Here is a 935,973-nt window from a genome sequence, read left to right on the forward strand (position 1 = left end):
AAAACTCTTGTCTCTCTCCAGCATGGACATGAATCACTGGCGTTATCTCGACACTTTAATTGTTCTTTGAAAACAAACTGCTAATTATACATTATAAAAGATACTTTGCAGTGCTTTTAAGACTGCTGCCTGCAGACCCCCTGGGAATGTGTCAGGGACCCCTGGGGGTCCGCGGACCACAGTTTGGGAAACGCTGGCCTAACGGCTTAATTATATGCAGCTTTCACCTGGGATGGGTTCGTTTGGCTTTTTGTTAAAAAAACGTAACTTTAGACATTGAGGACAGACTAGTTCCCAATAGTTCTTGTTTTAAAGTGGCAGCAAGGTAATTCTAATTGGTTGTAAAGGGCGCAGTGTCCGTAAGTACTCAGCAGTCACATTCGGAAAAGTTCCGTTGAAATTTAGTAATTTCATCATACCTTTCTGCAGACACTGTGTTCTCATTGCTGGTTTGTTGCTGTGTCCATCAAACCACAGTCCCCACAATGCACCCTTACTGCCACGTTTCTCTGTTTATGTCCTCCTATGCCGATCTTGGCAAAATAATATTCTTTTGGAATAGCTCGCAGCCGCTTCATAAAAATGCCTTCAAAATAGAAAGTTCTGTATGTGGCTTTTATTTCCTGGCAGCCGCTCAATCCAAAATTATATATTGCTACCATCCGGTTTAAAAACAGATTGTCCTCGTCTATATATATTCACTGAAAAAACCATAGGTTTCACATCCGTTATAGTTAGGAATTAGCATTTAAAAAACCTAATAAATTCACTGAAAAAACCATAGGTTTCACACCAGTTATAGTTAGCTGGAAATTTTACTGACATAAAACCATTGAAATTCCACGTTATAGTTAGTTGGACTCACTATAACTTGCGCGTGTAATGCACTGCTGATGACGTCACATATTACATCACTCATGACATGGTCAGTGACATCACTCATGACATCACTGATGACACCATCCAGTGAATGTGTGCCTTTCTGAAAAATAAATATGTTTTATATATGCATATGTAAAGGTCAATGGAAGAATAAATGTTTAAATAAGTGTCTTAATGGATGTTTTTTTTTTTTTAAATTGATTGGTTAACTGACTTATTAGGTGTATTTTAGTGAATACATATTTTACCGAATATTGTTTAAATATTTAAATGTTTGTATCAGTGTTTCACTTTGTGTATAAGTGGCTGCTGGCTGCATAGGTTGGTGAGTAGCTACATGTGTGTATATGGGTTATTAGATGTTTTTTAGTATCAGTATGAGTGTCTGTATGGTTTGGTGGGGGTATTACTTAGCACATAGATGCATCAATGACTGACTCACTGTTTGTATGTGTTTGGAAGACGGCATATGTGCAGGACTGTATGGATGGATGAGTGTGTATATGTGTGTGTTAGTGAGTGAATGACTGTCTCACTAGTGTCTTTATCAGTAACTACATATGTTTTAATCTAGTATATGTGAGTATTGATGTATATAAGTGAGTATATGTGAGAGTGAGAGATTGTAAGAGTTCATGTTTAAATAAGTATGTGTTTCTATAAGTGATTGTTTAAGACAGTAAGTATGTGTAAGTTTCCTTAGAAGCAAGGTGGCAGTGTGTGTATAGCTGTATATGCAAATAAATGGATGTTCAATAGTTTATTTGCATGTGTGAGTATGTGTGTGAGCAACTTTTGGAAGACTGTTGATGTGTTACAGGATGTATAGTTGTATCACTACATATGATGAGTGAGTATATGTATGAGTGACTATATAGAACTGTTGGCGAATTAGTGGATGTGTATATAAATGGTGGAATTACTGAATTGGTTGTTGTAACTGGTATGGGTATCTCCTTTTTTTTGAAAATGTTAGTTTCTATTTTTGAATATGTGTTTCAAGGGTTACAGTGAAAGGAGGTCTGTCACTCTGTCACAAGGATGGTGTCATCAGTGATGTCATGAGTGATGTCACTGACCATGTCATGAGTGATGTAATATGTGACGTCATCAGCAGTGCATTACACGCGCAAGTTATAGTGAGTCCAACTAACTATAACGTGGAATTTCAATGGTTTTATGTCAGTAAAATTTCCAGCTAACTATAACTGGTGTGAAACCTATGGTTTTTTCAGTGAATTTAATAGGTTTTTTAAATGCTAATTCCTAACTATAACGGATGTGAAACCTATGGTTTTTTCAGTGAATTTCATAGGTTTTTTAAATGCTAATTCCTAACTATAACTGGTGTGAAACCTATGGTTTTTTGAGTGAATTTCATAGGTTTTTTAAATGCTAATTCCTAACTATATATAAGGCCCCAAACCTATATTTTTTTCTTTGAATTTCAAAATGTTGTTAATAGCAAATGTCTATAGCTATAAAATGTAATATTTTTGAAAATTAATGAATCCTATATTTTATTTGTATTTTAAACAATTTTTTTAATGTATATATATATATATATTTTTTTTTTTACCCTGGAGCGCTCCTGGGGAGCGCCCCAGTGAGCGCCCCGGAAAGCGTAGTCTTTTGAAGCGCCCCAGGGCGCGCTCCGGAGAGCGTCCCGTTAGCGCTATTGCCGCGAACGAAAACATCATCGTGACCTATCGCGTAGCCGCGTCCACGTGATACGCATTGCGTAAGCGCACCCGGAAGCACTTGAGCGAATACGATCGCGCAACGTAAACATGTGACGCGCTTACGCGACGCGCCCGAGGGCGCGCCTCGTAAGCGCGTCGGTCATGTGACCTGAAAATAACACTTTTTATTGGTGCAGAACAGTTTTGGTTTCATAATGATGAAATCCCTGGTCTTGTGACCTGAAAATAACCCTTCCCATTGGTTCAGGCCTTTTTTTTCCAAATGATGAAAGACCCCACCTTTTTTCCTTATTCTGACTTTGTCCTTTGACTTAGGAAGACCTGTTTTGCAAACTTTGAGGTATATTTTGTACTTTGAAATGGCTTCAATAGCAGCAGCAGCTGGAGCATCTGCACCACCACCACCACCACCACAACCACCAAGAGGACCACCACAAGATTACATTGGTGGTCAACAAGAGGAGGAGGAGGAGGAGGGGAGGAGAAGATGGCAGCAAGAACACAATACCCCATACCAGCCAAAGCCACACATTGAATGGGAGTTTTTTTCCATCCCAGAGGGCAAGGAAAAAGTCAATGCGGCCAAGGTGACTTGCCTAATCAGTGGCATGGAGGGGGAACCCTAATAAAAAATTCTCTTTTGGAAACAACACCATGATTTGCCACATGCAGCGCAGGCATCCGATGAACTATTCTGCTGCAGAGATGAGGGAACTGGCCAGTAACCCTCCCCAATCTTCAAGCACCACCTCCAAAAGAAAGCAACCCACTCCATCGGGACGAGAGGCAAGGGAGACGATCCCTTGCATTCAGCCACGGTTTGCGGATTTCCATATAACATGTATCCATTGTGGTAAGACCATCTCCTATGGTGAACTGAGCATAAAGCTTATCGTCCTTGCTGGGGACAACCACAAATGCCCCAAAAACCCCTAATTTTTTCTTTTTTTTTTTTTGCTCCAGTTGCGCCATTTTCAATTCCCTGTTTTTTCGTTTCTCCCCATAAAAATAACAAAAAAAATATAAAATAGTTCATAAAAGCCAAAAAAAGTACAAAATGTTCCAAAAACACAAAAAAATATAAAACAACAAAAAGAAGAAAAAAAACAGTTCTTTTAGAACTACCTCCAATTTATAAAAAAAAAGGCTACATTTTTTAATAACTCTGTCATTCTTCTTTCCCCATGGGCCGCTCCCCGGTGCGCGTACCGGGCGTTCCCCCCCGCACAAATCAAAAAAAATAATAATAATATTTTGCACCGCGGGGCCCTTTTATAGCCCCCACATCAAACCTAGAGGGTCAGGGGGGGCCTACCCTGCCCCCTTATGGTCATTTCCCCCCTTTTTTTTCCCCCTCTTGTGTCGCTATCCTACCGAGACACAAGATGGCGGCCAGTCCGGACTGTTTCGAATGTTTACAGACTCCCGAGAGCCAATCAGCTTTCCGTGCGCACTTCGCGTGTCGCGCCCGCTGCGCTCCCCGGTGCGCGTACCGGGGCGCGGCCATTGATATATATATTTTTTTAACCTAAATTACTCAAAATCCACTTGAGCACATATCTTGAGACATAGCAAAGGCACATCGGGCTACCAGTCCCTACAATTTTGCCAAGGTTGGTGGAAATCCATTCAGCCGTTCGGGCTAAAAGTGAGTTCAACCGCTCTATGGAAATTAACATGGGGAAAACACGTTTTGGGACCCCTCTTTTATCTCGGCCCCCGCTTGACGAATCCCCCCCAAAGTTTCAAGGAAGGACCAGAGCTCCGCGAGGCAAATTTGAGGAACTTTTTAGGCAGATTCGCCAACCGGCGCCAAAGTTATTCCAAATAGAATTTTGAGATTTTGCATTGAAAAAAATCCTAACTATAAATACCTACTGGCGACTGCCAGTAGGTTATAAAGCGGTGCAGAGGTTTTTTCAAGTTTGAGTGCATGAACAATTACGGACATTGAGACTCTGGGAAATGCACCCACTGAGGTAATAAAATGCGCAGACTACATCTCCCAGGATGCCGTGAGGCCACGCCCATCGGGGCGGGAGTAATGTATATAAAATAGTCATGTGCCGAAAACGCTTTCCCTCAGCCATCCCAAGCCACTGAAGAAAGGATGAAATTTTCCTGAAACGCGTCTGGCAAGATGTGCTATACTACTCGCCTGAAACACTCTCTGCTGGCAAGCTGCTATTAAAATGAATTGAGCCTCATTTGATGTCCGGTGTGGTTCCTTCCGAAAACGGGCTCTATATATATATATATATATATATATATATATATATATATATATATAATTCAATCACCCCTTCGTCAAGAAGATTACCAGGGACATCACAGGGTTTTCTGCAGGTACTTTATTTAGGGAACATTCGGCATGACCGGTTTCGGCTTGTGCCTTTTTCGAATGCCGCAGTCCGTAAGCAGTGATGGCACCCACTCATGAATTTATTCAAGCTCCTCCCTCCTAGTGGTGGTGGGCTCACCTGCAGGGGATTGTCTTTGCTCGTTTTAGTGTGGGGGACTTCCAGTCCCAGAATACCACGTGCTGGCAATCCAATTACAGTCTGGTGGGGCTTCACAAAATTTAAGCCTGTATTGCTGCTTTTAACCCAATTCTCTCTGCTCTCACTCCCGAAGTAGCAGACCTGAAGACACGGATCGGGTGTCAGCGTCTCTCTGCCCCGTCCGCGCTTGATGACACCAGCTGCTTGTATCACCTCAAGGGAGTAATGGCGGGCTGTGGATTTACTCCGATTCCTCGGCAACCACTCAGCTTTCTCCAATGTTCTCCACAGCCGCTTGGTGAAAGGGTCCCTGGTGCGCGTCAAAGGAACCGCGCTAACATGAATTCAATCACCCCTTCGTCAAGAAGATTACCAGGGACATCACAGGGTTTTCTGCAGGTACTTTATTTAGGGAACATTCGGCATGACCGGTTTCTGCTTATGCCTTTTACGAATGCTGCAGTCCGTGAGCAGTGATGGCACCCACTCATGAATTTATTCAAGCTCCTCCCTCCTAGTGGTGGTGGGCTCACCTGCAGGGGATTGTCTTTGCTCGTTTTAGTGTGGGGGACTACCAGTCCCAGAATACCACGTGCTGGCAATCCAATTACAGTCTGGTGGGGCTTCACAAAATTAAAACCTGTGTTGCTGCTTTTAACCCAATTCTCTCGGCTCTCACTCCCGAAGTAGCAGACCTGAAGACACGGATCGGGTGTCAGCGTCTCTCTGCCCCATCCGCGCTTGATGACACCAGCTGCTTGTATCACCTCAAGGGAGTAATGGCGGGCTGTGGATTTACTCCGATTCCTCGGCAACAACTCAGCTTTCTCCAATGTTCTCCACAGCCGCTTGGTGAAAGGATCCCTGGTGCGCGTCAAAGGAACCGCGCTAACATGAATTCAATCACCCCTTCGTCAAGAAGAGTACCAGGGACATCACAGGGTTTTCTGCAGGTACTTTATTTAGGGAACATTCGGCATGACTGGTTTCGGCTTGTGCCTTTTTTGAATGCCGCAGTCCGTAAGCAGTGATGGCACCCACTCATGAATTTATTCAAGCTCATCCCTCCTAGTGGAGGTGGGCTCACCTGCATGGGATTGTCTTTGCTCGTTTTAGTGTGGGGGACTACCAATCCCAGAATACCACGTGCTGGCAATTCAATTACAGTCTGGTGAGGCTTCACAAAATTAAAACCTGTGTTGCTGCTTTCAACTCAATTCTCTCGGCTCTCACTCCCGAAGTAGCAGACCTGAAGACACGGATCGGGTGTCAGCGTCTCTCTACCCCGTCCGCGCTTGATGACACCAGCTGCTTGTATCACCTCAAGGGAGTAATGGCGGGCTGTGGATTTACTCCGATTCCTCGGAAACCACTCAGCTTTCTCCAATGTTCTCCACAGACGCTTGGTGAAAGGGTCCCTGGTGCACGTCAAAGGAACCGCACTAACATGAATTCAATCACCCCTTCGTCAAGAAGATTACCAGGGACATCACAGGGTTTTCTGCAGGTACTTTATTTAGGGAACATTCGGCATGACCGGTTTCGGCTTGTGCCTTTTTCGAATGCCGCAGTCTGTAAGCAGTGATGGCACCCACTCATGAATTTATTCAAGCTCCTCCCTCCTAGTGGTGGTGGGCTCACCTGCAGGGGATTGTCTTTGCTCGTTTTAGTGTGGGGGACTACCAGTCCCAGAATACCACGTGCTGGCAATCCAATTACAGTCTGGTGGGGCTTCACAAAATTAAAACCTGTGTTGCTGCTTTTAACCCAATTCTCTCGGCTCTCACTCCCGAAGTAGCAGACCTGAAGACACGGATCGGGTGTCAGCGTCTCTCTGCCCCGTCCGTGCTTGATGACACCAGCTGCTTGTATCACCTCAAGGGAGTAATGGTGGGCTGTGGATTTACTCTGATTCCTCGGCAACCACTCAGCTTTCTCCAATGTTCTCCACAGCCGCTTGGTGAAAGGGTCCCTGGTGCGCATCATAGGAACCGCGCTAACATGAATTCAATCACCCCTTCGTCAGGAAGATTACCAGGGACATCACAGGGTTTTCTGCAGGTACTTTATTTAGGGAACATTCGGCATGACCGGTTTTGGCTTGTGCCTTTGTCGAATGCCGCAGTCCGTAAGCAGTGATGGCGTCAAAGGAACCGCACAGCTGATTGGAAGCTGTCGCGGAGAGGAGACACGCCTGTTCGATAGGCCACGCCCCCTTCTACTACTATATAAGCGCGCGCTGACTGAAAGCGGCGCTTATTCAGACCTACCCCTCCTGAGGCGAAAAGCCGGGAGACGCTCTACTTATTTTTTAAAAAACTGTATTTTGTGCTCACTTGTGTGTGTTTGTTGTTTGGTTTTTAAAAAACCTCACTCACCACCACTCGCTTCGCGTTTCAGCCAGCACCCCGCACAGCTGATTGGAAGCTGTCGCGGAGAGGAGACACGCCCATTCGATAGGCCACGCCCCCTTCTACTACTATATAAGCGTGCGCTGACTGAAAGCGGCGCTTATTCAGACCTACCCCTCATGAGGCGAAAAGCCGGGAGACACTCTACTTATTTTTAAAAAAAATTGTATTTTGTGCTTGTTGTTTGATTTTAAAAAAAACCTCACTCACCACCACTCGCTTCGCGTTTCAGCCAGCACCCCGCACAGCTGATTGGAAGCTGTCGCGGAGAGGAGACACGCCCATTCGATAGGCCACGCCCCCTTCCACTCCTCCCGCCCACCCTTATAGCCATGTTCAACCATAGGACGCGCAGCGGACAAGCGCAGCGGGCGCGCCGATTGCGCGCCGAAGGCGCGTCTAAGGCAAGCTCGTCTGCGCTCGTCCGCGCCCGGCCGCGCCCAAGGGCCACATCCCCTGGTTCCTCCAGAGGCGACAGACTGGTATACAGCCCAGACCTCCTATGCCAGCTACGGCCACCTATTTCTCCCAAATGCGGCACCCCCCTACACCCCCTGGAGATCCCTCGACACTGTAAGTACTGCAATTTAGATCTATGCACTACAACCACCAAACCCATAGTCGAGCTAAAGAACTACTCCATGATTCTTCTTAACTGTAGGTCCCTTGTAAAACACTGCCTAGAGATCTCCTTATTACTAGAGGAACACTCCCCAGATGCAATGTTCCTGACCGAGACATGGCTGAACCAAGACTCTCAGCCAGACCTAGCACAAGCTATCATCCCAGGACATCAGATAGCGCGAGCCGACCGACCACTGGGCAGAGGTGGCGGCCTCGCGATCATATACAAAGAAAGCTACACCTGTCGCCACTTATCGGAAGATACTGAGGATTGTGAAAACCTCTCTTTCTCCATCGAATTTTCTCCCAATGCCTGCTTCACCGGAATTCTCATTTACCGACAATTCAATACATCCTTACTCTCGGTGACCTCCCAGTCGGTTGTCTCTCCCTCCAACTTCTCCCTACTCGGAGATTTCAACATTCATTTCGACCACCCACTAGACCCTTCGGCACAAGAGACCCAGTCAAGCTTGGCCGCATGTCAACTCGAGCAATGAGTTCCATCTGCTACACACGAAAAGGGGCACCTGCTAGATCCAATCTTCAGCAACTGCGACCAGCTTAAAGTGGGCAGCATAACCAGACTTCCTTGGTCAGATCACTTTTTAATAGCTTTCAACTGGACCACGAGTAAACCACCCCCTTCCTTATTTACCACGAGGAAAACTCGTAACTGGTCTAAACTCCCCATTGACAACTGGGTACAAGCTCTATGTACCACGAGACCCTCCCTCTCCCAAGACCCAACCTTTAACAACAAAAAATACGAGGAATGGATAACCACCTCTCTGGACCGGGTCCTCCCAGAACACCACCAAAATCCAAGAGACACAGCAAAACAGCTCCCTGGTACACAGAAGAGCTCAGGAACCATAAACGTCTCTGTAAAAGACAGGAGAGAAAGTGGCGCACTTCATACAATCCTGAAGAAAAAGCCACCTATAGGGAAATGATCAGGAACTATAAGCTGGCCATTAAATCCTCGCAAGCTGCCTTCTACAATCTTAAAATAACCACGGCAAAATCCAAATCCAAAGAAATTTACAGCATAGTTAACTCCCTGATCAAACCCCCGCCTCCGGTCACAGACAACAACGACTCACCGACCAAGTGCAATGATCTGGCGGAATTCTTCTTCCAAAAAATTAATAAAATTTATCTCTCCTTCCCTAATCCATCCACTGACTCCCATGGCCAAAACCCGCACTTGACATCAAACCCGACCAAGTGGTTGGAGTCTTTTCCCCTGATAACACTGGAAACCGTACAGAAACTGGCACAACAAATAAAATCCGGTTCCCCGTGCGACCCTGTTCCCCCAGGCTCACTAAACCTTGCCAGCACTGCTATTTTCCCCACGCTCCTGGATCTCATGAACTCCTCTATAACCAGTAGGACGGTTCCCTCAACATGGAAGCATGCTATGGTACGGGCTCTACTGAAAAAACCTTCCCTTGACCCGGCCAACCCCAGTAATTATCACCCGATCTCGTTACTCCCTTGGGCGTCGAAAATTCTGGATAAACATGTCGACACCACCCTGACAACGTTTTTTAAACCACCTCCTCGACTCCTCCCAAACAGGTTTTCGTACCAAACATGGGACAGAGACCACTTTACTGGCTGTGACTGAGGAGGCAAGACGGCTCCTGGATCGAGGAGGATCAGTGGCAGTGATCCTCCTCGATCTAAGTGCCGCATTTGACACGGTACACCACAAAATCTTGCTAACCCGCCTTGCCGACTTAGGAGTGACCGGAGATGCCCTGACATGGTTCAACTCTTTTTTATCTGACAGAACCTTTCAGGTCTTCGACGGCACATCCCGCTCATCCACTCGTCCCCGGGATGCGGAGTCCCCCAGGGCTCCTCTTTAAGCTCTACGCTCTTCAACGCATACATGAGGCCACTGGCTGAGGTTGTTCGTCCGCATGATGTCAAGATCATCTCCTATGCGGACGACACCCAGCTGGTGGTCTCCCTTGCAGAGAAGAGCGGCCTCCAGTCGCCACCAGACCTAGCGGCCTGTCTGGAGGACGTAAAGAAGTGGATGATGAGCTCATGCCTAAAGCTAAACGACGATAAAACTGAGCTGATGATCCTGGGCCCAGCCTCCCCCGCCTCCATAGAGCTGATCTGGCCATCAAGCATGGGAGTGGCCCCACCCCCCAGAGACAACATCAAAAGCTTAGGTGTCTGGCTCGACAAGTCTCTGAGCCTTAACACACAGGCCACTAAGATCTCAGCCACCTGTTTTGGCCACCTTAGGGTGATCAAGAAAGTCCTTCCCCTCCTCTGCTTCGAGGCCAAACAGATAATTATACAGGGCCTCATCCAATCTCGTTTGGACTTTAATAACGCCCTCTACTTGGGAGCCCCAGACTACACCCTACAGAAGCTCCAACGCACCCAGAATTGTGCTGCCAGAGCGCTGCTGGGAATCCCCCGGAGGACCTCAGTAAGAACCGGCCTAAAGACCCTGCACTGGTTACCTGTCACGGACAGAGTAAAATTTAAATCGCTCTGCATCGCCCACCAGACATTCTGGGAAACGGGCCCAGACATCAATCGCTCCCTGATTTCTCCGTACAGGCCCAACAAATCCCTCCGCTCCTCAACAGCCTTCCTGGCCGAGATCCCCAGAATCCGCAGAGCCAGAGCAGGAGGACGCTCCTTTTCGTATAATGTTTCCAAACTCTGGAACTCCCTCCCTCTGCAGCTGAGGAACAACCCCAACCTGACTACTTTTCACAAACAGCTAAAAACCCTGCTGTTTAATGCCTAATAAAGTAACCTCAAGAGGGCTTTTTCTGTTTTAGCGCCTGGACGCCTCAGGGCAGCTGCAGCTCTCTACAAGTCACATTTTCATTTCATTTCAATTCAATCACCCCTTCGTCAAGAAGATTACCAGGGACATCACAGGGTTTTCTGCAGGTACTTTATTTAGGGAACATTCAGCATGACCGGTTTCGGCTTGTGCCTTTTTCGAATGCCGCAGTCCGTAAGCAGTGATGGCACCCACTCAAGAATTTATTCAAGCTCCTCCCTCCTAGTGGTGGTGGGCTCACCTGCAGGGAGTGTCTTTGCTCGTTTTAGTGTGGGGGACTACCAGTCCCAGAATACCACGTGCTGGCAATCCAATTACAGTCTGGTGGGGCTTCACAAAATTAAAACCTGTTTTGCTGCTTTCAACTCAATTCTCTCGGCTCTCACTCCCGAAGTAGCAGACCTGAAGACACGGATCGGGTGTCAGCGTCTCTCTACACCGTCCGCGCTTGATGACACCAGCTGCTTGTATCACCTCAAGGGAGTAATGGCGGGCTGTTGATTTACTCCGATTCCTCGGCAACCACTCAGCTTTCTCCAATGTTCTCCACAGCCGCTTGGTGAAAGGGTGCCTGGTGCGCTTCAAAGGAACCGCGCTAACATGAATTCAATCACCCCTTCGTAAAGAAGATTACCAGGGACATCACAGGGTTTTCTGCAGGTACTTTATTTAGGGAACATTCGGCATGACCAGTTTCGGCTTGTGCCTTTTTCGAATGCCGCAGTCCGTAAGCAGTGATGGCACCCACTCATGAATTTATTCAAGCTCCTCCCTCCTAGTGGTGGTGGGCTCACCTGCAGGGGATTGTCTTTGCTCGTTTTAGTGTAGGGGACTACCAGTCCCAGAATACCATGTGCTGGCAATCCAATTATAGTCTGGTGGGGCTTCAAAAAATTAAAACCTGTGTTGCTGCTTTTAGCCCAATTCTCTCGGCTCTCACTCCCGAAGTAGCAGCAAGTGAGCAAGGCGGTCCGCCGCTGAAACGTGTCTCGATCTTGTGGAATAAAGCAATCTTTCTTTGGTAAATCACCAACAGAATCAGCGCCTTCTTGATTGAAGTTTTGGACTGGTTCAATATATATATATATATATATATATATATATATATATATATATATATATATATATATATATATAAAAAAAATATATCCCAGAAAACTCCTCGCCTCTGCTTTTCCCTCACAGGATGCCAAAGAAGAGCACAGACCACAAAGCTCTTGAAAATGCCTTCAATTTATTTTCTCACAATGTACAAACTAAGAGGGCAGCCATGACGCGTTTCGTCCCTACTAGGGGGACTTGATCACGTGACGCCAAACTACCTATGGCATTCCTTTAGATAGTTACTCACTTTTTTCTTTTTTACATTTTATATATAAGTGTTTTCCTTGGTTGTGCAAATACCATGTGATATAAAGTGCAAGAAAGTGCTCAGATCAATCCAGTTATTTTAACTGTCATAAGGAGGGTGACCTCAATTAGATTGTCACAATTTTACAAACATAATACATGAAATATAAATGTACTAGATAACCTACACTAAATAGAGGAAAATCCTAAGGGCAAGATACACACCTGTTTTGAACAGTAATGGCATAAATGCACTGACCCATCGATCATGACTAGAAACATTCTTGATCCTGTGTGACCTGGTCAGTAGTCGGTCCACCCATGTAAACATGAATAAATAAATCGAAATATTTAAATAAATATTTAAATAAATAAATGCATACATGCATGGCCACATCGATGTGCACACTAATTACAAAATCCTTTTAAAACATGTAAAGGTATAAATACACCCAGAATAAATAAATAAATTACTGTATATACATCCATTAAATAATGAGTACCTCCACCCACCCACAATTAAAATTCATGTTGTTAAAATCAAAGGATATATATATGATTGACTGTTGAAAGATGTGTAAATAGTTGATTTGGTAGGTATATGAGGTTAAGACTGAATGTGAAAACAGTTGTTTGGGTGAGTGAATCTCTTTATGGGTGTGGTGATGAGTAAATATATTTGCAAAACAGCGAAAGAGTGGCTGGGCATACGCTAGAAAAATTCAAAGGAAAAGAAAATCAAGGGAAAAGCAAAAGTGTTTGTTAAAGAACCCTCACTCACCAACCTGGTTTGTGACATGCTTCCTCATCGGGTTCCCACCAGAGAGGCCGAAGGCCTCCCTGGTTCTTCGACGGCGCCTGAAGTTACAGCGGAGCAGGTTTTTTATGGGGTGGTGGCGGTGCAATTTAAAAAGTAACCAATTTTAACCTATTAAATGATTTATTCCAGGTAACCCCGCAACTATTAAAAACAGAGTGACGGACGTAAACTAGCTGATTAGTGCCACTAGAAAGATCCGGTTTTTAGATAAAAATAGGGTTTGGTCGACATGTTTCAGCTTTTGAGAGCAAATTATGCTAAGCATTCATCAGGACCATGTGATGTTCCAAGGCGGTATACGCTCCCTAAGGCGTACCCTAAACTGTGGAACCTTACAGTGGTAAAGCTCACGGTTCTACCGGTATGATCTTCCCAGACCAAATGGATTCTGAAAATAGAAAACATAAGGACACGTATATGGATATGCAATACAGCATCTGTGTCAACCTCATTTCAGGCTTCCAAATTAAACAGTTTTGTCATCCCAAGCTATGATGTAGAGATGTGCTCAAAATCAACTCAGAACGAACACCATCGTGTTCATAAAGCTTGATACATCCAGTCCATGCACTTTCAGTCGTGGAGGGGTCTAGTCATACATGCGTGACGTTTTATGCATCAGCTGTGTGCCTGTGATTTCATAGGCAAAAATATGAACAAAACTTTGTTCAATTATCGCCGCTCGTGTGGAAATTCAGAGGGAGCGTTGGTGATACCAGGGATTGCTGGACCTACCAGGATCTTTTGCCTTCAGGACACAACTTCTCGCGGCCCCGCTCCGCGGGTGCCGCTTGTGTTGGTAACTCAGAGGGAGCACTGGTGTTACAGGTGATTGCTGGACAACCCAGGAACTTTGCCGAACCTCGGAGCAGGAGACCGATCTACAGGCTGTCTGCGGGACTGCGAGGACCATTGTGCTGTGTGGCTCTTGATCTGCTGCAGCTGGTCCTCTTCCCGCCCCACCTCCCTTCAGGATAAAGCTTCTTGCGGCCCCCGCTCCGCGGGAGCCGCTCGTGTGGAAATTCAGAGGGAGCATTGGTGATACCGGAGATTGCTGGACCTACTAGGATCTTTTGCCTTCAGGACACAACTCCTCGTGGCCCCCGCTCCGCGGAAGCCGCTTGTGTTGGTAACTCAGAGGGAGCACTGGTGTTACTGGTGATTGCTGGACTACCCAGGAACTTTGCTGAACCTTGGAGCAGGAGACCGATCTACAGGCTGTCTGCGGGACTGCGAGGACCAGCATGCTATGCGGCTCTTGATCTGCCGCATCAGGTCCTCTTCCCACCTCCACCTCCTCCTAGTTAGTCTCTTCTTTAGTCGCGCACGCAGGACGCGCGCAGGCGTCCGCCGGGCGAAGTTATATCCCGTTTGAGCCCGGAGGACACCTGACCGGGCCACCCCTCTTTCGCCATCACCGGAATTAGCTTTAGGAAGCTACCTGTAAGTACCCTCAGTGGAGGCATCAGATCTGTACTCTAAAGCACACATTTGTAAAATGGCTGAACGGGAGTCTAGAAGCAAAATTCACAACAATAAACTTACAGGAACATTGGATAATTTTATTGTCAGGGCCAAATCCATGATTGACAGGGCATTGTGCTCATGGAACGCAGGGTGTCCCAGGATCTTGCCATGGCTAAAAGATCCTCATTGGGGCACTTTGCGAATGCCCAAACACCTGAGGTCGCGAGGGTTGTGAACCATGAAAATGCCCAATTGACTGTCTCAAACCAAACACCTACCCAGGACCTGGCTGTAACTCCCCCCCCCTACTCATTTGATCAAGCAGGACCTTACAGTGCAATTGGATGCCCCAACCCCGACAAAAATCCCCGTAAGACCAAATACCCGTCAGAATCAGGGTAAATGTACATGTGCAATTCCCAAGAATAAACAGACAATTGCAAACAAGGCAGGAGCCAGGGCAGCTAAACCAGCCAAAGACCACAGTATAAATGCAAACTCGTCAAGCCCAAAGGACGATGATGCGCAGAGGTCAGTTGTTGTACTTGACCCACCACTGCCGATGGGAAGCTCTGGGGGTGATATTGTGTCTGTTGCAGGTCTACGCCGGGAAGAGCCATTGACATGGGAGGACTCTTTATGTATGAAAATTACCGCACTTCTCAGTGCCTCACTACGCCCACTGGAAGATAGACTTGCTAGCATTGAAAACCAACTATTCAATGTTGAACAAGTAACAGTGGGCACTTTAAATAGCCTGGTAAATAACGCTATATCTCAGGGTAATCAAAACCCTTCGACTTTGGCTGGGGGGCCTGCGATATATGATAATCCTGCTACCTCTGTGATACAACAAGCTGTAGGAAACCCCACAGCACCTACCGGGGGATCAAATGTATTGCCAAATAACTTGGGAGAGGGAGCTAAGGGTGCTAAGGATACAGTGCCCAGCAGTATAGGAGGGGCAGGGATTGGCACTACCTTACATGATGGGCGGGCCACTGTATATAAGGGCACAAGTAAGAGACCTGGGCCTAAGCCCAAAGTGGAACTGCCACCAGAAGTGAGTCCCTATTTAATTGTTCTAACAGGGGTCCCCGAAATAAGTAGGCCAACTGATGAATCTTACGCAACTCTGAAAAACAAAGCCACTCACTGGCTTAATGTGCACAGACCCCTTCCCCCACACATGACTACTGAAATATCTATGGTCCAAAGGGTGGGCTGGGTAGGCAGTACGCCAAAAACTTTAACTGGTGATTGGGTACTGGTCAACTTCATGGACCCACATATCGCAGACCACATATGCAAATGGAATCCAGCTAGTGTAGGTACAAAAATTGAAGTTAAGCCTCTCTCCTACTTTTACCCTAGCAAACAATTGAAAGACCCAGATGTGGGTTGGTCCCTTGTACCACACCGCTGAGCTGGGAGGGGAGGGATGAATTGGTATGGCCATCATCCTTCTGCCCATAACCAGATCTCATGTTATAATAGATTTAACTGCCTGGATCAGGTCAACTGACTGTCTCTGGGCGGGCAGGACATGAAGGAGGAGGTCCAAACACATGTTGAGGTTACGGGGGATGGTCTGGCTGAGATGGAGAGAACTATATAACAAAATAAGGAGTACCACCATAGATAAGGCTGGAGAGCGATATCGGTGGGATGAGATTCTAATGAAGAAAAAGAAGAAGTCCTTCTTTGTTTTTAAAGAACCCCTCACTCACCGACCTGGTCGGTGACATGCTTCATCATCGGGGCCACCTTGACAGCCGAATGCCGTCAAGGTGTGCTGCAACACCTGAGATACAGTGGAGCGGGTATGTGAGTGATGAATGTAAAGAAAAAAGTCAGTGAGTTAAAAATTGTCCTGGTATGACTTATACAAAGATTATTTATTCTAAGACTACTGGACAATAATAAAAACAGTGTATGTCGATACAGTGAAGGCTTAATTAGGACCAAATGTATCTGTGATATGTGTTAGGTCTACATGTTTCAAACCAACAAAGGGATTTACCGGTTTTTCTTCAGGACCAAAAAATATAAAGGAGTTGGGTGGTCAGGGTACACTAACACCCTGCCATACCTGCAACCCTTTAGACCCAAATAACAACTTGTTAAGAGGGTGAAAGATGTAACCCAGTGGTGGTTACATTAAAATGCAAAAAAACCTGTAAAGAAAGAGAGGATCATAAGTCATCAAAACTAGTTACGTGCCTGCAACGTAGTGAAGTGACGCAGTCTGCTCTTTCTGTGAATCATCCCACATTAATTAATGCGAACTATCCAAAGTGCGGTGAATCAGCATAGCTTCTCAGTGGAAGTTAGGATTATAAAAAACACACCTATCAATGTAAGTGTGAAGGTGAACTCGTATATATATTTTGTAGCTAGTTCGTTATAGGCTGGACAGTGCGTGCCTAAGTAGTATCCATATCTCAATGGTGCCAGGGATTACCGACGTGAAAATAGTTCAACTTGATCCAAAGTTACGTACAGGACAAAACAGACGACACATATAACACATAATGCCTAGGTTTTAAAAAATGCTCACTCCTCATTAGGGGTTTTATGGCTCCACGGGGATTCAGGGGAGAGGGCACAGTGCTCGAAACATATTCTGTAGATTGAAAGAAAAAGAGGGGGACTAATTAGCTCGAAGTCTGGCCGAATATTAGGCAATGCCATCCGCTCGAGTGAGGACAAAAGGAAACAGGCGCGTTTCCTATTCTTGCAATCGTAGGCTACTTACAGTTTCAGGAGCTCAACAATGACCGTAAACCTATTCCGCCCCTCCGCACACCCGTGAGGAAGCAGGAGCAGTGCCGAAGGTAAAGGCGGCCGCCCTCGGGGACGGGGTGGGCGTGGTTAGCGTGGCGCGTTGACGTCACGCGGCCACGTGGTCAAAATACGGAAACCCGTAGGGACACAAGGGGTTGCCATAAGGATGGAGGTAAACATGCCTCCGTGTGTTAAAAATACTACAGGCGCAAGGGATATGTTGATCTGGATTAATTGAAGAGACCCATGTAAGGAATGTCTTCGAAGTGAAAGGGTCGAGGGGTTGCCATAGGGATGGAGGTAAACATGCCTCCGTGTGTTAAAAATACTACAGGCGCTGGGGATATATTGATCTGGACTACGTGATTAATTACAGAGACCCATGTAAGGAATGTCTTTAAAGTGAAAGGGTCGAGGCCCAAGGTTCAGTTATTACAATTACGCACTCCTCGATAAAGTGGGGTCTTAACAAAAAACGGAAATGGGTCTATGTGAAGGGTTATATAAAAAAATGGACAACAGGGTTGTGTCCAAAGAAATCTACATAACCCATTCAAGTTTGTGCAACAGTAGGTTTGGCAATAACATGAAGTGGTTGCTTTCATATGCTATCCTGGCAAGACAGAAACCAAAATGAAAATAGGGTAGAATGCCCATAAACTTCGACCTCATAAGGGTGTTCAGGAAAGTACACTCGCCCAGGGTATATTATCATTTAGACCATGTTTGTGGGTGGATAGTCTATATACCCATCTCTGCTCCTTCTCATATAGACGTTTCTGCATGTTTGGTCATGGAGTCACTTGCTCAATGATAGTCCAAAACATATCATTGGGTGTGTGGCCTTTCTCAAGAAAATGGTCAGTAAGTCGGGTTGCATTTTTCTTGCAGCGTATGGCGCTGCGATGTTCGCATATCCTCTGTTTGACCTTTCGGGTAGTCATTCCAATGTACCTTTTCTTACAAGTGCATTCGATCAAGTATATTACATTTTCACTGTTGCAGTTAGTATGTGCAATTTGCCTCCAAGTCTTCCCAGTTTCCAGGTCCAGTGTTTTTGTGTTCCTGGTCAAATGGCACACACTGCAGTCTCCGCAGCGATAATGACCGGTTACATCCGGTAGACCCCAAATTCTGGTAATGGATGGTGTGGTGGAAGCCATCCTTGTTTTTGGTCTGGTGTTGACAAGAGTGTCTTTTAGGCTTTGTGACTTCCTGAAAGAAAACAAAGGTTTCTCCCAGGGTAGATTGCCAGTGTTTATGATAGTCCAATGTTTATTTATACTTCTGGTTACCTGGTTTGATATTGAGTTGAATGTAGTCACACATGTTAGAGGTATTTCCTCATTGGTCTTGGTTTTTTCTTCAAGGAGTGCATCTCTTGGCTGGTTTCTGGCCCTCTTTTGGCATTTTTTCACAATCTTATTAGGATATCCACGGTTCCCCAATTTTTCAGATAGGTCCTTCGCTTGTTTCTTATATTCAGACAGTTTGCTGCAGTTTCTGCGCAGTCTTAAAAACTGTCCGTAGGGTAAGTTCTCCCTTAGTGGCAGGGGATGAAAACTCTCAAACCTCAAGAGATTGTTTTTCGCGGTAGGTTTGTAGTGAGTTCTTGTCTCCAGGTGATTTCCTTCTTTGCTGATAACTACATCGAGAAAGACAATTTCCTCTTTGTCGTAGCAATTTGTGAACCTGAGGTTGTTGTCACAAGTGTTTATCCAGGCGATGAATTGATCAAGGAGTTCAACCGGTCCTTGCCAAATGGCAAGGACGTCATCAATATAACGTCTCCAAAAGGTCAGATTTTTGCGAAAAGGATTTGTGTCGTTCAGAACAAATTTGTTTTGAAAGTCATAAACGTATATACCAGCTATGCTGGGGGCAAAAACGCTTCCCATTGAAGTGCCCCCGGTCTGTAAAAACAGGGTGCCCTCAAATTCAAAGTAATTGCGTTTTAGGGCCAAAGTAGCACATTCCAAAATGAAGGCCTTGGGTGTGTGAAAAGGCCAGTCCGCATTCTCTAAGGTGTTACCCAGGACTCGGAGGGTATCGTCCTGGGGTATGCTTGTGTACAAGCTCTCGATATCGAAACTCAGTAACACAGTATTATCATCAACCTCTATATTCTGTAATAGATTCAGTAGGCTCTTTGTATCTTGCAGATAAGTTGCTGATTTTTGAACAATAGTTTTAAGGAAAAAATCACAGAACCTTGAGAGAGGTTCTAATAAGGAGCCAATGCCAGAAACAATTGGACATCCTGGGGGCGGTAACCTACCCTTATGCATCTTAGGTAAGATGTAAAAATAGGGGATTTTTCCTTCGGTAGTACATAAATAATCCGCTTCTTGTTTGGATATTGCCCCATTAGACTCTGCCATTTCGACTAATTGACAGATTTCAGCTTTCAAATCACTTGTGGGATCTGTGTTTAAAGTCTGATAGTTCCTAGTGTCGCTGAGGAGTCGGACACACTCCTCGAGGTAGGCTGTCATATCCATAACTACCAGTCCACCACCTTTGTCAGCTGGTTTTATTATAGTGGTTTCGCAAGTACGTAATTCTTTTATTGCTGTCTTTTCTGCATTGCTTAGGTTCTGGAATTGGGAGGATGTCTGCATCTTTTCCACATCATTGTAAACAGCTTGTTCAAAAGCCATTAGTTCAACTGGGGTGGTGTGTGGCGGTGGCATAAAGGTGGATTTCAGCCTTAGTCCACTCTCATTCTCCACTTCACAATCCTTCGGTTGGCCTTGCTTTTCAAAAAAGGCTTTCAACCTTAGTTTCCTAAAGAAACTGGCCAATTCGCAGTGTAATTGGAATTTATCCAACCGGGCTGTGGGAACATAACCAAGTCCTTTGTTAAGAACGTTTTCTTCAATGGTTGTTAACGGTCTTGAGGATAGATTGGTGACTAGGGTTTCGCACTGCTCGAAGTGGAGAATGAGAGTGGATGTGGAAAAGATGCAGACATCAGACATTTTGGAATGTGCTACTTTGGCCCTAAAACGCAATTACTTTGAATTTGAGGGCACCCTGTTTTTACAGACCAGGGGCACTTCAATGGGAAGCGTTTTTGCCCCCAGCATAGCTGGTATATACGTTTATGACTTTCAAAACAAATTTGTTCTGAACGACACAAATCCTTATCGCAAAAATCTGACCTTTTGGAGACGTTATATTGATGACGTCCTTGCCATTTGGCAAGGACCGGTTGAACTCCTTGATCAATTCATCGCCTGGATAAACACTTGTGACAACAACCTCAGGTTCACAAATTGCTACGACAAAGAGGAAATTGTCTTTCTCGATGTAGTTATCAGCAAAGAAGGAAATCACCTGGAGACAAGAACTCACTACAAACCTACCGCGAAAAACAATCTCTTGAGGTTTGAGAGTTTTCATCCCCGGCCACTAAGGGAGAACTTACCCTACGGACAGTTTTTAAGACTGCGCAGAAACTGCAGCAAACTGTCTGAATATAAGAAACAAGCGAAGGACCTATCTGAAAAATTGGGGAACCGTGGATATCCTAATAAGATTGTGAAAAAATGCCAAAAGAGGGCCAGAAACCAGCCAAGAGATGCACTCCTTGAAGAAAAAACCAAGACCAATGAGGAAATACCTCTAACATGTGTGACTACATTCAACTCAATATCAAACCAGGTAACCAGAAGTATAACAAGCATTTACAATGCAATGGTCTCGGCATCATTAAAGGAAGAGCTATTGGCATTGCTCATGACATTTCTTTTTTTTCTCTTTAAATCATAAACAAATGACATTGTCATTTACATTGCCAATACACAGCACTCTGCACTCAACAGCACACAGCACTCTGCACCTGCACTTACTGCTCTGCACCTGCACTCACTACTCTGCACTCACAACTCTGCATTCTGCACTCACTACTCTGCACTCACAACTCTGCATTTTGCACTCACTACTCTGCACTCACAACTCTGCACTCACAACTCTGCACTCACAACTCTGCACTCACAACTCTGCACTCACAACTCTGCACTCACAACTCTGCACTCACTACTCTGCACTCACTACTCTGCACTCACTACTCTGCACTCACTACTCTGCACTCACTACTCTCTGCACTCACTACTCTCTGCACTCACTACTCTCTGCACTCACTACTCTCTGCACTCACTACTCTCTGCACTCACTACTCTGCACTCACTACCCTGCACTCACTACCCTGCACTCACTACCCTGCACTCACTACCCTGCACACTCACTACCCTGCACACTCACTACCCTGCACACTCACTACTCTGCACTCACTACTCTGCACTCACTACTCCAGAAATATTTTTCTAAAGCAACCGGACAACCACGCAGACTATACCGCACAGAAGATAAACTTCAGTTTGCCGTTATCCCCCCCTCCACCCTACTCCCCCCAATGGCTGATGATTTATCAATACACTGGAAGCTTAAGGTCCAAAGGGTGACCTCTTCTGCTTAGTTTGGTACCTGTATATTGTCCTAACAGAGATGAGCCTGCTATTGTATACACATATTTTGGAAGAGCTGAACTCAGTGGCCTGGTTACCAGTGCATAATCGTATCATCTTTAAATCAACATGTCTAGTTTTTGAATGCATGATCAAGAAGTCCATCCATCCTACTTGTTCCTAGATCAAAACTCCAATGCAAGGGATACCAAAGATGTGCAGTTCAAGGCCAAACGACTTGAAACTCTTTGCTTAAGCACTTCTAAGGAAAAAATGCTCTGCTATAATTTAGGGGGGAAAAACAAAACAGTTTTGTTTGAAAATGTACTAGCTACATTTCTCAGTAGCAGTAGCATACTGCTTCCCGAATTTCTTTTTAGTGGTACCTGTTATAGGCTAACACGTTTTTTATTGATCCTGGTGCCTAGCAACAAATTAGTTTGTTGTTCTTGCTCTACGAATAAATAAATAAAAAGTAAATAAATAAATACATTTTCCAAGCTCTTATATGGAGAGATGTGGTGGACATCCTGTGTTAAGCAGGGGCATTTTAAGTCTGTTTACACCCTCTACTTGGCTAAACGTACACTTTTGTGCAAGTTTACGCTTTATTGCAATTCACAAAATAATTTTACCAGTGGTATGTTTACGATTGCTGAGTCTCTGCTCCCGTGGCGAGACTCGGGACAGACAAAGATAGGCAGTCCTAAAGATACTACTTGTAAAATTTCTTTGTGAATTGAAAAAAATCTTAAACTAACACGAAAGTGTAAGTTTATTTTTGTGAATCAGGCTCTAAATACTGACCAGTTCTTAGCTTACTACTTACTACATTCTCGCAACAGTATTGTTGGTGTTGCTACTTTATAGAGTATTTCCTCCTGCCTCGGTCCCTATTGTGGCCGAAGGGTTCTGACATATTGAGGCAAATGTCGAGGTTACTCCATCATGCAAAAGGGCAGCCTGATCTTCGTGCATCATACTTGTATCGCACTCAGGACACAGCACATCAGCATCACTGGTACCAGGCAGTTTGCCACAAGGTGACAAGATGAAAAAACAGATATGTCGGGAAGTGTACGATGCATTTATTGATAGAAGACATGATGATAAACAGTCACACAAGGCGCCCAGTTCACCTGAAAGGCAGAACGGAAAGCTCCATCTCTATGTATTCCGAGAGCAACCCAAGTTTAATGATGGTAAACACCGAGACCACACAGGCCTTCAGAATAAACAACCATTGGACGCTGGGCAACTCCAGAAATAATTTTCTCAAGCAACCGGACAACCACGCAGACTATACCGCACAGAAGATAAACTATGAAATATGGTTCAAAACTGTATTAAATGTCTAGGAATAAACACGATTGCTCAGTCCTCACTCAGGCTTCTTCTGTTGGTTTGCGGCGGCCAGCTGACAGCATCTGCATCACTTGATGTGAAGTTCACTCACACAAGCAGGACTGACAAACAGCCACAGTGAAACAGCGTTTTGTGACTCCTTTCAGAAATAATTGCTTCTCGTGGGTGGGAATCCCTGCACGTATGGTGCTATGCCTACCGCGATCACAAAAAAAAAACTAGCCGTGAGCTTGCACACTCCCGAACTTCCGGTTTCGGGATGTGCACGCACACAGGCCTTCAGAATAAACAACCATTGGACGCTGGGCAACTCCAGAAATATTTTTCTAAAGCAACCGGACAACCACGCAGACTATACCGCACAGAAGATAAACTGTGAAATATGGTTCAAAACTGTATTAAATGTCTAGGAAAAAATACGATTGCTCAGTCCTCACTCAGGCTTCTTCTGTTTGTTTGCGGCGGCCAGCTGACAGCATCTGCATCACTTGATGTGAAGTTCACTCACACAAGCAGGACTGACAAACAGCCACAGTGAAACAGCGTTTTGTGACTCCTTTCAGAAATAATTGCTTCTCGTGGGTGGGAATCTCTGCACGTATGGTGCTATGCCTAACACGATCACAAAAAAAAACCAAGCCGTAAGCGTGCACACTCCCGAACTTCCGGTTTCGGGATGTGCAAGCTCACGGCTATCGTGGGGCGGGACTTCCGTCTTTGCGAGAAGCCCGCGCCCATGGAGTGGATGGCCCAGAGACTGGTGGCAGCAGAAATCAGGAGTGGCGGCTGATGCGGTAAGTGGGGCTTGGGGGGCTTGGCACTTGTGTGTGTGTGTCTGCGCGCGTGTGTCTGCACGTGTGTGGGTGTGTCTGCGTGTGTGTGTGTGTGTGAGAGACTGCGCGTGCGTGTGTGTGTGCCTGCCTTCGGCCGGCCTGCATAAGCGCGTTCACAGACCCTGGTCGGCGCGTTCACAGCTCTAGGTCCCTTCAGAGCGAACTCCATGACAATAGGTCTCGATGCCGAGACCTAAATAAACATTGGACTATCATAAACACTGGCAATCTACCCTGGGAGAAACCTTTGTTTTCTTTCAGGAAGTCACAAAGCCTAAAAGACACTCTTGTCAACACCAGACCAAAAACAAGGATGGCTTTCACCACACCATCCATTACCAGAATTTGGGGTCTACCGGATGTAACCGGTCATTATCGCTGCGGAGACTGCAGTGTGTGCCATCTGACCAGGAACACAAAAACACTGGACCTGGAAACTGGGAAGACTTGGAGGCAAATTGCACATACTAACTGCAACAGTGAAAATGTAATATACTTGATCGAATGCACTTGTAAGAAAAGGTACATTGGAATGACTACCCGAAAGGTCAAACAGAGGATATGCGAACATCGCAGCGCCATACGCTGCAAGAAAAATGCAACCTGACTTACTGACCATTTTCTTGAGAAAGGCCACACACCCAATGATATGTTTTGGACTATCATTGAGCAAGTGACTCCAGGACCAAACATGCAGAAACGTCTATATGAGAAGGAGCAGAGATGGGTATATAGACTATCCACCCACAAACATGGTCTAAATGATAATATACCCTGGGCGAGTGTACTTTCCTGAACACCCTTATGAGGTCGAAGTTTATGGGCATTCTACCCTATTTTCATTTTGGTTTCTGTCTTGCCAGGATAGCATATGAAAGCAACCACTTCATGTTATTGCCAAACCCACTGTTGCACAAACTTGAATGGGTTATGTAGATTTCTTTGGACACAACCCTGTTGTCCATTTTTTTATATAACCCTTCACATAGACCCATTTCCGTTTTTTGTTAAGACCCCACTTTATCGAGGAGTGCGTAATTGTAATAACTGAACCTTGGGCCTCGACCCTTTCACTTTAAAGACATTCCTTACATGGGTCTCTGTAATTAATCACGTAGTCCAGATCAATATATCCCCAGCGCCTGTAGTATTTTTAACACACGGAGGCATGTTTACCTCCATCCCTATGGCAACCCCTCGACCCTTTCACTTCGAAGACATTCCTTACATGGGTCTCTTCAATTAATCCAGATCAACATATCCCTTGCGCCTGTAGTATTTTTAACACACGGAGGCATGTTTACCTCCATCCCTATGGCAACCCCTTGTGTCCCTACGGGTTTCCGTATTTTGACCACGTGGCCGCGTGACGTCAACGCGCCACGCTAACCACGCCCACCCCGTCCCCGATGGCGGACGCCTTCACCTTCGGCACTGCTCCTGCTTCCTCACGGGTGTGCGGAGGGGCAGAATAGGTTTACGGTCATTGTTGAGCTCCTGAAACTGTAAGTAGCCTACGATTACAAGAATAGGAAACGCGCCTGTTTCCTTTTGTCCTCACTCGAGCGGATGGCATTGCCTAATATTCGGCCAGACTTCGAGCTGATTAGTCCCCCTCTTTTTCTTTCAATCTACAGAATATGTTTCGAGCACTGTGCCCTCTCCCCTGAATCCCCGTGGAGCCATAAAACCCCTAATGAAGAGTGAGCATTTTTTAAAACCTAGGCATTATGTGTTATATGTGTCGTCTGTTTTGTCCTGTACGTAACTTTGGATCAAGTTGAACTATTTTCACGTCGGTAATCCCTGGCACCATTGAGATATGGATACTACTTAGGCACGCACTGTCCAGCCTATAACGAACTAGCTACAAAATATATATACGAGTTCACCTTCACACTTACATTGATAGGTGTGTTTTTTATAATCCTAACTTCCACTGAGAAGCTATGCTGATTCACCACACTTTGGATAGTTCGCATTAATGAATGTGGGATGATTCACAGAAAGAGCAGACTGCGTCACTTCACTACGTTGCAGGCACGTAACTAGTTTTGATGACTTATGATCCTCTCTTTCTTTACAGGTTTTTTTGCATTTTAATGTAACCGCCACTGGGTTACATCTTTCACCCTCTTAACAAGTTGTTATTTGGGTCTAAAGGTTTGCAGGTATGGCAGGGTGTTAGTGTACCCTGACCACCCAACTCCTTTATATTTTTTGGTCCTGAAGAAAAACCGGTAAATCCCTTTGTTGGTTTGAAACATGTAGACCTAACACATATCACAGATACATTTGGTCCTAATTAAGCCTTCACTGTATCGACATACACTGTTTTTATTATTGTCCAGTAGTCGTAGAATAAATAATCTTTGTATAAGTCATACCAGGACAATTTTTAACTCACTGACTTTTTTCTTTACATTCATCACTCACATACCCGCTCCACTGTATCTCAGGTGTTGCAGCACACCTTGACGGCATTCGGCTGTCAAGGTGGCCCCGATGATGAAGCATGTCACCGACCAGGTCGGTGAGTGAGGGGTTCTTTAAAAACAAAGAAGGACTTCTTCTTTTTCTTCATTAGAATCTCATCCCACCGATATCGCTCTCCAGCCTTATCCATGGTGGTACTCCTTATTTTGTTATATAGTTACCTAACCTAGGGATAGGGAGTACCCTTCCGTCCACCAAGGTGGATAAAATCCCTTTGCTCTCCATTTTTGTTTATAATATGAGATGGAGAGAAACCAGCTATGTGAGCTGCCAGGCGCCCAGAACCTCCCAGTATGGAGAAACAGGAGAGATGATATCCATGGCCTGGGCAGAGTAGCTGAAGATCTCCCACCAGTATTGCCCTCAGCTGTCAACAGTGCGGACAATAACCTGGGGATAGTGAACATTCTGCCCGTCAGCACATGCACTGTGGTGGGGAATACAAGCAGTATGTCCAACCTGTCATGGAACGTGGCAGGTTTACCAAACAAATTAGCTTGCCTGGAGTGGGGCACTTTTGTGGATGACAGTGATATATATGTGTATTCCAAGAAACCTGGGACAGGGAGGACCTACATAGAGTGGGTTTTGAAACATTCAACATTGCTTCAAGATGGGGCGGTAAGGGACGCCCATCAGGGGGTCTCACAACCTGGGTTGAGCTACATCTGGGTTGTTCGGGAGAGACCATGCCGACCTACTCTAATGATATCCAGTGCGTCCTCCTGTCCTGGCCAACCCCTTACAAGCTTGCCATCGTGAATGTTTATTCACGGCCTATAAGTGTGGCAAAAGAGTCCAAAACTATTGAAGAGTTGTCATCTTTTCTTGGCTCCCTAAGCAGGGACACACATTACTTTGTCGCCGGGGACCTAAATTGTCATTTTGAGCCACTCCGTGGGTTGAATGAGAGAGTTTTGACGGGTGAGGACGAACATTGGGGAATCCAGCCATGTCAGTCCCCATATCCGAAGTCCTGGTCCCCCCTGGCTATACAGATCACAACTCTAATTCTGAACAACTCTATCAGGGCCTGCAATGGTCGGACTTCATCTGACACCCCGTATAAGTGTACCTTCAATAAGAAGGGCCACGAATCAAGATTAGACTATGTCATGGTGGAAACATGCTTATGGTTGAAGGTGGTTGACTTTGAGGTATTGCCTAGGGTGGACAGTGACCACAAAGCACTGAGTTTGAGTGTCCAGGGACAGGGAAAAATGGGAAGGAATCTGGTATAGATCTAGCTGATGGACTGACTATAACTAACAACAGACGCAGAGTCAAGTGGGAGAAACTGGTGGCATCACGAGACGCACTGGCAAAATTATACAGTGCAATCCTACCTTTTTTCATGAAGGTGGACTCTTTAATTTCCCAATCCCCGGCATTAGATTCTAAAGACAGTATGCAGAGTGTGCACCAGAGCCTAGTAGCCAGTTTAGCGGAATTTTTTAACCCCCCTGGCTCTAACAGGAGGCGCAGGGCTCCTGTATCCATGTGGTACAATGCCTCATGTAGGAAGGTAAAATCAGAGCTCATTGGGGCCCTAAAAGATGGGAGAGAAAATTCAAAATTCGCTCCTTAATATCACAATATAAAGAAACAATGAATCATGCCAGGAAGGAGTGGGATATGGAGAAATGGTCCAACCTTTCCTCCTCACTGGATATGAGAGACACGCGCAGATTTTGGGCAATAGTCAGCACAAGGTCAGGAGAGCCTAGATCCGCAATTGAACCCAACATTGAGGCGGGGGTCTGGGAGGTCCATTTTAAGACCTTATATGAAGGAGCCTCAGGTCTGCAAAGTCCACCGCCATGCATACCTCGACTGGGGGAACAAGACGATCAGGAGTTCACAGTGGAGGATGTTTATATCGCTATAGGGAAATTGGACATGGGGAAGGCTCCCGGCCTAGATAGATTGCCCGGTTTCTTGTTTAGGGATCAACCGGCGATCTGGGCCCCCTACCTGTGTGCCCTTTTCAATACTATTCTGGGAGGCATGGAGGTACCGGGTACTTGGTTGGGAGCAGAGATTGTCCCAATCTTTAAGAAGGGCTCTCCTCTGCTCCCAACCAACTACAGCCCATAGTCTCATTGACGTCCCTCAAAAAATCTTCTCACGTCTACTCTTGGATCGCTTACAGGAGTGGATCAATCAATCAATCACGACATTTGTATAGCACGCAACTCACCTGGAAGGGTCTCAAGGTGCTGGGGGGGAGGGGTACGTTACTGCTCGAACAGCCAGGTCTTGAGCTGCTTCCTGAAGGAGAGATGGTCTTGGGTTAGCCGAAGGTGGATGGGGAGGGAGTTCCAAGTCTTGGCTGCCAGGTAGGAGAAGGATCTTCCTCCGGCGGTGGCTCTGCGGATGCGTGGTACGGTGGCGAGGGCATGGCTGGTCGATCGTAGCTGGCGGGTGGTTGTGTAGAAGGTCATGCGGTCGTTGAGGTACTTGGGGCCCAGGTCGTGGAGAGCCTTGTGTGCGTGGGTGAGGAGTCTGAATGTGATTCTCTTGCTGACGGGGAGCCAGTGCAGGTCTCTCAGGTGTCCGGTGATGTGGCTTTGTCGGGAGATGTTCAGGATGAGTCGTGCTGATGCGTTCTGGATGCGTTGGAGTCTTTTTTGAAGTTTGGCTGTGGTTCCGGCGTAGAGGGTGTTCCCGTAGTCCAGTCGGCTGGTGACGAGTGCCTGGGTAACGGTCTTCCTGGTTTCTGTGGGGATCCATCTAAATATCTTGCGGAGCATGCGAAGGGTGTCGAAGCATGATGAGGAGACGGCGTTGACTTGTCTGGTCATCGAGAGGGAGGAGTCTAGGATGAAGCCCAGGTTGCGCGCGTGGTCCGTTGGTTTGGGAGTGGTGCCCAGGGCAGGGGGCCACCAGGAATCGTCCCAGGCGGAGGGGGATAATCCCAGGATGAGGACTTCCGTCTTGTCTGAGTTCAGTTTCAGGCGGCTGTTCTTCATCCACTCGGCGACGTCTTTCATCCCTTTGTGTAGGCTGGCTCTGGCGGTGGCGGGGTCGTTGGTGAGGGAGAGGATCAGTTGGGTGTCGTCGGCGTAGGAGATGATGTTGAGGTTGTGTTGGCGTGCGATGGCTGCGAGGGGGCTCATGTAGACGTTGAAGAGGGTTGGACTGAGTGATGATCCTTGTGGTACGCCGCAGATGACTTCGGTGGCCTCGGATCTGAACGAGGGGAGGCGGAGTCTCTGGATTCTTCCGGCGAGGAACGAGATGATCCACTCCAGTGCCTTCTCTTGGATTCCGATGTTGCTGAGGCGCTGCACTAGGGTGCGGTGGCAGACAGTGTCGAACGCAGCTGAGAGGTCCAGGAGGATGAGGGCCGCTGTTTCCCCGTTGTCAATCAGGGATCTGATGTCGTCGGTGGCTGCGATCAGGGCGGTCTCGGTGCTGTGGTTGGCCCGAAACCCGGACTGCGAGGGGGCGAGAGATCCGTTTGTTTCGAGGAAGGCGGCGAGCTGTCTGTTGACGGTCTTCTCAATGACTTTGGCAGAAAAAGGAAGGAGCGAGATGGGACGGTAGTTCTTGAGGTCGGTGAGGTCCACTGTTGGTTTCTTCAGGAGGGCGCTGAGCTCGGCGTGCTTCCAGCTCTCTGGGAAGGTGGTGGTGTGGAAGGAGGTGTTGATGATGTCCCGGAGATGGGATGCGATGATGGTATCGGCCTTGTTGAAGACGTGGTGGGGGCAGGGGTCAGTGGGGGATCCGGAGTGGATGCTGGTCATCGTGCGGGTGGTGTCTTCGGTGCTGATCGGGGTCCCGTTGCAGAGGGTGGTGGTGGCGGGCGTTGGAACGGTGGTAGGGTGCGTGGTCTGTGCGTCGAAGCTGTTGTGTATGTCGGCGATCTTGCGGTGGAAGATCGAGGCGAGTGAGTTGCAGAGGTCTTGCGAGGGAGTGATGTCGTTGTTTCCGGCGCTGGGGTTGGAGAACTCTTTGACGATGCTGAAGAGTTCCTTGCTGTCGTGGGCGTTGTTGTCCAGTCGCTCTTTGAGTGCTGTCTTCTTGGTGGTGCTGATCAGCTGATGGTGTTTGCGGGTGGCGTGCTTGAGGGCGGTCCTGTTGTCTGTGGTCTGGTCGAGCCGCCAGGCTTTCTCGAGGGTGCGGCAGTTCTTCTTGGAGTCCTTGAGTTCGTCGGTGAACCTGGAGGTTTTCTTGCTGCCGGGTCTGCTGGGAGGGTTTTTTAGTGGTGCGAGGTCATCGGCGCAGGCGGTCAGCCACTTGGTGAGGTTGCTGGCTGCTTCGTTGGGGTCCGTTGTGCTGGTGGGAGGGTTCTGGCTGAGGGAGGCGGTGAGCTGCTTGGCGGTGATCTTGCTCCAGCTCCGGCGAAGAACCTGTTGCGGGTGGTGGTGGGTCGTGGTTCTTCTGAAGCTGAAGTGGACGCAGCTGTAGTCAGTCCAGTGGAGTCCGGTGGAGTGGCTGAAGGAGATGTGCTTGCTGGATGAGAAGACGGGGTCAAGCGTGTGGCCGGCGTAGTGGGTGGGGGTGTACACCAGTTGCTTGAGTCCGAGGTGGGCGAGGTTGTCCAGCAGTGTGGTGGTGTTTCTGTCATTGTGGTTCTCCAGGTGGAAGTTGATGTCCCCTAGGAGGATGTAGTCAACGGAGGGAAGGGCGTGCGGGCTGATGAAGTCTGCGATGTCTTCGCTGAATTGTGTGCGTGGTCCCTGGGGTCCGTAGATGAGGGTGCCTCTGAGGGTGGTTTTGGGGTCGGTTTGTATCTGGAAGTGGAGGTGTTCGGCGGCGGTGAAGGTTTTGTCGGAGTTGGTCGAGATGCGGATGGTGTTCTTGTGTACGATGGTGATGCCTCCTCCCGTCTGGTTGATGCGGTCCCTTCGGGTGATCTTGTATCCGTCCGGGATGGCTATGGCGATGTCGGGCGCTGAGGAGACGTTCATCCAGGTTTCAGTGAGGAAGGCGACGTCAGGTGCTGTTGCGTCGAGCAGGTTCCAGAGCTTGACGGCGTGCCTGTGGACGGAGCGGGTGTTGAGCAGGATGCACTTGAGGTGGTTGTTGCTGGTGTCTGGCTTGGCGGGAGCGGGGCAGGTCCGGAGGCAGGTGAATTTGCAGTCTTGGCAGGTGTAGGGTCCGTGGGTGCGTCTCAGGGTGGCTCGGTAGCAGACGGGGTTCCGGCCGGTGTTGAGTGCGTTGAGGGTGGTGGGGTCGTAAGTCCGTCATGTTGGCTGGCGTTCTCGGGGGCCAGGGGTCCTGGCGCTGGGCGCGGTCTAGGCGCGGACGGGCGCAGACGGGCTTGCCTATGGCGCTCCTTCGGCGCACAATCGGCACGCCCGCTGTGCGTCAACGCTGCACGTCAAAGCTGCGCGTGGGCGTCATATGTAAGAAGCCAGGAGGGCGGCTCAGCTGGGTGGCGGGAGCGGGCGGCGAATGGGCTGGCGGGGGGCGGGGCCGCAGGGAGGCAGCGGCGGAAAGTCTGGGGCAGGCGGGCGGCTCAGCGGCGGCTGGGTCGCTCGGGAAGCGGCAGGCAGGCAGGCAGGAGAAGGCTGCAAGCGGCGTCAGAAGGAGCAGGAGGGGGTGACCAGGCCTTGTTACAGGCATGGATTGTGGAGTATGATGAATTACACATCCCCTTTTTTTGCCCCGCCTACAGAAAAGCTAGAAAGTACTGGTTGGTACCCTTATGTAAGAACATGGGATTTGATCAATGCTTTGTTGCAATGAGAGTGCTTAAGACTGATACATCACCGCATATAGTTTTTTGCTCTCTCAAAGTTCCTTCTAGCGATGTGGTCCAAGAGATGTTCCCTCACTACAGCGGCACCAGGAGCCATTGTACACTATGATAGTAACCCTGTGTGATAATTTGATCTTATGGATGGTTTTATGACTGTATATCTGGATTAATAATCTGATTTTAGGAAATGCTCATTTTATGTTTCTGCTTTTATACATGTTTTAATTGTAATCTTTTATGACTGAAAAACGTCGAAATAAAGATCAATTGATTGATTCATTTTGAGTGTTAATGTTTGCTCACTGGTTTTAACATAAAATTTTTAAAGCTTTATCAACACGATGGTGTTTGTTGCACCACCCCAAAAAAAACCTGCTCCGCTGTAACTTCCGGCGTCGAAGCACACCAGGGAAGCATTCAGCCTCTCTGGTGGGAAAGCGATGATGAAGCATGTCACCAACCACAATGATGAGTGAGGGTGTTAGAAATGGGATCCCCGGCTGGCCAGGGCTTCCGCCAAAGTCAGTCAGAGACCACCACTTCCACGTCAGGGCAAGGGAGTTACATGCCAAGATAACCCCTGCTCACCCCCTTGGTAACGTAGCACGAGCAATAAGGCTAAACTCTGAGGCAATGTGAGTTAAGTGTTTGCGCATGCACCCCCAGCAACAACACCCAAGGCACACTACAAAGGAAACTCCCCACAAGGTTATGTATAAAAATAGCCTTTGTATTACAAAACACAGTAGATAAAAACACACACTTTACAACGTGCCAACAGGCATGGGAAGAATTTACAGGGGATATGTACAAGACAGGGCCACCTGGACCACTGTCAGGAATCAGCACTTTTAGAACTAGAAATACTGTTAGAAATAGCACGTTGTAGACCATAGAATAATAATCACTTCAGCACACAACCAGTAACTACTGATACCAGGTAAGTACCACTTACGCAACACTAACCACCTTAGGAGAATATTACGCAGGGAACCAGGACCTCACTAGCAACACCTGTACTAGGAGAAAAACAACCACCTAAGTATCACCATACATTTAGGGGTTTAAGCATAGGAACATTACACATGATGCATAAACATTCAGAGGTGTAGGGAAGGAAAACACATGATGCATCAACAACACATTCAGAGGTGTAGGAACAAGGCACATGGCGCATTAAAACACATTCAGAGGTGCAGCACAGAAGAATACTTTGCAGAAATCACATTAGCATGAACTCATAACTATACCCAGGCCAACTGGCCTTGTTGGGGCTAGGACGCCAAGTGTCCCAAATGTCCGGGGCCTAAACGTAGCAGCTGCCCACTAAGTGCTGGGCAGCTGTAACAACAATGATGGGGCCAATGTAGGAGCCTTGCAAGCTCTGACCAAAAGAACTATGCCCCCGGGAGCCTCGTGGGCTCTAAAGCAATGCTGCCAACGTCAGAGCCTCTCGGGCTCGAGAACAATGTGGGCCTTCGTTGGAGTCCCTCCTCTGGGGACTTGAGATCACAGACTGCCCCCTGAGCCTCGTGGGCTCTCAAAACACTCTGCCGCCTTTGAGCCTCTTGGGGCTCTAAATAACAAAATGCCCTCGTGGAGCCCCTCGTGGGGACTCTAAATAACCAAAAGGTGCCCGGATCCTTGGAGCCTCATGGGCTCGGCACCGCTGCACTCAGGTGAGGTGCTTGCACACAGAGTGTGCACACTAGGGGGGGTGGGCATCGGCAATGTTCCCCGACGCCCCCCTCCGGATTAAACAACACCGGGCCCCTCAGGCCCTAGGGATAGGCCCGGAGCTCTCCCCTGCCCTTCAACTCACCGGGTTCTGTGGGCAGGACACGTCGCTCAGGATTCCTCTATCTGTGGGTGGTGGTAGCGGGGCTCTCCCAATCCTTGGGAGCCCCGCCCAACATCACCTTTGTTCACCCGGTCCCCCATCTCGGGACCGGGACTCAGGGTGCAGCCTGGGCGGTTTTTACTGGCAGCACCACGGCTCTCACCAGCTAACGGGAGCGCTGGGCGGCCATCAGTCGGCCGGCTTCCTCTCTTCCTTTGTGGCGGGGCAGGCAGCCAATCGCGGCACGGCGGAACTTCCTGGAAGCAAGCGGAAGTCCCTCCCTGCTCCAGGCGCCCGGCCGCCTGACTTCCTGTGTTGCCGCGGCGGCGACGCCATCACTGCTTTGGGGGCCATAACGAGGGGTGGGCACCCTCATAGGATACCATAAAGAAACGGGCATAACACCGGGTAGGCACCTGATATAAAATATGCCAAATGAGCGGGGTGTACACCCGCGTTGCTATCAGCCAATGCATCAATGGGGGCCAATAGAGGGCAGGAGCACTTCCCTCTGAGGGAAACCAACAGTGCTCTGCCCAGAGAGGACAAGTAAAGCGCCCTTCAAGGCGCTGGGGGGCACAGTCAGCACCAGGGACCTACGGAATGACCACTTTCAGCAACCAGGGCCCTCAGCAGCAAGGTCCTCCTAGGGACAGAGGGCAGGAGGGTACAAAAGAAGCCCTCATCACACAGGCCAGGCAGAGTGGTCCCCATAGCTCCTCCAATAATCCAGGGCATCAGCAGTCCAGAGGCTGGGCAGGGCCCAGGGAGGCAAGCCTTCTCCTGGGCCCCAGCAGCAGCACGCCCCTGGCAGATTCAAGTAGGCACACAAGAACATTTTGTAAGGGGACACAGCCCCTTTTAATACAGCAAATCCCTTGTCTAAAGGTGCAGGGTGGGGGAAGAACCAGCCGCAGCTGGTCTGGGAGCACCATTGATGTGCTCAGCCCCTCACTCTATTCACTGGCAGGGCTAGGGACATTAGACGCACCACAGGGGGCGGAGCCAGCATTGTGTGGGGAAAGCCCAGCCCTATTCAGGACCCAGGTGCACTCCTCCCCAGCCATCAGCATGCTAATCTCCACACTCACCACCGGGCAGACCCATCCAGACCCCTGGAGCCAGGCTCACCAGCCAGCTTCAGCCAATCACATGCCAGCACACTCACTGCACACGCAAACCCATGTCTAGAAGTGGCACTTCCACACTAGACACATACATGCCGCATACATCATTGCGCAGCATTCAATCACACGAGTACGCACATACCAAACACGAGCCTGCACACCTCACGCATCAGGAACTACCAGGAACACAAACATTCCCCATGCATTTCGATGGGAGGGCAGGCCAACCTTATTCCACGCACTCAGAGTGCGCACGCACTTTCCACTGGGACCCAGTGAAAGTGCGCAGAAACCAAAAATCCCCATCACCAGGTAACCATTAAAAGCAAAAAATGTAGGGGTGAACCTGCCAGAAGGGCCAAGTCCAACAGAGGGTTCTTTTAAAAACACTTTTGTTTTTCCCTTACTTTTCTTTTCCTTTGAATTTTTCTAGCGTATGCCCGGTCACTCTTTCGCTGTTTTCCTAATATATTACTAGGGGGTTCAAGAATGCCTCTCTCCCTCTCTCGCTCTTTGTTGTTACAGAGTAAATATATTTCTCAATGATATATGTCCAACAAACTAAAAGTATAAAAGGCAGTGTATGTGACAGTTGTTTATAAATAAGTATACATAAGATTCAGTGATTATATGATTGATGCATGGATAATTGTATACTTGTAATAGTGATTATTATACACACTAAGTTTGAGTTACTCTCTATATGAATAAATAAAGTGGTGTTTGTGTAAGTGTGTAGCTTAGTAAATATAAGTATGATCAATTGTTTGCATAAGTGAGTAGGATGTCTGCATAAGTGAATAGGATATGTGCTGGTGTGTAATGTCAAATGCAATTAGTTACTTTATGGATTACTTTTCTAACCACAGGACTGGATCCTAGATTCAGTCCTTGGACATCTCCTGTAAACAGTTGAGTAAAAGTGTTTTGGTTACAGTAGTGATTTTTAAGGAATATTATTGTATTTTAAAAGTTGACACAGAAACTTTTTCACATAGATTCCCCAATGTTATCCTATGGGAGGAAATTCACTTAGTAGGTAAGTAGTGTTAACGTTACTTTTTCTTACTCAGTGGTGGTTACTGGATCCAGCACATCTCCTGTAAACAGTTGATAGAATGTGTTTAAGCCATATAGGCAATTTTAAGGAATATTTTTAGTTTGTGAAAATAGACTCTTAGGCCCCCATTAGAATGACAGGCGGCCCATCGGAAAAAGGGACCGCCCGCCAAAAGGGCGGGGGTCCTGTGAGGGGTATTAGGAGGTGCCCGCCACAGTGGCGGGCACATCCTGCATTTCTAGCATTGTGGCGGGCGCCACAATGCTAAAAATGCATTTGCATAGACAAAGCAGCAGGCACCGCGCGGTGCCTGCCGCTTTGTTTATGCAAATGCAGGGGGGTACCACAGGTACCCCACCTGTGCACCCCCACCTCTCCTTCACTTTGGGGTCCCACAGGGAGCCCACAGAGTGAAGACCGCATGCCTTTTCTGTAGCGCCATCGCCGCCGCGGAAAGGCATCTCACCAGGCCCATCAGAATATGGCTGGCAGTGTCTGATAGACACTGCCACAATATTAAACCTTCTCCGCCCGCGGAAAAGCAGCGGACAGTCTTTCAGCCTGGCGGGGAAATCCGCCCGTCATCCCAATGGGCCCCTTAGAAACTTTTCTTGTGAAAACAAGACAATGGGTTCCTATGGAAGGAAATACAAGTTACTGGTAAGTACGGTTAGAATTACTTTTCAGTATCAGTACTGGGCTCAAAAAAGCAGCACTGAGGTCACTCCTGATAACAGGTGAGTACATTGAAATTCGTATTTCTGCTGATTTTATAGGAATTTTATAAAGTTCAAAAACTCCACACTTAGAAGAATTTCCAAGTGAAACCAGTCAATGTTAGCCTATGGAAGGAAATTCAAGTTACTGGTAAGTATGGCTAGAATTACTTTTCAGGATCAGTACTGGGCTCAAAGATGCAGCACTGAGGTCTCTCCTGATAACAGGTGAGTAAATCAGAATTCGTTGTTCGGCTGATTTTAGGTAAATATTTTTAAGTACCAAAATTTCCAAGTGACACCACTCAATGTTACCCTAGGAAAGGAAATTCACTTAGCAGGTAAGTAGTGTTATTGTTACTTTTTCTCACTCAGTTGTGTATCCTGGATCCAGCACTGGTGCATCTCCTGTAAAAGATTTTTTAGGAATATTTGTAGTTTGTGAAAATAGACACTTAGAAACTTTTCTGGTGAAAACCAGACAATGGATTCCTATGGAAGGAAATACAAGTCAGTGCTGGGCTAAAAGAAGCAGCACTAAGGTCACTCCTGATAACAGGTGAGTAAATGTAAATTCGTAGTTCGGCTGATTTTAGAGGAATATTTGTACATTTCAAAAATCAACACGTAGAAACTTTTCTGCCGAAAACCACACAATGGATTCCTATGGAAGGATATACAAGTTACTGTATTTACGCTTAGAATTACTTTTCAGGATCAGTGCTGGGCTAAAAGATGCCGCACTGGGTTCTCTCCTGATAACAGTTGAGTAAATCGGAATTCGTAGTTCGGCTGATTTTAGAGGAATATTTGTACAATGGTGAAGGAAGGGGTTAGGGCCTGAAGTGACATTGTATTTTGTATTGTAATTGCATTTATATAGCGCTTACTACCCCTGACGAGGTGTCAAAGCGCTTTTTCGGTGGGTAACACGCTACTCTGGGACCCATAGAGGATTAGTGTTGAATTAGTATAGTGAAACATGCAAGTACATTTTAAGTGGTGGATAGGTTAGTCAGTTATTTGGAATGATAGCGCCCTGTGGCGCGTTTTAAGTTGCAGGATTAAGTGCTCTTGAATCCTGAGGTCCCCTGGGGGCCAAATATCCCACCAGGTACCTCCAGTATGCGCCAGGAGGCTGTGTTGCAGAGAGGTGTTCAGAGGCCACGCCCCTTTTTACAATACTGTGCAACGCAGCTCCGTGGTGCTTACTGGAGGTAGTTGGTGGGCTAGTTGGCCCCCAGGGACCCTCAGTATTGACAAGGAATTAATTCTCCAACTTAAACCGCATCACAGTGTGTGTTTGCACACATGTGAACTCAGGCCCCTCCCCATCCCTTCACCACTGTGCAAATGCACCTCATGGTGCTTTTTAAGTTGGGTGATTAACTCCCCTTGAATACTGAGGGTCCCTGAGGTGCAACTACCCCACCAGCTACCTCCAGTAAGTGCCACAGAGCTGCGTTGCAGAAAGGTGTAAAAAGGGGCATGGCCTCAAAACACCACTCTGCAATGCATCTCCATGGCACATACTGGAGGTACCTGGTGGGCTAGTTGGCCCCCAGAGACCCCCAGTATTCAAGGGGAATTTTTTCCCCCTCTGCAAACGCGCCAGGAGGGGGGCTGTGTAGCCCCCCTTCCTTTTTCTTTGTTGGGGCCCTGGGGACCCCATCCCCCAGGGACTCACCCCCCAATTACAATTTTTAAAACATATTTACGGGAAGGGGGCCGCGTGGCCCCCCTCCTGTGGCCAATTCGGGGCCCCATGGACCCCATTCCCCAGGAAATGGCCACATTTTTCAGATATTTTTATGGAGGGGGCTGCATAGCCCTCTCCTCAGGCCACTTAAGGCCCCCGGGACCCCATCCCCCAGGGCCGGCCATTCTTTAAAAAAAAAATATATATGGGGGAGGGGGGCCGCGTGGCCCCCCTCCCAGGCCTCTTGTAGCCCCGGGGACCCCATCCCCAGGGCTGGCCCACTCCATTGGGGACCGTGGGGGGGTCCCCAATCCCCACACGGTCCCGCCGGCTCCCCGCACCCTGCCGGCATTGCTTTTCAACATGGGGAGCAGCTAACATGCTGCTCCCCATGTGGAAAAGCAATCTGCTTTGCTTCATTGAAGTGAGAGCACATTTCCCTGCTCTCGCTTCAATGGAGCAAAGCAGTTTTCAAATGGCAGGGTGGAAGCTGCGAGACTCCCACCATGCCAATGCAAGCAGCAGTGTCCCGGGGGTGGGTACCACGGGACACTGCAGGAGCTAGCCCCCCTCCTCAGGCCACTTAAGGCCCCCGGGACCCTATCCCCCGGGGCCGGCCATTCTTTTTAAAAAAAACATTTTTATGGGGGAGGGGGGCCGCGTGGCCCCCCTCCCAGGCCTCTTGTAGCCCCGGGGACCCCATCCCCAGGGCTGGCCTACTCCGTTGAGGACCATGGGTGGGTCCCCAATCCCCCCACGGTCCCGCCGGCTCCCCGCACCCTGCCGGCATTGCTTTTCAACATGGGGAGCAGCTAACATGCTGCTCCCCATGTGGAAAAGCAATCTGCTTTGCTTCATTGAAGTGAGAGCACATTTCCCTGCTCTCACTTCAATGGAGCAAAGCAGTTTTCAAATGGCAGGGTGGAAGCTGCGAGACTCCCACCATGCCAATGCAAGCAGCAGTGTCCCGGGGGTGGGCACCAGGGGACACTGCAGGAGCTGGCCCTGGGGGGTGGCGGTCCCCAGGGCCATCGAGGACTCCAGGAGGGGAGCCATTCGGCCCCCATCCCACATTCTTTAGAAGCCCCGGGGGTGGCGGTCCCCGGGGCTGGGGGGCCTCAGACAGAGCCCCCCCACCCAATTTTCTTAAGCCCCGGGGTTGGCAGTCCCCGGGGCTGGGGGGCCTGAGAGCCCCCCCACCCATATGTTTCAAGCCCCGGGGGTGGCGGTCCCTGGGGTTGCGGGGGGCCCCGTGAGCCCCTCGCATACATTATAATCAAGCCCCGGGGGTGGCGGTCCCCAGGGCTGGGGGTGCCTGAGAGCCGCCCACCCATTTTGAAGAAACCCCAGGGGTGGTGGTCCCCGGGGCTGTGGGGGGGCCCCTTTGAGCCCCCGTCATATATTAAATTAGAGCCCCCGGGGCAGTGTGGGGTGGATTGGGACCCCAATCCAGACTATTTTTTCAACAATGCCCCCGGGGGCAAATTAACATATTTCCCGCGAGAGACAGCGCTTATTTTTTTTTAATATCGGTGAGATGCACAAAGAATCCGCGCATCCCTCGATTTTTAAAAAAAAATAATAATGTTTGGGGCCCTGGGGGTCCTTGTGGGACCCCCTGAGCAGGCCTAGGGGGTCAGGGTGTGTCTACCGTGCCCCCTTTTCGCGTTTTACTGCGTTTGTTTGTTTTTTTGTGCCTCGGTTCACACAAGATGGCTGCCAACACTTTTTGATTTTGACTGTTGACAGCCAATCAGCATGCAGCTCGTGCACAGCAGGGTGTTTGTAGGCTGTGCTGAGGGTACGCAGATAGTACTCAGGATCCACCACGCCCATAGATATATAAATGACTTCAACTGTTATTTTCTCAAGAACTACTGTAGAGATTGTCACCAGATAAGCCAAAGGCACAAGTCGGAACTTATTTGGTGTAATTCCGTTCAGCCGTTCGGGCTGTAGCCGTGTCTAAAGGTCCTACGGGAAATTGCATGGGGAAAACACATTTTGGGACCCCCCTTTTTTCTCAGCCCCCGCTTGACCAATCACCCCCACATTTTCAGGCAAGGAGCGGAACTGAGCTGGACAAAATTTTGAAAAATTTCAAGAAGATTCATCAATCGACGCCAAAGGGTTTCCAAATAGAATGTTGCGGATTTCCTATGGATAATAGGTCCTAACTATAACTATCTACTGGCAACCGGCATGTAGATAATATATATATATATATATATATATATATACATGTATATGTAGATAGATAGATAGATAAATAGATAGATAGATAGATAGATAGATAGATAGATAGATAGATAGATAGATAGATAGATAGATAGATAGATAGATAGATAGATAGATAGATAGATAGATAGAAAGATAGATAGATAGATAGATAGAAATAGATATAGATAGTCCAAACATCTTCCCACTTCAGAGAAAGAGACGACACACCGGGACAGAATGAGTCATCGTGTTTATTGGTCACTCTGGAAAAACAGGACGAATTTCGGCTGCTCAGCAGCCTTGACCACCTATATATATATATATATATATATATATATATATATATATATATATATATATATATATATATATATATATATATATATATATATATATATATATATATATATATATATATATATATATATATATATATTCACTGAAAAAACCATAGGTTTCACACCAGTTATAGTTAGGAATTAGCATTTAAAAAACCTATGAAATTCACTGAAAAAACCATAGGTTTCACACCAGTTATAGTTAGGAATTAGCATTTAAAAAACCTATTAAATTCACTGAAAAAACCATAGGTTTCACACCAGTTATAGTTAGCTGGAAATTTTACTGATATAAAACCATTGAAATTCCCACGTTATAGTTAGTCGGACTCACTATAACTTGCGCGTGCAATGCACTGCTGATGACATCACATATTACATCACTCATGACATGGTGAGTGACATCACTCATGACATCACTGATGACACCATCCAGTGAATGTGTGTCTTTCTGAAAAATAAATATGTTGTATATATGTATATGTAAAAGTCGATGGGAGAATAAATGTTTAAATAAAAGTCTAAATGGATGGGTTTTTTTAAAAAAAAATATTGAATAACTGGCTTATTAAGTGTATCTTAGTGAATACATATATTAGTAAGTAATGTTTAAATATTTAAATATATGTATCAGTGTTTCACTTTGTGTATAAGTGGCTGCATGGGTTGGTGAGTAGCTAGATATGTGTGTATATGAGTTATTAGATGTTTTTTTAGTATCAGTGTAAGTGTCTGTATGATTTGGTGGGAGTGTTACTTAGCACATAGATGCATAAATGACTGACTCACTGTTTGTATGTGTTTTAAAGACAGCATATGTGCCGGACTGTATGGGTGAATGAGTGTGTATATGTATGTGTTAGTAAGTGAATGACTGTCTTACTAGTGTCTTTATCAGTAACTACATATGTTTTAATCTAGTATATGTGAGTATTGATGTATATAAGTGAGTATATATGAGAGTGAGAGATTGAAAGAATTCTTGTTTTAATAAGTATGTGTTTCTATAAGTGATTTTTTAAGAGAGTAAGTATGTGTAAGTTTCTTTAGAAGTAAGGTGATAGAGTGTGTATAGCTGTATATGCTAAAAAATTGATGTTCAATAGTTTATTTGCATGTGTGAGTATGTGTATGAGCAACTTTTGGAAGACTGTCGGTGTGTTAACGGATGTATAGGTGTCTCACTACATATGATGAGTGAGTATATGTATGACTGACTATTTAGAACTGTTGATGAATGAGTGGATGTGTATATAAATGGTGGAATTACTGAATTGGTTGTTGCAACTGGTATAGATATCTTCACTTTTTTGAAAATATTAGTTTCTATTTTTGAATATGTGTTTCAAGGGTTACTTTACAGTGAAAGGAGGTCAGTCACTCTGTCACAAGGACGGTATCATCAGTGATGTCATGAGTGATGTCACTCACCATGTCATGAGTGATGTAATATGTGATGTCATCAGCAGTGCATTGCACGCGCAAGTTATAGTGAGTCCGACTAACTATAACGTGGGAATTTCAATGGTTTTATATCAGTAAAATTTCCAGCTAACTATAACTGGTGTGAAACCTATGGTTTTTTCAGTGAATTTAATAGGTTTTTTAAATGCTAATTCCTAACTATAACTGGTGTGAAACCTATGGTTTTTTCAGTGAATTTCATAGGTTTTTTAAATGCTAATTCCTAACTATAACTGGTGTGAAACCTATGGTTTTTTCAGTGAATTTCATAGGTTTTTTTAATACTAATTTTTTACTTTTTGTAGGGCTTCATACCTATGTACGTTTTATTGAATTTCTAAGCTTATTTTTTCGCAAATGTCTTTACCTGAGAAAGGTATGTTTTTCTAAAAATGAACCCTATAATGTATATTAAGATACTATTTTTATTTTAAAATAGTTTTTTCCTTTTTTTTTTATTTGACTCTGGAGCGCTCCCGGTGCGCATACCGATAAACACATATACCAATCAATTGCACCCAAAAATCGATTTTTGAATAACATGTAAGAAACACGGCGCAAAACCTAAGTACAACCACTCAATATCATCAAACAAAGTCAGGGCCTTATTTATGAAAGCCTTGCGCCACCAGTGCGTCACTTATTACCCATGTTTAAAGTCATGCATGAGCTGCACATGGCAATCATAAAAAAGGGCCAAATACATATACCAATCAATTGCACCCAAAAATCGATTTTTGAATAACATGTAAGAAACACGGCGCAGAACCTAAGTACAACCACTCAATATCATCAAACAAAGTCAGGGTCTGATTTATAAAGGCCTTGCGCCACCAGTGCGTCACTTATTACCCATGTTTAAAGTCATGCATCAGCTGCACATGGCAATCATAAATAAGGGCCAAATACATATACCAATCAATTGCACCCAAAAATCGATTTTTGAATAACATGTAAGAAACACGGCGCAGAACCTAAGTACAACCACTCAATATCATCAAACAAAGTCAGGGTCTGATTTATAAAGGCCTTGCGCCACCAGTGCGTCACTTATTACCCATGTTTAAAGTCATGCATCAGCTGCACATGGCAATCATAAATAAGGGCCAAATACATATACCAATCAATTGCACCCAAAAATCGATTTTTGAATAACATGTAAGAAACACTGCGCAGAACCTAAGTACAACCACTCAATATCATCAAACAAAGTCAGGGTCTGATTTATAAAGGCCTTGCGCCACCAGTGCATCACTTATTACCCATGTTTAAAGTGATTCATCAGCTGCACATGGCATTCATAAATAAGGGCCAAATGCAAATACCAATCAATTGCACCCAAAAATCGATTTTTGAATAACATGTAAGAAACACGGCGCAGAACCTAAGTACAACCACTTAATATCATCAAACAAAGTCAGGGCCTTATTTATGAAAGCCTTGCACCACCAGTGCGTCACTTATTACCCATGTTTAAAGTCATGCATCAGCTGCACAAGGCAATCATAAAAAAGGGCCAAATGAAAATACCAATCAATTGCACCCAAAAATCGATTTTTGAATAACATGTAAGAAACACTGCGCAGAACCTAAGTACAACCACTCAATATCATCAAACAAAGTCAGGGCCTTATTTATGAAAGCCTTGCGCCACCAGTGCGTCACTTATTACCCATGTTTAAAGTCATGCATGAGCTGCACATGGCAATCATAAAAAAGGGCCAAATACATATACCAATCAATTGCACCCAAAAATCGATTTTTGAATAACATGTAAGAAACACTGCGCAGAACCTAAGTACAACCACTCAATATCATCAAACAAAGTCAGGGTCTAATTTATAAAGGCCTTGCGCCACCAGTGCATCACTTATTACCCATGTTTAAAGTCATGCATCAGCTGCACATGGCATTCATAAAAAAGGCCAAATAAAAATACCATTCATTTGCACCCAAAATCGATTTTTGAATAACATGTAAGAAACACTGCGCAGGACTTATATACTAACATACAATTTCACTTCTAAAACATAACTATCTGCTTCCAAATATTCTCCATAGAGCAAATAAGTCTCTATCTAAATTAAATGAATCATTACTTACCTTTACAAATGCTTTTGGAGATTGAGAACAGTGTCAGACACACACACCAATTTTTCTTTAGCAGAGCAAAAGGTGTGCTCTCAATACACTGAAACCAAGACTGGCATAGAAAATCTCTATCTTTGTACACATATGCCTTAATTCAACCAATCAAAAGTCTTCCCTCACTATTTTCAAACCAACACCCATCCCCCTCTCAGACCTTTCTATCTGTTACCATAGCAACTCCCTCCTAACTGAACTCTAAGGTTCAAAAGTTTATTTTACAATGTTGCAAATTAACTCAGCAAGGATGTTTGACCTCTCAATTCAGCAGCCTATACAGGGTATTTTTGCTTTTGGTGACTTTTTTTAAACCATTCAAATTGCTTCTTTCACACAACATAACCATGCACCCTAACTTTCAGATATCAACTATCTGAATCCACCAATCATTGCTTGTGATTCAAGAGCAGAGAAACTCCACAATTATTTTTTTGTAAACTCCTACTATTCCAACTGCCATTTCATTCCCACACTTCATCTGACTGGACCAGAACCTTCTCACATCATGTACTCTGTTTGGATTATTGGACATAGCTACATCCACTGGGCTCAAAGGTATGCAGCTAGCAGAAATTTTCATAACCTTGATTTATCAAATGTGGAAATCAAGTGGATTGGCCACAGAGGATTAAAATGTCACCAATTGATACCATTGGTGAAAACCTTTTTGCATCTGCCAGAACCTGACCTTATAATTGTGCACTGTGGTGGAAACGATCTAGGCACATTGACTGGGGTAGGTCTGGAAATGCTTTTAAAGGACACCTTTCATCAATTGATGATACTTTTTCCCCACACTGCCTTGGTATATTCCAATATATGCCAAAGACAGAAATGGAACTGGTCCAACCAATTTTGTCCACAATTTGAGAAAGCACGGAAACATGTGAATAAATCTGTTTCTGCTTACATGAGAGACTATGGAATGGGTTCAATATACAATAATAACTTGCGTTACAACATGCAAGACATCTACAGAGGAGATGGAGTGCACTTCTCAGATGAGGGGAATAGAATATTCCTCCTGAATTTAAGAATGTGTATTGGAACCTACTTATAGGTACCTAAATCAACCACAGAACCCAAAAGCTCTTTTCAGAGCTACCCTAACTCTGATCATTCAAAGCGTTTATTTTTTTCTAACTTTTTTCACTATTTTTCACCATAGTACGCTTTCCGGTAAGCTTAACGGTGCGCGTACCAGGCGCTCCCCCCGCGGAAAATTAAAGAATTCTTTTTTTTTTTTTTTACGTTTATGAGCCTCCTAAGCCCCCCTCAGAAAACCTAGAGGGTCAAGAAGTCTCTACAGTGCCCCCTTCTATCCATTCCGAACATTGTTTACCCTCCATCTTGTGTCTCGATTGTACCGAAACACAAAATGGAGGACTCCCGTAACGCTGCCAGTGCGCGTACAGGAGCGCGCACCGCTAAGCGCTCGATAAAAAAAGGTGGGAAAGCAATTTACAAAAAAACCACTGGAGACACTTTCATCAAATATAGAATAGGCCCTACTACATAGCAGTCCCTACCATTTGCCCAAATTTGGTGAAATTCCATTGAGACATTTAGGCTACAGGCCTGTCTAAATATCCTGAGGTAAATTACATGACAAAAACACACTTGTAATGTTAGAATTTACAACCAATTAAAAAGTATCTTTCATTTTCTACGATTATTTCCTGACGTTTGATTGGTTAAGTACAAGAATATATATAAAAGAAGAGAGGGAAACACAGCCATTTTGACTACTGCTTCCAGAAGTACACTTGAAAACAAATTTCACTGACAACTTCAACTAATTTCTCTAAGGTAACTTCTAATTATGGAAGTATATTGTACACTTTAAGTTTATTTCTGAAAAAATATTCTGTTAGTGATATGCTATCCCTCTTTAATAGTTAGAGATAGAGATAGACTTCTCTGTAATAGTTATGGATTGAGTTAGGCTTCTCTGGTATACAGTACCCTAACTCTACTAATATAGTTAATTTGTATGCAATTTTCAGAAAGAAAATGGAAGGAGAAAATCAGGCAAATGATACTTCTATCAAAGTAAAGGTGGAAAAACCAGAAGATCAAAAAAAAGAAGTTGACTTCATGGATGACTCTTTGGATGAACAGTTTATAGAATGTTTGGAAGAAATGGAATCATGTACATATAATTATGAGGAAATTCCGGACAATATTATGTTAGAAATTTTATTAAATTATGAAAAAGAATCAGAGGAATAAATTTATCTTTAATAATTTCAAATTGTTTCAGACAATATTCTTTTTTATATGTAATTCATAAAGTAGAAATTCTCAGGGAGTGCTTAAAAGATCTGTTTCTCCTTTCCAGACAGACTATGTTATGAATTCCATATACCACAAAAAATACAATAACAACATGCAAGATGTCTACAAAGAAGATGGTGTACATTAAATTTAAGTCTCTTCATTAGTACCTACATGTAGGTACTTACATAAAATAAAAAAATAAAAAATAAACAATTAATAAACATACAATTTTTTTAAGTGATTATTTTTTCATAGTACCCTCCTCGATACGCTCCCCGGTGCGCGTACCAGGCGCTTCCCCCGCGAAAATCGAAAAAAAAAAAAAAAGAGTGAGACCCCGCGGGGCCCTTTAATGGCCCCCACATCAAACCTAGGGGTACAGGGGGTGTCTACTCTGCCCCCTTATGGTCATTTCCCCCTTTGTTTTGGCCACCTCTCGTGTCTCGATCCTACCGAGACACAAGATGGCGGCCGCTCCGGACTGTTTAGAATGTTTACAGACAACTGAGAGCCAATCAGCTTCCTGCGCGCATTTTTTTGAACCTAAATTACTCAAAATCCACTGGAGCACATATCTTGAGACATAGCAAAGGCACATCGGGCTACCAGTCCCTACAATTTTGCCAAGTTTCGTGCAAATCCATTCAGCCGTTCGGGCTAAAAGTGAAATCGACCGCCCTATGGAAATTAACATGGGGAAAACACGTTTTGGGACCCCCCTTTTATCTCGGCCCCCGCTTGACGTATCCCCCCCAAACTTTCAAGGAAGAACCGGAACTCGAAGAGGCCATTTTCAGGGAATTTTCAGGCAGATTCGTCAACCGGTGCCAAAGTTATTCCAAATAGAATTTTGAGATTTAACATTGAAAAAAATCCTAACTATAACTACCTACTGGCGACTGCCAGTAGGTAATATATATATATATATATATATATATATATATATATATATATATATATATATATATATTTACCAATAACATGAAATCTATTTTAAAAGAAACATTCTAACTATTTACAAAAATTACCACTCCTGTCAGTGCAACAATAGGGAAAGTGTTGGATAGCGGAGGGGCAAAAATTACTATTCCCACTCCAGTGAGTGGAACAGGAGGGAGAGTGCTGGATTGAGGACAGGTAAAAATTACTATTCCCACTCCATTGAGTGCAACAATAGGGAAAGTGTTGGGCAGCGAAGGAAACATTTTTACTATTCCCACTCCAGTCAGTGCAACAGTAGGGAAAGTGTTGGATAGGGGAGAGGTAAAACTTACTATTCCCACTCCAGTGAGTACAACATTAGGGAAAGTGTTGGATAGCGGAGTAGTCAAAACTACTATTCCCACACCAGTGAGTGCTACAGTAGTGAAAGTGTTTCATAGGGGAGGGGTACAAATTACTATTCCCACTCCAGTGAGTGTAACAGTAGGGAAAGTGTTAGATAGCAGAGGGGTAAAAATTAATATTCCCATTGGAGTCAGTTCAAAAATAGAAACAAACAAAATATTAACTACAGCACAAAAGATTTAAAAAAACCAAAAAAACATATACAAAAATATTGAAAATTTACAAACGATTAAAATATATTATAATGTTAAAAAGATCTAGCTGATACCTAGAAAGATTTTTTTTACAAAAAAATTAAATAATTTACAAATAACAAATGTTTATAGAAATTATTTATAATCAAAAACATTAATTATTACATAAATGTAATTTTTTTTATTTCCTAACCTATAACACCACAAAATTCACACATCTAAATTTAAAAAAGTACCTCCATAATTAACATAATTAATTATCAATTTAGAAAATATAATTATTTAAAAGACAAATTAAAACAGATAAAAATGTATTTACTCCCCAAGCATTACCCCTTTAAAACTGAAACCCTCCCTACAAAATAAAAATAAACAATTACCATAAATACTTATGAATTGTGAATTCATATTAATGATCAACAAATTAATAATTAAATAAACATAAATTACTTTCCACCCTCTAAACCAATAAACACCACAACCCACACCTAAAAATCATTACACAATTTCCATAACTAATTTTATACAATTAAATAATAATAATTAACAACCAAATAATAATTAGTTAATAATACATTAATTTCCACAATTAACACTATAAAATCTTAATTAAACTAATAGTAATCAATTGAAAATAATAATTAATTTATTATTATTAAATTACTTCCCACCCTATTCCCCAATAAAATCACAACCCGCTGCAGAAATAAAAAACACAAAGGGGTCGATTCCGATCCTGGAAAAAAACGTCTGTACGATTTGTGTCCGGAGCCCTCTCCGTACGAATCGTAAACATGCCGTACGACACGACGAGTACGATCCGGACCGGGGTATGAGTACACAATTCGTACGGTCCACGTCAGGTAAGGGCGATTCGTACAGAAAAGCACACAATCACATACACATCGTACGGTCTGTACACCCCATGATCGCGGGGTACGGTGCGTACCCCTGCGATCAAGGGGTGTACGCACCGTACCCCTGCGATCGCAGGGTGTACGCACCGTACACCCAGTGTGTACACCTCATGATCGCAGGGGTGCGCACTGTACCCCTGCGATCATGGGGTGTATGCACCGGACCTGGTGGGGGCCGTTCCGTACATGTTTCGGGGCGAACTCTGCTTTTACGGCTGTTTTCAGCTCCCGTATAGAAAGGGTTGTACGGTGCGTACCCGGCACGAATCGTACTTGGTGGGTCGGAAAAACAAGCCGTGAACCGTACAGATGTTGCGTACAGCGGGTTCTGAGGGAGATTCGTATGGGGATTTGATTTGTACGGTCTCTGTACGATTTGTACGGAGTCCAGCTCCTGGTACAAATCGTACTTCGTCGTACGTACGGGGGACGTTGCAGGGTACGATTCGTACCGGAAAAACGCTCCAAACGGCTATTCGGATCGGTTTTTCCTGAATCGAAATCGACCCCAAAATGTAATTAAAATAAAATTAATAACTACTAAAAATTGAACACATATATTAAAAAACAAAAGCACTTTACTTTAAAAATACATGCTCAAATACATATCACTAATTAAAACATCGATATTTTAAACAACTGTATTTTTGCAAATGATATTAATGACTTAAATATTTTCAAAAATGATATTTCTTACCTCGATATTCTTGACCACGATATTCTTGCTGTCGATATTTCTGCATCACCATATTTCCAAATCGATAATTGTGTATGTCAACATTTAAAACTTGATATTCTGTCTGTGCACCCCTCTGGGCCGCTCAACTCCCACTGCCTCTTGTAACCTCTGACCCTCTCCCTTTATATGCCCCTGCTTTCCTGTGACTCCCACACCTGTGTATACCCTGCCTTGTGAGTTTCCACCCGTGGCTCCACTTGCCCCCATCTCCTGCTACTTTTCAACTTGCATGCTCCTGTGCCTATGCTTTATTTACGACATTATTGGTGACGCTATTGCTGACCTGTGAAGAAGAAAAGCGGATTTATATGGAGACTGTGCCGGTTTCATGAACCACGTTCGCAACGGTAGAGTGGACTCGAAGCAAAAGAACTCAAGGAAGACGTGCAGTATCGGAATGCAGTTACGAGACTAGCGATTCAAAAATATTGGAGGATTATCATGATTTTGGAAGTAAGAAACACTTCAGCGGCGGTTGCAGCGTAAGTAGAGGGTGCGGCTTGAAAACGTACCTTAGCAACCCAGTGAAGTTCGAAAGATCCTTCATCCTCGGAAATCTCTGCCTCTATGTGACGTTTGACGCTCACTGCGTTGGGAAGAGACCTCTGTCTTTGAGAGTTAGCCGATGTGACGAATTACGGTCTGCGCTCCAATCCTCATTTTGATTTGGCGGCCATCTTAAGGTGTTCGTGTATTTCTCATCGGATATCGGGTGTCAGGAGACACTGTATTTTGAACAAGTCACAGATCGGTTGAAGAGTAAACAAACTAACGAGTGCCAAGTTCATTTCAGCACATCGGAGAAATTTCTGACAAAGGTATTTGAAGATCGCATAGACTTGATACATTCATTTTTGTGAAAATATGATTTTTACATGTTTTCGAATTAATACCTTATGCTCACAGCCTTGAAATGATTCTTTGGCATTACTACTTCCATTGTTTTCTTAGTATTTAGAATTTACAAATTTTCTGGACTTGTTTTGTTGTGTTTTTCAAAAAAGTCTCATTTAATCGAACAATCTTTATCAATAAAGGAAATGGCACAACAAGTAAATGTCACTCTTCCACCCCTGTTTTTAAGTGAACCTGGCAATCCAACTATACCTTGGGAGGATTGGATCATTATGTTCGATAATTATCTAGAAGCACTGGATGGGCAGGAATTTTCAGAGAAGAGAAAGAAAGAAATATTAAAAAGTACTTTGGGAAAGGAAGGACAGCGTGTTTTTAGATTCCTACCTATAGCTCTTCAGGCAAATGGGCAGGTTATGCCTGATGAATATAAGGAGGCAATTTCAAGGTTGGAGGTTAGGTTTGCCAAGGAAGAAAGCCTTGTCATGAATCGCTATAAATTTTATACGCAGAAACAGAAGAGCGAAGAAACAATTGATGATTTGTTGCTCGCTTAAGAGAATTATCCATCAAGTGTAAGTTTGGGGCAATGAGTAATGAACTCATAAGGGACCAGTTGATTGTTCAATGCAATAATCGTAAAATTCAAGAAAGATTGTGGGCAGCGAAAAAACCCACATTTAAAGTGGCTATAGACTTAGCTAAAGTAATTGAGGAGTCCGAGAAATGTATTAAAGTTATTGAATCCCAAAAGAAGAACAATTCAGTACAAGAAGTAACTGAGGTTTCAGAGTAACAATATTGTGTAGAGAGTGGAAATTGCAGCGATGATTCTGTGGCTGTGGTCAAAAACAAATTCAAATACATGAGGAAGTCCGTTCCTAGTAACAAGTTCTGTAATAGATGTGGTAGCAACACCCACTCATCAGAAGCAAGATTCTGTTTTGCTGCCAATAAGGAATGTCTCAAATGTGGACGGATTGGACATTTTTCTAAGATGTGCAAAACGAAGCCCAGGCAAAAAGTCACTGTTGTTGAAGATTATGATGATATCCACAGACTTGAGAAAAACAGACTTTTGGTTGTTAACGATGTTGATTTTCTAAATGAAGATGACAGAAGACAGAACAGACCCAAGGCAGACTTTAAGATTGATAGACGAGAGGTGTCGTTGATGGTGGACACTGGGTCGAGATACACTATTATTCCTAATTCAACATTCAAAATGCTGTGGAATGACAAAATATTACTTGGAAGTGACATTTCTCCTAGGGGTTTCCAAGGGGAAAAAATTGACATTTTAGGTCATTTTGTTTCTGAAATTGTCTTCAAAAATAGATTCACTACTGGGAAAGTTTATGTTTCAGTTGAGGGACCTCCGATTTTGGGGTGGGTTCATCAGTATGATTTATACATTATAATTAATCCTAGGGCTCCGGATCAGAACATGGTTCTGGAGGATGACTCTATTGATACAATTTTGAGTGAATTTCCCTCTGTTTTTAAGAATGAATTAGGAGAATTGAAGGGTTATGCTCATCTTATAAAGGTCAACAGAAATTCTCTACCTGTACAACACAAATTCAGGAGGATACCGCTCTCAATTAGGGATGAAGTTAAAAAGCTGTTAGATGAGATGCTTCAGAGTGGTGTCATTGAGCCAGTGGAGGCATCCTCATGGGTGTCTCCGGTAGTGACTTCCATTAAATCGGATTGCAAGTTGAGGTTCTGTGTCGATCTAAGATCTCTGAATAAATGTGTTATTGCAGACACATTTCCTCTACCTAATATTGGTGAGTTAGTGTCAAGTTCTTTTCGAAGTTGGACCTCAAGAGTGCGTATCACCAAATTAAGTTGCATGAAAGCTGCAAGAACCTCACTGCTTTCATCACTACTGAAGGGATTTTTCAGTTTACACGCCTCCCATTTGGATTAATATCAGCGGCAAGAGTTTTCCAACACATGGTCAGTGAAATTTTTAGGGGCATTCAGACGGTAGTCTACTTCCAGGATGACATTCTTGTGTTTGGCGATTCAGTGGCTGATCATAACCGTGTGCTTAGACAGGTTTTGCATAGGAGTTCGGACACAGGCCTTACTTTGCGGAAGGAGAAGTGTTCGTTTCTAGCACAACATGTTGAGTATCTTGGGCATGAGATTTCAGCCACCGGTGTCAAACCAAAGAAAAATGTATTAGAGGCAATACATTCTGCACCATTTCCGATTGATAAGTAACAACTTAGATCGTTCATGGGACTGATAGAGTATTACTCTAAATTTGTTAGGGATTTTTCAGGGAAAACTACGCCTTTAAGTGTTCTTATGAAGAAAGGTACAAAATTTGTCTGGGGGCCTGAACAGAATTCAAGTTTCAATCAAATTAAAAAGGAACTTTGTGAGGCAAATATTTCAGTGCCTTTTGATACAAAGCGCACATCCATTTTGATGGTAGATGCTAGTGCTACAGGACTCGGTGCTGTACTTTTGCAAAAGCATTCGGATGGGGAACGTCCAATTGCTTTTACATTGCGCTCTTTGTCTTCTTCTGAACTGAATTACTCGGTTATAGAAAAGGAGGCATTGGCGGCCGTTTGGGGTACACAATATTTTCGAACTTACCTTTGAGGTACTAAGTTTATTCTTAAGACTGATCATAAGCCTCTTATCCATATTCTGCCTCCAGGTGGTGCGGACAATGGTTCGCCATGGTTGGCTAGGTTGGCAGCTAGGTTGCAAGACTATCACTTTGAGGTTGTACATGTTCAGGGTTGGCGCGACTTTCAAGCTGAAGGTTTATCTAGGCTTTCAATTGATGTTGATAGGCATTGGATGACTCTTCTGGTTCAAACTTTGATGATGAGAGTGTGGCTTGGATTCATAATGTATTGTCAGTAAGTAAGGGGTCTTTCTCGAAGGAGGAATGGAATGTAGCAATGCAAAATGACCACATTTTGAACAAGGTCATTCAATTGGTCAATCAGGGGTCTAGGAGAGAAAGTTGTTTGAATGTTTCTGTGCGACCTTTTCTCAAAGTTCTTGATGAGTTGTCAACTGGTGGTGACAATATTCTTTTACGAAATGATAAAGTTATACCACCTTTTGAGTTAAGGAACAAACTATTCACTTTAGCCCATGAAGGTCATCTGGGACAGACTCTTACTCAACAGAGGTTGAAAGCAAAGTTTTGGTGGCCTGGGATTGATTCACAGGTTGTTAGATTGGTTGAGGATTGCACGACTTGTTAAGAGGGTGAAAAAAGATTAAAAGTTGCCGTTGGTTCCTCTGTTGGGAAGTTAGATTCTCCAAACATTCATTGGCACACAATTTGCTTAGACTTCATAGGCCCAATGGAAGAATTAACTGGGAGTCAACGTTTTGCTATTGTTTGTGTGGATGTGTTCAGCAAGTGGTTGTGTGTTGAATTTGTGAGAGATATCACAACTGACTGTACCATCAAGTTTTTTAAATCAATTTTCCAAGAAGAGGGTTTTCCCAGTGTCATTATCATGAATAATGGTACACAGTTGGTGTCTCAGAGCATGCGTACATTTTTAAGTGAGTCTGGAGTGTGACATCATCGTACCTCACTCTATAACCCACAGGGTAATGGTCTCTGTGAGAGAGTCAATAGACTTGTGAAAGGGACAATTCAATTAGCTCAATTCAGAGGAGAATCTGTTTCTGAGCTTGTTAGAGACATGGTTTTTGCATACCGTACTACTGTTCATTCTGAAAAAACAAAATCACCTTTTGAGATAATGAGGGGTAAGGTTCCAAGTTCTAAACTTACTCCTTTTTGGTTGAAGGATTTATTTAGTAAAGATGATCCTTCAAGCTATAAAAAATATAGTGGAAATGTTACCTCAAATATCTCTAGAGGTGATTATGTGAAAGTAAAATCTGGAAGAATTAAAAGAGGTCTCTCAAAATTTAGGGGGCCCTTTAAGGTAAAATAAGTTTTTCCACACTATGTGGTACTTTCAAATGGTGAAAATGGAATATCAGGAGAGTTGCTTTGTATTAAAAAAAAGTGCTTCGTTTTTTCCTGATAATGCTTTGAAGAATTCTTTTGATTTGTTTTCTGACAAGGGGAATAGTGGTTATATGTTATCTTCTTCAGAACACCCTGTTTCATTTTCATCTCCTGTTGACAGGAATTGTGTTGGTGTTGGTGATGCATCTGATTCTGGTTCTTCAGGTGTTCCTAATGCTTCCACTGATAATACTTGTACTCAAAATTCTTCATTTGATGTTAATACCAGAGTTACAATGTACCGTAAACCACCAGCATATCTTAATGACTATTGTTGTAATTAATTTATTTGCTTTTGTTTTTCTTTTACTTATTGTCTTTGTTTTTTTAAAGAAGGAAGAAGTGTTGTAAATGTATTTGCTTATTTCTAGTTTGACTCTTTTCTCTTCATGTACTTCTTGTGTGTTCCAGAATGGAGTTAGTTCTAACTCTGCACTCAGTGTTCCGTGTGAGTCAGTTTGTGCTGGTCAACAGATGCTAGAATTGCACTCTACTATTCTCCTACAATAAACTGATAGAAAGTTAATATGTAAACCAGCGCTTTATTTACGACATCTCTTCTACCCCTGCACCTACTAGCTGACCTGTGACTCCTCTACCCCCTATGTTGTGTCTTGTGCTCTCTTATGTTGTGCCGTAACGGCGCAGGTGAATGACCACAACACGTTGCTGTAGATTTGATTTCTATACCGAATATCTCTAGGAGAGCTCGGTTGCATTTTCTTCCTGCCTGCTGTCCCCTTAACTACCTCTTACCCATTTGGGTTCCCATGTTTTAACTCCCCTTACTAGTATCTCTTTTCCCCACCTAGGTCCTATTGCCCTGACACTGAGGTCCAATTACAACATTACATCTACCCCAATAACAAAGGTTGATTCTCATTATTGACATGGATCTTTAGATTTCCTCAATAAGTAGGGTAGGTTTTTGAAGTGTTCTGTGATCAGCATAGTGGGTTTTGTTCTGTTGGTGCTGCTGTGAAAATAGTGAATCCAGGGTCATGTTCTCTTACTTGTTCCTGATTTGATCATGGGCCGTCACTTTTTGATTTCAACCCCCAAATTGCACTTCTTGAAATAAGAGATGCTTCTGATTATCCTCTTATCATTAGCGGCTGCCGTGATCATAGTTCCTTTTAGATTGGTCACCTGTAACTGATGTTCATGATATCTGTTGTCATTCTTTTCTCTGTTCTTGCCTGACTCTGACCCATTCCCCTTTCTGGATAGTGGATGTTTTGGCTTTCCGGTGAGTGCCCACATATTCCTTTATCTTGGCCTTTTTGCTGTGGTCCTGCTCCATCATCTCCTACTGATCTGGAGCTTGGCACACACTGCCAGCCGGATTCTCCCAGGTGGGGATTTTGGTGCACACTGCTCGGCCCAACATGAGCATGGCTGGACATTTTTCAGTAGTGCTTTGAGGAGTGGTCCTATAAGCTCGCAGTACTTCATTTTGAGCCACCTGGCCATCTCGTCTTGTTAACTCAGCTTGTTGTATGGATCTTATTTAAAATAGGCATAAACTGTTCCACCATCCCACTGGATTGAGGCGACATGGGTGTGAATTTTCAATGTCTGAAGTTGAGCTGGGTAGCAAAGTCAGCAAACTCATGTCCGTTATATGGAGAACCATTGCAGTTGTGACTACTATTTACCCATTATTTGAAGTATGAATTTTCCAGACTGCAGAGGACAAAAAGAAGTTAACCCCCAAATGGCACCATACACCTTCCAGCAGCTCTGACATTTGCAGTGGCAGTGGTGGTTCTTCTTGGCGCACAATTTGACATTGCGGGAAATCCTTTAGAGTGGCGTCAACCATCAGGTCGAGAAGGGGGAACCAGACCCAATCATGCATCGCACTTTTCGTAGCTTCGATGCCCTTCATGTGCCAGATTTATCAATTTTTGACGCAATTTCTTTGGTAAGATAATTCTCTTGTCTCTGATTAACAGTCTGTTGTCTGTGATTGTCAGTTCTTCTTTGACGTGCTAGAAAGAGGCAAGTTCTTTGGTGTCTACCCTTTGATCGGTCCTGTTTTCTTCCAGGTGTTTCCATGTCTTTTGCCTGAGACGATGTGCTACATCTTGAAGGGTGGAATCTTCTGCGGTGGCTTTGGTGATAGCGTCAAGCAGAACTGCAGGTGGTCGTGCCTGGTCAATGACGAAATGAATGTACTCTTGAGCCAGTGAGGCTCTAGTTCTTGAGGATACCCTAGAATGTCTTGACATGAAGTCAGATGTGTTTTCTGTTTTTCCTGGTTTGTGGATAATGGTAAATAATCGTGTATTTGTATTCCTGCAGTCAGATTCACCAGTGCTCAATTCTGGGCAGCATCTTTGCTCGATGGTTTTCGAATATGGTTGTTTAAGCTTGATGATCTGTGTCAATTGTGAAGTCTTTGCCATAGATGAAAATGCTTGCATACCCAGACTTCTGCCAGGCTTTCATTCTCTGGCTGCGAGTATGCCTTCTCAGTGTCAGTCAAGCTGTAGCATATGCAACTATGTATTGTGGATCACTTTCATTGTCATATGTAATGTAATGATGTCTTGTAAAGTGCCTGAATCACCCCACATGGGGTATCTCTGCGCTGTAGACCGCTGGGGAACCCGTCCTGGCTTTCCCTGTGAGATGGTCCCTAAAGGGTATCTCCAAGGTCAAACCAGGCATCCCCGGCATTTTAAGGGGGGGTGTGTTGTGGAGTTGAGGCAAGCTAATGCCCAGAGTTGCCGAGTGTGATCCCTGGTTAGAGTAGGCACCGAGGCGAGAATTATTGAGTCCGCTGACCCTGGTCCACGACCCTGCCGCGTCAGGAATTGAACCCTGGTCCCGGCCGTTCTCTGCTTCCGGGTCTGCCCCCTCTAACCAGTGAGCCACACCACTCCACACCAGTGAGCCACACCACTCCACTGGGCAACATACTGGGCTAGTATAGCCCCAAGCCCACAGAACTGGCATCTACTGTGATTTTTGTCTTCTGCCAGGGGTTGAGGTAGGCCAAACTGATGGCAGATTCCACAGTCGCTTTTATTTTGTTAAAAGTGCAATCACACATTTTGCGACCATTTGAATGTCTGACCTTGCTTTGTTAGTTATCCGAGTATAGCTTATGGTGGCATCGTTTTTGATGTACCAGGCACAAAAGCTAGCCATCCCTAGAAGACCGAACGCCGCCTACATCTCATGAAGGAGGAGTGCCATTTAGTGCTTTGACTTTTTTATGGTCAGGCCACTTCCCCTCTCCCAAGAAGATATGCCCTTAGAATTTCATAGTGGATTTGTGGAATTCACATTTTTCTTGGTTGAGCATTAGGTTGACTTCCAGAACACTGTGACACATATGGTTCAGGGCTTTGTCTTGTTCCTTGATGATGTCCCCAAATGCCAAAACTGAGGCGCTTGTATCTCAACAAGCCTTGATGTATTATGAATGTGGTAATGTATTGTGAGCTCTCTTGCAGTTCCAGCTGATAATATCCCTTATTGCGGTCAAACTTAGAGAATACCTTCGCCCCAATCAACAGCGTGGTCATTTCACAAATAAGGGGTCCGGATGTCTTCCCCATTAAATAGCATTGTTGGGTGCTTTCATATGCATCCCTAGTCGTACCTTTCCTTCTGTGCCTCGCATGGGCATCACTACCACTGGAGACAACCATGAAGTAGGCCCAGATGACCTCTCAATGATATCTGCTCTGATTAGATCGTGTAGTTTATCCTCCACTGCCTTTTATAGATAAAACTGTACTTTCCTGTGGTGTTCAACAACAGGTTTTACTTGCTCATTGAAGTGCAATTGAACTTGAAAGTTAGACATTTTTCCCAGTCCCACAAACAGCTTAGGGAATTTGTTTGCTATGTCTGGTTCATCATCAACACTGTATAGTATTTCCACTATTTTCAGTCGCTCCGCAATGGACAGGCTAAGTAAGCAGTCTGCTGCTTCAGCTCCATCAATTACGTGAATTTGAGCTTCTATGGTTCTCTCCTTGTATGTGAGAGTTGTTCAAAACTGTCCTAGGCATGGCAGTGGCTCTTTGGACATCCCAAAGCTAAGAGAGAAGCATCGGCAAAAAAAAACAAGCTAACCAAACAACCATCCTAATAGGGGATATCAGATATCAGACAGCCAGGTTTTTTGGGCCTTCTGAAAATCACTTACACAGAAGTTTATTTAGGCTTTGTGGTCATCATGTTTTCCTTGACACAGATGTAGTTAAGAGACGCTCCACTGTCTAACAAGAATTTGGCTGGATGTTCCCCCATTCGGATGTGTAGTCTTGGGCATTTCTTTAACCTATCATAATTAGCAACCATGAAAATTGAAAATGTCTTTATCTCCGTCCTGAGACATAGGTGTGAGATATCTCAAGTCAAAAGACATGGAGCGTTGAGATCTGCAAGTAGCGTGTGACCATACACAAGAGCACTAAGAACTCATAGAGCTTTCTCTCAAATCACATGCTGCCTTTGCATGATGTCGAGGTCTGGATTCTCTTGATTTTTCACATTTTTACATTGTGATGTCGTGCACACTTTCTCAAAGTGATTTTCTTTTCTGAAGCACCCACGTTCTTGCCCATGGCAGGGCTTAGTGCAGTGTGCATGAACTCCTGACCACAGTGATAGCACTCCAGCTTGTGGTCTTTCTTTTTGTCTTTGTGCTTTGGACTGTGACGACGAGCTGTGAATTTGGAAGTATGTCTTCCTTGTGATGAGTCTGGAGTTTCGCTGATCTTCCCCTCTCCATTTTTTGTGTGTGTTCTTCCGCTTGAGCATCGACTCTGATCATTTCTTCTATTTCATCCAGGAAATAGCTTTTCTTTAGCCAGATTTCAATGAACTTACACCCATTGGCATCCTTCTATGATCCATAGACGGAGAGCATCTTCTGTTGGGAAAGTGTCAAAAGAGCAATATTGCGGCAATTGTTTTAGGTGTATAATGAACTCCTCCATGGGTTCATACTTCTCTTGCGAGGCCAAATTGAAGGTGTATCGTTCAAAGTCTATGTTCTTTTTGTGAATGAACTTTTTGTTAAACACTTCATGCACCGTTTAATAGGATGGCGTTAAGTCAGTTGGAAGTCCTTTGATGATTTATCCCACATCTTTGTCAACATATCATAACATAACATGTGCATTTGTCTACCAGGTTGCACAGCTCAATGAGATGCTGCTCTGTGTTGGTTACTTGTGACCCTTTCATGAAGGCCTCAAAATCATTGAACCATTCTTGCCAGCAGAACCCCATGCTGCTGCCAGACATGAGAGCCAGCGGCTCTGGAGGATGAAGAAAAGACATTTTAAACATGGTTGGCCTTTGCACGGTGCTCTGTGTAGATCTGGTTAAGTTGACATGCTGCAAGCCCAAGCAGGGTGCCTATGTCGGATTGGCTGTGTAATTGGCCTGTTTGTCTTAGTTTGCACTTCAAGGTCTGTTGTATCGACTTTGCCTTTCTTTGCAGTGTTACTTATGGTGATGTGGTCAAATGTGAATGGGAGGAGTAATTTGGCTGTACCATGGCAACACCAACTGCTGTAGTTGAGAATTCCAATGGCGCCTGACTTGAAAATGTCCACCAAAGATCCCTCAATGCTCACTGGATGAGTCACCGGACTTCAAGATGGCTACCGAGAGAGGCTGCAGTCTTGTGAGATCTCGACATCTGCAGAGCCGGTAGCGCTGGAGACTTGAGATCTGTGACCGGTAATATTGTGCGGGTTAATTCAGGTAAGATTCATAGTGTTCCTCACCACGGCGGGTCCTGGGTAGACTCCTGGCACCATGCTTGCTCTTAAGTTGCTTTGTGCCCCCGACTGGGTCAATCAATCAATCAATCAAGGCATTTATAGAGCGCACTACTTACCCGGAGGGTCTCAAGGCGCTTGGGGGGGTGGGGGGGGGGGGGTGGGGTGCCGCTACTGCTCGAACATCCAGGTCTTGAGTTTCTTCCTGAAGGAGAGGTGGTCTTGGGTCAGGCGAAGGTCGGGAGGGAGGGTGTTCCAGGTCTTGGCGGCCAGGTAGGAGAAGGACCTTCCTCCTGTTGTCTCTCTTCGGATGCGGGGGACGGCGGCGAGGGCGTGGTTGGTCGATCGGAGGTGGCGTTTGGGAGCGTAGAAGTTGAGGCGGTTGTTGAGGTAGCTCGGGCCTTGGTCGTGTAGGGCTTTGTGTGCGTGGGTGAGGAGACGGAAGGTGATTCTCTTGTTGACGGGGAGCCAGTGCAGGTCTCTCAGATGTCCGGAGATGTGGCTGCTCTGGGGGATGTCGAGGATGAGTCTGGCTGAGGCGTTCTGGATCCGCTGGAGTCTCTTCTGGAGCCTGGCGGTGGTTCCGGCATAGAGGGCGTTGCCGTAGTCCAGTCGGCTGGTGACGAGGGCCTGGGTGACCGTCTTCCTGGTCTCGGTGGGGATCCACCGGAAGATCTTCCGTAGCATGCGCGGGATATTGAAGCACGACGAGGAGACGGCGTTGACTTGTCTGGTCATGGAGAGGAAGGAGTCCAGGATGAAGCCCAGGTTGCGTGCGTGGTCTGTCGGTTTGGGTGCGGTGCCCAGGGCGGGGGGGCACCAGGAGTCGTCCCAGGCGGAGGGCGAGGAGCCCAGGATGAGGACTTCCGTCTTGTCTGAGTTCAGTTTCAGGCGGCTGGTCGTCATCCACTCGGCTACGTCTTTCATCCCTTCGTGGTGGTTGGTTCTGTCGGCGGCGGGGTCGTTGGTCAGGGAGAGGATCAGCTGGGTGTCGTCGGCGTAGGAGATGATGTTGAGGTTGTGTTGGCGTGCGATGGCCGCAAGGGGGCTCATGTAGACGTTGAAGAGGGTGGGGCTGAGCGAGGAGCCCTGAGGAACGCCGCAGATGACTTCCGTGGCTGCAGATCTGAACGGTGGTAGGCAGACTCTCTGTGTCCTTCCAGCGAGGAAGGAGATGATCCACTCCAGTGCCTTCTCCTGGATTCCGGTGTTGCTGAGGCGCTGCACTAGGGTGCGGTGGCAGACAGTGTCGAACGCCGCGGAGAGGTCTAGGAGGATGAGGGCCGCTGTTTCACCGTTGTCCAGCAGGGCTCGGATGTCATCGGTGGCAGCGATGAGGGCGGTCTCGGTGCTGTGGTTGGCTCGGAAGCCAGACTGTGAGGGGTCGAGGGATCCATTCGTCTCGAGGAAGGCGGCCAGCTGCTTGATGACGGTCTTCTCGATGACTTTGGCTGGGAACGGGAGGAGCGAGATGGGGCGGTAATTCTTGAGTTCGGTGGGGTCCGCTGTTGGTTTCTTTAGTAGAGCGCTGAGTTCGGCGTGCTTCCAGCTCTCAGGGAAGGTGGCGGTGTCGAAGGAGGAGTTGATGATGTCCCGCAGGTGGGGTGCGATGACAGGGTCGGCCTTGTTGAAGACGTGGTGGGGGCACGGGTCGGTCGGGGATCCGGAGTGGATAGAGTTCATCGTGCGGATGGTGTCTTCTGTGTTGATCTGGGTCCAGGCGCTGAGGGTGGTGGTGGGGGGCGTTGGTGCGGTCGTTCGGAGCGTTGTTTGTGGGCTGAAGCTGTTGTGTATGTCCGCGATCTTGTTGTGGAAGTAGGAGGCAAGGGAGTTGCAGAGGTCTTGCGACGGGGTGGTGTTGTTGTTTCCGGCGTTGGGATTGGAGAGCTCTTTCACAATGTTGAGAAGTTCCTTGCAGTTGTGTGCATTGTTGTCCAGCCGGTCCTTGAATGCTGTTTTCTTGGTGGTGCGGATCAGTTGATGGTGCTTCCGGGTGGCGAGCTTGAGGGTGGTCATGTTGTCCGGTGTTGGTTCCCTTCTCCAGGCTTTCTCGAGGGCTCGGCAGTTCTTCTTGGAGCTCTTGAGTTCGTTGGTGAACCATGGGGCCCTCTTGCTGCCGGGTCTGCTAGGCGGGGTCCTTAGTGGGGCGAGGACGTCTGCGCAGTTGCTGATCCACTTTGTGAGGTTGTCGGCGGCCTGGCTGGGGTTCGTTGAGCTGGCGGGAGGGTGCTGGCTCAGGGAAGCGGCGAGCTGGTCTGCTGTGCTCCAGATGTTTCGTTGCTCACCGTACTTCCTCTGTGTAACTGGGGTGGGCTCCCGATGTCTCACTACCACTGCTGGATTTCTCCCTGCACGGTTCTACTGTGCCCACCTACTTCGACAGTGGTCGTGTCATGACGGTGTAGGTGAATGATCACAATACATTGCTGTAGATTTAATGTATTTATTTAAACACCTCTAGGAGAGCTCGCCTCTCTGCATCTTTTCTCTAGCCTGCTATCCCCTTAACTCCTTCCATTCAGTTTCCCCTTTTTTAACACACCTCACCAGGATCCCTTTCCACATCTGGGTCTTACTGCCCTGAGGCTGATGTCCAGTTACAACATTACACCCTCCCCGTGACTCATTTGCTCCTCCACCACCTTAGACTCGTCTACTTCCCAATCTCTTCTCTGCTTCTCTTCACTCTTTACCTCTCTATGCACTGCTTGAAAACAAATAATGAGCTGCCATAAAGAGGAGAGCCATCCAATTGAAATCTATACACCCTTGCACCAGATATCCTCCGGTAACAAGGGGCGGTGTTGCTGGGGACGGCACTGAGTCACAGACTGACCAGCAGAGACCGATCACAGGTCAACTGGTCTTTTAGTTACATGCACATTTTTTGCCTTCACGAATATCACACTTTTTAAGCTTTTGGCAACAAATTTAGTTTTTTGAGGAAATATTTACCAGCCCAGGCTTCAAAATCCTGGGTTGTCTGAAAGCTAAATCACATCTAGGATTCAATAAGTGGTATTCGAGGGGGGGTTTGAAGGTTCCAATGAAACATGTAAGCTTTCGCTGAAACAGTGAGCAATTCAGGTGGGGAAGGAAATACTGAATCAGCTCCCCAGTCTATTAATCCAACCTCACCTATGACGCAACCTATGAATAATTTTTTACTGTAAAACTGATTGAGCTTTTGGGGAACCTCAGACCTAAGACCTGAAATTAAAGAAACTAAATTGATGGCAAAACCACTAGTCATCCCTAGGTGAAACTACATAAAATCGTACTTATTCAATCTGTTTGCTCTTGGTCTGACTTATGAATAGTGATTATTTCCACGTGTAATCAAAACCAAGTTTTTCATGATGATCTTGCTTAAAAAAATCCGGTTTTCACTTCCAATGTGAAGAGGGACCTCTCACCAAAAGGTACACATTCCTTTCATGATGTTAACCAGAGTTATCCCTGGTGGCAAACAAGCAAACATCAGCGGCTAAGTGGTCCAAGACAAACAAATTAATATTCCTACACATTACACTCTCTTGCAACCCACAGGCTTCCAGTTTATAGTAAATCATTTGCCAAAGAATAAAGAATTTTGATCAAGGATTTATAAAGTGCAGCAAATCACCCTTGAGGGTCTCAAGGCACTAGAGTTGCTAACTGCTTCGTGGTGATCTGTTCATTCGAACAGCCAGGTCTTGAGTCCTTTCCTGGCAAGGAGAAGGCACTCAAAAAACTGGGGCAAAAGCAAGGAGAAAGCAGTGAGAATGAGGGAAAAACAAGAATAAAGAACTGAAAAAACGGGGAGGAAGGAAGGAGATAGCAGTTTAAAAAAGGGATAAGCAAGGAGAAGGCACTTAAAAAACGAGGGAAAACAAGGAGAAAACAGTGAAAATTAGGCAAAAGAAAGGAGAAGGCGCTCAAAAACCGGGGAATATCAAGGAAAAAGCCGTGAAAATTGAGGGGAAAGCAAGGAGAAGGCACTCACAAAACGAGGGAAAGGGAAAGAAAAAACAGGGAGAATGGGGGAAAAGCAAGGAGAAGGCACTCAAAAACGGGGGAGAAAAGCAAGGAGAAAGCAGTGAAAAATGAGGGAAAGGGAACGAGAAACCAATGAAAAATGAGAGAAAAAACAAGGAGAAAGCACACAAAAAAGCGGGGAAGAAACAAGAAGAAAACAGGAGCAAGAGGGATGCAGCAACAATGGGAGAGATGGTCCTGGAACTTGGTCCATTGGGTTGCACTGCAGACTCCATTAAGTAGGAGGTCCTGGGAGGAGGGAGGTGCACTGGCAGGCGATGGGCAGGGCTAGGCTGGGGGTAGGAAACAGGCGGCGGCAGGCAGGAGTGGCAATGAGGGAAAAAACAAGGGGAAAGCAAGGAAAACGAGACAAAAGCAAGGAAAGGGCACCCAAAGAACTGGGGTAAAAGCAAGGAGAAAGCAGTGAGATTAGGTCAAGATGTTCTATTTGAAAGGAGCACAATAGCAATGATTTCTAATACAGATAATTTTTGTTTTAGTGATTCTACGCACCGTCTTTGGACCCTCCATGTGGAATCATTGTATACCACTTGGCATCACTGAGAATAAATAGAGGTTTTGAGTCAGGTTTTAGATAATAATAATAAAATTCCACATTTGTTAAGAGCGAACAATCACTCGTAAGGGTCTCTAGGCGCCGTCGGGAAGATTAAGCAAGCTATTGCCCAGAGTCACATGGTACTGGGCTAATCTGCCGCCGGCACCGGGGATCGAACTGTGAGCTCCCCCAATTCAGGGGTCAGTCACCCTGGCCGCTGTGCCACACCTCTTCCATAATCGCCAAGACCAGGTCCAGTACCTACTGATTTCGTCATCAATAGTCTAGTTATTTTTTTACTTTTTTTATGAAATTACAATTTGTCCAAAATGCTGGAGTTTGTCTCCGTAAAACATGCCACAAATTAAATCATGCTTTACAATCTTGAGATTCACTGCATTTTCTTAAAGTCGTGGGTCAGATAAAATGTCGTTATCTCATACCCCCTGTGTATATACATACATTAATTTAGATATCGCCAATTACATTGACTGCCATTTGAAAAATTAATTAAATTCAAACTCCTTAGCATCTGCCATACAGCCATCTATGGCCCATGTCCTAAATGTGTTGAAGATATGATTCGGACCTATGTTACATCTTGGAAACTGTGCCCCTCATCTACATGCCGCCTAACAATTGCACATGCCAAGAGAATGAGACAAGGCCGTCCCTACTTCTCACATTCAGCATCACAGATGTGGAACTCCTTACCAATGCAGTTATGTATAACCAATAATCATCTGGCCTTGCGGAAACTATTAAAAACATACCTGTTTAAATATTTTTTTTAAGAAGTCTGCTCTGCCAGGACTCATTACCACTCTCACATGCAATGCACGCATTGCAATTCATTGCAATTCACAAGGGGCAGCCTAGGGCAATCCTCACCTATTTGCAACTTGCAGAAATACGCAAAATCAACCAATGAATCAATTTATTCAAATAGTTTTAGACCTTCATCGAGATGAACAATATAAATTCATTTGAAATAACAATATAATTGTATTTTTAAATATCTTCAAAAAACATTTTAAAAAAATTAAATGATCATAAAATACATGCTCATTTGTTGTGAACTTTACATAATTCATAAATTAATTTAATCTACTCTTGTTAACTTTTTTTTTTAAATTTGTTTTTATTGCAGAGTTAGAAACCACAGAATACAAGTAGTCAACCAGTCCACTCGTGACATCCCCCCCGATCAACAGTAAAGCGTATATCATACACAGCCATTCAGCCCGCATCCCGGAGGCCGGGCGGCATAATACTCTACTTAGTAGGAAAACATCACGGTGAGCGTCCCATGGGGACCATGGTCGAAAGATCGTTTTACGTATCTGCATTTTACCCCCCCCACCCTCAACAATACCTTCGGCAGCCATTCCGCTTGCGTAATCAATGCTACTGTCCATTCCGGAGCCCACCCCGAGCGCTGTAGAGCCTATCATGCCTGGCCGCTCCCCCCCGCCATCTCTTGCTCCGCGCGGTGCCCAACTGGCCTACTTAACTCGAAGTCGCCCTTGCAGACAACCAGCTTCTCGGCTGCCAACCCACCCCAAACTCCCACTAAACAACCCCCCTATGTCCCCCACCCCGGCAACTGCTAATGGTGTGTGCTTCGTGCTGATGTGTTGGATGGATCCACTACAGTGTCAATGACAACTCTGTGTTCGTTTGCCCCGCAGTGTCCAAAGGTCCTTTCCCCTCAGTCTTCATCTTCCACCAAAGAATCACGCAAAGCCTGCACCACCAACTCCCACGCACGCGCTGCATCCAAAGCCTTCTCATTACCAAGCTTGACAGCCTGCTTCATCCGGAGCACACTCTCGCATTCAGACCACCGCAGCAATTCATTCTTCCATCTCCGCAGTGACGGCCCGCCCTTGGACTTCCAATGCCATGTTATTTCTCTTTGCGCCAGTATCAGACCCAGATCAATAAATTTGCTTGTCACCTTAGTGTGTTTGGTGTGCGGGAACGAGAGCAGCAAGCACGCCGCCATATCAAATTCCACCTCCCTGTCGGTCACATCGTTTAAGAGGTCCCCCACCTCTGCCCAGTAGGCCTCCAAATGCGAGCACCCCCAGAGCAAATGATCCATGTCCGCTCCTAGAGACGAACACCGCGGGCACCGAGCGTCCTGTATCTGGAAATACCGCCGTATTCTTTCGGGGGTCAGGTAGGCCCTATGGAGCACATAGAAATGCACTTGCTGGAAGCGCGCATTTCTCGTGCCTTTCCACGTGCGCCGCAAGATGTGACTCCACGCCGTGTCTGGAATGGGCCTGCCCACACTCTCCTCCCATTTAGCCTTGAGCCCCTGGAGCGGTTCCAGTCCCTCGTTCAGCATCCTATTATGGAGGCATGTCACAGCCTTGAACGTGCCCGCCGCCATCACCACATACTGGCACGCCATAGTCGTGGTCGGTTCCATGAGCCCCCCTTTCCAGTGCTTCTGTATAGCCGCCACCACCGCCGCGTGTAGGAGAAACCCCCCATCAGGCAGCCCAAACTGTTCCCGAAGCACCTCAAAGGGTACCAGGGCCCCATCGATGTACAAGTCCCCTACCACCTGCAGGCCCGCCTCCTCCCAATCCAGCAATGGGGACCAATCACCCCCGTGCGGCAAGGCCGTCAGCATACCGATCGGGATCTCCGGCGCATAAGGCCGCGTCGCCTTTGCTCTCCTAAGGCTCCTCTGCCAGCACAGCCTGAGTGTCCGTTCCTCCATAGTGAGGCCCCGCAACTCAAGTCTCTGCTGCATGACGATATAAGACAGCACATGGCGTTGTATCCCCTGCTCTCGGTCTGCCTCCGGCCCCCTAAACACCCTGGCCACGTTCTGCGTGAGGACCTGCAATTGCGCCGCCAAATAATATAGCTCAAAGTCGGGTACAGCCATGCCCCCCTCGATCTTGGGGCGAAGCAGCGTGCTCAGCGCCACTCTACGGCGGCCATGCCCCCATAGGAAACCAATAATCATCGTCCTCAGGTCTCTAAAGATCCCCTGAGGAATCCAGATAGGCAACGTCCGGAAGTAATACAGGAAGCGGGGGAGCGCCACCATTTTTAAAAGAGCTATCCTACCCAGAACCGTCAGCGGGAGGGTCGACCAGAAGGCCATGCTGCCCCTCAGCGCCCGAACGCACCGACCGATGTTGCCCTCCAATAGGTCCGCGGTCGCGTGGTAGATGCGGACTCCCAGATAAGTGAAGCAAGACGGCTCCCAGAGCACCCCCAAGTCATGAGCAGGGCTGGGCGACCCCGCTCTCAGCGGGAACACACAGGTCTTCGCCCAGTTGACCTTAAGTCCCGACAGCCGGCCAAACTCCGACAACAGGTCCATCGCTCCTTCCAGGGCCCGCGCCGTGTCATCGAGATACAGAAGCAGGTCGTCCGCATACAGCGATATGTGATGCTGCCGCCCGCCGCTGGTTATGCCCGCATACTTGTCACCCGACCTCGCATGGACCGCCAAGGGCTCCATCGCCAGAGCAAACAATAAGGGGGAAAGGGAGCACCCCTGTCTCGTGCCTCTACCCACCGGGTATGCCGCAGACACCAGTCCACCCAAACGCACCCGCGCCGTCGCCGAGGCATATAAGACCTTCGTCCACCGGCGGAACCCCTCACCCATGCCAAACCTCTCCAGCACTCCATCCAGGAAGGTCCATTCCAGGCTGTCAAAGGCCTTCTCGATGTCCACGGACAGGACCGCTTGGGCCCCGTCCCCATCCAAGATGGCGTCCATTATCCCCACCAGGCGGCGAATATTCAGCGCCGTGCTCCTCGTGGGGATAAACCCAGCCTGATCCCTGTGCACCAGGCCCGTCATGTGTGGGGCCAGTCTGGTGGCTAATATCCGGCTCAGGATCTTATAGTCCACCGTCAACATGGACAGCGGGCGATAGGACCTAACATCCGTTGCGTCCCTGCCAGGCTTCAGGAGCGGTACAATCAAGGCCTCACGCATGGACCCAGGCAAGCTTCCTGTCTCAAAAGCCTCCGTGTACACCACCAGGAGCCTGGGGGCCAAACTGTCGACATACTGCTGATAAAATTCTATTGGTAACCCGTCCACCCCGGGCGTTTTATTACGAGCCATATGTTTAATAGCCACCCGTATTTCAGTGAGCGTGATCGGGCCGCCCAACTCCTTCGCGTCCTCTTCATCTAGGACCCGAAGCTGCCTCGCCCCTAGGTACTCCGCTATGTCCTGGACCTCCACTCCCAACTGACTCTGATACAATCCCTGATAGTACACCCGAAAGCACTCCAACACCGCTGCCTGGGAATACACCATCTCCCCCTGTGCGTTGCTAATGCTAAGGATCGGGCAACCCCTAAGTTCCGGGTTAGCAAGTCTGGCCAAGAGCGTGCCCACCTTTTCCCGTTCTGCATGCGCTCTAATGGTGTACTACCTGTAGTCGTAACACCTCAACCGTTCCGTCTCGGCGGCGACCACTTCCTTCGCTTCCAACAACTGGGTCTGTAAGTCCGGGTTGGCCGGCCTGCGGCGCTCCAAATCTCTCAAAGTCTCTTCCGCTTTCATAAGTGCATTCAACACAGTCGTGCGAGCATTCGAAAACCTGCCCAGACACACCCCTCTCACCACCACTTTCATTGCATCCCATTCAGTGGACCGACTCGTGGCCGTGCCCTCATTCTCATCAAAGTAACGGCCGATACCTTGCTGGACAGCGTCATTGAATACTGAGTCCTCCAGCGTCTCCGGCCGAAGCCGCCATGTTGGTATCGCCGAGCGCTCCCGCTGCCACTGGATGTGTACCAATAGGGGGTTATGATCGGAGATGGTTCTGGCCAAGTACTCCGTATGAGAGATCAATGGAGCTAGGGACCCACTACAGAGCACCGAATCTATCCTCACATGCAGAGCGTGGAGAGCAGAGTAAAAGGAATAATCCCTGGTGTCTCTGTGCTGCTCCCGCCATACATCCAGCAACCCCCATCTGTCCTGCCAGTCCTTCCTGTGCATGGCCAACTTGCGCACCGGGGAGTCTACCAGGGGGGGGATGGGACCTATCCAGAGCCACATCCGTAATCGAGTTAAAGTCCCCCCTAACACTATCGGGCCTGCCAGGAAAGAGGCCAAGGACCCAGATAGGCCATCAAAATATCGAGCCTGATCAGTATTTGGTGCATACACACAGCAGAGAACCACATCCCTTCCATACAGCCTCCCCTCCACTGCTACGAACCTACCATCAGGGTCCACCACTTGATTCAGCACCTGGAACGGTATCCCCGCCCTCACCCAAATCAGCACCCCCCTGGCATATGCTGAGTAAGTGGTGCCGAACACCTGGCCCCGCCATCTTTTTTGCAACGCAGCGCACTCTTTTTTAGTCAGATGGGTTTCTTGCAGCATAGCAATCTGTACCCCTCTTCGCACCAGGTATGCGTGTACTTTGTGGCATTTAACCATAGTCCGCAGCCCCCGGACATTCCACGTCAGGCATTTCAGGTTAGGTAATGTCCCCATACCATCATCGAGCAGTCCGATCCAAATAACAAAAGTTCACATCCCTTCCAAAGCAGTTGCCCCCCCCAGAACACACCCTGAACAAAAAAACACCCCAAACCCCACTCCCCAGGACAGAGCCTACAAACCCAATGTCAGCCCCAATCCAAACCTCAAACCAACTACCCATATTCCTACCCTGTGGTCTCCACCACAGTAGGCCTTAAGGGCCCAAGGGGGGTGAGTTATCGCCGACCCCAGCTAGCGGAGCCCGCACCCCGCGCCCTCATCCCCTACTGCGCGCTCAGCCCCCCTCCCGGCAACCCACTCATCTCTAACAGGATGCCGCCCTACCATTAGGTCTCGAGCAAGTCCCAACACAGTCTCAGCCGCAAAATATTCCATCAGAGGTCTGGGGGGTCACCACCGGCCCCTTCGAGCTTTCCGCTTCTGAGAGGTCGTCTCCCGTTCTGCTGCCTTCTCCGCCCGAGTCCGTTTCCACCCGTTCACTGGTCTGTTGCGACCCCGTGATGGCCGCCGTCGCTGCGAGCGCATCTCTCTTTTCCGCAGCCATTTGAGCCTCCAGTTTCTCCCGCTGGCGCCTGTTGCGGGACCTGATGCGCTGCGATTGTCTGATCCGGGGTTGCTTAGGCTGATCTCGCCTACTTTTATGCGACCTGTCCGTGCCCGCTCTATACGACTCCAGCCATTGCCAAACTTCGTCCGGAGTCTGGAAAAAGTGCGTAGTTTAGTCCAGTATGATCCGCAGCTTGGCCGGGTAGAGCAAGGAATATTGGATGCCTTCCTCCCGGAGCTCCTTCTTCACCGCTAGGAACGATGCCCTGTTCTTCTGGACCGCCTGAGTGTAGTCCGGGAAAATCGTGACCTTGCTGTTCTCCACCTCATACGGGCCCGACATCCTAGCCTGCTGGATGAGGAGATCCCGGTCCTTATAGTGGAGGAGCCGCACCACCATCGGTCGGGGGGGGACGGCCAAGCCCTGGTGGGCGAGCAGGCACCCTGTGGGCTCGCTCCAGAGTAAAGAAAGGAGTAAGCCCCTCCGGTGCCACCACTGTGCGAAACCAGTTCTCCATGTAGGCCACCGCATCCTCCCCTCAATTTGTTCCGGCAGGCCTACGACCCGCACGTTGTTCCGTCTGTTGCGGCCTTCCGCATCCTCCGCCCGTCGTTCCAGCGAGTCCAACCGGGCCAATATATCCGTGATCCTGTGTTCTGCGGTCACCACCGACGGCTTCAGGTCTAATAGCAGCTGATCATGGTCCTTGACCCTATCCGCCAGCTTCGCGTGGTCCGCTCGCAATAGCCCCAGTCCCGTGGCCACTTGTGCGATGTCCTGGTGCAGCGCCTCCTTGGTCGAGGTGATCGCATCGAGTATGGCGTCCAGACGTCGGTGCAGCCGCTGCTCCTGATCCAACTCCGGCGGGGGAGTCTCGCCCATCCGAGACGATGCCGCCAGGTCCCCTTCAGCGCGCTCCTCGGCCACCAGCCCTCCGATCGCCGCCATTTCAGGGTACTGCGTCACAGGCCAGCAAGCCCGACCAGCTTCTGCGCTCGTATTCCGGCGCGAACTACCTGACACTGAGCAGGGTCAAGTGCCGCCACCGATGCCCTCAGGACCACTGGCCAGCGTGGCGGGCACTGTTCCACCGGCCCCCACGGAAGCCTGAGGGGGGAAGGAAGGAGATAGAGATGGCGGCCAGCGAGGGACCACAAAGTCCGGGCGGGGCAAGTCACTGTTCCCCGACCTCAGGATCTGGCGCCTCTGTCCCCAATGTCTCGATCTATCGACTGCAGGGCCTCCCGCCAGTCGGCGACAACTCGGCTCAAAGTTGATGTCCGGGGCTGCCCGGCCTCATCGGCGCCATTTTCTGCTCACTCTCGGCAACACCTCGGCCGTCGCCCAACTCGGTCTCCTCGGGGCCAGCAGTCCCCCAGCAACTTTCCGTTTGCGCCCGGCTGTCCCCTGACCCTTCAGAGGGCAGGAGCGTCGACCTCGGGTCGCCCAGGGTGCAAAAGACAGGAGAATTAGCGGGATTCCGCACGGAGCTGCGAGCTCACGCCGCCATCCCAATCGGCGTCCAAGCCACGCCCCTACTCTTGTTAACTTAAAGTCGATTTAGGTAGCATTTACAAGATGCTACATTTGCTGGGCAGATATATATTCATGTCAGTCAATCAATCAAGGATTTCTAAAGCGCATAGCTACTGAAAGTGTGTCCCAGCGCTAAGAGAGCAGACTTCAGCAAAAAAAAAAAACACAAGCTAACCAAACAACCATACCTATTATGCAATATCATACTTACATCGGACTTCAGCGACTATTGACTGAAATGCAGAAATACGCCATAAAAAACAACTTAAAAATAAACCTCAGCAAATCACAGACAATGTCAATAAACAACAACAAAAAACAACTGAAGATTTGGTTTCTCGGCAGTACAAAAATTGATCCAGCTAGTGAGTACAAATACTTGGGAGTTACATTCGACAAAGAAGGATACTTTGTGCGTCAGAAACAGGAAATAAGAAGGAGAGGCTTATTGATCGCCATGACGGTGAAAAACCTGGCAACCCAACTGATGGGTCCGACTATGACCCCGTTTTTGAAGGTAATTCAGGCAAAACTGTTCCCTTTAATTACCTACGGTAGTGAGGCAATGCGGGAAGAGACGCCAAAGACCTGGATAGTATACAGGTTAAAGCCTATAGAAAAATGTTCTCCCTCCCGCTTTATACATCTCTGGTTCAAATAAGATTGGAGTTTGGCTTGCAAAAAAAAGTCTTAGCCAGGTACGGGGCATACATCATCTGCTGGCACAAACTAAGAGGTGCCACTACAAATACGCTAAACTATCTGCTGTGTCGCAACATAGAACACAGGGATGTCTCTGAGGTGAGAAGTCATCTACAGTTAGCCTTGGAAGTCACCAAACTCTCAGATCTTTGGGACTCGCAATTTGGTCACAGCAATTTCAAAAAACTAGTTTGGAAAAATGTAAAATCATTCTCCTTACTGGAGGACAAGGCGTCCTTCTCAAAAAGATCTCAAGCATGGATGACTCTAAATTCTTATAAATCATTAACTCCACAAATATACTTCAATCAGGGTTACCCCAAAGCTATAAAAGCAAACGTTTTAAAGCACAGACTAGGGATTCTTCCATGTACAGGGCACCTACCACCATGGATGAGGAAAAACGGACAAGAGACTTGTAGGCTGTGCAACTCCAACAATGGTGACATCCTTCGCGTAATCTGTCTATGTGAAGGGCTGCACCAAGCATGACCACTTCTCCTTAAAGATCAATTCAAGCAAAAAGGGATTTGCACCAGAAGGCAAGCGGTGCTTGCCTGCCTGAATCCGTCAAATACCAAACTAAATTGCAGATTTGTGAAATTTCCGATGTTGGTCGAACAGAGAATGCCAAAAATGGTGAAAAATGCTCTACAAGATCCACAGACCCAGGCTGACCAGCAGATGGACAATAGGACTTAGCAACACTTTATCAAAAATGTCCATTTAGCGCCCGGGGGACAACTTGCGTAAGCAGAGTCCACATGGTAAACACAGCATACGGTTGTACTGGATGAGAGCAAGTGAAAACGGGGATTAGCACTTTCCAGCAGTTAGTGTATAAATGTGGGTCTTAATCAGCTTCACTGAACTGCCTTTTTAAATTGTAAAAAATGTCTTACTTCTTGATTTTTTAATGGTTTTAAACAATAATGTTTTAGGAATCTTGTAATATTTTATTGCAATGGTTTTAATTAACTATGCAAAAGAAAAAATAAACTAAACTAAACTATTATGCGATATCAACAGCCAGGTTTTTAGGGACTTATGATAATTGTCCTTCACTTTCTGTCTTACAGAGCTGCAAGGCGAGGCGATTCCAGGACTGAGCTGCAAGGAAGGAGAAAGCGGAGCCTCCCAATGTTTGCATTTAGTTTTCGGGACACACAGCAGGCCTGCATCTTGCTTTCCTCCCTTTTTAAATGACACGAGGAACAGCATTGTTTAACTGACTATTCAACAATGTAGACAGACATTCAGTGATAAGATTCCTTACCTGAGCTTTAATATTAGTCTTCTTACACTCTGCTCCAAGACTAGAAATAGGCAGGTTTGGGCATGTCTATAGCATACTATGTTATGTAGGGTCTTGTACAATTTCAATGCATGCTATCTAAAGTGTAACTTAATCTCAGGACGCCATTTCTAGGTATAATGTTAGGCACTATAACTGTAGACATTACAATCTATTATCCAATCTTCAAATGCAAATGGAAAGGGGCGACCACTCGGTCCTCCCGAACGTATGGTCGGGTGCCCCGATCCCCCCGGGAAACCATTTTGGGCGGGAGGCGTGTCTCGGCTGGTATGCCCGAAGTGGCGTAGCCGGGGCGCGCCTTTTCCCGCCCAAGAGGGGTTTTCCTAGACGCCTACACCGTTGGACACGCCCCGTAGGCGGTTGGAGGAGGGTCCACGCCCTCCCGAGGAAGAATAAAAGGAGCAACAATCCAAGGAAGCATCCTCTTGTTCCCGTGCTTGGAAGCTGCACCCCCTCGTTGCACGTGAGCCCGAGACGGAACAAGGAGCCAATTTTGAGAACGTGTAATCTTTTGTGTTTCTCTTTCAGTGAGTCCGAAGCTTTAGATCCAGGACCTCGAAATCGAATATCCGTGAACGATGCCTGGCAAGAAGGTCGGAAAGAAGGTGGGGACCGAACAAATGCTTTGCATGCTGGTGAAGGACATGGCGAACATGAAGAAGCAGATGGCGGCAATGAATGGCACGGGTAGACCGAAGAAGGTCATCGGACCAGCATTGCCGGGAGTAGTCCCTGCCGGGAGAGGTAAAAGGGCCAGGAATAGGGCGGCAGGAGGGGAGGCCCCGGTGCCCGAGTCCCCTCCAGCGAGCCCGGTCAGTCCGGTGGAGGCCCCAGTTCCGATCCCGAACGCGGGACAGCCGATCCCTGTGGTAGTTACACCCGTTAGCGAGGGGGATATGCCTCCCGAACTGGCCGCCCAGTTGGCGACATGGTTGGGCAAGAACAATGAGAGTGGTGGGGCATCAGGGGACACGGCCGAAGAGGCCAGGTTAATAATGAAGCAGTTGCGGCAATCGAGAGATGCTGCGAAGGCACCTTGTCCCCTTGTTCCCCCGCAGGTTCCCTCGGAAAAGCCGGCGGCGAGCGTTGGAACGGCAGCAACAACAGATACAGCTACCGGTTCGGGTAAGCAGCCGTTGCCAATGGCGGGGATGGGATCGTTACCCTCAAGGAGGGAAAGGGTGGTGCAGCATATCCCGATGGATGTGAAAGAAAGGATCTGGGCTGATAAATATGTGAATATGTTTTCTCTGTTGACCGATCACTATGAGATAGAGCACGTTAAAAATCAGAAGGAGTTGTTACACCCGAGTGTATGGCGTGCAAAAATGGTGGGTTTCAGAGTGGATGAAACGATCTCTAATTGGGCCAGGGCCTTTGGCATGTTCACTGCAATCATGGGGGAACGTAGGCCTGAACTGTTGTCGGAATTAGCCTGTTATGAAACACGTATTATGGAATTTTATGAATCATACGAAGGCAATCAATGGATGTGTTATGATAACAAATTTCGTAAGGCCAAGGAGCACGACTCATCCCTGACGTGGGATTGTTTTGACTCCATTTCATGGCAGAAGCAGGGTATGCAGAGCACGGCGAAGTCGTCTTCTTTTGGCGGGAATGGGACAGAGTCTTCCCGACATTATTCGGCGGCGCCCTTTCGGGCAGGCGCCAACGGGGATCAGTACACAAAGAATAATGGGAACTCAGGTAAAAAAGGGGTCTGTTGGAGCTTTAACAGAGGCAAATGCACCAGGCCACAAGGGACATGCAAGTTCAGGCATGAGTGTGCGGGGTGCGGACAGTCTTCACACCCCGAGAGTTTGTGCAGAGCCAAGAATGGTGAGACAGGAGGTAGAGGAGGAGCCAAACAGGTCTAACATCGACCCAGGGGCACCATTACCTACTCCCGTTGACATCGTGGCATTGATCCCTTGGCTGAACGAATACCCTGATCATGTCTCCGCTGGGGTGTTGCGAGATGGTTTCTCATATGGTTTCCACATCCCGGCGGGGGATTTTCGGGGGGAAGCACAGTGTAAAAATCAACTATCTGTCCAACAAAATACGGCGGTGGTACAGGCAAAGATTGCAAGAGAGGTGACCCGAGGTCGGGTTGCGGGTCCGTATGTGAATCTGCCTGTTGTTAATTTTGTTTGTTCACCGTTGGGAGTAGTCCCCAAGAAGGACCCAGGTGAGTTTCGATTAATCCATAATTTGTCGGCTCCTAGGGGTCTTTCGGTGAACGATGCGATTGACCCGGGAGTTTGTTCGGTGCGGTACGCATCCTTTGATGAGGCCGTCGCCATGTTGAATCGCCTGGGGCCCGGGGCGCTGATGGCTAAATCAGATATCGAGTCAGCGTTCCGGTTGCTCCCGGTACACCCACACGATCAGCGTCTCTTAGGTTTTGTGTTTAAAGGACGCTACTATATGGATAAATGTATGCCGATGGGTTGCTCCATCTCTTGTGCGTATTTTGAGATGTTCAGTACTTTTTTGCAGTGGGCGTTCACCAGAGCCACGGGCTTTACGCAGGTTATGCATTACCTTGATGATTTTCTGTTTCTGGGGGCAGCTGGGGACACGGAATGTGCACAGGCTTTGAGGGAATTCTGTGATCTCATGAAACGTTTTGGCGTGCCACTGGCACCAGGCAAGACGGTAGGGCCATCTACTTCACTTGAGTTTCTGGGAATTGAGCTCGATTCTGTAGAGGAGTGCTTCCGTTTGCCCAAGGAGAAGGTAATGAAATTTAAAGCCTCACTTGAAATGTGCCTCGGCGAGAAAAAAGTAACTCTCCATCAGTTGCAACAAGCTGTGGGTCAGCTTAACTTTGCCCTTAGAGTGATACCGATGGCGCGCCCCTTTTCTCGCTCTATCGCACAAGCCATGGTGGGCCTCAAGGAAGGGCACCACCGCACACGACTGTCAGCAGAGGTTCGCCAGGATATGTGCATATGGCTGGCATTTCTGGCGGATTTCAACGGTCGCGTTGTGTGGAACAAACCGCCAGCTTCCTCCGAAGAGCTGGGGTTGTGGACCGACTCGGCAGGGAGTGTGGGCTTTGGCGCCATCTTTGGTAATCAATGGTCGGCACGAACATGGCCGGCGTGGTGGCACGATAGTAGGCTCACAGGTAACATTGGGTTTCTTGAGCTGTTCCCCATTCTGGTGGCATTGAAAACATGGCCAGAAGGGTTTCGTGATCGCACTGTGGTGTTCTGGTCTGATAATATGACCGTTGAATGTATCAATAATCAGGCAGCACGCTGCAAATGGATTTTGAGATTGCTGAAAGAAATTGTCCTGCTATGTATGAAACTAAACGTCCACTTTAGGGCAAGACACGTGCCTGGGGTACTGAACCAGGCGGCTGATGCGCTCTCTCGTTCCCACATGCAGGCCTTCCGGGGTTTTCTGCCCTCAGCGGACTTGGTGGCGGCACCATTTCCCGAAGCTCTCTGGTCTCTCGGTGCCCCGGATTACAAAACCTCGTGGGAGAGAGTCTAGCACCCAGGACAAAGAAGGCATATGAAGGGGCGTTCCGTTCCTATTGGGAATTTTTGGGTTCAGCTAGGGGGGAGCATTGGGGGCAGGAGGAGTATGTCCTGAAATTTCTGGTATCACTACATTAGGCAGGCCGATCACTGGCAACAGCCAATAGGCACAGGGCCGCCATTGCCTTCATGGCGCAGGCTCATGGCATCCAGGAACCCACATCGTCCTTTCTCGTAAGGAAGGCTCTGCGTGGGTGGCAACGCCTTGAGGGGCGTAGAGTGGATGAGAGGCACCCGATAGGTCTAGAAAGGTTGTCCCTGTTAATGTCCGTACTCCCTGCGACATGTTCATCTCAATCAGAGACAGTGCTGTTCCGGGCCGCTTTTGTATTAGCATTCCATGGGGCTATGCGGGTAAGCGAACTGGTAGCAAGGAATAAGCAGGATACGGGGGAGGTCTGTGTCGAGAACACATTCAGATAAGGGGTGACACAATTATAGTCACAATGGCCAGGTCCAAGACCGATCAGGGAGCCATCGGGGACAGTGTGGTAATCCAGCAGATCCCGGGATCTCCCATGTGCCCGGTAAAATGCGTGAAGGAGCATTTAGCGCAGAGGGCGGCATCATGGGGGGGGGAGCTTGCTGAGGCACACCGACGCCACCCCACTGACTAGATTTCAGTTTCAGCGGGTGTTAACAATGACAATCGCGGCAGCGGGCTTGGACCCGAGCAATTTTGGGACCCATTCCTTCCGGATAGGGGCTGCTACAGAGGCTACAGCCAGGGGTCTGAGTGTTGAAAAGGTGAAACAGTTGGGGCGTTGGTCCTCAAATTGTTATAAAAGGTATGTGCGATTGCACATGTTGTGAAGCTAATGTCATGCACTCACGCTTCTTGTCTTCTGTTTGGTTTTCAGTTTCGCGAGCAGGCTTTGCGGGGCGGACTGTGCAGTTGACCCGACACCTGGGGACCAGCGGTCAAAGATCACCGGCTGAGGGAAGAGTGGTGCGGGTCGTAGGCCACTCATACGTGAGGCGCGCCGCGGACGTATTCAAAGCAGGTGACATGATTCACGTGGCTGGGGAATACGGGTACAGGGTGACCTTCCACGGAAGGGGCGGGCTCTGTATTGACCAGTTTCAAGGTTTTATGGAGGGACTGTTAGGGCGGACAAGGTCACCGCCGTCTGTAATCATAGTGCATCTTGGGGGCAATGATTTGGTGACCATTGGTCGACGAGTACTGCTCGAGTTAATCTTATCCTCAGTAAGTTGGTTGGCGAGAAGGGTTACGGGGTGCACGATTGCATGGTCACACATGATTCCTCGGAAGGTGTGGCGGGGGGCCCTCTCTGTGTCAGCATTGAATCAATCAGTAAAGAAGGTTAATAACAAACTGGGTAGGTTGTTTCGTACAAGAAATTTGCATTGTGTTCCACATGGATGTATCAGGGGGGACCATATGTATCTGGAAGACGGGGTCCACTTGTCCCGGGAGGGAAATGTCTTACTCATAGGTGACTTCATAGCTTGGTTAATAAGTTTGTGTAGCCATGACCTTTAGTAGGAGTTTTGTGGGGGGTCCGGATAGCCGGTCAACTATCCGGCCTGTGGCGGTAAGGTCATGATCGGTGAGCAGTAATTGGAAGATCCCTAGAGGTGGGGCGCCACCCATTATGGATGGGAGCGCCCGGGGGGAGGTGGCCATTGGCCCCTCACACGGGGAGGCGGTACCCTCTAAGGATGGGGCCGCCGAAAGGGAAGGCGGTCAAGGCCCATCCCTGGGGAGGAGGGGCTACGGGCCCCTCCTGGGAATTTCCCGGGGCCAGGACATCCGCGACAGCGGATGTGGTAAGCAGTGTGGGGTGGGAGGGGGGTCTACGCTACCTTCTAGACACCTCACACGAGTCCTCGGATGACCACCAAGATGGCGTCGAGTAAATATGGGGCCCCCGTTAAGACAAGGGAAATTGGAAGTTGGCACAGAGGTACAGTCCTCTGTGCGCCCGCCCCTCACAAGTAAGGGGGGGAGATCTGGTATTAGGGATCTGACACCGGTTACGACCTTGCCGTTGGCCCGTAATGTTAGGATGTACAATTTGAATTTTGAGAAATGCATTTACAGGATGTTTTAGAATCGGCTAGGAGAACCTTTGTATTAGAGATATGTTAAGGTTAGCCAATAAACATCGTAATGTATAAATGAAATTGTACATGATATGAAACTGTTATTTTAATGTTTTAATTTTGTTTCATATTTTAATAAATACGGCTGGGAGGGTAACTCCCTCCCGCCTTCCAAAAGCTCAAGAATTGTTTCCGTCTTCCCATTCTTGGGGATCGTGTTGGGAGGGGGTGATGGGTATCCCGGCCATATGGAAAGGGGCGACCACTCGGTCCCCCCGAACGTATGGTCGGGTGCCCCGATCCCCCCCGGGAAACCATTTTGGGCGGGAGGCGTGTCTCGGCTGGTATGCCCGAAGTGGCGTAGCCGGGGCGCGCCTTTTCCCGCCCAAGAGGGGTTGTCCTAGACACCTACACCGTTGGACACGCCCCGTAGGCGGTTGGAGGAGGGTCCACGCCCTCCCGAGGAAGAATAAAAGGAGCAACAATCCAAGGAAGCATCCTCTTGTTCCCGTGCTTGGAAGGTGCACCCCCTCGTTGCACGTGAGCCCGAGACGGAACAAGGAGCCAATTTTGACCCACCCACCAGCCCCTGATGACAGCGATTTGTTGCAATAAAGTGGATTAACGAGAATTTTTATCTCTTTTCAGGTTGTTTCAAATAAAGTTTGCATTGTTTTGATGTGACAATAAAATGGTTACTGTTTTTAGGCGAAGTATTGCAGCTGAATTGAAAGAGCAGCGATTGCATAGTTTGAAGTTTATGTTAAAATGTCCATTATAACTGTTTATTCCGCCTCATTAGGTTAAAAAACTGTCGTATTTATTTTGGTCGGGCGGTAAGGTCATGATCGGTGAGCAGTAATTGGAAGATCCCTAGAGGTGGGGCGCCACCCATTATGGATGGGAGCGCCCGGGGGGAGGCGGCCATTGGCCCCTCACACGGGGAGGCGGTACCCTCTAAGGATGGGGCCGCCGAAAGGGAAGGCGGTCAAGGCCCCTCCCTGGGGAGGAGGGGCTACGGGCCCCTCCTGGGAATTTCCTGGGGCCAGGACATCCGCGACGGCGGATGTGGTAAGCAGTGTGGGGTGGGAGGGGGGTCTACGCTACCTTCTAGACACCTCACACGAGTCCTCGGACGACCACCAAGATGGCGTCGAGTAAATATACGGCCCCCGTTAAGACAAGGGAAATTGGAAGTTGGCACAGAGGTACAGTCCTCTGTGCGCCCGCCCCTCACAAGTAAGGGGGGATATCTGGTATTAGGGATCTGACACCGGTTACGACCTTGCCGTTGGCCCGTAATGTTAGGATGTACAATTTGAATTTTGAGAAATGCATTTACAGGATGTTTTAGAATCGGCTAGGAGAACCTTTGTATTAGAGATATGTTAAGGTTAGCCAATAAACATCGTAATGTGTAAATGAAATTGTACATGATATGAAACTGTTATTTTAATGTTTTATTTTTGTTTCATATTTTAATAAATACGGCCGGGAGGGTAACTCCCTCCCGCCTTCCAAAAGCTCAAGAATTGTTTCCGTCTTCCCATTCTTGGGGATCGTGTTGGGAGGGGGTGATGGGTATCCCGGCCATATAAGAGATTTACAGAGAAGTTGTAATTTGTCTTTACTGCTGTAAAGCTTTTATGCTTTAATATTTCTCTCAGGATACCACCAGGTTATACAGCGGGCCTAGCAAACTCATTTTGCAATATGTTGGACATATGAACTGAACAACACAAGTTCCAAACGCAACACCTGGATAGGATCTTCTGCACTCACTGTGAAGAATTCAGGGAATCGTGTCTTCATTTTAGATTTAAGTAGGACCACTTGTCAATAACATAACTAAAAATACAATTTCTGAATGAAATTGACAGCTATGAATCCCCTAGAGTACACCTTATCTGATATAGATATGAGCTCCCTACCACTTCCTAAAAGGAGACACTCAAGTTTTTTAATAGTACTCCAAGTGAAGGTCAGGCGGATGTCGACGATCTTTCATGTTTGCCTGAATTTCTCTTGAACATTTCCTATCATTCACAGTAACACTATGTGCAATCATCTGAGGCCCTACAAGTTTACAGAGAATTCTAGAATCAATTGTGATACTTTTGGAAAAGACAAAATCAAATTCTGACCACAATGTCAAAATTGTAAAAGAAATATTAAATTCTCTCACAATTTAAAATGGTTGCTCAGTCCTATTAGAAGAACAAAGTATGAACTGTCAAAATTAGCTTACAAATACAACGAAGGAAAGGAAATGTTATAAAAGGATCATGGTGACTCAAACAGGAAAAACAGGAACAGGGGAAAATAAGATGCAGGAAATCACTGACTTAGAGAATGTTTGTTCTCAATAATCAAAATGTAAAGGAAGAAAATGAAACACAATTAGAGTTGCAAGAAGGAAATCAGCAGAAGCAACTACATCACAAAAAGAACTGAACATGAGGAAAGAGAAAGGGAACAAACGTAGAATCCCAAAAAAGTGCAAATCGCATTGGATTCAATCAAAAAATATCAGGCATTGACCTCATTAAAATTAATGCAAATAATTATAATGGTATTGACTCCACAGCTACATCATAGTTAAAACTCTGGTTATGTAAACGTTGAGAGATTCACCAACACACGCTATAGAACACTCTGATGAAGGGCTACATCCTCAAGCACCAGAATTTAGGACTTTCATTCCTTAGACTATTGGAAAAATGGGTAATTTTTCAAAAACAACCATTGTAACTGACAACAACAATCTGAGTTTGGCAGATAAATATTGTAATTCCTATGGTTTCTCACCAATCATTTAAATTATAGACCTTTTTCCAAAATACCATGGCCCACTTAACAACAAAAAGATCTTTTGTATACAACACATGTACCCACAGCTGGAACCCTGCTGCTTAGCAGAAATAAAGTTAGTTTATTTTCTAAGCAAACTGGTTCTATAGGTCACGAGAGGTGAATTTTGGTCAAAATTGCAGCAACAATAATTTTACATGAATGTGATATTTTTCAAAAAGTGGTTTTAAAGCATACTCAATCCATACTAATATAATAAAGAGAGAGCCCAAACCTTTGAGGCGGGTAATCTCAGGAACCACAGCACCAATCACAACACCCAATACAGCGTTGGAAAGGGCAGTTGCAGCAGAAGGACATAGGCTATGCAGACGCCCACCATATACATTTAAAAGTTAAAAGAACTGTGCCAGCAAAGTAGTCCCTTGTGGGCGTGTCTGCGTTGTGTTGAGGGCGTGTGCTGGGGGCGTGATAAACGCTAGGGGCGTGTGGTACGATCTGCCCTTCATGCCATGTCTCATATCGTGTGCTAATCCCACCCAGCTCCCTTTAAATACCCCTGCACCCCATAATCATAACCCACCCTTACTCCGTAAAATACCCCAACACCCTTAAACACTAACCCATCTTAACCCTATAAATATACTCTGTACCCCAAAACCCAAACCTATCTCTAAACCCTAAAAACACCCCCGTACCCCAAAACCCAAACCTAGCCCTGAACCCTATAAATACCCCTGTACCTCAAAACCCAAACCTACCCCTAAACCCTAAAAATACCCCTGTACCCAAAACTCAATCCTAGCCCTGAACCCTAAAAATACCACTGAACCCCAAAACCCTAACCTAGCCCTGAACCCTAAAAATAACCCTGTACCCCAAAACCCAAACCTACCCCTGAACCTTAAAATACCCCTGTACCCCAAAACCCAAACCTAGCCCTGAACCCTTAAAATACCCCTGTACCCCAAAACCCAAATCTACCCCTGAAAATACCCCTATACCCCAAAACCCAAACCTAGCCCTGAACCCTAAAAATACCCCTGTACCCCAAAACCCATACCTATCCCTAAACCCTAAAGCTACCCCTGTACCCCATAACCCAAAACTATATCTGAACTCTTAAAATACCCAAACACCCCAAAACATATACCTCAGTACCACAAAACATATACCCCTATACCCATACTTACCTTATCCAAACATTTTTTTAAAAAAATGCTTTTACCCTTCATGCATTTACAAAAATTTCGTTGTAAATGTATGCGTGGTAAAAGCATATTAAATAATGCCATGCGTTATAATGGCATTGCGGAGTCATGGTACTTTCGTAATGAAAGTATGCGGAATGATGGAATGCGGAAAGAAAGTTGCGGAATAATAGGTGTTTATCCTCCCCCGGTAAGTACATTGGTGGCACGGCGGCCCACATCTCCAGCAACATACTCATATTTTTTCACCACCCATTTGAAAAATTCACAGGTCTCTCTCATTGATGGCCAGCACCGACATACACTTTTAGACACACCTCCCGCCACAAATTCTAGAATTGCAAACTTTAGAACTGGGGAGCTACGTTCGAATCTCGGCATCAGCTCAACATCCTGTGATTCCAGGCAAATCGCGTTGTCTCCCCGTGCCTACCACAAATGAATGTGTTCTTCTGTAATGTAAATTGTGCTCATGCCATGTTGTTGAGTTTACGCTATATAATATTGCAAGGAAAAATAAAGTAGAAAACTCGAGTTCATACACTACTGAACGCGCACTCTTAAGTGCCTCAGCAGTGCACTGTGAATCAGAGCGTTTCACAGGCCTGTCACAGATAAGAAATGCTATCAAAACGAAATCCTACAAAACAATATACTACTGGCCGGCAGCAATTCATACCCGGACAACGTCGGCGACGGGCTGCTAGTACAACATAAATTCCTAGTAGAAACATTTGTATTATTCTCTTCAACAGAAGCCAATTTTACATGGGGTTTCCAAATACAATGCTCATACAAGTGATGGAGGCAAAATAGGTGGTCGTGAGCAGTTGACCTTTGGAACATCAAATAATGAGATAGCTAGGCTCCCTGAAAACATAAATGGAAACAAGCTAAATAAGGTGTCCTATTATCTTTCTAACAATAAATAGCTTCCTATTTCTTGAAATTTATCAGGACTACGGGAAGAAAAAATTAACCACTTAGCAAGCCTAAATGCTTCAGTAGACTTGGTCTACAAAAAATTCAAAACAAGGTCCTATTATGTAATAGATAGTTCTGCTGAAATCCTAAGGGCATTCAAAGGGTATTTAGATATTTTACTATCAATCGATTACAATTGGGATTTTTATATTTTGACTTCCTTTTGCAAAAGTATACAATGTATTAGAATACATTTTTCAAAGTTGGAAAGGTCACAGAAAAATGATCTCTTCTTATTTTATTGTATACACTCCTTTAGGCCAGTAAAATAACTCCACATCAATTCAAATATTTGAGTACTTTGAAAACATATTCGATAAAAAGTTAATCCTACCGATAATATTGGTTGGCGACTTTAGGTTTAAAGTATTTTATTACATCATCGAAAAGGAGAAACAACACAGGTCAACAATTACGATTGTCTCGGTTAGAATAGTGCAATCAATTCGCCATAGAAGTGCGGTCTGTAGCTACAGTGATAGAAGACTAGCAGTTCTCAGGTCTATATATCAGGCGCACATGCGTGTGAGACAAGTCCATAAACCAACTCCCCCTTACCCAACTCCCCCCCTCCCTTCCCCATACCTAACCCCACCCCCCACCCTCCGTACCGTGCTATGGGTGCCCTACTTCTCCAACTTAGCAGTATGTCCATTCCCCCCGTCCTTCCTGTTCTCAGGAGTGCTTCATGTGGGCGGGCCGCCGGGGATGTCAGTCGTAGCAGCCTAAGGTATCTGGGACAAGTAATTTCCCTGAATTCTGACTGTAGCAAGGTATGAAAGGGCAACCACAACTCCTCGAACGTATCCACCTCTCCTGTCGCCATAAGGGACATCTTCTCCATCCCCAAGACATGCCACAACCTGTGCAGCCAGCCAACAGCAGTGGGAAGCGTGGTGGTGCGCCAATGAATGAGTATGTTCTGGATCGCCGAGCCCAATGCGATCGCTATTTGCCTGCCTTTCTTAGATTTCAGAGGATACATCAGGCCATTGGGCAGACCCAGCAGAACGTAGGCAGGGAAGCGCGGTAGTTCAATTTCAAAGCATCGGTCTATCTCCTCCAACACCTCCTCCCAATAGGGGCTTAGTAAAGGGCATTCCCATAGGACATGAGTAAGTGTTCCGACCTGCCCACAGTCTCGCCAACAGGTCTGTGGGATGTTGTGATTCATTTTGTGTAATCTTGCGGGAGTGTAGTACCAGTAGGTGGAAAGTTTTGTGAGCGTTTCGGTGAGCCCCGTGTGATAGGCGGAGTGTCGTGCCCGGTAGGAGATGTGATCCCAGTCAGTGTGGCTCAGTGACCTTCCAAGTTCCCGTTCCCAGCGCTCCCGACCGGGATTGTAGATGTGGGACGAAGGGGGTTGCAGGAGCTTATATAGGTCTGAGATGAGCTTGGCATCTGAGGAACGCATCACCAGCCATCGTTCGTAAGGCGTGAGTTTTCGATCAGCCAGTTCTCGCACCTGCGGTTGAAGCGCCCAGTGACGCACCTGCATATATCTCAAGCGTTCCGTTTCAGGCAGGTCAAATTCCCGTCGAAGGTCCTGGAAGGGCACGGCTCCCTCCGGGCCATACACGTGGAACAATGCGGAGTATCTAGTCATACGCCAGCGCGCAAAGGCTCCGGGTTCCATGCCGGGGCCGAAATCTGGGTTTCCTATTATCGGTGTGAACGGCGATGGAACGGTGGTGAGTTCGTGTTTACAGTTCACAGCATCCCATACCTGCAGCGGGACCCTCGTGACAAATGACGCATAAAGGTTGGGGGGGCGGTGGGGTCTACGCAAGAAAGGCACCTCTTGCAGCGTCCGACCCGCCATCGCCTGATCTTGAAACAACCAATGTTTGTCGGATTCCCACCTGCTCCACTCCACTAGGTATCGAAGTTGCGCCGCTTGAAAATATTTGGTCAGGTCCGGTATGCAGAGGCCACCGGATTCAGGTGACAGTGTGGCTAGAGTTCTTTTAAGTCTGGGTTTGCGGCCTTGCCATACAAAGCGCTCGATATCCGCCTGGGCCTGTCTAATCCACCCCTTAGGAGGCTGAATCGGCAGGGCCCGGAAGAGATACAGGACTTGCGGTAGGAGGGTCATTTTCACCGCGGCTATTCTGCCAAGCAGTGATAGCATCCCTTTGTCCCATCGGGCCAGTTCTTCCTTGATTTTCTTGCCCAAGGCCGTGTAGTTGGCCGACACCATAGCAGGAAGGGAGGGTGCCAGAAGGATGCCAAATAGGGCACCAAATCCCTCGACCAGCTCATGGGGAAGAGCCTCTGTAATTCGGTTCTCGTGGTGAGAAATAGCGCCGCCGACTTCCCCAAGTTCATTTTGAAGCCCGCCACCCTGGCGAAGCTATCCAGCTCAGCGATGCACGCAGGGAGGGACTTTCCAGGATCATCTAGTGTTAAAATTACATCATCTGCATAGAGACTAAGAGTGTGCACAAACTCCCCCATTCGGATGCCTGTCACTGCAGGGTTACGACGAATCCTCTGAGCAAACGGCTCCATATAAAGGGCGAAGAGAAGTGGCGATATTGGGCACCCTTGCCTGGTGCCCCTCTCTATCATGAACTTCCGAGAACTGCAACCGTTCACTCTCACCACTGCAGACGGGAATCTGTAGCAATTGAATATCAGGTTGCGAAACTTCTCTCCCACACCCAGCTTACACAGCACCTTCTCCAGGTATGGCCAGTGCACCCGGTCGAACGCTTTCTCCGCGTCGATGGAAAGCAGCATGCGCTCACCGGGGATTCGGCAGGCCTTCTCCAGTAAATGGACCACCCGTTTGGTATTATCTACCGTCTGCCTACCAGGAATAAACCCCGCCTGGTCCGGGTCAACGAGCCCCGGCATGTGTAGTGCCAAACGTGCAGCGAGGATCCCTGTGTACAGTTTAAGGTCCACGTTCAGAAGCGAGATCGGCCGGTAGGATCCGCATTCGGTCCGGTTTTTACCAGGCTTGGGGATCACCGACACTGTCGCCTGGAGTAAATCCGGAGGGATAGCCCCGGGCTCCGAGAACGAATTGAAGAGGCGCGTCAATATCGGCACCAATTCCTGGCAGAATGTCTTGTAGAAAAGGGGGGTATACCCATCGGGTCCAGGGGCCTTCCCTAGTTTGAGGCGGGAAATCGCCGTGATTACCTCCTCAGGCCTGATCTCTCGCTCCAAGTGCTGGGCTTGTTCCGAGGTAAGGGAAGGGAGATCGACTGATTCCAGATAGTCATCTTCAGCCTGCGCCGAGGGGGGCATTCCCACGTAAAGATCGGCGTAATATCGACGGAAACCGTCCGCAATCTGGTTGTCCTCTGTGGCCAACCCCCCGCCAGGAACCGACAGCTCTGTCACCCGGTGCTTCTGGTGTTGCATGCGAAGCTTATTTGCAAGGAGTCGGCCACACCTGTCCCCGCCGGTGTAGTACTTATGTTTCAGGCGTAGCGCCGCGTATTCTGCTCTATCCATGTCTAGCGCGGACAAGAGTTTCCTGGCGGCTTTAAGTTGCCTCCAGACTCTGGGCGCCCCCGTTCTCTGGTGTACCTGTTCCAATTCCCTCACTTTGCTCGTAAGTTCATCCCATTTTAGTTGATGCTCCTTATTCTCCGCTGAGGAGATCGCAATGAACTCGCCGCGAAGCACCGCCTTCAGGGCAGCCCATTGTGTCGCGCGGGTGGTGTCATCATTATCGGTATTTTGCTGGTATTCAGCCATGGAATCGCGTATACGTTTGACCACTGATTGTCTGTGAAGTAGGGTGTCTCTAAGGCGCCAAACCCCGCGCGAGGGGGAGACAGGGGGCAGTTGAAATGTGCCCACCACCGGTGCATGATCCGATAAGGAAAGCACCCCTACGTCAGAGGCCGTGGCCAGCTCGCAGACCGGGCCCGTCACCAGTAGATGATCCAGCCTCGCGTAGGACTTATGGGCGTGTGAGTAGTAGGAATATGTCCGGGTCGTAGGGTGGAGGCGTCGCCACAGATCGTGCAGATCAAGGTCTTCCATACGGGACCTGAGCAATTGTGAGAATTCTCCCGTCTGCGAGCGTCTCTGCGTCGACCTATCTAAGGACGCATCGAAGACCATATTCAGATCTCCCCCCAGGATAATATGTCTATCTGGAGTGGTCGCCACCTCCTCTAGGGCCCTAAGCAGAAACTGCTCCTGTCGGTCGTTGGGGCTGAAGATCGAGCCTATAGTAAACACCAGGCCTCCTATTTTGATCCTGTAAGCTAAGAGCCTCCCCTCTGTTCAGCCACCTTATGAAGGATCTCCCCCTTGAACCTCCCAGACACTAGGATTGCGACCCCTGCTGTTTTGGATGTGTCGGAGGAGAAGAGCTGTGTGGGGAATTTCGGTGTACGCAGTCTGTGGCAATCTTTGGCTATGAGGTGAGTTTCCTGTAAGAGACAGATGTCTGCCTTGGCATTATCTAGGAGGGACAATACAGCCTTACGTTTAACTGGATTATTCAGCCCTTTCACATTCAAGGTTAAAATCTCATGGGCCATCAATAAAGTGGATACAGGTAGAGCTTAGCGAGGCTGGCTCGGCCTTGCAGGGAAGGCCCCGTGGTCAACAATACATGAAAGTGGCACGCGGTGAAAGCAAATAATACTATAGCACAGTACGGTCCCTCAATCCCACCCCTTCCCGCTTTAAGAGCTTCCCCCCCAAGCACAACGCCTTCCCGCCCCCCTCTCCGTCACCCAACTCCCCAAACCCCAAACCTCCAAAAACAACTCCCACACCCGCCCCCTGCACACCCAGTCGCTCAAACTTCAAGTCTTCCCCTCCCGTGTCCGATGAGTCCACGGCCCACCGTCCCCTCCTCCCCTTCCCTCTCCCCCCTTCCACACCACCCTTCATTCAACTCCATTGTCCCAGTTCGGTCCCTACTGGACAAGGCCGTGGAAAGTTTGCAAAGTGGACGTCCAGCCACAACCCACTCCCCTTCGCCCCCCCGTCCCCGGAACCCTCGCACCTGCATTAATGACAAGGCTATGTCGATCTCCCCCCGGAGTTAGTTCAGGCCGTCAAAGCCACTTCCTCGGCTGATGTTTCTCTGGACACTTCCTGAAGCGCACTGTCCATCCCCGCCCGGATCGTGGGTGAGTCGGGTTTCAAAGGTTGAGAGGCAGAGCGCCGTCTCCGGATCGACTGCCAGCCGTCCCTGGTGTTGCGCCAGCGGTTGGGTGTGGGAGTATCTCCTTCTGTTGCCGTGAGGCCCAGCACCTCGCAGACATCTTGCAGAGACCTCAACTGGTGCAGAGTCCCGTTCCATCGGAAAATGATTCTGGTGGCCCCAGGAGTACTGCGTGTCATGTTCCCGCAAGAAGTCCGTAGCTATTTTAAATGACTTGCGTTTTTGCAATGTGATTGCTGATAAGTCTTGAAAGAGGGCTACCTGTTGTCCCCGGAAAGTCAGGGGTTGCTGTCGTCGTGCTTCTCGAAGAATCCGCTCCTTCAAGGGAAAGTCCGGGAGGAAGGCTAGAATGTCTGGCGGCGGTGCCGAAGCTCTTCGCGGTGGGCCTACTCTATGCGCCCTGTCGATCCTCACCGGGAAGTCTCCGGGTTCCCCCAATATGTCTCGGAACAGGTCTTTCAAATAGGCAGTCACGTTCTCCCCTTCTTCTTTAGACGGAACACCGCGCACTCGAATGTTGTTGCGCCTGGACCTGTTCTCAAGGTCCCCATTGTGTGTCTGGAGGTCGATGTGCTGATCCCTGAGCCTCAGGACCTCCTGTTGCAGGTGCGCAATCTCCTCGTCTCGGGAATGGCCCGCTTCCTCCATGGAGGACACCCTGTCTCCAAGCGAGTCGACTTCTCTTCGTACCTCGCGTACTTCCCCAGCTACCTCCTGCTTAAGCACCTGGAAGTCCTCCCTGAGGGTGCCGAACAACGACTCCAGAAAGGATCTGGTCACCGGGGGCTCCCCCCCCTCCGCGCCCCGGGAGCCTGCCGGGGGTCCTGTGGCCGTCTGACCTCTGTCCTGGCGTGGGGTTCCTCTGTTCAACATCTCAGGCAAGGTGCGGTCCCCCTTCTTACTCCCTTTGGAGCCCGACATTTGTAGTGGGTGGGCGCGCTGTAGTTTGCAAGGCGCCCCCTGAAATCTGAGCGATAGGGCAGTGCAGAAGGCTGAATGTCCCAGGTGTATTTAGCGCCAAGACCCCTCAGCAGGTGCCGCTCCTTTGTCCAGTGTCCACCAACGGGTCTCCAGGGCAAGCAAAAGACCCTTGTAGGGAGGGGCGCTGCAGAATCTGGGGGGTACCCCCAGCCGCCCAGGGGAGCAGGAGAGGGGGCCCCCTCGGTGGCGGCTGCCGGGGCGTCTGCTTTCGCTTCACTAGCGGTCCACTATGTCCTCGGGGAACAGACCTCCGTTCCGGACCCGTGCCCGGTTCGTGCCACACCCGCCGTTACCTCCGTCGGCCTGCGGGCCGTGTTACACAGTGGGGCAGCAAGAGATGTCCAGGGCCGCACCCTTGTCCGACCTCACCAGCTGCGCAATCACTGCCCCTCCGTGCGCCAAGAGCAGGAAGTCTCAGGAAAGCAGAGGCCAGGGCTCCAAGCACGTGCAGCCGCCCTCCACAACAGGTCCGTCGGAAGGGATCGGTCGGGGCCAAAACCAAGCCCGTGCTGCGGGGGCCCTCCGATGCACCACTCGACTCGTCGCCGTCCTCGCGTTCCCCCTGGGTTGCGAGAAGGGCGGGCCTGGTGGTCCGCGCGGTGTTCTGGCCTAACTAGGCCCTTGAATCCCCGGGCTGCCGCAGTCCTTCACCGTCGGCTCCTCCCCACGTTGCGCTGGCCGGGCCGCCGGCCTCTCCAACCTGTCCCGCCTCCTTCAGCGCCCAGCAGCGCCTCTCACCCGGGCACGAGTTCTGTCCTAGGTCTCCTGCTGCTGCTCCGGCGCCATGCACGGACTCCTCGGCAGACGCCAGACGCTGGTTTCCCGGGCCTTCGCTCCGCGGATCCCGACCACAGCTCAGCAAGAGCTACAGGTCCGACGGCGGGTCCGGAGCGCACTGCAGGGTCCTCGGCTTCGGCAGGCTTCTTTTCCGCTCGTTCTGGGGGAGATCAGCGGTGTGGAAGCAGTGCAGGATTACAGGGACACAGGAGCTCACGGAGAGTGCGTCCTCCTAGCCCGCCATCTTGGCCACGCCCCCTGGTTGGCGACTTTAATGCAAAGATTTCAAGTTCCTTACTAAGGGCCCATTAGGATGGCAGGCGGATTGCCCCTCCAATCCGTCCGCCATCCCCACAGAAAAGACCGACCCGCCATATCACAATGGCTGGGGGGTCCATGGCAGACGGAAAGACCGTCCGCCGCTTTTCCGCCCGGTCGACATGTCGATCGGGCGGAAAAGGGTTCAACATGGTGGCGGTGTCTGACAGACACCGCCAGCCATATTACAATGTGGCCTTCAACATGCCTTTCCGTGGCGGCATTGCTGCCACGGAAAGGCATGCAGAGTCTGCTTGGGGGGCCCGTTGCGGGCCCCCAAGGACTCCCAGGGGGTGGGGGGTGCACATGGGGGGTACCTATGGTACCCCCCTGCCTTTCAATGAACAACGTGGCAGGCACCGCGTGGAGCCTGTCACGTTGTGCATTGAAACGCACATCCTGTCTCTGTGGCATTGCGGCGGACGGTGCCGAGAGCACCGCCCGCCGCAATGTTGCAGATGCCCAATGTGCCCGCCAGTGTGGCGGGCGCATGAAAATCGGGTGTGCGGGACCCCTGCACCCTCAGCAGGCTGTCCCGGTTCCCGAGGACTAAAGAGCTTGAAGAAGGTTGGAACATCTTTCTTATCAACCGCAAAGCAGATTAGTGAAGCAAATTGCTTCTCAAATCTATCGAAATTATAAATGGAGTGATAATCAATGTAAGAGTTGATTTTGATATACCGTCTACACCTGCAAGAAGAGGCATCACAGGATCATCAATAACAGACTACATTATTTCAAATTATGATTCATCTTGTAAAACCATTGAAGTTCACATTGAACATTTTCAAGGAAGTGATCATGCATTCATTCAAGTTACCTTTGAGTTACAGCAGCCGCAAACTTCAAACAGGTCGTTGAAAAGCAATAATGGTCAAATGGATGTTGACATAAAACAAAGAAGAATACACTGGGACACAGAAATTTGCACAAAAACATAGCAACTGTTTTTGGGGCCACATAATAGGGAATGCTTAGGTCATGCTTGGGGTGCTGTGCTTGAGCATTCTGCTTACGCTCTGCTTATGCAAGCTGAGGGGTTAATAGGATCAGGTAACGGTAGGATAGACTACTCCATACACTCCTTCATCTTACATTCAGAGTGCCTAACTAGTTGTGTCACTGCGTCTCATGTCCAATTTTGAATGCATGTGATTAGTGGAGGTCTGTTCTCCCATGCAGTCGGAGCACTGAGCTCTGACGAGCCTCTTTCCATAAGGTCCCAGAACTCTTCACTCATCTTCGGCCATATTATACACTGTTCCTTGAGGGCATGTGCAGAAGGGACCACAGATGCGTACGTCCCACTTCCGTAATACCGATAGTGCTGGTGCACATCTAGTCACAGCTCTGTCATAAGAGGGCATTCCCTTATTTGCACAAGGACCTGGCCCCATGCAAATGAGGAAATCACTTTGTCACTGTGCCTGCCCCGTATTAGGTACACTAGCGTATTGAGACAAAAATGCCCTTAGGAGATGCACTGAAAGTGCTCCACAAAAAAACAGCCCTCTGGAGGTCATGGGGGTCCCACGGACTCACCAGACATCATCCTGCTGGTGGGCGCAGTCATTCACTGCACCCGCCTGCAAGGGGATCTCTCTAATTTCCTCAAAGTGCAGGTGGCATGCCGCCTGCACTGTGAAACACTGAGAAGCTTTGAAGCTGCCACTCCATATTTCACTCGAATGGCCTGCCTCAATGGTAGCATGAGTTCGCAGCTGCCCTGGTGGGTTGTGCACAAACAGGTAAAATGTGCTGTATGTATAACATGGCCCCTGAGGTGAGCCCGCGGAGTCCAGGGCACTCTTTTCACTTGCTATGCATGGTGTTCACCTTAAGAGAATTACCTTACAAGATGGTCTATGTCCTGGGATAATTCCGCGAGTCTCGCTTTTTTGAATCTGTGAAACAACCTATTAGCGTTGACTGCATAGCCTCACTTGATTCTATTCTTTCACACAGCAGTATCCGTATATCTCTTTGGGGACCAAAATCTTGCTGATTCCTTAATACCTGGGATGAGGACTTTCTACACGTGTGTTGCCTGAAAAAGGAACATTGGATTAGGTAAGTGTGTGGATCCTGCGTCGTTCTGCTTCAGCAGACGGGTAATGCGAGTCTGAGGTCATCTCCATCTAGTATCGTTTGAATACTTACGATTTTTTATTCATTGCTCTAGAATTATTCTTGATGCAAAGGTGTCCCTCTCCGTGAACTCTGGAACAGGGATCGTTAGTGTGCCGCGGCTATTGACGTGATATACTCTCTCTAAGGTCATCAAGCTGGCCCGGCCTTGAGGTAAACAATTTGAAGTTGATATCGGATTAGATAGGGGAACTACGTGTCTTCTCTGGGAAAATTAAGCGACCTTTTTCCAATGAGTTTGTGTAAATTTATGAATGGACCATTATCGCTATGACTGAGATGTATGTGTTGTTTAGAATGGGAAATTTGTGGTATTTGATTGAATGACTGAGGGTTGTGTGTTCAGGAGTTTCTCTTGTTCGCTAATGGTGCGGATTGTTGTCACTATACTCTTATCTATATTCTGTGCGCAATTTTTGAGCTCACTGCATTCACGACTATTGAAGATACAAAGACCCATATGAAATTGTAAATTATGAATGCTCGCATGTCTCTATTTATAAACTTGGAATTTATACCAAATTACTGAACTAAAAGAATATAGAAATGTAGCTATAATGTTGTGATTTCATGATTTAAATTGTAAAAAGATGTGTTTTTTGTGTACCACAGATTGGCCGCTGGGTTAAGTGTTGTGTTAAAAGCCCTGATGAAGGTGCGGCCAGAAGATCGGGCCAAGCACCGAAACGCGCGTCGGCGTTGTTATTTTGGGTCCTGTTACTACTACCTTGAGTCTCAGGCTTTTTGCTGCGAAGACTCTTCAGGGTCCCTTCAGTGTATCATTCTGGGAATTGGTGATGAGGATGGTGTATGAACTGTGTTTTGTGTAACTAGCTGTTTGAATGTGTGAGGATTTGTAAGAGAAGAGAAGGGATGATGTTGGATGAATGTTGAGAGGGTGATGTGGGGCCAATATGGAGTTTTGATAAATGTGATTTGTTACCAATTTTATTGTTATTTAATTGCTTTTGCACTACGGAAGTATACACAAAAAAGAAAATAAAAATTTGTATTTTTCTACATGCGGTCTGATTAATCATGTGGTCTGACCGTGTTTTGTGGTGAGCTCAATGTTGCGAATCTAAAACCATTGGACTCCTTGTGAGCCTTTAATATGTATCACTGAGGGCAGATCGTTTCTAGTTTGGTTGTTCACCTTTCAAACACATTGTTGAATTCTTTTTTGGCTTCAACCTTCTCTTCATTAATTTTATCCCTGGAAGTATATGTCGTTTTGGGATATTACCATTGTTCACTTTGTATTTGTAATTAACGGCTAGAAGCGTATTTCTGCTACAGGTGCTACACAAGACAAGAGATTAGTGCAAAATAAATGTTAAAAGTTTTTTTTAGGTCTCGCCTAACACCTCACTTGTGCTTTTGCTGAGAGGGTATTGTATACAGTAAAGGGCTTGGAGCCCGCCCATTACCTTTCATTTGTTGGCTTAATTGTCCTTCTTTTTGGGTGTCTCCTAATTGTCAGCGATATGCCTCACGCAGCTTCCTCTTATTTTTCCAGAACCTGGTCCATGTACCAACTGATAGTGTCTTTCCTTGTCCTTCTGTTGTCATTCAGGGTACTTTGTTTTCAATTTTCTGTCGATCATTTCCATTTTGAGTTGCTTTAACTTCCATCCTACAGATTTGTTTGTTGTTGCCTTAAATTGGTTTGAAATTCAGTGCTTCCTTTTACACCACTGAACAAATGGCACAAATTATTATTGCAGTTTGTAACTTTCTTTTACAGTTCGACGCTTCCTTTTCTAGCACCAAACAAATAGCACGGAATATACAGCAGTCCGTGTGACTGGATTTGTTTGCAGGCTCTGCCTCTTAACTGCGCACGCAAAGTATATGTCTGTTTAAAGCGTACACTAGTCGGAACCGTACTCCCATAGTCTTTCAAGACAAGCAGTCCAGTCACATCCTTCCGGCCAGGCTCCCACTAAGCAAAATAAACATTTTGGACACACCTCTGCCTTTTTAAACACAAAGTATGTGGCTTTTTAAAGTGTCTCAGTTTTGGCAGCACTGCAGATAATCAATTTCTCCTTAAAACCTGTGCCATCAATCTTATATTTATTCTCCCTCCTGCCTGCGCATACAAAGTATGCGTCTGTTTAATGAGCTTCAGTAATGAGCAGTGCAGCAACTATTCAATGTTTCCTTAAAACCAGTGCCTAGGTCCTCATTCTCATATGTATTCCACCAAAAGCACTTTCAGGCGCTGTATATTCATGTTCACTTAGATGCAAGAGATGCAGACAAATGTTGAGAGCTCCACTCCACTCCAATCTATCCCACTCCACTTCAATCTACCCCAAAACAAACCATTCCACTCCAGTGTACCCCACTCCATTCTAATCTACCCCACTCTACTCCAGTCTAGCTCACTCTACTCTACTCCCAATCTACCCACATCTACCCCAATCTGCCCCAGTCTGCTCCAATCATCCCCAATCTACCCCACTCCACTCCAAAGTAACCCACTACGTTCCAATCTACCATACTCCAGCCCAATCTACCCCACTCTACCCTCCTCCACTCAACCCCAATCTACCCCACTCCACCCTAATATACCCCAATCCACTCCAATCAACCCCAGTGTACCTCGTGCCACTCCAATTCACCCCACTCCACTACAATCTACCCCACTTCACCACAATCAACCCTAATCTCTCCAATATACCTCACTCCAATCCAGTCTACCACACTCCACTCCAATCTATCCCATTCTATCCCACTCCACCCAGTGTACCCCAATCCACCCCACTCTGCTCCTGTCATCCCCAATCTACCCCACTCCCGCCAATCTACCCCACTCCATTCCAATCTACCCCACCCACTCTACTCCAATCTACCCCACTCCATTCCAATCTACATCATTCCATTTCAATCTACCCTAGTCTACCCCAATCCAATCTACCCCACTACCCTCCATTCTACCCCACTTTACTCTAATCTACCCCACTCCATATTTACCCTAATCTACCCCATTCCTCTCCACTTCAATCTACCACACTCCCCTCCACTCCAATATACTCCACTCTACCCCCCCAACCATTCTACTCCAATCTACCCCACTCTGATCTATCCAATTTCAATCTACCCCACACCACTCCAGGCCAATCCATCCCAATCTACCCCACTCCATTCCAACCTCCACTACACTCCTATCTACCCCACTCCATTCTAATCTATCCCATTCTACCCACTCCACTCTACCACCATCTTTCCCCCTCTAATCTTCTCCAATCTACCCAACTCCACTCCACCCCAATCTACCCAACTCCAGTCCGCCTCAATCTACCCCAATCTCCCCCATGCCACTCCACTGCAATCTACCCCAATTACCCCACTCCACTTCAGTCTACTTATTTATTTATTTATTTATTTATTTTATTTATTTAAGGAGTTTTATATAGCGCTAGCCAGACCCTTGGGTATCAGAGTGATTTGCAACAGATTATAAAGCAGGAATCACACAATAAGGCAATAGTGTGCATGTCGGATTCGTAAGGGAGCAGTGCATCATTAAGGCACAGGAGTTCTGGGGAGCCTTGCTGAGTGCAAGTGGTCTGGGGCATAGCCCTTATCCGTAAGGGAAGTCAAGATGGGTGTTTGGGGTGGTCTGTCTTAGAGGCAAATGTCATGAAGGTGCGGAGTGCAGGCATGTTCAGTATAGCGATGACCCCACTCCATTCCAATCTACCCCATTCCACTCCAATCTACACCACTCCACTCCAATCTACCCACTCCACCCAATCTACCCAAGTGTGCCACATTCTGCCTCAATCTACAACAATGCACCTTAATACAGCACACTCCACCCACTTCACCCAATTCTAACCCCACCCCAATCTGTCCACATCAATCTACTCAATCTATCCCACTCAACTTTAATCTACCCCAGTCTCCCCAATCTACCCCACTCCACTCTAATCAAACCCAGAATACAGCAAACTACTTTACTCTATTCTATCTACCCCACTCCGCCCCAATCTAACCCACTCCACTCAATCTACTCCAGTCTGCTCCAATCCACCCCAATCCACCCCACTCAGCCCACTTACAATGTACCCTACCCCACTCTACCGGAACCCAATGTACCCCACCTCAATCTACCCCTCTGAAATCTAGACTACTCAAATCACCCAAATGTACCCCACTCCACTACAGTCTACCTCATTACATTCCACTCCAATATACCCAATCTCCCCACTCTACTCTAAACCATCCCACTCCACTCAAATCTACCACACGCCACTCTACTCCAATCTGCCCGACTCCACTCCAATATACCCCACTCCATTCTACCCCAATATGCCCCACTCCAATCTACCCCACTTCACTCCACTCCACCCCAATCTATCCCACTCCAACACAATCGACCCCACTCTATCCCAATCTACTCTAAACTACTCCACCCCAAAACAATCTGCCCATCCCACTCCACCTTAATCTACTGCACTACAATCTACTGCACTCCAATCTACCCCAGTCTACACACTCCGCTCTAATCCACCCCAATCTACCACACTCCACTCCACCCCAAACTATCCCACTCCCTTCCAATCTACTCCACTCCAATGTATCCCAATCCACCCCAACCTAACCCACTCCACCTCAATGTACATCAAGCTCTTCAATCCACCCCAGTCCACCCCACTCGACCACAATACAGCCCACCCCAATCTTCACCACTGCAACCTACCACACTTGACCTAAATCTACCTCACTCTAATCCAAACTGCCACATTAGACTAAACTCCAATGTACCCCAGTGCAATGTACCCCAATCATCCTACTCCACTCCAATCTACCCTAATCCACCCCACTCCACTCCAATCTACCCCACCCTACTCCACTCCAATCTACCCCACCCCACTACACTCTAATCTACACCACCCTACTCCACTCCAATCTACCCCACCCCATTACACTCCAATCTACACCACTTCACTCCACTCCACCTCACTCCACTCCAATCTACTTCACTCCACTCCAATCTACCCCAAAATATCCCACTCTAATTTAGCCCTTCCCACTCTGATCTACACCAATCCACTCTGATCTACCCCACTGCACTCTACCCCAATCCACCCAACTCCACTCCAATTTACTGCACTCCAATCCAATCTACCCTACTCCACTCCAATCTACCAAAATCTACCACACTTCACTCTAATCTACAGCAATCCACTCCACTGCAACGCAGTCTACTCCACCCAAATCTACTCCACGCCAATCTATCCCAATCTACCTCACTCACTCCACTACACCACAACCTACCTCACCTACATCCACCCCACTGCAATCTACCCCCCATTTCAGTATACCCCATTACACCACTCCAATCTACCCCACTACAATTTACCCCACTCCAATCTACCCCAGTCTACCCGACTTCACACCATTCCATGCCACTAACGTTTAGCCATGTTGAACAGCAGCCACACTGATGTTCAACATGACTAAAACACATTGCCAAAGCCAATAGCGTTCCCCATAGGCGAGAACTATTGATTTTTCTAAAGCCTATTGTTTATCCAGTGAGGAACATGATGCAATTTGTGATTTTTTTTTCATTCCTTCTGTACATTCATGCACCTATATGTGGCTTTGGAGACCCTGGGTGCACATTGGGTGCAAGTGCGTTGTTGGTCATGGCTCACAAATACGGTTGAACAATAGCTGATGTCAGTCTTTGACGTGACTTACACATTCTGCTTCAGGCCTTGTCAATAACATCCTTTGCTGATTGGGTATTTCATTGAGAGAGAATTTGTAGACCTGCATCTTAGCCGCTTTTTAAGTTCAAATCATGTTTTTCCTGGAATCTGTGCTTTTTTACGACTACATGCTTTAAATTCCTTTTAATATAAACGTGAGACTAATAACAAAATAATTGGACTAATCAGAATTTGGGCGCCTAGGATCAATGCATGAAGCACCCTTTGAGAGGCCGGTTCTGGATTTTCTTTAAGGAGATGATTCAATCTGTACTGGATATAGGAATGAGGTAGTAAAAGGTGGAATGTGATCCGATTGAGAAGCCAAACAATTATGTGGGAGAACATTGAGTAATCATGATAATGCCAAAAAGAAGTCTAACAGCTGGCAGGCAGCAATTGAGCAAGGAGCTGGTGAATATCAAAGTACACGTGTAGTTCTCAAAAACCCAATTATTATAGCACAATGACACACCCAGAAATATACCACTAAAACAACCGACTGCCCATCCAAGCACCACCATAGATGGATGCTCAAACACACACATGAAAAATGTTCCATCAGACGCGCTACGACAATGAAGCGGACTTGCCAACTCACATACAGTGGAGCAAAGTTAGCCTCTTACTCGGCACACATGTCCAAACAGCAAGCAAACAAGGCTCTTGCTGAAAATTGCATCCCACACATTGCTCAACAATCAAAGGTAAGATTACATTTAGATCACAAAACTCACACATTGTCATACAACCTACTGACAGAAAGATTACATCCAGCTAGTCCTCCCAGTGCACCAGCCCCAGTATCAATGTAACTCAATGGAGCCACAGACACTAACAGACTAGTTCGAAGTGAAACACGAAGGGGCAAACTGGAAACACCACCATACACACACGTTGTTCTGCAGGCACACCAATACCTACACCAAATGTCCTTCCGAAACTAAAACCAATCACCACAAACCTGGTGTCATCATACAAACACCAGGACCTCAAGGTGACAGCCCTGCAAGTAACTTCAACTGTACCCCGCAACCACTGCAGGTGCCAGCCCCAATGCCAGGGTGAAGCGGTATGCCAATGGGAGGTGATAGCTTACATGACAAGCAAGGTGACACTGTCCAAACACTGGACATGGTTGGCGTGGCCCGTAGGGTGATCTGGGTAGTCAGACAAGTGTATGGTCCAAGCTTGCAGCTATGTTATGGCTAGTTTTTCTGGGCTGATGGCCAGTTTTGTGGCTGTGTGGGCTGGTGTGAACATCTATTTCTTGGAATGACCAGCACGCAGCAGCACACAGTATTGTGGTGCAGCAGGTCATTGCACTGGGCACCAAAGAGTGGTGCGGGCTGGGCTGGGCGTCGCGCACAGTATGGAAGAAGATGCATCATGTCGTGCAAGGTGTGCCACAGCAGGATGTGTAGTTCTAATTTGAAAACAAATCAAGTGTCATCCAACTCACCATGGCTGCTGCATACACACCTTCCCTAAGTGTTCCACTATGTCCTACCACTAGTCAAGCCGTCTCTGAAGGCATCAATGAATGCCCATTGTGCAGTCCCACCTGAAGCACCAGCAGCTACTGATGGGGTGGAAGCAGACAGGAGGGGCAACGGACTGTGGTCACTTGCCTCTGCGGCAAATGGAAGGAGAGGTGCTGGCAGCCTGGCAGGTCCTGTCATGTTGTCCTAGATGGGAAACCTCACCTACCCTGCATTTGAAACAACGCATGCCATTGCAACGTGGTCATTACAATGACTGCGTTGTTACATCGCATGCCATTACAAAGCAAGCACTTACAACTTACGGTTGGGGGCAGAAGGTGTTGGATTTTAAATCCAACACCTTCCCTACTGTTGCGCAGACTGGAGTTGGAAAAGTAAATTATACTATTCCAACATTCAGCGCCCCCTACAGCAAGCCATTGTAATGACTTTCATTGTAATGCTGTGTGATGTAAGGACTCAGTCCTCGTAATGACCGCGTTGTGATAGCATGCGTTCTAAACGCATGATTATAACGTGGTCTATTCATGCTAGATAGGTCAACCTGGCTCTGAATGAGGCAGATAAACTTAATATTGTTTGATATACATTTTCTTCCTTTCGAAGCCAAATTATTTGAATGTTTTGTAAAACTAGTCTCTAGTGTTTAAAGGAAGAGAAACATTCTCCAAATCTTTAAGAAACATTTTCTCACCTGAACTATTGCAAAAGCCTCTACTCTCGACTCCCTAAGAAATCAATATCCAAACTCCAGAGTCCAGCCCCCACCCTGCCCATCTCCTCTTGTATATCTGTTGGCCAGTTTTATCAAGGGTCATTGTGCAGAGACAGCAATGATTCCTCCTGCAGTGTCCTGGCTCGAATGACGACTTTCCGTTGTCCAAATTCAGTCCATGCAAAGAAACGTTTCACAGAATTACTTGAGGTATGCATGCTGCTGTTAATCCCCAAATGTAAACGTAAATATTGTAGTGCTTATATAGCGCACAATCACCCCAAGGGGTATCACGGCGCTGTACACATACCGCTCTGCAACCCCTCCTGCCTCCTGGCCTTTCCATGTGAAGTGCCCACTCCTGGGCACCCCCAAGGTGGAGACCAGGCATCCTTAGCGTTGTGGAGATTAAGCAAGCTATTGCCCAGAGTTGCAGAGTGGGACTCTATGATTAGAATAGGCACCAAGGCGAGAATTGTCAGGTCCGGAGAAATTTTAGCCCAAGACCCGCCTGAGGCAGGAATTGAACCCTGGTTGGGCCAGACCTCTGCATCAGGGTCTGCCGCTTTAACGATTGAGCCACACTTCTCCACCCACTTAGCAACCCTGCTTGCTAAGTTTTCATTGTTTTTGCATTAACTTAGATGAGTGAGGGTTGAGTGTCTAACTCTGGGAGACATGGAAGGAACAAGGCATGAGATGTTACCATTCACCCAGGTGCTGTGCCTCTGCTTTCCTTCCAAAAGGGCAGTTTTCAATCACAGCTACCATTACAGGAGATAGAACCAAAGCCCTGGTCAGGATTGGCGGGGCATGTGACCGCCCTCTCAATCTTGATTGTATTTCCAGGGTGTTTCCAGGGTGTTACATTTTGCCAGAGGCGGGATTGCCACTTTTGCTCATACTCAAGCACACTTTTTTTTATTATAAAAGTGGACCCATGTATACACACACCTGCGCATGTACCTACCACTTGTTACCCTAGGCATGCATCTTTAGTAGCAATTCTATTAAAAGTTGCCAGTAGGCCAGCTCAGTCTTGCTTATACTATTCACTAAGTCCATCAAAAAGCTGAGTTTGTAGCAATAACATTTGAACCTTTCAGCTCCCAGTTACCTTCATTGATCACCATAGGAGATTTAACCACAGCTTTTTGGGTATGTAGAGTCGTACTCTGCAGTTACTGCTTTATGAGCACACAAATGATATTCAGTAAGGTGCAGTCGGAGTCCTATGCAACTCCATTCTTTTATGGAAGGAGGACTCAGTAAAAGTAGGTCTACGTTTTTGGTGCACAAGTGAGCAAGTCAAGAGGAGCGCCTGAGAAACTGAGAATATCTACTACAAAGCGGGAGGACCTAAGAGGAAATTGAAAAGCGGCACAGAAAAGGACATACAAATACAAACACACACCCACACAAGAGAAATCAATTGTTCACAAAAGGTGCATCCACAACTATTAAAACAGGTTAAGATCTACCCCAGCTTAGCCTTGGATTAAGTCACACACCACACTTGGCTACTCAAACATGGCCTGAGACTGGTCCTGCAAGTGGTTCACATAGAAAACAGGCAGAGAGTACCACTAGCAACACATATTGGGCATGGGTAAAAATTACCAATTATAAGTACAGAAATCAATGTATAAAAAATGGGCAAAATTTAAAATTTTTTGTATAGAACGCAATGTATAAAAAAAAGGGCAAAAATTCCAAATTATTTGTATAGAAAGCAATGTATCAAAATTAAGGGGCCCATTATGATGTCGGGCGGATCGCCACCGCCATGCGGGCGGTGGCGATCCGCCCGACATCCTTGCTCGCCCGCCACCCATTTCTCCCTGCCATATTACTATAGCGGGGGGGACCGCGGCAGACGGAAACACCGTCAGCCACTTTTCCGCCTCGGTCGCCTTGCGGCCGGGGCGGAAAAGGGTTTATATGGTGGCGGTGTCTATCTGACACCGCCAGCCATATTACGATGGGCTGTGGGAGATGCCTTTCCGTGGCGGCAAGGCAGGCGGTCTTTACTTTGGGGGCCCCCTGAGGGCCCCATGGTGAAGGCGAGGTGGGGGGTGCACATGGGGGGTACCTGTGGTAACCCCCTGCTTTTGCATACAAAATGCCGCAGGCACCATGCGGTGCCTGCCGCTATGTGTATGCAAATGCATGCCATGCATTTTTCAACATTGCGGCGGGCGGTGCATGTTAAAAATGCGAGATGCGCCCGCCACTGTGGCGGGTGCTTCCTAATTTCCCCCACAGGACCCCCACCCTTATGGCGGGCGGTCCCAATCCCCGGGAGGATGGTGGGCGGGCAAAGTCCACCCGCCATCCTAATGACCCCCTAAGTGTTAAATTTGTTTTAAAAAAGCAGTGGAAAGTCACTTTTATTTTTAAATTGCACACAATAGTTCACATAAGAAGACATTTTAGAGAATACATATATCAGGAAGGGTACATTTCATGTTAATACACCTTTAATGCAAAGGGAAGTAACACTCCATAACCATGGCTCGATCATGCCCATCAGCACATATAACTTATTTTACATATTTTAACCTTATATTTTCCCAGTGTGTATTTCACCGGAAAGTGTTGGGTGGTACCACCGGATAACATCCATAACAATTAACAGCAGGCACGTTTCCCCCTTCTTTCTACTGTACTTCCAGGCCTATGCCCAGAATATACCTGTAGAGTAACTTTAAGGTAGGTAATGTGTTTGTATATTTTTCCAATCCCTCTATAAGGGGGTGGAGACGCGTAGGTCTACAGCGGGGTGTAAATCCCCACCCGGTGAATAGCATTGAGGTGTAGGTGGAAACCTTTGTGTACGGAATTATCTTCACGTAGACTTCCCTTAGTAAATCAGGCCAGAATGTGCTACCAAATCTTACCAAAGATATATACAACATCTCATGAGCAAGTCTATCGAATTGTAAAATAGCTTAGGGGGTTAAGACACCAGTTGCTGATGTGCATCCCGCACCCAATCTTTGTACAATCTACTGCTTACAAATTTCAAGTTGCAAGTAATTATAAACCACGACACTTTATGTACCAAAGGGACATCAGAGCTAAATCCAAGCATCACACCACTTCTCCTGTCCAAAATGGTTTCTGAACGCACTTGTTGCTGTAGGTTAAAATGTAACGAGAAGGGCATGCAGCAGCACAAACAGCGAATACACACGCAGCCATTCACAGCCATACCAGGGCAAGCCATGTCTAAGTTTAATGCATTTCTACCCACTCCTGCATTTCTGCAAGATCAAGTGATAAAGGGTCTCTGTGGTACCCCTCACAAAAATATAGCACATCAGAAGGATGTGACAGTTCTGATTCCAAATGCAGCATGTCCTTGAGCATGCACACCCAGCAAGGACCTCTGGCCCTCCAGCGCCTGGGTGATAGTGACAGCCAACAGCTATCCGAGGCTTTCCAGGCACCTGGCCTCTAAATTCTACGTTTCAGAGCCTCAGCACACAGACACACCACTTCAAAGCACACATTATCTCAATGCACTAGACAGTACAATTTCTCTTTCAGAACTCAGCCATTCCCAGCCCTTCATCTCTTGAGACACGCTCTTCAATTGTACTTTTGCCTTTAGTCCTGTACTGCAATCCTCTGCCTCTGTTGATGATATATAGGACCAATGTTCATACAGCAACACATACACACACATATTTATTTATAGGTGTTATATATCGCTAGATAGACCCGAAGGTATGAGGGTGCTTTACATGTAATGCGAGATCGTTTGATTAAAGTACATACATATATACAGACAAAGAAAATGGTTACGCAGTCAAGGTAGTAACAATATGCGGACATTAGAACAGCATAAGTTAATGGAGTAAATGACATAGTAGACAGCTGAAACAATCAATCGACTGCCGCAATGGATCTAGTCAGATCATCATTCACAGAAGCTCCACAGGTAGGAACCACTGTTGATTGCTCCCAAGAAGACCATGGCATTGGTTGTGGCTAATAAGATGGCGACCTTTTACAGAGAGAAAAGTCTTATTCTTGCATGTTCCATATGGCCACTCTATCACTTAGGCCTAAAAGGGAGATCCGTTCACCGAGCCACATTGAGCACCATTGGAAGGTGATTCTGTGCTCAACCATAAGCCGGGTCTGGTGGCTCAGTGGACTAATGCGTCCACTTCAGGGGCCTGTGTTCGACCTCATGGTCACAGGTTCAAACCCCGGCGGGTCCACTCAGCCTTTCATCCATCTGAGGTAGATAAAATGAGTACCATTGAGTTGGGTAACAATAAACATCTGTTATTCAGCGCCAAGAAACCGCTGGGTGAACGTGCGCTTTACAAATACACATGTTATGTTATGTTTATAACACAGAGGAAGATCCGGCTTGCACAAAATTTCCATTACACCAGCATAATCTCATGTAATTTCATGAATTTAACTTAACACTTGTTACCAGAAATCCCCAAATTGTGCCATTATGTTGCATGATTTTTAGCGGCTGTTGTTTGAGACACTTGTTATTTTTGTGCTATATGTTTAGCACAAAATTTGTAATCGAAATAACACAGCAACTCATTTTGCACTAAAGTATAGCCCAAAATGCCGCACTAGGTCTTATTTGATCCAGTACAGGAGCAGCCCAAGACTGATGTGGCCTATTACGCCCTCTTCAGTGGTGTGCAGCTTGGTTCCAAAGGCAGAGTGAACATGGGAACCCAGTCTGGGCAATCCTTTGAATTATTAGGGCGTTACATCAAACACACACAATGTGATGGTAGGAATGCTTCCAAAGAGTCCAACTACTGGCAACCACTTTAAGTTGCATTCCAACACAAATTATGGCTGGGTCAAATTAGACCCAGCCATATGCAAATCAGCCTCGGTCCTGTTTTAATGGGAACAGCCAAGGCCGAAGCGCAATGCCAATTCTTCTCTGAACCGGAACACATGCAACCCAAGACCAGTTCGGCCTATTTGGGCCTCTTCTGTTGGGTGCAGCCACCAGTACTTCGTCACAAGCTCCCAGTAGCATGATTGAATAATGACTGAATAAGGAAGAAGATATGGCCTACACACTCACATGGAAACAAATTGGATACATTGGTTTTCTCAGATGGACCAATAAGGGTAGCACTGACATAGCATGTGTCTTCTTGTATATGATTAGAAGTTAGAAGGAAGAGGGCAAAGGAGCACAGGGTCAGAGTGTCATCCTGGGTGTAACTGGAGGTACACTCATGTGGAACCGTTGTAGAAAGTAAAGCATCCCTGCCTGGCAAAGGATATCAGCTAACCATCAGGTGCTGCATTGGTGTCAAGGGGTGGCAGTGTGAGATTCCTCAGGTGCCATGCCATGAAGGGAAAGGAGCAGTATCCCTGAAGCCTGTCTGCATCCATCGGTACAGGGGGCACACATGCTAAATGCTGAGTGTCTACTGAAGCTTAGAGGTATGTACGTGTGATTCAAGAGAGAAATGTCCATATTACTGTCATCCACTCCTCTCTCTTTGCAGATATGTCCTCCAGTGCCAAGGACAACATTCTGGGCACTGCTACATGTGGCTGCTATGAAGGTATCTTGTGTATTTAGGGTTTAGAAGACAGAACTAGGTTCTTGGAGGTCGTGTCCAAATTGTGGTTTGTAAGGGATGCAAATAAATGATAGCATGAATAATTCATAGCAACATTTACAACAATTGCACAAAGAATGTTTAAAAAAAAGTGATAAACAGTTATAACGGATCAATAGTTATGGTCCTAAAGAAAGCTGAAGGACCCCTTAGTGTGGGCATTTTTTTGTGGCTGAAACATGTAGGCCCATAGATGTTGGACCCATTGGTTACTCCAACCACATCTAACTTTGTTATTTAATTCAGTAAGGCATAAAATGAGACAGAGAACTCAGGTCACGTGCAGGCAATTTTAAAGTAGATCCCTCACAAAGTAGATCAAAACGTCCATTGAAGCCCATCCTGGTACATAAGGTACCATGGATGAGGACTCGAGAATGAAGATTGGCACCAGAATATATGGTGGGTGAGGGTCCTTGTAAAAAAAGTTTTTTCCCCCACTACCTGGAATAAAAAAGGATTAAGGAGGTGTAACGTTAAAGAATGATGTGTTCTCTCTTTATTGATTAGGTATTGGATAGAAACGGCAAGATGATTAAACTCGTAAGAGTGCTTTCACATCCCCCTCCCCTTTTTATTTTTTTATGCTCATTCCTATTCATTCCTCATCTCACATAATGATGTGCGAGAGGATACCCAAGCCAGTTTCCATTCTAACAGAGGAAAAGACACCATTTTCATTGCGGTTCTAGCTGATCACCAGTTAACTGCTGAGTTTGACAGTATCAACTCCCTGATTTTAGTCAATCTCTCAGCAACATTCAACACTGTCCATTATACACTTCTTCTAAATGAGCAACTCCTTGCTGGCATTGGAGCCACTGGGATGGATTTATTTATTTATTTATTTATTTATTTATTTATAAAGTTTTGTATAGCGCGGACAAGACCCGTGGGTATCAGAGCGCTTCACATGTAGGATAAGTTACAAACATTATGGAGGCAATTGTATGGATGGTTTACCTCTGTGCTCTCTAAGAGATCTCTATGTGTGGAACTTGGCTCTTTTCTTTATTCTCTTGTTAGGTCCAGTTGTAGTGTCCTGCAGGACTCTGCCCAATCTCTTTACTTGTTTTATCTCTACCTTAGGACACTGGCTGCCCTCATCCACTCTTATGGTCTACACGTATACTCCTATGTGGATGACACTCAAATATATTCAGATTGCATATACTCCCCTCACTCACTTCAGCCTTGCATTCAATACGTTAGATGAATGGGCCAACACTGGCTTAAAGATAATACAGACAAGACAGATGTTGGTTATTGGTAGAAACACTTACCACTGGCATACTTCTTTATGGCCTCCCAATTTTGTCCCATGCCTTACGCATTCGCATTCAGTGACGCCAAGCGGTGAAACTTTACTCCTCTCTCAAATGGACGGTCAAGTTACCTCTGTCATGCACTCTGGCATCTTCCACATGGGAAACATTCAGACTAGTCTTTTTTATGTTTCCGGAGAGGCCATTGTTCTACTCTTAGGTCATTAAATAGATACAGCCCGCATTATTGCACTACGCCTCCTTAGGCATCAAGAGGACTAGTCTGATCCAGCACCTTCAGTCCATTCAAAGCCGAGCTGGTCAAATTCCCACTTATGCACCTTGGTTCTTCCATTCCACCCTGGTCTTGACATCTTTACATTGCTGCCTATACTAGCAAATATCTCCTTTACGATGCGGTGTATTGTTCATTGTTCCACCTGGGGAGTAACACCCAAATGTGTTTTAAACCCCTTGAGCAGATGTAGAACCATCTGTTCTCTCATCCTCTGAGTTACTCTTACATTTCTAAGCCGGTGCTTTTTTAGAGTTGACCAATACATTGAGAAACACTTTGCCATTCTGTGTAACAAACATCTCGTTTTATGATAGTTTAAAGAAATATTTGAAAACTGTATTATTCTATTAAATGTTTCCTTTGGTGCTGTTGAACTCATCTGGTTTGCTACTGATTGTAGTATGCTGACAAGAGACCCGATGGGCGTTATTTATAAATAATCGATAACCATTTTTTAAAAAGAAACTTTATTGGCATTTTCCGTTTATGGAGTACAGTTGGAGCAAGGAATATCTATATATAATATAGATTTAAATGTTTGTGTGGGTAGATAACCATTTGAGATTAGGGAATTAGTGGTTGCCTTCCCCTTCCTCCCCCCCACCCGTTGACATTAAGAAGGCATTTGATTCCCTGAACTGGTATTATTTATATACTACTATGGTAAGCATGGGACTGGGCAGCGGTTATCCTTAGCTGGACACAACTCTGTACATAATTGGCCGGGTGAGGATTGGCTCCACATCTCATCACCACTGGCAATTTTAAGGGGCACTCGCAAGGATCCCCTCTCAACCCCTCTTATTTGCCTTTCAATGAAACCACTCACCCTTCTGTTCTGCTCCGGTCACCATTAACAGGGATTGCATGGGGAGGGCTTCTCACTCCTTGTCTCTCTATATGCAGACTAACCCCTTCTATTTCTCTGAGGAGAGCGTGCCGACTCTGAGGGTGCAATCACTGCACTGACAGAATTTGCACATCACTCTGGACTGAGGATTAACTGGGACAAATCGAATGCCATTCCTTTATACACCACTCTCACGGCATCCCCCGCCAAAGTGGGGGGGATCCCTTGTGAGGGATTTTTAAAGGGAAGGCATTGAGTGCAGAGTGTGACTACAGGTGTCCCTTTTCCCTCCTCCCATGGGGCAAATAGGACCCTATATTGGGGTGAGATTGTGAGCTGGTCTCACAGACTCATGAATAATTGATCCTTTGATACTTTGCTCCACATTTGCAGTATGACGTGATTTCACACTCACATGCAATTTTGCATATGCATGGTGTGTATGATGTTTCCTATCCCTTATCTGCCAAAAATACATCTAATTGAATAAGAAAATGTATGTTTATTTTACAGGTATATAACAATACCAGTTTTAATTAAAGGATGACACAGGTCACCCTAACATAGTTGCAATATCTGGAATCAATCTGGTAAGATAGGAGCCCGAATCCCTTCCTGATGAATGTCGCGGGCTAACTGGAGCCAACAGCAGAAACATGTTGAGGACAAGAGAGTGATGGGGTAATAGTTCCCTTAATCCCCACATTCTAGTTTTTAACACCAAATAATACCCTACGATTAAATGTATTTGGGGTAATATATTGGTGTTTAAATCACTTTTGCCCGGGCCCACACTCATAATATTAGAAGTGCCTCCCTTTCTCCAGGTGTAGACCCGCTCTCTATCAAACTGGGTTTTTGGAGAGCGAGGGATGCCTATGATGAAGCATGACACCTAGTGGTGTGTGAGGACAATTCTTAACATTTAGTGTTTTGTAGGGACATGCTTACAATATGTAAGTGACCAATATTTCAGGGTAGCTTCTATGTGTGTACGTTCGGTTGTATACTTGAGGCAGTGTGCATAGCTTATATTAGTTGATGGATATTGTTTTCAGGACTCTGGATAGGGATGAATCTGACTGATCTTCATGAATGAGATTTCTATGTAGGGGAGTAGTCTATTTACTAATTTTTCTCAATATCTTATAGTAAGCAGTTAGGATAGACAGTTTTGTATGATGGTAGTAATTCATTCGGTCTTCTTTTCTTGAGGAGGGGGATCAACAGGGCTTCAGTGAGTGATGGAGGAAGAGAGCCGCTGTCCTTGGCTGTATTAAACAGTTTGATCAACAACAAGGTGAGGGCATCAATGTACTTTGGATAGATTTCTATGGAAAGGCCATCTCTGCCCGGGACCTTACTCGGACTAGTGCCTTAATGGCCACCTGGACCTCCTAGACTGGTGTCTCCCTTTCTAGTAGGGCTGCTTCATCTTCAGGGAGTAAAAGTGTTATTCTTCTCTTCGGCTGGTATATAATCATGTATGGGCAGAGGGGAGTAACATCTCGCCTGGCATAAAGCTGGGGGCAGTACTCTGGAAGAGCATCTTTGATCGCAGTCTGTGTATAAATCGTGCTACTTTCGCTTGTGAGTATATTAAGGATTTGGGAGGGTCTGTGGTCTGGGTTAGCTATCCAAACTAGTAATCTCCTCACCTTGTCTCGCTCGGCATGGGTTTTGGTAGAGTAAGACCTGAAGTCATAGGTTCTGGGTATTCAACTTGCTTCATGAGAATTTCCAGTTCCTCACACAATTGGTGAAGAGGGGCAGGGTTGCTGGTTCATGGGAACTCCAGCTCCGTTTAGAGATCTTCCGTTTGATCCACCTGCAAGGGGGGAGGAGGCTGTGCCCTCATTTTTTGTTGTGAATCTAGTCACAAATCACGTCCCCCAAACTTGTTCAAAATGCGGGGTCATCCAGGGCAATTGTGTTCAGTTTCTAGGCCAGGACTGGGGACTTGGCGGGTCACCAGGAGTAGGTCAGTAGTATCTGTATATGGTCTGAGTGGGTTTTGGCAAGGTATTCAGTTCGAGTAGCTTGGGTATGTAAGGAGGAGTGCTAGAGCTGCTTGTCCAGTGAGTTAATCCCCAGACATTTTGCTTTTGGGCCTCCTGTTTTTGACCCTGTTTATGTTGGTTTTTGGACTCTAGGCTCTTTACCATTGCTGATCAGTGCTAAAGTGCATATGCTCTCTGTGTAAATTGTTATTATGGATTGATGTATGCATGATTGGCTTATATGATTTACTACTAAGTCCCTAGTACAGTGCGCTGTGTGTGCCAAGGGGCTGTAAATCAAATGCTGGCCTACAGCCCTAATTGTGCCACCCACACAAGCAGGGTTCGCAGACCTGCCACTGCAGTGTCTGTGTGCAGTTTTTACTGCCATGTTGACCTGGCAAGTCCACCCACTTGCCAGGCCCTAACCTTCCCTTTTATACATGTAAGACACCCCTAAGGTAGGTCTTAAGTACCCCTGTGGGCAGGGTGCAGTGTATGTGAAAAGTAGGCCATATACTGATGTGTGTGACATGTCCTAATAGTGAAATACAGTGTATTTTGTTTTTCACTATTGTAAGGCTATGTATCCCATAGGGTAGAATGGGAGGTTATTTATGACATCTTATAAATATAGCTTTCCATGGGGACAAGATGGGAAGGTAAATTTTAGTATGCCTGAACTCAGAATATAAAGATGCATCTTTTAGCAAGGATGATTTTTACATTCTGTGTTTGAAAATACAACTTTTAAAAAGTGGGTATTTTCTTGCTTAGCCATCCTAGCCTAACCTAGCTGCTGCTAGGGTTGTGTATTGACTGTCTGGCTTTGGAGTGACAGGGGATTTGCATTCTGTTCAGACAGCCACTGGGGGTGAGGTGTGTCCTGCCTTTCCTGTGTGACTCAGGGCTGGGCTGAATAGACCTGGGATGCATTCAGAGTAGGGAGAAGAGATTTCTTTCACACTTGAATGGGCCTGGTGTGCCTGGGACAATGCTGTCTCCACCTCCTGCCAGGTAGCTGCACCAGAGGGCACATAAATGGTTTTGGCTGAGCAAAGAGTTTCTCTGCCACGAGAGAACAAAGGGATTTGTGCTATAAAAAGTAGGACCCTGACCCCTGAACTTTATATCACTTCTGGAATTCAAGAGGAACTTCTGCCAAGGAGAAGAGCTTAGAAAAGCTGAAGGAGAAGTACTGCTCCTTTGCTGTGTGCTGTCTTGGGTTGGCCTGCAGTAGCTGTTTCTGCCAAGGAGAGGAACTGTGTGTGTATTTTGCTTGACAAAGTATCTCCAAGGGTTTTAGGTAGAGCTTGAGCACGGATCAAGAAGTCTCAGGAACAGGAAAGAATTCACCATTCCTCTGGGCACCGTTTCCAGAAGGGATGATTTCAGCCGCCGTAAAGGACAAAAGCAGCCTACTCTGGCACCGAGTTCGTCACTGGTTCTGTGTCCTGAAGGCACTGCAGAATGCACTGTCGCACTTATCACCCTCATCTCTGGTCTCACCGACGCCGCTGGGCAACCTTCACTGAGCCGCTGCTTGCACCGTGTCCTGTGGACAACGCACTCCACAACGCCTCACTTCACTCTTCCCGGACCTCACTGACACAGTTGCTGCCCGCCCAAACATCGACCGGATCCATTGCCTGCACCGTGACCTGCCAGCTCAGCATCGAGCACAGCCTCACTCTGCATCGCAGCCTTGGTCTCACCGACGCTGTTGAGCAACCGTGACCGAGCTGCTGCCTTTACCGTGCCATGAGGGCACTGCACGCCACACCCCTTCAGTCCCCATCTCAACCATGCCGGTTGCTCCATCCGACTCGTACCAATGGGATCAGTCGCAACAAGAAAGGTACTGTCTACGAGTCTGCTGACGCCACAGCTTACACGTACTGATGTGGTCGACTGGAACTGTAAGACTCGTTTTTAGCATCACAGTAGCCCTGGACGGAGGCTACAGACTTAGGTAAATACTATTTACCGATTCTACTGATTCGGTATTTCAGAATCGGTAAATGGTATGTAGCTAACAATTCGGTCAATATTACTGATTCGGTAATTACCGAATAGGTATTTACCAGTTCAGCAATTCCCATTCATTTCTATGGGCCTGGAGGCCCAAAGGAATTAATGGGAAGCCATTCACTATTACCGATTCGGTAAATACATTCAAGGGTGGCAGGGTGTCACATTGTCACCCTGTTGCACCCCTGAATCGTGCATGTGTGCACATGTGGCACACATACATGACCTAAGGGCATGTATGTCTGCCACATGGCACTGTTGAAAAAGCACAAAATTGCTTTTTCAAAGGTGTTCGATATTTATAACGAACTTGTAGTTGGTGGTAAATAACAAATCCTTAAAGGACATAAGCACTCTTAAATGTGCTTCCTACATACCCGATTCGGTAAATAATGATTCAGTAAATGCATAATCGGTAAATACTGATTCTGTATTTACCGAATCATCACCTACATTGGAAATGGCTCAATACCGGTCGGTAAGCCTCAAATTTACCGAATTTCGGGTTTACCGACCGGTAATGAGCCACCTACATCGGGCCCTGTGTCTTTTTAGATATTTATGCAATTTAAAGGTAATCTTGCAAAATGCCTATTTTTCCAGTATTGTAAGTTGGATTTTTGTCGTTTTTGGTCTTGTTGGTTTAGATTAAGATTTGCTATTTTTTTTAACTGGTGTGGTGTCCATTTGTATTATTTTCACTGTGTGGCTGTATGCATGCACAAATACTTTACACATTGCCTCTAAGATAAGCCTGTCTGCTTGTGCCAAGCTACCAAGGGGCGAGCAGGGGTTATTTTAGTGTATCACCCTTACCCTTACTAGGAAGAAGGGTCCCTACTTGGACAAAGGTGCAAATCATTGCCAACTAGAGACCCCCATTTCTAACACAGAGTAATTTAAGAAAATGTCCAGTCAGACGGATAAGTCATGCATATTGGAATAATAGGAAAAGGAAATGCAATAGGGGATGTGTGCTTTCTGGGTGCCAACTAGGCCAAAATCCGCTATCCAGGTGTGAAAAAGCTGGGTGTTTTTGTATATTGGGGAGGTTGGGAGAGGGGGTGTGATCTGTCGAGAGTGGTATCAGCTATACAATTTAAGTAGCTGCCTACTAATAATCCGTACTGTCACACCCTTGTTATATGTGGTGCTAGAGAGGACAGGAAAGTGGGTGGGTCAGAGATGGTGGGGTTCACATTTGGAAACGCAATGTCAATCCCATCTAGTTTGCCCCCAAACATCACAAAGCTTCCCTCTGAGTTAACTATTTACCTGGGAGAGAAAGGGGGTACGGGGAAAATCCATTTTAACACTCCTCTAGCAAAGGTGCAGTAGGTGGTGGGATATATTTTTCCCGTCCAGCAAAGCTTTCTGTCTTTGTAAGGTGTGCCTCTTGGAGGAATGCCACCTGAATTCCTCATGTTTTGAGGTACATTTGGGCTCCATAGCATTTGGACAGGAAATTGAGGCCTCTGACGTTCAAGTAATGGCTTTTAAGTGGAAGCTACAATGGTCATGTAGCAGAATATAGGGTAAAGGTCGGGAGCAGTGGACCTCCCCACCCCAGTCCACCCCAACATCCAGATACTGTCTCAACAGCGTGGACCCAGTTAGCCATTTTGCAGTGGTCATCTCTCAGTAGACTAAGGTCTACTACTAGTGAGTCCATTTTGGACTCCGTGGCTTCCCTCATGGAGCTCATTTCAGCCAGAATGATGTCGAGCTTGTCCCCAGTCTCGGCAGTGGTTCCGCTAGTGGTGCCAGAGGCATGTAGCTGGTTGTGGAGGAAGGTGGAGAACCTTTCTAGTCCTGTTTGTTCACCCCATGCTAATATGTGGTGGGGTAGGCAGCTGCTGGGGAAGGGAGAGAAGACATGCAAAAGTTGTCATTTTGGTTGCTTCTGAGGAGGTGGCAAAGTACAGAGTTGGAAGAAGGGGAATGGGGAGGAGCAGTTGAGGTGTGGCAGATCCTATGAGGCTCTTAATTCAGGGAGAGGGATTCAGTTCAGTGTCCGGGGTGTCCCAGGCCTTAGACCAGTGTTGGTGCTCTCAGTACCTTTCTGCAGGGTGGTAGTGTAGCAGTTCGAAATTGAATGGGATGTAGCCAAGAGGGGATCCTCCCTCCTCTAAGAGTATGTCCTCGCCGCCCTGGATCAACCAATGGGGTGGTGGGGGCGGGCAACAGTATATGGTGGATATCCCTGGGGCAGGTGAGGAGCTCTGAAATAACGCTTCCTATGGCATGGCGGCAGACTCTGCACCCAAATAATCAGTACCCATGCTATAACATAACAACAAATGTAATGGAAGAGCACAACTCAGAGGAGCCTTGAGCTTTTACATCACAACTGTGATCTCACTGATTGAAAGGGCGCCGAGAACCTTTACATGCTGGCTACATGTCCTAAATGAGTCAACAGGGAAGCAAATGCAGTAGAGGACAGTGCATTAGTCTCAGCTTTTCCCCAGTAGGTAAATATAAATGCCATGAAAGCCACTGAGTGATAGTATTTGCGAAGTAATGGACAAAATGCAGGTGAAGACTACAGCGTTGGTAGTATAGCATGAAAGCGTGGCTATGTTGCAGGACACATGTAATGCTGTGCATCATCAACCAAATGGGGTAAGGACATTTATGGTGCAGTCAATTTGTTGAGAGACGTGTCCCGAAAAAGTGATCATGAGGAAAAAAGCAATTGCCCATCTTTTCCCTGGTCTGTTCTATCCACCTCTGAGACCGCGTCTCTCATGCTGTGCCAGAACACTGTGTGCATGCCAAATCGTTTCCCCTCCCCTTGGCATCTGCCAGTGTCAGGCCATGGTTGTCTGAACAGTCCTGTTTCTACTTACGTACTCCTGGCCTCCTTTCCAACACAGAGTAGGTGGCAGTAAATAGCGAGCTGGTGACATGGCTGTAGGATCAAGGGTCTGTGGATACAGCTTATCCATTTGGGGGTGGTCAGGCTTGATGCCATACCACAAATGTATTAACAAGCATTTACAATGCAATGGTCTCGGCAATATTATAGGTAGAGCTATTGGCATTGCTTATTATTTTTTTATCCCTAAGTAAATGTTATTGTCATTTCTATTGTTAATAGCTTAAGTGTTTGCATATGTGTTACATATTGCATTAGACATATTGCGTTAGCAGAGAGAGAGTGAGGTAGCGAGATAGAGAGGTATTGAAATAGAGAGTGAGTGATGTAGTGAGAGAGTGAGGTAGTGATGGAGAGTGATGTTGTGAGGTAGTGGGATAGTGAAAGATTGATGTATTGTAAGAGAGAGTGAAGTAGTGAGTGTTAGTGATGTTGTGAGGTATTAAGATAGAAACAGAGTGATGTAGTGAGATAGTGAGGTAGTGAAAGAGAGAGTGTAAGTGACTTAGTGTATTTGAGAGTGAGGTAGTGAGATAGAGTGAATTAGTAATTTAGAAAGAGAGAGTGAAGTTGTGAGGTAGTGAGAGAGTGATGTAGTTATTTTTTGAGAGTGTGTTGTGATATAGTGAGATAGTGAGAGTGAGATAGAAATAGATAGAGTGATGTAGTGATAGAGAGGTAGTGAGATAGAGAGAGAGTGAATTTTGAGTAGTGTGTTAGAGTGAGAGATAGTTACTGTTGTAGTGATATTGTGTTGCTGTGAGAAGGAGAGAGTTGAGTAGTGAGTTAGAGAGTTAGTGAGAGAGTGTAGTATAGTGAGTGATAGTGAGGTAGTGAGAGAGTGAGGTAGTGAGAGATAGTGAGGTAGTGAGAGATAGAGATGTAGTGAGAGTGACATAGTGAGAGGTGTGGGGGAAGAGAGTGGTGTGGGGGAAGAGAGTGGTGTGGGGGAAGAGAGTGGTGTGGGGAAGAGAGTGGTGTGGTGGAAGAGAGTGGTGTGGGGGAAGAGAGTAGTTTGGGGGAAGAGAGTGGTGTGGGGAAGAGAGAAGTTTGGGGGAAGAGAGTAGTTTGGGGGAAGAGAGTAGTTTGGGGGAAGATAGTGGTGTGGGGGAAGAGAGTGGTGTGGGGGAAGAGAGTGGTGTGGGGGAAGAGAGTGGTGTGGGGGAACAGAGTAGTTTGGGGGAAGAGAGTAGTTTGGGGGAAGAGAGTAGTTTGGGGGAAGAGAGTAGTTTGGAGGAAGAGAGTTGTTGGGGGAAGAGAGTGGTGTGGGGGAAGTGAGTGGTGTGTGGGAAGAGAGTGGTGTGGGGGAAGAGAAAAACACTTTCGTCAAAAGTACAGAGCATTTAAAAAAATGTCACAGTATCATTTATTTAATGCTAGCATTTGATAAAAACACACCTAAAACTTTAGACTATATAAGAAAACTGAAACGCAATCTCAAAGCATAAAAAAAATTAAAGACAAAATGGCTTACCTGGCACACCGGGAAAAGGGGTCCATACACGACGGGATGCTGACGAAGACAAATCAGATGGGACAAACAGCTCACAGGACACAGGGAATCGTAGAAAGCAAACACAAAAAGAGAAAATGTAAGCAAAAAATACAAAATGGCTTACCTGCCGGTCCTTGCATCATGGAGAAAGTCAGACAGCTACAACTGCAAACAGAGCTCACAGGACACGGGCACACCGGGAAAAGGGGTCCGTACACGACGGGATGGTGACGCTAACAAATCGGACGGGACAAACAGCTCAGAGGACACAGGGAAACATAGAAAGCTTGCATCACGGAGAAAGCGGGAAAGCCACTACTGCAAACGGAGCGCACAGGACACGGACACACCGGGAAGACAAATAGGACGGGACAAACAGCTCACAGGACACAGGAAAACACAGAAAGCAAACACAAAAAGAGAGAATTACAGGGAAACATAGAAAGCAAACACAAAAAGAGAAAATGTAAGCAAAAAATACAAAATGGCTTACCTGCCGGTCCTTGCATCACGGAGAAAGCGGGACAGCCAGTACTGAAAACGGAGCTCACAGGACACGGGCACACCGGGAAAAGGGGGCCATACACGAAGGGATGGTGACGCTGACAAATTGGACGGGACAAACAGGACACATCGGACGGGACAAACAGCTCACAGGACACAGGGAAACATAGAAAGCAATCACAAAAAGAGAAAATGTAAGCAAAAAATACAAAATGGCTTACCTGCCGGTCCTTGCATCACGGAGAAAGCGGGTCGGCCACTACTGCAAACGGAGCGCACGGGCACACCGGGAAAAGGGGGCCATACACGACGGGATGGTGACGCTGACAAATCGGACGGGACACATCGGACGGGACAAACAGGATACCGGGAAACATAGAAAGCAAACACAAAAAGAGAAAATGAAAGCAAAAAATACAAAATGGCTTACCTGCCGGTTCTTGCATCACGGAGAAAGCGGGACGGCCACTACTGCAAACGGAGCTCACAGGACACGGGCACACTGGGAAAAGGGGGCCATACATGACGGGATGGCACACAAGCATCTTGCGCGTGCTTGTGTGCCAAAGGGCTCTGAGAGGGATGGTTACACAGCTGTTTTGGGTGGCGGGCAGGACAGGGGCGGGCGGGCAGCAATAGTTGGCCTGGTGTAAATAATGCAAAGGAGAGCTGCGGGAGGAGGGGGAGGGGAGGGGAGCGGGACGAAGGAGAGCTGCGGGCGGAGGGAGGGGGGTGGGAGTGGGACGAAGGAGAGCTGCGGGCGGAGGGCAGGGCCAGACTGGGAACTCAAAGCAGCCCTGGCAATTTTGTCGGACCAGCCTCCAGGGGACAGGGGTGGGGGAGGGGCTCAAGTGTGAAGCACGGCTGCTTTTGTTATTGGGAGATAATATTGCAGCACTGCTGCAAAACCGATCTCCATTAACTAAACTAGCCCCCACTACTGCAAAACTGGCCCCCACTCTTCCTGCCTCCTGGGGAAAAAGCCTGATGCCTGTCCACCCAGTGCAGGCCTGAGCAGCAACCAGCAAGCCCCGAAGGGAAATAGCAGCAAGCAGAGAACCCCAGCAGTGGGGGCATCCGGCCAGAGAGAGAGGTGCAGCCTGACCCAGAACCAAGACCAGGTAAGGTCACGACCGGAGTGCGAAGGCCCCAAAGTTGGAGATGCGCCAGGTTGAAAAAAACAGCCAACCCAGTAAGGGAAGGTAAGGCCCCACCGATACCCAGACACCCTCCATCGCCACAGGAGACTGAATGCAAACAACCTAGTGGAGCCACACAGAGTTAGTTATGCTGCCAGCTCCCACATGCTCTTCCTGACAAGTCGATCCTTAAGCGGCAGGCCGGAAGCGGGCCACCCAGCAGTCCCATGGGATAGAAGCCAGAATGGTTGAAAGTAGTGCCGGAGGTCCAGAAGGGTCACCTATGGACAATGGGCATTAACTGACTGTCACTAGAAAGGGAACCAGCTGAGCCTGGAAACAGTGTAGTGGCCTCAGGTGATGAGGCAGCGGAGTGTGCACCGCCTGAGGTCACCCTCATGACTGTGGATGAAATTGTCTAGGGTTGTAAGACATGGTATTAATGCTGGGGATGTTGATTGGGAATATCCACAGAGTATCGCTACCACGGAGTTGGAGTGGACATTGGACATCAGGCCCGCAGGGCAAGACTTCCTCCTTTGAAGCTATATATCTACAGATTTTGTTGGGTAATATATAACAGATTTGGGGGAGGGTGATAGGTACCTCAGGATTTGTGTGGGGGGTAGTTATAAGCTCACCATATGAAGTGACAGGGAGAGTGGGGAGTTGGTGGGGAGTTGGTGGGGGGGGGGTGACACAATGGTAATCAATGGAAAGATGCTAAGGAACCACCCGGAAGATAGCGCATCAGTCAGTGATACCGCAACTCCATAGCAAGGCCAGAACATCCTTCACCATCTTATGTTGGAATGTGAACCGGATAGACAACAACTTTAACAGGGGGTGGTATTGAAAAGGGGGATGGTATTGAATTCCCTGTCCAGGTCCACCCCAACCTTATCCGGCTGCATGAAAATCACCTACTGGGCAACAACTGTGTCTTCCCAAGCCTTGGCAGATACACAGTGCTATCACACGCAGGTTTCTGGGGCACATGTATACTGCACCACAAATCCCTACCATATCTAGTGACCAAGAAGTGGGTAGATCCCCAGCGATGTTGGGCAGCAGCAGAGGGCACTTGGCAAGGTGAAGAACTATACATGGCACCATGGTATCGCTGCAGGCCTACAGTCAGTGAGCCTAGAGGGAGAATGGAATATTAAGGTCCCTGAGGCACTTTTGGTAATAGGGGGCAACCTCCACCTAACCTTTCCCAGGGATCTAGATAGTGTGTCGGGGGAAGATTACCCAGAGAAAATACCAAGTTGAGCACATTTCTGAAAGGCCTAGGGATGGAAGACCCCTGGAATGCTATGCCCCAGGAAGAAAGACAAAACTACTATGTGGCTACCTTGATATAGTCAATATCACCGACCTGACAACTAGGGAAGTGCTCAGACACACAATACCTGGTGCAGAGAATCTCTGACCACTCACCTTTCACCATGCGCCTGATGCAGCCCACACCTCATACTACTCGGGGTTGGAGATTGGGCCCTTTGGTATTGACAGATTAGTAGATTAAACTATTCCCCCAAGATTTCACAAAGACATATTTTAATGAAAATGAGGGTTGTCTGTTAATGGAGGTCAGCATATGGAAGGTACAAAAGACGGTGTTGAGAAGTCACCTAATTGCACACACCATAAGGAAAAAAGGGAGACAGACACAATGGGCAGGACATTGGAGGAGAAGTTGTTGGCTTAGATGGCACAATATGCAGCGCACTCCAATGCAATACTGGCCAACTGGATAGAGAGGGAGTATGAGAAAGGACTATCAATGCCTGATGTGTCAAGAAGCCAGGGTGATTTACAAATCTAGACAACACAAGATGTACAAAGTAGTCAGTAAGGCGGCGAGGAAACCATTAGCATGGCTGGCCAGAAGGAGGGAAGGCTGGAGATGGGTGCAGAGGGTAAACACAGTGGGGGGAAACACTGTAGAAGTGGCAACAGAGATAGCACAAGCCTTCGCAGTGAGGTTCCGTGACAATTGTAAGTGGTGTTTTTTAACTCGCACGAATAGTCGAGTTTGGTATCTATGAACCGCAAATGACGAGTTTAGTAAGTATGCGCAGTTTCGCTGTGCTAACTTAAACCGTTCGTTTGCTATGTGGGTTTTTCATCTGTACCCACGGGTTCCATCTTAGATACGGCATCCATTTTGTCTCTTGCCCTCAAAGTAGCCAGCGAACGGACGATGTCCGCTTCGCGACCCTGGGACTCCCAAGATATTTGCGGAAGACACATGTTCTTTGTAAGTGTCTTTATGACGAGGGGGATGCTACTGTAAAGCAGATGGCGCCGCTCGAGGCTCATCTTGCCGCACGGACTTATTGTCTCAGCCGTGCATCTCATTAGGCACGTCCCTTTGATGCCTGTATCTCGTGTTTCCCGATACCTCCCCTTTTACACCCTTTCCGATCTCCCCACTGTCTCCGTCTTCCTCTACACCTGTCCTTGTTCCTATTTCGATCTATTTTACTGCTGATTGGAATTTGCTAATGGTGGGAAGATGGGTTTTTACAGTTGGGAACCGCCAAATGTTTCCGCACTTATGTTCCGGACCTCATGTGTTTCAAAGTGACCAAAAGCGACCCCTCTGGGGGATAATGGTGGGAACCGGGTTGTAAACCTTTGTGTGCCATGTTGTCCTATGGGTAAAAACTGTATAAAAGGAGCGATCCACAGAACCAATTTGAAGCAGTCTCCCCAAGTTGCACGTGGTGTACTTGTCGTGACTTCTGTGTTCCCTGCAGTAAATAAACCTTGAATCTTTGACGTCGAAGGAAGTGTCCCGTGTCTCTGTGATTCGTACGCCGGAGCAGGTTACCCACGAAGGTTTCAGGTGTTGTGCCCTGGCACCGCTGGGTCTTAAAGAACCCAGTCCTTCAGTTGGCGCCCAACGTGGGGCTGCATCAGTGGTACCGGTCCAAGCCCGACGATCGTGAGGAACTTCGTGTGAAATCTCCGAGGGAAGGTGCACTCCGCTTCATCGATCCTGTTGTCGAAACAAGTGGCCCGAAGACTTTTCCCGCGAAGATTCCCGCCTCCTGACGGCTGCGACGGACTGCTGCCCTGACTGTAGACCTGTTTTGGCGCCTGGCGTAGACCTTGGTAGAGCGAGACGATTGACGGGCCTTCCTGGAGACGCCATCGATTTTTGAGTTAAGTATTTGTGGGTCGCTCCCAGAGTTCTTGGTTGTTGACACTTTAGCGAGTGTTTTTGTTGTTAGCGCTGTGTGAGTGTTTTTGTCGGTGACACTTTGCTAGCGTACTTTGTTGTGTTGTTTGACGACTGCAGCCGCCAAAAACCGAGGGTTTTGTTCTTTGCTGGGACTTGGTAAATCCCGTAACCCTTGAAGTTTGTGAAACTCGGCTAGTGTGCAAGATGCCTGGTCGCAGTACTTTGTTTAGTTGTTTCAGACCTTGTGGTACGGATTCCCGACTGGAGGACTCGTGTCCGATACCTCCGGTTGGAACTCCCACTTATGAGCTATATAGTAAGCATGGGCTAGGCCCAATTACCTTTAACGATTACTGGATTAAATACACAAAGAAGGACGGCGACCTTCGCTGGCCACCTCATGGTAGCTTCGAGGCCCCGATCTTAGATAATCTAGAGATTAAATTGTTCGAAAGAAAGTCAAGGCCGGCCATGTTTGATGCCTTTCGGTTGTGGCGCAAAGAAGCCCGACAGAAAGAAATCAGACAGAATAAACGTAATCAGCGAGATAATGTTGCTACCATAGTGAAGAAAGCAGAGCAATTTCAGCGAGATAAGGAGGTTAAGGATAAGGAAGTGTTTGATAGACTACAGCGTATGACTGTAGATAAATGTTATCCTGCTTTGCCTACGGAGCCGGAAAAGAAGGAAGAGCCAGTTGAGGATCCTTTAATATCTTATCTTATGAAGTCACCACCTCCGTACGTACAGGGTACCACTGTCCCTGTGATTCCCCCTGTACCTGTTCCTGCACCTATTCTTCCTTTGCCTGTTCCTCAACCTGCACCCGTTCTTCCGACTGTTCCTGCTCCTTCGTCTGTTTCTATTCCTACTGCTCCTCCACTTCCGCATACTCCTGCTCACGCTACTGCTCCTGTTTTGTTAACTCCTGCTGTTGCTACTGTTTCTACCCCTTCTCTTGTTAGTCCTGTGTCCTATACTTCTCCCTCTACTCGTAGTCGCAATTCTCCTCTTGCGGCTAGCTTCTTTCATTCGCTCGGACCTGTTCATGGGTCCGCTGGTTCCGATGGTCCTCAGAGGCGTAGTCAGCTTCCTGGAAACAGAGAACGTGTTGCGCTATATAATATGGCGATGGGTTGGATGGTCAATCCCCTTAGAAATCCACCCCGTGTCGTACTCGATACATTTTGTCAGTTTAATGTACCAACCCAGAGATACGTGTTTAATGAAATGTATAAGTTCCTTCATGATCAGATAGCGGCCGATGCGCCTGACGAGGTGCTCACCGCTCTGTCTGATCTTCAGCTTCAGTTCGCAAATGGGCTGATAGTGGATACTAACGTTCGACGTGCTGTTGAACGATTGCTATCTTTTCGTCCCGCTCCAATCCCTCATGCATTGTTTGTTGAGGATATTGAAAAACAACCAGATGAGTCTGGCCAATATCCCATGCGTGAAGTTCCACCGGTTTGGATGCCAGGTAATCCCGCAGCTGCCCCTCCGGTCCCGCCGTATTTTCAGAGAGTATGGATACATCTCCCATGGAAAAGATCGGAAGTGTTACAGGTGAAGCAATCTTTGCCTGACCCTCGCAAAAATCCTGCAGGGTATTACAAAGAATTATCGCAGCTCGTAGATGCTACGGTAATGAATCTTGCCGATATCGATATGTTGTTTGGCAATGTTGTACCACAACCGGTATGGGCTAAGATTCGTCAGGAAAATCACGCAAACGAACTAGGTGGTGATTGGGCGGCCATTGTAGCGGCGGATGGGTTGCAAGTTGGTGGTGCTAAGCCTGAACAGTTGATTGCTGCTCTCCCTCAAAGAATAATAACATTAATGAAAACGCTTATGCCAGCTATGAGGGTAAACTGGGACAAATTGTCAGCCTGTAAACAGAAGAAAGATGAGAGTGTTTCCGACTTCTTTACGAGGTTCGAGGAAGCATTCATCGACCATAGTGGACAGGATATGGGTACCGAGGGTGGCCAAAGATTGTTTGTGGATAAATTTGTTTCGAATTTATTGCCCGATTTGAGCAATAAGTTAAAGAATTCGGAAAGTGCATGGGCCGTTTCTACTTCGGCTCAGATATTGGCTACGGCGCAATATCATGAGAATAGGGAGAAAGAGGAGAATGACCGTGCTGATAAAAAGACGAAAGAGCTCAAAACTAAAGTGTTGCTTCAGCAAGCGTATCCTCCACGTTCGAATCAGAATAATTCTCAACAGAATAGATCGCAGTCGCAATCGAATCGATCGCAGCCGCGTAATGACTCCTCTTCCCAAAGATCCTCGTTGGGGTACAATCAATGTGCTTATTGTAGACAGGAGGGACACATTAAATTCAATTGTCCTGTTCTAAATGAACGTAGCAATGGTAACTCGTCTAGAGGAGGTCGTGGTGGTTCGCAGCAGGCGTCACGTGGTAGAGGCCGTGGTGCTCAGAATGATCGCTCAGATAACTCATCTAATTCTAATAATTGTTTCGATCAACGTGGATCATCGCAAGGACGATCTGCGCAGTACAATGTTGACGACTATTACGTCGATCAGGGAACTGACGACAGTAATTACTAGGACAGCCAAAGACAAGGAGAGGGAGTGGTATCAGTTCCGGTTGATCAGAGAGGGCCTTACGTCGCAGTTGCTACATCGGGCGTCGTTGAGCCTTTTCTGTTGGATACTGGTGCAGCGAAAAGTTCTATCATGCATTCGAAACTCCCTGGCGCACCTTTGTCTGGCTTAACAAATGTTTCCGTTGGATTCTCTGGCGCCCCCGTTAGCAATCCAGTTTCACGCCCTTTGCCCCTTAAAATTGGGCCACGTGAGCTAGAAGCTCCGTTGATTCTAACCACAGGTTGTGGTGAAAATCTTCTGGGCCTGGATTTGCTTAAACGTTTGTATGCGACTTTGTATTGTTCTCCTGCGGGTGTAAAGCTAACGTTAGGAGAGAGGGTTGTCTCTCCCATGTATTTGTCTCTCGATAAGCTTCCACCGGAATTGAGTTCTCTTCCTGCGTCTTTGTGGGCAACGGGTCCAAATGACGTGGGCCTACTTGATATCTCCCCTTATGTTGTTCAGTTGAAATCTAATGTGCGTTTGCCACGTATTCCCCAATATCGTATCTCCCTTGATGGTGAACGAGCACTGTTGGCGATCATCTATGATTTGATCGAGAAAGACGTTATTGAAGAGACTCGGGGAAACGTGTGCAACAGCCCTGTGCTGCCCATTCTTAAACGTACTGATCCTTCAAAACCGCCTGTTTATCGCTTTGTTATCGATTTACGGGAGGTGAATAAAATTGTGGTTCCTCAATTTCCCGTTGTGCCTGACATCACGGCGCTACTGACTCTGATTCCAGCTTCTGCATCATGGTTTTCGGTGATTGACTTGAAAAATGCGTTTTTCAGCATCCCGATTGCCGAGGAGAGCAGGGACCTTTTCGGTTTCTCTCTTGGTGGACGCAGCTTCCGGTTCAAACGCGCTCCTCAGGGCTACTGTGAAAGTCCATCTATTTACAGCCAAGCCTTGAAGGGTCAACTGGATGCGTTTAGGTTGCCGGTCGGTGCGGCCTTGATCCAATACGTCGACAACTTATTGGTGGCTGCTGATACTCAGGACATTTGCAAAATTGCTACGGTGTCGTTGCTGCAACATCTCTGTGAGTTGAATCATAAGGTGTCCCCTTCTAAACTCCAATATTGTTGTCAAGAAGTAACCTATCTAGGTCACTTATTGTCAAAGGAGGGAAGGAGGTTGACCCCAGAGAGAATTGCAGCAATTGCGCGAATGGCTGTGCCAAAAACCCAAAGAGATGTGCGTGCCTTTCTAGGTATCACGTCGTACTGCAGGCAATGGATTCCTAATTTTTCATTGCTAGCGAAACCGTTGGTGGCTCTTACGTGCAAGGATGTTTCATCTCCTTTACCATGGACGGAAGAATGTCAGAAAAGTTTTTCTGAACTGCGTGATTCATTGTGTTCGGCTCCTGTGTTAGGTACTCCTGACTATAGTAAGCCGTTTACGTTATATGTTCACGAGAGGGAAGGTTGTGCTTTGAGCGTCTTAACGCAACCTTTTGGTGGTAAGCAACGTCCATGTGCATATTTTTCCTCGACCTTGGACCCAGTAGCTAGAGCGTTGCCGAGTTGTTTACGAGCAACAGCGGCAGCTGCGGTCTCCATCCGACAATCAGCAGGATTGGTCATGGATAATATGCTTACGGTGATGGTTCCGCATGCAGTCGATACTCTTTTAAATCGAACGAAAACTCAGCACTTGACGAGTGCGAGGTTGTCTGGGTACGAGTTGACGCTGTTGGCAAGCCACATTCAAATAAAACGTTGTAATGTTCTGAACCCGGCAACTTTGTTACCAATTAGCACAGAGTCAGATGAAGTAGCAGAACATGATTGCTACTTGAGGACCGAAGAGGAAACAAAAGGTCGAGTGGACCTTAAAAACACCCCATTGGAAGATCCGGATGGTACTTTGTATGTGGATGGGTCATGTTTTAAGTTGCCGAATGGCGACGTGACTACTGCTTATGCTGTTGTAACGTTGAATACTGTTGTTGAGACTGCGAGGTTGAATCAGAATTCTGCCTAAGCTGCAGAATTGATTGCTCTCACTAGAGCATGTGTGTTAGCGAAAGGGAAACGTGTGAATGTGTTTACCGACAGCCAATACGCATTTGGCGTCGCTCACAGTTTTGGACGATTGTGGAGAGAGAGAGGTTTCTTGACGTCGCACGGTACGAAGATTCAACATGGCCAGCTTGTGAATGACCTTTTGGATGCATTGACTTTGCCTACGCAAGTTGCGATTGTTAAGTGTAGTGCGCATCGTAAGGTGACGGATGATGTTGGCCGTGGTAATGCGTTTGCGGATGAGATTGCTAAGGAGACTGCCCGGAACCTTAGCACTCGAATGTATGTGACGAGTTCGGTTAGGTGGCCTACAGAATCGAGTATGTGTGAGGACACTATCGAAAGTGTGAAAGAAATTCAGAATGAGGCCACCGAGACTGAAAAGACGAAGTGGAAAGAAAGTACGGGAAAGTTGGATGCGAATGGTTGTTGGATTGATTTGTCGGATCAGAAAAGATGGATGTTGCCTGATGCGTATGTGCTGGCCGTTGTGACAATGGCGCATGGGTTAGCACATATTAGCGCGAAAGGTGTTTGTAAATTGTTGTCTCCGGTGTGGAAGAATGATGGCATTACGAAATGTGCTGAACGTCTGGTGAAGAATTGTATGGTGTGCATGATGTACAATCCTGGCAAAGGAACCCCAACTCCTCCTGGCAGTTTTGCTCCCCCTTCATGCCCCTTTGAGGTGATTCAATTGGACTTCATCCATATGGAGCGATGCAATAACCTGAAATACGTTTTAGTTGTGGTTTGAGCATTCTCCCGATGGATCGAGGCCTATCCTCTCAAAGACAATACTGCTTTGTCTACTGCGAAAATCCTACTGAAGGAATATTTTCCTCGGTATGGAATGCCTAGAGTCGTGTGGTCAGATAACGGAAGTGAGTTTGTTGGAAGTGTGATGAAGAGTGTGTGCAAGGGCCTTGGAATTAATCAGAAATTCCACAGCGCCAATCATCCCCAGTCAGCTGGTTTGGTTGAAGGGTACAACGGCACCCTTAAACTAAAGTTAGCGAAGATTCAGGCTACGACTGGTCTTTCGTGGCCTGACGCTTTACCTTTGGCATTACTATCAACTAGGGCGACTGTACACTCCCGAGTAGGGCTTAGTCCCTATGAAATAGTGTTCGGCCGTCCTGCAAATGTGTGGGGGGTTCCTAGGCCAGGAATGTTCTCTGACCTTGAGTACCCAATGTTGATCGATTATCTACATGACTTGCCTGCTAAACTGAGGTTAATTCACCAACAGGTTTACGACGCATTGCCGACGCAGACGGAGGGTCCAGGCCACCAGCTCCAGCCCGGAGACTGGGTGGTGACGAGAAATTTTTCACGCAAGAATAACCTGGACCCGAGGTTTACCGGACCGTATCAAGTGCTCCTGGCCACGAGGACTGCCGTTCGTCTCTAGGGACGTAAGAATTGGGTGCATGCCACCCACACCAAAAGAGTCCCCATCCCTTTGCCGGCAGACCCGTGGGTAAGGAGAGGCATTGCGTCATCTGAAACAGAAACATTGTCGGCGTTTGTACCTTTCAGCGACGCACAGCCTGTTGGAGAATCCTCAGCGCAGCAGAAAGACACTGTCGAACAGTTAGCATCAAAAGACTCAAGATCAGAACACTCAACTGATCAGCAGGACGCTGTCTCTTCAACGGATCCTTTGTTTGATGAGCAGACACGTCCTGGGAAAACCCGATACTTTTTGCGATCTCGCACTAAGGACAAATAAAAGATCCTGCTTTGCTGTATTGATAACTGCATTATCCCGTTTTCCGTGATCAGTTTTGAACCTTCATATTACTGTAATTATTTTTGTATATATTCATTGAGCTTTATTCCTTACACTTTTTGCTTCCACAGCTGAGAGACTTTGTTTTTGCGTACATACATATTGTGCATAAAAGGCCGTAGGGCCGCGCGCGTACTTCCTTCTGGATAGTAGGTCTTGACGCTAGGTTAAAGGCCGTCGGTTCCTGGGAACTCCTAGGGATTGACTATTGCTACACAGAACAAAGTGCGTCAAGAAACGTTGCGGACGGTCGTAGGGAATGGCATTCTCGAAGCTGAATGATTTGGAAGGAGCTCAGGTTCACAGATTCAAGCTGCAGCAACTCAGTCGTACTAAATGTTTTATATTCCAACTGTTTGTATTGTTTTTGACTGCTTCTGCATTATTGGCGGGTGGGGTGTATTATACGATGTCTTACTTCTTGCCTTTTGCTACACCTACTCCTACTCCTGACCCTAAATTTACCTCTACTGCTTCTCCCCATTCCTTTCACATGTTACCGGAACACGAGCAGGCTAGACGTGTAGAATTCCGCAACAATTCCTTTATTCAGCTCCTTCATCAGCATCAGTTAGTAGTTAACACTACTAATTGTTGGGTGTGTGGGTTGATGCCACATACTACGGATAAGGGAATTCCATATCTGGTGTTACCGTATAGTTCCCAAGGGTCAGCTCGAGCATTTCAAACAATGTTTCGAAGCGCACTGGGTTTCCACCCCATTCGAGAACCACGTTCCCCCTACTCTGGTCCTACCTCGTATCAAAAACCTTTGTCGATAGCAATAGAGGATTTAGATAGTGATATCTATGATCCCTCGCTTATTCCCGAAGAAGAGGTACAGGCCTATAGGGTCCTAAGTAGAGGTGAATATAGTGCGTTCACTAGCGAAAAGCAGCTTAAAAGCTCGCCTCCAATATGGGTCGTACCCCACACTGGTAATTTTTGTCTCATGGGTCGTGGCCGAAGATCGCAAGCCCGACTTGGAGCAAGTGCTTGCACTGAAAATTACATTCTGCCAATGTTCTCGTCCCCTGTGTTTCTGGCTGCCAAGGGTACATACTTTATCTGTTATGATCGTGCATACGCATGGCTGCCCGCTGACTTCATGGGCTCATGCTTCATCGCAAATTTGTTGCCTCCGACGTTCACTGTAGATGCCGATTATCATAAGACCAGAGTTGTGCGAGGCGTAATTAGCGAAGAGGATACTGCCGGTCAAGAGGCAGGAGACTTTTTCAAGGGTTTCCTCCCGTTTTGGGGACCTATGGTTAACAGTAGGAACCTGAGACAGTTGACTCGAGTGGTAGAATCGACAGCTAATATTACTGCCAGTGCCCTTGGTAATATCACCACAGAACTTCAGGCGGAGAGACTTATGACGTTACAAAACCGAATGGTTTTAGATGTCATCTTAGCAGATCGAGGTGGGGTATGTAAGGTGATCCATTCGAGCTGCTGCATTTTTATTCCAGATAATGCTCCTACTGTCTATCAAGCCATCTCGAGGTTGCATAAGATCTCCGAATCCATACACGTGGATGTAGGGGATTGGACGCTACTGGGGTGGTTTTGGGGTCTGATGTCGACTTGGGGTTGGAAGATTCTGATGATCATCGGAGTCGTTGTAGTGTTCCTGTTCACGTGTTGCCTTTGTGTGCAGTGTGGTCCTGCCTTATGTGGTCTCTGTGCTACAACGTGTATAAGGCAACCACCTGTTACCAAGGGGACTCGGTTGGACAGAGCTATGCTACAGCAACATCTCGATGGTCTGATGAATATCGAATATGATTCCGACTAGTGCTTGCCTACATGAGGGCAAAAGGAGCGTCTGAGGTTCCGTGACAATTGTAAGTGGTGTTTTTTAACTCGCACGAATAGTCGAGTTTGGTATCTATGAACCGCAAATGACGAGTTTAGTAAGTATGCGCAGTTTCGCTGTGCTAACTTAAACCGTTCGTTTGCTATGTGGGTTTTTCATCTGTACCCACGGGTTCCATCTTAGATACGGCATCCATTTTGTCTCTTGCCCTCAAAGTAGCCAGCGAACGGACGATGTCCGCTTCGCGACCCTGGGACTCCCAAGATATTTGCGGAAGACACATGTTCTTTGTAAGTGTCTTTATGACGAGGGGGATGCTACTGTAAAGCAGATGGCGCCGCTCGAGGCTCATCTTGCCGCACGGACTTATTGTCTCAGCCGTGCATCTCATTAGGCACGTCCCTTTGATGCCTGTATCTCGTGTTTCCCGATACCTCCCCTTTTACACCCTTTCCGATCTCCCCACTGTCTCCGTCTTCCTCTACACCTGTCCTTGTTCCTATTTCGATCTATTTTACTGCTGATTGGAATTTGCTAATGGTGGGAAGATGGGTTTTTACAGTTGGGAACCGCCAAATGTTTCCGCACTTATGTTCCGGACCTCATGTGTTTCAAAGTGACCAAAAGCGACCCCTCTGGGGGATAATGGTGGGAACCGGGTTGTAAACCTTTGTGTGCCATGTTGTCCTATGGGTAAAAACTGTATAAAAGGAGCGATCCACAGAACCAATTTGAAGCAGTCTCCCCAAGTTGCACGTGGTGTACTTGTCGTGACTTCTGTGTTCCCTGCAGTAAATAAACCTTGAATCTTTGACGTCGAAGGAAGTGTCCCGTGTCTCTGTGATTCGTACGCCGGAGCAGGTTACCCACGAAGGTTTCAGGTGTTGTGCCCTGGCACCGCTGGGTCTTAAAGAACCCAGTCCTTCAGCAGAATACCAGAGATCTGTACAACCTGCATTCGAGCAATAAGCAAAGATGAAACATTGATAGCTTCCTCAATGATATTCCAATAGCAAAACTGGGGAGAGAGGCTTCAAAGTCCCTAGAAGGAAAAATGCAAGAGGGAGAGATTGTGGATGCCCTGGAGTAATTAAAGAGTAACGAAAGCATCAGGTCTAAACGGCGTGCCCCTGGAATATTTTCAATGCATCAGGCATCAAGTGGTAAAACCAATCTGAACAATGCTTTATGAGGCTAGGACAGGGGGTGATCTGCCAGGAGACCTTAGACAGGCAACCATAGTCCAAATACACAAACAGGGATAGCCTCCAGATCTCTGGTCCTCCTACAGACCATTTTCCCCTCTCAACATTGAAACAAAAATCTTTGCTGAGGTGCTGACGAAGCGCCTGATCAAGTGATCAATTAGGCTCCATGTATTACAGGTCAACCAGGCATAATGACAGACGCTTGTACCAATGTCTAGTAAGTGAAGCTACTCCTTCTCACACGAGATGTACCAAAGGCTTTCGATTCTCTGGAATGGCCCTACAGTTTGACACTACTGGAAAGGATCAGAGTGAATGGCAAGGCATCCACGGAATTTGACGTGGGGAGGGGTACAAGACTGGGCTCCCCGCCACCCCCGTTACCCCTTCCTCTTCACAAGCGCTGTGGAGTCAGTATCCAACTGGATACCTTTGATGCCCTGGTCCGTGGAATGCGGTAGAGCCATGACTGGGAGGATGTAATCTTGCTATCTGCAGATGACATCCCATTGTACTTGGCGGAATTGGAAGATTACAATATGAAAATACTAGAGCCCTTTCAGATCTTTGGGTTCTTTCCTGGGCTGTGTATAAACTGGGACACATTCTGCCTCTACCCACTTGTAGGGTGGACAGCCAGGGAAACTGACAATGCTCAAAAACCCCCGAAGAGAGAGGATTCCAGTATGTGGTCCGGCAACTCTTTTTTTATAACAATCTAGGCCGTTGGCTTGAGGAATTGAAAAGAAACCTGGGGCATTGGCACAGACTGCCGCTATCCTTAATGGCTGTGCATCTCTATAGAAAATTATATATTCACCTAAATCTCAGAGCTCCCTCTTGGAGATCCCTGACCATTTATTTACGCTGGTTGATGCCGCAACCATGCTTCTGTTGTGGGATGGCAAAGTGCCACAAATACCACTGACAACGCTGACCAGGATGACATTTGAAAGGGGCATTGCACTTCCAAACCTATGCCTCTACACCTGGGCAACCCAATTGGTGGTTATTAATTACTGGTCATTCACGGCTCAGAGGATTGCTTTTTTAATGGCAGAAAGGCGTGCCATGGACCCCGGGGATTACATCAGTGAGCTGTACAGTAATGGGAAACTGACCGAAATACCATCTTAGACATCATTGGCACTCAAGTCATGACAGAGGGACAAAAAAACATATTGGATGGTAGAGCACACTCGCCTTGGAAACCCTGCTCTGTCACCACTACAGGGTGTGGAAGAATGTAGGAAATGGGATGTCCTAGGGATATTGAAGCTGGAAGACCTCTGGACAGAAGGGAACATGGTGACTTTTGTAGACCTTCAATCCCAATATGAGTTAACCAGGAGCCAATATCTGTGATGCATACAAATTAGACACATTCTGAGCGGATGTATAAACTCGAACGAGGATGTCCCAGAGGAGAGCCTCTACAATTCTGAGTGCTGGATACTGCATTGCATAAACACGTCACTTCAGCAATATACAACACACTGCCAGCCAACAGTACCCCCAACTCCCTGCTGCAGGCCCCTGATGGGAGAGAGGGAGGCCTGCCGTTACCAAGGAGAGGCGGCGATCAGGGCAAGTTTCAGACTTATCCGGCTCAAAATACAACACAGGGCACTCTTCACCAAGGGGGCGCTATTAGCTATGAATAGGAGCCCAAATGACAGCTGTTCAAGGGGATGCGCACAGCAAGTCAATCACTGCTACCCTCTGGGAGTGTCCACCACGACTGAGCTCCTTCTGGAGGGGCAAGCGTAGGATGCCCGAGGCCCTGGAAATTGCACTGGAGCTCACTCTTGTAGGAAAAGTAAGTGCACGCACCGAATAATAACTTCCACGGAGGTAACTTTCTGTCGTTATGCAGTTTACTCCACAAACAGCAATACACCAGGTACAGTTACAATCCAGTCAATGAATCCGAACGATAATCATTCATTTTATCACCTCCCTGCATTCTATCCCACGCTCCCGTTTCCTCGAACAAAACCTTCAACCGATAATGCCTCGTTACCGTTGCATAACCGCATCATTTAATTCTGACAGTTTGCTAAACATGCATCATATAATACAATACAAACACGAGCGCAGCATTATCCTAACGCTGCGCTCTTACGTTACCAAAGACACTTGCATTATTTACACTAGGCAAAAAGGTAACATTATACAAATGTCACGCTCGTGCATACACAATAATATGCAACAACTTCTAAACTGATCATGTTTGGAAACTGGGGGAAACAAAATGGACAAATGCACGCTTCTGTTTTGCAATGTAGCTCTACAGGCGGCCCAGTGTGATGTGATACAGAAATTGAACAGCTATGCGTCCCGCGGGTAAATAAGTGGGTAACCACCATGGACTGGAAACATGCAGGAAGGTAGAGGTACAGCAGGGAGTGGAACAGCAGAGGCAGGGACTAGAAATAATTAAATCATGGGCAGCTCTCTCACCAGGTGTTGAGTCTGACGTTGTCTCAGTCTCTGCTGGGCAACTTACTTCTGGAATGCTCCTTGAGACCTGGACCTGGCCTCACCACCGGTCACGCGCACTTTTTAATGCACATGATCACCACCGGCCGCCCCACCCTAAGGTGGATGAACTGAAGAGACCGCACGCAGCCTCAGCCACGCAGACATCTGCGGCTGCGCACGAGCGCCCCCCACCCCATCATAGTGCTCCAATATACAAATGCATGCCACCATTATTTATTCTGATAATTCAATGACTCCGAGAGTCAGACATTGATAGAGTTGTGCCTGCTTTTTTTTCCCGCACGGAGCGCTGGAATGATCGTGTAAACTTCCTCTGATTTACTGATTTCTTTTTCTAACATAACACCCCCGGCCGGACCGAAAACCGACCCCAGCACCAAAACCGGCCCCTGCAAAAGAAACGGCCCCCACCCCATCCAGCCTACCGGGGGATTGTCCGTCCGGCGCTAGCGGAGGGAGGGGGGGGAGCGGGACGAAGGAGAGCTGCGGGCGGAGGGAGGGGGAAGGGGGGAGCAGGACGAAGGAAAGCTGCGGGCGGAGGGAGTGGGGTGGGAGCGGGACGAAGGAGAGCTGCGGGCGGAGGGAGGGGTGGAGCGGGACGAAGGAGAGAATGTAAGCAAAAAAAACAATATGGCTTACCTGCCGGTCCTTGCATCAGGGCGAAAGCGAGACGATCCTCATGGGAAGACAAAAAAAAATAATTGTGGACGGAAGGTTCAAAATGTTTCGGATTGGGGACGTGTTCGGTGTTCTCAGAATGGGCGTGGCCTAAAAGTGGAAAGACGAACACCGAACACACCTCCAAATCCGAAAAGGACGGAGCCTATTCGGAGGGACAGCTCTCTCTTCCAATGGCTGGCCTCTGTTTAGGAAGCCAGCCAATGGGAGAGAGGCAAAAACAGAGGCGGGACAAATCGTCCACTCTGAGAATCATTAAATCTCGGTACTTCCGGTTCTGCTTTCGGCAGACCAGATATTACCTCGACCTAAAAACAAATGTTCTGTGGAGCACATATTGTCACACGAGACAAGAAATGTAATCGAGGGGCTGTGAAGAGAAAGACGCTGCTTTGAAAAAAGCAAAGCCGTGCTTGAGATACTGTCCCAGTATCCATTTAAGGGCCTGCTGCTCCCTGGAATTCTAGATCCCCAATCTAAATTATTCTTTAATGCCTTGCTTTGTATCTTGTGCATTTTTATTAAACAAAAAATAAATTGTTGTGTTTACAAGTTCCCGTGCCTCTTCTCCCTTTCACATTATGAATTACTTTCTTTGTGTTTCTTTTGGGGTATATAGGTTGCATTGTAAAATGTGACTTTCATGCAATTTAGATTTATAGCTGTGATTTTTCTCTGGGTATTTGGGCAAAGCAGGTGTTGTTTTTTAGGTTTGGCATTAACCAAGACCTTTTGATTTGACTAATATTATATGTATAATATACTTACTTAAGGGGCTTTCAGCCACCTCATCTTATCCATTGGCCTGTTGTTGTGTCATTCACATTTTGCTTCCCCCAACTATAGCATCCAGCATGGGGTAGAGGGTTAACATACTTCAGCGACTGGCTAACTTCATTTTGAGTAACTGCATTTCACTCTTTCACAATGAGCACATCCGCCCACAATGTAGTTCCCTTCAGTGCCAGTATTTTCATGGTATAGCTTGACTGCACAGCTGTTGCCAGACAATTATGTGAGCATCATTAGAGAGGGGCTTTAGCACCCTGGTGAAATGCTCGGAACCAGGAGTTCATGTTTTGATTGGGTTGGAGTTGTGTACTTCCACATAAAAAAGTGCTTGCCCTAGATGCAGCAGTGATCTTTCTGATTATGTTTCCAGCTGCCTGAGCTTAAACTTTCAGGTGTACCCAGATGACATTGGAATACTATTAAAGTGTCTTTGATAACTAGTTTTATGTGTTTTTCTCTGGCAGGGCAATCAGGACCATACATGGATTTTTAGGTATGGTTTGACAGTGCAACTGTCAGCTGCCCTTCTAACCTACAACAATTATTCTACAGTTCTTTCCTTCCACACAAATACATATCTGTTCCCATGCTATTCACTTGTCATGCTTAACATTACCATACAACGTTCCTTTAAAACCAGACATGTTGGCATTTCCAATGCTAGTTGTTTATACTTTATAATTACTTTAGCATTGCCTTTGTGCTTTGAGTGTGAGGTGAAAACAGGAGGTTGTCTACCAGATCAAAGCACCGGCCCCGATCCAGCTTTATCATTCCTTGTCTCCTGCCAATGCTGTTTTAAATTCCTTTTAAGTGTCCTTTGTTTATCCATTGCACAGCATAAGCGATTTCTATCCATTGGGAGCTGTTCTTAATTAGTTGATCCTCTTTTTACTATGCATACAGTACACAAACAAAACCTTCAGTATTATACATAAGAATTCATAAGCAGAACCATCTTCAGAAGACATTTATTCTTGATTCAATTTCACCAACGGTTCGTAAATAGACTTTGCACAGGAAATGAATTAACCTTTATTGTATTTAATTTGCAGTACTTGTAACACTTTTTTCCATTTCTTGCCTTATTTCACCTCCTCCCTTTTTTCTTTGTTTAATTTTTCCTTCATTCTTTTTTTCTGTCTTTCCTTCTTTCTTGTTTTATTTCTCTCTTGCCTACTTTCCTTCCTTTCATTGTTTTCCTTTTCCCCATTCTCCTTTTCTCTCTTACCCTATTTCCTTCCTTCCTTTCTTCCTTAACTCCTTTATTTCTTCCTTCCTTCTTGCTTTCTTTCCATCTTTCTTGCTTTCCTTCCGTCTTTAATTCCTTCTCGTTCTGTTTCCTCCTTTCTTTACTACTTTCTTTCTTACTTTCTTTTTTCTTTATTGTCATTTTTCTTTCTTTTTCCTTTTTTCTTTGCTTCCTTGTTTCTTTCCAGGTGTCTTGCCTTTATTCCCTACATTCTTTCTTTCTTTCTTTCTTTTTCCGTCTTTCCTTCTTTTTTCCTTATTTCTCTTATTTATTTATTTTATTTTATTTTGAAAGTTTTATAGAGCACGAACAAGATCCCCGCGGATATTAGAGTGCCTTATACACATAGGGGTTATACAGACAACAAGAATCATTTAATATAACATTTTGTGCAAAGATGAGCAAAACGGTGTAAGCCAATGAGTAGCCATAGAGTCAATGCAAAGGCAACAGAAGTGCCTAGGTGGTCTGGCTGACCATTGTCATATAAGGAATAATAATGAATCTCGAGATTTCCTTAGCCTATATTTATGTGAATTTTGCCAAGAGAATCGATTTTACTTCTTTTTTGAAAGATGCCGTGGATGAGATAAGTCTGGTTTCTGGAGGGAGAGCATTCCAGATCCTGGGCGCCATCCCTGAGAAGGACCGTTTATGAGTTTATTTCTTGTTGAATCTTTGTGGTTTCAGTAGTAGATTTTCTGTGCTTCTTGTGGTTCTAGAGCCACCCGAGATTGTCAATTTCTGAGCGAGGTAACTGGGGGAGTTGTGATGTATGACCTTATGCATCATGCACGCGATTTTCAGGTGTATTCTAGCTTCGTATGGCAGCCAATTCAGGGATTTCAAGTCTGGAGAGATGTGTGACCGTCTTTTAGAGCCAGTGATGAGTCTAGCTGTAGCATTAAAAGAGGCTCTTAGGGGTGGGGTTGTCGATTGGGGGAAGCCTCAGAGGGCGAAACTTCCATAATCTAATCGAGGGATAACTAGAGCTTGGACTGCGGTCCTGAAGTCATTGGCTGGCAGGAAGGGTTTCAGATTCCTCAATTTATTGATCTGGAAATTTGCTCCCTTAGTTGCATTACTGATATGATGCTCCATATTGAGATTGCAGTCGAGGGTTATGCGTAATGATTTCGCTGAGTCCACAATGGTTGGTTGAACGTTGAATGCAGTGAGATGTTTAAGCCAATCCTGTGTGATGGGGACTTTGGCAGATGGTGCTATTAGGAGGAATTCAATTTTTAGAGCGTTCAGTTTGAAATTATTCTCTGCCAGCCATGCCTGTGTGTTCCTAAGCGTTGTGTTGAGTAGCTTGATGTCTTCAGGGTGTGTATTTTAAGGTAGAGTTGGGTATTGTCTGCGTACATGTGAAATTGCACGTTAGATGCTTGCAGCAGTGCGGTGAGTGGTTACATCACTAAATTGAACAATGGCGGGGATGGGGAGAATCCTGGTGGGACACCTAATGTTACTGGAACGGGTGTGGACAGGGTATTGTTAATCTTGAATTTTTGCGTCCGGTTATGAAGAAAGGAGGTAAACCACTTGAGCACTGTCCCTGATAGACCCATTCTGTGATTCAACAGATCTAGTAGGTTCTCGTGTTTGACCGTATCAAAGGCTGAGAAGAGGTCGGGTAGGATGAGGAGGCAAATACCGTTCTGATCAAGTTTTTGAAGCGTGTCATCAATTATATGTGTCATAGCTGATTCCATGCTGTGGCCTGCTCGGAAGCCTGATTGGTGTGAGTTGAGGAGGTCAAAGTGCTCGATGTGTTTTGTCATTTGGAGGTGTACACATTTTTCTAACAGTTTGGCCAAGGTAGGGAAATTGGAAATAGAGCGATAGTTGTTTAGGTCGGTGGGGTCAGCTGTGGGTTTCTTTAGGATGGGCGATACTTGTCCCACTTTAAGGGAGTCCGGGCTGCATCCTTGTTGAAGTGAACTATTAATAATTTTGGTCCAGAGAGGGAAAAGCAATGGGGTAAAGTCCTTTACAGCGTTTGCGGGGAGAGGGTCAGTGAGGTGATTGGAGGGCTTCAGAGTACTGAGAATCTTGCCTATAGTTTCTTCCGTGTAAGTATCGAAGGACGACCATGAAGCCTTGATTTTTAAATCAAGGGATTTTTCAATGTGGGGACTAGAGTGTAAGCTTAGGTCAATGAGGAGATCTTTCCTGATGTTATCCGTCTTTAGATTAAAGAAGATAGAGAATTCTTCACAGGTCGGTTGTTTACTAGTTGTATTTTGTAATCATTGAGGTTCATCCTTGGATTGAGTTTTGATTAACTCAAACTGTTTTTTGGCCGGTTTCTTGCTTTGTCTAGCTGGTGGCTAAAGAAGTCTGCTTTTGAGTCCTTGATCTTTCTAAAGTATGTGTTTCTTTTTTTCCTTAGCGTTTTGAGGTGCATAGCAGATGGGACTGATCTCCAATTGAGTTACGCCATTCTCAAAGATCATCTATGTTTGTTAGGTAGCCCGTCATACTATGGTTTTGAGTTTTTAGAGGAAACTCTCTTTAATTGAAGGGGAGCAACCTCATTGATTATCGAGGTCATAGATTGGAGGTAGTGGTTGGTGAGAACCTGTACGTCGGAGGCGCCGGCAAGGGGTAGAAGAAGATTGTAACTGGGAGATGGTAATGAGTTGGGATTGAGTTTCTTCAGGTCTCTTTTCCAAATCTTTGGTTTGGTGGATTGAGCCGGGTTACGTTTCACAGATTCATTGATGAAGAAGGTGTTAATATGGTGGTCTGACCAATCACAGGGTTGGATCAATTCAAGTTGAATGGATTCGCCTTTGGAGATGATTAGATCCAAAATAGAGCCTTTGTTGTGTGTAGGGCTGTTGGAGATTTGGGTGAGGTCTAGAGCGCCGAGGACTATTGACCACAGAGTCGTTGTGATCGTTCCAGTGGAGGTTGAAGTCACCAAGGAATTTTTGTGTGTTTTGTCATCCAGAATTTGTTGTGACCATGTCCATGAGGTATTCCGTGAAGGTGATGTTGTCCCCAGGTGGATGGTAGATAATATGTAAAGAGCATACTGGATTGCCGTTGCTGTTGATGTTGATGTCGAGGCAGATTGTTCAAAGGAGGGGAATACAGGGGATATGGCTCTATTTACGGAGAGGTTGCTCCGGTGTATACATGCGATTCCACCCCATGTCTTGCCACTCCTGTCCAATCTGATTATGTGTGTAATTAGAGGGTACTAGAATGTCCATGAGTGGCGATGAGGATTCTGTTAACCAGGTTTCGGTGAGTATTGTCAGGTCCAGGTCGTGCGCGATGATGAGGTCGGCTATGTCTGTTGCATGTCTAGAGGCCGATCTACAGTTCAGGAGTGGGCATTTAAGCCAGGGAGTGATGAGGGAAGAGGAGGGATCCCGAGTGAGTGTGACTTTTCTAAGATTATTGTTGATGATACCTCTATTGTTGTGTGTGGAGGATTTGTGAGGGTTGGGGTGGATAGTGGGGATGGGCAGGTGTGTGGGGGCTATGTGGATCATGAGAGCGGGTTCGTAAGAGTGTAGAAGGGAGCGTATGTCGTACTCCAAAAGTGGATTGATGCTTCCCAGTGGGCGGGTGGCAGAATTACGGGAGGGAATTCAAGACCAGTAGGGAAGATTATGTTTGGGGGAGAGTGGAGGGTGGGTAGGGGGCTTGCTTGGTATAAAGGTTCTGGAGTGTCTGGAGCGCCTTGGTTGATTCGAAATCAACTCTTTAAAAGTATGAGTTCCTCTTTGATTTGGAGAAGTGTGGACATAATCTCATCCAGAGTGGTGTTTGGAATCGTTATGATAGGGGTAGGTGTCTGTGGTATGAGTTGAGGTGTCTTGGCCCGATTCGATGTGTAATCTGCTGCAGGTGTGGGAAGAATAGGAGGGGGTGTTGCGTATGGGGTTGGGAGAGTCGTTGGTATGGATGTATGGGTAGTCTGAGGGGTTGGTGGTGGCTGAGGGGTTATGGTAGGTGTGGCCGGGAGTGGAGTGTGCTCTGGTGTATGATTTGGGGGAAACATAGAAGAGAGTGTTGCATGTTTGATTAGGAGAGTTGTTGCTGGAGCTATCTGAGTAGTAGGTGCAGTTGGTAGGTGAGGGGGTGTGGGAGGTGTGTTAGGGGGTGAATATGTTCTGAGGGTGGATTAGAGGGGGTGTGATGCTCATTAAATGGTTGTGGTGGGGAGTCCTTTTATAAGCCACCAGGTGATCACAGGGGTGTTGGCTGGTATGGGGGGGTTCAATGTTAGAGGTGCACAGGTGGAATAGGGATGATGGGGGGAGAGAATTAAGGTGGGGGAACTGTTAGAAGGGGAGCGACATCTGAACGAAACAGATGGGGGAACAGCTTCTATTGTAGGTGCGTGAGTTGTTTCAGTACTGGGATAGGGGTAGAACGTGTCGTTATGAGGCAGGGCGGAGGTAGGGGGAGGGGCTAGAGGTGGGGGGCTATGGTCGTTCCAGGGGAGCTTTCCGATTGAGTAGGGGGTGTGTTTGTTGTCACAGTCGTGCAAGTTAGAAGTCTGAGAGGGTTAGGTGAAGTGAGTGATGTGCGTTGGTGGAAGGGGTAGAAAAGTTGGGGATGGGGAAAGGATCTGAAATCCACGATGGCTGGGGAATTGGGGGGGAAGGTGACATAAGGGGTTGGAGCTGTGGTATCTTGGGTACTAGGTGTGGGGTGGATTGGGTAGTAGTAAGTGGATTAGACACATGCTCTTTAATAACGGGAAAGATGTTATCTAGTAGATTTAGACTGCGGTCCGTGGACAGAATGAGAATAGTTCCATTATTGTAAATGGTGATGGTTGCTGTCGCTTGGAAGAGTTGTGATGGTGCAATGGAAATCACTAGACCATGAGCCAATTTCCTAGTGGAAGAAATTGAGAGTAAGTTTAGGAATGCTTTCCTCCATTGGGTTCTATGTTTGTTGTGGAAAATTATGTCAGTGGTCGTGATCCCGTTGTGTAGTGAAATATAAGGATCAGCAAAGGGAGTTTCTGGGTGAGATCTAAAAAATTATGTTTGAAGCGTTTGGCAGATTTTTTAGAGAGTTTGGGGGATAAATGATATTGTATGTGTGAGTGCCTGTGAGTTCCATGTTGTGATTTGAGGTGTAGGTGAGGGGAGTAGGGTGTGAGAGTGTGTGCTATAGTGTGCTGTAGAATAGGCTAGAGTGTCATAGCTGGCTGGGGTCAGGGTTAAGTCAGGACTAATGTATTATGGTTGTGAAAGTGGTTGAGGCAGTCTAAGATGGCCGACTTTTTAGTCAAGAGCTTACTAGAGGGTTATGCAGTCCTTTGTTTGTGTCCATAGCAGGACAGATAGGGAGAAGTGGCAGAGCAGAATAGTCCTGTTTCACTGCATATCCCACTGTGGTCCTATTTCAGTTGTAGTCCTGTTTCAGTTGCAGTGAAAATGAAAATAGGCCCATGAAGAAGAGTTGTAAAGGCCCCCTTGGAGGTAAACAGTGGGTGGGTGAAGGGGCCACTTGCCCTAATTTTAAAGGAAAGACAGCCATTTTGGAACAGATACCCATTCAGTAATTTTGGGGCAAGCTATACACCAAAAGCCACTGACCTGCACCAGCAGATATAGAGCTTTGTCACGAAGAGAGAGTCAAATGAGCAAAGAAAAAAGTTACCTTGGTAGCGTTGTGGCTGTAGTAGTATCCAGAGAGGATTAATATACTTGGTATTGCTGATCGCTCTGTAATCCATAGGTTTAAGTACACAGTCGTAGCTGCCACTACACAGGCAGGTTTGGCCTCTCTAAGGATCTGATGTTAGATCCTAAAGTAAAACGTGCAATCGTTGTTGCAGTGTTATTCAGGCGGGGGGGCTCCACTTCGAGCTCACCCAAAGGTCCAGCAAGTCAGGCTCCATACTCGAGGCGATCGGCAGGCGCCATGTCCCCGCTACCATCAGGGGTCCCGCTCAGACGTATAGCGCTCTCCAACAGACAACCGCCGCTGTGGGACAAGAGGGTAGAGAGGGCAGGCGCATTGTGAGTACATCAGGCAGGGGGTCGAGGAGCTTGAGGAAAACGGGGAAACTGAGGAGTCCCCGGAGGCTCCCCCACAGCGCCGTGGGAGCTACATCTACCAGCGGTCCCGATGCTGTATTGCTCCTGATGGTCATGGAGCCCTCCATGTATGGTCCTACAGCCCTGCTCTAAGGGCTGTCACTGCGGAGGCCTCCATTTTTGTTCTTTCTTACCTTCTTTCTTTCCTTTCTTTCCTTCTTTCTTTCATCTTCCTTCTTTCTTTTAATCTTTTCTTCTTTATTACCTTCTTTCTTTCCATCTTTCCTTCCTTCTTGTCTTCTTTCTTTAATCTTTCCATCGTTCTTTCTTTCCTGCTATACTTCTCGGTTTCATTCTTTCTTTCCTTCATTTTTTCTGTCTTGCCTTACTTCTTTCCATCTTTATATTTATTCTTTCATTCTTTCGTGCTTCCCTTCTTTCTTTCTTTAATTCTTTTTTATTTTTCCCTTCTTTCTGTCCTTTTATAGTTCTTTCCTTCTTCTTGATTTTTTCATGCTTACTTTTTACTTTTTCTTCTTTCCTTTCACTTTCCCTTCTTTTTCTTTCTTTTATTTTCTTCTTTGTTTCCTTCTTTCTGTCCTTTCTTTCTTTCCTTCTTTCCTTTCTTTGTTCTTTCTGTCTTTCATTTCTTTTTTTCTCTCCTTGTTTCTTTTATTCCTGCTATCTTTCCTTCTTTCTTTTCCTTGCTTTCTTTCCTTTCTATTTCTTTCTTTCTTTCTTGCTAGCTTTCTTTCCTTGGTTCTTTCTCTCTTTCTTTCTTACTTTCTTTCCACTCCTTTCCGTCCTTCATTTCTTCCCTTTTTATTTCATTCCTACCTTCATGCCTTTCTTTTTTCTTTCTTTCATTGCCTTCTTTCCTCCTTTCTTGTTATGTTTCCTTCTTTGCTACTTTCTCTCTTTACTTTCTTTTTTTTGTTTAAATTTTTTCTTCTTCCTTTTTTCTTTCCTTCCTTGTTTCTTTCCAGCTGTCTCGCCTTTGTTCCATGCATCTTACATTATTTCTTTCTTTTTTCCGTCTTTCCTTCTTTTTTTCCTTATTTCTTTTCCTTGCTAACCTACATTTCTTGTTCTTTCTTACCTTCTTTCTTTCATCTTCCTTCTTTCTTTTCATTGTTCCTTCTTTACTTACTTCTTTCTTTCTATCTTATCTTCCTTCTTGTCTTCTTTCTTTCATCTTTCTTTCTTTCCTTCTATATTTCTCGGTTTCATTCTTTCTCTCTTTTTTTCTGTCTGGCCATCTTTCTATTTATTCTTTCATTCTTTCTTGCTTCCCTTCTTTCTTTCATTCTTTTTTGTTTTTTCACTTCTTTCTGTCCTTTTATATTTCTTTCTTCTGCTTGCTTTTCTTTCTTGCTTTGTTTCCTTTCTTTTTCCTTTCTTTCTTCTTTTCTTTCACTCTCCTTTTCTTTCTTTTCTTCCCTTCTTGGTTTCCTTCTTTCCGTCCTTTCGTTTTTCCTTTTTTCTTTCTTTCGTTCTTTCCTTTCTTTGTTCTTTCTTTCATTTCTTTTTTACTTTCCTTATTTCTTTCATTCTTGCTATAATTTCTTCTTTATTTCTTTGCTTTCTTTCTTTTCTATTTCTTTCTTTCTTGCTTTCTTTCCTTATTTCTGTCTTTCTTTCTCTCTTTCTATTCCGTTCCTTCCTTCCTTTTTTCCTTTTTTCTTCTAATCCTCCCTTCTTGCCTTTCTTTTTCCTTTCTTTCCTTGCCTTCTTTCTTTCTTTTCTTTATTTTTCTTTCTTTCCTTCTTTCCTTTCTTTTTCATTCTTTCATTTTCTTCCTTCTTTCTGTCTTTCTTTCTTCTTTCCTTTCATTTTTCTTTCTCTCTTTCATTCCCTTCTTTCATTCTTTCCATCTTTGGTACTCTTTTGCTTTCCTTCCTTCTTTCCTGCTGTCTTTCTTTCTTTATTGCTTTCCTTATTTCCTCCAGTCTTTCGTTCCTTCTTTCTCAAAGGCAAGAGGCTGTCTGCCAATGACAGAACAATTGGTCTTTTAGGTCTATGTTAGCCAAGACTTTTTGATTGTACAAACATTTTGCGTATAACATCATTACTTAGAGGGATTTCAGCTACACTTCATCCATGTGTCTGTGGTTGTGTCATTCACATGTTTCACCAACCCACTCAAGAATGTTTCAAGGGTCAATGTATTAGCCAACTTCAGCCATTGGCTGACTTGCAGCCCTTTCACAATGTGCAAATTCACACACTATTAGGATGGCGGGCAGACTTCCGTCCACACTCCACCCTAGCGGTACTGGGACCAGCCGCCAGTGGTGCAGTGGTCCTGCACGGCAATCTGGATGTCACCACCACGGTGGCATACCCCATCCACAATATTTTGGCAGGCAGTGCTCAAAGCACCGCCTGCCACAATGCCATGGATGCACCTTGTGAATTTGCATGTACAACGTGGCAGGCACAGTGTGGTGCCAGCCACTTCGTGCATGCAAAGTCAGGGGGTACCATAGGTACCCCCATGTGCACTCCCCACACCCTCCAACACCCTGAGGGTCCGCAACGGTACCCCACATTCATGCACCGCACGCCTTTCCATGGCGGCATTGCCGCCATAGAAAGGCACTACTCCGCCTGTATGGTAATATGGATAGCGATGTCTTCCAGACACCGCCACCATATCCAGCCTCTTTCCGTCCGGTCGACTTGTCGACCAGCGGAAAACCGGCGGACGGTCTTTCCGTCCACCGGGGTCCCCCTCACCATAGTAATATGGCGGGGGAAATGGGATGCGGGAGGAGGTAAATGGCGGGTGGATCACCACTGCCATGTGGGCGGTGGTGATCCGCCTGACATACTGATAGACCCCTAAGTAGTTTCCTTCAGTGTTAGGTAGAAGTATGGAATGTGTACCTTTTTAAGACCCAAAAAAATGTTTTGCCTTTACTCAAGGTTTTTTAGATTGGGAAGAACCCTGCAACTTCCGAAACAATAATGTTTTGTACAAGAGCGGCCCATGCAGGTAAGAGCGGTAGGGCAGGGTGGGGGGGATAGACAAATGATGATGAGGGAAATTAAAAGCGATGTGGTGAGCGCAAGGTGAGTGTTTTTCTTTTTTTTATTTAATATTCCCTCATCCTCATCTGTCTACTGCCCCTTCACCCTGTCCACCGCACTTACCTGCACGTACCTGTAAAACCATGAGAAAACAAGAACTGCCCAAAGGCTAATGGACAACGCCAGGCCCATTGGCTTTGCCAATTCTCCTTCTGGTATTGTTTGGGTGCTCATTTGTAGTCTTTGCTTTCTTTGATGGCTGTGGCAAATGTGTCATTCATCACTATAAGTAACTTCTTTTGACTTGGAAAAAAACTATAATTGGCTACATGTCTGGCTGGATGAAATTAGAATCGCAATTTGCTCAATTAGACCCATAATGCTTTGTAATTTCGCCTTGACTAAATATTTCTGTTGCAGCCTGTTTTCTGTCATTCCACAATTGCACAGCAATCATGCTTGCACTCATTCTGGCTTGTTACTTATAAATACATTGTGATGATTTTGGTGGTTGGAGTGTATTTTGCTCGGAAGCGTCCCAGATAGTGCGCAATGACATCAGATTTAACCCCTTACTCATACCTACTCTGTGCACTGTGTCTCCAAAAGTGTTTGTGGCAGTAAAGAGTGGGAGCGAGTATGGACATAGGGAACATTTAGCTCTAAGGTCTGATGTACAACCCTCCAATTTGCTTAATAACGGTGTTTGCAACCACAAAATCGTGTTTTTGCAATGGCCTAAACTCCTTTGAGGGTGAAGAAAGTATTTCTTATTCACAAACGAGGTTCTGCAACTCTTTCTGACCTGCAATTAGGAGGGGATGAGAACCAGGAATCCACCTCTATTTGCAACTCACATTGATGTACCAACAGTTTGTGGCCACAATCAGTGGTAGCAGGTGATGCAGCAACCAGTGGCGGCTGGCATGGACGGAGGGTGGTAGGTGGGTGGCAGAAAAATAAAAGTGAATAAAGTAAGTAAACAAATAGCTACACTTACCTTCCTCTTCGCTCCGTTCTTCTCTCAGCAGGTAGGCTCCAACACAGGACCCAGGAAACTAAACTAACCAATCCTGGCACTGCTCTCATGCAGCAAGAAAGCAGCACCAGGATTGGAGAGAGCAGACTCCATTGGCTCTCCCTAGAACACTGGAACCCTATGCTTTCTCTAACCCAGCTGTCTAAGGCAGCAGGGTTAGAGAGGTTTAAAATGCACGTCTGGCTGGCCATCTCAATACGGCCGGCCAAAGAGACATGCACACTTTAAACTTAAAAGAGCCTTGCCCATCACCGCTTTCTGCTGCTGCCTAACCGACAGCTGCAGAAAGCCCCGCTCCCTGACATGACGCTCCGCTCTGGACGAGGTTTATGAATAAAATTGTACTAAAGTAACTTTATTACCATTTTATTTTTCAGCTCTGGGGGAGATTTGTTTAGTGGGGCGATGCTTCTCCGCCTTAACAAGAGCCGCCACTGGCAGCAACCCCAGATGACCTGGAGAGATTTTAGCAAGAATAAGAGCAATAAAAAAGGCTCCGAACTCTGTTTCTCATGCATCCTTCGGTGGTGGCAGACAAAGGTTAGGCACCTTTATTGTCAGACACTGCCTATTCCAAATGACTTCTTGTTCTTTTTTTTCATTCACATCAATATTTAGATGTGTCTGGGTAAAGATTTTAAAAAATGAACTTGCCATGATATGTTGAAAATAAAGTGTACATGACAACAGTGTCTTAAACTCTTCAGGAGCAACCCCATTTGCCGTCACTGTGTGAAATATTTCAAATATTTTTAAGTGGATTAACCACACTGGCAGAACAAATAAGACACCTTTGCTCTTCATGCTGGAGTGTGAGGGGAAAAATATTTTGAATAGATTAACTTTACTTCATTTGATGCACGCCAACCGAAACAGCCCTCATACATTTTTGACATTTTTTTTAAATATCCACCTTTTTCTAGTAGAAGTGACACAATTGCAGGCCTACAAACCAGTGTGTTTAGTGACATAATATACCGCCCTAATGCTATGTATTGCTTTTTAAGCTGCCTTACATCTATGAAGTTGATCACTTACTGTTCCTTAAATATGCTCCAGCCTGCATCATAAAGACATGAAGGCATTCAACTTAAATACCTTTCACTAGCACTCGTGGTTTATGAATAGTCTATTCCTGGTGCTCTCGCAAAGTACATTTTATAACATAATCTGTCAAAAAAAGGTCTCTTTATGGTCTTTAGACTTCTCGAGTCGGTGTCATTTACATAGGGTCTGAATGACAAAACTCTTTAAGTGTTAAAGTTATGATCTGCAGAATTTCATGAGCTGAGATGTTAGTTATGACTGGTTTGTGAAAAATCCCCAGTCATACTGGATATCAAGTGGGTTTCCAACATGTTAGGGAAGTGTTCTTGCAACAATGATGAATATGCACGATTTCATAATGGTGTGAGTATTGACAAATATATTAACTACCTTCTCCCCGCTAATCTGGACTTCTGAACACACACCTATAGGAATCACGGGAATGTGATGTAGTAAGTGTGGAAATATACAGCAGAATTACCCATCTTCACATGGGTTGTTGGGGAGGAAATCCATTCCATGGAAAACCCTTTCCTCTTACATGAAAAAGGGAACAAAAATCTATTTTAGAATTGTTGTGAATTTCTATCTCCTTTTTAATAAGATGTCCTACAAGTGTCGTAGGACATTTAAGAACATATCTCACTATTTTGGATGGTGATGTTCTTTGAAATATTTTTCATTCCCAAACTATGCCAAATTCCCACTTTGCAGTGGGGAATTGCGGTAACCTTTCCCATACTAACTACATCACATGGAGCTGTGCCATTCGGGTGGGAGTTAAAGGATGAGAAATTGTTGTGTAATGAGGCCATTTCCAATTCGAGTTCAGAAGATAATTTACTATTTAACGAACCAGCACAAGCCTCCTTCTAGCCTCTCTGCTTACATTGCTACTTTCCCCTCTCTGTCCCACCATTCTATAGCCCATTCAGAACTCAAAACTGTCCCACGGAGGGGAGCATACAACTAAGATAGACCATACCAAGACTATTCATCCCCTCCTCTTAATAAAAATTTTAAGAATTGAAGAAAAAAAAGGTGTTAAACTAATGATATTAGATTAATATAAATGCGAAGAATTTCCACTGGGAAACTTTGAAAACAACATATGTATAACATATTTAACATTTTTACATGAAGATAATATAACAGTTTTAAATCCTGTACGTAATGATTGAATGAATCACTTATATTGGTAATCCTTTAATTGTATTGGAGGACTTGTTATCCTTTTTTTCTCTATTTCCCTCCTCATTACTACAAATAAATGTGTGCATTTAACTGTCACCCAGGTTGCATTTACTGTGAACACCCATCATGCAACATCCTTCTATGCCATTCTTCATTGCTCTTTGTTTCTCCTCCTCTACTGCTGCTAAATCTTGTTTCAGAAGTGGATTGTGATGGCAGCTCATCCCACCCTCTAGGGATTTCATTCAGCCAATCATTTTTATTTTACCCACATGAAATTCATTTCATATGTGTGGTTCCTCGCACTTCACAACTCCATTCATGTGCCAGATTTACTTTACAGCATTTCTTAAAGTGAGAAAAACGTTCTTGAGATCATAAAAAGCAATGTTTTCCTTTGGAAACCATACCATTTTTTTTACTCTTACTCACTGGCCAACCCCCAAATTAACGTAGTGCATATTTCTTTCCTTATCAAAGTATTTCTTATTATTTACATTATCAATTCTAATTCTTTCTCTAGCTTCATCAATAGACCATAAACACTTATTTCCTTTAAATACCAGCCGGGATATCGTTTGGATTTGGGAAACCGTCCTATCATAACCTAAAATAGTGTTACCCAATCATTTTAAACACTCTAGCCCTATACGTCAACAATAATTTCTTTATTTGAACCTCCCAATCATCCACTTTACTTCTTACCACCAATCAAATGCCCCTTTGAAGACCCTGTTAAAAATGTGTGGTTTATGATGACTCTTTTGAAATAATCCTTAACCTTAAGTGATAAAAAATGCACTCTATTTTCACTCACCAACACTTCTTCTACACTTTCCTCTGGAATGTTTTCAACCATAAAATTCAATGCAATGTCAGTATCAATTATTTCTACCATGTGAAGGACTGGCCACCTAGAAAACAAATAAAGCATGATTAACGTACTTGTAGTTTTCCCCAACAGGACCCATTATATCTACAGCCACTTTCTACCACGCTTCCTCTGGTGCTTTTTCCACATTCATAGCAGGTCTAAAGGTTTTCATAGTTGTGCTAGCATTAAGAAATTTACTGCGAGGACGGGAGAAGCAAGATGGCGGCCGCTACTGCAGCCGTGTGAGGAGCTGCGGTGCTTTCCGCCCGTTGTCCGAGTCGACCTGGCTTAATCGGCGTTTGTTCTACTGTTACTCCAAGCATTTGGGATAAGCCGTAAGCCGTAAGGGTTACCTGGCCGTTGTACTGAATTTTGAGCTTTGGTGTTTCCGGAGAGGGAGACCGGCGTGTATTGGAGCTTCTTCGCTGCTGCCGTGAAGCTGCCGCCTGGCTGACGCGGCGGTCGTCTGCTCCCTATTGCTGCGGGCGAAGGTGGGACTGCGGCACTTCAGCTGTGCTTCCGTCGAGGTCGGCGTGGTATAGCGGTTGGAGTCTACTTGCTGCAGCGCGGAGACGCGATTCACGGCGTCTCTGCTGGAGAGGCGGGGGTGCCCGCAAGGACAAGACCGGGGAGTTGAGCTGAAAGCTCCTTGTGTCTATCGCCGCAACAGTGTAGCAGAATTCGAGAGTTCGCTGAACTTGCCGAGTACCACGCCCGGAGCTGCAGTCAATTCAAGCGGTGAGCTGCTACAACCAGTATTGAGCTTGATACATTGTGGCGTGACAACTTTCCAAGCTGCAGGTGGGGGCTGTAATACTCAATAAAAGCGCGTGGAGAGAAGACTCTGTGTGTGATTTAGTGCAACAATTGAAACTATAAGTTTCGTTTGAAAAGCTTACTGTGCTAAGTGACTGATAAAAAACTCTAAAGGGCTGAACAAGGCTACTAGCTGTTAATATCAACGTAGCTATTGAAGGCTCAGCTATGGCTCCCAAAGGCAGAGTAACAAAAAAAAATACCACTAATTTAGCTAACCCTGTAAATGCTACCCCAGGAGTTACAGAAAAAGCGACAACAGCAACAGTAACAGAGCCAGAAAATCGCAACTCTCAAGCAAATGGCACTACTAAAGAGCCCATTATACCGGAACTATTCAGAAAAAAAACTACAACTAACCTCACCAAAAATAGTACTAATGAGCTGACCTCTTCCAAGGCTCTACCAGGTGCTATTCCCAAAAATCCTGACACAATTCATTTAGCTAAATCTCCTGCTATCTTAGCAATGATATCAGATGAGGAAGGAGTTGGAGCAAGAGCGGGAGTGAGCGATGATGCATTATCCGAACTCTGCCATGCTGTAGAGGGAGTCAGAGTCTCGCCTAGGTTGAATGAACAGCACGATGCAGACTCTATTGAATCAGGGGGCCAATTTTTCTCTATGTCTGACGTGTCGATAACATCGGAAGGGGACCTTGTTGAAGAACTACTTAGCGAGGGCCATCTCCTTGAAAAGATTGGGCCGATGATTGTAACCAAGTTTCAGAAGAAGATATGCTTGGATCTGACTTTTTAACAAATGAAGGAGCCCCAAACACTGTTCGCAGGGTCATAGAGGCCAAAATAGGTGAAAATACAGGTGCTATAAGTCAACCGCAATGGGATGGGGCTGGTATGAATGTAGAAACTGATCCCGAATCTCCAGGGTTACTGGAGGAAGATGAAGAGGTTACACTGAAATCAATATATAAATTACAGACGTCAATATACAGAATGATTATGACTCACAGAGAAGAAACCAAAGCAGAGGGGCTTCGCACTCAAGGAGCTGTACGTAAGCTCCAGAATGTTTTTTAAAAAAAAAAAATTTGAAAACCTTTATTGTGCAATAAGAATGGTACAAATACGGGCCTACAACCGTCAGGCCGGCCACAATACTTTTATGCACAGAAGTAAACTATACGGTCCCCCAGCGCCAGCAGGCAATATAGCATCAATTAACAGCAGTTACACTGAGCAGAATCATGTCGCTAGGGAGAAGGAGCAGTGAAGGTTAAGATTTTAAAGATTTTTTAGTCTAAAGATAATTCAGTGAAGAATAGAACCAAGGAGTACTGAGTCCGTACATTAACTTCACGACATGGGCAGGCAGCATCAAAAAGTAACAATAGTAGTGAGGAACCCCCCATCAAATCGGCAGTACAGTACACAGCAGCAGGAGAGTCAGCTAGCATTTACGCACCACCCACAGTGCTACCCACTCCCCCTAAACCCTTATTGCAGACTCAGAACGGAAAAAAGGGAAAATCATAAAAGAAGGACAAACATAGGCACCATAGAAACTTAACTAAAACTAAATATAACCCCCCACCCTACACACATGCAGAGGCTACGGCCTGCCCCCCCCCAGCAGAGTGTCTGTCGCCCCAAAAAACCCGAAATTTAGGAAGAGAAGAGAAGTAGTGAGAGGAAAGAAGGAAAAGAAGAAAAATTCACCAGTGATATAGGGAGCAAGGAGAAAAATCTATCCCTGGGCTCCCACGAAAGAGCGACGAGGAGGAGGGCCACATAATACACGCTCGGACACCGCCGGCACGTTAAACATTCTCTACCCCAGTATCGATTAGCAAATAGCTTCACCAGAGATCTAACCATTGGGGAGAGTCAGCAAGTAATACACAATGTCATATGCAATAATCGGGTCCCTCCTAGCCTCCACCCGCCAGTATATCAATGCAGCAAAAGGTTCGCCTAGCCCTGGCCCGACCTAGGATTCATTCTATCACCCAACCAACTTGGCAGTCTGATGCAGTCCGTGTCGACGAAGAAACATGGCCGCTTCGAGGATGGGGGAGGTGCACAGTCGCTGAGGGAGCATCGCCTGTCCCCCGTAGGTAGTATTCCCCTATTAAAGCGCTCCTCCAAGGCATACAGGCGACAAAAGTCACGAAACGGGGAGGTTAAACTGTTCAAGGAAGGAGCAGGGGACAGGGCAGGAGAGCAGGCTAGCAATGAACAGCGCAGCGAGACTGTTACACGAGGCAGGCAGCTAGTCAGAGAACAAAGGGGAGACAATGTTGCATCAACAGTCCTGACGGATGGCAACAAATCTTCAGAAGCCCCAGCAATGGTTCTCTCAATCGATACAGTAGCACCAGGAGACAGTGATGGGCTGGCAGACTGTAGCAAAGTCAGTTCCAGATCCTGTCGGGGGTGAACCCCCTGCGCTCGGCTCTTATCAGGGGCACATGCATCAAGTGTCTCAATCAGCACAGTGTAGTTATGCCGCATCTCCGATCGTACCTCACCCAAGATCGTCATCACATCTCTGTAGGTCCATTCCGGCTGTAATTCACGTAGTTCTTCACTCCCGGAGGAAAAATCAAATACGGCCCCCTGCGCGAAGGTGTACTCGCCTCCCCAAGAGGAAAGCACAGTGCCATCTCCACAGCACTGGTGATCGGGCACCGCCATCTTGTCAGCAGTCCACGGGGTGCTGGGAGGGGGAGAAACCGGGGGCCTCGGGCCCCGATCGGGAAGTGGTTGTTGTCCCTGCAACAGACTGTACCCCCTCCTGCGTGCCGTGGAAGCAGAGGACAGCCGGTTGCGAGGTAGGCGGAGAGGACTGTGAGGAGCTCACAATGAAGAAAGCCGACCAGCATCATGGCGGCCACAAACAAAGGAAACTGTGCGAGCCCTCTCACATTTGTGCCGGTGCAGCTCCGTGTGCTCTCGGCAGGGCAGTGAAAGCAGGTATGAGCCAAGCAGCAGTCGGATGAAAGCACCCCCGTAATGTAGGCAGCCGCCGCGGCAGAGTATTCGCCTCGGGGCAAGCGAGGTCCGGCAGGCACCGAGGAGCGGGCGGAGACCCAGGGCAGAGGCGATCCGCTCAGGAACATACGACTCCGGGCGGGCGGAGAGGTCAGAGGGACACCGTCAGGATCGGCTCCGTGTCCCGCACATTTCAGGCTAAAGAATCCACAGGATAGCAGGCAGTATGTAGGCGCGGGTCTCCAGAGCCGGCGGAGCCGAGCGACCACACGTCCGTTCAGGTCGCCATCTTGGCTCCTCCTCCAAGCTCCAGAATGTTGTTCGTCGATTGGCTAAGTATAGTACGGATACTAATCTGAGAGTACAGGAGACTGAAACTCGTATATCTGCGGTAGAAGATGAACTAACTTTACAAAAAACCTCAATCAAAGACCTGGATAGTACTAGACAAGACGTCGATTGGAAATAAACTGATTTGGAAAATCGCGCACGCCGTAACAACTTACGTATTTTGGGAGTGGAGGAAAAATCAGAAGGAAAGGATGTTCGACGGTTTGTTGTAGAGATGTTCTCAGATGCCTTTCAGGATCTTAAATGATGGGACTGGGATAAAGAAGTTATAAGAGCTCATCACTTTCCCTTTAACCAAAAACATGATCAGGAGGTGGGAAATAAAAATCCAAGAGCTATTCTTATAAGTTTGCAGAATTATCTACTCCGTGAGATTCTATATGACCTGGCAAGGCCATCCAAAACCAGAAAGGGTCTGGGGCATGAATTTTTTGTTCGACCAGATTTTTGCTTTGCAACAGTGCAACAACGCTGGAGACTCAAACAGTTAATGGCACCAATACAATCTAAGGGGGGGGGCAAGCCTTCCTTTTAAACCCAGCTAAGCTTAAGGTTGTGCATAAGGGGAGAACTTTCTTCTTTGTATCAGAGATCAAAGCACAACAATTTCTGGAAACTATGCAATAATGATTTACAGGATAAAGGCTAAGGATAATAACCATGTTTAGATTGAGTGGGCGGCCCCTCTAGTTGTGCCTTATTTTTATGTCCTTTCTTTCTTTTGTGCCAGAGGTATATTATTTTTCAGGTCGGATTGGCCCGGGCGGAACCAACAGCCCATACTCACTTACCATCAATGAGGGCACTAGCCCTTACGCTTCCGGTGGGGGGGTGCTGGGGAAAGGGTGGGGTTGGGGGGAGGAGCTGGGGGGTTGTGGGTGGGAAAAATTTGTTTGTTCTGGGGTGCAAAGACATACAGCTGGAAGGTGTATTCATTCTAAGTTCAAGATCCATTTACGGCAGGTGCAGAATCTTGGAAACTTCTGTTACTGTATCTTTAATTATGCTAATTTACTAAAAAAAAATACAATGGCTAAATTGATGATATGTTCTCTCAATGTTTGTGGTTTAAATGATAAAAGAAAAAGGGGTATAATGGCTCAGATGTTAAAAACTATGCGGATGGATGTAGTCTGTGTACAGCCAGAGACCCACATTGCTTGGTCTAATAGAGGGCGGCTAAGAGATCTCGGATTGGAAGTTGTAGGGTGTTCCCGTCAGAGCTCTACAATAAGAGGGGTTAATTCTAAAGAGATTTGGATTGGGGGAAACTAAAAAAGTCAAAGAAGATTCATTAGGACGATGGGTGATTGCTGAACTTAAATTTGGAGGACTGAATATTACTATATGCTCATTATATGCATCTACAATTGACGACCCCACTGCTCTTAATCATCTAAGTGTGGAATTAGCTCAATGGTCATCCAATATCATACTATGTGGAGATTTTAACCTACATTTGGATGAAACATTTGACATTTATAGCAGTATTCCATACAAGGGTAGGAAGAAGAAGGTATTTGGTGCACTTAAAGGGATAATTCAAGAGTATAGAGTATTAGATGTAGGGTATGAGAAAAGGGGAGGAATGACTGGATATACTTTTTTTTCTGCCCCGCATCAAAGATTTTTTAGATTAGATTACTTCTTCGTATCTAAGGGTTTATATAATGAGCTAGCTCAAGTGGAATATGGGGTACTTCCAAAAATTATCTCAGATCATAATCCTATAACCTTTAAGTTTGAATTAATCACTTCTTTCAGCCCTCGATTATGGTCATTTGACCGCAAATTATTGTATGATTCATCCTATATTGACCCTATGAATACTTGGATTCCTGAATTGTTCTCTAATAACAAAGGTACTGCATCTGCAGAAATAGTCTGGGATGCTTTTAAATGTGGGGTCCGGGGAGAAACATTGAGCTACTCAATAAGAAAAGAAAAGGAAGCTAGAATGCGAGAAGATTTAGAAATGAAAAATCTAAGATCGCTAGAGATTCAGCTTATGCAAGCGTGTAATAAAGGATCAGCTACTGAAAGCAATATAAAGGAGTTAACGACCCTTAAAGTCAAGATTCATCAGCGATTTGCCACAAAGTTTGCTCAACAAGTCTCTGCCTTTAGGACAGAGGTTTATGAAGTTGGAGAAAACTCTGGTAAACTCTTGGCTAAGAGGGCCAGACAGAAAGCGACATTTGCTAGTATCAATAAAATAAATAACCAGACAGGGATGACTGTTAACAAAATAGAAGACATTCTTAAAGTATTTTGTGATTTCTATTCTAATTTGTATGCTGAGGATGTTAGGCCAGACTGTTTAGATCAGATTACTCGGTTTGTTGAATCAGCTTTGAATATTACTTTATCTAATGAAGAGAAGGACAAATTAGATTTACCATTTACGTGGGAGGAAATTGAACTTTCTCTAATGTCTCTAGCCTCAGGAAAAGCAGCAGGCCCCGACGCTATTCCCTTAGAGTTTTTTCAACAGTTTAGGAATGTCTTAAAATTAGAATTAGTGGATCTATGTCTGAATGCTCAGCAAGGTAGTGCCCCTCAATCATGGCATGATTCTATAATTACTGTGTTTCTTAAGAAAGGAAAACCTCCGTTATTACCCTCATCTTTCCGTCCTATATCACTTATAAATGCCGACAGTAAAAAATATTCTAACATTTTAGCTTTACGATTATCTAATATTATTTCCCCCTTAGTCTCTATTTATCAACACAGCTTTATCCCTGCTAGAGATACGGCTGATCATATTCGGCGAGTGATCTCGTTCTTGGATTGGTCTCAAGCAACTCGGTCTAATATCGGACTTGTATTTCTAGATGCTGAGAAAGCTTTTGACCAGGTTGCTTGGGGGTATCTATGGGAACTTCTATCCAGGAAGGGACTAGGCCCTGGCATTATAAAAGCTTTTAAAACGTTGTGTATTGCCCCTAAAGCGTATATTCAAATTAATGGGCAAATTTCCTCACCTTTTTCAATTACCAGGGGCACCCGACAGGGATGTCCCTGCTCCCCTTTACTTTTTGCTTTTTATATCGATCCTCTAATTAACCGTTTTTTTCTGGAACAAAAAATTAAACCTATTCATTTAGCTAATGGTAATTATCGAGTTTTAGCTTATGCCGATGATATAGTGATAACTACTACTGATGTTCAGACAGCTCTACCTGCTATTGATGATATTGCTAAGCAATTTGGGTTTTTCTCTGGATACAAACTTAATTTGGAGAAATCACAAAATCTTTGCTCAGGAGATAATCCGCCTACAAACATCTCCACTACCTCAGAGGTCACATATTTAGGAATTAAGATCTCCCTGCCCATAGAGAAAATACCAGAACGTAATATAAACCCTATAGTAACTCAAATTAATGCTTCATTGCAGCGTCTAGACCACTTACATCTATCACTTTATGGCAGACTTAACATTTTAAAAATTCTGATTCTACCAAAAGTATTGTATTTGTATCGCACAATACCATTAGAATTTCAATTGCTTTGCTTTAAAAATTTAGAAAGAACTATTTTTCGGTTTCTATGGGGTTATAAACGTCATAGGAAAGCAACAAAGAAAATGATACTCAGTAATGAATGTGGCGGATGGAATGTTCCTCATTTCCTTTTCTATTATTTATCTGCCGCATTGCAATATATAAGCCCCTTAATTATGGAAGATAGAGTAGAAGTGTTGGACTGTCAGACTCCGTCAATTTATCAAATGATTATGAGTGAGAAAGCTAAGGGCAGTTATTTGAGGATTGTAGAGCCCAGTTATTACAAAAAAACAAAATATAAGATACTGAAGGCAGCTTTTGGAGTCTGGCAAAAAGTTCGAAAACATATAAAATTAAGTAAACTAAACTTCTACACTCCCTTTACATCAAAGGACCTCTTACCAGAAATTTTTCATGATTTAACCATGTATAGATGGCAGCAGAAAGGAATATGGTATCTGGGAGATCTATTCAATAATGACCAAATTGCTTCATTTCAGGATTTAATGAACAATTTCTCTGTGGGAAGAAATGACTTTTTTAAATTTCTTCAACTTCGAAGCTTCCTACAGAACCATCCTCTAACTCCCCCAGTCAAAATTCCATTGTTAGAACTTTTGCAAAAAAAAAACCGTATAGGAACTATTTATTCAAGCTTAATTCAGGAATATGGGGATGATTTAGGACAATGTCAGCTGAAATGGGCTAACAGCCTAGGTATACCTGATGTCGATATTTTACTGTCGATTAAAATGGCTTCAGACTGTCTTATAACAGGGATGATGAATTCACAACATTTTATGTGTATTCATAATCTTTATTATACTCGAAGCAAAATTGTTAAGTGGAGTACAACGACAGGTACGACTTGAAGCCGCTGCGGGCTATATGCAGCTGATGAATTACATATGTTCTTTCTTTGTCCTAAACTCTCAACGCTGTACCAACATATTGAATTTTTTTTATCTATTATTGTGAAATGTGAGATCAAGATAACTGCGGAATTGTTATTGCTTGGCATAGATCATACTGTTATTAGGCCAAGACCAATTTCTTACTTTCTACTTCTTTGTATGGTTGCAGCTAGATCTTGCATCACTAAGGAATGGATTAGTCCGGATCCGCCTTCATTTTTTATGTGGCGTGAAAAATTATTGTTTATGTATAATATTGAATCTGCTATATATAAGCTAATGGGGGTTAAAAAAAGAGCCATGGGGGAGAAAATTTGGCCACCAATTGCCGAATGGATTTAATTTATTCTACTGCTTGACCTATTCTTTCTTTTTTCTCTCTTTTTTTTCTGCTATAATCTGTTACATATTTTAAGAATATATTGTGCTATTTTGCTAATTATGTATTGCTGTATTTCCTTGCAATAAAACAATAAAACTTTTTTTTTTTTAAAAGACATTTACTGCACTCTCTTGCTAAAGATTCTATTTCTGAGTCCATGTAATAATACTAACACAAATGTTCAATTTCCAGTTTTGTTTTAATGATGTCTAAGTGACCTTCATGCAATTGTCTTAATACCTTCGTTCTAGTAGAGGTGTGATCCTTCCATTACCTGAAGAACAAGTTACCTTCAATACTCAACTTGTCTCTGATTTCCCAAAATGGCCTATTGGGTAGTTGGATTCCATTTTTATTGAGCCAGCCATCCTTCACAAACTTCTTGACCTCTTTCAATACATTATCATTCTCCTCTTCTCTCTCCCAATCATCCTTACTGAGTGCAGGAATATCACTTTCACAAACTAAGATAATTTGAGACTATTTCTATTCCCTCAAATCACACTCAGTTAACTGAAGTAGCATCTGTGAAAGAAAACCAACAATTATGTTTTGTTTACCAGGAGCATACACCACTTTCTATATGAAATCCTGCAAATGTGCCCAACATCTTGCTTCCCTTGACTAAGCATTCTTTAGTTGTTCATAATTTTGTCAAAGGTTTGCGATCACACCTCAGAACAAATGATTTTGCCCATATTGTATTTCTGAAATACTCCATTGCCCATACACATGCTAGTGCTTCCCATTCAGTAAGAGAGAATCTCTCCTCTGTGGGGCACAATGAGCGCAAAGGAAAAGCTATGATACACTCCTTATCCTCATCATTACTTTGAGATAACTTTGCTCCAATTCCTTTGTTGCTGGCATCAGTTGTGAGAATATTCTTCGCCTGAGTGTCAAATCATTGTAAGAAAAGTGTATTAATGATGTCAGTTCTTATTATAGTAAAATCATCCTGAAATGTGTTATCTCACTCAAGTTTCCCTTTGCTTTTTAACAATTGTCTTAGGTGGTACATCTCTTCTGAAAATCGTCTTACATACTTAGTATAAATCTGCGAGTCCTAAAAATGATCTAACATCTTTTTACGTAAAGGCCCAAGAGCTAACTAGATGACGTCAACCAATCTGGCTTTAGGTTTTATACACAGTTGACTAATTTCATGGCCAAGGTACCTCACTTTTTGACCTGGGAACTTGAACTTGAAAAATTTTACAATAAGAGCGTTTTCTTTTAAAATGTTTAGAACTTGACTCAGTTTAAAATCATGTTCCTCTTTGTTCTTACTCATGATCAAGATTTCATCCCAGAAAACCATAACATATTTTATGTGCCAAAAAGTTGGAACATTAGTGGTGGAATACAGCAGCTGCTGAAGCCAAAGGGCATTTGTTTGAATTGAAAGCAACCTTTGGGAGTGATTAAGATGTATGTTCCCTGCTTTTTTCTGACAATCCAAGCTGATGGTACATTGCTGACAAATCTAGAGTAGAAAAACGCTTATGCCTTTTGGTCAAGGCCAACATTTCATGTATTCTAGGGAGAGGAAACCTGTCCACTATGAGATTATTATTCAGATATGAAGATCTACACAAAATCGGATTTTGCCATTGGCTTTTCTCGCTACCTCAACAAGAAAAATCCATACTTATGTTTCTACAGGTTCGATTATATATTCTTTGACTAGCCTGTCCAACTCTTTGGAGAATTCCTTTCTCAAAACCATAGAAATACTCCTGACTTTATCTATTATAGGCATCACATTATCTTTTAACAAGATTTTATGTTCAAAGTCAGACAATTCTCCATATTTACTATTGAACTCCTTTGGGTATTTCTTATGCACCAGCTTCCCAATTGTTGCTATAGGGTCTACAATCGAACCCTTCTCATCACTATTCAGATCCAACAATTGTTGTAATTCACCCTAATCCATCCATCCTAACATACAATTTCCCTGTGGATTGTTTCTGAATTTCAACTTCCTATAATCCAACATGCCATTTGGCTGCCCTCTATACACTTCCAGTCTAATATTAGATTCAATTAAGTGATCAGCAATTTTCTTCACAAAATCTTTTTTCCATAGATCCTCATTATTGATAGTATATGGAGAACCTGAATCAGCTACAATGTGTCTTCCTACTCCACCTATCGTCATGAAGCAAATCAGTTTAGGCAGTTTTACTTGGTCGTTCCTTTATTTTCGAAACGTCCTTCCTCTCCACTATTCTATCATCACCCTCAATTGTTTGCTCATATAATTAATTTTCCATACAGTTTTAACTTTACTATCACTTTGTTTACACAAATTAGTAAACTGCCCAAAAATGCCACAAAAATTGCATCTCTGTTTGAATGCTGACCATCTCTTACTAAAGACTAAGAGGCCTATTAGGATGCGTCCGTCCGTACCCCCGTTGTGGAGGGACCATCCGCAGGGGCAGCGGCGGTCCCTCCATACCAATTAGGGTGTGACCGCCACCCTGGCGGTCACATCCCGTATCTCTGGCCTTGCGGAGGGTGCTGCTTGAAGCAGCACCTGCCGCAAGGTTAAAAATGCATGTTTTTCATTTACATGCACAAAGCGGCAGGCACTGCGCGGTGCCTGCCGCTTTGTGCATGTAAATGCAGGGGGGTACCATAGGTACCCCCCATGTGTACCCCCCACCCTCGACACCCTGTGGGCCCGCAACGGGCCCCCAAACACAAAAGACCACATGCTTTTCCACGGTGGAAAAGCCGCCGTGGAAAAGCATGTTTCAGCCTGCATCCTAATATGGCTGGCGGTGTCTTGCAGACACCGCCACCATATTTGCGTGCATACACCGCGGATCAGCGGCGGACAGACTTGCCGTCCGCCACTGATCCCACCGCCATCCTAATGTGGCTGTGGGTGTTTCAGATGTCCGCGGCGGTGAATCCGTACCCTCCAGGCTGGTGGTAGCTTCCGCCGCCGGAGGATGGGAATTCACCGCCATCCTAATCGGCCCCTAAATGCCCATAGGCACCACATGTAAAACAATTTTGTGGTTTGTCATTAAAACGTTTTGTAATGTGATTACAAGAAACATTTGTAGATGGTGACTGTGGAAAATGTTCTTTTCCCCTGGTTAACTTTTCTTACTGTTTCTCCTGTTGATTCAGGTTTTATTATTTTAATAATTTTTGTATAATGCATCGATCAATAATTCTGGCTTTCTGACAACGGCTAATATATCTTTGAGGTCAGAATCAGCATTAATCCAGAGTCTTTCTTGAATATTCTCATTGACAGCATGCATCACAACGTGATTTAGTATGAGTCACTCTGCTAAATTGCCAAATCTGCAATCTAGTGCTAATAGCTTCAATGCATTTGACCTTGTTGTCATAATCATCTACTTAATTAGACTTTTCATGTTTCTGATGAAAAGATTTATAACGTGCTATTCCAATACATATTTCAGGTGACATGCGAGTGTCTAGTTCAATAATTTCTTAAAAAACAACACAATCTCTCATGCCTTTTTCTTGAGGGAGATGATGGATTGGAGAGGATGATATATTCGCATTCCTTACAGACCTACAGAATGTATTAATTATTTTTCTCATTAATTGCTTCTTGATAGTACATGAAATAAGCTTTCCATTCAGTCCATAGAAGGGCAAGTTCACCTGGAGGATGTAAAATGTATTTTTGAGAATTTATCATAATAGTTCTTGCACACTTGATAGCTGTCACCAACTATACAGAAGAACGAGAGTAGCAACACGATTTGTCTATGATATTTTACAAATGGTAGTCTAAGCTTTATCATCTTTAATAGCAGTTCTTTATTAACATATTGTTGATGCCAATAAAGTACCCACTAAAGTTGCTGTTGAATTTGTGTTAATCTGTGCATAGAAATACGACTATGTCCACTATGACCGGTATAAAACTTAAGCTACACGTGACTTAAAAATGGCAGCATGCATGTAACATATGCATGAGTATGACGATTACCAGTTTGGGTACACAGCATGTAAGTCACAAGCTCTTCCTGAAGCTTGTGTTGCAGTCCAGTAAACAATTGGCACACAAACTGCGATTCTTTTTATTTCTTTTTGCAGTTTTATTTAGTGCGAACTCGACCCGAAGGTATGGGGCGCTTTATCTGAGCACCAGTTACATTACACAAGCATGCATTCATTTTTGGAAGGCACAAGGAGATTAAGTGATTTACCCAGAATCACAGGATGTTGAGCCTAGTTCCCCAGCTCCTAAGTCGCCCGCTCTGGCCAGTAGGACATAATTGAATGGTTAGTTTATTTTAATAGTTGTTGCTAGCACCGAATGAACCGCCAATGCATGCTTGCACTTTACAATGTGTTTTCCTTTTCCTCCATTAGCCCATTTGAGCTTACACTACTTATATTTTACAGTATGTTTGTAACTTCTTCCTCAGAAGTATTGTTCCATTACATAAACCAATTCCTATTTAAAAGTCTGAAATCGCACCATGAATTCTCTTTACTTAGTCTCTCTCCTCTCTCTCTCTCTCGCCGGCAGTTCTGTCGTGTCATGAGGCCACTTCCAATTCGAGTTTAGAAGATAGTTTATTATTTAACCAACCGGCATAAACCTTCTTCCAGCCGCTCCGCTTACACCGTTTTTCACCCTTCTCAGACCCACCATTGCAAAACTCATTCACAACTTAAAACTGTCCTACCTAGGGGAGCATGGAACTAATATGGACCATACCAACACTTGAAAACCCTCCACTAAAATAGTTTCATGCGGTAACTGCCGTTAAAACGGCGATAATGGGCTTGCTAACATGTGTTATAGAATTTGAATAGAAGCTCAGGTTAGATATGCAGGACATCTAACCTGGGCTTCTGTTGGAATTCTATAACGCATATTATAGAACCATTATCCCATTATTGCCGTTTTAGAGGCGGTTTCCCGCCGCCAAAACAGCGATCATTTTAACAAGGTTCTTGCTAATATGCCCCAGAGTTGTTTTTTTAAACCCTAATGCAGACTTTCCACAATGTTGACATGCCACTGGCATAACTGACAGCGACAAAGGCCATTAAAATCCTAGCTATAAAAGAAGTACCTCTGAGGCTCTTGAGAAGCAGGTTTTGGGCACATCTCAGCTTTAGAATGGAGACGCCTACTCATACTGAGATCTATAGTTTTGCACTGACCCATCATCCCCTTAGTGTTAAGAATCTTGTGGTACTTTTAAAAGGTACACAACATGAAACAGAATAGAATCCCTAGTATAATATTTGGTTTCTAAATGCGTTTGAAGTTCTATGGGGGTCTATGTATCACATGAACTCGGTGAAATGCTAAACCACTCAAGCACACACAATTGCATGTTCCGGGTCATTGCTCTGTGGTACTGCAGTCTGAGGGGCCTTTACCTAAAGTACTAGCTTGAGTTATTATTTGTACTAGGAGCAAAGCATTTGTAATTGCATTATGTTTTACTATACACTATTTCTTATGATGGTTCAAACCTTAGAGCACTGCATCAAGCATCCATTTTGCGATTCCTTATTAGCGAAAATTAAGGAATCGCTAATAAGGAATAGCAAAATGGAATGCATCAAGCAATCACAAAAAAAATAGCGATTCCTTAATTGCGACTCGCAAATTGCGAGTCGCAATTAATGAATACCTACCCATTCATTCCTATGGGCCTAGAGGCCCATAGGAATGAATGGGAAGACAATCTCAATTTGCGAATCGCAATTAGCGATTCGCAAATTGAGATTGCGAGTTCAAGGATGCAGGGGTGTCCAAAGGACACCCTGTTACACCCCTGAATGTGATCTGTGCACATATGTTGCGCACACACATGCCCTTAGGGCATGTGTGTGCGCAACATGAAACTTTGAAAAAAGCACAAAAGTGCATTTTTCAAAGTTTTTGCAAATTACCATGAAGTTGTACTTCATGGTAATTTGCGTGCCCTATTAGCGAATTCGCCATTTTTGATACTTTCATGCATTGCATTTAAGGAATCTCAATTAGAGATTCCTTAAATACAAACAATCGCATTTTAGCGAATTCTCTATTTGCGATTTTTGCATTTGGGATGATGCATCCCAAATGCAAAAATTGCACTCGCAAAGGGCCAGATTCTGAGAATCTGGCCCTTTTGCGAGCGCATTTCGCTTGATGCATCTGGCCCAATGTTTCTCCTGGCGTAGTATTTGTGAAGGTCGTTATTTTGGTTGTGACTTAATGTTTCAAAACATTTTTTACACAAACATATTGCTAAGAAAATTCATAGTTCAAATAGCTCGAACTGGGTACAACATCTAGGCGATTTGGTATATAAGCTCTAGGTTACCTGATGAGGAATATGACACCTGAGCTCTTTTTTAAATTGCAAAATATTTGATAACTTCACATGATCATAAACAGACCATCCTAAGTTGTAAAGAACAACTGAGTAAGAGTCAGAAGTGGCCATCCAGTGGTGATTTATTTTGCTTTTTTAGCATCGAAATATAATTTCAATTGAATTGTGATCACTATAAATGACCACAGAGTCATGCCATATTTTACCTGTATATGAAAGATTCTGTTTGGTTTGGTATATTCTAACACAGGAGCCTATTTATGCATACATATCTTTGGGAGGCCACCATACTACTCATCTCATGGGAGATTCTCTTATTGACTACTGTTAGACATGGCCGTTTTTGCAGGTTTATCCCCAAACGTTTTGCCTTTTGCCTCCTATTTTTCTGACCCTGTTTCCATTGACTATAGGGCTCTCTGCACTTAGCCACTCCTAATCAGTGCTAACGTGCATGTGCTCTCCATGTAAGTTGAGTTAAAGATTCGTTTTTCCATGATTAGCTTATTTTATTTACTATTAAGTACCTAGTAATGTGTGCATGTGTGCCCAGGGCCTATAAATCAAATGCTACAGGTGGGCCTGCGGCACTGGTTGTGCCACCCACACAAGCAGCCTCTCAAAGGTGTCTCAGACCTGCCACTGCAGTGTCTGCACACAGTGTGTACTGTCAGGTCGACCTGGCAAATGCACCCACTTGCCAGGCCCTAACCTTCCCTTTTATTACTAGTAATGAACCCCTAAGGTAGGCCCAATACAGCACAGTGGGCTTGGTGCATTGAATATGAAAGTAGGACAAGCTTCCGAGGACCGGAGTCAGACTGATTTGCATATGGCCATGTCTGAACTGGGGTGGTGTGGAGTGCAAACAAACGATGGATTTAGGCCCAGATCTCTGTACTGGGTTGAATGTATGACATTGTTCTGCATTCTGTCCATCAACTGTGGTTTTTGCATTTGTCACCCCAAGTGGGATGGGTATGCTCAGACGTGAGTCCCATGCTCTCCACACCACTGGATTTAAGCAAGCCGGGCTGAAGACGGCTGGAATGCCAGAAACCGGTCCTCAGAAGCTTGTTTCCGGTCCAGGGAAGGCATGGCTTGGCAGTTCGGGCTGGACTGTTCCCATGAGGCACAGGGTCAGACTGATTTGCATATGGCCATGTCTGAACTAGGGTGGTGTGGAGTGCAAAAAAACGATGGATTTAGGCTCAGATCTCTGTACTGGGGTGAATGTATGATATTGTTCTGCATTCTGTCCATCAAATGTGGTTTTTGCACTTTGCACCATAGCATGCCGATGCCAGCAAACCTGACTTCAACCTCACGGAGTCCAATCTGCAAAGCATGTGACTTCAAGGACCCGACAACACCTGCACCAACCTCCAAAGCCGACACCTTCCAACACCACCTCTTCGGAGCTCATGGCAAGGTCCACAACGCCCTGCATTTCAAAGATACTGTTGCGGGTCTTCCCAAACACCATAACTGTTCTTCGACGCCACAGTTGGCCTGAACTGTTGGATTAGCTTGTTCACGATGCTGTCATAGCCCTTGACGGAGCTCTCGGCTTCAAGGAACTGTATTTGAAGGTTATTCTTGCAATATTCATATTTGGATTACTGTATGTTGGATTTTTATCGTTTTGGTCTTGTTTTACACAGCTAAATATTGGCTATTTTCCAGAACTGGTCTGGTGTCCTTTTGTAGTGCTTTCACTGTATTTCTGTGTTTTATATTCAAATGCTTTACACATTGCCTCTGAGATAAGCCTGAGTACTCGTGCCAAGCTACCAATGGGGTGAGCAGGGGTTATTTTAGAATTCTAATCTCCTTATCCTGACTATAAGGAAGGGTCCCTACTTGGACAACATCCTTACCTCTGCCAACTAGGGACCCCCATTTCTAACTACTACACTAGCTTGTTCAGTAACAATACAATATTTCAAATCCTAATCATTTTTTGAAAGCTGATACCACTTGCCAGCACCTGCACTCTAAACATTGTTGCAACACAACTGCTCACACATAGCCTGTGGAGTACCATCATGGACAGTTTGCAACACGGTTGGTGCACTAAAGGAGCCCAACCTGAGGGGGCCAGGCCCCCCAAAAAAGGGGTTGGCTTACTTTATTGTAAATGCCTAGCCACTTTATGGTTCAAATCTTTTATTGAAGTTTATCAATATACAATACGTTCAGTGTTGCAAGAGCTGTATCGCAGACATTTTACTTGTTTAATGCAGTCATAGCTGGGTGACCGTAGCACATGGAGAACGTACCACTATTGAAGGCAGTGAAGCGGGTGCCTTTTCCATTTCACTGAATGGCAAGTCCACCTTAAAAGGCTTCCTGATCTACCGCCCACCGGGCTCCCCCACAGCTTTCATTGAGAAACTAGTGGAAGCTGTTACTGAAGCCGCCCTGAGCACTGATAGGTATCTAGTCTTAGGTGATTTGAACCTACATCTGGAGACTCTATCAGATAAGACAGCTATCGATCTCTGTCTCACAATGGCTAATTTACAATTTGAGCAGAAGGTGCAGCATCCTACCCATAACTTGGGTCATCTTCTTGACCCAATCTTTGCTAATTGGAGTCAAGTGGAAGCAGGCACACCGGTCCCCATCCCATGGACAGACCACCATCTTGTCCCCTTTACCATAGGGAATCAAGAACCGGCTCCGTTTGACCCTCCAGCTGATAAACACCCTAGGCGGAGATGGGCAGCATTCTCCCAACCCGCATTCAATTTGGCTCTAACGGCCAAAGGTCATCCTGGCGGAATAGGTGTGGCAGACATCAACTCCAACCTAGACCAACGCATTACAGAGGCCTTGGATCTGGTTGCTCCACTTGGTGCGGCCAAATTGGGGGGCCGAGCAAAGAGATCTGCTCTCTGGTTTAATGCTGATATGCGGGTGGCAAAAGCAGCGTGTAAAAGGGCTGAAAGGCAATGGAGAGTAGCATATTCCATCTCCACTAAAGCAGAGTATACTAACTGCAGGCGTAGTTACCATAAATTACTACGGAAGGGCAAATCGGCGTACTTCTGCACTAGGATTGAAGGAGCTGAGCAGTCCACCAAAGAACTCTTTTTAATCTATAAGTCCATCACCATAGGCAAGTCTGCGGCATGCCCCCCGAAACTCTGCACGGTGGAGGGTTGTGACCGAGTTGCAGAATTTTTCACTAACAAAGTTACTCACCTTTACAATTCCTTTCCTCGCCAGGCAATAAACGCTCCTACATGGGGGAAGGGTGTCAAAAAGACGGGAATACGAAAGCTTACCTCCTTCCTCACCCCGCCCACAGAAGAGCTAATCCGCATTTGCGGGTCAATTAAATCTGGCTCTCCTAGAGACCCGACGACCCCTAGTCGGCTTAAGGGCAGCTTGCAGGTGCTTGAACCTTATGTTCGCAATCTACTCGATTCCTCTTTTCAGTCCCAGAGTGTCCCCAGGGCTTGGAAGCGGGCAGTTGTACTCCCCCTGCAAAAAAAGGCCAATGTGAATTTCGAGAAATTCGACAATCTCCGCCCCATTTCCCTTCTGCCCTACATGGCCAAAATAGCGGAGAAAATTGCTAACACGCAACTGATGCAGTTCGTGGAGGAGGCATCGCTACTCCACGACTCACAATTTGGCTTCCGTCCCCGTCACTCAACGGAATCTGCACTTCTGGCGGCGGTGGAGGCACTCCGACAGGGTGTGGATGAGGGCCAGACTATGGCTCTGATCCTACTCGACTTAAGTGCAGCTTTCGACACTGTAGCACATACCACCCTGCTACAGTGTCTGAGTGAAGGAGGGGTCACATGTGCTGCGCTTGGTTGGATTAAGTCCTTCCTGTCTGATAGATGCTTCCAAGTCAGGATGGGAGAATGCTATTCGAGGGAGATCGAGTTGGGCCAGGGCGTACCTCAGGGTTCGTCCCTGAGCCCGACTTTATTCAATATCTACGTCTCCCCGTTAGCAGCCATCGCGGAGGGCCACGGTCTCCACCTGGTGTCCTACGCCGACGACACGCAGTTGGCCGTCTCCCTGTCTCGTTCCCCCGGCCTTGCGGCGGACATCTTCAGGAACTGCATGCAAGATCTTGCAGCCTGGATGTCCGCACACTGTTTAAAACTGAACAGTAGCAAGACCGAGGTGATCGTGGTGGGGGGCGGGCCTTCTGCGTGGTCGCCTGCGTGGTGGCCACCCTGCCTAGGTGAAGCCCCCACTCCCAGCCTGGAGGCCAAGAATCTTGGCATGTGGCTTGATAAGGACCTCGCCTTTGGCCCGCAGGTTGGCCGGGTGACAGGGGTGTGTTTCGGTGTCTTGAGAACTTTGAGGAAGGTTCTTGATCTGCTTCCCATCTCGGCTCGTAGGACGCTGGTGCACGCCCTGGTCACCTCGCGCCTAGACTATGGTAACCTGCTTTATTTGGGGGCTTCAGGCAAGGTCATGGGGCGCCTTCAGGTGCTCCAAAATGCCGCAGCACGGCTCGTGCTAAGACTCCCGAGAAGGTCTCCCTCTAAACCCGCTCTCCAAGCTCTCCATTGGCTTCCGATGGAGAAGAGAGTTGAGTTTAAGGCCCTCTCAACGTGCCATCGCATTCTGAGCGGCAAAGCCCCTGTGCCACTTCAGAGTTTGGTGTCCCACTATGAGCCCACCCGCAATTTACGGTCCTCTCAGACGGGACTACTTGTGGTGCCCAGAGTTAGGAAGGCGCGGATGGGGGGGAGATCTTTCAGATACCTTGCTCCCAAGTGCTGGAATGTCTTGCCCCCAGACTTGCGTCTTGAGCCATCAGAGGCCCTGTTTAGGAAAAAATTAAAAACTTTCCTTTTTAGCAGGTAGTTCCTGGGGGAGGGGGGGATGGCAATTGCTCACTTATCATAGCGCGGGGACACGCCTTCGGGCGTCACCAGGCGCTTTAAAAATTTCCAAATAAATAAATAAATAAAATCAGACTAAACATAACATTAAATGTAAAGGAAATGTATTGCAACCCCTCCCCCCACCCACACCCCGTCCCTTGTCCACCAAAGAAACAAATATACTCAGTGCTTGAATCTCGTAGTTGGAGCATGGGCCCTTTGTGGATCAGAGAGCTGCAGGAGGCAGAGATACCTTGGCAGGTGATTTCACTGAACTCAGAGGAAAGAAGGGACAAAAAGGGTTGCCACAGCTTATTAAATGTGGAAGCCTTCCCTGCAATTGTCAACGTCAGCTTCTCCAACCCCAGGGCATGCCACAAACGGTGTAGCCAGCCTGTGAAAGTAGGGAGTTGTGAAGTGTGCCAGTGTGTTAGTATGTTTTGCTCTGCCAAACCCAGAGCTAATGCCATCAGCGGGCCTCGTCGGCATTTTAGTGGGTAAGTCAAGGGGTTTAGGAGATCCAGAAGGACATAAACCGGGAAGCGTGGTATTTGTGTGTCTAAGTGTTTGTCTACATAAACAAAAGGAATCCACCTATGGTGGCTGAAAGTGTTCCTTACTGTGGTAGGGAGCACTTAGTGTTTTTTCAAATTTCAAAGCTTTATTCGACATTTGTCATAAAAGCAATTCCTCCCTAACACTATACAAATAAATACTATGTCTAAAAATACTCACAATAAAATACATATTAAACAATTGACAGTCGAATACAATGCACAATTAAAAACATTTACTTGATTCATAAATTGATAAAAAGAGTTTTATCCTAAAAACCATATTTTTAAACAGATACAATATCTAATAAAGTGCGAGTGCGGATCACCCAAGCCCAACCAAGAAATTTAGCTACGGCAATTGCAAAGAGCGGCGAACAATCTGTTTCTAATATTCTCAATGCAGTCGCCTGGCTACGAGTGCCCAGATTTAAACAAACTGGTTTTAGCCATTTGTGCCTTGGGCTAGCATATAGTGGGCAGCAAAACAACAAGTGGGAGATATGCTCTATTTGGTCTTTGCAATAATAACAGTTCTCATCCCGTGATGGAGACCAATGTTTTTTTAAAAGCATTCACTGAGTGTGTTCCACGCGGCCTTTCAATTATGTCCCAATAAGCTTCGCAGGATGGAACCATTTTAATTTCCAAAAAGCGTCCAGTTAGATTAGCTCTTGACCCAGCACAATAGATTGAGGAATACACCATCTCCCAATATATTTCCTTCAGTTTTGCTTTAGTTGGAAACTTTGTCACATCCATATTACCCCAAAGATGGTACAGCTTTAACTTTGTCAGTAGACCCCTCAGATCTTTCAACCAAACAATACAGTGAAATTGATCAAACTTGACAACATCTAACAATGTCGATGCATAGTGGGCTAGTTCCGGCGTTACCATCAGGCGCCTCCAATACAATAATGGGCGCAATCGTGCTATGTCCTCAATGCTTCTCAGTCCAAGGTCCAGTTTCAATGGGATTGTTGGTGTACTTTGCGGGACCGTTACCAGCCGACGCAAGAACCTGTTTTCCGCTGAACCTAGGTCTGCTAAATTTGAGAGACCCCAAAGTTCGGAGCCATACATACAAGCACTCAGAACTTTCATTTTGTAAATTTCGAGGGCACAATTTATTGGCTTTGTCAGCGAGGCTCTATGTTTGAGTGCAACTGCTCCTGCAAGCTGGCTAAACTTTAATACTGAGTTTTTGAAAGTTAAGGGATGCACACCAAATTTTAGCAATTTTTACCTCTTTTTTCGTAGTCCTTAGATTCCTGCTAGCGTGCAGATTGGTATGTGGCATGCCTTATTGCCACCGGGTACGACCTGGGTATATGCAAATGGGACATGTTCATGCCCCAGCCAAATGCACAGCTGTACACCGCGCGGCATTCAAACTAAGTTTTGAATGCCGCAAGGGCGGTGTACAGCTGTGCATTTGGCTGGGGCATGAACATGTCCCATTTGCATAACCTTTAATACTGCCATGTTGATGTGGGACTTCCATTTCATATTATCCTGTAATGTAATTCCTAGATAGGAAAAAGCCTCAACTTTCTCTAAAGGAGTGCCCTTATAGGTGATTACACCTTTAAATGTGGACTGACGGTTCAAACACATAAACTTTGTCTTAGTAGTGTTCCGCTCAAGGCCCCAGAAGGACATAAACCGGGAAGCGTGGTATTTGTGTGTCTAAGTGTTTGTCTACATAAACAAAACAAATCCACCTATGGTGGCTGAAAGTGTTCCTTACTGTGGTAGGGAGCACTTAGTGTTTTTTAAAATACCCCTCACACACCAAAAGGACCCTTGGTGTCATGCTTCATCATTGGGGTCTACGCACCCCTCTACGGGATGCAGCGTGCTGCGACCTACTACTACGCGGGAGCACTTTAATCAATGACTATGCGTGGTGCGTGTGAGGGTTTTACTGAGTGAGTGGTGGGGTGAGTGAGAGTAAAAAGTGCCTGGCTCGTGGGGTGAGACTAAAAAAATGTTATTAGGCCCCCGGGCTGGTACTATTAAACATGTGAAGTGCGAGGTGTTGATGTTGTATTTATGTACATCACCTCATGTGTGCATCGACATATTTCGGAGATCAACTCCTTCTTCAGGACGGGGTGCACAAATTCCCTACCTTACTCACGTTTCTCTATGTAAAATATGTGAAGATATTTACAAAAAGTGAAATAATATGTAAACAATAGGCTACAGTGTACCTACAGCGGTAATATCAGTATTTGGCTATTTGCATTACTTGTCTTCACAGAATAGTGTACTTCATGAGCCTTCTAGAACGCCTGGGGTTGTCTTGCTAATCTGCAACGGACTCCATGCGAGTCGATTTCGATGTATCCCCATCCGCGGCTCCGCAACATGTTGACACACACATGAGGTGATGTACATAAATACAACATTTTGTTGCGAGCTGTGCTCGCTCAGTTACAGAGTGGAGCATTCCAGAGGGTGTATCCTACCAGGATTGGGATCAAAAATAGGCCCAGGCACCCTAAAGAAAAGTCGGCCACATTGGTGGATTGTGCCTTTTCGCAAAATACTGCTTCATGTTTTAAGAAAAGAAGGGGGGGTTCTCTTAAAGAGGCATATTTTCTTAACTTCACTGAGATAAAAAAAATGCTAATTTGGCCAGGACTCTGTACACGAATCAAGTCACAATGGTGACCCACATCTGAATTTAAGTGAGGCCACTTCTGCTCAGGCCCCCTGGCCCTGCTCAATCTTCATACATTAATGGGCCGGCCCAGCGAGGGACTAGGAATGACATCTCCGCCCGTTTGGTAAAAGGGAGGTAATAGAGGCCCACCTGCCTCTGGAAAGGCCCCTCAGGCCCCCACTAGGCCACCAGCGGCATCCGAACAGCAGAGACCCAGCTCAAATCGGCCACCACGCTCAGTGGCGTAGCTAGACCTTTAGCTGCCTGTGGCGGTGCCTGCTTTTGCCACCCGGCAGGCTGTGGGTAAGAGTTGGGGGGATGCTGGCGATTCCTGCTTTGGCCACCCGTGAAGGCCGCAGGTAAGAGCAGGGGTGGAGACTGCTGCCCCCAAAACGTGTGCCCCCTCCACCGACTCCCTTGCTACACCACTGACCACAGCTGGCCAAAAAAGCGGCCCACAGCTGCAACTCGGACACTGGCCCATTGCCTGAGTGCCCCTCTTAACAATCCAACCCTGTATCCAATCTCATATTGCCCTGGCAGAGCGTGATCCTTCATAGGAGGGGAATTCCAGGGCAACTCAACATTTTACACATTGAGTCACGTCTTGTTTACTTAGCTGCATGTTTGTATGTTTCTTTCTCTTTTTCCAATTTTTTAAGTAGAACTACACAAGAGATATTGATGTGGGAAATTTCGTACTCAACTTGAAGCGATAAATGTTGCACTTTTGTGATTCAAAAAGTCCCCCAGGTGTAATGACGCATTTCCCTACCTTTGTTACCTTCCGCTCCTCTTCCCACCCCCTCTCAATCCATTCATTTTTTTCTCACTCCCCCTCTCTTCACCCCCTCTCTATCCTAACTTATAATATTCACTTTCCACTTAATGTTATCTCGCTGTTTCTTTGCCCCCTTAGCCTTGTTGAATGCCTTGTCATACTGTAACTCTTTTTCGCTTAGTTGTTAAATTTATCTCATTATGTTCACCATCCTTGTAAAGCGCTCTGATACTCTTGGGTCCAGTAGCGCTATTTAAAACCTGTGAAATAAATAAACAAACAAACAAACAAACAAACAAACAAATAAATAAATAAATAAATAAATAAATAAATAAATAAATAAATAAATAAATAAATAAGGGATCTTAAGCACGAGGAAATGATGCACGTGCTTCCGTATCACAGAATTTGGATACTGTGGGAGTGAGGCTGAAGGCCTCCGTGTATTCTGTGTTGATAGCCAACAGCTACAATATCTCATTTATTCCCTGCGTTCTAGAAGTCACTTTACTCCTGGGACAATGATTTCCTGTGTCGGTGTATCTCCTCCTACCAGCAGTCCTGCAGAAATGTCCACAGGAGGAGCAGTCCTGAAGAATCAGCCCCCAGCAACAGCTCTCCAACTAAAAACAGCCCACGACCAGCAGTTCGGCACACACCGCCCTCAGCAGCAACAGTCCCGAGGAAACAGGCCACGATGGATAACCCGTAGGATGGATGCTGGCGCGTCTCCTGTCAGCTCGGGGCGCGGAAGCAGGCGGCGTTAGGACCCGTCAAGGATGCGCGGCGCCAGGATTGGTCCTACTGTATAAACCAAGAGGAGAGAGAGCAGAGCGGGCTCAGCGGAGAGCCTCTGTAGAGAGGGGAGGCAGGGAGGGAGCCGAGCCTTGGACCCACCACCGGAGCGGGATGGGAGGCTGCGCGCACCGGGGGACACCCGGCACCACCTGTCCTGCACACCTGGCCAGCCCCCTGCTGCTGCTGCTGTGGGCCAGCACACTGGGTAAGCGCCAAGCTCAGAACTTTGAAGCTTCGATGCACTTTTAAGCCCTTAAGAGATCTCACAACTGTTTATTCTTTGACACTTGGATATGAATGACTGCAACGAACACACGTCACCACGGGGCTCGCATTCAGGCAACTGCAGTGCTTGTGCGCATCGCGCTCCGGATCATGCCAGCAGAGCCGTGCTCGCTGCGGGGGTACATCTTGTCATTTATTTAATTTATTTTATTTAATGCGATTTTATATAGCGCGAACTTTACCCGAAGGTGCGCTTCCCCGCAGGAGCTCACGGCGTGTAGGGTTGCCGCCGGTGGGCTCCCTACCTCCTAGGTGACAGATTTTTGTTTTCTGAGGACTTGTTTGGCCAGTTTTGTCTAGCTGGGTGCACCCCAACGCACGGAGGGGGCGAGGCAACACGTTCAGGGGTTTTGTATAAGGGGAAGCAGCGCCCCGAATATTGGAGAACAAGTGGTGCAGTAATTCCAGTTTATTGAGAAAAAAAATGACTGCGTGAAGTTTAACGGAGGCAAAGTAGCGTCACAATGAGATAACTTATTGGAAACGAGTGCAGGAGGATAAGCGCTATCTCCGAGATTCTAGGACAGGAGTCGAGAATAGTAGGCGCTACATTCATGCCACGCTTATGTCGGAGAAGGGGAGGCTGCTACGTGGGCAGTGAATTTATCACAGGCCGTTCACACTTGAAAAACATTATTTTATTTGTGCTAAGGGTCAGTTATTTTTTCTTGTACAGCGTGCCCAGCAAACGGAATGAATTACTTACAGGCGCTTACGTTTTATTTTGACAAATTAGAAAACCGAGGCACATGAAGATAAACCGACCTTCCTAGGATCTCACAGTGTATAAAGATCGGGGTTCAAGCCCCCACTAGTTCTGGAATTTAAACGTTAGGCTTAGCCGCTGCGCCACATCCCATCATCCCCCCTCCCACCCACACTTTACCTTCTGGAGCCAGTAGTAGGGACGGAGAGTATTAGCTACATTGTGCTGTAAAGTACAACAGACTGTTATTTGTTTCTCAGTGAGCAATTTTTTTATGTGACGCTCTTTGTATCCAAGTTAATAATGAAGAAGGGTGCTACCTTTTTCACCATGCTGCATCTTGCTACCTGTCCCATGTCGCGCACTGGCACCCACCGCGGGGTATGAAGCGCTATATGTTCAGTATATGTGTAAAGCGCACTGTCACGCGCGAGGGTATCTTGGCGCTGTGCAGGTGTGTGTGCCTGGTCCTGCCGTGATGAGCTGGTTCATTGATGCAAGCGGATATTGTGAGTGCAAACTGTACAAGATGGAACTGCGCCCCTGCAGAATCCACCCCCGAAGGGGGCCCCGTAGAGCTGCAGAATCCACCCCCGTGGGGGGGCCGTGGAGCTGCAGAATCCACCCCGTGGGGGCCCCGTGGAGCTGCAGAATCCCCCCCCCCCGTGGGGGCCCCGTGGAGCTGCAGAATCCACCCCCGTGGGGGCCCCGTGGGGCTGCAGAATCCACCCCCGTGGGGGCCCCGTGGAGCTGCGGCGTGAGGTGTGGTGTCCGGCAGCTGGGTGGGAGGCTGCCTGCGCTAGTAGTAAGTGGGGGAGCGATGGGGGCATAGGCGCAGCAGCGCTCTTAGTCTATAATTGTAGACCCAGGGTGTGTGGGCGACTCCCTAGGAGTATATCCCATAGGTGCTGGGGGGGCGTGTGAGGAATGCCCCCTAAGACTGCGCCCCCGAGGCGTGGGCATTAGAACTCCACGACTACAGTCCAGAGATGCTGGCGGGAAGAGGGGGTCACCCTGAGAATGCTAGGACTAGGTGCTAGGAAAGCAGCGCCCTAAGACTGGAGCTCACTGAGGGAGCAGCACCCTAAGACTGGAGCTCACTGAGGGAGCAGCACCCTAAGACTGGAGCTCACACGGGCTATAGGAACAGCACCCTAAGATTTGGGCTCACATGGGCTAGGGCAGCAGCACCCTAAGACAGGGGCTGACACAGGATGGGGGAAGAGCACCCTAAGACAGGGGCTGACACAGGATGGGGGAAGAGCACCCTAAGACTGGAGCTCACTGAGGGAGCAGCACCCTAAGACTGGAGCTCACACGGGCTATAGGAACAGCACCCTAAGATTTGGGCTCACATGGGCTAGGGCAGCAGCACCCTAAGACAGGGGCTGACACAGGATGGGGGAAGAGCACCCTAAGACAGGGGCTGACACAGGATGGGGGAAGAGCACCCTAAGACAGGGGCTGACACAGGATGGGGGAAGAGCACCCTAAGACTGGAGCTCACTGAGGGAGCAGCACCCTAGGACTGGAGCTCATACGGGCTAGGGAGCAGCACCCTAGGACTGGAGCTCATACGGGCTAGGGAGCAGCACCCTAAGACTGGGGCTGACACAGGATGGGGGAAGAGCACCCTAAGACAGGGGCTGACACAGGATGGGGGAAGAGCACCCTAAGACTGGAGCTCACTGAGGGAGCAGCACCCTAAGACTGGAGCTCACACGGGCTATAGGAACAGCACCCTAAGATTTGGGCTCACATGGGCTAGGGCAGCAGCACCCTAAGACAGGGGCTGACACAGGATGGGGGAAGAGCACCCTAAGACAGGGGCTGACACAGGATGGGGGAAGAGCACCCTAAGACAGGGGCTGACACAGGATGGGGGAAGAGCACCCTAAGACTGGAGCTCACTGAGGGAGCAGCACCCTAAGACTGGAGCTCACACGGGCTATAGGAACAGCACCCTAAGATTTGGGCTCACATGGGCTAGGGCAGCAGCACCCTAAGACAGGGGCTGACACAGGATGGGGGAAGAGCACCCTAAGACAGGGGCTGACACAGGATGGGGGAAGAGCACCCTAAGACAGGGGCTGACACAGGATGGGGGAAGAGCACCCTAAGACTGGAGCTCACTGAGGGAGCAGCACCCTAGGACTGGAGCTCATACGGGCTAGGGAGCAGCACCCTAGGACTGGAGCTCATACGGGCTAGGGAGCAGCACCCTAAGACTGGGGCTGACACAGGCTAGAGGAGCAGCACCCTAAGACTGACGCTCACAAGCCCAAGGGAGCAGCACCCTAAGACTCACACGGGATAGGGGAGCAGCACCCTAAGACTGGAGCTCACACTCCCTAGGGGAGGCATAATCAGTACTGTAATATGGGGTGCCGAGGGGGATGCAATGCAGGACGCATGAGATGACTTCTTCGGACCTGTAACCCCCAAGGCAGGGCTGGCTCTAGGGAGTGTGACAGGTGCAGCGGCACCTGGCACTGACCTGGGGGGCGCTGTGTTTAGAACTCTCTTATGATTTTGCAAGCACCAGCGCAGAGTTCCTTATGTGCCCGGCAGCTTTCAAGCAACAATAAAAATGTTAAGCTAACGCTGGCGGTTACTCTTCCTGCTGGAGGCAGTGTTGTCATGTGGCAGCTTTGACTAAGGGTTAACGCGCCTGCTGCAAAAACATGCACCAAGCACAACACAGAACGGTATTATATGAAGATAGTTTAGTGGGTTAATGCTTTTGTTACTTGCAGTTCATAAGTACCAGCATGCAAACTGCATTGTACAGGTTTCGTCGTTATGTTTATTCCCAGAGTTTTTCAATGTCCAGAGCTTGCTAAAAAAGGTTTGTCTGGGCAGAAATGCATTTGTATTAGTAAAGCCAATCCCCGACCACAGTGGTACGTTTCAAATCCGGAGTTTGTTTCTTAAGACTAAAGACTCTTAAATATACCACTCGACTGGGTGATATGTGATTCCTACACCTTGCAATCCACATTATCGTAGTTAGCATTTCATATAGACTGATATACACAGGTATGATTCATTGTCTCTGTATAATGTGGGTGAGATGTAAAGTGCTCTGACACCCTACACTAGTATGTGTAGCGCTATAAAACAAATGAGACGCACGCGAGAGAGGGTCTGTAGGGAGACGGGGGCACTGTTGGAGGGCGGTAGTGAGGGAATCCGTGGAGGAGGTTATGGGGGAGGGGGGTCACCAACGCTAAAGCTGGCCGCGCGGGGGTTCTAGGGTCACGGCCGCAGAGGGTGAAGCTGCACCCCTGGAGTGGTCATTTAAATGTCTTGGGGGGGAGGGGGGGGTTTAATGGTCACTGCAGCTTCACAATACATGACGTGTATTGAGCGCGCAGGATGGAGCCTCTGGAGTGAATGGGCAAGTTTCCAAGCTAACATTTTACTGCGTTGTAAGTTTTTCTAAATAATGCACCCTGAATTCTGTCATTCTGGCTCACACGAACCCCCACCGCGCGCGGATCCGTGTACCCCCCTTTCTTACAATGTAAAGAATTATTGGGAATGCGTACAGCTGCTCGTTTCAGCTAAGCTGTAGGGTGCCCAAAAACCTAAAAAATATATACATTAATAAAACCCAATCCGGCTGCATCAGGTGGACCTTACAAAGATGAAGCACTCACACCAGTGCTTTCTACTTGAACTTCAAGGCGCTATAAGACTCGTGCAACACGTCTACGCGGCGAAGAACGGTAGGCGTGGGGGCAGGCGGACCCAGGGACGGCCCCTGTCTCATGCTAGAGATTTAATCGTGGCCAGGGACTCCACTGGAACCCAAAAAAACTCTAAGTGTGAAAACAAACACTATAAACAGACCTTTTATTGGTAATATTCTTTTCCTTACAATATATCCTTCAAAAACCAACGCCTATCATCAGTCTCTAATCGTAAATAAACGAAGCGTGCTTTGTTTTGCTGTTATGCCTCAACTCAAGGCGCTATGCCTGCAACCTTATATACTCAATATGGTCTAGTTCTCATACTTTCATTATCTCGTGTCTGTTCATCCTCAGAGCCGCCTTCTATGTATTCCCACGGCTCCCTTCATGTGCTTTATCACTTTACCGCGCCCTGATGTTTTTACAGCTGATAAACATTGATATCAGGGCAGTTCTGACGTCAGAGCTGAGGTAATATACTTTGCGATGGGACGTGTATAAACACTTCCTGCTGTTTCTGGCAGGTGCTGGGTGGGGGTGGGGGGTCTAGGGACCCCCTGTAGCTGACTCACACAGCGCCTTATGATATAATAATAAAGGATCCCCGCGTTTCTGGGGGGCCGAAGCGGGAGTGGTGCTTGACACAACCCTTCAGAAGCATTTTCAAGCGCACGTGCAGTGGACAGGGGCGTAACAGGGGCGTAACAAACGCCCCCGCAGCCTCTGCGGTGCGGGGGAAGGGAAGGTGGGGAAATGGGGCAGCCTTCGGTAGTTGAAGGGGACCCCTCATCTCTTCGGTAGTGAGCGAGCCTTGCTCGAAAGCAGCAGCTGCAGGCTGCCGCCTGCCCTGAGCATCTCGCGCTGAAGAGAAACAATGTAACATCGTTTCTCTTCAGTCAGCCTCCAGTTCTGGAACAGGATGCCCGGCCCTCTGCTGAAGTAATATTTTGCAATTTGCAGAGTGCTTTAAGAAATGTGGTGCTTTTTTGTGAAGTGCTGTAAACTCTGTAACAGGGCAAGGTCCAGCCAGTGCGTTATTTTAGAAAAATACAGAGTTCTTTAACACACACTCGATACTATGAATTCTATAGAGATGAGCAATAAAAAAAATAACTCTGCAACTCCTTTCCTGGTGGATTTGAAAAAGGATTTATAGTGTTTGAGGCAGGGGCGTAACAAACAGAGTGGGGGTGGAGGGCAGTCTTCAGTCTGTTAAGGGGCAAACTCAGCTATTGCTCTAAAGCAGGTGCAGGCTTCAGCCTGCTCTGAGCTCTGCACTGACCCAGGACTGAAGAGAAACAAAGTAACAAGTTACATTGTTTCTCTTCAGTCAGAGCCAAGGGCCCAGAAAAGGGATGGGGATGGGGGCCCCCAGAGACAGCATTCCCCTCAGGGCACAGCCTCTGAAAAGGGAGGACAAGGATGGGGTGGGGGTCCCAGAGAACAGCATTAACCACAGGGCATTGCCTCAGAGAAGGGAGAGGACAAGGATGGGGGTGGGGTCCCCAGAGATCAGGAGGCAGCACAGAGGAGAGCTGACGGGGCAGGGGAAGGATTGCAGCTTCCCCCAGGAACAGGATCTGCTGGGAGGCATTGGAAGGTAAACACCATTTGCAATATATGGTGTTGCAATATATGCATTTGCATATATACAAGTCATATATGGTTTAGATTGGAATTGTTAGTTGTGGAATTGTGTTGTGTGTATTGGATCTGGGTAGTGAAATAATGTGGCACAGTGTGCAGTGTAATTATGTGGCTAGTAATTGTGTGGTATTGAGTGTACTGGAATTATGTGGAGTGGGATTATGTGTCATGGAGTAGGATTGTTTGTTTTGGAGAGAGATTATATGAAATGGTATTTTGTGTTGTGGAGTGGTATGCAGTGGAGCTTACTTATGTGGTGTGCTGTTAAATATTGTAGCATGATGTGGAATTTTGTGGTGTAGATTGGATGTATGTTGTGTGTTGTGTAATTGTGTTATTTGTTTGAATTAAGTAGTTTGTCGTTTAATTATGTGGTATGGAATGGAAATGTGTAGAGTTGAATTTGTGTGACGTGGAAGTGTGCCCTGTTGAGTGAAAATTATGTTGAATGGTATTATGAGGCATGGTGTGAAGTGTAGTCATGTGGAATGTTGCTACGTGGCATAGACTTGATTTATGTGGAGTGTATTTATGCAATAAGGAGTAGAGCATAATTATGTAGAGGTAAATTATGTGCTGCTGAGTGGTATTATGTGGAGTGTAATTATGATGTGTGATGAATTGTGTGGGCATGAATTGTGGAATTGTGTGACGTGTGGAATTATGTGGCATGGTGTGGTGTGTAATTGTGCGGAGTAAAATTATGCAGCATGTTGCAGAGTTGTATATTGTGGAGGCTAATTATGTGTTTTGGAGTGGAGTGTAAATATGTTGTGTGAAGTATAATTCTATAGGTTGAAGTGGAATTATGTGTAGTTGAATTTTGTTGTGTGGAGTGTAATTATGTGGTTTGTAGTGGTATTAAGTTGTGTGGAAAGTTATTATGTGATGTGGAATTATGTGGTATGGAGTGAAGTGGAAATATGTGTATTTTAATGTGTTGGATTGTAATTATGTGGTATGGAATGTTGTAGTGTTAAATTATTTATAGTTGAATTGTGTGGCATGGAATTATGAGATGTCCAAATGTGCTGTGTGTGGTAGATTTAGCATAGCTGCCAAGGTTTCAGATTGCAATGTGTGACATTTTCATAATTTCAGTGTAATTATGAGTGACATTTCAACGACCATGAGTGACACTTTCTCGTGAGCAAAATCAAGCAATGAAGAGGAGGAAAACATACAAATATTAGAAATTACGCTAATTTGAGCTACTAGAAACTAATGCATCAGCGCTACTTATTTATCTATTTAGTGTATTTGTAAAGTGCAACACCTATCCCCTAGGGGACGTCACAGCGTTAAGTAATTACCCAGCGGTCCCTATCGCTCTTTTCCGGCTTTGGGAGGGTTCTTTCTTCTTTAGTAGGGTTGGCTGTCTCTTGGTCTTACACCTTTTTTCTTTTTCTGGCATCTCAACAAGCCTCTGTTTCTCTGTTCTTGGGGGGTGGGCTCTCTGGGGTGGTACTTAGAAATGTTGCTTTCTGTAATATTGCTCATTGTCCAGTCTTACCGCCGCGGCTGCCTAGCTTACATAGTTGCTGTAGTCATAGCCTATCTCCGACTGTAAATGGGGTACGTCCCCCTCGTCTCTTTTGTGTAATTCTCATGTAAGGTGTGATGTCCTTGTCGTTGCAGCCCCTACTCTTCTTCTAAAATTTAAAAATGAAAACCTCATATCCTGAGTTGCGAGCCTCACAGCCATGTCTGGTGTACCTTGAACTATCCTGATTGCTGATTGGCCTAAGTTTCTCCTGCTCCTATTGATTGTTTTTGCGGCCGGCCATGGTGGTTGTGGGCCTGCGTATGTATCTCCTTCTTTCTTGAATAAAGGTTTAAAAAAAAAAAAAAAAGTAATTACCCAGCACCTCCACTGAGAGATCTTCACTGAACAAAAACATCATACAGTCCATTAACCCGGAAAGAGCCAGGTTTTTAATTCTTTTCTAAACCTGGTGTGTTTACCAATGAGGTGAATATCCATAGGTAGTGAATTCCTCTGAGTAGCGGCCAGGTAAGAGAAAGGACGGCCTTCTGAGCGGACTTTTATTATACGTTTGGTTTTAGCTAGGGCCAGGTTAAGAGATCTCCGATCGCGAGTGAGTTTATAAAATTCCATTCTAGCTTGTAGGATATCACACAGTGGCGGCTCCTCCACTATGGCGGAGAAGCATCGCCCCACTGCTTTTAAACCGTATGAAGAAGAAACATAACCCTGATTGCCCCCCCTCCCTTACCTCCTGGGCGACCTGCCCTCCCGCCACCCACAAGCCATGCCGGCCACCCCTGATCTCAGGGTCTGCATTGTGCAAGGTTTTATGAGTGTAGCATAAGAGTTTGAAATTAGCTCTCTTATGCACAGACAGCCAATGTAAATAAGCTAGACAAGGCCTTCCTTACAAAGGAAGCAAACATATACCCCTGCCAAACCCCCCCAACCTCCTGGGCGACCTGCCCGCCGCCACCCGCAAGCCATGCCGGCCACCCCTGATCTCAGGGTCTGCATTGTGCAAGGCTATGAGTGTAGCATAAGAGTTTGAAATTAGCTCTCTTATGCACATACAGCCAATGTAAATAAGCCAGACAAACCCTTCCTTACAAAGGAAGCAAAAATACAGGCAGTTCGTGCTATGGTGATATCCCATATAGATTACGTCAATTCTCTACACTTCGGTATTCCCGCTTATCTCACCCACCGTCTTCAACTAGTACAGAACCAGGCAACCAGACTGATTCTTCAGGAAAACAGGCGTCAACATGTCACTCCTCTTTTAAGTAAGCTGCTCTGGCTCCCCATAACTCAGGGGTGCGCCTTCAAGGTGGGATGCTTTAACTTTAAGTCCTTGAATGGTAGAAACCCCAAATTAATCAACAGCCTTATTGAAAGATACATTCCGACCCGCAACTTGCGATCTGCCCCTATGCATTTTCTGACTATAACTCCCTTGAAACTGAAACATTTTGGTGGAACAAGGTTCGCCATATTGGGCCCCCGATACTTGAACTCCCTGCCTCTAGATATTAAATCCTACACAGACCTCATGAATTTTCGTAGACTCCTAAAAACATGGCTATTCATACAGGCATACGAGTAACATCTCAGACCAGCACCCTTAGAGTAGCGCCATGAAACCAATCTGGTGTACGTGTGCTCTACAAATAAAGTATAACATAACATAACATGCAGAGCCACATCTGTCCATATTACCGATTAGTTTGGGTTCAGCATTTTGGATTACCAACAATCTTGTTAAAAGGTAATCAGTCATACCTACAAATAATGCATTACCATAATCCATTGAACGTGTTATGAGGCCCTTGACTATGGTTTATCATCAAGCTGTTGGGATCCATCTGAATAGCCTTCTTAAAAGCTTGAGAATGGCGAAGCATTTGCCACTCTCAGCCCTGACATGTTCTTGTGTGGAGAGTTGGTAATCGATGTTGACCCCCAAGTTTTCTGCCGATTTTTTGAGTGTGGGCATCTATCCCAATGACTCAGGCCACCAATGACTTAGGCCTGCCAAATATGATGCACCACTGAACAGCAGGTTCTCCGTTTTCTCTGCATTGAGTTTTAGACAATGCTTTGTCATCCATTCCGCTACTTCGGTGAGGTATCCCTCTAGAATCTAGATTGATTCAGGTCTCACTATAACCGTCCCGCTGTGATATCTTCAGCTGGTTATCATCTGCATAAGAAGTGACCTCAAAACCCCATGTCCTGACAATTTTTGCCATTCGAACGGCAGAAACATTAAAAAGAGTGGGACTCAACAAGGAGCCTTGGGGAAGTCCACAAGTAGATGTAAAGGAGCGAGATCTGCGAGCACCCAGCAGGACTATCTGTGTTCTATTCAATAAGAAAGAGCTCAGCCACCTAAAGGCAAAAGAATGTACACCAATCTCGTGAAGCCTGTCAGTCAGCAAGCTGTAAGAGACGGTGTCAAAAGCTGCAGACAGTTCAAGTAGGATCAGGACTGTGTCCCCGCCGTGATCAACTCCTGGCCTGATATCATCTGACACAGATAGCAGCTTGGATTCTGTGCTCCAATTAGCTTGGAACCTGGTCTGAGAGGGATCCAACCAGGGCCGGACTGGCTACTGGGTGTTTTGGCATGCTGCCAAGCTGGGGGCTGATGTCACTGCGGTCTGGGCTAATTTCGTTGATGGAGACCTGCATGTGCTTCGAAATAAACAAGGCAAAACGAATTTCGTTCAGCACACGCAGGTCCCCTTCAACGAAATCAGCCCCCAGCTCGGCAGCATGCCAAAACGCCCGGTGGCCAGTCCGGCCCTGGATCCAGCAGCTTGTACGTCTCTAAAAACAAAGTCAGTCTTTCACTAATTTTCTAGAATTTTAGACATAGCGGGAAGGAGCAACATAGGTCGATAACTAGAAAGGATCGACAAATCAATGGCAGTCTTTTTTGCCAAGGGTAGTACAGCTTCCTTCTAGATCTCTAGATCAGTTGCTTCTGTCAGAAAGTGACTAAAAAAGTGAGTAAAATAGGGGCCTGAAATAGTAGCTAGTTGTAGCTCTACAAGGGGTTCCCTGTCAATGGGATGGTATTTTCATTTTAGTGAGGTAAGCTTGGGGTGTCTATCAGTGTTGGAATGAAACTAATCCTTGTCCACAGAATTCCACACTTCTGAGCGTTGCGTCTAATTCAGCTCCCCTTCCTGTAGAGCCCCGAGGTTAAGGGGGGTTCCAAAATGGTTGTCTTCTACATCCACTGTCAGAAAGCAGCTGGGCAGGACTAGCACCACTCACTAGAGCTCAATGAGACTCTAGCAACTGGAAGTTTGTCCCAGATGATAATCCCCTTTGCCTTACTATCCCCCTCAGTGAGACACCAACAGTCACGCGTTGAGGCGCTAAGTTGTACCTACAAATTGCCGAAATTATCCCATGAGGATGCACTGCATTGAACAACGATGGAAGCTGGACATTGAACAAATTATCTTTAACAAAGAAATAACTTGGGGAAAAGTTGAAGCCCAATGTAGAAAATACTTCAAACTAAAAACAACTTATTAAGATAAGAAGCTATCCGCTCGGATATCTCAAATTTCAGGTTTTTTGTGAACAGACTACAAAGTGAGAAAACAGTTTAAAACAATCATGCGATTATTAGCACCAGCTATCTAGAAAGGGGAAACAGAGCTAAAAGTATGTAATCACTGTGTTGAGATAGCAGAAATTACAACCAGAGACGGAATACGAAGGAACCAATGATTTCACTTTCGAGTTAAAAAAGATCAGCAGGGGACCTGGATACTCTGCAGACTTAGACAACTCGTACTCATTGAAGAAGGGTCTGTTGGGTGTTTTACAATCGCAAACAGTTGTGTTTGTTGTTCCAGCTCTTCTGAGCATGTGATGATACAAATCAGAGTTATAGCCATGCAAATGGCGGGCACATGGTTTTGGTTATAGAAGTAAATTACCACGAGAGGACTAACCGTGCAAATGGGTTTCTGTCTGGGTAACCCTGTTGTCACAGTTCCACTTGTTTACAATCAAATGTTACTGACCTCAACTCAGGGTATTAACAACTGTTAATGCCCTAGAACACGTAGGTTATTAGCATCTGTGTCCAAAACCCTACACAATACGAGCAAGTAAACGTCCATCTTTCTCTGCCTCCTTCTTGAACCTATCACTGGTCCTTCAGTGCAGGCAAACAACAACTGGCAGTGCCAGCATCCAGAGCAGATACAAATGGAGTTAAGAACAGTAAATGTACATTTTGTGTTAACTTACCTTCACAATGTCGTTGCGGTTGATATTCTGGATACCATATTATTGTAAGAAGATATTTTGTTACTCATACTGTGACATAAATCCAGTCTGGAGCGTGTTAAGGTTACCAAGCGCATTTGTAGATATGATGGAGTTTTCTCGATCAGGTTCATTATTACTAGGAAAGTTTGAATGTGAAATCTGATGAGACAACAAGAGATCCAAAGAATGCCTGGGTTTGTCCAGTGCTGGTCTGCTTCATTTTGGAAAGATAGTATGCCTGGGTTTGAGCAGTCGATACCTGAATCAGTAACGCAATGCTCCATCAGCGTTTTGCCATCACAGTGATGCCCGTAAAGGTGCACCCTTTTATGAAAAAAAAGCTAAATACAATTAAGGGCACCTGTGTTCATGGCGACTCCAGAACTGATTCAGGTATTAAATGGGGGATACACGTACCCCGTCTTCTATTGGCATCATGTCAAGAGCCTGCCAGATTTGGTGTAGGACTTTGAAGCTGACTGAATAATGGGATGCCTTTTATGACCAACGGTTAATGGAAACCGTTGATATTAGTTCTTGGAATAAGTCAATGCTGAACAAGACATATAAGCCCTGGCGAAGCTCAAGGGATTTTGATCGAAACACGTTGGCTGGATGCTTTGGTTGCTAGACTTTGTATTTTAAAGCGGGATTAAATAAAGGAAGATTTATTTTCTATAAACAGACTTGAAGATTTGTTGACTTTTCCTTTTGGGTGTCCCATTCCATTCTATAATGAGAATGTTGTTTTAAAAGTTGTGTGGTCCAAACATATCATGGCTAGAATATTGACTACAATAATTTCACAAAGGTAAACATATAGAGGTAGCTATAGGTTTACTAAAATTAACCCCACATATGTGTAAATTGATGAAATATAAATCTTCAAGGTAAGTAGGTGAAGACTTAAGAATAGTAAATCAATACTATCAAGATCAAGAGGCTGCAGATTCTCCAGAATGCGGCGGCTAGATTGCTGACCAGTACCAGCCACTGCTGCTCCGCAAAACCAGACATTCGTGCTTTGCACTGGCTCCCGGTCCAAGAAAGAATCAATTTTAAGACTTTATGTATTGTCCACAAGTCCCTAACTGGGATTAGTCCCCCCATCTTGAAAGCCCTGGTTCGCCCTCATAAAACCACCAGAAACCTTTGCTCACTCACTTTACCTAGCTGCAGTTCCTAGGATCAGAAAGGCAAGGAGTGGAGGTAGGCTCTTCTCACACAATGACCCCAGACTGTGGAATACTCTCCCACTGCACATCCGTAGAGAACCTAACCACCTCATCTTCCGGAAGTATTTAAAGACACGGCGTTTCCCTTAATCCCTTTATCCTGCTCCATCATATGATTGATTAGCGCTAGAAACTCCCGGGTAGCCATGCGCTCTATAAATCCCTTTTTTCATTTCATTTTTTTTAATTCATACTTCCCTAGATATACTTACCTTCACAATATTTTTGTGATATATATCCTGGTTTATAACCAAGGTTCACCTCCGCAGAAGGTCCCACACCTGAGATGTGCTATTACTTCACGAATGATTAGTTGATAACATACAACAAGTATTATGGCCAAATTTGACAGGTGGAAAGGAGACAGAAAAGGAGACTTAACTTGAATTATGATTACAAAGTGTTAAATATAGAACCAGAATTCAGTTAGCATGTAATTAGTAATTATTAAAGTATATTACAATGTTAGACTATATCTCCAAATTTTATGGTATACATTGAAAACCAAATTGCATCTAATCAATACTAACAAGTGTTACTATTAACCTACTGGCACTTGCCAGTTTATCTGTCGATGAATCGCTGTTACCAAATTTTAATGGTATTCAATTTGTTGACCTTGAAGGGACAGTCAGCTGACTTTGCCTTTCCAGGAGCCAAGTGGTTCACTCACTGAGATATCTAGCCAGTGAACTCTACTGTGGCACTTTCATCAGCCCTTTCCAGCCACATCTTTACCACCTGGGCATGGGACTCAGCCATCTTCACCCTCTCTTGCCCCTTTCCCTAGCGCTTTCATTTACTTCTCTTAAGTTTTCGTCCCCTATCCCTCTTATTTTTAAACACTGTCCCTAAAATGTTCTTTCTCTTTCTCTTTCATGTTTGCCTTGTCCCTACCACACATTATCACACCATTTACTGGGCCCCTCATAATGAGGACCTAAGGGTACAGTGCACAATAATGTCACTACCTCAGTTTACCACTCACACTCTTGAATGTGGTAACAACCTCTGGTTATTCCACACTGCTCAGTATTATTCTACACTTAGAGTTATTCCACACTGCTCAGAGTTACTTAGAGTTATCGCACACTGCTCAGAGTTAATCTACGCTTAGCGTTATTCCACACTGCTCAGAATTACTTAATGATTCAACACTGCTCAGTTATTCCACGCTTAGAGTTATTCCACACTGCTCAGAGTTATTCTACGCTTAGCGTTATTCCACACTGCTCAGAGTTACTTAGAGTTATCCCACACTGCTCAGAGTTATTCTACGCTTAGCGTTATTCCACACTGCTCAGAGTTACTTAGAGTTATCCCACACTGCTCAGTTATTCCACGTTTCAAGTTATTCCACACTGCTCAGAGTTATTCTACGCTTAGCGTTATTCCACACTGCTCAGAGTTACTTAGAGTTATTCCACACTGCTCAGAGTTATTCAACCTTAGAGTTATTCCACACTGCTCAGAGTTATTCAACTCTTAGAGTTAGCCCACACTGCTCAGAGTTACTGAGAGTTATTCCACACTGCTCAGAGTTACTTAGAGTTATTCCACACTGCTCAGAGTTATTCAACTCTTAGAGTTATTCCACACTGCTCAAAATTATTCTACACTTAGAGTTATTCCACACTGCTCAGAGTTACTTAGAGTTATTCCACACTGCTCAGAGTTATTCAACTCTTAGAGTTAGTCCACACTGCTCAGAGTTACTTAGAGTTATTCCACACTGCCCAGAATTATTCTACACTTAGAGTTATTCCACACTGCTCAGAGTTACTTAGAGTTATCGCACACTGCTCAGAGTTAATCTACGCTTAGCGTTATTCCACACTGCTCAGAATTACTTAATGATTCCACACTGCTCAGTTGTTCCACGCTTAGAGTTATTCCACTCTGCTCAGAGTTACTTAGAGTTATCCCACACTGCTCAGTTATTCCACGTTTAGAGTTATTCCACACTGCTCAGAGTTATTCAACTCTTAGAGTTATTCCACACTGCTCAAAATTATTCTACACTTAGAGTTATTCCACACTGCTCAGAGTTACTTAGAGTTATTCCACACTGCTCAGAGTTACTTAGAGTTATTCCACACTGCTCAGAGTTATTCAACTCTTAGAGTTAGTCCACACTGCTCAGAGTTACTTAGAGTTATTCCACACTGCTCATAGTTATTCAACTCTTAGAGTTAGTCCACACCGCTCAGAGTTACTTAGAGTTATTCCACACTGCTCAGAGTTATTCAACTCTTAGAGTTATTCCACACCGCTCAGAGTTACTTAGAGTTATTCCACACTGCTCATAGTTATTCAACTCTTAGAGTTAGTCCACACTGCTCAGAGTTACTTGGAGTTATTCCACACTGCTCAGAGTTACTTAGAGTTATTCCACACTGCTCAGAGTTACTTAGAGTTATTCCACACTGCTCAGAGTTATTCAACTCTTAGAGTTAGTCCACACTGCTCAGAGTTACTTAGAGTTATTCCACACTGCTCATAGTTATTCAACTCTTAGAGTTAGTCCACACCGCTCAGAGTTACTTAGAGTTATTCCACACTGCTCAGAGTTATTCAACTCTTAGAGTTATTCCACACTGCTCAGAGTTACTTAGAGTTATTCCACACTGCTCAGAGTTATTCAACTCTTAGAGTTAGTCCACACTGCTCAGAGTTACTTAGCGTTATTCCACACTGCTCAGAGTTACTTAGAGTTATTCCACACTGCTCAGAGTTACTTAGAGTTATTCCACACTGCTCAGAGTTACGTAGAGTTATTCCACACTGCTCAGAGTTATTCAACTCTTAGAGTTAGTCCACACTGCTCAGAGCTACTTAGAGTCATTCCACACTGCTCAGAGTTACTTAGAGTTATTCCACACTGCTCAGAGTTACTTAGAGTTATTCCACACTGCTCAGAGTTACTTAGAGTTATTCCACACTGCTCAGAGTTATTCAACTCTTAGAGTTATTCCACACTCCTCAGAGTTACTTAGAGTTATTCCACACTGCTCAGAGTTACTTAGAGTTATTCCACACTGCTCAGAGTTATTCAACTCTTAGAGTTATTCCACACTGCTCAGAGTTACTTAGAGTTATTCCACACTGCTCAGAGTTACTTAGAGTTATTCCACACTGCTCAGAGTTATTCAACTCTTAGAGTTAGTCCACACTGCTCAGAGTTACTTAGAGTTATTCCACACTGCTCAGAGTTACTTAGAGGTATTCCACACTGCTCAGAGTTACTTAGAGTTATTCCACACTGCTCAGAGTTACTTAGAGTTATTCCACACTGCTCAGAGTTATTCAACTCTTAGAGTTATTCCACACTGCTCAGAGTTACTTAGAGTTATTCCACACTGCTCAGAGTTACTTAGAGTTATTCCACACTGCTCAGAGTTATTCAACTCTTAGAGTTAGTCCACACTGCTCAGAGTTACTTAGAGTTATTCCACACTGCTCAGAGTTACTTAGAGTTATTCCACACTGCTCAGAGTTACTTAGAGTTATTCCACACTGCTCAGAGTTACTTAGAGTTATTCCACACTGCTCAGAGTTATTCAACTCATAGAGTTAGTCCACACTGCTCAGAGTTACTTAGAGTTATTCCACACTGCTCAGAGTTATTCAACTCTTAGAGTTAGTCCACACTGCTCAGAGTTACTTAGAGTTATTCCACACTGCTCAGAGTTACTTAGAGTTATTCCACACTGCTCAGAGTTACTTAGAGTTATTCCACACTGCTCAGAGTTACTTAGAGTTATTCCACACTGCTCAGAGTTATTCAACTCTTAGAGTTATTCCACACTGCTCAGAGTTACTTAGAGTTATTCCACACTGCTCAGAGTTACTTAGAGTTATTCCACACTGCTCAGAGTTATTCAACTCTTAGAGTTAGTCCACACTGCTCAGAGTTACTTAGAGTTATTCCACACTGCTCAGAGTTACTTAGAGTTATTCCACACTGCTCAGAGTTACTTAGAGTTATTCCACACTGCTCAGAGTTACTTAGAGTTATTCCACACTGCTCAGAGTTATTCAACTCTTAGAGTTAGTCCACACTGCTCAGAGTTACTTAGAGTTATTCCACACTGCTCATAGTTATTCAACTCTTAGAGTTAGTCCACACCGCTCAGAGTTACTTAGAGTTATTCCACACTGCTCAGAGTTATTCAACTCTTAGAGTTATTCCACACCGCTCAGAGTTACTTAGAGTTATTCCACACTGCTCATAGTTATTCAACTCTTAGAGTTAGTCCACACTGCTCAGAGTTACTTGGAGTTATTCCACACTGCTCAGAGTTACTTAGAGTTATTCCACACTGCTCAGAGTTACTTAGAGTTATTCCACACTGCTCAGAGTTATTCAACTCTTAGAGTTAGTCCACACTGCTCAGAGTTACTTAGAGTTATTCCACACTGCTCATAGTTATTCAACTCTTAGAGTTAGTCCACACCGCTCAGAGTTACTTAGAGTTATTCCACACTGCTCAGAGTTATTCAACTCTTAGAGTTAGTCCACACTGCTCAGAGTTACTTAGAGTTATTCCACACTGCTCAGAGTTATTCAACTCTTAGAGTTAGTCCACACTGCTCAGAGTTACTTAGAGTTATTCCACACTGCTCAGAGTTATTCAACTCTTAGAGTTAGTCCACACTGCTCAGAGTTACTTAGAGTTATTCCACACTGCTAAGAGTTACTTAGAGTTATTCCACACTGTTCAGAGTTACTTAGAGGTATTCCACACTGCTCAGAGTTATTCAACTCTTAGAGTTATTCCACACTGCTCAGAGTTACTTAGAGTTATTCCACACTGCTCAGAGTTATTCAACTCTTAGAGTTAGTCCACACTGCTCAGAGTTACTTAGAGTTATTCCACACTGCTCAGAGTTACTTAGAGTTATTCCCCACAGCTCAGAGTTATTCAACTCTTAGAGTTAGTCCACACTGCTCAGAGTTACTTAGAGTTATTCCACACTGCTCAGAGTTATTCAACTCTTAGAGTTAGTCCACACTGCTCAGAGTTACGTAGTTATTCCACACTGCTCAGAGTTACTTAGAGTTATTCCACACTGCTCAGAGTTACTTAGAGTTATTCCACACTGCTCAGAGTTACTTAGAGTTATTCCACACTGCTCAGAGTTATTCAACTCTTAGAGTTAGTCCACACTGCTCGGAGTTACTTAGTTATTCCACACTGCTCAGAGTTACTTAGAGTTAACCCACACTGCTCAGAGTTATTCAACTCTTAGAGTTATTCCACACCGCTCAGAGTTACTTAGAGTTATTCCACACTGCTCAGAGTTACTTAGAGTTATTCCACACTGCTCAGAGTTATTCAACTCTTACAGTTAGTCCACACTGCTCAGAGTTACTTAGAGTTATTCCACACTGCTCAGAGTTATTCAACTCTTAGAGTTAGTCCACACTGCTCAGAGTTACTTAGAGTTATTCCACACTGCTCAGAGTTACTTAGAGTTATCCCACACTGCTCAGAGTTATTCAACTCTTAGAGTTAGTCCACACTGCTCAGAGTTACTTAGAGTTATTCCACACTGCTCAGAGTTATTCAACTCTTAGAGTTAGTCCACACTGCTCAGAGTTACTTAGAGTTATTCCACACTGCTCAGAGTTATTCAACTCTTAGAGTTAGTCCACACTGCTCAGAGTTACTTAGAGTTATTCCACACTGCTCAGAGTTACTTAGAGTTATTCCACACTGCTCAGAGTTATTCAACTCTTAGAGTTAGTCCACACTGCTCAGAGTTACTTAGAGTTATTCCACACTGCTCAGAGTTACTTAGAGTTATTCCACACTGCTCAGAGTTACTTAGAGTTATTCCACACTGCTCAGAGTTATTCAACTCTTAGAGTTAGTCCACACTGCTCAGAGTTACTTAGAGTTATTCCACACTGCTCAGAGTTATTCAACTCTTAGAATTAGTCCACACTGCTCAGAGTTACTTAGAGTTATTCCACACTGCTCGGGGTTACTTAGAGTTATTCCACACTGCTCGGGGTTACTTAGAGTTATTCCACACTGCTCAGAGTTACTTAGAGTTATTCCACACTGCTCAGAGTTACTTAGAGTTATTCCACACTGCTCAGAGTTACTTAGAGTTATTCCACACTGCTCAGTGTTATTCAACTCTTAGAGTTATTCCACACTGCTCGGGGTTACTTAGAGTTATTCCACACTGCTCAGAGTTACTTAGAGTTATTCCACACTGCTCAGAGTTACTTAGAGTTATTCCACACTGCTCAGAGTTACTTAGAGTTATTCCACACTGCTCAGAGTTACTTAGAGTTATTCCACACTGCTCAGAGTTACTTAGAGTTATTCCACACTGCTCAGAGTTATTCAACTCTTACAGTTAGTCCACACTGCTCAGAGTTACTTAGTTATTCCACACTGCTCAGAGTTACTTAGAGTTAACCCACACTGCTCAGAGTTATTCAACTCTTAGAGTTATTCCACACCGCTCAGAGTTACTTAGAGTTATTCCACACTGCTCAGAGTTACTTAGAGTTATTCCACACTGCTCAGAGTTATTCAACTCTTACAGTTAGTCCACACTGCTCAGAGTTACTTAGAGTTATTCCACACTGCTCAGAGTTATTCAACTCTTAGAGTTAGTCCACACTGCTCAGAGTTACTTAGAGTTATTCCACACTGCTCAGAGTTACTTAGAGTTATTCCACACTGCTCAGAGTTATTCAACTCTTAGAGTTAGTCCACACTGCTCAGAGTTACTTAGAGTTATTCCACACTGCTCAGAGTTATTCAACTCTTAGAGTTAGTCCACACTGCTCAGAGTTACTTAGAGTTATTCCACACTGCTCAGAGTTATTCAACTCTTAGAGTTAGTCCACACTGCTCAGAGTTACTTAGAGTTATTCCACACTGCTCAGAGTTACTTAGAGTTATTCCACACTGCTCAGAGTTATTCAACTCTTAGAGTTAGTCCACACTGCTCAGAGTTACTTAGAGTTATTCCACACTGCTCAGAGTTACTTAGAGTTATTCCACACTGCTCAGAGTTACTTAGAGTTATTCCACACTGCTCAGAGTTATTCAACTCTTAGAGTTAGTCCACACTGCTCAGAGTTACTTAGAGTTATTCCACACTGCTCAGAGTTATTCAACTCTTAGAATTAGTCCACACTGCTCAGAGTTACTTAGAGTTATTCCACACTGCTCGGGGTTACTTAGAGTTATTCCACACTGCTCGGGGTTACTTAGAGTTATTCCACACTGCTCAGAGTTACTTAGAGTTATTCCACACTGCTCAGAGTTATTCAACTCTTAGAGTTAGTCCACACTGCTCAGAGTTACTTAGAGTTATTCCACACTGCTCAGAGTTATTCAACTCTTAGAGTTAGTCCACACTGCTCAGAGTTACTTAGAGTTATTCCACACTGCTCAGAGTTACTTAGAGTTATTCCACACTGTTCAGAGTTACTTAGAGTTATTCCACACTGCTCAGAGTTATTCAACTCTTAGAGTTAGTCCACACTGCTCAGAGTTACTTAGAGTTATTCCACACTGCTCAGAGTTACTTAGAGTTATTCCACACTGCTCAGAGTTACTTAGAGTTATTCCACACTGCTCAGAGTTACTTAGAGTTATTCCACACTGCTCAGAGTTACTTAGAGTTAGTCCACACTGCTCAGAGTTACTTAGAGTTATTCCACACTGCTCAGAGTTACTTAGAGTTATTCCACGCTGCTCAGAGTTATTCAACTCTTAGAGTTAGTCCACACTGCTCATCTACTGGGTCATCTACACTCCAGCCTGAACTGCGGTCGCAAAACTTGGATGGTAGCAATAAAGTGTGGTTTGGTTACATTTTCTGACTGTTTTAGTTTGTGAAAAACGTGCACGCACTTTTTCTGGCCGTTGGGCATATTTTTACATTTTTATATGCACTGTTAACACCCACCATAGGAGAGTGGTAGCAACATGAGCAAAAGGAGAACAGATACGATTTGCACTCCGTTTCTAAGAGGCAGTCGTGCAAACCCAGGCACAAATTCAGTTTGGACAAATGCGTGCACTAGCCCCGTTTCTATATTTCCCCTTAAACACGCAAACAGGCAATCTGTTCCTCTAGTGTAGGCCACTGGCAGGGAACAATTCCAGGTTCTGTTCCGCTTGCACTTTGGTGGTGACCTGTTGACCTTTGCCATGCCCCCTTCTCAGGGGGGCCAGAGCTCGACACAGGGATTTGCTATGCTTGTCTGAACTGCGAATGTTAAGCATCTTTATTAGTCCAAAATGCTGGGAGAACAAACGTTCTTTCAAAGTGCGTGTTTGGCACACTAATTTACACTAAGTCCAGGCAAATGTCGGTTATAAAGTGCTTTGAGCATTTCTGGTATACAGTAGGCGCACATTCGGGCCCTGCATTCTATTCGTTTGTACAGAGATGGAGCAATGGGGCTCTCCCCACCGGCGAAATGCCCGAACATGTGGAACGATGAAAAGTGATGCCGAAAGGCACCAAAAGTTGGCGAGGAGCAGGAAGAGAGGGAGAGATGTTGTGGCTTCATGTACATTAACGCCCGCCTAAATGCAAAAAGTAACGACCTGTTATGACGTCACTAACGTTCTTCCAGATCTCAAACGACTTTCGGTTGTAGTGAAACATTAGGGTGCTGTTACCCCAATATTCTTTGCTCGAAGTAACTGATGCTTTTACAACATTCGCCCATTCCTAGTTCTACATTTACATAGATGGTTTTAAGCAGAGATGCCGGCGTCATTTAAGGGGAACATTTGTTAAATGTTGCAACAATATCGAACAGCCCTGCTTTTTAGGTCGAGCCTGCAGGCAGCACTACGGTGAGGACCTGTTGTATCTGGAAAAAAAACTCTCCAAAAAGGGGCATGTAGCCCGCCCATTTCGGACGATTTGTTAGCGCCATTATTACTCTTCTTTGCTGCCTTCTAATTCGGCAGCCATGTGATGTCGTCACTTCCTTGTCTCAGTGTGGAGCATGGCCCAAGTACAGATTCATTTAACTTAATTAGTCTCTCTCTGCCTCTTGCGCTGCGATCGAAGTATTATTCCTTTTATTTTTGCTTTTTCAAATAGCGTGAAGACCCGTCCGGAAGGTATGGGACGTTTTTTAGGAGCACTAGTTACATTACACTAGTACATGTTTTTAAAGTCAGAGGAGAATAAGTGTTTTGCCTCTTAATCACATGATGTTGAGGGGACCCGAGACTCATACCTGGTTCCCCAGCTCCAGGGTCAGCATCCCATCTGCCTACCCTGCCTATTGCTGCATCCTTCATATTGGTGTTGGTGCTTGCTATCAGAGAAGCAGGGCTGAAGCAAGATGTAGACCTTTGAGTAACATCTTGGGCCAGATGCACAATTGTTTTTAGCAGTCGCAAGCAGAGAATCGGGCCGTTGGCTAGAGGTAAAACGCCTATTAGCATGTACTAACCCTATTTTGCGAGTCAGTAACCTATTACCGACTCGCAATATATGGTTTGTGAGTTGGTATTAAGACGGCGTGTGCCAAGGGCGTCCCTTCCTAATAGTGAGTCATAAAGGCATGTATGAATGTTCTACAACTGGAATACAGTCAAAAACTTTTATATTTTATGACTCTGTGAAGAAGGTGGTAACCCATTTGCAAATGGGAAGGGGTCCCAAAGATGCATTCTGTTTTCCTTTAAGGAAAACGGGTTGCAATTTAATTTTAAAAATTGCTTCATTTAAAAAAACAATCACACATATGGTGATATGCTGATGCCAGCAGGCCACCATCCTGTGATTACAGGCTATTCCCAATGAGTCGCAAATTGCAACTTGCCTCATGAATATTGTTGAGTCTTTTCAATTGCAACCCCATTGGGGATCGCAAACAGTGTCTGAGACACTGTTGTACATCGCATATTGTGGAGAAGTGTGGCTCAGTGGTTAGAGGCGGCAGACCCGGAAGCTGGGATCGACCGTGGACCAGGGTTAGATTCCCCCCCTTAGCGGGTCTCGGGCTCAAAATTCCACGGCCTCGACAATTCTCGCTCCGGTGCCTACTGGACTCACGGGGTCTCACTCTGCAACTCTGGGTAATAGCTTGCTTAATCTCCACGACGGCCCCTCGCGGCGGGATGCCTGGCTTTCTCCCTGTGGACACCCCGACGGGGCCTCTCACAGGGGAATACCAGGACGGGTTCCCTAGGCAAGCGCCAGGATGCCCTTTGGGTGACAGGTTGCGCTATATAAATACACCTACATTTACATTTACATTTACATATTGCGACTTCCTAATTGCGATTTGCAAAAAGTCGCAATTAGGTAGTTGCAAAATGCTTAGGCCAGACATCTGGTCCTAAATTCGCTTGGATTATGCCTATGCTGCAGCATTTCTGGTGCAAGAGCTTTTTTAATGGTTCCTCTCACTGTAGCCTTTTTATCTGAAAGTACATTCTGGCAAAGCTTTCATTTTTTATGTTTCACATGTTCCAGAACAGATTAGAAATTTGACAAAGAGACGAAACTAGACATACCACATGATAAGGGAAACAGACCTTACAACACGGCTGCTACCACGCAGAGCCTTTACCACTCATGTGTTACAAAGCATGCACTGTAACCACGCATAACCTTTAACATGCTTTTTTTTACAACGTATATGCCTTTACCACGCATCATGCCTTTACAACGAATTAACGCTGTGAAGGTATGAATGGTAAAGGCATATATATTTATATGTTGTACCAGAGGCGCAACTAGAGACAAATTTCAGCGGTGGAGGCTAATAAACATTTCATGGGGGCTAATTCTTCCAGCAATAGGCAGAGTGGAGATGCAGGGGCTCTATAAAGGGGTGAAAAAACAACAAAGCCTTGTTGATAAGTAAATGGTCTTTTAAAGACCTGTGAAGTACTCATAAACTGTCTGTGCGTGCCCAGGAAGTGGTTTCAGTCCGGGCTGATATACATGACGACGGGGCTGGAGCCCTTTGAGGCCTATGGGAGTTGCGCGCCTTCCTTGTACTGGTGGTAAGGGCATACTCTGGCAATGGTGGTAAAGGCTATCAGCGTTGTTAGAGGAAATGGGGAGACCCTTCCACTACCTCTTGACGACCTGTGCCACACCTCAGAAGAGTTGCGTCTTGCGCGCCTTCCTTGTACTGGTGGTAAGGGCATACTCTGGCAATGGTGGTAAAGGCTATCAGCGTTGTTAGAGGAAATGGGGAGACCCTTCCACTACCTCTTGACGACCTGTGCCACACCTCAGAAGAGTTGCGTGGTCATCCTGTTAAGGGGGATTAGACCTGAGGCAGGGGTGTACGGGTTTAGGGCTTTAGCCTGGGGTGTTTTTTCTTTTTAAGGGACTTGGGGCCTGGGGGATGTCACGTCAGGGTACAGCTTTAGGGTTCAGGGCAAGGGCTGGGTATTTTTTAAAAGGGCTGAGGGCCGGGGGAGAGGGGGAATCTGATTTTAGGGCAGGGTGATTTTGAAAAGTCCTGGGGGCCTTGGGGAGGAGATCACGCAGGGCTCCGGTTTTAGGGTTCACGGGATAGGTATTAATAACAATAGGCTAGGGCCATGGGGGGGGGATTAACACTGGGGTCTACTTTTAGGGCTCAGGACAGGGGTGGAGTATTTTTTTTTTAAAAGCTGAGGGGCTCACGTTGGGGTCTTGTTATAGGGTTTAGCGCAGGGGTCGGGTATTCTTAAAATGCGCTGGGGATAGGGGGGAGGGGCACCGGGAACCAGTTTGAGGGCTGAGGGAAGGGCCAAGGAAAACCTATACCATGTATAGGCCTTCAACATACATGCCTTTACAATGAAATTTGTTGTAAAGGCATGCATGATAAAGTCATACACGTTGCAAAAAAATGTGTGGTAAAGGCATTCGAATTGTAACGCATGCGTGGTAAAGTCATGCGTTGCAACAGAATGCGTTGTTCTGTCATACATCCACATGATAACTGTACATATACACTTGTGGCTCACTTAGGGTGGCATACACATAGATGATGTTGAACAATATGAATTGGTCACCATTTTGCATTGTTAGTTGGCAAATTCCTAGCTAAACTGGAATTTCTAACTAAATAAGGACTCTTGTCACTGAGCAATTTGTTGCAGTTTTTTGTGGAATGTTAGTTAATGCGTAATTTTGCATAAGCTTCGTGTGCTTTCATTGGTTGGTCTGCACCAACATGACACATGCAAAAATAGTGATTTTCTGCTGCGTTGAGAAGCATTGTTTACTTTTCCAGAATTTCGGCTGAGTGTGTGTTTTCTTACACGTATTACCATTTGCCATGGTTAAAGCAACATTTGCCAGGCAGCTGTCTGGCATAGAAGAGATTAGAGCATTGATACTGATTATTATATATTTTTTTTGTTGCTATGCCTTGAAAATAATGTAAACGCCGCAGAGAACGTTAGTTTAAGTGCCCAATGAAAATCGGCTTTCGGAAAAATCAAACATTGCAAAATAATTAAAGTGCAAAGGTAGCAAATTACATCTGTCCCAGGAGAAGGGAAAGTTCCAGTTTTTCTGGTTCTGTGAAGCAGCCCTACTTTCTCTACTATAAATCTGTGGAAGGAGTTTATCGACACTGCCTCTCCAATCTCTTCACTGCTAACGTTTACAGCAGGGGTCTCCAAACCGGTCCTGGAGGGCCAGATCCATGCCAGATTTTTAAAATTACTACATGTATCTCAATGGGGATATCCAAAAAATCTGGCATGGATCCAGCCCTCCAGGACCGGTTTGGAGACACCTGGTTTACAGGGACCAGGCCGGGTGCACGGCAGGGCACACGAGGTGCAGACAGAGTAAACAAAAGGACACACGCGGTGCTGGGAGGGTACACAGCAGGGCGCATGGGGTGCATGGAGGGTACACGACAGGGCATACGTGGGTGAGGCATTCAACAGTTGCCCTTTGTGTATTACAGAAATAACCAGGAAGCGATGATCTAATTTCTGCAGTTAACTCTTCCTTTCCCCCATCCGCCCTCTACCTCTTTTTTTAGCCACCGCCCGCCCAGCCCCTGTCCCACCTAACCCCCACCCACCACGTCACTGTTTCTTCTCTTCCCCACAACCGCCTCATCCATTTCATTACCCACTCCGAACAGACAAAAGAAAATAAGTGATATGATGCAGCCAGTTGCAGCCAGGGTGAAAGGTCCAGGAGTCCCAGGTCATCTTTTTTCATAAAAGGTTCAATCAGTGAGGGGACAATGCTCAAAGCTCCGGACCATAGGAGCTTCAAAGAAAATAATTGAAATTGGGTTTGAGCGTATATTCCTTCATATTTTGAATAGCTGGTGTTTAATATAACACGAATAAATCCATCCTTTTGTATGTAGTAAAATAGCAAACTCAGTTGTTACATATTTTGTTCATTCATCTCCTTTAAGAAATCCATTAGCGATGTAAATGTTCATAACTTTATTGAACACAGAGTAGAGGGCAGTCGACATGTGTTTCACCCTATACGGCGAGTAGCGCCAGGGGTTTCTCAAGGCTAAGAGGTTAGATCACAACATTTCCAGGTATATCACCATTCAAAGTCACAGTGTAATACATGAGTATAGAGATCGGGCTACAGGCTCCATCACGCGGGGCTTCCCTCACTTGCATCGGCGGCCATGATGCAGCCATTGCTGGCCGCTTCATGGCATTTTTTTAACCATCCTATTTTCAACCAATTTACCCGCCTTACCATTCACCACCCCCACCGGGCTGAAACAGCTAATAGCTCGCCCATAGGCGAGACCTATTAGCTTTGACAATGCTTGTTTTCTTTTGCTTATTCGTACTGACATTTCTAGATTGTATAGATTGCACAGTGGTTCATATTTGCATTGGCATTTCCAACCTGCATAGAGTGCAGCAGTGCTGGTCCATATTTAAACTGACATTTCCAGATCTGATAGAGTGCCGCGGTGCTAGTGAAACTTTACACTGACATTTCTAGATTGGGTAGATTGCACGGTGGTGCATATTTGCATTGGCATTTCCAGCTTGCACAGAGTGCAGCAGTGCTGGTCCGTATTTGATTTGACATCTCTTGCTTTGATAGAGTGCAATGGTGCCAATGAAATGAGTGTTGCAGTGCTGGTGGAACTTTACACTGACATTTCTAGATTGCATAGACTGTGGCAGTGCTGGTGGAACTTCACACTGACATTTCTCGATTGCATAGACTGTGGCAGTGCTGGTGGAACTTCACACTGACATTTCTCGATTGCATAGACTGTGGCAGTGCTGGTGGAACTTCACACTGACATTTCTAGATTGCATAGCCTGAGGCAGTGCTGGTGGAAATTTACACTGACATTTCTAGATTGCATAGACTGTGGCAGTGCTGGTGCAACTTCACACTGACATTTCTAGATTGCATAGACTGTGGCAGTGCTGGTGCAACTTCACACTGACATTTCTAGATTGCATAGACTGTGGCAGTGCTGGTGCAACTTTACACTGACATGTCTATCTTGTATAGATTGCGTTGTGGTGCATGTCTTCATTGACATTTCCAGCTTGCGTAAAGTGCACCAGTTCTGATAAATATTTGAACTGACATCTCTAGATCTGGTAGAGTGCAGCGGTGATAAGAAACTTTGCGCAGCCATTTCTAGATTGCAGCAGTGGTGGTGAAACTTCACACTGACATTTCTAGCCAGCATAGATTGCTTCGTGGTGCACATTGCATTGACATTTCCAGATCTGATGGACAGCAGCGGTGTTGGTGCAACTTTGCACTGACTGGCTCCAGGGCCGGTCCTAGGCATGGGCGGTATGGGCAGCTGCCCAGGGCCTCGCGCTCAGGGGGCCCGCTGCCGGCCCCGCAGAGTAGACTGCAGAGCAGGGGGCCCGATATGAAATGCGAGAAAAGCGCACTCGCACAGGCAGTAAGGCACTTAGAGGGGCCTCACATCTTCCCTTTCGCCCGGGGCCTCAGAAGGCCTCAGAAGTCCTAGGACCGGCTCTGACTGGCTCTGAGGAAAAGAAATCTGGAGCGTTTTCACGTTTATCCTGGGAATGCCGAGGATGGGGAGGTGTTTGTCCTGTAAACTCACTTTTCATTATAAATCCTTCCTCTGGGCAATATTACAGAGCTCTCAATGCAGGCTTACGTGGGTATTAGGCAGTGCAGGCAGGCCTTTGCATTGTGTCCTTGCGACTGGCATTATTTGAAGATCCCACCTGTTGGGTTGTGACTTTTGGTGCAGTGACAGATGCACTGTCCAGGTGTGGACCAGCCATCCTTCCATCGTGGGAGGTCAGAGGTGACTGGTCATACATTGGGGAGAGATGAGGCTGTGCTGGCTCTGAGGTGTATGTTCGAGTCATATATGATATATGTATGTAAACCAGGGTGCTGGGTAGTTAGGCTCTGTCTCATCCCACCAACTTTGGTGGTTCATTGCGTCTCAACCAAGGACATTTGAAGTGCCGCATACGAGATACTGCAAATGCAAAGGAACCTAGTGATATAGTTAAATGTCCTGGCTTCTGAAAAATTCTCATGGTTGCCAAGTTTTTGAGACAGAGCGTGGTTTATTTAATACGTTATTTGTTAAGGGTGGGGTTTACTTTACACCACGTTTTAACATGTAATGAAATCTAGGTATTTATAATATTGTAATTTTTCAGATTTTTGTGTAACAGATTCATTGTCATGCTTGTGTTGTTAGTATTGTGTAGATCATGGGTACTCTTTTTTTTATTTATTATTTATTTTTATTGCAGAATTAGAAACAAGACCTCAAAATAGGCCAACCATTACACTTATGGCATCACGAAGGTTGAAGTGACATAGATACACTACACAGCAATTTAGCCCACATCCCGGAGGCTGGGCGGCGCGCCAATTCTTCTGCTCTCCAGAAGATGCCTCGGTGTATGCCCTTCTCGGGCGTCTGGTCAGTTGCACAATGTAGTATCTGCTTTTACCCCCCTAAAGCCCGCCCCCTTGCACCATCGAGACCCAAATTGCCCCCTGGGTCACCTTCAACAGTTCTTATCCACATCATTGCAGGCCCACCTGGTTCTTCTAAACTATGTCGCGGTGCTTAACTACCATTCTCAAAAACGCCCCCCCTCAACTGCTGCTTATGCGGGCATCTATAATCCGTCTCTATAATCCGTCCTAACGCCGAAGCACGCCACCCATCAGGATCCACACGTCATCATTTAATCTACATGGAACCCAATCCTATCACTGCTCTTCCTCTTCATCGTCCGTCATATAATCACGCAGCGCTTGGACCACCATCTCCCAAGCCCTCGCCAACTCCAAGCATTTCTCATTGCCAGTCCTAGTGGCCTGTCGCATTCTGATAACACTTTCGCAGCCTGACCACTTCAACAGCTCATTCATCCATCTCCTTACTGATGGGCCTTCTTTAGACTTCCAGTGCCAAGTTATCTCTCTCTGAGCCAACATGATTCCCAGGTCAATAAATGTACTCGTTATTTTTGTCCTCCTAGTATGGGGGAACCAGAGGAGCAGACATGCCGCCATATCTAAGTCTACCTCCCTGTCCGTTACTGCATTCAGGAGTTCCCCCACTTCCGGCCAGTACGCCCCTAGCTTCGGGCATCCGCATAGCAGATGATCCAGATCCACCTCGGGCGCCAAGCATCTCGGGCACATGGCATCGAGCACCCGGAAATACCGTTTCATCCTCTCTGGGGTCAGGTACGCCCTATGGACAATGAAAAAGTGCACCTGTTGAAATCGTGCGTTCCTAGTTCCCTTCCATGTCCGTCGCAACACCTGGTTCCAGACAGTGTCCGGTATGGGCTTGCCTATGCTGTCTTCCCATCGCGACTTCAGTGCCAGCAGTGGCGCCAGTCCCTCATTCAGCATTCTAGTATGGAGGCAAGTCACTGCTTTGACAGTGCCCGCTGCCATCACCACATATTGGCATGCCATGGTCACCTCCGGCTCTGCTAACCCTCCCCTCCAATGTCTCTGCATCGCTGCCACCACCGCTGCGTGCAGTAGGAAAGTTCCGTCTGGCAAGCCAAATTGCTCCTGTAGCGTCTGATAGGGGACTAACGTCCCATCGATATACAGATCCCCCACCACCTGCAAGCCCAGTTCCTCCCATTCCAATAGCTGGGACCAATCGCCCCCATGAGGCAGCGCGGTCAGCATTCCCAGCGGTATCTCCGGTGCATACGGCCGGTCTCTTTTTGCTCTTTTTAAACTCCTATGCCAACATAATTTAAGCGTCCTTTCCTCTATCGTAAGCTCTCTCATATCCAGTTTCTGTTGCATTATTATATACGACAAGACACACCTCTGGATGCCAATCCCACGTTCATGCTCAGGACCCCTGAATTCCCTGGCAATATTTTGTGTCAATACCTGGAGTTGTGCCGCCAGGTAGTATAATTCAAAGTCGGGAACGGCCATTCCCCCTTCGGACTTGGGTCTAGTCAGGGTACCCAGTGCCACCATGCGCCGTCCATGGCCCCAAAGGAAGCCAGTCACCAGCGTCTTCAGTTCTTTAAAGATCCGCTGCGGGATCCATATCCTTAGCGTCCGGAAATAATAGAGCAGCCGCGGGAGTGCCACCATCTTCAACAATGCCACTCGACCCAACACCGACAGAGGGAGGGAGGCCCAGAAATCCATGCAACCCTTCAGCGCGCGAATACAACGCTCCACGTTCCCCTCCAAGAGGTCCGCAGCCTCATGATAAATGCGCACCCCCAAGTAGGTGAAACAGGAGGGCTCCCACACCACCTCTCTCGCTAGTGGTGGACAGGGCGTACTCTTCCGCAATGGGAACACACAGGTCTTAGTCCAATTCACCCTGAGGCCTGATAGCTGCCCGAATCTAACCAGCATATCCACTGCTCCCTCTAGTGATTGTCTAGGATCTGCTAAATACAAAACAGATCATCAGCGTATAGTGATATATAATGCGACTCTGGCCCTTGCGCGATCCCACTATACATGGCGCCTGATCGTGCCTATGCTGCCAACGGCTCCATCGCCAAAGCGAACAGCAGAGGGGACAGTGAGCAGCCCTGTCTCGTTCCCCTACATACCGGGTAAGCCGAAGATACAATAGGCCCTAGTCGTACTCGCGCCTTCGCCGACGTATAAAGCGCCCTCGTCCATCTCCGAAAGCCTTCTCCGACCCCAAATTTCAATAGCACCCCATCCAGGTATTCCCACTCGAGGCTATCGAAAGCCTTTTCGATATCAACCGCCAACACCACGGGATCAAGAGCCGATGCCCCGGCGCCATCTATGATTCGGATCAAACGACGTGTATTCATCGAAGTACTCCTAGTCGGGATAAATCCCGCTTGATCCCTATGCACCAGTGTGGTCATGTGTGGCAGTAACCTGGTGGCTAGGATGCGACTCAAGATCTTGTAGTCCACCGTTAACATAGACAATGGTCGGTAAGAAGTCACATCCAACGCATCTCTGCCCGGCTTCAACAGCGGCACCACCAGTGCCTCCCTCATAGATTCAGGCAAGTACCCCACCTGTTTTGCTTCCGAGTACACCACCAATAGTCTGGGCGCTAGTGTATCAACAAATTTGGCGTAGAATTCTATCGGTAAGCCGTCCACCCCTGGGGTTTTGTTCCGTGCCATATGTTTAATTGCCCCCCTTATCTCCGCCAATGTTATGGGGCCCCCCAGTTCTTTCGCCTCTTCACTATCCATCACCGGTAGTGGGATCGGATCCAGGTATTCGCCTATCTCCGAGACCTCCGCCTCTAGTTGGCATTCATACAGTCCCGTGTAATAGGACTGAAAGCGCGCCAGGACTGCTGATTGAGAGTAGACTACGTCCCCATCCTCCTTTCTTATACTCATGACCGGGCACCCCCTAGGCTCTGGATCAGCTAGCTTGGCAAGGAGCGTACCCACTTTATCTCGTTCCTCATGTACCTTAACAACATACAACTTATAATCATAGCACCGCAGCCGTTCCGTCTCAGTCGCCACCACTTCTTTAGCCTGCATCAGTTGCTCCTGTAAGTCCAGCTGCTCAGGCCTTCGCTGCTCCAGCCCCCTCAACACCTCTTCCGCTTTCGCAAGATCATTCAAGACTGTTTTTCTCACATTCGAAAATCTACCCATGCATATCCCTCTCACCACTACTTTCATCGCATCCCATCCCATTCTATTGACCTGGTCGTGGCTGAGCCTCCATTCTCCTCAAAGTAACAGTCAATGCCCTGTCGAACCGTGTCGCTAAACACCAGATCTTCCAGTGTATCAGGCCGCAGTCGCCATGACGGAACCGCCGATTTCGCCTGCTGCCACTGCATTGAGATCAATAAGGGGTTATGATCCGAAATGGTCCTGGTCAAATATTCAGAATGAGTCACCACAGCCGCCAGGGGGCCACTACACAGCACCGAGTCTAGTCTAACAAGTAAGTCGTAAAGTGTGGAAAAGTAGGAGTAGTCCCTAATCTCAGGATGCTGTTCCCTCCACACATCTACCAATCCCCACCTCTCCTGCCAATCCTTCCTGTGGGTTGCTAGCCTGCGCACCGGGGAATCGACCAATGGCGGGTGCGACCTATCCAGCTGCACATCAGTAATTGAATTAAAATCTCCAGCCAGTAAGATAGGGCCCGCCAAAAAATAGGCCAGCGAGCGCGTTAAACCCTCAAAGAAGTGGGCCTGATCGGAGTTGGGGGCATATATATTGCACAGGACCACCTCTCTGCCGTAAAGTCGCCCCTCAACCGCTACATATCTACCCTCAGAATCTACCTGCTGACTCGTCACTTGGAATGGCGTATCCGCCCTTATCCATATTAGCACCCCTCTGGCAAATGCTGAGTATGTTGTGCCAAATACCTGACCCCGCCACCTCTTCTGTAAAGCCCCGCACTCTTTCTTGGTCAAATGAGTTTCCTGAAGCATTGCTATCTGTACGCCCCGCCTCACCAGATAGGCATGCACCTTATGACGTTTCACCATTGTACGCATTCCTCGGACATTCCATGTAACACATTTCAAATTAGGTAACGTCCCCATGATGTACTTTTCTGCACAGTGGCACTAGCCAACAATTGTCCCCCGCCTTGCAGCAGTTGTATACCCCCTTCAAAACATCCCCCGCAACTCCCCAAACCCCTCTCCCCAGGACAGGACCTAATAACCCAGCTTCAGCCCCGTTCCAAACCTCCAACACCCCACACATTATTCTAACCTGTGGTCGTCACCACAGAAGGCCTTAAGGGCCTCAAGAGGTCGGTGGAGCACCGAATCTGGGTAGGCAGAGCTGCCGCCCCGCGCCCGCAGTCCCATACTGCAAGTACAACCCCATACCTGGTGGTTCAACAAAGGTCTGGAGAGTCTGTACCAACAGATACCTCAGAATTGTTCAATGTTCTCAAGCCTCACTCATTAAACAAGCCATCCGAAGTTTGTGGTGTGACCGCCGGTCCCCTTACACTCCCCGTGTCTGAGTCGTCGCCTCCGGATTTCTCTCCTACCTCCTCCGATTCCGACCCTCCGGATGTTCTCTCCTGCTGCGACCCTGTGATGGTCGCAGTTGCAGCCAGCTCTCCCCTCCTGTCTGCCGCCATTTGTGCTTCTCGCTCGGCCCTTTTGAGCTTATTCCGGGAGCGGATGCGCTGTGACTTTTTGATCTGGACCGGCTTCTGCCGTTCCCTTCCGCTTTTGTGCGCACGATCTGTCCCTGCACGATACAGTTCAAGCCACGACCATGCCTCGTCAGGAGTCTGAAAGAAGTGGGTCCGGTCATCAAGGATCACTCTCAGTTTAGCAGGAAAGAGCAAGGAGTATTGGATCCCCTCGTCTCTCATTTCCTTTTTCACTGACAAGAAGGATGCTCTGCTTTTCTGAACTTCCTGCTTGTAATCCGGAAAGACCGTGACTTTGTTATTGTCCACTTGGAAGGGGCCCTGGGACCGTGCCCTCTGTATCAACAGATCGCGGTCCTTATAGTGCAGCAATTTGACCACCATCGGCCGAGGCGGTCGTCCCTCTAGGGGCGGTTTGGCAGGGACCCTATGCGCTCTCTCAAGGGAGAAGAAGGGAGACAAACCCTCCGGCGCCACAACCGTTTTAAACCAGTTCTCCATATAGGACACAGCGTCCCCTTTTTCAATTTTTTCTGGAAGACCCACTACCCTCACGTTATTCCTCCGGTTACGACTTTCCGCATCCTCCGCTCGTCGCTCCAGAGTCACCAGACGGCCGAGGATATCCGTCAGTTTATGTTCCGCGGTCACCACCGCTGGTTTCAGGTCCTGAAGCAGTTGTTCATTCGTTTTTACTCTATCCGAGAGCTTGGCGTGGTCTGCCCTCAGTAGACCCAGCCCCGTTGCGACCTGCGCAATGTCCTGATTCAGCGACTCCTTTGTCGCGGTGATCGCCTCCAGGATGGTGTCGAGGCGCAGGTTCAGCCTCTGTTCTTGCGTCGAAGCCTCCACCGGGGCCCGAGTACCGCCATCTTGGGCCAAAGCGATCGTGTCTTCTCGCCCTTGTGGCGTATTCAAAACATCGCCCAGAGCGGCCATCTTGACGTGGTACGTGCGCCACTCGGGCCGCCGCTAAGGGCCACACCAGTTCACCGTGCCCACAACACAGGCCCCCCGGTCCCAGGCACCTCCCCGTGGCGACCAGTGATAGAGTACACAGGGTTCGGCACCCACAGTCATGGACCCACCATGCCCTCACAGCACCCCTGAGCACACTTCTGTTCACAGACTACTACCGCTGATCTATGGCCCTGTGTTGCGTGGGGCCACCAGCACTCCCACAGCGACCCAAGGAGCTGTGCAGTCCAGAGCGGCAAGCCCGCAGCACACCTTCAAAAGGGCAGGCGGGCGTTATCCAGAGCCGATCGCGCCGGCCGCCCAAACCAGCACCCCGCGGCAACTGAATCTGCTGTCCCAGTTCTCCTTTCACGTTCGCTCAATCACCACGCTACGCAGTCTGCTTCGGGGCACACAGGACGATCCAGCCAGCTCCAGTCACTTATTGGGGCACTCAAGGACCGGAGGGGCTCCGGTCCGTGTCCGCTCTCGCTGCCGTTGCGCAGGCTGTCGCCCTCCTGCAGCGCTTCTCGCCCGGGCGGCCGAGCCCCTCCTCTAACGCGGCCCCCTTCAGCAAAGCCCGACCAGTTCCTCGGGTGGGCGGCCACCGCAGGCTGCCGGTGTTGCCGACCAGGAGCAGTCCGTCGACCAAGCCTTCTTGCCGGGAAGCAGGGAAGCGGGAGGGGGAGGGGCACCGCACTCACTGATCTGTAGGGTTCCGATATCCCCGCCGCTCCAAGCAGGCTCCGATGGCACCCCCCGTCGGGTCCCCGCTCCACTTGCTCCGCTGGGCAGCCACCGATGTACCGGCTCACTTCGGGTGATTCAGCTCTCGGGTCTTCCGAACTCCGTGCGCTGCCATTTTCCCTTTGTCCTCGGCCCGGCTCCTCCGAGCTCCGAGATCAGATCAGCACGCTGTTATCGAGGTCCCGCTGGCATCCAGACTCTTCCCTCCGGTCTGGCAACACCTCGTGCTGCAAAGTCGTACCTCCAGGGGCACCAAGGGCAGAATTAGCAGGATATTTGTCGGGACTCGGCGCGGAGCTACATGCTCACACAGCCATCCCGATCGGCGCCCAAGCCACGCCCCTCTAAATCATGGGTACTCACAAACATTTTCTCAGTGGCCACAAAGTATGGTCTGTGGTGTTACCGAGGGGTGCACTAATGCTAGCAGGGTGGCGGTCGGGTGATATGGGGTTTGTAAGGTGGGTGTAGGGGAAGCAAAGGATGTACATATAGTGGCTGAATTGCACAATGTGAAACCAGAAAACCCGTGATCAATCCCTGCTTCGCCACATAGCCAAACTGTGATTCTAGGCAATTGTTATTTTTTTTTTCAATTTGTCTCCCTTTTCCTCTCTTCTGTTTAATTTAATAAACTATGATGTTGCCCATTTATAAAAACAGCCCAGGCCACCTAGAGGGTGCACATGGCAACTGACTTGCCTCTTAGTTCACTATTGGCTTTGTTGTCATGGTCGGGGGAAGAATACGTGTTTCTAAATTCATGCTTGAAAACTATCATTTAAATAAGAAAAAATACCCCTCAATGCAGTGATATCAGATATACTAAGGAGAAAAAGTTCTACATGTTAATAAAATACACATTTTTGAATTTTGGAGAGACTTTATCATATTTTTACATTTTTACTGTAAGAATTCTTTAACAAAAGAAACATTTTATGAAGTTAAGTGGTGCATGATGTCTTAGTTACTTCCATTCTGAATGTTAGTGCTTAGTCAATTAAACAGCAGACTAGTGCTGCTGGTCACCAAGGGGCCCCTTGGGAAGGTCTGGAGGGCCACGAGCAACTCACGTGCCGTATTTTGAGTATCACTGGTTTAGATAGAGGACTGAAAACTCTAGAAATAAATAATGCCTAACTAAAATGTTGCAATGCCAGAATAAAACTGAATTTTCAAGATTACATAAATTTCATTAGAGTTTGTGCAACTTGCCACAGCCATGTCTGCATTACATCATTTGCACTCAATGAGACAGGGCCCAAAAATATTTTTTACCGTTTAATCATTGCAATTGGTGGTACAAAATTGGACTGTGCCCGTGCATTCTAATTACACAGTTTGCACTGGCAGGGTCCAATTCTGCCTCACCACTTGCAATGACTAAAAGGTAAAAAAAAGTATTTTGGGCCTACGTCATTCAGTGTGAATATGTGTTTTTGCCCAGATTATGTGGTTCAATCATCACTGCAAAATAGCAGCAATCTGGAAATGTTGGGTCAATATTGCAATAGTGCAGTCGATGTAATCCATGCCTTCCGAAGCCTCGTGTCTCCAAGGACCCTGAAATCAATGTATTAAACCGATGGCAGTGGCAGCAGAATTCCCATTATTGGCAAGGCTGATGGCACAAGGCTCATTCACAAGCTAGCAACTGTCAGCGTGGGCAAGTGAGTATTCCTGGCATTAGATGATCAGATGACTCAGGCCAGGGAGGAGCTCTCTAAATGTTTTTGTGTGTGCTGCAGCCCACTAGATTACATTTTGGCACAATTCTGTCTTAGATATTGAGAGCACGGTTATGTTATGTTAGACAAGGGCTGAAGCCATGTTGCACAAACTCGGCTTCAGTGAAACAGTGCAAGCCGATGTGCAGCATTTCTGCAGTTTGTGTAACAGAGAATGGAGCATACATACCATGCTTGCATTTGCACCTGGGCCAAAACCGAGGTAAACTGATTCCACTTTTTGTCTCCATATTAATTAACTAATTTTCAATACTATTGTAAAATAAGTTTGAGCTTTAAATAACAGAGTATTCACGGACAAGTGTTTTCTTGTTAAAATCTCTATTATATACATAATATGAGTTATTATAACCAATAAATATGTTATGTATGTTTAACAATTGTACCAAAATGCAGTTCCTACATTTTCGCCCCGTTCCAAAATTCCTCTTTAAAATAGACTGCATAACATCTGTTTGCTCTGTTCCCTAGTTCAGAAGCAGTACCATGGTGTCAACCTGTTTTTTTAATGTTTGATTTACCTGTTCTATGTCTGTAACGTGACCCTCTGCTATTATTACAGCATTTTGGTGCATGGTGTGCACCACCTCTGGACCGTCTTTTGCATGGGTGGACCCCAGTGAGATAAACCGTGTTGGTGTCCCCTCAATGACCTCCTTCTCTACTGATTCCCACACTAACACCATCCTACAGTGCCCCTCATCTCTCCATAGCCCCTTTCTCACACAAAAAACCTTTTAAGCATAATTCGGATAATGGAAGACTGGGGAAAAAAATAACGTTCTAATCCATTACATGCATGTTGGTGAAAGTTCATAGGTCACTATGCTATATTAGGATCTTAATTTATGAACTGAAAGTGCCAAAAGAATATCGGTTACAAATGCATCAACCTACTGAGCTTTCCGCATAAATTCAGTTTTGTGATCTGCATGGTACACGCTCCTTGCAGCAGGCACATTAACCCTCCGTCTACTTTATGAGGAGTCAAAACTCCCACGAGACAAAACTCCAGTCTCCCTCCAGCAGGAACATTAATCACTAGAGTTATCTTTAATGTTTATTGTTGCCTAGACACTCTGCAACAGGTGCTTTTAAACCTGTAGTATAATTCTGTATACAGCAACCTTTACCGAGCTCAGCACCAGGTGCCGCTGCACCAGTCGCACGGCTCTTAAGCGGGCCCTGGCGCACCGCATAAAAGGTCAATAGTATAACACGAGAGTCACTAGAAAGCCTCATTGAGAGCAGTACGAAACGGGAAATATTTGACAACAATTTTTACACCTGGTTTTTCACTTTTGCGCCCATTGCTGGATTGACACTAAATGTACTCCCTCTCGACTTTTTCCCGGGCAATGTATTCCGAGTCGACCAGAAGGAAATTGATTGGGTGAAAACGTTTTCACACGTCCTCCCAATTTAAAACCACAAACGTTGTAATATGGTGCCCATTAGCCAACCTCAAATGATGCCCAAATTGTATTTCAACTTGTTTACATGAACCCGACCATGCATTGGCACTCAGTGAGGTTTCTAGTGGCATTTCTACAAAGGAGTGAAACTGGTCGTTCTTCAATTGAAGGGTTAAAGGGAGACTGTGCAGATGCCCACGCGCTCGCGCTCTCATTAGAGTGCTAAGGAAATGCTTTGGTGAATCTGCCATCTTAAAGGATAAACTCCCTCTAGCTGCCTCTTCCCTGTGCCAAGTTACCAATTCTCTATAGGTATCCCTATATGAAGGGACTGAAAGAAACTCATTAGTAAAACTAGAGAGACGTTCTTGTTTCGTACATTTCCCTCCCTGCCCTGCTCTTTCAAATCTATCAATAATAAAATAGTACCACGCATGTAAAATATTTAGTTATGTTACGTCACTGGCAGCCCTAGCTGCCCCCAGGGCTGGACGTGATTTCGCTGGCACGCGCCCTCCGTGTGCGGCGTCGGAGCGCTCAGCAGCACGTCACGCCACGTCAAGAGCTCTTCACATGAGAGGGCCCTGCAAACAGAGCCGAGCGGGACACACCTCGGCGGCCAGCCCCTGGCAGAGGGGGCTGCTCTCTGGCAGCGTCTTGTGCTGCAGTAATATCCCAAATTACAGCGCTGGGAAACGGCTGGGGCGTCACGCAGTGCAGGGGGAGCCCCAACGCACCAGGGCCCCCTTTAAAGCCGAAGGCCAATTAAGATTTCTAATATATAGGAGACTCAGGGGCAGGCGCGCAACACCCATTGGGGTCACGGGGCTTCAGCCCCCTCCCGTCGTGTGTGTCTGCCCGGGCTGACACGTCTTCGCGGGCTGGCGAGCATCTAATTGCAGCCGCAGCCGAGTACTTAACAGGCCATTAAAAGACCATTCATTGTAAATGAGGCTTTTGTTGTATGTTCACCTGGTTTTACAGCCACTGTGGTTGTAAGAATTACCCCCCCCCCCCGAAATATTTTTTAAACCCCCCCCCCCCACCCGAAATATTTTTCAGCCCCTGCGAAATTTGGTTTTAGTTGCCCGCCGGCTCAGGGGCACCTCATCACATTCTTGGATCAAGGGAGGGGTGGCTGGGCTTTGGGAGGGGTGTCATTTTGTGTTGTCACTAAAAAACAGCATTGGCATGCGCATCCCCACCAGGGTCAAATGTCATGAAAAAAAGCAGTGCTGAAATTAGGAAACAAATACTCAGGAAACCCATAAATTAGGGGTCAAGATGTGACAAGGGAAATGGGGTGGAGTCACTAGGGGCAGAGCTTGAAATGCAGAGTCTGACACTCGGCTATATATTTATTTAAAAATCTGCTACAACAAGGACAAATGTAAAAAAATCTGTTCTAATTTCTCTAACTGGTCACAAAGAGGCTGCCTTAGAAAATATTTTACAGGATTAAGAAACCTGCTGCAGAGATCTTCGTGTAAGATTACTGTGTCGGTTGATGCAGTTCTGAGAGTTCTATGTTTTGTTCAATCGCAGTTTTGTCTCATAAAGTAGCATAGATGGATAAGGTGCCGGCTGCAAACTACATTCTGTAATATGCAGATCAGAGAATTGTATTTTATGAAGATAGATAAGTGGGCTACTGCTTTTGACACTGAATTCATTTTGTAACTTCCAGTTCATAAATTACAATCTTTCTAATATAACACAGTGATCTATTTACCGGCATCAAGGATCTGCAAGCAAACTGTAAGTCATGGGTTTAGATCTTTATTGGTTTTTTTTCCTCAATCTGTTGTTATTTAATATTGCAAAGAAGGGCTCTTCTGGGAATTGATAAAGTCTTCATACAGACAACCTCAATCACTGCATTATGTTTTATATCCTGATGTGATGTTTTTCTCCAGATCTTTCACTTTTAACATATCCTCATAGCTGCGTCGAACGTTCAGCACCCAGTGCTGAACGTTTGACTAACGAGCGCTGGCCCGTCGGCCAACGGTCGTGCGCAGCACTGGCAAGGTGGTGCTCGTGACGCCCGTTGGCCGACGGCAGCGCTTAAGGGGTTAAAATATCTACAAGTATGGACGATATGTGACTCCAACACTTTATAACCCTCATTGTCCTTATGCTATAAAATAACTTAATTAAAAAATTAAATTAGTAGGCCCCATTTAAATCATTATTAGGTTGATTACTCAAACACGTAGATAAATCTTGTATTCTTACAAAGCATCCTTATCTCTTACACAGTGAGGTTGAATAAAGTCAGAAACCTGCCACCAAGTCATCAATTCTCCAAAGTACTTGTGACTTCGATAAACTACTTGCCTTTGTTTCTTCCCACTGCATTGACATGTAGGTGTTAGGCTCCAGAAGGCTCCCAACCAGGATGATACTTGAACAAAAGAAGGGCTGGTGGCCATTTAAGTCAGGTGTTTGCTTGTCTTATACTTCTTTATTTTTTCAAACTTCTGTTTTAAAAGTTGGTGTGCCCTGATAATATTTTTTTACATGGGAGGCTGGTCAGCATATGCTTCATTACAGAAGGTGTGAAGCACAATTTAGCTTTAAAAACACCTTTATCATTAATCCTGGAAGAAAGGTGATCAAATGCAGTGAGGGACCCTAAGCCACAGGGACAAATTAGAGCCTTTTTTGGGGGGCGGCCGGCCCTCCCATGGACAGTTGTGTGTTGTACTGATTGTCAGGGGAATACATATTTTATGTAATCAGAATTTCAATTAATTTTTTATAATAATTTCAGCTGGTGTTTTTTTTTACTGCTCATTTCCCCTGCTACTGCTGTTGCACCAACACCAGAAGAAAGTCAACATGTCTCTTTTCTGAAAGCTCGAGGCAGGCTAAAGCCATGAGCAGTGGCCTAGCTAGGCCTACAGGCACTCGGGCCGGCCACTAAGTTTGCCACCCGGTACAAGTAAGAGCGGGGAGATGGCGGCCGTCAGGCGACTTGTTCAAGGGGTTAGGAGGGGTGAGGGCATCTGATGGACGACTTGTTTCGGTGGGGGGGATATGGGGGGGTTGGCGACGAACGACTTGTTCTCGGGGGGAGGCGGTCAAATGGTGGTAGTCGATAGACACCACTTGCTCACCTCAGCCCTCCCCAAAAAGAGTGCTGCGGACAGCTCCCCCCACCACCCCCAGCTACACCGCTGGCCAGAAGCCTGGCTCTGGCTCAGAATGACGTCCTGTTGCTACCTCGAGCTTAAAACAAGCTTACAAGTGCTGTCTGGCTGCCACACTCCCTCTGCCCAGGATGTGGCATTACAGCCAGAGCTGCTGACTTTGGAACTGGGGACCAGGTTTGAGTCTAGGGGTAAGCTCAACGTCCTGTGATTCTGGGAAATCGCTTACTTTCCCCTTGCTTTTCAAAAAATTAATGCCTTCTAATGAATTTTACTAGTGTTGACGTAAAGCGCTCCAGTACCTTTAATTTGAATTCGGACTATAGAAATACTGCAGAAAAATGCATAAAGGGGTAAAAACAAAACGTTAACAGAAAAAAGGAAAGACAAATAAATACCCATCTAGTGGCTGACTTGTACAAAGTGAAACTAGAAAACCTGCATCAATCAGGCCTCAAACTCTTAAGTTGTGATCTTTTCAAATATTTTTTTTTTTCAAAATTATCTGTTCTTCATAATCATGTATGCAAGAAAGCGCTTTCAAATGAGTGAGTCCAGAATGCCAGTGGGAGAAAACTTATTGGTACCTTTGATTTAAGAGACTATGTGTGATGTTGCTCTATAATAAACTGGACCGTGCACATTTTTTACATGACATTTTTCTTGACTCTTAGTTCAGTAATGGCTCAGAGCAGTGCTACAGCGTGATGCATTCATTCCAAAGCTCCCACGTCCGAAACAAAAACAGCTCTTTTCGCCGCAGACTCCATTTCATAAAGCGCTCGTGATGAGCAAATCAAGGTAAATGAACAGAGGGAGGCGAAGGAGCTGAGTAGCCATCCAGAGTGTGACGCACGTGGGAGGAGTTACAGGCACGCACTGATGCGGGGCCGGGGTCCGCGTGGGAGAAGGTGGCAGTGAGCAGAGGCAGCTTGAAATACCTCAGGAGGCTGACACGGGGTGCCTTGAGCAGCCAGGCCGATTTGCATCCCGCGGCTGTGCACGCGGTGTGTACATTAGTGGCGGCGAGGGGCCGTGGGGAGATAGTTTTTGATTCGAAGTCGGTTCGAGGGGTTTCGGGCTGCAGCAGTGGTCTGGAGGGTGCCATCGGGGCTGCTTTAAAAACACACTTTAGGTCTGTTTTCAAAGTGTCGCTGTCTGTTTACCCATTATTACTAATTCTTTTTACATGTACATAGGAAGGGCTTTGGCGCTGGCCCACCAAAGTATTGCCCTGACTTCATGTTATTGTCTGTTCGGCGTATCTTTCCATCTCCAATAGAGACCTTGCCTTGCAGAGCACGAATAACTATTCAAAATCGAAAAAGTAAAATGAATCATCATGCATTCAATTATTTATCTCTTAATTTATACGTAAAGCAATTGTTTTTTCTCTCACTGCAGTAGGCTTTTGAACAATATTTTAGTCAGTTGTCAAAATGCTGATCAGAGCGATTGAATTTGCCAATGCTTTTTATCCTATGAGATGCCCATAAGGAAGAATTCAAACACCTACGGGGAAGTGGCCATAACAGTCACAGCAGCAGAGGGCGGGTCCTACAACCTTTCATGCATCCGTTTGAGCAGCATTGCCCCGCTTGAGTTTCTGGTCAGTCCACGCCTGTCAGCTCGGCATCAGCAGCGTGGAGTGAGTGACTCACTGCGCCCAGACGGACATCCGGCCTCGAGACTGTAGTTCCGGGGACTGAGGGCAGCTTTGACAGAGTGAGCAATCACGGTCACAGATAACACAATCACACTCGCGCTCAGTCTCTGTCACTGCAGGGCTGGGGTGTAATCAGTTGCGTTCCCGGTGGAAGGCATTACTTTTCTTGGGTCAAGTAGTGAGCAGAATGCAAATATTAAATAGAGGTGGCAAAAACTTAATTTCGCAAACTGCATAATGGTTTGTGCAGAGCTCCAGCAAAGAAAGCCATGGGCAGACTAATGGCATCCATCCATTCTATGCATTTCAAGGAAAAGAAGTCCTACAACAAAGCATAGTCTTAGTATGGCTGTTAAGAATGGGCTGCAGCATAACAAAAACTCAGTCCATACATCCAAGGAGAAGCATTGACATCTCCCGGAGGCTTGGCTTTTGTACAGTGCATGCGTACAGAGGTGCACAGTATACATGTAGGACACATGCATGCAGGTCAGCAAGCATGTAGTCAACAGTGCACACAGATCAGCATTCATTCAGTACCCTGCACAGTAGAAGACATGGGTGACTGGGTGATGTCCAGCACGGGGCAAATGTAATGCGCATAGGGGCACACAGTCAAGTGTGTCAGGGGAGCACTGAGTGATGTGTGCAGTGAGCGACACCCAACGGCTTCCCAACAATGTATCTGCAGCAACCCTCTGGGACCGAAGGGTATAAATAAAGGCGACATCAGCACTCAGGCTGTCGACACTCAGAGAGTACAGTGTGTCGTGATAATGTGTCTTGCAACAACTAGGCCCCATTGTTAGTCCTTCCCCCAACAGGCACCCCCACCACAATGTGCACCAGTGGCGGCCTAGGAATGCAAACCAGAGCGTCACAAGGTGATGCGCCTCAATGATGCTCTTGGTGATGCGCCTCAAGGATGCTCTTGGTGATGCACCTCAAGGATGCTCTTGGTGATGCGCCTCAGGGATGCTCTTGGTGATGCGCCTCAATGATGCTCTTGGTGATGCGCCTCAAGGATGCTCTTGGTAATGCGCCTCAGGGATGCTCTTGGTGATGCACCTCAATGATGCTCTTGGTGATGCGCCTCAAGGATGCTCTTGGTGATGCGCCTCAGGGATGCTCTTGGTGATGCGCCTCAAGGATGCTCTTGGTGATGCGCCTCAGGGATGCTCTTGGTGATGCGCCTCAAGGATGCTCTTGGTGATGCGCCTCAAGGATGCTCTTGGTGATGCACCTCAAGGATGCTCTTGGTGATGCGCCTCAGGGATGCTCTTGGTGATGCGCCTCAATGATGCTCTTGGTGATGCGCCTCAAGGATGCTCTTGGTAATGCGCCTCAGGGATGTGCTTGGTGATGCGCCTCAAGGATGCTCTTGGTGATGCGCCTCAAGGATGCTCTTGGTGATGCGCCTAAAGGATGCTCTTGGTGATGCGCCTCAGGGATGCTCTTGGTGATGCGCCTCAATGATGCTCTTGGTGATGCGCCTCAAGGATGCTCTTGGTGATGCGCCTCAGGGATGCTCTTGGTGATGCGCCTCAATGATGCTCTTGGTGATGCGCCTCAAGGATGCTCTTGGTGATGCGCCTAAAGGATGCTCTTGGTGATGCGCCTAAAGGATGCTCTTGGTGATGCGCCTCAAGGATGCTCTTGGTGATGCGCCTTAAGGATGCTCTTGGTAATGCGCCTCAGGGATGCTCTTGGTGATGCACCTCAAGGATGCTCTTGGTGATGCACCTCAAGGATGCTCTTGGTAATGCGCCTCAGGGATGCTCTTGGTGATGCACCTCAAGGATGCTCTTGGTGATACGCCTCAAGGATGCTCTTGGTGATGCGCCTCAGGGATGCTCTTGGTGATGCGCCTCAAGGATGCTCTTGGTGATGCGCCTCAGGGATGCTCTTGGTGATGCGCCTCAAGGATGCTCTTGGTGATGCGCCTCAAGGATGCTCTTGGTGATGCACCTCAAGGATGCTCTTGGTGATGCGCCTCAGGGATGCTCTTGGTGATGCGCCTCAGGGATGCTCTTGGTGATGCGCCTCAAGGATGCTCTTGGTGATGCGCCTCAATGATGCTCTTGGTGATGCACCTCAGGGATGCTCTTGGTGATGCGCCTCAAGGATGCTCTTGGTGATGCGCCTCAAGGATGCTCTTGGTGATGCGCCTCAGGGATGCTCTTGGTGATGCGCCTCAAGGATGTGCTTGGTGATGCGCCTCAATGATGCTCTTGGTGATGCGCCTCAAGGATGCTCTTGGTGATGCGCCTAAAGGATGCTCTTGGTGATGCGCCTAAAGGATGCTCTTGGTGATGCGCCTCAAGGATGCTCTTGGTGATGCGCCTTAAGGATGCTCTTGGTAATGCGCCTCAGGGATGCTCTTGGTGATGCACCTCAAGGATGCTCTTGGTGATGCGCCTCAGGGATGCTCTTGGTGATGCGCCTCAAGGATGCTCTTGGTGATGCGCCTCAGGGATGCTCTCGGTGATGCGCCTCAAGGGTGCTCTTGGTGATGCGCCTCAGGGATGCTCTTGGTGATGCGCCTCAAGGATGCTCTCGGTGATGCGCCTCAAGGATGCTCTCGGTGATGCGCCTCAAGGATGCTCTTGGTGATGCGCCTCAAGGATGCTCTTGGTGATGCGCCTCAAGGATGCGCTTGGTGATGCGCCTCAAGGATGCTCTTGGTGATGCGCCTCAAGGATGCTCTTGGTGATGCGCCTCAAGGATGCTCTTGGTGATGCGCCTCAAGGATGCTCTTGGTGATGCGCCTTAAGGATGCTCTTGGTGATGCTCCTCAAGGATGCTCTTGGTGATGCGCCTCAAGGATGCTCTTGGTGATGCGCCTCAAGGATGCTCTTGGTGATGCTCCTCAAGGATGCTCTTGGTGATGCGCCTCAAGGATGCTCTTGGTGATGCTCCTCAAGGATGCTCTTGGTGATGCGCCTCAAGGATGCTCTTGGTGATGCGCCTCAAGGATGCTCTTGGTGATGCGCCTCAAGGATGCTCTTGGTGATGCTCCTTAGGGAAACAGTGGATCATGGCCTCGGGAGTTCAGTTGGCGGCATACCTCAGGGGAGCACCTTATGTGTGCACTGGTTGATGCCCCACAAGTGTGCACCTCAAGGGTGCACTGGATGGTGCATCACCTTGTGAACAAAGGTTAACTAGGTGATGCACCACCAGGGTGCAATGAATAATGCACACCAGGTGTGTACTGGTGAGTCACCATATGGGAGCGTTGAGTGATGCATCTAAGGGGTACACTGAGTGGCGTGCCTCACAAGTGCAATGGTGGTGTTCCTCAGGAGGACTGTGGGTGATGCGCCTCACAAGTGCACTGGTAGTGCGCCTCAGGAGGGCTGTGGGTGATGCCCTCAGGAGGGCTGTGGGTGATGCACCTCACAGCAGCACTGGGTGATGCTCCTCCGGGGTTCACTTGATAATGCAGCACATGGGTGCACTGGGTGATGCGCCTCAAATGTGCATTGGTGTTGCGCCTCAGGAGGGCTGTGGGTGATATGACTAAAATGTGCATTGGTGATGCACCTCAAGGTAGCAAAGGGTGATGTGCCTCACAGGAGCACAGGGTGACGTGCTCCAGAAAATCGATGGGTGTTATGCTTCAGGATAACACTATACATTTGGTGTGAGGTACACAGTGGTGGCCCCATTTCAAAAGCTTCTCCTATGAGGGATTAGATCTTATTCTGACTTGCATTGTAATGGTGCTGAGTCACTTTTTTCTGAGTGTGCATGTTGAAATTCATTTTCAGTGGATTTCAGGTGTTCAAAACATGTCTGTGCTTTGTGACATCTCGGCAGATTCTTGGCTGCAGGTGGACAAACCTACTGAGTGTTCTCCCATTAAACACTGGGTAGAGAATACCTCATGGCGGGGGTCTCTAAAGTGTCTGCTCTCACATTCTGGCCCTACAAGGGTTAAAAGCTAGTGACTCGGATAATTAATTCTGTATGTTTTACGACTCAAGTTCATGTTTGTTTTTCTGTGGGATGGCCACTTTCCACCCGGTTGTGTGAACATCAATAAAGAGATTAAAAAAAAAACTAGAATGAAATGCACATGCATCACAACATATCCCACATGCATAACACTATTTTTGGAAACTTCAGGGCGCTTGAATGAGGACTGTTACCAAAGACTTGATAATAGAACGGAGAGCAAATAGTGCCTGAGGACAGCAAATAACTTCTCCACAGAGGCCCTGTAATGTATCTGAATTCCATTCCTCCTGGAGGGTCCTTCACTGACCATGACTACTCCGTGAGAGCGAAGCGTCCAGAGGGACAGCTGCAGTTATCCATCTAAGGTGCAGTAGCACTGGAGTCTTGGACCTCCTAGAGTGACATCCGACCAGAGGGACTGGTGTAGTTATCCATCTGGAGTGCAGTAGCGCCTGAGCCTTGGACCTCCTAGAGTGACCTCAGGGGCCGAAGCGTCCAGAGGGACTGCCGCAGTTATCCATCTAGAGTGCAGGAGCGCCTGTGTTTCAGACCTCCTAGAGTGACCTCCGTAAGAGTGAAGCATCGGAGGGACTGGTGTAGTTATCCATCTAAGGTGCAGTAGCGCCTGAGTCTTGGGCCTCCTGCAGTGAGCGTTCCTGTCCTTGACTACTCCTGGAGAGCGAAGCGTCCAGAGGGACTGGTGTAGTTATCTATCTGAGGTGCAGTAGCACCTGAGTCGTGGACCTCCTAGAGTGACCTCCGAGAGCGCGAAGCGTCCCTAGGGACTGTTGTAGTTATCCATCTAGAGTGCAGGAGCGCCTGAGATTTGGACCTCCTAGAGCGACCTCCGAGAGGAATCGTCCAGAGGGACAGCTGCAGTTATCCATCTAAGGTGCAGTAGCGCCTGAGTCTTGGACCTCAGTGGTAAAAGGCAGACCCCCCTCCCCCAATGATACCGCCTACAGACCACTACTTGGCCCAGGTCTCCAAGACAGGAGGGCTGGCACTACATAGAGCACTCCACCCCTGTCTAACAAGGTTTATGGTTCATAAATACCAGCACTGACCGGCATGTGAAAACAGCAGTAAAAGATGGCATGTATAAACTTGGCAAAAAACGCCTTGGCCCAGGCCCTTTGTCATATGTAGTGCCAAGATAGCCCAGGGCAGCTCCACTATTTTCCCGCTAATTGATCGTCTTCTTATTTCAGTGGTGACCGGGATTGCCTCAATTCTTTAGAATTGCTTTGATCTGTTTTTATGGGTCATTTATTGGCAGTCTACACGTTTATAAACCCTGTATTTGCACGGAAGACCCATGACGTCTTAAGGGTATTCACAAACTCATTTGCCATGTATGGAACTATTTTCCGAAAGATTTCTTTAAAAAAATAGTTTCATGACTTCCTCTCCTACCCGTCTGCTGCTCTCATAAAGCAGGCAGCATGCCGTGCATTCCCCCACTGAGAGGCCTCGCCGATTGATCAGCGCTCTGAAACAAGCCTTGGCACTTTCATCATCACTGCAGTGCACCAGCTCCAGGATGGAAGCTTCCCCGAGCAGAAGTGGCCGGTCCTTTGTTTGCGCATCTCTGGCCTCCCTGCCTGACCTGCCCTCTTCCTCCCGGCCTCATCCACCCCCTGAGCATCTCTGCAGAGCTCGGGATGATGAAGATGCTGAGGCAGCTGTCTCTGACGGGAGTGCCTGCGTGCCAGGGCTCTGCTCCTCCAAGCCGGAGAGGCTCTCAGCCTAGGATTATGACCATCATTATGGGGCTGGGAGACACCCAGGATGCCGAAGGCCTGTGTGCCGTCCATCGCACCCTTTCTTTAATGGAAACACAAAGCTGTAAATGTCAAGTCAGAGTTTGGTATTTCCTCTTGGTACTGAAAGGAAATAAACAGATCGGTAAATTGATTTGTTATGGGATATATATACATTGCATTGAACTGGACCCTACGTGACAGACATAGATAGATAGATAGATAGCTGGATGGATGGATGGATGGATGGATGGATGGATGGATGGATGGATGGATGGATGGATGGATGGATGGATGGATGGATGGATGGATGGATGGATGGATGGATGGATGGATGGATGGATGGATGGATGGATGGATGGATGGATGGATGGATGGATGGATGGATGGATGGATGGATGGATGGATGGATGGATGGATGGATGGATGGATGGATGGATGGATAGATAGATAGATAGATAGATAGATAGATAGATAGATAGATAGATAGATAATCATCACCTGGCAACGAAAGCATAGATTCATGTATTGGGCATCTATCAACACAACCTGTGCTACATCATTGCACCAGCATGTTTTACTTTGTGAAAAGAGTAGTTTTACCTCTATGTCGAAAACATGCGCTAGGGACAAAGTAAACATTTTGATATATCCAAGAAACAATTTTTTTCACCAATGAAACAACTTTTTACGGTTAGGGGAGGCTGAACTCCTTGCCCCGTCAGCTTCTACGGGCGCCAGGCACCACATGTTATTCCTTGCTGGTAGGACGAGTGGCGGGCGTGGGGGCGGGTTCTATGGATATGAGAACGGGGGCACTCAGGCTACCACACACTCCTTCCTTCTACTCAAGACATCCAGAGACGTAGTGTGGAGGATTAGCTTTTCCAGTAGTTTAATCAAAGGCTACACTGCACGCAGACGTTGTTTCCCCACAAATGATGGACATCTCTTAACTGATTTATCCTCCATGTGATGTCTGAGGAGACACAAGAAGCGCTCTGTTCAAGCTCAGCATCCTGGGCTGTTTGCCTCGTTGACTCCTCATGAAAGTGGTAAGGCGAGGCGGTTCATCAAGGAGTCAGCGGATAAACAATACAAAAAACGGCTAAAGTTTCTTCAGGAGTTGGCTGTAGTGGTACCTTGGTTCGGGGAGACCCCTCCACCAGTTCTGAGCAGCCTGGTGTTCTTGCACCCAAAACAACCAGGTGTGCAATGCCAAGCCTGATTTTTCCACACCCAGTAAAACTACATGGGCACTAGCCAAGCAAACGGGAGACAAGCGCAGCCCGGGCTCACCAACCTCTACACTAGGAACTGAAGAAGCCTCTAGAGCTTCCCCCAGCCACAACAATACGTCTTCTGCCTGACCCTCACCATCTTACTGAGGGGGGCTGTGGCGGTCCTACCACCTCAGCCATAATAGGGCGGTGGGGAGACCGCCAGGACCTCGCGAGTCTGGGGGCCCGTGGAACGCCAGCCCTGCAGCCTTACCCTGGCTAGGATTGTGGTTCCTGCTTTGACAGGTTGCATACCGCTGCCAACCAGAAACCCAGTTTCTAACGTACACCAATCCATTATGTTCAACGATCGTCAGGTTTAAGTGAGAAATCAATATTTGCACAGGTCTTTGCAAGGCAAATTCAATCTAAATCAAATACAACATAAAAATCACATACATTGAAGTGAGTAAAAATCAGACTTAAAAGAGTCAACATATCAAGATATCAAAACTGGAACTACGTAGTTAAAGTCCCAAATGTAAGCAAAGTCCCCTACATATGTAAAGGTCATTGTGCTGTGACTATACAAGCATGCTATTTAATACAAATGTTAAAGTACTTTTAGAAGTACTGTAGTGGGTTGCTGTTCAACCCACTTATCAATTCTCCTCCCCTCCTCCTTTGTGTAAAATGCAAATTGTAAACTTTCCAAATGAAATTTAGTATACAATACCTTTACAGTAAATTGCTCTATGAGATCGAGAAAAGGCGAATACACTACTCAACTTAGTTTGAGGTATGCTTTTACCATTGTACTATGTTGTGCTTTATCTGTTTAGGTTTCCCCACCATTGTTAATGATAACCTTTGACAATATGGATAACTGGTTTTGTGAGGCATTTGGGGTATCACACATTTGCTCCAATCCTCTCCTAAGTAACCAGCCTCTTGTATATACATCGACACACCATGCCAGATGTTGTACATCCACCACTGACCAGACATCCAAAAGGGCACCTTGGAGTGAATATAGTCCCATATAGGTCTGCGTACTGACCCAATGAAGGACCAGTCCATCTTGCACTTCATATTTTAGAGTATTAACATTCAGCTCCATCATCAATGGACCACTGGACACATCTTTCGGAAGGTCCAATCAGATCAGCATTGGCAGACAGCCCCAGTCTCCATTACTAGACTACTATAGTTTACAAAGTGACAATTAAGGCTTCTACTTGAAATAATTTAATACATGGCTAAATAGCTCTGTCCTCACATTTGCGGTAAAAACTCACAAAGCCACTTCCATGGTGCTGTTCAAGTCTTAACCCAAGATAATCAAAGCAAGCTACTTTTCTGTAAAAAAAATCTCTCAGAGTAATACATGGGCCAAGATTCACTTGATGCAGCACAGCAGTTCTTCTGACAGAATTCAGTTACAGATCTGAAAATGTCTGATTTGGTGGAGTCAGAATGGGGTGGGAGTGACTTCAAAGAAGGATCTTTGAAGTGCACAGAGGTCCTTTCTTCCTAGGCCTGACTCCAGACTATTATTGGGGGTAATCAGCCCTTTGTGTGGGGACAGGGCACTGCCTATACAGGAGTAAGTGCCAGCCCCTTCCTCCCTTTGTGCCCAGGAAGCGCCATCAGAATGCAGGTAAGTACTCAGACACACCTAACCTTCCCGTGTTTGTGGCTGTCTAGAGGGAAGTGTAGCTATCACCCACTCCAGACGTGTATTGGAGATAGGCTGCAGGCACACAGAGCTGTAAGAGCAAAGAAATGCCCACTTTCGAAAGTGGCATTTCTAAAATAGTAATGTTAAATACAACTTTACCAGTAAAGAGGATTTATCATTACCATTCTAAAGATATAAAACAAGATACAGCTATTCCTTTCTAATCAGAATTTGCAGCGTAAAAGTATATTAAGGAATTCTCAATGCTAACCTATGAGAGGAGTAGGCCTCACAGTAGTGAAGAACAAATGTGGTTGTTTTTCACTACCAGGACATGCCAACCTTAAAAGTACATGTCCTACCTTTTACCTACACTGCACCCTGCCCTTTGGGCTACCTACGGGCTACCTTAGGGGTGAGTTATGTGTAATAAAAGGGGAGTGTAAGGCTTGGGAAAGGGTTTTAAATGCTCAGTCAAAGTGGCAGTAAAACATTACACAAAGGATCTGCAGTGACAGGCCTGAGACATGTTTAAAGGGCTACAGGTGGCAGAATAAATGCTGCAGGCCCACTAGAAGCGTTTAATTAACAGGCCCTGGGCATATGGTGTACCACTTTACAAGGGACTTACAACTAAATTAAATATGCCAATTGTTTACAGCACCAACTTTACCATGTTTAGGGGAGAAGCACATGCACTTAAGCACTGATTAACAGTGGTAAGTGCTCAGAATCCCATGGCCAACGAAAAGAATCAGCAAAAAAAGGATGTAAGCAGGCAAAGACTTTGGGGGTAGACCACTCTAAGGCTGACAGATTTACCATGGTAAATAGTTTCATTTGATGATTTATACACATGCATTTATAATCTTTTAAAGGATGATATTCTGAAATAAAGTCTTAATTGTGATGTTGATGATTGTGAAAAAGCACATGAAAGAGAATATGACTCAAGAGAAATATCTAATAGGTGTAAACTTCACATTGTTGGAGGTGAGGCCTAGTGCAAGTTTGTTTCAATGTAAATGGGAGTCTTGGTCCAATGAAATCACAGGATATATCTATATATGTTCACACACGCACACTTATATACACACACACACAAACACACACACACACACACACACACCCATATATTTACTGTCAGTGTGCAGGTTGCAGTAGCAAAGCTGCATGCTGATCTCTATATATCGGCTTGTGTAAAATCACTTAACACTACAGTAAACTTACAGCAGGGTTTAGGTGTTATGCACACCACCCTTTCAGTCCCAAGATTGTATGCAGAATAACATACACTTCCAGTATAACGGACTCCTAATGGGTTGACAGAATGCTTTCCCACAAATCAAACTTAAATTGGGATTTGTTTCCTATATATGTATAAATTAACACTCAAGTAACCATAACTCATGCCCTCGCCATGTGCAGTGTTGGTATCAATTATGTCATTTCAGATGTCATTAAGGATATTATCAATCCAGTCACTGAACATATCATGAGTGATGTAATATGTGAGGATACAACCAGTGCATGGCAAGGGCGCGAGTTATAGTTACTCTGCAGGAGAGAATAGGGATGTTAAACAAACAGAGCAGGGGCTGTAGATGGGGGTAGAGACAGCAAGAACAGTTTGAGAAAGGCCTATACATAGACCCTAGCCTGGAACCTGTAAACTGTCTAGAGATTGCCAAGAAGATTACATAACAAGAGAGCTTTGATGGGACTTCAGAGTGAGGAGAGATGTAGGTCTGATTATAAGGGTGAAGTGGGAGGACGGATCATTCCTAGGGAGGGGTGTGAGAGAGAAATCATTACAGTAGATAGGAAAGGGTATTCCTGAAATGAGGGAAACCATAGATGATTCTGATTGAGTATCAGCATGACCAGTGGTGAGGTTGCTTCATGCAAGATGAATTTAGGTGGGTTCAAAGCTTAAATGAATGGAATCAGTGGTGCAATGCCATGTTTACAGGGAAGAATTTGGGAATGGTGGCGGGTAGCATGCAGTAAAATTGAAATTTGGGGTGCATCAGAGATTGGAGACAGGGAGTCATGAAGGGGAGTGGACAACAACACGCTTTACTACAGCATTGTTTAAGTCTGGTTCCTATTTGTCTCTTACACATTGGTTCCTGTCGTTCCCAGATTGATAAAGGGGCATTAGCATCTCAGCACATGCAGCCTCTGAACCTCAGACTAACAGTAACCCTGCTATCACTTGGAAACCAGCACTAAGCAATGGCTAATTTAATTCGAAGAAAATATGCATGAAGGAGAATTGAAATTGATGGATTTCTTTATTTTGTTTCGGTTTTCCCAGATGTATAAAATAATTTCAGTCTTCCTGCTGCCAGATGACGATAATCGTGTTTTGGTTTCTTTTAAACAAACGGGTATGCACATATCAAAGACAGTGATGCATCTGACAATTATGCTCTCAGTCTGGGATTACGTATGCCGTGTTTTAAAACTGTTTCTTTATGTGCCTAACTCTGAAGAGCAGGCTTGGAACGAAAGAAGAGTTATCAATCAACATGACGGATGATAAAGACCATGGTTATTGACACTTGGGCCCCAGAGTGAAAAACATCCATAGTTCATGATAGTTAGCAAATCCAAGGGTCTTGCACAGTTTACAATTGTAGTATTAGCAGTTCAAAGACATCTGTTTTTGCTTATTAGATCATTTGAATGTTGGGAGCTCCACTGAAAAAAAATGGAGTGCTCTGGGCTTCTAATGGATGGTAGAAGCCGAGAGCTCTAACATTCCAATGTTTATTCACATCTTTTGCTGTGAACATAAGGCCTCACGGAGACCGGGGGGAATAAAACCCCCTCGGGCTCCGTGAGGCCTTTGTTTTACAAATTAGAACATTCTGCCCTCATGGGGCAGAATTTTCTAATAGACTTAGAGCCCTCCGTTGTGGGCTCTACCGGGCATTAAAGGCTTGCTCCCTTGTTAAAGGCCCTCGCCTTCAACTCAGGCCTTTAACACTGGTGCGGACCTTTAATGGCCGTTAGAGTCCACTTCGGCGAGCTCTAAGGCTATATTAACTTCCCTGATGAGGATTCGTACGTCTCTCCTAAGCCGCACCTCCCACTTAACAGCAACCCAAGCCCAGCATGAGCAAGATGTTGCTAATGTTTGCCCTCCCACTCTGACAACCAGCTCTGACCACGGCCATTTTTTCCAGCCATAGCATGCAACAAGAAATGTAGTGGCCCATCTCCTTCCTGAGCTTGAGCTACACAATCCTCAAGATTTTTCACGCCCTCCAAGTAAGGGAAGCAACCCTCTGCAACAACTGTTATTGACACTTTCTGGGCATAACACACCTCTCTTATCAAATGTCTTCCTCATAACAATTGCTCCTTTTGGCTCCTATGCATCTGATGGGGTTCAACATGATAATATATAAAAATATAGAAATCTAAACCCTATTTCACCTAATATGTAGTGTTCTGACGCCCTTAGATCTACTTAGTTTTATATAAAATTGTCAAATAAATATATAAATAAAGCTCTCATAATTTTTTCTCTTTATTTGAAACCCACCTCTATTTTCTTCCTCCTTTGTCCATTATATTTTTTGTGTGATACATACCTGTTAATACCAGCACTGAAAGATACCCGTTAACCACAGCAACAAAGGAGTCCAGGAATTACAAGAAAGTCAAAACAGAGACAGAGAATAAAAAAAGCAGTTTGGAGGTGAAATAGAGATAATATTAAACAACAGAAGGAAAGCAATATCCAACATTAGGGAAAAGACTAAACAAACAAGCAATGGCAAAGCCAATAGGTTTTGTCTAACCAAGAGCTATTGGCTTTTCCAATGCATTTTAGCCATGTTGGACGTCAGCGTGGCATGGAGGAGAGTCGTGTGGAGTGTCATAGAGTGGAGTGGTGTGGAGTAAAGTGGAGTGGCATAGAGTGCTGGTGTGCCGTAGAGTGGAGTGTTGTTGAGTGGAGTGTTGAAGCATCGTAGAATTTAGTGGCGTAGATCAGAGTGGTGCAGAGTAAACTAGAGTGGCCTAGAGTGCAGTGGTGAAGAGTGGAGTGATGCAGAGTAGAGTGGCAAAGAGTGCACTAGCATAGAATAGATTGGCATAGAGTCCCGTGGCATGGAGTGCAGTGGTGAAGAGTAGAGTAGAGTGGCATAGAGTGCTATGGCATAGAGTAGAGTGGTGCAAAGTTTGAATCATATGGGCACGCAGGAGGCCACGCCAATCCAGCACAAGATGCAGGCTCCATGTTGCACTTCAGGAGCCAAAAGCTAGATTGGTACTTGGACAGGATTCCCTATTAATTTCACCTGCACAAATCCATAGCTGTTATTAGGATATTACCTGATAATTTGGTAATTCACCTGTTGCTAAGCATTCTGTAAGCAATAATATATGTCTATTGGTCATTGCTAATATCAGTTGATCTTCTGGTTATGCTTCCTCCATCTCACTGACTAAACCATTACAATCTTTTCAAAGAGTGCAGATGTATTTCCCGAATTGACAAATGGCAGGTTTAGTGGAAGAAGTGGGTGACAATGACCCCCAATCCTTAACTGGCAAATAAAATATTTTACATGCATGATATGCCACCTCTTCTATCATACCGCCAAAGAACAGAAAAAGAAGCGTTTCGTATAACCTTACACTCTGGGTTTCCATTTTAGATTCATTCGCTTGTATGTGAAAAGGCCACCTATTGTAAGGGAATCAAATCCTGTATTTAACCTCTCTTTGCTGGTTCTACTTCTGTCCCGGCTGCTACTGTTATACTGAGGTGATCCCACTATTCAGTATTCAATAACAAATAGTATACTCCTTTCCTTTTCAATGTAATTTGCGTTGCCAAAATGTTAATCCAAAATTCCAATTTCAGATTTGCTGGGAAAGGAGCTCGCATTAATGCTCCATTGTTGAGACCCCTATACAGGTATCAGTGCGAGAACGCTCTCGTAATCGAAATGCGTCCTAAATGGAAGACCTGACTTTGATTTAGGACGCGGTTCACGAAACGATTACGAGAGCGTACTCGTAGAGAATGGTTAAAAACAGGAGCGAACAGTGAAAGAGTGAATTAGCCTGAAACAGGTCCCAGGACGCTTGTTTCTGGTCCAGGGAAGACATGGCTTGGCTGTTCGGGCTGGACTGTTCCCATGAGGCACAGGGTCAGACTGCTTTGCATATAGCCATGTCTGAACTGGGGTGGTGGAGTGAGCTAAAGAATGATGATGGATTAAACCCAGATCAGTTGACTGGGGGTGAGTGCTTGCAATGTTCAACACTTCGTCCATCATCCCCTTTGGTTTTACGTAAAGCACCCACTCAAAAATATTTTTTTTAGAGAATTCCCAAAGCCGGTAATTGTTTTTTCTAACATAATGGCCCTAATATGCAGGTTGTTTTCTATCTGCATGTAAGGGTTGTTCTGAATTTTCTTGCCTGTGTCCACTGTATGTTGCATGGCGGACATAAACAGAGAAAATCAGTTACAGTCACCTCACCCTCAAAAGGATGGGATGACCATCCCTGTGACTAGGTGACCCTTTTGTGGATGGGCCATAAGATCAGAAGTCTACATTGGCCGAGCCAGCTGACGCTCGACAGTCTAAACACATTTCTTCACACTGCTGATACACAGTGGTGCTTCCAATCCGCCAAGCACTGCAAGAACAATTTTTCTAAAAAATAATAATCACAAAACATAAAACTGCCAAATGTCGACTTTTCCAAAATATCTACTTAGAAAATATTGCTCTGCATTTAATACCACAATCAAGCACATGCCCCCAAATATGCTAGGTTTAATACAGTAAAATAACACAGTGCTACAGAGTGGGGGGCTGAAACAATTAGTACATATCCACAATGTTATTTGAACAATTTTCTGATTTTCCCTGAATTGCAGACTTTAAGCGGCAACAGTGCCCACTCTCGAGGAACCCCAAAAAATGAAAGATCCTTTTCCTGATGAAGGAATAAATAGATAAGGGGATTTGAAGTAGTAGTGACTTTTTACTGTGAATAGTGAATCATCAAACTCAATGACAGATTTAATTGGCTCTATAATGAGCAATTTCCAAATGCAAAGGTTCAAAGCAAAGCAGCTTGAACAGGAATTGGGGTTTAGGAGTTACAGCTTTCAAAAGACAGCTGTTGAAACAGTGTTAGATCCACCTTTGTTCGGGCTTCAGAAACAGCTTTGTGAACCATGTCACAGAGGACATGTTGCAGCTATCAGAAGTTCTCCAGATCAGTGGTTCTTAACTTTTGACTTCCGTGGGCTTCTACTTAATCACTACTGGAATCCTTTGACCCCCACTTAGTCATTATTGGAATCTGGGGACACCGGTCTAAGCAGCTTTGATGGTTTGAAACTGCAAAACAATAACAAATGCACAAATTATGAAATAATCTATTTAATTCACAAATTAATATTTTAAAAAATCAAAATTTAAACGTGAAGGTTGGAGCTTTTCTAACTTGAGTTGACGCCATCCACTGCGCATACTTTAGTCCGTAATGCACTTGCACTGCTCCCACAGATCAATCTGAGGATTCCAAGTTACTTTTTAGCCTCCAATTTGAAATTCTTTCACATTTACAGAACATTTTAAACTGTAACATTTTACATTTTGCTTCGTTATTTATACGCACTTTATTATTATGAATCTGTTATCCAATTTTATTAGCAGTCGCGTACCCCCGGAGTAGACATTGCGGACCCCAGTCCACAGATTAACCCCTTCGCCGCGGCACAAATTTTGCCGTGGCGCTCAGGTACTTATGACGGCACTCGGCCATCATAAATCACGGTGGGCGTGTGCTAATGACGACCGGGAGCCATCATAACTCCGCCCACTGATTAATTCTCCCGCACAGGCGGGGAATTAAACGCGCTTGGGCGGAGCTGCAACGTTCTGATGGCTCCCGGCCGTCATGAGCACATGTCTTCTGTGACTCATGATGGCCGGGATCCGTCATGAGCACCGAAGGAGTTAAGAACCGTTACTCTAGCTAATCTCAGGCTGTGTCTGCTGACTCGCTGGTTATTACACAAGCTAGACACCCCTTTTGATGTCTGTCATACTACATTTTCCCCCATTGAGCTTATCACCCACCTTAACAAAGACTAAACTGTGCTATAATAACGTTCCTCTCTCATAGGTTTCTTGTTATATGCATACTCAAGTCTAACACAATTGACAAAATCTCCAGCATCTTAAACATAAGCTTATTTTGAAAATCCTTATTGAAAAAATATGTTCGAATGGCTGGTGAACATATGTATTACCTTAGGCAGTTATCTAGATTTAATTTGAATCATAATTATTTCCTTTTGTTCATCAAGGTCCAAGAATTACTCTTCGCCCCTATGTTCAGCTTTTGAAGAGATGTTTTCATGTCTTTGGCTTGCAGCAATTATTTCTGTCTTATTTACATTATTTAATAAGTCTTATTTCTTGGTACATGGCACTCATTTTCCACTACAGATGAAAAAGCCGAGCACCGCTGGTTCCTTGGACTTATTGCGCACTGGGGATGAATTTATCTTACACTGGGAAACATCTTATTTTACATTCTTCTGCTTGTTGTTTATTTGAACAATATTCAAAATTCAATTTCAATGTCTCTTTTCTAATACAGAGATCGATCTTACGTACTTTTTGCCTAAATTATGCATTTTACTAGAACCAGTTGCAATGATGAGTTCATTGATGTGTCAACTTATAATAGTTGAGCCCAACGCATTTCGGGACTAAGGGCCAGATGTAGGTAACTTCAATTCAGCGAGTCCTTAATAGCGATTTTTACCGAATCGCTATTAAGGACTCGCTAAATGGAATGTAGGTAGGAATTGCTAAAATATTAGCGATTCCTTAACATTCCTTAATAACGAATTGGTAATTGAGATTCGTTATTAATGAATACCTAGCTATTCATTCCTATGGGCTGGGAGGCCCCTAGGAATGAATGGGAAGATATTCACTATTAGCGATTCGGTATTACCGAATCGCTAATTGCAGGAGCTATTTCAAGGGTGCCAGGGTGTCCAAAGGACACCCTGTTGCACCCCTGAAATTTGCATGTGTGCACATGTGGCGCACATACATGCCCTAAGGGCATGGATGTGTGCCACTTGGCCCATTTAAAAAAGCAAAAAAGTGCTTTTGTAAAGGAAATCGCTACTTACCACAAACTTGAAGTTGGTGGTAATTAGCGATTCCTTAAGGCTGAAGTGCACTATTTTTAGTGCTACGTACATTGCATTTAAGGAATCAGTATTTCCGATTCCTTAAATGCAAGAGCAAAATAAGGAATCGCTATTTTGCGATTCCTTATTTTGCAAGTAGGTTTCAACTCACCTACATTGCACTCAGCCAAATACCGGTTGGTAACGCAAAAATTCTGCGAATATCTGCGTTACCGCTCGGTATTTGGTCACCTACATCTGGCCCTAAGTCCCTTCCTTAGGGGCCAGTCTATCCCAAAACAATAGTAAATCAAGTTGGTTTTATCCAGAGCAAATACAACCACTTTGGATCACATGCATATTGATTAAGTAAGTGTACCAAAACTCGATCACCACAGCACTGGCTATAATCAACAGATTGCGATAGTATATATGCCCCACCACGTGCAAAGAAAAGTGAATTAAAAAAAGTGAGTAGAAGTGTAACCTCTTGCTTCCAATTCTTATGAGTGATTCTAATTGTAGTGTCCGGCTGGACACGTTCTAGTGTTCTGCCTGTTGTACCCCGCACTTTACACCCACCCACCACAGGTGTCACCGGTCAGGTGACCCTGCAAATAAAAGGGGCCGGGCGCACGTGCCCTGGGCCAGTACTGTACAGCAACCATCTCTGTCTGCGTAGCTCACTAGTTAGAAGCGGTAGACCCTGAAACAGAGGTCAGCCCGGGACCAGGGTTCAATTCCCGACGCGGCAGGGTCTTCGGTCAATGTCAGGTCAGGCCTCCAATCTGACTCAACCCAGATTTAAACTAAAAACTAAAGGAGGCAGAGCCTTCTCGGTGATTCTCCCGCAACTTTGGAATGAGCTACCGGCCAGTCTGAAGGAAGATTCACAGCTACTTTCCTTCAGGAAGAAACTGAAGACGTACCTATTTAAACAAGCATTAGGAATGCATTAGGGCTCGGGTTTGTTTGAGTTAGAGATAATGGCATTGTAAATGGCAATGTGTTTTAGGCATGTGTTTTGGAGTGTAAGCATGTGGTGTGTGTTGGAGATATGTGTGTTGGATTGGAATGTTATCAATGGTGGTATGCTGCACTTTAACGCATTATCTTTAAAAGGTAAAGTGCAGAATAGTGCGATAGGTACAATATTAATTGGTGGATGCATTATTAATTGGTGTGTGCATTGATGGGTGGTGGATATGTGTGCCTGTAGGAATTGTGCAGTGATGGCTGTTGGTGTGTGTGTTTGGTGGAAGCGGGTAATGGTGGCTTGAGGTGTGTATGACTGGTGGTAGCGTGCAGTAAGAGCGGTTACTGAGTGTGGCTGTCAAGCGTACAGAGCTGGCTGGTAATGCGTGTGGTTGGTGAGAGGGTGCACTGACAGCTGTTGATGATTGTGCCAATTGAAAGAGTGGCTGGTGCACTGTCAGCTGTTGGTGTGTGTGAGTGTTTGGTGAAAGTTGCACTGACATTGTTTGTTGTGTGCGTGGGTGTTTAGCGGCACTGATGCATGGTCGTGTTTGTTTTTGGTGAAAGCGTACATTGATGGTTGTTGGTGTTTGTGCCTGGTGAAAGCATTCATTGACGGCTGGGGGTGTGTTGTTGTGTGTGTTGTTTTGTGTGTAGTGGTGAGTGTGTGGTGGTGAGTCTGTGGGCGTTAGTCTGTGGGGTGAGTGTGTGGTGGTGAGTGTGTTGTGGTGAGTGGTGACGAGTGTGTGGTGTTGAGAGAGTGAGGTGTGTGTGGTTTGTGTGTGTGTTATGTGTGTGTGGTGTATGTGTGTGTGGTGTGTGTATGGTGTGTGTGTGTGGTATGTGTGTGTGGTGTATGTGTGTGTGATGTTTTCTGCACACTCACACACTGCTCCTACACATTTACACACTGCTCACCCGCACACTCCCAATGTCACCCTGCATAGTCACACACTGTTTATCCTGCACACTCATTCTGCACACTCACACAATGTGCATCCTGCACCCTTACACGCTGTCTCTGCAGTCACTCTGCACTCACTGTCACTTTACACTCACTCTGCACTCACTGTCACTCTGCACTCACTGTCACTTTACACTCACTCTGCACTCACTGTCACTCTGCACTCACTCTGCACTCACTGTCTCTCTGCACTCACTGTCACTCTGCACTCACTCTGCACTCACGGTCACTTTGCACTCACTTTGCACTCACTGTCACTCTCTGCACTCACTGTCACTCTGCACTCACTGTCACTCTGCACTCACTGTTGCTCTCACACTCACTCTGCACACACTCACTCTGCACACACTCACTCTGCACTCACTGTCACTCTGCACTCACTGTCACTCTGCACTCACTGTCACTCTGCACTCACTGTCACTCTCGCACTCACTCTGTACTCACTGTCCCTCTCGCACTCACTCTGCACTCACTGTCGCTCTCACACTCACTCTGCACTCACTGTCGCTCTCACACTCACTCTGCACTCACTGTCACACTCACACTCACTCTGCACTCACTGTCACTCTCACACTCACTGTCACTCTCGCACTCACTGTCACTCTCGCACTCACTCTGCACTCACTGTCTCTGCACTCATTCTGCAGTCACTGTCACTCTGCACTCACTCTGCACTCACTGTCACTGTGCACTCACTCTGCACTCACTGTCACTCTGCACTCACTTTGCACTCACTGTAACTCTCTGCACTCACTGTCACTCTGCACTCACTGTCACTCTCGCACTCAATCTGCACTCACTGTCTCTGCACTCATTCTGCAGTCACTGTCACTCTGCACTCACTCTGAACTCACTGTCACTGTGCACTCACTCTGCACTCACTGTCACTCTGCACTCACTCTGCACTCACTGTCACTCTCTGCACTCACTGTCACTCTGCACTCACTGTCACTCTCGCACTCAATCTGCACTCACTGTTGCTCTCACACTCACTCTGCACACACTCACTCTGCACTCACTGTCACTCTGCACTCACTGTCACTTTACACTCACTCTGCACTCACTGTCACTCTGCACTCACTCTGCACTCACTGTCACTCTGCACTCACTGTCACTCTGCACTCACTGTCACTCTGCACTCACTTTGCACTCACTGTCACTCTCTGCACTCACTGTCACTCTGCACTCACTGTCACTCTGCACTCACTGTCACTCTCGCACTCACTCTGCACTCACTGTCCCTCTCGCACTCACTCTGTACTCACTGTTGCTCTCACACTCACTCTGCACTCACTGTCACTCTCGGACTCACTCTGCACTCACTGTCACTCTCGGACTCACTCTGCACTCACTGTCACTCTGCACTCACTCTGCACTTACTGTCACTCTGCACTCACTCTGCACTCACTGTCACTCTGCACTCACTGTCACTCTGCACTCACTGTCACTCTGCACTCACTGTCACTCGCACTCACTGTCACTCTGCACTCACTGTCACTCTGCACTCACTGTCACTCGCACTCACTGTCACTCGCACTCACTCTGCACTCACTGTCACTCTTGCACTGACTCTCCACTCCCTGTGGTTCTCACACTCTGCACTCACTGTCACTCTGCACTCTCACTGTCACTCTCGCACTCACTCTGCACTCACTGTCACTCTCGCACTCACTGTTGCTCTCACACTCACTCTGGACTCACAGTCACTCTCGCACTCACTCTGCACTCACAGTCACTCTCGCACTCACTCTGCACTCACAGTCACTCTCGCACTCACTCCGCACTCACAGTAGCTCTCGCACTCACTCTGCACTCACAGTAGCTCTCGCACTCACTCTGCACTCACTACACACTGTTCACCCTGCACACTCACACTGTTTACCCTGGACACACACACACTGCAGTCACTGTGACCAGTGCCTATGTGTGTGCGCAGTGCCGGTGTGTGTGTGAGCAGCCTGTGTGTGTATGTAGTGCCTGTGTGTGTGAACAGTGCCTGTGTGTGATCGGTGCGCCTGTGTGTGTGCGCAGTGCCGGTGTGTGTATGTAGTGCCTGTGTGTGAACAGTGCCTATGTGTGTGCGCAGTGCCGGTGTGTGTGAGCAGCCTGTGTGTGTATGTACTGCCTGAGTGTGTGAACAGTGCCTATGTGTGCGCGCAGTGCCAGTGTCTGTGTGTGTGAACAGTGTCTGTGTGTGTGAGAAGTGCCACTAGAAGCATTACTGTATGCAATGCTATCTGCGATGGACAGCTGAAGCTGTCCTTATGTTAGGTTGGTATACACCTGTTACAATGCATTTGTTACAACGCACTACTGTTACAACGCGACTTTTACAACGCATACCATTACAACGCATTGCGCTGGGGGGCGCTCTAGGATAGGGAATAAGTATAATTTACTATCCAACACCTTCCCTAGGGTCCACGGGGACTGGAGTTAGAATAGTAAATTATACTTACCACTATCCAGCACCTCAAAGCGCTATGCGTTGTAATGGTATGCGTTGTAATGGTCGCGTTGTAACAGTAGGTAGTTGTAATGGTATGCGTTGTAACATGGTACATCCGTTAGGTTATATGTTATATGCTGTTTTGTAACGCGCACAACTACTACCGGAGTATCCTGGCGTGGTATACCGCTGGGGAACCCGTCCTGGCTTTCCCTGTGGGATGGTCCCTACTGGTAGTCCCCAAGGTGGAGCCAGGCATCCCCGGCATTGATGGGGCCCTTGTGGAGATTAGGCAAGCTAATGCCCAGAGTTGCCGAGTGGGACCCCTGGTTAGAGTAGGCACTGAGGCGAGAGTTATTGAGTCCGCTGACCCTGGTCCATGACCCTGCCGCGTCAGGAATTGAACCCTGGTCCCGGCCCGACTCCTGCTTCCAGGTCTGCCGCCTCTAACTTGTGAGCCACACCACTCCACAAGACTGTAATGACAAAAGGGACCTGGGAGTGGGACAGCCTGTGCATGAATGTAGGTAAAGTTAATAGGTAGAGGAGGTAGACGAGACCTCTCATAAAATGTAGTCTGTGATTTCTAAGTGGTGCAAGTCAGGGAATCTAACAACGGAGAGGAAAAGGAACATTCTGAAGTTGGGAAAGAAGGCCCTGAAAAGATGAACATGGAGAATAGGACAAACACCAAATTCTCATGTGAGAGAAGCTTCAGGATTGGCCGCAGGGAAGGCTGCAAGTCTGTGCTTGAAGAAGAGGAGCAGGGCGTGACCGGCAGAAGGTACTTTTTTTTTAAAGTATTTTTTATTTTGCCCCCCTCTCTTCGCGACCCCTATCCCCCCTCATGACTTGTCCCAAACACCGGCCGCTACTGTATGAAGCTTCTATGAAGGCAAGCGGACATTCAACAATACCGATTCTGTACGTTTCAATGTATACACAGGACTAGACGCTGCCTGTTCCTTTAAGGCATACAGAGAGGGAGTACTATAGTAACCCATCCTCTGCTTTGAGGGATGCTTTTCCTTGCAACTGCTTGTTTAGTACCTTTTCTGTGTATGTGTTAATGGAGGATGAGAACCCCTTTTCACTGCTCAGCTGCAGAAACTACTGGCTTTGTCAACGTGTGGCAATATATAGCGATCAACTCAGGAGCACTTGTACTGTCAATCTAAGGCAGGCCAGAGAGCTGCTGTGCCAGGCACGCCTCTGGCCCCGCCCCCACTTCCGAGAAACAGTGCATTTATAAACAGCTCGGATGCATCGGCATTGGCAGAAGCTGCTGGCTACCGTCTAGCACCGTCTAGAACGTTTAAAGTGGCACTGCTCTTTAGCAGCACTTATGAGCTTGGCTGAAATGCTTTCAAGGTACTGCAGTCCTGGTCAAAAGGCTTCCGCTTGTTAACAGGGCTCAACTGTGTTTTACATTTCTTGTAACTGCAGCAAAAATGTAGGGGGTTGAAAACTCAAATAGCCCGTAGCCGCTGATAAATATTCAATGAGGAGGCTGTGGGTCTGGTACCCCCAACCTCCCCTCTATACATAGTTCTGAAAATTCTGCTAGGGGCGATAAGCGGCAAGACCACTTTAATTGTGACATGGCTCCGAGTTTTGATGGGGGGCACACTGTGAAAGTACCTGCATTTAAAAAGATCTACACTGTGGGCCTGCAGGACGCAGAATCTCCAGTTACTTATGATTAGATCCTAAGATATAACATTATTTAAGTTCCTAAATGTACGTTTTTTCTTTTCTTTTCAAAAACAGATTCATTAATCTTGGATAGTAATTTCATACCTTAATGTGAGGCCGTTGGCCGCCCATGTGGAAAATATAAACAAAATGTGTAATGGGTAATAGAAGATATAATTATGTAACTGGGACCAGAATGCTCCATTAGAACAAATATTAAAATGCAACAAGACGTTTTATATGTTCACAATCATTTGCAGTGACCCCGAACAGATAGTTTAAAATGTCATGATGTTACACCAGGTGATACTGTGCACGGAAATGCATGTTATTTGTTTTGTATTGGAATGATATATACGAAATGCCAATAAAAACGAGTTTAAAACATAAATAATAAAAAGATCTACACACTATACAAAAACATAAAGTGATACGAATTTGCTAACATAGGTTTGCGAATGCTCCTTCTTGAAATATGTAGTAATTCGCACCACACCAAAGGGAGCTCGAGTTCGGTGGGGTCTTGTTGAATAGAAACTTGACTTCTCTAAGTAGTTGCAGCCTAGTTTACATTTTATAACTCTGTAAAATATTGCGTTCAAAAGAATTCGGTGCACATCTACCATGAGTCCAGGCACAGACGAAAAGGAGTGCGAGTGGTTTTCCATTAGTTGTGGCCCTCAATGCGGTTCAAACGAATAAGGGGCTTTTAAAGCATTCGCCCCTGACGAATAACAGCACGTGTTGTACCGCTCAGGAGAGGTATTCGATAATCTCCTGCACAGTGACTTAATGTGCCATTGCTTCAATAACTAATGTCCATAATACAATTGTCATACCCGCTTCTCGCAGCATGGCGGATTTTCGGCACAGCGGGTTGAAGTACTGAGCGGTCTGCGGCCTCCTAGCTTGGCTACAATGTTTACTTAACAGGGGCAGAGGCAATAGACTATGGTTGCACTAATGCGATTTGGGGAAACCACAGCATATGAAACTCATCCAATGCCGCCTGACTCTGTCCCTCTTACAATTTGCCGTTACGACTTATTCATCACCTGCACTCACCAAGGGTTTGCAAAACGTATGTATGTGCGAAGGGAAGAAAAAATTACAATACCAGCTGCGTTTGCTTTCCTGAGCAGAGTGCACTACACGGGCACTCTGACAGCTCCTAATTAAGATTAATCACTCTCCGTGCTCGTTCGCGCACAGAATATGCCAAATGGGGCACGCGTACATTACATACAGCCTATCACGTCAACGCTACTAAATACACAGCACAGCGAAGACGAATCACTAGGCAGATGCCATAAAAAACTAAGGAATGTGCCAGCCGGAGCCCTTTCTGAATTTTTTTTTTCTAAATACTAAAGAGCGCGCAAGCTCCGCCTCCACTTCGTGGAAGGCGAGGCCCGAGCCCTAAAAAGCAATACTTTCGGCCTAATCAGAGATGGCAGAGGGTTTCGGGGTGACAGTATGTTATGTTCTTTCTGTTTAAGCGCTTAGAGACCGGCAGTGATAGGCGCTATGCAAAAACTTTATAACATAACATAACAATGTCCACGGACTCGATAATTCTCGCCTAGGTGCCTACGCTAACCATGGGTCCCACTCTGCAACTCTGGGCAATAGCTTTCTTAATCTCCACAACGGCCCTATCAGCGCCGGGGATGCATGGCTTCACCTTGGGGGTGCCCAGGAGGGACCATCTCACAGGGAAAGCCAGGACAGGTTCCCCAGCGGTATACAGCGCCAGGATGCCCCGAGTGATGGGGTAACAGTGCGCTTTACAAGTATACATACATTTACATTTACATTGTTCTTCTATGAGGGCCTAGCGCCCGCCAACATCACACTAATAACCTAGTTACTTGTGCACAAAAGAAGTGATGCATAAAATATGAGAATCAAACCTACACCAAGAACTCTCTGTTCCTGGTTCACCACGAACCATCAACGACCACAACTACAGGAATGACCTGATGAAGGAAAGCAAAACGCATTGCCCATGCTTAAACATGCAAGGTGCATGAACCCCTTTAATAAGCAGCATACCTCTTACAATAAACCCGGAAGAGGTTGGATAGAACCGTCCGATGGATTTAAGGAGAATGCTAAACTTAATCCATGGCGACCACTACATAACTGCGATTTGTCAAGAAATGTGACCAATCGCATGATGAACAAGTCTATAGACGCAGGTAGTAAGCTGCTAATGCACTGAGCCTAAGAACTATGTGGTACCTGCCGCCTGTGATCACCAATCCCTCCACCCTCTTCGTTGAACACGCTATGCAATGCGCATCAAGCTTAGTAACAGCTCCACAAATGTAATGCCGGCCTGCCCGCATTTTAGTCATTTTGTACTCCCCATTTCACTTACCCCTTGCCATTTCAGAGTTTCCAAGTGTTTTGTTCAAACAATAACTGCTCTTTTCAATTGTGAAACATATGTAAATTTTACCCAACCCAAAACAATGTGCAAGCAGTTTCTCCTGTTGAAGGCTTTCCCAAAATGCCAAGAAAAAGGAAAAGAATTCAAAAGGCGAAACATCAGACTGTATTGTTTTTTCAATAACAGGGCCTTCAAAATTAATGAAACGAAGTATGCCACCCACCGTACAGAAGAAAGCACGGTTCTCTTTTCCCAGTCCTGAATCTACAATAATCATCAACAGGCATTCCAGAATCATTCATCAGATGGCCCTTTAAAGCATATGTGAACCTCTTCCTAGTACCAGTGTCACAATGAGCTAAATTATCTGAGACAGTCCTTCCTATATGTATTCCTTCAATTCTTGCATCATTAAGTGTGTGGACTTTGTAGGGAGAGTGCAAGCCTTTTGAATCTGCCCCTGGTATGGGTCTTTGAACCATGCACATTACCTTGAATTGAACACAGTTGATGACAGGACATTGGATTTCAGTCAGAGTAGGTTTGCTGTCTTTTCTGTAGCTGTTTCACACACTTGGCCTCCCAGCTGCATTTATGGAGAAAAATCACTGTAGCTGACTGGATTGGAGGCACAAATAGAGACTATTGACACACTTGAGGGGACACACCCATGGAATGTTCACGCCGGTGGCTAGTCGGGGAGAAAAGAGAAGCTGGAAAGGTTAGCGTATCGGCCTATCACTGAGATCGATCCATGGAGTGAGTTACCTAGGGATACTCCCTGGGAAAAACTCAGTCTGGGGACCTCAGCAAAACAGCTTACAAGCTCATGTACACACGAAACTGCAGGATAGGGGAGGTGCTGTGTTATCACTATTTTTGTTATATTACTTCATCTGTCCCAAACATCGAACGCTATTGATTATGTTTACACTTGGGGCTAAAGGCCTTGTGTCTAGCAAACAATTGCAGTGTTACACTGCCCCATGTGCTACATTAAGGTTTTTAGAGTCGGACCTTATATTTATGGAAGTATTTATGAAACCATATACTCTGCAGTGTCCTTAATCCGTGTTTTCCTTTTGATAAATGCTTCTCTGACTCCTCACTGATTTATAGGCTCAGGTAACATGATCAGTGATGTGGACAGAGAGACTATTACTTGATTAAGTTTCGGCCTGGGCAAAAAGTTACAACAAACTTAGAATTACCCAAATTCTGAAGACATTCAGATGTTACTGAACTCAACAACCTTCATAAAGCCAGTTCCAAAGATTTGGGAAGGGTGCAAACTTCAAAGCAAAATAAATACTTTGTTAAACCTCGCAGGGAACGCCATGGGCAGTGAGGTGGTTTTATTGATCATCAGCTTTACAGGAGAGGTACTGTTTATACCGCCTTTTAGAAATGAAGGTTGTCAATGCCTTGTCTTACAGGTCGAGGCTGACTCACTGGACCCTCTATGGAGTCTGTTTACTATGTTCACGGTAAAGGGGCCACCATGTACAGATGGTTGTCTCTTCACTATTTTCATAGTATAAAGACTACCGTATGAGGTCTGTTTAGGGCCGATCACAATATGGTTCTTATTGACAGAGAATAGTCTATTTTTTAGGATATGCCCGGAAATACATAGATTCAAAAGAGGGCAATTTGGGTAAATCCAGCTAAAACTTGAAATGTATTTCTGGAACCCCGTACATTACACAGATATTTTAGAGAAATCACATAAATATTAGTGGGTCACTTTAAAATAAATTTGCATTGACTTGGAAAAATTACATTAAATGTTGGGTGTAATGTGTGTAAAATATATCAAGACAATGTTGCAGTACCTAAATAAAAATCACAATGACATATTCAGCTTCATCCTACAACAATTTCCACACATAATACAGCGGGTGCGGTTAAGCCTATAGAAAAACATTATGAACAGCCTTACTAAATAACCCACCGCTCAACTATCCCTTACCCACTCTTTACAATGCAAACGTTAGTGGATTTTCTTCAATGTGTAAGTTGAGTAAATTTGTGTGCAAGGATCTCATTCAATTTTTGGGGGAACAGAAAACCACATCTGTTATTCAAACTCTTGGCAAGGAATGGAAAAACGCATTTTAAACAAAAATATTCACCGTTTATGAGAAATGTTGCTTTACAGTTCCTAATTTGTGCATATGGATGTGGGACATGGCATATGTTAAACATTAGCGCACAAAGATTGGTGGCTACATCTGTAAATGCAGCAAAAATGATGTTTGAACTGTGGGGTGCCCAATGGTGCTGGCAGGCTACCAGACCACTGAAGTACAAACCTTTACATGTAGAAGTCACATGCTGGGGACATCCCACTAATATACAGTACAGTGCCTACAGGATGCAGGGGAACGGCTGTGCACTATAGGTGGGTGAATGCCCACAGTCATTCGAATTATCTATATTTATTCTACTATGAACCCATGTTCAGTGCCGTCTCCTTATTTTGGGGTGATTCCGCATATGCAGTCGAGCCTAAGCACTCACATAGACCACACAGCAAAGGAAGTGCTCAGAGAAACTGTTACTGGTTGAACACGTTTGCACAGACTCAGAATCAACCAATGTGTGTGTGTTTTCTGAGTTCACCGCACTAACTAAACAAGCATTTCTTCTGCTCAGTCTTGAGGTGTGGGAGAAAGTGAAGAGAGCCATTTAAATAAGTTAATTAACCCTGTTCAGACAGGGCATAACAGCAACAACTTGTCAGTAGTGGGTTTTGTATGGGGTTTTTTTAAGCTTTGAAGGCAAGGCAAGCCCAGCTGTGTGTAACTTTGTTTATAAACAAGCATTGACAAAGCCAAAAGGTGTTGCCTATGAGAGGTATTGTCTCTGCCAATGCATGCATGGCTGAAAGTAAAAAGAAGTGCTAAGACATTGCTGGCCACATCACAGCACTTTTAAATTGTGGGTTGGGAAGCAACACAGAGGGTGGGTGGGAGATCAACACAGGCAACAGAGGGTGAGGGGAAAAAAGTGCTATGACTCGGCCAGCGATGCCCACGTAATAGTGCTTTCTTTTTGTTATGGGGAGTCAGGGGGTTACACAAACAACTGATGGAGTGAGGGGCAATAGAAACAATGGAAGGCAGGAAAGCATGAACTCGGATAATGCGAATACTGCAAGCAACATAGACAACTCATGGGCTGGTGAGGAAAAACACATGGATAATGGCAGGAGGGAGGGTGGTCGGGGCAAGCAACATGGGCACCGAAGGATGGTGGGGGCTAGCAACAGGGATAATGGAAGGAGAGAGGATGAGAGGAATAAAGATGGGGAGAAGTGCATGAGGGAGACAGCTAAAATACATGCACGCTCGTAGAGTGAGTAACACAAACAAAAAATAAGCACCTAAAAAATGAGCAGTGAAGGCTCACAAGTAATGCATCCATGCTACAGAAGAGGGATCACATAAAGAGGAAGGAAGCCCACGGCAGCTGACCAATAAGAAGCAAGTAAATGAGACTGGCAACGAAGCCAACCAATGGTTAGAGTGGCCTCTAAGCCTACCGTTAGAAAATAATATGTCTTGCAAGCGACAGCACATGTGCTGTCTTTGGCGAAACATAAAAGTTTTATAAAAACTGCGCAGTCCAGGCTGATGCACATGCTATTGCCAGGTACAGGACTCAATTTAAAATGTCTGCAGTACACTAATTACCATCCGATGCAATATTTGCATAGTAGCAGATGATAGTATATTCTATAAGGAAGTCTCTCATTCAAACTGTAGTGTTGAGCAGATTGGACTATTGCAACGCTTTGCTGATTGCAGCCAACAAGTCCCTGGCTCCCTTAACACTGAATGCCCCTTATAGAACTGCCTCACTCCCCCTGCTCCAACAGCTCCATTGGCTGCCTGTAGGCAAACAAATAAAATGTAAGGTATGCTGCATTGCACGCAAAGCAGTGTGGGGTAAAGAACCTATTTACCTGGCGGAGAAACTTAACCGCTACATTCCCCGTAGAGACCTCCGCTCCGGCTCGAAATCCCTCCTCAAGAAACCTAAAGTTAAGAAGTTAAGGACAGGGGGAAAAGCTTTTTCGTATGTGGCACCTCTCTATTGGAATCAGCTCCCCATTTCATTGGGGCAGTGCCCGGACCATCTGCAGTTCAGAAAGGCTTTGAAAACTGTTCTGTTCTAGCTTTTGCTCCTTCGTGACAGCTTTCTTATGTGGGTCCGTGAGCGCTGAGATACCCCTTAGGGGTGATTCATGCGCTATATTAATCCCTAAAATAAATAAATAAATAGTCTCTTTAGACTTAACTACTCTCAAAAATAAAAAATATTATATTATATGTATTAATAGAATCCTGTACTTCTACCCCTCTGCTCTGTTTCATTTATTTATTTTGTGTCTGAAAAACCAATAAAGCTTTTGAAATCTAAAAATATTATAGAGTGCAGTTATATTCATACAGGGACAAACTTCCGTCTGTTAAGCACCCCTGATATGTCATGTACGTGCCAAACCATGCAGTGCTTAAAAGAGGGGAAATTCGGGTGGAGCTGCCAATAACCACCTGCGAGTTTGTGGGGTTCTGGGGCCCCAATGATATATTCACATGTTGCAGAGATTAATCTTTCAAACATGTTTGTCCAGTCCTAGTAAATTTGTATTCCATTTTATATGCAATGCGTATACGGTATAGCAAGAAAATATTACTGTTCCAAACATTAAAAAATAAAATACAGTTGCATATGCAACTTCTGTGTGAAACAATGTTATAACCGGTAGCATAAGCACTGCTAAGTTTTCGTTGAAACCTTATACGTTTCCCTACTTAATAACCCAAAGTTTGTCCGTCCTTTAACAACTACTCTTTGCACGACAGAGAATAATAGGTTTTTTGGTAAAGTGAAGGTTGGTGCAGAAATCTATGCCGAATGTTTGGCAACAGAGGAGTACATTTGTTACATAAAAGTTTCGCAAGGAGGGAAAGTAAGCATTTATACCAATATGGAAAAAAATATTCATTCCTTTTGAGAAACATAAATACACATTTTTCCACTGTGTGCATATATGTTCGAAACATGGCATATGTTAAACATTAGCACACAGATATCAATGTTTATGAATTATATTCCCAGTCGTTGTTTATGAATTACATTCCCAGTCGTTGCAGGATGTCTATGACTGCAATATATACATACGTATGTAACAGCACGTATATACGATTGAACAACTGCACCGCAGACAGAGGACTGACTGCACACTGCTATTCTCGTCATCTGTACAGTTAAGCTCGCATTGCACTTTGTATTGGGAATTTCATGTTTTTCGCCATTACATTTACAATGTTTGACCAATTCTCAGCAAATTTCTCATAGCCACCTGGAAGTCATGTATGTTTGGGTAAGTAAAGTTTGTTCTCCTTGTTCATGAATGTTATAGATTAAAGCAAGAAATAGTGTCTCATTTTCAGCACATTTTAATATTGGCTACGCTACATAACACATATAACTCAAGACTGTTCATTGACAATTTCACATGACTTTCCAAGCACATCCCAGGAAAAAACTTAAACACAGGTTTATGTATGATGTTGTTCCTAGAAGGACAAAAGTCATATTCCCACAATTATAGCAGTATTGTCCCTGCATTTGAACAACTTTATGCTCCGAAGATACTGCGAAAAGTGAACATATGCAAACGTGTCCAACACCTTTTACGCTTCCAAACAGACATTCATTCCCTGTTCACACTTGTACAAATGCATTCCTGGTCAGCCTTTGGTCTGCTCACTTTTTCCCTCCCTGTTAGAAATGGGATTTCTGGTTGGCTAGGGCTAGCGCCTAAGCCAGGCAGAAACCACTGTTCTAGTCAGGGCAAGGGAGTTACACACTGATGATAACACCTGCTCACCCCTTTGGTAGCTTGGCAGAGCAATGAAGTGTGGGGTCCCCCAGGGCTCCTCACTGAGCCCGACGCTTTTTAACGTCTACGTCGCCCCTCTCCCCAGGCTTATAAGATCCTTTGGGCTGGAAGTTCTCTCCTACGCCGACAACACGCAGATTATGGCTTCCATCTCTCAATCTACGAGCATAACTGCGCTTAATTTTAAAAACTGTATGGAGGCGGTCGCCGGATTGATGGTCAAGAACTTCCTTAAGCTGAACGGGGAGAAAACGGAGGTCCTCATTTTTGGGGGCAAAAGTGAGACCTGGTCCATGGACTGGTGGCCGTCTGTCCTTGGGGCCTGTCCTCTGCCGACCTTTTCTGCCCGCAACCTTGGGGTCATATTGGTCACCTCCCTCTCCCTAGACAAGCAGGTCAGTAGGACTGTGTCCACCTGTTGCAATGCCCTGAGGATTTTAAGAAAAATCACTCACTATCTTTCCCCTGAGGCATGCAAACAGGTAGCAATAGCGGTCATTACCTCCAGACTGGACTATTGCAATGCCCTATACCTTGGCATCAGCAGTGGTCTGATCCAGTGCCTCCAGACTGTGCAGAATGCGGCTGCCCGGTTTGTTGTCGGCGCCCCTAAACCCTCCTTGGGTACTACCATCAGAAAAGACCTGCACTGGCTCCCCATGCAGGCAAGGATTAATTTCAAGGCTTTATGCCTTACTCACCATGCCCTCAATGATTCTGGACCGGAGGCTATTCGTGCCCTGGTGGCCCATTACATCCCTGGTAGAACTCTCCGCTCTTCCAGTAAAAACTTGCTTGCTGTCCCCCGTATAGCCAAGGCCAGGTGGGGCGGAAGGTCTTTTCGCTTCCTTGCACCTAGACTTTGGAATACGCTCCCTAATGATCTCAAGGTGATTTCCTCTCACACTTTGTTCCGTAAGGCACTCAAGACCTGGCTATTCCAAGAAGCCTATCTCTAATTCCCCCGCTGGTGATATTTGAGCTCTCTGGTTACCATCCTCAGTGCCTTGATACCTACGGGTTTAGTTGCGCTTTGTATACAAATTTCCATTAATAATAATAATAATAAAGTCAGGCTTATCCCAGAGGCAATGTGTAAAGCGTTTGCGCAACACACTCACACAGCAGCAACACACTAGGCACACCACAAAAGAAACTCCACACAAGGTAATATATATAGCATTTTTGTATTACGCATAAAGACACATTGGAACATATCACACATATACACTGTGCGGCCAGGCACTTGTCATGTGTTTACAGGGATCATTATATACACCATCGGGCCACTGTCATAGCATCACAACTCACAGTTAGTGAAGTCAGCCAGTAACTACTGGTAAGAGCGCACTTAGTACCAAGCATGAGGCATGATGATCATAGCATTGCATAGAATAGCATATTACATATATACAGCCTCAGTGCACCTTAGTAAACACTGGTCACAGTACACATCCCATTAGCACCTCTCAGGCCTAAACATCATTGCTCATAGTTTGCACACATTACCACAACAGCATAAACACATTATGCTTAGACAGAATTAACAATGCATTACAGTAGGGAGATATCGTGCCCACAGACTTTCTGGAGCACATCTAATCACATTATGCCCACCTCAGGCATATGCAGGTCACCCTTACTGAACATCTAGGGTGTAGTCTTTCACTTTGCCCTGGGGATAACCCCATACTCCAGGCCTTGCGCCCCAACCCCAATTTCCACCAGCCTCTGCCAATAGGGCACCTTACTCCTGTGCCGCTATTTAGGAAATGCGGAATGCTGGACTTGTTTTGGTGCTACTAATGCACCGAGTGAACTCCGCCAATGTCCCCTCGAGGGAGGGAGGACCTCACTTGGTCTCCCTTCACCCCCTTTGAAGCAAAGAAATGCCCCCCAAAGCGGTAAGGGTGCAACTGCCCATGACCATGCAATGCAGCTGCACAATGTTAGAATTGCAGGGCACGTCACCACTGCGGCCCGGATTTAAGCACAAAGAAGCTCAGCCCCAATCACCACTCCTTGGGGGCTGAGCCAGATAGGTTGCAGTCATTCGCTGCAACCAGTGACCAGCGGTCCTGGACCCCAAGCGGGAGGCGGTCAATGGTGGTGCTCCGATCCAGGCCTGTGGAACCAGGTAGACAGGGGCGCCGCCTCTGTCCTCCTTTCCTCTGTCGCTTCTCCTTCCTGCCTGCAAAGTAGGGGCAGGCCCCGACGCAAAGTCTTCAGCGGCTCTGTCTTCGGAAGGCAGCACCGCCCACAACCAGGCATCCTTCGCCTGACTTCCTATTTCCTCACGGGCTTCCTTCTGCTACACTTGTGGGCCCCGCCCACAATCAGGCCCAAATGCTGTCTGACTTTTAACGGCTTCCTGGCCACAGTGCTCGTTACGAGCAAAGTTGAAGCCCCCTTCTTGGGCTCTGGAAATATAATTCAAAAGCTCCTATCACGCGCTTCTACTGTGTGGCACAGTGCTGAGGGGCACAGCAGTGGCAAAGTGCTCCTCACGCTCCAGGGCGGTGTATCCAGCACAGCCCTCACCACACTTCTGGATTTCAGGTCACACAGGGCAGAGCTGGGACCAGGCAGGTCAGCTCACAGGGTCTTCTGGCAGAGGGGGAGTCCTTTGTGGTGGTTCCGCCTGGCGCCCAGCAGGCCTCAAGTAAGCACCGGTCCATTACAGCTACATGTGGTCCCAGCCTCAATATTTATACTCCATAAAGTCTTTGTTCTGCTCTGGCACAGGGCCCTTGACCTCATACAAACCAGTTCTGGGGGCACTTATCAAGTGCCCAACACTTCTCATTGTCAGTGTAGGCTCTGGCCCCAGACACCCCACAGGTGGGCGGAGCCAGCATTGTGGAAGACAGGCACATCCCTATTCAGGTTCAGGTGCTACTTCTCCCACTTCTCTGTGAAAGGCAGCGAGTATTCTAAGACCCTCAATGCTGCCCGGTGCAGGTTTCCACCTCTAATTTACTTTGGGTTCTTTATCAAAATAAAGAGGTAAGCGCTGGAAACTGGAAGACAAGAAAAAGGTTTATTTCTTATGAGGAGACCACGTCAACTGCAGACACTGGAATGTCTGAGGGAGGTGTTCTGCTGCTAACTCCTTTGGCTCTTCCTTTTATACAGGTTTCACACAATGCATTTGTTTCATCAACATGGTTACACAAGCTTGGAGTCCCCGCCCCGGGCAGGTTGCCATACAAGCCGAACAGTAATTCTCTTCCCACCCAGGTCAAACAGACAATCTTATCTTGCAGCTGGACCTTGCTTCAGGGTCTAAAACATGTGAGACCGGCCAGATCTAGGAGTCCGTTCTGTTGATAAAAACAGGTCCCATTGTTGGTAAAAACAAGTTTTGCTGTTTGCAGTGCAATAAATCATGTTTGCAAGAGTCTTTTTGGTATTTGGAACCTGTTTGTGTAACTAGGTGCAGTGAGAGGTAGAGTGTCCAAGGGTTTGCCTGTAAACAGAGATGAGAGGAAAAACAAGTTTGTGGCAGCAAGTGGCGCTGAGGTTTGTCGTGGAAATAGAGTTTATAGCCCCCAGCACACATGCCAGGTTGGTCAGAGGGATACTAGTAAGGACAGGGTGAAACAAAGGTGACCAACAGAGTACAAAATGGCTGTGATAGATTAAAATGACTGCAGTTTATGTGCACATAGAAATTTCCACCAGACAAGATGGCACAGGTAATGTTCACGATTGTCATTGTGCTTTTAACACCTCCAAATGCAGATCAGGCCTATTACGCCTAGCGCTGACTCACCCAGACCCTGACCTCCCCAGCCCCTGTCACTCCAAGGCCAGACAGTCAATACACAACAGGCAGGCACAAAGGCACATAGCACACAGAAATGTCTACTTCTAAAAGTGCTCTGCACTCAACAGCACTCTGCACTCAACAGCACTCTGCAGTCTGCACTTAACAGCACACAGCACTCTGCACTCAACAGCACACAGCACTCTGCACTCTGCCCTCAACAGCACTCTGCCCTCAACAGCACTCTGCACTCAACAGGACTCTGCACTCTGCCCTCCGATGCCTGCCATCTACTTTCAGGGGCCCAGTCTGTTGCTGCAGTGTTTAGTTTGGCACGGCCGGGGAGCAGAGAGCCGGGCGCTGCTCCGGGTGACGTGCTCGGTTTCAGAGGGTGCCGTGACACTTCTTAGAAGAAACACTCACAGTGTTATGCAATCTGCAGTTCGGGTGGCAGGACGGAAAGAAAGATTGTTTCCCCGCAGCCCAGCCGCAAACAAACAGTGTTCCTTGAAACGTGTCTCTGAGATCTCGAGCCAGACACCCAGGGTGGATCCCTTAGATGGGGAGCCCCCCTAAGATCCTTCGACCCTGGGACAGTACAGGACCTGTAAAACCTTCACTATGATGAGGGACTGAACAAACACTGTGTTCCCAGTGATGGTTCTCTTGTGGGGCATGATAGTGAGTGTGGGGGGGATAGGGTGGGTGGTATGCTCCTCTCCAGCTGCATTGGGCGTGGATAGTATTGCTTTATGTATATTGATGTTCTGCCCTGAAGTGTTTTACTTGGAACCTTTCTATGGTTTATGTACTGTACATGTGGAGAGGATTGTTCAAGCTATGTAGTGCCCAGGACTGTGTTGCCTAGGATAAAAAATTACAAGTTGTGTTTAAAAAAAAACCAAAATCAGGTGACCTGGCTACTTGATGCCAGGACGTGGCATTGCAGATCTTGGGTGCTAGGTGCAGGTGGCTGGCACAGCATCGCACCTTGGCGCCTGCCTCTTATGCTCAAGCTGCCGATTACACCGCCAAGCCTGGCTGTTGTGTGGCTGGTGTTTCTTTGATGTCTAAGTGCTAAATACTTTACAAATTGGCGCAGAAGTGTGCAGAAGCAGCCGGTCCTCCGATGCCTGCCATCTAGTTTCAGGGCCCCGTCTGTTGCTGCGGTGGATGTTTAGTCTGGCACGGTGGCACGGCTGGGGAGCAGAGAGCCGGGCGCTGCTCCGGGTGATGTGCTCGGTTTCAGAGGGTGCCGTGACACTTCTCAGAAGAAACACTCACAGTGTTATGCAATCTGCAGTTCGGGTGGCAGGACGGAAAGGAAGATTCTTTCCCCGCAGCCCAGCAGCAAACAAACACTGTTCCTTGAAACGTTAAACTGCACGTTCAAGGAAATGTTCCCAACAACAGGGATTACAAGAAAATAAAAACACTTAATGTCAGACTGAAGTCAAGGTTTGGCCAGGAGGCGGCATGCGCACACACACAGCTGAGAAAAAAGAAACTCGAGAGTGGTGCACACGCGCCCAGCATCTGTCTTCAATTACTGCGGGCACTGATAGCTGGTAATTGAAGAAATATGCCCTTCTGCTGCGCGTGTCCGCACGGAATATGCACTAGGCGGAGCAACTCTAACGCCTATGGCCTATTGCGTGCTCTCTTGTAAAAACACACGCATGCGAGGGCCAATTGCAATGCAGCTGGCAAAAAAAACCAGCAAAAATCACGAGCTTTCTGGAATTCGGTAGGTACGATTTTCGAAGCCCTCAGACAAAGGACTCTTAGGCCACACCCACTTCGTGGGACGTAGGCCGAGCCCTAAACAGGGGGTGAGGTGGGTCATGGGAGACCTAAAAGGATATCTGAGCAGGGAAAGCAGAGTTGGGCGACACCAGAGCAGCAACAGGAAGAGGCACTGTCGAGCTTCCAGGTCATGGCCCATTTATGTGGCTGTTCCACTAGTTGTGCTTAAGAAAGTTAGCCAGTTGACCCACCAACAAACTGGAGATATCTAGTAATGGAGGCAGACTGAACTACAAAAAGTTGCACATGGTGGCAGAAGGGTACACATGGGAGCCAAAGAGAAGGAGCCCACTCTCTGAGGAGACGACCACGAATGGGCAGCGGTGAGACGGATACTTGGTTTGTCTGTCCTTCCATAGCTCAGACGACAAGTCTTCAGTAACTCAGGGATTTTCCAGCAGAGGGAGAGAGCCTGTGTGTTCAACAGCTCTTGCCTAAAGCACAAACCGATCACTCAAAAGAACAGAATGTAATTCTACGCTCACTAATAGAAACACAGAAGCGCAAACTCAAAAATAAAGATTTGTTGTCCTGAATCATTTCCCATAAATCTTTTATCTATGGCAATGTATATATTATGTGATATACGCAGGTGGGTAATTCATCTAGATGACAAAGAATTAGTGTATGTAAATTCGCCTCTTGAACACCAAATCCGAAAAATTGTGTCTGGCTGATCCAACTGCTAGCATGAATAATAAACAGCAGGCTTCACTTTCACTTTCGACAGTGCAGTAACTGAATGCTTCACACGTTTACTTTAAAGTACCATTCTGCAGTGAACAACGAGTTTTCTGGTGATTGCCTGTTTTGTAATTGAATATCACTTTGGCACCTGGAGTACTGTAATAAAATGGCAGTGTAACACATGGTGTCCCGTACTAGCAGCAGTAGGTAATAGAAGGGTAGCGCAACACTTGGAGTACTGTATAAGAGGGTAGAGTGTCAGGCAGTCCATGCTTAGCGCAAAACTAGCTGGGGGCCAGTGGAGTGCTGAGTAGGGGAGAAAAGAGCCGAAGGACCATTTCAGAATGTTGACAGATTGATGGGCTGGGTACCACCTTCCTGAAATCGAGAAAAATCAGCCACGGTCACTCTCTGCCCAATTTAATTCACAGCGTTAGATGTTTATGTCCCTATGCATGAAAAGCAACTGGCATAGGCTCCCCTTGGAATGCATTTATATGAACCATTCAGAGAAATGAAAAAGGTGCTCTTTTATCCAATCTTACATCATATTCATCAACAATCACCAACAATAAGGGGTTTGGAATGTTGCTTTGTGGGATGACTTCTGGTTGGGCTGTAAAACACCTTATTCAACAACAAAACAACTGCCAATACTGGGTATTGTTCAATTAATTTTAGTCTATCCTATATGAAACAAACATAGAGGTGCGTTTTTCTGTTTACGTCACTAGTTTATTTTATTTATTTAAACACTAGTGGAAGACATTTTCTTTTTGTTATATTTTCATTAGAAACCAATCTACAGAAATTGATATAAGATTTATGTCCATTTTTTTGACATTAGACCTTTAGGATTTGTACTGTTTTTGTTGGATGAATGTAGATGGATGAATGTTTTGGCCAGTGTGCAAGTTTGGATGTGTGATAAAACTATTGGTAAATTGTTTTTTGTATTACTTGTAAATATGTCATTGTATTGATCTTGTGTTTATACACCAAACATTGGTTTCTAATGAAAATATAACAAAAAGAAAAGTTCTTCCACTAGTGTTTAAATAAATAAAATAAACTGGTGACGTAAACAGAAAAACGCACCTCTATGTTTGTTTCATTACGTTAGACTAAAATTAATTGAACAATACCCAGTATTGGCAGTTGTTTTGTTGTTGAATAGTTTGGACTCAGCCTTGCTGGTTAGGAGTCACGACCCTGTGTCGGTGTAACTGTAAAACACCTTATGACATCATTTACTAAATGACTCCTTTAATGTGCTTGCTTTTTATTGACATACCATTCCAGAACCAAGATACACTCATTGACTTCGCAAAAATGCAAATAACAAAATAAGCCATGCAATGACAATGCAAGCATTGCGAACTGTCGAGATTGAAGTGACTACTAATGCTGCTACTTGGTAAAAAGTGCTACGCAAACAAATGATGGACGGAATGCTGAATAAATCATACATTCACCACCAGTCAAGAGATCTGGGTTAAATCCATTGTTCTTTTGTTCTCCATGCCACCCCAGTTTAGATCCAGCCATATGCAAATCAGTCTTGACCCTGTGCCCCATGGGAACAGTCCAGACCGAACTACCAATCCAGGCCCTCCCTGGACCGGAAAAAAGCATCCTGGGACCGGTTTCTGAGTTTTACCCTTCATCAGCCAGGCTAGCTTGAATCAGTGCTACAGTGAGCAAGGGACAAACGTCTTGGCATACCCATCCCACTTAGGGTGAAAAGTGCCACGCAAACAAATGATGGACGGAATGTAGAATAAATCAAACATTCACCCCTAGTCAAGAGATCTGGGTTAAATCCATTGTTCTGGCTGGGTCCAAACTGGAATGGCATGGTGAGCAACAAAACGATGGATTTAGGCCTAGATCTCTGTACTGGGGTGAATGTATGACATTGTTCTGCATTCTGTCCATCAATTGCTCTTTAGGTTTTGCCTGGGGCACGGAGCGTTAGCTCCGCCCCCAGGAGAAATCTCTAGTCTTCAGTAAGGGGGACTTGAATACGCCCCTCTGTTCCATTGGCTAGCTCCATAAATGGAGGCTAGCTATTGGAACAGAGATCTGTCCGTCAAGGCCGGACCAGATTCGGGGGCGTTCCCGAGATTTTTTCCATGGGCGTGGTTATCTTATGTGGGATCGACTTTGTTGCACGTCATTCTGGCCAAACACGCCCCCGAATCGCCTCGCCTTCCTGCTTCCTGCTAATCCATTAACACTAGTGCTGTCCGTCAAAGCGGACCAGCTTTTGTGGCCTAAAAACTCCTGGCTGTGAGCGCCCCTGCTGTGAGGTAACCCTGCTGTGTTCCTCCGCCGCGGCCCGGGGCCTGAGACTGCCCTGGAAATCGCCGCCCGCATCTCCAGAGCCACGGAGACCAAACCGAAGGGGCAGCTAGCTGATTGGTGGCTGGCACGAAAGGAGCCGTGCTCTGATAGGCTGCTGGCACGAGGGAGCCGCGCTCTGATTGGTCAAGGAGCTCTGACGTCATTGGGTGCTCACCTCAGGGCCGCGCTGGGATTGGCCCATCACTCGCAGAGGCCATGTGAAGCCGTCCGCTCAAACTATAGAGGAATGTCAAAGGTTTGTTTATTTAATTTTAATCATTAAAGGCAGGCTGGAATGAAGGCCTCCTTGTGACGGGAAGAACGCTCCTTCGACATTCCACAACGTAAGCATTCATTTTACCCGGTAATTACCATTGACCTATTACTCTCCTGTCAGCTTCGACAGACGTGCTCCGATGACTGCCTGTGGCTGAGGCTTTTTGCGAGCATTCATTCAACTCACCGCCCTGGCGTTTGCCTCAAGAACGCAGAGCGCGAGCCAGAGATGGTAATGAGCCGTGTCCTACAAGAATTTCCCGGGAGAGGCCACACGTGCGCACTGTAATTGTCACACAGAGGTCACGCCCTTCACATGCGGATACATTTAGTCACAGGGTGACAGGGAGAAAAGTTCAACATCCGCTCGGGTGAAGAACGAGTAACTAAATTTAGTTCATGGCTTTGCATGTGCCAACTATGAGCGGTGATTCCTCAAGAGGGAGTCGTCAAAGGTATCTTGCCGCAAACAAGTGATGTAAAGTGTGTAACACACTCTCGAGGTGTTAGAATGCCCTACATTTCTTCTTGAATATACCTCTGAACGTGCCGTGGTACCACCAAAGCCCTACACCAGTGAGGAAAACATTTATGAAAGCAGACCGACACTAATTAACAAAGTGGCCTTCAAAGAACTGGATGAACCATCCATACAGACAGATGGGAATAGAATGGGGGACATGGTGGGCTACTTACATTATCCTTATGGTGCTTCCTTCTGCTCCAGCAAGGTCAGCCCTCAAAGCAAAGGTGATTGCAGAATAGGATTTGAGTTGGACGGAGATGGTACCTGGGAGAAACCCTGCTATGCGTCCTGATAGGTTTGATACTCTGGGATTTAGAGAACGGGACATGTTAGGTGGATCTAGAGACTGAGAGATAGTTGGGGGAAGGAAGAGATGGTGTCATTTACCCAACTATATGCAGAGTTTGATATTTCCAGGACACAATTTGTGGGTGCATAGAGCCCAGACAGGAAGGGGGAAATGGTGCACAAGGAACTATTGTTATGGGCTACACACAGTTGGAGAATCGTCTACCAACGGAGAAAATGGATTTCAAAGCAGTGTCCTTTATTTATAATGTATTACTGAATAATACCCAATGCTCTCTAGAAAAACTAAGGATCAAATGAAGATGAATGTGGTACGGTTGGAGGATGAAGACTGACAAGAGGCTCTATTGTAGCTTAGGGAGATGGCTATTAGAACCCATTTTAGACTTGTCTAGCTGAAGATCTTGCAGAAGGTTTATTATTCTGGAATGTAGCTGATGACCTTTAGTTACGCTGCCTTTTATACACAACTGAGGGGAGGTGGTTGGGAGGGTTGTATGTTTCAACAACGAGTTCCCCAACCACGACTTCCCTATCAACGAGGTCACAACCACGACCTCGTCTAAACCACGATTTTTTTGACCACGCATTCCTTTACCACGATTTTTCGTGGTAATGGAATGCGTGGTAAAAAAAATGCTTTACAACTAGTACCCCGATCTTCCACCCCTTAAAAACGAATCCCCCGTACCTAAAATACGATCTCAACTCCCTTAAATCTAATTCCCCTTTCCCTTTTATTAATCACGAAACCCCACCTCCTAATTATGTACTCAACACCCTTAATTCTAATTCCCCTCTCCCTTTTAATAATCACAAAACCCCCACCTCCTGAATTCGATCTCAACCCCCATATATCTAATCCCCCTCTCCATTTTAATATTCAGGAACCCCCCCACCTCCTAAATATGAACTAAACTCCCATAAATCTAAGTCCCCTCTCCCTTTAAATAATCACGAACGCCCCCACCTCCTAAATAGGTTCTCAACCCCTATAACACGAAATCCCCTCTTCCTGTAAATAATCACGAAAAACCCCACTACCATAAATAAATATTAAATACTCATCCCAAACCCCTTTAAACGAACCCCTAACCCCTTCCCCATAAAATTAACCCCTCTTACCTGTTTCTCCTCGACTGCGACGCTCCTCCTAACTCCGCCCTGTCCGAACACTAGACTGACTGCCGACAGAGTCGTTGTTCGGGCAAGTCGTTGTTCCGCTTTAGTCGTTGTTCAGGATGTTTCCCGGTTGGGAGGGTAGTTTATATCCCACTATTTGGCGGTGCTGGGGTGGTGTTATAGTATAAATATATTTAATAGTAGGAACCCTACCATTGCTTTCCCCCAAGGTGACTCAACCGGTAAAATGGGGACGGAAAATGTGAAAACAATTAAGAAAGATAATGTCAAGAGCAATGCCAATAGCTCTAACTTTAACAAAGGCAAAACCATTGCATTGTAAATGCTTGTTTTGCATTTGTCACCCCGAGTGGGGCGGGTATGCCCAGACGTGGGTCCCGTGCTCTCCATGCCACTGGAGTCAAGCTATCCTAGCTGATGAGGGCTGAAAGCCCAAAACCGGTCCTAGAATGCTTGTTTCCAGTCCAGGGAGGACCTGACTTGGCAGTTCGGGCTGGACTGTTCTCATTGGGCGCAAGGTCAAGACTGATTTGCATATGGCTGGGTCTAAACTGGAATGGCACGGTGAGCAGAAAAACAATGGATTTCGGCCTAGATCTCTGTACTGGGGTGAATGTATGACATTGTTCTGCATTCTGTCCATCAATTGTTCTTTTTGTATTTGTCACCCCGTTTGGAACGGGTATGCCCAGACTTGGGTCCCGTGCTCTCCATACCACTGGAGTCAAGCTATCCTGGCTGATGAGGGCTGAAAGCCCGAAACCAGTCGAAGGATGCTTGTTTCCAGTCCAGGGAGGACCTGACCTTGCAGTTCGGGCTGGACTGTTCCCATTGGGTGCAGGTTCAAGACTGATTTGCATATGGCTGGGTCCGAACTGGAATAACATGTTGAGCAAAAAAATATAGATTTAGGCCCAGATCTCTGTACTGGGGTGAATGTATGACATTGTTCTGCATTCTGTCCATCAGTTGTATTTGTTTTGCTACTTGGTAAAAGTCATTGAGCTGATAAATGGCTTCATTTTCTGGAGAAAGCAATGCTGGAAGAGAGATGATTGTGAAATCTTTACCAAGTGAGTTTGGTAGGCTGTGTTTTACTTAGTGGTGAACCGTAATGGGCTGTCCAGTGAAACAAGATCGTGTGATGGTCACAATTGTTTTGTTTGCTCAAACTATTCATATTGATTTAAAATGTTTCTCCTATTGTGTAAGAGATGGAATTATATTTTGTTTTGGTTTATCTTCACGTAGAAGGCTGTCATTCTTGTATGAAAGATGGCCAGCCTACTGAGGTGAACCTCAGATAAACCTGGCTATCATCTGCTTATTCATGGATGGTTGGTCCACCTCATCTTGAGGTCACATATCTAACCGGTTTTACGTTAATATTATAGGAAGGCCTTGTGTCAGGGCAATGGTGTGGGCGGGGGTGTTACATGAGGCAACCTCAAGAAACTGAGATGTTCCTCTCTGGAAAGAGTAGAACAGTTCATAAGAAGTCCACATTTTCCCATGTGTGATCTTTTAATTGACATTATTGAGACTTGCTGGGAAGTCTATCTCTACCTGGAGTGTGGCACCACTAGTTCTTAGAATACTCCAAACATCTCCCGTGCTTGAATTGTGGTTCGGTCTGTACTGCAATTTGGTTAAAAACACCCTTGTTCTTTGTAAAAGATCGTGGTTAGTGCTGAAAAAATCTGAGAAATTGGGCAGCAGATCGATGTTCACTGGAAGAACCTTCCTTAATATTGGGGGCGGTGCTGACAAAATCTTTGGTCTCCTGAACACTTTTTGAAACGGGAGTTGCCAAAAAGTGTTGGCCTGGCGAATGGAAGGAATTGTAAGCATGAATATTTAATGGATGTATGACAGTAGACTAGTTCAAAAACACAGGATGTTGAAGGTCAGACTTGATCTCGCTACAAGCTAGTCAAAATCTAATTTCCGGCTAATCTAGGGACGTCTTGTGATTCCGGGAGCTGGAGGAGCCTACAACAGAGAGAGCTTGATTGGACAATGTACCAACTTCAAGTACTGAGCCATGTGACATTGATCAGCTCAGTTTCCATTGATGCTCAATTAGATGATCATGCCTACAGAGCAGATGAAACGAGGAAACACTGAAACTGAATTATGGTGACACTCTTGAGCATTATATGCTAAAGGCTCTGAAATCCGGAATTAATATTTCGAATGCATTCTGACATCATGTAATTCTTGACAAGTGGGGGGTAGAGGCAAGAAGGAAATGGTGGACCTCCTCCCCCATTTACCTTGTCCCTTTAATCCGGATGTGTAAATAATGCTGTTTTAGCCAGGGGATCCACAGAATCGCAGTAATCCACATAGACTGTGAGGATGTCGCTACTCGGGTTCCAACGTCCCTTTTGGCATGAATACAAACAAGTAATGTTCAATGCTGGAGATCAGAACCCCACTAGTAGGGAGGTTTGGGGCTAATAGATCTTTTTAACTAAATGAACAAGTGAACCACCGGGGAGTAATGCCTGGATTATTTAGGTTAAACCGCAGTACGCATAGTCTCTTCCCTGTTATGTTCCTGAGTGGGACACACTTATTAATGCCTTTAGTTCCCTGCATAGAAAGTCTTTCTTCTCTCCTTTATTTTCCTTCTTCCTCCTCTCTGAATGAGGATCTAATGGTTGCTTCCAGGAACTGCAAAGGAACATCCCGTGTTTTTTTCATGTCCATGGACGGTGAGGTAGGAAGTCTTTAGGGAAAGCAGCTTGGCGGGGACCCAATGCTGCGTAAGTGGCTTTCAGTAACTCTCCAATTGTAATTTCAATGATATCTCAGCAGAGAGAAAGAGACGCAGTCACTGGGGATATAAATATCTAATGTATTCATGCTTGCAAAGGGCCCTGTGAGGATTGCATTGTTTATTGTCACAAGAGCAACATAATTACTCAAATGACAGATTTTTTTCATTCTTTCTCTGGCTTGGGACCACAAAATTACTCAGACTTGCTTAATTAGATGAGGTTGGAAAGTGACTGGACTCTTTTTTTCCTTCAGAATCTGTAATGGTGTTACCTAGGTAATGTAAATGTAAACAGTCACATTTTGCACATACATCCAGACCTCAAAACTAGGTAATGTAAATGTAAACAGACACACTTTTCACATACATCCAGACCTCAAAACTAGGTAATGTAAAAGTAAACAGACACACTTTGTACATACATCCAGACCTCAAAACTAGGTAATGTAAAAGTAAACAGACACACTTTGCACATACATCCAGACCTCAAAATAGGTAATGTAAATGTAAACAGACACACTTTGCACATACATCCAGACCTCAAAACTAGGTAATGTAAAAGTAAACAGACACACTTTGCACATACATCCAGACCTCAAAACTAGGTAATGTAAAAGTAAACAGACACCCTATTCACATACATCCAGACCTCAAAACTAGGTAATGTAAAAGTAAACAGACACCCTATTCACATACATCCAGACCTCAAAACTATGGGATGTTTCCAGGGATGCCCGAAAAATCCCTGCATGTCCCACAGTAACTGTCAGACTGCACGGCCTCGAAAATACTGCTTCCTGTCTTTGAAAAAGACTGTTTATAGACGGCTGATTTTACATTTAAAATATACGTTTTGTAAGTATCAAATAAAAACACAATGTGAAGAAGGCGCGCAGTGTGTACAGCTGCAAACCCCGGAAGGTCTGAGATATCATGTGATCATAAAAACGGGGGCATAATAAAAGTGCACGCAGGTCTGGTTGCTATTAAATTCCGAGCTTATGTTTGCAATCATATCTCAGCTCCTGCTCTAAAAATATAAAGCAAGAAAAAGTGAGTAGAATACAATCCCTCGTTGAAAAATATTGAGCAATCAATACCAATCGCTTTCCAATTTAAGGAATTTGAGGAATCGCAAAATTTGCGATTCCTTAAATGCAATTGCAAAATAAGGAATCGCAAATTTTGCGATTCCTTGTTTTGAACAAGATTTTGCTTCATACATACCATTTAGCAAATTCGCATTCGCAAAGGCCGCGCGAATTTCGGCCTTTGCGAATGCAAATTTGCTTGATACAGATGGCCCTAAGTGATTTGCCCAGAATCACAGGATGTTTTAGCGTCATTACCGACGCGCGAACCCAGTTCCCCAGTTCCAAGGTAGAGCGCCTTAGCCGTTAGGCCAACCCCTCGCCTCTGAGAAAGAGAAATACCCTGTTTCCTGCTTCCTAACTAGGTTGACGTTACAGCCACAATTTCTAGCAGAAGAGTCTTTCAACAGAGAGCTACAGCCATTTCCTCTGGAGCAATGATTGTTTCTAGACTCCATGCATGGACGTGGGATTGGAAGGATGAGGGTCTTCAGAAGGTGGCAGCTCTGCATCTTTCCTTTCTTGGCCACTTGGCTAATCCTTGTTTGGTTCTCAACTTGAAGAATTCCTCAACAAATGTTTTAAGGACAGGAAGCATGCCTCACACTTTACTTCAGGCAGTAAAGATTCAGACTCCTCTAAAAAATCCTCCAAATCAAGGGCTTATTTTCGTCAGTGATATTGCACCTCACTGAATTTATCCAGGGTGAACCCAGTAGTTTCAGAGGGAAACGTTGGGGTAACTCCTCCGAAGCTCCTTTGGATTCCAAACCCTCATTGCTCCTAACTATTGTCTTCTAGGTCCAGGCCTTGTTTCTTCAGTAGAAAGAACATTGATTCTGGACAAGTGAAAACAAATGTTTCAAATGCCTGTGCCTTAAACATCGTACAAGAGTTCTGCAGTATCAAATACATATCCTTTTCTGACCCCTTGTCTCCGCTCAGGGTCGAAGCAGGAGGCACTGATGTCAGGAAGGTGTTTTCTTTGGCTTGGTCTTGAGGTAAAGAAAATTCTTCTCCTTGAGACCTGCCTTTGTTTCTCTTTGGGCTTCAGAGAGACCCCTTTGAAGCACTTGGACAAGATTTCCCTTGAGTTCTAACTTTTAAACTTTTAAAACCTGTTATGCAAGACCTTACTCCTTCCCACTCTCCCTCTTGTGTGCAGCTTTCTCCTTGAGTTTGGACAGTTGTACCAGAAAGCGCCTTGGGCTATATTCCCTTATATTCCCTTATGTATAGGGAAGTGGGAGTGGGTAGGTGGCATTTGCCAGTTGGTTATTGTTTTAAGAGGGTCTGAAGGGAGGCAGAGTCGCCTCTAACACGAGGTCTGGGACAAGGAACAGAACATGAGAATACTTAGGTTATCACAAGTAATCTGAACATTTCTCCTCTGCTCTACTAAATTTGCTACTGCTTAGTAGATGCTGCTTTCTTTTGGTCAATTTTCTGTAGTCGTAAATGGAATTTGGGCTCAGAAACTTCAGTTAATCCGGATTTGGGACGTACGACCCATTTTTTGCAGTCTTGAGTTACACTTGTTAGAAACCCGAGATGTGTGCGTTGGCTTAGAGGGAGGGGCTGGTTCCAACCTGTGGGCTCATACATGTGACATGTTGTTATTTTATGGCAAATTCAATGAGTACCATTCAGCTGGGTAGTGATAACAGCTATCACTGGATGCTAATCCACACTTCAACAAATTAGTTTGTGATATAAACTGAAAATATATTTAATATTTGGTAAAAAATAAAAAAGAAACTATTGATGGCACATAGTTGAGAACATGTTATTGGTACATATAGATACAATCTGTTTGTTGTAGGTTCCGCACTCCTAGTAAGTATTTTTAACCTGGGTTGATTTAGAATTGTAATACTGTCGTTGGTGAACTGAATGGTAATCTTGCTGGGCTTCCAAGATTAGAGTATTTCAAAATAAGAATATGTATCCTGTGACACAAGATGCATTCCATTCATGCACTCCTTTCCAAACTTTCATAAATTTTCATACAATTTTGTTGAATATTCATTAATTCATTTATTCATAGCGAAGTTTTTAGCAACATTTCATTATTTTCATGAATGTTCAAAACATATGGTATTCGTATTTTAGAATGCTAGTATTGCCCAATGCATTTCAAGCTTATCGCCCTTCCTCAGGGGACTTCCATTACATCTAGAAACAGTAATTATGAATCTTGGTTAGTGTCTAAATGAAACTTGACAAATCATGTAAAATTCGAGGGTTTTCAAAACATAAAGCGGAAACATGATATTTAAATGCTACCCCACAGGCTCATGTGAATTTGTGTATTTCCGTGTGAAATTATCGTCTACATTCATTAAAAAAAGAGAAGAACGTGAAGCCCAAAGCTGGGCACTGACCTTAGTGCATGTAATGTGACGGTCGCGGGAATTAGCTGCAAAAAGTAAAGGGACTCGGTTTAGAAGAATGCAACGTGACAAAGGTGTCTCGTTTTCAAATATGCTAACAAGCCATCTCTTACCGGGGTAATCTTGCCGGTGTGCTTCCCTCGCTATGCGTGGCGTGCAGCGCTCTACCTGGCCGCCTCTATGGTATTAGAGCACTATGGTTACGGCGTGTGTTTACGTGAATAGCGGGCGTAAACAAAGAAAATGGACTAGGTTGACAAATAACTGGGATTTGAACGCGCAAAATGACAACTAAAGTAAAGCACGGTGGACGCATGTGGGGAGCAAGGGTAAAAAAGAAAAATAAGAGGGTAGAAAAAGAAAATATGTACATAGCAAAACGCACGTAAATATCGCATGTTCGGTGATAATGTGTGCTTGTAAGCTAATAAACATCATGTAAACATGTAAACACATGTAATACATAGTTCTCCATTGTATAAATAGTCAATTCATAGATAACAATGAAGGTCCAGCCTTTCGTTGAGTCCTTTTGGCTGTAGGGTGCATAGGTAATCAATCCAGAAGATTTCTCTGCGTAATAGATAACTGTTGTTATCTCTGCCTGGAAGGGTTGCCACTTTCTCTAGGATACAAAATTTCAGTTGGCTCACATTGTGTTTGGCATCATTAAAATGTACAGCTATTGTTGATTTGTCGTTTTTCAACCGGATATTGCTCTTATGTTCAATAATTCTGGTTTTGATTTTTCTCTGTGTTTTGCCTACATTTGAGAGGCCACAAGGGCATTTCAACATGTAGATGACGTTTGAAGTGTCACATGTTCCAGTAACTTTCAGTTTTATTGAAGAGCCTTTGGTAGGGTGATTGATTGTATTGCCTTTAATAATTGCGGAGCAATTGCCACAATTATGACATGGTAACGTGCCTTTGTGTACACAGTGTTCTGTTTGTTTCGTTTCTTTCACCAGTTCCTTCAAGTTTTTTGTCCTTTCATAAGCAAAGATCGGTTGATGTTTAAACAGATTTTTAAAATCTTCCTCCAATGCCAACATTGGCCAATGTGTTTTGATTGATTTTTTGATCTTCAAACTGTAGGTAGAGTATTTAGATACAAATACGGACCTTTGTTCTTCACTTTTCTCTTTGGGTTTTAGCAAATGCTCTCTTTGCAATTTGTCAGCCCTCTCGGCAGCAGAATCCAGGATGGGTTGAGGGTATCCTCTTTTTCTGAATTTTTCCAACATCTCTTTTTTATGTTTTTCATACAGCTCTTTTGTTGATGCAATACGTTTAATACGCAGCAATTGTGAGAAGGGTAGATGTTGTTTTAGTGGGTTTTGGTGGAAACTTTTGAAATGAAGTAAATTATTTCTATCAGTATTTTTGGTGAATATGGATGTTGTTATATTTCCATTGTCATTGGTTAGTTGTACGTCCAGAAATGATAAAGATTCTTTGTTGATGGCGAAAGTGAATTGTATTCTTTCATTGATCTGATTTAATCGGTTTAATTCCTTGATTAACCCCTTCCATGCTGATGACGGAATCGCTCCGTCATCAGCTACAGTTGAGCTGTGCTGATGACGGAGCGGTTCCGTCATGGCCCGGCCGCCGCGCCTGCGCGGCGCTGATTTCGCGCCTGCGCGGGCGTTCTAAAGAGCGGGGCGGGTCATGACGGAACCGCTCCGTCACCAGCACAGCTCAACTGTAGCTGGTGACGGAGCGGTTCTGTCACCAGCATGCGGCGGCCGCGCGGCCGCCCCGCCCCTTTAGCGCTGCGGCGGAATAGCCGCCGCAGCGAAGGGGTTAAACTTTCTTTGTTTCCCTTCCATAACACAAAAATGTCATCAACGTATCTCTTGTAGAGTATTAGATTGCTGATCCATTCTTCCTTGTTGAGTATGTGATCTAACTCATACCGATGCATGAATGTATTCGCATAGGTCGGTGCGGCACAATTGCCCATCGAAGTGCCGGACATTTGTATATAGAAGTGGTTTTCCCATTCAAAGTAGCTATGGTATAGCGTGAAGTGTAGTAGATCCATCAAAAATATTTTGAGTGCTTCTGGTTTACTTTCATGTATGAGAAAACTTTCCACGGCAGACATGCCTAGATCATGCGGTATGGATGTGTATAATGATTTGACATCTATGCTTGCCATGATCATGTTTGTAGTAAAATTGCTTTTTTCTGCCTCCAGAATATTGAGGAAGTGCGTTGTGTCCTTGATATATGTAGAACTTTTTTGTACCATGTTTTGTAACTGTTTGTCCAGATATTTTCCTACCGGTTCATGAATTGATCCAACTGTGGACACGATAGGTGTTAACGGTGGTAATGTCTCGTGTTTGTGAATTTTGGGTGTCATGTATATATATGGAATTGCAGGATTGTCTTTGATGAGGTATTCTTTCTCTTTGGGACCAATGGTTCCTTGGTCTATTGCATTTTGTATTATGGTGGTTAGGATTTAGACAAATTCCTTTGTGGGATCTGAATTTATGCGCGTATACATGTTCGAATCTTGGACGTGTTTTTGTACATTTTCTTTGTAGTAACTTGTATCCATTATCACCAATGCCCCACCTTTGTCTGCTTGTCTTATGGTGATTTTTTGATTGTTGGCTAAATTCTTTAGAATTTGTTTTTCTTTTGGTGACATGTTAGAATGTTTGGGTCTGGGATTTTTGAATGTTTCTTCCAGTTCCGTCAGGATGACTTTTTCAAATGCATCCAACACTTTATGGCTCACTGGAGCTATGAATTTACTTTTGGTTCTTAAACCCATGAGGGTGTTTTCTGGATTTTGTGTGTTGGTGACCAAGAATTACAGACGCTACAGAAAGGATCCTCGTACGTTCCTACGTACCACTCCAATCTCCTCGAGACAAAAGTGTGTGTATACAAATTCCTTAGATCGTTAAGACTAAGACATTTCTTCAATAACGTGATAGAGCCAACAGCCACCAACACACAAAATCCAGAAAACACCCTCATGGGTTTAAGAACCAAAAGTAAATTCATAGCTCCAGTGAGCCATAAAGTGTTGGATGCATTTGAAAAAGTCATCCTGACGGAACTGGAAGAAACATTCAAAAATCCCAGACCCAAACATTCTAACATGTCACCAAAAGAAAAACAAATTCTAAAGAATTTAGCCAACAATCAAAAAATCACCATAAGACAAGCAGACAAAGGTGGGGCATTGGTGATAATGGATACAAGTTACTACAAAGAAAATGTACAAAAACACGTCCAAGATTCGAACATGTATACGCGCATAAATTCAGATCCCACAAAGAAATTTGTCAAAATCCTAACCACCATAATACAAAATGCAATAGACCAAGGAACCATTGGTCCCAAAGAGAAAGAATACCTCATCAAAGACAATCCTGCAATTCCATATATATACATGACACCCAAAATTCACAAACACGAGACATTACCACCGTTAAGACCTATCGTGTCCACAGTTGGATCAATTCATGAACCGGTAGGAAAATATCTGGACAAACATTTACAAAACATGGTACAAAAAAGTTCTACATATATCAAGGACACAACGCACTTCCTCAATATTCTGGAGGCAGAAAAAAGCAATTTCACTACAAACATGATCATGGCAAGCATAGATGTCAAATCATTATACACATCCATACCGCATGATCTAGGCATGTCTGCCGTGGAAAGTTTTCTCATACATGAAAGTAAACCAGAAGCACTCAAAATATTTTTGATGGATCTACTACACTTCACGCTATACCATAGCTACTTTGAATGGGAATACCACTTCTATATACAAATGTCCGGCACTTCGATGGGCAATTGTGCCGCACCGACCTATACGAATACATTCATGCATCGGTATGAGTTAGATCACATACTCAACAAAGAAGAATGGATCAGCAATCTAATACTCTACAAGAGATACATTGATGACATTTTTGTGTTATGGAAGGGAAACAAAGAAAGTTTAATCAAGGAATTAAACCGATTAAATCAGATCAATGAAAGAATACAATTCACTTTCACCATCAACAAAGAATCTTTATCATTTCTGGACGTACAACTAACCAATGACAATGGAAATATAACAACATCCATATTCACCAAAAATACTGATAGAAATAATTTACTTCATTTCAAAAGTTTCCACCAAAACCCACTAAAACAACATCTACCCTTCTCACAATTGCTGCGTATTAAACGTATTGCATCAACAAAAGAGCTGTATGAAAAACATAAAAAAGAGATGTTGGAAAAATTCAGAAAAAGAGGATACCCTCAACCCATCCTGGATTCTGCTGCCGAGAGGGCTGACAAATTGCAAAGAGAGCATTTGCTAAAACCCAAAGAGAAAAGTGAAGAACAAAGGTCCGTATTTGTATCTAAATACTCTACCTACAGTTTGAAGATCAAAAAATCAATCAAAACACATTGGCCAATGTTGGCATTGGAGGAAGATTTTAAAAATCTGTTTAAACATCAACCGATCTTTGCTTATGAAAGGACAAAAAACTTGAAGGAACTGGTGAAAGAAACGAAACAAACAGAACACTGTGTACACAAAGGCACGTTACCATGTCATAATTGTGGCAATTGCTCCGCAATTATTAAAGGCAATACAATCAATCACCCTACCAAAGGCTCTTCAATAAAACTGAAAGTTACTGGAACATGTGACACTTCAAACGTCATCTACATGTTGAAATGCCCTTGTGGCCTCTCATATGTAGGCAAAACACAGAGAAAAATCAAAACCAGAATTATTGAACATAAGAGCAATATCCGGTTGAAAAACGACAAATCAACAATAGCTGTACATTTTAATGATGCCAAACACAATGTGAGCCAACTGAAATTTTGTATCCTAGAGAAAGTGGCAACCCTTCCAGGCAGAGATAACAACAGTTATCTATTACGCAGAGAAATCTTCTGGATTGATTACCTATGCACCCTACAGCCAAAAGGACTCAACGAAAGGCTGGACCTTCATTGTTATCTATGAATAATTGACTATTTATACAATGGAGAACTATGTATTACATGTGTTTACATGTTTACATGATGTTTATTAGCTTACAAGCACACATTATCACCGAACATGCGATATTTACGTGCGTTTTGCTATGTACATATTTTCTTTTTCTACCCTCTTATTTTTCTTTTTTACCCTTGCTCCCCATATGCGTCCACCGTGCTTTACTTTAGTTGTCATTTTGCGCGTTCAAATCCCAGTTATTTGTCAACCTAGTCCGTTTTCTTTGTTTACGCCCGCTATTCACGTAAACAAACGCCGTAACCATAGTGCTCTAATACTATAGAGGCGGCCAGGTAGAGCGCCGCACGCCAAGCATAGCGAGGGAAGCACACCGGCAAGATTACCCCGGTAAGAGATGGCTTGTTAGCATATTTGAAAACGAGACACCTTTGTCACGTTGCATTCTTCTAAACCGAGTCCCTTTACTTTTTGCAGCTAATTCCCGCGACCGTCACATTACATGCACTTGGGTCAGTGCCCAGCTTTGGGCTTCACGTTCTTCTCTTTTTTTAATGAATGTAGACGATAATTTCACACGGAAATACACAAATTCACATGAGCCTGTGGGGTAGCATTTAAATATCATGTTTCCGCTTTATGTTTTGAAAACCCTCGAATTTTACATGATTTGTCAAGTTTCATTTAGACACTAACCAAGATTCATAATTACTGTTTCTAGATGTAATGGAAGTCCCCTGAGGAAGGGCCAGTGGCGGTGCGTCCATTGGGGGCGTTGGGGCGTTGCCCCACTAGCCTGGACGACCGCTGACTGAACTAGTGCCAACATGTTATAATAAAATTAATATAATTGAATACAATTAAAAAATTAATCGCGCTGAGCGCACTAATGCCCCGGGAGAAGCCCGACAGGATAAGGAAGTGGGCCGGGCCGGCCCGTGGGGGGCGGGGCTGGCGCTGCGACAGGCAGGCAGTGCACAGGCCAGTGGGTGATGTGACAGTCTGCGAGTGCGCAGGCAAAAGGCCGGAGTAGTCCTGATTTTGACTGGCCCACGCATGCGCACACTTTAGACTCCCCCCCACCCCTCCCCTCTAGCACTATGGTTATACTAGGAATGGACCCGGGCCCCGGGTCTCAAGAAGGGCAGATTTCAGTCTGCACTTAAGCCAATCCTGGCGCAGTGGCGCTGCTAACTCTGCGCCAGGATTGGCTGCTGCAGCAGGATGGTGCCGCGCATCGGTGTTCGTCGGTGATTGGCCATTCATTGTCCCTCGTCACTACGCGGCGTGCTGGAATCATGATGCCAGATGCCCAGTCTGTGGACTCGACCGCCTGCTGCCAGTGCCACCCACCACGTAAGTTATAACTTTACTTTACTATACTTATGATGATCATGTCATGATGACCAATCTGCTGTTTTGTTTCGTTATTATTTATATGTCCGTCTTTCTCTCGACTCTCGCATGATAACTTTCTCGTGCTCCCCATGTCCCGCTCTCTCTTATTCTTTATTTTTGATCCTCGCTCAGTCGCTTCGTTTCTTCTTCTGCCTGGCTGCCACTCCTTATTTCTCTCTCACCCCAGTATCAGCCTCGGCTCCGGCTCTGCTCCTCCTGTGCTGCTCAATAGTATTATTTGCGCAAGGTCACTGGTGTGGGATTGGGACTAGGCCTAATTGGGACATAGAAATAAACTGAGCAGTGAGCAGGCAGAGCGCCTGCTGCTGTGCCTGTCTTTCCTTCCTCCCTCCCCACCTCCTGGGTCCGACTGGGACAGAATTAGAAAGCAAGCCCTTTGCACCAAAATAAAAGTACCCCCGGCCGTTAGCGGATAGGATAGCTAAACAGTGGCCCCATGGTGGGCCATTTGTGCAAATCGGGCAGTTGGGAACTTTTAAAGACTGCACGCCATATAATTGTTTAATTTGTCATGCAATGCTGCATTGATTTGTGCTTGCTGCGCCTGCCGCCAAAGTTTGTGTTGTGGTAATATTAGAAAATCAACAGTAGAAACCGGCACAGTCAGCGGACTATAATCCGGCCCACAGTCAGCCCCCCCCCCCCAAAAAAAAATAAAAAAAATGACCTGGCTGTTAGACCTGCCAATCGGGCCCTGACTGCCTGGTGACCCTATTGGCCGACCCTGCTCTCCTCCACAGTCCACGGCCACTCCCACATCATGAAGGAGACGAAGGGAGTGGGCTGCATTGATAATTTTTGCATGGGCTGCTTTTGTTTGCCCAGTACGGCCCTCGTTCAGGCTGTCTTGATCTATAAATGAAAATCCCATTAGAGCGAGTGACTAACAAACCTGTGATTGATGGATATGAAGTATAGAAAAAAAATACAAATTACCGGAACTGGGCAATTTCTAACCAAAAAGTAATATGTTCGTTGCCGTTGTAAATGCAAAAATTAATTTTTTAATTGATTGGGCTTAGCATGCCAATTGGTGTACAAAATCCAACTCCATCGGTCCAAGGTTTGTGTAATGTTGTCCCAATCAGGTATTCAAATCTACCCTGACGCACAGTCGAAAAATCACAATGGTTGGCTTCATAGTATGAGAACTGCTCTCACTAGAGCCATGAATGCACATTAAAAACAAGTAAATACTGGCTGTTCTGATGGGATGACAGCTTGTATCACAATATGCTTGAAAATGCCACGATTTGTTGTAATTAGTAGCTTCTAAGCAGACTTTCCAAGCAGGCTTTCAAGACCCTTGCAAGTTGCAAGTTTAAAACGTATGTCTAATGTTATGGTATACTGCAGATGGTCATTTAAGTCACAGCAAAGCGAATTTCCTACTGTATACTCATCAATGCCGCTAACCTGTGGGGCAGCACAGTATGAACTTCAATATGCCAGTAATTCTATGCACGCAATTAAAACCAAGAGTTAGTCCACTAATTTGATCACAGAACTGGTAGATTTTTGGCTATTTGTCGAGTGAGAGGAGTATTCACGGACCTTCTTCCTTCCTCTCTTCTCTTTTCTCGTATTTTCCCTTTTCTTGCACTCTTCTACCTTTTTTATTATTTTTGTATTTCATATTTTAGCTGGTTTTCCTTTTGAGATTCCTTTCCTACTTGCCTACCTACCGTCATTCTCTTCTTTGTTCCTCCTTCCACTTTTGTCTCCTTCCTGAGCACTGTAATAGGGACATTTTCCACATTTAATCATGAAGAACCCTTGCAATACTAATACTAATGAACAATTTGTGTATAGATTCGTGTTTTCCAGTTCTATGGGCCCTCCATGCTGTTGTGTATCTGCGTTGGCTGACTTGCATTTGCACTCTGCATTCTATCCTTGAGGTCTTTTGACCTTCCACAGACCTGACCCAAATGATTGTGGTCAGTGCCATGTACAGGTTGTTTGTCTTCTTGCTCGTAGTACTTCTATCAGGTAGAGGCATTTCGGATCGTGACAGACATTTGCAGTGTGTTGTTCGATTGAGATGGGTCATTTAATCCTCCACTTACCCTGTGTCTCTATAACTCACATTCTTCAGTGTGCAGGTTCTGTGCCAACCTGCGTCAGTGGCTTCTTTTGCATGCACCCCATGCCTCAGTAATGCACTTCACAGATCAGTGATCATCTCCATTGACATGCCTCCTCATTCAAATGAATTCTTACCTCCGTACCTCCCATCCACACGTTTGCCCATCCACACTCTCCTAACATTCTCCTAGCAATCTCATTCACAAATCCCCCATCTGTGCATCTCCCCATATGCCAAGATCCCTGCATCTCCCTGTATCTCCCTGTGACTGTCCGTTTCCGAGTCTCACTGTCCTGGGATGAAAAACAACCCCAGGTTTTAAAATCTGAACAGTGCAGGCTTGCTGACAAAGAATAAAATAACAACACTGCCATTTTTTATAAAAAATGCAAAGTTATGTGCAGATTTGAAGAGGGTACAGTGTAAAAGTTATCTGTGATCCACTGTTAATAAACTACTAACGGTGGCCTACAGTGTCAGTGTTTTCACAGAGCCTGTGTCTACCTACCCACAGCGTCTGTACCAGGAATCACCCATGCCTGCCAGGATTAATGCATGGCCGGCTATGCCTGAAATTCTATTCCACCCTATGTCCATTCCTCCAGTACCTACAACTCTCAGTGCCCGTGCCTCTGTTTCACAGTGTCTCCGCGTCCCCGTGCCTCCCTCATGTGTGCCTCTACGTCCGTGTGCCTCCATCATGTCTGTGTCTTACACTCCTTGCATACCCCTGTACCTATATTTCTCTGCTCCTATGCTAAGAGTGATCTAGAGTGAAAGTCGATGCCAAGTTATCAAAGGAGAGATCTTGGGATGCATCATTTAACTGCGGACTCAGAGGGCTATTCCTTACGTGCTGCAGGTGCAGCGGCGCCAGGGGTGAGGGAACGGGAATGTTCACCACGGTTAGTGGTTGTATTTTTTACTATGGGACAGTGGTCAGTGGGGTGAGGGTCCGATTTCCTTCCTGCATTGTGGTTCACTGAACCCTTGGTACGCTACAGGATACAGGGATAAGGGGAAGCAGCACAGGTGGAGTGGGACATCTATGTTTAGGAGAGCAAAAGAGTGTGGAAATGGAGAGAGAGGAAGGCAGTTTACCTACAGCCACACATCCACATTTAGTGCAGGTTGGAGGGAAGGAAGCATCTGGTTCCTTTAGGCAGCCTCCTGCGTATGGACAGCTACGGGCAGGTGTCCTGAGTGTGGAATCCATGCACCAAAATTCAGTGAATGCTCTTAGCATGAACATTATTGCAAAGTAACATTCTGGCCGATTGTCCACTTCTAGATACACTGCAAGCACAGCGGAGCATGTTTTTGTGTCATTTTGATATGTTTGTGGCTCGTGAGGGGTGGGTTAGTGAAGCATGGTTGTGAGATGGAAGATGGCGATGTAGAAATTTTGTCTTGGGGTATTTTTTAATTTAATGGGCACTGTTCGCACTCTGGGGTGACTCAAAGCAGGGGGAGTTATTAGTTAAGGTATGTTGTTATAATAGTGAGGCTTGGCTGCCATACTGTATGTTCTTGAACTAAAGCTGCAGATTTGTTGTCCAAATAAATTTGATTTACGCTGTCAGTTTGGGTCTGTGGTTTTGTGCAGTCCCGCCCACGTGCTCATTTATTTCTGACAGCTTTGCAGCTTCTGCTCTCAAGTAAAATGTTTACTTAATTTATATTAATATACCACAGTCAAGAGCCACTCCTCCATGTGCATCCATCGTGCTCTTCTTGCCACGCGCCAGTTTATGGTGTTACTGTGGGCACCGTGCTGAGTGCCCAGAAGAAGATTAGGTTCAAACTGTGTGTGAGTCTGTTGAGGGGTCTTCCATTCTGGATCTCTTATTTATTTGGTCTGTACTTTTCTTTTTTTATAGAGTTTTATATAGGATATCAGAGCGCTTTACATAGCACCAGTTGCATTACATGAGGAACTCCAATCCTTCCGTGTTAGGCCTAAGAGAAACCAGTGCAGCCCTCACACTCTTGCTTTTACCACTGATGAATGCCACATTTAAGTTGCACAAGCGAGAGAGAGAGATCAGAGTTTTTTGTCTAATTGAAGTTTTGATTCATGGAAAGGTAGCACAGAAGGCTGTTAGAAAGCTCTGTGGCTGTGGTTATACTGAATAAGCAGCTGCCTATGTTATATGACAGCTCTTTAATAATGTAATACCTGCACTTTCACAATTGCTTTATTAACCTTCCTGCTTTCTTAAATTTGCTTGAAAATGCACCATTTTTCCACTATTTTTTCAAAATTTTCCCCCCGAACCCTCCTTAGGGGGTTCGGGCTCGCTCGCTACGCTCGCTCGCTACGGGGCAGTATGATTATTAGTTTCCGCCCCACCACTTTCAAATGTCACCAGCCGCCACTGGGAAGGGCGATAAGCTTGAAATGCATTGGGCAATACTAGCATTCTAAAATACGAATACCATATGTTTTGAACATTCATGAAAATAATGACATGTTGCTAAAAACTTCGCTATGAATAAATGAATTAATGAATATTCAACAAAATTGTATGAAAATTTATGAAAGTTTGGAAAGGAGTGCATGAATGGAATGCATCTTGTGTCACAGGATACATATTCTTATTGGTACATATAGGCCGGTGTTTCTAGGTATTCAGTTGGCATTCATTATGTTATGTTGCGTTTGACATTCCACTAGCACGAATTCGCCAGTAGTGTAAGGAATTTTGAATAAGCAGAACATATTTTATTAATTGGATTCCTTTTTGGCATTGAATAGCATGCTATTACACTTTAACAAAAAGTGAAAGAAATCATTTGCTATGGCCAATTGAAGGTCTGTCCAATCGTCACTCCAAGCCCTTGCTCAGGGGCTTTGCTTCCACTGGTGCAGCAGGTGCAGTGGCACTGAGTTCTGAGAAGCCCACTGGATCCTGATTGTTGCTGCATTTTATAATTCAAAGAACAGCCAGGGAGACCTTGGCAGTGGTGGCTGACATGGATTGGATGTGACGAGAGCAGCGGGAGAAGGGGAGGATGTAAAGAAAAAGAAAATAATCTTACCTCCTCGTCGCGTCTCTCCTCCGTCATCTCTCCGCATGCTCCCGGAACAGGAAGCATCCAAGCTTCCCTAAGCCAATTACAACCAGTGGCGGTGCGTCCATTGGGGGCGTTGGGGCGTTGCCCCACTAGCCTGGACGACCGCTGACTGAACTAGTGCCAACATGTTATAATAAAATTAATATAATTGAATACAATTAAAAAATTAATCGCGCTGAGCGCACTAATGCCCCGGGAGAAGCCCGACAGGATAAGGAAGTGGGCCGGGCCGGCCCGTGGGGGGCGGGGCTGGCGCTGCGACAGGCAGGCAGTGCACAGGCCAGTGGGTGATGTGACAGTCTGCGAGTGCGCAGGCAAAAGGCCGGAGTAGTCCTGATTTTGACTGGCCCACGCATGCGCACACTTTAGACTCCCCCCCACCCCTCCCCTCTAGCACTATGGTTATACTAGGAATGGACCCGGGCCCCGGGTCTCAAGAAGGGCAGATTTCAGTCTGCACTTAAGCCAATCCTGGCGCAGTGGCGCTGCTAACTCTGCGCCAGGATTGGCTGCTGCAGCAGGATGGTGCCGCGCATCGGTGTTCGTCGGTGATTGGCCATTCATTGTCCCTCGTCACTACGCGGCGTGCTGGAATCATGATGCCAGATGCCCAGTCTGTGGACTCGACCGCCTGCTGCCAGTGCCACCCACCACGTAAGTTATAACTTTACTTTACTATACTTATGATGATCATGTCATGATGACCAATCTGCTGTTTTGTTTCGTTATTATTTATATGTCCGTCTTTCTCTCGACTCTCGCATGATAACTTTCTCGTGCTCCCCATGTCCCGCTCTCTCTTATTCTTTATTTTTGATCCTCGCTCAGTCGCTTCGTTTCTTCTTCTGCCTGGCTGCCACTCCTTATTTCTCTCTCACCCCAGTATCAGCCTCGGCTCCGGCTCTGCTCCTCCTGTGCTGCTCAATAGTATTATTTGCGCAAGGTCACTGGTGTGGGATTGGGACTAGGCCTAATTGGGACATAGAAATAAACTGAGCAGTGAGCAGGCAGAGCGCCTGCTGCTGTGCCTGTCTTTCCTTCCTCCCTCCCCACCTCCTGGGTCCGACTGGGACAGAATTAGAAAGCAAGCCCTTTGCACCAAAATAAAAGTACCCCCGGCCGTTAGCGGATAGGATAGCTAAACAGTGGCCCCATGGTGGGCCATTTGTGCAAATCGGGCAGTTGGGAACTTTTAAAGACTGCACGCCATATAATTGTTTAATTTGTCATGCAATGCTGCATTGATTTGTGCTTGCTGCGCCTGCCGCCAAAGTTTGTGTTGTGGTAATATTAGAAAATCAACAGTAGAAACCGGCACAGTCAGCGGACTATAATCCGGCCCACAGTCAGCCCCCCCCCCCCAAAAAAAAATAAAAAAAATGACCTGGCTGTTAGACCTGCCAATCGGGCCCTGACTGCCTGGTGACCCTATTGGCCGACCCTGCTCTCCTCCACAGTCCACGGCCACTCCCACATCATGAAGGAGACGAAGGGAGTGGGCTGCATTGATAATTTTTGCATGGGCTGCTTTTGTTTGCCCAGTACGGCCCTCGTTCAGGCTGTCTTGATCTATAAATGAAAATCCCATTAGAGCGAGTGACTAACAAACCTGTGATTGATGGATATGAAGTATAGAAAAAAAATACAAATTACCGGAACTGGGCAATTTCTAACCAAAAAGTAATATGTTCGTTGCCGTTGTAAATGCAAAAATTAATTTTTTAATTGATTGGGCTTAGCATGCCAATTGGTGTACAAAATCCAACTCCATCGGTCCAAGGTTTGTGTAATGTTGTCCCAATCAGGTATTCAAATCTACCCTGACGCACAGTCGAAAAATCACAATGGTTGGCTTCATAGTATGAGAACTGCTCTCACTAGAGCCATGAATGCACATTAAAAACAAGTAAATACTGGCTGTTCTGATGGGATGACAGCTTGTATCACAATATGCTTGAAAATGCCACGATTTGTTGTAATTAGTAGCTTCTAAGCAGACTTTCCAAGCAGGCTTTCAAGACCCTTGCAAGTTGCAAGTTTAAAACGTATGTCTAATGTTATGGTATACTGCAGATGGTCATTTAAGTCACAGCAAAGCGAATTTCCTACTGTATACTCATCAATGCCGCTAACCTGTGGGGCAGCACAGTATGAACTTCAATATGCCAGTAATTCTATGCACGCAATTAAAACCAAGAGTTAGTCCACTAATTTGATCACAGAACTGGTAGATTTTTGGCTATTTGTCGAGTGAGAGGAGTATTCACGGACCTTCTTCCTTCCTCTCTTCTCTTTTCTCGTATTTTCCCTTTTCTTGCACTCTTCTACCTTTTTTATTATTTTTGTATTTCATATTTTAGCTGGTTTTCCTTTTGAGATTCCTTTCCTACTTGCCTACCTACCGTCATTCTCTTCTTTGTTCCTCCTTCCACTTTTGTCTCCTTCCTGAGCACTGTAATAGGGACATTTTCCACATTTAATCATGAAGAACCCTTGCAATACTAATACTAATGAACAATTTGTGTATAGATTCGTGTTTTCCAGTTCTATGGGCCCTCCATGCTGTTGTGTATCTGCGTTGGCTGACTTGCATTTGCACTCTGCATTCTATCCTTGAGGTCTTTTGACCTTCCACAGACCTGACCCAAATGATTGTGGTCAGTGCCATGTACAGGTTGTTTGTCTTCTTGCTCGTAGTACTTCTATCAGGTTGAGGCATTTTGGATTGCGACAGACATTTGCAGTGTGTTGTTCGATTGAGATGGGTCATTTAATCCTCCACTTACCCTGTGTCTCTATAACTCACATTCTTCAGTGTGCAGGTTCTGTGCCAACCTGCGTCAGTGGCTTCTTTTGCATGCACCCCATGCCTCAGTAATGCACTTCACAGATCAGTGATCATCTCCATTGACATGCCTCCTCATTCAAATGAATTCTTACCTCCGTACCTCCCATCCACACGTTTGCCCATCCACACTCTCCTAACATTCTCCTAGCAATCTCATTCACAAATCCCCCATCTGTGCATCTCCCCATATGCCAAGATCCCTGCATCTCCCTGTATCTCCATGTGACTGTCCGTTTCCGAGTCTCACTGTCCTGGGATGAAAAACAACCCCAGGTTTTAAAATCTGAACAGTGCAGGCTTGCTGACAAAGAATAAAATAACAACACTGCCATTTTTTATAAAAAATGCAAAGTTATGTGCAGATTTGAAGAGGGTACAGTGTAAAAGTTATCTGTGATCCACTGTTAATAAACTACTAACGGTGGCCTACAGTGTCAGTGTTTTCACAGAGCCTGTGTCTACCTACCCACAGCGTCTGTACCAGGAATCACCCATGCCTGCCAGGATTAATGCATGGCCGGCTATGCCTGAAATTCTATTCCACCCTATGTCCATTCCTCCAGTACCTACAACTCTCAGTGCCCGTGCCTCTGTTTCACAGTGTCTCTGCGTCCCCGTGCCTCCCTCATGTGTGCCTCTACGTCCGTGTGCCTCCATCATGTCTGTGTCTTACACTCCTTGCATACCCCTGTACCTATATTTCTCTGCTCCTATGCTAAGAGTGATCTAGAGTGAAAGTCGATGCCAAGTTATCAAAGGAGAGATCTTGGGATGCATCATTTAACTGCGGACTCAGAGGGCTATTCCTTACGTGCTGCAGGTGCAGCGGCGCCAGGGGTGAGGGAACGGGAATGTTCACCACGGTTAGTGGTTGTATTTTTTACTATGGGACAGTGGTCAGTGGGGTGAGGGTCCGATTTCCTTCCTGCATTGTGGTTCACTGAACCCTTGGTACGCTACAGGATACAGGGATAAGGGGAAGCAGCACAGGTGGAGTGGGACATCTATGTTTAGGAGAGCAAAAGAGTGTGGAAATGGAGAGAGAGGAAGGCAGTTTACCTACAGCCACACATCCACATTTAGTGCAGGTTGGAGGGAAGGAAGCATCTGGTTCCTTTAGGCAGCCTCCTGCGTATGGACAGCTACGGGCAGGTGTCCTGAGTGTGGAATCCATGCACCAAAATTCAGTGAATGCTCTTAGCATGAACATTATTGCAAAGTAACATTCTGGCCGATTGTCCACTTCTAGATACACTGCAAGCACAGCGGAGCATGTTTTTGTGTCATTTTGATATGTTTGTGGCTCGTGAGGGGTGGGTTAGTGAAGCATGGTTGTGAGATGGAAGATGGCGATGTAGAAATTTTGTCTTGGGGTATTTTTTAATTTAATGGGCACTGTTCGCACTCTGGGGTGACTCAAAGCAGGGGGAGTTATTAGTTAAGGTATGTTGTTATAATAGTGAGGCTTGGCTGCCATACTGTATGTTCTTGAACTAAAGCTGCAGATTTGTTGTCCAAATAAATTTGATTTACGCTGTCAGTTTGGGTCTGTGGTTTTGTGCAGTCCCGCCCACGTGCTCATTTATTTCTGACAGCTTTGCAGCTTCTGCTCTCAAGTAAAATGTTTACTTAATTTATATTAATATACCACAGTCAAGAGCCACTCCTCCATGTGCATCCATCGTGCTCTTCTTGCCACGCGCCAGTTTATGGTGTTACTGTGGGCACCGTGCTGAGTGCCCAGAAGAAGATTAGGTTCAAACTGTGTGTGAGTCTGTTGAGGGGTCTTCCATTCTGGATCTCTTATTTATTTGGTCTGTACTTTTCTTTTTTTATAGAGTTTTATATAGGATATCAGAGCGCTTTACATAGCACCAGTTGCATTACATGAGGAACTCCAATCCTTCCGTGTTAGGCCTAAGAGAAACCAGTGCAGCCCTCACACTCTTGCTTTTACCACTGATGAATGCCACATTTAAGTTGCACAAGCGAGAGAGAGAGATCAGAGTTTTTTGTCTAATTGAAGTTTTGATTCATGGAAAGGTAGCACAGAAGGCTGTTAGAAAGCTCTGTGGCTGTGGTTATACTGAATAAGCAGCTACCTATGTTATATGACAGCTCTTTAATAATGTAATACCTGCACTTTCACAATTGCTTTATTAACCTTCCTGCTTTCTTAAATTTGCTTGAAAATGCACCATTTTTCCACTATTTTTTCAAAATTTTCCCCCCGAACCCTCCTTAGGGGGTTCGGGCTCGCTCGCTACGCTCGCTCGCTACGGGGCAGTATGATTATTAGTTTCCGCCCCACCACTTTCAAATGTCACCAGCCGCCACTGGGAAGGGCGATAAGCTTGAAATGCATTGGGCAATACTAGCATTCTAAAATACGAATACCATATGTTTTGAACATTCATGAAAATAATGACATGTTGCTAAAAACTTCGCTATGAATAAATGAATTAATGAATATTCAACAAAATTGTATGAAAATTTATGAAAGTTTGGAAAGGAGTGCATGAATGGAATGCATCTTGTGTCACAGGATACATATTCTTATTGGTACATATAGGCCGGTGTTTCTAGGTATTCAGTTGGCATTCATTATGTTATGTTGCGTTTGACATTCCACTAGCACGAATTCGCCAGTAGTGTAAGGAATTTTGAATAAGCAGAACATATTTTATTAATTGGATTCCTTTTTGGCATTGAATAGCATGCTATTACACTTTAACAAAAAGTGAAAGAAATCATTTGCTATGGCCAATTGAAGGTCTGTCCAATCGTCACTCCAAGCCCTTGCTCAGGGGCTTTGCTTCCACTGGTGCAGCAGGTGCAGTGGCACTGAGTTCTGAGAAGCCCACTGGATCCTGATTGTTGCTGCATTTTATAATTCAAAGAACAGCCAGGGAGACCTTGGCAGTGGTGGCTGACATGGATTGGATGTGACGAGAGCAGCGGGAGAAGGGGAGGATGTAAAGAAAAAGAAAATAATCTTACCTCCTCGTCGCGTCTCTCCTCCGTCATCTCTCCGCATGCTCCCGGAACAGGAAGGATCCAAGCTTCCCTAAGCCAATTACAACCAGTGGCGGTGCGTCCATTGGGGGCGTTGGGGCGTTGCCCCACTAGCCTGGACGACCGCTGACTGAACTAGTGCCAACATGTTATAATAAAATTAATATAATTGAATACAATTAAAAAATTAATCGCGCTGAGCGCACTAATGCCCCGGGAGAAGCCCGACAGGATAAGGAAGTGGGCCGGGCCGGCCCGTGGGGGGCGGGGCTGGCGCTGCGACAGGCAGGCAGTGCACAGGCCAGTGGGTGATGTGACAGTCTGCGAGTGCGCAGGCAAAAGGCCGGAGTAGTCCTGATTTTGACTGGCCCACGCATGCGCACACTTTAGACTCCCCCCCACCCCTCCCCTCTAGCACTATGGTTATACTAGGAATGGACCCGGGCCCCGGGTCTCAAGAAGGGCAGATTTCAGTCTGCACTTAAGCCAATCCTGGCGCAGTGGCGCTGCTAACTCTGCGCCAGGATTGGCTGCTGCAGCAGGATGGTGCCGCGCATCGGTGTTCGTCGGTGATTGGCCATTCATTGTCCCTCGTCACTACGCGGCGTGCTGGAATCATGATGCCAGATGCCCAGTCTGTGGACTCGACCGCCTGCTGCCAGTGCCACCCACCACGTAAGTTATAACTTTACTTTACTATACTTATGATGATCATGTCATGATGACCAATCTGCTGTTTTGTTTCGTTATTATTTATATGTCCGTCTTTCTCTCGACTCTCGCATGATAACTTTCTCGTGCTCCCCATGTCCCGCTCTCTCTTATTCTTTATTTTTGATCCTCGCTCAGTCGCTTCGTTTCTTCTTCTGCCTGGCTGCCACTCCTTATTTCTCTCTCACCCCAGTATCAGCCTCGGCTCCGGCTCTGCTCCTCCTGTGCTGCTCAATAGTATTATTTGCGCAAGGTCACTGGTGTGGGATTGGGACTAGGCCTAATTGGGACATAGAAATAAACTGAGCAGTGAGCAGGCAGAGCGCCTGCTGCTGTGCCTGTCTTTCCTTCCTCCCTCCCCACCTCCTGGGTCCGACTGGGACAGAATTAGAAAGCAAGCCCTTTGCACCAAAATAAAAGTACCCCCGGCCGTTAGCGGATAGGATAGCTAAACAGTGGCCCCATGGTGGGCCATTTGTGCAAATCGGGCAGTTGGGAACTTTTAAAGACTGCACGCCATATAATTGTTTAATTTGTCATGCAATGCTGCATTGATTTGTGCTTGCTGCGCCTGCCGCCAAAGTTTGTGTTGTGGTAATATTAGAAAATCAACAGTAGAAACCGGCACAGTCAGCGGACTATAATCCGGCCCACAGTCAGCCCCCCCCCCCCAAAAAAAAATAAAAAAAATGACCTGGCTGTTAGACCTGCCAATCGGGCCCTGACTGCCTGGTGACCCTATTGGCCGACCCTGCTCTCCTCCACAGTCCACGGCCACTCCCACATCATGAAGGAGACGAAGGGAGTGGGCTGCATTGATAATTTTTGCATGGGCTGCTTTTGTTTGCCCAGTACGGCCCTCGTTCAGGCTGTCTTGATCTATAAATGAAAATCCCATTAGAGCGAGTGACTAACAAACCTGTGATTGATGGATATGAAGTATAGAAAAAAAATACAAATTACCGGAACTGGGCAATTTCTAACCAAAAAGTAATATGTTCGTTGCCGTTGTAAATGCAAAAATTAATTTTTTAATTGATTGGGCTTAGCATGCCAATTGGTGTACAAAATCCAACTCCATCGGTCCAAGGTTTGTGTAATGTTGTCCCAATCAGGTATTCAAATCTACCCTGACGCACAGTCGAAAAATCACAATGGTTGGCTTCATAGTATGAGAACTGCTCTCACTAGAGCCATGAATGCACATTAAAAACAAGTAAATACTGGCTGTTCTGATGGGATGACAGCTTGTATCACAATATGCTTGAAAATGCCACGATTTGTTGTAATTAGTAGCTTCTAAGCAGACTTTCCAAGCAGGCTTTCAAGACCCTTGCAAGTTGCAAGTTTAAAACGTATGTCTAATGTTATGGTATACTGCAGATGGTCATTTAAGTCACAGCAAAGCGAATTTCCTACTGTATACTCATCAATGCCGCTAACCTGTGGGGCAGCACAGTATGAACTTCAATATGCCAGTAATTCTATGCACGCAATTAAAACCAAGAGTTAGTCCACTAATTTGATCACAGAACTGGTAGATTTTTGGCTATTTGTCGAGTGAGAGGAGTATTCACGGACCTTCTTCCTTCCTCTCTTCTCTTTTCTCGTATTTTCCCTTTTCTTGCACTCTTCTACCTTTTTTATTATTTTTGTATTTCATATTTTAGCTGGTTTTCCTTTTGAGATTCCTTTCCTACTTGCCTACCTACCGTCATTCTCTTCTTTGTTCCTCCTTCCACTTTTGTCTCCTTCCTGAGCACTGTAATAGGGACATTTTCCACATTTAATCATGAAGAACCCTTGCAATACTAATACTAATGAACAATTTGTGTATAGATTCGTGTTTTCCAGTTCTATGGGCCCTCCATGCTGTTGTGTATCTGCGTTGGCTGACTTGCATTTGCACTCTGCATTCTATCCTTGAGGTCTTTTGACCTTCCACAGACCTGACCCAAATGATTGTGGTCAGTGCCATGTACAGGTTGTTTGTCTTCTTGCTCGTAGTACTTCGATCAGGTAGAGGCATTTCGGATCGTGACAGACATTTGCAGTGTGTTGTTCGATTGAGATGGGTCATTTAATCCTCCACTTACCCTGTGTCTCTATAACTCACATTCTTCAGTGTGCAGGTTCTGTGCCAACCTGCGTCAGTGGCTTCTTTTGCATGCACCCCATGCCTCAGTAATGCACTTCACAGATCAGTGATCATCTCCATTGACATGCCTCCTCATTCAAATGAATTCTTACCTCCGTACCTCCCATCCACACGTTTGCCCATCCACACTCTCCTAACATTCTCCTAGCAATCTCATTCACAAATCCCCCATCTGTGCATCTCCCCATATGCCAAGATCCCTGCATCTCCCTGTATCTCCCTGTGACTGTCCGTTTCCGAGTCTCACTGTCCTGGGATGAAAAACAACCCCAGGTTTTAAAATCTGAACAGTGCAGGCTTGCTGACAAAGAATAAAATAACAACACTGCCATTTTTTATAAAAAATGCAAAGTTATGTGCAGATTTGAAGAGGGTACAGTGTAAAAGTTATCTGTGATCCACTGTTAATAAACTACTAACGGTGGCCTACAGTGTCAGTGTTTTCACAGAGCCTGTGTCTACCTACCCACAGCGTCTGTACCAGGAATCACCCATGCCTGCCAGGATTAATGCATGGCCGGCTATGCCTGAAATTCTATTCCACCCTATGTCCATTCCTCCAGTACCTACAACTCTCAGTGCCCGTGCCTCTGTTTCACAGTGTCTCCGCGTCCCCGTGCCTCCCTCATGTGTGCCTCTACGTCCGTGTGCCTCCATCATGTCTGTGTCTTACACTCCTTGCATACCCCTGTACCTATATTTCTCTGCTCCTATGCTAAGAGTGATCTAGAGTGAAAGTCGATGCCAAGTTATCAAAGGAGAGATCTTGGGATGCATCATTTAACTGCGGACTCAGAGGGCTATTCCTTACGTGCTGCAGGTGCAGCGGCGCCAGGGGTGAGGGAACGGGAATGTTCACCACGGTTAGTGGTTGTATTTTTTACTATGGGACAGTGGTCAGTGGGGTGAGGGTCCGATTTCCTTCCTGCATTGTGGTTCACTGAACCCTTGGTACGCTACAGGATACAGGGATAAGGGGAAGCAGCACAGGTGGAGTGGGACATCTATGTTTAGGAGAGCAAAAGAGTGTGGAAATGGAGAGAGAGGAAGGCAGTTTACCTACAGCCACACATCCACATTTAGTGCAGGTTGGAGGGAAGGAAGCATCTGGTTCCTTTAGGCAGCCTCCTGCGTATGGACAGCTACGGGCAGGTGTCCTGAGTGTGGAATCCATGCACCAAAATTCAGTGAATGCTCTTAGCATGAACATTATTGCAAAGTAACATTCTGGCCGATTGTCCACTTCTAGATACACTGCAAGCACAGCGGAGCATGTTTTTGTGTCATTTTGATATGTTTGTGGCTCGTGAGGGGTGGGTTAGTGAAGCATGGTTGTGAGATGGAAGATGGCGATGTAGAAATTTTGTCTTGGGGTATTTTTTAATTTAATGGGCACTGTTCGCACTCTGGGGTGACTCAAAGCAGGGGGAGTTATTAGTTAAGGTATGTTGTTATAATAGTGAGGCTTGGCTGCCATACTGTATGTTCTTGAACTAAAGCTGCAGATTTGTTGTCCAAATAAATTTGATTTACGCTGTCAGTTTGGGTCTGTGGTTTTGTGCAGTCCCGCCCACGTGCTCATTTATTTCTGACAGCTTTGCAGCTTCTGCTCTCAAGTAAAATGTTTACTTAATTTATATTAATATACCACAGTCAAGAGCCACTCCTCCATGTGCATCCATCGTGCTCTTCTTGCCACGCGCCAGTTTATGGTGTTACTGTGGGCACCGTGCTGAGTGCCCAGAAGAAGATTAGGTTCAAACTGTGTGTGAGTCTGTTGAGGGGTCTTCCATTCTGGATCTCTTATTTATTTGGTCTGTACTTTTCTTTTTTTATAGAGTTTTATATAGGATATCAGAGCGCTTTACATAGCACCAGTTGCATTACATGAGGAACTCCAATCCTTCCGTGTTAGGCCTAAGAGAAACCAGTGCAGCCCTCACACTCTTGCTTTTACCACTGATGAATGCCACATTTAAGTTGCACAAGCGAGAGAGAGAGATCAGAGTTTTTTGTCTAATTGAAGTTTTGATTCATGGAAAGGTAGCACAGAAGGCTGTTAGAAAGCTCTGTGGCTGTGGTTATACTGAATAAGCAGCTACCTATGTTATATGACAGCTCTTTAATAATGTAATACCTGCACTTTCACAATTGCTTTATTAACCTTCCTGCTTTCTTAAATTTGCTTGAAAATGCACCATTTTTCCACTATTTTTTCAAAATTTTCCCCCCGAACCCTCCTTAGGGGGTTCGGGCTCGCTCGCTACGCTCGCTCGCTACGGGGCAGTATGATTATTAGTTTCCGCCCCACCACTTTCAAATGTCACCAGCCGCCACTGATTACAACGCTGCAATGCAGCGTAGTGATTGGTCTGAGTGCTGTGGTTCAGCGCTCAGATGGGGACTCGGAGCCTGAACATGTTCCCCACCCAGGCTGTAATACACCCTAGGTGGACAACATGCAAAGTGCGCATGACTGTTTGGCCGGCCCAAGACAGACGGCCAAACATTCATTCACACCTACAGAGTGCCCACCACTCCTCCACCGGCTCTGTGAGCAGAGCGGCCCGCCCAGTTCACAAAGCTGCAGCGGCAGGAAATAATAAAATGGTATTAACAAGTTATTGTAATTTTATTTTTCCTTTATTTACCCTGCTGAAAAGCAGTGGGGCAATGCTACCCTAGGAGCCGCCTCTGCCTTCATTGCACCAGAGCCTGCCACTCACTGTCTCTGCAGCAGCCCCTGCTTTCAAGTCTTCATTCCTTCCTTTATTGTCTATTGACAAGCGTGGCACGGATAAGTTCTCAATTCATAATTTTCCTTTATCCCAATGTAAACATCTCCTGCTCTTCGTGACAGGGCATAATTAGCCTGTGTGAGTTTGTAGGAGCTGTAATTTCCCAGCAGCACTTCCCCCTTGGATGTTTGTTTGACAATTAACCCGGATTGGCTGTTTGATCTGCTCTCCCTGTTTGCTTCCGAGGAACTGACACTGCGCGGGGTGATTACAGTCGCATATGTCGTCTTGCCCTTGCTTGCGCCCTCCTATTGATAGTGCATAATGATTACCTCTCATAGCTACACTCCCCTAAACGTCTGTATTTAATCGGCTTCTGTCAGCTTGTTAGCTTCTTATGAAGCCAGATTCCTTTATGAATTGAAAGTAAACTGAAGACTCGCGACCAGGACATGTACCTCATCAAGCAGGAAGGAGCATGGCGGCTTCTGTGGCGATGCCAGCCAGTGCCACCTTCCTCCTGGAGGACCGGCTCGGAGCAAGACCTGCTGAGATTTCCAGATGCTCCCCTGGGTACAGTGTTCCTGGGCGGCGGAGCCTCGCCCCACTCCTCCTTGAGCAATGCAAAATAACAATAAAATGATAATACCTAGAAGTCTAATTTTATTTTTCTTTGCTCCAGCCAGGTCAGGTGTGGCAGCGTTGGCTCGCCACAGAGGGAGCAAAAGTGGGTTGCACTCCCTAGATGGAGTGGCCTGCAATCCCAACCTGTGCACAATGGCTTGACTGGCCCTCCAGGGCCTGCCAAACCGTCAGGCTCACTTGGCATGTTCTTCATTGGGCTGTGTTGCACAGGCCTGTGGACAACATGCCCAACCTCCCCAGGCACCGCTTGAGCGGCCAAACAGGCTACTCAGACCAATCACAATGCTGCTCAAGCAGCGTCGTGATTGGCTGGGACATCCCGGAAGCCTGGTTGCTTCCGGTGCTGCCAGCAGACGGAGGAGAGGCGTGTGGAGGCAGGGAAGGTACACTTTTTCTTGTATTTCACCCGCCAGCCCCGCCGCCCTCTCTTCACTTCACCACCCCGTTCAGAAGCAGCCGCCACTGCCTAGGTACCCAGACAGCCAAGGCAGAAAGCTTTGGACCCAATTCACACAAAAAATCAAAAGTACGCTCTGAAGCTCTGAAGGCCCAATTCAAAAGGGAAAATGTACAGGTGGAGATCTTCGCTCGACAAATTGACATCTATGTTGGACATACATCTCCACCTAGCTGCAATTCAGCAACTCGGAGCAAAGATTAGCAGGCATTACCTCAGGATAACTACATGCATCTGGCAATCCTCACAAGTGGTAGCATATAAATACAGTCCACACCCTCTTCCCCTAGAGCTGTGAAAAGTTAGAGAGAGAGATTGTGTGTGTGTGTGTGTGTGTGTGTGCGCATGCATGTGTCATGAAGTATGTTATGATGTGTCTGAGGAGAGTAGTGTTAGATGTGCAATGAGAAGAGTTTTTATAATTCATTCACAATTTACATATTTATAATTGTCTTTGTATATTCATCTGTTATGTTGACATTCCTATATAGTAATTTGTATAGGTATTTCAAATACATATAACTATCTGACCATTTTCTATATTAATTTTATTTTATTTTTAAATACATTTTTAACATTTGTAGAATTTGTTTTTTTATGGTTGTCTGCGGTGCCTAAAGTTACTATACAATTTTATGTATTTAGTAGTCTATTTATTTGAGCTGTTGGGCCTTTCTCTTTCAGGATGTGTGAGTGGCCTTGTGTGGTGTGCGACCTACCCCAAGGCTTAGCTGGTATAGATATAAGCCTGTTTGATCTGTAGTGCCACTGAAGTAGATGCATGGAACATTTGTAAATTGAAGCTAACATACATTTCTAGATGTGTTTTTTATAGTTGCATGTGCCACCCCTTGTCTCTCCATAATTTTCCTCTGTTCAGTTTGTAGTAGATATTTCCAATTTTCAAGTCACCCCCCTTTGCCACTCTCACATGTGCATAGAATCCAGCAGGGCCGGCTTTAGCACTCGTGCCCCTACACTCTATGACCACCTCCTCAGATTCTCTTACTACCACCAGACAAAAGTGCCCCTCAAATCTCCAATCATAAGTTATTGCTAAACATAGCACCCCCCTGAGGTCAGCGCACCCTCCACAATTCAGCACCCAGTGCCGCCGCACCGGTTGCACTGCCCTAAAGCCGGCCTTGGAATCCAGGACTTCAGATGCATAGTTCTATACACTTTTGGTGAACTTGAGAGATAGAACTGGCATAGGCGTGAATCTACACGAATTACACTTTATGCATGGGCTGCAACTAAAGGAGTACTGCTACGCATACTCTTGAATGCCTCTATGAATTGCCCTCTGAGGTTTACTCTTCAACGTACCTATACACTTCTTGTATTCCCCATTCTTTTTTCCAGGCTTACTCCTGGGGAAGTCTTGCAACCTGTCCTTGCACTGGTATTTCCACCTTGTGAATTGTTTGCAGAGATCCATTCCGCAGCATGAAAAGGCAGCACACCTGTGAAATTGCATATTATTTTCTTTTTAGTCCTGCTGGGGAAATATTTTCCCCTCAGGAGAATCCCCTGCCGCTGCCCCCCTGTGAAGTTTGGGCGTGTTGTGTTCACAGACGTTTCTTCTTACTTCAACTAGTGCCTGGTGCAATTCTCTGAGAGTTTCAATGTTGTGAAAGTGGTAAAGAGGGTCAGAGAGCGATCACAAACAGATGTCTGTTTGAATGTCTCATGTTATTTCCTAATTCTATGTGTGCATGTATGTTTGTAATTACAGAACTAAGGGGCATATTAGCAAGAACCTCGTTAAAATTATCGCCGTTTTAGCAGCAGGAAACTGCCGCTAAAACGGCGATAATGGGCTTGCTAATATGCGTTATAGAATTCCAATTGAAGCCCAGTTTAGATGTCCTGCACATCTAACCTGGGCTTCTATTGGAATTCTAGATCTCATATTAGCAAGCCCATTTTCGCCGTTTTAGCAGCAGTTTCCTGCCGCTAAAATTGCAATAATTTTAACGAGGTTCTTGCTAATATGCCCCTAAGTATGCACACATTAGAATGGTAACTATATACACATCAGTAAATAGTCATGCTTTTGTGTGTGTCAAAGTGTCAGAAAGATGAGTAAGCCACTGAAAACTAGAGCCAGTATCGAGCCAAATACCTGGCTCTGCCTCAGCCTGTGGTCCTCTCAGACACTTTAGCCCAAAAACGAGTCAAGCCTTCATATGGCTTCTGTTCCCCACCCATGCTCTTATCTAATGTGCCAAGCAGCAGTGACCTCAGATGTAACATGAGCGAGAGAAAAAGAGACCCATTTAGTGACTGAACTGCACAACGTGAAACAAGAAATCCTGATCTCCAATCCATCGTGTCCATTAACCAAGTTGTGTGCCCTTAGCCAATTCTTTCTCCATAACTTCCTTTTCTTCAATATCACGTGTGAACACCATGAAATATATGAGTTGATGGGCGCTGTACAAAAGCCTCTCTAGTGTTTGATTTAATAGACTATATAATGTTGTTTCATGTGTAATGACAACATATGTCCCATAGTGATGCACATGTCAGCTGACTTACCTCTTGTTTCACTAATGACATCATCATTTGGGTGGGGAAGCAGTGGAGGGAGAGCATAAGTTCATATTTAAAAACTATCACGTTCAATAAGTGCCACTCAATACAGCGATGCAATCTGACCTACCCCGGTGTAACTTTTCTGCATGTTAAATAAATACAATTTTTTGTTTTTTGAAGAGATTGTATCATATTTTTGCACAAAGTTTGAACATTTTTCAATGCTTGGCTCGAGCAGAGGTTCTTAGAGCCAAGCTAGACCTTTGGCTCAGCAGTGGTTCAGCTCTCCCTGTTTATCTCGGGTCTCTCCTGTACCTGTATGTTGCTCAGTGCTAGGGCATGTAAAGGTGACCGTGCCTTCACAACAAGACGTGCACACATACTAAATACATACCAAAGTATGTAAAGCAGGGTTGGATTGGTAAGGCGGGCACTTGGGCAATGGGCCAGTATCTGAGTAGCAGCTGTGGGCCTCTTTTGTGTGTCTTTTTCTTTTTTGGCCATCATGGTATCTGCTTTGGGCTGTGTTTCTGCTGTTCAGATGCCGTCAGCGGCCCGGTGGGGGCCTGAGTAGCCTTTCCGGTGGCAGATGGGCCTCTATTACCTACCTTTTGCCAAGATGTCATTCCCAGTCTCTCGCTGGGCCGGCCAATGAATTTATGCAGATTGACCAGGGACAGGGTGCAGAAGTGGCCTCACTTATATTCAGGTGTGGTTCACCATTGCGAACTAGTCGGGTACACAAAGAGTCCTGGCGATATTTGCATTTTTTTTAATCTTAGTGAAGTTAAGAAAACATGCCTTTTTTAGAGAGGCGCCCCTTCATTCTTTTCATAATACTTAACCACATCGCTGCGGCGGCTATTCCGCCGCAGCACTAAGGGGGCGGGGGGTGGGGGGGCCGCGTGGCGGGCGCATGCTGGTGACGGAACCGCTCCGTCACCAGCCGCGGTTGAGCTGTGCTCATGACGGAGCGGTTCCGCCATGGCCCCGCCCGCTCAATAGAACGCGCTGCGCAGGTGCGAAATCAGCGCTGCGCAGGCGCGGCGGCCGGGCCATGACGGAACCGCTCCGTCATCAGCACAGCGCCACCGCGGCTGATGACGGAGCAGTTTCGTCATCAGCATGGATAGGGTTAAAACACTGAAGCGGTGTTCTGGGAAAATGCGCAATCTGTAAATGTGGGCCACTTTTTTTTTTAGGGTGTCCGGGCCTAATTTTGATCCTAATCCAACCCTGATCCAAAGAATGTAAAAGATGAATCATAAATACCATCTTGTTGGTATTAGACTCATACATTACAGTACACAACAGCCAGGGCCCCTCTGTGTTTAGGCTACAAAGCCGCCCACTGTCACTCGGTCTCGCCGCGGCCGTTCCCTCATCATAGCAAGCGCCCCGAGTCCCGACCATTTCCAGGCCTGGCCTTCATTTCCTGCTCCGGCATCAGCAGGAGTTCAGCTCCAGAGCCCAAGGCACCTGATTCTGCTGCGTGACCAGACTTGTGGAAGCAGTGGGCAGGCTGGCGGTTCATCTGTGTAAATACGGAGCAGGTGACAGCGAGGGCGGACAACCGCGCAGCGAGGGGCAAAGGTGAAGTGCGGACCTGCGTGGAAGACAGGTGGATGACAGGAAGCACAAGAGGGGGTCCCAAAGGGGAACCGTGAGCAATAATATGGGACAGGGGAGTGCCAAGGTGACAGGGGGCGAGTTGGCAAAGAGATAGGATTCATAAATAAGAAGGGTTACACGCCATCTGCTTCTTTTATCCTCCTGCAGATCGTGCACGCGCTGTAAAGGTATCAGCAGTGGAGTAAACCCAAAGGCAGAAGGATGTTTATTTACAGTGGCGGCTGGTGACATTTGAAAGTGGCGAGGCGTAAAAAATCAGGATCACCTGTCATTTGGACCCAGCATACAAATTTGAAGGTATGCCTCACCGCAAACATGGATAGCGCACCCACCTATTTGTAATACGGCTGCAGGTTTGCTGCTATCTGCTACATTTCCACAAACTATACTTTTACAAAAGTGAAATAACACTTTACAACTAAGAACACAAGAGAATAAGAATTAAGAATTAACAAACACTGGTGCAATACAGTCCATCCAACTGCCAAGCACTGTTAAAAACACAAGTCAAACACGACACCCCTTCAGGAATGCATGATCCCAGCACTAAACAGTTCGAAATAACACTAAAGAATCAACATGGTCCTTTGGACAACCACATATAAAACATTGTGCAATACAATATCACGTTACAATTGTCTCTCAAAATGTCCTACTTTGAAACAACCTGAATTGTAAATTATGAGTTGGGCTTCTCAAAAGAACAGCTGCGGTTCACTGCGCAATAGAAAAGAAAATCCATCAAGGCTATATTTAGGAAATAAATATATGCTTTCAAACATTCTGGCTTAAAACGTCCCAAAAAGTTCATCAAGTCGTGTTCCCACAGCCACAGCACTTACTAAGACGGAGCTGTCCTCACACTGACCTTCACCGAAATTCCCATTACTACCGGTGGCACTGCTCACAAGAATAAATATTCACAAGGATACTTACGTGAATACATATTTTTAAAGTGTGGGTTTACATTGAGTTAAGAATGCACAATAAAATAAATAACTAATGATTTCAGACCACTGGGAGGGAGTTCTGCATTGTGATAGAGTCTGGTCGGCACTGACGAGCGTGGCCTGGCCTACCTCGAATGGCCGTGGAGGTGCCTCACTGTGTTGCGTGTAGTGACAGCATAAAGACACCAGTTTGGGTGATGGCGGTGGGAGACTATTGCTCCCGCTATAATGAGCCTCTGCTCACCTTCAAAAGCCAGCAGGAATGACTCGGCCCAGCCTAATTCAACCGGCCCTGGAGGTGCCTTACTATCCCGCAAGGAGTGACAGCAGCACTGCGGGGGCCCTGGGTGCAAATTTCCCACCAATGGCGGCACCAGATTTGGTCGCGACAACCTGAGGGGATGAGGGGGGAGGCGGGAGGGGTTTGGAAACACATTAACACAAATACATTAATACAAACATAAACAAGTTAAGTAAACTTAACTTACCGTCCAGCAGACTCCAGAGACTTCGTCCCGATTCCCGCCGTCCTCGCTTTCAAGTCCTGCAGGCAGCACCAGCACGTCATCAGGAAGGCGGCGCAGCAGGCAGCCTCCCTCTCCACTGCTGCGTTTTTCCCTGGTGCGGCCGGCTGCCCCAGGCTACGTCATTTTCTCTCTGTATGCTGCTGCTGCAGCATACAGAGAGAACAGGGAGAGTTACTCGAGGGCAGGGGAGAGTGGCTTGGGGGAGTGGCTTTCCCACTGTTGGTAATACTGTCTGTTTGGGCGGCCTCAGGCTGCCCAAACAGTCAGTATTAACAACAATGGGCAAGCCACTCCCCCAAGCCACTCCCCCCTGCCCTCGAGTAACTCTAAACCAGGAAGTTCTGCTTTCTCGCCGTGCGAGAAGGCAGAAGCAATGGTAGTTATATAATATGATAACTACCATTGTTCTGCCTTCTCGCACGGTGAGAAAGCAGGGGGGCGGCGCCCAAACGCCCCCATGGAAGAACCGCCACTGTTTATTTATTAAGGATTTGTCTGCATGACTTAATTGTCACTTAGTGGTTACTGCAAAGCATTTGGCACACAGGAAATGACCGGGAACATAGATAATCAAAGAAACTATCAATCATTCAGTGGATTATAAAGCACAACTACTTACCTGTAAGGGTCTCAAGGCGCTGCTGGTCCGTTGAAGAAGCTGAGGTTCAGTCAAAGACCCAGGTCTTGACGCCCTTCCTGAATTGAGGCAGTGATGGTGATTACCTGAGGTGGAGATGCAGGGTGTTCCAGGTCTTTGCAGTAAGGTACGAGAAGGATCTTCCTCCGGCTGTGGTCTTGGGAATACATGGGACGGTGTCCAGGGCCAGCTGGGCAGAGTGGAGGTCTCAGGTGGGTACGTGGAATGCGAGGCTGTGGTTAAGGTTCTTAGGTCCTGCATTGTGCAGGGCTTTGTAGGCATGTGTAAAGAGGTTGAAGGTGATTCTTTTGTTGGCTGGGACCCAGTGGAGGTCTCTCATGTAGCCAGTGATGTGTTTTTGAATGTTCTGCAGTTTCTTGTGGAGTTTCTGAGTGATGCCTGTGTATAGAGCATTGTCATAGTTGATTCTGCTACTGATGAGGGTGTGGTTGACTGTCTTTCTGGAGTCAGTGGGGATCCACTTGAAGATCTTTCAGAGCAGGTGCAGTGTGTGGAAGCAGGATGATGAAACAGCGTTGATTTGGCGGGTCCTGGTGAGCGAGGAGTCCAGGATGATGGCGAGCTTCCAAGTTTGGTCTGTGGGTGTGAGGGGTTCCAGTTGCAGTGTGCCACCAGGAGTCACCCCAGGCAGAGGGGTTAGAGACCATGATGAGGATTTTGGTCTTGTCTGAGGTGAGCTTGAGGCAGCTGCTCTTCATCTAGGCCACAACAGCCTTCATCCCGTCATGAAAGTTGTTCTTGCAGATTGTGGACAAGAATCAGCTGTGTGTCATCAGCATAGGAGATGATGTTGAGTCCATGGATCCTAACGAAGGCTGCGAGCAGGGCCCATTAGATGTTAAAGAGAGTGGGGCTCAGAGAGGAGTCCTGAGGCCCTCTGTAGCTGATCTCTTTGGGTTCTCGGTGAGGAAGGAGCGGATCCATTCCAGGGCATTGTCGTGGATGCCGGTGTCATGGAATCTTGTGCAAAGGGTGCAGCGGTAGACAGTATCAAAGGTGTCTGAGAGGTCCAAGAGGATGAGGGCTACAATTTTGCCTCAGTCGGGAGGGTGCAGACATCATCTGTGGTGGCGATGAGGGCAGTCTTGGTGCTGTGGTTGCTTTGGAAGCCGGATTGAGAGAGGTCGAGGATGTGGTTCGCTTTGATGAACTTGGAAAGTTGAGCATTGGTAGCTTTTTCGATGAGCAGGGCTGGGAAGAGGAGAAGAGAAATGGGTCCGAAGCTCTTGAGGTTGGTCGGTTCGGCAGAGGGTTACTTCAGAAAGGGGTTGATCTCCGCGTGTTTTCAGTCTTCTGAGAACGTGGAGGAGTTGATGGAGCAGTTGATGGTGTGGAAGAGTTCGAGGGTGGTGGTGGTGCCTGCTCTGTTGAAGATGTGATGCGATCAGAGGTCATAGAGTGCTATAGAGTGAATGCTCTTCATGATCTTGACAGTGTCGTCCGTGGTGAGCGGGGTCGGTTGTTGTGGATGGGGTGGGAACGTCTTGGGTATTGAGGCTGTCAAAGCTGTCGAATATCTCCTTGATCTTGTTGTGGAAGTAGTTAACGAGGTTGTTGCCTAGGTCTTGGGAGGGGGGATGTCAGCTGTCTCTGTGCTGGATCTGGGGAATTCTTTGACAATGACAAAAAGCTCTTTACTATTGAGCGCTATTGAAGCCTCCATCCACTGATTTGGTAGTTAAACAAGCTTTGGCAAAGCCAAGAGGTCTCGCCTTTGGGATACACTGACTTTTCCAATACTTTTTGGTGAACTGAACAGCATTAGTAAAAAGCAATGATTTTTGCTGGTGCTGTTTAGGATTGGGAAATAAAGAAGTGATAACTCAGCCACTGTTGACTGACTCACAATTCTGTAGGTACGTGCCTGCGTCATCACACATGCGTGAGTCAACAGACTGGCGAAGTGGGAGGGGGCAAAAGGGATTGATTAACATAGGGGTTATGAAGCTGAAGCGCACATAAGACAGAGGAGCATTGAGCTTAGTGGGCTGCAGGAAGAAGTACACAAGAGAGAGAGCACACACAGAGCAGGGGCCCGGGGTAGAGGGGACAGACACAGAAGAGGGATAGAGATGGAAATCAAGTACACTCTGATGGAGTGCTTAACTAAAAAAGAAAAGAGGAGTTCCCTGAAGTAAGCAGCGGAAGGGCACAAGTCATCCAGTTAAGAGGATGGTAAAGAGTCTATGCTCCAAGGGAGGGACAAACACAAGATGGACAAGGAAAGCCATCAAATAAAAATCAAGCAAATAATGGGAGTGACAATAAAGTCAACCATCTGTTAGCAAATGCAGGCTGTGAGTCTCTATAAGTTCATGTTAACCCCATAATAGGTCTTTGGTAAATCATAGGCTCGATCTAAAAAAAGACAAAGGGGTACATAAAGAGAGGGACGCACAGAAGAAGCTGCATGAAGAAGAGATAGGGGAATGTGGTAGTAAGGCAAATCAACAGTCAGTTGAAAATTTAGAGTAGCGGGCTGTTACATTGATGTTAATACTTCAGTACATTGTATGAGGTAGTATTAGAACGAAAACAGGGTAAAAAAAAGATATTGCTTTATAGGCCTGGTGCCTTCCCCTGCATCAGGTGTCTTCAAACTGGTGGGGAGGCCCATCTAGGGGAGCCTTAACTGATCCTAGGTGGGGGTGGGCATGCTCAGGTTAAAAGAAGCATTTATGCTGGTAGCAGTGCTTTGTTTTAAACTGAAAACAAATGATCAGCTGTAAGCCATTCTGTAATGGCCATTATTGACATAGTTTGTCATTTATATCTTGTTAGGAGTATGTGTCAAATGGGAAGAAACTCCAAATATTCTACAAACCACCCAGCCCTCATTTCTGGTATTAATCACAATGTGGATACATGTACACGCTAGTGAGGTCTAGCTAACCAGAATAGTGTGTTTGGCAATCATGTATTTGAATGCATTTTTTAAGGTTTAAAACAGGCTTCTCCAACCAGTAGCTCACAAGCTACTGGAGGCTCTCCATCTACCTTTAAGTAGCTCTCCTGTGTGCAGTCCAGCCTACTTACTTGGAAGCTTTTGTTTGGTATACTTAATATATGTATAACAAATTGTAAAAGTTTGTATTTGAGATGTAAATGTGTGTATTTTCAGAACTCATAGGCTGATGTATGAAGAAAGTTGGTTCAATTTCGAAAATATATTTAACACAGATATTTCAGTGATAAATCATGCATCCTTCGGAAGACGTATTGCAAATGTTAAAAAATTGGTGCCAATAGTGTTGTAGCCAAGGTCGTTATGTATTACCAATGCAGAAGAATTCCACATTGACAAGCATGTCTTTCATTACCGCTGGCATCCATGCCTGATGAACTGAGGTGACCACTGCTGGTAATAAGCATATGGTAACTATCTCGATAATCTTGTCTAATGGGGTCACTATTACAACTCTAATAATATTAGTAGCTCAGGATGTTTTATTTAACAAAAGCAGCATTTGTTACAGAAAAGGTTGACCCCTGGTTTGAAATAACTAATGGTTAACTAAGTGTAGACATATTTAAACACTGACAATTTAATAGAATAATTGTGAAAAGTTCTGGGGAGGGGGGCAGTGATTTTTTTTTCTATACTGGGGGTGTGAGATTATAACGTTTCATGAACACTGCTCTACATCAATGTGACCTTTTCCCATCCAGGCTCTGTCCCTTTTCAGTTCAGTGCCACGTTATGCACACCCTCAGCAGCTGGAGGCTGACATTCCAAACGCAGTCAAAACCAAAAGCCTACCTCATAAACAAACAAATGTTGTATGGTGTTATGCTCTTAGGAAGCCAAATTAAGTCGGCTACCTCATGCAACAAAGTTGTCCTGGAGCAAAACGAGACCGCGAGTAACTTTTACGTACAACGAGGGGCTGCAGAAATATACAGAAGGAGAACTGGGTCTGAAAGCAGTATCTGAAATGACTCCATCTTCAATGCCACCTCAGCACCTCTGCAAACTGCACGGGTTGTGCACGCATTGAAGAGCAGCAGCACAATAAGTCCATATCTGTAACGTGTGTGTGTGTGTGTGTACATATATATATATATATATATATATATATATATATATATATATATTTCTCCACTCGACCACTTGCAACCAAGTAATCCTAGGACACAACGGGGTAAGTTTCAGGAGCCCTTTATTCACTGCAGTATACAGCATATTGCATTTCGGCGATTTTGCCTTCTTCAGATGCTGGTAACCGCCAGGTGACGCCTTCTCCCTCTTTAGAAACTCCTCGGACGCTCCCACAGGTGGGAGATCAGCTGATCCTGTTGTAGTTCGGGCAGAGGCATTACAATGTCCAACTACCTCTCCCAGCATGCACCAGAAGTAGTCCGTGTGGCAGCCGGATCATGCTCGTGTGAGCGCTGTGTGTCCCGCAAAAGAGGGGCCGTGTTGTGGCAGGCGAGCCCGTATTTCATGTGCCCAGGGCTCCCTCTGGTCCCGAACGCCTTCGCCTCAAAAATAGAACAAGTCGGACCGTGAAGCGGGAGGGATTCAACCCGCCTCCCCGTGTAGTCACGGTCTACCACTGGCAGCGGCCACTGAGCCTGCTCGTTCCTGGGGCGGTACAGGGAACTATCGATACCTCGATTCCACAACAGTTTGCCAGCAATGTCCCTGGACTCTTGTAAGACGGGTCCTAGTACTGCGTTCCTGGCAGACGCACAAAATTTCTCCACTCGACCACTTGCAACCAAGTAATCCTAGGACACAACGGGGTAAGTTTCAGGAGCCCTTTATTCACTGCAGTATACAGCATAATGCGTTTCGGCGATTTTGCCTTCTTCAGATGCTGGTAACCGCCAGGTGACGCCTTCTCCCTCTTTAGAAACTCCTCGGACGCTCCCACAGGTGGGAGATCAGCTGATCCTGTTGTAGTTCGGGCAGAGGCATTACAATGTCCAACTACCTCTCCCAGCATGCACCAGAAGTAGTCCGTGTGGCAGCCGGATCATGCTCGTGTGAGCGCTGTGTGTCCCGCAAAAGAGGGGCCGTGTTGTGGCAGGCGAGCCCGTATTTCATGTGCCCATGGCTCCCTCCGGTCCCGAACGCCTTCGCCTCAAAAATAGAACAAGTCGGACCGTGAAGTTTGCCAGCAATGTCCACAACAGTTTGCCAGCAATGTCCCCACCAGAAGTAGTCCGTGTGGCAGCCGGATCATGCTCGAGTGGAGAAATGTTGTGCGTCTGCCAGGAACGCAGTACTAGGACCCGTCTTACAAGAGTCCAGGGACATTGCTGTTGTGGAATCGAGGTATCGATAGTTCCCTGTACCGCCCCAGGAACGAGCAGGCTCAGTGGCCGCTGCCAGTGGTAGACCGTGACTACACGGGGAGGCGGGTTGAATCCCTCCCGCTTCACGGTCCGACTTGTTCTATTTTTGAGGCAAAGGCGTTCGGGACCGGAGGGAGCCCTGGGCACATTAAATACGGGCTCGCCTGCCACAACACGGCCCCTCTTTTGCGGGACACACAGCGCTCACACGAGCATGATCCGGCTGCAACACGGACTACTTCTGGTGCATGCTGGGAGAGGTAGTTGGACATTGTAATGCCTCTGCCCGAATTACAGCAGGATCAGCTGATCTCCCACCTGTGGGAGCGTCCGAGGAGTTTCTAAAGAGGGAGAAGGCGTCACCTGGCGGTTACCAGCATCTGAAGAAGGCAAAATCGCCGAAATGCATTATGCTGTATACTGCAGTGAATAAAGGGCTCCTGAAACTTACCCCGTTGTGTCCTAGGATTACTTGGTTGCAAGTGGTCGAGTGAAGAAATTTTGTGCGTCTGCCAGGAACGCAGTACTAGGACCCGTCTTACAAGAGTCCAGGGACATATATATATATATATATACATATATATATATATATATATATATATATATATATATATATATAAATATATATATATATATATATATATATTTTTTATATTCACAGAAAAAACCATAGGTTTTAGGCCATATATAGTTAGGGATTTGCATTTACAAAACCTTATTTTACTCGCATAAAACCATTGAAATTCGCATATATAGTTAGATGCGCTAACTATATATCGCGCACCCGCAATCCACTGCTGATGATGTCACATATTACATCATTCATGACATGGTCAGTGACATCACTGATGACATCACTGATGACATCATCCAGTGACTGTATGTTTCTGTAAAGTTAAAATATGTCTTACATATTGAAGAATGAGTGGATGTATAAGTGTCTGGATGAAGGATTTAGTAGGTGCATGACTGACTGTATGAGAGAGTGATTAAATGTGTCTCACTGAGAGCATGGGTTAGTGACTAAACTGTTTTAATTTGTGCATCATTATATCTGCTGTTCTGTAAACTGCTGCATGTGTTGATCAGTAGCTATATGATTAACTATATGGGTTATTGATTGGTTGCCCAAGTATTTGTATGGGAGAGTGAGTGTGTGTGTGGGTGGCTGGGAGGTGTGTGACTCTGTGCATACATGTGTGAACAGTTTATTCACTAGATCTATGGGTTCAAAACTGCATGTGGAAACAGCTGTATGGGTGGTTGACTGTGTACGAGTGTATTGGTGAGTGAATGGATATCTCAGTGCTACATGTCAAAGTAAGTACATATGTAAAACACAGTACATGTGAAAGTTCACATATATAAATTACTGTGTATAAGAGCCAGTGAATGTGTGAGTGGCTGTATGGATCATTGTGAACTTGTATCAGGGATTGTATAAAAGAGTAAATATGTGTTAGTATATGTTTGAATAAGTAAGGTGTGTATAACTGTATAATTGAGGATATGGAGGTGTGATTGATTCAGTGCATGACTGACTAGGTGAGTGAGTAACTCCATGGATGAGTGACAGTCTGTGAGTGTCTGTTTACTCTGAGTGTATCTAAGGTTATATTAGAGTCTGAAGAGGTTGATCGTATTATCACATGATTGATGTCATCAGTGATGTTATCAGTGATGTCATTTGAGTTGTCATCAGTGATGTCATCAGTGATGTCACTGACGATGTCATGAATGATGTAATATGTGACATCATCAGCAGTGGATTGCGGGTGCGCGATATATAGTTAGCGCATCTAACTATATATGCGAATTTCAATGGTTTTATGCGAGTAAAATAAGGTTTTGTAAATGCAAATCCCTAACTATATATGGCCTAAAACCTATGGTTTTTTCTGTGAATTTCAATGGTTTTTTAATACCAAATACCAAATGCTGTCAAATGTCAAGTACATGATAGGTAAAAACATTTTCGTGTTTACGCACGCTGATGTGCTTTGAACGCTGCCCCCCCTCCCCCTCCCCCTCTTTTCTCTTAGCAGTACTCTCTCTTTGCAGATAGTGAAGGGTAGTTAACGCAGGCCTTTGCCCCCGTTGTAATCCGTCGTGCCTGCTTCTCTCTCTATTTGATTGATTGCTATCCAAGCATTTACTGTTTTAGAATTGGTTCTCTTTGGTTCATTCTGTATTTACAAACAAGCACAGAGTCGCAATACTCTGTTTAGTCTTTGCAGATAGTGAAAAATAGTTTAAAAAAACAAAAGGAATCGAGCAAAATCAGTAGGCCACTAATGGGATCTGTTTTTGACCTCGCTAAAATAGAAACATTAAGAACAACCCCTCATGAGAAATACGAAACTAGTGAGATGAACTTAGCTCCACACCATGATGGCTGCAAGACAGCTCGACTCCGCCGCCCACCCCACCCTACCCAAAATAACGACAAACCCTATGCAAATATTATAAATATATATAACACACCAGCAAAGTAACAGGGTAAAACGTTTTATTAAATAACTATATACATGGTAGCCTGCTGCAACATCGATTCAAATGCCTTTTGGTGACTCTTCCATTGTGAACATTGTCCCAAAATCCGTTTGACCTGAAACGATTACACAAATAAAACATTTGTGAGTTTTAAATTTCCGGAGAAGTATAATTCACCAATAGTTTTCTCTGTAGATCTTTTTCCATTAACAATCCCAGTTCCATCACCCGCCCAGGATATCACTACTGTTAGTTGTCATTGTTGCTTCTGTTTTAATAAAAAATGTTTTAAGGTGTTTACTGTTTTTGTTGCGATGTATATATTTATAAGTTATTAAAGTGTTATAATCCTACTATTTTTTTTATCGATTATTGCTGTTTGAGATATTCCCTGTCTACAAACAGAGAAGAATAGAAATATTCTGTCTCCCTTTGCAGATAGTGAAGGATAGGTAATGCGGACTTTTGTCCCCCGTTGTAATCCGTCATGCCTGATTGATTGATTGGCTGGAAATTTATTGTTCAAGGAATAGTTCTTTCGAGGTACTCTCTGTTTGCAAATAATGTGGAATAAAAATATTCTGTCGAGTCTTTGCAAGTAGTGAAGGGTGGGTAATGCGGACCTTTGTCCCCCGTTGTAATCTGTCACTCCCCACTGATTGAGAAACTACTTCCACCCGGACCATTTATTAGAGGTACATCATCTGACTCAACCGAAGAGAACCCCTAATAAAGAAGACATATGTAAAATACGAAGTAATCCCTGTATCCTGTTAAACAGAAACTTTAGCATGAAACACACTTGAAAAGGAAAGGAAAGAAATCGAACAAAATCAGTAGGCCTCTGATGAGTTTTTGACTTCGCTAGAAATAAGAAACATGAAAATGGTGAAAGAAGCCAAGCTTGACGTTACGGCAGCCACAAGGTAGCTGGGCTCCGCCACCCCCCCCACTGCTCCAAGCATGTCTGTCCCACCGCCCGCCACGCCCAATAACGGTAACATGAAATAAATACAAATCAGCAGATACCTACCCCCATTCCGGAAACTCCCGAAGTGCAACAGGTTCGCGGCTACGCCCATCCGGAAGACGAGGCCTTCGGCACGTGTAGGGCGAGTCCTGCTGGCAGCCGTCAGCCGGGGAGGTCATCCCGGAAGGTGGGCCAGGAGAGGAGCCGAGGCCGACGGGTTTCTTCTTCTTTCTTAGATAATGACTGCGACAACGGGGGGGGGATGTCTTGCATATGAAACCGACCCCCCCCCCCTCGTATCTCCTGGTCTGGCCCCGGCTTGATATGAGCTCCCCGTTCGGGCCTGAAGCGGCGCCCTGCAGGCCACGGGGGGAGGATGTCTTGCCTCTGCCTCTGACCCCCCCCCCTCTTATCGCCTGGTCCGGACATCACGGATATCAACGCCAGGTGTCGGCGTGGGGTGCGCTGGGAGGGAGAGGTGGCGCGAACGAGCCTCTCCCACCCCCCCAGGTGGGGGCCCCTCAGCTGCACCCCCAACGCTCCACTCACCCAACAAAAGGGTTCGTCCACTCTTGCGATACAGCGACGCTCCACTCGCCCAACAAAAGGGTTCGTCCACTCTTGCGATGCAGCGACGCTCCACTCACCCAACAAAAGGGTTCCTCCACTCTTGCGATGCAGCGACGCTGCACTCACCCGACAAAAGGACTCGTCCACTATTACGAGGCAATGATGCTCTGCTCACCCAGCGGGGGTCTCGTCCACTGTTGCGGTGCAACGGCGCTTCTGAGTTCAACTAGAAAATGAGTCCTGCATCCAGAAACGTTCTCCTCAACTTTGAAGATTCTATAAGAGCCACGGGGGCCCCCGACCCCCGATGGGGAATGACTGCCATGATCACCCACGGAACGACCACGACGTAGCCGCGGGACGTCGGCGCGCTCATGCCGGCGTCGGCCTCAGTCTTGAAATCACCAAAATCCTGCAAGACTACCAACTTGATCAGTTCCGGTGGGACACCAGTATGACCCGGTAGGAGAGATTTTTGCCTCCCACCCCTCTTTGACTGATGGTTCATGTCGCCAGTCCCCTCTACTACCCTTCAACGAAAACTTTTAGACTGCCGAAAGAGGTCCCGGTCCAACCACGAGTTGGTGGAGACATTTTGACTATACTTGGACCTTCCTGACCTCACCCAAAATGGCGCCGGTACAAATGAAACTATTGTGCCCCGATTGCTCAGCCTTGATATCATGAGATATGTATGCAGTTTTTAGCACATGAATTGATATGGGATAAGACTGATTATATGATTATATGTTCGGACAATGAATTGATCCGGGATGGGTATTGATTATACGTTCGAACAATAAATTGACATGGGACTTGTACTGATTACACATTCGGACAATGAATTGATATTAAGTTCTAATGCATCATTGATTACTGTATTTATTGAAGGTTAGAATTGTCGACACTTTTGGTACTTGCTCACAATGAATTATCGATATGATTTTGTCGCACTTGTCGCACTTTTTACTGATTATATGTTCGGACAATGAATTGATCCGGGATGGGTATTGATTATACGTTCGAACAATGAATTGACATGGGACAGGTACTGATTACACGTTCAGAAAATGAATTGATATTAAGTTCTAATGCATCATTGATTACTGTATTTATTGAAGTAATACTGATCTCTCCGCATGAAATTAATTTTCCACATGCTACACAAGTCAATCTCATCTGCCCAAAGTTCTTTTGCAGATTTGGGACCGTTTCCCTTGCCTCTGACTCACTTATTGCTAAGTCATTGGTGGATGTTTTTGCCGGTCGGGGGTTATCCCCCAAATCTCGAAGTTGTGCTTTAGAATAATTAAAAGGGTGCCACCTCTCCATGTGCCGATGCATGGTATGATTACCATAGCAATATTTGTTTTCGGTCCCTCTCGAGAGTTTTTTTTTTGCAGATGAGGCAGGTAACGAACCTGGCTTTAACTTTCTTTTCATGAGAAGGAAAAGAAAAAAATTGCCAGATAAAATTCACTTTCACATGGGACGTTCTTGGCATTTCTTTTCGTTTTTTAACGTACATGTTCATAAAACGATTACACAAATGAAACATTTGTGAGTTTTAAATTTCCGGAGAAGTATAATTTACCAATAGTTTTCTCTGTAGATGTTTTTCCATTAACAAACCCAGTTCCATCACCCGCCCAGGATATCACTACTGTTACCCATGTCATAAAACCTTAGGATGTTCAATAACTGAAACAGCTAAAATGGGTTTACTTACAGGGGACATCTTTTGTTCTGTTTTGTAAAGTAAAACTATTGTGAACGCAAGTATTATACATAGTAAGTGTTTAATATAGCATTTGTCAGTCATTGGTTAAGCAGCTAGGACCTGTTCACTCTTGACACCCCAGGTGCTGTGTATGTTGCACTATAGTGCTGCATCGGGAATACGGACAACCCTATTGATGTTGATTTTTCATTATTGATTATTGTAAAGAAATGGTGACTCCCCCCTTTAGCAGATTAGCTAAATCTTTGCGTAATTTGGGCATAAAAGTTATATTATTGGAAGTAGATAGTTATAGTTCTGGTTAATTTCCATTCAGAATGTCCTACACAGCACCACTCTAGGTAAATATGCTGCCTTGGGACTATTCGCACAACAGACCGCTACTGACCATTGTTGCTTTTGTTTTATTAAAAAATGTTTTAAGGTGTTTACTGTTTTTGTTGCGATGTATATATTTATAAGTTATTAAAGTGTTATTTTCCTTCTACTTTTTTGTGAGTGCTATATATTTTTAATGTGACACATAATTGTGAAGACTTTGATGTACAAAAAGGCATCCCTGGAATCTTCCGCTTCAGGCTCGGTCCCACACACCCTCACAGTGAGAATCCCCTCTCCAATCACAATACAGGATGGTTATCAGATTGCAGGAACGCGTGTAGTGTGACGGATCTCATCGGGTGGGGGCCTTGATCTACTGTAACTTCTTTGAAGAGGGGTGATTCTTTACAGTTGAGGCCATAAACTACATCTGCAGGGCTAGGTGATAGCCTGGGACGGGCCTGGACAATCGGACACAGAGGAAGAGGAGTATCAGAGGGTGCGGTAGTGAATAGGGTGAAAGGCAGGTGTCGGGCGGGCACAGGGTGTGATTCTCAGAGAAGAACAGCGCAGATGGGAGGAGGTTTCTAGCCCATACATGAGAAAGAGAGCGGGAGTGACCAGTGCGTGGGAGAGATGCTTGCGAGGGTGCAGACAGTGGGTCTGGTCAAGGCATCTAAAATGGCTGCTGTGCTCGACAAAAGTGTGGCATTGCAAAAAAGGCAAGATGGCGCAGACAATGTTTATCAATAATGATTTATTTATAACAAATAAAATATTTGCTCGCAGTGACAAAATGGCGGTCAACACTTCCTGATTTCCATTGAATCAAACGTTAACAGACGTCACGCAGCAAAAAAAAAAAACGCTCACGCACAGCCGCTGGAAAACATGTATCAACATATATGAGCCTCCTCAGCCACCCTCAGAAAACAAAAGGGGTCAGGATACGTCTCCCGTACCCCCTTATACCTAGTAATTTAATGAAATCGAAACACAAAATGGCGAATTCACGTTTCGCTACCAGTTTGCGAACCGAGAAGCGCTTCTACCGCGAAAAATCTAATTTTTTTTATTTGCCCCACGGAACCCTTTAATAACCCCAACATCATTCCTAGGGGGTCAAGAGGGGTCTACCTTGCCCCCTTTCATTAAATTCCCCCTTCGTTTTTCACCTCTTCTTGTCTCTCGATCCCACCGAGAGACAAGATGGCGGCCACTCCGGACTGTTTAGAATGTTGACAGACACCGGAGAGCCAATCAGCATCGCTTCGCAAAGCTCCGTGACGCGAAAAGTACGCGATCTGGAGCGCTATCTGGGACGCTGTCACAGATATATAAATTTTTTAAAACGTTAATTTCTCAAAATCCACTGGAGCACATATATTGAGACCCAGCAAAGGCACATTGGGCTAACAGTCCCTACAATTTTGCCAAGTTTCGTGCAAATCCATTCAGCCGTTCGAGCTAAAAGTGAGGCCAAACGCCCTATGGAAATTAACATGGGAAAAACGCGTTTTGGGACCCCCCTTTTTTCTCGGCCCCCCCTTGACGAACCCCCCCCCCAAATTTTCAGGGGCTGCTCAGAAACAAAATGTGCCACTTTCCTGAAAATTTCAGCCGATTCCGTCCACAAACGCCAAAGTTATTAGACATAGAATTTTCAAAAGTTCCATAGAAAAATAATCCTAACTATATATACCTACTGGCTATCGCCAGTAGGTAATATATATATATATATATATATATATATATATATATATATATATATATATATATATATATATATATAAAAGAGAGAGAGAGAGAGCAGGAAAAGTAGTAGAGAAAGATAACAAAAAGAGAGGCTGTGGTTAGATTTTGGCCATTTGTTTTATATATACACTTCAGTCCCATCACAGAGTAATTGAAAGCTTCCTTTAATAAGTGTTAACAGTTTCTTGAAGATGGAACAGTTTGGTTGTGATCTGTCAAGAGTGTTGAGGGTGTGCCAAAGTTTTTGACCTCTGATTACAGAGTTCAACATCAATGTTTTTTGTCTTTCTTTGAGCATAGCATGCCTCTGATTATCAACTCGCCTTAGACTTGTTTGTGTTTTGATGTTTTATGCAGTGTCACGCATTCACATATTTTGTGAGTTTCAGAGCAGGTCTAGGTGTCAACAGAAAAGATTTGCCCACAAACACATAGGCCCTGTACAGTATGTGCCTGCTTTGAGTGGCACATCTCATACAGAGTGTTAGACCCGGCTTCCTGGGCACCAGGGCACTCAGGGGTTACTGCACTCCAATCGCCTCAACTGGAGTGTTCCCCACTGGGTTCCTGGGGCCTCAGTACTAGTGGACCCAAAACCGGATGACCAAGTACTCCTCTCCAGCACTTGACTCTCAGGGTAGCGAGACAGAAACCTCTAAGGCTTACTCAAGGAGGTGAGGTGAGGTTAGACTTTCAGAATACAATGCACACCATACAAACAGCTGATAAAATCAATGTCCAGTCAGTGCTTCACTTTTTATAAAAGAAAAAAGTACTTTAATACATACAAGAGAATTATACTACACATAAAACGAGGATACACAGTAAAAACCAGATGTCTCTACACCCCTCCGGGCCAGAGTACTGACCCCAAACAGGATTATAGTGCCTAGACGCCAAGCACTATAAAGACATAGTTAACATGAAAACACACAATTAGCTTTGCATATTACAGATCATGTTGTACAGGGTAGCTCTCATTTGCTAGAGCATTGATACTAATCTTTGGATTGAAAGGATATAGTTTCAGCATATGATGTGAAGTCAAAGGTTCTTCATCATCCCCCTAGCCCCCACCCAAAGCAACAGAAGCGCACTCCTGTCCTGAGTGAGGACATTGCTCTAGTGGCGTCAGGGATCTGACCACAGGTGCCTGATGTCTTGGCACAGTTTACTGGAGTCCCACTAGTCCAGTAGTCACTGGCTAGCCGTAGGAGGGTAGTGCCGGACAGAGTGCCAGTTCACCCTGATACTTCCAGATATCACAAAAAGAAAGGATGTGGGTCTGTTTCACTGGCCTTTATTCCCCAGCTATGGCGTGTACAGGGTCCCACAGAGTAGGGGAGGAGATTAGGGAAAGGGATCTGACCTTCAAGAACTGGGATCTAGCTTTCCCTTCTCTGGCTCCCTTGACGTGCTGCAAGCTTCCTTTTCTCCTTAGGCAGCTGTCTGTAATTTCATTGTTCAAAGCACCCGCTCAACAAGTGTCACATAAACAGCTGGTCTTCTCCCACACTGCTGATGCCCTGGATTCTCCTTGAACTCTTGGCAACAGAATCCATCAGTCATAGAGAAAACTTCCTAAAGTTCCACACACAGTGAGAAAGTTTCTTATCTTGCCATCGCATCGCAGGCCCTGGCTGCCTTCCTTTGGATAGACCTGGTGTGAGTCACCTCTTCAGTCATAGACCAGTCTTGAACAATAGCTTACCACTCAGGCCGGACGTTTATCAGCCCTGATTGATAGGCTGATCCAATCAGATGGTCTGCTACTTTTGCATCCTGATTACAACTCCAATCACAAAACATTCATGGCATGTTCAATGCCTGACGAAAGCATGCACAGATAACCTACTGCCTCCCTTGTTCCAACCTGTGCTATTATCTAAGAGGAATTTTAATTAAAACCAGACCAAGAGGCACTGACTTGGGGGAGGGTCCTCTTAGCAGAGTTAGTGCAGCTAAACTCAGATAAGAGCTGAGTGTCTACCCCAGCCCATCAAGCCTCTGCAAGAAAATGGGGAGGGGCACGGGGGAGCTGAGATGTCCAGCAGAACAGCTCGCATTCCACACAATGGCACAACTCACCATCCCTCTCCAGTACACCCACTGGCTCTCAAATATACGTAAGGTAGACAAAGGCAACAGGACCCCAGGCAAGGGACTTGATCAGGAGAGTGGCTAGTGACTCACCCCTCCTGACTATAGTTATTTTGCTGCCACCACTGTCTATCTACCACAGCCTGGGTAGAGAGGGCAGTAGCCACTCTCTGAAAAATAGGGGTGCACTCAGCATCCTCCCTCGACCTCAGAGCCAAGCTCTAGGGTCTCAATCCATGTAAACAGGGAGACTTTCAGTGGACATGTATGTCATTGAGGTAGGGATCTAGAAACCATACAGTAGCTTTTGAGTGACTTGCCTGGAGATTAGCATAAGGCATGGAAAGCACTCTCTCTAGAGACATGCAAAAGACTTTCTGTCCCAACGCAGAGCATGCACAGATTGGGTTGGCTAGAGACCGCCCATTGCATGTTGAATGGCGTAGGAGGTGGCTGGCCAGAAATGAAGCAACATGTGGTCATTTTTAGTTTAAGTGTTCTGCCTAGAGGTGGAAAATGTGGCATCCCTAGAGGTTTCTCAGCCCTCTTGAACCGAATAACGCTGGTTTAATTTCACCCGCATATGTGAGAATATTTTGGGCAAGTGGGTTGCCTGGGGCATTTTGTGGGTAACTCAACACAATTTCAATAAAACTTATGGGAGGCAAAAAATGAAAAGTACATTGTTGCCCACTGGTGCCAGGTCACCTTAAGAGGTCCAATCTTTTATTCAATTGCACTTTTCATTCTGGGACATGTTGTCCTCAATAGAAAAGGAAACACAAAATTACAAGTCTGAAGTTGATCTTAATATCTTAAACCCATTTGGTAGCTTTAATGACTGGTTGGCAGCCTTAATGAAAAGTGTAACTATTTCATTTTTTTGAGTTCTATATGGTGTTTTATAACAAATTAGTTGTGTCATTATGCTTCCTCTTCAGAAAAATTAAAAGTTGGTGGATGGAATGCTTGACATTATTTCAGGCATTAGCAGATAATCTGGGCCACAAACCAGTCTATTGTCTTTTGAGGTCACGCCTGCTACTGAAGGACCTATTGTTTACAATATTAATATGCAAAGCTGACTTTGGGTAAACCCATTGTATAAAAATAATTGGTTGTCTTGTTAATCATCATTTCTTAATTCTTATTGAGCTTTTATCCTTCTTCTTGTGTTTCCCACTCCCTTGGCGATTGGCTTATTTCCCATCCTTTTGATTGCATAACGTGTATTGTACAGATGATGTAAGGGAACTACTTTTTAGGTTTCGCCTACTTGACAGAGGATGCACTGTCTGTTGTGAGGTGTATTGTTAGCTTGCAGTGGGCTTAGAGTCTGCATATTGCTTACCATTGCTTGGCTGACTGTCATTCTCATTTGCAAGCTTCTTATTCATTAGCGTCTGTGAGTTTTCCATTCTCTTCTTATGTTTGTCCCTCCCCTGGAACATGGACCCATTATTTGTGTCCTTCCACTGTTCACATTTATGGCACTCCTTTTTACTTTTTGTACAAGCACTCCTCGAGAGTGCATCTGTTTTCCAGCTGTTTCAGTGTGCTTCTCTTCCCAGCCACACTCCATCTTGCATACTCTCTCTCTCTGTGTGCTTCTCCCCTGCCCACTCCTGTTGCATTTTCTCACCTTCCTCCTATGTTCCATATTGCTCTCTCTCTCCGTTAGGTTGCTTCTTCCACGCATCCTCCATGCTGCTTGCACCTTATCTTTTGTGTTTTTGCCCCCTCCCTCCTGGTGGTTCCTCTACCCCGTCTTTTGTAATTCTGCTCCATTACCCTCTATATTGCTTCGCCCCTTCCCCCACACTCCACATTTCTGTTTCTCTCCAGTGTTTTTCTCTTTGCGCTTGACTCCTAGAGAATCTAAGGACAAAGGGCCCGATAAGAAGTTTGTCTTAAGACAGACTTAAGACAGACTTAAGACAAAATCCTAACTTAAGTCTGTCTTAAGTCTGTCTTAAGACAAACTTAAGACAAAATCCTAACTTCTGTGAATACCAAAAGTAGGGAGTTTAAGATTTTGTCTTTAGTTAGTTCTGTGAATTGGGCCCATTGAGATCTTCTTCACTAGGGAGCAAATGACCTGTACAAATTTTAGGACAACTTCGCCAGATACAAACACTGCCCTTCTAAAACAGGGCCATATTACCAAGAGCACCTGGTCCTACAGTCATAGTCTGAGGCCTACAAACACGGCCTCGGGTGCCACAGGGGAGGTTGTCAGGCCCTCAGATTTCTTTCCTGTAATGCACAACTCCACTTCCGACTCGATGCCAGCTGTGCCCTGGCCTCCCAGAGATGCTGCAGAGTGAGGGCTGCCAGGGAGCAAAGTGGACACTACTTGTTTCTGCTCCACTAGTTTTACATGTGACTCCAAGGACTCTACAGTTTTACATCACACATTTTAGCTCTTGCCTACGAAACAGATTTTGTGGAATACAGGGCTTTAAATGAGATAAAAACTGTGGGGTGAGGAGGGTCTCTAAAAGGGACCTAAGTAATTAAAGATGTGGCTTAAAACATGTGAACTACAGTCCTTTGCTTTACACTTCATGCTGCCTGACTAGGATTTAGGCCCCTCTTTGTGAGTTTTCTGCTGCTGCATCCACAGACATCACAGAGCAACACACATTTTCGGGTTAGAAGGGTGCCAAATGGGGATATATTAATCGGCTGACAATGGTTGAGGTAGTCGACGCAAGGGATCACAAGGATTTTAATTGTGGATGAAGTGAATGAAAAAGATGACAAGTGTGCGAACTGGGGTGTGAGTAGGCGACACGAGAGATCACAAAGGCACCAATTGGGATTCCAGTTGTCAATGCAGTAGATGACAAGGGAGTCAATTGGTGTTTGGAGGAGACAAAGCAAAAGATAACAAGGGTACCAATCAGGTTTGGACCTAATGGATGGAATGGATGCAGAAGAGGGGGTTGTAGTAGTTGAAGAAGAGGATAAGGATGCTGATTTTTCATTGCACAACCAACTTCATCATTTTGAGTCCTCGTTCTTACCCAGAGTACATTCAAGAAGTGGCCAACCCTCATCCATCCCACAGAGCGAGAGCTGTGGTGGCAAGGGAACCAGGGTTGTTTCACTGCATGACATTGACATGAAATGTGACCCTATGTAATTACACTTGTTAAGGTCAAGTGAAATTTATTGAGGGAGGAACCATAGCATGATCTCACGAGGCACTATAAATCTTTGCAAACGTTGCCCACGGCAATGCACACAATGGGGGTATTTCTTGCACTTTCGTTGCTGTACGTTTTCTGTTCCTCTTTCTGCAGCCACCAGCTCTCCCTTCTCTCCCTCTCAGACACAGCACTCTTGTCATCAGCAGTGTGGGCTTGAGGGAGCTGGGATTCAGGAGGCGTGAGCCAGCCCAGCCCCCGCACCACGTAAATCCAAAGCTGCCACCTACTTTCCAGTTAGTAAAATAAAAAGGGAAAATGATCCCACTTCACTTGCGTCCTTTATGAAAGTTACCACTAAAAAGTGGGTTGATTGTGTGGTGAGTCAGCTCTTACAAGGCTTAACTCGACCACAGATCTTTGTAAAAACATTTTTTGCTGTTTTATATAGCGCAAACTCGACTGGAAAGTATTGGAGCGCTTTACATGAGCACCAGTTACATTAGACAAGCACACACCATTCACCATTTTCCAAGGCACAGGGATCTAAAGTGATTTGTCCAGAACCACACATGATGCTGCGCGACGCCGAGATTCAAAGCTGGTTCCCCACTCCAAAGTCGGCAGCTTTGGCCTTCACCCTCCATCCTCAAACTTCTTCTGTACACTCATGCCTGTCTTTGCTCGTTTATTCATTACAACCTATTGTATTCTGTTAACGTGGCTATATACTTACTTAGGGGGCTCATTAGTATGGCAGGCAGACTTTGTCCGCCCACCATAGCCCCGGGAAATGAGACCACCCGCAATGCGTGCAGCGGTCCCGCACCTACAATTAGGATGCGCCCGCCACACTGGCGGGTGCATCCCACATTTGTAACATTGCGGCGGGCAGTGCTGAAAGCACCGCCCGCCACAAGGCCACAAATGCAAGTTGTGCGTTTCAATGTACAACGTGACAGGCACTGCACTGTGCCTGCCACGTTGTACATTGAAATGTAGGGGGGTACCATAGCTACCCCCCATGTGCACCCCCACCCCCAGAATCCCTGGGGGCCCGCTACGGGCCCCCAATGTTGAAGACCGCATGCCTTTCCGTGGTTGGCGTTGCTGCCACGGAAAGGCATGTCCTGCATGCATACTAATATGGATGGCGGTGTCTACCAGACACCGCCACCATATTAACAGCTTTTCCACCCAGTTCACTCATCGACCGGGCTGAAAACCGGCTTACGGTCTTTACTTTCGCCGGGGTCCCCTCCGCCATAGTAATGTGTCGGGAGGAATTTGCATGCGGGCGGGGTAATATGTTGGGCGGATCTCCACAGCCATTCGGGCGGTGGCGATCCGCCCGACATACTAATGGGCCACTTACTGCGAAGCTGGATATCTAAAACATAATATACATATATAACAAAATCTCACAAGTGTCTGATTCGTCTACCTCTTTAAGGCGTAGCGTCAGTTATGTAGATGTGATTTTTGACTGTACAAAAATGACGATCAGCATTCCCTTTTTCAAAGGGCACGGAGAGATCGTATTTTTAATTTCAATTTAGTTTGGGAACTTGGGGCCTACAGCCTGATCTATTGGGGTTCGGATGTTTCTATGGTTGGGGTGCGATGATACTAAGTGTGCAGCATTAGCTGGGAGTAAAAAATGGGGTGAGACTAGGAGATGAGGAGGGAAGAGTCGAATCCTTGTGGCTCGCTGGACTCTGAAGTGCACACTGGGTGATTGTAATATATGATGGGGTATATTTACAATGGCTTATCGCTACCAGGGCATCACTGTTTATGGAGTTCTGGTGGCAATAAGCACTCCACCTTATTTACAAGGCGGTTTTAAGCCACGAAACGTGGCATTATGCAGCACACATAGAAACAGCAAATCGCCATTTAGGTTGTTCCTGTGCAGGAAGGTTTCCCTTTCTGCACATAAACAATAATTTAAAAATGACAAGTTGCAACTTCTTTGTGTGCTGCACAAAGCAGCACACATAGAAGTTACAAATCTCCATTATGGATTGTTTATGGATTGCACATGAACAATCATTCCCTGCAACGCGGACAACCTTGCACTGTGGTGCAAGGGTGCCTGAGTTGGTGCTAGGCAACTAGATTTAGCGCCAGCCCTATGGGAATCGTAGGGGTGTACCGCTTTCTTGTGAATACAACACATCCTTGCGCTTTTAAACTGACAGAGCGTGGCATTAGCAATTTTGGAGCTACACCATGCTCCGTCAGAGTCTTGTAAATATGACCAGATGCATCAGTTTTGGTAAATGATGATTGTACTGCAAATGTGTAATTGTGTTTAGTGGTTATCTGTAACTGTGGCAAAAGACTTGCCCAACACAACCTAAATAATTAATAAAAACAGATAAAACAAAAAGTGGGAATTTGGTGAAATCAATGCAGAACACTCTTTGCGTCAAAGAACTTACCTACACCCTTCAAGGTGCAGTCCCATTTAAAATGTTCTAGGCCCCTTGAATGGATATCAGAGTGACGTGTCGATTGCACAGCCCTCCACACATGGGGAGCCTTGTACCTCACCTTCACCTCTAGCAGTGTCAGTGAGGGCCAGACTCAACTGCTGCAGGATTCACTTCAGAGTAGGGTGTGGGAGAAGACTTGCCAGCACAAAATGCAAATACAGTTACAAAATATATGTTCAGAATGTGGATGTTCATGAAAGCACTATACGCCAGGCACAATGCTTTTACCAGGGAGCACTGACGAAGTGCAGTGGTGTTTGATCTCATTGATCTTATCCAGGGGAGTCCAACATAGGTCCATGAGAGCTGGATCCATGCCAGATTTTCAGGATATCAAAAGAGGTGGGACTGTTTCTAGTCCCCAGATATGGCAGCCGGACCACGAGCTCAGTCTATACGTAATTTTCAAGTTTCTACTGTTAAATGGGGTCACTAGGACTTGCACCAAAAACAGGAATGAAACGTGGGTTCAGTCAAGCAGTGTTTATTGACCCAATGCATTTCGGGCTACCATGCCCTTCTTCGGGGGTCACTGTAAGTAATAATAAGATGGCACAAATTATAAAATTGTTATCAACAATATACGCTTATTTACACACAGCTAGGTACGACAACATAATCATTTTGTGCAGTGTAAAGAAACAATCATATGCACCCCAAGTTGTCTCAGTTCAGTGAACCAAATTAATAAACGTTATATTCAAAACTCTACCGCAGTTGACACCCCTCCCAATGCTACCTCAACCTGTGCACCCTCGTCTGGCCACCAACATACACCCATCCCATTCTCCTGCAGCATATTGCTTCAGTATTCTTGAAACTGGGAGTCTGTGTTCGCTTAACAATTCTTTTGTCAGACTGTTCACCATCCTTTCTCAATGACAAGTAAATACATATGCATTCCTACTGTTATATTTTCATGAACGGAAAGAACCTTTCCAACTCCCTCTAAATATCAAACATTGTAATGTCAAACATTTAAAACAACACGCTGCATGTTAATGTTATCATTGAGTAGCAAGTTTCGATGTTCCCACATACTTGCTATTTTGTTGTCAAAAACATATTCCTTTCATCAGCCAAACCTCTTGCACCCCACCATCCCTCTGCCTTTTGAATATCTCATGTAGTCTCTAATTGGTTCAAAATCTGAAGGGAACTTCCGCCCTCCCCTCATCATTGATTGCTTACACCTGCTGGTATTCCTTCCACAACTCAATCAATGATGGGGGAGGGCGGAAGTTCCCTTCAGATTTTGTCTAAAAATGTATTGACCGAGCCAATAGATATTGCGTAGGCGAAACCTATTGGCTTTGCCAACTGACCAGAGCCTAGCCAAGGGCCTGGCTTGGCCCTTAGAGCCCATGCACAAGCCGAGCCCTGAAAATGTTTGCTAAATAAATCATAGACCAAACATCACTTAAGATTTGACAAAATCTCTTCAAAATGTACAAAAGCGCACTTCTTTTGTCATTAATATGTCCTATTATAGTACTGCACTGAGAAGTACTTTCTAAAAGTGATAGTTTTTAAACATGAACTTAGAACCATTCCTGACCGCGTCCCCACACTGGCATCAGTGCCAATAGCGAGCTCAGAGTAAGACAATTTTCATATGGACACTGTATGTGGCCCATATCACAGTCGAGCAACAGTATAATCTATGAAATCAAACACAACTGGTTTTTGTGCAGCTGGTATTCTGAACTCAGGTATTTGAAAGTGCTTTCACATGCGATTCTTAACAAAATGGAGTATTGGTGAAATAAACTAATTGGCTAAGCACCTCATTTAAGCAGGAAAGTCGTGATTTATCAAGGTTTTCTGGTTTTACTTTGTAAATACCAGCCACTAAAGGGTATCTTTGTCTTTCCTTTTTAAAGTTAATGCTTTGTTTTTACCTCTTTGTGCAATTTTTATATACCACAAAATCGACCAGAAGGTAATAGAGCACTTTACATAGGCACCAGTTACATTACACAAGGGCACATTCCTTTTTAGGCAATGGGGAATCAAATGATTTGCCCAGAATCACAGGATAGTGAGCTGATGCCAAGGCTCGAGCCTGGATCCCCAGTTCCAAAGACAACAGCTCTGGTCCTAACGCCACATCCTGGGTCGAGCGAGGGCGACAGGCAGAAAGCGCTTGTAAGCTTGGCTCGTTATGGGCTCGAGGATCGAAGAGCACCTCAAGCTGAGTCAGAGCCAGGCTCAAGCCTGGTTCGAGCCTTCAGTGACTCTTCCACCTGCAGTGGGAGGGAGGGCGCAGGACTTTGCCTATAGGTGAGTGCTCCGTGTAGGGTAGGGGATGGCTGCCTTCTTACCCTGAGTACCCCCGTTTCACTCTGCCATTGAGGGTTGAAGAGGCCGTCTGCTTTGTTTTTTACCCACTGTATCCTTCGCAGTTCACGCTGCTCATTATGTTTAAAAACTAAATTTACTGGGCAGCGGATCTGAACGGATTTGGAGCTTTCAAGCCCATTTAATATACCCTACATAAAGCATACTAGGATTTTGGCTCTGTACACTTGCCAGACTTGGAAAACAGTTACTATCCATCTAGGCCCCTGTGTTACACCACTGCAGCACACTGGGAGCCGGCCAGCTATCAAAAAACACAGTTTGGACTGTGGAGTCAGCGGGAACCATGTCCATGCATAGCTAGGACAAAGACAAACACTTCTTCTGTAAGTGGTTAAAAAGTCTATTATCTATATAAGACTCGTTGTGCCCTTTCTCGTATAGACTTCCTCCTACGGATGCTAAGATCTAATGTCCATCTTTTATTCTGGTGATCCCTGATGGCGCGCTTTCTATTGATTCTGTTGGTGATGTTGCATCCTGGGTAGCGGGAGAGTAAAGAGGCGACCTGTGGCCTCGTGCCTGCTTTGAATGCAGGATGACGAAAGCGGAAGCATCTCCAGTGGTTTCCTCAGCTCGCTTCTCCAATCCCTGAGTGTAGATTCAGCCGGGGCCTCGCGGGCCTATCTTTCATAAGAACTACTGAATGCTGAACGTATGCGCGCGTGGACCTCGAATGCATTAGTTTAATGAACATTCGGCTGCGCTCGCGATCGCGCTCTCCCACCATAATTCATTAGGTTGGCCGCTAACGCAGCCCTTGGCTTCCAAGACCCTCGTCGGCTAAGTGCTCGCGACTGATCTATCTCAATGGAGGCTTAACCAGGTCTGGCTTACCTTCAATCCACTGTTGATGCTAAAAGCTAAGGTCCTTATGTAGGCTATTAAAGGACAATAACTTAAACATTTTCATTATTTCACCTTTCCTGGATACCCTGCTTGAGGACATGAGGCATTTATGCTGCTTTTCAATGTCTTTCATGCAGGCGCGCAACGCCCATTGGGCTCAAAGGGCTTCAGCCCTCCTGATATTGTGTGTCAACCCGACTGAGGACAGCTTCCCGGTCAATCACACAGTGGCACCCGAGTACTTCACAGGTCTTTAAAAGACCATTTACTTGTTAATGATGCTTTTGTTGTGTTTCAGCCCTTCTTAGAGCCCCTGCAGCTCAACTCTGCATATTGCTGGAAGAATCAGCCCCCCCTGAAATTTTTAGTAGCCCGCCCCGAAATTTGGCTCCAGTTGAACCTCTGCTTTAATGTGTGTTTCATTTGACCTCAAAGGTGCCCTTGAAGTTAGTGGAATGTTAAATGTAACTCAGAGGTCTCCTTAATGGGAGTCTAGTAAGCTTGGTATTGAATAGAGTAGATTTGGACTTCACAGAGTGTGTGAGTACAAGGGTCTTTACGCGTACAAAGGGGATCCCACCTCAGTGGTAACCACGACTGATCCCAGAGTTTTTGAGCTATTGAGAGGTTTCACTCTGATCCTCCTATAAAGGTTCATATTCTCTTATAGGTACTGCCCCACGCTGTGTTTGTGAACAGATCACTATGGGTATGGTTCATAGTTACAAAGCGTCAGGCACATATGTCTATGGTTTGTGTCTTTGACGGTCCTTTAGATTTGGCAGTCATATTGCCACCAGTGGCGGCTGGCATCTACAGGGGTGGAGAAGCGCACAAATAATATATCTTATAAAACGTGTGTGCAAATAATATATTGAATATAAACACACTTATCTTACAGAACACCATGACGCCCTCCGATCCGGACCTCGTCTTTCACTGGAACTGGATGCAGGAACTCCCTTGGCCAACCCTGGCGCTGCTGTCACCGGCATGAGAGCAGTGCTAAGATCTTTGGGAGCGGCCTCACTCGCAGCTCCACAGCACTCTGGGAGCTTTGGTTTGCTATAACCCAGCTGTCTTAAGACAGAGCTGTTTAAAGTGTGCATGTTTGGCTGGCCATCGCAAGATGGCAGGCCAAAAAGACATGCGCACTTTAAACAGCGCACAGCCAGCACACCTTCCTCCCTGCTGTGCAACATACTGCTGTCACTCACCACGACCCGCCCCGCCCTGACGCTCTGTTCCGGACGAGGCATGAAAAATAAAATGGTAATAAATTACTATTTTATTTCTCGTCTCTGGGACTTTTAAGTGGGGCAACTCTCCAATGGAGGAGCCACCCCTGATTAATTTGCCATTTTAGACTTCTTTACAAATCCATGAATTAGCCGATCGGACCACTGATCTTTTAAAAGTAAGCATGCTTTCAACTCATGCCAGCTTTAGTAACTGGGGATTTGTGCCAATCTCTGTTTATTAATATCCTATAGCTCTGAGTTTTCAACAGAGAGAAGTACCATAGCCCTTCCTTGAGGGTGAAAGGTCATGTGAGGTCAACTCCTGTGGTGTCGGGTGAAAGCACTTGCAGTGCCACTTTTTAGCACTCCTATGATTTGATAACAGCACATCATCCAAACAGAGCATTCTCCAAACTTGGTCCAGAAACGTGGAACTCTCTCCCTATCCAGCTACGTGATGAAAGTAATCACAACAGCTTTCGTAAACTCCTGAAAACGTGGCTCTTCCAGCACGAGGGAGTCTTCCACTGTAACCCTTCTACACCCGTTGGCGCTGTGAGACCTACGGGTGATACATGCGCCTAATAAATACCAAATACAAATACAAATGGTGATACTATGATGGTACGAGGATGTAAAAACCCCTTCAGTTACACTCACAAAACACATATATCTTGTACTACGCTGAAGTTGCGCCGATGGAACCGAAACCATGATATCATGCATTATGGCCGTTCCTATTGTTATCATTACTTAGGGTATTCTTTCGGTTGTATTTTATGGTATAATTTCAGTTATATTTTGAGTATGTCATTACATTCCTTTCTCATTATTGTATGATGTACGCTTCTGTTCTGTTGTGATTGCATGTTCCATGTTGAGTTACCAGGATTGTCTGACTGTTGCATGGTGTGGGCTCTTTCCAGTAAAATTTTGCTTCGCAGCTTTGGCTGCAGCATTCTTTTTTTCTTAACACTTCTGGTTGCACCAGGCGCCTTTTCAATGAATTTTTTAAAGTCTCATTAACCATGTTCATTGGTGCAGTATGCAATGCCTGGCTAAAGGATTTGATAAGAAGGTAAATATTAGGCCCGATCCCTTAATGGCAAATTGTAACTTTCAAGGTCTGGCCATAAAAAATATAGTATGTTATGTTGTGGATGTGTGTCTTAATAGTATATATTTATTTGGGAAGCATCCTTTACCCCGCAGTCTCAACAACGACCAGCCTTTACAACCCAGTTACCACCCCGACTGTGACGTTACCACAAGTTACTTTAACCTGCGAGTCATTACAACGACTTGCTGTAGGGGACGTGTTGTTGGACTGGTGTGGGATTTTATATATAGTCCCCTTTCACCACTAGAGACCTTGTTTAGATTGCCAGGTAAGGTGGATTTTTGCAATGGGTGGCCTTGTGGACAAGATAACTGATCTTGGATTTGATTCTAGCCATCAACTCGTGTGATTACATTTACAAGCAGAGCCGACTAACCTAGCTGCTGAATGAAGCACTGACACGAGAGGAGCCAGAGACGACTGAGGCACTCCAGTCAGTGGTGTATTACCAAAGGTCCATAACAGAACCAGGCTTTTGAATAATTCTTTAGCATTCAATTGAAGAACCCCCATTGGCCTATTGTCAGTCACAGCACAACCGCACAAAGAGCCCTATATATATATATTTCTAGTTCCGTTTTCGCAAGTGCTTTATTTCAGCCACAGACAGCAAGATTCACAAGGGGAGCTTTGGAAGGACAGCAAGAGGATGGGAGCTGATAATGGATTAGGGGTCAGCAGGGATGGTGGAGTGACAATGGTGGACGTCACAATGTCTCCAATTGACTTTAATTGCCTCCATTTCTATTCTCCCAGACTTGTATTGACAGACTTCATCACAAGCCGACATCGCGAGCGCCCCAGCACTCACAAATAGAGCGGCGGCACTTTGAGGCCTGCCGGCTGAATGTGTGTTGCTTGAACTTTTCTCTCTTATTGATGTAAAAATGTTTTCATTCTGACAAAAAGAAGAGGTGCATGATCTCCTCTGTTCTTTGAAATATTCTTGACAGTTCGCTTTCATCTGCAGGAATCAAACATGCATTCCAGAACGAACAATTATGTTGCCAAGGAGCTGTTCGCTTGGAGGCAGCGCGCTGCCGCTCTAGCCTGTAACCGATTGTCTCGTTGGTACAAACATCGACTGAGGGATAAAGAGCACGATCACCACAGTCATTCATCGTCAACTATATAAATTAGCCGTATTTAAGAGGCGTGTGTGTATATATATGTAAATATCTATGAAACCCATGCTGTGGGGACCGACTCTGCCCTCACAGAGTAGGTAAATACTATCTTTGTGAGGACAGGTTGCAGTAGTGTGTTTAGGTACTTTTGGACGAGTGCATCAAAAAACTAAAAGTGCTGTTAGATTTGCCTCAGGCCACATAACTACACAGGGCGGGTTTACGCCCCTCACCGGATTACACATGTTGCAGCCAGGCCCAGCTGATTTTTTCTACATGGTCTGGCAATGCCCCGATCTCACCTCCTTCTGGGCGGCTATAGAAACTGAACTTACATACACTCTGGGGTGGCAGGTCCGACATGATCCCATCCGTCTCCTTCCAGGGGTGTTTGATGGCTTGGACGGTTCTCAAGCCGATAAGTGTTTTTTGGGCATGGCATTGGAAGTGGCCAAACGAGACATAGCGGCGGCCTGGTCGCAGGCAAAGTCTCCCACTGTACGTAAATTGCGCCAGAGGGTGGACTGGTGCGCGGCCCAAGAAGAACCTCTCTTTGAAGCCCGGGGCTGCCCTGAGAAGTTTGAAAATCTATGGAGCAAATGGCTAAACATACTGGTTTGAACTTTACGCGGACTTTCCACTTGCTTTGTTGTTTTATTTTCCGTCCAAGAAGGCTATTACAAGGGCCTTGTATTTCGAATGGGCCCTCTACTATCTGTTGATGATGGATGCTGATGTATCGTGCACCTTCTTGCTGTCTTCTTATGTTTTTGTTCTTATAAATGTTAATAAAATTGATGATCAAAAAAAAGATTTGCCTCAGTCCGCTTTGTAACCTTCCCTACTATCAAAGCGCATGGGGAGTTAGAATAGTAATTACACACTTCATTACAGTAATTGGCTGGTCGTCATAAAAATAAGTATAATATGTTGTGGGTGTGTGTCTTAATAGTATATATCATATAGGCCCATATTCTTATTTTTAGCACATATCGCTTTATCAGTTATTTTTTAGAGTGTCTTCAACTTAACTTACTTTGGCTGCATTTTCCTATTTTCCCTTTCTAAAGCTTGTAAATAACAGGCATTTGTTACAAACAATATGATGGTGTCTGATGTATCTGACTTGGAAGAATGAAATGGATAGTTGGCCCAGCGGCAATTCAGGCTCATGATTTGTAGATATCAGTACTGAGTTCTTAACTCACAGCGCCATCTTGCAAGCTTTACAAGTAATGTATGAGTGGCACTTATGTACAACTGCGCTGGTCACTCCTGGAGTGAAACGACATTTACAGAGCCGCACAACAGCAGTTACTGATGAGCAGGAGTACTGTTTAATGGTTTCCTGTCCCAGTTTGATGCCTGGGAATAGTCACAAGGTAAGGAATCTGCAGTTTTAAGTATCCATCAGAAGATATTCTTTAAACAGCTAAGCAGACCAACCTCTGTCCAGCCCACCAACCAAGTTCATATAAACATGGACTCTTGACCGTCTGAGTCAAGCCACCACCACTTGTGTAACTTTGGTCAACACTTACAGTCCATTCTTCACGCCAAGTAGAAGAACTGTCAACTGATCATGCTGAGATCCCGTAGTAAACCCCTTGGTAATGCCTGTGAACAGCAAACAATGGCAGTTAAATGTAGATATCCTGTATCAGGGATGTCAATTTATCTCCCCAACCAGGGCTCAACAGAACCTGTGATATAAAGTACTACGGTCAAGTCCATTTTTGAGTAGGCCCAACCCCATCTTAGGTACTGCAAGTCACCATCTTTTTCTGATTTATACAGAATCCTTGTCATGTCTGCCATTGATGCAGATGTTGTCTGACCTTACCTTACTAGGAGCTGTGGAAGTGTCAGGTCATTCAGCTAATGATATAGATATAACAAATCATGTGAAATGAGTCTGGGACAAGTGTTTACTTATCACCATGTCAAGGTCGACTTAGGGCAAATACAGACATATAGCCAAAATAGTGTCGTCTGAATTGATGTCCTTTCACCTTACATAGTCATAAGGAAACGTCTGGGACGCACACCTTAATGCACGTAATCTATGTCAGAGATTCCTAAACTTATGTCAGAAATTCCTATTTCTAATAAGATTTAGGCCCAAATTTATCAAGGGTTTATATCTCCCTTGTGCCATGTGAAGGGGAGCAAGGATGACGCAAAACCTACGAGAGATTTATCAAGCTACCCAAGGCTACCTTGCATGACCCTGCTTGGCTCGATAAATCTAGAGCGATGCAAGGCAGCGCAAATCGCTGCCAAGCATTACTATCCAGCTTGTAGGTTTGCAATGGGTACTGGGTGTGGCCACACACCCACCCATGGATTCTGACACATTCACAGATTTACCAACAATGGTAGACCTGGGAATGACTCAGAATTGTGTGCCTCCTCACCAGAGGCACAACAAGATGAAATATGTTTCCTCTGTCTAAGTGTGCCTCATTCCGCAGCACACTTAGAAAGAGGAAAATGCCTCTAAGGATTGTTTTTGTGACATGACAGAAGGCTGCCTGCGTTGACGCTATAATGTAGGGTAGAGGATAGCTACAAGGGATTTTGTTTGTCAACTACTTCAGTTGATTTACGAATAGATATTGGAGGTTAGTTGTCAACAATCTACCTCAAATGTATCCATAGGATAACCACAATCAATGTCGATATATATAACAATAAAAAGCACACGGAGGATCCTATTTGTATGAAAATATATTTGTATTATTTCCGTCAGGAAATATTCAAGGGGATACAGCAAGCAGTATAAGCAAAAATTGTCATGAACAGATGTATGGACAAATCAGCAAATCAGTTCAAAACAGAACATCAACTCCTTAAAATTAGAAAGAATAACTGAGTTCAACAATGTACACAAGTTATTCATGAAGAAGTTGCTTTGGAGATAATGACAAGGTCGACGTTTCGGTCTTTCTTGCAATTGTCTATAAGACCATCATCAGGACAGTTGTATATTGCAGAGGAAGGCCCTAGTCAATGAAGAAGAATTTTTAACGGAAACAAGCCACTAAAGGATAGATGTAATTCGTCGCAGGGATCTGCAGATTTTTGAAAGTTGATAATTGATAGATTTTAATCCGCGATCCAGCATAAATGAAGGAAAGTTCATCAAGCCGCAAGTAGTCTCTGTTGATAAATCACAGGTGATGCGGCACACCGATCCAGCATCTACTGTCATCTGCTTTGATGCTAGGCAGTCAAAAATGCGCCAGCACTTGAAATGGACATGAATGCACTGTATAATGGTAAATATGGTGCATTCCTGCCTTTCACGCAGTGCAGCAAGATGACTTGCTGTGTTGTGTGAATCTGTAATAAATTTGCCCCTTAGTATATAAGGACTGTCACTAGACCACTTGTCAGGAGAGGTTCTTCGCCTAAACTATCCCACGTGATTCTGCCTTAGAAAGGCTCACCTACTGCCAGTGCCTCTGAAAGATGCTACTTCTCGCAGGATGCTGATAAAGCAGAGTATTTACAAGTTTGTAAGCAAAATGGTCTAATTCTTGCGATGCTCTGCAACTAGGCTCCTCTGTGTGAAATATAACAATATAGCTGGAGGAGCCACGCACCAGATAGGCCTGATTCAGAAAGGTTACATTACACTTCTATGTGAGTTTACTCTTTGTCGGTATTCACAAACTAAGATTAGTAACTTTACGACTGCTGAGACTCTGCAGTCGGGGCAGAGAACTCCGCACATAAAGAGATAGGCCTGTCCTAACTTTATATGTGCAAAGTTCTGCACCCTGCCTGCTGTCTCCGCAGCCCCAAAGTAACTATTAAATCATAGTTTGTGAATACCGAAAGAGAGTAAACTAGCAAATAAGTGTACGTTTTACTTTTGTGAATCAGGCCCTGTGTGTGCAAAGGAAGTGAGGTGGGGTGCAAGAATGAATCTCATCTATAGCTCCAAAATATCTTGAACTGACCCTACATCATGGTGACATGTCACAGAAAGAGGACTCATTGGCACTCGCACATGTTACCTATTCCTAGACTTGGCCTTAGGATAATGTGTTTCGTATGACCCCTGAAAGAATGAGGTAAGATATAAAGGTTGCAAGAAATTTCTCGAATCAAGTATTGCAAATACAAAGACAAACTCAGGCTGTGGAGGAGAGCGTAACATAGAGTCCTAGTGGTTGGTGTATGGCTTAGAGTGGAATCCTGCTCGCTTGTTGGTGGAAAACTTGCATACTGCCAGGGGAGTAGTACGAAAGGCCTACACTAGGATTGTTATAGGACTATCTGATATTATTCATTGCAGTGACCCTTGTAGGGGTAAATATGACCCAGCAGGAAATAATTCGAAAGAAGGATGTGTGAGATCCACTGGGAAATTCATTGGTTAGATTTAATTGAGTCCCGGCAAGTATTCTTACAGGGCCACTGATGAGAAAGAATGACCTAGCATGACAGTAATAAGACAGCAGGTTTTGAAAGCATGCACTAGGACAGTCCTAGGCATCCGTAGGCAGACTCTGTACTGCTATTCTGACAGACCTGCTTGTAAAATGCTCCGGTAGAGCTCTTGCTTGGAAGCAGCATGACCTGCTAGGCCAGGGTAAGAAAGCAGGACTCAGCAGCAACCCGTGGCAAAGTCCTGAGCTACTCATAGCAGTGGTTCTTCACTTGTGGTAATGGGCGGCCATGACGCCTACTAAAATGGGTTCACAATTGTTAGGAAAATAAATATTAGCAAAATAATAAAGTATAAATGAGGTTTTGTTTGTGAATTAAATACAATACTTCATCATTTGGGTTACTTGTTTCATGTATACTTGTTTCTGTGTTGTTTTAAGGTTCAGTTATACAAATTGCTTAGGAAAAGTCCCCCGGTTTCCAGTATGGGGGTCCCCAGGTTTCATTAATGAATCCTTTGGAATCCAACAAAGTTACATATCCTTTGGGCTTCCTATAAGATTTAATTCCCCATTGAAGCTCTGTGGGTTGAATTTCTACATGTTGAATGTGTTCATGGTTCTTTGGGGGGGTAATTTTGATTAATTACTGTGTATGCCTTCTGCATTTTTATAACCAGGGACATTTCCTGACTCTGAGACTGCTGGTTGACACGAGTCATTAGATTTTAAGAATTCAGGCTGTAATTAACTTTAATATCCACAGGTGTCACTGTAAGGACTTTGTGTTCCTGTGGTCTTACACCAATATTTTATTTTGGTATGGAGTTTGCAGCAGCTTGTAATAGAGTGAGTGTGGGTAAACCAGAATTCACAAAGTGGATTTCACAGGTAGCACATACGCAGAAGAGTCGGAAATATGTTATTGTGGTATTTAAATAGCCCTATATATTTCTGTATCAATCACTAACATTAGACAGTAACTGGCACACACTCCACTGGTCTCTGGCCGCTTTCACTTATAATTGTTTGAGAGAACCGCGACTGAAAGCTTTTACTTCTAAAACGTAAACAATTATGCCTGAAAGCAAGCATTGCTCACAGTTTGAGGAAGTGACTAAAAAGCTTCAGTTGCTCACAGATTGTGAACGTGTCTGAAAGCTTGCATTGCTCACAGTTTGAGGAAGTGATGCAAGCTAGCATTGATCACAGCTTGAGGAAATGTCTGCATGCTTGAATTGCTCACAGTTTGAGGAAGTGACTGAAAGCTTGCATTGCTCACAGTTTGAGGTAGTGATGAAAGCTAGCATTGATCACAGCTTGAGGAAATGTCTGCATGCTTGAATTTCTCAGTTTGAGGAAGTGACTGGAAACTCGCATTGCTCACAGTTGAAGGAAGTGCCTGAAAGCTTGCATTGCTCTCAGTTTGAGGTAGTGATGAAAGCTAGCATTGATCACAGCTTGAGGAAATGCCTGCATGCTTGAATTGCTCACAGTTTGAGGAAGTGCCTGAAAGCTTACATTGCTCTCCAGTTAAGGAAGTGATGAAAGCTCGCATTGATCACAGCTTGAGGAAATGCCTGCATGCTTGAATTGCTCAGTTTGAGGAAGTGGCTGGAAGCTCGCATTGCTTACAGTTTGAGGAAATGCATGCATGCTTGCATTGCTCACAGTTTGAGGAAGTGACTGGAAGCTCCCATTGCTCACAGTTTGAGGAAGTGCCTGAAAGCTTGCATTGCTCTCAGTTTGAGGAAGTGATGAAAGCTAGCATTGATCACAGCTTGAGAAAATGCCTGCATGCTTGAATTGCTCGCAGTTTGAGGAAGTGACTGGAAGCTCGCATTGCTCACAGTTTAAGGAAGTGCCTGCATGCTTAAATTGCTCACAGTTTGAGGAAGTGCCTGAATGTTCGCATTACTCGGAGTTTGAGGAAGTGCCTGAAAGCTTGCATTGCTCACAGTTTAAGGAAGTGATGAAAGCTAGCATTGCTCACAGCTTGAGGAAATGCCTGAAAGCTCGCTTTGCTCGCTGGTTGAGGTAGTGCCTGAAAGCTCGCTTTGCTCGCAGTTTGAGGAAATGCTTGAAAGCTTGCACTGCTCACAGTTTGAGGAAGTGACTGAAAGCTTGCGTTGCTCACAGTTTGAGGAAGTGCTAGAAAGCTTGCATTGCTCACAGTTTGGGGAAGTGATGAAAGCTAGCATTGCTCACAGCTGGAGGAAATGCCTGAAAGCTTGAAGTGCTCGCAGTTTGAGGAAGTGCCTGAAAACTTGCTTTGCTCGCAGTTTAAGTATGTGACTGAAATCTCGATTTGCTCGCAGTTTGAGGAAATGCTTGAATGCTTGCATTGCTCACAGTGTGGGAAGTGCCTGAAAGCTCGGATTGCTCACAGTTTGAGGAAGTGCCTGGAAGCTTGCATTGCTCTCTGTTTGAAGAAGTGACTGAAAGCTTGCATTGCTCACAGTTTGAGGAAGTGCCTGAGAGCTTGCATTGCTCACAGTATGAGGAAGTGCCTGAGAGCTTGCATTGCTCACAGTATGAGGAAGTGCCTTAAAGCTTGCATTGCTCACAGTTTAATGAAGTGACTAAAAGCTCGGATTGCTCTCAGTTTGAGGAAGAGCCTGAAAGCTCGGATTGCTCTCAGTTTGAGGAAGAGCCTGAATGCTTGCATTGCTCACAGTGTGAGGAAGTGCCTGAAAGCTTGCATTGCTCACAATCTGATGAAGTGACTGAAAACGTGCACTAGCAGTTTTCTGGCTTGGCCCTCCAATCGTGCACTGTAACCATATTTAAGAAGTGTGACTGGGAGCTTGCAATACTAACTACTTGAGGACGTGTGACTGAAATCTGAAATAATTAGAATAAGTGAACCAAAACCTTACACTATTTAACAATTTGAGGTAGTGTGAATAAAAGCTTGCACCACTAATAATTTGAGGAGAGAATGTATATAGTACTCCTATAGCATGAAACTAGCTGAAGGCAGAAGAGAGCTGAGCAGGGTTAAAAGCAAAGATACAGACAAGTGGCTTGAGAAGTACCTGGGTTGCAGACAGTTAGAGGTGCATCTTCAACTCTTTCTTAAATTGAAGCAGCGATGGGGTGGACCTGGTTGATAAAGTGTTGTTATTCCAGAAGCTATGTGCATAGATGGAAAAGTGGGACAGAACACTTGCATTTTTAACAATTTGCGGAAGTGTGACTGAAAGTTTGCATTGCTAACAATTTGAGGAAGGGAAGTGTGATTAAAAGCTTGGACTCCTAACAATTTACTTTAATGTACATAAGTGTGCCTGAAAGTGCACTTCTAAAAATTTAAGGAAGTGTGGCTGAAAGGTTATACTATTAGCAATTTGAGAAAGTGCGTCCTAAAGCTTGCTTGCATTAGGAAGTGTGATGGACCTCCTAATAATTTGATGTAAGTGTGACGGAAAAAGTCACGGTCCGTCCATAGAGATGTGGGGGCGTTGATCCCCTGACCTCCCCACTGCACCATAGCAGTTCACTGGGGCGATCCGAAGCGGTGTCATCTGAACTGCGCATGTCAGATTGGACGGTATTTCACTGTGGCCAGCCTGACATGAGCAGTTCAGGCTTCTGCAGTCAACAGCTGAAAGGCAGCTGAGAGGTAGAGACACAGCACTGTAGGTCCCCAATGGAGCTCTGTGTTTGCCTGCTCCAGCCAACCCTAGCGTTGCTCTTATGCTGTTTACTATCGTAAGCAGGAAGAGAGCAGTGCTTAGATTGGCAGGAGGAACTTCGAGTGTGCTTCAGAAGATCATCAAATAAGGTAAGTTTATTTTTAAAAGTTTCAATGTAATTTTTAATGTGCCGCACCATTTTTGAAACACAGCAGCCGCCACTGGACTTAAATTGTGGTGTTTCTGTTTCCAGGGCAGGAGTCAGAGAAGGGGAAGAGGTTCCATGACTGTATGAACTCAGTCAAGAGGTGGATGACCCAGAACTGCCTGAAGTTAAACTCAGGCAAGACTGAGGTCATTAATTTTGGAAATAATGCCATTTCCTGGACCCCAGAATGGTGGCTGGAAGAACTAGGCACACTCCCAAAACCTACTAGGAAAGTAAAAAATCTGGGAGTTATAGTGAATGATAAACTAACTTTGGGGGACCAGATAAATGTGGTTGCATCTGCCAGCTTCCACCTCCTTAGAATGATCAAGAAAATTATGCCATTTCTGCCTGAGGACTGTCAGCACGTAGTTGTAACATCCCTTATTCTATCAAGGCTGGACTACTGCAACAGCTTTTACTTGAAGCGACATTTGAACAAACTCCAACTTCTGCAAAATGCAGCCGCTAGACTACTTACCCGCACACCAAAATTTGTATCCGTCACAAGGAAATCAAAGGGCTGCACTGGCTCCAAGTCAGACAACGGGTGCATTTCAAATCCTTGTGCACTGTTTTTAAAGCCCTTCAAGGAACAGGAACCGAATATCTGAAACATCAATTTCAATGGTACGTCCCTAAAAGAGCCCTCCGCTCTTTAGGAGCGAAGAGGTTGTTGGTACCTTATTTTTAAAAAGTCAACTGGGGAGGGAGAAGCTTCGTCACCTCTGCTGCAAGGTCCTGGAATGATCTCCCTCTCCAAATTAGAAATGCCACAGATCTAATGACTTTTAGGAAAGGATTGAAAGCATGGCTTTTCGGTATGTATGTTCCCATCCCATCCTCTGTTCAGAGGGCAGTAGCTAGCGCCAGGACACAGTCGGGTAACCGCTGCGCTTTAGAAATATATATATATATCATAACATAACTTAAAGCCTACATTGCTAACAGTTTGAGAAAGTCCAATTAAAAGCTTGCACTTCTAACAATTTGAAGTAAGTGTGACTGAAAGTTTGCACTGAAATTTGATTGGTTGTACTGTGAATATGTAAATAAGAAGTTGTGTTGCAAATAATTTGTGCATATGTGTCCGAAAGCTTGCACTACTAAAGGTTTGAAGTAGTGTAACTGAAAGCATGTCCTGCTATCAATCTGGAGAGGTGTGTACACTAAGCAGCTTTGGCATTGGCAAACTGCTTAGCACACACACTGTGAGCACCCCTTCACACCCTTGCATTTCTGGTACACATACGCCCCTCTCACACTGCTGGAGTGCTGCCACTTATACGGCCCTTCTCACACTGCTGAGTGTGGGTTTACTTAGAGTCTCTCTCTCATCCATGGAGTGCGGGTATACATGAGCCCCTCTTACACGGCTGGAGTGCTGGTATACATGGGCCCCTCTTACTCCACTGGTGTGCATGGGTCCCTCTCAAACTGCTGTAGTGCTGGTATACATGAGCCTCTCTTACACCACTGGTGTGCTGGTATACATGGGCCCCTCTCACAACACTAGAGTGCTGGTATACATGAGCCTCTCTTACACCACTGGAGTGCTGGTATACATGGGCCCCTCTCACAACACTAGAGTGCTGGTATACATGGGGCCCTCTTACACCACTGGTGTGCATGGGCCCCTCTCCCACCACTGGAGTGCTGGTATACATGGACCCCTCTCACCACACAACTAGAGTGCTGGTATACATGAGCCTCTCTTACACCACTGGAGTGCTGGTATACATGGGCCCCTCTCACAACACTAGAGTGCTGGTATACATGGGGCCCTCTTACACCACTGGTGTGCATGGGCCCCTGTCCCACCACTGGAGTGCTGGTATACATGGACCCCTCTCACCACACAACTAGAGTGCTGGTATACATGGGCCCCTCTTACACCACTGGAGTGCTGGTATACATGGACCCAACTCACACCACTGGAGTGCTGGTATACATAGGCCCCTCTTACACCACTGGAGTGCTGGTGTGCATGGGCCCCTCTTACACCACTGGAGTGCTGGTATACATGGACCCCTCGTACACCACTGGAGTGCTGGTATATATGGACCTTTCTTACACCACTGGAGTGCTGGTATACATAGACCCCTCTTACACAACTGGAGTGCTGGTATACATGGACCCCTCTCACACCACTGGAGTGCTGGTATACATGGACCCCTCTTACACCACTGGAGTGCTAGTATACATGGGCCCCTCTTACACCACTGGAGTGCTGGTATACATGGATCCCTCTCACACCACTGGAGTGCGGGTATGCATGGACCCCTCTTACACCACTAAAGTGCTGGTATGCATGGGCCCCTCTTACACCACTAGAGTGCTGAACTCACCGCCCTTCTGAAAAAACCCACAGCGGACCCCACCGAACTCAAAAATTACCGCCCCATCTCGCTCCTTCCATTCCCGGCCAAAGTCATCGAGAAAGCTGTCAACAACCAGCTCGCCGCCTTCATCGAAGCCAACAAATCCCTCGACTCCTCACAGTCCGGCTTCCGAGCAAAACACAGCACTGAGACCGCCCTCATCGCAGCAACAGACGACATTCGAACTCTACTGGACAATGGAGACACAGTCGCCCTCATCCTCCTCGACCTCTCTGCAGCATTCGACACAGTCTGCCACAGCACCCTTCTACAGCGCCTCAGAAACATCGGAATACAAGGAAAAGCACTTGAATGGATCACCTCCTTCCTCACTGGAAGAACACAGAGTCCGCCTTCCACCATTCAAGTCCGAGGCCACTGAAGTCATCTGTGGCGTACCACAAGGATCCTCACTCAGTCCCACCCTCTTCAACGTATACATGAGCCCCCTCGCGGCCATCGCACGCCAACACAACCTCAACATCATCTCCTACGCGGATGACACCCAATTGATCCTATCACTCACCAAAGACCCCAACACCGCCAAAACTAACCTACACGAAGGAATGAAAGAAGTTGCCGAATGGATGAAACAAAGCCGTCTGAAACTGAACTCAGACAAAACAGAAGTCCTCATCTTAGGTACATCCCCCTCTGCTTGGGACGACTCCTGGTGGCCGGAAGCCCTCGGAAAAGCACCCATCCCGACAGACCACGCACGAAACCTAGGCGTCATCCTGGATTCTTCACTCTCAATGAACAGACAAGTCAGCGCCGTATCCTCTTCCTGCTTCAACATTCTTCGCATGCTCAGAAAAACATTTCGCTGGATCCCCACCGAAACAAGGAAAACAGTCACCCATGCTCTGGTCACGAGCCGACTGGACTACGGAAACACCCTCTACGCAGGCACTACCGCTAAACTCCAGAAGAAACTCCAACGAATCCAAAACGCCTCAGCCAGGATCATATTAGACATCCCACGCAACGAACACATCTCTGGTCACCTTAAAGACCTCCATTGGCTACCCGTCGAGAAGAGGATCACTTTCCGACTACTAACCCACGCACACAAATCTCTCTACGACATCGGACCAGAATGCCTCAACTCACGACTGTCCTTCTACACCCCCTCCCGCCAACTACGTTCTTCCAGCCAAGCCCTCGCCACGGTACCTCGCATCAACAAGACCACCATGGGAGGCAGATCCTTCTCATACCTGGCTGCTAAAACATGGAATTCACTCCCCGCTTACCTCCGCCTTACCCAGAACCACCTAGCATTCAGAAAGCAACTTAAAACGTGGATATTTGACAAGTAATCCTCCTCCCCTTTCTAAGCGCCTTGAGACCCTCTGGGTATGTAGTGCGCTATATAAATTCTCTGACTTGACTTGACTTGACTTGTATGCATGAGCCCCTCTCACACCACTGGAGCGCTGGTATACATGAGACCCTCTTACACTGCTGGAGTGCTGGTATACATGGATCCCTCTCACACCACTGGAGTGCTGGTATGCAGGAGCCCCTGTTACACCGCTGGAGTGTTGGTATACATGGGCCCCTCTTACACCACTAGAGTGCTGGTATACATGGACCCCTCTCACACCACTGGAGTGCTGGTATACATGGACCCCTCTTATACCACTGGAGTGCTCGTATACATGGACCCCTCTTACACCACTGGAGTGCTGGTATACATGGACCTCTCTTACACCACTGGAGTGCTGGTATACATAGACCCCTCTTACACAACTGGAGTGCTGGTATACATGGGCCCCTCTTACATAACTGGAGTGCTGGTATGCATGAGCCCTTCTTACACCACTGGAGTGCTGGTATACATGGACCTTTCTTACACCACTGGAGTGCTGGTATACATAGACCCCTCTCACACCACTGGAGTGCTGGTATACATGGACCCCTCTCACACCACTGGAGTGTGGGTATGCATGAGCCCCTCTTACACTGCTGGAGTGCTGGTATACATGGACCCCTCTTACACCACAGGAGTGCTGGTATACATGGACCCCTCTTACACCACTGGAGTGCTGGTATACATGGACCCCTCTTACACCACTGGAGTGCTGCTATGTATGGGCCCTTCTCACAATGCTAGAGTGCTGGTATACATGGGTCCCTCTTACACTACTGGAGTGCTGGTATACCTGGACCCCTCTTACACCACTGGAGTGCTGGTATGCATGGGCCCCTCTTACACCACTGGAGTGCTGGTATACACGAGCCCCTCTTACACTGCTGGAGTGCTGGTATACATGGGTCCCTCTTACACTACTGGAGTGCTGGTATACATGGACCCCTCTTACACCACTGGAGTGTTGGAATACATGGACCCCTCTTACACTGCTGGAGTGTTGGTATACATGGACCCCTCTTACACTGCTGGAGTGTTGGTATACATGGACCCCTCTTGCACCACTGGAGTGCTGGTATGCATGAGCCCCTCTTACACCACTGGAGTGCTGGTATACATGGACCCCTCTTACACTGCTGGAGTGCTGGTATACATGGGTCCCTCTTACACCACTGGAGTGCTGGCATACATGGACCCCTCTTACACCACTGGAGTCCTGGTATACATGGACCCCTCTTACACCACTGGAGTGCTGGTATACATGGACCCCTCTTACACCACTTGAGTGTTAGTATACATGGACTCCTCTTACACCACTGGAGTGCTGGTATACATGGACCCCTCTTACAGCACTTGAGTGTTGGTATACATGGACCCCTCTTACACCTCTGGAGTGCTGGTATGCATGGGCCCCTCTTACACCACTGGAGTGCTGGTATGCATGAGCCCCTCTTACACTGCTGGAGTGCTGGTATGCATGAGCCCCTCTTACACTGCTGGAGTGCTGGTATACATGGGTCCCTCTTACACTACTGGAGTGCTGGTATACATGGACCCCTCTTACACCACTGGAGTGTTGGTATACATGGACCCCTCTTACACCACTGGAGTGTTGGTATACATGGACCCCTTTTACACCACTGGAGTGTTGGTATACATGGACCCCTCTTACACTGCTGGAGTGTTGGTATACATGGACCCCTCTTACACCACTGGAGTGCTGGTATGCATGAGCCCCTCTTACACCACTGGAGTGTTGGTATACATGAGTCCCTCTTACACTGCTGGAGTGCTGGTATACATGGGTCCCTCTTACACTACTGGAGTGCTGGTATACATGGACCCCTCTTACACCACTGGAGTGTTGGTATACATGGACCCCTCTTACACTGCTGGAGTGTTGGTATACATGGAGCCCTCTTACACTGCTGGAGTGTTGGTATACATGGACCCCTCTTACACCACTGGAGTGCTGGTATGCATGAGCCCCCTCTTACACCACTGGAGTGCTGGTATACATGGACCCCTCTTTCACTGCTGGAGTGCTGGTATACATGGGTCCCTCTTACACCACTGGAGTGCTGGTATACATGGACCCCTCTTACACCACTGGGGTGCTGGTATACATGGACCCCTCTTACACCACTGGAGTGCTGGTATACATGGACCCCTCTTACACCACTGGAGTGCTGGTATACATGGACCCCTCTTACACCACTGGAGTGCTGCTATGTATGGGCCCTTCTCACAATGCTAGAGTGCTGGTATACATGGACCCCTCTTACACTGCTGGGGTGTTGGTATACATGGACCCCTCTTACACCACAGGAGTGCTGGTATGCATGAGCCCCTCTTACACCACTGGAGTGTTGGTATACATGAGCCCCCCCTTACACTTCTGGAGTGCTGGTATACATGGGTCCCTCTTACACTACTGGAGTGCTGGTATACATGGACCCCTCTTACACCACTGGAGTGTTGGTATACATGGACCCCTCTTACACTACTGGAGTGTTGGTATACATGGACCCCTCTTACACTGCTGGAGTGTTGGTATACATGGACCCCTCTTACACTGCTGGGGTGTTGGTATACATGGACCCCTCTTACACCACTGGAGTGCTGGTATGCATGAGCCCCTCTTACACCACTGGAGTGCTGGTATACATGGACCCCTCTTACACTGCTGGAGTGCTGGTATACATGGGTCCCTCTTACACCACTGGAGTGCTGGCATACATGAACCCCTCTTACACCACTGGAGTGCTGGTATACATGGACCCCTCTTACATCACTGGAGTGCTGGTATACATGGACCCCTCTTACAGCACTTTAGTGTTGGTATACATGGACCCCTCTTACACCACTGGAGTGCTGGTATACACGGGCCCCTCTTACACCATTAGAGTGCTGGTATACATGAGCCCCTCTTACACTGCTGGAGTGCTGGTATACATGGCTCCCTCTTACACTACTGGAGTGCTGGTATACATGAGGCCCTCTTACACTGCTGGAGTGTTGGTATACATGGACCCCTCTTACACCACTGGAGTGCTGGTATGCATGAGCCCCTCTTACACCACTGGAGTGCTGGTATACATGGACCCCTCTTTCACTGCTGGGGTGCTTGTATACATGGGTCCCTCTTACACCACTGGAGTGCTGGTATACATGGACCCCTCTTACACCACTGGGGTGCTGGTATACATGGACCCCTCTTACACCACTGGAGTGCTGGTATACATGGACCCCTCTTACACCACTGGAGTGCTGGTATACATGGACCCCTCTTACACCACTGGAGTGCTGCTATGTATGGGCCCTTCTCACAATGCTAGAGTGCTGGTATACATGGACCCCTCTTACACTGCTGGGGTGTTGGTATACATGGACCCCTCTTACACCACTGGAGTGCTGGTATGCATGAGCCCCTCTTACACCACTGGAGTGTTGGTATACATGAGCCCCTCTTACACTGCTGGAGTGCTGGTATACATGGGTCCCTCTTACACTACTGGAGTGCTGGTATACATGGACCCCTCTTACACCACTGGAGTGTTGATATACATGGACCCCTCTTACACTGCTGGAGTGTTGGTATACATGGACCCCTCTTACACTGCTGGAGTGTTGGTATACATGGACCCCTCTTACACTGCTGGGGTGTTGGTATACATGGACCCCTCTTACACCACTGGAGTGCTGGTATGCATGAGCCCCTCTTACACCACTGGAGTGCTGGTATACATGGACCCCTCTTACACTGCTGGAGTGCTGGTATACATGGGTCCCTCTTACACCACTGGAGTGCTGGCATACATGGACCCCTCTTACACCACTGGAGTGCTGGTATACATGGACCCCTCTTACATCACTGGAGTGCTGGTATACATGGACCCCTCTTACACCACTTGAGTGTTGGTATACATGGACCCCTCTTACACCACTGGAGTGCTGGTATACATGGACCCCTCTTACAGCACGTTAGTGTTGGTATACATGGACCCCTCTTACACCACTGGAGTGCTGGTATACATGGACCCCTCTTACACGGCTGAAGTGCTGGTATACATGGGCCCCTCTTACTCCACTGGTGTGCATGGGTCCCTCTCAAACTGCTGTAGTGCTGGTATACATGAGCCTCTCTTACACCACTGGTGTGCTGGTATACATGGGCCCCTCTCACAACACGAGAGTGCTGGTATACATGGGGCCCTCTTACACCACTGGTGTGCATGGGCCCCTCTCCCACCACTGGAGTGCTGGTATACATGGACCCCTCTCACCACACAACTAGAGTGCTGGTATACATGAGCCTCTCTTACACCACTTGAGTGCTGGTATACATGGGCCCCTCTCACAACACTAGAGTGCTGGTATACATGGGGCCCTCTTACACCACTGGTGTGCATGGGCCCCTGTCCCACCACTGTCGTGCTGGTATACATGGACCCCTCTCACCACACAACTAGAGTGCTGGTATACATGGGCCCCTCTTACACCACTGGAGTGCTGGTATACATGGACCCAACTCACACCACTGGAGTGCTGGTATACATAGGCCCCTCTTACACCACTGGAGTGCTGGTGTGCATGGGCCCCTCTTACACCACTGGAGTGCTGGTATACATGGACCCCTCGTACACCACTGGAGTGCTGGTATATATGGACCTTTCTTACACCACTGGAGTGCTGGTATACATAGACCCCTCTTACACAACTGGAGTGCTGGTATACATGGACCCCTCTCACACCACTGGAGTGCTGGTATACATGGACCCCTCTTACACCACTGGAGTGCTAGTATACATGGGCCCCTCTTACACCACTGGAGTGCTGGTATACATGGATCCCTCTCACACCACTGGAGTGCGGGTATGCATGGGCCCCTCTTACACCACTAAAGTGCTGGTATGCATGGGCCCCTCTTACACCACTAGAGTGCTGGTATGCATGAGCCCCTCTCACACCACTGGAGCGCTGGTATACATGAGACCCTCTTACACTGCTGGAGTGCTGGTATACATGGATCCCTCTCACACCACTGGAGTGCTGGTATGCAGGTGCCCCTGTTACACCGCTGGAGTGTTGGTATACATGGGCCCCTCTTACACCACTAGAGTGCTGGTATACATGGACCCCTCTCACACCACTGGAGTGCTGGTATACATGGACCCCTCTTATACCACTGGAGTGCTCGTATACATGGACCCCTCTTACACCACTGGAGTGCTGGTATACATGGACCTCTCTTACACCACTGGAGTGCTGGTATACATAGACCCCTCTTACACAACTGGAGTGCTGGTTTACATGGGCCCCTCTTGCATAACTGGAGTGCTGGTATGCATGAGCCCCTCTTACACCACTGGAGTGCTGGTATACATGGACCTTTCTTACACCACTGGAGTGCTGGTATACATAGACCCCTCTCACACCACTGGAGTGCTGGTATACATGGACCCCTCTCACACCACTGGAGTGCGGGTATGCATGAGCCCCTCTTACACTGCTGGAGTGCTGGTATACATGGACCCCTCTTACACCACAGGAGTGCTGGTATACATGGACCCCTCTTACACCACTGGAGTGCTGGTATACATGGACCCCTCTTACACCACTGGAGTGCTGCTATGTATGGGCCCTTCTCACAATGCTAGAGTGCTGGTATACATGGGTCCCTCTTACACTACTGGAGTGCTGGTATACCTGGACCCCTCTTACACCACTGGAGTGCTGGTATGCATGGGCCCCTCTTACACCACTGGAGTGCTGGTATACACGAGCCCCTCTTACACTACTGGAGTGCTGGTATACATGGGTCCCTCTTACACTACTGGAGTGCTGGTATACATGGACCCCTCTTACACCACTGGAGTGTTGGTATACATGGACCCCTCTTACACTGCTGGAGTGTTGGTATACATGGACCCCTCTTACACTGCTGGAGTGTTGGTATACATGGACCCCTCTTGCACCACTGGAGTGCTGGTATGCATGAGCCCCTCTTACACCACTGGAGTGCTGGTATACATGGACCCCTCTTACACTGCTGGAGTGCTGGTATACATGGGTCCCTCTTACACCACTGGAGTGCTGGCATACATGGACCCCTCTTACACCACTGGAGTCCTGGTATACATGGACCCCTCTTACACCACTGGAGTGCTGGTATACATGGACCCCTCTTACACCACTTGAGTGTTAGTATACATGGACCCCTCTTACACCACTGGAGTGCTGGTATACATGGACCCCTCTTACAGCACTTGAGTGTTGGTATACATGGACCCCTCTTACACCTCTGGAGTGCTGGTATGCATGGGCCCCTCTTACACCACTGGAGTGCTGGTATGCATGAGCCCCTCTTACACTGCTGGAGTGCTGGTATGCATGAGCCCCTCTTACACTGCTGGAGTGCTGGTATACATGGGTCCCTCTTACACTACTGGAGTGCTGGTATACATGGACCCCTCTTACACCACTGGAGTGTTGGTATACATGGACCCCAATTACACCACTGGAGTGTTGGTATACATGGACCCCTTTTACACCACTGGAGTGTTGGTATACATGGACCCCTCTTACACTGCTGGAGTGTTGGTATACATGGACCCCTCTTACACCACTGGAGTGCTGGTATGCATGAGCCCCTCTTACACCACTGGAGTGTTGGTATACATGAGTCCCTCTTACACTGCTGGAGTGCTGGTATACATGGGTCCCTCTTACACTACTGGAGTGCTGGTATACATGGACCCCTCTTACACCACTGGAGTGTTGGTATACATGGACCCCTCTTACACTGCTGGAGTGTTGGTATACATGGAGCCCTCTTACACTGCTGGAGTGTTGGTATACATGGACCCCTCTTACACCACTGGAGTGCTGGTATGCATGAGCCCCTCTTACACCACTGGAGTGCTGGTATACATGGACCCCTCTTTCACTGCTGGAGTGCTGGTATACATGGGTCCCTCTTACACCACTGGAGTGCTGGTATACATGGACCCCTCTTACACCACTGGGGTGCTGGTATACATGGACCCCTCTTACACCACTGGAGTGCTGGTATACATGGACCCCTCTTACACCACTGGAGTGCTGGTATACATGGACCCCTCTTACACCACTGGAGTGCTGCTATGTATGGGCCCTTCTCACAATGCTAGAGTGCTGGTATACATGGACCCCTCTTACACTGCTGGGGTGTTGGTATACATGGACCCCTCTTACACCACTGGAGTGCTGGTATGCATGAGCCCCTCTTACACCACTGGAGTGTTGGTATACATGAGCCCCTCTTACACTGCTGGAGTGCTGGTATACATGGGTCCCTCTTACACTACTGGAGTGCTGGTATACATGGACCCCTCTTACACCACTGGAGTGTTGGTATACATGGACCCCTCTTACACTGCTGGAGTGTTGGTATACATGGACCCCTCTTACACTGCTGGAGTGTTGGTATACATGGACCCCTCTTACACTGCTGGGGTGTTGGTATACATGGACCCCTCTTACACCACTGGAGTGCTGGTATGCATGAGCCCCTCTTACACCACTGGAGTGCTGGTATACATGGACCCCTCTTACACTGCTGGAGTGCTGGTATACATGGACCCCTCTTACACCACTTGAGTGGTGGTATACATGGACCCCTCTTACACCACTGGAGTGCTGGTATACATAGACCCCTCTTACAGCACTTTAGTGTTGGTATACATGGACCCCTCTTACACCACTGGAGTGCTGGTATACACGGGCCCCTCTTACACCATTGGAGTGCTGGTATACATGAGCCCCTCTTACACTGCTGGAGTGCTGGTATACATGGGTCCCTCTTACACTACTGGAGTGCTGGTATACATGAGGCCCTCTTACACTGCTGGAGTGTTGGTATACATGGACCCCTCTTACACCACTGGAGTGCTGGTATGCATGAGCCCCTCTTACACCACTGGAGTGCTGGTATACATGGACCCCTCTTTCACTGCTGGGGTGCTTGTATACATGGGTCCCTCTTACACCACTGGAGTGCTGGTATACATGGACCCCTCTTACACCACTGGGGTGCTGGTATACATGGACCCCTCTTACACCACTGGAGTGCTGGTATACATGGACCCCTCTTACACCACTGGAGTGCTGGTATACATGGACCCCTCTTACACCACTGGAGTGCTGCTATGTATGGGCCCTTCTCACAATGCTAGAGTGCTGGTATACATGGACCCCTCTTACACTGCTGGGGTGTTGGTATACATGGACCCCTCTTACACCACTGGAGTGCTGGTATGCATGAGCCCCTCTTACACCACTGGAGTGTTGGTATACATGAGCTCTCTTACACTGCTGGAGTGCTGGTATACATGGGTCCCTCTTACACTACTGGAGTGCTGGTATACATGGACCCCTCTTACACCACTGGAGTGTTGGTATACATGGACCCCTCTTACACTGCTGGAGTGTTGGTATACATGGACCCCTCTTACACTGCTGGAGTGTTGGTATACATGGACCCCTCTTACACTGCTGGGGTGTTGGTATACATGGACCCCTCTTACACCACTGGAGTGCTGGTATGCATGAGCCCCTCTTACACCACTGGAGTGCTGGTATACATGGACCCCTCTTACACTGCTGGAGTGCTGGTATACATGGGTCCCTCTTACACCACTGGAGTGCTGGCATATATGGACCCCTCTTACACCACTGGAGTGCTGGTATACATGGACCCCTCTTACATCACTGGAGTGCTGGTATACATGGACCCCTCTTACACCACTTGAGTGTTGGTATACATGGACCCCTCTTACACCACTGGAGTGCTGGTATACATGGACCCCTCTTACAGCACGTTAGTGTTGGTATACATGGACCCCTCTTACACCACTGGAGTGCTGGTATACATGGACCCCTCTTACACCACTGGAGTGCTGGTATGCATGAGCCCCTCTTACACTGCTGGAATGCTGGTATACATGGGCCCCTCTTACACCACTGGAGTGCTGGTATACACGGGCCCCTCTTACACCATTGGAGTGCTGGTATACATGAGCCCCTCTTACACTGCTGGAGTGCTGGTATACATGGGTCCCTCTTACACTACTGGAGTGCTGGTATACATGAGGCCCTCTTACACTGCTGGAGTGTTGGTATAAATGGACCCCTCTTACACCACTGGAGTGCTGGTATGCATGAGCCCCTCTTACACCACTGGAGTGCTGGTATACATGGACCCCTCTTTCACTGCTGGAGTGCTGGTATACATGGGTCCCTCTTACACCACTGGAGTGCTGGTATACATGGACCCCTCTTACACCACTGGAGTTCTGGTATACATGGACCCCTCTTACACCACTGGAGTGCTGGTATACATGGACCCCTCTTACACCACTGGAGTGCTGCTATGTATGGGCCCTTCTCACAATGCTAGAGTGCTAGTATACATGGACCCCTCTTACACTGCTGGGGTGTTGGTATACATGGACCCCTCTTACACCACTGGAGTGCTGGTATGCATGAGCCCCTCTTACACCACTGGAGTGTTGGTATACATGAGCCCCTCTTACACTGCTGGAGTGCTGGTATACATGGGTCCCTTTTACACTACTGGAGTGCTGGTATACATGGACCCCTCTTACACCACTGGAGTGTTGGTATACATGGACCCCTCTTACACTGCTGGAGTGTTGGTATACATGGGTCCCTCTTACACTGCTGGAGTGTTGGTATACATGGACCCCTCTTACACTGCTGGGGTGTTGGTATACATGGACCCCTCTTACACCACTGGCGTGCTGGTATGCATGAGCCCCTCTTACACCACTGGTGTGCTGGTATACATGGACCCCTCTTACACTGCTGGAGTGCTGGTATACATGGGTCCCTCTTACACCACTGGAGTGCTGGCATACATGGACCCCTCTTACACCACTGGAGTGCTGGTATACATGGGCCCCTCTTACATCACTGGAGTGCTGGTATACATGGACCTCTCTTACACCACTTGAGTGTTGGTATACATGGACCCCTTTTACACCACTGGAGTGCTGGTATACATGGACCCCTCTTACAGCACTTTAGTGTTGGTATACATGGACCCCTCTTACACCACTGGAGTGCTGGTATACATGGACCCCTCTTACACCACTGGAGTGCTGGTATGCATGAGCCACTCTTACACTGCTGGAATGCTGGTATACATGGACCCCTCTTACACCACTGGAGTGCTGGTATGCATGAGCCCCTCTTACACTGCTGGAATGCTGGTATACATGGGTCCCTCTTACACCACTGGAGTGCTGCTATGTATGGGCCCTTCTCACAATGTTAGAGTGCTGGTATACATGGGCCGCTCTTACAATGCAGGAGTGCTGGTAGAATTGGGCCCTCTTACACCATTGGAGTGCTGGTATACACGGGTCCCTCTTACACCATTGGAGTGCTGGTATACATGGGCCCCTCTTACACCACTGGAGTGCTGGTATACATGGGCCCCTCTTACACTGCTGGAGTGCTGGTATACATGGTTGTCCCTCTTACACCATATCAGTGCTATTATATGGAGTCGCCCTCTCAAGCCTCGATTTCTTGTATTCATGGGGCATCTCTCACAAGGCTGGGTTATAGGTAGGGACCCCTACCCCCCATGTATGTTGATCCACATGGTGCCCCTTTCACATTGCTGGGAGAATGGATTACGCAACGCTTCTCGAAGGGAAAGGCGCTGTGTCAGGAGTCTCTCAGTCCTGAAGGGAGGTTGCTGTCTCTTTAAGGAGCCACCAGGAGCCCAAGAACTGTCGGCAGTCAGTGATTTAAAAGTGGTGATTCATGCTTTTATGTAGAAGCTATTCATAGCTCAAGTTCCTAACTGCTTCCTATAAAACAGAGGGAATCCGGAAGCATTCCCGTCCTGATCCAAAGATGTCAGGCGCGTGAGGAGGGGAGGATGTGTTTACTAATACTATCCGTCTCCGACCTCATCTCTCCAACTGTGTGTCTGCCAGTCTTTCTTCACTCTTCACTCTCTGTCACAGCTGTGACAGCTTCCGCCTGTCTATTACTAAGTGTGCCTCCTCCCTTTCTAGCTCTAGCAAATTATCAATGGCTGTTGCTTTGGTACTCCAGCGATCAGTTTACCTCTACCTCAGAGGGCCCATTCCTAGAGGACCCCGCATCTCTAGCTAGCTAGTGTTGCATACTAGTCACCCATCACCATGTGAAGCGTTACGTTTAGCAATCACAGAGTTTAACTGTAGCTCTTAGCTTTCTGTCACCCGAGCTACTGCGCTGTCTATAACTGTAGTCACCAACTTCCATAGGCCTCACACTAGTTACTTACATGTCCTTTGTTTTATGTTCCATCACTCCTACTGGACATAACTCTGTTTACCAATGCCATTGTACTGTCATTTTTTATTTCCATAGAACAAAATCTATCATTTTAGATAGCACCTCGGCCTCACCTATTTACTATACAGCAATCCCTGACCACTAACTCTAGCCAGCTACTGTATCACTAGATCTATTGACCAGTCACACACTACTCTTTATTTTATTTTTTTATTTTAAAAGTTTTATATAGTGCTAGCTTGACCCGTAGGTATCAAAGCGCTTTACATATACACAGTAAGCAGCAGAAGGACATTACATTACATAGTAGGCCGGCAGTAAGGAAGTAAACCACAGAAAATAAAGAAATATGCAGTGCAGCTGAGGGGGGAGAGAGCAATGAAAGAAAAGGCGAGAATGACATAGTCCGGTCACCCACTATCCTTGAATGTCCAGAGAGAGAGGAAACAACTCGGATAAAGAAGACTAGGTTAGTTGACGTTGGTCATGAAAGTATTTGTTCAGGAGATGGAGTTTCAGGTCCCTTTTAAAACAGGAGTAGAACACACTTTGTATGTTTGCTAATTCATCACGCTAGGCGCCTTGCACCTTCACCATTGCCTGTAGCTTTCTGCTCTCTTGGTCAAGCCAGAGGTCAGTCAGCTTTCTACTGTGCCAATCAAACTATTGTCACGTCAGCTACCATGTTTGTCTGACAATCATCTACACTAAATGTCAGCTTGTTTCTGTATCACTCCACCTATCTACCCACTCTACATACGTAGTAGTGTAAATATGAATCACTGTCTGTCGCTCTATGCAAATAACCACAGGAGTAACCGGTAGAACTAAGGAGTACAGGGATAGCATATGTACAACAACTGTATGCAACACAGTATCAATTAAAAAAAATAGTTGGATTTGTCGAGATAGCTATGAATCTTATCTAATGGCAATCAATGAATACAGCAGAGTACATATCTACAAAAGGAACTGTGTATGCAGCTGAATGATTGGATGTCAGAATTGCATAACATGAACTACCTGTACAAATTGTTTATAGTTTTATAGGGAACCAGTGTTCAATAGTGTAAGCTATCACGGTGCAAAGTGAGGTAAATAAAAACATGAAGAAAGCCTGCAAGAGAGTGATAAGTTTTAAAATATGAAGATAGACAAAAAATGGCAAAGGCTAATTTTAAATCTTTTTCAGGCGGAGTATACTTCATTATTATGAGAAATGGAAAAGTTCAATGCTCCTTAGTTGCCTTATTGCTTTGGAAAAATTATTTACACCACAAGATGTTGATGACGTTTCAACTCAAAAGTGTTTGGAGGGTCATCATCAGGTCAAGTAAACTAAAAGGCAAATCAGTTGTCATGTGCACCCAACATTTGGCTTAGATTCTTATTTTACCTGAAGCAACACTGTTTTATTTAATCAAACGCAAGAGGTTTTTGTGTAGCGCACATCCTGAACATGTTAGAATGCGCTCATCCATACTAATATAATAAAGAGAGAGCCCAAACCTTTGAGGCGGGTAATCTCAGGAACCACAGCACCAATCACAACACCCAATACAGCGTTGGAAAGGGCAGTTGCAGCAGAAGGACATAGGCTATGCAGATGCTCACCATATACATTTAAAAGGTAAAAGAACCGTGTCAGCAAAGTAGTGCCTTGTGAGCGTGTCTGCGTTGTGCTGTGGGTGTGTGCTGGGGGCGTGACATACGCTGGGGGCGTGTGGTACGTTCCGCCCTTCATGCCAGGTCTCATATCGTGTGCTAATCCCACCCTGCTCCCTTCAAATACCCCTGCGACCCATAATCATAACCCACCCTTACTCCTTAAAATACCCCAACACCCTTAAACACTCACCCATCTTAACCCTATAAATATACCCTGTACCCTGTACCCCAAAACCCAAACCTATCCCTAAACCCTAAAAATACCCCAAAACCCAAACCTAGCCCTGAACCCTATAAATACCCCTGTACCTCAAAACCCAAACCTACCCCTGAACCCTAAAAATACCCCTGTACCCCAAAACCCAAACCTAGCCCTGAACTCCTAAAAAGACCACTGTACCCCAAAACCCAAACCTACCACTGAACCCTAAAAATACCCTTTACCCCAAAACCCAAACCTAGCTGAACCCTAAAAATAACCCTGTACCCCCAAACCTACCCCTGAACCCTAAAATACCCCTGTACCCCAAAACCCAAACCGAGCCCTGAACCCTAAATATACCCCTGTACCCCAAAACCCAAACCAAGCCCTGAACCCTAAAAATACCCCTGTACCCCAAAACCCACACTAACCCTAAACCCTAAAACTACCCCTGTACCCCATAACCCAAAACTATATCTGAACCCTTAAAATACCCAAACACCCCAAAACATATACCTCAGTACACCAAAACATATACCCCTGTACCCATACTTACCTTATCCAAACATTTAAAAAAAACATGCTTTTACCATTCATGCATTTACAACGAATTTCGTTGTAAATGTATGCGTGGTAAAATCATATAAAATGTAATGCCATGCGTTATAATGGCATTGCGGAGTCATGGTACTTTCGTAATGAAAGTATGCGGAGTGATGGTATGCGAAAAGAAAGTTGCGGAATAAAGGGTGTTTACCCTCCCCCGGTAAGTACATTGGTGGAACGGCTGCCCACATCTCCAACAACATACTCATATTTTTTCACCACCCATTTGAAAAATGCACAGGTCTCTCTCATTGATGGCCAGCACGACATACACTTTTAGACACACCTCAAGCCACAAGTTCTAGAATTGCGAACTTTAGAGCTGGGGAGCGACGTTCGAATCTCGGCATCAGTTCAACATCCTGTGATTCCATGCAAATCGCTTTGTCTCCCCGTGCCTACCACAAATGAATGTGTTCTTCTGTAATGTAAATTGTGCTCATGCCATGTTGTCGAGTTCGCGCTATATAATAATGCAAGGAAAAATAAAGTAGGGAAATTCGAGTTCACACACTACTGAACGTGCACTCTTAAGTGCATCAGCAGTGCACTGTGAATCGGAGCGTTTCACAGGCCTGTCACAGATAAGAAATGCTATCAAAACGAAATCCTACAAAACAATATACTACTGGCCGGCAGCAATTCATACCCGGACAACGTCGGGACGGGCTGCTAGTATGTGTTATAACGAAGAAAAAGGAGGTTTAGTGAAATAAAATATCGCCTGGGATCACACAATTTATAAAGTGGGAAAACCAGGTTTGATTCGAAGTTTTCTGCTTTCACATTATACAATCTAGCTACTAGATGTTTTTTTTCTCCTTTTCTGCAACAAATGTTTATGGTTTATTTGTATTCATTCTCGGCGCATGAGGTTAAAGTGTGTTTGAAGACAGAAACCACATGAAAGCTCGGCTTGTTTAGGGCTCTAGGGTACAAGAAGCACCCTAGCTGAGCCAGAGCCGTTCTTCTGGCTCCAGCTTGGCTCGAGTTTTCAGGGGCTCGCCCACCTCTGTCTGCTGCTGGACTCACCTCTGCGTGCCACCAGACGTAAGTCACCTTTGCAGCGCGAGGCTGAGCCAGAGAGCGCCTTTGACCTGCGTTCCTGAGGTATGGGGCCAATAAGCTCCCTGGCAGGGCTGCTGTAGGCTGTAGCTCGCGGCCTCACAGTGCTGAGCTCCCTTTGCCTGGTTGCCGCTCACTGCCCTGACACCGCACTGGGGATCTCTGGCAGCCTGCCAGTGCAGTGTCACACTGGTGTGTCTCACATCTAGCAGCGCAGCCAGGACTTTCGATTCGAGCTTAAAGCACGTTCTTTTTTTGGTTGAGAACAGCAAATTATGCAGCAAAAAGCTGGATTACTTGACAGGCATGGGCCATCTATAATTATATGGAAAACACTGGAATTGTGGTGCAGAATTGCACAATTCCTGTGACCTACTGTCCATAGGCGTCTTAGCGCAGCAAGTCAGACCATAATGATATATCAGTAAATACATGTTAGAACACAAATCTCTATTTACATTGCAAAGCCAGGCTTAGCGTGGCACAGTCATCCAAGGTCGAAGAAAGCCCCAACATAACGTCGGCTTGTGGTCACAGTGGTTTCGGTTCATCGTGTCAGGCTTGTCCTGCGTCGCGTTTGGAGTAGTTGTGGTTTACTATGAATGTCTGAAAAAGATACTCGGCGGTGAATTAACTTGTTTCTGTTGTCTTTTGTAAAAGCAGAGCGGCATAAATCTGCCGTCCCGTGGTAAACGTTGCAGCGATTTATCGGTCTGCAAGTGACGAGGTGGGTTCATTATCTCTGATCGGCTTCGCTGGGGCCATGAAAGAGACGCGGGGGTCTGCCAAAGGTCCCTTGTCCGCCTCGGACACTCGCCGTCTGTTTCTTGCTCTTTGAAGCTCTGCCCTGATTTCACGCCTAGGGTGCACACACGCAGGTCCCATCCGAAACTAACGGGGCCTGCAGGGGCTGCCGGTGGGCCCTATACAGCGCCCAAAGGCATCTCTCCCTCTTAGTCGAGACGCTTTACGTGGCGATGGCTGCGGAGGCGGGAAGATGGATGCGACCCTGAGGGAGTCTGGATCGGCGTGTCTCCCTCCTGCGATCAATAGAAGCGGTATCCTTTGTAAGTGGATATTAATAAATGCTTGACCTCATTAGGAATGCGCGCCGACAGCCTGTCAATGACTCCAGGCCAGGCCGCAGACGCGCACTGCGCAGGACACTGCAGAGCACGCCGAGGCGCGTCATTACGAATAACGCGCTGCTCCAGTCAGCGGACCATGACGTGAGGTCACGTCACATGAATGAAATATCATTTATAATGCGCAGCTATGCCCAGTGGGCGTCAAGGCGCCTAAATCAAATAACAGGCTGTTAGCAGAACAGAAGCAGAGCCTACTGGTATGCATTGATAAAAAGCCAAGTTTTCAGTGACTTCCTAAAGAGGTCAAGGGAAGGCAGTAGCTTGATTTCCAGGGGGAGTGAATTCCACATCTGAGGTGCCAGTATAGAAAAAGCTTTGCTCCCCCATCTAGCCTTCTTGGCTCTGGGAGTTACCAGTTGATTAAGCTCACTGGAACGTAGGCATCTGCTCGGAACGTATCTAATGAGTAGCGATCCAAGGGCATCAGCCGAGCCTGCAGTTAAAGCCTTATATGTTAGGCAGAGGAGTTTAAACGTAATCCTTGAGGGAATAGGGAGCCAATGGAGGTTCTTCCTCGCCAAGGTCATAGATGCCAGCCAAGGCAGGGCGAGAGCAAACCGCGCTGCCGCGTTTTGAATAACCTGCAGACGCTGAAGCAGGCCCTTGTTGGCCCGGGCGTACAGTGAGTTGCAGTAATCGAGCCTTGAGCCAACAAGGGCGATCACCACCTGCTTCCGTGCCTGTGGGGACAGATAGTGAACGATCCTTTTCAGGGTCCTGATGACGCCCCAACAGGTAGCCACCGTTCTGTTGACCTGAAGCTCCATAGAGAGCTGGGTGTCAAAGATGACGCCAAGGTTCCTGGCAGATTGTGTAGGTATGGGGCAGCTACCTAAAGAAGGAGGCCACCAATCACCTGACCACATGCCCTGGTCTTTGCCAAAGACCAGGACCTCTGTCTTATCCCCGTTCAACTTTAGGGAGTTGGAAATCATCCATTCTGCAACAAGTTGCATGCAGGCCCTGAAGTTCGATGCGGTTTCGTTCACAGAGTGGGTCAGGGATACCATAATCTGCGTGTCGTCGGCATACGACACTACCTCCATCCCCTGAGATCTTACTAGTCTTGCAAGGGGGGCCACGTAGATGTTGAACAGGGTCGGACTCAATGCCGACCCCTGTGGCACCCCACATTGCAAAGACTTAGCAGGGGAGAGGTACTCACCTAGCATGACACGCTGCTCTCGTTGGTGTAAAAAGGAGCTCAGGAGACTGAGTGCCGGTCCTTCTACCCCTGCCTCCCTTAACCTAGATGTTAAGGTAAGGGGAGACAGGGTGTCGAATGCTGCTGAGAGATCCAGCAGCACCAGCACGGTGGTTTGACCCAAATCCACTTTTCTGCGGATGTTATCCATGACTTTCGTCAAGGCAGACTCCGTGCTATGCAGCTTTCTAAAGCCATGTTGGGACCCGTCCAGGAAACCTGAGGTATCAAGGAAGTTTGAAAGATGGAGGTTCAAATGGGTCTCCAACATCTTAGCAGGGGCCGGCAGCAGAGAGATGGGTCTAAAATTCTTCAGTACTCCAGGGTCTAAGGTGGTCTTTTTCAGCAGCGGCTTTACAATGGCTTTCTTCCAAAGTGACGGAAAAATGCCCTGTTCCAAGGCTCCATTCATTACTTCCAGCATCGGAGGAAGAATGATCTCTCTGCAGTTCTTAAGTTGTTTCAGAGGAACTGGATCAAGTGGGGAAGACGATTTTGTTTTGTCCAACAGGCTATTAAGATCCTCCAAAGAAAGAGCAGGGAAATGTTCTAGGGACTGAGGGGAGTCTTTATTCCAAGCTTCTAGTCGTTTAATTCGTGAGAAATCCTCAGAACTAAAAGAGTTCCACTGCGACTGTAGAGCTATGTAAATATCATCTATCTTTTTGTAGAAAAAGTCTGATATATCGTTACATAGCTCCTGGGAAGCAACTACAGGGTCAGGTACCTGGAGAGAGCACAGGGAATCCACTATTTTAAAGAGCTCTTTAGAGGATGTTAAAGAACAGGTTAGGTTGGAAAAATAGTCCTGTTTTTCCTTAATGACTCTATTTTTGTACTCTCGTAGTAGGCTCTTATAGCCTTCTCGATCTTTGGGAGCCCAGGATTTACGCCATCCACGTTCCTTCTGTCTGCATTTTTGTCTGAGAAGCCTCAAATCGGCTGAGAACCAGGGGGCAGTAGGCTTCTGTCGAGCAGCAGGTTTCAAGGAAGGAGGGGCTAGTTCGTCAGCGGCTCTGGTAATGGCATCAGTGAGTTCTTGGGCCGACTCATCTACCTTCCGCTGAGTTGTAATGTTGATGTTAAGAATAAAAGGGGCTAGAGCCTCCTTAGTAAAATTTTTGAAGCTCCTTATAGATTGTTTTTTGCCAGTGCCCACATTAACATCAGGGCAGGGAATGTCTAGAGACAACGGGACTGCTAGGTGGTCAGACCAGGTAATTGGTACCGGCATTCCAACAGCTAGTCTAGAATCGTTAGAAAAAATCCCGTCAAGGATATGGCCCGCCTTGTGAGTCGGGTGGAGAACTCGTTGGACAAAATCACATGCCTCCAGAGAATTAAGCAGAGAAGAGGTGTCTTTCGAGGCCAAATCCTCTAAATGGAAATTGATGTCACCAAAAATGGTGAGATGAGGTCTGCCAAAATAAGGTTCCAGAATTCTAAAAAGTTCTGGGCAAAAGTTAGCTCTGGACCCGGGGGGCCTATAGAGTAAAATACCAGAAAAGGAACTCGCCGGAGTATGCACAATACAAAAGTATAGTGCCTCAAAGGGATCAGTAGGGACCGATAAGGGTTTTATGGTACAAGAGAGAGTAGATTTAAAAAGAATGGCTATTCCACCACCTCTACAGCGTTCTCTATCTAACCTTAGGAAGGTGTATCCTTCAGGTATGGCCAAAAGCAAATCATGGCCAGAGGACTCAGAAGCCCACGTTTCGGTAACAAAGACCCAGTCGGGATGCCTCAAGCTAACAAAGTCATGAAATTCAATCCCATGTTTGATCAAAGAGCGTGCATTGATCAAGAATCCCTGTTTGGAATCGGAGATATGACTGGCAGGCGCAGGGGGATAGGATGAATACGGGTCTGAGTAGAGCAAGTAAAAGAAATATTGCAGGAAGGACACGAACGGGCCCGAAGCAATACCTCGGGTCTAAAGCGGTGATGGCAGCAGAGCGCAGGGGGTCTCAGGGACAGAAGGTTACAAAACAAATCCTCCCGGATGGGGGACACGGAAACGCCGGGAGTCCCAGGGTCCAGCCCGTCCTGCAGCGCGTCCTCAGCGCGGACGGGCGCAGACGGGCAGAACTCTGGCGTAACTCCGGCGTCAGTCTGGCGTCCCCGCAGCGCGTATCCGCTGCGCGTCAGCATGACTGATTTAAGTACACGCCTAGCGTCCTTCTGACGACTAGAGCGTGAAGCCTACCTGCTAGCGCCAAAAAGCGGCACAAAGTACTTCCAAAATGGCGCTACTAAGATGCCAATTACGCGAGGATGCGGACCCGCCCAACAGCGGTGTGGTTCCCACAAGTTAGAGTGCAGGTGAGGGCCAGGCGCGATTTAAAAGCAGGGAAAATGCAAATTAATCCAAATAAAATAGAAAAACGAGGTATTTTAAAATCACACAGCAGCTCTGGTCCTGCAGCGCACACAGCGCGTGCCACGATCGAAATAACAGCTGACAAGGGGGAGCCTACAGTTTACCTGGCTTAAGTACATGCCTAGCGTCCTTCTGACGACTAGAGCGTCAAGCCTACCTGCTAGCGCCGAAAAGCGGCACAAAGTACTTCCAAAATGGCGCTACTAAGATGCCAATTACGCGAGGATGCGGACCCGCCCAACAGCGGTGTGGTTCCCACAAGTTAGAGTGCAGGTGAGGGCCAGGCGCGATTTAAAAGCAGGGAAAATGCAAATTAATCCAAATAAAATAGAAAAACGAGGTATTTTAATGGGGCGTACGGCTGTAGGACTGGGTGTGTGTAAGATGGACCAGCGAGTCAAGGCAACGCATCAACTAATTCCATCGCTCCTCTTTTATTAAGTTTGAAGTGAAAGTTTATTAGAAGAACTTGCAATAATAACACTTAAATAACAGTAAAATTATTGAGCAAGTAATCATAAATCTTGAAAAAAGAAAATGCAACATAACACCAGTAGAAAAGCAGGAATGATAACAACATAGCAATTTGTGATACAAATGATAAAAATGCAAAGGAATAAAATAATCACTCCTAATTTCTGCTAATGTACATTCTCAAACTTTTGGCCCTGCACACCCCCCACACCCTCCCCCGCCATTTGTGACCATTCTACACTACACCCACCTTCCCTTTCAACCAATTGCCTGGTCCCTACCAACTCCCCAAAATTGTAACCTGTATTCCATATATGTATCACCGTATCACCATTTGTACAGCACCTTCGACCCAGTGGTGGCTATGGCGGAGGAGCGTCGCTCCACTGCTGGACGCTGTCTTGTTTTCGTCTATCAGATTCCTTCTGACAGTGGTGAGTTTTTGGATACCGAGGCAGTAGTCTCATTACTCCACATTCATTTCGAATTTTTTAGTCGCTGTTTAGGTTGTCTTATTGATGTGTGACGGTTTGTCACAGTTGAGGTTGTATCACAGGGTCAGCTCAGTGATGGGCCGCGGGTAGCAGTCAATTGAGTTTGCAGAATTGTCAGCATGTTTCCTTATAGAGTCTCGTCTATGTCTATCTAGTGCCTTCTGATAGTGTTGAGTTTTTGGGTGCCTGCCGCAGCGATTATGCCATCAGACAGCGAAAGGGTTTTGGTGCTTGCCGGGGCGATTATGCCATCTGGCAGCGATGAGTTTTGCGTACCTGCCGGCGTTTACCTTCAAGCAGTGATGAGTTTTTTGGATGCTGTGTTGCTGTTTCAGTTTCGCAAGGTTAGCGCTTCAATGGGACGCGGGTAGGGGTCAAATGGGTTTGTAGAGATGTCTTTCTCACAGTGCGAGCTTTAAGTGGGATGAAAAAACTGGGGGCGGGGTCTCTAAAAGGGGCGTGGCCAATCACATGGCTTAAAAACATGTAAGCTAAAAATCTGTGCCCAGCATATTGTGCCGTCCGACTTGTATTTTGCTGTTTCTGTCATTGCATCCAGATATCTGATACAATAAGTAACATCATACCTACAACAAGTCACGACTATTGGCTTATTGGAATCCCCTTCCCCTACAATGCCCGCCCGTCATGATGTCATGCCGTAACTTCTCCACCAGTGAAAAGTGAACAGGGTGTGCACGCGCACATTGATGTGCCTGCTGTCACTGCAGTCCAGAAAAAAAATGGCCCGCCTATGCTAAGTCAAAAAACAGAGCCCGATAGAGACCTGTTTTGTTGCCTCCTTAAAAAAACTGCCAGTGCTCAGCACCTGTGAGACCCGGCCCACTTAAAGCCCCCTGGTCGTTACCATTTTATGTTTCCGTTGCTGATGGGCAGGTCGGCGGGGCTGCTCTGCTTAGGGGGCAATGCCCACTCCTGAGTGCACAATGATTGATTGGTCGGCCATCTCAGGCTGCCCAAACCAGTCATGCACACATTCCCCTTCTCCATGCAGGCTGCAATCTGCATGGAGAACGTGCTTACCTTTCCAACCCATGGCTGAGCGCCATGTCACAGAGCTCAGAGCAATCACAGCGCTGCATTGAAGCATTGTGATTGGCTTAGGGGAGGGAGCCCGGCTGCTTACTTCCTTTTCCTGTCGGAAGCAGGAGAGCAGGAGCTGAGAAGACACAGTACACAGCCTTGAGGTACGTTTTGAATTTTTTTATTATGACCCCCCCCATGTGCGACCCCTCTTCCTCGCGTCCCCCCTTCCGTGCCTGCCGCCCACCTGCGAGCCATGCCCGCCGCAACTGCTTCTACCATAAGCAGGCCATCTCAGCGCTTTCTTAATTTCGATTCCCTTTCCGGACAAGTTAGGGATTTCCATCTCTCTGGGAGGATAGTTTCTTAATAGTTGCTTGGATAGGTGTGACCTTTAGAGATTAGCTACATTTTTAGCTTAGAAACTGTTCCCTTGATAAATATGAAATACAAAATGAGTTTGACCGGCGTATGGCTATTGTAGTGTGTTTTATGTATGGATTGGTGTGTCGAAGGGTGATGCCATTTTCATTTAGCCATGTTGTCAATTGCCCATTGCCCAGCCTGTGCATGTTGCTTTCTAGACAGCATAACTACCCATGTAAATTACAAGTATAGGGCATTGTTTACTAAATTGTGTGATCAGTTTAAGCTCACTTTATCTGATTGGCTCATGTGCCGCAGAGGTATTGCTGTTGAGTTTACAGCTGTTGCCAATAGTGTTGTCAGTGCTTAATTTGCAAAAGAATAAGTGCTGGTGCTCATAGTTTTGCTCGGAATCCAGCAGTCAGTGCTATCATGTGCCGGGGTTCCAGCAGAGGTGGGTGAGACACTTAAGGCTCAAGACTGGCTCAAGCCGGACGCCTCGCTCTGGCTCCACTCGAGGTCCTCTTGGGACTTCAAACCCAAAACGAGCCAAGTTTTATCATGGCTTCTGCCAACCACCATGCTCTACCATCATGTGCCAGGATTTAAAAATAAAGCATAAATCTTTGGTGTTGAAAGGAGAGAAAACAGTAGCAAACTGGTAGGTGAAGTAGATAATGTTAAACCATAAAGCCTGGGACCAATCCTAGCTTTCTTGTTCGACCAGTTTGTGTGTTCTTAGGCAAATTTTTTATTTGATAGATCCGCCTTTTACTTTGTTTTCCCAAATGAGAGCACCTTATGAGAGATTAGGATGTGCACTGTACAAAAATAATCAAGATTTATAGGTGAAAAGCGGCTGCATGTTAAAGACATATTTCTACCATTGTTCCTCAACAGCATTACAGAGACATCTATTGCATAATAAAACGGACATCCACTGCTAATAAAAATATATATTTTTAAAAAGTCAAATGGGGCTTTAGGCAGGGAAAAGGTAATTTTATATAAGTACCTTCTCCAAAATATGTAATACAAATTCTACTTCAACAGTGAATTAGACTTGTAATAAATATTTTTCAAAGTCCAAGAATTAAATGTGTTGCTGTTTCCTAGCCATAAATAACATTATAACGTATGTTATTTGTTTTTTGTTTTTGTTTTTATGGATCAGCCAACCTTGCTACAGTAAAAATAGCCTTTGCAGCCTTCTCACTCCGAGGATGTGTTTCACATTAAACCTTTACATGGCCTACTTTTAAATATCATGCACTCTCCCTTATGCCCAATAAGGCCCATTTAGGGGTGACTTGTGAATATTTAAAAGTAAGATTTAGGCTTGTCGATAGGGGGTAGTTTGACAAGTCAAATTTGCAGTTTTAAAACTGCACAGGTAAGTCTCCAGTCATGTATGCACCGCCACTGTAGTGAGTGGCACAATGGTGCTGCAGTCCCTTTGACGTTTAACTTTCAGGCCTGATACACTGTGTAACGTATACTAGGGGCGGATAGGTAAAATACATATGCCAATTCCGTGTGTACCAATTTGACGTGTTTTTAGGGGTCAGATCACATACACTAGGCACTGGACTATAGTGTCCCAGTGTGCAGAGTTAAAAAATCAGCAATAAATCTAATAAAAAGTGGGGATGCACACACAAAAAGTGGCATTTTCCAACAGCTACCTATGGGCAATAACTATCATTAAATTCCTAGCCCATCTACCAGCTTGTGCATAATGAATCTTATTTCAAAGGACTATGGAAATGTCAACCATTAGGGGCGTAACACAGACCCCTGAAACCCCTGTTGTGCAGGGGACCCCCTCACTTCTGGGGTGTTCAACCGAAGGCTATGAGTATCGGTTAAAAATGGGCGTCTCCGCAAAACCCCACCACATTCTGCAGGATGCCCCATCATGTTTCATTCTATCAAAGTCAATCATATGGCACTTTATAGAAGCATTCGGCATGTTTCAAAGAGCTTATATTTTGGGGCAAATACAGTACCAAGGGAATAGAGAGGTAAAGCAGTTTGCTGGAGATCACACAATGTAATCAAGCAAGTAAACAGAATCAGACCTAGAAACACTGGACCCAGAATCTCCTGACTCAATGACTCGTTCTAATCATGTGGATGGTTCCGCCACATTCCCTTAAATTTCGCTCCCTTTTTGGTGTCGCCCGCCGTTAATGGTGTGAAGGGTTTTCTTGCTTCCTTAGTTCATGCTATATAATGCAACCTTTATTTCTCACTGTTATTGCCTATTTACATTTTGCTTCCTTAGATCATGTTATGTAATGTAACCTTTTTCTCCTGTGTATATGTAAAGCGCTCTGATACCCACGGGTCAAGCTAGCGCTATATAACACTTTTAGAAATAAAATAAAATATGGGTTTTCCTGGCAATATGCCCACTTACAGAGCAAGGGTCCAACTTAAGCAACAACTGTCAGCCTAACCCTGGGTCAGAGCTGTGGGAGCCACTCATGAGCCAAGACACTCTTCATGCCCCATAATTGTGTAAAATTAACATCAAACAGGGTGGCTGAATTGACCCCTTTGTCACTATAGTTTACTCGCAGAAAATAGCTCCGTAAAGCATGACGCTGTATTACGCAATCTAGTTCGATACGGTATGATTGGGTGGACTGTGAAAAGTTTATTTTCGTAAAAGGGCTTTGGGATAAATTCTTCAATTTTGGGAATAAAACAACTTTTGTTGTTTTTGGCCCGCTTCTGACATAGGAACCACATGCCCAATTGTGGCTTTGATACGCAATGATTAACACAAAATATAACCATGGCACGGGGCAGACTTTGCGCCTCTACATTTCTCTGTAGAGAATGTACCCTAGTGAGCAAATTAGTTTCAGTTTTATTGGCAGAGTGATTTAATTGTCATTGTGCGGTACTATTTGTAAATGCCATTGCTGCACATGCACACCACGTGTATTGAACTTTTCACTGCACTAGAAACACATTTATTAATCTCACAAAGCAGTATACACTTAGAGTGACTCTATTAAAAGAAGCCCCTGCCACAGCCTAAATGTATGATAATGCCTGTGCAGCACCCGATAGTCAGGACCACTGGAATTATGCGGCAGGAGAGGGCCAAATTATGTGGCAGGGTTGGGCCAAATTATGCGGCATAATGCACCACATTTTGTAATAGTATTACTTCTTTTATTTGTCATATGTAAACTTGGTAACATTGTCTGGGCATTGGTTACACCCCCATTAGTATAAATTTAACGCCCAAATTTAGTAATAAGCAACCAAAAGTTATTATTCCAGCTTTGTAAAGGGCCTTCCACCATGCAGCAACACGTGACACTGCTTTTTTCAGTGACTTTTGAACCGTTTGAGGTAGAAACAACATTTTTGTTAAAATCTGCAGATTATGCACCAGATCATAGATTATGTGGCAAATGCAGCAATTGTGTAATTATGAGAACATCGACACAGCTGCACAATCGCATAATTCCATTGGCCCTGCCAATAGTCCCTGACAAATGTTATTGTGATGAAACACGGTTAGTTGGCATCGCCAGGCCACCAGTGAGAATAAGGGTGGACCTGAAACAAAAATGAAATTTACTCACCCAGTAATGAACTCCAACAGATAATAGTAGCACAATCCCAAATCTTGGATGTAAAGGCCCCCAACCCACTGTTCTATATTTCTAAAAAGTGACTGAAAATAATCTAAAGCTAACCCCACCTGATAAGGAATTCACTAAATTTGAAGCTTAAACCTAACAGTAACCGGAGAGGAGTGTGGCCCCCTTGGTCAGTACCGTCCATTGTGACCTTATCAAAGTCAGCATAATATAATAACTAGTGTCCAGGTGTGTAATATCTATGTACAGGATAATTCTTATTAATTCCTGTCGGAAGAGCACCAGAGGTGACTGTCCGGTTACCGTTAACTGCTTTCATTCTTCCCCAATCCACAACGTATTAATTAAATTAATTAGGAAAGTTATTTAATATTTTAATAAAACAAAAACACATTGTAATGCATATGTTTTTCGATTTTTCCTCCCATGCCAGGGTCAGATCAGTACAATTGGGCTGGTTAAGAGAGGCACTGCCCTCATTAATGACATAATTCTTACTGATAAAAATGACATCTTAGCAGACAAGGACTTGAGGGTGAGAGGCCTAATGTTTGTCGATATAGGATGTGAAAATCTGTTGCCACTTGCACAGATAACGTGATGTATTCACTGGTGCCATAAACATGACAGGACCAATGCTGTTGATTTATGGCTCTTCAGGCTGCTGGATCCCAGGAGAATCCCTGATAACCTATCAGCGCCTGGGAGGCCTGTTTATCTGACAGCACAAGCAGGCACCAGGCCTCCTACCATCAAAGGACTGTTTGTTCAGCTCCCTTGTTCATGTGCAGTGTCAGACCATCAGTGTGCAGCACTGAGCATCTGCAAACCATGAGCTCTGGTGCCCTTCTCTTGTACCTGGCTCTGAAACTCACATCTTTTCAGGATCTAGGCATCCAGGGGCCAGAGTTATCATAGTGTTGTGTCCTCTTGCGTCACTCGAGGCGATACAAGGACAACGCAACACTAAAGTCAGTTTTGCAATCCAAGGCCATCTTGCATGGCCCGCGTGGCTTGGGGAATCTGTAGTAGCGGAAGTCTCTGCCTTGCGTTAATTTGGGTGTTACCACTCATTTACCCATGGATTTTGGCGCATTCCCATATTTGGCGCAGTCACATACCGTTCACGATAAACAATCGCATGATTTTCATACAGTTCACCATCACACACCGCGTACTTTTAAGTAGAAACACCGATCGCTCTACACGATGCATGATTGTAGCTAAGCGCTCACATGCCGTTCATGTTCGTTTACCTGGCATGCGGAGCACGTCCATTAACGCAGCATGAGTTTGAACCTTTTACACGCATTTTGTAACCTCATAGAGTTACCACTTTTAACACAACGATGGCACTATAATACGACGTTTTGCATGGATTCCTTGATACGATAATAGATTGATATACTACAGTAGGAGCATGATTTTGATATATATACTTTATTTACTTGTAGAACTATCCCCTGACGAAGGGCGTAGTTCTGCCCGAAATGCATTGGGAAACAAGTTACGGTGATTGATGCATTTAAGATGATGTATTGGATTATATTTGCAATGAAAAAAAGAAGAAATTCGATCATGAAGAGAATGATCCCAAATAAACAGAACTGAAGCATTTGAGTTGAACCTTTTCATTTAAACTTCGCATTGGAATAGAAACCAACGGGTTTCCTTACAGCTGTGCACAGAGGGTCAATCTTAAACTTGGGGTTGCCTTGTAATAGCACTCCCATATTTTCCATGAGTGGTAGACCTGGGAATGCCTAAAAATGCTACACCTTCCTAGGGGAGGCGTAACAAGGAGAGTTATGTTTATTTATCTTCATGTTTTCCTCTTTTTATGTGTGCCTCATTCTGCAACAGACATTGAAAGAGGAAAAAGCCTCAGAGGATTGCTTTTGTGCAGGAAAGTATCCATTCCTGCACAAAAACAATCCTGCCTACAGCGCATTCACCCTTGCAGCACGACGCAAGGGGCCTGCGTTGGTGCAAGGCTGCATATTGTGCACAGGAGGAGGACAGGAATAGGCCATATAATGCTAAATATGGCCCATTCCTGCCCACTCCCTCTCACACAGCACAGAAAGGCGTTTTGCTGCATTGTGTTGCCTAAAGGTTTGATGAATCTGTACCTCAGTGAGTATGGAGGCCCTCCAGTAAGGAGCTTAAGCGAGGGGGGTACTTCTGGGATAATTGGGCTGGTGAACTGGGTCCCACTAAGCATGAATAAATCGTTCTTTATGTGCCGCTTCTGTCTGCAGCCTACAGGCAAAATGCTCATAAATGATATTACTAGGTAATACTGTAACAGATGGGTGTGGGATGACATGCACAGGGAAGAAATCAAAGAAAGAGAAAGTATAGAATGAGGAAACTAGGGGAATGGGAAGAGAAAGGATGGGGAGAGAAGGGAAAGTAAAAGGAAATACGAAAAAAGGTGAAAGGTAGGATGGAAGGATGAAAAAAGGGTGAAGGAATGGATGGAAGGATGAAACGATGAACAGATGGGAAGACGAAAGAATGGATGGAAGACTGATAATTGAAAGGGTGAAGGGATGCAAGGACCAGCAATGCACTGTTGGGGAAGAGCAAAAGGATGACGGGTGAAAGGACGGATACCTGGATATATTGATGGGTGGATGTATGGAGAGAGAGATGTATATATGAAAGGAGATGTATGAATGGATGAATGGTCTGGAGGGAAAGAGAAAGTTATAGGCAGACGAGGAATGGAAGAAGGATGAATACTTCATGAAAACTCTACTAATGTAGGTCAGGTTTGCTTTCTTCACATGTTTGTTGGGCTCAGAGGGATGGAATTTAACATTTTTGGGCTGCTCCCCTACCTCTTCTGCACATGTTGTTCTCTTCCCTGCTACTCCAGAAAGGGATTTTTATTTTTACAATCGTTCTGCTTGCAAATAGAACATAAAAAGCCAAAATGATTTACTTGGCAAGAATTTTTGCCAATAGTCACTCCTTCCCAAATTAGCTGTTAACTTCTAACTAAGTAAGGAATTGCACCTAATGTAGTAGGACTCAAGCTTGATTTTTTTCTTGCCTGGATTTTTCAGCAGCAAAAAGCTGCTGAAATGTCCCTGTGCTAAATGTAAAAAATGAGAACTTACCGCAGAAATCAGCGACGGAAATACTGATGCACGCAGAAATCCCCATTAATTAGGGGTCAGTCAAGGCGGTACTCAGAGTATCATGGTGTTCATGCAGATAGCATTACTTATGCCATGCTATCGTTAGGCCTGGGGACAGAACCATGGCATCAGTAACTTTGGGTGCTGGATAAGAACATCAATATTACTGGGTCCACCTAATGACGACCCCAGGCTGCAAAATGTTTGCTCTCCTATGCAAGCAAGACGACAATGATAATGCATAAAATACAGACCTGCTGCTTCCGCTGAGAAATAGCCTATCAAAAGCTGCATATGCAGGAAAGGGGGTGGGCTGCAGCCTCCATTTGTTTACATAATGCTAATTATTGGTGTGTGCATGAATCTAGAGCAGGTACATCCCAGCTAATGTATGTTTTGCTCCACATTGCTTAATTTGTAAAAAAAAGAAATAGGTGGCAGGGCCTTCATCAGGAGGCCACTGCAGTTTTCATCACCCTTTGCCCCCCCACCAGTGCAGCCAGCGCCAGTCCCAACACAGCTATTAACCATCTCACATCTGCAGGTGTGACAATTCAGTCTGTTACAGGCCTCCAAAGCTATAAGAAAGGCTTGGATGGCATGTAATAGTTGTTTTTAATGTATACTGAACTAATAAATAACTGTTGTTGTTCTCATCTCCAAATTACACAAACAGCGCCACCATGTGGCAGGCTGTCATATGTACTGTGTTGACAATTAAGTGCAGGTGCTGAGCCCAGGAAATCATTGGCTCAAATTAAGCACTGTCATTCTTTCACACATATGTCTCAAATATAGGGGTGGGCAGAACTCACAGAATTTGACTTCATGGAATTCTGCGGAGTTACACAAAAACTTCATGATGTGCTGTGGAGTTCCTCCAACGGGGAGAAATAGGCATGTTGCACTGCTTATGCTGTGATTTAGAACTGGTGGTGTGTTCCACGCTGAAAAATCAGCGCGAACCGCACCACGCTTCGTGCCAGAGGGTGCATTTACTGGGGTTGATTTTGTTGTCGCTTGTTTATATTTTCTACTCGAGCAGCAACCTTCTGACCGCGATTGGTTGAGATCGCCCATGTGAGAAATTCTCGCCAGATGTCCTCCTAGTAATCGGAAATTGCACCAGGGGACGCAAAATCTCAGTTTCGCTTGCCAAGTTACTGATCTGGAGCCGCACAAGAGAAAATAATCCTCCAAGTGGCCATTGGCAGAATTGGGCCAGAACTCCGCATTACAAGAGTAACACGGAGTTGCCAAATTTCCACCAGGTCCAAGGTGGAGATCAGAACGGAATATACCACCCATCCTAAATCAAACAGAGACTGCAAATTTGCATAAACTGTCGAAAACAGCGTGAATTAAAGCTGTGTATGATAATTTACTTCGGAGTTTCATTGACTTGAGCAAATGGCTCCATCAGATGATTTCTGGTATCAGTTTGTCACATTTGCATATGATGTTATTTTTTTGATTTCTGGTGGGCATCCCTGGCATCTGGTCATCATGCTTGTATATTGTGACCATCTCTGGCTTTTGGTCGGGATCTCTGGAATATGGTGGTCATCTATGGAAAATGGTGGGTACCACTACCTTCTGGAGGCATCACTGCCATGTGGTCACATTCACTTTCCTCTTGTAGTTACCCTTGCCTGGGTGGGATTTCTGGTTTCTGGTGGCCATATATGGCTTATTGTATCCATCACAGGCAGGTTTCACCTACATGTGGAAACATGACTGTCATCCAGTGGTCTGGCAACTAGTGCTCACCCAGGAATTCTAATTGCCATCCTCATGAAGAGGATGCTACTGGAAGATATGGAAGGTATTGTCTACTTCTGAGTGCCCCAAAAGCTGGTGGGCACTGCTAACAAATAACAGTCTCTTATATCCATTGATTATCTATGGCATGTGGTAGCCTTCCCTTAAATGTGGTGGGCTTCCCTGACTTATAATGGTGGCTCATGGGCATGTAGGTCGTTAGTTCTCCGTATGGAGCAGAAGTAGGTATGAGGACAGGCAGATATTGATGACCCAAACTAGTGTTTCTATTCAGAAAAATAACACAATTTTATTTATGGCACATGGGAAAATTAGTTAATTTTAACAAAACAAGAATATTGGAAAATGAGAGGAAATCAGTGCATTTTCAGAAAAAAATGCAAGCTCTTGATTGTAGAAAAAGCAGATAATTTTCTTAAAATAAAAGCTAGCATTTGAGGACACATGAAAGCTGATTTATTTTTTAGAAGAATTGATTTCTTAACGAAAGATGGAGACCTGATATTTAAGGCCAACATTTCTGCATTTTTATCACAGTGCAGCCCTAGCCTGCTGCCAGTGTCTGCTTATTAAGTTTTAATTACTGTGGGTCCTGGCCTGCTTCCAGTGTCTGGCTGCTAGGTTTTAATTACAGTGAAATGTTGGCCCGCGGCCAGTGTCTGGGGTACTCCATTATAATGGAAGGGCTGTGGGGTCCTGGTCTGCTTCAAGTGTCTGGCTGCTAGGTTTTAATTACAGTGAAATGTTGGACCGCGGCCAGTGTCTGGGGTACTCCATTATAATGGAAGGGCTGTGGGGTCCTGGTCTGCTTCTAATGTCTGGCTGCTAGGTTTTATTTACAGTGAAAGTTTGGCCCGCGGCCAGTGTCTGGGGTACTCCATTATAATGGAAGGGCTGTGGGGTCCTGGTCTGCTTCTAATGTCTGGTTCTTCAGTTTTTAGGACAGTGGAGCCGTGGTCTGCTTCCAATGTCTGGCTCTTATGGTTTTACTACAGTGGAGCCGCCTGTCTACAGTATCTGGCTTTTACGTTTTAATTACAGTGGAATTCTGGCCTGCTTCCACTGCCTGGCTGCTAAGCTTTAATTACAGTGGGGTTCTGGCCTGCTGTCAGTGTCTAGGGTCTTTCATTATAAAGGCAACAGAGTCCTGTCCTGCGTCCAGTGTCTGAAGTCCCTCCATTATAATGGCTGTGGGGGCCTGGCCTGCTGCTAGTGTCTGGCTGTTGAGTGTTTATTACAGCTGAGCCCTGGCCTGCTGCCAGTGTCTTGCTGTTGAGTGTTTATCACAGTGGGGCCCTGGCCTGCTGCCAGTGTCTGGCTGTTGAGTGTTTATCACAGTGGAGCCCTGGCCTGCTGCCAGTGTCTGGCTGTTGAGTGTTTATCACAGTGGGGCCCTGGCCTGCTGCCAGTGTCTGGCTGTTTAGTGTTTATTACAGTGGAGCCCTGGCCTTCTGCCAGCGTTAGTCTGCCAGTGTCTGGCTGTTGAGTGTTTATTACAGCTGAGCCCTGGCCTGCTGCCAGTGTCTTGCTGTTGAGTGTTTATCACAGTGGAGCCCTGGCCTGCTGCCAGTGCCTGGCTGTTGAGTGTTTATCACAGTGGAGCCCTGGCCTGCTGCCAGTGTCTGGCTGTTGAGTGTTTATCACAGTGGAGCCCTGGCCTGCTGCCAGTGTCTGGTTGTTGAGTTTTATTTTATCCCGGGACTACGCCCGAAGCAGACGTTCGCCTCCTCGCAACTGCTACTTTCGGATCAAAAGGAATCTGAAAAGCTACATAAATTATATCAACACGCTTGAACTTCAATTCGCCATATTGCAGAGAAGTTATAAGTATACAAGCTACAAACAAAGGAATCAGACGTGTTTATGCGTATGGCCATTAAAATACACATCAAGTACTAATCGGCCATTGACCCCCTACCAGTGACGTTCATCTATTGTCAAAAAGACCGTTATCAGATATCGCTGGTATCTCAGAATTCGAGAACCAATTAACAAATAATTATAGTGTGGAGGCGACACTATTTAAAGCTCTATTCTGGGCAGTTGTTTTCCCAGCGAGACAGACTGAAAGTTCGAACCATTCGTAGCAGATCACAAGAACTATTAAGTTCTCAAAATAGAATCAATTTTGAAAATCATGTGTTCCGGTTCAGAATATTAGATGGAACCGCTTTAACGTCAATGTCATCACTTATATGTGAATTTCATTCTTACCTGTGAAAGTTGTAAATTGTCTTGAGAAAGGCGCTGGCCGCCGAAACGCGCCGACACACAACTTACTCTTCTATGTTCAAGAATTTTATGTTATGATTGATGCAAATTCAACTTTTTATGAAATGTATTTTTTATCTATTGTTTATGTGACTGTAATAAACTTATGTATTTAATTGGAAGCTGTTCATTCTCAGTGTTGGTCCTTTTCGTATTGTGTTTTTAAATTTAGAATTACTGCCTAGGTAGTTTTCTCCATTGAGCCCTGGCCTGCTGCCAGTGTCTGGCTGTTGAGTGTTTATCACAGTGGGGCCCTGGCCTGCTGCCGGTGTCTGGCTGTTGAGTGTTTATCACAGTGGAGCCCTGGCCTGCTGCCAGTGTCTGGCTGGTATGTATGTAAATGTAAATGTATTGCGATTTATATAGCGCACGTATCACCCGAAGGCATCAAGGCGCTTGCTTAGGGAACCCGTCCTGGTATTCCCCTGTGAGATACCCCGACAGCCCTGGCCTGCTGCCAGTGTCTGGCTGTTTAGTGTTTATTACAGTTGAGCCCTGGCCTTCTGCCAGTGTCTGGCTGTTTAGTGTTTATTACAGTGGAGCCCTGGCCTGCTGCCAGTGTCTGGCTGTTGAGTTTTTATTACAGTGGGGCCCTGGCCTGCTGCCAGTGTCTGGCTGTTTAGTGTTTATTACAGTGGAGCCCTGGCCTTCTGCCAGTGTCTGGCTGTTTAGTGTTTATTACAGTGGAGCCCTGGCCTTCTGCCAGCGTTAGTCTGTTGAGTGTTTATCACAGTGGGGCCCTGGCCTGCTGCCAGTGTCTGGCTGTTGAGTTTTTATTACAGTGGGGCCCTGGCCTGCTGCCAGTGTCTGGCTGTTTATCACAGTGGAGCCCTGGCCTTCTGCCAGTGTCTGGCTGTTGAGTGTTTATCACAGTGGAGCCCTGGCCTGCTGCCAGTGTCTGGAGGTGAGTGTTTATTACAGTGGAGCCCTGGCCTTCTGCCAGTGTCTGGCTGTTTAGTGTTTATTACAGTGGAGCCCTGGCCTTCTGCCAGCGTTAGTCTGTTGAGTGTTTATCACAGTGGGGCCCTGGCCTGCTGCCAGTGTCTGGAGGTGAGTGTTTATTACAGTGGAGCCCTGGCCTTCTGCCAGTGTCTGGCTGTTTAGTGTTTATTACAGTGGAGCCCTGGCCTGCTGCCAGTGTCTGGCTGTTATGTATGTAAATGTAAATGTATTGCGATTTATATAGCGCACGTATCACCCGAAGGCATCAAGGCGCTTGCTTAGGGAACCCGTCCTGGTATTCCCCTGTGAGATACCCCGACAGGGTATCCACAAGGTGAAAGCCAGGCATCCCGCCGCGAGGGGCCGTTGTGGAGATTAAGCAAGCTATTGCCCAGAGTCACAGAGTGTGAAGCCGTGAATCGAGTAGGCACCGGAGCGAGAATTGTCGAATCCATGGACATTTTAGGACTCAAGACCCCGCCGAGCCGGGAATTGAACCCTGGTCCCGGGCTGACCTCTGCTTCCAGGTCTGCCTCCTCTAACCAGTGAGCCACACTTCTCCACTATTGTTTGAGAACACTGTTGAGTGTTTATCACAGTGGAGCCCTGGCCTGCTGCCAGTGTCTGGTTGTTGAGTTTTTATTACAGTGGGGCCCTGGCCTGCTGCCAGTGTCTGGCTGTTTAGTGTTTATTACAGTGGAGCCCTGGCCTTCTGCCAGTGTTAGTCTGTTGAGTGTTTATTACAGTGGGGCCCTGGCCTGCTGCCAGTGTCTGGCTGTTTAGTGTTTATTACAGTGGAGCCCTGGCCTTCTGCCAGTGTTAGTCTGTTGATTGTTTATTACAGTGGAGCCCTGGCCAACTGCCAGTGTCTGGCTGTTGAGTGTTTATTACAGCTGAGCCCTGGCCTGCTGCCAGTGCCTGGCTGTTGAGTGTTTATCACAGTGGAGCCCTGGCCTGCTGCCAGTGTCTGGTGGTTGAGTTTTTATCACAGTGGAGCCCTGGTCTGCTGCCAGTGTCTGGTTGTTGAGTTTTCTTTACAGTGGAGACCTGGCCTGCTGCCAGTGTCTGGTTGTTGAGTTTTTTTTACAGTGGAGCCCTGGCCTGCTGCCAGTGCCTGGCTGTTGAGTTTTTATCACAGTGGAGCCCTGGCCTGCTGCCAGTGTACGGCTGTTGAATTTTTATTACAGTGGAGCCCTGGCCTGCTGCCAGTGTTAGTCTGTTGAGTGTTTATTACAGTGGAGCCCTGGCCTGCTGCCAGTGTCTGGCTGTTGAGTGTTTATTACAGCTGAGCCCTGGCCTGCTGCCAGTGTCTGGTTGTTGAGTTTTTTTTACAGTGGAGCCCTGGCCTGCTGCCAGTGCCTGGCTGTTGAGTTTTTATGACTGTGGGGCCCTGGCCTGCTGCCAGTGTCCGGCTGTTGAGTTTTTATCACAGTGAAGCCCTGGCCTGCTGCTAGTGTCCGGCTGTTGAATTTTTATTACAGTGGAGCCCTGGCCTGCTGCCAGTGTCTGGCTGTTGAGTGTTTATTACAGTGGAGCCCTGGCCTGCTGCCAGTGTCTGGCTGTTTAGTGTTTATTACAGTGGAGCCCTGGCCTTCTGCCGGTGTCAGGCTTTTGAGTTTGTATTACAGTGGAGCCCTGGCCTGCTGCCAGTGTCTGGCTGTTGAGTTTTTATCACAGTGGAGCCCTGGCCTGCTGCCAGTGTCTGGATGTTGAGTTTTGATTACAGTGGAATCTGGCCTGCTCCCAGTGTCCTGCTGCTAGTTTCTAATTACAGTGGGGCCCTGGCCTGCTGCCACTGTCTGGCTGTTGAGTTGTGTTTTTTACAGTGGAGCTCTGGCCTGCGGCCAGTGTCAGGCTTTTGAGTTTGTATTACAGTGGAGCCCTGGCCTGCTGCCAGTGTCTGGCTGTTGAGTTTTTATCACAGTGGAGCCCTGGCCTGCTGCCAGTGTCTGGATGTTGAGTTTTGATTACAGTGGAATCTGGCCTGCTCCCAGTGTCCTGCTGCTAGTTTCTAATTACAGTGGGGCCCTGGCCTGCTGCCACTGTCTGGCTGTTGAGTTGTGTTTTTTACAGTGGAGCTCTGGCCTGCGGCCAGTGTCAGGCTTTTGAGTTTGTATTACAGTGGAGCCCTGGCCTGCTGCCAGTGTCTGGCTGTTGAGATTTTATTCCAGTGGAGCCCTGGCCTGCTGCCAGTGTCTGGATGTTGAGTTTTGATTACAGTGGAATCTGGCCTGCTCCCAGTGTCTGGCTGCTAGTTTCTAATTACAGTGGGGCCCTGGCCTGCTGCCACTGTCTGGCTGTTGAGTTGTGTTTTTTACAGTGGAGATCTGGCCTGCTGCCAGAGTCTGGCTGGTGAGTATTCATTACAGCATAGCCCTAGCCTGCTGCCAGTGTCTGGCTGTTGAGTCTAAATTACAGGGGAGCTCTAGCCTGCTTCCAGTGGCTGGATGCTAGGTTCTAATTACAGTGGAGCCCTGGCCTGCTACCAGTGTCTGGTTGTTGAGTTTTTATCACAGTGGAGCCCTGGCCTGCTGCCGGTGTCTGGTTGTTGAGTACTTATCACAGTGGAGCCCTGGCCTGCTGCCAGTGTCTGGTTGTTGAGTTTTTATCACAGTGGAACCCTGGCCTGCTGCCAGTGTCTGGCTGTTGAGTGTTTATTACAGTGGAGCCCTGGCCTGCTGCCAGTGTCTGGCTGTTTAGTGTTTATTACAGTGGAGCCCTGGCCTTCTGCCGGTGTCAGGCTTTTGAGTTTGTATTACAGTGGAGCCCTGGCCTGCTGCCAGTGTCTGGCTGTTGAGTTTTTATCACAGTGGAGCCCTGGCCTGCTGCCAGTGTCTGGATGTTGAGTTTTGATTACAGTGGAATCTGGCCTGCTCCCAGTGTCCTGCTGCTAGTTTCTAATTACAGTGGGGCCCTGGCCTGCTGCCACTGTCTGGCTGTTGAGTTGTGTTTTTTACAGTGGAGCTCTGGCCTGCGGCCAGTGTCAGGCTTTTGAGTTTGTATTACAGTGGAGCCCTGGCCTGCTGCCAGTGTCTGGCTGTTGAGTTTTTATCACAGTGGAGCCCTGGCCTGCTGCCAGTGTCTGGATGTTGAGTTTTGATTACAGTGGAATCTGGCCTGCTCCCAGTGTCCTGCTGCTAGTTTCTAATTACAGTGGGGCCCTGGCCTGCTGCCACTGTCTGGCTGTTGAGTTGTGTTTTTTACAGTGGAGCTCTGGCCTGCGGCCAGTGTCAGGCTTTTGAGTTTGTATTACAGTGGAGCCCTGGCCTGCTGCCAGTGTCTGGCTGTTGAGATTTTATTCCAGTGGAGCCCTGGCCTGCTGCCAGTGTCTGGATGTTGAGTTTTGATTACAGTGGAATCTGGCCTGCTCCCAGTGTCTGGCTGCTAGTTTCTAATTACAGTGGGGCCCTGGCCTGCTGCCACTGTCTGGCTGTTGAGTTGTGTTTTTTACAGTGGAGATCTGGCCTGCTGCCAGAGTCTGGCTGGTGAGTATTCATTACAGCATAGCCCTAGCCTGCTGCCAGTGTCTGGCTGTTGAGTCTAAATTACAGGGGAGCCCTGGCCTGCTTCCAGTGGCTGGATGCTAGGTTCTAATTACAGTGGAGCCCTGGCCTGCTGCCAGTGTCTGGATGTTGAGTTTTGATTACAGTGGAATCTGGCCTGCTCCCAGTGTCTGGCTGCTAGTTTCTAATTACAGTGGGGCCCTGGCCTGCTGCCACTGTCTGGCTGTTGAGTTGTGTTTTTTACAGTGGAGCTCTGGCCTGCGGCCAGTGTCAGGCTTTTGAGTTTGTATTACAGTGGAGCCCTGGCCTGCTGCCAGTGTCTGGCTGTTGAGATTTTATTCCAGTGGAGCCCTGGCCTGCTGCCAGTGTCTGGATGTTGAGTTTTGATTACAGTGGAATCTGGCCTGCTCCCAGTGTCTGGCTGCTAGTTTCTAATTACAGTGGGGCCCTGGCCTGCTGCCACTGTCTGGCTGTTGAGTTGTGTTTTTTACAGTGGAGATCTGGCCTGCTGCCAGAGTCTGGCTGGTGAGTATTCATTACAGCATAGCCCTAGCCTGCTGCCAGTGTCTGGCTGTTGAGTCTAAATTACAGGGGAGCCCTGGCCTGCTTCCAGTGGCTGGATGCTAGGTTCTAATTACAGTGGAGCCCTGGCCTGCTACCAGTGTCTGGTTGTTGAGTTTTTATCACAGGGGAGCCCTGGCCTGCTTCCAGTGGCTGGATGCTAGGTTCTAATTACAGTGGAGCCCTGGCCTGCTGCCGGTGTCTGGTTGTTGAGTACTTATCACAGTGGAGCCCTGGCCTGCTGCCGGTGTCTGGTTGTTGAGTACTTATCACAGTGGAGCCCTGGCCTGCTGCCAGTGTCTGGCTGTTGAGTTTTTATCACAGTGGAGCCCTGGCCTGCTGCCGGTGTCTGGTTGTTGAGTACTTATCACAGTGGAGCCCTGGCCTGCTGCCAGTGTCTGGCTGTTGAGTTTTTATCACAGTGGAGCCCTGGCCTGCTGCCAGTGTCTGGTTGTTGAGTTTTTATCACAGTGGAACCCTGGCCTGCTGCCAGTGTCTGGTTGTTGAGTTTTTATCACAGTGGAACCCTGGCCTGCTGCCAGTGTCTGGTTGTTGAGTTTTTATCACAGTGGAACCCTGGCCTGCTGCCAGTGTCTGGTTGTTGAGTTGTTATTGATGTAAGTAGAGATGAAGGTCTGACACGTTGCTGGTTGACATATAGAAGATTTATTGCAGCACAGAAATTAGCAGGTCTGTCACCCTTCTGGCCAAAGCTCTAACTGCCACACCATAGAACTTACAGGAGCATCATAGGCAGAATCTACAGACAATCTAGAAGGCTAGCAGGGAAGAAAGGCTAAGCAATGTACAACATATATCCCCCCCCCCTTAAACAACAAAAGAAAATGAAACAAAACAAAAGAACAAAAAGACACTCAAGGAATGTAATCATCTAAATAAACTGGAGGACGACGGGAGCGAGGACTCCTCAAACTAATACCTGAAGGAGCAGAATGAGTAGGAACAGAATCAAGGGAAGGAGTTATTTCACAAGAAGAAAAGGAAGCATCACCACTACCCACCTCCCCCCGTACAGCAGTCGAAGAAGAAACATTTGAATCACACTGAGAAGATAACATGTATCCATTACAGTTTTTGTCATAGGCACTGGAAGAATCCCCCGGAGAAACCACTCCACGCTTTTGATAAAGCGCCACCCTCCTGTAGTTCCACTTTTCCCCATTATCAAGGAGCACAAAATGAGTAAAGGCTTTCTTAACACCAAAAGGACCCCTAAATTTGGTAAGACCTTTAGCACACCGACCAGGCTTAACCTTGACAAGATCACCGACTGAGATCGGTACAGAAGCCAAGTCAGGTGAAGAAGATTGATTATCAAAACCCCTTAACCACGCAGGAGTCAACCTCGAAACAGGAGGACGACCTCGCATCAACTCGAAAGGAGACTTTGCTCCCGGTTTGTGAGGAGTTGAGCGATAGGCCCACACAAGCTCCTGAACACGCTCATTCGAAAAACACCCACTGGCAACAAACATCTGGATCACACCCTTCACTAATTGATTCACCCTCTCACATAAACCGTTGCTCTCTGGATTGTAAAGACACGTGCGATGATGCACAATACCACACTCACGCACAAAGGAAGCCATTTTCGCAGAGGTTAATTGAGTGCCGTTGCCCGTAATCAGCACAGACGGGAAACCCTCATCAAGAAAGACAGTTTTTAGAAAACTGATAGTGGAATCAGTAGTGATCTCTCTCATAAAGCGAACAGTTAACCACTTAGTGAAACAATCAATAACAACAACAGCAAAACGTTGATTAGAGGGTAACTCATTCATTTGACCAATGAAGTCTAAGCAGATAGTGTGCCAAGGCAAATCCTTAAAAGAAATACTACCAATCGAATGAGTACCCACAACTTTCAGGTGTTTCTCTCCCTCTTTACAAAAACTGCACTTAACCACACAATCAACAGCATCAGAGTCAATTAGAGGCCACCAGAAATTCTCCTTCACACGCCGTTGGGTGAGGGTCTGTCCCAAATGACCCTCGTGAGCCAGATTAAGAATCCTACCTCTTAAAGAACTAGGAGGAACAAAACGATCGCCTCTCATCAACACATTCTTACCATACAGAGACAACTCACTCAAGACCCTAAGAAAGGGCCTAACTGAAGGCTCAAGAGTACTCTCCCTTCTCGCCCCCTTAACAACAAGATCAACAACAGCTTTTAGGACAGTATCCTCCTCCATACCTTTTGACCACTCCTCAGCTGAAAAAGAACCCTCCCCCAAGAACAAAACGTCTTGTAAGGAAGCAACCGCAGAATCGTCTCGCACTTCATCCAAAGAGTCCTGCCCTTTAATAGACTGCACAGGAAGACGCCACACAGCCTATGGGCAGAACCATCAAAATCTCAACCTTAAGAACGGCCCAGGCAGATTCCGATCTATATACAAGGGTAACTGGAAAAAGTCATGGCTTCCTGATGAAGGCTCACAGCCGAAACGCGCGTAGTACACTGTAACCTATAGCCATGTTTTAAACATTTACTGTAATGCACTTTAAAAATCCACAAATTGGAATTTACAGTATGCAATATATGTAGAAAGTTCTTCACATGTAACTCTTTTTTAAACTTATCATGATTTAATAAAGAACGAATATTTTTGTACCCAAATTTTGGTTTAGATACAATTTCTGTTGTCTAATGTCAGTCGTAGTCCATAATTCAACCTGTTCCTAATTTTTCGTATTCTCAATTATCAGGGCCGGATTGGCCTTTTCCTGGTGGGCTGTAGGCTAGTGGACTTCTTTGAGAACAGGGTGGGCTAGAATCATCTACTCGAGCAGCACGGCCCTATTCTATTTGCAGCCTCCTGCAGCATGGGGCTGGCTTGACCTTCTGGCCAAGGCTGAGCGTGGTTTCAAGTCTGGCGCTAGAGGGCAGTCAAGAAAGCAGGAGTCCTCAGCCGGGTGCAGGAGGCCCTCAAAGAGCAGAGTACATCAGGGCACTCGTTTTATCCTCAAACCAACACGAATGCAAAGTCGCGCCAGCCACAGACCAGAATAAATGAGATGGTTCTATAAAGGTTGGCCTCCGTTCTAGGTGGTGGAGGAGAGAAATGATGGTGTAACAAGAAAAACAGTAGTGAGGCGAAAAGGCGCCCTATCACATTTTATGGCCCAGGCCACACAAAATCCGACGACAGTGGTTGAAGCATACTAGCCTACTCTAAAGGCACACTTATATTTGACTTCTATTATTGATTTTAATTTGGTCATCCCCTATTGAATTATGAGAATCTTAAAAGCTGTGTTTGGTGCTTTGTTTCTAAATTAGAGGTTGACATGCATCTGGACTGACTAACTTGCTACATTTATCATGTGCAAACAGGAAAAGCAGTCAAGTCAAGTCAAGTCAAGTTCAAAAATGTTCTTTCAAAAAATGTACATTGTAACGATTTTAAGTAATCATATACAATAAACTATTTTACTTGACTTGACTAGAAAAGCAGTCATATCCCTCCAGCTCGCACGCAGCCCTACCTAATTCACGCCTGCCACAAGTTTCCTTCAAACTGTTGCAGGTCGGTGTTCTGAGAATTTCTGTCTCTCATCCAAGGCTCTATGTGTAGGGGGTCCGGAGGGGGGTGGGGGTCATGTGTGCTGAAATGAAATTTTGAATGCCATAAAAACATGACATAGGTATCAAAAACGCTCCATCGTGTATTCTGGGAATGGACAGACTACTTGTCCAGCTTCAAAAGTTCACTTTGGTCCTAGTTACAAGTTGCACGGTACTAGGACATATTTACAGCACAGTAAATTCATATTTGAATTTACCATTACCTTATGGTGAATCTGACCCAGTACTGTGGAAGTACAAGTCGAACTGCATGTAATATGGCATTATCTAGTGGGAATCCTGTTTTGGTCTGTAGAACCACATGGTGCTCCCAATTCAGTGAGGTCTAATGCATATAATTTGCCACCAGTACAGGTGATCAATGTATGCGGGGTGGGTGTGAGGGTGAGTAAAGGGATCGGGGAGTAGGGGGAAGTAAAGAGGAAATGTTTTCTTGCTCCCATGTCAGAAAAAACAGGGAATGATGCTTTGCTGTTGCTACAGACATAGTTTCCTGATATTACAGTGTAGAATTACTGCTTAGTAAAATTGGGTCTAGTTCTCCATCACCCAGAAAAACTAGGGGGCAGATTTACAACCCCCTTGCGCCACTTTTGCGTCACTTTAACAAGGGGCTTGTAAATCTGTCCCTAAGTGTGGAAAACCCAACCCACTTGGAATCAAGTGGAGCAGAATTCATGAGGTAAATTCCGCTTTACTTGAGTTTTATTGAGGGTCAATATATTTGTTACGGGATGCATGGAAATTAAGAAGGCATGCTATAGTGGGTGGGGAATACAGCTCCTTTCTTATACAGCAGTGGTCTTCAAACATTTTAATGCTGCACCACCCCAGTGGGAAAAAACATTTGGCCTCCTCGGAATTTTTCACAATTATTCCAATAAAATTGGCAATGTTTCAATATGTCTATAGTTATTAAAACATTGCAGTTAGTTCTGCTACCATTTTAAAAATGCAGTCAAATGCATGCTTGCCAAACCTACTATTCTGATAAGACAGACCATTCTAATTTGTAAAAGTATCCACAGTGTGATTATTAGAGAAGGGGGTGCGTTTGAAGAATATTTGGAGTCCCTTCCCTTTTGACACATACTCCCAGCTAGGATATACATGATAAAAGATGGTAGTGATGGCCCATTGCTGAGTGGCTTGCTGCTGCTCCCAGTTTTCAGCTTAAAACAAAGGACTGTTATCAGCATAATTCTTCTTTTAGCCAGAGCCTGGTGTCCTCGGGGATCACTTAAGGCCCCTCCTACCCCCTGTTTAAAGACTCATGTTGTACAGGCTGAGAGGAGAAGAGAGAACTTTTTTTCCTCATAACCAATGGATATTTATTTATTTATTTATTTATTTATGCATTTTTATATAGCGCGGACTTTACCCGAAGGCGTCAGAGCGCTTCACATTAGGAACAGAAATGAAACATAATGAGAAACATTACAAAAGAGCAGATTACAAGAACATACGTTACTTACATAAGGTAATAGTGACGATTGCGAGCAAACAAAATACATGAGGTAGTAAAAATTGTGAGCAACCAAAAATACATGAGGTAGTAAAGGTAAAAGTGACAATTGTGAGCAAACAAAATACTTGAGGTAGTAAAAATTGTGAGCAACCAAAAATACATGAGGTAGTAAAGGTAGTAGTGACAATTGTGAGCAAACAAAATACTTGAGGTAGTAGAAATTGTGAGCAACCAAAAATACATGAGGTAGTCAAAAGTGCACAAGAGGAAAAGTGACAAGTGTGTAGTTATAAGAGAAAACAGAGTATAATTTGAGGTATAATACTGCAATAAGTGCTAGGCACAAGAACAAGCGTTACGTAGGCAAGGTGGCACTTGTGCAAGTATCAAAGGTAAAAACATGTGAGAGGTAGCAACCGTGTGTTACAAGGGCAAAGTGGTGTGTGCATGTTACAAAAGGGCACCGAACACCAGTACATGGAGAATACTGCAAAAAGGCAGACACTCCAACCACAGGAAAAACACTGGGAAGGCACTTCCATGGTCATGGAAAGTAGAAAATATCAGTAGTGGGAAGTCTTCCTCCAAATAGCAAGAGGACGTGAATTACTTTTTGAGGTGTCTCTGGAGGAGGAGAACTTTGAGGTCTCTTTTGAAGGCCTGGGAGGAGGCGGTGGTCCGGATATGTCCTGTGGGCAATTAGTGAAAGGCGCATTTGCCTCTGGCATTGTTTTAACTACCATCATAAATTAGCCCAGGGCATGAATTCTGCTGACATGTAAGGTCACTCAGAATCCAGTTCTCTATTTGTACAAAAAAACAAAAATTCACAGTTTTTCGTAGGAGCCCGAGCGAAGCACTTATAAGTACCAGAATTGTTGAATTTCGATGCAGCCTCGTCTTTATTCATACCTCTTTGTTGTACCACCCTATGCATCTCATCTCTTCTCAATTCCACAGCTTCTTTTCCAACCCTGCTTCTTACCGTTGACACCGTTTTTATATCTTTCTTACCCCCCTATTTTCCCCCTTTCTGACTTTTTCTCTCCTTTACTGTAGATCACAGTCTGATGCTGAAAAATAAGTCACAGCCCCCAAATGTGCCCACCACTCACAAGCACCGGTACAAATTATTCATTACACTCAGCCACCAGGAAGCAGGGTGCCCATTTTCCACTTTAGAGTGATCAAAACTGAAGCTTCGAAATCCTATAAAATGGCAACATTTAGTCAAAGGCCTGTTTTATGGGTGCTGACGTTGCAGAACAGCATTTCTAAGGGGCCCTCACGCTGGCTGGGGCTCTGACATTTAAAATAACAGACCTTTGGACTGTTAAAACAATAACCTGAGACCAGAAGCATATGAAACAAGGCACCCTTTTAGCAATAGTTGATACACTGTTGGCTAGTGGTGAGAGTTCGCTCACATTGTATGCAATTCTGGCATCGCAGCTTCTAAGCAATTAGAGTAAAAGGCCTTCGGTAGTTGTTCTTGTTCCACAAAAAAAAACACTTTTTTTCTTGAGTGACTTCCTTTAAAAGGGCAATCGATCTGTCATTGCAAGCAACTGTCACATTTTGTAGGATGTCGGCTCTCTACATAGTGCACTACAATGAAGTACACTGTGCTGAGAGTCCAGTTGGACCCAGATTGGTATACAAAGGCAAAAGTAGAAACTACTAACGCTCTATTTGGGGTAGTGTGAGCGAGCAGTTAGGCTTATCAGAGGGTAGTGCTAACCATTTTTTGTACTCTCAGAGGCAATAAATGTGACACACACTCAAGAATAAATCCAAGACCAATTTATAAAAATGTCACCAATTTTTATGCAATTTTTCAGATCAAGAACTTAATTCTACAGCAAGTACTTTTTAGCAGATACATTTTCAAAGTGTGCCAAAATTATTTACTTTTGTGTACAATTACGCACCATTGAAGTCAATGGGAAGACATAAGAAAAGCATATAAAATCATGCAGTTGGATTTCAAAGTTCACATACCGGATTTAAGTAAGTAGCAAGGCCAGGCCCAATGTTTCATCAGCAGATTCTCTAAAGCATTGCGGATTTGTCCGGGAGCAGGGTGCTGAGGTTGTTGGTAGCTGGTGCGCTACGAAGAAGGGGACACCTGAAACACTGCACAAGAGGACTTAAGGGTAAGTCTGTGGGATCCACAGGAGCACCGATGGTCATTGGTACCCTGACCGGGGAGCTGGGTGCAGAGCGGATATGTCAACTTGGCGACATGCGTCAAGATGTCTTTGCAGTCAAGAGCATGCAGCTTGGAGAGTTAATTTTGGGAAAGGTGGGCCACTCGCAAAGTAGGTCTCAGGGGTATCAGTGTCCCTCGATGGATTCTTCCTTCCTGTGCAGTTGGAGACCTGATTGGACTCTTTGTCTCAGTGAATACTGTAGAGATTCCAGTACCCCGAGTATTGGTGCAGCATGGCTCCAGTAGGTCCTGGTGTCTCAAAACGTGGTGGGGAGACAGATCGGACCCTTTTGAGATGGTGTACCACTTTTGGTTTGAGTGCTGCATCAGAGTTGCCGGGGAGCAGCAAATTGGTTAAACCAGATTCTGTGATTCCATGCCTGTGGGCTGCAGGGGAGCGGTACCTCCAATCCAAGGGAGTACTTTGGCAAATTGCTGAAGGCTGGAGGAGCTCCAGGGTTCTTGGAGGCTTCACTGTTGCAATACGAGACAGCAAACCACAATTGTTGATTCTTTACTGCAGCAAGCAGTGTTTGGTCCCAATTTTCTGCAGCAGGGCTTCAGTCCTCGGGTCAGCAACTCGTCTTTGTCCTCTTCTTCTCTGTGTCCATCAAATTGAAGTTCAGGGTCCATGGACACTAAATTTAGGGCTATTAACTGAGGAAGACAGTTAGTATCCAGATGGTGTCTACACCCTCTAGGTGACCACTTCCCGTGGGAACGGGGACTACCCTGACCCTAACTGGCTAATATCCCCTCAAACCAAGATGGAGGAAAATGAAAAGTGGGCTCCACATAGCCTGCTCCACCTCCTAATTTACCTAATTTTCCTGCCTGCCCTCCCACCAAATGTGGAACAGGAATGGGGAGATGGCATCCTCCACTAGCTGAAGCTGACGCGGTTGCATTCAATGGCGCCATCGCCGTTGAAGCTTCTCAACTTAGTAGGACATCCTATCCTGAGGGAGTTGTGAAGTACCTCTGAACACAGCAGGCATTGTTCCTGGCATCTAAGAGCGCAGGCCCTCCCCCAATGAGGTCAGAAACATGTCTGTGGTGGCAGGCTGGCTATGATTAGTCAGCGATCACACCAGTGCTTGGTAGATTTTCAGGGGACCCTCTAAAGGGTCCCTTGCATGCATTATTATTAAATCCAACACTGGTATCAGTGAGGATTTATTAGGACATGATGTTCGGTACTAAACATCCTAGGGTACAGTGAAGCCACTGTGGAGCTAGGAAACTCGTAATGATAAGTATCCAGCCCATGTACTCTGCATGGCTTGCCTGGGCACTTACCACATCCAAGAATGGCTCAGATATTGCAGGGTCATATCTGCTCACGCAGCTATGTCCACACATGGGATATAGTGCATCCTGCCTTAGAAATGTAACACCTGCACTAGGGGTGACTTACCTATACCTCATGCAGTGCATTGGGAAGTGGCACACAGGGCTGTGTGTCATGTCGACTCTTCGGTTTTTGCTGCACCAAGATGCACAGCCTGCAATGGCAGCTTGCATAGTCCTCGTTAGGGGTCTTTGGAGTGATTCAACTTGTGTTGTACCCCAGTGAACCCCCTCCGTCCCATTGCCCTAGGATCCATGGGTACCATTTACTAGGATCTTATAGGGGTTCCTGAAGCTGTACCAATTGTGGCACAGTCTTAGGGAAGTCAAGAATTTGATTGGCACGTGCACAACCTATATTTGAAAGTAGTTCAATGAAACGTTATTCAAATTTAGAATAGGTGCTCCTAAGGTGTCGCCCTCCACCCTTGGGCGAGTGAATTTGAAAAGTAAGCGAAGTGTGATCAATTAGAAACTGATGACATCCCTTAGAGCACTCAAGTTTGTGGTGAACTCCTCCTCTGTTGTTCAAGAAACAAACTTAGAGAGTTTTTGAAGCTTTTGAAGTCTTAAGGAAAGAACACTGGCACTGGGAATCTGGTTAACAGGGACCCAATACACTTCTGTCAAAGTTGCAGCAAAGCCCAGGCAAAAAGTGTGGGGGGTACTGCAAGTAGAACCCAGGTCCTCACACGTGTTTAATGTCAGCCTAGTTTGGAAGTGAAAAACCACTGGAGATGACCTGTGATGAGCCTGTGAACAGCACTGTACTGAAGTGTCCAAACATGATTATGGTCTGTGATAGGATGGTGGTGTGCAGTAAGGTCACACAACTGGTTGTAGCCTCTGTGATGAGCTTGTGACAGTCATTCAGTTCTCCAAAACGGGTTTTGTCTGAGCTGAGATAGTGAGCATGAGAAACGAGTCTGTTAAGCAATGGCCAGAAGTAGTTCAGTCTAGGGAGATAAGTAGGTATTAGTGAAAGTCACCTTTGCACACATTGGGTAGCTTGCTCTCAGTAGCAGGGTAAGCCTTAGATAAGGCGCATGCTAATAGTACAACACACCAACAAACCCAAAATACAACATACAATAACAATAAACTGCAACTTTCACTATTTCTTAGTTACAAGGTTAAAAAAGAATCAGAAACATAAGACAGACAAATAATGGTTAAAAACATATAGCAGAAACAAAACTGATTAAAAAACCACAAAAATATGAAATATGAAAAAAAACATGATGCATAACCAAATTATTCTTTAAAGAGACAAAACTCCTTTAACATATTTCATCTCAAACCACTAAGAGGGACCTCAGCCAAAGAGGTATTTTGAAGCTGGAGGGGTTAGGCGCAGGCCAGTTACCCTGTTGTTCTTTGGTAGTTCATGCAGATCGGGTTGTCTTGTTTCAGGAATCTTCAGGACACATCCTGATGACTGTCAACTTGCAGGAAAAGGTGTAACAGTGTCCTACATGAACCTCACCTCATACCGCGCAGGACCAGTTCAAACCCTACATCTGGGGACAGTCTACTTTAAGATTCTAGAACCTCAAATTGTATAGAGTTCTGGAGTAGGCCAACATATTCATCTGCCTACATTGAGCATTCCCCAAGTCAGAGTTTCAAGGAACAAAGATCCCCAGAAGACCACTCAACTCTCCAGGAAGACCTTGTTTCAATATTGCTAGTTGCAATGTTAAGCATTTTGAGGCTCTGGGCAAGCCATATTGGGGGGGGGGGGGGGGCTACTTCGGAACGACTTTGAATTGTAGCCCATTTACGGCAAAATCAGCCCTTGTGAGGACAAATGAGTTTGACTTATGCATTAAACTTTCAGCTACAGCAATATGTAAAAACAAAAAAAACGGAAAGCTCAAGCTTGCAGGCATCTGATAGCAAAACAGGGGGTAAAAGCAATATGGTGAGATGCCTCCTAAAATGGAAAAGCAGTGATTGGCATTACTATACTTCCTTATCCTGATAATATTGTACTGCATTCTAGAGGGCATAGAGACCGCACAAAACCAGTCCAACATTTGGATCCTAACTCCCACGAATTGGAAGACCCCTACCTCTGAAAGGCCAGGCTCCTTGTCAGGCAGTTTTAAAATAACCAGTGGCCTCTTATCAACATTTGGGATGGGAATCTGAGAGCTGCTACCCAAGCCTTACTCATACTCATTGCTAGAATAAACTTTGACATTTCAGCTGGTTTTCCTCACACTCCACTTACTCCACTCCGTGCTTGTCTAGTCACAGATGCACAAGAATGAATCTCGCCAAACCTGTGTGATTGCCAATGGTTTATTATACCTGCTAGAATCAGTTCTAAGCTGAGCTGCCTTATGGACAATGGCATACATTTGAGAATCCCCACCAGCGAGCCAATCCTCTCGCCATCTTGGATGGTCAGAGGCATCTCCACCGTCACATCGGACTTTTGCCCCATTTCAAAACTACACTCGCAGAACAATGGTTCTGGCCCTCGCTGCCTGTACTAAACCCAATCCCACTTACTCTCATTTAGGAAACATCTAATAACACCTCTTTAACGTCTATCTGACCTACACAGATGTCCATCTCATTTATCGCGTTACTGCAGTCGATTTGGCCTTTGTTCGTTATGTTCATCTCACCCTAAATTCTCTCTGTATCCTTTCACTGTATGTTACCTTCAGTGGCAACTGGCACAGTTAGGCGCGGTGAGGCGATGGGGCGGGACACGGCCGGGGGGGGCGTGTTTGTGGGGAAGTCGATAGACGACGGAAAAGGTATTATTTATTTATTTATTTAATTATACCTATTCCGTTATCTGCTGACTTGAACGCCATCCCGCCCCGACCCTGCTCCACCGCGCTTACCATGCCGACTGCGGCTGGTTACCTTTAATGTTCACTCCGGTCTGTTCCAATGTAACTTCTTTTCCAGGGGCAGTTCAGTTTTTTGTAAAGCACCTAATACCACAGAATATGCAGCACACTGTATAAAACTGTTACATAAATATTCTAAACGCTCCAACAACAGTAAATCTGCCATGCAAATCAGTGGAGATCAACTTGAGGTTGCTGACCTGTCGGGGATCTGATGGGACCATGACACCGTTGCCTCCAGAAACCTCCTGAAGGAATGCATCCTTGGTTGAGGCCACAAATGGAAACGGGGTTGCCACAGAGAGGTCAAAGACTGCAGAGGTTAGAGATAAGGACTGCAACTTCTTGGGAGCCAGATTAAAGTCCATTGGTATTAATTTGTGACCTAACTCTAATTGGCACATCCTGGTGCTCAGACTGTAATCCCACTCCCTTTGCCTGATTCTGGGGCTTAGCATGTCATTCACAGTTAGATGGTTTTTACACATCACACAGAGTGGATGATGTCTTCCATGGAAAGGAAAGGAGCAGAGCAAGAGGATGTAATCTGCAATTGCTTCAGAGGACAAAGACAAACCTTCTATTTGGACCACATCCCCGTGTGAGTTGGACCAATTGGGCCCTATTTACAAAGGTAAACTTACACTTTATGCAAGTTTCTGTTTTTGTAAGTATTCACAAACTGCAAATTAAAAGTAAGTTTATGACTGTGGAGACTCCGCAGCTGGGCCGTAGAAATCCACACATAAAAAAAGGCCTTGAGTCTCCGCAGTCGTAAACTTACTATTAACTGGTAGTTTGTGAATACTAAAAAAACATAAACTTATGGAAAGTGTACGTTTACCTTTGTGAATCAGGACCCTTGTGCCTGGCAAGTTTTTGAGATGTAAAGCAGGAATGTATGGAGAGGAAGGCATTTGAAGACCGACAGACCTTCAATAGAATGTACAATCACAGGGGACATGATTTGTCAGCACTTTATGAAAGATTTATACACATCTGGTGATATATTCTTTAGTAAATGGCTCTGCAGCTGGAACTACGTGACAGCCTGGACAGATTCCATTACAAGGGTTGTGAGTTTTATTTTAAAAGCCTTTGTTGGTTTGGCTGGAGCCACACCATCTGGTTGCAACAGTAGAAGACTGAAATGAGAAATGCAAGGGCTCGGACTATCCCATCACCTGTTTGAAATTACCTATTGATCGCATCACCCTGTGCCTTTGGGTCACCTCTTACTGTGATAGCTTTGTACATCCTATAAGAGGTCTCTTCTTTCCCCTGTGCGTAGGAATGTAACACAAAGGGAAGAGGTAGAATGTTCTCTTGTATGTTACAGATCTTCGTGGGCTTGTGCTGAAGGTAGGCTTCATGAAGGGTCGGGGATACCCTTGAATTTATATACCCCTTCCTTTCTGTTGTATTTTACCTCTTTTTCTCAATCACTCCCACGTTTCCTTCCTCAACCTATATTTGCTGTGCTTTACTCGGACCCGTCTCCTTTCTCTTGCATATCATGCCCTCGAAAACTAATTTTTTCTTACTCTATTTCACCATTTATTCAGTTTGGGCATCGAGACCGCTCTAGCTGTCTCACCAGACTATTGTTTTTCCAAAAAAGTAATGCATGCATACATATATGGAGGGGCTTTTGGTCAAAGGGCACCACACAAATGATCATTCACATTTTGCTTCTGCCCACCACAGCATACTGCATGGGCAATGGGCCAGCCCACTTTACCAAATGGCTCCCTTCGCCTCGAGGGACTGCACAAAGCCTGTGCACACAGTTCACATCCACTTAAAATAGTAATGATAATAAAAACCATCACTAGTAAACAGCAACGTGGGTGAACATTTTCTTAAATGTAAAACTTGTATTGCAAGCACATGGCAGCTATATTTAGGTGGCTTTTTCGTGTCATATAATTACAATACAAATAATGTAACCAAAGCAACAGCTTTCCAAGGCTAGACCTATTGGCTTTGTCGATGCTTTTTTATAATTTGTCTCTCACTTTCTCAAATCTTTCTCGTTGTTAACTAATTAAGAAAAGTGCCCATTCATGTAACGTGGACAAAAACAATTCTTCTCAGCCTGATGTTAACACTGGTCTATTTCCAGATGGGTCACCCTTGATTATACTCCTTGAAATTGCTGAGTACACTGTGTTTTATTAAAGTGTGGATCATCAGGTAATGCATAGGTTTATCATTTACTAAACACTTCAACAGAAAGTCCTGCCTGGATTTGGCTCATACATGTTCACTTTCTTGATTGCCACTCGTGTCCTAAGCCCTGCATCCATTCCATTGGTCCATTTGTCTGCATCCTTAGTATTCTCTGTGTGCATTGAAGGCATTCCCTTGAGATGAGAGGAGAGCAGGCCTCCCTTCTAGCCCCCCTCTCTTTGGGTTGTTACATTCCATACTCCATGTATCACTCACCTGTTCGTGTGCACACAAACATACACACACACGATAAGGCACACACTTATATGAAACAGATACAACGGGTGCAAGAGGTTGGCTGGGCTGTAAATCCTTCACCTGGCTCTCTGTTATTAGGCGAGAAAGAAAAGGATACGGGTGAAAAGCTTATTTGGTCACCTGATTTCATTTGCTACCATAGTGCTGGCTGCAGTAATTCTACAATGGGGTTTTTGCCTGGCAGTTCTGCCTATCTGTGCAACAGCAAGCAAAGCACATTCGCCCTGTCTCTGTGACCTGCTGTTTTATATACTCCTTTCTCCCAAACACCCCCCTCTTATCTAGATGAACACTATGCCCGGTCAATAAAACAAAGCCTAAGAGCACAACAGGAGCTGCCCTGACACCTTTACACCAGCAGATATGCACAGCTAACCAACTGGTAACCTCTGCCCGGCACAAATCTTCAGTGCATTGATTCACCAATAAGTCAATTTTCTTTGAGTAATATTTAGCTAATTAATTTTTTGATTGTCTCAACTTGAGTGTCAATTCTAGACTCAAGGCTGCTCTAAATTTGTAAACACTCAGGGCCTCATTTACTATATTTTGACACATGGCAGCGCAGCGATCCTTCCTTCTGAGTCCTCTGACGTCGCTCCATTTCTTTCAAAGCCCTTATACACATCAGAGGAAAAAGACTGTAGGGTCTACATGAGTAAAGGAGCGACGTGCAATCATTATCAGGAGCTGTTCACCCGCCAAGACAGTGCCTCTGGGGCCCTCGGCGGGTGGCAGCCGAGTGATGTATACCTGTTTTTGAAGGTTTTATGGCGGTAAACGTAAATGGAACTGAAGCCTACGCAAGATAATAGTTTCAATCTGCAGTTTAAGAGCAGAAGCTTTCACAGAAAATAAACGTCCGTTGACAGGTAGTTGTTCATTTTGGGCCCGAAGCCTAATATTGCGTCAAACAGGCGCATTCGTCCGTTGACGCATTTACGAGTTTAATAAAGCTAAATGTTCAGATGAAACATATCTGTAAAGAAGCATGCGTCATTGGTCGCGCGATCAAAAACAAATAGTCCTGGCCACTAGAGGCATGGTTGCTGTGGCAGAGGCATCTGAACGTGCTCCGCGTTTTTATCCAGTCTTACACTAGCAAATAGCGCTTTGCCTGATGGGAAATGTAGTCCCGCTTTTCCTATTCTCAATATGGTTCTATAAATCGAAGTAAACATAGCTAAGTGTTGTTGGCTACAGGGCTAGGATTTGATCAATGATCGTTGATGGCATGCATCTGCTGACTGGGATCAAATGAGGTATTGATCCAGCCAATGGTTTTGGCTTTTGCATGTTCAAAACACTGTTCGCACTACACTTTGGGGAAAAGGAATCTGTATGTCACCACCTGGACAGGAACATGCCCTCATGATGAAAACATGGGATAGCACTCTACTAAAACAAGCATTGGCATAGCCAATAGGTCTGGCCTTTGGGTGGGACCTCTTAAGTAATTTAGCCATGCAGCACATTATCTTGGGTGCTACAACATCTCATGTTACTTCACGTGCCACTGGTGACTGGCCATGCTGTGGTTAGAAGCAGTGCAGCCTGTGGGTCCTGCTCGTGACAATGATGCTATTAATATGTCCTTAAACGTTCCGTTCTATGATAGCAATGATCACGTTTCATGATTATTTCTGTTTAGCAACCCCTGAATAATTCCAGGCACTGGCAGAGGTTATTTGCAGACCTTTTTGTTATTTGATTTAATCCATAACAGAAAATACAATGTTGCCTTCACTAACTGCTGGATCTGCTTGTTTTTGTTGTAGCTGAACTGTTGTTTCTATGATGACTGTTATCTATATTCTCCCTCCTGATGTCTTGTGAATTGCTTTAACCTCATCCGTGCGGTGCAGATTTACCCCCGGTGCTGGGCCCTAATGTAAATGGGTGTGGTCATGACGGAACGGTTCCGTCATGAGCACAGCTCGACCGATGCTCATGACGGAACCGTTCCGCTGTCCAGCATGATGCTGAGCATTACCCTGCACTTGTGGTTGAAGGTGAAGCGGCTTTGAGACAGGAAAGAGCCCCCTTGCTGTTGTCCTCGGCTCTGTCTATATCCATGTTCCTCCTTCTCCTGGCGCTGCTGTCTCTCCATCGAGCTCTCAGGATGTGACATATAGGCGAAGCCGTCATAATCTTCAGAGCATTGGGCATGCAAGGGCTCACAAATCACGTAGCATGAAACATATTTTCTAAGTGGTTGGGAAAGTTTGATCAATCTAAATTGGTTGGGGAAGCTTCACCTGGATTGTCTGGGAGTGTATTTGTTGTTTATTGGCTGTGATGTCCTGGGGCCTGCACCCAGCAACAGAAGTAGTTGCACTTTCCTAATCGAAGATCTGTCAGCGTATGGGTTCAAACTGCAACACTGCTGTGCAATTTTATTGATTGTTGTCTTTAAACACATTGAGTCGCAGCAACGTCGCAGCAACAACAGCGCTTTTATACGGGGCAAACTCGCTTCACTTTCACACGCGATCTTTGTTTTTAAATTGTTTAATTACATTTTAATTAAAACCAACAGAAACTATGTTCCTAAATCTAGATACAGGAGCTAGGGCAGCAGCACGAGGAGCGCCGTGGCTGGTATCCCGGGTGACAGTCGCAGGGATCGACCAATGAGGTGTTTCTGACTTTCCCCTCCAGAGTTACCGTGTACGCCCCGCAAAAAAAACCCCAGACTCTATGGTCATTAAATTAAAAGTGGGACGGTATGTTAAAAAAACAAAAATGTAAACAGAGCTTGGAGATACAAAGCGGAGCTCGGAACATAAGTAGGAAACTAATGGCCGTGAAAGTGAAAGCGACATCAAAGTACTTCCCGAACATTGAGGGTGTTATTGTTAAAGCCAAATGAAACAAGCACAGAAGCGCAGCCGCGAAAGTGAAACAGATGGCGCAGTTGCTGGCTCCCGCAAGATAAACGCCATACATGCACGAGTGCTCATTGGAAACAGTGCAGTAAATGCACGAGTTTCCCAAAAAGTCCTGAGTGATTCCAATAGGTCATCCTAAGCAGCACAGCGCGCTACGTTAGGCTCGTCCTAAGCACTAGATAAAGTACAAGCCTGGGTGGGCTAGGCATTGACTTAAAATGGCTACTTGGCTAATGTTAGTTTGGCAGCTTCATCAAGTTTTAAGGCAGGTCGCTTGCTGATTCCCTGCTGAATTAGGTGAGCTTCTCTGCTGGTGCTCACAATTCGCTTTCTTGGCATGTCTAAAGCCATGGGTGTTTGTGAAGTTGAGTTCTGTAGTAGGGGATCTCTGTGTATAGTCATAATCTAGTGAATAGTCCCGCCCATGTGCGTGGACCCCGGCAATCAAAAATAATCTCTTAAGTTGTCAAATCATGCAGAAACTGCAGACACTTAAGAGAGAATTTACAGACAGATAATGCAGCCTAAATCCACAGGCTACACTGTCCAGTACTTCAACTAGAAATTCCACCAAACAACACCACACACAACACAGCCTGCCCAGTTTCTACCATAGAGAAACTTGCCTCTACCAGTAAAAGACTCTGGAATGATAGAGAGGAAGGCATGGACAGACAAGCCCCATAGGCTGCCATTATGTGGCTTAAATAGGATACTGTGCCTTTAAGAGAACTTTCCAGAACTTTCTCCCAGTATCCCAGAATGCACAGCAGGTCCCTTTTACTTTCAGTTCTTTTTTACGGCTCCTGCTAACAGGACCCTGGCATTGAGCTCTCCCCTTTTTCAAGGGTTTATTGGATTTTTGTGCCCTTTGTGATTTAAAAGTGTTTCAGTTTTTGTCTTGGTGCTTTCCCTTCACTCCTGGCTGTTTGTTCAGGTGTTTTAGGGCTCTAAAATGCCTGCTCTTTTCGACAAATGCCCTATCTGTGGGAGGAAGAAGGCCAAGACTGATCCACACGAGGTCTGCATCATCTGCCTTCCTGAAGCACATGTCCCTGAAGAGTGTGACATCTTTGAGGGAAAGGCTGAAGATTAGGCTTCAAGGCCTGGAGGACAGATGACTGCAGGCTGCAGGTGGGTCTGGGCAGACCGGGAAGGCTCCCTCTGCCTCTGCTGAGGCCTCTGGGGGGCTCCCCAGAGGCAGGAAGACCAGCAAACGGTCCCGATCTCCGTCGACATCGATTGCATCGACGACGACGTCGAGAGGGATGACGACGGTGTGTTCCCCATCTCTCCCGGTCGAGACGGCATGAGGATTCGACGTCGAAGGGCCTGGATAGGGCGCCGTCGAGACCACCTTCGACTGCATCTTCATCGTCGTCGTCAGCGTTGGACTATCAACGTCGAAGAAGGAGCGACAGGCGTCGGCGCTCGCCGTCGAGGCGACACCGCCGGTCGCCGTCGAGACGACAATCGGCGTCGGGGGGATCCTCGACGTCGAGGACCTCGAGAAGGAGGAGTCGACGCTCGTCGTCGAGAATGGAACGGTCGACGTCGCGGAGGCGGCGTTCTGCGTCGAGGAGGAGGAGGTCGACGTCGCGGAGGCGGCGTTCGGCATCGAGGAAGAAGAGGTCGACGTCGCGGAGGCAGCGTTCGACGCCAGAGTCGCGGAGGCGACGTTCGACGCCGGAAAAGCGACGCTCAGCGTCGAGAAGGAAGAGATCGGCGTCTAGTAGTCGCTCTAACTCTCCTAAACGAGGAGGAGTTCTGGCGCCAGAAGTCAGGCTGGATCTAGTGGAGGGCGCAAGAGAAGGCGATCGCCTGCTGAAGGGGCTGGGTCGCAGTCCCCTTCCCCGAAGAAGTCACCAGGCTCGGTGTACTCAGTGGTATATACACCACCTCGGCCTAAGTCGCCCCCTCCTCCTGTACCTAAGGAGGACCCTCCCACCGACCCTCCACTTCCACCAGGACGACCACTACCACCGCTTCCACCGCATGGGCCCCCCCCTCGTTCGGAGATACCCCCTGTCCCTCTGCCAAGGTCGGCGTCACTACCTCCTCTTCCTACACCACCTAAGGGGACTCCTAGACCAAGGTCCCATGAGGAACCGCGGAAGGCGCCCCCACGGAAACCTGCGGAGCGTCCACATGCCAGGAGATCACGCTCTCGCTCCAGGAGGAAGGAGCGATTGCGCCACAGGTCGTCCACGCGGTCGAGACACCGCCATAGGAGGCACAGATCTTGCTCTCGCATGAGGTCCTCAGACTTTGTCGGGGTCACCGGACACGAGGGTGTCGCCGGTTGATGACCTGGTGGCATTCCATGATGTCCTTTTGAGAGGCGCTGCCAAATTGGGCATATCCTTGACGGTGCCCACACCTAAGACATCAGTCATTTTCGAGACACTGCACCAGAAACACCTGTCTCGTCCACTACTACCTCTGGTGCCGGGCCTGGAGAAACCGGCCATGGACCTTTTCCTCACCCTTGCGGTGACTAAGGCAACCCCATCGAGATTGCAGAAAAAATACCGGGCTCCCGATTCGGAACCGGCTTTTCTAAGGGTGAAACCTCCTCCGGATTCTGTGATTGTGACGGCGGCCCGCAAACAACATCCCACCACCCCGTCATCCACGGTTCACCCTGACAAAGAGTCTAGATGGTTGGATTCAGCTGGAAGGAAAGTATGTGGAACATCGGCGACCTCTATGAAGGCTGCGAGTGCCACAGCTTTGTTGGGGCGCTACGACCGTGCCCTCTGGGACTCCCTCCAGCAGTTTGTGGAACACTTGCCTCGCGAGAAGCGGGAAGACTTCCAGGAAGTGCTAAACGAAGGGATGCTGGTAGCGAATTAAATTATCAGCGCAGCAGCAGATTCATCCCTCTTAGCGGCACATGGCTTTTGCCATGGGATTAACCAGCGACGTCACGCCGGGCTCCGCCTTACGTCACTGAAACCGGACGCACAGCAAAGGGTAGCCAACCTTCCATTCTCTGGCGAAACCCTATTTGGGAAACATGCGGATGACGAAATGGCCCGCATGAAGGCGGAGGCCGAAACACTCACGGCTGTGGGTCTAGAGAAGCCCAAAGAAGTGAAGAAATCGTACAGCCCATTCCAACGGCGGTTCGGTGGGCAGGGCAGAGGACGTGGCCAAGCTCCGAGACAGTCGCAGCAACATCAACAGTTCCGTAAGCCGTTCCAGAAACGCCCGAAGGGCAGAGGAGGCCAACAGTCGGCACCAGCGACCAAAGGCCCGGCCGGGTCTAGGCCCTGAGCACTTACTTCCCCCGGATCTGTTACCCACTCCGGTAGGGGGAAGCATTCAATTTTTTCTGGCAGAGTGGAGAAAAATTACTCTGGACAAGTGGGTGCTGAATATTGTTTGCAATGGATACAGTCTTCGGTTCACCAGCCCGCCTCCAGCAATTCCACCGGTCAGCTCGCAGTTTCAGCTGCGTGAGCTTCAGGCGGAGGCAGATATCCTGTTAAGGAAAAGGGCGATAGAAGACGTACCTCTGTCTCAGAGAGGAAGAGGTCTGTACTCCTGGTTCTTCCTGGTTCGCAAGAAGGACAAGAACGAGTTCAGGCCCATTCTGGACTTGGGACAGGCAAACAGATGGATTCGCAGGGAAAAGTTTTGCATGCTGTCGTTGCATCTGATTTATCCTCAGTTGCAACAGGGAGACTGGCTATGTGCTATAGACCTACAGGATGCGTACTTCCATGTGCCCATTGCACACAAACACAGGAAGTTCCTGCGGTTCCAAGTCGGCGCCAATCATTATCAATACACAGTACTCTCATTCGGACTAAAGTCTGCGCCGAGAACGTTCTCGAAGTGCATGGCGGTGGTAGCAGCACACCTGAGGAAGAACAAGGTGTTTGTCTACCCGTACCTGGACGATTGGTTGATCAAGGCATCCTCCTTCTCGGAGGCTCGAGCACACTTCCAGGAGATGTGCGTTCTCCTGAACAAGCTGGGGTTGCACATCAACATGTCCAAGTCTGTCCAAACTCCGGTCCAATGCATACAGTACTTGGGAGCCTCCATCAATACGCTGTCAGCAAGCGTGTCTCCTTCGGAAGAGCGACGATTATCACTCCTTCGGAAGGCTCAGGCTCTTATGACCACTCCATCTACAACAATCAGGACGGTGTCTTCTCTACTGGGATCGATGGCCTCTTGTATCTTCCTAACGCCGCACGCACGGCTGCTCATGAGACCGCTGCAGGAGTGCTTGGAAGACCAGTGGGATCAGAGGAAAGGATCTTGGGACGACAAGATACGGCTGTCTCTGCATGCTCTTCAGTCTCTGAAGTGGTGGTGTTCAGCGGAGAATCTCCTCAGAGGGGTTCCCTTCCACAAGGACATTCCCACGCAGACTATCGTGACGGATGCGTCTCTCCACGGCTGGGGAGCGCACTCCGGAAACCTACAGATTCAAGGAACGTGGTCCCCGATGGAGGCCACGTATCACATCAATTTCCTGGAACTCAGAGCTGTTCACTTGCCACTGAAGGTCTTTCATCCGCTCTTCCAGACCAACTCTCTGCTTGTACAGACGGACAATACGACCACAATGTATTACCTCAACAAGCAGGGGGGTTCGAGATCACGCACTCTGTCACAGGAGGCGCAGGCGATCTGACACTGGCTTCTGGCCAGAGGACTGATGATAATGGCTACCCATCTGCTAGGTGTGCAGAATGTTCAGGCGGATGCACTGAGCAGACTGATTCAGGAAAACCACGAATGGGTCATAAACGACAAAGTACTAGGAGAAGTCTTCGCAGGGTGGGGGACTCCAGACGTAGATCTGTTCGCCACCGCCGAAAACAGCAAATGCCGAGACTTCGCCTCCAGGTACTACCAGCAGGAGATGCTGGGGAATGCGTTATTGATCAACTGGTCGAACAGCTTTCTGTACGCTTTTCCACCCATTCCCCTGATTCCGGCGGTGCTCATCAAGCTGGCCTGGTCCAGGGCTCAGATGATACTCATTGCCCCGGAATGGCCCAGACAGTGGTGGTTCACCGGTCTCTCCTTCCTCACATTCGGCTGCCGTGCAGGCCGGACCTTCTCACGAAGTTCGGGGGGCAGATGTTGCACCCCAACCTCTCGTCTTTGAGTTTGGCGGCATGGCTCCTGAGATAGTTCAATATGGCCATCTAAATCTGCCCGGGGATTGCATGGACATACTGAAGGAGTCTAAGAGACCTTCCACTAGGACTTCCTATGCTTACAAGTGAAAGAGGTTCTGTATCTGGTGCCAGTCTAAGAACTATGACCCGACGACGTGTAAGAAAGACGTCATCCTTCCTTACCTTCTACATTTGGCGCAGTCTGGCCTTAATGTTCATTCCATTAAGGTTCATCTTGCTGCATTGACTGCCTACAGGAAATGCCCTTCACAGACTTCCCTCTTCCAGATCCCTGTGATCAAAGATTTTTTGGAAGGCTTGAAGAAAGTGTTCCCTCCTGTCAGGCTTCCTTCGCCTTCATGGGAATTGAATGTGGTGCTGTCCAGATTGATGAAGGAGCCTTTTGAACCCATTCATAAGGCTTCGTTGCAGCACCTGTCCTGGAAGGCGGTGTTCCTCGTGGCCATTACATCGGCCCGCAGGGTGAGTGAAATTCAGGCGTTGTGTTGCCAAGAACCTTATACTGTATTTCATGCTGCTAAGGTTGTTATGCGTACTCACCCTAAATTTCTTCCCAAGGTTATTTGTGATTTTCATGTCAACCAGACCATAACGTTGCCTACGTTTTTTCAGAATCCTTCATCTCCAGCGGAAAGGTCTCTACATTCCCTGGATGTTAGGAGGGTGTTGAAATTTTATCTGGATTAAACCAAAGATATTCGTAGGTCAGACCAATTATTTGTCAATTATGGATCGGTCAGGACAGGTCTTGCTACCTCTAAGCAGTCCATCTCTAGGTGGATTGTGTCCTGCATACAGTTGTGTTACCAAAAAGCTAATAAGACCTTAGGGGGTAAACCTAAGGCTCATTCCACCAGGGGAAAAGCTGCCACGACGGCTTTGCTCCGTAATGTTCCGATTGCAGATATCTGCAAGGCGGTCACTTGGAAGTCAGTTCATACCTTTGCTAAGCATTACTGTCTGGACACTGATGCCAGGGCAGATGCTCAGGTTGGACAGGCTTCGCTGCGGAATTTGTTCGCACAATAGTGGTGTTAATTTCTTTTCTCCACCGCCGCTTTGGTGTGGGGATGGGCTTGCCATTCTATTCACTAGATTATGACTATACACAGAGATCCCCTACTACAGAAGGAGTAGTTTCTGTCCTGTAACTCCAATTCTGTAGTAGGGGTATCTCTGTTATAGTCATAAGCTCCCGCCCTCTTCCCCGGTGGAGATAATTATTCATGTAAGGAATGCTACAGGTCTGGCGTGCTACGCCTTCAAAAAGAACTGAAAGTAAAAGGGACCTGCTGTGCATTCTGGGATACTGGGAGAAAGTTCTGGAAAGTTCTCTTAAAGGCACAGTATCCTATTTAAGCCACATAATGGCAGCCTATGGGGCTTGTCTGTCCATGCCTTCCTCTCTATCATTCCAGAGTCTTTTACTGGTAGAGGCAAGTTTCTCTATGGTAGAAACTGGGCAGGCTGTGTTGTGTGTGGTGTTGTTTGGTGGAATGTCTAGTTGAAGTACTGGACAGTGTAGCCTGTGGATATAGGCTGCATTATTTGTCTTTAAATTCTCTCTTAAGTGTCTTTGCGGTTTCTGCATGATTTGACAACGTAAGAGATTATTTTTGATTGCCGGGGTCCACGCACATGGGCGGGACTATTCACTAGATTATGACTATAACAGAGATACCCCTACTACAGACCTGGAGTTACAGGACAGAAACTACTCCTTTTAAACACACCTGTGTTGCAGCCTGTGCACCCCAGGGTCCTCTTAAGCACATGGTGGGTCCTCACAGAGGCATCTGCATAGCTCAAGTTAATTGAGGAAAGGGCTGAGCAAGGGACATCCAGCCGGCAACTACATGCCACCATGAAAACATTTGGCACATTTTATTCAAACAGGAGATGTAGGCCTTTTTGTGCCAGTTAATCATGCAGAGAATGCGGTAGAACTGGTGTGTATTGCATACTATAGCAGCTGCCTTGTGTAGGGACTGGGGTTGTTTTATTCAGGGTCTACAGAAGGAGCCTCTTGACTTGTACGCACTCCATGGTGCGCTCGCCACAGTCACACCAAATGCCAAGCTGCACCCACTGAGTTATCTATAAAGAGCTGCCTACTCCCAGGTTTCAATTCCTCCTTTACAGGAAAAAAAGAGTGGCAGTGCAGGGTCAGTGAAGATGGAATACGCCGCCATAGGATATAATGTGATAGTAATATGGTGGACAGGATCTCCGTCATGTTTGTGATGGAGTATTTCCCTCTGCCAACATCTAAATTAGGCCCTCAATCTTTATTTATATGGTGAAGTCCCCACCACGCACAGCTAATCTAATCTAACCAAGACCCTAGCAGCAACTGACAAACCTGTCACTGTCAGAACCTTAGTCCAGGGAGGACCTGGCTTGGCAGTTCGGGCTGGACTGTTCCCATGGGGCACAGAGTCAAGACTGATTTGCATATGGCTGGGTTCAAACTGGAATGGCATGGTGAGCAAAAAAATGATGGATTTAGGCCCAGATCTCTGTACTGGGGTGCATGTATGACATTGTTCTGCATTCTGTCCATCACCTGTTGTTTTTGCCTTAATTCGATTCCAAGCTAGAAGCTCTGACTTCACAATAGCTAAGTTCAAACATGTACAACAACATAAGTGAAGTGTCCTTACAACATAAGTGAAATGCCCTTACAAACCCCCCCTTATAAACAAAACAAAAGAAAAACAACAACAACCCCAAAAAACATAGATAACATGGATCAATAATCATGCATCATAAAATTTGCATTAATACATAACGTAATCATTAAAGTAGCTTGGTACTCTAATTGCACGTGAACTGGGTGACAACCTGCTTGTTCTTGAACTGCAGAGTGTTGGATAGTGTCATCATTATTAACATTCTGAGGCTGCAACCAAGCAGACCACTCTGCTTCAGCACTCACACGCTTATTCTTTTTAATACTGTTTGCTTGTTCTGAAGACAATTTTACAAGTTGCCTTTTCCACCAAACTTTGTCCTACATAAAATCGTCACCTTTGTTGACTTTCACAACCTGCAGAGGTAATGAAAACCTGGACTCACCCTTTTTAACTCTCTTAGATTTTTTATATTCTTCCAATCTACGGCACTTAAAGTTTTATCACGAGCATTGTGTTTTTCATCAAACATCTTTTCATCTCAGCTCGTTTCAACTCTACCACGGTGGAAACCTTTTGCATACTTCGGGACTGGTGTACCCCTCCTTTGTCCTCTAACCAATTTGGACACAAATTAGTGCGTGCTTTTCGTCCCCTCAACATTGTAAATGGTGCTTCTCCTGTGGTGCTATAGTAAGTCAAATTGTAGTTCCAGATCTTTTGTTCCAAAAACACAGAAAGTTCCTGACCTGCAGTTATGGCTGTCTGTATGCCTTCTTTTATAATTTTGTTTGCTCTTTCTAGTAATCCATTTGAAGTAGGTGAATATAGAGCAACCTTCACATGTTTAACATCATACTGTTTGAGGAATGAACAAATATGGTCTGAAAAAAAGTGGGTCCCATTGTCTGTGTCCTCTTTTGGACCTCCTGGTCAAATACATTTTTTTTAAATGACATAGCTACATTAATGCAAGGAGAATCAACAAATGAGAAATATATCCATTTTGAATATTAGTCAATTAATAGTATCTGGTACCTCATGTTGCTGGAAAGTAGAGAGTACCCCAGGAAAGTGTACCAGGCACAGAGGAGTTTCTCTAGTCGTGCAGTGCTTATCTGTAATCAACCATTCAGGACATTTGTTAATAAATTGTTTGACATTGGCATCTAATGACAGCTACCAGTGAAATCGCTTCAATCTCTTGAAGGTTTTTGAAATTCCTAAATGCCCTTGCTGGGCTAGCGCCATCAGCTCATTCCTCACACTCACCGGTGGTGCAAATAGTTCACCACACATGACAACCCCATTACTCACTGATAATTCCTCATCCCCCTGAGAAAAAGTCTTTAACTCACCGGATAAATACCTACTCTCCAGCCACCCATTCTGGATGAATGACACAACCTTCTGCATGTTCTCATCCTCAAAAAAATGCCTCCGTCCAGCTACTTTCCGAAATATCTTTCTCACATTGACTAACAGCAGTCACAACATTAACCACGCAGGCTGACGTTGTCTTTAGGTGCTTTCGCTTCCTTAATAGCTGTAATTAGACACAACTTGGATTTTATCCCAGAAGCTGAAATATTATGGCCTAAATCTCCCAAGTCCGGTACCCCAAAACGACATCTGTTCCACCTGATTGTCATCCCAACTTGAGCCAGAATCAATAAGACATCCTTTAACATTTGATTGTGGATCTCCTTCTCTTTGGCATACACCAAGATGTCATTCTGGTACACTTCTACACCCTGCATATCACCAAATAATCTATCCATCATCTTCTGAAAAATGCTGGCAGCCGAGACCAATCCAAAAGCGAGTCTGAGATACTTGTAGGCCACAAAAGGTGGCACAAAAGTAGTGAGATCTTGTGACTCGGGCATTAGGGGAATTTGGTGATATGCAGACAGTAAATCAATGATGGAAAAGATTCTAGCATGACCCAGGTTGGCCAACAATTCATGTATTTTGGGAATGAAATGGCAATCAACCAAATTATTCCTATTCAACGTATATAAGTTTATTTATTTATTTATTTTAGGTTTTTATAGAGCGCGTAGTCACCCTCGAGTATCCCAGCGCTGAAACCTCGGACTCCTTAGGGGGGGCACAGGGAAGCTGCAAATGCATCAGTCCGCACACAACCCTTATTCCCCCAGTTCTTTTCCTGGCTACCGCGATGGGTGAAACCCATTAGAAAGAATCAGTTGGTACGATAACACCATCAAACACATATCTTTTAAAACGTTCTTCAAATCATTTTTAATACTATTAAGTACATCCCGTACCTTATGAACAAATGATTGGGCTCCGGGTTTGAAGTTGATATGGTGTTCAAACCCTTTTACTACACCCAAATGCTCTCTGAAAACATTTTCATGCTCTTTCTAAATTTGTTCGATATCTTGGGAGTTTTCATCTATAAAAGCTATGGGCATTTGTATGTACCAGTCACCTTTATCGTTTTTTTAAGGTAAATTCAGAACCAGTACTGGATTTTTAGCCCTAGGCACTAAGCACAATCCCATCTTTGCCAGATCTTTCCAACTGATGATATCCTTGCCTTTCACTGCTACATAAATCTTGTTTTTGATCATTCCACCTAAACACTCAACATTTGACATGAAATGCCCTAACATGTCAATTTCCTTTTTCCCGCAACATCTTGGGGTTTACATCAGATGGAATGAGATGAACATTCTACCAGGTCTCATAAAAAGGGAAGTCTTTTAAAATTGTTATCTGAGACCCCGAGTCTGTCATAACAGAGTCATTCCACATACACTTGCTTCTACCAATGGTCCTTTCACAAGAGTATCGCCTGTAACAAAATTGCATTGAATTGTTAGAGCAATATTACTAAGCTTTTCAGAGCATATGTCTTTCACACTGTTTATTTTCACTGTGTTCCTAATTGATCGATGGCACTCCTGAAAGTGCCAATATTTTTACATATTACACAACGCTTTTTAGTAGCAGGACAGCTTGAACTGTTGCCTACGTGACTGTTTGAACCACACTTTTAACATTGCAAATTAGAATTTTATCATGTAATTCTTTCCATCTCTACCTCTCATATTAACCAAACATACACCTTCTTATATGTCTCTATAACAGTTTGATCAGTGACCAACACATTGACCGGCACATAAGTGTTAAGCACTTTAGATGCGATCATAGAACGCTCAGTACCGTTAGCAAGATAAATAACTTCCGTAAGAGTTGGATGGCTACATGCCAGTAACCTTTCCCATATCTTCTTTGAAAAGTAATTGAACACAAATTGGTCGCGAATATATACATCAATATTAGCCACAAATTCACAGGTTGCAGCAAAAATTCTCAATTCTGATATATACTCCTGTACGTTTTCTTTAAGCAGCAGCATGCACTGTAAACAAAAGTTAATAGCTTGTGTGGACGCGCTCCACAGAGTCTCAAAATCAAGTGAGAAACAAGCAATAAATCAGTAAGAACTAGCGTGTGACGTGACACGCTGTCACCTCCTGTATTAAAATGCTGTTCATGTCATTAGGGCCAAAACGTCCGTCTGCCCTATATTGTCAGCTGCTTGCGACGTGTGCCGTAACGTGCTATGTACAATTGTCTTCACATGCAGGATCCTCGTGCACAGAGCACATGCAGAGTGGAACATGTGCAGGATCCTTGTGCACAGAGTCCATGCAGGGATAACCTCCTATTATAATGCTCACGCTCAGCAAGGGAGGCTTAACAACTCAGCTCACGCTCAGCATGGCAGGGGCCAAACAAGAAAGTTGAAAATCGCAGAATAGCGATTATTCATGAATCGTCTTTCTTCACACCTCTGAATTCCTTCCGTGGCCTACTGTTGTGAGTGGCACCACAATTTTCTCAAGTTTAAGTTCCAGGTGTGCAAGCTCAAGCCAGATGTCAACTTGCATCTGTGGCAGTGCCGTAGCAAGGGGGGGGGCATGTTTTGTGGGTGGCGGCCTCCCCCACTCTTCTCTGCAGCCGCCACAGGGCGGCAAACGCAGGTCTCGCCAGAACCCCCGTTTTTAAATGCGCCCATCACGGGGTGGCAAACACAGGAACCACCACTGGCGGCCAAAGATCTAGCTAACCAACCGATCTGTAGGCACTCGGCAGGCTCTGCTCATCCCCAATATGTAGTGATGCCAAATAGGTCTTTGTTTATATGGTGAAGTGCCCATGACGCACAGCACATCTAGTCTGCCAGAACCTATAGTATATTCCTCTTGTGTCCTCGTGCTGTACTCAGCACGAGGGCACACTTCATGTTATGTTTTGTATTCTGATTCCAATGGCTCAGTTCGGTTCTAGCACTCTGGTCAACGAAAGTCAGTTGCCCGGAGTCCTGGAGTCGAGCGGCAGCACTTACCTGTGGGTGTTGTGTATATTTCAATAAAGAAGACTTCAAACCACATCGCCTTCCTACGGAGTCTCTTTATAACAGAACCTTAGTTCGATTCCAATCTGGAACCTCTGACCTCACAGTAGCTAAATTAAAGCATGTACAACAACATAAGTGAAGTGTCTTTACAACAAGGATGTCTATGATAATGAGCAAAAGACAAATAAACTGATAATTAATAAAGGAGCTCAGGGGTGGAACTTATGGTGTGTGCAGGTATGTTCTCATGTATTAGAAAGATTAAAAATACCCCCAAATAATGTGAAAAGGATATCCCACGTTATCTCAGAGTTCCTGTAGTAAACTTCACATAGACCAAGAATACAAAAATTATAAGATTTATTGTTGAGAGACACAGTACAGCAACTGCTCAGCTCAGAAAGCTTCTCCATCTGTTACATGGAACTTAGAACTTGGTAAACCATAGCAACAGATCTGAATACAGAGTTCAAAGATGAACCTTTGCTAAACATACTTTAAAGTGACACTATAAAATAAGATAATACAGGAATGCAACACATCTTATGCCTAAAGAAAATAAACAAAATAAGAAACAAAGGAAAACGTTTAATTCTTAAATCTAGCTGGAGTATTTATAACTATTTTACTAGCTTTCACTCTTGAAGCTACAGTGTCTTTGTTAGACAAAATTTTGAGATGAAATGTTCCATCTCCACTTGGAGATATGACAGTTTCAGGAACATTTTGACACTTAACAACTCGTCTAACATTCCATACCTTGCCATCATTGGTAACAATACTATTAAGATTGACCTTCACAACTTTCCGTATGGGTCCATATTTTGAAGAGTCTTTAGCCAAAAACCCAGGCTTACGTATCTTGACAAAATCCCCAACCATAACATTTAGAATCCTCACATTTTGTTTTGCATCATGATACATCTTCATTTTGTCTTGATAACGTATTACTTTCAACGAAGTACTTGTAAGCATCAGCTGGAATAGAGTAACTAGTTTTCTCCTTGATCCACCAAGGTCACAATTTAGAAACTGGTTCTCTTCTTCTTAATAAACGGAACGGACTAAGTTCTGTGACAGAGTGAGGCGTAATCCTGTACATCCACAATCTCTCACGCAGCACATGATTCCACAAATTAGGACTCTTCCTGGCCCATTCAACACAATCCTTCAAAACACAATTACATCTCTCCACCTGGCCATTCCCTTGTGGTTCATACAATGGAGTGGTGATGTGTTTAACACCACAAGAGCTAAGAAAATCCTCTAATTCTTTGGATTTCAAAAGTACACCATTGTCCGTTATGAGAACTTCTGGACTCCCTTCCAGAGCAAAAACTTCCCTGAAGAATTTCACAATTATTTGTGAAGTGGCATGTGAAACAAATCTAACTTCAGGCCACTTCGAATGATAGTTAATCAAGACTAAAGCAAACAGTGCATCTTGAGGTAAACAGTTAAAAGGACCAGAAATGTCAAAAGCTAATTTCCTCACAGGATTCTCCGGCCATTCTATGGGTATCAAAGGAGCTGGGTGAGCTTTCAACATTTTGCCACTATTAATACAAACAGGACAAACTCTAACTACTCTATCAATCATTTTGTCCATGCCAGGCCACCAGAAGCTAGATCTTACCAATCTTTTCATAGACGACATACCCAAATGGCTCTCATGAGCTAGCCTAATAATCTCATCTTGCATCTCCTCAGGAGGAACACATTTCCCCCCTTTGAAAATTATATCATTGTCTATCTCCAATTCATTCAATACTTGATGAAAAGACCTTAACTCAGGGGAAACTATATTGATCCTAGGCCATCCTTCCACAATATATTTCTTCAAAAGTTCCCAATTTTTGTCTCTACTTGTGCAATTTTTCCATGCAAGTTCTGAAAGTGCAGAAAGTTCACTGGCTACAAAGTCTCCCAAGGAAGCCACAATTTCCACATCATTCCCATCATCTTTCACTCGTTCAGACTCAGTATTGAAAGGTAACCTGGTAAGACAATCTGCAGTTACATTACTCCTTCCTTGAACATACTCAATAGAAAAACTGTATTCTTGCAACCTGGACATCAATCTACTAATGCGTGCCGTGGCATTACGGCCACCACCTGGAGATAATATTGAAACCAACGGTTTGTGATCAGTCCTCAACAAAAACCGACTCCCCCACAGAAAGTTACAAAAATGCTCTACTCCCCAAACACACCCCAACAACTCTTTCTCTATAACAGAGTATTTCCTCTCCATCTCATTAAGGGTTCTAGAGGCAAATGCTACACACCATTCGTCCTTCCCACATTTCTGAGAGGACACCTCCTAGTCCATACTCAGTAGCGTCATCTGTGACAACACACATCTTATTGACACAAAATGGCTTTAAGTTAGGGGCATGAGCAATTTCATCCTTGATAGGCTGAAAAGCACATTCTTGCTTCTCTCCCCAGTGAAATGCAACTTTTTGCCTGGTAAGTTCTCTCAAGGGTTCCATTTTGGTTGCAAATCCCTTGATGAACTTACTATAGTATTCACATAAGCTATTGAAGGATAGAAGTTTTTCTTTGTTATCAGGATGTGGAGCCTTCCCAATTGCCTCAACAAGAGATTTCTCTGGAACAACACCATCTCCAGACAGGGTATGTCCCAAATACTCCACTGATTCTCGAAACATTTTACACTTGTTATCTTTCAGTGTGAGACAATGCAATTCCAACCGTTTACAAACTTTAACAATGTGATCCCTGTGAGCATTATCATCAGGGGAAAATACAAGAATATCATCTTGAAAGCACTTAACGAACCCCTGAAGGTCTTTAAAAATATGATACATAGCACGTTGAAAGACAGATGCCACAGAGGCTAAGCCAAACGGCATTCTCTTATATTGAAAAAGATCCTCTGGAGTAAGAAAAGCAGTCAAATGTCTCGAGTCTTGTGATAAAGCAATTTGATGATAGGCCGAACGTAAGTCAAAAGTGGAAAAAAACTTTCACCCCTTCCAACAAACATACAACCTCGTTAATATTCGGTAAAGGATGACAATCCACAATTAAATTAGAGTTAAGGGCCCTCAAATCCACGCACAGCCTTAAACTTTGATCTGACTTGGGGGCCAAAACGATGGGAGAAACCCACTCCGAAGACCCAATCTCCTCAATAATGTCATCATCAATAAGATTTTTTAACAAAAGTTTAAGATCTTCTCTGATGTTAATAGGTACCTTTCTAATTTTATTTTTCACCGGTCAAGTTCCTTCTCTAAGTTTAATTTTGTGTTGGAAACTATGCAACCTTCCTAGATCTTTAGAAAAAACTTTAGGAAAAGTTTCAACAATGTTTTTAATGCGATCACCAACATTGACTATACCCTTGACTGTCTGGCATTCATCATGATCAGTATCCATTACCAAAACTGGATCACTACTTCTTGGATTGAGCATTATTCCTAGACACCCCTGGTCGTACCATCCAAGCACATTCACACCCTTGGTAGCTACATATAACTTCACAAAACCTACATGTCCCTTGAAATGCATGTCAATTCCTATATACCCTTCCATATCAATAATAGATCCATCAAATCCTTTTGCAATAATGTCTGATTTTTTAAGATCATTGAAAGTGACTACCCCATTGAATACTTCACTAAAATACTTCTTAGTATTTATAGTCGAGGGTGACCCAGAGTCTGCCATAAGTTTAAGTGACACGTCAAGAGTCTGTACATAGCACTCAGGTTGTTTAAGGGAGATGTGAGAACCACATTGTCCCCCACAATCAGTGATGGACACAACAATTTCTCTTTCAAACACAGTTTTCATCACTTTCAGCATTGTTTACTCCACCATCCTCATTATTCAAGTAAGAAACTCTACCTTTACTACTATTACTCATGGAGGTATTCCCTGAAGAATAATTTTTCATACATTACTAAAGTGTCACCGCTTTCCACATTTTTTACAATATCTACCTTAGCAGGACATTTTGGAAAAGAGGCAGTATGGTTTATACTACCACATCTAAAACAATGAAATTCCCTGTCATTCTTTTTAAACATGCGTTGAGAATTATTAAAATTACTTTGAGTACTATTGTTAGCTGAGGAGTTAAGAGCAGACTCTGATTTGACTGCACACACATCATCAGATTTAACTTTTGAACTTTGATCTAAAGTTTTCATCCACTTGTCTGATTATTCCATAGCTTTTGCTGTAATTATGACATCTTTTAAATCTGGATCACCCATAATCCATAACTGCTCTTGAATTTTCTTGCTTTTAGTATGGACAATAATCTTGTCTCTAATAATTTCGTCGGTGATAGGACCAAAATTGCAATTTGTGGAGCGATAAGGTTATCCAGTTAAGAAATCATCAAAAGTTTCTGATCCCTCTTGAGCTCTTGTATAGAATTGATATCTATTTAAAGCAATACTGAACGTTGGTTTGAATCTGGTTTCCAAACGACACATACCATCCTCAAACACATTCCTATCCCCTCCACCTTTGTGGAAGTGTTCTAAATACAACTTGTCCTTCAGATCCCAATGAATGTAACAAAATGTTCTTCTTTCTTTCCGCAGAAAATCTTTCTCCATCAATAGCTTTAAGAAAAGTCATGAATTCCTCTTTCCAACCAGGATTGGGGGATCTCTTTTACTTCGCAAAAATTTCGAAGGAGGGTCAAATTGCATTTTTGGATGGATAAATGAATATAAATATAAAGATAATAATTCTAGATAAAAGATGCAGTGCTAATGTGGTTAAAATAGTTGTGCAGGCAGAGAAAACAATTGAAAATAGACAAAAGAGTTACAAAAAATTAATTAAAAAAATTGTCAAACCTATTGAGCCAGAGTCTCTCAATAATTGTCAGCACTCGCAGTCTCTTAATGCTCGTCAGCCCTCGCAGACAGTGCTGCAAAATAACGTTGAAAACATATACAAATCCGGAAATAGCACAGAAATATTTCCTTCAAAGAAAATAAAGAGATGCAATCCAAATACATGGGAAGAAATATCATCCAAAATTAGGTAAATTGTAAATCCAACGTCAGTTCGGTTTTCTGGTCGCTCTTGTGTCTCGTGATGTAGCAGACCAGGAAAATCGTCGCCAATTTTGTAGTAAACTTCACATAGTCCAAGAATACAAAAATGATAAGATTTATTGTTGAGAGACACAGTACAGCAACTGCTCAGCTCAGAAAGCTTCTCCATCTGTTACATGGAACTCAGAACTAGGTAAACCATAGCAACAGATCTGAATACAGAGTTCAAAGATAAACCTTTGCTAAACATACTTTAAAGTGACAGTATAAAATCAGATAATACAGGAATGCAACACTTCCATAACACAAATAAAGAGGCCTCCTTCCTCTGTATGGTCACCAACCTCCTCATAGCGTGTACTAAAATTATAACATTGATAGAGTAGTTTATCCCATATACTATATCATGGAGTTGAATGGTCAGGGTCTGCTGGTCATTCCGGTTGATCAGAGAGACGGCACAAACTGGTTACAATTCATGCTTTCTACAGTTATGGAGTTGTTGATGCAATAATGCTCATTCAGCCAATCTGATTGGGAGGGTCATATTTGTTTTCCTGCTGATGCTTTGCTCTTTTCAACATTGTCATCATGATGTGACACGACAATGCCTGCCAACCAGCAATTATATTAGATAATACCATAAAGTTGCTGGCTTTTTTTCATCCTAAATCACATAATAGTTTTTATAACACCACCGATGCTTCAAGGGAACATGTTTTAGTAGCATCAATGGACATTGTAAAGGGTCTTGCATTAAGATAACTGTCCTTCACCCTCTTCCTGTGTCCCAGAACTGGATCCATAACGTTGGTGGCTGATAATTATCTCACGACAATAATGGTGACCTCCCGAGTTCAAGTCATCAGGGAAACAGCTTTACAGTCCTGGCCTTTCCTCTGAAAATAATTGTTTTCTGTTGTTTTAGTTTACTTAAGTACATGGCCACAAAGCATCAGCAGGCAATACCCAGAATGCATGAGGTTTTCCCTGAAAGCCCAAGCAGGATACAGTTCCATTATAGGGAGTGAGGTGGTCAAAAAGCAACACCAGTGAACATCCGAGAGGGGCTTATTATTGAAACAATTGCCATTTGCACTCATCACGCGCCCCCGCCTTTACTTCAAGATGCATGACAAAGGTGGCAAACGAATATCCATAATAATGCTCTCTTAAATGTTTATTAATACAATAATACTGTTATTACATTCTGCCTGCCTTTTTATTTCCCAGTTCTGGTGGCAGTTAATTGCATTTCATTCTTTTACTTAGCTGGCCTAGAAAACAGCCTAGTTTAATTTAAAGAGGCTGTTATGTTTGTATTCATGTATTAATATAGAGTGTGGTAGGATTGTAGAATATATTACGTAGTTTAGAATGTGGAAGGTTTATTCAGATGAGGTTCCACCTCACTGCATTCCCTGCGTGGAGGCTGAGGTAGTGGGAGCCTGCCAGCCTTCTCACCTGTTCCTGTAAAGTGGCTAATAAAGTCCTTCTTATTCCACTCGGCTGTATGTGCGTCGTTGGAGGCTACCTTAACAATTGGTGACGAGGATGGGATACGAACCCACGCGTGCAAAGCACAATGGATAATGGAAGCATAACGGAAATATTGACATGCTGCCTTCACATCTCAACACAGTCAGAAGGATTTTGAACATAACTTTCAGTCTGGTAATTTACCTGTTCTACACTAGCGATACCTGGTCTCCAAACCGGTCCTGGAGGGCCGGATCCATGCCAGATTTTTCAAATTACTGCATGTATCTCAATGGGGATATCCAAAAAAATCTGGCATGGATCCGGCCCTCCTGGACCGGTTTGGAGACCCCTGTAGGCTTAATCCATTGGAAATCAGTAATTTAGTGTTTTTCTTACTCACAAAGAACCATTCAAGTTAACAACCATCTCAGACGTTATTTGTTTTGCCTTGAACAGTGAAGGCCTGCCATCCAGGCATTGAGCGCGCAGACGCAAGCACTCTGTGAAACCTGCTGATGTCGTACTGTGTAAGGATCATTTAACAGCATGCTACTTGTGCGGGGTCACGCAGCGTAGCAGCCATTTAAAAAAAAAACTTTATTGAACTTTGTGTGTACAAGCCATGTACTTCTGCTCAAAAGCTTATTTTATTAAATTATCTACAAAGACTATAGGAAACAGGTGAAGAGTGGTGGGGTGGCTCTTGGTGCAGTGATTTGTTGTTTTAATGGTGCTTTCTTGGCATTTCCTACGTTTAGCGCACCTTTTATACAAGAAACAGAGACACAAGCAAGTAATACTGCACACCATGGCTCAGCAAAATGTTACTATTTGTCCTCCACATGCGTTCTGAGTAGCTGGATCAGAGCCTGCTATGAAGTGGGGGGAGTGACTACTTTGTAAATTATATTAAAGCTGTGGTGAGGCAGGGAAGATGAAACATGAACAGATGAAGAGGATTTTATTACACTCACTGGGCCCAGTGAGGTTGTAAACTTACAAATGCATGCCTAAAGATACAAATGTTTTTGATGCCGCTTTAAAGGACCTGGACAATTATTTTGCTCCAAAAGTATGCATGGGTATCATACGGTATACATTTTTCCAGCGCAAAAAAAGCAAAGGGGAGACGGCGGATGACTACGTTGCAGACATGAAAAAGTTAGCTATTGACTGCAAATTTGGAAACCTACATGATGATTTTGTTAGAGAACAGCTAGTCATGCTTGCTAGTAATCCGGCAATCCAAGTACGATGATGGATTAATGGTGATGCGCCACTTGAAGAAGTGTTGGCGATAGTGCGTAAATCAGAAATGTCAGGAAGATGTGCGACAGAACTCAAAGATTTGGAAAAGGGCATAACAAGTATTTGTAAGTTACAGAGTTGTAAGCCACAAGCTAGCAATTTCAGAACACAAAGTACGGTGCAGAAGCGTTGTGACAGCAAAGACCATTTGGCATTTACCAAGTACTGTCCAGCTGCAAAGCAAAGGTGTAGTAATTGTGGTATAATAGGGCATTTCTTGAAAGTCTGCAGGAGAAACAAAAGCAAGGTCAAGTGTGTTTTAGAGGAAGACATTCCTGATAACAGTGAGGTGGAAATGGAAGCATTGGAACTTGATGGCGTAAACAATGTACATAGTAATTTTAGGTTGAACATTACAGAAAACAGTGCAAAGGACAGACTACTATGTAACATGATGATAGGTGGAGGGCCAGACTAAATGTATGCAGACTCAGGATCGCCAGTTACCATAGTGAATGAGAATGTCTGGAAGGAGAAGTTTACCAACAGAATTGGCACTCATTTGATACCTACAGACATCAATCCGTAAAGTTTCACTGGAGACAAATTTGACATGTTAGGATTTAGGTGGCTTGTATTTTCATTCAAAGACAGAGTGTCAAGGGGAAAGTTATATGTTACAAAACAGGGTCCATCTGTTTTGGGTTGGGCTGACCAGATGAAATTACATATCATCCTTGACCCAAACAGTGTTGCGGAAGTGTTAATCGTGGATGAGTGCAGCCAATTAGGTACAGTTTAGCACAAGAGTTTCCAGGTGTTTTCAAAGAAAGCTTAGGAGAATTAGAAGGATTTGAGCATACCATTGTGCTCAAGAAGGAGGCTGTTCCCAAAATGCACAGGGCAATACCCATTCCGATAATGATTAGGGACGAGGTGCACGAAGAGTTTTAAAGCTTAATGGAGAAGGAAGTAATTGAGGAGGTGGAGAGTTTAGAATGAATTTCTACGGTGGTAGTCACACGTAAATGCAATGACAAAATTCATTTATGAAGCAACTTATGCCATGTAAGCAATAATATTGTGGTGGAAAGTTCCCCTACACAAGATTAATGAAATGCTGGCATCCTAGGGATGGCAAAATATTGTGTGACGTTTATTTGAAATTTTGTAAGTAAAGTGCACAATATACGTAAATTACTAAAAAAAGAATGCAAAGTTTGAGTGGAGTTCACAATGTGAGGTTGAGTTCAACCAAATAAAGAATGATCTCAGTAAGGTATCTGCTTTAAGTAGTTTTGATCCAGAGTTGGAATGTTATCTCACCGGGGATGCCAGTAACAAGGGGTTGGGAGCTGTGCTGTCTCAAAGAGACTCTCATGGTGAAGAGAAGATTATCCTCTTTGCCTCTAGGTCACTGTCACCAGCAGAAGAGAATTACCCCATAATTGAAAAGGAAGCTTTGGCCTACGCTTGGGCTCTAGAGCATTTTCGAGCTTTTGTTTGGGGGAAGGCAGTAACCATTTGTACAGATCATAGACCCTTGGTAAAATTGTTGACTACTGAAGGTAGTGTGTCTGCCTCTGCAAGGTTGGCAAGACTTTCTAAGAGAATTAAAGATTTTGTTTATAAAATCATGTATGTACCAGGAAGAGAAAATCTGGTGGCGGACTGCCTATCCAAAATGCCTGCTCCCATGGAAGAGTGTGTTGATGATGCGTGGGAAAATTTCAAAATTGCTTTGGTGCAGTACTCAGGTGAACCAGCTGTCAGGAAAACTGAATGGGTGCAAGAATGGAAGAAGGATGCAGTGTTACAAGTGGTGGCAGAATATATTGTTAAAGGTTGGCCCAAGAAAGAACGTGTTAAGGATGCTTTAAGACCATTTTGGGAGGTAAGAATGGAGCTATGCTCTGAAAGGTATATCATTTTGAGGGGAGACAGAATCGGAGGGTCTCAGAGAGAGTATTTTGCGTCTCTGCCATGAAAGACATTTTGGAGTGGTGAGGACTAAAGCCAAGGTCAAGAATGTGCTCTGGTGTCCTGGAGTGGACAAGGCGGCAGAAAGGTGTGTGAGGATGTGTTTGGTATGTTCTTCTGCGGACAAATTCTTACTGACATGTAGGTAGGTCACCCAAGAGTGAAGGTTTAATCCCTGTTCAACCATGGGAGTGTGTGGCCGTAGATTTAATGGAACCAGTGGGTGATTCAATGGAATAAGTGGTGGTGTTGATTGACTTGCTTTCAAAGTGGCCGGTAGTAGAAATTGTAGACTAAATCGATACTTCTACTGTTTTGTATTTTTTGGATTGTACCTTTGCTTCTGAGGGTATTCCTGCAGTCATTTTGAGTGATAATAATAATAATAATAATAATAATAATAGGGGCATTTGTAAAGCGCTGAGTTACGCACACCGGCGTGTCCCCGCGCTATGGTGAAGGGGCGGAAGCAGGGATTTTAACTGAGGGCGGGCAGTCTACCTGACATATAGGTATGTTTTTAATTTAGCACGGAACCTAGTTTCTGCCAGTTCTAGTCGTAACTCCACCGGAAGTTTGTTCCAATGATTTGCCGCTAAAAACCTGAACGATCTACCTCCCATGCGGGCTTTCTTCACCTTGGGGATTTTTAACAGTCCCCCACCCGCAGATCTTAGTACTCGAGCAGGTTCATAGGGCTCAATCAGGCTCTGCAGTGGCCGAGGTGCCCTGCCATTCAAAATACGATGGCAGGTGCAAAGGGCCTTGTACTCTACTCTGCTCCTCACAGGGAGCCAGTGTAGCCTGTGCAAGGCCTCCCTCGAGGGCGCCCTTTTGGGCAGCCTGAGGATCAGGCGTGCTGCCGCGTTCTGCAGCACTTGGAGGCGACCGAGACTTTTCCCAGGTGCCCCCAGGTACAGCAGGTTCGCATAATCCAACCTTGCGGTCACCAGTGCATGTACCAAGGTTTTACGGGCCTCCGTGGGCAGCAGTTCCAGAATTTTCCTCAGCCTTTTTAAGACTCCAAAACATATACCCACCACACGGTTGATTTGGGGCCCAAAAGTGAGACCCGCATCAAACCACACCCCTAGGTTTTTTGCCTCCTGACAGGGGGTGGGGGTCGGCCCCAAACAGGATGGCCACCAAGCCGACAACCAAGCAGACTGGTCTCTCCCCACCACAAGCACCTCTGTCTTGCTGCCGTTGAGTTTCAGACAGTTCATAGCCATCCAGTCGGCAAGATCTTTCATACACGACCGGAAACTATCTGCCGCAAGACAGGGCGCGTGCGACAGGGAGATGACCAGCTGCGTATCATCGGCATAGGATACTATCTGGAGGCCATGGTTCTCTAAAATGGAGGCAACAGGCGCTACATACAGGTTAAAAAGGGTCAGGCTCAGGGACGAGCCCTGAGGTGTACATAATGGTGTACAGTCCACCTCAAATGCGCCAAAGAGTTATTTTGAGAGGGTTGGTGTAAAGCACAGAACCACAGCACTGTATAATCCTAATGGGAATGGCACTGTGGAAAGGTTCAACCCTGTTTTGAAGGGTGTTATTCAAGTGGCAGTGAGTAAGCAGAATGATTGGAGGTTGGAAATGAAGAAAGCTGTGTGGGCCTATAGAGTGACTGCTCATGATTCCACTGTGTTACCTCCATTTATCATAATGAGAGGCAGGAAACCGCAATGCAAGTCCATTTGTTAGCGCTGCAATCTCCTGTGTAGGCCAGTCCATTTGTCAGCACTGCAGTCGTGTGCAGACCAGTCCGTTTGTCAGTGCTGCAATCTCTTGGGTAGGCCAGTCCGTTTGTCAGTGCTACAATCTCTTGTGTAGGCCAGTCCGTTTGTTAGTTCTGCACAGGCCAGTGTTCTTGTCAGCGCAGCACAGGCATGTTTATTCATTAGGTTACAGCTGGCGCTGCACAGTCGTGTGTGGGCCAGTCAGTTTGTCAGCGCTGCTCAGTCATGTGTGGACCAGTACCTTTGTCAGTGCTGTACAGGTGTGTGTAGGCCAGTCCATTTGTCAGCGCTTTATAGGCATGTGTAGGCCTGTCCATTAGTCAGCGTGCACAGTCGTATGTAGACCAGTTTGTTTGGCAGCGCTGTCAAAAAGGGGGGTATTAATTCTCACAGGTTTGCAAACTGCGCTTTACCAAATAGCGTGAATTTCTACGACAGAACAAACTGTTAAATGCGGTGCCATAGGTGAGGGGGAAACCCCTAAACCCTCAAACAAGGACCAGAAGGACCAATTAAGTATACACAACAAGTCCTATGCACACGCAAATGAGTGAAGAAAACACAGTACAACACAATAATGTTGGTCACGGATGAAGTAAATTATGTCCTTTGGAATGTTCGCTTTAATTGTCCAGCTTCATAGCAAGCCAGCCAACACATGTTTCGTCAAACGGGTTATAAACCCTTGACTTCTTCAGGGCTGGGAACAACATAGAGAACAATCTGTATTAAAATTTTGTTTACTAGGGTAAGAAACAGTACAGCAAACACCCTCTAGTGTGCTTGTATTCAAATGAGGTCACGGTGGCGGAAAGGAGCACCTGAGTTAAAAATTTGGTTTGTCTAAGATTAAGAAAGAAAGGCCAGATGTGAACCTCAAATCCAATATGGTGACATTGTGGACAATCATACCAGTGCAAGTGAAAAAGAAAAAACCTAGTGGGGAGTATGTGAAATTCAATATTCTTGGGGTGCTGGATTAAAAGTGACTACACGGTTACGAACGTGTCACCCTGGTCCGAGTACAGCAGATACATTTGTGAGGTGCAATTCCAACCGGATTAGGGCACATACTAAGCTGTTAAAAAGTGTGCCTACCTGAAAAAAGGCAAGCTGATATTTAGACCTGAAATAAAAGGAAGGTGCTCTGATCAAAACCAACTTCTGTTCACAAATATACACTGTTATTCATAAATACAAACTAAATCTAAGAGGTAGGCACTGACATGTAGGCTTACCTTGAAACTGGTGATACTTCCGCCCCGGTAGGTCATAAGTGTTCAAAGGGCTGGTCTCAGTGTGACACCTTATCTTGTCTGTAGTGTGAGTCTGTGGAATAACAGCTCACATGAATGAAAGAAGCCACATTAATCGAGGAGACAAAACTTGCTACTCTTAAATACTAACAAAATGGTGTTACCACCCAACATGAATACAAAGGATATCTGGAGACCAATCTCCCTTTAAATACTAACAAAATGGTGTTACCACCCTGAATACAAAAGATATCTAGTGACCGATCTCCCTTATGTCCAAATAATCTCTTACCTCAGTTAAGGGTATCGCGTATGAATCACAACCAATTATGCGGCACACCCGAGTGCGGGTCTTAAAATCACGATTCCAGAAGATTCAAACCAATGTGTGGCATTTTCAATCAAGGCATTAGGGCATGATAGGCCGACGGCAAGTCTACAATGAGGTAAAAGAGAGAGAGTCCCAAATTAATGAAGGTAGTTTGTCAGCGCTGCACAGGCGTGTGTAGGCCTGTCTGCTTGTCAGTGCTGCACAGGCACGTGTAGTACATTAGGTTAAAGCTGGTGCTGCACAGTTGTGTGTAGGCCAGTCCGTTTGTCAGCGCTGCACAGGCGTGTGTAGGCCTGTCCATTTGTTAGTGCTGCACAGGCATGTGTTGGCCAGTCCGTTTGTCAGCGTTGCCCAGTTGTGTGTAAACCAGTCCGTTTGACTGCGCTGTACAGGGGTGTGTAGGCCGGTCCATTAGTCAGCGCTGCACAGGCATCTGCAGGCCAGTCCCTTTGTCACGCTGCACAGTTGTGTGTAGACCAGTCCATTTGTCAGCACTGCACAGGCTTGTGTAGGCTGGTCTGTTTGTCAGAGCTACACAGGCTTATGTAGTCCAGTTCATTTGTCAGCACTGCACAGTCATGTATAAGCCAATTCGTTTGTCAGCACTGCTCATTAGGTTACAGTCAGCACTGCACAGTCATGTGTAGGCCAGTCCATTTGTTAGCGCTGCACAGGCGTGTGTAGGCCAGTCAGTTTGTCAGCGCTGCAGAGGCATGTGTAGGCCAGTTTGTTTGTCAGCGCTGCACAGCCAAGAGTAGGCCAGTCCGTTTGTCAGCACTGCACAGGTGTGTGTAGTCCATTAGATTACAGTCAGCACTGCACAGTCATGTGTAGGCCAGTCCATTTGTCTAAACTGCACAGTTGTTTGCAGGCCAGTCCGTTTGTCGGCGGTGTACAGTTGTGTTAGTCCATTAGGTTACAGTCAGCGCTGAACAGTTGTATACAGTTCAGTCCATTTGTCAGCACTGCATGGTCGTGTATAAGCCAGTTCATTTGTCAGCACTGCACAGTCGTGTATAAGCCAGTTCATTTGTCAGTGATGCACAGTCGTGTATAATCCAGTTCATTTGTCAGCACTGCAGAGTCGTGTATAAGCCAGTTCATTTGTCAGCACTGCACAGTCGTGTATAAGCCAGTTCATTTGTCAGCACTGCACAGTCGTGTATAAGCCAGTTCATTTGTCAGTGATGCACAGTCGTGTATAAGCCAGTTCATTTGTCAGCACTGCACAGTCGTGTATTAGCCAGTTCATTTGTCAGCACTGCATAGTCGTGTATAAGCCAGTTCATTTGTCAGTGATGCACAGTCGAGTGTAGGACGGTCTATGTGTCAGCGCTGCACAGTCGTGTATAAGGCAGTTCATTTGTCAGCACAGCACAGTCGTGTATAAGCCAGTTCATTTGGCAGCGCTGCACAGCCGTGAATAAGCCAGTTCATTTGTCAGCCCTGCACAGTTGTGCATAAGCCAGTCAATTTGTCAGCAATGCACAGTCGTGTTGAAGCCAGTTAATTTGTCAGCGCTGCACAGTCGTGTATAAGCCAGTTCATTTGTCAGCGCTGCACGGTCGTGTATAAGCCAGTTCATTTGTCAGCACTGCACAGTTGTGTATAAGCCAGTTAATTTGTCAGCACTGCACAGTCGTGTATAAGCCAGTTAATTTGTCAGCACTACACAGTCGTGTGTAAGCCAGTTCATTTGTCAGTGATGCACAGTTGTGTGTAAGCCCGTCTATTTGTCAGAGCTGCACAGTCGTGTATAAGCCAGTCCATTTGTCAGCACTGTACAGTCGTGTAAAAGCCAGTTCATTTGTCAGCACTGCACAGTCGTGTAGAAGCCAGTCCATTTGTCAGCGCTGCACAGTCGAATGTAGGCCCGTCCATTTGTCAGGGCTGCACAGTTGTGTATAAGCCAGTCCATTTGTCAGCATTGCACAGTCGTGTATAAGCCAGTCCATTTGTCAGCACTGCACAGTTGTGTATAAGCCAGTTCATTTGTCAGCACTGCACAGTCGTGTATAAGCCAGTCTATTTGTCAGCGCTGCTACAGTCGAGTGTAGGCCTGTCCATTTGTCAGCGGTGCACAGTCGAGTGTAGGCCCGTCCATTTGTCAGCGCTGCACAGTCGTGTATTAGCCAGTCCATTTGTCAGCATTGCACAGTCGTGTATAAGCCAGTCCATTTGTCAGCACTGCACAGTCGTGTATAAGCCAGTTCATTTGTCAGCACTGCACAGTCGTGTATAAGCCAGTCCATTTGTCAGCGCTGCACAGTCGAGTGTAGGCCTGTTCATTTGCCCGCGCTGCACAGTAGAGTGTAGGCCCATCCATTTGTCAGCGCTGCATAGTCGTGTATTAGCCAGTCCATTTGTCAGCACTGCACAGTCGTGTATAAGCCAGTTCGTTTGTCAGCGCTGCTCAGCCGTGTGTAGTCCATTAGGTTACAGTCAGCACTGCACAGTCGTGTGTAGTCCAGTCTGTCTGTCAGCGCTGCACAGCCGTGTGTAGTCCAATCCGTTTGCCAGCGCTGCACAGCTGTGTGTAGTCCAGTCCGTTTGTCAGCGCTGCACAGCCGTGTGTAGTCCAGTCCGTTTGTCAGCGCTGCACAGCCGTGTGTAGTCCAGTCCGTTTGTCAGCGCTGCACAGCCGTGTGTAGTCCAGTCCGTTTGTCAGCGCTGCACAGCCGTGTGTAGACCAGTCCGTTTGTCAGCGCTGCACAGCCGTGTGTAGTCCAGTCCGTTTGTCAGCGCTGCACAGCCGTGTGTAGACCAGTCCGTTTGTCAGCGCTGCACAGCCGTGTGTAGACCAGTCCGTTTGTCAGCGCTGCACAGCCGTGTGTAGTCCAGTCCGTTTGTCAGCGCTGCACAGCTGTGTGTAGTCCAGTCCGTTTGTCAGCGCTGCACAGCCGTGTGTAGACCAGTCCGTTTGTCAGCGCTGCACAGCCGTGTGTAGTCCAGTCCGTTTGTCAGCGCTGCACAGCCGTGTGTAGACCAGTCCGATTGTCAGCGCTGCACAGCCGTGTGTAGACCAGTCCGTTTGTCAGCGCTGCACAGCCGTGTGTAGTCCAGTCCGTTTGTCAGCGCTGCACAGCTGTGTGTAGTCCAGTCCGTTTGTCAGCGCTGCACAGCCGTGTGTAGTCCAGTTTGTTTGTCAGCGCTGTACAGCCGTGTGTAGTCCAGTCTGTCTGTCAACGCCGCACAGCCGTGTGTAGTCCAGTCCGTTTATCAGCGCTGCACAGCCGTGTGTAGTCCAGTCCGTTTGTCAGCGCTGCACAGCCGTGTGTAGTCCAGTCTGTCTGTCAGCGCCGCACAGCCGTGTGTAGTCCAGTCCGTTTGTCAGCGCTGCACAGCCATGTGTAGTCCAGTCCGTTTGTCAGTGCTGCACAGCCGTGTGTAGTCCAGTCTGTCTGTCAACGCTGCACAGCCGTGTGTAGTCCAGTCCGTTTGTCAGTGCTGCACAGCCATGTGTAGTCTAGTCCGTTTGTCAGTGCTGCACAGCGGTGTGTAGTCCATTAGGTCACAGCTGGCGCAGAGACAGCCTGGGCTCGCTGCAGTCTTGCGTGCTGCCGGGCGCCCTCCGCGCGCACCAGATGGACCCTGTAAATATTAATATTGCAGGGAAATGCTTATTCTCTTCAGAGGGAGAGCAGGCCAAAGGAGAATTTCAAGATGGAAAAAGGGAAACAGCACGTAAAATTGTGATTCTCGTGCCTGAAAGGGCTGACTGCTTTTGGTCCATCTGGGGCGGCCTGTCGGGAGGGCTAGTATGTAACATAAAACGACTCGGTCATATATTTATCACGTTACATCACTAGAGAACCATATTGGGAGAGCGGATCAGTAACTGTTTGCTGATCCTTGGCATGTGCATGTTTTTCTGTATTATGACCTCACGTATATCCTGGGGCGGGGGAGGGTGCAGTGCTGAATGTCGGGTTACATCGCTGCTATACATAATAATGATAATAATAATAATAATAATAATAATAATAATAATACTGAAGTTTATAAAGCGCAAACAGCGACCTCCACAACAGAGGTGTCCTGGCGCGCAAGTAGCAAGCAACGCATGCGGGAGCGGGGGTGGGGGGGTTGGGGGGGGGCAGACCTCGTTATTGTTAAAAAGCCATGTCTTGAGTGCTTTTCTGAAGTCGGACTCTTGTATACATGTAGGTTCCGTGTGCTCCTAGCGGTGTGTAACACAATCATCCCCTACCCCTCATCAGGATGAGCTATGTCTTTGTTAGTGTCCCTTGTCCTTAATATGTTGGGAATTTATAGCAGAGCGGGTCGCATATGGTTCCTTCTGCCCCTTTTGAATTGGCTTGTATTCTAGTTTTGTTGTTGAATCTACCTGTTGGGTAAGGTGGCAATGTAATGCCAAACTTTCTCGATGCACAGCACTTTATTTTCAAACGCGCTGTGTCTCACCAGAGGCGCCTAAGTCTTGCCCCAGTGACGTGAGTATTAGTTCCCTCTACGTCTACTGCCGGCTGCACGCTTCTCTGGTCGTTTTCTTTCAATGTGAAAGGGGCGGAAGGAACCATAGCTCGAAAATTCTCTACGAGTATCTACGGTCTGAGTAACAACGCCTCTCTAGAGCACGACCGTATTAACACTGTACATCGGTCCTTCACACTTCAGAGGAACCTATGTACACTACGACAGAAATTTACTCTTTGTCTTGATAAAGGTGGATAGAAGTTCAACAAACCACCGAAACGCGTCGACGCCCTAGTACAGTGTGATTCGCGGCTCAAACACCGTTGTTGACATAATAATATCCCAATGTGCATAACACTGGTGTTTTAAAAGAATAACAGAACACACACCCTGTATTGCACAAATTGTATGTCTTACTGTTGTTTCTGTCTGTTTTCAGCAATATTGCTGGTCAATATTGAATGTGGATTGTTATTTTACTGTTTTTTACAACCTCTTTTAATCTGTGCCAAGCAGCCAACTATGTTCTCTGCTTTTTTAATTTTACTGTATACAATAAATTCTGCCAGTTTTTTACTCCTAATTTAGTTGTTATAGTTATTGCTTTTTTCTTATTCATGGTGTTTATCTAAATGACCTTGTTCAAGGGAATTGCTCTTTTATATTGACCTGTAGGAATGTGCCCAGGGCTTTAAGGAAGTGGAATGAAAAAAACGGGGTTCTCTCCAAGGGGCGTGGCCAATCTAATTAAGGGTGTGGCTTAAAAGCACCTAAGCTAAAAATCTGTGCTTAGCATAGTGTCGCGGCCCAACGATATTCTGCTGCTTCTATCATTGCATCCAGATATATAACACAAGTAACATTACACCTACAACAATCTAGAACTATTGGCTTTGTCAATGGTTGTTCGTTGCCTAGAAAAAATGAGCAACAACGTTGGCTTCGTTGTATAGAGCGTTGAACATGCTTCAGTTCTGAAATGATGAGACTGTGAAAGAACTATAACGAGTCTCTTTGACGTTACATCACAGGCGGGCGGTGAAGGGTGCTACTGCTGCAGAGTTAAGATTTTTTGTCCGCCCTGAGGTTGAGGGCAAAAAAGGAGACCCCAATAGGGACCCGTCTTGACACCTGCATTTTAGAACTGCTGGTGCTGAGCACCGGCAGGACCCGGCCCACTTAAAGCCCTGAATGGGCCATTGCTGGTCTAGTGTGTCTGGAACAACACAGTGAAATGATGGACAACACGAGTAGGGGATCTCAGCTGCATCTGTTGGGTCTCCCCAGGACAGTGGGCTCGAGCTCCCTGGCTCCAGTGCTGGAGAAGGTTTTGTGGGCCTGGCTGAAAGCACTGATGGTGAAACTCAGTGGAAAAGACTCCAGCACACAGGAGGCCCATGAAGAAGAGCAGAGGAACAGTACACACAGGAGGCAGAGTGGTGATTCCTGGGCTTGCAAGAGTGTATACTGACAGCAGAACCATGAACAAAGACTGGAGAATGGCATTGGACCAGGTTCAAAGTTAATGATGCTAACAAACACACTCCCCCTGCCGCCCTGAGAGAGACGGTGCGCGTGGACAGTGAGGGGCCAGGAAAGGAAGGTTCACTCGCTGCGTGAAGCGGATTGGTCAGACCTATCTGCCACAACTCAGCGCGCTGCGCTTTTATTTATGTGCTCTCGTTCGAAGATTATAAAATCATGAATAGCCCTCTAACTTGGCCAGAGGCGCTACGTGGAAGAAATGTATTTCTCTTCCGAGAAAACCCAGCTGGGAATTGTATTTTGAGAAGACGGCTCGGACATTTAGAAAAAAAGGTATTCGTATGTTTATGCCGGTAAAATAGAGCAGTAAAATGAACGAGCAATATGCAAAATAGCATTTTCTGAGTGTGAATGACGAAGTTGTAAAAATATTATCAGTGTCTTAACTTTGGAACAATAACCTCCCTGAGTTTCTAGTAGGTCTAAAGAAAAACAGAACAAGCTGAACGGTCTTGTGGGATAACTTGATTAAAACATACTTCTAAGTTCCTATTAAATCTGAAAGGCACAAGGTGGTTAGAAACAAGACAGGGGCAGCATTCAGAACACCGGTCAGTAGGCAGATACAGTACAGGGTGGATACACATAGGGAGCCACAGCATCAGGTACACCACAGGTACAGCGCTGGGTACATAAAGATAGCCACAGCATCACATACACCACAGCTACAGCGCTGAATACACATGGGCAGCCACAGCATCAGATGCACCACAGGTACAGCGCTGGGTACACATCGGTAGCCACAGCATCAGATGCACCACAGGTACAAATCTGGGTACACATCGGCAGCCACAGCTTCACGCATCACATACACCACAGTTACAGCACTGGGTACATAAAGATAGCCACAGCATCAGATGCACCACAGGTACAGCGCTGGGTACACATCGGTAGCCACAGCATCAGATGCACTACAGGTACAAATCTGGGTACACATCGGCAGCCACAGCTTCACGCATCACATACACCACAGTTACAGCACTGGGTACATAAAGATAGCCTCAGCATCAGATGCATCACAGGTACAGGCAGCGCTGGGTACACATCGGCAGCCACAGCATCAGATGCCCCGCAGGTACAGCGCTGGGTACACATCGGCAGCCACAGCATCAGGTACACCACAGGTACAGCGCTGGGTACACATCAGCAGCCACAGCATCAGATGCACCACAGGTACAGCGCTGGGTACACATCGGTAGCCACAGCATCAGATGCACCACAGGTACAGCGCTGGGTACACATCGGTAGCCACAGCATCAGATGCACCACAGGTACAGCGCTGGGTACACATCGGTAGCCACAGCATCAGATGCACAGGTACAAATCTGGGTACACATCGGTAGCCACAGCTTCACGCATCACATACACCACAGGTACATCACTGGGTACATAAAGATAGCCTCAGCATCAGATGCATCACAGGTACAGCGCTGAGTACACATCGGCAGCCACAGCATCAGATGCATCACAGGTACAGCGCTGAGTACACATCGGCAGCCACAGCATCAGATGCACCACAGGTACAGGCAGCGCTGGGTACACATCAGCAGCCACAGCATCAGATGCACCACAGGTACAGCGCTGAGTACATATCGGCAGCCACAGCATCAGATGCACCACAGGTACAGGCAGCGCTGGGTACACATCAGCAGCCACAGCATCAGATGCACCACAGGTACAGCGCTGAGTACACATCGCCAGCCACAGCATCAGATGCACCACAGGTACAAATCTGGGTACACATCGGTAGCCACAGCATCAGATGCACCACAGGTACAAATCTGGGTACACATCGGTAGCCACAGCTTCACGCATCACATACACCACAGTTACAGCACTGGGTACATAAAGATAGCCTCAGCATCAGATGCATCACAGATACAGCGCTGAGTACATATCGGCAGCCGCAGCATCAGATGCACCACAGGTACAGCGCTGAGTACACATCGGCAGCCACAGCATCAGATGCACCACAGGTACGGCGCTGAGTACACATCGGCAGCCACAGCATCAGATGCACCACAGGTACAGCGCTGAGTACACATAGGCAGCCACAGCATCAGATGTTCCACAGGTACAGCGCTGGGTACACATAGGCAGCCACAGCATCAGATGCACCACAGGTACAGCGCTGGGTACACATCGGTAGCCACAGCATCAGATGCAGCACAGGTACAAATCTGGGTACACATCGCCTCCCCAGACAGCGCAGAAGGACGTGACGCTGGGAGACACCGACGGTTAGAGCGGTGCTTCTCTATACCTGAGCTGCAGCCAGGTGGGGTGAAGCCCCAACCCTACAACTAATTGCATTGTGGTGGATTATACAACCTGGGTCTTGCAGGTGATATATACTTTAACTTTTACCCTCACTATATAGCAGTAGCAACCATCTTGGTCCTGATAAAGGCAGTGGCATACAAGCCACGAATGCTGAAACATGTCGACCTCCATTGCTAACAGATATTTTGTTAAATCTGTTATTCTTTTCACATAATTTTTAAATTTGGACGAGCTGAGAGAAAATATTAAAAAATTGAGCTTCTACTCAGTCCTATCCAACTTTGTTTAATTTTCACTTACACTTGTGCACTGCTTTTTCAGCTGCCATTCACATTAATTCAATCTCTGCACCACCCATCTGATAACACACTACTTAAAGGTGATGTCACAGCCCCTATAACATCTATAGGCTGTGGCCATTCTCTCCTGGGTAAGGAGAACCCAGATGATGTAAAAGGGCGGTACAGAACGGCAACTGATGGGAAAAATTTCACCAATGCCCTTGAGTTTGTGACCATGGTTATTTTGTTACACACACTTGTACACTTGGTTTTCCACTTTTATTATAAACTATTAATTGGTTGTGTTTTGGACGGCATTCTGAGTTGAGTTTCACGTTTGTTTGACCCCTAGATACTGTTTGTTGTTAGTGCACATCAGTAGCCACAGCATCACATGCACCGCAGGTACAGCGCTGAGTACACATCGGCAGCCACAGCATCAGATGTTCCACAGGTACAGCGCTGGGTACACATCTGCAGCCACAGCATCAGATGCACCACAGGTACAAATCTGGATACACATCGCCTCCCCAGACAGCGCAGAAGGATGCGACGCTGGGAGACACCGACGGTTAGAGCGGTGCTCCTCTATACCTGAGCTGCAGCCAGGTGGGGTGAAGCCCCAACCTTACAACTAATTGCATTGTGGTGGATTATACAACCTGGATCTTGCAGGTGATATATACTTTAACTTTTACCCTCACTATATAGCAGTAGCAACCCTCTTGGTCCTGATGAAGGCAGTGGCATACAAGCCACGAATGCTGAAACATGTCGACCTCCATTGCTAACAGATATTTTGTTAAATCTGTTATTCTTTTCACATAATTTTTAAATTTGGACGAGCTGAGAGAAAATATTAAAAAATTGAGCTTCTACTCAGTCCTATCCAATTTTATTTAATTTTCACTTACACTTGTGCACTGCTTTTTCAGCTGCCATTCACATTAATTCAATCTCTGCACCACCCATCTGATAACACACTACTTAAAGGTGATGTCACAGCCCCTATAACATCTATAGGCTGTGGCCATTCTCTCCTGGGTAAGGAGAACCCAGATGATGTAAATGGGCGGTACAGAACAGCAACTGATGGGAAAAATTTCACCAATGCCCTTGAGTTTGTGACCATGGTTATTTTGTTACACACACGTGTACACGTGGGTTTCCATTTTTATTATAAACTATTAATTGGTTGTGTTTTGGACGACATTCTGAGTCGAGTTTCACGTTTGTTTGACCCCTAGATACTGTTTGTTGTTAGTACACATCGGTAGCCATAGCATCACATACACCACAGGTACAGCACTGGGTACATGTAGATAGCCTCAGCATCAGGTACACCGCAGGTACAGTGCTGGGTACATGTAGATAGCCTCAGCATCACATACACCGCAGGTGCAGCACTGGGTACATGTAGATAGCCTCAGCATCAGATACACCACAGGTACAGCGCTGGGTACATGTAAATAGTCTCAGCATCAGGTACACCGCAGGTACAGCGCTGAGTACACATCGGCAGCCACAGCATCAGATGCACCACAGGTACAGTGCTGGGTACACGTAGGCAGCCACAGCATCAGATGCACCACAGGAAGGGAAACAGCAGCACCGGCTATGCCATGCATAGCCGCAGCACCGGGTACCACAAAACCACCAACTCCACTGCAAAAACAAAAAAAAAGAGAACAATGAGAGCTTGAATTAACCACACCCAGAGGAATTACCCGGTTCTACCTTCCAGTCCGTTGTTTGTTGTTCACTGTGCCAGTACCAGCTACACTGTAGGTAATCCCAGTACCGGGTGCAGCCAAAACCCTGGATCTACCGTGGGAAGGCAGAGCAAACGGTGCTCCTATCCACTCAACGTAGCACAAATCGCTGTGTTGTGTTGCTCTGCCCCAGCGAGGCATTCCATGCTGCATGGGTGTTCCCACGCAAAGCTCATGGATTTTGAAGCACTCACAGATTTACCATGAGAATGCACAAAACTGCTATGCCTCCCCAGGTAACGAGAAGAAATATATTTATTTCTTCTTGTTTTTTTCCTCTTGCTATGTGTGATGCAGAATGAAGCACATGCAGAAAGAGGAGCGTGCCTCAGGGGATATTTTGTGTGTGCAGGAAGGTGCCCTTTCTTGAACAAAAACATTCCTGCTCACAATGGAGGCACCCTTGCACCAAGGTGCAAGTGCCTGCGTTGGCGCTGGGCAGCACATTGTGCGGCAGCGCTGGGAAAAGGCAGGAATGCGCTATACAATGTTAACTACAGCGCATTCCTGCCTTTTCCCTATCACACAGCGCTGAAAGGTGACTTGCTGTGCTGCCCTGCGTGATATAATGATAAATATGGCCCTCAGCACATTATAGATATCCACAGCACCGGGTATTTAACACATAAATAGAAAAACACATCAGATAAACAAATAAATCAATAACAGGATCATCCTGTGCTGGTCATTTAGCAAAGTGTATTCACACATCTTGGCTTTTCTTACAAAGTCCTACATGTGGCCCTTAGTGCCACCTCCCTGCATCCTCCCTTTCAGAAAATCTTCTTAAAGAACTCAAACCCTGACTCTACAGCCTGATTTCTTTATCTATTTTGAGGAGGCCGACAGCCTATACGAGGGCTGGATTGAGAGTGCGGGCACCCTGCAGTGACAGGTTTTCATCGGTGTTTCGTCCTCTCTTCCATTCATCTTCCCCAAGTTCACCCACTGAATACCCTCCAGGGGGGCAACAACAACGCCCATTTTACATCACCAGCAATAGCTTATTTTTAAATATCAGTTCAGTACTTATCAGTCACTTTATAATTGCTATAAATAGCATGTATTACAAGTACCCAATGTAGTGGTCCTCAGTTTCTGACACCAAAAGAACGCAAAGCTGAATTTCCTTTGCACGATTCAAACCTGTGGCATGCAGTCCACCACAGATATCAGCATTGAGGGTTAAATCACAGAGGCCATTTTACAACACCTTCGTTTGCGCTTACACTCTATAAATGTTAAATCACGTTGGGCCCGTTCACAAAGGTAAAATGAGACTAAAGTCTAACTTCATGACTTTCGGTATACAAAAAGAGCCTTTACTACTCGTGAATGCCCTTAAAAATGCCTTTGTGAATACCGAAAGTCGTAAAGTTCAACTGTTGGTATTCACAAAGGGCCTTTACAGGAAGTAAATGAATGCCCTTTGTGAATACCAAAATTCATTAAGTTAGACTTTCGTCTCAGTTTACCTCCTTGAATCAGGCCAGATATCTTATTCAATGTCGCACATTTACTTCCACATGAAGATAACACAACACTCACGAATATTATTTTCCCCTCTACTTGTGGGCTGTGTCTCGTGAGCTATTATAGGACTCTACAGCTCGTTGAAACCAGCCTAAGGCGAAGAGGCACTATACAAGCTGTGCAACCGTTTTCATTTTTTATCGTCTTCTATTTCCTGGAAACGAGGATTAGGGCGCCACGCTCTATTTTTAGTTCAAGGAAAAATATTTGTGGCAATGAGGAAATTGGATGACCCTGCTTCTTTCTAATAAGCATATTACTAGCACGGCATCCTCTGGCGCGAGACCGCATTACTCCAATTGTAGCATCATTAAGGAGGCTTCCTGTAGATTCAGCTTTCAGTGCCTTAGGAAAGGTCAGAAGGTCGCTTTTACCCTGAAGCAATCCCCCATGTATCCTCTAGAGGGCAGTGAACAGAGGGCCCGCCAGGAACTCTTTAAAGCCAGAAACACGTGCATGGCCTTTTTGCTTGGAAACAGTGAAAATGTGTTCTGTGGGATGTACAGATGTTATGTTATGTTATGTTATGTTATTGGAGGTTTTGTAGCGCGCTCAATTACTCAGGAGTATCCTGGCGCGTAAAGATGCAGATAGACAACAGAAGAGCTAGAGTAGTTAGGCTGTCATTTTGAAGAGGTGGGTTTTGAGTGCTTTTTAAAAAATATTGAAATTCTGAATGGCGCTTAGTATCGGAGGAAGGGTGTTCCAAGCGACAGCCGCCTTCACGGCAATGGAGTGCCCACCAAGGCGAGTGCGTTTGAAGCGTGGAACAGCCAGCAGGTGTTGGGTGGCTGACCGTAGGGGACGGTTGGGTAGGTACCGGGAAAAACGTTTCTTCAGGTACAGCGGCCCCTGCTCACCAATGGCTCTATGGGCAAAAGTGAGGGACTTGAACAAAACCCTTTGTGCGACAGGGAGCCAATGCAAGCTGCGTAGATGTTGTCGAGCGCTGGACTTCCGCGAGATGTTGAAGAGAAGTCTAGCCGCTGCGTTCTGTATGTTCTGAAGGCGGTTGATTAGGTAAGCCGGAATGCCAATGAACAAGGCATTAGCGTAGTCGAGGCGGGAAAGAATGAGAGCCCTTGCCACTGTTTCTTTGGCCGTCCTCGGAAGCAGGGGAAAAAAATCTCCGGAGAGCTTTAAGGGTACAGAAGCAGCCACAGGTGAGTTTTTTAATATGCTCATCAAATTTTAGATTTTTTTTGCTGGTTTACCAACAGAAATAGGGTGTGGTACATCAGACGGCCAAAGAGATTCTCTGAAGTTGGAGGAGAACTGCCCGTAGAGTAGCATTTCCGATTTATCTTTGTTACATTTTAACTGGGCAAGAGCAAGCCAGTTGAAGACTGAGAAGCCGCAGGTCTGGACCGATGATGTGTCCAGATCCGTACCCGGCCAAGTGAACGTGCGTGTCGTCTGCGTAGGCTATTATTTTAGGGCCCAGTTCTTCGGCCAAGAAGATCAGGGGGGTCAGGTATATGTTAAACAGAAGTGGGCTTAATGTGGACCCCTGTGGTACCCCGGTGGAAAGAAGCTTAGCCGAGGAAGAATAGGGAGGCAGCCACACCTGCTGAGTCCGGTTGTCCAAAAACGAAGTCAACCACTCTAAGGCAGATCCAGTGATGCCACTGGATGCCAGTCGGGTGAGCAGATCTGATGGGGTACCACGTCGAAAGCTGCAGAGAGGTCTAACATTATCAGAGCCGCTCTGCCGCCGGCATCCAGGCACTCCCTGATGGCCTAAGACATTTAAAAAAGGGCTGACTCAGTGCTGTATGCAGCACGGAACCCAGATTGAGCAGGGTGGAGAGCGTGGTAAAACTTCAACAAAAGCATCCAACTGGCGAAATGCGATCTTCTCACATACTTTGGCCAGCACCGGCAGCAGGGAGATGGGCCGATAATTGGCTGGAACTGCAGAGTCCAGCCCTGATTTTTTAAGACGCGGCAGAAGTTTAGCCTGCTTCCAACAGCCGGGAACTGTAGCAATCCGAAAGGAGAGACTAATGATCTCAGAAACCTCAGAGCAAACCACCTCCGCCACCCCTCCTAATACACGGGCGGGGCAGGGGTCGGTGGGTGACCCAGACTTCATAGATTTCAGGACAGCTAGGGTGTCAGCGTCAGTTGGAGGGGAGAGTTCTCTAAAAATATGAGTAGAGGAGGAAGGAGAAGGGGGATGGGCATGACCTGGATACTCTGACCAAGACAAATGGTGCGCAGGCTGTCCTGAATCCCAGCTATTTTATCTGTGAAAAAGGAGGACAGGACCTCACACCATTGTGCGGAGGATGGAACCGTTGGTTGTTCAGCACAAGGGGAAAGAAAGCTCTTAACAATGGAGAAGATTTCCCTGCTGTTATTATTGGCCCTAGAGATCCTGCCTGCATAGTACTTGCTCTTAGCCGTCCTGATGGCAGCATAATATTCCCTCTGAGACACACGCAAAGCCCCCTCGGCAGTAGGACAGTAGGCGCGTCTCCAGCATCTCTCCAGTTTTTTACAGTCAAGCTCCCGTTCTTTCAGGGCATGCGAAAACCAGGACTTGGAGGGCGCAGAGCGTTTGTTGGAGCTGACGCCTCATTTCGCGGAGGCCCCCACCCCTGAGCTGATCCAGGTGTTAAAACGGGGCACGGCAGCGGGAAGCTCAGAGCCTAATACTGGGCGACCCTGACAAAGAGCGTTGGTCAAAGCAAGAAGATTAATCTTCTGGTGGCAGGTGTTAAGCAGAATGTCGCAAGATGGCTTGTCTAAAGGCCAGGAGAACCTGATCAGCACATGATCCTACCAGGTAAGTGCTTCAGGATCTGATAGCGTTAAGGCAAAGTTGGAACAGACTACATCCAAAAGATGGCCCCCCGAATGCATAGGCAGCATTACCCACTGTGTTAACTGAGCTAAGTTTAAGGATTCCAGCAGACTTATTGAGTCCAACGACTCACCTATGTCTACGTGAATGTCGAGGTCACCCAAAAGGAGAAACTTTGAGAACCTCAAGGCCCGAGGCACAATCACTTCCTTTAATGCCCTGAGGAAAGGTCCAGAAGGGCCTGGGGGACGGTAGACCAGCGTGCCACCCAGTGTGCCACCCAGTGTGAAATAGGGTGAAAGGAAGAGGGAAAAGTGAAGAACCTCCCCATCTTCCAATTCGCTGGAGGCCTCACTATGGAAGGACCAGGAATCTCTAAAAACAACAGCGGACCCCCCTCCTCTCCCCGTGGTGCGATCAGCCCTAATGATTTTGAAGCCTCTCGGGATGGCGAGTTCATCCACAGGGGCTCAGGAGTTATTTAACCATGTCTCTGTGATGAACAGGATATCAAGACAGCCATCGGACAGAAGCTCAAAATTGTCGGCAGCATGTTTACCCATAGAACGAGCGTTTATTAAAGCTGCAGTTATTGTATGTTTGTTATTAGATATAGGGGTGGGAACATCCGGGGTTTGGGGGGGGGGGGGTGAAGTTGCATAGGGGACAAATTCTATGGGAGCAGTCAGAGACATCCCACGGCCGAACGCCTCTCCATTAAGCAGTGTTGATGCCAACAACTCCTCTTGAGATTACCTCTTTAGGTCTGCCGCTGGTTTGAGAGAAAAACGGGCAGCATGGCCAGTGATAGGCGCGCCCGGGGCGCAGACGGGCGCAGACGGGCTAACCTTTGACTTACCTTTGGCGCGCCAGCGGCGCGCCCGCTGCGCCTGTCCGGAAAGACATAGGCAATTTATGTGAGCACCTCCCTCCCCCAGCTAGAGCGCTGCCACTAGTCCAGCCGGGGTCCGGGACTACACTTAAGATAGCCGCCCTCAATCGGACCAGCAAGCTGCAGTGGAACGGGGCAGGGAAAGCGCACCTCAGCACCCCGAGATGTAACAATCAGGTATGCGTTGTCACATAGAAGGGATTAGCAAATTGAAATAGGAAAAATCAGCGTGAGCGCCTCAGCGCAAAATGCGAGTACAGCGATAATTAAAAACAGTGTTAAAAGATTTAGAGCATAAGTAAACAAATGATGCCTCTGCAGAGCAAAACGGGTCCGAGTAGGAGCTGCCACCATCTACCCTAGCCGCATGCGTCCCAATCTGGCGATCAATTTATGTGAGCACCTCCCTACCCCAGCTAGAGCACTGCCACTAGTCAAGCCGGGGTCCGGGACTATACCTAAGATGGCCGCCTGCCCTCCACTCATTCAGCACAGCAAGCCACGGTGGAATAGGGCAGTCTAGGCACACCTCAGCACCTCGAGATGGAACAATCAGGTATGCGATGTCACATAGAATGGATTAGCAAATTGAAATAGGATAAATCAGCGGGAGCACCTCAGCGCAAAATGCGAGTACAGTGATAATTAAAAACAGTATTAAAAGATTTAGAGCATAAGTAAACAAATTGTGCCTCTGCAGAGCAAAACTGGTCAGAGTAGGAGCTGCCACCACCTACCTAGCCTAGCAGATGTGGAGAGAAAGGGGCATGAAGTGTCAAAGGACGATGTGTGTTTATGTGTTTGCGAGTGGGTGTGAGAGAGATATTATTGAAAATAAAAGTTGCAAGCTAAAATATGCTGGATTTGACACATGTATTACTGTAGTGCAAAGTTCAAATTCCATATTATAAATTGAGTGAAACCATAACCACAGTTGTCCATAACCATAACCACAGTGGGCCCATAACCATAAGTGGTGAAATCGTTGCCAACAGGAAGAAGTTTGTAGAAGAAGACACCAGGTACCATACCCACAAGGGCCTTTTAGTTCTGAATTATGACAGTGCAGCTGTGAAACAGAGTTATTGCTAACAATATACATAAAGTGGGCTTTCGATCTGCCACTTTTAACCATTGGCTTTCTTCGACCAGCCCCTTTCAACCATTGGCTTTCTTCGACCAGCCCCTTTCAACCATTGGCTTGAGACTTTGTCAAGCATGTCTTCAGTCTGCACATTTCGCATCTAATTCTATTGGCTCTTATAGTGTATCCTTCCAGCACCACTCAAGGACTTGCATTGAAGTGATGAGGGACTACTTTATTATAATTATAGCCCTTACCTCTACTGACTCCCTCCCCGTGACGCGCTCTGCTGTGCTAACACTAAATGTATTAGAAAATTAAACTCAGACCTATTGGGTTTTCCAAAGCTCTCTCAGTGTGCAGGAGAGAATACAAAAAATGCTGACCCGAGCCACATTTATGAAAGTACTATAGCTTTGCAATTGTTACATATTTCTATTTTTTTACCCTCTCCTGGTATTGACAAATATTGGGATTAGAAGAGAGCCAACATGCTCTATGGGAATCCTGTTTACTGCTGTGAACTATAGGTACTTGTCCAATAGTTCAGTTCCCCAGAGTCATCAAAGGATTCCTTAAACATCTGATACTAACAAGAAGAAGGCTCTAGGCGAAAACAAGCACAAATTGAAAAAGCATTTCAAACTGAATGTCCATGCTGTAGTCAGGATGAAAGGTACAGAAAATGGCGGAGGTTTCTTTTAAATCATATTTAGGGTTGACATAGTAACAACCTGAAGTGCATTGGGTGAGCATTGATCTAATGTATCCCCATGGAAACCATTTTGAGAACCGCGCCACCAGGATATTATTATTGGATAAAAGTAAGCTATCCCCAGCTCTTGTTCTTACATAGAACAAAGTCTAAATCAGCCCCCCGAAGGGGAATTCCACGCAGAGCCTTTAAGTGGGGAGTCTAAATTGTAGGCATTTCATAGCAAGTCTTAGGTGAGAGAAAATGCCGGTATTCAGAAAAAAACAGAATGAGAAATAATATTTGCATGAAATAAAGGAAATTAAATAAAGAAATCTTAAAACTTCTTACATTAAAACAATTTGTATTTTCTTTTGACTTTTTATGGAGCACTTGTTCTCATCGAGGGGTTTCTAGTCAGTTGGCTGGAGTCTGTATACTCCCGCGGTACACTTAAAAGCGGCGCGCTCTATAGCGGCTATAGCCGCAGGCAGGTACACATCCAAGAGACCTCTCTTGCCTGCCGCTGGGTTCTTATGTGTTTGGTGTTGGGACTATGGTAAAAGTGCATAGTAGAACAGGGCTGTTCGATGTAAGATCTGAGAGCTGAGTGTCTGAGATATCCTTCCTACCTCTTGTTGAAAAGTTGCACAGTCGAAGCGAGACCACACTGTACTTTCAGAAGAGCATGTGGTGTTCCATTGCATGCAACTAAAGGTAATAGCGCCGAGTCTGGATCGCTGACAGAATATCTGAAACAAAAATATTGTGTGGTTAGAATATAGAGGACCAAAATATTGAGAAGGCACGTGCAAATAGGTAAGTATAGATTTACTATTCTTAACTTCACATCACGTACCTTGAAGTCATATTGTGCGGATTGTGGTGTATTATTTGGCGGAGTTGTGTGACATTACTGTGTAATACAGTTGCAACACTGTCTTGGGTCCAGTCAGGCCCATTTGTAAAACCTTTAGCTCAACTTGTGGCTCAGCTGTGTCTTTGAGTAGCAAGGCTTAAACAAAGGAACCTAGTGTAAAGCAATTTGAAGCACCAAACAACAAAACAAGAATGCCACATAACACAAAAGAAATCCAACACCAATTTATAACAATAGATTATATTTTTATGAATTTTCAGACACCAAGATGAGCAAATTGCACCAGACAGTTCCAAAGATATAGATTTTTAAAACATAAATATCCGTTTTTTAGTCCAAAGCACAACAAGCACTGGTAACTGTAAAGTTTAGAAACTTTTGAAAAGTTTGAAAGAGTTGTGTTCAGCTACTCCGGCCTGAGTGGTGAGATCAAATCCAACAGGGAGAAGGTCAGGGAGGCCACTAAGGAGTATTTGGGTAGTTACTTGGTCACCAAAGCAGTCTCATGTCTAGTTCCTCACTCTACATCATGACCACCATATACTTGATTGAAGTGGTCCTAATCCGGGGGTGCAGAATGCTGAAGGCTGCTTTGGGTGCTGTGCGGTCGACGGGGGTGTCCTTGTGGTTATTCCTCAGTGCACGGATAAGGTGGGTTGACTTTAACACAGGGTTCAGGGTCCCTTGAAGTCCTCCTTGAGTCAGTCGAAGGGCAGCTGCCACTGGGCTACCGATCTACATACATAGTGGGTCCAGTGGTATCCTTTGGTGAAGTCTAGTGTCCCTCTCTGGTGAGCAATCTTTACTCAGATGACACTCCTGGGTTAAACAGACTCAGGTTCCACTTTTGGCCGTCAGGATCGGTCTTTTGGAGGGTCCAGTGACAGTCAGCGACGATTCGCAGAAAGTGGCTACTGATTTGCTGGAATGGCCTACTTCAGCTTTGGTGACCCTGATGGTGTTGGGTGGTATTTTTCTAAATACACTGCACTGCTATTCCCCCACTTTTCCTATACTCCCTGGCCACCTTACTACTATAGGTGAATTATGCAACCGATTTCACTATCTTTGGTGGCTTTTGTTAGCATAATGTACTTAAATACTGTGGCCTTTCTGTGTTCAAGGTACTATTGCTTTTATTATTGTCGCTGTACCACAAAATCATCAATAAAAAGATGTTTAGTAAAAAAATATATGTCCTATTTAATAATATACAGCTCCCTGCCTCAGGGCTCCATAGGCCTTCTTTAGGGGAGACGTACATACATTGTTAAGGTAAGTGGTGGTTTTGCCATTGACTTAAATGGCAAATCGAACTAGCAGTTTAGGACTGCTCTTCCAGGCTGCAGTGGCAGGCTGTGCGCCATTTTGTAATTTGTCACACATAGGGTGGCACAACCAGTGCTGCAACCCTAGGGGGACACTCTGTCTTACATGCCTGGGTGTCTCTAGTATCATATAATAGGGACTTATAAGTGAGTCAGCTTATGCCAATCAGGCGGTAGCCAATCCAACTTACAGTTTGTAAGGGGTTAAAACACTGGCACTGAGGTCTGGTCAGCAGGCCTCAGTGCACTCTCAGAGCTGAAAAACCAGCAGCATCAGTCCAAAACATGGTGTCTGATTGGGGGAAAAGAGGCATTTACTTACACATATATATCGTCAAAGGTACATATATGTGGAGTTATATATGGTAACACTTTGCTCACCTGTAGAAACTTACATTCGCAGCATTTTTTACCTCAATATTTTTGACACAATATTTTGTCCACACATTTTTTGTTTCCCCATATTTTGTCTAAACACCCTGAGTCCAGATGCAGTCCTCTGATCAACTTAGGTGGCCACCCAGTAACCCATGCACAGTGAACATGGCCTGCTAAGTCTTACAGGACAACGCAATGCCTTCCTGCCTTCAGATCGAAAATGTACACATGCACACTGTCCAAACTGAAACTCTCATAAAAAAGCAATATGGGATGCCCCATTTCTTCCTTCGGGTGCCGGTGGGGATGAAAACTGTCTCTGCTGACAGCAGTTTTTCACTTTGATGCAATTGTCTAGTGAAAAATGTATTTATTGGGTTTAAATAATTGTTATCACTTGTGTTTTTATTTTTAACACAATCCCTATTCAACGCCCTTCAAACCCATCATCTGGTAGACAGCAAATGCTACTCCGTGTGCACTTTGTACAACTGCCATGATTAGGCTAGCCATGGAATAGTGTTGAGGCTGCTTTTAGAACAAGTCCTCCTACCATGCATGGCACATCTACATGGAGCCTGCGTTAGCACCTGGAATATACACAACAAGAGCATATGAGATTTAGATACATGCAAAGATCATTTTTTTTTTTTTTTTTTTTTAAGACCAATGGTCCCAAACTTTATTTAGTTTCACAGGTAATAAGGCAATTGATCACACAATGTCATAAAAAAGAATAATTACTACAAACGTTACCCAGCTAGTAGCATGCTTTGACATGTTGGTCATACATAAGTGAAAACAAACAGTAGCCAGGGGAGATGCATTAGTCCGCAAACGGCTGTGCCAGGAAAGGACTCGGGTTGCAGTGCTCGTAACCCGCAACACTGCAAAAGGACCAAGGTGGTCATGAAAGCCAACAACCATTGTCTTAGGCCGCTTTCCCTGGTCGGCACAGAAGCAGTCAAAGGCAGGATCACATCCCACACTGTTATATGGGTCGCTGGGTTACAGTCTCCTGATCCTGGCAGTGTCCAACAGGCATTGTGTGAAGAGTAAACGGGGAGGGGAAATCGGACATCATCACGGGTACAGTAGAAACAATCTCACTGCCAACCAGGAGACACAACAGGGAATTAAAAGAAGGGGGAGGGAGAAACATTTCAACAACAGTCGGACTAGTATTTGCGTGCACAGTAATGTATCAGTGATCCTAGCTGTCTGTGTTGCACCCTATGCGGGCCGTGTGGGGGCGGCTGAGGATGTAGGGTTGCTGCGATCGCGGGGCGGGGGGGGGGGGGGAACGACAGGGGACTCCTCCCGCTGGGCAGGACCTCGGTGGCCGGGGGAGGGAAGGGGGCTCGCTCCACTACCGGACGGTTGACGACAGGACCCTCACTGTTCCGTGTCGGGGCGGTCACTCTATACCGGCCTGGGTGCACGCCCGGTGGTACGCGGTCAGGGCAGCGTCCCAGTCTTGGGCAATCGGGTACTTCTGGAGGCCCGCGGTCTCTTCCCTTTGTAGAGACACACTCTCCGCGCAAGCCCAGTTGTCAAAAGAGCGACGCCAGTCAGCAGGGCGCGGGGGGCGGCACTCTTCCATCGTTTCGTGATGAGCCGCTTAGCCGTAATGAGTCCTTGGTCCCAGAAACGTGCCCTTAGTTTGGTCTGTTTGGTTCTCTTGTAGAGCCCCAGTAGGCATGCTTCCCACGTCTTGGGGAGGGTATCGCCCGTGGCCGCCGTCAATGTGTCAGCGACCGCCGACCAGTACAAGGTGAGGTGGGCGCAACTCCAGAGTGCGTGCAGGAAGTCCGAGTTTTGGAGGCCGCACCTGGGGCACGCCGACGATGTGAGTCCGAAATAGCGATTCAGTTTGTCTGGGGACAAATACGCGCAGTGTATTATGTAATATTGGATGATCTTAAATCGCGCGTTGCGAGGAATATTTCTGGCGCCTGCCAATACCGCAGCCCACTGTTTGTCTGACCAGACACTACCCCGGTCGGTCGTCCACTTCTCCCTCAGCCTTTGGGAGGAGAATTGAGTATGACTGTGCAGTGCTTGTGTTAACCAATGCACTATATGGGAACCATCGCCCATCACATGTAGATACTCGATTAGCATATGTGTGGACGGCTCGTGGGTCAAGTCACCCCATGCCTTCCTTAGCTCGCGGAGAAGCCTGGGGTGCGCCAGAAATTGGCCCACTGGCAGGCCGGTGTCCGCGGCCAAGGTTCCGAAGGGCAACAGCTCTCCGTCACTATACAGGCCGCCCAGTTTGTCCAAGTCTGCCGCAGTCCAGCTGCGAAGCTCGGTTGAAGACAGCGCGCCAGTACCCAGGGGAGTCCCCAGTAGAGGCAGGTTCGGGGCATAGGGTACCGTACTTTTGGTGAGTCTGAGGCTCCGCATATAGCACTTAGATACACGCAAATATCATATCAGTATTGCCTTTACCCCAAATAAAACTTGCTGACCACTCATTAGGGCACCAATGTGGGACCTCTGGAGTAATAAACTCAATGTCAGCATAGCACTGTTCATTCACTGTGTGCATTTACTGGGTGTTAGGATCTGACAGCCTTTACACACTGCTTTGTGGGTAACCTTGTAATATCTTAGACTGTTAAGTAGGGCTCTCTTGGAGGGTCAAAGGTGGTTTAGGTGTTTTGTGTAACTGCATGAAGTTCAATTTTACTCCCTACAATTTGTTCTGCGGTACAAGTGATACAACTTTGCCTGTCCTCATCCACTTTTATTCTTCACCATATACCATTATCCTCTTTTGACGTAATTCATCACTTCAGTACTGCAAATCTTGGATTTATAATCATCTTTCGACCTTGTTGGGCCAATGGGTAATACTAGATACTGTAATTTTCTTAGCCAAAAGCCAAGATCCACAGCGAGCTTCAGTTCACCTCAAAAGAGGTCACCATGCACTGGTGAGCTCCTCCATGCATAAAATGAACCTATCACCCTGTACAGCTTGTATTTGGCAAGCTACATCTGTTTTGTCATTATTGGACACATGTAGCTCATTTCCTGTTAAAAATACTGAGTGCTGAGAACAGTCAACGTTTGAGCAACATGTTTGATAGTTAACTTGACTCCTTCATACCACAGAATATTCGTAACCAAGGCCACCATCAAGCTCCCCCTTGAAAAAAGCCCGCAGCCTTAATATTCGCCGGATCACTATGCATATTGTAAAAAATGAACCATTGGCCTACAGAAACACAATCCTTCCATTGTTGTATATTGTCACTTGCACTGCTATCTGGTGTTAACCTGTGTAAAATATACCATGTGCGTCATGTATGTTTGTCTGTCTAACAACACCTATGCTTAGTTACCCTACTGAAGACCCTTTCTATGCCACTCTTCCATGGACTTCATGGGCACATGTAATGGTGTTCCTCTGCTGCCTCCCTTTTACCAGAAGAGTAGGAGGATCCTCGCCCTTTACTCCCACATTCCTACAAAATATCAGGTCAGTCAAATGACCCGGCTTTCAGAAAAGAAATCAAGTCATAGTTCTTTGACTAAATACTCGGTGACTAGGCCCTCGTGCAGGTACTAACCGCTGAGTGCCAATGGGCAATCAACGGATAATTGAATTCGCAATGCATGCTGCAGTTTTGAGTAATCTCACGCAGTGTGGCAACACATACAGTAACATGCGGGCGACACAATAGGCATGGCGGAGTTTCAGAGTTTGTAGAGTGGCCTTTTCCTGATGTTGTAGGCTGTGGTAGAGTGCTTTGGATTAGTTAAAACAGGAATGATGGGAATTCTGTTCCCACTGAACGAACCTCTATTGAGGTTTGAGGAAGGATAGGTGGAGAAGGTGCATTACATGGTGAGATGTCTTTACCACAGATTCACTCTGGGTGTCATGTGAGAACTTGCCTCACTAAGAAGAGATAGAGGCAGAGACCACCAAAAACTGTGAAGTAGGTGTAGCCTAACAGAGGTTTGTGCAGAAGAGAAGTGTGGACAGTGGCGGCTCGCTTGGAAAGGGGGTGGTAGGGTGGGGGATTATATATTTTTTTCAAAAATGAACTTACCTCGTCTGCCGCTCCGCTGCATGCCTCTCCAGCCACCGCACGGCTCTCTGTCTGCTGGAAGTACCAGAAGCGCTCAGGCTTCCGGGCTCTCCCAGCCAATCACAATGCTGCAGGAGCAGTGTCGGGATTGGTCTGAGCATCCTGTTTGGACGCACAAGTAGTGCCTGGGGAGGCTGGGCATGCTCTCCACGGGGCTGTGCAACGCAGCCAATGGAGAACATGCCAAGTCTGCTCGACATCAGCTGTAGACCGTCTCTTACTTTTCACCAAAATCTCAAATCCCATCTATTTTCTATTCTCATTAACCTTACGCTTCTAATGGCCCCTAGAAGCCCTGTACACCTTACTATTGTATCATCCATCAGACCAGCTCTATGATATTTTTGTCTTGAAATCTTTATCTCTGTAGCATGTATCTCGCTATAGCGTGTATGTGCATAGACAATTTGTGTGAAGCCACTAAAACAAATAAAATAAATAGAAAGCACTAAAGAGTACAACTAGCCAGAACTGACTTTTTAATATATCAAAACTTCTTCCTCTCGGATTTTAAGTTCTACGTGCAACTGTTATTTGAATTCATGAAGAAGAAACCAGGTCAGCAGAGTTCAAGATTTTTCCATTTGGCAGAATCTGGGAAAATCATTAAAGAAAGCAAGCACACTATCTTTAATGATCTTCCTAAGAAAGAAGACTAAACAAAACACTTAGATGTTTTGTCTAAAAACCTTGAGTCCAGATCCAGACCTCTGACCAGCTGATCTTTATTGCTCATTCTACTTCTCAACTTTACTATGGTTATTTTAGGGTAGCTGCAGCAACCCCCCTCTCCCCAACCCCCCTTCAGTGTCTCTACTTCCTGAGCCATTGCTGTAAGCTTGAGTCCAATGGATCATATGATAACTAACCACAGAAACTAAGGAGCTCTGACTAGCCAGCTTTTAAGTTCTTTTAAGTAGCCTGAAGAAGACTCTAGTTCTTAAACTGGGTGGTAGCTAGTTTCAGTATGTAGCTGGTAAAACGGCACAGGAGAGACCGCTCCACTAATTCAATCAGTATTTACGCGGTAGGAGGTAGTCGGAATGAGAGGATCTGAAAACTCTCATAGGAGAACAAGGAGTATTCAGCTTTGAAGACTACTAGGACCCATTTTGTGGATGGGTCTGTGGGCAAGAATGATGATCTTGAATTTACTTCTCTTAATTAAGCAGGAGAAGGGAGCTTCATTTTGTTCAACTTGAAGTTTACAAATGAGTTTGAGTGGAAGCTCAAGATAAAGCATGTTGGCATAGTGTAATCTGGAAGTTATGAGGTTATGAGCCACAATTTTACTAGCGATGGATGGAAGATATCTAATGACCTTTCTTAATGTTTTGATGGTACCAAAATCGGAAGTGGCTATAAACATTATCTGTATTGAAGGAGAGATTTTTACCGAATTGAACTTATAGATTTTTGGCCACGTCTGACGGGGTAGGAATGGGAGCGCCGTCCACTTGGCCACTGACCAATATTAAGATTTCCATTTATCTGAGTTTAGCTTTATGCAATTGTCTTTCAGGCTCATGGAGATCGGAAGGAGACATTGCTTACATTTTTCTTGGAATGAACCATATTTGTCAGAAATGGACATGATCATTTGGGTGTTATCTACGTATGATAATACTTTTAATACTCTGATATTAAAGCTTCGAATCAGAGAGGAGAGTGGGATCATGTAGATATTAGAGAGCGTGCGGCTCTCTGAAGATCCCTTAGGTACCCGTAATGAAGTGGACTTGCTTTTGAAGGAAAAGATGGAACGTGACTGGATTATGGAAGTTCTTTATCCAAGATATGGCCACTGCTCTGACTCCTATCTGATAGTCTTGGAACCAATGTGCTATGGGATATGGTGTGGAACGCTGCTGACAAGGCCAATAGGACCAGGGCTGCTGTTCAACTGTTGCCAAAGATGGATTTAAGGTGTTCGGACACCGTAAGAAAGATAGTTTTGGTACCGTCTGATGAGCGGAAGGCAAATCGAGAGGCAGCTAAGATATTTTTACCTTCTAAGCAGTGTAATAACTGTTGATTAATATATGATAAACCCATTTTAAGAATGGATGGTGCACAAGGGTAGCTAGGGGATCCTGATTTTTCAGTACAAAGCAAGGCAATGATTTCTTGTGGCAAAACAGAGGTAAATTCAGTTAAACCATTACCATCAATCATGAAGAATACAATTATACTCCTCGATCTTGGGTTGAGGGTCGGAGGCATGAATACAAAGGATTTTACCTTGGGGAAAAAAGCTACATTTTCACAGTGATTGTGTGAATGAGCAATGCCAGGTCTTCCTGCTGTGGATGAGTCGTAACTTAGATTTAACAATCAAAACAATTTCCTTCGAGGAATTCCTAGCTGATTCAATCTTATTGCCATAATAGGTATGTTTAGTTAATTTGATCATTTGATTATAGGATTTAATGGCAGAGCAATACAGCTTTTGATCTGTATCTTGTAGAGTGGATCTACGTACGTTCTTACTATTTGTCTGCCGTGATGTTTAGTAGTACTGAGTTCTTGAGTAAATCATGGTGCGTGTGTAGTATGGAAATTTGTATTGTTTCTTCTTGAAGGGCGGCTATGTCATCAAGGGCAGAGCTGATTATAAATCAGCACATCACTTTCAATTATTCCTGATAATGTGGGCAAATTAATTGCTGGCTTATTGTTGAATACATGTTTGTAACCTTGGAAAAAGTGTTCAACCATATGGCAGAAGAAGAAAATTCAGAGATAGTAAAAGGAACAACAAAATGAGATGACACTGGGTTCATTTTGCCTCTGTGGTGGGTGACTCTAACTGCAATATCCAATAAGGAATTAGCATCTCAGGTGGCGACACTGGACCCTGAACCAAGGACATGACAGCGGCCACTGCTCTGACTATGGACCAGATTAGTGAGGTGGACTCAGTTAAGGAAGGTAGTAAATTGCCTGGTCTATGAAGACAATGGGAATAAGGTTAGAGGGGAGCTGATTGTGATAATGTACAGGCAAGAGAAGGCACCCTCAGTGCTTGAAGGAGGCTCCAGCAATGGGGCTTGGAAGGGAAGCACAGGAAACCGCTACGCATCACCTAGTAAGAAAGGAAACATGGACTATATGTGCCAAGAAACTTCAGTAAGTCTGGGAATTGGAACAGCTGTAATGGATCTGAGCAGGTAGTTTAAAGAAACTTGGTAGGTGAGGAAGAGGTGGTTGAGACTAATCAGATAAAGGAGAAGCAGCTCCTGAGGAGGCAAACCCTAAAAAATAAACCACAAAGACGCATGTGATACAGATCATACTGGGAAGGAGAAGCAGTGATTCAATTGTAAAAGAATAAGCCCAAGGGCTTAAAGATTTATTCAGCAGATTGTGACCAGTGCTATCAAAGGTAAGGGTTCCAAAATACTAAGTCTGCGCAGATTTGATTCCACCTCCTGACTCTTCAATGCACCACCAGAAACCCACTGCCCCTCTATCTTACTCTTGCAAGTTCTTTTTCATACCTGCTTTCAACCTTCGTCACTGTCCTCCTTCTGTCCCTGCTTGTGTTTTTCTCTCTGTCACTCTGCATCAAAGCCTGTAAAGGAAAAATGAGTGCCAGCCCCAAAAATGAGTGCCAGCCCCAAAAATGAGTGCCAGCCCCAAAAATGAGTGCCAGCAACATTCCGGCTCAGCTTAAGCACGGAGGATAAAGCCTGTCTCGGCCTATCCAGGAAGAGGTCAGACGTCTAAGGTGCCCTCTGCAAAGTGGGAGGAATGGAGGAGACCATGGATTTCGCCCTCACAAAATATTCACTTGTGCAATGGCAGCGGTCCTGTCTTTCTTCAAGGTCACCCGCAGTCCGAATTGTCATACTTGTAGGAGTGTGATTGTTAATCAATCAATCAATCAATCATAGCATTTGTATAGCGTGCTACTCACCCGGAGGGGTCTCAAGGCGCTGGGGGGTGGGGAGGGGGGGTCTGCTAGTCTGGTAGTTGTGTTGTTACTATCATTGGCAGCATGACAGGAGAAATGTGTGGTGCAAGCTGCAGTAGCCTCCTGATAAGAGCTCTGGCACTTCTATTTTTTACAAATTAAGCACTGCCTAGGCTGCATTCTCAGTGACGTAACATTATCCGGCGCAGCAACGGCGGTACGGGGGGCCCAAACTCCAGGAGGCCCCCTCCAGCACTGTGCACTAGAGGCAGGCCCGTGGCCTGAGAGCTCCTGGCTGGGTCCATGTACTTTGCAGGGGGGCCACCTCAAGTTTCTTTACGCCACTGGGCCTTCTAACTGATGAGCCTCCTCAGTTTCTCCCTACAAGATGGATGCTCGTTAGATAGTGCCAGAGGTTCTGTCAATTTAGAGTTAACAAATCACCAGTGAAGGAAATCATTAATCATCTCAGTTCCAAGGAGTTCTGTTGCATTTCACAGATGTTTGTTCCCGCATTAAGAGACTCATTAGCAGGCAGGGATGATTCCTAAAATAAATGCAGTAACGAGAGAAGAGAGATGAGGCTGCACGTCATCAATTAAAGCTACTTTGATCTGTGCCTGACATCTATAAATACACAAAAGCTATAATGGACCTCAGTGTTGCCCAACATCTCAGGTCAGAGGGCAGTCATTTAGGTGAAACGAGGGTGATAACTGTGACCTCTGTGTTGAAGCTTTTAACCCCTTAGGGGACCAATCTAAATTCTATTTTGTTTTTCAAAGAAAGCTTGACTCTAACATATGAGTGTTTTAACAGATGAGTTTTCCTGCCTGAACCAGTTTTTAGACTTTTAAGACTTAAATATTTTATTTAAAAAGTTTGTTTAGGGAAAAAAGTGGATGCTACTAGGTTATTCTAGTTTCCTGGGGCCTTATTTATGAAGGTCTTGCGCCACTTTTGCGTCACTTTTAAAATGGGAGAAAGTGACGCACCGGTGGCGCAAGGCCTTCATAAATGAGGCCCCTGGTCTTTGGGGCAGTCTTTAGGAATGCACTATGAGGCTAAACTGCTACATTTAAACACAAAGTTACATTTCCCCCAAAGTATTCTAGGACTGACTGGAGTTAAAATACTATGGGCCATTGTAAGAGTTTCGTGGTCCCATGGACCGCTGTATGGGCGGTGCCAGTCCGAACGTGGTGATCTCGGAGGTCCGACAGCCATATTATGAGTTGGGCGGATTGGCTTTGCGAAGATTGCCAAGACCGCCAGCAGACTGACGACCGCCAGGTTTGCGGTCGGGGAAGGGTAGCTGCCATACAGCGGTGCAGGGGAGCTGCACTGCTGTGCATATTATGAGTTGCCTGATCCATGAGCAGACCGCAGCGGACCGACCGACTGCTTGAAGGTGGGGGTGACTAATGATTTGGGGTGCATACTCACCCCTATCTTCTCCTTCGGGGCAGATTCCAACGTAGATTCCTTTCTCCAGGTCCTCCCTTCACAGCAGGATCTTCACCCGAGGATTATGTCCCTGTGTGCGGCGATCTTCAGACATGTTTTTTTTTAACCATATACCCATTGCCAGGACTCCCCACATATGGGCTGAACCACGGTAATTGTTATATGGTATTTTTCCACATATATAACATAACCTAGCATGTGTATTTGTAAAGCGCATGTTCACCCGTAGGTATCTTGACGCCAAAAAATAGAGGTTTTTGTTACCCAACAGTACTCATTTTATCAACCTCAGATGGATGAAAGGCTGAGTGGACCCGCCGGTATTTGAACCTGTCACCATTAGGTCGAACACAGGCCCCTTCAGTGGACGCATTAGACCACTGAACCACCAGACCCGGGTACCTATATCATGCATATGTGTGCGTCCGACACATATGCACTCGAACTGCACATACAGGAATAAATATATTTGTAAAAAAACTCACTGCAGCTGCAAGATCACCGCCTCCAGAATGCTGACCCTCTGGTCAACTCATAATATGGCGTTCTTCAGACCGCCAGCACTGTGCGTTGCAGGCGGACGTAGTCCTTCAATAGTCAGACATTCAAACTCATAATAAGGCCCTAAGTTAGACCCTCTCCCATTTTGGGAACAGATACCCTTCATAAATATTCTGGGCCTGGAGTTGCAGTGGTAAAGTAGCCTGTTCAAAGATTATGTGGTGTCACTTCCTGTGATGTCACAGGGGTCCAAAGGCATTTAGTACTACTTCTGCATTGCTGTGCGCTGACTCAGCTGACAGACACAGAAAAGTGCTGATGAACTTTGAAACTGGGCCTGCAGAAACATTGACTTTGGCTCTCTAGTAAAGTTACTCGCAGGCTCTGAACTCCCAAGGCTCTGGGCTGCTGTAACTCTTTTCCTAGGCAGGAGCCCGGGTGATGGATCATCGGCTCTTGTTTCCCTTGTGGCTGGGAGTGCAAACTCTCTCTTCCTGTTTGTGGGAGTGGCTACAGGTGAAAGGATTGTGGGTGATGTAGTCCATACTGCAATAATTCCACAAACTTACGTGGTGGGTTTGTAAATTTCTGACATTTAATTGAGTCCAGTAACTGCGGTATTGAACTTCATTATTAGCATGGCTTCCCTCTGGTTTAGCCTAGCCTCAATATTACCCCCTCGAGGGTCGTTCTCAATTTTAGACATCACCGTCCACTTGAGCTTGGTTTTTTCATGTTTCTTGGCTTATTGAGGCTAGGCTAAACCAGAGGGAAACCATGCTAATAATGAAGTTCAATACCGCAGTTACTCCCAGCCACAACAGACCGAAAGGGCTGGAGCGAGCAGCGCTAGAAGCGGTCCACTGTGATGACTAATACGGAGCATGACTAAAGGTAAGAATGTGCATCGGACGGGTCCTAGTTGTAGAACAAAACGCTGAATGGCAAGCGCTGACACACGCTTCCCTTCTCGTTTACCAGCAGACACACGCCATTTGGTTCAGAGCCGCGCGCACGGAGGAAGCCTCCCCGTCAGCAAAGAAGCGTTTTGATTTGGAGAATGGATGCGGAGCTCCACTAACGGTAAGGAGCATACCATCCGAATACATAAGCACACCCCAAGACGTTAGGAAATGACGGAAGGGTAGCGCTAATACACGCTCTCCAATTATTCCCGCAGAAACAACATAGCAACTTTTGTATCAGACCCTTGGGAGAAATCCCCCCATTTTCTAATAGCGCAGGTAAGCGCATCCACACACAAAACGAGTGAAACAGAGCATGTATGTTTGTAAAGGCAGCACGCTTATTGTTTGTGTTTTCCTACTTATTTCAGTTCCACCCACCCCAAATTACTCCTTACACTGTTTGGAATACTACTACTTGTTGGAGCCACGACCCAACTTAAAGGTAGGCTGATAGTGGTTAGGTTGCGAAGGAGGTGTTGAGCTCTCAGGATCATCATAGTTATGATTGTTTCCTTTCTTTTTGTAGTTGTTATTTGGTCCTGAGGAGAACCCTGCCAGCTACAGGGTTCGAAACGCATCGACCGACCAGGTCCCGGGTCATTCCCCTGATACAGTTGAAATAATCTTGATGAACTAGTAGAAAGACTTTTTTGCTTGTTTCACAATTTGTACAATTGAATGCTAGATAAAGCAAAGAACGGACAATTTATTCATTGAACAAAAAGTTTATTTTGACACTGGGACCAGTTTGTATGTTTGTTTGTTTTGTATGAATGGACGGCCACGAATGTGTTGCATGTAAGTTGTGAATTCACTGTACATACCGTATTATTTGTTTATTTGTATTTCATGGTTGTGTGTAAATATATGTACATAGAATGTTTTGTATTCCCATGCAAAAAAGATGCATAACTGAATAGATACAAGATAAAAAAGACCAATTAAAAAGTTGCAATTTATAAAGCTAGTGTCCATGTTATCGTCATGTACACCATTTCAATAGTTTGTGTAAATCAATTCCTCAGCACTGGCAAGTGTGTTGTTCTGTAATAGTTTAGATTGGCTCAGCCTTGCTGAGTTTAGGAGCCAAGACCCTTTTTGTTTCCTATGCTTCATCATAGACATCCTCTCCCCACCATGGTAAGATGATACTACCAGGGCGGACTCAACCTCCGTGAAGTCTTTTTGGCGGTAGGAGGGAGTTCTTGCATAAATATTACAGGATAAAACGGGATTCAGTTCAATTAAAAGTGCCTTCAGGTTTCTCAGTTGTCACCTTTATTAGTGAGGGCTTGAGGTACGTTAAAACCAAAAGTCGATGGATGCTAAAGAGAGTAATGTCTCTGATCCATCTATTCCACGGCCAGCATGTTTCTGCCCACGCAAAGAGCCATTTATCTCTGGGGCATTCGTCAGGGTTGTCGGAACCCTAAAGTAAGCCTAAAGTTGGTGTCCCCTATGTCCTACTGTCCCAGGTAAAGGGGGTACACCTATAGAGTGCACGAATGAGGCCTACCTGAGACAGTATTATGTGTAGCTCGACATGGGCCCTCAATTAAAGGGGGTACCTCCTATTCGGTCAAAGGGAGGGTGGTGGCCTTCATGGTAGCCTTCGTAGTCACACATTCATCAGAAGTGCCGCCACACTGCTTCACCTAGTGAGTCAGTTCCTAATTAAGGGGGCATATGACCTACCCATACACAAATTGCAAGAGGCTCATTAATATTAATGAGCCTCGCAACTTGAGACCCCATTGGGAATCGCAAAAATGTGTTGCAAATTGCGAGGCGCTAAATGAAAGGGTTGTACATCTGGCCCTATGATTTTTGTGGTCTATGTTTTCACGTGGAACCAGTGAGCATCAACTGGCCATTGGAGTCATTGGAATGGGATACTAAGAGTTGCACTTTCATTGGACGATGGTCTGAATATAGAACAGCAGATGCTTGTGGGTGTCTCTTCTCTCTGCAGGCGCTTTGGCTCACATGCCTCCATTCTGTGCCTGCTGCTTCCCCAGAAGCTACTAAACATGCTCCAGATCTCAGTTGTAACTGTTTACGTGGCTTTTGCAAAGCTCTGTTCTCCATGGCTGCTTTTCTTTTGTTTAAAACATCATATTTAGTTGGTATTTTCATGTCATATCTAGTGCTGAATTTTAATAGTATCTGAGCATGATACTCAGTGAAATGAGCTTTGGAAGGTACGTCGAAGAGGCCAGTAAAGCTTGCATTTGGGGATGAAGTAGTTCTTTTCCATGATCTAGAGCCAGACTGTATGTGAAACTATCGATCAAAAAAAAAGAATTGTGGAGAATTATAATATTGCACAGGTAATTGCATGTATAGGTGCCTATAGATGTATTATTCTTTACTCCACATCTATATAACTTGATCATAAGTAAATACATATATATAATAAAAATATATATATATATACACCCTCTCTCTTGCACACACATTCATATATGGTGTGCACATGTAAAGTTAACCATAGTAACCCTATACTTACCTGTATGTAAACTTACCGTCATGATATTTTTGTTTTCTATACTAAAGCCTTTACATTTTGGACCCACTATATTTTTTTCCTCAATGTTCTGATGGGAAACCCTTGAGCCACAAATCCAACTGAAACACTCTCTCCTTCTCTACCTTATTCTTCTCCAAAGGTTTTAAGGTATTTACCAAATCTCCAGATTGCCCAAACTGAAGTCATTCTATCTGAGTACTCAGAGAACTGAGGCTTCTGTGTCGTGTGGGCTTGATTATAGGATAGCTTTGGTGGCTCTAACCATAGCTGTGTTTAGGGTCACATCTTAATTGGATTTTATGGCACTCTTTGTTTGTACCTAGTTTGGAAGGGATAATTTACAGATTTTTAGTTGCTGTATTTGTATTCATGAGAGGATACATCCAATATTAAATGTGTAAACAATAAAAATGCTGGGGCCCAACATGTTTTTAGGTATATTTTGTCAGCCCTGCCAACTGATGGGACTGCCAATTGAAGAGGTTGTCCCGCTTTTATTTCACCTCATGCCTCTTTCTTCCACCAGCCAACACTTCCTCTTTCTTTTTTATCTCACTCTGGCAGCTTTATTTTCATCCTTGTTCCTTCCCCACCCTCTCCATGTTATGCCTTTCTCACTCTTGCTATGTTTCAAAGTATAAAGATGATAATTAAATCCTGGCCCTAAAAGGACATGCCGCTACCCAGTACCTTCAACCGCCACACAAATTAAGCTCTGTCACCTGAAGCTTTATTGTTTGCATTGCGTATGTACTTCTTTTAGAAAGTTTGTGCTTTGGTATTTGTACAAGGGCCTTGCAGCTCGCCCTATATGTATTGTTGAGGTTCATAAATAATAAAACAAACACTCACTTAGTGTACAATTTCTAATGTAGAACTTTCTTGGAAGCCATCCTCTGCACTAACTCTTAATTCCCTCACTCCATCTGGACATGTGGCTGGCAGAGCTGCACTCAATACCTTACTTCAGGCCTCACCTGCCATTTATTTAGTGGTCCAGTGTTTAATTTCTTTATTTTTAAAACCTTTCTATTTCAGTTTTTACAAAAACAATACAGCAGCACTAAAGGACAAAATAGTGATACATTTAGGCATCAGTGGTTCAGACATAGAGCTTCCATTAGTCCCCACATAACGTTTACTGAGTCTCCAGCCCCTTGAACGCCTGTACGAATAACAAGTTATATGTCAGGATACCCCGGTTACGAGACACCCACCCCAACTATGTCCTCCCCATCAGATTCCCCACTTTCGGTATCCTCACCATCAGATCATCACCATCAGAAGAGGTTATGGCCACATTTGAATCTAAAAACACATCACACAGGTTCTTCCAAACAGAAAGATCCTTTTTTGCTTTTTCATCACGCCTGGCAAGCCTCATATGAGCTTCCTCTGCTATGGACCATTCTAACACATCGCTTCGCCAAAGAGTAAATTCAGGCGCCCTCTGACCCATCCAGGTTATAGCTATGCGATACCTGGCAAGGACTAGTGTGGAGTGCAGAAATGTATACACCGTGTTCCTGCCCCTCAGGCGTTTCACATTACCCAGGAGACAGGACCAGCCAGTGCTTAATTTGAGTCAGTAGAACCAGTGCTTCAGTGGTTGCCATGGGGGGTCACTGGCACTCATTTTTGGGTCTGGCGCTATTTTTTCTGCATCAGACATTTACTGAAAACAAGGGAAGGAAAACGCACACACAGAAGAAAGAAGGAGAAAGAGAAAGATGGAAAAACCACCAAATTGAGAGAAAGCACGGACCTACAAGAGCAAGATAAAGGGGTAAAGGTTCAAGGCAGTGAGTGACCGGTAATGAATGAAAGAAGAATGAGGTGGATTTAAGACTATGTAGCCTTGGTATTTTGCTCGCCAACATTAGATTGCACCAACCGCAGGTTTCTGAGCAGAGCTTTCTGCACCTGCACTCAATCTGTTGCAAATTAAGCACAGCAAACACAAATGTCCTTTACTGCTGGTTATATCTCTCCTTATATCCAGACACACTCCCCTGGCCTCTCATACCTTCTTTTCACCTTATTTGCTAACTTTGATTTAATTAATTTTCAAAATTCCCAATATACTTTCCTTGGACCATGGCCTCCAGATCCCTCTGCCATGGGTGAAATCTTTTTCACAAGGTTGATTTCACCCCACGGTCCATTGATGTAGGTTGCATATTGTGGCCCCTGTGAACACTTAAATGCCCCTGGCACTTCTTTGGAGGCATTAGCCATGTTCCAGGTTTTAGTGGCATCTAAACAATGGCGCACATTTCACCCTGGTCTTCTATAGAGCAGCCTGAAAAGGCATTGAAAAGGATATACCTCAAAAGTGAATGTTGTAATACTCCAGTTGTGATCCAGGCTCCAATACATGGAATGTATTTACCAATAGTCTGTGCATCCAGCATTCTTCACCATTGGCATAGTATAATAGTTTCCTCCAGAGACTGAAGGATTTCCAGTTACCTCTGAACTCTAAATCAGGCAGCTTGTCTCCTTTTACTGAACTATTGACTGATCTAGTTTTCTACCCAGGCACCCACACAGAGACATTACCTGGCTTCTAGCCTATGAGTCTTTTGATTGGAGTCTATAGCATTAGAACCCTCCCCGGGGGTTATACCAGTTGGTAGAGGCCTTGTTACAGAGTTAGCAACTAGTAAAACCTGAGGCAGAAGTTCTATACTGCTATTAGAACCTTCTATGCATACACAAGAGAATGTTCTAAGTTGAAAGGGGAGGAAGGAGGAGAATGGCAAAGATTGGAATGTTAAACCCGAAGGCCAAAGACACTCTAAGAAACTCCATTGGCTTCAACGGAGCTCTCAACATTTGAATATTCTAAAACTATTTATAATAATATATACATTGCATTATAGCCACTACAGGAAAGAGTCTGAAGGAGGTGGTAATCACACTCAGAAAGCCCCTTAGAAGTTATAGTTGTATATAAAACGTCAGCTGCTATCATTCCCTGCTGACTTTTGAAAATACAGCACTTTAAGATGAGGAAGCTAAACTGAGTGATGTGCGTAGGAGGATTCCGCGCAATAATTCAATTCTCAGTGATCCGCTTCATGAGGGGGTTTTACCTTCCTAGCAACAATGGCTCAAAATTATCCCCTTTCGCCATAATCTCCATGCAAGTTATTTTGGATCACACGAATAGAACATTTCACCCAGCTAGGCACATTCTCATGTGTCATTATATGGCTTCATAAGAAAGGAAGGGAAGTATGTAACTAAAACATCTTAGCTGCCAATTTTAAAGACAAAAGATTGTCACAGTAGCACTCAGCGCTGTTGAATCCATCTTCTGACAGTGGATGAAGGAGCTGACAGCACAGCACAGCATTTCTGGGAAGACGTTTCATGACCGCGATGACAGTATGGATAGTGCAGCGAAAACTGACCTCAAGGACCTTTCATGGTCATGGATGAGAGTCACGGATAGTTTAATACTGTGGAGTTGTCTCACGACCGGAGATGAGAGTCATGGATAGTTTAATACTGTGAAGCTGTTGTTTGAGGATGAGAGTCACGGATGGTTTAATACTGTGAAGTTGTCTCATGAACAGCGATTAGAGTCATGGATAGTTTAATACTGTGAAGTTGTCGTGTGACCGAGGATGAGATTCACGGATAGTTTAATACTGTAAAGTTGCCTCATGATCGTGGATGAGAGCCACAGAAAGTGGAGGACTGTGAAGTTGTCTCATGACCATGGATGGCGGTCACTGATAGTTTAATATAGTGAAGTTGTCGTATGACCAATGATGAGCATCACAGATAGTTTAATACTATGAAGTTGTCTCATGAGAGTCACGGATAGTGTAATATTGTGATGTTGTCTCATGACCGGAGAAAAGAGTCACAAATAGTTTAATGCTGTGAAATTGTCTCATGACCAGGGATGATATCACAAATAGTTTAATACTGTGAAGTTGTCTCATGACAGTGGATGTGAGTCTAGGGTAGTGCAGTATTGTGAAGTTGCTCATGTCTGTGGATGAGAGTCAGGGATACTGCAGTATTGTGAAATTGTCTCATGTGTGTGGATGAATCACGAACAGTGTAATACTGTGAAGGTGCTTCATGACCGTGTTTGAGAGTTGAAATAGTGTAGTACTATAAACTTGTCTCATGACCGTGGATGAGATTCAGAGATAGTGTAATATTGTGATGTTGTCTCATGACCGGAGATAAGAGTCATAAATAGTTTAATGCTGTGAAGTTGTCTCATGACCAGGGACGATGTCACAGATGGTTTTATACTGTGAAGTTGTCTCACGACCGGCGATGAGAGTCAGGGATAGTGTAGTATTGTGAAGTTGCTCATGTTTTTGGATCAGAGTCAGGGATGGTGCAGTGTTGTGTCTCTGGATGAGTCACAAATAGTTTTATACTGTGAAGGTGCTTCATGACCGTGTATGAGAGTTGAAATAATGTAGTACTATAAACTTGTCTCGTGACCGTAGATGACCGTAGATGAGAGTCTTGGACAGTGACGTACAGTGTAGTACTGTGCAGTTGTCTCATTACCCTGGATGAGAGTCACAGATAGTGTAATACTGTGAAATTGTCTCATGAGCAAGGATGACAGTCATGAATGGTATAGCACAGTTTAACTGTGATGTTGTCTCTTGACGTTTTTAATTTTAATTTTATAAAGTTTTATATAGCACGAACAAGATCCCGAGGGATATCAGAGCGCTTTACACAAGGCTGAAAGAGGGAATAAGGCTCAAGTGACAGTACCAAGCAGTAGTAGACCTATTAGTCACAGACAAATGGTACACAGCGAGTAATAAGATTAACAGGTAAATGACTGCTGCTCCGGGGGGCACAACATAAAGCCGGAAGGAGGAGAGAGCAGAAACACAATTTGGGAAAAAAATGACATGGATAAGCGTCATGACCGTTGATTCCCATCAACTCCCTCCTGCTCTTACTGGAATATCAAAAAAAGGTAGAAGGCGTGTGCCAAAAAAAGGAGGGGCTTGGAAAAATGTACTCCCTTATTATGTTTAAATGACCTCATCTGTTGGTTTTCAAGGTCATTGCTAGGTAGGCTTAGCCTATTATCCAAGTCTCATAAATTAGGTACCATTGTTTGGCTAAAATAACACTGACTTGCAAAGCTTAGAAATGCTTAAACTACAGAACTAAGCGCTGTATATTGCTAATTTATTTGTTTATCACTGGACATACCATGCAGGAGCTTTTGGGGGTCTCCCCAAATGACATTTCAATCAATATATTGGCAAAATGTGAACATGAAATACATTAGTTCACTATCGTTGGTCAATGCCTGGAAGTATTTAAATACCTCTTTAAAGGGGGATTTGGTTGTTAACCCTCAGAAGCTTTGGAGGAAACTTGTGTGAAGTGGTTGATCTTAAGCACATTATGCTAGTAATGTTGGCCAAAAGTGTACAGAATGTAAAGACTATTTTAAAAGGAGCATTGGAGGATACTATCCCAAAAATGTCTAGGGCAGAGGTCTTCAATCTGTGGGGCGCGACCCCCAGGGGGGTCGTGGAGTCCTTGGAAGGGGTCGCAGATTCTGCCAGAGCACGCAGTTCCTGGCAGTGGGCTGATCGAGGGTGTTCATGGCAGAGGCCTAATTCACACCGAGGTGTGAAAAATATCAAAGCCTCATTAACAAGTAAAAGGTCTTCTAAAGACCTGTCAAGTACTCAGGTGTGGCTGTGTGTGTGTGTGTGTCCCTGAAGCCGTTTCGAGCTGGGGGAGGAGGAGAGGTGGGGGGGGGGGGGGGCGGAGGGGGGCTGGGGGAGCAGGCTTTAGTGTAGCCCTTTGAGGTCAATGCATATTGCGCGCCTGGAGCTGAGTCCCATGACACATCCCCCGCCCCCAGCAGGGAGGCACAGAGATGCCCTCCCATGATCGGGAAAGAAGGAAGAAGAGCAGAGAGATACTGACCACCCCCCCATGAGAGAGGCACAGAAAAGGTGGGTGGATGAATGATGGGTGGATGGATGGATGTAAGGATGAAGGATGGATGGATGTGTGAAAAGGTGGGTGGATGAATGATGAATGGATGGATGAAAGGGTGGATGGAAGGATGAAAGGATGGATGGATGAAAGGGTGGATGGATGGAAGGATGAAAGGGTAGATGGATGAAGGATGTATGGATGGATAAAAGGTTGTATGGATGGATACAAGGTTGCATGGATGAATGATGGATGGATGGATGTGTGAAAAGATGGGTGGATGAATGATGGGTGAATGGATGGATGAAAGGGTGGATGGATGAAGGATGGATGTATGGATGGAAGGATGAAAGGGTGGATGGGTGAAGGATAGATGGGTGAAGGATAGATGGATGAAGGATAGATGTAAGGATGAAAGGGTGGACGGATGAAGGATGAATGGATGGATGAAAGGGTGGATGGATGGATGAAAGGGTGGATGGATGGAAGGATGAAAGGGTGGACTGATGAAGGATGGATGGATGGATGGATGAAAGGGTGGATGGATGAAAGGGTGGATGGATGAAAGGGTGGATGGATGAAAGGGTAGATGGATGAAGGATGTATGGATGGATAAAAGGTTGTATGGATGGATAAAAGGTTGCATGGATGAATGATGGATGGATGGATGTGTGAAAAGATGGGTGGATGAATGATGGGTGAATGGATGGATGAAAGGGTGGATGGATGAAGGATGGATGTATGGATGGAAGGATGAAAGGGTGGATGGGTGAAGGATAGATGGGTGAAGGATAGATGGATGAAGGATAGATGTAAGGATGAAAGGGTGGACGGATGAAGGATGAAAGGATGGATGAAAGGGTGGATGGATGGATGGATGAAAGGGTGGATGGATGGAAGGATGAAAGGGTGGACTGATGAAGGATGGATGGATATATGGATGGATAAAAGGTTGCATGGACGAATGATGGATGTGTGAAAAGGTGGGGGGATGAATGATGGGTGGATGGATGGATGAAAGGGTGGATGGATGTATGGATGGATAAAAGGTTGCATGAATGAATGATGCATGGATGGATGTGTGAAAAGGTGGGTGGATGAATGATGGGTGGATGGATGGAAGGGTGGATGGGTAAAGGATGGATGTATGGATGGAAGGATGAAGGGGTGGGTGGATGAAGGATGGATTTATGGAAGTAAGGATGAAAGGGTGGATGGGTGAAGGGTGGATGGGTGAAGGATAGATGGATGAAGGATAGATGTATGGATGTAAGGATGAAAGGGTGGACGGATGAAGGATGGATGGATGAAAGGGTGGATGGATGGAAGGATGAAAGGGTGGACGGATGAAGGATGGATGGATGGATGTATGGATGGATAAAAGGTTGCATGGATGGATGAATGATGCATGGGTGGATGTGTGAAAAGGTGGGGGGATGAATGATGGGTGGGTGGATGGATGAAAGGGTGGGTGGATGGATGAAAGGGTGGGTGGATGGATGTATGGATGAAAGGGTGGATGGATGAAGGATGGCTGTATGGATGGGAGGGAGGATGGGAGGATGAAAGGGTGGATGGATGGATGGATGGATGGATAAAAGGTTGCACGGATGAATGATGGATGGATAAAAGGTTGCATGGATGAATGATGGATGGATGTGTGAAAAGGTGGGTGGATGAATGATGGGTGGATGGATGGAAGGGTGGAGGGGTAAAGGATGGATGTATGGATGGAAAGATGAAAGTGTGGATGGATGAAGGATGGATGGATGGATGGAAGGATGAAAGGATGGATGGATGTGTGAAAGTGTGGGTGGATGAATGATGGATGGATGTGATGAGGTCTAAGGCACATTTATGGTTGTCAAAAGATGATGATGAGGAGTACCAGTTTCTAGAAACTTTTTTTGGAAGGGGGTCCTTACCACTAAAAAGGTTTTACAAGGGGGTCTCGGCATCAAAAAGTTTGAAGACCTCTGGTCTAGGGATATAGTTTAATACATATTAAGCACATTAGGCACGTAACAATTAACATTTTTATATGAGAATAACATCAAAGTTCAGTGTTGCTGTAGGACATGTAATTCTAAAATGGCCCTCATTTGCAAGATTTTTCTATCATTTTCAGGTCTCGCTGGTGATGCAGTGTGAAAGCGCTGTCGCCAGCGAGATCTATTGTGACTGACTTGCTTCCCAAGTGGTACAGCCCGGTGCACGAGCAGACTGTGGTCTGTAGACGCGCATGTACAGCCACATGCACATCTCCATGCCATTTCACTTTCGCGCATACAGCCACGGGCACATCTCCTGTCCGTTTCACTTTCGCGCGTAAGCCCCTGTTATGACACCACTCAGGGCTGCCCAGGTGCTACATGCACAGATCATTGCCCACAGTTCGCTTTAACTTAACATTCTTCCATACAGATATACTAACTCACCACTACCACACCCCCAGACTTACCATTTGTTGTTGCACTCCAGCATCAGCCCACGCACTACAGTCTCTTCCACACTGACACTCCTACTTCTCACCGACGCCTGAGCGCGACTTCCATGCCAGGCCGTCGTTGGGCGCGGTGCCCATTGCCGACTCCAGGCTCTTCAAGAAGGTCACCCCGGCACTTCCACCACAACACCGACACCCCCAGGACCACCCTTCCGCCGCAGTCCTTCGAGGGCACGCGAAAGTTGCAGGCACCGCGCATGCGCGGGCAGCCCTTGCCCGCCCAGGTCTCCTCCCCGGACCGGATGTAGGCTGCTTTCTGTTTTGTTTGCTCAGGAGACAAGACTTTTAGCTTCAACAAGGTAACATTTTCGAATGAGCTAGAAAGCTTCCCAGATGAGTTCAGGTGTGTCTTTGCAGGCTGTTGAATTGTTTAGAAGCCGTTTCACTATTTTTCTCGACTTGCAGGTGCTCGCCCCCTCTGCCCCTTCTAAAAATAGCTAATTAATTGACGTGTTATTAAACAAAATAATCCGCTCGCTGAATATTTTCCACGCTGTGCTGTGCGTTAAATATCCCTTGCTAGGGGAGGGATGCCGGCTGGCAATTCCTTCTTGTGGCGGTGGGGGTTTTGTTCGCAGCATTGTGTCGAGGGGTTGTGTAAATGCTGGGGTGTGCCCCGCCCGCCTCAGCTGATTGCAGGTTGGTTCAGGCTGCGCCACATTGTTGTCTTTTTAATTTTTTTGCTCGTGCTCTTCTCCTCCCGACAGAGACAGTGGGGGGCAGCCAGATCCCCTCCCCCAGCAAAAGCCACGAGCACTCAACCCTCAAACATAGGTAGACATTGGACCCTATGGCCGTGCCTGCAGTAATCTAGCCCCGCCCGGTGGCTGCAGTAGGTAGTGTAACTCTTGTCAGTTCGATCCTTGCAGTGAATGTGTGCACGTCGAGGGAGATATGTGCACACTTACAGGATTAAAGGGGCAATCACAAGCATAGTGGTTTATGCCAGAAGAGTTCCTGAAATTACCTTCTATAGAGCTCAAGATCATGGCTCTTCGACCAAGGACGTTAGGACCTAGTGCCTGGAGACTGCCTTGGGCGAAAATCCGCGCTTTACAAGAACTCTTTGATTGATTGATATTTCCATAATGTAAATAACGTGTTCTCTCTTTTTCAAGAAGAACGTTGCTTGAACAGTGTATTTATTGCAAGGGAAATATTTGCTGGATGAACACTCTCCCAGAGCACTTTTTCACTATTTGCCCTCCCTACCTAGTGGACGTCGAAGTCCAAAGAGGATGTATTTGGCAATTAACTGAGTTGGTAGTAATACCGGGCTCCTGTGGTTTTAAGGACAGCAGCATTCTCTGCATTACCGTATTTACAGTTTTACTTTTTCTGTCATAATTGCAGTTACGTTTGTTTCCTGGCAAGAGGCCCGTGTCATGGTGGTGAATTTCAGTCAGTCCTAATTTTTCAGTCAAAAGAAAATGAAATGCTAGAAACTGTCATTCACTTTTCACCTAAGCAGGCGCCTACAAATACAAGGATGTTTAGCGTTATTGGCTGGAAAGCCAGAAATGCGTGAGCGTCACCCGTGAAGTCAGCCCAGTTGACAGCTATGAAAAGAGTCAGTCATAGAACATAAAAACCATAAACCGGACTGGATGAAGGGTTCCAGTCTGGCATGAGAGCGGCACATGCGACCTCTGGTTCTGTGTTGTTTCAATCCTCTTTTTAGGATTTTGCTTACCTACAACCATGGGATCCATTGAAAAATAGGAGCTTTCTTTCTAGTCCTACACACACTCCTCACCATGTAAGAAATTAAGCTGGATTATGGCCTGAATCGGTCTGCCTAATCATGCATGTGTTGAATATAAGACGATAAATATAAACATTGCCGGCGCCATCTTGTGTAACGAAGGCCTTTACGTGCGCGAAAGCAGTAACCATTTTAGACATCGCGGCCATTTCATACTCTGCTGGTCACCTGTGAGTCACCCCGACCTCGCTATCATCCCCGCGCTCTGACCAAGCCTGAACACATGTAGCAGGGTCGTAAAACCTTGTCAGCATGACAATGCCCCGGAGTCACTTCCCTGCACCTGGCCACTCAATCCGGTCCCAGGCACTAACCAACCCCTGTGGACATAGTTTATTACCCGCACACAGCAGGGCTTGCTTCACCAACAAAGGGGCCTGATCTAATCAAAGACACAAACCCTTAGATCTGACTTATCCCACATACTTTTAGATCCTGTCAGAAAGTCCAGCTGCGAGATAGCGATCATCTGTTAGATCTGGGTGAAGGGAAGATTGCTGCTGGGTCTGTGTGGGAACTAGCTTGAGGCAGGGATTCCAAGGATGTTTGACCATATAATAAACTGACTAAAAAGCATATAAAAGGCCATGCCACAGAGATGCAGTTAGAGCACCTCGTGACGATAGCCCCGGTGTACGAAGTGATGTACTCTCCTCTAGAGCAATAAACTTGTTCTTTGCCTTCCAACTTCCAGCGCCTGCCTCGTTATTTTGATCACTAATCTTAGAGTGAATTAGAGGTGGTTTGCACCAAGCGGCAACAAAAATCTTGGGAGTCTCGCTGCTTTTCATCACATGCAATGAAATAAACGGGGCATCAGCAAAGGGTACTATAATTTTTATGACCGTATGGCAGACGCTGCTGCAGTAGTAAGTACCCTTATCTATCCCCCATCAGTTAACAAGCTGCCAACATTTCTTTCTTCTTTTTATATCTAGTGTTTGATGGACACTTTCAGCTACCCGCTTGACATTTTGTCAATCACGTCTTGGCTTAGCCCAGTGAAGCATTCCTATCTCATCTAATGATAATGCCTGTTTTTGTGTATCCTTCAACCTCTACTTGAGTGGTTGTATTGAACTGCAAGGAGGACTATTTTACAACTCCAGCCTTTTCTGACCCCAGACCTACTAGTTTTGCCACTGCTTGTTATTGAAGAGTCTGTTTATGTAATTCCAAGTTTTTAAGTCTAAAGGTCATTTGTTTATTGAATTTAATTACCTCTGTGCAATACTTGTTCTCCATGGGGATTTATGTTCTCTCTGGAAACAGACAAGTTAGACCGAAAAAATTAATTCATTAACTCAATTTGCTATTACACTCTTAGGCCAACGGAAAACAACGTTCTTATATTTATTTTGAGATTCAAAAACAGTTCCAATAACAGTGTGCCTAGCAATCCAGAGTTAAAATTAGTGCTGTGAGACATGAGGATAGAAGATTAAAGACAACACTCTAGGCGAACTATTATACTTTGTTTTTCAGCAAAGAAAAAGCTTCAGTAACAAAGTTGAAAGTTAATGCTAGCGCACGGTCTTTATGCCAATCTGAGGCACCCGATTTGAGAAAGGACAACCAACAATCATACAATATTGGTTGTAGCAAGCAGACGCAACAGCTTTTTCAATTTAGTCCAACAGAGAGAAAATAGATTGCTGGAGATCTGGGTTAAATTAAATTAAATCATCTTAAAAGACAATCTTAGAACTTCGAGTTAAACAAGCATTTGCAATGCAATAGGTCTCGCATTTGCGAAAGTTTGAGCTGTTGGCATTGTAAATGACAATGCCTTTTATTTACGTGTTGGTTTTTAAAACCTAAATTAAAAGGCATTGCCATTTACAAAGCCAATAGCTTAAACTCTCGCCAATGCGAGACCTATTGCATTGCAAATGCTTGTTATAGCAGTCACTAGTGTCTGTTTACCAGATGCTAGCTATCTTCGTGTGATTCAAATAAGCGACCTGAGAACAGCATATTTAACCTTGCATAGACTACTCCAAATCTACCTCACCTTCTACTGCTTCCGAGCAGGGACACACCCACTGGGCAGGGGGCTCTTCCCTATATGAATCCTGGTCTTGCCCAGGAAGCTCCAAAGAGAGGGCAGCCGGTTCTTAAAGTTGTCACTCCTTCAACATTGGCTCATTCCCAACTAGACCTCATGGCAGGTCTTCTATTAGCTCTTAGAGAAGTGACCTTTGAACCTTTTACAGTCAGGGAATCTCTTCCAAGTAGCAAATGCCATTGCATTGCCCTTCGTATGCTTTTGTATCTGCGTGATCAGACCACCAGGTGGTATTACTCTCCTCTCTAGAAAGTCCTCTGGATACTCAGAATAAGACCGGCTTTCCAGATGGAGCAAGAATGCCATCAAAGTAAATAATACAAAATTAAATTCAAATTTATTACTGAGGCTCGCACATTTCAAAGGGATTATGCATACCATTTAAATTGATGTATTGATCTAGTTAGGAAAAAGGTCCCCTGACATCAGACTGGATAGTTTTTTTTAGAGACACAATTGTAATGTCCTTTTGGCTTTTTACAAGCAAAACGACATTTCTTGGTCAAAATGTGGGCTAAGTTCACCTTCTGATATCAAAATGTTTTCTATGAGCCTTTTTCGGTTTTAAAAAAAAAATCTTAAAAGGGGCTTGGACCCCACTAATTACCTTTACCTGCCATTGGCTGATTACCACGTGGCTCTCTTGCCAGTCTAATTTCCTTGCTTCCCATTGGTCAGTGCCTCTTCCTTCTGGCCTTTGAGTCTTCTTTGTCCTGCTGTGGAGCCTGGACCAAGTACTGCTTCCAGTGGCTTGTGTCCTTCCAGTAGCCGCAGGCACTCTCTTGTTACTTTTCGGCATGATCTTATTGAGTGCATGCCTCTGCTGTCCCCTTCCAACCCCCAGCACTGTTTTCAGTACTTTCCTTCCTCCCTCACAATCGCTGTTGTGTCACCCAAGCCCCCGACCTTCTTGATGCATTTCCCACCATGTTCGACTGTCTTGCTTCACCCCCGAAGCACCTCTGCTGTTTTCATTATTATTTACATGTTGAAGGTTACCTCATCCCACCACATTGTTCTGCAGGGGAATTAAAACTAGTACCCAACAGCACTTCCTTGCATGATTTGCAATCACCAAGCGACTCCAACACTGTCACTCACACTCACACACAAATGCTCACACACTTGGCCCCACAGGCGCGCCCTTCCAGAGACACGTGATCGCTTAGACATACACTTTGTCACGCGCACAATCCTATCCAGATTCCACCGACTCACACTAACACACTCAAAACACAGTCACTCGTGCAGCCACACACACAGCATGCTCACAGTGATCTTCCAACACATACTCTTCCACACACCCAATCAGCAGCTCGCACTGCTATGCAGCATGTCAAAAAACATTGGCAAACCAATGTTAGCAGCGCTCTAAGACTAGGTCTACCCTCTTCCTCTTATCTTCTTCTTCTTTTCCTTTCTTACATTATTTTACTGTCCTCTCCCAAACGACTGTATCCTAAACTCTCGTAGGGTGAGTATTTTCTATGATCGCACTCTTCCTTATTATTGTTAAGATGATCGTATGTAAAGTAACTGCTTTCATACTTGGATTTGATTCATTTATATTAATCCATTATTAATGTATGCTAAATCAATTCCTTATTCCTGATATTTTTTCACTATTTATTTATATACAATGTGACTTCTTATATATTCCATATTTACATTTATTTAATAATAATTCATTGTTCTTGCCTATTTTGTTTTACCATGTATTTTATTGTGAAACTCAATAAAAAGTTTTAACACAAAAAATAACATTGGCAAATCAATAGATTTCACATAGGCAAAACCAGTTAGATTTGCCAGTGCTTGTTTTATAGAGTCGATGAGAAAAGAACCACTTTAAAACCTTTTGAAACTGCAAGTTAATGTCTTTCTGAATATATGGTTTTAAAACTGGTCCAGGAACCTCCGTCTCGGCTCCAGCCTTTCACGTGTATTCATGGGCTGCAGAAGACAGTCCCTTTCTTTTACTAGCAACGCAAGCAGCGTGGCTCCTGACTGTATCTGGTGCATCGTCATTGTTTATAAGCATTTGCATCAGAGTTATGGCATAGCATAGCATGGTAATCGGAGCAAGTAGCATTCACAGGAGACTTATACAATAAAAGTAGTATCGCGCCCATTGAAGAGGTCCGCACATCGCCAGCCCCGTCTTTACCTGCAGAGAAACAGTCTGTAGCAAAGAAAATGACGCTCTCTGGTGCGTCATCATATTGGCTTTCAAACAGAATATATTCTAGGCTCGATCGATTTATTTTAAAAGTTCGGCCTCGAGCATCTCCCACCAGAGTGACTCAAAAGGCCTCAAATCTGATAGATGCAGTTATAGGCAACGATGTTCTCTTTACAAAAAGTTACATTTTTAGGGTTATTCCACGACCCCGTCGCACCAAGGACAGCATATTGCAGGTCCTGGCTTTGCCTATGCCTTTTACAAGCCATTCAAACCTGGTCCATCAGCGTCACTGGAACACCTGCAATGCTCTAAGACTACGTCTGCCAAGATGCTTTAGGTTGGTGAATGAAAGCCCAGGTCAGGGAACATGGGGCCATATGTAGGAAGCCTAATTGCGAACGCAAATGCTGAAATTCGCAGAATTTCAGCATTTGCAATCGCAATTTGGGTAGTGTGCTATGTAGCACACAAAAACCCACACGCAAAATAAGGAATCGCAAAATTTGTGATTCCTTATTTTCCATTTGCATTTAAGGAATCGCAAATTGCGATTCCTTAAATGCAATTTAGGAAGCACCCAAGTTGTGCGAATTTTGGCTTAAGGAATCGCAAATTACCACCAACTTGAGGTTGGTGGTAATTTGCGATTTCTTTGAAAAATGAATTTTTTTGCATTTTTAACCCCTTCGCTGCGGCGGGAATTCCGCCGCAGCGCTAAGGGGGCGGGGGGGTCGAGCAGCGCTCGCATGCTCGTGACGGAGCCGCTCCGTCACGAGCCGCGGTTGAGCTGTGCTCGTGACGGAGGGGTTCCGTCATGAACGCGCCCGCTCAATAGAACGCGCTGCGCAGGCGCGAAATTTGCGCCGCGCAGGCGCGCCGAGCGGGCTATGACGGAGCGCCTCCGTCATGAGCACAGCTCAACCGAGGCTCATGACGGAGCGGCTCCGTCATGAGCACACAAGGGGTTAAAAGTGCCATGTGGCGCAAATACATGCCCTTAGCGCATGTATGTGCACCACATGTGCACACATGTTTATTTCATGGGTGCAAAAGGTTGTCCTATTGACACCCTTGTATCCTTGAAATTGCATTCTCAATTTGCGATTCTCTAATTGACGGTCTCCATCTTGAACTGACTGAAGGAAGATCTTGAAAGGAGTACTGTTCTGTCAGTGCGTAGTTTGTAAAAAAAAAAATGCCCAGGCCCAATGTGATGCTCAGAAGTCTGTGGCTAGTGCTGTTGAACATTAGGCCTCTTTAATCCACTGTCAAACACTTCTTTGTCCTTTATCTCTCTCTTGGACGTTCCTGCAATTTCCCTTTGTCATGGTTATGCTGTCTTTCTCTTCCTCCTTCTCCCCCTTGTGTCTTTCACTTTCTTGCTCTGGGTCAAAGTCTGATGAAGAAAAATAAGGGCTGGTCCCCAGAAATGAGTGCCAGCGGGCCCCATCTGCAAACACTGGCTCAAATTAAGCACTGTGATCTGTGTCATTGGCAGCCTGTGTGTATGCCCAACCATGAACGAATTTATATGAGATGTTCTAAGGCATGGGCAAAGGGGGGCCTGAGACAGGGCCCCAACCTTTCATGGGAGCCCTTTGTTAGAGCCCTCTCTGTTCTGCAAAGTTCATGCCCCGATGACCTTGAATAATTCTTAAACAAATTGTTTTAAATACTGCTCTCCCTTAATTTATCTTATAATTCTAGTGATGTATGGGAGACTGTTACAGACAGAGAAATGTGTATTTTTTTCAACACCATGCAACAGCCATAAAAAAGGTTTCTTTTAGTTCAAAACAGGACCTCACATGGGAGAAATCCAAGGGGGCCACAAAGATTATTTGCAATATTAGTGAGCAATATAATATTGAAAATACGTCACTTTTCTTGAATATTAATTGAAAACACATTTAGAATGTAGATCAATGTGCACTGTCAGTGACGTGGTCAAAGAGGGCATAAAAGCGCAAAAATTGGATCGTACATTGTATTTCTGTTTGTTTTCATTGCATCAGCCAAAGAAAGCCTTACAACCAATTAGAATAAAATATAAAAATATTAATTCACAATAATTTCTAAATATAAGGATACATTGTCTATTAAATGCTCCATAAGTATAACTATCAAAATCATCTTGTTCTATAATAATATATATGCCAATAACATTCTGCATTTACATCTTAAAAATATATCACATAATGCATTTTTAAATACAACACTAATTGCTGTTTGCAGAACTAGGGAGGCAAGGACATAAAGCATCATTTGGTATAAACTGCTTATGATTGAAAAGTGCCCAGTTATTATAGACAACAATACTAGTTTAAAGTGAACACAAAAAGATGATGGACGGAGTGCAATCTATACATTTAGAATAGAAATATCTAAGCATCCTTATTCATCTAACCAGCTAAAGAAACATATACAAGAGTATACCTTGAGATTCATTCTCTAACAATATAATGGACTTGTTTTCCCAGTTGTCTCAGTAGATATTTGTGCGCACTGGCATAAATGGACTTTGCAATGATAAAACGCCAGCTACCAGGTCCAGTAGTTTATGCAGTTAGAGCATCACCTTGGTCTCTAGCCGTCATCCGAGAAGATACCTTATAAACCAGACGCTCGGGAAACTAGGATGCCTAAGTGGGATGAAATATTAGATACATCCTTAAGATGTCCCTAATATGTATGGAGTTTCCATACATCCGCGTGCGCGTATCAAGAGAGAGAGAGAGGACTAGAAAGCTAGTCTGAGTCCCCGTAGTTTATATGTGTAATCAAAAGAGACTAGCTTAAATATGACCAATTTTGTTAGGACTCTGATTAGATTTGTCATGGGCACCTCGTTGGTGAGTTCATGAAGCCCTCACCCACCAACATGGTTGGTGGCATGCTTCATCATCGGGCCCACCCAGTGACACCTAATGTGTCCTGGGTGTGCTGCGACGCCTGATTACAGCGGAGCTGGTATTTTACTGAGAGTGCAGTGTGAGGTGTAAAGTGAAGTGTGAGTTAAAACGGCTTGGACCTTTTTAAAATAGTGTAGTGCAGGTTAAAAAGGAGTGCTACCGGAGTACGAGGACGGTGCAACAGGTACAAGGCAGGCTCTGACCAGAAAAGCTGGTCAACCCCTTACTGCTCACTCCTGGAAGCATAGGCTGCAAAATCTAAGTGCATATATGAGAAGGGAATGCCCTCTCACCCTTAGAGAACCACTTTAGTGAGAGTAACACATAGCCTGGATTACACTCCTTTTTAACCTGCCCTACACTCTATTTTAAAAAGGTCCTGAGGAAAGCCAGATTTAGTTTAAGGCACTGGCTGAAACATGTCGACCAGCTGATGGATGTAGGAGGTAGTAACTCGCCTCCCTTAAACATCCCCAAGCCTTATTTTAACTGCTGACGGGGGCCCAGTTATTAAAATGTAATTTACCCTCGGGTACTGGGACCCTCGCCAAGCCGTTTTAACTCAGACTTCACTTTACACCTCACACTGCACTCTCAGTAAAATACCAGCTCTGCTGTAATCAGGCGACGCAGCACACCCGGGACACATTAGGTGTCACTGGGTGGGCCCGATGATGAAGCATGCCACCAACCAGGTTGGTGGGTGAGTGCTTCATGAACTCACCAGCGAGGTGCCCATGACAAATCTAATCCGTTTCCATACATCCAACACACATTGATTCACAGGTTCAGTGTTGACGATTTTTTATATCAAAAGTAGAAAAGGAGAATAAGAGAAGTATTTAGCAACTGTCAGACAATAAAGACCAGATGTTGGAATACATTTGGGATCTGACCAGAAATAGCTTTAGTTGACCTGCAGAATTGATGCATGGAGAAGGACTTTGCTGTTCAATTAAGCAATTTGGCTTTTTTTACTGGTCCACTGCCTTGTGGATTTCTGAATGAGCCATATCATCATTTTACTCCATCTGTATCTAGTCGATGACGGAGGAGCATCGCCCCACTGCCAGCAGATGATAAATAATACAATAATAACACATTGTTATAATCGTTTTATTTATCTCTGTCGGAGTTACTTACCTCCAACAGGAGGGGCGGGCCCAGCCATAGCAGGAAGGAGTACTGTGCACTTATAATTGAGCATGTGCATTTACACACATGCACACTCATCTTTTTCCAACCCGGCTGTATTATACAGCCAGTTTGGCTCCCAGGCACCATTGTAGCAGCAAACGAGGCCACTCAGACCAATCCTGGCGCTGCTCTCTTGCGAGAGAGCAGCATCTGGATTGGGTGGGAAGCCTGTTCCTTAAGTCCCATTCACTTCAGGACTTCTGGGATGAGAGGAGCAGGAGGAACAAGACGGTCGGCAGCGGTAGCAGAGCAGAGCGGCAGAAAAGTGATCTTTTTCCTCTTTTTATTATTTCCAAACCTCTCCTCCCCCCCTGCCACCGCTACCTTACCGGTTCTGATTGGTGGCAGCCGCCACTGATCAAGAAACTAAAGAAACATTGCCTGATACCAGCTCTCTTCACTACACAAAGTGAAACCATTCCTCCCTCAAAGAGACTTCGGAACTGCTGGTCAAGCCTTCATACTTTTCCATATTTACGGTGGAAGCACCCTGCACCATGGCCTCCCGGAGTCCGCACAGGCGCCCATTATATACCACCCTATGCGCTGCAGCACATCTTATTCAGGGCTTAAAGGAATATGATCACATCATGCCTATACTAATGAAACTGTCAACTCTTCCTTTCATTAGACAGGTTGGATCATCAGAGTGGATGCAAAATGAATTTAAAACTGGGCCAAAATAATCTACCAAAAGGCCCCCACTTAGTCTTCTATCATAAGAGTTATTCTGTGAATATAATTAAAGTTGCATCTCCAATGTAGCTAGTCACAAACAATACATGACTGGAAATCAATGATATGCGCTCGGCACATAAATTGTCATAGAAACAATACATGATTCAGTTTAAAATGCAATACTCAAATAACCAAGTCACTTAGAACAAGTAACTAATGCTTTGCATGAAAAAAGGCAGTGTGTGCTCAGAGAAAATGGACATAAAATGTGTACTGGTTGAAAAGTTTGATAATAAGTTAAACAAATCAGACAATCCAATGTCTGCCAAGTAAATTAAAGTTAGAGAGAGAGCTTTCAGCCAAAAGAGGTCTAAGTAATAATAGCAACGGGTTTTGGAAATGAAAATATTACTTTGAATTAAATTAAATACATTTCTCGTGATTTCTCCCTAGACACATGTATTTAATTAAAATACATTGCATGAATTCATTTCCCTGCACACCATCACATTATAAATCCCTGCCCTGCTCTTCAGTTGTGAAAGGAACAGACAATGAAGCATTCACTCCATCCAACAAGCCACACCCTTTCTTTATACTTGAAAAGTTACATCTTGTTAGCTAATAACAAGATGCACAGACAAGCAAGTCCACCATTTGAAAAGTAATTCTAATTTTTTTCTGTTTACAGATAGAGAAACTGTTTCACCTATTTCCTCGTGCAGGTTATTGAAAGGCCTAAACATAGCAATATACATTTTGAACTTTTTAGCTTTCTCAGCCTGGCCAATCTTCAGAACCAGATGCATAATTTGCAAGCCACCAGATCCAGCCCCCCCACCTAACTGGCTGACTGGTGGCTCTTGGTAGCCCACAGCCAGGAAGAGTAAATAGCACAAAAGGCAGCAGCCCTTTTCCCTCTATCCCCCTGGGACCTGGAGCATCATCCCTGTATCCATCAGGCACACCCCAACACTTCTCCAGTTTAGGAGATTCGAAGATGCTCCTCTTTAAGGAACACCACTTCACAATGCATTAATTGTCCTCAACCCAGCTACCCCTCCCATCACTCGTTCACCTTACGCTTCTTTGTGACCCTGTACAGCACCCCACTGCGCATTAGGGAAAGGACAGCACTGCCATTTTTGGGTTACTCCCAACTTGTTACACTCATTGGACATGAACTGGGTGCTGTTTCCTGTCCTTCCGCGATGGACGAGTGACAAGGCATCAGCTTCAAAATCTCACCTTGTTCTAGTCCCTCAGACCTGTGGCATTAGAGCGGCTTCAACCAATACAAATGTGGCCTGGCCCAGAAATTAAAAAAAATCTGCAGCACCCTGCACCCTGCCTCTACCATGCCCGCCAATCAGAGAGTAAGTGGGGGTTGGTGGGGCACACACTAGGAGATCAGTTGCACCAGCCGCTACTTAACTATACAGAGGACTGGTATCCCCAACTGTTTGTGTACCAATCCTAATTTCATTGCTTTAAAGCTGAACTACAAGGAATAAACAAAAAATGGTTCATGGCAGTCAAAGCAGACTTTTGAAAATTAAATTCTTGTTGCTTTTTTGCAATAATATGTCAAAGCGCTGCTCAACCATGATGCATTGCTGCCGAGAGGGCGCCGCTTGAGTGTGAGTGCCTGCTCACCGCTCTCTTAGACCAACACAGTGTTCTGCTGCCTTGATGGTCACTTGCAGTTTCTCTGGGTAATCTCAAACACGTTTACACCTAAATGTTGTCTCCTGTCAGTGCCATCACCCCATCTAGAGCAGTCATACCCAGACATGTCTGTTATCTCAAGAAAGCTAATTATATTAATTTATGCAAATGGGAGATCACCAATATAAGCTCATTAATGAAACTGACTGAAACAGCCAGGTCTTCAGTTGTTTTTTAAAGATTAATATTTTTGGTGATTCACACATTTTTTATGGAAGGGCATTCCATAGCCACGGGGCTAGAAAGGAAAAGAATCAACCGCATGAACGAGCCTGACGAATACAGCAGAAAATTGTTTGAAGATCTGAGAAGTCTAGTGGGAGGGTATACATGACTTCTGTCTCTAAGAAAGCAAGGACCACTGTTGTGTACTGCTCTAAAAGTGATGAGAATACATTTAAAATGAATGCACAGTTGTACTGGAAGCCAGTGTAAATGTCTCAGGTGCTCTAAAACAGATTAGAATATTGGAATGTGGAGCAGTCCATTGAATGCAATGGAGTGCTCCGGGCTTCAAAAGGCCGCTAGTAGCCCGCAGAGCAACATTCTAACATTGTTCTAACGTTGTTTTTGTTCACAGCTGCTGCTGTGAACAAAGGTCTCTCTGAGCCTGATGAGATTTAAACACCCTCAGGCTTCGAGAGGCCTTTGTTTTAGTCATTAGAACATTCTGCCCTCTAGGGGCTGAATGTTCTAATAGCCTTAGAGCCCTCCTAACGGGCTCTTCCAGCTGTTTAAGGCCCGCTCCCTTGTTAAAGGCCCTCACCTTCAACTCTGGCACTAGAGCTGGCCTTTAATGGTCAGTAGAGCCAGCTAGGTCGGGCTCTAAGGCTATATTCCTGTCTAGAAATTCATAACAAGAGCACTGCCTCAATATTTTGTATCAGCTGTAGCGGACTCAAAAGATATTCTGGAACTCCTGGGTAAAGAATGGTGGGGTCATCGAGCAGTGAGGTAATAATAGATTTCTTTGTGAATTCAGGAAATAGCCTTTAAAATGTTTTAAAGTGGAGGAGGAGCTACGACACCAACCAAGATGGCCGCATAGTCTCCCGGCTCCGCTGACCTCCGTCCTTCGCTCTATTATCCTGTTGCTTATCTTGCTTACCTGCACCGGATCCGTGTGTGTGATCCGACCCGCATTCCAGGGGTGCAATCCCGGAGTTTCTCCGCCGTTGTGGAGCGGAGCTACGTCGAGTGTCGCATTGAGGCCTAATCCAGCAGGGAAGCCGGGGTCTCGAGTGCTGGCTCTGCCGGGTCCGAGTTGAATAACAACGGACTGCTGAATGTGGTTGGGTCCGGTCTCTGGAGCACACAGACTTTTTTGATTGTTTCGCTACCATCAGCTGCCTGGTGCCCTACAGTAGGTGAGGTGACGAGTGACGCACGGTGCTGTGTGGGGGGTCCCTGACCGGGGGCTCGGCATTCACATCGCCGATTCCCCCGGGTCGGTGCCTCGCTGCTTACTACTGCTCGCTAACCGTCAGTCCCTCATGGCTTACTCCTGCTCCGCCTAATTCTGCCCCGGAGAAGGCGCCTCTCCTTGGGGACCACCATGTTGGAGGATGAAAGGCATCTAGCGGAGCAGGCTCAAACTGGCCCGTCTCTGCGAACGGTGCTGGAGGCACTCATGGCACTTAAGGGGACTATTGAAGTCCAGATTTGCAGTTTGTTGTCTGCGACGGATGGACTCACAAGCCTGAGACCGGATCCTGACTCGACACCCGCGACCCGGCAGCCAGCCCGCTTTTCAATAGACGTTTCGGAGACATATCTTGACCCGGCGCTGGAAGCAGAGTTTGCCCCTATTGTATTGGATCTACCTGAATGTACTGTGCCTGGTCACCCAATGGAACCGTTGGAACCCCCGATTGGGTATCCCTCGGAACATTTACATGCCGTCCCCATTTTGGAACTTTCCACTTTCTATCTTTTGCTGTTTCGGACCGTGTCGACTCCCCTCCCCTGTCGGTTCTTCAAGATGGCGGATGGGGTAAAGCTTGGCTTCGAAGACAGAGAGGGGCAACATTGGTACCAGCCATCTGCATCGGGACCTGCCGTTCTTTTCTCATCTGTGTACTCCTGTTTTGTAGACTTTTGCAGTATTTTGTGGAAAGGGCTTTCCTTAATTGACGACTTCAGTGAATTTGATCGACGGGGCCAGGGTTGAGATTTTTATCTGGGTCTCTCATTGTGGCACTATGTTTAACGGGATCGTTTTTATTGACCTAACGGAGTCCGGGGCGGGGCTGGCTATGACGGGGGAAGACCGGGAGTCCGTAGAAATATGCCCTCCTCCGCTTTCCCTCATCGAGTGGGGTTCTTTGCCTTTTCTTCTCTTTCCCTTTCTTCTATATTTCGGGTTCTGGTTACTGGGCGACAGGCACGCTGCGAGGGGGGTGGCCGTAGTCATCAGCAGGGGTGCAGGGTGGGGGGGTGAGGGGATGGGTGTTCGTTATTATTTTTGTTCTATGGCCTCTTTTTCCTTGTCTTCCCTTGTCTTTTCTTTTTTTTCCTTTTCCGGGTTAGTGTAGAGGGTTCGGCTTTCTTACATCCTTCTTTCTACATCTGTACCTTGCCCCTTTTTTGAGGTTTTGGTGCTATGGGGCGGACGATAATGATGGCGTAGACGAACAATAATGTGCTAGTTTGTCCTGAGGCCGTATGTCTTAACGCCGTTGGCTTACATTATAGCGAGATTATTTTGGACACATTGTTCTTTTGCTCGCCCCCCTTTGTGATCCGAGACACTGTACGATACCTGATCCTTTCTACTTACTATTGTAAACTGAAAACCTCCTATCCTGTTTTCGAATTGAACTGCTTTTGCAACTGATGCGCTTTGTGGATGGGGTTCCTATGCTCCCCAGGGAGGCGGGTTCGAAGTTGGATTATAATAACGTACTGAAACGCTAGCGGCCAGCCCTGGGGGTTGTAGGCCCTTGTCTGTATTTGATTGCAAATGTTAAATAAAGGTTTTCACAAAAAAAAATGTTTTAAAGTTTTAAAAATATTTTTACAGAGGGTGAAACCTCTTCAAGCCTTGATCTATCATTTTATCCCTTGTGAATTAAAACCTCAACATACTAGGACCACACATATGTTAACCCCTTCGATGCGGCCGCGATTCCCCTGGTGTGCTGAAACAGCACGAACAGGGGCGGTCCGTGACGAACCCCAGCCGTCATCAGCACACGAGCACCGTAGTGCATGACGGCTGGGGTTCGTCATCAGCATGGAAGGGGTTAAAGCTAGAATACCTCTACAGTTTGATCGCCAGTGTTTAGAATTCTATATAACTCCTATCGATCTTATAAGCTATAAGCAGATGGTGTCCGGTTCGCTGGTGTGTCACCTATAAAGGAATTTCTCTTTGCTACCTGTGAAGGTTTCGTGGCTATGAGCAGGATCATGTGAACACCTTAAGTGAAGAAACATAACGCAAGAAAAAAGAAAAGGAAGCAAACTGAAATGAAACTAATTTGAGGACTCTCAAGGGCTCATTCACTAAGGCACTAGTTACCACCATAATTGCGATGGGTGCAAAAAACGTTTGTTACCACACAGATCGAAATTATGGGTTTTGTAATCATTATTGACCCGTCACACCTGCTGATATTTATTGGGGAAAAACGCTCCGTGTTGACCACAATATGCGGATTCTGATGCACTAAGCACCGGAATGTGTATGCTATTTCCCAAAAAGTCATAATTGACTGGTATGTTTCATACTTGAGAAATTCCAACTCGGCAGAGGTGGATTGTATCAGGTGCAATAAATATCCCACTATTTAGTTGGCCGGTGGTAATGTGGACCTAAGACTGACCTTTGTGTATGGAATTTTCCCAGTTTTTTTGTACCAGCACATATTTTCTCCCATCTCAGTTGTGCCTATGTGACACAGAAGCCGTATACAACGGCTGTGCACCTTCACTTTAAATTCACCTGCAGCACTGTTGCCCTGGGGGTCAAGCTTCATTGGTGCATTGTTGTGTGCACCCTCACTCCTCTTTAATGGTCAGTAAAAAGGCACAATGTTTTGCAGTGCTGCGCACCACACTAGCGCCCATGCAAAACATTTTGAACTAGCCCGCTGTATGTTTGTTGTTTGTTCATGAAGAGGTCACCCGTGTCCTCACATGGAAGCCACAACCTGGTGGTGAGGGAGCAGACGGGGCACAAGCCTACTAATCCCTGTTTGGCCACTTGTCTTGTGCCTTCAATTTAATGTCTCATTTCTTGTTAATCTGTAAACCCGCACACTTGGTTATTTGTGTCATGAGAGCACGTGGTGCGGAGTCTGCGCCCCATTACCACAAGTTCATGGTCTTTTAGCAAGAGCCTGCTGCCTCGCATTAACAAAGTGATCCCATGTCTCATCCCGCGCGCATTACTTACTCATAGTACTAAACCCAATAGCTTAAAAAAGGTTTTAGATAGACATGCCTATTCAGAGCCACATGTGGCTACGAATGCCATGCTCGCAACCAAACGTAACATCCAGCTCCTTCACCAGACCCCTTCCCCAATGCCCCTCGGCCAGACTCCTTCTCAAAACCTCTTAGCCAGACCCCGTCCCCATGGACCCTTAGCCAGACCCCGTCCCCAATGCCCCTCGGCCAGACTCCTTCTCAAAACCTCTTAGCCAGACTCCTCCCCATGGCCCCTTAGCCAGACTCCTTCCCCATGGCCCCTTACCCAGACTCCTTCCCCATGGCCCCTAGCCAGACTCCTTCCCCATGGCCCCTCAGCCAGACTCCTCCCCATGGCCCCCTAGCCAGACTCCTCCCCATGGCCCCTCAGCCAGACTCCTCCCCATGGCCCCTCAGCCAGACTCCTCCCCATGGCCCCTAGCCAGACTCCTCCCCATGGCCCCTAGCCAGACTCCTCCCCATGGCCCCTCAGCCAGACTCCTCCCCATGGCCCCTAGCCAGACTCCTCCCCATGGCCCCTAGCCAGACTCCTCCCCATGCCCCCTAGCCAGACTCCTCCCCATGGCCCCTAGCCAGACTCCTCCCCATGGCCCCTAGCCAGACTCCTCCCCATGGCTCCTTCATGCCTTTGCCTCCATTCCTTCAGCAAAGGCGTTCTGAATATTGGAGTTGGATTTGTCAAATGAGAGGAGTAGTTGGGTGTCATCAGCGTAGGATATGGGGATAAATCCCAGTTTCCTCAACATTCTTCCCAAGAGAGTAACATAAATGTTAAACAAGGTGGGGCTCAGGCATGAGCTCTGCGTTACACCCTTGCTCACCTTGGTTGTCTGTGAATGTGAATGTCAGACCCCTTCCCCATGGCCCCTTAGCCAGAACCCTTCCCCATGACCCTTTAGCCAGACCCCTTCCCCATGGCCCCTGAGCCAGATTCCTTCCCCATGGTCCCTTAACCAGACTCCTTCCCTTTGAGCCCTTAGCCAGACCCCTTCCCCTTGGCCCTTAGCCAGACTCCTTCCCCGCGGCCCCTTAGCCCGACCCCTTCCCCTTGGCCTTTAGCCAGACTCCTTCCCCGCGGCCCCTTAGCCAGACCCCTTCCCCTTGGCCCTTAGCCAGACTCCTTCCCCGCGGCCCCTTAGCCAGACCCCTTCCCCATGACCCTTTAGCCAGACCCCTTCCCCATGGCCCCTGAGCCAGATTCCTTCCCCATGGTCCCTTAACCAGACTCCTTCCCTTTGAGCCCTTAGCCAGACCCCTTCCCCTTGGCCCTTAGCCAGACTCCTTCCCCGTGGCCCCTTAGCCCGACCCCTTCCCCTTGGCCCTTAGCCAGACTCCTTCCCCGCGGCCCCTTAGCCAGACCCCTTCCCCTTGGCCCTTAGCCAGACTCCTTCCCCGCGGCCCCTTAGCCAGACCCCTTCCCCATGACCCTTTAGCCAGACCCCTTCCCCATGGCCCCTGAGCCAGATTCCTTCCCCATGGTCCCTTAACCAGACTCCTTCCCTTTGAGCCCTTAGCCAGACCCCTTCCCCTTGGCCCTTAGCCAGACTCCTTCCCCGCGGCCCCTTAGCCCGACCCCTTCCCCTTGGCCCTTAGCCAGACTCCTTCCCTGCGGCCCCTTAGCCAGACCCCTTCCCCTTGGCCCTTAGCCAGACTCCTTCCCCGCGGCCCCTTAGCCCGACCCCTTCCCCTTGGCCCTTAGCCAGACTCCTTCCCCGCGGCCCCTTAGCCAGACCCCTTCCCCTTGGCCCTTAGCCAGACTCCTTCCCCGCGGCCCCTTAGCCCGACCCCTTCCCCTTGGCCCTTAGCCAGACTCCTTCCCCGCGGCCCCTTAGCCAGACCCCTTCCCCTTGGCCCCTTATCCAGACTCCTTCCCCGCGGCCCCTTAGCCAGACCCCTTCCCCTTGGCCCCTTATCCAGACTCCTTCCCAAGGCCTCTTAGCCAGCCTCTTTCCCCATGGCTCTTTAGATAGACTCCTTTCCCATTTCGCCACAGGACTTACACAGATGGTCAGGGATCTATGGTCTGTGTTTCTTTCTCATTAAGGGGCGTGCCCCACATACCCTTGTTCCCATGCACTACTGAGTCTTACATTTTGCTGCCAGCCACTGACGCTTTACTTTTAGTTGGCGCATGGCTGGGAGCAAAATGTCCTATGCAGTGGTCCCGCGACAGAAAGGCCGCGCAATGGAGACAGTATCACTTTGACTGATGGGAATGTCTCCATGCTTTCTCAGCCCTACTATGGTTAATATCAGCAGCAGTGCTTCTTTTGTGACCCAATACACAGGTTTCTTCCAGCATGCACTATCAGTGCTAAAGGACCCACGTGACACCCTTTCTATGCAAATGAGCCCCAGCATAAACCTGACAGTGCCACAAGGCCCCAGCAGAGTGGGTTTCCTTCAGCAGTGCATTAGCTCAGCTGCAGTCATCCATCGGTGGGAACTTTCTTCTGCAGGGCTTGTCTGTGTTCTAGTGCACGAGCAGAATGAACATCCACCAGCAGGGCCCTTTTAGTACTAGAGGACACTAGGAGCAAGATGGCAGTGCTGTAGGGCCAGAGTAGAGGCATAAAGTACTCCAGCAGAGTGACAGTCTTCCCGTAGTAACTGGTCACTGCTCCAGGACCAGAGCATGATCTTTGGCATGCTATGGGACCCCAGCCAAGACTTGACAGTGCTATAGGATTACAGCTCTTTAGCCTTCTCTTATCAGTGCCCTGTCCGGTAGTGCTGTATTCACTATACAAATTATCTGGAAAAATCATGCACTTTGGGCATGTGCCAAAATAAGCACGAGTCACAAAGAGGAAAAAGCGCATACTGGTCTTGATTAACTCTGTGCTGTTGTTGAGTAACTTGACCATAGATGCAAAAAAGGTGGATGGTAAATGAATGGAGCAAGTAATTGTCCTATGTAGCTAAGCACAATAGGAAGAAGCAAGAACTGGACAAGGACGGGTAGTGCAAATGAGGAAAAGGTCTGGGAAGGAAGGGAGGCGCACAGTATATTGTCCGCTGCTGCGTAGTTAGGGTAAGAGACAATGGGTTGGTTACACATGAACATGTGCACACATGTACAGGCTAAGCACATGAAACTGCAGTCTAATCCAAGCCTGGTATCAGCATACATGTAGCCTGCCACAGAGGAGGCCCCTCATGGATTGGTGCTTACCTGGGCAGGCCTTATAAAAAGAGATGCCATTCGTAGTATAGGTAAATCTGTCCTGATGTGCTCAAACGCGTTTGTGCTTCGCTGTATTGTACACTATATGCGAAATCTGCACCAAACGACAGCTTCGTCATAGTTAGGCCTGGAGTCTAGATCGACGTACCAATAGTATAGGAAATCAGCTTCCCAAATGCAGATCTGATGTTAAGGTCTCTATATCCTCACTTCTTCTAGCACTTTAAGATGTAAACGTTTTCTCTGACTCAGCTCCTAATCAAATTCAGGTCTTTGACTAAAACTGCTGAGATAAGTTAATTACTCAGGCTGCCAGCCCAGGAGATCCAAGGCCTCCTCACACAATAGGGACTTTTACCATTGATTGGGCCTCTTCCTGGAAGAGGAAAGGTTGGGACTCTATCTGTAAGTGCTCATTACTTTTTACACTGCACCCAGCGTTGGAAGGCTAAACCCCACAGAAAGAAAGGAAGGTAGCCAGACCTTTGGAGCCAGTCACAAGAGGGGCTCACCTTTGAAGTTTTTGTAAGAAGAGACTAGGCAGCTGTAGCAGTTCAGTTTCACCAGACCACTTGAAGGCGCCACCCAAAACATTTTTAAAACACTGTGCAGGAGGGTTAAGGCAGAGGTGAAGTGATGATATGCCACATTGGGATTGAGAAAACCCTGCACAAGGCAAAGACTTTTGAGAATAGAATGGACATGAAGTGACGCAGGAGGAATGCCCAGGTGTAACCCCTGACTCCTGCAGAGATGGGTTCCATATATTTTGGAATTCAGTTGGCACCCAGGAATTTGTTTCTCTGGGGCCAGTGGTGCTAACTCCCACTACGCCCTATAGGAGACAGTAGAGGTGATGTACCTGCTGGGGTAACCTGTAGGGCTCCAATGGGTCCTCCGTGGAATGGGCCTGTAGGAGTGTGAAATCCAAAAGGAGGGGGACCCCTGACTTCTGCTGACTGAGCTTGTCTGCAAGTGGCCAAAAAGGCTATGGGACCTGGAGGGTGCACAGAGGGAATATATATTTATTTACGGCAGTCGCCAGTATGTAGTTATAGTTAGGACCTGATTCCATGGACTTAGAGTTTTTTGTTTTGCTAATAACTTTGGCGCCGTTTGACGAATGTTTACAACATTTTCAAAACTAGTTTACCACTCACTTCACCTACTGAATTGAATGTTTCAGAGTGGCTCGTCAAGCTGGGGCAGAAAAAAGGGGGATTACACTAAACAGAAGTACTTACTTTATATAGTGAACAGAGGTACCCTTGTTTGTTAGAGATTCACCTCTTTGTAGTTTCATCATCCTCGCTATACGAGGATTCATGTTATCACAGATGTCTGTAACAATACGCTTGAGGAACAATAATCACATTGCTGAAATTAATCACACACAGGGTCACTGGAGGCATTTCCTCGTGGTCCACTACAAAGCTATAGTTTAGAGTAGGCACAAGACATTTACCCAGTGAGGTAGCACTAACTAATTAACCAGTAGAAAGTACTGCAGTTGGGTAGATATTTTCTGGTACACTGTGACCTCTTTTAGTATAAATGAGCAGGTGAGGTTCTGTTCTGGCCCTGATGATTATTTCACAGAAATTAAACCTCAATGGGAGGCCCTTACAAATATAAGCATAGAAGGGACCCCAGTTTAAGCCCCACTAATGTAAATTATAAATGATCCTAACTTCTTGGGTTTGGTGAAGGAAAAGCAAATGTGTTTTCTCTGCAATTCCACATTGAAAAACAATCTGAAATCTTTTATAGAGGTGATTGCAAGTTTTTTTTTCAAGTTTAAATACTTTATTCGACAACATTGTCATAAAAGCTTCCATCCCTATCTAAACAGTATAAATACTAATCTAATAATAAAAAACATATTAAATAGCATGCATTAATGCATAGTTGGCGAATAAAATCTTTTAAAATTTACACAATAAAAGATATCATCACAGTCCAAGGGAAGTTCATGTAGTTCATGGGGGTTTTAAAGTGCGCGTGCGTATTATCCAAGCCCATCCCAGGAATTTGGCCACTGCAATTACAAGTTGAGGGGCACAATTCGATTTCAGAATTCTGAAAGCCTCGACACATCTCCTTGTGCCCAGATTTTTACATACCGGTTTCAGCCACCTATTCCTTGGGACAGCATATAATGGACATACGAATAAAAAGTGCAAGATGTCTTCTACATGGGATTTACAATAAGAGCATGTGCTGGCATTATCAGTGGACCATTTGACAGTAAAAGCATTTAGGGGCAGGGTGCCGACTCTGAACTGGAAGAACAATTTCCTATCTAGAGGCTTGGAGATCAGATCCCAGTACTGTTCAAACATAGGGAGAGTTTTTATCTCTAAAAACTGGGATGTCAGTGCAGGAGGTTGACTGGAGACCAATACGGCGTTATTTGTCATTTCCCAATATAAGTTTTTTAATGTGTTCTTGGATGGGAAATCATCTGGGTCAGTTGCGGACCACAAGTGTTCAAGGTGCAATTTTTGTAGTAGTTTCCTCACCTCTTTTAACCAAACTACTTTGTGAAAGGTGTCAGAGTTGTCAACATCCAATAAGGCAGCAGCATAGTGGCTCAATTCCGGGGTAGTTTTTATACGCCTCCAGTATAGGAGGGGGCGTAGTCTAATCATGTCCCCAATCTTTTTCCTCCCCAGGTCATAAAGGAGAGGAGTAGAGGGAGTGCTCTGTGGAACCCCGATTAAGCCTCGCAGGAATTTGTTTTCTGCCACTGATAAAGAATTCAAATTGGTGAAGCCCCAAAGTTCTGACCCATAGAGGCATGCACCCAGCACTTTCATGCCGTAGATCTCCAATGTTGGCTGTATTGGTTTTGTAAATGAAGTATTGTACTTCTTAGCTATTGCCCCTGTCAACTGATTATATTTTAACAATACAAAGTCCATGTGAGATCTCCAATTCATGCTAGCATTCAAAGAAATGCCTAAGTAGGTAAAAGCGTCGACTTCTTCTAGAATAGCCCCATTATGAACCATTTTCCCCTTGTATTTCTTGGAGGGATTCAGGTTCATAAATTTTGTTTTTGATGTATTTATTTCTAGGCCTCGGATCCGGCAGAATTCTCCAAAAGCGTTTAATGTCTTTTGCAGACCGCTGGGGGTCCGCGAGACCAGCAGAGTGTCGTCCGCAAACATAAGTACTGGAACTCGCTTCCCATCTAATAAAGGAGCATCCGTCGGAGTTTGCTTCAAGAAATCCACGATGCCGTTTATGTAAAGGGAGAATAACGTGGGGGCCAGGACACAGCCCTGTCTTACTCCTCTCTCGACAGGAAAGGCTTCCGTGACCTCCCCCTGCGTACCCCACCTAATCCGGGCATAGTTGTTCTCGTGGAGTCTTACAAGCAAAGTCAGTAATTCCGGGCTTATTCCTAAATCCCTTAAAACATCCCAAAGTTTTTGACGGGGAACTAAATCAAATGCGGCTTTTAGATCAACAAAAACAGCAAAAAGGGGGCCATTTAGCAGGGTGACGTTCTTCCAATATAAAGTTAAAAAATGAAACACTTGGTCAACAGAGCTGGTTAAAGGGCGAAATCCAGCTTGATAAGGCGAAAGAATGTCCTTGTCAACTATCCAGGCTTGCAACTTGTTTTGAACCAGCCTTCCCATCAGTTTTTGAGCACAGTCGATAAGGCTGATTGGCCTGTAGTTGCTTGCTAAAGCCTTATCTCCTTTTTTGTAAACTGGAATTATTTCTGCACCTTTCCACGTTGCGGGAATATTTGCCCCCTGCGCAATAGCATTCCCAAGCCATACAAAATATTTACACCAGCTATCTCTGTCTAATAAGAAAACGTCAGCCGGTATACCGTCAATACCTGGTGCCCTGCCTCTGGTCACTCCATCCATTGCCTCATGTGCATCTTTAAGGGTAAATGGTCCTTTGGTAAAGAAAACCCTATCTGGAGAGGGAACTACCTGTGGACCTATAGTGTCAGCGTATTGGGGTTTGAAGAAGTCAACCCAGGACTCCTTCGGGACATGATTTTTTGGACATTCCGCTACACCCCCTGAACCCCATTTTAATAGAGGTGATTGCATCGTTGATCTATCAGAGCGCAATCTGTAGTGACTGTGGCAAGCGGGTTCTTTCTTGTCCTCTCCTTGTTAGAGCAGAACCCATGTTTTTTTCTTTCTTAGAATTACAAGTATGCAAATTTGCAAAATCACGCCTGTTTGGCCACGCCCCGTGCACATTAGTGGTATGCAAAGGTCTTCTCCCTTTTGCCAGGATGATGAACAACTTACCTTAAGGCCCCCAGAGCATTTAGCGCTGATTTTGGTGACGCGTTCTTGATGCTGAGGCATATGAGGACATCTCCACCAAACAAAAAAGGCACTTACTTCATATAGTTAAGAGGAAGAGCCCTTGTTTGGTGGATATTTCCTTCTTTGTAGTCTCCTATTCTTCTCTAGCAAGGATTCATGTCATCACAGATGTATGGATCTAGACCTCGAGGAACAATCACATTTCCGATATTACATACACACAAGGTCACTGGAGACTTTTTCTCAATTTCGCAATTTAAATGCCCCCAGGACCAGGCCCACCGAGGGGCTATATTGTAAACAAGCGCGGGCTACCATGCTTGGTTTTTTTTTTTCAATTTTGCTGCAGATCCACACGGTATTTCTGGGACAAATTGAAACAAAGGTTTTTGACCTATGGTGGGGTCCCTAGGGGACACCAGGGCAAGGGAGTCAGGGTATTCCTACCCTGCCCTCTTTTCTTTATTTTCAGGGTTTTTTTGGGGGTTTTTTTTTGGGACTCTCCACAAGATCGGTTGGATACGCAGAGGGTCCGCGTCCCTAGATATACACATTTGGTTTTCCTTTAATATCTGAAAAACTACTGACTGGATTTACACCAAATAACAGAAAGGGAACTTTCTGGACAAAGATCTAGCTTCCTCCCAAATTTGGTGTAATTCTGCTCAGTGGTTTGGGCTGTATTTATGCTCAAAACCCTATGGGAAATTGCATGGGTAAAAAGCATTGTGGGATCCCCCCTTTTTCTCGGCCCAGCATCACGATTCACTCTGAAGCTTTCAACACAGTAGCTGAACTGAGTCTCGTACTAGTTTTGAAAATTCCGTGAAAATTCGCATATGGCGCCAACGTTATTGGCAAAACAAAAACATTTTTTCTATGGAAACTAGGTCCTAACTATAACTACCTACGGACGACCACCAGTAGGTAATACATATACATAACATACATACATACTTGTACCATTCAGTGAAAATAAAGGTGGCCCAATAGCACATTATGGACCATACTAATAAATGTACATTCACATTCATTACTAAAGTGGATAAAGGACAGAGGTTCAATTCCTTAACATTACTATACTACAGAAAAATTAATATGGCGAAAAAAAGTTTACTGGCTCACAGATTGGATGCTATAATTACTGTACACAAGGAAGGAAACAACTCTGCTAATAGTCATGAGGACTCTTCAATGAGATTTTACCTATCAGACCACATTTAATCCCTTGCATCTTGATTTAGATTAAATACCTTTTTTAAGCAAATACACATTAAACTCCATTGCCTAAAGTATAGATGGAGATGTCTTGAGTGTAGTATGCATTTTATTTCCATTGTTGAGGGGACATCATGAGCCATTCATGAGTTTTAGCCTTTCCTGAGGTCAAGGTCCCTCACCACTCTCAAAAATGGACAAAATAGCATATTAGCCAATGTGTATGGATAATTATATTTTTGATCTACAGCCAAATCTGCGATTAGAACCCAGGTTTAAAGGTAATCAATGTAGCTGACTACATTTCCTGTGTCACGCTGATATATATTTATCTGCCAGGAAAATGTAAACTACTTTTTTGCAAAGCAAAAAGGTAAAACTGCATACATATGACTCTGCTTGCTCAAAGGTGGGCCTGAATAATGTTCTTTGGTAAACAATAATGGATGCCTATAGTTAAACTCTTCAAAGCAGCGAGTATCATGTAAATATCCCATTTGTATATCAAAATACCTATACACAATGAGCTGCTGAATAATGTCCAACAGCGTCTGATAGATGCTCTGAAAAAAAAATTGGGTTCATGCCCAAAATCCTCCCACCTGGGATATGCACAAGAGCTTCAAAGTGGAAGAAAGGCTCTGTCCAACATCACATCATCACCTCTACTGCAGCGGAGATGAATGCGGCACCCACTGGGAATAGCGGAAGATCAGAAGCCACGATTGAAACCAGAAATCATAACTCCAGTCAGATACTGCTTCAAACATGATACAAGGAATGAAAGAAATAACAAATTGAATGATACTATGTCCTTTCAGCATCTATCGCTAGATGTAAAACACAAGAGGCAGGCTGATAGCGAGGGAAACCAATTCTCAATGTTATATAGATATATAGTGATTACAATTGAAAAAATTCATAGGATATATCAAGATTACTTCCAACCACCCACACATATATATACGCACACAGATATATATACACTTATCCTCGCTTACCTCAACAAAACTTACCTTGCGTGATAAAGGCATGCGTGGTAAAGGCACACAAATATGCTTTTGTGGTAAAGGCGCGGGTGGTAAAGGCTGCTTGTTAAAAGCATTGTGTAGTAAAGGCAGGGCCGGACTGGCCGCAGCGGGCATTGGGGGGTTTCCCAGTGGGCCGGAAGGGTGGAGGGGCCGGTCCTGGACAGGAAAGGGCCATTTTGTTACTAGGGGCAGCAGTACTGCAATATCGCCCCCCTGTAACAAAAGCAGCAGCAGTGTTTCCCACCAGCATCCCCCTCCCTTGGGACCGGTCTGACTTAATTGCCAGGGCTGGCTTGCATTCTCAGTCTGGCCCTGAGTAAAGGTAGCTATCCTTAAAAGAGCCAGGTGTGATCTACAAGGGCACTGAGATACTCCCTATCCCCTTTCCCAGTATCTGCCACAGAGAGGACCTCTCCTGATAGTGGAGAACTCTAAATAAGGAACCATTTCAGAGCGCTTTCGACTGAAAAAAGTGCAAATCAGTTTTAACTTTTATTCTCATCCTCAGCAATGCTCAGCACCTTGATGTTGGCCACAGGATGCATTGCAGGGAGAAGGTAAATCAGACTAACATAGTATAATACAACATTTCACTTCTCCCATTAAATATGAATACTTTACACACAGCTCTTACATTGGAGCCGGGTCATTAGAGATGCAGGTGACTTGGCCATGTTTAACTCATCAGTGTAAAAATGGCCAGCTGTCCTTTTGCTTATATGGCGCTGACTTCTATCTGTGGGGCTGATTCACAAATGGATTTATGAGTACAGGAAGTAGTAGTACAGTAGGACTCTTTTATGTACTCTCACATGCTTTGTGAGCCGGCCCCAAAACGGCCAACTCCTTATTGGTAAAAGTACATAGAGGACACTCTCCTTTCTATACGTACTAACCATTTATGAATATTGCCTGAATATTCACATTTTATTCCTATTTTAGATATTTAAGGTCAATTCACAGAGGCTCTTAAGAGTACTATCGGAGTACTGCTTTAAATACTCCAAAATGACTTTTTGAATAGACCTCTCATTGTTTCGAAGAACAAAGTAAACACAAAATGGAAAAGTACGTCAAAATGAACAAGATTCTGTGTTCAAAGGAATCCCCTGCGGCCATTTAATAGTTGTATATATATCTCAGGGGAAACCCAATAAACCAAAAGGCATCTGGGACGTTACAACAAAATAAATACAGTGATGCCTCTGGTATTTCTTCTAAGGAACCTTCTAGTCAAAGGACAGATACTACAAATTGTCTGTCCAGGGGTATTAATTTACACACAGAAAAAATCTACCACCTAGTATTCTTTGTTCATCTACTCGCTATCAGAAAACATTATACCAACAAAATTATACACACACACAAGAAATTGGTTTAGGTTACTTATTTTAGTCAACCAGATTTTTTTACACTAGGTTTTTTAGTTAAGTTTCATTTTTATATACATAAATATCCAGACGTCAAATGTCTATCCACATATTATACACTGTACAACAAGACATAAAAAGTACGCATGAAAATCACACTTTTTAAACCCTTGTTATCCTGGGTTGAAATGAAGCCCAATCTTTTACATAAGGGATTTATACTCTCCCGACTGGACTATGGCAATTCACTCTATCGGAGCAGCCCATCATATGTCATCAGAAAGCAGCAGATTGCTCAGAATGCCGCAGCCAGAGCATTGGTGGGACTGTCTAAAACAATCTGCCCAAGCAGCAGGGGCGGCCTTAGGCATGTGCAAGCTGTGCACCTGCACAGGGCCACCAAACCCCAGGGGCCACCCAGCCAATATATATCCTTAATATAATAATCCTCTGAGGATTGATACATATTTGCGTTGCGGCCCCTGGCAGAGATTTGGCGGCCTCCGGCTCTGTTCCACTTCCAAACACCCTAACTCCGCCCGCCCGGACCACCTCTTCCGGGCCCCCCTACCTACGCTCCCTGCCCAGGGCCGCCATGAGCCTAGAGCCGCCCCTGCAAGCAGCCTTGGTGCAACTTAATTGGCTGCCAGTACAAGAGAGAGTAGACTTTAAGGCCCTCTGCACTGACCAAAGAGTAAAGCACTCTCAGGAACCACGTGTCCTTCAACATCTTATCATTTCCTATGCTACCTCTAAAGATTTGAAGTCAAACAATCTCTCTGTTAACCGTTCCCACAGCCAGGAGAGCAAGAGAGGGTGGACAGTCCTTCGGCTACCTCGTCTAAAAACTATGGAATCCACTCAGCTTTAGGAAACAGCTTAAAACTCACTTTTTTCACCCAAGCAGAGTAAAACCTCTCACATGTCCTCAATGTGTTGTTGCCAGTGCCAGGAAGCCCGCACATGGGTGGCTGCACGCTCTATTAATATTTTATTATAATAATAAGATGGCTGATAGTAAGGCACTCGGGTTCTTTCTATGGTGACTGCAGTTCAAACATCAGGTGGTGTGTACATATTCATGCACACTAATAACTATACCCCAACCATTGGTGGTACCACTTTTCATGCTAAAGGATTATGGCATTGTAGAAAGGTTGCTTCCTTTGAAATCAGACCATGGGGGAAATTTAGCTACACTTTGTGCTGGGTTTGCATCATAAAAGTGGCATCAACCTGACACACAGTGTTGTGTCGCAATTACATTTCTAAAGCAAATGCTGATTTGTTTTGGAAAGTTTCCTAAAGTAAGGCAAAATAACGGGAAACATCCTTTACAACGCAACTTTTACCACGCAGTGCTATTACAACGCAGGTTTTACAACGAAAACCATTACAACGCATTGCGCTGGGGGGCGCTCTAGTATAGGGAATATATTTAATTTACTATCCAACACCTTCCCTAGTGTCCACGGGGACTGGAGTTGGAATAGTAAATTAAACTATTCACTATCCAGCACCCCAAAGCGCTATGCGTTGTAATGGTATGCGTAGTAAAACCTGCGTTGTAACAGCATGCGTGGTAAAGGCATGCGTTGTAACGTCATACAACCCAAAATAACACATAATTTGCGCTTCTTTGTGTCAAGGATCTTTTCATGGGCATTCCCATGCAACCACCCATGTAATTTGACCTAAAGCCATATCTACTAAAAAAGGTAGACAGGACTTTGTGCCAAAAATGTATGCCTCCTCGAGGCAGGCATAAGGTTTTAGAAAAGTTTTTTCTCTCAAAACGTTTCCAACTGTTAATGAGTGCTGAACTTTACAGCACACATGCAAAGTGAAAAAAACATTTCAAACTATGCCAAAGCTTTTTTTTGCACTGGAAGAATACCCTAAGGAAGAGTGAGCTCTTGAATGGAAAAATGTCATTTACTTGAGGCTCCAAAAGTCCTTGCATTGGTTGTATGCCGGAACCATGCAGGCATTTGCCACGCCTGTTTTAACAACGCAGTCCAAACCTCAAATGCATCTTTACAATGCATTGCTTTAGCATGCAAGTTGTTACAACGACTTGGATTAGGCAAAGCGCTGGATTTTGGAATAGCATAATTTACTAAGCCAACTCGAGTCTGCGCAATAGCAGGGAACATGTCGGACTTGAAGTCCAACATCAGCCCAACAACGCTTTCCTTAAGGCAAGTCATTGTAACGCCTTGTGTGGTAAAGGAATGCATTATAAAGACGCATTTGTGGTTCGTACCGCGTTGTTAACCTCATCGATGCTCATGACGAGCTGAGCTCGTCATGAGGCACGGCGCTCCGATGCTCATGACGAGCTCAGCTCGTCATGAGCCATGGAACGCTCGGATGCGGGGATAATTCCCCTGCTGTGCTGAGCGTTCCACAGGAACGGGTGTGCTCATGACGAGCTGAGCTCGTCATGAGCACACGAGCGCCGTGCCTCATGACGAGCTCAGCTCGTCATGAGCATGGGGGCGCTGCGGGAGCCCCCCGCCCCCCAGCACAGCGGGGGAATTACCCCCGCACGGAAGGGGTTAAGGCACAGCGTGGTTCAAGCCACGATGTAAAGGCTCTTTCCCCCTTGCACTAGCACAGCATGCTCAGGGTGCTCCTGTTACAATGAAATGTTCTCTATAAAGTGCTCCTATTTAGTCTGTTGTTTTAGTGGATAAGAACATTTAAAGAACTTGGATGAAATGTTTCCTTCCTTATTCCCCTGCCGCCCAAACACAACACAACTTGTACAATGTGAATAACACCCCAAGACCTCACAGAAATCAACAATATACGTAAGCATTACTCATTTAGTGAGATGTGGTTAGATCATGCAACACACAGGTCTGAATCTCAGCCAGGGAGACTCTGCCTTTTATCCTAGGATAATGCACGTTATGAGGCAAAACCTTACCATACATACAAGTACCATGAATGGCCAGAATGCAAGCAGCTGTTGCTCGTGTCACCTGTGTTTTTTACACAAAATGCGCTTTGCATCAAAAATTGACAGAAGGATGCATTTTGTGCTAAAATAAAGCACTAAAGGACAGTTTGCATTTCGCATAAATACTCATAAACACCCGAATTTCACACACCCCTAATTTTATCACCAGTTCATAATCTGATGTTCTTTCAATTTACACAAGACAAAATCCAGAAGGGGATAATTGGTGTGTTGGACTTGAATACAAAATCCAAAGCCATAACTCTGGTTTTAATAATATGAGGACTTTATGCTTTTCTAAAAAAAAGCATCTTGATTGAAACCTCGAGACTGAAGCATGTAAATAAACAGTAATTGACAACATCCACAAGCACATCATCTTACGAAATTGGATAAAGCCACTGTTACTTCATCAGTCGGATCGGTTAAAGAACAGAGGATGCAAACAAGTCAAAAGAGGTTGTATCCGGCAGCATAGGGTGGCTATTAAGAGTTGTCAATTAGGGGGAGCAACCACTTCAGGACCCCTGACTTGCCATATGATACCCTTGCCATTGCCCTGACTACCTTTGGTCCCAGTAGTCAAGGCAGTAGCATAAGCAGTTATATGCCAAAATATCGTATGTTAAATATCGTCAGACATAAATATTGTATTCTAAATATATTTTACAAAATAAAATAGCCCAGTAGGGTGTAGATTTTCCATGATGGGTGTGACAAAGGGTCAGCCCTGTTACGTCATTAAGAGAGGTCAAATGATGTGCATTGCTTTTCCTATTCACCTGTCCTTATGCCTTTTCCAGGTACACGGGGTCATATTACCAAGCAAGCTATTGCTTGGTTAGAGACAAAAATTTACCGCTGAGCTGCTGCGATTTTTACCGCAAATAAACCTTGGTATTACCAAGGTTTATCGCAAATGCGATAAAAATCGCCGCAATGCATGAATATCGCTGAAAAGTCAGCGATATTCATGCATTACCGAGCTAATGCTCTTAGCCATGTTATCCACATCCCATTGGATAACATGGCTAAGAACTGCTCAGGGCAAGTGTTAGCTTTTGGAGATAGCGCTAATATCTCCAAAAGTTGATAATAGGAGATAGCGATGTTAGCGACTGTTTCCAGTCGCTAACATCTTGGCACGCCCACTTTGCATGTCATTAGTGATAAATATCACTGACATGCAAAGTGGGGCCCAAGATGGTCACTATCTCCTACTAGCTGTCGCTAACTGGTGTTAGCGACATGCAGGTAATAGAGAGATAATTTTATCTTAGCTTTCTTGGCTTTTAAAGCCAAAAAAGCAGAGATAAACCCCCTTGATAATATGCCCCTGTGTTTTAGTGATACCCTTGGCTATCCCAAAACATGACCCCTGCCGACAGGCTGTGAGGTGAGCTAGGAGCTGCATTGAGACATATACTGAGTCATGTTCTTGACTCAATTGGCTCATTTATATGTTCCGACTTCTAAAGATTCTTCTTCTCTGTTTATTAATGATGTGCTTAAATTATATGGCTGCAATTCGAAAAGTGCATTGACTATTATGCTATGTTTACCTTACGAGGCGCTGAAATTCCTCGTCAAGAGTGAAAACTGTCTGTTTTGTATGTTTTCGAGAAGGTAAATTTTAAACATCATATTTTTTCATCAAAAATGTGTTCTAAACCATCTCTTTTACATGAATTGTTTAAACCTGTACAACTGAGAAGCTGCTACTTGCCAATTATTTTTAAACATAATACGGCAAAAATTATGCAATGCTTCTTCTTTTTTTAATCTTTTTTATGGCACTTGGCACTTTAATGGACTTGATTGTCTAAATAAAGTATTTTTGATTTGCTTGGATGTGAGTCATTTTCAGATTCTGCTTTAAGTTCAGCTCACGTCTTTGGGGTTTCCTTTGCCCATAGCACAGCCTTTTCTGATTGCGATACTGAAGTTCATATCAGGATCATAAATTGCCAAGGGAAAACTGGAAAGCTAATGCTTACCGGATCCCCTCCCCAGCAAATCTCGGATAGTGTGCCAGAGTTCATGTGTTGATGCTCCAACCCACCCGCGAGCTCTCCGCTGGCCGCTCAAAACACGACCATGCGCTGCCTTCGGGTCTTGGCGTTGTCCACCCCTCATTTGTATTGCCTGAAGCTGTTGTTTGCTCCAGTTTGATGTTTTGTAACACTGGATGGAGTATGACAATATTACTTGCTTATGGGCTGTTAATCCTGAAACCCACAACTGAATTTTGCTGTTGGGTGGTGGTGTGACAGCCACATCCTTGTTCTGCAAACTATTCACTGGTCCTACCGTTTCGACAGCACTGTAGACCGAGGGTCAGCCTTCAACCTGAGGGGCTCCTTCTGAAGGGATGACCATCAAAGGCGGAGATGGGGAGAGAGGAAGATGTCTCCTCTGTCGAAAGAATAATCCGCAGATAAATTCTGTTCCAACAGTCGGTTCATCAGTGTTCTTTAATCAGTGTGCAGGGTCCCTGGTCTTTAGTGTACTTACTGCTTACCTGAAGGCACTGCGGTCATTACTATTCATGAAGCACCCTGGTCATGCCTTTATTTTATCTGTATATTGTGCAAAAAACATTGCGGACTTAACAGAGTTTGCATGTCACCCAAAACTTCCACATAGAACACCTTCCTTGCCTGCCATGTTGCCAATGCTTTCCTGAGCGTTGGCAACATGGTACGGTTACCGAAAGATTATCAACTATAGTAACAACTATACATTTATGAACACAAAGACACCAGGTGCCTCTCTTTAAAGTGTTCCTGAATCTCTCAAACTTTTCATTGTTGACCCTGTCCATCTTCAGTGGTCCATATTGCAGGGCTGTGAGCTGTGGGCATGCAGTCACCATTATTGGGAGTTGATGCTAATATACAATTGATTCACTTGGCCTTACCGGGCGGCCATATCATGGCCCATTTGGCATCTCAGCAGTGGGCTTGAGAAGCCCTGCAATAAACGTATGGCCATCCCAAGGGAAGGCCAGCGGGGGCTCTTCCCTCTAGTTCCCAGTCTTTTTTTTGTCACATTCTCCTATTATAACTATTTTTGAACTAACAAAACAGAGGGCCTGACCTGTTTCTCACAGCCAATTGTAACCCCCCATCCAGGTGTCTCCAAATTGTATGTTTTTTTTTTCCTCAGACTATTTGTCTTCTTTATTTTGAGCTGGTCCTTGGATCCGAGAGGCCCACAAAAGATGTGGCCACAGCCCCACAAAAGTTTCTGACATCCCTGATAAACCATGAGCTTCAAGATGTGATGTGCAGATTCCATTGTCGATGTCATATAAAAAAGCTGCCAAGTACTGCAGGTGGCAGAAGCAAAATGATACTAACCCTTGCCACTGAACCGTGAAAGACCTGGCTAACTCCTCCATTATGTTATGTTATGTTATGTCGATTTGTACAGCACACTAATCACCCGTGCGGGTATCCAGGCACAGGAGCAGTGTGTTGGCATGTGGTCCCTGCAGAGTTATTCGAAGAGTCAGGTCTTCAGCCTCTTGCGGAACTCGCGAAGCGAGGGACAGGCCCTGGTGTGTTGTGGGAGGTCGTTCCATGCTTTGGTTGTGAGGTATGAGAAGGAGTGACGTCCTGCTTAGCATGGTCAGTTCATGATAGCAATGAGTTATCACCCCTATCTCCCTGTTATTCAATAGTGTCAAGAGACCCTTTCAGAGTCGTTTAGGCTTTACTAAAACATCATATACAGATAGATAAAGATAATGGGCCTCATGCAGAGATCCCTTGTGTGTCACTCAGGCTACTACATTAAATCCCAGGAAATACACACATAACTTCATCTTTTTGAGGTTGATAAACTGAATACCGCTGCGCGATCAACAGTAAGAACCTGTCATGAGCAAATGATCACATAATGATAACACAGCAGCAACAAGTTGTAAATATTTTTCGGGCAGTGCTTAATTTGTAAAATAATAGGTTCCAGGGCCCTGACCAGGAGGCCACTGCGGCTTGCATCACCCATCGCCCCGTCATCACTGCCAAAACAACTACTAACCATCTCTCTTGCCGGCAAGTGGGACCGTTCAGAATATTCCAGGTCCCCAAAGCTAAAGGAATGGTTGGGGAGGCAGGTATTAGTGATTTTTAAAGTATATTTATTGAATTAATAAATAAACAACCGTTGCTCTGCTGATCTCTAAATTAGATGAGCAGCACCACCATGTAGCAGATTGTCCTAAGTGCAGTGTTGACAATTAAGTGCCTGTGCGAACCACCGGAAACCATTCAAGTGTTGGTGCTGAGCACCAGAAACCACCGGGATAAATTAAGCTCTGGACTCAGCATAGTTAGTTGGGGGTGGGCTCTTTACCACATCAGAGGACTTAGATTAGTATTGCTGCCTTCCATGTTTCTGTTTTTTTGCCTCTTTGAAAAACTGCCCTATAAATTAGAGTTAACAAGCATGCCCCCTATGTGCCATCGTGGGTCTTGCTTAAGATTATGTTCGACAAACTGGTTTTGAATATTTTGCTTTCCAGATCATATCCCTAACACTGTCACAGATAATGCTAGCATGGAGGTTAGCTTCACGTGCAATGGTTGGGGAACTTATATATACTGTTTCTCTATAGAGACCTGCAAACTATTTAACTAGATAAATCTACAGACAGAGATCTCCATGCACACGATTTTTCTCCTAAACCTGGGGGTAAATTTGGGGGTAAATCTCCTCCTAGATGTAATTCTGATACGCCATGCAGGGTTTTATGCCTGGTAGTTGCAGTATGTATTTTCAGCCCTTACGTGAGTGGTGGGGTTAAGTATGACTCAAAATTCCGCCCTAAGGTCACTCTACGTTTTTACAGCCCGACAACTGTAGTTCTACATAGTGTAGACGGAGAACTCGGCCTACATTATTTAGAACTGCACATTGAAAAGAATGGGGGAGAAGGCATCACCTTAGCAACATTTATACACAACTGATCATCACAAGTGGAAGCATGAAAATAGAGCTCACACCCTGGGCTCTACCCTCCTCCCCCTTTGCAGCTAAACGCTGTGGAGTCAGACATGAAGTGTGCAATAATGTGTCTTTAGTGTATGCAGAGTAGAGTTAGATGTGATATGATTCATGTGTTCTTTTCTAATTCATAAACAATTTGCACATGTGTAATTTTCCTGGTATATGCCTCTGTTATGTTTACATTTTTGCAAAGCGTTTTATACAGTTGTCAGCATATCTTTTTTGCATTCATTTTATTTCTTTTATATTTAACTTTTTAAAAATGTCTACAATTTGTGGTCATAGGGTGTCTTTAATGTGTACTATTGTTTGATCATTTTTCTCTTTTATGTCTTTTCATTTTTGGCATATGTTTTTGTGTTGGTATTCTTATTCCCTCCCTCAGTTGCTTTCGATCCGATTCCCTTGCCCTTGCAGTACCTGTGAGTATCCTAGTGTGATATGTGAATTCGGTGCGCCCAGGTGTGCCTATTTGGAATGTAGTACTGGTAGAACAACTCCATATTTATTATACAGTTAATTAAAACCGTAATGTACAAACTTCATAGTGATACTTAATAAAATTTCAAATATTAAAAATTGTATACACATTTATAAAATCTGGCAATATGCAAAATATCAATTCCAAAAGCAGCATTTCAGGTTGATGGCAATATATTCCAATTAACTGATTAGTCCAAAAGGGGGAGTATATAGTGTGAAAGACAATAGCAAAATGTCACAGTGCTTATTACTGATAGTTAACTTTCATTAACGTTCGTTTATGCAATAAGGATAGGACTTGTCTTCTCTTAGTACTGGGCATTATGCAGTGCAGTTAAAATAATATTAACAAACTTCCCAGCCCTGCTTGAACTTGGGCTGAATTATGACTGAAGCACAAATCAGATGCTTCCCTGCAATGTCTCAGTAATTTTACCCGATAGACTGGGACAAGTAGACGTCGACGTTCGTTTGCAAGACGGGGGCAACAACATAGCAGATGTAACCAGGACTCATGTACTGGTAGAGCAGATGTGGGTGTAACTTTTGTGAATAGCAACTACTTACACTTTTGTAGGTGTGCTTTTATAGTCGAATTGCACTACCCTCCGTTGGCCCCTCCTTAACTTTTCCTCTCCTCATCCTACTTTGGAGTAAATATTCCCCAGTTCACTGCGACTCCCCGTTGTCACTTGCACCTTAACACCTAAAACACAAGGACTACTTGTGTGTAGTTCTTTGCACTCTCTGCAGAGAACTGTGCACATGAGAGATAGGATAGGCCTAAACGCAGGTGTAGATCTGTGCCCATGCCTATGTGAATTACTGTTACTACTATGTCAAGTAGTACAATGTGATTACAACTACACTTATACATATGCATAAATCCTCCTTTAATCTATATTCGGAGAAAAAAATATTCCCATATTGGATTTCACATCTCGATTTTGTATACCTGCAAAGTCCTACCTCAACTACTTCCTCGCTGTATCTATCTTTTAAGGTCTCAAATAAAATAGCTCTGGTTGCCAGATGGTACACTAATTGTTTTCGAAACTTTCATATGCCTAAAATCAGTTTTGGGCCGCCCACTTGCTCTTGATTGGATTGCTTTGTTGTTTATCTCTGGTACCTGCTTATGATTCAATGGCTTTTCTCCCTTTGTGTTTGTGCTGCTCAGGAGCGTTTGCATCTCGCAGTGTCTGGGTGGGTAAGTTGTATCCTCTACTGCTGCCTCCAGGGGACTAAGCGGCATAGTGAACACACCAGAATCACGCTAAACCCCTCTTTTCATGCCCACTGCCATTTCAGCAGTCCCGCAATTAATATGAGCCGGGTCATTATTTTCCATGAAGAATCCTTCACCTTTGGATGCCGTTGCAGGTCAGGATGCACCACCAATGGGATTGGATCTCAGACGTCCATGGTGCTAGGGAATACCACAGAGGGCGAAGAGCCTCACTGTTGCTGCCTGATTGGCGAACGATTATGCTTGCCTCAATTCCCCATCGATCTTAATAAAAATAAAACGCTTTGCAAAAGTAAATTCCACTTCCTGTTTACCAGAATTACTTGAATTGTATTCCATTTGTAGGGGGAAGAATATGGGCATTCCCAAGATATTGGTCTCAAAATGCTTCACAAACTTGTAAATTGGGATGTATTGGCAAACATTTGCTAGTAGTTTTCCACCTTGAAGATTTATGTGAAACTACTCCCCTGGAAGTCAGATACAATTACCTTTGCAGTGTAGGAAGGAAAAGGCTGCGCCCCCATGAGGTATAGGTCGGTAGTTCTTAAACTTTTGACTTCTGTGGATCCCCAATGTTTCATTACTGCAATCCAGGGACTCCCAATGAGCTATTATTGGACCCATGGCATAAGTCATTTCTATGATTTGCACCTCAAAACAATACACAAAAATGCAGAAACAAATATACATCAAACAAATATTAAAATATTAGATCTAATTCACAATCAAATATAGAAAAATGGAAATTGTATTTGAATGGGAAGGCTGGAGCTTTTCTAAATAAAGTTTTTACATCTAAAAGAAAAACGAGAGATATGCTGAACTCCAGAGTGTCACTTTGTCCTCCTAATGCATGATCTCTTTTTCTGCATTTCTTTTGAGGCCATCTATTGTCTATACTATATTCTGTTTGCTGTACTTTAATTTCTCCAACAAATCAACTAAGGATACCAACGTAATTGTTAGTCTCCAATTTCAAATTCATCCAAACTTACGGAAAGTTTTAACATTTTCATTTTTCCTTCTTTATGTAACCTTTATTTATCATATTTTCATTTAATTTTCTAAACAATCGGGGACCCCTTGAAGAGGCGCAAGGGGTCCCCAGACTACAGGCTAAGAACCACTGGTGCAGGCAAAGGTTTTTCACCACACTGAAAATCCTGCCTATATTTGTACATCTTCATGCCATTCAATCAAATAGATTTTCCTATCAGTAATAGTATTGTAATGCATCTCTATGGTAGAAGTTATGCGTGAGTACGTTGTTCAGCTTCGAGTGCTCCTGGAAACTACCACTGTCACTTCTGGGAACTAAATACAAGCTGTAATCCCTCTAAAAAGATAGGTAGACTGCGGACATTTACTACCTGTGCATTGTGATCTTGGGCAGCCGCATGCAAAGCAGCCAATTGCACAAAGAGAGGGGCAGAGAAGGATGCCCAGGGACCAGGCCTGCACCCACAGGTGTGACGTCACTCCCATTGACACGTTTCAGGCGGCATTGTGCATTGCTCTGGCGCCACAACAATGGATAGTGATTTTCGAGGGCTCCACTTTTCCCTCTGTGGGCGAAATCGAGTTTGGATAAAATATGAGCCGCCTGGTCGTGACTTGCCCGCCATGAATAAATCACAGCGTGATGGCTCAGCACAGAGAGGCAATGCATTTAATTACCAGGGCTGCCCGCGCGGGGGTCACGTCTGCTCTTGTTTGCAGATGCAGGTCAATTCTTTTTGTCTATTCATGGTCTTATCTGAGACCTGTCAATGCCTTGATTAAGCGCCTGAGCGCGGTAATCCCTCCTAGGTTTGCGTTTAAAGAGACATCACCCCCAGTGGTCCAGTGGACACAGTATGGATGGGTGATTATGGGTGGGTTGATGCATAGGGGGTGGGGACTTAATTCATCAAGGCTTGAGTAGGTGGGTGGCCCATGGGCGGATGGATTGATTGATGTTTTAATTAGTTAATCAATGTTTTGGTGGGTGGGCTAGGTGATGGATTAATTGAATTAAGTACTTATTCAACTAGTGCTTCAATGGATGGATGAGCAGAAGGGTTTGGGTGGATATATTTATTTAGGAGGGAGGATATTTTTTTTTAATAAGCAATCACGATAATAAAGTATTTATTAGTGAGTGAGATGGACAGGTGTTGCCTGGAAGCATTTCCTAAATTTATTACTCATTTAGTGCATCAAGCAGTGGGCAGGCGGCTGCATGGCGACAGATGAATGGACTTAATCAGGGCACAAGTCGTAAAAAAAGAAGTGGGGGGACGCTGTCACTGGAAGTGACTTCACAACGAGAAGTGACGTCACGAAAGGTGCCGAGCTCCTCGTCCCAGAGAGGCCAAAGAGTGAAGTCCACCTGTTTGACAGGGGGACGGTGTCCCCCCGATAAAATAAGTGGGGGGATGCCGTCCACCCGCATGGTACCCCGACTCGAGCCCTGGACTTAATTTATTCATGAATGGATTTCAATAAATAACCAATGTGGGGGTGGGATGATGGGTGCATTGATTTCATGAATTATTTAATCAATATGTCAATGGTTGAGTGGAATGATGGATGGATGAATTTATAGATTTCATGTAATAATCAATGTCAGCAGATGAAAGGATTCCTAGATGGATGGATGATTTCATCAATGCATCAGTGGGTGAGTGCCAGGCTCCTCACACGGGAGGGTGAGATGCACATCCACCTATCCTCCTCCTTGTGAGATCTGCATGTTCCAAGACTAATGAGGAACCCAATGATGGGCCACTGGCAGAAGACAAAACATATTATTGTTGGAACAAGTATGTCTCATGCATGGTGAAAGGGCGTGTACTCCTGCCCGTTGTGCCTGACTGCATGTGAGTCTGGTATCTTGATTTTTAGTGTAGCACTCACATCCCACTAATCTAGCCTGTGTGTCATGCCTATGCCTGTCCCTGACAATGCCTGGTCTAGGACCTGTCCTGTGACGTGAAAGGGCACACCAAGCACCCCATATAATGGACAGAGCACCACTGTCCTTGTTCTTAATGTTCCACTTAAAGTGGTGGTGGCAGCATGCTGTGTTTTGTGTTTTATGGTGTGGCCAGACCTTTTTACCTGTATCAGTGAGAGTTCTGCCTACTAGCCCCTTGTGTAAAGTACTGTGAGTTACATGTTACACATAGCCTTGCGGAAACATACTGTATGCATGTAGTACATATGTGGTAGTAGGACTTAGTAGTAGGGTAGTAGAAGCCAGAGGGATCCATTTTGTATGCGTCTGTCTAGCACGGCGAAAGAGGGCGGTGAGGACAGCTTCACAGACAGTGGAGGTGTATTGCCTGCATTCCATGGCTGGATGGTGAAGATCCAGACATTGATGGGGGAAAGATTGAGAAGGGCTTTCTTTAGTAATCCTGTTGGAAGTGGGGGTCCTTATCCCTCACCACTGCCACCAAATGCTGGAGGCAGGAGTCCCTGACCCCTCGTTTCAACGTTAGGCTAAGTAAGGACACAGTCTGATATAGCCCTTCTCACCCCCTTAGTTGCTTGGCACGAGCAGTGAGGCTTATCTCCAAGGCACGAGTGTACAATATGTGCAACCATACTCACAGCTACCCAATGATGTCACCACAAATAAACTCCACACAAGTTTTTATAAAACGAGTACAAACTTTTCTGCAATGCGTAACAATATTCTCTTGTACTGTGCAACAGAGAAACAATGCCATACATAGTGCCACAGTCATGTACTTTGCAATAGAAAGAATAATGCAATGCATATCACTACCAGCATGCCCTGTACCAGGAAGAAACAAAGCAATGCGACACGCTACAATCATGTACTGTGCAATGAAGAAATAATGCAATGCGTATCACTACCAGCATGCCTGTACCAGGAAGAAACAAAGCAATGTGTCACGCTACAATCATGTACTTTGCAATGAAGAAATTATACACTACGCCACGTTATAATCAGGTACTGTGCAATGAAGGAATAATGCAATGCGCCACGCTACAATCATTTACTCTGCAAAGGAAAAATAACGCAGTGCATAGTGCACCAAGCATGTAGTTCGTCAGGCATAAATGAGGTCAGGCGCCATACAACAGTTTGATTGTTCGTTAGCAGCAATAATGCAAAGTGTAATACAACAGTTTAAGTGCCCCCATTATGGATCAATGATGACACAAAAGATACTGCTTCTCACTCCGGCCCCAGTACTGCCCCTCCTTGGGCCAGCACGGGCTGAGATCCGAGTCAAAGCAACAGGCTTGTGCAGCTGACAGAAGCGAGAGGCCGAGAGAGTGTCCCTTCAGGCCTGCACCCCACCCCAGGTGGTGATCCATGTTACCAGGGGTGGGGGGGGCGTGACCCCACTCTCCTCTCCTACTTCAGCGACTTGGGCCTTGATCCAGAACTCCGTCACTGGGTACAGCAAGCTCGGGCCGGCGGCTCAGTTCCTCCGGGACTGCTGGTCCGGGCCGCTGCTGTTTCACTTCGAGGGCCCAATGACCTGGCCCTCACTCCGGCGGTCTCAGTGAACACCGAGACCCGCCCTCAGCTCTGTGGAGACTTACTTCGAATTCGGTGTACACACTACTCAGGCACTCCTAACCAGCACTTCAGGTTGCACTGTGACACGCACCCTGCTCATCCAAGTCTCTCCTCTTCTCCCAGTGCACACAATGTTCAGGTGCTCTTCACCAACGCCCTGGCTGCACCACGACACGCGCTCTGCGCAGCCGAGTCTCACCTCTTCTCCTGGTGCACACAATGTCCAGGCACTCTTCACCAACGCCCTGGCTGCACCACGACACGCGCTCTGCGCGTCTGACACTCACTTCTTCTCCTGGTGCACACAACGACTAGGCGCTCCTCACTAACACCCTGGCCTGCACGACGACTTGGTCCCTGCGCGTCTGAGTCTCACCTCTTCTCCCAGTGCACATGACGACCAGGCACTCCTCACCAATGCCCTCTGCACATCCGAGACTCAGTTCTTCTTTCGGTGGACACAATGACTAGGCGTTCCTCTCCAACGCCCTGGCCTGCACCACGACACGCACTCTGTGCGTCCAAGACTCAGCTTACTCCTGCTTGCCCACGATCACAAGGCACAACTTTTGAGGGTCTCAAGCTGCAAAAGCACGCGCACACTGCTTTGCTTGGTACTTCCCCGGAAACTTTAATGATCCTGTGTTTCCAAACAGGGAGCCAGCTCACCTCAGGCCCTTGGGGACACAGCACAAAGCACAGTCAATTGTTTCTTTTGATTAGTTATTTCCTAAGCACTGCCATGGGGGTGAAGAGCTAGAGGACCGCGTAGATAAAGACTTGGAATAAACCACTTCCAAGGAAGAATAATACAAGCAGATTAATTTGATTCTGCCGGGTACAACCTAATAGAACATTCACGACTTGACTGTATGATGAGAAGGAGGATATCACTATAATACACGGTGTACCAATTTTGCAATAAAGGAATACTTATGCTTCTAGGACACTTGCCACATTTGATTTGGCATCTATTTGAAGACTGTAAAAGGAGAGACACACTATATCTGTCTTGATAAAGGTGGCCATTCTGCAAATACCACCGAAACGCATGGACGCCTGGGGTAAACTAAATCCAGTGTATCGGCCAGTCATCGTGATAATAACACTTGGACTATATACATGTCTGGCGTTTGAGTTTTTTAATCTAGATTAGTCCACAAACCACTAACACGTGTACTGCCATTCTTGTGTGTTTCTCTCCTCTCCTGTTTTATTTTTATTTTCGTTTGGAGGAAAAACAATTTTTAACTGTTATTATATTTGGATATGATGTACATATGATGCTTATGTGACACAATTCTTGTTTTTATATTCAATATAAAAAAAATTGTTTTTGCATCTCCCTCTGCACAAATCAACTTTATGTGCATTTAAAATATAAACGTGAATAATTATATGTTTTTAAAAAATATGTTGATTTATGGATTTTGTATGATGAGCAATTCATAATGGTTTTAATGTTTTTAATAAAATATAGGTGACATTCCATTAACACTTAGGGGTCGATTCCGATTTGGGAAACAAATCCATACGACGATTTGTATTTGTAGCCGTTTCCGTACGAATCGTACGGATCCGTCCGAATCGCGTAGTACGATCCGTTGCGAGAAAATACGCCCGAATCGTTGCGAACCGTACGAAAATGAAGGGTAAATCCGTACGACATCGGTCCGCACAGTGAACCGTACGATTCGACCCTCCAAGTACGATCCGGACCAGGGTATGAGTACGCCATTCGTACGGTAAACGTTGCGTATGAGCAATTCGTATGTAGGGCAACACTATCACATACGCACGTACCCCTAAAATCAAGGGGTGTACGCACAGGGTGTACGCACCGTACACCTACGACCTTGGGGTGTACGAACCGTACCCCTACGGTGCATACACCTACGAACATGGGGTGTACGCACAGGGACATACGCACCGTACCCCTGAAATCCAGGGGTGCATGCACCGTACCCCGATGCACCGTATCCCTGCAATCATAGGGTATACGCACTGTAGCCGGGGGGGTCCGTTTCGTACGCATTTTGAGGCGAAATCTGCTTTTACAGACGTTTTAAGCTCCCGTAGAAAAAAGTCGTACGGAGTGTTGTCGATACGATTCGTACTTGCTGGGTCAGAAAATGCAGCTTCGATCCGTGCGGACATCGCGTACAGCGCGTTCCGAATGCGATTCGGACGGATTTGTGAGTTGTAAGGTCTTCGGTACGATTCGTACTGAGAACTGCTTTGGGTACACATCCTACTACATCGTACGTACGGGTACGGTTCTACTTACGATTCGTATGGGAAAAAAGCTCCCTACAGCTATTCGGAGGGCATTTTACCGAATCGGAATCAACCCCATAGTGGCGGTCTTGTGGCATTGCAAATATAGACTTATTCGTTCCCCATATGATTGAGATGAATGGGTTGTGGTACAATTGAGATGAATGGCTGAAATATAATTTTTATTTTAGTTACCAAAGGGAATTTATATTCTTGTTCGAGGTAAGTAGATGTTACAGAAGCCCTCTTGTTTGCTCAGTGACTGATTTTGCCAATTCAGGACTACTGTGAGCGGTATCATGATGTCAACTCCTTATATTACCTGGAAATAAAGTGCACTATTTTATATTTTATATGGTATTTTATATGGGGATGACCACACTGTGCACAAGCAAAATGCAGTCACTCAAAACTAAGGAAGCCAATGACTGAAGTAGGCTGACCCACTGTCCCATACTGTAAGCAGTGGGGGGCAGAAGCAAAGTGTGATTGAGAACCTAACAGTCTGATGAAAAACCCCTACATGCATGCACATAATATATGTTTTGAAGAAACTATAGTCTGGCAAGACAGCTAAATCTGTCTCAAAGGCCAGACCTAAAAATACAAAGGAAGTTGTGTGGTGCCCCCTTCCACTACTTAACCTGCCCAAGAAGTGTTTGTCCAAACTCTGGTTGTCTGTGCACGGCATCCAATCAACTGCTGGCAACATGTGTGCTGGAAGTCCTGCATCTGCCTCCTGCGGCCCAGCCTCAAAAAACCTATCATCCATAATTTACACACAACATAAGTGGTATTGGCCAATCAGGAGAATGTCAACTACTGTAATGATTTAATATTCTCCCCTGGCCCTGTTACCACTTCTTCTTGTTCTTCACAGTGGGTTAGTGGATTGGATGACGGATGGATGGATAGATGGATGGCTAGATGAATGGATAGATGAATGGATGGACATGCCTAGTTCTCCATCGAATAGTGGGCACTGGTAACAGAATGCTGACTCACTGCACTATTGTTTCATTCGGGCACCAGCCATGGTGAAAGCGGACTGTACTTGCAACATTCAGAAGGCGCTGGAATATTTTAATACCATCGCTTTGTTAAAAAAAAATGGAGCCCGAGAAAGTCCTTTGGACTGCAGTGGAGTCAGACTAGTCCGATGTCCTTGTAAGTCAGTAAGACCATCTATTGAAGTCCACAAAAGGACAGTGGTCATAATTCAGTACCCAAAGTGAAGCCAAAGGCACCTTGCCCTATAGGTCAGTATTAGACCATACAGACCTCAATGGAGGGGACCAATGAGGATATGAATGCAATTCCCCTTCCTCCACCCTCATAGTAATATGTTATCAATTTAAAACGAGTAAGGTGGTTTTGTTTATCACCTTAACTTGGGAACAGACACCTAGACTAATAGATAATCCATCAGTAGACAGCATGAATGCAGGATCGGTGTTCAGCGCGTAATAATTAGCCCTGGGCAGAAAACTACACTATGCTCGCGTAGTTTGCGCAACTACGAGCTACGCAAATTGCACGTAGCACAGTACAGAAATGCGTAGCATAGCGGGCATTTTTTGCTTGTTTGCGGTCCTCAACATCAAGTTAGCGACCGCGAGCGAGCGAAATGACATCCCGGCGAGACTTTTTCCTTGTTCGCGATGAGCAACATCAAGTTGTCAATCGCGAGAGTGGAAAATAAACCTCCCGGCGAGATTCTCCACGCGGGGAGGTCACGTTTCTCATTGCGAGTGATCGCGTATGCTCGTGACCCCTCGCGTTGAGAAACTACCAGTCCGCGTTGAGAAAACTGACCCCCTCTTAGTGGTTAGTAATGGAGAATAAGGTGAGCACGTTTTATGCACCTGCTCTGCATATGTTATTACCCATAGCACACTTTGTTACACAAGTAATTACCACTTGAAGGTATCTGGCGGTAACTACCTATGCAAAAACTGGGGCAGGTGCAATTTACACCGGCTCCTAATGGAAGCAAGGGTGAAAAAATGATGAGGTTTGTTATTGGCACTCTTTTTAGCACTTGGGCGGGTCTAAGTGACTCCATAAATGTATCTAAGATGTGAAGAGCTCGCAGCCTGTGATGGAGAGGCAGGGACTGGTGAGTCACTGCTGCTTATTGAATTAATTAGCTTTTATTCCTGCGACCTCAGGGACTTTTGGCTCAGACTTCCTATGCCTGAGCCGTCAATACAGTGGAGTGCATTGGCTCTGAGGTTCTTGCTGACTGCAGCTGATAATACAGTGACTTATGATGCGCATCAAAATGTGCCATTGAAAGCACCACAATCAGGCTGCATGAAGCTGGAGGGGATTCCCTGCATGGAACACTCTGGGCCTCTTTACCTGCTGTGCTGGACAACAGTACTGAGGGGTACTGTAAGTCCGGTGTGTGCTGTTATTAGAGCAGACTTTTAATTAATAAACATATGCTATTTTAATGATAGGAATGATTTTCAACCAAAACAAATTAGTTCCACTTTACAGAACTGTGGGGCTTATTTACAAGTCGAGGGTATGTCACTTCTTCCCATATTAAAAGTGACGCACTGACGGCACCAGAGGCTTGTGAATAAGACCTTGTGTTGGCCAAACTTGACCCAGACTCCAGCTTGTGTTTGAAATTCGGCTAAGTTTAATTTCTCACTGACATTTCTCACCGACTCCATACTCAGCAAGATGTGCACTGAAATGTTATTGAGTGTAACACGTTTTGTAACCCTACTTACTCTTTAGCAATGAAAATGTTGTACTTTGTATACTCCAGAGATAGCTTTCCTCTGTTCTGCCCGAATTCGGTGGGCCTATACATTTAATAAATCTATTATTGGATTGTGTGTAACAAGATTTGTAATGTCACATCCGATGACATTAGTGCAAAATGGGACAAAATATTATTTATTTATCGGATGGTTTTAGGGTGGTGTTAGGTATTGATGCGCTTTATTCTGTATTGTGAGTTGCTGATTTTTTGTAATATTTTGCTCACCTCTTGCTGACTCTGTGATTTTTACTGTTTCAATTTTGGAGGTGAGCCATTGGTGCTTTCCTGATTCACATTGATTCAGTACATGCTCTGGCCTTAAAAGAAATTAAAATTCTTTTGAGGCAGACCCTAAGCTTAGGTCATGCTGCATTCCTAAAATTAATTTGAGCATTATGCTATTTCCCTATATACGATTTAATATGAATTTCGACTGGGTTTTTCAAACTAACCATATTTTGCCTTCTGTAATGAACTTTAATAATGTAATAAACCTGCATGGTTTCTAACTTATATCTTGTCTCAAGAAGGCTTATTTAATTGATTATGTTATTTGATTTGCTGATAATCTAATCTATGGTGGGCACATTTCCTCATATGTTCTTGAGGACACACTGCCCCCGGTCCTGCATAGGTACTTTATCTTTAGATTATCTGATAAGAGAGCATCAACAGTATTACTGCAGTAAAACCTACTTTGACAGTGCACCCTGCAAAAGGACTAGCACATGACCTACTATCCCTGGTTGATATACTTAAAGTGGTAATCCCCCACTGATTGAGTGTGCACACTGTGTATGCATCCACTGCCACGATGCAATCCAATACAGGATTTTAACAATTTCAACAGATTGCAAAGGTGCCCCACTCAGCAGAATGACACATTACTGTCGTTACGCCGCAGGAGGTTTCTTCGGATCGGGTCCTTGCCAAATTCAGGCGGGACCACATGATTACACCTTGCACTTCTGGCGCTCCTCAATGTGGTGAGATTGCTGGATCAATTCCTTCCAGCATTTTCATATAGCTGGCTAACCTTGCCCCTAATTAAAGGATTCATATACTATGATCACAGGAAAGCTTCTGTTAAATCGTGCTTCTGCCCCTTATTAAAGGAATTATACACTACGACCTCATGAACTCCTCTTGAACCATACTCCTGCCTTTGTGTTTGAGGTTATCACACATTACGGACACCCTGACGCTGATACCCCTCAGGAGTGACCTATATTTCTTTTATGCCCTGAAGAAGTCCATCTGTCTGGACGAAACGTGTCCACTGTTTTTCCAATTATGAGTGATTTTGATACATTTTGAATAAAAGAAGAATATCTGAAGAAAATTATGGACACAGACTTGATCATTTTGTAATGTGTCTGTTGTGTCATTCTGCTAAGTGGTGCACCTTTGCGATCTGTTGAAAGTATTACTGCAGTATTCCACATTTTTCACAGAGCAATAACCACAAAAGCAATGTTTGTGCACCAATGTCCACATTTTTCTATTATGTAAAGCATTTTTCCCGATGCACATTTCATCTGGTTTTTCTGAAGAACTCTGAAGTGTAGTGTTCCCACATAACTGGCAATACGGATTCAGCTGGTAAGTTTGGTTACCGGCCAGAGTAATATCACCCAAGACCTTCTAATGAGGGTCTTTGTAATCCAGGAAAAACAAAGGCTCTTGTTAACTGGCTGGTATTATTCCGCCATGACCTCCATACCTCTGGCAGTTTATTGTAATCTCTGGGCTAGGGATTTCTAAAATGCAGCTCGTTTCCCCTGTGTTCATTCTGTCCCACAATAGTCGACTGCTTTACAATTGAAATTGACGTTGCATATATATATATATATATATATATATATATATATATATATATATATATATATATATATATATATATATATATATATATTTTTATATATCCAAACAACAAGCCCCCGTTTGGGGAGCCCCAGACCCTTCAGGGCGGCCTCTTGAACGGGCACGGAGAAGCCCGCAAATTCGATTCACGAAGGCAAAGGAAAGAGGCCCACTTTCAAGTTCAAACACCTTTATTCATAGTGTTGCCGCACATCCAGCTTCCCTTTAGTCCTACATGTTTCAGCGTCTCTCGCCTTGATCACGGACAGGAAGCATAACCACAGTGCTTCCGTGCAGGCATTTTAATTAGATTCATGCACACGTGACTGCTGATGCCTCAATCTCCCATAATGCAGCATGGTAGTTGGAAAGTCAGTCTTTTTCATGAGACACAGTGTTCTTATTTTACGAAAGTTCAAATATTGAGGGTGAAAATATTTGAACTCGAGCTAGCCTGGCATTATCCTCATACCGGAGTTGGTGTTTATATATATATATATATATATATATATATATATATATATATATATATATATATATATATATATATATATATTTTCTAAAAGTCCGAAATCAACCAAGCAAAAGCTCGCGCTGAAGACGAAAAATGAGTAAAGCCACTAACTCCGTGCTCTCGTTTCAGTGCTTTTTATTCGTGAAGAATAACAGCCCACCAGTCGCCATGACGCGTTTAACCTCAGCCGAGGCTTGATCACATGTCATGCAGAGAAGAAAGGAAGTGACATAAATAGTGCAAGCGATCACATGATCAGTAGTACATCCTTCTCAAATTAAAGTGATATTCACCAATTCATAATAATGGGCACAGTGCCCTACCATCACATTGTTCATATCCCGAGCTGTCAGCTCGAATCATTTTATATCAACATTATATGTATATATTCACTGTGCAAAAGAGGCAAGCATTTATAAAATCTCGGAACAACACAAAAAAAAGTAGTTTTTTAAGAAAAAATCCTTAATTCATATATTTACAATAGATAAATAATTAGATGTTGTTTTCAATAAATATTGTTTATAAAAAACCATGAAGCGAGCCTCATGAATCCCAGAAAAAACTTTCATGCATTTGAGTTTTTTCATAAAACTAGGATTCTGCTATTCATAACTATTAATGCAGTAGTTAAGAATTGGATATATGTGACAGTTTAATAAGAATATATATATATATATAGATATAGATATAGATATAGATATAGATATATATAGCGCTTACTACCCCTGATGTGGGATGGAAACACTTTGCTATTCATTTTCCTTGATTTATTTTCTTGTATTTTTTTCATAGTCGCTGTTTATGGCTTTGGGATTGAAACAAAAAAAGATGCCTCATCATTGGACCCTCGTCTGCCGGACTCCTCCCCCACTGCCATTGGAGTACAAGACAATCATTTTTCCAGTGCAGGTAAGAAGCAGTTCCCCAGTATTAAGCTATCAAGAAGTGGATAGAAAATGTAAAGTCAATCTGAACAAGAAAAGAAGAGAAAAAGCAAAAAAATAACACTTACCTACATAAAACAAGAAGAAACACGTGCAGACATTCGATGCGAGGATACATCGTACTGTTATTTGTAAAAGCCTAAAAAAGATTTTCCCTCTCTAGGAATGGATAGTGAACTTCAAATGAGATAGCTGAGTTTGAATGTAGTTTAGAAAAATATAATCCCCATGCAGGGTTGTACTCCTGAATATCGACACCCTCAATATCATGGTAGAAGATATCGAGGACAGAATATCGAGGAACAAAGTATTGAAAGGTAAATGCATATAAGGAAGTCTAAATTTAATATTGCTAACTCGCACCTTGAAGACAGATGTACCATGAAGGTACATATATGTGGAGTTAGGTATAGAAAATCTAGACTCACTTACCTGTCGAAATTTGTTTTCAATAGTTTGCCCTTGATGTTCTTCCCCAACTATATTGTGGGTTCGATATTCAGGGCGAACACCCCCTTGCGGAATTGGGACAAGTGCATAACTTTCGCACTTTGCAGTTTGTCTACTTCATACAATTTTGCCTTTTCCCCCAAAAAAACATTTCTGCAGGGGAATTCTCTCATGAAATATGTTTTTACGGGTTTTATTCCCTTTGCAAAGTTCATGTAGTGCAAAAAGTTGGAGGAGTTTAAGAATAATCTTTATGTGGTGGAATAGGTGACTTTTTATAGCTTTTTCCTGCTGTGCGATGTTAGCCACTGACAATGGAACTTGAATACTGGGAATTTCCGAATGAAATTATATTCTGGTATATGCCCCTAAAACTCCATTCGTCCCTTATACACCTGTTTACAACTGTGAGCTTCTCATCCTACAATTTGTGATGTAAACATAGGATGTCCACTTGCTGTAGCGATAAATCCATGCTAGATTTACAGGACATCCACAGATGATAAAGCTACTTATAATGGATCTTTATGAAAGCATTCACATAGCAAGATTATCCTGAACATCTGGCATGGATCCAGCGGTCTTGGACATATACTAAAAACACCTCTAATGTAGCGTATCTCTGTGTCTTATGTGCTTTAATTCTTCTTAATACGCAGCCTCCATAACTGAACACAGCGCTCCAGTTGAGGCCTCGCTAATTAGGTGTGTAGTGTAAGCCCTAGATCTCTTTTCCTACATAGTGTACATATTTAAAAAACTTTTGATTTAAATTAGAAGTTTTCATCTGCAGGAGAACCAGATCCATTCCAGATTTTCATGGTTATCCACTGAAGACAAAATTTCAAACAATGAAGCTTAATCAACACTTTCATGGTCGGATTATCCTGAAACTCTGGCATGGATCGGGCAATCCTGGACCTATGCTAAACACCACTGATTTAAATGATTGTTCATCACTGCAGCCCATTCTCAAAGGTATCCCATAAGTGATTTTATCCTTCAGGTGTTATGACCTCTAGAACTGGAAGTGCATTTCTTCTAAGGAGCCTGCTACCTGCAGTACTGAATCTCAGTGTAAAGTGGTCATCAGGGAGACTGCTTCCATTTCTGTGATTTGAACCTACAAATAATTACTTCCAGATGTTTTAGTCTAGTTCGTTCAACTAAAGCAAACCAAACTACAACCACCAGAATGCACTAAGATATGGCATGAAAGCCCAGAGCTGGAAAAGTGTCCAGTATAACATTGAGTTACGTGGCCACCTTATGTCAGGATTGCTGACTATCAAGAACACCTATTCTTAAGTCCACCTCATGCCTCTTTAGTCCACCACACATGGCTTCATGTCTCTTTTGCTTACCCTTAGAGTTTTTTTTATCTTTGCTTTCTTCCTTTGACACTGTTTTCCTACCTTTCTTCTACTTGTTCTTTTTCTTTGTTCTGCCTTTCTCTCTCTTGCTCTGGATCAAAGTTTGATGATTAAAAAACAGTCCCAATCCCCAAAAATGAGTGCCGGTGCCCACCAACTGCATCCACGAGCAAACAATGAAGCATTAGATTTAACAGCCCACGAGTTGTGTTGGAGACCCCTTACTTAAAAGATTGTCCACTGGAGTAGTGTGTATTTTTGCTGGCTCCAATGTGCCTTTATTTTTCTGATGGTGTGACCTTCAGAATTGGAAACAATCACACGTATATGGCCACATTATTGCAAAATTGATCCCTGCACTCCATGTCATCATGTTTCAAGCCCCAGAATTTTATGTGGCAACTTCATGCATTCTGTGACTCCTGAGAGCAATGATTTGTGGGAGTCCATGATGACCTGGAGCAGGGTATGCACTGTAATTGAAAATATTTGTTGCGGTGACACCCCGGCTGCTTTCCTCCCCCAATACCCTTTGGTCTGTGCCACATTAAATAAATAAAGCTGGAGTTAAGATGGTTTATAGAGAACAAACATCTGAAATGTTATGAACCAATTAAGTTTTATTGAACCCAGTACAGGATCCAAGCGTGCAATTAAACTCAACTTCCAGGAAGCCTGTAAAGGAAAGTGTAGGGTCTAGAATCATAAAAGCCATTAATCATTTCTGTTCTGACACACTTCTGTTTAGCAACAACAACACTGTCTGCAACCAAAAACAATAAACGTGTGATTAACTTACTTATACCGTGTCCCAGTCCTCCTCATCCCAGTCCATACTTCATGTGGTGCTGTCCCATACTTGCACAGAATTCACTTATTTAAAAGCAAAACTTTAAATTAATGCTCCTGAACAATCATATAGAAGAAGGATGCCAACCTGGCTCCTCCTGGTACGCCCCTTTTAAAATATAGATAGTTTGAGCATTACCTCCAAATCAATCACTCTTATTCTAGACCTTACTTCTTCAGGAAATACCCAAACAAAAGTAATTTGTTGACCACCAAATAAAAGCATAGAGCAAATTGAAGACCACAAATGCAGCACACTGTGATTTTTATTTGCCTCGAATGCAACCACACATTTATTGTAATTAACTAAAAGCTAAAGAACTATAAGAATTAGCAACAACCTTTCCCATTTGTAACCAGTAATCAGAAATAAAGGTATTGGGAGAGGCCTATATGGCTGCAGTGCAAATATCTCTAACAGAACCGCCTTGGAAAGCGACCCAGGATTAAGAATTACTTTTTGTAGATTAACCTTAAACCTGAACATGAAGATCACCTGCTTTCATATAGGCTAAATTGAATAGTTCACATGATCCAGCAGCTCAAAGTAGTCATAATGAGGTGATGACCTTCAGTGGCAAGTCCCAAAGTAACAAAAAAAAAGGAACAATAAAAATAAGCTCTACATAGGTTCAGAGAATACCAAAGGATCTTCTCAAACAAAGAAGGATTAGGAAAGAGGGCTAGTAGCAGTAGATCCTGAGAAATTTTAAGGGTGAAAAACACCTTTGGAAGAATAGATGGTCATGGCCTAAGCGCAAGTTTGTCAAAAAAGAATCTGATAAATGCAGTGTGAGACAGTAATGCCTCAATATCATCCCGTCTACGACTTGAGGACACAGCAATAAGAAGATAACCTTTAAGGTAAAGCATTTTAAAACAGTAGATTTGAGACGTTCAAATGGATCCTCCTTGAGGCTCTGTAGAACAACTAGAAGTCCCTAGGTTGGAATCGGAGAACGCATACTGGGCGTCTTAAAGAAAAATGTCTTAAAAGAGCTAGGAAATCAAGCCGAAAGAGATCAGAACTTCTCACCACTCTTAGAGCGGCCCACAAAATTCTAATAGTAGAGGTGCCAAGAACCCAAGATAAAACCATCTCTAAGAAAATCTAACATCTTTACCCTCTGAGGGTTGAAGCTGTCTAGATTCATATTAAAACTGAATTTCTGTTTTTCTAGAGCAAACTTTTAAAGTGCTTTGACTCCTGAGCCATTGGCCAGACAGGGACACCTCAGGAAGATATCCCAGAGAAATCAATCCAGATTGTCAGACCCTAGCAATCTGTGCTGAAGGGACCTAGTTGACAGGCATGGAGATCTGAGAGGAGATGGCAGTATTGGAAAGATTTAGGGAAGTTGAGCTGCCATCTGTTGAAGGAGGGGATCCATGGTCTCCTGGGCCAAGGGTGGGCAAGGAGAAGGAACTCTGCCTGATTATTCCATACCTTCTGCAGAACCCTGCCCAGGAAGTGGAATAGGGAAAGGCATAGAGGAGGCGCCTTGGTCAATGAAGGGACATTGGATCTTTTCTCCATGTTCATAGGGATGGAGGAAAGGAGCAGAAATTGGGGAGCAGTGAGATACAACTAGGGTGCACTGATCCTTTTTGGAATGGAACTAAACAGATGAGGCAACGGCAAAGGGAGGCCAAGGCCCTGAAGTCCGTTCTCTGTCCTCCATATTGTATTGTATTGTATTGTAATTGCATTTATATAGCGCTTACTACCCCTGACGAGGCATCGAAGCGCTTTTTCGGCGAGTAGCACGCTACTCCGGGACCCAAAGAGGATTAGTGTTGAATTAGTATAGTGAAACATGCAAGAACATTTTAAGTGGTGGATAGGTTAGTCAGTTATTTGGATTTGGAATGATAGCAGAAGGATAGAGGAGGACAAAGGTTTGTATTTATATAGTGCTCGCTGACGCACGCTATTCAGGAAGCCTACAAAGGATTAGTGGTGAATTAATATGGTGAAATATGAAGTAATTTCAGTGGTGAATATTAGTCAGTTACTTTGAGTGAGAAGGATAGCGGAGGGATAAAAGGGGAAGAAAGATTTGCATTCATATAGCAGTTGTTACCCCTGATGGGTGTTGAAGAGCTTTTCTGGCGAGTAGCACGCCACTCCGTAAGGGATTACTGTTGAAAATTAGTATAGTAAAAAATATGAAGTAATTTGAGTAGTGGATATGTTATTCAGTGTTTTGGGTAGTATATTAGTATAGTTTAATATGGAATTTGAGAAGTGAATATGTTAGTCTGTTAATTTCGATTTAAAAGGATAGTGGAGGGATAAAAGAGAGAAGGATTTTTTTATTTTTTTAGATCTTAGCAGTAGGAGGAGGCTTTTGGATGAGTAAAAATGAGTTTTGGAGGGGAGGACTCAGAGGGAAGAGTTTAGAAAGGTTTGTTTTAGGAGATCGGTATAGTAAAAGAGGTGCTGGGTTTGTAGTGCATGCTGGTACATTAATCTGTGCATAGTGTTGTGCGTGTTGTACATTTTGTGTGTGTGTTGCTCTGTTTGTGGATGTGGATGGTGTGGGCTGGGTATTGCTAAATGAGAAAAGGGGCAGCATTTCTGGCCCTAGTCCTGACCAGTCTCGAACAGGCTCAAACAGGCAACTACCCTTGTCCTCTCTGCCCTTAACAGGTTCAAACAAGCAACTACCCTAGTCCTCTCTGCCCTCAGCTGAGACACCCTAACCCTGGCTTTTTATAGCCCTAGTAATCAGGTGACCCCTTCAGCCAATGGGAACCATAGCCCTAACACTATCCAATCACACCACTAGCCCTAAAATCTAGAACCAATAGGAGACCAGGACCTTACAGCCAATCTTAGCCCTAGTCCAAGCCCCCAATCAGTTCAAAAACCCTGATCTCTACGTCCAATAAAGGCCCTAGCCCTACCAGTAGTCCCAAAACAAGTCCATGCAACCAATGGCACAGGTAGCCCTAGTCCCTACTTCCAATAGAAAGCCTAACCCTACTCTAAGTCCCACACCTAGTCCAGCAACCAATCACACCAGAAGCCCAAATTGCTACTGCCAATTAAAGGTCTAACCATAGCCCTAGTCCCACCCTACTTCCAACAACCAATAACATAGGAAGCTCTAGTCCCTACTTCCAATAGAAATCCTAACCCTAGCCTATGTCCCAACCCTACAATGATTGAATCACAGACCCAGAAACCAATCAGAACCCTCAAATACCCAACCAATGAGGATATTAACCCTAATCCAATAGAAACACCAGATACAACTACCAATCAGTGTAGACATGTAGCAACCACTAGCAGACCATATAAGGTCCCAGCGACCTCAGACAGGATTTGCTGGCCAGGGAGTTGGAAGCTGCTTCTCCTGTTCAGAATCTCCTAGGAGACAGACAGGCTCAATCCACACTTTGGACTTCAGCAGCTACGGGCCTCACTTACTTGAAATCTAACAATATCTCTGAAACAGATAGGTGGTTTTCCTGTGTCCAATAGCCTGTTTGCCCATCAGAAGGTTAGAACTCATACCCCTGTTCCCTCTAGATGGTTGGCATAGGTATATATATGGTATAGATTGGATGGGGTGGGTGAGGTGGATTGAACTGGAGCGGAGTGGGGTGGATTGGAATGAGGTAGATTGGATTTGGCATGATTGGGGTGGATTGGATTGGGGTGGGGTGGAGTGGATTGGACTGGAGGGGTGGATTGGATTGGGCTGAGGTAGATTGGATTGGGGTGAGGTAGATTGGATTGGGGTGAGGTATTTTGGATTGGGGTGAAGTGGTGAACTGGATGGGAGTGGGGTGGTTTGGAGTGGGGCAGATTGGAATTGGCCAGATTGTATGGGATTTTTCACTAGGGCGGATTGGAGTGGGGCAGATTGGAATGGGGCAGATTGTTTTGGATTGCAGTGGGGCTGATTAGAGTGAGACAGATTGTTTTGGATTGGAGTGAGGTTGATTGTAGTGGGGCACATTGCTTTGGATTGAAATGGGGAACATTGTTTTGGATTGGAGTGGGACAAATTGGAGTGGGGCAGACTGTTTTGGATTAGAGTGGGAGGATTGTTTTGTATTAGAGTGGGTTGTATTGGATTGGAGTGGAGAGGAGTGGATTGGGGAGAGAGTGAGGTTAATTGTATTGTATTGGATTATATTGGACTGGATTGGGGTGAAGTGAGGTAGATTGGATTGGAGTAGGGTATATTGGATTGGGCTGGATTAGGGTGGATTGGTGTGGGTTGTTTTAGATTGGAGTGGAGAAGATTGGAGTGGGGCCGATTGGAATGGGCAGATTGTTTTGGATTGGAGTGAGGCAGATTGGAGTGGGCATATTGAAGTGGGGGCAGATTAGAGTGGGGCAGACTGTTTCGATTAGAGTGGGGTGGATGGGAGTGGGGCAGACTGGAGTGGGGCAGGTTGGAGTATTGCAGATTGTTTTGGATTGGAATGGGGCAGATTGGGTTGGGACGATTGTTTTGGATTAAAGTGGAGCAGATTGTTTTGGATTGGAGTGGGGCAGATTGGAGTGGGGCAAACTGATTGGATTGGAGGGGGCAGATTGGATTGGGGTGGATTGTTTTGGATTGCAGTGGGGGAGATTGTTTTGGATTATACTGGAGCAGATTTGTTTGTATTGAGTGAGGCAGATTGTTTTGGATTGGAGTGGGGCAGATTGTAGTAAGGTGGATTGTTTTGAATTGGAGTGGGCAGATTGTTTTGGATTGGATTGGGACAGATTGTTGTCGGACAGATTGTTTTGGATTGGAGTGTGGTGGATTAGAGTGGTGTGGATTAGGGGGGAGTAGGGTGGTTTGGTTTGGATTGGATTGGGTTAAAGTGTGGTGGATTGGATTGGAGTAGGGTAGATTTAATTGGGCTGGATTAGGGTGGATTGAATTAGTGTTGCAGATTGTTTTGGATTGGAGTGCGGCAGATTAGTGTGGGCTGATTGTCTTTGATTGGATTGGGGTAGGTTGCGTTGGATTGGCGTGGGCAGATTGGAGTGGGGCAGACTGATTGGGTTGGAGGGAACAGATTGAATTGGATTGGATTGGAGTGGGGCAGATTGTTTTGGACTGGAGTGGGGATGATTGAAATGAGGTAGATTGGAATGGGGCAGATTGTTTTGGATTTGGGCAGGCCTGATTGGAGTCGGGCAGATTGTTTTGGATTGGAGTGAGGCTGATTGAGGTGAAGTACATTGTTATGGGTTGTAGTGGGGCAGATTGTTTTGGATTGGAGTGGGACAGACTGGAGTGAGGCAGATTGTTTTGGATTAGAATGGGGCAGATTGGAGTGAGGCAGACTGTTTTGGATTGGAGTGGGGCTGATTAGAGTGAGGTGGATTGTTTTGGATTGAAGTGGTGCATATTGTTTTGAATTGGAATGGGGCTGGTTGTTTTGGATTGAGTTGGGAAGAGTGTTTTAGATTGAATGGGGCAGATTGTTTTGGATGGGAGCGGGGCAGATTGGTGTGTGGCAGATTGAAGTGAGGCAGACTGTTTTGGACTGGAGTGGGATGTTTTGGATTGCAGTGTGGCGGATTGGATTGGGGCAGATTTGTTTGAATTGACTGAGGCAGATTGATTTGAATTAGAGTGAGGCAGATTGGAGGAGGGTCGGTTGTTTTGGATTGGAGTGGGTCAGATTATTTTAGATTGGATTGGGGCAGATTATTTTGGATTAGATTGGGGAAGAGTGCTTTAGATTGAGTGAGGCAGAATGTTTTGGATTGGAGTGGGGCAGATCGGTGTGGTTCAGATTCGAGTGGGGTAGATTGTTTTGGTTTGGAGTGGGGTGGGTTGGATTGGGGTGGGGTGGATTGGGGAGGGAGTGGGGTGGATTGGATTGGGATTAAGTGCGGTGAACTGGATTTGAGTAGAGTAGATTGGATTGGGCTGGATTAGGGTGGTTTGGATTGTGTGGGATGGATTGGATTGGAGTGGGTGAATTGGGGCGGGGCGAATTGGAATAGGGAGGATTAAAGTGGGAAGGACTGGAGTGGGTGGGTTGTTATAGATTGGAATGGTGAAGATTGGAGTGGGATGGATTGGAGTGGAGTTTATTGGAATAGGCAGATAGATTGTTTTGGATTGGAATGATGCAGAATGGAGTGGGCACATTGTTTTGGATTGGTGTGGGGCAGATTGGAGTGGGGCAGGTTGGAGTGTTGCAGATTGCTTTGGATTAGAGTGGGGCATATTGGTGTGGGATGATTGTTTTGGATTGGAGTGGGGCAGATTGTTTTGGATTGGAGTAGGGCAGATTGGAGTGGGGCAGATTGAAGTGTGGCAGACTGAAGTGGCGCAGATTGTTTTAGATTGGATTCGGGCAGATTGTTTTTGATTGGAGTGGGGCAGACATTTGTAGATTGGCATGGGGCAGAATTTTTTTGGGATTGGAGGGGGGCAGATTGTTTTGGACTGGAGTGGGGCAGAATATTTTGGAGTGGGGCAGATTGGTTTCTATTGGAGTAGGGCAGTTAGGAGTACAGAAGATTGGAGTGGGGCAGATTGTTTTGGATTCGACTGAGGCAGATTGTTTTGGATTGGTGTGGGGAGAATTGAAGTGGTTCAATTGCAGTAGGGCAGATTGGAGTGGAGTGGGTTGGATTGCTTTGGCGTGGATTCGAATGAGTAGTGCAGATTGGTGTGAGGTAGAGTGGACTGTAGTGGGGCAGATTGGTGTGGGGTGGATTGGGATGTACTGCACGATTATGTGTTAGAGCATCATTTCAGAAATCACATATAAGAAAGAAACAATGTCAATTGGCTATAACATTATCCTCATCTTTTAAGAATAGCATCCATGAGCACAAAAAAATGTGTGCAAAGTGAGAAAAGAAGCCTTGTAAAATAAAAGAAAGTTATTTATAGAAAATTGTTCTTTGCAGTTTTGTTTGTCCTACTGAGCACCTTTTTGCCAGTCACGCGTCTTCTGCTTGCAGGGCACTTAATGTTAAACAGTACAAAATAGTACCTTAATAACGCTGGGAGCAGCGGGCTGGCACTGATGAAGTTGAATCAATCGGTGCTTGGTCCCTGCTCCAGAGAGAATAACAGAAATGATGTTAGTCCTGCCTTGATGAATTACGAAGCTGTAAAGAAGAGTGCCACACAAGCCAACAAATGGTAAGCAACAGGTGGGCTCCAAGCCCTTTTTGTGTACAAGAGGGTCTCGCCAGCGAGACGCATGCGCTAGCGCCTGCTCTCACAGCCTCGACCCTAAAATCGAAGAAGAACAAGGGTTTAGTACCTCCTTTATGTTACAGGATGGGTAAAAGCCTGGTTAGGACCACTTGTCTGTATAATCGTTCAGGAGGGGTAATTTAAAGTTTAAATTCAAATAATAGGTGACACTTTATGAGGGTAAGAGACAGAGCCTCATGAAGTAAAGTTCGGCATGAGCATTACGGATGAGGAGGTAATGCGCATGGGCCTGGTAAGATTGATTTGATTTTCCGTGGTCTGTGGTGCTTTGTTCAAATAATCATTTTTCTGGGGGAAGGAGAGGAGATATCAGACTGGAATGAGGCATTGGTGGCAAAGCAGCACAGACCAGTGGATACAGTGGGCGGGGCTGTGAGCTTGGGATAACTGAATTACTCACTCTAGGCATGTTATTAGGATTGATGGGCAGGATGCTGTCGCTCTGTCTGCGACGTTAGCGCTGATTATGAAAAACAACTTGATCAGGATTCCAGATAGTGCTCAGACCCCCAAGAAGGGAGCAGCATCAGCCATAGGGGGGGTCTTTCAATTGCATCAAGCTGATCCCACTGCCTATATAAAGACACCGTGTGCGGACTGCAGAGCTGCACCTCGCGGAAGGGACTCATTCTCTCTGCTCTGCATAAAGGGATCAGCAGCAGTGCTTAAGATGCAAAAATAAAAGAATAGAAATGCAGGGGCCTGAAGTTTTTCGTAGCTTCCCGCCATCAATGCAGTTGACTGCCAAGGCTGCCTAATCTCTATTCCACCTCATGTCTCTTAGTTCCACCATTCCACACTTCCTCACATTTCCTGTGTCTTTTTCCTCCCTGCGGTCTCCATTCTCACTATTTTCCCTAACTTTCTTTGTTATGTTATTGCTAGCAAAATCTCTTATTAGTAGTAGCTTCAAAATCAATATCAATATGAATTTCAATATTGTTATTAACCTTAATATTAATAGTTGTCAATAATTACTGGCTGTTGAATATTATATGTTCTTCCATCATAAATTCAGCCAAATTGTATCTGGCGGAATTATTGCAGGGAAAAAGTTCGTAATGTATGCTATATGTGTAACCCTGATGAGCTGTCCTTTTGGAGTGAGAGCCCTAGTGTAACATATGCAGCCTGTTATCCCAGATTGTGTCACTTGGCAGCACCAGCGTCCAGCGCTCATCTCACTGAGCTACCGACATGTAAAGCATCTCACTGCATTGAAAACCTGCAGCAGAGATCTATGGGAAATCTGTAATTTGTAGGTGTAGATGATAGGCAGAGCTGACCAAGTCCCCAATCCTTTAGAAATGGATAAAATGAGTACCATTAATTTAAGCAATGTTTGTTCCTTTATTAAATGAGCTATTAGATCATTCATTTTGCGGTGTGCTTCCAATACATGGTCATTATTAATATTTGTAATCGTTTTATTCTGCTAACATGTCATGGAACACATGGGGTTTGTTTATGGTACCCAATTACAACCGTATATATGCATTACATATCTTACGGAATCTATCTTTCCTTTATGTCCATAGAGTACTCTTGCCATTTTGAGACGGACTGCCCTTGGGTTTCCTCGGTGATGGATAACGCAGCGCCGCATTGGGAGCGGGTGATGGTAGGCGCTCTAACACCACAGCAGCACCACGAGCTTTTCGGGGACAGTGTTTCACCTGGAGACACCCACGGTGGGTACAAAAGGAGGAAGTCCAGATGAACTGATTCGCCCCATGTTCTGTGCAGCTGCGTGCGATACACTGATATATGAATAAATGAATTAATACATTTTATTTTTGCATAATTACTTAAAATCTGTGCAAAATTGCAGTACATTATCCAGAATTACAATAAAATACGTATCTCACGACATTACAAAACATGTATCTAAACATTTATAAAATGTTAAGACTATCGTTTGGTTAGTAATACCAGACCATATCTAAAATGTGACCTTGTTCTTATATTCATTGTTTTTACAAATTAAATATTAGCAAAGGTCCGTATTCCCTGGATTTTCATGCGTAATTAATTCTTACACGGATATACACTCATGTACACTCATGTACAAAGGTTTATTAGCTGTAGGAACCTTTTGAATGAACGAGCGCCTAAAAGCAGTGCATTTATGCCATCCTTAGCACAGTGTCAACAACATCCAGAGGAAAGGTACCACACCGTGTCCTGCAGGTTTCTCTCTACAACCCGTGTTTTTTATACTTAAATGCACTCAGGCCTCACCAAGCATCACACGTTGAAATTTGGGGTATACAGGAAAAACATACAGATTCATCACACCTGGGCAAAGGAGTGTAGGCAGGATGAAATAAGAGCGTGGCTGGATTGTTTTTTGTTATTAAAAGGGTGGGAGAGTGTCCATTGCCTCAGTGGCTCAGAGATGGAAATCACTACATGGGATGCCAGTAGGTTTGCCCCTTATCCTGCCACCAAAGCCAGCACCACTCAGACTATGAGGTGCCTGAGGCTCATTATTGTCTCAGAGATCTCCTGCTGTCATCGACTCAGCCCAAAGGAACCATCCTCTAACTCCATGATATATTATGTATTTATTATACCTTATACTTTCTTTGCATTTATGTGGCTGGGGTTAGACCCACATCCATGGTGGCAGAGAACTTCATAATAAAGATGGAAGAATGGAAGTGTTACAGCAGTGTAACATTTGCATGGAGATGACATGGCAATACATAACATAGCAGAACATTAACAGAGTGTAAACACCTGTAAAAGAGATTACTATGAATATAGCAACAATCATGGGTGCGACTCATTGGATCTCTGCTGCTCATGTTTGTAGAGAAGGTTTTTTGAGGCACATCTTGAAGGTGGAGAAAGAGGAGGCATATCTGATCTGGAAGGGAGGTGTATCCAAGATCTGGGGTGCATTGCCAGAGAAAGATTGCTTCATGGCTCACCCCCAAAAGAGGACCCAGACACCTTCCTTCTTTGAAGGCCCCTAGTGACGTTGATTCACTGGTGCAAGCAGTGAGAGACTGGACACAGCGAACCCCAGGCGGCCATGGTTTTTGTGGTGAAGATCTTGAAATCGCTTTCAGGGGGGACCTTCAAAGGACAGAGGTGTCTGTGCCCTTATGTGGGACCAAAGCCATACATATTTTTATAAACTCTGGTATTGAAAAATATAAATGATGGAATGACCTAATGTTGACTAAGAGGAGAAATTGTTGATTTGGTTTAAATATCCCAGTCCCTTGGGTTTGAGGGGTTACTCTCTATTTGTTTTGACAATCCATAGATTCACCCCGAAGCATCCCTTTCCACCTACAAGGGGTGGAATCCCACACACGCTCCATGGCTTTCCTCCTCCAAGAGGACACTGGTAGTGCACACATGTACCCACTTTAATGTATTCATTTGTAGTGTTCTTTAACGCAAACTCATGGCATCTGAGAGCGTGAGGTGATTTAATGAAAGGGCAAAGGAATGTAAATTGAGCTGCAAATTCTTGAGGAACCGCCTGAGAAAGAGTGTGACAGGAGGCAGCGGATAAAGCATGGTTTATGGACAAAGAGGACCTTTGGAACTTCCTCTAATTAAACGTGATGCAAATAAAAACAGGGACACAAAGCAGGACCAGACACAGAGAAGCAATCACCCAGGGAAAGGAATTCACCAGCTCGAGGTTATGGGGGGCGGCTTGCATGCGTGAGGAGGCAAAGAAACTGGACCACTGGGTGAGTCTGGTAGCCATTACAGACGGCTCAATGCTTTATCGGTTTCCATCCAGGGAAGTTGATTATCATAACACAGTGGGACAGTCACCAGCTATGTATCTTTCAGATAACAACACGTGCAGGTTATGCACACTAATGCACAAAATATTAAAACATGTATGTGTGCACGATTAAACCAGGGATGGTCATCAGAGTGGTGGGTGGTCTAGCAGGGCATATGGGGCAGTGCCATATCAATCTGGTCAGCACCTTTGCCACAGTAAGGAAGCTGGCAGTGGGAATTCACTTCAAACCTTCAGCTTAGCTACTGACACTTAAATGCGAATGGGTGACATCACAACGCAAACGATTACAGCACATACTTTTACAACACGGTTTTTGCAACGCAACTTCCATTACAACGCATGCTAATACACCACAAGACATTACTACGCATGTATCATTACAACGTAAATTACTATTCAAACACCGCCGGATGCTTACCTCAGGGAAGGTGCTGGTCAGTGAGGCATATGCGTTGTAATAGCATGCATTGTAATCACATGTGTTGTAATGGAACTTGAGTTGTATTGGCTGCATTCTAAAGGCATCGCGTTGTAAGGCCTGCGTTGTAATGGATCTTTCCCGTTACATGCACTGGGCACAATATGGTAACATCGTCTATCCACATGTACCATGTCCTTGTAGGTTAAGGACAACCACAGCCTCTTTCCGTCATTGGATGGCTCAGCCTGACAGACAGGTGGAAGACTCAACCATCTAATGAGAGCCGGAGGCAGAGAAGTAGACGGGACCCCGCTGAAGCACCATTCATGTCCTCACTAGCATTCCGTGTGGTCTCCACTGCAGGCTGTAGTATCATTGCCCCTGCGAGCTGGTGTTCCTTGTGGGCCCTGACGCTGAGCAATCCTATGGGCTCAGAACATAGTGAACAGGCTCTACAGAGATGTATGGACATGTCATGGCATTTAATGCTTTTTGAGGGCAGAACTCGGAATGGTGGTTTCTGTCGCTAAATTGTGTGGGACATATTGTAGCAAACCTATCAGCCACCACACTTCTTAAACTGATGACCAGAGCTAAGCTGGCACTATTTTCTTACCTGTACATTGGTCAATATGTACCAATGGCAGGCTGAGCTGTCTTATCAGGCTCAGCTCTCCAATGAGGGGAAGAGGAGAGTGTCCAGGGGGTGGCCAAACAGAAGTTATGAACCGCCTACTGCCCATTGCTCTTTCTCTACACGAGCTCTCATCTGCAGGCTGATGCCCCTTTACCACCTCCCAGGGCAGGGTGCCACTCCCTGTGGGTCATGACATCTCCTCTGTCTGTTTCCTTTACCCCACACACGACCACCACTGGGATCAGAGCTGATCAGTGAAACAGGAATGCATTCCATCAGTGAAATAAGATGTGTCTTGTGGAGGGGGAAGTTGGTGTGACGAGCATTGCATGCAGGTAAGTTAGTGAATGTGCACACATATGCATGTGGTGTGTCTGTGTGTGACTATGGGCTTGTGTGTGCATATGTTTCAGGGTACTCCTTGGTTCATATGGGAATTGACTAATTTGGAGAGGTCACAAGGAACAAACCAAAGCACTGGCTGGCATATGGAGGATAATTAGGGCACATTATGGCATTGATTGGCCTATGGGAACTACCTTGAGCACACCATGGTATTGAATTGCATATGGGGGTCACCTAGGGTACCTCTGGCCATTTATTGCATGTATTAGCACACAGAGGATTCCACTGGCACATATGGAAGACACCTGGTGTGCATTTTGTTGTTAACTGGCATATGGAGAGATAAGATGGGTATTTCATAACATTGACTGTCATATGGGGATACCTGGGGAATGTCATGCCTTTGACTAGCATTTTGAGCATTCCCGGATCACTCCATGGCACTGGCTTGCATATTAGGGGACTACAGTGGCTGCTCATAACCTTGTGGGCACATCATGAAATAAACTAGGATATGATGAGTAGTTCTCAATGTTGGCATTAACTGCCATATGGGAGATACCTGGGTATGTGGTGGCATTGACTTGCGTAGACGGGGCGATAACTGGGGAACATCATTTCAAAGGATCAATAGATGGCAAGATATGTACATTTCGCGGTATACAACTGTTACAACAAAGTTTTTACCACGCACTACCATTACAACACAGGCATTACCACGCATACCATTACAACGCATTGCGCTGGGGGGCGCTCTAGGATAGGGAATAAGTATAATTTTATATCCAGCACCTTCCCTAGTGTCCACGGGGACTGGAGTTGGAATATAAAATTATACTTACCACTATCCAGCACCTCTAAGCGCTATGCGTTGTAACGGTATGCGTTGTAAATACCGCGTTGTAATGGTAAGCGTGGTAAAAGTATGCGTTGTAACGTCATACATCCACATTTCGCCATTCATTGTCATATGACTTGGGCCCACCAGCATTAACCGAGATACCTGGATACAATTTGCCATTTACTGTGTGGGAGATATCTTGAAACATATTGACATTGACTGATATGTGGAGGATAGTGTGAAAGACATAGTACTGACAAGCATATGAAGAGGGATGCATGTCCTTATGACATATGATACGTTGTAATGGGATATGATAGTGGATATCCAGGCACATGATGGAAATTACTTTCATATGATGGTGCCTCCATGCACACAGTTGCCAGGAGTGGCATAATATGGAGGTATAAGATGCCATAGATGTGTTTACTAAAATTAAATACATAGATTTGATGGGAAATTCCGACTATTTTCAGAGCAAGACAAGTTGACATTTGTAGACATAATTATTGTATATTTGAGAACATGCAGGCTTTAAGAAATCTTGACAAATTTTGATGTGAAAATAAGATGTAAAATGTTGATTTGGCAGAATTTCTTCCAACTTTCTTCTGGGTCGAACCTTCCAGGGATTGCTTGGCAGGGCCAGGCTGGCTCTGTAGACTATGTAGGCTTGCAATATTTCGTCACAGATTATAGTAAAATGTTTGGCTTTTTAGCCAATCTCCCTGTGGGAGAAAACCACCTATACATTGCATTCTTGGGGTGTTTGACATGTTCACTTTACTTTATGCATTTTAGGAAAGGTGGGCATGCCCGCAAGTTTAAAAGATCGCCAACAGCTATTGTACAGTAACATGGACATTGATAATGAAATCAATGGCAAAAATCTTGGATTTGCAATCTAATTCCCTGCAGTTTTGGGTGCACTTTTTCGCTTTTCAGATCTCTTCCTCTCTGATTCTCTCTGACAGTCTCTCCTCTCTATTCTCTTCAGGTGGACTCCTTCTCCTGAACACCAGTCATATCTCAGGGAAATGTGAGTTCTTCCTGGTCAGTCCAGTCATGCTCTGGAGCTCTCAGCCATGCCTCCTGGAAATGGATGTATATTCTCCAAGAGGTGCCATTCCAGGGTCATTCTCTGTCCTGGTCCTGCACACAAAGACCAACACCTCCTCAAGCGTAGCCGTGAGGAGCAGAAGCGAAGCAACGAAGGGGTAAGACTGATTTCTGAAGACCTCTCTCTTTCCAAGAAGTACCTTAAAAAGTCCATTTGCATAGTCGGTCAAAGGGAACCAATATTAGATTTATACTTTAAAAAATCTATACTGTATGATGCATCCTGTCAGAGTTCTTGAGAATTCTACTGAGAGTATCTGCCCTTTAGGATATTACATTTTTAAATGACATAGGGCCAGATGTACGAAAATGGTGTTTTGCATTTCCTAAACGGAATCGCTATTTAGAAAATGCAAAAGGATATCTAATAATTGTGCGATTTCCCAATAGCGATTCCTACATAGTAGGAATTGCTAAAAGGGAATCGCAAATTGGAAATGCCATTGCATTCCCACCTATGGGTAAAATAGGAAATGGTTTGCATTTCTTAAATTGCGATTTCCTTGTAGGAAATCGCAATTTAGGAAATCCAAATCCAAGGGTCCTCTGGCCTTAAGGCCCCCGCATCCCTCCCTCCACCCCCGATGGCACCCCAAAATGCATCATGGGCATATGTGCGCTTCATGTCACATTACATTTTTAATTTTTTAATGCATTTTTTAATTATGCACATGGTTACCATCAACTTCAAGTAAATATTAATATCTCCTAAATGCCCAATTCGCATTCAGGAAATGCTATATACATGTGCTTTAGGAATCGCAAATAGGGATCCCCTATTTACAATTCCTAAATTGCTGTTAGTATTTGTGATTTCTACAGGGTAAAAATCTCAAATTGCGACTGCAAATGGGCCTTTGTACATTTGAAAAGGCCACTTAGCATTTCTCAACGGACCGAAATAGCGATTCAGCCCGTTAAGAAATGCTAAATGGCTTTGTACATCTGGCCCTTATTAATGTCTTCGATTCGGCTAGTGAGTACTGCCCCTAAAGGCAGGATGTATTTCACTGTACGGATTACCAAGCTCCCTTATTTATTCATGGACTAAACCTGATGTTTATGATGCATGGTACTGCCAGCAATGCACCATTCTGATTGGATACTTCTAGTCATCTGATGCATGCCTCTACCAATCAAGAAATCACTCTGGGTGTCAACCGGAAGAGGGCACAGTTGCACCAAGCCCATCTCATTTTTGATGAATCTGTGAAGGGTAGGTGTGTAGAAGAGTGATGTGAACATTTCACGTTCCCTACGTTGTGCCAGCCCAGTCAAGCCTACTCCTGGCTCCTAGGGGTCTAGTACCAAATTACAGAGTTGTTTAACCTAACCTAACAAAGTATGGACTCTAGAATATTAACTAGCACTATTTTGTGAAAGTAAGTATATATAGGCAGCCGAGAGACTCCCCGACATGGAGCGTACTGGTCAATAAGAGCTTGTATTCAACCCCAGCAAATTGATTCCATCTTCCCTCGCACAAGGGCTCGTAACTCAATCCAGACTATATATTACCTGTGCAGACATACGCTAGGGCTCTTATGCCTTTCAGAGAATCCTCAGTTCTTCTGTTCTGCCTGTGCAAGAGGCCTCAGTGCTTATTGTGCTTGCCAGCTCTAAGAGTTTCAGAGGCCAACACCCTTCCAAGACAGCCATTTCGAGAATGGATTTATGGAGCTGGAATGCTCTGCTACAACCCTAATTGACTGATTGTGATCGGTTTGCACTTGGCAGGTTAGCAAATAGTTTGAAACAACGGGGTCATCTGAGTTAAATAAGTTACTGCTGCAGTAGTCCAGTTCCTAAGTGTCATCCCTCATCTCTGGACCATCTCACTCACTCTGCAATTTCTGGCATTCATCGAAGAAGTAAGCTAGACGAGTGCCGCCAAGGGAGGACTGACCTACATCAGGAAATGGAGGAATTGCTAGAAGTGTGCAATGTTTTTTTAACCAGTAAAGTTTCACAACGTTCCCAACTTTTCAATTTGACTCAGCTTGGAAAGTTTTAGAATACCTTCTTTAGCTTCAGTCAGCTATCTTCTTACTGAGTCTAGCGCCTAGACTCCCTTGGTTATTAGAGCGCTCTACAAATTATTTGATTTAATTTCACTTTAATTTATCGTGTAAAGCTTTTAGGTGCATTATCTCTGCATGGACATTTTCCCGTTATGATGGCTTAGAAGCTCTCCCATTATGATCGAACCATGCCAATCTTGAAAATACGTGCACTCTTTTCTAGGCAAGTTCGCTCTTTGCCAAGTTGTTCCATGCCAGTGGCATTACACATGAGATGTGCTCTTCCTGAGTGACGACATTTTAAATCTGGCTCAACCAGTGGCCAAATTGCAGGCACCGTGCAAACAGCAACTACGGCGCAGGGTTCCACACGCATCATTTTCACTAGGTTGTACCTGGAGGAAAATGTGCAGTCAGCATATTGCAGCACAAAATGGATTACTTAGTGGAAATACCAATCACAGTGACTGTTATTGAATATTATTCCCAATGTCAACGGAGAAGTCGCGCTATGAGGCACAAACACCTGTACCGTGCGGTAGTGGCATTTCCACCCTTAGGCGCTTGTTGTGCTGATAGTTCCTAATGGCTTGAAATGGGCTTATAACTGATTTCTAGAAATGAATACGTGCAGGCTTATTTTGGTAGTATTACCGATCTATGGGACAAAGATTGTAGACTAGAGATTAGCCTATAGGTTGGTGACTCTGAAACTTGGTGGGACTGTGGCATAATCTAACACATATCAGACTGCCTCAATGTGGCTGTTGCCCCTGGTTGCCGAAGCAACCTTTGCGCATCTCACTAGCAGAACTGGCACAGGAGAAATCTTTGTGACCTTTGAATCTTCATGGAGTAAATGTGCAGGTCCTCCCTATGTGTATTGTCACCTACTAATTTTCTATGACCTTCAAGTGACCTACAAGTGTCAGGGTTTACGGGTTATTCTGACATCTCAGGGGTATACAGCAATAGTCTTTTAATGGTGCCCCTGGGGGACTATCAGGGGCCAACATGTTAAGTGTTATAGGTTGAGTGTGCAAGGGAATCATGTTCCCCATTTATTTGTGAGTCTTAGTAGGCTAACCTCAGCGTGAAGGCTTAGCTGCTCTGGTGTATACACAGGCTAGGAGACAGAGATTCAGAGTACGCTTGGTCCTGTACGGTTCCATACTGTGTGTTCCATTTTGATCACAAGATAGATTAGTTCATCGGTACACGATTTACCATTTGACATCTTACGACATTTTAGTGCTATACTGGTCAGCAGGACTAACCAGTGGAGTGACCGGGGAAGAGCTGTAAGTTTAAGGAACAAGAAGGATAAAACAAGTTTTGTCACAGATATGCAGTCTACAGAAAGAGTTCAACATCAAAAAGTTATTAATTGAAGCTAGATAATTAGATGTTTTAAATAAACATATTTAACATCGTTTTTCATTATGCTTTTATGACTATCAGCAGCACATATGGATGTTTGTGCTTAATACTTTTCTACACCAACCTGATGCCTGGGCCAGCCTCTGGGAGAGCCTTGGTAACAGAACCAGGCTGTACTGTAATTGCATTTCCATCATCCCCTTGTTATTGCCATGGAGACACCTGGACTTTTAATCGCCTCATCCCAGGATCCGGTCCAGTGATAACGAGGCCAGTAACATCAGTGCACTGTGTCTTCGGCAGCAGTCGCCCATCCTGACCTACACTGTTGACTGGACTTTACGCACATCTTCTCAAGAAGATCTATACTCAGCGCCATGGATGTTATAAATTACCCTATGTTTTTCGACTAACACATTCCTCTGCCGGTGCAATATCCTGAGAGTAGAGTATGTTAGCGGGGTCTTCTCGGGGGCGAAGGAGCACACCACTTGTCATGTGCATGTTCTGAGACTGTAAAAGACAGTTAAGGGAAGTGGGTACTGAAATCATAATGAAACATTGTAAAATGTTGATAAAATCCTAAAATGAACAAAGACATTGTTAAAGTTTGTTTTCTTACCCACTGAGAACCTTTAACGCCATTCTATTTTGATGAAGCAAGGGAAAGGCGGCCTGAGGGCTTGAGGGGGATACTAGTTAGTGAACATATGGTCATTTTAAGTGGTTTTCTGGAACATACAGCCCCTTCTTTCCCAGGTGAAACCTGGTTTAGGTTCGGCCAAGGGACAGCTGTAGTTGTTTCATCATCCTCATGCTTTCCAAAAAACATCATACATTCATTGGTATGTGACCTGCTAAAGTGTGATTTACATTTTGCTTCCACCTTCCACAACCTACATCATTGGGCAATGGGTCAGCCCACTTCAGCCATTGGCTCTGTCCATTGAGAGTTGTATGATTTGCTTTTACACATGCCCCCCCCCCCCCCCCCCCCTCAAAAGTTGGTCACTTGAAAGGTGATAGGTCAGTCTTTGCGGTCACTTTATGTTTTTTTCTTTATTCTTGTAGCAGTCTTTACCTTTAATGAGAAACATCTGCACATGACTTTAGATGGCAGTATTTTTACTTTTTATCGCTTTTACACTTTTAATGTCTACTGCACTTAAGGGAATGAACACAATCAGTCAGTCTTGTACAAGCCGAGTCCCAGAAGTAACACGAGAAGAGCATCTAAATAACGTATTTGAAGTCCCATAAAAGTGAATGGCAAAGGTCAGTTGTACAGACCCACTGAATGAACTGAAAGTGAAGGCACTTCAGGTCCTGATTGGTAACACAAGATAATGTTCAAGTTAAGAAAGACTATTCAGCTCTTATGCAGAGATAGATTTAGTGTGGACACCTTCACCATACTTGATTTGCCTTTTCCTCAACATATTGTGGGAATAGGAGATTTTTCAATGACATACTAGCTGCTATGAACCTGATGCCTTTGCCCCATGCCATTGGCATGTATGTTGTGTGCAAGTGCGTGGAATCCACATGGAACACTTTGGCTAGAGAAGTGACAGTCTTGGTGAGACATGTACACGAGTTCTCTCTCCACCCAACGCACATGGAGAAGCCCGTCTGTCAATGCAAGTCAGAGAAGATGATACAAATCTTGAACATGCCAAACTCCCCTCAGGGGGCTCTAGTAGAATGTAGGGATCAACTTGCAAGTGTGTGTTGTTGGGTTGATGTTGAGTCTTGGCTCAATAAGGGATTTTACTTTTTGACTTAGACAAAATTGCATTGGAAAACTAGTCCAAACAAAATTCTCAATTAAGGTATATCTGTTATCAAAGTGTTAATATTCTTAATGCAACTATGTTAAAGGCTTGTGTTCCATGCTCTACTTCCTCAATCTTCTCACCAGCAGCCCTCGCCATTTCAATGCTACCTTCATTGGATGCCCAGGAGGGGACAGTGCTTTTACTGTGTCTATGGTGCTATAGACATAAAAGAAGGACTATCGTTTGCACCTACAAAACAGTGATTCTTTTATGTTTATTATGTCTAAAGCTTTGCAAGCATAGGATATCCAGCAACAACAGAGGATACACCTTCTGTTGGACATTCCAGCCATGAAAGTGCTTAGTGGGGGATGAAGAGGAGGGAGCAAGAGAGAGAGGGGGTGGGGTGAGCATCTGAAAAGCTCAGCAAGATATTGCCCTGCTCTGAAAAGTAAAATGTAACCCAAAAAATATGTTTTCAGAAAGGGGGCCTTAATAGTTAGACCAATAAATGACCACCATATATATTGACTGGTGCCTTCCAACTTCAGGTGTAACAACTGGGACACCAGTTTTAGAAAAGTTGCCCAGGGTTCTCATTTCAAATCTCGGTTTCTAAAATCCAGGATCCCACACTCCATGGAATTCTAGGTGCAGCACAATCATGCCTGGGAATGAACTGAGTTCTCTGTCAACACTGAGCGTCTAGATACCCTTCGGGTGATAAGCGCGCTCTACAAATCCTCATAAGATGACACTGGGTCACCCGCTCCAGCCCTAGACACTGCTGGTCTGACCTTTCCTTACCCTTCTGACACTACCTCAGCTACACTGGATGCAGAGCATGCCCTCCTAATTTGCATGAAATCTTTAACAAACGTTTTTCCCCAAACATCTTAGCACTGGAATTGGAATAAGAATCTGTGCAGTCGAAGAACATCAAGCAAAAAATCACTGTGCTGTTGATCGCCCTCCTGTACGCTTCACTTTATCTTGTTTGAACGGATATCCCTAAATAGAAGACGAAAAGAGTCAAAAGGCGCGATTCACCTGCACTCTGTGTGGGGTGGTTCCAGTATTTTTGGGACCAGGACTTATATTTATTTATTCATAACATTTTGAGCCAGAACTCGAGAGAGAAGGGTAAAAAAGGAGAAAGAAGGAAGAATAACAGGAGAAGAAAACAGTGACAAAGAGAGAATGCCGGGATGAAAAACAAAACCCACAAGCAGGGCCGGCCTTTAGCACCTGCGAGCTGGGCCCACGCCCAGGGCGTTAACATTGGTGGGGGCGCAAGGAAGATCATGCAACGGTCAACCTCTGGAATGACTCCTGCAAGTCAGCCCACAAACCTTTTAATCATGGTTTTTTTCTTGTACAGGACTACAGACGCTCCATTGAAACCCTCTCGCCTGCATCTCCTTAACCCCTTCACTGCTGATGACGAGCTCAGCTCGTCATCAGCCACGGTGGTCGTGTGCGGATGACGAGCTGAGCTCGTCATGTAACGCAGCTTTTTGTAAATTGCCGCACACAGCGCGAAAAGCTGCCGCAGCGATGCGGTTAATACATTCCCCCTCCTCCTCACAGTTCAGCACAGGCAGGAAGAAGCTGAGTTGAGGCTGATTCGGTTGAAAATGTGGAAGGAGTGGCAAAGTTGGTGTCATCAGCCATCAGGCATGCCCTGAGTACAATAGCCCCCGCCTCCCCTTCCTGCCAAATTCTACTTAGTAGAAGCAGCAAGGAAGAAAATGTTGGCCAGACCTCAGACAGCTGAGGCAGAAGAGGCTGGACAGGACAGCAGACAGCCGGGCAGGAAGGTCTCAGTTGGAGCTGCGGAATCTCTATCAAACTAAACTCCCTAATTATTATCTATATACATAAAAACGAAGTATGGCTGTTTGTCCTTTATGCATTACTACACCATTCATCCGATCACCATGAAACTTTGGGAAGTTGTTGAGTACACTCCCGCGAAGGTTTCTATAAAAAAAAAAAAAAAAAGTACAATTTGTTAAATATTGGCCCTCCGGCCCACCAGGGCCCTCATAATCTTTCCAATACTGAACGTTTACAGTTTATGGTGCGACTCGCTTTTGCAATGACCATAAACAAAGCACAAGGACAATCGCTGCAAGTGTGTGGACTACATTTGGAGAATCCGTGCTTCTCACATGGACAACTGTATGTGGCCAGCTCACGCATCGGAAAACCTTCTGATTTATTTGTGTACGCACCCCAGACAGAAAAACAAAAAATACCGAGTATCCACAAGCACTCGAATAAATAAACAGAATTAAGACAACACTTTAAAATGTTTTCCATATTAATATGAATAAGTTTCAATAAAAATGACACAATGTAAATTGAATGTTATCATAAAAAGTTTCCTTAAATTTCCTTTGTTCTGAGATCGCAGCAACGTGCGACAGGTAAGCTAGTTGTTTTATAAACGTGAAACATCTTGCATATTTCTGGTCACGTTGCGAAATTCAAAACTACCATGTAGATCGATTACTGGTATTTTATTACATTTATCAAGGGAGAGTATGTGGTGTTATGGCATCGGAACTGAGGTTTGAGTCCCAGCACCAGCTTCACATCTTGTGATTCTCGGCAAATCTCCCATGCTTAAATGAATCTGAACTTGTGCAATGTCTGATGCTCATGTAACGTGGCCAAGTTTGCACTATAGAAAAACATTGAAAAAAGTTCTCCCGTTTTTTTTTTTTGCATTCTAGTACTTGCAGTTGTGTTTCCCCCTACTATAAATATAGGACTACTAGTACCAGGATGCAAAGAAAACACATATTTGCTAAGTTAATGGAGATACTGGCTTGCTCTTTGTATATCTTAAGTTATGTGCTACAACTAAGATGAAAAGCGTAGGTTTAAGGGGCACCAAATGTGCTTCTGCCCTGGGCGCAATCCTTGCAAAGGCCGGCCCTGCCCACAAGAGTGAGATAAATAAACAGGAATCTTAAGGTGGTGGAAGAAAGAGGCATGAGGTGTAATCAAGACAAGGCAGCTTTGGTATTCAGCAACTCTGAGACTCCGCAGCACCCACTTCATTCACTTATTTGTTTTCGAAGTTACATTTCTGAACCGTCAGGACCAAGGGCGGCTACTCCGCTATGGCTGAGGAGCGTCGCCCCACTGCTTTCTCGCAGTGCGAGAAGCAGGAACATAAAATGGGAATAACTTTTAGTTATTACCATTTATGTTTGCGTTGCAGGTGGGTGGGTGGGCGGGGCTGCTCTGAGCTCCGAGCAGGGCACGAGAGGAGTGGTGTGCCCAATCTTGACTGCGCAAAAACTCTTGGGCCGCCCAAACCAGTCATGCACACCTTTCCCTTGCATGGAGAACATGCCCACCCCATAAGCCCATGGCTGGGTGCCCTCTTCCTCCTGCCTTAAGGTAAGCTCAAATTATAATTTTTTTTATTAAACCCCCGCTTGACCTCACCCGCGAAACCCCTCCCCGCGCAAACCCCGCGCCCACCCACCCACCCGCGAGTACTGTCATCCATGACTCGTCAGGACTCAGAGTTCTCGCTCAGATCTGTTTAAGGCATCATAAGGACAATGGAGGGAGCAGAAACTTAAATGAAGCGACCGTAATGACTATAAAAATGAGCAGGTTTCCCCGGATCAGAGCCGACAGAAAATCGATAGTGACACCGTTATGAGCCTTTGCTTATGTGGGCAGCAATCGCGGCCGCTGGTGCAGCTGCCTTGGACTGAGTGAGCACAGGGCTTTATTCCTGATTCCATTAAGGAAATTAAATTGTTTCACTGAACTGTTGGTTGAGAGACCATACCACAGGGGAACGTGCATTATTTATGACATGAGACCAGCCTTTGCAGTTACCTTTCTGCTGGTAGATTTTATGAGAGTACAGCTGACATCAAGAGTGCTTCTGGGCTGTGTTTCTTGTCACTTAAGGTGCAAACCAAAGATGGCATTGTTACCATTTTCTCGCTATGGCTCCGCACTTTTTCCCCACTGGTGCCATCTATTGCCTCTTGACTGGCACCGTCATGGTCTGACTGGGACAGAAAATAGGCCTAGGCATCAAAATAAAAGTGGCCCCCATTAGTGAATCAGATAGCTTAAAAAGTGGCCCACATTTGCAAACCAGGGCAGGTTTCAACTTGTAAAGACATGCTGAAAAGGAGTTTTACACACTTGGGAGATCACATTCATTTGTAATATCCAGGAAATCACCAGTAAAAACAGGCCCAGCAAACCATAAAACAGGCCCACACACAGACAAAAAAAACAGCCTACACAATAACCTTTCGGACCAGCCAGTCAGGTAGCACCTGATTGTCCTATGGGCTGGTCCGACCCTGGGCACTGACCACTTCCACCACTGGCACTGCCCACTAACTACAATGTCCTAATCTAGATTGCAGCGAGCAAGCTCACCTTCTTCCCTGAGTTTTCAGTGGGGTTCATAAAAAAAGAGGCCCGATAGTGCATGGTAAGCCAATTTTTACTTACATTTGCTATAAAGCGATACCCTCATGAAATATGGCAGCACTTTCATGACCTTTGTTAGGGGGGATGAGTAAGGGCTCGGCCATGGGAAGAGTGGGAAGAGGTGTTTTTTTTTTTCTTGAAAGGAATGATTATGCTTTCTAAGATGAGGGCTACAACAACAAAAAAAGACAGGCGAGGGGAAAAACTTGTGACAGAGGTGGGCACTGTCATGCACAAAGCGAGATAGGCAGGGCGGACTGGCCATAGCGGGCACTGGGCAATCCCCCGGTGTGCCGCACGGGTGGGGGCCGGTTTTGGGGTTCCAGGGCCCGTTTTTATTACAGGGCTGTGTTCGAAGCATAGCTGCAAAATCGGCCCTGTACCAAAATCGGCCGAAAACCGGCCCGGGCAAAGAGCTCGGCGGCACCTCCAACCCCCCCGAGTGGGGAGGGGCCAAGCACTTTGCCAGGGCCGGTTCCCAGTCCGGCCCTGGGACAACCGGCCCTGGGGATAGGTATAGACGAGAAGGCGATTAGGGAAAAGCGGGTAGTGTGATACGATTGGGAACACAGACAAGCCGTCAGTACTAGCTCAAAGCAGAGATTTATGAGCTAAAGATCAATACTTGAAATGAGACTATAGAACTGCAGGAACGCAATGTCCCACAGTGCCTGTTTGGTACTGAGAAGCATCGGTTCTCTCCCAGTGTAAATAATATAGTACTGATGTGTAGTCACTCTGTGTATGATCACTACCCATTGCGGCTTAGTGCCATATTCAGCACATTAGGTCTCATTTTCTCAGTGTTATTGACTTTGCCTTTTTAGGCGGAGTGCCTCATGTACAGCAGCCAGTTTATACTGTTTGTGTGTGATCATACATAGAGTGACGAGACATCAGTACTAGATCGTTTGATTGAAAATGATGCTGCAGTAACACATAGTGTCATTTTTTTTTTTCAATAAACAATACAAATGACTTGTCGTAAATCAAGCACCGAGCTGAAATACAGACTAAGATGACAAAATAGAATAATCACTATCGTTGCGTGAATATAATAACGGAATGACATGACATTTAATTTAATGAGTTTTATACAGCGCTGGCTTGACCCGGAGGTATCAGAGCGCTATACATGAGGATCGGAGAGTTGCAGGTTACAAGTTACATTTGTTACAAGAGCATAGACAAACATAGGATAAAAAAAAAATGTTAAGGAAATTTGTCAAGGGAGGGGGAGGAAGGAGACAGAACAGGGAGACGGGGAGAAACTGTGTTCAATGTCCGGCTGGGTAGGTGACGGCCGGCAGGATTATCCACAGACAAAGATAGGATAAAAAAAAAAATGTTAAGGAAATTCATCAAGGGAGGGGAAGGAAGGAGACAGAACAGGGAGATGGGGAGAAACTGTGTACAATGTCTGGCTTGGTAGGTGACAGCCGGCAGGATTAACCAGGGCCAATCCCCTCAATAGCTGTCAAGGCAGCTCCACCGCGCATTGGCCATAATGCTCGGACTCCGCTTTCTGGATAGTGGTCATGTGTAATCAGAGAATGTTGTAATTATGTTATGTTATGTTAATTATGCTTGTATAGCGCATGGCTACCCCAGCAACGGGGCGTCCCAGCGCTTATGGACATAACGAAAAATACAGAAAGGCGGCCAGTGAGCAGAGCTAGATAGAGGAGAACAGCCAAGTTTTAATCTGTTTTCTGAAGGACATGTGATTCGTGGTAGCCCAAGCTTTTAGAGGGATCGAGTTCCATAGCTTTGGGGCAAGGTACCTGAAAGAGCGACCACCAACTCTACTTTTCCGTATTTTGATAGAACCTGCAAGGGATAGGTCAGCTGAACAGAGAGTGCGCATGGGGGCATAAAAGGTACACAGTCCCTGCAGAATTCGTGGACCAGAGCCATATAGGATTCTGTGAGTGATGCATAGAGTCTTAAATTGAATGCGTTGTTTTATAGGCAACCAGTGCAAGCGACTAAGAATCGGGGAGATATGGCAGGTTTTAGGCAGGGCAAACAAAGTACGGGCAGCCGCATTCTGAGCTCTCTGTAGTCTATTAATCACTGTCAGGTTAGAGCGCAGCAAAAGGACATTGCAGTAGTATAGATGGGATAAGACTACCGCCTGGACTATGACTTGAGTAGAGCAGGGGAGTTGGAGAGGTGAGAATTCACAGTCTGAACAAAGTCCAGACGACATCTTGAGGTCAGGCACTGTCCTGACAGGGCTCTACACATAATATTTCAGCTTCAAATAAAGTCTCCAGGGCCCAAGGGGGGGGGTCCCAGAAAACCCCCCACTGCTATCATTTAAATGCTGAAATGTGTCACAGCCGAGAGGGAGGACTCCAGTTCCGGACAGGCAGAACTCAACCATAGGAGGGAGTCCCCCAGATCGAGCAGTCCCCGGAAGAAACCAGGGGAGGATGTCAGGTTTCGGGACCCAGCTTTGAATGTTAAGGTCATGCTGCCTTTTCTCTCCCATTTTCCCTCTATAACCTTGACTGTGCCTTCCCTTTGGTGTGCAGCCCTCCCCTCATCAGAGACGTTTCACTGGCTGCCCTTTTGGAGTCAGGCGGGCAGCTTTGGAGCCTTGTTGCATGTCTGGGCGTTGCGGTGGGGGGGGCCCGTCCTATACCACCATTCCCTCCCGGTACGGGTGATAGCTATGCGCCCTGACTCACTGGAAAAACACTAGTGACAAAAGATTCTATCCCCACTGCTTCATTCTGCTCCGCAGGGTTGCGCCGCTGCAGTACTCCATGTGCCGTTTGCAGGCAGTCACTTCCCTGCAGCCACCACCGGATCACTTTTGTGCGCACCCGGAAAGCAGATGGAACAGCTCTGGGACTCACCGCTCCTCCGACGCAGTCTCCCAGGGGGCCGCTCCTGATTACACGGCCCCCGCTCAGTTGCATATAGAAGCGAGTCCACTACGCGCCAAGCGCCTTTTTGAGGCACAATAAGCTGATTACACGGCACCGGAGCAGATGGGGGAACGGTGCACACAGCCGCAGATGCACCCAGTGCTACGATGTCTGGAGAGGGGTTTTCCAGCTGGTCTTGGTGCAGAGAAGTACCCCGCTTGGTTGCTGTGGCGTTGGGCTACCACGGAGCTTCAGCTCCGGGCAGCCATGGTGGGCTCAGGCACCATCTCCTCATTTAAGAAAAAATCATATTATATATTGTTTTTGCTAAACTCAAAGTCCCACAATGCATCTGTAATATAACATGTTTTGTAAGTATAAAATGCAACAGTGAGAAAGGACTCCCTGACCAAGACATCTGTGTCGAAACGCATCTGTTGGAGTGTAATGTGGTTGCTTTTGTAATTAAAAAGGAATTGCGAATTGAACCCCCTAGAGTGCAGCATTCTTTCTATTGTATAAAAGATTATTGGGGACTTGTGGTCTTACTCCTGAATGCCACACCAGCAGTGGGTGCGCTCGGACATCTCAACCACTTTGCGGAAACTGAAAGCTCATGCCTCACCACAACCCAGACCTGTTGAAATTGATCCTGTATACTGCTGGGCTCTCAGTTTGCTGGGCTACCTGGGAGCTTACCAGTGGGCTGCATATACCTTGAGACAGCGCTTACTTGTAGTGGGCTGAACAGGAGCTACTCCCACAGTACCGGGGTGGTGGGGAGGGGTGGACGTAAAAGAAAAAAAACACTTATCTGGCTACGGTTGGCTGCCGCCGCACCTCCATCCTCTTCTTACCTTCTTCCTATCTGGTGTCCAGCTGCAGGAAGCACCCAGGCTCCCCTAAACCAATAGCAATGCTGCAGTGTAGCGTTGTGATTGGGCTGGTCGCCATGGTTCGGCACTCAAACAGGGAATGGATGCATGGGCATGTTCTCCACCCAGGCTGTAATGCAGCCTGGGTAGAGAACACGCAAAGCGCACAGGAATGTTTGGCTGGCCTGAGATGGCCGGCTAAACAGTCATGCGCACTTTGAGTGGGCAAACCACTCCTCCCCCTGATCCCTGCTCTGTCAGCAGAGCAGGCCCATCCGCACTAGCAAATGGGAAACTAAAATGATAATAACGTTGGTTATTATTATTTTAGTATGCCTTTAACTACTGCTAGCAGAGCAGTGGGGTGACGCTCCTCCCCCTCAGCGGAGGACCTCTGCTGGGGCTGCACACCCTGAGACAGTTGGGTTTACTTTTTTAGGTGTGTTCACACCTTTTTCCCTTCCCTCCCTCTTGGCGAAATATCTGACTGATCGCAAAGGAATATCGCAGTCATGTGCAAATACAGAGGATCTGCATAGTCCAGGTTGATGGGCACACTACGGGGGGCCCTGGTGAGGTGTAATGGTTAATGTATGACGTTACAACGTATACATTTACAATGCCTGCCTTTACCACGCAGTTTTTACATTGTAACATCCTTTACAACGCACTCAATTACATCGCATGACACTACATTGAATTTTTAGAAACTACCTTTACAATGCATTCCATTCCATCACATTATACCTTTACAACGCATACCATTACAACGCATATTATTATATTGCATGTAAGGTAAGTATTGGATAGTATAGGGTTAAAAAATACTATTCTAACTCCAGGGGGTGCAACGGTAGGGTAAGTGTTGGATAGTGTAGGTGTAAGCATTACTATATTAACTACAGTAGGTGCAACAATAGGGTACGTTTTGGATAGTGTAGGGGTACTAAGCGTTGTAATGGTATGCGTTGTAATGGTATGTGTTGTAATGCCTGCGTTGTAGTGACATGCAGTGTAGTGTCATGCGATGTAGTGTCATGCGTTGTAATGCCTGCGTTGTAAATCATGTTGTGATGTAATGACTGCCTTGTAAGTGTAGTGCGATGTAATGGTTGCGTTGTAAAGGATGTTTCCCGGAATGGGGATGCTATGCCTGGGATGCACGTTTGTAGACCCCTCTGGGGGGTCCTGAAGTTTCATATTTGGCACTTAGGCACTTGTCTAAACACTGTTGGGATGTACATGCCAATTGAATATTGTTTGGACACACATAGGGATGCAATGTCTTGAATTCTGTATGTTTATCACAAAATTGACAATAAATACATGTTTAAATATTGCATCCACTGTGGAAAGATGCAATCTTTGGAAATAAACCAGCTGCTTGGAAGTAAAAGAAAATACTTTGCCTTCCAAGGAGCACATCTAGATTCAGTATTTCTGGATTGAACACTACGTTTCTCTTGGAACCCAGAACAGATGCTAAATCCATGACTGTCCTAGCCTAGCCTGTTCTGAAATTTTATCTTTGAATCATTCGCCATGGAAGTCATTAGGATATCCTTTGAGCATTGTGCTGGTTCTCTTTTAAGACGTTTATGCTGCTCCATTTTTCAGCCACATACTATTTTTTTTGCATGCTGTTTACATCTTCTACTTGTTTTCTTTGGGAACTCTCTACGGTGATCCATGGAACAGTGACCTCTTCTGTACACCAGAGATGCAAACCTGAAGCCTTATTTAGTTCTTACCGGATTTGATACGTCATCATAAACGTGTTGGATGATCCAACTGCTGTGCTATGGGTGCATTACAGACTATAGCACTTGTCAAATTGCAGATGGGATATCCTCCACATCTCGACCTCGGACCTGGGGATCTGGGTTCGAGTCTCGGTAACGACGCCAAAAATCCTGTGATTCTGGGCAAATCACTTAATCTCCCCATGCCTAACAAAAATGAATGTGTTTCCTCATGTAATATAATTGGTGCTATGTCAAGCGCTCTGATACCCGATTCGGTTCGGGTCAAGTTGGCGCTATATAAAACTCTGCAAAAAAAAAAGACCTTATTCCCTATATAGTCAAAAATGATCACTTCTGTGCCAGCAAAATGCCAATCAAAACAGCTCCTTCTTAACCAGTACAGAATGACACAAATGGATTCCCTCATTCAATACCATTTTCAAACAGCACTTTGAAGAGGTCATACACTGAATGCTGTCACAGCGGGTCTAAAAAGCCAGTTGGATATTATTTACCAAGGTTACTAACTGTTGATGATTCAGGAACCCCTAGAGCATGTAGACATTTGTTAATCCCTGATTGGCATATTTCACTCTCCTATAAGGCCATAGGTCATGGTGTGGAAACATGGAATGTTAAGTATCACCTATGGCTGCAGTACATATTGTGCCATTCACTAGTGTGAAAGGCAAAACATGGCTTACATCCTACCAATGTAGCCTGACTGCTGCAGTTTAGAAAGTTACCTTTACCCTCCATGAAGCTCTTGGAGGCTAATTTTCATTAGGTCTCCAGCAGCTGCCCAGTGAGTGCTTGACCTTAATTAGCTATGAAAATTGTTCACAGAGCAGTAACAAGACCTGAATGTGGAGAGGCGGTTTCTTCCCCCTGCAGGAAGACCAATTAGGGTGGACCCCGGAACTTCATTACGTTGTAAAGAGGCCAAAAGTAAATGTTAGATGAGACCTGTAGAAGGCAACCCTTTGTTCCCCGGTCAAGTTGGCACCAAACCCAGTGAGAGGGGAGATACCCCCAGAACCAGCTTTGAGTGACTGCAGCGGAGAGGATTGCTCATTTTCCTGACTGCACCTCTGGTTAGCCACACCGGCTCTGCATGAGGAAGAGGGCAAATATTGGAATTTGGAGTAAGGTGTAATGTGGGATTGTTTAGAGTAGGGGAAACAGGAACTCCTGCAAACATGGGTAGGGTTCCCTTGAGAACTTATCCCCCTAGTTAGAGAGAAGCCAGGAGTAACCCTCACATATTAGCTAGTGTCAACCATCTTCAACATCTACATGACCCCACTCACAAATGTCAGAACGCATGACATCAACATCATCTCTTACGCCCACGCAATCAGCTCATCCTCTAACTCTCAGCAGACCCCACCTTGATGAGACCAAGTTCTACAGCTGCATGAAGAACGTCGCAACATGGATGAATGACAACCGTCTAAAACTGAACACGGACAAAACTGAAGTACGGATTTTTGGAAAACACACCACCCTCTGGAATGACTCCTGGTAGCAGGCGGAGCTCAGACCCACCCCATGCTGAAAGACCCCGCCCGCAACCTCAGCATCATCCTGGATAGTTAACTCTCCATTAAACTTCAGGTCAACATTATCTCCTTAGCCTGTTTCCACACAATCTGCATGCTTCACAAAATCTTCAGTTGGCTCCCCATCAGCACAAGGAAATCTGTGATGCAGCACCACCACAAAACTCATACAAAGACTCCAGACAATTTAGAATGCAGCAGCCAGACTAATCCTCAACCTGCCCAAGAGAACACGTATACCAGTTCAAGCTCCTGACCCACGCCTACAAAGACCTCCACAACCAAGGCTCAGCCTACTTGAACCGTCGCCTGATCTTCCACCAACCCACCGGAGACCTCTGCTCTGCACACCTCACCCTGGCTCAGACACCACATATCCGCTGCAGCTGCTCCAGAGGACGCTTCTTCTCCCACCTCGCCACCAAGGCCTAGAACACCCTCCATCTCCGCAATGCAACTTCGATGACCCCCTTCAGGAACGCACTCAAGACCTGGTTCTTCGACTGATCCCTGAAGCACAACACCTGTATACCCCCAGGCTGAGCAGCAGCACTATACAAATACTACTTGATGGATTGATTGATAAATGTGCCCCCTAAGACACCCTCCTCAGAACACCTCTCTGAACCATAGGAAGAATAGAAGAAAGACTGCACCTACTGTTTGAGACCTGTGAGGGCACCTAAAGATCTACACCTGCTCCCACGTTTACCTAGAACAAAGAAGTGGACAATTAGTGCCCATTGGCTGACCTCATGTGTGGCTACAGGGACACAACAATCTACAAGAGGCCTTTTCTCTGAAGTGACTAGCTGACCAGTAGCAACTGGGCTTGGTAGCAACTGGACCTGCAACATGACCTGCACTAGACCGTGCTGGTTGCCTCTTCTGGAGTGAGTCTTGACCCCCAAGTGTTGTTCCTGGGGTCCTTGGACCCTCAACTGTGTCTAAATGTACTATGCCTAATTACCCTGAAAAGTTGGGAGATACAAATATTTTAACTTCCAGGCCCCTGGAGGAGAGTCACCAACCACACAAACCCATCCGCCCAAGGCACAAATTCCCTGGGTTGAAGAAAACAACGTTCTCCTGCTTGGAGCTTCTTTGCAGCAGCAAATCATTTCAGTGGACCCTGTGCGAGAAGGTTTCCGGCAAAATGGAACTCATTGTTAGATACAGCCTGCCACCTTTTCCCACTGTAGGATTCTGAGGTCCTAAAAAGAGACTAAATCCAAACTCAGTCTTAACAGGGCAAAGAGACCAAAAGTTCCCTTAGCACAAAAGTTGGGTTTTCCCACTTGCATCTTTTATCGCCAAAACCAATGGGTTCAGCAGGACCACGTCAAATGGCTATCCGACTTTAAGAGGTGTTTCTCAAGCACCAACCTGCTACCTTGCCCCACTGGAGGATTTGAACTTACAATTAAGAGACTTAGGGCCAGATGTACAAACATTGTATAGGCTAAAAGTGGTGTCAATATGCGTAAAACATTTGAGCTAATCCAATGGTATTTTTCAAACTGACCTATGTACTAATAGGTCAGGTTGCAAAATATCGAAACATAGTGGTTCACAATTCAACCTACCTTGTGTGTATTAATGAGGTAGGACGCAAAAAGTGAAGCCCACCGTATTTGTGTCTGCTTTTAAATGAAGTAATATTTTTTTTAAAGCACCCTATTTTCCTTAAAGTTAAAAAAACTAGAAATGTTTTACAAACTCTTTTTCTTTTTAAGACTAGGCAATGGTCCTTGGAACCAATGCCCACTCCTAAAAAATGTTTTTATAATATTCACATAGGGGATGTGATTCCTTGTGCCCTCTTCCCATTTGAGATTGATTTACCACTAACTTTCTAGAGTTGGTATCAATGTTTGTATTTCGGTCACAAAACATTAATACATCACATAACTAAGCGCTATTTGAATGAGAGACGCCTAAAAACACCCGTTCCAAACACCAATTCAGTATGTACAGACACACACCCAAAATGTGATTCAGAATGTGGATTTTGTTAATAACAAAACGTCATTTTGCCGTAGAAAAGGATCCATTTTGTGAATCTGAGCTTTTGCAACCACAAAATTCCATCATACATCTGGCCTTTAATCTCAAGGTAAAATCTTTTACCCAAATGTACCTGGTTGGGGTATCCGACCTAATGAATGAACAATTTATATAGCGCAAACATATACCCTAAGGCGTCAAGGCGCTACAAGCAGTTACAGCTAATTGGTAGGAGCAGATCTTCATAGATCAAATTTTCAAGGCAAAAAGCCAGCTCTTCAAGGCATTGCGAAAAGGAAGATGTGAGTCTATGCCGAATATAGGTAAAGGAAGAGTGTTCCAGATCTTGGCTGCTCCGACCAAGAAAGTTCTTCCTCCCCATCGCGACCTTCTGTATCTCGGGACACCCAGACAATTTTTATTGGCTGATCGCAATTTTCTGATAGGGACATATCGGTGAAAGATGTGCCTGATTCCCTCTGGTCCTGAATTGTGTAGTGCCTTATGCACAATACACAAGGTTTTAAATAGAATTCTTTTTTCAGCTGAGAGCGAGTGCAATTTCTTGATGGCAGCCGAGATTGAATGGTATTTTGGAATATCTAATACCAGTCTCGCTGTTGCATTCTGAACCAGTTGGAGTTTATTGATGTAGGCCCTATTTGTTTCTAAAAGAAGGGCTTTGCAATAATCCATCTTTGATAATATTAATGATACAGCAGTTTGCTTCCGTGCGCCAAGGGAAAGAAATGGGAATATCTTTCTGAGGGTCCTTATGATCAAAAAGCAAGAGTACACTGTCCTATTAACCTGATGGTTGAAAGATAGACTGGTGTCAACTATGACACCAAGGTTTCTTGCTGATTCAACCAGAGAGGGACATGATCCCAATGTTTCTGGCCACCTATGTGGGTCCATTCGGGGTGATGATTACCAAACATCAAAGCCTCAGTTTTGTCACCGTTTAGCTGAAAGTAATTGTCTCTCATCCAAAGAGCCACCGACTTCATACAGTTATTAAAATTGGCGGCTGAGGCTTCAATGTCTTCTGTGATGGACACACTTAACTATGTGTCATCTGCATAGGATATTACCTCCAGCCCAAAAGATCTGACCAGTTTTGCCAGTAGAGAAACATATATATTAAACAGTGTGGGGCTCAAGGAAGACCCCAGAGGCACTCCACAACAATTTAGGATTGGGTCTGAGTAGAATTGGTCCATCTTAACTTTTTGTGATCTGTCAGTCAAAAGGAAGCCAGCAGCTTCAGTGCACATTCTAAGACCCCTATTTCTTGTACCCAGTTGATCAACTTATTAGGGGAAATGGTATCAAATGCTGAGGACAAGTCCTACCCTTCATTGCTGTTATCCTAAACTCACGCCTCGGCTCCAGTCCACAGGGACCATAGACTATCATTATTGGTATTATTCCTTAAATCATGTAAAATTCATATCTCTGGTTCTGCTTATTGAATTTTTGTTATTTTGGTGTCAGCCTGTTTATTACATTTTACTCTATTTTTCTAAATTGCAGTGGGAATTTTATTGTGTTGCGTGTTTGACCTTTTAACTGTTTTGATAATCAAATGCCTTACACATTTACTTTAAATTAAGACTGTGTGCTCTGTGCAACAGCTACTAGAGGTTCAGCTCATGTTTGAATTACTGAAACGTTGACTGGACCTAACAGGTTAGTGACTATATTAGGGGGGCTTGTCACTTTAATAGCATGCAAAGGTAAGGGCAAGAAAAAAACTTTATAAATACATCATCAGGCTACCATATTCTTCTATGTGAAGGCCGGCATAGAAGGGACTGATCCTTAACCTGTATGAAAATAATTTCGCAGGAACATGGCTGGGTATATAGAATGAATTGAGAAAGACATAGACTATCTACAGTCATTTCATCGTATTCCCTTAGATATTTTACGGACAGTGGATTTTAATACCCATACGTGTAACAGGATACAGCGTCCTGTCTGTGGCATGATGGACGATCAAGGGGACCCGATTTGTCACTTCATCCAAAAAGGTTATGGCACTGCACTAAACAGACTGTTAGTGATCCATAACTTGGGGATAAAATATTCAGTAGACTTTAATACATGCCTTTTGGATCATACATTTTTTGCCCAATCCTATAAGACAACAATTGATTTTATCTTGGCCTCCGAATATGTAAGAATACATGTCTCCTCTATTGAGACAACAATTTATCCATTTAATTGCCACGCGGCAATTAGTTGTCAAATACCTTGGGGTATGAAGTCTTTTATCTCATGCAAACCAGTCCCTAAGCCATCAATTGCAAGGAAAAACTGCATCATCTTGAAGTGGGAAAAGTTGGTCATACCAAAACTTACCAATAGTATTGTCTCTACATTGCACCATGAAATTCTAACCTGCCTCGACCCACTGTCATAGGCAGAGGAATCCCCTGTAGCCTTTCAGGGAATTTTTGCTAAAATTAATGCAAATCTCTTACGCTCTTATGAAAGAACGGCCAAGAGTCCAGAATGCTGGTTCAATTGCCGTTGTACCAAAGCATTCAGAAATCTTTGTGCCTCCCTCCGAACAAACCCAAGAGATATACCGCTGATAAAATCCCTATGCTTCATTTGTAAGACAGAAAGAGAGAATGATTAAAGGCTTAAAAAGAAGAGTCATGGGACAAATTAACAAAAGAAGCTACCCTAAAGAATAGGAGGGATTTCTGTCTCATAATTAACGCCCTGTTCCTGAGAGATGAGACAGACCCCTCTTTAGATCAGCATGTGACGGAGGATGATTGGGTGAGCTATTTGACGGGGTATTTGGTATAGAAGGAAAAGGCCCCGTAGAGGTATTTCCTTGTCAGACTCGCCCAAAGGGACCTACCCTATCTTTTACTCTGGACGTAATGAAAACAGCACTGAACCAATGTAGCAGTTTGGGGGCTTCTGGGCCTGACTGGATGCCAATCGATTTCTTCTTAACGAACCAGGTGCTTTGGGCCCCACTACTCTCTAATGTCTTCAACACTGTGTCTACAACACATGCTCCCCTTTCCTGGAAAAAGTCTATGATCATACCGATCTATGAAAAGGGGGACAAAGCACTAGCGAACAATTATCGCCCAATATCGCTGTTAGATAGTGCAGCAAAACTCTTGTTAAATTGGCTAGAGGCTTGGGCCGAGGACAATTCGATATTGATTCAAACCCTGTTTGGTTTTAGAAAGAACAAAGGGACAGTGTATCAGTGCCTTAATGTAAACCTGCTGATTGCCAAATATACTGCAGCTAAAGAAGGCCATCTTGACATGGCTTTTATGGACCTTTTGGCCACCTTTGACCGAGTGGCCCATACGAAGCTATGGTCCATAACGGTTGACATGGGCATAGAAAAACAATAATTTAATTTATCCGGGAGCTCTACTCCTCAGCCGTGGCCTGTGTGCGTATGGGGAGAGAGGGGGAGTGTTCCAGACCCTTCCCTCTCGCTCGTGGTGTGAGGCAGCGGTGCGTACTCGCGCCCTTTTTATTCTCCTTCTACATGAATGGAGTGGAAGCTGCACTAGTGAGGTCCACCAGTAACGTTGTCGTTATTAGTTCTGCTCCTGTGACACTACTCCTTTATGCAGACGATGCAGTATTTCTGGCTCGTACTGGTAACACATTGCAAACATTCATAGACAACTATGTAAGGTTTATGAATAATCTAGATCTGAAAGTTAATGAAACCAAATCATTTGTGCTTGTTGCAGGAGCTAAACTGATAAATCCTCCTAGTTGGAACATAGAAGGGAGGAAATTGGAAGTAGTTGAATCATTCTCCTTCTTGGGGGTACTTTTCGATAAAAAAAATATACATGGCATAACATGGTGGCTAACAGAGGTCTTATGACGGAAAGAAGCATAGGGGCAATTTTTAGCTTCATTAGAAACTGGGGTCTAAACCAATAGAAACCATAAAAAGATATACGAAGCGAAAACAATGTCAGTGGCAACATATGGAGCAGCTGTGTGGAGAGTAGCAACTGTGTCTCTACTCCAAACAATAGAGAACAAATTCTGGAAACGTTTGTTAGGCATTCCCCAAACCTGCTCCTCCTACAACTGCCACACCTAATTGGATGTCCCTTTTATTTCGGACCAGATTCATACTGTCCCCCCTCACTCCCTCTTTTATGGCACTCAGTATGGAGGAGGGTAACTGTCATGTCTTCTCGTTCTCACCCACACGAGACTCATCACGCAGGTTGGTGTCATCATCTCTTTATTTATCGGTCATACAGCTCAGCCCTTTCATGTCTTCCCTCATCCCCGATCCTGATCATCTGTCCCGTTTCCGCCCCCTTGACCGGATGTGGTGTCCGGTATCTCTCGTCTGTCCAGCCTGTGCCCCATGGTCCTAATGCCCCCGTACAGGGCATGACATCTCCCCCCTTGTTGCGAACGAACATTTCTTTGCCTTTGACCTGTGGCTTATACTCCTGTATGAGCAAGATACAATATGTGTATATATATGGAGAGGGAGAGAGAGAGAGAGAGAGAGAGAGAGAGAGAGAGAGATACAATTTTCCGTCTGTCTGGTCGACCTGTGTCTACAGGCTCTGCTTGTTGTCTGTTCTCCTTTAGTTCTTCGTTTGTCAGACTCTCTTCAGTTGTTTCCAGTTCCTTGCGATGTGAGTCATTCCAGGTGCTGTGGCTCTGGCCGGCTGGCGCCGTTGTCCTTGGCTCCTTTCTTTCTACTACCACCGCTTGGGCCGGGTCGATCTCATTATCATGTGCTCCCACCATCTTTGGTTGTGGCCATGCGGTGTCTCCTGCCTTGATCTTACTTGGTGGCACCTGTCTGCTCTACTCATTATATGCGTTTGCCCTTTCTTTTGCTGCTGTCTCTCCTGCGCCAATGTCCTCTTGTTTTACTCTTTTCACCCCTTTTGTTTTGGGTAATTTCTTTTTGCTTGGGCACTTTCTTCTCAGTTTCACGAGGCCTCTGCTGGTCCCCTTTCCTTGTCTCAGTCTTTGTTGCTTTGCCACCCTCGCTTTCATCTGCAATGTGAAATCCCGTTCGGTCTCTCCTTCTTGCTCTTCCTTCGTTAATGTCGTTATTTCGTTCTGTCTTAGCCCATGTTTTAAGTGTACCTCACTTTTAGTTATTATTGTTGGTGACTTCCATTTCACCACCTCTGTCCAGCATTCTCCTGCTGTTGCAGTCGGCTCCAGTTCTTTGCATGTGGCGTTGTCATCTCCTAACATGTGATATAGCCTCCTGCCTTGTGCGCTGGGCTTTGGGTCTGCCATTCTTCTCTTTGTGTTTTCTTGTTGTACCCTTGTTGCTCCCCTTCTTTCCCTTTTTCCTTTTCAGTTTCTGCCTTCTTTGTATTTCGTTCTGTCTTTCCTTTTGTTTTCTTTCCTTTCGTGTTCTCCTTTCCTTTTTCTTTTTCTTTGTTGGTCTTTCTCCCTTCTTTCTGTGTTCTTTCACTTTTCTTTCCTTTGTTGTTGGCACTTGTTCACTGACTCTTCGTGCTTTCTGTCTTTTATTTTTGTCCTTTTGCTCTTTTTGGCACTTATTTTCTTCCTTTGCTATACTTTGTTTGGCCTCTGCTGGGCTTTCTTAGTCCTTTTTCCTTATATTCTCCTTTTCTCTTTGTGCTCTTTTGTCTCTTTTTCTTCCTTTGTTTTACTTTATTTGGCCTCTTCTGGGCTTTCTTGGTCCTTTTTCCTTTTATTCTCTTCTTTTTCCTGGTATGCACTTGTATTATTCCTTCGTCTCTTTCTTTGTCTTCTCCTTTTCTTTATTTCTCTTTCTTTTCTTGTGAGTTCTATTTCTTCGTCTCTTTGTTTTATTTCTTTGTCTTCTCCTTTTCTTTATTTCTCTTTCTTTTCTTGTAAGTTCTCCTTTCTCTTTTTTCTTCTCTTTCCTCTTTATTCTCTTCTTTTCTCTTTATCTTCTTTCTTCTTTTCTCTATATTTTCTTCTTATCTCTTTATCTTCTTTCTTCTTTTCTCTTTATTTTCTTCTTATCTCTTTATCTTCTTTCTTCCTCTTTATTTTCTTCTTTTCTCTTTATCTTCTTTCTTCTTTTCTACTTTTTTCTTTATGTCCTTTCTTTTCTGTGTTATTTCTCTTTTCTGTCTTTTATTTAGCCTTCTCTGGCTTCTTCCACTCTCTTTGTTTCTTTCTTATTTTCCTTCTTTATTTCGCTTTTCTATTTGTCCTTTTCAGCCTCTCTGTTATTTTCCTCTTTAATTTCCTTCTTTTCAGCCTTGTTCGGCCTTAAAATGACAGCTCCGCTGTTTCCTATCTGTTTTTCTCTTCTTTTCCTGGCTTAAGATGGCCGCCGCAGTTATCGCGAGATTTCGAGGTCAAAGTCTCATTTCCTGTCCTTAAAATGGCCGCCAATGCAGTTCTCAGTGCTCATTCGTCCCAATTGCCTGATTTCAGTATGGCCGCCTCTCGCGAGATCTCGCGCTAGTTATCTCAATACACGCGCTTAGTTCGAGCGCTTACCGCGTTCTTGGAGATCTTTGGTGTTGGCAGTCGTGGTGTGTTCCCGCGTCGCTGTTTCTGCAATTCTTTTGTTCGTATTCTTCCTGCTGCTTTCCGCCTTTGTCCACGCTTGTTCCCTCGTCGAGATGGCAATTGCTGCAATCTGCGTTGATCCGTCATCCCGCCTTCGTACGCCAGTTGTCATGTCTTCTCGTTCTCACCCACACACGAGACTCATCACGCAGGTTGGTGTCATCATCTCTTTATTTATCGGTCATACAGCTCAGCCCTTTCATGTCTTCCCTCATCCCCGATCCTGATCATCTGTCCCGTTTCCGCCCCCTCGACCGGATGTGGTGTCCGGTATCTCTCGTCTGTCCAGCCTGAGCCCCATGGTCCTAATGCCCCCGTACAGGGCATGACAGTAACTCTGAAGTTAACACAGGAAATCCTATTGGATTATTTAATGCTTGATGGGACATGTAGAATAAAATGGTTGCAATTTGTCAAGAACAGTCTGTAGACCATTGGCTTCCCCAAGCTTTCTGACGACCCAGTGACTTGTACCACCATTCCTAGGCTTGAATTGAAAAAGCTTTTAGTTGAAAAAGAGAGATGAGATGGGAAGCCAACTGTTCCAAACCAAGGGTGAGACAAAACAATTTTGAACCCAAAATAAACTCACCTGCCCTTAACTATTTATCTTTTGTGACTAACTATCACCATAGATTTTTGCTAACAATGTTTCAATTAATTGCATACCCCTAATGCTTGGCTATCCTGCTAATACATATTCTGGGAATGACCTGTCCCCCCGCCCATGTGATTCTTCATCTTTTCAATGTGATCTTCATTTGTTATTTTTCTGTAAATTTTATAGTGAGGAGAGGAAGATATTTGTTTGCCCAATACTGCGTACATATGGGCTGAGGCAATGTCGACCAGCCCTTTATCTTTTAAAACAGCTGACTGATCCGTTTACTTGTCATTGTTTGGGTGTGTTTCTTTAATGCGCCATAGAGAGACGCAAGCGCTATCTGTAGTTATCAAATTGAAAGCCCTTCTCCTTTTGCACTGTTTTAACTGTTTTATAGCTCTTATTGTACTTCCTTTTTAGTGTTGTCTGAATTGTATATTAGGATTTTATTCTATGTAGAATACTTTTTATGCCATTTTTATCAACTGGCGAAATAAAGTGATTTTGACTGACTGACTTTATTACTTGTTCTTGACTTCTGTCCTCCCCAATTCATTATTGACTTTCCTACACCTTCACAGCCATACAAGTAGGCCATAATTCAACCCAAGATCGCCCAATCCAGAGTCAGCCAGTTAGTCACTAGATCACAAGCTAGTCTTGGAGGTTGTCTAAAGACTTTTTGACATCTGGACTGAGTGTGAATTGAAGAAAAATACTATAGCTATAAACCACCTAGATACTAATTTACAAGACAGTTTGTTTGAAACTTGGCCTCTTTACAGACGCGGCTCGTGCAGGTAAGAAGAGTGGTGGGGCCAGGTTGGAGGAGGGGAGAGATTTTGACGGACATTGACATGGGTAGATTAAATAAATAATTAATTTTGCCTCATCATCATCCCTCGGAATACCCCCCCGCCCGGCCCCACCACTCTGACCTGCAAGGGCTGTGGCTGCCTCTTTGTGAAGACTTCAAAAATGCATTGGCGAGCACCAATTGTCATGGTGATTTTATATTAACTCTGTTTTAGGAACTGTGCAGAGAAAACCTACCCACTCGAAAAAAGCCTTAAGTAGCTGCCAGTGATGTCAACCTTTTATCACTAAAACCAGGGTGGGTTTCCGCTGCATTTAGAATAGAGCTCACACTCTTTCCTCAACATTGGGACAGAAACAACAACCTTTTGTCATTTCTTACCTGTATTCACTAAAGGTAAGGCACACAGGGCCGCCTAATTACGAGCAAACACCAATACCAGAGGCTGCAATATTAACCAGGTGAAGTATCACTTATCCCACTCCAATATCAGCCCCTCAGAATGTGGGATAATGTGGTAAAAACATCTGTTTTTCCTCACTCCGTGATGTGAAATTTGGAATATAGAGGGTTTCCCTACACCAATCCAGAATTTAAGGTGTGAAAAAGCTGCTAAATATGTGTACTGCATGCAGACCTCCCATGTAACCTTCCATGTGTACATGACTCGGACTACTGAGGGGTGCCTGATGAGAACCTACAGTCTTCTATTTGTAGTCCAGTCCGAATGAGCGAGTGAGGCCTGAAGAGTGGATGGATGAATGTGTCCACTTAAAAATGCAGAGGGCCAGATTTACTAAGAAGTAACGCAGCCCACCCACTAAAGTTGCTGTGTTGCGTGAAAGGGAGAGAGCAGAAGAGAACAACATCCACCAAGATATGGTGCAGTTTTCCTCTCTACTTGCACTGGCGCACTTCTGGCAGTCATGCGCCAACGCACACACCTTTGTGCCATAGTGCAAAGGTGTCTGCGTTTTCTAAAGCATAGGTTTTGTACTGAAAGGGGTGCCTTCCGGTAACAAAATGTATGCTTAAAGGCTTGGCCCCCGCTTTGTTTGGGTGTTGTACAGTGCAGCACACATGCAAAGTTGGAAAAACTAGGAAATTAAAACATTTCTCCTGCCTCAAGGGGGTTAGGATCTTTGCACAAATCCCCGTCTGCCAATGTTAGCAGAGAGGGCTTTTTGTCACAACCCATGAGTGATTGCAAGCGAACGCCCTTGCACCACCCATAGATTGTCCCCTTCTTGCAAAGTAACACACAGCAACGCACAATGCGTTGGATAGTAAATCCCACCGGATCACTTCTCACCAGGTTTGCATTTTTTCTCCCCAGAGTTTGATATAGCTTGAACTTGATTCGGAGTTATCAGAGCGATTTACATGAGCACCAGTTGCCTTACAGACAGACACATTCATTTTTTGTTAGGCACGGGAGATTGAGTTATTTGCCACAAATCACAGGGTTTTGAGCATCCCTGCCAAGACTCAAACCGGGTTCCCCAGCGACGAGGTCGACTGCTCTACTTGTAAAACCACGTCCTCTCCCCAAAAGTAATGCAAACCCGACAGAAAGTGTCAGTAAACCCGGGCAGAATCTTTACACTGTGTTGTAACTCATTGGTCTAAATAAATGCTAGAGAGGATGTGGCCTTACGGTCAGAGCTGCCGACTTGGGGGCTAGGGAGCCTGGGCAAACCACATAATCTGTAAACAAAAACAAAAATGCTGTCGTCCTTTCCCTCGGAAGCTCAGCTCACAACATGTGGTTCCGTATCGCAGGTGGTCTCGTGCATCAGACCTGAACTCTGAATTGGCCTGCCCTGGAGGTGCACATCACTCGTTGTCCTGTAATATTATATCTGTGATTCAGCATTTTCATAGCTCTCGTTATGCATACAGTGATTTAATTAGCATTCTTTGCCACCTCTGAGCCCTATGTCCCCAGCTTTCATTGACTGTCAGAGCACTCTCTGTTCCTGCTCAGTTCCGGGTTCGGTTCCATCCAGGGGCTTCGTGTCGGATTCTACCTCCCACAAGACCAAACATTTTGCATTTATATTGGATTTCATGGCCTTTATTATGACATCTCAGACGCCTGTCTCTATTTGTAGTCTTTGAAATGCGACCCTTCTTATTTGCATTACTGTGATATTTTTAGCACTCACCTTTACAGCTGGTGAGAATTATTTCGCTCAAGGAAATCTTTCAAGGGACACAATTCATAAATAAAACAAGGCTTCGGCTGCACATATGCTGGGAGACAATATTTCTGAATTTCCAGAGCTCATTAGAGAAGAGAAATGGCTAGAAATGTGTGTCGAGCATCTAGAACAGTGGTCTCCAATGCAGGTCCACGAGGGCCAGATTCATGCCATATTTTCAGGGTAAGGACTGACAAAAGAAAATCATTACTTTTTAGATTCACGCTTTATAACTTTATCTTAGTTTGATATCCTGCAGGTCCGGCATGGGCCTTGCCTCTCTCGACCTCAGTTGGACTCCTTGATCCAGAGCAGTTGTTGCCCAACACAGGTCAATAAGTGTCGGATCCAAGCCAGATTTTCCATATAGCCACTGAATATGCTAACCAGTTACATTTAGAGTTACTGGATACAAATTTATCTTGCATGGATATCCTAAAATCCTGGGATGGATCCCGACTCCTGTACATCTATCACACATCCCTGATCTAGAAAAAGTTTCTGTAGGTAAAATGGTCTGGAAATTGACCAATCAAGACACGTCTAGTAAAGAGTTATTCATGGAACTTGCCTACCTTTCTTTCTCGGATTTGTGTACAGAGTGCATGGTTTAGTGCAGCCCACTGCATTTTATGCCCAACAATTATCAAGTATACACATGGGTTATTGATCACATGTATGAATGCTAGGTGCTCAGCTATGTGCAGGACGCGCATTACCAAACCTCTGTGAAAACCCAAAACTTTGCTACTAACCTCATTTTAAGTGGTGATATTTATCACCACTGATAACTAACGATACCCTAAGGATGAGCAATTACTAGTTCCTCCATAAAATGGGGAATAACATGGGTTGTTGCTTCTTTCCATATCAAAATGTGCATGTCTGTGTAACTAGCGGGCATTTTTATACCACTGCGCAATATCTCTCACTCCCTATTTTTAATTGTGCAATTGTGTGTGCTGAACAGTGCAGTGAAAGTAATACTGTTTGCAGAGTGGTTGCACCTTAATTCTATTAGTCAAAGCCAGAAAAATAAAATATTAATTTGCAATCCCCCCCCCCCCCGCCCCACCCCCCTGATGCCACGCACAAAGGCATTTGCACTGGTGTGCCTTTGGAATGCTCTTCCTTGACCTTTGAGGTGCCTTCAGACCACTGGTCCATTCGGAAATCTCTGAAGACCTGGTTGTTCTCCATCTAAGTACTCTGTCGGGTTTTTTTCTCTTTCCTCTGGGCTCTCCTTACAGTTGGTTGACCTTGGAGCCTAGCACTGGGATGCCCAGTTGCTGAGGCAGACATGCGCTCTACAAATTCTATAACATAGCATAACATCTGGCCCACAATGGCCACTCTGCTGAGATGTATGAACACATTTTCCCATAGACACAGAATGGGTAAAACTGTTTGCTACACCTGGCCCAAAGCCTTTAATGCTCTTATCTGTTCGGTGAAGAATTGCAAAACAGCAAGCATTGACAAAGCCAATAGGTTTGGGTTTTGAATCCTGCATGCAGATGCAGACACACGTGCACACTAGCAACACACCTCTGTCTTACCCTGACATGTCACGTGTGGTATCCACCCCTCAGAATGAAGCAAAACTTTCTGTAACAGTAAATCGAATGCAGCAGGAGTGTAATCAACTGGGCATTTTACTATCACTGAATTTCAGCAGGTTTACCCAATTGAAATTGATCTGGGGAATATGTAAGTGGTTTTCTCTGCATTAATAGTGAGTGTGATATGTGCAGAGACACGAATCACTGCACATATGGAGTTCGCCCTTTCACCCACAATGAGTGCCTTTGCGCGTGTCTGCTAAATTCACAATGCAAGCAGTACCAATCCTTTGACTTTTAATGCATATTCACAATTTACATATGGATAATGTTTGAATGCCCTGCATGCAATGTGCCCAAGTAGCCCTCACATGCACAGATTTCACTTTTATGAATCATCCACAGTTTACGCCTGTGCAGACTGTTTTTTTCTACTACGACAAAGATGTGGGCCACGGGGTAATTTTCCATTTCGATTTAACTAGTACGGCATGTAGGGGGCGCTTCCATCATTCATGGCCAACCCTTTTGCATTGAGTGCTTAATTTAAGGGTCCTTTGGTCAGCTTATTTCAGACATTGACTTCTTCAGCTTCAGATCTTTTTCCCATTCACTTAAGTCCTTAGACATTGTCATTCACATCACGGATCAGCCTACAGGAGTGTTTTTTCTTGCCTCACTGTTTTTCTTTCGGCTGTTTTCCTGTGTCCTTCTACATCCATTAAAATTCATGAGAAACTATTCTACATCTGAACTCTGTAGTCGAGTGTCCCAGTAGGACTTGGGAACGAGCGCAGTCAAATACATTCTAAAAACAGATGATATTGTAAAAAGTTTCTGTAGCATCAACATTTCAAGTGCTATGTCCCTCTTTGGGGTCTAGTCCGTGGTATAAAAAAATGCAAATAAGTAAATATGAGTACAATGTTCCATCTCAGAGGCTTTGTTAAAGCATGTGGATTGCCTATTTGGAATTCATTACCTACTGTGCTGCAGTACGTTTTTAAACTCAAGGTCCAGCGTGCGGTCAGGGGTGTTTGAAAGGCAGTTCATTAGCTGGACCAATTCCTTGGGTTTTAGGTTCTGCGCTCATAATGATTCAAGCCAACTAATATCAATATTTTGTCAAGAGAGGGATTTTTTTGTATCCTGATGGGTCACATAAAACCACCACAAGCAACATGGAACAAGGAGATGGACACAATTGTGCAAAGCATCCACCAAAACTGCCTTCAAAAGAAGAAGCCAAGCAAAAGGACTCATTCTCTTCATCCATCTGCACAGGAAGTGATATCACTGGTTTCCCACCAAAATGGTCTTTAACAGAAGAAGCCTAGCAAGGTGACTCATAGCCTTCATTCATCTACACAGGAAGTGACATCACTGGATTTCCCATCATCCATCTGTACAGGAAGTGGCATCCCTCGATTTCCCATCATTCATCTGCACCACTTACTCATGAGAGCTACTTAATGACTGCCGCAATGCGTGCGCATAGCTGGCTTGAAAGGTGTGGCAAACCCAAACCCATCTGCACCTATCATCACCTGGACTGCGCTTAGTGCCAGGAACCCTGGTTCTCCCCCTTCACACCCCTACCTCACTGTGACCCTCTGTCCCCTCAACCCCTGCTGCCTCCCCACATGATGCAGTCTCGCCGTACCACACAAAACCAATGGAAGCGTTCTTCTGTGCTTCCTGCAAATTTTCATGGACTTAGCGACACAAAACACTCACCGCACCAGCACCAATAGGACCCAACACCGGGCTCTCTTGCACTCATACAGTTCCACAACCACTCACACAACACTCCACATTTGCATGCATGCTCCTCAACACCCGCTCACTCACCAAACACATGAAAGAGATCTGGGACCTACTGCACAACAACGTCCCAGGCCTACGTTTCTTCACGGAACCCTGGCTGAACCCTTCATTGGCACCGACATCACCACCGCCGTCCCACCTGAGTACAAGATCGGCAGGCAAGACAGACTTCACCATTCTGGAGGTGGAATTGCCATTGTCCACAAGAACACCATCAACTTCACCACCTCCACGGGCATGTCATTCTCCATCATGGAACAGCTGTTGTTCAAGCTCCAAGTCACAGTGAACTTCACCTTAAGCAGCATGGACATCTACAGACCACCAGGACTATGCACCAACTTCACTGAGTCTATCACGGACATCGTCACACCGCTCGCCCTACTCGGAGACATGAACTTCCATCTGGAAGACCACGCCCACCCCTACTCAAAATTACTCATTGAAGACCTTGGAAGCCTGGGCCACAGCCAATGAGTAAAGGAACCTACCCATGTCACCGGACACCTACTGGACCCTATTTCTACCATCTTCCCCAACATCAGAGTCGATGAGCCTACAGCTGACTCCTGGACAGAGCACGCCCTCATCAAGTTCAGAATCCCTGTCCCTTTCCAATGCACACACACCACCTCCAGACCAGCCCATAGACACTCGAGCAGCATCTCTTTAATAGAAAGACATAGGTCAGGCAAAAGCAGGCTCTTTAATAGAAAGACACATTCACACTAGTGCATGTGCCTGGCCTCGCAGGATTTACAGGGCTTACCTCATTTTAGTCCAGGTCCCCTGTGCCCTGCAAGACTGCAAGGTCACTGGCTCCTATAATGTGGTGCAGCCTTGCTTATTGAAAACTGCCTGGGTGCTTTAAGCTAAAGTCCTGGGTCTCCGGAGGCTGTTTGTCAATCAGCAAGACGGCACTGGGTAGCAGTGCAACCCCGCCCATTTTCGAACTCATCACATGGTGGGGCATGAACAAGCCTCCCTGACCCCACTTCGTCCTGGGAGGAGTTGAGAAATGTGAGAGGTACACACAAGGCTGTGGATGAAGGGGATCGGAGTCCAAAGCTGCTGCAAGTTGATGTTTAAGGCAAGTGTGGGCAACCAAATACAAAAATGGTCCTTGAAATGGGTCCCAAACGAGCCCCAGTGGAAGACTTACAGAGTTGGGAGCATTCTTGTTTGTGTGATTTCTGCTCTTCTTGGGTGCATTACTGTGCCATGTTTTCTCACCACAAAGTTAAAACAAGCATTTGCAATGCAATAGGTCTCGCATTAGGAAAGTTTGAGCTATTGGTATTGTAAATGACACATTTTTTATTTATGTTTTGTTTTTGAAAGTAGCGAAATTAATAGCTTTGTCATTTACAATGCCAATAGTTATAACTTTCGCAAATGTGACACCTATAGCATTTGTAATGCAATATGTGTTGTATTTACGTGAAACATATGAGCTCCAGATACCTATCTAGCTCTGGTACACGTCGGCAGAGATTTTATCGAGCCTGGGGCTTTATTTAAAACAATTCCCCATATACCATGGCATATTTCCTGCGCTGTGATCAGCAGGTCGTCGGGCTCTTCTGTGTAGTGCCGGCTTTGAATCCGCCACCTTTATGCTTTGTACGCCCTCCCCTGTATCTGCCCCTCACTGCCTCGTGGAAAAGTTTAACAATTCTCAAAATTCCAAGACCCAATTCGCCATGTTTTCCTTTGTTTGAATAACTGGGACGTTTACCATGTCGGATCTTCTTTATCTCAATGTTCATGTGAAGAAGATAGATTTGGTATCTAGCACTTCCTGTGTCTATATTCTTTTTCTTTTTTTTTCTTTTCTTAAAGTCTCAAATAGTGGGCGGAGCAATCTAAAATCGTGCGTCCATTTCAGTAGGCCCACATTTAATCATATGCACAAGATGGGATGGAGTTAGGAGTCTCTATAACAGATCGAAGGGATCTATGTGTGAGAACATTGAGTTTCTTTTTTAAATATGGCTCCATATTTGGTGAAACTTAACCAAAAATTGCCTGAAGATGCCGGTCGGTGCGCCTTTATCCAGTACATGTGAATCAAATTTAGTGTAAAACGTGATTTAATCACTATTTTAGGAGCTGAAAATGTACTTGCAGAAAACAGCTTTTCTGCATTCTTGGAAAAAAACAATAACTTTTCGGGGGGCGGGGGGAGGGATACAGTTGCCTCCCCGATATTGGAGTAAATTACAAATGCCTGTTTTATGCTCCTGTCATTTGCAGTGTTTGTGATATCAGCAATCTTATGGATTGTTACAACGTTATTGTCTGCAGTTGTGAAAAAATAACACAGCAGATTCACGCTGGGGATATTTAAAGCTCGTGTAAACATCATTTTGCTATAGTCCCCTCTTACCCTACGGATAGGCCGCTCCTACGATGTGCTATATTCAGATCAGCGAACGTGATGTATACAACCCACTCCTCATTTAGCTGCACTCGCGCGTTACTCTGCGAGCTCCGCCCGGCTCATGCTGCAGAAAGGCAGTTTGTTTCCCTACAGGAAATGACCTTGCAACGTGTACTCTGCCCCTCTCCTGACAGGATTCGGGCTGGAGGAACTATTCGAAACTTAAAATACATATTTGCCCAGGGGAGGTCGAACCGCCTTCTCGAAAAACACGGGTGCGTCTCTGTGTTTAGGTTCCCGGTCAAGTAGTCCACGCCCCCATGCTGGGGGCGTGTTTGCAGTGCATGTGCTTATAGGGGTTGTCACCTGTCCTTGAAACCTCACCAGCCCTGTTTTTCCAGCTATGTCCCTAAAATAGTTTTCGGATGGTGCTTTCCTGGGGTTGGTATACGTGCCTATAAACAGCACAGCAGTGCTTGGTGGCAGGGTCCGGCCCTGCCATTCAGAGTTCCTGGCCTCCAAGAAGTGTGCGTGTGCACAGCCTTATGCGGGATTCCCACACAAGCTCTAAACTCTCCTAATATGCCTGCACAGCGGTGCCCGGTGCCCGTAGGCTGCGGTCGGCTCAAGCCTCACTGACTATTTTTATAATGATTGTTTATTTATTATTTTGGTGTTTTTTTTGTTTTGCATGGAGTGGACATAATCACACAGGATGTTGTAGCCTTAAGTGTGATGTGTGTTAAGCGGGTAAACGTTTCTGTGTCAGGAAATATAGGCTAGACGAGTAATATAAAACAAATTCACGACATTCAAAAATAAGCTTTAAAGGAGCATTGTACAAGCATATTCAGTTTGCACTTTCTCCGCCGCACCAGTCCCTTTTCTATGTCAGCGCTGCACTGAAGGACACAGTCAGCGGCTGGATCTGACATCACCTCCCCGGGCGCCGCAGCTTGCAGCGTTAGTGTGAGCACCGGGGCAGGGCCACGAACTTGGTGCCACGTCAGGGCTAAAGATGGGGCGGCGGAACACCGACATGAACCCGGCACACCACGAGCATCCGTGAGAGCAGCAGCCGCAGCCATGGAAGCCCGCTACAATCTGAAGAGCCCCGGTAAGGATAAGCAAAGCCCCTCCCTCTCGCTCATTGTGAGCCTGGCAGAGGGCAGCTGCCCGTGTCACCCAACCACCGTGTGTGTGTGTGTGTGTGAGGGGGGGAGGGCAGAGGGCGGCGGCGGCGTGTGTATGCGTGCGTGTCTTTGTGTGTGCAGGAGGGTGGGGGGCGGCAGCGTGTGTATGTGTGTGTGTGCGTGCATGCAGAGGGGTGGGGGCTGACTTTGTCTGTGTGTGTGCGCCGTTAATGCATGCGAGCGGAGCAAAGCGAAAGAAGGGGCTGTGAGTTCGCCTGCGCAAGCGCGGCTCAGACGTGCGCTCCCGCGGTCAAAACTGAGACTGCAAAAGTGCGCGTCTGAGTCGTGTCCACATTCCCAAATACGGATAACAATAGTTGTCGAAGCTGACAGCAATCAATGCTTCGCATTGAATGCAGGTCGTGCTTCGACCTAAAAATATTACAGAGAAATTATCAAACTGGACAATTGTGCTGCGGTTTCAACAGATGTTTGTACAGTCTGATAAGTTTTCACGTCTGTACACCATCTATTTAAATAATAAAACGTTATGGTGAGTGAAACTCTGGTGCTGTCCTTAGGAATAACTTATGGGTTTAAACGCACCCACCGCAGAGTTCCATATGTGTTCAGCCGTTTTCAAGCCACAAATAAAAATGTCATGATAAAGCTGGTGAACAATATTCCTGCTGCAGGGAGATGAAGTTTTATCTAGTGGCAGTTTTGACTCATCATCATAAAATAGCACAGAGGGTTAATGCGCCTGTTGCAAAGAACCTGTACCATGAAGATGAGAGAACTGTATTTTATGTGGATAGCACAGTGGGTTACTGCGTTTGTCACAGCGATCCTTTTTCCACTTGCATTTCAAAGGTTACAATCCTATTATAACACAGTGACCTGTAAACTGTCATCATAGAGATGCATGAAAACTCCAAGGTATAAGTTAGAACATTATGTTTTCCCCCAGTTTTTCATTATCGTAATGTTGCAAAAAAGGGGTAGCTTGGGTTGAAATACAGTAAAGCCAACCCCAATCACTGTGGTACATTTCAAATTCAGAATGTGTGCTTCTCCATACCAAGTTCTATTCAAGTATATTGTCTACTCGTATAGATGTCATGGGACTCCTGCACTTGTAGTTGTCAGGTTTACCAGTTCCTACAGACTGATTTACAGCCATATGGTTCATGGTCCATATAATGTCTTTGATGTTAATTGTGCTGACACCTTAAACTTGTATGAGTAGAGCTATAAAACAAATGAAATTCATTCAAGAGAATCCTATGGAGAGAGGAGGGGCCCTGTTGGAGGGTTGTAGTGAGGGAATCTATGCAGCAGGAGGGCAGGGGAGAGAGAGCACCAAAAAGTATTGTCCAATCGGTTACCACCAGTGCAAAAGCCGGCACTGGTGAATAAGGTGTTGTTGTGACCAGATGTTCCTTTCACCAAACGCCCTTGCAATCTGTAGTTTGTTGCTCAGCAGAAATACATATAGGAGGTTGACATTCCCTCCCAACTTTTCCTCCCTGATACAGTTTAGGGGTATGCACAATACACGCCTCATGACTGTGTACTAACCCACCGTGTTATTGGGGATGCAGGACTGCGTTTCTATTGCCCCTCTGAGGCTGAGAGTGATGTGACACAAAAGGGAGGGTTGGGAACGAGAGAGAAACAATGTGCATAAGAAAAAAGGTGCTGCAGTCTCAGCCAAGAGCACAACCATAGGCATGTATGGTGCTGCTGTGATACACTCTCCCCAATTACATATGCATGCAGCCATAAGGGCGTGGCCGAATGCACTACTCTCCAAGGCCAATGCCTGAGCCGCTCATCCTGTTCAGGTTTTTAAATTACATTCTTGAACTAAGTTAACCGATTATATAATTCGGACTACAAGTTCCAGATGAATAAGTAATTGTCTTGTCCTGATAAGCTGCTCATGCATGGGGCAGCTGTGCTCCCTCATGGAGGCAAATTTAGAACTTGCTTGTGTGCCCCACTGTCTTCGCAGTTCACTAGCCACCACTGCCATCAGCCTAAACAGAGGAACAACTTCCCTAAAGCCATCGAGAATTTCAACAGTTGGATCACAAGTTGCACCAAATACTTGGCCCCCCATCCCACCTATAACCCGGTAATACAAAAACATCTAGATCTCTGGCCAGTTGCTACAAGGAGGAAATTAGACTGATGAAAAACCACTGCAAACAACTGGAGAGCAAATAGAGTGTGAGCTAGGACAATACAGACAGGAGCACATTCAAAACCTTCCTAAGACTCTACCACCAAACGATCTAGACCACCAAACGAGCCACTCTGGTGGACCGCACCGATTCCAGCACCTACAGAAGCAAAGAAACCAGATGCGACATAACTGGAAAATGTCTTCTTATCTTATCCAAAGAGCCAATGCTAACCATGTGGCCTGTCATCACCCTAGATGAAACCTCCGCTACCATGATGCCCATCCACTCATGGGCCCCATCTGTCCCCTGCCACACTGCGCCTATTCCTGAGGACTGCAACCCACTAGTTCCAGGCTCACATCCATTCTGAAAAGCCTTAACCTCTTCACGAGCTTCCCAGTTGCTTGGAAACATGCAACTTTCCTCCCACTGCTAAAGAAACTCTCCAATGCTCACAAGCTACAGGCCAATCTCCCTGCTACCATTCCTTGCCAAGGTCTTAGAGAAAATTATCATCAGATGCTTCACGAATACCTCACAGTCCACCAAATCCTTAACACCACTCAGTTCGGTTTCAACCCCACCACAGCACCAAAACAGCCCTCACTGCTGCCACAGATGACATTCACATGACTCTGGACAAAAGAGACACAACGTCCGTCATTCTCTAGGACATCTCCGCAGCTTTTGACACAATCTCCTGCCCCATCCTCATCCAATGCCTACATGACATTGGAATCCAAGAAGATGCACTCCAATGGATCTGCTCCTTCCTGATTGGAAGGACCCAGTCAGTCAGCCTGACAGTGAACACCTGGAAGGCGTGCAACCTCTTCTGCTGAGTTCCGCAAGGATCCTCCCTGAGCCCGACCCACTTCAACACATCCATATTCTCTCTAGCCAACATCATTTGCTGTCAAAATATTAACGTGTTGCATTGTGCAGTACTCATAAAAACAGCAAAGGGCCATGGATTGTTTATGTGCGGGAAGGTATTCCTACCAACACATAAACAATAATTTAAACAAATTATGTTTTCCAAATTCTATGTGTGCTGCATTGATTAGCAGACATAGAAGTTACAAAATGCCTTTAAAGATTGTTTATGTGCAGTAAGTGACAGCTCCCTGCACATGAATAATCTTTCTCTGCAACGCAGAAACCTTTGCACTATGGTGCCTGCATTAGCACTAGACAACTAGATATAGCGTCAGCACAAGGGGAAGTGCAGGGTTGTACCATATTCTTGTAAATATGCTGCAGCCCTGCGTTTCTAAAGTGAAAGAGCGTGTCGTTAGCCTTCTTGCCTTAACAACACGCTTTGTTGCTTTGCCCTAAAGTTCTTTAACCCCTTCCATGCTGGTGATGGAACCACTCCGTCACCAGCCTTGGACACGATGTGCTAATGACGGAGTGGTTCCGTCACGGCCCGGCCGGCACGCCTGCGCGACAGCGATTTCGCGCCTGCGCTGAGCATTCTATTGAGCGGGCAGGGCCGTGCCCACTCCATCACAAGCACAGCACGCCCGAGGCTCGTGACGGAGCAGTTCCGTCACGAGCATGGGAGCGCCGCACGACCCCCCCTCGCCCTTAGCGCTGCGGCGGAATTACCGCCGCAGCCAAGGGGTTAATGACTAGAGTGACTATTACCCAAGTCAGCAGATTTCATTTGATCCAACTTTGAAGTAGGGAGGTTTGAGCAAAAAGTGTTACAGCAACCCACACAGAGTCAGAACTGTCATCTTCGGGTTCCCCAAATAAAGTCTACAGCGGCCGCACTAGTCCACTGAGCTGCTGCACCAGCCAAAACCACCGAAAACCCTGCTGATGCTTTATCGGTTCATTGAACCTTCGAGAGTTCTTCACCAGGAGAAGATCTAAGATCATCTTGATTCCTAAAAAGCATTAACAGCTTCCCAGAACTAATCATGTGCAGGGCCCCATGTGGTTTCCCTTCTCCGGGGTTTCCAGGAAGGCTATTTTGTCTTTTTTTGTGTCTGCTAACACTAACTATTCCCTCACTGTTTCTAAACTCGAGGAGGCATTTCAAACCCCATTTCTAATAGTACCGACAATTGCTGCCAAACAATTTCCAGAGTAATTCTGAAATTGGAATAATTGAAGTTGCAGAAAGGGAGTTTATTTTTTGTATGCCTTGTCTATCCAAGCATTACGTTATTTAAAAAAAATGTCACACCTAATAAAAAACGTCACACCTAATAAAAAAAGTCACAGCTAATGTTTCTTTCTGTAGCCCCGATGGTCAGTGTTGTGTAATACCCTTAGTCAGCCTGTCATTAAAACTGACTGCATTTCTGCCTTGTATTCTTTCAAGCCTCTTTAAGACATGATGTACCCCGTTAAAATCACTTTTTTTTTGCGTAGAACCAAGTGGCGGGTTAATTGGAATAACCTGAGTTGTTCATCTTCAACACTCACTCTCTTTAATGTCATTCTGAATATTTTATCAGTCACATGGCAAGGAGGGGGGACTATAAACAGCTTCATGGGGTGAGATCAGACTACAAGAGTTTCCACATTTTTTTTCTTTTCAATTTTTTTTTCCTGGACAAAAATATGAGTGTGCAAAGGAAAACCACAAATGGGATTCTATGAAACTAACAAGTCTTTGAAACAGTTATATCATAACAAAATAGGTCCCTAAATAAATAGGGGCTTAGATATCAGTAGTGCAGCAGGTGCAGTGGCACCAGTGCCTAGTTGTGTGAGTAACACACTGGTCCTAATTGTGTCTGTCTTTCACCATCCATCCAGAGGGGTAGGAGAGAATCTTTCTTTAGTTTTGGGGCCATCTCACCCCAGTAAGGTCTTAAAGTTTCTGAACAAATATTCTCTAAGCCCAAAGCAGGTAATCTAGTGTGAATTGTTTAAGAGTAAAGCAGTAATGGGGTGTCCATCACAAATCAGTGAGAGTCCAACCTGCACTCCTCTGCATTCCACCACCCTTTTTGTGAGGGCTGCAAAATATGGCCATCCGATGGCAAAGCGCCCACTGGCTCTACCATTGGCAAAGTCACGTGTGTGACAAAGATGCTGCAACAAATGGTGTCTGATTCACAGCAAAAACAGGATGTCTGCTTTGCACTATGTTTGACTTCACCAACAGAACTCAGGATTTCTGAGTTAGCCATATAAGTCTTGGACAGAACAACATACAAGCATATCTGATGCGCTGGCAGAAAACTCCCATCATGTCAGTGGCCGACTAGCAATGTACCCCCCTCCCCACACAGACCTTTGGGGGCGTACATTTCTGGTTTCCACATCTGGCATAGTTGAAACGGCCCCACAATGTTTTCATCCCCAAGGCGGCTCGCCATCTTGGAATGGAAACGCCAACTGGTGAGGTGGCCAGCCCTTTGTCCACCCGAGCGACTGACATATTTCCTCTGACACAAGAGTGGTTGAAACGTAAATATCACAATCTTTAAATGAGGCCCTTATAGACGAGCTGTTCCTAAGCAGTAGATGTATCACATTTAGCTGAGACGAGGCAATCACCACATGTTGCCACATCACTTTTACTGGGAATCTTGTTTTACACCAACAATCCACATTTCAATCGATTGCTTTTCTATCTAATATATGCCCAGCCTACTCGGCAATGGCCTTTACCCTAGCACAAATTTCATGTTAATGACATTTTCAAGCAGTATTCCCGTACCTCAGCTTTGTGGTAACAAGCTTCCTGGTCCAGAAATGGATTAAATGCTAATCCCACATTTATTATACTTATTCCCACATATGATTTCTGCATTCCAGGCCACTTTCCTTACACAGATTCTACCTCGTTTAGGGAGATAGAGTTTGTTTGCAGAAATGTAAGCACAGTTATATGGGTGCAAGTCAGCACCTGGTCAACTTGTAGCACGTGAGGTGGTATGTCGTAGAGGATACCACCCCTCACAAATAGTAATTGACTCCTAAGTAGTGAGCAATTGGCCATCTTTTCACCTGTGCACTCACTCTCAATTTACTGAAAAAAATGGTGGAGTGAAAATAATGTTCCACCCAAGTGGGTCAAAAGTTTCGATGTTAATTATGATCTATTTGGACTCATGAAGAAGTTTTTTATCTTGGTAGCTTATTACGGCTTGACGGCGGTGATGTTTGCAAGGCATAGTGTTTCAATTCTTTAAAGTTTAAATAATGTGGGATTTTGCTCCAACCAGAACAATATTTCTTTTTCACTTCAAGCTTTTGGCTCTTTGATATATCATGCTGTCTCCTCTGGAGTGTTTTTATTGCTGTGCAAGAGGGACTGTTTTAAATGTATGTCAAAAGTACCCTGAATCATCACACATTCATTTCTTTATTTCATGCATGTATTCCGTTCTAAAAGCAAGGTTTTTTTTATTTTTAGGTCTCGCCTGAGGCAGCAAGCATGCACTGTCTCTTGCAAGACATTTTGTTTACTGAAAAGAGCTTGGGGCCTGCACATGGCTTACTATTTATTGGCTTCATTGTCACTCTTATTTGCTGCCTCCTATTTGTCAGCAATTGCCAGTGTCACTTCGTCTTCTTTGGTTTGGAGCATGGACTAAGTACTGATTGCTTCATTTTAGTTAGTGTCCTTCCACTTCTCACACTTTGATTGAGGTGCTATTTTTTTCTTTCTTCTTCTTATGTCATTATTGTCCATATTGCTTCTTCCCTCTTACCCCCGTAGTCTGTGTTGCTTCCCCCACCATACATGTTGCAGCTTCCCTTCCTCCTTCCTCCCACACTCATTTCTCTGTGTTGCATCTTCCCTCCCACCTATCAGTTGTTTGTGTTGTTTCTTCCTTCCCACTGTCCGTGGTGCTTGTTACCTACCACCATTGTTCCCAGTAGCATGCACGCTTGCGTGCGGGCATTGTCTTCCCCCAGTGCGCCCTTACTCTCACAAAGTACGCAAATCACTTCTTCTGTTTATCAGCTGCTCACTTTAACACATGAGCAGCATAAACCATAAATGTATCTTTCTTGCTTCTGAAGTGTGAAGATCTGTGGCAGTGATTTCTTGAGGCCAGGCAAAGAGCAGAACACTGTGCCAGGACTTGTAGAAAGTTTGTTATCCTTTTTTGCGTTCATGCGGATCACTGAGCGCGGAGTGGGCGGCCGCTACGCATGCTGTATGCTCTATTAGTGTCGGAGGTGGGGGCCTTCAAGGTATGCAGCAGCAGCTTCCTGGCCATGATACATGAGAGCTGCATGTATTGGTGGCAGTGGCACTGATCTTCCCTAGGATACAACAATATTTTACAATAATTTCGGATTGATTGGCACGTTTAAAGGTCTGCTTGGTCTGTATATTAGGCCTAGTAGATACAGCTCCCCATTGTGCACTTTCGGGAGCCAGGTTCGAAATCCACGCTTGGCTCACCTTCCTGTCTATGTTCACTGTTAAGCACTGTTATGTACTAGGGCAAGGTTTGCAATCTGGAAAACTTCCCGAAATATAATTTGGATTCTGCCTGACGTCCAAAGTTTAATTTCATCCTCCGAGAATTAAGCCCAACGTGTTAACCTTTGATGGCAGGAAGAGATACCAAGCTTTCTGCTGTATTGCACATTGTGTAACTGGAAAATCTGGGTACAATCCCAGCTTTCCAGCTTAACCAAAATGTGTGATCATTGGCAATACTTAATTTTACTGACCCTCTTTGTGCATTATCACGCCAGGAGCGGCAGGTGTCAAGGAAGAGTGACGGGGTGGGGAGGGAGTAATGGGGAGGGGACTGAAATACAAAAAGCATAATAAAAGAAAACTTACCTGCTGCCCACTGCATTGCGCTCTTCTGCTCCTCTCCACTGCAGCACAGGCTCCCAGACTCCCCTGCCGCAAATTTAAAAGCTGCTCTCATGCTGCTGGCAGTATGAGAGCAGCATCAGGATTGGCCTGAGCACCCTGGAAGTGCACTTCCATAGAGACTGGGAACCTGTGCCTGCTGTCTCCAACCTGGCAACACTGCTCAGGTTGAAGACAGCTCAGTGTGCATGTTGGTTAGGCCGTCCTAATATGGACAGAAAAAAACGATAAGCGGACTGACAACCAGGTGTGGTGCGTTCATTGGGGCGTGGAGGCGTAGCCCCCCCCCCGCCCGCAGCTCCCTCTGCATCTCTGAACTTAAGTAACCTGAATCAGTTTACTTAAGTTCAAAGACGCCGAGGGAGAACTGACAATCATGTCAGTCAGCATGACGTCGGACCGCCCAGAGTCTGAAGGGGTGGGCAGTCTGGCGTCATGTTGACTGACATGATTGTCAGACCAGTGGGGGGCAACAGGCAGCAGCACAACACAAGTGCACATGAGAGGGGACGGAGGGCGAATATTTTGCCAGTGCCCATTAATGCGCACTTGTGTTTTTCACTTGTTTGCACATGCCCTTTAGCAGGCGGCGGGCGAAGAATAACCGTGCCCTAAGCCAATCCTGGCGCTGCTGGCAGCGCCATGATTGGCTGAGAGGGGCTGCCAGTCCATTCTAGTGCGGACTTGAAGGCGCAAAGGGGAGTATAGGTGGCGCGGACCAGCTGTGAGGTAAGTAAGTACCCCCCACCCGCGAGCTGCGTCTGGCAGCGCCTGGATTGGCTAAGTCTCCACCGCACAGCCTGGTGCATTTCAAACTGAGGAGGAACACACTGAGGTGGTGTATGATCTAATCCGGCGTGTTGAAGGAGTGGAGGAAGCGGTAAGTTTTCTTTACTTTACTATCGTCGCCGTCCCTGCACAATACTCCTCCCCCCCGCCAATCATGCCGGCCGCAACTAAGTGTGAATGTCGAATTGTTGATGCGGTGCCCCCAGGTCATAGCCCAGCAGCACAACTTGGCAAGCAGGGTGTGTGTTGGCCCACCATACTGCAGGCCTTCTGGTTAGGCAGAGCACAGGTCTCCGAGTGCAGGTGTAGAGAGCACCTTAGGAGGCTTATATGCTTAACTTTTTATTTCACGTGCCATTAAAGGACAAAACTGATTTTAGTGCAGATTTTCTTTTTGGAAATGTATGCGTTTATGAAAGAATCGTAACATTTTCTTTACACTGACAGAAAGATTTTTCTTATTGCCTGTGTTACATGTTCTGCAGCGCTCTGATACCTACGGGTCCTGCCAGCACTACATGAACTCTCTTAATAAATAAAAATAAATAAATACATATTTTATTTTTTAAACAGACCTATACAGACGCTGCAGTGAATGGCCTTGAGCAGCTCGGGCCGGCGGGGACATACACGCTGAAAGGCCGACTTTAGCCTGCCGAGTAAGGAATGCGCACCTGGTACAGAGCTGGCTGTTAATGTACTTCAATAATTTACTGTTTAAAAACAATATGAGTATTTGGCGTTACAGTATTTATTGCATACAGTGACAGTATAAAGAAGGTGTTGCGTTTTAAGCCAGCAGTACGTATGTCAACAAGAACTAAAACTACTTATGGCAGAAAGGGCAGTTCTCGTCAGATGTGCTCTAGAGAAATACATGCATCGGAAGTGCGAAAAAAAACTGGCAAGCGGTGTGCATGCTGCATCATCGCTTGCCCTAATTTTTGTGTAAAATCCAAGGTGCAGCACGCAGCTCGGTTGGTTTATTGTCAGATCTTGACTGGCCCAGTGGTCGAAGTGGGGGGGGGGAAGTAGGGGAACTGTGGGCGGAGAATCAGAGGGGGGAAATAACCCAAAGATTGGATCAGTGGGCGGAGCCAGAGGTGTGGCCAGAATGCCCAAACATCCCAATTTTTAGTATCTGTTTGGCATTTCACTGCCCAGTTTAATCAACCAATAGAAACACATGATTATTTATGGTTATAATGAGTTATTGATATTAAAATATATTCACAAAGTGGGATATGCTTCTAATCCTAGACTGTCCCAAATATGATAAAATGTGGGAGCACAAGCCATTTGTCTCCGAGCCATGGAGTTTTTGTCATCAGCACGTCTCCCTTTTTGAACAACAGCAGTTCAAACATGAATGGTAAAATATCCTAGTTAGCAAATGGTTTCTATATAATTATGGCTCTGCCATATTTGCCTCATAATGCAAGAACTTCTTCATGATCGGACCATTCAACAAAAAAATTGTTTGTAGCTCTAACGTATCAAAAGTTAATAAAAAATGTGACTTGTTTTGCTGCGGAGTAGATGGCCTATTGTAAAGGTTGACTGATCACATTTCTCACTGCTGCAGTTGTATGTTACACTGGTACTAATAAGGCAAAATCTTTCCAGAGACTGTTAGCATGTGTACACATTTCAAAATAATACAATATCAGAAAATATACTGCATTACGCTGCAGCCTTTTTTTTATGCATAATTTAGTCAACACTCCGGCATAATTATGTCTTCCTTTGCTGCATAATTAATTCCAGTGGTCCCACAGCAGGCAGCACATGTTAAAAGTGCTTGTGAATGAAGCAGAGACTGTGAAGTTTGCGAACTTAGATTGGTGTGTGTGCAAATCCTGCATTGCCAAACCCTGGTGAGTTGCAGCTACTACTGCTGAAACAAGGCCAATTGAGGAATCTATAGGTGAGGTAGACTGGCCTCAAGTGCTGGGCCAGCCTTTGCACTGGTGGCGCCCTGTGCAATAATGTTTGTTAGTGCCCCCCAATGACCACCTCCGTCATGGATTCTCTCAGTACCACCCTCTAACTGTGCCTCCTAAGACTCCATAACCACACTCTCTCTCAGATGCATTTAATTTGACTTACAGCGCCACTCATACCATTGTAGGGTGTCAGAGCACTTTACATCACACACATTACTCAGAGACAATCAACATGTGTGTAAATCACTGTATAGAAAATATTACATAAGACTAAGGAATACAAGGTGTAGGAGTCACATGACAACCATACTATTAGCCGGTATAGTTTTATAGTGATTGGTCTGGAGAAACACAAACTCAGAATTTAAAATGTAATACCATGGTTGGGATTCTCTTTAACAATCAGAATTGATTTCTGTCCAAAAGAACAGTTTTTGCAACATTAGGATAACAAATGACTGGGGAAAAAGCATAACGCTCTAATGTATACCATGCAATTTGTGTGTGGCTCTTAGATGACAGTTAATAGTTCACTGTTCTATGTTATGAACTACAAGTAACAAAAGAATCTCTCTGACAAAAGCAGTAGCCCACTGACCTATTCACATTATGTGCACTTTGTGATCTGCATGGTACATGTTCTTTGCTGCAGGCACATTAACTTTCTGAGCTACCTTTCCATGAGTCAAAACTTCCACTAGACAAAATTCCAATTTCTCTCTAGGAAGAATATTAATCACCAGAGTCATCATGACATTTGTATTGTTGCCAAAAAATGCTGGAGGCCAGGAAGGAGGCAGCAAGTGCTTTCAAAACCATAATATACTTGTGAACATAATGCCTCCACCCAAAGTCAGCACCCGGTGCGGTTACACCGGTTGCACCGCCCTAGAGCTGTCCCTTATCAAGAGTCCTGCGATCTCAGTGACTGTTGTTCTAGGGTGTACTGCTTCATTAGCCTGACCGCAAGACTGGAGATGAACTTCAGTATGGATTGTGGTGGACAAGCCTTGAAGGTTAACCTACACTTGTCATGCTAGGGCCCACCTGCTGGTGCTAAGACACCAGGGCTTCTAAGGTCTTGCACAGCCTTCGAAGGTCTAGAATGGGATTGTGCTCTCCCAAGAGAGTGGTCTGGTGGACTGGCTATTAAGGCTGAACCTGGTTCCCCAGTTCCAAATTCAGCAGCTCTGGCCATAGTGCCACATCCACAGATCACTATACTGCCCCACAATGCCTTCAACCACAACACAATTGTTGCCGTCTACAAACACCTGGATGTGTCACAATTTAAATTATGAACTAGACAAGAGCAATATGCGGCCTACAAAAAAAAAGTGACAAGATCCTGGAAAAAACAAACACGCATAGGAAATGCAAAATTTAGAAAACCATGTGAAATGTAAGCAGGAACAACATGGTTACCTTATCGCTTTTACACTCACTATTCAGAAATCAGTGAGTGCTTTTGCCTGAAAGGTTAAGGACATGACTACAGGGCCCTGAATGGACCCATTTCATGGTCCATTTCTTATATCCTTACAAAATGTAAGCAGCATCGTAAAAAGACCACACCCCTTGACGCAGAGCCTCAGTACGCATTTTGTTTTCCAATCCATACATTGCAGTACCTCCAGGATTGGTGCACCAGTTGCAAGACCAGGGAAAACAAAGACAAGAAAACAAAAATAGCACTTCACTGGCAAACTCTGTAAAAGTGGCGCTAATGTGTTTGGGTGTGAATTAAATCAATCTAGCCAGTTTACTACCTCTCTGTCTTACTTTATTTAATTATTTTTCATATTTTTAATCTGTTATTATGGATGCTGCACTTTGGAATTAAAATGTCAGAAAAATACGACATTTCCTGCAAAAGTGTTTTTCTTTTTGGGATCCATTTCACAGGGAAGCAAATAAAAGAAAGGAGAGGAAAGAGAGTGAGAACCCCGTCTTGAAGTCACGATTTTTTAAAGAGAATAACTGCTAGGCAGAGAGGGAAGAAGGGAAGACGGAAAGGGTGGGGGCAGATCAAGCGGCAGAGCAGAAGTGGACACTGTCTTTGTCTTCTCTGGGCAAGAAGGAAAAGACAGAGTCCTGCTACTTCTCTGCCGCCCTGCCCGTCACGAACACCAAGTTTTATTTCTAGGCGATGGTGGTTTCTTGCGGCCTGGGACGCAATTTCCAAATAAAAAAAGTTGGGGAACGGAATGTGTGGAATTGAAGAAGTAGCGGCACGCCGTGCCCTGCCGATCCCGCCCACTTCGACCACTGGACTGGCCTCAACAAAATGATTACGGCTGTTATTGTGGAACACAAAACCTTAACTATGAATCAAGATTACAGGTGCACTAACTTCCATTCAACTGATGCAGTCTTCTCGATACACCTAAATGACTATTACTTTTTGCTTCTAATATTATTCCATTCACAGATTTCGCATTCCTGTTTGCCTTTATCGGTTTCCGGTAATCGCTCCAGACGGTCAAATCAGTGTTAGGAAGCAGTTGCTCTAGTCTGTCACACAACCCCAAACCTTCGCCCTCCCCCCCCCCCCTCACTTCCCCCTCCATCCTGCTCTTGCAAGCCTGCCTTTACACAGCGCTCGAAAACCGGACAAAACCCGAGTCAAACACAGTTTTTGGAAGTAACAGAAAGTGCTAAAGAGGGGTGTTTATTACCTAAGACCATCTGTGGCGTTGAGGCCTGGTTTCATCCCCACCTCTGATCTATATAATTAATTAAGGGACACATGTATTGCTATTAAACATTTCTCATGCCGCCTTTTTATTTAGCACAAGCTTTTCATGTAGGGAAGGTTTTTCAGTAGCTGTACACTTCCTGCCAATGTCACTGTGGGGGCACTGCTTTAATATATTCATTTTAAGGATATATATCAGATGCGATGAACGTCATGGTTTGTTGATTTTCGTGCTTCAGTAATTTTAGTTTTTTTTTTTATGCACAGTGCACCAAATGCCACCTAAGCCTTTAAAGTTGTGCTGAACTCTCATTGTAATGTACTTTTTTAAACTTTGCGTAGTGAAAAAGTGATGCTTTTCATCCTCTTCACAGTGCATTCGAGCACCACAAATAAGGCCGGCTGTGACGCGTACTCATCATCCTTAGCATCATACCTCTCACTCTTTAAAAAAACAATAGGTCTTCAGTTCTGCGACTTTCTCAGTGCATTTGTTTTATAAAATGACATCCAACTGCTTCGGGGTGACAAATGCAAAAACAACAGTTGATGGATAGAATGCAGAACAATGTCATACATTCACCCCAGTACAGGGATCTGGGCCTAATTCCATCGTTTTTTTGCACTCCGCACCACCCCTGTTCAGACATGGCCATATGCAAATCCGCCTTGACCCTGTGCCTCATGGGAACCGTCCAGCCCGAACTGCCAAGCCATGCCTTCCCTGGACCGGAAACAAGCTTCCGAGGACCGGTTTCTGGCTATCAGCCGTCTTCAGCCAGGATAGCTTGACTCCAGTGGTGTGGAGAGCATGGGACTCACGTCTGAGCATACCCATCCCACTCGGGGTGACAAATGCAAAAACAACAGTTGATGGACAGAATGCAGAACAATGCCATACATTCGCCCCAGTACAGAGACTGCTTCAACATGTAAAATGTGTAAGGGGATGTCCTCTGTTGTTCTCTGGCATTGAAATTGTGGCTCATCGTGAACTTTCTATTGAAATGCAAACCATTGCCACTGTACTGGTAGGGCACCTTGCATTGTGATGCAAAATTGAGAAGGTGGCTAGCGCGACAGTAATTAACTAAGCCTGCACTAGACCCACTCAACCTTCAAGGTTGCAAAGTTGTGCATTGTGTAGGTTGGTTTTGATGGTGTATATATGGGTTACATTTAAAGCGCCACAAAACAACAACATGAGCGCTACTTGAAAGTATATTAGAATGTCCTTTAAAAACAATACAGCTAACTTCAGACTGAAGCTGTGCTTGCATCCTGTCCTTGGGTGGTTTCAATTTGCAGCATTACATTGGTAGTTGTTTTAGGCACAAATGTGTAAGGGTCTCTTACAAAGGGATGTCCTCTATTGTCCTCTGACATTGAAACTGTGGCTCAACTTGAACTTTCTATTGAACTGCAACCCATTGTCACTGAATTGTTAGGGTAGTTTGCATTGTGATGTAAATTTGAGAATGTGGCCAGGGTGACAGTAATTAACTCAGGCTATACCTACGTCATTATCATATGAAATATCTTTATTGATGTCTTGATGTCTTCTGTTTTCCCACTCTTTTTTCAAAAATTTCTCAGGGGGAAGAGAACCCCACAAACCCTCCTTATAATGGCCGGGCTCGCCAGCTACACTCGCTCGTCATAAGGCCCTCATCCCAAACTTTTTTTTTACGCCTCACCACTTTACAATGTCACCAGCCACCACTGCTGACATCAGTGCCCACCACTCCCCCTCCGTCACCGGTACCCTGATGGTCCGGCCCCAAAGACTCGGCCCGAGCAGGAAAAATCAAACAATGATAAACACGTTTTAGTATCGTTTCATTTTTCCAGTTTGAGCTGTTAGCGGGGGCGACACTCCTCCATAGCAGAGGAGCCACAGCTGTATCACGTTTGAGAACACCTTAAAACTCTTAAGTGAATGATCTGTTCAAAAAACCCTCTGGTGTTTGATTTGGTAGCCAAAAGTTTCTCGATTTATAAAGAATGAGAGGTTCAAGACGCTGCAGGAGCTGAACAATGAGTGAGAGAAGGGGTGCAGATGGTGACCCTGACATGATTCTGTATAGGATCCGCTTTGGGGAAAGGTGCAGCTTCACCAGCAGGGGTCCCTGTCCAGACTCCCTTGGTCCTGCAGCAGGGTTGTTGGCAGCCAGCCCAGGTTGTAAAGGTGCACCTGTGCCTTGACCCTGGCTAGGAACGGGCGGGGAATGACCCGGATCACCCTTGGCTTCCTGCTCTCCTCCCTGCCCAGTCCGAACAGCTGCCCTCGACTGCACCAGATCGGCTCCATGGGGTGGAAGCATTTTAAAGGCATCAACAACAAGTTTGTCACATTTATCAACAAGTTGGCTGCCAGCTTGTGGGCCCAGGAGGATACAGTCACATTTCATTCTAATGCATTGCATAGACTAGTAGGACTGATGTAGAGAAAGCCATATGTAAATCTGGAGAATCAGAAAGGCCAGTAAGGCTGGGGCTGGGTCAGTCAAATCATCTGTAAACTTTATACACCAGGACGGACTGTACGCTCGGTAGAGTTAGCAAGGTGTACATCTTGTATGCCTTTTTAAAGGCAAGCAGGGTTGTAGGATTAGCTAACCCCCACATTGCTGCTATTTGAGGCCCTACACCCTGGGTACCAGCAGCCCAGTGACAGGAACAAGTAAGTGACTGCGGTAACCTCCAACCCTCAGCCAGGAAGACTTTACATGACGTATCACTTTAAATGTACTGGGGCTATTGCCACATGTACCATCAATGGGGCCAGTCAAGGCGGGCTGGAGTATGGCAAATAGTGCTTATTGATGGAGGTCCTTTATGTTTACAGGCTTTATTCAAGCCCATGATCTATGCACAATAGTAAAACATTCTGCCCCGTCTTCCATTTCTTCACAGAAAGTTATCACCGCCCTTCCCTCTCCCACAAACTCTGGGCTCTAAGGGGCCCGAGATATCAGCAATTTTAGAGCACATACCCCTGTCCGGCAGAGTACAGTGACCATCTGGTTCTATCAATATTTTGGGAGTTTTAATTAGCACAAATTCAACCCGAGCCCTTTACATGAGCACCGGTTGCATTACAGACGGACACACTCATTTTGTTAGGCACAGAGATGAAGTGATTTTCCCAGAATCACAGGATGTTGAGCGTCCCTGTGGAGACTCGTACCTGCTTCCCCAGCTTTGAGGTCGACCGCTCTAGCCATTAGACCACATCCTGGCACACCCTATTTTGGTATTGTATTGTATTGTATGTTGGATTTATATAGCGCTTATAACCCAGGGGTCTCTAAGCGCTTGCCTTTGGAACCCGCCCTGGCTTTTCCCTGTGAGATAGCCCCTACAGGGCATCTCCAAGGTGAAAGCCAGGCATCCCGCCGCGGGGGGCCGTTGTGGAGATTAAGCAAGCTTAATGCCCATAGTTGCAGAGTGTGAACCCATGATTAGGTCAGGCACCGAAGCGAGAATTATCGAGTCCGTGGACCTTTGAGCTCAAGACCCTGCCGCGTCGGGAATTGAACCCTGGTCCCGGGTCTGACCTCTGCTTCAGGGTCTGCCTGCTCTAACCAGTGAGCCACACTTCTCCACTGTTATGAAATACTGTGCCATCTCGTGACATGTATGAAAGAAGCGACACTCAGGTAAACGCTGCCATGCGCATTTCATTCACTTCGCCCACCATGTAAGGAATTGTGTGCTCAACATGTGCTTTCCATTTCACCCACAGAATATATATCAATATAACTGTGACCTTAGCATCTTGAATGCAGGGAAGGGTGGCAGAGATAATGTTCATTAAGAAGTCCTGCAACGGAAGATCATCAGTGTCCAGGTGTGTGCTTCTCTCTATTCTACCCTCTTCGTGCTCAATTATAAGGTGCCATTTATATGATGATAAGGACATTGAAATTTATTTTTAAGATACACAACCAAGGGCAACCTTTTACTACGAAAAGCCACATTTCAATCCTTGCCCTTTTTTTGTATTAGCTTGCTAAATAAAATTCAAAATTATTCATCATTCCCCAATCCCCCTCCACACCACTCCACCAGAATAAATTATTTGGACAATCAAACCCCAATTTACGTCAGAATTTCAGCATTTCAGATGCTTGAATTTGTTTTTGTTTTCGCGGATTAGGGTTTTCACTGTAGAATAAACTCTCTTCCCTGCAAGTGCATTTTTTGTCTCATGCAACAGAACCAGTTTGGGGATGGCCCTCCACTCCAACCTCAGTCTTGTGTTCTTATCTTTTAAAGGTTCTTCTCCATGTCTCTGTTTGTGGGATCAATTTGAATCTAAGCATTTGCAATGCAAAGGGAGCATAATCTCCAGGTATCTGCATGTTTGTTTCCAACAGCTGTGCCCCTGGCCGCCTTCATAAGCAGTTAAATAGCTGCTTGACATAACTCACAGCTTAGGCAATACATGCTCGTAATATCATAGACATATTCATATCTAAACTTTATGAGTCCTGTTAATCTTTTTGTTTTTGCTGATTCTGAATGAACACGATGTTCAAGTGTTTAATCCTATAAATAAAAAGAAAGATGATATTTTTTGCACATTATGAATGCTGCTAATAATATTTTAATACTTACTTTCTAAGTTAAGCATCCTTACAGTGTTTATCTTTTGGGGACATCTAATGCCTTACTTATCCTTTTAATTAATTTTCAAAGCCTCATCTCCTTCCATCATATCACTGGCCATAATCCTACTTCTATGCCCTATACTTCCTAAAACCCAAGGTTTATACGGTCTACCGCACTACCCACTTACCCACATTGCCATTCCACGCCACTAACACTCGGCAATTCTTGGATCACTCACAATAATGCCTCTTTACATCCAGCACTAGCAACCTCAGCTACCCACTGAGATACTACAGCAAACGCTTGAGCTTTCACCTTTAAAGAACACCTGTTAAGCTTGGCTGTGTGGGCTCAATCTTTCATGAAATATCCATACCACTGACTATTTTCATCCTCACAACCCCCGCTCCATAACTGTCTCATCAAGAAGTCTGCATCAATTACAAGGATTCAACCACACTTGGAAATATGCATAGAAATCTCGCCACACTTACAACTGCAAAGGTGGAGGGGTTGGTATCCTCCTCATTTTGATTCTTAAAACCACCCCCACTCTCATACAAGGCACCTCTCCATCTTCCTTTGAATATCATTCTATATTTCCTTTTAAAGCAAACATTATTCATGCCCGTCACCATTCCCACTCCCGGCACAATTATATCAAGTCATCCTTCTTGTCAACTTCAATATTATACACAATAATAATCTGCAATACAGCAAATTTTCAAAATTCATCTCTGACCACTTCCTCATTAACTCTCACTGATATTTTCCTGGGGTAAAATCAATATCCCATACTGGTATCAATATGCATGAAATGCACCTGTTTTCACTCTTGTTGTAAACAAATGTTTTGAGTGGTAATTGCCACAGTTATATATAGCTAAGCATGCACTTGCATTCATGATCTTTCACTGCCCCACACAGAGAACAAGAAATGAGAGGAAACATTGCCTACCACCCTCCCACTGTCCAATTTTCATGCTCTTTTCCACACACCCTCCCAGTGTCTCCGTTACCCCACCATAAGAAAAAAGAGGGGTAACATGCGCCCACTACTGGTCATGTCATAGCCCTGTTATTTTCTTCCCATGGTCCATGGTGCTTTTTCCGTACCACCCTCCGATTCTCCCAGTGGCTTGTTCACTCCCACCCTTCCTCCCCTTGTCCTCCCATCCACCATGAGAAAAAAAAGCACAATGACGTGTCCAGTGCTGGCCATGTCATATCACTTTATTTTTTTAACTTTTAACCATGCTATTGTACAACATGGCTAAAAGACATTGTTCGAGCCAACAGCTGTTCCATAGCGGTTGAATGATTCAATGCTGTAACATTTTCATATCACCAAATAGACTCAGACAAATGTAATTTTCCAGATGTTACAATTCCCACAATAGTATTAAACTAATGTTCTTTCCAGTGTGCTAGACTGAGTTCAGTTTGAAAACATCAATAATGGGTTTGCAATCTTTTTATTCATATTTTCTTTGCCCTCTGAGTTTAGTGGAAACATTAGAACACGTTCAGTTGTACTGATGTCATTCTTATGTCTCCCATCTGTACACATTCTGTCAGAAGTGCAATTTAAGGCGTGCAAGAAAGAAGTAACTGCTACCCTCTTGCTAATGTTTGCTACTCCAAAAGTGCTTTGTGAACCATGGGTTAGTAGAGAGACTCAAGTGATGCTGAGTCAGAGAAAAGAGGTTAAAACTTTCCAGAAAGGTCCCATCCAACCACTCTCTCCCCTGTTCAAATCCTTTTACTTCCTTAGCATTCCCAACATTCCACAATGACCTACATACACAGCCCCAAAAATCCATGCTATATACATATACATGTTCCCACATTTTACATACCTCCCTTTCTACAACAATTTTAACATTTCCTTTAAGAGAGAAAGGGAACACATTTCAATAAAACACATTTTCCATATGAATACATGTAAAACATATACCGAAGACATATGCAATAACGCAAAGAATGGAAACAAGCTTGAACTAAAATATAGTTAAAGTATTAAAGTAACATCAAATATAACATGAGGGGGGACTTATCCATTTCCATCTATTTAATTTTTCTTTCATAATGCTTCAAATGAACAGCAACCCTCGCCACCCCATATGAGACCCCCTTAGCAGAACACCATCCTCCCCCCAGGAACTCCATAATTCACCACTCTATCATGAATCAGTCTCTTCTTAAAAACTACAACTCAGTTCAGATTCCATAAGAGAGAGTCTTCCATCTTAACCACATTTGTGAAGATCTTTAAAACTCTAAGGGCTAGATGTAGGACGGCTATTACCGGTCGGTAACGGCCGAAATTAACGAATTTCGGCCGTTACCGACCGGTAATAGGCTTTTGTTATGTAGGAGGCCAATTTACAGATTCGGTACATACCGAATTGGTATTTACCGATTTGGTAAATACCGAATCGGTATTTACAGATTCGGTATTTACCGATTCGGTATTTACCGAATCATCATTTACCGATTCGGTATTTACAGAATCGGTAAATGACATGTAGGAAGCACTTTAAAGAGTGCTTCTGTGCTTTCAGGATTCGTTATTTACCACCAACTATTAGTTGATGGTTAATAACGAATACCTCTGTAAATGCAAATCTGTGCATTTACACCTGCGCCATGTGACAGACATACATGCCCTTAGGGCATGTATGTGTGCCACATGTGCACACAAGCACTATTCAGGGGTGCAACAGGGTGTCAAAGTGATACCCTGCCACCCTTGACTCTTTCCCTATTTTAACGAAACGGTAATTACTGATTCGGTAATTGACATTCATTCCTTATGGGCCTCCAGGACCATAGGAAGGAATGGCAATTACCGAATCGGTAAATACCGATTCGGTAAATACCGAATCTTAACGATTCAGTAATTTTTACCAAATTATTAGCTACATAGTATTTACCGATTCTAAAATACCGAATCGGTAAAATTCTGTATTTTAGAATCGGTAAATCCTATTTACCTACATCTAGCCCTAAATGGCTTAGACAGCTTAGAACTCCCTTCCTCACTGACTGTTATTTTTTTAATAATCGCCCAGTCACCAATTCTTACAACTGTCTTCTTGGCAGACTTTCTTTTATCAAAATTCGCCTTCCATGGCATAATTCTTCTTGCCTCTTTTAATGTCTAGTCTTCATCCGCATTACCTTTCTTTCATCTTGTTTCTAAATTATTGACCAATGTCAGAGCTACCAACTCATTAGGTTGCCTGTCTCTAAACAACTCAAATGGCGTGTTGCCAGGGATGGAATGTGGAGTCATTCTGTTTGCTTCAACTCTCTTTCAAACTTTCTCCCTCTGCACCTTTCAAAGCACATGACATAAACAAAATGTTTTTTACCCACATTACATCACTTTGCTGCAACACAGCACCTAAACCTTTCATGCTGGCATCAGTAATGAGAGCTGACTTTTCTTTGAGATCAACACTTCTTAATTTGGGAGCTGAACCTAGTCTTTCTTTTATTTTTATATTTAGGCTTCTCAGGCATCATCCCACACAAACTCTACATCCCTCCTAAGTAAGTTTCTCATACTCGTACAAATCTCAGCAAAGCTCTTATCAAACTTGTTATAGTATTCTTCCATTCTAAAAAACACTTTAGTTCTTCTTTATTTCATGGTGACATTAAATTCTGTCTCAAACTGACCAAATCTTCTTTGGGAACATTACCTTCTCATGTGACAGTATGGACTAGATAGTAATTCCTATGGATCTTACATTTCTCAACTGTAATGGCAAGATTACATTCACCCAGTCTCTCCAACACCTGTTTCACTCTCACATCATGTTCATTCACATCTCTTCCAAACACCAAGATATCATGTTGATAAATTCTTATACCATCAAGACCTTTTAGAACTCCTTCCAATGCTCTCTGAAACACAGACTCCATCGATATCAAACCAAATGGTAGCTTAGCATACATATGCGTTTCAAATGAAGTAATGACGGCTGTAAAATCTCTGGAGATGTCATCAATAATACTTTGGTGGTACGCTGACATAAGATCAGTGGTGAAGATGATCTTCCCCTAATAATGTAGGCATATCAGAAATTTTCGGCAATGCATACCAGTCCACCACCACATTTTTGTTGAGTTTCCTAAGGTCAATACAAAGTCTGAAACTCCGATTGGCCTTCCTGGCAGCAACCACTGGAGCCAACTATTATGTTTCTTCAACTTCTTCAATTATTCCACCCTGCTTAAGCCTTTCCAACCCTAAGCGCATTTCAGTCCATATGTATGAAATTCCGAATTTTTGATTCCCAAATAGCGAATCTGTAGAAATCACTATTTGGGAATCGCAAAAGAGAATGTATGTAATCTGCGAATTCCTAATAGCATTTCCTATGGATTCGCATTCGCTATTAGGAAATCGCAAATTAAGAAATCACAAAAGTGTGATTTCCTAACAGGAATATGCGTGGCATTTGTTCTTCTCTATTCAGAGAAGCAGCTTCCATCACAATGCACTTCTTTCATATATCTTGTGTTTAAAATACATTTTTCAAATGTTTATATGGTAAATCACCGGGTGGTGTACTTGGACAAAACATAATTTAAAATCTTAATTGAATATTTTAGGGGTGCCGAAAAGCTGTTGTGTCATGGGTGAAAATCCAACCGTTCTGTACCCACATTTTCCAGATGATAGCAGCATTTCTCAATTAGACAAATAATGACAAAGCTAGAAAAACACTTTTTAAAATCATTAAGATGTATAATTTTCTGTGTTTTTGTGACATACACAGCACTGACTTCATGGAAAGCACTTTAAAGGTAATAGGTTTTACATTATTTTTAAGCTCCCTTAAAGCATCAGACTTTTAAAGGGCGATTTACTTGCATAAAATAACTCAGTCTTAAGGACAGCAGTTAACTCGTTGTTGAGCATGTTAGTGTAGCAATGCTGAGCACGTTTCTCTGGGTGGTGGTGTTGGCAAATGTTTTCCAAATATATCTCTATTCAGGCAGACGAGCAGAGTAACATTAGACAGTTTTACCAAAGAATCATTTTATTTGTGCAGTTATACAGGGTACAGGGGTGAGGGAAAGTGGACTCCTTGATGGAGCACAATATATCTAGCAATGCTGTGCAATATATGCAGCTCACACACTGGATTATCACTCTTAGAAATTCCCTTCACCCAATCTATATTTTTCTTAACACAACATATTTCATACCGAAAGCCAATTTTGTATTTTTAACATCCAAAAATAGGGATTCGGACGGTTAAGAAAAGCAAAATTGGTATGTACTTATGGGCCTTCATCTGTTACAGCCATCAGCACACTCCAAACCTTACCACACACAGGTTTAGCCTAAGCAACCAAATGTATCTTGTGAACATAGCCTTTCGTGCTTCCAAGTTTGTCTGGAAAAAGTTGCAGAAACTCACGTTTTATTTCTTGCACAAATACATCATTGGAGGCTTCATGCATGACACCGCTTTTGTACCATATGGTCCGCTTTAATCAAAATTGGAGACTCACTTTTGAGATCCAGCATCAACCCCAGAAGCCTTTGATGTAAGCAGCTCAGAATACTATCTCCTTTCTGTGACACATAAATCTTTGTATTAGCATACTGCTATTTATATTCTATCAAGCATATGCAGTATCCAAGCAGATCTATAGGTTGTCTGTCTTTAATAATTTGACTTTGCCTTTGAGTTTGTCATTTTAAAAGTTCCTAGAAACTATAGTGACTTTTACCCCAGAATATAATAATACTTTTGCCCTCTCATCATCCACCCATATGTCATCCATTGAATGGATCCGCACATTACAGCTGACTTGTATGACAATATGTCCACACTCAAAATCATTGTATTTATCAACGTCTCCAAGATCACTTTTAACCTCATATACTGTTTCTTTAGATTTCATTGTTATGCATACACTATCAAAGTGTTCCTTCTTTTTACAGAAACTACATGCTGAATTGAGAGCTGGGTACATTTAACATTGGCCATGAGCCCAATTTTCCCACACCTAAAACATTTCCCTTGAAAATCTCCTTTCTTTCCTACTTTAGGAAAATTCCCTGTTTCTTGTTTCTTTACGCGACTCTTGACGACATGAATGGCTCCGACCATTTGAATGACTTTGACACATTTAATTGAATGTTGTCTTTTTAGCTACTAACGAATTCTCATATAAACTTGGATCATCCTTCTTCCTAAGATCTCGCACGCTCTTAATATTGCAACCCAACATAAACTACTCTCTGATTCTCTCTTCTGATAAAGCTTCAAATTTGCAAAAGGGGGCTAATCTCCGCTTTTGAACTTCCTAGTCTAGACTATTTACTGGTTGGTCGCCTTTAATTATTCTAGTTGTGGAGACATTCGCCACTATGGTCTATTTACCCTATGATTTGACAGTATGGTGATACGTTATCTTTATGTGCCATAACTCATACTATCTTTATGTCCAAGTGAAAGATTTCATTAGACTTGCAGGGATTGTCTTTGATGTTTATTCTGAAACTTTTACTGTGTTTTCAGAGTGGTTAGATGTATTGAGCCTACCTCCAGCTGTTCCTTGCATGCCGTGCTGCCTTAACGGTTAAATGTGTGCCATTGTTTCAGCTTTTCTCAGCAGTGTTTCTCATAGACGTTTCTTGGTCCTACTTAGAGCGTAGACAAAGCAACATGCACAGACGTTTAGTAAGCACGAGTTCTTGCAGAGAAGCATTGATGGAATACAGATGTTAGAATCCTTGATAAACGGCTGCAGAGGGTACAAGAGATTCTTATTGATCTAATCTATGAAGTGCAAACAGAGTTGTTCCTAGTCTTTTATTGGGTCATCAACAGAAGGTATTTCCTGAGGTCAGTAGCAAGATTTACAAAAGACATGTATACGTTTTCAATAGTAATAAAGTCTTTGATCTGATACAATCGAAATATGCAGAGAATTATATTTGAACAGAACAGAGCCTGCACTTCAAGTAAAATTCAAGCGGTTTTGATTCCTAATCGATGAGAGGTTCATCTTCAAACGAGAGACCAGGGAGGGCGGCCTCAATCCCCTTTGGTACCTTTTAAGAACCTAAAGCTCAGATACTCATGGAAATGGACCAGAGAAATTCAATGGGATATGTAAATGACTTTTTAAATATGAATTGGAAAGCAGAGGAGGAGGATTAGCTGGAGATCATGGTCATTGGGGTATAAGATTATGCGCATACTTAACAAACATCGTTCATTAAAAAAAATATAGATTAGCTGATAAAGCACTCGCAGCCAGGTCCTGGCTGGATGGCATAGTGAAGTATTGCAATTTCCCAACTTCAAGCATAAGTTATCTTAGCATCTACTACAGGCTTGAGGACCAACATAACCTCAGCTGCCTGTACCTCAAAGTTATCTCAGGGAGTTACCTGTCAACCTATTTTCCAAGGTATTCTTAAACTCTATAGGGAATATTACTGTTTTCTGCTACCCTTCTTAATTTCATTTTTAATCTTGCATTATTCATTTTCTGTTGATTATTTACTTATAGTTTGTGTCTCTTTATGCTTTGCATCCAGTCTTCTAAATTATCTACTATCACTGCTACCCCTAGTTGAAATTGACCATTTGAAAATGGTTTCTCCTGGATCCACTGGTAGCATCAGGGCATTTGAACATTGTAGCAGTCTATCCGGCCACAGTATGTAAATAATTATTACCGAAAGCATCCCTATTGTCCTAGTCTGCACATTCCAATAAGAAACCCTGTTCTTCCCACTTGTGCATCACCACTGTGATGCAACACCCCGCGTCATGTAGAAATGGACAGTACTATTCAAACGCCAGGTACCAAACGGCCCAAGTATGTAACATGCTCTCTGTGTACTGCCAACATGCTACCCTTCCATCATCCAGCCACAGGGCCCTTGGATGCAAAGGACAGCCAGGGCCGCTGAGGTAGGTGAGCATACATGTGGTACTGAAAGAAAATCCCTCCCATGACTAACCCTGTGCTGCAGAAGTAGATGGAAGCCCATACTTGGCTCCTCCTCCATGGTACTTCTGTTTTTACTCATGTGAAGAAACCGAGAAAGCCTCCCAGACCAGCATCAATCACCGGTCCATGAAGGATGAATTATTCTGTGCCCATGTGCGTGCACTGTAGCACTGCTTCACAGGTTGCTTGTTTCTACAGGCCAGTAGAGCAGGCTACTTGTAAAAAGATGCTGGTTTGAATCACTTGAGCCAGCTAGCAAACCCATCCTGGTGCAGGCAATGGCAGAAAACTAGAGTGGACTATGACATTTCCAGGGTGGGATTATGTTAGCCCATCTGCACTAACAGAAGTCCAAAGCCCTCATTTAACTGACGAAGTAACAGATTACCCTGCCGGCCAGCCATTCTCTTGACAGGTGTCTAGTTTTATAATTGTCTCCCTAGTTCCTTTGTCTACTCTTTGTGGATTTTTACATATACCAGTGGCCACTCTGGACTGCATTTTGCTCTCAGAACTAAAGCATTTAAATCAGGCATATTCCATTTGAAGAAACATGTAACTATTGACCTCCTCTACTGAATTTGCAATCAAAACGTAATACATGAAAGCATTTAGACTTCCAGAAAACTTGAATCAATTACAAAATGAAAGGAATGGGGAATTATGGCTTTACTCCAAAAACTGGTTATAAGAAACAGTTAATGGAACCCTTGTTTCTGCATTTAACATCACACCTTGGTTTTCTCTGCTGGCTCTGGTGCCAGTTGTCCCATACGGTGATGTGTTGGGGGGAGTGCTCAAGCTGTTAAAATTGTAGTTGTCTGAATTGCTGAATATGCTGTCACCATTCCTGCTTACCTCTGTACAATCCATCTGAAATGTGCTCTGTTTTATATGCCTATCCCTAAATAGATGATGGTTTGTTTTCATTAATTAATTTGTTAAGAATGATGAGGATTTTTTGTCCAAAATGTTTCGTACACAATCCTCCAGGATAAGTCTGGCTGCAGACTAAAATGGCCGACTGCCCGTAGCAGTTACAATAGGCCCGAGGGACCCAGCGACGCCAGCACTGCTATGGGGAAGAGGAGCCAATCTTTAGCAGTGGGACCTCCCATGCACCATAGAGTATCCGACCCTTCGCCAGTGGGAGCCACGGCTCCTTGATTTCTTTATTGTCGCCGAAACCCGATGGCCTGGCCTAACACGGCAGAGCGTGCAACTGCGCTAGAGGAAGCCTGTGAGGGGGCCGCCTGCAAAGCACTTTCTGCTGTCAGGAGACTAGGCAATGGCCTGCTCTCTCCCCCTTTTCCTGGATTTAGCAACTGCTGGCAGACTTTGAGGCTCGGCAGTGGGCCTGCCCACCGAGGCCTGCTGCATCAGCCCGCCTCGCCCTGCCACGCCCTTGGAAAGGGACTTCTTCATGCCGCCGGGCCCACAGTGCCAAGAGACCTTGGGCCTGCAATCTGCCTGACCCACCTGGGGGCCACTTTGGTGCTTTCGGGACTGGGGACGTTGGCTTTCCCTCGTCCACCATGACTCTCTTTTTCCTACCACCGGAGCCGGACCTGGACACTTTGTGCTGCTGAGGGGCCTGGGTTCACCAGTGCGGGTCCCTGGCTGTCAACACTCTTCCTGCCATGTGGCTTTGCCTGACGGCCTGCAACATTGCGCACTGGGAGAAGGGGTGACTGCCTGCTCCCCCATCCATGCCCACCCCCATTGCCCCTCTTGGACATACTCATTCAGGGTTCTCCCTCTCCTCATCGGCCTCTGAACTTGTGCTCAGTTCTGTTGGAAGACCCCGGCCTCACCCCGCTGCATCATTACACCCACACCCGCCTGCCGGGAGAGGACTGAGTGGCATGGTTGAAGTCCTTGCACCATCACCACGGAGTGGCGTTAACACACCAGGCCCACATGGAGGCTGGCATGGCCCTCTGGACACTTGGCAGACAGGTATCCTGACCCTCCCGCACCATGGGGGGAGCTCAGCCTTAAAACACTTTACCTCTCCGGCGCAGACCAGCCCTTTCTTCACCCCTCAGCTGCCACCGTCTGTCCCGTCCACCTGTGGATCTCCTTAGTGCTGTTGGGAGGTGGTTTGCTCCTTCTGCACCAGCACTGTTGGTGATGCCCTCTGACAGAGTGACCAGCCAGCTGATCTTCAGGGAGATCGTCACTCAGTCCCGCCCGTGTCTGCTCCTGCTGATCTGGCTGCCTCGACGGCTGCAATCCTACCACCCCAGGATCCCATGATGGACCGGATACTACAGGAAATCACTACTAATCCAAAATTAATTAAATCTGCTTGTATAAAGCAAATTTGATGTAACCCTTACAACATAGACCACCCTATGGCCTATACTGACACAGAAGAGGAAAATGAGAAAAAGAGGGCGAAAATAGCTTAATATAGATATCGTTTAATACCAATCACAGGGAACATCCGATAGTGCCAAAATACGAAAAGGTAGATATAGTCACTCTCGCATGCTGACTATCGCTAGGGTTACTATGTATTTGTGGCCCGGCTTTTTTGCAGACCTTTTTGGTAACATTGGATAAATTGACTCTCTTTTCTTGTTTCTGATCACAATATATATTTGTCTCACATTTTGGCACTATCGGATGTCCTGGTGATTGGTATTAAACAATATCTATCCAGCTCTCTAGCAGCTAACTAATTATAGGGCTTTTTTCTATTGGGTTTATGACTTCACACTTTTCTTGATTGCACATCTTTTCTTTTAGAGTTAAAGCTCTTTACCCCTCTTTTTCTCATTTTCCTCTTCTGTGTTACTATAGGCATAGTCTACGAGCAGATTTCATTCATTTTGGATTAGAATTTTTATTTATTTACTGTTGTTTAAACCATCTTGCAGCCTTGAAGAAGTTACTTTGCAACAAAACACGTGTCAGCTGTTTTTCATCGTTGCCAACAGGGAGGCCGTATGATCTTGATCTCCGTGGACTCACTAATGACAACAGAAATGTTGTTAAGAAATATATGCTTATGTGTTGTATCACACCCTGCCTATTGGTGGGGTACATTTGTTTATAATGCTTTCACTTGATATTAAATGATATTGTGCAGCAGTCTAATTGTATGGATTGGTTCCCTGTGAGTAATCATACTTTTTGCTGATTTCTAACTGTGTCACACTGTATGACAACAGTGAGATATTTAATGAATGTCGAGTACAGTGGTTTTGTCAAGCTTTGCACTGGAGCTCTTAGGTACCCCTGTCTGGTGCGAGGAATGAGATTTTAATATCTTTTATGATTAATTTGATAACTTATCTCATTCGACAATTTTGGATCGCTTGATATCTGTCATTGAGTAAAAGACAAACCCCGCATAGGTTAGATAAACCCCATAAACTGACGCCACTCTGAAGAACCACTTACAACTGATAAAGTTTTAAGATTTTTATATAGAATCAAAGTTTAAAATGCATATACAATCCTCTCAGGATAAATCTCAATAAGTATACAAAAGAATACAATTAAAGTCAGTTCAAGAATCAGCAAAAATTATCGATATGAAGTGGTTCCTTTGCGTCATCTGCAGAAAGAGAAAAAAAATCAAGTTAAATCTGTCCCTACTCTATACTAAGTGACATCCCTACTTCGCAAGATTCCTTAACCTGAAAAGGTGTCAGCAGTTTGACTCCCAAAGAAGTTCAAACTCTCTTAGCCTCTAAAGGTAACTTAAGTTTCAGAAGCAGTACCCTCTCTGCCTACCCATCCGCTCTCTAAGGGTCCTCGGCCTACTGCTCTCTTGCGCTCTGATCTCTCTCAGCGCATCTGCTCAAGTCATCTACTCTGAGCTCTCTATGATGGCCTCTGCTCAGAGCTGTTCGCTATCTTATCCCCGGGGTGCTGTCCCTAAAATACACAATCACAGTGTGGGTGGAACGCCCCTTCGACGCCCACCACAGACTTTCCCCGTGAGGTAATCTTCTAGCCTTTTCCTTGCTTCGTCTCTTCGCGTCGTCCGTTAAGTTGACCTTTCTTCTTTAGATGCCATCTTCGTCTTCTCGTTGGTGACTTCATTCAATATTACAATTGACATTTTCGGAGCACAAGTCAACAACCTCAGCAGAACTTTAATCTTTATAGTTATGTATATAACCTTTCTTGGTCCTGTGAATGGACTTCTCAAAACAACTCTCAAATTCCAAGCGCTTCTTATCACGTTTAAGCCATAAACTCCGTCCAGCGTTGTCACCTTAAATCTAGCAAGCGCTAGACTCCTTGGCTCGCACGTTCACAGCAAGGCTATTCACGACTCCTGTGAGCCCACTAAATTACATACAGCGGACTACCCTCCTGCGACCCCTTGGTCAGTCAGGTTAAAATCACAAATGACCTAAACCCTTCTAACATTCTTACCAGAAGCTTTCTACACAGTATAACCTTTAACACACATTTATATACAATCGCATTTAGCAAATCCTTTACATATAAGTGAATATATTGTACATAGAATACAAACTACATAGAGTATAACTTTATATTCTCATTTGTTACATCGCCGTATATGCTCTCTGCACATTTCTTCATGTTACATTTCACGCGGTTTCTCCATTTAAAGCTACACACGTACATGAATTCTGCTTTGCACGTTCTACATTTCGTAAGCATTTCTACACATTTCTACATTAGCCCACTACGTATACGGGCCTTCCAAATCTAATACACATTCAAGAGTAAATACAGTTACATTTCCTATATTACTTTGATTACATCGGTTAACTTTATGCTATAAGTGTCAACTTCATGTTACGACTATGCATTTCATTCCTATGTTATACAATGTGCTTGTAAATATGGCTCATGCATATTTTTTATTCAAATTTGCGCTCTCTCAGTCCCCCCTTTGATGACTTCTAGGAGTCATCACTAAATGCAATTTGAATAACATCTCTACACAGAACTAGTTACAATATTCCCTCTTTTCATCGTTTCGAGAGCTCTTAAGCTTTTGTACTGTTGATCTTGTAACGCAGCTAATCTCCTTTCTTGCTCTCTCATGGATCTTTGTAACCGGTTCGACCTATACCATTTATACAATTTTACTAAACCTAACAATGTGATTATGCAAATTAATACTATTAATACAGGTTTTAATATATACCATACTATGCTTTTACCAAGGTTGGCAAACCAACTTCCAACCTTTCCTACTCCATGACCGACTTTTTCCCAAACGTTTATTTTTGATAAATCTTCGATTTCTTGATGAATCTGTGTAATGTTGCTTATGACTTTCTCAAGTGGTTTTGAATTATCAGGAATATAAGTACAACATTCCTGAACCTTCAAAGCCTTGCAAACTCCGCCCTCTTTTGCTAGCAGTACATCTAAAGCAAGTCGGTTCTGAAGAACCATTGCTCTAATCGACTGCATCTCGCCTTCTACTAACATTAATGACCTTGCAGTACTTGCAGACAATCTATCTACAACTGTAGCCAGTCTCCTGATCTTAACATCGTTAAGTATTAAACCTAACATAGGAAACATCGCTCCAAATACATCTCCTACTACTTCTGCATCTCCTACTTCCCTTTTCGCTCTCGTCGAAGTCTTTCCTTCTATGATCGCTAAATCCTTTGCATGATATATTTTGGGGAAGACAATTGCCAAGTAACACGAACCATACCAATTGTCAGGTAGTTTTACATAGGCATTTCTTCCGCATACAAAATACACATTCGGAATAGCTTGCATTCCTTTCATAAAATCTTTCGTATAGTACTCTAATCTAAAAGCATGTTCGCAATTTACTTCACCTACAAATACACTCTCATAATATGTCTTGCTTCGAGTTAAACATAACTTTCCTTTCTGCGTTCTATCCAATGCTATTGGACCATTGCTACCTTTCTTTTTATGTGCCTTCTCTTCTTCGGTCCAATCTGTTTTCCACTGTCCTGACATTTTTAGAATCTTCTGCCTTCTGTATCTGTCATCTACTTGTCCCATAAACTTTTTCTCTACCTCTGACACTTTGCAAGTTAGGTTATTTCTGCGTGCATATGAAGTATCTAGTGTATCCCAAGGAAGAAAGAATTTGGCTAGTCTATCCTCCTTTTTGTAATAGTCCCACTTATTCATTTGTTTATAATTCGGAACTTCAGGCAGTACCGAATCATAATTTGAAAAGTAGTACTCAAATCCTTCCCTACCATAAAATATACTGAGCAGTAAACTACATGTTATCCCGTAAGTCAGTGGGAGATGATGATATCGGATGCCTTCGTCTACGGAAGCCGGCAATTGCATACAAACATAGCAATCTTTGGCCTCCATGGCATCGATATACTCGTATAACAATTTGGCATATGCATTTGACCTAAAATTTCCCTGTAACTCGTCTACGTGTAACCTACGAGCTTCATCTGCTAGTAACGTCTTTTCACGTATAACATTGCTCTCCTCCTGCTTCCCCACAAGAGCAGGTTTCAAAGTCGTTACAGGCTTTACATCTGCTGTTTCTTTATCACTTTCATGTCCTATTATGTATGATATTGTCACTACTGTAATTATGAGAAAAATTACTACTGCTATCAGTGTACCTACTATACATTTAGCTTTTCGGTTTGGGTTGCCGTTCTCCATGTTATCAGAACAGCGTAGCTCCTTCTTTTGCGAAAAAGTTTTTCTTTCCAGTCTTGGTTTGCTTTATTTGCTTTCTCAGTCTGTAAAGTGCTCTTTATCAACAAAGTCTCTTTTTCGCAACAATATCTTTTTCTCTTTTAGCAACAGACAACCCTAACCCTTCTCCGTCCTCTAAATGTAATCCCTAATTTTATTCTTCTTTCCACTCGGCTCTAAGTTATCTTCTTCTTTATAGCTTATATACAAAAGTCTTTATGCATCAACAATTATTCTTGGACCTGCAGCTTTCACAACAATTTCCAATAATTCAAAACGGATGACTTTTTCTTCTTCCTCTGGAATTTGATGACCAAAAGTCGGAAACTGTAATCTATTTAGCACTAGATTTTGAATTTGACTCAAATATGGGGGTATGGGAAGTGTGAAAGTCAGTAACCCCTCAGTCTCGAGTCCAGGCGTCAACATCCATATCTCCACTGCCACAAATGGATCGTGATCGATTACTTTCACTTTCTTCACTCTCCCAGATTTCTGTCCCCAAGACATCTGCTAGATAAGTCCACTCTGGGGTGGCGTACCTTCTGCAGGGCACACGTACCCTTCTCGATCTTCTTGGACTTTCAGTTCCTGAGTCTGTAGTTTCTTCTTCCTGATCCGATTCTTCAGCGATCGGGACAAGAGCTCTTTCTTGATCTGCTTTTAAGCCTGGCCTTCTCCTTCTCTCTGGCCAACTAGCTTCGTCACTCCTTGTCCTCCCGCTCCTTGTTCTTGGACTTGTCTCTTGATCACTCTCTGCTTGTTCAGTATCTGATTCAATCTCCCAATTACTCTCTTCTCCTGAGGCGACTTCGGTCTCACTGGTGTCCTGACCTTCGTCGACCTGTTCCGTCACAGTCTCAGCCTCTTCGATCACCTCCACAGCTTGGCTTTCCCCCTTTATGGCTTCTCCGCTTTCTGCTGGATTCTCATCCGAGAGAGGAGCTGTTTCTTCTAGAGGTGTTGGCACTCTTCGGGTGTGTGAGGCATGTATCCAGTTTGGCAGGCCTCCACACTTTACTGCAGTATTCGTCACAAGTATGACTTGAAACGGTCCTCTCCAGCGCACGTCTAAGCAGTTCTTCCTGACGTGTTTTTTCACCAAAACCCAGTCCCCCGGACTCAGGTCATGGCACAAATCTTGTGCTGATGGAACCTCCGCAGCCTGGACCTGGAGGGACACAGAATTAACGGCATCAGATAGTCCCTTACAGTAGTCCAAGATCAAATCGTCTGTGATGTTCACTAGGGCTGCAGTCGGAACCGATGGCAATCTCATGGCTCTCCCCATTAGCACTTCATGAGGAGAGAGACCTGTTTTCCTATCTGGTGTGCTACGTATGCTCATAAGAACCACTGGAAGTGCGTCTGGCCAACTCAGGGATGTTGCTGAACAAACTTTGGCAAGTCTGGACTTGATTGTACTGTTGATTTGCTCTACAATCCCTGAAGCTTCTGGTCGATAGCTGCAATGAAGTTTCTGATCGATACCCAAAGCTGAACATAGCATCTTCACTATTTCGCTGTTAAAATGAGTTCCTCTGTCCGATTCCAAAGAGGATGGCACCCCAAACCTTGGTATTAACTCTCTAAGTAACAATTTTGCTACCGTAAGTGTATCGCACCTACGTGTAGGGTAAGCCTCAACCCATCTAGAAAATATGCAAACAATCACTAAAACGTATCTGAGTCTATTGCATTTAGGCATTTCTATGAAGTCAAGCTGCATTCTATTGAAAGGCCCCCCAGACCTCCCAATGTGACTCAATGTGACTGGTGTTCTCTTTCCCACGTTTAGCTGCTGACAGATCGTACATCGCTGACACACTGCTTCTGCCGCTACTCTAAACTTTGGATTGTACCACGTTTGTCTGAATACTCTCACCATAGCATCTCTACCTATGTGTGCTGATCCATGCAATTTCCTTGCCATTGGACTAACAAGTTCATTTGGTAAAACTGCTCTCCCATCTGCAGATATCCAGAAATTCATCTCACTTCTAATACAACCCGCTGTTTCCCAACTCTTTTTCTCATCATCTGGTGCATTTTCCTGAACACTCCTTAGCTCATCCCACGTATCTACAGTATCTAACAACATTGTCAATTCAGTTCTTTCTTGGATTCCCCCCACTTTTACATCAGTGTGAGAATATCCCTGTTCTGCGCAGTAACGCGCTACTTGATCAGCATAACGGTTGCCTTGCGACACAAAGTCTACGTTCTTCGTGTGCGCGGCACATTTGACGACCGCTATGGCTGACGGACCTTGCAATGCCTCTAACAAGAGTCTCACGAATTCTCCATTCCTAATGGGAGAACCCGAGGAGGTCATATAACCTCTTTGAGACCACAACTGCCCGTAATCATGAACTACCCCGAAACCATACTGGCTATCGGTGTATATGGTGACTCGAAGTTTGTCGCCTGCTAAACAAGCACGCGTCAAAGCAACAATTTCAGCTACCTGAGCGGAGTGTACTCCTTCCAGGCAAGCGGCTTCTATTACTCTCGTAATTGTGCAAACTGCATAAGCTGCTCTCAGCTGACCGATATTGTCTCTTACACATGAACCATCAACAAAGAATATTTCATCGGGGTCAGTCAATGGCTCATCTACAATATCAGGTCTCGGTTTGGTGCATAGTTCAGTCACATCAAGGCAATCATGGTCTGTACAAATTTCATCATCTATCTCATTTGGAAGTGGCATCAAAGTTGCAGGATTCAAGACGGAGCATCTTTGTAGGGTCACATTCTCGGCAGCCAGTATGACTTGCTCGTAGCGTGTGAGCCTGCTATTTGTCAGATGCTGAGTCTTAGTCCTGGTCATTAACAATTCTACAGAATGTGGTACGTACACTACTAACTGATGTCCCATTACCACGCTTTCAGAACGTTCAATGCTGACACCCGTTGCAGCTACGGATTTGAGACATCCGGGCAACGCTGCGGCTACTGGATCTAATGTAGCCGAAAAATACGCCACTGGCCTACGCGCATCTCCATGTATCTGGGCCAAAACTGCTAACGCGCATCCCTCTCTTTCGCAGCAGTAAAGCAAAAATGGTTTTGTGTAATCAGGCATTCCTAAAGCCGGGGCACGACATAAGTCCTCCCTCAGCTGCAAAAACGCCATCAAACAATCTTTGTCCCATGGTACCGGATCACTTACTCCTTTGTGCGTCAGTTGTAATAATGGTTTTGCCTTCAGTGAGAAGTTGGCTATCCACTGCCGACAATAACCGACCATGCCTAGAAACATCCTGACTTCTCTTTGTGTTGTAGGCGCGTTCATTTTCATGATCGCCTCTATTCTGTCTGGAGACACCTTCCGCTTTCCCTTTTCAATCCTATGGCCCAAGTATTGCACTTCAGTCTTACAATACTGCAATTTACTTGGAGACACCTTGTGTCCGTTCTCGGCCAAGTGATTTAACAAGGTTATGGTGTCTACTCTGCAAGCTTCCTCAGTTTCTGACGCAACTAGGAGGTCGTCTATGTACTGGACTAGAACCGAATTCTTGGGCAGTACTAGACTCTCAAGATTTCTCTTCAGCAGCTGGTTAAAGATCGATGGGCTTTCTGTATACCCCTGAGGGATACGACACCATGTTAAGACGCGATCTTCCAGCTTAAAAGCGAAAAGATACTGACTCTCTTCATCTAAAGGAATCGAAAAGAAAGCTTGGCACAAATCTATCACAGTAAACCATTCAGCTTGGAACGGTATCTGAAATAATATCACTGATGGATTCGGTACCACTGGACAACATGAGACAACAATATTATTAATCTTTCGAAGATCCTGCACTATCCTATATTTTCCACTAGGCTTCTGCAAACCCATAATCGGGGAGTTACATGGACTACCCACGATCTCCTTCAGTATTCCCTGTTTAATCATGGATTCGATCACAGGCTTTATTCCTGCAATCGTCTCTGGTGTCAACTTGTATTGTGGAGTTCTTGGATACTCAGCATTGGGTCTTACCAAGATCTTTACTGGTTCTACTCCTTTGATCAGTCCTATTTCTTCTCCAGTAAAATCCCACACCTCAGCTGACACTTTCTCCCTCAAATCCTGTGGAAGCTCTTCCAGTGTTAAGGTAGGATATAGTTCCACGCACTCCTGCGAGTTTACAACCTTAAAATCGGCATCCTCATCATTGGTCTGCACTTCTACTCCTTCAGGTGTACAATGTATTGTGCAATTCAGTTTACACAACAGATCTCTTCCTAGCAAACACACAGGGCTAGAATCACAGATCACAAACTGATGTTCGTCACTGTAATTCCCTATTTTTACTGATACAGGTTCTGTCAAAGGATTCGTCATCCTCTTGTTCGTGACTCCTACCACCTGAATCGTCTCTCCCGATATTGGCAGACCTGGGACTACCGCTGATCTCAGCGTGGATCGAGTGGCCCCCGTATCCACCAAAAAGGTTGTAGGACATCCAGCCACCTCAGCCTCTACGTATGGTCCTCTCTGATCTACTTCCAGGGCTGCACCTAGAGTACAGTCTTCCTCCCTATTCACTCGTTGCCCTGTAAGAGGATCAACGTAGTAGCATTCTTCTCCTCCTACGAACAATGGCATTTGTCTATAGGTTTTCCCTCCATTTGTAATGCGAGGTGGTTGAGGAAACGGGGCTCGAGGAGTCTGGGTCCCCCCTTTGATAAACTTTCCCTTCGGGACCGCGGCTCCCTTAACCACGTTATTCTGTGCCTCTTCCTCCTCTAGTTCTAATTCCCCTGTCTCGACATTGTAAGGACACTCGCGTCGCCAATGTCCCACTTCGTTACACTGATGACACCTCGTTGTCTTTTTCAGTGTCGCAATATCCATTCTCGGTCTCGGTCTTTCTTCCTCATCTCTGCTCTGATTATTCTGTTTCTTTGCTTGCGTTCCTGTTCCCTGTTGCCGCTGTCCACCCTTTCCAGCTGCTTGCATTTGTACCAGCATTAGCTTTTCCTTGAGTTTCTTTGCCTTTGAATCTATTTCATCGCTACAGTACCTTGCATACCTCAGAATCTCATCTAAAGGTTTGTTCTGCCAACAGATCAAATGCTGTTGTATCATCAGGCTTATGTCTGGTCTCAATCCTAAAACAAACTTCGACACAAACTGTCCTATGTCCTTAGGATCCATTACGTCTAACCCACTGTATTGTTTAAATGCTTTCAATAGCCTCTCATAGAACTCGTGAACCGTTTCTTTAGGCTCCTGAATTGTTCGATCTATCTTAACCCAGTCTATGTCTTGTACTGGCACTTTCTCTTTTATCCATGTTATTACCCTCTCGTACTTTTCCATGACTCTGTCTGACGGACCATTTGTCCGGGTATCTCTCGGAGGCTCACAAGTAGGCCATTCAATACTAAGTTTGCATGCCGTTCATAAATCTCCGGGTACTACGATATCGAACAATGTGTTCAAATCTATCCACAGCACCTTAGAGATCTTCACGAACCTCTCTACCTGCTTGTACCACTCTACAGGGTTTTCTCTTAACTTGGGGAAAGAGTTAGTGAATGCCGCTAAATCCCCCCTACTCCAAGGTACATGAACGTAGTTTCCGTTCGTGATTTCTCGCAAAGGGAAAGCTTCCATTCGCATTAGGTCTGTATCCTGGGACTTCACAATTGTACTTTTTCTGACAGATCCCCTCTTAGACCATTTGTCCTCCCATCTATCCAGATCTCTCCATATTCTAATACACATGACTAGTTCCCTTATGTGTACTCTTAGTCCAATCGTTCTACGTTCATCCAGATCTCGGTCTGTGCAATTTAGCCAATGATTGGGCTGTAAAGCTTTAGTTCGTGACATGTCTATCATATATTTTTCTGCTAATTCGGATAGTTTTTCATGAGCTGCCCTTGCTTTCCGAGTAACATCCTTGGATAAGAACAATATTTCATCTGGTGCGTACAACTCTAACCTCTCTATTGCCACTGTGCCATCAATTATTTCATCTAAGTCTGATTTCAAACTCATTACATCAATCCGTCTTGCTTTTATTTCAGCTCTCAGTATGTCCGTCCTAGGTGGTTCGCTCATACCCCTCTCACCTCCACTATGCGCCCTACGCCTAAACACGGGTGAGTTATGAGGAGTTTTCCTTCCATCTCTTTGTTCCCACCTCTCTAGATCCCAAGCCTTTCCATCTTCCCGTGGGGTGTGGTGGAACATTACTCCATCCCCCATCCCTACATTGCGCCTTTTCGGCTCGGTTTCTCCAGATACGAGATAGGATCCACCGTTCTGTTCAAAATCACTGTAACTCGCTTGCTGTCTGGTGTCGCTCAATAAACGATAAGGTCCTTCATGGCCCTCCATGCTCCCGCGATCTCGTTCTTGATCACCAGAAGTATGGCGAGACGTTTCGCGACTCCCTATATTCTCATGACGTCGCTCGCGATCACCAGATGCATGGCGAGACCCTTCACGACTCTCCATGTTCCCGTGATTCCAATGTTGCACTGTTTCACTCGGGGTATGGTGAGTGCATCTGAAAGTATTTCGGTACTCCTGCGTCCTTCGTTCCCCCTCACTAAAGGTGACGCGAGGCACTTCGCCACACCCTGCACTCCTGTTGTCGCACATTTGCCTATTGCCACTGATAGTAGGACAATTATTCCCGCTGTTTTCCTGACTCCCTCTCTCCCACTCCGGGCTGCTTTCGCCAGCTCCACAATGAGAGAGGATCCGGTTATCCTGGTCTCTCCACTCTGCTCCTGTTTCTAAACTTTTATTCCGAATCTCTTCGGCAGTATCCCATTCTTTCAGGTATTCCCTTAATTCCTTATGGGATTTCGGTTTTGGTCCCCTTAAGTCCATTGGCCCTCTTTGACCCCCCTGTTCTACCCAGGGACCTGTTGCGGCATCTAATGGGGTACTCCGACTCATCGATGCTAGTATCTGTCTCTGAAGATTCATCATGGTATTCCTATTCTCCATCTCTGCCCTTTCCCTATCCCATCGTGCCTGTTCCTCCTGCTGGACCCCTTCTGGGTTGTAGATTGACACAATAGGGCCTATGGTAACCGGTACCTGTAAAGCGTCTGGCATTTGGTACGACCTTGCATGTTGCGTTTCTGGCACCTTCTGGACCACGAATCTTCCCACTACTCTCTGTTCGGAACTAGATTGAGGTACTTCCTCATCTTTCTTGGCATCCCACTCTGTTACTGGGATCGATTTATATTCCCCCCATCTAGCTCCGTCCTCTTGTTGTAATATGGGACTTGCGGCCCCTCCGCTGTACGGAGGTGGTCTATCTGTTAATAGCCTCTCTATCAGATCCTCTTCTGTCTCGCTTTCCTCATCTTCCTCTAGAGGTTTCTTTTCTCCCGTAACTTCTAGCATCGGGTACAGTTTGTCTGCTTCTATCTTCTGCACCCTCCATTTCTTAGCTTCCTCATCCCATTTGGCATCCTGTACCGCCTTTACTGATCGTCTCACTCTTTCTTGGCGCCTCTTTACGCTCTTTTCGTGTGCTGCTCTAAACCATGCGCTAAGGGCTTCAAACTGTGTTGGCCTCGGTAGAGGTCTTGTTGCAAGCATTACCGCTTTCAGTTCGTTCAACACGTCTAGCTTAAACGTTCCGAATCTCGGAAACGTCAGTTCCTTATTCCCTTCAGTCAGCTTATTCCACTCGGAGATCCATAGTATCGAGTGTAAGCCTACATTCACTGCCATATGATAAGCTGGTGTGCCTTCTGGTGGAGCTTCTTCTCCGGCATATAAGTTTCTTCTATTCCTCCTAAAGATTGCTCTCAAACTCTTAAAACACTTCATTTTCGCTACTCTACTATTTTCCTCTTTCTCTTCCTTGTTTATGTCCCGATGACAAACCAATCCCTACGCGGCTCTCGCTAATCGGCCTATCTCAGCGCGACTCTACGCTGACCGACCAATCTCAGCGCGACTCTTCGCTGACGTCTGACAAACTAACCAATCTCAGCGCGGTTCTATGCTGACGTCACTCGTTCCCTCTGCAGCAGTTCTCCTTCTTTCTCAATTCGTCTCACGATTTCGCATGCGTTTTCATTCATACACTGAAAAATGACTACTTCCGTCCAAGCGATCACTTTCCTCTGACTGTACGGCCACAGTCTAACTGTAATTGCTACCTCAACTGGCGAAACGTCTTCCCTCTTACGGTCAGACGATCGCCTCAACTGATAGGCTTCTTACACACAGTAAACGTACGACCAGCGTCCGTTACTCATTCACTCACTCTTACGCTCCCCCTATCATCGGTCTGTCGGGCGATCAATGGTACCTCATGACCCCCTTTCAATGGTAGACAAATTACTCTGGGTGTTCGATACACCCGAACCACTTAAGTCCTTCCCTGGAGCTTAAGATTTCATCCGGTTGCGCGCGCTCACAACCTTCCCTCAATCACACTACAGGCTTTCAACTCCGCTTGACATTACAACACAGGAACAACATAAAACACCGCAATCTTACAACGCATGACCCTTATACTCACTCTCGACCGACTCTGCTGCTTTTCTCTCAACACACCGTCAGCACCGTCTTCGGCAGGGATTCTTCTTCTGGTCGTCGATGACTAGGGACCTTGGGGTAAACTAAACCTGACCTAGGTTGTCTTCCTCAAGAAGAAAACCATCTTTCTCTGCTACCAACTGCGAGGAATGAGATTTTAATATCTTTTATGATTAATTTGATAACTTATCTCATTCGACAATTTTGGATCGCTTGATATCTGTCATTGAGTAAAAGACAAACCCCGCATAGGTTAGATAAACCCCATAAACTGACGCCACTCTGAAGAACCACTTACAACTGATAAAGTTTTAAGATTTTTATATAGAATCAAAGTTTAAAATGCATATACAATCCTCTCAGGATAAATCTCAATAAGTATACAAAAGAATACAATTAAAGTCAGTTCAAGAATCAGCAAAAATTATCGATATGAAGTGGTTCCTTTGCGTCATCTGCAGAAAGAGAAAAAAAATCAAGTTAAATCTGTCCCTACTCTATACTAAGTGACATCCCTACTTCGCAAGATTCCTTAACCTGAAAAGGTGTCAGCAGTTTGACTCCCAAAGAAGTTCAAACTCTCTTAGCCTCTAAAGGTAACTTAAGTTTCAGAAGCAGTACCCTCTCTGCCTACCCATCCGCTCTCTAAGGGTCCTCGGCCTACTGCTCTCTTGCGCTCTGATCTCTCTCAGCGCATCTGCTCAAGTCATCTACTCTGAGCTCTCTATGATGGCCTCTGCTCAGAGCTGTTCGCTATCTTATCCCCGGGGTGCTGTCCCTAAAATACACAATCACAGTGTGGGTGGAACGCCCCTTCGACGCCCACCACGGACTTTCCCCGTGAGGTAATCTTCTAGCCTTTTCCTTGCTTCGTCTCTTCGCGTCGTCCGTTAAGTTGACCTTTCTTCTTTAGACGCCATCTTCGTCTTCTCGTTGGTGACTTCATTCAATATTACAATTGACATTTTCGGAGCACAAGTCAACAACCTCAGCAGAACTTTAATCTTTATAGTTATGTCTATAACCTTTCTTGGTCCTGTGAATGGACTTCTCAAAACAACTCTCAAATTCCAAGCGCTTCTTATCACGTTTAAGCCATAAACTCCGTCCAGCGTTGTCACCTTAAATCTAGCAAGCGCTAGACTCCTTGGCTCGCACGTTCACAGCAAGGCTATTCACGACTCCTGTGAGCCCACTAAATTACATACAGCGGACTACCCTCCTGCGACCCCTTGGTCAGTCAGGTTAAAATCACAAATGACCTAAACCCTTCTAACATTCTTACCAGAAGCTTTCTACACAGTATAACCTTTAACACACATTTATATACAATCGCATTTAGCAAATCCTTTACATATAAGTGAATATATTGTACATAGAATACAAACTACATAGAGTATAACTTTATATTCTCATTTGTTACATCGCCGTATATGCTCTCTGCACATTTCTTCATGTTACATTTCACGCGGTTTCTCCATTTAAAGCTACACACGTACATGAATTCTGCTTTGCACGTTCTACATTTCGTAAGCATTTCTACACATTTCTACATTAGCCCACTACGTATACGGGCCTTCCAAATCTAATACACATTCAAGAGTAAATACAGTTACATTTCCTATATTACTTTGATTACATCGGTTAACTTTATGCTATAAGTGTCAACTTCATGTTACGACTATGCATTTCATTCCTATGTTATACAATGTGCTTGTAAATATGGCTCATGCATATTTTTTATTCAAATTTGCGCTCTCTCACTGGTGACATCTGTGGTAGTGGGGTGTCTTTATTTGAATACCTTGAGGGCACCAATATTACTAGTATCTACTGAGAAATTGAAACAATCTACTGTCTATTATTGATGTGCAATCTTGTTCAAGCCATCACTACCTTTTATGTTTTGTTGAGGCCTGCCGGGGTTGCCCGGGTCCTGGCATTGCACCCTCTTCTTCTTCTCCTTGACTCAGGTCTTGCTTGCAGTCCCGCATCTACATTCATCCACATTCTGTGCTTGCGCCCTTGTCTGCTCTCTCCCATGGTCCAGTCCTGCACTAGCTTCCCAGGCTCCCTTTCTTTTTCTCCTTTCTTTTCTTGCCTTTTCTTCTCGTTTCTTCCCTTTCTTTTCTTTCTTTTGCTTTCCTTTAGTTTTTTCCATTCCACCCCTCTCTTCCTCTGCTTTTTCCCACCTTCTTCCTTTACCCCTTCACTGCCCCTATCCTGCTTATCTCCTACCCCCCTCTTCTTTTACCCTCTTCCTTTCTTCCCCCTCACACCTCCCTCACGTCCGCTGCTCCACCTCCACTTTAACCCGGCTTCTCCCCTATTACCCTGGCTCGCCCATCCTCCCTCGACTGCTCAGTGCCCGACCCATCTGTTGCAATGTTTATGTATCATACAAGCCCTTGTATTTTCTGTGAGCTAGTGCAGCCGGTCTGGAGCATTGCATTGCCTGTTGTACCTGTTACTGTCCCCCCTTCCCCTTGTAAACTTTGAATAAAGAATTGCGGAACAAAAAAGGAGCACTTGTAATCTCTACATTTTGGACAACTATGTAAAAATAAATTGAATTACCAGGCTCTCTTTGAGTTCCAAGTTCCTTATTTTATTTTTTATTTTATCTCAATTTATTATATAATGCAAACCATTCACTGAGTGCACCAGAGCACTGTGCAGATGTTGTATATTAAGGAAAAGAATCACATTGCGTTATTAAATTGGAGACCCTGTTTCAAACATACCACAAAACAAAGCATCCAAGAAAGTGAAGAATTGAGTAGAAATTACGAACTATAAAACCTTTAGCTGTTCTTTATACTCTTGTGTTTCCAACTAACCATTGTCTCAACTGGAAGAGGAATCTAGATTGATACTGCTTGATCTTAGACTGCTCAACTAGCCATTTTCACCTTTTTTAAATCTTGTGAACTCCAGTCGGCAGGTATCTGCCACTCAACTGGTAATAATGCCCCTTTCATGTTCTCTTTCTCATAGGGTGAACGAGGAGCTGTTCTCTGCTGAGATTGGCCAGGTGGACGAACCGTTCCAGATCGCTCTTGTGTATTCAGCATGCGCAGATGAGAACAAGAGCGTTTTGGCTTTAAATTCCCTGCGACTAGGAGACTGCTTCAGGGGTAGGTTTTTAAATCTTAAATGAGTGTATTTGAACTATAGGCAGTCCCCTGCCTCATAAACAACCATGCATACAGAATTCAGCACAAAGTCTTCTGTTGACCAGCATCCTGCAGTATTTCCTTCTTCCCATTTTTGGAGAAAGATGCTTGCAGCAAGCTCACCAGCCTCTTGAATTACCAAAACATTCCTATCCCTTTTGGCCAATAGTGGGGGATGTTCCTTTGTTGGCTGCATCTTTGTGTTAATGACTGGTATTTTCTGATTAGAAGCATAGCTATGCCACTACTCATGCAAAGGCTCTATCAGGTGAGATCTATTCTATTTCATGCCCTTTTACCATTGTAAATTACAGATTTCTATGAAGAGAACCAGTGGTCCCCTGAACAAGTATTGTAAGGCCCAAAATGTTTTGAAACAGGACACAGAAAGAAAGAATGAATTAGGGAGGCAAATTAATGCTTTATGATGTGATCACAAATGAAAATAATGGAATATTTTAAAAACACATAATTGTTTGAAGCAAGAACATTTTGGTATTGAATGGCTAAAATGGAAAGTAAGAAATGAGTGCCAACTGGCACCCGCAATGTAGTACGAAAGAAGGGTGACACAAATCCAGATGTCCAGAGTGCATTATGTAACACTTTAACAAGTTTGAAACACAGTGGACCGTACCAATATGCCCACACAACCTTTGGTTAATTGATTGATAACTAGAGATCGTATAAAGTGTTAAAAGAAAGAGTACCAAACACAAGGTTCACATTCAAGTGTCCTAACCTTGTGCAAAAGACCTAACCACAGAGCATCCATGGCTAATTAATTATAGGTATGCCTACTGTTTCTCCCCCTCAATCGTGCCCCTTAGATATATCTGTCAGTCACTAGCTCAATTGTACTTGTGAGAGAAATCTTGATATTTTGCTGATCTCCCAACTCCTGTACTATGCATCTGTGGCCCTGTGGACCTATGGGGGACATCTTATTTTCTGCCTTTAACACTTTACAACACACAGCAATCACCACAGCATCTATTCTGTACCCTAGCCCCTATTTTACGCAACATCATGCAATCAAATTTCAGGACTCTCGAAGAGAAACCTCCTGTATCACTCCCTTCTACAATTTCAGCAACAGATTACATCAACTTCCATTACCTTGGCATACACTTTTTTAAATAGATGTTACCCTTCCCTCAACATTATCTCTTTTGTTTAACTTAAACATCTTCATAATGCAACAGTTAGTCTATCCCGTTCTGCCCATCAGATACACCTAGATCTCTTTGTATCCACAGGGTTTGTGTTTTCTTTGAGGTCCAGTCCATATGTCTTGACTATCTGTGGCCTCCCTTCTCCATGGCCTGCCAAGGAGCAGCAGGAAATCACATCACCCAACTCAGGGATTCTTCCCTACCTCATTGGAAGCTCTCATATTATTCACCAGTTGGCACAGGCCATTCCCTCTCCTATGCAAAAAATATGGGAGAAAGCCTGTAAAGTTGTGCGTTGGTTTTTTAACATGCCACCATAACTTATTTGGCCAGGGCATCTTTGGCATGACCCTCACTTTTAGATTAATACTGGCCCTTTTAAAAAAGAAGGTTGCATTTGTAACAGAGGGACATCTGACCGGGAAAAGGAGTCTGGAAGTGGTTGTTTTACACATGGCTGTGAACAATCCAAGGACAGTGGAACAAGTGCCTCTGCAGGGGCTTGAAGTAGAAGATTGGGCAGTTTCTCTGTCCGGTTAATAGAGAAGAGAAGTCCACTGATCAGGACGATAAAGAGCAAGGTCAAGTTAAATGATGCCTGCATGGATGTCATCTTATTATGCTCATCTTATTATGCCATGATCTTCACACTGTGTATTTCCCTGTCTTAAGAATTGTTATTCCGAACAGGGGGTCCTTGTTATTTACATTGTCATCTTAATGAAGCCAGCCAGCCAGTAGGCATAAGGTCCTTGCAGACCAAATGGCTAGGACCAAATTGAAGCCATCTTCTTTGCAAGAGAGTGGAGGATCAATTGAAGACATTCCTGATCTATGATTAGATGTGGCCTACTTACCCTGACCAGTTACCTAATATCAAGGCATCCAAATTAGACTTTTTCCACCCCCAATGAGAGCATGGTGGGTTTCACCTTTCAGCCTAGGCCTTAGGGAAGTGTTCTTTTAGCTAAGAGTAGCCCTAATTCCAGAACCATTTGACTCATCTCTGTAATCCTTGCTGTTCTAGGGATACTGTGGAGGCACAACTGGATCTTGCCTTAGGGAAAGTTCTTTGGCATTCCAAATCCATTTTTTCCTGTTGATGTGAATCCTAGGTCCTTTTGGGCAGTGGGATTTGGAGGATTAAAAATATGTTTGTGCTTTGCTACATTCATGGCAGATGCTCAGCTGCCGGTTTTAAACCTATGTCCTAAAGGTTTCTGAGAACTCACAAACCTTCTATATGAAAAATGAAATGTGAAGTGTATCACCTTGCCGATAAGCACTATAAAATCAATTGGAGACATTTTTTTTATTAGGTTAGCACAGTTAATTAAAACCATTGCAATACAAATGTCTCTGTAGCGTCTTTACCACATTAAAAAGAAAGCGAAGCAAACCATCAAATTCATAACACATGTTTCTAACAAGGCAATCTTGTACTGTGAGCATGACAGTAATTATGAGATTCAAAATCAAGGATAAAATAAGCCTTGTAGCTCAGTTTGGTGAAGAGACACTAGGACAAAGAGCAAAAGTAGTCTGTGATGAGTTTTTGGGAAGGAAGGACCGGGTGGGAAGAGGTAGAAGAGGGAGAGAGCAGGTTTTCCAAGAGTCTCACATATTTTCCGGACCTTGCGAGCGTTTGAATATCTGTTCAAGTAAAACAGAGAGCAGATGCCTCCCAACATGTGCTGATGCCCCTTTTTAGATGTAATGGGTTTAGGAGAAGTCTTCTAGGAGCGTCTAGGGTGGGACAACAGCACAGAAGATGCAGCCATGATTCAGACCTGTAATTGCACAGTCTACAAGCCCCCTCCTCACCAGTTGGAGCCCATTGGTTGAAGGCCGTGGAGCGCAGAACTACAAGACGAATAAACATTATCTGGCAGATGCATCAACGTAGCCTTTTGCTATTCCTAAATAGAGATTCTTAAGGAATCGCTATATAGGAATAGCAAAAGCCTATGCATGTAGGAATCTCTATAATAGCGATTCCTAAACATTCCTTAATTGCTACTCGCAAATTGCTAGTCGCAATTAAGGAATGCTGTCCCATTCATTCCTATGGGGCTACAGGCCCATAGGAATGAATTGGAGATTGCATGAGCAATTTGCGAGTACCAGTAGGTACTCGCAAATTGCTCATGCAATTTCAAGGGTGCAAGGGTGTCAAAATGACACCCTGTTGCATCTCTGAAATTGATCTCTGCACATATGCTGCACACACACATGTCCTAAGGGCATGTGTGTGCGCAACATGAAACTTTGAAAAATGCACAAAAGTGCTTTTTTCAGAGTTTTAGAAAATTACCATGAAGTTCAACTTCATGGTAATTTGCTACTACTATTAGCGAATTTGCTATTTTTTTTACTTTCATGCAATGCATTTAAGGAATCTCAATTTGAGATTCCTTAAATGCAATCACAATTTAAGGAATCTCAATTTAGAGATTCCTTAAATTGCGATTTTTGCATTTGGGATGATGCATCCTAAATGCAAAAATACCGGGAGCAAAGGGGCAGATTCTGAGAATCTTCCCATTTGCGACCGGTATTTACTTTGATGCATATGCCTGTTAATTTATGCGGGCCACTGCGTTCAAACTATCAAAAAGGTATGGTTGCGGTACCCCAGGGAGGTATGAATCATTCAAGGGGAGCAAGATAGTTGACGTTTTTAAAACATGAGCGTCCATCTGGCAGGAGATTTGTCTTGCCTGCTTATTGATAACCCTTTTCCAAACTGTGAATGGAATAGAGTCTGCAGTTAGTGATGTTTCGTCGATATGTAGCGTTTTTATGGCTTTTACAATTTGGCGATTCTATGGGTTCCCAGAGCTGCCAAGGGTTACTTTTAACCTGCTTTAAGCGTATTATCTGCAGCTTTTAGTACCCTTATGTAGTACTTCAGGGTGTCAGCCTCACAGGAAATGGATTGTCTTTGGAGACCCAGCTCCAGTCGTAGTCTTGCCCTGTGAATATAATTCGGGAGAGGGAAGATTTTTTTTTTTTATAAGTGGTAACCTGGGTGTGGTAGACACTGGCCGAGCATGCTTCAGGAAAGGTCTGGTGCCCATACCTTAGGGCAGGAAGAAGGGTAGCTTTGATCACCTTCAGTATGGGTTCGGCGGAGGGACTACTCAGGGACTGGTTGAGTCAAGTCAGGCTGTATGTTGCTGCTCCAGCTCTCTTTTTCAGGGCAGCTAAGTGGACTTATGGTCTAGAAGACTCGCTAAACCAAACCCCCAAGTAGTTGTATTTTGATGTTGTTTTAATCTTTGCGTGCCCAATGTTCTACGTTAGAATTTTCGGCCGAAAATCAAAACCTTGGTCTTATCCTGGTTAATTTTAAGAGCACTACTTGTGTTGTATTCGTTGAGCTTACACAAGGTTCTTTGGAGGCCATGCTTGGCCTGGTCCATTATGACAATATCGTCAGCATACTGCAGAATGTGCAAACTCGTTTTTGCGTGGCCCAGTTTTGGCGGAGGGAGGCTGCTTTTCTCCAAGAATCTCTCTCCGGTGTAGAGGTTAAACAAGAGGGGAGCAAGAACACATCCTTGCTTTAGGCCGTCTGAAGTTGGAATGTTTGCAGAGACTGTTGTGTGGCCAGTTCTGACTCGCACCCATGTGTTCTTATGCAAGGAGATAAGGGCTCCGAGCAGGCTCCGTGGGATCCCCCACTTGTCTAATTTCATCCATAGAGTGTTACGAGACACTTTATCGAATGCGGCACTGTAGTCTATGAAGCAGCAATGGTCCCTTAGATTTGAACAGTGGTTAATTTGTGCACGTGGGTGTAGGTGAGGGGAACCAGCACCTTTTTGGGGGACTGGATGGGCCACTTCGTTCACCATTACACTTTAACCAAGAGGCAGAGGGATACATGCAGAAAATTGGGAACAAAGGCAGAAGTAAAGGTAGAAAAATGGTGAAAAAGGAAGACAGCAGGGATAGAAAAGAACCTGAAAGAGTGAAGTGCATTGTTGAGATAATACCGGGGTAGGGGGCGTAAGAGGGGGCGCTTGAGGCGTAATCAAAGTAGCCAGCTTTCGAATGTGGTGGCTCTGGTGGTGGGTTCTGAAAAATAGATGTGTGCCCCACAATTATATGCATATATGTTTTCTTACAAATTAAGTACTGGAATTGGATTACTGTGCCATATTGCATCTCAGCCCCTAAGCTACCGCCACATTCTAGAACAGTGGTTCTTAACCTGTGGTCAGAGACCCCTGCGGGTCCGGAAAGCCTACTCTAGGAGTCCGCGACTGCTTAGAAAATGTTATCGAATTAACAGATTAAAAAAGTGTATATAAATAAAGAAGCAAAATGTGCAATTGAAATTTGTAAAACATTTTGTAATTGTGAAGGAATTTGAAATTGGATGCTAAAATGTATTAGTATCCTCCGATTGATTTGTGGGAGCAGTGCAAGTGCAACAAAAAGAATATAGCATGGGCGATGAATGGACTCAACTGAACGTAGAAAAGCTCCATCTATTTTTTGTGCATTTTTTGCGGTTCAAATAATTGAAAATGCTGAAGCCGGGTCCCCCGGCTTCCAGTAATGGCTCAGCGGGGTCCCCAGATTCCAATAGTGATTCAGTTGGGTTCCCTGGGTTCCAGAAATGATTAAGTGGGGGTCCACAGAAGTCAAAAAAGTTAAGAACCCCTGTTTATAATAAGTCTACTGCTGAACTTGCTACCCTTGGAGAGTCACATGTGCAATATGAGTCATTCAAGAGTACAGCAGTGCCAGATGCAGTTTGAACCCACAAATAAACAATAACTCCAACAATATATATGACATTAATCAATTATTACTCCTGGCCTGGAGAAAATGCCTCAGACCTTGGCTATACCTAGTATATTCTGTATCCCTTCTCTCTTCCCCCCATGTTATTTAGGGGGTGCCAGGGGTCGCAGTTGTGCCCCCTGGGCTCTCCCTTGCGACCCCTGGCATTGTTTGCGCGATCCCTAACCTCTGTGGTCACCAAACTGCACTAGAAAAAGAGAAATCTGTTTCTAGCATGCACTTCTCCTTTTTAAACGAGCAGACTGTCATTGACAGTGTAAACACTTTCTCAGAAACTGTTAAAATGTGTCCTTACCCATCTTTCAAGACTGGAAACTCCCTTCGGTGTAAACATTTGGTACAACGCTGGGCACATTGTGTCACCTTCCTTGAAATCAATTAGGAACGGAACAGATTCATAGAACTGGCAATGTTGAAAGAGGGGGTTTCTGTGAGGAAACCCTTTATAAATCTTTCATAAAAATAATTTTATAATGTTTGCTGGCTTGTACTTTTATTTGCAAAGAGAACAATTGATGGACAGAATGCAGAACAATGTCATACATTCACCCCAGTAAAGAGATCTGGGCCTAAATCACTCGTTTTTTTGCTCACCATGCCATTCCAGTTTGGACCCAGTAACTGTAGAGAGCATGTGTGTAACACATAACGAGGGCAACCACTTCATATTTTGAAAAAAATGGGATCTGCTCCTGTGTCGGCTGGCCGTATTGGCTTTGTGCATCAATGTATTTTTGGTCAATTTGTTTACATTTCCACCCCATTTTTTCAACATTTTATCAGGGGAGAATCGAATCGAAGCCTGAACTGTTACAGCGACTGCTGTTCCCAATCTTTGTGACTTCCAGCAAAAGCTGCGTCTTTCCATGTGGTGCTGCGACTGGCATCGGGGGCATTAATTGGAAATTAGGGACTCTATTTGGGCAGCATAGGTTGGTCATCTCGCAAATAATTACTGTCCCTCAGTATGTGATAGCTTCATCCTTGATATGATTGCAGCCCTCTGTTATTTTCTTGTAACACTCTGGTTTTAATGTTGCTTTTATGGCACTTTTTTCTCAAACTGTGATGATGTCTCTACCCATGCTAATATCAGGATCAAAAGACATGTGAGATCAATTTCTGTCATGCTACTATGGGTGAAGTTATCTGATATCACGTCCTATGATGACTTCACAGGTCAGAAGACATGTATCCTGGCAATCTGGCGAATCGACTCCCCCATGCCTAGATTATGTTTCATGCTTCTCTAAACTACCAATTAATAAACAGATGGCAAACAGTTATAACCCAAAAATTGGCTGTGAGGGTTCTTCTCTAACTGCACACTGATAATCCTCGTGAACTAAGAGAGGAGCTTCTTGTGAGCCAGAAAAAGTAAGCACTTGAGTTTAGCAGCTTCTTCCCTCATGGTTCTGTATGGTTTTATTTTCTATATCAGATGAAGAAAATGATGACCCTTCCATGTGCCCCCAGGATTCTTCCTTCTCCTGCACCTATGGGGGCTGTATCAGTCGTGTGCAGGAGTGCGACTTTCATCCCGATTGTCCACGTGGAGAAGATGAAGGCGATATTTGTGGTAAGCATAAAATCCGTGTTCTATTCATGGCACATCGTTGTCTCCTAGCTGCATTTTATAAAGTTTGTATTGTATACTGATTCACATCCAATAATCTATTAAACAACACATTGCTCATGGTAGGAAGAGGCACAAGATGTACCTGGATCAATGTCACATACGGCTCGACAATACAGGGGGGGTTGGAGATTAAAGGATCTGAAAGGCTGCCAGACAGCCTGGTTTCATTGGTTCAAGAGTTACAAGTCCAAGGAGGGAACCACTGTACAGATGAGACTAAAGAGAGATATATGAAATCATGATGCTCCTGATTAGGCAGGTGAGAATCCGCTTGCGGTTTGCCCGGGCTCTATTTTTCCCAATCAGGGGCAGGATTCAGGTGTAAGAGCAGCACCGAGTGGCCATTCAGCCTTTCTAAAAAGAAAAAACACATGGTCACATTTTTATAGCAAAGTACTCAAATGTAGATATTGTGGGGCATTTTACCAAGCAATAGCGATAATTATCGCTATTGCTTGGTTAGCGTGAAAAAATTATCGCCGAGCTGCGGCGATTTTTATCGCAGATAAACCTTGGTATTACCAAGGTTTATCGCAAATGCGAGAAAAATTGGCCGCAATGAAAAGTCAGCGATATTCATGCATCAGCGAGCTAATGCTCTTAGCCATGTTATCCACCTCTCATTGGATAACATGGCTAAGAACTGCTCAGGGCAGGTGTTCGCTTTTGGAGATATTCTTGCTTAGCGCGAATATCTCCAAAAGTTGGTAATAGGAGATAGCGATGTTAGCGACTGTTTCCAGTCGCTAACATCTTGGCACGCCCACTTTGCATGTCATTAGTGAAAAATATCACTGACATGCAAAGTGGGGCCCAAGATGGTCGCTATCTCCTACTAGCTGTCGCTAACTGCTGTTAGCGACAGCTAGGTAATAGGGTAATAGGTAATAGGGAGATTTTATCTCCGCTTTCTTGGCTTTTAAAGCCAAAAAAGCGGAGATAAACCCCCTTGATAATATGCCCCCCTGTCTTTCTTATTGGCAAGTCTAATGGCTCATTCACTGTAGAGATCAGTGTTCGACCCAATGGTCACATCCATTCAGATTTCATCATCCTGAGATTGTTAAAATTAGTGACAAAGAGTTCAGTAACAATATACAGCTGTTATTTGAGGCCAAAGAACCCACGCATGAATGAGTGCTTTACAAAGGCATGTGTAATGCTATAGTGCTCCCCAATCCATTGGCAGCGATACGATGTACCAGACAATATTGACAGCTTTAGTCTTACGCCTGTGTAGCAATATATGGTAAACTTGCTTATGAAAATAGATTATGGGTCTTATTATGCGTCTGGCAGTCCATGGACTGCCAGCCTCTCATGGGCACAGTGGTGGCTGTCCAGCCACCGCCAAACCAGCAATCCGAACACTGCTTTATACGGTTGGTGGTCGGACCACCATTTGACTGCTGCAACCACCAGGGAACTGTGGGGCATATTACCAACGAGTAGCGATATTTATCGCTAACTAGGCTTTCTAACGATTTTTTTATCACTAAGCATCGCCGGAAATTATCACTGAGATAATGTGCTATTAGCAACGTTTATCTCCAAAATGATAATTTTTCCGGCGATAGCGTGAATATCGCTGAGAATACAGCGATATTCACGCATTAGCGACAAAATGCTCTTAGCCATGTTATCCACCTCCCATTGGATAACATGGCTAAGAACTGGTCTGAGCAGGCGTTAGTTTTTGGCGATAGCGGGAATATTTCCATCGCTACGCCCGCCTTGCTAATAGGCGATAGCGACGTTAGCGACTGTTTTCAGTCGCTAACAGGTTGGGTACGCCCACTTTGCATGTCACTAGCGATAAATATCGCTGACATGCAAAGCGGGCCCAAAACGCTCGCTATCGCCTAAATGCTGTCGCTAACATCAGTTAGCGACAGCTTGCTAACATAGCGGTAGAATTATCGCCGCTTATCGGCCGAAAACGGCCGCTAAACCGGCGATAATTGCCTATCGCCCCCCTTGGTAATATGCCCCCGTGTTCACTGGTGGTGGTGCGGCAGTAGGGGCTCAGAATGTGCTGGCAGTGCTGCTGCGGCACCACCATGCATATTTAGAGTTTCCTGCCCAAAAGCCTTACATGGCGATCAGCACAGCCATGTAGTAGCTGGTGGTGGGGAAATAACGGGGACCCTGCATGGCCCCCCCCCATGCCCCATGCAGGTGCAGGCAGATTTGGAAGCACCCCCCCAGTTCCAGCATAGCATGAACTTTAAAGTCCATGCTGTGCTGGAATGTGCACCACGGCAGGACCGCCACATTACCCGCCCGCCAGACAAAGATTTGTATCATAATCTGGCGGGCGGGCAGCGTTCGGTTTGGCGGTGCGGGAGTGGGTGGTGGTGAACCACCCCGCTTCTGCACAGCCAAAGTTGTAATGAGGCCCAAAGCCATTTACGAAGTCCATATTTTTCAATATCTCATTTGTGAATTGTTTTGGGTTCTGTTCTAACAGTTTTGTAATTATGAAATTGAAATTTTGTTTTTATCTTCCTGTCATTCCATATGAGAGATATTTTATGGTGGGTGTTGTACCAAATATATTGAGTTAGAAATATCATGTTACGATAAAATCATTGCCTTTATATCATGAGATCCAAAATATCGTCATCCGGAATATTGAAGGTAAGAATATAATTTTTTAGTGTTTTATTTAATACTGTTGTTACAAACACTATTGTATAAAAAAAATAGATGTATGTAATTTCATTTTTCTTTCTACTTTTTTGTAGTAATGTAAATGTTATTTTTTTACTTAAACTGTTTAAATATTTTAGGAGTGGGATTTTTTTTAGCAGGGATATGGTGGTTAGTTTTTTAGAAATTCTTTTCTTGTATTTTAGAAGTTGAAAAAAAGTTAGTTTGTGTAATTTTAAAGTTGCTCATTTTTTTGTTAGTGGTGGGATGTAGGGTTTGCATTTTTTACATTTTCGTTACATTTGTGCTTATAATTATTTTCAGAATTATGTTTTTAAAAGTTTTGATGAATATATTTTTTTACAATTTAGATGTTTACAATTTTGTAATAAGTGTGTTAGAAATATTTTGTATTACATATGTACACGTGGTTTATGAAATGTTGTTCATTTTATAAGCTTTTGTGTGTTGTTTTAATTTTGGTGTTGGTTTTTTAAAAATTAATTTCAAATTTAAATAAATTAAAGATTTTAAATTTTTGGGTTTTAATAATATATTTTAATTTTCATGTTTACATTCTAAGCAATTTTTACAAATGTAACATTTTTAAAGCTATATAATAAGTGTTGGACTTGGCCCTTTTGGCCGGTTCACCCCTAAACTTTTTGCCTTTTGATGTGACCTGATACTAGTAGTTTTTGGCTTCTGCGCACTTTAGCACTGTGTCACAGTGTAAAGTGTGTGCGCACTCTGAGTGCGTGTGGTGAGATTGGCTTGCCCTCCCATAGGAATGTATGGGGGATATATGTGTTCATGGTAATTCCTGGTGTGAGAGGAGTGCAGGGGCGAGTTTGGTATGTGCAAACTCGTGAAAATAAATCCTGCGCAATGGTGTGCGCATATTTAGTGTGACTAGGGGAGAAGTGCCACTTTTAGAAGTTGGCAATTCTGTGTGCAGTGAATGTGAATTGACTGTCTGCTTGTAATTGACAGGAGCTGGCTGGTGTGCTGGGCTCCAGGAGCCAGGATGGGTCTGCCCGGTGGTGAATAGGGAGATCTGCATGTAGATGGTAGGGAGGAGTTGCACCTGGGACCTGAATAGGGATGTGCCTTCCCTTTACAAGGCTGGCTCCGCCCCCTGTGGTGCGTCTGATGTCCCTGGCCTCTGAATAGAAGAAGAGGAGTTGAGCAAAACAAAGTGCTCAAGTGCTCCTGAACCAGTTGCACCTGGTTCTCCCCTTGCCCTACAGTTGTAGACAAAGGAAATCTGTGTATAAATGAAGGGGTTGTGACCCCATGAATTTGTTCTCTCTCTGTGTTCCTAACTTGAGGGGGGGCCTGCTGCTGCTGGGCCCCAGGATGTACCGCCACTGGGGACTGCCTCCCTGCTGGAGAGCCCTGTGAGCTGGCCCCTGGAGCCTTTGCCCCTTCATTCTGACAGACTTTCTTTGGACTCTGCATTTAAGCGCCTGGGAAGCGCTTTATTTCCACTCCTGAAAAGTGCTTCATTTGAATAATATATATATATATATATTCACTGAAAAAACCATAGGTTTCACACCAGTTATAGCTGGAAATTTTACTGACATAAAACCATTGAAATTCCCACGTTATAGTTAGTTGGACTCACTATAACTTGCGCGTGTAATGCACTGCTGATGACATCACATATTACATCACTCATGACATGGTCAGTGACATCACTCATGACATCACTGATGACACCATCCAGTGAATGTGTGTCTTTCTGAAAAATAAATATTAGTGAGTAATGTTTACATTTTTAAATATATGTATTAGTGTTTCACTTTGTGTATAAGTAGCTGCATGGGTTGGTGAGTAGGTACATGTGCATGTGCATGGGTTATTAAATGTTTTATTAGTATCAGTATGAGTGTTTGTATTGTTTAGTGTGGGAATTACTTACAACATTGATGCATGAGTGACTGACTCACTGTTTGTATGTGTTTTGAAGACAGCATATGTGCAGGACTGTATGGGTGGATGAGTGTGTATATGTGTGTGTGAGTGAATGACTGTCTCACTACTGTCTTTATCAGTAACGACATATGTTTTAATCTGATATATGTGAGTATTGATGTTTATAAGTGAGTATATGTGAGATTGTAAGAGTTCCTGTTTAAATAAGTATGTATTTCTATAAGTAATTGTTTAAAAGAGTGAGTATGTGTAAGTTTCCTTAGAAGTAAGGTGGTAGTGTGTCTATAGCTGTATATGCAAATTAATGGATGCTCAATAGTTTATTTGCATGTGTGATTATGTGTGTGAGTAACTTTTGGATGACTGTCGGTGTGTAATAGGATGTATAGGTGTTTCACTACATATGATGAGTGAATATATGTATGAGTGACTATGTAGAACTGTTGGTGAATGAGTGGATGTGTATATAGATGGTGGTATTACTGAATTAGTTGTTGTAACTGGTATGGGTATCACCACTTTTTTGGAAAATGTTAGTTTTTATTTTTCAATATGTGTTTCAAGGGTTACTTTACAGTGAAAGGAGGTCAGTCTCTCTGTCACAAGGATGGTGTCATCAGTGATGTCATGAGTGATGTCACTGACCATGTCATGAGTGATGTAATATGTGATGTCATCAGCAGTGCATTGCACGCGCAAGTTATAGTGAGTCCAACTAACTATAACGTGGGAATTTCAATGGTTTTATGTCAGTAAAATTTCCAGCTAACTATAACTGGTGTGAAACCTATGGTTTTTTCAGTGAATTTGATAGGTTTTTTAAATGCTAATTCCTAACTATAACTGGTGTGAAACCTATGGTTTTTTCAGTGAATTTCATAGGTTTTTTTAAATGCAAAATTCCTAACTATAAGTCTCCCTTTATAAGTAAGACTGTTAACGCTCTAGTAGTTCTTGAGAACACTCTGGTACATTCTATCATTGGGCTATAGTTGGGCTACATATGGCTGATATTTGGGCTACATTAGTATTTTTTTGTCTCTGGTGGCCATCTTTGGGCTACATTTGGGCTACATTTGGGCTGTAACATATATATAGCCCAATGTAGCACAATATATATTTTTTAAAAAGTTATTTTTTGTAAAAACCACTTGAGTATAGCAAAGGCACATCGGGTTACCAGTCCCTACAATTTTTCCCATTTTAAAAAAAATATATATATTTTTAATTTTTTTTCTTCCTAGGAGCGCTCCCGGAGCGCGCCCCGGTGAGCGCCCCGGAGAGCGTACTCGTTTGAAGCGCCCCGGGGCGCGCCCCGGGGAGCGTCCCGTAAGCCCCAATATCGCGAACGAAAACATGATCGTGACGTATCGCGTAACCGTGTGATGCGTCATATGACGCAAAGCGTAAGTGCACCCGGAAGCACGCATGTGCATACGATCGCAAAACTTTTTGACGCGCTTACGCTACGCGCCCCGGGGCATGCCCCGTGGCGCGCCCCGGGTCGCGTAGCGTAAGCGCGTCGGGTCATGTGACCTGAAAATAACACTTTTCATTGGTTCACAACCCTTTTGGTTTCTAAATGATGAAAGCCCTGCTCATGTGACTTGAAAATAACACTTTTCATTGGTTCAAAACACTTTTGGTTTCCAAATGATGAAAGCCCTGGTCATGTGACTTGAAAATAACACTTCTCATTGGTCCAGAACAGTTTTTTTTTTCCAAATGATGAAAGCCCCCTCCTTTTTTCTTTATTCTGACTTTGTCCTTTGACTGAGGAAGACATATTTGGAGATCTGTCTCTAATATATTCTTCTTAAAAATGGCTACAGTAGCAGCAGCAGCTGGAGCATCTGCCCCACCACCACCACCACCACCACCATCAAAAACACCACCAGAAGATCACATTGGTGGTCAAGAAGAAGAGGAGGAGGAGGAGGAAGAGGAGGAACGCTCAAGGCAGTTCCTGCAAGAAGTTCATCAGCCCTACAAACCAAAAGAGCACTTCGTATGGCAGTTCTACAAAATCCCAAGGGGTTTCAAAAAAGTCAATGCTGCGAAGGTGACTTGTTTGATTTGTGATGCAGAGCTATCCAGGGGGAACCCTAACAAAAAATATTCCTTCGGGAATCATACCATGATTCGGCACATGATCCGTTGGCACCCAATCAACTATTCTGCTGCAGAGGTAAGGGACCTCTGCAGTAAGCTAGCCCCATCATCATCTAGACCCTCAACATCAAAAGAACCAACTCCATCGGGTTCAGAGGCAACAGAGACAATGCCTATCATACAACCCAAATTTAACGATTTTAAAATCATGTGCAGATATTGTGGTAAGTTAATTTGCTATGGTGAGCAAAGTGTTAAACTTATCATCGGTGCTGGGGAGAACCATAAGTGCCCGAAAAAACCCTAATTTTTTGTACAATTTTTTTTGCTCCAGTTGAGCCATTTACAATTCCCTGTTTTTTGTTGCTCCCCCAAGAAAATACAAAAAAATATAAAACTGTTCAGAAAAGCCATAAAAAGTAAAAAAATGTTCAAAAAACAAAAAAAGAAAATAAAACAACAAAAAGAAAAAAAAACAGTTCTTTTCAGAACTACCTCCCATTTATATAAAATGACTTAAATTTTTAAACTCTGCCATTCTCTTTTCTCCCCGGTGCGCTCCCCGGTGCGCGTACCGGACGCTCCCCCGCGCAAGTCGAAAAAAATATATATTTTTTTTTTGCCCCGCGGGGCCCTTTTATAGCCCCCACATGAAACCTAGAGGGTCAGGGGGGTCTACTCTGCCCCCTAATGGTCTTTTCCCCCTTTGTTTTGGCCACCTCTTGTGTCTCGATCATACGGAGACACAAGATGGCGGCCGCTCCGGACCGTTTGGAATGTTTACAGACACCCGAGAGCCAATCAGCTTTCCGTGCGCAAGTCGCGTAGCGCGCCCGGAGCGCTCCCCGGAGCGCGTACCGGGGCGCTGCCATAGATATATATATTTTTTTTAACCTAAATTACTCAAAATCCACTGGAGCACATATCTTGAGACATAGCAAAGGCACATCGGGCTACCAGTCCCTACAATTTTGCCAAGTTTGGTGGAAATCCATTCAGCCGTTCGGGCTAAAAGTGAGGTCGACCGCCCTATGGAAATTAACATGGGGAAAATGCGTTTTGGGACACCCCTTTTATATCGGCCCCGCTTGACGCATCTCCCCCAAACTTTCAGGGAAGGACCGGAGCTCGACGAGGCCATTTTGAGGAAATTTTCAGGCAGATTCTTCAACCGGCGCCAAAGTTATTCCAAATAGAATTTTCAGATTTAACATTGAAAAAAATCCTAACTATAACTACCTACTGGCGACCGCCAGTAGGTAATATATATATATATATATATATATATATATATATATATATATATATATATATATATATATATATATATATATATATTTAAATAATATTGTATACTTTAAATTAAATTGCATAATTAATGTGTTGTTTTAAACATTTATTAATAATTTGCTTTACTACATTATTTATTTTTTAAATTTGAAATAAAAATGTACGTATACATTTTTGGTGCAGTTCTAGTTACATTTACGCAGTTTTAAAGTATGGCTTTATTTGAGTAGCACTCTAAATGTATGTTTGTGTCATGGTATTCACTGTGGTTTCTGTATATTTATGTGAATGGTGTAGGGCACAATATAAACATGCCATCGGTCCTCCATGTGTTGCTTTTTGTTATTCTTAGCTGGTTGTTTTCTATGGCATAAATTCATCATCTTCTTTCATATTAGTATTATCATACATGAGAAAGTGTTGCTCACTGTGTGTTGTAGTTAAATTATTGGGGATATTTATGTCTTAAAGGCAGCATGATTTAATTTGTGACTTTTCTGGTTCTGGTTACGAATATTTTCAAGTCTGGGACATCTGGGAGGTGACCTGTAGTATAGTAAAAAATGTATGGTGTGATATTATTTAAAATAGTACTTGTAAAGTCTGGTGAACTAGTGCTAGGTTCCCTAAGGTCTTGTAACATATTTCTAACTTCAATTTCTGTAACATTTTGTGGCTGATTATGCTCTCTAATGTTTTGCATAATTTCTTTTTACTAGTCATAGTCCTCCCATAACATAAATTGAAATACAACCTTTGTACATTTGCAATGCGTATTTTCTGTGCTTGTGCTCTCCTGGCTGTGAGTGTATGCCATGTGAGTCAATAATGTTTTGCCTTTTTGAGATTTGATGTAAGCGCCTCCTTCCAACATTTAATGTGTGGGTTTTAGAATTATATGCTATGGGATTGATTTCGATCTCGGTCAGAAGGGCTCTGAATCGGATTCAGCTGTGCCTAAACCGATCCGGGAGTCCTTGTTCCTTACAGAATCGTTCCCAGCGACCAAGTACGATGCCTTGAAACTCCTTAGCGCTGACCAAATCGGATTCGAAAGGCATTCGGAGAGATCGAGCCTTTTCGGAGTCGATTCGTACAGCTCTTTGGACTCAGGTTCTGATCATGCAAGTACGATGACTGATTCGGACAGCCTTTCCGATTCGGTTTGCCCGGAACAAAAAGACTGCCGGTATCAGTCTTTGGGGCTTGTAACAGGCCCCCCTTCACACCCGGGCCCTCCGGATCAGGCCCATGCGGGTACCCAAGAGACACCCATTTCCAACCATGCACAATGTGCAGGCATCATGGGGTCCCCACAGGGTGCAAGCTTTTCCCCAGCCACCCCTTTCTTCAATGGGAGCCTGTGCTCTTGTTCAGAAACACAGGCTCCCATTGAAGCCATTGGGAGACCGACCAAATCATATCCGGATGCATAAAAATGCATCATACTTGTTTGGTTGGACTCCATCGATCCCAGTCGTATGGAAAGCATTCTGGAATCGAGTCATTCTGTATGCTTTCCGAACGAGATCGGAATCGACCCGCAAGTATATCTTTGTTGTAACTATGGGCCTCATTTCGATGGCCCACGGTTGGACCATCATCAGCATGCGGGCGGTCCTACAACCTATTAAAATCAGACCACTGAGTTGGCAATCTTCGGGGAGAGGAGTTGGCCTAACGGCTTGGGCGGTGGACCCCGAATCTGGGGAACTGGGTTCGAGTCTCGGCAATGACGCTGCACATCCTGTGATTCTGGGCAAATCACTTAATCTTCTGTGCTTAAAAAAAAAATTCATGTGTCCTCATGTAACGCAATTGGTGCGATGTAAAGCGATCCGATACTCAATACGTTTGCGTTGGGTAAAGTATGCGCTTTATAAAACTCAGTAAAAAAAAAAAGCCACAGTGTTAAAGTGCACTTCCTAAACATACAAGCACCGTGTGTCAGGCACTGGGTAAAGAAGGTAAGTAAAATATTGTGAGAACCAAACAGGAGAGTAATAAGAGAGAGTCTTTAGAAATATGGAGAGTAATCATACCCTGCTTCAAAACGGAGGGTGTGGTGCTGAGACCAAATATTGGGCAGGATACCAGCGGTGATCCCCAAGATACCAAAAATCAGGTAGTCTTGCACAACAGCAACAACACATGACAGGCCAATACATATTTTTTAAAAAGAGGGGTGGGGGAATCCACAAGCAAGAGGTTAAGCACAAGACTGACAGGCAAATGAATATGGAAAACACAAAAAAAGGATTGGATTGATAAGCCAAGTGGATTAACTTGACAGAAAAAGGAAACCAATGCAACCAGGAGACATTGCCAAGCACAGAGCCATGTTTGTAGTGGTGTTAAATATGTTCTTCCATAGATGACCTGGATGTGACCCTCCCACTAGGAAGTACCACTTCTGTGGTGGTTAGTGGGCTAGCTATTCTTATGTGCCACTGTCCTATCTTCCCAAACTCTGACCCGGGCATTCTCTAGATCAGATAACTCTGTAATTCCCTCTGGGAATTATAAGCCGATGCCCATGCTAATACATGATCGTGTAATGCAAGGAACTAGCATTTGCACAAGGTCAGGGCTGTCTCTGTGCAGGTCACACAGTTGATCAAAATACTCATATCTTCTAAATATACATTCAGGGCTGTAGCCATCAAAGGTGCAGAAGGTGCAGCGGCAATAGGACCACGAGGGTTGTGGGGTCCACTGAAGCATGATTGCTATATTTTACTATCCCACCAGAGGTCAGTGAGTCATTGCATTGCTTGCTTGCACTGGGCAGCATGGACCCATTGCTACACCCCTTCAAGGTTTAAAGATATTCTGTCAGGAATAGAGGTCAACAAGGTGGTTGCTGTCACAATTCTACATCTTCTACTGACCAGCTTGAAATGTCTACATACCCTGCTTTACTCTTCTTTCTGTTTTCACAGAGAAAATGTGGAGTTTGTTGGTGGTGTGTGTGATAGAGATACAGAGCCTTTCTAAAAATTTGATTTCTTCGCAATATATTCAGATGTCTCTTTTGTTGTTCCCCCTTTTCTCTGCTTCCATAGAAACCAGTCTTCCAGAAGGAGCCCACTGCTCCTTTGAATCAGGAGCCTGCCACTGGAACCTGAATGTGACAGCATCTGCCCCCTGGTCCCTCATGGATTCCAAGAGGATGAGCTCGGAAGTACCGTTTCTGGGGTCTGCTTTATCATCCACTGTGGGTATGTCCTTCTGTGATCATATATAGACAGTCCGATGGAGAAGCAATGGTAAAAAGAAGTGAATTCAGTGTAAAAGTGGTACGCCTCCTGAACAGAAGTCATGTAACTTGAAGTTCAGTGGGATTAGAATATGTGTCAGCAGGGCGGAGGGCAATGGATTTGTGTTCCAGTGATGTAGTTTGAGTTGTGATTTAGTACTGCTGTGATGCCCATGCTTAATTTGAGCCAGTGGTTTCTGATGCTCAGTACTGGCACTTAATCATCATCACTGGCGCATTTCATGAGTATCAGTGAAGGACACATTTATTTATGTTAGGCATGAGGAGATTAAGTGATGTGCCCAGAATCACAGGATGTTGAGCCATGCCGAGGCTCAAACCTGGTTCCACAGCGCCCAAGTCGGCAGCTCTGGTGATCACGTAACGTCCTCTCTCTCCTCACTTTCATGGTTAGTAGTTGGTTCAGTGTTATGTGGCGCTAACAGGAGAAATTGGCTGGTGCAAACTGCCTCCCGACAACAGCCCGGCACGTATTTTTTTTACAAATTAAACACGGTGTGAGGCAGTGCATTTATGTGGGTGCGTGTTCCCGGGGTGCACTGCAGTGTGTGGCGTGTTAGCATTCGCATGGAGCCTTGTGGAATGTCCGTGCCCCACGAGGCAGGGCTCTGAGATGTTTCCATTTCTCTGGAATGCAATGTAGTGTGGTGGCTTAGCATTCTAGAACTCAGTCCACTGTGGTGCGTTTGTGTCCCTAGAATTCAGTACCAGACGGTGGTTTCATGGCATTAGGATACAGTGCAATATGGCGGGTTAATGTCCTTCAAATGCGGTGTAGTGTAGGTCAGTGCCCTTAGGAGGCAGTGCGGTTCAGAGGATGCGGCGTAGTGTGATGGTTTATTGCCTGTTTGATGCAGTGTGGCTGATTTTCTTTCCTTGGATGTAGCCTAGTGCAGTGCTGGGTCAGCATGGTGTATATGTGAAACAAAAAGGCTCTACTATGTATGCAAATGTATGCAGGGGAGCTGGTTATACCTGAGATCCCAGTAAGCAGTGCCTACGCTCAGGAGTGACTGGACATGTGGAAGAACAGCCGAGAGAAGGCTCTGCACTGCCTTTATCGGGCCAGTGCCTCCTACTGACGTCAATTGACACCTGCGGGTGATCCACTGGTGGGGTGCAAATAGGAAGGGCAATTCTGTCTGCAGCCCACGTTCTAAGCATTGTGAGGTAGTTAACGTAGGTAGATAAGTAGGATAAACGTCATCCAACCCCCTTGCATAGGTTTTTGAATCAAGAACCAGTCTACTCAAGTCAAGTTAAATAAACTTTATTCGAGTTCCATTAGAATCCATTAAAGTGTATGTAACAATAAATACATAAAATCATGCACTAAATATTTGTTTACCTTATACATTAAAACATATTTTACATTTTATCAGTTCAATAGATACAAACAGCCTAAGCTTCTTCATCTCTAAAATGATTTCCAGTGCCTAAGGTGCGAGCTTGATGATCAGAAAACTACAGAAAACCCGACTCTATCTTTAAAAATATGAAATGTACAATAATGGGGACCGAGAGCGTCTTTTTGCAGTAAAAAACTGTGTTAACATCTATTGGAAAATACTCGCTTATTTTTTAATTTTCTTATCAAATCTCATCATATTTTCTTCTGTTCACTGCCTGGGAGATAAAAGCTGATACAGAACGGAAACTAACATCACTGTCAAGTTAACGTAAATAATTTAAAGCATCCTGGTAAAATAGCAAACATTCACTTTAAAAAAAAATGGGCACATTTATTTTCTTCTAATGGCAACATAAAACTTGCAAAACAAGATAAAATGTACATTTAATTGGGCAGCAGTCTCATCACCTGGGCACCTAGGCAGATTTTTTACCATGCCTCTTTCTTAGGGAAAACAACGTAGTGATGCAAAATACCCAACCGTAATCAGATCAAATAAAATTGTCCTTGAACATTTGATACCCTTATAAAATAACTTGTAGTCCTTGCTGTGTTGGGCCTGCCATGTATCTTGCCACTGACGGTTTTTTCCTCCCTTCTTTCTCTAGCATATCTACATTTTTAAAGAAATAACTCTTTCAGATTTTTTTTACCAAAACGTAGGATTTTAGCAGGACTCCTAATTGTTAGATTTTGATCTACTATCTGTATTAATTTGTCGATGTACATCAACCAAGGAATCCTATCGTAATGCTCAAGAGTAAGGCAGTCTTTAATAATATCCCTTGAGAATTTAGTTCCTTTCTTGCTTCAATTGTTGTACCAGCTAATGATCGCGCTGACAGGTATCAGATCTTCTAAGTAGGGAACATTCGTCTCACTATGTGTTATAAATGCAGGCACAGAGCGCGGTGCAGCTTGTGATGTACACAGGAAGGTATTTTTAGATGTCTGTAACATTGATCTATCAGCCAGACCCCAGACAGGTGCTGCATTAGAGATTGTTCTCATGCACTTGCTTTGGAAGAGCTGTAACATTTCTCGAATAGGTGTATTTCCTATTTTCCCTGCAAATCTAAATCTAAATAGTGCTTCCACAGATCTGATATATATGAGTTTTTGCCATTTCTAAATGGGAACCCCAGGTACCTTTTTGGGAGAAGGGAATACCCAAATAACTAAACCTTTGGACTTCTAATCTAAAATCTCTCACAAATTGGGGTTTCTTTTTGGCCATTTCCCGTCCACAGTTCATCATGAAAGTTTTCTTTAGATTTGCTTTTAGATCTTTTTGCTGCGTATGTAAAACAAAAGAAATGATCAGTTGTTGTAAGCCATTTGCGGTTCTTGATATTAGGACCACACCGTCTGCATATAGGAGCAATGGGGTGGGGCAGGAGCCAACTTCCAGTACATCTGCTCCCACCTGTTGTAAAGATGTCTACTCCATTATTATAGAGGGAGAACAGGAGGGGGCAAGGACCCAGTCCTGCCTAGTAACTCTTGAGACCTTAAACCTGGGAGTGCATTTTCCCCACCCGATATCTCACCCTCATTGTCAAGGAGGACTACATCTGTGCCAAGTGTGATATAATGTGTACTGGGGAGCCCACATCTGCTATAGTTTTGTGTGGTTAACGCAATTGAAGGCGCTGCTCAAGTCTGCAAAACAGACGTGGATATGCCCCCCTTTTACAAGAGTATATTTACTTATGATGAGATTGAGGTTAATACACTGCTCTACCGTCCATATATCCTTCCGGAATCCATATTGGGAGTTTTGTTAGTACAGGATTTTCTAATCTTTCCAACACAGCTCTCCCCATTATGTTTGCAGATGAGTCTAGAAGGGATTTAGGGTGGTAACATTTGGCAACCCCCCTCTACATACGAGGGTTAAAATCGGGGCCTATAGAAGCATACATAATGTAAAACCATCCCCGGGAACCCTATGAGGGCCAAGGCTTTTCCCTTGCCAAACCTTTCTCATGTTATTGTGGCCTCCTCAGTGGTAACTAGCTGAAAATGGATATTACTGGTTAATGCACCTTCAGTGGAGCTATTAAATGCCAAGAATTTTCTTTTATTTTGGTGCTCGATCCCAGAGTTAAATATGACTCCAGAGGGATCTAACCAATCTGTCGGGGTAACTAGTGACTCCACCCTTGGTTCTAAGTCATCTTTTAAGAATAGAGAATTAATTACCCTCCAAAATAGCGTGAAGTCTTTCAAAGCAGCAGCCCGGTCCAATTCGGCCATGCTTTTCATGTAAGTGCCTTTTCCTTTGATTCAAGGATCATTTATATGAAGTTTAACTTCTTCTTTGTCCCTTGGGTCTCAATGTAAGGTTCTTCTTAAATTTTGGTTGGCAAGGGAACATTGATGGTCGGACCATCCTTTTTGTTCAACCTTTTGACATCTTTACTAACCACTCTTAGATTAGTAGCTATGTACATTGTAATTTTACTGAATGATGTCACAATCATTTCTGGGGTGGCTTCAATGTCAGTACAAACAAGAAAATGTATTTTACCGCTTTTTCCAATAGGGATATTTCATCAATTCCTGTCCATTCAAGACTGATTCCATAAGTTTTGCAGCGTGAATCTTTCTGGATTCACTACGCTGTGCATATTCCGCGGTCTTGTGGTTGGGTCCGGATTCGTAGTCTTTTCTTTGTTTCTTGGGGGTTTTTTTTCGTCGCCCAGGTGGGCGTCGGCGTCACCACTCCTTGGGTGTATTTCCGGTGACGTCTGCATGCTTCCTGCGGAAGCTCCCACCCTTGGGCGCCATCTTCAGATTCTTTTTTCTGCGGTCGGGTCTGGATCGTTCCCGTTGGGCTCCAGACATTTTTGGAGAAAGTTCAAGGAAAAGACTGAGATTGAAGAAGAAAATCACGAGAAGACTAAAGGAAGACTTCGCCGATCAAGGACCAGCGAAAAAGAAGGGAAAATCATTGAGGACTTCGACGATCGTCGACGTCCACGCGGCCAGGGAGGCCTGAACACTCGATGATGGACAACACGCCGTTCAAGTTCTTCCGTAACTCCCACCACAAGTACGCGCAGAAAGACCAACACCCGGTTTGCAACCTTTGCCTACCGGTAGACCACAGAAGCGAGGACTGCAACGCCTGCTCCGCCTTCGCACCGAAGACCCTTCGGGTGAGAAAGAGCCAGAGGGTAGCGCACGCCACACTCCAAGGAAAAGCCCCGACGCCATCGCTGTACGAGCTGGGGATGTCCTCGGAGGAAGAGGACAACGCTGCCGCCGAAGACGACCGCTACACGGTCGTAGAGACCGATTACACGAAGACATCGGATAAGGTAGGAGACTCGTCGTTCCCCAAGAACACGAGAGACTCTGAGTCTCGAAAAAACGAGGGCAAGACCCCGAAAGCGCCGACGCAGAAACACCTGACGTCCGCGACTACCCACAGGCCCAGCGGATCCTCTGAGAAGGAGTCCCCGGCGCCGAGAGCTGTTGAACAGCCGAAGTCGTCGAAAATCGCCCCCGAAAGGGAACGATCGACGCCGAGGGAGAAAGACCCTAAAGCCCTGACGCCGTCCAGGGACCCGAAACCCAGTTCGACGTCCAAGTCGTCGGCACCGAAAATCTCGCCGCCGAGCCAGGCGCTGAAGAGAGGGGGCGAACATCCCGGCACGGACAACGCGGCCGAGATGGAGAAGAAAAGAAGGCGACTAGAAGCCGAAATGGAAAACATTTTGCAGCGGAAGAAAGATTTCGACGCCAAGATGAGAGCCTTCACGATTCCCCACAAGACCAAGCCACCCGTGCTAGATCTGGTCGAGGAGGAAGATGAAAACGTCGAGGAGCATGAGCCGGGCGTCGAAATGGTCGACGACCAGGAAGATGACGAGAACCCCTACGAGAGTTACAGCTATGGGGAAGAAGAGGACAGCAGGATGGACGCCGAGTCGGCCACCTCTGACCCGCAGGAGGAGGATTACCTGGATGTCGACACTGAGGGCCCGGAAGAGGCGGTCGACACATATCCCTCGAGGCCATCGCCGCCGGACGACATCGGGGCCTACAACTCGGTGATAAAGTCTGCGGCAGCAGCTTTTAAACTCAAGCTCGACAAAGAGAAGCAAAAAGCGGACTTTCTTCTCGAGACACTACTCCCCAAGCAAACAAGGAGCCAGTATCTGCCTATGCTCGATAGCGTCTTGGCGCAGGGGATGGAAGCATTCAGGGAGCCCGCAACATGCAAGGCAGTTACTCCCAGAACGGAAAAGAAGTACAAGCATTCATCAAAGGATCCAGCCTACATTCGAGGCATGGTCTCGGCTGACTCCATCATCACGGCCACAGCAAGGAAGAGGGCCAACGTGGCCACTACTTCTGGCCCACCACCTGATAAGGAGAGCAAAAGGATGGACTTAGTGGGCAGGAGGATCGAACGGAATGCCGCGACTTATTTGTTGACATTATTGTATGGTCTATAGAGGAAGAGTTCCCATTCCTTTGATAAGTAAAATACTTTCCTTTACCTCCTTCCTATTCCAATAATTCTAAGTTGTTTTCACACAATCATTCTTTTTTCACTTCCCCACACCTACCATGGGTAAAGTGATCCTGATTGATTCCCAGGTCCCCAGTGTAGCCGCAGATATCCAAACCTGAATGTCAAAATGTGTCGCTATTAAAATCATCAATCCATACATAGGTATAATTAGGCTCATGTCCCTTAAACTATTCAAGCTCGACAACAAGGTCCTCCACTACTCTATACCTTGTACTGTTAAAAACATTATTATAAAAATGTATCAATTTAAATATTTGTTTCTCATCCGTTTGCAAGAGTGCCAATTGGGAAAAAGGCAATTTTTATATGTTTCTTTACAATTACAGGTGCAATAGCAAATATCAATATTGACTATCTGCCCTAGGCCTGCCCGTGTAATGAGTGTGTGGCAAGGGTATTAATTTAAAGATATCTATCAATATGTGCCATGTTTCCTGTAGACACAACAACTGTGCGGTATATATATGCTTTTGCAATTGTCAATTTTGTTTTTGATTCCTGCAACATTCCATGTTCTAGGTTTTAAGATCTTATCTGAACATGGTTCTGACACTGCTGCATGCCCCTAGTATCTTTATCCTTCACCCATCTAGATTCTTCTAGAACCCCAATATTCCCCCACTGTCAGTCTTGTTCACCAAGGCATGAAAGTGGGCAAAGCTATTTGAGCAAGGTAAAGAAAAGCTCTGTCTATAGATTCTATGTCGAAGAAAATGTGAGCAGCCCTGTTCTCTGAAAAAGGGTCTGGAGGTTGATGGAAAAAACCTAGGGGGATGGCTGAAATCGTCTCCTCAGTATAATTAAAGTATCCTTGTCTGGCCTGAGTTTTGAAAGTAAGGGCCTTTCACCATTTCAGGGTGCTGGAAATTAACAACAATGCAATCTTCATTTCCTATTTTTCGAGAAGTGCCTATCCTGTTCACCCTTCTGACCATGATAATCTCTTGGAGTAACAAATTAGTATCAGGATTAAATCTGGTTAACCAGTGGGCCACTTTATTTCTGAAGTCTCTCCACCTCTCCTTTGCATGCGGTTCTTAAGTTTGGAAAATGATGACATAAGGGGTGGCCTCTGGTGGCAAGTGCAGAGTATCTGGAATGGGAGCCAAAGAATCAGACTTTACTAAGCTAGATTCATTGGGTAAATTATCTTCTCTTTGTACGATAGGTATCTGATTTAAGCTTTCTATTGTTTTTTTTTTAAAGATTCTTTATTGGAGATTTTTTTACAATACAATCCCACCCACCCCACCCAACACTAAAACAACCCCACCCGTACAGGCAATAATATATAATCAAGAATATTAAGCTTTCTAATGTATCACTTTCATTGTTTTGGGTTCTCCATGACACAGTAGAGCAAGGCTGATGTACAGAATTTAATGGCACCTCTGGATCTTACCTTATAAGTTTATTTGTTTTGTTTGCATTATGTCTGGCCCCTGTAATGAGATCATTTTGGGAGGGGTTGGGGGGTTAGTAAACTATCAAAAGTCTTTCCTATCGCTTCCACCCTCTCTTTGATTTTCTTTAATTCCTGGAAACTTTTTGTTTCATATTATCCTGTTGTGTATGTCATTTCTTTATAAGGGGTTCTATTCTTTTTGGGGTCGTGATATCTCACCTATTTACAAATCCTTTTTTATTATCCCTCTTCCTGACTGCGTTGGCTTGGGGCACCTTAGTCTTTTTATTAGTGTATTTGCTACGGATAGGTGGTAATGCACCCTCTAGTTATATGCTTTTCTTTGCGGAGGGGAAGTCAGATCATGTGTGGGAGAGAGTTCGAGTAAGGCTAGTGGTTGGTTGTACACACATGGGGGCTTTTTTTCACTTGAGAAAGTATTTGAAATATTTGAGGCTTCAGAGTTATCTAAATCTATATGTGGAAGAGTGGTGGCCCCTAAAGTTTCTACACTACATAAAACCTCATTAACAGCTTGCTTAGTTGGTGCAAGTTTCTCTTCCACACTGATTATTTCGTTTTCGATTAACCCCACATCACCTGTTAGGTAGTTGTTAATGGTATAGGTTGTTTTCTTCCATGTTTTTCTGTTAATTACCTTTTACCCAAGTTTAGAGCCAGCACGTGTATAACTATAATAGTGTGACCCATCCGCTCGTATAAAATCTAATTTTCGAATGTTAGTATTTTCTTTATTAGCTCTGGGAGTATATGAGCTTCTGGCGAGATGAGTTCAGTGTGGCATGTTTTTCCATCCAACCCAGGTGATTTATTAAACCATCAGTTTCAATGTCCCAATAGGGATGACGGATTCAATAACAGTGGGTAGTATCATGCCCCGGTGGAGAATGCCTTCTTTGAGGCTAAATATCAAAAGCGGGCGGTTTAAACCTTCTGTCCAATAGCAGGGCAACAATGTATTAGGTTATGAAACAAAAAATGCCGAAAGCGGCTTTACACTGAATTACATAGGCTACTGTATTTACTCACAAAATCCAGGGTGCCGAAAGCAAGAGGGTTGGCTCTGTCCTGTATCATCCTTCCAAAGACCGGCAAGGATGGGCCCGCTCTTGGATCAGGATTTGCCCGGGTGGCGTCCGTGCGCTGGCCGAGCTGCGGAGTGCTGTTTTGTTGATATAGCCAAGGAGATGGAGCTCAGGTGCACGAAGCAGGGGATTGTGGCTCTTTTGGTCGGTCATCAGCAGCAGCAGGTAAGACCTGCGGTGGCTCTCCCCTCGAGTCTGTGTTGATTAATCTGGGGTGTAGTGATCCTCAGCACACCCAGGGAACTCTCAGTCAGCCCCGGACAGAAAAGCAGAACTGTAGCAAGCACAGGCAGTCTACTCAATGGGAAGCCATTTTCTGGCATGTTAAGGATATATGGAATAATGCTTCATGCATTATTTACCTAACAGTATTATTGCCACGCCCCCTCCAAGTATGTATCTCCTTGTTCTTGACCTTTTCATCCTCATCTAGAACCCCCTCCAACTTCTATCTCTCACTAGCCTTCTGCCCTCCTCTTAAGCCACCCTTAGCTCCTAAAGCTGCTGTCCAAGCCTCTAAACTGGCTCCTACTGCTTTTGGATTACACGTGTCCTCTGTTCTTGTACGCCATTAAGTACTCTCCCACCTAAGCCTGGATATAATCCCTTTTGGCCACTTGTACCTGGGATCCGTTGCTATGAGATTGAGCCAGTCCTGGTGCACTTGGTAGTTCGATGACTCCTTCCTCGCAAAAGTTCCATCCTTCCTGCATGTGGCCTCTACTCCCAAAACCCTCTCTATGCCCTGATGGCACAGTAACTTTTTTTAGGTCAAGCCTAGGCAGCGCATGCGCTGTCTCGTTGAGACATGCTGTGTTCAGTATGCAGGCTTTCATTCCCATCGCTGACGATTTGTTCAAGTGTGTGTCGTTCCTAAAAGCTTGCTTTTCTATGGTTTAATGTTCTTATCTGTCCCACCTTCTTGTGTCTTGCCCCTCCCCTTTAGTATTGGCCTATTATGGTGTCCTTTCTCTGAAGGCTTTCTCCCTTATTGTTTGTGCACTCTTTTTTTATTTACAGCCTCAGCATTTTTTTCCTGAATGTTTCTGTTCCTTACGCCACATACATATTATAAATAATATGTTTCTGGAAGGTTGCCACTGTTTATGTGAAGCTTGTTTTCGTTGCAGCCTGCCCATTTTTTCTCTGAATGCCACTGTTTTAATAAACCGTCAGTGCTATTTTTTGTACAGCTTTGTTTAGAATGTTCCTTTTTTTTGTGTTTCGAGACCCTTGTGCTCGATTTTTTATATGGCTTTGTTTCAATACGTTTTGGGAAGCTTGCCTCTGTTTTCATGAAGCTAATGTGCAATGTTTTGGACGGCTTTGTTTCTATACGTCTTCTGAAGGTGGCCATTGTTTTTGTGAAGAGCTCATTTCAGTCACAGAGCTTTCTACCTGCAGCTTCCAGACAGTCTGCCTGTTGCCTCCTCCCTGCCCCTCCTCCTCCCACTCCCTTTTCCTCTCCCAGCAGCTTATTTGATCCTGTGTTAGCGCCCCTGCCCCTCCATGGCTCCAGGTCTCTGAACGTCCGTCCGTAGTCGGCGAGTACAATCTGTGCCCACAGCCCCCACAGTTCCTACTGCAGACAGAATCTTTTGTACGCCATTCGAGAGCGTGTAGCAGTGCGCTGTAATTTGGGTAATGGAGCCCCCTCAGCAGAACAACACAAGATAGCAACACTGCATTCATTGAAATGGTTTATATAAAACGAATTTTGAAGGGAAAGAGTAAGAGATATTTAATTTACCGGAACGAGTGGGTTCTTGCAATTTGTGGAATCCAGTCTTTTAAACAGCAGGCTGCTCCTAGAAGCCTGAGAACATTTATATTCTCCTTTAAAATGTATTTACTTGCTCAGCTTAATTGACAATGTTGTCAGAGATGTCTGGTGAGGTTTTCAGCAGCTCCATAAATGGCTTTCATCTGGTCCCCCGAGGGCTCATTTTCGAACTGTAAAAAGTGATGACTTGAAGCTCTTTTATAAAAAAGTGTTGCAAAATCTAGCTCATTGTAAAGTTTTGCGCATCTTCGTTTGGACATTTACCAAAAGCGTACTTTACGAATTCAACTTAAGCATGGTTGCCACCAGATAAATTTATCAACACGTAATTATGATGCATGAGGGATTCACCAGTGGGGGCACTCTTCAGCCGAGGCATGCTCCTGCATAGAAAACATCCTGTAAGTCGATAAGTGCACATTCCATGTCACCTAGACAAACTGGATTTCTTTCTTACAGATCCTGTATACGGAACAACCATGAATTCCCTACGTGAAACGCAGCATAAACAAAGCTCATAGGGGCCGATTATGATTGCGTTTTTTCCGCATCCTCCGGGCCGGCGGTGGAGCCGACCCGGAGGATGCGGAAAAACTGTTGCGGAGCCTCCAAAGACTCACCGCCATATTAGGATGGCTGGTGGGTCTTGAATTCCGTCCGCCGCTTTTCCGCCGCGGTCGCATTACGACCACGGCGGAAAAGCCCTAATATGGTGGCGGTGTCTAACAGACACCGCCAGCCATATTAGGATGGTGGGGAAGACATTCTTTTCCGCGGCGGCTTTCCGCCGTGGAAAAGCATACGGACTTTCACTTCGGGGGCCCGTTGCGGGCCCCTTGGGTGAAGGGGGAGTGGGGGGTGCACATGGGGGGTACCTATGGTACCCCCCCTGCATTTGCGTGCACAAAGCAGCAGGCACTGCGCAGTGCCTGCCGCTTTGTGCATGCAAATGCGATGCATGCATTTTTAGCCTTGCGGCGGGTGCAGCTTGAAGCTGCACCCGGCGCAATGTTAATGATAGAGGATGTGACCACCACCCTGGCGGTCACATCCTAATGTGCTCGGAGGGAACGCCGCAGCACCTGCGGACGTTCCCTCCTCCTCAGGGGTCGCGGACGGACTCAAGTCCGTCCGCGATCATAATCGGGCCCATAGTTTGGTTTCTTCTTTAATTATAAATTACAAAGGGTATACAAAATGTCTACACCTCTTTTAGCCTACATCTGACTGTTGTGAGCCAGTGACTGCAGTGCAGAAGTCCTCGATATAGCCCCTTCCCCCAGGGCTTTAAGTGGGCCGGGTCTCACCGGTGCTGAGCACTGGCGGTTTTTTAAAGGGGGCCTTGAAACGGGTCTCTATCAGGCTCTGTTTTTTACTGTGGTCCATTTTTATTCTGGACTGCAGTGACAGCAGGACATCGATGTGAGCGTGCTCAGACTGCTCGCTTCTCACTAGTGGAGAAGTTACATCATGACGTCATGCCAGGTGAGTGTTAATGGGGAAGGGAAATCCTTTAAAGTTAGTCATTTTCTCTCTGGATTTCCCTTCTCTTTTTGAAAGTCGGGAGCATCAACTTTGTTGTGGTGTCACCAGGGCTTTAAGTGGAAGCTTTTTCAATACAAGCCATAGTTGCTGCTTATTTATCTTATGAAACTAACATCCGTTGACAAAGCTGATAGTCCTGACTTGTTGCAGGTAGGATGTTATTTGTTGTATCATATATCTGGATACAATGACACTAACAGCAAAATACACGTCGGGCGGCTCAATATGCTAAGCACAGATTTTTAGCTTATGTGTTTTTAAGCCATACCCTTAATTACATTAGCCACGCCCCTTTGAGAGACCGCCCATGTCACTTAAAACCTGCCTTCCCCCTCTTCATAATGAAAAGAATTCGATCTGAGCCCTTCACCTAAACAATCCTGTCTAAATTGCTTGCCGCTGCTGCAAATTCACACAAGCAGGGCTTTCATCTTCCCCCAAAACACCTTCCTGTTCTCCACACGGTACAGGTCTTATCAAAGTTGTGCTTTAAAATATTTTAACAATGTATTTTCACATACCCAATCAGTCGCTATTAGCCACCCAAAAAACTAAATTACTAAATTACTCTCCCCTGATGAATAATTTTAAAGCAAAATGATTCTTCTAATCCAAAAAGTAAGTCTGAAACTGAATTTGCATTCCCTATAGAATGTAATCTTTTCCTTATCTCACCAACCAAGATTATCCAAGTTTCTCATATTGTCCACAGGCAACATCAACTCTCACTGTCAAATCATTATTATTTTTGCAACTTTATATAATGCGAACTTGACCCAATGGGTTGTAGAACTTTACATGAGCACCGGCTACATTACACAAAGTCATATTTGTTTCTTTTCCACCCTGAATTGCACAGGTTCACAGGATGTTGAGCCGATTGGTTGCCAGGTTCCACAGTTGGTAACTCTAGCCCTAGCGCATTCCAAGTCAACAGCATTCTAAGGCCCGCAGAGATTACTGGACAATGTAGCCAACTGATGCAGACTGCGCCTGCACTTAGATGTCTTATGAAGACAGCAAGCATTCAACGCCACATAATTCAACACAACTCTACACTATTAAGAGCCACGCAATTCCACAACACACAAATGCACACTATATTATTCCGCTACAGAACTCATTTCAATGTCTCATAATTGCAATCCACACAATATAATTCAACAATATGCTTCATAATTCAACCCCACACCATGTAAATCCACACCATGCAATATAATTACTCTCCATATAATTCCACTCCACACCATGCCACATATTTACACTACACATATTTCAACTCCACCCCACATACATCCACTCTACTCAATAGCACATGGCTAAAAGACATTGACAACGCCAATAGCTCTCGGATTGCTGTCTATATTATTTAATGTATGCAATAAAAGACTGCAAAATAAAAATTTGACATTATAAAATAAACACATACTATGGTAGTCGTTCTACTGTGTTCTTCTGTTCACTGTCTAGCAAAAGTTGGTTTATAACCTTGACTATTCAGAGGCAGTGAGTTGCAGTTATCAAAATAGTGGTCCCAAACACTGTCAACTGCTGTTCTTTGGGGGAGTATTTCACATAATGGTATCAGCAAAGCATCCTACAATGTCATAGTTTACTGTTTAACTGTGATAGCAGATCATGTCGATTATAATTTCAATTGGTACGTTTAAAACAAAGTTACTGCTATAAAAGATGAAACATTAACATACTTTTAACTCCTAAAATATAAAAGTCACTTCCCTTTTTCCCAGTAAAAATCTGTTTTATAACCCTGGTGATGTGAGGATCACTAATGACATACTGAAATGTAATTTTGTCCCACCCCCCACACATTAACTCCAGAAACGAATCCACATATTTAAATACATGTAAATGTAAATTGATACTTGTATAGCACACTACTCACCCGCAAGGGTCTCAAGGCGCTTGCATGAATACCACTGTGGAACCCATCCTGGCTTTCCCTGTGAGGCATCCACTCCTGGGCACCCCCAAGGTGGAAGCCAGGCATCCTTAGCGTTGTGGGGGCCGTTGTGGAGATTATGCAAGCTATTGCCCAGAGTTGCACTCTATGATTAGAATAGGCACCGAGGCGAGAATTATCAGGTCTGTGGAATTTTTGAGCCCAAGACCCGCCGAGGCGGGGAATTGAACCCTGGTCCCGGGCTAGACCTCTGCATCAGGGTCTGCCGCTCTAACCATTGAGCCACACTTCTCCACTATACAGTATCTCACTATACATAATTCCTCTACAGTTCATACCATTTAATTTCTAGCCACATAAGGCCCCAGCACAAACAAGGCAGCATATTTCCACCACACAGCATCACACAACACAATCACCCACCACACAATTCCACAACAAAAAAATACAAATAAAACCCATCTCTACATGGCACTTCAAAAAACCCTGTCATCTCTCTCACACACACACAGTCCCTTTTATCTCTCCCTCACACTATCACTAACACCTCTCATCTCACAATACCACCCTCCCCCACACACCCCTCCCTCACACTGCCTATGTCTTCCCTAAACTGCCTGCTCACACATTCTCCCTTCATATACATCATAGTACTGGGTACAGGTCCACCCCCCATCCACCAAGTGCCTCTCTCTCTCTCTCCCTCTCTCTCTCTCTCCCTCTCCCTCTCCCTCTCCCTCTCCCTCTCCCTCTCCTTCTCCCTCTCCTTCTCCCTCTCCCTCTCCTTCTCCCTCTCCCTCTCCCTCTCACTCTCTCTCTCTCTCTCTCTCTCTCTCTCTCTCTTTGTCTCTCTCTCTCACGGACTCACACCACTCCATTGCTCTCTCATGCACTGATCTAGCATTTCTTCTCATATTGGTTCACTTCAGGTCTTTTAACACATTTTCTTTACCATAACTTGTTTTAAAATCCAAACCACAAACACACACTCTCCTCCTCTCTCCTCTTCTTTCGGGGTATTCTGCGTACCCGAGTGCAGCCTCTTTATGCATCTATAACCGTCTCTTCCTTCATTCTGTCTTTCCCACAGACTGATTCTACTACTCGTCTACTACTTCATTCATCACTTCATACACAAACTGCATATCACTACGAATTTTACTTTCTAACTACTTTAAAGAGCTCTCACCCCATCTATTCACCATACCACACCTTTCCAATACACAAATACAATACACACCACACAATTCTACCCTACAAAATTCCACAACTAACAATTCCAATTCAAACCGCATTAGTCCAGGACAAACAACATACATCCACTCCATTACAAAGAATATATAATTAAAAAACATTATCATTTAAAACACCAATAGTTCTAATCACAAATGCGAGCCAGATTGCATTGCAAATGCTTGTTTCTAAAGGTCTGAGTGCCGGCGCTCGTCATGGCCATGTCACATTGCTATTCACCACTTCCCAAACCTAACCTGTGCACGGTACCCAGCATCTTCTTATTTCCTACTGACTTGCGTAGGGATTCCTGAAGGGATTTCAATATCTAGGACAACCTGCAGGGTTGGCAATCCCTAAAAATCCTCCCCAAAGGCCCAGCCCTATCCCACAACTCCAGATGGTCTATGTGTCTTCCTTTTGCATCTATGTCAATCACAGTTGCAAAAACTGAAGAGAGGAAAACCCGTTCTGAAAAAAACCCACTAAGGCCCTCATTAGGATTGCGGTTTTTCCGCATCCTCCGGGCCGGCGGAAGTGTCCGCCGGCCCGGAGGATGCGGAAAAACCGCTGCGGAGACTTCAAAGACACCCCGCTTTTCCGCCGCGGTCGCCTTACGACCGCGGCGGAACAGCTCTAATATGGAGGCGGTGTCTAACAGACAATGCCAGCCATATTAGGATGGGGGAACACTGATGCCTTTCCGCGGCGGCTTCTCCGCCGTGGAAAGGCATACGGAGATATCTTTGGGGGCCCATTGCGGGCCCCCAGGGTGACGGGGGGGTGCACATGGGGGGTACCTATGGTACCCCCTGCATTTGCGTGCACGAAGCAGCAGACACTGCGCGGTGCCTGTCGCTTTGTGCATGCAAATGCGATGCATGCATATTTAACCTTGCGGCGGGTGCTGCTTCAAGCAGCACCCGCCACAATGTTAAATATTGAGGATGTGACCGCCAGGGTGGCGGTCACATCCTAATCTGCACGGAGGGACCGCCGCTGCCCATGCGGACGGTCCCTCCTACCGTCCGCCATCCTAATGAGCACCTAAATACGAACATACTCCATAGGAATTTGGCTAATACACCAGTAGGGCACTACATTTTATACACAAAAAACAATGACAATAACCTTAGGCCATGTGAGCACACAAACATGTGATCATCATAATTCCACATCCCAAGCCCTAAAATTCATTGCCACATGGTGGCACTGTCTCTAATTTAAAGTTAGCACAACTACAATTGTTTATTAAATCACTATACATAAAAAATGACTATTATCTAAATTGTCACACTTGTAGGAGTGTGATGGTTAGTAGTTGTGTTGCTACTGCCATTGGATACGCTGGGAGGGGCAATGTGCGTTGCAAGCTGCAGTGGCCTCCTGACTAGAGCTATGGCATTTATTTTTTACAAATTAAGCACTGGAAAGACAACTCACACAAAAGGCTGTCCAGATTTTCTTCTAGTCTACTTTAAAAACTTGAGTTGGTCAGACCTTCTGCCCACGCAGGCCACCCTCTTCTGCTTCCGTACGCACATCTGTCTTCCTTCATTTTTCCAATCACATTTAATCACCGCTCACCGCACCTGAAAAGACAGCATTATGCCACTTCTGTGATTAGACACGGGAATGTAATCACGTTTCGACAGTTTGACGCAATTTGCAACAACTCACTGACATCCAGCGTCAGAATTTGCAGTGAGGGCAGACTATTTACTATGGTCCGTCGACACGTGACGACCCTTCCCCTGTGCCCGCCCACCTCCCACACTGCATCCTCCGCCCACCAGTGATAAGATGCTGCCAGGGGCCTAATGTTTTCCCATGCTATTATCCACAGCTATTCTAGTAGTAAATGGGAACAGAGAAATAACCTGAGGGTGGAAAAAAGACTCAAACAGGCCCCGCCCTCAAGGATGGGGATATCACGGGCTCCAAAACCATAGGCACCTGCAGGACTTGTTCGCATTCTACTAGGGCTATGTATAACCCTGAAGACCAAGACACAGTTAAAGCCCATGGCTTACTGAGAAAGGCATGTTTGGATACATCCTAGGGAGATAGAACTGAAGCCAAGCTGCCCTAGGAGCCAAAAGCAGGCCTGAAACACTTTGCAATATCATCCTCATCTTACCAAACATAGCTTGTGAGTTTGGCAGGAAGCCTCCAGGGATACTTGGGGAGTTATGGAACCATGGCTCCAAAAAGTATATGTGTGAACAAAACTAGTTCCGTTTTTAGGTCTGGCATTAGGCAGGAAATTTTGATTTTACTAAACGTTTACATATAACTATAGGGCTTACAGCTAGCCCTCTTCCTCCATTGGTCTGTTGTTGTGAGATATACATGTTTCTTCTGCCCACTACAGCAAACAGCATGGTGCATGGATCAGCCCACTTCAGCCATTGGCTAACTTTACTGTGAGTGACAACATTTGGAACCCTCCCAAGTAAGCACATCAGCACATAAAGCAGTCCTCATCAGTGCCAGGGGCTACTATGGCACTGCAAGCTTATTGAGACCAAAAACATACTTTTGCCACTAGCCAATCTATTCTTTTATATTGGGTCAACACCTTCCCCAACAGTAAAGCTTTACAAAAACTTTGATAAAATAAAATAAGCATTGGCGAAGCAAAAAGGTTGCCTGCACTTTGACAATGCTCGTTGCTGTAGGGACAGGCACAGTATCTGGAAGCTGATATTCCTCTGTAGCCGAAAAACTGGCCCACAAGTGTATTAGTCCACAGGAGAACGGCATTAGCTCTCCTGGACAAGAACTCCAGCCTGCAGCAAACACATTCCATACACCCCTCAAACAGCTAGCTTATTTTATGTCAAGGATATTAGAAAATAAAATATATTTTACAACCTAATGATATTGATGACTGTATTGTTTTAACGCTTTCTGAATCCTATTCAGTTCTAACCCTGGGTGTAGTTTGCGAAGTAGTGCTACGTGTAGCTACGCGACTGTGTAGTGCGGTAGGGAAAATGCTTTTCACACTCATTGCACAGTACCAGATGCTTGTCCGGACTGTGCTATCATTGCAAACGGTATATTGAACAGTGCAAGCGTTCGTTTTCTGCTGCTCGAGTAGATTTGTACTCGAGCTGCAGCTTTCTCAATGTGGACTGGTAGTTCTCATCACGAGTTGTCGCGAGCATTCGCGACCCCTCGCAATGAGAAACCTGACCTCCCCGCGTTGAGAATCTCGCCGAGAGGTTTATTTTCCACGCTTGCAATCGGCAACTTGATGTTGCTGATCGCGAACAAGGAAAAAGTCTCGCCGGGATGTTGATTTTGCTCGCTTGCGGTCGCCAACTTGGTGTTGAGGACCGTGAGCAAGCAAAAAATGCCCGCTACACTACGCGTTTTTGCACTGTGCTACGTGCAATTCGCGTACTGTGTAGCAGTGCAAACTACGCACTCTCAGCGAGCGTAGCGTAGTCCTACGCCCAGAGTTATTCATTTCCTTGAAAGTTTGTCTTAGAAGAAATTAGTTTTCTGGATTTATTGTTGCAACATAAAATAATTGTTTTGCTTGTTCATTTTTAGTTTTTATAATTTTTGACAAATTCTCCTTAAGACATCTATCTGAGAAGCTTGGGTCAAAGTGGAAGGTGGCCAGATATATAATCATATGAGCTAAGGCTGAGAAGGGGGCAAAGAACAAAGTGTCTGGAAACATTCATCTGAGGAGCAAAGGAAAAGGTGGCAGGACATATTCATATGAGGAGAGTTGTGGTCCCACAGCTAGACTGCCGACTTTGGTGAGGTTTACACCAGCATAAGATGACACAAAAAGAAACATTGGTATTCACTTTCCAGCACAAAAATATTTCACACTGGAAAGTACTCTTTTCTCAGCACAAACAGAGGTTTGTACTGCTTTGTATCACTTTGTGTCATGGGGTATTAGGTGCATCCGTGCAAACACTCGTAGGTTCTGATGCAAATCCTTATCTACTAAGATAGCCAGCCTGGAATCTGTATCAAAATCTAACACTTCCTTGAAGCAACCGTTAACAATGAGAAATATCTTCATTTCTCAATTCAGTTGTCTTTAATATGCAGTCACGTACACATCAGATTGGGTACAAAGAAAGGGATGGAAGCTAAAAGCTAAGGAAGGGAGGAGTTAGTAGGGGAAACAATGGAGTCCGCAGGCATTTCCAGATCAGTTTTGGGATAGGATTGTTTTATTTTTGCAGAGGGCCCTTTAAAATTAGTAGTGGGAAGGTGTAGGGTGAGCAACTGAATCGTGTGCATTATCTGCGGCTTGAGTCTGGCTGCATTAGAGTTATACTGGTCACCATAAAGCATGCTCAGGCTTCAATCAATCAAGGGCCTCTGGCTTCTCTGTGCTCCTCCTCCTCCTGGATTACGTAGACCTTCCACTGGGTCACACAGGTAGAGGAAGCAGACCATATGCTCCATTAATCCCAAGGGTGGGATGGGGACGCGTCTTCTCCAAGTCTTGCAGTCAATTTAAATTCAACGGGGACACTGGCTGAGGAGAGATGGTCTTACTTTAGTAATCTGATAACTCTTGAGGTTCCTAAAGAATTGCAAAGTCTGCTAGAGGTTATGAAGTATAAAGCTGTGTCCCAAAAGGGCAATTTTTTGTTGCTTCAACTTCCCCATTCATAACTAACCAGCATCTGCTTTTACAGCACAGTGACTTAAGCAAGAGTCTGTAATGATTATGTCTAAGACACTACAGTATCGCACGTGATTTCTTCAGATCTCCGAGTGACAGAGGGCTCCACTGCTGTAAAGGGTTCCACTGGCCTCCGCTTACACCCCCTTGCACATCATTGGGAGGTATGTAATATGGAGGAGCAGACCGCGGATCACGCATACCCGCCTTATAATCAATAACACTACCTCCAACCTACAGAGCATAATGGATCTCCAGCAGTTTATTAAGGCTAAAACACTTTTCTTTCGAAAGGTAAAAGTGAGAAATTTCAGTAAGATCTCTTTGGGGGAGGTCTTCTGACATATGGTTACTTCTCTTCAGGGAACATCCTTTGTGACGCGGATGTTACCCCGCGCTACCATTACGACGCGTCTCTTACAACGCAAGTCGTAACCACGACTTGCGCTGGAGGGCGCTCAAGGACAAGGAATAGTTAATGTATTATTCCAACACCTTCCCTACTATCCACGGGGACTGGTGTTGGAATAGTAAATTAAACTATTCCTAAGTCTGCACCCTACAGCGCAAGTCGTGGTAACGACTTGCGTTGTAAAACACGCGTTGTAACGGTACGCGTGGTAATAGCCCGCGTCGTACCCTCATACATCCCTTCTCTTCAGTTAGTTTATTCCCAGGCAGCTGCTACATATTAACTAAGGAGCTGGCTGGAATTTTGCCAATATTATATTACCTATCTGAAAATAAAGATGTAGGAACAATGTCTCGCCAAATAAATCACTTTCTAAATTCATAAAGCGAACTTCCCTGCCCAGGGAGAAATAATATATGCTCCAAAAAATATCATCATAAAAGCTTTATTTCGACAAAAGAGTCATAAAAGCTATAAAACAATAGCTACATTACCGTTAAAAAAAGAAAGAGAAACAAATGTTGATGAAAGCAAGTACAATGATGGATGCACACATCATCATCCTAATAGCCAATTAAAAACAGACAGTATTTCATCATTTTGTGTGAGCGCAGTACAGTGCATGGAGAAACTGTCAGTTTGCTTTGGCTGGCTAAAGTAGTTTAAAAAATAAAGTGCCTGTGCATAATAATTCTAACGGCAATACTATATGACTTAGCAGTGCAGACTATCATGTGTGCAATAAAAGCTATGTCTGAGTCGAGAGTGCTTTCCACTATATCAGCCAGGCTTGACCCAAGTACTTCTCTACACAGCAGGATAAAAAAGGTCCAGAGTCTGACTTGAGAATGCGAAGCGCAACATGGTGGTCCCGTGTGCCAAGCTGCCGACAAAGCGGACTCAGTCATTTTCCCCTAAGTGTTTTGTACGCCGGGCTAGCAAACAATAAGTGGGCAATGCTTTCTATCGGGGCTTTGCAGCTTGGGCAATTTCTTCCATTATTTACGGACCATTTTGCTGTCGCTTCACCCACAGGAAGGGAACCATACCTAAAGTGCATGTACGGTATTCTATCTCTCTGCATTTTAATTAAGTCTAGGTTGGGCTCATAATATCTGATTTGTTTGTGGGAGTAGCATTCTGTTGTCAGTTTGCCCGCATTGGATCTGCTGATCTCTCGTTGGTCCACCCATTCCCAGTACAGGCGTTTGAGTTCCTCTCTCCTTGGGGGTTCCTGACTGTCCCAACGACCACAGAGCCCTATTGCTGACAACATACTCTTGATGTCACGTAACCAGCCTATTTTCCCCCCAAAAATATATGGTCTGTCTGACACAGTGACCGGCAGCCATCTTGTGTATTGTTTAGCTGGGAAGCCCTTTTGTAGGGGAAATGGATGGTGCAAAATATACAGATTTCTGCTGTAAAAGAAGCTCACTGCTGTTCAGGAGCTGCATGGTTGCACCAAAAATGAGCTACTCTTCTGCATATCTCTATGCCTGATATGTGTTATGCTTTAACCCATTACCAGTGTGACTGGCAAATAAGCTAGGGGGTTTAACAGAATCACATGGTGGTGAGGCCATGTTGTAGGCTTCGGAGTTCAAACCCGGGAAGCAGAAAATGCAATAGCTTAAGTGGGCACCAACAAGGCGGATAGAATATTTTACAATTCTTAAATCTTAAAGTCTGCCTGGTGATGGCACGTGCTTAAGGGAAGGCACAGAGTACTGCTAGAGACGTAGTGGCTATAGAGTTCCCTTTTGTGGTGGCCATCGTTTCATTGGCACTGTATTGTGGTTTGCTGTTGTACTGCTTGGGTGTGGTACAATATACCCTAAGTACGGTGCTGCATGGTGTCACGGCATGTTGTGGTACATGAGGCGTGGTTTGTTGACTGTGTGCAGAAATTTACAGTGCAATGTATGATGACACAGATTCTGATGCCGTCGTTAGATGGCATGAAGTAGTATGTTGCTGATTTGTGTGTTGGAGTGTTTGAGTTGGTAATGAGTTGTTTGGCATGATGAGGTGACCTGCACCCAAGTGAGGTATTGGGCGGTATGGCTTGGAGCGCACACTTGAGATTTGTGTGTTCTGGTGCACAGTATTTGGACGAGGTCTAATGTGTTGTTGAGTTATTTCGCTGCATTGTGTTGTGGTTCTTTAATATATAGTGTGCATGAGCTCTGCCAAGTGCTGTAGAGTGTGTTGTCATATGATTTGAATCTGGGCGCCTGCTTCAATACAAGTTGTGGGGACCAGATAAAGAAAAATAGCAATGAAGGGAGCTTGGATGGTTTTCCTGGAGGTTTCAGGTACTAGGGAAAGCCAAGGATCGCCAGACCAAAGGGAAAGCACTTGGAGATAGAGGATCAAAGATTCTTTGGCACATCAGTAACATGTTTTCAGCCGTGTTCTAAATTGATCATCAAAGTCAACAGACCTGGACTGGTCCTATCGTAAACAGAAGAAGACAAGTATACTCTGTTTGTTGAGGAGGTAAACTTCAGGAGAGTTTTGACATTTCTTTTTTCTTTCACTCATTCAAGGTCAGTTCCTCTACCTGCGAGTACACAGTGGTCAGACTGATGGTGTTTCGACAGCTCACAGTGCCAGCCTGCCAGCTGTCTTCTCCAATCATTTTTGCCAGGTACTTCCCTGTTCCTTTCCAACCTTATTTCCTGGTTCAACTAGAAAACAGTTGTTGTCTCCAATGTGACTTACTTCCAATGCCGTTGAGTCTCAAGCACTGATGTCCAGCCATTTCAAGCCCTGTTTATTACTAAGTTTAATTGACCTCAATGGGGGAAGTTTGTGTCTGTACAATACCTCAGAAATCGCCGTACAACTTGGAACGCGGCAATCAAGTGAAGGGCACCCTTATGACAAATATTTTACCTGTGAATTTTTTTTATGATGTTGCGTTTGACATATGTTATCGTATTCTATGTTTAGGTCAAGTTATCGGTCCACATTTTTGGTGACTACAATGGAACAGTCTCCCTTTCTGTACTGGAGAAGGTGGCAGACACCACTGGCATTGCCACGCTTCTGTGGGAAAGAATTGGCAACTGGAGTGATCACTGGTTTCCAGTAACCTTGCAGCTCCCGATGACCCAGCACAGGTAAAATCTGATGTCGAATGATCCCAGCACTAAGTTTGTTGGACCTGCCTTGAGGTATGTAGGTGGCTGTGAACGGGTGCAGGAGGCTGTCAGCCGATGTGTTTACTAAATCTGCATAATTGCACAGTGGGATGAGGAGGAGGCCATGGGATTGTTACATATAATACCTAGAGATGGTGATAACAAGACAGTCTTAACTGAGATATAAGGGGGACCCTTAATGTATATAGATGACTAAAGAACCACACTGTGCTTTTGATGTTTGGGGGAAAAGCTCAAGAAGTTTTGGGGCATGTGTTTCAATGGAGGCATCATCCCCTTGCTGATGGTGGTATGAAATGGAGTGAAAAAGCAGGTAGTCTTTCAAAGTACTGAAAGTCAAAGAGAATCCCTGGAATAGAGAATTCGATCACTCACTCTGGACATTCTCCTCCTCATTCATATTCACTGGTCAGAAACTAAAAAACAACGTTTACAGACTTATTTATAAAAATAAATTTACATTTATTATAAAACACAATTCATTACATAATCAATTGAGAAACTCATTGTAGAAACAGTAAAATAAGAGAACAATAAAACCATTCAATATTGACAGAATGTGGGCTTATGTTTATCTCAACAAAGCACTGATGCAATATACCCTATATCATTTAAAATTTCAAATCAAACATATAACATATAGACTTAGGATTCCACCCCAACACCAAAGCACATATACTATTATTGCTGATTTCTACGATTCAAGAGCCCTTGTTGTATATTTTATCACATCTCTCCTCCACTCTTTGGCCTAAAGTCAGAGATTTTTCTGGGCTTGAATTCTAGAACATGAAAAAGCGTCGACGCGTTTCGGTGTCTCTGCCTTCCGATAATGGCACAGCTTCCTCAGGACGGTTTGGAGTAGTTGGAGTTAATCTCATGTGTCCTTTCCTTCCACAATGAGGTTTTCTTATGTGGACGCTGGCCAGGAGACCTTATGGGTTCCACGGATATTTGACCTTGACCGGTGTGTTGTCTGCGGTCTCTGTTTCTGATTTCCTTGCTAGGCTTTGTTGCCTAATGTTGTGGATAGTAGATCCTTGAGGTCTGTATGTATTGATGGGATCCTTAATTTATCTTCAGCGGGCGTTTTTCATAGATATATGGGTGGCCTGTTCTGAAGAGACGATACGGGAGCTGTGAACTCCTTTTACTGTTAAAAGATGTTTTCACCCCGTGGCGATATTTTCCTTTATTTTCTCTTATGTTGATCTGCTTTTCCCACTTCTGGATAACAGTAGGGTGCTTGGACGAGGATATGTCCAGTCTTTGGTTTTAAAAATCAATACTTTTCCCACGGGTCGTCTGCTTCAGATTTCAGCTCCACTCGTTCGCTTCCGTTCCAGCGGAAGCGAACGAGTGGAGCTGAAATCTGAAGCAGACGACCCGTGGGAAAAGTATTGATTTTTAAAACCAAAGACTGGACATATCCTCGTCCAAGCACCCTACTGTTATCCAGAAGTGGGAAAAGCAGATCAACATAAGAGAAAATAAAGGAAAATATCGCCACGGGGTGAAAACATCTTTTAACAGTAAAAGGAGTTCACAGCTCCCGTATCGTCTCTTCAGAACAGGCCACCCATATATCTATGAAAAACGCCCGCTGAAGATAAATTAAGGATCCCATCAATACATACAGACCTCAAGGATCTACTATCCACAACATTAGGCAACAAAGCCTAGCAAGGAAATCAGAAACAGAGACCGCAGACAACACACCGGTCAAGGTCAAATATCCGTGGAACCCATAAGGTCTCCTGGCCAGCGTCCACATAAGAAAACCTCATTGTGGAAGGAAAGGACACATGAGATTAACTCCAACTACTCCAAACCGTCCTGAGGAAGGTGTGCCATTATCGGAAGGCAGAGACACCGAAACGCGTCGACGCTTTTTCATGTTCTAGAATTCAAGCCCAGAAAAATCTCTGACTTTAGGCCAAAGAGTGGAGGAGAGATGTGATAAAATATACAACAAGGGCTCTTGAATCGTAGAAATCAGCAATAATAGTATATGTGCTTTGGTGTTGGGGTGGAATCCTAAGTCTATATGTTATATGTTTGATTTGAAATTTTAAATGATATAGGGTATATTGCATCAGTGCTTTGTTGAGATAAACATAAGCCCACATTCTGTCAATATTGAATGGTTTTATTGTTCTCTTATTTTACTGTTTCTACAATGAGTTTCTCAATTGATTATGTAATGAATTGTGTTTTATAATAAATGTAAATTTATTTTTATAAATAAGTCTGTAAACGTTGTTTTTTAGTTTCTGACCAGTGAATATGAATGAGGAGGAGAATGTCCAGAGTGAGTGATCGAATTCTCTATTCCAGGGATTCTCTTTGACTTTCAGTCTCTCGTACCCTGTTCCCTGGAACTTGTGGGGTCGTCTCTCTCTTTTTTAAGTCTTTCAAAGTAGGCAGTATGCAAGCTCCTCCATCGGAGGCCGCGGTGGCCGATACATATGATGGTTCACTCAGTGGATGGAATGGGAGTGTGCAGTATCTCAATGGTATTGACAGCATTTTGGACACAGCTACTCAGTGGGCACAGCAGAAAAGGAGACACCGTTTACATACAGTGTAAAAGCAAAGAGCTCGCTGGAGACTGAGGATTGTCAAAGCCCTGCATCGAGGTGGGTATATGCAGTTATCACTCCTTTGGTCTCCGAGAAGGATAGGTTAACCTCTAACAAGCCGAAGGCAGTGACATCATCTAAGAGAAGGCCCGGCATCACAGTTGCTACCGTAAGCTTCCCTTTTGTGAAGATGGAGCTGCCTTTGTTGTTCCTGGATGCAGGGGCAGGATTCCTCCTTTTGTAAGCTCTGCTCCATGGATTTCATCCATTTCCTCTGTAGCTAATAGAATGTTGATGAGGGGGTAAGGGTGGGACTGTGATGTCACCTTTGCTACACCTAGAATTTTGATGACTTAGCATCCTTGCCTGAGGACCACTTCCATTCGAAAAGGCTGTCAATTTAATTGAGAGCCTCAGCCCATACCATTTGAGGCCTTGAGCAATCCAATGGGATGTGTTAGAGTACCATCACTAGCACATCCCCTCTGGCACTCACTGGTCCTACGTCTATCCCACTGGTGCATTTGTACGGGGTCTGGTACCCACTAAGGTTTCTCTCACTATGGTGTTTCTTAGCATTGAGGTGGTTCTGTAGAGCATGTCTTCCCATTCCTTTGCGGTGAATGCTCCAGCTAATGCCTCCTAACTCCTGCTCTGACTGAGGATTGTGTCTGTGGACTTAAGCCTGGCAAAAAATGCTCCAATTACGGGAATGTATACTTGGGATGTGGCCTGCAAAATTGAATACCGGCCTCCAGACGTGGCCCAGAGGCTGGATGTGGTGCTCAGGTGTGACCTGTAGAGCTTGTAGTTTCTTTAACTGGTTTCAGTGCTTAGATGTAGCTTGCGTGCTTCATCAAAGCGCTGTGAACTGTCGCTAGTGCCAGGAGCTAGATGAAGAGCTTAGATGTGTCGTAAGCTGCCTTGCGACAAATACCTCTGTATACGTTGGCGGAAGCCGAAAAGGTGTCTCAGTGAGTTTTAAACGCTGGACCAGGGAGATTCAGTTGTGACCACCTTCACGAGCATACCTTGAAAAAATACAAACAACCTCACTGCACGTTGAAGCCACTTCCACTGCCGGGGTTGCAATGAAGCAGAAAAACAGCGGCCAAAAGAGTTTATCAACGAAATGAAATCTCACTGCATAGACGTGCCTGCCCTGCAACCATGTTCAAAACACCCTGCTCCCCTCTGCTTGTTATGTCGTTTTGATAATTTGAAGCCATTGCCTAGGGTGACTGATACAGCATCACATACGGCTTCTTGTGAGGTTTCTCCCTGCCTCAGTTCCATGTCAGATATGCAAGCTAGGTAAAAGGCTTTGGAGACATTGTAATTAAGCTGCCAACATTCACATAACTCCTGAATTACATGTTAAGCGAAATTAATTGAAATTGGACATTCTGCAATTCATGTTTATGTATATGTTTTGCATGCAAAGGGCTAGTTCACACAGAAAATATCTCACCAACAGACTTTTTTAATCATTAATTAATTTATTTCTGATCAAAAACCCTTGAAACCACAACAATACAAATACTGTTACATTAAATAATTATACTACAATAAACAATAGAGTAAAACCATTGTCAAAAGTAACCGTATTAAAAATAATATACGTCTGCCTCCTTTCTACAATATTTACAACAAGGGGTGGTGAGGGACAGAGTCTCTGAATTAAGCAGAAAGCTCTCACCCAGTCAAGAGATCAGGGCTAGATCCAACACCGTTTTTTAGCTCACTGCACCATCCCAGTTTCAGAACCTGGCTGTATGCAAATTAGTCTGTTCCTGTCCCAGTGCATGATGGGAACAGGGCAAACCAAACTACAAAAGCCAATTCTTACACTGGGAAGGAAACAAGCTCCCGGGGAGCTGGGATGGTGCAGTGAGATAAATAACGGTGATGGATCAAGCCCTCATCTTTGGACTGGGTAAGAGTGGTCTGCTTAATTCAGACACTCTGTTCATCACCACCCCCTTTTCTGAATCCTTTCTACAATAAACCTATGCTGAAATACAGTCAGAAATATGCTTTGTGCAACAGAACTAACTGTGAGGTAATCAATACATGATTTGTAAACATCACTACTACAAAATGTTGCTTTTATGTTCCATTCAGTACTTAGATGTCTAGCCACATTTGGTACTATAAACTCTTCTGTACTTGACCGTAGAATGCTTCTAGATACTGCTTAACTCCCCAAAAAACGGCATACTGGTACAATCCATGTTTTTAGTGGGCCACTATATGCATGACAGAAGCACAGATCATGGGCCTCTGTTTCTGATTCATGTCATGTTTTCATACTGCACAAAGGTCATTGCCCAGATGATCTTGGGCCCACTTCTGACAGAAGTTTCTAATTGGCCATATGTCAAATCTATATGTAATATACAGCTGCTTTGCTCTCTGACCAGTATTGTAATCTAAAAAAGACAAAAAACTTGGTATGCACTTTTAGTTTAAAAACATATCCGTGAATGTTGCTTCCTTGCATTTCCGCAATTCATTATTTCAATAAAATTGATTACATCTCTCCTTTAATATGTCTTTTGTGATACATTGGGAACCTGCTGGTTTGTTCCAAAGGGTTACTAACCCCAGACTATATAATATATTTTTCACATACACCATTCATGGAAAAGATAGGTGGTTTTTGTGCTGCAAAACTGTTTCCAGCGCTGTCCTGTGCGGTCCAAGGCCCTCTGTATACTTCTGTCTCCGCCAATAGAAAAGGAGTCGCAATGTAACTATATTTTCAATCAGGAAGTGGCCAAAATCAATGTACATTGACAAAAGAGTTGTACTATGCGCCAGACTTACAAGAGACCTGAGGAATTTATGTTCTACCCTAGCCAGTGAACTAGTTTCCCCTTGCCCCACATCTCAGCACCATAAAGAGCTGAGCCTATAGCTTTGACCCTATAGATTTCCATAGTTCGGGAGATAGTGCAGGTGAGGGTCCGTATAAAAAAGCCCAGAATTGTGAAGCACTGGTGCTGAAGTTTAAGACTACTCTTTGTGATTAGAGAGAACTACTTCCTTTCGCAGGTCATTCTTTATTTTTAAAATATGTTTTTGGGGGTTTACTTTTCATGTACAACATAACAGGATACCTGAATTATAATAAACCGTAATAGAGGGGGATGAACAGTGCAGCAGCCCAGTATAGAATCACACAATGACATATTCCGGCAACACATTAGTTACAGTGGAAAACGTCACTATAAGCACATTTGGTAGTACGCGGCCCCCCACACACACATGACACTGCACCGTGAGATGGAAACACAACCATCCACGCAACTGATCCCACAGCTATCCGCGAGCTCCCTAACATCTACCCCAGTTCACCCCCCAAGTTAGCAGTGTTGCTTCTTCGCCGGTGTTTCTGAACCCGATGACTTTCAAACGGGAACGCATTCATGCAAAATGAGTTGCCATAGCACGCCAAGGTAAATGTGGGGATAAAACATCATTCCACGCTCATGGTAAACTAACCCAGCCAGGTTCTAGAAAGAATACTACTACAGAAACAGAGTCCGGCAAGGGGGTCCCTCCCAGAATGTTTTACTGTGCCTGGCTTATAGTGTATAGTATGCAGTAATGATGTACATGCTATTCTTCACAGTCATTTTTCGTCTGTCTGCAGCCACAGGTCAATATACTATAGTGATATTATGTGTTAACGTGTAACATGAAATGCTAAATCCCAATAAACAAATTTAAAACAAAAAAATAAGCGCATTTGGCAATAAACAGTCAAGGCCCAGTCTCATCCTCAACAAGGCCCAGCCCAGAGTACACACTCCAAGGTCAACATACTTTATGGAATTTTGGGGACTCCCTCGTCTCACGTATGTAACCTTCTCAGCGGCCATGTACATATCAATCCTGTTCCTCCATTCGCCTATTGTGGGGACCTCCGGTACATCTCAGTATCTTGCCACATCCATCTTTGCCACCACCAAACCCAAGATGCTAAACAGAAGCTTGGTCCGGGGGACCTCCACATTCGTTGGGATACACAGGAGGATATACGTTGGCTCAAGTGGGACTTCAAACCCAAGGATGTTGCACTGTTAACGCACTAGTGCTTCACAGAATCACTGGGCATGCCCACAGTGTGTGGAAGAATGTCCTCCTCTCATCTCTACACCTCATGACATCCCAAAGTCGTCACTCTTCCCATAGCGTGTAATTGTGCTCTGTCGTAGTAGACCCTGTATAATATCTTTAGCTGGATGAGTCTCTGCCTGGGTTTAATAGCCCCTCCCCTCGGATGCATCAGTGCTTCTTCCCAGTCAGTGTCATCAATCTCTTCCGTATCCCGCACCCAGCCCCCACCGAGGTTGAGCAAGGTGTCTCACATATTGTTGTTCAATGTCTTGTAAGCGTGGAAAATGGCTCCCTCTCCTCTTGTCACCCACCTAGCCCACCAAGTACGTCTGGTAGCCTTGGTTTATTTTTCCAACACCTCCCGAGTTGCCGGTAGCAGCTGCCAGACTCCTCTCCCTCCATACACAAAGTAGGTGTGTGATCATGTCCTCAGCTGCACCAACTCCAACAGTATGTCGGGTGGATATGGGGTGCCTAGATTCAGTCATTTATAACTATTAAGTGCGAGGTCCAATAGTACGCCCGCCATTATAGGGCTTTTGTTGTAAAGTCTGTAGTGCTATTCTAGGATGACCCTTGTTCCATAGCAGGGACCTCAGCACCCATTCTACAGTGGAAAACAACTCTTCAGGGACTGTGCAGTAAGTATTTTGGAGGACGTACGGAAGCTTGGGGAGGATGGTCATCGTAAAGATAGTCATCGTAAAGATAGTGCATGCCCTAAAAGCGTCAAAGGCAATCCCCTCCACATCCCCATGTCTCTCTGGAACTGCTGGACAACCTTCCCCAGATTTCAGGCCGGTCTCCCTACTGGGTGTAATTGAGAAACCTAAATATTTAAAGCCCCTTCTGTCTATCACTAACATGTGAGGAAGGGTGGGCGGATCTAAGTCACCAAATGGCTGGCACAACACTGATTTCCTCCAGTAAATGGTATCACCCGAGGAAGCACCATACGTCTCAAAGGTCTGAAAGATGGTTGGGAAATTCATGGAAGGATCAGTGTTGTAAATCAGTACATCCTCTGCATATAAGGCAATTATTTCGTCCTCGGTATCCTAGGGTTATGTCTTATATACTCATCTTGCTGGATGTCTGTGTACCGTACACGCCAGTGGTTCAATAGTGAGAGCAAAAAGTAGAGAGGATAGGTTACATCCCTGTCGGGTACCTCTCTCAGTCAGAAATGGTGGGGAGAGGATGCCGTTAACCTTGACCACCGCTGTTGGGGTTTGGTAGAGCAGCAAAATCCATCTCCTATAATTTGGTCCAAAACCAAATTTACACAGTGTTTGATGAAGGAAAGGCCAATAAATCACATTGAATGCTTTTTGCACGTCCAAGGATAATAATAAATGGTGATCAGCCCTATCCTGAACCTCAGTTTACAGATCATTCTGAAACTCAGATACTCAAGATTGGTGACTTGTTCGAATCTTTCACCCTCGGCCTGTATATGCATCTTACAAGAGTTATATGGCTTGAGTGACATTTATTTAGTTTTAGAAGCATTAAACTCCAACCTGTGTTGCTTACAAAATTCTATAAAGGCATTTACTAAAGCGTATAATCCTTCTGGAGTTTTAGACAAATAACAGGGCAGGGACTCTTGAAGTTCCAATTTTTGCGGTGTCACTACCTGGAATATCTAGGTAGAAGACCGCGCCATTAATATATAAGGAGAAAAGGACAGGGGTAAGAGTGCAACCCTGCCTTACTCCCTTAACCACCGATATGGGATCTGTCAATTTTCCCAAACTGCCCTACCTCACCTGAGCACACTTATTATTATGTAACCTCATCAGAATAGGAAAAATATTCTCAGGGACAACATACTTGATAGCATTTCCCACATCTTGGCTCTAGGGATTAGGTCAAAAGCAAACCTAAAGTCAACAAATGCAGTATATAAATGGCCCTTGTCGAATTGTACAGTCTTCCAATATATAGTACATAATCTAAAAACCCGGTCTCATGTGCTTGTCTTTCTTCTAAAACCAGTTTAAAAATCTAACAGTATTTAATTGTCTTCTATCCATGTCAACAACTTCCCTAGAATTTGCAGGTTGCAGAATTTTTTTGGGAGATTATCAATTAATCTAATTGGTGTGTAATTGCTTGTAAGATCTCAAACCCCCTTTTTAAAATAAATTGTCGCAGTTTCAGCTAGGTGCCAGAATTGAGAAATGTAATTATTTTCAAAAATGCAATTAGTTAATTTATTCATGTAATGGGGCCAGAAAAATGGTTTTGAAACAAACAAATCTCCTGGGATCTTAGCTGGTCAAGGTGCTATACCTCTAACGTTATTACGTATCACTCCATAAGTTTCTTCTAGTGAAATCACTAATGGCTTTACTATTTCCTTATAAACACGTCTTCTTCTTTCTTGATTTGGTTGGGGTACATGAGTCTGGCTTATCGGCTCATCATAAAGCCCCAGAACGTGATCTACTCAAACTTGGGTCTGTATATGAAGAAAGACCTTGGTAGTAGCCTGGCAGCCCCTATTTGCAACAATGAATGTCAAATGCTTCTGGAGTCACCAGTATTTACAGCAGCTAGCCAATTGTTCCACATTCTTCTGTCCCATTGTGCCCTTCAGGACTCCTGTATCTCTTCATTGAGTTTCCTTGCCAGTGCTATGGTGCTGATCCTTGCTTTTGATTGCCTGTGTAAGTGCATCCTTTCTGCTTTTGTAATTAACATTCTTATATCCTCAAAGAGTTTTTCGTGGATACACAGCATATCATTAAGGGTTGGAACAGGATTTCGTAATACACTCTACTGGTTCTAATGCTGCGGCTACTCTACAATAATTTTGAGACAATATCCGTGGACTGTTAGCAACCTGAGTCCACTTCCATGTCCACCTATTTTCCGACAGGGATAGACCCTTGCAAGTGAGGGAGCTCAGGGTCCCATAATGCCTAGTTAAAAGACCCTTCATTGATAAGTGAAGTGCATTATGGTCACTAACTATCCTCTGGAGAACAACCATGTCTTCCTCAAAATCCCCTGATTGCAGACCTAGCATTATATAATCAATACGACTTGATTTTTTGCTTCCGATTAAGTTCTCCCATTGTATGCTCTAAGACCCTGGTAATGGTCACACCCATAACTTGGATTGCCAATTTGCTCCACTTTGTAGCTGGTGGAAGGTCTAACCTAGGAACTCTGCATTTGTTGTCCTCTTCATCAGTGAGGGGTATTAGAAGTCCTGTCAAGGGGTTTATATGCGATATTAAAATCCCCTGCAGCTATAAGAGGTCTGATACCCGAGTTCCCTTCTATTGCTGCTTCTAACTGGCTAATGGTTGCAGACTCGATGTTGCTGCCACTGTTCCAATTATGTAGGCTTATAAGTAGTTGTGGCTTTCTAAACCTAGAATATCTGTAGAAGCTATATGCATTACCATAATTCTAAGGCGAAGGGATATTTTTACCCATATGGCCAGGTCTCCTGCAGGTCTGCCCAAGGCATGCTTAACTGCATTGATAGCATATGTTACAAAGCAACACCTATAGACAGCATTAGTACATCATGCCTCTTTGGACATTCAAATGTCAAAATCATCAACGCACTTTCCCCATTCAGGAATGGAGATCATAGTTTTTTAACCTGCCACATTCGATGAACAAGTCAGTAAATTCATAGCTAGAAGAGCCGAGCCAGGGGTGTGACTTGTCACGAAGTGTTAAAGCGCGAGCCAAAGCATCAAAGACCTGGGCATTAAAATGCATTGTATCTAAACGTGACCGTAGATTCAAGAATCCCCGCCAACCAACCATGCTATGGCTTCTCAAGGTTCGAAGAGACCCAAGAGGCAATTAGGTTTGTCTTTGGCACTTTATAAGGGTCCAGTATTGTTTTTGTAGATAAAGCATCATGAGTGACGTTGCACGGGTTCCGTGCGCCCTAATGCAATATTGGAAAACGCCTTCCAGTTACTTCCTGTCATGGGTAGTTCTAACCATCCATAATTGCATGCCCTTCACAGCTCTGGTGCTACTGCACCTGCTGCGCCATTTATGGCAGCGCCCCTGTTCTTCAGGCAAGTTTGCTTTAAAAAACAATATCTGCCTCCATATTACTTAAGATTTCTCTGGGGAAGAATCTCCAAATCTCTCTGCAACATGTTTTCCACTTGACCCATGTTGTCAGCTTGATGTGCCTGAAAATGCACACTTTATCTTAATGTTTCTTAATATTTTTATGAGGAAAACCATGTTGCTGGTCCAATGTGCATATCAAGGTATCCCTTGCCTGAATATCACTGCAAGATACTTTGACAATTCCCAACATGCCGTATACAGTTCTCTTTATATCATATCCAGTTTTAACCAATGTTACTGACCAACGTGACAAAAAAAAACTTGCGGAGAAAATCCAAGTCCCCTTGTAGAGTTGCTAGTCAGCCCAGGCACCTACCTTCCTTAACAGCCCATTCATTTTAGAATTCCTGGCTATACCCCTCAGCTCCCACGGATTGTCCATGCCTGTCATCTGAAAGCAATAATATTTTTTTTCTTCCTTATCCTGAAGACAACAATAGTTTCCAGGTTCATCTGCTTGTTATTTACAATTTCCTAGAACTCTTTAAGACGAAATCTGCTGGATTCATGAATAATTTCAGCTTCTCACGTATGCTGTCTTCCTCGAATGGCGTTTCCACAGAAGTGTACTTATTCCCGCCACCAAACACCCGTCAAAGGTGCTTTCAATACAGTCCAAAGTTGCCTACATTTGGTTTGAATGTGCGTATGATTCATGCATACAACAAACACAAAGAGATGACGGACGGAGTGCTGAAACTCTCCCCCAGTCACAGAACTGGGTTGAATCCATCATCGTTCTTTAGCTCACTACGCCACCTCGGTTGAGACCCAGCTATATGCAAATCAGTCTTGACCCTGTGCCTCATGGTAATAGTCCAGCTCGAACTGCCATGCCAGGTCTTCCTTGAACCGGAAACAAGCATCCTGGGACCCATTTCAGGGTAACTCCCCTCTTCAGCCAGGCTAGCTTGAATCCAGTGACACAGTGAGGAAGGGACCCACGTCTGGGCATACCCTGCCAACTTAGGATGAACACAGCAAACACAAAGAGATGACGGCCAGAGTGCTGACATTTTTTAAATACTTACCCCCAGTCACAGAACTGGGTTGAATCCATCATCGTTCTTTAGCTCACTACGCCACCTCAGTTCAGACCCAGCTATATGCAAATCAGTCTTGACCCTGTGCCTCATGGGAATAGTCCAGCCCGAACTGCCATGCCAGGTCTTCCTTGAACCGGAAACAAGCATCCTGGGACTGGTTTTGGGGTAACACCCCTCTTCAGCCAGGCTAGTTTGAATCCAGTGGCAAAGTGAGCAAGGGACCCACGTTTGGGCATACCCTGCAAACTTAGGGCATACACAGCAAACATAAAGAGATGATGGACGAAGTGCTGAAACTTTTCAAACACTCAACCCCAGTCACAGATCTGGGTTGAATCATCATCGTTCTTTAGCTCACTTCACCACTGCAGTTCAGACCCAGCTATATACAAATCAGTCTTGACCATGTGCCTCATGGGAACAGTCCAGCCCGAACTGCCATGCCATGTCTTCCCTGAACCGGAAACAAGCATCCTGGGACTGGTTTCGGGGTAACACCCCTCTTCAGCCAGGCTAGCTTGAATCCAGCGGCAAAGCGAACAAGGAACCCGCATCTGGGCATACTCTGCCAACTTTGAGTGAACACAGCAATCCATGCCACTGGAGTCAACCTATCCTGGCTGATGTGGGGAGAAACCCTGAAACTGCTCCTAGGATGCTTGTTTCCAGTCCAGGGAGGACCTGGCCTGGCAGTTCGGGCTGAACTGTCCCCATGAGGCCCAGGGTCAAGATTGATTTGCATATGGCTACGTTCAAACTGGAATGGCATGGTGAGCAAAAAAACAATGGCTTAAGGCCCATATCTCTGTACTGTGGTGAATGTATGACATTGTTCTGTATTCTGTCCCTCAATTGATTTTTTTGCAATAGTTTTTTCTTGGTTTTTTTGCATATGATTCATGCATAAGCACATTAAACCCATATATATTGGCCTTGGCAATGCTTGTTCACCGTTCCAATTCCTTCCCTCTGTCTCTACATTCTCACAAAAGTTCCTATATTTCCTGAGTAAGCGTCTCTTGTTTCCTCTTTTTCTGTCCCTCTCTGTTTTCCTGACAGTGGGAAAAGTTACCTTCGCCAATCTTCTCTAGTACTCTCTCGTCCAGCACACCCCATTAGGTAATGGGTCATTTCAAGATGCTGCAAACAACCACTTGTGCTAGGGCAATACAGCCAAACATTTTGTGATGTAAAAAGTGCTTGGTTACTTTTTTTATAATGATGTGAAATTTGTGTGCGGTTTTATGTAATTGCTTTTGGGAGGTCCTTAGATGCTGCATGGACCATGAGGAAATGTCTCCAGTGACCTTGATTGCATGTTATTTCAGAAATGTGATTGTTCCTCAAGGTCTTGATCCATAAATATGTGATAACATCAATGAATCCTTGCAAGAGAAGAGAATAAGACTGCAAAGAGGGGAATCTGCACCAAACAAGGGTACTTCCTGTTAACTTTATTAAATAAGTGTGTATTTGTTTGGTTGAGATGTCCTCGTATTCCTCTTCAGCAAGAACGAGTCACCAAAATCGTCAGGGAAATGCTCTCGGGAGCCTTTTGGTAAGCTGTCCATCAGCGTGGGAAAAGGAGGGACGACCTTTGCATACCACTAAGGAAAATGGGGCTGGCCAAACGTGCAGAGTTTGCAGATTATTTTGGGCACTTGCATACTCAAGGTAATAAAAAGGGAGAACCATGGACTCTGCCCTCACCAGGAGACATCAAGAAAGAAACCACTAGTTACAGTCACTACAGTTGCGTTCACCTCCATTAAGGATTTCAAGGCTGATTTTGTCCCCGGGGACTACATCTCCCGGGACCCGGCATCATGATGCTTGGTGCCCTGTGCAGCGTATGGGACCACGGAGGGAGCCTCAATGCCCCCACAGTCCCCGCCAGCTCCCCACCTCCACAAAAGCCGGCATCGCTCCCGCAGGCAGGGAGAAGCCAAAAATGCTGCTCTCTGTGAGTGGGAGCAATGTTTTAATCTATTTGCAGGGCCTGCCCCAGAAAGGTGGTGGTCCCTGGGGCCAAACACAGCTGGGAGGGGGCCACAAGGCCTGCCTCCCCCTTTTTTTGTAATTCTGGCCACGGGGAGGTGGTGGTCCCGGGGGGCCTACAGGGCCAAGGACGGGGGTCCGTGCAATCCCCCCTCCAAATAACTATTGAAGCTCAAGGGAGGTGGTGGTCCCTGGCACTCTTTAGAGCTCGGGAGGGGGGGCCCACACGGAATGGACAAGAACTGCTTCAAATAACAGTTGCCATTCATTTAACCCCTTCTGCTCCCATGACGAGCTCAGCTCGTCATGAGTTACGCCTCTCGTACACTCATTACGAGCAGAGCTCGTCATGTAACGCATGTTTTTCAAAAACCCCGCGCACTGCGGGAAAACCGCTAGCACGCATGTAGTTAAAGACATTGGGAAGAGCATGCAGTGGTCTCCTGGGCCACTCTCTGCTCTCCAGGTGCACGCGCACACAGTCCCAAGGAGGACGCTCTACCACAGGGGTAGCTTCCTTGTTGCAAATAGGAAGCCATTTCCTTCGGGTACTCAGTGTCAGATCAGAACAATAGCGGTTGTAAACCACTGATACATTCTGTCACGCTGTGGCAGGAGGAAGGGGATGCCTATTTTACTTTGCATTTTGAGAGTCAGAAAATTATTTCTGATTTGCAATACGGCCTTCGTAAATTAGGGCTTTTGCAGTCGCAAAGCCTATGTATCAAGCCCATTATCATTCAGTCCAACAGCGAGAGATTGGATTTTAAAGGGGAAAAAAAGAAATCCCACTGATTCCTTCTACTGCCAATCAGCTTACTAATCACACTACCCAAAGACATGGGACTCTTCGTCTGCTACTCTTCCCTTCAGCACAACCACCTAGTCCCATCACCTAGTCCCATTCCATGTGCCTCTGCCTTCCACACTGTGCACAGACAGCAGGCCCCTGGCCCGAGAGCTTCTGACTGTGTCTGGAGTGTACCCCCCAAATCCCCCAATGTACTTTTCAGGGTGAGGCCCTCTTGTTTTGTTACGCCACTGTCTAGGACCAGGACTGGCTTTAGGGAAGTGCGACTGGTGCGGCCGCACTGGGCGCTGATCTGTGAAGAGGTGCTGACCTCAGGGAAGAGGGGGCGCGCTGTGTTTAGCAATAACTTAAGATTGGAGAAATTAGGTAACCTTTGCCCGGTGATAGTGAGAGAATCATAGGAGGTGGACATGGGGTGTGGGGGCAACAAAAATGATTGTCACACCAGCCGCCAGCAGCACTAAAGCCAGCCCTGTCTAGGACCATTCAAAAACTACAGGGGCAGTACAGCAACCCTGAACCATGGACAAACAATCGGTACACCCAACAGAAGGTTCCGGAAGAAAAGTCACATGAATTGTGCAACTTAATGTATACAATTACAGAGTAAAAAGGGGGGGGGAAAGGGGAGAGAGGGAAAAAGAAGCCTATAAGATCATAAATTCAAAGAAAATTTGTGCAAATTTCAAAAAATGTTATAATTTATTACACACTTTGAAAAATTTTAAAAGAACAATTACGCTCAAGACAAAATGTTGGTATACAAAAAAACAAACATATTATAAACCAAACCAGTGGCTTAACAAAAAAACATTATATGTATAAAGAAACAGCACAAACAGAAATAGTGTGCCCTTCAAAGAAATTATGGCCAAAACTCAAGTCCTGATGATGGCCGTACAGTAATAGAGCGGTCGAAACGCCGTCAACGCTTTTTGTGGCCATAATTTCTTTGACTTTTCTTCCTGTCTAGGACCATGTCCTTCTTCAGAACCATGCCTCTGCCATGCTCTATTTCACCACCACAGCATTCCCTTGAGCACAGGCCCTCCACTACCCAGAACTGGGTCAGTTGGAGTGCCCTGGGTATTTCTATTATACAGGAGCACAAAGTAACAGTGTAGGGCGAGGGGAGCCAAAGGCAGAGACGGGATCACAAGGCTGCCCTCTGTGGTGTTCTCCTATGTGGATGTCAGCATAGAATGCAGAAATTGGTCGGCACCAGCATTTAAAGTTCTATGTTTTACAAGCCAACGCGCCCCCAGTGCATTTTGTCCTCATATATTCATAGCACCAGTCACAACATGATCCATGGAGCCACTTTAACCTTTCACAGTGCCAATGCTTTAGGCGCGGTCAATGCGCTTCTGTCGCTCTTCTGTTTTGCAGCACCCAAGCCATAGCCTGAGTGCCACTCTATCAACCCTACATGACCCATCCCATGTCCTCCCTCATTGTTCATAGGCCAATAAAGTAAGCCCTTTAGCTTGTAAAGCTTCCAGACCCTCTGCATCAATACCAGGCCAAGGGTAAAATGTGGAGTTCATATGAACAGCCTTAGCATGTCCACTGTCTTCAGCCTGGGCCTTCCCATCAGACCCTTTATCATCAGCTCAAGCTCGGGCTGAAAATGTAAGCGCCCGCAATAAATATTGCAGGAGGGACATCATTTTACGTTACATCACTGCACTAGGTTTGTACCTGTGAGGGCATTTACAGCACTTAAATCATAATAGCAGATCAACAAAGGATTAAAGACTCTTTCCTTCTATGAGAGCTTTTGGGTGAACTTTTGTGTTGAGTTAGAGCTGGTGTCCCTATAAAGGTTGAAGTATGTGTAGACTTAACCGTGTGCTCCTTTGCTTTATCCTTAGGTTTCAGCTGATACTCCAGGCCGCCTGGGGATGGGGCTCGCTAGCAGACATTGCGGTGGACAATTTCACCCTTGCCCCAGATTGTTTCAGTGAAGGTAAGGAAGAGAAGAGCATGTCCAGTGATATTGACAACTGGTAAAAAAGGGATATCACAACTTATGAACTCGTCTTCATTGAATATATATGAATCGGGAACACCAATTGGTCACGGCTCAGAAGACCATCCAAAAAGTGGTGGGATTAAGACATTTGAGAGTGCATGTCATGTTAAATCAATGGTGATTGGGTTTCCCTAACCTCTTTGAGCCTGTGGTTAATTCCGGGAGCCCTTGGGCCATTGAAGCCATTGGGTGAAAATGACAGCAGACCAGATACAAATAGTTCATACTGGATACAGCTGAGAGATATGGGTGGTTGTGCAATGGCCCAAACACAAAATCTGGCAATTGTGATGGTTAACTGACACCATTAGAGGTCATCAGACATCTCCATCACTGTTCACTAAAGGTCCCAGAAACTAAATAAAAATAAAAACCATTTTTGAAAAGTCAATCAGCATTTTCTGAAGGCAACGAATAGATCAGGTGCAAGTGTCAATTTTAAACTTCAAAATAAATAGATTATCTCCAAACTCCAAAGGCACAAGCTTTCTAAACAAAGGTGGACAGATCTGTAGGGCTGTCTGGACACTTGCAAAGAGATTAGTGCCTCGGTGTGACCAGTAAAGTTGGAGAAGAGTTAGTCACTTGCAATATGTGAAAATCTCCTGGGTATTCCAACTTTAGCAACTGACTTGAGTCCTGCGTTGGATTGTGATGAAGCTTTTTGGCCTACCTGTTTAAGTCCAGGTGCTTTGCACAGCTGGTGTACCCAAAACCTCATCCTAGTCCCAGGTATACGCAAAGGTTTTTTTTTATTTATCAAAGTTTTTTGGGTTTTTTTCCCAGCGAACCTTTCAGAGTTTTCCATTTTACCTTCTCCTTTGACTATGCAAGGTTTTTGCAATGCAAATGTCACTGCACTGCAAGATCATTTTCACTCAACTCGAACTCAGCCTAACTGGAACATGTCTGTTGTCTTTTCTTGGCAAGCTCACACGTTGTAGATGTTTTCTGTGCACCATGGCATTACTCAGAAGAACACCAAGGGGCAGATTTATGTTGCCTGACGCATCTCTGCAAATCGGCAGAGATGTGCCAGGAAAGATACGGCACGCAAGTTTATCCTTGCGCCACCCATGATGCGCCGCATTTATAATGCGGCGCACCATGGCGCAGGAATAAACAGATGCGTGTCGCATCTAGGGCGTAAAGTTGGCGCAGTGCTGATGTTGTGTTGCGTGCGGCACGCAACTCCAGCACTATTCCAACTTGTACTATCTTTAATGTGGTTCGTCAAGCCTTACGCCTGCTTCAAGCAGGCGCAGGGTTTTGACGCATCAGTGTTGGGAAAGTGACTCAGTGAAATCTTGTAGATTTCACTGAGTCACTTTTCAGGGGCGTTCCTGCGACGGAACGCCCCCCCTGTGTGGAAACGCCCACATGAAGCCTGACGCAGGTTTCATGTGGCGCAGGGCCTTACACCGTGACGCATCTCCATAGATGCGTCACGATGTAAGTATGTTGCAACGTGGCGCAGGGTTTACGCTGCCGCTGCGTCACAGAAGTGACGCAACGACGGCGCAAAAGTGCCGCAAGTCCGACATAAATCTGCCCTCAACTGTTTTCAACAAATCATTTCTTATGGAGGACCATTTCACAGGATCAGAAAGGCACGTTTTTCACATAAATATGGCAAAGCAAACATCTTTTCAAGCGTGACAACGATGCTAAGATTTCCATGAAACTTGCAGAGTTTGTAATTACTGATTTGGAAAGTCAAAGAGTGTATTACTATCTAAGGGGCAGGGAGTCTGACGGCCCTGCAGGAACAGGGTGGTAAGGGATGTAAGGCGCTGTTTATTCATCGCGTCGACCCTGAATTCAACAATGACCTATACTTAGAGATAATGGCATGCTTTGTTTTTATTTTATTTTATTTAGCAGTAAAACTGCCCCTGAGTAGCTATAGTGTGCTCAGCTTCGTGACCGGGCTGCGTGTATTCCGGCTCCTCCCACCAACACAAATGAGTGAGGTTGGTACAATTCTGTGGGGCCTGCTGGTGTTTACTGACTATACGGCTTCCATTGACCAGTCACAGCGCTTGTTATGAACGAGAGAGGGGGCGCGTGATAATTGTGTGTGACTGCGATGAATCAAAGCATCTCTGATGAGGGCCAGCCTAGGCATCTGAAAGCTAATAATGATATTAATAATAATAATAATATTAATAATAAAAGTTAAAATAATAATGAAAACATTTATCACAATAACAACAACAATTATAATAATGAGTCATTTTCACAACAGTAATCGTAATAATAGTAATATTTATTAATAGTTATTATATTATCATGTACCTACAACCTGCAGCAGCAGGTTAACTGACTTCATTCCTGAACTATTAGTGTTGGAACTTCTTCGGCCGAGGTTCTCTAGCAAACTTTCTTGATACTATGCTGCCCTATGAGCTATTTTTAGGTTGAGCCTAGCAGTACGCATGCGCTGCTCTGTGAGGCATGCTTATTTCCCTTCTACGGGCTTTGACTACGCCCTCGCTGCCGATTGGTTAAAGGGCGTGTTGTTCCTGGAAAGCTTGTTTCTGTATGGTTGCTTAGCGTTATATGTCCCACCTTCTTGTGTCTTGCTCCTCGCTTGGAGCATTGGCCTATTACGGTATCTTCGCTCTGCAGTGCATTTCTCTTTGTGTTTGCACACTTTTTTATGTGCACTCTGCTCGTGTTACACTGTGTGAGCCTATACACCTCCCGCTCTGTTTATTCCACCCCCTCGCTCCTGCTTGCTTTCAAGTCCTCCCAGTCCCCCAAACCCTTGTTCCCTCAGCAATACATCTTTATTTGGGGTTTGACGAAAATGCTGTTACTTCAAACAACGAGCGTGGCTGAAATCATCATGCACAATCTCTGCAAACATATTGCAATTACAAACACATCAGTGTCGGATGAGTGGTGAATTAAGACTTCCAATAATAGCAGCAGCACTTTTATACAGGAAGAGCTACGTGCTCACGGAGAGTCCCCGGGGGCACCAAAGGAAACATAATGCTCACCATACTATATCGGTATTCGTTTTATACTGCATGGCTTTTTAGTCGTCGCTGTGCTTCCTATGGAATTCTTCAGGATTGCAGGGTGCAGTACCTTATGTGACTAATAGAGGTCCCTCTAGAACTCTAGAGGGATACCCAGTAACAGCATGTGGTAATGCACCCATACCGCACAAGTAGTGCCTATGTTGCAGAAGCGGTGCCTAATACACACAAGCAGTGCTTGCACACAAGCAGGGATCACTGCGCGTGAACAGAGTTCCAGGGCTTGCTGCTGCATATGAGCAGGGTGCATCATTGGTACTTACTCTTAAAGTGTCTCAAAATGGAAGTACAAGAAAAAACACGAGAGCTCTAGGACACCGGAATTATCCAGCACCGGAGCACCAAATTACGCGTCAGGCTTGACTAAATTATGTGGCAAAAAAGGTAAATTATGCAGTGTAATGCAGCACATTTTTGTATAGTGTTAATTCATTATTTTGCTGTCTGGGCTAAGATTTCACCTCATTAGTATCAGTTTAACAACTAAATACAGAAATAAGCAAATGATAGGGAGTGACATGACACTATCAGCGAAATGGTGCCTCCTAAATATTTGGGATGAAACTGATCTCACTCGTATGGACTGCCTCGGGATCAGACTGAAGTAGATGGTGGCTAAGCGCAATATAAGACTGTGGGGAGCTGAATTAACACCTCACCTAAGCAATTGGAAGAGAGATATGGACTGGTGTATGCAGGTGGAGAGAGTGAAGAGAGTGGTCTACAAAAGCAGGGGTTGTCTGAACAAATGGGCTAAAACATGTGGGAATGGAATGGGTATCAGGGAGAACCATGTGCTCCTATATAGGATGCCCATTGAGCTGCTTGGGGTGAGGGACGCTTGGACATTGTCGCTGCCTGTGAATTGTTGGGCGGGAGGCTGAGTGTTTTCCTGGGTTACGGAGACCAGATAGAAATTGTGACTGCGTGCCTATGCTTCACCACTACGATGCATGCTGCTTAATGTCTCCATGATTCTCTTTGATTTGTATGCAATAAAAAGATCTTTAAAAAAAGAAATACAAAAGTGAAAGATGACTAGTTAGGCCTTCCACTGTATGCGAATCACATGTTGCCGCGTTTTTAGTGGCTTTTGATCCATTGAGCTTGAAACTATTTCTTTTTGTTAAAATCTGCAAACTATGCAAGAGAGGATGGATTTTGTGGCAAACACAGCAAATCCATAACTATGCGAAAAAGGCTGCAGCCGCAGAATTGCATAAATCAGTGGCCTTGCTCATACATCAAGCATACTTTAGATATGGTATTCTGCTAAGCACTCTCTGATCTATAAAAAGCTTGTCTTAGTTTAGTGGATTTCTGGGGTTGGACGAGACAATGCTTGTTTCTCTTCTGCCTATGAAATCGTGGCTTTTGCATGCAAACGCATCGCAGGAACTGTAAAAGCAGACATGTGATGTGGCTGAATGAGCAATGTGGGTAAAATTCTCAGACCTTTCAGCTTAGAAAATCTTTGTATCGTGTTCAGAGAAGGCGGGGCTCTCGTAAGGGGGTGGAGCCTTGAGGCCCATACTGTAGAGGCCCCCCTTTATGGGGGGCTGGGTTAGGGAGAAGAAAGTATGTTATAGTCACACCTACTCCCATACACACAAAAAAACAAAGCTTCTGAGGTTGCCACCTAGGAGCTGGAGAGGTTGTAAATAGTGACGCTGGGTCTAGGGGTGCTTGAGGTACTGCAGCACCCCATGCAGCTGATGTTTAACTAGAGAATGAACAATAAGGGGGCCTTAAAAAGTATATTTTGGATGTGTTCATTGTGTACTGTCACATATACACTCTTCTTTTAGATAGGTGATATTATTGGTCAGCACCCCTTCTCTAAAAATTGTTCCAGCACTACTGGTTATAAAAACCCCAATGGACCTCAGTTGTAAGGGGCGTCTTCACCTCATCTGGAAACCCACTCTGTTGAGAGCTTTCCAGCTCACTGTGTACCTCACCCTTTGTTTTCAGCTCTCCACCAGGAGACTGTGAAGGAAGCCAATAGTGCGGTCACATAGTGGGGCCGGGTGAGTTCGCAGGCTTTCATTTCTCACGTTACTCAAAGCAAAGTAGATTGAGCAGGTATCTTACGTGACTTTTGTTCTTCAGGGCATGCCCGCATACAATTTTCATGCTGACGAACTTGCAACCTATGTCACCTAATAAGCTTAATTTTCAAAAAATTTAAGTGCATTTTAAATGGAGTAAAATGGCAATTTTTGTCAATCCTTCTTATGATGTCACCTTCACTGGGTCAGCTGACCCACTGAATATCAGGCACAGCTCATAGGAGGGAGCATCTAACCAGTGGCGGCTTTAGGGCGGCGCAACTGGTGCCAGGACACCATGCACCGAGCTAGGGGGCCAGGACTGCATTTTGAAATACCTCATGGGATCAGAAGCACATGCTGTAGACCTTGTGTGTCCAGCAAGATGTAGAGGATAATAGAACTTTCAAGATAACTCTTGCGAATAATGTACCTGCTAAAGAGATCTGAGTTTTGTCTCAGTGCAGACTCATCATAAAGTAGCACAGAAGGTTAATGTGCTTGCTGAAACACCTTTAACATGCAGATCACAGATTTATTTTAATCAGTTGCTCAGTGAGTTACTGGATTTGCACAGAGATCTTTTTGTTGGAAAAGCCAACGTGTTATGTTTTAAATCCTGAGTTTCTGCTTCTCCAGACCAAGCACTCCTAAAATACACTGCCTACCAGTATGGATGACATATGACTCCTACACCTTACAGTTTTCATTGCCTTACATAACATGTTCTATAAATTGTGTAACACACTTGTATGGTTTATTGTTGTATAATGTGTGTATGTGATGTAAAATGCTCTGCCACCCTACATTGGCATGTGTAGCTCCATAAAAGAAATCGAATACATGTGAGAGAGGGGCTGCGGAGAGATGAGGGGCACAGGTGGATTGTGGTAGTGAGGGCATTTGTGGAGAAGGAGGTCATTGGGGGCGCCAACAAAGATGTCGCACCCAGCGCCAGTGCCACCAGAGATAAAGCCAGCCCTGCATCCAAATACTTAGCATTTAATAATTCCTTCCCAGAATCACAGCATAGTTTAATGAAGAGCATTTCAGTGGGGACCAGGTCCCTCTCCTTGACTAATGAAGAGGGTTGTTGTGTTTACCTAAGAGCTGCAGTACAGTTTGTGTGGTCTCCAAAATCTCGTTCAGTGTTCTATTGTAAATTCCCTTAATTTCTAAAAAGACACTTTGGGCTCTTACGAGCCCATTCTACATAATAATCTCTAGCCCATACGCATCACAATCTGATGCATGGAGAATGAGCGGCAGGCTTGCGGTGTGCCCAATATGACCAGTGCTGCCTTTCTCTGCCAATTACTCTATATACTGTGCAAAGAACCTCAGAGACCACTGCCAATAAGAAATTCAGGGAAATGCTTTCAGGATAAAATTCAACCATCCATCAAATTGAACAATATGCTCTTCCCTCCATTACTTACGGGCTGTCAATCAGAGAACGTGTTTACCCATTCCCTCACTTTTTAGGTCTCGCCTGAGCCAGCGCATGTGCTACTCTGCGAGACATTTAGTAAATGGGGTTTCAAAGTGCTACCAAAGGCTTTTGCTGGCATCAAGCCTGCAGTTACGCCGCCATCTGCCTTTTTTTCATGGCTCTGTAGGCCTTACAGCGTGTGAATCCTCCAGCCCCTTGCTCTCTGCTCTCACTACCCCTCCCACGTGCTCATTGGAGAAGTGGGCGGGGTAGAGCAGGGGCCACAGTACATGCTTGTTCAGATCGGTGTTTGTTTCCTTTGCTCTCCGAGATCAAATTCGCCTAATCTGCTGTGACCTCCTCCCCCGTGTGCCTGCAGAGGTACTTAATCTACTGGAGCCGATCCACTCCTCCCTCCAAACCCTGCTTTTCCCATTTTAAAAGTAAGCGCTGTCGCTTCCGATAGTCACTACCCCTACCCTCTGCCTCATTACATGCAGACACCTGATCCCTGGCGTGACTTCGGGAACTCTGGTCACAGGAACCTCAACTACCAAAGAGCACTTGTGGTTTAGTGCTTGTCTTAACAATGTCAGTGTGGGTTCAACCTCTACACACATCAATTGGTGTGCTGGGGATTCATAGCGCCATTTTCACTACGACAGCGCTTGGTACACTTTGTTTACATTTGGCTGTCCGCATCTCATTTCATTGACTGTTGGAGTCTTTTTCGACACACGGTCATGTTGGTGCCAGACACTTTTTTATTGCCCCATACATCTTCTTATCACGTGTCTCACTGCCGTTTCTGTTCACATGAGCCCATTCGTGACCCCTTTTTTGCCGCACAGGGACACTACGTTAGCTGAGACTCTATTATATGGATCCCACGCAGGACGAAAAGTAGAGAGTGGATACATCCTGGTTTCCACGAGCCACTGCACGCCCGGGCCGTCTTTCTTCCATCTCTATACTTCTCTTCCCGCGTTGCTTATTAGTACAGATAGGATGCCCATGGTCACTTGGCTGGTTCTGACCTTGAATCCAAGTCCTAGACACTGACTTCTTCGCTTAAGGTATTTACCCCGATACACCCTGCATGGGTCCTATCAGAGGCACCGCGCCCATTGCCCTTTGCCGTCTACATGTACAATCCTGCATTTACATCGGGCATTGCATTGCTTCATAGCCAATCACCTTTTTAACAGTTCTTCTCTGTTTCTGGTTCCCATATCCTGGTTTCAATATATTTTTACATTTTATCGGCCTTACCTGCTGACACATTATTTATATGCCGAGCACAAACGCCCTTGGTCGGATTTTATCCAAACTAAGCGCCCCACATACACTGTTTGTAACCTATGTGTCATGGAGGAGAATTGCCTGCCTGCATGGTTACACTTTCCTTTACGTTTCTTTGCTTTCTGTGTATTCACTTTTTCATACCCGGTGAGCGCCCCGCATATACGGTTTGTAACCCATATGTCAAGGAGGTCCATTTATTTATTTATTTATTTATAAAAGCACTTATAAAGCGCGAACGACGGCCCTTGGGCATCTCGGCGCTGAAGTTACTGCAGTGTTAACCAACAAGGGGGGCTGAAGTTCATTGATTAAAAAGCCAGGTCTTAAGTTGTTTGCGGAAAGGCAAAAGGGAGGAGCTGGTTTTAATTGAGTGTGGCAGTGTATTCCACAGTTTCGGTGCGGCTACAAGGAATCTTCTGTCACCCCATGTGACAGATACGGTTCGGGGTACCACCAGTTCATGTGAGCTGGATGAGCGTAACGTTCTTGAGGGACAGTAGGGAATGAGATTTTGGGTGAAGAATGCAGGTCCGACATTATGTAGAGCCTTATATACCAGGCAAAGAGACTTGAACTTGATTCTCTTTCTCACCGGTAGCCAATGAAGCTGTCTTATGGTGGGTGACACCGGTTGATATTTGGGAATGCGCCCCAGGAGCCTGGCGGCTGCATTCTGGATAGCCTGCATTTTCAATAGCACTCTCTCCTGGGCACCTAGAAACAAGGCATTACAATAGTCTAGGGTAGACAAGACCAGGGAGCTCACCAACGTTTTGCCGGCGCTCTCGGGTAGGAAAGGCAGAATTTTCTTGATGAGCCTTAATTTGTGGAAGGCTGAGGAGGAAATCTGGTTTGCGTGTGGTAGAAAGTTCAAGCGATTGTCGAACATGACTCCCAAGTTCCTCACCTTGTTGGTCGGCCTGCACGGTTAAAGCTGTCATCTCCGCTCCCTTTGCCCTTATATTTCTTTACTTTCCACACTTTGTTAGTGCCCCGCTTCTACTGTCTGCCACCCACGTGTCAAGGATAAAAATGTCTGCCTGATTGGCTTTACTTTCTTTTTCTCTTTTTGTCTCTGCCTGGGGTTCATTCACCTTTACCTTTTGCACCCTTGTTGTGCCACACTTGTGCATTCACTTTTTCACAAATCCATGATGGCCCCACTCACTCGGCCGGTCTGTCTTCTGTCCTACCAATGTCCTGGGCACCCAACGTTTCACTACATAGTTTCCATATTCCAATTTCTGATCATTGCTTTACTCACATGCCCTCTGCATGATCCCAGCTGACCACACATCATGTCTAGCATTCACCTTTATATGTCAGGCTGCCATGCTGCGTGTTTTTCCTGACACACATGTATTGTCAACCCATCTTTAAGCACAGGTTTGCTTACCAGGCCCTTATCAGGGAGGTCAAGACAGAAGCACCGCCACGACCTAGCTAATTTCCACTCTTACCCACGATTACATGAAGTACGTTGCATCTGGCATTGCACCACTTATTGGAGAACCTGGTAATTAATGATTATCTTTCATAGAATTTTTGTGTATTTTTAATTTATATCAGATTGCAAACACTTTGGGCCCGCTCTCTTTTAAAAATAGGCTGGGGCTGGATCAGGCTGTCGTGAATATGTGCCAAAGTTTTTAAAAAAAACATGTGTCTGTGCCAAACACAAGGGAACACCTGCACAAATTAAGCCCTGACGGCCACAGACGACTCTACAGCATCTCTGAATGCAAACATATGACCACCCTCAATATCTTTTCACACGTGTTTCTGCCCACAACATATCTCTTAAACTTTAAAGGTTTCGCTCCTCTTATATTAAATGCAATGGTTCTCCTTATTCATTCCCTTGTGCCTTGAAGGATAATTTGGAGGGTCAAGGCATGACATTTTCAAAGTGTTGTACATGTTAAGCTACATATTTTAACAATCTAAATATGTATATGATGTGTGTATGCATGCATACATGTAGATTTATTCAGTGCAAACTTAACCACAAAACACACCGCTGTAATCATACAGAGGAGACATATTCATGTGAATAAACTTATTTTTGTATGTTTAAAGCAATGAGTGAACCTACAAACACAAGCATACTGTATGAATATATAAAAATATACTCATATAGGCTAATATTATAAGTGCTTGTACATTGGCATGCTGAAACACAAATGAAGGCATGCTTAAGCTGCTTAAGGAGGCCGTCTATCTTACCGCCCCAGGTACATCTCGGAGAGTGTTATATTTAAGGGATGCTCCTTACACCGTTATGTGCAGTGGGAAGATGCGTTCCTGTCTCGCTGCTCACCAAACGCTGCCCCCTAGCGGGCAGTTATCAGCGGTTTCACTTCCACTTCGCCACCAATGAAGACAGTTTATCAACGGACACCGAGTCCTGTCAAAATCTCCGAATAATGTCAAACTATGGCTTAAAGGAACAAGCATTGGCATAGCCAATAGGTCTTGCCTTTGGGACCTTATAAGTGTTTAGCCATGCAACAGTTGACAATGTTGCACCAAGGATAGTGTCCTGCTTAACTAAATACTTCCAATTGGCATAGCCAATAGGTCCCAAAAGCGAGACCTATTGGCTATGCAATGCTTGTTAATTTATGTAGTGCAAGCCAGACACTAGTGTATAGTAGAGAACTATACAAAGATAAAAAAATATATAATAAAACTTTAGAAATGTAAAAGGCACATGTTATTGCCACCCCCTTATCTTCAAGTTGTGAGCTCTATGGAACTAGGCACATAGATTGAACTCAAGGGTCTTTGCAGAGACTGATACATCTGTGGCAGCTGACGTGGCCTTGCTTGTGACTGCCTCCCTCCCCCATCTTACAGTTTCACGACCATTTGCAGGTCACAGCATGCACTGTGTTTCCTTGATTCTTCACAACTCAAAATTTCCACCAAAGAAGGCTGAAAGTTCCAGGATTTCGCTGAAAGCGCAACATGCCCAGCATTTGTTGCTACTAGTTTCACTGCTCAATTTGCAAAAAAAAAAAACATAAGGGCAACCCACCCGTGTGTGTACCTTCTCCAACGTATGTTGGATTTAAGTGAGAAAAGCAAATCTACCTCTCCCCCCATGTATGCACTCTCATCAATGTAAGTGGCATTAGATTTAAACCCGCAAACCCGATCCTTCCAACACAAGCATTTGCCCAGTGTCGGTGGGAATGGAATTGAAATTAGATCAGTAAACCCTCCCACCCACAATAAAGGCATGTTTTCAGTGTGTGCGGAAATTGAGCTACAGGAGTTAAGTAGGCCCCACGAATAAATGCATTTTTCTAAATTTTGAGGGGATTGGAGTTCGAAGGGCAAAGTTCAACTCCTTAATTTCTGCCCTTTCACCAATGTTTGTGTGTTTGTAGTTAAATTATTACATATCACCCTCCAAGTTTGATTTTTATATAAAATATAAATATTAATTATACATTTTATTACATTTTAAAGATATTTCTCCCCATTGGACCTCCTTTATGCCTCCCCTAGGAAGGCGTACATTTTTGGTGCTGCCTCAGATTTACGATTTCTCATAAATCTGGGGCAGTGTCAAAAGCCATGGATGTTGCTGGGAAGGCCCCCGACAACACCTATTGCACACCCCTTTAACACAAAAAACGGTGTTAAAGGGAACGATATTTAGGAGGCAGCATTAAGCCAAAAAAAGAGGCTTAGTGCTGGCTTGTAAATATGGAGCAGGCTCCTGCGCCACGGAATGTCACAAAAAGGGATGTTCCGGCAGCCTGAAATTTCTTTATCATCAGTATAAGTACTAGATACCATCACTAATAATCAAATATTCAGTCCAGTACATCTTTGCTGCCATTAACCGTTAAACCATTTGAGTCTGTGTAGATATCACAACGGCCACATTGCCGCTACCCAGAGAGACGCAAGTGTTCTTCATTAGTCTAGTGTCTATGCTCCCCCCCATCCCCATCATGCTCATCTTCCTCCATCTCCGGGGCAATCATCCAGTCATTTCTCATCCATCTTTTTCACCACTGGCCTCACCCTGCTTGTGCACCCAATCTGTTTCATCTCTAGGTGTTCCTCCTCTAGATCAGTGTCCATTGAACTAGGCCCTAGAGCAGTGCTTAATTTGACCCGGTGGTTTCCGGTGCTCAGCGCCGGAACTTAATCATCAGCACTGCCGCTATTCATGAGCACCAATTCATGACACACTCATTTACGGGGAGATTAACGGCCACATGCATCAACCTATTTAGGAAGTGCAAACGGTGCGAATCGCAAAATTCGGACGTTTGCGATTCCTAAATAGGTTTTTGGGATGCATGAAGCATTTTTGGTAAAATCGCTATTTTTAGCGAATTCCAAAAATGCGATTGCTTTTAAGGAATCGCCAATTTGCGATTCCTTAAAAGCAATACATGATTAATTTTAAAATTGCGAATTCGCAATTAGGGTGTGCAAATTACCACGAGGTTGAACCTCGTGGTAATTTGCGAAAATGTGTTAAAATGCTCTAATTTGCATTTAAAAAAACTGTCATGTTACAGACACACATGTCCTTAGGACATGTGTGTTTGAAACATGCACTTCAAAATACATTTCAGGGGTGCAGGTGGGGGTCCTTTGGACCCCCCCTGCACCCATGGAATGCATCAACATTTTGCGAATTCTAATTTGCGAATTCGCAATTCCCATTGATTCCTTTGGGCCTTTTGGCCCATAGGAATCAATGGGAATTGCGAAATCGAAAATTGGAATTTGCATAATATTTGCGATTCGGTAAAAATTGTGATTTTTACCGAATCGCAAATATTATGCACTTTCAGTCATGCATCCCGTTTTGCGATTCCTTATTTGCGATTCCCTAAAAATCGCAAATTAGGAATCGCAAAACCGGACTTTGATGCATGTGGCCGTAAGTGATTAGCCCAGAATCCCAGGATGTTGAGCCAGAGTCGAGACTCGAACATGGTTCCTCAGCTCCAGAGTCGGCAGCTCATGCCATTATGCCACATCCCCTCTCCACTTTCATGGTTAGTAGTTGGTTCTGTTTAAGTTGGCGCTAACAGAAGAAATAGGCTTGTGCAAGCTGCCTCCTGAGGAGAGCTCCAGCGAAGCCCCGCTTGCCTCTCACAACATTCAAGTAGCTCTTTTCCTAGGGAAGAATATAAATCTGGCTGCTTAGCAAGCGCCCCACCGGCCCTTACACCTGCGCTTCTACAGACAAACTATTCCTCACGCTCAGGCGATTAATGCACGACAAAAGCATCACTAGGAGGGCTGCGGGACTAACAATAACAGTAGTGTAATTATTATTATTATTTTGGACTATTATCATTGTTACTATTATTATTATTGTTATTATTATTACTAGTATTGCTATTATAATTATTATTATTAATAATAATATTATTATTAATAATAATAATAATAATTACACTAATAACAATAATACTTATTTTTGTTATTGTTGCTCGTATTATTAGTAGTATTATTATTATTAATAATAATAATAATAATAATAAGCATAATTATAACAATAATATTTAAAATACTGAATGTAATGCTGATCAGAAAACGTTTCTTTGACATGAACATAGTTCAGTTGTTGGAGCACCCGCTGCTAAGTACAGGTGGACAAGCCAATCAAAGCCCAAGCCTGGCGCGGGTTGAATGTCTGGCTGTGACTTGGCCCTTGTTCTTTCAGGACTCATAAGTCAAAACAGAGCCTAGCTAAGTATTCCAGGCACTTTTCGACCCCCTTAGCATGAACGCGAAGCATTGTCCTTTGGGGCAAAAGAGAGGGAGGAGGAGATATGTATCCAGGGGCCGAAGGGCACAATGTGTACCAAGAAACCTGGGCTTGAATCTGACCTTTCTCATTTCATCAAATGGTGTGATCCTACGCAATTCACGTTATCTCACTGCGCCTCGTTTTGACTCTGAGTGAGTCTCAAATGTGAGTCAAGCTTGATGGAATTCAGTTCAGGACGCGTGCTATAGAAAAAGCTCACTTATAGAAGGTTTGACAACACGTAATGTTGCTTCACCTAGAACAAATATATTGGCCTAATATACAATGCACTTGACAAAGGGTCATCTCTCGATTCATTTCTGGTGATGGTGTCAGGGTTAGGGTGGGGGAAATTAACATTTAAAAACTATTACTTTTAACAGATGTCAATGCAGTGATATGATCTAATGCACTAAAGTGAACCTCAAGCAATCTGATTGAGTCCGTATCTTATTTTTACAATTTGTGTATCTTTTACACGACACATCTTTTAAAGGCTTTTCTCGTGGTCTAGTGGCTCTTAGACTTAAGATACACTCGTGCCTCGACTTAGCCTTGGTTCTCCCTGCGAACATTGTGCCTTGTCCTCCTCTACTTTGCATTAAAATACAACATTTTATTGTCAGATCGAATAATACAATCCATCAAAAAATACAACCATTTAAAAAATAAAATCCAAATTCTTAAAATAATAGAATCATACATTTTTTTATAATCAAGCAATTAAAATCATTATGCAAAGACCACAATGTAAAATTCTAGGGCACATTGGTCATGCTCACAAATTTAAGCCTTATAAGCCATGCACTCTGTAAAAACGTGAAAACAGCAAAAACGGGTGTCGCGTCAGTAGCAGTTGTACATATTCTAAACACATTGGTACAAATTGATATCCCCATAGAAGGTCATATGGTTTGGCTATGGTTTTCGATAGGCAACGCAAATAAACAATAAATGTTGTCTAATACTTCAGTGCAACAGCACTGAGGGCATAGTTTTGATTTAATAGGGGGTAGCGAACAAGAAAGTGTAAAGGTGACTGTAAGAAGAAGTCCATATCTAACCTTCAAGTAAAGTGATCTTAAAAACAGGGGGTGAATAACATCTAAAAATGCCTCTAAATAAAATACACTTTTATGGCACAGGAAAGTTTCTGATCAGCTACCAACGCAGACAGATGATTCACTTCAAGCGACCCCAAAAACTCTCCTTTACGAAAGCGACTACAGGCGAATGAATGGATGAAGAATTCTGCAAATAGTCTCGAACCTAGGTCAATCAAATTCCTCTTGACATGGTTTAACCAGAGAATCCTGTTGGCCTTGGATCGGTTTAATGCATCACTAAGTGCATCTCTATAAGGCATTACCTCTGCTGTTCATATCAGTGGGCACATCTTTTAATCAGGAGAAGGCTAACACAGTATTTCATATTGCCAAGTTCAATATACTTCTTTTAATTGTCTTGACTAATAGTGAGCACCTCATATCTGAGTACCAGGAGACAATTCACTGTGTAGTGTGTACTATATAAAAAAATAAAACATTATTTCTTATATGACCAATCTAATAATTTAGGGTTGTCATACAATTTAAAGTAAAATTGTGCTTTAAGATTACATTATTAGCAAGGCAGGCAGTGCAATAGCTGAATTTTGTGTCTTTCTTCTATCTCTTTCTTTCCTTTCTACGGCACAGGAAGAAGACAGAATCCCATTGGCAAACACCAGTTTCCTCGGGAGGTAAACGTAATGGAAGAGATGCAGTTGATCACTTTTCTCGGGCACTCTGCTTCAGGTTTAGTACTCAAGTCTTTGCTACCCTGCCTGTGTTCACTGTAGCATATAGAGACTATATGTACTAGGAATAATATGCTCTTTATTACGCTTGCCGTCACCACCCATGTTACAACGTGGTTGTTACAACGACCGCGTTGTAACAACGCATACCATTACCCCGCAAGTCGTAACAACGACTTGCGGAGGGGGCTCTGTATGTTGGAATAGTATAATTTACTATTCCAACTCCAGTCTGTTTGGACAGTAGGGAAGGTGTTGGATTTTAAATCCAAGACCTTCTCCCCCCTACGCAAGTCGTTGTTACACCTTGCGGAGTAATGGTATGCGTTGTTACAAAATGGTCGTTGTAATTGCATGCGGGGTGAAGGATTCGTAGTAAGGGCTGTTTACCGCACTAGGACCCTCAAGGTTCTGGGGCAGACTTGAGACAGGAACTACTAAATAGGCAGGGAAGTGTCAGGGTGTGGTCAATAAGAAGTATGATGTAATGTTCAGTGTTCAAGTGTATGCTGGGTAATAAAGTACGGTTTTACTGCAGCACACATGTGGTGCATTTCATCTGCATGTTCCAGGGCTGGGGAAGATGCTACATCTGTTGAGGAGTAGGGGATGCGTGTCCAGAAGAAAACGAGACTGCTCTCCCTGAGTGTGTGCAACAACACAGCAAACTGCTTGTGCATGCCACGTGTGCCCGAAATTGGTGCAAAGCAGTCTGCGACTGGCACATGCGAAGTCAAAGCCCTGCTTCAGGCTGTACACAGCCATAGAAGGAGTAGCCTGCAGGGAAGCATATTCAAAACACTCACCAAGAAATCACCTTTGAGGTTGCTGGCAAAGACGCTGCACCCATATGGAAATGGGAATGGCCCAAAATGAATCGACCCTGACTGTGAAAAGCAATCACAGGCAAAAACAAGATGCAAGTAAGTGTATATCTTTAAAGGAATCAAAGTTACACTTCCTTTGTGGATTTTAATCTTCCCATTAAGGTGAATGTCCAGCCAGATCTGCGAAGGTTGTGGGAAAAAGAACCATTACATAACTGTGTGCCGAGCTAAGAAAAAATCAAGTGCCTCTTGAAGGAATGAGAAGATGGATGCAAGAACTTCCCAGAAGCACTCTTGCAACACACACAACACCAAAAAGCAACATCATCTACAACAAGTAAGTTAAAGCAATGCTAGATCAATCATCATCAAGCTCATCGTACAAAGGCTCTTTGACATCATTAGCAAGTACCAATGAAGAAGATGGGTGTGCGCTGATGGTATCCACCAAAGTGTTGGCATGCGCATGTAGGGTTAGCCGCTTGTAAAGAACAACACAGTTCAAAGGAAATTCACCAAACAAAATGATAAACTTCACTTGGACACTGTCCAAAAAACACATTAAAAGTGAATGATCACCCTATAACTTTCATCATAGACAGTGGTGTATTGATTAATATCATGCCTGTGGAAAAGTTTAACAGCCTATCTCCCATGCCTCCCTTACTCCATCAGGCACGAAAGTATACACTTGAGCTACGTCTGATCTTCTACAAAGCCAAGGGTCATTCACAGCGACAATGTGACACGAAAAGATATTGTGGCGAACCTCCATTCATGTTCTACAAGGGACTTCATCGAGTGCCTGTGTGCTCAGTTTTGCCACCGCTGCTGAAATGGGATTGATGTCCCTCAACAACCTCGTTGCTCAGTTGGAGATCACAAGCGGATTCCCATCCCTGTTCCATGGACTGGTAAAACTCAAGAAAATGAAAGTACAGCTTCATATCAATGAGGACATTTGCCCTGTTGCTCAGCTACATCGTAGAGTTGCTTTTCATCTGCAAGAAGCTACAGAGAAAGAACTTTAAGCACTTTTAAAGCATGACATCATTGATCACGCAACAGGTCCCACGCCATGGGTTTCTCTCATAGTAGTATTGTCAAAAAAGGACAGTAGCAGGTCAGAGTGCATCTGCGTTGACATGTGCCAAGCAAACAAAGCCATTGAGAGGGAAAAACACCCTGGTCCTTACATAGCAGATATGACCATGCAATTGAACAGAGCTACGGTATTTTCCTGTCTTGACCTGAATAAAGGATACCGTCAATTCAAACTGAGGAAGAACTGAAGATACATTACAACTTTTTCAACTCTCGTTGGTTTATTGAGATCTAAGAGAGTGAGCTTCGGAGTATCTTCAGCTGCTGAAATATTTCAGGATGTTATTCGCTGAGTAATTCAACCTGTTACACATGCTTTTAATTACAGTGATAACAGACTGGTCTTTGGGAAAACACAACAAAGCTCTCAACCAAGTGTGCCATTTACTTACTAATGCAGGTCTCACTCTAAATTCTGCAAAGAGCAAGTTTCACAAACACCAAACGCACTTTTTTGGGCAATTATTCTCAGATGGGGAAATTATTCCAGATCCAGAAAAGGTGAAAGCACTGCCATCCACTTTCCCCCCGCAGGATGCTGCAATCCTTTATAGGTATGGCAGTGATTGCTCAAGATACATTGATTATCCCATTAAGATACTTGACAAAGCAGAAAGTAGTTACAAGGTCTCCGGAATGAGACGAGTTTCAGAAACGTTAAGCATGTAATTAGAATACAACTGCAATGGCCTGGTTTGACCCCAAGTTATATACCAAAATAACAGTTGGTGCGAGCCCGGTAGTACTAGGGGCAATTCTTGATCAATACAATGGCCATCCTAATGTTAAGAGACACATTGTGGCCTAGGAGTCTATCTGAGACAGAACATGCATACTCTCAGCCGGAGAAGGAGAGTCTGGCTGTGGTTTGGGCTTGCGAACATTTTCATGTACTCTTCTACGGAAAACGATTTACTGTTGCCACAGACCACCGGGCATTAATCACAATTTTTGGAAACCCAAAGGCCAAGATGCACCCTCACATTGAGAGGTGGGGATTAAGACTTCAAGATTAATACTCTGAAATTGTGCACAAAACGTGGAAAGACCAAAACCCAGCAGAATACTTTTCAAGTGTTGCTACATCGTCACAGTCTGACATCCAAGACTGCTGAAGCATATCTCAACTTCGTTGTGAAAACCAGCACACTAGAGGCTCTGACAGCAGAACAAATCATTGCTTCTAACAACACTGATAAAGACATGATTGTCATCAAAGAAATGATTGCTACGCAATCGTGGAGAATTGTCCAGCCTCTTGCCGATGATGTTGAATTAAAAAAACTCCAACATTTACAGGCTATCAGTCACCCAAGAAGGTGTGATCCTAAGAGGCTTGAGAATCATCATCCCTGAAAGCCTAAGGCAGTGGGTCAACGAGCTCGCACATGAAGGACACCGTGGTATTGTAGCCACCAATGGAGCCCTGCAAGATCGAGTGTGGTTCCCTCAGCTAGATGAGTGAGTCTAGAAGGAGCTGAAGGCATGTCACATTTACAATTGCTTATCTCCTAAGGTGACACAGCACCCGGTGACAATGTCTGACCTTCCTGCCCATGCTTGGGTGAGGGTTGCTATTGACTTCTTTGGGCCTTTAGGAAATGGACACCATTTCATGGAAGTCATCTACGAGTATTCATTTTTTCCCTTAGAGGAAGACCTATCATCAACAACTCATGACAAAGCCATAGAATGACTTGATGACATCTTTGTAATGTGGGGCATCCCCGAAATTCTCAAATCTGGCAAAGGCCCACCCCTTTATAGCAGAGAGTTGAAAGAATTCCTTGTTTAACTCAACGTCTAACACCAAAAGAGTACACCCCTCTGGCCCCCAAGCCAACGGAGCAGCTGAACAATTCATAGGCACCTTCAATAGAGTCATTCAACTAGCGTCCATTGAAGGAATTGAACTGAACCAAGCTTAGTGTCAGGCCCTCCGGGTCTATTGATCCACTTCTTGCTCCACAGCTAGTGATAGTCCAGCACCTTGCTATTTGGGAGAGCCATCAGAACAAAACTACCTCAATGGACCTCAGATCAATCAGTGAGCACCAATCAGGTTCGAGACACCGACGTGACTCGGGAAAGGAAAATGAAAACCTATGCAGACTTGCATCACAATGCCCAGGAAACAGTCTTTGATGAAGGAGACTGGGTATGGGTTAACAGAGGCAAAAATGGAAGACAGACACTCCTTTCGCCACTGACGTAAAGGACAAATGGTGACAACATGTCGCCCTGAACTAACTATCACTCAGTATACATCACACTTCAAACACCTACGACAAGGTTTGTCTAGTCCTGAAGCCATGTGGAGGTGACCCCCGCAAGCAGGTCCGCCTCAAGCACCTACGCCTAAGTCGCCATTGCCCGATCAGGGTGGAATTACCTGAGCTGGCAGACAAGTGTGAGCAACTCGCAGCCAATTGAAGAGATGTGATTTTCAATGTTGTTTACCGCTTTTTATTTAACCCCTTCGAGGCTAATGACGAGCTGGGCTCGTCATGGCGCTTACCTGCCGTGCGCGGATGACAAGGCCAGCTCGTCATGAATAATGGTTATTTTGGTGCTTCAGCGCAGAACGGGAAAACGCCTAGCAGCCAAGTGGTTAACGAAGCAGTAGATGTAGCATATTGAGACTAAACACACTAGGACCATCGTGGTTCTAGGGCGGACTCTAGACAGGAACTGCGTAATAGGCGGGGAGGTGTCAGGGTGTGGTCAATCAAGAGTATGATGGAATGTTCAGTGTGTGAGTGTATGTTGGGGAATAAAGTACGATTTGACCACAGCTCACGTGTGGCGTATTTCATCTGCATGCTCCAGGGCTGGGGAATACGCTAATTCACTAGAGTAGCCTGCCTTTGCATGTCATAGCCACTGTGTACATATTTCTGCCATAGGTGGCACATGTAAGGATGTGCCTACTTGACAACTATTGCCGAACAAAACGGCCAGCGTACTAGACAAATAAGATTTTTAGCAGCGTCAGCACTTTCCATAAACTGGCCCACCTAGAAGCAATTAACGGAGGCAGTGTACGCTACACCCAAAAACTAAAAGCTATTTTCTGCCCTCTTTTTTAAAGGGTCCTGTCTTAACTCATGTTATGGAGGAATAAAAACAGCCAGCCAATGAGTGGGCAGTAAAATCATACATTTGCGTGTGGGATGTTCGAAATGAAGAGGGTTGGGTTACTCCAGTGCAACTGTCGACTAGTCTTGAATATCTAGCTATTATCTGCACAACAAACCTCAAAAACAGCATAACAAACAGAAGGGTTGACGTCTTTGAAATGTTACTTAAAAACGTGAAATACAAGAAGACCTGTAAGAATGAAAGTATGTCCAAGCAGCAAGCTATATAGGCTATTCCTACATGATTATTAAAGCAAACAGAATTAAATTTGCCATGTTAGAAAGGAGTATGGAAGAAATGTACAAACTGTTACTGAAGTTCCAGCTCCTGACATCCTAAAAATCTCAAAACATGAAAACATTGGCAGTATTTTAAAGTAAATTAAAGGTAGTGGCAACCCTCATTGGCTGTGACGCTGACAACCTTAACTGCTGGCTGGCGACTGGGGTGGAACAAGGGCTGGGCTGGAGACTGCATAGTTACGCAGATGGTTCTGAACAGGTGTCAACAGCCTTCTCAGGTCATTTGCAGTGATTTGGCTCACTTCTGAGCTACCTTACCTTGCCTAATGCTGATTTCCACACTTGACATGTGTGATCTTTAGAAAAATACATTGCATTCTATTGCAGAAATTATATAGCGCTCAGTATCCCTATGTGGGGCACTGTAGTGCTTGCCTACATGAGTTGCACACTACAACGTGTATGGTGCGTGGTTGGAAGTATGTTGTCTTTCTTTTGAACCTATGTGGGAAGTTTTCCATGTCATGCGTGATGACCACCGAGGTGCGGTTATTGTGTTATGGGATGCAGCACGTAGCAGTGTGTTGTATGATGAAGCGTGAGAGACAGATGTGCACTTTTAAGATTTTCAATGTGCTGGCAGCTTTGAACAGCTCTTCAGGTCCCTTTAGAGTAGTTCATATGATATACTCTTCTTCGCTGGTTACTGTACTGGGTTGTCCAATCTGAAGTTTTGTGTATAATTGTGGTCCTGAGCTGGCATGGTTGGAGGGAGAAAGAAGTACATCAATCGTATCAGTGTGCCTTCCGTCTAATATCGGCCAAAAATGGAAGCACTTAGAAACAGGCTAGACTTTCAGTCATTTGCCCTTACATTCACTTAATATAATTCTAGTTTGAGGATAGCAGCATGTGCAAGTTACTGGGGAAGTGACAGTAGGCAAAGGTGCAGAGCAGTTGAAAGGAGGGAACTAGGGACCACAGGTATGAGTCCTGGGGTCACTGTGGCACTGCCCCTATCAGTGTTATTCCACAGGGGCTGAGTCTGATTTGCCAAGATGCAGAGTACATTACTTTTTGTAACCAAAAGCAACCAGACTGGAGGACAGGGTGAACATAGTAGAGGTTTAGGAAAACCAGAAGAAGGTTCAGAAAGATGGAAAGCAGGTACAGTGCAATCATTTTCAGCACTTAGAGCAATATCGGATTCTGCCACCTCATGCCCTCACCCCTGCACTGGCAAAAAAAGAAATAGGTATTTTTAAGAAATTTGGCATCACCACTATATGGTGCCCTAAGGCTGCCTCCTTATCTCACCATATGAGAGCGCATACCCTGATGGCAGGCTAAAATAAAGACAAACAATGTTTGCATCTTTCTATGAGAGTCTCTGATGAGAAATTAAATATTAGGTGAGGGGTTGTACAATAGGCCAAGAAACAAGAGTGAGAGGCCAGCGTTATCTTATCTATGGGCCTGATGGTTTCTAAAGGAAGTGTGCGGCGTAGCGTGGGTTGCCAGATTTAAAAAGAAAGTATTGCGGCCCCTAACCCATGGACTGATAGCTCAGGAAGTGCTAATGGTCCACGGGTTAGGGGGTGCAATACTTTCTTTTAAACTCTCCTGTGGACCCCCCCCCCGCCCCCATACTACACTACTGGTAATATGGCAATTCCACTACACAGCACCAAATAAGCATAAGAGGAGCTATTCAAATGTTTCGGCACCTATCCCCACCGTAGCTCCCGACATGCCTGACCTCAGCTCAGCAAATGTATTTCTGCTCTCTATCCAACTCCAGTAAAAAAGGGTGTCTTCTAGGGGATCATCCGACTGTGTTTGAGTGTCTTCCCCAGAGGAGGTTCATGGATAGCACCCAGTAGTGTTTAGTTGGAAGAGGGCCATTGATACAGCACTCATGGGCACAGCAAATGGACTGACCACAGGAGATCCAGGAGGTCCTGGTAAGCTGGGAGTCACAGGTCTGGAAGGCCTGAGGCTCAGAGCTTGATTTCTAAAAATAAGAATGCAGACAGAAACCCCAAGGTTTTATGTGGCACCACTGATGATGTGGGTAGATGCCAACGTTTACCACATATCTATGCTGCATAGTCGAGTCCACTTCATACCTCGTTCTTTTTCGCCGCTTCATTCTCGCTTTTGTCCTTGTGTCTCCTTTTTTCGTTTTCTGCTTTTCTCTCTCTTGTTCAGAGCCAAACTCTGATGATGAAAACTACATTTTGGTACCAAGCACTGGTAACCACTGGCACAAATTAACTACGTCACTTACTCAGCTCATGCAGCCCTAAAGCATCATTGAGTGAGCAACGTGCCATTGAATTGTTGGACTTGGTTTTTACACCGCTTAGAACCAGCTAATGTGCTGTAGTAAGTGCTTTAATAAAATGATTATCCATGGTTTATTACTTCTAAGAAACAATACCTGGTGCAATGTGGCTGACTGTAAAATATTAGGATTTTTTATGAACTCCTCATAACTTTTTGTAAAATCCATGACGTTTGAAGCTATATATTTGGGCAATTTTTCTGTAATAGGAATTGTTTTTCCCCATTTAAATTAAACGATTGAAGGTATTTTCTCCTCAAACTCTCTAGGAAAGGGTCAGATTTGACTAGTAAGCTCACTCCCTGTAATAAGGGATTTGTATGAAAACATTTTCAAGGTTGACTTATCTCCCTGTCCAGCAATGCCTTTGGCTTCAGTACTTTGGGATGGGAATGTCCCCAGCATGTGAAATTGATACCTTGACTTTAATTCTGGGCCTGGCGTCACACTAACTTAGCAAATGCACTGACGCCGAGGTCTCTCCGAGACAATGCGATGTCTCAGGCCTTTTATGTGGCTTGAACAGGTGCACCAAGCATGCTCTCATACTAGGCAGTGGACGTCTGTCTCTGCCCTGGGCACATCACGGAAAGTGGTGGTGGCAGGTTACTGTGTTTTGTGAATTTTCAGTAAGACCAGAACCTTTTCCCTGTGTCAGTGAGAGCACAAGTTACTGACCCCTCTTGTGTAAAGTTCTGCTGTTATAGTGCACCCAGATTCATGCACTGACTTTCCATGTGCATGTTGAGAGAGAGAGATAGTGTGTGTGTGTGTGTGTGTGCGTGTGTGTGTGTATGTGTGTGTGTGTGCGTAGTACATGTGTAGCACATGCAAGGGAGGAGGACTCATAGTGTTGTGGGTTTGAGTACCCTGGAGAGTAGTATCCATTTTGGATGACTCTGGCTTGGCATGGTACAAGATGGAGGATGAGGATCGCTCCTCAGACAGTGGAAGTTTATTGCCTGCAGTCCTACGACAGGAGGGCGGAAACCCAGACACTGATGTGAGAAGGATGGAGAAAGGGCTTCCTTTAGAAATCACCTGAAGCCACAGGATTGCTGATTAGTTCTTCCTGAGCACTGCAATTTAGCAGATCGTTCGGGGGAGCGAGCAACTGTAGGTTCTGTTGTTCAAGGTGAGGAAGTTTCTAGGCAGGGACTGCCCAATTGTCTGTCTCTGATTACCACTTCCGGAAGCCTGATGACTGCCAGGTGCATAGAACCTACACTTCAATGTGCCCATACTTTCAGTACTCCAGAATGGAGCCATCCCCATTGCTGCCTGCTCTGTGAGGTCTCACTTTATACAAATGAGGGGCCTGGAGAGCAGCCTAGAAATAGCATTTATGTTTAAAGTATTTTATTCATCATGACACACCAAGACAAATACACACCACCATGGAGCAACCAGTTTCGGCCAGAGAACCCCAACCTTTTGCAAAAAGCTATGAAGCATAGTCTATATATGGTAGTCCAGCATGGCAATAGAACAAGTGCATTGATCCAAAGTGACATGACATTTCAGTACAAACTCCCCCCAGCCCCAACTTCCAACTTCCCCAGCCCAACTCACCCCCACCCTCCCCACCCGTCGTCCAGTGCACTATCTCCATCTAACGCGTACCTCAAGGCCACAGCTCACGGGGAAGTGAGTCTCGTACCAATTCACCGGTCAGGTGCTGCCGGGCTCGTAAGCCGCAGGAGGCGGAGATATCTGGGACAAGTAAGTTCTCTGAACTCCGTGAGCAGTAAAGAGTGGAACGGTTGCCAGAGTTCATTAAATTGTGCTATGTCCCCAGCCACCATGAGGGATAGTTTTTCCATACCCAGCACGTGCCACAATCTATGGAGCCAGCCTGTGATGGTGGGCGGTGTGACAGTGCGCCAGTGTATCAAAATGTTCTGGACCGCGGAGCCTAGGGCGATGGCTATTTGCCTACCTTTACTGGACCTGAGGGGATACATTAAGCCATTTGGGAGTCCTAACAGGATATATGCAGGGAAGTGCGGGAGCTCAATACCAAAATGAGAGTCTATTTCATCCAGCACCTCCTTCCAATATGCGTCCAAAAGAGGGCAATCCCATAAAATGTGCGTAAGTGTGCCCCGATGTCCGCACCCCCGCCAACATGTGTCCTCCCTACTGTCCTCGAATTCGTGGATCCGCTCAGGCGTGTAGTACCAATAGGTGGAGACTTTGGTCAGTGTGTCAGTGAGGCCCATGTGATATGCAGAGTGACGCGCCCTATAGGAAATGTGTTCCCACTCCTTGGGGCTCAGGGTTCTCCCTAGTTCACGCTCCCATCTCTCCCTCCCTGGGTTGTGGTAATGTGTTGAGGGTAGTTGTAAAAACCTGTACAGATCCGTGATTAGTTTTGAGTCTGACGTACGAGACAACAGCCACCTCTCCCACGGTGAGAGAAGCCTATCTGCCGTTTCTCTCACTTGCGGCTGGAGAGCCCAATGACGGGCTTGCTTATAGCGGTGTCTCTCGGTCTCGGGTAGAGAGAATTTCTGACGGAACTGCGTAAATGGGACCACCCCCTCTGGGCCATACATATGGCATAGAGCTCTACACCCCGCCTGCCTCCAATGCGTAAAGGCCCCTTTCTCCATTCCGGGGGTAAAGTCCTGATTGTCTACTAATGGTGAGAGCGGCGACGGAAAGGAGGTGAGATCATACTTAAGGCAAGTAGCGTCCCAGACCCGCAAAGGCACCCTGGTGATAAAGGAGGCATACGGATTCTTAGGTCGGTGTGACCGGCGCAAGAACGGTATCTCCTGCAGAGGCCTACCTGCCACCGCCTGATCCTGGAAAAGCCAATGCTTATCCGACTCCCATCGGCTCCATTCTACGAGATACCACAGTTGTGTTGCCTGAAAGCATTTACGAAAGTCGGGGATGCCCAGACCTCCTGCCTCAGGAGACAAAAGGGAGAGGGCCCTGCGCATCCTGGGTTTTTCCCCTTGCCAAATGAAGCGTGCCACCTCTGACTGCAGCTGCGGGATCCACCCGGCTGGTGGCTGGAGCGGCAAAGCCCTGAATAAGTAAAGAACCTGCGGTAAGATCGTCATCTTAATGGCAGCAATCCTTCCTAACCAAGAGAGGGTGCCACGGTTCCAGCGACCCAGTTCTTCTCTGATCTTTGCCCCCAGGGCCGAGTAGTTAGCGGAGCCTATTGGCCAACAGCTTGCCACAACGGTCTCCCCCTGTATAAAATGCATGGCGCAGCCGGAGAGCCGCGTACTCTGCCCGGTCCATATCCAGGACTGCCAGAAGCTTCCTTGCCTCTTTGAGCTGTCGCCAAATCCTTGGCGCCCCACGTCCTGCGGTGGATCAACTCCAGCTCCCGGACCCTACCGGTAAGCTCATCCCTCTTGGCCCTTCGTTCCTTGTTTTCAGCTGCGGAGATCGCCAAAAATTCTCTCCTGAGGACAGCCTTCAGAGCTGCCCACTGTGTAGGTTGGGTGGTGTCGGCGTTATCATTGTGGGCCAGATAGTCACGGAGCACCTCTTCAATACGGTCTACCACCACCTTCCTATGTAGCAGAGTATCCCGAAGGCGCCATGTCCTTGAAGGACGAGTGGCGGGGGGCAGACACAACGAGGCTTCGACTGGTGCGTGGTCCGATAGGGATAATACCCCCATGTCCGCTGTCGAGACCAACGCCTGCACTGGCGATGTAACCAAAAGATGATCAAGCCTCGCATAGGTCTTGTGTGCTTGGGAATAATACGAGTAATCCCTGTCTGTGGGGTGCATATGACGCCAAAGGTCCATGAGATCTACCTCTGCAAGCCGGGCCTTACAACAGGCCGAGAATTCTCCTACTTGCGGGGAGCGCTGCGCCGATCTATCCATGGCAGAGTCAAAAACCATATTAAAGTCTCCTCCGAGGAAAATATGTCTGTCTGGCAAGGCAGTGATATCCTCCACTGCTAACTGCAGGAAATGGTCCTGCCTATCGTTGGGGCTATAGAGGGAGCCGATCGTGAACGTGAGTCCCCCTACCCTGAACCTATGCGCCAGCAACCTGCCCTTCTGCTCAGTGAACTTGTGGAGATGTTCCCCCTTAAAGTGTCTGGCCACCAGAATCGCCACCCCTGCTGTCTTGGTGGTGTAAGAGGAGAAGAACTGGAGTGGAAATTTATGGGAGCACAGCCGATGCATGTCTTGAGGCAGCAAGTGTGTTTCCTGAAGGAGGCATATGTCCGCGTGAGTATTCTCCAGCAGGGAGAGCACTGCCCGCCGCTTGATGGGGTTATTCAGACCCCGAACACTCAGGGTCATAACCTTAAAAGTGTAAGGAGGCATAATGGATGTAGTGTGCGGAAGCGTGGTCACTCTGTGCGGAGGCCTCGGAAGGCGTGAGCACCCACCCCAGCTTCAGTAGCAAAACGGCGGACAGAGAATAATATATGGACATGCAACCCTCATCGCCAGGTAACCTGCTGCGTGTGGCTGACACCAACGCGTCCGTGTGCTGCGCAGCGTGCTGTGCAACCCATCCCCTCTTCTCCGCATGCGCACCCCGTCCCCTTCCGGCCAAAACAAGGTAAAGAAAGGCAGCTAAAGCAATAAATACCTGCATGGTGCACTGGACGACCCCTTCCCCCTCACCCAACTCCCGGATCCCACCCCGACACTCCCATACCCCAACTAGACCCCCCCCCCACCCCACCCCCTTCTCCCCACAAACTGTTCCAAAGGAACCATTGTCCAAGTCCGGCCCATAACGGACAAGTCTATGGAAAGTCACAAAAGTGGACGTCCAGCCACCACGCAACCCCCGCTCTACCCCCCCCCCCACCCGGCCCCCAAACCTGCAGTTCCAAGAAAGCGATGTCGATCTCCCCCCGGAGCTCTCTTCAAGCGGTCAGTGCAACTTCACCAGTCGCCGTGTCTCTGGCAACTCCTCTCACTGCACTATCCATTCCGGCCCGGATAGTAGGCGAGTCAGGTCTCGCCGAGGAAGCTGAATGTCGGCGGTCAGGGACTGACTGCCAGCCGTCTCTGGTGACACGTCTACGGCGTGGGGTGGGCGTGTCTTCATCAGTTGCGGTGATACCCAATACCGCACAGGTGTCTTGAAGGGAGCGCAGCTGATGCAATGTACCATTCCATCGGAAGACGAGGCGGAACGGGTGGCCCCAAGAATACTGAGTGTCATGCTCTCGTAGGAAGTCAGTCGCAATTTTAAAGGACTTGCGTTTCTGTAGTGTGACCACCGAAAGATCTTGGAAGAGGGCCACACGATGACCCCTGAACTCCAGAGAAGGCTTGGTTCGGGCCACCCGAAGGATCCTCTCTTTTAAAGGGTAGTCCGGCAAGTAGGCCAAGAGGTCGGGAGGGGGCGCCGGGGGTCTGCACCGCGGGCCCACTCTATGCGCCCTGTCGATTCTGACCAGAAAGTCGGTCGGTTCATCCAATATTTCTTTGAACAGATCCTGCAGGTAGCCCGCAGCATCTTCCCCTTCCTCTCCGAGAGGCACACCCCGGACCCGAATGTTGTTCCTCCGGGAACGGTTCTCGAGATCCTCCACGTGCGATTGAAGATCGATTTGTTGGTCTCTTAGCCGTATCACCTCTTGCTGAAGCTGCGTGAGTTCTTCATCTCGAGTGTGTCCGGTCTCCTCTACGGAGGTCACCCTCTCTCCCAGGCCATCGACCTCCCTCCGTATTTCTCGGACCTCTCCCGCCACTTCTTGCTTTAGTGTCTGAAAGTCCTCTCGGAGGGAGCTAAAGAGTGATTCAAGAAAGGACCTGGTGACTGGTGGCTCCCCTCCACTCAAGCCTTGGGAGCTGCTCAATTGTCCTGGGGAGTGCTGTCCTCGGTCTTGCCGTGCGGCGCCCCTGTTCAGCATGTCCGGTAGGGTACGATCACCCTTCTTACTCCCTTTATTGCCGGCCATTCTGAGCGATATACTGGGTTCTGCAGTCACCACTAGAGATACCAATGATCGCCGCACCTCCGGGCCACTAGCCAGCCGACCTGCCCCGGTCTCCTGAGTCCCCTGTGCTCGTATGCCGTCGCCTGTTGTCCGCTCTGTCCCAATCTGGCTATCCCCTGGGGGTCCGGCCCCACGTGTCGGGCCCGGCCCAACCGTAGGCAATGATGGCGAGGCGGTCCACCCGGAGCACAGCACCACTCTTCCAACAATCCGAACCACCACCGGGCTCGTTGATCACTTCTAGGGCCACGCCAATGTCGTCCACCACCACTCGGACTGGGCGAGGGCAGGACCTCACGATCCGACGTCAATTGTGTCTCAAGGGCAAGTTAGGCCCACCGCCGTCTCACTGTGCCACTGCGCCACCAATGGACCCGGGTAGCCACCTGTCAGACCGGGCCGGCAGACACCCAGTCCCCCACAGGTAATATTGAGGGAGGGTCGGGCGGGATCGCTTCCAACTCCGCCTCCAGGGCCCGCTCTCCACCGGAAATACAGGGCCCGTAGGCCGCGGCGTCGCGTAGATTCCCCCGCCGGTAGGCCACACTGTCTCCTGCTGTCCGGTCGAACTTCACTCCTCGCTTCTCCGGTTTTGTCGGGGTAGGGGGATGGAGCCTCAATCCCCCTCTAGGTCTGCTCGCAGCCTTCGACGGGCAACCGTGTCTCTTGGCTCCTCCGGCCTCCTAGGCACCCACTCTCTGGCACGAGGGCCGTCGCCGAGCCAGCCCCTGCTTCGGGTCCACCAAGTCTCCAGGCCTGACCTAGTCACTGCTCCTCAAAACACTACCCCTGGACACCGGAGGGGCAGCGCCGACTCGCTGCCCGCGCGGCCCTCCTCCAGCTCACCTCAGGCCTTCTGTGGGGGAAGCCGGGGCCTTGCGTAATTCGACTGCCCCGACGGCCGCCAGGGACGCAGCCAGCCCCGAGTGGTCTCTCCCTCCTGGATAGGGGCACTCGGCACTGCGGGGCTACCGCACCTCCCGTGGGTCCAATCAAGCCGGGGGTCCCTCCCGGCGCCACCCGGGTCCTCCTCACGGCCGCGACTCGGCCTCGCGCTGCACCCGGACCCGGCCCGTACCTTCAGCCTTCCGCGCCACCGTCTCCGGGGAGTAACCTGCCGGGCTTCTCAGGGGTACCAGCCAAACCCGGTAGAGGCTCTTCACAGTTCCGGGCGGGATCCGTGGCCGCAGGGAGCTCCCCAGGCTCGGCCAACGCCGTAGGGCGGACCCGATTCCACTTCCGGTCGGACTCGAAGGCCTTCTCTGATCCCGGCACAGCGTCTGGAGCTCGCCGATGGTGTCCCCAAGCTTCCTTTTTCCTTGGGGTGAGACACCTGAGTTCCCCACACCCTCCGCTGCCGCTGGATAGCAGCGTGGGGGGAGATCAGCGATAATACAGCAGTCTAGGGGCCCGGGCTCGGAGGAGATCGCGGCAAGTGCGACCACTCACTCCTCCATCTTGGCCACGCCCCCCCCTAGAAATAGCATTTAAAAGAAAACCAGCACAAATTGTTTCTGCAAACGTTGACACTGGATCGAAAATCCCTGTCTTGAGAATGTGCATAAAAGTAGAATCTCAACTACCCCACATTGGTCCAGGCGCAAGTTTGTCCTGACCAAGGAAGGGCTCAGCAGAGTCCTCAAAGAGATACTGTGTAACCAGGACTGATGTCTGCCTGAGAGCCAGCCTCCAGAACAGAGAGGCTGTTACCTGATGTCTTTACTTTCTTTGTGAAGAGCTGATGATCTTGCTAAAGAGCATAGAAGTCTGCCTACCTGTTGAGAGTGGATTGAGTGTGCTTAGCGCTTCAGACTGTCCAGGAGAAGACCAGCATGGCAAACAGAGCACTCAGAGGAAGCAGATGAGCGAGCCAGAAGTGACCTGTGCTGCAAAGGGGGGCTTCCTGGTTTCCACACATCAGTTTCTCAATAAGCTGTACAATGATTCTTCAAGTGTGAAGGTTCCGGTCTCACTTTGTAGCCTGCCCTAGGCTTGAGATATTGGAAACGCCAAGATGAAAGCTGCGCTGTCATTGAAGCAGAAATTCAGAATCAGTCCAGAGGCCACAACTGCCATAGAAACATCCTTGCGAGGAAACTCAGCTAGGCGGCTGTAACTGCAATGTCTGATCACCAGTTTGCACCAGCCACAAGGGACGTCAATGCCAAAGTTTGGTGTGACTACGTCAGTGTTTCATTTGAGCCGGTGGTCTCCAGTGCTCGGCACTGACATTTAATTGCCAGCACCGGCACTTAATTGCCGGAACCTGCACTTATCAAAGCTGCCACATGGTGGCGCTCTTTGTGTAATTTAAAGATGAGCAGAAAAACAATTGTTTGTTTTTTCAATACATATTAAAAACAACAAATGCCTGCCAACCAAGCCATTCTTAAAGCTTTAGCGGCCTCAAACAGTCTGAATTGTCACACTTGGAGCAATGTGATGGTTAGTATTTGTGGAACTACAGTGGCAATGTGTGGCGCAAACTGTGGTAGCCTCATGACGGGGGCCCGGCACTTATTTCTTTTACAAATTAAGCACTGGTCTACTTAGACCTGCTCTATGATTCAGCTCCATGAACCCTGGTGTTAGAACTGGCTATTTCTGGTAGGCTAAGGCTGACGCCAAAGCCAGGCAGAAACCACCATTCTAGTCAGGGCAAGGAAGTCACACGCCAAGATAACCTCTGCTCACCCCCTTGGTAGCTTGGCTCAAGCAGTAAGGCTAAACTCGGAGGCAATGTGTAAAGCATTTGCGCCAGCGCACAACAGCAACAACATACTAGGCACACCACAAAAGAGACTCCACACAAGGTTATTATAAAAATAACTTTTGTATTGTAAAAACATATCAGATAAAATCACACATATACATTGTGCCAACTGGCACAGGCAATATTCACAGGGATTATGTACACAAGACAGGGCCACATGGGCGCCTGTCAAAATCAGATATAGAACTTCTAGATAAAGTGTAGAATATAAAATCACTTCTAGAATAAAGAATAAATGTAACATAAAATAATAATCAAAGATAGCAACCAGTAACCACTGGTAACAGGAACCAGGACCTTACTAGGACCACCTGTACTAAGAAAGAAGAACCACCTAAGTATCACACAGCATTAGGGGTCTAAGAAGGACACATTACCCATGATGCAATAACCTACATTCAGAGGAGTAAGAATAGAGCACATGATGCAATAAACTACATTCAGGGGTGCAGCGCAAGAAGACACATGATGACTAAACATTCAGAGGTGCAGCGCATGGAAAGGAAGACACATAATGCATAAACATTCAGAGGTGTTAAGAATAGGGCACATGATGCAATAAAATACATTCAGGGGTGCAGCGCAAGAAGACACATGATGACTAAACATTCAGAGGTGCAGCGCATGGAAAGGAAGACACATAATGCATAAACATTCAGAGGTGCCTAATAAATCAATAGCGCAAAAACACACAGTAGGCAATTACTATTTAAAAGCATAGAAATCACATTGCGCCTACACTACATAAGCCACTACCTGTGGCAGTCCCTAGGCCAACTGGCCTTGTGGGGCAAAGATGCCCTGGGTCCAAAGTCAGGGCGCGCTGCCATGCAGCGCCAGTCCAAAGTACAAAAAGCCTAAACGTGGCAGGTGCCCACAAAGTGCTGGGCACCTGGGCATCGCAATAAAATAAACTGCGACAGGGTCCTCACTGACCCTTGGGCGCAAACTGCGCCATGCTGGAGCCACACAGGCTCTGGGACACATACACTGTGCACGTTGGAGCCACACAGGCTCTGGCCAACACTGGTCAAACGTTGGAGCCACACAGGCTCTTAAAAACACATATGGCCCCTCTGAGCCACTCTGGGCCCATAAAACAAATCTGCCCCCTTAGAGCCTCCATGGCTCTGAACACACGTTAGGGGCAAGGAGCCTCTCGGGGCTCTACACGCGTTGGGGCGACCCGCTGCCAACCGGGGCCGCCCTTGAAGCCCTCGTGGCTTCATATGCACCAGGAGCGTGACGTTGGGGCGGCCCACTGCCATCTGGGGCCGCCCTTGAAGCCTTCGTGGCTTCAATGCATCGAGCGCGAGCTCGCGCTTCGGGAGGGGCGGACACCGACGACGTGTCCCGGCGCCCCTCCCCTCTTCTCTGCCTCGCCCTGCCCCAGCCCAGACTCACCGGCGGGCTCCTCCGGGCGGCGGCTCTTCCTCGCTCGCGGTGGGGGCAGGCACCGTCAATGTGCCTCGCGCCCCCGCCGCGTGTCTCCGCCTCTCCTCCAATGCCGCCGGGCTCCCTCAGCTCACGGGAGCCCGGCCGACCTGCGGCCATACAGCGCCATCTTCACTCCTCTCCCCGGGCCCGGCGGTGATCCCGGCCATCTTCAAAACACGCCCGGGAGCCAGCCAATGACAGCGCGGCTCCCGGGACCAGCCCCTGGGAGATGCCGAGCCGTCAGCCAATCAGGGCGCGGCCTTGGCGATGACGCGGCGGCGCTGGGCCAATCCCAGCGTGGCGTTACTGGAGGGGCTCGTCTCGCTGGGCCAATAGGAGCGCGGCGGCTTCGATCTTCGCTACCGCAGCTCCTGGTCCTCGTCCTGGCCCCGGGCAGCGGCAATCACGGCGTGGGCAGCCAAAGTCGGACAAAATTAACAATAAGCGAGGTGGGCACTCGCCAGGCTGGCAAAGCGCTCCTCAGCGCTATAATCAAAAATAAAGCGCTCGAAAGCGCTATGGGCAATAAAGCGCTCCCAAAGCGCTAGAATAAAAAGTACAAAGGGTCCTTCCAGCAATGCAGCTCCACCATGCTGCACAAAGGTCCAGAGAGTCCCAGGGGGCAAAGCAAAGTCCCCCCCATCAGCCCAGCAAGGCAGAGGGGTCCCCCAGGAGTCCAGGAAAGTCCATCAGGTGCCCAGGGCTGGGCAGAGCCAGGGATTCCCCTGAGCTCAAGCAGCAGCAGCCCCTGGCAGATTCAAGTTGAAAACAAGAACAATTTGGAAGGGGATACAACCCCTTTTTATACAGTGCAAAACCTTTGAAGTTCTTTGAAGTCCTTTGAAGCAGGTAGTGTGAGAACCAGCTGGACTGGTTTAGAGGGAAGTCCCCTTCAGTATCAGGGACAGAGGTGTCAGTCGCCCAGCGGGAGGTGGAGCCAGCTTTGTAGTTAGGCAGGCACAGCCCTTCACTATCAGGTGCCATCTCCTCCCACTTCCCTGGCAGCAGATGCTGCCTTTCATCCATGGGCTGACTTCAGACAACCTCCTGGGCTCTCCAGCCCCTGTCATCCTCAAACCAGACAGTCAATCCACAAGCAGGCTCATGCACTCTGGGCCAGGCTCACCAGCCAATCACACGCTAGCACCAACTTACACAAATATTCCAACTTCCAAAAGTAGGACTTCTAGACTAGACACAGCCATGTCGCATACATCATTTTGCAGCATTCACCCTCACGAGTTGATACATACCAAACTCGCCCCTGCACTCCCCACACATCAGGAACTACCATGGGCATACATACTCCCCATTCATTCCTATGGGAGGGCAGGTCACTCACCACACATACAGAGAGCTCATGCACTTTACACTGTACCACAGTGAAAAAGTGCGCAGAGGCCTAAAATCACCAACACCAGGTTCCATAAATAGGCTAAGAAAACGCAAAAAGTCTAGGGGTGAACCTGCCTAATGGGCCGGGTCCAACACAACCCCCTTCCAGCCAAAACGCAGGGTAGACCAATCACACCACTGATGGGCTTCACTGCTTTGGGCGACAAAACCACGGACACGGCCTCGCACAGCAGGGACACCGTCCAGTTTTGCGCCACTCTGAACCTACATGGTTTCCTCCAAATAATAACTCTCTGACTCAACTAGGGTACCCCACTGGTACACACTAGTCATCCACAGCCAAGACCAGGCCATAGGCCATCCAAATCACAGGTCCTAACTAATCCACAGAGTGGGGGGTAGTAACCCCTGGCATACAATAGCCATTCTCCACTCTCTCTCTCAGTGTAGCTACAACCACCACTGATCCAACAACCTAGGGACCATACCCTCAGGCTGACCAGAGGTCACGGGCAAGAATGCCCCACCCTACCTCTACTTCTTGGTTTCCGCACCCTCACAGAAAAGCACTTCACCAGAACACAATTCTCCTACCAGATCAGGACCTCACTCCATCACTGGTCTACCACCTGGAAACTATTTCACTTCTGAGGTACAAAGCACACAGCACAGTTACTCTTCAAGCAGGTGGGGGGACACAGCACACAGCAAAGCCCCCTTTCCTCTACCTTGGTGGAAACAACAAACTGCAGGTGAGCCCCAGAACACACAGCAAGGGCAGCCCCCTCAGTCTCTTCAGCTGATCCACTTTGGTAGAGATTCCTCTTGACCTAGAAGTTTCCTAATCTCCCAACCTAAGATCTAAACCCTCAGGTTACACCGGGGTCAGAAGTAAGGACACCGTCCCTCTGCACCCCCTTCCAGTTCCAGTATGTCTCAGGCTAGACAGAGCACACGCCAGCGGCGTATCAGCGACACACTCTCCTCCAGTACTCCTCCCAGGTCAGGCCACAACCCCAACCCGGCTTTCCCCCCTCCTCGGGGAACGACCTCCAGAGGCCCCACAAATGGTCAAGCACTCTAGACGGTCAAATGCTCAGCGAGCCAGGACTTCTGCACCCTCCACTTAGGAGCGGTACTGCCCAACACTAGGACCGCCGGAGTTCTGGTTACAGACACTCCCCGTCCTCTAGACACAGGAAGATCCTCCTCAAATGACCTATGTACAGCTTAGGCCCCTGACCTGGCGCTCCCTTAAGGAACCCTCCAGGCCCTGAGATAGGGTTTCAGGCCAACGTGGGACACACCGTCCCACACTCACTCCGCCTCCACTGAGACAGGGCGTGAGCCCCTACACCCCTACCATACTACTGGGACCCAGCTGGGTTACACATGAACCTCTTCCCCTTTACAGGATCATCAGATACACAAGCCACTCCTTTTGGAACCACTCCCTAATGCCTCTGCAAGACATCTAGCACACCGCCAGACATCCACCTTCCTGTCCAGTGCCTCTGCAGGACCTCCTGCACACCACCAGAGGTACACCTCTCATGCAAGCTTTTTAACAAAAAGAAAACTCACACCAACTCCTCCAGTTCAGCACATCACTCATTCGCACAAACCCCCCCCTCGGACTGGTAAGGCAGTTACTACCACCCCTGATCACTCAACCTGACCACACGTGACACAGGTACCAAACTCTGGGAGCGGGGAATGGGAATAAATACACTGGACACATTAAAGCTGCCACCACTGGATCCTACCACACTGGGGAATCCAGACACACACACTACACTCAGGGAACAACCACCCTCCTGAGCTAGTCATTTCTCCTCACACTCCCTCTCTTCCATCTACCCACACAGGGACAGGATTTGGGATTGGACACGGGACCCAGCAAGGGATTCCTAATCTATGGGAACCTCCCCCCTCTAATGGCGTCCCGCCCTGTCACTTTCTCTCATCTGCCACTAAACATAAAGCGCAGAAACACATTTGAAAATGACACTCTTGAGGAAAAAAATCAAAAACAATAATCCCAAACATGTGACTATCTGAAAAAACAATTGCAGAGTTTTGTAATGTAGCCAGTTGTCGCTATGGCACTGCGCAAACACAAGTCCAAAATCCGCACCGCTGACCACCAATGTTAGAACTGGCTATTTCTGGTAGGCTAAGGCTGACGCCAAAGCCAGGCAGAAACCACCATTCTAGTCAGGGCAAGGAAGTCACACGCCAAGATAACCTCTGCTCACCCCCTTGGTAGCTTGGCTCAAGCAGTAAGGCTAAACTCGGAGGCAATGTGTAAAGCATTTGCGCCAGCGCACAACAGCAACAACATACTAGGCACACCACAAAAGAGACTCCACACAAGGTTATTATAAAAATAACTTTTGTATTGTAAAAACATATCAGATAAAATCACACATATACATTGTGCCAACTGGCACAGGCAATATTCACAGGGATTATGTACACAAGACAGGGCCACATGGGCACCTGTCAAAATCAGATATAGAACTTCTAGATAAAGTGTAGAATATAAAATCACTTCTAGAATAAAGAATAAATGTAACATAAAATAATAATCAAAGATAGCAACCAGTAACCACTGGTAACAGGAACCAGGACCTTACTAGGACCACCTGTACTAAGAAAGAAGAACCACCTAAGTATCACACAGCATTAGGGGTCTAAGAAGGACACATTACCCATGATGCAATAACCTACATTCAGAGGAGTAAGAATAGAGCACATGATGCAATAAACTACATTCAGGGGTGCAGCGCAAGAAGACACATGATGACTAAACATTCAGAGGTGCAGCGCATGGAAAGGAAGACACATAATGCATAAACATTCAGAGGTGTTAAGAATAGGGCACATGATGCAATAAAATACATTCAGGGGTGCAGCGCAAGAAGACACATGATGACTAAACATTCAGAGGTGCAGCGCATGGAAAGGAAGACACATAATGCATAAACATTCAGAGGTGCCTAATAAATCAATAGCGCAAAAACACACAGTAGGCAATTACTATTTAAAAGCATAGAAATCACATTGCGCCTACACTACATAAGCCACTACCTGTGGCAGTCCCTAGGCCAACTGGCCTTGTGGGGCAAAGATGCCCTGGGTCCAAAGTCAGGGCGCGCTGCCATGCAGCGCCAGTCCAAAGTACAAAAAGCCTAAACGTGGCAGGTGCCCACAAAGTGCTGGGCACCTGGGCATCGCAATAAAATAAACTGCGACAGGGTCCTCACTGACCCTTGGGCGCAAACTGCGCCATGCTGGAGCCACACAGGCTCTGGGACACATACACTGTGCACGTTGGAGCCACACAGGCTCTGGCCAACACTGGTCAAACGTTGGAGCCACACAGGCTCTTAAAAACACATATGGCCCCTCTGAGCCACTCTGGGCCCATAAAACAAATCTGCCCCCTTAGAGCCTCCATGGCTCTGAACACACGTTAGGGGCAAGGAGCCTCTCGGGGCTCTACACGCGTTGGGGCGACCCGCTGCCAACCGGGGCCGCCCTTGAAGCCCTCGTGGCTTCATATGCACCAGGAGCGTGACGTTGGGGCGGCCCACTGCCATCTGGGGCCGCCCTTGAAGCCTTCGTGGCTTCAATGCATCGAGCGCGAGCTCGCGCTTCGGGAGGGGCGGACACCGACGACGTGTCCCGACGCCCCTCCCCTCTTCTCTGCCTCGCCCTGCCCCAGCCCAGACTCACCGGCGGGCTCCTCCGGGCGGCGGCTCTTCCTCGCTCGCGGTGGGGGCAGGCACCGTCAATGTGCCTCGCGCCCCCGCCGCGTGTCTCCGCCTCTCCTCCAATGCCGCCGGGCTCCCTCAGCTCACGGGAGCCCGGCCGACCTGCGGCCATACAGCGCCATCTTCACTCCTCTCCCCGGGCCCGGCGGTGATCCCGGCCATCTTCAAAACACGCCCGGGAGCCAGCCAATGACAGCGCGGCTCCCGGGACCAGCCCCTCGGAGATGCCGAGCCGTCAGCCAATCAGGGCGCGGCCTTGGCGATGACGCGGCGGCGCTGGGCCAATCCCAGCGCGGCGTTACTGGAGGGGCTCGTCTCGCTGGGCCAATAGGAGCGCGGCGGCTTCGATCTTCGCTACCGCAGCTCCTGGTCCTCGTCCTGGCCCCGGGCAGCGGCAATCACGGCGTGGGCAGCCAAAGTCGGACAAAATTAACAATAAGCGAGGTGGGCACTCGCCAGGCTGGCAAAGCGCTCCTCAGCGCTATAATCAAAAATAAAGCGCTCGAAAGCGCTATGGGCAATAAAGCGCTCCCAAAGCGCTAGAATAAAAAGTACAAAGGGTCCTTCCAGCAATGCAGCTCCACCATGCTGCACAAAGGTCCAGAGAGTCCCAGGGGGCAAAGCAAAGTCCCCCCCATCAGCCCAGCAAGGCAGAGGGGTCCCCCAGGAGTCCAGGAAAGTCCATCAGGTGCCCAGGGCTGGGCAGAGCCAGGGATTCCCCTGAGCTCAAGCAGCAGCAGCCCCTGGCAGATTCAAGTTGAAAACAAGAACAATTTGGAAGGGGATACAACCCCTTTTTATACAGTGCAAAACCTTTGAAGTTCTTTGAAGTCCTTTGAAGCAGGTAGTGTGAGAACCAGCTGGACTGGTTTAGAGGGAAGTCCCCTTCAGTATCAGGGACAGAGGTGTCAGTCGCCCAGCGGGAGGTGGAGCCAGCTTTGTAGTTAGGCAGGCACAGCCCTTCACTATCAGGTGCCATCTCCTCCCACTTCCCTGGCAGCAGATGCTGCCTTTCATCCATGGGCTGACTTCAGACAACCTCCTGGGCTCTCCAGCCCCTGTCATCCTCAAACCAGACAGTCAATCCACAAGCAGGCTCATGCACTCTGGGCCAGGCTCACCAGCCAATCACACGCTAGCACCAACTTACACAAATATTCCAACTTCCAAAAGTAGGACTTCTAGACTAGACACAGCCATGTCGCATACATCATTTTGCAGCATTCACCCTCACGAGTTGATACATACCAAACTCGCCCCTGCACTCCCCACACATCAGGAACTACCATGGGCATACATACTCCCCATTCATTCCTATGGGAGGGCAGGTCACTCACCACACATACAGAGAGCTCATGCACTTTACACTGTACCACAGTGAAAAAGTGTGCAGAGGCCTAAAATCACCAACACCAGGTTCCATAAATAGGCTAAGAAAACGCAAAAAGTCTAGGGGTGAACCTGCCTAATGGGCCGGGTCCAACACCTGGCCTGAAAATGCTTCCATGGCAGACCCTACAAAGAAAGGAGCAGCTCCATAAAAGTGATAGTATATCCCATGCCTCCCGTACAGCCTGGAGTGCAAAGCAATTAAGAGCAGGTACATGTAGGCCTTAGCCTGCATACGAAGACAGAGACTGATGCACATAAAACCCCTGCACCACTTACGAATTTTTAACCAACGGTTGAGAAAAACATTCAATTGCACTGACTATTCACAAGGAAAACTGTTTTGAGATATCTGCACCTGTTCCTAATCCTTGTCTATGCTGTGTTGTGTTGGGAACTGAAAAGACGGAAACTCAACAATAGTGGAAAGGAGAAAGGGAACTAGGACAGAGGGGTTTACAGCACTTCACTGTTAGATGTAACTGATAATGGCCCAGTATTACTTTTTCATAGTGTTGTGTATTATCTAGTTCTGCTGTGTGATTAAAGTACTTTTTTCCATAAAGAGTAAGCACTGGGCTGGACATCCCATTACTGTTTCTATTGATTGGCTGGTAAGTTCAGAATTCTTATACCTACACAACCTCCCTGAAAAGCATGTGACTGCTCACTCTTAATATCCTGAGAGTTGGTTGTACTACTGAATATCGACCACGACTGACCCCACCCTGAACACCACCTGCACCAACCAGCTGACATCCTGGGCCCACGTCAACGACGACGAGACACAAAAGATCATGAACTCCATCCACTCGGGATCACCAGCAGACCCCTGCCGGTACCACGTGTTCAACAAAGCGACACCATCGCACCCCAACTACGAAAGGTCATCAACATCTCCTTCGACTCAGAGACAATCCCAGAAAGCTGGAAGCATGCCGAAATCAACGCCCTCCTCAAAAAGCCCAAGGCGGACCCCAAGGACCTCAAGAACTTCCACCCCATCTCCCTGCTCCCCTCCCGGCGAAGGTCATTGAGAAAATCACCAACATACAGCTGACCCGCCACCTCGAGGACAACAACATCCTAGACCCGTCGCAATCCGGATTCAGATGGAACCACAGCACTGAGACAGCCCTCATTGCCGCCACAGACGACATCCGACGCCAACTAGACAATGGCGAAACCTCAGCCCTCATCCTCCTGGACTTGTCAGCTGCCTTCGAAACGGTCTGCCACCACACACTAAGAACACGCCTCCAAGAAGCCGGAATTCGGGAAAAAGCCCTGGACTGGACCACTTCCTTCCTCTCCGACAGAACCCAGAGTGTCCGCCTCCCACCCTACCGTTCCAAAGCTACCAACCTCATCTGCGGCTACCCCAGGGCTCATCCCTCAGCCCGACACTGTTCAACATCTACATGGCCCCCCTCGCTCAAGTGGCCCGCCAACACGACCTGAACATCATCTCCTACGCCGACGACACTCAGCTCATCCTCTCCCTTACCAAGGACCCACAGACCGCCAAAACCAACCTCCACGAGGGTATGAAGGCCGCCGCCGAGTGGATGAGGAGCAGCCACCTGAAGCTGAACTCGGACAAGAAGGAAGTCCTCATCCTCGGCCCTACCCTGTCTGCCTGGGACGACTCCTGGTGGCCGACAACACTAGGAACAGCACGGACACCCACGGACCACTCACACAACTTGGGAATCATCCTCGACTCCTCCCTCTCCATGTCCAAGCAGGTCAGCGCCGTCTCCTCCTCCTGCTACAACACCCTCCGCATGCTTCGCAGGATCTACAAGTGGATCCCGACCGAAACTAGAAGAACGGTGACCCAAGCCGTCGTCAGCAGCCGGCTGGACTACGGCAAGGCACTCTACGCAGGAATCCCGACCAAACACCTACAGCGACTACAATGCATCCAGAACGCCTAGGCCCGCCTGATCCTCAACCTCCCCGACGCAGCCACATCACCCCCCACCTCAGAGACCTTCACTGGCTCCCCATCAACAAGAGGATCACCTTCAAGCTCCTCACCCACGCTCACAAAGCACTCCACAACTCCAGACCAGCCTACCTGAGCAACAGACTCAACTTCTACACCACTACCCGCCAGCTCCGCTCCGCCAGCCTCGCCCTCGCCGACGTCCCATGAATCCAGCGTACCACCTCCGGAGGCAGATCCTTCTCCTTCCTCGCTGCCAAGACCTGGAACACCCTCCCCACCCACCTGCAGCAGACCCAGTACCTGCTCACCTTCAGGAAGCTCCTCAAGACCTGGCTCTTCGAGCAGTAGCAGCAGCCACCTCCTACCCCACCCCACCCCCCCCTCAGCGCCTTGAGACCCTCACGGGTAAGTAGTGCGCTCTACAAGTTAAGTGTTTGATTGATTGATTGATTGATTGAATATCGACACCAACAATACTATGGTACAAGTGCGTATAGGGACGTTTGGATTTACTCTTCCTAACTCCACATCTATATGTATTTTGAAGATAAATGTATAGCGCAGGTACATAGATGTGGAGTTAGGTATGTAAAATCTAGACTTATTTACCCGTCAATGTTTCTTTTTGATATTTTGTCCTTGATATTGTTTCCCATCAATATTGTGATTTCGATAGTCACTAGGCACACCCTGTGAGTCAAGAACAGAAAGGGTTTACTCGCTAGGCCTGGACAGAGTTCGCGGAGGTCGGTTATGCGGAACTCTGCAAAGTAACCAAATAACTCTGCCACGCTACGTTGAGTTCCACACGCGGCAGAGTGAATTAGGTCACACCGTTCGCGCTGATTTTAGCAGGGATTTGTCCAGCACAAATGGCACGATGCACAGCGCAAGAGGGCGCTGCTTCTTTCTGCCGCTCCAGTAGATTTTCTACTCGAGCAGCAGCTTTCTAAATGCGAGCGGAGGGTTCCTCAACCCAAGCAGTCGCGACCATCCGCAACCGTCTTGTTGCGTTGAGAAATCTCGCTGGGAGGTTTAGCGTTGGTTTTTCCTCGCTCGCGCTCACCAACTTAACGTTGGCGAGAGAGGAAAAGACTCAGCTCCAGTTTTTCGGAAGTCCACCTATTCCGTCGAGCATGGAGTGCAGAAAACTCTGCAAACTCCGTGAACAGAGCGGAGTTCACCGTCTATGCCTATACTTGGCCCAATTTGCAGTGACGCTGTAGGACAGGCCCCAAGACACGCGTAGACACCAGTGGTAATGGTATCAGTCACCAGGGATGAGGCCCAATAGCCCCCACAAACGGGGTCTCACAGAGTCCCACAGGATAGATCGCTGTTAATGTTTCTGCCATGGAAATCGAACTGTAACCTGGAGGTCACGAGTTAGAATCCAATAAAAGCCGACTCAGAGGTTAGTAAAATTTGTATCACCGAGATTGTAACTGCTATTATAGAAAGGTCCAAGAAGCAGTAAAACTAAAAGTAGAACACATTATACATATATCATTATTATTGGTGTTATTGGTGTTCTTTCTATTCTTCTTTTTATTATTAATATTATTACAGTAATTATAATTATTGTTGTTGTCAGCACTATTATTATTACAGTTCATTCTTTTTTTTGTAAACAGGTGAACCGCCAGACATAGAATGGTTGTTTAACTCCTGCGGCGCCAGTGGGCCTCGAGGTCCAACGCAGGCTCAATGTGACATTGCATATCGCAACACCAACGTCTCTGTGACCGTGGCGCAGGATGGCAAGCTGCAGGGGGTGCAAATATGGCGCGTGCCTGCAACCAATACCTACAGGTAAGGTGCTAAAGTTCCACTCCTTTTTTGCCAGTGCTGGTACCAGGCAAGGGATTTTGGCACTGAGACTTCAGAGGCCATTTCCTGCTTCCCCTAACCATGTGTGTGATTGAAGCCATTTCGTCTGGGGTATCCCATGCAGGAGGCAGGCTCGCCTAGAGCAGCTCTGCTAAGTACCAAGCATCAGGCGTTAGACTAACGCATTTCAGTGTGGCGGTCCGCATCCCTGCACTGAAATGCATTGTCACGCATTTATAGTGCCTCAGCTACCTGCCTGAGCGCTTCTATTGAGGCAGTCTCACACACTTAGGCAGTCTAGTTGTTACCGCTACACAGCTATTTAGGCAGTCTCACACACTCTGGCTGTCCAGTTGTTACCACTACGCAGTATTAAGGCAGTCTCACACACTCAGTTGTTACCATTAGTGTCCCTGTGACGTAATGCGGCATCCCGCCCTGGACGTGTATCCTCCATGTAAACATGTTCTCTTAACTCCCACTCCCCGCTCATCGAATACTAAGAATGGAAGAATGATAACATTCTATACCAAGAATATTCTAAATAAGAATACCACAGTAACTCCTCCAGGAAGCACCACAAGATGTCTCTCTGATAAGGAACAGGTAGAGCACAGGCAACAGCAGTACATGTTTATTGACATATACAAATGGTACTGCATGGTTAGTACTACTTTTACCTTCATGCACACACACATGAGATACAGCAAAGACAAAATTATAATTCCCTCACACATGATAGTTTCAGCACCAACAGGGAAGTGCCCTTCAATCAACAGGGACAACATATGGAGCAGCTGCACAAGTTTCCTCAATACAAAACAAGCACCGCAGGTGGAACAGAAGGGAATGCTTGCCACAAACAACAAAGTCACAGAATGGACACCAACTACGAAAAACAACTTCACATATTCAAGATACACTACAGAAAGTAGAAGTGCAAGTGCCCCTCACAAAACAGGCGCAGTAACAAAAGCAGACGTGCAAACTTCCCACAATCAGAACAGGTACAGCAGCATGGGCAGAAGGAGTGTGAACTGGTTTCACAAACAGAGATCTAACATGGGAAGCAGCAGTGCAGGCTGTATTACTAATAAAACGGTACAGCACAGGAAATGGCAATCTTAGCTGCACTCCGGTGGTTAAATAATGAAGGGGAGATACAGAGATAGACTTGAGATGGGTACTAAGAGAAATTAAAGTAAGAAATCCGATAGAGCGGTCTTCTCACTTAAACCCTATTGGTGCAATGAAAATGTGCCTTCAACCGCACAGTGGCAACACACTTCCCAGCACCCTCTCTTGGGTGGGTGTAGCTCTATCTATCTATTTGTATGTGGCTGCATTTCACCCGAATATGCTCCTCTGTGCAGTTGTGCGTAGCTCCTCCTGACCAGGAGACTGAAGTTAGACCCACCTCTTTCCAGCAGAGGCAATAAATACGGTTCATTTTGAGTAATGGGGGCCTTCTTGAATCATGGGGAAAACACACAATATTTGAGCAAGGTAAATAGACATGTTGTATGTTTCAAATTGTCAAATTACAGGGGTATGAGGTCGTTCTTTATATTGTAGTCAATTAGATCTCTGTGTCCCTGTGTTATGTATATCACTGTGTGCAGTACTAGTGTGTTCATCGTTTGTCCATGTCAAGCGCTTGGATTGGGCGGAGCGGGCCAATTAACACTCCCAGGAGCATCCAGGAGATACCGACAAAGTGTGCATGTCGGTTTGGCCAGCCATTGACGGCCGCCCAAACCAGCATGTGCTCTTTCAGTGCCTAAAACCACTCCTCCCCCTGCTGCTGTAGCCAAGACATGGCCCTGCCCCACCCCAGACTCGCGGACTGTAAGTGAAAAATAAAATGAGAATCAAATAGTACTATTTTCTTTTTCTTTTTCTTCTGTCTGCGGCAGTGGGGCGACGCTCCTCCGCCATTGCGAAGGAGCCACCCCTGGGCTTGGGCAAACTAGCATCATGCTGTTATATATAACCCAGGGAATAACACTGCTGACAGCCATGTAAATCTGTAACACATGTCTGATGTGCAGCAACAATTTGTCATGACAGCTTAACAGCTTAGGGAAAAATAAACAGCCCAGGCATATTTCAGTAGTTGACACACTGGGCTTTCATTTCTCAATTGGGGAACTCCTTGGCAGGCGGATTGGTACAATAAGCATTATGGTACTGTCAACACCCCTGGATACTTGAGCCGCAGTCTGGAAGCACAGATGGATATCATGGTAGCGGACTGACATAGCAATCTGATTTTTAAAAGAATAATATTGATTTGCTGCTATTAGGCCATCAAATAAACAATCTGGTGGTATTTTGTTTTTCTGGCACAGGCATTTTGGTGGACTAATAACTAGTGGATACAAAATAACGTAGAAACATTATCAAATACTGTTTCCATTGTGGGAAAGGTTTCTGTCTTTTTTGCATTCTGTGTTTCTAGTTGGCACATACATAATCTGGAGCTGCAAAGAAACAAGTGTTCTGGTTTCTGAGGCAGAATCTGAAGTATTGGTATACTCTGGGAGTTCACTTTCAGGACAGACGTCAAGGCCTTAGGTTTACTAACTCATTTCAAGTGAACACTGTGCTGCATACGCCAACATACTTCACAATTTGTGTCGTGTTCCTGCGGGGGAAGGGAGTGTCCTCTAGAGGTTCTTTTCTTTCAGGGCTGCTTTGAGGTAAGTTTCTGCCAGGAGAGCAAAAATCAAATTGAGACTGTAAAGAAGCTATTTTGTAAATCAGCACCACTCAAACTGGTTTTCAGTGTTCCATTTTGCCACTCGGCTGTTACAGTGGGGATGGTAAGTTTATGGGGCCCCACTCAGCGTACATTGCAGGCGGGCCCCTTAAGCTTTCATTACTCCACTGCCTTTAATAACAGCTATAGATGCTTTATAGAGGTGGACACCAGGATCACCTTAATCCTAACCACTCAGCTAGGGAGTCAGGGTGAAGTGTGGTGCATGCCTGGAGATGGAATCCCATCTCACTAAGAATTGACTACAGTAGATGAAAGGTTCATGGTGGTTGGCTCATCTCATGTGCTTGCAGAGATTACATAAAAGCTGGTAGGGCCTTAAATAACACTAAGGGAAGCTAAAGTAAAAGTGCATACACTAGTGTGTAGGAGTTCTGTGTACTAACAGGTAGCTCTGGTGATGGACCAGGAGGATGCCACTGGGTCAACTCTCCCTGCCCAAACCACTGTCAACATCACTGAGTACATGCTGGGAATGGAAATGAACTTGTATTGTATCTCCATAATACACCCACATATTGGGGGGCAGGAGGAATGAGAGAAAAGGCAGGCCTAAATGTGTTTGCATTCTCCCAACTACCACTACTACCACATAAAGCAAACGTAGCGCTCAAGGGGCTCAGTGCTGATGCCTCTGCGTCCCCGATCCTGGACAATACCCTGTTGCTGTGGACACCAACATGTCTCGAGTGTCAACAAAACACAGGACCTTGAAATATTATTTAAAATGTGCAGGATATGTAAGAATATTTGCAGGTAGTAATAGAGAAAAGGACTGCCATGTGTCTATGAAGTCCACAATATCCCTGCATGCCCATACCCTCCCTTCAGCCTGGTACCCACCACAGTTCAAGCTAAGGGCAATTACTTCCTTACAGTAAAGCAACCTCAATCCAATCTCTGCTCATTCTGTCTGCAGATCACCCACCTCTCCGCAGTCTAGCTCGCTCCCTACAGTTCAGTCTCTTCTGTAAAGTCTAGTCATCTTCCATGTAGTCAAGTCACTGCACTCGTAATACAACTTCCTCTCTGGAAGCCCCTCCGCTCATTCCTGTCATTTACTCTTCCCGCATCCAGGAAGAGGTGTGGCACAATGGCCAGAGTGTCTGACTCCGGAGCGCGGGCTCATGGTTCGATCGCCGGCGGCAGCTCAGCTCAGCATAATGTGACTCTGGGAAATAGCTCACTTAGGGCTAGATGTAGGTAATTTAGATTTACCGATTCGAAAATACCGAATTTTACCTATTCGGTATTTTCGAATCGGTAGATGCAATGTAGGTAATTATTCGGTAAAAAATACTGAATCGTTAAGATTCAGTATTTACCAAATCGGTAATTACCGATTCAGAATTTGCCATTCATTCCTATGGGCCTGGAGGCCCATAGGAATGAATGTCAATTACCGAATCGGTAATTACCTATTCGGTAAAATTGGAAAAAAGTCAAGGGTGGCAGGGTGGCACTTTCACCATCCGCTGCACCCCTGATTAGTGCTTGTGTGCACATGTGGCACACATACATGCCCAACTAACAGTTGGTGGTAAATAACGAATCCTTAAAGCCCAGAAGCACTGTTTACAATGCTTCCTACATCTCATTTACCGATTCGGTAAATACCGAATCGGTAAATGATGATTTGGTAAATACCGAATCGGTAAATACCGATTCGTTATTTACCGAATCAGTAAAAAAGCCTCCTGCCTCACTCTTGGTAGTGACAGTCACTGCCAAGCACCTGTGTTCAATCTGGTTAACAGAGCTTAACTATGCCCACCTTTATGTTATCTCCAAAAACACTTGCAGCACGCTTAAATAAGTATATGCTTACTTTTGTACTTTTATATTATTGGCGCAACTGTTTGACTATGCACCTTGTACTGACACTACCTCACCTATGATCTACCTCTTGTTTTTTTTTGACCTACCTATGTAACTATGCACCTTGTACCTAACTACCTCAACTATTACATTCTATTACTCCATCTCCCCCTTGTAAAGCGCTCTGATATCGGCAAAGATCTTGTTCGCGCTATATAAAACTTTCAAAATAAATAAAACAAAATAAATAAATACATAGGAAAAGTCTATTACCGGTCGGTAACGGCCGAATTCAGCCGTTACCGACCGGTAATAGCCTACCTACATCTGGCCCTTAATCTCCCCCACGGCTCCCAGCGCCTTGAACCCCTGAAGGGGGTGATATTTCCCTGCTTTACAAAATAAGAGTTATCATCCTCGTCACTGGCCTGTTATCCGCCTTAATTTGCCGCCCACCATCCAGTCTAAGCTAGACTCCTCCATGCAGTTCAACCTCCATCCCAGTATCCCAGCATCCTCCCATGTAGTACAAATCCCACTTCGAGTATATGGCCCAACATGGTACCAGAAGGCAATCTCTTCCCACACATTGCACCAGTGTACTCATTCAAAGATTCATTGGTTGTGTCCTTCTCCCTTTTCCATCTCATCTCCTCCCACTCAGCTATCCTTCAGTGACCTCTACTCTAATCAAATCTAGCGCTGCCTTACCTGTCTCCTCCCTCGCTGCACACTGTATTGATTCACCTACGACTGCTTCAACCCTTGCCTCACTCTTGGTAGTGACAGTCACTGCCAAGCACCTGTGTTCAATCTGGTTAACAGAGCTTAATTTGTGCAGGTGCTTGCAGGTGGAGGATACCAGCACTCGTTTTTAGGGATCAGGACTTCCTTTTCATCATCAGGCTTTGATTCAGAGACAGAGAGAAAAGGGAAGAAATGGAGGACGATGGAGGAAGGGAATGATGGGAAACAGTGACAAGATGAGAAAGCAGAGATGTAAAAAGAACATGCAAGTCTGAGATAAAGCGACAGCAGTGTAGGGCGGTGGGAGAAAGAGGCATGACGAGGAAGCAAGGGTGGGCAGCCTTTTCATTCCGTCACCCTGTCATTCTGCATCACTGGTGCTTTTATGAAAAAGTTTGAGCCACTGCATTTTTTTCAACTATTTAAGCACTGATAGTGTTGTGTTTATTCGGTGGTCATAACGACGTAGATACTTTAACATAAATGATCAATGCATCTTTTGACAATTGTTTTCTAGATAGTTTAATTGTGATTATTCCTTTACCCCTGACACCCTCATGGGCCAGGTCTGAGAATAATACTGTTGTCAAAATAAATAAATAAAATAAAAATTTCCCATTGTAGAATTTCAGCCTATGGCGCAGCAGGGGGCAAAGGTGTGAAGAATAACAACAAGCGCTCCCATGGGGTCTTCATATCAGCCTCCTTCCAACTGCAGAAAGACGAACTTCTCTACATCCTCGTAGGCCAGCAGGGAGAAGATGCCTGTCCCGGGGTGAGTAAGATGTATGATGGAACAACGCATGCATTCACCACGCAAGCCTTTACAATGTGTACACTACCACGCATGACCCGCTACTACGCACCCCATTACCACGTATGTCATTACAACACGCACTCAGAAGCACACATTGAAAGTGCCGTTACCACGCATACAGTAACCACACATACCAATACAATGTAAACCTTTACAACGAAATTCTGCTATATGCGGTACGGCTTTACTCTGGAAGTTACACTTTTAACAAGCGTTTGCAATGCTGTAGGTCTCGCATTAGTGAACGTTTGAGCTATTGGCGTTGCAAATGAAAAGTACTAGTACTGTACATTAAATGGCACACTTATATGACATCCCTTCAAATAGTCCCTGACACTGCACATTAAATAAAACATGCCTGAAGAAGCACTAACACTACACGTCATGAAAGCGCAGTGCTAAGTTGGACAAGGATGCTTCCGGAATGGGTAGCATTGGTGTTCTTGCTGGAGTGAGATCGGACGTTTGTCTGGTGGCGGAGCAGCACATTTTGTCCCATACTGCTTCACTATTATGAGAACTTTAACACTGTTGGGTCTAAAGTTTAACGTCATTATTATCAGTTTAACACTTAACTACAGCATTCAGCAATTGGAAGGTGACCAGTTAACGGGGAACATTGTTTACAACGAAACTTTTACCCCGCACTACCATTACAACGCAGGATTTACACCGAAAGTCGTTACAACGACTTTTGCTGGAGGGCGCTGTTGGATTGGGAATAGTTTAATTTCTAACACCTTCCCTACTATCCACGGGGACTGGAGTTGGAATAGAAAATTAAACTATTCCGCTATCCTTCGCCCCCCAACGCAAGTCGTTGTAGCGACTTGCGTTGTGATTCCTGCGTTGTAAAGGCATGCGTGGTAAAAGCATGCGTTGAAACGTCATACATCCCCAGTTAACGAATGCAAAGGGCCTACCACGGCAGAGCTGGACACGTGGCAGTGCTTTAAATAACTTTTGATGCATTATAACTAGAAATTATCTTATTGAAATTTGTAAATGGTGGAACGGGGGAGGAATAATGTGGCAAATTTTTCATTCGGTGAGAATAGCCGCAGCTTCACAAAAATACAGTGCCGCAGGTTATAATTATTATCGTACTATGCGTAGCACCCCAAGATAAGAGCACCTCCCTAGTCACTCTCACACTACACCAACATTTTGCATAGAGCAGCAATAGAAATAGAACACTATCCCAGCCTCTTACTTCTCCACGGCATAACTTGCTACCTGTCCAAAACCTGTTTCGACACCCCACATACAGAGATGTGTACATTTAAATAAATATGAGACCCTACAGCTGTCACAAAATATTTTAGTGTCTGTATACGAAGTGCTGTGACTGATTAATGTAGCAGCGCTAAGCAAAGGTTGGAATAAGTATGTAATTTCGTACAAAGTACTGTTTAGAAGCTTTGAATACTACAAGTAGTTCTTGTAGGAGGGCATTGGAGGCCATCAGCGTCGCGCTGGTCAGTGGCGTTGCAAAGTCAAGTGATACCCGGTGCGGAAAATTTCTTGTCACCCCCGGCTTGACAAAATGGCAAAAAAATGTGCTTAGAACACATATGTTTGCCACTTTGTCACCCCCCTCAGTGATTTCTTGTCACCCCCCCCCGGCTTGACAAAATGGCAAAAAATATGTGTTTAAAAGACATATTTTTGCCATTTTATCACCCCCTCAGTGATGACACCGGGGGCGGCCCGCAACCACCGCACCCCTCTTCCTACGCCACTGGCACTGGTGTTTGTTTGTAGCTTCGAGCATGGATGGGGTGTCCAGGGGTAGAAGTGCAATAAAAAAAGTATATGAACTGGGATGCTGTGTGCAATGAGGGTGGGGTGAGTTAGCGTGGGGGCAGGCTCAATGGAATGGCAAAAAAAGGAAAACCTGTAGCTTTTTTCAGTATTTCACTTTTTGGTAACTATATAAAATGACAGAGGTTAAATAAAAAATAAAGGCAAGTTAAGATAATAGGGGGAAATTAATCCTGGTTAGTGTAGTGCAGAATAGTGATTTATGTATGTTTAGTGCTAGGAGGTCCCAGTCTGTGCCAGAAAGCACTATGAATATGTACTGACAGTATAAAATCGTTTCCAAAATACAGCCAGCAGTGATGTTTCTGGATGGCATCGGTCAAATATCCCAATCTTATAGTTCTCTTTCAATCCTTGGTAAATATTTTCACAATGTTAGGAGGGCAACCTAATTTCCTTGTTCACATTGAACTTTCCAATTCGAATTGCATGCATCTGTAATCACTCTTTTGTTTTCATTTACTTTCCATATTTCGTTTTTCAATTAATTTCTAGGCATTGGTTTCTTTTTCAATAAAGTTCTTTTTTATTAAGTATCCAATTCCAACACACTTAAAACAGACCCCGCCAATGTGTTTCATCCCTTATAGGGACTTTATGAGGACCTAAACAATTCTTTTTTTTTTTACAATGTAATCAGTACTTTTCACTTATTACCATCAGCAACTCTGGTTCTTATTTTTACATTAAATGTTCTAAATTTTTCGAATCGTTTTTTTCTAATTGATTTATCTTTTGTCTTTTTTTTTATCTAACATGAACCACTTTCATTTCAAGGAGTGTTTTGATCAAACTATCTGTACCAACCTCTGTCTGGTATACAGAATAATATATACACACCATCGCCAAAAATTAAATGAATCTGTGTATTCCTTAACCCAAAAGATACCAACCTTTTAAAGAGTGATTGCAGTTACCAAATGCGTACATACAAACTAACACGTATAGTACTCCGCAAATGCACATTCAGGAAGATCACTACTTTACTTACAATTTGATTTATCCTCCTTCTGAAAATTCTTCTTTTCCATTCATTCCCCCATTTTAATGTCTGGGCTCCTATAGTCAAGAAAACAGATTTATGTGTCAATTCGCCTGAAGCCTTTCCATCTCTTCCTCTTGTTGATTGAATTATGTTTCTCCTTGTTTATTTCTAACCTGCTTGATGCAGTGTTAGCGAGCCTTCCCCTGATTAACTTCCAACCCCTACAATAGAGTAAACCTATCTTCCGGGCAGAACTAAAATTCCCCTTCTCTCATATCCTGAATCATTTTTCTAACATATCATTAAATCATACCAGCATCATCATATACTGTCCCTTCAGACCCCATATTCCTTCTGGTGTTTGTCCCTTCCCATGGGGATATCTCGTACATCTCCCCAGGTCTCTTACCTTTCAAGCAACCTTTTGGCGTACGTCCTAGTCCTATCTGATTGATCTGCCTTAGGTGCACTCATCCCGCCTCTTAAATATCCCTCTAATTTCAATAACCAGTTTCAGCTTTGCCCCGTCCGTGTCTCGACTGCCAATATTATTCTATGGCAGCCTTCTTGAAAGTTCTTCCTAATGTATTCATCCTCCATAATCCCATTCAAGTATCCTGACACTTTTATTTATTTATTTATTTTTAAGGTGTTATAGAGCGCGAACCAGAACCGTGAGGGTATCAGAGGGCTTCACTAATTTGAGGGTGGCATACAAAGCGTTAAGAAGGGGGAGGGGAAACAGTAGGATAAGTTGGGGGATATATTGTACATTATAAAAGAAATGCACACAGTTTAAGGTAAGAAGGGGGATACATTATACACTGTGCAAAAAAAGCAAGCAGCTTAAAGTTCAGGCTACAAGCAGGATAAAAAGATAGCAATAGGAAGACACTTATGACAGAAGGCCTGCAGTCTCAACTCTTAGGTGGGATATCCGGGGGTGCAGTATTAGGAGTCCTTTGTAGAGCAGTGGATGATGTCAAGGAGGAGGGTGGAAACAAGTCGCTCCGGTGATTGCGAGGTAGTCATCAGATGAGGTATTTGCCCATTAAGAAGATTTTTTTTTTTAAAGTGTACCAAGGATGGAAGTCTTCTAATGGCGGGTGGTATGAAGTTCCAGATTCTTGGAGTGGCCCCAGAGAAGGCCCGATTGTAGGTTTTTTATCTTGCAGAAGCAGGCTGGTTGCAGCAATAGGTCTTTGGCAGATCGGGAGTTTCTGACTCCTCCTGATATCACAAGTTTATGGGCGAGAAAAGCCGGGGAATTGGTGTAGAGATCTTTGTGAGTGATGCAGGCCAGTTTGAATTGGATTCTGGCCTCTAGGGGAAGCCAGTTCAGAGTTTTGAGGTGGGGAGAAATGTGGTAAAAAATGTTTTTGCCAGTTAGGTGTCAGGCAGCGGTGTTGAGGCAGGCTTTCAGTGGGGCCAGGGAGTTCTTGGGAAGCCCTGCGAGAGTGGAGCATCCATATTATAGTCTGGAAATGACTAGAGCCCGGGTTGCCGTTTTAAGGTCGGAAACCTCAAGGAAGGGTTTTAGGTTTCTTAGGTAGCTCAGGTGGAACCTGGCCGTCTTGGCCATCAAGTTTATATGGTTACACATGTTCAGGTTGCTGTCGAGGGTTTTTCCAAGGGATTTCGCAGCGTCTACAATGGTGGGAGGGCAATTTAGTGCTGTGATGCTTTTGATCCATTCCTGGATCTCCGGGTTGGTTTTGCGTGGGGAGATTAGGAGAAATTCCGTTTTATTTGCATTGAGTTTCAGCTGGTTGGCGGTGAGCCAATGGACTCTCAGCTTTAGTGCCTCATTCAGGGAGCGAAAGTCCTCAGAGGAGGAGATTTTGATATAGATTTGTGTATCGTCTGCGTACATAAGGTAGGAGATATTGGCGGAACATAACACCTCGGTGAGTGGTTCGAGGTAAAGATTGAAGAGAGTAGGGGAGAGGGTTGATCCTTGGGGAACTCCAACCGTGACCGGAGAGGGGGTGGAAAGATTGCCGTTGATGAGGACTCTCTGAGAGCGGTTTTTGAGGAAGGATCTAAACCATTCAAGAACGGTGCCACCTAACCCCATCCTAAGTTTAAGTCGTTCAAGGAAGATTTCGTGGTTAACCGTATCAAAGGCAGAAGATAGGTCTAGGAGGATTAGGAGACAGGTTTTGCCTTGGTCGAGGGCTTAGAGGGCATCATCCACGATGTGGAGGAGGGGGGTTTCTGTGCTGTGTCCAGGTCTGAAACCAGATTGGAAGTCATCTAGCAGGTGGAAGTTATTAAGGTGTAGGCTCAGCTGCTGATGTACACATTTTTCTAGAACCTTGGCAAGGAGTGGGATGTTGGATATGGGTCTGTAATTCTCAGCGGAGGTAGGGTCCAAGGTAGTTTTTTTTGTATAGGGACAACTTGGCCCGCCTTGAGTGAGTCAGGAATAGAGGCCTGTTGGAGGGAGGTGTTGATCATTGTGTTCCAGGAGGGAATGATCGCCTGCGAGGCGGCTGCTAGGCAGTTAGAAGGGAGAGGATCATTGAAGTGGTTGTTCGGGTTTAAGGAAGCTAGAATTTTCGAGATAGAGTGTTCGTCATAGAATTTTAAGTTGGACCAGTGCGCTAGATTTTTGGGTGAGGTATGGGAAGATAGCGCGTGGAGAGGGGGTAGATCTGGTAGATTTTGGTTTTGGCGGTAAATTGTGGAATTAAGTTCATTTCCTAGGGCAGAGATTTTGTCGCAGTAGAAGGAAGAGAATTCCTCGCTTGCTATTAGGTGTTTGGGTGTTTCCTTGGTGGTTTTCGCTAGTTTGTTGGATTGGATTTTGACTAAGTCGAATAGCTTGCGAGGTCGGTTTTTGGCACTATCGAGTTCAGTTTTGAAGAATTATTTTTAAGAGTTGAGTATTTTCTTCAATCAATTAATCAATCATAGCATTTCTAAAGTGCACTATACCCATGAGGGTCTCAAGGCGCTGGGGGGAGGGGGTGGGGGGTGCTGCTACTGTTAGAAGAGCCTGGTCTTGAGGAGTCTCCTGAAGGTTAGAAGGTCTTTGGTCTGCGGAGGGTGTTCCACGTCTTGGCGGTGAGGTGGGAGAATGATCTGCCGCCGGCGGTCATTCTTCGGATACGGGGGACGGTGGCGAGGGCGTGGTCGGCGGAGCGGAGCTGGTGGACGGGGGTGTTGAGGCTGAGTCGTATGTTGAGGTACGCTGGTCCGGTGTTGTGGAGTGCCTTGTGTGCGTGGGTGAGGAGCTTGAAGGTAATCCTCTTGTTGATGGGGAGCCAGTGCAGGTCTTTCAGGTGGGGTGTGATGTGGCTGCGCCGGGAGATGTCGAGGATCAGGCGTGCTGAGGCGTTCTAGATGCGTTGGAGTCGTTTCCGGAGTTTGGCCGGGGCTCCTGCGTAGAGTGCGTTGCCCTAGTGCAGTCTGCTGCTGACCAGGGCCTGGGTGACCGTCCTTCTAGTTTCAGTGGGGATCCACTAAAAGATCCTGCGAAGCATGCGGAGGGTGTTGAAGCAGGAGGAGGAGACGGCGTTGGCCTGCTTTGTCATGGAGAGTGTGGAGTCGAGGATGACTCCTAGGTTTCATGCATGGTTGGTGGGTGTAGGGGGTGCTCCTAGTGCCTTCGGCCACCAGGAGTCGTCCCAGGCCGAGGGGGTGGAGCCGAGGATGAGGACCTCCATCTTGTCCGAGTTCAGCTTCAGTCGGCTGTTCCTCATCCAGTCGGCGATGCCCTTCATTCCTTCGTGGAGATTGGTTTTGGTGGTGTGGGGGTCCTTGGTGAGCGAGAGGATCAGCTGGGTGTCATCGGCCTAGGAGATGTTTAGGTCGGGCGACGTGGCCGAGTGGTGCCATGTAGACGTTGAACAACGTTGGGCTGAGAGATGAGCCTTGGGGTACGCCGCAGATGATCTCGGTGGCTTCGGAGCGGAAGGGGGGGAGGCGGGCGCTCTGGGTTCTCTCGGAGAGGAAGGAGGTGGTCCAGTCCAGGGCCTTCTCTTGGATTCCTGCATTGTGGAGGCGTGCTCTTAGTGTGCGGTGGCAGACTGTGTCGAAAGCGGCTGACAGGTCCAGGAGGATGAGGGCCGCGGTTTCTCCGTTGTCAACATGTTCCTGATGTCGTTGGTGGCAGCGATGAGGGCAGTTTCGGTGCTGTGGTTGCTGCAGAACCCTGACTGGGATGGGTCCAGAATGTTGTTCTCTTCGAGGAAGCTGGTCAGTTGTACGTTGACAGCCTTTTCGATGACCTTCGCCGGGAGCAGGGAGATGGGTCGGAAGTTCTTGAGGTCCTTGGGGTCCGCCTTGGGTTTCTTTAGTAAGGCGTTAATCTCTGCGTGCTTCCAGCTCTCCGGGAAGGTCGCTGTCTCGAAGGAGATGTTGATGGTTTTCCGGAGGTGGGGTGCTATGGTGCTGCTGGCTTTGTTGTAGATGTGGTGTGGGCAGGGGTCTTCCAGGGGATCCGGAGTGGACGGTGTTCATGATCTTGATGGTGTCGATGTTGGTCAAGGCGTGCAGGCGGTTGGTGCGGGTGGTGGTAGTGGGAGCGGGGGTGTGGGCTGTTGTCGGGGTGGTGACGGCGTTGAAGGTGTCGTGGATGTCTGTGATATTGCGATGGAAGAAGGTGGCCAGCGAGTGGCGATGTCGTTGGTGTTGGAGATGGGGTTGGAGAGTTCCTTCACGATTCTGAAGAGCTCTTTGCTGTTGTGTTCGTTGTTGTCTAGGCGGTCTCTAAAGGTGGTCCTTTTGTCAGATCTGAAGAGTTGGTGGTGTCGGCGGGTGGCGTTCCTGTGGGCTGTGTAGCTTTCCGGTGTTCTTTCGCGGGTCCAGTTTTTTTTTTTAGTTTTCAACAGGTTTGCTTGGAGACCTGGAGGTCTTTGGTGAACAAGCTGGCTCTCTTGCTGGTGGGGGTGTTCGGGGGTTTCTTGAGCGGGGCAAGGGTGTTGGCGCAGTCGTTGATCCATTGTCAGAGGCTGCGGGCTCCGGCGTCTGGGTCGGTTGGGTCTGCGGGTGGGTTCTGGGCAAGGGCGGCGGTTAGCTGGTCCTCTGTGATCTTGCCCCATCTGCAGCGAGGTATCTGCTGGGTGCGGTGGTGTGTGGTGGGTTTCCGGAAGGTGAAGTGGATGCAGCGGTGGTCGGTCCAGTGGAGTTCGGTGGTGCGGTCGAAGAAGACGTGGGTGCTCGCTGAGAAGAAGGGGTCAAGCATGTGGCCGGCGGAGTGTGTGGGTGCTGTGACGAGTTGTCTGAGTCCAAGGTTGCCGAGGTTGTCAATCAGGGTGGAGGAGTTGGCGTCGTAGTTGTTCTGGAGGTGGAAGTTCAGGTCCCCGAGGAGGATTTAGTCCATGGAGGCGAGGGCGTGTGTGCTGACTAGGTCGGTGATGGGGTCGTAGAACTGCAGTCGGGTCCGGGGGGGTCTGTAGATGAGGGTGCCTCTGAGGGTAGTGTTGGGGTCGGTGTGGATCTGGAAGTGCAGGTGTTCGGCGGTCCTGAGGGTTTCGTCGGCGTGTGTCGAGATTTTGAGAGTGTTTCTGTGGACGATGGCAATTCCTCCTCCTATTCCGTTGGTGCGGTCCTTGCGGTTGATCTTGTAGCCTTCTGGGAAAACTGGGCACAAGGAGGGGGAAAAACAGTGGCACAGAAGGCAATAAAACGGAGCACCAGATCGGAAGAAGCGCACTTACCAGCGAGACCTCAGCAGCAGCAGGGGCACACAGGCAGAGCTGTGTGGAGGGGGAGCGACCTACCTGGAAGGGTCAAGGGTCGCTCTCCTCACCGCGCAGCGTCTGGCCTATATGGGGAGGTGGGAGGGAGGAGCTGCAGGGAGGCGGGAGGCGGGGGCAGCGAATGGGCAGTCAGGGGGGCGGGGCCGCAGGGGACACAGCAGCGGGGGAGACTTTTGGCACAGAAGGCAAACACGGGGCCCAAGAGGGGTCAAACAGTGGCACAGGAGGCAAGTAAAACGGACCACAAGAGGGGGCAAACAGTGTAACAGAAGGCAAAAAAAAACTGGACACAAGAGGGGGCAAACAGTGGAACAGAAGGCAAAAACGGGGCACAAGAGGGGGCAAACAGTGGAACAGAAGGCAAAAACGGGGCACAAGAGGGGGCAAACAGTGGAACAGAAGGCAATAAAAACGGAGCACAAGAGGGGGCAACAGTGGAACAGAAGGCAATAAAAACTGAGCACAAGAGGGGACAAACAGTGGAACAGAAGGCAAAAAAACAGGGCACAAGAGGGGGCAAACAGTGGAACAGAAGGCAAAAAAATGGAGCACCAGAACGGAAGAAGCACACTTTACCAGCGAGACCTCAGCAGCAGCAGGGGCACACAGGCAGAGCTGTGTGGAGGGGGAGCGACCTACCTTGAAGGGTCTTGTTATAAGCATTTCTGGCCTGGCGGAGAAGTTTTAGATGGGCTACTGATGGGTGTTGTTTCCAGTTTCGCTCAGTTTGTCGAAGGGATCTCCTCTCCTTGTTGAGGGATCCGCTGAACCAGGGATTCCTGTCCTTGATCTGAGTTCTTTAATTTCAGCGGTGCCAGGTCATCGAGAATTTCGGATATGGTTGAGGAACAGTGATCCACTAGGTTGTCGACCGAGGTGCACTAAAGGGGGTGGGGGTGGGGGGTGGAGGTCGGTCTCACAACGCGCTGCTAGTTTCCCGTGATCAAGGTTCTTGGTGTCTCTAACCCAACGTTTGGGAATCATGAGTTGAGGTGTCCACACCTTGTGAGAGCTGGGCAGGAGGAAGGTGATGTTGTGATGGTTTAACCAATCACACGGGTCAATAGAGATAATTTTGACTGCTGATTCCTTAGCAATGATCCAGTTTAGGGTGGCATCTTTCGAGTGAGTAGGGAGGGACTAGGCTTGGGTAAGGGCTAGGTCGGCCAAGAAGTTACTGATGGCATTGATCTGAGGGTCCTTGGGATCATTCCAAAGTAAGTTGAAGTCACCAAGGAAAATGTCATTGGAGTTTGGAGAGACCTTGGCTGTGATTATTTCCATGAGGAGGTCCATGAAGGTGTCATTCTTGCCTGGGGGGTGGTAAAATATGTGAAATTTGCGCAATTGAGAGGTGTTGTTGGAAACAGTGAGTGCAAGGCATTCGCAGGAGTCTGTAGGGCCTACCCGCAGTTCCGTAACCAGGAGGTTAGAGCGGTAGATGCAGGCAATATCACCCCCTTTTTTCTTTGAATGCCTGTCCATCCTTACGATGTTGTAATTGGGTAGGACTAAGAGATCTAGGTAGGGCAAGGAGGATTCCTTGAGAAAGGATTCCGTCAGGATCGCTATGTCCGATTTATGTCTAAGGATGAGGTCGGCGGTAAACAGTCAAAATATCGAGTTTTTAATTTCGACCTACACTTATATCGAGTTGCTAATATCGATGGGACAGAATATCGATGTCCAGAATATCGATGGCCAGAATATCGACCCTAAGGTAAGTAATATCGAAATTACTAATATCGATAGCATATATATCGATGTAAGTAATTTCGATTTACTAATATGTGTTAGAAATATAAGTTAAGTATTTAAATTAATTGTTATAATATGTGTTTAATATGTTTTTATAATTTAAAAATATATAAGAGTAAATAATATGTTTTACTACCACAGCGGGTTGTGGGTTTATAGGGGAATAGGGTGGGAAGTAATTTATTTGTAATTAAATAATTAATTTTTCAATGATTAATTTATTTTGCAATAAAATATTAATTGGCAATTATTTATTTAAATTGATTAATTGATTAATTAATTGATAATTTATGTATATTTTTAACTAAATTATGTTTTACTACCACAGCGGGTTGTGGGTTTATAGGGGAATAGGGTGGGAAGTAATTTATTTGTAATTAAATAATTATTTTTCAATTATTAATTTATTTTGCAATTAAATATTAATTGGCAATGATTTATTTTAATTGATTAATTGATTAATTAATTGATAATTTATGTATATTTTTAACTAAATTATGTTTTACTACCACAGCGGGTTGTGGGTTTATAGGGGAATAGGGTGGGAAGTAATTTATTTGTAATATTAATTAATTTTGGGTAAAGGGGTATTTTTAGGGTTCAGGGTCAGTTTTCAGTTTTTGGGTAAAGGGGTATTTTTAGGGTTCAGGGTCAGTTTTCAGTTTTTGGGTAAAGGGGTATTTTTTGGGTTCAGGGTCAGTTTTCAGTTCTTTGGTAAAGGGGTATTTTTAGGGTTCAGGGTCAGTTTTCAGTTCTTTGGTAAAGGGGTATTTTTAGGGTTCAGGGTCAGTTTTCAGTTTATGGGTAAAGGGGTATTTTTAGGGTTCAGGGTCAGTTTTCAGTTTTTGGGTAAAGGGGTATTTTTAGGGTTCAGGGTCAGTTTTCAGTTTTTGGGTAAAGGGGTATTTTTTGGGTTCAGGGTCAGTTTTCAGTTTTTGGGTAAAGGGGTATTTTTAGGGTTCAGGGTCAGTTTTCAGTTTTTGGGTAAAGGGGTATTTTTAGGGTTCAGGGTCAGTTTTCAGTTTTTGGGTAAAGGGGTATTTTTAGGGTTCAGGGTCAGTTTTCAGTTTTTGGGTAAAGGGGTATTTTTAGGGTTCAGGGTCAGTTTTCAGTTTTTGGGTAAAGGGGTATTTTTAGGGTTCAGGGTCAGTTTTCAGTTTATGGGTAAAGGGGTATTTTTAGGGTTCAGGGTCAGTTTTAGGTTTTTGGGTAAAGGGGTATTTTTAGTGTTCAGGGTCAGTTTTCCCTACTGTTGCACCCACTGGAGTGGGAATAGTAATTATTGTTAAGTAATTATATATTATATATGATTTATTATTTTATTTTTTAATTAAATATGTATTATTATTTTTTTTAACATTTATTACATATATTTAAATATGTTTAAGTAATTATTATGTATTATTTACAGTTTTTTTATGTTATTTTAAATTAAAAAAAATCGATATATTTAACAACGATATTTTTTACATCGATATTAAATTTTCGATATTTTGGTACTTACCATGTTGTACATAGGGCGTCGATATTTTTGCTATCGATATAATTACGCCGATATTTGTGTAGGTCGAAATTCTGTCATAGATCCGAGGTCGGCGACATCAGATGCATGTTTTACTGTTGATCGACAATTTATTAGGAGGCCAGTTAGGGAAGGGTAGGAGTGAGTGTCAGGGGTGGATGCAGAGATGGGGACTCTAGCTAGGTTGTTATTGACCACCCCTCTAACCCAGAGTGTGGCAGATCTGTTGAGGTTGGTTGCCACAGAGTGGATAGGGTGTTCTTCTCTCACGATTGAGGGGCATGGGGTTGTCACGGCCACTTCTTTTTCCGTGAGGTCTGGTGGGATAGGCATGTCAATGGTGGATTTGTAGGTCTGGAGGAGCACCGTAATTTCTTCCCCTGAGAGTTGGCAGGGTTGATAGCGGGGGCGTAAGTGTCTTAGGGTTAGTGGGAGAGGGTGAAGAGTGGCTTGGCTGGGGGATGAGGATCGTGTTCTGCGAGAGCCGGAGATTTGAGAAGGAAAGTTCGGTGATGTGAAGGAGGTGCTTTAGGTCCAGTATGGACTTATGGATTCTTAGGGTTAATTTGGTGGCTCTACGGTGGAGAATATCAATATCTCTAAGAGAGGTGGGTTCAGGCAGGTGGGGGGGCAGTTGCAAGGGAGCGATTCTGATAGGGTGTACTGGTGACTTGGAGGTGAGACGTGGCGGGCCACGGGTCGGTTTCAGATGAGCGGTTCGGCCAGTGTGTTGGGGGCTAGGTCGATCGTCCCTGGAAAGACCTTGCGGGCAGGAGGCCGAGAGGAAGGGAGCGATTCTGTCGGACTGGGTTGGTCGCTTAGTGGTGAGGTTAACTAGTCGGTAGTTCAGGGCCCTATTGAACGTGTCCAAGGAGGTGTTGTGGGCCCTCGTAGGCATTTCAACAGCCCGGAGTACGGGAGGATTACGCAGGCAAGAGGATAGGGGTTTGGGGGCGCTTTTGATAGCTAGTGCAGGATGAGTGTTAGCGGGTCTAGATAGGTTCGGGGTGTGGGTCCTAGGGGGCGTTTTGGTAGCTAACGGAGCGGGACCGCTTGTCGGTCTAAGTTCAGTGGTATGGGCGCGCAGTGGTTGGCATGTGTGACTAGGCTGGATCGCCCAGTGACTTGATCCCTGTCATGTGTGGTTAGTGAGACGTTAGGTACATTTGGCGGAATGGGTGATAGGTGGAGCGGTGGGAGCGTAGATTTTGAGGGGTTTTGAGCATATTGTTTGAGGAGGTTAAAGAGGACCGCAAATTTGATGAGGTCTTTGGGAGGGCCTTGAATCAGGATAATGCCGCTGTTATATAAGATGATGTTGAGGTCAGCATGCAGGATTTGGTGAGATGGTGAGTTTTTTTCCGTGAGGGATGTTCCTGGCTTTCTGTGCTTTAAGGAGGCTCGAGAAGGCATTACTCCAGAGCAGCGTTTTTGTGGAGTGGAAGATGAGGTCGTTGATGATGGTACCAAGGTTCACGCAGAGACGGTGATCAGATATGGGGGTCTCGGGATGGCTTTTCAGGATGGAGTGTTTTAGGGATTTAGAGGCGGATTTGGAGAGATTAGGAGGGTAGTTAATGGTATAGTAGTTGTCGCCTGAGGGGGACAAACAGGGTTCTGCCATGTTGGGGGGAGTGATGAGTTTACCACCCCAGCAGTCCGAGGGTCTGCCCTACTGTCACGGGTTGCTTTAGGGAAAGTGCTTCTGTGCTGTGCGGCAAATGTCCATAGCCAGGGTGGGAGTTTTACTAGGATTCTCCACTTTCTTTCTTTTCCTTTCATAAACCGAGCGTGTATCTCAAGCCTATACTAGCGGCTTATATATTTGCTGTATTTTACAAATGCCGGAACCCACACTTCTGATACACATACGTGGCTCCTACCTTGTAATGGGTATTTCGATAAACTCAAGAGTGGCTGCCATCTTATAATGGGTTTCTTGTTATTAAACTATGAGGCATTGAAGAGTGCACATATCTTCATTGATCATTGTAGCAAACAACACGTCACGCCCCCTTCATCCGAGTTAGCCTGTTACCAATAGGGTGACCAACCATCCGTAAATTTCACGGACAGTCCGTAATTTCGGCCGTCTGTCCGTTGTCTGTGAAGCATTCTTTAACGGACGCCATTTGTCCATAATTTTAACCTTGGGCACCGGTCGCACTACCCTTAAGCCGGCACAGCTTCCATTCTCCTCCATTCTTGACTCTGATGCAAAGCTCAGATACCCCGCAGCAGTGGAGAGGCACAGCGGGATGGCAACCCTCACACCTCCAGCCCTGGATGAGCTGTTAAGAGGTGCTTGAAGGTGACAGAGAGGGAGGGGTGGCAGCTTCAGGAGCAGGGGCATCTATACAGATGCAAACAGCCCTGAATGCGCCATGTCTCTGCGATTTAGGAGGGCTTCACACATTTCATTTCTGCCCAGGGCCCCAAACATCCTAGAACCAGCCCTGATTACACTGTGCAGCACTGGTTCTCTTCACAGAGCTTAAATACTGTCACTAAATTGTAAACAAACCTCGGTTCTTCTAACATGCAGTCTTAATGTAATAAAATTAAGAAATGACACAATCGCACCCACACTAATTAACAAAGTATGGAGGACAATCAGTTAAATCAGTTCTCTTGGAGCATCTCCTGTAAGTACTGTACATCACAGCGGGGGATGGCAAAACTAACATTTTGGAGAGAGAGACTGTCTTCTCGTTGTCTTGTCCAGGAGGGGGTGAGGAGCCCTACCCCACCCTGGAAGAGACCAAGATTATACTAGAATACTGCATGTCCACCCCTGTGCCCACCCTGGTGGATCCTGTTCCCCCTCCTGTGATCGCTCCTGCCCCGCCCCAGTGATGGCTCCTGTCACCCCACTTGCCCCCCCGCCTGTGATGCCTCCTGTCCCCCTCCTGTGGTGGATCCTGTCTCTGCCCTGGGTGGCTTCTGTCCCAGTCCTGGAATGGCTCCTGCAGCGAGGGTGAAGTTCTTGATGGGCCTCCTGTCAAAAAGGCTCTGCTCAAAATTAATATGAAATGGTGGGCGAGTGAGTAAGTGAAGGGATGGGTGGATGGCTGGATGAATTAGTGAAAGGGTGAATGGATGAATGAAATATTGAATAGATGTATAATAAGAGAGGATGGATGGATTGATGAGTGAGTGGAAGGATGGAAGAGAGAAAAGGTAAATGGCTGGATGTATGGGTGGAAGGGTATCTGGATGAGTAAAAGGGTGGATGGATGAGTGGAAGGATAGATGAGTGAAAAGGTGGATGATGAGTGAGTGAGTGGGTGGATGGATAAGTGAAATGATGGATGGATTGATGAATTGATAAATGCAAGGTTGAATGGATGGACAAATGAGTGAAAGGGTGGATGTAAGGATGGATGAGTGAGTGAAAGGGAGGGTAGATGGACAAAAGGATGAATAGATGAGTGAAGGAGTGAAAGGATAAATGGATGAGAGAAAGGATGGATGAGTGATAGGGTCAATGGATGGATTCATGAGTGGATTAGTAGATGGATGGGTGGTTGGATGGATGGAAGGAAGGATTGCTAAGTGAAAGGGTCGATGGAGAGAGAAAGGGAGGATGGATGGATGACTGATAGAGTGGAAGGGTGGAAGGATGAGTGACTGGGTGGATGGATGAGTAAGTGAAAGGATGGCTGGATGGGTGAAAGGGTAAATGGCTGGATGGATGAGTGAATGGATGGATGGGTGGAAGAGTGGATGGATGAGTGTACAGATGGGTAGGGTGAAAGGGTGGATGGATGGATAATAGATGGATGAGTGAAAGGATGGATGAGGGGATGGATGAGTGAAATGATAGATGGAAGGATACATGATGGATAGGTTTGCAAATTGTTGAATATCTTTGGATATGGCTGGGCTTACCTCTATACTATTGCGTGACCTCTGATGTGTCTGTAAAACGTATTCAATTGTCCTGAAGTTTTGTCCTGAATTTTGACCTCCTGTCCTGAATTTGTGTCCTGAATTTCGACCCTTTGTCCTGAATTTTTACACTCCCCGTCCTGAATTAGCAACAATGCCAGTTGGTCACCCTAGTTACCAACAAGAGCTGTCACCTGGCGCATACCAGTGTCTGACCCAGTTTATAACTGTGAGCCTCATTCCTGGGGTTAGGAGCCAATTCTGGGTAACCACCCAAGTAGCTTTCCTCAAATCTAACTCGGAGTGCTGCACCAGCCCTGTCCTTTGATATAGTTCTGTGGTAAAACAATCACATTTTTCGCTTCAGATGTTCTTAACACTATATTGTCCACCCCCCAACACCAGTCTACTGAAAATATTTCTGTTAGTCTGACCTCTGTTATACCTGGGACATCCTGCTCCTGGGCTTCCTGGTGCACCCACAGTTTTTCACTTTTTGGCCACTTGGTTTTGTACAGTTACTGTGGCATGGAATATGCTGAACAGGCCTCAGCCACTCTGTTATCTATAAATAGTAGTATTTTGCTTCATGATCAATGCAGTTTTACTACAGTTTTACTACTGTATGCTGACATCTTTGGATGTACAATAATAATAACTGTCATAGTGTAGTAATAATAATATTAGAAACAAATAATTGCTTTAATGTGGCACTTCATATCATCCAATCGCTCATTTAATTTTCCCACAGATCCAATCCAACAAGATGCCAGTAGCAAGCCTTTAACTCATGAAGTCATCTGGCCAGTGACAATATAAAGTAATAGTGGAAGTGCAAACTGCTCTGTACAATTTGGAACACACTTGATTAATATGCATGAGGTAGATTGTGACCCACTCCATTGCCTTACTTTGTGAACTGGCCTATTCACACTAGTTCAGCTCTCAAAATAATTTAGTGGTCGTAAAAAGTCAGTGCACAAAGTGCGACCAATTTTGGCAACCACATTATTAGAATATGGGGCCCATAATTCTTCATTTTAGTTAATAGTTCATTTTTTCTTAAAACTTTAATTGATCATGCTGCTGTAAATCTTATGGCTCAATCTGTATTGAGGATTCTTATGTGTTACGTAAACTGACTCAGCTCTACAAGGTTTTTTTTTCATGCCCACAGGTGACACTAGTGAACTTAGTTCAATACACCAGCACTGAATGTGAAAAACAGGTTATTGTAGCCCCGCGGAACCCCACCCAATACATAATTTAGGTGATGTCAATGCTTTTGGGTTACTAGCAGGGAGCAGTAGTAATCCAAATGATCACTCCTGAATGATTTATACACTTAAGATCACTCGAAACGGATGATGAATGTCAACACATTTATTTAAATATAGCTTTATTTATTTATCAAGGGCCAGATGTAGGTAGCCCTTTACCGATCGGAATCGGCCGAAAATACCAATTTTCGGCCGTTTCCGATCGGTAAAGGGCTAGGGAGATGTAGGTGCACATATTCGGTAATTTTACCGAATCGTTATTATTACCGAATCGGTAATAAGTACCGATTCGGTAATAATTACCGAATCGGTAATATTTACCGATTCGGTAATATTTACCGATTCGGTAAAATTACCGAAAATGCTATGTAGGTAGCCAATTTTACATTGGCACATGGCTTACAGAATCAGTATTTTACCATGGAATACAAATCCATGGTAAAATACCGATTCCTGTGTACATGCACATCTGTGCATGTACACATGTGCCATGTGACAGACAGACGTGCCCTTAGGGCATGTCTGTGTGCCACATTGCACACATGCCCGTTTTGGGGGTGCTAGAGGGTGTCAAAGTGACACCCCCTGCACCCTTGTGAATTCATTAATTACCGATTCTGTAAATACCGAATCGGTAATGCCTAATCATTCCTATGGGCTTCAGAGCCCATAGGAATGAATGGGCATTACCGATTCGGTATTTACCGAATCGGTAATTAATGAATTGTTAAGGATTCGGTAACGAATCCAGATGTTGGGACCTACATCCCATTTACCGATTTTGAAATACCGAATCGGTAAAATTCGGTATTTCAAAATCGGTAAATGGGATTTACCTACATCGGGCCTTTAGTGTGTTAGAGAGCGCAAATGTGACCTGTTAGTGTATCATAGCACTTTACATGAATAACACTTTGTGGACTAGTGCACATAATATTGGTAACATCACAGAAGATAATAAAAAGCAGCCACAATCTTGGCACCAGTTCGTGAAGGCAGAATGGAATGCTTTACAGAGCCTCGGAGAGTGTTGATGGAGGTTTCTTCTGTCGAGATAGAATCAGGTGCTGTGCTCATCTGGATCTGCATCTGGGACCTGGGTGAAGTTTGTCTCCACTTAAAGGGGACACGTGCTGGTCCTTAAATGCTAAATTATTATCAGGGATGAGAACCGCTGCTGTAGCTTCAGGAATGCTAGATACAGATTACGGTCACCAGAAGAAGTGATTTAGACACATCTTTAAGATAATGGGAGAGGAAGGGAACATCAATTTGGTCTATACCCTTCTAATGATTTATCTATGGCTGTTCTTTTGATGGCCTTGGCATTATGATAAGTGAACTCTTGTCCCAGAATGGGTACGGCATCAGGTGTTATATCCAGGTCGGTATCTGAATTACTTAGCACGCTCGCCATTCTAGGAATGATAAGAACGATAAGGGCCGACAACATTAGTGTTATTAGTGTTTATAGCAGACATGACAGTGATTAGGCAGAAAACAGGAGAATTAGTATCCAAGATGGAATGGGGTACCCACCCAGAATGGAGTCGGACCTTATGAACTTTGTCACATTCAGACATTCTGCCCTTCACATAAACCATTAATCCCTTCCATGCTGATGACGGGCCACAGCCGTCATGCATCACGGTGGGCGTGTGCTTATGACGGCTGGGGGCCGCCATGAACCCGCCCACTCATTAAAACGGCCGCGCCCAAGGGGTTAAAGTGATTTGGTGCACACAATTGCATATTCTAGTTGTCTGGCATCCTTTGTGATTGTCCTCTTGTTCAACACTTAGGCAAATGGGCTAACCCAGGAGCTGTGCTTTGGGAAGTCATCAATCATTGAAGCTGAGTACTATGAGAACAAAACCTTCCTGCAGTGGGCTGGCGGAGGCGGCGGCGGTGGAGGAGCCTCCTACATCTTCAAAGTACGTAACATCTTCCTTTGAAAGCAGTACCTCACTTGTGCACTGGAATGTGCTTCAGAGTTTTGTGCCTTCTTCTTGAGATCTATAGCGTTGGCTGAATTTGGTGGTGCAGTTACTGCTGTTGCTAACCTGCATGTGGTTTCTCTTGTGCAGCAAGAGAATGGGGTTTTTAGCCCCCTACTCATCGCAGCAGGAGGAGGAGGAAAGGCCTACCTAGAAGATCGGAAAAGCTCCTTGGACCACTTGCAGTTAGAGGAGCTCGACAAAAGCACTGCAGTGCCTGGTTTAAACGGACGAGCAGGGGCAGCAGGTAAGGTTTGCATGGAAACATGAAGGACTCATAGAGATCAAAACGAGTACCACTCTTTTGGGTCTTCAACATATCTTGCAGCAGGTTGGTGTGACCGGTTCCTCCAGAGAACTAGTGACCTTCTAGATGCACCTGGCTAACATTACTCTTGCTTCATAAATGAGAACTTATGTGATGCTTCATTCAGGATTTGACATAAAAAAATATGGTTTCCAAAGACATAAAAAAACCCTTTACACAGTCACATACTGCTCTGGAACAGGTCATGGAAACTTGAGACATGCCCAGTCATATACGGTTGACTTGGAGTCTGATTTATATGCTGGCGGAGAGGAAACTCCATCGCAACAGCGGCAGACTTCCTTCCCGACCAACTTAGTGGTCCACCCACCCAATTTAGATGCGGACGGATCTTTAGAATGGCATGGCAGTGACTACTCTGCCTCCACCTTAGCTAAACTTCTCTAGCGACCAGTCATACAATTAGCTATATGTCCATCCACCCAATTATGATGGGCAGACAAACAGATCATGGTAGGCACAGACTGTACCCAGAAAAATGTTCTACTCTGCAATACTCAATACTAAACAACATATGTTCTAAAAAAAAGTGAAAAGACAGCTCGTAATTTCAGTTGGTACAGAATTTTGAGGTGACTGCTACAATGGAGATCACTTTATAAACTTTAGGAAAAACTCATCTTTATATTGAACTAGCAGCCCGTCCCGACGTTGTCCGGGTATGAATTGCTGCCGGCCAATAGTATATTGTTTTGTAGGATTTCGTTTTGATAGCATTTCTTATCTGTGACAGGCATGTGAAACGCTCCGATTCACAGTGCACTGCTGATGCACTTAAGAGTGCGTGTTCAGTAGTGTGTGAACTCGAGTTTCCCTACTTTATTTTTCCTTGCAATATTATATAGCGCGGATTCGACAACGTGGCATTAGCACAATTTACATTACAGAAGAACACATTCATTTGTGGTAGGCACGAGGAGACAAAGCGATTTGCCTGGAATCACAGGATGTTGAGCTGATGCCGAAATTCGAACATAGCTTGTGGAATTTTAGTTTACGATCTGAACATCATCTGCGCCAGCTTGTCACCTATGTACTACGTGCACGGCAGCCATTTTAGATATCATGGTCTCCCTGTCCACGATCGATCGCCAGCGCGCCCCTCTGACCCAGCAAGCATCCTCCGCGCACCCTGGCTCCCCCTCCCTCCTCCTTATGAGCATGACCCTTCTGCATGACCCTGTCCTTGGGAGTCACGCCAGCGCCTGACCAACACCTCCTCTCCTCCCATGAATGCCCCTCTGTTGATAAACCTCCCCTCTGCGCTGGATTGTTCACGCGGCATGAATACCACTCCATTGATGGCCCCTCACCCCGTGTCCGACTGTCCACACAGGTCCGAGGCCACTGCGTAAGCCGGGAGATATCATTTACTGCCCCTTATTGTATGAGGTCGCTCTCCTTCAAAGGACCCTCTATTGATCCAGGCCTCCCCACCCCCTGTGATATGATCAGGCGCACACATCCTAAGACTCGACGGAACACTCAGCTGTGTGATGACCCCCTCCTCTTATCAGCAGGTTGAGGACCTCTATTGTGAAGGTATATGGGGGTGGGATTAACACGAGGATTACGGGGATGTCTTTTTCTTGCTTCACAAAGTTCTTATTGTAATAAAGGAAGGTCACATGCCATAAACCAGTGTATAAGAGGCCAGGCCTCCGAGAGGCTGTTAGAGCACCTCGAGACGATACCTTGTTGTCTGATCTGATGTGTTCTGCTCCGTCGGAATAAACTTCTGTTTCCTGCCTTCTGGTCTCCGGCGCCTGCCTCATTGCTTGGTAAACTTGAATGGTACAAGGGCGGTTAGCGCCGGGCAAATCTTGAGAAAGGTCCTAGCCCTACCTTTTTCTACAATTGGCGTCCCAAAGCGTGGGGCCCATCAGCGACACGTGGATCCAGTGGGAGAGGTCCCGATGACAGAGTGAACGACTGCAACGATCGGGAAGAGCTCATGTCCGATAGACCCTCGTCTGACAGCCGATCATCCGACCTTCACTAGTTCTGAACAGACCTCTCTCGAGTGATCTACGGTCCTGACTGGGAACCATCAGGAGTGCCGCGAACATCACGAAGGAGAGAGGACGATCGGGCGCTGGATCCAGAGGACAGGAAACCGTCCATGCGGTCCGGGTAAGGTCGTGTAAACACGACGAATTGAGGAAAATTGTTTGTTTGGATAATACTAGTATTACGCTTTGTTGAAACCTCTGGAGATTCGCTGTCTGCAAACGGGGAAAAACAAACAGGCTCTCTCTTTGCAAACAGCGAAGGATAGGTAACGCAGACTTTTGTCTCCATTGTAATCCGTCGTGCCTATCTTCCTCCCCCACTGTTTCCCGAACTATCGTTCGTGGATTATTGTCTGGAGATTCTTTGTCTGCAAACAGGGAAGAACAAGGTCTCTCTTTGCAGGTAGAGAAAGAGTGGGTAACAATAACTTTTCGTGCCCACTTATTCTCCCCACTGAATTGTTTTGAATGACCGATTGTTCGGTATTGGTTCGTTTGAGGTATTCACCGCCGGCAAACAACGGAGAATAGAAATATTCTGTCTAGTCTTTGCCCGCCGTGATAAGATAGGTAGTGCAGACTTTTGTCCCCGGTGTAAACCGTCATGCCTATCTTCTCCCCACTGGTTGGTAGCCTGTTTAGCCCGGACCGCTTATTAGAGATGAACCATCCAGCTCCACTGGAGGGTACCCCTAATAAGGACATGTTCACTAAGTATGGACTAGTCGCTATAGCTTACACTAGACTATGGCATAAATACACGAAAAAGAACCCTGAAAGTCAGTGGCCACTGACAGGTTCCTTTAGTGAAAATAAAATAAAGACATTAGAAATAGCGCTCCAGAAGAATAAGACCACGCCCACTATGCTCGACAGTATCGGCATGTGGCGCAAAGAAACGGAACAACGAAAGAAAAGAGAAGAAGCAAAAATAGGGAAAGAATTACGAAAGGCAGCCCACCTAGCCGCAAAGCAACTAGAAGAGGAAATAAAAGAAAGAAAGGAAGCTACACAAAACCAAGAATCAGGGTCGACAGGCCAATGTCCTGTTAGGACCCCCTCTGCACTCTACCCTGAACTACCCTCCAAACAACGGGCAAACGATGAGTTACTATTAGGTCCCCCAATCATCTACATGCCCCCTCCATATGCTCCCAGCCAACAAACCCTGCAAGCCCCGAGAGTGAGTGAAAGTGACCCTAGTGCTAGTGCACCGGCCCTCACGGCCTCCGCACCAACCATATTAACAACTTTGTCAGACGACCCCGAGGCTAGCAAACAATCATCAGCCAGGTTAAGTAGGTTGAGCAAAGATGAGCGGGATGGGATCAACGAAATAGCAAAGACATTGGTAGAACGAAGGGAGAGCGAAGAATACACAATGAGCATATATAATTCACATGCCGACAGCCACAGACGGCATTTCATTTTGCGATTCAGCTACCACACCCTGAACGCGTATGAAGATAGGTATCAGAGTAAGGGTCCCGCTAAACTAACAACACTGTATAGGAAGATTGATGTTGGAGATGGGACTGAACGTGAGGCGACGGAGCTCTTCATGCAAATGCTTGAGGTCTTCCGCCACCTCGCGGAACAGAAACCAGAAGCCAAGGTTAGGGTCCCTGAAACAACCTCGGCAGAGGTAGCCAATACTATGATGCCTATCAGAGAAGCGGCTCCTTACTGGATCCCGCCACGGGGCCAGGGAACGAGCGATGATATTAATAGTGAAAATGCAAAGGGGAGGGTTGTGTACAATTGGGTTTACCAACCATGGGACCAACAAGACATCCTAACCTTTAAGCAAACCCTGCCCGACTTAAGAAAGAACCCGACGGCATTTTATACCGAATTAGGCACAGCCTTGGGTTCGACAATAATGACTTTAGCAGATATTGACTTGTTCTTTGGGTTATGCCTGCCAGCTGATGTGTGGAAGCAAATCCGGAAGGTTGATCACACGGATCTGTTTGGACATACCTGGGACCAACTCGGTAAACTAGATAGACAGCGAGAGCCGGGGAGTAAACCAGTGAAGGACATACTGGAACTCCCAGACAAACTGGTCCAGAAGTTAAAAACCCTGGTCCCGGAAAGAAAAGTAGACTGGTCGATAGTCACGGCCTGTCGACAGAAACCCCAGGAAGATGTGTCGGAATACTTCTCCCGATTTGAGACAGTGTTCTCCGACTACAGTGGCCAAGACATGACCACCGCAACCGGACAGCACCTGTTTGTACAAAATTATGTAAAGGGACTAACACAAGAAGTCTCCCAAAAACTGCAGACGAGTGAGAGTAGTTGGGGGGCCTCCAAACCCGCAGCTATCCTTCAGATGGCTCAGTATTACGAGCACCAAAAGAATGAGAATGATAGGGCGTCCGAGAAAAAGAAGAAAGATTTAAAGGAAAGGGTAATGATAGCCCAGATACAAGGTATAGCGCTAGGACGGGAACACCAAAGGGGGAACTACCAATCAACCACCCCCAGAGATCTCCCTCCTAAAGATTACACCCCAACATCCCACACTGGACGGAGAGACATTAGCAATGACCAATGCGCCTTCTGCAAAGGGCTCGGCCATTGGAAGTCCCAGTGTCCGGTTCTGCTAGAGATGAATAGGAATAGGGATTCCAGGGATGTGGCGGGTGGTCCGAGGAATAGAGTACAGGGACGAGGGAACCCCAACGACACCCACAATGACAGATCAGGAAGACTGAACACCTTTGACCGTCCCCGACAGAACCAATATCAGCTGTCTGAAGGTGAAAATGCCCCCGACTTTGCATAGGACTGCCAGGGGCAAGGGAGGGATCCAGTCGAGCTCTGTGTTGACCAGCAAGGTCCTTATGTCACCGCTAAGGTCCTGGGTACAGAGTCTCCATTCTTGGTAGACACTGGGGCGACACGTAGTGTGTTATCAAAACGACTGATTCCAAGGGCACCCTTGTCTGGCTCACACATAACGTCGATAGGTTTCGATGGGACGCCCTCCACTAACCCCCTGTCCGTACCTATTACCTTTGACCTAGAAAACAACACCACTGACGCGACATTTCTACTCTCCTCCAACTCCCCTGACGCCATTATGGGTATTGACTTACTGAAACATTTTCGAGCTACCATTAGGTGTTCCCCAGATGGAATACGAGTCATCCTGTACGACAACCCAGACATGCCCAGACCCCGTCCCCCACGACACATGTGCTCCATAACTGACGCTGACATGTCCTTGCTTGACACCCTGCCTCCGTACCTGTGGGCCAAGAATGACTCTGATGTGGGGCGAATGATGATTGATCCTATTCACATAACTGTACGACAGGACGCTATGCTCCCGAAACTCCCGCAATATCGGATATCGCCAGAGGGTGAGAAGGCATTGGTAGCGATCATTCAGTCTCTGGTAGATGCAGGAGTGGTTGAAGAGGTGGTTAGCAACGTCTGCAACAGCCCAATCCTACCTATTGTTAAGAAGCAAGGTGAAGGAGATGAGAAAGCGTACCGCTTCATCATCGACTTGCGAGAGATTAACAAAGTGGTTGTACCCCAATATCCTGTGGTCTCTGATATCACCACCATTCTGACCCTCATCCCATCCACTGCCACCACCTTCACTGTTATCGACCTTAAGAACGCGTTTTTCTCTATCCCCATTCATCCAGACAGCCGTTATCTCTTCGGCTTCACCTTAAAATCCCGTTCGTACCGATTTTGTAGAGCTCCCCAGGGGTACACTGAAAGTCCCAGCATTTACAGCCAGGCCCTCAAAAGACAGCTGGATGCCTTCCAGCTACCAGAGGGAGTGGTGTTGATCCAATATGTTGATGATATCCTTTTGGCGGCCGACACCACCCCACTTGCAACGACAGCCACCGTCCAACTCCTACACTTTCTTGCAGAGAATGGCCATAAAGTCTCCAAAAAGAAGTTACAGTTCTGTCAGCCACAGGTGACTTACCTAGGCCATCTTCTGTCCAAAGAAGGGAGGAAACTTACACCCGACCGAATCCAGACCATCCTAGATACCCCCATCCCGAAAACACAAAAGCAGGTCCGCTCTTTGGTTGGCCTAACCTCTTTTTGCAGACAGTGGTTGCCTAATTACAGCCTCATTGTGAAACCATTACTTGCCCTACTGACCAAAGATGTCCCCTCCCCGCTTCCTTGGACCACTGAGTGTCAAGCCTCCTTTAAGGAATTACGGGATGCACTCTGCTCAGCGCCCGTCCTCGGAACGCCGGATTACTCCAAACCCTTCTCCCTCTTCACCCACGAAAGGGAGGGATGCGCATTGTCTGTCCTAACTCAATCAATTGGTCCTAAGCAGCGCCCTTGTGCCTACTTCTCCGCCACTCTTGACCCTGTAGCCAGAGCTTTGCCTGCCTGCCTCCGAGCAGTAGCCGTCGCTGCTGTCTCTATCCGTCAGAGCGAGGGAATTGTACTTTCCAACTCTCTCTCAGTGCTAGTACCCCATGCAGTCGACACCCTCTTGAACCAGACCAAAACCCAGCACCTGACTAGCGCACGACTGACAGGGTACGAGTTGACTCTGCTTGCACCCCACATCACACTAAAGAGATGCACGACTTTGAATCCTGCCACATTGTTACCCCTGCCTGAAAATGACCCCGACATTCCTCCCATCCACGACTGTGTGACCCTCACGGACGAACAAACTAGGAGTAGGGTTGACCTCCGAGACACTGCTTTTACTGACCCCGATGGAGAGCTATGGGTAGACGGTTCATGCATCAAACTCTCAGATGGCACCACTTCAGCTGCCTATGCAGTAACAACAGCCCGAACAGTAGTTGAGACAGCCTGCATCACACAACGATCTGCCCAGGCAGCAGAGCTGATAGCCCTCACCCGAGCATGCATCATAGCCGAAGGGACCACCACGAACGTATATACGGACAGCCAGTATGCCTTCGGAGTGGTCCACCATTTTGGGCTCCTGTGGAGGGAGAGGGGATTCCTGACGTCCCACGGCACCCCGATCCTCCACGGAGATCTAGTCTCCGCTCTGATTGAAGCAGTTCTCCTCCCCAAACGATTAGCGGTGATAAAATGTCAGGCACACAAAAGGGTGACAGACTTAGTCGGACAAGGGAATGCGTTGGCCGACATCACTGCACGAACCACAGCTGAGAATAGGACGGTGACACGCATGTACGTGACCAGGTCACAAGCAGAAACATGGAGTGACACAAGGATAATGATCAGAGACATACAATCGGCCAGCACCCCTCACGAGCTGACTAAGTGGGCAAGGATGGGTTTGAAGGATGAGGAGGGCTGTTGGCGAACGAAGGATGCAAGCAAATGGTTGCTGCCCGACTCATATCTGATTCCCATACTGACAATGGCTCACTCCCCCGCACACATAGGATCTGCACCCATGATCGAACTCATTTCCAAAGTCTGGCATAACGACAAAATCCCTGACTCAGCCAGACGTCTAGTTCAGCAGTGCCTTATCTGCCTGCAACACAACCCCGGGAAAGGAACTGTAGTGCCCCGGGGAGGGTTTGGGACCCCCAATCACCCCTTTGAGGTCCTTCAGATGGATTACATCCAGCTAGAGAGATGCCAAAACCTGAAGTATGTACTAGTCATTGTATGTGCCTTCAGTAAATGGGTAGAGGCCTATCCAACCCGTGACAACACTGCCATGACTACTGCCAAAGTACTACTGAAAGAATTCTTCCCTCGCTATGGCCTTTGCCGAATTTTATGGAGCGACAATGGCCCCCACTTCATAGCTGAGGTTATCCAACTAATCCTAAAGGGGTTGGGGGTGAAGCAACGATTCCATGCGGTCTTCCACCCCCAATCCGCCGGTCTAGTGGAACGCCATAATGCCACACTGAAGCTGAAACTGGCAAAAATAGTGGCCACCACTGGACTCAACTGGCCAGATGCCCTCCCACTGGCTTTGTTATCAATGCGCTCCACTCCCACCAAGCACCATTTGACCCCCTACGAGGTCGTGTTCGGGCGGCCGATGAATCTCTGGACTGCTCCCAAACCGACCTCCATTCATGACGTCCCGGACGTCCTACTGTCTGATTATTTGTGCAAGTTAACTAAAACGTTGTCTGTCATCCATCAACAGGTGCAGCAGGCCATCCCCGATGCTTCCAGGGGCCCCGGCCACGACATCCAACCGGGAGATTTCGTATTGATACGAAATTTCCAGCGAACCAAGAGTCTGGAACCTCGGTGGACGGGCCCCTGGCAAGTGCTGATCACCACCCGGACGGCACTCCGAGTGGAGGGGAAGAAGCACTGGCTGCACGCGCATCATTGCCGGAAGGTCTCTGCAAACCTGGCCACGACAGAAAACGTCAGCACCCAAGAAGAGCTCCTGAGCAAAGACCGACCGATATTGGACTGTTATCCCGATACTGAGGCACTCGAACTTGCAAAATTCTCTGATCCCACTGTGCCATCCAGAGAAGGGTATTTCCTGCGTCGAAAGGAGGGAGCTTCGGCTAAGTAGGCCACGGACTAAGTTAAATCTCAGAACGGTGACCTACACACAATCAAGGGTTGCCGGGAGAGAAGCTAAACGAAGTCTGTGGTTCTGCCCACTACCGAGCCCCTTGAAGGTGATGGAAGCGCCAGATAGGAAGATGATGGAAGCGCCAGATAAGAAGATGATGGAAGCAACAGGAAATACCCAGTATAGAAATCCAAAGACTGACAACCTGCGCAAATCAAAGACAATTGCACTCTTCATTGTCTTCCTCTTCTGCCTCCTCCTCATGACCTCCTTCTGGATTCTGGAGGAAAGCACACCAGCTCATGAGACATTGCTACCTACTGCACAGCCAACACCCCTGAAAGAGCATCACCTAATCTCTCTGTCGCCTCAGCTCCGAGAAAGGCGCAGGGAATTCTGGAACAATTCCTTCGTGCAACTGTTGCACCAACACAACCTTGCTGCAAATGCTACGAACTGTTGGATCTGTGGGTTGCTCCCGCATGCCACTGGACACTCCATCCCCTTCATCCATTCACCCTTCTCAGTTCACGGCTCTTGCCTCGCCTGGTTGATCCTCATGCAAGAGAGCCACAGGGACAACGCCACCTCCAGCCGGACAGTGTCACACTTCTACTCTGGGTTCTGGCTGAACAAAACAGGAAAGACCCCAGCTGCCCTGTGCCCTGCGCTCGCAGGCGCCACCTTCATCAAAGACATTCCAGCCAAGGAACGAGTCGAAGTACAGGTGCTCCACAATCCGGCCAGAACCACCTTCACTCATCTGCAAAAACAAACTCTGAATATGTACTTTGTGTGTGGCACCAAGGCTTACACCTGGCTCCCGAGAGGTTGGAAGGGCACCTGTTATATTGCCTTCGTTCTTCCACCCACATATGTAGCCCCTGCCAACCACCACCGGCAGAGGCGTGCGGACGACCTTGGACAAGCCGACTCCACTGGAGCACAGTTCCTGGATGCAGCAAAGGGACTTGTTCCTCTGTGGGGCCCAATGGCAAACAGCCGTGCTATCCGACACCTGACCCAGGCAGTAGAAACAACGATCAACATCACGGCTGGTATCCTCGCCAACAACACTGCGGAGCTTCAGGCGGTCCGCCTTGTGACCCTTCAAAATCGACTCGTCCTAGACGTGGTCCTAGCCGACCGAGGAGGAGCATGCCGCATCATCGGATCCAGCTGCTGCACCTACGTGCCAGACAACTCGCCTTCAGTCTACAAAGCCATCGAACACCTCCACAGACTTTCCTCGGAGGTTCACCAAGAACAGGAAGGATGGTCGCTTGGGAGCTGGTTTTGGGACACTTTGAAAAATTGGGGTTGGAAGTTGTTTTCCTTCGTGCTGGTACCTGTTGTGATATTATGTGGGTGTTGCCTAGGTATCCAATGTCTGCCACCTTTGTTCGGCCTTGTTTCTAACTGTATGTGCCCAAAGACTTTGGACTTCCGAAATGAGCACATGAGCCCCCTCTATGAAGTAGAAATACGTGGCCTTATGGGGATAAATCCGAACTGACAAGTTGGCGAGACATGTTAAAAGGGAGGACTGTGGAATTTTAGTTTACGATCTGAACATCATCTGCGCCAGCTTGTCACCTATGTACTACGTGCACGGCAGCCATTTTAGATATCATGGTCTCCCTGTCCACGATCGATCGCCAGCGCGCCCCTCTGACCCAGCAAGCATCCTCCGCGCACCCTGGCTCCCCCTCCCTCCTCCTTATGAGCATGACCCTTCTACATGACCCTGTCCTTGGGAGTCACGCCAGCGCCTGACCAACACCTCCTCTCCTCCCATGAATGCCCCTCTGTTGATAAACCTCCCCTCTGCGCTGGATTGTTCACGCGGCATGAATACCACTCCATTGATGGCCCCTCACCCCGTGTCCGACTGTCCACACAGGTCCGAGGCCACTGCGTAAGCCGGGAGATATCATTTACTGCCCCTTATTGTATGAGGTCGCTCTCCTTCAAAGGACCCTCTATTGATCCAGGCCTCCCCACCCCCTGTGATATGATCAGGCGCACACATCCTAAGACTCGACGGAACACTCAGCTGTGTGATGTCCCCCTCCTCTTATCAGCAGGTTGAGGACCTCTATTGTGAAGGTATATGGGGGTGGGATTAACACGAGGATTACGGGGATGTCTTTTTCTTGCTTCACAAAGTTCTTATTGTAATAAAGGAAGGTCACATGCCATAAACCAGTGTATAAGAGGCCAGGCCTCCGAGAGGCTGTTAGAGCACCTCGAGACGATACCTTGTTGTCTGATCTGATGTGTTCTGCTCCGTCGGAATAAACTTCTGTTTCCTGCCTTCTGGTCTCCGGCGCCTGCCTCATTGCTTGGTAAACTTGAATGGTACAAGGGCGGTTAGCGCCGGGCAAATCTTGAGAAAGGTCCTAGCCCTACCTTTTTCTACAAGCTCCCCAGCCCTAAAGTTCGCAATTCTAGAACTTGTGGCGGGAGGTGTTTCTAAAAGTGTATGTCGGTGCTGGCCATCAATGAGAGAGACCTGTGCATTTTTCAAATGGGTGGTGATAAAATATGAGTATGTTGCTGGAGATGTGGGCCGCGGTGCCACCAATGTATTACCGGGGGAGTGTAAACACCCATTATTCCACATCTTTCTTTCCGCATACCATCACTCCGCATACTTTCATTACAAAAGTACCATGACTCCGCAATGCCATTATAACGCATGGCATTACATTTTATAGGCTTTTACCACGCATACATTTACAACGAAATTCTTTGTAAATGCATGAATGGTAAAAGCATGTTTTTTTTTAATGTTTGGATAAGGTAAGTATGGGTATAGGGGTATATGTTTTGGGGAACTGAGGTATATGTTTTGGGGTGTTTGGGTTTTTTAAGGGTTCAGATATAGTTTTGGATTATGGGGTACAGGGGTAGTTTTAGGGTTTAGGGATAGGTTTGGGTTTTGGGGTATAGGGGTATTTTTAGGGTTCCGGGGTAGGTTTTGGTTTTGCGGTACAGGGGTATTTCAAGGGTTCAGGGCTAGGTTTGGGTTTTGGGGTACATGGGTATTTTTAGGGTTCAGGGCTAGGTTTGGGTTTTGGGGTACAGGGGTATTTTTAGGGTTCAGGGCTAGGTTTGGGTTTTGGGTACAGGGTTATTTTTAGGGTTCAGGGCTAGGTTTGGGTTTTGGGTACAGGGGTATTTTTAGGGTTCAGGGGTAGGTTTGGGTTTTTGAGTACAGGGATATTTTAAGGGTTCAGGGCTAGGTTTGGGTTTTGGAGTACAGGGGTATTTTAGGGTTCAGGGGTAGGTTTGGGTTTTGGGGTACCGTGGTATTTTTAGGGTTCAGGGCTGGATTTGGGTTTTGGGGTACAGGGGTATTTTTAGGGTTCAGGGGTAGGTTTGGGTTTTGAGGTACAGGGGTATTTATAGGGTTCAGGGCTAGGTTTGGGTTTTGGGGTACAGTGGTATTTTTAGGGTTTAGGGATAGGTTTGGGTTTTGGGTACAGGGTATAATTATAGGGTTAAGACGGGTTAGTGTTTAAGGGTGTTGGGGTATTTTAAGGAGTAAGGGTGGGTTATGATTATGGGGTGCAGGGGTATTTAAAGGGAGCAGGGTGGGATTAGCACACGATATGAGACCTGGCATGAAGGGCGGAACGTACCACACGCCCCCAGCATTTGTCACGCCCCCAGCACACACCCACAGCACAACGCAGACACGCCCACAAGGAACTACTTTGCTGGCACGGTTCTTTTGCCTTTTAAATGTATATGGTGGGAGTCTGCATAGCCTATGTGCTTCTGATGCAACTGTCCTTTCAAACGCTGTATTGGGTGTTGTGATTGGAGCTGTGGTTCCTGAGATTACCCGCCTCAAAGGTTTGGGCTCTCTCTTTATTATATTAGTATGGAAAAAGGGAATGCAAATGTCTACAATGACATAAATGCTGGAATTACCATATCAATAACGTTGGAGGCAGTGCAGATTTACTAAGGTAATCATTCACTTGACTCGTTTTCTCCTTTGCAGGTGGAGGGGGTGGTTGGAATGACAGTACTCTTCTGCCCCATGCCGGAAAGTCTCTCTTGGAAGGAGCAGAGGGGGGCAAGGTTTGCCAACCGGCATCAGTGCTCTTGCAGTGGACAACATCAGGTGGCTTTGGTGGAGGAGGAGGTGCCTGTACTTCTGGCGGCGGCGGTGGAGGGTACAGAGGTAGGTACCTTTGAGTATAGGTTTGGGGTAGCATGGGTACATTTCTAATGCTCAGCATGTACTAGGATTTCAATATTATATATACCAAAGCAGGGGATGTTGAGATTTGAAGTTTAATTCATAATTGTCAGAAGAGTGTGTAGTCTAGACCAGGGTAAAATTTAGTTTACACCAGAGAAATTTGTAAAGTTCTTGGATTTATGTGGGCCCATGCTCACTACGCCACTGGAGTCAAGCTATCCTGGCTGATGACGGCTGATAGCCAGAAACCGGTCCTAGGATGCTTGATTCCGGTCCAGGGAAGGCATAGCTTGACAGTTCGGGTTGGACTTCTCCCATGAGGCACAGGGTCAAGACTGATTTGCATATGGCCATGTCTGAACTGGGGTGGCGTGGTGAGCAAAATAACGATGATTAAACCCAGATCTGTGACTGGAGGTGAATGTTTTGGCAAAGTGCAACATTCTGTCCATCTTTTTGTGTGTTTTGATGTGAATACATCAGTCTGATCAAATCGAACGTTATTCATGTATACTCTCCCTTTTATGGCTTTGTGTTTGTGGAGCACCATGAACTTTGTTTTCTCCACATTTACCACTAGCTCATGGTCGCGGCAAAACACCTCAAAGCGGGACAAAGCAGCCTGCAAACCTTTTTGGGTCCTTGATAAAATCAGGGTATCGTCCGCGAACATGAGCAGTGCAATCTTCCAGCTAATGTTGGGGCATCAGTAGGTTAGGTGGAGAAATACTGGACAACCCTGTTAATAAATAAAGAAAACAAGGTCGGTGCCAAGACGCACCCTTGGCGTAAACCCTTGGAAACAGGGAACTTATCTGTAACATTCCCTGCATTCCCCAACGTACCTGTGCATAGTTTGAATCATGCAGAATGGCCAACAGTTCCAATGGCATCCCCAAATTCCCCATATTCATAAAAGCTCTCCACATTTAAGTATGGGGGACCAGATCAAATGTAGATTTGAGATCGATAAAGGCTGCTTAGATTGTGCCCTCTCAAATACAGACCACCTGCCAATAAATGAGCACGAACCTAAACACCTGATCTATGGTGCTAGTGTGGGGTCGAAACCCTGCCTACAGTGGTGTAAAAATATCTGTCTCTTTTATCCAGGCCTGAATTCTACCCAAAACTAACCTAGCAACAACCTTCTGAATGGAATCTATGAGACATATTGGCCTATAGTTCCCTGATAGTGAACGATCTACCTTTTTATATATGGGTAAGATTTCGGCACCTGACCATGTATCCGGAATAGGAGCTCCACTGACAATTGCATTGGCGAGTATCTTAATATAGGTTACCCAGTTTTTTTTTCGTGCATGAACAAGTCTGCCGGTATACAATCAGGACCTGGGGCCCTTCCTCTCTGGATCATTCGTAATACGGATTCAACCTCGAGACTGGTAAAACATAGTGATAGTTGGTGTGAGCCATTGGCATACGTTGGCGCTGCAGTTATTGGCAGTGAACTGGCCCTCATAATGTGAAGCCCACAGTTCAGGGGCGACATGATTGCTTGGTATCTGTGTGGGTTTGCCTCCACCCCATTTTACAAGCTGCTAAAATTTGATCATGTTTTTCCCTTTACTAGTTGCTAGGAGGTCTTGCCAGTGAGCCTTATCCCAATACTTATTTGCTTGTGATTGCGGTTTCTTGTACCTAGCCCATGCCTTTTTATTATCAACGATAACTTTTGATCTGATAGCCCTTGATAATACCCTATAGGCCTCTCTGCAAGATTTATTATACCATGAGGCTGCCTTTAAACAGGACTTTGACCCAAGTTTGTCGGTTTTGATGAAAAAACGTTTTAATTGCTTGATCAGGTAATTATGAACCTGAAGGACAATAGAAGTGATGTCCTCCTGGGAGTCACAATTATGAAGAGCGGTTATCGAACGGGCAACCATTGTCTTCATCTGTTCCAGGTCCTCATCATTATTAATAATTCTGGCCCATCTAACTCTCCTCAAGTCATTTGTGAGCATTACCGCTGCTGTTACGTGCCCAACGACCCTATTAATAAAATTGGATAAACCTGGTGCCTGCAATAATAATACCAGCGGTTTGTGGTAACTTTCAATACGTTCCTGCACTGATATATCCAAAAGGTATGTCCAGAATTCTATTTTAAGGAATATATCATCTATGCTGATACTTCTCAAGCCGTTATTGAAAGTATGAGCGCCCGTTCTGTCAGACTGCGACCTCCCGTTGACTGCCCTCAATCCATTTTCCAGACGCAACCCTTTTAACTGTAGTGCTGCCTCAGTCCATTTTTTGATGGGTCACAGCTCTAATTGCGGAATATTCCACTGTGGGTCCTCCTCTATACTAAGGTTACCATCGGCATAGGCCAATGGCTCAAAGGAGCAGTTAAAGTCTCCTGCTATTATCATAATATAAGTTCCCCATAGGCTTTCTATAAACCTGTTGAGGAGGGTAACTTAATTGGATCCCTTACCACCTGGCAATCCCCTTGCATAAACATTATTAATCATGACATCAGGTTCCTGCGCCTTCCAAAGCCGTATGGCCATGATGTCTGGACTATCAATGTGTACTTCCTCCACCGTGTAACGCACTTGCTGTCTAACCCAGCAGGTAAGACCACCTAAGGGTCTGCCTATGTGGCCCCCCAGTGCAGCTATTGAAAAATTTAAGAAGCCGGGAGGATACATTTGGACCAGGGACCATGTTTCTTGAAATACCCAAATGTCATAATTGTCGATATAGGCTGACCATTCGGTTGAGGTGATTTTGGAGGATAATTCCACTATATTCCATGAAACTCTAGACATATGTGGGTTTAAATGCCCTTCGGTTGGATTTCTACTATTAGTTAGGGGATATGATACATGGTCATCGACCCACATTGCCAAACTAGGAGTGTTAGGTGGTGTAGGGGTTTCAACAAGAGGAAGTTTAGTTTGACCTTTCGCCCCCACCCCAATGCTCATGCCCACCTCTATTCTACATGCACCCTCTAGAGCACGGGTACTCATAGTACGGCCCGCGGGATGCCAGCGACCCGGCAAACCTTCCTTGGCGTCGTACCTGTGTTTTTTTTTTTAAGAGTGTCAAACACCGCCGGTTGCAGCAGCGTGGACTCTGCTCTATAGAGGCCGGGTGATTCTTTTAAAGACCATTCACTTGTTAATGAGGCTTTGTTGTATTTCACCTCTGTCTGAGTGGAGATGCAGGGGCACTAAAAAGAGGTGGAATACAACAAAGCCTCATTAACAAGTGAATGGTCTTTTAAAGACCTGTGAAGTACTCGGGTGCGGCTGTGTGTGCTCCCCGGTAGCTGTGTCAGCCCGGACTGACACACACGCGGGGTGAGGTGACAGAGGGTGACAGAGGACAGCAATTGAAAGCATAGTTGTTGATATAATAATATATGCTACTTAAAGGCACTGTTTCTGCTTCTGTTGAAGTGACCTCTATGCAGGATATTGCATATCAGCCCATATGTGATTTGGAGCTTGAAGGAACACTTATATATTTTGCATGAAAGAGCAGCATTTGTTGAAAAGTTATTTAAAGGCAAGGCAGAGACAGATAGAGATAGAGACAGAGATAGACAGAGGCAGACAGAGACAGGGACAGACTGACAGATAGAGACAGAGCCAGATAGATGCAGAGATAGATAGAGGTAGATAGAAGCAGAGACAGGGACAGACTGACAAAGGCAGATACAGATAGAGGCAGAGACAGATAGAGTCAGAGATAGAGACAGAGACAGGGACAGACAGAGACAGATAAAGGCAGAGACAGGGACAGGGGCAGACAGATAGAGGCAGAGAGATGGAGGGGGAGACAGGGACAGCCAGACACAGGGACAGACAGAGACAGGGACGGACAGAGACAGAGAGGCAGAGAGATGTAGATGGAGAGGGTGGGAGAAGGAGGGAGGGAGACAGAGGGTGACAGAGGGTGGGAGACAGAGAGAGAGGGAGACCGAGGGAGACAGAGAGAGAGTGAGAGGGAGACAAAGGGAGGCAGAGAGAGAGGGAGACAGAGAAAGGGAGACAGAGAGGGAGATGGAGGGAGGGAGACAGAGAGAGGGAGACAGACAGAGGGAGAGAGAGAGGAAGACGGAGGGAGGGAGACAGAGAGAGGGAAACAGAGGGAGACAGACAGAGGGAGGGAGACAGAGGGAGGGTGACAGAAGGAGAGAGAGGGGGAGACAGAGAGAAAGAGGTAGACAGACACAGAGAGAGGGAGGGAGGGAGACAGAGAGAGAGAGAGGGAGACAGACAGAGGGAGGATGGCAAAAGACAGAGAGAGACAGACAGAGGGAGGAGGGTGACAGACAGAGGGAGGGAGGCAGATAGAGGGAGACACACAAAGGGAGAGGGAGGGAGACAGAGGGAGAAAGAGGGAAGGAGAGACAGGGAGGCAGGGAGAGAGAGAGAGGGAGGGAGACAGAGAGAGAGAGGGAGACAGGGAGAGACAGGGAGAGAGAGAGAGAGTGTTAGATAGAGAGAGAGAAATGTGTGTATGCCGGGCCTGGTGGCTCAGTGGACGAAGGCGTCCACTGCAGGGGGCGGTGTTCAACGACATGGTCTTGTTTTTTTTTTGTTCCTCTAGCCCCGCCCCCTCCCCCACTGACCCTGCCCCCACTGGAGCGGCCCTCGGCCAAAAAAAACACACTGTAAATTTGGCCCCCGAGAGAAGGTTTTGAGTACCCATGCTCTAGAGTATCTAGGTTACAGACATCTACAGCCTTCACCTTGGAGTCGACTTTAGCATTCAGCAGTCCCAACTGGAACAAAGGTAAACAATCCTAAATCAAACCCTATCTGGCCCTTGGTCCCTCGAGTTCCTGATGAAAGGGTGCAAGCCGATGATCCAAGTCAATCTATATCTTCCAAGGAATTAAGGATAACAATGCGGTTTCTTGTGGTGACCGAATAGTTGTGCTGACCATATACATGGGATGCCCCTCTACTTTCGCTGTACCTAATAAAACTAGTTGGTTGATAGAAAAATCGCTAGGGAAGGATGTTAATGTCATTCACCTTAATATGGCAGTTCCCGGACCTCTTCAATATATGCTGGACCACACAGTCACCGGGTAGAGACTTATATGATTTCCCAACCCAGGGTACTCTGCGGACCATTTTAAATTCAGAATAAAAGGTGTTTGGTTATTTATTTATTTATTTTAAAGTTTTATAGAGTGTGTACAAGATCCTTACAGATATCAGAGCGCTTTACACACAGAATGGGATAAAAAGGTAAAGGAGTAATAATTAAACAAGTCATTTTGTGCAAAGACGAGCAAATGGTTACACAATAGAAACAAGGTAAGGTAGCAACGGTGCATAGGTGGTCAATATACATAGTCATTGGAGGAAGAGTACTGAGTTACGAGATTATTTTAGTCTAAATTCCGGTAAATTTAGCTAAGAGGAGAGATTTTACTTCATTTTTGAAGGATGCCGTAGTTGAGATAAGTCTGATTTCTGGAGTGAGGGCATTCCAGATCCTGGGCGCCATCCCTGAGAAGGAGCAGTCCTATTACTCAGTAGATGTAGGGCCTTGTTCTTTAAAGTTGACCAGTGTTCCTGTGCATTGGAGGAGAGCACTGGAACATTAGCCAAAACTACTGTATATGGTGTAGCTTCAGGGGGAAGATGTAGAGCATTATGAGAAGTCTGAATACTAACAGCGGAGGACTGGAGGGGCCGTGAACTAATGCCACTCTTCCCTTGCTGTGATGTCGAAAGCGAAGATATACCTCCTTGGGATATGTTAATAGGCTGTGTTATCTCTGAGGTTATCACTGACAGAGGTGGGGGAGGCGCATGTTAATGGTTCCCTTAGCACTGTTTCAGCCCCCCTTGCCGGTCGATTTGTAATCCCACCACCCTTGTGCCCATTAAGATTAGTTGGGGTGATGCTAAGGATACCCTGCTCTATTTTATTGAGTCTCTCTTAAATCGAGGTCATCTTCTTGTATAGAGGGTCGATCAAAACTGTAATTTTCAGTGCTAACTGTTTACAGAGCTCATCCATACTAAACGGGAGAAGATAATCAATGATTTTAGTTACAATATAATCATTTGTTTTAACACAATCCTGGGCACACATGTATGATCATAAGTTAATACATTTGTATATAATGAAGTGGTCGACACCAGTGGTTTTCTTAAGGGATGGTTTTTATGAAGATTTTCATGTGAAAAACAAAGCTAGCCGACACGTGTTTCGTCAACAGAACAATGCCTGTGACTCTTCGGGGCTTGAAGCGCTTGTAGTAGGTATTTAACGACCGGTGATAATTCCAACCTGGTACGCTGGTTATAGCAAGCCGATATGGCCGAATGGTAATGAGGTGAAGGGACACACTCCTGCGAGAGACAAGCTACGACGTGGACCCTGAACCGCCAGGCTCCATTTTACTACGGATGAACCCACCCATATTTTCCCTTCACATCATTACCAGACGGCCATATCGGCTTGCGATAAACCGCATATAACACGCGGAGGGCAAGGTATAAGGGGGCATGGTAGGAGCAGCAAGTTGACCATTAAAGGCATGCGAGATGGGCGCTGGAAATACAACATACCATGGAGGGCAACAGTGAGACTATAATGGTATACACACAGACAATGGAGGGAAGGTGGGGAGGGATCAGGGGCAGCAAGCTGACAACACATGGCAGGTGGGAGGGGCTGTGGCAGCACAGAAGATTATGCATGGCAAGCGGGAGGGTTAGTGGCAGCACAACGGCCATGGTGGGCAAGAGGGAGAGGGTAGGGGCATGCACAAAGGACCATGGAGGACAGAAAGGAGGGGTAGGGGCCAGTCACAGACAAGAGAGGGGAGGGGAAGGGCTTCACAGCAGACCAGGCAGGGCAAGGAGGTGGAGCAGGTGCAGCACAACAGAGCATGAAGGGCAGGAGAGAGTAGCAGCAAAGTGGACCATGGAGGACAAGAGAGAGGGGATAGGGGCATGGAACTCGGACAGGCAGAGTGGAGGTGACAGGGACAGGCAGCAGCCATTTGACCTTCCTAGGCAGATGGAGGGGGCAGTGGCAACTCAACAGAACACTCGGAGTAGATGGGGGGGCTGTGACAGGGCCATGGAACATGGTGGGCAAAAAAGAGGGAGCAGGGGCATGCACACAGACATCGGAGGGCAGGGGGAAGGAGAGTAGGTGCAGCAAGTTAAGTACAGAGGGTAAGAAGGAGGGAAATGATGGGGCATACAATTGGGCAACAGTGGGCAGGTAGAAGTGAGTGGGCTGATGCATGGACTCTGACAACAGAGGGTAGGGAGGAGCTGGATTGGGCAGCAAGCTAACTGTTGAGGGCAGGAGGCAGAACAATGGCCATATAGGCCTGTAATGAGGAAGCAGGGTCATGGACTTGGACAATGGATGGCAAGGGGTGGGTGAGCAGAAGCAGCAAGCTTGCATGGGGGCAGCACAATGCCAGGCCAAACATTGCATCCAACACCCGCCCACACTGTGCATTGCAATGGGCATTTTACTTACTGATAAAAAAAACTAAAAATTCACTAAAAAAAGCAAAGGTTACAGGGACGTTATATTTAGGAAATATAATTTTAAAAACCTTACAAATTCACTGAAAAAAGGCACAGGGTTGTTATAGTTAGGCTAAGATTTCTCTAGTAGAAAACCAGTGAAATTCAACATTTATAGCTACCTGAGCTAACTATAATGTACGCCCCCGCAATGCTCTGCCTATGACATCACATATTACATCATTCACGAAATCACTGATGACATTACTGCTGACTTCATCCACAGAACCACTCACACACCCACTCAGAAACCCATACAACCAATCACACACCATCACAGACCCTTATAATCCCTTACACAGCCATACAATCACTCACTTCCACTTCCAGACCCATACAACCACTCACAAACCTACACAACCAATCACACAACTACTCACACACCAGGAAAACCACTCACAAACCCATTCACAGACCCATACAGCCACTCACATACCCATTCACATACCTATTCAGCCACTCACATACCCAATGATAGATCCACACTGCCACTCACATACCGACTCACACACCTGTACAGCCACTCACCCGCTCACACACTGAAACAGACAGTCACATAGCCACTTAGATGACATTTGTTAGCAACAGTATCACTCATTAGTAGTACAAAAAGAATAGCAATTTAACTTATGCAGCAGCTTAGTATATATCTTTAAGTCTTAGAAACTTTTACAAAACACACTCACTGGATGATGTAATCAGGGATGTCACTGACCATTTCATGAGGCAGTGCATTGCGGGGGCATAAGTTGTAGTTAGCTCAGGTAACTATAACTGCTGAATTTCTATGGTTTTGTGCGTGTAACATTTGAGCCTAACTATAACGTCCCTGCAACTTTTGGTTTCTTCAGCTAATTGAAATTTCGACGTTTTTTTCAAATGCTATTTACTAGCTAGTCTATAACATCCCTGTAACCTTTGTTTTTTTCAGTGTGTATAAATAAATATATATATATATATATATATATATATATACGTATATATATATATATATATATATATATATATATATATATATATATATATATATATATACACATATATATATATATATATATATATTTGTAGATTAAATGCAATATCAGCTAGGTTTTGTACTTGACGTTATGGTTTTGGAGCACTATGCTCTTATTTTTGTTGTATGCATCCTAAAATAAGTTTACATGAAATGCGCAAGTTTGAACAGCAATGATTGATTTGCTAGCCCCTTTTTTCCATTGTTGCACTGTAATCTTTAAACCAATTGGAGAGATCGAATAATGTGCTATGTATTTTCCCTTTATACACTTGTTCATAGGTCCAGCGTGTCATGTGATTAAGACTGCCGTTGGCAGTTGAAACGCGTCAGGTTGGGCACTTGCTAAGAAGATGAAAATGCACTTGCACTTTTAATCTGCATCAATAAAAGAAGATTTCAAATCTCAACTTCTGTGGTCCGTACCTGTTGCTCGAGACATTGAGCGAATTCAGGATTGTGGATTTTTTATATATATATGTTACCCAGTGGCAGACGCCAACGGGTAGTTATAGTTAGGTCTGATGTTCCATAGGAAAAGCATTTTTTATGTATTTTATAACTTTAGCCCGTTTGACGAATCTCCACGAAACTTTGGGAAAAAATGCTACTGTTTGGCTAGTTTGTGCAAGGAAGGTTTCAGGCTGATCCATCGATCAGGGGCCAAGAAAAAATGTGGGCCCCAAACACAAAATCCCCATGCACTTTCCATAGACTTCCTAAGGCAGGAACACTACATTTGTCAGGAAGCTACATCTTAGTTTGTAGATTGTGCTTTTTGTGATTTGGTGTAAATCTGTTCAGTAGTTTTTAAGTAATTATGGGTCAAAAATATTTGTATATCTGGTTGGTTGGGTCTGCCAGAAGTTTGAGAGACTCTTGTGGGAGAGCTAATTTAAAAATAGAGCATTTTGATTGGACCAGGGAGTTTTATTTCCCTGACTCCCATCGTAGCAAGTGCTCTGATTGGCTGCCAGAATCCTCAGAAAAATGTTGCTGGCAGACATTACAGGGTGCGGGGACTTAGTCTCCTGTCCTGAAGTTTGAGAATACAAATATAAGGGGGAAGAGTAGGGATACTGTTGAGAAAAAAATATATATATATATACATATTTAATACACATCTGACCTAGTGTGGATAAGCTTCGACAGCTGTTCAGAACGAACTTAGTCATTTTATTTTTTTGACTACCATGTTAGCTTGTTTACACTATATGTATGTATTATAATTAGCACAGTGTATAATTGGCACAGTGCAAATCTTGCATCTCTCTGTTGACTATATTTGGCACCATGTCCCTTATAGTTCTGCTAGGGTGACATTACTACATATATATATGACCCAGAAACCAGTCGTGAAGGGAAAAAGCAGTCTGAGAGCACCAGTGTGTACACTGACTTCTTCCTAGCTGGCCGGCAAATATGCATGGTTACAGACAAATACATTTTATTTTGTTCCTGAGAAAACTGCTGTATTGTGAGTTTCTTTCATTGCTCTTGGGAGGGTGCAAAAGTATGTATTTCCCTAACAGATATCCTGCCCCCTTGGGCTCTAGAGTCAACCCCCTGAGGACAAAATGAAAAAAAAACATAAATTGTTGCCATGATCCCGCTGGACTCCTGCTGGATCATAAAACATAAAATAAAAATGGGGGCCATTGGCCACAATGGTAAATTAAGAGGTGGGGGCACCTAGCACCCTCCCTGAGCAATTATAGGCCCCCGTAGAGCCATCCAAGGGGTCACATTTTATGATGGGAGGGGGTGCGTTCTCCCCTCCTGGAGCCATTATAGGGCCCGGGGAGCCCACCCAGCGGGCCTTGTTTTATAAGGGGCAGTGGGTCACCCTCCCTTAACAATTATAGGCCCTTGGGCGGCATTTCATAAGGAGAGAGGGGTGCCCCTACTCGGATGATAAAATAAAAAAAAACTAGAAATTCAATAAAAGAAACAAAGTTTCAAGTAATGTTACAGTTAGGTGTCATAAAAAGATCTGTTTTTGTTTTTAAAAAAACATTAGGAATTCACTGAAAAAAAACAAAGCTTAAAGGAAATTATAGTTCAGTTAATATACCAGTGAAATTAATGTTTTGAACAAAAAAAAATTGAAATTCATCATTAATATTTAGCAGAGCTAACTATAACTTGCAGCCCGCCATGCACTGCTTACGACCTAACATATCACTTCAATGCAAAAATGTATGCCCTGTTCAATACCGCTATACAACTATGAATCATTTGGAGCACATGGGTTTTCTAAATACTTATACCCCTTAGCTGAACACAGGCTCTACAAAATTAGGTTGAAAAGTAATATGGTAGCTACCCGCCACTATATAAACTATATAAACTAACACACTCATTGAATGATGTCAACAGTGATGTCATCAGCAATGTCATTAGAGATATCATTAGTGATGTCATAAATTATATCTTAGAATACGACATGAGTAATGTAATATGTGAGGTCATGAGCAGAGCATAATGAAGCGCAAGTTATATATAATCAGCTCTGCTCGTGAGTTTCTGTGTTTTTTAGTTCAAAATGTTAATTTTGTCACTGACATATTCACCTAACTATAATGTTACTTTAGACTTTCTCTTTTGCAGTGAGTTTCTAGTAGGTTTTTTTTTTAACAGATCTTTTTATCACATCTAACTATAACATTACTTTAACTTTTGGTTTTTAATTTTTATATATTTATATATATATATATACATATTAACTGAAAAAAACATAGGTTTCAGGGACGATATAGTTCGAAATTAGCATTTAAAAAACCTGAGAAATTCACTGAAAAAAAACATAGGTTTCAGGGACGATATAGTTAGTTTGACATTTTACTCATACAAAACCAGAGACATTCGGCCGTTATAGTTAGTTGAGCTAACTATAACTCGCTCCCCAGCAATGCACTGTTGATGACATCACTTATTACATTATTCATGACATGGTCATGGACATCACTGATATCTTCACTGATGACATCTCAAATGACATCACTGATGACATCAACCAGTGACTGTGTGTTTCTGTAAAGTTTAAATATGTTTTATATTTATAAGCCAAGGTGTATTAAAGAATGAGTGGGTGTATAAGTGTCCCAATGGATGATTTAGTAGACGCGTGACTGACAGTATAAGTGAGTGATTAACCGTGTCTTATTGAATGCATGGGTTAGTGACTAAGCTTTGTGAATGTCTGTATCAGTCTGCCAGTTGGTGTGTAAGCGGCTGTGTGGGTTGGTGAGTAGCTACATGGGTGTCTAAATGGGTTATTGATTGGTTGTCCAAGTATCTGTATGGGTGCCTGACTGTCTGGGTGGGGATTTGTGACTATGTGCATAAATGTGTGAATGGGTGATTCACTGGGTGTATGGGTCTCCTTGTTACCTGGGGAACTATCAAATCAAGTGCATGACCATAAAATGGAGGTCAGACTGTGACGAAGGGATCTATATGTAAGTCCTGGTGGTGCCGAAGGAGGCAGTTTTTAAGTGGCTACTGCAGCAACTTTTGGAGTAGTGCCCTTTACCAGCAAGAAGAGATCCATCATAGGATCAAAGTGTGCTGCTTATATAGTTATATAGTTATCTTTGATCTCAACCCATAAGGCCTACCTGATGCCCTGGACAATCTAAAGTTGTGGAACACTTCCTATCGATCCCAAGGCAATACTGAGGTGCTCGGAAAGAAAGTGGTGTTCATTAACATTTATTGGTCCTTGTTCTTTGGATTGTGGCCTTTTCCTCATTTTTTCACCTCCAACTTGGGCTGCATTCCGATTGCTTGGAGGTCCCTAGCTCTGATCTCATAGATATCCCCACTCGTGGAGACAGTCAGATCTGATCCCGATGCAGCGTGACCCCTCCCCCGCTCGCTGAGACTGACCTCTCCTCTCCCCGGATGCTATGCTTCATCGGGAAACTCTCCCCTTGGGTATGACCTTAGCGCTGACCACTGCCTGGCCCTGAGAAGCAGGTGTAACAAGACTCCCCCCCCCCCCATGCTCGTCATCATGACCTCTTCACACCCCAGGTGCTGCACCTCACAACTGCATGACACCAAGATGGCCACCCGAGGCTCAGGACCAATCCAGGGAATCGTAAACTTCACCAGTGAGTCACAAACTCCTACTACAGTCGTGACCATAACACTCTCTGCCTCTGCCTTACCCGTAAAACCAACCCAAACTCTATAGTGCAAAGAGCTCGAACGCTCCAGAGTCCTTGCTGGAAACACTTTGCCACCTTTCCTAAACCACCTAGACACAATGCCTTCCGCCACTTCAACCCATACCATCCCCCTTTCTGCAAAGCACTTAAAACCGCATGGCCTGAACTCCTTCTCGATCAGTTTCCCGCCTAACCTCTCACCCAAAGCGAAAAAGAACTTTAAGCAAAAACTGATCAGACAACTTCCTGAATCACTATTCACGGACTCCTACCACTGCTCATCTAAAGGACAGGTAAAAATGGACCTCATTTTCTACACCAAAAGGCCCGAAATTTGGAACTCCATCCTCAGATAGCAACTCAATATCTCCAAAACAAACACTTCACGTTGCTCCAAACTGACACTATTCAGCCCCTAACCGCACTAGACATACTGGTAACACCACTGTGACCATCTACTCCAATGGCACAGTCCTGATACAAGCCAATAGCGACAATCTAGAGTCTTTCGACTCCCTCGTCCCATCCCTCCAGACTGCCCCCTCTCACGCCCTCCTCCTCTTCCAGTCCCTGCCCCTCCCACGAAGAACCGGACCCGCCACCAGAACTCACCCACCACCCCAGTGTTCCTTAGTAACTACACCCGCCCTTCGCACGCAACCTCACCCTCACTGCTACCAGAGAGAACAAGACCCCACGACTCCCCCCCAACATGCATTCACCCACTCCCACCAGCTGGCCTCCATCCCCCTCAACCCACCTGGAGCAACTTCAACACGCAATCTCTGACTCCCAACCACCTCCCCAATACCACATGCAATAAATCACTGACACACCTTCACAACACCCCGCACCCTGCACACACGGCCCGCCCAAAACCCACATGACCGACACACTCACAAAAAAGCAACCCAACAACTTAAGTCTCTCCCCCCTCAGGTCTAACATTCCCGCCCAGAACACCCACACCGACTTGGAGACTAGGCAGCGACTCACCATGCTTGAAACCCAGATAGCAACTATAATCCAGGGTTTTAGCAAAATCCTAGCCAACCATGCCGCGCTCCATAAACTTCCGCATATACGCGCCCTCCTCACCTATACCCAACAAAGGCCTACCACCAGAGATGGACCTCTACCCCCTCTCCAAGCAAACACAGAGGCCCAAAAGAACCAGAGATGCAATGTCAGAGAGTGGATTGGCAGACCTCGCCTCCCGGTACGACAACTCCAGTACTGTCACCCTCCAATCCAAAATCCAGGTGATCACTGGACGAGGCAGAGACCTGACCTTTCTGAAATCTCACAGACCCCCTGCCACCCGCACTATCATACCCACGGCCCCTGTGAGAAGAAACCCAAAACAGACGACCACCACCAATTGCATGCTCATAAACTGCAGATCAGCCACCAAGTACGCCACAGAGCTAGCGGAATCCATCCTCACTCACGACATAGACATAGCATTCATCACTGAAACCTGGCTAAATGATTCCTCCCTACCTCTTCTGGATACTCTTGTTCCCCCAGGCTTTACAATCACCAACAAAGATAGAAAAGACCAAAGAGGAGCGGGCATAGCAATCATCCACAAAAACACTACTTCTGTGACGGAAATAGACTCCTTCAACTACAACACGTTTGAATGCCTAACTGTCAACATTAACACTAGCAACAACAACACACTAATCTGCCACCTTATCTGCCACCCCCCAGGCAACACCACCACATTCACGGAAAACCTGTCTGCCCTGATTGCCCACTGCTCTCTCCGAGATGAAAACAATTTAATTCTGGGCGACCTCAACCTACACTGGAATGAAGAAAACAACCGGCTAATCCAGAACCTGAATGAGCTGCTACTCAACATCCTTACTCAACACTGCATAGAGGAAACTCACAACAAAGGAGCCATCGTAGATGCCATTATCGCCAATCGCGACACAATCACTATAAACCACACCCTACCTGTGGATTGGTCAGATCACCACTTAATCCTCTTTCACCTCACTCAACCGACCACTCTCCAACCCCCCACCTAAGACCCTCCCAAATGGACCAGAAACCTCACTCAGATCAACATCAATGACCTTGAAGAAAGGGTTAACTCTCTCCTCACCTCCTCAGCAGATGATCTATCCACCACTAAACTCACTGCCCCTTACAACACAACCTTGACATCCATTCTAGATCAAGTTGCCTCACTGAAACTAAACACAACCTAGAACATCTCATCTCGGTCCTGGTTCAACACGGATATTAATAACGAAAGAAGACAACTTAGAGCTACAGAAAGACTATGGAGGAGCGACCACTCCGCAAGCCTACTCGAGCAACTCAAAGCAGCCCGAAGGAAGTGGAAAAACACATCAGCAGTGAGAAATCCTCCTTTCTCTGCTCTGGACAACACAAAAAATAGACCCAACGAAAATCATCAAGCAACAAACCTCCAAGCCCTCGAATCCTCAACACAGGCCTCAAAAGATCTGTGCGAAAACTTCACCGTCTTCTACGAAGGAAAAATCACCAAGATTGAACTCTCACTAGACATCAATACCAACCCTGCCTAAAAAAGTGTGCCCCCCGTGACAAAAGACAGCACGTGCATGCACCCCATGAAAACATGGAAGTCCTTCAACCCCATCCCGGAAGCCGAGATCCTCAAGCTGATATCCACCTACAAACCCGCCTACCACATCTTTGACCCAATACCCACCCAACTGACCAAAAAACTGAAACTCTCCATAGCCCCTTTGTGATCCATAAACAGCTCCCTGTAAACCAGCATCATACCTGAATGTCTCAAAGTTGCCCAAGAAACGCAACTACTAAAAAAAACAGGGCTTGACTCCAAGGACCTAAATAACTTCAGACAAGTCTCCAATCTCCCCCTCCTATCCAAAGTCCTCGAAAAATGCATCCTCTTGGAACTGACTCAGCACATGGACAACATCAACCTTCTGGACCCCCACCAATCGGGGTTTAGAAAAGGCTATAGCACTGAGACCGCAATCCACAACATCACAGACGATATCCACAAATCCCTCGATACAGATCAATGCTGCCTACTCATTCTCCTGGACCTATCGGCAGCCTTTGAAACGGTTGATCACCAACTACTCATCAAGGCTCTACAAGAGAGGGTAGGTGCTGATGAGGTGGTCCTATGCTGGTTCTCCTCCTTCTTACACAACCGCTTGCAAAGGATACAAATCAAAACTTTACTTCCAACTTATACCCCGTCAGCAGCGGCGTCCCACAAAGCTCAGTGCTCTCACCACAACTGTTCAACATATATATGGAACTCCTCACCACCATTCTTAAAAATACCAACATCCCTTTCCACCTATATGCGGATGACACCCAGATCTATCTGGAAACCTCCTCCTTAGATGACATCCACAGACTTAATGTCACTTTAAAAGGGATCCAACATTGGCTGTCTCTAAATTACCTTAAACTCAATCAAGACAAAACCGAGATACTCCTCATCTCCAACAAAGAAGAGAACCCTCAAATTGCAGAATGGCTTAAAGGGATAGATGCTCTCAACGGGAATCTCACTCTGGCAAACTCTGTAAAATTACTAGGAATCACCCTAGACCCAAAACTCGACATGGCCAAACACATCAAAAACCCCGCCAAGAGTGCCTTCCTCAATCTGAAGCTACTCAAAAAAATTAAACCATTCATCCCTACCAAAGATGTAAAACAAGCCACCGAAGCACTGGTATTATCCAGACTTGACTATGGGAATGCAACCCTCACTGGTACAACAAAATCCCACCTAGCACCCCTCAAAACTACACTCAATGGAGCAGCCAAAATGGTCACTGGAATTAAGAAATACGATCACATTTCACCAGCACTCAGAGAACTACAGTGGTTCCCAGTCGTACTGCGTGCCAGTTTCAGGACTGCCTGCCACACGCACAAAGCCCTACACACAGGAAAACCCGACGACCTGGCCGCGAAACTCAAGAGGGCTGGTCAGACTAGAAACCTCAGGATCTCAAATACCCTACTTCTCATCCCTATGAAAACCCGCAAACAAAAAACCGCTGCACGATCCTTCGCCGGAAGCGCGCCCAAAATCTGGAACTCAATCCCAGCAGATATCAGAACTTTTGGGTCCTTCAAAAAATTCAAAAAACACCTAAAAGTCCTGTTCCTCAACCGCTTCCTCCCAAAGGGATAACCGCCGCCTCAACTCAAATCTCTACTCATCGTTGCTCCCTGACATTATACCACGAAGACCTCCCTTCTACCTGCTCCCTGACCACCTACTGATCCTCCCCACCCAAGGGTGCATTCCAAGACAAAGTGCACTAATCGAGGTTATCTCAGGTCACACGTACTACCTCAATACTGCACAGCAACCTTGGACTTCCCTATCCTATATCTATAACTCTGCTCTCTAACCTCCTCCAACTCCTCCGCCTCACCCTTAAAGGTTCACCACAAGACAAAGTGCACCAATCGAGGTTACCTCAGAACTCACGTACTACCTCAATACTGCATAGTACTCTTGGACTTCCGAACCTATATGTATTACGCTGCTCTACTTTATGACTCTAGCGAAAAATTGCTGTGGTTCAACCCAACATAGCGTGCACTAACGAGACTAATCTCAGGACTCACGTACTACCTCAATACTGCACAGCACACCTGGACTTCCGAACCAATGTACATAACAAGATAACAGGCTCTAATATATTCTCTTGCGAAAAACTGCTGTAAAGCGCTCCGATGCCCCCGGGTCCGGCCAGCGCTAAATAAAACTTCTTAAATAAGATAAAATAAAAGTGCATCTGTGAAGGGCTGTATGGGTGGGGGAGGGTGTGTTTGTGAGTGAATGGATGTCTCAGTGGTGCATGTGTGAGTAACTACATATGTGAAAGGCAGTATATGTGAGTGTTGCGCCATCTGGTGCATTCTTATTTGGGGGATTATGTCCCCTTGAATCCTGAGGGTCCCTGGGGGCCAACTAGCCAACCAGGTGCCTCCAGTAAGCCCCACACAGCTGGATTGCTGAGAGTGGTCCAAGGCCATACCTCCTTTTACAACACTGTGCAAACGCGCCTCCTGGTGCACTGCTGCTTGGGGGATGAAGCCCACTTTAGTCCTGAGGTCCTCAGGACACAAGGGGACCTCTTCGCCCCACCAGCAGTGTGCCAAGAGGTGCGTTTGCAGAGTGGTGTAAAAAGGGGCATGGCCTTGGACCACCTCCAGGGACCCTCAGGATTCAAGGGGACTTAATCCCCCAATTTAGAACGCGCCAGGAGGTGCGTATGCAGAGTGGTACAGGGAGGGGCGAGATGCCAGCTTTTCCTTTTTTTGCTTTGTTAGAAGGGAGGCAGTGTGACTCCTTCCCTTAATATTCTGTGGGCCCTAGGGACCCCATCCTCAGGGCCTGTCCTAGTTTTTTTATTATTACATTATTAATTAATTATGGGTGGGGGGCAGAGTGGCCCCCCTTCCCTAGGCCACTATCGGCACCAGGGACCCCATCCACCGGGCCTGGCCTGGCCTCTTTGTTGGGGACCACGGGGAGCTCCAATGCCCTCGCGGCCCCAGCCGGCTCCCCTCCTCCTCTGGAGCCGGCATTGCTATGGGACAAGGGGAGCTGCTAACATTCAGCTCACCTAGTCCAAAAGCAATTCTGCTTCACTTCATGGGAGCGACAGCAGGTTTCCTGCTGTCGCTTCCATGAAGATAAGCAGAGTTTGCAATGACATACCCCCCTCCACACTTCCTTTGTATTTAAGCCCCTGGGAGGTGGCGGTCCCTGGGGTATGGGGGGGCCAGCAAGGCCCCCCCTGCACATAATTACTGATGCTTCTGGGAGGTGGTGGTCCCTGGGGGCAGCGTGGGGGCAGGAGCCTCATACCTTCGTGATGGTGAATCACGTTGAAAATGAATTGCTCCAAAGAAACTGCAGGGCACTCACAGGGTTTTTTTCCATAAATGTATTGCAAACACGTTTCGGCAAAAAAACTGCCTTTTTCAATGCTTCCATACAGGTTCAACATGCACAGTTTATCGTATGAGAACCCTCGTTCTGACGGTGGGTTCCCTATCATGGTAATCGAAAAGGGACTTCAATAAGGTCTCCCACATCAGCCTTCTGTGGGGGTTCCGTTATCCTTGGTAGCCCATCCAACCCTGATTGGCCTTTCTGTCTTTTTATCATCTCCTTGAATTATACTGCTTGGCTTATTGTTGGCTCTCAGACCAGTTGTGAACTGCTTTACTTATCATGGGCTCTGTGACCAATCGTGGGCTGCCTTTATTATTGTGTGCTTTGAAGTAATTTATGGGATACTCTTTAAAGACATAACCTTGAGCCATAAAGCAACAAAAAGAATAGTACCACTTATTAGATGAATATGAATAAGAGCATCATCCTTTTGTGTGGATTACACTTACAATTCACCGCCTGTGACTGATGTGAGGATAGAAAGAACTTTTTGCTTTTTTTCCATTAATCCTCATCCAAAAAAACTTCAGCCACTACATCTGCACTACGTTACAGGTAAAGAGCAGGAATGCTCTATGTCTAAGTCTATATGATGCATTCTTGCCTTTTCCTCTGCACTATTGTCCTTTTGGCAACCTCGCTCAACGCAGGCACACTTGCACCATAGTGCAAGGGTTCCCCCATTGCATACAAGATTGGGCCCGATTCACAGAATGAACTTAAGACTCAATCCTAAACTTACTACTATTTTGGTATTCACAGAATGCACTTACTTCTTTTGGCATTCACAGAATGAACGTACTACTTTTGGTATTCACAGAAGTTAGGATTTTGTCTTAAGTTTGTCTTAAGACAAACTTAAGACAGACTTAAGACAGACTTAAGACAAAATCCCAACTTCTGTGAATACCAAAAGTAGTAAATTCATTCTGTGAATGCCAAAAGTAGTAAGTGCATTCTGTGAATACCAAAATAGTCGTAAGTTTAGGATTGAGTCTTAAGTTCATTCTGTGAATCGGGCCCATTGTTTTTATGCAGGAAGGGGCATCTTCCAACACAAAAACAACCCTGAGAGACATATTCCTCTTTTTATGTGTGCTGCAGAATGCCATTTCTGTCTGTTTAAACTATGTGTTCAGATTACAATAGTCTAAAGTCAGTAGAACCTTTACTGTGCACCAATAAAATCATATGTTACTTTCGTGTGCATTATAACTAAAAAATGGTGTAAGGCTGTTCTAAGTACTCCTGCCTGCTAGGAAGCATATAAATGTTCAATTAAAAATAAATGATTATTAATTTATTTTTTAAGTTTGTTGCAAGCATGTGACCACCACGCATAGATGGACACATGTTTTTTTTTTATATACATTTTATAAAATATTTCTTGTAGTATATGCTTAAAGAATGAAAGTTAACTAGTCCATCAGATTGCCAAAGCAACATCTGTTGGTTTCGCCAATATTTGTTTATACTTTGAATGAGCTGACATTGCACAGATTCTTTTTGCTTTTGCTCAAAACAACCTGTCCTGCTTTTGCCCAGTGGTTCTCATTAATTTTGACTTTCACGTTTTGTACACTAATGTGCTTGTTCACCAGACATGCCCATGTACATTAGTATTTAATCACTCAGCATTACAGGTAGTAGATTAACTGTTAAAACGTCACCAACTTAAAAATGTGAACATTGGAAGCATCAGACGTGTCAACTCCTAACACATTTTCACCATGTGCAAAGGGGCAGGACCTTGGACGGGGCGTGCTTAGTGCTGAGCACAGCCTGAAACACTTCAACCCGCCACCCAACCTCCCCACTAAAAATGAGATTTGGCAAAGCCAATAGGTCTCTCCTGTGTGAGACCCTTTGGCAATGTGTTTTAGCTATGTTGTACACCAGTGTGGCTGCTAATCGTGTAATGTAATGCGTCTTGTAAAGCGCGCTACTGCCCTGAGGCGTCGTGGCGCTGTAGACCGCTGGGGAACCCGTCCTGGCTATCCCTGTGAGATGGTCCCTACTGGGTATCTCCAAGGTGAGACCAGGCATCCCCGGCGAATGTGGGGGGCCGTTGTAGAGATGAGGCAAGCTAATGCCCAGAGTTGCCGAGTGTGATCCCTGGTTAGAGTAGGCACCGAGGCGAGAATTATCGAGTCCGTTGACCCTGGTCCACGACCCTGCCGCGTCCGGAATTGAACCCTGGTCCCGGGCCGTTCTCTGCTTCTGGGTCTGCCGCCTCTAACCAGTGAGCCACACCACTCCACTAATCGGTCTGGATAAACGTGAGTGGGGTGGGGTATGGTAGAATAGGGTAGATTAAGGTGGGATAGATTGGGGTGGGGTAGACTGGGGTAGATGGGATTAGGATAGATTGGGGTGTAGTAGATTGGAGTGAGGTAGATTGGGTTAGATTTGGTGGGGTAGATTGGGGTGGAGTAGTTTGGGTCAGATTGCGGTGGGGTAAATTGTGGTAGATTGGGGTGAGGTAGATTGGGGAGGGTGAGATTGGTGTAGAGTGGAGTGGGGTGGATTGGAGTATGTTGGGTGGGGAGATTGGGGTAGATTAAGGTTGATTGAAGTGGGGTAGAATGGGGTAGATTGGAGTGGGTGGGAGTTGGATAGATTAGAGTGGGGTAGAACGGAGTGGGGTAGATCATAAAATTGGCTGTGCAGCACCTCGAAGCACGAGCTGGAATCCCACCCTGTGAAGGGGTTTCCAGCTCATCTTTCGTGCCTCGGTTAAACATCAGCTCTTCACCGGGAGCCCATTTGAAGGGGCCGCTATCATGTGACACACAGTGGCACTGTGTGAGTTGGCAGGTCTGTAGCATCTCTTGCACAGCGGAACTGAAGTTTCGTAAACCTTGCTTCTAATGTTTAGATTCTCTGTTTGTTGCCCACAGAAATCCCCTAAAAGGTCTAACTCTGAGGAAAAGAAAAACTGTCCAAGGGAGCAATGCTAACGACATACACAGAGTTCTGTTTTGGGGGTTAGTCCACAAGAGATACCGGAGAATGCAGGGATCGAGGGGTAGGGGCAGGGCTTTAAGTGGGCCGGGTCTCACCGGGTCTGAGCACCGGCAGTTTTTTAAAGGGGGCCTCGAAACGGGACTCTATCGGGCTCTATTTTGTCCCTGGCACAAGCGGTCCGTTTTTTTACGGACTGTAGTGACAACAGGCACATCCATGTGCGCGTGCTCACACTTCTCACTCCAGAGAAGTTACGTTTTAGGACACAAGGGAACCCGGTAAGGGACCTTCGGACCGTGGGTTACTTAACTTGTTTTAAAGAACAGGGGTCCTAAGGAATCACAATATCACAAACAGATAATGATATAGACTACAATCAGTACTATATTTTTGAAAAACGTCCAGCCGGACGTAAGTTTATTCAAAGAATGACGTAGTGTAATGTTGGCCCATGGAGAGGCCAGACATAGTTGCAAGATAGGGTACAGTCCTGTACCTATCCCGGAAAGTTTAGAAGAGATAAAACAGAAAGAAAGAGATAAAACAAGGAAAAAGGGTTTTCAGGCAAGAAGGAAATTTTTGAGCCGAAAGGTGACTTGTAGGTACAATAAATACAGTTTCAACAAATTCACCCTGCAGTGTCAACAGTTTAGAATAAACATGTCAATTAATATGCTACACTGCAAATTGCGTCGACGTTTCGATCCCTAAGGGCTCATAATACAATGGGATCATCATCAGGACAGTTATTTATACAGTTAGTGCCTGCAGTAAATTAAAGCCTGTAAAAGAAGGGAAAAATAAACACAGATTTAAGGCCTAAGCAAGAAAGAAAAATTGTTCATGAGAGCTTAATTCTCAACAGGGTACAATTCTAAGTATTCAGAAAAGGCCATTTCATTATTTGAACTCGCCGATTCTTTGTTGGTGTGATTGTGAATTTTTTAAAAAAAATATATACAGGTGGAGAAGTGCTGAAAAACGGCGCAGTGACATTGGTGTCATTCATGAACACTTGTGATTTATGCGCGGTGACAAGAGGGATGCTTCTATTGCTTTTTGGTGCTCTGTGATCAAGTGACTTAGTGAGTGAGCCAGTGCCAGGGGGCAGTCACCTTTTAATGGGGGCGAACGTCAGCCCTCGGTGGAGCCAGAAATTCAGAGATATGCAACCTGTTCAGGGGGATGGGTGTTGTGAGGAATTGCTCGTTTGACATGCATTGAGTGTGCTGTTCCATGCCTAGTTAGCACTGAGGGGCAAGGCTTACCTGGCGCTACTGCTAGTCGCCTATAGTTGGGTTATCTCTTATTATCAATGGGAGAGATCTCAACCGGTGAGCAACATCAAGTGCTACACAGGTGTAGTATATGCCGGTGGGCGATTCTCTGTTATTTTGTTTTGTTTTCCGAGGTTTCCTTCAGTTAGGTCCTCGTGGTCGCTGGGGACTGTCTAGCTACATCTGTGGTAGCCAGAAGCGAGGAAGGAGATAGGAGGTCTTCTTTTACTAGGAAGGAAACAATAGTCTAATAAGGGATCGTGCTCGGGACCGGGATCGGGCTTAACCGGCATTATGACCAAGGGCTTACCTTGCTTCTGATTCGAAGCGGCAGCAGGTTGCAGGCTCGGAGTGAATCCGGCCGGAAGCTGGGGAGGGAAAAGTACTCCCCGCTCATTAAAGTACTTTTCCCTCCCCAGCTTCCTGTTGAGAATTAAGCTCTCATGAACAATTTTTCTTTCTTGCTTAGGCCTTAAATCTGTGTTTATTTTTCCCTTCTTTTACAGGCTTTAATTTACTGCAGGCACTAACTGTATAAATAACTGTCCTGATGATGATCCCATTGTATTATGAGCCCTTAGGGATCGAAACGTCGACGCAATTTGCAGTGTAGCATATTAATTGACATGTTTATTCTAAACTGTTGACACTGCAGGGTGAATTTGTTGAAACTGTATTTATTGTACCTACAAGTCACCTTTCGGCTCAAAAATTTCCTTCTTGCCTGAAAACCCTTTTTCCTTGTTTTATCTCTTTCTTTCTGTTTTATCTCTTCTAAACTTTCCGGGATAGGTACAGGACTGTACCCTATCTTGCAACTATGTCTGGCCTCTCCATGGGCCAACATTACACTACGTCATTCTTTGAATAAACTTACGTCCGGCTGGACGTTTTTCAAAAATATAGTACTGATTGTAGTCTATATCATTATCTGTTTGTGATATTGTGATTCCTTAGGACCCCTGTTCTTTAAAACAAATCCAGAGAAGTTACGGCATGACGTCATGCCAGATGAGCATTGTAGGGGATGGGAAATCCTTTAAAGAGAGTAATTTTCTCTCTGGATTTCCCTTCTCTTTTTGAAACGCAGGAGCAGCAAACATTGTTGTGGTGCCACCAGGGCTTTAAGTGGAGCTTTTTCAATATAATATAGAAGCGATAGTTTCTGCTTATTTATATTATGCAACTAACAACCATTGACAAAGGCATTAGTCGTGACTTCTTGAAGGTATGATGTTACTTGTTGTGTCATATATCTGAAAGTATTGACAGAAACAGCAAAATACAGGTTGGGTGGCACACTATGCTAAGCACAGATCATTTTTAGTGTATGTTTTTAATCAACGCCCTTAATTGCATTGGACACGCCCCTTTGAGAGACCCCCCCCCCTCCCTCCCCAGTTTTCTCATTACACTTAAAGCCCTGGGTAGGTGGGGTGCTTCAATAGTATTGATAGTCGTCCTTCAGGCTGGGATTCTGCTAAACAAAAACAAATGGCTTGCTTCTGTTTGACTATGGTTGGAATTTGCCTCCACTCCATCCTGAAGTAAGTCTGTGCAGTGTTTACTGGTAGCAAATTATGAGGAAGAAACTTATGTTCTTTGAGAATCAGGCCGTGTGTGTCGAAAGAGAGTGATGCACTGGCTTCTGTTTGCACTCACTGGTATTATTGTGCATGTAAAGACCCTGAGCCTCCTGTTTGCAGGTGGGAACGCAGCATCATCTGATGACCTCACAACCGACGGGGAGGACGGAATTTCATTCATGAGTCCCAGAGGGGAGATATTTTTGCAGCCATTGGCAGGTAAGACCTTGTCTTTTTTTTATTCATCCACTCCCTTGGGAGCGGAATATGAAACTATGCTAGCTCACCGATGTGGACGAAAAGATGAAACCAAGGCAGTGAGGCAATGGCAAATGAATATCCTCTTAACGTATATGCAGGACCACTGCTTCCCATAGGAGAGGTAAGGCTCCTTAGGGTGCCTCATATTTATAGCAGGCCTTAAAATTCGGATGTTAGTGTATGGGGAGCGCTCCAGCTAGAAAATTATATTTTGCCTGGAGGACTGACATTCTTCTAGCTGGTTCCAGCAATATAAAATCCCACCTCTAGTTATCGCTCCCTAAATACTTATGGATCACTGACATAATATCGAGTACAATAATATAGACTTCCCAAAATATCGATGCCAAAATGTCTAATGACAAAATATCGATTTCCTATCTACAAACCGGTAAGTACAAAAATATCGAATCCAAAATACCGTTTAAAAATATATACTTTGTAAAAATATCGAATTTCTTAAAAATAATGTAGAATTAAAAAAATATTAAAAATAAATAACTAAAATATACTTAAAAATACTTAAATAACCTTAACATTATTAAATAATTTATTTAAGTTATAAAAAAACATACAATTTTATTTGTTAAAACATTTATATATATATATTAACATAATATTAATAAAAAATATACAATATTATTACCGTAGGATAGCGGGAGTGTAAAAATTACTATTCCCACTTCAGAGAGTGAAACAGTAGGGAAAGCGTTGGATAGCGTAGGGGTAAAAATTACTATTCCCACTCCAGAGAGTGCAACAGTAGGAAAAGCGTTGAATAGCGTAGGGGTAAAAATTACTATACTAAACTCCAGAGAGTGCAGCAGTAGGGAAGGCGTTGGATAGCGTAGGGGTAAAAATTACTATTCCCACTCCAAAGAGTGCAACAGTAGGGAAAGCGTTGGAGAGCGGAGGGTAAAAATTACTATTCCCACTCCAGTGAGTGCAACAGTAGGGAAAACATTGGATAGCGCAGGGGTAAAAATTACTATTCCCACTCCAGAGAGTGCAACAGTAGGGAAAGTAAAGATTTAATATATTAATAAAAAATAATTACATATCAATACCAAGAATACATTAATTAAAATAAATCACCAATTTAATATTATGTAACAATTAATTAATTAAAAATACAAATTAATATTAGGTATTGAAATTATTTACCTATTAATACAAATTAATTACCAATTATCAATTAACAATAAATTAAAAATTAATACCAATAAATAAATAAAAATTATCTACTTAATTACAGTTAAATTGCTTCCCACCCTATTCATTATAAACCCACAACCCACTACGGAAAATAAATTAATACAATAAACATAATTACAAATTATTCAATTCATAAAAATAAATTACCAATTAAAAATGAATTACCAATTACAAATTAATTATTTACCAACTAAACTTTAATTATCAATTAATTCAAACTGCATACCAATAAATAAAATAACATATTTAATTAATTACTATTAAATTACTTCCCACCCTAATCCCCTATAAATCCAGAACCCGCTACGGAAAATAAATTAATAAAATAAACATAAGTAGAAATAATCAATTAATAAAATAAATTACCAATTAAAAATGAATTACCAATTACAAATTAATTAATTACCAATTAAACTTCAATTACCAATTAATTCAAAATAAATACCAATAAATAAATTAATATATTTAATTAAATTACAATTAAATTACTTCCCACCCCATTCCCCTATAAACCCACAACCCGCTACAGAATTAAATTACGCAAAAATTAAATAACATAAAAAAACTTTACATTTTTTCGATATTAATAAAAATTCGATATATTAGAAACCTATATTATATACTTCGATACTTTGACTTTCTATATTTTAAAATTCGGTACTAAATTACTTACCTTCAATTCGATATTTTTAACCACTATATTCTGTCCATTCGCTATTTTGTCCATTCTATATTTTGACTTCGATATTATGTCCATTCGATATTTTTGACTCAATATTATGTCTGTGCCCCGTAGATATGTATTTATGGATTCTAGATGCAGACTGAATGTCTAGCTTCCAGTGGTACTTACATATTTAGAATTAGGATTGTACCCAGAGGGAATGCTCTCTTTTTAATGATGTCAAGCTCCATCAACTATGGTTTTTTAAAATAACATTATTCTTTATGATGTTAACATCACAGTCACAACGTACCTCTACATAAAAGTAATGCTGAACAACTGTGCAATCAATCGAGGAGTGCTCTGTTATCAAAGTAAGTGGAAACACTCCTTCACAGGAATGAAACTTCCCACTATATGGCCTTTCAATAGACAGTTAATTGTGTTAGAACTGCATATATTGATAGATAGAAAATGCTTCAGCCCACAGGTGATTGTATCGCCTTCCTCAGGACTGGTGCAGAATTTAAAGCATCCGGTGAGTGCATAATCACATGAGTTTTTAACCTTGTTTAATAATAGGATACACTGACCACACATGCAGCATACAAAACTGCTGGGAGTACAAGTGCAGTAGTCCTAATGCAAATGATGACTTACTAGCCGAGTCCTACTAACAGCCAGAACCATCTAGAGTGCTACTGGCAGATTCTACATATTTGTCCCCAGAAGTGTAGGACATTACTCAGTTAACAGATAAGAGGGCAACAACATTTAAATCGATGCAGGGCACCATAACATTTAGGGCCATATTATCAAGAACAGGAGATAAAATTATCGCCGCTTTATCGGCAGGAAACTGTAGCTAAAGCGGCGATAATGGGCTTGATACTATATCCTTGTGAATTCCCATAGCAGCCAAGGTTCTGGTGTTAACTTGGGCTTCTATGGGAATTCACAAGGGCATATTATCAAGCCCATTATCGCCACTTGAGCGGCAGTTTCCTTCTGATAAAAGCGGTGATAAGGTATCGCCCTTTCTTGATAATATGGCCCCAAGTGTCCAAGGGATGCATTTGTGACCGCGAGGAGCATGGGGGTCTCTGCAGTGGTTTCTGGGATGCGGACACAACCTCACATCTTTGCCTGCTCAGACATTAATCTTCTGCCTGACAGACTGGCGGAAACCTAAACATCTGGCAACGGCTACGGATAATGTGCGCTTCAAAGAAGGCGATGAAAGGCAAACCCCAGGCAGATGTTGCTGTGAACAGATGGGGCCTGTCAGCGGCTCATTTCACTTGCTGGAAGAAAGCGAAAAGAGACAGGAGGAAGCAGATAAGGTGTGCAGGGCTAAAGGAATGAGGAGCGAGCAAAGATTTGACGTGGGGTGCTCCTTTCCTCAGGTGGGCGCTGTGATGGGAAGGACAAGAGCACCCCCACCTTCCAATCTCCCTACTTACTATGAGTTATTCTTCTTCATGGCAAAAGGAATAGAGCAGTCGTGTGCAAGAGTGGTCCTGTGTTGGAGCAGTCCTGTGTAAGAGCAGTCCCTGTGCAAGAGTAGTCCGGTATTAGTGCAATCCTTTGCAAGAGATGTCCTGTGTTGGAGCAATCCTGTGTAAGAGATGTCCTGTGTTGGAGCAATCCTGTGTAAGAGATGACCTGTGTTGGAGCAGTCCTGTGTGAGAGCAGTTCCTGTGCAAGAGTAGTACTGTTTTATAGCAGTCCTCTGCAAGAATGGTCCTGTATTAGAGCAGTCCTGTGCTAGAGATGTCCTGTGTTGGAGCAGTCCTGTGTGAGAGCAGTCCTGTGAGATCAGTTCTGTGCGAGAGCAGTCCTATGCAAAAGCAGCCCTGTGTGATAGAAGCCCTGTGCAAGAGTATTCATGTATTTGAGCAGTAGAAATACTGTGCATGTGCAGTCCTGTGCTAGAGCAGTCTTGTGTTAAATCAGCCCAGTGCTAGCATGGTCACGCGCTAGTCCTGTGCAAGAGATACCCTTTGCGTGAGTAGCCCTCTGTTCTGTGTCGGTGCGGTCCTGGCCTAGAGCATTCCTGTGTTAGAGGAGTCGTGTGCAAGAGCAGTACTGTGCTAGGGTAGCGCTGGGAGTGCAAATGTGCACAATGTGATGTGCTGTAACGCAACATTGGACATCACTAGTTAATGAACATTATTACAGCGGAATGTGATTGTGCCTTTGTGTGTGGATCTCTGTGTGCATGTATGTGTGTGAGTGTATGTGTGATGGGAGTGCGTACTAACAAAGACGGATGTGGGCGTACACAAGGAGCAGGGCTTGAGTCATAGGATTTTGTAGGATCTCATAATACTTAGATAGTCAAGGAACTACTGAGACCCTGCTTGTATGTATGCATTGTGTGCGTGCCCAGGAGCAAGTTCAAGTGTTTTGTGTTTTGAGAGGAGCAGCCATGTTGAAAATGCATATGCATTTGGTAAGAGGAATACAGGAGACAGGGAAAGCAAAAGGCTCGAAAGGTGGGTAAACGAGATGTCATCAGAGGTTTGCAACAGGTGCAAGTGGGCACACTACTGTGTGCATTGGGCGGTAGAAGTGTGTGCAGCAGCCATTCGACCTACAATGTATACTGAAGCTTGAAATGATACATGCCTCATTGACATAGAGATAAATGTATACATTTAGATAAGGGTAGTCATAAGAAGTGCATTATTCCCAGAGACAAGGTTTGGCTGCACCACCAGACTGCCACAACATCTGGCATATTTGGGTCCAAAATGCATGAGTCAAGCCAAGTCATGACAATTGTCTACAGTGTTGCCCAGTGTAACCCTTTATGGGGTACAGCTGTCCAGTGACTGCCCAGTGAAGCTGAAAACCAGAGAGTTTTGCTCAAACCAGTATTGGAAGCAAGCCTGGCAGGCATGTTTATGGGGCCGGGGTCACCAACATCATGCAGGGCCCCTCGTGTGTCTTCTGGTGGCACGAGGACTTAGTCCAGACTAAAACAGTGCCTTGGAACACATTTGAGGTAGCTGTACCTTATAAATAATTCACAAATGCTAGGTGGACCTGACATATGAATACATGTATGATTAACAGCACGAGACCCTGCAAAGAATGAGGCCTGGAGCAAACAGCCCTTGCCGCCCCCTCCTGAGGCGGCTCCGATGGGAAGCAGTGGTAGACTAGTTACATCAATGCATTAATATTCACGTTACTTATGCAGGTATTAAATGAGTGCTTCCTGTATTGTGGCTTTGGTTTTCCCAGTCATGGAGAGCCATGGGGAGGTGCTGATTGAATTGGCCCTGAACTGCAACCACTGCCTGTCGGGACACTGCGAGCGCAACTTTCGGACCAAGCTCGTCAGGTGCATCTGCAGGTCTGGGGAGGTGCTGGCGAGCGACAACGTCAGCTGCACAGGTACGAGACCACCTTTGTAACCAGAACACCTACTGGCTCCTATGTGCTCAATGTTCATGTTGTGTTGCAGTGACAGGATGATGTCAATCCAGTTTGTTCCAGCACAAAGGCAAAACAAAAGGTAATACAAGTATAAATGTCACCACAGACCTCAAATTTACAAAACCACATAAACACCAAACAAGAAATAAAGTCTCCCACTTACTACTGATTGACAAAACCCTTTACTCTTCGCAAACTCTTTAAACCTCACCAAGGATCTCCCAGTTGCGCGATAGAGGGTTCTAACTCTCTTCGTCTCTTACGAGGAAGACAGATAAGTCACATGGGGTAAAGGTGTCCAGAAACAGGAAACCCCCACCCCCTTCCCCATAACTTTGAACGAGGCTAAAAATAATGTTACCTCCACCTGCGAGGACATGAAGACGTCCAATAAATGGGTGATCATAGCTCACCTGCAAAATTATAAAAGGCAGAAGGGGAAAAAAGGAGTTAAAGGACGATGAAGTTTGAAACAGAGTACTCAAGATATATGATTGGGCCCTATTAAAACAAGCAGTGGCAATATCAACAGGTCTGGCTTTGATGAGGGAGTCCATGCTTAAATAGATATGATCAAATGCTGATAAACTTTCTCTTCCATGGTCAATAGACCTGACCATATAAACTAATTTTCAAGGTCACAGTCTCCGCTCTCTCTGCCTCCTTATCATCAATGCAGGGCTTTCTAGCACCATCGAAGGCCCGTTTTCACTCCCTCCCAAAAAGTTGAATGCCTTGATAGTTGATCTTGCTAACATGCCATGAACAAAAAAAAGAAATCTTTATTATTCCATTGGGTTGATTTATAAAGATGGTCTAATGACAGTCTCGGGGACCAGGGAACCTGGGGGGGGGGCTTGAGGGGAGGGGGTAGGATCTAAAACAGAGTAGGGCAACTCCTTGTACCAAAAATCGCAAATATGTATGAAATCTAATGTAATTGTATATATGTGTAATCTAATGTGAAATGCAAACGTGTTTATTCCTTTCTGCTTTATAGCACTCCATTGTGACACAGCTAGGCTTGCACTATACCAAATACCAGCAGATTCATACAAAAGAATGCGTGGGGCATGCACCTGAACATACATCAAGGTGTCCAATGTCCTATTCATCCATATAGACATCCACATGTTGATTGATCCATTCAGTTATCCAGCTTAGTCTGCATGCGTGGCCATATATGTGTATGTGCCTTCCTGTGTATTGTCTATTTGAGCAAGGGTTCGTGCATATGTGTTCTCTGCTTGTGCATCCTAACACATCACACAATAATGGACCGCCATTGAACAAATACATTGTTTCAGCAATCGGATGATTTTTAATGCTTGATAATCAGAAAAGTATCCCCCAAAAAAGTCTTAACAGCCCAAGACTCACTTCCTCTTACCTCAGACTCCACGCCACATGTTTTGGGAGGCGCTTTACCACTACCACACACAGCAGAACCTCTTTTAGGATAACTCAGATCAACTTCTTATGAGGAAAACACAGCAGGACCGATTCTGTTGGTCATTTTTTCAGTACTTTTTAGAGTTTGTCTGTGGGTGTAATGTGAAAGCTCACAAATCTCCTCTTCCTTTAACAAACCTTGTTGTTATCCTGACTTCTGTTTTTTTGGGTTATCAATGTTGCTTTGAGAAGTAAGTGCCGAGGGGTGATTGAGGTCACAGCATTGAACTGAGAGGTGGACATAGCACTGAACTGAGAGGTGGGCTGAGCACTGAACTGAGAGGTGGGCTGAGCACAGAACTGAGAGGTGGACTCAGCATCGAGCTGAGAGGTGGGCTCAGCATTGAACTGGGAGGTGGACATAGCACTGAACTGAGAGGTGGGCTCAGCACTGAACTGAGAGGTGGGCTCAGCATTGAACTGAGGGGTGGGATCAGCATTGAACTGAGAGGTGGGCTCAGCACTGATTTGAGACGTGGGCTCAGCACTGAGCTGAGAGGCGGGCTCAGCACTGAACTGAGAGGCGGGCTCAGCACTGAACTGAGAGGTGGGCTCAGCACTGAACTGAGAGGCGGGCTCAGCACTGAACTGAGAGGTGGGCTCAGCACTGAACTGAGAGGCGGGCTCAGCACTGAACTGAGTGGTGGCTCAGCATCAAACTGAGAGGTGGGCTCAGCACTGAACTGAGTGGTGGCTTAGCATTGAACTGAGAGGTGGGCTCAGCACTGAACTGAGAGGCGGGCTTGGCACTGAACTGAGAGGTGGGCTCAGCACTGAACTGAGAGGTGGGATCAGCATTGAACTGAGAGGTGGGCTCAGCACTGAACTGAGAGGTGGGCTCAGCATTGAACTGAGGGGTGGGATCAGCATTGAACTGAGAGGTGGGCTCAGCACTGATTTGAGACGTGGGCTCAGCACTGAGCTGAGAGGCGGGCTCAGCACTGAACTGAGAGGCGGGCTCAGCACTGAACTGAGAGGCGGGCTCGGCATTGAACTGAGAGGTGGGCTCAGCACTGAACTGAGAGGTGGGCTCAGCACTGAACTGAGAGGCGGGCTCAGCACTGAACTGAGAGGTGGGCTCAGCACTGAACTGAGAGGCGGGCTCAGCATTGAACTGAGAGGTGGGCTCGGCACTGAACTGAGAGGTGGGCTCAGCACTGAACTGAGAGGTGGGCTCAGCACTGAACTGAGAGGTGGGCTCAGCACTGAACTGAGAGGCGGGCTCAGCACTGAACTGAGTGGTGGCTCAGCATCAAACTGAGAGGTGGGCTCAGCACTGAACTGAGAGGTGGGCTCAGCACCAAGCTGAGAGGTGGGCTCGGCATTGAACTGAGAGGTGGGCTCAGCACTGAACTGAGTGGTGGCTCAGCATTGAACTGAGAGGTGGGCTCGGCACTGAACTGAGAGGTGGGCTCAGCACCAAGCTGAGAGGTGGGCTCGGCATTGAACTGAGAGGTGGGCTCGGCATTGAACTGAGAGGTGGGCTCAGCATTGAACTGAGAGGTGGGCTCGGCATTGAACTGAGAGGTGGGCTCAGCACTGAACTGAGTGGTGGCTTAGCATTGAACTGAGAGGTGGGCTCAGCACTGAACTGAGAGGCGGGCTTGGCACTGAACTGAGAGGTGGGGTCAGCACTGAACTGAGAGGTGGGCTCGGCATTGAACTGAGAGGTGGGCTCAGCATTGAAATGAGAGGTGGGCTCAGCACTGAACTGAGAGGTGGGCTCAGCACTGAACTGAGAGGTGGGCTCAGCATTGAGCTGAGAGGTGGGCCAGCATGAACTCACACAGTTCTCACTAATTTTCACATCTAATTCCTATCAAATTAATCTACCACAGAGAAACTGGAGCAAATGCATTTAATGGTTTCTTTAAGAGTACAAGACTAACCCCAAAAACTAACAGTTACCAATTACCACTGGATTAATGACTAACAACGGGTCCCAGTGCAGCCTGCTTCCTGGTATAAAGCACAGCAACACTTTGTCCGGTGTAGTAGGCACTATAGAAATGCAATTACAATACAATATGAGGGAACTGAACATTCAGTTCTTCATGGTAAGCGCTACGATTAAACTCAGTGACAGGAAGAGCGAAAACACACCTGGGCTGTGTAACAGCTGCTCCCAGGTGGGTGGAACTCCAAGGACTTCTGGTCAGATTCCTGCTAAACCTATGTGAGTTTGTAATCTGTTTAAAGTCGGCAAAGCAAAACGTTAGTGCACAAACTCCCACCTATTTAAAGAGCACAATGACATCAGTTTCGAGTGTGTGAAACAATTCTTTAAGTTTGACTTTTGGAAGAGGAGGAAACATGGCAGCCCACCTCCTGTAGCTATCTCTCAGGTTAATTCTTGCAGGAATAAAGGTGCATGCAATTGCGCATGTGCAACTTTTTACCCCAAAACATTGTTTTCTGTGAAAATCTATGTATGCACACCTACGTGTGCCTTAATTCTTAGCCGCAGGCACTTGATGAAAAGCTAAGGGGGGGGGGGGGTATAAAATGTTAAGAGAGAACATGTATTTTCTACCACACACCGCTGTGGATGTCTTTTTCTAACATGTAACATTACAATTGTTTAGGTAGGGATTGATACAGAAGGATGGCATATTTTTTGCTGGACATGAGGACTGCCAGAGTTTTTCTTTTATTTTCAATTCTCCAGTCTGCTGCTCCAGCACTGACCTTTGGGATGCTTAGGAAATATGCAAGTGAGATCTTTTGATTTGCTTATTTAGAGTTACACTTGTGTTTTTCCCTTTGTCCATGAAGAACCAGATGCTGACGGGCACTTCCCCATCCCCCTCATTCTGTCAGTGGTCACTGCGACAGTCATTCTTGGCGTGATCTTCACCACTGGTGGTCTAGCTATCGGTAAGAATTATTGGATGTCCTAGTATGTACGCCGTAAGCATCCACTAGTCACAGTTCTGTGAAGCCCTTGACATATGTATTTTTCACCTTATTTGTTTTTTTCCTTTCCCTTGATCAATCGCTCACCCCTAGTTTATCACCGCAAGAAACAACAGCTGGAGGGAGTTCGTGTGCGACTGCAAAGCTCTGAGTACAAACTGAGCAAAATCCGAACCTCCACCATCATGACGGACTATAACCCTAACTACTGCTTTGCCGGGAAGGCCGCTACCTTGAGCGAGCTGAAGGAGATCCCTCGGAAGAACATCTCACTTCTCAAGTAAGTAAGATGCTCACCCACCAAGGCATTGTGAATTAGAAGCTGTCGACCAAGAGTGTGGCAGTGGGAGGAAAGACGCCCAAGGTGCCCAACTGAACTCAAAGAAGACACAGATTTGACATCACCTGCCATCGCCCCTTACCATTATGATGAAGTCCCTGATATAACGTACATTGAAATTGTTTTGCCCACTTTTTAAATTGACCCTTACACAGGCCTTATGATTTTTTTTGTTTCTCAAATCTCAAATAATTATTTGTGAACAATGTCAGACTGGTGTTTGTATTTTGAGAGGGTCCTAGTCTGTGATATGTAGATTATGTTGCACGAGCTCTTATAGATCAGTTTTAGTATTGTTCTGAAAGGTGCCCTTAAAACCATATCCTTGTTAATGTGCAGACCGTATTTTGTGAAGTCAATGATGTGTGAATGTGTCCCGTAATGTAAGTTGGGTCAACTCCTGAGTAAGTCGAAACATTTTTTTCTTATTGTGCCTAAACAAACTACCAGAAATACTGAACCTATAACTGGCATGTGGTTCCATTTCTCACCAGGGCTCTTGGACATGGTGCCTTTGGAGAGGTATATGAGGGTACAGTGGTAGGAATTGGAGGGGACCCCAACCCTCTTCAGGTGGCTATCAAGGTCAGTATTCTTTCTCTCTTATGCTTTGCTGGCCTCAATGCATGACAGGCGTTGTAAATATTTTTCATTCACTCCTCCTGATTAATTCAACATCAGATCTGAAAGGCAATCTCAGCCAACTTACTTACTGAGTACATCTTTATTTTCTATAGGTGTAGATTTGCAGCAGCAGAAATGAACGTTGTAGGGCACGTCCTTCCTATGCGTAGAATCGTAAACCCCCAAGTGACACATATGATTAAAAAACTATAATTATACCTAAAGGATTACATTTTTTCTGGTATTTCAAGAAGCTTCCAACCCGGTTAGACATGGGAAATTGCTCCTTTGGTGGTCCTTAATTTGGAGGTACTTTATCTTGTGTAATACATCCCTTGGATATGATAGTAATACAGGCACATTTTGTTAGATATAGAAGTATGACATTTCTGGAATAAGTGCTACCATTTAAAATGTATGTGTAAAGACAGTGAATGTAATGACATTTCAAAAGAGTAAAAACAAATGATAAGAGTTCCAAATAAAAAATGTTATGCATGGTCTGATGACCACATAGAGTGCAAAATAAAGAAACAATACACATCAAAATGTAATTACATTAAGCACCAACATTACCATCAAATACATATTCAGTCCAGGAGCTGACATGAAGTTCTGTCAGCTATTTGGTCGATTGTGCGCAGGACGTTTGGTGATATTTACCAGCTCCCAGTGTGACAGTCCTCAAACACAAACATTGTACCTGTGTTGCTGATATGCAACCAACAGGATTTGCCAAGTACTGAATGACTGTGGCCTTAATACCCTGTGACTTGGTTTATAGTACAATCCATCGTGCTGGAGCAGGTCTGAAGATCTGCACATCCACAGCATATTTATGCAGAAAATTAAGCAAGCATTGGTAAAGCCAATAGGTTTGAGGTTAATGCTCTAAGGCATGGAGAAGTACCCCATTACAGTGAGAAATATAGGAGGGGAGCACCAGGTGGACAGACATAGCTATAATTGTAAAGTAATCCATCACCTAGTTCATTTCAATCCAGTGGAAGCGGAAGGATGCATCCAAACAGCTAATAGCACTGGGTGAGAGATGAATCCCAGGACTGGACTAAAATGTGATTGGCAAAGACTCAAGTCAGTGGCTGAAGTAAGCGGGCCAAAGAGTGCCAATAGCTGAAAGGGGTGAACCCTGCACCCACTTTATGTGTATTGTTAGCAGTATGTCTGATTGACAGCTGCGTTGCCAAAACACAGACTTACAAAAGAACTTCGGTAAAGGCCTCTTCCATAACTCTCACCTACTGCAAATTTCATAGAGCAAAATGTTGTTGTAAAGTTGTCGAGGAAATGTTTTTACAGTGTGATGTGTGAGGGTCTTAAAGGGTTATAGGGTATGCCTATAGATTGTGTCAGTAGCAACAAAAGTCTTGGCACTGCAAAAAAATGCTATTCTACCTTGCTCCAGTCCCATTCTGCTGGCATGCCCTGTGATTCCTGCCCCAGTGCACTAGACAATCTGTGAGCACAGTAAAGTCCTCTACATGTGTATGACATTGAACATTGGTGCAAAAGGCAATGCTGGTTAGGAAGATTACCCACAATCCTTGTCAAGGCTGGTCATGTGCCCCTCAATCCTTGCAAGGAGGATACTTCTAGTTACTATGTGCTATTTGATTATCCTTTTTACCTGTAATCCTAGTGTGGAGACTGTAAACTCCATACAATCACTCACAACTAGTTTAATTACCTCCTTGCACACATGTATATGTTTGACAGAGTAAATGAGTAATGTCATATATATGTTGTGTGATTGACAGTCTGTGCACAGGTGAATGCCATCCTATTCACACTGAGAACAAAGAGAACACTACACATAATGGCGCTTACCCTCATGATGTCTTTGTCCATGTTGTGCTCTTGATCACCTGCGTGTTCTATCCCTGGGGTCTTATCCCTTATATGGGCAGATGTCTGGGGGCCAGATGATACCACAGCCCCTCCATCAACGGTGGAAGTTGCAAAAAATCTAGGCGTGTGGTTCGATTATGCCCTCTCATTTAAACTCCAGGTTTTGAAAATAACTGGGACCTGTTTTGGACTTTTAAAAACCTTGAGAAAGTTTTTTTATCTGATCCCACTGAAGACAGTGGCGGTGGCTCTTATATTATCGCGGCCGGACTATTGTAATAGTCTCCTTGCAGGAATTAACAAAATCATCCCGAGGAGACTACAGGTAGTCCAGCACGCTGCAGCCAGACTGGTCCTAGGACTGCCACGTGGGGAGTCAGCTTCGGCTGCATTGAAGACCCTTCATTGGCTCCCAGTCCATAAAAGAATTCTGTTCAAACTCTTACTGACGACATTTAGAGCACATCGTCACCTGGGTCCAACATATCTTTCAGTAAGATTTAGGCCTTATACCACTGTAAGAACACTGAGGTCAAGCACGGCAAGCTTGCTCAAGGTGCTGGTATTCAAACTAGTTACCAGAGGCAGAAGATCAGCCACTGTTCTGGAAGCAAAGGCCTGAAATTGTATGCCAAAGGAACTTAGAGTAATTGAACAGGAGGGGCAGTTCAGGAAAGAATTAAAGACGTGGATCTTTGGAATATCCGATGCCTGCTGTCTAGAGATTTTAGGTCTTGCTCTATATAGCTGATCCTTGTCACTTACAGTGCCAGGAGACTCCGATAGGAGTGGCAGTTGCGCTATAGAAAACTCACTTTTCATTTCATTTTGATTAGGGAGGAAAATCTACATTTTCGTTCTGCCAGACCAGAAACTCTGCCCTGCAGCAGTATCTGAGCCCTCCTTTCCCTCAGTGATGCCACCTGCCAAGCAAGAGTCCTGGACTGACTGTGGGTGATTCCCTCCATCTCAAAACTGCCTTGGAAGAAATCCTACAAACAGACACCTTGTCTTTATTGAGTTGGACATCCATAGTTAATAAAGCTCGACCTCTGTCTGGCCCTGACTAACCTCCAGTAGGCGCAAAGCAGGATAAATTCTGTAACAGTGAGTGAGAAACTTGAACTTTATCTGTCCGCCAAGACGGAGAACAGTGCACCACCGCAGAATGATATTTGCCTGGAACAGAATTTCTCATGTTACTGTTTTCCTTAAGACCAGGACTCGGATTCTGGAAGCCCTGCTGCCATAACCTGCCCTGGAAGAAGAGGACACTGTATTGCCCGGATTCAAGAGGAATAGGCCCCACAATAGGAGCAAAAAGAGTAAAGTCAAACAAGCTAAAACCTATGTGCAGGGCATTAAAGGATGTGTGCCACCTTGGGACACAAAGACATTGCAGCCATCTCAAATGACAAAATCTTTTCATCAGATGGTTTAGGACTTGTAGACCTCATTCCAGGAAATCCCAATGTAGTGAGTCTACACTGTTCCAGACCATCCCATGCCCTACCTGCGTCTTTCCAGCCAAAAAAGGATCCTGAAGTTTTTCCTTTTCACCTAAGGCCGCAGGGTAGTGTTCCATATTCTGTGCAAAGTAGCACTAATTTCAGAAGTGTTTGACCCATCCTTCAAGCTGCTAGAACTCTAGACCTGTGCCATGTATGAAAGGTGTTGGAATGTGGTTCTAAATCCAAATCCCCCTGTCCATACTGGTGGAACCAGTAGTCGAAAAGCCAAGGTCCTGTGGGTACTTTGCTAAATTAAAATTTAGACTGCAACCAGCCAATTTCAAAATACAGTTTGACACCCTCAGGGGGGTACTTTGGGGTGCAAGTCTTTGACTTTGGAGATCAATTGGGCCCTGAAGTTGTCAACACTGAACTCTCTCCAGTGTCACCTGACACCGATGAAAGGATCTCAGTGTCAACTGCACTCAGAGACTCTTTGACTTTACCAGCTAGCCCACTGTCACCCTAAAACCATCATCGTGCACTTCACAGGGACCTCTTTTCTCATTGGATGGTGGATATGGAATGTATTGTGAATTCTAAGCTACCTGGGCTAAAATCTACTGAGTTGTTAATCCTGGTAAATGAGAACACCTACTTCAAATACTTTCCGGTAATCACAGATTGGTCCAGGACCCAGAGAACTTGTAATGCTTTATTATGTGGTGTGATATTATGTTGTGTTGTGTTGTGTTGTGTTGTATTGTATTGTACTGTGATGTGTGGTATTGTATTGTGTTGTATTGTTTGAATTTGCATGTACACGGTGCATCATGGAATAATAAAACCAATGCACCAGGCAAAGCATAGTAAGTAAAATAAATTACTGTCTGTCTCTCGCTTGGGGCTTCAGAACATGTAATTCACTTGTGTTTTTAATATGTCTAGCATCATATCGATTGGCATGCTTTTCATTTTAATACTTTGCTGTTTTTTGTTTCCTTCTATGCTTTGCGTAGACATTGCCTGAAATCAGCTCAGAACAAGATGAGATGGACTTCTTAATGGAGGCATTGATCATCAGGTAATTACACATTTCTGCCTTCCTGGGTGCAACAAATATACATTACCTACTACAAGCTCAACAAGATGGCTGGCATTGGACATAACTTGACCAAGTGCACTAATTGTGGTTGTTACCATAACCAACTCAGGACTACTGTTTTTAGTGTAACCTCTACTACATGGCAACAATCAGGCAGAGAGTCACACATTTACAGAGATGTATAAACTTTCAGTGGGATACCCAAAATAATATCTCTCCTAAGAGGGTCTAACAATGATTCTCACAGAGCAAATCTTCTATATCCCTCATTTTGGCACGAGGTTTACCAACACCAAAACCTTTGCCTACTACAGCAATCTTTGAGATTCTATAGAACAAAATCCTTTTATGCCTTCTTAAAGAGTAATAACAATCCACCCTTAAAAGGAGAACATATGTTTTTCACTATAAATATATCACATCTACTGCCTTTATCACAATATATTGTAATAAACAGATCAGGCCTATGGCCATGATCATTGGCCTCACCATAACAAACTCGTCCTAAGGTTTGTCGCAGGGCAAAACAGTGTAATTCAAGCACTCTTTTCAGTGGAAGCACACAACTTTTTCGCAATAAAATCATAATTCAGCTCAATGTAGACCCATAACCGATAAAAAAATTCACATATCCAGTAGAACCAGTCCTTTATAAGTTCAACTAGAAGATCTATTTTTAATTATTATGTTCTGTTTTAGCCTGCTTGCCATTCTTGCAATGCCTTGTCTTTAATTGGAAGAAGTAAGTCACAACAGACAAGTGATATGTTACAAAAGAAAGTACCAGACTTTAGTGCATAAATGACACTGCACTTGGCAGGGGGGGTTTATTACTGGCATAGAGGGTCCTATTGGAAGAGGTGACTAGAAGCCAAGTGGCGTACCTATGCCCTGTGCCACCCAGGGCAGTCCCTGCTTCTGCCGCCCACGATGATGATGCTGGTATTTCCTGAGTTTGCCACCAGACAGTCGCAGGTAAGGGAGGGGGAGGGGGAGGCCGACACCCCGGAAACTGGAGCCACCTGGGGCGTACCCCCCCCCCCGCTACGCCACTGACGAAGCCCATTGGAAGCTTCTAACCATGTGCCCATGACCTTCAATAATACTTACAGTCACTAAGTTAACTCAATTTCAGGGAAGAAATTGTTTATTGTCAGGATAGCATTAAAGAACAATTGCACTGCTGCATCCTCATGTTCAGAATTGAATCTTCTGGGTTTACCGCCCGGCGACATACACTTATACAGTGTGCATGCAGTAGAAGTTCTCAGCCGTAGTCGGCAGTAGGAGTTCCTGCAGGGCGGTGACGTGGGGAGGGGGAGGGGCAGGATGGGGGGTAGTAATGTATGGATTACGGAGTTTAACAGGTAAGTAAACATATAAATAAATAAAGCAAATTTTGTTTTGCGCACTGTATCACCAAATGCGATGCAGTGCGCGCAACGAAATTCGTTTTACTTATTTATATGTTTACTTACCTGTTAAACTCCGTAATCCATACATTACTACCCCCCACCCTGCCCCTCCCCACGTCACCGCCCTGTAGGAACTCATACTGCCGACCGCGGCTGCAAGTTCTTTGACTGGGCTTGCTCGCTCACCTCATGACCCAAGCTGCTCATTTGGATCCATGTTTTAATTTTTTATTTAATGTAATCTGTTTTTTGGTGTCTTGTTGTTGGCAGTACATTCAGTCACCAGAACATTGTACGCTGCGTTGGCGTGAGTCTACAGACCCTTCCACGCTTTATTCTACTGGAGCTCATGGCTGGTGGAGACATGAAGAGCTTCCTGCGGCAGAATCGCCCTCGCATGGTAAGCTGAGATCTTTCATCTCTTTTGGGGCAAGTACATATGGTTCATAGGTGTAGCATGATAATGGCTTTACCCATGAGCGAAATGCACCATCCACAGATCAGAAGGCAGGTCCTTCCACGTTTGTATGTTTAGACATTGAGAGGTGGCCATGGAAAATGTATGCTCTTCCCATTAGTCAGAACAACAAAATGTTTTGCCAATGATAATGGGGTAAACAAAGAAAGAGTGAGAGTCACGGACCAGCGAACTCGGATTGCGAACTCCAGTTTCATGATTTTGAGATTTTTACCCCTTCCTATATGAGTGGATCCTTGAAGGTGAATGCTCAGGAGTGACATGATGCCCCTGCATTCCGCAGTTCCACTTTAGTGTACATGGCAGGGCATTTAGAATACACAGTGCATTTCATTATTCTTTACTTCACCCTTAAAGCAGGTTAGATTTGCGTACGGTCATCCAGCACTTAAACTGACCTGGATTATTTAATAAAGGAACAGTCATCACATGAAACTGATGCCATTGTGTCGTCTGCAAAGCAAACAGCATAATACGCCCAGGGCCACCATAGACAAACAACAGCGGTGTCCTTTCATACTGTAGCCTGTAGAGGTGGACGAGTCAACAGTAAAGGAATCTTGAAAATGATGATACTTTTACCCCTCAGAAGATCTCTGCCTGCCTCTGGTAGTCTGTGTAGATTGTTTTTAAAGAGCTCTTTGATGACTACTCTAGCTCCTAGAATATTCTGCACTGAAATTCAAATAAAGGTTTCCATATAACTTAACACCTTCGCTGCAGCGGCTATTCCGCCGCAGCGCTAAGGGGGCGGGGGGGCGCGCGGCGCGCACATGCTGGTGGCGGAACCGCTCCGTCACCAGCCGCGGTTGAGCTGTGCTGATGACGAAGCGGTTCCGTCATGGCCCAGCCTGCTCAATAGAACGCCCAGCGCAGGCGCGGAATACGCGCCGCGCAGGCGCGTCGGGCGGGCCATGACGGAACCACTCCGTCATCAGCACAGCGTGGCGGCTGATGACGGAGCGGTTCCGTCATCAGCACGGAAAGAGTTAATGTATCACTTATCCTAATTTTATACAACAAAAATAATGGGCTCAAGAAAGGTTTACTGCATTCAAAAAACATTTGTGTGAGCAAAACCTATATTCTAGGTTCCCACCTAGGATGCTGAGTGCATTCAAGGTGGGCTTCGATGCCTGATTACAGCGGAGCTGGTTTTTGTTAGTGACAGATTGTGACAGTGGTGAGCTAAAACTGTCTACAGGATCCCTCTCCTTGTCAGGAGTACTTTTAATAATGGGGTCCTGTGGCAGGACTAAAAGAGAGGAACTGCGGATATCTGAGAGAAGTAATTGATCGCCTGGATCCTAAAAATGGATCTACATGTTTCATCCAAAAGAAAACAATTAGTAGGAGGTTTTCTTCTGGACCATGAGTGAAACACCCAAAGTTTTCAGGCTTTGGAATGTTGTGAAAGAACACACACTAAGGTGTGCTGAGTGGTGGAGAAATTCTCTCTCTTTTTTTATTCTTTCGGGTGAAAACATAACTTATGGTTTACACCTGACTCGTCGTTCCTGTAAGATAAAAGTGCAACAATAGATAATCACAAAAACACAATTGATTTTGATGCAGTATATACTGTAGGATACCGGTGGCGTATCTCCTATACCATAGGTGGTGGAATGCCAATTGAACATTCCTCTTTGCATTCAAATTGTCAGTCTATACGTTCAAAAACATTTTAAGAACACTGATGCTTGTTATTTATTTGGTATCATAGAGGTGATTCACGTATGCTTGGGAAGGCGTATGTATTGGGTCTTAGATTATACCCTAATACTACAAGCCTGTCCCCGCCGATATTCCCGTAGTTATGGTTCCGTTTTGAGTCAATAACTCTTAAAATTATTTGTTTATTTGTCACAGTGTCCCTCATGTTGGCAGAGAATTGTCTTGATCAAAAAAATAAATGTATTGTGCCAGATTTTTATAAAGGATAAACACCCAGCCTACTCCGGCGTAATATGTGGTGTATGGTGAAACAATTACAGAAGGTATGTGCCTTACGTATGTGGCGCTGTCGAGCCAACAGTTAAGGGATTATTGGTAAATGCTCTAATTTTACCCCTCAGAAGATCTCTGCCTGCCTCTGGTAGTCTGTGTAGATTGTTTTTAAAGATCTCTTTGATGACTCTGTACTCTAGCTCCAAGAACATCAGGTACTGAAATTTAAATAAAGATTTCAATAAAACTAAATGTATCACGTATCGCTAATACATGATTTTCAGTTCTGCCTCATGCACCCAAACCTTGACCAACTCAGAATAAATAACCATGCACATCCGAGGTCCAAGAGGACACCTTCTGCCTTATCCTCCTGTGGCTTAGGATCCACATTAGCCTGCCCTATCCATCCAGGTGTGGTTCCTGCTCCGCACACCAGCTCCGCCTGTTCTCGGGCCTCGGCTTGAGCAGTTGGGCACCCTGGCATCTGGGCCATACAGAAGCAAAGACAAGATTAAGAAAAAAATCCTATGTTGTAAAAGTGACTTGCATCTTACATATTGAAGCCATCACAAAGTTTCTTAGAGGATGGCATTAGTTTGACCAGTTGTTAATATAGTAACACTAAACGCGCTGCAAATAATGCCATGCTCAGAAGCATTGTGTGTTGGTGCACAAACGTGGACATAATGTGTAAACTAATTAAGCACAGGTTTGCATACTGCTATCCAAACCTCAATGCTGTGTCTCTCCATTTGTTTACCCCACGCTTCATGGTTTTACCCTGCTCACCGCCACCTCATCACATGTTCTCTCTTGTATCTTTATATCTCTGATACACAGCACCAGCCGTCTAGTCTGAACATGATGGACCTGCTGAACATGGCGCGAGACATTGCGTGTGGCAGCAAATACCTTGAGGACAATCACTTCGTCCACAGGTGAGGGGAACGCTGTACTTTCCAAACCTGACGGAATCTACAGGATTTTGGGCATTCTGCTCATTCATTAAATTACCATGTTATAGAACCTCTCAAGAGGGCTTGTCTCCTATAACGTTATGCTGTAGAACCTTCCAGGCATGCTCCTTTCCTGCAACATTATGATGTGAAACCTCTGGTGCACTTGTGTTTAATAATATTATGAAATGACTCTGCTGCATTTGTTTATTCAGTGAACCCTCTACTAAGCGCTAGTTTCCTAAATACTTACAACACAGAGCTGCGTGTAGTGTGAATATTCTCCGGTGTATTATTTTCTAATACCTTTACCTCATGGAATCTTTCTGGTGCACTCACTTTCTATACCATTTTGGTACAGAACCTCTGAAGTACATTAATGTCCTACTACTTTTACAGCATATAACCTATTGTAGTGTAGAACTTCACAAGTGTACTTTGGAGCATGTGTTAATTTAAGCCTTGCTTAACCACTTCCCTCAGACATAGTCCCACAAATCCGATGTCCATGGTACAAACTAAGTCACATATAGTGCCTAACCCAACGCCAAATAGTAAGTCTTAAGTAAGTAAGTAATTCTTTATTGTTTGCTTAATTAAAACCATTACAATGTATAGTATTTCACAATAGTAAAAACAAGCTTTTAGTGCTACGATAAAAGAGAAGAAAGTATAAAATCTGTGTGACCGAGAGTCTGTCGTGAATTTCAGTAAACGTGTTCGGAGCACAGGATTGTCTTTAATAACTGAGTTCTTAAGTCAAGATGAAGGTCGGGCCTATGACAATAGGCCTCGTTTTTTCACAAAACTGTCCAGAAATTTAACTGATCTGCAAATCAGTTGTGGGTCTGCTGTGCATAGGATTTGGACAATCGCAAATAGTAAGTCAGTGGTGTCTTTTGAAATCCAGAGGAGGTGCTGGGACTTTAGTTTGCCAATGAAAATTCAATTCCAAAGTAGATTTTCAGGATAAACTAGAAGAGGGTACAGACAGTGGTCGATTATTCTAAAACACTGTGAAGTTGTTGGATGTCATCATTGGGTAGAGTTGCCACCTGCCCAGTATTTTACCAGCCTAGCTGGCATTTTTATGTCAAGCCAGTAAAAATGGTTGAGAAAAACACACAATGGTGACCTTTTCTCGTTTGAAACAGAAGCTTAAAGTAGCAGCTACATGAATGCTAAATATTCTAAATGTATCTCCTCGAGAAACCTTAGATCTTGTAATCACCTTGTTTGTTCTACTAAAATTCACACTGAAAAATTATGGCAGAAGGGAGTTTGGGATCCATCAGGCTCCCCTTCCCTTTGAAATAAAAAATTAAACTCACCTTTACAAATTCTAGAAAAAAGCTTTAAAACCGTCTCTTTTTTAAAAGCCTACATTTCTTCTTGTAATCTGCTGAAAAATATGATGTGATGATTTTTCAGGCACCAAGCGGGGACTGTATATTATTTGCAGTGTGCTTCTCCAATATCTATAAATAAAAAAGAAAATAGAAGAAATTACTTCAAAGGTATTTTAGGCCTGACTAAACTATTCCTAAACAATTTCTGAATAAGAGGCAGAATGTTCTTTCTAAAATAATACTTGGGATTTTACATGAAATCTTATTTATGCACCAGCGCCTTACTCTTTTAGAAACTAAAACAAAAACACATGGCCAGGATCCTTCATCACTCTTAAGTCCTAGTCTTCATTGTTGCAATTGGAAATTTGAGAGCAGCTGCACCCGTTCACTGACCCAGGGTACCAATCTCAGCTAAAACATAACCTACTAACGCCTTCCAGCCAGAAAAGGAAGAAGCCAGCATATTCCCTTCCAACCATAATACCAAGTGGTTGTCTCCCCTCCAGTAGGATTTGTGGAGGGGGGCACCTAGGACTGTGAAGAAGAAGATTAGGGCTCAGAGTAATGAAGAATAGCAGAAGTAAATGGTTAATTTCTGCCTCGTCCATCTTTTTTGATAGAGTCTTAGAAAGTACCCAAGCAAAATTAACCAAAGGTGACCAGAAATTAAACATTTCTGAGACTGCAATTCTGTGATACCCAGCACACATAAAGTAAGGCTAATGTTTACCTACCTTACACCTTAGCTGAGTCCAGAAAATAAGCAGCAAACCTCAGAAGAAAACCCACATCTAGCCTAGAGGCGATAATGCAATATGAAAGTGTAAGGGAAAGACCAACTGGAAGCAAGACTACTGTCCCTTATTTATGCTCTTTAAAATGCTGTCCATGAGGTGAATACTCCCCAGGCTGAACATGCTTGGACTAGACCAGAAAGAACTTCCCCTGACCCTTTATAAGATAACTAGCAGCCCGTCCCGACGTTGCCCGGGAGCAATTAGGCTTCAGGACCCCCTCCCGCCCCGCTTTTGTAACCTGCAGACGTCACTTTTTCCTCCTGTAATTTACTTTGCTTCAGGGCCCCCGCCTGCCCCACTTTTGTAACCTGCACACGTCACTTTTTCCTCGTGCACATGTTATCCACCTCCTTCCCTCCGCTCCACCCAAGGGACGCAGGTTAAAACCCTCTGGCTACACGTCACTTTTTCCTCCTTTTTCTCCTGTAATGCACCATTTGTCTGACATTTGTAGTGCACCGTTTGCGTCCTCTTTCTTGTCCTCAGGCTTCGACGGCCCGTCCCGTCCCCCGCCCGGCCCGTCCCTTCCCCCGCCCGGCCTGTCCCGTCCCCTGCCTGCCCCTACATGAGTGCCCTTACCTCCGCCGGCGCTGCTCCCGCCTGTCCGCTCGCACCACCGCTCCTCCCCTGCGCCATGTCCGCCGCTCCTCCTCTGCCGCCGCTCCTCTGCTCCCGACGTCACCGCTCCTCCCCCGCGCCATGTCCGCCGCTCCTCGGACGCAGCTCCTCCCCATGCTCCTAACGTGACCACGCGCGTCGCGCCGGCGCTACTTTTGAGGGACTACTTTTTTTTTTAATCTAAAATTTTAAATAATGTTTATTTTTTTAATTTATGTAGCCTATAACCATCTACACACCCTGCCGATTTCAACGGTGTATCGGGTGTGTAGATTGGCACAGTGGTTCCCGAGTTTACCCGCCTCAAAGCCTGAAAGTTTCTGCTTTATTATAGTAGTATAGATGATAGCTTTGCCAATGGCTCAGGGTAGATAAACAGGGCACACCCCCTGCCTTGACAGGACCAAAGGTTACAAAAAATGCATCAGCCTTTCAAAATGAGGCTGCCCTGGCTCCATAAATTGTCAGGGCCCTATGCGACTCGAGGGAATATAAAAGAGCCTCTTTGTGAAGAAAGGAGATGGATAGGAAACTGAAAAAAACAAATCCTGATGCAAATATGAAGAAAAGAAGGGCTATACCTAATGGGAAGCATATAAAAGGCCAAGGCAGCTGGATTTTTTTAGAATGCCTCAGACATTTTAGGGTACGAAAATGACAGCTTTCTGAAAATAGAATGTTTCAAATTGATACCTAAAATCCGACTTTACCATTAAAGGGGATTTTAAATTATAATTCATTTTAGTCCACTTATGATACTTCTACCTGCACCCAATCAAAAGTTAGCACTTTTTACATGTAATAAGGTAACTCAATGTTATCCAATGGAAGAGGTAGGCCTTACAGTAGTGAAAAACACATTTACCAGTCCACTACCAGGGCATGTAAAACCTAAAAACATATTTATTGTTTTTTAAATACAATACACCCTGCTGTATGGGCTCTTTAGATCCTACCTGAGTGGTGACTTAATTGTATTCAAAAGGAAAGGTTTATTTTGCTAGGACGGATTAGCAGCTAAAACTGCACTACAGGCTGCAAGGGCAGGCCTGAGACATGTTTTAAAGGGCTACTATAGTGGGTGGCAAAATGAGTCCTGCAGCCCCAACAATAGTATTTAAATTACATGCACTGAGTATATGTAGTACCCTTTACTAAGGATCTATAAGTATATTGATTGTGCCAATAAGGTGTAAGCTAATTTTGCCAAGTTTAAGGGAGACTGCACAAGCATTTTAGCACTGGTTAGCAGTGGTAAAGTGCACAGAGTCTTAAAAGTCAACTAAAATTAATTTCATAAAACAGGACGGTGAAGGCAAAAACTTTGGGGGAAGACCCCACCAAGTATGTCAGGTCTAACAAGAAACAACTTAAAGACATCTTTTCTGGAGGAGCGATTGTCACTTTGTTTAGGAGCTCCTGGATTATTTTAATCAATGCTCACTCATGTGGTGGAATCGAATGGGCAGGAGTACACTGAAACAGATCCTCTGGAAGACTGGGAAATATTCAATATCCGAACATCACTACATCCCGAACCCACTGGTCTGAAAACGACTTGCTGCACACGTCATAGAAAATCTTGAGTCATTCTGAGTAGGAGATCTCTAAGAAAGCGGACCTGACCATTCCCCTTTCCTTGAAATGACAGATGTGAGTCATTTTGCACACCAGATTAACCAAAAGTCCTATTAACATTGTATCTTCGTCCCCTCAAAGAAGTATAAACCGGCGCCGTAGGTTTCCTTTCCGCCACCAACTCCTTTACTGTTCACCGTTCTCTATGAACCGCAGCATTGCATTCGTGATATCTTTACCTTTAACCGCTGAGTGGCGCTGTTGCTCCACGTAGATCTAACACAATATCGTACTGTCGCCTTGTTTTAGTTAAAGATGTTAGTTAGCCTGGGGAAACAAAATAAATCTAGGCACGGAAGTAACTTCCATTCCAATGCTACATACAGGACGTGAACGTTTTTTAGTAGCAGTTGGATCCGAAACCCTGTCTAGGTTTCTCTCTCATCTGCACACCCTCTTACTGGAAGTCACATGTTTTAGTATCTTCTCAGTTTGAAACTAGGTGGGGCTTTCACAACTGAGATGCGTCTGTTTCTTTCGCGGAATAAGGAAGCTTTCCGCCCACTTGTGGCTCCGTTTCGGTCAGTAACAAACAGGATCTGTGCAGTACAACTGTAGTGTCCGGCCCGCTCAGCACGTCCCTACTCCGCAAGGTGGCCCCAAAACGCTACAGAGCACATCAATAAAAGGTCGCAAGGCCAGGAAAAGACCCCAGCTGGAGGTGATGCTCCCTTTATTCACGTCACTGGAAGCCTCACATGCCTGAAGACCGGTTGGGTCATTGGGTGGCTTCCTGCGTGTGGCACTACATGCAAGCAACCATCTCATGAAATGACACCCATCGAGTTAAAAGGGCTCACTGTTTTGTGCATACATCTCGCCTCAGTTACCTGTGAAATGCTCTGCCCTTCAGAGGCGCGCCTCCAGACACTTACTGATCTGCAGTCGGCCACAGCTGTAGTATCATCATCATCCCCTGATTGTTTGGTGTTTGGTAGGGGGAAAAGACAGGACTTGACGCCATCTAGCGGTCACGCAAGGTTACGAGAACGTCAGGTCTGCTTTATTAAGTAAATATATATAACACGAGAACGCGTTCCCTGGATAATGTGGTGCTTCAGGCGAGTCTGGGCAGGGGATGTGGCTTAAATTCTAGAGGTACCGACCTTGGAAGGCACCAGGTTAGAGTACCAGGTTGGTCTCAACCTGTTTTCTGGGCAAATAGCGTAATCTACCTGTGCCTTAAAAAATATTAATCTGATTTTGTGCAATCTGGTGCTCATGTAAAGTAGCTTTGATGCCCTTGCGCCAATTTCAAGGTATGTAAAAACTTGGAAAAAAATTGGCCCCGGTTGCACCCCCTTTGTGATGACCATTAGGAGTGAGCACAGCAGTTAACAAGCGCACTGTTTGCATCTCTGTTCCTCCTGTCACGAGCCAGCATTTCGGTCACATCGATCATTAAATGGTTTTGTCACCAAAAACTAACAATAAGTGATGTGCATTGACGTGCATTGCACAGCCATGTTTCTGGCACGTGTGTGCTATAGGACGTTTAAAGAAAACATTGAGGCAGGGAGACGAAGCCTCGTGGCACAAAAGTTCCTCTCTCAGGCCCTTGGTCATTACAGGAGTGACTGGGGACACTCTGAAGCCCACTACCCATACTTCTGGCCTCTAATGTTTAATTCAGTCTCGATTTCAGAATTGAAACAATTTCAATATTATTTACCACAAAATCATTGATGCCACTCCTTTATCTTAAACAGATAACAACCACTGACAAAGCCAATAGTCCTGCCTGTTTTTTGGTGACTGTCAGTTGTTGTGTTATATTTCCAGATGCAATAACAGAAAGCTCAGCGAGGGACCAAAATACTGTCCGGGAGGCGCACTAAGGAAATCACAGAAAGTTGGTTTACATGTTCAAGCGATAGCCTTAATTACATATGCCACACCGCCTTTAGAGGCCTCAACACACAGACTTTTTTCGCAGCACTTAAAGCCCAAGTCAAGGGGTCAACCATGTGAATCCAAAGTATGAGTAATGTCACTTCCGCTGCCTCTGGAGTTCTGGTGAATCTGCGTGCATGCCCTTAGTGGAGAGAGACACGTTACATGGAAGAGCTTCCTTCCACTCACACCGCAGTCAGATATTGGACCAAATATAGGTTCTGTCCACTGCACTTGGGTAATATCAAAAGCCCCAGCAAAAAGGGAAAAACAACCCCTATTTAGGGGTCTAATTTATGTACAGTAAGGCTTAATAGGGTGTGGGGGGCATTCGTCTTTCAACATGTGAGCATCAAAAGCTTCAGCGCGTGCCCACATGTACAGGTAAAATCCCCTAGAAAGGGTGGCAGGGGTGTAATGCCTTCAGGCCAGGCAGCCCCATTGCTGCTAAAGGCCTATACATATTTGTGATATATGGGGGTCTCAGAGTTTACCACTGGAATCAGTGCTTCATTTGTAAAACAATAAGTGCCAGGGTTCTAGTAAGGAGACCTCTGCAGCTTGCACCACCCAGTGCCACTGCCTGTACCTACACAACTACTAACTAGCACACTGCTACACGTGTGACTGTTCAGACTATTCCAGGCCTCCAAAGCCATAGCATTGGCTTTGGCAGTAGGTGTTAGTTGTTTTTTAATGTATGCTGAATAAATAGACAATTGCTATTCTGCTCATCTCTAAATTATACAAACAGCACCACCAAGTGGCATCTGGCATAAGTGTTGTTGTGGACAATTAAGTCAAAGTGCCGAGCACTAGAAAGCACTGGCTCAAATTAAGCACTGACTGGAATGCTTGACAGTGGTATGTTTCCAGGCACACCTCTGGAAAAAAAAAATTGAAATGTATTTTTCTGTGAAGCCACTTGCATGAGTGCAGTTGTGTGTGCTGTGCAACTGAGAACACAAACAATTACTTGCCTTGAGTGCAATCACACAGTTTTAAAAAAAATTCTATCTGAGGAGAAATGCCTTCACCTACGACTCCGCAAATTTGTGAGTGTTCTCTTCTCATTACCACTGTGTAAAGGGATTTGCTCCTGCACTCGGTAGGAGTAACAGTAGCTGAGCATTGGCCGTGAACAAGTTTGTGTATACCCACAAACTCACACATTTGTCGGAGTTCTTGAACTTTTCAGAGCCCCAATCAATTTCTTTTAATGCACTTGTAACAGGTATGATCTTCATAAAAGAACATATGAAGTAGTACAGCGACGTACTGGTTCTCTCCAGTGCTACACATAGTAAAGACAGTGAGTCTTTCATAGAGGAAAGACCCTAAGGAGGAAAACCGGCAGAGCGGGTATTGTCAGACAGTGCTGAGACCTGCCATTCACTGACATATCAAGGCTCAAATTCTAACATGGGCTACTCAGCATTTCATCCTTCCAGGGTTCTCAAATGAGTATCCTTGCGATTGGTAGTAGTAACACCTGCCATTTAAATGACAAACTTGCTAGAACAAACAGAGTATTATTAAACTCGTTGTTGTATTTCACTTGAGGTTTTCCTGGTTTTTAATCGCCATAATAGCACACAGGGGTTTAATTTCGGGGGAGGGGTATTTGGGATTTTACACCCACCCTAATAAATGTATTCTGTAGTTAATAGTTGGGTTCTGGTGCTTTTAGTCAGGTGTGATGATGTGTGTGTTGGATTTCACATAGGATTGTTACATGCACACACACACTCTCTTCTCTCTTTTGAAGTTCTTACAAAATGTTGGTTATTTTGCAATATATTTTATTTTAAGTACCGCTAACACAATCTGCACTGCTGTGCCTTTCCACTGCCCCAAGCCCCCCTTATGCTCTGCTTCTCAGATAATGTATCTTACCATGATATGCTAGTGTGATTGTTGGGAAATTTGAAGCCCCCCACCCCAATCTTACTGACCAAGCTACGTCCCTGATAGCATAATTGATATTTGTGTATTAAATGAACCTCCGACGCTTTGAAATGATTGCCAGACTGTCCTAAGAAGAAGCAGTAAGGGGTTCCAGGCATGGGTAGTACATTAAAGGGTGCGAAAAAGCTACTCCTTGGCTGCTAACACAACATGAGACTGTCCATGAGCTACTAAAACATTCATCTTTCCCCACCACCACCCCTGCATCTTGAGATCTAACGAGGAAGACCCTCCGAGACACTGTGATACAGATGGACTCATCTTGGGCAGGGGTTGCGAGGGCTTGTTTTTAAAGTATTTGAGGCGTCGGCCCCCACTAATGGTGTGTTTGCTGGGAGAATGTATGTGGGCCTAGAAATAAGGCTGATGCCACACAGAGGGTCTTTTGGTATCAAGGTCTACTACGTGACTTCCGCCCCTGGTTTATTTATCAGGATCCTACATCATTCACGACCCGTCCACAACCCACACATACACGGGTGTATTCACTTTAACCACCTCACCAACTTGGTGAGGTGTTACATTACAGTATTCTGGCACCTCAGGTGAGGTATCTCTATGCCACCCCTTTCATTCGCTCACTAAAATCATGCTTCACTCCCTTCTGCTCTGTCAAAGGTTACACAATACACACCCATATCGCCAGGAAGCCGCTTGGTCACAGTGCGCTCTATTAAGAACCTTTTTCATTTCATTTCATTTCATTTCATATCTCTTTTACTGTAATTTCAACTCTCTCCCCCTTTCTCTTTCCATTGTTTTGGGCCTCCTCTTTTAGCTTTTCTCTCTCCACACTCTTCTCTTCCCCTCCTCTGCAGCATCAGTAATGGAGCAGTGATGCATTTTTACACAGGAAATGAAAGGGAGAAGTGCGGAGCTCAGCTTCCAAAGTTCACTGCAGGGTGAGGAAAAGCCCCACTGCTGAGTACGAGAGCACAGTGGAGATGGCATGTCAGATCTTTCACAGTGCATACAAGAGCTCACACCTACACTCGAGAGCCAATAGGTGGCCTCTCAGAGCTATAAGCCAGGTGTAGGCCTTCTTCTGCATAAACTCTAGGATTGTTTCTGAATGTAGCAGCAGTTATCAGTATCCTCTTAGAGGGAATGAATTAACTGATTTGATAATGTGTACGAATCACCCCAACCGGGGTATCTCGGCGCACAACATATCTTCGACATAAGTAAATACCAATAACTGACTGTGGGGCAATTTAGAAAAAGAAATATTGAATTGTTAAATGAATCCTCTTTGGACCCCTCCTATCCCAGTTCCTCACTTTCGATCATATAGATCAGATCAGAAGAGATGGAGAATGTATTGATTTCTTCCAACACACACCTTTTCTTTTTCTTCTGTCGCACAGGGATATAGCAGCCAGAAACTGCCTCCTGACCTGCAGCGGCCTGGGGCGAGTTGCCAAAATCGGCGACTTTGGAATGGCTCGCGACATATACAGGTAAATGGATGGATCCCTTTTAAGCAACAGAAAAAGAGAGTGTGAAAAATGACCTTTTTGTATTGGAAATTAAAATTTGCGTGCCCCATTTGCAAAAATATTTGTAAATCTGCTTTGCTAAGCTCACACCCTCGCATCTTTGAACATTTCTAACATTCATAAACTTTTCCATGGTTCTCACTGGAATGCCGTGCCCGTGACATTAACAACAACAGGGGCAGCCCTGTCCACCTGAACCAGGGGCAATCAATATTTCGTCCAAACAGCCGTTCAACATATGGTAAACATTTCAATTTTACACACAGTCAATAGCAATACACACATTTTTGGAAGAAAACAACTATACATACATAAAAAAGTAAAAATAGAGAAAAAGGAGAAAAGCCCATATAATAAATATTTAGAAAAATATACAAATTTTATTCAATATATAGATAAAAGCAAGTTTGGGACATTGCGCTCAGAAATATATACTGGTACATATAACATTTGTTGTATAATACAAAACCAGACAAGTGGCAGATAGAAGGAATTACATAGCAAGGGGAGTTCAGAACACTGAAACAAGACAAGACGATGCGTCCTTCATTAATTACGGCCACAGTTGCGTCTAATGGCATGTTTCCAGGCACACTTCTGAAAAAAAAATCTGAAATTCTTTTTCGTGAAGCCAGTTGCACAAGTGCAATGTGTATGGTGTGCAACTGGGCCAGCAAACATGACTTTTCTGGAGTGCAATCACACTTTTATTAAAAATATATATATATATATATATATATATATATATATATATATATATATATATATATATATATATATATATATATATATATATATATATATATATATATATATATATATATATATATATTACCTACTGGCAGTCGCCAGTAGGTAGTTATAGTTAGGATTTTTTTCAATGCAAAATCTCAAAATTCTATTTGGAATAACTTTGGCACCGGTTGACGAATCTGCCTGAAAATTTCCTCAAATTTGCCTCGGGGAGCTCCGGTCCTTCCTTAAAAGTTTCGGGGGGATTCGTCAAGCGGGGGCCAAGATAAAAGGGGGGTCCCAAAACTCACTTTTAGCCCGAACGGCTGAATGGTTTTCCACCAAACTTGGCAAAATTGTAGGGACTGATAGCCCGATGTGCCTTTGCTATGTCTCAAGATATGTGCTCCAGTGGATTTTGAGTAATTTAGGTTAAAAAAAATATATATATCTATAGGCGCGCCCCGGTGCGCGCGACACGCGACTTGCGCGTGGAAAGCTGATTGGCTCACGGGTGTCTGTAAACATTCGAAACAGTCCGGAGCGGCCGCCATTTGTATCTCTGTAGGATCGATACACAAGAGGTGGCCAAAAAAAAAGGGGGAAATGACTATAAGGGGGCAGGGTAGACCCCCCCTGTCCCCCTAGGTTTGATGTGGGGGCTATAATAGGGTCCCACGGGGCCCAAAAAAAAAAACATTTTTTTCGATTTGAGCGGGGGGAGCGCCCGGTACGCGGACCGGGAAGCGAAGCATGGGGAAAACCCAGTTTATTCACTGCGTCACCTCTAAGACCCTTTCTTGCGTCAATACGTCCCTTTTGCATACATTACACCTGACGTAGGAATAATGTGGCGCAGGGGCTTACAAAGTGACGCATCTACCTAGATGCGTCACTTTGTAAATATGACTGAATAAGGTGCATTTTTTACAGCACTGGTGCGTCACAAAAAGTGACGCTCCGGTGGCGTAAAAGTGACGCATGGCCTCATAAATGAGGCCTTCAGTCTTCTACTCATGCGTCATATTAAATATATGACGCATTATGTCGCAAGTACTTACAGATACGTCAGTATTTCAGACGTATCTGTAAGCGCAAAAGTGATGCATTGCTGGAGTTTGTCTCAAAAATGAAGCAACTCCAGCAATGCATCCTTTCACATGGGGCCAGGCCCCATGTGAAAGGGCTTGCACGCCTGCTGTGAAACAGACGTAATATTTGGACGCAACAGCGTCATAAAAGTGACGCAGTGATATCTCATAGATTTCACTGCGTCACCTCTAAGACCCTTTCTTGCGTCAATACATCCCTTTTGCATACATTACACCTGACGTAGGAATAATGTGGCGCAGGGGCTTACAAAGTGACGCATCTACCTAGATGCGTCACTTTGTAAATATGACTGAATAAGGTGCATTTTATACAGCACTGGTGCGTCACAAAAAGTGACGCTCCGGTGGCGTAAAAGTGACACATGGCCTCATAAATGAGGCCTTCAGTCTTCTACTCATGCGTCATATTAAATATATAACGCATTATGTCGCAAGTACTTACAGATACGTCAGTATTTCAGACGTATCTGTATTCGCAAAAGTGATGCATTGCTGGAGTGTGTCTCAAAAATGAAGCAACTCCAGCAATGCATCCTTTCACATGGGGCCAGGCCCCATGTGAAAGGGTTTGCACGCCTGCTGTGAAACAGGCGTAATATTTGGACGCAACAGCCTCATAAAAGTGACGCAGTGATATCTCATAGATTTCACTGCGTCACCTCTAAGACCCTTTCTTGCGTCAATACGTCCCTTTTGCATACATTACACCTGACGTAGGAATAATGTGGCGCAGGGGCGTACAAAGTGACGCATCTACCTAGATGCGTCACTTTGTAAATATGACTTAATAAGGTGCATTTTTTACAGCACTGGTGCGTCACAAAAAGTGATGCTCCGGTGGCGTAAAAGTGACGCATGGCCTCATAAATGAGGCCTTCAGTCTTCTACTCATGCGTCATATTAAATATATGACGCATTATGTCGCAAGTACTTACAGATACGTCAGTATTTCAGACGTATCTGTAAGCGCAAAAGTGATGCATTGCTGGAGTGTGTCTCAAAAATGAAGCAACTCCAGCAATGCATCCTTTCACATGGGGCCAGGCCTCATGTGAAAGGGCTTGCACGCCTGCTGTGAAACAGGCGTAATATTTAGACGCAACAGCGTCATAAAAGTGACGCAGTGATATCTCATAGATTTCACTGCGTCACCTCTACGACCCTTTCATGCGTCAATACGTCCCTTTTGCATACTTTACACTTGACGTAGGTATAATGTGGCGCAGGGGCTTACAAAGTGACGCATCTACCTAGATGTGTCACTTTGTAAATATGACTGAATAAGGTGCATTTTTTACAGCACTGGTGCGTGACAAAAAGTGACGCTCTGGTGGCGTAAAAGTGACGCATGGCCTCATAAATGAGGCATTCAGTCTTCAACTCCAGCAATGCATCTTTTCTTACCCTTCCACACCCCTGTTCCTTTTCAACATTTTCTTTGAATATCCACATTCCCCATATTCACTCTCCTTCTCCTTTCTTTCATTCCCAACACTCACCTTTTTACTGTCCCCCTACTTCACTTCCTTTCTCCTCTCATACTTTTCTGTTCATTCGTACTTATTTTCCTTTCCATTATCAATGCACTCCACTTCACTTACTCTTTTTCTTTGTTTTTAAGAATATAGCGCTTTGATGATGAGAATTGGAGGTAGTTCTGAAAAGAACTTTTTTTTTTCTTTTTTCTTTTTTAAGAACATAAACAAAAACAGGGAATGGAAACTGCTCAACAGGAGCAAAAAAAACAAAAAAATTTAGGGCTGGGAACGGCAGTGATGGTTCTCCAATGCTCGAACCATGAGCAGGACACTTTGCTCCCCATAGGTAAGGAGTTGATCGCAGTATCTGCATTTCAGGACACCTTTGTTGAAAGCAGGTTGAATATTTGGAACCAGCTCCTGCGATCGCCCCCTCACAGCAGTAGTTGCTCCTCCGGTGGATGTAGAGGCCCCATCACTGGGAACCTCTTGTGCCAGAGCAATGACACTTTCCCGGGCAAAATTCTGGGGGTGCCTCCTCTCCACATGCCGTATCATTGTGAAGTTCCCAAAAGAATATTTCTTTTTGGGGTCACCCCGTGACAGGACTTTTTTGCAGATCCTGCACTCCACTTTTGGAGCATTCACCTTTTTCTGGCCAGGTGGTATTGAAAAAAATTTCCAAATGAAATGCTCCTTCACCTTTGACTGAGGAGACTCTTCATCGATAAATTCAGGCACATCTTCACTGCTGGATGGTCTGGCAGCCATGATTAACCCAGAAAGATGCAAGAGCAAAAAGGCAGGTCTTTCAGTCACAAAAGTGAAAGAAGAAGTGAAGGAAATGGGTGGGGATTTCATTCTTTGTAAAAAAAAACTGTTAGCAACCAATGAAAAGTGTTATTTTAAGGTCACATGACTTGACGCGCTGACGCTGCGCGCACCGGAGCGCTTCAGGGTGCGCACACGCCGCGCGAACGTAGGCGCATACGCGGCACGAACGTAGGCGCTTCCGGGGCGCATACGCGGCGTGAACGTAGGCGCTTCCGGGGGCGCTTACGCGGCGCGCCGAAGTGACGTTTTGATAGTTTCACGGAAATGCAAACTCATTATCATTTCCTTATTAAAAAAAACTGCTTTTATATGTATGGTACTAAATGTCTTGCGTTATTATTTACTTTTCATTCATATTTTTTTTCACGAACGAAAGTAGCGCTCTGGGTGCGCTTTCCGGAGAGCTTACCGGAGCGCGCACCCAGAGCGCCCCAGGAAAAAATTATTTAAAAAAAACAAATAATAATTAATACTTACTCAAAACCGCAAATTTATAAAAAGAAATCGTAGGTTAGAACCTCGATATAGAAAGAAATTAGCATTTAAAAAACCTATGAAATTCACTGAAAAAACCATAGGTTTCACACCAGTTATAGTTAGGAATTAGCATTTAAAAAACCTATTAAATTCACTGAAAAAACCATAGGTTTCACACCAGTTATAGTTAGCTGGAAATTTTACTGACATAAAACCATTGAAATTCCACGTTATAGTTAGTTGGACTCACTATAACTTGTGCGTGTAATGCACTACTGATGACGTCACATATTACATCACTCATGACATGGTCAGTGACATCACTCATGACATCACTGATGACACCATCCTTGTGACAGAGTGACAGACCTCCTTTCACTGTAACCCTTGAAACACATATTCAAAAATAGAAACAAAAATTTTCAAAAAAAAGGAGATACCCATATCAGTTACAACAACCAATTCAGTAATTCCACCATTTATATACACATCCACTAATTCACCAACAGTTCTATGTAGTCACTCATACATATACTCACTCATCATATGTAGTGATACACCTATTCATCCTGTAACACATCGACAGTCTTCCAAAAGTTGCTCACACACATACTCACACATGCAAATAAACTATTGAACATCCATTTCTTTGCATATACAGCTATACACACACTACCACCTTACTTCTAAGGAAACTTACACATACTTACTCTCTTAAACAATCACTTATCGAAACACATACTTATTTAAACAGGAACTCTTACAATCTCTCACTCTCACATATACTCACTTATATACATCAATACTCACATATACTAGATTAAAACATATGTAGTTACTGATAAAGACACTACTGAGACAGTCATTCACTCACTAACATACACATATACACACTCATCCATCCATACAGTCCTGCACATATGCCGTCTTCCAAACACATACAAACAGTGAGTCAGTCATTGATGCATCTATGTGCTAAGTAATCCCCCCACCAAACCATACAGAAACTCATACTGATACAAAAAAACATCTAATAACCCATATACACACACATGTAGCTACTCACCAATCCATGCAGCCACTTATACACAAAGTGAAACACTGATACAAACATTTAAATATTTAAACAATATTAGCTTATATATGTAGTCACTAAAATACACTTAATAAGCCAGTTAACCAATACATTTTTTTTTAAAAACATCCATTAAGACACTTATTTAAACATTTATTCTTCCATTGACCTTTACATATACATATATAAAACATATTTATTTTTCAGAAAGGCACACATTCACTGGATGGTGTCATCAGTGATGTCATGAGTGATGTCACTGACCATGTCATGAGTGATGTAATATGTGATGTCATCAGCAGTGCATTACACGCGCAAGTTATAGTGAGTCCAACTAACTATAACGTGGAATTTCAATGGTTTTATGTCAGTAAAATTTCCAGCAAACTATAACTGGTGTGAAACCTATGGTTTTTTCAGTGAATATATATATATATATATTCCTTAAGAATCTCTCGCCTCTACATCCCTCTACATCCCTCACAGCGGAGTCACGACACAGCAACAGGTAAGTCTTTTAAAAATGATTTTTTATTCACACACCATTTGCAAAGATACCGTGCAGAAAATTGGACGGCCTACGCGTTTCGGCTACTCCTAGCCTTCCACTGGACCATATATATATATATATATATATATTCTGTCCACAAGGTTGCCCTATATATATATTTTGACAACAGGGAAAAGATTTCTACCTGTGGAGAAATTTCTTCACTTACGCACCCACAAACTTGTGGGTCTTCTCTTCTCATTTTCACTGTGCAAAGATATTTACTCCTGCGCTTGATGGGAGCACATTTTCAATAGTTGAGCATTGGTCGTCGACAAGTTTGTGAGTACCCATAAACTCACACATTTGTGGTTGTTCTTGAGCTTTCCAGAGCATCCCCTTCCTAGAATGCCCACCCCCCTCCCATTGTAGATTTATAGCCATAATATTACATTAAATCGTTGAAGACCTGGCTCTTCGACTGAACCACTGGACCCCTCCAGCGCCCGGATACCCTCACGGGTGAAAAGCAGCACTCTAGAAATCAACTGATTGATTCATTGATTAATCACACCCTTATGCTGTGTAAATCGATTTAAGAGAGTAACTTCACCTTTGTGAATTGCTTGTAGTTGGAAATTAAGTCATTTGAAGGTGTAAGTGTAACCTACACATTCACATGGATTTGTGAATCTGGCTATGTGTATTCATATTTTGAAGGAATGTGATATTTGCACACATGCAGTGTCTCTCTTCAGGCACCATATCCAAACTTTGCTAAGACAGAATGGAGCAAACTGTTGTGCCCGAGGTTAAGTCTAATCGTTTCCATGTGAAAAACAATCTGACAGTGTTTTCTGGAGCATTGTTTACGTTTACCCTTATGTTTCTATTGAACCTACTCTGTAATGCAGTGTAATCACTGTGAATTGATCTTGTCAAAGTATAAGTTAACCGGTCCCTTTAAACAAAACTAAGGAATTAAGGGGCATATTATCAAGGGGGTTTATCTCCGCTTTTTTGGCTTTAAAAGCCAAGAAAGCGGAGATAAAATTATCTCCCTATTACCTAGCTGTCGCTAACACCAGTTAGCGACAGCTAATAGGAGATAGCGACCATCTTGGGCCCCGCTTTGCATGTCAGTGATATTTATCACTAATGACATGCAAAGTGGGCGTGCCAAGATGTTAGCGACTGGAAACAGTCGCTAACATCGCTATCTCCTATTACCAACTTTTGGAGATATTTGCGATAAGCGCGAAAATCTCCAAAAGCTAACACCTGCCCCTAAATCGAAAGAAAAATCCTAACCCAAGAAAAGTCCTGACCCATTCTGCAGCTAGACAATATTTTATTCATATTTACATAAACATTTACAAATATTACAGAACAGAAGACTTTTCTCATTTCGATTTACATGAAAAAATACACTTTAAAATGCCATGTAGTCAAAATGTGCAAAATGCACCAGGCATCCATATTCACTGGTAGACTGCTGTTAGGTTTTCAGAGGCTTTAGAAATTGCTGAACCTTGCACAAATGTGTTTGATAGCGTGACCTTAATGTGGCTTAGATGTTGTCACAGCTGCAGAATGCTCAGAGTTTATAAAATGTATTCCTATCTAAAGCTGCATATTCTAGATGTACCAAGCTTGAACTTCCTATCTATCTCATGCTCACATAATACTAAATAGAGAATCACACATTTTAACAAAGAGGCTTACTTATATGAAAATATGAAAGCCATTACTTAACTAGAAATTTGCCACCAAATGTTTCTGTCTTTAGTGTAGTTCATTGTTACTCAGTGAAAGATTGAATAAATGATAGAATATACACTTCAATAAACTTACCTGGGAGCCAAGGTTAGTGTTTCCAGCTATACAAAAATGTAGTGATGTCTGTTGCATACATGATGGTAGACCATGGGCTCTGTGCGTTTTACATGGGAAAGGAAGAATGAAGCTGCTCACCATCGAAATATGTCTTCTCATTGGACTGGAGTGACCTGATCCGTAACTTTGTTGTCCAAATGTTTTCTTGTCTTTTATATGGTTTACAACGTTTAGCACGCATTTGTTACAACGCACTACCATTACAACGCAGGCATTACCACGCATACCATTACAACGCATTGCGCTGGGGGACGCTCTAGGATAGGGAATAAGCTTAATTTTATATCCAACACCTTCCCTAGTGTCCACGGGGACTGGAGTTGGAATATAAAATTATACTTACCACTATCCAGCATCTCAAAGCGCTATGCGTTGTAACGGTATTCGTTGTAAATACCGCGTTGTAAAGGTATGCGTGGTAATAGTATGCGTGCTAACGTCATACATCCCTTTTATATTAGTGCTTGTTTCTAGTTAGTTCACACATTCGCAGAGGCATTCACCCAGAGCACTCCTTTTTATGATTTATGATTTGTTATTCGGCTATGGACTACTGCTGACGGCTACTACTGTTGCCTGCCACTTTAGAGGTGTTGCTGCCTTTACTTTCCTATCCGGACGGGTGCAACTACTGCTGCATCTGTTTGCCCATATCTTTCTGTTTACTCTTATTTTGTACCGATTGCTACTGCAACTGAATGCAGATGCTTTTTGGAGATTCAGATTAGCCTGAGCTTCACAAACTTTTTTTATGGGGAGTTCAACTAGTACATTTTGATTTTAAACTTGATGCTTATTTTTCTTCTCACTCCCTTCCTGAACTCTTTATAAGTTCCTGCTTTTGCTTCCATTAGTTAGAATTGGGACTAATTCCTTCTTGGAACACGCTTATCAATTTGTAATATTGATGACTCGAGCCATATTTTTCTTTGATAATTTCTGTAAACTGATTTATCTGACTTACTAATTGAATAAAAAGACGAAAAATAATGTATTAGTCTCTTAACGAGAATAAAGGTTTTTAAACAAATTTAGAACCTAACTATTGTCTGAACTTAAACTGTCAATTTTGATGATGGTTTAGTTTCCATTCCAAAACGATGGCAAAGATCTGTTGCCCTGAAGAAGAAGATTTAGGGCCCGATGTAGGTAGGGCGTTACCGATCGGTAACGGCCGAAAATACCGATTTTTGGCCCTTACCGATCGGTAAACAGCCATCGAGATGTAGGGAACGAAAAACATAAAGAATCGGAGTGAAAACCGATTCGGAATGAGTAGCGAATGGGAAATAATCCGATACGTACATACCGAAAATCGGATATGTAACGATTCGGAAAAACACCGATTCGGATGCAAAGACCGATTCGGTCCATGTACCGAATCGTTAGTGACACCGAATCGGAAAATCACCGATTCGGTCCATTGACCGAATCGTTAGTGACACCGAATCGGAAAATCACCGATTCGGTCCATGTACCGATTCGTTAGTGACACCGAATCGGAAAATCACCGAATCGGTCCATGTACCGAATCGGTAGAAAGACCGATTCGGGCATGAGCCGAATCGGAAAACATGCCGATTCGTATGAATCGCCGATCGGGAAATTCCCCGATTCCGACAGTTGGGGAGATGTAGGGAGGCACAGAAACACCGAAATCGGCTCAAAATCGGTAGAATTCACTCGGTATTTACCATGGATTGCAATCAGGTGGTAACCAACTCCAACCCATATAAACAGTCCCAAAATGCATTGCAACTTGCAGGATGGCAGCTTTCTATGTCATTGCGAGGCGGCTACGGCTACAGCAGGAAGGACAGAGGGAATGGCTAAGAAATGAACAGGTCTACAGACAGAGGATAACCCTGTTCATACTCACAGAGGCAGAGATACTACAGAGATACAGGCTGGACTCTGACACCATACTTGAGCTCATCAGGGATCTCAAGCCATTCTTGGACCACCACACCCCAAGGGCACACGCCATCCCTGCGCACATCCAGGTGCTATGCAGCCTACACCTGCTAGCGTCTGGCAGCTATCAAAGTGGTGTAGCAGCAGCAGGAGGGGTGAGCCAGAGCAGCCTGTCAAGGTTCTTCCACACATTCCTTGACGCCATGATACACAGGATGGACCAATACATCTCTTTCCCTGCAACCCACGCAGAACTGCTACAAACCAAAGCTGACTTCTACCAGATGGCACAATTTCCCCAAATCATCGGTTGCATAGATGGCACGCACATTCCGATTTGCCCACCAGCGGACACCGAATACATATACCGCAATCGCAAGTCTACACACACCATCAACGTGCAGGTGATCTGCAATGCAAAGTGCACCATCACAGACCTGGTAGCAAAATTTCCAGGGAGTACCCATGACTCCTATATTTTCCAACAGAGCGGCATATATGCACGGCTGATGGCTGGCGAATTTGGAGAAGGATACCTCCTAGGTGAGACACATCATCAGACCCCCATAACACATAGTAGGTAGGTGGAATACATGTATGCATGTGTCTAATGTGACCCCTTTCTCTTCCAGGCGACAGTGCATATGCCCTCCGCTCATTCATACTCACCCCCTACCTCAACCCCTCCACACCCAGCCAAAGGAGGTATAACCGGGCCCACATACGCACAAGGAATGTTGTCGAACGGACCTTTGGCATCTGGAAAAGTAGATTCAGATGCCTGCACAAGAGTGGAGGTGCAAGGCAGTATACCCCCATCACCTGCTGCAAGATCATAGCTGTATGTGCAATGTTACACAACCTTGCGGTGAAGAAGGGCACTGAGGTGGAGTTGTCTGACTACGAGGACCATGACGACGACGAAGCTGTGCCACTGACACAGCCAGCTGGGGTGTGTACGCCAAGTGATGGCAGATACAGACGTGAGGAGATCACTGAGAACTATTTCTGACTGAGTACAGATGCAAAGACAGCTAAATGTTGCTTGGAAAAAACAAATTTTAATAGTGTTGCACCACAGTTACAGCACTGATGTGCAACAAAAAATGGAGTATGGTAAATAAAATAAAGTCCAAGGTTCTGGTTGCCTCACCCGCCCTTGCCAGGCTATTTCTTTGCCCGCTTGCCAGACCCACTGGGGTGTCCCTCAGCCCCCTCTGAATGCCCAGCAGCATCAGCGGAGCGCCTGGTGCTCCTCCGTGGCTCAGACGCAGCGCTGGCCGGGCTGCTGCGGCTGCTGCTGTCCCCAGCATCACCCAGGTCCAGGGCCGGATTGGAGGCGGTGTTTGAAATTATCATGGCCTCCATAGCAGTGGTGATCCTGGCCATCCCCCTAGTGAGCTCAGCCATATGCTGACTAAGGACAGATTCCTGGTTGGCGCTGCGATGGCACAGTTGTGCCGTCGCCGCTGCAAGGCGGCCCATGGCGCGGTTCAGCACCCGGGCATCCCGCCTGCGCACCAGCTCATGCTCCTCCTGTCTGGTAGATGAGTGGGTGATGGCAGTGGTTAGCCTGCCTAACCCTGCTGCCACCTCCTTGTTCGATTCCACGACGGCCTGGAATCCCTTGACCAACTCTCCCATCTGCATGTTGTGCTGCAGGAGCTGGCGTTGGCAGGCCATAGTGGATCTTGCCTGTTGCCTCTGAATTTTCACCATCTGTCCCTCCAGGCCCAGGAATACACTGCCCTCCCGTGCTGGTGCAGCAGTGGTGGTGATGGTACGGCGCCGGGCACTGCTGCTTCCGGCCTGCTGAGTGGGCTGGGGTGCCACTGGTGGGGGTGTGAAGCTGGCCGGTCCCTGAGCCCCTGCTCCCAGGACAGGTTGAACAGGTGGCAAGGCCACGGTTGTGGCAGGAGCTGGTGTAGGCGGAATGGTGTCCCTTGTAGGGGAGTTCTCTGGGGAGAACTGCAAGGGGGGTGTGCTGGCCATTACTGGGGAGTGCAGTGCATCGAAGTCAATGACCAGGACTCCCTCCATACCTAGCCCTGGGGTGTCTCCTTCCTCCTCCTCCTCCTGGCCAGCCTGGCTGGTGCTCGGCCCTGCGACTGCAGTGTCGGACGGTGCTGCTCCCTCTGATGTGACTGTTGTTCCGCCTGATGGGGTCCCTAGGTACAAAGAAGCATTTGTAAACTGAGTGCCGATGTATTACAGTCAGTACAATTATAGCATTCCACATGTCCTTGCATCTCCTTACACTGTGTCACACTGTTTCCTGTCTTGTGATTCTGCACTGCCATATTTAGCTAACTTCTGCTGACTACATGTACCATGATGCTTGTCTCTTGTATGTTGGTGACAGTACTGTGCTGGGGTTTGCCTATGCATTGTGTCTAATGGGGAGGTGTCTGGTAGGGTGTGTCATGATGCGCATGCTTCTTACCTGTAGCTTTAGCTCTCGCAGAGCTGTCCAGGGTCCCGATTCCACTGACACTCTCCCTCTCAATGGTGCTGGAGACCAGGTCCTCCAGCTCGGTGAGGGGTGGCGCCGGGTTCGTGCCTCCTCCAGTGAGTCCAGCCTGCCTCTGTATCTCAGCCATCTTCCTCTTAGTGAGGCTGCGGATGTCATAGAATCTCTTTTTCAGTTCTTCTACAGACCTGGGGGTGACACCCGCAGCATTCACCTTCTGGGCGATGTCGGCCCAGATTCTCCTCTTGGTGCTGTCTGGCACGTTGAGGGACAGCTTGCCAAACAGCTGGCGGTGCACCCTCACCACCTCCTCGACCAGCACCTGAAGTTCGGTGGTGGTGAACTTCGGCTTCCTCTTCTGGGAGGACTTCTGGCTTTCTGACTGCTCTGCCATGTTCTCCAGTTCAGTTGGCAACCTCCTACTCCCACTGCTGCTAACTGTGAGTGTTGAGCTCAGGCTGGCTCTCCAGAAACTTCTTAATTAGCTGCACCTGCCAGTGTTGCCACTCCCTGTTTGGGTGGGGGAGGGGGAGCCACCTCATTGGCTGAATCGGCTTTTGCCGAATCGGCTTTTACCGATTCGGTAATATCCGATTCGGTAAAATCCGATTCGGTATTATCCGATTCGGTAAAAGCCGAATCGGTTCCTTCAATGCATTCCTATGGGCTTTTTCGCCATGGGTGTGTTTTCATGGCTACGAATCTATGATTGCCGAATCGGATTTTACCGAATCGGCTTTTACCGAATCGGTATTCGCCGATTCGGGACTATCCGATTCGGTGGTAGCCGAATCGGTAATTTCCGATTCGTTGTTAGCCGATTCGGTACTTTCCAATTCGGACCGAGCCGATTCGGAACGTACCGATTCTCATTACCGATGCCGACCGATTCGGTATTCATTCGCTTTTTTTTCCCTACATCTCGTTTTCCGATTTCAGAATACCGATTCGGCCCGCCTCGGTATTTTGAAATCGGAAAATCGCGTTTACCTACATCGGGCCCCTAGTGCGGAGTTGGAGCCCATTCTTGTAAGATACAGGTTGAATTGGTACTAGACAGTACATTTTGGGCTCTTTCTGTGCTATCAGATGTGTCCAGAGGATGCCTTAATTCATTGCTCTCGTAAATGAAGCTACTGCCTCTCTCCCAGTAAAAGATCAGGGTGCAGAATTTGATTTGTTGTTCTAATAGAGAGAATACAAATGCAGCCAACAGACACTAGATCTCTGAGGCAGGACCTGCCTCTCCACAGAGTACCAGGTCTTCTCTCCATGATTGGTCTACCTGACTTATCAAGCATATACCTATCATCTAAAAGGAAAAATGATCTGAGGAAGGTGGGTCATTTCTACTGCTTTACAGCAACTTCCTGATCCTGATTCATTTAAAGGGATCCCTCATCAGTTTCTTTGGATGCTGGAGAGGCCTGGAGTTGCACACTAACCTGACTCTCAGAAGATTTCTTTTCTTAATCTCCCATAGCAGATGTTGCAAATTACAACAAATCTCTTTTCATGGATCTATTTGGTCCTGTGATCCTGGAAGCAGAAAGGCTTTAACCCCTTCGATGCTTGTGACAAGGTCAACTCGTCATGGGTGTTACCTGCGCTGTGCTTATGACGAGTTGACCTTATCACAAACAATGGGCTTTTGAAAATTGCAGCACAGCACGGGAATGTACTATAGCAAGGATGCGGTTAAAAGCAACTGCAGTGCTCTGTCACCCCACCGTCAGTACTCTGGAAGAAAATGAATCCACCTCTTACCTCCACCTTCAGTATTCTTAAAAGAATTTGACCTACTCTGTTCCCCCTGCCTTTAGTAATCTCAAAGACGCTGACCTAACTTACCAACCTTACCGTCAGTACCTTGGTAGAAGCTGGTCTGGTATGTCCTTCCGCCCCAATACTTTGAAGGAGGCTGAACTAGCATGTCACACACCTTCAATACTGAAAGTGAGGCTGAACTAGTAAGTCAACCCAGCCTTGATCCTCCCCTGCGAATGACCCCCTCCTTCAGAACTCTGAAGGATGATTAACAAGCTGGTCCCCCACACCTTCAATATTCTCAGACACTGAACTAGCCTGTCTCCCACTCCTTCAGTACCCTGAGAAAGGAATGAGCTTCTTTGTCTCCGAAAACATCAGAACCCTGCACAAAGTTTGAATATCTTGTCAACCCCACCTGCAGTACTCTGAAAGAGGTTGAACTACAGTGTCACCCACCCCTTCAGTACTCCGAAAGAGGCTTATCTAGAATATAACCATCCCCTTCCGTACTCTGAAATAGGATGTACAGGACTGTCACCCAACACTTCAGTACTTGGAATTTTCAACTACACTGTCACTCATCCTTCAGTCCTCTGATAGAGTTTGAACTACATTGTCACTTACCCCTTTAGTACTGTAAAAAAGGCTTAGCTAGAATATAACCCTCCTGTTCAGTACTTTGGAAGAGGAATAAATGGCCTGTCACTCACCGCTTCAGTACTCTGAAAGAAGCTTAGCTAGAATATAATAGAATATAACCCTCACCTTCAGTACTCTGAAAGAGGATATACTGGACTGTCAACCCCCGCTTCAGTACTTTGAAAGAGGTTAAACTACACTGTCACCCTTCCCTTCAGGGAAAGAGGTTGAACTAAACTGTCACTTACCCCTCTAGTACTGTAAAATAGGATTAGCTAGAATATAACCCTCCCGTTCAGTACTTTTAAAGAGGAATAAATGGCCTGTCACCTACCACTTCAGTACTCTGAAACAAGTTAAACTAGAATGCCACCCACCTCTTCAGTACTCTGCTAGAGGCATACCTAGAATATAACCCTCACCTTCAGTACTCTGAAACAGGTTAAACTACACTGTCACCCATCCATCCAGTACTGTGAAAGAGGTTGAACTACACTGTCACTTACCCCTTAAAAACTGTAAAAAAGGATTAGCTACAATATAACCCTCCCGTTCAGTACTTTTAAAGAGGAATAAATGCCTGTCACCTACCGCTTTAGTACTCTGAAAGAGGTTAAACTAGACAGACACCCAGCCCTTCAGTATTTTGAAACAGGCTAAACTGGACTGTCACCCATCCTTCAGTCCTGTGATAGAGTTTGAACTACATTGTCACTTACCCCTATAGTACTGTAAAAAAGGCTTAGCTAGAATATAACCCTCCTGTTCAGTACTTTGGAAGAGGAATAAATGGCCTGTCACTCACCGCTTCAGTACTCTGAAAGAAGCTTAGCTAGAATATAATAGAATATAACCCTCACCTTCAGTACTCTGAAAGAGGCTAAACTGGACTGTCACCCACCGCCTCAGTACTTTGAAAGACAGAGAACAGGCCAGTCTTCCTCACCATTTCCACTTTGAAAAAGGCTCAACTGAGAGCGGCTGAAGGACCCCGTCATCACCCTACACAAGATGTGGGCGGGCAGGTATGTGAGCCTTAGCAGGGGCTATGTCAGGATAATGTGGACTCTGGGAGAGCCTTCTCCACTTAGAGGGCCTCATCCTTAATCTCCTACCTTTAACAACATGATGCCAGCAGCTCCTCAACTGGACCACTTTAAAATGTAAACCACTACTCAATGGTTTAAAATAGTTCTCTGAGTAGAGGACTGCTCCAGCTAAAAGGAAACCAGAGGCAGCAGCTGCATTCTATGGCTTTGTTCTGTATCACACTCATCATTGAGTAAATGTTGTAGGATAAGATGTGCCTTCAGATCCCAGTGGGAATACACATGATTTAACTAAAACAATGACCCATTCTGCAAACTCAATCAAAGGCAAAGGTTCACAGGTCATTTTCTGTGACTAGGTCTGTCTTACCTCTGACTTACGTGTGACTTACAGCTAGGAACAAGGCGCTCCCTTTAAAAAAGCTTTGTGAATCGGGTTTCAAGTGTCTCTCTGTCCAATAGCAGGTAATCCTCTTTCGTGGTTGAAACTTAATTCATCATGTTGATTTATGTAGATGTCTTTTAGCTTGTTAAGAGTTTGTGAATAGAATACAAATAGATTTGCAACAATTGAACAAGTTCTAAAACTATTCCTGTCCACTGTGTTTGCTTCCTACTAGGGCTAGCTACTACCGGAAAGGGGGAAGGGCAATGCTTCCGGTCAAGTGGATGCCACCGGAAGCCTTCCTGGAAGGAATCTTCACCTCCAAAACAGACACCTGGTAAGATATCTAGTTCTGTGTATCAATATGTGTACAGACCTGGTGGGCGTTGGGTGGTCCACACAGGGCCAGACTGGGAACCAAAATCAGCCCTGGCAAAAAGCTTGGACAGCCCCGGGATGCGGGTGGGGGGCGCTAGTGGAAAACTTTGTGCCGCTTTAGCTGCAGGGTAGCGACATTGCAAACAGGCCCTCAGCAACAAAAACGCCCCCTCAGGTGTTTAAAACCGGTTCCTACCCTGACGGTCCACCTGGGAAATGCCTGGTGGCTGTTACAGCCAGTCAAGCCCTCGGTCCACAGAAGAATCCGAAACAAGCACACAGATTAAAAAAAGTTTTTAGAGGAAGAGGAATGGAACCAGTGATACATTTGTAAAAAAAAAAAAAAAACTAAGTGTCGGGGCTTAAAGTTTTGCTTAGGTGACCACAGCTGGCTCTACAGGGGTTGCTGAATACCTGGGTTTCCATGTCTTGATTCCACCCCATGCCTCTTTCTTCCACCACCCTACACTTCCAATTTCTTTATCTCACTATTGCAGGTTCTTTTTTATCTCTGCTTTCTCCCTTTGTCACTCTATTCCTATTTTTCGCTTCCTCCTTCTTTCTTACCCTTTTCTGCATTTGTCTCTCTTTCTCCAGGGCAAAGTTTGATGATGAAAAATAAGCACCAGTCCTTAAAAAAATGAGTGCAATCACTGGCACAAATTAAGCAGTGCAAGAAACATTACAACTTCCATCAGAGGCTTAATTATTAGTAGAGTCGATGCACACAGTCAGTGACATGCGACTGTCATAAGTGTTGGTGCTGACAATTAAGTGCTGGTGCACATACTCTACTGACCCATTTCCTCATGTTCTTCAGTGTGCTTTGTCCCTTGGAATGAACACTCAGCTCTGCTTTTGTGAATAGCCTATTTATAGTCTGATAGTTTCTCTACATGTCTGAAGTGGGGGTTCCTTAGTGCGGTTGTTAATTTTATTTTATTCACATGGAGACAGATGGGCAAACATTTTACTAAAAGTCATTCAGCGCTGTGTGAAAATCTGCAGTGCTGCTCTGCACAAAGTAATAAAAATGTCAACCCACAGTTTTTTCAAAGAATCGCATACAGGTGATGTCATGCGGGGGTGGCACTGTGTCACTTTTACATGGCGTTCCGGCACCGGAACTCTCACCCTGCGCCCGAACGCCCACATGAAACCAGACGCAGGTTTCATGTGGCGCAGGGCTTTACAACGTGACGCATCTCCCTAGATGCGTCACGTTGTAAATAGGGAGCAACTTAGCGCATGGTTTACGCCGCCTCTGTGTCACAAAAGTGACGCAACGGAGTCGTAAAAGTGTTGTAAGGGACTTGTAAATCTGCCCCAGTGTGTTTACATTTTGCAGAAGGTACATGTGTCCCCTCAAGGGAAATCACATGATTTCCTTTGCTCATTGTTTTGCTTTCCTTCAGCAGTTGGATTTCCTGCCAAGCCAGATCGCATCTACCAGAGTGGTTCTGCTTTTGCTTGGAATCTTAGGGGTTTTTGCGCTGCTCCCACACTGTTATGGTTTCTTTGCATACTTAACAGGGGTTTCGTGCGGTGCAATGCAGAGCCATTTTGTGGTGCACATGGTCAGCTTTTCCCTGTAAATACAGTTTTACCCTAAAAAGTGGTTTTATGCTGCTTTTTGCATTGCTTTGTCTTATACTGTGTTGTGTTGCTTTGCATTGCATGAGAGCATGTGGTAAAGAGTAGGAAAACTTTGCTATAGTTTCAAAACTTGCACAGCTGGTGTCCAGGTAGGGTTTGTGAAGGATGTCTGTCCGTCTTCCTTTCCGCCATGACGAGGAGGATCACATCCTGTGTTCTGCCTCCCTCACTTACCCGCGCTCGCGTGAGAAGGCGGCAGTCCACCATGCTGCAGTCAGTAGCATTAGGGCTCAGAGTTAGAACCACCAATGACTTTCTGCTTCATAGTCAATGGGGACGCAATCGTGTAGATTCTTTGCTCTCGAGTAGGCCAGAGTAATGTAATTTTCAAGCACTGGATCTTGCATTGATTCACATTCAGGTAAGAATCAATCCTCGTCGCCAAAGAAAGATGGCAGACATTTTAACACTTTAACCTCCTGCTCTGACCTGTCCACAGGGAATGCACACCTGGGGAAAAAGATAGGGGAAGGCGACAATCATCAGGTTAAGAACCCTGAGATGATAAATAAAACAAATAAGAAGTACGTAAATAACTCTCCAGAACAGATAGTTTAAATAAAAATATCTCAAAACCTTCAATGGAGGAAGGAAGACAAAAAAAAGGAATACTTACTTGCTGAGTTAAATTCTCAAAAAGATTTTGCCCGCCTGTCACCTCAAAGGTATCTTTCCTGTGTCACTTTCGGAATCCACAAGAAGGTTTCCAAATAACAATTCGCAAGCCGGATGAGAGTCTTGAATAAAAGTTACTGCAACAACAGAATAAAGGAGGAGAGCGAATCAGAGTGCTATTAGCAAGTGAAGAGGTTGGAAAAGTTTGAGAGACAGATCAGAATGAAAGCAACAATGCAGGAACAAGTCTGAGAAGTAAGATGAGGGCACGGAGAGTCAGGAAGCACAAATCAGACACAGGAGTGAAGAAACTCCCTGGAGAGCAAATGTTGACTAAGCAGACTGGTTTGTATGCTTCTGAGCTCTAATATGGCTCTCAGAAGGACACCTGAGCTGGTGAAACAGTTTCTTTGTTGAGTGAGAGGAAATGCAAAAGCAGCATAGAATTCTATCAGGTCACCATGGGTGGAAAGGTGCGCGCCCTCCGCGTTTGCCACAAAGAGAGAAGTGCTGGCCAATAGAGGAGGAAGCGCGCTCTGTGGACTGGAAACCCAGGTGACGGCAGTCGAAGCATACCGGTGGTAAGAGCAGGTAGATCAGACTGATGGGTGTGGCTCGAGTGGCTGTGCAGGGTGAGACAGCCTGCCAGAGGAAGGCTCAGTGATGGGTGGTGAAATGTCAGCCATCTGTGTTATTGCATGTAACTGTAGTCAGTTTCATCATAGCCAGCCTTCACCGCTGCCGTCATTTGTATCAGAGCCAGACATCCCACACATTTTTATGAGATGGTTGTGTGCGAGCAAAGGCTCTCGGTTATGTGCACTTGTTGTGTGAAAACATCTCTTTCCATTTTTCTTACCACTGTTTCTGGTTCATATAAATGTAACCCATAAAAGTCAACTCCCTTTCCACACCAATGTCTGTTTCCATGTATTACAACAATTTATCAGGACAGACAGATCAATAAATATGTTAATTAAAAAACATAAAACTGCTTAAGTCCATTTAAAGAACATTCACACTAGGTATGTCTCTTCAGCTCAGTGTGGTTTCCTTAGACTCTTGAACCTACAACATTAGTTCCCTCCCAAAGATGGCTCCCGATACCCGCCCTCGAGTTGCTAAAACTGTTGTTGTAGATTCATCTTTGTTTTCACTTCTGATGGAGCAATGATTGTGTCTGATCCATGCCTATCTCGGAATGTTGAGCAGGTCAGCTCCTGAGCAGTGGCAAAGGTTCTACTCAGTGTCCTACATATGATGCCAGTCTCTGCAGTTGTCAAGTCTTAAGGAATAGAAATGGGCATCTTAGAATGTGGGGCAATATATATAAAAAAAATTCAATCAGCACAGCAAGCCACCTTGTTGCGCTGTATGAAAGGGAAAGGGCAGGAATCTGCCATATTTGCCATTACATGGCGCAATTCCTGTCCTTTCCTGGCACACTTTTGACTGCCTAGCGCCAACGTAGGCACCCTTGCGTTATGTTGCACAGGTCCCTGCGTAGCAGGCAGGATCGGTTTTCTGCAGAGGCATTTTCCTTTTTCTAAGTGTGCTGCACTACAATACAAAAAGAAAATGATTTAAAAAAGGAAAAATCATGCGAGGAAAGTAGAGACATCCCTGACACGCAGAACGGATGATTGTACCATCAACAGGCCTAGACATGGTAGACTAGAAGAAATGTACATACAAGCCCTCATGCAACCGGCTATCGCCCAAACTGCTCCGATGGTACCTCGGGGGAGTGGGCTTTGTTATGAGGTAACTAAAGTTTTAATCTTCCGAAAAACACGAGTAAGCAAGGGGTATATATGACTATTGTGGGAAGACAAACATGATTTACATAGAGCATGCAGAATGTCAATCAACAATAGCATTAAACCTACTAATCTACAAAGTAGACCTATCACCTCGAAGTTGGGTGAGATGCTATAAACTATACAGTAGATGGAACTTCACTATGTTCTAGTATATGTATCATCACTGTAAGAATGACACAAATTAATAAAATATGTTTGAAAAGAAAGATGATTTCTGGTGCTCAGTAAATATAAAAAACAACCACTCGGAGCTCTCTCAAGAGGTTAGTTCTCCAGTGCCCCTCATGGGACAAAGTTATTTCTTAACACTGAGTACAATGTACCATTAGACCTCTTCCCTTCTCTTATCCTGGGCTCTTAGACCCTCCAGTGCTTAACCAAGCTGCTTCATTGTTGTTTGTAGCTCCCCTGGGCCCGAGAACAATCTGTTGATACTTCATTTGACTTTTACAGGCTACAGAATTAGTATTTAGCAGCTCGGAAGAGCTTCCGGGTCAGTAGGCATTATTTGAAAGGAAATATGCTTGTACTTCCAGAAATTGTTTCAAAGTTTAGTCAGTAATAATGCAGAGGAACTCACAGGTGTATAAACTATGAAGGTTCCTGACATTTATTATGTATTTTTTTCTTTCCATAACTCTTTGACTAAAATGCACACTGTAAAAAATATCTGCATAGGTGCCACCCAGTGTCCTACATATGACGTCAGTCTCTGCAGCTCTCACGTCTTAAGGTATGAACTGGACATCTAAGAATCTGGGGCTATATTTATCAAAAATGCATGCAACGCTGCAAGCCATCTCGTTGCGTTGCATGAAAGGGAAAGGACAGGAATCCGCTGTACTTACCAATATACGGCGCAATCGCTGTCCTTTATTAGCACTGGCACACTATTGGCAGCCTAGCGCCAATGTAGGCACCTTTGTGTTATGTTGCACTGGATTGGCTCTTGTGCAGGAGGCAATTTCGTCCTGCCCAGTGTATTACACAGCGCTACTCTGTCAGTGCATTCCCAGTTCTCCTTTTTTAGTTAGGTCTGACCGGACTGTGCATTTGTCGCGCGATCTTATTTGATCAACAGAATAGGAACTTTAATGAAGCGGTACTGAAAGTGTCTGGTGATAAGCACCCACATCCTTATGCTATTCCCCAAAAAGTTAGAATAGGTGTCAAATTTTACTCGGGCAATAATTTATCAAATCTAACTAAAAAAACCTCTTAATCAGACCAGAACTATTTCTCTTAATATAGCTGAATATATTTTCAATATTAATCATGGAGCATTCATACGGTATTGATGGCCACTAAAAGGCCTTATCATTCCACCCGTAAGAGGCCTCTATAAATTACACTATGGTGTTTCAGTTGTATTCTCATTCATGCTGTGAAGGGTGGTAACACAATTAGTACCAGTGCTTTATTGGCTGGGCACTCTTGCAAAGCCTACCAATATCTTATTGACAACGTTGTAGACCACAAAGTTCAACCTGAGGTCATGTTCAGTATCTGAAAAAGCTTCTCTCTGCAGGGGTGCTGAATCGTGAGTGAATCCTTCCTGAGTAACATTAAGACTAAAGTCCCACTGCTCATGGTTATTTTGTGGCAGGTCCTTTGGCGTGCTCCTGTGGGAGATCTTCTCCTTGGGCTACATGCCGTATCCGTGCCGAACCAACCAGGAAGTTCTGGAGTTTGTCACCAGTGGAGGACGCATGGACCCCCCGAAGAAATGTCCAGGACCTGTGTAAGTATATATAGTTATAAATCAACACACTGTGAGCTCGCGCCGGGTCACTTATTGTTTAAAATCGAACACTGCTTACTAAGATAGGTACAGCTGAAGGGGAAAATGCAAATAAGCCGTACACCAGGGGAAGCGGCTGGAGTCAATGTTGGTTGGATCAAGTGTTTTAGCTCAATTTTTGTTTCCGATATCTTTCGTATGACCGTCTCTTTCACTTTCTTCCTCTCACTCTATTTCTCTCTTAATCTCTGTCCACTTTGCTCTTACCGTCTCTCTCTCTCTCTATCATTGGCGGCTCCTCGAGGGAGTGCTGCGGGGGGGTGGGGCGGGGAAGGGGCAGGGTAGGGAGTAGTAAAGTCCCAACGGAAAAACACTTTTTTTACTGAACCGAGTTAAGTACATAAATAAATAAATAAATAAAACAAATTAGATTGTTCGTGCTGCAACCCAAGCGGCGATGCAGCACGCGCAATGTAATTTGTTTTATTTATTTATTTATGTACTTAACTCGGTTCGGCCGAATGCCGGAGTTAACTACCCCCCACCCTGTCCCTCCCCCGCCCCACCCCCAGCAGCACTCCCTCGAGGAGCCGCCTCTGCTCTCTATCTCTCTGCTCAGGCCTCTTTGGCCCTTTAGCCAGTCCGAATTGAAGATGCACACATTGCCGTGCATGATGAGGTCTAGGAAAAGGGGGCCTGTCCTGCATCGGATTGCCAGGCGCACCCTAGTGTCTGAAACCTGTGGTGGGTCTCTGCCTAAAGTTCTCTGTGACTGTGAATGTGGATTTATATCCAAGAAATGGCAGATTCATTCGCAGATCGGCATTCATAATCGAAAGTTGAACAACAACATGTTCTGCTGAACCCCAACTACGGGGTCAAAAGTAGGCTGAATGAGCTTGAATATTTCTAGGGGTTGCCGGGTGAATAATAATGTATTTATTTTCCTGAGCATTACAAGCCACCCCCAAGAAAGCATCTGCAGTGTACCTTGGTCCCCACAGGGCAGGGTGCTGAAGTCCTTCATGGACCTTGAGTTCAGGATATGATTTATTTCTACATCATGCCATTGCTTGAAGTCAGACCCTGTCTTTCCAGGTCTGAGCTTCATAGATGTCCTTGTTCAAACGCAGCATTCAGAGTCTGTCATTGGTGGCTCTAGAGATAAATTATTATGTGCCTTCTCCAGTACATCATTTAAAAGCAACTTATTTCTCTTCCCCAACACGACACAAAAGTAAGTCCTTTTGCCTAGTTCCTTTTGGAGTGACCAACCTCTGTCCCAGGAAGAGACGTGTGAACCAGCCAATGGGCAAATAACATAACCTGAGCGGTCCCAATTCCATGGGGCTTGCTCATCTTATCCAACCAATGCTTATATTCTGTTCAGACTGTTGTGCAAACATTTAGCAGTGGTTTTTTTCTGTGTAAACTGATTTGTGGTTATTGTGATGCTGGTGGGCAGGACCACTAGGAGGGTTGGGAAGAGGAATGTTAGACTCTTTGTGGTGTGTGTTGTCATTATTCCACAAGATTGAAAAATATGTTCCAAAATCATCTAAAATTCCTTAATTGCAAATGTCCTCTCCCATGTGTGTGACCAAAGTCATACCAGCCAAAAGACCAAGAAACCTGGACATAATTTCAAAAAGACCGATACAACAAACCTCAAAATTCCCGCTTCGAACATCACATGTAATTTCTAAATAATTAATTAAACTAGTAGTCTAATCGAAAGTGACAACCATAGCACCTCTCTAGAGCTCAGAATCCATAAAAGCTCATCATGAAAGAATCCACGGATACCAAGAGTAGCTGCAAGTGTTAATTTTCTGCCTTTAAAAACTCACTTCCTTTTACAATTCATCTTATCAATTCTACCTGCATTTCATAAAATACTTAAATCCTGGTTTGCCACTCTAGCTACCTAGATTTGCTAATGTCTTGAGTCAGTCATGCACAACTGTCTGAAGTTCACTCAACAGTCAACAAAAACCCGAAGTTAATAAATGTAAGCTGTCATTTTTTAACCTGGATGTATGACGTTACAACGCATACTTTTACAACGCATACCTTTACAACGCATTTTTTACAACGCAACATCCATTACAACACATTCCATTACAACAAATTTTTAAAAACTACCTTTACAACGCATTCCATTACAACGCATACTACCTTTACAACGCATACCATTACAACGCATACCATTACATTGCATGTATGGTAAGTATTGGATAGTGTAGGGGTAAACATTACTATTCTAACTCCAGGGGGGTGCAAAAGTAGGGTAAGTGCTGGATAGTGTAGGGGTAAAAATTACTATTCTAACTCCAGGGGTGCAACAGTAGGGTAAGTGTTGGATAGTGTAGGGGTAAAAATTACTAATCTAACTCCAGGGGGTGCAACAGTAGGGTAAGTTTTGGACAGTGTAAGGGTACTATGCGTTGTTATAGTATGCTTTGTAATGGTATGCGTTGTAATGACTGCGTTGTAATGACATGCGTTGTGATGGTTGCGTTGTAATGGATCTTGCATTGTAAAAGTTTCGTTGGAATGGTAGTGCGTTGTAAAAGTTGCATTGTAAAGGTTGTTTCCCTTTTAACCTTTGACCTCTCATTTTTGTTGCAGATACCGCATAATGACACAGTGCTGGCAACACAGCCCAGAGTACCGGCCCGACTTCACCACCATCTTGGAAAGGATCAAGTACTGCACACAGGTATAAGCACTCGCAGTCTATCCCTGGTTCCATAATTATTTGCTTATTTTGGATCCATAGGATGGCATAAGGCATTTAACTGAGAAGGTCAGTGGCATAGCATGTAAATGTAGTATACTTGTAAAGCGCACAGCTGCCTCAGCAGCGGGGCGTCCCGGCGCTGTATACCGCTGTGGAACCCTTCCTGGCTCTCCCTGTGAGATGCCCCTCCTTGGCACCCCCAAGGTGAAGCCAGGTATCCCAGCGCTGTTGGGGACGTTGTGGAGATTAAGCAAGCTATTGCCCAGAGTTGCAGTGTGGGACCCATGATTAGAGTAGGCGGCGAGGCGAGAATTATCGAGTCCGCGGACATTTAGCCCAAGACCCTGCCGCGTCGGGAATTGAACCCTGGTCCCAGGCCTGATCTCTGCTTCAGGGTCTGCCGCTTCTAACCAGTGAGCCACACTTCTCCACAGCATGACGACACAAACCTCCTGGCTGTGTGAGCAATGGTTCCATTTCGTTAGAAGCTGCTAGAACCCAAAAGGCACCCACAGTGTTCTCAAAGGAGCGATTCTTTGTACTACATCCATCATCACAATAGGCATAATGACAGCCTAATTGGCGCTAATGTCTGCAGACAGTCCTGTGGCTAATGTCTGACAGAGCACAGCACTTCCTCTGGTGAAGCAGGGTCTCTGACCGCAGGCAACATGAGGGAAGTTCAAAATTCAGAGGAGACGTCAGCCCCCATCACTCTCAATCACGCTAACTCGGAGAAGCAGAGTGTAAGTCACCCGGTAACTCACATAACCACATAGAAGCTTTACAAACAAAGCCGGGCTTCCTTATGCACCACACAGTACATCTGGGTGCCCCTTGATGAAGTGCATCTTCCTTTGAGCCCTATTGAGGCAGATGTGGTCAAAACGGGCTCTGGTGATTGGCGGGGGGACTTGGCTTCTAATCCCAGCTTCTGCACTTCAGTAAAAACCACAATCATGTTATCTCCTTGGACAACATAGTGTACATGTCTGTAATGCTACTATGTAAAACCTGACTTCTATCCTCATTACATGTTCCCATCCCTCCCGGCTTCCAGTCACGCCCTAGTTTCTGTAAGACAGGCGCAGTCATAACCAAAAGCCCAGAGGGACCTTATACTCAAGATGCTCAACATTAATACTAATGTTCTCTGTAAATGCTGTGTTCTTCTTCGGAATTAAGCGAAGAAGAAAAAATCCTGTAGATATTCAGCAAATAAAACTCTGCCCTGGGCAATAGATAAGGGTTTACTTCTGTTTTCTACTTGACTTTCTTCCTCTTTTTTAACAAAGTGAAATCGTCATGCTGTGAGTTGTTAACCCTTCCCTGTCTTCAAACTGGTAATTCAAGTTTTTCATAAAAATCCCTATTTGTGCAGAACTGTGTCAAATGTTGTGGGAACCTAAACCCCTCTAACCTGAGTGTGTGCATTTCAGGATCCTGATGTCATGAACACCGAGCTGCCTGTGGAAAGCAGCCCAGCACCGGACGAGGAGGGCAGCACCGTCATGCGGCCATCGAACTCTGGTGGGATGACGGCTTTGCCAGTGAACTCTGGCCTTACGCCACAGCTGGGTCAGAGAACACCAGAACCAGAGCATCTGGTCCATAAAATCTCAGAGCGGCCACAGGAACTGCTGGTGGACACCCTGGCAGGATGGTCTGCCCAGGAGCCTTCTCTACCGTGCCTCGGCGATTCCAACGGTGGGCCGCGGTATGTACAGAGCTCGAGCCCGGTACTTGAGCACAAGCTGCAGACGGCGCAAAGACTGGCCAACAAAAACAAAAACCTGTGGAACCCCACCTATGGCTCTTTAGTCATGGACAGCACTTGCCGGCCCAGCCATAACACTAATCCCAAACCGACCCTTGAGCAAGAAGATTCTGGCTTCGATGGGAACTGCAGCTCCTCCCCGAGTTCACGAGCATCTCCAAACCGGGGACCGTGCCCGCACGTGGAAATTGGTGGGATTGAGTTGGTCAAGCTGCAGACCTTCCCATGTGGCAACGTGAACTACGCATACGACGACCTCTGTTTTGAAATGAACGGGGCCTCCGCGGTGGACACAAGAGACAGAGCCACTGTCCTCAGAAGTGCCAGTCTTCATGGTGAGAGCAAGGTTCTGAGAAAGCCAGACAAACCCTCGGGGGAGAGGGACTCGGGTCTCTCCCTTTCCGAAGACTTGAACATCATGCCTGTGTAGCGATAAGCTCCTCTCTTTCCCTTAAAGAAATTGTCTATCCCATGTTTATTTTATCAAACACAATTCTATATATTCATTTTCCTCCTTCAAGTGACCCAACGTGAATTCTTTTACAGAGGCAGCTGTAGATGATGTGAGTGCTCTACTAAATTTATACTCTACGCCGTGACGGCGCATGGACCATTTTAGCGCAAGCTCTTTCTAAAATGGCGCTAAGGATTGCGATGTGCGATGAACAGACTCCTACTTGGTTAATGTACTTTTTTTATATTGGCCACTGCCTTCCTGGAAGTAGCAAAACTAACAAGAAAGTATATTTCGCCATAGATCTGACTTGATGCAACTCAGAATGCCATCACGATCTCCATGAATGGCAGTCAGAATCACAGAGGTACATGCTGTGACCACTGCCTCATTCAACAATTGGATCTTCATTTCACCATTCAGGAAACTCAGGGCTGCTGAAGGGATGAGTATGTTGGAATAAAATAATATGTAGAAATAAAGCTTCTTCAGGCAAGTTTGGTAAAAATTTAACAAAAAAACTCTGAAAAATAATCTATTATGTGAAAGCCATATGTGGGAGCCTCAACCTCCAGAAGTACAAACCTAAACTGAAGCCTGTCATTAGACTACGCCAACATGTCATATTAAGAAATTAAATCTGTATTGAGGGAGGTGGATAGAGTGGGTTCTTTACAGGTGAAAATTGAGAGGGATTATTCACAATGGATATTTGAGGAAGAATTCCTAAAGACTTGTTCAGTATTAGCAAAACAAATGTGTGAAATCAAATTCCTTCAGTTTGTAAGAGACAATTGAAAGGGGGCACTGTGAGAAATGGTGAGACATTTAAAAGTGGTCAGCTATACCAGACGCGGTGCGCAGCCCTCAGAGGAGCGTCACCAGAGCTCCTCCATGCGTTGTATGATGATTCAAGTGCTACTGTTAATGGCTTTAAATCGGATAAAAGGTGCCTTTGATGGGGACTAAGCTCCTTTTTGATTTCTGGTTAGCCTTTACATGCACAAATCTGCTTATCTGCAAATGTGCATACAGCCGAAATCAGCGCATCATCATGGTGAGGGCCAGGACACGCCAAAGAGCCCCGGATGATGAAATCACTGTGATATGAGCCCGTTGACTTGTACACATTCTGTCTAAGGGCAGTGCTTAACCGCATCGATGCAGCGCATATTTCCGCTGTGCGCTAATGCTAAACGGAAACCTATGCGTTCATGACGAGCTCAGCTCGTCATGAGCGTACGAGAGGTGTACCTCATGACGAGCTGAGCTTAATTTGTAAAATAATGTTTGCCAGTGTCCAAAACTCTGCTGAGAAGCCCACGGCCGGTGCAATGAAATATTGGTACTCCAAATACTAAGGTTGGCCAGTCTTAAATCCACCTTATGTGCTTTTAATTAAGTACCAGACACTCCCTGCCCTTTTATTTCACTATTGTAGGTTCCTGCTTTCTCCCTTTGTGACGGTTTTTCCGTCTTTCTCTTCCTTAGTTGTTCTGTTTTGTGTGTTTTTCCCTCCCTTGCTCTCAGTAAATGTCTGATGCAGAAACAACATAAGTGTTGGCCCCGTAAAACTAGTGCCATCGGCACCCACCGGCAAACATTGGCTCAAATTAAGCACTGCCTAAGAGTTTTGGATTTGTGAAAAATAGAATTTGAAACTTAAATCATACCCCACGGTTGTCACGTTGCCCCATGTCTTGAGGATTCCATTTCAATGACAGTTTTTTTGAGCTCATTGCTATGTGTATATAAAGCCATGACGTGAAACTACAAGACCCAGAATGCTGTCTGCTGGATCAAAAATAATCAAGACTGACTGAAAGTCACTCTCCTGATATAGGCTAGTTAACAACTTTTAATGTTCTTAAGACAATCTAATGATTTTCAACCTTACATTTAAAAATTCTATGGGTCACATTCCACAACACACATCAGTCAGTGTATTAATTTGTCAAATTATTTTGGAAAGCATTTCATACCATGGATCAGAGGGACAAAACAGTATGGACACCTTTTAAACATGCTCTGTAAACCTTCTTCAGCCTCTACAGACTGCGACGCAATAGTTTTCTTTATGTATGACATCAGAGTAGTAGTTGTTGAAACAGCATGTCGCAACATTACTTTGTTGCTATGAAAGGGTGTTTGCAATGTGGCTCGTGACACACAAATACATGTTGGTAAAATAAGTCATATATAACCACAAAAGCCAGATAAATCTGGACTGAGGGAACGAGAGGCACGGGGTACTAGTAGGCGGCAGCCTCCAACATAAACTGTGTACCACAATGAGCCGCTCCCAGTCTTAGTGTTACTAGTGTCAGTGCAGTGTTAAATTGTGAGTGCAGGCATCTCACAAAAAGTGAAGGACTGGTCAATGATGAAGCATGACACCCGGTGGTGTGTGAGACCAGTCCTTCACTTTTTGTGAGATGCCAGTCCTCGCCCTCTAAAAACTTGGTTTGATAAAGGGCGGGCATACACCTGACGACAGGGATGCACTTCTAAACTAAGTGGGGGCCCAAAGAAATATAGAAAGTGAGTTAAAAGGCCATTATGGGTGTCAGCTTATATTTTAATAGTGCCGGCACCCACATGGTAGTTAAAATAAGGTGATCGGTGTCATGGGGAGCGGCTCATTGTGGTACACGGTAAAATAAGTCAACCACACATATGTTTTACACTGCCAAGGGAAGCCCTTGCCCACCTAAGAAGAAATTTTGAAAGTACTTGCTAGTTACTTTTTGGTGTTTGGAAGAATTCCTTTAAAGTAGATTCTAAACGAAGAATCCATGCAGAAAGATATTACATTATCAAGTTATTCACCAGTCACAGATATTCACTTCACGTGTTATACTCTCCAGAAATCCAGCATGTTTGTTTTGTCTCTCACTCCCTCTTTCTTTTGCTCTCTTTCTCTCAATGTCTTACCAGTGATGTAGATTTCACTCTGATATATTTCATATTAACTATTTTCATTGTCTAAAAATGCCTCCTAAATAACATGCCAACCCTTATAATTTCTTACAGTAAAGATGTTTTGAGGCAAAGTTAAAATGTCATCACAGCCACTGTACTGTTTGACTTGTATGAATATCTTTACTCCCAGAATCAGTATGTCATACTTTGGTTAGATTTGCTTCATTTTTGGAGAGCTTAATTCATTGTGATTTTGTTGTGCTTGTTGCTTAACTGTAAATCCAGTAACTAATTCCATGAAATACTACAATTTTGTTATCGTAGTATCCAGCAGCGGCTGCTGCCAAGATAAAATGATGAGGCAGCGCAGGAAAAAATAATAATAAAAAAAATAAAAACTTACCAGCTTCTCCGGCTGCCGCTCTGTCTTCCGGATGCCTCATGCTCCTCTTCCAGCAGTCCTGGGCCAACACAGACCCCCAGACTCCCCAACCAATCCAGACACTGCTCTCATGCTGTGAGAGCAGCGCCTGGTTTGGTCTGGGCTGCTTGGATAGGTGCTCATGGAGGGACTGGGACAGAGCGTATGCCATGTCTCTATCCTTCTGTCCTATACAGCTGAGTGGAGAAGTTCTAAGTGTGCATGTATGTTTGGCCTGCCTAAGACCGCACACCAAAAAGACATTTGCACCTTCAAGTACCCTCCATTTCTCCTCCCAATCCTTCACTAGTCTCTAGAGGAGTGTCTGCCACACCCTACACTTGGCAGCATCGTCAGTAAAAAATAAAACAATAATAAAATTGTTTTATTGTCATTTAATTTTTCATTCTCAGTGGGGCAACGCTCCTCTGCCATTGCGGAGGAGCCGCCGCTGGTAGTGTCATAGAAACACAGTTTGTGTTATCTAATGGATCGAGTATAAAACAATTCCACCCAAAACAGGCACACGTGGGCCTGCCTGTACAAATGCATTTTGCAAAATCTTTTTTTGATTATCTAAAAGAGTCGCACAAAAGGCTGATCTTTTAAACCATGGATGAACCACTGATTCACAGACAGAGGATTTGCAGCCCTGATGTTCCACTATCACCAAAGAAGAGACTGTCTGTGTTTATATGCAATATTGTTATGTGACTTTTCAACAGATAAACAAAGAAATGTGAATTTAGATTTATAGTAGAGTTATAACCAGTGATATATTTCTTGTATAGCCCATAATTTTTACCTCCACAAAAGAAATATAATTTGCTTCGCCTCCTCCTTTTAGATTTTGTGAAAGTTCTCTGCAACATGTATATATTTCTCTACCATGCTGACTACATGGTTGAATCTGTGAAACCCTAACATATGTTTTTAGGAACAACATGCAAAAGGAAAATGCTTAAAAGTGAATTCTAGCAACAAATAAAGTTTCCCTTGTCAGGAGGCACTTGGGTTCATATTTAGCAACCAGGGCACAACATCTCACTCTAGCATCATGACCTTTGATTTCATTTTTCTCCAGTCAAAGTTGTTTACATCAATAGGCCTGGATCATCTTCATTGACCCACAAGTAGAATGTTCAAAATATCGAGAATATCCATCGCAAGCAGTGCTTTAAATGGGCAAGTACTGTCTGGTACTGAGTACCTGCACTTCTTTTATTTGAAAGGGAGAGTACCTACACTTCTCAGCACCTTTATAATACATTTGCTTGGAGAGTATTGGCACTTCTATATATAGTGAGTATCAGATTCTATATTCCATTTAAAGCACTGCTTACAAGTATACTGATTAGCTAAATTTGAGATTTGTAAGCTGTATGCTTTGCATTTCTAATTGTTCTGTCAGAATAATTTAGAATCTATCCTCACTATTCAAAAGCCTGAAATTAGGTGCCTGCTTGATATCCTAGGATAGTGCTGACAGCTTGGAAGGTCAGCACCCATTCTGGTGTTAACAATAATCAATCCCCACATTCAAATTCATTGTAATACATTTATTTCATGAATATTAATAGTGGGAGTAATACATTCGCAACAAGGTTCACCCCTCCAGAAATGTAATTTTTCACTTTCGAGATACTAAACTGATATACAGGATTCCCAACTAAAATGAAGAAATTTGAAATTAAAACTACAAATTTAAGATGGTAGAAATCAAATAAAACCAGTTGTCCCAATGTTCCTGTAGAGGACAGTGTAAATGGTATGCTTTGTTACATGATTTTTGTATAGTGCTGCATTCAACAATTATTTGGCCATTCAGTGCTGTTGTAAGAATGATTTCCTCCTGTCACCTTCAAGTGGTACATTTTTTGCTCATTGGAGGGTGCTCCATTTGCATGGGTTTTTGCAGCATTTTGTCTGGCCCATTTTATATTTACGTGTATCAAGCGTAGTTACAGTAAAAGGGACTCCAAAAAGCGTAGTTGTTTGTGACATGTTTGTGAACCCATGTGCGTTTATGGTTTAGCAGTGATTGATGGTGGGTTTGTAAATGCCCTTCCATGTGTATTTAGTCCATTGTTATCTTTGTTATGGGCAGCACTACGGGGTGGAATTGTGCACTGAAGAGGTATAGGGTCCTTGCGAGCTTCCTCCAAGGCAAAGAACCCTTTTGACATACTACCTAATACTTAGGGGCAGATTTACAAGCCCCTTGCACCACTTTTGCGTCACTTTTTCCATGCTAAAATTAATTGCTAAATTAATAAAGTAGTGTTTTTTAGGTGGAAAAAGTGTTTCGTAGAAGGGCTGAGAGAAGATGCCCCTCATCTTACTCCCACTTCAACTCTCTCAAACCTATAATTGAATAAATGATCTGAAAAAATTTCTGTAATCCAAAACCTTATGCAAAGAATCAAAAAATAACCATAAACTTCAATTAACTTTAGAGAAACTACTGTAAAAACATCTGTAGAAATTCCTTAACATTTTCCAAACCTTTTAGCGCACTTATAACCCCATACATTACCCAAAACCTCCGCCATGCTTTACCTATGCCTATTACTAAGCCGTATCTGACCTTTTTTCCATCAACACTCCTTGTTGAAATTTCTTGTTGTCTGTCTACTGATCACTAACAAAAATAGTTTTATCAACATAATTTTTTAGTAAGCTAAAAATCTAAATAACTTCTGAGTGCTTCTTAACTGGAGCTTAAGAGCCGTAGGAACATGTCCATAATTTTCAAAACTTGTATTGACAGAATCCGTAATGTTTACACCTAATGGGAGCTGCATATGAAATAAGAAATATGAATATCCCGTCATTAAAATCTTATAATCCCAAAACAATGTTTTGCCAGGAAAACCCAGACATTCCGTTTTTAAATCCACTTACCTTCACATAAGTTTCTTTAATATTTGCTATAGTTTGAAAACATAGCCACAAACCCAGCACATGTCTGTTTTCTAATGCCCCTTAGCATTATAGCATTAGAGGAAGTGACCTTAACAGCTCTATACCATCCACCCAGTACATCAGTGAAAATTACATCATAGGACTTTCCACCCTGATTAAATTGACACCGCCTTTCACACTGATGAAATTTCACACATACATTTGTTAAAATATCTCCTACAGTAAGTGTAAAATTAAGAATGAACTATAACAAACACACAAAAGTTGATAAAAAAAGGTAGACAGATGGGTTTCAAATGGTGGTTTAGGAGTCACATTTGCGACCTCTGGTGGGTCATAAGTGACCGGTTACTGTGAGACCTAGTCATTACTTACTTGATGGTACCTGCAGTGGAAGGATGTTCCACACGGTGTCTGTGTGATTTATCCCATAGGATCTAGAGTTTCAGGAGACAACTCACCTGAAAAGTTAGACTCTGAAAAATATATGAGGTCATAGTTACTACCACTCTGAATTGGTAATTTGTTAATGGTTCACATCCTTAGCAAATGCTTCCTCAAGGCATTAATTATTTGTCATTTAATGGAAAATTGATTATCCGAAACGTGCACTAACCCGAAGCCCTGCAAGCTGTAACAAACATGACAATTTTAACGCCTGTAATTGGCATTGCGTGCAGAGTTGTTGTTTAAACAAATACGCTAACACTAATGCTATTTGTTTGATTTCTAATCTTTTAACCTTTTATTTTTCTTTGTTATGTCTTTGTCTTTGTATGTGGTTCAGAGTTACAGAAATATCCTAATGTAAACATCAGATGATGCCAATTTAGGCTACTTCCCAGTGCAATGTTTATGTAGGACGTACTCTGAAGCCCCATAGGGAAATCATGTGCGTTCTGTGGAGCCTGTTGTCTCTGAAAACTGGACCAGAGTCAGGTGGATGTCATGCGGCTTAGCTCTTACCTTAAGGAATATGTTGTCAAATAATTGTCCTCAAAGGGAATTAGATGCCCACAACTAACATCCCACAAACTAGTCAATACTGGGTCACTAAGGGGCATATGTAGGTAATTTTCATTTTGCGATCGCAATTAGAGATTTGAAAAACAAAATGTAGGTAGGAGTAGCAAATTTTATTACGAATCCCACTTATTCCTTATTTGCGAATCGCAAATTGCGATTTGCAAGTAAGGAATACCTTCTCATTCATTCCTTTGGGCTAGAAGGCCAATAGGAATGAGTGGGAAGACATTCTCAATTTGCGATTGTCAATTAGAGAATCGCAAATTGAGAATGCAATTTCAGGGTTGTAAGGGTGTGGACACCCTTTTGCACCCCTGAAATTGACATGGGTGAACATGTGGCCCACATACATGCCCTAAGGGCATGTTGTGTGGGCCACATGAATCTTTGAAAAATGCCAAAAAGTGCCTTTTTCAAAGAAATCGCAAAATCCCACCAACCTGAAGTTGGTGGTATTTTGCGATTCCTTAAGCCAAAAGTCGCACAACTTGGGTGCTTCCTACATTGTATTTAAGCAATCGCAATTATGATTTCTTAAATGCAGTAGCAAAATAAGGAATCGCAAATTTTGCGATTCCTTATTTTGCATATGGGTTTTTGTGTGCTACATAGCACACTGCCCTAATTGCGATCGCAAATGCTGAAATTCTGCAAATTTCAGCATTTGCGAGCGCACTTAGGCTTCCTACATATGGCCCTATATCTCATGTGATATATCTCATGACAAACCAATAACATGCACTACATCAAGTTGACCTTTATATCGCAAGGTAAGAAAGGTGTTAGTAGATGTTGAGTTAAGAATAGAAAATAAATAATTACTCTGACAATGCAGTTGTAGGCAATGTAGTCAATGCAATATTTCTATAGGCCGAAACTAACAACTAACTATTGAGCTATTTAGTAAGTATTTAGTAAGTGTGGAGTGTCCCTGAAGCTAAACCGCCTCTGGGACATGGCTGCTACATTTATGAGTTCCCAACCCAGTGATCATGAAAACAACTGTCTGTAGGGCTTGGCTTACTGGATAGATGATACGGTCTGCCAAGGTTTTTTACGTAGCCTTGGTGGGCCTTTGCTCAGCAGAATGCTCTTCACTTTCCTTCCGATTGGTTGTTCCCTGCATGACCTAACCCATTTCCGGCTAGGTCCTACTGCACTGTTCACATGTGGACTGTGTGCACCATTAACAGTAAAATGTCTACCTTAGAACTTCTGCCATAAGTCGGAATCAATCTGTGATCACCCTCTGAGTGTGCTATATGATGCGGAGACCTCCCGCTGCCTGCCAGTCTTTCCAGGGGTGATACTGTGTGCTCCTTTCATATGCCTACATTGCTTAAGAGACTGAAAGTGTTACTTCCTCCCCAGTGATTTACTTTGGGTTAGCTCAATCTTATTCAGGCATCTTCGACTGTTTCTACTTATTATTACATGTTTGTTGCTGTTGGTAACAGCAATGCTGCTCATAAGCCCATGTTTTCGACCCTTGTAAATATATGTATAACAAGCCTGCTTCTATGCAATTTCAAATCAGGTACCTGTATACTTCTATATTTGCAACACAAATAAAGATATTATAAAGAGGCTGTGTATGAATTCTCTGTTTGCAGTTAATTATGCTGTGCAAAGGGTGCAGCTGATAGAAGTTGTAAACAACTGGATTGCATACAGTATAAAAGTTCAAGACTCGGGGCGTGGTCTCGCCGAGCAGCAAGATGGTCGCTCGCTAATAGGGCTCTGCCGGCCGAGGCATAATCCAACAAGAATCCTGATGCAACCACAACAAAATTCATAAATAAATCGCATCCCACACCACAAGAAGCAACAGGGAGTCCACAGAGCCTGAAACCGGCGTCTCTGATGGCTCCGATCCTGCCATAGAAGGAGTAATGAGGCTGACAATGTTCGTGAGTGAGCCAAGGTCCCACTCCTGAGAAGAGGATCCGACTGATGGTAGGCGAGGGAGAGCGGAGGTCTCCGGGCAGTTGCTCGTATTGAAATAAACCCCAAAGGCAAAACCAAGTAAGGTGGGGGACATGGATAGCCACCTGCCGTGTACCCCTGACTCCACAATATTGCAGACATTTGCTTTGCTGGCGATGGGTGCTCGAGGAAATTCAGCGCAGATGTGGGCACTGGGCCTGCGCAGCACCGGCAAAGCGTACATTTGGGGCTGGGAGGCCATACCAGGCAATCGGCTGTTGACGATCAGCCGGTCCCCACCCGACTGCATCTTGCTTTCCATAGTTGCGCCCGACTGTAAACACTGAGCCGCGCAGGGGCGCTCACTTGTACAAGGCATCAGGAGTGAACAGTTGCGGTGAATACAGTTACTGGTGCCCACGTGTGAATGCAAATGCGAAGATGCAGCTGCCAAGGGGGTAATCAAAGCACAGTAGAGATGTTGAGATCTAGCCCCCCCCCCCTCAACACTCGTGCTGAGGACACCTCCAAAAGGGGTATACTGAGAGAAGCGACATCGGGGGCAGTGGACGGCCCGGGCTAAAGGCGGCCACTGAAGACATACTCCCCAGGCACAAACTAACAACAAACATGAGCCCACAGTCAGAGGACAATGGGCCTGCCATCTGGACACCAGATGGGGACAGGGTGTGGGGCTCAGTCTGTGTTCTGGCTGGGTGGGGCCACCCTGTGAACCCTGCAAATTGAGGAGAAAGGCACAGGATGAACTCGCTGCGGCAGAGACTTCGGCGCCCCTCCCCCCAACAAGACATAGTGCAACTGGTGGATAATCATAGAGTTAAAGCATCCGTCATGCCGCCCCCTGAGGCAGGGGTTGAGCTGACACGGCACCTGGATCATTGGGCCCTCCGCAGCACACCTCCCCATGGGTACAGGCAGAGTGTAGCCGTAGGCACACATATGGCCCACAAGGAAAGCAATGATAAGCTGGGGGGGTAAATAACAGTGGTATCACCGCAAGCGTGAGGTGAGGAACAAGCGCTAGCCGAAGAATGGCTGAGAAGAGGTAAACTCAGAAACAATGACTATTCAAGCCAACCAAAACCTCGGCAAGACCAGCAGGCTCTCACAGAGCTCACATCATGGGCAAGAACGATGCGAAACAGACCAAACTAATGTTTGAAAATAAAAGACAAGCACAACATACTGGCACAAGTGCAGAAATGGAAAAGAAGCCCGGGCAGGAGAGGATTCGGGTTGGTCGGGGGAGATTAACGACGACTTGCGCAGCCTGTTACTAGAAATGAAAACCAGCCTTAAGACTTTTGACTCCAAACTAGATATCCACACAACTCAAATGGATCAGGTTAAAAAACAAGTGGACACACATGAGCAGCGCCTGGATCAGCTTGAAAACCGGCACACAGAGGTGCATGTATTTCAAGTAGAAACAAACGAAAAAATGCTCAACATGGAAAAAGTATTTACTATCATCAGGACAAAAAGCGATCACTTGGAAGCACGTTCCAGAAGAAACAACCTATGTATCATAGGTATTCTTAAGACCACAGCTATAGGGAAAATGGAGCTTTTTGTGAAAGAGCTACTAAAAGGCATATTTGACCCAGATCTGTCTACTATGTTCATGGTTGAACATGTTCATCGCTCCCTGGGCCCCAGACCCCCAGTAGGAGCCACCCCCAGACCGATACTGGCTAAAATCTTGAACTATCGAGACAGAGACATTATGCTCAGAGGAGCCAGAAAACACTGCCAAATCTCATACAAAGGCAACAACATCTCCTTTTAGCCTAACTTCACCCCTGGGGTTAAGGCGGCACTTCATGAGTTTACCAAAACCAAACGGATGCTACATCAGGCTGGCATTTCCTATGCTCAACTATACCCCGCTAGGCAAAACGTCATGCATGACAATAACACACACTACTTTACAGACGCAAAATCAGCTCTGAAATTCGGTAGGTACACCGGAGGGTCCAGGAAACAAGCAACTGGGACTAACAGAGCACAATCCACAGACAATGATCTAAGTGACAATGATTAACAATGACCCTTTGTCTATTCTTGATTTTGGATGCACCCCTTACGCGCATGTTTCCACTAAAGGTCACCAGGGCCACTATGGTTTGCTATTGGGAGCAGTTGTGATAGTATAACTAGCGCAGTCACTGCGCACGTCCTGCATCACTTAAAACATACCTCGGCCACCCGGTCTCACAGCCGGGGTGTTTGCTGGTGCCTCCACTCCCCCAGGGCAAGATCCCACAATTCCACTTTTCTTGTACTTGAAATTTTGTTTTGCTTTGTATTGTCAAGTTGACTTAGTTGATGGGGGGGTAAAGCAGACTCAACCTGATTGGGGGGTTGGAGTGGGTGGGAGTGGGTTCCTAGGGGAAGGAGTTAACAGTTTGGAGGGGGGAAGGCGGCTACAATATAAGGCACACAAATCATGCATATAGCATGGCACTGTGGCACATAGCATCTCCAAGCAGCGAGACAATGCTGCGATCTACACGGATGGGCACAGAAATCAAGGCACTGTTGATACATTCGACATACACATCACTGGGACATGACCACATATACCTGTCTCACATGGAACATACGTGAGCTCAACAACAACAGGAAAGCCAAGCATATACAGTCATACCTGATCAAACACAAAATTGATATATGCTTTCTACAAAAAACGCACCTGCAAAACAATGCGAGCACCAAGATTCAACACAGGCACTGGGGTAACATATACTTGGCAACTTATTTACACAACGCTAGGGGAACCTCAATCCTTATACGAAGGGGCTTGGGATGGAGCCTGATTCAAACACAGTCAGACCCGGAAGACAGATTCACCCTAGCAGAGGGCACACTCAGCACCATAAGGGTGACACCAGCAGTAGTGTATGGTCCCAGCACAGACACTCCTGAATTCTTCCATGACCTTTGGGGGGCAATACCGCAATTGAGATGTGATACTGTAATCTGGGGGGGAGACTTCAATGCCACTGAAGTACTGAAAATTATTTACCACCTCCCAATTATGGTTATATTCGCAACCAATCCCATTCCCATTACCAATAATCAGTCAGTTGGCAGTGTAGAAGGTCCAAGCATTTATTAGACAAACAAACTCTGCCAGAGGAGCTCCTTGCGACCAAACCCCACGAGGTTCGCCAAGAAGACTGCTGGCACACTGTCAGGACAACACATATATACAGTTGCATTTGCAGTAACATTGCCCAAGATGGAAAAATACAAGCTGGTACAGTTTGGTACAGAAAGGAAAGGCCATATATGGTACACAAAGAACTCTTGGTTTAGCTCATCCCAGATTAGCAAGGTCGGACGGGTGACTCCCTTCTGCCAACTCCGAGACAGCTTGCCCCGCTCCCCTCCTGGAATGTGCTTATCGGGCCTTCTTCTGCTACCTACAACCTTGACAGTCCTAGCGAGCTGAAACAGCAATTCTGCAACAGTTGAGTTATTTCTCAGGAGAACGCTTTTTAGCAAAAAGGGAATGAACAGGGTCTGTTAATGCAGGGCTTCGAGCGAGGCCACAAAATGGCGCCGGTCAGGCCAAGGAAGTGTAAAATGCAGAAAGTGGTGCAAGCAAGAATTCTAAAACATGGCAGATGGAGTTATGCTAATGTTTGCGTGCCTAGGTTAAAACATTTAGATACATCATGCTAATTCTGAAATATCGATTATAGACACTGTATAGTTGAAAATCGATACCAGTTCCTCAAACCCTCCTTTTAGCGTGGTGTAGCTAAATACATTCACGCAAGCTAATCTTCAAAAATATCTTCGTTAATGGCCATCAACTCATGGATCTCTTTTTGCAGCATCTGAGCTTTAGATGGGGCTTGGGCCGGCACGCATAAGGTAGTGATCCGGGAGGCACAATAGGAGCAACAAGCCGGGCCGCATTGTATCAAAACGCAACAGGTAAAGATGATACCGGCTGCTCTGCCCAGAATCAGCAATATCTTCCATCCCCAGGTGGACAGGAGCCCCCAGAACCACCCGGACAGTGACCAGGACCCATTATCAGTATGCATTTCAGAGGCAATGCGGTGCAATTTCTGAATGGCCAGATGAACAGAGGGGGCGGAGTCTGGAATATACACGCAGCAAGAGCTGCCAATCACGCGGCATGCTCCACCTCGATCAGCTAAGATGACGTCTAAAACCATACGGGTTTGGAGCCAACAAGCCTTGTCGCCTGAAGCTCAACCGTGAGGTTGGCCATGATATCAGTAGTTATGTTAATGACATTTTCCACTATCCTGGATAATCTCCTTATTTCTCTGCTATTAAAGATGAGACCCCAGAATGGCACTAAACCTTTGCTAAAATCTGTGAATTGCTGTAAAGAGGTGTCAGTTTGGTCGACCTCAGTCTTAATGAGCTGCCTACATGGTCTTTGGGGTACCGCTGAAGGCGAGGGAACCATGGAGCGTAATTGGTGCGTCCTGTGATAGTCGGAAGGTGCTATGTAGACAGGCGGATAGAGGAAGGACATGTAACATCGTCCTGCCCAATTACGTGGTAACCAGGTGTATGCATTTTCACCACAAACAAAGTAGACATTGGGCGGGGTGACCAACGGAGGGCTGATGCGTTTCTGTAGACGATAGGTATAATTGCAGATACTATCTCCAACCTGTATACGGCCTATCCCTTGCACACAGAAGACTGAAGAAACATTCAAAATAGGAATGGGTACAACACGGTCTCTTGTAACATTTCGTTCAACAAAAAGTTGGAAATATTGGGAAGCATTGAAATTTCTAAAATCATAAAGTTCTTCCTCCATCCAAGCCTCATCCCTAACCGCTAGATACCGTTGCATACAGGCCTGTGGGTCTATTGATCCTTTCCCCCCATTACCCATTTTCTTAAATCCATAGTGTGCATCAATGTAATCCATAACCATGTTGTGCTCATTGACATCAAAATCTCTACGCTGTTCACCCCAATGACGGTATATGGCCGAAAACAGTCTAAACCATGCCTCACAGCTTCCTAAGTAGGACATAGGCAATGAAAGGAATAGATCATGGTTATGAACCACCGAGGGCAGAAGCCCACATACCCAGCAATCAGTGGTGTTAGCAACACTGTGTGTTTGATGAAGCATCTCAACAAAAACATTCTTAGCATAAGTCTGGCGATGTCGTTCTTTGTGGGGTGCTAATGTGTACAGCAAATGCTCCGATGGGGCAACAGTGGTCGGTAAGAAATCTTGCAAAGGGTACCTATGTTCCAGATATACAAATAACCCCATAAACACAGCTATTATGACAGCTATAACCGCTACAAATGCTACTTTGACCTTTGTGGTCCATGTGGAAAACATTGGCTCATAAAACGGTATATAGAGTGGGGCAATTGGAATTTCTTCGTCTCGAATAATGCGGCCAAAAGGGTACATTCCTAGCTAAAAGTCCAACAATAAACTCGGGCCTAGCAGTCCGCCTGCCAGAGGGTTCTACTCCCTGTGTCCGTCAGAGCCTCACAGGCAGGCTCCTATCATTTCCAAGAGAACCGAAGTTGGGTGCTCAGAATTAATCCGTGGTGCAACCTGGCCTTTGGCTGACGTAGTCTTTCTTTCTGAACAGAGCACAGGGATCAAAGTTTCAGCTCTCAACGTGTTCAGTCCAGTGTCTCGCTCAGCACCTCAGACCAGCAAGCTAGCAAGCCCTATCTATGCAATCGAGTCTCTCCTTATCTCCTGATGTTGGGGTCTGAGGCACCGTTTTTCGCTTTTCTTGGCCGCAGGTTGTATCGCACATTACCCGGCACTTCCTGATCAGGGAATAGCACACCAGGTACTTTTTGCACATGAAAATTTTCGTTTGCAGGGGTACTGAGAACAGGACTCAAAGTGCTTGCAGATTCAGTAGAGACCAAGTCGTCTGGCCTCACCACTCCCTTCTCTAGCCTTGTTTCGATCTCACAGGTGTCAGAAAAGGGTAGAAATGCAGCAGCTCTCTCACTCTCCTGCGTCAGAATTCCCCCTGAGCGTTGCTGATCATAGGGAAGTGGAAACGGCAGCCTCTTCAGATGGGAGACATGTATCCAATGCTTTCTCCCATCCACTTTAACCGCCGTCCGGGTAGCCAGGAGGATCTGCCGGGGCTCGGACCACCTTGGAGCCAGGCTGGTGTCTCGCTCGAATTTCTTCACCAGTACCCACTGGCCTGGTTGTAGCCGATGTCCGGGGCCCTCTGGCAGCGGCTGCAGTACGGAGGCTACCTGCTGATGAACAGAACAAAGGTCTTTAGTCAAAGCATGGAGGTAATCAATCAGCATAGGATATTCAATATCAGAGAAAGATCGTGGCCTGGGTACCCCCCATACGTTGGCTGGCCTACCAAAAATAATCTCATAAGGAGAAAGGCCAGATCGGGAATGTGGGGTAACACGTAGAGGCAAGGTGTCAGGCCATTTCAACCCTGTGCTTTCCTGTATTTTGGCCATTTTTAGTTTGAGGATACCGTTATATTTCTCCACGAGCCCTGCTGACTGTGGATGCCGGGCAGCGTGGAATTTTTGCTTAATCTGTAGGCCTTCACAGATATGTTTGACGAGGGCCCCATGGAAGTGCCCCCTGTTGTCCGACCAGATCAAGCGGGGCAAACCGAAGCGGGGCACAAACTCTTTGAGAAGGGCTTTAGCTGTGGCCATGGCAGTATTTTCTTTAGTGGGGTAGGCCTCAACCCATTTGCTAAAAGCACAGACTACCACCAAAACGTATTTCAAATTGTTGACATGCTCCATATGAATGTAATCCATTTGGAGTACTTAAAAAGGCAGCGTCGGGGGTGCAAAATTCCCACTCAAAACATTCTCTCCCTTCCCTGGATTGTGTTGCAAACATACCATGCAGTATTGGACCAACCGGACAGCCGTCCTTTGAATATTAGGGTTGTTCCAAACGGGATCCAAAAGCCCACAGATACCTTTTGCTCCTATGTGTGCAGGGCTGTGCGCCATAGTCACAACGGCCTGTACTAGTGCATTGGGAAGTAACCATCTTTGCTTCTCTGTCAGATCAACCCAACAATTATTCTCATCCAATCTTCCTACCTCCTTTTCCCATTTCTCTAATTCTGTGGGTGTAGCTTCCCTCTGTAATACTCGCACACTTTCCATGGTGTTATCAAACAATTCAGATTCCTCCACCCACCTTGCGGAAGAGTTCACAAACATCGTTGACAATGGGGACTGTGCTGTCTGTTTGGCCACCTGATCTGCGAAGGCATTTCCCTCCCCCACCTCGTCCACTATTGCTTTGTGCGCACTGCATTTGATGATGGCTAGTTTCTTGGGTAAGGTGAGGGCATCTAGCAGCCGCAAAACCAGGGACCGTTTTGTATCTTTTGACCATGGGAAGTAAGAAAACCCCGCTCCCTCCACAGCCGCCCAAAGCTATGGGCCACGCCAAAGGCGTATTGGCTGTCTGTGTATATGTTGACTTCAAGTCCCTCACTCAGCTCACAGGCTCGCAATAGGGCCATATAGGGCCCTAAGTTCAGCAGCTTGGGCTGACTGGTGAGGGACTCGGAATGTTTTGACCACTGTCTTCAAAGTCGTAATTGCATATGCAGCTGTTGTTGTTCCATCTGCTAGTTTAAAACAGGACCCATCCACAGATAACTCCCCTTGGGGTTCAGCTAGAGGAGTGTCTGTCAAGTCGATCCTGCCCTTAGTTTCTTCTTCAGTGCGATAAATGCAATCATGTATGTCATCAGTAAGTTCACTCATAGGGAGTGGTAACAATGTGGCAGGATTCAGTGTTGCACATCGGGTGATCGTGATATGTGGTGCAAACAATGTAAGTTCATATCCAGTGAGGCGTGCACTTGTAAGATGCTGGGTTTTCGTTTTATTCAGTAATGTGTCTACAGCATGTGGCACCATCAATGTCAAATTGGAATTTAGTCCTTCTGACTGCCGGATTGCCACCGCAACAGCTGCCGTGGCCCTCAGACAGCCAGGAAGTGCTCTTGCGACATTATCCAATGTGGCTGACAGATAAGCGCAAGGTCTTTGCTTACCACCAAAGTTCTGCGTTAACAACGAAAGTGAGCAACCGTCGACCTCATGCACGTATAGTACAAAAGGTTTACGGTAGTCAGGAGTGCCCAAGACAGGAGCGGAACATAAAGCAGTTTTTAAAGAATCAAAAGAGTGCTGACATTCATCCGTCCAGGGGAGGGGTTCATGCACATCCTTAGTAGTCAGATGAAGCAAAGGTTTAGCAAGAAGGGAAAAGTTAGGTATCCATAGGCGACAGTAAGAGGTAATGCCAAGAAAAGCCCGAACTTCGCGTTGCGTGCAAGGAACAGACATTTTAGCAATGGTAGTAATTTGTTCAGGTGTTAGTCGTCTACCCTCCTTCGATAGTAGATGACCGAGGTAGGTACCTCCTGTCGACAGTATTGAAATTTGGACAGAGACACCTTGTTCCCCTTAGCAGCCAAATGGTGCAGCAATTTAACGGTCGCAGTTTTGCAACCTTCTTCCGTATCCGAGGCAATCAGTAAGTCATCCACGTATTGCAGTAGGACATTACCCTCCGGCAAGTCCAGATCGTCTAACAAACCCTTAAGGGCTTGGCTATATATGCTCGGGCTTTCGGTATAGCCTTGGGGTGCGCGACAGAAGCGGAAGCTGCGTCCAGATAACGAGAATTCGAAGATCTGCTTGGTATCAGGGTGAATGGGAATACTGAAGAAGGCGTTCTTCAGATCAATGACCGAAACGTACTGGGCGGTTGGTGGAATCATGGTAAGGATCGTGGTGATGTCTGTGACCACAGGATATTGGGGCACCACTATTTTGTTGACAGCTCTAAGATCGATCACAAAACGATATGCAGCGTCTTGACTCAGTTCACCAGAATCAGAACTTTTTTTTTAAATCGGAAGAATCGGGCTATTACAAACGTTAGCAGCTGTTTCCTCCACTACTCCCTTGTCGATCAAGTCCTGAATAATCGACAGCAAAGCCCGTTCCCCTGCAGGCGCTATTTTGTACTGTGGTATGCGTGGCATTTTCGCACCTTGTTTCAGCGTAATGTGAACCGGGGGAATATCCGACCTACCCACATCAGCATCCCCAGTTGCCCAAAGCGTGGCTGGGATGCCATCAAACTCCGGGGGAAGGGGTTCATTTTTGGCAAAACATTGTTTCATGTGTGCAGTGCAAGGTCGAATTGTCAAATAAACGCCATCAGCAGAACAATGTATCGTTGCGTTTAATTTTTTCAACATATCCAAACCCAGCAAGTTCTCTCCACAATGCGAGGTCAGTAAAAGAGGAGTGTCAATAGTGGCGGGACCGATCGAGAAGGGCAGAGGCCTGGAGATGGGACTGACAACCGGGACTCCCGAGAATCCCACTGAGACATTATTTTGCCCGGACAGAGCCGCCCCTGGAACCAATGATCGAGCAACAGAACTATTCATTGCTCCCGTGTCAATTAGGAAATTCTCAGAAGTCCCCCTCACTTCCCCTTTTACATAGGGTCCCTTTTGATTGACCGGGATCGACACTTGGCCCCTACTCTGTCCCTGGCTGTCCTATGCTTGCACATATGTAGCCTGATCTTCATATTCATAACCATCGTGATAGTACTGTTTGCTCTGATGATTATCGAAATGATTACACTCAGACTTGCCTGATCCTTCTTCTCTGCGCATATCATTCCGGTCGGGGCCTCCCCGTCCACGTCCTCGCCCTCGGACTGCTCCGTTCTGGGCAAGCAACAACGGACACTGTGCTTTCCAGTGCCCCTCCTCTTTACAATAGGAGCACTGGTTCAAACCCACAGTTGGAGCCCCGCCCGTGCCTCGGCCTGTACCTGCCCCTCTGGACATGTGCCCTCTAACTCCTCTTCCCCCTCCTTGTCCCCGGACTACCTGTTGCAGCAATACCAGTGTTTTAAGGTCTTTTGCCTTCTTTTCTACTTTCTCCTTACATTCATTCTCTCTATGTTCATAATACTGAGCCATGCTTAAGATAGCAGAAGGGGTGGAGGTAGTCCAAGTACTCTCTGCCGCTTGCAAACGTGCAGAGATTTCCGGAGCCAAATTCGTAACGAATCTATTCACAAATTGCCTAATACCGCCTTCCGTAGCCAAATCCTGCCCACTAAAGTCAATAAAGACTCCTTCAAGCCTAGTGAAGAGGTCGGACACACTTTCATCCTTCTTCTGTCGGCACGCAGTCAGTTTGTCCCAATCAACCTTCCTCTGAGGTATCAAGGTGTGCATAAAGGCAATAATTTTTGCGGGCAAGGATGTTATTTCATTTCTAGGCTTGTCTCCTGGTTTGCGGTCCCGATCCCACCCTCGTAACTCGTCCCATGTCCCTCCCAGTTCAGCATGATCTGAATCATGCACCTGCCGCCATATATCAACAGGCACAAGCAATCCAAAGAATAGCTCGACATCTGCTAACGTCATTAAGGCAAAGGTTGCGGCTTCGGTCAGCTCTTTGTAATAGGCGGTAGGGTTCTTTCGGGGGTCGGGCAGTTGGGATTTTAGGGAAAGGACCTCGCTTCTTTTCCATGGAGTGTACACCCATTGCTCCTGGAATCGGGCGTCTATCTGTGCCCGGGTGATCTGTTGGTTATCATTGCGCAGTTCAGAGACCTCGGGATGATAAATGGGATGGACCTCACGCATGGGGTGCTGCGAAGTCCACTGAGACAGTGGATGCTCTAAAGTCCATTGAGGGCTTTTTAGAAACAGTCTGCCTCGATACTGGACTAAGGTGACTACATTTTTGTACACCTCCTGTGGGGTCAAATTAAATTTATAAGCCCAGTTTCGAATCTCGTACAGTATCTGAGGAGCGCTCCCGTTATTGAAGCTGGCCTCCCAAGACCAAATGAGGGAATTAGACATCTGGAAAATCACATGTTGTTGCATTACGGGTTCTAAATCTCTCATTGTACTCCATATGTCTTCCACCGTATAGGCATCATTCCTTATCCATTTGACAGCCTGATCGGCTAACGCTTCCTTCTCACCATATGCCACAGATGATCTAGTGAATAGCCGTTTACTATCCAACCCCCCCGCTGCCCCCCTCGGGGTCTGCTCTACCATACCGGGCGTGGTGCTGGCTGAATGAGAGACCCCTACGGGACTCGGGATGCTCAATTGTACGCGAGGGGATGGTAGGGCCTGTCTAGGGTCGGGGACAAGGGTAACCAGGTCCCCTGGGGAGGGGAATGGGATGCCGGTGTCATGCCTAGAGGTGACAGAACCTCGTTCCTCCAGCGCGGAGGCTTGGGGCGCAGCCGCCGCTTGAACAGGGACCGATGGATATATGCGCTGCGGGGCATATGGAGGAGGAGGTCTTTTGTCTAGTAGGTCCTCAATCTCATCGTCAGCTTCATTTCGTGCTACATAGCTCTTGTCAACTTGCAGCCTAAATCGTCTATCTTCCCTTTCAATATTATTTTCGGTTTTATTTTTGTCATGGGCAATAGCTTTCTGTGTTATAGTTTGCCCTTGCTGTATTTTAAGCAACTTTTCTGAGCGAATACGTCTTCTTTTTGCCTCTTTCTGCCACTTGTTAAGAGTGTCAAACATGGCCTGCCGGCTGCGTTTGACAAAGAGGCGCTCTTGTAAATACTGAATCTTTTTCTCATCAAAGCATCCAGTTTTCGGCCACTGTAGTTCTACGTTATCCTTAGTGTACTTATGCCACAAGGAATTAAAGAGAAGGGGGCCAATACCGTGTTTGCAATACATATCGTGGCTGGGTGTTCCTTCCGGAGGGGCAGGTTGACTTTCGTCTAGCCTCACGCTCCCTCGGTGGACACAACCAAAGCATAACTTGCTAAAGCACGGCATTTCTCTTCCCTATTCTACCAGAGCTGAAAAGGAATCAGTATTATTATTGAAAACAACAATTTCAAATGTCATCAATCACAGTTCTCTCAAACACATGGCCATGTTTCCATTCAGAATCATCCTCACGTTGCAACTGAATCACTGAACAAAAAACACCAACAATACAAAAACCGTACAAACAATAAAAGCGAAATGCAAAGGAAAAGATGGAGCCCGTCGACTCCCTCCTTGGAGAACTCTATATGCAAATATCCGAAACTGCAAAGAACCCACAGTCTTGTCCTCAGACTGCCTGGATATAGTTTACACAGGTTTCTAAACCACAGACCAACCTACAGGCCATCCAACAGTATTCATGGTTCACCTCCTGGACTATGCTGGCTAAGCCCGCTTTATCAAGCGTCGCTCCAGATCTGTCCGAGTGCTACCTAATCTCAACTGTCGGCGTTCCCGAGAACAATCCGGCCAAGTAAGAACCGCAGTTCCCACGAAAGGCGTATAGTCGCTATCTCCAGTATTTCCACAAAAATCAAACCAGGGGCGTCTGCCCGTGCAATTTCAACGTTGCCCCATCAGACCCCTATTCAGAGTATCTCCGTGACCACAGCTCACCAAATGCCAAGTACCAAGTCCATAATCCAACACAAGACAGGACAAAACACTCACCTGGTGCACGCAGGTCTGGTTGCACGTTCTCCACTGCCAACTCTCAATAGGGCCAACGTGGCTGGTTCTCGGGTCACACCCGAAGGACTCCGGCGTGGGGCCACTAGCAGCTGAGGTCCTCGCAACCGGGAGGGTAAAGCAAAACCCCAAATTCTCGTTGGTTTATTCTGCATTCCCCCCGATCTGGAGCACCCCTTTCAATGTCCCGATTTTTTCTGAATTACAGAGGGACGACCCCAACGCGGAGTCCCGGCGGAGTCGCCAACTGAAGTACTGAAAATTATTTACCACCTCCCAATTATAGTTATATTCGCAACCAATCCCATTCCCATTACCAATAATCAGTCAGTTGGCAGTGTAGAAGGTCCAAGCATTTATTAGACAAACAAACTCTGCCAGGGGAGCTCCTTGCGACCTAACCCCACGAGGTTCGCCAAGAAGACTGCTGGCACACTGTCAGGACAACACATATATACAGTTGCATTTGCAGTAACATTGCCCAAGATGGAAAAATACAAGCTGGTACAGTTTGGTACAGAAAGGAAAGGCCATATATGGTACACAAAGAACTCTTGGTTTAGCTCATCCCAGATTAGCAAGGTCGGACGGGTGACTCCCTTCTGCCAACCCCGGGACAGCCTGCCCCGCTCCCCTCCTGGAATGTGCTTATCGGGCCTTCTTCTGCTACCTACAACCTTGACAGTCCTAACGAGCTGAAACAGCAATTCTGCAACAGTTGGGTTATTTTCTCAGGAGAACGCTTTTTAGCAAAAAGGGAATGAACAGGGTCTGTTAATGCAGGGCTTCGGTCAGGCCAAGGAAGTGTAAAATGCAGAAAGTGGTGCAAGCAAGAGTTCTAAAACATGGCAGATGGAGTTATGCTAATGTTTGCGTGCCTATGTTAAAACATTTAGATACATCATGCTAATTCTGAAATATCGATTATAGACACTGTATAGCTGAAAATCGATACCAGTTCCTCACCGTCCTCGATGATTCTTAAGACCGTAGGGGCGCAACTCGCAAGCTGCATCCTAATACCAGCACTACACTAAACGCACTAATAGGTGAGAACGGGCTAGTTGACATTTGGAGACTATGGCCCCCAGGTATAGCAGAAGGCACATGTATTACAACACAACATTAACCATGGTCCCGCATTGATTTTTGGCTGCTTTCCAAAGGCGTGGTCATATGGACCACAAACATTCAACACCTCCCCAGAACCCTCTCCGATCACGCACCCTTCCTGCTCCGCCTACTGATACCATCCACACCCAGCCAGGCATTTCAATGGAGGCTCCCGCCTATAGCCTTGCTGGAGGCTGCCTTCCGAGAGGAAATAAAAGGAGAATTCTTGAATACTTCTCACTCAACAAGGGGTCAGTCTCCTCTGCATTAGCTCTGTGGGAGGCATTTAAAGTAGTCATTCGTGGCCGATGCATAGCCAGACAAGCTGAAGTACTGAAGGCCCTTAAACAAACACTAAAAAATCTCAAAACACAGATCCGAAAGGTAGAGCTTGAATACTTTCAATCCCTTGACCCTGAGCTACTCCCCCGTAATAGAAACACACTCGCCAAGTTCGGGGAAGAGGCGCAGAGAGAAGTCAAATATCTGGGCAAACACCCACAGGCTACAAGATATGGGGAAGGGGATAGACCAGGCAAAAACACTAGCCTCATTGCTCAAACCCTCACACACTATAGATTACATCACAGAACTGCGAGATGATGCCCAACAGCCTATAAGAAGATTCCAAGAAATAATAAAACACCGCACTCACTTCTACTCCAAACTATACACCTCACAACACACAGGCCTGCCAGAGGACAGGTTAAGATAGGAGAGGTACCCCTTAACTAAAGTCAAGGGAAATGCATTGGAAGATTACGACCAGAGAAGCGTGCAGCCGCCAGTAGACGTAGAGGGAACAAAGACTCACGCTTCTGGGACAAGACTTAGGCGCCTCTGGTCTCACACAACGCGTTTGAAAATAAAGCGCTGTGTATCAAGAAAGTTTGGCTTTACACTGCCACCCAACTTAAAAGGTAGACTCAACAGCAAGGCTAGAATAGAAGCTACTACAGAAGGAACCATATTCGATACCAAACTCGAACCACTCAGTAATAAACTCCCAACAAATTACGGACAAGGGACATTAATAAAGACAAAGCTTGAATATTGTTCAAGAGTACCCTCCGTCTGAGTAACAACGCCATTACAGAGGACGACCGCACTAACATTATAGATCGGTCCTTCACACCTAAGAGGAACAAATGTACACTACGACAGAAATTGATTCTTTGTCTTGATAAAGGTGGATAAAATTTCAACAAACCACCGAAACGCGTCGACGCCCTAGTACAGTGTGATTCGTGGCTCAAACACCGTTGTTGACACAGTAATATCTCAATGTGCATAACATCGGTGCTTTAAAAGAATATTAGAACACACACCTTGTATTGCACAAATTATATGTCTTACTGTTTTTCTGTCTGTTCTTAGCAATATTGCTGGTCAATATTGAATGTGGATTGTTATTTTATTGTCATTTTATTTTAACCTGTGTTAAGCAGCTTACTATGTTTTCTGCTTTTTTAACTTTACTGTATACAATAAATTTTGCCAGTTTTTTACTCTAGATTTACTTGTTATAGTTATTGCTTTTTTCTTATTCATTGTGTTTATGTACATGACCTTGCTCAAGGGAATTGCTCTTTTATATTGGCTGCCAGAGGACATACAACCCTATTTCGACTCAATAGAACTGTTGTGGTTGTGCAGAGCATATCTGGAAGAAGCATTCACTGAGGAAGCATACAAAGGTCATCAATAGCCTGCCGAGCGACATGGAACCCGGGCTAGATGGCATCTCAGCCGCATTTTATAAATGTTATGCATCGATCCTGGCTCATCATCTCATTGTGGTATATCAAGAGTTCCTTCACAATGGTGCATCGCCCCCCACACTTCGAGAAGCTAGCATATTGCTATTACTGAAACCTGAAAAAGCCGCAGATCTCTGCAACTCATAAGGGCCTCTCTCTGTTATCAACACAGACAATAAAATATACGCCAAGCTATTGGCCAACAGAGTCCAGCCACTACTGCCGCTCATCGTCAGACCTGATCAATCAGGATTTATACCCAGGAGATCAACTGCTCACAACCTCCATACATTATTCACGATCCTTTATTATTTATACCCCCAAATACCTGCGGTGGCTGCACTTCTCGATGCCACTAAGGCTTTTGACTCCTTAGAGTTCCCATTTCTATTTGCAGTACTAACCAGATTAGGCCTCAGCCCGTTATTTATACAACAAATTAAATTATTGTACTTAAACCCTACCGCAAGCATACGAGCGACGGTCAAATATCAAAGGCATTTACCTTCACTCGCGGAACTAAGCGAGGCTGTCCTCTTTCTCCCCTACTCTTTGCGATCGCGATGGAACCCCATGCGCCACGACCAAGGCAGCACCACGCGGACAGGGGACTGGGATTCTCATCTAGGAGAGTAATATCACAATACGCAGACAGTCTCACCCTATACATCAAGAATCCCCAAGAAAACATACTCCCAACACTCTGAGAGATCACCACATTTGGCTGCTTGTCTGGTATCCAGATCAACTGGAAGAAATCCACATTATTTCTGCTGACTGACAGCACCACACCACTCGAGCTCGAATACCCGCTCCGGTGGGCTGATGGCCCAGTCAAATACCTGGGAATTTGGCTAAGCAGAGACACCCAGGAACTATGGCACATGAACATTGAGCAAGCTATAACCTGGCTTGAGGAGAAAACCAAAACGTTGAGATGGGCATGGGAAGGGATGCAGAGTAGAGCCAATCTTGAGATACAATTTACCCCCTCAATTCCTCTACCTAGAAATCCACAAATGCCCCCGCTGGAAGATCAGGGTGCAATTGTAAGAGCACTAAAACTAGGGATTACCAAATTTGCAGACCTATACCCTGAAGATGGTTTTCACGAACCACCAACACCGAACAATACACCCTCTCCCAGCTTTTCTGATATATTACTTAATCACCGCATATGGCCACATGTCGTCAGTTACACAGTACGTTTCCTAACCCCCCCTCCAGTCCTACAGGCCCTAGAACACATACATAACACTCCTTCCCCACACAGGCTAATCACAAGGCTATAGACTTCTATGTAAAAACACTCTCCAGTAACGGCACCCAAATATAGGGAACAATGGAATACGGAGTTGAACCCACAGATTCCTGAAGAAAAATGGCAATTTTGCTGCGCGCAACTTGAACAATTACCCCCCCCCCAACTACTAGCTCAGACTAATACATTTTAAGTTCATAAACCAATATTATAGAACACCAATACAGCTGCAACGCATGGGTGCCCATGCCAACACAGAATGCTGGAGGTGCCACGCGCATCAGGCAATCTTTTTACACTTGGCATGCGAATGCCCCCCGATCGCTACGTGGTGGAGCGAGATTTTCCACAACATAAGTGAAATACTCATGATACAGATAGAACCCATGCCCTTACTAGGTCTGCTGGGGTATGTCAAAGATGCCCCAGTGGAGGTCCGCAGACTCCTAGCTATGTTGCTGCTATTAGCGAAACGTAGAATTGCTATGAAATGGGGCAGACCAAGACCCCCCTTTAATTAAGGATTGGACCCTGGATGTTACGTTCTGCCAAGAACAACTCACTGCTTTTTGGGAACTAATGCCTATCGCATCCAGACCTAAAGACATATGGGGTCCCTTCCTTACATGGCTGAGGGCACGTGACCAGGGGAACCGGATTTAGCTGCATCGCCCACCCGTCATACAGACGCACAACTGCTGGGGTGATACAACACACCACTTTACAAATGATCCCAACACTGCATACCATGTGGCACGCCCCCACACATGAAACAGCAGTGTCACTCCAGGATTTTTTGAGAGTGAACATACACCCTATAAACCTAAACAATCAATGCCAACACCAAGCGCCTAGATGTGTAAATGGTCGAATCCTAACTATACTGTTTGATGTCCTCATCACATAATGTACAGAGTTGAGGTGCCAGATTGTCTAGATGTTGTATGCATGGAGATACCATAATCTTGCGGTGTACCTTGAAACTACCCTACTGTAACAAATGTAAGATAACAGAAATGCCAATTAAAACAATTTTAAAAAAAGAAGAAAAAAAAGTGGGTTTCCCCCTTATTTATAAACCCATAGGCGGACAAAGACACTAATTTCCCTCAATTCTTCAAGGCACAGGGCACCTCTTAAATATACCACACCAGGGCACTTCAGAATTACTCACTATGTCAGGCCTTTGGCAAAGTCTCTTGTACCTCAATAACTTCTAATCCCTATTGGTTTTTTAGCGCTTAAATGTGATATACAAGAGTACTTTCTTGCACGAGGGCACCTTCTATCCCTGTCTCTCTCAGCATGTGCCACCATTTGAACATACCACACCTCTGCACTGCCTATCGTATCAATGTATTGGGTGTCTGGAAAACTGTCTTGCACCTTAGCGTCTTTTATCTGCCAATACATCTGGGCATCACCCAGCACTTGAATATGCTAGATAGGAGAACATCCAATCCAGTGGGTACCTATGCAATCTGGCAATCTCTCTTGTACGTGCACACTCTCAGTCCCTCAATCCTTTTGGGCTTATGGCACCATTTAAGCATACTACACCATGGCACACCTGAATTATAATCATGAACATAGAAAAACGTATCTGGTACCCGGGCACCTTCACCTTCTCTAGCCATCCAGGCATATGTCACCATTTAATCAGGGCCGGCTTTAGCGCTGGTGGCGCCTGGTGCTAAAGGTGCCTCCTCGGATTCTCTCCATACCACCTACAAAAGTGCCCCTCTTCTCTCCTATCATAAGATATTGCTAAACACAGCACCCCCCTGAGGTTATAGCGCCACCTCCCTCCACAGGTCAGCGCCCAGTGCGGCTGCACCAGTCGCACTGCCCTAAAGCCAGCCCTGCATTTAATGATACCACGTCTGGGAAACTTCTATCCCTGGATAACTTGGGCATCTGCTAGCCTCTCCTGCACCTGGGCACCTTTTCTCCCTCTATTACTCTTGGCATACTCCACCTGGTCACCTTCTTTTGGCATACTGCACCCTCTCTTGTAAAGTGGAAGTTAGTTGGAGGTACCAACAAATAAAATTAAAGTGTATAATACGATGTATTAGTATTGTTCGAAATCATGGGTAGCATTTAACAGTGTACATAAAAAGAATCGATGTTCGGTTTAATCAAAGATTATGTGTTAATCTAAGTTATTTGATAATGTTTCAATATACGTTTACACATACAAAACCTAGAATAAAGACAGACACAGAATTAAATAATCAATTTTTCAAGTATGTCGCCTAACAACGGCATGTACATCTTGTATTAAGACCCAACATTATGCTTAATGGTGGGTTGATTAAAGATTCAACCAACAGGTGTTTCGCCCCACGAGAGCTGTCAGGCCTGGGGCATTTTCCAAGGCTGGAAATAACAGTGTTCATCAAATACCTCTTATTGTAGTAACACTGGGTTGTACTTCATTACAAAATGTGATTGTGTAAGTGATCCCTTTAGTGGCACAGCAAGAGTGATATGTGCGCTGCAACATCTGATCAAGTGAACATTCAGGGGCACCTATGCTACAGTGACCTGGAAATTTCACAATTATTACAAACTATTTGTGAGAAATTGATTGAAGAGGAAGAAGGAAAAGGAGGAATGTTTGAGACCTAGAAAAAGAAGAAGTAAAGAAAGGGAAAATAGACTTGGTGTCAAAGAATCATCAGTGCATTGTCCTTAAAATCCTGAAATGTGAATATTCCATAAGCAACAAGTATCAATATTCCAGGGGAGAAGGTAGGAGTCTAGTGGAGAGTAGAAAGGCTGTAGGCAGTAGTGGAGGGGGAGAGGGGAGTATTGGCAATGTAATGCTATTCTAGTTGGACAGCCCATTAATGGAGTTCATATCATAATAAAGTGGAAAGAAAATAGTTCTTCAGGTGATTACCTTGAAAGGATAAATTATGTTAATATTCTCGGAGTAGGGGCATGGCTTGAAGCATCAAGATGGCAGTCGCACTCTAACAGTGCTCCGGACCCCTCCGTCATCCACCCAAGTATCCAGACCCATCGGCGTAGCAATACCAGCCTTGCAGTGTGATATCGCCCCACTGGTGCCTTTTGGCGAGTTCTTGAGAAGTGTGGGACCGCTGGGCAACCGCACAAGGCCAGACTCAGCTTGTTGCTGTGTGGCGTGTCCTGACAACATGGCGGTGCGACCTGAGGCTTGACGCCGAAAAGTACCAGTGATCAGCCTTCCATGCAAGACCCCTGCTGAAGATGACTCTTCTTCCTCCAAACCCCGGGGGGCCCCAAGGAGCAGAGGAGCAGAAAGCAGGGTCTCCCGGCCTGTGAGGAGAAGACCCGGGTCATCCACTGCAGGATTAAGGTGTCAGGGTCTGCAGCCAGGACTCGAAGTGAACACTGCCGGCCCGGCGTGGTCCCTTTCGAGTATGGCGGTATGAGGCAGAGCTTGATTGCCTGTGGTGCAGCCGCGACGGTCCCGGCCCCGAGCGGGGACCCTGCACCAGATGTGGCCCCTTGGGGGGTGTCAGACTCTTAATACACAGCCCTGAACGAGTCATTGCGGCACAGATTGAGTGCAGGGGCCCACAGCTGTGAAGTTTCTCCCGCTGTGCTTTCTGATAGGTGCCCTTTAGTGGATAGGAGAGCGGGCCGCCCGATTGCACCAGACCCTGCACAGCTTGCTCCCCCCTGAGACGGAACTCCTGCGCTCCAGAGCCGCACGAGGTCCTCCATGGAGGACAGAAATCCCCAACAGACACCCAGGCAGAAACTGAACCCTCCGGACCATGTGGAGCGTGCCCGGGCCCACTGACACAAGGTGGGCGGTTGGGGCCCTTGGCCCAGTTGGGAGCGATTGGCCTCCGGCCCAGCACGGACCCCCTTCCGACATACCAGTAAACGGAGGGGCTTGGGGTCTGGGGGTGGCGCGGTCACATTGGCCACTTTGCCTCGGGTCAGTCCAGCTGAAGGGCTCAATAGACTGAATCGGGCTCTGGGATATCTCCCTGAAGGGTGACCCGGGCCCAGCTTTGCTGCAGACGGACCCGGGGCGGGTCATTGCTGGAGCCCCATGCTCCCCCCATCCATGGTGGTTGACGGCCACAGGGGTGTGATCCGACGGAGGTCCCCTGGGCCCAGGGGAGTGGGATGCAGAGCGAGCTGGGGGCCACCCTAGTCCTGAAGCGGGCCCATGCTGAGGAAGCGCAGAACCACTGAGCTACACCGCCGCAACACACGGTGTCCTTGCTGAGGCGCACAAGGGCATGTAAGCCGGGGGCTTGGAGATGTCTCAGGTGGGCCCGCCCACTTCTTTACTTTCCCGCTGACCACGACTGTGGAGGCCCTTTGAGGCATCGGAGCACATTCCAAACCTGAGCTCCCAGGGCCCATTCCAACAAGCCTCATGCCTGCTGACCTGCATACCGGGCACCGTGGGTGGAGGGGAGCTCAAAGGCTCTGCCCAAGATAGCCAGGTCACCCTCCTCGAGGCCCAGGAGACCCTCCTCGAGAAGTGTACACCTAAAGAACGATATGGCCTCCAGAGGCGGCAGCTCGAACTATTGAGGGATGAGATCAAACAAATCTCTCTGCAGTCCGCTAAGTTGCTATGGTAGTCTTCTATTGCCAGTGTATATGGCTTGGGGGAAAATGGAAAGATCTTCCACAGACTGGCCACATATCCCCTAGCCAATCGCATATTCCCAGAATTTCGGGACTCGGAAGGGCTTGCTCGCCGTGCTCGCCCGGCAGTGGCCCAAATCTTCGCAGCCCACTACCATAGACTCTACTTGGCTCAACAACCCAAGATTTTCCTCTCTGAACTGATCAACCTGGAGGGTCTCCGCCTCCCCCACCTCAGCCGTAATTAATCTCCCCATTACACACAAAGAAATTAATGAGGCCATATCGAGAATCGCATCAGGAAAGGACCATGTCCTGATGGCTTCCCACAAGTGTACTATGCCGCACACTGAGATGTATTTGTCCCTCCCCTCTGACATATTCGCAGAGGCCAGCGATAAGGGATCAATTCCCCCAGAAATGGACGTGGCTACTATCGTTGTCATCCCCAAAACCCAGCCACCCTCGTCAGACTGCGAAAAATATATCGCCCAATCTCTCTCATTAACACAGAAATCAAAATATTTGCCTCTGTTCTGGCTCAGCACTTAAGACTCTACCTCACCAAACTGATCCACCCCGACCAGTGTGGCTTCATGCCAGCACGGGGGACTAGACACTGTCTCAAGCACATTCACCTGGGCCAAGAGAACTGCCAGTTACTAACTCCATACCTAGCACTCCTCCTAATTGACTTCGAAAAGGCTTTCGACTCGGTCGATTGGCACTACCTGGAGGACGGGCTGGTTGAAATGAGCCTGGGCCAACCCTTCCGCAGCTTAGTTAGGGTCTTGTTTTCCAGACCCAAAGAGCGGGTGCTCATCAATGGAGCGCTCTCGGAGATGTTCCCATTGGAAGAGGCACAAAACAGGGGTGCTCCCTCTTGCCCCTTCTCTTCGCCCTGTCGATTGGGCCCCTGGCCTGCCTCGTTTGGTCTGACGACCGGATTTAGGAATGGAAGTGGCAAGGCTTCTGTGAAGACAAAATTGATTTATACGCAGACGATGTTCTGCTGTTCCTCGCGGAACAGGCCCAGTCCGGACCCGATGCCTCCAAGTACAACGATCCTTCGAGCAGGTCTCCAGCCTGCACCTGAATTCAAATAAGTCCACCTTGATCCCCCTGCATATATCAAGCGATTGTTTTGACTGGTAATCAATGATAGCAAAACACCGAATTATACCTGGGAGTCAAAAGTAAAGGTTGTTCACCATGGATCAGGAAACTAATACCATACGTATAACACCCGTGGGAGCACACCATACACACATATAGGTGATATTGGCCAAGTTAGGGCTCAAGGGCAGCTGGAAAAAATTCCCATCAGAAGCCACACTGTACCGCCCTCTTTAACATCACTTGGGTTCTCCTTGCCCAGGAGACAAAACAAAGTGTCCGGTCAGATCTTACCGTGCCCGATGTTGGATGTGAAAGCATGTGAGAGGGAAGTAAAGAATGTACAAAGTGTTGGCAAATGAAAAAAAGCAGTGTAAAGTGAGGAGTGGAGTAGTGAAGGGTAATAAAATTAGGTAAACTGGGTAGAAATGAACAATTTATTAGTATCTCCCAGTCCCTAACGCTAAAAGACAAGTGCAAGTGCGGGTTTGAAATAATATCCGCAGTCAGTAGTGGTCAACATGTTTCTGCATATCAAGAAAAGGTTTTCATGCATTCATCAGGACCTGTTATTTCAAAACTACTGCTTTTCGTGAAAAAATATATATTTAAAAGATATCACCTGTAGATTCAGGTCATGTGCTCAACCACATACTGTTATCGCACCGTACCAGAAGTGTTGAATCCAGGGAAACAACGAACACAAATAAAAAAACATGAAAATATCATATTAATCATGCAGAACATTCGCGTCATACCATTACAATCGCAAACACTTTGAAAGAGAGGTTCAATACACTCACCCAAAGTTGGTGGTTGAGGCGCTTCACCCCACCTGGCTGCAGCTCAGGTATGAGGAGCACCGCTCTATATTTGAAAGATTGAATTGTAAGAGAGACAATCAAAGATCAGTAAGAATATCCATAGGGTGGCATATGGATTTGTAATGAACAATCAAAGCCTCTACCCATTTCACAGACTCAGATAGGAACCAGTATGTTATAACTATTTGCAAATCAAAGATATCCCGAACAGATTGCCAGGAAACGATCTTGTACATGACATGCAATCTATCGTGTATCACAGGCACAACAATTGCATGAGCGTGAAGTTCCTGCCCTTTATGTTCAAAGTTTCATTCATTTAAATTATCTTGTGCTGTTTAAGGTGGTAAATACGCACTGCACCATTTATGTTGTGCTCGTTTTAACAGTCTCGAGAATTCAAAGGCTTGCGCTGTGATGTTAAAAGCATAGACTTGCGCCAGGCTGTTATTAATTGTAAGTGCCCCTTCATGTTTTTTGTACAAACCCGGACACAGCTTAGCGTGTCCCAAGCATCGAGCCCACCGTGTAAGCGCTACGCGCTATGCTGTTGAAAAAAGATAAGCATGCGCTAAGCTGGAAAAACCGTCATGCTCACCAACCACGCTTATGCAAGCAATGTCAGCCCTACCTGGCCGTCGATGTCTCCCGACAGTCGTCTGTGCTGTCTGGGGGGGCACCGGCGCTCGAGCAAACACCGCGTTTATGCGGTTGTTTCCAATGTACAATCACGTGATCGGCAGCGGTCACGTGATTAATTGGCATGTCGGGAAATGTAGTTCAGGGCATGAAAATATGTAGTTAGTTCAAAAGTAAAGCGCTGCGGCTCATTTTGTGTCTTATAATTACCTCAAGCTCGAACTACAAAGGTTATCTGGCCAAAATACACATGCTCAGTATTTATTTTGTAATATCACACAGCCTGGAATTCGAAAATTACGAAAATTAACTGGCCGAAATGCACGCAATTCATGGCTGTTTTCTATTATTTTGCCTAATGGTCAATGAAGAAACCACAATTACTCAAGTAGATTAAGGAGGCCAAAGCATGAAATGCCAGTGTTGTTTGTAAAGCTCAAGACAGCTAGAAGTCATGGAAAGTTGTTATCAATATCTGCATAGTATTTCTACACCAAAAGCACAATACAAGAGATCTCCTGTGTATTGCTAATAATCATATAGATGGTCATTTTAATGTACACTGGAGAAAATATTGAAAATCAATTACGGGGGAGCCTTATAGTAAGTTAAAGGAGCAGCACGTAACTAAGTGTCAGGGCGATATGTTAACTCAGTGAGTGCGATCAACAGATTAGAGGGACATCCACGGTATTGGCTCATTAAGCCCAGCCTTATCGCTATTCAGTCTATACACCCACTTTTGTTCAATCTTGAAGAGAAAACGACCGACGTCGGGGCAGTGCTGAGGAATAAGTGGTTGTTCCAAGACGGTCCAGTGAAACTCATCAGGGCCATGTCCCACCTCCAAGAAATGTGAAGTGAGGCGGGTTGCTTGTTTGCGACATCGCACTGTGCTCTTATGCTCTTGTATCCTTGTCCTCACTTTCCTCGTCGTCATGCCGACATACCGAAGTTGGCAAGGGCATGTAATCAAGTAAATGAGGTTACTGCTATTGCAATTAGTGAACCTAGTTTGAGTCCACGGTCTGTTTGTCCCAATGTCTATGCTAGTTGATTTGCAGGTTTGGGGACAAACAGAACACGCCCCGCATGGATGGTGGCCCTGGACAGGCGGCAAGTCCCACAATCTGCCCACCTGTCTAGGTTCTTTATTACGTGGACGTGTATGGACTAACTGGTCCTTGAGGTTTTGTCCTCTTTTAAATGCAAAGAGTGGCAAAGGGATATCATCACCCCCGGTGTTTAAAATGGACCAATGTTTTTTCACGATCTTCTGAACTTGATTTGATCTGCTGTTGAATGTGTTGACAAAGGTGATACGGTTGGTCTTTTCTTTGGGTGGAAGTATCTCCAAAAGGGACTCCCTATTGTTGTTCGATGCCCTCTTTTTAGATTGACGGATGATCTTTTTAGGGTAGTTTTTTGCAATGAGTTGTTGTTCCAAGTTTTTTGAATGGGTCTCAAAGGCTTCTTTATTGGAACAGTTCCTTTGGACCCTCAAAAACTGTCCAAAAGGTAGATTTTCTTTCCACGAATGGCTCAACACCAGAAAGGCATATTTGAAATTTACCATCGAATACAGTAGGATGTCACTGGCATTTCTAGACCTGAAGATCCTTGTGACTCCTAACGGCCTAGAATCTGAACTCTATCGTAAACCTATGGCCAGAAATGCACTTCTAAGATATGACAGTTGCCACCCCCGAGCCCTGAGAGACAATCTACCTTTTGGACAGTTTTGGACGTAATAAAGAACCTAGACAGGTGGGCAGATTGTGGGACTTACACGGTGGGCTCGATGCTTGGGACACGCTAAACTGTGTCCGGGTTTGTACAAAAAACATGAAGGGGCACTTACAATTAATAACAGCCTGGCGCAAGTCTATGCTTTTAACATCACAGCGCAAGCCTTTGAATTCTCGAGACTGTTAAAACGAGCACAACATAAATGGTGCAGTGCGTATTTACCACCTTAAACAGCACAAGATAATTTAAATGAATGAAACTTTGAACATAAAGGGCAGGAACTTCACGCTCATGCAATTGTTGTGCCTGTGATACACGATAGATTGCATGTCATGTACAAGATCGTTTCCTGGCAATCTGTTCGGGATATCTTTGATTTGCAAATAGATATAACATACTGGTTCCTATCTGAGTCTGTGAAATGGGTAGAGGCTTTGATTGTTCATTACAAATCCATATACCACCCTATGGATATTCTTACTGATCTTTGATTGTCTCTCTTACAATTCAATCTTTCAAATATAGAGCGGTGCTCCTCATACCTGAGCTGCAGCCAGGTGGGGTGAAGCGCCTCAACCACCAACTTTGGGTGAGTGTATTGAACCTCTCTTTCAAAGTGTTTGCGATTGTAATGGTATGACGCGAATGTTCTGCATGATTAATATGATATTTTCATGTTTTTTATTTGTGTTCGTTGTTTCCCTGGATTCAACACTTCTGGTACGGTGCGATAACAGTATGTGGTTGAGCACATGACCTGAATCTACAGGTGATATCTTTTAAATATATATTTTTTCACGAAAAGCAGTAGTTTTGAAATAACAGGTCCTGATGAATGCATGAAAACCTTTTCTTGATATGCAGAAACATGTTGACCACTACTGACTGCGGATATTATTTCAAACCCGCACTTGCACTTGTCTTTTAGCGTTAGGGACTGGGAGATACTAATAAATTGTTCATTTCTACCCAGTTTACCTAATTTTATTACCCTTCACTACTCCACTCCTCACTTTACACTGCTTTTTTTAATTTGCCAACACTTTGTACATTCTTTACTTCCCTCTCACATGCTTTCACATCCAACATCGGGCACGGTAAGATCTGACCGGCCACTTTGTTTTGTCTCCTGGGCAAGGAGAACCCAAGTGATGTTAAAGAGGGCGGTACAGTGTGGCTTCTGATGGGAATTTTTTCCAGCTGCCCTTGAGCCCTAACTTGGCCAATATCAGCTATATGTGTGTATGGTGTGCTCCCACAGGTGTTATACGTATGGTATTAGTTTCCTGATCCATGGTGAACAACCTTTACTTTTGACTCCCAGGTATAATTCGGTGTTTTGCTGTACGGTTTGGGGCGCATGCCTGGTTAGTCGTTAAACTTGCCCTTAGACCCCCATTAGTAACTTTGAGGCTTTGAGGCGGGTAAACTCGGGAACCACAGCGCCAATCCACACACCCGATACATCGTTGTAATCCACAGGGTGTGCAGATGGACATAGGCTATATAAAGTTAAAAAATACGTTCTATTTAAAAAATTTACATTATTAAAGAAGTAGTCCCCTCGAAGTAGCGCTGGCCGCAACCTGCGTGCTGACGTCAGGAGCGCGGGGAGGTGCGGCGTCCAGGAGCGCGAGGAGGAGCATGGCACGTGGGAGGAGCGGTGACGAGCGGCGGACATGGCGCGAGGGAGGAGGTGAGGAGCAGCGGACCGGCGGGAGGAGCAGTGACCAGCAGTGAGGAGCGGTGAACTGAGAAGCAGCGGCTGAGATAAGGCTCCCGGGGACAATGTCGGGCAGGCGGGGGTCAGGGCAGGCTGGGGACGGGGACTTACACCAAAACAGAAGGAGGAGCGGTGAACTGAGGAGCGGCGGATGAGGTAAGGCTCCGGGGGACAATGTCAGGCAGGCGGGGGTCGGAGCAGGCGGGGGACGGGGACTTACACCAAAACAGAAGGATAGAGTTTAGATCGGCTGAGGTAAGGTTCCGGGGGACAATGTCGGGCCAGGCGGGGGTCGGGGCAGGCGGGGGACGGGGAGTTACAACAAAACAGAAGGGTACAATTAACATCGGCTGAGGAAAGGCTCCAGGGGACAATGTCGGGGCAGGCGGGGGTCGGGGCAGGCGGGGGACCGGACTTACAGTATCTGCCATGGAGATTTATGCAGAGCGCATCAACACTGGGCCTTTGTGACATCCGGGAGGACAATGTCGAGGCAGGCGGGGGTCGGGGCAGGCGGGGGACGGAGCAGCCGGGGGCCCGGGCTGCTGGGCAATGTCGGGGCAGGTGGAGGTCGGGGAAGCCTGATTGCTCCCGGACAAGGTCGGGATGGGCTGCTAGTCATTTAAATACTTGGGCATCTGGGTCGCATTACTCCCTGAACTAGCTTGGTCACTCAATATCACTCCATTAGTTAAGAGGCCCAAGGAAGACCTTCGAAAATGCAAACCCTGACACTCAACCCCCAATGGAGAGTCACTCTCTTCAAAATGATGATTCTCCCCAGGTTCCTGTATAGTATCCAAAAACACCCCATTCCACCTCCCTCTTACCTGGTTCAAGGAACTAGAGAGTCTTGCCACAAAGTTCCTTTGGAATGGATGGAGACCACGAATGGCTCTATCCCAATGCCAGATCCGAATTTTCGACGGGGCCATGGGCATGAATAATTTATATCTGTATTATCTGGCAACCCGCCTCCTCACCCTACATGATTGGTTCAACGGGGGCTGGACTGATCCGGCATACAGAATCGAACTGAACAAACTAGACCTTCACAAAATTCAGTCAATGAAGTATGGAGGACCAATATCAAGAACTCTGCTTGTGGTGACACATGCAGTTCTGCTGGCCTGGCGCACCTCACAGCGCCATACCCAGTGGACGAACAAACTAATCCAATACACACCTCTCTGGTGAGGTGCCTGGCTTAGGGAGGTGAGTGAATTAGAGGGGATTTGGGCAGGGACCTGATTGGTATTTCTCAATTAGGTGACATATGGGTTTGCGATCATAAGCGCACATTCCGTGAGCTGCAGACTTGCTACTCTCTCCACCCATCGCAATTCTACAAATATTTGCAATTACCTCACGCCCTCTACACACACATACCAAGCGGCACGGCACTCCCAGAATACCCCCAGAAGTGCAGACCATGATGGGAAACCTGGGAAGGTAAGGGGTATCACGCAAATATCGCTCCTTAACTAACAATTCTCCAACCTGACTGGACCGACTCAGAAGTCAATTGGAGAGTTGGGTGGGTTCCCTTGAGGAGGAAGACTGGAGAGATGCCTTGATGGCAGCCAAAACTATCACTACCTCCGCCAGGCTCCGCCTGGTCCAACTGTTTTATCTCCACACTGCCTACCTGACCAAAGGCATCTCTATATTGCAGGCCTACGACCTACTCCGGCCTGTACACGCTGTGGCCAAGACCAAGCAGACTTCTACCACATGGTGTTGACTTGCCCCCTCCTTGCATAAAACTGGGAAGCACTAGGGAGGGAACTCACTGAGGTCTTGTGCTGGGAGGTCCCGCACAATCCTCTGAAAACACACATGGGGGTTGCAGATGGATTGGTTGAGTCCAGATCCGATAAACTGTCCCTAGGGATGACCATGATGGTGGCCAAAAGGGATATCGCTGCCACCTTGGAAAAACCCAACCCCACCAAAGGCGCAGGGTTGTGGACTGGTGTGCAACACAGGAGAAACCTCTTTACAAAGGCAGAGGGTGCCCGGCCAAACACCGCAAGATTTGGGGCAAATGGTTGGGTCAGACAGAATAAACATATTTCTCACCTGATTGGCCCTAATGAATCTGTGTATGACCTCGTGGGCCTATGGATGGCAGTCGTGGGCCTATGGATTGCAGTGTATGTTGAAACTCTGTGGACGTAACAGTTGTTACTGTTTATTAGCATTGCAAATGTGCTGTAGTGTATTCCTTTGTTTACTAAAATCAATACAATTGAGTATAATGTATAATAAATAAAAAATCTCGGAGTAGCAAGAATGACAATATTTTGAATAAGCAACAATAAACTTCAAACCCCAAGTAATGAATATTAGGCTGGAAGAAACCCTATAGGGTTACCTTCAAGTATGAGGATACCGTGGGTACAGATATATCATGTGAAATGGTCTCGGAATTATGTCACAAGGTTATAGAGATAAATTTCTATTATAGAGGAAAAATTATCAGTGAATCTAAGACACAGAGTATTTATTGCAGTGAAAATAATGATATTGATTATGTTAGGAAGACAATTCAATGGATCATAGTTACGACTCCATAAACACAAGCCAGACACGTTTGAGCATATTGGCATAGCTGGTAAAGGAACAGTCAGAGGGACAGCATGTCTCCCTAGGCAATATTGAGCTCAGCTACTTACCTGGTCAGAGATCCTAAGAGTGATATTGAGAACTTCTTCCTGTTGCCTTCACACACTACTGGGGTTGTCAGGCTTCCATCACTGGGCGTTTGCTCCTCGTCAGTCCAAGACTGCAATGTCCTACAGGTCCCCTTAAGTCACTTAAGTGGAGATCTTTTTGTGGTTTAACACCATATTTTGAAGGGTGCAAGTATGTGGGAGTCTCAAATGTGTAGCATGGCTATCAATGTGAAAATAAGTGAGTTAAAACTGTCTAGGAGATATCTAATCATTTTTTTTATGTAACAATTCTCCTGGCAGGGTAAGAAACCATAAGAGGTAGAGGCTACCTAAGGGATATTATGTGCCCTGGTAGCTCAGCATGTGTGAGTAAAAAGAAATTGGGTCAACATGTTTCTCCCTGATCATAGTCGCCCTGATGGCTGACTATGATCCTTGGCACTTCTTCAGGACCAGAAAAATAGGTTAGAGTCTACCCCACACCTATTATTTTATAACGGTTCTCCCTCTAAAAGGGAGTTTTACCTACTTTCTCAAATTTGTCTCTCTTAGGTTCTCTGACCACAAACTAGTTTTCTTGAGCTTTCTCGGCCTCTAGGACCAGTACCCCCTTTTGTTGATATTGACTTAAATTTTCGGATCATAGGTACTGGGGGCCTTATTTATGAAGGCCTTGCGTCAGTTTTGCGGCGCCGGTGCGTCACTTTTTGTGACGCACCAGCGGTGTAAAAAATGCGCCTTGTTGCGCCATATTTAAAAAGTGACGCATCTAGGTAGATGCGTCACTTTTTAAACCCCTGCGCCGCATTATACCTGCGTCAGGTATAATGTATGCAGAAGGGGCGTTCCCCCGCAAAAAGCCTCGTAATAGTGACGCAGTGAAATCTATGAGATTTCACTGCATCACTTTTAGGACGCTGTTGCGTGAAAATCTTGCGCCTGCCTCACAGCAGGCGTAAGACTGATGCAAGCCCTTTCACATGGGGCTTTCCCCATGTGAAAGGACGCATTGCTGGAGTTGCGACAATTTTGTGACACACTCCAGCAATGCGTCACTTTTGCGCTTACAGATACGTCAGAAATACTGACGTATCTGTAACTCCTTGCGACATGATGCGTCATACATTAAATATGACGCATCAGGAATGTCGTAAGGAGTGCGCAGTGAAAAGTGACGCATCGCTGTTTTCACGCAGCGATGCGTCACTTTTCATAAATGAGGGCCTGGACCTTTACCCACTCCTACTTCCCTCTCCCTTTGATTGGTTTTGTATTAACCTGCTATCCAGAACCACCCCCTTTTAATATAGTGTGGAGTAAGACATATGGGAGCCAGTGAACATAAGAGTATAACTGCAATTGGACAGCTATGTCAGCCAAATTGTAATGAACAGTGGGAGAACGTATTAAGATTTGATAATAATAAGTAACGCTGGTTCAACATTAAGGGCCAGATGTACAGCCATTTTTTGTTTGCGCAAACGGATTTGCGACCCTTTTGCGCATGCAAATACCTACATAGCCAATGTACTAACACTATTTTGCGAGTAGCAAAAAATTGCGACTTTCAAAATAGTGTTTTGTGACTAGCTATTAGGAAGGGGCGTTCCCTTCCTAATAGCGACTCACAAGCCATGTATGGATGTTTTGCGACTGCAATTGCGGTCGCAAACACTTGCACATTACCGCCCTCTTCAAGAGGGTGGTAATGGAGTCGCAAATGGGAAGAGGTCCCCAGGGGACCCCTTCCCCTTTGTGAATGGCTCTAAAAAAAAAATTTAAGGGCAGGCAGTGGTCCCAGGGACCACTACCTGCCAATAAAAAATTAAACAAAAACGATTCTTTTTTTTTTTTTTAAATGCTCCCCTTTTTCCTTTATGGGAAACGGGCTGCATTTTTTTAAAATAACTGCTTTATTGAAAAGCAGTCCCAGACATGTAGGTCTGCTGAGCCTAGCAGCTCACCATCCCTGAGAGGGCCAACCATTCCCAAAGGGGTCGCCGATTGCGAGTGGCTCATTAATATTCATGAGCCTCGCATTTTGCGAACCCATTTGGAATTGCTAACAGTGTCTCTGACACTGTTGTACATTAGCTTTTGCGACTCGCAATTTTTCGCAATTTGCGAGTCGTAAAAGCCAAGGGTTGTACATCTGACCCTAAGAATTGAAAGATGGGGTGTGGTCATACTACACAGCGGGAAGAAGGGTGTTGAGTTACATAAGATTGCTTATGTTAGCCTTTGTAGAGAAGTATTTGAAGATTGATGAGCCGGAGTTAGAAGATCCCGAAAAAAGGAACTGCTTCTACATCTATATGCATCAAGAGCAGTGACGGAATATGAAGAGTCAATAATAATAAGTCATGCCAGTTAAACATTACGGGGTCCATTGGCCCTCCAAACCTGTTGTTGTGGTCCGGCCACCGCCACACTGCTGCACAGCCCCCCACATTCCGAGTGCGCCGGTCAGACCGCCACAGAACTGCTGCAACAGCCAGGGATCTGTGATCCCACGGCGGGGGCACATCGGTCAGAGGCAGCAATTTGCATGTGGTGCTACTGCAGCACCGCCGAACATATTACAAGTTGGCTCATCGGCATCCTTTTTATGGTGATGAGCCTGTCATGGAAAGGGTGGTGTTGAGGCAACTCAGGGGCCCTGTACTTCTGTTGCTGGGGGAGAATGCAGGGGGGCACATTTGGTGCCCCCTGTATTTACATTTTTTTTCATAAATCTTTTTATTACAGAACATAAACACAGCATAGCAGTGAAGATCTAATGCATTGCATGATTTGAGATTCATAGCCTGAACATGGGTAATTTGCGACAATAGTAACATTCCCCCAATTAGTTTGGCCCCCACCCTTTGCTCATAGGTCATCTTCATCTGGAATGCTCCTCTGTATTTTGCACCCCCCAGTTCCTGCATGGGAAGGAATGCACGGAATGGTGCATTCTGCATGATTTGAACTCCATAGCCTGAATATGGGCAATGTGCGACAACAGTAACATTCCCAAACTAGTTTGGCCCCCACCCTTTGCTCATAGGTCATCTTCATCCGGAATGCCCCTCAGTATTTTGCATCCCCAGTTACTGCACGGGAAGGAATGCACGGTATGGTGCATTCCTTCCTGGGCAGGAATGTGCTGTGGGGGTCACACAGCAGTGCATGTCTATGGTTCTCCAATGAGCGTTTAGAGAAGCACAGACGTGGGACTGCCGCAGTATGTTCACCTGCCAAGGATTACACTCGTAATGTTATGTTATGTTAATAGAATTTCTTAAGTGCAACGGTTACCTAAGGGTGTCCTGGCGCTGACTGCTACCTATCGATTGCCAAGGTGTGTGATGACCTATATGGTGAAAAGCCAGGTTTTCAGTCCTTTCCTGAATGTCAAGCGCTTGGTGGTGTTCCTGAAATGGAAATGGAGCTCATTCCAGGCACTGGCGGTACATTTGATGAAACTTCTACCACCCCAGTTGACTTTTTTAACTGGGAGTATGATCACTCATCTTGCTCCCGAGGAGCGAAGGTCTCTTCCGGGGACGTACCACTGAAAATGCCGTTTCAGATGGTCCGGACCTACTCCTTGTAGGGCCATGAAGACCGTGCACAGGGATTTGAATTGGATCCGTTGTTTGAGTGGGAGCGAGTGTAGCTGTTTTATTTCTTTTTTGACAGAGACAAACTTAGGCGTCCCGGTCAGCAATCTGGCTGCCGCGTTTTGTACGAGTTGGAGCCTGTTTAAGTGTTTCTTTTGGATATTTAGATATAGACTATTACAATAGTCCAAAAGCGACAGGAAAAGAGATGTTATCACTGTCCTGTGGCTGCCTGCCGGTAAAAATGGCAATATTTTCCTTATCATTCTAAGAAGGTGAAAGCTAGCAGAGGCAACCGCGTTTACCTGGTCGCCAAAGGTGAGTCTGTTGTCATCTAAGACCCCCAGGTTTTTTGCTTTCCTAGTTGGCTCAGGGAGAGTCTCTAATTCATCATGCCAGCAGTCTGGCATGCAAAAGTTAGAATTATTGCCAAAGAAAAGGAGCTCAGTTTTGCTTGAGTTTAGCTTCAAACAGTTCGTGGTCATCCACAGCCTGACCGCTTTCATGCAGTCATGAAACCTTATACCTTTCTCTGAATCTTGTCCAGGCCGTAATGACATCACTATTTGTGTGTCATCTGTGTATGATGAAGCTGGAATCCAATGGATCTGATCAAGTAATCCGGCGGACGGTGTCAGAATGGCTTTGGCAGTCCTCCTGCGGAGTCCTGGCATTGCACTCCGCAGGAGTTCTGCCAAAGTCGTAATCAGACCCTAAGGTCTTTTTGTTATTTTAAGAGTATCATTCAGATTGGGCACTACATAGAGCTGTAATTATAATAGGCACAAGAGCATGTGAAGATAGGAGAATTGAAGAAAATTTATTTTACAGATTACTTAGAATAGCATAGTTCTGAGAGTCCAGTAAGTGAGGGCAACTCTGGTTTTTCGGGAATGAAGGACGTCACTCCGGGAACCAGTTTTTTGACATGATTTATTATTTAATCACTAGTGCAACAAGGAGACAGTCTACACGTTTCGCCGATTGCCTTCCACAGGACCATAGAGTCCTGGTGTCTAGCTTGTCCTTTAATAGTGTTCATGACCATATTCCATCATTTGTGTTTACTTTTTGGTCATAACTCGACCACACATTCTATTTATCTTATAAAACAATAGATGCCTATTATTCAGGGTGAAATACATGTAAAGTACATTCATTTAACATATTGTTTGAATAAAATTGTTCCACAGATCATACATAAAGTTGGCACTTCAGTTCAGTTCATTATCACAGTGAAGTAATAAACTCGATGAAATTATTTTTATGCAGTACAAATGCCTATTTTTGATTATTACTAACAAGTGCAGCATGGAGGATCCACTCCTATCTGTGTAGATAGACAGACAAAACTATACATATGTATGTATGGCTATGTGCTGAAAAGAGGATGTAGGGAAACTAGAGAGAGTGAGAGTAGATTCATAGAAATAAAGAATTATACATTGAGACAGAGGGAAATCAGGAGAAGATGGTTGACATACAAGTTTGAATTACAATTCAAGTAAGTCCCTATAAAGTGTAAATGTAACAGCATTATTAAAGTGCAAAGTGAACAATCTTTTTAGGGGAGCAAACTTTGTAAAGTGCATATTTTGCTTATTTAATATCAGATTGTTTGTGCAAAATGCAGATTATAAAAGGATTTTATGTTCCCCTAGACACTAAGGTAGTGCTCCATTTAATTAATGATTAGCAGTAATCAATCTAATTTAAAGTGCCAGTACTTCATTAACTGTCACCATATCAAGGAAAGAAAAGAAAATGTGTTGGAATCAATATTTCTAATACTATTATTTGGAAGAAAAACATGAATTAATCCTTCCACAGTAACAACTCCTCATCAATACCTTATATGAACAAGAGGTAGGCTTACCTCGAAACGCGTTGGGGCTGTTTATTTTTTTGCCAATTAAACCTTGAGCACTGAAAACACAATTTGGGCCTCGACTCTGGTTTCTACATATAGGACCATACCAGTTTTCTAACTTATCTTAAGGATCGGCGATCCTGTCGAGCGCCCGCCGTGCAAGCGGCAGAAGCACGCCACCTTTTCGTGTTGTATATATATATATATATGTGTGCATATATATGTGTGTGCATGTGCATGTATGTGTGTATATATGTGCGCTTGTGCAAATATGTGTGCACATATATATGTATGTGTGCATATATATGTATATGTGTGCATATATTTGTGCGTCCATATATGTGTGTGTGCATATATATGTGTTTATGCATAAATGTGTGTGCATATAGGTGTGTGCATATGTGTTTGCATATATATACACACTAATATACGCAAACACATATATGCACGCATACACATCTATATATAAATGCCCACATATATATGCATGCACACATATATACACATATATACACATATATACACATATATACATGAGCACAAATAAATACATGCACACATATATATATACATGTACACATATATACATTACACATACACAGAAATACATGCACACACATATTTGCAAACATGCAAAAGTCCCTCCATGCAAGGAAGAAGGAAGAAACCCAGAGGAGATTCTTTTGGAGAGGCTTTATTTAAAAGAACAGTCTGGTGGCGGTGAATGCATTTCGGCGCATAAGCCTTCCTCAGCGCCCAACACCTGACGGAAATGTCCCGGTAAGTGCCCCCTGCTGCCTTATGTTGCTAACGTTGTTCCGCTCCTCCCCCAAGCTGTTTTAGCCCACCTGTTGAGTGCCTTCAGTAATCTTCGCACCACAACTCCCACAGTGCCACACGTTAAGGCAAAGACGGGGCCGGTGTAGTGGGGGAGAGTCAAATGTTGTAAGCAGTTTTGTGGCGGTAACCAGGAACAGCAGGGCACGATGTTACCTTGTGCATGTCCTCCGACAACAAAGCCGCTCCTCAGGTCTCCTCACACTGTCACAGCCCCTCAGATATATATATATTCAAACATATGTACATGTGCACATATAAATGTATATATGTATGTGTGCATATATATGTGTGTGCATATATATGTATGTGTGCATATATATATGTGTGTGTGCATATTTATGTGTAGTTACATATATGTGTGCATATATATGTGCATATATATATATATTCATATATGTGTGCATGTATATGTATGTGTACATAGATATGCAGTGTGCATATATATGTGTGTGTGCATAAATGTACACATATATATGCAGACATACGCATATATAGGTGAAAGACTTTTGTCATTTTACAGCTTGGCATGGATAGCCTTTGCTAATTATATGCTTAAAGACTTAGCTGTAGAAATGGCAAAAGACTTTATCCCATTCTATCTCGGTGTGGATGGCACTGTGATAATCCTATGCTTAAAGACTTTGATACAAAAGCAGACATTTGAGGCGAGCAAATTTAGAGTGCCCGTGGTGTTGAGAGTGCTCTATACTGGGGCTGCTTTCCACCTAAACTTGAGAACTACCCAAAGTTCTCTGCTTCCTTTATTGCATATACATATATATGCACACATATATGTGCACATATAAATGCACACACATTTATATGCATACATATATACAAATATGCACATATACTGTTTTATTCAACATATCTTACAAAGACAGCAACAAAGCAGCAACCTATCAACGCAACGGTAGAAGCCGAAATGACAACCACGACCACACTGCCTGCCATGCTGACCAAGAACCCCAGCACCACACCAACAATGATCTGTGCCAGCTGAACCATGGCGGTAAGGGCAGCGCAGTCGATCCCCTTGCCTCGGGTATGTTCCGATATCAATCCATTTGCCTGATTTTGCTCCTCTTCTCTATGGTACTCTGCGATGAGGTTGAAAGGTACAGTATACAGAGTGCTGGACATCACTCCAAAAAGGGAGCACAGGGCCAGTGTGGAGTAGACGTTTGGAAACAGTGCAATCAATCCTGTACCCAGTCCGAACAATAGATATCCAGTGAAGTAAAGTCCTTTCAATCCAATGCAGGGTAAAAGGAGTTTCTGCAGGTATGAATAGAGTGATGACGAAACTGCATTAATGCACATGCCCCAGCATCCAATCTCTACTCCTCTTTCATAGGTAAGGTAAGCTGCAGAGTCGTGCGCTGCATATGGATTCCCACGATACACTATCTGTCCCATAAAGTCAGTGAAAAACAGCATGTTGGAAAGGAAAGCGGTCCATCCAATGAGGTGGCTGATACATAAACAGCGATAATGAACAGGCATGTTCACGATGGCCTTCACCAGGGAGCTCAGAGTCATTCGCTTCTGCACCTGTGAATCTTTTTCGCTTAAATCAGCATCTCCTGTCAACGTGACTGAAGTGTTTTCGTGGTTTTCATTGGTGGGTGTGTAATATCCATTTCCGTATTTCTCTATAGAGCCATATTCGAACAGTTAATTTTTCACCAGAGGCGTGGTTTCCTGTGTGTCGTTTGTCAGAGGCGTTTCAGGGATGCTCCACAAATGAATTGCAAGAGATCCCACAAACACTAGCGTTGTTATGAAGAACATGACCTGAAACTCAGACCCCATCAGAGATCCCAGAAAGGTTGGTTCCCAATCAATGGCACCAGTGGCATATCCTAGAGCTCCGCCAAGCCCGGTGAAGAGAGCGTGATAATGGAGGCCCCTCTCCTTGTCCTGGTGAGAGCACACGTCAAACAAATACGCCTTGTTTGGCCCGTCGATGAAGTCAGCTGAGAAATCGAAGATCACCACTCCCAGCATGGTGATCACGATGGCCCACGTCCGCTTCTCCCTGCCGTTTTGCAAGATTGCTGACACCGCGGTGTCGCCGTTGAGGTACAGGGCCGTTCCGAGCACCATCATGATCCCCAGGGCGAGAATGTAGGGCCGCCGGCGGCCCCACGGGGAGCGGCAGTGGTCGCTGGCGGAGCCGGCCACGGGCTGCAGCACGAAGCCCAGCACGGGGCTGATGAACCAGACCAGGCTGTAGAGGCTGCGCGGCAGGCCCACGCTCAGCAGCACCGGCATGACGTACGAGGCCTCCACCGCGTAGCAGAACTCCCGGCCGAACATGACCATGCTGTGCATGACCAGCCAGCCCGTGGGCCTGCGCGCCGGCTCCAGCTCCCTCGGGGCGCGCTGCAGGTCTGCGTCGCTGGGCTTCTTGGGCAGGCCTGACATGCCGCGAACCTCGTAGGCCAGGGCCGGCTGCAGGGTTTCCTTGGGGAGAGTCATGGTAGGCGGCCGAGCGGGAGCGTGTGGAGCTCACATGTGAGGAAGGGGTCTCCTGACTCTCACCCTAGCGGAGCTCGTCTGAGAGGAGTGGCGCCCTCCAGCCCTTCCTGCGCCCGAGACATCACAAGTTGTGGAAAGCTTCACAAATCCTTTGTCGAGGCTCATTAAAGATGGATTTTAGCAGGGGCATGCCTGCGGTGCTCCACCCTTGAAAGAAGTTAACTGTTTTGGGATTCTACATTGGATTGGTAGAAAAAAATCAACCCCCTGTAGATATACACACATGTATACATGCACACATATATCTGTGCAAACATATATTTACAAACATATAAATGATCACACGTGCTCACACACAAATATACACACATACATATATGCACATATACATATACATGCACACAGATACATATATATGCACACATACATACATATATATGCACTACATGTATGCACAAATATATATGTATATATGCACAAATACATATATATGTATATTTGCACACACATACATGCAAAAATAGGCACACATACATAGGTATGCACACATATACATATATATGCACTAATGTATGTGCACATATACATATATACACACATATATGCACACATATATAAGCACACACATATGCACACATATACATATATATGTACACATATATGTGCACACATACACATATACAAGCACACATATATGCACCCACATTGATATATATATATTTATGTATGTAAACATATGTGAAATGTAATTAAATGAAATACCAGCATTTGTAAAGCACACAGCTACCTCTGGAAAGATGTCCCGGCGCTGGGGGTCGTCTGGAAGATTAAGCGAGCTATTGCCCAGAGTCATATGGTGCTGGACTAACCTGCCACCAGTGCCCGGGGATCGAACAGTGAACCGCGTGGTCTGGAGTCAGGCACCCTGGCCTCTGCACCACACTTCTTCCAATGTAAGCATATGTGTGCATATATATGTATGTGTCCATATATGTGTATTTATATATATATATATATTACCTACTGGCGGTCGCCAGTAGGTAGTTATAGTTAGGACCTAGTTGCCATAGGAAATCCGCAACATTCTATTGGGAATAACTTTGGCGTCGGTTAATGAATGTACGCAGTTTTCTCAAAGAAGATGGCCCGTTACGCTCCGCTCCTTCTCTGAAAGTTTCGGGGGGATTCATCAAGCGGGGGCTGAGAAAAAAGGGGGTCCCAAAACGTGTTTTCCCCAATGCAATTTTCCATAGGACGATTAGACACGGCTACAGCCTGAACCGCTGAACGGAATTACACCAAACTTGGCAAAATTGTAGGGTCTGGTATGCAGTACGCCCTTTTGGTAAAATTGTGTAAATCCCTCCAGTAGTTTTTGAGAAAATCGAATTAGAAAAATATATAAATATCTATAGGCGGGGCACTGTGCGCACGCCGTGCGAGCACCCTGGCGGGCGCGAGCGCTCCCCTGATTGGCTGGCAGTCGTCTGTCAACATTCCAAACTGTCCAAACCAGAAAGTGTTGGCCACCATCTGTTTCTCAGGAGAACTGAGGCACAAGAGAGCCCACAACAAGAGTGGAAAACGTGAAAAGGGGGCAGGTTAGAGATCCTCTGACCCGCTAGCCCTTCTCAGGGAGTCCCAGAAGGACCCCCAAGGGCAAAAAAAAAATTTGCACTAATCATTCTATCTGTGGTTTGTCCCTCTTCTGTAACAGCACTTCGGGAGGGGTGTACCAGGCACGCTTCATTGCATGCTTGAGCATTTTTGGGGGGAGCATCCCTTTTTCATTTGCTCACAGAAGTCAGCAGCATAATGCTCAAAATCACTTTTGACAGAACAATTCCTACGGATTCGCAGTAGCTGACCGTAAGGGAGATTGTCCTTTAAGCCTTTTGGGTGTGAACTACTATGGAGCAAAATAGTATTTTTGTCAGTGTCTTTCCGATGTAATAAAACTGTGAGTTCATTTTCTAGAGGGGAAACCTCAACATCCAAAAATGTCAAATCAGTTTTGCTTTTGGTTAGGCTGAATTTTATGTCAGGGTGTCTGGAGTTTAACCACCCATGAAAATGTTCTAGAACTTCAGCGGAACCCAACCACAGACACCAGACATCGTCAATATAACGTAGCCATTAAGTGATATTATTTGAGAAAGGCTTGTTATGAAAAATGAATTCATCCTCATATTGTGCCATGAAGAGGACCGCCATTTCTGGGGCAAAAGGACATCCCATGGCGGTCCCCTTCGTCTGAATGTAGAAGACATCTTCAAATTTAAAATAATTATTTTTGAGGGCATCCTTAGGCAATTGGAGAATAAATTTCGTTGGTACTCCTTGGGGTCATGGTCTTTTTTCTAAATATAATTCAATGACCTCAAGGCCCTCATCCTGTGGTATCTGGGTATACAGGGAGGTGACATCAAGTGTCACCATCCACTGTTCCTGGTCATTAAATCTTAAGCCTTCAACTTTCGTGATAAAATCAGTAGTGTCTCTTAGATATGACTGGACTTCAGTCAATAATGTTTTTAAAAACACATCCACATACTTACATATGGGCTCTAACAGGGACTCACAGCCAGAGACGATTGGATGTCCACGGGGGTCACTACGTCTTTTATGTGTATTTGGCAAGAAGTAGATCACTGGGATTCTTGGATACCTATTAGATAGAAAGTCAAATTCCTTGGGCCCCAGTAATCCTTGCTCAAAGCCATTTTTGAGTATCTCAGTAATCAGTTCTTGTATACCTCTGGTGGGATCTTCCTTCACTGGACGATACCACTCCTGATTCCCTACTTGACTCCTTCCCTCTTTAAGATACATTTTGTGCGGCCAAACGACTAGGGCCCCCCTTTATCTGCTTGTTTGATAACTACTGAGTTGTCTTTCTTCAAATCACTAATGGCTTTTTGTTGGTTCAGAGAGATGTTCCTTCTCAGATGCCCTTTACTTTTTTCCAACTGGTTCAATGGGGACATCACTACCTGCTCATAACCCACAATTTCTTTGGGAATATTGTACATAGGCGGGGTGAACTTGGATTTATCAGCAAGCCCTGACACTTCTGCCTTTGCTTTGTAGTCTTTCTCAGCAAAAAAAGCCACGAGTCATATTTTTCGACTCATGTCGTATAAAAGATTAATAGACATTGATTCAGTGCTTTTGACAAAAGAATCATATTTGATATTGAAATGTAATATTGTACACTCAGGGCTCAATGAAATGTGTGAGCTATCAAGAGTATTAGAACATTGAATTTGCTCTAAGTAGAGGCACTATTAAAACTACATGTCACAGAAGCCTTAGTAATTATAAGACAGGAAGCTCAAACAGGAAGTGCCCCTGCTGTTCGTGAAGGGAGGGATCCTTGTTGATTAAAAGTAACTTTAGAAGGGGAGATAATTGGGCTGCCTTGTAATGGGTAAACTTTGAAGCGTTACTGACACCGCGCCCTCCGCTTTTTGTTTATAAATAGACAAGTTTGGCGCCGAGAAAACGAGTGAAGAGTCTGACCTAAGCGGGGAAACATCAGAGTACCGGTAAGGTACGCTGCTGTTCATAAAGTTAACACGTTGAATATCGCATGAGTTAAGAAACGATAGCCGGTCTAACGTCCAGTGCTTTCTTCTTTTATAGACGGGCGCATGCAATGCAGTGATTATATTTTTGCAATGAGTGGCGAAAAACACGGATGGATGCAGCTAAGCAGGTATGTAGGCTTGCAAGGGACACTCCTACGTGTTACAGCGCAAAAATCGAGTAATGGAGGGAGTGATTTATGAAATGGTCCCTTTTCACTTTTAGATCAGAGGCGCAGCTAGAGCTTGTGGCGCCCGGGGCTATCCCTCAGATTGCCGCCCCTGATGAGGAGGCGGAAGGGTACTAGGGAAAAAGGACCGAGAGACACATAGTATTGCCACTAATAGTTACCTCGATCATGCAAGTTACATGCACATACATGACACGGTCCAAGGCTACACAGTTAAATACACCGGTGACCGGCAGTAAAAGGAGAACACACAGACTGCCACCCTGCAGAATTTCAGGAAGGGCCTAAACACATGGTTATTTGATTAACGTCCCTCATCAGCAGCTCCGCCCCAGTGCCTAGATAACCTCACAGGTGATAAGTAGCGCTATGCAAATCCTGTTTGTTTGATTGATTGACACCAGATTTCCCCACTTCGTCTGTTCGCTATATTTTATCTGTAAAACTGTATGTCTTTGCAAGTTACAAATTACCAGCATTCGCAGGGTTCTATACTTTATGGAATGTTCTCCGACACCCCACTGTACAACAGACGGCCATGTCTACGTTTCTGCAGTTGCAGGGCAATGCCTGCAATGTTCAGCTCATGGTTTGTGCACATGGAGGGGCGCAGCTGGCACCAGAAGTACGTCTAACAGCAGGCCGGACATAAAGGAAGCATAGCTGCCATGGTTTCAAATTGCAAAGTGTGACATTTTTATAATGTCAGCGTAACTATGAGTGACATTTCAACAACTATGAGTGACACTTTTTTCGCTTGGATTTGCTGCATATAAAGGAAGGCAAACCTGGAAAGTACACCAGACCTCCATCCCTGCATTTCCAAATGGGAACATTTTCTTTGCCACCTCTGTCCATTGAAGGGGCAGGGTCTATTTTAAAAAATGTTTCCCATTTTGGAAGACATCCAAGGAGGGACATGCATTGGTCGTCCGAACAACTGCCTGCTCCCCTCTATGCCACTGACACAGTTTCGAAGTGGGAAGCCTACCCAGCTAATGAGGGGTGAAACCCCGAAACCGGTCCTCGGAAGCTTGTTTCCAGTACCGGGAAAACCTGGCCTGGTAGTTCGGGCTGCACTGTTCCCATGAGGCACAGGGTCAAGACTGATTTGCACATGGCTGGGTCTGCACTGGGGTGGCGAAGTGAGCTAAAGAACAAGGATGGATTCAGTCCAGATCTGTGACTGGGGATTAGTGTCTGAAAAGAATCAGCAATCCGTCCATCATTTCTTGTGTTTGCCCCAAGCTGACCGAAAGTGACAGCCTCCCCTCTGCGAACCAGTTACCATCCCGACTATAGAATCTTGTAAAAGAGCAATGGTTTGCGGCTGTAGTTGGAGTCACAAACCACTATAACATACCTTTCCGCTCTTAAATAGGAGGTTGAAGTCCCTTTCACTTCCTCTCCTATTTGCTATCAGGAACCTTTTGACAGGGTCACAAAAGTCCTTTTACAAGTCAAATACTTTTATGATACATTAAAGGGCTTTTGTACATTGTAAATAAGCCCTTTTGCTGCCGCAAACCCTGCAGTGGGTCTTTGTACATCTGGCCCTTAGTGATTCATTTCTAACAGTATTGGTGGTTTCAAATACAAGATTTTTGTACAATCAGATTAAGATTCATTTTAATAACAAGAAGTTATATATATAAGAAGCCCTTCAGTTTTTCTTACTAATATATAACTTGGGCAGTAATAATATATTTAAAGGTTTCACACTGCATTCGTTCTGCCTCAGCCCTCTGACCAGTCAGCCATAGCTTCCAGGTCACCAACCAATCACCACCGGATAAACACCTTGTGAAGGTTGATGATTGGCTGGTCACCTGTACCCGTCTCTGTTATGAAACCAGCACAGCAATTACTTCAGATCATTTTGATTTCAGCATATATATCAGATATTTCCATCTACCAAATGACACTAAATCTGGTTTCCACAAAATGGCTCCTACCAACGTGTCCTTCAAAACTGCTTTCATGACAAATCTTTCACTATCCCTAAAAACACCCAAGTTCTCAATATCTGACATCTAAAAACTCCTTATCTCCGACAGTAATCCCTCCACCACCAACGTTCATGACTTTACCACTGCACATCTTATATATTCTTCTGTATATCTTGTGGAAGATTCCTGGCCACAAATGAGCGTGGAAGTTAGGCTGTCGCGCAGTTTAGAATTACTGAAAGTGCAGCACAAACCTTTGCGGACGGCAGCTGACCCCCGCATGACTGCGAGACGTAACTCGTCCGTGTCTTAGCCAGTGCCTCTGTGCGCGGATTGCCCGGCAGCCCGGGAGAGACAGAGACTACATGCTCTGACCTCACGCACGCACCACACTTGCGTGCAACGTAGGTCCAGTGGTCGAAGTGGGAAAGAAAAAGTAGGGGAACTGTGGGTGGAGAATCAGGGGGCGGGAATAACCGAAGATTGAATCAGTGGGCGGAGTCAGGGGTGTGGCTAGAAATAGCAAAACATACCAATTTTTTGCACGTTTAGCATTTCACTGACCAGTTACAGCTTATAACGTTATTTAATTAAAACAATGGATAAACATGTTTATTTGAGGTTTAATTCAGGAAAAGCAAACACTCATAGGGAATACAGGTTTATGTAAAGCGTGTGAAATGTAAGCAGGAACAACATGTTACCTTAATGCTTTTACTCTCATTGTTCAGAAATCCATGATTATTTTTTGTCTTGTAGGGACTCTTCAGGAGAATCTAGACTCACGGAAATCCACAAAGGCTCCCTCATATACATGTCAGCCAGCTACCTGCTCACTCATAATATAGCAAAAAGAACAACTGGTGGACAGAATGCAGAACAATGTCATACATTCACCCCAGTACAGAGATCTGGGTCTAAATCCATTGTTATTTTGTTCACCATGCCATTCCAGTTTGGAGGCAGCCATATGCAAATCAGTTTTGATCCTGCACCCAATGGGAACAGTCCAGCCTGAACTGCCAGGACAGGTCCTTCCTGGACTAGAAACAAGCATCCTAGACTGGTTTTGGGCTTTCAGCCCTCATCAGCCAGGATAGCTTGATTCCAGTAGCATGGAGAGCACGGGACTCATGTCTGAGCATACCTGTCCCACTCGGGGTGACAAATGCAAAAAGAACAATTGATGGACAGAATGCAGAACAATGTCACACATTCACCTCAGTACAGAGATTAGGCCTAAATCCATTGTTTTTTTGCTCAACATGCCATTCCAGTTTGGACCCAGCCATATGCAAATCAGTCTTGATGCTGCGCCCAATGGGAACAGTCCAGCCCAAACTTCCAGGCCATATGTATTTAGGAGTCCTTTCATTCGGGAAGTGAACACAAAGCATTACCCACAGAACTATGCACATAACATATTGCTCTTTGATATGCATGGTACATGTTCTTTGCAGCAGGCATATTACCCCCCTGCGCTACCTTAGATGAGTAAAACAGCCACTAGACAAAACATGCTCCCATCTCTCTCCAGCAGGTACATTGATCACCAACGTTCACTACTCCCGCCCCGTTCACTGCTCCCGCCCCGTTCACTGCTCCCGCCCCGTTCACTGCTCCTGCCCCGTTCACTGCTACTGCCCCGTTGACTGCTCCTGCCCCGTTGACTGCTCCTGCCCCGTTCACTTTCTCTGCTCCTGCCCCGTTCACTGCTCCTGTCCTGTTCACAACTCCTGCACGGTTACCACTCCTGCTCATGCCTAATCACCGCTCCTGCCCCATTACTTCTACAGCTTCGTCACTTCTCCTGCCCCGTCACCCCTCCTGCCCCATCACCTCTCCTGCCCCATCACCACTCCTGTCCGTCACCTGCCCTGTCCCATCACCTCTCCTGCCCTGTCATCTCTCCTGCTCCGTCACTTCTCCTGCCCCGCCACTTCTCCTGCCTGGTCACCTCTCCTGCCCAGTTACCTCTCCTGCCCAGTTACCTCTCCTGCCCAGTCATCTCTTTTTCATGTTGCCTCTCCTGCTCTGTCACTGCTCCTGGCCCGTCACTTTTCCTGCCTTGTCACAATTCCTACCCCATCCCTTCTCCTGTCCCATCACTTCTCCTGCCCCTATCAGTTCACTGCTCTTGCCGGTTACCACTCCTGCCCATTCCTTATCACCGCTCCTGCCCCTTCACTTCCACTGCCCCATCACCACTCCTTCCCCTTCTCTTCCCCTGCCCCATCACTTCTCCTGTCCCATCACCTCTCCTTTCCTGTCACCTCTCCGGTCCCGCATCTGAAGCACATGTTCCCAAGTGCTGTGCAGCCTAAAAGCCGTCTGTTCCCATTCACAATATTTATTTTGCCTCACTGTAGCGAGGATGTTATATCTGGGGATTCTTTGGAAGATTAGGATTTCGGGCCTGAATTCTGTGTGTCTGATATAATTGCACGTAGACCAGAGAATAGCGCGCAGCCCTACTGAGCTGCCCCTAGACCAGAGAATAGCGAGCAGCCCTACTGAGCTGCCCATAGACCAGAGAATAGTGCGCAGCCCTACTGAGCTGCCCATAGACCAGAGAATAGCGCGCAGCCCTACTGAGCTGCCCATAGGCTCCTGGAAGTACCACCTTGTTTACTTATGTTTCACTCAGTTATTTAGTTGGCAGTCAGCAGATCAGTGACTCAATGCATTCATCGCAAATGTGCCTTGTCAGGGCGGCAGCATTCTCGGAGCCAGCTGTTCTTGAACAGGTAACTTTGGATATTGTACCAGAGTAGTTTCATTTTACAAGGAAACCCCCAGGGCTCTGCTAATGGCGGAAAAGCTGACTTTGCCATTTCACTGTAAACTCCCTGCTGATGTGTAAAGTCTCCACTGATGTGTAAACTCTCCGTGCACTAAAGATATCTCTGTATCTGTCACTGCTTTAGAAGCACAGAACAAAGCACAGTGTAGCTTCAGGGCTCTGCCACCCTTTAACCACACTCCCCGCTGGCCCAAGGGCTTCCGAGAAAGGCATCTCCCAGGCGCATTGTCATTTGAAAGGAGATAATCGACCTCAATCGGAATGACAATGGGCCTGCCCTCCGTCTGTGCGAGCTCAGGGAGGGGCTGCTGCAGCCTCTGGAGCTCAACAGAAAAGTGCGAGCAGACCCTGAAAGATGAAAGGAAAAGTTTTTGTTTGCCGTCCCGGGACGATATTTTGACAGAAAGAAGTAGGGGAACGGACTGAAATATTTTCTAGAAGTAGGGGCACGCCGTGCCCTTCCGTCCCCGCCCACTTCTACCACTGCGTAGGTCACGTGAGTTTGCTTCAAACGGGGGCTGCGCGCGCGGGGCACTGGTGGCCCGTTGCGGCGGCCTTTACAATTTATTTGGGGACAATGACTGACAAAGTGTCAGACAGTGATTGTCCCCAAATAAATTATAAAAGCCACCGCAACGGGCCACCAGTGCCGCGCGGCCGCCGCCTCCAAAACAGTGCCGCCTGGGGCGGTCCGCCCCCCTCACCCCCCCTAGCTACGCACGCATTCGACAGTCGTGTTGCAAAATATCGAGCTTTGGGAAAGCCGCACCACCCATACAGTGGAGGTAGGTGCAATTGGAGGTACAATTATTACACTAATGCGAACCAGGCACGTTAATGACGGAAAGTCTAATTAGACTTTTGTTTAAACAGGGCCAGCCATCACTCAGACAGCAGCAAGCATGATGAAAAACTTTCGATCATTAGGTACAGTGCATTTAGGTAACTAGCAGACTGAAAAGAACTGAGTAATGTTGAGGAAGGAGGAAGAGTGACACAATTGTTTTTTGTTTTGTAGATCATACTAATGTCTACATAATTGAGAAGCCCTGATGAGATTCCCTGGAGGTCCCCTGGGGCTTGAATCGCGTCAGCATTTGCAGTAATAGGCATTAAGATCAATACTGAAGGGATGCTAGATACTGAGGAACATTGAATGAAATTTTGTTCCCAGTTTGGAGAATTATTTTGTATCTATCAGTTACAAAGAATTAATTTGTATTGATCAGTTGCAAATGATATATTGGTTGATGAACTATACTGGTATTTTTGTTGTATTTGTGATAAATGTAAGTAATGTATATTGTGGTAAATGTTGTAAAAATATGTGAATGTTTGTAAATATAGGAATTCTTTTATATGTGTTGGGTTGGAAGGATTAGAAGTCTTTTTTACCTACGTTCTTCCTAGTGTATATAAACTAAAAAAGATAAAGACCTATTTAAGAAAAATTTTTAAATAAATGACCTAATCATATGAAGTAACTCATTGTGATTATTGCAGTAAGGAAATTGCATGAATTATCCAGAATACCAGGTTCCCCCCTTTCTTGTACTCACTTTCTAAAGTGGCATTTCTATAATGGTATCAGCAAATCCAGCTTCATCAGTAAAGAGGATTTTTCATCACCATTCCGAAGATATTAAACATGAAGTAATCACTCCTTTCCAATAAGGAATTACAGTTTAAAAGGTATTTTAAGGAATTCCCCAATGCTAGCCTGTAGAATGAGTAGGTCTCACAGCAGTGAAAAACGAATGTAGCTGTCTGTCACTGCCAGGACATGTAACACTTAAAAGTACATGTCCTGCCTTTTAGGGTCATTTAGGTCCTACTTTAGGGGTGACTTATGTTTAATTAAAGGGTCATTTTAAAGCTTGGCAAGTGACTTAAATGCTAAGTCTAACTGGAAGTAAACTGCACACACAGGCCCTGCAATGGCAGGCCTGAGACAGGTTTGAAAGGCTACTTGGGTGGGTGGTACAACCAGTGCTGCAGGCCCGCTGGTAGCATTCAGATTACAGGCCCTGGGTACATGGGGTACCACTTTACAAGGGACTTACAGGTAAACTAAAAAGGCCAATCAGGTATACACCATTGTCATCATGTCAAAGGTAGAAGCGCATGCATTTAGCACTGGTTAGTAGAGGTAAAGTGCTCAGGGTCCTAAGGCCAACAAAAGATAAAGTGGGATGTCTCATTCATGTCCTCAAAGAATGCTCATTATCCTTAAGAGTTTCCAGTGGTGGCATCAACAGACACAAAGAAGGAGCATGACACGCTAAATTGGGAATATATATTCCCCATTCTGCAAGTTATGGGATTTCAGGGGATAATCAAGTGGATAAAGCAACTTTACACTTAACTAGTGCCATGTGTCAAGACGGAAGGAGTGATATCTAACCAATAGAATATAGAAAGGGGCACATGGCAGGAGTGTTCCTTTTCTCCTCTGTTATTTGCTCTTGGCACGGAGCCACTGGCCACAGAATTCCAAACCAAGGACACATATTGGGGAGCAAGGCTATGTACTTACACACTTATAATGGTTCTATAGGCAAACAACGCACCTGCAGAAAGCAGGCATGGACATAAGCCAGATCATGGCAACCCATGAAGAGGTTTGGAGGGGTTCAAGTCTTAGGGTGCACCAATCTATATTCTTACTATTTTCACCAATACCACTACCAGACCAGGGTGACCTGGGCTTGCCAGTACTTCCTCTTGAGGAGAGTGTATACATTTACAGAAATCAAAGAGTTAATATATACCACTCAGATGCAAATTTCTTCTTGGGCATTATCAAACATTTGGGAACCCACTGGAATCTAGAAGTCCCTTCCAGTGCTAATATTAGGGAGAATAGCCCTGACTAAAAAGATTAATCTTCCAGGTCTGCTTTAATATTTCTTGGTTCTTTTATTGAATCTGCAAAAGTAATCTTTTCAGAGAAAGTAATAGCATGGTAATAGATTTTATTTCAGCTGGATGGTGACATGACATCCCGATACAAACTACAGCGTCGCACCACTGAAGGTGGACCGAGTGCCCCACGTTAGATGGATGAAGAATCAACCACTGCATCAACATTGATGACACTGTTTGCCTATATACACAAAAAAGAAACAAATCCTGTACTCATGGAAATAGAAAGATCATGCCAGTTGAGAACACTGAAACAAAAGTAGCCAACTCTCTGGCTCTACGTATCTGGACACTGCCCAAGGTTCATAAAGATAGGTAGGCATATGGATGTAGACTTCTGGACACGAGCGGGCATATGCATGTTGGGAGGATCAATATATGGTGAAAGGCTACATACTTTTCAGAGCCAACAGACAATCTACAACATCCCGAAGTGAGTTCCTGAAATTTACTACATTAATAAATAAAATAAAACTCATGTAGAACCTGGGCAGGAAACTATCACAATCCCTATGGTCTTTAAATTATGTTTTAATGTTGGGAGCTGGTACGCAGGTGATTACACAAGTATGTGGAGCTCTAGTTCACATGACAAATTGTGTATTTGTTTGATAAATGCTTGTTTCTATATTTGTTTTGCTGTTCCAATCATCAAAATTGCTTAGGCCGAGATCCCGGGTTCCACCGATGACGCAGTGTGGGTCCTAGGATTCTAGTAATTATGAAGTGGGGGTCCATAACATTCAACGGTTAGGAACCCCCGCCCTAGCCAGTCTCCAGGACTGTGCGGTGTAAATGAATACAACATCTTCCACCACACTTACCTGCCACCTAGTATGCTACACAAGATTTCCCCATAGTTTAGAGTGATGGCCCCTGACAGGAATATTGGGCTGCAGTGGTGGCCTACACAGAAAAGAAATTGGGATTACATTTGATCAAGATCCTAATTCGTGCATATGAAGACAGATGAAAAGATCTAAGAAAAGTAAAGCAGCTCTCAAAATCACAGACCTTGCATTCACAGCATTAAAGAAACACCACAACCGGCCATGGCATGAAAAAAGCTAGAGCCACCAGTGCTGCAATGGTCAAAAGAGCTGGAAGGAATAGCAGAAGAGAAGGTGAGAACCAGAAATAACAAACTTAGGGCTAGATCTACGACTCCCAAAATAGTGCCTCGCAATTGCAAGTCTTTTGCATCTCGCAATTTGCGAGGCGCTCTTTTGGATGTACAACAGTGTCTAACACACTGTTAGCGTTTCCCAATGGGGTCGCAAATTGAGAGGCTCATGAATATTAATGAACCTCTCGCAATTTGCAACCCCATTGTAAATGGCAGGCCCTCCCAGGTATGGTGGCCTGCTGGGCTCAGCAGACCACCTTGTCTGGGACTACTTTTAAATAAAGCAGTTTTTTTTAAAGGAAAATTGGATGCATTTTAAAAATCAAAAATGAAACGTTTTCATGACATTTTTTAAGGGCAGGCAGTGGTCCCTGGGACCACTGCCTGCCCTTAAAAAATATTTCCCCCTGCGTTTGCAATGGGGAAGGGTCCCCAGAGGACCCTTCCCTTTTACGACCCCATTACCACCCTCTTGAAGAGGGTGGTAATTTGCGAGTGTTTTGCAACCGCAATCGCAGTCGCAAAAATGTGTACATGGGGTTGAGCTCGCTATTAGGAAGGCAACGTCCCTTCCTAATAGCGACTCGCAATTCCAAAATAGTGAGACGCAAATAAATTGCAACTCGCTATTTTGGTTTTTGCTTGCGCAAATGTGTTCGCAAACCCGTTTGCGCATGCAAAAACCGTCGTACATCTGGCCCTTAACCCGAATGAACAGAATGGGAGGGATGGCTATTGAATTATTCCAGCAAATGATGAAAGACTATCATGGTGTATACGCACAAGTCACAATGGAGATGGTACAACTGACAATACGCCTATGGTTACCATAGCCACACAGGCCCTTCCCTGCCCCTCACCCTTCCCGATACAGGGCACCGATATTGACAGAACTAATGAGGCCTTGCTTCACACAGGGTGTGACAGAATGTAATTTTAGACCAGCCACCAAAACAAGAAAATGGATTTAGCTGTGGCTGGTCGGATAAAATACACTCACACTGGAAAGCCCATAATTAGAAGAGGGCTGGGTCGGAAAGACACAGAGTAAGAACACATCTCAGAAATAGTTTGTCTAGTACAATGTTATCTAGCCACATATATTAGTTCTGTTACAACTGTAAACATGAACGTATAACAAAAAAGTGTATACTTTACAATGTCGGCATAATGTTATGTTCTTGTGCAATGAACTGCATCTAAAAAGCAAAGCCAATAAAAACAAAATGTTAAAAAAGAAATCGATTTCAGGTCATTTTTTTGCATGAAAGAATTGTATTTTGCTCAATCACCTCTACGTTTTGTTTAAGCGGACATGCACAAAATGGGCTTACCATCTATAGACACAGATTAGAAAAAACGTACAGCTTTGTGACATGGCCCCGTTGTGACTACTTTTTAGGTCTCGCCTCTCAATGCGCATGCGCATTGAGCAGAGCGAGACTATAGGGCTTTAAACAGACTTTCCCCAACTGGCGATTTGGTGCTGTGCCCGTGCGGTTTTAGGTCAAAGCGCAAGCGCATTGACCTAAAATGCGCGTGCACAGCATCAAATCGCCAGCCATCTGTTGCCCAGCTTCGTGCCGCTCCACCCCCTGCGGCATCAAAGGCTTTCACGGCCGGCCGGCCGTGCTTTCAGTTTCATGGCCGGCCATGTGAAGTGCATTTCAAAGGCCGCTCTCCCTGCTCCGCCCCCTGCTGTGGCCGAGACGCATTTCTCCTCCCTCCTCCCCCCTCCCCATGCACCCTCAGTGGGCTGAAGAATTCCTAATCTTCCCATTGGTTTAAAAAAAAAAAAACTCTGCTCACACATTTACCCGATGTTCCGCTTGGTTCTGAGATTCACAGCCCTCTTGCAGTTGGACTCGCTCATTCAACCATCTGCAGACTCGCCCACTCATTCAACGATCCATCCATGTGCTCACTCGCCCAAGTGAGCATTCTTCGAGGCACTCACTCATCCGTTCATCTATGGACTCACTCATTCAACCATCTGCAGACTCGCCCACTCATTCAACGATCCATCCATGCCCTCACTCATCCGTTCATCTATGGACTCACTCATTCAACCATCAGCATACTCACCCCCATTCAACGATCCATCCATACGCGCTCTCCGTCATGCATAAATGCATCCAGTCACCCATCCAAGTGTATAGACATTCTCCCATTCATGCACTTGCACGCTTGCTAACAGTGACGAAGCGAGTTCACTCCGTCGATAGCCACGCCTGTCATAGCCCCTCGAGTCCCTCTGTTGAAGCAGGTTTGCGCTATAGTGGATGCCCTGTAAATGAGGAGGAAAACAGAATGTTTGGGTGTATTTTACCCACTTATCATATATCCTCGGCTGGTCACAATTCCTCCAGCGGCCTCGGGTGAGTCACGGCTGATCACAGCGCCTCCCCACATCTCCCTGTGACCTTGGCCGGATCACCATTAGCACTCCGATGACAAATATCCACTGTCGCTCTGGAGAATGCGACCACATCATTGGGCCTTCGTGGTGGCACTGTTCCAATCTCGGCTCCTCCCTGGTCTCCGAGTGTGATCCTGGGCTGACCTTACCACCCACTTGGTCTAATCACCCCCTCCTTCCCAAGCGAGGCTGCGCGCCCTACATAGCGCCTTGCTGCGGGCTTCGGTCTGACACTTAAGCCAGTCACTCCGACTTGCTGGTCTCGGTGGGGACCGTGAATAATCAATGCCTTCCCTATCCCCGGTCTCACTATGACCATTGGTCGGACACTTGCAGCACCCCCGACCCCAATCTTCCTTGACCCCGCGCACACTCTGTATCCCCGTGGTGATCCCGGGCTAATCCCAGCGTCGCTGGTGTTTAACGGTGTGATCGTTGGCTAATCAGCCTTTTTGCTGTAGCTGTGTGAAGGAGTTAATCACTTGTATCGCGATGTGATCAGATGCAGTTGCGACACTTATACCGATGTGTCCATGGGCAACTCGCAGCGCCGCGTTGTACTTAGTGTGACAATGATTACTCCCCTCCCTCTCATGGATGCAGCGCTACATTATTGACTGTGTCCAGTTTTAGAAGCATCTTTCTTAAAAATAAAAATAGTTTTATATAGCGCCAACTCAGCACCAGTTACCATACACAAGGTCGGGTTTGTATATTATATGTGTGTTGCCCTATACCACAGGATGTTGAGTCGAACCCGGTCCCCAGTCCGCAGCTCTTGCACTTACACACCCCACCATTTTCTCTTGGTTGGGATGGTCCCCTCTTTCGGTGTTCGTCTCCACCCCAGCTTCGGACCGGTCAAAGTTTTGACCCCACTTGAAGAGTCAGTTGTGCTAGCTAATGCGTCGACAACCCCCCCCCCCTCGCGCTGTGACCTCTGAACTTCACATCATGCACTGTTCCTCTGGGTTTCTTCTGTCCCACGAATGCAGGGCTGCAGTTCACAGCATCACTGGTTCAAATATGTTCTTTCAATGTTTCAAGCTGTTTTCAAGCTTTATTACAAATCACAAAAAAAATTTACTATTTCACTTCTGTTCTTGAATTTTCGTCACAATAAAAAACACTGAACATAATCTTCACAAAAGTTAATTACAAAAGTTTAAGCTATTGCCATTACAAATTAAATACATTATTTAAGTATTAATTATTTAAATAAATCAAAAAGCATTGTTATTTGTAATATCAATACATCTAAGTCACGTAAATACAAAACATGTTGCATTACAAATGCTATAGGTGTCACATTTGCGAAAGTTATAACTATTGGCATTGTAAATGACTAAGCTATTAATTTAGCTATCTTAAAAAACAATACATAAATAAAAAAAATGTCATTTATAAGAACAATAGCTGAAACTTTCCTAATGCGAGACCTATTGCATTTCCAATGCTTGTTTTATAAGGCTCTTTATTCGTTTTCCAAAGCATGTAAACATATATCCAATCGATGAAAAATTGGCAAACAAACAATGTTGTAGTTGATTTGATGAAGCAAGACGCAGAAGAGGGTAGATAGAATTATAGTTTTACTGCAAGTGAAACAAAGGTCCACAATAACCAATACATACACAATGAAGACTGCTCTTTCTCAAAATCCCAACATTCCATAACCCCCTATATATATATAGCTTATAACGTTGTACATTCTAACATGACACCAAAAAAAGAATTCTAACTTACCCACAAAGTGTACAGCCATAGAATCAGATAAGCAACACCATGTCTATGCGACACCAAAACATCTGGTACAGTACACATTCCGCTAGTGCATGGAAATCTGCAATTTTGCATTGTGCCTTGAGGTGGGGGCTGACGGCATGCCAGAGCTAGATACAGCGGTAGAACTGAGGCCAGTCCAGGTCATTCGGAGATATGTGAACAAGCAAGCAGAAGTCAAGTTCAAGTGCCCATCAAGTCCCTGAGTTGTGAAATACCAATGGTTTCCCATACCCCGAAGCCCCCTCAGAGGGAAAGTGTCCAATAGGCCCGTCCTGATCCATAAGAGCTCTTGTAGGTCAGTTTGTCATGCCACCGGGTTGCACGTTGCCATTTCTTGCCAGGTCGCGATTACCCGCTTAGTGTCAGGTGGCATCCTCAAGGGGGTAGGGCTGCCATAAAGGTAGTGTGGGTGGGGGCAACCACCCATCCTCCTCCTCTCAGTGGCATACCAGAGTCATTTTGTGGGACATAAGTTCAAGTTCAAGTTCAGTAATTAGTATAGCGCACTACTCACCCAGAGGGTCTCAAGGCGCTTGGGGGAGGGTGGGTGCATTATTTGTCGAATAGCCAGGTTTTTAGCTGCTTTCTAAAGGAGAGGTGGTTCTGTGTAAGGCGGAGGTGAGTGGGGAGAGAATTCCAGGTTTTGGCCGCTAAGTAGGAGAAAGATATTCCTCCCATGGTGGTTCTATTGATGCGCGGAATTGCGGCAAGGGCTTGATTGGATGAACGTAGTTGGCGGGTGGGTGTGTAGAAGGACAGTCGTTTGTTGAGGCATTCGGGTCCTAGGTCGTAGAGGGCCTTGTGTGCGTGGGTGAGGAGACGGAACGTTACTCTCTTGTTGACGGGGAGCCAGTGGAGATCTTTCAGGTGACCGGAAATGTGGGCCTGACGGGGGATGTCCAGTATGAGTCTGGCTGAGGCGTTTTGGATGCGTTGGAGTTTTTTCTGTAGTTTGGCTGTGGTTCCGGCGTAAAGGGTGTTGCCATAATCTAGTCGGCTGGTGACTAGTGCGTGGGTGACTGTTTTTCTTGTTTCGGTGGGGATCCAGCTGAAGATTTTTTTAAGCATGCCTAGGATGTTGAAGCAAGATGATGAAACGGCGTTGACTTGTCTGGTCATCGAGAGGGAGGAGTCCAGGATGAAGCCCAGGTTCCGTGCGTGATCTGTAGGTATGGGTGCTGTGCCCAGAGCCGGTGGCCACCATGAGTCGTCCCATGCAGAGGGAGACGATCCTAAGATGAGGACTTCCGTTTTGTCCGAGTTCAGTTGTAAACGGCTGTTCTTCATCCATTCGGCTACTTCCTTCATTCCTCCGTGTAGATTGGTTTTGGCGGTGTTGGGGTCTTAGGTGAGGGAGAGGATTAGCTGGGTGTCGTCAGCGTAGGAGATGATGTTGAGGTCGTCTTGTCGCGCGATGGTTGTGAGGGGACTCATGTACACGTTGAAGAGGGTGGGACTGAGTGATGATCCTTGTGGTACGCCGCAGATGACTTTGGTGGCCTCTGATTTGAATGGGGGGAGGAACGAGATGATCCAGTCCAACGCTTTTCCTTGTATTCCGACGTTGCTGAGGCGTTGTATGAGGGTGTTATGGCAGACTGTGTCGAAGGCGGCGGAGAGGTCAAGTAGGTTGAGGGCAACTGTTTCTCCGTTGTCCAGTAGCGATCGGATGTCGTCCGTAGCAGCGATGAGGGCGGTTTCAGTGCTGTGTTTGGCTCGAAAGCCGGACTGTGAGGGGTCGAGTGAATTGCTAGATTCCAGGAAGGCGGCGAGCTGGTTATTGACGGCTTTCTCAATGACTTTGGCCGGGAAGGGGAGGAGTGAGATGGGGCGGTAGTTCTTAAGTTCAGAGGGGTCCGCTGTGGGTTTCTTCAGAAGGGCGCTGAGTTCGGCATGTTTCCAGCTTTCTGGGAAGGTAGCGGAGTTGAGGGAGCAGTTGATGACATCGCGGAGATGGGGTGCGATGATGGAGTCTGCTTTGTTGAAGATGTGGTGGGGGCATGGGTCAGGTGGTAAACCTGAGTGGATGGAGTTCATCAGACGGATGGTGTCTTCAGTAGTGATTGGGTTCCAGGCGTAAAGGTTGTGAGAGTGCTGTGTTGGTTCGGATGTGGGTGGAGTGGGTTGTTCTTTGGACAGGTTTTCAAAGCTGTTATGAATGTCGGCGATTTTGTTGTGGAAGAAAGAGGATAGAGAGTCGCAGAGGTCTTGGGAGGGAGTGAGGTCGTTGGTGCTGGTGGAGGGGTTTGTAAATTCTTTGACGATGTTGAATAGTTCCTTGCTGTTTTGGACGTTGTTGTCGAGTCGATCCTTGAATGCTGATTTCTTGGTGGATCGGATCAGTTGGTGGTGTTTGCGGGTGGCGTCCTTGAAGGTGGCCAGGTTGTTAGTGGTTGGGTTTTTTCTCCAGGTTTTCTCGAGGGTACGACATAACTTCTTGGATTTCTTGAGGTCATCGTTGAACCAGGGGGCCTTTTTGCTACCTGGTTTGATCTGGTGGTTTTTCAAGGGTGCTAATTCGTTAGTGCTGTGGGTGATCCATTGTGTGAGTTTGGTGGCAGCTAGGTTTGGGTTCGATGATATGGCGGGCGGGTTTTGGTTAAGCGATGTGAAGAGTTGTTCGGTGGTGATTTTGTTCCCGTTTCTTAGAGTAATAGGTTGTGGTGGGATGTGGGTCGTGGTCTTTTTGTAGCTGAAGTGAATGCAGCTGTGGTCCGTCCAATGGAGAGCTGTGGTGTGCTCGAAGGAGATGTGTTTGCTGGAGGTGAAGATAGGGTCGAGCGTGTGTCCGGCTAAGTGGGTGGGGGTGTGAACAAGTTGTTTGAGTCCGAGATTGGCCAGGTTGTCCAGAAGGGTGGTGGTGTTGCTGTCGTTATTCTTTTCCAGGTGGAAGTTGAGGTCTCCCAGTAGAATGTAGTTCTCGGAGGTGAGGGCATGTGGGCTGATAAAGTCAGTGATGTCTTCATTGAATTGTGTGCGGGTTCCTGGTGGTCTGTAGATGAGGGTGCCTCTAAGTGTGGTCCTGGGGTCGGTGTGGATCTGGAAGTGAAGGTGTTCGGCGGTCGCGAGGTTATCGTCGGAGCTGGTCGTGATTCGGATGGTGTTCTTATGGGCGATGGCGATGCCTCCTCCTGTTTGGTTGGTGCAGTCTTTTCGGATGATCTTGTAGGTGTCCGGGATGACTATGGCGATGTCGGGCGCTGATGAGGCGTTCATCCAGGTTTCTGCAAGGAAGGCGATGTCCGATGATGTAGTGTCGAGTAGGTCCCAAAGTTCAGTGGCATGTTTGTGGATCGATCGGGTGTTCAGCAGGATACACTTCAGGTGGTTAGAGTCGGAGTTGTGTTTGGAGGGGGAGGATTTGGCATGGGTCCTGATGCAGGCGAACTTGCAGGAGTGGCATGCGAATGGTCCGTGGGTGTGTCCTGGGGTAGCTACGCAGCATTGTGGGGAGCGTCCGGGGTTAAGGGCAAGGAGAGTAGCGGCGTCATATGTTAAGTGAGTGGAGTGGCTATTGCGGGGGCCAGGGGGTATGGCGCTGGGCGCGGTCCAGGAGCGGACGGGCGTAGACAGGCTTACCTTTGGCGCACCTTCTGCGCGACCGCTGCGCGTGAACACTGCACGCAAAGGCATCTGTCATAAGTGGAGGAGTGGAGGGGGGGAGGGGCGAGGGAGGGTCAGCTGGGAGGCGGGGGCGAGGTGCAGGGGACGGTCTCCGAGGCACAACAACAACAAAATGGCAGCAGTATCGAAAAAACGAAACTACAGAGAGGCTGGGGCACAAAGCCAAAATCAGGCAGCTTACACGATGTTACAATAAAGCGCTACAAATCAACAAGGCACAACACAATCAATGCAATTGTAAAGAGAGCAACACAGCGAGCGCTGAAAGTGAAATTAATTATGCAATTCGGTAAAGCTTATCTCAATATAGCGCCAATATGCACAGCAGCCAGCACATGTACAGTACTCTGAGGAGAGCAGAGAGCGCAGCCAAAACGATACCAGGAGTGGAGCAGGGAGCGACCGCTACTGAGAGCGTCAAGACGGTCACATAGAGCTTGATAGTAATGAGAATTCAGTGTCCGGCTCTGTGGTAGGAATTGTCCATTGCTCGAGCCCAGGATCTAAAGAGTTTTTGCAGCATTTAATCATGGGTTCCCAAGGGGACTTATTCTCCCCCAGGAAATCTCAAAGCAAGGCCTTTACTTTCTGAAACAAGGCTTGTGGATACAGGTGAGAGAGTTTTGTAAAGCTAGGTAGGGACACTCTCTTAGGGATGGTGGCGCTCCCTGTTATGTATAAGGGGATCAGGGTCCAGTGGGCGTAGTTCCTATATAGGGCTTCAAGGAGCAGTGGGATGCTACAGTGCCAAATGCCAGGCAATGACATGACACATATTCTCACATGTACCGGATTCCCTTTAGGGCTACCTGCAGTTCCGGCCACCATACTGCTGTATTCGTGGCATCCCACAGCAGGTAAAGGATCCCCTTTGACCAGTTTATTGGGAGAGCAGATGTTTGTCTGAAGCATTCAAGGAGTCTATGAGCCAGAATCTAGGGATGACCCAGGTGAAGCAGCAGGTCGTCAATATAAAGGGAAACCCTGTCTTCAAGGGCTGATCCCTAGCGAAATCCATGTATGCTTTTGTCCGCATTCATGTGCCTAGCCAAGAGTTCAATAGCCAGAGCAAAGAGCAGCGGGGAGAGAGCGCTTCCTTGATGGGTCCCTCTTTCATATGGAAAAGGTTCAGAGAAGACACTGTTCACTCAAACCCTGGCTACCAGATATGTATATAACAGGGAAGCTAGAAAAGTGAGGGTTAGCCCACAGCTGCCAGAACAAAGGATAAGAATTACCAACCCAGGAAATCAAACGCCGCCTTGAAATCCACTAAGAGCAGGGCAAGTGACCAGTCAAGAGAGCCAAGAGGGCTGATAGCGCTCTGAAGCCATCCGATATTATGACTGATGATTGGTCCAGCATGAAACTGCTTTGGTCGCATAAATTAGAGAATGGATGTGAGGTAGAAGCTGGATAGCAAGGACCTTTGCCAGTATTTTGGCTTTGGTATTGATCAGTAATATGGGACAATATGATGCAAATCTATCAGGTGGTTTGCCAGGTTTCCATAAGGTGGTTATGATGGCATCCTGTAGATGCAGAAACAGTTGTCTGTTTTCTGAGGCGCAGCAAAACGTCTGATTTACACAGTACCAACTTAGAGGATAGGCGCTTGAAAAGTTCTACAGTGAACCCATTAGGATCGAAAGTATTCCAGATGCGAGTGGAGATACGGCATCCACTGCTTCCTTTATGGCAAACTTCTCAGTCTAATTCTTTTTATGTTGTGGTCAACTTCAACATTGGCTCCTTTTGCCAGAAGTTGTTCCATATCACCCAACTGCTGCTAAGAAATTTTGTTATTTAGATGTTCATAGTAGGAGGCAAATTCTTTTGGAACTTGTAAAGACAGGCTGTATTAGTCTCCTGCAAGCTATGGAAGGGTGTAGGTATTTGTGTTTGCTGAAGGCAATGTTTGCTTTAATATCAGGTAAATCAACTGCAAAAACTGGCCCACCTGGCCATAAAACTGGCCCTTAAACTCCTAAAAAACATGGCCTACACACTGAACTGTGAGAGAATCCCATCTGATACTGCCTGATTGCCCTATAGGCCAGTCCGACCTCGATGCCCTGTACTCTTTTAAATTACCATCAAGGCCCCTGTAAGGGGTTTTGATCTGACGAGACTCTGATTGATCCAAGTGCTTAATAACTATGATATAAGGCAAAGAGGCCTTGAGATCATACCCCCTATACCTAAGATAACACAGAAAGGTCTTAAGTGATAAACTCTGATATTTAATAAGTGAAAATGGTACGAGATTTCTGGGATTTTGAAATGCCTGTGTTATGCAGATTTTTCACATTTGCATGAGATACCTACAGTCTGTGGCTTTAATTTGATTTGTATTTTCTTTAAATTAAGCTTGCAAACCTGAAAAAATGTTAACAAAGCTCAACTTCATAGAAGGTAAATTGTGTATAGCGTGCTTTCTTTGAGGTATTTACTGCCGGTCGCTAAGGAGTGTCTGTGAGAGCATAGTGCACATACAAACACCATCTTTCACTTGCAGGTCTGCATTCAGAGCCTGTGTCTCCACAGAAGGTGGTAGCGGGTGTCCCAGGATGGCCTTGCAGTTATCACTTATAATCATTGAAGATTGTGAAAGGATAACATGTTCCTAATATATGTAGCGCCTATCATACTTGCTTAAAGAGCACCCCTTTTAAATGGTTTGACCTGCTCGTGTCATGACTGCCCAGGTGAAACAAGTTCTGGAAAGGTTTTTCACGAGGAAACCAGTTTTAGTTACCAGTTCCACAAGCCTAAGGGTCGTCAAAGGGCAGGGCCAGGTGCAGCGAAAGGTTTGAAACTGATTGGACGCAGTCGGAATCTGTGTATCTGATGGAAACAACTCACTGGCACTCCAATGACGCCACCCTTTGCACACAGTAGTACCTGAAAACGTATTCTACAGGGTTCACAATGTGTTGATGGAACTAGGAGGCTGTTATAGAGGCCGGTGCCACTGACACTTGAACCTGCATTTAAGTTATCAAGGGGCACCTCTCCTGATGGCTGCATGGTCCTGCTTCATGTGTTGCAGGGTCAAGCAAGCTAAGCCACCATTGGTTTCCAACTCCTCCGAAGGGTCACTCTGTCAACAAGACAGTTGACACACAGAGCGTGTTAGATGTCAAAAACAAGTAAAGATAATCTGCAGTCACAACAAGTGCTTAAAACAGGTTAACAGAATGGTTTAGTCAACAAGAGCAACCCCAGAATGACTGGGAATCTGCATGTTTAGAATTTTGTAACTGGTTATTGCTTTAGAGCTTAAACCCTCAGAAATCTGATTTCTTTTGCATATGTACTGTTGGTACTGTGTATAGATCAGTCACGCGCACATCGGTCTGACCATACTTAGGGTTAGATTGCGTAACAATGCACCACTGTAACACTAATGTCGATGAAAGGTAGATGTAACCTGGCAATAAGCAGAGTTGGATGTACGTTGTTACAACGCATGCGTTTAGCAGAGTCTGAAGGGGGTGGGCGGCCCGACGTCATGCTAACTGACAGGCATTCACATTGTCGTCAGACATGGGACACAAGTGGGGCACAAGTGCGCATGAGTGGGCACGGAGGGCGAATTTTTCTCCGTGCCCACGCATGCGCACTAGTGCCTGCTGTGGCTGGGGCAAAGGCTCAAGTCTCCGTTTTCTAATGGGCTGGGCGGGCAGAGAGTAGCTGTGCCCTAAAGGCGCCAGGATTGGCTGTGAGGGATCGGCGGAAGTTCCAGTAGGCGGCTAGGCGCCAACAGCAATCATGGGACCTGGACCCCGGAGCACAGAAGGCGCGGTCGCGGACCTGGTAAGTTTTAAAAATTAAAATGTTTTATTTGTTAACCCCAGCCCTGCGCGACATGACCCATTTTGTTTGCAAAGGGAGAAGGCTGCGGCGTGCATTTAAACTGATCAGGTGATTGTGCGATTTTATAAAGCTTAATCTGATCAAAGTAATTGGGTGGCAGTGGGTGAGGGTGGTGCCTGAGGTGGTCCACGCGGGGCTCCACCTGATCTTTGTAAAGCAGATCTTTCTATTTGGATGGCATCCACCACTACCCTTGGCGAGCCTCTTGCGCTCTAAATCTGGTATTAATTTATCCACATGGGAAGGGAAGGCCTAGTCGGCCTCACTGGAATCACGAACCTGGCACCTTCTGGCTGCACGCGTGTCAGCTGCAGACGCATTAACCATCCAGCTGTATCGTACCTTGGCAGCTGATCTCTCTCGCATGCGCGTGCAGTCTCCGTGCCCCTACCTGGTGCTATGGGCAGCCTTTGGTGATTAGGGGAGTCAGTGTGAGCGCGCAGCTGGGCCTGCACCCTGCGAGCTGGCTCACCCAAGCAGACGGGAAACTGTGGATTGGTAGCGAGTCTCTGGGCTTCGCTAATCCACTGGGCGATGCCTGAGGGGTGGGGGAGGGGGGAGGGCACCCAGTTAGACCGGTGAACCATCTGCTGGACGAGTATTTGCCTTCTGAGGGCAGCAGCCAGACCACCACCTGATCCCCCCCCCCTTATTCAAAGACTACCCTTTACCCGCGGAGAAGTGTAGGTCTTTTGCTTCAGAGCATGTGCGCACCCCACTAGATAGAAATGTATTAAAGTGCGTTGAGCATTTGAAAGAACCGGGCGGATGCATTATTGGGGGGAGGTTGTGGCCTTACGCCCAGAACTGCCGACTTTGGAGCTGGGGAACCGGGTTCGACCCTCGGCGTCTGCTCAGTTTCCTGTGATTCTGGGCAAATCATTGAATCTCTCCGTGCCTACCAAGAAATGATTGTGTCCTTGTTTAACGTACCTAGGGGCAGATTTATGATGCCCTTGCGCCACAATTGCGCCAGTTAACTAAATCTGCCCCTAAGTTCTCATGTAAAGCGCTCCAATACCTTCCGGTCGAGTTTGCGCTACATAAATCTACAACAACAAAATGGATGCTCCAAGGTTTCCTTTTTTATGTGGCATAGTCTGCACAGGCCGACCCTGGCTAGTGACTTCTATCTTCTATTGCCTTCTTTAATTGGGACTCGAGTACCATGAGTCTTGCTAAGGATCTGCTTGAGTACTGTCTTTCCTAGGGCTCTATTCAGGTATGGCTGGATGAGTTTTCTTGTATGATTTCGTTTTCAACTTAATGTTACAGGGGGCGTGGCTAAGCGCCCGAGACAGATGGACGCATCGGGGTGAGGCTCCGTCTTCACCGGGGATTTCTGGCGGCTCCAGCCTTTCCTTACCACCATGCTTCGCAGAAAACGACTTCGGAAAGCTCCGAGCATTTAAAGGACCCCACGCTGATACCAAGCTCCTCGTCCCTGCCCGGCAGCTTCACTTTTGTTCCGGTCGCGGCTCTGCTGCCGCCGAGACCGCCATTTTAGTGCTTAAGCCGACGCTCGTCTAAGGAATGCGCCTGTCACGCACATCGCCTGCAGCAGCGGGCGCACTTCACGAAAACAGCATAAAACTGCAGGGAATGACGGCGCTTCGTACCCATCTTTAAAGGTGACTTTATTTTTCTTTTGGAACTGCTCTTTTCCTTTTTATTCGCATTATAGCTCTCTCCTCAGCTTTGGCGGCTATTTTGAGCTTTCTACTAACTCAGCTGATTTACCACTTCTGATATCCACTTGGTATTGCTCAGCCTGCGACCGTTTGTCTCTCATTTTTAGCTGGCTTGCCTTGGACTTCACCTGACCTCCTCCTATAGCTGACTCTGCTGGTTTTTCCTCATTCCTGTGGTGTTTGTCTCCTTTATACATTACTGGGGATTCCCCTTCATTGTCACTTCCATGGCGGAGGGCCCTGGCAAAACCTCTAAACGCAACTTTGTTAAAAATTCAAAGCTATTTACTACGTTGGCTCAATTAGAAGCCTCTGCAGGCTCCTCCAGTTGCGAATCATCTCTTAACATGGACGCTCTCCCTCAGACAGGAGCGAAAACCACTCCTAAGAGATTGAAACACAATCCTCCGTCTCCCCCGAAGTCACCGTCAACCATTTCCATGGAACTTCTCCTTGAGGAGATACGAGCACTGCGCCCATTTATGGAGGAGACAAATTCAAAGCTGCAAATTCTAACTGACAACTGGTCATTAATGGACACCAGGGTCTCTAAGGTGGAACAGACTGTGTCATCCCTACAAGAAGCCGCTACCAAGACGGTCCATATGGATATGCGACTTTCAACCCTCCAGAAGCAGGTGGAGGACCTTGAAAATAGGAATAGGCGCAATAACCTACGTCTTTACGGCCTGAAGGAAGGTTGCGAGGGGAATGATGCCATTGCCTTTTTCAAGTCCTTCTTACCCAAGCTCCTACATCTTCCTGAAGGCACCTCTCTTAACATACAGCGCGCACATAGGCTTGGTAGACCTCCTTCCAATCCTTCTCATGAAACAAAGCCAAGAGGCGTCATAATGTACTTTCTTGAATATACAGATCTGCTGAAGGTTCTTTTTGCGGCTAAAGCAATACCTCATCTGAAATGGTCGGATTCCACTTTGTTTATTGCCCAGGATTACGCCAAAGCTACTGCCTCTCGCCGCAAAGCATTTCTTGACATGAGAGCAGAATTGCGTTCCATTGGAGCCAAATATGGACTTTTTCACCCTTGTTTATTCAAAGTCACTTATAACAACAAGACCATGACTTTTGAAGATCCTCTTAGGCTCCGCAGTTTCCTGAATTCCTGTGGGCCAGCTGACATGGAATTCTCTGGCCCTTCTTCTTCATTTCCACCGTGACTCTGTTGCTAGTATTTCCTGATTTTCCTGATATTTATAATACTCTGTTGCTCATGTGACGTTATGTTCTTTTTTCCACAGGTTCCTCAGTTAATGTATAACCTGCCCGGTATCAGCCCACGCTGGCTTATTCTTGTTCTCTAATTGTTTAATCTTACGTTTCTCCTGTTACTTAGTCGTTTGCATGTTCTAATATCATTGTTTTTCTTTTTTCTCACAGATCATTTCCCTGTGTTCCGTCATATCTCTCCGGTGGGACGTCCCGTGCCCCGTCTGCTTGTCCTCCATTGGTTGGCCTTTCCTCCCTCCTCTTGTCTCCACTTCTCCCCTTCTGTTTCCTGCCCTTTGAACACACCCACCCCTCACCATTTTTTGTAAGTACTACCCCATGTATTCCTTTTCCATGGTTGACATGGTCCCTACTTTTCCGTTAGTTTTTGTCTTGATTGTTTCCTTGTTATTACTGGTTCTTATGAGCTCAATCTTCTTTAGGTCGATCTTGATCTGCTTTTTATTTTTACTACCAGTCTCCTCTTTTATTAGTCGACTGTCTTTTATCACTCCCCTTCTTTTTCTATCCTCTTTTCTCACTTCACTTCGCACACCATTTCTATTTTTTTCGTACTCCTTTTTAGGTCTTTTCTATACATTATCTTTAACTTCTCTTATATCAACTTCTCTCTTTACTGTTTTCTCTCTTGCACATTTTCTTGTTACTTTCCCAATGCGATTTTTTTCTCTCTTCATTGACTTTTTCTATTTCATACTATCCCCTATTAGTATCTCTCTACCTATTTTCTTCCTTGCACTTTCCTGCTTTTATTCCTTTTCTTGTTTTTCCCCTATCCACTTCTATGAGGCTTACTTCCACTTTTGTTCTACTTTCTCCCCTTTCCTTTATTCTTGATGTCAATCCGCATTGTTTCTTGGAACGTTAAAGGTTTACATTCGCCCATAAAGAGGCAAAAGATACTTTCTCACTTAGCTAAATTCAATGTTGACATTGCCTTTTTACAGGAAACCCATTTATCTGATAGTGAGGCTGCTAAACTCCAAAGAGGTTGGGTGGGTAAGGTTTTCTCCGCCCCTGGTGATGGCAAAAGAAATGGTGTTGTTTTGTTAATTCGGAAATCTTTTACTCATTCAGTGCTGCACTCTGACTTTGCCCCCGAGGGCAGATGGTTATTTGTCAAACTTTCTTCTAAAGGTGTCCCTTTTTCTTTGCTTAACGTCTAGGCCCCTGCAGGTGGAAGTCCCATTTTTTGGAATGCATTTGCCTCTCGTATCACTGATTGTATTGATGATAATTTCATTTTAGCAGGTGACTGTAATTTACCATTGGACCCCTTTTTGGATAGACGCTCCAAATCTCTGTTTGTTCCTAATAAATCCCATAAGCTTTTTACTCATGCCATCTCCCAACACAAATTGATTGATGCGTGGCGACTCTGTCACCCAACCGACAAAGAATTCACGTTTTATTCCCCGGTCCATCATTCCCAGTCCCGCATTGACTACATCTTTCTCTCCCACCATATTTCCCAATCCCTCACCCAAGCGGAGATTGGTCCCATTGTATTCTCTGATCACGCCCCAGTCCTAATCAACATTGATCTTTTACCTAAATCCATTGGCCCTAAAAGGTGGCGTTTCAACAATTCCCTCCTTACTGATCCCAAATTTACCGCCTCCTTTATTGAATTCACTAATGAATTTTTTATTATTAATGATACACCCTCCTTACCCACTCACACTGTCTGGGACGCTTACAAAGCAGCAGCCAGAGACTTTATTCTTAGACATGTTGCGGCAAAACGCAAATTAGCTCGTCAACGTACTAATGATCTTTTGTCTCAGATTAAAATCCTTGAGCATTCCTATTATACCTCTCATACTCAGGAAACTTTAACAGCTCTTATCACTGCGAAAATGAACTATAACAAACAGTCCACTGATGACGCTTCACTGTATCTCCTGAAATCCAGTTCGAAATTTTATGGTGGGAAAAATAAGGCGGGGAAAGTTCTTGCTAATTATTTAAAAGTCAAACAAAACAAATTGAATGTTGAGTCTGTTTTTGATGTTAATTCAATATCGCAACATAAAGATGCTGACATCCTGGAGGTCTTTTCTCACTTTTACTCTACACTTTACTCTTCTGGCACTCAGCCCTCTGATCACTCTATTTCTGCTTTCTTATCCAGCATTCATCCTCCTCCCAACTTTCCTGTTGACCTGACCTCCCTTGAGACTCCCCTTACTATTCGCGAACTCCGCACTGCACTTCATTCACTTAAAAAAGATAAGGATCCCGGTCCAGATGGCTTTACCGTCGAATTTTACCAACACTTTGCCAACCTTTTACTACCCAAATTATTCCGCCTTCTTGATTCCTTCAAGACCAACGATGCCTCCTTAGGCACTTTTTCGGATGCTTACATCTGCATTATACCAAAGGAGGGCAAAGATCCCCAACATTGCAAGAACTACAGACCGATCTCCCTTGTCAACATTGACTATAAAATATATGCTAAGTCCTTAGCCATTAGACTTGATCCTTTTCTCCCAGATCTCCTTGGCCCTGAACAATCAGGATTTTTCGCCTTGGTAGAGGCGTTCGACAAGGCTGCCCTCTTTCCCCTTTTCTTTTTAATCTTGCCCTGGAACCTTTCTTATCTAGGATACGTCAAAACCCGAGCATTCATGGCTTCCCTCTCGCTCACTCGCAAGTTAAGTTAGCTGCCTACGCAGATGACATTTTACTTTTCATTTCGAATCCGTCTGTCTCTATCCCAGCCTTCCTTGCTGAAGTTCATACCTACTCCCATCTTTCTGGATATAAGTTAAATAGCGATAAATGTGAGATCTTACCTCTCACCAAATTCACCTTTAAACCCGATTTTACTGCATCTACTTTCACTTGGAGTCCATCTCATATCAAATATCTCGGCTTACACATTACTCCTTCTGTTTCAGATACCATCTCGTTATGCCTCACTAAATGTACTCAAAAGCTGTCTGACCTTACTTCTAGATGGCATCCCCTCTACCTTTCTTGGTGGGGCCGCCTCGACACCATCAAGATGATGCTTTCCCCAATCGTCCTTTACACCATCTCTAATTTACCGATTTCCATCCCTGCCAAATTCTTCACTAAAATCAATTCCACACTCTCCTCCTTTTTATGGTCTGGAAAGAAGCCGCGTATGCCCTTGTCACACCTCCGCCTCCCCAAATCGGAGGGTGGGGTCAACTTCCCAAATTTTCCTGCTTATCATAAAGCTTTTCTCCTGAAACAGGCTGCCGTTTGGTTTCAAGATCCTGTTGATCCTCTTCCTCTTTGGGCTGAACTCGAACGCCTTTCTCTTTCTCCCTTCTCCTTTGCTGAGTATCTATCCTTTTCTCGCAAGCCCCAATTCCTATCCACTCCAATTCACAAATATACTGCGAAATTACTTTTAGCCATTACTCCGGCTCCCCCCTCTTCTATTCCAGAACTTCTCGCCACCACGATTTGGTATAATAACAGCATTCTTATCAAATTGAAACCCTTTTATTGGGAAACTTGGAGGCAGCGTGGTTTAATCTGGGTCTCCCAACTTTTCACTGGATCTGTCTTCACACCTTTTCCAATTCTTAGTCGTCTCTTCTCCCTCCCTGCCTCCTTTGTCGACAAATACACCCTACTCAAAAACGCAGTTATGTCTGCATGTGACTCTCTTTCTCACTCTAATTCGACTGTGACTTCTATTACTCCCATTTCTTCCCTTCACACCCAACTACGCTCCAACCCATCAGCGTCCTCCATATACCATTCCTTTCATAACCCTCCATCACCTAGGCCTAAATCCAAAGTTGAAGACCAATGGGAATCCGATCTTGCTGTCTCTTGGCCCACATCCTTGTGGGATAAAATATGGACTAAGCTTCGCAAATCCTCCAGAGCAGCCTCTCTCACACAAACACTTTTTTTCCTTTATAATCGACTTCTTTACACGCCATCTCTCCTCCACCAACGCTTTCCCCTCACTCCGGATCTTTGCTGGTCTTGCTCCACCCCTAACGCCACACTTTTTCATATGCTTTTCATGTGTCCTCTCACGCACGCTTTCTGGACTAAAGTCTGGAATCAAATCAATTCTATCTTCCAAACCTCCATCCCCTTTTCTATCACTGACATTTTCCTTGGCTCACTTTCCTCTTCCTGGATTGATGTTGATACAAATGTTCATATTATTGATTTGTTATTGGCTGTTGCGTTTCAGCAAATTACTGTTAACTGGAAAGACTCCAAGGGCATTACCTTTAAAGCTTGGTGGTTCAATGTATGTTATAATCATAGACTGGATACTGCATTTGTGTACCCCACTACCCTAGCCCCGAAAAGACTCGCGTTATGGCTTCCCATCACCCTTTACCTGGATGCTTGTGCCAAACGGTCTTTTCATTTATCCCCAATTCAGCAAGAGGCCTCGAAACCCCCATGAATAACCTTTTGTTCCTTCTTTTTCATTAATGTTCATTTATCCGCATATTTGTGCACTGTTTCTCATGTTATGTAGCTTCAATGACTGTAATTTTTGACTTTTAGCCTCATTGCTATTTCCTTTCCTTTTTTCTTTTTCCTATCTTCCCTTTCTTTCTTTTTTTTTCTTTTCCCCTTCCCCTATTTTATCTTATGACACTTTTTATGATGTTCTCAATTATTATTCATACTATTCCTGCTGATTTCACTTTGTTTTTTGTAATGCCATTACTTGTTCATCTTAATAAACTTCTATTTGAACTGAAAAAAAAACTTAATGTTACAGTTAGCTTCTATTGTTTTGATGTCTTTCTACCTGCCCGGGCTACATAGGCTCGTGTAAAGTTTGCATAGATCATGTTACTAAGTTCCGCTCCTCCTCCATGTGGGTTACGTGCAATTTTGACTTTCCATTAGCTGTGAAGGGTGCTCTGTGTCGCGACGCATAGGATTCAGCGCATGTGCGTCAGATATAAATTGAATGCGCGCACTCGAGCCTGCAGCAGTTCATGCTGAGGTGAGTCACAGTCCAGTGCCCTGCGGGTGCCCAAGGCGCTGTAACAAAGCCCGGAACGCAGCACAGAATTACTTAAAAAGTTTAGAATCTGGATTTGTGGCAGGTGAGATGAGGCAGACAAAGGGTACTTTGAATGAAGATTCTGAAAGTGTCAGTTTGTCACACTGAGTACTATTGTGCCTCAAAACAGCTCAGACACGTGAGACACGTCAGTTTAGATGATATGCCCATTAATTTTTTGGCCCCTCTCCGGAGATTGCCCATAATAACGTCGTTTTGTTGGTAACCTACTGGTAAAAAAAAATAGCCGTATCCCTTTTAATAAAATATACAATGTTGCCATGACCCCCACGGCACGACCGCGAGTATTGCAAGAGGCTGAGCAGTGTGCCTGTGTGAGTCCAGGGTGAGTGATGTCTGTGTGAGTGCAGGCTGAGCAGTGTGCCTGTGTGAGTCCAGGGTGAGTGATGTCTGTGTGAGTGCATGGTGAGCAGTGTGCCTGTGTGAGTCCAGGGTGAGTGATGTCTGTGTGAGTGCAGGTTGAGCAGTGTACCTGTGTGAGTCCAGAGTGAGTGATGTGGATGGGTGAATGCTGGCTTAGTGATGTGTCAGGGAAGGGCGAGTAATGGGTCTATGAGTGCAGGGTGACTGTGCCTATGTGAATGCAGGGAGAGAGATGTATCTGTGCAAGTGCAAAGAGACTTGTCTGGCTACTCCCAGAGATGTATTCGCCAAGCCACCTCTTTCTCAAATGTGCTTCAGTATGCACCATTTGCCCACTCTTTTTTCAAAATGTTCTCATGGCAGAACCCCCCGAACCCTCCAAACGCCCCATAGGTGGTTCGGCCTCGCTTGCTAAAAACTCGCTCGCCACAGTTCAGTATTTACGCCTCACCACTTTCAAAAGTCACCAGCCGCCACTGAAAGCACTTAACCACTAAAATTTGTGCATGCAATGCACGCAATGACTCACATCGGCCGCTATGTTTTGCACTTTGTACTTACTTCCTATAAAAACATTTAAATGGGTGTTTTCTTTTGTGTTTCCTGAATGGCGGATGAAGTGAATTATGGCGTGCATTACATACCACAAGTGGTGAATTTCAGTGGTTTCTCTTGTTTGAGTCAGAGTATAAATAATTTTTTAACAGTATTTCAGTGAATTTCAATTTTTTTCTTCATATATAACACATTTTCTCCAAAAGATGCTGCTGAGATGCCACAGATGAAAACACCACTGTGCATGGCGGCCGCGCTCAGTGGGGGCTGTCCGCAGGGCTTTGTCCAACCGTCTGCAGGCAGCCAACCATCACTGCTCATGTCCTGTAGCTGTGAGCAATAAGGGTTTCTTTATTTAAAAAAAAAATAACTTTTTGTGTGCATACAATTTGCGATTTTCCACACAAAAGGTGCCTTTTCAGAGGCATAAAATGATAGCCATACAACTGTAATATTATAAACAGTCGATATTTTACCTTGGTGAAGATAACTTTTTGATTTTTTAGCACCATTCTCCACACCTCTAAGTGCTACCCAGCACTCATTTGGGGTCTGACATGTCCCATGGTTCAACATGGAATTTATTTTTACAGCACTAAAATCGTAATTTTCACGTCACTCGGGAGAGGTTCCCTAGAACCAGAAGCCAGAATGAAGAAAGACAGCAGCAAAGCAAGTATAGGCTCAAGTAGTGGCTTTTCAGCAGGTTAGGACAGGTAGAAGCTGAGTAAGAAAGATTACTACATTATTTCTATGGTGCGAGTGAGGAAACATCGTGAAGGACACACCCCAAGCACCAGCTGTTGATGCAAGGCTTCAATGTTATCACTTTGCTTGATGCTTCCCAGACCTACGAATGCCCTAACCACCCCCCTATGAATATGGAGGCTTCTAAACAACATCCCTTCTAGGATGCTTTGAATGTGCCATGAAGCGTGGAGGTAACTGTTCCATAGCTGTTACATTGACCACAAAGCAGAGGGTAACGAAGTACATGGCTGTCGTTCTGCTGTAAAACAAATGCAAATATAGGAGTTCCCCTGATACTTAATAGAGTTCCTAAGTCAGGGATACAAAAGCAATTGTATAAGAGAATACTTAGGCAACTACAATGAGTGGAAGCACCAACGCTTAAATACTGAAACCCAGATCACAAATGAAATTCAATATTTTAAGTATATCAAAAGAGATGGAAAAATTATCATACACATTAATTTCAATCTATATACAATATAATACAATTAGCTAAAAAATACCTTGATATTGCTTTATGACGTAACAGCTCTAACAATCAATAATTCTTCTTCATACATACTTCACTATTTTTTTTTAGATATCCGGTATTTCAATATTGCATCATTATAATGATACATTCTTTAATATTTTGCATATTTACATCTACATCTCACATGGAGGACATATTCTTCTATTGTTCATATAATGACAGTGTTAGTTTTTCTTATGAAATATCAATTACTCTTTAACAATATGAGATCAGTTGTTTCGTCAACTGTGAAGATTGTTTTAAATTGGTTTCTCATCTTCATCAAGGCTTTGTGTTCCCATCACCTGTGTGTGTTTCGGTTTGACTGCCTTCATCAGGAAGCCATGTATATTAAAAAACTACAAAAATATATACATTAGAAAAGATCTGCATTAGGGTCTAAAAACCCTCCAGAATTCTTCCTTAATCCACATGATTTAGTAAATACGTCACATACCAGGTGTGCCAACTTTTATCCCATTGTTGTGGATATATGACCATAGTTAAGATCAAACTCAAGTACTACTGCTTACGTGCCACCTTATATCCCATGCTTGGTCCCTGTCTGAAGATCCACGCTGAGCAAAAATACGATGGACTGAAATGCAGGAGTAATTACCTTTGCCTAAGATTATTTTAGGCACCCCACCCATCATTTTGTTGCTTTTCACAGCTGCGCCCACTGGTACAATACCATGATATTTTTTCCTAGGGTCCTGTGGCCCTTTTTCACGCACATGTGCACAGAAATTACTCTAGAGGCAATATGGTGCAATAAGGTGCAGCATGTACCGAGGGGCCGGCAGTTATAGAGGGGTTACACACCGCCAGTTAAAGATGGGTCAAAATACACAAACTCGAGCTCCATATCTGGTCTGTTATCACTGTGGGTCAAAAAATCATATCAGCAACAATCCAATTTGTCCTGTATGTGGTAAAAGGTGTAATCGATGTCGGAAACTTGGTAATTTCAATGGTGTTTGTAAAGGTGAAAGTTATGCTCCCAGTAGAGTTAAAATCAGCAATGTATATGATTGTAATGTGCAAGATGATACTCAGGAGTGTATTACAGGATTTCAAATGTTGTCTTGACTAGTGACATGCCTAATAATAACCCTAGTAACATACACATCAAAGGGCCACTGTGTCAAGCCAATATTGATGGCAAAAATATTAAGGTTATGACAGATTGAGGGGCACCTGTAAATATTTTATCAGATCAAACATTTGATCAATTGTGGTCTCAAATGCTAAAGCTGCTGCCACCTGACATCAACCCTAAAGCATTTGGTGAACAGAATATAGATTTGTTGGGATTTTCCTGGTCATCTTTAGAAATTCTTGGTAGACAAATGTCCACTAAAATTTAGGTAGCAAATAAGGGGAGAGATATTATGGATGGGAAGATTTGGCCAAGTTAGGAATGTTATGTCCTGGACATGATGATCCCTGGGGGAGGTACTGGTGTTTTCTGTAGATGTCTGTGTGAATGATAGCACAGAGGATGTTATGAAAAGAATGATGTCTAAATTCCCTGAGGTGTTTAAGAATGAAGTGGGGCTTGTAAAGGGATTTGTGCATGGTATCAAACTTAAGAACAATGTTGGGCCGGTTATACATCAAGTTAGACAAGTTCCTATGAGTGTGCTTCAAGACTTAAAAAACTATTGGACAAATATGTGTTCTGATGGCATTATTGCACCTGATTCAGTTGAATGGGTTTCTGCAGTGGTGCTCACCAAGAAAAGAACTGGGGAACTCAACCTATGCGTTGATTTAAGATCTTTAAACTAGAATATTCTTGTGGATTGTCATCCATTACCACGCATACAGGAGATGCTGGCTAAAATTGGGGGAGTCAAATATTTTTCTACCATAGATCTCCACTCAGCATACTATCAGATTCCTCTCAATGAGGAGTCCTAATTGTTGAGCAAATTTGTAACTTCGAATGGTGCATTCAAATAATTACAGTTGCAATTCGAACTTTCATCTGCATCTCCAGTTATTTGTACGATGCTTTGTTTCCCCACCTCATTGCTACACCCTTACTGCCCACCCATCACCTGCACCATGTCCTCATGGTTCATTACTTGAGCTTGCTTTTTGACTTTTCAAATTGTTGGCACAGAGATTCTATGTAGTAGATGCTGAGGCTTCGTGTTGCTTTTAGTACTCTGCGTCCCATTTACCTTCAAGTGAACGCTGCACTTCTGAAGTTAATCCATGAATACAAGGAGCCAGACCAACTAAGTGTCGCACATTGCATTTATATCACTAACACAAAAGGAATTGATTTCCACAGACTTATGGCTTTTATATTGTTTTCACATAGGGCTCATTAGAACTTGTGTCAACTTTGAAGCTAGTGCGAAGCAACAAATCTGGCAGACGTCCGTTTATATCTAGGAAGAAGTGGGTGTACACCTTTCTGACATGTTGCTCTTTGTGTATGTATATTCAAAGCTTCAATGTTTCACAAGTCAGCTGACTTAGAAAGGGAGAGCAACGATATAATGCTGCAGAAAATAGTCATTGCATGAATTTGCATCAACTACTACTCAAATGGCTGCAAATAACACAAAATCAATTACTTACTTGCACACTTTCTTTGATGTGTTCATTCGCTTTAAACAGGATTAATAAATGCTTCCTTTAAGGAGAGTACTGATAAGATGTTCACATTTCTTGTACCATGTCTGTTTGTATAATCCTCGGAAAAAACTAGGGAATGGTTCTTTCTGATTGAAAAAGGTAATGTATTTTTCTCAAAAGATTCAAACTAGGTGGCTATGAGATGAAGATAATAATACTTATTAAGTTATATATATATTTTTTATTTAATTTATTTTTACATAGTTTTTGTCTAGCGCAAGCCTGACCTGAAAATATCAGAGCTCTTCATAGAGTTTGCATAGCAGTAAATAAGTGAGTTATATTTGAAGTAAGTATAATTTCATAGTAACAGTATGTAAACAAAATATGCGAAGGCATTAGGATAAATTGCTGATACAGTTTTGAGGTGGATATATGCTGGGGATGAGTTTAAGATGACTGCTTGTCAGCCATGATTGAATTGTATATAGAGAGTGCTATTTAGATGCTGGGCGTCTTTGGATGCCGAGATTTTCATGTAGAGTTGAGTGTCATCGGGTGTCATCTGCATAGAGATAGAAGGCAATTCTACCTTGCTTCAAGATCACACCCCTCCGTATGAAAAGGTAAGAGGCCACTTCGGGGAACACTTGGAAACCTTTTATTCAGACAGCGTTCGGTATGATGCATTGCGGCATTAGTAGCCTTCGTCAGATGCCACTGCTACCATGATGTATATCGCCCACGCCTTTAAGTATCCTGCATGACCCCCATTGGAGGGAGTGTAATAACCCCAAGTCACATGGTCGCACGCCCACTTCAGCCCAAACTTCACTACAATTCCCATAAGGCATTGTTCGCAGGTGGATGTTTCAGGGGAAGGAACTTACAGGGCAAAGGCGCAGTAGATTCAAATGAAAAATCCTGGTGAAAATTGAAGTCCTCAGGTTTCCTCGAGTCCCCTTTGATGTTCTAGCCCCTTGTGCAAATGTCAGCCGGGCCGCGAGTCAAACTAACAGTGTGTGTATATATATATTCACTTAAAAAATCATAGGTTTCAGGGGCTTTATAGTTGGACATTTCACTCGTACAAAACCATAGAAATTCCCCCGTTATAGTTAGTTCAGCGAACTATAACTCGCACGCCCGCAATGCACTGCTGATGACATCACATATTACATCACTCATGACTTGGTCAGTAACATCACTCATTTATTTTTATTTTATTTGTAAATATCTTTTTATTGCAGCAAAATAGATCATATATACCATTCCAGCCGTTGTCCATTATATATGTGATTCTCCATTGCATGTGTGACACAGCCATTTAGCTCACACCCGGAGGTCGAGCGGCGCAATAGCAGAGAAAGTCATGAGCTGGAAAAGACAGTATGGCTCAGCGACAACCAGCTGTCTGGAAGATGGCAGGGCTGCTTTTCGGTCCTCACACCCCCCCCATTTTCATAAGTCCTTAACAAACCAGACAGTCCCTCCCCTCTATCCCTGAACAACATCCCCCTTCCGCCCATCCCTCCCATCCCCCCTCTCCTAGTCCTACTCCCCTCGCCCCTCTCCCTGCCCCCCACCCTCCCAGGCATGTCAGAGTACCACCAGTATGAGCTTGCATCCATCCCGACTAATCCAGACCCGAAACAGACCATCAGGAGAAATCAACAAAAACTGCCAGTCAACACATAGGAAGTAGGGAAACAAGGGAGGGAGGCTAGGCCACCACCACCCCAGGCGGCGGCTCTGCCGGAGCAGGGCTATGCGCGGGGGTGTCTTCATCATCCAGGTCCAAAAGTGTGAGGTCTAAGACCAACCTCTCCCATGCCCTGGCCCTCTCCAGAGCTGTGTCATTGCCTGCCCGAAGCGCAGACTGCATACGGAGCTCCCCCTCACATCGGGCCCATTTTTTAAGCTCAGCCTCCATCTCTCTACAGTGGGGCCCCTACTCGCCTTCCATTGGGATGTTATGGCACGTTTCGCTAAAAGCAGACCCAGGTCCAGAAACTTGCTAGTAATTTTGTTCTTTGATGTGTGTGGGAACCAATGTAGAATGCAGTGTGCCATGGTGAATTGCAAGTCCCTCTCCGTAACCTCCCTTAGGCTATCCACTACCTCCTGCCAAAAGGAGCTTAACTCTGGGCAGGACCAGAACATGTGCCAGAAATCAGCCAAGTCCGCCGGGCATCTCGAGCAAGCCGCCGGATGGGTCGGGAAATATTTATGCAATTTGTCAGGGGTCAGGTAGGCCCAATGCAGGACATAAAAGTGCACCAGCTGAAACCTAGCGTTGCGCGTCCCGTTCCGGGCCCGTTCCACTATGCTAGACCTCGCCTCCTCAGGGATCTCCGTCGTCAGGTCAGCCTCCCATTTCGCCTTCAGGGACAGCAGTGGAGTGATAGCCTCCGAGACCATGCGCCTATACAGGCACGTGACAGCCTTGACCGTCCCCGCCATCATCACTACGTATTGGCAGCCCAGAGACAGTGGTGGTTTCGTCATGCCCATCTTCCAATGCTTGCGGATCACCGTCGTCAGTGCCGCATGAAGGAGGAAGTCCCCCCCGCCAGTTCAAAGCGGTCTCTCAAGAGGTCAAAAGGCAGCAGCACTCCATTCCCATAATGGTCTCCCATGGACGTCAGCCCTTGCAGCTCCCAACTTTCCAATCGGTGCCATGAGCCCCCATGTGGGAGAGCCCCGCACAGCTTGAGCGGGATCTCAGGTGCGTACGGGACTGCAATACGGCCCCTCCGGAGATATCTATTCCAACATTTCCGGGTCGTCGCAAATTCCTGGGTGAGGTGGAAATCTCCCATCGGGAGTCCCAGAACAATCCTGGATAACACCTGAACCGGTCCCGCCGGCTCCCCTGATTCGTCCTCCCCTCTCCTGGCTCTCGCGACCCATTGTGTCAGCCATTGCAGCTGAGCCGCCAGGTAGTATAGCTCGTAGTCTGGCACCGCTAGTCCTCCTTCTGCTCTAGGACGGAGAAGTGTATTGTGCGCCACCCTGCTCCTGCCCGCCCCCCACAGAAAGCCAATCACCATCGACTTCAGTCGCCGGAAGTAGCTCACCGGGATCCAGATCGGGAGGGTCCTGAAAAAATAGAGCAGTCGCGGCAGGGTCACCATCTTAAGGAGCGCCACCCTCCCCATTAGTGACAATGGGAGCGTGCTCCAGAAGTCGAAGTTCACCTTAGTGAGCCTGATTGCCGATCCAATATTGCCCTCGAGGATGTCTGCCTTATCATGGAAGATCGAGGTACCTAGGTAGCGAAGACTCCTCTCCTCCCATGTCACCCCGTCCGTCGACTGTGGACATATTCTGGGTGGGCGGGCCGGGAACAGGTAGGACTTCGTCCAGTTCACCCGGAGGCCTGACACCCTGCTCAATGATTGTAGGGGGGACTTAGCCCCACGCAAAGAGGCAGCCGAGTCCGCCAAGAACATCAGCAGGTCATCAGCATACAATGCGATGTGGTATACTTGTCCATAGACATCCAGCCCCTGATATGCCTGTCCCAGCCGGGCTCGCGCCGCGAGGGGTTTGACCGCTATGGTAAACAATAGGGGGGAGAGAGGGCACCCCTGGCGGGTGCCCCTACCCACCGCACATATCTCAGAGATAACTCTTCCAGTTCGGACCCTCGCCGTTGCGTTCCGGTAGAGCAGTGTCGTCCAATCCACGAAGCCCTCGCCTAGTCCCATTGTGCGCATGACATGGAAAAGGTAAGGCCATTCCAGGCTGTCAAAGGCCTTCTCCATGTCAACTGCGAACACCACCGCCTCATCCCCGTCATAGGGGTCAGCTCCCAAGACATGTAGGAGCCGTCGTATATTAAGCGCCGTGTTGCGGGTCGGGATAAAGCCGGATTGGTCAACGTGGATCAACGTGGACATATGGGGGAGCAAGCGCGATGCCAAGATTTTACTCAAAATCTTATAGTCCAGATTGAGCATGGACAATGGACGGTATGCCGCCCTGTCCCACGGCTGTTTGCCCGGTTTTAATAATGGGACGATAAGCGCTTCACCAGTGGTCACCGGTAGGCTGCCCAGCCGTTTCGCCTCTTTGTAAAGCCACGTCAGTCGGGGCGCAAGGAGGTCAACGTAGGTGAGATAGAATTCCGTAGGGAGCCCGTCGGAGCCCGGCGTCTTGTTCCTCGCCATACTCTTGATGGCGACTCTCACCTCCGTCTCCTCAATTTTGCTCCCGAGCAGCTTCGCGTCCTCCTCCACCAGCTCCGGCAAGTCTAGACCCTCCAGGAATCCCTGGAATTCGTCCACTGACGGTAGGACCCTGCTACGGTAAAGCTCCGTGCAGTAATCATAGAATATCTCATTAATCCCCTGCTGGTCAAATCGCGCCACTACTGAGTGATCTCTGAGTTCAAGGATGACCGAGCTCCAACGAGCCGGATTGGCCAGCCAGGCCAAAAGAGCTCCTGTCTTATCACGCTCCGAGTGCGCGCGTGTGAGATAGGCCTTGTAGTCGAAGCACCGAAGACGCTCCACCGTCGCCGCCACCAGTTCCCGCGCTTCAATTAGGGCCTCAGGCCTTGCTCTCTCCAGCACCCATAGTTTCTCGTCCTCCCGTGTAATGTCTTCCAGCAAGGTCTTCCTTACTCCCGACGCCGTCGCAATGCATTGCCCCCGCGCTACCGATTTGAAGGCGTCCCATTCAATCGCGGCTGAGCCCGCGGTGCCGACATTGACCTGAAAGTACGCCTCGATGTTCGAGGCTATTGTGGATCGGAAGAGCTGATCGTCCAGCGCCTCTGGGCACAGCTTCCAGGCAGGGATTCATGGGCGACTCTGCGACCAGCGCAGTTGAACAAGTAGCGGGTTATGATCGGAGACCGTGTGCGTGAGATACTCACTGTGGCACACCTCTGCATGCACGTCCTGTGAGCACAGGAAGGCATCGATGTGGACGTGTAAGTCATGAAGGGCGGAAAAAATGAGTAGTCCCTATCTGACGGATGGTTAGCTCTCCACGAGTCAACCAGATCCCATTGGCATTGCCAGGCAGAACGCACAAGCGCCAGTTTGCCAGCCGGTGCATTCGGTAGAGGGGGTGCGATCTGTCCAGCGCAGTGTCAGTCACTCTATTAAAGTCCCCTCCAAGGAGCAAGGGTTCCACTAAAAACGGGGCCAGCTTATTGGACAGCAAGGAGAGAAAGGCAGGTTGTTCTACATTTGGGGCATACAGACAACCCAATGTCAGGTCCCTCCCATCCAGTTTGCCTCGCACCATAACATACCTCCCCTCTGGGTCAATTAGTTGCTGTGTGCATTGGAACGGTACCCCCCCCGCCTCCGAGACCATGCGCCTATACAGGCACGTGACAGCCTTGACCGTCCCCGCCATCATCACTACGTATTGGCAGCCCAGAGACAGTGGTGGTTTCGTCATGCCCATCTTCCAATGCTTGCGGATCACCGTCGTCAGTGCCGCATGAAGGAGGAAGTCCCCCCCGCCAGTTCAAAGCGGTCTCTCAAGAGGTCAAAAGGCAGCAGCACTCCATTCCCATAATGGTCTCCCATGGACGTCAGCCCTTGCAGCTCCCAACTTTCCAATCGGTGCCATGAGCCCCCATGTGGGAGAGCCCCGCACAGCTTGAGCGGGATCTCAGGTGCGTACGGGACTGCAATACGGCCCCTCCGGAGATATCTATTCCAACATTTCCGGGTCGTCGCAAATTCCTGGGTGAGGTGGAAATCTCCCATCGGGAGTCCCAGAACAATCCTGGATAACACCTGAACCGGTCCCGCCGGCTCCCCTGATTCGTCCTCCCCTCTCCTGGCTCTCGCGACCCATTGTGTCAGCCATTGCAGCTGAGCCGCCAGGTAGTATAGCTCGTAGTCTGGCACCGCTAGTCCTCCTTCTGCTCTAGGACGGAGAAGTGTATTGTGCGCCACCCTGCTCCTGCCCGCCCCCCACAGAAAGCCAATCACCATTGACTTCAGTCGCCGGAAGTAGCTCACCGGGATCCAGATCGGGAGGGTCCTGAAAAAATAGAGCAGTCGCGGCAGGGTCACCATCTTAAGGAGCGCCACCCTCCCCATTAGTGACAATGGGAGCGTGCTCCAGAAGTCGAAGTTCACCTTAGTGAGCCTGATTGCCGATCCAATATTGCCCTCGAGGATGTCTGCCTTATCATGGAAGATCGAGGTACCTAGGTAGCGAAGACTCCTCTCCTCCCATGTCACCCCGTCCGTCGACTGTGGACATATTCTGGGTGGGCGGGCCGGGAACAGGTAGGACTTCGTCCAGTTCACCCGGAGGCCTGACACCCTGCTCAATGATTGTAGGGGGGACTTAGCCCCACGCAAAGAGGCAGCCGAGTCCGCCAAGAACATCAGCAGGTCATCAGCATACAATGCGATGTGGTATACTTGTCCATAGACATCCAGCCCCTGATATGCCTGTCCCAGCCGGGCTCGCGCCGCGAGGGGTTTGACCGCTATGGTAAACAATAGGGGGGAGAGAGGGCACCCCTGGCGGGTGCCCCTACCCACCGCACATATCTCAGAGATAACTCTTCCAGTTCGGACCCTCGCCGTTGCGTTCCGGTAGAGCAGTGTCGTCCAATCCACGAAGCCCTCGCCTAGTCCCATTGTGCGCATGACATGGAAAAGGTAAGGCCATTCCAGGCTGTCAAAGGCCTTCTCCATGTCAACTGCGAACACCACCGCCTCATCCCCGTCATAGGGGTCAGCTCCCAAGACATGTAGGAGCCGTCGTATATTAAGCGCCGTGTTGCGGGTCGGGATAAAGCCGGATTGGTCAACGTGGATCAACGTGGACATATGGGGGAGCAAGCGCGATGCCAAGATTTTACTCAAAATCTTATAGTCCAGATTGAGCATGGACAATGGACGGTATGCCGCCCTGTCCCACGGCTGTTTGCCCGGTTTTAATAATGGGACGATAAGCGCTTCACCAGTGGTCACCGGTAGGCTGCCCAGCCGTTTCGCCTCTTTGTAAAGCCACGTCAGTCGGGGCGCAAGGAGGTCAACGTAGGTGAGATAGAATTCCGTAGGGAGCCCGTCGGAGCCCGGCGTCTTGTTCCTCGCCATACTCTTGATGGCGACTCTCACCTCCCTCTCCTCAATTTTGCTCCCGAGCAGCTTCGCGTCCTCCTCCACCAGCTCCAGCAAGTCTAGACCCTCCAGGAATCCCTGGAATTCGTCCACTGACGGTAGGACCCTGCTACGGTAAAGCTCCGTGCAGTAATCATAGAATATCTCATTAATCCCCTGCTGGTCAAATCGCGCCACTACTGAGTGATCTCTGAGTTCAAGGATGACCGAGCTCCAACGAGCCGGATTGGCCAGCCAGGCCAAAAGAGCTCCTGTCTTATCACGCTCCGAGTGCGCGCGTGTGAGATAGGCCTTGTAGTCGAAGCACCGAAGACGCTCCACCGTCGCCGCCACCAGTTCCCGCGCTTCAATTAGGGCCTCAGGCCTTGCTCTCTCCAGCACCCATAGTTTCTCGTCCTCCCGTGTAATGTCTTCCAGCAAGGTCTTCCTTACTCCCGACGCCGTCGCAATGCATTGCCCCCGCGCTACCGATTTGAAGGCGTCCCATTCAATCGCGGCTGAGCCCGCGGTGCCGACATTGACCTGAAAGTACGCCTCGATGTTCGAGGCTATTGTGGATCGGAAGAGCTGATCGTCCAGCGCCTCTGGGCACAGCTTCCAGGCAGGGATTCATGGGCGACTCTGCGACCAGCGCAGTTGAACAAGTAGCGGGTTATGATCGGAGACCGTGTGCGTGAGATACTCACTGTGGCACACCTCTGCATGCACGTCCTGTGAGCACAGGAAGGCATCGATGTGGACGTGTAAGTCATGAAGGGCGGAAAAAAATGAGTAGTCCCTATCTGACGGATGGTTAGCTCTCCACGAGTCAACCAGATCCCATTGGCATTGCCAGGCAGAACGCACAAGCGCCAGTTTGCCAGCCGGTGCATTCGGTAGAGGGGGTGCGATCTGTCCAGCGCAGTGTCAGTCACTCTATTAAAGTCCCCTCCAAGGAGCAAGGGTTCCACTAAAAACGGGGCCAGCTTATTGGACAGCAAGGAGAGAAAGGCAGGTTGTTCTACATTTGGGGCATACAGACAACCCAATGTCAGGTCCCTCCCATCCAGTTTGCCTCGCACCATAACATACCTCCCCTCTGGGTCAATTAGTTGCTGTGTGCATTGGAACGGTACCCCCGCCCGTATCCAAATGGCCACCCCCCTAGCATATGCGGAGTAACCAGTGTGGTAGACCTGACCCCTCCACCTCCGTTTCAGCGCCTTCCCCTCCTTAGCTAACAGATGTGTTTCCTGGAGAAAGGCGAAGTGAATGCCTTGCCTAACTAGATAGGAGTGGATCTTGTGGCGTCAATGCATAGTATGCATCCCTCTTACATTCCAAGTGAGACATTTGTAGCCTAAGTCGGGTCCCATTGCAGATCCCATTGTGCTTCATCCACTCTCTCAGCGACCCCCCCGACACGCCCAGGTCCCACCCCCAGGCCCCCCCCAACCTGACCAAGTAAACTCCCCCAACTCCCACTCCCCAGGACAGACAACCAACGTGGAATCCCCATCCAAACTCTAGCAAATTAAGTGTATCTCAACAAAAGAGGGCTAGGGTGGCCAGGACGCCGACCCAAACAGGCCCGAAGCCCCCCGCCCCCACCTCTCCCCCCTTGAACACTCAGGAGGACCCCCACGGCTCACCCCCCCCCACCACGCAGTGACAAGTCCCAGGAGGCATCCACATCTCGCCGCTCAGCGTCCGGAGGCATCCTCAACTCACAGCCCAGTACCTTACAAACGTGTCCAGTGTCTGCCAACCCACTTCAGCCAAGGATTCCGTCCTCTGTTTGGGGAGTCACCACCGGTAGGTCCGTCTCCGAAAGATCGTGTGCACTACTGGAGCCAGGACTGAGAGCACTATTCTTCGACTGTTGCGATGCACTACTGGAAGGGCTGGCGTCCCCCTGGCTGATGGCCACCACTGCCAGCACCGCCTTAGCTCTTTCCTGCTGCCATCCCGACGGGGAGCCAGACCTCCGCGTTGGCGTCGTTTCAGCAGAGCGCCTCCCAGGCGAGGTCGCCGGGGGGATATCTGCGCCGGACTCCCCCCTAGCATCCAGCCAGCTCCAAGCCTCCTGCGGCGTGAGAAAAAAGTGAGTGTGCCCTCCAGCGATGACCCTCAGCCGGGCCGGGAACAACATGGCATAGGGCAGCTGCAACAACCTTAATTTCCGCTTGACGGCCATGAAAGAGGCTCTTTGTCTTTGTACGTCTCTGGTGAAGTCCGGGAAAACCATGACCTTGCTGTTATCAATTCGCGGGTCCGGCAGGTCCCTGGCCCTCTGGAGAATGTGGTCTCGATCTCGGAAGTGCAGGAGGCGCATCACTATCGGTCGTGGCGGACCTCCTGGTTTGGGCGGGCGCGCCGGGACTCTGTGGGCGCGCTCTAGGGCAAAAAACGGGGAAAGTCCTCCCGGAGCCACCTCAGTCCGCAACCATCCCTCCAAGTAGGAGACCGCATCCTGGCCCTCCGCTTTTTCTGGGACACCCACGAGGCGGAGGTTGTTACGCCTGGAGCGCCCTTCGCTGTCCTCGGCCCTGAGTTCCAGCACCCGAACCTTCTGCGCCACCTCCGCCAAAGATGCTCTCAGAGTAGCCACATCCCCAGGTAGGTCTTTCAAGGTTACCTCCGAGGTCGTCACTCGCTCCTTCAGCTTCCTGTGGTCGCCCTTCAAGAGGGACAGGTCCGATCATATGGTGTCTATCCGCTTTTCAAGAGCTTCCAGCGACGCTACTATCGCCTGCATAATATCACCCAAGGACCGATCTCGTGGGCGGCTCGAAATCCCCGGGCCAGGCGCCGGTACATCCTCCTCCACGAGATGGCCCGGGTCATCCAGTTTCAGTGCGTCAAAGACCTTCTTTCTGCCTCCTCTCACCATTCTGCCGAGCGGCAAGACTTGTGTGCCTCTGCTGTGACCATCAGGGACTCAAAGCACTGCTGGTCGGTACTCCGGCCCCGCTGTAGGCGCTCGGTTCCTCCGCGCCTCCATGCCCCTCACCATGCGGGGCACCAGGCCGCCGGCAAACCCAAGGAGCGGGCTTCGCTCCACCAGGAAGAGGGGGCACCAGGGTCACCGCTCCAGGCGTAGGGCGAGCCCCCCCTCTTCGGGGAGTCGCAGTCTTTTCCACGCCTCCGAGTGCTTGGCCTATGTCAGCCTCTAGCACACGGGCGCCCAGTAGTCAGTAGCCAGGCGGTGTTGCCTCACCGCAATCAGCCCGGGAGCCTCTCCGAATTGAACGGCAAGCCCTGCCGCCTCCATGTGTCCCACCGTTGAAGTCCGCTCACCGCCGGCCTATAGATAAATTAGGCGTCGCTCTTCCCAAGGCGAGGGGCACCGGGGTCTCCGCCTCAGCAGCAGGGCGGACCCACCACGCCACGAGGACTCGGGATCTCCGCTGCCGGTAGAGCCAGGGCAGCCTCCTTCACGCGGGCGGCACCATCTTGGGGTCAGGCAGCTCGCTATTTCGTCGCCCTCCGGTCTCACCAACACCGCGATGCCCCCTACCTCCCTCAGCGCTGGGGGACCTCCGCTGCAATGTGGGTGATTCCTTCTGCTCTCCTGCGTTCCCCGCTGCCGTTTGTGCCTCACCGTCAGGCAGAGCAGGTAGGGACAACAGCCGCCATCTTGGGTGCTCGCCAGTCCGGTCGCTCCACCTCGCGTAAAGAGTTCGTTTCAGGCAGCCACAGGGCTTCCAGGGCCGCCAAGTTCACCCCCTGTGCTCCCTAGACCCTCCTATGTGTGCTTGGGGGTCCGGGGTTCGAGCCGGGGGTCAGGATATGTGTCGGAGAGAGGCGGGCGCGGAGGAGCTCCGGAGTCCCGCTTCCACCTACATCGGCGCTTAAGCCACGCCCCTGTCAGTAACATCACTCATGACATCACGGATGACATCATCCAGTGAATGTGTGTTTTTCTGAAAATTAAATATGTTTTATATATGTATATCTTAAGTTCGATGGAAGAATAAATGGTATACAAGTGTCTAAATGGATAATTGTTTTGTAAAATTGATTGTATAACTGACTGATTAAGTGTATCTTAGTGAATACATGTGTTAGCGAGTAATGTTTAAATATGTAAATATCTGTATTAGTCTCTCACTTTGTGTATAAATGACTGCATAGGTTGGTGAGTAGCTACATGAGTGTCTATATGGGTTATACGTTGTTTTTTTGAGTATCAGTAGGAGTGTGTGAGTGTCTGTGTGGCTTGCTGGGGGGTATTACTTAGTGGATAGATGCATGAATGAGTGAATTACTGTTTGTATGTGTTGAAGACAGTATGTGTGCAGGACTTTATGGGTGGATGAGTGTGTGTATGGTTGTGTTAGTGAGTGAATGGCTCTCAATAGTGTCTTTATGAGTAACTACATATGTTGTAAACTAGTATATGTCAGAATTTGTGTATACAAGTGAGTATATGTGAGAGTGAGAGAGTGAGAGATTGGAACAGTTCCTGTATTAATAAGTATGTGTTTTTATAAGTGATGGTTTACAAGAGTAAGTATGTGTAAGTTTCTGTAGAAGTAAGTGTGGTGGTGTGTGAATAACTGTATATGCAAGTAAATGGATGTTTGATACTTTGTTTGCATGTGTGACTAACTCGATGGATGAGTGGTGGTGTGTAATAGGATGTATAGGTATGTGAGTGGATATGATGAGTGAGTACATGTATGAGTGACTGTATAGGACTGTTGGTGAATGAGTGGATGTGTGTATAGATCTTGGAATTACTGAATAGATGTGTTGTAACAGGTATTGGTATATCCTTTGTTTTGAAAAAAGGTAGTTTGTATTTTTGAGTGTGCGTATCAAAGGTTATATTAGGGTGAGAGGATCTTTGCCAATCTATCGCCTCTGAAACCTACGCTTTTTTCAGTGAATTTTTAAGGTTTTTAAATGCTAATTGCGAACTATAATGTGCTAGAAACCTATGTTTTTTTAAGTGAATTTCCAAGGTTTTTTAAATGCTATTTTCTAACTATGCCTACGGAGGTAGGACATGTGAAAAAAGAAGAAAAAACCCACAGAAAGAAGCAAAAGAAATGCAGAAAGAAGCAACAGAAGTCCACAAAGACGAAGAAAAGTGCAGGAAGAAGCAAGACATGTAGAAAGAACAAACAGAGGAGCAGAAAGAGTCCTTGTTACAAAACCATCCTGTGCCCACAACTTTTTCAGAAGGGTACTGGTGGTAACTGACTCTGACTAACCAGGCCTAGAGCCAGTACTATGCTGCCAATTAAAAAAATATTAACGGGAAGGGGCCCGCGTGGGCCCCCCTTCCGGTGGCCAATTCTGGGCCCTGGGAACCCCATCCCCCAGGGCATGGCCACATTTTTTATACTAATATGAAGGGGGCTGTGTGGCACCCTCCTCAGGTCATTTATGGCCCTAGGGACCCCATCCCGCGCCGCTTGGCCACCTCGTTGGGGACTGTGGTGGGGCCCCAATGCCCCCACAGTCCCTGCCGGCTCCCCGCGTCCTGCGGGAGCCGGCATTGCTTTTCCACATGGGGAGCTGCTGACATGCAGCTCCCTGTGTGGAAAAGCAATGTGGTTTGGATTTTGGAAGAGAGCAGGTTTCCTGCTCTCTCTTCCAAGACCCAAACCACAGTTTGCTATGAAAGGGTGGGATCACAATGCTCCCACCCTGTGATAGCAAACAGCAGTGTCCGGTTCTGGGCACCCCAGGACACTGCAGGAGCCGGCCCTGAGGGGTGGTGGTCCCCAGGGCCATCACAGGCTCAAGGAGGGGGCCGCGCGGCCCCCCCCCCATTACATGCAGAGCCCCGGTGAGGTTGTGGTCCCCAGGGCTGCCTAACGGACCCCCAAATTTAAATATTAGCGCCCTGGGGAGGTGGCGTCCCCGGTGCGTGTGGGGGGGGGCTCTAGCCCCCCACACAGGTGTTTATTTAAAAAGAAGCCCCGGGGGTGGCGGTCCCCGGGGCAGCGGGGAGGCCAGGTGCCCCCGCACAATAATTGCAGAAAGCCCCAGGGGGTGGCGGTCCACGGGGCTTGGGGGCCTTTGAGGCCCCCCATACACTTTAAAATGCAGCCCCAGGGGTGGCGGTCCCTGGGGCTGCGAGGGCCGATTGCCCCAGCAAATATTTCTAAAAAGCCCCGGGGGGGTGGCCATTCCCTGGGCCCCCGCTAATATTTTTGGAGATGCCCCAGGACTTGGCCGACCTGCGGGCTAAATAATAACGAAGCATGTTTTTTTTTATTTTCGCGGCCGGATCCGTGGATCCTCCGGGCATCCCGCAATTTATTTATTTTTTAAATAATTTTTTTGGGGCCCTGGGGGTCCTTGTGGGATCCCCTCAGCAGGCCTAGGGGGTTGGGGCGCTTCTACCTTTTCTTGTTTTGCGCTTTAGTTTTTCTGTTATCTTGTGCCTCGGTCCTACTGAGAGACAAGATGGCTACCGACACTTCCTGGTTTGGAGTGCTGACAGCCAATTAGCATGAAGCTTCTGATCGGGAGGGTGCGTGGATCCTGCGCGCCTAGATATATCGATATTTTTTTAATTTTGATTTTCTCTGCAACTACTGAACGGATTTACACCATTTAACAAAAAAAGTTTTTTCTGAACTAAGGGCTACTTTTTTTGCCAAATTTGGTGTAATTCCGTTCAGCAGTTCGGGCTGTAGTCGTGTCTAGTTTCCTATGCAAAACAACATGGAGAAATCACGTTTTGGGCCCCCCCTTTTATCTCGACTCCCGCTTGCTGAATCACCCCAAAACTCTAAAGATGGGAGCGGACCAGAGCGCCCTATGAGTTTTGAAAATTTCGCGCCAACGTTATTGGGAATAGAATGTTGCGATTTTCCTATGGTAACTAGGTCCTAACTATAACTACCTACTGGTGACCGTCAGTAGGTAGTTAGGTATGTATATATATATATATATATATATATATATATATTACTCGCTATGAATATATAAATTACTCGCTAGCATGAAGCTGACATCACACATCTCTGACCCCCTCCCTGCGGCACTTGTTAAAAATCTCAGCCACATCATCTCTGCTATATATGGACCAAAATCAAGTCCTCCATTTTGAGTGTGAGTCTTGAATGATTGTTTCCCGCGGTAAACACCCATTATTCCGCAACTTTCTTTCGGCATACCATCACTCCGCATACTTTCCTTAAAAAAGTACCATGACTCCGCAATGCCATTATAACGCATGGCATTACATTTTATGTGCTTTTACCACGCATACATTTACAACGAAATTCGTTGTAAATGTATGAATGGTAAAAGCATGGTAAAAGCATGGTAAAAGCATGTTTTTTTTAATGTTTGGATAAGGTAAATATGGGTAGAGGGGTATATGTTTTGGGGTACTGAGGTATATGTTTTGGGGTGTTTGGGTATTTTAAGGGTTCAGATATAGTTTTGGGGTATGGGGTACAGGGGTATTTTTAGAGTTATGGGATAGGTATGAGTTCTGGGGTACAGGGGTATTTTTAGGGTTCATGGGCAGGTTTGGGTTTTTGGGTACAGGGGTATTTTAGGGTCCCAGCGTTTGTCACGCCCCCAGCGTACTCCTTGATGCGGCGCAATTGCGTAATTGGCGCTTCACATGGCATGAAGGGCGGACACACGCCCCCAGCGTTTGATTTTTATACGTGTCTATAAACATCTCTTAATGCCATGCAATTATTTGTCACCCCCATACTTGTATGTGGTGTATACATCAACTGCTTATTACCACATTTGTTGTACTGGTTACTATCACAACTATTTATGTGTTAACAACCAGATTGCATAGTATGGTACTTATGTAATGATTACACCTGATATACTCCTGTTGGAAGTTGCATTAGGCAGCACTCAACCAAAGTTTGAGCCACAAAATCTTTTGTTTTATCACATTTGGTTCTGTCTGTACACACAATTTTATTTTAGCATTTATCACATCAGTAGCAATATTTTGGCCCAGGAGGTGAGCAAATAAGAATTGTATAAACCCTATGTATATGATCTATATAGGTGATAGTTTCTATTGCATAACATTAGCACCATTATCACCATGGGTTTCCAGTGCAGAAACAGTATGGCAGCGTATTTGAACACAGTGTCACGCGGTCTGATGTTCCAAACCTAATCAAATTTAATATATTATATGTAAATATATATTACTTTGTTCCTTTTTCCATTTTTTTCATTTTGATGCAACAAAAATGTAAAAAATATGAATTATTAATCTATTGGATTTTATTGTGACATGTATGTCATACGATAATAGGTATTGGCAGGTCTGCGGACTTTATTGTATTTAAACAGCAATCAGTAAAAAATGAAATGATTTTACTTTCTTTCTGCACTTTATGCAAGATGTTTTCTATGTTCATTAGACATCTCCCTCCTACAGCATTAGCCAATCAAATGTACTGGTTTTTTATGCACTAGCACTTTAAATCTAGCTCACTTCTCTCAGTGCGTCATGTGACCAAGGCCTCTGTGTAGGCCGAAACGTTATGCTGACGAGGTGTGCCTGAAAATTAAAAAACTCACCTGTACTCCGGGTCTTCCGTTTCTTCCTTTGCTGTGGTTCCGGATGGTGGGCGTAAGCTGAGAGGAAATGAGCGGAAAAAAAATTATATATATATATAGGGATCAAGGTCCCGAAACGCGTCATGGCGGCGTGTTTGTCTGCACAAGGATGAGAAAATAAAACGACTTTTTGCAAATATCCTATTGGGTCCGGTTTCATTGTTGTCCTGAGCGGTGTTTTAGGATTCAGCGGAGTTCTTTGCATATATATATATATATATATAGATATATATATAGAGAGAGGCTATATATAGAGAGAGAGTTTGAGAGGCACTGACATGGAGTCACTCAAAATGGAGGAGTTGATTTTGGTCCATATATAACAGAGATGATGTGGCTGAGATTTTTAACAAGTGCCGCAGGGAGGGGGTCAGAGATGTGTGATGTCAGCTTCGTACTAGCGAGTAATTTGAGGAGTTCTTCACGGACATGGTTGAATTGAGACAAGGTTGCACTGTTTTTCAGTTGCAATGGGTTAAAGTTGGTGAACTGTGTTGTAGAGAAGAGGAGACAGCTATCATTTGAGATAGTTCTTTTAGTGGTCCCTTTTCATGTAGGGTATCCTTGGTGCATGATAGGGGTGGGTGGCTCAAGAGAGAGTTCGGTGTTAGATATTTTTTCAGAGCAAAATGTTGCAAATTCTTTACAACCTTTGGTTGAGTTGTTAATTGAGTGTTGAGGGAAAGAGGAGGTTTGTTCTTTGATGATGTTGAATAGGTCTTTGGGTCTGTTCCTGGAACAGTCTAGTTGTTTTTGAAAAAAGGAGGATTTTTCTCTGAAGATGTGCTATTGTATTTTAGGTGTTCAGCCCATAGAATCAAGACATTGGATTGCAAGGGTTGTAGTCTCCGGCTTCTTTCAGCTAAACAGAGATGTTGCCTTTAATTGTTTCGGTCTTTATTGAACCAGGATCTGGAGGGATACTTCTTGATTCCTCTCATTTCAGAGGGGCGAATGTTTCAACAAGTTCTGTCATTTTTGTGTTGTAGTGAGCAGGTAGGTCCTAGGCAAAGGAGAGGTCGGGTGGGGGTAGGATTTGGGAACTGACTAATGCTTCTAACTCTGCTTGGGGGATTCAAACAGCTAAATTGTAGGCAGGCCTTTGGTTGGAAGGCCTTGAAATCGAAAAGAATTAGATGGTGATCGGTACAGTCAGATGGTAGGATAGAGTGCAGGGATAGGGTATTATGCTTAATGATCATTGTGGGTTTGTTTCTTGCAGTTGGGTAAGATCGTTTGCTTCCAGGAGTGTAGCAAAGGTTTGCAAAGTAGGATCTTTAGCATTATTACAGTGTAGGTTTAGGTCTCCTAATCAGGGCAGGACTGGCCATAGCGGGCACTGGGCATTTCCCCAGTGGACCGGGGCCAGTTTTGTCACTGTGGGCAGCTCATCTGCCCCATGTAACAAAAGCAGGAGTGGTATTTTTTTATTAGCCCCCCCCCCCGCACCTGCTCCCAAGGCCGGTCGAGCAACAATCTGCCAGGGCTGGTTGCTGTACTCTGTCTGGCCCTGCTCCTAATATAGTTTGTGCAGCTTTTTAGGACGTTTTACGATATTAGGTCTGCCAAGTCTTCGAGGAATTGTGGGTTTTACCTGGAGGGAGATAGATGACATGAAATTTGCTGGAGTTGGGGCCTTTTGAGGAGAGCTGAACTTCTCAATATTCAAAGGTGAAATATTTGGTAGTGCAGAAGGAAGTTTTTGTGTACAACTGCTAATCCGCCACCCCTGTGATCCTTATGGTTGATGCAAATGATTGAAAAGTCCGGTGGGGTGAGTAGGTCAATGTAGGGCGGTGAATGGTCAGTAAACCAGGTTCCAGTTAGAAAGGAAATGTTGGTATTGTGTCGTAAGATAGTTTCAGCTATATCAGTGGCATGTTTGACTGCTGATCAACAGTTTAGCAACATGCAGCTGGGCGAAGGTAACGAACTCGGAGCAGTCTGGCTTGGATAGATGGGTGGCCTTGGAGGGCGAGTGGCATTTAGGATTCTATATGTGCTAAGTACTATCAGGATCTTGTGGCAGGGTTGGTTTGGGGCATTGCTATTGGTGTTGCTCAGCAACTCTGCTTCCCTCTGAGACATGCCAGTTGTGGTGTGTCTAGGATTGAGGCGTGAGGCGGTGAGGAGTGCAGAGGGTGGTTTGGTTAGGGGTGAGGGACGGGGGGTCAAAACGAGTGTTTGTGGGAGGGTCAGTGTTCCCCCATAGATGCATAGCATTGGGGCAGGGTGTGGTTAGTCTTTGCATCTATGCAAAGCAATTACATTTCTTCCAGAAAAGTGCTGATTTTAGCTTCTAGATGGGCTAATATAGGGATCGATTGAGAGACGGATGGGACTGTAGTGGGGAGGGGAGTGTGATGGAGCTCGTCAGAGTCTGTGGTGGAGGCTAAGGTAGGATTCAATGTGTTGAGGTTAATGGACTGAGAAGATACTGATTTGAAACATAGTTTGAGCTGGGCAGTAGGGGTGTGCATTGGGGAGGGAGAAAGCAATTTTGATAGCGAAACCTTACGTCAGGGCACCTGGTAGTGGAGGTGGCTAAAGGGGTTGGTGGTGGAGACAGTGCAAAGGGGTAGAAAGTTTAGCTGGTGGAGGTGTGGGTGCATGGATTCGTTCTCTGTGAGAGGGTGAAGCGGTTGGCTCTCTGGGAGAGGGGAGGAAGTGTGACCGGATGGCAATGGAAGGGTTGGTTCTCTGGAAGAGGGGTGAACAAGTAAGTAACAGAACAATTTAAACTCACTAATGAATTAGGTAAAACGTTAAAGGATTAGTGAAGAATGATCAGACAAGTGGTCTTCGAAAGCACAACAATCAGACAACAGTTTCCCGATATATAGGTTATATAAACACATGCTGAAACATGCCACAGATAAATGGAGAACACCAATGAGTTGGTTAGAAAATCTTGGTTTTTACTTGCCATTCTGGTGGTTGTAGTTTTCTATTTGTAATGTAATTGAAAACACAAAACAATTGTCTGAATGCAAGGTAGAAAAAAAACAGAACTGGATGAGCTACTCAACTTCACCTAGAATAACATTATAATACCGTATTATGTGTTTAAAAATGTTAGGATGTGTTTTGGCTAGGAACATATTTTTTATTAGTGCAAACAAATAGACGTCTAACTCCCAAAGAGAAGAGTTGACGGAGACGCGGCATATGGCAACTCCACAGAACCAATTTGGATTTATTAATTTCTCATGTCAGGTGTGAGTAATTCCTTCCATCATTTCTTTTTTCATTGCATGTTTGTATGTGTTGCTCAGAAAACAAAACTACATGTCCCTAAATTCAATTAAAACAGGGGACTGGT

The 935,973-nt window shown here is 45.5% G+C and overlaps 1 protein-coding gene and 1 pseudogene across 1 annotated transcript; one reads left to right on the forward strand and one right to left on the reverse strand.

The window, feature by feature from the left end:
• The first annotated feature begins 177,342 nt into the window (after window positions 1-177,342).
• On the forward strand, window positions 177,343-832,809 carry LTK (leukocyte receptor tyrosine kinase). The gene is made up of 28 exons (XM_086937237.1): window positions 177,343-177,504; window positions 511,859-511,975; window positions 523,426-523,578; window positions 528,910-529,129; window positions 609,103-609,242; window positions 616,716-616,853; window positions 627,974-628,129; window positions 650,778-650,878; window positions 651,184-651,353; window positions 667,951-668,045; window positions 711,477-711,654; window positions 717,644-717,794; window positions 736,607-736,738; window positions 736,892-737,048; window positions 749,671-749,853; window positions 774,557-774,655; window positions 779,829-779,981; window positions 784,251-784,352; window positions 784,485-784,671; window positions 785,226-785,316; window positions 789,695-789,759; window positions 791,466-791,595; window positions 794,464-794,561; window positions 804,213-804,305; window positions 820,901-821,002; window positions 826,744-826,878; window positions 829,510-829,600; window positions 831,061-832,809. The coding sequence occupies exons 1-28, from the start codon at window positions 177,411-177,413 to the stop codon at window positions 831,826-831,828; spliced, it is 4,299 nt and encodes a 1,432-aa protein (XP_086793363.1). The 5' UTR covers window positions 177,343-177,410; the 3' UTR covers window positions 831,829-832,809.
• A 45,491-nt stretch (window positions 832,810-878,300) lies between these two features.
• Window positions 878,301-880,080, reverse strand: LOC147689758 (membrane-associated transporter protein pseudogene; annotated as a pseudogene).
• Window positions 880,081-935,973: the final 55,893 nt, after the last annotated feature.

This window comes from Lissotriton vulgaris, chromosome 9 (genome assembly GCF_964263255.1).
Source record: "Lissotriton vulgaris chromosome 9, aLisVul1.2, whole genome shotgun sequence".
NCBI lineage: Eukaryota > Metazoa > Chordata > Amphibia > Caudata > Salamandridae > Lissotriton > Lissotriton vulgaris.

Bases quoted from the DNA above. Each gene is read 5' to 3' on its own strand.
- LTK (XM_086937237.1), top strand. From the start codon at position 177,411: ATGGGAGGCTGCGCGCACCGGGGGACACCCGGCACCACCTGTCCTGCA. The intron at 651,354-667,950 runs GTAAAATCTGAT...CTTTATCCTTAG, and splicing joins CTCCCGATGACCCAGCACAG to GTTTCAGCTGATACTCCAGG. The intron at 774,656-779,828 runs GTAAGACCTTGT...TGGTTTTCCCAG, and splicing joins ATTTTTGCAGCCATTGGCAG to TCATGGAGAGCCATGGGGAG.